Below are 1,153,433 nucleotides of genomic sequence, written 5' to 3'. Positions count from 1 at the left end.
CCGAAAATAGTCATCAATAAAGAAATGAAACCTGCTACTCAAGTTTACACTGTTCCACTATCATTTATTGTTTTCACCCAAATGTCCAGTCATCACAGCAGTTGGGTAAAGGAATCTAAATTCTAAGTATTGTCACAGACACGACTGAATCAAGAAGAGAGGCTCAAATACTTTATCCCATCTTGTAAGTGGTCGTGATGGGGGACGCTTATCGTGATAATTAGATGTACGCACAGTGGCGTCGTTTATACGATGAAATCAAATCATTACCCTTCAGAATAATCGTCATGGGATCCATTATCTATGAAATGAAACAGAAGTCACAATTAAATCAGCTTATTATGTGAAAGTAAATGGTTTGACAAAAGTTGGCACCAGTGCACAAGGCATCTGGAACGGGATTCAAATAAACGCATATCAGGATCAAAAGTCATACCATGATTGGCGAAGGGCTAGTGCCTGAAAACTGAAAGCGCGACAGAATGATTAGCGTTTGCGTTCCAGAGTTGAAAGCATATTGGACCCATGGCTACAGAATTCAAAAGCTAAAGTACTGAAAATGAAGCTCTAAAATACTGAATCGTAGTAAAAATAACCCGATTTTCCCAATTGCTCGTCCCTCTGTTGTGGCCATATCTCTCCGTATTAATCTGCTGCCGCGCGGTGTAGCCGTGCGGTCCAAGCTGTCTTGATTAAGTTAGATTAAGTAGTTCGTAGGCCTAGGGACCAATGACCTCGTTTTCGTATCAACAACTTGCGGCTGCGCATAAGTCCAAATCAGCTGGGAAAATGCCTAAGTCGGCTGCTTATCAAGTCTGCAGAGATACTTAGCTATAGAGAGGCTCTTCTGGAGAGACACTCGACTAAAGAGGCCTGGCTGACGAGTAATTTTGTGCCGTCTGCTTCCAACACGGAAGACTCCTGTCTCTGAGTTTTTTCGTTGTCATGTAACTTTGACTGGCTGAACGATAGATATTCCGAATGCCAACTAGTTGAAAGTTCTCTTAAAAGGCGCTGGTCTCATTCTCTTATTCTGATTTCATGCAGTTAATCAGCACAAGCAACCTAATCCTTGCTCCTGAAAAAACTGGCTCCTGCTCTCTTTGTGTCTTTGCCTGTAGCCAGTGATGATAGACGTCTGTAAGCACAGCCATGTTTCTCACCTCTAAATTATTTATGTTACCAGATCATAGCAGTTTTCACATAGCTTCAAACATTTAGTGTTGCAGAGCCTGACCTCGGCGGTGGAGTCCCATGACTTGAAAGCATCATAAACAGTGTTGTTGCACTCTGCACACTCAGATATTTCCTGCCGCGGTGCGTGTATTTCGAAGAAGTCCTTCTTTCTAACATTGGGTCCACAAAAGCGTTCTTCCGGGTCTCTGCCGAAAACGACACGTACTCCTCTACCACAAACAGCTCGTTAAAAACAGGCTCCACTGTCCAAGCACTGCGAGAGATACGACCTGCTTTGTGACTCTGAGGGTCTCGCGCTGAGGGTCGCCTTCCTCAATGTACGGGGCACTCCAAACGCCTGACGTTCTGCTTGTGCTGGTGTCCGAGTCACTTCCGCGAATTCTATTGGGGCCGTCCCCCTGCCGGCTATTAAGACATGGTGCGCGTCTGCTCGCTCACAGCCCAGTGCAAGATGCTTTCATAGTGACTTCATATTTAGGTAGACATGTAGTTCAATAAGAAAATGTAAATGTAATCTACGTTAGTTAAGTACGGAAAGTCACTTGCATTGATACACAAATGATTTATCTGTGGGGATAAATTTTTTTCCGATTTGCTTTATGCTTAATGTTAGTTTTATGTCAGTTGCGGGACGGTTTGCGAAAATCAGTTACATCAGTCTCCATGCAAATGGATATTTCTAATTTCTAGTTCCATAGTCACAGAGCAACTGCCTATTCGGTTCTGTTTTTACTAAACTTTTGTGCCAAACATCACATGTTTGTCCTCTGTTTTTTGAATAGTTTTATATTGAAGGCAATAGCAGCTGAAGTAATCCATGCTTCTGAGATAAACCCTTACAGCTGTATGTGAACTTCTACTGGAACACGGCGGGTCTCATGATGTCGGATCACATCTTCAGGTGTACTTCTGCAAGATAGTAAACGTACAACCGACATTATTATATAAAAAACAGAGACCTATCATAATAATCTATGCTCTAGGATAATTAATGTGAAGCAGTCATTTCCTTACCTGTTCTTAAATGTTTTACTGACGTTTGGATACTTCATATTGATTGCCCAAGAACTTATATTATTAGGTTAGCTACCCGTTTTTTATAAAAATGTCGGGGTAACGTTTCCTGTTTTGCAGATGTACACCTGAAGCTATGATCTAACCTCACGAAACTGGTCGTGTTCCTTTAAAATTTCATATATAGCTGGAAGCTGTTTATTTCTGAAACATAAATACTATCTTTCAACCTATCCTTCTGATCTCGCACCCGGTGACTTTTACCTTTTCCAGAATTTGATATCTGTGCTGAAAGAACACCGTTTCGGCATTATTAATGAAATCAAGGAGAATCCATCAAGAGCGTTTAAAGACATCGCAAGAAAATTTAATGTAGAGACGAACACCCACACATCACGTGTTATTTACAATTATTATTACTAGTTTCGCTCTGACCACGAGAGCATCTTCAGTGGTTAATCACCCAATGGACACATGTCAGCAGGTCAGAAGTACTCTCTGCAACATTGTGAAACTTTAAGTTGGACGCTGCAAACCCCGGTTGATTGCTGTCGCTCAGCTCGGGATGCAGGACAATGGGTTACGTAGCAGCAGGAATTCGGCCTTCGTGGAACGCGTAGGGCTCAAGGAAATGGAAAGTACATTCTTTATATAGCAAGATGCTCATTCAGTACTTGGAGGAGTGTTGCCGCAAGAGTGTTGTAAGTTGGATGTGGTACGTTTGCTGGTTCAAACTGTAGCTCTGAGCATTTGATGTGTTACCATGTGACACCTGAGTACGTGGAGATGCTTTCAGTGGTACACCCTAACTGGTGATAAACAAGCAAATAATATGGTATCCGTGAAGATGTGTCTGTGGATTAATACGTAAGGGCCACTGTGATCCCTTGGAGACGGAACCTGCATTTACTAAATTACAAAATAAGTTTACCAGGAACGCGTCGGTGAGCGGAAACACCGCTGGAACAAGCGTTTCTACAAGGAATTGGGACTACTACGTTTGTAGGAGATAAAGCTTCATTATCTGAAAAGAGAATTAAAATGGCATTAAAAAAAGTCAAAGTCTGTTGTTTTTAGTAGACCCCGTAATATCACCAGTATCCATCCTAGTCAGCCATTTTAGAGGAGAGAAAAATTTTCCTTAAAGGACACATTAACAGTTATGTCGACTGGTACACTCACTCAGGAGCGCTGACTTACACACTTTGTCGAAGGATAATGGCCAAAATTTGATGATAAAAATTATTCGCAATCAATTTGTTGTTATACGCTGTTGACACCTAGACTATTGTTCAAAAATATCGTGTACTACAGCAACGCTGACCCTTACACCACCGCCCCACTGGATTTTCAGACGCTGGAACACAATGAATGCGAACTTCCAACATGATGGCACAGCCGTAGTTCCTTAGCCTCTGTTAACCAGTACAAAGAAAAATCAGCCAAAGTTAATAAATTCACTTTTTTTTATTCACTCGATGACTACTTTCTGGCCTGGATCAATTTTCAAATCATCCTACAATGCAGAAAATCAAACTTACACTCATGTACAATAAAGGTATTACCACATTTTTATGCACATGCCAAAAATACAGAACATGTTATTTCAAAGCTCGCGTAAGACAATCAGAATGCAAGAATCATGTCAAACATGTGCAAATAAAAACAGTTGTAGCGCATACAAGTAATTAGCAGTCCATTCCTTCCGCTGCCGCAAGGAAACCTGGGGAAGGAGGATTGTTATCAGTATGCGGGAAACCTTATGTATTTATCATAATGTTTTTCAACCATCAAAATTGCAACAATTAATACGATAATCGCACAAATCAACAATAAAACTAATACTTTTCAAATCTTTACCAAAAGTAGTCAAATACTTAAAAATCACTGAACGGTAAAACATAGCAGCACCACATACGACGCGAGTTACGTACAAACCATTAAGTGTAAACGGCAACACTAGCATTTAAAGAAGCCAAAATAATAGGAGTTTACAAAATCTTCATTATTTTCAATCCTTTAAAACAATAAAAACTTTGTGATACCAAACTTTACAAAACATGTGAAGATAAAAGAACTTTTTGTAACATGTCCACAGGTAAAAACAGACATCAAACCACAACACTGTCGTTCACAAAGCACCAAAAATGTATTTTCCATCCTCAGGGAAGGTATAGCAAAAACACACTCAAGGGTGTAGCGTCCGAATTTGGTTATAGGGGAGGAAGGAGAGGTGGTAGGGAGTGAGGAAGGACGGAGGGCTGGGAAATGGGGGTGGGGGTGGGGGGGGGGGGGGGGGGGTGGGGGGGGGATGGCGCGTGAAGATGAAGCAGCACAAAAAGAGGGGAGGGCAGTCAAATGGGCAACATGACAACAATGTAAGTAATATATTATCAGCAGTAATAAAAGAAAATTACTGAAATTGAACCGTGAACTACTGTTCGTCATTTTTATAATAAAATAAGTAATAAGTACCATATCCAACAGAGAAATCGTAAAAGTAAGTGAATAAAAGAAGGAAATTAGCAATCTAGGCTGGTTTTTCATTGTACTGACAATGAGTACGGCACATACCACACTCTTACTCCTCCCCTCCAACCCCCCCCTCTCCATCTAAGAACTATCACTTTAGAACGCTGCAACATACTTCGAGGGAGAACTGCGTATGCCTCCAACCAAAAATTCTTCTTCGACGAGCTACGCAAATTCTGAACCATCAGCGAGTGCATCCATTAAGGAGAAAGCTCAAGCGGGAAAGTGACGTACTAAGATTTATTTACAAACACTCTTCTTTAAGTAACTTCCCACGTACGATAACGGAATGTGTCAGCATTTCATGTTCAGTTCTCATGATTAGGTATAAAATTGAGTCTGATGATCTCTAAGGAACGTAATCATCTGTCTAAAATCTTCCAGTGATTAACTATAAGCTTGGAGTTCGTTAGAGGCTACGACGCTTGTTTTACGCCCTGAAATATTACGTCTTTATATCAAATCTCACATTTAATAACAAAAGTAATCTGAATAAGATGACTGAAGTTTCGGAGCCACAGGGGCTTTCGCAAAGCGCAAAGGAATTAAAAAAAAGGATGGTAACCAGAGCTAACAAAGACAATACTCAAATTATTAGTGTAACTTTGTGTTCATGCATCTACTAACTGTAAACGCAAATAAACTGTATCTTATAGACTCCATTTTTGAAGGGGGAAAATGATTTTGCCATTTGTGGCCTACACTACCGAATAACCTGAGAAGTCCTGAACTGGTGTGGTAGCAAAAATTGTCAAAATGATTTCGTCTCCAGGCTCGATGACTCAGTCTTCACTATTAGCAGCTCGTGGCCTTGTGATTAGCACTGCTGGCTCTCGATCATGGGTCCACGACCTCGATATCCCACTGGCTCGTTGATTTTCTTCCCCCGGGTTGGATGCATGTGTTGTCTTCATCGTAATTTTACCACCATTGATCCGTGAGTCGCCGATTTAGCGTCACATAAAGAGAAAAAGAAAGAAAGAAATTTGCACCAGGCTGCCAAAATAATCCATAAGCGATCTCCAGGCCACAAAGTACCTAACGCACATTTAATATTAGTCTCCAGTAGGACAGATATTTACGTGAGTGACTGAAATTCGTACTTAGTATACACTGACGAAAAAAAAGTCGCAACACTCAAAAGTAATTAATGTAGAGTAATTAATTTTCGGGAATATATGTGTCTAATTAACATATTTGAGTGATTCACACTGCAAGGTCACTGGTTAATGTGAGCGCGAAGCAATCCATTGCATATGTGAAATACTGGTACATTAATAACCGGTGTAACCTCCAGAATGTTCAATGCAACCACACAAACATATATGCATTTATTGGTGAAGGTACCGGATGTCAGTTTGTGGGACTGAGTTCCATACTTGATCCACTGGGACGGTTAGTGCCGTTTGTGCGAAACGTCGGAGTTGTCGCTCGACGATATCCCAATATGTGGTCGGCTGGAGACAGATCTCGTGACCGAGCAGACCAAGACAACATGCCGACATCTGTAGGGCATGTTGGGTTTCAACAGCGGTTTATGGCTGATCGTTATCCTGTTGGAAAACACCTCTTGGAATGCTGTTCATTAATGACAGCATAGCAAGTTTAGTCAGCAGATTTGTTATAGGCGTAAGTGGGTAACGACTAGAGTGCTTCTGCTGTTATACGAAGTCGCACCCCAGAGCGTAACTCCAGGTGTAAATCCAGTGTGTCAAGCACACAGTGAGGTTCAGTGGATGTCCTCAACTGCTAATGCTTCTAACGAAAATTTGGCCATCACTGGCACCATGACAGACCCAGCTTTCATCATAAAACACAAGAGACCTCCACCCTGCTCTCCATTGAGCTCCCGCTTGACGTCACTGAAGTCGCAAAAGCCGTTAGTTCGGGGTCAGTGCAATGCACGCTACACAGCTTCTGGCTCGGAGCCACTTTTGAAGTAATCAATTTGTAACAGTTCGTTGCGTCACTGTGGTGCCAACTGCAGCTCAAATTGCAGCTTCAGGTGCAATATGAATCGTCAGAGTAGTACCACACTTCAAAGGCTTCGATACTCTTCTGTTTTGGTTTTCCCGCAATCCATGTCTCACTGCCATACAGTGCTGTGCTCCGACCGTACATCCTCAGAAATTTCTTCCTCAAAACCTGTGATTGCCACTAATAGACCGTCTTGACCTGGAATGCCATTTTTCCAGTTGCTAGTCTGCTTTTATGTCCTCCTTGCTTAGTCCATCATGGGTATTTTGTTGCCTAGGTGGCCGAATCCCCTACCTTGATCTATATCGGGATCAACTATTATGACGTTAATTACCCCACCTTTTCCTTTCAGCTTATTCTCATTACATTCGTCTTTCTTAGATTTGCTGTCAGTCAATATTCTGTACTCATTAGATTCTTCATTCCAATCAACATATCCTGTACGTCATCCTCACCTTCACTGATGTTAGCCATTTTTATACTGGTTACTTTTTAGCTTCTACTTTAATCCTAATCTTGAAACTATTACTTCCGTCGTTACATCTTCCACGCGTTGATTGCTATATCCCTGTATTATACCCTTTTTAATCTGTGCACTACATTCTTGGTCTTGCGCACTTACTATTCCCTCTTGGTTGTTACACATATTATACACTAAAAAGCCAAAGAAACTGGTGCACCAGCCTAATGTCGTATACGGTGCCCCCTTCCCCCCCCCCCCCCCCCCCCCCCGACATGGCACGGACGCTACTAATGTCTGAAGTAGTACTTCAGTAAATTGACAACATGAATCCTGCATTGCTGTCCATAAATCCGTAGGAGTACGTGGGGTGGTCAGCACATTGCAAGTAATTCCGGTAATGTTCAATAATGTTAATGCCTTGGGAGTTTAATGGCCAGTGGAAGTGTATAAACTCAGAAGGTTCCTAAGCCACTCTGTAGTAATTCTGGACGTATGGGGTGTCGCCTTATGCTGTTGGAATTGCCCAAGCCCGTCGGAATACACAATGGACAAGAATGGATTCAGGTGATAAGAAAGCGTGCTAACGTACGTGTCACATATCAGGGGCAGACGTATAAGGGGCTCCATATCACTCCAAATGACCACGAACCACATAATTACAGAGACTCAACTGCTGACATGCAGGGTCCATTGATTCATGACGTTGTCTCTATACCCGTGCACGTCCATCGGCTAGATACAATTTGAAACGAGACTCGTCCGATCAGGCAACACGTTTCCAGTCATCAAAATTCCAATAACCGTCCAGGCGAGGCGTAAAGCTTTGTGTCGTACAATCATCAATAGTACACCAGTGGGCCTTCAGCCCCGAAAGTCCATATCGATGATGTTTAATTGAGCGGTACGCACGCTGACGCTGTTGATGGCCCCGTATTAATATCTGCAGCAATTTGCGGAGGGGTTGCACTTCTGTCAGACGTCGTTGGTCCCGTTCTTGCACGATCTTTTTTCCGGCAGTAGCGATGTCGGAAATTTGGTATTTTACTGAATGAGATTTTCACTCTGTAACGGAGTGTGCACTGAGGACGGGGCGTATCTCAGATGGTGGAGCACGTGCCCACGAAAGGCAAAGATACCGAGTTCGAGTCTCGGTCCGGCACACAATTTTAATATGCCAGGAAGTTTGATATTTTACTGATTTCCTGATACTTACTGTCCACTCTAAAATGATCGCACTGGAAATGCCAAATTCGTCGCTACCTCGGCGATGCTGTGTCCCATCGCTCGTGCGGTTACTATAACACCACGTTCAAACCCACTTGATGACCTGCTACTGTAGCAGGAGCAACCACTCTAACAGGCGTTTGCCGACCGCAGCGCCGTATTGTGCCTGTTTGCATATCTCTGTATTTGAATGCACCTGCCTATATCGGTGTCGTTGGCGCTTCCACGTATATTACCAGTGTTTTTCTATAGCCTACTCAGATTTTTCTCGGGATTTCGACCATCTTGCACCATTTGACACTGTCAAACGCTTTTTACAAGTCGACAAATCCTATGAATGTGTCTTTATTTTTCTTCAGTCTCCATTTCACTATCAAACTCAGCGTTTGAACTGCCTCTCTGGTGTCTTTACCCTTCCTAATGTCACATGAATTACAAATCTTAGATCCTGACAAGTGTTCCTCGTAGCACGCAAAATATGCGTCATGCAAAGCGTTCTTGCCCAACGAATGGCGTTTGTGCTGGGCACAATCCAAGGCAGATCTACAGAGGAAGGGGTAGCTCAACAATACTATTGCATTCTTAGCCGCATCGACTGCGCTCTTGCAGACCTCCGGTTGGAAAACTGACACGGAAAGAGTGTTTCCCTCCATGCGACTCCACCTGCAGTTCGTAAGCAGAGGCGCGTGGGCGGGTGGTCGAGGCTAAGCGAGATACACTGCCCCGGCTCCGGTTGCCCGCGGGCTAATGGGGTTCGCCTGTACCAGAGTCGACTGCTCTCAGAAGCTCCTGGCAGACCCAGGGCTAAATCCTGTCTGCTGGAACATAATCTGGACCTTTGCTTGAACCAAGGAAAAAACAGGTCGTTGTTAATTACAGTGTCGACATTCTTACATAATGTTGATAACTCTGCATTCTATAGTCTTGATAATGTAAGTCTAATATATCGGCGTGTCACAATACTGCACGGTACAGGTATGTTACAAAAAGCTGCAATCGAAAATTTTTCGAGTGCTATTGATCTCGGAGGTAAGGGATCAACTGTTTTTGATAGTCCTTGGCAAATCGATGATTTGCGTACCAATCGCAAGAAGGGTATACTGTAGCTACCCTGCAGACAGTATCAAAATTCAAATATTACACACTTCCTTTGGTCCAGAAAAATTAAGGAATTCAGTTGGTTCTTTTGCATTAGATTAGGATGGGATCATGTGCGGTTTATGAAACCACCATTGCTTCATAGGCGGTTCCCGAAAAGCAATGAGTTTTCGGTACGAAAAGTACATATGATGCGGATGGTCGTTCCGGCTATTTCTGTTCATGGCAGATGGTCGAAGTATTTCCATATGTTGTGAAGATGATACTATCGGCGAACCTTTAAACAATTCTCTATATCAGTATCCATTACCGAGATCTACAAGTTCAAAGTTGCCACACTTACGCACGTAATATCTGGTACGAGACGCAAATGGAGTTTTAATGACGTAGTGAGCACATGGTAAAGATTATAGGTGCATCAAAAAGTTTCTGAGGTCCCCAGACTATGTTACGGGCCGGAATATTTTCACCAGTAAAACTTAGCGACATTCTGTCCGTGTAAAATTGGCACGTCATGCACTTCCCCCGTATGTAATTTTTCGACACCACAAATTACTAAATAATTACAGTTGTTTATTGGATTATACAACTAATATCGTAATTTATGAAGGGATCCGCTGAAATAGCACGCCGTTAACTAAGTCGCAAGGTATGGGTGGTAGTCATCAGTGGACATTACTGTGTCAAGAAGTATTAGAGAAACTCAAGGAGATATTAATATCAGATCCTGAGTTAATATGCCCTCACTTTGAATGGAAACTACTGTTGAGTTATGCCTCCCACAGTGCTTTTGGATGTATTCTGTCAGAATCTTGACGATAAAGAACATCCGGTGGAATATGCCTCCAGACAACAGAATAAGTCTGTAACTGATTATTCGGCAATTGAAAAAGAATAGTTATTTATGGAACTCCATATTTTCGTTGCTATTTGTATTGTCAGTAATTAAAAATGATTACTGACCACACGTGTTTAAAATGTTTTTTAGGGCTGAAAAAATCATTACGTCGATTAATGAGATGGTTATTAAAATTAAGTGAGTTCGACTATGAATTTCGTAGAGCAGTACTCAATCATACAGCTGCTGATCCCCTAAGCAGCAAGACAGTAGTTTTACACGTAGTAGTGTAAGCCAGGAAGATGTGAAAAGGCGTGATCAGCTGGCAGTGAATGTCAGTTGTTTCGAATGCAACCTCAGTTTGAAATGATCGAAGGCTTACTATGCAGACCTACAAAGTGCAGGCCTCGCGTTGTAGTTTCTGCGGTGGTGGGAGAAGGAGTATTATATCAAGTTCATGATCATGTATTATCAGCTCAGAGAGGGACAAGAATAACTATTAGATGTATAGCTAAAGGATTATGGCAGAAATGGCGACGCAGTGATTTAGAGCAGTATGCAAGAAACTGCATCCCCTGTGCACAAAGAGCAGATTGGAAGCACCTGAAAACTCAGTTATAAAGACCACCCGAAACCGACAAAACCATTTTAAATGCTAGGATTGATTCCAGAATGAGATTTTCACTCTGCAGCGGAGTGTGCGCTGATATGAAACTTCCAGGCAGATTAAAACTGTGTGCCCGACCGAGACTCGAACTCGGGACCTTTGCCTTTCGCGGGCAAGTGCTCTATCATCTGAGCTACCGAAGCACTTCGGTAGCTCAGATGATAGAGCACTTGCCCGCGAAAGGCAAAGGTCCCGAGTTCGAGTCTCGGTCGGGCACACAGTTTTAATCTGCCTGGAAGTTTCTAGGATTGATTGTCTTGGAACCTTTTAATAGAAAACAAGTAGGAAAAAAATATGTTCTTGTGATGTTAGATCATTTTCTGCAGTATTTAGTTATGGTGACCGTCCCTATTCAGGAGGCGAGTACAGTAGCACAGGCAATGGCAACTGGTTACCATTACTAGAGACCAGCAAACTAACTTTGATCGAAAATATTGAAACATTTTTGTAATTTATTAATTTCCAGCTAATGACGTATTAACCCATTCTATCCTCAAACAAATGGACAGACAGAACGAGTTCACCGTACTTTATGCAAAATTATAAGACATTATGTAAATGCACAACACTCAGATTAGGATGGATATTACGTTTTGTCATCAGTGCGCAAAATTAAACAGTTCATACTGGAAATGGCCTTTAGCCATACAAGGTGATATGTGGGCGAAAAATGACACCTTCTCATGTAGTTCAAACTAAACTTGGTCCACAGGGTGAACGGGTGAAAAATTTTCCTAACAAATTGAGAGAAAATTGGTGTAGGGTAAAGTGGGTCAGCAGAAAACGTTTGGAGAAGCATAAATGTACTGGAAAACAGATGAGAAAGCTGCCACAACATAGAATAGTGCAGTGAATATTAATAGGTAATTCCTATACTCCAAAGAACTAAATGAAAAGGTGATTAACGATACGTTATGGACCTTACCAAGTTATAGAAATGATCTCACCAGTCAGTGTGAAATTATGGTAGCCAACTAGAGCAAATATTGTTTTTGTACGCAGAGTTAAGCCGTTTCGAGGTGAGACTGATATGCTGCCACAGATTCCTTCAACCACTGTGGAAAAAGACCCACCAAGGAGAAGGAGCATCAGAGAAATGTACCTTATGCACTTAGGTCTAGCGAATAGCGTAAATTTCATGTGAAATGTGCATGTGGTACTTGTTAGTTACTTTGGTTAGTGTTAATTTTCTTTGCTTATATCGTTCTGTGCTTACTTTCTAGTATAAAGGAGGGAGGGGAATAACAGTACTACCCTTTGTTTCAAGTGGAATACCAAGATGTGATATGGAAAACTTTTTCTCAACATAGTGGTAATATGGCAGAGGAGATGTCATACGGAATCATCCTCTGTATAATGCAATTTTATTTTCTAGGCAATTGGACGTCCTACTAACGAGTAAGAGATGGACAGTTGCATTTATATGCAATATTTGTGAAATATTGAATGACGGAGGAAGGCTCTCGATAGGTTAGCATGTTACAAAGGGAAGCATCGAAGAAAGGACAACCGGAAGAGATGCGGAATCAGTATTAGTAATTAAGGCTCTCATATGGGAAACTGAGAACTCAGTTGCATCAGTTAACAGAAACAGTTCCACAAATACTAATACTTAAAAATGTAAGGTTGGTTTGATGCAGAAAGGAAAATGTTGATAACTGTATTAGGAAAAGCGGGTAATGAGGATGTCAGAGCTTTAAAGAGCACAATTCGAAATGTATAAAACTTAGCAGAAGATACAAAGGGAAAAGTAGGTTGACAAACAACATGCATAGGAAAAGTGGAATACTCAGTGTTAGTAAAAGAGTACGGGAGTTAACAACAGAAATAGAACAATACGTTCGAAATGCCAGGAATGTCTTAAATAGTGATCTACAAAAAACAGAAACCTCGTTAAGCAAACTAGATGAGAAAGTATTAAAAGCTACATTGTTACGAACCTTATCAGATAATAATACTTTGTGAATTTGGATCTCTATTTATTTCCCATATGTATTCCATTTAATTGGGTGTGAATGTGCAGTGTAACAATGGTATTGTGTGTTTATTCTTCCTACTGGAAATTATGTTTTAATGTGCAATCCAGCAGGGGTTGAGGTGGTCGAAATTCCACCACGCTACTCATAGGCAACTGATTGCAACGTTATTAAATTCTCCTGGCATTATAAAATCACGAAGATGCTTTCTAGAGGGGATACAACATGTCGTGCCAATAATCAGCAAGAATACTGCTTTACGTTTATCCCGTATATGATGTAAGAGCGGGTACTGATCGAACTACGAGGGTTGAATGGAAAGTAATGCCTCTACATTCGTAACTCTTCAATAGTTGGCAGCATCGATATGCGGCAGGTACTGGCTTGTTCCGTAGCCTCTTCGCTACAGCTTCCGTTGGCGGGAAGCCTCAGCATTGAACGGTTGTGTTGTTACAATGTAAAGTATGGAACCCTGCGCAGACAGAGGGTCAATGCGATTTAAGCAACGTGCAGTCATTGAATTCATGACAGCAGAAGGTGTCACCCATAAGGAGATTTATCAGAGAAGGAAGCAGTTTACAGTGATTGTGTTCATGTGAGTACTGTGCGTCATTGGGTGAGTATGTTTAAAGATGTTGAGGAGGGGACATCTGACCTGCGTGACAAACAAAGAGTTTGACGTCCTGTGACAGCAACCACCGAGTCTCACAAGTAAAATATTGATAGACTGATTGAGGACGTTCGACATATCAGTCAGAGAGAAATTGCTAACACTCTCGGCATTTCACCAAAACGTGTGGGTCACATTATTGCTTTGCTTGGCTATCGGAAGATCTGTGTACGATGGGTACCCCGGATGCTGACTCTTGAAATGAAAGCGTACACACTTGAAATTTGCCAGAAACTCCTCTCACGTTACTTCCATCTGTTCCCGATAATGAGAGACGAACTGCGGGACATCAATATGCTTCTGATGAAGGCGTTGAGAGAACTGTGAGACTGTGGTTGTGGAAACAGAGTGTCGACTTCTTCCGTGACCGCTTCAGAAAACTTGTTCTTCGTTAGCATAAATGTATCCTGCTGTCTGATGATTATGTGGAAAAGTGAATATTGGTAATTGAAGATCACATTCTAAGGATTATTTCTGCGTTTCATTTATTAAAATATTCCAGTTCAAACCCAGTTAACGAAAGGGGAGGCATTACTTTTCATTCAACCCTCGTAGATTGTCCCGACCAGAAACAGGTACATGGCGGATTGGTCGTCAAGCGCCATCGTAGTATTCGAAGTGGGGCCGCGAACAATCCAACAGCCAGAGCGAGATCACGTCGTGCTGGGCAACGGCCGCCACGCTCTCAGGAAACCCGCCGTAGCTTCATTGTTGCTGACATCGTCTCCTGGGCGTGCAATTACTGAAATGACTTGACGGATGTCAGCTAGAATACAATTTGCAATTGAATGAGAGACTTGTAAGAATTGTGGATAATTGGTTGACCTCTAATAATTTTTTACTACCGTCGAAGGCACTTGACTGGTTGCCAACAGCTACCCTTACTTCACAGAGAGGTGTCTCTGCTCAGCCCCTACGGACTATCATGGAACTTTAATTGAACTTTGTGTGTTCTAGAACTTGCTTCATGGAGAACTATTACATGTTTTCTCGAACTTCTCCCGCAGTTTGTAAATCGATGACGAATGCCGGCTCAGAGTGAACAGTGAGGGGACAACTACGGTTTATTACTGCAAATCCAACTTCTACGAGGGGCTTGATCGCTATCAGGGTAATTGAAGGGTATTGTAAAATATATTTCACACTGTAAGGTGTGTATGTCTGTCATTCTATGCAGGCAGTTGTCATCCCACTAAAGGCTTAAGTCACTGAGCTGCAAAGGAGGAGTTTGCCTGTATATATATATATATATATATATATATATATATATATATATATATATATATATATATATATATATATATATGTGTGTGTGTGTGTGTGTGTGTGTGTGTGTGTGTGTGTGTCGGCGGGCCGGCCGCGGTGGCCGTGCGGTTCTAGACGGTGCAGTCCGGAACCGCGGAACAGCTACGGTCGCAGGTTCGAGACCTGCCTCGGGCAAGGATGTGTGTGATGTCCTTAGGCTAGTTAGGTTTAAGTAGTTCTAATTTCTAGGGGACTGGTGACCTCAGATGTTAAGTCCCAAAGTGCTCAGAGCCACTTGAACCATTTGTGTGTTTGAGTGTGTGTTTTGATTAAGCACCATATGCGAATTTTAAACTAGCAGGCCCACAGTTCCACAAGGAGCGTGCTTGCTGTGCCACTGTTACTCATATGCCCATTTAACTCAGATGAAGCAATATGCGACAGACAGCATTTAAATTGATAGAGTCCTGCCATGAAGTTGGTAAGCTATTTGCACCCGCCTCCATGCATTTTTTTGTTAACAACCTAGCGTCGCCCATCAGCAACCTCCAATATAAACCTTACCTGAAGATCGTTGCTTGGATGTCAGCCAAAATATCGTGGCCGACTTAGCCCAGATGCGATTTGAAAAAATCTTCTTGAATTATGAAGCTGAAAGGATTTTTTTTTTTTTTTTTTTTTTTTTTTTTTACTGAACGTGAGTATTCATATCAGATTATGGATTTGGTTTCTGCCCTGTAATAAACCACAGTGCACCCATCATGAGCCATTAGCAACGCTGTCCGGCTACATATATGATGTTCTGTAGACGTAAAAACTTTCAAGAAGTGCAGCGAAAAAGGGAGCGGTTACTTGAATATATAGCTGATATGTGAATCAGAACATTGACTACAAACATCAGACTATACTACCTTTAAGTGTAATAAATTGTCTTATCGGTTCAGTTTGTGCAGGACGAATGTGCTGCTCATTTGCCGTGCAAACTGTGTAATAACCGGAAAACTGAGGGTTTGGTTGGTGGGAAAAATACGTTTAGGTGACAGAGTCTCTGTCGCCAAGTGTCTCGAAGTGCTGCATTGATGTCGCCCTATTGAAGTGCTGAAAAGCTCTTACGGAAGATAACTTCAAATGCTGCTGATGTACGTATCGTAGCCACTGAGAAAACTGTAATTCAAGTGAATGGAGCACGTTGTATTGAGCAGCCGACCAGGGTGGCCGAGCGGTTCTTGGCGCCAAAGTCTGGACCGCGCGACCGCTACGGCCGCAGGTTCGAATCCTGCCTCGGGCATGGATGTGTATGATGTCCTTAGATTAGTTAGGTAACTGTATCAGTTTGAGGTAAGGCTTCATCGTCTCGAAACGACGATGTCGAAAGTTGTAAGCGAAAATCTTTCTGATATCTCTGGCAATGGAGTAGCTAAAATTTTAGGTTAGGAACAGATTATTTCTGGCCGTGGTCACGTGATCCGCTACCTGTTAGTGGCTCTCTTACACTTGGGAGGCCGTGAGCAATTTCCACACAGAATTACCCGACCGTCAAGCAAATATAGTTGCTTTTAATTGATTAGTAACATCCTAGGTTGGTTCTGTAAAACTTTGAAACCTGTCGGTCAGTTAATAAATTCTCATTGCAAGTGAAGCGGATTCTTACTTTACAAATATGTTAATGAATTGCGAATGTCCACAAGATCAACACCTATGTAAACAAAAAAGATAACCTAGTAAACATGGGCTCCAAAATTCGTATCTTAAGGGCTATGAGCACTTGTTCACGTTCGCTACTGTGAAACACATCTTTTCTCCTGAACGAGTGCCTATCAAGGAACCACCCTGCACGTTCAAAAATAAAGTAACACTCTTCTGAAACGTCCTCTTCCGAGTGAGAGATACTGTAAGTCGCTTGAGTCTACGCATGGTTAAGAAAGAAACGGAGACCGATTATGAGGCGTTCTGATGGCATCAACAGCGAGAACAGTGGCGTTATGTTTTCCACAGAAAATTACAATCCAAAACGTTACTCGAAAAGGAATACGTTTCTGCGTACTCTCAACACACTCATGACTTACAACCACATGAATACAAACCGAAAGCTGACCACTCTCCGCAGTCTCAGCAAAGTGCTGAAAGTTATTGGTCAGATGCACCCATATAACATGCACCCGACAAGTGTTTACATCACGTCTGGTCTATGCGCTGGCAGAGAAGAGAGTGCTTTGTACTGACACAGCGCAAGGCAGCGAACTGAAATAATTACTGATAAATATATGAATTTTTAAATCCTACTAAAGATTATAAAATATTTTCTCCCATCCCATACAGATTTATAAGCCTAAATATATACGCCTGAAAACTTGTGATAGTGAATTTTTGATAGCTATGAAAATATATGTAAGAAATAAGACGAAAGACACGTATAGCATGAAACAGGTAATAGGAAAGAGGCGCGCTATTCGTGCAGAAGTTAGTAAGTTAAGTAATAATAAGCTGTTGTTCGTGCATCCGTTATGTATTGCATGTGCCCCACGTTGTTTTGTTTTACTTCTTACGAGTACATTTACAACTATAAAAATTCACAACGGCAAATTTCAAGATTATCCACGTGGGGTTACAAGTCTGTATCGGCTAGAAGACTTTTTTAGCTTAATTTAAGAATGCAGTTCATTAAAAACACATCTTTATTTAAATTTGAGTGTTGAGTGTGTGAAATTTTCAAGTCGACTTCAAATATTTTGATACGTTTACAACAGAGACACGTGGAAAAATTTCAGTTTTATTTCAGTTTCTCTTCAGCTAACTCGACCAACATTTTGCTTCTTCTCATGTATATTGCGCGAAAAGACCTTGAAGGTAAAAATTACAGAGCTTCTGGCTTACACGGAAGATTACAGCAATCGTTCTTCGTGCGAACCATTCACGACTGGAACAAGAATGGAAATGATAGAGGACATAAAGTATCCCCCACCAAAAATCAGACAAAAGAGCAAGACAAGATTGCATTGTTGCCAAGTTCCGAACTACGTTAGAAATTTCAACACTCTAGCTTATTGGGAAGTGACAGTGGTGAAGAAAGTAACCTCCACTACACACTAGAAAAGAAATCTAGTTTTCCAAGTGTCTAGATGCTCAGAGAGTTAGTTTACAATCAACTGCAAAGTTTGTACCAAGTGGATAGAACGGTAAGAGGGCAGCATCTCTCTCCTCTTTCCCCACACACTGCTTTGTTTGCATACCACATGCAACACATTGAGGTACTATCTGCACAACGCTCTGGTCCTGCAAGACAGACGATGTATAAGGCGTTGCCAAACTCCTCCATTCCTATCCCAAACCACTTTGACCATACTAGCTAGAAAATGATTTAACGTGGCATCGGTGTCCGTTTCTAAGCTATATTGAAAGTTACAAGTCTCCAGTTAAGAAGGAGTTAGTTTAAAGCCAATTCCAAAATTTGTACTGAACAAACAAACAGAGAAGAAAGCGACTTCAGAAAAACGTGGTGAAAAACGCTCCAAGGTATCTAATTGGCCAGCACCAATCAAAGCTTTCGCGTCTCTCTAAGAATTTCCTGCTCATTCATCTACATCTACATCCATAATCCGAAAGGCACCTGCTGGTGTATGGCGGAAGGTACTTTGAGTACCTCTATCGGTTCTCCCTTCTATTCCAGTCTCGTATTGTTCGTGGAAAGAAAGACTGTCGGTATGCCTCTGTGTGGGCTCTAATCTCTCTGATTTTATCCTCATGGTCTCTTCGCGAGATATACCTAGGAGGGAGCAATATACTGCTTGACTCCTCGGTGAAGGTATGTTCTCGAAAGTTTAACAAAACCCCGTACCGAGCAACTGAGCGTCTCTCCTGTAGAGTCTTCCACTGTAGCTTATCTATTTTCTCTATAACGCTTTCGCGATTACTAAATGATACTGTAGCTAAGCGCGCTGCTCTCCGTTGGATCTTCTCTACCTCTTCTATCAACCGGATCTGGTACGGATCCCACACTGCTGAGCAGTATTCAAGCAGTGGGCGAACTAGTATACTGTAACCTTCTTCCTTCGTTTTTGGATTGCATTTCCTTAGGACTCTTCCAATGAATCTGAGTCTGGCATCTGCTTTACCGACGATCAACTTTATATGATGATTCCATTTTAACGGACTCCTGGTGTTAACTGCTTCCAGTTGCTGACCTGTTATAAAGATGTATATCTTCAGCAGACCAACTCGGTTAGTGATAGATCGATTGTCAGTTGTGAAGTGGGAGGCGTGACGTTTTAGTGCGCAAGTATGAAAGACACTCTCACTACAGTGGCCATCATTAAAAAATTTGGGTCCATTTACTGTCAGCACCCACCTGTTGGCATTTATTCCCTTACGTGATATTCAATCTTTATTACTCCCTTCTAAGACCAACTATAAGATATGAAGGACAGGCCTTCAGCCTTTGGTTACAAGAAATGGTGTAGTTATGCTCTCTGGAAGAGTCCGAGCAGAGCCGGATGACACCGTTGCGTCGGCAGCGCGCCTCTAGCGGCAGCCGGTCATCAGGCGGCCACAATTACACTGATGGCTGCTGGCGGCGCCGACGCTGCTATTAATTACGGCGACGCTGGACGTGGACGCCGGAGACGATTACGCGCGCACTCGCGCATGCGCGCCTGGCGGAACGCAGCTGGGCGCGGCGGACGCGGCGTCACGTTTCACGGTAGAGAGCGCCGCTCTCGCTTTGCGGCGTCGCCTGCGCCACCGCACGCAGGGGACAAACGACGCATCGCACAGGCGACGCCACGGCTGCCATTGCCGAGCGCTGCCTTTGAGGGTGCGCAGCAGGTGCAGCTGCTCGCACGGCACTCGCTGCTGTGGCCCCAAATACGCAGTTAGCAGTAATGGTGGGAGGTAGTCTGTAACAACGGGCGTTCCGTACCTTCTCGTGGAAGACATGTACAATCACATTTTATTATAGCTGTAGAGCTACTGTAAGCTACTGACTACCGTAAAAAATCGTTGACTGCTACAATTTTTGTAGCTGCTTTGGTCAGTGAATGTCGTACTTACAATACCTGGATGTTGGGTGTGTTGCATATCTACTGGGCGTTATCTCATAACGATTGCTTTCTTTACATATGCATTCCGTGTCCCCCTTATTCCACTAGAAACCGGAAATTGTGATACGTCTTGAAACTTAGTTGGTATGTACAGAGGGACACATTTTTGTTGTACTTAATTGTCCTCCTCTCTGTTACTTACGAATAAACGGTATTTATATCAAAACTGGCACTGTCGATGCTTAATTTGGGGTTTATTTGTTGTTGATTTGCAATGTGAAACACAGTCATTTTGTAGTAAACATAAAGAAAACAATAAAGGTTTATCACATATTTCCAGAAAAAGGAATATCCTGAACAAAAAGGTAAAATAAAAACCATTACACAAAACGTATGAAACATCGCTTCTTTACTTTGTCGGACTTACATAAAACAGGTTTATGTTATTCATAAAGAACTTATGCATTTATCAGTAATATACTCTTGCCTTTGATCATTATGAAGAACGTTCTACTGAGTATAAAATAACATAAAAAACTTCGTATCTTTTTGTGCCTGTAAACTGTACTTGTATCAAAAGCACAACTAATCGCCCTTTTTACATGAAACCGCCGAAGTAGCTCAATTGACTAATTCTTATTACTCATCAAATGCCATTTATATTCTGTAAGGATACAAAATACACCATAGACTAACCATGGATTAACACTACATGACGTTTGGGTTGTAAATACCTGCAAAACAAACAACCAAACAAACAAAACAATGAAGAGAAGTCGTCGACAGCCACTTTCTCTCTTAGATCTTCATTTGTGACTCTTTCCCTACCAATTTTACCAATACCTCGGGTAACCATAGCATCGACTGCATTATTTATGTAGTGGACCAGAATTACTGAACTGTAGTACTGATTGAGTGGAACGCTATGTTTTGTCCTTCTTTTTCTTCTTCTTCTCATACTTCATGTTTTAGTTTGCAAAGCTCCTTGCGAGTAAAATGTTACCCTGCCCAAAAAAAAATAATTTTAGCCACATACACCTTCAAAATCTAATCTATAATCAGTGCACACAAATTTATCTACATCTACGTTTATACTGCGCAAGCCACCCAAACGTGTGTGGCGGAGGGCACTTTACGTGCCACTGTCATTACCTCCCTTTCCTGTTCCAGTCGCGTATGGTTCGCGGGAAGAACGATTGCCGGAAAGCCTCAGTGCGCGCTCGAATCTCTCTAATTTTACATTCGTTATCTCCTCGAGAGGTGTAAGTAGGGGGAGGCAATATATTCGATACCTCATCCAGAAACGCACCTTCTCGAAACCTGAAGAAAGCTACTTCGCGATGCAGAACGCCTGTCTTACAGAGTCTTCCACTTGGGTTTGCTAAACATCTCAGTAACGCCATCACGCTTACCAAATAACCCTGTGACGAAACGCGCCGCCCTTCTTTGGATCTTCTCTATCTCCTCTGTCAACCCGACCTAGTACGTATCGCACACTGATGAGCAGTACTCAAGTATAGGTCGAACGAGTGTTTTGCTAGCCACCCCTTTGTTGATGGACTACATTTTCTAGGGACTCTCCCACTGAATCTCAACCTGGCACCCGCCTTACTAACAACTAATTTTATATCATCATTCCACTTCAAATCGTTCCGTAAGCATACTCCCAGGTATTTTACAGAAGAACTGCTACCAGTATTTGTTCCTCTATCATATAATCATACAATACAGGATCCTTCTTTCTACATTTGTCTACGTAAAGTGTCAGTTGCCACTCCCTGCACCAAGTGCCTATCCACTGCAAATCTTCCTGCATTTCACTGCAATTTTCTAATGCTGCAACTTCTCTGTATACTCCAGCATAATCCGCGAAAAGCCGCATGGAACTTCCGACACTATTTACAGGTCATTTGTATATATATTGTGAAAGGAATTCAGAGAATAAAGAATTCAGAGAATAAAGAATCCGATTTATGTTCCTAGGTATGGATCCTACAATGGAGGGTTTTAAAGAATTTTTTTTTAAATTTGAATAAAGGTATTAACAAAAAATATTTTCAATAATACAGTAATTTTTTCAATTAAAACATAATTAATCAGGTCAGATCATGAAATAACGTGAAATGTTTTACGAACTCTTTATGTGAACCCTAAGTAGTGGATTTAGTGGTTTCCAGCGTTACTTAAACCTACAAGAAACATGCCACACTAGTTGTAAAAATAATAGATGCAATGGGAGATGAAGGTATTTGAAAGGAACTGAAAATTTGGTATATGAAAGGAATACACCAAAAATCTTTAAACAAAACGGGAAATGAGTTCCTGGTAGACCGAGAAAGTCATGTGAATTGTGACAGACCATATTCAGCATAGTATGGAAATTGTAGAAGATGAGTAAGATCTTTTATTTGTTTATTTAGGTTATATGTTTACTAACATCTATTGTAGACCTTTCCAGTCTTCTTAGAACATTCATTTTTGTAGCCTGTATTCTACTTGCTTGCTGTGTTGCTGTCACCATACTTGACTTCCACAAACAGGTGTTGTTGCTGGTTGGCTTTGTAAAACTTCTGCTAGGTATCTTTTCTCTCTTTATTTTGCAGATCTTTTATCATATTTGCACGTATGTAAGAAAATGTATTTAATTTTTAGTCTATTTCATGGTTATACTCATCCATGATGTCAGATCCTACGGTTTTAAATTGTTCAACTTGCTCCAAGGTTTTGTTATTCAAGACTACTTTTGTTCCTTTTGGTTGTATGTCCTGAAATACAGTAACGTCCTTTTTAATTTAAGGACAATTCTATTGTAAGCCTATCTCCTGCAACATATAGGCTCCTATCAGAAGATCAGCTTCATTCGTTGCCGTGCATTGAGTATTGGATTTAGTATAGCACCACGATGTAAAAATACTCTTATTTAATTTAACATGTTCCACTTAGTGATCGCTGCATCTATATATATGTTGAAGAGAGGCGGGGAAATATATAATCCTTCCATTACCTCATTGTTTGTGTTCCTGACTACGAATATATTTCGCATATTAATAACAATTTCTGTGATTTGAATAACAGCTTACTACTATTTATGAGATGAGATGAATTACTTCGTTCAGACATTATATTTCATACCATTTTCCTGTTCACATTATCAAATACCTTTTCAGAACCTAGAAAAGTAAAATGGGTTTCTCTACTGTGTTCTCATCACTTTTGTATAAGTTTATGTAATGTGAAAACATCGTTAATAATTGATCGTCCCTTCCGAAAACCTGATTCTTCTCCATATATCAGTTTCCCAACTATCATTTTGTCTGGCATTCCTAAGTTTTGCGTATTATTATAGGCCGAATCAAGGAAGCTCATGCCCCTATAGCTATTACATTTATATGCATCACTGTTTTTTAAAGAGAGGTACTACTTCGGCTTTTAGCCAGTCTTTTGATACCTGTCCAACGTTTATTAAATATGTGAAGAAGCTTTAGACAGGTCCGGATATAGAGACGGAGGGGGAAAACTGACGTATCTACCCCGGGCGACAATTTCAGAGGACGCCAAATTCATATTCTCAAAGAGCAGAGCCTTGTTTCACAAAGCGCCTAGCTTCTAGCGCACTTTGGTCTATCTGTTATTCATATGATTATGAAACGCAACCCTGTTGATTGTGAAGATTTTTGAATGGATTCTAGTTGATTTCAGAACGATCATAAGTTTATTTTAGAATGCGTACGTGGTGAAGGTCTATGTGGCGTCTCTTCGAGTGGAATCCCCGTCACATCTACAAACAAAAGCCTTTCACAATGAGAAAAGGGGACGGGGCAACACAAGCCGAGTCGAATAGACCCAAAATCGTGAATGCCAATCACTGTTTGTTTATGTCTTCGGCTGAGTGTGCGAATGATTAGCGTTGGTGTAATTATTTGTGAAATCAATTTATTCAGACTACCACAATGGAAATAAACGACTAAAAGGAACAACAGGTAAGAAAGAAGACATATTGTTTTCTCAGTGTATCCAAGAAGTTGAAATTTTGGAAGAAATTTTTTGCCAGATCGCTACACTGCTAAGGGGTAGATTACAGTCCCATGTTAGCAGCCTCCTAAGTCATGTTCTCGGAATAGCGCGGTAGACATAATAACGCCTAACCGGGGAATAAAAGCGGGATAACTAAATTGGTGATTCTGGCGGGGTTATTGAAGTTAACCTGAGAATAAGTTTTGACAGTGGCAGAAACATTTGCAGAATTAATGATAAGACTGTTTGTTAGAACGAGGAAGAAAAAGAAACGGGCGAATCACCCAAATAATATGGAAGGATATGACAATTCCAAACTTGTATAAAAAACTTCGTACTTTTACTTTTTGATCTCATGGTAGAGAAACTGGAGCGTAAAATGAAACGTGAAACTATTTCCTAACAGAAAACGTTTTGCTTGTGGTAGGCCTAATAAGCATCTGATATTGGGACTTGGTGAACTATATTTTGTGGTGTAATTTTTGTAAATGAGATAGATGAAAACGACTATTTGTGCCAAAAAAACCTCTCTTATTTGGCGTGTGTAACAATTACTGCAATATTAGAAAGACCTGTATCGTTCTATTTAGCAGAGAGTGACAAAATGGAGGTAATGAAAACGAGAAACCACACCAGTCTTGACTACTATTCGTATTAACAGATTTTTCAGTATTATTCCTCGACATCTCGATTTTCCATGCGGCAAAATATTTGACGAACTTTGATGACGTAATAGATTCTTTCGATTAGAGAGAGAAAATGCTGGGAACTATGGATTGAAAAAATGTGTACTGTCTTGCTTGTCTCCTGTCTTTACTAGATTTAAGTTTCCTGTATTCAATTTTATATCACTCAAAAGAGTAAGTTATTAGCTAATTGGCAATAAAGAGTGCAAATCTTATGCAGATTTGTTATTCTCTCGCTCATGAGTAATCCCACCCTTAATTGTTTTTTTTTTTTTTTTTAAGGAGGGTAGGATGTCGGGGCTGCCACTATCAAGTTTTGGCCACGGATCGGAAATATTGTGGATGGGGGGGCTGACTTCTGTCATTTTAATGACAATCAATGTCTCCATAACAAGCCCGGACGATATCGTCCTTATCAAACAAAATCCTTAAGTAAGTAAATTGTCCAATTCATGATACGTTGTATAGTAAAGCGAGAGCCATAATTCCGACTCTGACTCTGAAATTAATTCATCTCACGTATTTCTGGTTTGTTGTCTGAACCAAGGACCTCCTTAGTGGCTGACGAAGCAGAACCCCATCTCGCTGTACCTTGTGTCATGCAGGCGACTGTGTGACCTTTCATGATTGAATGTGCTGCCTGCCACGCATTCGTGACTAAATAAATCAGTTGATGATACCTGTTGATGGAGCTTTATTCTTCTGAAACTAATCGTGCAACAAGAAGAGACACGGTGACAATCATTGATATATGAAAAAAGGAATCGTAGGCTAGTTTCAAACTACAGAGTGCACACACTTAATTCCATACGTGAACGTCACTACAGATATTCGGATTTAGGTATGACTAGTTTGATATGCCTGCCATCATTGGCGATGATGTGGCACAGACGAATAGAGAAATTTGGCATGACCTCCGCATGTGTCGGAACATCTACGCTGTCGATGACTTCCTCAGTGGCTGTTTTCAGTTCAGAAATGGTTTGTGGGCTATTGCTGTACACCTTCTCTTTAATACAGCCCCACGAAAAAGAGTAGCATGTGTTATATGTGGAGAATATGGTGGCCGATCGAGGCCCATGGCAGTGGCCTCTAGCTACCCTAAAGGTGAAGATTCAAAAGCCCGATTAAAGAAGTCCATGAAGATACTAAGAAATCAAAGAGGAATTAAGAGTAATGTTTACATACAGTGCAATTTGAATGCAAAGAAGTACTATTGGAATGTAGAGAAGTAAAGTCTAAGCGCTCAGACAATGGCAGTAACAAGAAATGTCATCCATCCGTGTTTTTAGTTTTTTTCTGCAAACATCATAAATGTGATAGACGATACTGAAGTGAGATTGGATAAATAAGTAACTGTGTTTTTTTGTGAGATGTTAGTTCCACAGTAATATTCGTGTACTAGTGCGGGAAATGAACTGAACTACAGTACGCAAGGAATGATTTCGTTCAGAGCTGTTCAACATGAATAATAAATTTTTTGTAGCCACACAAGGTAATAAGAACATATGCTTTTGTCCACTTCTTCTAGCAATGCCGAATTAATCTGTTAACTTGTCTGTAAGGTATTATTTTAATACAAAGAGGCATATTACGCTATATTCTTCTAAACAGACGTCCCTACTTTGAGTAAATGGAAAATACCTGGTTATTTCTCATCATACTTAACATTCATTAAAAACTGAATAAAATACGCCAGGAAATATAAGATTACGAATATAACTACGTGAAGGAAACATTACGCTATATGATGAAAATATTCAACATTACATGTTACCGTCTCTCCATAGTGATATCGAAAACGATCTCTAGAACGCACCATAACACCTCCCTCTCAATCCAAAACGTGAATGCATTATTATGAACTAGAACTGATAAAGAGACCTACGTCACTATATGCATAGGACTAATAAACTCTCAGCAATGTTTCGAAAATGTGATGCGCTTCTATTGTTAAGGAAGTACTTATTAATTTCTACACACAGTTATGATTTAATTTCTCTTTCGATTTGCATAGTGTAATAATAATGAGAGCTAAAGATGTTCACCACACCTACAGTGTGAACATCGAATTCCATACCTCATTTTGTCTATTGCACCCTATATCAATGACACTTGCTTTATTTCTGAAGACTCATTCAGCTTACGCAATACATATGTCTCTATGGCACATCACTCACGAATTAAGTCTGGAACCTTCATGCATCACATGCGACACATCAAGCGAGGGTCAACCTTATCCACACATTTAACTAATATCACACAAGAAGCCATAGCGTATTTATGACTGGATGAAATGGCTCATTGATAAATTTTGAAGAGAAAATACAAGTCTATCACAACACAATGCCAATCATATTTATTATTTTGAAGAGACGATGACTCACATCCTCCAGAAATTTTTAGAGAATCGACGTTTTCACACAATCGTAGTGTGACTACACCAAACAACCAGTTTTTAACAGAAATATATCATCCTCAGTTACAACGCGACATTAGTTACACGGATACATGGAAAATCATGGTTCCATAAACCAATATGTTAAATCTAATTATAGTGTTATATGTGTACATCATCTATTAGTTAAACAAATATATATTATTGTATAAATATGAATACACACCACGATATAAATCTTGTTTGTTACAGAGTTTTGTGCTATCTTGATCTTACTAGATGCCAGGAACAAATTACATGCAGTTGCACGTTAACCGTCGATGTATGTTTAAGTTATGGTAGTTACATCATGATTTACGGCAACTGGGTGATATATCAGCTATTGCCAATGCACTGCTTTGAATCTTGCGAGAATGAATGTCTCCCTACACTTTCTGAGGAGGTAATGTCAAAGCTGTGGATTATATGAGTAATCGTAACCTGAAGCGCAAGAATTACATGTTTGAGAAAACTGTGCATGCTTATGTCAATCGTCATGAAGGCAGCCATTAGCTGACTTTTGCCCTCAGCAAAGTTCGGTTACACGCGAGAAGAAGTGTGCACATTGTGTGAATACATGCAGTTGTAAGCTGAGCAATGCCCTCAGCACTCCTCACCTCTTTTTCGACACCAGAAAATCTCACTTGAAGCTCCTGCTTGCACATGAATAGAGGACAGGAAACTCTTTGCAGTCGCCGATCTCACCAAAGCTCTGTGTGCAATGGTAGCACTCCAGAGACAGACAAGCGCAGACACCTGTCCATAAGGGAAAGGAAGGAAGGAAAACTAGGGTTTAACGCCCCTACGACATCGAGGTGATTAGAGCACAAGCTCGGATTCTTCAAGGCCGTGCACTTTCAAAGCAATATCCCGCTTCTTTTTGGAGCTGTTTAAGGAAATCACGGGAAACCTAAATATGATTGGCTGGGCGCCGATCTGAATCGTCGCCCTCCCGAATGCGAGTCCAGTGCGCTAACCACTGCACTACCGCGCTGGGTCCTTCAGATGAAGGACGGTGGTAAGTAGCTGACCTTTGTGCTCAAATGAGATACGCCCACGTTTATTGCTTGGTATGCTTCAAAACTTGGTAACAGTGAGAAAATTTAGACATGCTAACGTCCTCTATTTCGATTAACTTCAACTACAAAATTTAAGAAATGTATCTTCTACCAGTTGAGCAAAGAAGGAGAGCAACCAATACAGCGTCATTTCAATATTCTGATAACAGTACTTCTCAACAGACGAACAATGTAGATAAACGTGAACCTGCACTTCTATAAACAATTTATTTAACTCGTAATTTGGCAGTACAAGGGAAATATTTCAATTTTTAGATCTTTTGTGTTAGTATCTCCATTACATCTTTTCATGTACCAGTGATTCATTGGAGTTATCAACAATGTCAATAAAACTAATTCATGTCAAAGGTTATTTGACAACTAACATATACATCTACATGATCACTGTGCAGTTCACGCTTGCGTCCCAGGCCGTGAGTTCAGCGAACCCCTTATACATTGTATCTATACCATTACTCTCCCTAAGAATGCGCGATAAAAACCAGAACTGGTTTCTCTTATTTTATTACAATGATAATTTCTCCCTATTTAGGTGGACGTCAAATTAATACGTTGGTGATTGAAATTTCGTGACAAGATCTCGCCGCAGCGAAGACCGCCTTTGTTTTCATTATTGCAGCCCGTGACACGCTCTCCCCTATTTCGTGATAAAACTAAACGAATCGAATGCATCTTCTAAAATGTTCAGTCTTTGGTTTGATTCAACACAACATTATCTACGTCATCGTAACGATTTAAGCTGTTCCTAATTTTAGTTCCTAGGCATTTAGTTTAATTGACCGCCATTAGATTTGTCCTACTTTTGAGTAACCCAAGTTAAGCAGTTGTCTCTTCGAACTTATGTGGACGACCGCAAATATTTCCTTGACCAGAGACAATTGATACTTTTGCACCATACAGACATCGTGTCATAGGTGCATTCCAACTGTTGTTCCTCTTCTGATGAATAGACTGCACAGCATCATCTGCAAACCATCTAAGAGGGCTGCTTGGACTGTCTCGTGAACTGTTTATATAGATTAGGAGCTGCACACGGGGTAAAATACTTCTTTGGGGAGCAACAGATTTCAGTTATGGTTTATTTGATGTACACTCCTGGAAATCGAAATAAGAACACCGTGAATTCATTGTCCCAGGAAGGAGAAACTTTATTGACACATTCCTGGGGTCAGATACATCACATGATCACACTGACAGAACCACAGGCACATAGACACAAGCAACAGAGCATGCACAATGTCGGCACTAGTACAGTGTATATCCACCTTTCGCAGCACTGCAGGCTGCTAATCTACCATGGAAACGATCGTAGAGATGCTGGATGTAGTCCTGTGGAACGCCTTGCCATGCCATTTCCACCTGGCGCCTCAGTTGGACCAGCGTTCGTGCTGGACGTGCAGACCACATGAGACGACGCTTCATCCAGTCCCAAACATGCTCAATGGGGGACAGATCCGGAGATCGTGCTGGCCAGGGTAGTTGACTTACACCTTCTAGAGCACGTTGGGTGGCACGGGATACATGCGGACGTGCATTGTCCTGCTGGAACAGCAAGTTCCCTTGTCGGTCTAGGAATGGTAGAACGATGGGTTCGATGACGGTTTGGATGTACCGTGCACTATTCAGTGTCCCCTCGACGATCACCAGAGGTGTACGGCCAGTGTAGGAGATCGCTCCCCACACCATGATGCCGGGTGTTGGCCCTGTGTGCCTCGGTCGTATGCAGTCCTGATTGTGGCGCTCACCTGCACGGCGCCAAACACGCATACGACCATCATTGGCACCAAGGCAGAAGCGACTCTCATCGCTGAAGACGACACGTCTCCATTCGTCCCTCCATTCACGCCTGTCGCGACACCACTGGAGGTGGGCTGCACGATGTTGGGGCGTGAGCGGAAGACGGCCTAACGGTGTGCGGGACCGTAGCCCAGCTTCATGGAGACGGTTGCGAATGGTCCTCGCCGATACCCCAGGAGCAACAGTATCCCTAATTTGCTGGGAAGTGGCGGTGCGGTCCCCTACGGCACTGGGTAGGATCCTACGGTCTTGGCGTGCATCCGTGCGTCGCTGCGGTCGGGTCCCAGGCCGACGGGCACGTGCACCTTCCGCCGACCACTGGCGACAACATCGATGTACTGTGGAGACCTCACGCCCCACGTGTTGAGCAATTCGGCGGTACGTCCACCCGGCTTCCCGCATGCCCACTATACGCCCTTGCTCAAAGTCCGTCAACTCCACATACGGTTCACGTCCACGCTGTCGCGGCATGCTACCAGTGTTAAAGACTGCGATGGAGCTCCGTATGCCACGGCAAACTGGCTGACACCGACGGCGGCGGTGCACAAATGCTGCGCAGCTAGCGCCATTCGACGACCAACACCGCGGTTCCTGGTGTGTCCGCTGTGCCGTGCGTGTGATCATTGATTGTACAGCCCTCTCGCAGTGTCCGGAGCAAGAATAGTGGGTCTGACACACCGGTGTCATTGTGTTCCTTTTCCATTTCCAGGAGTGTATTTCCGACAGTTACTACAATCTATGGCCTTTCTGACAGGAAATCATGAATCTAATCGCACGACTGAGGGGCTACTGCCTAGGCATGCAATTTGATTAGAAGCCGCTTGTGAGTAACGGTATCAAAAACCTTTTGGAAATCTAGAAACGTGGAATCAGCTTGAGATCCCCTGTCCATATCACTCATTACTTCGTGAGAATAAAGAGCTGGCTGTGTTTCACAAGAACTACATTTTCTGAATCCGTGCTGAATGTGTGCCAACAAATGATTTTCCTCATGGCGATTCGTAACAGCCTAACACATTATATGTTCGAAATCCTACTGCAAATCGACATCAGTGTTGTGGGTCTGTATAATTCAACGAACTACCTCTTATTCCTTTCTTGAGTATTGGTGTGACCTGCAGAACTTTCCAGTCGTTAGGTATAGATCTTCCGTCGAGCGAGCGGTTGTACTCGATTGTTAAGTACGCAACTATTATACCAGCATAATCTGATGATCATATTCCTTTCAGACTATGAAGATATAATAGCTCTGTACGACTTATTGGTATACAATCTAGAAAGGAGGACTTGCCGTCATTCTTGATTTAAGTTGCTTTGCTATACCGAAGATATCGTCTTCCAAGTTATGTTGCCAACTCTTCTGGATTCGAATTCTGGAATATTTTCTTCGTCTTCTTTGGTTAAGGAATCACGAAAATCGTTCTTAGTAACTCTGCTTTAGTGCCACTCGCATGCCTAACACAGCCATCGCTATCTCCCAGCAAAGGTATTTATTATGTCTTGTCACTGGCGTACTTCACATTCGAACCTAATCTCTTTTAATTTCCTGCCAGCCTTAGCGAGATATTTTCTGTGTAGAAACTACTAAAAACATCTCGCACTGGATTTCGTACTATATTTCGAGGTTCTGTAAAAATGGGCCAGTCTTGAGGATTTTTCATTCATTTTAATTTGGCCAGCTTTTCTTTTTGCTTCTGTAACAGTATTCCGACCTGTTTTGTGTGCTACGGTGGGTCAGCTTTGTCTTTTATTTGTTTGGTATAATTGTCTCCACTGTTGTTGACACTAGTTCTTCGAATCTAAGCCTCTTGTCGTCTGCACTTTCATGGAAATGGAGGCCGTCCCTTAGGCAGCCGTCATGCAAATTTTGATATAATTTCTCTATATTAATGTACTTTGCTCTTATTTTTGACCGGTTTCGGATGTTATGGCAGCAGATCAGTTGGAGTGTTTATAAAGAAGACGACGCGCGGAACTCTTCCTGAATTAGCGCTGGCACCACTCACAGTAACATTGCCATGTACAACAACTAGTGTGTGAAGGTAACGTTCATTTGCTATAGGATAAAATAATTAACTGCCTCTCAGAGTCATGAATGTGGTTAGAGATTGCTATTTTTGCCTTTAAGGGAGCGTATCCTTCTTCGGTTACAGAGTACTGCAACATTTTACGAAGATGCACTGAATTCACTATCCACTTTAATTTTTTGTGAAGCTACGAACTTAAAAATCTAAATGTCGTGGGGTTTTGTTGGCGTGGATATTCTACAAAGTAAATTCAGTCATCTGTCGGGAAAGGTGTTCTTCCTCCGCCCAATAACGCCCCTCTCCTTACGGATATGTCATAGTTGTGACATATGCGTATTTGTAGAGCGTAGTTGAGTGTAATGGATGCGTGAGTAGCGCAGTGTTATTGTTTTATGTTGCCTGACGACGATGGTAGGAGATTGGAGGGGATGAAACTCAGCACCAGCACGTAGCTTACTCCTGTTGAGCCAAAGTGGCCGCCCATCAGGCTGACATATCAGCAGCAACAGCAAGTATCGCATGCCCTCACTTGGACACAGTGGAGAGGATTAGAATTTAATCCAGGATACTGGTCCAAAGACTGATGATTAGTAATATTACGTCACAACATCTCCTACCCTTACCGGCTAAACACTGACAGCGAAAATTTCGAGAACCACCTGGATTCGAATCGACTTACCGTCAAGTCGAGAGCCGTCGTATAAGCGTTCGTTAGCGATCTCGTCTATGCAGGTGGGTACAGTCAAAGTTAAATTTTAAAAGTAATTAGAATTTCAAACACCTCGTTTGTTGAATAAATGCAGACACTGTTATGTATTCCTTCCTGGTTCCATTAAAAGAGTACGTTGCGTGTAGTTCCGCAAAATAAGCTCAATGCGTAATTATTTTGCTCGTAGCAGAGTATTTGCCGTGATAACTGTACTGGAACATTAAATCTGATTTCTGGAACATCCGAAACTGCGGATCGTGTTGAATGATTTAAACATCCGCTACAGTTAGATATCATGTACAGGATGACAGTTATTGATCTGTATGGAATAAAATCGTCATAATTTCTGAACAGTTTGCGTTACGACGTTCAAACTGTACGGTAGGCTGTCAAGGCTTCGTAACTTGGACAATATTTAGTTATGATATACAGGACATAAAATCACGTCTGAGGGGATTTTATGTTAATAACTGGCAACCAATGGTGTACAATCGCAATAAAGTCATGAGATGTTCAATTGACTCTTTTATTAGTACATGTTACTCGTTTCGGGATTACACCCACCTTCAGACATGACAAACTTCAACTCCTTCCTAACCAACTAGGCGTACAGCCTTGACAACTCAAAGAAAGTGTCGAATAACATATGACTACAACTGCGACACAAGCAGTCTTGAAGCGCTCTGATTTAATGCTAATATAACCAGGTGTTGGTTAACGTCAGTTTCCTCCCAGAAATGTCTCTTTTGAAATTTATGTAGTACACATCATTCTTTTTGTAGACTAGCGGCATTCATTCTGGAGATACTGTCCCAGGTAATGCTGTTTATTAGCTATTTCTCTTCCTAAACGTGTTAACGACATCATCACAATGGCTTCTAAATATATCTAGTTTTAAATCTATATATTTATTACTCTCTTATACAGTTTAATAATTGAAGCAACTTTTTCAAGAACCGTGTTGTCTTTAATGTGTTTTTTTATATCGAATCATTGTTTCACTGTTAGTTCTAAGGATCCAAATATCAATTCAGTTGCTGAGATGTGTGTTGGAAGTGTTGTTCTTTTACTTACAACCTTGACACGTCCTCTGTGTAATGTAAAATATTGGCTTTCGTTGGTAATCGTATTTGAGTGTCGGCCACGATGTTCAGAGATGTTAATGTTGTTCATGTAATTATTAAAAGCAGGGTCATACTGGATGCCACTCTAGTTTACTTTAACTTGCAATACTTTCATTACATTATGTTAGTGTTACATTAAACATTTAGTCTGTGTCTGTGTGTAAAAGCAGTATTGTTCCCTTTTTCGTCTGTCGGAGAGTATCTGTAAACATTTTGTGGCATCAATTTGCCCTTAATAAGGCACGTATTTTCACTTACATCGCAGTACATTACGAGAGAAGTATTGTTCCCTTTTTCCTTCGTCTGAGAGAGACTGTAATTATTTTGTCACAATTATGTACATTTAATAAGTTGTAGTGCGGAGGTGAAGAGAAGCATTTTTCTCGTCACACGACAGGGCAGAGTTTATTGCCCCAGAGCATTCAGAATTGTGGCAGGAAATGCTCTGCGAACCAGCACACTCACGCTTGTTTGCGGAGGATATTTCGAAGCGCAACAAGCCAAAACGCTGCGCAAAGCGCTATTCCTCCGACACAAACAAGCGGCGCTGTTTATTTGCGCGGACTGCCCCTACCCTGCCTGTGACGTACGCCCGAACAACGGCCGACCTGATTTCTGCCCAGCTGGAGGCCGAAGTCGCGCACCCGTAACGTCGCAGGGATCGCATCACCGACCCGCTTCTTCGTTCTGAAGCTACGGCCCGGCTTTTAGTGTCACTATATCACCAACCGCCAGGGATTTATATCGACGTTGTTGTCACCTTATATTTGTCGTTGTGGTAGCCATGACGAGATGTTAAAGTTGCAACTCCATATTAAACATAATTTTTTTCTAACGCACGGAGATGAAAATTGAAGTCCGTGTACTCGCTTTGAACTCGCCAGCTGGTCCTGCTGACGTCTTCTCTAATCCTGCTATCACAGTACATTTAGAGACTAGATTCGCAGGTATCCTCCGCTGTCCATTTAACCTAAAATTCGTCATTCGGGTCATTTGTCGGGTGTACGTGGAGATTACCAATTCTGAGAGCAGAGCGAGTACATGGGTTAGCAAACATAGCCGATTACTAGCGAAACTGCCGCTACGTAAGCAACCGTTGGGCATGACGATTATTACGAAGGGTCCTTCCAGTTATATATATATATATATATATATATATATATATATATATATATATATATATATATATATATATATATATATATATATATATATAAGCTGCCCTGATCAGTCTTTCCACAAGGTTTGAAAGTGAACCTTTATTTATGAACACCCTGTACAACTATAGACCCATAGACATATGTATTTACACAAATATATATACAGACACAAGCAGTCATATATATAAAAGTGTGTATGTGTTTTTTTGTATTTGTGTATATGACTGCTTGTGTCTGTATATATATATGTGTAAATACATATGTCTATGGGTCTATAGTTGTACAGGGTGTTCATAAATAAAGGTTCACTTTCAAACCTTGTGGAAAGAGAACAACTGCTCAGAATGACGACAGATTTGATCAGCATATTATTGACACAAGGGGAAAAGTCATGGAATGGAAAAATTTTACCAAAGTCAAATCATTAGGTGGTATAAGCCTCTTAAAGTAAGTGGAGTCGGCTGCAATTGACAGGTAAGTCGTAATAGCACGGCTGTGGCTTGAGTACATTAGACCGCCAATATTGTTCAATATGTATGACTGAACTACTCATCAGTCAACAGTTCTCGCGCTGTTAGGTAGACAATTCCATCCACGATAGCAAGGGTGTACACGGATCTGCAGCATTCGTCTCCTCCAAATGATAAGGCCTTATGACAAATGTTGCCATCAACTTGCACCACACAGTCAGCTTTGCAAAATGAAGTGCTAGCGGTTGATGTGTGTGCGTGTTTTTCATTGCTCATATTCTTCTGTTCTGCGTATTGACAAACGCTTGTTATCAAAAGTATCCGGACACTCCCCAAAACATACGTTTATCATATTAGGTGCATTGTGCTGCAACCTACATCAACGTACTCAATATCAGCGACCTCAGTAGTCATCTACATCTACATCTACATCCATACTCCGCAAGCCACCTGACGGTGTGTGGCGGAGGGTACCCTGACATCGTGAGAGATCAGAATGGGGTGCTCCGTGGAACGGAACTCTACAATCCTTCTACAGCCTTTTACAGTGTTGACGGGCGAAGGTGAGGCGTAAAGCTTTGTGTCGTGCAGTCATCAAGGGTACAAGACTGAGCCTTCGGATCCGAATGCCCATATCGATGATGTTTCGTTGAGTGGTTTGCAAGCTGACACTTGTTGAGGGCTCAGCACTGAAATCTGCAGCAATTTGCGGAAGCATATCACTTCTGTCTCGTTCAACGATACTCTTCAGTTGTCGTTGACCCCGTTCTTGAAGGATCTTTTTCCGGCCGCAGGAATGTAAGAGATATGATGTTTTACCGGATTCCTGATATTCACGGTACACTCGTTAAATGGTCGTACGGGAAAATCCCCACTTCATCACTACCTCGGAGATGCTCTGTCCCAGCGATCTTGATGTAATACCCCGTTGAAACACACCTACATCTTGATAACCTGCCATTTTAGCAGCGTTAACCGATCTAACAGTTGCGCCAGACACTTGTTGTCTTATAAAGGTGATGTCAACTGCAACGCCGTATTATGCTTGTTTAATTATCTGTGTATTTGAATAAGCATGTCTATACCAGTTTCTTTGGCGATTAAGTGTAGATGGATGTTGCTTTGTAATGGGCGTACAGAGGGCCGCACTGCCCATGACACGGGATTGTGGTGTTTTGGTATGGAAACCTGTTATACTGTAGTGTTTGCACTGCTCAGAGTTCTTCCGAGTTGGTAGTAATATTGTAATGTAGGTTGATTCTTACGAAGAAGCAAACAGCAACCAGCCACTATTAATACCGCTATTTATTTAAGTGAATAGCGCCGTAACCGGTTTCGAACTGAAAAGTTCATCTTGAGACGGCTGTTCATAATATTTATAAGACGCACTTTACATAATTATCAGATTTTGATATTTATGCTTCCACTGCAGCGAAATATTCTTGGTGTGTTAGTGCCATCGAAAATTCCGCGAAAATTTTTTGCGAAGTTGCAGGATTGCATTTTTTGAAATATTGTATAATATATGCGGCACTTATTTGATTTGCAAATGACCATATTACGCAAAGCAACACACACACACACACACACACCAAAAAGCATATGCCACATGTGTTGACACAAAGATTGTGTAAACCACATGCGTGGCCGTCGGTTTCAGTCGGACGAGAAAGTGTAAGACTGGGTGAAGTTGTAGATCCAGCATCGGCTAACCAAGTCCCACGAAGCAGTAGGTGATTGCCTCGTCTCCCAGTTAGATAAATGTCTTAATGCGTGTGGTGATAATTCTCGAATGGAGCCATTCCATGATCCTGGAGCGATAGTTGTTCAATTTTTTTTTCTGCGCATAATATGTTGGTGCGCTGTGTATTTACAAATGACCTAATATGTTAAATATTTGATGTCGAACATGTAAGCGAGAAAGCAGTTTACGAAGGGCATGAAATTCTGTTTAAAGTTTTTGGAACTTGCAAAGTACTCTCGTCATCAAATACTGGATTAATATAGCCTGGGTGGTTTGGACTCCGTTACAAGCAATCGTATCTCAGGGTTTATCATATATCTCTTGAACTGGCGGTCATATAGTTATATAATTTTGCAGGTACATTCAGCGTTGTATGTTTATGATGGCTGGCCGCTGTGGCCGAGCGGTTCTAGGCGCTTCAGTCCGGAACCACGTTGCTCTTACGGTCACAGGTTCGAATCCTGCCTCGATTATGGGTGTGTGTGATGTCCTTAGATTAGTTAGGTTTAAGTAGTTCTAAGTCTAAAGGACTAAAGACCTCAAATGTTAAGTCCCACAGCCCATAGAGCCATTTGAATTTTTTGTTTATTGTGCCATATCTCCTCAATCGTGAGTCATGCAGTTATTTAGTTTTACAGGTACATTCAGAGCTGTATGCAAAATTTGTTGCGAATAGACTTAGTAGTATAGAAGTAATAAATTAAAAAGTACGTCTAATGCGATAGATTTACTGAGTGAACAGCGGAAATATAGCAAATTGTAAACTTTTTCCCTTTCATTGTTTTACGGATAGTATCTGCGAGGAAAGCTTCCGTAAAGTTTTGAAATTACGTATAAAGGTGTCCGGAAGTCGCTAAATCCTATGGCTGTCAAATGCTCCACGAAAATGGTCTGGGTATTTGCATGTGGTGAGTCATACTTCCTCAAGACCTATACACAGTTTCCTACTGCAGTACTTGTCTTATTGTGTTAGACCTTTAACATAAGTATATACCTCTTATACACTAGAATATTGAAAATGAAAGTTTAGTAGCCCATGGAAGCTGTTAGATAGACAACCTGCAACTGGACTATGAACAGTGAACCGGGATATCGGTTTAGTAATACAGGTTAGTTTTCATCTCACTTTTGCCTCTTGTCTGAAACTTAATTTTCCTAGTTTTCGCTGACATTCAGGTTGTCGATGTGTCTGCAGCTCTTGGTCTATTGGCTAGCGTTGCTGCCTCTGGATCACGGGGTCTGGGGTTCGTTTCCCGGCCAAATTTGTGGATTTTCTCTGCCCGGGGAATGGATGTTTCTATTGTCATCGTCATTTCATCATTATTCGCAGAAGTGGCCGGATTGAACTGTGTGAAGTTAGGGACTTTGTAAGGGCACTGATGACCGCGTAGTTGAGCGCCCCACAAACCAAACATCACGTTGTGGACTAGTAGTAGTTCTAGAGGAAAGTTGCTGAGTTAGAGTCAGAGAAAATGGCTGCAGTCAACAAGAGGCGTTCCACGACGATGCTGCAGTAAATTGTAGAGTAGGAGCATCGAATAAAGCTGTTCTCGAAGTGGAAATGGCCGGTGGCGAACATTCATTCCCGGAAAAGGATAAAAAAAAATAAGAGGAGCAAGATGTTGGCAAAGCCAGGGCTGCTGCTGAGAATGGAGCGGATTTTTTTTTGCCAACGTTAATTAAGTGCTACTCCCGGGAGACGTGACTCCTGACAAAGTTCCCGCTATCCCACGTGCGGCCAGTGTGCGCCAGGGCTCGGCCTGGCGCACTGCGGCGTGTATTTTGCGAACGAGCTGATTGGATCAGAGGCGCCGAGCGCCCTGTACGGCTGACGCAGCTTGTTAGGGGGCCGACAAACTGATTAGAGGCCGCGGTTCTGGTCCCGGAGCAGCCGCAGGGGCTGCGAAAACCGGGCGTCTCCACCAACACCCAAGCCACCTGCAGCCGCCGCCGCCATTCCGTCGAATCACTGAAGCTTCCATTGCCCCCGTCTTAACCGTCTGAGATGCCAACAAAGCCGTAAGAAATAAGTTATTTTCTCTGGTTCTGAGCTGTGTTCAACATTCGAAATGAAACATTTGCGTTACTAACTAAAAAATAAGTTCACTTCAAAACATTTATATATTCCTCAGCGCTCAACACAGGTACAAGTAATCTTTTCTGAAAGCAACACCGGAGTGAACCTGCTGCTGAAAATGTTCCAAATATTAAAACACAAATTGGTTTTTGACGTTAATACACCACCTTCAACGGAAAGAGAAACGAAATTTCCAATTTCAGAATGTACAACAATATTTAACTACTCTTTTTACCTAGGGTCTAGGATGTCCAGTATTCGTCAGTTAAAGAAGTAATGCATCCAGTTATCAGTTAATTTTCATGCCATATCATATAACACACTACTAGCCATAAGTAGCCATAACAAACATTCTACAGCAGTTCTATCTGTGACACTGTCTGTAAACTTGCTGATGAACTGACCGGCTTACATTTGTAATTGACACATTTAGATATGAACGTCGACCATGTGCAAACCCGCCAGGGTAGCCGAGAGCGCTAATGCGCTGCTTCCTGGACTCGGGTCGGCGAGCCGGCCACGGATCGAATTCGCCCAGCGGATTAACGACGAGGGCCGGTGTGCTGGCCAGCCTGGATGTGGTTTTTAGGCGGTTTTCCACATCGCTCTAGGTGAATACTGGGCTGATCCACACGTTCCGCCTCAGATCCACGCGTCGGAGGCATTTGAAACACGTTCGCACTATTTCACGATTTACACTAGATGCAGATAGCTGTGGTACACTGATTCCATCCCTGGGGGTACGGGGTGGCGGCAGAAAGGGCTTCTGGCCACCCTACAACTAATCTTGCCAAATCCTTTGTAACCACGCCGACTCTGCGATCGCTGTGGGACTATGGAGTAAGTGAAAGAAAGGATGAAAGTTGACCATGTGCAACAAAAACTGATCTCAATGTAAAAAAAAAAAAAACACATGCTAGCGAGATGTACAATAAATTTGGGTCATAGCAGAATCGATGCAAAAACTTTTCAGCTCGATGCGTAGATTAACAAACAGAGAGAAAAGTTTATGTGTAGTTCCAGCATAGGCTTTCCCACCTAACCCATGGGAGTCTGCATAGAAATCTGCACTAAATATAGGAAGAAATGTTAAGATTATTACAAGAACGTTACAAAATACAAGAAGACAGAACGGTAATAAACCCTTGTAGCTAATAGATACATTAAATATATAAAAATTCCTGATTCAGCATCAATTCTTTTCTTCAATATAGAAAGCAAGTTTTCCAACAGAACAGAATCGGATACACTACATGTACCAGAACAAAATCTTAAAGTCAACAGCCTACTCCTTGATGAACTTATCAATGAAACACCCAAATTATACAACTAATAACAAATTATTCCCAATTCAACAACGAATTTGGTTTGCAAGAGAATGGATTGGGTATGGGTTCCCCAGTTGCAGGTGCATTTGCAGATTCTTTTTGAAAACTTCAGTAAATACTGCTTTACAGATTAGTTCCACGAAAATATTTGCAAATACTACATATTGTGCTGGATTAGATACATGTATAACTTACAATTAGAATATAATCACATACATGTGTACACCAGAATACAATAATTATATAAATATACATAGAAGAGGGTGGTACACACCAGTAGATAAAGTTAATATATTGCAGCTGTTGTGTGGGATAGACCCTCTTGGACTATACATGTCAAGAGTTTTATTTATTTATTTATTATTTATGCATTTATTTTACCTGGCAAGATTAGGGCCTTCAGGCCCTCTCTTACACCTAACCAGGCATACTCAGATTGAACGAATTACAGTTTCTACAGAACATTAAGGACATATAACGTATTATGCAGTATTGATGTTAAAGAAAAAATAGAGATTATAACAGTAGTACAATGATAACTATAACAACAAAAATAATTATAACAATCAAGAATAATAATGATAATAATAATAATAATAATAATAATAATAGTAATGACTATGTACATGAAAGTAAACATACTCTTCTTTTGTGAATGTCAGTCCTATTGTTAGTTGGGAATTTTCTCGTTATGTTCTTGCAGCTTGTGAGTTATTCTCATCGAACAGAGACATAAGACGATAGAATGGGGTAACAGAGATATATAAGAGGTAGACAGCTTAGAGGAAGAGAAATAGAATGAAAAAATTCGAAGCTGTGATGGAGAGGAGAAAGAAAGAGATGTGAGGGACACAACAATGGTGGCTATACCGTCCCTAATATGTAAGTTTTGAGTTCCCTCTTGAATGATGAGTAGTTCTGGATAAGACGCAGATCACAGGGGAGCGCGTTCCATAGTCGTATGGCTGAGATGGAGAATGACATGGAGAAAGATTTTGTGTTATGTAAAGGTACAGCCAAGACGCTAGGCGTATCCGATCTGGTATTGCGATTGTGGAATGATGATAGGTGTTTAATGTGAGAGGATAAGTATTGGGGGAACCAGTCGCTAAGAAATCGATGAAGTAAGCACATCGTGTGGAGATCGCGTGCCTTATGTGGGAGTATCCAACCTAGCTGGGAGTATGAAGGACTGATATGATCATACAACCCAATATTGTACACGTATCTAACGCAAGCATTCCTCAATAGCTCGAGGCATCTAGAATTTTCACTATTTGTGCCGTGTTGAACTACATCACAGTAGTAAAGATTAGGCAACACTAGTGTTTGGACTAATTTTTGTTTAACATGGGTTGGAAATATTTTCTAAATTTTTGAATTGCATGTAGTGAGGACAGTGATTTCCGGCAAGCTGTGACTGTTTGTTCTTCCCAGTTCAGGTGTTCATTCAAGATTATTCCAAGGTCTTTTACTTTTTTTTGGTATGGTAGTTGGGTACCATTGAGGAGTATTTGAGGGACTGTTTCGCGAAAGTACCAGCTGATTAACTTAGGATGAGATATAAGTATGATCTGGGATTTCTTGGGGTTTAGTTTCAGACCTAGGTTCTGTGCCCATCGAGAAACAGAGCAAAGATCTGCGGTCATACTCGCTACTGCGTCAGCAATGTTTTTGGGGCTTGCACTTATGTACAGTTGGATGTCGTCGGCAAATAGATGGTAGTTGCAAGAGTGAATCACTAAAGAAATATCATTAATGTACAGTGAGAAGAGTAGTGGACCAAGGACAGAGCCTTGGGGTACTCCAGAGCGCACGTTTTTCCATGATGACTTTTCCGACCCACAAATGACTTGTTGACTTTTGTTTTTAAGGTAGCTGTCGAGCCAGTGTATTGCGCTGTTTGAGAAATTCAGCTGTTTCATTTTAATTAGTAATATACCGAAGTCAACTGTGTCAAAAGCCTTGCTAAAGTGAAGCAGTGTTAGGATAGTAGCTTCACATCGGTCCATAGCATGTTCAATGTCATCAGTTACTTTGATTAATGCAGTTGCTGCACTATGGTGCTTTCGAAAGCCTGACTGATGTTCGTCATGGATGTTATGAGTTCTGAGGTAATCTGTCAGCCGTTCGTGGACGATGTATTCTAGCCCTAGACCTTGCACTGGGGCCTTTTTTGACTGATGTTGTTACATTTTGTAGGAACCATTGGATGTGAAATGTTCCTAGATACATTTATACACAATTTACTTCTCACATGCATTATGAATAGCATAACTTCCTCAACAAACTGAAACTCCAATAAATTTAGAAAACATAACTATAATAAAAATTTGCTTAAATCTCGCAATCTATAGATCCTTGTTATCCATAGATGGAATATACTGCTGTGACGTGAACTACATTAAGCCTATGTCTGACAAAGATTGACATCTATGAAGACAGTTAATGAAATACGATATTGCTTAGAGCTTTCACCATGACTGAGCTCTGAGTACACACAACAACCAGTATGAGTGGTCCTGGTGCCAATCCTCTTATACATTACTACCTCAATGAACTTGCCTTAGGCCAGGAACACCAACGATTCGCTTAATCATAACCAAAGTCTTTGTGGAAATTAATCGAGGCCACCAAGCGCTTCTTTGGAATGGAACGAAATACACCTAGTTTTACAGCCACGAACAGATAAGCCTAATGCTTAGGACAGTAACCGGCGCTGTCTACGGTGCAGAGCCAGAGCGTGGAAACATTATTCACCGGAAGGGTGGGCTCCATCAGTGGTAGTTCCATGTCGATAGCCGGTTGAGGAAGAAAAGGGAATTTCTATCGTCACTCCATAGCAGGCAGCTTCGTTCAGGAAGCGCCACAGTCGGACTGCCCAGGCGGCACACTGCGTCTCTAAACACCACACATGGCAGAACTCAACGTGGGCGTTCTTATTCGAAAATGGTTCAAATGTCTCTAAGCACTATGGGACTTTACATTTGAGGTCATCACTCCCCTAGACTTGGAACTACTTAAACCTAACTAACTTAAGGACATCACACGCATCCATGCGCGAGGCAGGATTCTAACCAGCGACCGTAGCAGCAGCGCGGTTCCGGACTGAAGCGCCTAGAACCACTCGGCCACAGCGGCCGGTGGCGTTCTTATTCATTGGTACAATGAAGACTCTAAGTCGGCACAAATTTCAACGCTACAAACAACAACACAACAAATAAAATACGCTAAATTCTACCAGGTCGTTATTGAAGTGTTTCACACCAAATAGAGGACGATAAATTGTGCCATGCGAGTACATGGTGGTGCGATTCAGAATCGATACATCTCTGGTGGTGGTGGAGTGAGAGAGATTTGCCGCCGCCAGAGGGGAGCGCAGTGACGATGTCGATTTAAGCGTGACCGTGGAGACGGTTGCTCTCTCTCTCTCTCTCTCTCTCTCTCTCTCTCTCTCTCTCAGTGAAAGTTGGTGAAGCGGTTTGTGTAGCGAAGTCGGGTAGTAGCTTGGCTCGCTGTTGCGTTTAGCATGTTATTCAGAGCGGGATGTCGTGTGTCGGCTGGATCAGTGGAGACTGCCCGCCTTGGAAGCTATTTCGGTTTGTTGCTTGGGCACGTATTTGTAATTGGATTTGTATCATTCGGTAGAATCCTGTGTACACTGTAGCATCGGGTCGGTTTCCTGTCAGCTAGTTCTAAAGGACTGAATACCAGGGAGACTGGAGGATTTGCTCACTCGACTGCAGTCACTGATCGGACGGGTGTTGGTTTATGTTCGTATTTCTGGAAACTGGGGTGAGCATTCAATGATAATTCCATCCGTTATGGTTCCATCCTAGTTATCCATCGTCGTCTATAAAGCAGTGTTTGTGGAACTTCGATGTCATTTTAGTGTGAATTTGTGGCAAACTGGAGGCGTAGACGCTTCTTCCTGGATATGGCCGCGCAAACTGGCGTCACATAAATTATTCAATAAATAACATGATTTCTGCTTATAGCTCTCTTTTTCCAAATTTTATCCAGAGTCTTCTGGCGTTGTAATTTTCTCTGAAATTGTTAACTAGGAATTTATATGTTAGAGGATACGTGATACACATGTGTTTATATTGCAAGTGTCACTAAGAGAGTCTTGGATAAAAGAAATGGACAATCCTAAGTTGATTGCTCTTTCTGTTGACTGTACAAAAGTGGCTGGCCAACAAGACCGAGTGTTCTTCACAAACAAAAGAAAGAATTTTGACCCTACAAGGGCACTTTGTCAGAACGACCAACTGGTTGTGTTTTGTGTAAGCTTTTCATTAGCCTGTTTACTTGGATTTGTTTGGTTTTCCAAATTACATACTAAATGCTTTACTTGCCAGTGGATACCAGATGTTAACTGCCTGTTAATAGTTTCTGTATTTAATAAAGCTTAAATTAGGAGTATGCTGTTGAACGCCACAATATTGATCTCATTAAACATCTTGTTAAGGCTTGGATTGACTGTCAAGATTTCAGAAAATTTTTCTTAAGATTCTGTTCGTACAGTTATTCTTATACGTTAGCCTATTTTAGAGCTAGAGCTTTTGTAAATTCTGTCACCAGTTATCTTGGTTCAAGGGGAAAAAAAACAATAGAAAATAAAATTCTGAATTGTCGTTGCTGAGATTTTTCGCGTCTTTCTGAAGTAACAATTTAGTGGCTTATTTTCCATTAAATTTGTTAAAATTGTGGTCCAGCATCCTACCACTGAACACCGGCTTCCTGCTGCATTTCAAAAATGTTGTATAAAAGGTTGAAACCCAATGGTCTTGACACTAATACTTGCCGAATTTTCGTTCATGAGGGAGGAACGTCTTGTAACTTGTCACCAGACGGGATAAAACGCTGGCTTTGGTATGACGGACGAGAAACTATGGACTACGTAACAGGTTATTCACATAAAATTTTGCCGTTAATGGTTTATCAACCTATATTACGTAGTAAATGTTTCCAGTATGTCAGTACCAACACAGCAATGTCGAAGGAACAATATTCAGTTATACACAATTCTACTCGGTACAGACAGAGCGTTGACACATTTTAAGTTCGACATAAATTCGTAGAATGGAAAAGTCACTCCAAATGTAGGTTCAGTTACCGCACCAGCATTCTTTTAAAGTTCACGCCTGTTCCAGTTGTTCCAGTGTACTGTGATTATGGTGCGTTATTATTAGTGGCATGATGATATATTTTCATCCCTCCAACTGTGAGCATAAGGGATGCAGAAGAACACATGGAAATTTCTAACTTCATGGCTTTTCTGCCATACTTGGGAAGCCTATAGTCAAAGATACGACGGATCCTCGAAAAACACAAACTGAAAGTGATTTTTCGCCCTCCACCAAAGACAGCAGCACTCCTGGGTTCCTTTAAAGATGATCTGGTGCTTCAGAAGCCTGGGGTTTATAAGATCCTCTGTCAGTGAGGCTGTTTATACATCGTACAGACGACACATACAGTCCATGAGCGATGCACAGGGCACCGCAGCTTCACCCGGCTCTTATAGCCTAGAAAATCGGCAGTGGCATAGCAAGCTATTGACAGTGGACACTCTACAGTGTGCGATAACGTCAAAATTTTATCCTCGACTTCACCTTTGTGGGACTCTGTAGTGAAAGTAGTAACTGAGATTCGATTGGTGACGAATTTAATTAATAGAGGTAGCCGCTTCAGCTTGTACAATTCACGGAATCAAGCACTTTTGGCAATAAACTCACAAAGACGTCCTAACCGTGCAGCTCGCAGTGACACACTGACATCGCCGAGTGGATCGACGGGCACCCCCAGAACTAATTTCATGTTAATGTATATGTAGTACCTCTCTGCCCCCCTCCCTTCCCGTCATCCAAACAACGTGTCTAGCGCCGCGTGTATCTGTAGAAATATGCACAGTGGAGCGATCCACAGGTTTAAAGGACGGATCAAGTGACGCAGCGTCAGTCAACTTGCTTGACGGTAAACAGCCGAAATATTACAGGAAGAAGTGAAATTTATGAGGCTGCACCACCGAAATTTTGTTGAACAATTATTGCGCTGCGGTAATATGAAGATACACAACACTAAGAGAGCTCCATAAGCAGAGGATTACAGCGTGAGCTGGTACACCAAAACTCATCAATGATGCCAATGAGCACACGTGAAAACGTGGTGACAAAGCCATAAAATCTGGACCATGTAGCAACGGAAGAAAGGGTTTTGTTTGACGCTATTCCAAAGTTATAGCCGAGTTTAAGTCCAAAGAGAGAGAGAAAGATGGGGTTCGGGGAAATTTGAGCAGCCATTTCGTGGTATTCCGTGAGTCCATAGCCACTCTGCAAGTTCGCATTACTGCCAAGGATTATGCACCCATTTTGGCTGATCTGAATCATCTCATCGGGCAATGTTTGTTCCTCAGTACTTATGCTATGTCCCAAGAAAACTGAGACCTAGTTCACGCAGCTACCATCGACTATAACTGACTTTTGACTAGGGGGATGAATTACCCATGCTTCCTAGGCACCACGGTCACCAGATCTCAGTATTATAGAACCTTCATGGTCTACTTTGGAGAAAAGGATGGGTGATCGCTATCCACCTCCATCACCATTTGCTGCACCTGTTATTATTTATCAGGAAAAGTAATACAACACAGGACTCGTATTTCGAGAGTCCCTAAAGTTATTTTGAATCCGAATGGTTTCCCTAGGCCGATTTAGGCATGATAATGCTTTACGATTTTGGTTCCCATTTTTGGTTAATCCCCTGAATCTATCGTCAATACGAACAGGTGATCGGGTTTTGAATTCTGTAAATATTCTTCATCGTCCTTTCAGAAGGACTAAACTGGCACATGGTCCTTAACAACTGGTTACATGCTATTTCAAAGCAGTATATACCATGTGGCTAACTTGGCGTTCTGAAACAAAAACTAGAATGAAATACAGTTGTAGTGTTCAAAATGAATAATTCGGAGGCTTTAAATGAAATTGGGTGAAAGCTCGAAGATGACAGTGGTGCATAGGAAATAAAATGATTTGACTGCCTGCTGTAATTATTCAAGTAATTTTTTCACGTTCACAAAGTTCAACTAACATTATCGTGCAATTAATTTTCATTAGATTCTTACTGTAAGATCCACATAGAAACCAACTTTTTTTCGTAACAGACTTCCACAACAACTTTAACTACAAGCAGAGTGTTCCCATATTATTCGTTGCTAACAATAAAATCCAAGATATGAGCCTAAAATGTAAAAGTATCGACGACTTGATACGACTAATATCAGTTTAAGCAAAAAGAAACTTCATTACATGAATGACTCCTTTGTGCAACTACTCCAATGCGCAAAGTAAGATGAACTGCTAAAAGTGCGGCATTTTCGTGCTACTATGTTCACAGGGTAACAAAAGATATCAGCCAGGTTGCTACAGACATTACGCTCTGAAGTAGAAAGAAAATGACATAAATTTTGGTCTGTGCGTCGATGTATTGAGTCCAGTAGTAGCATATAACATTTTATGGTTCTCCAGAGCTCTCCCTGAGCGCTCCAGTAAATCGGATCTGCAGTTTGCCTCCCTTCTGCGTCTGTCGTTGTAGTAAATGTACATTTGCACATTCTACTGTCAAATCCACCCACACTCTAAATACAATGGAAGTTTCAAAAAGCAGCAGAATATGGGACGTAATAACGTGTTGGATGCTGTATATGGTGCATTAAAAGTTATATTCCGCTATGAGATTTTCGGAACGCATTTATAGTTTCATCTCATGCCACATTTTGTAAAGGAAGAGAGCATTGTATGTCCCACATTCTCAGCTTCCCGTTGAATTCCGTTTGCTTGAGACTGTTCTCCGCAGTTTCAAAATCCAATACACTTAGCATATTCCCCGTTTCTTGTAAATGGAGATCTGTGTCTAACAGCAAAAGCTCTAGTATCTTGCGCTCGAGATGTCTTGTAATCCCCTCCTATTTATAATTTCTATACGTATAGCTCCCCGCTTACAGTACAAGCCAAATAATCCAGATAACAGTGAATTAAATAGTTATCTTTGATTTCAAAGATTGCACTAATAATATGCGAAACGACTGCTTTAAAAATTACAGTTACTTATGCTAAGAGAAGAGGATCTTTTCTGTATATTTGAATGTTTTTATCTAGTGTCTTTCGTTTCAATTGACTGTAAGATTCGACATTATTAAAACGCTTCACCTGCAGTATAATGACAAAGAAAAAGCTGGTAGGAGAATAAGACAGTTTACTTTCAAAGTAGTACATTGCAGGAACTTGTTAGCTTTTTTTCGTGTAGTGGTCTAGTAAAAATTCAGTTGGTACTGGTTCCAAACCCCACTACTCTTCTTACCGATTTGAAACTACATTTGTCCTGCCCAAACAGAAAAATACATAAAACTTCATCTAGTCTACTTTTATGCCATCCCTTCGATGCCATACCGACACAATTAAGCTGCAGATTCCATTTCAGGAGTCTCACTGGTATAGAAGCCATCTTCATCGTTCCTTATGCTATCTGATGGCAACATTCATGCACCGGGTCCTAAGTAATGCCCCATAGATCACTAGGTATAGTAATGATTCAATATTGTATTTACTAAAAACTTTGGATCAAGGCCACTTCTCTTCCGACACGCACATTTATTTAAAATAACAATGACAACATTTTGTGAGTAATAGGCAGGTTAAATATCAAAGAATAAATGACCTCGAGGTTAGTTTTGCCACCTCCTAGAATTAAACTAGTAGTGCTGGGGAGTCTGGGGGAATACCGACGTATCTTTCAATGCCGATACCATCGTGTGTGGAAGGTAGTGCTGCAGTATATAAGCAGGGTGCAGAGGCTATGAGCTATTGAAAATGATAGTCTTACAGAGGTGCTACAAGGTAATATTTAGATTATTTTTGATTTAAATTTCAACTGTAGTAAGAGTTTGCGTACTTTTGTAACGGAAACAGCTAAAACGCAGGTAGATAGTACTTCTGTAGCGAATCTTTTGGCATGGGTTCCTCATCTTTTCAAGCGTTAGCAAAGTCTGGTCTTGGTCACGATGTCTGAGTGGGGTATTATCAACAGACGAATGTGAGGCAGGCATTATCGACAGCGTGTCGATATTTCCCCGTGTTCTAGACTTCAGAAAAAAGTCGTTTACACTTCAGTAAGGTCTTAGGTCTAACTTCACATGACGAGGACAAACAAAGATATGAAAGGACGCCTAAATGGACACAATTGAATCCAAACTAAACATTAAGTTTAATAAAGTCACGGAGAGCACTAGTAGCATACCAAAGAAGTTTAATATTCCAAGAATTACACCTGATGATCTTTTAAATGTAATTCAAACAAAAACTTCTCTTTAGAGAGAAGATATGTATTCACGCCTGACCAAGAACAAGAACTAGTCATCCATGAGGGGAAGGGAAGGGTTGGCGGTTGGCGCTTGGCGCTTGACACCGTCGTCTCGTCCCGCCCTGTCGCCTAGTGGCCGGCGCGCAACAGAGGCTGTCGCGCGGTCCCGGACTAAAACAATTATTATTTAACTGCATTTCCCTGGTTGAATTGCGGCAAAGTGTCTATGACCAGGCAGAACAACTAGGCCTTCAGTTTCAAAAAAATTACAAGAATGGGTCGAGAAGATTTGGTTTCTGGTTTTAAGATGAGAAGTACTAAAATAAGATTAAGAAAATCATCAGCAACAAATGTCAACAGATTATATCTTCCAATGAAACTGAAGATGGGTTGTTTTCCTTTCTAACTTAGACATAATTTAAGGAAAACATTCTGTGCATTCATTTTGATACATGCTAAGATAATAAAGCGTTTTACTTTCTTAGATCAGGAATTTTATTGTCAGTACTTAATGCTGTTGGTATTACATTTTGAGGGTGTACGTATTATTTATGTGCTTGGGACAATTCCGACAGGTTACAGACTTCTGAAAATGTTTATATAGCTCCCAAGGTATTCACCATTTTTCGATTTTTAGCTAACGCTCTTTGGTCACAAAGAGTGCAATCGATTTTTCCATCGTTGTGACAGATTCTAAATCAAATATGAAAAAAATATATCTTAAAGCGTTAGTATACTCCCAATTTCCCCTACATTTTCCTGGTGTGGCTAGAAACGTGAGGTGGCATCCTCGACACTGTCTCGATAGTTCTAGTTTCACGTATAGAGGAGCATTTTGTGGCGTGCGTTATTACTGATGTACTTACTCAACTCGCAGTAATACTTAAAACGTAATGCTAAAAAAAACACGTCATAATATTCGCGAATACTTCTTTTGAAATATGCAAATGTTTCGGCATACCAAACGAAATAATAGTCTTGAAGCTTATCACCTCCAAATAATCAAGTTACGACCATGAAGCTTGTCGATTGTGCTAGTCCTTTTCCACATATTTATCCTTCAAGGTGACATATTTCTCCCAACGAAAGATGACTTGGAGACCCTGCTTGTGGGAGTCTTTATTTTCGCTTTTCAGGAAAGTTCTTCTTCGAAAATCTCCTGGTCTTTATCATGTAAATGCCAGTCAAGCAATAGTCTCTTCGTCCAAAGAAAGAGGAAGAGACCACTAGGTGGCACGTTTAGGAGAGCAGAGGAGGAGAGACAAACCTTGATCGTTTTGTAGCACACCAACCATATTTGGTCATAAATCCATAACAGGAACGTAGCAGTACTAGCTGTAGGCATTTGCAGGTACTGTGCTTGACGTCCGGGTACGTTAAGCGCTGTTGACAATTCTCTGTTTGCTTTCCGGCAAAAGGTGGAGGTGTGGGAGGTGTGGTGGAGCCAAGTTCCTATTCACCAGACATTCCGCGAATTCCATGTATTAAATTCCAAAGCTTTCTGTGGTATCTCCCAGAATGAAGGTATGTGACACTATTAATGGTGACCTCTCCATTCGCTGGGGCGTTAACGTTGGCTCACTTTCTGCTCTCCAAAAGGAGTAGACTATGCGCCGAAACTAGGTTTCACCCTCTCCCTTCTCTCATAAGCATACAACTCAAAAATGACACCACACTACACACATAGGCTCGTTACAGTCATCTACACCACGTATCAGACACATCTAACTCACAAATTTCACACTTTGCCAAGGAAAGGTACCAGACAGCGCGAAGGATAAAAAAAACCCCTCATACGATTCCGATTCTGCCATTCTTGTGGTCTCCCAGAACATCATGCCGTATGACTCTGGTTTACCAGATTACCACGTGTAAACGCAGAACCCAAAGTCTTAGCGGGTGTCCATTGGCTGGGATACTTCATGTTTAAATATCGTTCGGGCAATTCTCTTACCACTGAGCTGTCCAGGACGAGTGATGACGCACTGTTCACAGATTTATTTCCACCACTACATCTCCATTACGGACTCGACATCAGTGCAGGTTTTTTACAAGTGGTGCAGACTTCGAATTTGCATTCAGGAGCCGAGGTCGACGTACAGAGAAAGACCTAACAGAGTTCCAAAGAGGGCAGATTACTTGGAGACCGATTAGCTGGAGCATCAGTAACCAAGACAGCAAACTTACTGAACTTTCAAGAGCAATTGCTTCAGCAGACATGACAGCATACACCAAACATGAAAAGAGATCATCATGTAAACGTAATAGTTGGTGCAAATTAAAACTAAATGACACAGATCGTCATACTCTAACACGAATTGTGTCGAAACAATACAAAACTACGGCTGCTTAACTAACTGCAGTGCTCAGCAGCCATTTTAGAGATCCCGTATCTATCGAAAATGCCCGCCGAGAACGTTATAAAGCGAATATTCATGGACGAGCTGCTATACCGAAACCATTAGTGACGACAACGAATGCAAATATGCGTAAAACATAATGTCAGGATCGTAAATCGTGGATGGCTGATGAGTGGAAATGAGTGGAAACACGTCAATGGCCCAACGAGACAGCGTTATCGTTATTTCCAACATCGGGCAGGGAATACGACTGGAGAACGGCAAAAAAAGCTTATAATCCAAATCGCTTGATTCCACCGGTTAAGTATGAAGGTGTAAGTGCGATGGTGTGGGCAGCCATATCATGGTATTCTGCTGGCCCCATCATTACTCCCAAAGGACGTGTTACAGGCAGTGATTATGTGAACATTTTAGGTGACTAAACAGTGAAAAATCCGAAATAGAATGTAACAGTATAATGAAAAGGAAAAATTGCCAGTCACCATATAGCGAAGATGCTAGGTCGCATAAGGGCACAACAAAAAAATGAAGGCCTTAGTGGCCAAAAGCTTTATTTGTGACAATTTGCTGTGCCTGTCTGTGAATCAGCACCTCCGCGTTTAGGTGATCAGGTGCACCTCATGATTCAAATGTTGTTTCCTAACAATGATGCCATATTTCAGGAGGATAATACACCCATTCACACAGCTAGAACAGTACAATCGTGGTATGAGGAACTCGCAACTGAACTGCAGTGTCTTCCCTGGCCAGCACAGTCCCCAAACTTGGACATTATCGAACCCTTGTGCGCAATATTGGATTGCAGATTCCGGAGGTGATTTCCGCTTCTCTTGTCCCTTCAGAAGTTAGAAAAGGTTCTGGTCGAAGAGCTGTATAACATTCCACTGTAGACTATATAATCATTATATGCCAGTATTCCAAGAAGAATTGCAGCTGTATTACGGGTCTAACCCTTATTAATGAACCATTCCCAAATAAGTACAGGTGTTCAGACTATTTTTCCTACTCCCTGCAGCATGGAGACAGCGATTTGTACACTAGAATGTTGTGGATTTTATTAAAACATTTATTAGGCGAGGATATTAGTGTAGAAAACAATGACGACTAGTTTCAACAGCTTAAACAGTATCTTAGATCAGGATATAAACACGTACCAGTAGTGTCTAAGTTAAGAGAGTAGATGAGACACTTTTTCATTATACAGATGACATCTATAAGGAAATGTCAACTTATAGTCCTATGTACAGTACACCTAATTTCTTGATTCCGACACTGCATGTTTCCACCATTGCCATTTAAACTCATGAGACTAGTAATAACCGTTTTCTACAATGCGATACTGGGCAAATAAAGACTTTAATAAAATCTATAGTATTCAAACAATTTGTAATGTTGCGAAGCTTAGCGACACTCTAATCCATAGTGGAAAATTCGTTCCGGCAGGTCCTAGTGTGTCGTTAAGCCATTATCCTCCGCATTCTCTCTGCCGCAGGTAACAATTACGTAAGGTATTCTCACCATCCTCATGGATTTTGAAAGTAGGTAAATGATATTAAAAGCTTCGAGACTTGGATCAACGTACGATTCCTTCCGTAAAGTACTTGGTAGGAAGGTTACGAGAGACAGACATGGTTACAGATTCAAGTACCTGTTATTGCCAAGTTTGATATGTTAGTAAGTCATGTAACAGGAAGGGGCGAACTGCGCTTTTTTAGAGAAATATTCAACATCCGAGTTGAGGGAGTTGTCGCAGTAAATGCACAAATTCTTCGTCTGACATATAAAGTGAGGAACTGTACCTTGGAATTTCTCGTCTGTATTACAAGTTTAATATATATTGGAATACAGGCTTTCACAACCTGTTATTGGTATTATTTGTTTTATGTGCTTTAGGCCGTTGCTCAATGCATCATTCTCTTCCTAGAGTTTCATCTTCCAGTGCTGGAAGCATCATCAAAGGTTTTAACGGCTCAGAAAGCAGCTACCACTATCATTCTCGAGTGTAATATTTTTACATTCCAGTAGAATATTTCTTCTCGGGTCTCTTACGATGTTGTGCCTTGACACTTTTTTTCACATTTGGAAACAGCTTACTATTTCGAAGTAATTTTTCGGGAAATGTCTGCTTTCTGAGTCGTTGAATCCGCTGATGATCTGTCTAGCATTTGAAAACGAAATGTTACTGAAGTATTACACCTTGGGGCACAGACCAATGCCCACAAAATAAATACCAGCAATATAACATATTTTCTTATTTCATTTTGTAACGGTAGCTTTCACTTTTTGCGTGCTGCAGTCTTGTCCTGAAATTACAGAAATTATTCCTAAATAGTAAAGTGTTTCCAAATGCGAAAAAAATGTTCCAAGGAGCATGTATCTAGGAAGAATTATGGTACTGAAACTTACAATCGTCTCAGTTGAGAAAATCTTGTAAATAATGTATTTATTAGTGCATCTGTTACATTATTACTGTACTGCACACCAGTGATCATTAAGTGAAACAAAATTAAGCATCAGTGTTAACAATAACCAGTTAGTAGTTAAATACATTTTGAAACTGAAGCTACATTAATTTCCATGTTCAATTTGGATGAATTTAGACGTTAGTGAAACTCTGTTAATTTGGAAGTATCACTTATTCCATTGTAAAAATTCTTCTACTCCAAGATAAAAGATGGTGCACGAGCAGTGAAGTATGGTTGAACTCCATACGAACTACTTTTCAAAATATACAGCTTTTCATTCACCATAAAATAAACAATACCCCCAAACTAGCTTTAATGTTTCATACAGTACTTAAATATGTAGAACTCGCACAAAACACAAACTCATTTCTCACAACTGCAAAAACTGTAGAAGATGCTGCAATATGCTTTAATGTGCATTGCTTTATGTGACTATAAAATAACTCACTAGATTTAAGCGTCGACAGTGAAACGTGTTCTTACGAACAGTATCCTCTAGGTACAATAATCTCCCACAGCACATAGCACTAGGATGAACGGCATTATCACGCGCCGTCCGCACCACTCAGAAGAGGAAACGAGACGCAAAGACACTCGGTCTGCGACGCGCTCGCACTGGCAGTATTCACATGCGTGACTGACAGCGGCTTTATCGCAGGAAGTCGACAAGAAGAGTTTGCAGGGCGGTAAACACGCCGCGGCCCTTTCCAAATACGGCTTGTAAATGACGTACACGTCCCTTCCATCTGCCCGTGGCACCCTCTCTGGCCGGGATAAAAGCTCTCTCTCGGGCGGCACTTTTCGATCCGTGAATGCGTCGGACCCGATCCTCTGTTGACCGGCAGCGGCGGCGGCGGCGGCGCTCTGCTGGAGGACTGCGTGCTCGTGACAAAGGGCCGGATCGAGTGTTTGTCGCGATGACCCAGGTCGAGCGGGCAGCTCCACGCCGGTCGATACTCGTTGAGTCGAGGGTGACAGGCGCCGCGCACGGCAGGCTAACCTGCCAGGGGCAGCCGCCGCGTCACCCGCCTCCCCTGACCCCCAGGCAACCCGCGACGCGATGCCCGCGGGGAATCCGCTCTACACAGAGGTCCAGTCCAGCGAAGACTGCTGAGAAGTAGAGTAGCCGCTCACTGGGACATTATGACGCTATGCTCTGGCTACTTCATCTCTATATACACTGCGTAACTTCGGACAAAGACAGAATCTTGTGCTCTGTTTAAAGATTCTGTAGCCTAATTAAAGTACTTGTTCCTTAAGAGCAGCCAGCTTTCAAGCTGCGATAGAGTATCAACCATATGAGAGAAAATTTGAGTTTTGTGCGTTTTCCTTAAGACATACTTCCACACCCACAGTACAGAAAGGAATCATGGGAGCCTTTTTTGAGGCAATGGATAATGATGCAAAAGAAAGATTAATAACGATGTCCATATTACAGCTATCATGAGTCGTTAATTGTACATATACTACCAGGTGATCAAAAAATCAATATAAATTTGAAAACTTAATAAACCACGGAATAATGTAGATAGAGAGATAAAAACTGACATACATGCTTCGAATGGAATGGGGTTTTATTAGAACAAAAAAAAAACACCCCATATTGTTGACGCCTGAAAGATCTCTTGTGCGCGTCGTTTGGTGATGATCGTGTGCTCAGCAGTCACTTTCGTCATACTTGGCCTCCCAGGTCCCCAGACCTCAGTCCGTGCGATTATTGGCTTTGGGGTTACCTTACGTCACAAGTGTATCGTGATCGACCGTCATCTCTAGGGATGCTGAAAGACAACACCTGACGCCAATGCCTCATCATAGCTGCGGACATGCTATTCAGAGTGTTCACAACATTATTCCTCGACTACAACTATTGTTGAGGAGTGATGGTGGACATATTGAGCATATCCTGTAAAGAACATCATCTTTGCTTTGTCTCACTTTGTTATGCTAATTACTGCTATTCTGATCAGATGAAGCGCCATCTGTCGGAAATTTTTTGAACTTTTGTATTTTTTTGGTTCTAATAAAACCCCATGTCATTCCAAGCATGTTTGTCAATTTGTTCCTCTCTATCTACATTATTCCGTGATATATTCAGTTTTCAAATTTATACTGCGTCTTTGATCACCCGGTACTTAGTTGGGAGCAAGGCTTGAATTGAAAACTTCCTGGTAGCTTAAAGTTATATGACGAACCAGAACTCGAAACTCGAACCTTTGGAGCTGAGGTACTGGTGGATGTAAAGCTGTCGGTCGTCCTGGAAAGCCAAGGCGATAGAGCGCTTACCAGTGAAAGGCGGAAGTATCATTTTTGGGTCGCGGTCCAGCAGACTGTTTCAAACTTCCAGGAAGTTTCAAATCATGAACTGGCTCTGAGCACTATGGGATTCAACTTCTAAGGTCATCAGTCCCCTAGAACTTAGAACTGCGTAAACGTAACTAACATAAGGATATCACACATATCAATGCCCGTGGCAGGATTCGAACCAGCGACCGTAGCAGCAGCGCGGTTCCGGACTAAAGCGCCTAGAACCACTCGGCCACAGCGGTCGGCATGAACTGATCAAGACCCAAGAATGATAACGTGAAGTCAAGAGCCGACTATCCACCGATAAGCATATTATCCTCAGTATCTAAATCTACTCCACTGTTCATGAACAGCTGTCTGATTACCTCAGACGTCAAACATCGGCACAGATATCAATCATACTTCCATGAACTCAAAGTACAACAAGTGAGTCAGTCATAGTGACTGACAACATCGACTATGCCATGCACAAGCGTGAAGTGACCATTTTAACAATGGTAGATTTTAGTGGGACTTTTGAGGTTACTTTTGGAAATGATACCTTCGAATTCTGCGAAATTATACCTTTGAATTGTATGCTCCGATCTTTGGCGTCTGAAAAACAGTCTGTATTATCTATTTCCTGTGTTAGGAACCGAAAACCCGAGAAGTGAACACCCTACATAAAATCATTATTTGGACTGATTACTAGTTTCAGCTAACAATCTATCCATCTTCAGATCATAAAACGTTCTTGATTAGTGTTGGTACCATTACAGCTTTACATATCGTCAAAATATTTCTTAAAATGACAACATCCATGCAGGACATAGTTAGAAACTGCTTTTCATAGTTCGAAACCCGTGTAACTGAACGATGGTCCTACAACAAAGTCATTACAGATTGTGTCAGTTGCTAAGTGGTTATGGCATAAAGCCTTTGTTTTATGACCGTCATTAACTTACACAGGCCACTAATGACGAAACGTTGTTTTTAATTATGACTTTTTTGGATGTTCTCTTTTTAAGAATTAAATTATTCTCTCTACGATTATCCACCATTAACCTCGATGCAACTCATCATACTGTTATAAATTTTATTCCACATATCAGAATTCAGGTCATTCCATTCCACACTGACCTCTCTCACAGCAGCGAACAGACTTTTACTGGCCAATACTACGAGACTCTACAACTCTCCCACCAGCCGCATACAACAATGTCGACCCACATTCTCCTATTGTTAGACAAAAGATCTGTCAGATGTAGCACAGCACTCAATTGAGATGCATACAATCTTATAATCAAAACTCACATAACTCGACATACTGAAACGGTACCGATGGAAGTACCCTCTGCCTTTACAGTACTTCCAGAAAATGGACGTAGGTGTTGATGCCGCTGTTCATAGCGTCAGCACTCTTTTGTGAACGATCTGTTTCTTATAATACACGACGCACCACGAAGGAATTGTCCAAATGGGACAAAAATTGGTAGATGTCATGTACGTGTACAGACAAACAAATGATTAAAGTTCAGAAGTATTGGATGATTTATTCAAGAGAACTACATTCGCAAATTGAGCAAGTGAACAAAGCGTCGGTCTACATGTGGCTTATTCGTCTTGGCACTGACTGATGGAATTGTTGGATGTCCTCCTGGTGATTATCGCACCAAATTTTGTCCAATTTGCAAGCTTGTTGGAGGATACCGTTCATACTGCAGCAAACGGTCTCTATAGGTCGATTCAGTGACCTTTCTCGCCAATGTATGGTTCAGCAAGCAGTATAAATTGGCGCCCTGTGCGGACGAGCATTATCTTACTGAAATGTAAGCATAGAATGGCTTGCCATGTTGGGCACCAAAAGGACTGTACTGTAAGAATGCTGTGGATGACAACGAAAGTGTTCTGCTATGAAATGAAATGGCAACACAGACAATGACTCCAGACTGTCGAGCACATGGCAGTTGACAATCCAGTTGTTACCCCACCACTTTCCAGGGCGTTTCCTGCCACGTTTTTGCTAGTCATCGGATCTCGAATCGAAGTGGAACTCACTGCTAGTGCAGACAAGAAGAGTTCCGGTCGAATGTGCCCGAAACCAGTACAAGCGGGCTTTTGGTTGTACAGACGTCAATGGTAGCCGGTACAAGGTGCGCTCCAATCTCAGTCCCCTCTCTGTGAGCAGTGTATTAATGGCCGTTGTGCTCACTGAAGCGAACGTTTCACGTCGGATCGATGATAATGGCCCGCCGGGGTTTCCGTGCGGTTCTAGGCGCTACGCTCTGGAAGCGTGTGACCTCTACGGTTGCAGGTTCGAAGCCTGCCTCGGGCATGGATGTGTGTGATGTCATTAGGTTAGTTAGCTTTAAGTAGTTTTAAGTTCTAGGGACTGATGACCTCAAAAGTTAAGTCCCATAGCGCTCAGAACCATTTGATGACAATGATAAATCTGGCTAGGAGTGCCTCTTTGACGATTGCCCAGTCCTCACGTTCTGTCGTCTCTCTCGGTCGACCACATCCTTCATGATGTGTTCAGTCATGGTTCATCCGTTCCCATCTAGATCGTCCAATAGTGGCATCGCCCTCATGCAAATGTCGAGCCAATTGGCGATTCCTCCATCCATTTTCTTTAAGCCCAACTACACTCCCTCTCTCAAATGCTGACATCTAGGTATACTATTCACACTCCGGTCGGTGACGCATATTTACTGTCCAACTGAGTACTTGAAATGAAACTTCGTAAGACTTATGTCCCGGTCTTGACATATATCCTCTTCACTATCCTTGCCAGTTGCAAATTACAATGGCGCCACTGCAACACACATTCTTCCATAGGCCGCCAAAGTTTACTGTTTTGCATGTTTCGTCGATACCCGTATGGTTCAAATGGCTCCGAGCACTATGCGACTTAACTTCTGAGATCAACAGTCGCCTAGAACTTAGAACTAATTAAACCTAACAATCCTAAGGTCATCACACACATCCATGCCCGAGGCAGGATTCGAACCTGCGACCGCAGCGGTCGCTCGGGTCCAGACTGTAGTGCCTAGAACCACACTGCCACTCCGGCCGGCGATACGTGTATGAGTATAAATTTGTGACTGATAACTCCTTCGTGGCGTGCCGCTATGTTTTTGTCTTAAAATGTATAATCCATTCACCTTGAGCCTTACCAATACAGCTGTGGAATGACATTGTTCTCCTGTCATACCTGCAGTTAGGTCCATTACCACTCGTAACGTGAAAAGCTTTCACTGTTACGCCTAGCCAACCACGGGAAATGTTCCCGCGGCGGTACTACATCTCTCACTACCTGACGGGCCCTTTGTGCCTGCTGAATCTGCTCTCCCATCTCCCGCGCCGGTCTGCAAATGATTTATTAACGCCCAGCTCGGCGCATTGACACAACATATCTGGCGGGTAACATCGCTCGCGCGTCGCCGGTCCATTAATTCCATAGACACGGAACCTGTTCTTCAATCGACTGACCAGACGCAGCAGACGCCCGCGCGATGCTGGAGCACCCAGCTGAAGCCCACGTAATGAGTTCGATGCGACTGCCTGTCACAGATGCGGCATTTAGCGCTCCAGGTGGGTAATTGTGCGTGCCGGAGCGGCGAGCGCTGCTCGGCGGGCGCGGACCGGGGTCCGCACAAAACCGCGGTTATCTGCGGGCAGCTGCGGGCGTCTGCCCAAGGCCCACGCAGAGCGGAGCGAAGCGGAGCTCAGCCGGGTTGTATGCGGGAGGTGGCTGCCGCGGCAGATATTACGGGCATTATCCGGCCTGCCTTTCTCCCGGCCCATTCTGTTTCAGCCTTCCTTTGTCGACAAAGCACAAAAACGGAGGGGATGGTGAAGAGGAGGGAGGGTTGGGGGATGTCCTGTCAGAGCTCCCAATGCAAGTAGCGCCATTTTATCAGTGGGCCGCCGAATTCATTACCTCTTCCGCTGTGGTGGCCTAATGCGAATTAATTCCATCAATTTATCTTGCCAAGTGGCCACGCTCTGAGCGACAGTCTTTGACGTAAATTGCTTTCTCACGTCTTTTTGTGTTTTTTTAATCTTTTCTCATCTCCCTTAATGCTCCCTTTGCATTATTCTCGGGAATTAATGACTCCTTGTTCCTAAACGTTGCCTTTTCCCATTCTTCCATTTATTTTTGTCATTAGCTTCTCGAAGAAGCAGAAACCTTAACATAACACAGTTCGACCTGAGTTCTAGCCGTAATGGGAAAGAAAGAAAGATGCGGTGTCTACTGAAGATAGTTATCGTTCGAAAGACTCTGAGCACTATGGGACTTAACATCTGAGGTCATCAGCCCCTAGAACTTAGAACAACTTAAACCTAACTAACCTAAGGACATCACACACATACATGCCCGGCGCAGGATTCGAACCTGCGACCGTAGTGGTCACGCGGTTTCAGACTGAAGCGCCTAGAACCACTCAGCCACACTAGCCGGCGAAGATAGTTATTATAGCAGAGAGATAAGGATAATATAATGATCAGAACACAAAAATAGCATCTCCATATAAATTTATGTCTAAATACACATTTGCGCATTGCAAGCATTCGTTAAAAAATGTTCAAATGTGTGTGAAATCTTGTGGGACTTAACTGCTAAGGTACTCAGTCCCAGAACTTACACACTACTTAACCTAAATTATCGTAAGGACAAACACACACACTCATGCCCGAGGGAGGACCCGAACCTCCGCCGGGATGCAAGCCTTCGTATAGAACTCTACATACAGAGGTCATACTCCACAACTAACCGTAGGCTGCATGACGGAGGATACCTTCTACAACTACTAGTCATTCGCTTTCGTGTTTCACTTGCAAATTCGGAGAGGGAAACACCTGTGTATACTAACTAATTTCTCTTGTCTTTACTGTCCTTATAAGGAATGTACGTCGATGTTAACAGAACCATTCTGTACTCAGCCACAAATACCAGTTCTCAAATTGTTTTCATTGTGTTTCGAGAAAAGAACGTCACCTCTCCGCCAGGGTTTCCCATTTTATGAAACGTCTCCGTTACACTAGAGTGCTGATCGAACCTACTGGTAGCAACTGTAACAGTCTATCTTTGAATTTCTTCAATGGATTCCTACACTCCTGGTAATGGATAAAAGAACACATTGACACCGTTGTGTCAGACCCACCATACTTGCTCCGGACACTGCGAAAGGGCTGTACAAGCAATGATCATACGCACGGCACAGCGGACACACCAGGAACCGCGGTGTTGGCCGTCGAATGGCGCTAGCTGCGCAGCATTTGTGCACCGCCGCCGTCAGTGTCAGCCAGTTTGCCGTGGCATACGGAGCTCCATCGCAGTCTTTAACACTGGTAGCATGCCGCGACAGCGTGGACGTGAACCGTATGTGCAGTTGACGGACTTTGAGCGAGGGCGTATAGTGGGCATGCGGGAGGCCGGGTGGACGTACCGCCGAATTGCTCAACACGTGGGGCGTGAGGTCTCCACAGCACATCGATGTTGTCGCCAGTGGTCGGCGGAAGGTGCACGTGCCCGTAGACCTGGGACCGGACCGCAGCAACGCACGGATGCACGCCAAGACCGTAGGATCCTACGCAGTGCCGTAGGGGACCGCACCGCCACTTCCCAGCAAATTAGGGACACTGTTGCTCCTGGGGTATCGACGAGGACCATTCGCAACCGTCTCCATGAAGCTGCGCTACGGTCCCGCACACCGTTAGGCCGTCTTCTGCTCACGCCCCAACATCGTGCAGCCCGCCTCCAGTGGTGTCGCGACAGGCGTGAATGGAGGGTCGAATGGAGACGTGTCGTCTTCAGCGATGAGAGTCGCTTCTGCCTTGGTGCCAATGATGGTCGTATGCGTGTTTGGCGCCGTGCAGGTGAGCGCCACAATCAGGACTGCATACGACCAAGGCACACAGGGCCAATACCCGGCGTCATGGTGGGGGGAGCGATCTCCTACACTGGCCGTACACCTCTGGTGACCGTCGAGGGGACACTGAATAGCGCACGGTACATCCAAACCGTCATCGAACCCATCGTTCTACCATTCCTAGACCGGCAAGGGAACTTGCTGTTCCAACAGGACAATGCACGTCCGCATGTATCCCGTGCCACCCAACGTGCTCTAGAAGGTGTAAGGCAGCTACCCTGCCCAGCAAGATCTCCGGATCTGTCCCCCATTGAGCATGTTTGGGCTGGATGAAGCGTCGTCTCACGCGGTCTGCACGTCCAGCACGAACGCTGGTCCAACTGAGGCGCCAGGTGGAAATGGCATGGCAAGCCGTTCCACAAGACTACATCCAGCATCTCTACGATCGTCTCCATGGGAGAATAGCAGCCTGCATTGCTGCGAAAGGTGGATGTACACTGTACTAGTGCCGCCATTGTGCATGCTCTGTTGCCTGTGTCTATGTGCCTGCGGTTCTGTTAGTGTGATCATTTGATGTATCTGACCCCAGGAATGTGTCAATAAAGTTTCCCCTTCCTGCGACAATGAATTCACGGTGTTCTTATTTCAATTTCCAGGAGTGTATAATCCGACCTGGTGGGGATCTAAATACTCGAGCAGTTGCCAAAAAATTGTCGCACTAGTGGTCTCCACGCAATCTCATATACAAATGAGCTACAATTCCCTAAAACTCTGCCGGCCGAGGTGGCCGAGCGGTTCTAGGCGCTACAGTTTGGAACTGCGCGACCGCTACGGTCGCAGGTTCGAATCCTGCCTCGGGCAAGGATGTGTGTGCTGTCCTTAGGTTGGTTAGGTTTAAGTAGTTCTAAGTTCTAGGGGACTGATGACCTCAGAAGTTAACTCCCATAGTGCTCACAGCCATTTGAACCTAAAATTCTCCCAATAACTCGAGGCCTACCATTCTCCTTCCCAATCACCCACCTTGCTCGGTCGTTCTGATTCATATTGCTTTGTAACGTTCCGCTGGACATTTAAGCGCCGGGATTGTGGTAAGCACCACATCACCAATATTGTATTCTAAAATATCAGAATTGGAAATGGAAATGCCTTGTGGCTAGGGCCTCCCGTCCGGTAGACCGATCGCCAGGTGCAAGTCTTTCGAGTTGAATCCACTTGGGCGACTTTGAGTGTCGATGTGGATGAATTGATGATGATTAGGACAAGACAACACCCCGTCCCTGAGCGGATATAATCTCCACGCAGCCGGGAGTCGAACCTGGGCCGTTATGTATGACATTCCGACGCGGTGACCACTCAGCTACCAGAGACCTACATTTCAGAATTGTTTAGCCTATTCGTCTGCAGTACTTACGTTCTTTCACGCAAACTGTCATTCATCACACCAAATAGTAAGTATGCCTAAGTCGTCCACTACCCTCACAGTCACACAACAAAGTCACTTCCATGAGCACCAGAGCGTCATTTGCATCAGTTGACTTTGCTGATTACTCAGCCGATCAGATCATTTATACTAAGTGACCAAAGTATCAGGACACCTGGCTAACAATGACCTACAAATTCGTGGAGCCCTCTATCGCAAATGCTGATATTCAGTATAGTGTTGGTCGTCCCTTAGCCTTGATGGCAGCTTCCACTCTCGCAGACAAACGCTCAGTCAGGTGCTGCAAGATTTCTTGGGGTGTGGCAGCCCATCTTCACGGAGTGCTGCACTGAGGGAGATATCGATGTCGGTCGGTGAGAACTGGTACGAAGCCGGAGATCCAAAACATCCTAAAGATGTTCTGTAGGATTCAGGTCAGGACTCTGTGCAGGCCAGTCCACTATAGGGATGTTACTGTCGTGTAACCGCTCTGCCACAGGCCGTGCGTTATGAACAGGTGCTCGGTCGCCATCCTCGAATTGCTCTTCAACAATGGGAAGCCAGAAAGCGCTTAAAACATTAATGTAGGCCTGTGCTGTGATAGTGCCACCCAAGACCACAACGGTTGCAAGCCACCTTCATCCAAAACACGACCACCACCCCCTCCGAATTTTACTGTTGGCACTATACAAGCTGGTAGATGACGTTCAGTGGGCTTTCCCCATACCCACACCGGATCGCCATATTGTGTATCGTGATTCGTCACTCCACCCGACGTTTTTATGTTTTTCCACTGTTCATTTTCCAATGTTTACTCTCCGTACACCAAGGGAGGCGTCCTTTGATGTGTGGCTTTTGAGCAGCCTCTCTACCACGAAATCTAAGTTTCCTCAACACCTGCCTAACTGTCATGGTGGATACTGATGCAGTTTGGAATTCGTGTGTGATGGTATGGATAGATGTTTGCCTATTACACATTACGACCCTCTTCAACTGCCGACGGTCTCAGTCAGTCAACCTACGTGGTCTGTCTGTACGCTTTTGTGCTGTACTTGTCCCTTCACGTTTCCAATTCACTATCACATTGGAAACAGTGGACCTAGGGATGTATAATAGTGAGGAAATCTCGCGTACAGACGTACGCGACATAACTGCCACCCAATCACCGGACCACGTTCGAAGGCGTAAGTTCCGTGGAGTGCCCATCCACTCTCTCATGATGTCTAATGAATACTGAGGTCGCTGATACGGATTACCAGGCAGTAGGGGGCAGAACAATGCACCTAATATGAGAAACGTATGTTTTTGTGGGTGTCCGGATACTTTTGATCACATAGTTATGTATATAGAGAACACGAGCGTTCCTGAATGAGATTGTCACTCTGCAGCGGAGTGTGCGCTGAAATGAAACTTCCTGGTAGTTTAAAACTGTGTGCCGGGCCGGGACTGGGACTCGGGACCTTTGCCTTTCGCGGGCAAGTGTTCTACCAACTGAGCTACCCAAGCATGACTCGTTCCCTGTCCTCACAGCAATACTTCTGCCAGTATCTCGTATCCTACCTTCCAAACTTTCCAGAAGCTCTCCTGCGAACCTTGCAGAACTAGCACTCCTGAAAGAAAGGATATTGCGGAGAAATGGCCTAGCCACAGCCCGGGGGATGTTTCCAGAATGAGATTTTCACTCTGCAGCGGAGTGTGCACTGATATGAAACTTCCTGGCAGATTAAAACTGTGTGCCGGATCGAGACTCGAGCTCGGGCCTATGCCTCTCGTGGGCAAGTGCTCTACCGCCTGAGCTCAGTTGGTAGAGCACTTGCCCGCGAGAAGCAAAGGTCTTTCTCCTTTCAATCTGCTACTTCTCGAGTCCACTGGTTTCCTTTCTCTTTTTTTCTCTTCCTGTTAAGCTTCGCCAGCCGGAGTGGACGAGCGGTTGTAGGCGCTGCAGTCTGGAACCGCGCGACCTCTACGGTTGCAGGTTCGAATCCTGCCTCGGGCATGGATGTGTGTGATGTCCTTAGGTTGGTTCGATTTAGGTAGTTCTAAGTTCTAGGGGAATGATGACCTCAGAAGTTATGTCCCATAGTGCTCAGAGACATTTGAACTGTTTCTTAAGCTTCAGATTATTTTGTATAACCGTTACTAAAATATCCATGGACACATTTATTTTATTACTAGTAGCTGCTAAATAGTAGTGCGTAGACGAGCATAGTGTAACATTTGATTCGCGGTATGACACAAGGTCTCATCTGCCAAGGGCATTTACTGTGGCGTAAAATTTAGCTCGTGAAATACTCAGCTTTATCATTCGAAATCTACTAGTGATCCATTAGTCTTCCTGTCTCTTGTTTATGTCCATAGAAAGTCTTTGGAATGCTTAGCGTCTGCATTTATCTTCACTTATGTCTCTTGATGGAGGAAGTGTTATCTAATAGTATACCATATGCCGTTTTAGCCTCAAGGCTGTTTCTTTGTCTATACTTTATTCAGTTTGTTTATTTATTACAATAGATTTTGGATGATTCACATAGGTTATGTTTGTCATTTTCACGGCAGCCCTCAACCGCATGTATCACTCTTCTTCACGTGAAGAAACCACGAAATTCACGTCACCATCGCAGACAAAGTAAAAGACACGTGTCTAGACAACTAACTGTAATGTGACAGTACCTAACTGACTGAGCAATTTCAGTGTACAATACTTTATGCTTTTCTGTCTTAAACTGTTACCACATACTTCGAGAGTATGCGAATCAATAGCACTTATGCGTAGAAATTGGTAATTTACTTCTTAGAATAATCAGATCTCGCATTTATACCTAATTTTTTTCCTCCATGTGTCTCTTGAATCAGGTCTGCAGGTAACACTATAACATCAAGTTGTTGCTAAGCAGCGTGATTGTGAAATCACAACCCCAGTAAGTTCGATATGTCTTTACTGACTGCATTACGGTGTTCCAGAAACTTCAACAGACATATTAACTCCTTTAGCATTCAAGTAATCTCCAGAACAATTTTTTTGCAAAAAAATATAGTCTGCAGATCTTAATAAAGGGAGTACGACACTGTTGAGGTCTAGTTAGGCTGTTAGTATTCACTTAGCACCAAACCGCAGTGAAAAATAAACCTACTAACGTATGTGCAGCATGTAAATTTTCCTGGTGTCTACCTTGCAGCCTGTGTCGATATAATAAGGCAGTCATTACTATTAACAAGGTGGGTCTCGAGAACACTCTTTGCTTTATTCCCTTACTGTCCGGACTCTCATATATGCGGGGCATGCAGTCCTTCTCTGTACTGTTGTCCCACGCCCCTTCAGCTGCTGGTGTAAACATCATGTGCTTAACGTCCACAGTCTCCTGGCGCCGTGAGTGGGCGTATTTGCAAACAACATTTATCTCCCATCATCATCATCATCATCATCAGTGTTCTGCCAAAAGGAAGGTTTTCACATGGTAGTTCTCCAGACTGTCCGGTCTTCTGCCATCGTCTTCAGGTCCGCATAATTTCCTTTTCCCCTTATGTCTTCCATCATCTTGTATCTCCTTCTTCCTCTCAGTATTCTCCTACAAACCAATCCTTCCAAAGCACCTTTTAGCAATGTGCAATATGCCAAATCAAACTGAACCCTGATTTTCTACTAAATAAAACAGTAAAACAAACACACTCAAGGCAGGAGAAATCCAAAGGTGTCTGCTATATACATACTAGGTCTTTAACATCTTAAACACAAAAGCTAGTTTTCATTTATTTGTGCAGCCCGCTCTAAACTACACAGTGATGCTCTAGCTCCTTGATTCCAACTAAACCATTATTCCAAAACTTATTTCGGGAATTTCTCATAACCCTTGGTTAGTAAACAATAGAAGGGATATTCTGGGCCACCTCAGAGCGAAGTATCATTGCACAGTGGTATTTTTTCCTTTTTTATGCGATTCCACCCAATTAACCACCAGCGAAATCGTCAGAATAGCTTAGAGTATCGTAAATGTTTCCCACTCACGTGATGACATAGTCAAACATATGTGCAGCCATAGCATTTTACCAAGTACAGTTCCTAAAAATCGCAAAGAAAACCAAGGAAGTTTGCATAAAAGCTAAAGTTGCTTTAAAACGCAACTCTAATGTTTTGTTGTGGATTTATTTCAATAATACGTATGAGAGTCGATCTGACATCCAAATAAAGAAAAATGGGTATGTATTTCACGAGTTCGTAATAATCGTTTGGAATGTGGTTTAATGCTTCATTATTCATCAGTAGTTGGAAGCAGATTGGTATCAATCGAATTTTCTGATTTCACAGCGCGAAAAAATTCAACAAACGAAATGTGATACAAAAAGGTTCCGTTTATTTAGACACACCCAGGCACACCGATCTTGTGATACATACATATGCGTGACAATATTCATCCTTCAAACTCACTTGAAAAGATGTATAGAACACACGCAATAACATGAACGAGAATTTTTACTTGCGTCGGCAGTAGCCGTTAACTACTGTCAGCTCAGCCAGAAAAACTTTACGGGCGTGACGGTCGTTTGATCACATATGCATAGAACGCGTCGACGCGACGGCAACTTTTACTTGGCCGTTCTGACTGAGCTTGCAGTCATTTCCCTTTCAAATGAATTACAGCCAAGCCTGAATTATAAGCGGGAGCCATGTTGGGAGGTGAAGCTACCTAGTGGGGTGCCTTCTGCCGTGCAAAGTGTTTGGCGCAAAAGTTAGGCAGCCCAGTGACAGACGTTTCGGCGATAAACCATACGCCACGCTAACGACTGAGATTGTGCCCAGTAATACGTAGACAAACTTTGCGTCTCCCACGTTTGTGTTTAGAACCTCTTTTGTTCGTACAATATCTGTTCAATTAATTTTTAACATCTTTTATGGTGCCATATTTGAAATGGTTTCTATTTTTATTTTTCACTCGTTTCATTAATATACGTACAGATTAATTCACTGAAATTATGACACAATGTTTTTTTATTCAATAGTGTGTTTCTAAAGACTAGAATATTTAGTAAATTATTATGGGAGAGAAAATTTTTTGAAATTAATTAAATAAATTGAGACTTACATAATTCTCCGGGTGACATAAAGATCACACAGGTGGGCGAAGTTTTGCAGCGTGAATGCAACAAAGCAATGAGACCAAATGAACTGGAACATGCCTATGGCATTACTGACCAGGAGAGCCCATCTGGGCATTCGACCGCCTGGTGTAAGTCTTTTTATTTGACGCCACTTCGGTGGCTTTCTCGTCGATAATTATGAAACAACGGTGAGGACAATAAACACACACACACACACAGACCCGAACGGAGAAAATTCTTAACCCGGTCGGGAACCGAATCCGAAACCTCATGTCGAGAGTCAGCAGAGCTAACCATAGGACCACGAGCTACTGACAGTCATCCCTGTGTTTGCCTCAAGTGGTTTAGGGAAACTACGAGGATCGTAAAGCAACACACCATCTAGATAACACCAACATTTGATTATAACAACTGTCCGGATACTCTGGTGAGCCAAAACATTATGACCACTTGCTTAATAATTTCTTTCTGTCTTTGGAACGAAATACATCACTCATTCTGGGTGTCTGGGTTCCGACAGTTTGTTGGTAGGTTTGTGGAGGTTTGTGGCATTAGAACAGGTAATTTGTGTAAATAACGCGCCGCTGACTTGCATAATGGGTGGTTTCACCCAATAGTAACCCAGATGTGTTCTATAGGATTTAAACCAGGGTAATCTGGTTTTAGTGACATCAACATGAGTGCACTATAATGATCCACGAACTACTGTAGCACGGTTCTGGCTCCGAGACACGGAAGACTTGGTCATTTATACTGCTCATAGGTGACATCGGTGTCGGGGAAGACATCACACATGAAGGGATGCAGGTGGTTCGCAGCTGTCAGCGTGTCTTCGATTACCACCACATGTCCCATGAAAGTGCAAGAGAATAATGCTGCTCCCCCCATCTTACGTCAGTGGCGGGCTACACGTTTTCAGCCACCGTTCATCTAGATGAAAGCGTTTATGGAGGTGACCATTGACCTTGCGTAACAGAGGTGCGATCCACCGGAAGAGCCGACGAGTTCCCGCTGATCGACGGTCAGCCTCGATGGTGCCGCGTCCACTGCAATGTAACTTACCATGTCGTGGGTGAACACGTGACTCCGGAGTTCGATGTTCAGCAATGTACTACGAACGGTGTGCCTCAACACACTTGTGCTTTTACCAGCATTGTGCTGTTTCGGCAGAGGTGCCACAGGTCATCATCTATCCTATTTTACAAAAGTAATGGTCCAAATGGCTCTAAACACTATGGGACTCAACATCTGAGGCCATCAGTCACCTACTTAAACCTAACTAGTCTAAAGACATCATACACATCCCGGTTGCGGACTGAAGGGCCTATAACAGCTCGGCCACAGCGGCCGAGAGTAGGCAAATCTCAGAACCCCATGTTATCTGATGAGTCGTGGATGCCCTACCATTTAGAGCCTCCGCTAATGTCGCTGCCCTTCTACCTCTTTCCGTAGATGCTCACGACAGTAGCACGTGACCATGTGGCAATGTGGAAAATCTATTGCACAGACTTAACGAACCGTGCTAGAATGTTGCGTAGAACACGATCGTCATATACGCCTGGAGCAACCTGATAAGTCAGTGGTAGTGGAACATTGCCCTGGCATGGGGTATCGCACGTTTTACGAAAAGACCGAAATTATATCCCCATCGGCATCTTTCTGAAACTGTGTTGTTAAGGAGGCCATACTTACCGGTACGGCGGGCAATCTCATCAACAGGGATGCAGTTATTCAATTACTCATCACCTGGAATCCAAGCCCTGGCTGTCATTAAATCAAACCAGTGATAAGAAGAATTTCCGATTCATGATTCGACGCAACGCACTGCTGAGATTTCATTCTGTTTCAAGGGCAGATGCGTCCGACAGCAGAGCTATGGTCCACAGCATACGAGCGGAGGACCCTTCTGCGACTCCCAGCAAGGGGCACTAGGAAGCGCCACTTTTCTCCAACTGCGGTCGTCTTCTACCGCGCGTTTATTGTATGCTCCTTTCCCGATAAGTTTCGACGCCGCAACGCGATTATCATGCGGCGCGTCTAGAAGCAGTGACAGCAGCAACTACCACTACCTGAAGATGTCGAGCAGTTGCATCGATGAAAAATTGTGGGATTGCACAATACAATCCGGAGGCAAACCCGAGAAGTGTCTTTGGAACAAATTAGTCCTGAAAGCCTGAAAGGTCACGTGAATAGATCTGTTTAACGGCAGTGACTGCAGATACAATATATAACGTTCCTTCCACAACATAACTTGTAAATATCATAATTGCTTATAGCTTTGGGGCAGAACGTGTATATTGGTTGCCGGCCGGAGTGTCCGTGCGGTTCTTGGCGCTACAGTCTGGAACCGAGCGACCGCTACGGTCGCAGGTTCGAATCCTGCCTCGGGAATGGAAGTGTGTGATGTCCTTAGGTTAGTTAAGTTTAATTAGTTCTAGGCGACTGATGATCTCAGAAGTTAAGTCGCATAGTGCTCAGAGCCATTTGTATAATGGTTACCAGTCTCAAAATTAATCTACACTCCTGGAAATGGAAAAAAGAACACATTGACACCGGTGTGTCAGACCCACCATACTTGCTCCGGACACTGCGAGAGGGCTGTACAAGCAATGATCACATGCACGGCACAGCGGACACACCAGGAACCGCGGTGTTGGCCGTCGAATGGCGCTAGCTGCGCAGCATTTGTGCACCGCCGCCGTCAGTGTCAGCCAGTTTGCCGTGGCATACGGAGCTCCATCGCAGTCTTTAACACTGGTAGCATGCCGCGACAGCGTGGACGTGAACCGTATGTGCAGTTGACGGACTTTGAGCGAGGGCGTATAGTGGGCATGCGGGAGGCCGGGTGGACGTACCGCCGAATTGCTCTCAACACGTGGGGCGTGAGGTCTCCACAGTACATCGATGTTGTCGCCAGTGGTCGGCGGAAGGTGCACGTGCCCGTCGACCTGGGACCGGACCGCAGAGACGCACGGATGCACGCCAAGACCCTAGGATCCTACGCAGTGCTGTAGGAGACCGCACCGCCACTTCCCAGCAAATTAGGGACGCTGTGGCTCCTAGGGTATCGGCGAGGACCATTCGCAACCGTCTCCATGAAGCTGAGCTACGGTCCCGCACACCGTTAGGCCGTCTTCCGCTCACGCCCCAACATCGTGCAGCCCGCCTCCAGTGGTGTCGCGACAGGCGTGAATGGAGGGACGAATGGAGACGTGTCGTCTTCAGCGATGAGAGTCGCTTCTGTCTTGGTGCCAATGATGGTCGTATGCGTGTTTGGCGCCGTGCAGGTGAGCGCCACAATCAGGACTGCATACGACCGAGGCACACAGGGCCAACACCCGGCATCATGGTGCCCGTGCCACTCAACGTGCTCTAGAAGGTGTAAGTCAACTACCCTGGCCAGCAAGATCTCCGGATCTATCCCCCATGGAGCATGTTTGGGACTGGATGAAGCGTCGTCTCACGCGGTCTGCACGTCCAGCACGAACGCTGGTCCAACTGAGGCGCCAGGTGGAAATGGCATGGCACGCCGTTCCAGAGGACTACATCCAGCATCTCTACGATCGTCTCCATGGGAGAATAGCAGCCTGCATTGCTGCGAAAGGTGGATATACACTGTACTAGTGCCGCCATTGTGCATGTTCTGTTGCCTGTGTCTATGTGCCTGTGGTTCTGTCAGTGTGATCATGTGATGTATCTGACCCCAGGAATGTGTCAATAAAGTTTCCCCTTCCTGGGACAATGAATTCACGGTGTTCTTATTTCAATTTCCAGGAGTGTAGTTATAAATTGTTTCAATGACAAATAAACCTATAAACATTCCTATTTCTCATTGTGATCAACTGAAGTAAAACTCACTGTAGGAGGAAATTATGTATTGCAGGATATTGCAAAAACAACTAATAAATTTGTTGCATTTTTGTGTACAAATGAGCAGCTCTTACACGTGAATGAATTGTCTATGAGAGGAAAATATTTGAAGACAGTGAAGCAAAGATGAACTGAAAAATGACGGACCAGACAACGTTTAATATTTAGATTTAATGTCACAGTTTCTGCATTACCGTCCATGCGCAAGAGGAAAAGGATACATAGCAGTCAGATAGGTAAGTATCAGTCATAAGAGTACACTGTGTTATTGTTACATGTTTGATAGGCTAATAACTTCATCTTCCGTTTATTTCTCGTGCTTGCTCATGATATTTTAGCTGTGAATCTAATAAGCTGATATAAGATGGACGGTATATCTGAACTAAAGGAAATCAAATTTTATATGAATAGAACTAAAATTTCGAGATGCAAGGACTGTTTTCACTAACTTAATGTGAAGAGCAGCCACAAACTACTTTAGTGATAAGCAATAGTAAACATTGATAATTTCAGGTAGTTGTTTCTCGGTGTCGAGCGGTCCTGGGAGTTCAATCCAGAACCATGCGGCTGCTACGGTCGCAGGTTCGAGTCCTGAGTCGGGAATGGATGTGTGTGATGTCCTTAGGCTAGTTAATCTTCGTACTACCATATTTAAACTGGATGATGGTGGGACACAGCTGGTACCATTTTTATTAAAAGTGAAACTCCTCAAGCTGTACTTAAGATTTTACATTTATTTGGCTACTAGTTTCGACGCTGAGTCAACGCCACCGTGAGGCCCGTACAGTTCTATGAAATCAGTTGTGTGTGGCTGAGTACTAGAAGCCCGCGGTGAGACCAATACGTGCTCCACATTGTTAGTTAGGTTTAAGTAGTTCTAAATCTAGCCGACTGATGATCCCAGATGTAAACTCCCATAGTGCTTACAGCCATTTGAGCCATTTGTTTTGCGTTCGATTTCAGTAACTGGAAGCTTTCCATTATGTAATTTTCGACACATGAACGTCACGTTGAAATATCTCTAAAATACTAGTGTGTACGTCTAATTATAAAGATATAAAGCCTGCAAACGCATTATATCAATAACCTATTACAGATATGTGTAGCAGCTGTTTCACTGTAAACCTATAAAGTACTTATCTATTGCCACACAGCGGCGTATTTTCAGTCTCATAATACTCAAATATTTAACACAGGCCATGTTTAACTACGTGGCAATTATGTACACAAATGTGGGAGAATTTATTTTACTTAATACACTAATTGCTATTCTATCAATTATTAATCATCAGACTCGTATGTAAGCGTGTTATCGTCCTTGAGTTATAAATTGAACGTATACTGAAATGATACGATTCGTTTTTACAGTTGCGTGATAGTAGTTTACAGACTGATAAAGTCGGACTATAGAGAGCTGTCGCGAGTACTGTAACGCGCGCTCTGATGTAGTTTACCGCCCTGTCCACGCAGTGAGTGTTTAGCAGGCAGCAAACAGTGATTCAAACTCGGGGCCGATACGAGCCGGCTGGCCGTTACACGAGCCGTTACCGTTTACCGAAACGTTCGTGGCTCATTTTCACGAGTCCCCCGTATAATCGTGACTTATTGAATAATTACTCGAGGACAGTGGCCTGTAATGACGGCCGCTTGTCGACAAGGGCTGGCCGGGACCAAGCGCACGCACCTCGGCTACGTGCTAGGGGCCTGTGAGTGTGTGTGTGTGTGTGTCAGGGACCGCCCACAGCTGTGTACATAGCGGCCGTGTGGCTCGCTGGTCCATACTTCCTATCTTAGAAGTGAACTAGTTCGTACGTGAACTCAGAAGGAAAAATATTACCGTAAAGGAGCATATTGGTCGCTTTAGAGGAATTTAGATGATATACATGGAACTGGCACTTGTGGGTCATGTGACCGTCCATCTACAACGTAACTCATGGCTATGAAATTATTTCTATGTGCCAGACCTATATATGTGATCAGAGTAGTACATTTATCTCATACGGAGCAGTAACGTGACAGAATTGCAGATAGGAATGCCACGTTTGGATGTCTCATAACATACAGTGAAGTTACCCAATTGTATAAGAACTACCGCGGACTGCCCAACGTGTTCACAAAGATCGGAGTACGATTGGCAGCCGCATAACAAGGTGTAAGAAATGTGGTTGTAAAAAGATCCTAACTGACAGCGGCCGGAGGCGAGTGTCAATTATTTCAAGTTTAAATTGGCTTCAAAACGACAGCAGGTGCTGCTGTCAGTAAATCTACATCTCAACCAGCTCTCGACTGAACATCACGAACGGGACTCTAAACAGTGGATACTAAGTGTCAGGTTCCTCGCACAATCCACTCCCCATAGCTGCACATGCAGCAATTGTCCTAACTGCACATTTTACCTAAGAACAAGAGAATTAAAATTGCATTCAAGACGGACAATACAGCGCAGTAGAAGGTGAAGCATAACATTACCAAATTGGAGATTTGGATGGGGAAGCCTGAAGTTTCCCCAATAAATTGCCAGTTTGAGAAATCAAGTACGTGAGAGAAAGGTGAGGAAATTTAAAATTATGGTTTAAAGTGCTTACTAATGAGGAGAAAGGGCCATCGGCATTGGCGATGCCCTCAAGAACGAGCAGCGTTCTTTAAGTAACAGAACAGGCAGCATGATCGTCATTACAGTTTGAGGATAAAGGGCAGTTACTGACAAATTTAGAGGAATTTTAGATTTATGCACATTGCAACATAGGTTGAAAGGTGGCTACACTGAGTCACAGCGCCAGAGATTGCACCAAAGAATATTATTCAGCCGCCTCCACTGGCAGTTTCAGCTGAGAAGTTGCTGAGGGCAGTACTAGTTGTGAGGTAGCGGTAGTTAGAGTACGAATTGTGACCATGTCGTGTGCAGTTGTTCTGTTGGGTAAGACAACAGATGTTGGATGTTGTGAAGATCAGAGTGTATTTTTCGTCAATATATATGAAGGTAAAGAAACTTTTTTATTTCAAATGTCTTACATAAAAATGCCTCTTGGTTACAGGTTCAGTCAACAAAGCATCTGGCTTGTGTTCATGTATTAGAGTGTAATTCTGGTTTCTATGTGCAATCATAGTATTTCTGTTTTTTTAACTACTTCATTGTAAATGGCGTTTAAAGCACCTTGTCGTATTGAGGAAGAACCGTGCCAGATGTGTACGTTGAATCACACTTCCACACACAGAACAGTTACATTTGTACTTTGTTGTTTCGTAGCTTTTATAGTTACTGGGGACTTAATCAATTGTGTTAACGAAAATTTCCTTTCATTCTTGTTGTAATTCTATGCAGTCAGATTGCGTACTAATATTATTCAGGGCCAACCGGTTACGAGAATGCGTAACCGGACAAACAGCGACTAAAACAAAAAATATTTGCATTATATTTAATCAAGCCCCCATGCAAGGTGTAGTACTGATTTTTTAAAGAATTTGCTAGGACCTGTCACATAACGTTCAAATAATTTACAGTAGACGGTACCACCGGAGGGGGCTGTAATATATGCATTATGGGTTAGTGTTATCATTGGTAGCTGAAGGAGGTGCCTTTGGCTTAGAACTGAGTCTTTCGAGAGTACGATGCGCCTGTTTGAGATGTTAAAGGAAGAACTTTTTGTTTGACAGTGCATGCTTCCTTCTGACTTTCTAATGTTTCAGCGGCTAATGGCGCAGAAACTTTTTAGGTATTTTATACTATATTTTATACTACAAGACACTATCTGTATTTACATTCTTGTCAGTATGTGTGGTAATCCGATATACTATTTTGTTTCCTTGTTTTATAGCAATTCATAATGGGATAATGTAGCCCAGAACACATTGCGGTAAATAATCACATGTTCGACAACTGCTGCCTAACAGTGTCAGTATTGATTCTTGATTCGTACTATGACTTTGCAACACAGAGACTGGACAGTAATGACTCGAGGCGTGCCATGTCGTTCAATGAGCCGTAGTTTTGCCTCTTCTCGAATGATGCAAGAATTCCAGTGCTCCGAATTGGCCCAGTGATAGAATTAACTCACGATATATGCACAGTGTAGTTCCAGCGAGGGATGGTTCTGTTGTCTTTGGCGTACCGTGACTTGAGGTCATTCGTTCAAATTCTCGTGAAAGTAGGTTCATTAGTTTTATTTCAACATTCTCGGCGACCAAGTGTAACCGTTTGATCAACATCGTCATAATGAATGTGTTGTGGATGCTCCAGACTTCCAGTGGGATAAGAACCATGTTTGTAAATCAGAACGCGTACGTTCCTGGTTTGATGCACTCTCAGAATTCTCATCACTCGTCTACTTAATCTTCAAACGTTAATCCCACTGAAAATTTCTGGGGCTGTTCGTAACAGACAGCCGAAGAAACGTTTCTATCAACATCCACGCAATTTGATAGCTCTAAAGTGTCTAATCATACGTTAATTGCTTCAGCTGATTGCGGTATACTTGAAGAAACTTACGGGCTCTCGTCCTCACCGGACTGGAGGTTCTCGTTGCCTCATGGAACTCCAGCGATGAAAACGTCTAATAATTGAAACGTCCTGGAAGTTTTTTAAACACGTAAAACGACAAAAACTGAAGACTATTTTTTTCTAACTAAACACCCTTTGAATCATCATATGCAAATAAACTACTTTACTGCCATTTAATTTATTCAAGTCTATTTACCCTAAACTTTCTAACTCATTTAACTCTTATTACAACAACGTCTTCAGCAACATAACTGTCTTAACTTTCCCTTTACTTGTCTTTTCAGCTACCTATCCCTTGGCGATGTAGTAGAAGTCCTACAAAAGTATCCCTTCTTCTGGCAGTGGGTTACTACAGACTTTTCAACTCATCTACTATCTTCAGGCCTTGTTTAGCATTTCGTGGTTTATGTATCTATTGAATTTTGTAACATTTTATTAATGCTTCACAGATAAAATTCTTACAATTTCTTACTCTCCGGATTTTCTATGACCCACGTGCCCCTTCTATGAAAGCTGTGCTCCAGAAATACACTTGCAGTGGGTTGCAGTTCAGTTTTGTATCAATATTTAATATCAGTGTGTCATTAATAAAGATATTTCTCCTTGCCCGAATCTTGTTTTTATGTCTTTCCCACATCGACAGTCTTCATCATAATCTTTCTCCTTGGATCGAAGTATCCCCCTACTTCTACAAGTACGTTATTCCCAATTATCATGTGAAATCAGTCGTTGTTTTCCCTTTCTACAACTCTGCATGACATCCTTTATCTAGTTTTGCGCTCTAATCATGCTGACTGTTACGTTGAGCAGATCTGAGCCTTCCTTGTACGGTGTCTTAGGAGTTAAATAGACTGTTTAATTCTATCTTTTCCTTTTCAACTTTTACACTAGTTCTTAAATTTCCGTTTTCTTCTTCTACTACTCGGAGTGGTCGAGTGAGATTTACACTCCAAACGTTCTACTCTGGAGTGCATTGTCTGTTAACTTTTCCAGAAGACGATAATAGACTCCCGAAGATAGCCCAGTGTGAGAAATTCTAGTGAACAATTGTCGAAACACGCAAATCATCAATTCTCCATGGCACTGAGGCTCCTTTCGTACTACTTTAAGTACATAAACAATGCGAACATTAAGAGTAATACCGATGCTCGCATATCGCTGATGCTTCAGACAGAAAATGCGCATATACGATGTTTTTTGTTAATTTGTCACATAGTACTTGATATATTAATAATACACACTGATGAGACCAAGTATCATGACCACTGCGCATTATGACACTGTTGGCGTTGTGCGGACGTGACGCGGTATGCAAAATGTATCGACTGCGTAGAGACGATTGGGGAATCATTCTAGCGACCACACTATCCACAAATGGAATAATCGAGTGACATAAATGACTTTGAAGGAGCACAGATTGTTATGGCTCGGCGAATGGGAGTGGGAATCTGGAAACGGCAATTTTGGTCGGCTTAACGTGTCCTCCTTCAGTGCGATTGAATGGAAAGTAATGGAAGGACAGGGAAACTTCAAGGAGGCGACAATGTGTTAGACCTCCATGGCTCATCAGAAAACTTTACGGTACAGGGGTAGCCCGCTTTATAAAGCAGGGCCGGTGGCCGTCTATTGGAGATCTGGCGACAAAGTATTGGTTGTCTCCAGAAGAACTCCCGCTTTGAAAAGCCCATTATCTTTATTTATTGTTGTTGGCAACATTGTTTTTGTCTTTTGAAGTCAGTGATATCTGAGGTGATGTTCTATTTTCCGGATCAGTGGTTACCGAGTAGCGGTATGGAAAGATACGGAACAGTGAGTGTTGACTGTGAAAACTCTCTACAGGAATGGTGGAAGTTTCATGGAAACTACTCTAAAACTCCGTACTATTCTTAGACTTAACAGTACTCCAAATTATTATTTTCTTCGTAGGCTGATCAAGAAGAAACGGTTCAATACTCGACGTCAAAAGTCCTGGACGCCCTCGAAGCGGACAGAGTGGGACAAATGTTGCTGTGCGTAATTCTGTAACCATCCGTCTAGGGATATTATGTCACAGTTGTGGCCAAGAAATGCGCATGTGACCAGCAACAATGCACACAATCTTAATAAGAGACTGGCACTTACATCCATACAGTGTTCAGTTAACACAGCAACTTTACCTAGCGGATTACGGAAAGCAATGGCATTTTGTGAATTGGATCCTGGAAAAGGAACGGAAGAGCGATGGTTTCATTTTCTAGGATGAAGCTCACCATTTTAAATGGCTTTTTCATAAAGCGTAATTCCCGGGTATGGGGATCAGAGCACCTAAGAGTAACTCACGAAGAGACATGTATCCTCAGAAAATTACTGTATGGTGTGGGGTTTGGAATAAGGGCTTAATCATTTCGTAATTTTTTAAAGGTCGACAAGGAAGGACTGTCACGGTGAACGGAGTTCGTTATCGTAGGAGGCTTACAGATTTTCCTTAGCACCGTTTCGATCAAACGAACATCAAAAATTTGTGGTTCCAACAATACGGCGCAACTTGTCGCACTTCAGCACACATCAGATGAATAATTCCTGGACAGATTAATCTCTTTACGAGAAGACTGTACCTATCCATCTCTGTTTTCTGACCTTAGAGCATGTTACTGTTTCCTATGGAGGTTCGCTAAGTCACAAATTTACCGAAACAAACCCCGCAATCTGTTGGAACTCAGACAAGAACTTCGACGTGTCTTCGACGAATTTGAAGGAGAAATGTCTGAGCGAGTGACAGGTAATTTCATAGATCGGGAAACCGCGTTTAGGTCTAGTAGGATTGGGGGTGTCAAATCCCCGATAACGTATTTCACGCTTAAACGTCAACCTCTCATGAAGAGAATGGTGTGTTTTGTTTCCTTCTTTCAGACAAACGAATTCGATTTATACGACCCTCAATACCGGCGTTCTTCTTGAGACACCCTTTACAATGCTGGATCAGGCAAAACGGTTTCGGAGTTCGCCTTTCGGCACATATTGTTGAACATTGGTCTCTGCAGCGAATGATACCTATGTGTTGGCAACGACGTTGTCAGTTTCATTATTGTGTACGAGACATGATCGAGAGAGAAACGGAGATCAGTAGAGATGTGTGGCCTGATCGGACAGATCAAGTTTCATTTTACACCAGGTCGGTGGTCGTGTGATGGTCTTGTCCGGATATGCTGACATCCAAGTGATGGCTGCTCGAAACAGGCACCGCACCACGAACACGGGATGGCAAATGCAGTGTTATGTTACGGAGGACGTTCGCTAGCTTTCAATGGAAACTGCGGTGGTAATAGCATCGTGATAGATGAGTATTCTTCTTATTTTGGTGCCTTACTCGACGGATGTTGGCAGTCCGCGTAGCCAGCTCTGGACATGACTTTGTAGCATGGAAGGTTTCTTCTGACGTGCGCTCACACCACCTCCGAATGCACTTCATCCACAAGTTCCTTCGTCTCGCAATAGATCTTTTCCCTTGCATTTTTCCTTCACCGACGATTTGTTTTAACTGGCGTCTTCCTCTTCTTATTATGTGTCCTAAATATTGTATTTTCCTTTGCTTAATAGTGAACAATAGTTCCTTTTGCTCTTACATCCTGTAAAGAATTCTTCATTTGAAACTTTCGGTACCCAGTACCTGCATAACAGACGGCGATACAGACACATTTCAAATGTGTGAATTCCTTTCTCCATATATTGGTCAGCTGTCATGTTTCGCATCCGTAGAAATAAATGGAGAACGCGTAGCAGCTAATTGTTCACCTTCACAGTTGCAGAACAACATTCGGCCTTATGAAAAGATAATGCATGCAAATAAATTGTCTCCTGGCCGCTTGTAATATAGACATGATTTCTTTCTTGCCGTCACATTTCTCACTCATCCCAGTGTCCCATTGTCTCATGAAGCGTACTCGTTCAACCGTATTTACTTCTATCGACAACGTTGCTTGGCTTCTTTACTCATACAGGGCCAAATTTTCACTGCGCTGGACTAAACTGTTTATCGTGCGTTGAAGGCAGGTAGATCATTTGTAAAGAGAACAGAGTCATCTGTGTATCTAATATTCTTAATTATCTTCAAATTGATAATGGACCCGTTACTTTATTCCGCTTACTTGTTGCGGACCGCCTGCATCATCTCATGCTTGATTTCTTCCACGAATGCTATGGAATCGTACAGCACGAAAACTGTCCATGTCACAAAGCCACGCTCTTGCTGCAATTAATTAAGCTGCGTGGCAGTGAACTCACGTCTTTGGCTTTGCCATCATGTTCGCCTCAGCTAAAACCGACAAAGTACTTGTGGGATGCTATGGTGCGACAACTCCGCTACCACAAAACACATGCTCCTAATTTAGGGACACACAGTGACCTGTACGTAGACTCATGGTTCCACCTACCTATGGAAACACGTCGGATGCATGCGACACAGAATCCTGGAAGGGCAGGTTGTTAAACAGGTGCTCGTAATGTTTTAGCTGGTACTGTATATCGATAAATGTACCGTATATTTTATTTTTACATTGCGAAAACAATGCAAATTTCAGAAGACACATCACACTCCTGCACAGAAACGTCTTCTTATTAGTTACTGCAACACTTCTCCACCGTAGCAGATAAGTAAAGGTGTGAACTCAATGCTGTGTGAAAATCACATGCAACTGCTCGTGTCTTATACATAAACGTGCACCAGAGATGGCTAAATAAACGATAAATACCACCTCAATAATATTGGGATCTCAAGTTCATCGCTTATTTTGCCATTTCTGTTGCACATATACTTTATAATAAGAACCAGTTGCTTCGCAAAAATAAATGTAAAAAGAGATAACAAGATAAACCGTAAAGTTTATATGTGAACATTGTTGGGCGTAAATCTAATTATTGGTCATACATCACGACAGGAAACTTGAAGAATGGGCGACAAACGAAATCGGCGAAAATCTAAGAGTAAATTGGAATAGACGAGTACTACGTCAGCTCGAGTGATTAGAAATCATGGTCAGCGAAAACTTGTTGCCCAACTGATCCTGCCAAATTCACTGAAGAGCAGAATGCAGCATCCGTAGGCCGAAATGTATAAGTGAAAAAGATGTTCAGAATTAAGAACAGAAATACACTTTGTGGAATGGTCATCATCGTCTTCCAACGTCTTTTCAAGACCGGCCGCGCGTGATTAGCCGAGCGGTCTAGGGCGCTGCAGTCATGGACTGTGCGGCTGATCCCGGCGGAGGTTCGAGTCCTCCCTCGGGCATGGGTGTGTGTGTTTGTCCTTAGAATAATTTAGGTTAAGTAGTGTGTAAACTTAGGGACTGATGACCTTAGCGGTTAAGTCCATAAGATTTCACACACACATTTTTAAATCCGCAATCAATACGTTGATCACTATTTCGCACCAAAAGTAGTGGGATTCTGTGGTTAATCGTAACCCTAGATAGAACTGTCAACGCTGATATCTAGGAGACGGGAAACGGTTGTTGCTACGCATCCAGTAGTGGCTGCAATATGAAAACAGCCTACCTCGAGGTGCTTTCCTCGTCCGCAATTATGTGTGTACCTTGCTTGAAATTTTATAAAGCATTCTGTAGTTGGACCAAAGCACGATCGGCATGAAAATTTAAAAATCATAAAAAACAGTCCTGATCGCGTTTTCACATTCTTATTTGTTAGCAACCGGTTTAGGCCCGTTCCTCAGGCCATCTTCACGCTTTTCCCCGCCATTATATCTGCTGGTGGCGACAGACGGAGCCAGATCCGTAGGATTTCACTGCTGCTTGTGACATTCTTACTTCTACGGATCTCTCTCGGTCTGCCGCTGCCAGCAGACATAATCGCGTGGAAAAGTCTAAAGGCCGTCTGAGGAAAGGGCCGAAATCGGTTGGTAACGAATAAAAATCTGAAAACGCGATCGAGACTGTTTTTCTTTAATTTTTTACTCTGCCTCTCTTGAACATAGAAAGTATAGATGTACCACATCGATCCTCCAATCGCTTCCAATACAGATCTTTGATGAAAATTTCCATTGGCGTTGTCTCCATTCCTAAAAGTGTATAGTTGCCAAGACATTACACGCGAATAAAGATATTTTCTTTCTATGTCTTCTTCTTTTAGGGATCTTGTTATCAGTATTTCGACTAACTACTCACAAGGAAGTAGTCTATTTAGCTAGTAATTTCGGATGAAGATCCAAACCAGTGGAGACTCTGGACTAAAATTCGCAACGAACTTTTATTAAAAGAGCTACTGATATTTTTCTCCGGATTTAGTCTCTCCTGCTTTCCACAAATCATTAGAAGGCCTCTGCTGATCCCTTCCTCAAAGCTTATCAAATGTGCTACAGACATCGCAGATGACGAGACATAAATCTTTAACATCGGTTTGTCTTAAACTCATGAGCAGTGAGCGTAATTAAAATGATGGGGAGCCGAATGTAGGACTTATCTTCTGTACGACAATCGTCCCGAAATTGTCGGAGAGTTTACAGAAGAAGCTCAATGGCTACAAGCAGGAGATACAACGCAGGTACATCAATTGCATCTGACAGAGTCCTGTCTCGTTAATTTGGAATGGAATGTGTAGGACTTCTCATTCATTGTGTCAGTAAATTAATTCTGCTACGTGTCACAGGGTCCTTGCTGGTTGGCGGGTACTCATTTCCTTTAGTTTGGTGTTCACAAGGAAGGGACGAGTGGGGCATGGCTATAATGTATTTCCCAACACCCTCCTCCACATCCCAATGTACGAATGCTGGCGGAACGAGAGTTCTTGCTGAGCGAGCAGCGAATCTCATTAAATATTAATGTCCTTGGTTCGCTTTTAGCGGCTGGGTGGCGTGCCGGGTCTCGGCTGGTACACAAACAACGCGCTCCCAACTTAACGGCAAAACTCCAAGCGCACAACTTCCAAGTTTCGGCTGCGCTGGCATGCGGGCCTCCAAACACGCCCATCCCACTAAGTCAGTGTTTCACGAGCCAACGCCCTCGCCCGTGATGCGAACAGCATCAGGCGCCAATAGTCGTCACACGAGTAACTAAACTGATGACGCTGCTGCTAAGCCATCTGTATTAAGTACCCATTGAAAATAATAAAGCTGAAACTCACAAACGTACGACGATAAAGATTCTTCATTTCGTTTAGTGAAAAAATTTTCAAGGACACAGAAGCTATGAAGGATACCAACGTATAAAAATCCAAACGATTTTCCAAGTATACATTTGTCTCAACACTACCAGATATGAGTATTGTCTAAATTTTTTAAATTTTTTTACACTCTGTCTACAGTGTTTCATGTGAATGATGAGATAATTCGGGCCTTAAAATTCACGGCCATCGACTAGTTTCCTGGATTATATATTCCTCACATTGCCAGGTTAGAGGAGATCTGTTGTATAACGAACTCTGTAAAAAAATGGAAATATTCAAGATCGAAAATGAAGTATCTATTTTGATGACCAATTTCCTAAGATTATCTACCCATCCTTGGATCTGCAAGGACCCAATTAGACTCATACGGTAATGATTCTACAGAAGATGTAACCGAATACAGTTGGCATTTCCGTACATATGGACAAGTTACATACCTCCAACTCAACATTTCATAAATCTCCGCCAACTGTGCTTTATATTGTATCACATCACAAATGTGTTTGTAAGGATCGTGGAACACACTGTATGTCGGCATGTCATAATTTGAATAAATGTATGTACAAAAGACAACGATACATCTGGACATGAGTAACACATCTTATATTTACTGCCCATAATGCGAATTCCACAAAATATTTTACCTGAATGATTTTAATAACTTATTAAAATTTTCACTTTGTCTATGATGTTAATCTCTACAATTAATCTCCTTATCAGTGTCTATCCACCGACTAAAATTAAACCTAAACATCAAATAACACAGTACAGTGTTCTTAGGCAACAGTTAGCACAAAATTATTAATCCATACAATTCTGTCATGAATGGAATTTAAGTAATTAACAGATTTCTCTCTGAATGTTCAGTTGTACACAAAACCTTGAAAATAAGATATATATTTCGACGTATGTTACTTAGTATGACAAATGATTAGCTTACTGCTCACTATATTGCGCCGCCTAACGGTTGTGTGTTCCAGCTACATGCCATTAATACTGTTTTAAGAGCGCCTTTCAATATTGCAATTGCTTTATAAAATTGTCCGGTGAATACCACTGAAGTCCCTGATTAGATGTGGCTTCTGAAAAGAATGACGACTACTCTGAGAGCCTTTTTAATTATTATTTTAACAACTTCTTGTTACTGTACAGGTTTCTTAATTAATACGGTAACAATTATTTGTATCGTATAATTATAACATGACTTATGTAAAACCAAATTGTATATTTTACTATTTTAGTCATATCTTGCGAGCTTAGGATGAGTGTCGTGTTTACTTGCATTGTAGTCTCTATTCAAATGTCGCAAGAACATGAACACCGGCAATCGGGACATTAATCTCATGTTTTGTATACACTGTTATTTTCATTAGAGCTTGCCGACTTCTAGTGTATTCAACGGCATTTACACTTACATTTGTGATATAACATGATACAAAGCGCAGATGTCGGAGACTATATGACCTGCAAAGCTGAAGGTCAGTAACTTTTCCCTGTATATGAACTATGAACCACCGAGCTTGCCGTTGGTGGGGAGGCTTGCGTGCCTCAGCGAAACAGATAGCCGTACCGTAGGTGAAACCACAACGGAGGGGTATCTGCTGAGAGGCCAGACAAACATGTGGTTCCTGAACAGGGGCAGCAGCCTCTTCAATAGTTACAAGGGCAACAGTTTGGATGATTGACTGATCTGGCCTTGTAACAATAACAAAAACGGACTTGCTGTGCTGGTACTACGAACGGCTGAAAGCAAGGAGAAACTACAGCCGTCATTCTTCTAATAATTTCCGGGTATGCAGCCGGATCCCGCCGACATTCTGCCACGATATTTCGGCCCAGAGACGTCCGGCCATCATCAGGTGAGTACACAACTACTGAAGAGCCCAGGTGCAGTCGCGGTATTTATACCGATTCTCGTGCACGTGTTGACATGCGCGGCATAGCCGAGTTGTACGTGCTGCCCTCGGTGGTGAAAGTAAAAGATCATCTAGTCGTTGAGTATCGAATGACGCTGTCTATTCCGCTGTGAATGTATAATTTTAATAACAGGATTCCAAGTTTTATCCAGTTGAAAGCCGTTGTCACGATTTATAAGATTATCGGCAAGACGTATTTCCACTGATTCCTTGATTACGGAATCCCAAAATCCGGAAACCGGAGCTAAAATTTTTGTTCCATTGTATTCCATTGAATGTCCCATTGAAATACAGTGCTCTGCTACTGCCGATTTTGACGGTTGCCGCAGACGGGTGTATCTTTCATGTTCTGTACATCGTTCATGGACAGTTCTTGTCGTCTGGCCAATATATGCAGAGCCACATTCACAGGGAATTTTGTAGACGCCTGCTTTCTTCAGTTGTAAATCGTCTTTAACGGATCCAACCAGGGCCCGGTTCTTTGCTGGTGGACGGAAGATAACCTTGATTTTATTCTTCTTCAGTAGTCGGCCTATTTTCGACGACACATTCCCGGCTGCATACCCGGAAATTATTAGAAGAATGACGGCTGTAGTTTCCCCTTGCTTTCAGCCGTTCGTAGTACCAGCACAGCAAGTCCGTTTTTGTTATTGTTACAAGGCCAGATCAGTCAATCATCCCAACTGTTGCCCTTGTAACTATTGAAGAGGCTGCTGCCCCTGTTCAGGAACCACATGTTTGTCTGGCCTCTCAGCAGATACCCCTCCGTTGTGGTTCACCCCCGGAAATTATTAGAAGAACAAATACGCCGGGAAAATTTCAGAAGTTACAGCCGTCATTTTTCCCGAGGGCATGCAGCTTTACTGTATGATTAAATGATTATGGCGTCCTCTTGGGTAAAATATTCCGGAGTTCAAACAGTCCCCCATTCCGATCTCCGGGCGGGAACTACTCAAGAGGACGTCGTTATCAGGAGAAAGAAAACTGGCGTTCTACGGACCGGAGCGTGGAATGTCAGATCGGTCAGGTAGGTTAGAAAATTTAAAAAAGGAAATGGATAGGTTAAAGTTAGATATAGTGGGAATTAGTGAAGTTCGGTGGAAGGAGGAACAATACTTCTGGTCAGGTGAGTACAGGGTTATAAACACAAAATCAAATAGGGGTAATGCAGGAGTAGGTTTAATAATGATTAGGAAAATAGGATTGCAGGTAAGCTCCTACAAACAGCATAGTGAACGCATTATTGTGGCCAACATAGATACGGAGCCCACGCCTATTACAGTAGTACAAGCTTATATGCCAACTAGCTCTGCAGATGACGCAGATATTGAATAAATGTATGATGAAATAAAATAAATTATTCAGATTATGAAAGAAGACGAAAATGTAGTAGTCATGGGTGACTGGAATCCGGCAGTAGGAAAAGGGAGAGAAGGAAACGTAGTAGGTGAATATGGATTGGGGGTAAGAAATGTAAGAGGAAGCCGCTTGGTAGAATTTTGCACAGAGCACAACTTAATCATAGCTAACACTTGGTTCAAGAATCACAAAAGAAGGCTGTGTACATGGAAGAATCCTGGAGATACTGACAGGTTTCAGATAGATTATATAATGGTAAGACAGAGATTTAGGAACCAGGTTTTAAATTCTATGACATTTCCAGGGGCAGATGCGGATTCTGACCACAATCTATTGGTTATGTCCTGTAGATTAAAACTGAAGGAAGTGCAAAAAGGTGAGAATTTAAGGAGATGGGACCTGAATAAACTGAAAGAACCAGAGGTTGTACAGAGTTTCAGGGAGAGCATAAGCGAACAATTGACAGGAATGGGGGAAAGAAAACTGGGTAGCTTTGAGGGATGAATTAGGGAAGGCAGCAGAGGATCAAGTAGGTAAAAAGACGAGGGCTACTAGAAATCCTTGGGTAACAGAAGAATTATTGAATTTAATTGATGAAAGGAGAAAATATAAAAATGCAGTAAATGAAGCAGGCAAAAAGGAATACAAACGTCTCAAAAATGAGATCGACAGGAAGTGCAAAATGGCTAACCAGGGATGGCTAGACGACAAATGTAAGGATGTAGAGGCTTATCTCACTAGGGATAAGATAGATACAGCTTACAGGAAAATTAAAGAGACCTTTGGAGAAAAGAGAACCACTTCACTTGTATGAACATTAAGAGCTTAGATGGAAACACAGTTCTAAGCAAAGAAGGGAAAGCAGAAAGGTGGAAGAAGTATATAGGGGGTCTATACCAGGGCGGTGTACTTAAGCACAATATTATGGAAACGGAAGAGGATGTAGGTGAAGATGAAGTGGGAGATACGATGCTGCGTGAAGAGTTTGACAGAGCACTGAAAGACCTGAGTCGAAACAAGGCCCCCGGAGTAGACAACATTCCATTGGAACTACTGACGGCCTTCGGAGAGCCAGTCCTGACAAAACTCTACCATCTGGTGAGCAAGATGTATGAATCAGGCGAAATACCCTCAGACCTAAAGAAGAATATAATAATTCCAATCCCAAAGAAAGCACGTGTTGACAGATGTGAAAAATACCGAACAATCAGTTTAATAGGCCACAGCTGCAAAATACTAACAAGAATTCTTTACACACAAATGGAAAAACTATTAGAAGCCGACCTCGGGGAAGATAAGTTTGGATTCCGAAAAAAATAATGGAATACGTGAGGCAATACTGACCTTACGACTTATCTTAGAAGAAAGATCAAGGGAAGGCAAACCTACGTTTCTAGCATTTGTAGGGTTAGAGAAAGCTTTTGACAATGTCGGCTGGAATACTCACTTCCAAATTCTAAAGGTGGCAGGGGTAAAATACAGGGAGCGAAAGGCTATTTACAATTTGTACAGAAACCAGATGCAGTTATAAGAGTCGAGGAACATGAAAGGGAAGCAGTGGTTGGGAAGGGAGTAAGACAGGGTTGCAGCCTCTCTACGATGTTATTCAATCTCTATATTGAGCAAGCAGTAAAGAAAACAAAAGAAAAATTCGTAGTAGGAATTAAAATCCATGGAGAAGAAATAAAAACTTTGAGGTTCGCCGATGACATTGTATTTCTGTCAGAGGCAGCAAAGGACTTGGAAGAGCAGTTGAATGGAATGGACAGTGTCTTGAAAGGAGGATATAAGATGAACATCAACCAAAGCAAAACGAGGATAATGGAATATATTCGAATTAAGGCGGGTGATGCTGGGGGTTTAGGAAATGAAACACTTAAAGTAGTTAAGGAGTTTTGCTATTTGGAGAGCAAAATAACTGATGATGGTCGAAGTAGAGAGGATATAAAATGTAGACTGGCAATGGCAAGGAAAGCGTTTCTAAAGAAGAGAAATTTCTTAACATTCAGTATAGATTTAAGTGTCAGGAAGTCATTTCTGAAAGTATTTGTATGGAGTGTAGCCATGAATGGAAGTGAAACATAGGCGATAAATAGTTTGGATAAGAAGAGAATAGAAGCTTTCGAAATGTGGTGCTACAGAAGAATGCTGAAAATTTGATGGGTAGATCACATAACTAATAAGGAAGTATTGAATAGGATTGGGTAGAAGAGAAGTTTGTGGCACAACTTCGCCAGAAGAGGAGATCGGTTGGTAGGACATGTTCTGAGGCATCACGGGATTACCAATTTAGTATTGGAGGGAAGCGTGGAGGGTAAAAAGCGTAGAGGGAGACCAAGAGATGAATACACTAAGCAGATTCAGAAGGATGTAGGTTGCAGTAGGTACTGGGAGATGCAGAAGCTTGCACAGGATAGAGTAGCATGGAGAGCTACATGAAACCAGTCTCAGGACTGAAGACCACAACAACAACAACAAGAAATGGATATACCAACTGTAATTAGTTACAACTTTTGTAAAATTATTATCCTGTCAGCCTGGTTACTCCCTTGCAAATCCGAAGGTGGTAAAGCACTCTTAACGTTTCCGGTTACCACGCCATTTCATTCACGCATTGTGACGCACCTATTAACTGGACCACAACAGAACTGTTTCTACAAGAAATCGAGAATGTGAACTTTCTTGCTGCGCAATGGGACTATAGTAACTTACTTTTTGAAGTCACCTCGTTGTGGCTCGCAAACCTTCTCCGTAGAAACCAAGAATGTTAGCCAGTGCCTCTTTTTCCATGCGACTGTAATTCAGATGCGGTGTTGTTTATGTCTTAGACGCGTGTGTTATTGGTTGTACCGTGTCCAGGCGGCAACATATTGCCCCATGCCGTGCAGTGTACGGATACCAAGATCGACGCCAAATGGATGGCTGAAAAGGCAGTAGGAAGGGAACCTTAATGCTACAAGTAACACGAACACAACTCAGTAACAATGGACAGTGCAACATGTATCTTACCCAACGACGGTGACTTCAAAATATTTTCGACTCAAAACCAGGTCCAGAAAAGCGATGCACTATCTGCGATCGACCCGCTCGGCTAACCTCCTTATGTCACGTGTGTGCCGTTAGCCATTAAGCCGATGATACCAAATGTGGAACAATGCACCGTGCAAATAATATCGTATAATCTGGCGTCATATCTTTAGACTGGCAAAATGTTAGAGAGAGGCAGGGAGAGAGAGAGAGAGAGAGAGAGAGAGAGAGAGAGAGAGAGAGAGAATGGAGACTTGGAACGGTAGTGGAGAGAGATATACCAAGGTGATAAAATCTGTTTCTACTTTATTTTAAGTTGAAATTTATATTTTAGTCGATAGTTCAATGAACACAATTACGTTGCTTTTATCTCACGAGTGCTTTTTGCTTGTTTATATTTTCAGAAATATGAACGAAAAGGGTGATTGGTCAGGTAACCGTTCATAATAAGCCTGAACTGAAGGGGTGAACTCTGGGTGCCCCTTAACGTATATCAGTGAATTACGAAGAAAATTTGAAAAAGGAAATGTCACACTCCATTGGAAAAATGATCAACACACAGTACTCGTATTTCAAGGGAGCTGCGTTCGATAACCAGTTTGGTCATGATGGAATAGTTTCTCCTTTTGTCTCTACAGAAGTTTACGTAATTCTTAGAATGTTCCTCAAAACCGCCACACACGGAATTTCTCCGGCCGCGCTGGTTTCGCGGTTCTAGGCGCGCAGTCCGGAACCGTGCGACTGCTACGGTCGCAGGTTCGAATCGTGCCTCGGGCATGGATGTGTGTGATGTCCTTAGGTTAGTTAGGTTTAAATAGTTCTAAGTTCAAGGGGACTGATGACCACAGCTGTTAAGTCCCATAGTGCTCAGAGCCATTATTTACACGGAATTTCGTCTCCCAGTTTCTCTTCAATTGAAATGGCCCTTTCTCTACAACTGTCTGCGATGTTGTCAGAATGTTGAAACATAATCTGAAAAAGAGGACATAGAGCATTGGCTGCTCTGGTAGTCATGTTTAGTGACTGATGAGGGGGCAGCGAAGTACAAGGATAGAAAGAAGTAAAACAGCGTTTGTTTCGATATGAGCGAAGATTGTATACTTTTCGCAAATTTCCGCTACACATTTTCGTTTTCAGTAAAATGTGATAATCGCAACATCCGAGTCCAGTAACGATTAGTTGTCCCACTATTTGCATAACTGATTGCTCAAATTTATTATTGTGGTATTTTAAATTTCAGTACTCCATTCAGCACAACCATTCCAATACTTTGTACTGTCGAAATTCAGTTGTGGTAATAGTATTTAATGCAGCCAATTTTTCTGTGCTGTTAATACTGCTGATCACAATATCTTCCACAATCATTTTCGTGTTACTTGAAATTATGTTGAAAGACGTAACCTTAATTACTAGCTAATTCCTTGCGGTCCTGGATCACTTCAGAGGCATCTCATATTTTATTCAAAAAGTGTTAAAATGTGTGTGAAATCTTATGGGACAGCTAAGGTCAACAGTCCCTAAGCTTACACACTACTTAAAGTAAATCATCCCAAGGACAAACAAACACACACACACACACACACACACACAACACACACACACACACACACACACACACACACATATGCCCGAGGGAGGACTCGAACCTCCACCGAGAACAGCCGCACAGTTCATGTCTGCAGCGCCTTACACCGCCTCATATTTTATTAAGATGCCACATCCATCTACTTAAGATTAGTTACTTACGTGTTATCAACCGGAGAAAGCGTTTTAGTTGTCAGCCTTAAAGGGTACGAGCTGAACGAAGAAAGAGCTCATGTACTGAAAGACGAGAATTTTCCCTTAAGAACGTTTAACATTCAAGAAGTTTGTAGGTGTTTAGCTTTTAACTGAACTCGAATACTTTCTTGTTACTTACAGCAGAGCTGTTAATTATCAGAAACGAAATAGATGGTGAAAATATTATTTTATGTCTTATCTATAGAGTTCTTTGAGTGTTTGAAAGGGAAATAAATAGACGAATGACCGTTCTCCTTTTCAAAAATTAAGGTTTCCTATTCAAATACTTTCCCTTCGTTTGTGGATAAGGTGGAAAAACAAGATACGGGACTGTTAAAAATAACTGTCATCCATTTGTTTCCGTCTCGCTGAATGACAGGAGGCCTGTGTACGATACGTGATTGATGATCGTTGTTAAACGTGTAGGTGAATTTATCCTGGTGCGGAATTTTTCATTGTGAATTACTGTCGTACTTGTGGCCAGCAACGCATCTTTCTGTGTGCGTTTCGGATGTTGGCATTGCGTTTTCGATTTGTCAGCCGCTTGTCGCGCTTTCGGGGACTGCAAGCGTTGCCTGCTGTAGTCAACACCGGCGCGATAAATCTCGGCAGGTTACGTCCGTGACGTATCTGGCGGCCTACGCTGTTTGTCTCCCGCTCGCTGTTTCGGTACGTAATAGTTTTCCCGCAGCCGGAGGGGAGTTCCCGAGTCTTGGCGATCGTGACTGTTATTCAGCTCCAAATATTAAGGTTTCCGACAGTAAACTGACCAGAATGCCGTAAGTGGTACTGAAAGTTAGGAACGAAAGTGCTCGTGGCCTCTAACGGTAACCGTTTAATACGTGTCCAAATTGTTTGACAAAAGCTACACTAAGTATATTTTTGGAATAATATTCGATATTTGTGTGCTATACTTGAAAGGAGAAAGACGCAGCACTATCTAATGGAGCAATAAATGATTATAGAGAAGACGCAGATCGAGCAAGATGTTTCCACATATTCTTGGTGAGGTGCTGTAACTCGGCAGGTACAGTAAAATCGATACAGCTGCTAAACCAATAATTTGTCAGAACTTTAAATATTATAAGTTCGAAAGGTGACACAAACCCCGTGTAACTGATACGAAGACCCAGTCTTTAGACTATAACACTATAATAGTTCTTTCGTAATTGCCGAATTATACAATATCATTTAAAAACTAAAGAAATAAAGGTTACAATAACAGTTAAACTACCACAATAGTCGATTTGCCTTGAGGCATAAACTGAAGGCTAAAATTCATGACACGAGCCCCTTATAGAGATGCTACTTAATGTTTTCTTCTTCTTCCCTTTAGTAACAACATCGTCCACTGAAAATAGCAGATATTTTTCTATGTCTACAGAGATCGTGGGATAACCGGAAGCAAAATAAGATGCGTAACAGTTTTTGAGATGAGTTCCATGAATGAATTTAGTTAAAATGGTTCAAATGGCTCTCAGCACTATGGGACTTAACATCTGAGGTCAGCAGTCCCCTAGACTTAGAACTACTTAAACCTAACTAACCTAAGGACATCACGCACATCCATGCCCGAGGCAGGATTCGAACCTGCGACAGTAAGAAGAATTTAGTTACCTTATGTTAGAGGTTTTCAATTTTTAAGTTTGAATAACAACTATCTGTTACTGCTCTACTGATTTTTGTTCTTTTCGTAGTAATTTTCGGAACCAACTGACTAGCGACTGGAAAGGACGCTGGTTCTTAGGTAACCAAATATTATAGGCGAAGATGCAATCACTTTCATAGAGGGTTCTGCATCAATCTTGTTTCTCAATATTGAAATTATGCTTTAGACAATGGACAATATTAAGCAAAATAAATATTTAAACTACACAGTATTACAGGTTAAATTGATTTCTTTGTTTACAATGTAAAACTGTTTGTTTCTCAATATAAGTTACTATTACTCATCTATAGCATCATAAACATAAATCCTGTATTAATATTAGGTTTTATGTTCTAATGATTGTGGTAATACTGTCCATTGGCCAGAGTTTAGTTTACAATGTAAAAACATTTTTGTTGAACAACATAAGTGAAAAGCACTCAGTTTAGAAGTATGATATAAAAAACAGGATCCATTTAACCTATAATATCGTGTAGTTTAATTATTTATTGAGCCTAACATTTCCCAGTGTGTAGAGAGTAATTTCAACATTAAGAAACAAGTTTGAGACACAACACTCTATGGAAGTGATTGTATCTCCACCTTTCATTATTGGTTACCTAAGAACCAGCGTCCCTTCCAGACGCCAGTCAGTTGTTTACTGAAGATAGCCTAACGAGCCGAAAACTAGTTCGAAGTAAAGAAAAATCAGTGTAACGAAAACAGTATTCTTGTTATTCAATCTAAAACATTCAATTGTTTTACCAAGAAATGAAGGAAGAATCCATAAATAAGAGTTTTTTATATTTATTTACAAATGTCCGTCTTCATCTGACACTGGAACACAATTAACAATAACCGATTTCGCTTACTGTCATCATCGGATCACCAGCAGCATTCTCAGACAAGTTTCATGTAATATAATTTGTACATTAAGATAGAGCACTCTTAATATCTGATGAAGACAGCAAGCCAAAACCAGTACTAGTGAATTGTGTTAAAATGTGCCACTGAGACGGATATTTATGAACAACTAGTGGACCTCAGCGAAACTTTCGCACTTCTATAGTTTTAATAATGACAGTATTTCGGAACTGAGCGACGCACAAACGATAAAAATGGCAAATTTAAAAGAATGGATAATCCCAGGTTTGTCGATATTTTACTGCAGATAGAAATTTAGCGCGGACTTCAATGAGAGATGCTTATAAGTAATTTCTATAACGAAACTTTGTCTCGAAACCTATCAGAAAATCAAATGAGATTCTGGTAGTATAAAAAGTACGCAAGCGGCAGCAACAGAAATTTTGCCAAAGGAGAGTTGCTAAACACAGCCTTCTTAAATTTCTGTACCAAAGAAGACTAAGTAAATATTCCAGCATTTGAGTCAAGAACAGCTGCCAACCTGGGTAACTTAGAAGTCGATATCCTTGGAGTTGTGAAGCAACTTAAATCACTTAATAAAAGCAAGTTTTCCGGTCCAGACTGTATACCAGTTAAGTTTCTTTCAGAGTACTCTGATACAATAGCTCCATACTTATCGATCATATACAATCGCTCGTTCGACAAAAACCGGCTGATGTAGCCGAGCGGTTCTAGGCGCTTCAGTCTGAAATCACGCGAGCGCTACGTTCACAGGTTCGAATTCTGCCTCGGGCATGGATGTGTGTGACGTCCTTAGGTTGGTTAAGTGTAAGTAGTTCTAAGTTCTATGGGACTGATGACCTCCGATGTTAAGTCCCGTAGTGCTCAGAGCCTTTTTGAGCCGTTCGACAAAATATCTGTACCCAAAGACTGGAAAGGTGAACAGGTCACACCAACATTCAAGAAAGGGAATAGGAGTAATCCACTAAATTACAGGCCCATATCATTAACGTCTATACGCTGCAGGATTTTGGAACATAAAATTCGCTCGAACATCGCGATTTACCTCGAAGAGAACAGTCTATTGACACACAGTAAATACGATTTAGAAAACATAGTTCTTGTGAAACACACCTAACCCTTTTCTTACACGAAGTACTGGGTGCCATCGAAAAGGGCTTTCAAATTGATTCCGTATTTATAGATTTCTAGAAGGCTTTTGACGCTCTATTTCACAATCGGCTTGTAGTGAAACTGCGTGCTTATGGAGTGTTGTCTCATGACAGAGAGTTCACAGTCCGTAGTAACTGACGGAAAGTCGTCGAGTAAAACGGAACTGTCTTCTGGCGTCCCCAAAGGTAGTGTTATGGGCCCTATGCTGTTCATTATCTATATAAACGATTTAGCAGACAAATTGAGGAGCCGTCTTAGGTTATTTGCAGGTGATGCTGTCGTTTACCATCTAGCAATGTCATCGGAAGAACAAAACAAACTGAAAAACGATTTAGAAGGTATCTGTTTGGTGCGAAAACTGGCAATCGATCTTAAATATCTAAAAGTGTAAGGTCATCCACAGGAATGCTAAAAGGAATCTTTTAAGCTGTGGTTACGCGATGAATGAATCAAATCTAAATGCTGTAAATTCAACTAAATTTCCAGGAATTACAATTACGAACAACTTAAATTGGAAAGAACTCACAGAAAATGTTGTGGGGAAAGCTACCCAAAGACTGCGATTTTGTGGTAGAACTCTTATAAGGCACAAAAAATCTACTAAAGAGTCTGCCTATACTACGCTTGCCCCTCCTGCGCGGTGTGGGATGCTTACCAGGTAGGATTAGCGGAGTACATCGAGGAGGTTCACAGAAGAGCAGCACGTTTTCTGTCATCACGAAACAGGGGAGAGAATGCCACGGACGTGATAAAGGATTTTGGATGGATATCCTTTAATCAAAGGTGTTTCTGGTTGCGGCAGGATCTTCTCACGAAATTTCAATCACCAACTTACTCCTATGTCTGCGAAAACATTTTGTTGACGCGGACTTACATGAGGATAAACGATCATCATATTAAAATAACCGAATCAGAGCTCGCGCCGAAAGTTGCAGGTGCTCGTTTCCTCCGTGCACTGCTCGGGAGACGAATAATAGAGAAGCATTGTGAAGGTGGTCCGATGAAACCTCTGCCTGGCACTGAAGTGTGATTTGCAGAGTATCCTTGTAGTTGCAGATACCCTCCTGGAAATGGAAAAAAGAACACATTGACACCGGTGTGTCAGACCCACCATACTTGCTCCGGACACTGCGAGAGGGCTGTACAAGCAATGATCACACGCACGGCACAGCGGACACACCAGGAACCGCGGTGTTGGCCGTCGAATGGCGCTAGCTGCGCAGCATTTGTGCACCGCCGCCGTCAGTGTCAGCCAGTTTGCCGTGGCATACGGAACTCCATCGCAGTCTTTAACACTGGTAGCATGCCGCGACAGCGTGGACGTGAACCATATGTGCAGTTGACGGACTTTGAGCGAGGGCGTATAGTGGGCATGCGGGAGGCCGGGTGGACGTACCGCCGAATTGCTCAACACGTGGGGCGTGAGGTCTCCACAGTACATCGATGTTGTCGCCAGTAGTCGGCGGAAGGTGCACGTGCCCGTCGACCTGGGACCGGACCGCAGCGACGCACGGATGCACGCCAAGACCGTAGGATCCTACGCAGTGCCGTAGGGGACCGCACCGCCACTTCCCAGCAAATTAGGGACACTGTTGCTCCTGGGGTATCGGCGAGGACCATTCGCAACCGTCTCCATGAAGCTGGGCTACGGTCCCGCACACCGTTAGGCCGTCTTCCGCTGACGCCCCAACATCGTGCAGCCCGCCTCCAATGGTGTCGCGACAGGCGTGAATGGAGGGACGAATGGAGACGTGTCGTCTTCAGCGATGAGAGTCGCTTCTGCCTTGGTGCCAATGATGGTCGTATCCGTGTTTGGAGCCGTGCAGGTGAGCGCCACAATCAGGAATGCATACGACCGAGGCACATAGGGCCAACACCCGGCATCATGGTGTGGGGAGCGATCTCCTACACTGGCCGTACACCTCTGGTGATCGTCGAGGGGACACTGAATAGTGCACGGTACATCCAAACCGTCATCGAACCCATCGTTCTACCATTCCTAGACCGGCAAGGGAACTTGCTGTTCCAACAGGACAATGCACGTCCGCATGTATCCCGTGCCACCCAACGTGCTCTAGAAGGTGTAAGTCAACTACCATGGCCAGCAAGATCTCCGGATCTGTCCCCCATTAAGCATGTTTGGGACTGGATGAAGCGTCGTCTCACGCGGTCTGCACGTCCATCACGAACGCTCGTCCAACTGAGGCGCCAGGTGGAAATGGCATGGCAAGCCGTTCCACAGGACTACATCCAGCATCTGTACGATCGTCTCCATGGGAGAATAGCAGCCTGCATTGCTGCGAAAGGTGGATATACACTGTACTAGTGCCGACATTGTGCATGCTCTGTTGCCTGTGTCTATGCGCCTGTGATTCTGTCAGTGTGATCATGTGATGTATCAGGAATGTGTCAATAAGGTTTCCCCTTCCTGGGACAATGAATTCACGGTGTTCTTATTTCAATTTCCAGGAGTGTATATATTTCTATGGACTTAAAAATGTATTTTGCATTCTGAATATTTCTCCGGACTTGTACTACGTGCATATAACGTCTAACTATGTCCGCAGCTCGTGGTCTTGTGGTAGCGTTCTCGCTTCCCGCGCACGGGGTCCCGCGTTCGTTTCCCGGTCATGGATTTTCTCTGCATCGTGATGACTGGGTGTTGTGTGATCTTCATCATCATTTCATCATCACTGACGCGCAAAGTCGCCGAAGTTGCGGCAACTAAAAAGAACTTGCAATACGGCGGCCGCACTTCCACGCATCGGGTCTCCAGGCCAACAATGCCATACGACCATCATCATTGTCACCTATAGCCATAACTCGACAAAGGGTTCCAGTTACAACAAGTACTTTACGGCATAATAGCAATTGCATAACAGCATCTCAAAGTCACTGTGATAAATATGTTTGTCATGCTGGTTGTGGTTCAAATGGTTCAAATGGTTCAAATGGCTCTGAGCACTATGGGACTTAACATCTGTGGTCATCAGTCCCCTAGAACTTAGAACTACGTAAACCTAACTAACCTAAGGACATCACACAACACCCAGTCATAACGAGGCAGAGAAAATCCCTGATTCCGGCGGGAATCGAACCCGGGAACCCGGACGCGGGAAGCGAGAACGCTACCGCACGACCACGAGCTGCGGACGGTGGTGGTGGTGTGTTGGGGCTTATGGGGGCTCAACATCGAGGTCATCAGCGCCCTGACACACATTTAAAGGAACGGATGTTGATATGTTTGTCGTTCCGGAACGTATATTTCTTTAGAAATGTCAGCTTGATCAATGGGCAGAGATAATAGACTGCTGCAGTTGTCACGGTTATTATCTATGATAAAGTTGTATGCAAATTATCAAGTTAATAAGTACTTTGAAGCTCGGAATCTATGATGCGGTTTTGCCTGTGTTGTTTAAAAGTATCTTTCACTTTAAAAATTTCCACGAATAGTAAGTTTTAGAGCAAAATCAGTATGTAATGTCTGAATCCGGTTGAAAGATTTTTCTAAGGATACCTCATTCTTCCATGTACGATTAGTGCGTGTAGACAAAAAAGGATGTTGACTTGAGAAATAATATATACTGAAGCGCCAAAGAAACTGGTATAACACGGAAGCGCCAAAGAAACTGATATGCGGATGCGTATCCAATACAGAGGTACGACAACAGACAGAATAGGCTCTGCGGTCGGAAACGCCTACATAACACAAAAAGTGTCTGGTGCAGTTGTTAGATCGGTTACTGCTACTACAATAGCAAGTTGTCAAAATTTAAGTGAGGTTGAACGTGGTGTTACAGTCAGCGCACGAGCCAAGGGACACAGCATCTCCGAGGTAGCGATGCAGTGAGTTTTCCGGTACTACCATTTCACGAGTGTGCCGTGAATATCAGGAATCCGGTAAAACATCAAATCTCCGACATAGCTGCGACCAGAAAAAGATCCTGCAAGAGTGGGAACAACGACGACTGAAGGGAATAGTTCAGCGTGACAGAAGAGTAGCCCTTCCGCAAATTGCTGCAGATGAATGCTGGGCCATCGACAGGTGTCAGCGTGAGAATCGTTCAAACATCCAGCATCGATACGGACTTTCGGAGACGAAGGTCTACTCGTGTACCCTTGACGACTGCACGACTCAAAGCTTTACGCCTCGCCTAGACCCGTCAACACCGACATTGGACTGTTGATGACTGAATGCATGTTGCCTGGTCGGACGTGTCTCGTTCCAAATTGTGTCGAGCGGATGAATCCATGACCATCATATCAGTAGGGGACTGTTCAATCTGGTAGAGGGTATGTTACAGTGTGGGGCATGTGCAGTTAGACTGATATGGGACCCCTGATACGTCTACATACGACTCTGACAGGTGACATGTACGTAAGCATCCTGTCAGTTCACCTCCATCCGTTCATGTCCATTGTGCATTCCGATGGACTTGGCCAATTGCTGCAGGACATTCAGAATTACTACAGAGTGACTCCTGGAACACTATTCTGAGTTTAAACATTTCCGCTGGCCACCAAACTCCCCAGAAATGAACATTATTGAGCATATCTGGGAAGCCTGTCACCATGCTGTTCAGAAGAGATCTCCAGTCCCTCGTACTCTTACGGATTTATGGACAGCCCTGCAGGATTCATGGTGTCAGTTCCCTCCAACATTACTTCAGACATTAGTCGAGCTCATGCCATGTCGAGTTGCAGCGCTTCTGCATGAACGTGGGGGTCCTGCACGATATTAGGCAGGTCTACTAGTTTCTATGGCTCTTCAGTGTAAACGATGTGCCAAACATGATCGTTTATTAATTTAATTTGTACACAATATTTCTCCAATTCATTGCTTTTTAATCTGTCCCAGCAATGCAACTCTTCGATCAGGAGCAGAGATGAGTTAGTGTTTAAACGTTTTGCCGTTAAAACCTTTTGTTCTTCGAAGTGGACCTAGATTTCGGACGATTTTCTATAAGAGGTGATGTTCTTGTAGGCTAAGTGGCTATTCACAATTATCGACACAACTTTAGAGTTTTAAATCTGGCCTTACCGCTCTCCTCCTTTGCATATTCTACAGTAGTTATCCTGAAAGAACTGCAGAGAAAAGGGTCAGGTGAAAAATGACAAGGCCTGAACCAATTGTTTGTTAATACAGTAGAGTATGCTGCAAGATCCTAAAATCACAGAAATGAAGAGTAGATCGAAACCCGAATCTGGAGACCTGTCTTTGATGCTCAATGTTCTTATCAACAGAGCCATTATAGCGTGTCTCACTGCCGTTTGCAGCATAAAACGCCTGTGAAATTTGGTAATTATGTGGGAAGTACTCATGGTTAGAAACTTTTATCATGGGTGTGTCTCTATTTTGGAAACCTAAATTGCTACCGGAATTACTGAGGTTCGAGTACCAGTTTAATATGAGAGAACAGATTGCGGGTACCACGATGTATATCTACCTGGCACTTGTATTTTAACGAGAACTAGGGTTGGATACTCGTACAAGTGCTCTTTAATACAATCGCTCACTGATATTCGCATATCAATGTGTTAATTACACTGCCAGACAAACACTTTATTCGAGTCATTACAACATTCAGTAAAATTTACAAAAAAGTCGGTGGTGTTATCCTATTTATCAGCGTAACGTTGCACCCACTCTTTCCTGGATGAATGCGCTGAATCGCCTGTGAAAGTTGCCACGAAGCCTTCGTATCCTCTCCTGAGGCAATCTGCCCCACAACAGGTCTTTTACATGCTGGATACTGGGGATGGGACGAAATTGACTCCCGATCTGACCCCACATATCGTCTGTCGAGGATAGATGTGAGAGTCTTTCCGGCCACAGAAGTAACCTCAGTATCATGCACACAGTTCGTATAGACGCGTGCCATGTGTAGACGAGCATTATCCTGTTGAAAAATAGCAGCAGAGTACTTTCGCATGAGAGATAACTCAGAAGGACGCCGGACGTCCGTAGCGTACCGTTGTGCCCGGTGCACTATCTGGCGATCCTTGCTTGTAGTGTCCATAGCCCACTAGCAGGCTCTGCCAGCCTGGACACTCCTTACCTGAGCCTCTTATTATGTGAAGATCTGGCGGTCACAGTAGGGCACTGACTTGTCACCAGTTGCTACCAAGTGGAGAGGCTATAGTGTTGAACACGAAGCACCTTTCGATTAAGCGGTTTTTGAGTTCTGCTTCAACACAACTGGTAATAAATATTCACGTACAAGCGCAGTAATAGGTGTTACATCACGTCCCCCATTGTGCCTACAAGAACTTGTTGCTTTTTCTAGTTCTGGCACTATATATATTTTGAACTGTTTCCTTACACCATAAGTTTGCAAGTACGACGAGGGCACCTGCCACAAAATTCGACACTGGATTTAGCAAATTGTCCAAGTGCACTGACGGATAACACATGTTGCTTCCTGTGCCGCGACGAAAGTACGTCAAATCCATTAATGCAGATTTAAACAAATTAGTTGATATCAGATGTCTGAAGGCTGAGCAAGTTATTCGTTCAGCACTTTCATTAACACGTATCCACCGTCACAGACCTGCGATGTAAGCTTAATAGTATTAAGCCGCGTATATGTAAAATGATACAAAACTAATCAGTTTCAAATTTTAAATGTTTTAAAATTTATTTATTCCAATTACTATTAAAAAGTGATTTATTTATCGAAAACTAAAATTTAACTTATCTAAGCGGGCAATATTAGATTATATTATCACTGATAGGGGCGTAAGATAATAACTATTATACACACAAAGATTTATGTTGCTTTTCGCACGAAGCAGCTAGTATGTTGACAACATGGACAGGCAACTGTGCTTTCTCAAGATTTTTCACTTCGTTGTGAGTTGGTAGTAGTTTTGTAACCGACTTTTTCCACACTAAAACTGCTATTCTGTCCACGTCTGTGTCGCTACATGAAGGTACCGAAATAAACTAGTTTTCAAAGTTCTGTTCATACTGAAGGTCTTTTTCAGACGTTTTACATTCTTCTGATGTTACTGACTGCAGTCTCTATGATACTCGTTATTTTCATACTACGCAAGTCGCTCAGACAGCACCCTCATACTACATTCCTAGTTCTTTAGATATTTTAGTCTCCATGAATCAGTTTATTGTTGCCTTAGTTCTGCTTGAAACCCAGCTTCCACGACTTCATTTAATGGAACATTTTTAACACCTACACCCCAACAGAACAAATAGCCGTGTCACGGGAAAAGCCACGTATAACACTACTGCTCACCTTATTATACCGGCGTGCAGTTTAACCTAGTGACGACTGGGTTTATTTGTGCCACAACACAGCCACGTATAACACTACTGCGGTAGTAAATTTGCCAAATATGACCTAAACTTGCAGTAAATGTTACCCTCTGAGAGGAGTTAAGAAAACTGACCGAGTTTGCCTAACGGAAAATTGGTATCGGACTTTAATTCCGTAAGAATAGCTGTAGGTTGTTAACAGAAAGAAAATAATTTTGCAAAAAGTAACAGATACAGATTACTATTAAACGAAATGGTTATAAGGTCGCCATCTTAATTAGGCATAATAATGAAGGAGCATTATTTATAAAGAATCTATTTTTAATAATTCAAAACGAACTTTCATTAAATACTGTCCTGTCAAGTGCAATGAACACATCCAAATGGAGAAATTACACAATGGTTAGCACCAGTTGTCACTTTAGCAGTTAGGTAGTCACAAGATTTGCAAATGAGCCCTTTTTTGTTTACTTTAAACATTACTTTTGCCTTTAACTAATATGACTTAAACTTGCCCTTCACTACCCACAGACGAGAAGTTAATAGTCTAGTAAAATCAATGCACACGTTTTCTATACAAAAACAGTAAGGAGAAATAGTATACAAATTTTCTACTTTTTCTTGTCAATAATCTCTTCAAGGATCATTAACCAGAAACCTACTAATCTGATTTATCCGTTTTATTATGATGGGAAAAATATATCGTCCCAAAACTATCCCTTTCATTGTAACAACCAAAACTATACAGGATTGTGTGGCATTAATGTAGAATTGGGTTACTCTTTCATTTGAGTCCACTACTTTAGTACTATTTTAACACTCTTTACCCTGACAAAACCTCTTCAAAATCGGAGATAATCTCCAGTAAACTTTTACTTCACATTATCTCAAGATAAACTGTTTTATGATACCATATGTGAAGCTAGTAGTTTTTGGAAACAACTTTAAAGCAACAAAGATTTGAACACTTTTGTTTTCCAAGTAATTTTCTTTCCTTAACTAATATTCAGTTTCATTTTATAGTTAAGATTCGAAATACTCAAACATAAATAGTCTCTTTTGTATGTATTAACAAACCTTAAGAGTACACCTTAAGAGTACAGACATCACTTTGCAACACATCAATAAAATGTTGTAAACTGTTAATGCTTTTTATGCAAAGGACACTCTCGGATTTCAACATTTAAAGGAGAGGATCCTACTTGGATAAGATTTTGAACATTAGCATTATATTTTCACAGATCCAAACACAACATTAGTGCTACATACGGTAATATACACTCCTGGAAATTGAAATAAGAACACCGTGAATTCATTGTCCCAGGAAGGGGAAACTTTATTGACACATTCCTGGGGTCAGATACATCACATGATGACACTGACAGAACCACAGGCACATAGACACAGGCAACAGAGCATGCACAATGTCGGCACTAGTACAGTGTATATCCACCTTTCGCAGCAATGCAGGCTGCTATTCTCCCATGGAGACGATCGTACAGATGCTGGATGTAGTCCTGTGGAACGGCTTGCCATGCCATTTCCACCTGGCGCCTCAGTTGGACCAGAGTTCGTGTTGGACGTGCAGACCGCGTGAGACGACGCTTCATCCAGTCCCTAACATGCTCAATGGGGGACAGATCCGGAGATCTTGCTGGCCAGGGTAGTTGACTTACACCTTCTAGAGCACGTTGGGTGGCACGGGATACATGCGGACGTGCATTGTCCTGTTGGAACAGCAAGTTCCCTTGTCGGTCTAGGAATGGTAGAACGATGGGTTCGATGACGGTTTGGATGTACCGTGCACTATTCAGTGTCCCCTCGACGATCACCAGAGGTGTACGACCAGTGTAGGAGATCGCTCCCCACACCATGATGCCGGGTGTTGGCCCTGTGTGCCTCGGTCGTATGCAGTCCTGATTGTGGCGCTCACCTGCACTGCGCCAATCACGCATACGACCATCATTGCCACCAAGGCAGAAGCGACTCTCATCGCTGAAGACGACACGTCTCCATTCGTCCCTCCATTCACTCCTGTCGCGACATCACTGGAGGTGGGCTGCACGATGTTGGGGCGTGAGCGGAAGACGGCCTAACGGTGTGCGGGACCGTAGCCCAGCTTCATGGAGACGGTTGCGAATGGTCCTCGCCGATACCCCAGGAGCAACAGTGTCCCTAATTTGCTGGGAAGTTACGGTGCGGTCCCCTACGGCACTGCGTAGGATCCTACGATCTTGGCGTGCATCCGTGCGTCGCTGCGGTCCGGTCCCAGGTCGACGGGCACGTGCACCTTCCGCCGACCACTGGCGACAACATCGATGTACTGTGGAGACCTCACGCCCCACGTGTTGAGCAATTCGGCGGTATGTTCACCCGGCCTCCCGCATGCCCACTATACGCCCTCGCTCAAAGTCCGTCAACTACACATACGGTTAACGTCCACGCTGTCGCGGCATACTACCAGTGTTAAAGACTGCGATAGAGCTCCGTATGCCACGGCAAACTGGCTGACACTGACGGCGGCGGTGCACAAATGCTGCGCAGCTAGCGCCATTCGACGGCCAACACCGCGGTTCCTGGTGTGTCCGCTGTGCCGTGCGTGTGATCATTGCTTGTACAGCCCTCTCGCAGTGTCCGGAGCAAGTATGGTGGATCTGACACACCGGTGTCAATGTGTTCTTTTTTCCATTTCCAGGAATGTATTTCTGACCTTTCGTATGTGTGAAGAAGTGGTTGCGCAATCGTGGTGGCGAGCATGTTGCGGTTACATGATCTTTCCATTGGCAGTACTTAGGTCTGTTTACCTTATGTTGGCGTTGTTAATATCATTTTTAGAGCTTTTCCCAAATCGAGAGGGCCATTTACAGCCGCTTATAAAATCCGAGGGCATTCCATTCGAACTGCAATAACGTAAGTCTCACTAGGCACCTGCGCTGTTTACTCGTCAGTTACTGGTTACCGACTGCCTACTGACTCTGTCACTTGCCACCCAGACTGAGCGTCACATCCACCTTTTCCTAGAGCGCCAACTCACTTCCGTTGCAGAGGGGAAATACTTTGGGTTTCTGTTTATATAATACAAAGTCCATATGTATGAACGAGTTATTACATAGTTTCCAGCAACATGTTTCAAAAATTCTCATTATTTAAACATATTAAGAAGTTAACACAAATATACATAATTAAATACCATTTCCTCCAAATAATACAAAGATCTTAACTTTCCACTAATTTACAGTTGGTCAAAGACATTTCATAATAAAGAATATACACTTGATATTATGCAGGATTAATCAGTACAAGTTATAAACAATATTAGTTGTAGTGTTTCAATTTGTGCGGGCTTATTGTGTAGGGCTTGTACTTCCCATACGTTTACGACGCACCGGACTATTGGGAGATGAAATTCCAATACCAGTAGCAGATAAACATGTCGAGAGTAAATTGCTTACAGGCAGGTGAGTAGTAATCACGACAGCACGTCGCTAGTTAATCTAGTCTGACCATGGGATGATAATCTGTGCGCGATACATATATCATATTGGGTATGATATTACGTCAGTATTAGGGTTTCCGAGGTACACAGTGTCTAGGGTGGGTACTGAATATCGCGCTGAAGCGGCGTATCCTCCATAAACTACGACCACAATTATGTGTTGAACAGACGTCACGTCACATATACAGAACCATACGATTAGCAAGATCGCCACTGAAACATGAGTATATGGCATTTTAATCTATAACGACCAGCACTGAAGGAAGACAAACGAATGGCATGGGCCTCAGAAGCCGACTACCGACTCTTGTCACAGTGGGTTCACACGAATTTTGGCCAGTAATTCTACTCTGTTGTCATTTCTTCCGATGCGTACATTATTTGCTAACTGTGGAATATGAATTTAACAAGTACTAGCATGCGATAATTATAACTGCTACGTACCTATTTCATTTGATTTAGAATATTTTATCTTTGATCGCTTCAGGATCTATGACTTTGTAGCGATGATTCACCACTTCTTATTGTGACATGAGCTATCTCCAGAATCTGTCTGCAGTTCCTCATAAAGTTAACACGCTTAACGCTTCTGATGACAGTGGTACACTGGTCTCTCCCTTTCGTTCATAAACAGTTCTGGGGCGTGCATTCACAAAAATTGCTCTGAGCACTATGGGACTTAACATCTGAGGTCGTCAGTCCCCTACAACTTAGAACTACTTAAACCTAACTAACCAAAGGACATCACACACATCTATGCCCGAGGCAGGATTCGAACCTGCGACCTTAGCGGTCCAGACTGAAGCGCCTAGAACCGTTCGGTCACGCTGGCCGGCCGTGCATTCACAGTTCACTTCAATCTGTCATCTCTCTGGTCGTAAGCAACGCGTCAGTGCAGTACTCGAGACAGTGCACTCGCAGTCTGTACCAGGAAACAAGCAATGGGCGTCGTTGTTTAGTTGGTAAACTGAGCGATGGACCTTAACGGCATGGGTAGGCTAGCGCACCTCAGCGACACAGACAGCCGTACAGTAGAGGCAACAACTGTCTGTGGAGAGGCCAGAGAAACACATGATTTTTTCACTAGTTGTAGTGGCAACTGTTTGCGAGAGTGGCTATTCTGGTCCTATTTGTAAAATTGAAACTTTTACGGGTGAAAATGTCAGTTAATTTTCGGGGCCTTATTCCATTGTCGAATGGATTTCACATCTAAAGCCAACATTTCCTATCCACCTGTGGAGGACATCTGTAAAGAGTATCGTAACTTCTCTGAGTGTCAGATTCACACCGTGGCTCAATACTGACTGCTGGAAACTTCCGTGTACGCATACTTTCGCGCAGTGGGGAGCTGTCCCACGTTTTGAATACCAGAGCGCCATTGGCCGTTGTCGACTGCCGTCGTCCGCTGCTCCATGGTAGAAGACTGGAGCACACCTCCTTCAGAACCTCAGTCCGGACGTCATTCACTTTCACGCCCTCCTCCTTCCTATTGAAATTCCTGCGGTGTTTTACAATCTCTATAGCCTCCCTGTATAATCTTAATTGGTTTCCGTTCGTGGCTGCCATTACTAGAGTCCTATCAAAATACACTCCTGGAAATGGAAAAAAGAACACATTGAGACCAGGGTGTCAGACCCACCATACTTGCTCCGGACACTGCGAGAGGGCTGTACAAGCAATGATCACACGCACGGCACAGCGGACACACCACGAACCGCGGTGTTGGCCGTCGATTGCCGCTAGCTGCGCAGCATTTGTGCACCGCCGCCGTCAGTGTCAGCCAGTTTGCCGTGGCATACGGAGCTCCATCGCAGTCTTTAACACTGGTAGCATGCCGCGGCAGCGTGGACGTGAACCGTATGTGCAGCTGACGGACTTTGAGCGAGGACGTATAGTGGGCATGCGGGAGGCCGGGTGGACGTACCGCCGAATTGCTCAACACGTGGGGCGTGAGGTCTCCACAGTACATCGATGTTGTCGCCAGTGGTCGGCGGAAGGTGCACGTGCCCGTCGACCTGGGACCGGACCGCAGCGACGCACGGATGCACGCCAAGACCGTAGGATCCTACGCAGTGCCGTAGGGGACCACACCGCCACTTCCCAGCAAATTAGGGACACTGTTGCTCCTGGGGTATCGGCGAGGACCATTCGCAACCGTCTCCATGAAGCTGGGCTACGGTCCCGCACACCGTTAGGCCGTCTTCCGCTCACGCCCCAACATCGTGCAGCCCGCCTCCAGTGGAGTCGCGACAGGCGTGAATGGAGGGACGAATGGAGACGTGTCGTCTTCAGCGATGAGAGTCGCTTCTGCCTTGGTGCCAATGATGGTCGTATGGGTGTTTGGCGCTGTGCAGGTGAGCGCCACAATCAGGACTGCATACGACCAAGGCTCACAGGGCCAACACCTGGCATCATGGTGTGGGGAGCGATCTCCTACACTGGCCGTACACCTCTGGTGATCGTCGAGGGGACACTGAATAGTGCACGGTACATCCAAACCGTCATCGAACACATCGCTCTACCATTCCTAGACCGGCAAGGGAACTTGCTGTTCCAACAGGACAATGCACGTCCGCATGTATCCCGTGCCACCCAACGTGCTCTAGAAGGTGTAAGTCAACTACCCTGGCCAGCAAGATCTCCGGATCTGTCCCCCATTGAGCATGTTTGGGACTGGATGAAGCATCGTCTCACGCGGTCTGCACGTCCAGCACGAACGCTGGTCCAACTGAGGCGCCAGGTGGAAATGGCATGGCAAGCCGTTCCACAGGACTACATCCAGCATCTGTACGATCGTCTCCATGGGAGAATAGCAGCCTGCATTGCTGTGAAAGGTGGATATACACTGTACTAGTGCCGACATTGTGCATGCTCTGTTGCCTGTGTCTATGTGCCTGTGGTTCTGTCAGTGTGATCGTGTGATGTATCTGACCCCAGGAATGCGTCAATGAAGTTTCCCCTTCCTGGGACAATGAATTCACGGTGTTCTCTTATTTCAATTTCCAGGAGTGTATGTGGTCGTCTCCTGGCTACAAGCAAGTTCCCATTACAGCTCATCTGTCAATCTCCTCCCTTCTTCATTTGCCTTGTACCTATATAGTCGCTTTTTGGCAGTTAGTTTTTGTAGCACCGTCGCACACTTCTCCGCAGCTACAAGGAATCCTACAAATTATTGCTTTTACCAGCAGCTGTCGAGCATTCTTGGCCAAATGGAGGTGATCTTGCATCCTCCGCAGGGGTTTGTAGATTACAGCGATGTTTCATTGTTTTGAAGATTTTTCCTATGCGATCGGTAACGTCCTTGTTGAAAGGCACCAAAACTATCAATTCCACACTCACTTGCTCACCTCTATGACTCCTGCGCTGTGGTCTTAACGCTCTTTTTGCCTCATCACTCTTGAGCACTTCACTGATGAGATGTTTTAATTCTGCGTCCATCAGCCCTGGTTCGCAGAAATTCCTTGCTCAGTCCGCCAACGATTTTATGGTTCAAATGGCTCTGAGCACTATGCAACTTAACTTCTGAGGACGTCAGTCCCTAGAACTTAAAAGTAATTAAACCTAAGTAACCTAAGGACATCACACATATCCATTCCCGATGCAGGAATGGAAACTGCGACCGTAGCGGTCGCTCGGATCCGGACTGTAGCGCATAGACCCGCACGGCCACTCCGGCCGGCAACGATTTTTATGGTGCCGCGCTTTTGCTGTACGTTATGATTCCCAACCCGATGCCGGTCGCTGCGATCGAGCGGTTCTAGGCGCTTCACTCCGGAACCGCGTTGCTGCTACGGTCGCAGGTTAGAATCCTGTCTCGGGCATGGATGTTTGTGATGTCCTTAGGTTAGTTAGGTTTAAGTAGTTCTAAGTGTAGGGGACTGATGACCTCAGATGTTAAGGCCCATAGTGCTTAGGGCCATTTGAACATTTTTGAGCCTATCCCCGTGTAGGTAACTCTCTGTATGGATACGTGTGCATGCGTGTGTGTGTGTGTTTGTGTGTGTGTGTGTGTGTGTGTGTGTGTGTGTGTGTGTGTGTGTGTGTGTGTGAGGAAGATACGTTTCTTTTGCCGAGGCATGGAAAAGAGTAGCTAGGTCGTTTCCGCAAACTTCTCAACGGGGTTAATTCAAAGATTAAGTTTACCATGCTGGAAGAGGCCAGCGGAAGGTTACATTTTTGTCGATAACGTGCTAGTTTTCGAAGAAGATGATTATAGCTTAGGCCACACGGTTTACGGAAAACTCCTGCACACATACCGTTGCCTGCACAGGAATTCGAATCGTCACCTGTACCAAAAGCGAGGCAGCATAACAATATTGGCGTACAGTGCAAGGAATATTTGCAAACCAGATCTGATTGACGCAGAATTAAAATATCTTACCAATGCATTGGTCAGAAATGGTTATTCATCCTGTGAAGTTAAAAGACCGTTATGATCACCGTGCAGAAACCAGGGAGATGCACAAGAGCCTGTCAAATTAAAGGTTTTCCTGCCTTTCGTTAAGGACGTTACTGACCGCATAGGAAAAAACGGTACACCGCGGTAATCTACAAACCCCTCGCGGAGGGTCCAAGATCACCTAAAATTGGTTAAAAATGCTCGCCAAACGCTCCATAAAGCAGGAATTTATGGGATTCCGTGTATTTGTGTGGGGTGTACATGGGTACTAGGAAAGTAACTCTCAAAAAACAGCTAGAAGAGTACGAGGGCAATTTCAGGACGGGGAATGCGGACTTGTATGCAACCAGAGGACCATCTCATTTATTTTAGTAGGACTGATGTCCTGGCACTCACAAATGGATACCATGCAAAGATAGGCAGAGGGGCCATAGACACTGCAAAACTCCATGAATTTCAGTAGGAAGGAGAATGGCGTGACATCCGCTGACATCTGGATACTGCTGCTGAAGGACATGTTTACCTGTAGTCTACCATGCGGTGATAGCAACAGGTGCCGACAACGGCCAGTTGCGCACGGTTATTCAAAACATGTGAAATCACTCCGTTACACATAATCAAGGAGTCTTGCTGCAGTCAGTAGCGAGCTAGGGTGTGAATCGGACACTCAAAAGAGGCTACGATCCCGCTTGGAAGTTACCTCCGCAGATGGGGAAATCCATTAGACCACAGCATAGCAGTCCGGAACATTTTATTAATTGTGAGCTGGTCCTGTAACATTAGACGACAAGGCCGTGCCTGCTTTTCCTGTGAACGGCTGAGGACAAGGGGTAACTACGGGCCGGGCAATATTTTTTTCTGATGCCGTATGGTTTAATGATGAAGGTATCCTCTTGTATAAAACACTCCGGAGGTAAATTAATTCTCCAATGATGTATTCATTAAGAAAAGGAAATCTGGCATCCAGTAAGATGGATCATGTAGTTTTAGATTCCTTAATCGCGTAGGTAAGCTAGAGAATTTTAAAAGAGAATGCTCAGTTTGAAGTTAGGTGTAGTGGAATTTAGTGAGGCGCGCTGGCACGAAGAACAAGATTTCTGGTCAGAACAGTAAAGGGGTATCAACACAATGTCAAATATGAGTAACGCAAAATAGGGCCTCAATGGATACGAAAATAGGACTGTGGATAAGCTTTTGCGAACAGGGCTTTCATGGGAAAGAAAAAAGGAAATGTATAAAATCCCATGAGTGTTTTTAAACGGACTTCAGACAAGGTGAAAGAGATGGAGAAGAATCTCGTTCTTGTTGTTGCTGTTGCTGTGGTCTTCAGTTCGAAGGCTGCTTTGATGCAGCTCTCCACGCTACTCTGTGTAAAACTTCAAAGACATCCATTAGTTTTTCATTTTCTATTAATTGTTCTCACTTTGATTACAGATGTGTGCAAGAATATGAAAGAGTAACAGAAATTACTGTACTGAGAGGTAGAAAGATTCCCTATATCTCGTCCGTTTCTGGGTAATTAGGTGCATCTCTTTCCCAAGCAAAGTTTCAGCAATTTGAAAGGCTTGCCATATAGCATTGATAGAAACTAGTTTTCATCTTTGGTCTGTTATTTCGAGTCTGTCTGCCCAGAGGTTGTCTTGCTAGAGGTCTCCTGTGATGCACGTAGGATGGCAACAGACCAGATGCCCGCATGGCCATTGCAAGCTTAGGCACTTTGTTTGTGCAAAGGTGCCCTGAGGACAGTAACAGATTCGTCACTTTGGAATATGGATGTTAGGTTGGTAGAGTCCACACTTAGGCAGGTAAAGTGTTGCATTGCTCCGACTGTTAATGTGAACCGTAGATGCGATTTTGTAGTTTCCGTCAGATGGGTTGATGTTTAGAGTTTTACGATGGCGTTTCAATTGATTAACTGCGTACTGTTGATTTTACCTCAAGTGCTCAGTTTGTCTGTGTGTACTCATTTCCACTTGATTCGGTGGAGTTGTAGAACTATTTTTACTGTGAATGATAATTAACTGAATCCTTCAGCTGCTGACAGGTGTTGTTGATATACCTCGATAGGAACAGTCGAAATTGTGTGCCCCGACAGGGACTCGAACCCGGGATCTCCGTTCTCCTGCTTACATGGCAGACGCTGTACCCATCTGAGCCACCGAGGACACAGATGAATTTGCGACTGCAGGGACTTATCCCTTGCACGCTTCCCGTGAGACCCACATTCCTAAATGTCCACAATTTACATACGTAATGTTCCTAATAGATATTTGCCCATCCACTCATTACTCGCGCACACTAAGTTGACGATTCCCGTAAGAACAGTTGGGAATGTGGGTCTCATGGGAAGCGTGGAAGCGATACGTCCCTGCAGTCGCAGTATTCACTATGTCCTGGATGGCTCAAATGGATAGAGCGTCTGCCATGTAAGCGGGAGATCGCCGGTTCGAGTCCCAGTGGAGGCACACATTTCTAGCTGTTCCCGTCGAGGTATATCAACAGACGGTTTCAGTTAATTATCACTTTTCTAGAGAAGGTGCACGGTCGTCAGTGGTATCAGTTCTTTCAAGAACAGTTACTATCGTCATACTTTTTTTTTTTTTTTTTTTTTTTTTTTTTTTTTTTTTTTTTTTTTACTATGGGGTTGATGGATGATGGAATTCTTCATGCTCAGGGATTTTCGTCGGAGTAGTGTTTGTACCCCAGTGTACACTAATTAGAGTGTTATATTTTTGTCCAGTACTGCATTTTTCTTTGCTATGACAGTGCGCCTGAGTGAGATTGGGGTTGTTCAAAGTTTAATGTTAGTTCAATCGTTTTAATTCAGCTTTCCATACAGTCAAAATTATTCTTTTGGAGAGTGATATCTACCTCTTATATATCTGTTTCACCCCATTCTATCGTCTTATGTCTCTGCTCGATGAGAATAACTCACAAGCTGCAAGAATATAACGAGAAAATTCACAACTAACAATGGAACTGACATTCACAAGAGAAAAGTATGTTTACTTTCATATTCATAGTCACTATTATTATTATCATTATTATTCTTGATTGCTATAATTATTTTTTTATTGTTATAATTATCATTGTAGTACTTTAATAATCTCTATTTTTTTCTTTAACATCAATACTGCATAATACGTTATATGTCCTTAATGTTATGTAGAAACTGTAACTCGTTCAATCTGAGTATGCCTGGTTAGGTGTAAGAGAGGGCCTGACGGCCCTAATCTTGCCAGGTAAAATAAGTGCATAAATAAATAAATATCAACTCCAGTAATTTTTGTTCGAGTAATTTCGAAATTAATCACGGTTTCTTTGTTGGCCACGGGCACATAGTGGCGAACAGTGGTTCACAGTTACTCATGTCTCTCATCAAGTATCGTCACCACTTTTTGCTTTTAAGATCAAATTTCCTTGCATTGACTAACTTCTTGGCATTCTATTCGTGTTCTATTTCATGAATTTCCTTAGGTCTTTATGCATCGGGATACGTGGAGCATTATTGTAGAAAAATATTTTCAAAGACCCTACTGTGGCTATGGAGATTACTCGCGCGAATTTGAAGCGCTTTAATGTACAGTGTGTTTTTGTTATTTTGTTACGGTGGAACTGCGTAACGTTCGTTGGAGGGAGTGATTGCTCATTACAGAGCCAATAGCATGCTATTGACCCCGTTTTTGATGCCTGTACTGCGTTCAAAGCATGGTCGATGCAATTATTTCTGCGCTATAGTGCAAGTAGATTCGAGGGTGCCGACTTTAGGCAACTATTTCCCTCTTTCTTTCTTATCACTCGGGACCCACTCACAACTGTTCCAAAATTTGTTTCACGCAACTTTAATAACCTTTTATCTGTAGTTATGCTATTTGAATGTAAGGTTCCTGTATGTATAATTTCTATGTGTTCTATGTGTGCTAGAACTGTGACAAACAAAATGGGTAATTAATCAGAACTTTTCTATCATTAAAACTGTAGTTGGATATTCCTTCTAGGAGAACCTCTTTCGTTTTAATCTGTTGCACAAACTTAAATTTTAAGTGATGTATTCGAATGTGCGGGGAGTGTTCTGGTGGCTGAGAAGTCTAGTGCGCATGAGACATTAAAGACGTCAAGTTTCGTCAACTCATGCGCGGTCTCTTGCAAAACTCTTCATCTCCGCTTAGTCATCTCAGTCTACGTTCATATTTATCTGTTTACTGTAGTGCAACCGTGGCATCCCTCAATAACTGTTGCCTCCACCCCCACCCAGACTTCCCCATTTACCAACACGATGGCTTCTTGACGCCTCAGGATATATCTTATCAGTAGACCATTTCTTTTAGATAAGTTGTCGTATAAATTTTGTTTCTCTCCATAACGATTCAGTATGCCTTCATTAGCTAATGCCATAAAACCATCTGTTTTAGGCATTTTTCTGAGTGGCCAGAATTCTCGTCTGAACTGTGTAACGTCTCCATCAGAAACGTTTCATGTAGTTTTTCTCGGATTAAATGTTATTTTTAAATAATAGCGGCACCTCTAATTAACGATGCGTTTTGTAGCCCAACACGTGAGAATGCTTATCTCATGATAAATTAACTGGACGATGCAGACAAAGTGAGTTCTGCATCTCTGTAACGTATTCATTTACGCAAATTTATATTCCATCTAAACTCTCGATACTGTATACGTTATTCGAATTTTGTACCTCCACATTTCCGTTCTTTTGTGACTGTTTTTGTGAAAGGGTGTGTGACTGTGCATGGCTATTTAGTATTTCAGTAGTAGTTGGTGGCGTTGCACTTCACTGTCTGCTGTAGACACAGGGTGGAGGCAAAGAGGTTAATGCTCTCTAATTTGTCTTTAGACTGCCCTTAGATTTTTAGCTGTTCCACCTACCGGGAGGTTCGTTCGGGGAGCATCATCAAACATAAGGCTGGTAGTGGTTGATGAGCCTGTAGCATATTAAGAGCGAGACTAGGGACTCCGTCTTAGAGTGTGAGATAGTGGTAGTTTCAGAAATATATTTCATGGTTTATTCAGGCATAAGCAAGTTTTCCTGACTTACGTTGTCTTACGAGAGCTTGTGGTGTAGAAACGTGTTTTCCACCGCGATATGCCAAGCTTTTCATACACTGGTTTCCATTACTCGTGTGAAAATGTAGTTTTCATTTCTTATCGTAAATTCATTTCCGTTTCAGTTTTATGAGTAATTTCATTTTGCATGGCACCACTTGTAGTCTTAAATTCTTTGTGTGTGCTATCAGTACTATCCGGTTCTATGTGAGCTAGTGTGATAGTAAATATTCAGTGTCATCAAATGTTTTCGTGTAGTTTTATTGAGTTTCATTTTCCAGTACTTGCTTCACTCATATAGGCCACGTGCACAGGCGAGTCCGTTGCGCACTCTGTTCATCATAATTAGAGTTTGCTACTTTCCTTAGCAATGCATTTGGAGCATTTATCAATTAATTCATCTTATGAACACTAAGAAAGTTAGCACGCGTTTCATTTTATTAAATCTCGCACTCGCGTGATTGTATTGCGAGCAGACATGCTTGGTTTGTGTGTAATAGGTCCCATTTTATGTTACTGCAACGTTAATGTATTGGAAGGCACGAACTTCGTGGTCTTTAGTGTGAGCTTAGGGTGCGTGTGAGTCTATCCTATCCTTACCGCATTTTGCATGAATTATATTCATATCCAACATACTGTTCGTTAGAATGATACCAATAGGAAAGTACATGTAACAGTAACTTTCAGCTAATTCAGCTTCTTATATAGTGTCTGAAATTGTTTCTTACTGTGACTGGAGTAGAAACCTTTTCATGTTTCTCAGTGATAATTTAGGAGAGTGTGTCGAGGTTTTTCTTCTTATTACCTTTCACTTGATAAAAATATAACTTCATGAAGGAACTAATTTTCATTGATTAGCTGATGAAATCAATTAGGGATATATAATTAAAGTGGATCAAATGAGTGATTAATACTTTTTTAATAATTAAATTTTCCGAACTTATTTGGGAGTGGCCGGGGGGGGGGGGGGGTTGTGAGCCTGAATAATTAATGAAATGCTGAACGCTGAACGAGCTCAGCAGATCTCAGTGTTTCCCAATATATATTTACTTTCCCTTTGTACTCCGGTGTCACACGTGCTATTTAACTATCGCTGTCGTTTCAGTTTCTCACGAGGGATATACTCTCAGAAAAACTTTTTTCTTGCTTCTGTGCGTGCGCATTTCTTAATCTCCTTACTAAGGCCATTGTTATTTTACTGCACAAATAGGTAAGCAAACCCACCTCTGAGGAAGCGTATGACATTACATTATCATGTCGTCAGGCAGATACATGGACATATTAGAGTGGAAGATAAGCGGAAACCAATCAAAAATAGAGAGCCTGAGGAAATGAGTAGAGCACAGGACAGAACAACCATTTACTTGGTGTGAACATGTAATACTACCAGAAGAAGAAACTGTAAAAGAAGAGTTGACACGTATAGAAAAAATGCAAGACAAACATGGCTGTAGATAACATCAGAGAAGACTCTGCTAAGTTAGTAATAGAAAGAGAAGAAGAAGAAGAAGAAGAAGAAGTAGAAGAAAAAGAAGAAACTACACTACACTCAGACGAATGTATTGAGGAGGCTCACTGATGAGTTTACGAACTGAGGTTTGAGTGAAGACAGTAAGTGGTTTCCTTAAATCTCGTCAAGCAAATGGTTGGATGGTCATTTTGAATCAGCTGTTCCAGATTTCCACGCCATTCTTCTTCAGTACATGTAATGTTAGATCTCTGTCGACGAGAGATAAACTTCTTCCTTTCTTCACTCTCAGTCGCCAACAATACGAACCTAATACCACAGTCAGTACGTGTCGGTATGTTAATCTATGATACACAGTTTGACTTGAAACACAATCCTCTTACTTTATGCTGTAATAACGATCACAAATGAAGAACGAAAACCTTACTAACTAGTCGCAAGTTTCACCTCACCCTTCCCTCTCGTCCCACCATCAGAAATGACATAATATTTTAATTGATTTCCAACAAATTTTATATTTTCCTATACGGAGCAATGCGTTCATATATACACCGTACTGCGTATTAGCAGCTAGCTCACAGCTAGTTGAGATCTACTGATCGTAGCCTATTACAGCGGTTTTTCCAAAAGTATTACCACCACTGAAAATTAGTCTCGAAGCACATAAAAAGGATAGAAGTGCATCCCGTTTGTTGTTTGTTCCGTGCCAGGAGCGTGCGATAAAGCTGCATATAGCGGTATATTTATTTTGAATCAATAAAAAATTTAAGCGTCTATGACAAATTCTATTACCTATACCGACCGCTTGCCCACAGCGGTCTCTCTGTTATTAGCAACTTGTAGAAAATTACACATTTGCGTATTTTCACAGGGATTGGACGTTGATACAAAAAGCAGCACGAGCGTAATAATAAACCCGAAGTGAAATAAAGCCGCCACTGTTTATACAGCGCATTATTGTTTCTATTCCTTTTTCTCTGACAGTCTTTTGAAACAAAAACTCTGCAATATTAGCCTTTGGCACACGTGTGTGACCCCGTGGAATGTACATTTTGAGTGTGAGTTGGCACTTTCGTTCTACTGAGTTGCTGATAGGTTGGGAAATGCCTAGGTTTTCTTAGGCTCTCGTGCAGTTTCAAAAGCTGCTGTAGAGGGACAATGCGTGCGATAAAGTTCCAGCAGCAAATAGAAAATTAGTTGTTAATCCAGGCACATTAATTACAAGAGCAAAGGCCGGCCGCGATGGCCGTGCGGTTCTAGGCGCTTCAGTCCGGAACCGCGGGACTGCTACGGTCTCGGGTTCGAATCCTGCCTCTGGCATGGTTGTGTGTGATGTCCTTAGTGTAGTCAGGTTTAAGTAGTTCTAAGATCTAGGGGACTGATGACCTCAGACGTTAAGTCCCATAGTGCTCAGAGCCATTTGAACAATTTGAACAAGAGTAAAATAAATACAAAACGCCTACGCGTAACTTACGACAGAGGAAAAGGGATGATTCCCTGGTAATGTTACAGACTTTCACTGATGACGGAGAAGAACAAATGTAGTAATTGGAAGTAACGCACCATACTCCGGTAACTACCGAGCGAAAATCGACTAATGTTCCCCCTTACCCTCGCGCAGCCCTCCAACACAGGTCCCCATCTTCCGAACCCTCATCTTAACGTGCAGAGTTCCCTCTGAATACATTCCAGTATCCTCAGATAATTTCACCTGATCATGGACTGGTAACGACGCTCATAAGTTAATGTCAGAGACACCGAAAATCCTAAGTCAGCGATACAGTAATAACGAATTCCATTTACCCCGCACAAGTTTCACAAGTTGCTACATTTACAACAGTTGCTGAAAATACCACCCTCAGAGACCAGTCACGCCATCGTCGCACAAGGGTTTATTGTACCCGTTCTAACACCCCCTTGCTCACCTGAGCAGTGTAGTAGACCGCGAAAATTCTTGACAAGAGATCCTCTTCAGTCGCGATAGGTATCTCCTTCAGAGGACTTTTCACATGGGTTCACAAGAAGACATCAGCTGAGTTGCAGTTGCAAGGTGTTCACGAATCATCAGTGCAACGTTGATGGGACTCCATCGTGTTGGAAGCACATCCGTTGTCGAATAACAAGTGGCGTATGGTCCAGGAATCCATATAGTATGCCTCTGATAAACGCTGAATACTGGTGCACTTAAGAGGGGAAACTGACACAGCACGTAATCACTGATTATGTCTGTCCACACGTTGACAGATAACCTGTGTTAATGGCTCTTCACAACTGTAGCTTGATGATTCTCCTCGGCCCACAACGTAACTACTGCGACTATTTAGCATTCCTTATCTGGTGAAACAGGCTTCATGTGTGAAAAATACATACACAGGAAAGTGAGGATCAGCATAAGGAACAATGCCTGAACTTCACCAGAGGTCCGAATTCAGGAGCCGTCAACGCTTGAACTTTATTTGGATGGTGGGGTCGTAGCTGCTTTGCCGTAATACTCACCACACGGTTCTCGAATACTGACTGCAGGTGCCTCGTCTACTCCAGAAAGCACTGTATCTTCTATATCAAGAGTCCGTGTAGTTCCTCTCCTCCTAATTAATACTGTGTTATCAATTGCCGTGTTTCATTTAATCATTGGAACAGTCTCGGAAACATGGTAAAAACCGGATGTTTTCTACTCAGATATTTGGTCCTGTACTGCCATTTATTTTCCCTGCTGCTTCCATTTGCTTGCACATACAGGAAAATCATATCTTCAAGTTCTGCTAGAGGGTACAGGTCCCTTTTCTGAGGGCTGATCGTCGCTAGTAAGTCAGCCTGTAAACACAGCCTGCAGTCTACAAGAAAACTGACATTTTAAGCCTCCATTGCTCACGTCAGTACACATTACGCCATCTGCATTGACTTAGTTCAGCTTTTATCCCAACCGTTACACGTAAGTGCTCGATGTGACAGCCTACCATTACACAGTCTTAGCAACAATAAAACCGATACATATATTCCACTGTCAGAGGTATCCGAACGAGTTTTTATTATAGCTTTCGACTCCGTCGTTTCCAGACTAAGCTCCCGTACATGAAACTGATGCATTCATCCTACTCCATCATTCCTGAAAGTTGCTAACCTCATCACCTTGTGTGCACTGTGTCTCGAAAATAATCTGACATAACAGAAATTCTCTACGAATGGAGATAGAAACTGCAGGTAAATTTTAAACTACACAGCGACACTAAAACCTTACTTTGGCACCAGTTGTAAGAAACCTGTTTATGCAGTGACCGCCAAGGTCTCCCAGATGCGACTACTACACAATTCCGACAAAATGACGAAAATTTCACTCATCAGCAGGGCTGTGCACCACAGGAGTAGCTCCTGCATGTAAGAACATTTCTCAGTAAGAAGTAAGCCCCCATGCTCTACCCTTTAAAGACTTGAGGTACCAAGTGCAATACAGCTTCAGACGATTACCACACAAGTGAGTTAATGTGTTAAAATATTTTATGTTAAGCGTTTAAGCGAAAATATGTTTATAAAAGTAGTGAAATTACATTTAAAGTTAGTTGGAAGCTGGATGAGTGTAGCCTGCGTAATATTGGCTACGTTTTAAGCAAAAGCTAGTTTCTCAAACATTTCCATGTTTATGGCGTCATATCTCCTGAACGTTGTGTCGCACAGTAATGTAATTTTGCAGGTATACTGTGTGGTATATGGGGATGCTGTCTGAAAAATGTGTTGCCAGTAGACGTAGCCCAAAGAAATAATAAATTAAAAAGTTTTAGTGGCGTGAAAGGGGGGGGGGGGGGCGGCGGAAGGTTTCAGCACGAATATTCTAGTTACAGCATTGAAATAATGTGTCACTTTGAACGGCTACCTTCTCCGTTGCTATCTTTTTTCTCACTGCCGCCGTTGGATAAGCAGCTGCAGCAGCAAGTCGTATAACCATAGCTTACTTGTTTGTTAGATAGTTTAATTAATTTCTTTGCGTGTTTTTGGGTACTTGCATTGTTTAAATCATATATTTCGGGCGTATTATAGTGTTTGACAGTTGTAGCATCGCACTATAGTGTTTACTTCGTAGATTCTTATTTAAATTGCGTGTGAGTTTCGTATAGGAGGTGCAATTTCGAGTTTTAGTTACTGTAATCGTAAATTCAGCAGATTGTAGCGCAGTCGTTAGGCATTTGTACAGGTTAGTTGATACATTCTTTGCGTGTTCCGCTTGCGTTATCTAGGCACGGACTCGTGTTTCGGTAACTGTTGTTAAACATCGATTAGAATGGACAGGGACTGCGATTGCTGTGTTCGGATGAGGGCTGACTTGGCATCCCTTCGCTCACAGCTGCAATCGGCGCTGACTTCGGTCGCGCAGCTTGAGGCTGTTGCCAATGGGCACCAATGTGGGGAGCCGGACTCGGGTATCACGGGGATGTCAACCTCGTCCCGTCTGTCCCCAGATCGGTCTGCCGCTGTGGTTGCCCCGGTTGCTGCCCGCAGTGGGGCTGAGCCCTCGCCTGTGGTTGATTGGGAGGTCGTTCCAAGGCGTGGCATGCAGCGAAAGGCGTCCCCGGAGGCTGATCAGAAAGCCTCCCCGGTGCGTCTGACAAACAGGTTTCAGGCACTGTCTCTGGCTGAGCCAGATGTAGCTGCCTGCCCTGTTTCAGAGGATCATTCTCAGCCTTCAAGGTCCGGGCAATCGCAGAGGGTGGGCTTACAGGTAGTTGGGAGCTCCAATGTTAGGCGCGTAATGGGCCCCTTAGGGATACGGCGGCTAAGGAGGGGAAGAAATCCAGTGTGCACTCCGTGTGCATTCCGGGAGGAGTCATTCCTGATGTGGAAAGGGTCCTTCCGGATGCCATGAAGAGCACAGGGTGCAGCCAGCTGCAGGTGGTGGCACATGTCGGCACTAATGACGTGTGTCGCTTTGCATCTGAGGAAATTCTCTCTGGATTCCAGCGGCTATCTGATTTGGTGAAGGCTGCCGGTCTTGCTTACGAGATGAAGGCAGAACTCACCATCTGCAGCATCGTTGACAGAACCGACTGCGGACCTTTGGTGCAGAGCCGGGTGGAGGGTCTGAATCAGAGGCTCAGACGGTTTTGCGACCGTATTGGCTGCAGATTCCTTGACTTGCGCCATAGGGTGGTGGGGTTTCGGGTTCCGCTGAATAGGTCAGGAGTTCACTACACTCAGCTGGCGGCTACACGGCTAGCGGAGGCTGTGTGGCGTGGACTGGGCGGTTTTTTAGGTTAGAAGGCCTCGGGAAAGTGCGAGATGGGCTGCAATGTCAAAGGGTGCTTGGCAATTACAGGACGTGCTTGGATCAAGGAACAGTCGGAATTATAGTTGTAAACTGTTGTAGTTGCGCTGGAAAAGTCCCTGAGCTTCAAGCGCTAATAGAAAGCACAGAAGCTGATATCGTTATAGGTACAGAAAGCTGGCTAAAGCCTGAAATAAGTTCTGCAGAAATTTTTACGAAGTCTCAGACGGTGTTCAGGAAAGATAGATTAGGCAGAATTGGTGGTGGAGTGTTTGTGTCTGTCAGTAGTGGTTTATCTTGTAGTGAAGTCGAAGTAGATACTCCGTGCGAATTGGTGTGGGTGGAGGTTATACTTAACAGCCGAATTAAGTTAATAATTGGCTCCTTCTACCGACCCCCAGACTCCAATGATACAGTTGCGGAACAGTTCAGAGAAAGTTTGAGTCTCGTAACAAATAAATACCCCACTCATACGGTTATAGTTGGTGGGGACTTCAACCTACCCTCGGTATATTGGCAAAAATACATGTTCAAAACCGGTGGTAGGCAGAAAACGTCTTCCGAGATTGTCCTAAATGCATTCTCCGAAAGTTATTTAGAGCAGTTAGTCCACGAACCCACGCGAATTGTAAATGGTTGCGAAAACACACTTGACCTCTTGGCCACAAACAATCCAGAGCTGATAGAGAGCATCATGACTGATACAGGGATTAGTGATCACAAGGTCATTGTAGCTAGGCTCAATACCATTTCTTCCAAACCCATCAGAAACAAACGCAAAATAATTTTATTTAAAAAAGCGGATAAAGTGCCACTAGAAGCCTTCCTAAAAGACAATTTCCATTCCTTCCGAACTGACTACGCGAATGTAGACGAGATGTGGCTCAAATTCAAAGATATAGTAGCAACAGCAATTGAGAGATTCATACCTCATAAATTGGTAAGAGATGGAACGGATCCCCCGTGGTACACAAAAAAGGTCCGAACGCTGTTGCAGAGGCTACGGAAAAAGCATGCGAAGTTCAGAAGAACGCGAAATCCCGAAGATGGGCTAAAATTTACAGACGCGCGAAATTTGGCACGTACTTCGATGCGAGATGCCTTTAATAGGTTCCACAACGAAACATTGTCTCGAAATTTGGTAGAAAATCCGAAGAAATTCTGGTCGTATGTAAAGTACACAAGCGGCAAGACGCAGTCAATACCTTCGCTGCGCAGTGCCGATGGTACTGTTATCGACGACTGTGCCGCTAAAGCGGAGTTATTGAACGCAGTTTTCCAAAATTCCTTCACCAGGGAAGACGAATGGAATATTCCAGAATTTGAAACACGAACATCTGCTAGCATGAGTTTCTTAGAAGTAGATACCTTAGTGGTTGCTAAGCAACTCAAATCGCTTGATACGGGCAAGTCTTCAGGTCCAGATTGTATACCGATTAGGTTCCTTTCAGATTACGCTGATACTATAGCTCCCTACTTAGCACTCATATACAACCGCTCGCTTACCGACAGATCTGTACCTACAGATTGGAAAATTGCGCAGGTCGCACCAGTGTTCAAGAAGGGTAGTAGGAGTAATCCATTTAACTACAGACCTATATCATTGACGTCGGTTTGCAGTAGGGTTTTGGAGCATATACTGTATTCAAACATTATGAACCACCTCGAAGGGAACGATCTATTGACACGTAATCAGCATGGCTTCAGAAAACATCGCTCATGTGCAACGCAGCTAGCTCTTTATTCGCACGAAGTAATGGCCGCTATCGACAGGGGATCTCAAGTTGATTCCGTATTTCTAGATTTCCGGAAAGCTTTTGACAGCGTTCCTCACAAGCGACTTCTAATCAAGCTGCGGAGCTATGGGGTATCGTCTCAGTTGTGCGACTGGATTCGTGATTTCCTGTCAGGAAGGTCGCAGTTCGTAGTAATAGACGGCAAATCATCGAGTAAAACTGAAGTGATATCAGGTGTTCCCCAGGGAAGCGTCCTGGGACCTCTACTGTTCCTGATCTATATAAATGACCTGGGTGACAATCTGAGCATTTCTCTTAGACTGTTCGCAGATGATGCTGTAATTTACCGTCTAGTAAGGTCATCCGAAGACCAGTATCAGCTGCAAAGCGATTTAGAAAAGATTGCTGTATGGTGTGTCAGGTGGCAGTTGACGCTAAATAACGAAAAGTGTGAGATGATCCACATGAGTTCCAAAAGAAATCGATTACTCGATAAATAGTACAATTCTCAAGGCTGTCAATTCAACTAAGTACCTGGGTGTTAAAATTACGAACAACTTTAGTTGCAGGGACCACATAGATAATATTGTCGGGAAGGCGAGCCAAAGGTTGCGTTTCATTGGCAGGACACTTAGCAGATGCAACAAGTCCACTAAAGAGACAGCTTACACTACACTCGTTCGTCCTCTGTTAGAATATTGCTGCGCGGTGTGGGATCCTTACCAGGTGGGATGGACGGAGGACATCGAAAGGGTGCAAAAAAGGGCAGCTCGTTATGTATTATCGCGTTATAGGGGAGAGAGTATGGCAGATATGATACACGAGTTGGGATGGAAGTCATTACAGCATAGACGTTTTTCGTCGCGGCGAGACCTTCTTACGAAATTTCAGTCACCAACTTTCTCTTCCGAATGCGAAAATATTTTGTTGAGCCCAACCTATATAGGTAGGAATGATCATCAAAATAAAATAAGAGAAATCAGAGCTCGAACAGAAAGGTTTAGGTGTTCGTTTTTCCCCCTCGCTGTTCGGGAGTGGAATAGTAGAGAGAAAGTATGATTGTGGTTCGATGAACCCTCTGCCAAGCACTTAAATGTGAACTGCAGAATAGTCATGTAGATGTAGATGTAGATGTAGAGGGCGCCATTTGCGTGTGTGCTAAGGTATCTCAAATACACGCTGCTTACCTGCTTGGTCCAATGCTCGGAAGGATTCATTGAAAGGGGACCACCACGCTCTAACATGATCTATATTCTCTGTTTTTGTTAATTCTCATTCCCGCCAGATTATCATGACTTCAGTACTAACATTGTTCTCTACACGGTATGGGGGAGTTATAATCAGTCGCTGAAACCATGACATTTTTTTTATTATTTACCCACAAACTTTTCAAATATTATAACCATCTCTTTTACTCGCAACTTAATCGATCTTACAATTGCAATTAACAGAGCAAAGACGAATAAATTCGATCTTAATGAGCACTGAAGGTGACAGTATTATCATAAATCTATTCAACACTCCTTCGCACTGAGGGTGCTTATACTATCAGAAATCTGGTCTAGCTTTTTTAATATTGTGCACAGGGAGAGGAGAGGGATTTACTTTGCTGCATTTGTAGTTCGTCTGCTTGGACAGCGATTGAAATTCGCACCCCATGTTGTTACTTGGACCGAATTGTTATGAATTAATGAACCGCGCTTCGATTCCTCAATGGTCACTCTCTTCATTACTTCTGAGCACCGTTCCCTTAGTCACAATTCTAGCGAAGATTTTTGGCGAGAAAACGGGTGAACAAAGCAGACACAAACCTCTCCCGTATACACAAAAAAAATTCCTAAAAATAAAACGTCCTATAAAATTTGGAACACGCAAATTCACTGTTTACAGCACGCGCAAGCATCCTCGCGTTAACTATTTTCAAGAACGAACTAGTAGCTCGCTGGTCGTGCAGTTCTACTCTACTTGACCGATCGACACCAACGGTTAATTTTTTGTACTCACCCCACTGTTCGTTCTTGTTTTCAGTCTATAGTCGTACAATTATTCGCAAGCACAACCTATTATTAACCAATTAGTTAGGACGTGGAGCATGGTCTAGGGCGCTGCTTGCAAAGGTGGTTACTCATGAATCTAGAGATCCGTGCCCGAAATGTATCAATTTGCTTAAAAAAATTACGTACACGCTTAGGACCTTAAACAATTCACATAAAACACACGCATATCACAGCATGTTTCACACGGAATCTTCGTCTAAATTTCTCATCGCAGTTACGACCACGTGTTAAGCTAACTAGGCGTGGTGAGGTCCCATATTACTACAGCAAAACCAGTGAGAAATTTAAGATTGGAAAACGCTACTGGTAAAAGTGGAACTATATGATTTTTGATACTATTGCTGCTCTCTTGTGCTGAACGCACTAACTGATTGCATTACAACAGATGGATAACATGAGTCCCCCCATGCTCTCCTCTGGAAAAGAAACCCTATCTGAAAATTGTAATGTGTACAGGCAAAATTTCTCCAAAAAAAAAAATAATGGTCATTACGACATGTTAACTACTTCCATCCCGAAAAGGAGCGGTTTAATGTAATAAATTGTACCTCATCTGACAAGAAATTGGTGGCAAAGACTAAGGTCGCTCTCGATTCCATCCTCTGAGTTCAACAGCTTCCTCTAGAGTGCCCCATTCATGGAGACCCTCTCCCGCCGTTCTCTTTCGCCCTAGAGGAGAGGGGAACCTGTTACCTACCCCGAACTACCCTTTACAAACAGGTGCATCATCGCTGCCTTTACCCTAAATTTATTTTGGCACTAACCAACGTACAGTGTGACCACATCTCTGCCTTGACACTACCAAGAGACGAACTCTTAATACAAACTCAGAGTTAACTAACCCAAGGCAACGTAGAGAGATTAAGAAAATGAAGTGCTTTTGTGTAATTATGAATTAAATAAACAGGTAGTCTATTTAGTCACTCGAGTTATAACATTTCTTAAATTTGGAAGAATGATGAATATATCTCATACATCTAAAGCATTCAATATAATGCGACAAGATAAATATAATGGGATGGAAAAAGCTGTTCCCTCTCAACGTTTGTTGGAAGTCGAAAATATTTCTCAAATACTGGATGAATACAGTCCGGGTAATTTGCGCACCCTGAGTTACGCTGCCTCAATATATATATATATATATATATATATATATATATATATATATATATATATATATATATATATATATATATACCGGTAATGAGAAGAAAATTTTTTCTGGAGAAGGGAAATGTGTTGACATGAAATACAGATGTAACAATTATTAAGTCTTTTCTGGTGGTACTTGTCCCGAGCGTAGCTATGTATGGAAACGGACATGGACGTTACGCAGTTTACACAAGAAGAGAATAGAGGCTTTCAAAATTTAGTGCTAAAGAAAAATGCTGAAGTTTGGATGGATAGATCACGTAACTAATGAGGAGGTACTGAGTAGATTTGGCGAGACAAGACATTTGTGTCACAATTTGACTAAAAGAAGGGCTCCATTGTTGGGACACATTGTGAGACATTAAGGGATCACAAATGTTGTATTGGAGGGAAGAGTGAGGGATAAAAGTCGTAGACGGAGGCCAAGAGGTGAGTATATTGAGCAGATTAAGAAGAATATAGGTTGCAGCAGTTATTCGGAGACCAAGAGGCTTGCACAGGACAGAGTTGCATGGAAAGCTGCACCAAACCAATCTTCTGACTGAAGACGACAACAAAAGCGTCACAGTTACTAATTCTAATACTGCAATATGACAGGATATTAAAATTTTAAATTAGGACGGTAGTTATATGAAATATTGAAAACCAGATTAATGTTACACAGGCAAAGTTCGTCTGAGATCGGACGTAATGAGCAGCTTTAGCCGTCTAATAAGCGGCCTCAATAATAAATCAGCTGTAAGGTGCGTTCATTAGGCTTCCAGGTCGCCAAATCTCTCAGTATGTGACTTTACTTTATAAGTGTGTCTCATAGACAGAGTCTATGAGCATCGTATTCCTATAGAGTTTTGGTGAACGGCGAAACCTCAGTAATAACAGCAGTGGATTATATTAGTAAGTGCAGCAGTAGTCTTGGACAAGTTTGGCTATTACACTGAGGTTTGTTGAGCGTCTGCAGAAGGTCACGTTTAACATTTGTCATAGGTGAACAAAAACACTGATTGTAAACGATTACTATGAAAAGTGCCACAAGGTTGCATGTACAAGCATTTAAATGATTAGTAAAAACGGATACTTTTTAAACGAAAACTTTGTAGCTTTATGCACGAGTACAAATTTTTACCAAGTGTCATATTCACTCGTGTAGAAAATATATTAATTGTGAAAATGGATGAAAATTTTCGAGTCATCACGTCAATCTGTACGCCCGTGCTTCGCGACGGATGTTTAAGACGACCTGTGCACACCGCAGCTACATTCCATGGGAACTGGCTGCTGGAGTAGTATTTGGTTGGTGTATAGTGAATAAATTATTGCAGTTATCATCGCAATTTATCGTGGGATATTACTAACTATTCATTCGAGCTGTTTGTCACAATATCGATAATTCGTTCAGGCGCGATTTCTGTCATTTCCTGAATGTGATACATCGAGAAGCACGTGCACTGGAATCGTAGCGAAAAATTTACATAAGACTTTCTTGCAAAATTGGCTCTTTAGCAGTATTGTCATCTGTACAGCCATTTTTATTTTATTTATTCATTTATATTTTCTTAATAGTCATAAGTCGCCACTTTTAACGTCAGTCCTCAGCTTTCTGTTGGACGTATACCAACCTCTGTCTTTCCCTACGGCTTTTAACCTCTGTATCACCCTGTAGTACCATGAAGATAACTCCCTAATGTGTGAACACATATCGTATAGTCTTGTCCCTTCTTCTCGTCATTGTATTCCGTTTCTTCCTTTCTACGTCAATATTGTGGAGAATCTCTCCACTTTCCTCACCTTAAGAGTGTGCTACATTTTCAGCATTCCTTGGCAGGACTACGTCTCAAACTTTCGATTCTCTCCTGATCCGTCCGCAGCTCGTGGTCGTGCGGTAGCGTTCTCGCTTCCCACTCCCGGGTACCCGGGTTCGATTCCCGGCGGCGTCAGGGATTTTCTCTGCCTCGTGAAGACTGGGTGTTGTGTGCTGTCCTTAAGTTAGTTAGGTTATATAGTTCTAAGTTCTAGGGGACTGATGACCATAGATGTTAAGTCCCATAGTGCTCAGAGCCATTTGAACCATTTTTCTCCTGGTCCGGTTTTTCCACTGTCCATGCATGTCTACCGAACAATGCTGTGCTCACAAACTGACATTCTTATAAATTTCTTCCTCAGATTGAGACTTATGTTCGATATTAGTAGACTTCTCTTGAGCAGGAATGCCCCGACTGTCTGTCCGCTTTTTATGTTGTCCTTGCTTCGTTCGTCATCGGTTATTTTGCTTCCAAGATAGCATAATTCTGTAACTCTCTCCACTTCATGCCCGGCAATTCTGATATTAGGTTTCTCACTACTCTCATTTCTGTTGTTGCTCACTGCTTTTATCTTTTTCCGGTTTGCTCTCTGTCCACATTCTGTACTCCTTAGATTGTTAGATTGTTCATTCCTTTTCAAAGATCCTGTAATTATTTTTCAGTTTTACTGAGGATAGCAACTTCATCACCGAATCTTATCACTGATATCTTTCCACCCTGAATTTTAATCCCAGGCTTGAACCTATGTTTTATTTTCTGTCATTGCTTCTGTGATTAAAATACTGAAAAGTTATGGGCGTAAGATTGCATCCATGCCTTACGCCCTTTTTAATCCGGGAACTTTGTTCTTGCTCTCCGAACCGTTTTTTTTTTTTTTTAATTTCATGATGCTTCAATTCACCTATAAACTCTCGATCTTCGTTATTGTGGGGAAGTGTGTCACAGAGTTCAGAATATTTTTGTTTTATCATGTTTAGGCCTGTTTCTAGCCTTGTTAATCATATCTGTAATCATTTCTTTCCGAAACATATGAACTGTAACCTGATGAATAAATCTACTCTTCCGGTAGGTCGGTGACCTGACTGTTGGTGGTTTCGTTTTTAAGATTTTCCTTTCCCTAGCCTGGCTGCTTCCACCTCAGCTTAAGAGCCCAATCTGCCTCATCAGCGTTTGTTTTGGAATGCTGGCATCTCCTAGCCTTCGGTGATCCAACACCCTTTTCTACAAGTCATAGCTTTCAAGGTCAGAGTTCAGGACGGATAATGGAAGACTCTTTAGGGCCTCGAAACCTAATACCGATGAGGTCGTAAAGATAACAGTTGGCCAGAAGGAGCTTGACAGCAGTAAGCGGTATTAGTGCTAAACTCGTCTCAGAGCCCCATGGTCGTAATCCCGCTTACTCCTAAGAACAGAGCTCTCTAAAGGGAAATGTTTGGATTTGTCCTATTCTTTCGCTTTTCAGCAGTATTGACATTACCACACAATGTTTAGTCAAGTAAATTTGTTTTAGCTATTAATGATCTCGATCATTGGTAGCTCCTTAGTTTTGGTAACATATTCCGCCTCTTTATATCAAAGATCATACCTCATAACATCAACTGTCAGTACTGACCAGTGGTGTTGTGACGATTCTCCGTGTAACCCGACGACTCCATCATTTAACAGTATGTTGCCATTCGTAACGCCATATTCCGTTGAGTACCAGTGTGAAACAACACTGTGGAGACCAAGCCGAAGCACAACTCGAGCCAGGTCACAACTTTCAACGACAGCCTTCGAGTACATCTCAGGCGTAATGTTTCACGCCGAGGGTGCCACCTGTCGCTCGGAAACTGTATTACTTTCGTAGGAGACCAGTGAATGGGCATCTCGTTACCTCTCCCTAGACAAATACTGTTCTCTGTCGTCAGTTTATAGAATTACTTCTATAGCAGCAGTAGCGACAGTAGGTATGTCACGTTTCTCTAGAGAAGGAACTGAATGATTCTGGATTGGGAAGAGAAATTTCTGAGAGTGAACAGACTGAAGAAATTGATAAATTACTCCTGTAGAAAGGCTCAACAGTAGCCCAAGTTGTTGTGTGCTAGAATGCAAGAGAGAGCTAACGCACACAGAATGGGGATTGAGATGTTTTCAGCTTTACGTTTGTCTTTATTTTATCAAATTTAGCATATCAACAGTCACTTTCTTGGTTCATAAACAATTATTTATAGTCCGAAAAATATCAGAAAATTAAAATCGTGTTCTTATACTCATTATTTATCCGAGAAACGTGAGCTCCAAAACGTCAACTCTAAAAAATTAAATTTAAAATTGAAGAGGTTGAAAAAAAAATCAGCCAACCAGTTGCAAACCAAAGGGTTATTTAGCCTATGACATAGCTTTCGATATCTATAAATATATCTTCTTCAGAAGGCCTTGTTACAACACGTGGTGGTAAATTACATTAGCTGAAGTTGAGCGGCACTTGTCATACATGAAATCGATATCAAAACCAGGAACCACAGCAGCCAGATTACGCTCAGCGTACTTCAAAATTCTGGTTTTTATACTAATTCAATTATATATGATAAGTGCCGCACGCTTTCAGCTAATGTAATTTACCACCATGTGATGTGAAAAGGTTCACTCCTTCTGAAGAAGATATTTTTATAAATATCGTGGGCTAATTAACACTTTGCCTTTGCAAGTGGCTGATTTTTTCAACCTCTTCAAATTCATACAGTTGTTCAATCGTAGCCATATTTAAGATGTTTTAATTTTTTTTAAATAGGGTGCTTTACAACAGCCAGGTTTTCATCAATTACTTGTTTTAAAATGCAGTTTGGTCAGTTTACTTCAACATGAATTTCTTGAAGCATATATGGATTGTTTACGTGAGCGCTGCTATTTAGAAAAGAAAATACCCGTATTCTTGCGCCAACTGTAATTATTAATATGGGCCTCAGGGGCTACTGGTTATTTATGTACCAAATTACATAACGATTAACTTAGATATTGCGGAATGTAATGATTTTGAGTATTTCTTATTCATTATTTGCAAGGCAAACCTGGAGAGAATCTTGTCTGACGTTAGGCGGTCAAAATTCTCTTCTTAACTTTGAAATTAATGAAAGATAAAAATGGAGAAGTCTCTCGCATTTACATTTAATATTATGTCATGATATTGTAATTAAATAATACAGTCAGCGTAATGTCCGACTATATCCTGCTAGGGGGGATGAACTCCCTGCACTAAGAAATTCTGTAAAAATTTTGTTAATTATAATTAATGGTTGCAATCATGAGAGGTGACAACTAAGTCAATAATACACACTTTCTAATAACAATTTCTATTATATTTTTCAAAATACAGATAAAACGTTAATTATCAGACAGCACTACAATGGCGGCCTTCCGCTAGACGAAACAATACAGGAGAGGTAGTTCAACCAAAGCATTGTCTCTGATCTTCATGGCCTATGTTACACAGAGATTACACCAAAAAACTGTGTTTAGTTAATTACATCGATATTTGTGTTTTGATAATAATAACTTACGTTCTTTACTATTTGTTATACACTCCTGGAAATGGAAAAAAGAACACATTGACACCGGTGTGTCAGACCCACCATACTTACTCCGGACACTGCGAGAGGGCTGTACAAGCAATGATCACACGCACGGCACAGCGGACACACCAGGAACCGCGGTGTTGGCCGTCGAATGGCGCTAGCTGCGCAGCATTTGTGCACCGCCGCCGTCAGTGTCAGCCAGTTTGCCGTGGCATACGGAGCTCCATCGTAGTCTTTAACATTGGTAGCATGCCGCGACAGTGTGGACGTGAACCGTATGTGCAGTTGACGGACTATGAGCGAGGGCGTATAGTGGGCATGCGGGAGGCCGGGTGGACGTGAGGTCTCCACAGTACATCGATGTTGTCGCCAGTGGTCGGCGGAAGGTGCACGTGCCCGTCGACCTGGGACCGGACCGCAGCGACGCACGGATGCACGCCAAGACCGTAGGATCCTACGCAGTGCCGTAGGGGACCGCACCGCCACTTCCCAGCAAATTAGGGACACTGTTGCTCCTGGGGTATCGGCGAGGATCCGCTCACGCCCCAACATCGTGCAGCCCGCCTCCAGTGGTGTCGCGATAGGCGTGAATGGAGGGACGAATGGAGACGTGTCGTCTTCAGCGATGAGAGTCGCTTCTGCCTTGGTGCCTTTGATGGTCGTATGCGTGTTTGGCGCCGTGCAGGTGAGCGCCACAATCAGGACTGCATACGACCGAGGCACACAGGGTCAACACCCGGCATCATGGTGTGGGGAGCGATCTCCTACACTGGCCGTACACCTCTGGTGATCGTCGAGGGGACACTGAATAGTGCACGGTACATCCAAACCGTCATCGAACCCATTGTTCTACCATTCCTAGACCGGCAAGGGAACTTGCTGTTCCAACAGGACAATGCACGTCCGCATGTATCCCGTGCCACCCAACGTGCTCTAGAAGGAGTAAGTCAACTACCCTGGCCAGCAAAATCTGCGGATCTGTCCCCCATTGAGCATGTTTGGGACTGGATAAAGCGTCGTCTCACGCGGTCTGCACGTCCAGCACGAACGCTGGTCCAACTGAGGCGCCAGGTGGAAATGGCATGGCAAGCCGTTCCACAGGACTACATCCAGCATCTCTACGATCGTCTCCATGGGAGAATAGCAGCCTGCATTGCTGCGAAAGTTGGATATACACTGTACTAGTGCCGACATTGTGCATGCTCTGTTGCCTGTGTCTATGTGCCTGTGGTTGTGTCAGTGTGATCATGTGATTTATCTGACCCCAGGAATGTGTCAATAAAGTTTCCCCTTCCTGGGACAATGAATTCACGGTGTTCTTATTTCAATTTCCAGGAGTGTACATCGAACACACCTACGCAGTCTTGAAATAATTTATAATTCACACGCCTCATAACAAAAACCTTCTTTCCCTTTCTCCAAATGTCTATTTATGTGACGTACCGTCACATTACGTAGACGTAAAGTGGTTGTGTTAAGCAGCAAGAATCTTTCAGCCATTAGGATACAAGCACTTCGCTTTTTGTAAGTGCAGATAATCTGTGAGGGAACTGAAATCTGTTTCTATTCTGTGTTTCCGAGGCCTTCTAGTCCTTTTGTTCAAAACCTCAGCCTTGCAAACGCTACCTATTTCATCGCTGGAACAGCTTCGTTACTTTTTCACTCGCCTAGTGTAGTCCCAGTTTTCTTTGTAATTTTGCCTTTCTTTTCTTCAAGGCATCTCTGTTTCTTGACTATTTTCTAGGTTTGTGACAGGCACGGAATCAGAGTCACCGTCAGCCATGATGTCAACACTGAAACATGAGACCGCAAGTGCATGTTGTATGGCTACCACCAGCTGACGTAACGTCACCGCTTAGCTTACCCCCTTCTCAGAATGCCGAACTGCGATTCAGCGATATTCTGAACCTCGTTTTGTACAGTGGAGGAGTAAACGATAGTAATTATACACATATTGTTGAATTTTAAATAAATAGTAGTAATATCTAACTATATCAATATCTCACTCTTAACAATTTGTAGGTTAGTTCCCTCTCGCACTGAAGCAAACAATTGTTCCTAGTGAAACAGTCAGCAGTGGGTTTGAAAGACGTTTTCTGAAAAAATTACAACAGCTGAAGTGAAGCAGCATCCGATAGGAGTTTGCAACTTTCCTTCGGAGAAAACGAATCAGTCTGCTGGCAAAGCAATTGGGAAAGGAACAAGCTGGCTACAACATATACACTTCTGTGCAAGCCAGAATGTTCACAGTTTTCACAGACATGCCAGTCGCTGGCGGAAATGCTTAATAACCCTAGTCGCAGTCTGTTTTTAACTATAATTACACCTTCTGTTATCATTAATGTAAAATCTGTAATACAGGGTGAGCACAATATCATATCCTGATTATAACAATTTATTACAGAATCACCGTTTGTCATAATAATTTACATTTGATGCCGTTATATAGGTTAGTGCTACTAGTTTTTTTTTTTTTTTTTTTTTTTTTTTTTTTTTTTTTTTTTTTTTTTTTTAGATCACTTACGTTTGTAAACCTCAGCATCTGCTCCCTTGGTATCTCGGAGTATGTCGAGGCGGTATTCCAGTCCCCGACAGGTGTTTCGTAACATGTGTTCTGTCACAGTACCCACAGCAGCTTGGATCCTAGCCTTCAGTTCGTTGACGTCAGCAACTGGTGTGACGAAGAATCTGTCCTTCATATAGCCCCAGAAATAAAAAGTCAAGGGGCGTAATGTCTGGGCATCGGGGTGCTCAGGGTGTTGGAACGTTGCTTCCAATCCGGAAATGTTTCATCCAGGAAATCATGCACTATCAAAGCCTAGTGGTTGGGTGCTCCAACTTTCAGGAAAAGTACCCATGGTTGATATTCTTCTAACTGTGGGGCTATGAACTGTTGCAAGACTTCGAAGTAAATGCAAACGGTAATGGATTTTTCCGCGAAGAAAAACTGTCCAAAAACCTTCTTATGCATGGAGCAGCACCAAACATCCATTTTTTCGCTGTCTCGCTCTAACTGTACCCTAGCATGTGGAGACTCTGAACTCCTTATACGGACATTATGCCTATTTACCATTCCACTGACATGAAAGGTGGATTCATCGGTAAAGCATAAGCGATTTAAGTAATCGTTAGCGCAATAAATCCTGTTGAAAATCTCAATCGCAAATTCAGCACGTGTCAGCAAATCATTCGGTTGCAAGGCCTGCACGATTTGCGCTATGTAAGCATGCAACCTAAGCCTTTAATGAAGAATCTACACCACACTTGCTTGCGGTATTTCAAGTTCACGTGATGCTTGACGAGTTGATTTAGACGGACTCCGCTGAAAAGATTGCTGAACACGATCAACAGTAGCATCGCTGACACGAGGCTTGCTACTTGGAGGACGATATTCAACGTTGCCTGTTTCATTAAACTTTGCGTACCATTGCTTTACTGATTTAACGTCAGGAAGACTGCGTCCATAAGCAGCTCAAAATTTTCACTGAACAGTGATGGGTGCTTTCGTTTCGTTAAACCAAAGCAACATTGTGCTTCCTCCTGCTTCGACGCCATTTCGCCAGCAACTAACGTGACCTAACAGACAGCGTCGGTTTGGGGAGCACTAGCGCCATCTATTGGCCATAACAACTAGTAACACTAACCTATGTAACGGCATCAAATGTAACTTATTATGTCAAACGGTTATTCTGTTATAAATTTTTATAATCAGGTGAAGACTTTGTGCCCACCCTGTACATCACAGAGTGGGCACCAGTGAGTATTCTGCTGAAACAAAACCTCAGAATGAAGTGCAAAGTGCAAGTAACATTTTAAATAGCAACATAAACAGCTGGTTTTCTTGATCCGAAACTGCAAAATCTGGACCTTAAAATGTCAAGCTATGTACCCTTTTTTTTTTTTCTCCCTCGACTTCGAAAAGGCCTACGACCGTGTCTGGCATCCCGGTCTCCTATTTAAACTCCAGAAATACGCCCTTCCTATCAACTACGTCAGACTGATTGCCTCCTTCCCCTCCTCCCGCCCCTCCTATCTTAACATCCATAACGCCGATTCCCGCACCTTCTACCCTTACGCGGCTGTGCACCAGGTATCTGTCGTATCCCCTCTCCTCTACCTCCTGTACATGGCAGATATGCCACGTTCCCCACCCCCCCTCCCCCACACCTCCAGTACACCTCTAGCTGTATGCTGATGACACCGCATTCTTTGCCCTGGCTTCTACCCTCCAACGCACCCAATACCTTCTCCAGAATCAGCTTGACCTTTTTGTTGCATGGTGTAATCAGTGTCTCCTGAAAATTAATCCTTCCAAGACCCAGGCAATCATTGTAGGTCGTAACACTCACTCCTTCTGCAGCCTTGATTTCTCCCTTACCATGTGCGCCCATTCTGTCCTCCTCTGCCTCATCCTCACCTACCTTGGGCTCACCACTGACTGTCACGTCACCTGGATCCCTCTTTTCCGCTCTATGAAATCCAAAGCTCACAGCCACCTCTGACTCCTCAAACTCCTCTCTGGCTGGACATGGAGCTTGAACCCCTCTACCATCCTCAACACCTACAAATTCTTAATCCGTCCCATCCTCTGTTACACCAGTCTCACCTGGATATCCGCCCCCTTCCCACCAATTCTGTAAGTCCATCCAGATCCTCAAGCGCCATGCACTCCGCCTCGCCTTCCATATACGCCTCCCATCCCCAACACGGATCCTCTACGACTTGGTTCCTTACCCAATCTGCCCCTATTCCTCGAACATATCCACATACTCTACACCTCCCCGTGCCTTGTTCCCCCTCATCTCCTGGTTGCTCCTCTCCTCTCCAACTCCTGCCCTCTGCAGCACCTTCACTGTTGTGTCCCCCCTACTCTCCATCTTTACACCCTTCATCTCCTTTCCCAAGGTGGCTCCCGTCAACTCCCCCACCCAGATGATTCCCTCTCTACCTCCATTTATTCCTCCTATCAGCTCTGATTTTCACCTCAACCTCCTTTCATCGGTCCTTTCCCTGGGCTCCCCCTCCCCCCTTCCATCCTGTTTTTTCCGATCTACTTTGTCTCTGCCTCCCTTCTCTCCCCTGAATCATTTTTTCTCTCCCCTCCACTGCCTTTCCAACTCCTTCTCACATCCACCCTGCCCCCTCTTTTCTGTGTCCTCTCCATTCATCGGCTCCTCCTTTTCCCTCATAAGTCCGGGTCCTAACCCCTGCCAAACACACACACACACACACACACACACAACCACATCTGCCGCTTTGTCACTTGTAAATTTATGTTTTATGTGAGTGTTCAGTGTTGTGCGTCCCCTGTCACCGTTGTGAACAGACACCATTGTGTCGCTAGTTGTGTTTTTCATCTCATGCAAACAGAAACCAGACTGACGATAGCTTTTTTAAATGTGCCTGCCTACTTATTGAGTGTCTTCATCTGCATCCTCTCCACAGTGTTTTTATATTTTAAATTCTATAACTTTACACCATTCTACAGTTTTTTATACTGTCACCTTTTTTCTTCTTTCTTTATATTCTCATTATGTTTTTTGACTTTTCTGTAGGATGAAGAGCAGCATATTACACTTCTGCCACCCCGCCCCCCTTTTGGGTGGGGGGAAATCGAAACGAAATAAAGGAAAAAAACTACGTGCCCTGTGGGGAGTGGTAAAGGAAGGTGCCACATAGAAACAGGTTTGGGTCGATAGCTTCTGTGTTATAGAGTGAGGATTATGGTCTGGACGCTATCACGTTGGCCTTGTCCTGCGGCAACTGACGAATGATTTACTGCACTCCGTTACAAACTGCTACAGTTCACGTGGCCCCTCTGTCATCAACACATAGCTGCCCACGATAATTGTCTCTGGCGGGAATGCCTTTCCCCAAACGGAGATAGACCATAGATACGGTATGCCACTCGCAAAGCCTAGGCTCTACATCATCTCTGAAATGTAATGAACCATGCTTGATGCAACTGTGATCAACCTGCCATCAGACGCGCAGATACCGTTGACATAGGCGCCGCCGGGCACACCCCAGTACAAATTACAATATCCCACCAACACAGAACGTTCTAACTCAGTTGTCCACAAATACCGGCACTGATATAATTTTTTATATATATAGAATAATGACATTGTAGCTGTACCAGATGTTGTTGTTTCTTTTGCTGTTGTTATTGTTGTTTTCAGCCATAAACTGGTTTTGTAGACTTCTGCAACTCAGTCTACCTTGTGAAAACATTTTTATCTTTGCAAAACTGCTGTATCCAGCTTCCACTTGGACACAATTGTTGTAGTCAAGAGTAGTAGATCTCCTTCTGAAATTTCTACCCTCCCACACTTCCCCTCCAGTAACAATCTGAAGATTCCTTGATGCCAGAGGATATGTCTTCTCAAACCATCACTTCTTTCACCATATACTTCTTGACACACTAATTCGATTCGACATCACTTCATTTGTTATAATCAGCACACATCTATAGCAACACGTCTGAAAAGCTTCCAGTCTCTTTCTGTGTGCCTTGAGTATCGTCAACGTTTCCTTTGCATCAAAGGCTAAGCGCCACATAAAGCTTCACAAAAGACTTCCTGATACATCAACCGCTGTCCTATGTTAAATAATTTCTCTTTGAAAACGCATTTCTTGGTATAACCGGTATTCGTTTTGTATCCTCTCTCCTTCACCCATCGTAAGCTGTTTGGTTACTCAAATAGCAAAGCTTATATGATATTTTAGTGACCCATTTAGTAATTTAATTACCCGTATTTTCTTCTGCTGATATTCATCTTATATTTTATCTGTACACTGGTCTTCCCTAAAATAAAACATTTTCCATGGTGAACTGAGTAAATTTCAGTTTATATGCTATAGACTAATTTCGACTACGGACTCGACAGACATTGTCAAGCAACACACGGACTATCTTCATGCGACGTGCCGCAACAGATGTGACGTATACACTAGTCCATCAATCCACACGTGAAACCTCTCGTAAGTGTTAACATGATGTACGTCGAACATAAAAATAAAGTATACACTAGTAATGCAAAGTGTAGGAGTCAGATGAAATTCCCTCAGACTTCAAGAAGAGTATAATAATTCAAATCTCAAAGAATGTAGGTGTTAACAAGTGTGAAAATTACGGAACTATCAGTTTAATAAATCACGGCCCTCTAATGCTCCCTATAGTACCATGGAAGTTATTACCTCATGTCTTAGCAGATGTCCTATCATCCTGTCCTTTCTCCTTATCAGTGTTTTCCACATATTCCTTTCCTCTCCGATTCTGCGTAGAACCTCCTCATTCCTTACCTTATCAGTCCACGTAATTTTCAACATTCGTCTATAGCACCACATCTCAAATGCTTCGATTCTCTTCTGTTCCGGTATTCTCACAGTCCATGTTTCACTACCATACAATGCTGCACTCCAGACGTACATCCTCAGAAATTTGTTCCTCAAATTAAGGCCGATATTTGATATTAGTAGACTTCTCTTGGCCAGAAATGCCTCTTTTGCCATAGCGAGTCTGCTTTTGATGTCCTCCTTGCTCCGTCCTTCATTGGTTATTTTACTGCCTAGGTAGCAGAATTCCTTAACTTCACTGACTTCGTTAACATCAATCCTGATATTAAGTTTCTCGCTGTTCTCATTTCTACTACTTCTCATTACCTTCGTCTTTCTCCGATTTATTCTCAAACCATACTGTGTACTCATTAGACTGTTCATTACGTTCAGCAGATCATTTAATTCTTCTTCACTTTCACTCAGGATAGCAATGTCATCAGCGAATCGTATCATTGATATCCTTTCACTTTGTATTTTAATTCCACTCCTGAACCTTTCTGAGTAGGGGCGAAAGGCTACAGCCTTGTCTTACTCCCTTGTTAATAGGAGCACATCGTTCTTGATCGTCCACTCTTATCATTCCCTCTTGGTTGTTTTACATATTGTATGTGACCCGTCTCTCCCTATCCCTTACCCCTATTTTTTTCGGAATCTTGAACAGCTTGCACCATTTTATATTGTCGAACGCTTTTTCCAGGTCGACAGATCCTGTGAACGTGTCTTGATTTTTCTTTAGCCTTCCTTCCATTATTAGCCGTAAAGTCAGAATTGCCTCTCTCATGCCTTTACTTTTCCTGAAGCCAAACTGATCGTCACCCAGCGCATTCTCAATTTTCTTTTCCATTCTTCTGTATATTATTCTTGTAAGCAGCTTCGATGCACAAGCTGTTAAGCTGATTGTGCGATAATTCTCGCACTTGTCAGCTCTTGCCGTCTTCGGAATTGTGTGGATGATGCTTTTTCCGAAAGTCAGATGGTATGTCGCCAGACTCATATATTCTACACACCAACGTGAATAGTCGTTTTGTTGCCACTTCCCCTAATGATTTTAGAAATTCTGATGGAATATTATATATCCCTTCTGCCTTATTTGACTGTAAGTCCTCCAAATCTCTTTTAAATTCCGATTCTAATACTGGATCCCCTATCTCTTCTAAATCTACTCTTGTTTCTTCTTCTATCACATCAGACAAATCTTCACCCTCATAGAGGCTTTCAATGTATTCTTTCCACCTATCTGCTCTTCCTCTGCATTTAACAGAGGAATTCCCGTTGCACTCTTAATGTTATCACCGTTGCTTTTAATGTCAACAAAGGTTGTTTTGACTTTCCTGTATGCTAAGTCTGTCCTTCCGACAATCATATCTTTTTCGATGTCTTCACATTTTTCCTGCAGTTATTTCGTCTTTCCTTCCCTGCACTTCCTATTTATTTCATTTCTCAGCTACTTGTATTTCTGTATTCCTCATTTTCCCGGAACATGATTGTACTTTCTCCTTTCATCAATCAACTGAAGTATTTCTTCTGTTACCCATGGTTTCTTCGCAGCTACCTTCTGTGTACCTATGTTTTCCTTCCAAACTTCTGTGATGGCCCTTTTTAGAGACGTCCATTCCTCTTCAACTGTACTGCCTACTGCACTATTTCTTATTGCTGTATCTATAGCGTTAGATAACTTCAAACGTATCTCGTCATTCCTTAGAACTTCCGTATCCCACTTCTTAGCGTATTGATTCTTCCTGACTAATGTCTTTAACTTCAGCCTACTCTTCATCACTACTATATTGTGATCTGAGTCTATATCTGCTCCTGGGTACGCCTTACAATCCAGTATCTGATTTCGGAATCTCCGCCTGACCAAGATGTAATCTAATTGAAATCTTCCTCTATCGCCCCGCCTTTTCCAAGTATACCTCCTCCTCTTGTGATTCTTGAACAGGGTATTCGCTATTACTAGCTGAAACTTGTTACAGAACTCAATTAGTCTTTCTCCTCTTTCATTCCTTCTCACAAGCCCATATTCTCCTGTAACCTTTTCTTCTACTCCTTCCTCTACAACTGCATTCCAGTCGCCCATGACTACTAGATTTTCGTCCCCCTTTAGATACTGCATTACTCTTTCAATATCCTCATACACTTTCTCTATCTGTTCATCTTCAGCTTGCGACGTCGGCATGTATACCTGAACTATCGTTGTCGGTGTTGGTCTGCTGTCTATTCTGATTAGAACAACCCGGTCACTGAACTGTTCACAGTAACACACCCTCTGCCCTACCTTCCTATTCATAACGAATCCTACACCTGTTACACCATTTTCTGCTGCTGTTCATATTACCCGATACTCATCTGACCAGAAATCCTTGTATTCCTTCCACTTCACTTCACTGACCCCTGCTGTATCTAGATTGAGCCTTTGCATTTCCCTTTTCAGATTTTCTAGTTTCCCTACCACGTTCAAGCTTCTGACATTCCACGCCCCGACTCGTAGAACATTATCCTTTAGTTGATTATTCAATCTTTTTCTCATGGTAACCTCCCCCTTGGCAGTCCCCTCCCGGAGATCCGAATGGAGCAAGCTGTAAAGGAAACAAAAGAAAAATTGGGAGTAGGAATGAAAAATACATGGAGAAGAAATAAAAACTTTGAGGTTTTCCGATGACATTGTAGTTCTGTCAAAGACAGGAAAGGACCTGGAAAAGTAGCTGAACCGAATTGACAGTTTCTTGAAAGGCGGATATAAAGTGAACGTCAACAAAAGCAAAACGAGGCTAATGGAATGTAGTCAAACTAAATCAGGTTATGCTCAGGGAACTATATTTGGAAATGACACACTTAAAGTAGTAAATGAGTTTTGCTATTTAGGAAGCAAAATAACTGGTGATAGGTGAAATAGGTAGGATATAAATTGTAGACTATCCATGGCAAGGTAAGCGTTTCTGAAGAAGAGAAATTTGTTAACATGGAGTATAGATCTAGCTACCAACAAGTCTTTTCTGAAAGTACTTGTATAGAGTGTAGCCACGTATGGAAGTGAAACATGCACGATAAATACTTTAGATAAGAAGAGAATAGAAGCTTTCAAAAAGAGGTGCTACAGAAGAATCCTGAAGATTAGATGGACAAATCACCTAACTAATGAGGAGGTACTGAACAGCATTGGGGAGAAGAGGAATTTGTGGCACAATTTGACTAGAAGAAGGTATCGGCTGGTAGGATATGTTTTAAGGCATCGAGGGATCACCAATTTCGTATAGGAGGGCTACGTGGGAGGTAAAAACCGTAGAGGGAGACCAAGAGATAAATACAATAAACAGATTCAAGAGGACATAGGCGGCATTAGTTACTTGGAGATGAAGAAGCTTGCACAGGATAGAGTAGCATATAGAGCTGCATCAAACCCGTCTCTGGACTGAACACCGCAGTAATATTGTAATGCCTCCGGATTTTTATGTGAAAACTCTAATATCTTCGTTTTATTTAAAGATTTTAGTAACATTTTACAGCTCCATAATCCACGTTTTCTGAAACTGGTCACGCTGGCGACGAACGCATTTCTGCCAACGAGAGACCAGATAGTTGATACCGTCACTGTAGGATGTTTGAATTTGTTGACAGAGTCGCAACCTGCTAGCACCGCTTCATCACTGTCAAAGCGAAGTCCTCGAAGGTGTTCTTCAACTTTTCGAAACTCAATCACAGCACGCTGTTTCTCAACCACCGACATACTTAGGGTTTCACTCCGCCATGTTACACGCTGTAGTTTGGAGTCATCTAGCGGCAGAGGGTTGCAAAAGTGTGGGCATGAAGAGTAAAGATGTAGAATATTAATTAAGTTTGTTTCATTTGAGAAGCTTTAAGAGTTTTTACATAAAAATGCGGAAACATTACATTGCAGCACGCCATCAGAGGACACGTCGAGGGACCACGTAGTTATAGCTTAAGCATGTATGGAGTGATGTGGATTTCAGTGGTGCGATGTCAAATACGTACATAAGGTGAAATTGTCCGATGTTCGCTCTAGGAAATTCTAAACTTTCTGTCCATATTCGATGCAAATCATGTTAATATTTATGTGAGGATTCACGTGTGGACTGATAACATTTATTATGGCATGTTGGATACAGATAACCTGAACGTTACTTAATAATTTCTTACGAGAAATAAACGGACACTGTTCTCTTTTGAAAAATTCATTTTATAACCTCGTTTGCAGACATTGCCCATTCGGTCAGCTAATTTTCCGTGTACTTTGCTGTTTCTGATTGAATTACAATAACGTCGGCAAACCTCGACGTTTTATTTCTTCTCCCAGAATATTCCATTCTCAAATTTTTCCTTGGTTTCCTTTAATACATGCTTGATACAAAGATTCAGTAACATTGACGATAAGCCACAGTCGCGTCTCACTAATTTCTCAGGCAATGCATCCCCTTCATGTCCTTCGACTCTTGTAACAGCAGTCTTGACTCTGTGCAAGCTGTAAATAACCTTTCGCTCGCCAGCATTTTATCAGTGTCACCTCCAGAATTTGAAAGGGCACAATGCAGTCAAAATTACCAAACGTTTCCTCTAGATCTACAAGTTATATAAACGTAGATTTGCCTTCCTTTAATATATCTTCTAAGAAACCCCGTAGGGTCAGTATTGTCTCGTGTATGTTTCTACATTTCTCTGGAACCCAAACCAATCATCGTCAATGACGACTGAGTAGAATTTACACCCGTCATTACCTCCTCTATTTTTTAATTTGGATTCTTGCATTCATCTTGAATTTTGAAACTATTACACTTGCCCAATATATTTTGCTTGCTGGGTGAAATAGTTTTGCATTGATTTACTCTTCCGTTAGTTCTTGGTAGAATATTTGATATATTATGAATGAAACACAACACTATGGAAATATTCTACAATATTTATTATTTGTTGCCCGAACGGGTTTTCGGCTGTTGTGCCATCAACAGGTACAAAGATAAGTGTGTGGTGCTCTGAAATTTTGTTGGTTCAAAGATTTTAAACTAGTATCCCTTTCCAGGGATGAAAAATATTAATGTTAGAAGTAAGAATAAAAAAACAGGGTCTCAACATAGGATTATGTAGCCAACCGGCTGCAGACTACTGTTGGCTACATTGAAATAGGTTTCGACACCTACTAACGGTGTATTCATGAGAATTAAATTTTGATAAATCGTAAAACTACATTGCGAAAAAGCAATGGTCCGATTTTAGAGCACTTATGCTCAAGTCATAAATAAAATAAGATGTTTATTTTTACTTGAGCATAGCTGCTCTAAAATCATATCACTGCTTTTTTGCAATGTAATTTTAAATTTATCAAAATTTCATTCTAATGATCTCCTCCTTATTAGCAGACGATCCCAGGTCAATGTACGAAACAGCAATTTCCCACCCGTTAACTGTATAAACCCATGTTGAAACTAGTATACAGTTGCTGAGTAACAGCCATGTTTAAACTATAAGGCAAGAGGGATTATTTCAGTGCAAATGAGGTGTGAGATTATTTAAATAAGACAAAATATATAACACATTTACTAATGAACTTCAGACAAATTATAGCATTTGGACACATAAGAAAATAATTGAACAAGAAACTTTGATGATGTATTCTAAAACTATGGCTTTAATAGATTCCAAATTACAACCAGTACAGGTGTAACAGTGGTACGATGATGAAAGAAGCAGCTGTGATTATACATAATAAAAATTTTTAACACAGCGATGGAAATTATAATAATTGAAATAAAGGAATACGGAATTGGGTAAGAGGGGTAATTTACAAGATGGCCTAATTGGGATTACGAGTAGTACCTGCGACTAAAAGTGGTGAGTAAGGGAACTGTGTCTTGTCTTCAGCACTAAGCTTGGGTTGAAGGACATGTGTTTATTAATTAACAATTTCTCTCTCTGGATGTGATGTAATACTTAGAGTTTAAAGTTGTAACTATGCCTTTCTTTAATCAGATGGCCTGCAAAGGTAGAGTCTCCTTTTCTAAGTTTTCAATGTATGTGGTGTTCCTTGAAGCACATACATATTAGGCTGTCAGACTGTTCTATATAGAATTAGTCGCGGTTTCATGTGATTTTATGTATTCCACTCTCTTCCAAAGCTGCAGTGCTGTCTTTACCGTTAGGCAAAAAGTGTCCAACACTACTGTGCACAGAAAATTATTTTTTTAGCATTTTTGGATTTAAGTTTTCTGGCAACTTCCATTGAGACTTTTTCTAAGTATGGAATTGTGCACCATTTATTGCGTTGATGAGGTGGCGACTCAAGGACAGGGTAAAGATGAGAGTATACCTGTTGTTCCTGTTTTTTGTGAACTATTGAGTCCACCAAGGTAGGAGAACATCCGTTGTTTGATGCTATTTCTTTGATTGCATTTAATTCCATTAGGAAGTTCTCTTCACTCATGGGGATGGATATTAGGCGAAGCACCATAGAATGAAAGGAAGCATGTTTATGAATCACTGGGTGTTGTGAATTTGTCGTTATTATTATATCTGTGGTGTTAGTTTTCCGATAAATCTTGAAAGCATGAATAGTTCTTTTCGTTATTTGTTATCCCGTGGTTGATACCCTGTACCGCATTTTCCGCAAGTAAAACAGGGCTTTAAAGGATAACTCCAAGGTGCAGAAGAATTCCTGCGCATCAAAGCATGTGCTAACTGTACTATAACCACCATCGGAAATTATCCTTTCTTCAAAAATTTTGAAGCCAAGCCAAACTCTTGCATTACATCGGCCCTGTAAGAAGGATTCGGTTTCTATGTGTATTTGTTATTCAATTACCTATAAATATGAAACACTGTTATGAACTTAATTATAACTATCAACATAAAAATAATACTGACTAATAACCGTATTCATTATTTTTACTATGCATTTACAGTGCATTTACCGTTTCCGGTATTCTAAGATTCGATATTTCTTCTTCTAATTAAACATGTTGCCTTCCTGGTGGTTCCCATTCCATAATCCTTCGTGGAAAACTAATTCTCTGACATTCTTTTCGTATGTCCCTGCTGTAAGAATTGCTGTTCTTCCACAAAATCAATTATCGAACTAATCGAACTTGTGACATTCACATTCTTCCTGATGACACCATTTCTGACCGTTTCCGTCTGGATATTCCTGCAGAAATTCAGCAGAATACCATGGCTTTTGCCATCAGTCTCTTCATTAAGTGACAAGTAACTGTCCTCACTTCTGATGTATATGTCATTATGATTATAATAATTGTTTTGAATAGTTTTCCTTTGGTTTCTTTTCTAATCTGACCGCATAACACACATTTCAACTTTCAATAGTGAACTTGGAAGTATATATTATTGAATTAGTTTTCTTATCCTCTTTACTCTGTTCTCCGATTTTTATTTGTAGATGTTTGTACCCTTCTGTCGAACCTTGATTTGTTCCTCCTGTTGACATGTTCTTGTTTATAGTAGTAATAGCACACATTAAAATAACTGTAGTATTAATTTATTTACCATATTTTAAACCGCGTTTAACACCACCAGAAGCAGGAGAGATAATGGCTGAGTGGAAGACTGACGTAACACTCACAGTAAGTGGTAAGTGTTAAGGAAGAGCAAATTGGCTCCGTAGTAGAGGGCACAGTAAGTAAGCGTAAAGCGTGCGGGAAAGGTACCGAACTGAGAGGAGAGGGGTGGGGTGGGGGTAGTGACAGGAGTGGAATGAAGGGCAATTATAGCTACTGTGATAAACGTAGGCCCATTAGCATTCTTTTGAAGCTGGAAGAAGTTAATTCGGCTTCTTAACGCAGAAAATTTTAATAAGTTTAGTGTTTAGGTGGTATCGAGAGGATTTTTCTGTGATGAGATCATTTCTGCTACATTTTTCAGACCGTAGAGTTGAAGGTAGGTAAGAGAAAGTGCGCTGACTATGTAGAGAGTAAAGCACACAGTGGCTGTTGTCGTCACGTCGCTGATCTGCACGTAGCCTTGACACAACCATTTATAGTCAGCTTTAATAATCTATGGCTGGAAGAGACGACCTTCACAACTGTATCGCATTCACGTTGTGGATGCTATTAGTTTTTCTCATTGAACATTGATTAATTACTAAAGCGGGGTTTTAGAGCTGAAAAGATCATTTATAGGAAGCAACAGATTAATTCCACAGACTTTAAATATATTGTTCCAAAATCAATAAATAAAATAAGAATTAAAAGTAGGAGAATATACAATACAAAAATGTTTACTCCACCCGTCATTAGGTCAAATCTGGCATGAAAATGTCTCTGTGAAGTCGTTAGGTTAGTTAGGTTTAAGTAGTTCTAAGTTATAGGGGAATAATGACCTCAGATGTTAAGTCCCATTTGAACCTTTCTGCTCAGAGGTTGGGGATACTGGAGTGGCGGTTTGTATGAGAAGGACCGGGACGATCTGAGTGCTCCTTCGCCAGGAAGCAGCCGTGGCATGGATTTCATTCTAACAGATCAGTCAGCCTTTCTGGATTCTGTAAAAATTAATATTCCAACAGGCCTTATTTTCATAGTTTTTCATTTACGCTACCAGTTTCGACTTCTCAATAGAATCAACTTCAGGCCCTGTATCATGAACGACAGATGCATCTAGACGTAAATTTTACAATAGAGAACCAATATTTCCGCCTGGTTTCCGTTGAACACTTCACGAGCGATTTTGTTACCTGTCATTCAAGCTACAGGGCCAGAAGATGACTATACTGACGAGTGGAAACTCCTAGGCTAAATAAAAATTTATAAAAATGACGGTTGTTGGAATAGTATTTCTACAATTCATCGAACAGCCGCAGTCCCACAGTCCATAAATGGAAGATGTATATTTTTGTGGATTTTTCACCAACTTGCAAAATATCAGGAATAATTAATCTGGGGTTCAGAAAATTACCCTGCTTCTACAAGACTCCCGTCCCGTCGGATAGGCAAGCCAACGGGGGCCTCTAACTGCCGGGGAAAATTGGTTTAATATCATTTATCATCATAATCATCGATTAAGACTGATTATGCCTTTCAGCGTCAGTCTGAGCATATTTATAAAATTCTTCCATGATCCCCTATTCAGTGCTAACATTGGTGCCTCCACTGCTGTTAAGCCTATTACTTCAAAATCATTCTTAACCGAATCCAGGTACCTTCTCCTTGGTCTACCCCGACTCCTCCCACCCTCTATTGCTGAACCCATGAGTCTCATGGGTAACCTTGCTTCTCCCATGCGTGTAACATGACCCCACCATCTGAGCCTGTTCGCCCTGACTGCTACATTTATAGAGTTCAGTCCCAGCTTTTCTTTGATTTCCTCATCGTGGATACCCTCCTGCCATTGTTCCCATCTACTAGTACCTGCAATCATCCTAGCTACTTTCATATTCGTAACCTCAACCTTATTGATAAGGTAACCTGAATCCACCTAGCTTACGCTCCCATACAACAAAGTTGGTCGAAAGATTGAACGATGCACAGATAAGTTAGTATTGGTACTGACTTCCTTCTTGCAGAAGAGAGCAAATATAATTTTTTTGATAATTAATTCAATTGAAATAGTAATCACATCGTCCCATGACCTACTTCAACGAATCCTTAATCTTAAAACAAATCGAATCTGCGATCGTAATAGAAAGTCGTTTCTTCTGCACGGTGCGACTGCTACGGTCGCAGATTCGAATCCTGCCTCGGGCATGGATATGCTTGATGTCCTTAGTTAGGTTTAAGCAGTTCTAAGTTCTAGGGGACTGATGACCATAGCTGTTAAGTCCCATAGTGCTCAGAGCCATTTGAACCAATCTTTTGCACGCCTTGTGGCAAATTTTAGAAATGTCTGTGCTCTACAACGTGTACATCATATATGACAGTTCTTGAAGAATGGCATCACTACAATAAAGAACTACGAGATTTTTTATAAGCTCAAGAGTGTGTGTGTGTGTGTGTGTGTGTGTGTGTGTGTGTGTGTGTGTGTGTACCGAGTGGTTATAATTAAACTTTCCCTATTTAACACATTATGACACAGAAACTAACCGTAGTACCAAACTTGGTAGCTTATATTTCAAGGGCATTGGAAACAGAAATAACGCAGAATCAATTTAGCTGAAATACTTTTAAATGTGCTGCTACGGCTCATCATGCCATTATATACCGGTACCAATACTGTTACAAAACGGGCTCAATATGACGCCCATCAGTGTTCAAAGAGTCTGAAAGCACAGGATTACATTCTGCACAGTAGAACGGAGGATGTTCGTAGGTATGCTGACTACTCATATGCTCAGCTTAGGATGAGCACATGTTCCCCTGGCAAACCCTGTCCAGATCCGCAAACAGAAATCACAGGGAGTGAGATCAGATGATCGGCCAAGCATTTGGAAACGATAGGCTGATAATTCAATCGTTTCCAAATGTGTTTTGGAGAAGGAGGTGAGCTTTGCGAGCGATGTTCTGTGCATGAAAACTGTTGTATTCAATGCCTCTCTCTCCTGTATGGGGGTATGACATGCTGGCGAAGAATATCGCAGTACCGCTGACCAGTCACACTCCGCGTCTTTGGTCCTTGAGATCCGAACTGTTCAAAAAGAATGAAGAATGATGATCGTAGCCATTAAACCACACCATACGGTGATACGTTCACCATATAGAGGAACTTCGTGCACAGTGACTTGAGGAGAAGGTCCCCACACTCGGCAATTCTGCGTGATCAGCTCAGGCGTCAGAGAAAAAGATGTGTCCATAGTATTGTCCAGGGCCAGCCCTCGCCAACTTAAGCATTGCGAGAAAGTGAAGAGGGAAGTCAACACGTCGTTTTGTGTCCTGTGGTGCAAGCTGCGTGTGCGATATGGATCTTGTACGGATACCATTTGAGAATGGTTCGGAGCACCTTCCTTACAGTGAACCACGGCGTGTTCAACTGTCGTGACACACCACGGGCACTGCCTGAGGATCTGGAATTGCGCGCAGCGTTGTCTGCACTAGCAACAGCGATTTCGTCAACCACTTGTGGTGCAACCGGTCGTCGGCCTCTTCACTGAGTGACGCCCAGCACTGCAGTCGATTCGAACTTCTTAGTCAAGCTCCGCACAGCAGTTGGAGAAAGAGGACCCTTCTGTAATCCTTTCAGACAGCGATAGTCTAGATTAGGAGCATTACTGTTGTTTTGATAACAGAGCTTCACCAACAATGACCTGCCCCTTTTGTCCAAGCTCATGATCACGCGTCAACAAATGCAGTGCAGCTGGTCAGGTGTGTGAGATTATGAATCACAATTAGTGATCATGGCACATAGAGACCATGGTAGGAACTGGACGGTGGCGCTGTGACACATGGAAATCATACACCCCATACTCCGGACATTAATGCTACCACGTTTGGTATTCGTACGGTAATTACTTTCCATGTTATGATGTGTTGAATAGAAAAAAATTTAAGCCTGACAGAACAAACCAAACAGGTCATCCTCATTCACACACATACACACATACACGTGGTCTTCAGTCCTGAGACTGGTTTTATGCAGTTCTCCATGCTACTCTACCCTGTACAAGCTTCATCATCCCCCATCTGTCTGAATCTGCTTAGTGTATTCATCTCTTGTTCTCCCTCTACGATATTTACCCTCCACGCTGCCCTCCAATACTAAATTGGTGATCCCTCGATATCTCAGAACATGTCCTACCAACCGATCCGTTCTTCTAGTCAACTTGTGCCACATGCTCCTATTCTTCACAATTCTATTCATTACCTCCTCATTAGTTATGTGATCCACCCATCTAATATTCAGCATTCTTCTGTAGCACCACATTTCGAAAGCTTCTATTCTCTTCTTGTCCAAACTATTTATCGTCCACGTTTCACTTCCATACATGGCTACACTCCATACAAATACTTTCAGAAACGACTTCCTGACACTTAAACCTATACTCGATGTTAACAAACATCTCTACTTCAGAAATGCTTTCCTAGCCATTGACAGTCTACATTTTATATCCTCTCTACTTCGACTATCATCAGTTGTTTTGCTCCCGAAACAGCAAAACTCCTTTACTACTTTAAGTGTCTCATTTCCTAATCTAATTCCCTCAGCATCACCCGATTTAATTCGACTACATTCCATTATCCTCGTTTTGCTTTTGTTGTTGTTCATCTTATACCCTCCTTTAAAGACACTGTCCATTCCGTTCAATTGCTCTACCAGGTCCTTTGCTATCTCTGACAGAATTACAATGTTATTGGCGAGCCCTTGTTTTTAATTCTTCTTCCTGGATTTTATTACCTACTCCAAGTTTTTCTTTGGTTTCCTTTACTGCTTGCTAAATATACAGATTGAATAACATCGGGGACAGGCTATATCTGTGTGTGTAGTACATGTAGGAGGGTGACATCTATTTGGTTTGTTATGTCAGGTAAATAAACACGAGGCAGACTCAGAGTCACATTTATATTCAGGAGCGAGTAATATGGTATATTGCTACACTTTTAACAAGATATCGTAAAAAATGAAATCGCACACAGAACTTTAAAAAGGAAACTGACTCCTTAACATTTACATTACCCTACTTCACTTGCACTAGCAACGTATAAGGAGCGTCTGCAAGGATACTGAGTGGAATTTACTCCGCTGTGTGCAAACGCTAATACGCTGACGTGCCAAATGTGTGCAGAGCTTCCACTGAGAGCCGGAGTCCTTTGCAGGGCTGCGTAATAATTTCCCGGTGGCGCGTTAGACGTCCCAGGTGATGGCAGCGCGTCCTGTGTCTCGGAGCGTCAGCTCGCTCGAGATGCGTCGGCTGCAGGGCATCTGGCAAGCGTTTGGGATTAGCACCGCCTGCACCCGATAGCCTGCAAACCGCCGCGGGGCCTGTTATCGACTCGGCCCCGTGCTCGCACACGCACGCACACACACGCACACACAGAGGCAGGCCGTGTCTCGCTCTGCCATGCTCTTCGCCCTTCCCTCGCCTCATTACACCGATCGCTGGCAGCGGCGGAGCAGGTAGCCTTCCGGGACCCTCGTCTGCATTCGCTGCTGCCCCCCCCCCTTTCTCCCCCACTCCACCCCTCCCCAGGCCCTCAAGCGCACAGCATACTTGCAGATAAGCTCTGGAGCGGCGCCGATTCCCCCGAGTCGGACGAGCTTCTCGCTGCCAAATGCTGAAATCACGTTGCTCCTCGTCTAGCGAGAGCTACACTAGTCTCTGGGGAATGCAGGTTGAGAAGTGAAACATCTCCCCCCCCCTCTCCCCGAAGACCCCCACCCCAAGCTGCCCCCTCCCCACCCCTGCAGTCCGCGCATAACGAAATCCCCGCCGTTGTTGCTTTTGCGAACTCGGCAGTCCGCCAATAAATTATTACGAAGCACTCTACGCAGCTACAGCCGATATCTCGCCTGCCGTAATACATGAATTTTAAATTTCGTGTTAATGACTTACTCATTTCCATCGTGTTGATTATTCATCTGCAGATAACCTATCTGGCCCAGTAACTCCTTTTCTTCATCAGTTCATCAGTCTGTCAAATGTATTGATGCTGTTCTGCATCTTATGCCAACTTGCACTGTCTCCTCCCCTCTGCCTAATCTATTACTCGGTAAATCAGTATGGTAACGCGAATATGGTGGCACCGCCTTCGATTTTGCAGCTGAGGGAGCTATTAGACTGTTGGTATAATATCGATATATCACTATTCTTTCCAAAAAAAAAAAACATCGGTATTTACTGGCGATATCTTTTTCACGTATACATTGGTGTCGGAATGGCACATTGTGTTATATTTTTTCGCAATTTTTTATAATTATTTGAAGCTGTTATTTTGAAATATGTAGTAGAACGTAATTTTACTATCACTAATTGAAGTAGTCTTACTATTATTTGAATATTAATGACGGTCAGTCTTTTCTCTTTGACTGTGTGAAGCAAGTATAAATGGCACAAACAAGAAGTTCGTTTGCAATTGCAGGGGGTGGGGAGTTGCTGTGGGACTGAAATAACAACATCTCCGATGTGAAGAAATAGCACACGAGTTGCGTAAAAAAAAAAAAAAAGTAAAATTACGCTACTAGTGTGCTATTTCTTCACAGCAGCGTTCTTCAAAAACAGATGAACAAACATGTAAATGAAAAGACTGATCTTTGCGGTGGGCGGAGATTTGTGAGGAGAAATGCTGACGTAATCGGCGCTTGGCGCTGCCACCAGAAACTGCAACGTTGAACATCACCTCAATATTTTGAGCGTACACTTCCTAGGTCGTTGACGTCTGCAGAAATGTAAAATCAGGGAAGTCGACATGAAGTTGTTTCAGACAAATCCCATATGTGACGAAACCGAATGATGTGCCTTTTCATTGTCCCACTTACCTGCTGTTAAAATTATTACCAAAGTGGTTAACATCAAGCGTGAACGTGAATTGTTTTCCTTTCAATTCTTGCTGTAAGGGGGATAAGCAGGCTGCTAGCTTAGTGATGTACAAAATATCTAATAGTAAATCAATACTTAAATATAAAGCTATAAAGATAGTTGTATATTTACAATGTGCAGCCAACTTTTTTTTTGCTGTTTCGTCTATTTTTTCTGTCTTTATATCGATATATAGTAATAAAGAAGATAATGATATCTTTTTAAGCATCGATACCTCGGATTCACAATATTTGTGAAAACACCAACAGTCCTATTGGTTGTAGTGTACACTGCAGCACTCTTAGAAGAGGAGCACTGTTACACGTTACACGCCTTTAAGAGCCACCGAATGAGTTGCCCATTTAGAATAAGAACATAAATAGAACGTACGAAGTAACTCGCAGTAGGCGCTCAGGATATTTCGCTGACAGTACCCGAAACACTACTTTCCCCCGAGATGGCGCTATTTTCCACAGCTGTGTTGGTAAATTCATGATCTGCTGTTTCAGTCACAGATAGTAATGCTGACTGTTTGTTCCAGTCATTGACGACTAATTTTCTTTTTCGTCCGCGACTGTATCTCTTTTACAGCAGTCATATCACAGTTTTTTTAGCTTGATACACGGTCCTTAAAGTCTTCTAGTGTCACAAGAGGAAATGTTTATATGACAGCTGCAAAAGCAAAGTGGCCGCTTGGCTGAAGTTCACGCGTTCAATTCCCAGCTATCGCTTCAGATTCATTTCTCGCTGGTGGATCTGGAAGGAGGTCCACTCTGCCTTGTGAGGTCAACTGAGAAGCTAATTCAATATAAAAGCAACGAAGCTGACGCCCATGCCGCCGAAGTAGCGTAACGTCAAAAAGGTTGTACGGGACACACGGTGTTTCGTTATTAGCACCAAAAGCATCAGCCGCTACTTTTGCTGCTTAGAGATAGATACGCTTGATGCCTTACGACACTGATCTTATTCCTTGCAAAATTCCAGACCGGGACTATGGGTTTTAGGTCTCGATGTTCAGGCGGCAGTGTTCCCTAAAGCCTGTGACCGAGTGCCAAATAGGACCGTTCATCGCTTGATATTGCGTCGGGTCCAGAAGTGCAGCTTCCTTTGTTCTCCACATATTTTTAACTGGTTTCTGTCCATTTCTACATGGCAGTCCGAATCTTCACCACTATTGTCATAGAGGAGAAATAACCACGGAACGAAACTCGGAATTTACAGCAATGAATCGTTGCCTGAAAATGTTGTTTGACAATACTGGTCAGACACTGTCAGTTTTCAACATTTATTGACAGTGTGTATGAAAAATAAATAATGACTCTAACCAGGCACCATTTAAGGTAAAATCCTGTAATTCGAGCAGTTTTTCCTGAGAGTTTCTTTACTAGCCAAGAAGTCCAGTTTTGTGCAACGAAAGCTGAGTAGTGTTTTCAGGATGGTTATGTTTGTATTGTGCATAATACCGCAGAAATTGTGGTTTAACGTCTGATTACAATTACTTGCTCGTTGACACTTTCAAGTATTGGATCTGGTTTCCTCCAGTTACAGTGCTTAACATCACCCTTGAACTGTTGGCCATTGCCAAACTGCCACAACAGATGGTCAGTTCGTTTCCATTTCCGTGTCCTGCTTCTTCTCTGATGTAATTGGATAAGCAAATCCTGGGTTTCGCTAGTTTATTTCATATTTGATCAGACACGATAACCACAGAAGAAACAACACACACACACACACACACACACACACACACACACACACACATTGATAGTAAAGAAAAGTGCACGTTTCATACACAGCATTAGCCGAACATTATTGGATCCGTACGCACAAGACGGGAAGCGGCGTCACATATTTCAGAGATTGGCACACAATAGGTAGAATTCATAGGACATTGCACGAGGCAGAACTTTCTGAGCGCAACAAATCATATCGCATCTGTTTCTGTACAATAAATAGAATAATGTCGTTATGACAAGTGGTGGTGTTGCGTCATTAGAAAGTTAGAAAGTTTCATCATATGATACAAAATGTTTTATTCTTTTCTCTTTATCGAAATACCTTTAACGTAATTTCTTCCATCATAATCGATGTATTTGGAAATCCTACAACTGTGTCATTCATGATTTAAATAATGAAAAACTGCAGCAGTTGCTAACTTTCATGCTTGGCACAACGTGTTCCAAGACTCATTCTCAATCCCAAGTGCACTTGTTTGCATAAGCATTTCTTATGATTTTTGCATGTATAATTTTCTGTCTCCTTTGCGCTGTAGTTCTTTTTTTCTCACGTTACAGTGCAAAAGCGACAGCTACATTTTATGACAGGCTGAAAAATCACACATTGAGACTTAGCAAAAATATGTTTGTGTAGACAAATGTATATCGAAATGATAATAAACTCCCAAAACATGTGCTAAGCACGAAAAAATTAATAACCGGTGTACTTTTTCATTACTTAAATAATGATCTTGATTATCATATTTTATGTATTTATTGTTAATCCTTTGTCGTATCATTTTCATATTGCTATTGACCTTTCATTTGCTCTGTTTTTCGTTCCTCCCTCTTTTATCGTTGGGAACTTGCCTTTGTTGCCTAAAGCCTGTGACCGAGTTCCAAATAGGGCTGTTGATCGCTTGATATCGCGTCAGATTCGGTATCCAGTGCGAAGCAAGTTTGAGGTAACCAATGAAAGGTCCGTACCTAAAGACTGGAAAATTGCTCAGTCACATCAATATTCAAATAGGGAAGTAAGAGTAACCTGCTGAACTACAGGCCCATATCACTAACGTCGATTTGCAGTAGGTTTTTGGAACATATACTGTGTTCGAACATTATGAAGTACTATTTATTGACAAATAGTCAGCACGGATTCAGGAAACATGATTGTTTTGAAACACAACTAGCTCCTTATACTCATGAAGTAATGAGTGCTATCGACAGGGAATGTAAAATTGATTCCATATTTTTAGATTTCCAGAAAGCTTTCGACATCGTTCCTCACAAGCGTTTTCTAATCAAACTGCGTGCCTATGGAATATCGTCTCAGTTGTGCGGCTGGATTCGTGATTTCCTGTCAGAAAGGTCACAGTTCATAGTAATACACTCCTGGAAATTGAAATAAGAACACCGTGAATTCATTGTCACAGGAAGGGGAAACTTTATTGACACATTCCTGGGGTCAGATACATCACATGATCACACTGACAGAACCACAGGCACATAGCCACAGGCAACAGAGCATGCAAAATGGCGGCACTAGTACAGTGTATATCCACCTTTCGCAGCAATGCAGGCTGCTGTTCTCCCATGGAGACGATCGTAGAGATGCTGGATGTAGTCCTGTGGAACGGCTTGCCACGCCATTTCCACCTGGCGCCTCAGTTGGACCAGCGTTCGTGCTGCACGTGCAGACCGCGTGAGACGACGATTAATCCAGTCGCAAACACGCTCAATTTGGGACAGATCCGGAGATTTTACTGGCCAGGGTAGTTGACTTACACCTTCTAGAGCACGTTGGGTGGCATGGGATACATGCGGACGTGCATTGTCCTGTTGGAACAGCAAGTTCCCTTGCCGGTCTAGGAATGGTAGAACGATGGGTTCGATGACAGTTTGGATGTACCATGCACTATTCAGTGTCCCCTCGACGATCACCAGAAGCGTACGGCCAGTGTAGGAGATCACTCCCGACACCATGATGCCGGGTGTTGGCCCTGTGTGCCTCGGTCGTATGCAGTCCTGATTGTGGCGCTCACCTGCACGGCGCCAAACACGCATACGACCATCATTGGCACCAAGGCAGAAGCGACTCTCATCGCTGAAGACGACACGTCTCCATTCGTCCCTCCATTCACGCCTGTCGCGACACCACTGGAGGCGGGCTGCACGATGTTGGGGCGTGAGCGGAAGACGGCCTAACGGTGTGCGGGACCGTAGCCCAGCTTCATGGAGACGGTTGCGAATGGTCCTCGCCGATACCCCAGGAGCAACAGTGTCCCTAATTTGCTGGGAAGTGGCGGTGCGGTCCCCTACGGCACTGCGTAGGATCCTACGGTCTTGGCGTGCATCCGTGCATCGCTGCGGTCCGGTCCCAGGTCGACGGGCACGTGCACCTTCCGCCGACCACTGGCGACAACATCGATGTACTGTGGAGACCTCACGCCCCACGTGTTGAACAACTCGGCGGTACGTCCACCCGGCCTCCCGCATGCCCACTATACGCCCTCGCTCAAAGTCCGTCAACTGCACATACAGTTCACGTCCACGCTGTCGCGGCATGCTACCAGTGTTAAAGACTGCGATGGAGCTCCGTATGCCACGGCAAACTAGCTGACACTGACGGCGGCGGTGCACAAATGCTGCGCAGCTAGCGCCATTCGACGGCCAACACGGCGTTTCCTGGTGTGTCCGCTGTGCCGTACGTGTGATCATTGCTTGTACAGCCCTCTCGCAGTGTCCGGAGCAAGTATGGTGGGTCTGACACACCGGTGTCAATGTGTTCTTTTTCCATTTCCAGGAGTGTAATTCGAAAGTCATTGAATACAACAGAAGTAATATCTGACATTTCCCAATGAAGTGCTAAAGGCCCCCTATTGCTCCTGATATATATTAACGACGTAGGAGACAATCTGAGTAGCCGTCTCAGATTGTTTGCAGATGATGCTGTAATTTACCGTCTTCTAAAGTCATCAGATGACCTAAACGAATTGCCAAATGATTTAGATATCTATTTGGTGCGAAAAGTGGTGGTGGTGGTGGTGGTGGTCGGAGGAGGGGGGGGGGGGGGTTAATTGAACTTGACTAAAGAAAAGTTTGAAGTTATTCACATGAGTACTAAAAGAAATCCGTTAAATTTCGATTAGCGATAAGTTACACAAAACTGAAGGCTGTAAAATCAGCTAAATATTTAGGAATTATAATTACAAATAACCTAAATAGACTGAGATTCATTGGTATAACAGCTGGAAGGTGCAACAGGTCTACTAAAGAGACTGCTTACACCATTCTTGTCTGCCCTATTTTGGAATATTGCAGTGCATTAAGGAATCCGCATCAGGTGGGACTGACGGGTGACATCGAAAAAGTTCAAAGAAGGGCAGCTTGTTTTGTATTATCGTGATATAGGGGAGATAGTACCACGGACATGATACGTGAATTGAAGTGGCAATCATTAAAACAAAGAGGTTTTTCGTTGTAACGGGATATTATCATCAATTTTCAATCACCAGTTTTCTCCTCCGATTGAGAACAAATTCTGTTGGCACCATCTTACACAGGGAGAAATGATCATCACGATAACATAAGAGAAATGAGGGTTCGCACAGAATAATTAAAGTGCTCGTTTTTCCCGAACAAAATTCGAGAGTAAAACGGTTTAGAGGCAGCTTGAAGGTGGTTCATTGAACTCTGTGCCATGCACGCTATTGTGAATAGCAGAGTAATCACGTAGACGTAGACGAAAACGAGAAATTAATTCGCTTTAACCACTGAAACTGTAACTTTTCTGCCCTGTGTTTGCTGATAGAGGTCAGTTGTAATCACAATGCACAAAGCGGGCGTGATTACTAGCTCTGCTCCAGGTTGTTGACTGTCCTTTTGTCAGATGCATTCCGCATCACGAGGTTGTGATTAGGTTTCGACATGAGATTATATTCAGGGCTACAAAACCCGTCGTCTGCCACATTTCAATCACTCATCACTTGAAATCGACTGTCGTCAGGGAATCTCGCGTTCCCATTATAGCTAACGGTAGCCGCTTCCAACACTGCTATACATTACACGTAACAGCACTTCAGCACTTACGAATTGCCCGTCACCCTTAACCGAGCTGCAACCGATGTGGCAACACTGTAGCGGCAAGAGGGAGACGTCAACTGGAAATTTAATTTTAACCCTCTGTTACTCGCGGGATAATTCCTGACATGGTTACTCGCTAGAATGACACGTGTCATCCACAAAATAAACGGTATATTTGGACTCTTTGAACGGTGTATATGAATGATTGTGGAACTGTTTTATTCAAATCTAAATATAATACATTTAATACACAAATACGTTAAGGTAAACACCAGGTGATAGATATTTTTGGCAACTGTTCAAAAATAGCTCCATTACCTCTAGATAGCAGCCAACTTGTCATTCTCAACGCAAACACCTTTATCAGGGATACTATCAAACCTGAGACATCTCAAGTACAGCCTGAATCAGTATTTACCCATGGACAAGTAGTACAATACAAATCCGTTGTCATTTTGTTTCTCCAATAACTTTGATAAACTCTTTGTAGAACGTCTCAGAGTTCCTCACAGATATTAAAAACCAGTAAAACTCTGATCTCTAAAACATCAGTTTCTTTAGCATCCCTTTCCATAGAAAAGTAACAAGGAACTTCATTAATGTAAATATTAGTTCATGTTGCAATAATGGGTATTGCATTTTCATTCAAGAATAACGTTGTTATATGCATTTCTGTCTTTGTTATACAAGCTTCCTTCCTTCGGTCCAGGTATATGCGTAACAACATTACAAGCTTTTATAGTAACAGCGGTACAATATTCAGTATTTTTCCTCCATTTAGCTATTGCATTTTTCCAATCATTCTCGTAAACTACTACTAAAATCTGTCATTTTCTGACGCTTGTTGTTCTGTTCCTGAGTCGTGACATCTTTTGTATAAGCAATCCTTGTTGTCATTGCAGCCATACATAAGGATCTCTCTTAAACTCGGTACTTGGTTTTTTACCTTTGACATAAGTTCCACAAACTAAAAGTATAGACAATATTTACTTTTCGTAGGTAAGAGTTATAGGTAAAAAGAGAATTGCTTTTCATTAGTTTAGTCAAGACTGAAATTACGTACACAGAAGCTGTACTGAATCCAGGAAAGTAGTAAAGTAACAAAACACTATTTTGTTTATGATCGTAACAGCAGTACTCTCCCAATAACGAGTGTCTTCCACGCTACAATAATTTTTCACAAACAACACTCGCTGAAAGCCAACGATGGCTGAAACAAACGGATGGGGTGTTAACGGAATAGTTATGAAAATGACACGAACTCAACTCATCACACAGAGATAAAATACAGGGGGAAGTCACGTTCATGATGAGTGTCAACCGCGCGAGCGACGAAGGGATACTGGGCTGTAGCGATACGATTACCTGTACCATTAGTGAAATTTTTTTGCGTGCGTTATTCTTGTTCTCCTTCTGGAGAGATACTTGATTCCTGCTCCACTCGACATCATGTCCCTCCTTCCGCAATGTGCACACCATAGATTTAACTTTCTGTTGTCAGCATTTGCTTATATTTTTCACCTTCTCTGTAAGTACCATCATGCCTTTCATGTTCTATTTGTCAGTAAAATTGATGACGTTCACAGCTAGTTGTCGTGACTTCCCGCGAAGTTATTTTTGGGATCGCTTTTCGTGATCACCGTTGCACTGTAGGGTAACAATGCACACTACTGAATACTGGAACGTGTCTGTACTTAAGCAAGTGACAAAGATATTTCTTGGAGCGGTGACGTTACTCTTCGCCTTGTTGAGTAAAGCTGCCAGAATCCTATGTAATCTTTGTCCGTCCCTACCATTTTTCAACTCCATTGTTCCTGTCATTGCCAAATAACTTCTATTTCATACCATATAGTTCGTTATTCTGATATGGGTCTCAATATTCTTTCCTTATTTATTCCTGTCACTTCTTATTTTCTTAATTAATCTTTCAGCCTAATTTTTAACATTCTTCGATAGCACCTAATCTGAAATGCTACCACTTTGTTCTTGTTTAGGTTTATGACTTCATGTTCCACTTTTACACGTTTCTGTTATCCAGGTCTTCAAACTAATGAATCTCTTGATCATTTCCATCCCTCTATCTAATGTGAGAGGAGCTCTTTTACTGAGGGTTGTTTTCATCTCCTTTTTGTGGTACTTCTTATATCTCCATTCCTTCCGCCATCGTGTGTTATTTGACTTTCTTTTCTTCATTCCTTGCGCAATTTTAGGTTTATAATAACATGAAAATTTAATGACCAAATTAAATAATTTGCACACTAGGGCAGTATATAATTACTTCATTATATATGAAATGTGATATTCCTCTATGCCCATCACGACTCTGGAGGCACAATCTTGTTCTTTCAATGATTATTTTCTAATTTTTCACTATACTTGCACTTCTAGTTCTGAAATTACTTGCTGAATCTTGGCCTTGAGCTATGGATGTTGCAACACACCCTTCTGCTTATAATGTTTCTGAATGGGATATTGAGAGCTCATGGGCTGATTAAGAAGAGGAGAAAGGCTATACATTTCGCTTTCTGATTTTTACTAGCACCTTTCGTCAAAAATTTTCAAATTCATGTGCTCCTAAGGAACTATTTAAGAGTAAAGGATTTTTATTGCGAATATACAGGGTGTTTCAAAAAGGTACGGCCAAACTTTTAGGGAACATTCCTCACACACAAAGAAAGAAAATATGTTAAGCGGACATGTGTCAGGGAACGTTTACTTTCCATGTTAGAGTTCATTTTATTACTTCTCTTCAAATCACATTAATTATGGAATGGAAACACACAGCAACAGAACGTACCAGCGTGAGTTCAAACACTTTGTTACAGGAAATGTTCAAAATGTCCTCCGTTAGCGAGGATACATGCATCCGTCGCATGGAATCCCTGATGCGCTGATGGAGCCTTGGAGAATGGCGTATTGGATCACAGCCGTCCACAATAAGAGCACGAGGAGTCTCTACATTTGGTACCGGGGTCGCATAGACAACAGCTTTCAAATGCCCCCATAAATGAAAGTCAAGAGGGTTGAGGTCAGGAGAGCGTAGAGGCCATAGAATTGGTCCGCCTCTACCAATCCATCGGTCACAGAGTCTGTTGTTGAGAAGCGTACGAACACTTCGATTGAAATGTGCAGGAGCTCCATCGTGCATGAACCACATGTTGTGTTGCACTTGTAAAGGCACATGTTCTAGCAGTACAGGTAGAGTATCCCGTATGAAATCATGATAACGTGCTCCACTGAGCGTAGGTGGAAGAACATGGGGCCCAGTCAAGACATCACCAACAATGCCTACGCAAACGTTCACAGAAAATCTGTGTTGATGACGTGATTGCACAATTGCGTTCGGATTGTCGTCAGCCCATACATGCTGATTGTGAAAATTTAGAATATGATCACGTTGAAATGAAGCCTCGTCCGTAAAGAGAACATTTGGACTGAAATGAGGATTGACACATTGTTGGATGAACCATTCGCAGAAGTGTACCCGTGGTTGCCAATAAGCTGCTGATAGTGCCTGCACACGCTGTACATGGTACGGAAACAACTGGTTCTACCGTAGCACTCTCCATACAGTGACGTGGTCAACGCTACCTTGTACAGCAGCAACTTCTCTGACGTTGACATTAGGGTTATCGTCAACTGCACGAAGAATTGCGTCGACGATTGCAGGTATTCTCGTCGTTCTAGGTCTTCCCCAGTCGCGAGTTATAGGCTGGAATGTTCCGTGCTCCCTAAGACGCCAATCAAATGCTTCGAACGTCTTCCTGTCGGGACACGTTCATTCTGGAAATCGATACAAACGTACCGAGCCACGGCTATTGCCCCGTGCTAATCCATACATCAAATGGGCATCTGGCAACTCCGCATTTGTAAACATTGCACTGACGGCAGAACCACGTTCGTGATGAACACTAACCTGTTGATGCTACGTACTGATGTGCTTGATGCTAGTACTGTAGAGCAATGAGTCGCATGTCAACACAAGCACCGAAGTCAACGTTTTACCTTCCTTCAATTGGGCCAACTGGCAGTATGTAGAGCAAGTACAGTACCTACTGACGAAACTAAAATTAGCTCTAACATGGAAATTAAGCGTTTCCGGACACATGTCCACATAACATCTTTTCTTTATTTGTGTGTGAGGAATGTTTCCTAAAAGTTTGGCCGTACCTTTTTGTAACACCCTGTAGTAGTACGTATGCTACAGAGAGAAATTCAAGCATCAAACCGAGAGCACGTTAGGCTGACGGAGAAGCCGAATAACACTCAAAGAGGAAGTCGGAACAGAAGTACAGAACTTCTGCTGGCGCGACATGTTAGTTGCCACGTAAATGTAATCGTTTTGCCAACGCAAGCAGTTACACTGCTAATACAAAGAAATGTGTTCTTTTGTGCTAGGTTACGATTATGGCTTCGCTGGGGTGCACACGAAATTTTAAAACCTCCCAACCCGCTTCCCCTGGACACACGCACACACACACACACACACACACACACACACACACACACACACACACACACACAAGGAAATCACATTCTATAAGACCACAAGATCTGGGAGGTCAGTTCACTTCACTGGGGGAAAAAAATCGCCCTTCCAGGTTGATTATTGCCTCCGATGTGTGCCAGGTTGAGCAATCTTCCCTTCAACATTTGCGCCATCCAGTTCAAACCACAAAACGATTTTAAATTCACTGTGGCGGCGATAGACGCCCTCGGGTAATGCTTTTCCGGTGCCATTTTAGAAGAGGTACAACCCAGTTTTGCTTACAGCCCAAATGACGTACCAAACAGTCACTCGTGGATATAATGGCTTCCCCACTATTGCTCGAGGATCATGCTACAGTTTTTTTCGTCCACGAAGCCATGCGACAGGAAGTGCGCCTCGACAGTGAAATTCTTTTCCTTCATGAAATTGTTTTCCGCTGTGGGTTTTCCTAGCACCTAATGGGCAACTGCTTGGCGCTCTTGTGTCAGTCAGATTTCTCAGGCACAAAGGTGCTAATCTCCTTTCAGAATTAGTCACGTGTTGCTTCTGGAAATATTCAGTGTTGTTGTGAACGTCGGAGAGTTGACTGCAACGAACTTACAGTAACGTTATTCGCCACGAGGGTTCTCCGCAAAACTACAAAGGAACAGTCATTTTTTTTCCAGTTTAGCAATCAGTCTCACCATAGTCGGCGTATTTTGCGCATTGCTTTGACAAAACATTCCACAGAGTTTGTGAACAATCTCTGGGCACCATTAATCACATTTGCAATAAATTTTTGCTAAGACTACAAGCTATTTGCCGTGAAGCGCACCATTACTACTAATCGCAAAAGATGAAAATCGTGTAACTTACATTACTATTAATATAACAGAAGAGAAACGCTGGCATTTGAATCTTTGTTTCCTTTATGGGACAGCCTTTACTACACTTCAACACCTTAGACTTTATTTTGTTTATCATTACGCTATCTTCTGCGCCGAGTAAGCTGTCCATTACTCATTATTTTGAACAGGACTTGCACTCTTTCCTCACGTTCCGAGAGACTGAGTGGTTACTTACCCAATTTTAAGGAAGAGTTTTAACAGGTGCCTCATACACATACCGCCTACACCATTCGAAGTTGTGTGCAACTGTTCTCCATCACGCAAGAGACTGGACAACCAAAACAAAAGATCGAGAGGGATCACTCTATCCTCACTTTCCGATAATATTAGTGACTAATAACGAAGTTCAGAACTATAAAAAATTAATGTAGACAAATATAGATTTTTGTGGTAATACTGTATGAGATCGACGTTTTTGTAGTTTTCCGACATAAATATGAAATTAGTCTATCACGTAGCGACACAACAATCAATGAACATTAAATTTAGAATCATTAGAAGCATAGTATACTCAGCCACGGACTTAATTTGAAAACAAGAGAGTTCGTGGGCGTTCACGTGAACTTTTCGGGGACCTCTCTGCTGTATATATGATATACATTTACGAAATCGTCACCTGTGAATTATTTAAAAATGACTGTGGAGACTGACGATGCGTATTATGGGTTACGGTTTATGTACATCCGTATGTATGTGTGTAGGTACGTGTCTATGTACTTATAATTCGGGTTTTGGAGATCCACCAATGGGTTCTGCGGTATTTGTTTATCTGTCTGACCAGATTAGGGCTTTAAGACACTCCTTTATATCGGACCATGAGTAACACATAATACAGATATTACGAACTATTCTCTAATTCTATGCATACTTGTTCAGTTTCGCACATCTGATAAATTTGCTATGAGAATAGTCATAATTACCTACAAAAATATATTATAATAATAGTATAAAATAATAATAACAACAATAATAATAATAAACAGTGTTAAAATAAATATAATATTGATTAGTTTAACACATTCGAAACTGTATTTAGTACCATCACAATCACGAAATCTTAATATGTAACTTACCTGCTTCTTCAGAAAAAATGTTTGAAGATATTTTTTAAAATTCTATCCATATTTTGCAGCTGTGAGCGCGGCTATATTCAATACAGACGTATTTTTTCGTGTTTTATTAAATTACACGATGAAGGTAATATGAAAATATGACCCGAAATATGTTAGAACAATTTAAAATATACCCGAACAAAGTTAAGAAAGCCTGAATCTATGTTACATGAACAGACAGATTTCGCTACCCATAGTTGTTTTAGGAATTTTAGAGACTTATAATTTGGAAATTTTTGGTAAGTCCTATGAGTCAAAACTGCTAATGTCATCGGTCCTTAAGCCTACACACCACTTAATCTAACTTAAACTAACTTACGTTGTGGACAACACACACACCCATGCCTGAGGGAGGACTTGAAATCCGACGGGGGGAGCCGCACGGACCGTCACAAGACGCCCTTAGACGGTGCGGCTACCCCGCGCTGCTTAAAGACTTATTTTAAATTTGTATCTTGCATATGTCAGCCTCTTAAAGCTCTGATCTCTCACAGTATGTGATAAAATTCATCTTTGATCACATCTGTGGAGTATTTTTAAAATATGCAAACAAATGTGCGCCTTGAGTGACGTGATGTGCGACGACTGATTCATTAAATCAATGTAAGCTGACCTCAGACTTCCTCATATGTTCTGCATGTTTTACACTGTATTGTCACTGTTTCTTGTATATTTCTCGCACTTGATGCACGAAGTACAAAACCTAACATTTATCTTTCTCATAACAGATAAACACGTTTCATCTCACTCAAGAGCGAAAAAGACGGTCGTGTGAAACCCAGCTCGCGCTATTCGTCCACGAACTCAGAGGGCCATAGACACGGGTTCACAGGTAGATGCCGTGCTTCTTGACTTCCGCAAGGCGTTTCACACAGTTCCCCATAGTCGTTTAATGAACACAGTAAGAGCATACGGACTATCAGAACAATTGTGTGATTGGATTGAGGAGTTCCTAGATAACAGAACGCACCATGTCATTCTCAATGGAGAGAAGTCTTCCGAAGTAAGAGTGATTTCAGGTGTGGCGCAGGGGAGTGTCATAGGACCGTTGCTATCCACAATATACATAAATGACCTGGTGGATGACATCGGAAGTTCACTGAGGATTTTTGGAGATGAAGCTGTGGTGTATCGAGAGGTTGCAACAATGGAAAATTGTACTGAAATGCACGAGGATCTGTAGCGAATTGACGCATGGTGCAGGGAATGGCAATTGAATCTCAATGTAGACAAGTGTAATGTGGTGCGAATACACAGAAAGATAGATCCCTTATCATTTAGCTACAAAATAGCAGGTCAGCAACTGGAAGCAGTTAATTCCATAAATTATCTTGGAGTACGCATTAGGAGTGATTTAAAATGGTATGATCATATAAAGTTGATCGTCGGTAAAGCAGATGCCAGACAGATTCATTGGAAGAATCCTAAGGAAATGCAATCCGAAAACAAAAGTAGTAGGTTACAGTACGCTTGTTCGCCCACTGCTTGAATACTGCTCAGCAGTGTGGGATTCGCACCAGATAGAGTTGATAGAAGAGATAGAGAAGAACCAACGGAGAGCATCGCGCTTCGTTGCAGGGTCATTTAGTAATCGCGAAAGCGTTACGGAGATGATAGATAAACTCCAGTGGAAGACTCTGCAGGAGAGACGCTCAGTAGCTCGGTACGGGCTTTTGTTAAACTTTCGAGAACATACCTTCACCGAGTTGTCAAGCAGTATATTGCTCCCTCCTACGTATATCTCGCGAAGAGACCATGAGGATAAAATCAGAGAGATTAGAGCCCACACAGAAGCATACCGACAATCCGTCTTTCCACGAACAATACGAGACTGGAATATAAGGGAGAACAGATAGAGGTACTCAGGGTACCCTGCGCCACACACCGTCAGGTGTCTTGCGGAGTATGGATGTAGATTTAGATGTAGAACGTAAATTATGTGTTAGACGATTAACACCTGAGCATGGACCCACGAGATACGAAATCCATCGTGTAATTTAATAAAACATGAATTAATTTGTGACTGTAGTCGTTTCTATTTCAACTTCCTGAGCTTGATGGCTGGTTTATATCCGCAAGCAGCCGGCCAGGGTGGCCGAGGGGTTCTAGGCGCTACAGTCTGGAACCGCGAGACACCTACGGTCGCAGGTTCGAATCCTGTCTCGGGCATGGATGAATGTGATGTCCTTAGGTTAGTTAGGTTTAAGTAGTTCTAAGTTCTAGGGGACTGATGACCTCTGACGTTAAGTCCCATAGTGCTCAGACCCATTTGAGCCATCCGCAAGCAGGTCACAGAGGCCTACGACTTTTGATATCTTTTGCAACATCGTACTTATGTGAGGTAGGCTTTTCAGCATCGTCAGTCATCATCACGAGATAAAGAAAGGGATTTAATGTGTAGAATGTGTCGCAATTTCCAAACTTGTGTGACATTGAAGAACAGACGTTGAAGAAACAAATTCATCTGTTCCACAGATTTCGTTGCAAGAATAAGGGATAATGTAATTAAAAGTTGACTAAATTGTGTTATACCAACAGCTAATAGAGAAATAAATTCAGCCTATGTAGGAGGGAATTATGATGACTGTGACTGTGGATAAGTACAAATGAAACAATTTTCTGTGTAAGTCAATTGTTTAGTTTGCCACTGCACATTTCAGTGATTCACACCATCATCTTCAGGTAAAGAATTGTCAATTTACATACTTGGCGTTGGTGAAGAGTGCAGATGTCTTTTCACAATAGCAGACCAACCTAGATAGGTTACGTTGCGTCTTTTGTTAATGATTAAATTGTTTTACAGAAAGGGCCGTTTTGAGGTTAAATACAGAATTTCTGAGTGAATTGTATTTACTGCGACGGCAGAGCTGTAAAAGTTCTGCATGCTGCTGTCTTTGAGTGTCCTCACCACTGCACATTATGTTTACACTGTCGCTCCTTAGACGTAGTGCATGTTTTATGTAGAAACAATTTAATCTTTTTCTTTATGTCCATTGTAAGCAAGCATACCTGTAACATGTACCGCGTCTTACAAGTGACAGTGTTAGCAAAATGTACAGTGTAGAGCAGACAAAATAAGCAGCAGTATATAGACTTTTTACTCTACCATCTCTGTATGTAAAATTTTCTGTCAGAAGTTCATGTTTTTAACTTCAAAAGTCTCGTATCTAAATATCAAATTTTAATCATTAGCAAGAGACACTATGTAACGTACGCTGCCATTCTTCTGCTAGTGTGAAAAGACGTCTGTACTGTTCACTGACACCAACTATGTAAATCAATAATTCTCAACCTCAAGATGATGGTGAGAACCGTCGATACTCGTAGTGGTAGAATAAATAACTCAGTGACGCAGATAACGGTTTTATTTGTGCTATAGTTTGAATGAGTGGAATGGCTTGGATGAGGTGGGTGTGACATCCACTTAAGACAACATCCATTTATTACAATATTAAAAACAACAAACGTTTCTTAAAATAACTTTAAAAGTCTCCACTAACAATATGTATGTCAGAGTTTTCAGCATTTCTACCAAGTTTATTGTGATTATCCCTCACACAGTTATTATGATAATTATTAATTTGAAAATATTACAGGTAATTTCTCTTACAGTAATAACACAGAGTTCCATAATGCTTAATTACAATAATTTCTCACACAATTGTAATCAGACAGAATTTCAAATACTCAGTTCCCGCTAAAAGAACACCTGACATAAATTTACGATTTAGTTTGGAAGCTAGCACACCTAAATGACTTTGGGAACGCAACCCTTTTACAAAGGAAAAATTTTAACTGAGTAGCAGGTACGGTATACTAAATTTATGAAGAACATGCCTGGATAAACATTCTGGAAGGTACTCAGGTAACACTGCCTGTCTAATTTACCAATTGAGAAAAAAACACAACTCAACACCGTTCACAGTTATCAAAATGAGTTATTCGAAAAAATGGCTCTGTGCACTATGGGACTTAACATCTGAGGTCATCAGTAACCTAGACGGAGAACTATTTAAACCTAACTAACCTAAGGACATCACACACATCCATGCCCGAGGCAAGATTCGAAACTGATACCGCAGCAGCAGCCCGGTTGTGAAGCGATTAGAATCGCTTGGCCACAGTGACGGGCAAAATGAGTTATTCTACAGTAACTTCTAGCATGGACAACCCAGGCAACATTACTTGCCTCGTGATTAACATCGGCCTATCCTTTCATGCCATAAACAGTACGGCGGCTGCACAGACACAAAGGCTATGTCGTTTAGTGGCGTCTAAAAAATTAAAACCTCAGCAACAAGTTTCTTTGTTACCACGGGCGCCAACTAGCACACCAATGACAGGGTGATGGTGACCGCCACTGTCACCAATACAGACCAAGTGGACAAGCTGCGTCGATGTAGCGAACGAAGTACTGCAGGGAGAGCGAAGCGAAGTTGGCCCTTCCAGGTTCCAGACTCCATCCGGACAGCAGCTCCTGCGATCTGTCCGGTAAGCCGCAGCTACAACTATGCAGCGCCACACTCGGCGATGCAGCGAGTTCTAGGGAGAAGAAGCGCGGAGATTAAAGTCGCCTCAATCTGTCACTGCTACAGCCGGCACACTTTGTGATAAATAAATAATGAAACCCATTTTTTTTTTCAAAACTTAAGTTGATTTACTCCACATTTCGAGTAGGAAGTACTTGATAGGATCCGCAGGATTTTGTATTCTTGTCAAAAAAGCCGTGGACCCAGAAAGTTTGGTAACCACTCTGACCGTCACCATCCTCTCATAAAACCAAATCGATTTATTTATTACGAAGTAAGTTTAAATTTGGGCTGCTGGCCACATTTTGGCACGCTGAGATAGTAATATATTGCAGAGAGAGGTAGCAACGGTAGAATCTGAATGAACAGTTTTCATGGTACTCATGTTTTATCGTTCAAAGTTGTAGGCTCGTAAACGATTACGAAATACTACTTCTTATACTGGTCTAGAGGATGGTCAGCTTCATTTTGTTACATAATATGAATAGTGGTGTATTTTTTGTTGTTTAATATACATATTTGTAGTCACTTCACTTCACAATACAAGTTAACATCAACCACCATGCTGGTGGTGGTGGGTAGTGTTTAACGTCCCGTCGACAACGAGGTCATTAGAGACGGAGCGCAAGCTCGGGTTAGGGAAGGATTGGGAAGGAAATCGGCCGTGCCCTATTTAAAGGAACAATCCCAGCATTTGCCTGAAACGATTTAGCGAAATCACGGAAAACCTAAATCAGGATGGCTGGAAACGGGATTGAACCGTCGTCCTCCCGAATGCGAGTCCAGTGTGTTAACCACTGCGCCACCTCGCTCGGTACCACCATGCTAACACAACAAACACATAACTTGTACTCCTACTCGCACTCGAAACTTGTACTGAGCAAGAATAAAGATTCACCTATAACAGTATGTAGCAAAGAAAATACTATCACATGTATATATATTCGTGAAAAAAACCTCTTTGATACATACGTGAAGTAGATATGATTGTTTATCATTCCTTGTATTTTTTATGACGCCCATAATCATCATCGCAACTGCACGAAGCGCCAAAGAAACTGGCATAGGCATGCGTATCAAAATACAGAGATGTGTAAACTGGTAGAATACTTCGACCATAGATACTAGTAGACTGGCCTTGCTTTGCAGAAGATATAGGGCTGGTGTGGCTCCAACATAAACCAAGTGACTGTTGGCAAAACGTGGCGGGATTTCCAATCTGCGGTCTGTCATCCTATGTTTGTATCGTACTTTAGCCACATTTCTCAATTGGCTGCCGAACGCTTCCAACAAAAATTACGTTTTTATTTGCGAAAAATTATGTCAGAACTACATTTGACCTGGATTTGTTCGCAGTACAATTTATAAAATCTAACAAATACATCAAACGCCCCTCTGGTGGGGAGTGGGACTAAATTACTATAAAATATCAATTTCAGTAAAATGGCTTTAAAAATCTTTTATAAAGTAAGAGTGGGCTCGTGTCAAAACTGATTCGCCACGTTTTGAGCTCTAGTCACTTATAAAAGAAAATGGGATATGGGAATTAGGTCAAATATAGGAGCCAAAATTGTCGGCTTTGAGCAGGTCCATTTTAGAATATCAATTTTAGGTGCACTTCAAAGGTTCAGTTCATACTATTTTTACAAAAGTTTAAACTATTAGTTTAAGAAAAAGTGATATTTTAGATGAAAGGTGAGACTTTGAAGTTTCAGAAGATAATTTTGGAGCCTACATTTACACTCCTGGAAATTGAAATAAGAACACCGTGAATTCATTGTCACAGGAAGGGGAAACTTTATTGACACATTCCTGGGATCAGATACATCACATGATCACACTGATAGAACCACAGGCACATAGACACAGGCAACAGAGCATGCACAATGTCGGCACTAGTACAGTGTATATCCACCTTTCGCACCAATGCAGGCTGCTATTCTCCCATGGAGACGATCGTAGAGATGCTGGATATAGTCCTGTGGAACGGCTTGCCATGCCATTTCCACCTGGCGCCTCAGTTGGACCAGCGTTCGTGCTGGACGTGCAGACCGCTAGAGACGACGCTCCATCCAGTCCCAAACATGCTCAATTGCGGACAGATCCGGAGATCTTGATGGCCAGGGTAGTTGACTTACACCTTCTAGAGCACGTTGGGTCGCACGGAATACATGCGGACGTGCATTGTCCTGTTGGAACAGCAAGTTCCCTTGCCGGTCTAGGAATGGTAGAACGATGGGTTCGATGACGGTTTGGATGTACCGTGCACTATTCAGTGTCCGCTCGACGATCACCAGAGGTGTACGGCCAGTGTAGGAGATCGCTCCCCACACCATGATGCCAGGTGTTGGCCCTGTGTGCCTCGGTCGTATGCAGTCCTGATTGTGGCGCTAACCTGCACGGCGCCAAACACGCATACGACCATCATTGGCACCAAGGCAGAAGCGACTCTCATCGCTGAAGACGACACGTCTCCATTCGTCCCTCCATTCACGCCTGTCGCGACACCACTGGAGGCGGGCTGCACGATGTTGGGGCGTGAGCGGAAGACGGCCTAACGGTGTGCGGGACCGTAGCCCAGCTTCATGGAGACGGTTGCGAATGGTTCTCGCCGATACGCCAGGAGCGACAGTGTCCTTAATTTGTTGGGAAGTGGCGGTGCGGTCCCGTACGGCACTGCGTAGGATCCTACGGTCTTGGCGTGCATCCGTGCGTCGCTGCGGTCCGGTCCCAGGTCGACGGGGACGTGCACCTTCCGCCGACCACTGGCGACAACATCGATGTACTGTGGAGACCTCACGCCCCACGTGTTGAGCAATTAGGCGGTAAGTCCACCCGGCTTCTGCATGCCCACTATACGCCCTCGCTCAAAGTCCGTCAACTGCACATACGGTTCACGTCCACGCTGTCGCGGCATGCTACCAGTGTTAAAGACTGCGATGGAGCTCCGTATGCCACGGCAAACTGGCTGACACTGACGGCGGCGGTGCACAAATGCTGCGCAGCTAGCGCCATTCGACGGCCAACACCGCGGTTCCTGGTGTGTCCGCTGTGCCGTGCGTCTGATCATTGCTTGTACAGCCCTCTCGCAGTGTGCGGAGCAAGTATGGTGGGTCTGACACACCGGTGTCAATGTGTTCTTTTTTCCATTTCCAGGAGTGTATTTAATAGTATTAGAAGGTAAAAAAAATTACCTTCATGTGTGCACTATAGGTGCTCTTACCTTATTGTAATTTCACTTGTATATATAAAAAGGCGCGTATGTGCAGGTGGCTTAAGGTTTTTCCGTTTCAGGGCCTGTATCCAAAGCTGCCTTCAGTTTTCATTCTTAGGAAACCTATGAGTAGGAACGAGAAACAGTTATACTTACTTCTGTAACCGAGTTGTCATAGATACTTTCCAAAATGTAATATGAGTCTGACTTTACAGGCATCACTTTCAACTCTTTAATTTACTTGATACTCTATTTCAACTGTAAAAAACATATAAAAGTCACTTCAGCAGATCTCAATTAACGCATCTGTACTATCATAGAAACACTTACACGTGAAATGTAATGCCATTTCCCCCGACAAAACGCTGAGTACAGCCATAAGCCCAATACGAAACAACCATGTTTTGCCCACATTCACGTGACTTTAGCCCAGAGCCACGAAAATGACGTCAGTATTAATGGTCGAAGGTAGAATACGACGCTGCGGTTGGCAACGCCTACATAAGTGTTTGGCGCAGTTGTTAGATCGGTTACTGCTGCGACAATGGCAGATTATCAAGGTATAAGTGAGTCTGAACGTGGTGATATTGCCATCGCACGAGCAATGGGGCACAGTATCTTAGAGGTGGATTTTCCCGTACGACCTTATGGCGAGTGTACAGTGAATATCGAGAATTCGGTAAAACATCAAAATATCGACAGCGCTTCGTCCGGAAGGAGGACAAGGACGAGTGAAAAGCATCACTTCTGCAGATTGCGGTAGATTTCAATGCTGGACCTTCAACAAGTGTCTACGTGCAAACCATTCAACAAAACATCATCGATATGAGTTTTGGGAGACGTAGGCCCACTCGTTTACCCTTGGTGACTGCACGAGACGAAGCTTTTACGCCTTGCCTCTGCCCGTCAATACCGATGTGGGACTGTTAATGGCTGGAAACATGTTATCTGGCCAGACGACTCTCGTTTCAAATTGTATCGAGCGGAAGGATGTTTACGGATATGGAGAGAACCTCATGAATCCAAGTGAACAGGGGACTGTTCAAGCTGGTGGAGGTTCTGTAATAGTATTGTGAGTGTGCTGTTGTAGTGATACGTCTAGATGCGACTCTGACAGGTGACACTTAATCAAGCATCGCCGGTCGCGGTAGCTGAGCGGTACTAGGCGCTTTGGTCCGGAACTGCGCGACTGCTACGGTCGCAGGTTTCAATCCTGCCATGGGCATGGACGTGTGTGACGTCCTTAGGTTAGTTTGGTTTAAGTAGTTCTAAGTTATTAGGGACTGATGACCTCATATGTTAAGTTCCATAGTGCTCAGAGCTATTCGAATCATTTGAACTTAACCATCCAGTCTGATCACATGTCCATTCTGCATTCCGTCGGACTTGAGCAATTCCGCCGGATGGTGTGGCCGAGCGGCTCTAGGCGCTCCAGTCTGGAACAGCGCGACCGAAACGGTCGCAGTTTCGAATCCTGCCTCGGGCATGGATGTGTGTGATGTCCTTAGTAGTTCTACGTTCTAGGGGACTGATGACCACAGCAATTAAGTCCCATAGTGCTCAGAGCCATTTCTTTTTGTACGGGACTGATGATCTCAGATGTTAAGTCCCATAGTGATCAGAGCCATTTGAACCATTTGAACAATTCCAGCAGGACAATGCGGCATCCCATATGCCCAGAATTACTAGAAAGTGGCTCCAAGACCACTCTTCCGAGTTTAAACACTTCCGCTGGCCACCAAACTCCCCAGACATGAACATTTTGAGCATATTTGGGATGCCTTGCAACGTGCTGTTTACAAGAGATCTCCACCCCTTCGTACTCTTGCGGATTTATGGATAGCCCTGCAGGATTCATGTTGTTGATCCCCTCCAGCACTACTCCAGACATTAGTCGAGTCCATGTCGTTTCCTGTTTTGGAACTTCTGGTGTTCACCGTGGCCATACACGGTGTTAGGCAGGTGTACCAGTTCCTTTGGTTCTCCAATGAATGTTGACGTTTATTGATTTTCGTAAATCTATATATAGTAGTGCTTTTTGGGTTTTGAGTCTTCATCGTGGGCATCGGTCATGTCAAATGATCCAAGATCGGTTAGTACATTTATCTCATCCTAACCAATTTCATTACACCAAGGCTATAAAGTTTTGTCAGGTTATAAACCTTGTTGAGTTCCTTTGCTGATATCCAAGCTACAGGAAGGTGATGAGTTGCTTATCTACGATCACTGCTGCTCGGGTAGCCAGACTCTTGAGGGAGCTCCCACATCGGCACGGGCGTTCCGCTGCGGTGTAAGAGGAAGCATGATCCAGAGCATATCTGCTGGGCGTCGGAAGCCGTGGGCAAGAAACTGCTTCGCTCTCGCTCCCCCGGCATGCATTGCTGCGCAGCACAGAGCCAGGTCGAGTGCGGCTTGCGCGCTACCGACCCGTCCCCTAGCGTCGCTTTAATATCGGCTCGCGGCGCGCGCGATCCTGGCGGGGCTGCACGGCCGCAGACGCGCCGGAATGGCGACAACCCGGCGCGCAGGCGGGGTCCGCAGCAGCCAGCCCACCCACCCACCTGTCACTCGCACGCTCGCCTCGCCGCGAGAACTTCACTGGTCGCCTCTGTCTCTGCTGCTGGCACTTCGCGTCTTCCGCAGTTTATTAAACTGGATATTTCGGTACGGAATTCTACTGTATAAAAGTGTCACATACCTCTAGGTCGAGAGACAGAAGGAAAAGTACAGGAGCAGTACAATGTCCACTCGTGGTGTGCGAACTGTAAGACCTTCGGTACACACACCATCAGATTATTTGACTTGTCGCTCTAACGAAGTAGGCGAGTGTCAGCAATATGTCTCGTGTTCTTATCGTGGCGTGTTTATCTTCTGCCGTTTGGTCAGACGATAGAAATGCCACTTGCACGCTTAGAGTAGCAGATTGACGGTGACCAACTTTAAACAGAATTTGATTAATTTTCACACACATTTATTAAAATAATAACAAGCGTAGAAATTACTTAACTTGGTTCTGTATGCTGTTTACAATTGACAAACTGAAGTTCCTTTGGTCTTAGTATGTTAAGCTTATTCTCACATATCTCTGATACTTGACAAAGTGTCGATACATTTCTCTTCATAGCTATGTACAGGAATACGATAATCTTACTAGGCCCAGACTGAAACTTGGCTATACACTGGTGCAGACTAATGCAGATTAATGAACACTAATGCAGACTAATCGGAGGTCTATACACTCGTTATAACACCTCGCTCGTTCACGTATCACTGCGCGAGTGTAATCCGCGAGAATAAAAGGTTCTACGTTAGCAGCAATTTCATTGCGGTGCTACATATTAATACGCGGATCGGCGGAAGCAGAATTTGATCCGTCTCTATGGCAGCGCCATCTCGTAGTGCGGAGACGGACGAGCGCTGCGCCTGCGCTGTTGTGCTTAGCGGGGCGTGCTCATTGGGAAATTTGTGTACGCGCTGACTACGCGGAACTATGTACACAACACCACTAGAGATTAGTAACGGAGTGATTACGAATATAATGTCGGGGGTCCCGTATATATGAAATAAAGGCGTCGCTTGCGACGTGGCGGTAAATAAAGTGCGGTTGCAGAGTTTACACGAATGTGCATATACAAATGTTAGTTAAAAAATGTTAGTGCAAATTTTGGCTCTCACGTACGTCTCAGTGGATGATTTTCACACTTGGTGCATTACTACACTGTTCCACACCCGCATATTAGTTATAGTTTTTGAATTAATTATTCACTCAGACATGAGTACAGTTTATGCTGGGGAACAAAAATTAGGTGATTATTATAGGAAAATCAGTTTTTTACGACACTTGGTGCATTACTACACTGTTCCACACCCGCATATTAGTTATAGTTTTTGAATTAATTATTCACTCAGACATGAGTACAGTTTATGCTGGGGAACAAAAATTAGGTGATTATTATAGGAAAATCAGTTTTTTACGACACAGTCCAATCACTATTTATTGGCGTTTTCCTTTTCTTTAACACAATGAAATTGGCACTAGTGAGCCAGTTTACAGTTTTACTTTAATAATAATTTGATTCCGAGCCCCCAGTAGCAGTAATATAGACTGCTAAAAACGAAAATTACTCACTCAACTGCCGGCCGGTGTGGCAGAGTGGTTCTAGGCGCTTCGATCTGGAACCGTGCGACAACTACGATAGCAGGTTCGGCTCCTCCACTGCCGAACAAATCACCAACGACTGACCCCTGGCCAAGATGGCTGCTCGCTTATATAGGCTCGGATGTCAACCCACCTGATTATTTAAGTACCAATCTCAATAACTGAGGTCTCAAATTTGTATACATACATCCCTCGACAGTAATAAGTACACCATCGGAACCGCACTAAAAAGTACATCGCATTTACTATGTTACATTAATTTCTAGGATTATCCTATAGCCAGTAAATCAACTTTTTGCAAAATTTCAAAAAAATGGCTCTGAGCACTATGGGACTCAACTGCTGTGGTCATCAGTCCCCTAGAACTTAGAACTACTTAAACCTAACTAACCTAAGGACATCACACACATCCATGCCCGAGGCAGGATTCGAACCTGCGACCGTAGCAGTCCCACGGTTCCGGACTGCGCGCCTAGAACCGCGAGACCACCGCGGCCGGCTGCAAAATTTCGCCACTTAGCGCAAATTTGTGTGGTGACATCTGTGCTGCAAAGCCGGCCGTAGTGGCCGAGAGGTTCTAGGAGCTTCAGTGCGGAACCGCGCGACTGCTACGGTCGCAGTTCGAATCCTGCCTCGGGCATGGATGTTTGTGTTGTCCTAATCTTAGACAGAATTAAGTAGTTCTAAGTTCTAGGTGGCTGATAACCTCAGATGTTAAGTCCCATCGTGCTCAGAGCCATTTGAGCCATTTATGCTGCAAAGTCTTAACATAGAACTGCATATAGCACCGTTCTTAGACGTAATCTATAGCGATCTACACATTGCGCTGCTCAAAATCTTTATATCAATAATAATAAGTTAATGCTGGGTGATAAATGTTAATAATAATTTACAAACAAAGAAAACTGTTGCAAGTTAAGTGTATAGTATAACATAACTGGTTTAAAATATGTGTGATACCACCGAAAATATTACATACTGCCGTTCTTTACGTAATGAATTTTCTATTGAATTTTATAAACATTTTTCCATCAAACTTTGTTTATTGCACTTTACGGGCTTAATTATTTTTGAATGTGAACATATGACTACGGCATTAGATCCACTATGACGAAACGTTTTTAAAGATTTCTCGCTCATCCCTTTAAGTTGTTATTTACTATTTTCATTAATCTTTCAGTATTCGTGATATTAACCGATTTTGAGGTTACTATACTTTTTGCGTCTCGTGCCTTGAAATAAAGATTGATCTTTCAGAAGGTGCATATTCTGACCACAATCCACTGCCGCATCGCTCTTCACCGTTAGTTACATAGTTCTCGCGCGAGTGCGCCACGCGCTTCCACGAATGGCGGACAATATCACGCGCTCGCTCTCCACAAAGCAATCCTTGCATACTGGACCTATTCATCTAGTAACGAGGGTTTGTATCGTCATACGCTGTTACGTGGCTGTTATAACGGATCGCTGTAGTTCCGGAAGTAGACGAATCTGAGACAGTGGCGCTGCTGTCGCTTCCTGCTCTTCAGCACGTTCTCTCTTACTGACGCGTACAGGAGTGCTTATCCTGACTCACTATGACCAGTTACCGGAGTCAGGTGACTTCTTAAGTTTTTTGTGAGACTGCGAATGATGTAAGATGAAAATTGAGTGATGCGGTGTTTAAAAATACGGTCATTCCGATGCGGTGTTGCAGGAAACAGGAAGCCAGAGCACAACGCCAGAAAATAATGCACCCCATTTTTTTTCTCAGCCGAAAACAATACTACGAATGCGAAAGGTTACGCATATATTATCTAAAGTTTCCTGAGTGAACGAGCCAAGTTTCTGTCACTTCCGACAGATAGCATAGCTGCATGACATTCTCAAATTGTGTCTGTAGGTGATGTGCGTTACAAGTAATGTGTCGTCACTGAATTTCTCACTGCAGAGAAAGAAACTCCGGGGAATATTAACAAACGCCTGTGAAAAGTCTATGGAGCATCTGCTGTCGACAGAAGTACAGATAGTCGCTGAGCACCGAGGGTGAAGTCATCAGAAGGTGGTTCGGCGAAGCTCCACGATTTGCAGCGGTCGGGGAGACCAACCACGGCTGTCACATCTGACATGTTGCAGCGAGCTGATGTCATTCGCCATTAAAGGATGCCATTCGTGTAAGGCATTTCGAGGACTATGAGGAGGTGATTCACACTGTGAAGCACTGGTTCCTACACCAGGGCAAGGATTGGTACCTACAGGGCAAACACGATCTTGTTTCGCGCTGGAGGAAGGTCATTGAACGGGATGAAGATTACGTTGAAAACAAAGGTGTGTAAAGAAAACACCATTCTTTCATGCGTGTAATTCTCGTCATGTTCAAAAAAATATTGTTGATGAAACAAATGCAATGCATTACTTTCTGGGCAACCCTTGTACAAATGTGACTAAGGCCTAACCCTTGAGTAATTTTTACTTGTACATGTGCAGGGTTTTGAGACAACTACCTACCTCGGAAACGACGCATCGCACTAAAAAAAGGTCTTTGCGAAAAGTTAATATTAGTAAAGGGAATATCTGTCTGCGCTACAACTGGCAATTTCCTAACCACCCCTCATGCTCGGACGGGGTCAACTTTGTATTTTGAAACGTTTTCCACCTATTTTTAATCCTTATTTGAATTGTATTCAAAAAACTGTTTGCCCACATCACAGTTTTTCACTCCTGGTAGATGGTGCTGTAACCAACAAATATCAAGTGGGCCTGTTTTTGTGGTTAAGAACCGATGCATTTGATTCTACATTTCATTTAAAATGTAAACGTAAACCTTGGTATTCTAACAATTGATAATTAGGGTCGATATTTACTTTAGTGTTGAAAATTTGATGGGGCGGTACAAAATTATCTGCCGTGTCAGTGTCTGCTTAGAGCCCACTATTAGTGTGATCCAGGAACAACAATGTAGTCGTAGTAGTTTTCTGTTATCTTGATATCGGTGGGTCCTCTTGTGCCTAACCATTGGGGTATTTAATTTCGCTGAGTCCCCTTGCCTCTCACTATTGGTTTCGGTGAGTATCCATTGCAGCTGAGCCTGTCACCATCACTTCATCGACATTTTCCCTGATTACAAAGGCCGCAGTTTGAATTGTACGAAATTTGGCTTGATGGGCTGTGGCGGCAGACAACTAAGGCGAGTGCCTTTGCTAACAGCACGACATCGCCTGCAGCGCCCGTACTGGGCTCGTGATCGTATCAGTTGGATCTTAGACGATCGTAACACCGTGCCTGGTAGGGCGAGTCCCAGTTTCAGTTGATAAGAACTGTTGGTAGCGTTCAAGTGTGGCGCAGCCCCCCCCCCCCCCCCCACAAAGCCATGGACTCAAGTTGTCAACAAACAACCGTGCAAGATGGTAGTAGTTCTAAAATGGTATGGGGTGTGTTTACATGTAATGGACTGGGATCGTTTATCCAGCTGAACCACTGATTGAATACTTAGACCATTACAGCTATTTATGAAAACAAAACATTCAAATGGCTCTAAGCACTATGGGACTTAACATCTGAGGTCATCAACCCGCTAGACTTAGAACTACTTAAACCTAACTAACCCAAGGACATCACACACATCCATGCCCGTGGCAGGTTTCGAACCTGCGACCGTAGCAACGGCGCGGTTCCGGACAGAAGTGCCTAGAACCGCTCGGCCACCGCGGCCGGCTATTCATGGACTTCATGTGCCCTAACAACGACGGAATTTTTATGGGTGAAAATGGGCCATGATGCTCGGACACAATTTTTCGTAGAACATACTCGAGAATTCGAGCGACTGTTTGAGCAGCATGGATTGCTCGACATGAATCCAATAAAATGTATATGGGACATAATAGGGAAGCCAGTCAGTGCATAAAATGCTGCACTGGCAAAACTTTTGCAGTTATCGACGGGTGTAGAGGCAGCATGGTTAAATATTTCTGCGGAGGCTTCCAACGACTTGTTGAGTCCTTGCCACCTCGAGTTCCTGCACTACTCCGGGCAAAAGGAGATCAGACACGATATTAAGGGATATCTTTTGTCACCTCAGGGGACATGTGAACAGCAAGGATGCCTTAATATTTCCCTGGGGCTTCACAGAAGTAGCCTCACAACTCTCGATGACTCTACTTCTGTGGTTTCATTTAATCAGTTGAAGAGAGATCTCGTTCGAGTTCCTTCTACAGGTTCATAGGTGAATTAATAATTGTGTAATCAAATTATACTGATACAAGGGAAAAGTTTTACATTATATAGCCGTAGTCAGTAATCAAACTGTCTGAATATGTTCCTTGAGTAACGGTGTTTCATTATTAAACTTCTGTTCCATTTGAAACCGGTATCCAATGTCAGAATGGGTGGCCCTCACAGAAGTTGATACACTCTTGCATTCGTTGTTGCATAGAATCCAATCCTTGCTCTTTGAGTGACATATCATGGAACTTGTCTTACCAGTCAAGGTCTGTATTTCCTGGAAGACGTTTTTGATTTGAACTGCAGTTTGAGATGTTCAATTATCCTACTGAAATATGCCATTTGGTACCCTGGCCATAGAGACAGTACCAAGGGGATTTAGCATTCATGCTAGAACCTGGCGGGTATTCAGCCTCCCTGCCACAATTACCAAACAGTCATGTTGTCAAATTCATTTCCTCCTGCACCATGGTTCTGTGAGAGGTACAGGTTGTAAAAAGAGCTGCTTCCTGTAATTTTTTTCCTATGGGCACGGTGGTGTACACCAAGACACGACTAAAGCAAATGCCTTCAATAAATCTCTATTTACACCATATAAGACTGAGAGGTCTGTAGCATGGTGTGGGTGGTAAACCAATAGCCTACTCCTGGACGTTCTTAGAGACTTCACTAGTTCTCATCCGTCTATTCACCCCAGCCAATTCAGCTGTCTATGATATTTTCATGGTGTTGTCCTTTTGGAACGATCCATATCTATTGTTCTTGCCGCACTGTTGTTGGGAGTCTTTCTCACCATTCGTTCTGGAGTCATTTCACTACGCGATTGTCTGTTCGATCTGTTGTTATGTTCATTCTGTCCTTCCTCATGCCAGTGATTCAGTCCATCTCGAAGTCTGAAAGATGGTGATAAGCTGCACATTCGTGTTCAGGGCGTGTTGTGTTTTGACAGTCTGGAACTGCCAGTTCGAGTGCAGGAGTGGCTGCCTGCCAGCCCCACCCATTGTGGATGATCTGTGGTAGGCTCCTGGAAAGCAGATACTGGGCTAATGTCTGATTGGTGGCGATTGGCAACTGGCAAATACCTAGTGTCTCAGTGGACAGGAGGGCTTTAGCTTGACCCTCAGCCCACCAAATTTGTAGCCCTAGCAGGAGATGCTGTCAGGGTGATAGTGGAACAGAAGTGATCTCGGCTGGAAGGTGGGTGGCAATGCACGGCAGATGACATGCGATAATGCTGCACCAGCATAATGTGGAAAGCGTTCTTTTCATGGAATTATGCCTTTCCAGGGATTCGTCAGCCACTGAATGAGATGAACTGTCTGTAACTGGAATGTGGCTAGTCTCATCTGTATGCAAGATGGAAATACAGGTTCATCGGCCAGTGCAGACTCTCAGACACAGTCAGGCAGCAGACGAATAAGACGAAACGCTCTTTGCTGGAGTGCGTTGAGGACCAGCCGATCTATGTATGAAGTCACCGAGGTGCGACCGCTAGGCAACGTCAATACTGCCGACCCTGCCGACCCTGCTTGCCGCTGTATTTGCAGAGCGGCGTATGGATGGGTTGTGCACAGTGTCACGGTACAAACCCCGTTACTAGATGGATGTTTCTAGTATGCAAGGATCGCTTTGTGGAGAGCGAGCGAGCTACACGGCGCGCGATTCGCTGAAGTCCGTGCCGCGCCCGCACGAGGTTTGTAACGGTCGCTCTCCACGGCCGGGCGACCACGTGGCCTGCAGCTTGGGCCATTCTTTGGTTTTTCGCGCATTACGCGAAAACTATGTAACTTACGGTGAAGAGCAATACGTCAGCGGATTGTGGCTAGCAGTATGCACCTTCTGAAAGATCGATCTTTATTTCAAGTCACGAGACGCAAAAATTATAGTAACCTCAAAATTGGTTATCACGAATACTGAGAGATTAATAAAAATAGTAAATACTGACTTACAGGGATGAGCGAGCACTCATTAAAAACGTTTCGTCACAGCGGATCGAGTGCAGCAGTCATATGTTAAGATTCCCAAATAATTAAGTCTGTAAAGAGCAATAAAAAAAGTTTGAGGAAAAATTGTTTACAGAATTCAACAGAAAATGAATGACGTAAAGAACGGCAATATATAATATTTTGGGTGGAATCACACGCATTTTAAACTAGTTATGTTGTACTATACACTTAATTTGCTATAGTTTTCATTGTTTGCAAATTACTATTAACGTTTATCGCCCATAATTAATTAATTATTATACATATGAAAACTTTGAGCAGCGCAATATGTAGATCGCTATAGGTTACGTCTAAAAACAGTGCAATATGCAGTTCTATTAAAACTTTACAGCACAGATGTCAACAAACAAATCTGCACTAAGTGGCGAAAGTTTGCAAAAACTAAAACTTGATTTACAGGCGATAGAATAATCTTAGAAATTAATGTAACATAGTGAATAAGATGTACTTCTTACTTCGATTCCGATGGTGTACTTACATATGTCGAGGGATGTATGTATCAAAATTTGCGACCGGCCGCGGTGGTCTCGCGGTTAAGGCGCTCAGTCCGGAACCGCGCGACTGCTGCGGTCGCAGGTTCGAATCCTGCCTCGGGCATGGATGTGTGTGATGTCCTTAGGTTAGTTCTAGGGGACTGATGACGACAGATGTGAAGTTCTATAGTGCTCAGAGCCATTTGAACCATTTTTCCATTTTTTTGTATCAAAATTTGTAACCTTAACCGGTGAGATTGGTACTTGCGTTATCAGAGGAGTTGACGTCCGTGCCTATATAAGCGAGTGGCCAAGGGTCAGTCGTTGGTCAGTCGTTTTGGAGGGGGGGGGGGGGGGGTGGCGAGCAAGCCCACTTGAGTGTGGCCCGTGTGGTCGTTTGAGAACTGTTTTTTGCGCCGATTTATTTCCACCAAGACAACTGTTTAATAGTGGTGCAAGTGTGAAAGCATATTTTTGGTGACCTGGAAGTGCTACGATTATTTGTGTAAGTACGATTTACGAGCTATATATCGTCGTAAGTGAACATGTGGCAATCTGTGATTTCGCGCCAAAACGGTTAGAACAAAGAGGACAGTGGACTTGTGGATCTGTTCGAATTGACTCAATAATTTTAGATTATATCAACCTAAATTATTGCTATTGGGGGCTCGGAGTCAAATTATTATAAAAGTAAAACTGTAAACCGTCTCACAAGTGCTAATTTTATTGTGTGGAAGAATGGGACAACGCCAATAAATAGTGATTGCAATGTGTCGTGAAAAACTGATTTTGCTACAATAATCGCCCACTTGGGTTCCCTAGCATAAACTGTATTGTTGTCTGAGCGAATAATTAATTGATAAAGTATAACAAATGCGTGGGTGTGGAAGTGTACTAATGTACCAAGTGTGGAAATCATCCCCCGAGACTCAGATGAGAGTCAAAATTTTCAATAACGTTTTAACCAACATTTCTATATGCACATTCGTGTGTACTCTGCAACCGCACTTCTTCTTTATTATTTATCACCCCGTCGCAACAGGTACGCAACAAATCCAGGCTGTGGGCTGTGTATAGAGTGAGATGCTGGATACACTTTGCAGAGTTATACAGTCAGCGAGTGTAGACACTCTGCTTGCCATCTCCTCTCTGCCCTGTTAGAAGTGCAGCATTTGATGCTTGTTTCGTTTGGATGGATGTAGAAATGATGGGAACACATTAGCATGGTTTTGCGGCTGTGGCTGCGAGAGGACAAATGGCCAACATGCAATCGATCAGCTAAGTGAAATGATGTGTTCCTTATGGTTCACAGACCGTCTCCTTCCATCTTTACTGCACTGTGAGAGTAAAGCAATATGCTATATTTCTAGAGTGTGGGCTAAGTGTGTTTAAATCCCGTTGCGTGCCAGCCATAGTGTCGCTCTGTTTTGAGTCTCACTGTTTGAGAAACATTGTGCTTTGACGACGTACGAGCAGCATCGTTTCAAGTTGTCTGTGTACTTCGGCATTGTCATTGCCGTAGCATCATTTAGGTCATTTCGTGTCAGGTGCTGCGTCACGTTAGTGTTCTCCTCTACCGTGAATTCGAATCTTGTTAAACTAATATGTGAGTGTACTTGTGGTGCTTACTTAGATGACAAGAATTTTCCTCGTGTCTCCGCTATTAACTTAATGCCTGGATTCCCTTTTCTGCAAATGTATTCCTTCAAGTAACGTAACCAAATATGATGGCCGTGTTTTCCCTAAATCGCTCCAGTAAAATGCCGCGATGGTTCCATTGAAAGGGAATGGCTGACTTCCTTCCCCGTTCGTTCGTAATCTGATGAGACCGATTGCCTTCGGTGACATTAAAAGCAAGGGTGATAACTATAAGAGTGCAACGGTCGTTGCACTGCTTAATGCAGAGGAGAGAGCAGATAGGTGGAAAGAATACATTGAAAGCCTCTACGAGAGTGAAGATTTGTCTGATGTGATAGAAGAAGAAACAGGAGTCGAATTAAAAGAGATAGGGTATCCAGTATTAGAATCGGTCAAATAAGGCAGAAGGGATAGATAACATTCCATCAGAATTTCTAAAACCATTAGGGGAAGTGGCAACAAAACGACTGTTCACGTTGGTGTGTAGAATATATGAGTCTGGCGACATACCATCTGACTTTCGGAAAAGCACCATCCACACAGTTCTGAAGACGGCAAGAGCTGACAAGTGCTAGAATTATCCCACAATCAGCTTAAAAACTCATGGAGCCAAGTTGATTCCAGGAATAATATACAGAAGGATGGTAAAGAAAGTTGAGGATGCGCTAGATGAAGATCAGTTAGGCTTTATTGTTGGTAAAGGCACGAGAGAGACAATTCTGACGTTGCGGTGAATAATGGAAGCAAGACTAAAGAAAAATCAAGAGACGTTCATATGTGGGGCGGCGGGTGGAATAATAGAATATATGTATTGTATTTATGCTGTTTGCTGTTCTGAACACTGGCTCTCTAACTACAATATTGGCAACCACAGTGTGATTAGCAAAACGCGAAGCGCCGGCCGCGGTGGTCTAGCGATTCTAGGCGCTCAGTCCGGAACCGCATGACTGCTATGGTCGCAGGTTCTAATCCTGCCTCGGGCATGCATGTGGCCGATGAAGCTCTCAATTTAAATGTGCAATCAGCACTCAGGTAAGTAATCATAATAAAAGTCTGATGTGGCTAAGTCAAACACTTTGGGCGAGATAATTTAATTACACTACACGCAGTAGACGAGCTCTAAACTTGTCCTTTGGAGATACTCAATCGCTATAGTTTTATAGTTATTCAGTTAAAACTTCTCACTTATGATTATAGCGGATCTCCTTTCTACTTAAATTTAAACATCCTCGCTTTATTTATTTGTCTACTTAATCTATCATGCTTCCTTAATTTTTAAGATAAAAACCAGAAAATCATGAATTTCAACTAAAGTATTAATTTGTGATCCAGAATACTGTTTCCACTAAATTATTATGCAAAATAAATCTAAATATAAATTTTTAAGTTTATAGCTCTTTTCTGTTGGCACAATGATTTTTACAGAAAAACATCCCAATTTCGAAAATGGTTAAAGTTATTGAACTGATATTCAACACATATTTATTTAGTATTACTCCTGACATGCTAGAAACGTTTCAGGTTATTTACTTGATTTTCAAAGTATGGCACAACATTTATGACGTCAGAGCTAGTTACAGCAGACTGGCTGGCACACAATGGAAAGACTGATATGAATTTTATAAGGCGTGAGTAGGCTGCTTACCTACACATAGGATTTGTCGACCTTGGAAAAAGCGTTCGACAATGTAAAATGGAACAAGATGTTCGAAATTCTGAAAATAATAGGCGTAATCAATTGGGAGAGATGAGTCATACACAACATGTACAACAGCCAAAAGGGAATAATGAGAGTGGATGACCAAGAATGAAGTGTTCGTATTGGAAAGGTTGTAAGGTAAGGCTGTAATCTTACGCCCCTACTGTTCATTCTGTACATCGAGGATGCAATGATGGAAGTAAACGAAAGTTTCAGGAGTGGAATTAAAATTCAAGGTGAAAGTATATCAATGATTTGATTCATTGATGACATGCTGTCCTGTGTGAAAGTGAGGAAGAATTATATGATCTGCTCAATGGAATGAACAGTCTAATGAATACAGGGTATGGACTGAGAGTAAATTAAAGTAAGACGAAGGTAGTGAGAAGTACTAGAAATGAGAATAGCGAGAAATTAACAACAACATTGATGGTCATGAAGTAGATGAAGTTAAGGAATTCTTCTACCTTGGCAGAAAAATAACCGAGCAAGGAGGACATTAAAAGCAGACTAGCACTGGCAAAATGGACATTCCTGGCCAAGAGAAATCTACTAATATCAAATATCGACCTTAATTTGAATAAGAAATTTTTGAGAATGTATGTCTGGAGTACAGCATTGTATGGCAGTGAAACATTGAAGTAAACCGGAACAAGAGAATCGAAGTATTTGCGATGTGGTGCTACAGACGAATGTTGAAAATTAAGTGGACTGATAAGGTACGGAACGAGGAGGTTCTGCGCAGAACTGGAGAGGAAAGAAATATGTGGAAAACACTGATAAGAAGAGGGGAGAGGCTGATTGGCCATCTGTTAAGACATGAGGGAATGACTTCCATGGTACCAGACGGAGCTGTGGAGGACAAAAACCGTAGGGGAAAACAGGGACTGGAATACATCCAGCAAATAACTGAGGACGTAGGGTGCACGTGCTACTCTGAGATGAAGAGGTTAATGCAAGTGAGGAATTCGTGGCATGCCGCATCAAACCAGTCAGAAGAGTGATGGCAATAAAATAATAATAATAATAATAATAATAATAATAATAATAATAATAATAATGAACAGCAGGAAATAATTTAAACATAAATAATGGAGTATCTAATTTCACTGACAACCTTAATGAATTATACAACGAACACTCGCCTCTAAAAACAGTAAGTGTAGGGAGGAAAACTGCACCATTACTTACTGCGACATCAAAGACTTCTTGAGTGTCAGAGGCGGGGCACACTGGTCTTATGAACGGTACCCGGCTTCTGATAACTATCTTTCATACAAGGAATTACGCAGCCGACCTGGTTAGTCTGTGAGAAATACGAAACTGGTTTATGTTCATTAGCTAACTGATGACATAAGCAGATCCGAAGTCTAGGATTAGAAAAAACAAAATCGTAATTCTACTGAGGATCTAGCTATTTCCTCATGCCGATATCCCTGTTTGACGAACGCAAAAGGATGGAAACCATAGACTCTTTTAAGCTACAAGTAATTGGTACAAACGAGAATTTTTTTCTGCAGACGGTAAATCCGTTGCCCATATAGTGCCCTGCAGCCGGCGAACGTATACGCACAATGGGCTTCCTGACCGTATTAGGCCTTACCGTCTGCTCAAAAATATTTTTCGTTTGTACCAACCACTGATACCTTCGGAATCCTTTGCACCCTTATGCATTGTTCTACTACTGAATAACGGACATTTTCAACCAATCTCTGATATGCAGTCTCTTTCCAACATCCGGGGAGCACGGAGCATTAAACATTCAACCAAGCAGGAATCTGTCAGACAAGCTTCTGACTACAGGTTCGTTTGCATTCTACGACATTTATCCAAAGACTTAGAATGTATACTGCACGATTCAACATCTAGTAAACTTTTACATGAAAACCTGTTGGGTTTCCAGAAAAATCGCAGCATGATCATTAGTCTTATAAAAGTGACTGACGAACTGAAATAAGTTATTTACAAACAGCAGATGACAAATGTGTGTTTTTGGATTTCAGCAAAGCTTTCAACACTGTTGACTTGATATTCTACCTGATAAACTCACAGGTCCTAATTTTTCTTCAAGTAATGTATAATGGTTCCACTCATATCTCACATTCCACCAACAATGTCTAATTATTGGAACTAAAATTTCTTAACAGGAGTCCCACAAGGATCAGTATTGGGTCCATTTCTTTTCTAATACGTGAATGATGTATCAAGTTTTGTCTCTCACTGGAAATATCACCTATACCCTCAGGACTTTCAATTATATCTAAGTGCAATTTTATCAAACATGTGTGTAGCCATCTAGCGTTCTGAGTGGGCACAGGACGTAGGTTGCAAACTTAACTCATTTCAAACGCAAGTAATTACCCTGTTTCTCTTCAGCAACGAACTTGGGCTTATTTCTGGACCATCACTTAGACAGGACTGTACACAGAACTGCAGTCTATAAGAGAGTGTTAGCGTGCCTTTGTGCACTATAGATGTAGGAAAAAAGTATTTTCGAGCTTAAAATGAAGTTCCTAGGGTCACTAATACTTCCCATACGTGACTATTGTGATGTCATATGCAAACAAAGCTCGTGCGAGAATTTATGCAGGCTAGTAATGGCTATGAATATTTGTGTGCGATGTAGTTAAAACATACGCTATTTCGATCATATCACTTGTGCTTACAAACAATCATTTTGGCTGCATACCGATTTGCGTAGACAGTACCATACACTACGTTTTCTCTGTCATTTTCTCATTGCCATTTCTTTTATTTATCTTCAACTCTTGCACTTTTGTAGAAACAGCACAGCAGAAATACTCGTTCTCAACAAAATAAAATTCTCTTTCGTATCTTTTTTCTATAAAAAACCTGACTTTGGAACAATCTTCCCCAACCTGTCAGAGAAATTAAATTACTTTAAAGCTTCAAAAGACAGTTAATCGCCCACCTTGTATCACAAAAGAAGTCTCACGCATATATAAGTCTGCAGCTCCCCCTCGGCAATCCCCTATCCACCAAAACGTTTACCTCCCCCATGTTGGCCAAGCTCTTTATTTAAATTCTGTTCTTTAGTAACAGTCACTGTTAGTACCATTTCAATCTCGTCCTCTTTTTTGACCCCTTCCGCTGCTGTAATACCAAACATGTACTCAAATATGCTATACTAATCTATAAACTATACTGCAATCATCATTATTATTACTATTGTTCTTATCAGTCTCAATCATTATTTTTCATTATTATTATTACGAGACATGACAGGTCAGTGCAGGAGGCGATCTTTGATTTTTAATTATAGACCTCTTTTGAAAATCAAGTTATTTGCCAAGATCGCTATGTTAACACAGTTACTTTATTGCTAGTTTCGGCAATATGAATTGCGATCCTCAGACCTATAAAAAGGAAGTATGCCGAGAGTATAGACTTAGTGTATAGAAATATAGTAGGGCGTACACATTAGCCCATTGATAAAAATTGCATGCCCATTAAAGTGGACTGTGGTAGCTACATGATACAATAGTTACACGACTCTGTCGCATAAGGACTGCACATGTGCTGTAAAATAACAATTATCATAAAATTCTGCTCATATGATCTGATACACTATGTGATCAAAAGTATACGGACACCTGGCTGACAAAGACCTACAAGTTTGTGGCGTCCTCCATCGGTAATGCTGGAATTCAGTATGATGTTGGCCCACCCTGAGCCTTGATGACAGCTTCAACTCTCGCAGGCATACGTTCAGTCAGGTGCTGGAATTTTTCTTGGGGAATGGCAGTGCGTTCTTCACGTCACACTAGCCTCAGGGTCCTCGAAACGCATCTTCTGTGATTTGTGGCTGAACCCAATAGCACCCCACACCATAAGGCCATCAGACGGCGTTGTATGTTTTGTGAGAATACAGTCACTGTGATGCCACTCACCTTCTCTGCGGCGATCCTAAATGCGGTCATCTTTTTCAAACAAACAGAACTTCGATTCGTCCGAAAGCACTATATGATGAAATTCCTGTCCCCCGTGACGTCGTTTCATACACTAGTGTCATCTAGTACGTTTCTGCAGCGGAGAAGTGAACGACGCGTACGTAACCCATGACGTAATAAATGGCAAAGGAATGTCACCTCTGTAAGTGTACGATGTGTTACGCTGTTCAACTGTTGCGCCACAACCACGGAAGAATGCAAATCTGTCCTGCAATACCATTAGGAACAGGCGTCGATGTGGGCGGTGCGACCCGATCCGTCTCGTCGTGTTTTACTGCTTTCCGTGAACCATTATGTACACACCCGTAGCACTGCCAAAACATTTCGTTCCACACGAGCAGCAATTTACTAGATGGGAAATTGACGGTATGATTCGCGCATACGTCTACGAGGCATCGTGCGTGTCTGCTCAAGTCACACTGATCCATTACCTTCGGTTTATAGCGACAACCAGAACGCAGCCACATTTTATCGGTAGGTAGAGCTGCACCTGGATATCTATGTTGACCTTGAACCAGTGGGATGACATGGTTCAATTGCTATTTATTTCTGCAGAACATACCAATCATGTACGCCTTATCTCTAGTCGTCCAAGTTCTTCGTGTTTTTTTTTTTTTTTTTTTTTTTTTTTTTTTTTTTTTTTTTTTTGGAACATGGTGATACACCAGCTAAACTCGCTGGGCAGAACAGATAATAGGATTGCGGAAAGGGCCAAATAGGTTGAGGTCAGTTTTACCTTCTAGCTGTAATTTAATAACTTTTACACCGAAAGCGGCACATACCCGGACCTTCACCGAATGCAACTCTTTAGGGCTGAAGGCCTCCAAACAAGAAATCTTCACAAATAAACAAGATAAAAATCCAATTAAGATTGCAATAAAATAATTAAAAAACCATCACAGCAAAATAGATAGAACAAACATTGCAAAGTGCAATACAAATGGCTGAAGGCCACAAACAAATTTCAAAATTTCAGAATGTATTACCATAGACTTTTAAAGGCAGAAGGCCAAAATGTTTAGAAACAAGAGATCTTAAAAATCAACAAGATAAAAATGCAATTAAAGAGACACATAAAATAAATTAGAAACATATCACGGCTAAGTGGAAAGCCTCACGGCAAAGCAGACAGAACAGTCGTATACAAGGTGCAATACCAACGGCTGAAGGCCACAATTAGGTTTCAAAATTTAAAAATATGTTACCATAATCTTTAAAGGCAAAAGGCCGCAATGTTTAAGCTTGAAAGATAAACTTTAGAATTAATTTTGTAAAATTTTTAAGAAAAAAGAAAAAATAATCATAAGCCTTAAATTTTAAGTAGCTGAAAGCATATAATTAAACCGGTGGCACTCAGCAGCCTCCAGGGTGGTTGATCTGACTTCGTTTGCTTAGGCGAGACAGGTGATTAGCGCAACTACACTTGATTCATCGAAACCCAACCAGGGGACAGCCGCGGACCGACCGACACAACGACTTGCTTCCCATCAATCAGTACACGAGAACTCAAACAGAAAAGGTTACAAACTTGATAATCCACAATGGAGTATGTATGTTGGACAGCGACGACAGGTGAGGAATGGACTCTGCCTGAAATTACGTTGGTGGCCAGGGCAGCAAACTGGAACATTAACGGCCACTAGGCAGAAAATTCCGCTGGTAAACTTGAATTTGAAACATGGTAATATAGTTAACTTCACTCAAAAGAACTCTGCCTGAATTTACGTCAGCGCCCAGGGCAGGTAACCAGAACACTAATAGCCACAAGGCAGGAAATTCCGCTGGTGCACTCTAATTGTAGTCAACCAAAATAGTCAATTGCACCGCTTTGTGACTAAATTTCAGCAGTAGAAACACTGGGTGTTGCTCATAGGAAAACCTCCGTAACAGCAAACCACCGAAACGAACCACCCCAACATGAATGGACGTGGCTTGGGTAGTTGAAATCACTATTCAAGTTTGACGTCCTGGGTCTGTGAACCACGAAGCTGGTAGCGACCGGACAGCTCCACACACGTTCCGACACTGTGCAGGGGCTGCCAGCGGCCACAGCCGACTGCACCGCTCGGCGATAACTTCCCTCGTCGGCAACAACCGACCGACTGCCTGCTGGTCCGTCTGCGACTGCACTGCTGGTGTGTCACCCACTCACTTCCACGACCGCAGAAATACTGGCACGGACCCAGCCATGCAGAGGAAACACGCCCATTGCCTAAGCGACATCCCTGCACCAGGAAAGCGCCGCCCGATGGTAATTGAAGGGGCCCAGAAGCGCTCAGAGTACCAGTTACACGTCACCCATTGAGACGGCCAACCTCTCAGAGCCAGTCTGTCGACAACATTTAAAATAACGTGTCAAAGAAAATCACGTCAACTATACACATAACCTGACAAACACTTGCACGAAGACTGAACGATACCCAACAGTAACTAAGCATACACGAAGACAAATCTGGAGTCGATGCGCACACACACACACAGCCGACTCATTAACGATCGGCGAGCCAAAACGCTTCGTCCGGTAGGACGACCGACCGATGATCCACCAAGACCGTGGCCTGGCTCAAGTGATATGTGGCGACAATTGTCGGGCGGGCCATGTCGTCGCAAACCTCACTGCTACAGCTGAGACTGCCGCATTGCAACTACTCGACTGGCAGGTCCGGACTGAGCTCCACATGCGTTTGAACAGACTGGTCGACCCGAACTCGCTTACGACACACAACTACCGGGAAGTAAGAGCACTCGAGGAAAGATACTACGAGAGGCGATACATCGATACGCGCTGCTAGCGCCGATCACGGTCAGGCAAAGCATCAACTCAGTGACAGTAGTAATTTAAATTAATGTAGTGCTGTGGATGTACGTTAAAACATGGTGTAAAATACATGATGGCCGGAACACGAGCCACTCATGGCTCACATGGGTGTACATTTTCATGACAATCCAATCTAACTATGTGGGTTCATAACACTATGATGATTTTTTCTGTTTCTCTCGTAGGACAAACCGAAGATGCCTAAATAAAGGTGAAATTCGTCATTGTCAAAAAATAAAATATCCTAACACTGTAACCATTATTGTTTTTATCTTCATATGTCTTATCACTATTATTATAACTATTAGTGTCTATTATCATTATTATCATTAGTCCTCTGAATGCTTTTTTGTAATATCGTTTGCATGTGTTGTTCCTCTGTATGTTTTGTAATGTCTTTGGCATGTTTTGTCCCAGTCAGGACAAATGACTATAAATTAACAGTTACACAGATAAGGAAATAATGGAGTATCAGTTCGACTGTGTTCGCTCAAAGTTCACGGTCTTCTAACATACTCATCACCAACTGTTCCTTAAATTGTAATTGTCGCACTCACTTGCGAGTACGTACCTATGTGTGGTGTCCATTCACGTGGTCGTTCTCTTGCAGGTGATGGCGGACATCACCCGTCCGAAGGCACCAAGGGCGTGAACGGGTGCGCCGGAGGCGGCGTGGGGGCGGCGCCGGCCGCCGTGGCGGCTGCAGGGGCGGTGGCGGGCGCCGCGGCGCCTCCGGCTGGCCGTCGCGCCTCCGACGGCGAGCAGCGCCGCATGGTGGACATCACGCGCGACAAGCCCATCAAGGTGACGGTACGCGTCGTCGTACCGGTTCGGGACCACCCAAAGGTCTGTGACGCACTCCGCCTGACATTACACTACGCCCACTGCACGGCAGCTTGCGACACCTGCGCGCGCAAACCACGAACTAACCTGTCTCTGCTCACCTCGGTCTGATGTCGCCATTTCATTCTCATAGAGCAACAGCTCTCCTACTGCCGCATATATGTCTTTCTGGGTAGTACATCCTAATAAAATAACGAAGATTACGAGTGACACGAGTGATATTTCTTGAGAAAATGATCTAAGTGAACGTTTGGAAAGCTGAAGTGTGCATCTCTTCCGAGTAAATGAAGCACAAGCGATTTCCTACGTACTGCCACAGTCAGTGATGATACAGCTAAAGCTCTAAGCCAGTGACTAGACTGCGTTTAAAATACAACTACACACATCAAAAAAGTTTTGCGTCACCTTGGTTCCGAGAGTTCCGGAAACTGTATAGAAAACTGGAATAGAGAGATCAACATATACATAATTTTATTGCCCATGAAAAAACCACACATTAATGGTCTACCACCACACAGCGAGACATTGAGAGGTGGTGGTAAAAATTACTGTATACATCGGTACTTCTAATACCCAGTAGCACGTCCTCTTGCGCTGATGCATGCCTGTATTCGTCGTAGCATACTGTCGATAAATTCATAAAGCACTGTTGGTCCAGATTGTCCCACTCCTCAACGGCGTAGATCCCTCAGAGTGGTTGGTCGGTCACTTCGTCCATCAACAGCCCTTTTCAATCTATCCCAGGCATGTTCCATAGATTTCATGTCTGGAGAACACGCTGGCCACTCTACTCGAGCGATGACAAAAATTCAAATGGCTATAAGCACTATGGGATTTAACATCTGTGGTCATCAGTCCCCTAGAACTTAGAACTACTTAAACCTAACTAACCTAAGGACATGACACACATCCATGCCCGAGGCACGATTCGAACCTGCGACCGTAGCAGCAGGGCGGTTCCGGAATAAAGCTCCTAGAACCGCTCGGCCACAGCGGCCGAACGAGCTATGTCGTTCCCCGGAAGATTCACAAGATGTGCTCGGCGGAGGCGCGAATTGTCGTGCATGAAGACGAATACCTCGTCAATTTGCTGCCATTGTGGTTGCACTATCGGTCGCATGATGATATTCACATGTCGTACAGCGGTTACAGCGCACTCCATTGACCACCAGCGGCGTACTTCGGCCCCACATAATGCCATCCCAAAACAGCAGGGAACCTACACCTTACTGTACTCGCTGGACTGTGTGTCTAAAGTGTTCAGTCTGACCGGGTTGCCTCTATACGCGTCTCTGACGATTGTCTGGTTGAAGGCATATGCTACACTCATCGGTGAAGAGAAAGTGATGCCAATCCTGAAGAGTCCATTCGGCAAGTTGTTGGACCCATCTGTACCGGGCTGCATGCTACCGTGGTTGCAAATGTGGACCTCACCGTGGACCCCGGGAGTGAAGTTGTGCATCATTCAGCCTATCACGTACAGTTTGAGTCCTGTGGCTGTTCGAAAAGCATTACCAGTTCCACATGGTGGCATTTCTGTCAGGGTTCCTCCGAGCCATAATCCGTAGGTAGCGGTCATCCACTGCAGTAGTAGCCCTTGGGCGGTCTGGGTGTAGCATGTCATCGACAGTTTCTGTCTCTCCGAGTCTCCTCCATGTCCGAACAGCATCGCTTTCGTTCTCTCGGAGACGCCTAGACCTTCCCTTGTTGAGAGCCCTTCCTGGTACAAAGTAACAATGCGGACGCTATCCAACCGCGGCATTGACCGTCTAGGTGTGTTTGAACTACATATAACACGAGCCATGTACCTGTTTCTTGATGGATTGATTCGAACTGATCGGCTGTCTGATCCCCTCCTAATAGCCGCTGCTCATGCATGGTTGTTTACATCTTTCGGCGGGTTTAGTGACATCTCTGAACAGTCAAAGGGACTGTGTCTGTGATACTATATCCGCAGTCAACGTCTATATTGAGGAGTTCTGGGAACCATGGCGATGCAAGACTTTTTTTAATGTCTGTAGTATAAATGAAACGCGGGGCATAAAGAAATTACTGGTATTTTTAATGTAGGCTCAGATAATTTTTTAAGTAGAGCGATTGCCTAACGTGTACTTATAGAGATACTTAATGCATGTGTTAATCATGGTTGTACATTTTAGGACCCTATGTCACACTTTCATCTCAGAGTTGTAATTGAAACATAGTCTTCAGTTGTTTACTGGATGTATTCCAATCATTAATGTTGTAGGTATGCAAAATACTAACGTACCGGTAACTGATAAGAATAGTTCTGCCGGTTAAATGTACCCATGCGTTGAACCGTTATTAGCAACATTTAATTCAGTAATCCCTGTTATTGACAAGCAGGAATGATGGTACGTATTTTTATCATTCCTTTTAACATCCCCTGAATCCTCTGTTTCCCCATCGGAACGTCTTCCAACGTACACTCAGACGAATGATTTTACGTAATCAGTGAATAAAACTAGACATTTTATTGAAACTGTGTTTCTCCAGTAATTATTCTATTGTTTTCATCTATACATTTCCTAAGAAATGGCGATTTCTTTCGTCATTTGAATTTTGAGAATGGACATATTTCAGAGTTTGAGTTCCCAGATTCATGGTCTTCTAAGCCTGAGACGTTTACACAAAAAAACTTTTAACTACCTTGATAGCTGCTGTTGTACTTATGTGCGGCTCAGATTGTTCGATCACGGACTGTTACTGACAGCTCCATTAGTATAAATGGCAGCAAAACGATCGTCACGCCACAGATACCTCGCCCCACGTGGCGCCATGTTCTCTGCCTGTGATATAAACAAAAGACTATGTGGAGCTAATTAGTCACGTGCTCTGGTGCATAGTGAAAGAGCCGCTCTCTGCGGAGGGCACCCCTCCGCTGTGTGTGTGTGTGTGTGTGCGCAAGCGCGTGCGCGCGCAGACGTCGAGGGGGGCTATCCGGCAACGGAGCTCCGAGCCGTCAACGTGACAGGAACAGGTGAAAGGCGACGCTGTAGGACGCAACGGTGTGAAGTATCAACACACCACAATGTTCAAGACAGATCCATACCTATTGAACACAGCAGATACTTCATTATGAAGATAAAGTTTCTTCGATTCTTATATGAATAAATCACAGTTTCCCCATGAATTACTTCTGGAGACGTTGTAACGTACCTGCCACAAATAAAGTCTATGTTGGTCTGTGAAAATGGACTCGATAGGCAACCTGAGATATAAGTAATCGGAATCTAACCTCCATAACACAGTGTGTGGTATCGATAGCTACGATGCCACATCGTAGGTGCCCGTTCTAAGGTTGGCACTACTAGAGCGGAAGATCTTCGCCTACAACAGCGCCTTGTAGCCGGCGCTGTTCAGCTCTACGAGCTCCGCTCCAGATTCAGCCCATTTGGTTTACGAGCAGACGACAAACTAAGATTGCTTGACTTTCATAGTGGGAAGCCACTACAGATTTTGCCTGTATTAGCTTTGATACACCCGGCTTCGCACCTACGTACTCCTCAGTAGAAAGTTTTGTATTTACGTATATTAGTGTGTTGAGATATAGTAAAACCACTTAGACTTTACTGACAGTACCGAGATTTTTACCTCACCTACTACTACTCGCTTCCTACTTCGGCGTACCCTTCAGTTTACAGGAGCAGACCCTCGCGCCGCCTTCCAGGTGGAATACAAAAAACAGTGTGCGTGTTGTATGAGTGTCAGTTGCACTGTCATTTAAGCGCTCAACAGATCGTTGCATGAAAAACTTAGAGCTAACATTTAGATAAGCTATCTGACTGTGTATCTGAATAATTTATAAGTGATACAGAATCTGGCTTACTAATAATGAATTTAATAAAAAGGAGTTTGACTTGATCCTGTTACCTGGCGGGTTCAAATGGCTCTGAGCACTATGGGACTTAACTTCTGAGGTCATCAGTCCCCTACAACTTAGAAGTACTGAAACCTAACTAAGGACATCACACACATCCATGCCCGAGGCAGGATTCGAACCTGCAAGCGTAGCAGTCACGCGGTTCCGGACTGTAGCGCTTAGAACCGCTCGGCCACTAGGGCTGACGGTCCTGTTAACTACTAAATAACTTGTAAGAAAAGATTTCATAATTTAAGTCTATTTAAAAACTTAAGAAATCATCATGACAAGTATGAATAATGGTGAAATGCCTGACAATGAGCTTATAAGTATCAATAATGGCTGAGTGCTAGATTAACAAATTATTTCAATTTAGAAGTTACATTAACGTTTAATAACCACAGCATATTTATGAAATACATATAGAGAATAATTATTATTATTTTGAGGACAAGGAGGTTCCTTTAACTGACTAGCAAAACATGGGATTATTGCAAACTCGGACTAACAATCACAAGCCTAACCGTGCAATTGCGCTTTACGATATGCTAGCGAATTTTATCTTGAATTCCATCTTCAATCGTAGTTAAGCCAACTAGATCGCTCCTGGCCATATAAATCTCTCTTGGCCATATAAATAAATCAGGCCTTGAGTGTGGTAAGGTCTGCCATCACCGACCTGAGGGCAGGGTGACACGTCTTCTGTCTCCGAGCTCTCGACCGACACTACTGAAAATTTACTCTCGCAAACAGACCTCGTCTCACAATAATGCTTAGAATCGCGGTCCCATCTTTCGCACTCAGATTGTTACTATCGATAACTGAGTGCTTATTTATTTCCATAGAGAATCACAGAATCCTGCAGGATGAAAAGAGTACCTTAAGTTGGCTGTATTGTTAATCCATATAATGGAGAGTTCTGACACACATCTTACAACGAGAGTACCATATGAATGACAAATTGTGAACCAACCCCCTTAACTCATTACTGATTTATGCAGTTACGTATAAATATAACCAATAGACTGAATGAATAAAGAGAACGAACCACAGCAGGCCAATCGCCAAAGAAATTTATTTCAAACGACTAATTTCAGTGCAGAACTTACGCATCTTTCAAGTCCACTACAAACCAGAACTGTGCTTTCACTGTTTGGCCCATCTATCTTAGAATGCATGTAATGCCAGTTGTGGTGGACCGCATGTATTAGGAGTGTATACTCGTCGTAGAGTGGGGAGAACCTGTATACACGCCCGATATATACAATCCACAACTAGTATTTCACTCATTCTACGACACATGGACCAAGGAACGAAAGTACTCTTGTGCTTTATACTGGGCCTGAAGAAGGCGTAAGTGTTGCACCGAAACTAGTCTTTCAAAATAAATTTCATTGACAACAGGGATGTGTTGGTTCGTTTTCTTTATTTTTTATCATTAGCCGCTGTTCCACGTGTGCTTGAACGATTGCCCTGCACAAACAGACTGAATTGTAGACACTCAGGTCTGTTTTCAAGTGTAAGTAGAGACAGTGCAATTATAATCAGTGTACTGGCTAGCATAAAATTTTATGATAAATACCGTACCTCTGATCTGGAGCCATACAAGACACTGCTATACACAAACAAGAAATAATAATCAGTAGCTGTGGTGAAGTTACATCATGGAGAGATGTTGTAATTGTAAAGCTCATCGTTTCATTATGGTCCTAATGTCGTATGGAAAACATTCGAAAGTGATGGAATATAAATTACAATGTAGAGCATCAGAAGAAAGTATAAAGACGTGGTGGATTTAATAAAACTGCCACGGAGAAGTTTTGTAATACTGGCATTGAACTCACCCCTCTTAACGAACAGGAAAGCTGCCAGTCACAAAGAAATTGTGAGAACTGTGGTTCCGATGGACCAGTCGGCTTCTTTCACATGCATGCTAATGTGCATCTCCCGTATGTTCTGTCGTGAGTACGTTGCTGGGTCATTACGTCTGAGTGAGTCCAGTTGAATGCAACGTAAGACAGCACTCACTATAAAGCAGTGCATATTCAGTGTCGAGTTCTGCGAATTCGTGTAAAACCTGTGCGAAGCAGTTTGCGTAAGAGTGTAAGACTGGGAGGGTTTTGCCAAAACCTGCAACAAAGCCTGCAATGCAAACTACGTTAACTGTTTCGACGCCAACGGTGGCCATTGGCCATACCTGGCATCGAGAGTCAATCTAGAGTCAGTCATACTGCAAATATTTTCCAGGCCACCATTATCTTGCCTACCCTGTGAGAATGATGGAGAAATACATTCTAAGCCAAACAAAACAACGCACCACAATGGAATTATCCGAATGGGCGGATATGTACAGACAAACAAATGATGACAATTTCAGAAAAAAATATTGGATGACTTATTTAACAGAAAGAGCTTCACGAATTGAGCAAGTCGTTAACAAATGTATCCACCTATGGTCATTATTCAAGCAGTTATACGGCTTGGCATCGATTGATAGTGTTGTTGAAATCTACTGAGGGATATCGTGCCAAATTCTGTTCAAATGGCGCGTCCGCTGATCAAAATCCAGAGCTGGTTGGAGGGCTCGAAATGATCACACTTGGCAGATATCCGGCTACCTTGCTGGGAAAGGGGGTGACTGCAAAGGACTAAGGTAAGGAATAAAAACTCTCACCGTGCAGTGGTGGACATTATCTTGCCGAAATGTAAGCCGAAGATGGCTCGCAATGAGCGCAACGAAACGAGGCGTAGAATATTGTTGGCGTACCGCTTTGCTGTAAGAGGAAGCTGATGAGAACTACAGTGGCTTTGCTTTGAAATGAAATGGCTCGCCAGACCACCATACGTGGTTGTCGAGCCATATGGCGAGTGACAGTAAGTTTGGTATCCCATCACTGTCCGGGACGTCACTAGACACGTCTTCGTTTCAAAATGGTTCAAATAGCTCTAAGCACTATGGAACTTAACATATAAGGTCATCAGTCCCCTAGAAATTACACCTACTTAAACGTAACTAACCCAAGGACATCACACACATCCATTCCCGAGGCAGGATTCGAACCTGCGAGCGTAGCAGTCGCGCGGTTCCGGACTGAAACGTCTAGAACCGCTCGGCCACCATGGCCGGCCACGTCTTCGGACTGGAATGCCATTGACAGGAGCAGAACTGTCAGCAATGAGTGCTGCCTCGAACTTAGCCGCGATGACCAGCGAAGATATGTCGGCAGACAGCCCGGACAGCGTCAGTTAATGCTAAACCGAATAATTACGTTCATAACGGCCAGAGGTGAACCAACGATTTCCTGTCTTTTTCAACTTGTAAACCTCTTTCCCTTGAATAAGTCATCTAACTTTGTGAAATTGTGATTGTTTGTTTGTCTTCACATCTACACCACACTTACCGATTTCGGTATATTCGGATGATCCCTTCCTGATGTCTTCTCTTTAGTGTACTAGAATATTTTATGCTGATAAAATCTCTGGATTTTTTTACGTAAATGAGTCAAAATGGCTTATACGTTTATCATCCATTTTCAGTCGAATTATGGTATGGGTTTTGCACCGCGAAGCTTCATTTTCAGTCAGTATGAAAGCCTGTTTACAACTGTGCATTTAGGTCTGCCGTGTGACAAAGTAGATGCTTAGAAATATTCCTTCGACAGTTTCATACTTGCGGATTTTTATATCGCTCAAGTTTAATTTAGGTTAATTTTGCCGCATTCAAAAAATGGTCGTGGGATGCTAAGTTTTTTTATGCTGTATTATGACACGTGTTGTAAAGAAATTATTTTGTAGCACTAACGGAGCTACTTCCGATGATGAATATCGTCACGTTTTGGTAAAATATCACCTACGATCCTGAGTTTAACTTTGTAGTGATTATGATAACCAAGAAGCTCTAACACAACTTCAGCAGAGCTAAATAATTTTGTAGGTTACCTCCAAGAGACAAGTATTATAATATTATGCCAATGTATACATTTCGCTCCACAGAGTGTTTGAGAAGTTGTGTAATAGGTAGTTGACAGTGGATATTCTTACTGGCTCAGTAATTCCACAGCTCCTGACAAGACGGGTTCCAAAGCACCTTTTAAACCTGTACAACCTAGATGAGAGAAATATCTATACCTTGCTAGTTTTAGCAATTATTTCTTTTGTTAGTATAGCACGATTCCGTATAGTGCATTGCTATTTGACCGATATACGTTACGGCGACAGACATACGAGATAGCGACATTCGTACACAAGTTAACAAAGGGGTAGTGAATTGGCCGAGCTGTCATTTGTACTTAGGTGATCCATGCGCAAATGTTTCAAATAGCTCTGAACACTAGGGGACTCAACTTCTGAGGTCATCAGTCCCCTAGACCTTAGAACTAGTTAAACGTAACTAACCTAAGGACATCACACACATCCATGCCCGAGGCAGAATTCGAACCTCTGGCGGGAGGGGCCGGGCAGTGAGTAAAACGGCGCATCTAACCGCGCGGCCACTCCAGTCGGCTACAGCGGGAATCTGGACCTAGCGGCAGGGGACATTCCATTTCGGAAATGGTTAAGGAATTAGGTATTCTGAGAATCACAGAGTGAGGAGTGTACAGAGAATACCAAATATCAGGCATTACCTCTCATTACGTATATCTCAGTGGCTGACGGCCTTCACTTAACGACCGAGAGCAGTTGCGAGTGCGTAGAGTTGTCAGTCCAAACAGACAAGCAGTACTGTGTCACATAACTGCAGAAATAAATCTGCAACGTACGGTACCCAGAACGTGTCCGTCCGGCGGTACGTTCACCCGGCCTCCCGCATGCCCTTTATACGCCCTCGCTCAAAGTCCGTCCACTGCACATACGGTTCACGTCCACGCTGTCGCGGCATGCTACCAGTGTTAAAGACTGCGATGGAGCTCCGTATGCCACGGCAAACTGGCTGACACTGACGGCGGCGGTGCACAAATGCTGCGCAGCTAGCGCCATTCGACGGCCAACACCGCGGTTCCTGGTGTGTTCGCTGTGCCGTGCGTGTGATCATTGCTTGTACAGCCCTCTCGAAGTGTCCGGAGCAAGTATGGTGGGTCTGACACACCGGTGTCAATGTGTTCTTTTTTTCATTTCCAGGAGTGTATTTACTACACTACAATGGGTAATGATGCGAATTATTTGACCACCCAGATCACATGACCTGAATCCCATCAAATATTTATGATACATTATAGAGAGGTCAGTTCCGGTACAAAATGCTGTACCGACAACAATTTGTCAATTATGGGTGGCTATGGAGGCAGCATTGCTCAGTATTTCAGAAGAGAGCTTGCAACGACTTCTTGTGTCCATGCTACGTCGAGTTGCTGTATTACGCCGGGAGAACGGAGGTCCGACGCGATATTAGGAGTTATCAAAAGACTTTTGTCACCTGTGTATTTAGTCTCGATTACATATTTCAGATCGTCGTCGGCTGATACTCGTATCCGAGTTTTCACTTCTCTTCTGAGATTGCCTTTGTCGCTGTTCAGGCGTGGAAGTGTCGTTGATGGCTTAGCAGTCCAATCCTAGCGTGGAACAGGCGGCCACAGACATTACAGCTGATGGAAGGTGGAGGGCGTGGCTGAGCCTGGAGGAGTGGTACTAGTGAACCTTTTTGAATGGAGTCTGGACTGGTTGAATAATCCCTGTACTATAGTTCTATTCCTACATTGTTTAAGGACGTCTCGTATAGCATAGCTGCCAGATACAGTGCAAATAATGTTGGTGCCAGAACGCATCCTTGTTTAAGCCCACTTGTTATTGGGAATTCACCAGTCGTTTCATTCTGGCAGAGGACATGTCCAGTCGTATCATCGTGGAGAGCTTCAATCAAGTCAACAAAATGTTCAGGGCAGCCGAAGCGTTTTAAGACCATCCACATGGCTTCTCTGGGAACTGTATGTAAGACCTTTTCTAGATCGTAGAAAACAAGTAGTAAAAGCTTTTGCTGTTCTCTGCACTTCTCCTGCAGTTGTCGTGCGCAGAAAATCATGTCAATTGTCCCTCTCAAAGGTCGTAACCCGCATTGAGACTCAGGCAGTATAGTCCCTGAAAGTGTCTCGAGGCGATTTAAAAGGATTCTGGGTCACTTCCTCGCTAGCTGTAGTCCACCTTAAACAAATTAACGCAAATGGCAATTTCTCCTGTCCAGAATCCAAGAATATTTCAGATAAGCATATAGTAATTGGGGGGGAGGGGGGAAGCACCTTAGCAATTCCTTCGCTTATAAAAATGCGTGAACGAGGGTGATTGAATGTGTAGAAACGTCGGTATGTAAGGCTAGTGGTGGTACAATATAATGTCTCTTTCCGCCGCCGCAGTCTTTCGTTGAGTACTGAAAATGGTACTGCGTTGAACGGCTTCCGTTTAAAGCGAAGCGTAAGCGGAAAATTGAGCACTTTTATATCCTGCACAATTTGTTCACCCTAAAGGTATCGCTCACTCCTCTCCCTCCTTCCCTCCCCCCCCCCCCCCCTCTCTCTCTCTGTCTCTCTCTCTCTTCTCTCTCTCTCTCTCTCTCTCTCTCTCGACCACACACACACACACACACACACACACACACACACACACAGAAACACAATGGAGCGGCCTCACGTCGAATTTGGCAACCAAATCTCGAGAGTGACGCCTCCATTATTTCTATGTCGGAGCGAAATTAGATTTCCGTTGTAGTGGGGACTCAGGCCAAACCAGGTTTACGTTCGAGTAGCCGACCAACGGGTCGCCGTGGAAATGAGCTTTGGCCGCGAAATTGAACGAGCTGACGCCGGAGAATCGAAGAATACCTAAACTGGCTGAGGGGATCGGAAGGTCGTTGAAAACGAGCCCCAGCGCAGCGCCACGGTAGCTAATGCGCTATCTTATTAGGTTGTTTGATCCCTTCAGACGATTTTAACGCCTCACATACAGCACAGCAATAAGTCCTACTGTGATAATAAATACAATCAGTAACTAGACATTAGTTCCAGTAATAACACAATTTAGGTAGGCATCCGACGTGGAACAGCAAGATTGGCATCTACTGTTAAAGACGTTCGTTACTGGTTTCAAATTACCCGAGATTTTTCGTGGAGTCTAAACCTCCAGGTTGTCCATACAAAAAATAATGTAACTGGTTGTTGTGTGCGTTTCTGTGACTATACCAAAGTTCATCTTATAGTATAGCGAAACAGGATCCTCTCTAATGCTACTTTTAATACAAATGACCGTGTTCACGTGAAAGTTTACTCACAGAAAAATGATCCTTCAAATTAAGGCAGAATGGGACAAAAAAATGAGTGGCAATCTGATGCATGAGTACAGGAATGAGCATAAGCGCGCTGGTACGCAATCTTGGAATAAATAATATTTATAATTATAAGAAATAAAGAAATTACTTCCGCCAAAATCCACAAATTATACGCTTTCCAACAATAACCATTAATAGCATGCGCTAAATGTCAGGAAGTCCCCAAATTGGTTTTGGAATAATAGAGTACGACGAGGTCGAATATATGGACGGACTATACAGCCAAACCTATGTGTCAAAATTAACTACTCTCGCAGTTCTTCACCAGTGAATACACTCCTACTATTTCCTGGTTGGTCAAAGACAGTTAACTTAACGGTGAAATCCGTCAAGCGTCTCTCACAGATAAATAGCACAAAATACCACAGACGTCCACTTGAAACAGAGAAGAATGTAAGCACACACTTAAATACGTAGTAAAGGGCAAAGAAGACGTTAAGTAGGAAATTATGTATCACTTCAGAAATTTTCAGGGTATGTCACACAAGTGAACGCCGCAAATATAAAAGCTACGACGAATGAAAGCGCTCGCCGTACATTAGCAGTAGAATTACGTTCGGCGTGAGTAAATAAAGACAGTGATTTAAAAGACTTGGCTGTATTCGCCATTCGACACGTGTAAGAAAAATGATAGGTGATCGGCGGACATGTAAGTTCAGTTAAAGTAGTCATTATTTGTTATATGAGTCTACGACGGTTGACTGAAAAGTAGTGCCTCCACTTTCGAACTCTTCAACGATGGCAGCATTGGTATGCAGCAGGTATACTGCCTTGTTCCGTAGCGTCTTCTCTACAGCTCCAGTTGGCAGCAAGCCTTAGCACTGAACGGTTGGGTTTTTACAGTGTAAAGTATGGAACCCTGCGCTGACGGTCGGTCAATGCGATTTAAGCACCGTGCAATCATTGAATTCTTGACAGCAAAATGTGTCACCACAAAGAAGACAAGGGTACACCATTACGACACGGAGGCGAAACGTCAGTCTATGGAATATCGACACAAAGACTCGCCCCAGAAAAAGAAATTCAAGAAGCAGTCCTCAGCTGGAAAAATCAATGCCACAGTGCTCTGGGACGCAGAGGGTGTTATCCATGTTGATTTCCTTGATAGTGGAACAACAATAAATTCAGAGCGTTACATCTCAACGCTGCGAACTCTGAAACGGCGGCTGACAAGTGTATGAAAGGAAAAGGAAATGTTTTCCTGCAGCACGACAATGCCAAACCACAACAGAAGTGCCAACGCAGCAGAACTTCAGAGACTGAATCTCACCACCGTACGGCATCCTCCATACAGTCCAGATTTAGCACCGTCTGACTTCCACCTGTCCTCGATAATGAAAGACGATCTGCGGATACATGATTATGCTTCTGATGAAGGCATTGAGAGAACTGTGAGACTGTGGTTGCAGAAACAGAGTGTCGATTTCTTCAGTGACGGCTTCAGAAAACTTGTTCATCGTTGACAGAATTTTGCCTGCCGGCCGCGTTGGTCTCGCGGTTCTAGGCGCGTAGTCCGGAAACGCGCGACTGCTACGGACGCAGGTTCGGATCCTGCCTCGGGCATGGATGTGTGTGATGTCAAAAATGGCTCTGAGCACTATGGGACTCAACTGCTGTGGTCATTAGTCCCCTAGAACTTAGAACTACTTAAACCTAACTAACCTAAGGACATCACACACATCCATGCCCGAGGCAGGATTCGAACCTGCGACCGTAGCAGTCGCACGGTTTCGGACTGCGCGCCTAGAACCGCGAGACCACCGCGGCCGGCTGTGTGTGATGTCCTTAGGTTAATTAGGTTTAACTAGTTCTAAGTTCTAGGGGACTGATGACCTAAGATGTTAAGTCCCATAGTGCTCAGAGCCATTTTTGAATTTTAGCCGAGCGGTCTGGGGCGCTGTAGTCATGGACTGTGTGGCTGATCCCGGCAGAGGTTCGAGTCCTCCCTCGGGCGTGGGTGGGTGTGTGTTTGTCCATAAAAAAATTTAGGTTGAGTTGTGCGTAAGCTTAGGGACTGATGATCTTAGCAGTTAAGTCGCATAAAATTTAACACAGTTTTTTTTTACAGAATTTTATCCCGTGGCTGGTGATTATAGAGAAAAGTGAATATTGGTTATAAAAAATCACAATATAAGGATTATTTCTGCGTTTCATTTATTGAAATATTCCCATACAAACCCAATTAATGAAGTTGGTGGCATTACTTTTCATTCAACACTCGTATTTTTCAAACAGATTACGAGAGAAGAGCTCACTGACAGAATATCCGATGGAAAAACATATAGCTGTCTGGAAAGAAACATGTCGCCATCGCTCCTTCCCAATCCAATCCATTCTGCGACAGCTTGGTTTCTATTAGAAACTGCAACAGTAATGATTTTCTTGGTATGACCACCTGTATGACGCTGTAGTAGAATATGCGTTATTTACCATCTTCTTGTTAGCTAAAGTACCTGAAGTCCAGGACATAAAACAAGCGTACTTCGCACAGAGAATGTACTTCACTAGAATTAGAAAACCTATCTCTTCAGTTCTCATACGTCTTCATTTTCATGCTATTTTCCGAGATATGTCCACGATAAGACGCATATTTTGTCTTCTAGCACACAGCACATGCTTTGCGTGAAAGAGAGTATACATAGTAAACCTTTCTCTTTGCCACTCAAACGTCGTTGTAGTTATACTATACTCTAAACATCCCCTTAGAAAAATTTATGAATTACTATGCTGGGAAACCTCTTACGTTATTTGATTTTCGAACAGCTGAGCAAAACTGAACGTACTCAGACATTTCTCTCCCTACTTACTCTGATCAACACTAAACTGACACACAATATTTTTAGCGCAACGCAGTCTGACTTTCAATAATCCCTACACAGGAATGGCTGTGACTAACAATAACCTATGCCTTTCGTGAATCACTTACCTCACAAAAATCTTCGTTGCTCGAACCACTGCAATACAGCGAGCGCCAATACTGCCAGCTAAATAAAAGATTCAAGCTACTGAAGGCACTAACTACTGATAGGCATAGTTAGCAAATGAAAGATTTTGATAGGGAAAAAACGATGTATTTACCTTAATAATGTTCAAAAGTCATCATTTCATAACATCCCGTCTTAAAAATTCCCTTTTTCTGACGGGCACACGTCCAGATCATCCTCTCTGAAAAGTCTGCCCTCTCTCTCTCCCCAAATCCACCATTGCTGGCGGCTCACCTCCAACTGCGCAACGCTATGCGCTGTTCACATCCAACTGTCCAACACTACAATAGCAAATATTCCAACAATGAAAATCAGCCACAGACTGCACACAGCACAGTCAGTGATTCTCATACAGAGCGCTACGTGGCGTTACCAACATAAAAACCTAAACAGCGTACTTACACACTGTCCACATACATTAATGTGAGCACATGCCAGAAGCATTAATAATACCCCTTTGCAGCACGGACCGTTGCGAGAATGACTGCAGGAAGATAGTCTGTGAGGTCCTGAAAGGAACGGACACGAACATGGAACCACGCCGTCTCCAGGACGGTCAGTTAGCCTACAGCTGCACGTCTATTGACCCGTATACATCTCCTTAGCCTTCGATCACCCCAACGACCAATGGTGACCATAGTTGCCTCCGCGCTGGATTTTGCCAAGCGCTGTATACTTTAACTATGGAGGCACGGGGACAATTTACAAATTAAGCACTTGGGAACTGCTTCCACCAGTGACTCGAAAGACAAGGATAATGTCATTTTCGACGAAAGATGAATCACTCCGTTTCTGGAATTGCGACAACGACGCCACAACTTTCCGCGTTTCCCAACCCACCTCCCCCACCCGCGACACGCTATATACAGGGTGGTCCATTGATAGTGACCGGGCCAAATATCTCTCGAAATAAGCGTCAAACGAAAAGCTACAGAGAACGAAACTCGTCTAGCTAGAAGGGGGAAACCAGACGGCGCTACGTTTGGACCGCTAGATGGCGCTGCCATAGGTCAAACGGATATCAGCAGCGGTTTTTTTTTTAAGTGGGAACCCCCTTTTAATTACATATTCGTGTAATACGTAAAGAAATATGAATGTTTTGGTTGGACCACATTTTTCGCTTTGTGATTGATGGCGCTGTAATAGTCACAAACGTATAAGTACGTGGTATCACGTAACATTTCGCCAGTGCGGACGGTATTAGCTTCGTGATACATTACCCGTGTTAAAATAAACCGTTTACCAATTGCGGAAAAGGTCGACATCCTGTTGATGTATGGCTATTGTGATCAAAATTCCCAACGGGCGTGTGCTATGTATGCTGCTCGGTATCCTGGGCGACATAATCCAAATGTCCGGACCATTCGCCGGATAGTTGTATTATTTAAGGAAACAGGAAGCGTTCAGTCACATGTGAAACGTCAACAACGACATGCAACAAATGATGATAACCAAGTAGGTGTTTTATCTGCTGTCGCGGCTAATCTGCACATCAGTAGCTGACATATTGCGCGACAATTGGGAATCTCAAAAAACGTCTGTGTTGAGAATGCTACATCAACATCGATTGCACCCGTACCATATTTCTATGCACCAGAAATTGCATGGCGACGACTCTGAACGTCGTTTACAGTTCTGCCACTGTGCACAAGAGGAATTACGGGACGATGACGGATTTTATGCTCGCGTTCTATTTAGCGACGAAGCGTCAGTCACCAAAAGCGGTAACGTAAACCGACATAAAATGCACTATTGGGCAACGGAAAGTAAACGAAGGCTGCGACAAGTGAAACATCAGCGACCTTGGTGGGTTAACGTATGGTACGGCATTGTGGGAGGAAGGATAATTGGCCCCCATTTTATCGATGGCAATCTAAATGGTGCAATGTATGCTGATTTCCTACGTAATGTTCTACCGATGTTACTACAATATGTCCCCGGATATCTTTCTGTGGGGATAGATGAAGGACATTAGCTATCGTGATCCACTGAAATCGCCTGACAACATGCGCCAACGCATTGTCAATGCATGTGCAAACATTATCGAAGGCGAACTCCTCGCTGTTGAGAGGAATGTCGTTACACGTATTGCCAAATCCATTGAGGTTATCATTTTGAGCATTTATTGCATTAATGTTGCATTTACAGGTAATCACGCTGTAGTAGCACGCGTTCTCAGAAATTGTAAGTTCACAAAGGTACATGTGTCACATTGGAACAACCGTAATAAAATGTTCAAACGTACCTACGTTCTGTATTTCAATTTAAAAAAAAAACGTACCTGGTACCAACTGTTCGTCTAAAATTGTGAGCCATATTTTTGTGACTTACACGCTATCTGTCACAAATCGAAAAAAGTTGTCCAACTGAAACAGTCATATTTCTTTACGTACTACGCGAATATGCAATGGAAAATGGGGGTTCCTATTTTAAAAAAGCAGTTGGTATCCCTTTGGCCTATGGCAGCGCAATCTAGCGGGCCAACCATAGCGCCATCTAGTTTGCCCCTTCAAGCTAGACAATTTTCGTTCTTTGTAGTTTTTTCGTTTGACGCTTATTTCGTGAGATATTTGGCCCGGTCACGATCAATGGACCACCCTGTGTAGACTACAGGTCACTGCTAGTGCTGCCAACTGCCGTTCGTGAGTGCGTTATTAGACATTGACTTCGAAAATAGGCGTTCGTCACGTTAATGTGTCTGGGTTATGTGATGTCTGAGATATTAACCCATGACGATAAGCCCTTAAATACATTTATTCTTCAAGTTCACAGCCCTTGTTATTCGTCGAAACCAGCTCATATAGTTGCTGCTACATGCAACCCGTTCCATCACTTAGTAGCCGGAAAAAATGCCTGACGATTTCAACTCATATTATTATCGATTCTGCTGCTATTTCTCAATACAGTACTAAGACCTCTGAATTCTGAAATAAGTACAAAATACTTAAGTTTTCTATACTGATAAGAAATTTGTATCACACAAAAAAAAAAAAACCACAGGCACGTACATATGTACAATACTTTTTGGGGCAGTTGGCAACATTGTCGCGGAAGTAAAGTGAAACAGTTCTGCTACCCCAACTTCGAGGAAATATTTCGAAAAGTTTCCTTGGTTGTCAGGCGAATGCCGCAAATGGAAAGACCGACCCAGGTGTTTCCAGCTGGTATTCCCTTTGGCCCAATCCACCATACTGCAATATTTGATTGAAAAGAAAGAAGTTTTACAACGGGTGACCCTGCTCTCAAGAAAAGGAAATGGAACAGAAAACAACGAGTCCATAGATGACACGGACGTTATGTAGCAGCAACAGTATGTGACGTTAAATGGTTCAAATGGCTCTGAGCACTATGGGACTTAACATCTGTGGTCATCAGTCCCATAGAACTTAGAACGACTTAAACCTAACTAACCTAAGGACAACACACACATCTATGCTTGAGGCAGGATTCGAACCTGCGACCGTAGCGGTCACGCGGTTCCAGACTGAAGCGCCTAGAACCGCACGGCCACACCGGCCGGCATTTGCGTTAACTGTCCTGCTGAAAGGATACATGACTTTCCAGTCGAAGATGTGACAGTAGTACTTTAATATAACCTGTGCAATGTTCTGGGTACTGGGTGTTTTGCCTTGCAGGAACACCAAATGTGACCGGGAGTTGTAACTGATACCTCCCTCTCCCCCCATTCCATTAAGCCTTTGATGTCATCTGTGTGCCTTTGGCGAATGTACTCTGCAATAGACAAGTCCCCAGGTCCACGCCATACACTTGTACTTTCATCATTGGCTTACAGACAGAAACAACCCTCGTAAGACCATAGCATGCTATTCGACTGCCCAGTTAACTCTCACGATACCAGAGGCTTGGCGGGATCTTGGTATCAGTGTTAGCGTGGCCAGAAACACATCTGGTCTTAATATTGTTGTAAGCAGACGGTCCCCAATGGTACCTGATGACACAGCAGGTGCTACATGCGCCCAGATTTCGGCCCCAGATGATGATCGCTCGGCCACTGCAGCTCGCATAACGGGTCTATCTTGACGTGCGGTTGTACTTCATGTGGCCCTCAGGTGTAGAATGTGCCACGTACGTTGAAAGCACCGACACTCCTCCGATACATAGTGCACATTACGTGCAGCTATCCGTCGATACGTTCATCCCGAATCCTGCAAACCGCCAATGCGATGGAATGGCTGAAGCTGTTCAGTAGGCGTACGTGCTCGGTGGTGGCGCATGGTTTTCCCCTAAAATGAATGTTGCAAATAATGTTCACTTCTAAACTCAGCACAGTTATTGCATGCAAAGTCAAAATGCAGGGTGCACAGACAGGTCTCCTGAGTGCCATCTGATCTCTTAACACTACAGCCCCTCAGAATGCTTGTATTATAGACTGGTGTTGCGACGTAACGCTCTCTTTCGCACATCAACGGCGGTTCTGGAACATAAATTCCCCACCTACCTTGATACTACTGCAGAATCTGCACTCGTAACTCCTGCCTGCAGCTGCTTAAGAGATCTCAGTAAAGCAGTGTTGAAGAAACTGAGATTTCATAACTACACGTCGTAGGCCACTATAAGTACAAAAAGCTGAAAATAGTCTCGTGAACGCTAGAGAATAAATCGTAAATGGGTTGTTGTTCAAATTTCTAAGTTCAAAGGTCCTTTTAAACTTACATTAGGATTTTTTTTATTGCTATTAATCAAGATCATCAGCCCACATGTGTTCATATCGTTTAAGTTCCTGTCCACAGTCTTCCTCACACACAAACAGCCAGAACCTTTCCTATCCAATTCATAAATCATTTAAGAGAGTAGCACAGTCAATAAATTGCTATTTACTTTTGCATTCGGCATTCAGTGGTTGTCTTTAAATAAAGTTTTTGCTCGCCATAAATACTCAGTAAAAATAGTTTACTTAGTACTGCCACGCTTTTAGTTCAAAGTTTACACACGCCACTTTCTCCAGAAGAAAATATCTGTCGACACTTAAAATTTCACAAATAGTTAATGGCAAAACGAAACGTGGAAGTCACAGTGTCACTTCATTTTACACATAATGCGTTTGGAGACTTTCAGCATGAACGGCTCCTTCGAAAGCTAGTCCTCCACATCCTTCTTCTCTCTGTGCTCTACAAGCCCCTCTCTCTCATGCGTTAGGCGGCAAACCGTCTCAATTCTTATTGACTGTACAGAATTACGGCCAATCAGAACTAAGTTTCAGGGTGCGGATCGCGCAAAATCGAGCAAGAAACAACCACTGCTGTCAGATCACTGACGTCATTAAAATAAGCAACTCAAAACTGTCTTGTTAAACAAATAAAATGAAATAAACTTAAAGCTGTACTTCACGTTTGGAATTTAACTGTACAGTGGCGAGCGTTCTGTCTCCATCTTACATAGTCAAACATGCTTGGACATCCGTCATCCACTAGTAGGGAAACCACTGGTGGATTCGTTCCCTTGCAAATTCCTATAGAGAATTACAAACTGAAAATTTAATATTGGTGAAAGTCCCACATACACTCACACAAGCACTTTCTTTCACACTCACCCAAACGCAAAACATAAATATCTACTTGAAATTATTGAAGTTATTACTACAGCAAAATTACGAAAGGTTTTATGAAATGAGAACTTTCCAAATTTGGATATAAACACTTAAGGTGTTATCATATCTTTTCAAATAGTCACAGTTGGTGAACTATATATATATATATATATATATATATATATATATATATATATATATATATATATATATATATATATATATATAAGTGTTGGATAATTAAATTTTTAATGACTTGTCTTTTGTTTGTAACTTCCAAATTATGACAGTTTGTTGACTTCAGATTTAGGCAGATTGTTCCTTTACACAACAGAAGATTATGTACCTAATTGAAGTTACTCAGGCTATATCTAGATCAGTTATTAATTTTATATAGTTCCAGCGAATGTAACTACTCTGTATGCGCCTCTCCGCTACTTTCACACGCTGCAGTCACGCCATTTGGTCATGACGCACATCTGCAGACACAGCTCGCCTATTCTAGATCGTATAAGATTCTGATTGCTTACACTGGAGCCCACATAAATTCTTACAAGAAAGCTTTAATAGACAACCTGGCGACCGCGCCCTAGCTGCGACGCCTCATTGTCAGCGAACACGGTTCACGAAGGTGATGCATTTTTTGTGGCAGTGTGTTTATTGGTTTATAGTGGTGTATAGAATTGCTATGAGTATTTCTTCTGCTTGCAAATAACCAGGCGTATTTTATAACGACATTTTCACTCGCTTTATTAAAAGGATACGTTAGGCATCAAAATTTACGTGTGCTCAGGGATAAGTGCATCTGCTCTTGATGTAAAGGAAAGAGGATTGCAGTGGCACCACATCAAGGAATTTCTGAGTGTTAGCTGCTTATGACGCAGCAACGCCTTGGTCATCACCGTCTGTACGAAAATTAGAAGGAACGGAAGTGGATAAACTGTCCAAATTGACTTAAACAAGTGAGACTAAGTCTGACTCAATTACACTAACTCACTCTCAACCAAGTGAACGTTACCAGCACAATCACACATCTCACATACGTAAAGAAGTGTAAGATTGGTCAGGTATTCTGAAACCTGCAAGTAGAAAAAAAGTAATACAACATCCAAATTTAAAAAATGACCTAGAGAAATTTGACTGGCTGCTTACAAAAGCATGCATGCACCAGCTACCCGATAACAAATTAAAAACTTCTCCCTTTTATTCTGGGGAAGAAGTCGGATATTTCACAAAACCATAAAAGTGTAAACACGAACGTTGCACTGTCATCCAAAATACAGATCAAATATGTCAGTAAATAAACTACTGCCATTTACCTGAATACATAACACTGCGTACAAAATGTGGCACGCTGTGAAGGTGTGCTAAAGTAGCGCACATTAAAGATTCCTCTCGCCAGAGCAAGAAGTATCATAGGGCTATGTTGTGTGCGAAAACGAGTGAGAAGACACAATCCTGCCAGCGTGGCCTAAAGGGGATAGACCATGGCCGAGTTTTTGACTTTACCAGAAGCAGCTAATTGTCTCCCAAAAAATGGTTCAAATGGCTCTGAGCTCTATGGGACTTAACATCTGTGGTCATCAGTACCATAGAACTTAGAACTACTTAAACCTAACTAACCTTAGGACATCACACACATCCATGCCCGAGGCAGGATTCGAACCTGCGACCGTAGCAGTCGCGCGGTTCTTGACTGAGCGTCTAGAACCGCTAGACCACCGCGGCCGGCATTGTCTCCCAGATCCATCTATCTCCCCATCGACATATGCCTCATAGGTGAGGTGATCACGTGTCTACCACGACATGTCTAGCTAAGACTCCTACTGTCATTACTGATTGATTAATGCTCAAGTAAATCAGCAGAAATCGATGAGATAGCTTCCATATTAAAATAAATAGATGGAGAAGTTGATGCTACAAGGGTATACGACCTGGTTCCCCCAGTTTGTGGAATAATATCTTCACACCTTGGTTCCCTCCATAGGTACGGCCGCTAACGCACAAATGTGCGTTAGCCTTCGACTCTGGAGGTACACTGCTCCGAATCCTGGTGGTATATGAAATAGTCACTGCCAGTATTTGGCCGACAAGGGGAGGAGACGTGATGGCGTAAATTTTCTGATCTTCAGTCGTTGCGCGAACGTCGTGGACTAAGTTCCAAACCTCTCCTCAGTGTCCCACGAAGTGAGAGGATGTGACATTGTCTTGGTAATTTTAGACAGTAGGCTATCTTCCTACGTTGGGATACACCCTCTCCCTGCCCTTCATCTGTAACAACACAAACCCATCACTACACTATACAAACATTCAACACAGTCATCCACACGACACTGATACGTCCTTGACAGTTTATAACAGGTAGGAGCAAGGAAATGGCAAACTGTCTCTATTAGGACTTTGCCGTGAGCGGCGGTGCAGGATTCCTGCGTCGGCTTCCCCTACCCTCCTTCCATGTGTATGTCACTATGTGTCATTACTATTATTGTCTTCGGTTCAGTACTATAAATTCACTGTGGATGATATTAAGTATTAAATATGAGATATACTGCACCATCAGTGAGATACTTTACATGTAAATATTGATAGTTAATGGAAGAACATAAAAAAGAAAATGGCTCTATAAAATCTGAGGCAGCACACAAACATTCTGAGATTACGGTTAGAGTGAGACTGCAAGAGAGGATCGACCAAAGCCTGAACAAAAATAGGTTTTTCACTAAAGGAATTTTAGAAGCAATAAATGTTACTGTCATTCCTCTTTTCTGTTTAGAACATCGCAAACAACGGTTGTCTTCATTCCTCTTTTCCGCTTAGAACATCGCAAACAACGGTTGTCATTTCCCTAATTGCTTTTATCAGACCACGCTGAGTGACTGCGCGGTTTAAGGCGCCACGTAACGGATATCGGGGCCCTTCTCGCCGGAAATTCCAGTCCTCCTTCGGTCATGGGGGTGTGTGTTGCTCTTAGCATAAGTTAGTTTAAGCGGTGTGTAAGTGTAGGGACCGATGGCCCATTCCATGTGTGTGTCACTATGTGTCATTATTATTATCTTCGGTTCAGTACTATAAATTCACTGTGGATCATATTAAGTATTAAATATGAGATATACTGCACCATCAGTGAGATACTTTACATGTAAATATTGATAATTAATGGAAGAACATAAAAAAGAAAATGGCTCTATAAAATCTGAGGCAGCAGACAAACATACTGAAATTACGGTTAGAGGGAGACTGCAAGAGAGGATCGACCGAAGCCAGAACAAAAATAGATTTTTCTCTAAAGGAATTTTAGAAGCAATAAATGTTACTGTCATTCCTCTTTTCCGCTTAGAACATCGCAAACAACGGTTGTCTTCATTCCTCTTTTCCGCTTTGAACATCGCAAACAACGGTTGTCATTTCCCGAATTGCTTTCATCAGACCACGCTGAGTGACGGCGCGGTTTAAGGCGCCACGTCACGGATATCGGGGCCCCTCCAGTGGGAAATTCCAGTCCTCCTTCGGTCATAGGGGTGTGTGTTGCTCTTAGCATAAGTTAGTTTAAGCGGTGTGTAAGTGTAGGGGCCGATGGTCTCAGTAGTTTGGTCCCTTGGAAATCGACACTCATTTTCTCTTTTATCTGATATTTCATACTGCTAGCTAATAATCTGAACAGAATGGGTGTTGTTTTTACGCACGACATTTAAAGACAGAAATTTTCCTCTTTCTATTCTTTCTATATATTCTACCATTTAACCAAGTAACATACCGGAGACATTTTATTGAAAATTACGAGACTAACCATTCGGCTTGCTTCAAATCGTATTCCTGTTCTTTCTTTCGCCTTCGTTCTTCGCCCTGAGAAAAACTTATCAGTTCATCTTGGTTAATGGAACAATTTGGGAGAATAATTTGCAACTCTGCGAGGTAAAAACTTTTGCGGCGAGCATTAGAGTCTTTGCGGACGGAGATAAAACGTCGAACGTCCCGGCGGTCTCCGCCTCAAGTTCTAATTGAATGCGCCTCATTACGCTAATTAGAGCAGTCGGTGATCGCCGAGAGAAGGCGAGGCGGCGTGGGACAGGCCGTTGAACGGACGGCAGCGGCACTGACAACTGTCTTACAGCAGCGGCTGCCGGCTGATAAGCCACAGCCGAGGCCTCAAGCACCAGGCGGTGGGGGCTCACGAAGTATTCTCCCTCTGTTCCCCAGCTGCAGCTAGCATCCAACTGCGGTAGTCTGATTATACTTGCGTTGTAAGAAGAGTCCTGAAATAATCCTAGTCACTTTTATATATTCTTGGTGACTGGGTTTGGACAAACACTCTTTTGACCAAACGTCTACTAGATATCAGAAATATATATAGTACGAGTCGAATGTTGCGGATTAAATACTATAAAAATCAAGACACACCTGTTACGTCAGAGCTATATCACCTTCCTTCCTTCTCGCTGTAGTTGCGCAGTGTGACGAGTCTGAGGACATTGACATTATCTTTCTTATGTAAAGTAGCACTGATAATGCGAAATCACCAGTTTTCGTGGTCATGTGACCTTTAACGAAGCTGTGTTCTTTGAGATTGGGGGCAATGAAACAGGTATCTGAAGTGACGCAGTGCATTCAATTTCAGATGTGTTCCATTTCTGTAAGAAAAAGTAATGTCCACAATAAAATCTGTGCTCTAGTCTACGGTTCAGGCGAAAAACGTACGAATTTCGCCCAGTGCAAACATAGTGGTTGTACTCTTGTTTATTCCGCCCCACAGTGATAAAGAAGAAATGTGCTCCGTCAAACGAAAACTAGGCACAGAGCAATGTCACTGTCGTGTCCTCGGAGTCTTTCACAGTGGCATGCGTCAACAAAATCTTCTCAAATTGCAAGCCGAATCGTTTCGAATAAAACACTCGAGGTTTCTACAGCTGGCCCCGCAACCGTCATCAGGAGTTCCAGTCACTGGCTGCCCGTGCTGGCACAGTGATTTGCTTCTGTAGGCACTATACCATTGTTACAAATACAGAGCACCTGTCGAATATGGAACTGAAAATTCACTGTCATAACTATATATTACGGCTTAAATTATTTTTTCAGGAGACTTCATTAGTTCAACACCCACAGCGCTGGAAAACGTCCTCTACCTGTACAGAGTGGACTGATGTAATTCATGAAAAATCATTGTAAGTATAGCATAAAACAAGGAGGTGGGATTTAACAGCAGTAAGGTATTTTTAAAGAACTTTACAAACTTTTTCAATCACATTATAATTTTGTTTGGAAGGGTGCTAAATGGTGCAAAGTTTGTAGCTACCAAAATTGTCTTCGGTGAATTGACAGAATACATAAAATCGTGAGAAATAAAAACACCTACAGCCGTCCTTATGATTTTATTTTATTTCGTCGCTACCAGTTTCAACGCTTCTGTGTGTCATCTTCAGGCTGTTTTTGATGCGGTACAGGTTGATATGATCCTCATGCATAATACATCAGTTGCCAGTATTACTGGATACGCAGAAAATGTGTCAGCACTGCAGTAACTGGGGCAGTTGATGGTTAGAGTGCTGACACTCAGTGTGGGTTGTAGCCAGCAGCACTTGCCCAACTTGCCTCCGTACAAGTGCCACTACAGCCCTCTCTAGACGTTTCCAGTCACCGCCATTACATCTACAGAAGCAAATCACTGTGCCTGCCCGGGCAGCTAGTGACTGGAAATCCTGATGACGATGGCGGGGCCAGCTGTCGAAACCTCGAGTGTTTTATTCGAAATGATTCGGCTTGCAAGCTGAGAAGATTTTGTTGACGCATGCCACTGTGAAAGACTCCGAGGACACGACAGTGATGTTGCTCTGTGCCTGGAAACGTCTAGAGAGGGCTGTAGTGGCACTTGTACGGAAGACAAGTTGGGCAAGTGCTGCTGGCTACAACCCACACTGAGTGTCAGCACTCTAACCATCAACTGCCCCAGTTACTGCAGTGCTGACACATTATCTGCGTATCCAGTAATACTGGCAACTGATGTGTTATGCATGGGGATCATATCAACCTGTCACGCATCAAAAACAACCTGAAGATGAGGCACAGAAGCGTTGAAACTGGTAGCGACGAAATAAAATAAAATCATAAGGACGGCTGTAGGTGTTTTTATTTCTCACTATTTTATATATTCTGTCAATTCACCGAAGACAATTTTGGTAGCTACAAACTTTGCACCATTTAGCAGCCTTCCAAACAAAATTATAATGTGTTTGAAAAAGTTTGTAAAGTTCTTTAAAAATACCTTACTGCTGTTAAATCCCACCTCCTTGTTTTATGCTATACTTACAATGATTTTTCATGAATTACATCAGTCCACTCTGTACAGGTAGAGAACGTTTTCCAGAGCTGTGGGTGTTGAACTAATGAAGTCTCCTGAAAAAGTAATTTAAGCCGTAATATATAGTTATGACAGTGAATTTTCAGTTCCATATTCGACAGGTGCTCTGTATGTGTAACAATGGTATAGTGCCTAACTGTTGTGTTGTAACTAATTTCTTAAAAGTTTTGAACTTTTCTGAACCTAAGTCTTAAAGCGTGTGTAATTTGAACCAATTGTGATTCCAGTTTTTTGTAATAGTTTTGAAGATGGTCATCTGGCCTGTAACTGGTCATGTGGAAGTCATGGAAAGCGACCTGCAGTCTGCATTTGGACAGTTTTGTAATCGTTTAAACATTTATTCTGCGTCTTATTGTATTTAAACTGTCTTTTCGTCTTATTTTATGAGGTTTAATTAGAAGACCAGTCCAGCAGTTGTGTAAAAGAGCGTGGGAAACCGCCTAAGAGCGCACCGTGATATCTAGAGGGGATATCACATATTATGCTTAGTAACATGTGACTGTGCAAACAGCACTTTCTTCTTCATTGAAGAGTGGCGTCAGAATATCGTGGGATAAGATATTAGTTAATGAAATAAAACTGTGAGTGAAATTGTTGACGTTTCATCATCAAAATCTGCTGTCACCATAATCCAAAAGTTGCAAAGCTTAAACGTTTAAAAACAATCATCGATTTGAACAGGGAAAAACTTACAGCATTTTTATCAATTACTATTTTTTCCTGTGTGTTGTTTATAGCGGTGTAGCCACATCTTGGACATTATGGAACTGCGTGCCCTCGCTTATTAATCCGCCACGCAAAATCGGTTTGTGTCTCTCCCAGCACCCTGTCTCGAAAGCTAGCCCGCAGTGCGGGTCACGTGCCCAACATTACACTGTCAGTTGAAGCTGACCGAGTTATTGGTGTCCAAAGTGCCTACAAGGAATGGTATACTATTCGCAGTCACGTGAACTCCGCGTCATAACGATGAATGTCGAACGATCCCAATCGACAGTCCCGCCTAGGCAATAACAATCGGTGCCAATCCCGGTAGCAGTTGCTGCTGTTACTAACTACAGATTCATATCAACCAGGTTCCGAGCAAACAATGCGAACGGAACAGCGTCAAATGGACATTTCGAATCTAGTATCTCGCCAGTAGCCGTTGCCTACGGCAGCACCTAAAGCCGCACGTCTTCAATGAACCAAGCCATACCGAAAGTGGACAATAATTAAATCGAGGCACCTAGCGTGAGCCTACGAGTCGCCATTTCGCCTCTTTTCAAATTGTAAGCGGCGTCGAGTGCATTGACTGCCAACTTAGGCATTTGACCTGCATTCAGTAGCAGGTATAATTAACACTCTCAGTATCGGGCGAATACTTGACCGTTCCATAGAACCAAGGCAATTCTAGGTGTGTTCAAAGTTTTATATCTTGGAAAATATCGTGCAAATATAGATTAACACTATTTTAAGCCCATTTTGTCTTCATTAATATGCTACCGAACAAAATTCTGTCTGCTCTAACATGGGCAAATTACATTATCTCACAAAGTCATACACTCGTATAGGTAAAGTATATATGTTCGTAAATGTATAACAAGCACTGCTGAATATCGAATTTAATTACAATAACACTTTCCAAATGGATTTATACTCGATTTTCGTATGAAATATTTTAAAACGGGGTTTCATACACAACGTCACACAACACAATTTGCACTGATAACTTGTCCCGTAGCGAGATGCTTTTCCACTTTCTTCCTTCGATTTCGAAGAACAAACCATCCATACACGGGACGCATATCTTTTTCTTAAGGGTGATAAATGTTGCAGGAACTGTCTCTGTGTCAGTCAGTCTAAAGGTACATTCTGTTTATTTGGAGCTGTTGGCAGGATCGATTATGAAACCATTTATTGTCATTTTCTTGGTCTGAAGTGAACTGTGTAACCAAAATATATTCGATACTCCTGTAAGTAGGCTGTTTTGGTTTTTTTATTGGTAACGCCGCCGCCACGTTGCGCTCTGTATGAAAATCACTGGCTGTGCCGTGTGCAGTCTGTGGCTGGTTTGCATTGTTGTCTGCCATTGTAGTGTTGGTCAGCGGCAGCTGGATGCTAACAGCGCGTAGCGTTGTGTAGTTGGAGGTGAGCCATCAGCAGCGGTGGACGTGGGGAGAGAGATGGCGGAGTTTTGAAATTTGTAAGAATTGGTGCCATGAACTGATATATATATTATGACTATAAAGGTAAATACATTGTATGTTCTCTATTAAAATCTTTCATTTGCTAACTGCGCCTATCAGTAGTTAGTGACTTCTGTAGTTTGAATCTTTTAGTTAGCTGGCAGTAGTGGCGCTCGCTGTATTGCAGTAGTTCGGGTAACGAAGATTTTTGTGAGGTAAGTGATTTGTGAAACATATAGGTTAATGTTAGTCAGGGCCATTCTCTTGTAGGGATTATTGAAATTCAGATTGCGATGCGCTAAAAACTATTGTGTGTCAGTTTAAGCACAGTCGTGTATAATTTTTCTAAGGGGACGTTTCACTCCTTGTAAGAGAAAATGAAGAAACAGTTTCCGCCACTATTTTACACATCTGTACTCCAACATATTTTACTGTAGGCGCCTTCAAAGACACCTGTGTCGTCCATATAATCGTCACTATCTAGAGCACTGACAATGTCTGCGGAATTCAGCAACTCGTCAATCCCTTCATCAGATAATCCACGGCGCACGATTTCTCATATACAAAATATCATTAATGAGCCCTATCCTCCGGCGAAAACAATGACTCATAACGAACGAAATACCACGAAAACAAGACGCTCATTCACGCTATCGATGCGTGCATCTAATAAATAACAGTATAAGCATCGTACATCGATAGTCAGACGTGCGGAAACAACGATCAGCGCTTTTGAATCAGCAAAATACGCCGACCCGTAGAACCTACAGACTCGGAAATAAGCCCAACCTGTAGAATCTGCGGGTTCGGCGCTGAGAGAGTTAAGGCTATGCTGGTACTTTCCGTACCATGACATGCCCCACTCATTAAGATTACCGTGAACTAGAACGAGGTAGTTTAGTTCAATATTTTCCGTAACCAAGTATCTCAGTTTCTTCTATATCTTCAAGATAAGGATGCTGTGTACACTTCCGTCTACCAAGGTGACAACTCTCTTGTTAACAGATCTGCACGCATATGTTCCAGGTCTGACTCATGCACCACTTCGCGCTCCGAATGGTCCGATAATTCACGCGATCTTAGATATATGAAAATCAAATGGAAGTACATGGTATCTTTTCAAGTCTTAAACATCTATGATGCAGACTGAAGTGACGAATGAAAATCTGCACCAACGCGAGGAGTCGAACCCAGGACTCGTGTTCACTAGGTAGCCGCATAGCCACTACGCCATCCTGGCACAGTGACTTGACAGAGGTGACTCCCTCGTCAATTAGAATTAATTCCATGCTGAGATGCTGTTCCAATATGGTTGGAGAGCTCTGCAATGGTGTTCGATTTTAGTGGGCACACCAAGTGGGTTGAGGCATGAATACGAATTTAGACTGAGGGGGAAGGTTTGCTCTGAGAAGCTGTACGAAGCCACTGTGCCAGGGTGGTGAAGTGGTTAGTGTAATTTCTTAGACAGCAAGTGATCTGGTTTCAAATCCCGTCCTTCAAGAAAATTTTTATTCGTCGCTTCAGTCTCCTTGTATACGTCGTAGACGTTAGAGACTGGATAACGTCTCTGGAAACACATAGTTCCATTTGACTGAAGTACTTACGTTTGAGTTTCAGGCAGGATCCCCCTTTCGTTAGATACTGAGGTGCTATTTCAGTACAGCTGGACAGCGTCTGCAATGGTGTTCAAGTGTAGGGGAAATACTAAGTGGGCTGAGATGTAAACGGGAATTTTGACTGAGGAGGGAGCCGTGCTGGGGTAGTCCATGCAGTTGTGCAAGTGCAAGACCACTGTGCCAGAGTGGCGTAGTGATTAGCCCAAGTGCCGAGTAAGCAAGAGTCCTGGGTTCCAAGCCCTGCTTTGGTTCGTATTTTAATTCTTCATTTCAGTCTGTATATATACATCCTGTACAAAATGTTGCAAATAGTCTAAAACTGCGAGTGAAATGAAGAAATCTACTTAGCTGCAGTTCAATAGGTCTATGAGTTCTGATCACTATCAGTGAGTCACCTCAGAAGGATAATCCGTGCCCATCTCCAGCGAGTGCAAGCCCTCAATTTTTTGTTCATAGGCATGGTATAGAGGAGCCTCAGCGGTTTGTTTATGCTCTTGATTAGTTGACAACACTGACAATATTGGTGACATTACGTTACACTGGATAGGAGTCGACATCAGGTTGTTTATTTCACAAAACTGAATGATACCAAGTAAATAGGCACAACATTATGAAATTCAGCCAAAACAGTAGCATGATAATCAGTGTCCATCTCCAGCGAGTGCAAGCCCTCGAGTTTTTGTTCATAGACAAGGTATAGAGGAGCCTCAGCGGTTTGTTTATGCTCTTGATTAGTTGACAACACTGAGAATATTGGTGACATTACGTTACACTGGATAGCAGTCGCCATCAGGTTATTTATTTCACAAAACTGAATGATACCAAGTTAATAGGCACAACATTATCAAATTCTGCCAAAACAGTTGCATTACTATGGACGTAGAATATCGTTTAACCAATCTTTAGAAAGCACAAATAAAGAAACTTGGGCGGACTCATGACTAGAGAGAATTCCTGGTAGACAGAATTTCTGACAATGTGTACAACAACCATGTACCCTGAATCCCACGTTTATAAGCAGTATCCTGTTCACGGATGAGGCTGGATTTACCCGTAACGGTATTTGTCACTGTTATAACTCTCACATTTGGGCTGATATCAATAATAATGTAACACACGTATCACGACATCAGCAGCGTTATTTTTTTAACGTCTGAGCAGGACGGCTCGGAGACCGCACTTCCTATCACAGAGACTAACTGCACAGCAGTACATACGGCTTCTGCGGACAGTACTTCCAGCTGTTCATGATGATGTCCCACTGAACCAACGCTTTAACATATTGTTCACACATTACGATGCTCCATCACATTTTAATTTACTAGTAGGTCGGATTGTAACGCGGAAGTATGGTCAACATTGGATAGGCGGAGGAGGGCCTGTGCCATGGCGTCACATGACTAAGTCTAAGCTACCGAGGTCAGGTCAAGCTGATTGAAGGAGCCTTCCTGCACTTACAGAATCCCCCGGGACTGCCTGACAGGATTCGCAACTCATTTCAGAGACGGTTACAATGTTGCACTCGGATGCACACCTGCTTTAACGTTAGAGATGCCATGTGATTCTAGACAATGATGAACCGCAACACAAAATGTGTTGCATCTCGACAACGATTGATTTGTGGATTCATGTTTATTGGAGCTTTTTACCTATTTTTGGCGTATACTTTCCATGTGTGAATTATTGACGATCAATTCTGAAACACCATCTCACTGAGTTTGAACGAGGTCGTCTTATGGGACTGCGAGAAGCTGGATGTTCATTCTGAGATATTGCGGAATGTAACCACTAAACCTGATCACTGGCAAGGGTAGTCACGGAAATATACGGTTACAAGAAGGCCCTATGTGACGCGTTGAAAGTTTCCATTCATCACATAATGGTCAATTTATGACATCTCTTGAACTTAAGGCCAAGTTTGATAGTTTTCTCACAGAACATATTGAACGAAATGGATGTTTCATATATATATAGGGTGGTCGATTGATATTGACCGTCATAGTTACTTGGCCAAATATCTCACAAATAAGCATCAAACGAAAAAACTACAAAGAACGAAACTCGTCTAGCTTGAAGGGGGAAACAAGATGGCGCTATGGTTGGACCGCTAGATGGCGCTGCCATAGATCAAACGTATATCAAATGCGTTTCTTTTTTAAGTTGGAATCCCCATCTTTTATTACATATTCGTGTAGTACGTAAAGAAATATGAATGTTTTGGTTGGACCACATGTTTCGGATTGTGGTAGATGGCACTGTAATAGTCACAAACGTGTAAGTACGAGGTGTCACGTAACATTCCGCCAGTGCGGACGGTATTTGCTTCCTGAAACATTACCTGTGTTAAAACTGACCGTTTACCAATAGCGGAAAAGGTCGATATCCTGTCGATGTATGGCTATTGTCATCAAAATGTCCAACGGGCGTGTGCTATGCTCGGTATCCTGAACGACATCACCCAAGTGTCCGGACCTTTCGCCGGATAGTTACGTTATTAAGGAAACAGGGAGTGTTGAGCCACATGTGAAACGTCAACCACCTGAAACAAATGATGATGCCCAAGTTGGTGTCTTAGCCGCTGTCTCGGCTAATCTGCACATCAATATCAGAAAAATTGCGCAACAATCAGGAAACTCGGAAACGTCGGTGTTGAGAATGCTACATCAACATCGATTGCACCCGTACCATATTTCTGTGGACCAGGAATAGCATGGCGACGACTTTGAACGTCGTATACAGTTCTACCACTGGGCACAGGAGAAATTACGGGACGATGATAGATTTTTAGCACGCCTTCTACTTGGCGACGAAGCGCCATTCACCAACAGCGGTAACGTAAACCGGCATAATATGCACTACTGGGCAACGGAAAATCCACGATGGCTGCAACAAGTGAAACATCAGCGACCTTGGCGGGTTAATGTATGGTACGGCATTGTAGGAGGAAGGATAATTGGCCCCCATTTTATCGATGGCAATCTAAATGGTGCAATGTATGCTGATTTCGTACGTACCGATGTTACTACAATATGTCCCCCGATATCTTTCTGTGGGGAAAGTTAAAGGATATTTGCTATCATGATCCACCGACAACGGCTGAGAACATGCGTCAGGGCATTGTCAATGCATGTGCGAACATTACAGAAGCCGAACTACTCACTGTTGACAGAAATGTCGTTACACGTATTGCCAAATGCATTGAGATTATCATTTTGAGCATTTATTGCATTAATGTGGTATTTACAGGTAATCACGCTAACAGCATGCGTTCTCAGAAATGATCAGTTCACAAAGATACATGTATCACATTGGAATAACCCAAATAAAATGTTCAAACCCACCTATGTTCTGTATTTTAATTTAAAAGAAACTACCTGTTACCCCTCCCCCCATGAACCATGGACCTTGCCGTTGGTGGGGAAGCTTGCGTGCCTCAGAGATACAGATAGCCGTACCGTAGGTGCAACCACAACGGAGGGGTATCTGTTGAGAGGCCAGACAAACGTGTGGTTCCTGAAGAGGGGCAGCAGCCTTTTCAGTAGTTGCAGGGGCAACAGTCTGGATGATTGACTGATGTGGTCTTGTAAAATAACCAAAACGGACTTGCTGTGCTGGTACAGCGAACGGCTGAAAGCAAGGGGAAACTACAGCCGTAATTTTTCCCGAGGGCATGCAGCTTTACTGTATGATTAAATGATGATGGCATCCTCTTGGGTAAAGTATTCCGGAGGTAAAATAGTCCCCCATTCGGATCTCCGGGCGGGGACTACTCAAGAGGATGTCGTTATCAGGAGAAAGAAAACTGGCGTTCTACGGATCGGAGCGTGGAATGTCAGATCACTTAATCGGGCAGGTGGGTTAGAAAATTTAAAAAGGGAAATGGATAGGTTAAAGTTAGATATCGTGGGAATCAGTGAAGTTCGGTGGCAGGAGGAACAAGACTTCTGGTCAGGTGACTACAGGTTTATAAACACAAAATCAAATAGGGGTAACGCAGGTGTAGGTTTAATAATGCATAGAAAAATAGGAATGCGGGTAAGCTACTACAAACAGCATAGTGAACGCATTATTGTGGCAAAGATAGATAAGAAGAACACACCTACTACAGTAGTACAAGTTTATATGCCAACTAGCTCTGCAGATGACGAAGAAATTGAAGAAATGTATGATTAAATAAAAGAAATTATTCAGATAGTGAAGGGTGATGATAATTTAATAGTCATGGGTAACTGGAATTCGGTAGTAGGAAAAGGCAGAGAAGGAAACATAGTAGGAGAATATGGATTGGGGAAAAGAAATGAAAGAGGAAGCCGCCTGGTAGAATTTTGCACAGAGCACAACTTAATCATAGCTAACACTTGTTTCAAAAATCATAAAAGAAGGCATGGAAGAAGCCTGGAGATACTGACAGGTTTCAGATAGATTATATAATGGTAAGACAGAGATTAAGGAACCAGGTTTTAAATCGTAAGACATTTCCAGGGGCAGATGTGGACTCTGACCACAATCTATTGGTTATGACCTGTAGATTAAAACTGAAGAAACTGCAAGAAGGTGGGAATTTAAGGAGATGGGACCTGGATAAACTGAAAGAACCAGAGGTTGTACAGAGTTTCAGGGAGAGCATAAGGGAACAATTGACAGGAATGGGGGAGAGAAATACAGTAGAAGAAGAGTGGGTAGCTTTGAGGGATGAAGTAGTGAAGGCAGCAGAGGATCAAGTAGGTAAAAAGACTAGGGCTAGTAGAAATCCTTGGTTAACAGAAGAAATATTGGATTTAATTGATGAAAGGAGAAAATATAAATATGCAGTAAATGAAGCAGACAAAAAGGAATAAAAACGTCTCAAAAATGAGATTGACAGGAAGTGCAAAATGGCTAAGCAGGGATGGCTAGAGGACAAATGTAAGGATGTAGAGGCTTATCTCACTAGGGGTAAGATAGATACTACCTACAGGAAAATTAAAGAGACCTTTGGAGATAAGAGAACCACGTGTATGAATATCAAGAGCTCAGATGGCAGCCCAGTTCTAAGCAAAGAAGGGAAAGCAGAAAGGTGGAAAGAGTGTATAGAGGGTCTATACAAGGGCGATGTACTTGAGGACAATATTATGGAAATGGAAGAGGATGTAAGTCAAAATGAAATGGGAGATCCGATACTGCGTGAAGAGTTTGATAGAGCACTGAAAGACCTGAGTCGAACCAAGGTCCCGGGAGTAGACAGCATTCCATTGGAACTACTGAAAGTCTTGGGAGAGCCAGTCCTGACAAAACTCTACCATCTGGTGAGCAAGATGTATGAGACAGGCGAAATTCCCTTAGACTTCAAGAAGAATATAATAATTCCAATCCCAAAGAAAACAGGTGGTGACAGATGTGAAAATTACCGATCTATCAGTTTAATAAGCCACAGCTGCAAAATACTAACGCAAATTCTTTACAGACGAATGGAAAAACTAGTAGAAGCCGACCTCGGGGAAGAATAGTTGGATTCCGCAGAAATATTGGAACACGTGAGGCAATAATGACCCTACGACTTCTCTTAGAAGCTAGATTAAGGAAGGGCAAACCTACGTTTCTAGCATTTGTAGACTTAGAGAAAGCTGTTGACCATGTTGACTGGAATACTCTCTTTCAAATTCTAAAGATGTCAGGGGTAAAATACAGAGAGTGAAAGGCTATCTACAATTTGTACAGAAACCAGATGGCAGTTATAAGAGTCGAGGGACATGAAAGGGAAGCAGTGGTTGGGAATGGACTGAGACAGGGTTGTAGTCTCTCCCCGATGTTATTCAATCTGTATATTGAGCAAGCAGTAAGGGAAACAAAAGAAAAATTCGGAGTAGGTATTAAAATCCATGGAGAAGAAATAAAAACTTTGAGGTTTGCCGATGACATCGTAAGTCTGTCAGAGACAGCAAAGGACTTGGAAGAGCAGTGGAACGGAATACACAGTGTCTTGAAAGGAGGGTATAAGATGAACATCAACAAAAGCAAAACGAGGATAATGGAATGTAGTCGAATTAAGTCGGGTGATGCTGAGGGAATTAGATTAGGAAATGAGACACTTAAAGTGGTAATGGAGTTTTGATATTTGGGGAGCAAAATAACTGATGATGGTCGAAGTAGAGAGGATATAAAAGGTAGACTGGCAATGGCAAGGAAAGCGTTTCTGAAGAAGAGAAATTTGTTAACATCGAACATAGAGTTAAGTGTCACGAAGTCGTTTCTGAAAGTATTTGTATGGAGTTTTGCCATGTATGGAAGTGAATCATGGACGATAAATAGTTTGGACAAGAAGAGAGTAGAAGCTTTCGAAATGTGGTGCTACAGAAGAATGCTGAAGATTAGATGGGTGGATTACATAACTAATGAGGAAGTATTGAATAGGATTGGGGAGAAGAGAAGTTTGTGGATCAACTTGACCAGAAGAAGGGATCGGTTAGTGGGACATGTTTTGAGCCATCAAGGGATCACTAATTTTGCATTGGAGGGCAGTGTGGAGAGTAAAATTTGTAGAGGGAGGCCAAGAGATGAATACACTAAGCAGATTCAAAAGGATGTAGGTTGCAGTAGGTACTGGGAGATGAAGAAGCTTGCACAGGATAGAGTTGCATGGAGAGCTGCATAAAACCAGTCTCAGGACTGAAGACCACAACAACAACAACACCTGTTAGCAACTGTTCGTCTAAACTTGTGAGCCTTATGTTGGTGACTATTACAGCGCCATGGATCACAAAGCGAAAAAGGTTGCCCAACTAAAACATCCATATTTCTTTACATACTACACGAATATGTAATAAAAATGGGGATTCCTATTTAAAAAAAACACACAGTTTATATGCGTTTGACCTAAGGCAGCGCCCTCTATCGGGCCAACCATTGCGCCGTCTTGTTTCCGCCTTCAAGCTAGACAAGTTTCGTTCTTTGTAGTTTTTTCGTTTGACGCTTATTTCGTGAGATATTGGGCCCGGTCACGATCAATAGACCACCCTGTATAAATGCAAGTAACTGACTATAGAAGTAACACACGCATATTCCTTCGTTCTTGATCTCACTATAAGTGACGATGTTTGCTCGTTTTGACAAAAATGTCATGTGAGAAGATCTGACATTTTTCTACTGTCGAATATCTGGTAACAATTGTGTAAAAAAGGTGGGTGAGTCAAGCTCCCTCCGGTGCAGCGAATATAGTACTGATAAACACTGGGCTAGAATGAAATCGAAATTATGTAGAGCTGGACAGCTTAAATACCTTACTCTACGGTTGGGATTTCTGGAGGGTCACCTTAACGGGATTTCATAGATTATGAAGCATAATGCAGCATAAGAATCCACATATATTATAAAGATGTACGAATGTGGGTGTATGTATTTGTGTTCCGCACCTCATAAACCAAATTTGGTACACATATAAAAACCACTGTGGGGGTAAGAATCATCTACGATAAAAGGGACAGTGCTGGGGGTGAGAAAGAAGTGTAGCCCACAACGTGCGAATACCCACATTTTATCCTTCCAGTATCTGAGAATGACTGCACGTAATGACTTGCAACATACTTTACATATAATTTCAAACCTTAAAGAAATGTTTTGCCGCTGGCGACTCCCACAAAATGTGAAAAGGGGAAAGAGTTTATCGCTTATATCATTTTTGCTGTTGACGCATGAAAACTACCCTATGAAGAATGACTTCGTCACTACTAACTCTATTCGTGACATAATTTGTAGACAGTATTCACATATATCACTAAATGCCCATGCAAAACTATGTCATAGTAAGACATACGGTTCGCCGGCCGGAATGGCCATGCGGTTCTAGACGCTACAGTCTGGAACCGCGAGACCACTGCGGTCGCAGGTTCGAATCCTGCCTCGGGCATGGATGTGTATGGTGTCCTTAGGTTAGTTAGGTTTAAGTAGTTCTAAGTTCTAGGGGACTGATGACCTCAGAAGTTAAGACCCATAGTGCTCAGAGAAATTTGAACCATGACATACGGTTCAAGAGATGTGACGTCACGGACACTGAGACGTACGAAAAACTGCCACATACTCCATGACGTTTAACTTGTCTACTTACTGTATTCACAGCACATTTCGTAGGGAGCACCACATATGCCGCTTATTGTACCTACAAAAATACACTCCTGGAAATGGAAAAAAGAACACATTCACACCAGTGTGTCAAACCACCATACTTGCTCCGGACACTGCGAGAGGGCTGTACAAGCAATGATCACACGCACGGCACAGCAGACACACCAGGAACCGCGGTGTTGGCCGTCGAATGACGCTAGCTGCGCAGCATTTGTACACCGCCGCCGTCAGTGTCAGCCAGTTTGCCGTGGCATACAGAGCTCCATCGCAGTCTTTAACACTGGTAGCATGCCGCGACAGCGTGGACGTGAACCGTATGTGCAGTTGACGGACTGTGAGCGAGGGCGTATAGTGGGCATGCGGGAGGCCAGGTGAACGTACCGCCGAATTGCTCAACACGTGGGGCGTGAGGTCTCCACAGTACATCGATGTTGTCGCCAGTGGTCGGCGGAAGGTGCACGTGCCCGTCGACCTGGGACCGGACCGCAGCGACGCACGGATGCACGCCAAGACCGTAAGATCCTACGCAGTGCCGTAGGGGACCGCACCGCCACTTCCCAGCAAATTAGGGACACTGTTGCTCCTGGGGTATCGGCGAGGACCATTCCCAACCGTCTCCATGAAGCTGGGCTACGGTCCCACACACCGTTAGGCCGTCTTCCGCTCACGCCCCAACATCGTGCAGCCCGCCTCCAGTGGTGTCGCGACAGGCGTGAATGGAGGGACGAATGGAGACGTGTCGTCTTCAGCGATGAGAGTCGCTTCTGCCTTGGTGCCAATGATGGTCGTATGCGTGTTTGGCGCCGTGCAGGTGAGCGCCACAATCAGGACTGCATACGACCGAGGCACACAGGGCCAACACCCGGCATCATGGTGTCGGGAGTGATCTCCTACACTGGCCGTACACCTCTGGTGATCGTCGAGGGGACACTGAATAGGGCACGGTACATCCAAACCGTCATCGAACCCATCGTTCTACCATTCCTAGACCGGCAAGGGAACTTTCTGTTCCAACAGGACAATGAACATCGGCATGTATCCCGTGCCACCCAACGTGCTCTAGAAGGTGTAAGTCAACTACCCTGGCCAGCAAGATCTCCGGATCTGTCCCCCATTGAGCATGTTTGGGACTGGATGAAGCGTCGTCTCACGCGGTCTGCACGTCCAGCACGAACGCTGGTCCAACTGAGGCGCCAGGTGGAAATGGCATGGCAAGCCGTTCCACAGGACTACATCCAGAATCTCTACGATCGTCTCCATGGGAGAATAGCAGCCTGCAATGCTGCGAAAGGTAGATATACACTGTACTAGTGTCGACATTGTGCATGCTCTGTTGCCTGTGTCTATGTGCCTGTGGTTCTGTCAGTGTGATCATGTGATGTATCTGACCCCAGGAATGTGTCAATAAAGTTTCCCCTTCCTGGGACAATGAATTCACGGTGTTCTTATTTCAATTTCCAGGAGTGTACATCATTGTACGGCACATAGCTCAAGAGATATGACGCCATAAAAATTGATACCTAGAGACACAGGTGAAATACGTGTGCTAATACGTGTGAAATGTGTTCCATATAAGTTGTGTGTACGTATGAGGGCAAAGCTACAGGCGAGAATCTCCTAAACTTCTTGACTGATTTCAACCAAATTTGGTACACATTTTACTTAATGTCTGGAAATAATTAAGGTGTGGGTAAGAGACAGCAACCTGCTTTTAGGTTGGAGATGATAACGTAGGGACTGAAGAGGGAGAGAAGGAGATGAACAGACTGAAAAGGGAAAGTAGGATATGGAAAGAGGTAGAGGGAGAGGAGGAGGTGGACAGAGAGAAGATGAGGGAGAAATGGACAGAGAAAAGGAAGAGGAGGACATGGACAGAGAGGAGTGAGAGGAGGAGGAGGAGGAGGAGGAGGAGGAGAGGGAGAGAGAGAGAGAGAAAGAGAGAGAGAGAGAGAGAGAGAGAGAGAGAGAGAGAGGAAGGAAAGGAGGAAACGGACAGACAGAGGGGGAAGGAGGAGACTGGAATAAACATATACCCGGTCAACGACGAGTACTGCGCTAGAATGAAATCGAAAGGGAAAAGGTTCCAGAAGAGAAGCGTTCTGAATATTTTCATCAGCCTGACATGTGTGTGGCAGATGAACTTCAGGTGTTACGCAATAATCGGAAAATATGGAATACCGTGAAACCTCATTCGTCGAGTGCTGCTCCAAATAGGTATTTCACAAGCTACCCCAGAGTGTTCCCGTGACGTTCCGTGTAGCGAGTACAGTTCGTCTTCCGACATGGTGTGAGTTACGGATCAGAAAAGATCTTTCCGTAGTGTTACAAAATATTTGGGCCTAAGTTCTCAAAAACATGCAACAATTATTGAAAATTTACACTAACTAGTAAAACTACGCAATTTATTAAGCAAAAGACTAATTGATCGTTACATATTGCTCGATATTTGGCTGGGATGCAGTTGGTTGTGTTGTTATGTTGTAAACCCAAGGATTGCAAGCTGGGCGATAGGGTACTGGTATTCCGCAAAATCCACTTTGACTGCGTATGTGCTGAGAACGCCTTTTAAGTTTGTGTCTAATGCAAATAGAGGAGGGTATAACGAATCAGCTCTGTTACAAAACAAATAATAGTTGCAGGAATTTGTTTTGAGCTTAATAAACATAACAGTTTTATTACTGAATCAAGTTATTTTCCCTGTTTCTGACAGTTAATTCTTTTGAGAGTTTAAGAGAAATCTCAGAATTTTATTTTGTATATATAACATATTTTTCTTCCCAAATTTACTTGGTGATTTGCTTTTTTACAACCCTACTCCATATTTACTGGCTGCCCCATATTATCCTCCAAGTGCACTTCCTGTTAAAATCTTTTTTAGGTGGTATGTTTGTCTTTTTAATTTCATTAAGAGAAATAGAAATACTCATTGCTAAATAGTGGCAGTTTGTGATGAATTGTGTCTGAGACCGAAGAATGAGTTCAAGTTGGTGATACAATTACAAAAGTAGATTGTATTCCATGATGCTAGAATTTCATACCTCTAAGCTGGGGGAACAAAGTTTGAAACGATAAAAATTAGAATTTTTGTGGTGAGTGGAAGTTTAGATTTTCGAGATAATATATTTGTTGCACTAAAGAAAGAAGCGCATGATGGTGGCATAATAGTTGTAAGAACGTTGGCTCCAGAGGGAGACTAGGCCAGAGATTTACACGGGCTGTTCACGTTGTAAGAGCGGCTTTGATCTTGTATTGGAAAGAAAGCTGCGCTGCGCCGGACAACCCACTAAAACATGCAGTAATGACGGAACACGCAGAGGCAAAGACAGGCTCTTTGCCTGGCCTCGAGGGACTAGCGGGTGTATAACAAGCGGCAGAGCGACACTGCCGTGTCTATGCAGAGAGGCTTTCAGTAACGAGCCGACTTGTGCGCCGCCGGTTTGGGTTCCCCAGAGCTCTGCGGCCGTAATCAGACCATTGAGACCCCGCGACACGTGTTCCCCGAAGCGGGGGCGGACAGGAAGTCCTGGCTGACTCTGCTCCCGCGCCTCTTCAGGCACTGTTGAACAAGCGCCATGCTATTGGTACGGTGGATCCAGGGGTCGGGGGGAGGGGGTGGTCGGCCTTATTATTTCCGACTCACGGATAAAATATGGAGCTCCATTAGTTTCTAATGGGCCCCCGTACTACATCACGTACAATTTAAACAGCTCTGCATGGCTAGTGCATTATTTTGCAATTACTTCAGTTTCTTGCAACGTGTTTGAAATTGTCCATTTCTGTTCTCTACGATTCACTATGACGTGCATTTCTTCCCTTTTTACATCTCCACCTACACATACACTCCTGGAAATGGAAAAAAGAACACATTGACACCGGTGTGTCAGACCCACCATACTTGCTCCGGACACTGCGAGAGGGCTGTACAAGCAATGATCACACGCACGGCACAGCGGACACACCAGGAACCGAGGTGTTGGCCGTCGAATGGCGCTAGCTGCGCAGCATTTGTGCACCGCCGCCGTCAGTGTCAGCCAGTTTGCCGTGGCATACGGAGCTCCATCGCAGTCTTTAACGCTGGTAGCATGCCGCGACAGCGTCGACGTGAACCGTATGTGCAGTTGACGGACTTAGAGCGAGGGCGTATAGTGGACATGCGGGAGGCCGGGTGAACGTACCGCCGGATTGCTCAACACGTGGGGCGTGAGGTCTCCACAGTACATCGATGTTGTCGCCAGTGGTCGGCGGAAGGTGCACGTGCCCGTCGACCTGGGACCGGACCGCAGCGACGCACGGATGCACGCCAAGATCGTAGGATCCTACGCAGTGCCGTAGCGGACCGCACCGCCACTTCCCAGCAAATTAGGGACACTGTTGCTCCTGGGGAATCTGCGAGGACCATTCGCAACCGTCTCCATGAAGCTGGGCTACGGTCCCGCACACCGTTAGGCCGTCTTCCGCTCACGCCCCAACATCGTGCAGCCCGCCTCCAGTGGTGTCGCGACAGGCGTGAATGGAGGGACGAATGGAGACGTGTCGTCTTCAGCGATGAGAGTCGCTTCTGCCTTGGTGCCAATGATGGTCGTATGCGTGATTGGCGCCGTGCAGGTGAGCGCCACAATCAGGTCTGCATACGACCGAGGCACACAGGGCCAACACCCGGTATCATGGTGTGGGGAGCGATCTCCTACACTGGCCGTACACCTCTGGTGATCGTCGAGGGGACACTGAATAGTGCACGGTACATCCAAACCGTCATCGAACCCATCGTTCTACCATTCCTAGACCGACAAGGGAACTTCTGTTCCAACAGGACAATGCACGTCCGCATGTATCCCGTGCCACCCAACGTGCTCTAGAAGGTGTAAGTCAACTACCCTGGCCATCAAGATCTCCGGATCTGTCCGCCATTGAGCATGTTTGGGACTGGATGAAGCGTCGTCTCTAGCGGTCTGCACGTCCAGCACGAACGCTGGTCCAACTGAGGCGCCAGGTGGAAATGGCATGGCAAGCCGTTCCACAGGACTACATCCAGCATCTCTACGAACGTCTCCTTGGGAGAATAGCAGCCTGCATTGCTGCGAAAGGTGGATATACACTGTACTAGTGCCGACATTTTGCATGCTCTGTTGCCTGTGTCTATGTGCCTGTGGTTCTGTCAGTGTGATCATGTGATGTATCTGACCCCAGGAATGTGTCAATAAAGTTTCCCCTTCCTGGGACAATGAATTCACGGTGTTCTTATTTCAATTTCCAGGAGTGTATATTCCCCAGTACGCTGCATAGTGAATGGCGAAGGGTATTTCGTTCCACTACAAATTATTTTTGTTCTAATTTTGTCGCTCATCGAGTGTGTGAAATATTACTGTTTACAGTCCGCAGCTTGTGGTCGTGCGGTAGCGTTCTCGCTTCCCACGCCCGGGTTCCCGGGTGCGATTCCCGGCGGGGTCAGGGATTTTCTCTGCCTCGTGATGACTGGGTTTTGTGTGATGTCCTTAGGTTAGTTAAGTTTAAGTAGTTCTAAGGTCTAGGGGACTGATGACCATATATGTTAAGTCCCATAGTGTTCAGAGCCACTTGAACCGTTACTGTTTACATGCCTCTATGCTCTAATATCTCTTATCATGATGTGAAACTCCAAATGAGAGATGGTGGTGGAAGTCCTGGCGGCAGTTTTTCTTTCGTGCTACAGATTTGTCGTATTGAAATGATATATATTGCCTGTCGCTGGTTCCTTGTCGGCAGATGGAAACAATCTCACCTGATAATCTCCTATTTACTGAACAGTGAGTAAACCGTCTACAGCGGAGGATTCTATGGCCTTGATAAACCACTCAATTAGTGATGTCAGTAGAAGGAAAACAACAGAACATTAACAGACAATGAACACAAATTAAATCAAATAAATCCACGATAAAGACGCATAAATCAGAGGAACTCATGCCATTAAAAATGGAATTCAGCAACCCAAAATTCTGAGCTATGTGGCAAGCTGCAGAGTTGGTGTAGGGCAAGATAAATACGCATGAATCTAATGAATAACGAACAACAACATTCCCCATAGAGAGTGATATTCGGTGAGGTTCTGGAAATCAGAATTACGATGCAAAGTAGTTAGTCATGAGGAGTCATTTGATACGAACGAACAACCGAAGATGCCTCACATTTATTGTCTTCAACTTCAGCTAGCAGCGTCATTTGAATACGTTTTGGACGGGAGTGAGGTCAACACAACGCTCTACCAGTCGTTGGCTTTGAAGACCTTGTGTTGCTACTTCTCATTCAAATAGCTCCTCAGGTAGGCAACACGAGGCTGCGTGGACCCCAGTCCAGTTCTCTCATCAAGGAAAACTCCCTGGGAGTATCGTGGATCGAACACGGGTCGTATGCTTGGCACTCAGCGACACTGTCCTCTCAGCTTGCAAGTGGCCATATTTATGCAAGGGAGGATGATTATACGATTTCAGTGACCCAACCTCCTCACGTTCAACATTGCTAATGGTAGGCTTCAGCTAATAGTATCGGTTACTGCGACCATTGGGATGATAAGAAAACTGAGCACCTACTAGACCGTGGTGGTAGTTAGTGTTTAACGTCCCGTCGACAACGAGGTCATTAGAGACGGAGAGCAAGTTCTGGTTAGGGAAGGATTGGGAAGGAAATCGGCCGTGCCATTTCAAAGGAACCATCCCGGCATTTGCCTGAAGCGATTTACGGAAATCACGAAAAACCTAAATCAGAATGGCTGGAGACGGGATTGAACCGTCGTCCTTCCGAATGCTAGTTCAGTGTGCTAACCACTGCGCCACCTCGCTCGGTACCTACTAGACGATCTGCAGCAATTTTTACTCCATCTCTGCCTTGTTTTCCGCGACTTACACCATCGTCTGTTTAGAACTGACTGTCGTAACCGCAAAAACCTTCAACGGACGGGTGATAAGTGTTTAACATCCTGTTGATGACGGAGAGCTATAGATTTGGGTACTTCCCCAGTTAGTACCACTTCTTCACGACCTACTTACTAGCCTGCTTAGACCGACGGTTGATGTTTGTGTTTGTTGCATGTTCATGTGACACATGCACCAGCTGATTGAAAGTAAACGGACACATGTTAGTGCACAGTAGTGTAGGGTGGGCCCACGCTTCAACTTCACGACAGCTTGAAATCCGTTTGGGACACTTTCACCTGAGATTTCGGAATGTCTGTGAAGAGTGGTGTCAGACTCTTCCCCATGAGCCGAAATAGAGAGGGCATTGATGTTGGGTGCTGCGGTCTGGAGCGAAGTCGCCGTTCAGTTTCACCCCAAATGTATTTCGTTGAGTTGAGACCCGGGTTCCGCTCAGGCCATTCCATTTCACGGATGTTATTGTCCCCAAACCAGTGCTTTATATTTGCTGCTTTTTGACCTTTTGCATTTTCATGGTGACACAAACAAGCGTCACCGTCTGTTTGTGTATTGTACTAAGTACACAAGAGCGTAAGATATCCTTCAGCAATTAGCGGTTTCTTAGCTGCAAAAAGGGGAGAACGTCCCAACCACTATAATCACACCTACACCCTTATTCCACCTCCTTCCTACTTCATTGCTGGCGGTCCACATGATGGTAGGTAATGATCTCCAGGAATTTGCCAAACTTAAACCGTTCCTACCAAATGGCACGGTGATTCATTACTCTAAATCAGTTTCCACTCATCCACTGTTCAGTGGCGTCACCCTTTACAAACCTTGTTTAGCATTCATACACTACTGGCCATTAAAATTGCTACACCAATAACAAATGCAGATGATAAACGGATATTCACAGGAAAAATATATTATACTAGAAATGACATGTGCTTATATTTTCACGCAATTTGGGTGCATAGATGCTGAGAAATCAGTATCCACAACATCCACACTTCCACCTCTGGCCGTAATAACGGCCTTGATGCACCTGGGCATTGCGACAGACAGAGCTTTGATGCTGTGTACAGGTACAGCTGCCCCAGACGTTTCCAATTGGTGAGAGATCAGGAGAATGTGCTGGCCTGGACAGCAGTCGAACATATTCTATATCCAAAAAGACCCGTACGGGACCTGCAACATGCGGTCGTTCATATATCCTGCTGAAATGTAGGGTTTCTCAGTGATCGAATGAAGGGAAGAGCCACGGGTCGTAGCACATGTGAAATGCAACGTCTACTGTTGAAAGGGCCGTCAATGCGAACAAGAGGTGACCGAGACGTGTAACCAATGGCGCCCCATACCATCACGCCGGATGATACGCCAGTATGGCGATGACGAATACACGCTTCCAAAGTGCGTTCACCGCGATGTCGCCAAACACGGATGCGACCATCATGACAACCTGGATTCATCCGAAAAAATGACGTTTTGCCATTCGTGTGCCTAGGTTCGTCGTTGAGTACACCATCGCAGGCGCTCCTGTCTGTGATGCAACGTCAAGAGTAACCGCAGCCATAGTCGCCGAGCTGATAGTCCATGCTGCTGTGGACGTCGTGCAGATGGTTGTTGTCTTGGAAACGTCCCCATCTGTTGACTCAGGGATCGAGACGTAGATGCACGATCCGTTACAGTCATGCGAATAAGATGCCTGTCATCTCGACAGCTAGTGATACGGGGCCGTTGGGATCCAGCACGACGTTCCGTATTACCCTCGTGAACCCACCGATTCCATATTCTGCTAACAGTCATTGAATCTCGACCAACGCGAGCAGAAATGTCGCGATACGATAAACCGCAATCGCGATAGGCTACAATCCGATCTTTATCAAGGTCGGAAACGTGATGGTAAACATTTCTCCTCCTGACACGAGGCATCACAACAACGTTTCACCCGGTAACGCCGATCAACTGCTGTTTGTGTATGAGAAATCGGTTGGAAACTTTCCTCATGTCAGCACGTTGTAGGTGTCGCCACCTGTCCAACCTTGTGTGAATGCTCTGAAAAGCTAATCATTTGCATATCACAGCATCGTCTTCCCGTCGGATAAATCTCACGTCTGTAGCTCGTCATTTCATGGTGTATCCATTTTAATGGCCAGTAGTGCAAGTAACTTGTGGTCTATGAGAAGCTGCACGCCGATTGTACCACATTCTTTTTTACTGCTAGATCAGCATCATTCTGCTAGCTGGTAATATAATCTACACGTGAGTCCTTCTACTGATCTCATCGACACTTTACAACCCCCTCTGCAATGGTCGTTGGTACGTGTCCCTCAGTACATGATGTCTACCTGGTCTTGATTTAGCTGTGGTTATTCCTTCTCGTTCCCATTCTACAATCACATCCGACATCCAACAGTCGACTTTGCTTTAGAAGAGTTTAAATGTCCGTGATGAATACGTTACTTGAGTGACATCCAGCGACGTTTGAGGTCACTGAGTTCTCTTGTCGCACCAACTCTACATTTACTGCTTCTCTGAGAGCAATGCAGTAATTCCTGCCTCCTCTTACACTAGTTATTCCACGTATCGCGACATCTGTTCGTCATATGAGCATTACATTGGGCTCTACCGACCGTTTTAATGAGATAAAGTATCTAACTGTTCAGTTTATTTGAGTTTGCGCCGTCAGACACATCGGAATACAAACGGTTACATTCGTCTTCCAATAAATTCTATTCCCTGGTATCTTCCACGAGTCAGTTTTCACTGATGGACAGTGAGTGCTCATGGATTCCGTATCTCCTCCTTTTCTTCCGTTTACCTAGTAGTCTTCTTCCACGGACAGTAAAATTCTTGAATTTGGAAGGCCATCGATGTTTACCCATCCGAGCAAACATGACCTGGCCGTACAATAATTTGGCTTTCATCAGATTTTCTGTATTTGGTCTGATGTAGATTCCATCCAACAACGGCCTAGTCACAATGGTGATACAGGTTCCCTTCAGACAACCGAAGTTAAATGCTGTCGGAGTTGGATGGATGACCTTCCGGGTCTTTCGCTGTTGACAAGCGGGATGCTCTCAGCCTTTTTGAGGCCAGTTCAGGAGTTATTTGATGGGGTATTAGCGGCTTCGGTCACAAAATCTGGCAACGGAGGCGAGAGCAGTGTACTGGCCATATTCCCTGCCATATCCTCATCTGGTGACGTCTATCATTTGAAAATGATACAGTGGTCGGTGGGTACAGCTGGGCATTCTGAGACCTGTTCAGATAGAATTTAGTTTAGATTCCATCCAGCTCACAATTATTTCGGATCCTCCATTCTACGGTAAACTCCTGTACTTGGCTTTAGAACTTCTTTAAAACTCTCTTCTCACTCTCTTCTCAGAAACCCGAAAAATATCAGTCTTCTTACGAAAACTCCAACATTCGTAGCCGTACAGGACTAACGGTTGTATTAGTGTTTCAATTCCTTGGCGGACTGCGCTGTTTAAAAACCTGATTGACACTGAAGTACCACTGATTTGCTATCTGGATCCTTGATTTGATTTCTGCATCCCTTGTAAAGATCACCTAGAGACAATTAAAATTATGAACACTTTCGTAGGATCGGTTTCCGACTGTCAGCGGTTTGGTTGGGTCCCTTGAATAGGCCTGAGTTCCGCTCATCACCAGATATTCGGACTTCGATTAATTCACAGGGAATTTAATCTCGCTCTCTGCCGCCTCCATGTCGTTGCTCATCCACATCAGTTCTTCCTTTGATCCGGACAACATGGCCACGTCGTTGGCAAATGAGAGTCAGCGGAAAACTGTGTGTTACAGTAGTTAGGATTTTGTATTAGCGACAAAGAATTTGTCTGAGATGGGCTCAAAACTTTTATACAAAGAGTTTTAGGACTGAATGTGTTGCGTATGTTGACATTCGCAAGTTGTCAGTATTAAAACAGTTTACTGCGCTGTATTTCATAGCACCATCCTGCATGTTATTTTTAACAGATTGGACCACTCGCAACGGTAGCCAAAATCTTGATCAGTGCCGCCACATGACGATGTTATCACATGGCACAAGATTTTTATTGGCAACTAGAATGTAATTTTAGACCCAATATCCTACAGAAAGGTTAATTACAAATGCTGAGATTTTTAACCAGAAGCAGCTAGTTCACTGATTAGTACATGCTAACCATGTATACTTTCGTAGATGTTAACCTATTAGTTCGCAGGTATTAAACATAGATCTCTGAGCACTACATACCTAGAAATCTATTGCTGATAACTGCGAGACCACATACTAAATTAAATTCCCTTTTATTTCTCGAAATATATCACTGTTAAATAATTCAATCTCAAATTCATGAATTTAGTTGGTGAAACGAAACTGGGTTTTACGAATCTATTTTCTGCAAAATACAGAGTATTATTTCTTTCGTTGGCATCTATGGGCTATTTTCCACGGCTATTTATTTATTTCTGAAAATCCAGGTAGACACTACAGATGCCCTCTATGACTTTCTGAAAAGTTTGTAACTCTTGTTCAAGCAATAACTTATTCATCTGTTATGTGCGTAAAAGTCTTAGAGCAATATCTTTCCAAGACCGTTAAACGTCACGCTCTAAACCAGTATTTCTGTAACACGCGTTTCTGTGAGCAACACTAACAGAAATACATCCATCTGTCTAAAGATAATAAACTCCTGAAAATAATGAGGGTCGTCCAAACATATACTGTGGAACACAAGATACAAGTTAGTTTCAAAAAGGGAACAAGATGTGGCGAAATCTTCGTCTCTGGAAGAGGACAGTACAGAAAATGAAGACTAATCATGGCTCTCAGCAAACATGCTCGCACCCAGCAAGCGTTGTATACTTTACATGGAAAAAAAGATGCTGAAAAAGGTTTTTTGTTTGTGACACGAAACATTTTTTTCTTTATTACACGTATCGTAACACTATATCAACCCTCTGACGAATATATTACACGTAGTTTACTGTGGAATCTCGTTTTAAAAGCAGGACAAGGAACGGAGAAGTTTATCCTCAGACAAACGGGCGTAATTTGCACGTCCTAATGTGAGTGCGGTGAGAGCAAGGTATAACAACAGGTGTTAGTAGTTACAAATTTTCTAGTAGTCTAGGAAACGACAAGTGTTGTGATAGTATGGTATAGGTAGGAGTAAAAACCGTTGACAGTAGATGCATTTCAGCCACGACCGGTTTTTTTCCGAGTAGTCCTGGAAAAAAGGTCAGTGCGACATGTTAGACGGACTATACTCTACATAAGGCTACCATTTTCATATATCTCGTGTCTTGCGATGATATCGTATGGTCTTGTACTGCTTTTACGCATTTGTAACCATGACAGATATTCTGTAGCAGCAGGGAGGAAGTTTCTTGTAGAGGTAGCCACTTTTGAAAGTGTGAAAAAGATGTGATTTCTGTGATTTTTTTAGGTAAAATAAAAAGTAATCTTAAATCTAATGATATAATTTTCTTCCCTCCAATTTTACCTTTAATAAATCATTGTTGTGTCCACATCGGATTCTCCCTGTAACCGCTGCACAAGGTGGAAGGACCTCTGGCAGCTGGAACATTGGTCATCGGCGAGAATTCCTGAAATACTCTAATTGCGCCTGTAACAAAGTAATTTTGTGTAAGTGATTTACAAAATATTTCCGATCAGCATAGATAAGGTAACTGAAAAATAGTACGTTCTAACAAAATGGTAACATGTTGAAACAAATGTCATTTTCTTCGCCCAGAAAATCGACACAAAAGCGTGCACCGAAAGCAGACGGAATACCGGCATCAAATACCGATCAAAATGTTTACACCGATCTTATGTTTCCCGCAAATCTGAAAAATACGTTTAATGTCTTGGGTTACTTTTTTTTGTTTGTTAAACATACGAAACCAGCGATTCCTGGACCAGACAGCATTCGAAAAAGATGTCCTCTTCATTTTCCCTTTTTGGTCCCACTTGGCAGCTCTTTGACAGCTTCTGTTATCCGCTGCTCAGCCCTCTCGATACGCTTATCCTCCGCTTTTTTGGTGAATCTGTAACAGACTTGTGCGATCTAGAATTCGAGCATGTTAAAATTTCCATAGGGCTTGTTGCGTCAAAGTTGCGCAAGCATTTTTTCACAAATGGCCTTATAACTTGAGTTCCTGGCGAGTTTGGGATTTCGCGCCAATGAAAAAAATCTATTACTAAGAATTTTATTTAAAGAGGAAGAGCAGTGGCGAGCAGTGACAGAAATAAACTTATTTGTTAAACCTTAATTTACACAGTGAGCATCTAGTTGTGGATCTCGTACTCTTTTACTCTTTGTGAACGAAGTATGAATATCGACGGTAGCTACAAATTCCAGATACTAACCCTAGATCCTTATGAGGCCTTGGACTGCAGCTGTGTGGGTTGTCTCAGTGAAATGTATCACTTCCCTCAGTGGACTCCTCCTCCTCCTCTCACCCCGCTTCCCTCCCCTCCAACCCTTCCGCCAATTCCCATTATCCTGAACGTTTTTTAAACAGTTCCTGGTATGGGCATTGCCCTGTTTCCGCATCTGCCGAAAGAAGTAGAATTGAAAGTAAATGACAGAACAGAGGACTAGTACTCAGTCTCTTACTCCATACGAGAAACAAGAGGCTACCGTAACAGAAACGCCTTTAGTTCATGATTAGATAATGTTTTCAAGAATCGTGTAGGGTTCGGTTTCAGTACCTTTGTTCCGCGGAACGTTGGTGTTCGGTGGGAAGTGAGTAACTTCTCCGCGAAACACAATTAATATCGTCTACACCACATCTACATGATTTCTCTGCAAGTCTACTTTAGTACCTAGCAGAGGGTCCTTAGAAAGAAGCGGGAGAAACGAGAACTTAAATGTTTCAGTGTGAGCTCCGATTTCTCTTATTTTATCAGGATGATAATTTCTCTCTATGTAGGTAGGTGCCAATAGAATATTTTTGTAATCGGAGGAGAAAGTTGGTGATTGAAATTTCGCGCAGTTCGCGGTAGTTTTTCGATATTCTGATGATAAATATTTTTTAAAGTTCCGTGTTGACGGCTGGGTTATTAGTTACGATTTTAAACTGAAGTATCTGTTGGATGAAAAAGTTTGTCTCATTTTTAAAAGTATTATTAACCGTGAAAATAATCAAGGTTTTCCATCTCTGATAGTTAGAAATGTTTTGCGAATCGACTAGGATTGTCTAGCTTCTAGGGACAGACCTGTGAGGTGGTGAGGCAGTCGGGAAAGGAGCCGCCGAGTGGCAGCTGCAGAAGGCGTACTTCCCGCGCTATGGCGAGTAACGGCGGACTGTGGGGAAAATGTTCACTTCGCTTAGTCAAATGTGACGTTGTACTGCTGTAAGCCATTCAGCGTCGCAGCATGGACTGATGTTGCAGAACCGAAATTGTATGTAATAAAATGGTATGCGGATTTTAGGCAGCTAATACAAAGGTGAATTGTCACTAGTACAAATAATTTTGGTTGCAGCCGGCGTTTGATGGGAGTTGTGTTGATTGACATCTTGTTGTTACTAGATTTTTAGAACACTGTCCGGTGTGGTAGTGTCGGACAGTTTCACGGTTTCAGAAGCTCTGCTAAGAACGTGGCAAGTGAGGTGCAATAGTGAGTGCTGTGCTGAGCTACCGTTGTAGCTTTGATCTACCCTGTATGAATAGGGAGCGGGAAGGATGAAGATTTCAGTATAAAGTGTGAATGACTATTGGTTCTTGATCAGTTGGATGTACGGCATCTCTCAGAGTCACGATTATGGAATGATACCGGATGCACAGTCTAATCAGTTAAAAAAACGTTTACTAAACTACGGCAGTGGAACGAAAAACCAGTCCAAACTGCTAAATTTTGCTTTTTACTGATTCTCCGACGTGTTTCGGGCCGAGGCCCATTTTCAAATCGTTATAACAAAGTCTAGAATGATATTCCCGAACACGTCAATGAATATTTACAGTGCATGCAGGAGTTATCTGTAAGCACTGTAAATGTTCATTTCCTCGGTGAACATCCTTGTGGCGCACAGCTTCAGTGGGATGTATCATGGACTGCGATAAACCCGAAGTACAGGAAATGAAACTTGGTGTCACAGAAAATTGCAGAGAATTGGTATATAAGTAGAAAAGGCGAAGAAAGAGTATGTGCATAATCCAAAGCGATGGTGGCAGGTTGTTAGGAGATTTACCAACTAAATAGATATATGACACTAGAGAGACCCGTAGAGGGCAAAAACTGTAAAGGTAACCAAGACTAGAATATATCGAACAAATAACCAAAGTCGCAGGATGTTAAGTGCTGCTCTGAGATTAAATGATTGGCGCTGGACAGAGTGGCGTGTTCAGCTGCATCAGACCAGTAGAAAGACTTAAGAAAACCCTCCCCTGCCCCCCTCCAAGAACACACACAGATATACCCCTATAGCAGTTTATATTTTAAAGCGTGAATACTGAAATTTTGGACTAATGTGCTTTGTGAGAAACAGACATCGAAGGCTCAGATTAAAGGGGTTCACACGTTGAAGCGTCCACAGAAGAATTATTAGCAAACTGAATGATCCTTGAAGAATGGAGAACTGTGCTAGCTGGTGAAACACCGCAGATGAAACCGAGAAGGCCTTGAGCAATTTTTCAAACAAACGAGTCGGTTTACTTACGAAGTCAAGATAGAGTTGACATCAGTATCACACAGGACATCTTGGTTAGAAACCTGGTTGACAAGTGCATTATGTGTTGCCCAAAAAATCAGACATCAAGCAGACCGTATTTGCGTCATTTCAAGAATTAGTTATTCTTTAATAGTGCCTGTATTAGCGTCTGGTTTGAGTACAGCAGAAGAAAAATAAATTTAGGAGCGTGCTGTCAGAAAGGTACAGTCGATTCGAGAGGGTAAATTAATTCCAAGTCAGAGCAGAGAAATTTATTATTTGAAAAAGTCAGCCAAAAAGTTGCAGGTACAAAGATTAATTTAGGACCCTTGATAATGATTTCAAAATTGTGAAATTGTATTCTTCAGTTGTACATGGACAAGTAAAATGACATATTAGAGACAAAAAACATATTAGCAAAGAAACTCATGCCACGTATCATGTTACCTGAATCAGTGTATTTGCTCTGAAATTTTTTGTCGCCTGTTTGCGATTTTACGTGTAGACGTACTTCTGAAGGAGACATTTTTACAGTTGTTGTAACCAGAGTCAAAGATTGTTAATGAGTACTTACACTTGAACTGCTTGGCAGAGTTTCTCAGTTCATTCATTTACACCTGCCGTTTCGAAGCAGCAGCTGTTTTCGGTTTTTTTAATTAAAAAAAAGCTTTAGCAGGAGACGACTATCTATTCTATAAACTTTGTTGAAAACTGTAAACGGACCGGCTACTGCAATCTCACCGATTCAGGAATTAGTGAACACAGAGTTGTCTTAGCGAGATTGAACAGAGAACCGACTGTTGGCGATAACATACTAGACCTTCTGGTGACAAACAGACCCGAACTATTTGAAACAGTTAATGCAGAACAGGAAATCAGCGATCATAAAGCGGTTACTGCATCGATGATTTCAGCCGTAAATAGATATATTAAAAAAGGCAGGAAGAATTTTCTGTTTAGCAAATATGACAAAAAGCGGATTCCAGAGAACCTGACGGCTCAACACAAAAGTTTTGTCTCAAGTACAGATAGTGTTGAGGATCAGTGGACAAAGTTCAAAACCATCGTACAATATGAGTTAGATGAGTATGTGCCAAGCAAGATCGTAAGAGATGGAAAAGAGCCACCGTGGTACAACATCCGAGTTAGAAAACTGCTGCTGAAGCAAAGGGAACTTCACATCAAACATGAACGTAGCCAAAGCCTTGCAGACAAACAAAAATTACGCGAAGCGAAATGTAGTGAGGAGGGCTATGCGAGAGGCGTTCAATGAATCCGAAAGTAAAGTTCTGTGCACTGACTTGGCAGAAAATCGTAATAAATTTTTGTCTTATGTCAATACGGTTGGTGGATCAAAACAAAATGTCCAGACACTCTGTGACCAAAATGGTACTGAAACAGAGGATGACAGACTAAAAGCCGAAATACTAAATGTCTTCTTCCAAAGATGTTTCACAGAGGAAGACTGCAGTGTAGTTCCTTCTCTAGATTGTCGCACAGATGACAAAATGGTAGATATCGAAATAGACGACAGTGGGATAGAGAAACAATTAAAATCGCTCAAAAGAGGAAAGGCCGCTGGAACTGATGGGATACTAGATGGATTTTACACAGAGTACGCGAAGGAACTTGCCCCCCTTCTTGCAGCGGTGTAGCGTAGGTCTCTAGGAGAGCGAAGCGTTCCAAAGGATTGGAAAAGGGCACAGTTCATCCTCGTTTTCAAGAAGGGACGTCGAACAGATGTGCAAAACTATAGACCTATATCTCTAACGTCGACCAGTTGTACAATTTTGGAACACGTATTATGATCGAGTACAATTAGTTTTCTGGAGACTAGAAATCTACTCTGTAGGAATCAGCATGGGTTTAGAAAAAGAAGGTCGTGTGAAACCCACCTCGCGCTATTCGTCCACGAGACTCGGAGGGCCATAGACACGGGTTCACATGCAGATGCCGTGATTCCTGACTTCCACAAGGCGTTCGATACAGTTCCCCACAGTCGTTTAGTGAAGAAAGTAAGACCATATGGACTATCAGACCAATTGTGTGATTGGATTGAGGACTTCCTAGATAACAGAACGCACCATGTCATTCTCAATGGAGAGAAGTCTTCCGAAGTAAGAGTGATTTCAGGTGTGGCGCAGGGGAGTGTCATAGGACCGTTGCTATTCACAATATACATAAATGACCTGGTGGATGACATCGGTAGTTCACTGAGGCTTTTTGCAGATGATGCTGTGGTGTATCGAGAGGTTGTAACAATTGAAAATTGTACTGAAATGCAGGAGGATCTGCAGCGAATTGACGCATGGTGCAGGGAATGACAATTGCATCTCAATGTAGACAAGTGTAATGTGCTGCGAATACATAGAAAGATAGATCACTTATCATTTAGCTACAAAATAGCAGGTCAGCAACTGGAAGCAGTTAATTCCATAAATTATCTGGGAGTACGCCTTAGGAGTGATTTAAAATGGAATGATCATATAAAGTTGATCATCGGTAAAACAGGTGCCAGACTGAGATTCATTGGAAGAATCCTAAGGAAATGCAATCCGAAAACAAAGGAAGTAGGTTACAGTACGCTTGTTCGCCCACTGCTCGAATACTGCTCAGCAGTGTGGGATCCGTACCAGATAGAATTGGTAGAAGAGATAGAGAAGATCCAACGGAGAGCAGCGCGCTTCGTTACAGGATCATTTAGTAATCGCGAAAGCGTTACGGAAATGATAGATCAACTCCAGTGGAAGACTCTGCAGGAGACATGCTCAGTAGGTCGGTACGGGCTTTTGTTAAATTTTCGAGAACATACCGTGACCGAAGAGTCAAGCAGTATATTGCTCCCTCTCACGTATATCTCGCGAAGAGACCATGAGGATAAAATCAGAGAGTTTAGAGCCCACACAGAAGCATACCGACAGTCCTTTCCGCGAGCAATACCAGACTGGAATAGAGGGGAGAACCGATGGAGGTACTCTGGGTACCCTCCGCCACAGACCGTCAGGTGGCTTGCGGAGTATGGATGTAGATGTAGATGTAGAATCCTCGAAAAATAAGTGAAAAATATACCTACTCAAGAAAGCGGATAAAAATTCACTTGACGCCTTGCTGTTCATTTTTGGAACACAGCCTACGACAAGCTTGGAGAAAGAAGTGGTGACACTGTGTGCAGGACCTGACCATCATTTTTCAGGACAATGCTCAAGCACGCACAGTGCAAGGTGTTACTGATTTGTTTGAGTGATGGGGCTGCTAAGTGCTATACCACCTAGTGCACTCTCCTGACTTAAGCCCTCGTGAGTTCAACTCGATTTCTAAACTGAAGGAAACACTTCACGGCATTCCCTTCTGAACTGCTACAAATTTGTCGGGTAATAGACCGCGCCGCTCAAACTTACAACACAGCTAAGTGTATCCTACGACTTCCACATCGCTGGCAGCGGGTTATACACAACCCTGGTTATTAGTTTGAAGGTCATTAAAATTTTGAAACACGTATCTATTTTGTACGAACTGTAAATAAATAGTTGCCACTATTAAAGTTCCAACCCTCGAATAAATCTGAAGGTGTCACAACAAACCCCCTGCCAAGCACTTAAATGTGTACTGCACACTAGTCACTTAGATGTAAGCTGTAGAGTGGTCCTTCACCCCCTCTCCTCTTCCTTCACAAACGTGTAGGCCTGAACAAAGAGTATCAATCTTTGTCGTTCGTGCACGCCGCTTTCCCCTTGTACTGCACCAAACTACCCTGCTGTCATACTGATGCAAGCAAATTTAAAAAAAAAATGGATCACGTCTTCTTTTTCTTTGATTTACTACAGTATTGACGATATTGTCTGAATAGTGAATTTTGACTAGGAGCGATGGGTATGCCTATATGATCTTTTAAGATTTTTGCTACTGATGATACGGCTTTAAGCATCGAAGCCGGTCGTGTGTTTACCATATGTAAACGGAGTTCTTCCTAACATCATTCCTTTCTATAGCTGCTGTTGCCCGGAAGATACAATATATAGTTAGTCTTAAAATATTATTGTCTCCATAACCATTTTTGGATGTTACTGAGCAAGAAAAATACATTCTGAAGAAGCTGTTAACGTTCGTCGTTGTTTCCGGCTCTGTTGTATGTGACATGATTGACGATTTGACTGCTCTACAGCAATAACAAGAAGCTGCCATAATAAACGTCTCTAATCCATGTTTAGACAGCCTAAGACGGAAATGCTTAGCGGCAGTGTCTCTGAGGCCATGTGTTCGATTTCCATTATTACTTTCACTCTGAACAAAATCATTAACATTGGTGGCCGAAGATTCCCTATACAAGGAACCACCCTTATTCTGCCAACAGCCTTGTCGAAAAGGGAGGGACGGTCGCGGTGGTCTCGCGGTTCTAGGCGCGCAGTTCGGAATCGTGCGACTGCTACGGTAGCAGTTTCGAATCCTGCCTCGGGCATGGATGTGTGTGATGTCCTTAGGTTAGTTAGGTTTAAGTAGTTCTAAGTTCTAGGGGACTAATGACCACAGCAGTTGAGTCCCATAGTGCTCAGAGCCATTTGAACCATTTTTTTGAAAAAGGAGGAAGGGCGACTGGACGTTCAGGAAAGCTTCTTGCACATTGGGTGGAAAACTGCCCTTAAAGGCGGAGGCCTTAGGGAGGAATTTTATGTATTTAAGCTGTAACATTTCCGGAGGCACAGAAAACATCGAGATAAATATTTTACTCAAGGGGTTGTGTGTAAACTGTTCTAAATTCTTGTACATTTTCAGTGCTCGCAGGAATTTTTTATGTGCTGAGGTACGGAAGGAATTGCATTTTTGAAGGAGGCTACGCACTTCTTTCACAGACATTCGAGAGGCTTTGGAAAGGCGAGAATCCTTTTATGCTTGTTACGGTTCGCAGTCAAACATTTCGCAAATGGTTGCGGAGAATGGGACGAATAAAATGGCTGAAACTCCCGCGACAGATCAGGTTACTCATCGTTGCTTGCAGTTTGCGTGCTCTGTGCCGGCAACATTCGCTTTCACGTTTAACACAGTTCACGCTTCTTTCCACAAAAACTCTTACAGTAGACCATACCAAGTCTCTCATCCCTATGTTCTTCATTTCGACGACTCTCCAATGCTGTTTTGTTTTCAGATTGCTACAGTATATGAGTAGGACGCAAGCTACGAACGCGAAAATGCAGACAGAAGCATGTTTGTATACCGTTCCTTGACAGAAACCTAACTCTCATACCTTAGCACTTGCAGCCTCCGTTCTCAGTTACCTAACGGATTTATTCCAATCTCTGTTTGGTTCTACAGTTTTTACGCTGGAAGTACTTCCTTTCCTCTACACAGTAACACGTCAAATCACCTTGACCGATTATTTTGTTTCCAATGTAGCACAATTCCTTTAACTTCGGCAACTTCCTGGTCTCCGGTTTTGATGTTCAGTTTAACGTTAATCTCGTATCTGGTACTCCTCATTTCTTTTGTCTTCCTTCTTCTTAACTCTCAATCCAAATTCTTTATTCATTACGCCATTCTGTTTTCTTCATTTTCACTGAGGATACTTGTGTCACTAGATAAACGTATCATTGATAATCTCTTCCCAGAATTTTAATTCCAATCTTGAACCTCTCTTTCATTGCCGTCAGCATCTTCACAATATATAGATTGAACAGTGGGGTGGGTGGGGGTGGGGGGGGGGGGGGTTGGAAGACGGAATCCACGTCATACACCCAATTTCAATCGGAGAAATTCCTTCTTGTTCTTCCAGTCTTACTGTTCTCCTACTCTTCCGAATTTTCAGGCATTAATGATGAAATTTCTTTCTTTGGTTTTGATGTCAGTATGAATATGTGCTACTGTTGAGCACCTAGTAACAGTCGTGTAGTCCATCATATCCATCCTCCAGTAACAGTGCCTATAAACTCTTTTTTAAAAAGTTCCTTCCAGCCTTATCAGCATCGCTGTCTTTGATATCGGTAGCATTCCACTACCACATTGGCTATTTATGGGTACTTACTAGTGCGCTGACGCCTAAACTCCATCCTGAGAAGATAAGAAGAATCACAGACGTGACTCTAAAAGAGTGACCTGACATTTTATTACATGCCATTACAGCCCGGCCGGTGTTGTGCGACTTCGTCGAAGAAGACTATGCAGCTCTCTAGATTTTGACAGACCCGGAGTGTGGAAATCCAGAGAACTAAAGTCAGTCAGGCAGCTAATAACGGAGACGCCGGCCTGAGGTCGCAGTTGTGCAGACGAATAACATATTCGAGTGTGTAATAACTGTGTATAATAATTATGTGTTATTTATGATTGTTCAAAAATACGTAAAGACTGATTATACACTACTAGCCATTAAAATTGCTACAGCAAGAAGAAATGCAGATGATAAATGGGTATTCATTAGACAAATATATAATACTAGAACTGACATGTGATTACATTTTCACACAATCTGGGTGCATAGATCCTGATAAATCAGTACTCAGAACAACCACCTCTGGCCGTAATAACGGCCCTGATACGCCTGAGCATTGAGTCAGACAGAGCTTGGATGGCGTGTATAGGTACAGCTGCCCATGCAGCTTCAACACGATACCACAATTCATCAAGAGTAGTGACTGGCGTATTGTGACGAGCCAGTTGCTCGGCCACCATTGACCAGACGTCTTCTGTTGGAGAAAGATCTGGAGAATGTGGTGGCCAGGGCAGCAGTCGAACATTTTCTGTATCCAGAAAGACCTGCACAGACCCTGCAACATTCGGTCGTGCATTATCCTGCTGAAATGTAGGGTCGTAACACATCTGAAATGTAACGTCCACTGTTCGAAGTACCGTCAATGCGAACTAGAGGTGACCGAGACGTGTATCCAATGGCACCCCATACAATCACGCCGGGTGATACGCCAATGTGGCGATGACGAATACACGCTTCCAATGTGCGTTCACCGCGATGTCGCCAAACATGGAACCGACCATCATGATGCTGAAACAGAACCTGAATTCGTCCGGAAAAATAACGTTGTGCCATTCGTGCACCGAGGTTCATCGTCGAGTACACCATTGCAGGCGCTTCTGTCTGTGATGCAGCGTCAAAGATAACTGCAGCCATGGTCTCCTAGCTGATAGTCCATGCTGCTGCAAACGTCGTCGAACTGTTCATGCAGATGGTTGTTGTCTTGGAAACGTCCCCATCTGCTGACTCAGGGATCGAGACGTGGCTGCACGATCCGTTACAGTCATGCCTGTCATCTCGACTGCTAGTGATACGAGGCAGTTGGGATCCAGCAGGGCGTTCCGTTTTACCCTCCTGAGCCCACCGATTCCATATTCTGCTAACAGTCATTGGATCTCGACCAACGCGAGCAGCAATGTCGCGACATGATAAACCGCAATCGCGATGGGCTAAAATCCGACCTTTATCAAAGTCGGAAACGTTGTGGTACGCATTTCTCCGCCTTATACGAGGCATCACAACAACGTTTCACCAGGCAACGCTGGTCAGCTGCTGTTTGTATAGAGAAATTAGTTGGAAACGTTCCTCATGTCAGCACGTTGTAGGTGTTGCCACCGTCGCCAGCCTTGTGTGAATGCTCTGAAAAGCTAATCATTTGCATATCACAGTATCTTCTTCCTGTCGGTTAAATTTCGCGTCTGTAGCACGTCATCTTCGTGGTGTAGCAATATTAATGGCAAGTAGTGTAGATTAAGTCAATATTTTACAGACGTTGACACGTTAAACCACTACATTCGTAAGCGTCAGCAGATGAACAAGGAAGGCCGGCACGTGTGTGACATTGGTGACGTTTCTCCCCAACGTGAGAAGCATAGATCAACGTTCGAGGAGTCAGTCGCCGCCCTAGATACTTCGCGACAATGGCAAAACACCGAATAAATACCTCCGACAAACGGGCGTGAGGTGGACCTTTGAAGAGGTCTTTCGAGGGGTGAAAGAAGACATGAAGAAACGTCCCGTGGATGTACGGACCGATGTTTAGACAGCGGACGTCATACACGGCTACAACGACATAACCGCTACGCCGCTCTATAGAAGATGTCGATACCGCGCTAATAGGTCAACGCCCAAGACGCCATTCCGGATGTTACCAGAAAGAATTTCGTTTGGTATTTAGCAAGGTGGCTGGTGAGGACGAAGGAACTGCGACCTCACCAAATGGGCCACATGTGAACTTAGAGACTGATGAACTCCGCCAGAAAATGCCGAAACTGAGGCTCGCTGGTTCGATTCCCGTAGCAGCTTGTTAATAATGCAACGAGCGAATTCACAAGGAGAAGGCGGCGCCGGTGCCGCAGAGGCTCACGGGTGCGGTACGGAATGGATGAATACGCCATCGGCGTGCAGCTGCAATACGAGCCATCCCTGCATCAGCTGTCACCGGAATCTGCAATCTATGACTCAGCCGCTCCACAGCCGCGCGGAATTGAGCGAGTTAAAACTCCATGTATAAGTCTGTTTGTTTGAAGGGGCTTATGTCGCAATAAATGACTGTTAGTGGAACAACCATTGTTTCACTCACACCTCACCCACTGAGTCAACGAAAGAGCCCACTCCACCGTCCACAAAGTGCCACTTTGTTCCCGCCACCCCTAACAAAATAATGATCTTTGTTCCCCTGTGCCACTGACGCTCAATATCTAGACTCACTAAGCCCTGATCCGCTACAATACATAAGGACAGCTATATCCTTGCAAGAAGGAAACATCGGAATCAGAAATAAATATACTGTTTTATACGCACGCGAATGTACAGATCTTCGTAACACTTTCTAAAACGTTGGTACAGTAACACATGAATGCTGAAATCAAAACCATCGGAGAGAGTTTTCATTTGATCTTAGCAACAGTGCTATGCACACCCGCAACACATACCTTCTGCAGAGACGTTTATTGTAAAGAAAAATGGCTCGTAATGTAAACAACACTATACCAATAAGTGACAGTATGTAGTAGGCTTCGCACAGTTGTCAAATTAAGTACTGAGAGCTCTCGGTTTTCATTGTTGTTAGTACGTTTCAGCCGTAGGTAAATTTCTGTCCTAAACACCTGCAAAAGTTCTTAAAACGCCCTCAATACTTTAAAACTAATTACAACAGCGAAATCAGCAGACAAAAACAGCTTAGTGTAATGTGCCACACTTATTGATTGTGTTGTTACTGAACAGTTCTCTCTCATAAATACTGTATATAACACTTTCATAAATTAATAATTAAAAATTTTGGACGGTATAGCTGACAGCTGGCTTACAGCTGTGTTAATCGAGAGTTGGTCATGTCAGTGCAAAAATTAAGTAAACCCCACAGGAGTGTGTACTGTTGCTGCTTGCCCTGCCTCCATGTCACCTTTCTTGCTAGATTCTAAGTTGCTAGCCAGGCTGTTTCCTGCTCCTCCTGCATTAAGTGTCTTATCCTCACTATCCGAATTTCTAGACAAGGCCCTAATTTTCTTTGTCAGCTGACTCAATTTGATGCTTTGTTTTATGGTGCTTGTGACCTGGTATTCTGTAGTTAGCTTTTCCTGTAGCAATTGGCCTACACATCTCCCATAACTGCTCCCTGGTAGCAAGACCTCTTTTTATGCAACTTTTCTACAACCTAGCCTTAAAGTCATTTATACAAGTCTGCTGCACCCTGTCGAACTCACGGCTCAAAGGCTACAGTCCAAAAAAATTACCTACTGCAAAGACTTGCTAATATTTTAAATTAAATTCAATGTTTTATACTCTTTACTTTGGCCTTAGTCAGTTATTTTGCCGCCCTCATAAGAAAATTTATTTACTGCTTTTAGTGGCTCATTTCTATTTTAATTCTGTAATTATTAGCTGATTTAATTCGAATACATTCAATTACGCTTGTTTTAATTCAGTTAATGTTCATCTTGTAACCTCTTTTCAGACACTATGCATTCCATTCAACTGCTCTTCCAAGCCCTTTACCATGTCTGACAGAGTTACAATGCCATCAACAAACTGCAAAGGTTTTATTTCTTGTCCCTTCTTTCCAAGGTTCTCCTTGACCTGCTTTAATGCTTTCCCAGTGTACAGACTGAATAAAATGAAGGACAGGCTACAGCTCTGCCATACTCTCTTCTCAACTGTCTCACTGTCATATCTTTTGACTCTTCAAACTATAGTCTGGTTTTTGTGCTACTTGTAGATAACCTATCACTCCTTGTATTTTATCCCTACTACTATCTTCAGATTTTGTAAGAGTATATTGCACTAAACAATGTCAAAAGGTTTCTATATATGTGCAAATGCTACAAATGTAGGTTTAGCTTTCTCCAGTTTGTCATCTAAGATAAATCTTAGGGTCAATATTGACTTGTGTGTTCCTACAGGTTTCCAGAACTTTAACTTATCTTCCATGAGGTCACTTTGTATAAGCTTTGTCATTCTTCTGTAAATCAGCTGATGGTCAAGCATTCACACCTGTAAGCACCAGCTTTCTTTGGAACTGGAATTATTACTTTTTTTGTGAATAGTAAGGATATTTCCTGTCTCACATATCTTACATACCAGGTGGATTAGTTTAGTCAAGAGTGGCTCTTCCAAGAAAATCAATTATTCTAAGAGAATGTTGTCTACTTTAGGGACCTTATTTAGACTTGCATCTTTCATGCTCATCGCATTCTTCTCACAATATTGTATCTCGCATCTTATCTCCATCCATTTCCTCTTCTGTGTCCACTATAATTTGGGAGGATGATGGTTGAAATTCCCAACCAACCATCCAGATCCAGAATTAGATTTTCCATGATTTGCCTAAATTGCTTAAGGCAAATGCCATGATGGTTCCACTGAAAGAGCACAGCCAGTTTCCATCCCCATCCTGCCATAATCTGAGGTTGTGCTTCATCTCTGATCCAATGACCTCACTAATGATGGAATGTTAAACACTAATCTTCCTTTGCTTTCTGCAATATTGTCTTCAGATGTTTTTTTCTTGTACCGTTCCATGTATTAATCCCAATTATCAGCCTTCCTTATTTTGTCTCATACTGGCTTGTCATCGCAGCTCTTGATACGCGCACAGTTGCTTCTCTTTTCTCTGAAGTTTTCTTTATTTTCACTATAGGTGGCATCTCTCTTTCCTATAGTCAAGCATTCTTGTACAGCTTTGCATTTCCCTTCTACCCATACCTGTCCTATTTTGCACTTCTGTCATCCAGTTTTTAGATGTTTGTTATCTTCAATTCCTGTGTTCTTATATTATACCCCAGTAATATTAAATGAACCATGGACCTTGCCGTTGGTGGGGAGGCTTGCGTGCCTCAGTGATACAGATGGAAGTACCGTAGGTGCAACCACAACGGAGGGGTATATGTTGAGAGGCCACATAAACGTGTGGTTCCTGAAGAGGGGCAGCAGCCTTTTCAGTAGTTGCAGGAGCAACAGTCTGGATGATTGACTGATCTGGCCTTGCAACATTAACCAAAACGGCCTTGCTATGCTGGTACTGCGAACGGCTGAAAGCAAGGGGAAATTACAGCCGTAATTTTTCCTGAAGACATGCAGCTTTACTGTATGATTAAATGATGATGGCGTCCTCTTGGGTAAAATATTCCGAAGGTAAAATAGTCCCCCATTCGGATCTCCGGACGGAGACTACTCAGGAGGACGTCGTTATCAGGAGAAAGAAAATTGGCTTTCTACGGATCGGAGCATGGAATGTCAGATACCTTAATCGGGCAGGTAGGTTAGAAAATTTAAAAAGGGAAATGGATAGGTTAATGTTAGATATAGTGGGAACTAGTGAAGTTCGGTGGCAGGAGGAATAAGACTTTTGGTCAGGTGAATACAGGGTTATAAATACAAAATCAAATAGGGGTAATGCAGGAGTAGGATCAATAATGAATAAAAAATAGGAGTACGGGCAAGGTACTACAAACAGCATAGTGAACGCATTATTGTGGCCAAGATAGACACGAAGCCCAGGCCTACTACAGTAGTACAAGTTTATATGACAACTAGCTCTGCAGATGATGAAGAAATTGATAAAATGTATGATGAGATAAAAGAAATTATTCAGGTAGTGAAGGGAGACGAAAATTTAATAGTCATGGGTGACTGGAATTCGTTAGTAGGAAAAGAGAGAGAAGGAAATATAGTAGGTGATTATGGATTGGGGCTAAGAAATGAAAGAGGAAGCCGTCTGGTAGAATTTTGCACAGAGCAAAACATAATCATAGCTAACACTTGGTTCAAGAATCATAAAAGAAGGTTGTATACATGGAAGAATCCTGGAGATACTAAAAGGTATCAGATATATTATGTAATAGTAATACAGAGATTTAGAAATCAGGTTTTAAATTGTAGGACATTTCCACGGGCAGATGTGGACTCTGACCACAATCTATTGGTTATGACCTGTAGGTTAAAACTGAAGAAACTGCAAAAACATGGGAATTTAAGGAGATGGGACCTGGATAAACTGAAAGAACAGAGTTTCAAGGAGAGCATAAGGGAACAATTGACAGCAATGGGGGAAAGAAACACAGTAGAAGAAGAATTGGTAGCACTGAGGGATGAAGTAGTGAAGGCAGCAGAGGATCAAGTAGGTAAAAAGACGAGGGCTGCTAGAAACCCTTGGGTAACAGAAGAAATATTGAATTTAATTAATGACAGGTGAAAATATAAAAATGCAATAAATGAAGCAGACAAAAAGGAATACAAACGTCTCAAAAATGAGATCGACAGAAAGTGCAAAATGGCTAAGCAGGGATGGCTAGAGGACAAATGTAAGGATGTAGAAGCTTATCTCACCAGGGGTAAAATAGATACTGCCTACAGGAAATTAAAGAGACCTTTGGAGAGAAGAGAAGCACGTGTATGAACATCAAGAGCTCAGATGGAAACCCAGTTCTAAGCAAAGAAGGGAAAGCAGAAAGGTGGAAAGAGTGTATAGAGGGTCTATACAAGGGCGATGTACTTGAGGACAATATTATGGAAATGGAAGAGGTTGTAAGTCAAGATGAAATGGGAGATATGATACTGCGTGAAGAGTTTGACAGAGCACTGAAAGACCTGAGTCGAACCAAGGCCCCGGGAGTAGACAACATTCCATTGGAACTACTGACAGTCTTGGGAGACCCAGTCCTGACAAAACTCTACCAGCTGGTGAGCAAGATGTATGAGACAGGCGAATTTTCCTCAGACTTCAAGAAGAGTATAATAATTCAAATCCCAAAGAAAGCAGGTACTGACAGATGTGAAAATTACTGAAATATCAGTTTAATAAGTCACAGCTGCAAAATACTAACGCGAATTCTTTACAGACGAATGGAAAAACTGGTAGATGCGGACCTCGGGGAGGATCAGTTTGCATTCCGTAGAAATGTTGGAACACGTGAGGCAATACTGACCCTACGACTTATCTTAGAAGAAAGAATAAGGAGAGGCAAACCTACGTTTCTAGCATTTGTAGAGTTAGAGAAAGCTTTTGACAATGTTGACTGGAATACTCTCTTCCAAATTCTAAAGTTGGCAGGTGTAAAATACAGGGAGCGTAAGGCTATTTACAATTTGTACAGAAACCAGATGGCAGTCATAAGAGTCGAGGCGAGTGAAAGGGAAGCAGTGGCTGGGAAAGGAGAGAGACAGGGTTGTAGCCTCTCCCCGATGTTATTCAATCTGTATATTGAGCAAGACGTAAAGGAAACAAAAGAAAAAATTGGAGTAGGTATTAAAATTCATGGAGAAGAAGTAAAATCTTTGAGGTTCGCCGATGACATTGTAATTATGTCAGAGACGCAAAGGACTTGGAAGAGCAGTTGAACGGAATGGACAGTGTCTTGAAAGGAGGATATAAGATGAACATCAACAAAAGCAAAACGAGGATAATGGAATGTAGTCAAATTAAATCGGGTGATGCTGAGGGAATTAGATTAGGAAAAATGGTTCAAATGGCTCTGAGCACTATGGGACTCAACTGCTGTGGTCATTAGTCCCATAGAACTTAGAACTACTTAAACCTAACTAACCTACGGACATCACACACATCCATGCCCGAGGCAGGATTCGAACCTGCGACCGTACCAGTCGCACGGTTCCGGACTGCGCGCCTAGAACCGCGAGACCACCGCTGGCGGCAAGATTAGGAAATGAGACACTTAAAGTAGTAAAGGAGTTTTGCTATTTAGGAAGTAAAATAACTGATGATGATCGAAGTAGAGAGGATATAAAATGTAGACTGGCAATGGCAAGGAAAGCGTTTCTGAAGAAGAGAAATTTGTTAACATCGAATATAGATTTATTTATCAGGAAGTCGTTTCTGAAAGTATTTGTTTGGAGTGTAGCCACATATGGAAGTGAAACATGGACGATAACTAGTTTGGACAAGATGAGAATAGAAGCTTTCGAAATGTGGCGCTACAGCAGAATGCTGAAGATAAGGTGGATAGATCACGTAACTAATGAGGAGGTATTGAATATGATTGGGGAGAAGAGAAGTTTGTGGCACAACTTGACTAGAAGAAGGGATCGGTTGCTTGGACATGTTTTTGAGGCATCAAGGACTGACAAATTTTGCATTGGAGGGCTGCGTGGAGGGTAAAAATCGTAGAGGGAGACCAAGAGATGAATACACTAAGCAGATTCAGAAGGATGTATTTTGCAGTAAGTACTGGGAGATGAAGAAGCCTGCACAGGATAGAGTAGCATGGAGAGCTGCATCAAACCAGTCTCAGGACTGAAGACGACAACAACAACAGCTGACATACAATGTTCAAACTTCCTGGCAGATTAAAACGGTGTGCCGGGCCGATGCTCGAACTCGGGACCTTTGCCTTTCGCGGCCAAGTGCTCTACCGACTGAGCTACCCAAGCATGACTCTCGCCCAGTCTTCACAGCATTGTGAGTCGTGCTTGGGTAGCTGAGTCTGTAGAGCACACTCCGCTGCAGAGTGAAAATCTCATTCTGGATACCATATTCAGTAGTGTGTGTCCAATGGAACTATTACCTTCGTTCTAGATTAACTGTGTGTAGTAATGGGTGATATAATACTTGCAGTGAGATGGGTCCATTAGTGGGTGAAGTGATGGGGAAATAGTCAAACAGCCTATGAGGAAGCAATATAGCGAGATGGTTGATGGTTGGAGGTGCGGATCGAGTGAAACTGCTTTGTTTGATACTGTTAGGATAGGAGATGCTACCGCCCGCTGGCGTTTAATTTATGAAAAAAAAACACTTTAAAACTTTAACAGTGTTTTGATAATGAACAATTCATAAACCGGTTCTAGGCGCTGCAGTCTGGAACCGCGAGACGGCTCCGGTCACAGGTTCGAGTCCTGCCTCGGGCATGGATGTGTGTGATGTCCTTAGGTTAGTTAGGTTTAATTAGTTCTAAGTTCTAGGAGACTAATAACCTCAGAAGTTTAGTCCCATAGAGCTTAGAGCCATTTGAACCATTTCATAAACATTTTGTGATAGAACTAAGAGGAATTGTAGTTCTTCGTGGCGTACTCGAAATATTGCGTTCATATTGATATATGCCAATCCATTTAAGGCTACAAACTAAGATAAATGAGTTAAAATATATAAGGCGTTTTCGGTGAAAGTAATATACAGAATATCAGTTGCTCGAAAGAACTTTATTAATTTTAGCCAGTGAAATTTTCGAATACTAACACTTCTAATTCAGCGACGAAATGTTCTCGTGGGTGTGGTCTACCCTATAACAGAACAGCCCAATCTTCGTCATTGCTAAGAACACCTTGCACTGACGCCCGTTGCACAAAACTGTGTATTAATAAGTGGCAATAGCGTCGCAACTCGTCAGTTGGTCGACGTCGCATATACTCGTGGAAGGTCTTGATATACAACATTAAATTTCATGTTTAACTGACGAATGTAATGAGTCAGTCCATGAGTCATTCTGTGGTCCAGCGAGTCATTACGGCCGCGCGGGATAGCCGTCACGGTCCGCCGTCGGCGCGGATCCCCCCGTCCGGGGTTCGAGTCCTCCCTCGGGCATGGGTGTATTCGTCGTCCTTAGCGTAACTTAGTTTAAGTTAGATTAAATAGTGTATAAGCTTAGGGACCGATGACGTTAGAAGTTTGGTCCCATAAGACCTTACCACAAATTTAAATTTTATCACATTACGTAATATGTCCGACACAATCTTAATAATGCTAATTGCATCAATGAATGTATTGCCATCTTCTGGTGGAGTATGCAGCTACGACTGTTCAGTGTTCAATAAAACAATACTTTCGCCGTTATTTAGGTTTATTTTTAGGCAACCAGTTTCGGCGTCACACTACGTCACCTTCAGGCCAAAACTGCTCCAATCCAGTAACCTTCCTGTAAGAAATTTAGTTGCTGCCCGTAGTAGCTATTACGAGACATGTTAAAGGCACTGCTATATCTGTAATACGAAGGTTACTGGATTGGATCACTTTTGGCCTGTAGATGACGTTGTGTATCGTCGAAACTGGTTGCCTAGAAATGAACCTATATAACCGTGATTCCTATTGTTTTTAATGAATTACTTCCATATTCGTACTGAAAAATTACATTATAGTGTGATCCATTCCGGTGTTTGAAATTTTCGAAAGTGCTCCATTGTACCATTTCTATGAAATTGAGATTGTTGTTGAAACGCCGGACATCAGTGACGTAGACGTCAGACAAAAATATACAAATACCAAAGACACAGCACAGTAGGAAACCAATTGGTACTCAAAGCAGCTTTTGAAGGTAATGTGCTGATTGTCGTTGCCAGGGAACATGTGACACATTGTTCTCGTACTCGAAAAATTAGTCTGTGAATGGAGGCAATATCGTCTTGGAATGCAGCCATTGGAGAATAAATGTTGCACTATGGGATGAATCTGACCGCCCGCGAACCCCCCCCCCTATATTTCACTCCTCGGACGTAAGCTGTGTCAGAAGTTCAAAACAGTGTGAAACATAACTCATTCTATCAAATTAATTTCTTCCGTGTTCTACAGTCCAGGAATTGTGGCTTTAGTACCACGTTTCCCTATCAGGGAAAATTTGCATCATTGATTCCAGAACGACATTTTCACTCTGCAGAGGAGTGTTCGCTGATATGAAACTTCCTGGCAGATTACAACTGTGTGCCTGACCGAGACTCGAACTCGGGACCTTTGCCTTTCGCGGGCAAGTGTTCTGCAATTTCCAGCGTATGAAGCTTAGTCGGTGTTGTTTAGTTGCTGACAGGGTTCGCGAATGCGACATTCAGCTCTGGAGTGACCTTTGCAGCTGTCACCCCCGTATTTTTCGTCATAATCTTCTTCACTGACCGTCTGTCACCTTCAATCAACACACTCTTCCGTCTGCGTCGTGACCCACAGGATGATGGTTTTCCGTTTTCCCTGTATGCGACATCAATCTTCGGAACCACGCCTCTTGTAACACCAAACACTCTTACCAAAACTTTTCCTACTTTTGAGTTCACTTCGCTCAGCTATAATACGAGTACACACCCAGTACACTGGGTGAGGTGAACATCCGCGACTAAGGAACATATTTGTCGAATGAAACTCCGTTTCAGTTCATAGCAATTTTTTCAGTTTATTCCACGACCGGTTTCGAAGCTTAAAGCTTCATCTTCAGGTGCTACGAACACAAAAGTAGGAAGGGCCAGTAACGTGCAAGTACTACAAAGTTAAAAGTCTAAAATGAAAGCTACAGTCATGGACAGAGGCCTACTTACATAACTATGGAAACATAAAATAACTGACTGCTATTTACTTCGGTTCCCCAACTCACTGGGTTCTACGTGATCCACTTTTGCTGGCATCTGGGCCGTCGGGGCTAGTCACTTCTGTGTCGTGCTGTCTTAGCAGGTGTTGCGGTTGCTGATCGTACGCGTCAGTTGAGTTACTTATTTATTTACATTACCGTCCGGAACCCTCCCCAAAGTTAGAAGAAAGTGTAATTAGATGAATGACGAACAGTAACTTCAGTTAACGAAAGTTTATTCAGCACTTGCACATATAAGAGCCCGGAGCGAACTGCCTCCAGCCAGGACACCTACGGTATATATACAGTTACAGAACATTCGAGTACAATGATTCTTGACATTTGTGGATACTTCTAGATCTAAATCGTGGCACAACACCGATTACTGGTAAAATGTGCCTGCGGCTCTTTTTGTCGCTATAAACAGAAATTAATGGATCAGTGTGACTTGAAGAGACATGCAGGATGCGTCGCAGACGTAGGCGCGACCCATACCGTCATCACAATGTGATGCAACGATCTGGGAAACTGCTGCTAGTGTTGGAAGAAGTGTTTCGGCAGTTTAACGGTGTTTGTCGAATGGTTCACGGAAGGCCATAGAACACGACGAGATGGGTCAGGTCGAACCATCCAAACCATGCCCCGAGAAGTTGGACACCTGGTCCGAATAGCATTCCAGAACAGATCTGCATTGTCCTCAGCTCTGGTCCTCCTCTGCTGTGGTGCAACGCTGGAACAGTGTAACACATCGTACACTATCATGGGTGCGAGTCTGTCGACGTTTATTACAACATAGGTTACGTGCGCGTCATCCACTTCTCCGCCTACCTTTGACGAACGTGCAGAAACATGCTCGACGGCAAGGGAGTGTCACTAAAGGAATGACATCAGATAATGTTTTATGACGAACCCAGGTTCTGTTTGTATGAAAAAAGATGGTGACATTTTGGTTAGTCGCAGACAGGGGAAGCGGCACCACAGTGACTGCATTCGCACAAGACATACAACTCCAACTCAAGGGCTTGTGGTGTGGAGTGGTACTGTGTACAGCCACAGATCACAGATGGTGCGTGTCCTGGGCACTATAATCAGTGTGACCTACGTGAATGACAGCTTGCGAACTGTAGCCATACATTTTCTGCACATCACCCAAGAAGCCATTTTTCAGCAAAACAACGCACGACCACATGTTGTTCCACGAACATGTGGCTTCTTTGCTGTCACAGGATGTGAGCCTTTTGTCCTTGCTCACCAGATCACCAGACTTGTCCCCAAACGAGAATGTGCGGAACATGGTGAAACGACGGGTGCACTGCTGTGACCCAATGCCGACCACAACAGACGATTTTTGGAAACAGGTGAATTCAGCATGAATAGCTATGCCGCAGGACGCCTTTCTCGCCTTATACCCGTCAATGCCATCACTCACGGAACAAGTTATCAGGGGTCAATGGGGGCCCCTGCATCAGGACACATACTGCACCGAGGTGGCTGAAATGCTAATCATTTCTGCAGAACATACTAATGTACATATCCCGTGGATATGAACGTCCTATCTGTAGTCGTTCGAGTTGGTGTATTTTTTATGAATATGAGTGTACATGTTCTGTGATTATGAACTTCCTGTCTCTAGTCTTTCAAGGTTTTTTTCTGAACATGAGAGTACTTGTAAGTTGTTAGCTGTGGCACCTGAAGATGAAGACTTAAATTTAGAAACCGGTCGTGGAATAAACCACGGAAGTTACTAGCAACTGAAGCCGACGTTTGTTCCATATATACACACAATGCTGTAACAATGTACTGTCGACATGGCAGAGGTACCGTTTACTGTCAACTACAACAGCGCAAACCGCAAGCTGTCTTTCATCTGCATTTATGTTAAAGCATACATTTCTGCTTTGTTTCCGTAGCTTTTTCCAACCCCTTTGTGTAGATACAAGTTCCGCTCGGCCACCTACAATCGCAACGCCCGCCGCGTAGCCACGTAGGAGAGCGAGACAAAGTCGCCGGAGACAGAGAGTACACGGAGCGAGAATTTATGGCGCCAAAGTTCTGCACAAAGCGGACGCAGCTGCAGCTGGAGCGCAGCGTGGGGGTGGTTGCCGTCCGCCCCTGGTCACGTTTCAGTGACAATGGAGCGTCCAGAGCGCTATTAGGCGGCGCCTCGGGCGTCGCGGCGCGCTCAGTGGCCGTACCAGGCGTTGCCAAGAGACGGCGTCTCCCACTCGGCGCCGCTTTGCAGGCCAGCACAAGTGTCTCTCCTGGCCAGTGCCGGCGACAACCCGAGAGGCGGCGCGGCACTCGGGGGTTTGCTGTGTCTACGTTTCATAAACACATTATGCCCAGAAATACCAAGTAGATAGCGTCGGAAGCTCCATGCGGCTTTTCGCGGATGATGCTGTAGTACACAGAGAAGTTGCAGCATTAGAAAATTGTAGCGAAATGTAGGAAGATCTGCAGCGGATAGGCACTTGGTGCAGGGAGTGGCAACTGGCCCTTAACATAGACAAATGTAATGTATTGCGAATATATAGAATGGAGGATCCTTTATTGTATGATTATGAAAGCGGAACAAACACTGGTAGCAGTTACTTCTGTAAAATATCTGGGAGTATGCGTTCGGAACGATTTGAAGTGGAATGATCATATAAAATTACTTGTTGGTAAGGCGGGTACCAGGTTGAGATTCATTGGGAGAGTCCTTAGAAAATGCAGTCCATCAACAAAGGAGGTGGCTTACAAAACACTCGTTCGACCTATACTTGAGTATTGCTCATCAGTGTGGGATCTGTACCAGGTCGGGTTGACGGAAGAGATCGAGAAGGTCCAAAGAAGACCGACGCGTTTCGTCACTGGATTATTTGGTAACCGTGATAGCGTTACGGAGATGTTTAGCAAACCCAAGTGGCAGACTCTGCAAGAGAGGCGCACTGCATCGCGGTGTAGCTTACTTGCCAGGTTTCGAGAGGGTGCGTTTCTGGATGAGGTATCGAATATATTGCTTCCCCAAACTTATATCTCCCGAGGAGTTCACGAATGTAAAATTAGAGAGATTCGAGCGCGCACGGAGGCTTTCAGACAGTCGTTCGTCCCGCGAACCATACGCGACTGGAACAGAAAAGGGAGGTAATGACAGTGACACGTAAAGTGCCCTCCGCCACACACCGTTGGGTGGCTTGCGGAGTATAAATGTAGATGTAGATGTACAGCTAATATAAGCGAAAATCATTGCATCCAAGGAAAATACCACAACTGATGGCAAGGCCGTCGTTTCGACGCTCGGCGATTGTGACCGAACGGTTCTGGGCGCTTCAGTCTAGAACCGCGCGCTGCTACGGTCGTAGGTTCGAATCCTGCCTCGGGGATGGATGTGTGTGATGTCCTTAGGTTAGGTTTAAGTAGTTCTAAGTTCTAGGGGACTGATGATCTCAGATGTTAAGTCCCATAATGCTCAGAGCCATTTGAACGTTTCGAGGCTTCCCTCCCGCCTGTGGTACAGGTCAAGGGAAACAGTACGGTGCTCACAAACATACAACATAACAGCACACATAAAATATGTAGAACTACGACTAGATATAACACACACGTAGTGCAATATATGTGTCCAATATAAGAACTTAAAATGTAACAAGTAATACTGATTCGTAGACGGTAGAGAAATACACACAGAATCACATCTAAATCTACATCTACATCTGCATCGATACTAGGCAAGCCAGCGTACGTTGCGTGGTGGAGGGTACCCTGTAACATTACCTGTCATCTCCTTTCCTGTTACAATGGCCAACAGAGTGAGGGAAAACCGACTGTCTATATGCCTTCGAATGAGCCCTAATTTCTCGTACCTTATCTTCGTGGTCCTTACGCGCAATTTGTGTTGGCGGCATTAGAGTGGCACGGCAGTCAGCTTCAAATCTGTGTTCTCTAAGTTATCTGAGTGCTGTTTCTCTAAAAGGACGTCACCTTCTCTCCAGGGATTCCCATTCAAGTTCCCGAAGAATCTCCGTGACACTTGGGTTTTAAAACCAGAGCTGTGAGGACGGGGCGTGAGTCATGCGTGGGTAGCTCAGTTGGTAGAGCACTTGCCTGCGAAAGACAAAGGTCCCGAGTTCGAACCTCGGTCCGGCACACAGTTTTACTCTGCCAAGAAGTTTCATATCAGCGCATACTCCGCTGTAGAGTGAAACTCTCACTCTGGACACTTGGGTGTTGTTCCAATCTACTGGCAACAAATGTAGCAGTTCGCCTCTGAATTGCTTCGATGACTACCTTCAATCCGACATGGTACGTACCCAAACACTCAAACAGCACTCAAGAATACGGCTCCTCCACTTTTCGTACAATTCTCCCAATAGACCGAAGTCGACCATTCGTTTTACCTACCCCACTTCTCACATTCTCTTTTGTTTCATATCGCTTTGCAACGTTTTGCTTAGATATTTAAACGAGTTGACACTGTCAAGCAGGACACTAATGACACCTTATCCTAACTTTACAGCTTTGATCGTAATACTCATCCGCGTTAACTTACTTTTTTGCACATCTAGAGCTGGCTGACATTCACAACACCAACTGGAAACTTCCTGGTCTAAGTCGTCTTGTGTCTCCATACAGTCACTCAACTTCGACACCTTAGCTTATACCACAGTATCATCAACAGACAACCGCAAACTGCTTCCCACCCTGTCCGCCAAATAATTTATGTATATAGACAACAAAAGCGGGCCTATCACACTTCCCTGGGGCATTCCTGACGAAACCCATGTCTCTGATGAACACGAGAACAACGTATTGGGTTCAATTCCTGAAGAAGTATTCCAGCCTTTCACATATCTGTGAACTTATTCTATATTTTCGTACCTTCGTTAACAGCCTGCAATGGGGCGCCGCGTCAAATGCTTCCGGGGATCTATATATATGGATCCTGCCTGTTGCCATTCATCTATAGTTCGAAGTACATCACGTGAGAAAAGAGCACGAGTGATGCTTTCTAAAACTACGCTGATTCGTGCACATAAGCTTCTCACTCTCAAGAAATTCAGTTCAATTAGAACTGAGAATAAGATCAAGTGTTCTGCAGCAAACCGAAATTATGGATATTAATCTGTGATTTTATGGATCCGTTTTTTTAAAATTTTTGGTAAGATCTTTTGGGCACAAACTGCTGAAGTCATCGGTCCCTAAGCTTACGCACTACTTAATCTAATTTAAATTAAGTTACTCTAATGTCAACACACACACCAATGCCCGAGGGAGGACTCGAACCTACGACGGGAGGAGCCAGGCGAACCGTAACAGGACGCCGTGGACCGCGAGCATCCGTTCTTTTAACCTTCTTATATACTGCAGTTGCCTGCTGTTTTCTCCAGTCGTTTAGGAATTTGTAAAATACAATCATGCTGTATTCCATTTAATAATATAAGAAGACATAATTTTGTAGGCTACTTCAGGTGGGACAGGCACAGTATTTCTGACGTGACACTTCCACTTGAACAGTAACAACAAGAACCATAATTTATAATTTATATTTGGTTTTAATATTACAATAAATTTGCAGATCGTCACTTCCCTATCATTCTATTATTTCCTTCTATACTAACACTTACTATTTCCAAACTCCGTTTCCGACAACTAATTTAATTTTCTTTGTAAATTATTGTATTACACTTGTGTTATTGTTCAAAACAAATTTTGTTATCAATGGGGAACGATGTACACTCCTGGAAATTGAAATAAGAACACCGTGAATTCATTGTCCCATGAAGGGGAAACTTTATTGACACATTCCTGGGGTCAGATACATCACATGATCACACTGACAGAACCACAGGCACATAGACACAGGCAACAGAGCATGCACAATGTCGGCACTAGTACAGTGTATATCCACCTTTCGCAGCAATGCAGGCTGCTATTCTCCCATGGAGACGATCGTAGGGATGCTGGATGTAGTCCTGTGGAACGGCTTGCCATGCCATTTCCACCTGGCGCCTAGGTTGGACCAGCGTTCGTGCTGGACGTGCAGACCGCATGAGACGACGCTTCATCCAGTCCCAAACATGCTCAATGGGGGACAGATCCGGAGATCTTGCTGGCCAGGGTAGTTGACTTACAACTTCAAGAGCACGTTGGGTGGCACGGGATACATGAGGACGTGCATTGTCCTGTTGGAACAGCAAGTTCCCTTGTCGGTCTAGGAATGGTAGAACGATGGGTTCTATGACGGTTTGGATGTACTGTGCACTATTCAGTGCCCCCTGACGATCACCAGAGGTGTACGGCCAGTGTAGGAGATCGCTCCCCACACCGTGATGCCGGGTGTTGGCCCTGTGTGCCTCGGTCGTATGCAGTCCTGATTGTGGCGCTCACCTGCACGGCGCCAAACACGCATACGACCATCATTGGCACCAAGGCAGAAGCGACTCTCATCGCTGAAGGCGACACGTCTCCATTCGTCCCTCCATTCACGCCTGTCGCGACACCACTGGAGGCGGGCTGCACGATGTTGGGGCGTGAGCGGAAGACGGCCTAACGGTGTGCGGGACCGTAGCCCAGCTTCATGGAGACGGTTGCGAATGGTCCTCGCCGATACCCCAGGAGCAACAGTGTCCCTAATTTGCTGGGAAGTGTCGGTGCGGTCCCCTACGGCACTGCGTAGGATCCTACGGTCTTGGCGTGCATCCGTGCGTCGCTGCGGTCCGGTCCCAGGTCGACGGGCACGTGCGCCTTCCGCCGACCACTGGCGACAACATCGATGTACTGTGGAGACCTCACGCCCCACGTGTTGAGCAATTCGGCGGTACGTCCACCCGGCCTACCGCATGCCCACTATACGCCCTCGCTCAAAGTCCGTCAACTGCACATACGGTTCACGTCCACGCTGTCGCGGCATGCTACCAGTGTTAAAGACTGCGATGGAGCTCCGTATGCCACGGCAAACTGGCTGACACTGACGGTGGCGGTGCACAAATGCTGCGCAGCTAGCGCCATTCGACGGCCAACACCGCGGTTCCTGGTGTGTCCGCTGTGCCGTGCATGTGATCATTGCTTGTACAGCCCTCTCGCAGTGTCAGGAGCAAGTATGGTGGGTCTGACACACCGGTGTCAATGTGTTCTTTTTTCCATTTCCAAGAGTGTATAAGTAAAATTTTATAGCGTACAACCAGCTTTTCAAACTGTGAGGCGGCAGGTCTTCAAATAGGCTACAGATGGAACGAAATGGAATTTTGTTGTGGTCGGTGCGTAGACTGGTTTCTTGCAGTTCTTCGCACTACTGTAACTTAGCAGACCTCTTAATCTCCGAATAACTACTGTAACTTATATCCATTTGAACTTTTCTTAATGTCTTCCTCAGCTCTAGAATTTCTAATTACCACGTTGCTTAACATCACCAAACTTACGATTCTTCCATATCTCAGTATGTGTTCTATCAATCGATTGCTTCCTTTAGATAATTTTTGCCGTAAATTTCTTTTTTCCCCAATTCGAGTCAGTATCTTCTCATTATTTACCTTGTTAGTCGTTATCTTTCAGCTGTAGCACCATATTTAAAAATATTTCATTCTCTTCTTGCCTGAACTTCATACAGTTTCATTTCACTTCCATACAAGGATACACTCCAGACCTTTAGAAAACACTTCCTAACACTTAAATTGATATTCGATGTTAACAAATTCTATTTTCAGGAATGGATTTCGTGCCATAGGTTGTCTGCATTTTATATCCTCTCTACTTCGGACATCGTTAGTTTTTTTTATGCCCAAAGAAAATAACTCATCTGTTGTTTTTAGTGTCTTTTATTCTAATCTAATTACTTCGTCATCGTGTGACTTAGTTCAACGACATTAATTACACTTGTTTTACTTTTGCTAATGTTTAACTTACAGTCTGTTATCAAGGCAGTAACGGTTTAGATCAACTGCTCGTCCAAGCCCTTTTTCCTACTCTGATATAATTCAGTGTCATGGGTAACCCTAGGAGTTTTATTCCTTCTTCCAGAACTTTAATTCCCTTTCCATATTTCTTCTTAGTTTCTTTTACTGCTTGCTCAATATGCAAATTAAATTACATTGGTGATGGTCTACAACACTATCTCACTCGCTCCTAAATCAGTGCTTTCCTTTCAGATCAGTTTACTTTTATCTCTGGAGACTATTTTATGTACAACTTGTAAATAACTTTTTCTGTCTTGAACTGTATCCCTCCTTATATCATAATTTCAGTGAGTATTTTCCAGTCAACATTCTAAAAGATTTTCCTAAATCTATAAATACAAGAAATATAAGTTTGCCTATCGTAAACTTATGTTTGAAGATAAGTCGTAGGGTTAATAATGTCTCATGTGTGCTTGTGTTTCTCTGGAAGACAAACTGATCACTCTGAGGTCGTTCCACCATTTTTCCATTCTTCTGTGTATAATTCGCAACAGTACTTCGCATGTATTAATTATTAAACTAATTGTTCTTTTATATTTCACCTTTGAACTCTCGTCTTCTTAAGAATTTGGATTATTATTATGCTTTAAAAGGACTTTAGTTCATGTCTTTTACTAATTCTTGAATAAAGATTTAAAAAAGGATGGCATTTTATTGAAGGAGAAATACGAAATAACTTAGATCAGGTCTTACTTACTTCTTATGATTGATTATAGCCGCATTAGTCTACTTTCAGTATTTACACTGTAACCAAGAGAAATATAAAGTTAGTTGTTCCCCATCATTTGAAGTATATGAAAGGTAGAAGTACGTAAATGTACCAGGTTACGTAAAATAGGGGAATGTTGGTATTATCGGCTTCAGCTAGTGATCAACGTTAAAAATGAGAAGACAGGAGAAGCCCCAACATTGCAAGTCACAGACAGTGTGTCAGATACTTTGCATTACTGTTATGATAGAATGGTGCGGCAGAATCATTTTCAACTTTGGTTTTAGTTTGTGCACCTGTTTTTTCCTTAATGCACTCCTTAGCCCTTTGACTACATAATTATGATTATTAACTGAATCTTCCATGGGTTCTTGGTACAACAAAATTATAATAAATGAAATTTATTTAATGGCGACAGCTCTATAAACTTCCTAGATCTCACCACAGATACATTGTTTCAAAATTTAAATAAAAACTGCAACTACAGATATATTAATACGTTCTTGCTCACAACACCCCACTGCTCACAAACATGTAGCTTTCCACTCAATGGTACACCGTCTCTCCACAGACGATTTTAAAACAAAGTTAGATACAATAACATTTATTGCCTCTGACAATGGCTAAAATTTAGTCCTGACTGATCAAATCTTGCTTAGGAAACAAAAACTGAGGATTGTACCCCTCTTCTATATCCCATCTGCTGCCATTTCCGCTAGCAGTACACTACCCGAAATTATAGGATTTTTTACTATGTTAAAACGCCGCAGACCATTGTATTTCCAATTGACAAGATTAGACCCAGTTATTAGCCAACAGTCGGGTATTCAAAAATACCTGTTTTGATTCTGATAAGTTCATACGTCAGTGAGGTAGAGATATAGCAACAAGGCTGGCTAAACATGAACAGAGCTGGAGGTTGTTCAATTCTGACTCCACAGTTGCTGAGCATGTACTGAGTGAGGGCCATAACTACCAGTCAAAATCATTTTTCCTTCGTTTAGCAAACAAAGTCCCAAAACTCAATCTTGCTGTAAGCCCTGGAAATTAACAAACGCTTTGTTCACAGTCCAGATTTAAACTTAAATGACCAGACACACCTTAATATTTCCCTCTTCTAATCTTCACATAATCCTCTCATTTCTTCATTACTTCCCACAGTATCTGTTCCTTCATGGCTCCCCATTACCCTGTATTCATTGAGTTCTTTTATTATATTGAAATTGTATATGTAATCCATATGGTCTGTAGTTACAGTTGTTAAGTCTTTCTTCTAACTGATATTTGTATTACATTCCATATTTAATGCCTCTTGAAGTGGTCTCATCAACTACTGTTTTTATTTTACTTAGTTCATTTATTTAATGCATACTATTACATAAGACAGTTTTTGAGTATAGTGTTAATGTTTTATCTGTTTGTTCCATTTCTATTATACATCGTTTTTCTTTATACTTTTAAAAATACAGTACCGCTACACTATCAGACATGTCATTTTCTGTACATTCGCTCACATTCTTCCAGTTTTCTGCATATGCTCTTTTCTGTTTATCTTATTAATATTGCTCAAGTTATTCATATATTCTGTAATTACATTTCGTATTTCTTTGTTTGTGTATCGCTCTCCGTGTTTTATAACTCTTGAAGTAAGCTTATCAAGTACTAATTTTACTTTATTGGTTTACTTTATTAATGTAAGCTGTTATGCAGGCATGCTTTTTCAGTTTTGTGTTGAAGTTCCTTCCTGTTTACCCCCTTTATATTTTTTATTTTTCAACTTTTTATTTTTTACGTTGCATTACCACCACACTGTCAAAGATGTAATTTACTGTGTGTGTGTGTGTGCTTCAATATTTTCCATTGTCGTTTACGCACATGGTATCTTCTTTGGCGACAATAGTCAGTAAATGTCTAATAATGATCTTGTTGGCCGAAGACCTGTTAACACAATAAATAAATATTGTCAAACAAAAACAAACTAGATCTTTTCATTTATGACCTATGAGTATTTTTATTCAGTCTCTGGGGCCAATGATAAGGTTCTTGTGATGTTTTTCTCACACTCTCTTGGGCACTGGTGAGGTAAAAGTTTAATAATGGCCGTTTTTCATTGGAAAAGAGCTCTCTGCCGTGGCACTCGACTTTCTCTACATTTCGCGCTTGCTATACATATTCGTTTCTTTCAATCATGAATGTATATGTTCTTACGTATATCGTGCGTAGGTGTCAGAATAACACCAGAAGCACCTCACCTACGGAAATCCAGGTACTCCCCGCCCTTTAAAGTTAGTTCAGGCTTTTTTTTCTTACGAATAACGATATTAGATGGCTGAGATGTGCTATCCTAGACGCTGAGATCTCTGTCAGTATTACTGGAATTTTTTCCATATGAAGATCGAAAAACATCAGCAGTGAACTAATGTAACGATGTCGCTCTTAGGGAAGGCGATTGCCCATCTTCAGTTTCTTGAGAGAATTCTAGGAAAATGTATTTCGTTTGTATTTGAAAACGTGTACTGAACATTTGTGCGACACATTCTCGAGTACTGATAGAGTGCTTGGGACCCCCAGCAAGTCTGATGAAACGAGGACGGTGAAGCAGTTCAGTGATGTGCTGCTAGATTTTTTACCTGTGGTTTCGATCAACAATCGAGTATACGGAAGCGTTCCACATGCTGGAATGGAAATCTGTGGATAGAAGAAGGATTTATGACGGAATCCAATACGATCCTACTGTCACCAACGTACATCCAGGTAAGGATCAGGAAGACAAGACAAGAGAAATCAAGGCTCTTAAAGAACAATAGAGTCATTTTTCCCTCGTACCATTTGCGAGAGCGACAGGAAGGGAAACGACTTGTCACGCTACAGGGTGCTCTCCATGCATCGTATAGTGGCCTGCGGAGTACGTATGTAGTTGTAGGCAACTACACGATGCATGTTGTTGTCGAACGGATGGCATCTGTGCATTATTATCAGGGGTAGTTATTTTGTATTGAAACTCTTCCATTCGTCCGTGACCAACGAACGTGAGCACATGACAAAGTACGTAACAACCTGCTGAACACCAGAACTGTAGCCAAAGCACTACGGCAATCCCAACAGTACGACGCTGAGGTACATCAGTTCACTTTCCCATGTTTGTTTATTGACAGGTACTAACAAAGTTGCTGTATGCCTAATAAACGACAGCAGACACACAGAAAAAATGGCGGAAATAAGGGAAACAAACATAAAAAAACAATCTGTGACTTAAAGTAAACCGGCCGCGGTGGCCGAGCGGTTCTAGGAGATTCAGTCTGGAACCGCGCTGCCGCTACGGTCGCAGGTTCGAATCCCTCCGCGGGCATGGATGTGTGTGATGTCTTAGGTTAGCGAGGTTTAAGTAGTTCTAACTCTAGGGGACTGATGACCTCGGATGTTAAGTCCCAAAGTGCTTACAGCCATTTGAACTTAAAGTAAACAAGGTGGTAAGGAACTATTCGCAGACCACAATGTCTGCAACCAAACAGTACACGTGTAAAGACGTTTCATTACTCTTATACACTGAAGAGACAAAACAAGTTGTACACATCCCTAACATCGTTTAGGGTCCCCGCGAGCATGCGGAAGTGCCGCAATGCGACGTGGTATAGATTCAACTAATGTCTGAAATAGCGCTGGAGGGAATTGACACCATGAATCCTGTAGGGTTGTCCATAAATCTGTGAGAAAACGAGGAGATGGAGATCTCTTCTGAACAGCACTTATCAAGGCATCCCAGATATGCTCAATAACGTTTATGTGAGGGGAGTGTGGTGGTCAACGGAGATGTTTAAACTCAGAAGAGTGTTCCTTGAGCCACTGTGTAGCAATTCGGACATTGTCCTGCAGGAATTGCCTAAGTCTGTCGGAATTCACATTGGGCAGGAATGGATGCAGATGATCAGATAGGATGCTTACGTATGTGTCACCTGCCTGAGTCGTATCTAGACGTATCAGGGGTCCCATATCACTTCAACTGCACACACTCCACACCATTACAGAGCCTCCACCAGGTTGAACAGCCCCCCCCCCCCCCCTTGATGACGTGCAGAGTCCATGGGTTATGAGGTGGTATCCATACCCATACATGTCCATCCCCTAGATACAATATGAAATGAGACTCGTCCGACCAGACAACATTTCCAGTCATCGACAGTCCTATGTCGGTGTTGACGGGCCCAGGCGAGGCGGAAGCTATGTGTCGTGCAGTCATCAGGGAGATACGGGTGGGCCATGGGCTCCGAAAGCCCATATCAATGATGTTGGTTGAAATGGTTCGCACGCTGACACTTGTTGATGACCCAGCACTGACATCTTTACCAATCTGTGGAAAGGTTGCATTTTAGTCCCGTTGGACGATTCTCTTGCCGTCGTTGGTCCCTTCCTTGCACGATCTTTTTCCGGCTACAGCTATGTCGGATATTTTATATTTTACCGGATCTTCATATTCAAAATACAGTTGTGATATCCCCACTTCATCGCTACCTTGCAGATGCCGTGTCACATAGTTCGTGCGCGGACTATAACACCGTTTTCAAACTTATTTAAATCTTGATAACCTTCCACTGTAGCAGCAGTATCCGATCTAACAACTGCCAGACACTTCTTGTCTTATATAGATGTTGCCGATCGCAGAGTAGTACACTGCCTCTCTACATACCACTGTAATTGAACGCACATGCCTATACCAGTTTCTTTGACGCTTCATTGTAACTGTGCACTAATTTGCCTGTTTCGGTATTAAAGAACCTACTCGTGGTGGCGATATTGTCGCAAAAACTAGTTTTGGAATAAAGGTGGCCCCACAATCCAATATTATTATCTGGGATGTTGGGCTGAATCTTTGAGCAGTAGTCTCGTTTCGAATACGATTTCCTTCTTCGACAGTGATACTTTAATAAGGATAATTGAACGTATGGAACTCCTAAAGTAAAATACTGGTAGAACTTCATTTTGGCTTTATTTCTTTCGCTCCGTCGCTGTGTGTGCAAACGTCTGTGGGAAATAAAGGATTTCCGCGCCGATCTGTCGGGACCTCAGGCTACGGAACCAATACGTCAGGGGTGGCCGACTCCGGCAGCGTCATATCTGCAGCTGACGCCAGCAGACATCAGACAGACGGCGCCTGCGCAGTCAGGGTGCGCGGTGACAAATGCCGCCCCTAATGTCGGTTTGCCGCAGGTAGAGGCGCGTGCGACGCGCAGCTGCGTAGCCCGTTCTTTCGGCTCCGCGAAAAGAGTTCGTCACATCCTCTGCGTCTCATCATTCAATAGCCGTTTCTGTTCCGTGGTGGTACGTATGAAACGAAGGAAATTTTCAATATCTCCACAGAACCACGCCCCATATGTGCATTCCCATCCAGATACACTTCTAAGCGGATCCTTAGGTGTGATGAATGGATGTCTTTGTTTCGATCAGTTTCCTCTCTGATGAGATTAGGCTGCCACAATTTCCTCCCCTGTGATGACCTCTTCTTACCAGAGTGACACTTGCAGCAAACACAATCGATTATTTGATGGATGTATCGCAAACGTTGCCCTACACTCGTCTCTTACCACTTTTACTGTCGTTCTGTAACTTCAGGTTTGTGCTACCTACTCAGTGCTTTCGCTGACAGTCCATCAGACAACCTCCTAAAACGTTAATTTCTCACTCCACTAAACAATGACCTTTTTCGCTTTGGCACTGTCAGTTGCACAGTCTTTTAGTTCACACTATCAGATGATTTTTGTAATGTACCATTTTTAAGTCTCTCGAAGTTTGCAGTTTTACTGTATCACCTTTTGGGGGTGTATGCAATGAACGTCTTTCATATACACTGCTGGAGCCGCTTTCAGAGAGGTGGCTGAATGTCTGTGGAAGACATCCGAAACCAGGGAAGGTACTCATTTTGGACTCTCGATTGTGGATCGGTGTTCAAACGTATCCCAGACGTGTTCCATAAGGTTCAGTTCGGCAGTTGAGGCAGGTCAGGCCATTTAAGTTGTGTTACTGTCCACACAAAACTGTCTCACACAAGCTGCCGTATAGAAGTGTGGATTTCCGTGCCCATACCAACATTCATGGACTCCAAACTGTTACTCTGACGTACATAGCACATAATGTCCTAGAAGTATTCACATCCTCCCACATTCAGCGTCTGCCTAAGTGGGGTAGGACGTCAGACGGACCGACTTTGAGAAGGAGGGGCACCACACGACATTTAAATTTCCACTGTCTATACTTTTACAAATAAATTCATAAAACTTCGTCAGCATGACCACGAAGGATTCAGGATTCACACTTATAGTAGTGGAAGTTCAAAAACATAAAAAGATAATTTTTTACATGTGAAACTTCGTAATTTTTTCACTTACTATAGGCTGCATTTGTTGCTATAAGTACATTTTTCTTCATAAGGAAGAGAGATTCTTCGATGAATTTTGCACAGCACACAAACCATACTTACAGATGTATGAAACTCTAGAATTTATGTAACTTATGACAAACTGAATGATCTGCTACATTTTAAACTTCTTATGTAGAAAAAAAAACTCAAATTTTGTAGTCAATTATCTCAATTTTTACGACAGTTTTTAAGTGATTTAGACAATTCTAGAGTTTCATACACTTGTAAGTATGCTTTGTATGCTGTAAAAAATTCATCAAAGAATCTCTCTTACTTAGAAATAAAAGTGTGCCTGTAACAAGAAATGCAGGAAGTAGCAAGTGAAAAAGTTATGAAATTTCACAAGTAAAAAAATTTATTTTGTTATTGTTTTGAACTGGCACTGCTATGAGTGTGAATCCTTCCTGGTCATTCTGACAAGTTTTATGAATTTATTTGTAAAAGTATAGACAGTGGAAATTAATATGTCCTGTAGCGCCTCCCTTGCTCCAAGTCGGGCCGTTCGACGACCTACCCCTCTTAAGCGCAGTAAGGAGACCATCCCTAAGCACGAAAAGCATCGACATACTTTAACACCACCTCCTATGCAGTTCACTGCTGGCACTCACTACTCATAGTGACAGGTAACTTTCACTTGGCATTCGGCAGACCCCCAAACCATTCCATCCGATTGGCACAGGATAAACACGATTCATTCCTCCAGATCTCTCGTTTCTAGTCATCCACTGTCCAGTGCCGTCGATGTTTACATAACCTCAAGCTTCGCTTAGCACTGACTACAGAAAGACGCGGCATATGTAGAGATGCTCGTCCATTATACCACATTCTCTTTATCTCTCTAGCTGGATTACTGGTAGGACCTTAGCGCTCAAGAGTGATTCAAGCCACTGATCGTTTGTGATTTTTTATAACCGCCCTCCGCATTGCTCGACGGCCTTTTCTGTCAGTGCATGATGTCTGCCTACTCTTCGTTTGGCTGTTGTCTTTCCTTTACATTTCCACTGCATAATCACATCACCAAAAGTTGACTTGGGCGGCTTCAAATGGTTTGAAGTGTCCCTGACGAAACTGTTACTCAGGTGACATGCAATGACTGATTCACGATCCCTCCTCTTTGTGTGCTGGTGTGTCTGTCTCTCATGACAACTAGTGGTCAATTCCGCATTGCATAGAGGTGTCCGGATTGATTCGATCGGAGAGTGTCAAATCCACACAATGTCACTGTGTAAAATTATGAGGAGCAACCATTTAACAGCGTCACATCAACGAAATCAGCTGATCGTGTGAAATAAGTGTCTGTGATGACAATGCATGAGAGGTGGAAAACAGAACAGTTTTTTGGTAGATTTGTAGCTGTGGCAACCTATAAGAAAATACCGGATTTTCCTCGTGCACTTTTCTGGCTTTCTCAGTCCACGGTTCACTTTTATAATTCCTGTACCGGTACACCAAATCTATATTCTTAGAAATTTCTTTCTCGTATGAAGGCCTGAGTTTGCCGGTAGTAGATTCTTTTGCCGGTCAGTGCCTGAGTTTGCTTCCTATATCCATCTTGCTTCGTCCGTCATGCGTCAGGTTGCTTCCAAGGTAGCAGAATTCTTTCTCCTCGTCTATTCGTGGTCTAAAATTTTTAAACTTTTATCGCCAATCTCATTTTTGCTACTTGTCATTACTTTCGCCGTACCTTTGATTTACTCTCAGTGTATTTTCTGTGCTCTTTAGACTATTGATTCCGTTTAGTAAGTTCGATAATTCTTCTTCGTCGTCAGTGACGGTAGCAATGTCATTGGCGAACTTTGTGATGATTAGTCTTCCACCCCTAATTTTAATCCTATTCTAGAACATTTCTTTTATATATGACTGTACTTCTAATATGTACGGGTTGATCAGTACAGGAGACTTCATCACTTAGTCCCAATTTAATCTCTCTTGGTCTTGCATTCTTTTTTGCATTTGTTTAGTTCCATTACATACTGAATTCCGTTTACTATTTTTTTTTTCAAATATCTTTCATCATTTTACATTTTGTTATGTTTTCAGTAGTTCATCAAATCTTACGTAACTCAGCGTCGTAGTAAATTATATTGCATAGTCCATCGTACAGAGTGACAAATATTGAACTACACGAAGAAAACGTAGATTAGTTACAAACTACGGCGTGCACACACTTTATTCAGCATGTAAACGTCACTATACATATTCAGATTTAGGTTATGACATGTTCAATATTCCTGCCATCATTGGCTGTCATATGGCGCAGACGAATAGTAAAACTCTCCATGACCTACTGAAGTGTTGGAGTTATTGTTGTACTACTTCTCTTCACTATAGACCCATAAAAATTAGTCGCATGTGTTCAGATCCGGAGAATATAGCGGCCGATCGAGGACACTGCCAGTAATCCCACGGTACTCCAGAGCCAGAATGCTGTCCCCAAAATGCTCTTCAAGAATATCAAACGCTCTCCGGCTTCGATGGAGTCGAGCTTCGTCTTGCATGAACCACATCTTGTCGAAATCAAGGTGCTTTGGATAATGGGAACGAAATCATCTTCCAAAACCTTCACGTACGCTTCGGTAGTCACCATGCCGTCAAGGAATATCGCACCGAATATACCGTGACTGGACGATGCATACAACACAGTCACCGATTGAGAAGAGACGTCCTGACCACGAAATTCGGATTCTCAGTCCCCCAAATACACGAATTTTGCTTTTTGACGAACCTATCCGAATGAAAGTAGGCTTAGTGGCTAAACTAAACAAAAATGCACACACTAATTCCCATCATACCCCGCTGCCAAACGTGTAGTTTGAACGTCCAAACGCTAGCCGTTCAGAAATTATGACGATTTTTTTCACATAGTTCAATAATTGTCACCTTGTGTGTTCCGAAAATAGAGTAGTTATTTTGCTGACTGAGAATAGTCGTCAACCTTTTTGTCTTATCATCCACCCAAAGGTCTTTAGCGATTCACTGTACTCTTCATCCATTCAGGTTACCACATGTCTTTTAACGCTTCTTCGTAAATCTGATACCCGTTACTTACGATCAAAATGCCACACGATTTCTCAAGTTGTCTTTTGCGAAATTCACCTCGTGAAAATCAGTTTTTCTGACCGTGAAACTTTACCATACCATATTTGATTTTCTTGCATGCTCCCTTTTTATGTTATATATTCAACAAGCGTATCCATTGATTCTCAGGTGTCTCTTTTATTACCATCAATTTTTCCAGAAAAGAGGAGAGCTTCTGTCTACCTGTACATACAATTTGCTTTATATCGTGCGGTAGTGTATGTTATTACAACAAATAATCCGATTTACTGATAATACCGGTGGTTTTAAATTTTCCGCCTTCCATTACAATGCACAAGTTCAGCCTATAAACACAAGTTTATTGTAAAGAAAATGTTTGACTGCACATCATTTACTATGTATAAAATATGTGCATTGTTCGAGTAATATAATTCTATTCGAAGTAGATTTGTGTCCTCACTGGCGTAGAATACATAGGGCTCCATCTCTTGTGAGCGTTTGCGTATGTGGAAATGTACGAAAATATAAGTGACACTTATCTCTGTACGATACTACGATAAGTTTCAATCTACAGCTGCCACATTTTAGTTACGTTAAAGAGGAGGAAGAAATTAATGAGGTGAAGACAGAGTTTAAGAGTCAATAACACATAAAGAATTTAGGGCGGAACACTATCTGAGTAGAATAAGACAGGGAAGTAGAATTGGCTATGACTTCAAAGAAGGAACTCTCCGAGCATTCGGCAGAAATTTAATTAAAGAATTGAGTATAAAATTAATTGCTGAGCGACGGAAACTTCAAATGGATCCTCACAAATGGAAGTTTATTATTCAGCAGGGAAGTTAATTATTTATAATATTATTTTTTTGTAATCTATCGTATTAATTATTCTCTTCTCAACTTGCGATCGATTAAGGTCCACCTTCGCGGGCTTTAGCTTTGATGTTGTATATTTCTGAAAATATGCCGGTTTATCGATATCCGACTTCCTCCGGTGTACTTATCGGCTATTCCTCATAATATATTGACTATTCTAAGAATATGAAGACAATTTAATACAAGGAGCCTGGAAAAAAGTAACACAGTCGATATTTAATTGACCACGTGCATTAAAACAATATCTTAAATAGTGAATTCTTTTTCGTACGTAGAAACATGCAAGAACCACCACATTACGAGGAACAAGAGGGTTTCCGTAATTAATGTTCCAATTTCTAAAAGTTGTAGAAAGAGAATGACTGCTCAGAATGACAAATTTGAACATAGGGGGAAACGTCTCGGGGAGAAAACACGAACATTTAACCTACAGATTGTGCTGTAAGCGTCTGAGCTTAAACGGGGTCGGCTACAAGTGACAGATGAATCGCAGTACGACGGCTATGTTTTGTGTTGCTTGTTATACCAACCGTTACGGTCAATGTGCATGACCGCACAAGTTCGGCAGTCAACAGTTGCGGCACTGTTAGCTACGCAAGCCCATCCAACAAGGCACGGTCGTACACATTGGATGGGAGAACTGATTTTTAACTGAGGCCAAAATCCGCGTGAAAGACAAAATGACATGGTTTGTAACTGTCGCATGACTCGCGCAAGTCAAATGCAGTATGCTATCTACCGTTTTCTGCCACACGTTGAAATCGAGAAACAGCATGCTCCACAACAGATGTGAGTGTCTCGGGGGTCCCATTCAGAATGCGTTGTGCAACACCGAAAACAGCGTTTTTCAAATAACCATCAGACAGAAGTCGCATGGATTAAGATCAGGTGATGTGGTCGTCCAGGAAGTAGGGAAATGACGGCTGATAATTCTAACACTTCCGAAATGCCTCAGCAGCAGTCGCATCAATGCAGTGTGCAGAGGAGCTCCACCTTGGGTAAAAATGACGCTACTGACACATCCATACTGTTGAAGGGGTGGAATGACGTTGGTACGCGAAGACCCTCATACCGTTTGAGAGTGACAGTCCAGGTAACAGGACCCGCAGGAATGGTGTCATTGAAAGAATGTGGTCCCACGATAAACGATGCCATCAACCTGCAACTTGTAGTAACCGTTGCGGAATGAATTGTTACCAATAGATGTGCTCCCCCATTTCCCGTTGCCCATTTTCTGTAACCCTGGGACATGCAATAGGTTTCGTGTGTCAACGGAATGTTCCATCATCATTCATTCTCCGCTTCCATACGAGCAAGAAATTCCGGAGCGAACGTTTGTCTCGTTGCCAGGTCACCAGAAAGCAGCTCCTGATCATGGATGATTTTGTAGGTGCAGCGGTGCAGGACGTTTCGTGGATTTTATGGAACGTGCTCCCAGGCATGTCCAACAAAAGGGGGCTCTGAGCACTATGGGTCTTAACAGCGGAGGTCATCAGTCCCCCAGACTTAGAACTACTTAAACCTAACTGACCTAAGGACATCACATCTGGAACCGCGCCAACGCTGCGATGGCAGGTTCGAATCCTGCCTCGGACATGGATGTGTGTGATGTCCTTAGGTTAGTTAGGTTTAAGTAGTTCTAAGTTCTAGGGGACTGACGACCTCAGAATATAAGTCCCATAGTGCTCAGAGCCATCTGAACCATTTGACATCACACACATCCATGCCCGAGGCAGGATTCAAACCTGCGACTGTAGCGATTGCGCGGTCCCAGACTGAAGCGCCTGGAACCCTTCGGCCACTCCAGCAGTCCAGCAATTCCACGTGCATTGCATGTTTGCTCACCACCGCTCTACCCCTCCTGGAATGCTGTCACCACATCTTTGATGGACGTCGGATCAAATTCTTTCCTGCCTCTGTCACAATGCGTTTCTAAGCAACTCGTTTTTTTTTTGTCGAATGTTGTAATGATTTTCTCCACAGCCTTAGTTAATGTCGGACAAATGCCTTTCTTCATACCCTTGAGGGTCTAGAACTTCTGCGGTGCTACTGGCCCTTAGTCACCGTTCTGTTAAACTGCTTAACAAGCAGCGTGCGATCCTTGGTGGAAACAGTAATGTTGGGCGCATCAGATTCACAATGAGGGACTGGCGTGTGACGTGCGTTCGTCATGGTGTATATTCATACTGTCCGCGTCACCTATCAGTCAAATTTTCGTTAAATATTTGTTTTTGTTCAATGACGTTTCCCCTGCATAAATACTATGTTGATTCTTATTTGACGTCATACTGAGCAGTGGTTCTCTTTCTATACCTTTTAAAACAGAAACTTTAACAATGGACACGTCATATAACATGATGAAATTTGTCCGCAGTACAGTGGTGGACAGCTTCATCGTTGAATCTGCCTACGAATTTTAAAACTGTGACGAAGAAGAACTCCAGCATTGATCTAGATACCTTTTTAAGACCTGGTTCTGGCGTTTTCAACACAAAAAGGAAACGTTTGATTATGAGATACGATGTGGTACCGGAGGAAATGTACATTACAAAGGTAACAGTGAACGTCATCATTTTCTTGAAATCGGACGAACTGTTCCTCATCTGTACGCAGAAACTTGAAGGGAAGTAAAGTTTATCACAGATGATAACCGTTGGAGATTCCTTGATTCGTTTGTGACCGAGATCTATTGTAAAGACCCTGTACGTAGGCTGTTTAGGTTTTTATATTGGTAACGCCACATAGCGCTCTGTATGAATATCACTGGCTGTGCTGTGCGCAGTCTGTGGCTGGGTGGCATTGTTGTAAGATTCGCTATTGTAGTGTTGGGCAGCTGGATGTTAACACCGCGTAGCGTTGCGCAGTTGGAGGTGAGCCGCCAGCAGTGGTGGATGTGGGGAGAGAGATGGCGGAGTTTTGAAATTTGTAAGAGTGGATGTCATGAACTGCTATATGTATTATGACTATTAAGGTAAATACATTGTTTGTTCTCTATTAAAATCTCTCATTTACTAACAATACCTATCAGTAGTTAGTGCCTTCCGTAGTTTGAATCTTTTTTTTTAGCTGGCAGTAGTGCTGCTCGCTGTGTTGCAGTAGTTCGAGTAACCAAGATTTTTGTGGGGTAAGTGATATGTGAAACGTATAGATCAATGTTAGTCAGGGCCATTCTTTTGTAGGGATTTTTTAAAGTCAGATTGCGTTGCGCTAAAAAATATTGTGTGTCAGTTTAAGCACAGTCATGTATAATTTTTCTAAGGCGACGTTTCATAACTCTTATTACAAGGTAGGAACGATGGTGCTTCGAACTGTCTGGAGGCTGGGAAAGAACTGGAATGCTCGCAGTATTGCAAGTGTCGATGGAAGACTAAGTTTGTTTCCAAACATCGATCGATTTCAGAAGACGCTGCAACAGACGTTATTCATTGGAACAGGGATATAAAAAGAGTATTGTAGTCACCATTTAATTGAAGACTAATACGTTAAATCAGACTCGTAAATGGGTTTCGATGACGGCTAGTTCACGCCAATCCAATTACTTCTAGTCGTTAAATCGTGAGTGTCGTAGAACCACTACTGATCCGAAGAACAGCGGGTCAGCAAGGGTGCGTTCAGAAACGGTTTAGTTTGTGGTTGACGGCCGACTACTGTGGAGTGTGTTCTGCTAGTTTATTCTTAATGCGAGTCATGCAAATAATTAAAGCTGGAACAACGTTTTACCTATTAAAATTAGGAAGAAGAGAACAAGTTTAAAAGAAGAGAATAAAACTGAACAGCATAGAAACTAGGAGATAAAGTTATTTTTAAAAGAAATTTCCATGTAGACACATTCTTCTTTGAACTCTGGTAGCTGTATAGTCGCAATAGTACTTTTTCACTCTAACAACGTTCTAAAGTTGCCTAAGTCTTGTATTTGAAAAAAGCGTGATATGTAGTCCAAAGTACTGTTGCTCATTTACAGGAAATTATTCTTAAGCAAAAGGGAAGGGCGTTTTACAGTTTTGGAACTGGAGGTGTTTTATTGTTACTGATACCTGTCTTTTGACTGTGTGATGGACATTTCACATTCAACAAGCACTCATGTCCCACGTACATGGTAAAATATTTGTCCGTGTTCATTACTCCATTCAAAGACATCAAAATCCACGTTATCCGTAGACCAAACATTACGTACAGCGAAAGAAACCATCAATAATAGGCTCTAACAGGTATGTATGTAGTCACGCGTCACTGTTCAATGAGTTGAGGTCAGGAAAGCTTCTTTACCATGTTATTTACTAGACTGAGATGACGAAAACAATTTAATAAGGCATTCAAGTAATAAATTTTGTCTGACACATTGTCAAAAATGATATTAATGGGAGGAAAATCTCACTCCTTCGATATAAAGGAAGGTGTACCCAAAGTTTGTGGCATGTCTGCAACTCTTTTTAGTCGTGTTCTGGAAGAAACAGTAAGAATTTGGAATGAAAAAGTGAATGAATATAAGACTTTACCAATAAGGAAACAAAAGACTGGAATAAACTGTCATGTATTTGCAAATGACTTTCTCACACTTTCTGAAAATATGTGATCTGCTGTAATATTAATTAATCTCTTAGAGAATATAAGAAGGTGAACTCGCTTAAGAATTTCTGCAGGAAAAAAAAACAACAATTTTAAAAAGTTAAATATGTTGGGAATGTAATCCAAAAAAATTGTTTGGAAAAGGCCGCTGTAGAGAAAAATGTACACAAAATGGCGTCTGTACATAGAACCATCTCCTCGTCCAGACCCTGAAGGCGCAAGAGACGTCAGGCGGCAGCCTTGTCATCCATTGACATTCCCCGTCATGTGCATCCGGTTTGCAGGAGCATTTAGTCAGCACACCGCACTTCCGACTGTTTTTCCTACTTATCAGACCTTGGAGCCGTTACTCCTCATTCAGGTAGATCCTCAGTTGTCATCACTAGATTGAATGCATCCCGTACCAGTCTTCCCACCAATATCTTGGTAGTACCAAGAATCGAGCTCGGATACTCGGATACGTCGCATGATAGCCATCTACTGTAACTATTAAGATTTCAAGGCTGCAAAATGGCATATGGAATAACTAAAGATTTTTGCAACAGAAAATGCCTGTCTAAAATTGCACAAATGGGACATTATAAATACTAGACATGGGAAATTTTAGGAAAATATTAGGCATACGAAATGCTATGGAAGGCTGGAAATTAGGATGTAATGAAGAAATTGATCGAAACATAGGAAATATATGAAAAGTAATGAGGATAGGAAGGCTGGCTTTTTTGTGTATGTAAATCGAATGGAAGACAGTATAGGCACCTAAAAGAGCTTTAAATGTCAGTGGAATAAGAAGTGAACAACTAGTTGGATTTCTGAACTTAAAAAAGTTTTAGACGTAAGTAGTAAAACAGTTGAAGGAATAACGGACAGAGAATTGTTTACAGAAAAGGTATTGAATTTGGAAGGCTTGCAAAGTAGATCAATGAAAAATTCTTATCAGAGTTGGTCATAAGATATGACGAAAAGATGTAGTGAACAGATGAAGGAGGGCTGGAAGAAAATAAGAGAACAGTGTATAATGAAACGAAACTGGAACGTGACTCTTAGATTGTTCATCTGAGACGAAAAGAAATGTCTGAGTACCTACTGTTTTACTGGTCAAATCTGAAGAGGTTCTAATGATCTCATGTTTAAATTGTTTACTGTACACTAAAGTCTTTCTCTCATCGCGTACTCCAGCCTGACGTCGATACCACCTGCAAAGATGGAGGCGTCACATGTTTACCGTGGCGTTGCAGCGCGTTCCCTGCGACATAAAATCTGAGACGCGCTTCATGGAGGCCATCAGAGACAGGCGCTTCGGCGCGGTCGTAAACCTGCGTGACGTCTCCAGACGCCCCTCGTAACGCCGGAAAGAGTGAAGAGTGCTTGCTGTCTCTGGGTGCGGCGCTGGCACAGCCAAACACAGCGATCAGTGCCTTCCAACACTCACGTAGATCAACTGTTCAACACTACATTTTATTTTATGGTAGGAACTTAAAACAGAAAGACGGATTCGATAACAGCTTCCTCAGCTTGGACCATTTCATTCACGAGATCAATCGTTTAGCTATCGTCATCATCATCATCATCATCGTCGTCGTCGTCGTCGTGATATCTTCGTCATCAAGCATTTGAGATGCGTTGCTGAGTAAATGACTTCTCTAAAATTTTACATGAGCGTTGGCGCTCAGCTGTACTATATCATGTTGCTATGGTATGTTTACTAATGCCATCTGCCCGCTATGCAATAGATTGCGATCTCTGTCTTTTGTTATCTTTTGGAATCCAGTAAAGAACAACCTTAACAATCAATGTACAGAACAAAATACATACACTGATTAATATCCATGCCCCAACAAATGACAAAAACACGAGAGATAAGAATGGAACGGAAATATTTTTGGAAGAACTGGACCAAATGATGTCAGACATACCTGACACCCATATTAAAATCTTGCTTGGAGACGTCAGTGGAAAAATTCGGAAAGAAAGAAAATATCACACTGTTCTTGGCTCATAAACCGACAGACAGAATGGTCAAAGACTAATTGAACTTTGCATAGCTCATGGACTTGTTCTCGAAAATGCAAGATTTAAGAGAAGACCGCACAAGCTAATTGCGTGGAAATGCCGTAATGTTAAAATGGGGAAATGTCAAATAGGCCATGTCGCAATGGATAAAAAGTACCACAAGGAAATCTCTAACGTCAAAGTTCCTCATGGGGTGAACATCGATTCAGATCATTACATTTCAAAGATAAGAATTGAGTTAACCACAAGAAATAAAAACAAACCATCGAAATGCGCCATGGGGATAAAATATGACCCTACCTATTTAATAAATAATGTGTTGCATTCAGAGAGATCCAACACATTTCCAAGCGACGAACTGGGATCGATTATTGATTTACTGAAGAACATTGCTGAAGGGATTGCCCCTCTAGGATCAAGAAAGAAACTTGCCTGCTGGAATAAAGAATGTGATAAAGCAATACAGAAAAGGCACAAAGAATAGCTCAATGACCAGTAAAAGAAAACTGAAAGCCTCGAGAAGAGCTAACCATTGCCAGGAGACAAAGGCCAAGGTATCAGAGGAATCAAAACAGACCATCAAAAAGAAAACCTAAACTTCATAGAGGAATCATTCAAACAACATAAAGCAAGGGACTATTATAGGACATTCCGAAAATATCTAAGTACACTCCACCCACACTCAAATCAAGACAATGACAACATTCTAGCCGATTACTTCAAAGAATTACTAAATGCCGAGGAACCAAAAGATTACCTAGATATCTAACCACATCCAGAAAACAAAACACATCCAGGGAAGATCACACCATCCGATCTCAGTGAAGTGGCTCAAGAACCACAAAGCAGCAGGGGAGAATCAACCTGTCGCGGTTCTGTGGAAGAACACAAATAAACAAACACTTCGAAACCTGCGTAAGCACATAGCAGGCATCTGTAATTCTGAGAAAAAAAGCCAGAAGAGTGGAACACAGCTATAACCCACCCAATACAAAAAAGGGTGATAGATCGGTTGCAAATAACTATCGGTGGATGTCTGTACTCGATGTCACATATAAGATCTTGTCTAGAATTATCTGTACAATAATTCAGGAACAACTCGACCAAGAACTTCGAGAATACCAAGGAGTATTCCGTCCTGGGAGAAGCTCCCCAGATCAAATTATCAGCCTTAAGTGGATCATGAAACATCGAAGGGTGAGAAACAAGAAGTTGGTCACCGCTTTTGTTGACTTCAAGAAAGCATACGACAGAATCCATCGTAAATCATTATTTAAAATCCTACCGGAATTTGGGTTGCACCTGAAACTCATTAATCTTATTTGACTCACTCTTAAGAATACGAAATCAAAAGTTAAATCAGAGAGGAACTATCTGAATCATTTGAAATCCGGGCTTCTCTCACTACTACTATTTAATTGCGGACTGGAGAAAGTAATGCGAGAGTGGAATAAGAAATGCCAGCCAGTCATCAAGATTGACAGAAATATCAAACTCAATTGCCTGGTATTTGCTGATGATCTAGCGCTGCTCACAAATAGCGTGGAAGAGGCTAAACACCAAATGGAAGAACACTAAACAATAGCAGCAAACGTCGGACTACAGATCTCGTTTGAAAAGACAGAAATGAGGCCATCCTTCAAGGTTGAAACACCAGCCATTATAATGAACGATAACAAACAAATTAAAATTGTAAATACATTCAAATATCTGGGGGAGGTTATAAGTTAGAATTCAAACGGGAAAATGTCAGTAGAAAGCAGAACAACTAAACTCAAACAAGCGCAACGCATCACCTGGCCAATGTACAAGAAGAAATGTCTCTCGATAAATGCAAAACTCAGACATTACCACTCTGCTATTAAACCTGAAGTAAACTATTGCAGTGAAATACTGTTCTAGATGAATATCAAATCAACCACATACAAGTACAGATGAGAGACATAAGAATCCTTAAAACAAGAATAAACAAAAAATGCTAAGTAGAGGGAAAGAGGCGATTATTACCTAACAAGGTTGCATATCAGTAAACTGAGCAATAACTGACACAATGCGGAAAAATAGGGTTGCATTTTTTCCTACCATGCAGTTATAATGTCACATTAGCTGAAGGCAGAACCTTCTTGTTGTAAAATAAAATATGGGGTGTTCTGAAATAATTCAGCCGATTTGATTTTTTCTAGCATACGAACGAAGTTAGACACTTGGGTCGAGATTTTACTTACGCATCGAACCTAAAACTTTACTTTGGCATCAATTGTGAGTTGCCGATTCATGTGGTTGCCGATCGGCATCTCCCAGGTGGAGCTACCCCACTCGTTTGTGCATGAGGCTGTGTGTCGAGAAGCTGCTAACACAGCCACAGTAGGTATTTTGCATTCTCTGTTTCCTCAGCAGCTAAATACTTATCAATGTGTGTAGTGACTAAAGCCGAGAACATGGCACTGCACCTTTCATTCAATAGGGAAGGTACCATTATCGTAGTGCACTGTTGGTCCACAAGATCACCTAACCTCACGGTATGTGATTCTATTTTGTGATAGTTAATAAATGACTCAATCTACATGTCTCTCCTTCCAGTATCCTGCGGGTAACTAGAACACTACAAAGCAATGGCAGCAAATTCAGTTGTGGTGTCACCGCAAGGCACCACGCTGGCTAGGTTGTAGGCTTCAAATCGACAGCGGTCCATCAGTACATATCAGACCCTCGTGTCGCCACTGTCGACGCTAGCAGACCGGGCCCCGCCACTCGGCTTGCCTCTCAGATAAGCTAGCGCACTGCCCAGTTCTACAGCCGACTTGAATAGGATTGGTTCACTCATTATAACTTCAGAGATCTCACTTGCAGAGACTCTACTTAGCCTTTGGCTAAGTCAGTAGCTACGACCTAGAAAGGCGCCACACACAATTTATGCATTCCCAACTGAGTCACCTAACATTACCACTGGAAATATTTCGTATACCACATCAAATACTGACGAATCGATTCCACAGACCGAACGTGAGGAGAGGGGCTAGTGTAATTGGTTAATACAAACCTTAAAAAAATGCATGGAAGTATGTCTTTTTTTTAACACAGACCTACGTTTTTGAAATGTAACCCCGTTACTTTTGTTAGCACATCTGAACATATAAACAAATACGTAATCAGTGCCGTTTGTTGCATTGTAAAATGTTAATTACATCCGGAGATACTGTAACCTAATGTTTATGCTTGAGTACCACTCCTCCACAGTTCGATCGTGTGTGTCGGAGAGCACCGAATTACGTAGGGATCCAAGGGGAACGGTGATGGACCTTAGGTACAGAAGAGACTGGAACAGCACATTACGTCCACATGCTAACACCTTTTTAATGGTCTTTTTCACTGACTCTTATGTCCATTACAATTGCACACAATTGCAATCTCTGGCGTAATGAACGTCGTACACGCCGCAGTACATCTGGTGTAATGTCGCCGCAGGCTGCCACAATACGTTGTTTCATATCCTCTGGGTTTGTAGGCACATCACGGTACACATTCTCCTTTAACGTATCCCACAGAAAGAAGTCCAGAGGTGTAAGATCAGAGAACGGGCTGACCAATTTATGTGTCCTCCACAACCTAGGCGACTTTGTTCACAAAACTCCCACTAGTATTAGCCGAACGCCCACTAATGATACCACACAGTATGAAGAAAAATAAATGGATAAAATGCGTATGGCTACAAGCCTGCTATCGTTTAATTAACTTCAACTTGGGAGGTTAAAAGAGACCATGACTCATGTTTAATGCAATGAAATGTTGCCCCTTTATAGGAAGTTCAGCCCACATGCGAGTAAACGCTGTTTATTAAAGCTGTGGAGTTGCCTGGAATTTCGCAAAGGGCAAACGTATGGAAAGAAGGGTTAACCAGAATTAACCAAGACAAAAGTGTAATTAGAGTACCTGCCGTAGAACTCACATATTTACTAACGAAAGACGAAAATAATTTTTTTCAGAAAGACGCAATTTATGCAATGAAAATATTTTTGACATCTGTGCGCAGCGATACTAATAATCCGCAAAACAATGAACTTGTGCGGTACCACAAATTATCTCTATGACATCGTCTCCCCTGATACGTTTTTCTAAGTTCTACAGCTACATAGGCTTCTATTCATAACTGAAAGTCTTTCTTAGTGTATTTGGGTTTACTGATAAAGCAAGCTACTTTAAATGAAGTGGGTACGTTTTATGAATGTTGTCCTTGAGTGAACACATGTGGATGCAAGAAACACGTGAAAAAGTTCATTAAACGGAGACCCGGCAGGAAGATAATGCATTCGTAAGGGCACAACTGTACGCAAATCTAATTATCAACATCCAGGTATCGGATAACGTACTTCAAGGGACCATGTACAACAGACAACAGAAAGTCGTAGCGTATTGTTATTAATTCCAGGAAAGTTGTCTTCCGAATGGAAGAGCTTTGAGATAAATTACTTCAAACCTCGGATGACTAAATTAGAAACTGACGTTGATCACCTATAACCATAACTCCATCCACAAAGACCGCCGTATTATCCTCAGACGACAGGAGTCAGTGGATGCGGAGATGGAGGTGCATACGGTCAACACACAGCTCTCCCGGCCGTTATCAGTTTACGTGACCAGTGCCGCTGCTTGTCATTTAAGGAGCACCTCAGTGGCCTCATAAGGGCTGAGTGCACCCTCTTTGCAACAGCGCTCGATAGACCCGGACGGTCACCTATCTGAGGGTAGCCAAGCCCAACAGCGCTTAACTTCGGTACTCTATGCGGAAACAATGCTACTACTGTGGCAGAGCCGTAAGCATACTGGTCCCTATGTCTCCTAAAAAAGTAGAAAGCACAAACAAGTACGTAACATTCCCCAAGCCAAATACGACTGTAAAATATATTGTGAACAAAAACTTAATTTTGCGTGATCAGAAAAGTCAAGTAATTTAGAATCATTCAAGTCCAGCACAAATGTGCAAACAAGTAGTAATCTAACAATAATGCTGCACGAAGTAGCCTCAGTGGGCCTGTTCCACTGTAAAGAGTCAAAGAGTGTATACCACAAGGAAAAGACCCACATACCGTTCATCATCATGGCGGCTGAGAGTAAATCAGTGGGCGTTTGTGTGCTGGCCATGAGGCCTCTCAGAATGAACACAGCCCATTAGCCTTCCTACAGTCCAGCTCCAGTCAAAATTTGCACGACCCGTCAGGACATACCTTGCCGAGATGTACTGCTCTAGCAGTCCGGTGCCAACAAATCTTTGAGGTTGACAAGTGGCTCCTAGAACACAAGATGTTTCCCGCAAACTCAGGCTCATTTCAAGGCGTAAATATTGCGAATTCCCTTTATTTCAACGTTTTTGGTGACCGTGATGGACGTCGCGGAAGCCTGTGTGTTCTCGCTTCAGCTTTGCTCTTCTACTTGCTGTCAGGGACGTGGCGAGAGGTTGTGAGGGGAGAGCGAACGCAATGGCCGGCAGAGCTCTGGTGCGTCCGGAGGGCCGCCTCTCAACGAGGATTACCACCCCCACATTTGCATGCGACGCACGCTCGTGAAATGTTGGAGTGGCACGCCCAGCTTTCAGCGAGCAGAAGGAACAGCCTGGTCAGCTCACTTCTTCCTGCCGGAAGAAAAAGGTCCGAGGGCCGGTGGGAGAGGGGCAGGGGGTGAGGGAGCGAGGTAGTAACAGGGGGGGGGGGAGGAGGGTGAATGTTATTCCGGAAAGCTACAGCACAGGAAGCAGACAAGAAGGCCAGAATGCCCGGCAATATTTGCGACCGGCCTCCGGCCGTCACGTTTGCCAACAACACAAGCAGCTGGCGGGGGCCGAAATTGCGATCGCCGTCGCTTCGTAGGCCACTCAGCGCCAGGGGTCTCACAATAAGTTCCGCCCGCCCGCGAGAGTGCGTCAGGGTCCACTTTTTCAGTACAGCTCGTAGGTCGCGATGACGGGGGTATGAAAACCAATGGTGGCAGAGTGCTTACGCGTCTTCTCAACGATGAACGCCATACGCGCTCCACGTTTGTGCTACACTGCATGTTTTCCCCAATACCATGTTGAAGCAAAGGCCTAGTAGGATGTTCTGACTTCGGTGAAACACGCACTGAGTTGTGATGGTCGTTTTTTCAGAAAGGGTAACTGATCTACATTGTGAAGACGATGTGACACTAGAAGAAATCATAATTGTAAAACTGGTAACAGGAGTTGTCTTTGCCACTGATTTTGAAACAAAACTGACTGTATACTATGAAGACCAGAGGCGGCCAAACATTCGCCATGCGAGGCGTGGTCTGGTATCGTATCTCTCTTGCCTGGCTGCACATTTCCCCCACCGCCAAAGCACGCTGTATGAGCATGAGGTGGGGGTGGGGGGAGGAGAGGGAGAAACTGAGATCGGACCACATTTAAATCGCAACTCGGTCGCACTGCATACGATTTTTTTTATACCTCGTAAATCTCAACAATATAGATCACAAAGAGAAAAACAAAATTTCGGTGTTATTCAGTTATCTTTTCGCACACCAAAGACGTAACAACATTTTTACCTGATGTAAACTGTCCGCATACAGACGGCTCCACGCAATTTCACATATTTTAGCACTCATGTTGCCTTGTAGCCCTGACTTACTTAAAACCATAATCGGAAAAACCCTTTCGTACATTATATATAGATATAAATAACGCAACACATTCGTTTACTCTACCAGTTTTCGTTCTAAAAATGCAGAATTTGTTACGGGACATTGTGGAGTATCCCTTCCTCAACTCCTATAGTTCCATGAAGTGCCAAAAGGTGGCGCTAAGATAAGTAGCCTTCAAAGTGGGGTCTGTAACGGTAGTGCGTTCTAGGGAAAGAGCTGCCAATCAGTTCCTTTTGGCGAAATACAAGAGCGTCGCCGATATTTATAGGCACTTGCTATATGTCTGTGGACGCCTAACTGAATAATAGCACAGTGAGTCGTGGGGTGAGGCACCATTAATCATTGCAACAAGGTCGTGGAGAGGCATCTGATCTCCTATGTGCCGCCTGACCGCACACAGATGTGATTCCTGCAGTGATGGAAAATGCAGACGCCGTCGTTACATATGATTGACGGATCACAATCAAACACCTCGCTGCTCATCTGAACGCCTATGTTGATAGTACTGGCCCACTCGCACACCAGTTGGGGTATCAAAGGTGTGTGTGTGTTGGGTTCTCACGAACTAACAGAAAACTATTACTAGCAATGGACGACCATCCCCCCACGCGGATCCTTTATGACTTGATCCCTTTCCCACACCTCCTCCTTTTTCTCAAATGGATACGGATCCTCTACAACTCCCACAAGCTTGATCCTGCCCACCCACTTGTTTTCCCCATCGTCTCTCAACCCATCCCACTGCCACGCTATACCCTTGTGTCCTACCTGCTGTCCATCTTCACACTCTCCACATCCTTGTGCAAGGTGGCTCCTGCCAACTCCCCCTTCCTGAAGATGTCCTTGTTCTATTCATATACCCCTCCTATCAGCTCTAATCTTCCCCTTCCTTTCCTACCTTCCCCCCTTTTCTGCCAGGGCTCCCTCTCTCCTTCCCACCATCCTTTCTCCCAAACCCCCCTCGACTCTCTCCCAGTACTCCCACTTCCTGCCGCCCCTCCCCGGGCTTCTACACCCGACCCTGCCCTCTCCCTTCACCTAACCCTTCCTTTCTTCCATTGGCTTCTCACCCCGTTCCTTCCCCATGCCTGTCTCCTTCACCCAGCGGCAGCCCCCCCCCCCCCCCCTCTCCTCAGGGTGCCGAAGACCATCACCAATGTTCTACAGTGTTCTCTTCGTCAGTTCGTCAGTGTTCTTCTTCACTGTGCTCTGTCGTTCATGTGTGAAATTGTTTGTCTACGTTTTTGTGCACTGATGAACTTATTTGTATAGCCAGTGCCTTCCGCGAACGCCTTCATGTCATTTCTTATGTATGTCTCCTGTTTTTAGCATTCCTATATGTCTGTTTTTCTGTCTCCTTGTTACTGCCTGCTTTTCTATGGCCGAAGACCGGAGATAAGCCGCTGCCGGCTTAACTTTTTTTTAAGGTATTAAAATAACAATAAAGAAAAAAAGAGAACCATCTGTGAGCAATTGTGTATGTGGTATGAGGCTGATCGTGAAAGTTTCATTGTCGAACATCGTCGCAGGTGGTGAAACATGGGTTCATCACTTCGAACTGGAAACAAAAAGAATGTATTGTAATCCTGAATAAAAAAATCTAGTTTCAGAAAAATATGCGTTGCATTAGTTAATGAACGCCCCGCAAATTTTAGCACTTTTTCAATTTCATCAGTGAGACTTGTAAACTTTCCTCAAGAAAACTACATAGACGTATTGGAGAGCTTTAACGTGAAAGAATTTAATAAATGGGAATTACACTGCAGATCATCCGTTCCAACTAGACATGCACAGCGGCGCTTTCAACTGAAATGGCAAGTGGTCTTGAAAGCATTTTGAAAATAGATGTAAGAGTGGTAGCGTCTGCAAAACGTTTAGAAAACTATCCATGTAATTCCTTAAACCCGATAATGGTTTCTTCAAAACTAGCATTTTCTGTAACGCCCGAGAGCTAAGGGAAATGGACGGTGTTTTATGTCCGAATTTATCTCTTCCACAATGTGACTTTCTTTTTAAACGTATTCACATTGAACCAAAAATAAGTTGTAACTCTTCAGGCTTTCCCGGCGAGATCTTGACATGTGGAATAATCGCGTCTACTGCCGGATGTTTGTGTCGCTCTGGCACAATATTTGGCCCACGTGACTCGTTGTATTCTTCAGGTGCTATCTACAGCAACACAAACAACTGGTAGCAGACCCGATTATTCCACATGTCAAAAATAAGTTGTTCCTCAGCCCGCTCTGTCTTACTGTGGGCAGCGTGCCGTAAAGTCCACGTAAAATGTGAGACTTGCAACCCATTTCTGAAATTCTAATTTTCGCTCCTGCTTACCATTTCCCTTCGTCGGATTAGATAAAAAAAATTTTACCAAGCATGACGCCTTTACTTAACCAATGTACTTTGCATATATATAAAGTCTCTGTACTCTTCGTTCAGTCCATCGAAAACTGTTCCAGCTGACAATGTGGTAATGCGTGTGACTTCAGAAAATTAATTATTCATGCCACCAGTTTCATCAAGACGGAATGTCAAATCAAACAATTTTCAGCCATATAATTTCCAAAGCGTTATTTTATTTGGCAACCAGCTTTGACGATATGTTATCTTACCTTCAGGGTCCGTGACTGACGTGTAAGAAGATTCCAACCTCAATACCGGTCAAAACAGGAGCCAGCATTTTGATACAGCGATCACTTCAAACGTCAGCTGCCGACCGGAACCGAGGTTGGAATCTTTCTACTCGTCGGTCAGTGGGTCTGAAGATGGCGTAATGTATTGCCGATGCTCGTAGCCCATTAAAATAACACTTTGGAAATTAGACAGCTGAAACATGTTTGATTTGACATTCTGTTCCCAGTAGCCCAGGTCCCGCAACCGTGGACGTACAGGATTTCACCAATTGTTGTATTCACGCAAATTTAGTAGAAACGTGCTTCTTCAGAACGATGACGCCCGTCGGTCTATAGTTGTAATTTTTTACCCTTTTGTCCTGACTTAATCCTTGAGTTATTTGTGCTTAGAGTTACAATGTTGTTCCATAACAAATCTTCCGTATCCATGGATTATGCGACTGCATAATAGATATTGAGAATTATTATCATCATCTCGTGTCATTCCCATTCATTTTTGACGAATTGTGCCGATACATTGCTAGAGTGCCTCTTTTTGCGCAGACTCTGGTCCTGTGAAGCACGAAAAATTATGGTAGGGTAATCAGCGGTGACACCCCGATTCTGTCGAACTGAGGAACCTCATGACGACCGACAGTGTTATACAGCAATGCTAAATGAAATGTCGCGCCGTGCCGAGCAGTTTCCAGGCGGATCGAGCATCGACCAGCATGCGCTCCACACATCATGCTCGGCTACAGTTTGGCACTCCATGGCCGACCCCGAGACAGAGGTTGTACGTATGTGGAGACGTACTATGGTTTCTAAATTCCGGTAACAAACAGAGATACAGACACGACAAAAATGGTAGGACTCTCGTCGCCAGTTGTTGAGAAACTACCTGCTGGATTCAAGTTCTTCGGCCGACAATTGTTTGATAATCTTTATGATGTTTCGCAAGCACGAGTAGCAATGGAGGGCAAAGCTATGACAATTCTAGCACCTCGCGCTGGCAAACATTACGGAAGGCGAACTACTTCCTGTCGAGGAGAATGTCGTTACACGTATTGCCAAATGCATTGAGGTTGACGGACATCGTTTTGAGCATTTATCGCATTAATCTGGTATGTACAGGTCATCACGCTGTAACAACATGTGTTCTCAGACTTGATGACTTCACAAAGGTAAATGTATCCGATTGGAACAACCGAAATAAAATGTTGAAACGTAGCTACGTTCTGTATTTTAATGTAAAAAACTTACCTGTTACCAAGGGTTCGTCTAAGATTGTGAGCCATATGTTTGTGACTATTGCAGCGCCAACTTTCACAAAGCGAAGAAAGTGGTCCAACTAAAACATTCAAATTCCTTTACGTACTACACGAATATGCAATAAGAAACGGCTGTTTCTATTTAAAAAAAAAACGCAGCTGATATCCGTTTGACATATGGCACCGCCATCTAGCGGGGCAACCATAGCGTTATCTGGTTTCCCCCTTGAAGCTAGACGAGTTTCGTTCTTTGTAGTTTTTTCGTTGGACGCTTATTTCGTCAGATATTTGGGCCGGTCACGATCAAAGGACCACCCTGTATAGGGTTTGAAGCGTAGATATTCCACGATGTTACACAACAAATACCGCAATTTTTAACCGAAACAGGCAGAAAGACAAAATGTATTGCATTCCTTATTTAACGTCCTAAGTACTATTCGCGGTAGTTTCAGTCACGCAATTCATAGTGTTTCTGAAATTTCACCTTACGTAGATGAAAAGCGGCTGGTGACTTCGATGTTATATGACGCTCGGAATAAGCAGAATCGGGTAATGTACTTGTGCAGCCAGTAGCCCCGTGCAGGTTGACGGTACCCAGGACGCTTCAGCACGACTCCGGGTGCGGATTCGTTGGCCGCCTCCACCTGCGCCGGCGGCCGCACGCAGAGAGCAATTCCTGTGCAAATTGTGGCCGCGTGCAGAATACAGATTCTGTTTTCGGGCAGTCTCGGGGATTATCCGCCTCCCGCCATCAGCATGCGCGCCCGCGGTGCGCCCCAGGACGACCTCAACGCTGGCCTAGCTACAGTAGCTGGCTGGCTAACTCTCCCGCTTCTGGAACAGCTGTAGCGGATTCCGAGCAGCCGCCGGCCCGCTAGGGAGTTCCGCACCCGAGACTGCTTTCTACTGCGCGTGCTGTGCCGGCGCTACAGCTGGCGGATTTCCGCTGCGTTTAGACTTGCTCTCTTCCTAATTTTACGAGTAATAACCCTAACAAAAAAAGGAAGAAGAGCGAAACTAAACTGTCATAATTAAACTGAGAAAATTCCATAACTGTATAAGGGACTACTGTAGCAACTACTGCTTCAATACACTTGAAAGCGGTCCCTACATTCAAACTGTGGCATGTGAGTGCATAAGACATTGTGACTCCGGTTTTTAATACCCCACAATATCAACCTTTGTATGAAATCTGGCCGGCCCGGTTGGCGCTACAGTCTCGAACCAAGCGACCGCTACGGTCGCAGGTTCGAATCCTGCCTCGGGCATGGATGTGTGTTATGTCCATAGGTTAGTTAGGTTTAGGTAGTTCTAAGTTCTAGGGGACTGATGACCTCAGAAGTTAAGTCCCATAGATCTAACAGCCGTTTGAACCATTTTTTGTATGAAATCTGACTCATAAATGAACAGTATCGCTATGCTGCCTACAGGAAAATTAAAGAGACCTTAGGAGAAAAGAGAAACACTTGCATGAATATCAAAAGCTAAGATGGAAACCCAGTTCTAAGCAAAGAAGGGAAGGCAGAAAGGTGGAAGGAGTATATAGAAGGTTTATACAAGGGCGATGTACTTGAGGACAATATTATGGAGATAGAAGAGGATGTAGATGAAGACGAAATGGGAGATACGATACTGCGTGAAGAGTTTGACAGAGCACTGAAAGACCTGCGTCGAAACAAGGCCCCGGGAGTAGACAATATTAAATTACAATAACTGACAGCTCTGGGAGAGTCAGTCCTGGCAAAACTCTACCATCTGGTGCGCAAAATGTATAAGACAAGTGAAATTCCCTCAGACTTCATGAAGAATATAATAATTCAATTCCGAAAGAAAGCAGGTGTTGACAGATGTGAAAATTACCGAACAATCAGTTGAATATGTCACAGCTGCAAAATACTAACGCGAATTCCTTACAGACGAATGGAAAAACTAGTAGAAGCCAACCTCGGGGAAGATCAGTTTGCATTCCGAAGAAATGTTGGAACACGTGAGGTAATACTGACCCTACGACTTACCTTAGAAGAAAGATTAAGGAACGGCAAACCTACGTTTCTAGTATTTGTAGACTTAGAGAAAGCTTTTGACAATGTTGACTGGAATACTCTCTTTCAAATTTTGTGGGTGGCAGGGGTTAAATACAGGGAGCGAAAGGCTATTTACAATTAGTACAGAAACCACATGGCAGTTATAAGAGTCGAGGGACATGAAAGGGAAGCAGTGGTTAGGAAGGGAGTAAGACAGGGTTGTAGCTTCTCCCCGATATTATTCAATCTGTATATTGAGCAAGCAGTAAAGGAAACAAAAGAAAAATTTCGAGTAAGTATTAAAATCTAGGGAGAAGAAATAAAAACTTTGAGGTTCGCCGATGACATTATAATTCTGCCAGAGACAGCAAAGGACTTGGAAGAGCAGTTGAATGGAATGGACAGTGTCTTGAAAGGAGGATATAAGATGAACATCAACAAAAGGAAAACGAGGATAATGGAATGTAGTCGAATTAAGTCTGGTGATGCTGAGGGAATTAGATTAGGAAATGAGACACTTAAAGTAGTAAAGGAGTTTTGCTATTTGGGGAGCAAAATAACTGATGATGGTCGAAGTAGAGAGGATACAAAATGTAGACTGCCAATGGCAAGGAAAGCGTTTCTCAGGAAGAGAAATTTGTTAACGTCGAGTATTGATTTAAGTGTCAGGAAGTTGTTTCTGAAAGTATTTGTATGGAGTGTAGCCATGTATGGAAGTGTAACATGGACGATAAATAGTTTAGACAAGAAGAGAATAGAAGCTTTCGAAATGTGGTGCTACAGAAGAATGCTGAAGGTTAGATGGGTAGATCACATAACTAATGATGAGGTATTGAATAGAATTGGGGAGAAGAGGAGTTTGTGGCACAACTTGACTAGAAGAAGGGGTCGGTTGGTAGGACATGTTCTGAGGCATCAAGGGATCACCAGTTTAGTTCTGGAGGGCAGCGTGGAGGGTAAAAATCGTAGAGGGAGACCAACAGACGGATACACTAAGCAGATTCAGAAGTATGTAGGCTGCAGTAGGTACTGGGAGATGAAGAAGCTTGCACAGGATAGAGTAGCATGGAGAGCGGCACCAAACTTGTCTCAGGACTGAAGACCACAACAACAACATCGCTATCTTCCTACTTTAAGTGCATACGCTGCAGTGAGGCAACTTTCTCATAGCGGAACGGAAGAAGTGAAGGAGCATCCAACACAGGGCCGGCCAAGGCATGCCAAATTTCAGGCATGCAGGATCTGCCTGCCAAGTCTCAGCTTTGTTCGGTCCTTTACGGAAGTTCCCTAAAATGCGAGTCATTTAATATTTCGGTCGGCACAACTCTCTTCAGTTCGGCAGACTCGTCATGTCAGCGCTGATTACTATTGGCTGTTTGTTCATGGTATGAAGGACGTTCACAAGTCCAGCTGCTCTTTGCACAAAAAGAGGAATTATAACGATCAGTCCTTTAAAAATGAATAGGAATGACCGAGAAGAGGGATGGAATTCTCAATATATATTACGCAGCCGAGCGTTTCTGGGCGCTTCTGTCTGGAACTGCGCGACCACCACGATCGCAGGTTCGAATCCCGCCACGGGCATGGATGTGTGTGATGTTCTTAGGTTAGTTAGGTTAAAGTAATTCTACGTTCTCAGGGACTGATGACCTCAGATGTTAAGTCACATAGTGCTCACAGCTATTTGAACCACATTACGCAATCACATAAGTGATAGTTACAGTAAATAACTATGAAACGGCATCAAAGTTCCGTGCAGAAAGAATGGTTCTATCAGTTTCAAGAACTGATGTGGCTGTATTTCCAGGCTTTCTCGATACATTCACTCGAAATCAATAGCTGGAGCCACTGTTCTCACAGGCTGCTATCACGTTGTAACTGCATCACCGTTTAGTTCCTTTAATTACATATGACGCATAGTGCATCGATACTTTGCATTTGGGCAATATTAGTGCTTCATGCTGTTCATTTGACTTACTTCACAGTTTTATCCTAACACTCACATCCTTCCTCACCATAGATTCCACACCATGGCCAAAGTAAACTTAAAGTATAATTACGTTACATGTGTGTTACATTGTGGTTAACCTTACATACGATTAACCACTGTGTTTCGCTAGCAATACAACGAGCTTATTTCACACGTATAGCTCCACAATTCCATACTGCTATACACATCCTCACTGAATTCCGTATAAGTCCAAATGGATTTCATTAATTCCGAAATAGTATGACCACTATTTCAGCATTACGATTCTCTAGGCAGCAGTTTCTCGTCAACAAACGATCATAGCTTTGTATTCTCAACCACAATATACTAAAATGTTAGTTGGATATCCTCACGCACCTACTTCAAGCTAAGCCATTAAGCATTTCCGTTATTATACCTTTAGATTTTTTATACAAAATAAAGAAAAAACTGTAATATTTCATTTAAAATTGTTGCCTCTCATCTAGGCTTACCGAAATGGTTATATTGTATGTCATTATTTGTTTCTCCCAGTAGTGTAATGAATATAGTTGGTCACAGTAATGTAACATTTCTTTTTATGTTGGTTGTAAACTGGTCACAGCTGCAGAGGTATATGATCTAACACTAAGTTAAAAGTTGACACTGATCTTGGCTCATCTAAATGATTGTTTTATGTCATTTATTTCATGTTTATCTATAGTAGCAAGGCTACATTTGGTAATATTTATACAAAATTTTATTAGTGATTGTTGTAAACTTATTGCTTCTCAACTTGTATTTTATTTGTTATCTGCATCGGTAGCATGTTTATACTGTACCACACCAGTTATTGGTTGCAAATGTGTTCTGTCCTGATTGTTGAATAAAGACTATATCTGTAATATTGTTCACATTGTTAGCTAACGACGTACATTCCATTCTCGTATTATATGTGTTTCTCTTCCATAAAAGCATCAAAAATGTATTTTTGTCAATTTGTTCACGAGGTTCTGACATGTACTTAAACACAATGCATAGAAGTATGTGAAGCTACTCCTTGACTGGCTTTCTGTAGTTAAAGCTAGCGCCAAATACAAGTCTTCGTTTACTTCCTTAATAGCTTAATCGTCGCACTCAGTTTGGCACCGGTTCTATTCCAATAGACAACAGGACGCTCAAATATGCCTCTGTGTTGTATCCAGTTGAGAATGAAACAGCGAAGAATTACTACATTAACTCCTCTCCTAGCGATAATCTCGTCACATATGGGTTTTCCGATTCTGACCCAGAATCACAACGCATCACCACAGTCGGGAAACTTTCTCCTCCCAGGGACTGGGTTTTATGCAGTACTCATCATCATCGTATCATCGTCATCGACTGCAGCATGCCGAAGTGGCGTCAAATTGAAAGATCGGCACGCGGTGAACGGTCTGCCCGACGGGGGATCTGCCCGACGGGGTCCCTAGCCATCCGATTAAGTAAATGACCACAGAGAAATAAGAAAGGTCAAGAGTAGCTTAACTACTGACACACAGGTAAAACCTCTATTCCCAGCACATTACTCTGTTCAGTAACACAATACACGAAAACAAAACACAATGCCAGAAAAAAAATCTCAGCACAAAGAAATAAATAATATGAAGTCATCAAATTTCGGAAATAAATTTATGTGGATAACATGCCGGGTACCTATGACTAAACTTTCCCTGTTTAATACGTTATAACACGGAAACTAACTATCGTACGAGTTCTTTGACTTGGTAGCATTAAGTCCAGGGTACGGGATACACGATTTCCGTGCGTCACAGCGCCACCGTCCAATTTCAACTAGGGCCACCAGGTGTCTTGATCAGTCTCGTGGTTCATAGGCTCACACACCTAATCTGCCGCATTGCTGTTGTTGATGTGTTAACATGAGCTTAGACAAAAGGAGATGGGCATTATCGGTGAAGCTCTGTTATCAAAACAACAGTAATGCTGCAGGTGCACTTAGAGAATATCGCCTGCTAAAAGGATTACGGAAGGGTCTTCTTTCTCCACCTGCTATACCGAGCATAATGGAGAAGTTCGAATCAACTGGAGAAATTGTTGTCGCACTGACAAGGGGCCAGTGATCGGTTGCACCACAGGTGGTTCATGAAATCGCTGTTGCTATGGCAGACAACGATGCCCGCAGTTCCCGATCACACAGGCAGAGCGCTTGGTGTGTCACGACACTTGAACATCCCGTGATCCACTGTACGGAATGTGTTTCGAATCATTCCCAAATGGTACCCGTGCAAGATTCATTTCGTACAGTAGCTTGCACCATAGGACGCTCAACAACGTGTCGACTTCGCTCTCCACTTTCTCGAAATGATTGAATTTGTCGAGAGCTGGCCCTTTACCATCCTATAGAGAGTCGAAGGTCATTTTTCTCTGACCGATGAGTAGGCACACAGAACTGCCAAGTCTGGGGGTCCTCACCTCCATTCACTATGCATAAAGTTCCTCTGTACGATGAACGTGTCACCGTATGTGGCTTAATGGCAACGTTCATCACCGGCTCATTCTTTTTTGAATAAGTTCGCTCTCAAGGAGCAAAGACGTGCACTGTGACTGGCCAGCAATCATGCCATACTCGTCCTACAGGAGAAGAACAGTTATCGCCGGCCGGAGTGGCCGAGCTGTTCTAGGCGCTACAGTCTGGAGCCACGTGACCGCTACGGTCGCAGGTTCGAATCCAGCCTCGGGCAAGAATGTGTGTGATGTCCTTAGGTTAGTGAGGTTTAAGTAGTTCTAAGTTCTAGGGGACTAATGACCTCAGAAGTTAAAACTGAGCGAGGTGGCGCAGTGGTTAGCACACTGCACTCGCATTCGGGAGGACGACAGTTCAATCCCGTCTCCAGCTATCCTGATTTAGGTTTACCGTGATTTCCCTAAATCGTTTGAGGCAAATGCCGGGATGGTTCCTTTGAAAGGGCACGGCCGACTTCCTTCCCAATCCTTCCCTTACCCGAGCTTGCGCTCTTTCTCTAATGACGTCGTTGTCGACGGGACGTTAAACACTAACCACCACCACTAACTAATCAGAAGTTAAGTCCCAGAGTGCTCAGAGCCATTTCAACCATTTCAACAGTTATCATGCAACTTGTGCCCCCACCGCACATTGCTCGTGAAGTTCACCTACCTCTCCGAAACACATTTGGAAACGATGGAATTATCGTCCGATCGTTTCCAAATGCATAGTCCGAACAATCGCCTGATCTCACTCCCTGTGAATCCTGGTTGTCTGGCTACCTTAAGCAGAGGGTTTACCAGGGGAACATTCACACTTGTACTGATGTGAAGCGCATTATATCAAGAGAGGTAGCCAGCATACCTGCTGACATGCCTCGTTCTGCTGTGCTAAATGCAATCCTGCGCTTTCAGACTCTTCTGGCACTGATGGCCACCATACTGAGCTCCGTTCGTAGCAGTAATGGTACCGGTGTGTTACAACGTGTCAAATAGGGAAAGTTTACTTATCACCATCCGGTATTTAAATGATTGACGTTTCAAGTTCACAGGTTAATGTAAGCACGAGATTAGCCGTTGAATATATGGAATCCTGGTACAATAATGACCTATGTAACTGGCAGAATGTTTAATGAAAGGGCGAAAACGTGGATGCATGGTGTCGTACAATTGACGGGTGTCAGTTTGTGGGATAGAATTCCATGCCTGCAGCATTTGATCGGTCAGTTCGGGGATGGCTACTGCCTGTTGTAGAGGACGCTGGAGTTGCCGTTCGACGATGTCCCACACGTTCTCAATTGGGGACAGATCGGGTGATACGGTAGGCCAGGGGAATAGTCGGCACTCTGTAGAGTATGTTGGGCTAGAATACTGTTATGTAGCAGAGCGTTAGCCTGCTGGAAAATACCACGTGGAATGATCTATCTAATTGGCAACACAGCAGGTCGAATGACGAGATTCGCGTACAAATTGACAGTGTGGATGCATTGGGTAGCCGCAGCAGTGCTCCTGCTGTCATACGAAATCACATCCCCGACCATAACTTGAGGTGTAGATCCAGTGTGTCTAGTAAGAGAAGGGTTGGTTGCAAGCCATCAAGTGGCCTCCTCCTAACCAACACATGGCCATCACTGTCACCGAGGCAGCACCAGCTTTCATTGGAAAACACAACACACCTCCACTCCGCCCTCCAGTGAGCTTTCAGTTGACACTACTGAGGTCGCAAAAGGCGCTGGTTTGGGGTCACGGGGGTACACGCTACAGCGCCGCTGGCTCGGAGCTGTCCTTGAAGTGACTCATTTGTAACAATTCGTTGTGTAACTGTGGGGCTAACTGTTGCTCGAACTGCTGGTGCCCTCCTGTGACCTGTCTTCTTGCGACCGTACCTTCCTGTGACTACCACTGCCAGCAGTTATCTACGGTGGCTACATTCCTGCCAAGTCTTTCTGCAGTATCGCAGAAAGAACATCAGTTTCTCGTAACGCTACTACGCAACCTCGCTCAAACTCAGTGTGTTGTTGATAAAAAGAATTCTTGGTTTACACCAGCTCACTACAAAAATGGTTTAAAATGGCTCTACGCAATACGGGACTTAACATCTGAGGTCATCAATCCCCTAGACATAAAACTACTTAAACCTAACTAACGTAAGGACATCCCACACATCCATGGCCGAGGCAGGATTCGAACCTGCGACCGTAGCAGCAGCGCGGTTCCGGAATGAAGAGCCTAGAACAGCTTGGTCACAGCGGCCGGCAGCGCACTACATCCAGTCTCAGCGGTAACTAACTCTCACATCCGTTACAGCTGGTAGCCGTCCGGAGTGGCCGTGCAGTTCTAGGCACTACAGTCTAGAGCCGAGCGACCGCTACGGTCACTGGTTCGAATCCTGTCTCGGGCATGGATGTATGTGATGTCCTTAGGTTAGTTAGGTTTAATTAGTTCTAAGTTCTAGGCGACTGATGACCTCAGAAGTTAAGTCGCATAGTGCTCAGAGCCATTTGAACCATTTTGAACAGCTGGTCTTTAAAGCAAACCTGGTTTAATCATCGCGCCTGCGTTGCTAGCTCTAGTCTTATGCGACCGACGCTAAAGCTGAATAGACGTTATCTTTTAGAAAGGTTTCATTTGTCTCGCACAACACTTTGGCGTTGGTTTTGTTTTTCGTCAGTGTATTGGTAGGTCCTCCTTCGCATTCATTTCCAGTTGGTGTTCCCCATCTATTCCGAATCATGATCAGAGAAGTCACCGCTGATTTCGGCATATCAAGTAGCCAGTCCTACGACATTTTTTCGGATGTCCTGGGTAAGAAACTTGTAACAGTAAAATTTATTCCTCAATTATTGCATTCACTGCTCTTTTCATTTGAAATTCAAGTTGCTCAGGAGTAGACAGACGAAGACACTAAAGACGTAGAACTGCTGAAACGTGTTGTAACAAGTGGCAAACATGTGTTATAAATATGACGTTGAAATGAAAAATCAATCGTTTCAGTGGAAGCAATCTGGTTCGCCAACACTGAAGAAAGCTCGTGAAGTTTGGTCAAAGACTATTGTACTCACGGTATGATTCGATTCTAATAGTCCAGTACACCATTAGTTACAGCCACAATGTAGAGCGATCAGTGACGGTTGCTGCTTACAACAAGCTCAACGCCGTTTGACAGGTGAAATCCGAAAATGCGTCCACATTTTTGGCGAAGCAAAATGGTTGAAATGGCTCTGAGCACTATGGGACATAACATTTGAGGTAATCAGTCCCCCAGAACTTAGAACTACTCAAACCTAACTAACCTAAGGACATCACATACATCCATGCCCGAGACAGTATTCGAACCTGCGACCGTAGCGGTCGCATGGGTTTAGGAGAAGCACTTCGTGGCCTTTCATCACAATTATACATGTACTCACGTTACGTTCATTGTTTATACATCTGTAGAAAAGGCAATGCTGCAGTGATGTGCCTGCTTCCATGTTTTCCATACAAGATTCCGTATGAGTTTCCTCTGTTCCCAAAAACAATGGAAACTTAGAAGGCGGTCGCTTTACAAGGGTAGATGAGATTGAAAACTATCTATTAGAGAGTTAAATCGTGTCTGAAAGAGTGATATCCATAAAGAGAGCTAAGATAAATGTATATGTAGTGGTTTTATTTTAAAGGGGATAAATTTAATGTAGGCTAATCAATAAAATTATTTGAAAAATAAAAGTTTCCCTTAATATTCTGATTACATCTCGTTCATTTTTTCTCTTTAATCAGGCGTTGAATTTCTATGCAAAGTGAAGCTTAGAGAATACCTGGTATTAAGTCATTACAATGTCACAGCACATTTCAACATAACGAATAGTGCATCTTCATGAATCACAAAAGATCTTAATAACAAGCACACAGAATACGTATGCGAAATGTCTTCATCATGATTCTTACACTATTTATTTGGAGGCTGCATGTCTTGTTGCTACCGTAAAAATTGAGGACCAACGAAAGTTATGTAAGCTTAACCGCTTAATTCGCATTTAAACAAACGCCACATCTATGACAGTTTTACTGCTAGAAATTATGCGTGTAGTTATAGAAAACTAGAAAATAGAGTTCATCGGGTTAGCCGGTCGCAATTTAAATCTAAACTTCTGCTTTAAATATTTGTAACAGCATAAACCTCACTATGTACATACTTAGCGATCATGATTGTGTAACTGAAGAGTGTGTCTTGCAAGAAGGGTTTTACAAGAAGGACCGTAGTAGGTTACAAGCGGCGGGTTGAATTCAGGAGTAGAGTGTAGCTGTCTCTTGGAAGGAAAGCATTCTAGGTCCGGCTTTGCACGCTCGGTAAAAGTGTCGTCGTGTGTGCCACATCAAGGCGTACCTTATGAATATGTAAGCGGCCGACTTAATTCGGCGTTTCTGGCGCGTTACTTGAATAATAGAGAGAATTATTTATACGTGCTGCTCCTGCTACCCTACACTCCACTTACGTGTGTGTTTATGCACGTATACTTGAGCGCACAAGAGCGACTCTTTATACGTGTGTGTGTGTGTGCGTGTGTGTGTGTGTGTGTGTGTGTGTGTGTGTGTGTGTGTGTGAGTGTGTGCGCGTGAGAAAGAGAGAGATAGATAGAGAGAGAGAGAGAGAGAGAGAGAGAGAGAGGGAGAGAGACGCATTTAAAGCTCACGTATGGCTTGAGCTCTCCCTGAGTTCGTTCCTTGACAACAGAAAATATGTAGTGAGTGTCGTTTTCGCTTAGGTTTAACATACTGAATTGAGACTGAGCTCCGTTTGTTTATGCATGAAATGCGAATGGAAGAAGCGGCTAAGCTGAAGAGCAACACGATGAGAGAAACACGGAATGAAAAGAAGACAGCGAATTTTTCGTACCCGTGTTTCTACGTTAAAAAAATTTTCGAGGAACTTTCTTAAGAAACTAGTTTCCGTACAGATGCTTAATTGGTAACGTCTATAATTCTTCAGATTTTACTGAGGAAATGTGAGTTAGAAAGTAAAAGAAGGGTAAAACGAAGAGTGGACGATTCTTCACTGACGAGAGTGCCGTTACGGACTAAACATTAGATACGTCCGGACTTGGTGATGAAGAAATTGAGTCACTCATATTGAAACTGTGCTGACACCGATCGCTCCATTTACGTTAAAAGCGAAAAGATGGCGTCAAAACATAATTTTTTATTAAAAACAATTTCCGCCCAATAGCTGAGTGGTCAGCGTGACGGATTGCTGTCTACGGACCCGGGTTCGATTCCCGGCTGGGTCGAGGATTTTCTCCACTCAGGGACTGGGTGTTGTGTTGTCGTCATCATCATTTCATCCCCATTCGGCGCGCAGGTTGCCCAATGTGGCGTCGAAATTAATAAGACCTGCGCCACGACGGCCGGACCTGCCCCACAAGGAGCCTTCCGGACAATGGCGCCAAACGTTCATTTCATTTCAAATTAAAAACCATAAAAAAATCTGGACGGGCAACCAGCAAAACGAACATAGTTCTTTTCCATGTGTAGTGGAGATTCAAGTTGGATTATATATAGGGAATAATAAGAAAGAATTTCCGAAAAGAAACAGTCATCTACAAGTGACAATACGTCTCATCAAACTGCATTATTGTATGTAAAATAGTTTAAATAACTAGTGGCACGGTAAATTAGCAGCATGTTTCTACGTCAGTGTATGTCTCACATAAAACACAGTAGTATGCACCAGAACATACAGTGAATGTCAAGTCAGAAGGTACAAAAAAACGTGAAGGAGCTATACTCGAATAAAGAGCTCGAACGGAAAGGTTTAGGGGTTCGTTTTTCCCGCGCGCTGTTCGGGAGTGGAATGGTAGAGAGATAGTATGATTGCGGTTCGATGAACCCTCTGCCAAGCACTTAAATGTGAATTGCAGAGTAATCATGTAGATGTAGATGTAGATGTAGAAAGACGCAGCCAATTATATTCGCTGAGTCTTGATACGAGTTGTTAATGCCAAAGACTGGCAATCGTGATGAGCAAACCAATTTTAATATTTGACATGTAGTTCCCAATGAACCCCTGTTTTGACCTTAAGTGCGACGGAAGGGTAGCTCAGCGTGTTCGGTCAGAGAGCCGGCTGGCCCTGTAATAAAAAAAAAAAAGCTTAGTGAAAAGATCAACCACGAACTTCAACGGATGTTATGTGATGTCCGCTAGAACGGAATACAACGAACCATAACGAACAAAATAAAATAAAAATAGTGCAGAGTGTCCAAGGAGACGAAAGTAAATTAGTAATGAAGACAATATGTGCTTACTGCAACCAGCCACAAAGTTTGTAGATTGTCGATTTTCTAACATAAATTGATCGGCTGTGCATTTAGAGCCACTGCTGCTCATCTTTAGGCATAAAGTAAAACGTAAGACGTGAAAGAAGGCTACAGTTGTGAAAATTGGACTGCCATAGCCAGCGGTATCTTTAGACCACAATTTAGTGAAACTACGCCTTATAATAAAGAATGTCATGATCGAATAACCAACTTTGTAACGCAGTTCGACTTCAGGAATATACAAGGGAATAGTCCAGTAGCATTCACTTACAAAAAATCGTACAACTATTAAGTGGCGGGTATAGTTTGAATACTTTAATATCAAATACCGTGAAAAGCAGTCTTAAGAAACAGTCAAAACCGCAGAGTAAATAATTGATGAACTTATAGCTGTACGCAGTGAGACAGGATCGTGACCATCATTGTAATCAAAATTATTTAAGGTGAAAATGGTTAACTGCTGATAACCTCGCTCCAGATCATTTGAAAACTGACATGATTTAAAAGATTACATTTGTACAAGCTATTATGAAATCCTGGAAGGACCAGCATCACGCTCTGTACAGATTATTTCGTAGAGACATGACCATACAAAACAGTAAAAAAAATTGAGCCATCGCAATTCTACTTTGAGGAAACAGCGGAAGAACTTACCTTTACACCTGAAATTTCTACATGCAAAAACGGGAAAGAAATATAAGCGTGTGTGCAAGATGGAATCCATCATAGATTTGTATAAATATGCAGCAAATCATCGAGACGAAGCAGAAATGAGTAACAGTAAAATGAAGCATATGTAGTGCCTTCAGATCAAACAGCAGCAATCCACGTCCAGTTTACACTGGAGAGCCATAGAAACTGGTACACCTGCCTAGTATCGTATGGAACACCGCGAGCATGCAGAAGTGCCGCAGCACGGGGTGGCATGGACTCAACTAATGCCTGAAGTAGTGACGGAGGGAAATGAGATCATCTGTCCATAAATCTGTAAGCGTACGAGGGGATGGAGATCTCTTCTCAACAGCGCGTTGCACGGCATCACAGATATGCACAATAACGTTCATGTACGGGGAGTTTGATGGACAGCGGAAGTGTTTAAACCCAGAATAGTGTTACTGGAGCCACTCTTTATCAATTCTGGAACTGTGTGGTGTCGCATTATTCTGCTGAAATCGCCCAAGTCCGTTGGAATGCGCAATGGACATGAATGGATGCAGGTGATCGGACAGAATGCTAACGTACAATTCACCTGTCAGAGTCGTACCTAGGCGTATCAGAGATCCCAAATCACTCCAGTTGCACACGACCCACGATATTACAGAGCGTCCACCCGCTTGAACAGTCCCCTGCTGACATGCAGGTTCCAAGGTTTTATGAGGTTGTCTCCAAGCCCGTACACGTCCATCCGCTCGATACAATTTGTAACGAGACTCATCGACCAGGCAACATGTTTCCAGTCATCAACAGTCCAATGTCAGTGCTGACGAGCCCAGGCGAGGTGTAAAGTGTTCTGTCGTGCAGTCATCAAAGGTACACAGGAGACCCATATCAATGTGTTTCGTTGAATAATTCGCACACCGACACTTGTTGATGGTACAGCATTGAAATTTTCAGCAATTTGCGGAACGGCTGCATTGCCGTCACGCTGAACGATTCTCTTCAGTCGTCGTTGGTCCCGTCCTTACGGGATCTTCTTCCGGACGCAGCGACGTCGGAGATTTGATGTTTTACCGGATTCCAGATATACACGGACAGTCGTGAAATGGTCGTACGGAAAAATCCCTACTTCATCGCTATCTCAAAGATACTGTGTCTCATCCCTCGTGCGCCAACTATAACAACACGTTCAAACTCACCTAAATCTTGGTAACCTACCATTGTAGCGATAACCGATCTAACAACTGCGCCAGACACTTGCCGATCGCAGCAGCGTGTTCTGCCTGTTTAGGTATCTCTGCATTTAATACGCAGGCCAATAGGAGTTACCCTTTCGCTTCAGAGTGTAATAAACGTGAGACAAAGTCGAAACTCTACCAAACACAAATATTCAAACTTCCTGGCAGATTAAAACTGTGTGCTGGACCGAGACTCGAACTCGGGACCTTTGCCTTTCGCGGGCCAGTGCTCTACCAACTTAGCTACTCAAGCACGACTCACGCCCCCTCCTCACAGCTTTACTTCCGCTAGTACCTCGCCTCCTACCCTCCGAACTTTACAGAAGCTCTCCTGCGAAACCTGCAGAACTAGCACTCCTGAAAGAAAGGATATTGCGTAGACATGGCTTAGCCATAGCCTGGGAGATCTGTAAAGTTTGGAAGGTAGGAGGCGAGATACTGCCGGAAGTAAAGCTGTGAGGACGGGGCGTGAGTCGTGCTTGGGTAGCTCAGTTGGTAGAGGACTTGCCCACGAAAGGCAAAGGTTCCGAGTTCGAGTGTCGGTCCGGCACACAGTTTTAATCTGCCAGGAAGTTTCATATCAGCGCACACTCCGCTGCAGAGTGAAAATCTCATTCTGACAAATATTCAAGTTTTGTCTACAGAACTAGGTGGCGCCGTGGTTAACACAAGGATCCTCATTTCATGAGATGACGGTTCAAACACGCATTCGACAATTCGTATTTAGGTTTTCCCATGTTATCCCTAAATTACTTCAGGCAAATGCCCGGATGGTTTGTTTGAAAGGGTTTGACCACTTTCCTTTGCCAACCTTCCCTAATCCAGGCTTGTGCTCTTCTGCTCTGTCTCTAGTGATGTCCAGATATGCCAGATTCCAGCCATTCATCCAGAGAACCGCCCTATACTTGGTTGCAGGAAAATATTCCACCACTGGGTAAAGAGAGGACTTGGGGTCAATAACGTGCGGGTGCACTGGTAGAAAATATGCGACTATTTGTCGCCCCAACAATCAGATATCCGCAACGGCTACACAGCTGAATCGGTGATGATCGTCGACACTATGACATGCGCTGCAGATCGGAGAGTCCATCAGTGCTGTGGCATGGAGCCGCTGTTTAGTTGGATACTTCCCACAGGTCTCATGATATCAAGCCGATCTCAAATGCGTCCGAGAGAAGCTGTGATGAATTTGACTCCAAATTACAGTCTGTTGTAACAACGGGCATTTGCGTTCTACGTCGTTGCAGGCGACACCACCCTTGAAAAGGATGTAGAAATCCTTCACCCACGGCAGGCGCGTTCGTGGGAATTCGGCTCGAGCATAACTGAATTCTACAATGAAGGCCGTGGTGTGTGCAAACGCCGGCCCGATGCTACCGACCAGGACCGCAGGGAAAGGATACAGGCGCTAGGACGACAAGTAAGTGGTGCGTAATGGAGGCCTCGACACTGGGCCATTGTTTGTGCATTGTTGTCACGTAAAGTGCTGCCGCACGGTAGCGGACGTATGTAAGATCAAGCCCTCCTGCACGCGGGGGCCGAGTGAGTGTGTCACAGCGTACGTACTTTGAAGATGGGCCAAGCAGTCGGAAAATATCTGAATGGCACTTGAATACAACGCCCTACCGTAAACAGCAGTGGTAGAATTTGCGCAGTATGGATCAGTCTGGACGCTTATAGGCATTGAGGCAGGCAACACGTTGCAAAGCATCGAGGAGACGTAGGTGAACTGTGATTGATCACCATAAGGGTAATTCTGAAAACTAGACGAAAGCTGACCGCCGCTGTACGGCGCGTTGACGACGTAAAGGTGATCCCAAGATAGCGGAGATGTTGGACACAGGGCAGGTGTGCCAGAACTTCCGCGGGTAGACCGCGACCAGTGGATTGGAGCATATTCATCACACTTCCAGCCAATCTCCCATGAGCCGTGATGTTGTGGAGGATCGATGCGACCTCCTCCCGAGAACCTGCGACCATAGCAGTCGTGCGGATCCGGACTGAAACGCCTAGAACCGCTCGGCCATCCCAGCCGGCCATCCTGGCCGGCCATCCTATCAAACCCGCTGCCAAAATCTACGGCAACAATCGCCTCTGCCAGCACATCAAGACACTACAGTCTCCAGTTCCTGTCTGGGCGTTAATTGTGCCACCTGGTGCAGTTTGCGCGGTGAAGAGTACACTTGGTGTCTGCAGCGCGCAGCCAATAAACGCGCTAAAATCTTGTAATCATTCTTTAATAAAGAGATAGGGCGTTGGTGGCCCCTAGTAATTTCAGGCGTCCGTTTATGAACTGGAACAATAATGTCGTTGACAATGTCTGGCTGAATCGCAGTTGCTCAATTGATCAGTTCATTGTACATCTCCGTTCACCGTACAGACATGAGACCACAAAACGTACGACAGAGTTCAGTAGACAGATCGTCGATGCCTGATGACTTGCACAGCACACCCCTGAAGATAGCGGTAGTGACCTCCTTGGAAGCGAAGGGTTCCATTAGCGTAACCCTTCCTCAAGCGTGAGGGTGCGCGAAACGTCCACGGCGATAGGTTCGTAGCCCAGGACGACCGCATCATCGGCACGGTAGACTCGGCAATAATGTTCGACAAAGCAATCGACTTTGTTCACTTGGGAGGTGGCCAGCTGCGCACGGTGACCTACGAGTACGGTGACCAAGTTTTTGCTGCTTTGTCTGCGATCGTGCACAATATGATGCGAGGTAGGATTCTCCCGCCACACCACACCAAGTCTGCGGCAGTACACCACAGCCCGTGTAGTTTCCTGCGAGTAATCGGTAGTAGCTTCGCCTTAATCATGCAGCGTCCAGTTTGTACTTACGGGGAAAGTGGCTGGCCCTAAAAGTCACGGAGGACGCTGAAGTAGAAGTCGACAGTGCGCCTGTGCCAAGCGGCCATCACCGTACTCTAAGTGATGAATGTGCGCCGGAGCATCTGTTTGGCATAATTCAGCCTCCCCTCCGCGACGAATGCGTAAGATATGAGACGCTGTTCACATCTTTTCCACGTCTCAGTGATAGGTTGATGACAATCAGGAACCTGCAGGTGCCGAGCCTTAAGTTTGCACGGTATTCGACTTCTCCATTAGAGAACACAGCTGTACAGACTACTGTAGTCCATTGCCATTCCTAACACGAACTTCAATTCACACCTATAGCCTACTTTCTGCTTCTCCCTATGCCCATTATGTACAAAGCTGGGGTGCTATTCCAATACCCGAGAGCCTCGCCGATACTGACGATTCAGGAAGGGGAAAGTAGGCCGAAGGAGTGAAATGAACGTAGTGTTAGGAAGGGCGTTGCACTACCATAGCTCATGCAGTTATATTTTTGAAACTGCTACAGTGGTGTAATGGCTAACACACCTGCCTACCAAGCAGGAGACCTGGGTCATGGCACAAATTTTAATTCATTTCTTTAGCTTCTTTTATTATGGTAGATATAGTTGAGACTCGTATGCCTCAAGGAAAATTTAATAATGTTAGTTCCATGGTAGCACTTGGCAACGGCCTTGCCGCAATCGATATACCGGTTCCCGTGTGATCACCGAAGTTAAGCGCTGTCGGACGTGGTCGGCACTTGGATGGGTGACCATCCAGGCCGCCATGCACTGTTGCCATTTTTCGGGGTGTACTCAGCCAATTAAGCAGCTACTCGACCGAACAGTAGGGGCTCCGGTCAAACAAAACCATCACAACGACCGGGAGAGCGGTGTTCTGACCACACGCCCCTCCAATCCGCAACTGAGGATGACACGGCAGTCGGATGGTCCCGATGGGCCACTTGTGATCAGACGACGAGGTGCATGCTAGCACTTACTTTCTAAATTGCTTACGAAAGAGCAATTGCTTTCCTCTCTTTGAAATTTTACTGTTTAAATATCAAAATCTATACATTAATTCTAAATTTCCAGGGCTGCCAATAACTCAGCATTATCTCTCTCCACATTCTACTGCCATCACATGGGATACGACGGTGATTCTTTTTTGGTCATCAGTCTAGTGACTGGTTTGATGCGGCCCGCCACGAATTCCTTTCCTGTGCTAACCTCTTCATCTCAGAGTAGCACTTGCAGCCGACGTCCTCAATTATTTGCTTGACGTATTCCAATCTCTATTTTCCTCTACAGTTTTTGCCTTCTACAGTTCCCTCTAGTACCATGGAAGTCATTCCCTCATGTTTTAGCAGATGTCCTATCATCCTGTCCCTTCTCCTTATCAGTGTTTTCCACATATTCCTTTCCTCTCCGATTCTGCGTAGAACCTCCTCATTCCTTACCTCATCAGTCCACCAAATTTTCAACATTCGTCTATAGCATCACATCTCAAATGCTTCGATTCTCTTCTGTTCCGGTTTTCCCACAGTCCATGTTTCACTACCATACAATGCTGTACTCCAGACGTACATCCTCAGAAATTTCTTCCTCAAATTAAGGACGGTATTTGATATTAATAGACTTCTCTTGGCCAGAAATTCCTTTTTTGCCATAGCGAGTCTGCTTTTGATGTCTTCCTTGCTACGTCCGTCATTGGTTATTTTACTGCCTAGGTAGCAGAATTCCTTAACTTCATTGACGTCGTGACCATCAATCCTGATGTTAAGTTTCTCGCTGTTCTCTTTTCTACTACTTCTCATTACCTTCGTCTTTCTCCGATTTACTCTCAAACCATACTGTGTACTCATTAGACTGTTCATTCCTTTCAGCAGATCATTTAATTCTTCTTCACTTTCACTTAGGATAGCAATGTCATCAGCGAATCGTATCATTGATATCCTTTCACCTTGTACTTTACTTCCACTCCTGAATCTTTCTTTTATTTCCATCATTGCTTCCTCGATGTACAGATTGAAGAGAAGGGGTGAAAGGCTACAGCCTTGTCTTACACCCTTCTTAATAGGAGCACATCGTTCTTGATCGTCCACTCTTATTATTCCATCTTCGTTGTTGTACATATTGTATATGACCCGTCTCTCCCTATAGCTTACCCCTACTTTTTTCATTATCTCGAACATCTTGCACCATTTTATATTGTCGAACGCTTTTTCCAGGTCGACAAATCCTATGAACGTGTCTTGATTTTTCTTTAGCCTTACTTCCATTATTAGCCGTAACGTCAGAATTGCCTCTCTCGTGCCTTTACTTTTCCTAAAGCCAAACTGATCGTCACCTTGCGCATTCTCAACTTTCTTTTCCATTCTTCTGTATATTATTATTGTAAGCAGCTTCGATGCATGAGCTGTTAAGCTGATTGTGCGATAATTCTCGCACTTGTCAGCTCTTGCCGTCTTCGGAATTGCGTGGATGATGCTTTTCCGAAAGTCAGATGGTATGTCGCCAGACTCATATATTCTACACACCAACGTGAATAGTCGTTTTGTTGCCACTTCCCCTAATGATTTTAGAAATTCTGATGGAATGCTATCTATCCCTTCTGCCTTATTTGACCGTAAGTCCTCCAACGTTCTTTTAAATTTCGATTCTAATACTGGATCCCCTTTCTCTTCTAAATCGACTCCTGTTTCTTCTTCTATCACACCAGACAAATCTTCACGCTCATAGAGGTTTCCAATGTATTCTTTCCACCTATCTGCTATCTCCTCTGCATTTAACAGTGGAATTCCCGTTGCACTCTTAATGATACCACCGTTGCTTTTAATATCACCAAAGGTTGTTTTGACTTTCGTGTATGCTTCCGACAATCATATCTTTTTCGATGTCTTCACATTTTTCCTGCAGCCATTTCGTCTTAGCTTCCCTGCACTTCCTATTCATTTCATTCCTCAGCGACTTGTATTTCTGTATTCCTGATTTTCCCGGAACATGTTTGTACTTCCTCCTTTCATCAATCAACTGAAGTATTTCTTCTGTTTCCCATGGTTTCTTCGCAGCTACCTTCTTTGTACCTATGTTTTCCTTCCCAACTTCTGTGATGTTCCTTTTTAGAGACGTCCATTCCTCTTCAACTGTACTGCCTACTGCGCTATTCCTTATTGCTGTATCTATAGAGTTAGAGAACTTCAAACGTATCTCGTTATTCCTTAGAACTTCCGTATCCCACTTCTTTGCGTATTGATTCTTCCTGACTAATGTCTTGAACTTCAGCCTACTCTTCATCACTACTATATTGTGATCTGAGTCTATATCTGCTCCCGGGTACGCCTTACGATCCAATATCTGGTTTCGGAATCTCTGTCTGACCATGATGTAATCTAATTGAAATCTTCCCGTATCTCCTGGCCTTTTCCAAGTATACCTCCTCCTCTTGTGATTCTTGAACAGGGTTTTTGCTATTACTAGCTCGAACTTGTTACAGAACTCAATTAGTCTTTCTCCTCTTTCATTCCTTCTCACAAGCCCATATTCTCCTGTAACCTTTTCTTCTACTCCTTCCCCTACAACTGCATTCCAGTCGCCCATGACTATTAGATTTTCTTCCCCTTTTACATACTGCATTACCCTTTCAATATTATCATACACTTTCTCTATCTGTTCATCTTCATCTTGCGACGTCGACATGTATACCTGAACTATCGTTGTCGGTGTTGGTCTGCTGTCGATTCTGATAAAAACAACCCGGTCACTGAACTTTTCCCAGTAACACACCCTCTGCCCTACCTTCCTATTCATAACGAATCCTACACCTGTTATACCATTTTCTGCTGCTGTTGATATTACCTGGTACTCATCTGACCAGAAATCCTTGTCGTACTTCCACTTCACTTCACTGACCCCTACTATATCTAGATTGAGCCTTTGCATTTCTCTTTTCAGATTTTCTAGTTTCCCTATCATGTTCAAGCTTCTGACATTCCACGCGTTATCCTTTCGTTGATTATTCAATCCTTTTCTCATGGTAACCTCCCCCTTGGCAGTCCCCTCCCGGAGATCCGAATGGGGGACTATTCCGGCATCTTTTGCCAATGGAGAGATCATCATGACACTTCTTCAACTACAGGCCACATGTCCTGTGGATACACGTTACTTGTATTTAATGCAGTGGTTTCTATTGCCTTCTGCATCCTCATGTCGTTAATCATTGCTGATTCTTCCGCCTTTAGGGGCAATTTCCCACCCCTAGGACAAGAGAGTGCCCTGAACCTCTATCCCCTCCTCCGCCCTCTTTGACAAGGCCGTTGGCAGAATGAGGCTGACTTCTTATGCCGGAAGTTTTCGGCCGCCAATGCTGATTATTTATCAAAATTTAGGCAGTGGCGGGGATCGAACCTGGGACCGAAGACATTTTGATTATGAATCACAGACGCTACCCCTTTTTTATTTTTTTAGATGCTACCCCCTTTTGTTTTTCATTTTTAATTTTTTTTAAATTTTTCTATTATTTTTTTTTTTTTTTTTTCTTTAACAGTAAGGAACAGAAAACTAGTAAGTGCACTCGTTGCGTCGAGTTGGGGACGCACGTAACTAAAACCATGCTAATAGTTGTGGAAAAAGGCATAAAGAAAGAGAGCAAAGTGCGGGGCGAAGGAAACCATGAAACAAAACTAAAGGGTGGAATCCATACCACCATTAACCAGTGCTACATCTTGCACCGGATAGGAAAACTAAAACTGCGAAGACCTTTTCGCACCGGGGACAAAAAGAGGAAAAGGGACAAATACTGCTACCGAATGTGAGGGTTCACAACCAAACTCTCCATCTGCTGTATCATCCAGGTATGACTTCTCGTAATGATGAAAGTAGATCCCACGTTATACCGTGTAGTGTTCTATTATCGTATTGTAATTTTAGCTTCTCTTACCATTGATGTTCCAGCTACGTGGAGGGTCGTTGAACGCACTCCACAAAAAATTGGAAAAATATTGTTGATACTTTGGGTTACGGAGGATCTTGCAATGTCGTTGCTGCAAATAGTTCCAAAAGTCTAAAGTGTCCACAGTGCCGTCTTGAAACAAATAATGCACTGCATGTCCACGAAGCCACGTCAGTGCATTAGTTTTAGTGCGTGGGTAATACGTTTCATCCGGGTATAAGATAGTCTTGGGGTCGATATGATTCGGCGTTACCCGAAGGAATTATGCTGACATTTGCCTCACTAAGTGCCACACTGCTGTAGACTCGCCACAGCTAAGACGGTGTTCATCGTTGTCTTGAACGCCACAGCTCGTGCACGTGGGTGAGTCTACCATGTGGATCGCATGTAGCCTTGATCTGGTCACCTGCTTACCGTTGACAGTGATATAACACATCGCCGTGACGTCAGTGTCCAGTGTTACATGGTGAATTGGCCTCCACACTACTCGCCAGTTGACGTTCGGGTGCCCACTACGTTATCGGGTCGTCCACGTTGTAGGACCCTATAAACCGTCTTTGCCGTCGCCAGTTGAGTCGCTGGTAAGGCAAGTCGAACGTAACTGAGTTCGAGGTAAAAGACACCGATGAGAAGAGCGAAGAGGGGACGTGGTGTATCGGCACAGGCGGCAACAGGGAGTACAGTGCTAGTTCTTCTATTAACAAACTGGTCAGACTGTCCTGACGGCGGTGCCATAGTTTGACTAATGTGCTCACAAATAGGGCGACCGCTCTGTCATAAACGTGATAAAGGCCAAGCCCTCCCCGATTCGGGGGAAGGGTGAGAGTCTCATATTTGATCTGGAAAAGCATTCCAGAACTCACGAAGGACCCAAAAGCCGCAAGTATACGGCGAGCTAACATCACCGGTATAGGTAATATCTGGGAGATGTGCGGAATGCGTGACGCTAAATGTGTGTTGACATACTGGATCCGTTGGACGATATCCAGGGCTCGTAGGCGGTTGTTGGCAATTCCAGTCCGAACATTTCGTAAAAGCCGTCGAAAGTTGTGAGCAGCGGTCCGTCGTATATCGTCTGTAAAAACAATGCCGAGACATTTCAAACTATCACTGAGCTGTAAGGGGGTGACACTGTTCTCAGACAATCCGACCCCGATGTTCATCGCCAACGATTTTGCGACGTTGATACGACTACCAGTGGCCATGCTATATTTCGCTATCCAAGTTATTGCGCTAGCGGTGTCGTCACCGTTGCGACCAGGTCGTCAGCGTACGCTTTACATCGGAAAGTGTGGCCTCGTAACGTCATACCCGTTAATCGTTGGTGCAGGCCGCAGAGGAGAGGTTCCATGGCCACAGCGTTAAGTAAAGTGGACAGAGGGCAGCCTTGGCGTATCGATCGAGAAATGGTGAGGGGCTGCGAAGGTCGGCCGTTGACGATCACCTTGGACGTCGCGCCACGGAGTAGTCGCATGACGACAGTGACGAATGGCTGTGGGTACCGCATATGTTGGAGGACCGCTTCCAAATAGTTGTGGTCCACTCGGTCGAAAGCTTGACTAAAATCGATGGCCGCCAGTGCACTCTTCAGACGACATGCCCTCGCCAGTGAGATCAAGTCACGATATTCGCTGAGTGCCGTTTGAATATTATTGTCGCCTCCTAATGACGTCTGATCGGGTGAGATAACATTGCGTAGGGTCTGGCGTATCAGCGCCGCCAACAGTCGAGAAAAGATCTTAAAGTCGCAGTTCAATAGCGTCAACGGGCGGTAGTCCTGCAGTCGTGAGCCACCGGACGGTTTGTGAATAGGAATAATCATCCCTTCCACAAGGGCCGCAGGGAGCGGCACGTCCGGGGATATTAGTTCGCGACTGATGTCCGTCCATCGGGAGGCTAATAAATATTGAAAAGTCCGCTAAAATTCCAAGGGGAGGCCATTAGGACCCGGAGACTTGTTGACAGCTTTTTTTCTAATGGAGTTGATCACTTCTTCTTCTGTAATTTCTTCCATCAAGGCCGCTTCTGTTACCGGGTGACGGGGCCGTAAATCGTCTGAGAGACGTCCTCCAGTGCTGTCGGATCAGGGGTCTGAGCGGAATAGAGCTGGGAATAATGATTGTAGAACGCTGTGTTTATGTCTTGTTGCGTGGTGAGGCGATGACCGTCCTCCGTGTCGATGAAGCGTATCAGCGCTCGTTGGCGTCGTTTACGTTCACGAAGGACGTGGAACATTGACGGGCGTTCGCTAGGTATCAGATCCTGCGTCCTCGAGCGGATGACTACCCCCTCTAGGTGGCGTCGCATATGAGCGAGGATCTGAGCCTTAGCACGGTGGACCGCCGTTTGTCGTTCCGGAGACGGCGCCATAGCATCGCAGTCGCGCAGGACCCGGAAGTAATAGTCGAGTGTATGTCTTCGCCAAGTAGCGTGGTCGCGACCGTAGGTTATCAACGTTCGCCTCAGTGCCGGTTTGGCGCAGTCCAACCACCAGCGGATCGTTATGGGATATGCACGGAGGCGGTTTCACACGAATGCCACGTATCCTCAACGGCTTGGCGGCAATCCGGGTACGACAGGTGAGCGATGTTTAATTTCCACGGGCAGCGGCTTCTCCACACTTGTTGCCGCCGCAGGGTGACGGCACAAATGTAAGCTGAGTGGTCCGAGAATGCTGCAGGCCACAGTTCCGCATCCTGTGTTCCAGCGGCGAGAGAGCGTGAGACATAAATCCTGTCGATACGACTGGAAGAGTGACTCGTGAAGTGCGTGAATCCCGGTCGGTGGCCGTGAAGATGTTCCCAAGTGTCCACCATCTGCAGGTCTCGAATTAGCGTCTCGAGTTCCGGGCACGGATTATGTCGTGGGAGTTGGTCTCTGGGCGCCAGTACGCAATTGTAGTCACCTCCAAACAACAGATGGTCGTGGGGGCCTTGGAAGAGCGGGGCGACGTCTTCCGCAAAGAATCGTGAACGTTCGCGACGTTTGTCCATCCCGGGAGGTGCGTAGATTAGATTAGATTAGACTAATACTTGTTCCATAGATCATGAATACGACACTTCGTAATGATGTGGAACGTGTCAGGTTAATAAAAGATGTCTGTACAAGAAATTACATTACACAAAATATTGCATGACACTAATGATTAAGTTTTTTTTTTACTTAGTTTATATCTAAAAATTCAGCCAATGAGTAGAAGGAGTTGTCATCTAGAAATTCTTTTAATTTATTTTTAAATGTTAGTTGGCTATCTGTCAGGCTTTTGATACTGTTTGGTAGGTGCCCAAAGACTTTTGTGGCAGCATAATTTACCCCTTTCTGTGCCAAAGTCAGATTTAACCCTGCATAGTGAAGATCATCCTTTCTCCTGGTGTTATAGGTATGCACACTGCTATTACTTTTGAATTGGGTTGGATTATTATCAACAAATTTCATAAGGGAATATATATACTGTGAGGTTACTGTGAGGATCCCTAGATCCTTAAATAGATGTCTGCAGGATGACCGTGGGTGGGCTCCAGCAATTATTCTGATTACACGTTTTTGTGCAATGAATACTTTTCTACTCAACGATGAATTACCCCAGAATATGATGCCATACGAAAGCAGTGAATGAAAGTAGGCATAGTAAGCTAATTTACTGAGATTCTTATCACCAAAATTTGCAATAACCCTAATAGCACACGTAGCTGAACTGAGACGTTTCAGCAGACCATCAATGTGTTGCATCCAGTTTAACCTCTCATCAATGGACACACCTAAAAATTTTGAAAATTCTACCTTAGCTACAGACTTCTGTTCAAATTCTATATTTATTACTGGAGTTGTGCCATTTACTGTACGGAACTGTATATACTGTGTTTTATCAAAATTTAAAGAGAGTCCGTTTGCTGTGAACCACTTAATAATTTTGTGAAAAACATCATTTACAATTACATCACTTAGTTCTTGGTTTTTGGATGTTATTACTATACTTGTATCATCAGCAAAAAGAACTAACTTTGCATCTTCATCAATGTGGAATGGTAAGTCATTAATGTATATCAAGAACAGTAAAGGACCTAAGATCGGACCCTGTGGGACCCCGTGCTTGATAGCACCCCAGTTTGAGGAATCAGCTGTTGTTTTAACATTACACGAACCACTTATTTCAACTTTCTGCATTCTTCCAGTTAAGTATGAATTAAACCATTTGTGCACTGCCCCACTCAAACCATAATGATTTAGCTTATCTAAAAGAATTCCATGATTTACACAATCAAAGGCCTTTGAGAGATCACAAAAAATACCAATGGGTGATGTCCGCTTATTCAGAGCATTTAATATTTGATCAGTGAAAGCATATATAGCATTTTCTGTTGAAAAGCCTTTCTGAAAACCAAACTGACATTTTGTTAGTACTTTATTTTTACAAATATGGGAGGCTACTCTTGAATACATTACTTTCTCAAAAATTTTTGATAGAGCTGTCAGAAGAGAGATTGGGCGGTAGTTGATATTGATAAGGCGGACACCCAGTACTATGAGTGCCAGTCCCCTTGCAGAAAGAGGATATCGTCCGCCACTATCCCTTCCCGAAGAAGTACAGCGACACCGCTGCCTGTTGGAGAAGCTGAAGAGACGCAAGCATCGTAACCGTACATGCCTGGGAAGTCGTCGACGTACACTTCCTGGAGGAGGGCTATGTCGATGGAAGCAGAGTTCAACATATCCTGAAGCAAGGATAACTTAGCGCGCGTCCGTATAGTGTAGATGTTTATAGTTGCAATGCGATAAGTTTGAGGTCTATCCACAGCATCCGTTTTGGCCATCAGTACCCCTGTAAGGCTGTCTCGTCACTCTAACTAATGGCGGGAAAGGGTCAGCACTGGTGGGATAAATTTCCCCCCGTGTCGTCCGACACGATGGGCAAGGAGTGTGCCTCACAGTCGTCTGCCCAGTCGCCATGAAATACCATCGGCTGTTGGTGGCTGCTGCGGCACTCGGCGCTGACTCCATCGGCTCTTCTGGCTGGGAATAGGCAGCGGCTGTCTGCTTGTGATCCTGCTGTTCTGTGGGGTCGGAGGGGCTGAAGCCGTCACCATGGCGATCTGTTGAGTTTGAAGTTACAGCGGCCTCTGTACCGCCGGTACCGTCGTCGGAATTTCCACAGTCCATGTCAGACGATCGGTGCAAACACTCGTCCGATGGAGCACGCCGCCGTCTCTTGTGTTTTCGCGGGGAACGCTGTTCACGGACGTGTGCTTCAGTATCTGAATGTGGGTGGATTTCTTCAGCTGCTCCGGTGTCTGGAAGAAAAGCCGCTGTCGGCACAACCCGTGGGTCAATGTCCATCCTGGCATCCACGCCTTCTTGCAAGGTCGGTCGGTGATTATCTTCAGGTGGGGCTGCCGTTGTAGAGGCTGGATCCTGTACTGCAGAAGCCATTATATTCTCGCCATCGGGGGCGGCTATCGGACTAATGTCGTCAGCATCGGTAAAGGTTGCTGCCCGTGTAACTTCGGCGTAATTGAGAGGAAGGGTCGTCACCGTAGAAGGAGTCATAGATTCACCTGTCGGGATTTGAGTAAGCCGTCGTCGGAGACAATCCGAACGGACGTGCCCTACTTGGCCACAACCAGAGCAACTGCGTGGCTGACCGTCATACATAATGATCGCCCTACATCCGCCGATGACAAGATATGACGGAACATGTTTGGTCAATTCAATTTTAATCTGTCGTACCCCGTTAAGAACGGGGTACGTTGTAAAGGTGGTCCATTTTTCTGCCATATGGCTGATCACTCTGCCGTAGGGCTGGAAAGCCGCGGTGACTACGTCCGGTGGTACTTCAAAAGGGAGTTCGAAGACGCGTATCGTACGTAGGCCAAGCCCCGCGTGATCGATAGAGACCGCCCCAATATGGCCATCAGAAAGTTTGAATTTAAGACCGTTCGAATGTGCGCTCACGATTCTGTTGCACACCTCGTCACTTACTAGCTTGACGTAGACAACACTGCTCGTGATAGAGAGATGGATACCAATTATGTCTCGCGGGTCAATTTTAACGTCGTCACGTAGGAAATGCTCCACTTCAAAAGCTCGCGGTCCTGCATGATCGGGTAAAAAACTGATCATGATGGTGGTTTGTCTGTATGAATGTGCCATGTTGCGTAGGTAGGGATGGACTCTAAACTAGCGGCAACGCAGTAGTAAACAACTACGGGCATTCGCGACCGCGCAGACGGGACGTAAACAAGACCTCCTCGCCGCAGCGCTGCGGAAAGCAGACTGACCCTAAACCACGCGTACGACGGTGATAGCTCATTAAATTGGGCAAGCAGTCACGTTGCGAATAAGGGCAGGAAAGCTTCTTCGGAAATCTGCGGCCCGCCAGAAGGACTCCAATTTCGCTCGTACGCTGGAATGAATGAATTTTAGTCCCGCTCTTGAACCTTTAATTTGATTTCAGTCGTTGTATCGTCGATGTACAGATGAATAATGGAAATGAAAAGCTGCATCCACCACTTACACCCTTTTTAATTTGTGAATTTTGTTCTTGGTCTTCCCTCTTGGTTTTCACACATATTGCATATTACCCGTCATTAACCTATAACCTATTCTTATTTGTCTCAGAATTCCGAACATCTTCAACCATTTCACACCGCCGATTTTTCTCCAGTCTTACTCCCATTGTTATCCAACGCAACATGGAAATGACCTCTCCGGTGTTTCCGCCTTTCCTACAGCCAAACTGACCGTCATCTAACTGATCTGAAATTTTCTTTTCCGTTTTTTTATATAATATTCATATCAGCAGCTTGAATGCATGAGATAGTTTTCGCTGTCTTTGAAATTATGTGGATTACGTTTTTCTGATTGTGCGATAATTCTCGCAATTGTCGGCTCTTGCGATCTTGGAATTGTGTGGATGATGTCTTTCTGAAAGTCTGCTGGGACGCTGCCCATCTCATAGATTCTACAGGCCAATCTGGAAAGTCGTTTGCTTGTCATTTTCCCCAATGATTTTAGAATTTCTGCTTTACTTGATCACAAGTCATCCAGAGCTATTTTAAATACTGACTCCCTACACTGAATGTCTTTCTTATTGAGTCCAGTTTCTTCTATCACCAGGCAAGTTCTTCCCCTGATAGAGGCCTCCAATATACTCTTTCCACCCATTAGCTCTTTCATGTGTGACTAACAGTGGAATTCACACTGCACTCTTAATGTTTTCACCACTTCTTTCAGTTTCACTGAAGGCTGTCATTTATTTCACATCTCTGATTAAGTCTTTCTGAAGATGATTTCTTTTAAGATTTGTTCACGTATTTCCTGCAGCCATTTCGGCTTGGCTTCCTTTGAAGCGTGAAACACCAAATCTTATTACTGAAAAATCTCACCAAAAAAAAAAAAAAAAAAAAAAGAAAAGAAAAATCAGAGTCCTGGCAAGGCTCACTCTAAATCCGAACGTTTGGCTTGGGTTCTGACTAAGCGAACGCAACACACATTCTTACCATTCTCGGGTAAGAGACCCATAAGAAAAGATGGAAAATATTACTTCTACATAATCATCTGTCCCATCGTGCATGTTTATCAAGACGGTTAAATTACGGATGTTCTGTCGGATTCTAATGAAATCCTTCTATCGCTGTACCTTATTTAAATGTAACATTAATGGACACTGATGATGTTGGTGAACTATGTACGTGCTAGCACACGAATGTTGGTTGCTTTGTAATAGTAATGGAGTTACGAATGCGATAAGCATGTCACATAGGCTAATTATTATCAATGAAAATAGAGGCATCCACTAAAAACCTCAAAAGAAGTCACTTATAATTTCATCAAAATAATTGGACGAAATACGTAAGGTAATCACTATTATAGACTGGACACTGCGTCGTGAGATATTCAGAGTCGGTGGACCACAAAATTCCGTTTCCCGCAGACCGCCGACGCATCGCTGCGCTCTTTAAACTGCGCTCTGTTGACAGAGTCCAGCCGAGCGTTTTAAATGGCTGTGGGTGGTGGGAGGGGTGGTGAGGGGAGGAGGCGGGGTTGAGGTTCGGTAGGCCGCGGAATTCGCTGCCATGGCGCTGGCACGAGTGTGGGTGTGGACGCAGCGCCGGGCAGCGAAAGGTGCGACGCTTCGGCGCCTCATCAGCTGCGCAAATACTGTCGAACGCTGCGAGTGTCGGGGCGCGCGTGTAGCCGACTCTGAAACGTACCGTTTGCTTTGGGAATGACTCTGACAGCCAGCTGGCTGGGTAAGAGTATCCTTCCGCTGTTGAAGGACCGAGAAACTGCCTGACCTGATCTTGGGTATTTACCCTCAGACAAACACACATACACACACACAGTCGATAAATTAACGGAGTTAAATAGCAGGACATTAACTTAAATCCAAGCAGATTTGGGGTATACGCTGGTGGTTTGTATGAGCATTTGCAAATATGCAAGCAGTGAAAAAATATATCTATAGCAACTGACAAAGAATTCCGAGCTACAACTAGTGCTGGAGAGAGTTGTGCATTACTACTCCATCTTTACTGGTACATTAATGAGAAGGAATTGAGGAGCTGAGAACAGCAGTGGAGGAAAAGTGGTGTGTAGATGTATTATTTGAACTTCTCTAATCTTGTATCCTATAAGTGATAATAAGTAGAATTTTTGTGAAGATTCAGGACCCTGATCGAAGACTGTGTCTCATTATTTGCTACACATGTTTCACTAATCCTCTTTCTTTCTCCACCTCCCATTACCTTGCCCTATCTCCCTAATCATGTCTCAGACTCCTTAATACTATCTCTTTACTCTCTCTCCCTCTCCTATTTCACTTTATACACTCCTGGAAATGGAAAAAAGAACACATTGACACCGGTGTGTCAGACCCACCATACTTGCTCCGGACACTGCGAGAGGGCTGTACAAGTAATGATCACACGCACGGCACAGCAGACACACCAGGAACCGCGGTGTTGGCTGTCGAATGGCGCTAGCTGCGCAGCATTTGTGCACCGCCGCCGTCAGTGTCAGCCAGTTTGCCGTGGCATACGGAGCTCCATCGCAGTCTTTAACACTGGTAGCATGCCGCGACAGCGTGGACGTGAACCGTATGTGCAGTTGACGGACTTTGAGCGAGGGCGTATAGTGGGCATGCGGGAGGCCGGGTGGACGTACCGCCGAATTGCTCAACACGTGGGGCGTGAGGTCTCCACAGTACATCGATGTTGTCGCCAGTGGTCGGCGGAAGGTGTACGTGCCCGTCGACCTGGGACCGGACCGCAGCGACGCACGGATGCACGCCAAGACCGTAGGATCCTACGCAGTGCCGTAGGGGACCGCACCGCCACTTCCCAGCAAATGAGGGACACTGCTGCTCCTGGGGTATCGGCGAGGACCATTCGCAACCGTCTCCATGAAGCTGGGCTACGGTCCCACACACCGTTAGGCCGTCTTCCGCTCACGCCCCAACATCGTGCAGCCCGCCTCCAGTGGTGTAGCGACAGGCGTGAATGGAGGGACGAATGGAGACGTGTCGTCTTCAGCGATGAGAGTCGCTTCTGCCTTGGTGCCAATGATGGTCGTATGCGTGTTTGGCGCCGTGCAGGTGAGCGCCACAATCAGGACTGCATACGACCGAGGCACACAGGGCCAACACCCGGCATCATGGTGTGGGGAGCGATCTCCTACACTGGCCGTACACCTCTGGTGATCGTCGAGGGGACACTGAATAGTGCACGGTACATCCAAACCGTCATCGAACCCATCGTTCTACCATTCCTAGACCGGCAAGGGAACTTGCTGTTCCAACAGGACAATGCACGTCCGCATGTATCCCGTGCCACCCAACGTGCTCTAGAAGGTGTAAGTCAACTACCCTGGCCATCAAGATCTCCGGATCTGTTCCCCATTGAGCATGTTTGGGACTGTATGAAGCGTCGTCTCACGCGGTCTTCACGTCCAGCACGAACGCTGGCCCAACTGAGGCGCCAGGTGGAAATGGCATGGCAAGTCGTTCCACAGGACTACATCCAGCATCTCTACGATCGTCTCCATGGGAGAATAGCAGCCTGCATTGCTGCGAAAGGTGGATATACACTGTACTAGTGCCGACATTGTGCATGCTCTGTTGCCTGTGTCTATGTGCCTGTGGTTCTGTCAGTGTGATCATGTGATGTATCTGACCCCAGGAATGTATCAATAAAGTTTCCCCTTCCTGGGACAATGAATTCACGGTGTTCTTATTTCAATTTCCAGGAGTGTATCTCCCTGTCTCTTCCTCTCGCTATATTTCCCTATCTCGCACTCCATATTTCCCTATCCCCTATACATATCTCCCATATCTCCCTTGTCCTATCTCCCTTTCTCCCTGCCTCCTCCTTTCTATTTATCTCTCTCTCCCTCTATCTATCTATCACTATCTCCCTATCCCTACCTCTCTCTCGCTGTCTCCCTCCCCCTAGACCCCCTCTTTTTCCTTCCTTCTCCCTCTCTGTGTCATCCTCTCCCTGTCTCTCTATCTCCATCTGTCTTGTCCATCTATATCTCTGCCTCTATCTCCCTCTCCTTTTCCCTCTCTATCTCCCTCTTACTCTCCTTCTCTCTGTCTCCCTCCTACTCTCATTCTCACTCTCACTCTCTATCTCACTCTCACCCTCCATCCTCTCCTCTCTCTTCCATCCTCTGACTCTCCCCTACTACCTCTACTCTCACTCTCACTCTACTTTTCCTCTGCCACATCCTCTCGATCACCCTGATTCTCTCCACACTTCACATACTGTAACGATTACTTCATATTCCTCTGGATAATTATCTACATATATTATTTCTATTATCAAGTATGATGTAATCTGGGGATGCCATGAATTGTATTACCAAATGCTAGTTTTGTAGGAACTTATGTGACATCAATTACTTGCTAATGCATGCTCCCAAGGTAACTAAATTTGTTATTTAGTATGATAAAACCATTCTCTCTAAAAGATAATTTGTCATACGTTAGACTAGTATTAGATCACAACACCATTCATTCAAAGTAAATATTGACTGTAGCTTTTAAGCAAAAGTGGATCAAGGTCAAATAGGCTTTGGAAATCAGATTCTCGATATAATCAGAGGAAAGGGAAAGCAGGAATGTATAACTTATGGAGGAGTATATCAATTGCTTGCGACGTTAGCATGTATACCTGAACTGTCGTAGTTAGTGTTGGTTTGCTATCAATTTTGATAAGTAGAACACTATCACTGAAATGTACACATTGACACACTATCTGCCCTACCTATTCATAACGAATCCTGTTACCATTACACTATTTTATGCTGCTTTTGATATCCCTCCATACTCACCTGAGCAGATATCCTTGTCTGATTGCTCTTTTATCTAGCTGCAGCCTACGCATTTCTCTTTTCAGATTTTCTAGGTTCCCAACACTGCTCAAAGTCCTGACATTCCATGACCTGACTTGTGGAACGTTTTACCTTCGTTGGTTATTCAATCTTTTTCTCATGGTGACCTCCCCCTTGGAAGTCCTCTTCGAGAGATCCGAATGGGGGACTGTTCCGGAATCTTTTGCCAATGGAGACATCATCATGGCACTTTTACAGTTACAGGCCACATGTCCTGTGGATACACGTTACGTGTTTTTAATGCAGTGGTTTCCATTGCCTTCTGCATTCTCAAGCCGTTGGTGATTCTTCCATCTTTAGCAGCAAGGTCAAGAGAGAGTCCCGAAACTTTGTCTCCTCTTCAATCCTCTTTGACAATGCCGTTGGCAGAATGAGGTGGTGTTTTTATGCCTAAAGTCTTCAGCCGCCAATGCTTGGTTATTAATCAAATTTTAGAGGTGGTGGGTTTCGAGCCTGGGACCGATGACGTTTTGATTACTAATCAAAGACGCTACCGCAACACCACGTAAAGAGAGATGAAAATCACGTTCTCACAGGGGACTGAAATATAGTTGTAGGGGAGAGGGGAGGGTTACATGACGATATGAGCTTGAGACAAGGAATGAGGGAGGAGTAAGACTAATTGAGTTCTGCAATAAATTTCAGTTAGTAACAGCGAATGCTCTGTTCAAGAATCCCAAAAGGAGGAGGCTTACTTGGAAAAAGCCAGGTGATAAGGGAAGATCTCAGTTAGATAACACCATGGTCAGACAGATTCCGAAATCAGATACTCAATTGTAACACTTACCCAGGAGCCATTATAGACTCAGATCAAAATGTAGCAGTGATGAAGAGTACGCTGAAGTTCAAGAAATTAGTCAGGAATAATCAACACGCAAAGAAGTTGAACACTGAAGTACTAAGGAATGACGAGATACGCTTGAAGTCCTCTAAGGCTATAGATACAGCAATAAGGAAAAGATCATTACACAGTACAGTTGAAGAGGAATGGACATCTCTAAAAACGGCATTCATAGAAGATGGAAAGAAAAACATTGGTACAAAGAAGGTAACTGCGAAAAAACCATGGGTAACAGAAGATATACTTTAGCTGATCGAAGAAAGAAGGAAGTAGAGAACGATCAGCGAAATTCAGGAATACAGAAATAAATTGAGAAATGAAATAAATATTAACTCCAGGGAAGCTGCGATGGAATGGCTGCATGAAAAATGTGGAGAATTAGAAAAAGAAATGACAGTCGGAAGGACTGACTCAACATATAGGTAAGTGAGAACAACCCTCGGTAAATTATAAGTAAAGGTAATAACATTGAGAGTGCAACGGGAATTCCGCTGTTAAATGAGGAGGACAGAGCGGATACTTGTATAGAGTACATTGACATTGAAGCCCACTGGCGGGGGGCGGGAATTTGTCTGATGTGATAGAGGAAGAAATAGGAGCGGATTTAGAAGAGATGGGTAATCCAGTATTTGAATCAGAATTTAAGAGAGCTTTGGAGTACTTAATATTAATTACTGCAGAAGGAATAGATAACATTCCATCTGAAACCATTGGAAAAGTGGCAACAAAACGACTATTCACGGTGGCATGTACTTTCGGGAAAATATCAACCACACAATTCAGAAGACTGCAAGAGCTGACAAGTGCGAGAGTTATCACACAATGAGCTTAACAGCTCTTGCATCCAAGTTGGATGACGATTAGTTTCGTTTTAGAAATGGCAAATCCGCCAGAGAGATAATTGCGGTTGATAACAGAAGCGACACCAACGAAAAATAAAGAGAATTTCGTAAGACTTTTCGACCAGGAAAAGCGTTCGACAATGTAAAATGGTGCAAGATGTTCGACATTCTAACTAAATAGGGGTAAGCTGCGGGGAAAGGCGGGCATTATACAATGAACAAGAGCCAAGAGGATGTAATTAGAATGGACGGCCAAGAACGAACTTCTCGGGTTACATAGGGTGTCAGACAGGGATGTACTGTTTCTCCTCTACTCTCCAATGTCTACATAGAAGAAGGAATGATGAATATAAATGAAAAATTCAGGAGTGGAATTAAAAATCAGTGTGAATGGATATCAGTTTTACGATTCGCTGATGACATTGCTATCCTGAGCCCACGTGAAGAAGAATTGCATGATCTACTGAATGGAACGAACAATCTGATGAGTACAGAGTACGGATTGAGAGTAAATCGAAGAAAGACGAACGTAATGATAAGTAACAGAAATAAGAACAGCAAGGAACTTAACATCAGGATTGATGGTCACGTTGTAGATGAAGTTAAGGAATTCTACTATCTAGGCAGCAAAATAAACAATGACAGAGAGAGCAAGGAGGACATCAAAAGCAGACTAGCACTGCCAGAAAGAGCATTCCTAGCCAAGTCTACTGGTATCAAACATAGGCCTTAATTTTATAAAGATGTTTGTAAAAATGATTGTCTGGAGCACAGCGTTGTATGGTTGTGGGAAAACCGGAACAGAAAAGAATCGAAGCATTTGAATTTGGTGCTAGAGGCGGGTGTTGAAAATTAGCTGGACTGATAAGGTAAGAAATGAGGAGATTCAGCACAGAAATGGAGAGGAAAGAAATGTGTGGAAAACCAAGACAAGGAGAAGGGACATGATAATAGGACATCTGTTAAGAGATCAGGTAGTGACTTTCGTGGTACTAGAGAGAGCTGCAGAGGACAAAAACTGTAGACGAAGACAGAGAGTGGAATACATACGGCAAATAATTGAGGATGTAGGTTGCAAGTGCTGTTCTGAAATGAAGAGGTTGGCACAGGAGAGGAATTCGTTTCAAGCCGCATCAAACAAGTCAGAAGACTAATGAGTCGAAAAAAGTAGATCAAATTCACGAATGTGAGCAGAGTATCTTTTAATACTAACCCTCTTACCTTTCAATTCGAAGGACTCATGGAATAACTTGGAGAGCAGAATTAGAACCTCACTGCTGATGAGTAAATGCACACAGTCTTAACCATTGGACACCATGTTATTTTTAACAAAAGATAAAAGAAGAAATTTTATTCTACTACGCGTCTAACTGACCGATCTAACACTTGCTCTGTCCTCATTCAAGTTACATACGTGTGAGGCCGCGAACATTAGGTTTCATTTTTCTGAGGGTTTCATCTTTGTGAGGGTTACATCTTTCTGAGTTCTGCATTAATATGTTTCTCGCGGCTACTTTGTCGATTTATTATTGGATGCATGGTTGATTCTACATTTTTTCAGCCACCTAATAGTGCCAGTAATGTAGATGTGTCGAAAAGAGCGGCCGGTCGCGGTGGCCAAGCGGCTCTAGGCGCTTCAATCCGAAGCCGCGCGGCTGCTACGGTCGCAGGTTCGAATCCTGCCTCAGGCATGGGTGTGTGTGATGTCCTTAGGTTAAAGTAGTTCTAAATTCTAGGGGCTGATGCCCTCAGATGTTAAGTTCCATAGTGTTCAGAACCATTTGAACCTGCGCGGTGCATATTGCACGTTATACTGTATGGTACCTCACTCATGTCTATGTGGAGCCCATATTTAATATCACTCTTTACGGGAAAGCTCTGTTTCGTTCAAAACTAATCTCCGGAAATTTTTCTGCTTCATTTCTCACGTGAATGTAGACTTCTTTCACTATGAGTCGCACGTTCCTCCCGTCTGTTGTGACAATCTTCCTTTATTTCATACGTATGGGACAATCACTTCACCCATACCTTCGTCCCAGGTGTCACTACCGATTTCTCTCAAGCACAGGTAGTTCTCATAGCTCTGAAACTGGCTAATCCGTGTGGAAAGTTAGTCGTCTACTGTTTTCGATAACCGTTATCTGCGGGGCTTTGCAGGTTTAGTTCACGTTACAAATGCCGACATTCCCACCTAATACTTCATAGCAGAAGCATTGGCAGTTAATGCGATTACATCCCCGGTCAACCTTGTGACACAAAAAGAGTCTCGAGTGTGTGTGTGTGTGTGTGTGTGTGTGTGTGTGTGTGTGTTTGTGAGTGAGCAGCGTTGGCGGCCTGCTATCGACAGGATATTACCCGCACCTCGCGGGGTAAAAGCTAAAAATAAACGCCATCGCCCCCCCTGCAGGCGACATCGTGTAAACGCAAAATGTCATCCGCCCATCAGCTAGCGACACGTGTTCCCAGCTACGACCCAAAACCGCAAATATTTATCCCTGCCGCCGGGTCTGCAGCGACATTTATGCGAAACCACAGAAGTGGTAGTGAGTGCAACATTGCGCCGAACCGCAAACGGGGGGAAAAGAGTGCAAATGAAAATGGAAAAGAAGGAATTTGAAATCGTCCTAACGGCGAGGTCCTACCATTTTCAGTGTTTCAGGTTTGAACTGTTTATGGGGATGAGCTGGTGCTCTCGGTCAGATTGCGTCGACGCGTTTGTAATAGAATTTCTGGCGGCCGAATACGAAAATTTGCGAGCGTATGAATCATGTACACAGAGTCGATGCTCCGGGTGCAGCTGGGATTCACAAGATAGCGTTCGTTTTGGTGCTGATAGAATGATTAGCTGACAATACGAGCGCGGAGTGGGGCAGCAGTGAGCCGCGCTGGGGCAACCCTTATCAGTTGATGCAGCTTCACAAGCAAACCTTCTCAACAAAGCTTGTTGCCTACTCTGCAGGAAACGTAAAAGAATTAAGTCACATAGTGAGAAAGCACCAAGGAATTTCGCTACTATGTAAATAATATTTTCCATATTTATCCAAACATATTATTAAAAATGGTTACGTATAAACACACACTCACACGCAAATAAATACCACTTCGCGCTCTAAACCAGTGGACCGATTTTAACCATACTTGGTACGCGCTTTGCTTTGTGTCATGCAACAATACCTGTTGGGGAAAGAACCACCTATGTATCATAGTTCAGGAGCTATGACATCATAAACAGTAAGGCGTACAGAGTTGACAACTCAAAGAAAGTGTCCAACAACATATGACTATAACTGCGACACAAGCAGTCTTGAAGCAGAGCGTATACTCCTGTACGCCTGGTTGGTTAGGAAGGAGTTGAAGTTTGTGATGTCTGAAGTTGGGTGTAATCCCGAAACGCGTAACATGTTCTAATAAAAGAGTCAGTTGAACATCTCATGACTTTATTGCAATTGTACAGCACTGTTTGCCAATTGTTAACATAAGAATGATCGCCCGCCTCAGACGGGATTTTATGTCCTGTATATCGTACAGTAACTACACTCAAGTCACCACGATTCATGACCGTCTCCTGGATATCACAAAATGGTTCTTAAGGGGGGTAGGACGTCAAACGGGCCGACTTGGAGCAGGAGAGGCACCACAGGACATTTTAATTTCCAGTGTCTATACTTACAAATAAATTCACAAAACTTTGTCAGCATCACCAGGAAGAATTCAGGATTCACACTCATTGCAGTGGAAGTTCAAAAACATAACACAATATTTCTTTTACGTGCAACCTTAGGGGTTGCGAAGCAACTCAAATCGCTTGATACGGGCAAGTCTTCAGGTCGAGATTGTATACCGATTAGGTTCCTTTCAGATTACGCTGATACTATAGCTCCCTACTTAGCACTCATATACAACCGCTCGCTCACCGATAGATCTGTACCTACAGATTGGAAAATTGCGCAGGTCGCACCAGTGTTCAAGAAGGGTAGTAGGAGTAATCCATTTAACTACAGACCTATATCATTGACGTCGGTTTGCAGTAGGGTTTTGGAGCTTATACTGTATTCAAACATTATGAATCACCTCGAAGGGAACGATCTATTGACACGTAATCAGCATGGCTTCAGAAAACATCGCTCTTGTGCAACGCAGCTACCTCTTTATTCGCACGAAGTAATGGCCGCTATCGACAGGGGATCTCAAGTTGATTCCGTATTTCTAGATTTCCGGAAAGCTTTTGACACCGTTCCTCACAAGCGACTTCTAATCAAGCTGCGGAGCTATGGGGTATCGTCTCAGTTGTGCGACTGGATTCGTGATTTCCTGTCAGGAAGGTCGCAGTTCGTAGTAATAGACGGCAAATCATCGAGTAAAACTGAAGTGATATCAGGTGTTCCCCAGGCAAGCGTCCTGGGACCTCTACTGTTCCTGATCTATATAAATGACCTGGGTGACAATCTGAGCAGTTCTCTTAGACTGTTCGCAGATGATGCTGTAATTTACCGTCTAGTAAGGTCATCCGAAGACCAGTATCAGCTGCAAAGCGATTTAGAAAAGATTGCTGCATGGTGTGTCAGGTGGCAGTTGACGCTAAATAACGAAAAGTGTGAGATGATCCACATGAGTTCCAAAAGAAATCCGTTGGAATTCGATTACTCGATAAATAGTACAATTCTCAAGGCTGTCAATTCAACTAGGTACTTGGGTGTTAAAATTACGAACAACTTCAGTTGGAAGGACCACATAGATAATATTGTCGGGAAGGCGAGCCAAAGGTTGCGTTTCATTGGCAGGACACTTAGAAGATGCAACAAGTCCACTAAAGAGACAGCTTACACTACACTCGTTCGTCCTCTGTTAGAATATTGCTGCGCGGTGTGGGATCCTTACCAGGTGGGATTGACGGAGGACATCGAAAGGGTGCAAAAAAGGGCAGCTCGTTTTGTATTATCGCGTTATAGGGGAGAGAGTGTGGCAGATATGATACACGAGTTGGGATGGAAGTCATTACAGCATAGACGTTTTTCGTCGCGGCGAGACCTTTTTACGAAATTTCAGTCACCAACTTTCTCTTCCGAATGCGAAAATATTTTGTTGAGCCCAACCTACATAGGTAGGAATGATCATCAAAATAAAATAAGAGAAATCAGAGCTCGAACAGAAAGGTTTAGGTGTTCGTTTTTCCCGCTCGCTGTGCGGGAGTGGAATAGTAGAGAAATAGTATGATTGTGGTTCGATGAACCCTCTGCCAAGCACTTAAATGTGAATTGCAGAGTAGTCATGTAGATGTAGATGTAGATGTAGAAATTTCAAAAAGTTATTCACTTATTAATGCCTGCATTTGTTGCTATAGGCACACTTTTCTCCTTAAGTTAGAGTGTACTTACAGGTGTACAAAAATCTAGAATTTATTGAATTTATGAAAAAACGAATGATCTGTTGTATTTTAAACTTCATGTTTAGAAAAAACACAAATTTTGTAGATAATTACCTCAATTTTTACCACAGTTTTTAATAGGTTCGGAAAATTCTAGAGTGTCATACACCTTTACGTATGGTTTGTATGCTGTGCAAAATTCATAGAACCATCTGTCTTACTTATGAAGAAAACTGTCACTCTAATGTACACAGCACATAATGTCTTAGAAGTATTCATATCCTCCCACATTTACCGTCTACTTAAAGGGGGTAGGACGTCAAACGGGCCGACATGGAGCAGGAGAGGCACCACACGACATTTTAATTTCCACTGGCTATACTTTTACAAATAAATTCATAAACCTTTGTCAGCATGACCAGGAAGGATTCAGATGGAAGTTCAAAAACATAAAAAGATAATTTTTGTTACATGTGAAATTTCATAAATTTTTTGCGTACTATTGGCTACATTTGTAGCTATAGCTACATTTTACTTCAAAAGTAAGAGATTCTTCGAAGAATTTTGCACAGCAAACAAACCATACTTACAGGTGTATAAAACACTAGAATATATTTAATTTATGAAAAACTGAATGTGCTGCACATTTTGAACCTCGTGTTTAAAACACAACTCAAGTTTTGTAGTTAATTATCTCAATTTTTACCACAGATTTTTATTGTTTTAGAAAATCTAGAGTTTCATACACCTGTAAGTATAGTTTGTATGCTGTGGAAAATTCATCAGAGAATCTATCTTACTTATATAAAAATGTGTATCTGTAGTAAGAAATGCAGCCATTAGTAAGTGGAAAAAATGATGAAATTTCACATGTAAAAAAATTATTTCGTTTTGTTTCCGAACTTCCACTGCTATGAGTGTGAATTCTGAAAGCTTCCTGGTCATGCTGACAAAGTTTTATGAATTTATTTGTAAAAGTGTAGACAGTGGAAATTAAAATGTCGTGTGTTGCCTCTCCTGCTACATGTCGGCCCGCTTGGTGTTCTACCCCCCTTGACAGAATTCGTAATCACCCTGTGGTGCATGCTCTGCAACGTGCTGCCATGCTGGCCACAGGACTGGTAAGAAGTTCTTGTGGAACGGCGTTCCATTCCTCCAGCAACGCCGTTGATAACTACTCGGCTGCCATTGGTAGATGTGAACGTGCTGCCGTACGTCTCTCCAAAGCATTCCGGGCGTGCTGGATGCTATTTGAGTTGAGTTAACGGGTAGGCCAGTCCATTCCTCTCCTTTAGATTCACTGCTCGTATTCCGCTCCCTCTCCCAAGAAGGGCAGGTGACTCCATTCGTTGTTGGTCCAATCCATGTGCTCTCGAATGCGTCCAGACAGTGGCACGGATGTGCGACAATCAGTGGCACACAAAGCAACAGTCGTCTGTCGAGGAGAAATCCCCCCTGCAGTCGCCGTGTCACTGTGAAACTTGAGATTGCCTGCCTTGCAGTCCTGTTAATGTGATGGCAATTGAACCAGCAGTTTAACATGCGTCCCTTCTCGCCCGTTGCACACCGTAGTCTTAATCTGATGCTGTAGCTGAGCGTGGTTCCCACTTCGATTCCTTCGAGCAGTAGGGCCCGTGGTTCAAAACGCTTTGCATGCTCAGCGGCCTCGCGTCATAGGGCTAGCTAGCCTCATCTGGCGCTGCTGTCACGCTGACTTCGCGCTAGCTTTCTGTGTGGGACTGTGAGACATTCGACACCATACTGCCACCGTTTCATTCCTTTTGACCAAGTTGTTGTAATATGTTACACTGCTTAACTATATACACTCCAGGAATGGAAAAAAGAACACATTGACACCGGTGTGTCAGACCCACCATACTTGCTCCGGACACTGCGAGAGGGCTGTACAAGCAATGATCACACGCACGGTACAGCGGACACACACCAGGAACCGCGGTGTTGGCCGTCGAATGGCGCTAGCTGAGCAGCATTTGTGCACCGCCGCCGTCAGTGTCAGCCAGTTTGCCGTGGCATACGGAGCTCCATCGCAGTCTTTAACACTGGTAGCATGCCGCGACAGCGTGGACGTGCACCGTATGTGCAGTTGACGGACTTTGAGCGAGGGCGTATAGTGGGCATGCGGGAGGCCGGGTGGACGTACCGCCGAATTGCTCAACACGTGGGGCGTGAGGTATCCACAGTACATCGATGTTGTCGCCAGTGGTCGGCGGAAGGTGCACGTGCCCGTCGACCTGGGACCGGACCGCAGCGACGCACGGATGCACGCCAAGACCGTAGGATCCTACGCAGTGCCGTAGCGGACCGCACCGCCACTTCCCAGCAAATTAGGGACACTGTTGCTGCTGGGGTATCGGCGAGGACCATTCGCAACCGTCTCCATGAAGCTGGGCTACGGTCCCGCACACCGTTAGGCCGTCTTCCGCTCACGCCCCAACATCGTGCAGCCCGCCTCCAGTGGTGTCGCGACAGGCGTGAATGGAGGGACGAATGGAGACGTGTCGTCTTCAGCGATGAGAGACGCTTCTGCCTTGGTGCCAATGATGGTCGTATGCGTGTTTGGCGCTGTGCAGGTGAGCGCCACAATCAGGACTGCATACTACCGAGGCACACAGGGCCAACACCTGGCATCATGGTGTGGGGAGCGATCTCCTACACTGGCCGTACACCTCTGGTGATCGTCGAGGGGACACTGAATAGTGCACGGTACATCCAAACTGTCATCGAACCCATCGTTCTACCATTCCTAGACCGGCAAGGGAACTTGCTGTTCCAACAGGACAATGCACGTCCGCATGTATTCCATGCCACCCAACGTGCTCTAGAAGGTGTAAGTCAACTACCCTGGCGAGCAAGATCTCCGGATCTGTCCCCCATTGAGCATGTTTGGGACTGGATGAAGCGTCGTCTCACGCGGTCTGCACGTCCAGCACGAACGCTGGTCCAACTGAGGCGCCAGGTGGAAATGGCATGGCAAGCCGTCCCACAGGACTACATCAAGCATCTCTACGATCGTCTCCATGGGAGAATGGCAGCCTGCATTGCTGCGAAAGGTAGATATACACTGTACTAGTGCCGACATTGTGCATGCTCTGTTGCCTGTGTCTATGTGCCTGTGGTTCTGTCAGTGTGATCATGTGATGTATCTGACCCCAGGAATGTGTTAATAAAGTTTCCCCTTCCTGGGACAATGAATTCACGGTGTTTTTATTTCAATTTCCAGGAGTGTAGTCCTTAATTTTTGTTGAGCAGTGTAATGTGTCTCTTGTGATGGCTGTGGAAGAGAGCGGGTGCAAAGACATGTGTGCTCTCGTTTTTATATGAGCATCGTCGTCATCACCACCACCTCATGGAGGTTGCTCAGCCTAATCCGGAAACCATATGTTCTTCGGACTTCCTATACTCTGATGTCCACTTTGCTTTTAGTTCGTGGCGGTTCTAGACAGAATATCTTGCAGCATTTTTAGGAAATTGTTACCCCAATTGACAGCATATTCTTTTTACTTCTTTTTCCAATTGGAAAAAAGAGTAGTTCTTGTTTTATTTCTGTGTTCCGTACGTCGTCCATCAGTTTGCACCTTTACGCTGCACTGAGACATTTCATTTTACCTGAAGTAATTTTCATGCTTTCTTTCTGCGAAACTAACTCAAGTCTCACTTCCATGTAAATATGGTTCAAATGGCTCTGAGCACTATGGGACTCAACTTCTGAGGTCATCAGTCCCCTAGAACTTAGAACTACTTAAACCTAACTAACCTAACGACATCACACACATCCATGCCCGAGGTAGGATTCGAACCTGCGACCGTAGCGGACGCGTGGTTCCAGACGGAAGCGCCTAGAACCGCTCGGCCACCACGGCCGGTTCACTTCCATGTAATACTATAAGTACAGCCATTGTTTTGTAAAGCTTCAGTTTAGTCTTTTTCCTGGTTTTATGTTTCAGAGTTCTATGAGTTGTTCCGCATAGTTATTTGTTTAAAACTTAAAGGATTCGTTTCGATGTCGCGACTTGTAACTCTGGATATTTTGCATGCAACACAGTTAAAGGTGGATGCCTGCTTGGATATTTTGCCATCTACCTCAGTTCTGGATTTCTGGATCTTAAGTCTTTTACAGAAATGGTTTATGTGGAGATATTATCAGTCCATGTTCTTCTGTATTTATTAGAATGCATTTGTGTGAAAACAAAATAGTATTTAACCCATAAGGCTGCAAGCACACTGTATCACACTTGAAAATATAGTTTATATCTTTTTGTAAGCTTTTATACACAGATAGTAAAATGTTGAGGGAAACAACAACCTGGTCTAACTCCTTCACTTGTTTCTACTGCTGTTGGTACTTTCTTCCTCGTGTTAGTAAACACCGTAGCGTTTTGACACAGACTCATAAAGGCTTTTACCAAATTTTGCGACAAGCCAAGCCTGATCAAAGTTTCGCAGAGCACGCCTACATTAAGGCTGTCGAATGTGTTTTGAAAATCGATGAAAACGATGTGAGTTTCCAAACGGAATAACATTCTTTTATTAATCATTTGTTTCACTACGAATACAGCACCTATTGTAGAGCGGCCAACTCTAAGCCCCATATGTTAATCGCTGATGACAGTGTCTATGATCTTAAACCCACTATTGATAATTCCGGAGTATATTTTACAGGCACTGTCGAGCGAACTGATGACTCAGCAGACGATTGAGTCGTGCATGTAAGAAGCTTCCTCCACATTTCCTACACTCCGTATCAGTTCCGTCCATTCCTGCTACATTTTCCGTTTTTATGCCTTTGGCCGTGTCGATAACTACCTCGAGAGATATCCAATCCACGACGTTTATCGCTACGTATCTCTCTCATAGAGGTCTTATCCTCATAGCAAAGATTTCCATACTGCGATCGCTAGAATTCCTCGTTTACGGAATTTTCAATGCTCTCATCTCCTATGTCGGTGTTTTTCCTCTTTTCTGGAGTTCGTTTAGTAGTTGTTGACCAAATAGTTAAATGCTCTCTTGTTGCATCAAATATATTTTATCATTTCTTTCCTGTTGATCTTGATTAAATCACTTTCGTCCAACTAGCATAAATAGTCCTACCTAGCTCATATCATAAACTCTTATACTTGTTGGCCTGTTTTATTATTTCTAATAACGTAATCAGTAAGTGACGTAAAACCTCTTGAAAACCATGTGCATTTGTGTATATCCTCTTTCTTAAAGAAAGTGCTCTGTAGCTTCACTTCGTTAAAACTTACAAAATCTCTTATCATCTGTCCATTATTGCCGGCCGCGGTGGCCGAGCGGTTCTAGGCGCTCAGTCCGCACCGCGTGACTGATACGGTCGCAGTTTCGAATCCTGCCTAGGGCATGAATGTATGAGATGTCCTTAGGTTAGTTAGATTTACGTAGTTCTAAGCTCTAGGGGACTGATGACTACAGATGTTAAGTCCCATAGTGCTCAGAGCCATTTGCACCATTTTTTGTCCATTAATGTAACTGACCCATTCTCTACAAAAGAAATACTTAACTAAACGGCGAGTCTCACGTGTTTTCATGTGAGCCTTGTAACTGTTCAGTTACAAAATATTTATGTTAATAGAAGGGCGCAGCAAGAGACTTATTCACAGAAACAACGAAAAATTTCTACTACCTGTAGAATGAAGTTCACATGAGATGTTGTTTTGCAAGATATTTCACTTTGAGTTTCGTTAATTAGAATCTATACCATTGGAGGAACTATCTCACCGCGTATACGTCCTTTAAACAGCTTTGAAGGTTGTTTTTTTATCTGTTTGAGCCGCGCGGGATTAGCCGAGCGGTGTGAAGCGCAGCAGTCGTGGACTGTGCGGCTGGTCCCGGTCGAGTCTTCCCTCGGGCATAGGTGTGTGTGTTTGTCCTTAGGATAATTAAGGTTAGGTAGTGTGTAAGCTTAGGGAGTGATAACCTTAGCAGTTAAGTCCCATAAGATTTCACACACCTTTACACACCATTATCTGTTTGACTCAACCTTTAACCACTTCCATTGACACACCGTCTCGAGGCTTCTTCCTTTTCCACATATAACTTGCCTCCTTGCTACCTGTGGTACATTTTGATGTTCGCTTAACTTCTATATAACTGTCCCCTTGGTCGGATCGGTTTGATCTTCCATCCTTAAGATGTTGAAATTGCAATCTGGTACACATCTTCATGCTTAAATATATTTTCATTCTACAATTTTGAACTTTTTACCTTGTAAGACACTTTTTTTCAGCTTTTTATTTACGGCAGGTGTGCTATGTATTTTATTTAGGAATTGTTAAGTGGTTTAGGGCCGTACATCCAGCACCGTTACTTTCTGGAAAGAAAAACCTTAATTATACATATATAACATTATACATGACAAAAGTGTAAATAGTTGAGGTCATTCATACGTGACGAGTACTACAAGGATCACAGAAATTTCTGTGCTAAGGCTGAGTGGAGCGGGCTTCGCAAGAGGGAGATGGTATAACTTTTTGACAACGTTACTCTTTCCCTGTGACGCTTTAGTTAATAGGGAGTTGGTATGTGGTTTCCTGTGCGCCTGAACACGCCGTACGTCACAGTGTGTTGAGCGCTAAGTTTTCACTGTTAGAGGCTGTAATCGGGGCATCACAGCTACTCAGACAGGCATTCCAGAAACTCATTTTCTTGGCACTGACAATCGATTTACGAAACTTGGGACTGTTTTGTGATCAAATAGTCTGTACGAGGTCAAGTGCAGTTTAAGGATGTTTGGAGGAGAGAGGTAGTAATTAAACTTTAAGATTGTTCTGTGCAGTAAACAAGCATTACCGCATTGTAAATGAGGCTGTTAGGACTTAGATAATGCGTTTAAAGTTTCATTATCAACGAGTATTCAAAGCAACGTAGACATTCTCCTGTAACACTTAACTTATTTTTTCAGTGATGACACGGACGCGTTAATGTAATCATTAATGAGAATTTGAAACATGAACTACACTAAGCAGCCTCCTCTTAGAACATGAACGGGATAAAACACGCATGACAGCATCCGAGGGTTGGAACTTAAATAGTGGCAACTATTTATTCACAACCAATACAAAAGAGTTACATGTTTGCACCCGTTACTGTCCTTCAAAGCAGTCACCAGGGTTGTTTAGAACCCGTTGCCAGCGATATGGAAGGCGTCGTATACCGTTAACAGAGCCTATTCTGTTGACGGTGCGAATGGAGCGGTCTTATGTTATGGTGATTGTCGTGTACGACTGTGATGGTGTTATCCTAACGCATTACGTTCCTCCACGGCAGACCGTCAGGGCAAAGTATTACTGTTCGTTTTAGGAGCATCACCTACCACCAGCTTTGCGAAAGAAGCGGCGACAGTTTCTGAGCAACCCACCCATCATTTTGTACGACAATGCGCTGGCGCATGCAGCGCAAGCTGTGGCTGTTCTGTTCGGTCGATGGGACTGGGAAGTACTGTGCCATCCACCATAATCCCCGGACTTAAGTCCTTGTGACTTTGTTTTGACTCCCAAGATGAATGAACGACTTCGTGGCATTCGCTTCAGAACTGTTCCAGAGATTCGACAGGCAGTAGACCGCTCCATTCGCACCCATTCCACGTTGCTGGCAACGGGTTCCACGCTGGTGACTACTTTGAAGGACAGTAACAGGTGCAAACATGTAACTCTTTTGTATCGGTTGTGAATAAATAGTTGCCACTTTTCAAGTTCCAACCCTCGTATTTATCGTTTTGGTTCAACAATTTAAAACCCCGACATGCAAAGTCGGGTGTGTGTTGCTTAATACCTTACTCAGACCTAGTTTCTCCGATGTTAAGTAACATGTTGGGCGAAAAGTTTCCTACAGGGAAGTCGTTCAGAATTCAGGTTCTCAGCTTCCCCGCATTTCGTAACCATGCATTGAAGATCCTTAGGAATCAAACGTATTAACCTCCTGAAATTTTATGCACATTTCCACTCAATAATATCGCACGGAATTATTTTATGGTGGTGATTCATCAGTTAGAAAGTAAGTACTAACTGCATAAAAGCGCTCAGTAAGGATAATATGTGATGTTTACCCACGGGCGTCATGTAAGCACTTATAGAAGGAACTAGGCATTTTAACTGCGCCGTCACAATACATATATTCGCTAATGAAATTCATCATAAATAATCCATCACTATTTGAGAAGAACACTTTGTACATACCTACGACACTAGAGGGCAAAATGACCTTTGTTAATCGTTGTTAAAGTTGTCAGTGGCTCCGAGAGAAGTTCAGATAACACGAATAAAAATTTTTCGTCATTTGCCAATAACACAAAATTTCTGACAGATAGCGGGGCAAAATTTAAATCTAATTTAAAATCATTTCTCCTGGAAAACTTCGTCTATTCAAATGATGAATTTCTTCTTAAAAACTAGTAGCCGGACGTTGAAGAACTTGTTTTTAAATGTAGTTCTTTCGTTGTAGTTCGGTGAGTAGGAATAAAACGATAATGAGTTCATTAATGATAACTGTTAACACTGTTAAGGTGACTGTTGGAGTGAGTTAGTTGGACTGTTGTGGGGAGAGCGTGGTTTTGTGAGGTGGACTGTTGATGGGAGTACGGAAGGAAGTCTGTCGTCTTATATAGAGAGTATTACAAATAGTATGTAATATGAAGATGGAAATTATTGTGAAAAAGTTAAATTAATAAAAATGAAGAATCAATAGTAAAACAAAAAGCGAGTACCAGTTTTCATTAGCACACAAAGACCCGAACCTAATATTAACATTGTTAGATGGATGGAACGCACCATGGCGAGAATCAAGACAACGAGACTAAATTCACCATCTAAAGGTAATGTATTTTAATTAGTTTTAGTATTCTGTGATGTATCATTCTTTTGTCTAAATATTAAGCTTAACATCGTCTGTTGTAGATACAGACCACCCAAGCTGGCGGGGTGTCGTCAATTGATCATCATAATCTCAGGGTTTGAAACAGGATTTAAATGAATTGAAAGTTTGTCGCTTGATATTTGATTTTCACCCCGGACGAAAGAGGGTACTGCAGAAGAATGCTGAAGATTAGATGGGTAGATCACATAACTAATGAGGAAGTATTGAATAGGATTGGGGAGAAGAGAAGTTTGTGGCACAACTTGACCAGAAGAAGGGATCGGTTGGTAGGACATGTTCTGAGGCATCAAGGGATCACCAATTTAGTATTGGAGGGCAGTGTGGAGGGTAAAAATCGTAGAGGGAGACCAAGAGATGAATACACTAAGCAGATTCAGAAGGATGTAGGTTGCAGTAGGTACTGGGAGATGAAGAAACTTGCACAGGATAGAGTAGCATGGAGAGCTGCATCTAACCAGTCTCAGGACTGAAGACCACAACAACAACAACTCTTATCATTATACATGTCTTTAAAACTAAGTCGTTCCACATCGTTTCGGTAAAATTAGAGTGCAGGTGATCTACGGAACCTGTAAGTAACTATCTAACTAGCCAGATGTTAGGTTGTCTTTCTGTACTTCTGTATCTATCCGCTGTTTTACGCAACCATACTGATTTAAGAATTTTTCCACATGCCCAAAGTTTCAGGTTTCTTTCAGCAACGACTTTTTGCACGCTGCGTACGACACGTCTTCTCAACACATCGTCATTTGAAAGGTGGTCGCGGTAACTTATCTTTAAAACTCGCCTGAAGCATTATTGGCCAAAAACATTGAGCTTTCCCATGTCTCACGTTAGGTAGTTACGACAAACACACTTTTAAAAAGTACATGTTATTCCTTACAAATGGGTACACGCTTAAAAAAGAATTGTTGAGTCATAACAGTGCCGCAGATGTGCCATGTATAAATAAGTAAAATTCCCCACCTCCCCCTCTTTAATAAATCTCCAGAAATGTATCAGTGTAGTCAGTGCGTCCGTAGAAGATTTTATAAGATGCGTCAATATGACTGACTTGGTTTCTCCATCTGGGAATTACGGAGTTTGAGACAACACGTCCTGGGATTATTTTAGTGAGTCGTTGTGCAAGATTTCCTTCTACCTGTTCTGCCGCAAGACTCTCGTAATTGACGTCCCTCGCAGAAGTACTGCCAGGGCCATCGGTCACTCTGGAACGTGCTATTTTATATTCTTTAACTTCTAATTGATGAAAGTACGAAGCTATATTGGTTTAAATAATGTATTTGGATATTCTCACGAAGCTTTTATTTACGAAAAACATGGTTTTCTGACAATAATGAAACAATCCATCACTTTTAACTCAAAACTAGCTATTTCGTGAGAGCTTGGTATTACGACAAAACTACATCTAAAGGATACGGTGATCATGGTGCGTAGTCTAGATCTCGTACTTACAATCGTGGAGTGTAGTAGCTATTCGTACAATTTAGTTCTATCAAACATAATTCGTCTGTTTATTGAAACGACTGCATTCCCGCGTCTTACCATTGTTGAAAGAATGAGTTTATAACCATTACCCTCCTCCTAATGTCTTTAGTAGAAAAAGTGGCTGATATTAGAAAAAAATTACTATATGAATGAGTGGTGTTTGTTCTTTCACAGCTGTGAAACATTATATGTGAGTTGAAGGGGATCACTGCTGTCAGCTGCAGCGGGAAATTTCACGGAATTAGCGGTGACGAGCGAAAATGTGCATCGGACCAGGATTCGAACACGGTATCTCCTGCTATCAAGGCAAATGCGTTAATCATTCCACCATTCGGGACACACGGCGTTATCACAGCTTCACAGAATATCTCGTACGCCACACGGCCGACCCACGTTCACACCGAATGCCACGTATCCGCAGTCCGTGTGCATTATACTCATAGTTCGCTAATCAGAGATTCCCACACGAGATCGGACGTATTTGTGCCTCGCATTGAAGAAGGTGGATCCATTGTTCAGCAAGACCTATAAATTATATGAATTCATGTCCGAAAGAACAGACACCACGCATTCATATGACTGATACACCTAGCTGGGCAATGGAACCACCTTCCTGAGTGCTGATGCACAAGTACGTCCGACCTGTGAGAATCTCTGATTAGCGAACTATGAGTAAAATGGACACAGACTGCGAATACATGGGGCCCGGTGGGAATGTGGCTCGGCCTTCAGACATACCTAGATAAAATGGGCAGATGCGATAACGTTGTGTCCCGGATGGTGCAATGGTTACCGCACCTTCATAGTAACCAGGAGATTCCTGGGTTCGAAACCCGGTCCGGTACCAGTTTCCACTCGTAGCTCCTGGTCCACATGAAGTCCTGCTGGCAGCAGTGATCCCCTTCAATTTAAATATTTACTAAACAAAATTACTTGCCTTGCGCCAGAATGACTGTGGTTTACCCGCGTATATTGCGCTGGAGTAACTGTCTCTCTCAGTTAGCAACAACACATCAGTCCACCGTCTACTGGAAACTCTGGATGTTTTAGTGGCTACTTTAGCCAGCGTGGGAACGGAACGCTTACTCGCTGCTGTGCGTTCAGCGATGCTGCCTGAGCTTATTGCTTCAAATGGTTCAAACGGCTCTGAGCACTATCGGACTTACCATCTGAAGTCATCAGTCACCTAGAATTTAGAACTAATTAAACCTAACTAACCTAACAACACCACACACATCCATGCCCGAGGCAGGATTCGAACCTGCTACCGTACCAGTCGCGCGGTTCCGGACTGAAGCGCCTAGAACCGCTCGGCCACAGTCGAACTTATTGGAATCTACTAATATCTGCAAACGCGATATGAAGTGTTAATCTGGGAAATAAACAAATAAATGTGATCTGAAAATAAGAGGTACCTAGCAGATTCCATGGTCTACTTGACATTTGTCGACAAAAATGCAGATTCTGAGGAAAAGAAGCCTTGCTTCAAAGAAAAACTACAGACATCGCCTGAAGTAGTAACGCTATAGTTACGTCGTACTCGATACGATGATTCTAGCATTCGATTCGTGCCGATGAACATCATGTAATCACAGGGCTAGAGGATCAAAATATCAGAGTTTATAGACTAAAAATCATTTCCTTGCAGAGCTAACAAGGTAAAAAGAGGAGCTGCAACAAATGTATAGATTGATAATAAAGTCAAAGATATTGAAGAAGTAGGTTTTGTGTAGATCAGATACAAGAAAAATGTGCCTGTGATCTGTTACTGCAGAAAACTTAATTGTAATTTTGCCTCCAGATCCGCTGTAGGAAACGTCCAACTATTTATGAAAAATTAATTAATTATGAGCTACATGCTAGACAACAAAAGAGTACCTTGTAGAGATTGCAGGGTAGATTTCTTAAAAGGTTATGATAGAAAAAATTAACTTGAATCATTATTTAGCTGTTTCAATCAGCTTTCGGTGGTGAATCCTTCCATCTTGCTCGCGAAATAATGTAACATGACCCTGATTGATAACACTTTTGTAAAAAGAGCTCAGCCTGAAACTATTATGAAATATCTGATGATGATGTGCATTTAATGGAAATAAACAATGTAGCCCACTCCGGCTGTGAGGCATATTCATACACAGCGGTAAAGCTTATTAATGACACAAAGACACAATGTTTTAAGAACAGGTTAGAGGATTAAAGTAACATGTAAAAGGAAAAGCGAAATTCACGTAAAGGCAAGAAGAAATAAAAATCCAATATTAATTGCAAAATACTGTATTTTCTATTAAGAAAAGAATTTAAAATTCTAGAAATATGCACATCATAGCAGAAATTAATAAGCAGATAAAAAGATTAAATCTACATCAGGTGCAGTTAAACAGCCGAAAGAACAGCCAGTCAATGCACAAACACTACCACAATTAAACTAATAGACAATGTTGTTGCTCATATTTCACAAATTACTAGTATTTTGAACAACCAATTTCTAAATGTAGCAGTAAAAATAGGGTTAAATGGTTTTGTTGAATAATCAGGGGAGTGTATTACAAATTTCATTCTACAAAACAACCAGCAACTACAAGTGGCACCAATATTTTTCACTGAAATTAACATAATTTTAAAAGTTCGTAAAAGAACAGATCCTGTGGTGTCGATTGAATTTCAAAATGAATTCTTAACAGTTTTTCTATCTTCATAACTACTGTTATACTGCAAAGTCGACATAGGGAAATGTTCTAGACACATTAATATACGCCATTGTTGAAGCCCTTTTATCTCGACGTTAAAGTGCCTGTGTTATTCCAAAGCATGAGGAAATGTTCATTTGGACATTCACGCATGTTCAAAAAAACAGGGAGTGCAGAAACTACAGCGCCAAATGGTAGGGTGACCGCTCGAAGTAAGCGAGAAATCTGAGTTCGAGTCCCGGCCCGGCACCGATTTTCATTGTCGTCATTCCGTTCTGCAACTGATGGTTGCCCGCATTCGCCTATTAGGAATACATTTCACGTATTTCATAAACGCTGTAGTCCCCGCAGTGCCTGTTCCTTTGCATCGTAATTCAGAATATCGTATAATTCTGTGATAAAGGCCACGTCCGCTACTTTTTCCTCACCTTTCTCCAATTTAATTTTCTGCTCTGTCTTTAATGACTTCTTCGCTGACTGTACGAAAGGGAAATTTTGCCGAAAATGACAATTTAAAGAAAAAAATCTGTACAGTCAAAGTTAGTGAGGAATGGATCTGAACTTTTGCACGTGCACATGAAAAGAGTTAAACTGCAACATCAAAATAACAGTATTGTTAAGGATCCAGGATTAGAATTTTGACATAAATGCTAATGTTTACCGTTCTTTATCTCCTTTCTAAACGTGAAAATTTTGTTCTTGGTTACGAAGAGGGTTGTGAACTACAGTCATTAATCTATGTTCAAAATTTCATTATTTACGAAGTTTTAAATTTTGCAAAATGAAATTTAAGTATTTTTTCACTGACATGCAATCCCATAAGCGAGATTTACTTGAATAATATTACGCTCTTTAGTTGTAATGACAAAGCAGCATGTTTCTAACAGCTCTTAAAAAATTCCATGACACTAACTTGTCCTTTTTGGGAATAGAATTTTATAGTGCAAGAAATGTAAAACCCAGAAAGTGGAGTTTAAAGATTTAATTAGAACATTTGGATCTCAGTTATGAATATTTATGAGGGATTTCTAGTTCCCGGCATTTGCTTGACGACCAGAGAAACTACTCCCGAAAATCTTAATTGGGACCGACGGATGACCTATTTTCAAATCATTTGTGAAACAATTTTGTCGATCGTTTCAGACGAACATGTGTGTGACAGGGATAAGAGTGACGTTTCTTCTTTGGCGCCATCGTAGTCTACCGCTGCAGTGGAAACTGCTATATCATTGCATCTGTGTGATTCCGTTACTTCATCAATGGTCAGTTTCTTTTCTGTAGAGGACAATGACAGGTATCAGCGAAAACTCAGACCTGCATGATGAATTAACGGTGCAAATGAATCGGGAACAGTCAGTAGTATACGACCACATTTCGGTCAGACTCATCATTCTCACTAATTGCGCGGTTATCGCTCCAGACTCCAGCACCAATTTCGGTGGTGGGAGGACTGAGCTACTGGAGCAGCACAAAGTGCCGGAGCTGCGAGAGGTTCCCGCACGGCGTTTGGCGCAACTGTGGATGCAGGGTTGGCCCTGACGCTCGGAGCCGACACCTGTTGCACCGGATATTTATGTCTTAACGGCTGAAGTGTTTTGTTCCGGAGCACCGCTACGCGTCGCTCTGAATAACTGCAAGACTGCAGATTCGCAGCACAGATGTATGCGGCGTTTCCGGGACGTAATCTGACGCTCCGAGACACTTTTATTATCTGCGCAAAACTGTAGCTTCTGTGGGTAATACATCAACACGCGAGCGAGAGGGACAATATCACCTGCGTGACTCTGGGAGCAAGTACACGGATATCATAACTAACATCACCGAAACGAAAAGCTTTTATGTTTTGAATACGTATTTCATTTTTCTTCTCGTCTGAAGGAATTTTTTTGCTGCGAACACTGCTACTACTACTACAACTTTCTTTTCTCTCTACTTGGAGTTTATCCATGGCGTGACATACACTAGCTGCTCTTAATACCTGGTCACCTCTCTTTTTTTTTGTTTTTGAATCCTAAGCCGGCCGCGGTGGTCTCTCGGTTAAAGCGCTCAGTCCAGAACCGCGTGGCTGCTACGGTCGCAGGTTAGAATCCTGCCTAGGGCATGGATGTGTGTGATGTCCTTAGGTTAGTTAGGTCTAAGGAGTTCTAAGTTATAGGGGACTGATGACCTCAGATGTTAAGTACCATATTGCTCAGCGCCATTTGAACCATTTTTTTTTCTTTTTGAATCATCAGACATCTGACTCTTCATCTCAGAGTAGCACTTGCAGTCTACGTCCAGAAGTATTTGCTGGTTGTATCCCAATCTCTGTCTGCCTCTACTATTTTTCCCTCTACAGCTCCTTCTACTTCTATGAAAGTCATTACCTCATGTCTTAGAATATCTCCTTTTCGTTGTCAGTATTTTCCACATATTCCTTTCCTCTTGTATTCTGCGCAGAACCTTCTCATTCATTACCTCATCAGTCCACCTGATTTTCAACACTCATCTACAGCATCACATCTCAAATACTTCGATTTTTTTTCTGGTCCAGTTTTACTACTGTCCGTGTTACAATGCCGTACAGCTCTGGGCTCCAAACGTACATTATAGAAAGTTTCTTCCTCAAATTAAGGCCTGTCATTGATACTAACCGAGAAAGCCCTTTTTGCCAGTGATAATCTGCTTCTGACGTCCTCCTTGCTCCTTCAGTCATGGGTTATTTTGCTGCCTAGATAGGAGAATTCCTTGACATACTTCGTGACCATCATTCCTGACGTTAAGGTTCTACCTATTTTCATTTCTGCTACTTCTCGTTCCTTCATCTTTCTCCGATTCACTCTCAATCCATATTATTTGCTCATTCAACTGTTTATTTCCGTCAGTAGATCGCGTAGTTCTTCTTCACTTTCACTCAGGATAGCAATTTCATCAGCGAATTGTATCAGTGATATGCTTTAACTTTGAATTTAAATTCCACTCCTGAAAGTTTTTTATTTTCGTCATTGCTTCTTCGATGTACCTATTGAACAGCAGGGGCGAAGTACTACGCCCTTGTCGTACACCCTTTTTCAATCCGAGCACTTCGTTCTTCGTCTTCCATTCATATTACTACATCTAGGCGTTTGTACATATTGTGGATTACCCGTCTTTCCCTATAGTTTACCGCTTTTTTCTAAGAATTCCGAACACCCTGCACCATTTTACATTATCAAACGCTTTATACTGGTCGGCAGACGCTATGAATGTGTCTTGATTTTTCTTTCAGTCTTGCTTCCAGTATTAACCTCAACGTCAGAATTGTGTCTCTGGTGCGCTTACCTTCCATAAAGCCAAACTGGTTGTTATCTAACATGTCCTCAGTTTTCTTTTCCATTCTTCTGCACAATGTTCTTGTCGAAAACTTGGGTGCATGAGCTGTTAATCTGTATTTGCGATAATTCTCGCACTTGTTAACTCTTGCTGTCTTCGTAATTGATTGAATGATATTTTCCCCACAGTCAGATGGTATGTCGCCAGGCTCAGACATTCTACACATCAATGTGAATAGTGGTTTTGTTGTCACTTTCCTCAATGATTTTACATATTCTGGTGGAATGTTATCAATCGCTTCTGTCTTATTTCATCTTAAGTCCTCCAAATATTTTTAAATCCTGATTCTGGTATGAAACCAGGCAAGTCTTCGCCCTCATAGAGGCCTTCAATGTACTCTTTGCACATATCCGATCTCTCCTCTGCATTTAACAGTGGAATTCCCGTCTCACTCTTAATGTTAGCACCCTTGTTTTTAATTTCACCAACGGATGTTTTAGCTTTCTTATATGCTGAGTCAGTCCTTCCGAAAGCCACTTCTTTTATGATTTCTTCACATTTTTAATGCAACCATTTTCTCTTAGCAACACTGCGCTTCCTATTTATTTCATTCCTCACTGACTTGTATTCCTTTATTTCGCTGAACATTTTTGTACCTCCTTCTTCCATCGATCAACTGAATAATTTCTTGTGTTACTCGTCGTTTGTTCGCAGTCGCCTCCCTTATATCTGTGTTTTCCTTTCCTACTTCTGTGATTAACCTTTTTACAGATGTCCATTCCTCTTCAACTTTACTGTCTACTGAGCTACTCCTTATTGCTTTGGAGAACTTCAAGCGTATCTCGTCATTCCCTAGTACTTCCGTATCCCACTTCTTTGCGTATTGTTTCTTCCTGACTAATCTCTTAAACTACTACACTGTGATCTGAGTCTGTATCTGCTCCTGTGTACGCTTTACAATCAAGTATCTGATTTCGGAATCTCTGTCTGACCATGATATAATCTATCTAAAATGTTCCTGTATCACCGGGCCTTTTCCAAGTATACTTCCATCTCCTCTGATTCTTGAACAGTGTATTCGCTATTATTAGCTGAAATTTATTGCACAACTCAGTTAGTCTTCCTTCTCTCTCATTCCTTGTCCCAGGCCCATGTTCTCCTGTAACCATTATTTCTACTTCTTCCCATAAAACTGAATTCCCGTTCCCCATAAGTAGACTTTCATCTTCCTTTACCTATTGTATTACCCTTTCAATATCCTCTTATACTTTCTCAGTGTCTTCATCTTCAGGTTGTGACGTTGGCGTGTATACCTAAACTATAGATGCCTGTGGTGGTTTGCTGTCGATTCTTCCTCAAAAGCCTAAACCATTCAAGGTCATGATGTTGGCCGCTGGTGCCTGGAGTGGAGAAGAAGGCGATCCATTGGGGTCACGTCGAGACTCTAGACAGGTCGGTCCTTTTCAAGACTGTTATCCACAGACCGTCACCTCGCATATGCTGCTTTATGACACAGTGTACTGTCGTGCTGATACATTCATCGTCTCTAACCACACCATAACAACTAAAAAACACTCCTGCCATCCACTTCTGTACTCCACTGTTGACACTATACATCATGGTTCTCCAGGAATTCGCCTAACCCAAACCACTCCATTAAACTGTTATAGGTTATAGCCGATTCATCACTTCAAAATATTTGTTTCTGGCCATACATTATCCAGTGACGTCGCTCTACACAACACCTCAACCGTAGCTTAGCATTGACGTCAGAAATGTCTGGGTTGAAACTTCCTGGCAGATTAACGCTGCTACGGTATCTCAGATGGTAGAGCACTTGCCTGCGAAACTCGAAGGTCCCGAGTTCGAGTCTCGGTCTCCCACATAGCTTTAATCTGCCAGGAAGTTTCAGATCAGCACACACTCCGCTGCAGAGTGAAAATTTCCTCAAGAATGTGTGGGGTGGGTTATTAAGAACTGCTAAACAAGTAAAACCCATACTTTTAACACCCCAATGAAGCGCATTCCTTTGAATTCCCTATGCACAGTCGTTTGCCCAACTGGAATGGTAGTAGCACTTTTGGCACTCACGTGGGATTCCTTCTTCCTTTGATATTATGTTATTATTCTTTCAAAACTACCCACCGTAATCGCGTTTTGACGTCACCATCAGTGATGCTTCTGAAGAGTATACATGTCGCAGATGGATTTCTTCCTCAGGTCACAACGGATCACTGGACAACGATCGAGGTCGCTCAGCTCCCCTCACCAGCGAATTCTGCGTTACTTCTTGTCCGCTGAATACACGTGAGTCCCTGCCTCTTCACACACTGGCGGATCCGTTTGTCTTGACATCTTCTGGTTTATATAACATCCCGTGGGGGTGTCTCGATAGGTCTGACCAGATAGTCTATCTATCCTGACCACGTCACAGGGCTGTCGTCTTTGCTTATGAATTGGCTTGATTGGATTTTTCGAAATCCGGCTTACGTGGATTTCACCCTGCCAGGAGATGACTGGTCAATCTTTCCATAATCCGTCGAAGAGCTTTGTGGTTGGGAATTATTATGCTGACTTAAGTATAGTATTTTACGGCCCCTGTCAGAAGCAAACTTACAAAGAAACACAAGAAGCTTGTTTTTGCAGAAAGATGTTATTATAGGAATAGAAAACGGTCAATGACAGCGTCTGCATTCTGATGACAGGCAGAAAGGTCTAAATAGATACTCGATGTCTGTAACTTTTTGGAGCTGGTGGATGGAAAGTAGTCAGCTAGTACCGCTCACAGTGGTAGGAGGACTGTCCTTGTCGCTGTAGGCGGTGTTTTCAGAGTTTGCGTACCTCAAATGACTGACGCTTGCTGTTCAACATAGGTTCCCTTCCGATACTAAAAAGTCAAAAAATTCAGAAGTGCATGCGGACATGGAATTCTGTTAAACTAGTGTTTTCGAGACGAGCACTAGCATTTAATGACCGTACATAGGTATGAAATGGCCTACGTCATAGAGTGCATCCGTTATCTAGCTGGATTAAGTCACTTTTATTAAACTGAGGAACTGATGAAGACTGAGTAAAGCTAATTAATTGGATTTGTTCCTGTGGAAGCTCGAAGTGTAGCGTTTATGCGTGACTTTTTCTTGACTATTTCTTCTCTGCGGAGATTATTAGCTAAAGGTGTTTGACGCCAAAGCGTTGTAGGGACTGCCGCCATTGTACGTTTTACTGTCCACTTGTCGAGTCTGTGACTCTTTCTGAAGACTGAGAAACAGGGCATCAATCATTCATTTCCCAGCGAGGACAAGTTTAACCGTACGTAATGAAAACCTGACAGCCGTTGTATTGACGTTATTTTATTACATTGCAACCAGTTTCGATGACGTAGTAAACCATCTTCAGGCCTTAGGTGACGCTCAGGAGGTGAAGTCCGATCGCATACACGATCCCACAAGTGGTCAACATTTATGAACTGGCTTCCATAGAGTACTACCAGGTTGATGCTTGTAGACACAACATTGATATCAGAGTATCTTACGGAAACCATGTCATAGGCGTTGCCCACTTACGCGGTCGTGTCTGCGATAGGATTTCACCTCCTCAGAGTAAGTAGACGCCTGAAGATGCTGTAATGAGTCACCGAAACTGGTTGCAATATAATAAAAAACACCAAAACTACTGCTGAACGTGTTTCGTTATATCACGTAAGTAAACTGCTGAAGTCCCACGCACCATAGAATCCAAGGATCGACGCGAAAGAAAATTAACTCTATCTCGCACATCAAACCAAGACTGCGTTTGACAGCATATCAGTGCTGAGAATTTCACCAGGTGCTCCAGTAAACACTTCCTAGTAACTCTTTCGAGCATGAGGCAAAACGTTATGATCGGTTTTACAAAATCTTACATAATTTGTGAAGAAAAGGTGTGATGTTGGTTTGAGCACAGTGGGATAAGTATAAAAAATTCACCCAACAGCTACGATGTAGAAGTATTAAATGAAGTATATTTGTAAGACTGTACATTGTGCAAAACTTCTTGAAGGTCGTCGCTATACTCGTGCTTGGCAAACCATAAATTGGCCAGCAAGGTCCCTGTATCTCTCCACAATCATGAATGTTTGGAGCACAATGGACAAGACCCATAGTATTCAAAAAGATTTAGCGCTTGCAGCCGGTCGACGTTAGCTTCCATTTACGATATTTCGACTGGACAACTGCGAGCCATCCTCAGGTGAGCCACCGAAGACTGACGTAGACGCCCACCGTTACGTAATACATAGTGTGTAGTGAGCATTCCGCGCATGCGCCAAAATCATATGGACAGACGAACCACACCCCGCAGTTCCACCAGCGCCCACGCTGGTGGAACTGCGAACTCAGCTGTCTTCGGCGTCGTCAATTACCGCGGCCATCGGAGTACTCTGACGTCTCCGTCTGGAGCAAATCTTAGAGATGACGGGGTTCCACGTATTATCTAGCCGGTAGCCATTGACACGGTTGGTAAGATTGTCTGTCATGCGAATTTCCACTGATTCTTTTATGACGGAGTCCCAAAAGGATGTTGCTGTGGCCAAAATTGTTGTCTTGTCATACTCCATTGAGTGTCCAGTGGAAATTCAACGCTCAGCAATTGCAGACTTACTAGGTTTGCAAAAGGCGAGTACAGCGTTGATGTTCAGTTCAACGTTCTTCTACTGTTCGCAATGTTAGTCCTATACAGGGTGTTACAAATGGTACGGCCAAACTTTCAGGAAATATTCCTCACACACAAAGGAATAAAATGCGTTATGCGGACATGTGTCCGGAAACGCTTACTTTCCATGTTAGAGCTCATTTTATTACTTCTCTTCAAATCACATTAATCATGGAATGGAAACACACAGCAACAGAACGTACCAGCGTGACTTCAAACACTTTTGTTACAGGAAATGTTCAAAATGTCCTCCGTTAGCGAGGATACATGCATCCATCCTCCATCGCATGGAATCCCTGATGCGCTGATGCAGCCCTGGAGAATGGCGTATTGTATCACAGCCGTCCACAATACGAGCACGAAGAGTCTCTACATTTGGTACCAGGGTTGCGTAGACAAGAGCTTTCAAGAGCTTTCAAATGCCCTCATAAATGAAAGTCAAGAGGGTTGAGGTCAGGAGAGCGTGGAGGCCATGGAATTGGTCCGCCACTACCAATCTATCGGTCACCGAATCTGTTGTTGAGAAGCGTACGAACACTTCGACTGAAACGTGGAGGAGCTCCATCGTGCATGAACCACATGTTGTGTCGTACTTGTAAAGGCACATATTCTAGCAGAACAGGTAGACTATCCCGTATGAAATCATGATAACGTTCTGCATTGAGCTTAGGTGGAAGAATATGGGGCCCAATCAAGACATCACCAACAATGCCTGCCCAAACGTTCACAGAAGATCTGTGTTGATGACGTGATTGCACAATTGCGTGCGGATTCTCGTCAGCCCACACATGTTGATTGTGAAAATTTACAATTTGATCACGTTGGAATGAAGCCTCATCCGTAAAAAGAACATTTGCACTGAAATGAGGATTGACACATTGTTGGATGAACCATTCGCAGAAGTGTACTCGTGGAGGCCAATCAGCTGCTGATAGTGCCTGCACACGCTGTACACGGTACGGAAACAACTGGTTCTCCTGTAGCACTCTCCATACAGTGACGTGGTCAACGTTACCTTGTACAGCAGCAACTTCTCTGACGCTGACTTTAGGATTATCGTCAACTGCACGAAGAATTGCCTCGTCCATTGCAGGTGTCCTAGTCGTTCTGGGTCTTCCCCAGTCGCGACTCATAGGCTGGAATATTCCGTGCTCCCTAAGACGCCGGTCAATTGCTTCGAACGTCTTCCTGTCGGGACACCTTCGTTCTGGAAATCTGTCTCGATACAAACGTATCGCCCCGTATTAATCCATACATCAAATAGGCATCTGCTAACTCCGCATTTGTAAACATTGCACTGACTGCAAAACCACGTTCGTGATGAACAGTAACCCGTTGATGCTACGTACTGACGTGCTTAATGCTAGCACTGTAGAGCAATGAGTCGCATGTCAACACAAGCGCCGAAGTTAACATTACCTTCGTTCGATTGGGTCAACTGGCGGTGAATCAAAGAAGTACAGTAGATACTGACGAAACTAAAATGAGCTTTAACATGGAAATTAAGCGTTTCCGGACACATGTACACATAACATCGTTTCTTTATTTGTGCATGAGAAATGTTTCCTGAAAGTTTGGCCGTACCTTTTTGTAAAACCCTGTAAATGACATGCCACACTGACAAGGTGTTTTATAAATTCCCGCCTTCCACGATACCAGATCGTCTTTCACTGATCCCAGCAGACCGTATATCTTCGATGGTGAACGGAAAATTACTTTCACTTCGAAAACGTGGAGGATTGTTACAATTTTGAAGGAAATGTAGGCAACAAAGGGAACAAAAGCTAAAGATTTAGTGAGCGTGCTCTCTTTTTTCTCCACTCTTTGTCTTAATTGCAAGTGCCTTGCTAATTTGCCGGGTAGAATATCCATTCTCTTTGAAAACCCTTGTGCATGTCAGGATGTGGCTGAGGTGGAAGTAGGGTCTAAAAAAGAACAAGTGTTAATTTTTAAATCCGATCGGCAAACTGCCACCCGTTTATTGAGAAAACATTTACTGATGACCTAGCCGGGGTACATTATGTGAGTTTAGCGGCCCTAAGGCGAAAATAGATTGCGCCAGGGCTCGAAAAGTGCACAAAGGCCATCGGCCAATACGTCTGATCTCTTCGGGGGTCTGCCTAGGCAAGCGGCGCTTCCCTAAGCGTCACCCCGTCAGCAGAAAGGTTGTTTGTTCGTCGAGCACGTGAACAAGCCGTAGGATAGCGGCATATACTGGAAAAATCTGATGTGTCGCCCACCCAGGACCCGTGCACGGCTTTGTGAAGATCCATAGCTCACACATTTTTAAAAAAATCCCTTTTCTCTTATTGAAAATAAAGGACTCCCGTACTCAGTCTGTCAGCACCTGTACATCCTCTTCACATGGGCAAGCTCTTGAGGCAAACTGTCTGCATCTGACACTACAAGAGCTCTGTGTACAAGTGTTTTAATTGCGTTCATTGTTTGCGATGGGTGATGGCAGCTGGACGAATTTAAATACAAATCAGTATGTGTGGGCTTTCGATAAATCGAATGCCCCAGAGAGCCATCACTCTTCCGTGTAAGTAGCACATCCAAGAAAGGGAGGCAACCATTTTTCTCTAATTCCATGGTAAACGGAATGCTCTCATGAGTTGAGTTTAGGTGATCTAAAAACTCCCTTAATTTCACTTCTCCCTGAGGCCACACTACGAATGTGTCATCCACGTACCTCCAAAAACCAGTTGATTTGAGGGCTGCTGTTCACGTTCTCTCTCCTCAAAATCCTTCATAAAAAGGTTGGCCACCACATCACAGTGGTTACCGTGAGATTGATCAATGGAACAACTGACTAACTAACTAACTGCGAACCATTCAACGAAATAGAATCGATATGAGCATTCGTAGCTGAAGGGCCACTCGTGTATCCTCGATAACTGCATGACACAAAGCTTTCCGCCTCACTTGGGCCTGTCAACACCGACACTGGAAACATGTTGCCTCGTCGGACGCGTCGTTTCAAATTGCATCGAGCGGATAGACGTGTACGAGTAATGGAGGCAACCTCACGAATCCATGGACCCTGCACCTCGGTAAACCACATAACATAGCGATCGCCCAGGGCCTCGCGTGTATACTCTTTTTGAAATTAGTTGGCCTCAGAAATTTCAGGTCCGCAGTTGTGACATTACCGCAACATGAACTGTCTTTAGACAGTCGCCACATTGCTCCCTCTCCACAGCGACAGAGTAATATGGCCTCTTGTATTACAAAATTAATAAAAAATGTGAAATTTACGCATGGTACATGCCTCGGTGGTTTCCTTAAAATTTCTAAAATCTGATCTCAGTTTTAATTAGGGTCAATGCACATATCTTGAAAACTGCTGAACTCACTGAAATAGTTTTTTCTCCTCCACTATCAAAATATATAAGTCGATGTATATTTCCAAGATTGCGCATCGGATAGTGTTTAATATGTTCATGCAGTGTTGTTAATGTTTACCTCGCAACAGTTATGAAGTCGCAAATCTCCAACAAAAATCAAGTAGAAGTATAGAAACTGACTTATAGTATCGAACTCTACAGTTCCTTTAAGCAAATCAGAATTACTTTTTAATATTAATTACTGCCATAGTTTCGTTTATCTTGAAGTATATGGCATTTTAGAGTCCGTAGATGTTTCCTACTTCAGAACTGTTGGGCACAGTGGTTTTAGCTGCTGAAGTGGCAACACAGTGGCACCTGCTAATGCCAGTACAGCTCCCCTGGCTTGTTTCTGATGGAACCTGTCAATCCCGCTAGCTGTCAAACGCCAACTACATCATATCTAACTAAACTACCACGAAATACTGGTCGTTAATATCTGATAATTTCACGTAGAATTTTTGTTTCGCAATAAATAAACAGTCTCCCATTTATTCAGTGCACGCAAATTAACAGTTTTACTGTAAAAACTGCAAAACTGCAATAAGCTCCAAATTAAGCAGCGTAGTTGTTACTTCATAGCGAGTCTCATTAACTGTGATCTGGGTGCTAGAAATACATTGTTCTACAGATTTCGTGTAGTTTTCTTTCGTGATTTTAAGGGAGATTCTCATTCTAAATCCTTTCGGCGCAATTATTACCTAAAATTGAGATTTTATGAATCTTGCAAGAGATTCGAGAATTATAGCGGTTAAACTTGTCTAACACGGAAACAATATTTTTCTACTGTAGTACAATGGAAATTTGCTGATTATTTAAACCGAATTATTATAGCAATGCCTGTCCGGTTATTGGCGTTTTATTGTTTGGAGAACTCCCACGTGGCGTTGTTGTTTCATGTAGCACATACTTTGTTGAGAATCACTATCACAGTTACATTTTGTTAGGTGGAAAATTTCTGGTAGAGAACAAGGTGTCGTTGGAAGGTCGCAGACATGTCTATATTCTTGAGGAGTCTGCAGCGATTCTCATAATTGGTAGCATAGTCGTAAATGACACCTGTCGCTATATTCGCCAGCCGCACGGTAGGAAAACTCTGGACACAAACCAGCATGATGATGTTTTGGCGCGTAAGCGATGATTGCCTACAGTTTACATTTAACTATTGGCATTAATTGAGAGAGTTGTCGTATGTCCTCCTGCAGCATATCATGCCACATTCTGTCCAATTGACACTCTAGATTCTCAAAATACCAAAGTGATTGGAGAGCCTTACCGATAATGCTCCAAACATTCTCAATTGGGGAGCGATCCGGTGACTTTTCTGGCCATTCTGAATGGAGAGAAGTCTTTTGAAGGAAGAGTGACTTCAGGTGTGCCGCACGGGAGTGTCGTAGGACCGTTGCTGTTCACAATATACATAAATGACCTTGTGGATGACATCAGAACTTCACTGACGCCTTTTGCGGTTGTTGCTGTAGTATATCGAGAGGTTGTAACAATGGAAAATTGTACTGAAGTGCAGGAGGATCTGTAACGAACTGATGCATGATGCAGGGAATGACAATTGAATCTCAATGTAGACAAGTGTAATGTGCTACGAATACGTAGAAAGAAAGATCATTTATCATTTAGCTACAATATAGCAGGTCGGCAACTGGAAGCAGTTAATTCCATCAATTATCTGTGAGTAGCCATTAGGAGTGCTTTAAAATGGAATGATCATATAAAGGTGATCGTCGCTAAAGCAGATGCAAGGCTGAGATTCATTGCAAGAATCCTAAGGAAATGCAGTCCGAAAGAAAAGGAAGTAGGTTACAGTACACTTGTTCGCCCACTGCTTGAATACTGCTCACCGGTGTGGGATCCGTGCCAGATAGGGTTGATAGATAGAGAAGTTCCAACGGAGAGCAACGCTCTTCGTTACAGGATCATTTAGTAATCTCGAAGCGTTACGGGAATGACAGATAAACTCCAGTGGAAGACTCAGCAAGAGAGACGCTCAGTAACTCGGTACGGGCTTTTGTTAAAGTTTCGAGAACATACCTTCACCGAGGAGTCAAGCTCCCTCCTACGCATACCTCGCATGACCATGAGGGTAAAATCAGCGAGATTAGAGCCCACACAGAGGCATACCGAAAATCTTTCTTTCCCTGAACAATACGAGACTGGAATAGAAAGGAGAACCGATAGAGGTACTAAAGGTACCCTCCACCAAAAACTGACAGGTGGCTTGCGGAGTATGGATGTAGCTGAGTAGAGATGATGTGGCCGAGAACGATTGAAAATTCTGTTCCTATGTAGAATCGCTAATCCTTTCTAAGGCTTTCACCCAGTGTGATGTAGCAGTTGAAGATATCAAAACGAAAGTCGACGCCTTAAATTCCGCCTTTAAGAAATCGTTTGACCATAACACAGAATCTTGTGTGGATTTCGTAGTAACAAGCATCCCTACTGTAGAGAAACAGCTAACGATTTGAAAATAAGCAAGTGGCCAGGCATGGATGGACCACAGTTCAGTTCTACAAAGGGTTCTCGATGGCATAGTAAGCTCATTTATCTTGCATTTATCGCGAATGTCTCACCCAAAGCAAAGTTCCAAGTGAATGAAAAAAAGCGCAAGTGACTGGAAAGAAACCGCAGGTGACTACTGTATATCAGAAGAGGGAAATGATGAGTCAGCTAAATTACAGGCCAATATCCTTAATATATGTTTGCTGCAAAATTCTAGAACATATTCTGAATTCGAACATAAGAGATTTCCTAGAGACCGAAAAGATTCTGTCCACTAATCAGCATAGCTGTAGAAAACCTCGTCCTTGTGAGACTCGGCTTGTCGTTTCTAAATTCATATCCTTCAAACTATGAATGAAGGGCAGCAGGCATATTCCTTATTCATAGATTTCCGAGCAGCATTTGACGCGGTACCCCTGCAGAACCTTAACGAAGGTACGAGTATACGGAAAAGGTTCCCAGATGTCTCACCTTAAAGAAGCAAGAATGTTGTCCTCGAAGGCGATTGTTCATCAGAGACACGCGAATCGTCATAAATGGCCCATGGAAGTGTGATAGGGCCGCTATTATTCTCTATGTACATAAATGACCTGACGGACAGTGTGTGCAGCAATATGCGGTTGTTTGCTGATGATGCTGTAGTGTCCGGGAAGGTTTCGAATTCCGTAGCATGACACAAGATGACTTGGACAAAATTTCTAGATAGTGTGACGAATGACAGCTGGCTCAAAATGTAGAAAATGTAAGTCAATGCGGATGAGTAGTAAATCAAACCCGTAACGTTGGGATACCAGTATTAGTAGCGTTCCGCTTGGCACATTCAAGTGCATTAAAAAACTCAGCGTTAAAAAGGGACGTGAAATGGAACGAGCATGTGAGGATTCTGGTGCGGAAGACGAATAGTGAAGTTCGGTTTAGTGGGATAACATTAGCAAAGTGTGGTTCAAGAGGCCGGCAGCAAAATTTGTTACTGGGAATTTAGCATTATACGCAAGTGTTACGAGGATGCTTCTGGAACTCAAATGGAAGTCGCTGGAGGGAAGGCGACATTCTTTTCGAGGAGCACTGTTGAGAAAATTTATAGAACCGGCATTTGAAACTGACTGTGCAACGGTCCAACTCTCACCAACATACATTTCGCGCCAAGCCAATGAAGGAAAGATACGAGGAATGACGGCTCATACGGTGTCATACAGATAGTCGTTTTTCCGTCGCTGTGTTTGCGAGTGGAGCAGGAAAAGGAATGACTAATAATTGTACGGGGTACCGTCCCCCACGCGCCGTACTTTGGGTTACGGAATACGTGTGTAGACGTAAATGCAGGCGTCAATCTCTAAAGTAGCACCCCGCCAAACAGTGACTTTTTCGTTTTGCAATGGGATCTCCGCGACAGTTCTAGGATTTTTTGTAGCCAACATTCTACAGTTATGGGTGTTGACAGACAGTCGGAGTGTGAAATGGGCTTAGTCGGTCCACAAAAAGTTAGAAAAACAATCATCTTCCACTTGTTTTGAAGTCCCCACACCGAAATGCTCCTCCCTTCACAGAATCGGTGACTGACAGTTCATGATCACCCTGGATTTTGTACGGATAGCATTGGAGGGTATTTCTTAGTGCACTCCAAACAGTGTTCCGCGGAAAGTCGGTGCGGTTTCACTAGTGCTGACTTCACCATGAGGAAGTGAAGGCGCTGCAGTCTACATTTCTTTCTGAAATGTCCGAGCAACAGTAGCACTTGAGTCTGATCGCCGACTACGCGGCAGATCATCTAATCGAACTTTGAAATCATTTTATTCACAACGATACTTGTCACAGTACTTTTACCCGATCGAATACCTTTCTTATGAAAGTAGGGGCGTAAAAGATACAGAAGCTTCACTAACAGTGCCTTTTCTGGTTCAAGTCACCATGCTGCAATTTCTGGCGCGTCTGTCTCCCTTTTACTTCAGTATTGTTATTTCAGTTCCCCACAAAGTGGACGCTATCGCAGCGGTTACAAACAGCTCCTGAGCCAAATGTTATGTAAGCAGTATTTAAATATGATGAAAACATGTAAAAATATGGCAATAACAAATTATTTAGGAAAAATACATTAGGGGGCGATGTTTATAACCTCTACATATGACAATGACAATAACTGAAGTTTTTGTAAAATAGACGAAGATTGGAACTATTGATGGTTTTTATAACTTGTTTGAGTTAGTTAAACTACAGTCACTAATAAATTTGAACGATGCCATGGTGTGATCGTAGTGGTAGGCGACACATCTAAATAATTCTCACGATGAGAGTACGTCGATAAGTATGATTATGGATACCTGTAGGCCAGCAGGTAGCAAGTAGAGGTCAGGAAGAGGATGAACGGGGATTGAAAAAGTCGAAGGATCGTGTGAGGTGTAGAGGTGTGACTAGGTTTGTAAAGTGGTATATCGCTACAGATTTCATTGTTTGGGAGTTGGTTAAAATTTCGGCGGGATATGACGGACAAAGCATGAACGTGCAGGGAAGGTGGAACATGGGTAGTGGCGCAGCAGGGTAGCTGTATTGTTTATTAGTGGGTGCGAAATAGCGTGCTAGGACTGGGTTTTTGATTAATGTATCGAATTCGAAGGTACTCTAGCAAGAGAAGGAGGCATGGGAAGAGGACGAATTGATAAAAGATGCCAGTTGGTGGAGAAGGTAGGCGGATGGGGAAGGTGAGGAACGTTGGCGAAGGTTAGGATGGGGCGGATGAGGGATTTATAGGTGAGGATAATGGTAGAAGGATATCCCAGATGCGGCCCTAAAGTAGCTTTAGTAGTTTTTTCTGTTGGATGGTAAAAAAAACACGTGTATTCCACCCTAGGTTTCCAGCGACAGTTAATCCAAAATACTTTTCTGTGTTAATGAGACAGTGGTTTCGTTGTATATGGAGAGATGTTAACATGGATGATGGAAACGCCGATTGGTGCAATCGATGATGGTGGTACGGCTTTTCTGTGGATTTTCTTAAAGTTTCCACGTATTATAGCACTCGACTAGAAGGATAAGATGGAGCTGGAGTTAGGCATGGAAGGTTTGAAGTGTGTGGTGAGTGCCTAGGTGGATGGTTTCGTCAACAAATGTGTAGGATGTAAAGAAGGGGTGAAAGCACGAAGGCTGAGGCACACTTATTGCGGGATGAAAGGTGCGGGAGCAGGCGTGGTTGATTATGACGTGTGTAGTAGGGATGGCAGTTAAAGCTCAAACAATCTGTTGATTCTTACAAAGAAGCAGACAGCAAATAGCTATTTATTTAAGTAAATAGCGCTCTAACCGGTTTCTAACTGACAAGTTCATCATCAGACGGCGGGTCACTAGATCGAGGTACACCTCACATAATCGTCAGTTTTCGATTTTTGTTCTTCCACTGTGACGAAATATTCTTGGTGTGTTGGTGCCATCGAAAATTCCACGCGATTTTGGTGCGAAGTTGTAGGATTGTAGTTTTCAAATATTCCCAAATATAATCCTGCAACTTCGCAGCAAAATCGCGCGGAATTTTCGATGGCACCAACACTCCAAGAATATTTCACCACAGTGGAAGAGTAACACTAGAAAACTGACGATTATATAAGGTGTATCTTGAACTTGTGAACAGCCGTCTGATGATGAAATTGTCAGTTCGAAAACGGTTACTGTGCTATTTACTTAAATAAATAGCGGTATTAATAGTGGCTGGTTGCTGTCTTCTTCTTTGTAAGAATCAACCTATATTAATTGTACATAGCCTCCATCTCACCATGTCAGCTTTAGACAAAATAGCATCAAACAACCGGTTTTCAGTTATAACAGTATTTGGCCTTCAGTTTCAGCTAACTGTAAACCGCTCAGGATAGCCGGTTTCTCAAATAACCAATTTCCGATTTCTTATTGTTATTATTTCCAGCAGTAAATGCAGTAATTGCAGAAGATTTGAATAATTCTAAGTCTCCCTCCCAGATATGCGTTACACGTTTCAAGATAAATAGAATTAAATTAAAATAAAATAGGTAAGTAAAAGAAAATCTAGGCTGTTCACCATTATCTGCTTTTTTCGAGAGGTAATAAATGCTCGAATACTACTGATTCTAATTTTTTAAATATTGGTTCAAAAATAACTTTGTAATCGAGGATCATATGACGATTTGAGCACTTCGAATATTCAGTACCAAAGTGTGAAAACTGACATTGTGGAACTCTGTTTTTTTGTTGTTGTTGTGTGGTCTTCAGTCCTGAGCCTGGTTTGATGCAGCTCTCCATGCTACTCTAACCTGTGCAAGCTTTTTCATCTCCAAGTACCTACTGCAACCTACATCCTTCTGAATCTGCTTAGTGTATTCATCTCTTGGTCTCCCTCTAGGATTTTTACCCTCCACGCTGCCCTCCAATACTAAATTGGTGATCCCATGATGCCTCAGAACATGTCCTACCAACCGATACCTTCTTCTCGTCAAGTTGGGCCACAAACTTCTCTTCTCCCCAATCCTATTAAATACCTCCTCATTAGTTATGTGATCTACTCAACTAATCTTCAGCATTCTTCTGTAGCACCACATTTCGAAAGCTTCTATTCTCTTCTTGTCTAAACTATTTATCGTCAATGTTTCACTTCCATATATGGCTACACTCCAAACAAATACTTTCAGAAAGGACTTCCTGACACTTAAATCTATACTCGATGTTAACAAATTTCTCTTCTTCAGAGATGCTTTCCTTGCCATTGCCAGTCTAAGTTATATATCATCTCTACTTCGACCATCATCAGTTATTTTGCTCCCCAAATAGCTAAACTCCTTTACTACTTTAAGTGTCTCATTTAATAATCTAATTCCCTCAGCATCACCAGACTTAATTCGAATACATTCCATTATCCTCGTTTTGCTTTTGTTGATGTTCATCTTATATCCTCTATTCCGTTCAACTGCTCTTCCAAGTCATTTGCTGTCTCTGACAGAATTACAATGTCAGCAGCGAACCTCAAAGTTTTATTTCTTCTCCCTGGATTTTGATACCTACTCCAAATTTTTCTTTTGTTTCCTTTACTGCTTGCTCAATATACAGATTGAATAACATCGGGGAGAGGCTACAACCCTGTCTTACTCCCTTCCCAACCACTTCTTCCCTTTCATATCCCAACTCTTATAACTGCCATCTGGTTTCTGTACAAATTGTAAATAGCCTTTAGCTCCCTGTATTTTACCCCTGCCACCTTTAGAATTTAATCTTTCTTCTAAGATAAGTCGTAAGGTCAGTATTGCCTCACATGTTCCAGTATTTCTACGGAATCCAAACTGATCTTCCCCGAGGTCGGCTTCGACTAGTTTTTCCATTCGTCTGTAAAGAATTCTTGTTAGTATTTTGGAGGTGTGGCTTATTAAACTGATAGTTCGGTAATTTCCACATCTGTCAACACCCGCTTTCTTTGGGATTGGTATTATTATGTTCTTCTTGAAGTCTGAGGGAATTTTGCCTGTCTCATTTTGTCAGGACTGGCTCTCCCAAGGCTGTCAGTAGCTCCAATGGAATGTTGTCTACTCCGGGGCCTTGTTTTGACTCAGGTATTTCAGCGGTCTGTCAAACTCTTCACGCAGTATCGTATCTCCTATTTCATCTTCATCTACATCCATTTCTATAATATTGTCCTCAAGTACATCGCCCTTGTATAAACCCTCTATATACTCCTTCCACCTTTCTGCTTTCCCTTCCTTGCTTATAACTGGGTTTCCATCTGAGCTCTTGATGTTTATACAAGTGGTTCTCTTATCTCCAAAGGTCTCTTTAATTTTCCTGTAGGCTGTATCTAACTTACCAGTAGTGAGATAAGCCTCTACAACCTTACATTTGTCCTCTAGCCATCCCTATAATAATTGCACACAAGTAACAATAACTCGTGTGAAATTTGTAGATTTTTTTTATTTAGAACGGAAAATCAATATCTAGTTTAGTATGTATCTTTACTTGTTAGTGGGAAGTCGAACACAACTGATTTTTTGCTGACAATACTAAAAATACTCTTTCAGATAATCGAATGAACAATTTAGATAGTAATCAAAATATAACACCAGGAAGAATTAGGTGACAACAGTTCAAACTTCAATAATGAATTAATCGACTGGGCATTACTTATTGTTCAGTCTGTTCATAAATAAACATTCTGTAGTGTGTTGATTTCTAGTTTGTCTCTATCAGAAGCAATAGGCCTACTATTTAAAGAGGTTACCAACATTGGAGAGGCCACAGGACATACTATCGAACACCATTCCTTTCGAAAAACAAGTTTTTTTTAAAAAAAACGGTCCATAACATCTCTGTTGTGGACAATTATTATTTCGGCTTCGTGCCCCGTTACCAGTGAAAAATAGAAGAACCTGTTATAACAGAGACTAAAGAAATACCGGTTATTGAGAACTAAAAACCGGCATCAGTTTTAACTGATCTATTTTTCCCCATCCCTAATATGTAGGACTGTGTTGATGGAAGGATACTGTAAGGCATAGGTAGTTAACTAGGAGTGTGTAGATTGGTAGTGGACTCCCTCTTACACTGCAGCTCATTTTAGACATGATTCTCAAACGGCGTCAGTGACGTGCCACTGTCCAGTGCCGTCTGTTGGCCGGATTTCGCATTCGACTCCGCTTCCAATAAAACCCCAAGTCATTTCCATGAATTACTGCATTTTCAAATGTTAAAGGTCACCCTGTGCTCCTCGCGCCGTGCCATCGTCGCCCACAGTAGGAGCGGCCGCCCGGCTTCTCGGCAAGGTTGCCACTTTTTCGCGCGGCCCATATAATTCGTAAGGGCCGAACGGCCGCGCCATATATAAATGTTGCCATCGCGGGCGGGTCATTAGTTACAACGGAAAATTGCCGCACTTGGGGAAACCAGAGGCAGAGATAACGGGGCTGTAAATCAGAGGTCGTCGCGAAGCAATAGCCACTAGCTGGGGGGAGCTGCTTGGGGTCTGGTTTATGGGGGTGGGTGGGTGAAGTTCCGCAAGATGCCGATCTAGTCAGCTGCTGTCAATGTAGGCGTTACAGCGCAGCTTTGACTGCATCTGTAACGTATAACTGTTTCAGAGGAAATGTCATATTGCTGATGGAGATTTAGTGATGAAATACTTATTTTCTTTCATTTTTTGCAACAGCAATCACGAGGTATTAAATGCTCCGCAAAACCGAATTAAAGTGAAAAAGATTGACAGAATTTGCTGAATGAAATTAACAGTCTCTCGAGTACAGAATACAGAAAGACTAAAGTAATGAGAAGTACCAAAAATGACATCAGCGAGAAAATTAACGTCAGGCTTTGTGATCAGAAAGTAGAGGAATTTAAAGAATTCTTGTACCTAGGCAGAAAAATAACGCGTGACAGGCGGATCAAGGAGAACATAAACAGTAGATTAACACTGGCAAAAAGGGCATCCCCCGTCAAGAGAAGTATACTACTGTCAAACATGGGTCTTAAATTGAGGAAGAAATTTCTGAGAATACAGCACTGTGTGGTAGTGAAACACGGACTGTGGAGCAACCGCAACAGAGGAGAATCCAAGCCTTTGTGATGTGGTGCTACAGAAGAACGTTGAAAATTACGTGCCTGTGTTAGTCCGAATTGAGATGCAATGTTCCTATGGACATGTATGCACATACAAAGGTACAGGCACAGCGGCGACTATAGCCGTCATGAAATACATTCGAAAGTGCGAGTATGGACAAACATCAGGAGTAGAAAGGAAAAAAGACAATGAAAACCTTTGCCGGACAGGGTCTATAACCTGGATATCCCGTTTATTTCGAGCTGTGACCTCACCATTAGGCTAACCAAGCACGACTCACCGCCAGACACGAACATTCATATGCCTTCAGTCATTTGTCAACAACTTGTACACGTACATCTATACTGTATACTCCTGTATAGGTTAGACATTCTACTTGAAATTCCATTCCCTGACGTCAGCGGATAAATACGATATTGCAGTGCCTGTTTTATTTCTAATTACGATATCAAAAGGAACACAACTTCGTAATTCGGAATAAAACAGGCATTGTAATAGCGTCCTTATCCGCTGCCATCGGGAAAGAGAATTTCAAGTAAAATGTCTCACCTCTACGGGGACATACATAATGGATAAACGAGTACAGCCTGTCGACCCACTGTTGACGACATGAGTAAGTTGTGGTCGGTTACCTTAATGGTAAACCAAACGCTGGCGGTAAGTGGGAAGTCCGGGAGCGAGTCCGAGTCTGGCACAAATTTTCACTGTCGTCTTTCCATGCTACAGTTGATGGTTGTCCATATTCACAGTTGCCAATACGTTTCGTGTTGAAAATTAGGTGGACTGATAAAGTAAGTAATGACGAGATTGCCTGGAGAATCAGCGAGGGAAGGGGTAGTATATGGGAAACACTGACAAGAAGGGGAGTCAGAATGATAGGAAGTGTATTATGACACCACAGAATAACTTCCATTGTACTGGAAGGAGTTATAGTGGGTAAAAAATGGTAAAAGCTGCAGTGCAAACCAGAGATTGGAATAAATCCAGCAAATAAAGAAAGTACTGCTCTGAGATGAACAGGTGGGCAGAAGAGAGGAATTCTTGGTGGACCACATGAAACCAGTCAGAGGACTCTGATGACTGAAACCAAAAAGAAATCACCCACTGGAGTTTTCTGCGCTCTCTCAAATGCTTTGGATAGTGTAAATCACAGAATTCTTCTTGATAAGTTTAAGCATTGTGGTATGAGTGAGGCAGTGCACAAATGGTTAATTTATATTTAAATGAAGAGCGCAAAAAGTTTAAATAAACAGTTCATATAATGAAAAAATTCAGCAGATTCCTCAGACTAAGGAGATATCAAGAATGAGGCTCCGCAAGGTTCAGTCTTCGGTCCCTTATTGTTCTTTATATATATATATATATATATATATATATATATTAATGACTGGCAGCCTTTATTCACTAAGATTCAACTTTCGTTCTTTTTGCTGACAATACAAGTATAGTAATCACAGACAACAAACAAGCATTACCTGACGTTATTATACATAATATCTTTTGAAAAATTAAGTGTTTCTCTGCGAAGTGACACTGTTTAATTTCTATTAAAGCACAGTATACAGAATTCTGTACAGTAACATAATAAATAAATATAGATTTTTACACTAGTTTGTAACTATGGAAGAGCTTTCCAAATTTTTTGGTGTTTCATTGACGAGAGTTTGAATAGAAAAAACATAGTGATGATCATTTGAAACGCCTGAGTTCAGCTACTTCTTCTATTAGGGTTATTGTAAATTTTGGTGATAAACATATAAGTAAATTATCTTACTAAGCCTGATTTAATTCACTGATTCTGTATGGCATCATTTTTTGAGGTAAAACATATTTAAGGAGAAAAGTATTCATTGCACACAAGCGTGTAATGAGGATAATAGGCGGAAGCCACCCATCTTGTAGACATTTATTTAAGGAACTTCACAGTGGAATATATATATATTTTCACTTACCTCATTTGTTATTAATAACTCCACTTCTAAAACCATAGCAATCTGCGTAGGTACAAATCCACGAGAAAGGCTGATCTTCACTATTCTCGGTTAAATCTAACTTTGACACAGAAAGAGGTAAATTGTGCTGCCACAAAAGACTTTCGTCACTTACTAAAGAGCATCAAAAGTGTAACAAGTAACCAACCAGCATTTACAAACAAATTAAAGAGTTACTAAATGACAACTCCTGCTCAATAGTAGAAATTTTAGATATAAATTAGTAACCACACAATTACTAAGACAAGTTTAATTACTGCGTGTAAGGAAACCTTCATTAAACTGACATGTTCCTCGCCATTGTGAAGTGTCGTATTCATGATCTGTGGAACAATATTAATCTAATCTAATCTTTCAGATTGGACTTACGGCACTATAGAAGAAGACAATAAGAATTGTAAGAGAATTGATAAAAACCGGAAGGTAACCGTGTAATGGCAAAACGAGAATAAAAATTCACAATAAATATACTTTTTGCCAACAGTGACTCAAGGTCTTCGATCTGATCAGAAGTACCCGGCCTCCTTCTAGTGGACGTTCATATTTTATCTGTCTACCCTTCGCCTCTACTACGACTTCAGGTCAGTTGGAGACACTTCAAGCGAGCTGTCTCAGTGCCTTTGTAGCAACAGCAGCCCACGCTTCTTCAAGAACAGAAACCAGAGAGTGCGGTGACATAGAGCTCTGAGGTCTGGAGTGATGCCAACGCTCTGTCTCGTCCCAAAGTAGTGAATGTTATTGTCCATAGAAGATTGCCTCACAATTGTTGCTATATGACAGAGTGAATTGTCATGCTGATATAAACATCATCGTCCTGGAACTGTTGCTCTACTGTACGCAGTACACAGTGCTGTAACATGTATTCACCGCGCGGAGTGGCCGCGTGGTTTCAGGCGCCATGTCACGGATTGCGCGCTCCCTCCCGTCAGAGGTTCGAGTTCTCCCTCGGGCATGGGTGCGTGTGTTGTTGTCAGCGTACGTTAGTTTAAGTTACTTTAGTAATGTGTAAATATAGGGACCGATGACCTCAGCAGTTTGGTCCCTTAGGAATTCACACACATTATAACATTTTTTGAATATGTTTTCACATCGTTCCGGTTTTCCACTGCCCTGTCGCAACGCTCTTTACAGCACCTCAAGCGTGACATAAACTGTTTTTTTTTTTTTTTTTTTTTTTTTTTTTTGCTACCTGCTCAATCATTGTACTCCTTTCTTTTCAATACACCACACATAGTCATTGGGCTAGATTTTCTGCTGATAGCACTTTACAGTTCATGACTGACCGCTAATCTCATGCTATTTCTTCCAGGCACCTTCCACTTTGCTCCACGGTCCCTGTCCATCAGTATGTGACGCCTGCATGATCTTAGTTTAGCTGAGGTCGCTCCTTCGCGTTTGCACTACACAACCACATCACCAAAAGTCGATTTGGGTAGCTTTACCATTCCGCGATTTCATGATTTAAATAATGATAAACTCTATCACAACGCGGTTTGAGAATGCTACTGTTACTGCTTCTATAAGGTACAATTCTACCCGCTTCCACTTCTCGCAACATCCAGTGGTGAATTCAGCATTATATAGAGGCATTCGGACACTTTTCATCAGATAGTATATCTCTAAAGCACTACACGTGAATTTAGCATGATTCCTGCAACACCGTCACAGCCGATTCTCTTTCTCCAGCCTTGTCCACTCAAAAACTATGTTCTCCTTGCCAACGAGGCGTGTGGGTATCACGTTTCCGTAAAGGTTTTCCTCGTCAGTTTACAAAATCTGGTAAAGAGTCTATTACTTTCACGCTTACATGAAGAAAGAAAGAGAGGATTTCAGTGCTCCTGTACAACCCTGATCTCAGCCTCCCGTAGCTGTGATTCAATGCAAGCTTCATGTGCGGTAAGATATTTTTATTGATATTTTGTCTTGACATTGACAGTTAACTGCAAATTTTATAGGCACTGTAAGGATCGCTATCTCCTCTCTTCTTATATTATAGACAGTCTGATGATGTCTATTTGGGACCAGGACCAGATGAGATACCTATCAAGTTCTACAACGATTATGCGAAAAAATTTGCTCCCCTTCTAACAGTAATTTGTCGTAGATCGCTTGCGCAGCGAAGGAATCTAGCGCCTGGAAGAAAGCGGAGGTCATTCCCGTTTTTAGGTAGAGCCGTAGGGCAGATGCACATAATTATAGACCTATATCGCTGACTTCAATCTGTTGCAGTATTATGGAACATGTTTTATGCTCAAGAATTATGATGTTTTGCGAGAATGAAAATCTCCTCTATAAAAGTCAACATGGATTCCTGCGAAACTCAGCTCGCTCTGTTCCTCCACGAAATCAATAGCCGGCCGTTGTGGCTGAGCGGTTCTAGGCGCTTCAGTCTCGAGCCGCACGACCGCTACGGTCGAAGGTTCGAATCCTGCCTCGGGCATGGATGTGTGTGATGTCCTTAGGTTAGTTAGATTTAACTAGTATTAAGTTCTAGGAGACTGATGACGTCAGATGTTAACCATTTGAAATCAATAGCGGCTTAGACAACGGCGCTCAGGTTGTTGCCGTTTTCCTTGACTTCAGGAAAGCATTTCACTCTGTCCCGCACTCACGTTTAATGAAAAAAATACGAGCTTATCCAGTATCGGAGCAGGTTTGCATCTAAATTCAAGACATCCTTGTAGACAGAACTCAACATGTTGCTCTTAACGGAATAAAATCGACAGATGTATAGATAACTTCCGGAATACCCCAAGGAAGTGTGATAGGAATGTGACTGTTCATAACATATACTAATGTTGTAGGAAGCGTCGGATGCTCTTTAAAGTTGTTCATTGATGATGTGGTTGTGTATAACAAAGTAGCAACGCTACAAGATTGTAACAGTTTGCAGAATAACCTCCAGAGAATTGGTAAGTGGTATAGGCTCTGGTAGCTGACACTGCACCTAAATAAATGTAACATGTTCTCCATTCATATATAAAGAAATCCATCACTGCACAGATAAACTATTGAGGACAAATTGCTGAAACAGTAAATATTTAGAGCGCCCGTATGTGGAATGACATCAAAAAACAAACAGTGGGAAAAGCAGATGCCACGCTCACATTCATAAAAAGAATGTTAAGGAAATAAAATTCATCTGCGAAGGAAGTGACTTATAGGGAGCTGTTCGACTGATTATTGATAGAAGCGGAAGAGAAGATTCAACGTCACGGAATGCTTTAGCCGGCACGAGAGCGTTACGGAGATACACAACACACTGCACTGGCAGACTTCACAAGACAGTCCTTGAGCATCACGGGAGATTTACTACTGAAATTTCGAGAGAGCACTTTCCGGGAAGACCTGGACAACATATTACTTCCCCCACATACGTCTCGCGTAACGACCATGAGGAATAAATTCGAGATATTAGAGCCAATACAGACTCCAGAGGATAGAAGAAGGGCTCAGTTAATGGTAACAAAAGCACCCTCGGCCGCACACTGAAAGTGGTTCGTAATTATTTTGTGAGACATACGAAAATGTATGACATTGCTTCTCTGACAGGCATAGAATTATGGTTGAGAACAAAAGAAAGAGGAACAGAAAATTAATTACTCTTTGCGCAAATTATAAAGATATTATTTCTTAACCATCTGACTGCGAGTTTTAAAATATGCTCGAACGTCTAACAACTCTTATCCAGTATTCCTGTAGGCAACTTACCACGTTTTGCTACTGCTTCATCAGAAACTTCCTAAAATATTTCAAAAAGCAGTACTACGTTCCTTGCAGAGTGCAATGCATGGACTAGTTGCAACATTTACTGCCATACTTTTAAACATAGAAATTGAATGATCAGGTCCACTAACCATAAACGATGTAAATAAAAATGAAAGAACCGAATAAAAACTTTTTAATGTACTATATTTAGAAAATTGATAATTTAAATGCCGACAGACTTTACACAGACTTTTAATAACTCCACAATGTCTGTACTCAGTACTCATGTTTCTGGCCAAAACAAAGATACGAATATGACCCTGAGTGTAACCATACAAAAAAATTAGACAAAATCCCTCCGGTATCCAAGCATCCAACAACTACGTGCAGGGAAAAGGAAAATTACCAAAAAATACTCGATTACTACCAAAGTGTGCTCCGGTGCTACTACCACGATCATGGCAGGCTGTGAGCTTTCATGTTGCGCGGCTTCTTTCCAACGCACCCTACGTCCGACCGCTTCCGACTCCCCTCGACAACTGTTCGTTCGTTGCTACCCGCTGTAATAATGTTTCAGACTAAGAGTTTTTGTAAGCACGCAATAGAATCATAGACGACCAACTTTCAACAGCATTAGGTGGCTTGCGGAGTATGACGTAGCTGATTGTGTGTAAGGGTTGGCTGGAGCTCCACGGACCCGCCCCAATTTTGACTTTGACTGTCCTCAAACTGAAGAGGACCTGACGCTGAGTGCTTCAAACTTTGGACATGCCGTGCTCTCCTGCAGAGCCGACTGGTCAGACCTCATTGCGTCCACTGTTTTCCTTCCGGAAAGTGCGATATTTGAAAGTGACCCTACCTTCAAACTTATGATTTACTCAACAAACGTTTGTCTTCTAAGTCCCTGCTTCAGCCGCTACTACCCTGTACTAGGAACTGTAAAACAGACTCTATAATGCAAGAAACTTACTGTCTTACCATAATGTTCAATTCTGATTCATTCACACACGTTTCAGTACATTTAACAATGATAATAAAACTTCGGAACGTAACACACACACAATGCATACCAAACTGTAATCAGGCAAAATCTTAATACCAACAAAACCGATTTAAATTACTGTACTTTACTGTAAATGCCAGTATTACACTGGAGCGCCAAAGAAACTGCTATAGGCATGCATAATGAACACAGGGATATCTAAACATGCAGTAAACGGCGTTGAGGTCGGCAACGCCTATTCAAGTGTCTGGCGAAGTTGTTCGGTCGGCTACTGCCACTACAGTGGCAGATTATCAAGATTTAAGCGAGTTTGAAAGAGGTACTATAGTCGGCGCACGAACGATGGGGCAGCATCTCCGAGGTAGCGACAAAATGGGCATTTTCTCGTACGACCACTTCACGAGTGTACCGTGGATATCAGGATCCGGCAAAACATCAAATCTCCGACTTCGCTGCGGCCAGAAAAAGATTCTGGGAGGACATGACAGACAACGATTGGAGAGAATCGTTCTACACGACAGAAGTACAACCCTTCCGCAAATTGCTGCGCGTGTCAACGCTGGGCCATCGACAATTGTCAGCGGGCGAACCATTCAACGAAACATCAGCGATATGGGCTTTTGTGTACCCTTGATGACTGCACGATACAGAGCTTCGCGTCCCGCCAGGGACGGACAATACCGATATTGGACTGTCGATGACTGGAAACATGTCGCTTGGTCGAACGAGTATAATTTCAAATGGTATCGAGCGGATGGACGTGTACGGGTATGAAGAAAACTTCTTGAATCCATTGACCCTACGTGTCAACAGTGGACTGTTCAAGTTGGTGGCGGGTCTGTAATGTTGTGGGGCGTGAGCAGTTGGAGTCATATGCGATCCCTGATACGTCTGTATACGACTCTGAGGGGTGACCCGTACGTAAGCATCCTGTCTGATCACCTGCATCCATTCATGTCCATTGTGTATTCCGACGAACTTCGGCTATTCGAGCAGGACAGTGCGACACCCTACACGCCCCAAATTGCTACAGAGTGGCTCCAAGAACAGTTTTCTGAGTTTAAACACTGCCGCTGACCACCAGACTCTCCAGACATGAATATTATTGGGTATATCTGGGATGCGTTGCAAAGTGCTGTACAGAAGAGACCTCCACCCCCTCGTACTCTTACGGATTTATGCACAGCCCTGCAGGATTCGTGGTGTCAACTCCCTCCAGGACTACTTCAAACAATATTCGAGTTCATGCCACGTCTGTTGCGGCACTTCTGCGTACTGGAGGGGGCCCTACACTTGATACTAAGCAGGTATACCAATTTCTTTAGGTCTTCAGTGTAGCCGGCTGATGTGGCGGAGCGGTTCTAGGCGCTTGAGTTTGGAACTTCACGATCCCTACGGTCGCAGGTTTGAATCCTGCCTCGGGCATGGATGTATGTGATGTCCTTAGGTTAGTTAGGTCTAAGTTCTAGAGGACTGATGACCTTAGATATTAACTCCCATAGTGCGCAGAGCCATTCTTCAGTGTATATCCTAATAAACGTTAAGCAATGTCAACTCGCTGTTACTATTAAAAAGTATAGGTCAGATGCTTTATTTTGATATTTAGGTGCCAACTACTTTTTTTGAAAAGTGTCTGACTGCATATTTGCAATTATTTAGGAATTCGCCTTTATAACAATACGATTCGTAGACGAGACGTAGACATGGAAAAATGTTTACAGACCCAGGTAGGGAAACATGTTTACAGTACATGGCCGTGTATCTGCGGTGTATGTATGTGATCAGATCAGAAATTATTCTTTCAGCCGTTCCAAAATTTCTGCTAGAACACTTTGCAAGCCGTGTGCGATGACGGTGTTCAGTCTTACGATCGCCAACGCAGCGGATGCAGAGACCCTAAAATAGCCGTGTCTAGTTAGCAACCCTGGCGGTCTCGTTTTACGTAGATTTTTTATTGTATTAGCAATACCAAGGAGAAACAAAAATGATACACATATATGGAGGAATGTAAAAGAAACTTTTAATCCTACGTGCTAGTTACGTAATGTTGAGTATTAGTCACAGTGTCTCCGTCTGCCGGCGTGTCCGAGCGCTTCTAGGCGCTACAGACTGGAACCGCGCCACCGCTATGGTCGCAAGTTCGAATCCTGCCTCGGGCAGGGAAGTGTGTGATGTCCTTAAGTTAGTTTATGTAGTTTTAGGGGACCGACGACCTCAGAAGTTAAGTCCCATAGTGCTCAGAGCCATTTGAACCATTTGCAGTTTCTCCTGCGTCTCGTGGAAGAACACAGTTTATCTGTAATGCGACTAATTGATTTGTTTATGCAAAGAAGTTGTCTTTCTCATCCAAGGGAAGTGATTATACTAAAAAAAAAGGACTCGACATTTATTATCCAACGGACACGATAACGTGAAATTTTATCACCTATACTGAGCAGTGCATGGCTCCTCTTCATGCCATTTATTGTTGGTGTAGCGGCACCACAGTTTAAGATAGGTAAGTTAGATTTGGTGCAACATTTCGGAGCGCACGAGTTACAGCCACGTGCGGGCTGGATTGCAATAAGTTACGCTGACCAGCGGTTGCGAATTGGAATGGAGGTGACAGGGGCCATTGAACCGTTTAAAAGAGTAAACACAGCGGTACGTATGGCGCAAGCTATAGGCAGAAGGGGTCTACTGGCGCAACCGTGTTGAGGAGCGTACGTGACTCGGAGAGATGCGTTAGCGAAACAGAAGAGCGCAGCTGAGTACAAATAGGTGTTGTTTTCTAACGAGATTCAATTGAAGTGTGGCAGCTCTGCTGGACGGCGGAATGTGTCACACTGCCGGGCTACACGCAACAACAGACTGGGCGACAGCATTCCAGTCCACGGCGGGTCGTTGGTTCGACCCTCTGAGCCCGACACAGAGTACACAGCCAGCCAGGGTGGGCCAATCTTTGACTCGGTACCGAAGGCAGTCTTCTCGTCTCCCGACACACACCGTAGACTTACAAGGCGAGGGCCGCAGTTTCGGACGCCGAACCGGGGGCGGTCTTTGCCGCCGCTTTCCCAGCTACGCCAGCCGAGGAAGAAGCAGAAGTGGGGCAGGCCTACAGCTACAGGCGGAGCAGCGCTGAGTCGGCTGCTGGCACAGCCATCCTCACGTAATCGGAAATCTACAGCTGGTGACCAAGGCTGGCACGATGCAGCATTACATTGCAGAGGTCGCTGGGGCAGCAGCCTGAGCAATTTGGGCCCTGATACGTGGATCGAGATGAACGAAGCTCTGTAGAAGAAATGAATATATCATTTGAAACGCTCGGACAAACTTTAATACGGCACCTCCTGGCACTCATCCACTACATTTGGTGTCAATACCACAAAATCGGTCATCTTCTATTACGGTACAGCCACCTCGTTTTCTTATTCCATTTACTGGTATCACAAACTTCCTGCCTTACTTGTCCATGAGCGGCACCAGTAACATAAAAAAAGGTTCAAATGGCTCTGTGCACTATGGGACTTAACATTCATGGTCATCAGTCCCCTAGAACTTCGAACTACCTAAACCTAACTAACGTAAGGACAGCACACAACACCCAGTCATCACGAGGAAGAGAAAATCCCTGACCCTGCCGGAAATCGAACCCGGAATCCGGGTGCGGGAAGCGAGAACACTACCACACGACCACGAGCTGCGGACACGAAACAAGCAGCGCATATCGATAAGTGCACTGTCGCATCATCTCTGGAGCAACGTATAGTATTTCTGGGTCGTCATGTGTCTAGCATTCAGTTGGAGATGGACCAGCATTGCAGTCGGAAAGCAGAAACATTGAAGTCAGGGACGGAGCGCCCGTGAGGCGCCGACAGCCAGTGTTCGCCGACCGCTGGCGACACACACGAACTGTCCGACGGAGGTATATCGGAGCGGGACGGCTGTTGGTTGGTCGTTCAGTTGGTCGTCTCTTCGACCGACGTATATTTGGTCCTCTCACCGTTTCCGGGCCAACGCAGTTGGCCGGTTGGCGTGGAGCAGCGAGGAATTCTCCGTGGCGCGTGTCTGGCCAGGGACCTCTGGCGGCGTCCACGATCGGTCAGAGTGTGAGCGGCTGTTCCCAGTGCTATGAGGTCCATGGGTCACCGATCCTGGACAAGAAAAACTGGTTCAAATAGCTCTGAGCACTATGGGACTTAAAATTTGAGGTCATCAGTCCCCTAGAACTTAGAACTACTTAAACCTAACTAATCTAAAACATCACACACATCCATGTCCGAGGCAGGATTCGAACCTGCAACCGTAGCGGTCGAGCGTTTCCAGACCGTAGCGCCTAGAGCCACTCTGCAACACCGGCCGGCGATCCCGGGCACGAAAGTTGAGTCTTTAATTCATCTACCAGCCAGCCCCAACTGTTCAGATTCCGTCGTTTGAATTTCGTTGTGGGCCGCTGTGATATTCCCACGAGCAAACAACGTGTGTTTTCAAGTTGGCGAAATTCTAACCGCCCTGCTGTGGAGTTTAACTCAACTTGATTATTTTTTAATCGAAGTGCACCGGCGGAATTTGTGGCCGTAGACGTAAATTCAGGCGGTGTATTTTCCTCGTCGTGTTGTGGCTGTCCAGCACGGCGTGTAGTTTGACAGGTGAGTGTGTAATTCGTTGTGGGCGCTGATACCTTCTGCGTTGTTCCATTGAACTCCCTGTTGTGTGCTGGTCGGGTGGCGAAGTTACCCTGTCGCTTGGTCCGTTGACTGTCTGTCCGTTGGGTTGCCATCGGATATAGAATTGTTGTGCCGACTGCCTGTCTCACCTAAGCGAGCGTTAGTGTTTGAATTCCAGGCCGACCCTTGGAAACTTCTGGGCGCCGTTTTATGTACTGCCTTCTCTTATTTGTCCATGTTGTTTGGTTATGTATGGCTTCTATTCGATTTTAAATTAAGGCTGTTTAGCCCTTAAGGCGTGTGATTGTTTGGCCTTCAGCCTAATTTAGAGAAATGTTTTGAGCTATGGCCTTTTGCCTTTTAAATCCAAATATCTATTTTGAGTCGTAACTTACAGGCCTTCAGCCAATTTTAAAGTAAAGTTGTTTTGCCCTTAAGGCGTGAGATTGTTTGGGACTTCAGCCTGATTTTAGAGCCATGTTTTAAGATCAGGCCTTCTGCCTTTTAAAATTCTGATTCTTGTTTTTGACTCTTAAGTGACTGGCCTTCAGCCGGTTTTAGATTAACTAATTTAGAGAAACGTTTTAAGATAAGGCCTCCTCCCTTTCATAATTCAAATTCTTGTTTTTGAGTCTTAAGTGAATGGCGTTCAGCCGGTTTTAAATTAATTTCCCCATAAGGCGTGAGATTGAATGGCGCATTTAGCCGGGAATTAAGTTCTAAAATTAATGTTTGGCTTGCTCTGTTTTTAATGTTTTCTTTACTTTTGGAATATTTGTCAAATGAATGAAGTAGTATGTTCGAGGGCAACTGACAGCCATTCATTTCAGCTCCTTTCCACAAATGAAAGTATCTGTGCTGTCCTGCCGGTACAGCAGGGGATCTCATGTACGTCAGGTAATCTGTTTCATTAACTTAAATGTGACTTTTTATTCAAGCTAATTGTCGTTTACTCAAAGTTTCGCGCTCTTACTACTAAGAGCGTGCTGTCGCTGAATGTTGTTCATGACTTTCTCGTGGCAGAAAGGACTCTACATCTAGATATTAGAACAGTGTTTTGGAATGTGTTAGAAACACTATACATGTAAATATCGAAATTAACCTCTTTGCGGTGACAGAATCCCAGTTCGATGAAAATTTCGATAATGTTCACCAATGAATTACGTACCTGACATTTAATTAAAACAAATATTGCTACAGAGATACTCTGAAAAAATACAGTTAATTATTTCATGTCATTGTTCCCTAGAGATAAATTATGATCATAATGGAAATAGATTAGTCGTAAAAATAAACTCACTAATAAATGAGTTGTGGCATGAAAGAGGGCATGGGTGGGGGAGCGTTATTTACGTATCAGCGTAAGCCACGTTAAATCAGAGCGGTGAAACTTTAACGGGAAATAATCGGTATCTAATCGTCGATGAGCTACTTCACTGGACAACGTACGGCCCATAGTATAAAGGAAGACCACCTTTCCCCCACAGGTGCTACAAAAGCTATAAATATTTGCTCTTCCATATTACAGTATCAGTCAGAGTTCATATTAATTTGAGCTGCCTCCATAATGCTTGAAATGAAATGGATAGGGGGTTAAATTGTTTTGGAAGGTACTGCGTTGCGACTTTAGACTGTCATGTGGCTGCAATGACGCAAGAGATAGTTACATTCATCTCAGTAAGCTTCACACATTCTGCTGCCTTATCTAGAGCTACAGAAAAAGTTACCCAGCCGGAAATAGCTTTGAAAAACTATGAATGATTGCCTGTTTTCCCCAGGCTGTGTCATCTTCACTTTCAAGTAGCTGAAAGTTAGTTATACTTTTTCGGGTTAGATTCTCGAATACTTGAACTACGTGCCATAAATACAAAACGACATATATTCTCAGAATGTAAACAGATCAAAAACCGCTTCCAAATCTTACGAATAGTAGCTATTAGCCTCGGTGCACTGTTCAGAAATTTATATTTAAAGTTCTGCTGCAGTTTCACATGCGATGATCTCACTGTCAGCTCTTGCATTGTTACAAAATTCTGCTACAGTCATTTCAGTCTACATTTCACTCGAATTTCAATTTGCGATTATGCACGCCTAAAACGCTACTTTGTCCTTTACGTATCTGCTAAGCGACTTCTGTGCAAAGTGACACGTGAGCTTACGACATGTAATACGTAAGACAAATCTAACTTAATGGAAATAGCTTATTAGAACTATAATTAAAATCGGTTGTCACAAATATGTCCACTTCCGAACATTCACGACCTCTTTGTTTTTATCAGAACACATTTTCATAACATTTTAAGAAAATCATTTGTAGCCACAGCATACAGACTTCTGCGTTGGTGATTCGATTGCGACTCAAGACAGTAGTCCGTGCTGTAAATTTCCTAACTCAACATCACAGGAACACGCACTTCTCTCATTTATTAATTCTAGTGACGTCCAATGAGAGCTGTATTTATTCTCACGTAACTAAGAAAAGCCCCTAACAGACCAGGCATATCTCTGACATGTAATTTGCGTTAACTGTCAAAATACTATTTCCAAACCTCCAAATACATTCATAATAACCACACCTTTACTTATCTTATGGATTGGTCCGGCTTAAAGGTATTGCTTCGCCTATATAACTACCCGCGGTTTTCACGTATTTCCTTTCACTCATCGCATGTGACTCATTCCACTCTTGCATTATTTTATTTCATACACACCCTTCCTTTCTAATTACTAACAAATTCAACATTCTGCCTATCACACATTCTAATGGAATGCAAACTGTAATTTGTTTTGAACTACTGAAAATTTTACAAAATGAAGAACAACCGCCTTAGGTTACAATCTTGATTTCATGTCTATGCACTATCGTTTTGAGAGCTGGGAGCTCACCTTTAGGTGCTTTGACACTCTATATCGATTTATTTCAGATTTAGGTTCATTGTGGTCCTGGTAAGATTACAATGATGTATTACGAAAAGACATAATGTGAATATAAATTACTAAACTAAGACAAATTGTAAAATTAGTTACTTTTTCCAGTAGTGGATACATGACTTTGAATCTCAGTGCGAGTAATATGTTTATGTACATACATACACGTTTCATTCTACAGCACATTTGTAAACACCAGTCAAATAATTTCAACTGCAAACACACTGCATTTCTCCAAATATACAGGTGTCAATGAAAATACAAAGCTACCACAATATTAGTTATACATGATGCGATTTACAAAACAAATATTTGTGAATATGTCAGATGTGGATGTATGTTATCAAATGATTGCAATATCAAATATTCGTTTCTTGAAGCAAAAATAAACTTTAAAAATTACGGAAAAACTATGGCTGCTCAAATCTATTTAAAGAGAGCTTCTCATATGAGGTTTTTTTATTGCACTTACCACATATATGGGCAATGGGTAACTAGTTTCGACAGGGCTAAGCCACCGTCTTTAGTTCCAAAGAGTACAGGTTATGAAATAATGCTAAGCGATAAACCGCAGTTTTGTATTCGAGCCATCGTAATGGACTCGTAACGAAAAGAGGCAGAACATTAAAAAATGCAGCTGCGTCTTATTTATTTATTTATGCATTTATTTTACCTGGCAAGATTAGGGCCTTCAGGCCCTCTCTTACACCTAACCAGGCATACTCATATTGAACGAGTTACAGTTTCTACTTAACATTAAGGACATATAGCCTATTATGCAGTATTGATGTTAAAGAAAAAAATAGATATTATAACAGTAGTACAATGATAATTATAACAATAAAAAATAATTATAACAATCAATAATAATAATAATAATAATAGTAATAATAATAGTAATAATAATAATAATAATAATGACTATGTATATGAAAGTAAACATACTTTTCTTTTATGAATGTCAGTCCCATTGTTAGTTGGGAATTTTCTCGTTATGTTCTTGCAGCTTGTGAGTTATTCTCATCGAGCAGAGACATAAGACGATAGAATGGGGTGAAAGAGATATATAAGAGGTAGATAGGTTAGAGGAAGAGAAATAGAACGGTAAAATTCGAAGCTGTGATGGAGAGGAGAAAGAAAGAGATGGGAGGGGCACAAGAATGGTGGCTATACCGTCCCTAATATGTAAGTTTTGAGTTCCCTCTTGAATGTTGAGTAGTTCTGGATAAGACGCAGATCACAGGGGAGCGCGTTCCATAGTCGTATGGCTGAGATGGAGAATGACATGGAGAAAGATTTTGTGTTATGTAAAGGTACAGCCAAGATGATAGACGTATCCGATCTGGTGTTGCGATTATGGAATGATGATAGGTGTTTAATGTGAGAAGATAAGTATTGGGGGCACCAGTGGCTAAGAAATCGATGAAGTAAGCACATCGTGTGGAGATCGCGTGCCGTATGTGGGCGTATCCAACCTAGCTGGGAGTATGAAGGACTGATATGATCATACAACCGAATATTGCACACGTATCTAACGCAAGCATTCATCACTAGCTCGAGGCATCTAGAATTTTCACTATTTGTGCCGTGTTGAACTACATCGCAGTAGAAAAGATTAGGCAAGACTAGTGTTTGGACTAATTTTTGTTTAACATGGGTTGGAAATATTTTTCTAAATTTTTGAATTGTATGTAGGGAGGAGAGCGATTTCCGGCAAGCTGTGACTGTTTGTTCTTCCAAGTTTAGGTGTTCATCCAAGATTATTCCAAGGTCTTTTACTGTTTTTTGGTATGGTAGTTAGGTACCATTGAGGAGTATTTTAGGGACTGTTTCGCGAAAGTACCGGCTGATTAACTTTGGATGAGATATAAGTATGACCTGGGATTTCTTGGGGTTTAGTTTCAGACCTAGGTTCTGTGCCCATCGAGAAACAGAGCAAAGATCTGCGTTCATACTCGCTACTGCGCCAGCAATGTTTTGGGGCTTGCACTTATGTACAGTTGGATGTCGTCGGCATAAAGATGGTAGTTGCAGGAGTGAATCACTGAAGAAAGCCTGACTGATATTCATCATGGATGTTATGAGTTTTGAGGTAATCCGTCAGTTGTTCATGGACGATGTGCTCTAGGGCTTTAGAAATTGCAGGTAGTATGCTGATCGGCCTGTAGTCATCTGGCGACTTAGGGTTGTCAGTCTTGGGTATAGGCTTAATTAAACTTTGCTTCCACTCAGTAGGATATGTACTACTGACAAGAGACAGGTTGATGATGTCTGTGGTAACTGGAATAATAGTGTCTACGACGTTCTTAATCATGCCAATGATCACTCCATCATTTCCTACTGCCTCGGAAGAGATTCTCATAATTGCCTTGTATACTGTGCCGGTAGTGACATGTTTTAGGAAAAACTTGTCTCTCGAGAGATTGATATCTTGGGGCTGGTAATTTGTCGCTGCGTGGCAATTTGCAGCTGTTGAGAAGAAATCGTTTAATTCTTCTGCAGACGCTTGATAAACAGCGTCAGATCTTCGCTTCCCTATACCGAAACTGCTCAGCTTTTTCCACAGTGCAGCAGGTTTTGATATGCTGCATACGACAGAGCGGGCATGTCTGATTTTGGCATTCCTCACGCTTTGCTTGGTTCTGTTTCGGAGTTTCCTATAAGCTTCGTACGCCTCGGGAGTTGGGTTACGCTTGAAGGCCCTATGTGCAGCATCACGTTTATTCATTAACTGACGTAATGCAGTGGTGAGCCACGGAGCGGGAGCTCTCTTTACCTTAACAGTGCGTTGAGGAGCATGTTTATCATACAGTGCAATAATTTTGCGACATAATTGCCGAATTTTTTCGTCTAAAGTCGGTTCATGCCAAGGGATGTCTGAGCAATCCTTTTGAAGAGCGTCATGGTTAACATTTTTTAAGTTTCTGTAGGTTACCAGGTGAGATTTTTCTTTGGTAGTATGCATTCAGTAATTTAAAAATATCACGTCATGAGCAGAGAGTCCCGGAGCGGATGTCTGATTGGCGCGGATTATTTTATCTGGTCGCTTTGTTGCTATTATATCTGATTGTGTGGCTGTGTGGAGTGTGATGAGTTGGGTCCAGCGGTGTTAAACTCATATCATTGGAGTGGAACAGACGCCTTAGTTTTTCGGCAGAGGGAGATTTTAACTGTAAGTCGATGTTTGTGTCGCCCATAATGATTATGTGTTCATACTGTGTCACGAGTGAGGACAGGGCAGACTTAAAGGAGGACATGGCACCGACGTTTGGAGGTTTATAGATTACTCCAATTAGCAGTTTCTGATTTGATGTATTTATTTCGAAAAACAAGAACTCTGCTTCTCCTTCGCCCTTTGCATCCGATGTGCATAGCACAGTAGCTGTCAGATCAGAGCGAACATAGGCACCCACACCACCCCCGCGTCGTGTTTCACGATCTGCCCTTAGGAGAGAGTAACCAGCGATTCGGATAGCGTCGGAAGAAATGTTTGGTTTCAACCAAGTTTCAGAGACGAGGATAATGTGGAACAGCGATTGGCAGAACAGGTCACAGTACTCGTCGAAGTGAGCCGTTAGCGACTGCGCGTTCGCGTGGGCCACAAAGAGCCCGCCGCCGGAACCGGTCCGTCCCATTGTGGCCGCCTGTAGGACCGAGCGCGCTCCGTTTACCTGCTGGCTGGAAGAGGGACAAAAGCTAGATTTCGCGGGGCAAGACATATTTACAGGTGTCTCCAAGGTCGTGACTGACTCAAGCGCCTGTGGACTAAAGGTGAAAAACACGCTGGAAGTATCGAAGAAGGGAGTGAAAATAAAGATGGAAAGTGGCAGTAGTAGTTACGAAAAAGATAGTAGTAGTAGTAGTAGTAGTAGTGGTAGTGGCGAAGATGAAAATAACAGATATAGAAAGGCGGTTGTAAGGAGATTCCTGTTAATGGAGAATGTTAATTCCCATTTGACTGACAATATGAATACACATGAGCACTTATAATAGACAAATAAAGAAACAATATTTTTGTGAAACAATTGACTGATTTTAAATAGAGTACTTATGGTACTTATAGAAATAACGGAGCAGTATTTAAGCTAAAAAATGAAAAGAAAGAATAAAAAATTAACTTATATTAGACAGATTACAATATGAGACTTTGTGTCTCGCGAGATTTCGCTCAGTCTTTCAGTTCGAACATGTTTGTCACCGTTTTCCTCCCTCCTTCCGTCTTGATTACGATCCTGCCATCCTGGGTCCATACATTTTGAAGGCCAAACTGTGTGATCGCAGCGTTCAAAACTTTTAGTCTTTCGCGCCTCAGATCTTCCCTCAGGGTAACCCCACTCTTGGCGAGTTTTCTTTTCTGAGCAAACACTTCAGCTCTTTTCCGGTAAGACACAAATTTAATTATTATGGGCCTGGGTTTCATGGCACATGGTATCCTGCGCCCAACACGGTGGCTTCTGTCAATATCGCCCACTTTGATCTGCACGCCAAGTTTCTCACGCACGAGGCTAATGGCCAGGTCGTCGGTGTTTTCGCGATCGTTTTCAGCTTCCCCGAACAAGCGTCTTCTTGGCAAGACAGGGTAATATAAGAACGTGGTACTCAAATGTACATCTAAGAGTGATTTTTCTATTAAAAAAAGGTGTGTGACCACAACAATGGAACGGAAAATTTACTAACTAACGAATAAGTCAGAGAATTAACTGGTAAGATATTTATACTTTCAACAGTAGAATGCATAACCTGTTGGTCACACATAAAACGTTGAGTTACCTGATGTTTGATTAAAGAATGGATAAACAGAAGGTTTGCCTGCATTAAAACGTTAAAAATGTCGTTCTTTGACTTTTCTGTAATTTTTACACTGTTTTGAATCATATTTTCCGCAATTCACTTAGGGTGGATCACATAATTAATGGGGTTATATTGAATAGAATTGGGGATATGAGGAGTTTGTGGCACAAGTTGACAAGAAGTAGCGACCGGTTGGTAGTACATGTTCTGAGGCATCAAGGGATCACAAATTTAGCATTGGAGGGCAGCGTGGAAGATAAAAAGGTAGAGGGAGACCAAGAGATGAAAAGACTAAACAGATTCAGAAGTATGTAGGTTGCAATAAGTACTGGAAGATGAAGAAGCTTGCACAGGATAGGGTAGCATGGAGAGCTACCAGCAGTGACCGACCTAACTACTGCGCGAGACACGTGTTGTCTTATAAAGGCGTTGGTGACCGCAGAGCCGTGTTCTGCCTATTTACATGTGTCTGTATTTGAATACACATGCCTATACCAGTTTCTTTGGCGCTCATTAACCAAATGGACAAAATTATTAAAGGAAACGTGGATAAAAAATATAAAATATAGGGTGTCTAGAAATTAAGTATCTATTTTGTAGAAATAATGATGGTACTTGCAATGTTTGTTGTTATCGATTTATTAGTGATTACTTTCATCATGTTCACCATCAATGTCACGACACACTTCCCATTTCCCAGCAGTGGTGCGAAACACATTCTGAAGCATTACTGGTGTTATGGCAGCTGCAGGTGGTGTAATGCGTTTGCTGAGGCCCTGCACCGTGATAATGTGTCGGGTGAACACACATACTTTGATAAATCCCTACACAAGAAAGCCCAACGACTTTAATGAAATGTGCTGCCTATGGCAAGGGGCCTGCGTGTGAAGCCCATCTCCCAGGGAACTGTTGTGTCAGGAACATGTGAACATCTAAAGCATAACGACGTGGTACCCCATCTTCCTGGATGTAAACAGTATCCAGACGACCATCCTGGATCAACTGTGGCAACAGAAAATATGTAAGAGTGTCTAGGTACATTGCTCCATTTATGGATTTTTCAGCAATAAGAAACAGTCTGTAAACATTGCAGACGTGATGCCCAGACAGATTTGGGAGAGTCTCGCATGATTTCAATATGTTCCAATCGTTGTGTGTTGGCCCAGGTAATACAGTTATGCCTGTTAACCTCTCCACAAATGTGGAAGGTCGCTTCATCGCTGAATAAGATGTGATTCAGAATTCTGCTCTCATAATGTGCCACGAGCACGTCACTGCACATGGCTACATCCTCTGCAAAATCTTATTCATGCAGATGGTGGAGAACCTACAGGTGGTGCGCCCTTGTGTACCGACGAACGCGGAATGTTCAGCTCCATTTGCGAATGACGCACCCATTTTGTACTCCTTCGAATGGCTACAATCTTTTCATTGAAGGTTGACGGTCTTCAATTATTCTGGCTCCCTTGCCAGCGATCCAGTGCGCCTGTACCTGTTTATCAAAGTGTGAACTGTTTTATCAGTGGGGCCACTGTGATGGAATTTGAGGTGAAATCTCTTCCGAATGTAAATGTGTGATGGCCTCTGAAGCCACCAGATCACAGTAGCCACATTCTCTTCTACGGTAAACATCACGCACGGTCACCCTATAAATAATGAACCACATGTTTAATTGTTAGCATGAGATCAACACATGATATCAGGTAATGAAGTACACGCAAAATATATTAAATGAACCAGTAATGATCTACCATATAGAACCTACTCATAAAGTACATATTCCTACAAAATATATAAAAAATGGTTGAAATGTCTCTGAGCATCTGAGGTCATCAGTCCTCTAGAACTCAGATCTACTTAAAAGTTACTAACCTCCCTGCCGCCGTTGGATACGCAGCTACCAGCAGCAAGTCGTATACTCCCAGCTCACTTATTTGTTACATAGTTTAATTCTTAATTTCTTTCCGTGTTTTTAGTACTTGCATATTTTAATTCATAAATTTCGGGCGTATTATAGTATTTGAGAGTTGTAGCAAATCTGTTTTAGTATCTGAATAGAGTAAAATCGCGTAGTCTCCTTCCGTCGCCGAGCAGTGTGTCAGCAGTGCGCAAGTAGCAGCATTACTGCATTTACTAGGCAAACTTGTATTTTAATAACCGTTAAAATTTTGTGTGGGATTGTTTGTGCTACCTGTAGATCAGTTCTGACGTTCTTTGCATCACAATTTTTAGCATGGACAGGGACTGCTACTGCTATATTCCGATGCAGGCTGAGTTAGCATCCCTTCGCTCCCAGCTTCAGGCAGTGTTGGCTTCGCTCACACAGCTTGAGGCTGTTGCCAATGGGCATCACTGTGGGGGTCCAGATGGGGGTTTGTCAGGGACGGCCAGCTCGTCCCACGCATTCCCCGATCGGACTACGACTGTGGCTGCCCGGGATACTGCCCTCATTGAGGCTGATCCCTCACCTGTGGTAGAGTGGGAGGTCATCTCGAGGAGTGGCAGGGGGCGACAGACATTCCGGAGGGCTGAACGGAAGGCCTCTCCAGTTTGCCTGACGAACCGGTTTCAGGCTCTGTCTCAAGCTGATACTGATCTTCGGCCGGACATGGCTGCTTGTCCCGTTCCAGAGGTTGCCCCTCAGTCTGCAAGATCCGGGCGGTCGCAGAGGGTGTGCTTACTGGTAGTTGGGAACTCCAACGTCAGGCGCGTAATGGGGCCCCTTAGGGATGTGGCAGCAAGAGATGGAATGAAAACCAATATGCACTCCGTGTGCATACCGGGGGGAGTCATTTCAGATGTGGAAAGTGTCCTTCCGGATGCCATGAAAGATGGGAAAAACCGTGGTGCAATAACAAAGTTAGGAAACTACTGCGAAAGCAAAGAGATCTTCACTCCAAGTTTAAACGCAGCCAAAACCTCTCGGACAAACAGAAGCTAAGCGATGTCAAAGTTAGCGTAAGGAGGGCTATGCGTGGAGCGTTTAGTGAATTCGAAAGTAAAATTGTGTGTACCGACTTGACAGAATATCCTAGGAAGTTCTGGTCTTACGTTAAATCAGTAAGTGGCTCGAAGCAGCATATCCAAACACTCCGGGACGATGATGGCATTGAAAAAGAGGATGACACGCGTAAAGCTGAAATACTAAACACCTTTTTCCAAAGCTGTTTCACAGAGGAAGACTGCACAGCAGTTCCTTCTCTAAATCCTCGCACAAATGAAAAATGGCTGACATCGAAATAAGTGTCCAAGGAATAGAAAAGCAACTGGAATCACTCAACAGAGGGAAGTCCACTGGACCTGACGGGATACCAATTCGATTCTGCACAGAGGACGCGAAAGAACTTGCCCCTCTTCTAACAGCCGTGTACCGCAAGTCTCTAGAGGAACAGATGGTTCCAAATGACTGGAAAAGAGCACAGGCAGTCCCAGTCTTCAAGAAGGGTCGTCGAGCACATGCGCAAAACTATATACACATATCTCTGACGTCCATCTGTTGTAGAATTTTAGAACATGTTTTTTACTCGAGTATCATGTCGTTTTTGGATACCCAGAAGATTCTGTAGGAATCAACATGGATTCCGGAAACAGCGATCGTGTGACATCCACCTCGCTTTATTTGTTCATGAGACCCAGAAAATATTAGATACAGGCTCCCAGGTGGATCCTATTTTCCTTTACTTCCGGAAGGCGTTCGACACAGTTCCGCACTGTTGCCTGATAAACAAAGTAAGAGCCTACGGAATATCAGACCAGCTGTGTGGCTGGATTGAAGAGTTTTTAGCAAACAGAACACAGCATGTTGTTATCAATGGAGAGACGTCTACAGATGTTAAAGTAACCTCTGGCGTGCCACAGGGAAGTCTTATGGGACCATTGCTTTTCACAATATATATAAATGACCTAATAGATAGTGTCGGAAGTTCCATTCGACTTTTTGCGGATTATGCTGTAGAATACAGAGAAGTTGCACCATTAGAAAATTGTAGCGAAATGCAGGAAGATCTGCAGCGGATAGGCACTTGGTGCAGGGAGTAGCAACTGACCCTTAACTTAGGCAAATGAAATGTATTGCGAATACATAGAAAGAAAGATCCTTTATTGTGTGACTATATGATAGTGGAACAAACACTGGTAGCAGTCACTTCTGTGAAATATCTGGGAGTATGCGTATGGAACGATCTGAAGTGGAATGATTATATAAAATTGATTGTTGGTATGGCGGGTACAAGGTTGAGATTCATTGGAAGAGTCCTTAGAAAATGTAGTCCATCCACAAAGGAGGTGACTTACAAAACGCTCGTTTGACCTATACTTGCGTATTGTTCATCAGTGTGGGATCCGTACCAGATCGGGTTGACGGAGGAGATAGAGAAGATCCAAAGAAGAGCGGCGCATTTCATCTCAGGGTTATTTGGTAACCGTGATAGCGTTACGGAGATGTTTAGCAAACTCAAGTGGCAGATTCTGCAAGAGAGGCGCTCTGCATCGCGGTGTAGCTTGCTCGCCAGGTTTCGAGAGGGTGCGTTTCTGGATGAGGTATCGAATATATTGCTTCCCCCTACTTATACCTCCCGTGAAGATCACGAGTGTAAAATTAAAGAGATTCGAGCGCGCACGGAGGCTTTCAGACAGTCGTTCTTCCTGCGAAGCATACGCAACTGGAACAGAAAAGGGAGGTAATGACAGTGGCCCGTAAAGTGCCCTCCGCCACACACCGTTGAGTGGCTTGCGGAGTATAAATGTAGATGTAGAAGGACGTCACACACATCCATGCTCAGGCAGGATTCGAACCTGCGACCGTAGCGGTCGTGCGGTTCCAGACTGAAGCACCTAGAACCGCTCGGTCATAACAGCCGGCTACAAAATATATACTTAATTTCTGGACACTCTGTAGAATGTATTTAAGTTACTTTTCCTTTATGAAACATTACGTTAACATTAATATTCTATTTCTAATCTGAGATACAAGTGATCTGCCCACTTTCAGTATCAAGGAAGAATGGGGGGAACAAGGTGACCTAGTTTGGCATGCCGTGGTGTGTGCGTTGAAGTTTGGCTTTGAGGAAATTAGAGGGCCCAGTCTCTGGTCATGAAAGACGCTCCTCTGCGCCAGTGGAGACCGGCACTTGCTTATCTGGATTACCCCGTTGCCGGGTCGCTGTGCCACCGCACTACCTATTTACCTTGCTAAGTGGTCTGGACCCCTTATTCGGTGCATACCAGAGCGTGTCAGATTTAGTTCCAACCTTCTTAGTATTCTATGCTGGAAGTACGTCCGCCGGCCGCGGTGGTCTAGCGGTTCTAGGCGCTCAGTCCGGAACCGCGCGACTGCTACAGTCACAGGTTCGAATCCTGTCTCGGCATGGATGTGTGTGATGTCCTTAGGTTAGTTAGGTTTAATTAGTTCTAAGTTATAGGGGACTCATGACCACAGATGTTAAGTCCCATAGTGCTCAGAGCCATTTGAACGATTTGAAGTACGTCCCTTCGTAAGGCACTCTCTAAATTTGAGGAAACAGAATACTTATAAAAGTGATTTCTAAATATCCCCTGAATACAAAATGCCCTCTCGTGAACAGTGTTTATTCCCATGAATTAACTAGTAAGGTGATCTGATAGCCAAAATGATGGAAAATGACAAAGACAAGGAAGCCTTACGTTGCGAAATAATTTGCAATGGGTACAGCAAAAGTAACTGCATTTATGAGAACCTAAATAGTCTTAACAGACTACTGATTTTGTGTGAAAGCAAGTAAAATACAGGGCTTACAGCAATAGGCTTGTGGAACCAAACTGTTGTAACAGAGCCGCGTGGGATTACCCGAGCGGTCTAAGGCTCTCCAGTTATGGACCGTGCGGGTCGTCCCGGCGGAGATTCGAGTCCTCCCTCGGGCATGGATGTGTGTATTTGTCCTTAGGATAATTTAGATTAATTTGTGTGTAAGATTAGGAACTGATGACCTTTGCAGTTAAGTCCCATAAGATTTCACACACACATTTTGTTGTAATAGCACACAAGCACAAGACATCAAACATCCACACTTTTATGGAAATAAGAAACTACGACCCTGCCACATTCCTCCAACTCCGTGACCTGTTTTCTGTGCTGAGAAATCACGCAGAAAAAGTGAAGTAAAATGTTCACAGTTCGTAATAATTCTAGAAAGCTACTACCACTGTTGTCAAGCTGTGTTGAGTGAAACGGTACTAACTACTGTGAGTAATTCTGTGCTAATTCTTGTAAGTAGGGAACTGATGGTGAGGAAAGACGATTGATTTGAAAGATATTTCAATATAAATCCATACACAAGGGACCTTCACTAAGTAATGCAATACATATTCTTTCTCGGCCAGTTTCGTTCGAAGAATAGCGGAATACGTTGTGGTCCATCGTGGAGTATTCCTGCTTCAGCTCCTGTAGTTTTATAAGATGTTAAGTCCCATAGTGCTCAGAGCCATTTGAACCTGTAGTTTTATAAATTTACACACGTCGTGGCTCTATACGTATCCGTCAACGAGGGTTTTGTAAAACAGCTGCGTTCCAAGCAGAGGGCTGTTAGTGAGTTTCTTTTGGCGGAAAATCAGAACATCGCAGATATTCATACGCGCTTGCAGAGAGTCTACGGAGACCTGGCTGGGAAGAGACCTGGCAGGGAACGAAAGCACTTTCGGTCATTGGACGAGATGTCTGTCATTTTCGCAACAAGGTAGCGCAAAGCTGTCCGATCTCCCTCGTGGCTGCCGGCCGCACACGGCTGTGACTCCTGCATTGTTGGAACGTGCGGACACTCTCATTCGTGGTGACATACGGATCACGATCTAAAACCTCGCTGCACAACATGATGTCTCTCTGGTAGTGCTAACACACTCGTCCACCAGCTGAGGTTCTCAAAAGTGTTTGCCCACTGGGTTCTCGCCCACTAACAGACCATAAAGAGCAGCGAAGGACCACCTGTGCGTAGTTTATTATGTGTTACGTGGCTGACGGTGTCTTTCATTTTCATTTTTATTCTTTTAACATCGTCACAGGCGAAGAAACATGGGGTCATCACATCGAACAAGAAACAAAACGACAATCTATAGAGTGGCGCCATAACAACTGTCCTCCGAAGAAAGAGTTCAATGCCACAATGCCGCACCCAAAGTCGGCTAAGGTCTTCTTGGACTCTGAAAGAATATTCTGTTTAATGTCGCCCCTCAAGCGCAATGATGTAGCTGAGAAGGTCACTGATCTACCCTCAAGAAATTGAAGAGACTACTTCACCAAGCACGTCGCTACAAGACTGCAAACGAACTTTTCTTTCTCTATGACAACGCAAGGCGTCACACAACCTTGTGCACCCAAGAGGAGGTCAGATATCTTCACTGGACTGATATTTCTCATCTGCCCTACAGCCCGATCTAGTACCCTCCGACTTCCGTCTGTTTCAACCAATGAGGAATTAACTCCGTAGGGAGCTGTTCGTTGATGATGGGGAGCTTGTTTATGCAGCTAGACGTTATCTCCGACAGCACCCAGCAGAGTGGGGCAAACAGGCCTTCCCACTAAGCAGGTGTAAGGCCGTAACATCTAATGGAGACTACGTTGAAAAATTGGTTGCTTCAAATGGCTCCGAGCACTCTGGGACTTAACTTCTGAGGTCATCAGTCCCCTATAACTGAGAACTACTTAAACCTAACTAACCTAAGGACATCACACACATCCATGCCCGAGGCAGGATTCGAACCTGCGACCGTATCGGTCGCGCGGTTCCAGACTGTAGTGCCTAGAACCGTTCGGCCACTCTGGGTGGCTAAAAAATTGGGTTTTGTAGTCAAAATACTGGGGAATAATATGGAGTATTGCAATCCTGAGTGGAACGAACTTGCTTTCACAAAAAAATGTTGCATTTCTTATTAACGCCCATCGTAATTGTGATAAATGATACACTCCTGGAAATGGAAAAAAGAACACATTGACACCGGTGTGTCAGACCCACCATACTTGCTCCGGACACTGCGAGAGGGCTGTACAAGCAATGATCACACGCACGGCACAGCGGACACACCAGGAACCGCGGTGTTGGCCGTCGAATGGCGCTATCTGCGCAGCATTTGTGCACCGCTGCCGTCAGTGTCAGCCAGTTTGCCGTGGCACACGGAGCTCCATCGCAGTCTTTAACACTGGTAGCATGCCGCGACAGCGTGGACGTGAACCGTATGTGCAGCTGACGGACTTTGAGCGAGGGCGTATAGTGGGCATGCGGGAGGCCGGGTGGACGTACCGCCGAATTGCTCAACACGTGGGGCTTGAGGTGCCCACAGTACATCGACGTTGTCGTCAGTGGTCGGCGGAAGGTGCACGTGCCCGTCGACCTGGGACCGGACCGCAGCGACGCACGGATGCACGCCAAGACCGTAGGATCCTACGCAGTGCCGTAGGGGACCGCACCGCCACTTCCCAGCAAATTAGGGACACTGTTGCTCCTGGGGTATCGGCGAGGACCATTCGCAACCGTCTCCATGAAGCTGGGCTACGGTCCCGCACACCGTTAGGCCGTCTTCCGCTCACGCCCCAACATCGTGCAGCCCGCCTCCAGTGGTGACGCGACAGGCGTGAATGGAGGGACGAATGGAGACGTGTCGTCTTCAGCGATGAGAGTCGCTTCTGCCTTGGTGCCAGTGATGGTCGTATGCATGATTGGCGCCGTGCAGGTGAGCGCCACAATCAGGACTGCATACGACCGAGGCACACAGGGCCAACGCCCGGCATCATGGTGTGGGGAGCGATCTCCTACACTGGCCGTACATCTCTGGTGATCGTCGAGGGGACACTGAATAGTGCACGGTACATCCAAACCGTCATCTAACCCATCGTTCTACCGTTCCTAGACCGGCAAGGGAACTTGCTGTTCCAACAGGAAATGCACGTCGGCATGTATCCCGTGCCACCCAACGTGCTCTAGAAGGTGTAAGTCAACTACCCTGGCCAGCAAGATCTCCGGATCTGTCCCCCATTGAGCATGTTTGGGACTGGATGAAGCGTCGTCTCACGCGGTCTGCACGTCCAGCACGAACGGTGGTCGAACTGAGGCGCCAGGTGGAAATGGCATGGCAAGCCGTTCCACAGGACTACATCCAGCATCTCTACCATCGTCTCCATGGGAGAATAGCAGCCTGCATTGCTGCGAAAGGTGGATATACACTGTACTAGTGCCGACATTGTGCATGCTCTGTTGCCTGTGTCTATGTGCCTGTGGTTCTGTCAGTGTGATCATGTGATGTATCTGACCCCAGAAATGTGTCAATAAAGTTTCCCCTTCCTGGGACAATGAATTCACGGTGTTCTTATTTCAGTTTCCAGGAGTGTAGTTAAGCTACGGTGTCAAGTGCGACATTAGTGTTGAGAAAACACAATGAACAAAGTTTTCGAACAGTGACCAAATGGAAGAAGGCAAAAGCCATACGCAGAGGAAAACGATGCAAGTACTTCATTCGTGGAGAAATGAAATATTCTACCTTTCGGTTGGATTATTAGCAAACAAACTCTGTAATCTGGTATCGGAACCCAGTCGGCTCGTCTCGACGTGGAAGAAATACTTCAAAGCCACTAAAATGTCAGTGATATTCTCCACCTTGAACGTCGTGACCCGAACCGAGAAATTATGTGCCCGTGAACCACACGATCTGTGTAAAAGTTTGATAAACTCGTGTGCAAATGTGCTTTTCTTGTACAGAGCCAAATTGTTCCTCACCACATCATCATCCAGCAAACAGCCAACGGCTATATCGGATTGCCAGAACAAGGTCTCGTGCCTGACTCGTCAGAGTAACTGTGTTTTGAAAAACTTGGGTGAAATAACTCGATAGCGACTTCCACTTTTTACACACAGACAGTTTCCGTCTTGTGTTGTTTGCAGAGGGAACCTCTACAAAAGTTTTGTAACCAAGTCTCTGAGCTCACGCCGAACTTTGTGGTCTCGGATGCTCTGTAGCAGTGTTTCGCACGAGAAAAATGTTCGTGGCTTGGAACGTCTGCAGTGTATGTAATAATCGACGTAGATGTGCTTCTGCCCTCTATTCTGACCAGTATGATCATAGCTGCTGATCTCTCTTCGTGCAGAAGTGCTAATTAGTGAAGTTACGCAACGGATTTTGCACAACGCGATATTGACTAAAGGGCTCTAAGCACTGTAAACCGAGTGATGTGTCTCTAAAGCCTCTCCATTCTTTTACTATCTCAAAAGTTTTAATAAGTTCAGGAGTAAAGTTTTGAATTACGGTATTCAGAATTTACTTCATAAACACTATTGCAGTTTACAAATGGGAAACATTTACGAATCTCAATCTAATCTTAGTTCACATATGATAGTTCACACCAGTGATCATCATTATTAGCTAGTAAATTTTGGAGACAAATAACTGTTTCAATCAGGATATGAAGCGATCTTCTCATACTTACATACGCTCGAAGTTGTATGGTAGGTAAGCAGTGACTGCACTGCTAGGAACTGACACTGAATGAAGAGAACTCTCTTACTGGAACCGAAAGACCATTTGGGAATCTGCCGCTTGTTTTTGAGAGAACTAGCAGTTGGGCTTATCCATCCCTGATATTCTGCTGCAGTAATACGTCCTTGCCGTGAGCAGCGTCCGTCCCGATAGCTTAATGGTCAGCGTGACGGACTGCCGTCCTAAGAATCCCTTGTTCGATTCCCGGCTGGGTCGGAGATTTTCTTAGCTCAGCGACTGGGTGTTGTATTGTGTTCATCAGCATTTCATCCCCATCCGGCGCGCACGTCGCCCAATGTGGCGTCGAATGTAATAAGACCTGCACAAAGGCGGCCGGACCTGCCCCGTAAGGGGCCTCCTGGCCAATGACTCCAAACGTTGATTTCCGTTTACCATGAGCAGCGCCGGCTAGTGTCGAACTGCACAACTTGAGTAGGTCTTACGTCACAGACTGTCTTGTTTGCCCCAGTGATGCCCTTCCGCCACCGTTGGGACGCTGCACGCCTGCTCTCTTCCGCGTACCGTGTCCGAATGTTAAAAGTCCCTTCTTCTCCGTATCCCCAGTCCGAATGTTAACGCTCTCCATTATACGACAACCATATACGAACCACTATCGCTGTCTTCTGATCTGTTACCATTAGCCTGCTACTACTGTTTCCCTGTGCAGTACTGTTTGTAGCTGCTGGTGAGTCTTCCGGGTTGAAGGATTGACTTTGGCACCAGAAAATTTTCTTGTAATTTTCGACACAATTTCTTTATTCTCTGTGATTCCAGATAACGAAGTTACGATCTACATGGGATGCATAAATATTAGTAGCAACACTGTTTTAATTCATACCAGACTTTACTGACAGACATTCGCCTATTACATGCCCTCAATATAATCGCCCCGCGCCTCGATCACCTTCTCTCACACACATGAAAGGCGTCGTACACCGTCAGTGCATCCATTTCTATCGACGCCTAGCAAGGACCGCCCTATCGCAGCGATTATATCTTCTTAGGTGTTGCACAGAACACGGAGAGGCTCCTTAATTCTGGCGAAGGGATCGTAATCACATTGACTCATATCGGATGAATACGGTGGATGTTTGAGTATCTCTCTCTCTCTCTCTCTCTCATACGCAGGAGATCCTGCACGGCGTTCGCGTGTGGCGCCGTGGACTGTCATGAAGGATGATGTAATGCAGTCCATTGGCGATCCACATGCAGTAGCGAAACAAGGAGGTCATTTGTCATGTTGTCCGTGGGGGGGTCGACAAGGACGGCGCCGCTCTTGAATGACGTCGCTGTCAGCCGTAAACACTTTCACCCGTTCCGCCACTGTACGATATAGCAATGCAGCATCACCACACATCTCTCGCAGTCCTTCAAAACAATATTGTGCACATCGACCATGTTCCACTTCAGTCTTAAACCAAGCACGTCATTCGTGTTTCCTAAACATGCAGTTAGGGCGCTTGAACTGGCCTCTCGCTCTTTCAGATAGCACGCACTGCAACTGATTCAAACTCAATCGTCGCCGCTCACTGGACTCCTAAAACTGACCTCCTCTTATCGGTTACAGATAATGTGCATGCTATTTGACAGACATCCTTCAAGTTACAGCTTTGTTGCCACTTCTTTTTATGCAACCCGAGTACATACCAGATGAATTTCCAGGGGCTTTGGTTGCTCTCTGTACACACTAGTGGCCTTACTTACAGTCGTTTACAGTGGGCCGATGAATTTTGGTTTGGTTCCATGGTGAAAAAGCTATATAATAATTCTTTTGTCATCTAAAAAGATATATACAAAAATCAAGTTTGCCATGGTTCAAATGGCTCTGAGCACTATGGGACTTAACATCTGTGGTCATCAGTCCCCTAGAACTTAGAACTACTTAAACCTAACTAACCTAAGGACAGCACACAACACCCAGCCATTACGAGGCAGAGAAAATCCCTAACCCCACCGGGAATCGAACCCGGGAACACGGGCGTGGGAAGCGAGAACGCTACCGCACGACCACGACATGCGGGCAAGTTTGCCATCGAAATAGTAGATGACACCGGAGTATCTTTCTCTGATGTTATAGTCATGAGGTTAATATAAGCCAAACGACAACTATAAAACACAGAGGTTTAACAACACAGTTTCTTTTCCCTTTCTTAAAAAAGATAAATTATCTTAAAAAAGATAATTTTACAGAAACGACATCAGACATGTTTGTAGACTTGTTAAGGAAATATGTCAAGCATTCCAATCAGTAAAAAGTAATCGCTCTCCTCTGTCAGCAACTGGGGTATATAAAATCTTGTGGAAATATGGTAAGCTCTACAACGGAAGTACCAAGAGAAGTGTGAACAACAACTGAAGGAATATACAATTCATTTCTGACTATGGAAAACAGAGAAATTAACTGTACAGCCGAGCATGTTTCTCAGTCAGGAATTTAAGTTTTCTGTAACCAAAATTCTATCTACAATGACGAACTATTATCCACGGTTTTATAGAGAAGCTGTCGAAATATATACATCACTGATAATTGTAACTGAAAAGAATGAAATCAACTAAATGGAGTGACACAAGGACAGAATTTTAAATTTGGCAGGATGCGAACAGTAGTTGAGTTTTATCTGTGACAAGAATTATCTCGTCCGATAACGTGTAAACTTGACCACGCTCCCGTTTGCATAGCATTTTTGTTGTTCTCCGATAACGCGGAACCATATGCACCGTCGAAGATCTCCAGGGAAACTCTGAACGGAAAGTTAGGGACGGTAAATCTTCGTGGACCACGGCCGTACAGTGCTAAATACTCTTTAGCAGATAATAAATACAGCTGGTTATGGAAGGCTTTGCGGGGGAAATTGGGGCTGTGGCTAATTAGCAGTGTTGAAGAGAAATCTGGTTTAAAACTATCTGATGTATTATTAACTATATGAAATTCATATAACAACACTAATTAAAATTGACAAAGGACAGCAATGACACCAAACTCTTACTCTCACTAATGTCAAATAAGTGATAAACAAGATACCTCATTCAAAAATGATTCTATACTATGCGCCACTGCAGTGCCACTAAATGAAAATATTACCTTAATTCTTCTTGATACTCTTTTCCAATCTCATTGCATCTCATTTCAATCTAAACCACTAATAAAATCTTTCTATTCTGCGTCACAGCATTAAAACACAAACCAATTTACTTAAAGGGAAATGCACTTAAATTGTTGCCGTGAGTTCTCTGCGCGGCGTCTATCACACTACTCCTTCTACGATAGAACTCCAGGTGCACCTCGCTGCCAAGTATCGATGGCTAAAACAAGCACATCTTCCAGCGACACAGCTACTCTGACCAAAGACTGCGCCCGAATGGTAATCGATTCAGAATTCTCTCTTAGCGTTTGAGACATATCCAAAGTATGCACAAAGTCCAGAAATGCAGATAACAAATGCCCAACAGACGTTTTTCTATGTTTCCTAGACATATGTATTCACGAAATTTCATTACTAAAAATTATTTACTTTTGGCATTGCGATTTTATTGCCGTCAGTGTAATTTTCGTGTTCTATTGAACGTTACTGGTACTTAAACTCGTACAGACGCTTACTAAATGGACCAGCAACGAACAACGTATTATGAATCAATAATAAAACTTTCAGCTCGCGGTCCTACACCTTCATTGTATGATCCGTATTGTCTGCGCCCTCATTTGTCTCCTGTGCTTGTTTCCACTAATGTTCTTGTAGCTGAAATCAGCTTCTGATTCGCATATCGTGTTGCCTATTCTTAGACCTCCTTTCCCGACACCTGCAAGGAGTGAGTACTGCAACCCGAACCCAGGACTCCAGTCGACGCCCCTGGTGACACAGGGCTCGTTATTGTCGATAAGGGTGGTCAGCCAAGTGGTCGCCACGCTACCGCGGAGTCCCTGGAAACTGGATGCGGGGCAACCTCCGCCTCCGCCGTCGTTACGGCGAGGGAGGCAGCGCGAAGGCGAAACCAGGCGTCTGGGGGCGGCGTGCGGCCCGCCTCATAGCTAACGACACGTCGCCACGGCCAAGTTTCCCCATTAGGGCCCAGCTGGTTCGCCGCACATCTGCCAGCGGCAAAGCACCGGCGTGTGTGTATTCGCGTGTGTGTCAGGAGCGGATGGGGAGCGCAGAACTGAAACCAGCACCTCGTGTCCTTGTTTCCTCAAGAGAGGACGAGTGCATCGATCTAACAAATCTCCGTCACACTGGATTAGTGGTCTGCTTTAGGGGCTACATCCCGTCGAATGTGGAACAGAACATCCTAAGGTGTATAACCAAAAATAGTTCGATCATGGATTATCGATCACTCTGAAGTATTTTTTAAAATGACTTAATTCACTGTGTAACCTCTAAGCGAAGAATCTAGGTTAAAGTTGAGCGTTTCGTTTATTAATATTAGTAAAACAATACACTGGCATAACCAGTCACATATCTTTCGGAGGATTCTTGGTACGAGGGTACTCCCAAAAGTAAGGTCTCCTATTTTTTTACATACATAGTACATACAAGTACATAGACCTGTTTATTTCTACAGTGGTTTACATCAGTTTACAGCTTGAACATTTAGCCAGTTTTCCACATAATCACCATTTCTGTCGATGCATTTTTGTAGACGCTCTGGCAGTTTTTGTATGCCCATGTCATACCAGCTCACCGCCATGCTATTCAGAAAGTTATGAACCTCTTCTTTCACCTCGTCGTCGGAGGTGAATGGCTTTCCGGCCAAATGTTCTTTTAACCTAGGGAACAGGTGATAGTCACTGGGCCCCAAGTCATGACTATAGCGTGGGTGGGTGATTATGTTCCACTGAAACTGTTGTAGGAGAGCAACGGTTTGCCGAGCGATGAGTGAGCGAGCGTTGTCACGGAGAATGTGTACGCCTTTGCTCAACATTCCTCTTCTCCGGTTCTGAATTGCCAGTTTGAGTTGTTTCATAGTCTCACAGTACCTGTCAGCGTTAATTGTGGTCCCAGCGATTCAGCTCCGACTATGAGGTGAAAGAAGAGGTTCACAACTTTCTGAACGGCATGGCGGCGAGCTGGTAGGACATGGACATACAAAAACTGCCACAGCGTCTACAAAAATGCATAGACAGCAATGGTGATTATATCGAAAAATAGCTAAATGTTCAAGCTGTAAACCGACTTAAACCATTTCAGAAATAAACCGGTCTATGTACTTATAAAACCTTACTTTTGGGATTACCCTCGTACATCATCAGGTGGACTTGTCAGTTAATAAGGCAAATATGTATTCGTCTATGCAGAGTTCTACGTGACCAAATAGGTATTGGTTGGATTTCCCTTATAGAAATGTGTCTCCGGTTTCATTTATATGAACATTTGATTCTGCATATGAAAATGCGCTATTCTGAAACTTTCCTGGCGCATTAAAGTTAGGTTCCGAACTTGACGTTCTAACAATTCCGGCAGAGTCCATGAATAGCTCACTCAACCAATAGCTTCTCTCTTGCCACATGAGAAGGTAAATATAGTTTTTACTGTTCGCTATGGGTTTCGTACTTTGGCGTAATATATAAATTTAACGCTAGTGGAAAGGAATCAAGGAAAAGCTGTGGAACTTTGGAAGCATTCAGTTTCACGGTAGAAAAGTTGATACGGTACAGGAGTGGAGAGACGCAGCTTTCATAGGAAACTGATTAACTCCACTTTGCATTCTGTCACAAGACAAAAATTCTTTTAGTTATCTCGAACCGTTTTGAGATTTGAGGGCTGTTACGAATATTTTACTTCCAGTCTATCGTTTTCACATAAAATCGGAAGTGAGTTCACTACGTACAATCATTTTTCTTGAAGCTGATGATAGATATAGATTTCGTGTCAAGTTAAAGGAAAACGCAATATCTTAGCTCCATTTCGTACATTGCAATACATACTCTAACATGTACCAAATGGAAACTCGTAGCAACCTTTATTTTTAATAGCAGTTGAACTTCACGCAGTACCTTATTCAATACAGCAATTATCTCAATAAGTATAACTGTGAGCATAATGACAAGCAGCTCATCACAAAGTTGACGAATGAGGATGTGAGATGTCAGAGAATAGTTTTTTTTTACCCAAATAGTTTCTTTAAAAGCATTTGAAAATGCTGCAGTGGAGCCGGTGTACATACGTCCGCATAGCGAAAGTAAAGAGAGGACATGCCATTCATAGCAGACGAAGCACACAGCAAACTGTGGCGTACTCCCTCCCTTCCCCCCTCCTACACCCCTTCATAACAGAGTGGAAGACTTTCCCAGCGCTTAGAACGACATTGAATCCTTATCTTGGGTAACGTCTACTAACCTTCCAGCGCCTACAGACATTCATCAAACCTAGGAGAGATCGTTGGAACTCGATCCCATTCGCAACGACGTTTAGGCTACATTCAAACGAGAAATGGCTGCTTCTCATTAGCTACCATCTTGTGGACTTTATTTAATTAACTGACGAATATTGCTATGAATGCGAAATTCTGGGTACTATAACCCTTGTGCTAGGGGAAGTTAGTTCTGTTTGCTCCCAAGAAATTTAACACGAAAAAGTCGGCCATAAAATTTCAAGTAATCTAACAGTTTAGATTCAATAAAACCATGTTAAAATTTCATTATATGAATAACTAGAAAGATTATTAACTAAATGAAACCATTATTTTATTGAAAGCTCTCAATATTTAACGTGCTGTAATAATTAACGGAGGATGTCACAAATTAACTTATCGTAAGTATAATTAATGAGATACCAGAAACTGATTGCCGTTAGACAAAGTCGGGAAATGAAGATGGGACGCATATCGATGTAGATGCGTGTACAGTAGTACGTTTAAGAAGAGTAATCAGAGCACGATAATGATCCTCTAAAGAGTAATGAAGAGCGTTTCTCTTACACTGGTGTTAGTATTCAACTATGAGACTGTGAAGCAAAGTAAAAAGAATCTCATTTGAAATTCTTTCATGCTAGAGCTCCTGCCTAGTGATATGTCTATGTTATCTCTAAGGTTACATATGAACAATGCACTTATGACAGTCCACTTCGCTGAAAATCAAACAAGCGAAATATAATGCTAGAGAACTGCCAAGAAGGAAACATAGAGGCCGAAGAGTGAAAACGTAGTAGACTATTCCAGTCGATTTCAGAAACAGATCCAGATGCATGATGTTACGTAATAGCCGATGTTAATTGACCAGTGTGACTGAACGCTTTGATACGAAATGAAAATGGGAAGAGCTTTCTCACACAGGACTTCGGTAGACGTCGTTTCAAAGACAAATCGTATCTTAACATCATAATTTGGACGAAGCGATCGCTACACTGTTACTAATTTACTAATTTTCTGTCTGGATCTCAAAGTATTTTTGTTAACATGCAACCTGTTTCAATGCCTTTTGGACGTCAGTGTGACCTTCAGTATCATACGGGTCAGTCATTTTGGAGCAGGAGTAGGGGCATCAATTTTGTGATCGGTTTGATGCGGTCCGTCACAAATTCCTGTCCTGTTCCAAATTCTTCATCTCAGTGTAGCACTTACCCACAACGTCGTTAATTATGGAATATACTCCAATCTCTGATCTTTCGTACGACTTTTACCGTCGTTAGTTCACTCATGTGTCATGAAATTTATGGCCCGATATTTTAACACATGTCCTTTACTGTCCTCTCTTCATTTTTGACAATGTTTCATACACATTTCTTTTCGCGCCGATTCTGCTGACAACCCTGCAACTTTTTAAGTTGCCATGTCACTTAATTTTCTATGTCTTCCTCTGACACCACATTACAAATGCTTAGTTTCTCTTCTTTTCCGATTCTGCACTTCATTTTTCACTTTCATAAATCCTGTGCTGAAAACGTAAATTCAACGAAATATCTTCCTAAAATAAGGTCAGTATTTGATACCCTTCGACATCTTCCGTCCAAAAATCCACTCTTTCATACAATAGTCTGCTTTCTATTTCCTGCTTCCCTCGTTCCTGCCACGTTATTTTGCTTGCTACGTAACAGTACACCTTGATTTCGTCTACTTCGTGGTACCAAATTTTGATTATAATTTTTTAATTTCTTCTATTTCTCATTACTTTCGTCTTTATTCGGTTTACTTTATCTCCATAATATGTGTCAATTCCATTCAATATGTCCTGTATTTCTCCCCACTTTCGTTGGGTATACCAATTGCGGGCCGGCCAGAGAGGCCGAGCGGTTCTAGGCGCTACAGTCTGGAACCGCGCGACCGCTGCAGTCGCAGGTTCGAATACTGCCCCGGGCATGGATCTGTATGATGTCCTTAGGTCAGTTAGGTTTAATTAGTTTTAAGTTTTAGGGGACTGATGACCTCAGAAGTTAAATCCCATAGTGCTCAGAGACATTTGAACCATTTTTATACCAATTGCATCAGAGATATTGTTTCGCCATGAATTTTTATCTGTTCGTTTCATTTCCGTCATTCTTACAGTATGTCTCCAATCGCGTAGATTCCACACATATACTTTAACGGTCCGTTGGTTGCCACTTCACCGAACGGTTTTATAAACTCGGAAGGAATATTATCTACGCCTCCTGCCATACTTAATCGTGTCTTTCAAAGCCCTGTCAAATTGTAATACTGGCTGTCCGCGGTCTTCCAAACCTGCTTCCGTATCCTCTGTCAGCAGACAATTCTCCGCTCTCCCCTCATTATTTAAAAGTAGAATTCCGCGTGTAATCTTTAAGTTGTAACTTTCGCCTGTGCTTTTAGTCTTACCGAAGGCTGTTTTGTCATTACTATACGCTGAATCAGTCAATCGGACGACCAAAGTTTTTTAAGTTTTTCACAGACATCTGCTTTCACTTTCCCTAAGCTTCCACGCACTTCCTATTCATTTGATTCCTAAGCGACTTGCGTTGCTTTATTCCTATCTTTCTCTGAAATTTTCGTGTTTCCTTCTTTAGTCAGTATATTGAAACATTTCTCCTGCTACCCTTCTTCTGGCAACCCTTTTTATTAGGATGCCAACTCATCTTCAGCTGACCTCTCGACTGTGGCTGGTATTCATTAACGCACTACCTAAAGTCTCAAAGAATTTCAACCGCCCAGCCGCGCGGGATTAGCCGAGCGGTCTACGGCGCTGCAGTCATGGACTGTGTGGCTGGTCATGGCGGAGGTTCAAGTCCTACCTCGGGCCTGGTTGTGTGTGTTTGTTATTAGGATAATTTAGGTTAAGTAGTGTGTAAGGTTAGGGACTGATGACTTTAGCAGTTAAGTCCCATATGATTTCACACACATTTGAACATTTTTCCAGCCACATATTCTTATTTCTTAGTACCCAAATATGTCACTTCTTTCCAGCTGTTTAATCCTGATGACTCTCATAAACTTCTCAAACTTACTAATTAGTAGCCTGAGCCTATATCAGCTCAAGGTTGCGCCTTATAACCCAGAATGTAGTTTCGTAATCTCTTTGTCATCATAATGTGGTCCAACTGGTATCTTCCTGTGTGTGCAGGCCTTTTCCAAGTGCAAATGAAATGTTGCAAGCCATGCTAAATTCATCTGCCCTTTGTCACGACTGGCGATTGGCAGGATACTTTAGTGTCATCATACTAAATGTGTCATGACGGCATTCATTACTGGGGAATGTATTTTATAAAACTGCAGTGTTTGTAGGTCGAGGCCTCTAGCAATACGAGAACTGGTCAATTCGCACAAAGCTGTGATAGTGACAGGGGAAACCACACGGCATTCAGAGGCTTTGTTCCTGCTTATGAGTGTCAAGGATCCACCTGAGACGGCTCACCAAACTCCCCTGTCAGTCAACCTAAGACGGCGTTTGTGGTATTCGGCATTATTCGGCTCCGTAGAAGGCTGAGGGCGTTAGTTCAAAATTGGCTCTGAGCACTATGGGACTTAACATCTGTGGTCATCAGTCCCCTAGAACTTAGAACTACTTAAACCTAACTAACCTAAGGACATCACAAACATCCATTCCCGAGGCAGGATTAGAACCTGCGACCGTAGCAAGGCGTTAGTCGTAAGTGCTGATTGCCACCTAATAATTTGGGGTAAGAAATTACAAGTTGTGGAGTATCTGGACCTACACGGTTGGAGGAGGACACTCGCGAAGTTTCCGTCACGTTGGTTAGGCTTCTGGAAATTCAGAAGCGTATAAACAGCGCTCTGATTCGTCCATCGTTTTCTGCTGTCAGACGGAAATTTACAGAGCAAACTGGCGAAGAAGATATGCTCTGACTAGACAGCGTATAGGGTCAGTCTGTAATGGGAATTTACTAAACGTGCCAGTTTTCATGCTGTTGGCGGAAACAGTAACATATTTCCTGGTTAGAGTTTGCAGCCGGAAATGAGGAACCAGCAGAGTAGGTAGCAGGGACATATGAAGATGCATGCTCTTAGTTTGGATGTGGAAGGTGAAAGATCGAGAACTCCGATTTCACAACTTCATGGTGTCCGATTCATGACGAGCGAGTTGCATGTTCTTCACCCGCTACCACGCACGGCCGACTTATCGCCACAGTACCCTAGTGAGACTATGTATCAGCAAAGACGGTAGGTGGGAGCTGATGTTTGCAAAAGGACGTACCGTTGTCGCTATGCCGGTAATCCAGGTTCCTGTGATAGTATCGTTTTCATTTATTATTCAGTCAACTACTGGAGAATCTAAAATATTCTGTCGGTTGCTTTCGTATTGGTGATTGAATGTGCAGCTAGGATACGGTAGCACGCACTCCAATTGCTTCATACCGATACTGCAAGCGCTTTTTCTAATAATCATGTCACTCATTCCTACGCTATGTCATTGCTTTTAATACAATAAAATACCTATTTAATTTCATTTCCATTTCGTTTGAAGTAACTCAAAGTTTCCTTCAATTAATAATTATTATTAATCTTCGGTTAAGTAAAAAAGGATAGTAATTCCCCATCTTGTGAATCCATGTTAGGTTCATTCTCGAGATAGCGATTCCGTTGCGCAATTAAGATTTAACATAGGCTCTGAAGGGGTGTGTGACGGAGTCAGGGCAGTTCCATCGTTCCGGCATCATTTCACAACCACACAGCGAGGAACATTGCACACCTTGAGATTTTTAAACAGTGTATTCCCTCTTACTAGCTCAGACTTATTGCAGAACTCAAGTAATTTTCCTCTTCTCTCACTCCGTTACTGTGCCAGTATCCTCTCGTATCGCAGTCACATCTTATTCTCCTACTACTGCCCTCCGTTCCCCTACTATTATTAGATTATCATCTCCTCTATGTAGTGGATTAGACGTACAGTGCCCTCATACACTATCTCTATCTCGTTATTTTCCGGTTTTTACCTCGGCATGTGTTGCTGAACAACAACTGTTGTGGTTGGTTTGCTGTCGATTCTGATAATATTAACCCCATAACTGAACTATTTAATGTACTTCACTCTTTGACCTATTTTGCTGTTAATAATAAATTCGCTTACTGTTTTTCTGTTGATGCTATCGTATTTTCATCTAACCAGAAATCGATGCTTTCTTTTATTTAACTTCAGTGTCATCCACTATATCTAGATTGAGCTTTTGTATTTCCCTTTTCAGGTTTTCTAGCTTCACTATCAGATTCAGAATTCTGACGTTCTACTCTCCGACTAATATGTTATTCTTGATCATTCAATCTTTTTCTCATGGTCACCTTCCCCTTGGCAGTCCCTTTCTGGATTAATCCAAAATCTTTTACAAATGGAGACACCATCATGACACAATAATTGTCTATAATGCAGTGGATTCCAATACCTTCTGTAACCTCATGCTTTCGACCACCGGTAACTGTTCCACCTTTTAGGTACATATTTCCACTTCAAGGCACAGAGGGTGCCCTGAATCTCTGTCCGCTTCTCCATCCTCTTGATATGATTCTGTGCCTAGACCACGGTCTGGCATCCGACTGAGAGCTCAACAATAATTTATATTGAAACTTCCTGGCAGATTAAAACTGTGCGCCCGACCGAGACTCGAACTCGGGACATTTGCCTTTCGCGGGTACTTGCCCGCGAAAGGCAAAGGTCCCGAGTTCGAGTCTCGGTCGGGCACACAGTTTTAATCTGCCAGGAAGTTTCATATCAGCGCACACTCCGGTGCAGAGTGAAAATCTCATTCTGGAATAATTTACATTACTTTTAATTTACAATAGTCACTTTCCGAAACAAAGTTATTGTTGACACAAGCAAAGTAAAGAGACTAAAATTGCTGGAAGAGTCCTTTAACGTCTTTAAGCTCATCTTTCAAGTTGACTTAGTAAATCATTTGTTTCATTCATTTATTTATATTTTGTAATAACTTGAAATTTCTTTGCATTCTCAGTTGTTGGATAAACGTGACTAACTCTACAATTTTACCTTCTTTGTTTTACTCACATATTGTAGAATCTGATTCAGATTTTGTTAAGGAAGGCATTCTTTTAATATTAGTCCGTCTTTTTGAATATATTCATAATTCCTAAACTCTGCTACTTCCTGAAGAGGACAAAGTCATTAGTGTTTAATCTGTTTTAGTGCATTGCTATATCCCAACCTTCTGTACGTATGTTATGTTTCTGCCGAAATGCATTCTTGTCGAGGACAGAAATGGGGAAGGCTTGTGACTTGCCTTCCGCAGAAATTTTCTTGGGTCTCTGCCAAGAGTTGTCTTTCCCTTTGCTTATTATCCACTATACAGTGTGAAACTATTAACAAAGCCAAAGAAGACTTGCAATATTCTTTTAAGTCGAGTAGTAACCAAGTGTCTAACACGAATCGCAGCCATAGCCCGCCGCCCCTTTCGCCTTGCACAGGGAATCGGTGTCGGGGAAATTTAATTTGTTCTTTATCTCCCTTCCCAGTGTAGCTGAGACTGCGAATGTCTTTGCCATGCAAATCGTGGTTCCGCATAAATTTCTAATGAACACCGCTTCACGGCAGCACCCGCGTCTTTAATGCAGTGATAAGAACCAACTTTCACTTGCCATTCCCCGTACTCTGATGGAGCAATTGAGAAGCTGAGGAAATTTCGGTGCAGTTAATTTGGTTACAGGAGTTATTAACTATTTTAAAGACTAAACAGCAAACTTAAACTATTCTGTGGATTTTCAAAACACGAATAACTTAATTAGCAGAAGCAAAGTTTAAGGTTGCGTCCCTGAAAAGGAGAAATATCAATTCCCGTATAGAAAATAAGTTGGTCACTACATCCGTCAGCAGTACTTCGTTCCTCTACGAAATAGGATACAATAATGTGTAAAAATTTTGCTGATAAATTAAGTCCCTAAAAGTAGTCCATAATAATATTTAATTTAAACATCCTCTGGAATGTAATGAAGTTCATTAAGCATTCTTTAACTTGTAAGAAGTGCTCCAAAGTGTAAAATAAATTGTTGGAGAAATACTGATTTTACTATTGTCTCGTCATAAATATACATAAAATCCTGATATCTGGCTTTTACAACACTGTTGTTGAACACTTACACTACAAATACCTATAATGCCTAGTGGCATCTTTTAGATTTTCATAACCAAAATCCGTACATTCACAGTACTACTATTTCATTATAGGACTTATTTTCTGAAGAACTCTGTAACGATTTTGTGTTTGTTTGCTAGGTGATCACGATGGACATCAAACGGAATGCCCAAAAAAAGTGGTGAAATACGCACACTCGCTGACGGGTACCAATCGATGCCTGAGTAAATATGAACAATAGAGAGACGGCAAGTCTTTCTTGATTTTTCGTTTCTCGTGAACATCCACACGCCATTTGAATTTATGACACCGTTTGCAAATATTGTGATCAAACAGAACGTAAAAAGAAACAGTTTTTTTATCATGCAGATACCGCGTTTATCTGCGCTGGTTCTGCCGAATGATACGATCTGGTGTGAAATTCGGCTGACTTTCTACTCTGTCACACGATATATTTGCAGATAGTAACAGTATATCCGTGCTGATTCATGAACACTGCAGTAAATATAAAACCCGACTGTCCTGTGCTGTCGCAAATTTTAGACAGCAGAGGTGCTGCAAGTAGGGGTAAACAATCTGAACCATTAGGAAGAAATTTAGAACAAAATAGAAAATTATCATACCAACAGCAAAGCCACCGCAATGTATACCCTGCAAGCTGCGCAATATAAGCATATATGGTGATATGACGTGCATGTGAATTTTACGAGGGTGTGAAATGATAAAATCACGCGTATGATAGTCGTCTATACTCACATCAACTTGAAAGTCTTTCACTACTTTAGATTTTAACCTGTGAGTTCACAGTACAGTACGATCCTGGTTTTAAAGCTCTGAAGCATTCCCTGTTAATGAAATATGATGCGAAAGTGAAGAAAAATGCGACCCGACTAACTCTATTTTATATGCTGTAGTTAATAGGATCTTCCTCATTGCGCCGCGGAATGATTAATGTGGAATTAACATAAGGTAGAACAAGATAATTTAAACAATAAACTAATACATGTGGCCTTTCACACAGTATCCTGCTACACATAATAAACTGAAATGACCTTATCTAAAAGCAAATTAACGGCGTCTTCCACGCTGCTACCACGTGCCTTGGCGATACAACGAAACAAGCAAATGCCTTGCCAGCTGAAATTTTCATTTGCGATAAGAAAGAACCATCAGTGTTCAAGGCATTTTACTCTCTTTCACCTTTAAATGTATCGAGACAAAATATAGTTCGTTTGTGAACGAAATTTTAAGTCAACACGTTAGAGAATGCGAATAAAGGTAAGATGAGTGAAACATAACTCCGTAGAATCCCCAATAAACGGATACTAAATATGTATACTGAGGAGCCAGACGTCACCGGAACCCCATAATTTCGTTTCGGACCTCCTTTTGCCTGGCGTAGGGCAGAAACACGATGTCGCAAGGACTCAGTAAACCGTTGTAAGTACCCTGCAGAAATAGTGAACCATTTCCATAATTCCGAAAGTGTTGCCGGTGTAGGATTTTGTGCTCGAACAGATCTCTCAATTTCGTTCCATAAATGTTCGCTGGGATTCATTTCGAGTGATCTGAGTGGCCAAATCATTTGCTCGAATTGTCCAAAATTTTCTTCTACCCAAACCCAAACAATTTGTGGACTGGTAACAAGGTGCATTATCATGGGAACATGAAGTTCATTAATGGCTTCAAATAGTCTCCAGATAGCCGAACATAAACATTTTCAGACAATGATAGGTTCAGTTTGCACAAAAGACCCAATCCATTCCACGTGAATGTCCGTTCTGATTCATGAACACTTCAGTAAATATGAAGTGCAACTGTACTGTGTTGTCGCAAATTTTAGGCAGCACAGATGCTGTAAGTAGGGGCAAACAGTCTGAACCATTAGGAAGAAATTTCGAACAACTATTGTATCAACAGCTAAGCCACCGCAACCAACCATTATGGAACCACCACCAGCTGCCACAGTGCGTTGTTGACAACTTGGGTCCAGGGCTTCGTGGAGTCTGTGCCACACTCGAACCAGTACCACAGCCTAAAATTTGGTATTCTCATCGCAATCGAGGCATTGTAGATTTCGGATACTGAATTCGCTAACGATATCCGAAATAAAATATCCGCAGCGTCTGGTTCCAACTACCATTCCGCATTCAAAGTCTGCAAGTTTCCGTCGTGTGGCCATCATCATATCGGAAACCATTTAACATGAATTATCGCTGAAGCAATGCATTTTATATCTTTTGAACACGCTACTACCGCCGACTGCATACGTACATATCCCTATATCTTGTCTTTCGTCACGTTAGTCTATCGATATATCGATTAGAAAATGAATAGCAGATCTCCTGTCTCACATACATGTACCCTTCAGCGGAACCACTGTTTTTTCCTAACAGTATGTAGAAACTCGTTTGAAATTTCTCTACGCGTTCCTGAGTTAAACATCCATGGCTAAGTAGCATTCTAAGGCTATTGTTTGTATTTTTTAACAAATAATTATGAATTCTGTGAGCAGGAGCCAAACTTAGCGGGGAAACTTTTTCAGATGCTGACGCTGCAGCTGCCAACACAGAATGCTGATGCTGTCCTTACAGTATCCGTTATTTGCGTTTATCACAGTTTTGTTACGTGTAGACATCTCTTGAGAGGGCTTCTTTTAGTCATAAATTTTTTATGCTATATTTACCTCTTTAGGAAGACAGATATGTTTCCTTTTCTTTGCTTTTCCGGTATTTTACGTAAATGCTACTGCAAACACTGTTGTATATTTAACTGTCCCAGTGTGTGGTTTTTTGTGTGCGGTACTTTTTTACGGTTTTTTCTCCATTTTACAGTCGCCGCTTTTTGTCTGTTGTCTTCCATAATGTTTCCCCCTTTTTATATCTATGTACATCATGTTTTCTCCTTTATGTTATTTTTAAATACCTTCTATTGTATGTTTTATGTCTTTCGGCTGAAGAGCAGTGCATATGCTGCTGCCAGCCTGCCCCTATCGGAAATTGAAATACAATAAAGAAAAAAAAATATTGTATGTTACCATAATGATGTCTTCGATAATGCGGTTTGTCTTTACTATGAAGATCTGATGATGATAAACATAGGCTGAAACCGGTTGTATAATATATAAAAAAAAACTTAACTTCAAAGAGTGTTTCGAAGAATACATATAAAATTTCGTGAATCTATGAATACATGACAACCTCTAACCTATAGTTCTCGTAGGGAATGTGAAGAAAGTATGAGACTCCTTACATCATACAGAGAGACCTTTAAGCAATATTAAATTCCAGCATTATTGATGGAGAACGCTACGAACTTGTAAGTCATTTTCAACCAGGTCTCTGGATATTCTTGATCACATAGTGTATGTCACTAAGATCGATCTATGGTCCCTTGAAGATGCAAAAAAACTGCAGCTTCGAAAACAATGCAGTCAAAATGTACTACCATTTACGTCACATATTTTGATACTCGCAAACTCACTCATAAAGACCTATACGATATTTCTTGATGACCTATTATCGTGACAGCTGTTAAAGAGTAGGTTTTGCAGTACAGCTAAAGACTAAAATACTGAAATTTTTAATTTGTAGTTGTATCAAAAGAAAAAAAATATTGTTTTACCATTTGTCATCCCACTTCACACTTAAAATACACTCCTGGAAATGGAAAAAAGAACACATTGACACCGGTGTGTCAGACCCACCATACTTGCTCCGGACACTGCGAGAGGGCTGTACAAGCAATAATCACACTCACGGCACAGCGGACACACCAGGAACCGCGGTGTTTGCCGTCGAATGGCGCTAGCTGCGCAGCATTTCTGCACCGCCGCCGTCAGTGTCAGCCAGTTTGCCGTGGCATACGGAGCTCCATCGCAGTCTTTAACACTGGTAGCATGCCGCGACAGCGTGGACGTGAACCGTATGTGCAGTTGACGGACTTTGAGCGAGGGCGTATAGTGAGCATGCGGGAGGCCGGGTGGAAGTACCGCCGAATTGCTCAACACGTGGGGCGTGAGGTCTCCACAGTACATCGATGTTGTCGCCAGTGGTCGGCGGAAGGTGCACGTGCCCGTCGACCTGGGACCGGACCGCAGTGACGCACGGATGCACGCCAAGACCGTAGGATCCTACGCAGTGCCGTAGGGGACCGCGCCGCCACTTCCCAGCAAATTAGGGACACTGTTGCTCCTGGGGTATCGGCGAGGACCATTCGCAACCGTCTCCATGAAGCTGGGCTACGGTCCCGCACACAGTTAGGCCGTCTTCCGCTCACGCCCCAACATCGTGCAGCCCGCCTCCAGTGGTGTCGCGACAGGCGTGAATGGAGGGACGAATGGAGACGTGTCGTATTCAGTGATGAGAGTCGCTTCTGCCTTGGTGCCAATGATGGTCGTATGCGTGTTTGGCGCCGTGCAGGTGAGCGCCACATTCAAGACTGCATACGACCGAGTCACACAGGGTCAACACCCGGCATCATGGTGTGGGGAGCGATCTCCTACACTGGCCGTACACCTCTGGTGATCGTCGAGGGGCCACTGAATAGTGCACGGTACATCCCAACCGTCATCGAACCCATCGTTCTACCATTCCTAGACCGTCAAGGGAACTTGCTGTTCCAACAGGACAATGCACGTCCGCATGTATCCCGTGCCACCCAACGTGCTCTAGAAGGTGTAAGCCAACTACCCTGGCCAGCAAGATCTCCGGATCTGTCCCCCATTGAGCATGTTTGGGACTGGATGAAGCGTCGTCTCACGCGGTCTGCACGTCCAGCACGAACGCTGGTCCAACTGAGGTGGAAATGGCATGGCAAACCGTTCCACAGGACTACATCCAGCATCTCTACGATCGTCTCCATGGGAGAATAGCAGCCTGCATTGCTGCGAAAGGTGGATATACACTGTACTAGTGCCGACATTGTGCATGCTCTGTTGCCTGTGTCTATGTGCCTGTGGCTCTGTCAGTGTGATCATTTGATGTATCTGACCCCAGGAATGTGTGAATAAAGTTTCCCCTTCCTGGGACAATGAATTCACGGTGTTCTTATTTCAATTTCCAGGAGTGTAGAAACATACTGGTAGTCATTTTACTACTGATGTTGCTGCCATTATTACCGAGATAGTAGTAATAATAACAATAATAGTTATATTGGTGATCATAACATTAAGGATAGTGGCCGATACAAGGAGAATTTATAGGTGGACAAGATAGATGTTTCCCGCTGTAGCGAGTTCTAGGGAAAGGAAAATTAAAGAGCCCGTATCGGCTAAGAATACTGGGAAGGAGGGATATACAAGGTTAACGACAGCGCACAGCGGCAGTGGCAATGATTATTGTTGATTTAGATATATCATTAACTGTCTTATGAAGCTGGAGACGTTATTCATTTCTCTAATACAATGCGGGTGATTGTCCTTGCTACTAAGGACGACATTGAAGAAGTGCCTGGATGACGGTGGGGGACAAAAAGAATTTGTCTTCAGTTTCAACAGCAGTTGTATTTAAATTCCTTAAAGCGTTTGTCAATGGTTCTGTCAACAACTGCAGTATTTATTAGGCGACTAGTTTAGAACTCTCACACGTTCGTTCATTTTCAAGCCTAGCCTATTGATGCTGCCTTGACAGTGATTCATCTTAATTATAAACATTGAGTAGCAAGACATGCTCCATAAATGTTATCAAGATGAATGCCATAGCCCACATGCGCCTTGCCAAGTCAAAATCACAGGCATATGTGGATTGTGGCGTACATCCAGCTAACCTTTCAGATGATTTGTTGCCACTCAATGTTTATTATTAACATCAGGCTGCTTCACTGCAGTATCAGAAGGCCAAGCTTGAAAATCAATGTGTAAGGGTTTGAAACAAGTCGCCTAATAAAAACTGCAACTGTTGACAGAACTGATAATAAGCGCTTTAAGCAAGAACTGATTTTTCTCTGACGGGAATGTGTGTTTCTGCCGTGCTGTTCAAACAAGAGAGTTAAGGTCGTGGAGAGGTATGAGGGACAGTGTTCGTTCATAAAACGGTAGAGAAGGCAGGGAAATATCTACGCTTCCCTGCACGCAGCCAGGATAGCTGTACATACTATGTTACCTTGAAAAATAAGGTTTAAATGGCTCTGAGTACTATGGGACTTAACATCTATAGTCATCAGTCCCCTAGAACTTAGAACTACTTAAACCTAACTAACCTAAGGACAACACACAACACCCAGCCATCACGAGGCTGAGAAAATCCCTGACCCCACAGGAATCGGAGCAGGGAATCCGGGCGCGGAAAGCGAGAACGCTACCGCACGACCACGAGATGCGGGCAAGAAGGTTTATTTTCTGGCGTAGCAGTTTCGTGTACCGTTGCAACAGACGTGTTGAAAAAAACATACGTTTTTCACTACTGCACAGGTAGGCTAATGTTTTAATTTTGTTTTACTACAAAACGAATAAAGTTTCTGCAGCGAGTTCGTTTGTAAGCTAGTAGCAGGAACTTTTATTTGTTTAAGCGAATCTCTCTCTGTAATACTGTTTCTGGTCTCTCACAAGTTTCGATCGTAGAGCGTACGGTGAATTCTTGAACAATACTTGGCAATATTTCTCGCCTACAATAAAGCAGTTGAATTCCAGGATAGGAAAATCTACTGCCAATTTATTGAAATGTTTTAAATCAATCGTCACTTCTCCTAGCTGTCAGATTCACAAGAGAAAATTTGGTTGCTTCGTTTACCTGCTCATTTATACTATTACGGACAAAACAGTTTTATTACTCGAGGACCTGACGTAACTCGTTATTCCCCATTAGCAAACTAAGAAGCTTACGACATTCTGGACAGCATGTGGCCGCCACTGCTGGTTAATAGCAGAATAGGTAATGAGTGCTTCAGATACAACACAGTGGCAATCTGGCGACCATAACGCGATGGCCGTCGTAAAAGCCCTGTCGGGGACATTAAAATTTAGAAGCAGAGTTTCCACGAGAGGCAGGTGTCATTAGCTCCATATAGCCTCGATATGACGCACATGTAACGTAAACTGAAAAAAAATGCGTGGGCGGCTGAAGGGAAGGGTAATGGTCGACGCTAAACATGGCGGAAAAGTAATAAAGCAACTAACGGACGCGAGCGAACGACGTCGCCAGTACGAAATATGCCGGCGACCAGTCTGAGGTCGACTCGTAAAGCAGAAAGCTGGCGCGTAGTTTAGGATGCGGAGACTGCTAGCGAACAACCGAATATTTCCTTCCAGCATTTTCATCGCGCAACAGCGCGGAAGTTAAATTTCTAATGAAACAAGATTAGCGGAATAACGAGAAAGTCCACTGAAAATAACTTCTATCTGAAAAACAAAAAATGGTTCAAATGACTCTGAGCACTATGGGACTTAACATCCTAGGTCAGCAATTCCCTAGACTTAGACCTACTTAAATCTAACTAACCTAAGGACATCACACATATCCATGCCCGAGGCAGCATTCGAACCTGCCACCATAGCATCAACGCGGTTCCAGACTGAAGCGACTAGAACCGCTCGGCCACAATGGCCGGCTCCGAAAAACACCTGCACCTTACTTCACAAGGGGGAGATTGAGTCATTAATCAAATCGCTGAAAACTAAGGACTCTCGTGGGTATGATTGGGTAACTAGGAAAATACCAAAGCACTGAGCTGTTTAAGTTAGTTCTGTACTTATCCGTATTTGTGATATGGCGTTTAGGAACGATTAAAATACACAGTACTGACGAAACTGAGGAAATGATAATATAGGTCCATTTTAGAAATTAAATTTCACGTCACATATTCATTATAAGGAACATCAGCTCTATTTGATCAGCCAATGGCATTGTTGTGGTCTTGAGCTCGAAGACTGGTTTGACGCAGCTGTCCCTGGCACTCTATCCTGTGCACGGCTCTTCATCTCTCAATATGTACTGTAAATTATATCTATTTGATAATGGTAATCTATATTCAAGCCTTAGTCTCCTTTACAATTTTCTTCCAAATACTTCCTTCCAGTACTAAGTTGGTGATCCCCTGATGTCTCAAAATTTGTCCCATATACCGATTCCTTCAGATAGTCAAGTTGTGCCTCAAATTTACTTCCCCCCCCCCCCCCCCTCAATTCTCTTCAGTCCCTCCTCATTACTTACATGATCTACCCATACAATCTTCACCATTTTTCTTTAACGTCACATTTCCAAAGTTCTATTGATTTTGCTGTCGGAAAGGTTTAATACCCCAATTTGACTTACTAGGCAGTAATCGAAATTTGACTTACTTACTTACTTGGCAATAATCAATATTAATGCATTCAGAGTGAACTTCTTAACATTTAAATTATATTCGACGTTAACAAATTTCTCTTTTTCAATAACACTTTTCTTTTTATTGCAAGACTGTATTTTGTGCCATCTGTACTTCGACAACCATCAGTTATTTGGTTTCCCAAATAGCAAAAATCACCTACTACCATTTGTGTGTGATCCACTTCCCTCAGCATTACCTGATTTCATCCGACTTCGAGTACATTCCATTATCCTAGTTTTATTTTTGTTGATATTCACCTTACAACTTCATAATAGATACTACCCATTGTATGTCATACTGTCCGTTGGCTTTCGTCTCAGAATCTTTGGACGAGGTTTCTTTAATAATTTTTATGACCTTTCGACAGCACAAGTGACTGGCACTGTCAGAAATATATCCGAAACAGGAAATTGCTCCATATCTCTACCGGCTAAAAGTCTGAGGGCCTTCGCCTGGTCATTACCGTGTGTTTCTCCCCTTACTATATGAAATGATCATTCACCTCTGTGCAGTAATCATGTATCCTTTTACCACAGGGCTTTCTTATTTCATGGCAAAACTGTTATCATTGTGAATTTCTATTACTTCCATGAACTAACAGTCATAATAGATCATCGCCACAGTGGGAAGCTCTGTGACAGCGAATTTTATTGTGTGATACGTCTCACATCACGCGCACTTCGCTGCAGCCGGTTTCCCTACTTTTCACATGTTACGAGCACATTAATGATGCTTTGTTTCTGGTCTGGGTGATGATTTGAAAGTTTCGTCCAGGTACTGGCCCATGTTCACCGGTTTTCGTTAGGCCTTATGACCCACGTTCTCACCATTTGTTGTAATTACCACATCTAGTAAGGATAGCTTATCATTTCAACCTTCATAGCAAATACAATGTAGGCTATTCAGTTGTTTCAGGAAGTCACAGCACTGTTTATCACCATTGCTCCACATTACAAAGATGTCATTGAAGTATCTGTATCATACCACCAGTTTACAATTACGTTGCCTGTTATTTGAAATATTTTGTGAATAAATTGTCAACCAACAGGTTGATAGGACTACCAATGTTGTTGCCTTCTAGCTGTTCACAGAAATCATCATTTCACGTAAAGTAGCTGGTAATGAAGACATACATGAATCATATTGGTAGTGTCCTGAGGTAAACTGGAACTGATATGATGCACTTCGGTAAAACAGAAACAAGCTCAAAGCTTCCTAGGTTGTCACTAGATCCAAGTTTTAATTTCTCCAATTTTTCAGTGAAATATTCAGTTTTTTATGTATATGTTTGTCTTTCTCATATGTGGTTCAGCCATGAGCAGTTATGATTGGTCATAGTGGTTCACTATCCTTGTGCATTTTCGGCATTACACGGAGTCCTCGGTACATCCAGAAATAGAGAAAATGGTTTGGTTAATCGACAGACATTCCATATGATCCACTGTGTAGATGCATGCCTAGCTTTCAGATGTCATCAGCTCTACTCGCCGATGCACCTGCTACTCATACCGTTGGCTCCTCATTACAATCGTCTGATTTCCCTCATCATCAGGATGGATCAACATTCTGTTGTCGGTGATAAGGGTGTTTAGAGCTTATAAGTCCGTTTCTTATACTGAAAGCTGATGGTTTTGCTCAGTGCAATATTCCAGCAGATTCAGTATATATTTCCTCTTCCCCTCCCCCCCACCTCCACCCCCCCCCCCATCCCCCTCACACAGAAGGGCCCACACGGCCCCCTCAGCAGCAGAAATCAGTGACATCCTCTGTAGATAAATTTTAGGTAATATAGCAATATTTCTTCCTTTATGAAGGACAGACAGCTCCTTAGAAGTGGGTGGTCATTCGTCACTGTGGATGACATATTGGGAATTGACTTGATCGACCTCCTCCCCGCATCCTTAAAACCTTTTCTTCTGTCCTTTCGTGACTCAGTCGAGTCTTTTGTATGCTCCTGAAAGTGCTGACATCGGGCTCGTCCCGGTCATCTCAATGCATACTGAAACTCAACAGACAGAAAATGTGCAAAAGTTGCTCATCCGTTTTTGCCAAAAAAAAAAAAATGGTTCAAATGGCTCTGAGCACAATGGGACTTAACTTCTGAGGTCATCAGTCCCCTAGAACTTAGAACTACTTAAACCTAACCAACCTACGGACATAACACACATCCAAGCCTGAGGCAGGATTCGAACCTGCGACCGTAGCGGTCGCGCGGTTCCAGACTGTAGCGCCTAGACCCGCCAGGCCACCCGGGCCGGCGTTTTGCCAAGTCTCTCACTACTGCTTAAAAAAACAAAAGCTCGTTGCATCCTGTCGTAGACAGAAAGCGCCTGGACGATGAAGAACAGGCGCAAACATTTCAGTAAATCTGGTTTGTAACCTTCATCCCAGAGCAGATATATAAAAGCAAAACCGGACAGTAAACACATTTTCTTCTTTTCAGTAGGTCAAAGTGCTTTACAAAATTGAAATCTCCTCTCTGTGAAGACGGAATGCTTTGTACATGTCCTGGTGCAATTACAGAACGTAAGGAATGCTTTGTTCACGGTTAAGTAGAATTATAATTGCAGGCCTTTCATTGAAAATGTGTAAGTCCAGTGGCGGCATACAAGCCATTATTTGCATCTTGAAAAGGGAGAAAATTATTTCGACTAGCATTTACCGCCATTGCCTTTGGTACTCCTGCTAGAGATATTGGCTAGGCAATCTTTATCTAGCGGAGAGAAACGAAACGACGATTCGTCCATTCGAGGTCGACGCTGGAGCTACAGTGTCCGTTCCGGAGACATCCACTGGGACCTCGACAAGCAGCGTAGTAATGTACGCCAATTGGTCATTTTGTGACAGCATAACTGGAGAGAATTCATGTACATATAACAATTGTTCTAGTATGATGAAACGTTTCATCATGTATTTTAACTATAGTTTAGCTTTTTGTCGTATATTTCGTGCTCTTTAGTATTGTATATTGTTACACTTGGCAACTGTGAAAAAAACGTTAATTTAGTCGTGGCTCCAAATTGAAATAATTAATGTGACCGTAAAATTTGTTCTCATATTTGTGCCTTGCTTACAGCACGCACAGTTAATCAGAGTCTTGTGTTTTATTTGTATTGCCACTCTGTTTCACATTTTAATTAACTCACTGTTGAAAATGACATTTAACGCGCATCATTTCCCTCGTGTGTGAGTGCAGTACCAAAGTAATGAATCGCAGCATTCCACAGAAGATCCACGGGGAAGTCAGCGATCGTTATATCATTTGAAACTAGTGCTCATATTCTTAATTTTAAATTAAAATACATAAAGTATACATCATTAAGTATGCATTGTTTCTCAGTACAACTTTAGAGTGAACAGCGGAGATTAAATCAATAGTTTCCTATGCTATTCATTTCGTGTACTGAACGAAGGTATAAATGACTGATTTCTCTTAACTTATTTCTCTTAACTTACTGTATGATGCAGTGTATCGGCTTAACGACAACTGTGAGACCAACGAGACTATCTTTACCAAATCACTTACTTTGCGGAACGGATCAAAAATTATCCTAAAACATAACACTTGCGAAGACAATAAGGAGTGAAAATAATGAGAGCAATAAACATAGTCAAAAACCTCCTTGCAAACAATAGCACGAATGGTAGATACAAACACAGCATGCTGCGATTGCTTCAAGAGGCGGTATTTTTGAGTCACGGAATCGGACGTTCAGCTTAATATTACTTAATGTTCAAAATGAATCAGACGACAGTGACGCTTATGACGACATTGAGTGAAATAAAGCAAATAAGGCGACGGAATGTATGCTCGATTTACCTGTAATAACAGCCTTGAAAATTCATATAGTAGTTCTGGTTAGTGTGCTCCAAGAAACAGACAGATACGAGTATTTTACATAAAATTTTCAACCACGATATCATGTTTTTGTGGTCCGACTTGGATGAAATATTGCTTGTACGGAGTCCTAAGATAAGCGAAAACGTGATTAAAATTCGTCAAGTAGTCTTGAAGAAATGTATTCGTACAGAGAGACAAGACAGCTTAGCAGACTTATTGTTAGCGTAGATTGTGATGGCAATAGTAGCAACATGCATAGACTTAACAAGTCCGGAGTCGTTCCTTGACACGTAACAGACGAAGTTTACAGAGTGGATTACGTATATTAAACAAAATAATTTTTAAAAGTAAAAACTTTTATTGCCAAGCCCGCAATTTTCCTATCACAATTGAAGTTCAATAACCAATTTCGGTTTCTATCTGCTACAACCTTCAGATCTGTAACACATGTTGGAGTCGTAGCCTAACGAAGTTATGTAAAATAAAGTAGAAAAAAAAAACTGTTCAGTACCTGAGCAAAAGTAATTGGGACCCCATTCTAGAAGTAGAAGTGAACATTTCACAAAACCATTTGACAGTATAGTATAAACTATATTAATGTTTATTGGGTAACATACCATACAAAATACAAAAAGGTGGTGAATAATCAGCGGAAAGCACGTCCTCAGCTCCTTGTCTAGTGGCTAGCGTTGTTGCCTCTGTATCACTGAGTCCCGGGTTCGATTCTCAGCCAGGCTGAGGATTTTCTCTGCCCAGGGGCTGGGTGTTTGTGTTATCCTTATGATTTCGTCATCATCATCATCATTCGTGAATAGTTAGATAGGATTATATGTGGACTGTGTAAGAATTGGGACTTTGTACGGGCGCTGATGACCGAACAGGTGAGCGCCCCTCAAACCAAACTTCATCATCATTGGAAAGCATCGTCAGCTGTATTCATGCAACATCATGCATTCGTAAGTATTGAAACAACAACAGTGCGTAGTTGAAAACGTCATCGTGAGCAATCCAGGTTGCAGACCGGTCGAAAGTAATGTAGACCAGAAATCTCAGAAAGCTTACTCTACATCTGAATCGTCCCCTTTGAAAAGATTATGAATGATTGTGGTAGTATAATAGACAACTGAGTAAAACTGAACGTATTCAGACAGGTTGCAGACCGGTCGAAAGTAATGTAGACCAGAAATCTCAAAAAGGTTACTCTACATCTGAAACGTCCCCCTTTGACAAGATTATGAATGACTGTGCTAGTAAAAAAGACAGCTGAGTAAAACTGAACGTACTCATCAGACAGTCCTCTCTTTACTTATTGTGATCATTACGAAACTGACGCACAATATTTTTTAGCGCAACACAGTCTGACTTTCAAAAATCGCTACAAAAGAATGGCCCTGACTAACAATAACCTATACCTTTAATGAATCACTTGCCTCAGAAAAATCTTCGTTACTCGAACTACTGCAGTACAGCGAGCGCCAGTACCGCCAGCTAAATAAAAGATTCTAACTACTGAGAGCACTAACTACTGATAGACATAGTTGGACAATGAAAGATTTTGATAGAGAACAAAAAATGTATTTACCTTAATAATATTCAAAGGTCATCGTAACTATGGCTCACCTCCAACTGCGCAAGGCTACACGCTGTTCACAGCCAACTGCCCAACACTACAATAGCGAACATTCCAACAATGCCAAGCAGCGACAGACTGCACACAGCACAGTCAGTGATTTTCATAGAGAGCGCTACGTGGCGTTACCAACATAAAAGCCTAAACAGCCTACTTACACATCCAAATGGATTTTATAATAAAGAGATAATAATGGCATAAAGGAAATAATTAATAAAGGCAATTCTTTCGACAGGTCTACAACCCGGCTTGTTCACGATGACGTTTTCAACTACATACTGTTATTGTTTTGATACTTGCACGTTGTGGCATGACTAAGATAACAATATTTTCCAGTGCTTCTTCAACCGCTTTTTATGTTTTAGACGGGATGTTACCCGATTAGCATTAATATAGTTTATAGCCTACTACACTGGAAAACGGCTTTGTCAAATCTTAACTTTTACCTCTATATTGGGCTCTTCATTATTTTTCCACGTGTGTTGTACAATTTTTTGCTACTTGATTGAACATAATTTTTTTCAGCTATGTTTCCTACATGTGTTACGCATCTGAATATGGTTCCTGACAGCAACCGAAACTAGTTATCGAATTTTAATTGTGATAGGAAATTTTCGGTGTTGGCACTAAAAATTATTACTTCAAAAAATTTTGCTTCATAAACCACATTAAGAGCGCCGTCTCCACCCCCCCCCCCTGCCTCCCCTCTCCCCTCTCCCCACCGTCCCCGACCACGTCAGGCTTCACTGGATTAGATGCATCCTGCAGCACCCTCAAGGACAGAGTTCAGTGGCCTCAGTGTATAACGTGTGCGTACAGAGGGACTACAGTGGTAGCAGTTCGTTTGGCATAGGAGGCGGTGATCAGCTGATGCACTGGAAACCTGTTTGTGCGCCCTTTATTTTAATTCTGCGGGCAGTAATTGTGCTGAGTTTATAAGAGGAAAGTGTGTGTAGCATTCATTATAGGGTACAAACGTGCCCAATAATGAGTACGTGATCTTGCAGAAAAACTTTAGCGATTTGGACAGGGTTTCATTAGGTGTCTGCGGGAAGCTGGTTGGACGTATCGACTGGTTGCTGCACATTTTGGGCACAGTATATCGGTGGTGTGTGGAAGCATTCAGCAGTGGTATGTGGAACATTACCACACCCGTAGACTAGGTTCTGGACGTCCATGTAATACAGACGTACACCAAGAACGTAGCATTGTGAGAGCAGTAGTGGCGGACAGAAAATTATCCACGGATCAGATATGGACACATGTGGCACCTGATGCGTCACCGAGGAATATTATGAACCGTCTGCTTCAGCAAGAGAAAGATAACTTGTGCCTCTGACCATGGTAACACAGACAGTACGACACTGCCAAACACGGCTAACCTGGTCTTGTAAAAGATCGCAAAATGGAATAGCAGTCAGTTATCTTCACTGATGAGAGCAGTTTCTGTCTGTATGCGAGTGATGGGCGTAAATGTGTAAGGCGTGGACCCGTTGAGCGGACTCTTCATGATTGTATTCGCCCACGAAACACACTTCCCACCCTAGACTGTGGTGTGGGGAGGCATCAGTTACAACTCACGCTCACTTTTGCTGTTTCTGTAAGGTTACGTAACTAGGGCCCGATGCATTCTACTGGCTGTTATCCACGTATTACTGCCATTTCGACAGGATGAAGATGTGCTTCTTCAGCAGGACAATGCACGTCCGCATATGGCTGTTGCGACGCAACGCGCACGTCATAATCTTCAACAGTTGACCTGGCTAGGAAGATCCCTCGCCAACTGGACACGTATGAGACATCGTGACTCGAGAACTTACTAATTCTTCCTTCACCTGCTAGAACCTTTGCCGAACTACTACTACAGATGTGAGGTGCTTGGAACACCTTATCATAGCGTGCCATGTGGCACCTTTGCGATCGTTTGCATTCGAGAATATAAGCTTGCATTACCAAGTCGAGGCTACAATGTGTGCTGATACGACTGTTTTGACGCCATTTACTGTGACGAGTATACCGAGCGAGGTGGCGCAGTGGTTAGCACACTGGACTCGCATTCGGGAGGACGACGGTTCAATCCCGTATCGAGTCATCCTAATTTAGGTTTTCCGTGATTTCTCTAAATCGTTTCAGGCAAATGCCGGGATGGTTCCTTTGAAAGCGCACGGCCGATTTCCTTCCAATCCTTCCCTAACACGAGCTTGCGCTCCAACTCTAATGACCTCGTTGTCGACGGGGCGTTAAACACTAACCACCACCCCCATGTGACGTGTATGTTTCATTCAGTTTGAATTTGTAGTCTTATACTGCTGCAATCATCATGTACCTGTCACAGCACTTGTCAATAAATTTGCCTTGTCCTTGAGGGCCTACATTTCTTTTTCGTCACTGTAGTATTGTTACTTGGGTAAAGGATGCACAGTACAGGGTTGAGAAAACCTGACGTCTTTTTGACGGACAAGATGCGTAGAACGTGCATGGAACATAAATAAAATAGGTATGCATAGATGAGATTTGTTTCTCCTTTTGTTTTGCTGTGGGTTAAAATCCATTTCATTTCACTTCAGTTTCTTTTATTGCACCTACTATGCTACGATATCTGCAGTATACTAACAATTAACTATTTGTGTTTAAAGACCTGTGAAAGAGATCCAAGAAGGCGGCTTTTCAACGACCAGCAGTAATCAAATAGAAATGGATTGAAACCAGCAGCATCAGTCTTATTAACATAAACTTAGCGAAGAATGCCGAGTGATTTTTTTGGGTTCCACTGTACTGCTGACTGCTCTTGAGTTGCCTTGTTACTGGTAACGTAATCTTGCAATGCGGAATTGCTGCGTCACATAAAGGAGGGAAAGCTTAAACTTAACCTATGGCCCCCAATAACTTAGTGTTTTGCGATCTGCGATGCTTACAAATTATAACTGCACCTGATAAAAGGGTCTCAAGGTGTGATAATTCTCGAAGAAAACCGAAATCCTTCATAGTGAATACGAACAAGCTATATTTTCAAGGTGGTGTGAAAACGTACATGTAAGTATGTTACTGAGGCAATCAACCATCCTTGCCTGTATCAACGTCAACATCATTGCTCATTGCTCAATACCGATTCATCAAGTACCAATACTCCACACACACACACACACACACACACACACACACACACACACACGCACACACAAGCAAGCAAGCAGGCACAAACAGAAACCAGCACGGTTTTAGGAAATAGCGGTCGTGCGAGACACAGCTGGCCCTCTTTGTGCATGATATACAACAGGCTCTAGATACCGGCTCCCAGGTTGCTGCCATATTTCTCGACTTTCGAAAGGCGTTTCACTCAGTTCCGCACTGTCGCGTACTATAAAAATGTGCACTTACGGTTTATCCGATGACATATGCGGTTGGATAGAAAGTTTTGTAACAGACAGGGAGCAGTATGTCGTCCTGAACGGGGTAACTTCAACAGAAACAAGCGTAACTTCTGGTGTGCACGAGGGCAGCGTAATAGGTCTTCTGCTTTTTACAATTTACATAAACGATCTGGATGATGGTATTGAAAGCAGCCTGAAACTGTTTGCCAATGATGCTGTATTCTACAGGAAAGTGGTATCACACGAAAGTTGTGAACAAATCAATGAGAATTTTCAGAAAATAAATGCATGGTGTAATGACTGGCAGCTATCTCTCAATATCAGTAAGTGTAACCTACTGCGTATAACAAGGCGGAAATCCCCATTAATGTAAGAGCACAAAATTCATGTCCAGTCTTTGGAAGCGATAACGTCCGTCAAGTATCTGGGTGTGACTATTCGAAATGATCTCAAGTGAAATGATCAGAGTACACAAGTAAGGCGTAAGGCGAACTCTAGATTGCGGTTTATTGGTAGAATCCTGAAGCGATGCAGTCCTTCAACAAAGGAAATAGCTTACAATATGTTAGTTTGTGCAGTCTTGGAGTACTGTTCGTCTGTAAGGCTGTCAATTCAACTAAATACCTGGTTGTTAAAATTACACATAGATAATATTGTGGGGAAGATGAGCTAAAGGTTGCGTTTAATTGGCAGGACACTTAGAAGAGCCAACAAGTCCACTAAAGAGACAGCTTACACTACACTCGTTCGTCCTCTGTTAGAATACTGCTGCACGGTGTGGGATCCTTACCAGGTGGGATTGACGGAGGACATCGAAAGGGTGCAAAAAAGGGCAGCTCGTTTTGTATTATCACGTAATAAGGGAGACAGTGTGGTAGATATGATACGCGAGTTGGGATGGAAGTAATTAAGGAAAAGACGTTTTTCGTCGCGGCGAGATCTACTTACGAAATTTCAGTCACCAACTTTCTCTTCCGAATGTGAAAAGATTTTGTTGAGCCCGACCTCCATAAGTAGGAATCATCATCAAAATAAAATAGCAGAAATTAGAGCTCCAACAGAAAGGTTTAGGTGTTTGGTTTTCCCGCGTGCTGTTCGGGAGTGGAATGGTAGAGAGATAGTATGATTGGGGTTCCATGAACCCTTTACCAAGCACTTAAATGTGAATTGCAGTGTAATCATGTAGATGTAGATGTAGAATTGACCCTTACCAGTTGGGTCTGATTGAAGAGATTGAGAAGGTCCAAAGAATAGTGGCAAGATTCGTGACTGGCACATTTAGCCATTGCAAGAGCGTTTCAAATCTCATAGAAAGTTCGAATTGGGACACTCTTGCAGATAGATGGCGCGCTGAACATAAAGGGCTGCTCACTAAATTACGAAATCAAATCTTCACCGAGGATGTAGAACATATATTATTACCACCAACTTTCAAATCACGCAATGATCACCATTCAAAAATAAGGGAAATGAGAGCTCATACCGAGGCCTTCAGTCAGTCGTCTTTCCCTCGCGTGGTCCCCGAGTGGAACAGAGAGAGGGATAAGACATTGGCGCGAATTGTGCCCTCCGCCACACACCGCTTGGTGGTTAGCAGAGTATATATGTAGATGTATCGAGAAACGTGTTATTTACATGACAGCCGAAGCAACTAAAAATGTAGGAAGCGCTTTCTCCGTTTTCCCAGTAATACAGAGAGGCTGTTCTCCAAGCCGCTAAGGTCCAACATTTTACTGAAATCCAACTAGGACATCATGGCCGATAACTAAATTTCTCTGTCCAGTACCAGTCTCCAGAGTAGAAAGTTCTGTCGCTCCCCTCTGCATCTACTGCTCTCTTGGTGCTGCTGAAATATTCACAGCCGTGGTCGTGGCTAGCTGGCGGCGGTTCCCGAAATAATCGATGCAACCCCCTTTCAGAGTCTGTGCTGCCCGCTCTATGGAGACGAGTGGATGGGGTGATGCGGCCCACCGCTGGCGGAGGGGGAGGGGGGGGGGGGCAGGGAGGAGGGTGTGCGCCTTCGCCGGCGACCACAAAGGGCCGCGGTTCCGCTCGGTTTATGCGGCACGGATCCGAGTAATTGATTCAGCTCGCTCGTTGAATCACTTCTGCAGGCGTCAAGGCAGACCGCGGGTCGGTGCCTGTCGGGAATTGCAAATGCAGCCCCGGACGTCCCACGGACGTCGGAAGGCAGCTAGCTCGGTGGCCAGCCACCCCAGTGGGAACGGTCTGCTTTGTAGTCATAAACATCAAAACAATGCCTTAAATGTGATGAAGATGACTGTCGACATCCTACGTAAGATACTGTGCTATTAGTCACTAAGGTCAAAATTCTGTGCTAAGGTTGGCTTCACGCAGAGAGAGAGGCAGGGGGAAGAAGGCCGTTAGCTCCTTCTAATCCTAGGAACTGATGGAAACAAACTATTTTGATGCCTAGTATTGTTTAATTATTCGAAATTAATTTTTCGTCATTCAGTTGTGTACTGCAGGCGTCCGTCGGCCTTCGTAAATAATTTATTATTTATTGGTAATCTTTATAGTTGCCGACTCACCTGGTGGGCTTTAATGAAACTGGTATTTCATTTAATTTTCATTTAGAATTAAATGCTTTTGTCAAGTTCTCCGTTTTTAACAATTTAATCTTCAGTATAAATTATTTTTTACGTTAATGAACGTTAGACTCACTGAATCTTAAAGCATAGACATATAAGTTGAACAATGGAATAAAGTTTTCATATTAATTTCCTCGGCTAGTCAGTTCACTTTAAAGCAAAAAATCTTTAGTTATTAAATACCATGGCGGTCCACACACTAGCGAGAGTATTTTTGCTTGCCTCCCTTAACCATTGCATTGCAGTCGGAGTCCTGGCTCTGGCTCTCGGCTATTGTACTGAAAATAAGATTCTTAATTCAACGTATTTTCTGCAGCGTCGGGCGGCTGTGGAGAAAAATGTATATTATGTTAATAGAGGGCGAGATTTTCGCTTCCGCTAAATTTTATAAGTTAATATCGCGACGTAATGGCGTCGTTGGCTGCATAGGCCGCGGAGATTGTCGCACTGTAAATTACTCGAATGCTGGTTAATTAAAGGAAGGCGGATATGAAATCGGGATCACCTCTTCCAAATTAAAAGTGAACAATAATATTAAATCAATATATTATCTCTTCATTAGTACAAATATGCTTAAATTTGCCAGCACTCGCATGATGTCCGTCTACACGCAATCAAGACAAGAGAAGAAGTGAAGACGACTAAAAAAGTAACAAAAGAGAGTATGTTGTCGTCTCTTTAGACCATTTAGTTATATTTCTTTGCCCTCGAAACTTCCACAGAGAAATTATTACGATACGGATATATGAGAAAAAATATACATTCAATTTTTAAATGTCTCTTCTTTATAAGTGCTGTTTTTTTAAGTCTGTTCTTATTATTTCGCTGGGGCCGTTATAGTACTATCAACGTAATTCGGAGTCCCCCTCCAGCGTTGCTGATTGCCATGTAACAGGCTCGGATTTGATCCCTGGCCAGGTTCTCATTATCATGTCATCATCATCATCATCAACAACATGCAAGTTATCGAAGTGGCGTCAAATAAAAAGACATGCACCAGGCAGCTGAACATGCCCAGATCGGACCTCCTGGCCAATGACGACGTGCGAGCATTTCAACGTAATTCGAAGCACGGTCATCGCGAATTGCATAAAAAATCGGAAATTCTTCACCCTTCACATTCATGAATATATATCCGCAGATTTTCACAGGAAGTCCTATGTCATTGTTGGCTTTGAGATCCTGAAGGGTAGGTTGATCACCTAATCTCCGATACTGGAAGAGCATCCCAGCTTACTATGTAATGATTTAAGAAGGGGAAAATGGGCTGAAGGTGTGAATTGAGGTTTGCGTTATGGAGTGCGTTGGACTAAAGTAGTCCAAGCAGCGAAGACATAGTGCCACAGTGGTGTAGTGGTTCTCACATATGCATAGTAGGTAGGAGGCCTCAGTGAATGTCATGGTCTTCTCACAAATTTTAATTCATCACTTTAGCTTCCATCCTTACAATTTGTATGTTTAGTGTATAAGACAATAATGGGTGAGTATATATGTTTCTATGTATCTGGTGTATGAGCATGAAATAAAGAAAAGAGTGAAAACTGGTGTCGACACGTCATCCATTCATCTCCAATAGCTCCAAGGGGGCACTAAGCTTTTGATGATGACATCGCTGTCTGTGGAGAGACTGAAATGTAGGTTCAGAGGAGACTGAATTACTGGAATACAAAATTTAAAGAACTTAAGAATTCAATAAAGATGAATAGGTCACCCACAATCTGAAAAATCATACTGGAAGGAGAGAAGGTTGATATTGTAAAAAGTTCGATCGCCCTCGACAGTGTCATATCAGGTGACACAATTGTCAAACTAGAAGTTTCAAACACAGTAGCGAAAGGATACAGCTTTCTCCACCAAATACATAATCTAATCTGAGATTAAACAGTTCCTTTAAGAGCCAAACCTGCCAGTCATGTGGTCTGGAGACCTGTTTCATAAATGAAAGAGAAGAGAGTCAGATGCAGGCATATGAAATAAATTCCCTTAAGAAAGTTCTACAAAAAAAAAAAAAAAAAAGATAGAGAGAGTTAGGAACCAATATGTAAGGAGGGTCATGCGGGTGACTGACCATGGAGGAAGGAAAGAATAACCACTGCAAAATTGATCTGGTTAGGTGATGTGAAACGAATGCTTGCGAATCGAGCTCCAAGTCAGTCTTTGTAGATAGAGGTACCAGGAAAATGACCGATTGGGTGACCTAGGAAGTGATGGAAAGACCAGGTTAATGAAGATCTCAGAAGGGAAGGGGAAACTCTGGATGCAGTGGAGACAGGAAAGCTCAACCAAGACAGCAGATAATGGGGGCATGTCGTTCACAAAGCTTCTGCCTGGCTCTAATTCTTCTGCCTGATTTGACATATCACTTGTGTCCAACGTCTTCGATTATTTCTTCGTTTTATTCTAATTTCTATCTTCCCTGCAGTTACTAACGTGTATAGTTTCCTCCAGTGCCATGAAAGCTGTTCTCTGATGTCTTAACAGCTGTCTTCTCATCGTGTAGCTTTCTTTTCGGTGGTCTCCACACGCTCTCCTCCCACCGATTTTTCTTTATCGATAGAACACCTAATTTTCAATATTCTTCTACGGCATTACATCTAGGACGCTTCAATCCTCTTCTTTTCCGGTGTTGCCACCATCCATAATTTACTTCTACACGATCCTGTGCTCGAGCTGTACATTCTTAGAAATGTTATCAATGAATCTTATTTTTCATTCACCCAAAATTGTAATCAATCTCTTTCAACTTTCTTTCATTTGTATCAGTGTTTCTTCGATGTGCAGATTGAGCAGTATGTTGAAAGACCATTTCCCTGTTTTACGCCCTTCATAATAAGTTCTTGGTCTTACGTTCCTATTTTTATCTATTGGTTCTTTTACATATTTTGTACTACCCGTCTTCGTCTACAGCTTACTCCTATTTTTCTCAGAATTTTGTACACCTTGATCCATTTTATATTGTGGACTAATCCTATAAACGTGTACTGATGTTTTTTAAGACTTGTTTTCATTATCAAGCTCTGCGTCAACACTACATTTCCGGTTATTTTATAAAACTGCACTTCGATTTTCTTTTCCTTTTTTCTGCATGGCTGGACGAATGTTCAGCTGGTTTTGTGATCGTTCTCACACATTTGCTGTCTTCAGGTTTGTGCGGATAAGATATTTCCGGATGTCTGTCGATACTGATATACTCTACACACAAACTTGAATAGTCATTCGATGGCCACTTCTCCAAATAATACTAGAAATTCCAAAGTAATGTTATTGTGGCCTGTCGATTGCAAATCTTTTAAAGCTCTGTTAAAGTTTGACAGTAATCTTGGGTTCCCTATCCTTCCATATCGACTGCAATTTCTTCTTCTATCAGGTCATCAGAAAAGTACATCCCATCGTAGAGGGCTTCACTGCGCTCTTTCCACCCATCTACTCTTTCCTCTGCGTTTAACAGTGGAACTCCCATTACACTCTTTACGATACTGCTCCTTGTATCCCGGAAAGTTGTTTTATCGTTCCTGTATACGGAAACACTCCTTCCGACGACCATTCCTTTGACGATTTCAACTTCCCTGCAGCAGTTTCTTCTTAACTGATTGTTTATATTTGTGGTTTCTTGCCTTTTCCTTAACATTATTGTACTTCCTTTTTCCGTCGATCGGTTGATGTATTTCTTCTGTTCCACTGTTTTTTTTTCAGTGTCTGTCCAGGTGCTCCGAGTGCCATATTTAAAGATGTCTACTCTTCTTTTTCCCACGGCCTTACTGCAGTGGTAACACAGGTTCCCTTCAGATCACAGAAGTGAAGCCCTGTCGGGTTGGGCTACCACCTTGATGGGTGACCATCCGGTCTGCCGAGCGCTATTGGCAAGTGGGGTGCACTCAGCCCTTGTGCGGGAAACTGAGGAGCTACTGTATTGAGAAGTGGCGGCTCTGATCTCGTAAATTGACATACGACCTGGAGAATGGTGTGCTGACCACATGCCCCACCATATTCGCATTCATGACCCCTGTGCGGCCGGTCGGTATCGTTGGGCCTTTCTGGCCTGTTCGGTGGAAGCTTAGGGTTTAGTTTTATTCTTCTTCACTTGACCAGTTTCCTGTGGTACTCATTATCGCAGTGTATACAGCCTTACAGGACTTCAAACACATTACATTATTCCTCAGTATCGCTGTTCATTGCAAATTGATTATTCCGGAAGATTCCCTTAAACTACTCTTCATCATCATTAAATTGTTGTCTCATTGTACATAAGCTCCTGGGCACGCCTGGGAGTCCAATATCAGATTTCAGCATCTCTATCCGATCATGATATAATGCAGATGGTATTTACCCGCGTCTGCGAGCCTGTTCGAAGTACATCTCCTCCATTGGTGATCTTTGGACAGCGTATACGCTACTTGTAACTCAAATACTAGACTGAGTATTGAAATTTAATCCAAATTACTGGCGGAAAGTCATTTGATTGGAAACTGTACTTCCCTTCCCGGCCAAATGCTGCTAGTGACTATTTCTTCCACCAGCTCGATTCGAAGGACCTAACTCAGAGTGGAGAGCTAATTGTTACGCGTGCGTCAATGACTTCGGCAATAAAGGCGAGTACTGATTTTTATACCCTTAATACATACATGCCGAAATCAACTGGTAATGAGTTACGAAATAAAGGAAGCTTCGCTGTAATAATGTGACCTGCAGAAGGTGGTAAAATTGAAAATAGCTTCCAAATTTCAACTGCAGTTATAGAACAACATACAAGAAAATTAACAATCTATGGAGTGTTTCATTCGCGTAGAACTTTGTCACAACTCGTTGGATGGAAGTTTCTGGTATTGTTTCCCGGACACATCGTGTCCCATGCACAGACTTAAACATAGAACACGTTGGGGAGTGTTATGAGACACGTGCACTCATGCTCATTCTCAAGATGTTAGAGCGCATATCGACGAGTTTGGAGAAGAAACTGGATCTGATGATGTTATAAACGTACCTTCCAGTGGTCAGTAAACCGTCAGCGAATATCAGACGTATGAATGCATGGCCTTGCCGCGGTATGGCAGAATAAAATTTCTCGCATATCTAGCCGCGTCACGTGGTTGTACATTCACGAGCTTTCGGCCGAGCTCTACTTGGTCATTGCCAAACAGTAACTGACTGCCGTGTGGATGTTGGCTTCGTATTCATATACCCGTGCGACCGTCCTTGATGTCACCGAAGTTCACTGCATCGCCACATACGGCCATGTTATCGCCATACAAAGGCAGCGCTCGCTTTAAGGTCACGACGGCAAAGTCAACGCTGTATTCACTTGTGGACCACCGACTTTCTTCTGGATGTTATTAAGCTAACCCCGTAGATGCTATGTATACATCAATACTCCGCAAGCCATCCGACTGTGTGTGTAGAGCAGCGTACTTCTGGTACCATTAACTGATCCTCCCTTCCCTGTTCCACTCGCGAATGTCACGTGGGAAGAATTATTGTGGGTAAGTATCTTTATAAGCTCTAATTTCTCGAATTTTTTAGTTATAATGTCTTTAGGAGAAACTAATAGGTTGCCCGACTCTTCCCAGAAAGTGCTCTCTCGAAATTGCGATAGTAAACCTCCACGTCATGCACAATGCCTCTCTTGCAGCTTCTGCCACAGAAGTTTGTACAGCATCTCTCTAACGGTCTAGTGCCAGCTAATTGATCCAGTAACGAAACGCGGTGCTCTTTGTTGGATCTTCTCTATCTTTTCTATCAGCCCTGCCTGGTAAGAATCTCAAACTGATGAACAATACTCAAGAATCCATGTAACAAGACCCCTGTAACCGACATCTTTCGTGGATGAGTTCCATTTCCTTAAGGTTCTTCCTACAAATCTCAGTCTAGCATCTAGCTATCCTACAATATCCTTTGTGTGGTAATTCCACTTAAGATCGCTCTGGAGAGTAGCTCCTCGATATTTTACGCCACATACTATTCCCAGCAATTGGTCACCAATAGCGTTGTTTTAGAGCAGTGGATTTTTTTTCCTTTGTATGCACGCTATGTTACATGTATCTCAGGGTCAACTGAGAGAGACTGGTCCATTCATCAATCTTCTGTAGGTCATATTGCAAATCGGTACTGTCTTCTGGCTTTGCTACTTTCTTGTAGACAACCGCATCATCCGCGGTCAGTCTTAAAGAGCTTCCGATGCTTTCTACTCGATCATTTATATAAATTGTGGACAATAACGTTACTACGGCTCTTCTTTGGCGTACTCTGGAAGTTACTTTTACATCTGTCGATTTTGTTCCTTTAAAAGGGACATGTTGAGCTCTATCTGCTAGAAATTCCTGAATACAGTCGCATATCCTGTCCTATACTCGTAAGTTCGTAATCGTTTAACTATACGGCGGCACGGGACGGAGTGAAACGCTATCCTGAAGTTATGGAACACAGTGAACTTGAGCGCGGTTGTTTACACCGATATGGATCTCAAGGAGGAACACAGCAAGGTGAGCTTCCCAAGACCACTCTTTGCGGAATAATTGTTTTTTATTGGGAGGATTTTCATTCTTCAAAAACTTTACAATACTTTAGCACAAAACATGTTTCACAATTCCAAAACAGTTTAACTACAGTGATATAGGCCTATAAATATGTGAATCTGCCCTTCTTTAATACGGGAATGACCAGCGCTTTTTTCCAGTCTCTAGGTAATCTTAGTTGCTCCAGCGCACTACGATAAAGCGATGCTAGAAAGGGAGCAAGATCTATCGCATAATCTTTCTAGAATGTTCAGGTATCTCATCTGGTCCTCATGCCTTTCCACTACTAATCCACTGTATCTTCTTTCCGCGACCTGTTCTATCAGTATCTGCCATTTCGTTGTTCTTGCAATGAAACACGGAGAAACAATTTCAGTAAACCTTAGTCAGTATTTCGGCTTTGGCTCTCTTATCTTCTGTTTCGGTGCCTGTTAGCATTTGTGACAATTGAGATGATAATGGCTCATGAACAATATATCAAATACTTAAAGAAAACAGATTGTTGATGTAGAAAAGACCTCATTTCTCATTGTAATATACACTGAAGAGCCAAAAGAACCGGTTCACCTTCTTAATATCGTGTAGGGCCCAGCGAGCAAGCAGAAGTGCCGCAACTCGACGTGGCATGGACTCAACTAACGTCTGAAGTAGTGCTGGAGGGAACTGACACCATGAAACCTGCGGGGCTGTCCATAAATCCGTAAGAGTACGAGGGGTAAAGACCACTTCTGAACAGCACGTTGCAAGGCATCCCAGAATACTCAATAATGTACATGTGTGGGGAATTTGGTGGCCAGCGGAAGTGTTTAAACTGAAATGAGTGCTCCGGGAGCCACTTTGTAGCAATTCTGGACTTGTAGGATCTCGCATTGTCCTGCTGGAATTGCCCAAGTCCGACGGAATGCACAATGAACATGATTGGATGCAGTCTTTGTTGATCAAATGGACATAGGACACGGGACTCCTGCAACAATTTGCGTAAGGGTTGCACTTCTGTGACGTGGAACGATTCTCTTCAATCGTCGTTGGTCCCGTTCTTGCATGATCTTTTTCCGGCTGCAGCGATATCGGAGATTTGATGTTTTATCGGATTTTTGTCATTCACAGTACACTCGTGAACTGGTCGTACGGGAAAATCCACACTTTATCGCCACCCCCGAGATGCTGTGTTCCATTCCTCGTGCGTCGGCAGCAGCACCACGTTTAAACTCACTTAAATCTTGATAACCTACCATTGTAGGAGCAGTAAACAATCTATCAACCACGTCAGACGCTTTTTGTCTTATAGAGGTGTTGCCGACCGCAGCACCGTATTCTCCCAGTTTACATAATACACTCCTGTAAATTGAAATAAGAAAACCGTGAATATATTGTCCCAGGAAGGGGAAACTTTATTGACACATTCCTGGGGTCAGATACATCACATGATCACACTGACAGAACCACAGGCACATAGACACAGGCAACAGAGGATGCACAATGTCGACACTAGTACAGTGTATATCCACCTTTCGCAGCAATGCAGGCTGCTATTCTCCCATGAAGACGATCGTAGAGATGCTGGATGTAGTCCTGTGGAACGGGTTGCCATGCCATTTCCACCTGGCGCCTCAGTTGGACCAGCGTTCGTGCTGGACGTGCAGACCGCGTGAGACGACGCTTCATCCAGTCCCAAATATGCTCAATGGGGGACAGATCCGGAGATCTTGCTGGCCAGGGTAGTTGACTTACACCTTCTAGAGCACGTTGGGTGGCACGGGATACATGCGGACTCAATTTGAGGTGAAAACTCAGCATATATTCCCGTACCTTTTGAAATAATTTTTAAGAGAAATATTAAAATGAGCTGTCATGTTGGAACAGCAAGTTCCCTTGCCGGTCTAGGAATGGTAGAACGATAGGTTCTATGACAGTTTGGATGTACCGTGCACTATTCAGTGTCCCCTCGACGATCACCAGAGGTGTACGGCCAGTGTAGGAGATCGCTCCCCACACCATGATGCCGGGTGTTGGCCCTGTGTGCCTCGGTCGTATGCAGTCCTGATTGTGGCGCTCACCTGCACGGCGCCAAACACGCATACGACCATCATTGGCACCAAGGCAGAAGCGACTCTCATCGCTGAAGACGACACGTCTCCATTCGTCCCTCCATTCACGCCTGTCACGACACCACTGGAGGCGGGCTGCACGATGTTGGGGCGTGAGCGGAAGACGGCCTAACGGTGTGCGGGACCGTAGCCCAGCTTCATGGAGACGGTTGCGAATGGTTCTCGCCGATACCCCAGGAGCAAAAGTGTCCCTAATTTGCTGGGAAGTGGTGGTGCGGTCCCCTACGGCACTGCGTAGGATCCTACGGTCTTGGCGTGCATCCGTGCGTCGCTGCGGTCCGGTCCCAGGTCGACGGGCACGTGCACCTTCCGCCGACCACTGGCGACAAAATCGATTTACTGTGGAGACCTCACGCCCCACGTGTTGAGCAATTCGGCGGTACGTCCACCCGGCCTCCCGCATGCCCACTATACGCCCTCGCTCAAAGTCCGTCAACTGCACATACGGATCACGTCCACGCTGTCACGGCATGCTACCAGTGTTAAAGACTGCGATGGAGCTCCGTATGCCACGGCAAACTGGCTGACACTGACGGCGGCGGTGCACAGATGCTGCGCAACTAGCGCCATTTGATGGCCAACACCGCGGTTCCTGGTGTGCCCGCTGTGCCGTGCGTGTGATCATTGCTTGTACAGCCCTCTCGCAGTGTCCGGAGCAAGTATGGTGGGTCTGGCACACCGGTGTCAATGTGTTCTTTTTTCCATTTCCGGGAGTGTATGTATGTATTTGAAAACGCGTACCTATACCAGTTTCTTTGGTGCTTCAGTGTAGAACTCGTAAGACAGACGTGGGTCGTCTGAAAATCTGCCCACCAGAAGCGGTAGGACGAGGCTAACGGGGTGAAAGGGTACAGGAAATCAGAGCTCATGCCGGAGACCTTCTTCAACAATTAAAAATGACCCGTTCAATGTCTTAACAACAAAAACACGCGAATAATGTAATACTTCAGAATAACAGTACTACTGCATTGTTTAGTTCAGTATATGGTTCTTTGTACAATTATAGTTCTGGAGACATTTTGTAGTTTAGATGTAGAAGAGTGTTGCTCCAGATAACAGCTAAATCCAAATTGCCTAGGAAGCGGAATTGTAGACGTCTCTCATATCAGTCGTATTCAGTCATGAGTACGGACTGCCCGGCATAATTCTGTCCACAACACTCCAGAAGACTGTGCTTGAAGAAAACGACAAGCACCCAGATATGTAGTGAGATAGCAGTTAGTACATGTAGTCACCAACGGTGGGTATCTGAAATATTATATCTGCGATTCTCTGTGGCAAGTAGAATAGTGCCCAAAGCGCATTATTTTTGTCATGTTTAGTGTTATCATATTTAGTGTTCCCGTGTTTAGTGACGTCGTGTTCAGTGTTGTTTACTGGTGATGTTGAGTGATCACTGTCGACAGCACCTAGGCGTCACATACTCGTGTGAAACAGCGTTGCCAGCACTTGAGAGAGATGTAAAGGGGCCTCACTGTGTGTCTCCAATTGTCTGACTGCTCGACGAATATCGATATTTTTGGGGTAGATGGATGTGCAATTGCTAGATGGTGGATTGCATGGGAAAGTGAGAGCAGTAATAATTGTTATGAAGGTTCAGATAAATTACGTATGGCCGTCTTAGATGTCAGGACTACTTACAACAGTTTTTGGGCAACTTAACTCACGAGAATATACATCACCTTTATAACACTCTCCTCAAACAAATCACTGCATGTATCCAGACCAGAGAGAGCTCGACGTCATACTGATACGAGGGTCACTCCAAAAGAAATGCACACTATTTTTGTAAAAATACAGTGCCCATTCTGCACGTGTGACAGTTTTACAGTGTATAGATACATCCTTCCCGCTTGTTTTCAAACTTAGTTCAACCTGTTCCCGTGATTGGCGCCGTCACAGCATGTCTTCATGATGGCTGCTACACTTGACGTTGGTCAGAAGCAACGTGCTGTCATAGAATTCCTGTGCTGTGAAAACGAGGCAGTGGGAAACATTCACAAGAGGTTGAGAAAGGCGTATGGAGATGCTGCTGTGGATAGCGGTATAGGTAGACGGTGGGCAAGCAGGTTACATGATGAAACCAGGCACGGCAATATGAGGATTGTCCTCACAGCGGCATGCCTCGTAGTACACACACTCCAGACAATGTGCATAGAGTTAACGAATTGGTGAATGCTGACAGACGCATCACAGTGAACGAATTGTCACGCTCTGATGGGATAGGGAAGGAAGTGTTTGCAGAATACTGAAAGTGTTGGCGTTAAAAAAGGTTTGTGCCAGGTGGGTTCCCCGGATGTTGACAGTGGCACACAAAGAAACAAGAAAAACGGTATGCAACGAACGTTTGGAACAGTACGAGAATGGTGGAGATGAAATTCTTGGAGGAATTGTGACAGGTGATGAAACATGGCTTCATTATTTTTCACCAGAGACGAAAAAGCAATCAATGGAGTGGCATCATGCAAATCCACCCAAGAAAAAAAATTGAGAACCACACCTTCTGCTGGAAAAGTTATGGCTATGGTGTATTTCGATTCCGAAGTACTCTTGCTTGTGGACATCATAATAAGTGGAACCTCCATAAATTCTGATGCATGGGAGACGACACTGAAGAAATTTCAATCTCGACTGAGTCGTGTTCGTCCACATCGGCAAAAGCAGGATGTTTTGCTGTTGCACGACAGTGCACGGCCACATTTCAGTCAAAAAATGGAAGCGATCACAAAACTCGGATGGACAACACTGAAACACCCGCCTTGCAGTCCTATCCTGGCCCCGTGTGACTATCATCTCTTTGGGAAACTGAAAGACTCTCTTCGTGGAACAAGGTTTGAAGATGATGACTCCCTTGTGCACGCTGCCAAACAGTGGCTACAACAGGTTGGTCCAGAATTTTACCATGTGAGTATACAGGCGCTGCTTCCAAGACGGCGTAAGGCAGTTGAGAGGGATGGAAATTATGTGGAGAAATGAAAATATTGTTCTTAAAGGATTGGTCTACACACTGTAAAACTTTCAGACATGTAGAATAGAAGATGGATTTAAAAAAAAAATAGTGTGCGTTTCTTTTGGAGTGACCCTCGTAAATGGACTCATAGTGTCAACTTCTTCTTAAATTTAACTCGATTTTGTAATCACTGAAATTGCGTGACATAGCTTCTCAATCAATGAAGTTCTGTTCTGCTTCTCAACTGCTTTTGGGTGCTCCACTTTTTTTGCGACGCAGTGTATATTGTAGACCTTAGAAACCTAATATATACAAATAGTATTTACTATAAAATAGAGTACCCTAATTATTACAGAAAGTATGAGAAACCCAGATTCCCGCTCGATAGAATATTTGGAATCTCACTCCACACTGACCAATAGTTACAAATACAAGGTAATTATGGGGCTTTTTTGGTTCACGAAACTTCCGCGTCCGGCTATACTATAGTAGTAAAATTATGTTTTAATAGAACAGTTCGTGCGGATTGAATGAATGATGATGATTTTGATAATGACAACGACGATGACGATGACTGTGCCGGCAGACAATCTTTTCGCGTTACTCTGCCTTAGAGAAGCGCCAGAAATCGGTGACCACGCCTGGACAGCGTGCTGTTTGACACAGCATGCTTCCCATTTCGCGTCACCACCCTCCGGTCTTGTTTATTCAGTCTCATTTTTTCTGGTACGCGTGTTGCGGACATATGAGATGCGCAGATATCGGAAATTTTTATCCACGAGTCGATATGACTACTGCGACCTACATAATGTTGCTCTATTGTGATTGAATTCATAGAAACGCTTGTATAACGCTTAACTGGCAGAGGGAAATGAAAAATTTTCTGCTGTTTCAATTAGACTGACCTAATTGCCTGACAGTACCACAAATGTCACAACTGAAGCTTACCTATAAAGCTTTAGCAGAACCGAAATGAACAAGGGTAATTTTGCGGGGCAGGAATTGGAACATCAATGTTACATGAGTGCTATCCTCTCCACACTAGCTATGAGAACTTACAGTTAAACCTACAGCAAAGAAAATATTGTATTTCACTTTTGGAAGTAGCAAATTACTCAATTTGAGGCGAAAACTCAGCATATATTCCCGTACCTTTTGAAATAATTTTTAAGAGAAATATTAAAATGAGCTGTCCCCATTAATAATTCCAACTGTAAATTACTTAGTCTGACACAAATTGCAAACTAAATACAGTCATGGATTTTGCTTTCAGTGTAACCTATATTTGTTATTGGTAAAGATCGTACGAATTCTGCATTATTATGTTAACATAAAACCACTGAGAAGTCATTATTATAAGTACACCTGAACTTGCAAAGTTATTAGAAGATATTCCAGTGCAGTAATAGCCATCCGAAATAATTACGTCATTATAATAAATTTACTGGGATGTTTTTAGACGAAGCTAAACGATTTATTGAAGACTTATCGATAATGTTCCTTCTCGACATTGCTAGCTTTACCTTTTCTCAAGTAAGCCCGATATCAGTTAACGAAGTTTGTTTCATAGAAGGCGTTCTAAAATTTGTAACACCAGAAATCTCAGTCTAGAATTCGGTCGAGTAACCACGGCCCTCCTGTCGTTGTAATGATTTTAACGCAGTCATTCATAAGTTACTCACAATAACAAAACCCGTGACGCAGTCGTAACAACTTAGACCACGTTCTAGAACCGTTCGCTTCGGAATGACTTACCTTTCACTGAATAAAAATTGTATAGTCAATATCCACGAACCTTATATCGAAACGAAAACATTGTTTTCCTTTGTCAGTGTTGGGTTTGTTGGAGTGGTCTTCACTCCATAGACGGGTCTCGAAAAGCTTTCCAGGACATCCTGCCCTGTGTAAGCCGGTTAATCTCTGTAGGTTGCAACTACATTCTGGACCTGTTTACCTGTTTGCTGGAGTTGCGACTTGGTGACTCAATAAAAATTTTATCAACGCCCCCTCCTCCACTGCCCACCATTGCCAAATTTACCTCTTCAGGATTCCTCAAAATGTGCTATATACCGATCCCTTCTTTTAGTCAACTGTGAAATATGTTTCTGTTTTACCCGGTGTGATTCAGTACCTATATATTTGTTATCCGATCTACCCTGGAAACTGGACTCGAATTCTTGAGGATGACGGTTCAAACCCGCGCCCGCCCATCCTTATTTAGGCTTTCCGTGATTTCCCTAAATCGCTTCAGGCATATGCCGGAATGGTTTCTTTGAAAGGGCACGGCCTACTTCCTTCCCCATTCTTCCTCAATCCGATGGGACGATGACCTCGCTGTTTGGTCTCCTCAGCCAAGTCAACAAGCCAACCAACGTAAAAGGGTAATCTCAGTTGATCCATTACGACCAAGGGACATCGGCTGGTACGTACCATTCAATAAACTTTCCCAGCATCCTTATAGTTTAAGGTATTTCATATTTTTCTGAAAACAAACAGTTTCGGAAATTCATTTTTCCATCTTCATGGCCCATACACAGATGCGCTGTGGAGGTGCTTCATACGAAGACGTGCCCGCAACTATCACCTCTTCGTATGGAGCATCTGCACAACGATTGGGATAAAGGATATCCAGTTTTTTGGGAGATATACGATAAGTTCGTTGATTTGAATGAAGCATATGAGACCTGAAGATGCAAAATGAATAGCCGAAACTGGTTGCTTTCAGAATAAAATGAAATATCTTAATCTGTGCAGCTGTTGGTAAAGTTTATTGATGTTGAAAACTAACTGGGAAATTGTCAACAATCTTCTCTAGTATTATATTTAAAAGATCCGTTTCTATACTGCTTATTGCCCACTTTACACTTCAGTATTAGGTTTCATTCAAGAAAAATATTAACTAATGTCAAACGCTATTCGGAATGCTAGGAAGAGAGTATCTGCCTCTTTCTAACTAGTTATCAGCACCTGCAATTTTCGGAATAAAGTCTGTGTGCTAAAAGAATGTTTTCCCAGTGGTAGGTTTTTCATAAGCCCAATATGGATCAAAATTACAAAGGAATTATTGATATATATTTCTAGAGCAGAGGTCCCCAACCTAGGGGTAATTATCCGTGGCAGGTAAGATGAAATTTTCTGAGGTTTCCAAACAGAAGGGTTTCATTATGTTGCAATCTTGAATCTAAATTGCCGCAGTGGCCTTGCGATTCTGGTGCTGCAGTCCGGAACCGCGGGACTGCTACGGTCGCTGGTTCGAATACTGCCTCGGGCATGGATGTGTGTGATGTCCTTAGGGTAGTTAGGTTTAAGTAGTTCTAAGTTCTAGGGGACTTATGACATAAGATGTTGAGTCCCATAGCGCTCAGAGCCATTTGAACAATTTTTTAAAATCTAAATTGTGTTTTACAACACTAATGTTTTGTAAGATTGTAATACTGATGATGTAAATTACCGATAGTTCGATTTTTATTTCACACACGAGTATTAACCTGTGCGACAATGTGGTGGAGGTTACAGCTTGTATAACGAACTTATAAACGTTCTCCTCAAGCAGACCACACACTGCATATGTATTTTGCACCACATAGCTTCTTAGTTCACTTCACATCAATAAACGAATCTAAGTGACAGCACAATAGTGACAATGCAGTGGCTACTACACGGCTGTCGGGTCTAAAAAGTATTATTATTGCTATTATTACGAGAGGTGATGGTAAGACACAAAGCGTTGGCACTCATAACTCTTCCGATTTCTGACATTTCAGAAGCCAAGAGTCCAGCAATAAAGTGGTTTACAACCATTCATTACATTGCATACGTTTTAACTTGGTCGATCTTAAATGGAGTGCAAAGTCTGGGTGAAGCACGTATCACTAGGGACAGGAGTACTCTCTTTCTATAAATGAAAGCTGTTAGTAATAAGAAGTACCAACTGTCTCACTAACTCTTAAGTTCATGGTTTCATAAAAGACTTACAAAAATTTTTCTTTCATTTTAAGAATTGAAGTGTTCAAAGAAAATTCTTTTTCATTCCGAAGCTTTGTTAGACGCTAATATTGATGATAGAGCTGGAGGATGGGTTGGAGAGGAGGGTAATAGTAAATATCTGTTTTCACTCTGGGGTAATGATCTGAGAAAGGTGTCCTAGATTATCTGAATCTGTAAATAGCACATGGCTTCATAGATAGGTTAGTTGACATTTAATTTTCTTTATCAGTTTTGCTTTACACTTCTACGTAGGTACAGATTAGCTATGTTTTCTATAACCATCTCCAAATGGAATAGTTGAACCGGAGTTTGACTTTTCTACTTTCTACTTTCAATTATTTTAACTTGTTCGTTTTTATCTGGAGAGCTCATTGTGATGTGTTGGAAATGTGTAGGACCTTTAATGTTGTAACTGTACAAGGTGCTCGCAAATTCCCTTTACAAACTTATTAGACATGTAGATGGGGTGGGGAGGGGGGAGGGAGTACATAATATTTTTAATAGCGGCTTCAATTAAGATGCGTAACGCGTCCTCATCTGCTGGTCGTTTTCACTTTAGCTATAAGTGCGGTGTCTGTTCTTTCGGACGGCCACTGACCTTTTCAGAGCAGCTGCACAAAAGGCTCTAACTGTTAAGGGAATCAGCAGAAAGCCACAAGTTATAAGGATAATCTAATAGGCCAGGGGCACTACTTTAGTAGTATAAGTTGAACTTGACTTTGACGTGAGGTGTGTTAGGGCTGGGCTGTGCAAAAGTGGAAATTTGTCGAAAGTTCCTATGGGACCGAAGTGTTGAGGTGATCGGTCTCTAAGCCTCCACACTACTTAATAACCTAACTTAAACTAAATAACGGTAAGGACACACACCCATGCCCGAGGGAGGGCTCAAAGTTCCGACCGGGGGGGGGGGGGGGGGGTAGCCGCGTGAACCGTGCAAGGACCCCAAGACCGCGCGTTTACACCGCCCAGCTAGCCCCTGCAGTTCCGCTGCCCACTGTGTTCGTATTGCGCATCTGTCTAGTAAGGAGAAGACCCCAGTTCGAAATCTGGTTAGGTGCAAATATTCAGCTATCCTCATTGATTTAAATCAGTCCCCACCGGCTATAAATGTCATTAATATCTTTGTCTGTAACTGGTCATTGAATATATCTGATGTGTGACAGTCTCATAATTCGAAATATAAAAATTCCCGAAAAAATCTTAACACAGCATTCTCTTCTTCTTTCGAATGTGGAGTCAGAAACCTAAACATCTCCCACTATATCCGGTATCCCCGTGTTGCCACAATTCTCTCCTGTACCTGATAGTGTCACACACACACACACACACACACACACACACACACATACATATATTTACATGTCAATGCACTGGACTTAATAGATATGGATACTGAACTTACTGTTTTTGACAGTTTGATCACATTTCCATTTCTTTTCCCAGTGCCTCTCAGAGGGTTGATTGAACCATCTTCAAGCTAATTTTCTACCGTTCCACCCTCTAACATTTTGTGGGAAAAAGGAGCACCTAAATCTTTCGTGTGAACGCTGACATCTTTCATTTTAGTACAATAATATTTTCTCCCTATATAGGAGGATAGGAGGATGTTACCAAAATACTCTTTCATTTCAGGAGAAAGGCGGTGATGGAACTTTCGCAAAAAGTTATCATCGCAAAGATCATTCCCACCCTAGCTGCCGTATCACATTCGTAACACCTTCCTTCCCGTTTCACTATAGTGCAAAGCGAGCTTCCTCTTTTGAACTGTTTCAATTACCTCCGTCAATCCTATCTGATGCAGATCCCACGCCGTGCAGCGATACTCGAGAAGAAGAAGAAGAAGAAGAAGAAGAAGCTTATTGTAGGCAATATCTTTAATAGACCTATTGCATCTCCTAAGTATTCTGCCGATGAAATGCAGACTTTGTTTGCTTTCGCCAAAACATTATCTTTGTGTCTTTTCTAACTTAAGTTGTAATCCGTAAGCGTTTATTTGAACTGACAGCCTTTAGGTTAGAGTGATTTACGGTACAGCCCAAATCTAGCGGGTTTCTTCTATTACTCATTGGGATGCCTTCACACTTTACATTATTTGGAGTCAGTAGCCACTTTTCGCAACATAGAGAAATCTTGCCTAAATATTGTTGCAGTTGGTTTTCTTCTTCTGATGACTTTAGGAGAAAATGATTGCGTATCTCCAAAGCATCTGAAACAGCTGTTCAGCACTTTTGTTTTACTCGATGTCTTTTCGCCAGTTACTAACAACTGTGACTTCCATGATAGGAAATCAGTGATCCCGTCGCACAACTGAGATGGCACTACATAGGCACGCCGACTGGTTAGAAGCCGCTTGTGAGGAACGGTTCAAAAGCCTTCTGGAAATCTGGAAATACTGAATTTATTAGAGAGGTCCTGTCAACAGCACTCACCACTTTGTGTGAGAAAAAGCTAGTTCTATTCCAAAAGGAAGATGTTCCAAAATCCTACTGCAAATCAACGTCAATGCTGCGGTTATGTAATTTAGCGTATAATTGCTATTTCCTTCCTTTAGTGTTGATGTGATGTGTCCCTCTTTCGTCGAGGGAACGGATTCATTTGATTTTTAAGTACGTAGCTATTATATCAGCAAACTCTGAAAGTAATGCAATTGGAACACAATGTGGACCAGCTTATGTGCATTATCAAGTGATGTAAGCTGCATCGCAACACAGAGGACATCTGATTTACTTCTGTTGCTGGCTATTCTTGATTTGAATTATGGAACATTTACTTTGTCTCCCTCGACGAAAGAATTCGGGAAACGGTTTCGAGTAATTCCGCGTAAGTGGGACTGTTATTGTTAACGTTATCATTGCTATCGCGTAGTGGAGGTATTGATTCTCTAAAAGTTTTCGGTTCACATGATCTTCGCGGAAAACAACTCCTGATACTGCTGCCAACCAAGCTTTAGTATACTTTATTTCCAGGCAGACCACAATGATCTACGCCCATGTCGTCGCTGAGAAGTTTCGCGTGCCTCGTGGAAGGCTTAAAGTATTAAGCACCCTCTCGTGGCAGGACGAGCGAAAACAAATGGTCAGCGGAGGAGCAGGGTAACAAAAACAAATGTGTTGGTGGACGGCGCAAGCTGCTCAGACGAAAGGACGGGGAATTAAATTTTTTGCTGGTGGCAATGAATGGGACGAGCAGCAGCCTCGGGTAATTTGTCTTAGTTTTTTCTTCACTGCTGCCATCTCGTACGGCGTTTCTGCCGATTTCACCTTTCATCGAACATTACAGCAGATTTTTTGCATCCCTGCTTGTGGGCCGACAATAAATATCACGTATGGCTATTCAACATTTCGTTCCTAAACTAACCTATACTCTACAGTTTGTCCATCCATTTTACGAATGTTTTCCAATCCCTTGTTTCTCCCCGGATTTTGCCGAGGACTTTTACGGGTACTGAGGCGCGATTCAGTCAATTTGCAGACTGCGGAGATGCTGCAACTCATCAGAAAGATAACTTAGTTGACAGTTAAAAAGAAAGATGTGAGACAGTAGTTATGGATAAAGGCTTGAAATTACGTTAAAGCTTCATTTCATCTTAAAAAAAATGAGATGCACAAAAATAATAGTTTCTTTTTTCTGATCTAATCTCATAGCGTTGTGGTAAGTGTAAGGCTGTAAGACAGCTAGCCGCACTAGATGGGTTAAAGAAATGGACGCAGCTTATCGTCACCGTTCTTTTATTCACTTGAAAAAAAGAAAGAAGTCAGAATCTAGATTAAAATATAACGGGGGAGGTGCCATTGTTATGTTTCTTTCTTACTGCAACTTTCGTAGACGAAAGTAAGCACGTAGGGGAGCGGTTTCATGAAATTGTTAGTTCCCTTGGCGTATCATGCGGATTCAAGGAAAACAAAACTAAGATGAAGGAACAATAGAAATGAGAATATTGATATGAGAAACAGTATAGGAATTATATTAAGTGAAGGAACAGCGGGAGAAAATGTTGTGCGTAGAGGAAACATATGGTGTTTTTAATTGGTACTTCAGTCCAGTGATTGATTTTAGAATCGCATGAAGTAAAACTCACAAGAGACCGCCATAAGCAGTTTCTGGCATTTTCTACGGTGTTGGTTGCTGCAAACATGATGTTGTGTTTGGCGCAGCATTTATAAATATTCCGAGCTTTACACAGTTAAGTTGTTGTTGTTGTTGTTGTCTTCAGTCCTGAGACTGGTTTGATGCAGCTCTCCATGCTACTCTATCCTGTGCAAGCTTCTTCATCTCCCAGTACCTACTGCAACCTACATCCTTCTGAATCTGCTTAGTGTATTCATCTCTTGGTCTCCCTCTACGATTTTTAGCCTCCACGCTGCCCTCCAATACTAAATTGGTGATCCCTTGATGCCTCAAAACATGTCCTAGCAACCGATCCCTTCTTCTGGTCAAGTTGTGCCACAAACGTCTCTTCTCCCCAATCCTATTCAATACTTCCTCATTAGTTATGTGATCTACCCATCTAATACATTTAAGTGCTGTATGATATATTAAAGCTATATGTAATATATTGTTAATTCTTCAGTTACGGAAGTTTATGGCAAGTAAAATTCTAATTTTTTTTAAAGTAATGACATAACATGTGGACGATAAACCCATGCTTCGTCCGTTGTGCACCACCTTGTACTTAGAAGTAGAAGACCATTTACCGTGGAACAAGTTAACTGAGTTTCGTTAATGTTTTATCAACTCAGCCTGTCTTGAAAATGGAAATTTATGTTAGTTTACAATAACTGCCTTTTCGAAATGTGTTTAAATTTTTAACTGGTTTCTGACAAAACATCTACTTAATTTCATTTTAATAAGTGATTACTGGTGTGTTGTGGAGTAATAGACGCCTATATGCGGTATTGACAAAAGCCTCTCGATTGCATCGATTTTTAATTTCATTTCAATATATATCTTTTTTAGTTTGTTCTTGGATGCATGATTGTGTTGTAAGTTCAAACACGTCTTTTCATTTGGAAAAACCTTCATGTTCCGAAGTAAATTCTGCAGTTTCAGAAAAAAGGTTGAAGCACATAAAAAGTGAGTGCCATAATTTTAAAAATTTAATTGTGCACCATAGACCTAGCTAGAGGCGAAAGTTTAGTAATTGTACCAAATGTACAACACTCTGCCACGGTAATTAATTAAATAAGTAATTAAAAATAAAAAAAACAAGAAGAAAGTAACATCTGGGACTAATTGCAACAGAACAACAAAGCTTTCTCATCAAAATTCTGATACCAAAAGACCTGAAGCACTACGTTTTATGGAAATCAATCAGGCAGAACTTAAATTTCTAAAGACAAAAACTGAAAGTTAGCATAATCTTCGAAATGAAGGGGTAGTCGAATGAATAACACAGGGAATGCTTATCAGAAGGAGAAATAATTAACAGCATACCTGTTTTTGATTCAAACACGGTACATGAAAATACAGTAGAGATGAGTAGTTTGGAGAGCTCAACAAACGCTAGAATATGTAAAACGCTTTTAGGTTACTTAACATCGGTGGTTGTCTATTACAGAAATGGAATACTGTATCAAACTACCTGTACCGAATCCAATACCTCAGCCTCCCTGACGCTGGCAAGAATTGGATTTCTCTATAGTTGGAACATTTATTTTGTTTACTGGTATTCCAGATTATTCCAGTCAATGAAGGACAAGTAAGTCAAACAATTCGTTAGTCAAAAATTTTGTACAGTTTGGGGGAGGGAGGGCGTGGAAGGGCAGGGGTTGTAGGGACTGCAACGAACTACAGACAAATAAGTTCTACCTGTGGGGTAAAAGAATGGATGGAAAAGGAGTAGAGGTGAGATTTAAAGAACATTTTTCTATGTTTACTTTTTAATACCTCGAAAGCCGGGGCTTCTAGTGAAAATGTTCCCGAGTAAAAAATGAAACTGCATGAAATTTCCTGTTCGTTTTTCCACTAGAACTGATAGCATCGAGTTGCCGGGTATGGAAAAATCACTGACTGTCAAAAGTGGTGTTTTAATGGTATAAAATTATTGTTTACTGTTGCGGGAAACAGGTCAAGGACAGATATTAAATTTATCACGTTCAAACGGTGTAGAACAGTATTAAGGAATAAACTGTGTTCCGAGAGGTGTTTTCGTGGAGGGTAAAAGCGGGAGAGAAATTTCGTCGCCGGATACTGATCATGCAGTTTCCTCCGTCATAGGTCTTCAAAATGAAGAAGGTTGATTTCCCACTCTCTATGCTCGACTACGTCACAAGAAACAACTACAGGATGTTTCACAGAATAGCACCGACCCTTCGTGCAGAGATACCTGGAGGCGTTTCCTTTTCACAAATTGCGTTAACTCTACGTGGAATACAATGTAAATTACGAACAGCAGTACCGTAAGAACCACATCTAGACAGAACGTAGGTAAAATCTCTGCACACTGTTCTGCGCTGCTAGAGGGGAAATAGATGCTTCGTCATCCTTTACACAGATGTAGTGTTCTTCCGGGAAAGGCAGCTTCGTCGCCGCGAGCGCTGCACGCTTTTTAGTTTAACGTGCCAGCTATCTCTTCCCACCTTCTCCTCTCCAGTTCTGTTTTGTATATAGACAAAGTAACTTCACAGAATTACTGTTTTTACATAATGGCCCAGAAGGAATATTCAATACTTCACGGATGTAACAGGGACAATCGTTGAAAGCAAAAAAGCTTATTAAACGTGGGTGGAGATTTGCTGCCCTTATGCTTCGTTTGGGTTAGTAATACAACTTCATTAAGCATCTAATATTTGAATTCAAAGTAATTTTAACACAATTCGTGTACAATACTCCACACCTCCCTCCCCCCCCCGCCCCCCTTCCCCCCTCCCCCGCTCCGTGCGGCCGGTGATTCATAAAGAGACCTGGGGAAGGATAGGTATAACTTTATGAAGTATCCTGCAGCGGATTTTTGTGACGTTGTGGAGTTTCGTCTTCCCTCACGAGGTATTCTCCATGGCCAGTCTCTTTAGCTTGTCACACCCCCAGAACACAATTTATCCCTTAACATGACTCTACTAGACTTGCATGTAGTACACACAATTAACACCCACTTCGTTCAACGGCAAACCTCAGTTATATACCCTTACGACACTATGTTTAATAACACTGTTCGACATGGGTTCTATTTCTGATATTGAAGTATTTGCTTCTAGACCATTTTACCGTGGGAAATTCCAATATGTGAACAAAATATCGTTGTCAGGGATCCTTTTTATGTAATATGTATATATATATATATATATATATATATATATATATATATATATATATATATATATATTCACAATTCATGGCAAACACAGAAACGTTATAGAGAAATACGGGTACGTTGCCTCATCCAGTACTGATAGAACGTGATAATTTCTTGTGCAACAGCAGATGAGAAGAATCAGACATCGTTAGGTTATCCCCCGTCACACCTATGTCATTAAGACCACCTGAAACATCTCATTAACTTGATCAGCGACAACCGGTCGCTGCCTCGGCAGTAAAGCTTCACGCCTCCTAGGGGCAGGTGTACCGAGTTTACAACAGTGGTGTTACGAGCAATTTGTTTCAGTCTTAACGAGTGGGTGTTTTGGCTGACAAGTAACTGTCTGTCATATTTCCGAGCACCGTTGAATTGTTTAGTTCCTGCGTGTAAACTGATTGAGCGTGGTGCCGAAGGTAAAACGACTGCTTGTTTTTACACATCAGCGTCCCTCTAGTTCCCTACTATTAATTTAATACAGGTGTATTGCCAAAGTTGTATTTTGAAATTTGCAGATATGCCACGTCGTCGTGGATGTCGATATTAACCTTACAACTTCTGCTACACTGTGGGAAGTTCACTTTTGCCAGAAATAGGAAGAAAATTTCTTCAGTCATAAAGAAAGCATGCAAACATTACTTTGGAGTAGAGATAGGAGACCAAGATAATGAATGGACACGACGTTTCTGGTGTGCTACATGTTACTGCAAACTAATTCAGTGGTGGAAAGGTAAAGAGAATGTGGCATTGTTTGCTGTTACCATGGTGTGGAGGGAGCCTAAGGACCATGTTACTGATTGTTATTTCTGTCTAACCAAAATTCAGGGTTTTACAAACAAAAAGTCGAAGAGGCACATTGATTACCCAGCTCTGCCTTCAGAGAGAATGCCAGTGCAGCATTCCGACAACCTTCCATTACCTTTAAGAGCTCGAGGTCAAATTTCGAGTGACAGTGAAATAAGTAGTACTGAAGAAATCACAGATGATGATTCTTTATATCACTGCACAAGTAAGTCATCGCCACATTTGTTAACACAGGCAGATTTAAATGATTTAGTACGTGATCTAGGACTAAGTAAACAAAAGGCGCGGCTGCTTGGTTCAAGATTACAAGAGTATAATCTACTGCACCAAAGTACTAAAATCAGTGTGTTCAGGCACAGGGAACATGCCTTTATTTCTTATTTTTCAATTGACGAAGCACTGACATTTTGCAATGACGTTGCTGGCCTGATGAATGTGCTGAACTTCACTTATATTTCCCAGGAGTGGAGACTTTTCATACATGCATCAAAAACAAGTCTGAAGGGTGTTTTGCTCCATAACGGAAATAAAATGCCCTCTGTTCCAGTAGCTTACTCTAGTTTGACAAAAGAGAATTACGATTTCGTACAAAGGATGCTAAATTCATTAAAATACAATGAACACAAATGGAAAATATGTGCAGATATCAAGGTAATTGCTATGGTAATGGGAATGCAACAAGGCTAGACAAAGTATGCCTGTTTTCTTTGCGAGTGTGTTAGTCGAGACCGAAATTCTCACTACGTGAAAAGAAATGGCCTAGGCGAAGATGGAAAGTTAGCGAAAAGAATGTACAACGTGAAAGTCTGGTAGCTCCTGAATCTATACTACTTGCAGCGCTTCACATCAAACTTGGTCTGCTGAAACAATTCGTGAAAGCCATGGATCCAACAGGCTGTGGGTTTGCATATCTAGCTACCAAATTCCCCCGTCTTTCAGCTGCAAAAAGGTGTATTTGTGGGCCCAGATATCAGAGAGCTGAAGAAAGATGCAAATTTTGAAGCATGTTTAACTGATAAAGAAAAAACCGCATGAGACTTTTTCAAGATGATGTCGGAAAACTTCCTCGGAAGAAGAAGAGCTACTAACTAGAAAGCAATGGTGAAGGATGTGATCAAAGCTTATCAGGATTTGGGGTGCAATATGCCTTTGAAGGCACATATGATGGACTCTCATCTAGACAACTTCACAGAAATTGTAGTGACGTATCGGATGAACATGGGGAAAAATTCCATAAAGACATTTATACCATAGAAAGGCGCTATGAAGGGAAGTGGGTACCTTCTATGTTAGCAGATTATCGCTGGAGTATCATTCGAGAGAAGAAAGATTCAGAGTACAAGAGAAGAATGTGATGTGCATTACAAGGCAGTGGCTCATTGTTAGTCAATTTTCTGTAATTTCTCTCGTCAAACAAATGCTTCAAAGTGTATACACAAAGGTTACTGTGTTATATGTTAGATGCCACCCTCCATTAATGTGATGAATGTATAACATCATAAAGATGTGCCTTTGTTTGTCGAATTTCACCTCACGTTTGCTGCACTGTATCAGAAACTGAAAAGAGAAATAAAATTGCGAGTACTTGTAAACTATCCCTGACAGAAAATAACCAAAAATAGTTTTCAATTCAGCACTCAAAATACAACTAGGATCACAATATCTTTTATCAGAAACAGAAAAAAAGGTTTTTTTGTTGAATAGTGTATTGTGCAGTATTTCCATCCCCTGCAATGCGGAAACTGTTAGTCCTAGAAGAGAAATGAATAGGACTTTATCTGGAAGGAGTTTAATTCAGTTTACATATTCCCTAGAAGCTACGGTACTCGACATTTAAACCCCCACCCCCCACCCCACCCCACCACAATCCCCACACTCCCAGCCAACCGCTCAAGAATTTTTAGCACGTTGTTCATGTCATTACCCCCTTACTACAACACAAACTATAGCGATTGCACGAATTATTTCACCCAGGGCCTTCGCTGATTGGGCTAAAAGATACAAATCGTTATTTCCGTACGGCTATTCCTCTCACAAAATGCATTCAGTGTAATTCAGAGAATTAGAGACATATTTCGTTGGCACGTTTTACTGCTGGTAACTGATTTCTCCAGTGAGAGCCTTCTGCAGGGAACATACAAAATAACGGCGTTATGAAAATCCATATCCATCTATGAGCTTGAAAAAATCCGATACATATTTCGGTACCCTCTCGTTTATAAATGTCATAAGGCGTCTGATATCTTGCAATGGTAAACTAAGCGAATGTTTATTGAGTTTATTGCGTATTTCTTTGCGTTTATTGCTTCACGAAGAAAGTACAAAATTCCAATAAAAACACAGATGGGAGCGACTAGCGTGTTGCGACTGTAAACGCCACTTTATCAAGTAAAGTAACACAATAGCGAAGGCTAACGCACCAAGCACGGAACAGGGCCTCACCTGACCTCGGAGTACCCCTCATGTTATTGAGTTTTATTCCTCTGCTTGGATATCCGCAGTCTACCGCCTGTATAATTTTGGCCCTATGGTTTTGGGAAACCTGGCACTTACGGACGCACACACCACGTACCTACAGCTGCAGATGTTATGGTGTAAGTTTATAGACACCATTGATGCTTGCGTAGTTCCTAATGCCTGTGCAAAAGGTGACATTTATCATTCTAAAAGATTACCGTAGCTGCAACGGAAATTCCACTGCAGTCTCCGTCTGACTTCCTACGGACAACTGCACCGTCAGTGGTATTGCCTAATAAACTCTATCAAAAACAGCCCACTTACGTTAATCTTCTAAGTTCTTTGGCTTGGTTTAGTAAAGTCTCCGCGTAGATGAAATAGCAGCTGTAAGCTTGTGAACACAGTAAATTACGCCAAAATATAATTTATTATCCAGATACTTGGAGAGGCCATAGTACCGAAAGCATTGTCTTAACTTAAAATGACGAAACGGTGTCCGGATAATCAATGGTACTGTGCTTAGGACATAGTTAATGGCCCTGACGATAACATATACGTCATTTCAGAATATTTCACACAATTTCTCAATACACAACGGATCTATATATACATGATTGGCGATGTCTTGTAAAAAAAATTGTCTTAGGAACGGTATGTACTACGTGTCAATAGCTTTAGTAAATGAAATTCGGTTACATTTTGGTAATAGATGAGCACATCTACATACACTCCTGGAAATTGAAATAAGAACACCGTGAATTCATTGTCCCAGGAAGGGGAAACTTTATTGACACATTCCTGGGGTCAGATACATCACATGATCACACTGACAGAACCACGTGCACATAGACACAGGCAACAGAGCATGCACAATGTCGGCACTACTACAGTGTATATCCACCTTTCGCAGCAATGCAGGCTGCTATTCTCCCATGGAGACGATCGTAGAGACGCTGGATGTAGTCCTGTGGAACGGGTTGCCATGCCATTTCCACCTGGCGCCTCACTTGGACCAGCGTTCGTGCTGGACGTGCAGACCGCGTGAGACGACGCTTCATCCAGTCCCAAACATGCTCAATGGGGGACAGATCCGGAGATCTTGCTGGCCACGGTAGTTGACTTACACCTTCTAGAGCACGTTGGGTGGCACGGGATACATGCGGACGTGCATTGTCCTGTTGGAAGTTCCCTTGCCGGTCTAGGAATGGTAGAACGATGGGTTCGATGACGGTTTGGATGTACCGTGCACTATTCAGTGTCCCCTCGACGATCACCAGAGGTGTACGGCCAGTGTAGGAGATCGCTCCCCACACCATGATGCCGGGTGTTGGCCCTGTTTGCCTCGGTCGTATGCAGTCCTGATTGTGGCGCTCACCTGCACGGCGCCAAACACGCATACGACCATCATTGGCACCAAGGCAGAAGCGACTCTCATCGCTGAAGACGACACGTCTCCATTCGTCCCTCCATTCACGCCTGTCGCGACACCACTGGAGGCGGGCTGCACGATGTTGGGACGTGAGCGGAAGACGGCCTAACGGTGTGCGGGACCGTAGCCCAGCTTCATGGAGACGGTTGCGAATGGTACTCGCCGATACCCCAGGAGCAACAGTGTCCCTAATTTGCTGGGAAGTGGCGGTGCGGTCCCCTACGGCACTGCGTACGATTCTACGGTCTTGGCGTGCATCCGTGCGTCGCTGCGGTCTGGTCCCAGGTCGACGGGCACGTGCACCTTCCGCCGACCACTGGCGACAACATCGATGTACTGTGGAGACCTCACGCCCCACGTGTTGAGCAATTCGGCGTTACGTCCACCCAGGCATCCCGCATGCTCACTATACGCCCTCGCTCAAAGTCCGTCAACTGCACATACGGTCACGTCTAGGCTGTCGCGACATGCTACCAGTGTTAAAGACTGCGATGGAGCTCCGTATGCCACGGCAAACTGGCTGACACTGACGGCGGCGGTGCACAAATGCTGCGCAGCTAGCACCATTCGACGGCCAACACCGCGGTTCCTGATGTGTCCGCTGTGCCGTGCGTGTGATCATAGCTTGTACAGCCCTCTCGCAGTGTCCGGAGCAAGTATGGTGGGTCTGACACACCGGTGTCAATGTGTTCTTTTTTCCATTTCCAGAAGTGTATATTTCCGAAACTGTAGTAATGGATTCAGTTTACTAGTAGCCATATAAGTGAACAATATGAGTGTAAGCCCGGCACTTTTTACATAAATATTTTTATTCAAGAGAAATAAGAACAAGCAGTGTAGTAATGTTATATCTTTATCAAGACTCAGCTTTCACTATTACGTTTGAATTCTACTACTTGGAAATGTTCACTGTTTTATTACCAAAAGGTTGACTTAGTAACAAGCTTTTTATAACCGAGACGGGCTGACACTCATTTCACTTAAGAAAAGTTATTATTTCCATGGAAATATCTGGGAGTAGTAGTTAAAGAATTTTTAAATTTCGCATTCTCCCGAAACTTTTCCTACATGTGTAGACCACATTGTACAACACACTACGTTTCTTCTTCCCTATCAAATATAATTAGTTGCTGAGAATTATGGCATTTTAGTCGCACATTGACTTGCTGGAATCTGGGAACAATGTCAAAACAACATTGGCTATGCATTCCAAACACTTTTAATGTTTCCTGCTTTCGTAATAATGCGATGGATATTACTAAAGCACACGCAGTATTAATTTTATGTTTGCAGTTACGCTTTGAAGTTACACATAAAACCACAGCATTTCTAAAATGATGAAGATTCACTAAGAGAATTTTGGAATAAGGTAGGGGTGCAATTATTACAGCTATGTAAAGACCTATTGTAGGTGTTCTTGTGTTATTAAATTCTGCGTACCTGTAAGAGTATCTACAGAAAACTGCCCTCATTAAATTGCGTCTTACAGTCCGTAAAATTGTTTTTCAAACTTTACAAGGCTATTTTAAGATGAAGTTAACAAGAGGAAAACCAACTTTGTGCAACGATTATTGTATGGGCTTTTCAACGTACAAATCAACTGACTACGAAATGCGTAAATTCCCCAATAATGGTCTAAATATTTTTCACACAAAGTTTACAATTATTTGATGTTAGAAGAAACGCTGAATAGATCCTAAGATACTTCCGACTGATCTGCAGATCTCGACGCCACTCTCCTTCACAAACTAAAAGTTTCATTGAAACACTCTGATCATAATCTCGTTGCTGAATAAATGTGTGGTGACCATACAAGTACTTCGTAAGGAGTAAACAAGTTTGATAAAGGCGCATGATCATGAAAAATCTCTACTGCAGTTCAATCTGCAAGCTGCGTCATTACATGGCATACTAAATACACACATACAAAAAAGTCTTGCATCACCTCGGTTCCGAGAGTTCCGGAACCTGTACAGAAAATTGAAATACAGATCATCATCATTTCCTCCCTTTTTATTGCTCATGAAAGCCACACATTGCATACCACCATACAGCGAGACCTTAGAGGTGGTGGTCGAGATTTTTCTCACCAGCGGCACCTCTAATACCCACTGCATTGATGCATGCCTGTATTCATCGTGGCATACTATCCACAACTTCATCATGGCACTGTTGGTCTAGATTGTACCACTCCTCCACAGCGATTCTGTGAAGATCCATTAGAGTGGCTGGCGGGTCACGTCGCCCATAAACTGCCCTTTTCAACCCATCCCAGGCATGTTCGATAATGTTCACGCCTACAGAACATGCTGGCCACTCTAGTCGAGCGATGTCGTTATTATGAAGTCATTGACAAGACGTGCACGAAAGCGGCGCGAATTGTCGTCCATGAAGACGAATTCCTCGCCAATATGCTGCAGATACGGTTGTACTATCGGTCGGAGGATGGCATTCACGTATCGTACAGCCGTTGCGGCACCTTCCATGACCACCAGCGGCATACGTCGGCCCCACATAATGCCACCCCAAGCATCAGGGAACCTCCACCTTGCTGAATTCTCTGGACGGTGTGTCTAAGTTGATGACCCTGACCGAGTTGCCTCCAAACATGTCTCCGACGATTGTCTTGTTGAAGGCATATGCGACACTCATGAAGAGAACGTGATGCCAGTCCTGAGCGGTCGATTCGGCATGAAGTTGGGCCCATCTGTACCGCGCTGCATGGTGTCGTGGTTGCAAAGATGGACCTCGCCATGGACGTCGGGGGTGAAGCTGCGCATCTTGGTGGCGTTTATATACAAAGTATTAAAGTAACCTACAAATATATCAAAAATCTTTCTATGAATGAAGAAGTGACTTACACAGTTCGCCTTTGATTATGGTGTGCTGTAGAGAAGCAGATTTCTTTCTCGCGAAATAGAGACAATACTTTACACTGTAATGCAGGTTGAACCCTATTGCTCAAAACGCCCAGTACAGACGTGGAATCCTTGCACTGAAGTAATACGCTGGGCTGCACTAGACAGTGCGTTACCTTGTTACATCTCCTACCTCGTAACAAGAATAAGCAGGAAGCGAATCTCATTCCAAGTTTGTACATCAGTCTTCACCACCGGGAATGAGCCAACATAAAGCTTGCACGTACAGACCAAGGCAGCAACTGCCAGATAGCCTCTTCTCCCGACTTCCACGCTGTGACTCCCTATCATTAGCGACCAGCCTAGTAAAAGAATACGTTTTTCTCATTCTAATGTCGACAACCACACACTGGCCGACACTTCTTTGATCTACAGTTGGTCGAGACACTGTTCGGCAAAGTATGTCGTCCAAAGAACCCATCTCGACTGATGAAAGACTGTTTTCAATTACGACATAAACTACTGGGCAAAGAGTATGTTAGCAAAAGTGACCGCAAATTAGCATTCACAGAAAATGACAAAAGCTGAAAGCCAACACGTGTGACAACAAACTTTCACTACGTTCATAATGGTACCATATCACATTGCAGAGAAATATGGAATCTTAGTTGCATACTGACACGCTGAAATTTGGAAAAATATGTTACCAAAACATTGGCTATGAGTATCATATACATTGAATCTTTACTGCTTTCTTAAGTGTACGATGGATATTACTAAAGTACACACAATATTAATCTTAGCTTAGCAGTTACGCTTCGATGTTACATATGTCGTGTGGATAGGGCCTCCCGTCGGGTAGACCGTTCGGCACGTGCAAGTCTTTCGATTTGACGCCAGTTCGGCGACTTGCGCGTCGATGGGGATGAAAAATGATGACGATTAGTACAAAACAACACTCAGTCCGTGAGCGGAGAAAATTTCCAACTCAGCCGGGAATCGATGCCGAGCCTTTAGGAATGACATTCTGTCGCGCTGACCACTCAGCTACCGGGGACGGACGATGTTACATATAAAGTCACAGCATTCCCAAAAGGATGACGATTCACTATGTGACATGTTAAATATCACTTAGAGAAATCTGGAATAAGGTGATGGTTTCAATAATCTTCAAGTTCAACAGCCTTGGACAGAATGCCTTCCACGCTCATTTAATGTGAAAAATGTCAAACAGTAGTTCCATTGTAACGGGCAACATCTGTCACGCGTAAAAATACAGTATGTACCACAATTAATTAAGTAAATGCTGTAAGTAGGCTGTTTAGGTTTTTTTTATTGGCAACGCCACATAGCGCTCTGTATAATAGGTTTTTTTAGTGGTAACGACACATAGCTCTCTGTATGAAAAATCACTGGCTGTTCCGTGTGCAGTCAGTGGCTGGTTGGCATTTTTGTAATACTCGCCATTGTAGTGTTGGGCAGCTGGATGTGAACAGCGGGTAGCGTTGCGCAGTTGGAGGTGAGCCGCCAGCAGTGGTGGATGTGGGGAGAGAGATGGCGGAGTTTTGACATTTGTAAGAATGGATGTCATGAACTGCTATATATATTATGGCTATGAAGGTAAATACATTGTTTGTTCTCTATTAAAATCTATCATATGCTAACTATACCTATCAGTAGTTAGTGCCTTCCGTAGTTTGAATCTTTCATTTAGCTGGCAGTATGGCGCTCGCTGTATTGCAGTAGTTCGAGTAAAGAAGATTTTTGTGAGGTAAGTGATTTGTGAAACGTATAGGTTAATGTTACTCGGGGCCATTCTTTTGTAGGGATTTTTGAAAGCCAGATTGAGTTTCGCTAAAAATATTGTGTGTCAGTTTAAGCACAGTTTTGTATAATTTTTATAAGGGGACGTTTGAATGCATACGGTTGAAAGTAGACGATGCTATCAGCAGAAAAGTCTCAGTGAAGATAGGTCTGAAAACGATGTAATTGCACCTTTCTGGTTCCCAGCCGCTAATGTCGTGGTTTTGAATAAATACTGCATTCTGGTCCGTCTTTCTTTACATTTTAGAGGCGTGTAATTGTAAACAGAATGGATACGACAGTACAGCACACAGTCAGATTGCCACTAATGTCACTTGTTTACAGAGCGCAATTAGTGATGTTAGATTGTTGGTGGAGACATGGAACATTACAGTAAGGTGTACGCAGATGCGCATTTCATGTGTGGCTCGCTTGTACCAGTAAAGATATTCTGCCCAAAGGCACCTCACAAGTAGAGCTTTTGCGGGAATATGTATAAAGTGAGGTGACCAAAGATCCATTCTTTCATTGTGGATGTACACCAAGCCTAATCTCTAGCGGGGGTCCTAAATAGCGAGAGAGGGGTTCATGGATGGGTGACGCTATGGTAGTAGTATTAACAGGACGGGTATTTAGATGGAATGGGAAGCGTGCTGGGATGGCACAGGCGATAAGGTGACGCCTCTTGTTAAGCTAGAGATCCAGGTTCGAGTCCTAGACAGTGCAAATTTTCACCATCGGCGCAAACACAGGTGATGTCTTTGAAAACCTCTGAATACAGAATGAGATTTTCACTCTGCAGCGGAGTGTGCGCTGATATGAAACTTCCTGGCAGATTAAAACTGTGTGCCGGACCGAGACCCGAACTCGGGCCTTTGCCTTTCGCGGGCAACTAGCTCTACCATCTGAGCTACCCAAGCACGAATCACGACCCGTCCTCACAGGACGTAGGAAAGTAGGAGACAAGGTACTGGCAAAATTGGAGCTATGAGGACGGGTCGTGAGTCGTACTTGGGTAGCTCAGATGGTAGAGCAAGTTACCTGTGAAATGCAAAGGTTCCGATTTCGAGTCTCGGTCCGGCACACAATTTTAATCTGCCAGGAAGTTTCAACTTCTGAATAGTTTACAATGGTGTATCAACGCCTCCGAAATAATGAGAGCTTTATACATGGTGTAGAAGCGGGTATGCGTCCACGAATTACAGCTGTATTGACGATGTGGTTCTGGAAACAGTCTAACACATTCCAGGAATCTCGACAAGGATACTTACCGCACAAATCCTAGACTGAATCACAGTAGTTATTACAGAATAAAGGGTCGCAATGCAGTGTAGCCGTACCACATCCTACTATTAAGAACATTTTACTATATAAAAAGGAGAAAGCAATAACGGAGAAATCAACATAAAGCGTAAATAGTGAAGAATAAATTAATGCTGATTTTAAGTCAAATGATTAATATGCGTTCAAAGAGTATTTTGAAACTGTGTGTTAATGTAGCACATGTAATTAAAGATGAATAAGACAGGATTCGTATTACAGCTATAGCCAGATCCTGATGCATAGCATTCATTTTCAAAAATGTGGTGCATCAGAAGTAAACATCAATGAATCATGATTGATATTCAAACAAAAAGGAACGTTTTTTAACTCTCTCTGCTAGTTTATCACGAAATCTGCTGATTAAACGGTTAATAACATATTGTTTCCATAATAAGGTAGGACCAGAATCAAATTTCCAGAATCCTATGGATTATGGAGAAGTCACAAGAATTCTATGTGTATTTGTATCTCTGCTCTATTGATTATGATAAAGACTTTGACTTTTTCGACCATAACAAGTTAGGGAAAGTGCTCAAAAATGGCAGTTCCAAGCGCTTTAGTCAGGAACCACGCTGCTGCTACGGTCGCAGGTTCGAATCCTGCCTCAGCCATGGATGTGTGTAATGTTCATTAGTTAGTTAGGTTTAAGTAGTTCTAAGTCTATGGGACTGATGACCTCAGATGTTAAGTCCCATAGTTCTTAGAGCCATTTGAACCATGAAAAACATGACAGTACCAGATCATATCATTTGCCTCATGCGAATTTATACTCTGGCCAAGAAGCCACGATGAGAACCATACATGGACCAACAAAAGGGTCAAGATTCAAAACGAAGTATAGCAAGGCTGCATACTGTAACATTATTTATTGAGTATACACGCAGAATACATTTTAGAAGGTCGGATTACGACAAGAAGAAACCGGAAATAAAATAGCTGAAATAAATATAAACAATGGTAGATGCGCAAATGATATCATACTAATATTAGAAATGAAGAATTGGTAAAGAACCGCATACCAAAGGTGAAAGGAGAAAGTTTAAAGGCTCTTCTAATGCTCAGTGTCAATAAAATCAAAATTATGGCAGCTATACCTGTCAACAAACATCATACAGCTGGATAAACAATTGAGGTTGTTTCTACATTCAGTTACCTTGGCTTCCGCGTTTCTGCTGATGGTGACTGCCGCCACAAAATTAAGAGACGGTTTCTTGGCAGAAAGACAATATCCAACCTTGGTAGTGTTTAAAGCAGTAAAAACTTGACTATAACAGCAAAGGTTGTGAGCGTGTGGGTGCTATTATGTCATTGTAGCCAACGGATTAATCTGAGATGTACCCTTTACCCTGTGGCTCTTGCAAGATTCAATTTCCACCCTCACACTACTACAGAAGTCAGACAGACGCTCCTATCGTTCTAAAGAGAAATGCCTGAAAAACTCTCAGCAATAAATTTCCTCCGCTCTAAGGAAATGACACAAAAATTCACAAAATTTCTTATGTAACTAGTGGGATCCTTAGGTACTGCAGTAATGCTAGTTAGCGTAAGAAAAACATGAAACTTAACGAAAATTATTATTTATTTTGAAAAAAAATTCTGAGAAATCACAATGGAACTTTTAGTTATGAACTAAACAAGATATTTCCTGGTTCTTTTCGGAATGTGAAGTTACCTCTCAAGGATAGGAGTCGCTAATGAAATTTCTATACAAAGTTTAAGATTGTTATTGACTTGACAGAATGGCTGAGAGCAGCGCCTACTCAAGTTGAAAAATTATCCGTTAGAATGTTGCTAGGTATGGTTGAGGCTGTCGCATGTAAAATGCAGTGAAGTTTATTGTTGTTGAGGAAATATGCGGCTCGCAAGAGCTGTAGCGCACAATACCGTGAGCTGTGATGACTACTGTCTGCACCGCTCGCTGCTGACAAATAAGATTCATTCTATCTGGATTGACCTTTCCTAATCAAACTCTCCCTACACCTTGATGAAGTCAAGGACTCCTATTCTCCCCTAGTCTAACTATTGGCTTAGTGCACCGGTCAGATAACCAGTCCACTGTGATGCCACTCAAAATTTCACTCTCAGGCATTTCACTATAACTCTGTCTGTTCACACCGCACAATAGGTGTGGCGGCCAGCACAGTGAACAATGCTTAATCGCAAGGACTCAATATAGAGTAGCACTCCAATTCACTCTCAACATAGGTGCTCTCCCAGTGAAGTACTGAGGAGAGACTTGTTCCTTGTTCTTTGAGTACATGTACGAGCGCACACGTTCTCGTTACGTGTTCTCGCTCCAAGAGCCAGACATGAAGGGGTGTATATTTCGGTCTCTTCCATTACTCCTTCAGGTCAAAGCGTCAGGAACATCGTCTGCGATTCAGCAATGCTCTTCTAAAATGGGAGAATGACGTTTTTGTTTAAGGCGACTAATCCGGAAATCTGTAGCATCGGCGTTTGGCGTTTGCTGTCTCCCTGTGAAAACCTTTTAAACTGCTTGCTATGTTTGTAAAGAATGTGTAAGCTAGGTGCTCCCATACAGTCTAGCGGAAATTGCTTTTAAGCCGAACACAAGGTCGTTCTCCACTTTCATTCTGGAAAATGCTGTCCGTTCAGCACGGACGGTCCCCGTCCGACGTAGATAGGCTGAATCGTCCTCTGAAGGGACCGGTCTCTCTACATGCGGTCCGCCTCTCCCAAACTAAAAGCTCTTGTGACCGTCACGTCTTGAATGTGTGTGTGGTACGCCAGCCTCGAGTATCTCAACCCCGATGCGCACCTGTTATTTGAGTATCGTTTACATGAATTCATACAACATTGACTTTGTCTTATCGAGTGTTGTCTCGAATGAAGCGTGTTGATGTGCGGAACATGACCTAGGATGCCGTTTGTCGCGATCTCCACGACGTCCCGCCATGATCGGACCAAGTACCGTGGAGCCAGCTGCCGTGAGGTCGGGGCGTCAGTCCCCAGTGGCGCCTGTGACCAAGACCTTGCTGCGGCTGGTCTTGCTGGAAGTTCTCACTGTAGTTAGTTAGCCATAGTGGCGACCGAAGTTTGGCCGACCTCCAGAGCTGAAGTTGACATCTGGCGGCGAACGGATGACTCCTGCGAGCTGGAGCAGACTTCCGGAATCGTCACCTACGAAGATGGAACATTCGGCCACGGACCACGTCCGTCTTCAGATCCGAACTGCTTCCTAATGGCTTCTGTCTGTTGCTGCCTGCGCTCCACTATTTATATCCGGCAGGAGGACGTTTTATATCCTCGGTGGTAGCTTTTTGTTCTTACCCCCGCAGTATATTGCAGCGCAACTTAGCGTATTGGCCTCACTTCTCCTTACTCAGCACTCTCCAGGCTTCTCTAAGCGCTCGGTCTGCGTGCGTCCTTGCGTCAGCCAGTTGGTAGACTGCTGGTGTCAGCAAGACTATCTGTGCGTGATCTACTTCGCAATGGCTCGGTCGCTGGCGTGCCTCTGTTTCGCTATTCTCCACTACGTGAAGCAATGCTTACTACATGTGGCCTACTGGCGAATGGCGTCACATTTTGTTTAGCGATGGAGTTCCTGCAACGCTCCGGGCGATCATCGTCGTCGAGCATGGCGGCGACTTGGGGAGAAATTGTATTCTTCCTGTGGTTTTTATAGGTATAGTGTGGAGAGCAAACGAGTATGACTTCATGTCACCACTGGTGGGGACTGGGGGAACTATGACTATACACAACGGTATGTCACAGATATGTTGCATTGTCATGTGTTACTTGTCAATGAAAACTATCTTGTTGCCAGTTTTCATCAGGACAATTCGCTAATTCTCAGCATGATGAAATACTCACGTTGCCAGCAAGACATCCAGTTCGGTCTCCGATACTATCTATGTGGTAGTAGGTTGAACGTCAACTTTGCCGCATTGCCAATATTTGTGATAACAAGGAAGTGTGATACCAGTTTGGCCATTTTGCCTCAGGAAGGGATACAATGACTTTACGACCTTCTTTTTAACAAATCAGTACATGTATCCATACTGAAAATGGGCTCATACTGCCCAATTATTCACAAATTTGACTGTGTTTTGTAATCATTGAACTAATTCTAGGTACCCTCTCATCGCATGGAATTGTATTTCGTTTCTTTCTCCCTTCTGTGCGCTTCATTCTTGTGTCAGACCTAAAGGTGTCTGGTCGTACTAGAAGGAATGACAGTATTTTAGCCTGACCATGTTACAAGGTTGTTTTTACTACATTTTTAAATTATAGTCATCTAGAACAGTGATTCCCAACCTGGGGGTAAAATGAAATTTCCTAAGGGGTAAAAAAGGTTCTAGTCTTTTTCAGTCATGAAACTAACTCATTTTCAAAGGATCATTAGTATTATCGCAATTATGTGAGACAAATATTGATTATATCAGTCACCAACAATTAAATTTTCTCAATAAGCAGCATTAATGTGATGGAGGTTACAGGTTCCTCACATAGTCCACCCACTACTCACATGTCTTATGCTTAGTCCCATACATCGGGCAGATAAAAGTGAGACATATACGCAATAAATGCTGCACAACTCAAGAAAATGTCTTGTCCAAGTTATAGACAGTACCTGCAGTAGTGGAGAAATTGATTAACTACTTGTTTCGAGAACGATAAATGAAATAATTGACAGCACGACACAGCAGAAACTACATAAGGGCTATTACAGTGCTGTAGACATTTTATTGTTATTTTTATTATTAGTAATAGTAGTAGTACTATTAGTGTTAGTGGCTGTGGTCAAACACAAAGAATTAACAGCCGGCAGTCTTCCATTTTCTGACACTGTTATTTACGAACAGTAGTACACAAATCTGAACTTCTTTGATTTGAAGTGAGTTTTGCAGTATGCAGGCAAGTTAGTGCTGCAGTGGAGAGGAGTAATGCAGGGGAAGCATGTTTTGCAACAAGTGTGCATCCTCGCTGTAGACGGTTAGTTTTCTTTTCTGCGAAGTAGTCGTGGATAACATTTGGGATGTACCTTGAATTCCTTCGTCATTCATTCTAAGCTCCCCCCCCCTCCCACTCTACCCTACCCTCCACACACTCTGCCTCCCCCCCCCCCCCCACACACACACGAACTAAATATTATTTTTTTCATTTTTTTAGAAATAAAAGTGTTCCAACAAAAGCCTTTCATTCTATAGTTTAGTTACCTGCTAAAGTTGGTGATAATGTGAGGAGGATAGTACCTAATGTCTCATTACACTCAGGGATAATTATCTAAGGAAGTTTGGGCACCACTGATCTAGAAGGTAGTCCAGATAATACAAAATTTTCAGTACAATTTCAGCCTTTTCTCGAGGGGTGCACCTATTTAACTTCTCTTACAGACTGAATCAGAGAATTTCTAGAGTTTCCGGCGGGAGCAGGGAAATAAAACGACATCGAGATGAAACAACGTTCAGCGAGCGACTGGTTTGACACAATATGGGTTTTAAGAGAAGCCACTACCGACCGCTGCAAGCGCCAGATACGAACTACAATGGCTGACACAGAAATGTCAGGACCTTCGGATAAATTTGAAGATGTCAAATTACTCGCGCGTCCTATTAACCAAATTGTAGAAAGTACTACGCATCTTGATGAGTATCATAATCTTAAGAATTTTTGCACGATATACTGAAACAAATTGACAGAAGAGACTGATAGAACCAAGCGGGTAGATGAATGTCGTACGTCTGAGAGTCATGTGATCTAATCAACTGTGTGCACTTTCTTTTCGATTTCGATGTGGAACTGAATATACGCCCGCAACGAATGAAAATTTTTGCTGTGCGTAACCGTCATATAGGGCTGATTAATTGTGGAACTTATAGCTCCGTGGGGAATTTTCTCTTTTCCGTACAAGGTGTTAGAGTTTTTCATTCAGAACCTGTCGTCATATTGCATGCAAGTTTAGTGCTTTAATTTCTACTATAGCTGTCCCCATACTCATTTTACTGTACAGTGTCGAAAATACTTATGTCTGCCAACAGGTTGATACTTTCGTAATGAGAGTCATAAAAATTAAAACGATGGAATGAAGGACGTGAGCCACAGAAAATTTGCTTTGTAATACATTGCTCGAACTAGCATTTCATTGTAGGAACTTGTTTGCTGACCTACATGTAGCATATGTCTTCTATTTTCTGCTTTGATATAACACTCCAGCAAAACCGTTTCGAGCAAGGAGTAAATTTGTGACACTCGTGTTGTCGGATGTCAAAGACTCCAAACAAGAGCGTCGTTCAGCCATGTGCTGTATTAATGAGAGCGGTCTCAAATCTACTATGCGCATGCAGAGCTGCTGTATTCAGCGTCACAAGTCAGTGTTCATGGAATAACGTCATTTACTAATAACAGCAACAGATAATAAACAAAATGCACTTTAAAATTGAGAGTTACCAAAATTAATGTCACAGGTGACATACGAAAAGAATATCACGGCTGCAAAGTAAATTCAGAAATTCTCCACTCATTACTCAAAATGTAACGTTACAAAGCCAGGTCCAGAGGTACGGTCTGGTTCTCGCACCATCCAAAGATAACTGATACTGGTGTCAATGTCAAACGAGACTGTGAAAACCCTTGCTTAAGGTAGTCCTGACTTCCACAAAGTATTTGTTTCGGTATCAAACTAAAGCTTACTAACAAGAGTTCGATCACATGGAGTATCGTATAGAAATATGTGACCGGGTTGGGTATCTGATAGGGTGGTGAGACGAGAGGGGTGGGTTAGGTTAGGTTAGGGTTAGGTTAGTGTTGTTTAACGTCCCGTCGACAACGAGGTCATTAGAGACGGAGCGCAAGCTCGGGTTAGGGAAGGATGGGGAAGAAAATCGGCCGTGCCCTTTCAAAGGAACCATCCCGGCATTTGCCTGAAACGATTTAGGGAAATCACGGAAAACCTAAATCAGGATACTTGGAGACGGGATTGAACCGTCGTCCTCCCGAATGCGAGTCCAGTGTGCTAACCACTGCGCCACCTCGCTCGGTAGAGGGGTGGGGGGGCGCACCAAGTGAATCTGGATGAAAAGTCGTAGACAGAAGTAGAAGTAGTAGAAGGAAGATGTAAATAATGTACAATCTGAGAAAAGGTGAACAAAAATAACTAGCTAGATGTTGTTAAGATTTAAAAGTGGTGAAACTGGTGGCAACTTGCTATAAACGTCCAGAAATGTGAGACTGCACGTTTCACAAAACGTAGAAAGACAATATCTAATAAATATCAGTGATTCACAATTGGAAACAGTCAACTAATACGAACACTTCGGTGCAACGACAACTAGGGGCATAACTTTTGTTGTTTGGGACCCGCAGTGCAAAATATGTCTGCTAATGACGTGATTATTACGGATTTTAGGCTACTACATTGCTCTTTAAATAGTTTATATTTTATAAATTATTCACAATGAGCCCACTTCGTCATATTGCCATCATGAGGTGCTCTTACATATAATATCGTTGCTGCCATGTCCTGTCTTTTCTAGATATACATCTCCAGTGGACATTTAAGGGGAAACTTATAACTCTAAAAAAGACAGGACATGGCAGCGACGATATTAGGTGTAAGAGCACTTCATGATGGCAATATGACGAAATGGGATCATTGTGAATAGTTCATGAAATATAAAAACTATTTAAAGAGCAGTGTAGCCGCCTGAAATTCGTAATAAACTGCGACAGGTTTCAATACTGGTTTACCCTAAACTTTTTCCTGTAAGTCATGGTGCACCGTTTGACTCATTATTACAGTTCCATGTATACATTACGTTACTTTAAGCGTAGATGGCAGGCCGATTACTAGAAGTGTAATTCCTGCACAATTGAGCGATTTTCCCCAACTACTGTCATTATGTGAACTGATATCATGGAGAGTGGCCGTAAAGGACAGTACCGGACGAAGTGGTTTGTGTGGGCGGAAGGTATAAACACTGCGGATGTTCACAGGCGATTGGTAGCAGTGTGTGGAGAGTGGGCGCCGTCGCGATGGTGCTCTTGCGACGCGACAACGCTCGTCCCCACACGAGTCGGGAAACTACAATCGCCATCTCTAAAATGGGTTCTCGATACTACCTCACCCTTACTTGGCCCCATTAACTTCTGTAGCCCCATCTCGAACCACGTTCCTTGAGCCCGTCGCACCCATCGTAGGACAGGTTCTCGCAGTTTCTGGGAGTCTGCAAAATGTTATTCGTGCAGAGGATCCTGCGCACCTCAGGCCGAATAGGTGGTAATCAGAAGGGGCCAGCTCAGAAAAATACTGGGGGTATAAAAGTACCTAGGTCCTCATTTCAGTGATGGTTGTCGCGGTTTTCCGACTCGTACGTGGACGAGCGCTCTCGTGTTGGAAAGGTACTTTTCGTGACAGGGAGCATTGTAGACATACTGTCCCCAACCGCCTGCGAATATCTGCATCGTCTACACTCAGCTTTCATAGAAACCAGGTCGTCGAGCGGTATCCTTGGTGATCACACTCCATGTTGTGAGCTCACATACTGACAGCAACTGGGAAAATGGGCTGTACTGTGCAGGGATTACACTTCTTGTTATGGTCCTGCCACAAATGGTTAGGCCAAATTACTGCTTTCAACTGCAATGATGAGTCATATGGTGTACCACGGATCATGGAAAAATAAAATAAGTTAAAATCAATAGGGAACATTCTTCGTCGTGTGAATATGAAATGGCAGGCTCAGTTGTAGGAGCGTGGCAGAATGCAGTTCATTGGCAGTACACTGGAAAAATGCAATAATTCTGCAAAGGAAACTGCCGACAAAAATATTGTGCTTCCCCTCTGAGAATATTGCTTAAGGCCATAGGCTAATACTAAATAGGATTAACATTAGATACTGTGGGCATACAAAGAAGGAGAGCACGAATGGTCACGCTTTATTTTTTCCATTCGAGTCTTCATTACAGTTGCAAGACTATTGTACCTTGTCTAAGCTTAGGTGGCAGGATCATCTCTAGAAGTGTAATCTATGGACAGTACAGCCCATTTACCCACAGAAATTCTGCCTATAAAGTTTCTAGAACCTGTGTTAGTAAGGAATCTACGAAATACTACGTGTCGTTGTCGACAGACAGAAGACCAAACAGGGCGCACAGAGGAACTTGAACTTTCTCCCGGCACTGCGTTTGTGAATTCAGAAATAAAACCTTGCATGTGGAACAATGATAACTATCGCCTGCCGTGCAGTTCGAAGTTGTTTCCATGGTATGTATATGTGGATATAGCTGGAGATAAGAGAGACTTTGCAGTGAAAGCGTCTGACGAAAGTAACAAACGTCCACATAGTGATTAAACTAGTGACTTTCGAAGTTAGGTAAATTAGTAGTATTAGTAGATGACTGAACGAACAGTTTTCATTCTTTCATCGTACTCTCTACGATGAGACGATGTAAACAAACATACTGAGTGAAACAGGAATTTTCACCTCGACGTATTCACGAAGAGAATAGAGTAGAAAATCTCAGCTATCAGTATGAAATACCCACCGCCATCCACTGCAGAGAGACGCATATATGTAGATGTAAAAACAGAAGGTCCGTTGTCACCAGCACACGCCGGTCGCCACACACACAGAAGCCGCCACTGCCACAACACGCCACTGTTTACTGGCGGTGTGGCAACATGGAGCACTTTATCAACACAGGGGTTGGCGCTGACTGGGAAACTGACTGGCCATTGACCTCGTCAGAGCAGCGGCGTGATATTGCCCGTTGCGAGAGAAATTCCCGAAACTATTTTAATCGGACAGTAGAGAAGACAATGTCCACTAAACAATGCGGCGGTAAATGAATAAACAAATGATTTCGATACACCGTTACACCAATCGTTGATGCAGTCCTTGAAAACTGGATGATCTGCAGACAAGAGATCAGGTCAGCGCAAGGACACCAAAACGTTGGATAGAAAATGTTTGTAGTGTGTTTCATGGACCCACTTGCTCAAGTCCGACATTACTTAATGTACGGAGACTCCCAGGGGAAACGAAAACAAGATTTGTCATCTTCCAACTGTGAAATTTTTCACGAATGGAAATGGTTTAGGCAAACATATTTTGACTTTGTGAAGTACTTTAGTTTTCTTGGTGTTCTGGCGTATGAAACACATCGTAGCAAAATTTCAGTTTAAAGTATCTCATCTTCCTGCTTTCTAGGCAGTATAGAAATTATTCATCGTTCGCATGTGTACACAAGTGTACAGTTACCCACTCTAGTTGACAATGCCTGTTAGAGGTCCTAGTTTTGAAACTCTCTCCAGAATGAAGACAATTGAAAAGTTGAATCGATACGAAAAATTATCTCCATTCAGGAACTGTCGATGAAGAAACGGATTCTCTATGTCTGACGTAGACTGCCACAGAACTTCCCTCACGAGGAATTATGGATGACATCAAGCGAGTAGCAGCATACATGGCCAGATAGTTTAGGACGCTACGCAGGCTCTGAGCTTGAGATGTCGCTCCAGATTAAGGTGTTTTTATTAACTAAAAGTCCTTTAACTTACAACTTAATTACCAGTATTATTGCATTACATTCTGAAACATGTACAAAAAGCACATTTTCGTTATTTTTTTGTTAAAGTACCTGCCGGCCGGTGTGACCGAGCAGTTCTAAGTGCTGTAGTCTGGAACCGCGCTACCGCTATGGTCGCAGGTTCGAATCCTGCCTCGGGAATAGATGTGTGTGATATGCTTAGGTTAGTTAGGTTTAAGTAGTTCTAAGTTCTAGGGGACTGATGACCTCAGCTGTTGTCCCATAGTGCTCAGAGCCATTTGTTAAAGTACCTAATGCACAAGTTGATCATAAACTTCCGATCGACTACCAAAAATAACGGATTCATTTGTAAAATAAATTATTGTAATTCAGTTCAGTGATAACGTGGACCTTTTTTTTAAGGATAATCTATAAGGATGCAGGCGATATAAGAACGTGTGGTTATTGCAAGTGTGTGGTTGTGTGATTTCCCTTAGACAGAGGTGCAACAGACGTTGTCTCAAATTCCAAAACGCAATACCAAGAAGAGTAAATATTCTGTTACTTGTCAGTAAGTTCCAAAGAACTGGAAACATTGCTCATGATCGAGGAGCGAGTAAGTCAGAAAAGTAATCGAAAGAAGTCTAACTGCATCAACTTGTTTTTAAGACAAACGAATATGAAAGTTTTTACAATTTGCACTAAAGAAAAAAGTGTACCACCATCAGGCGCACTGTTAGACCACAAATATTACACAACTCAGTAAATTGCATGTTACTATTTGATAGAAGCTGTATACAACGATCTCTTTATCCAGCACATTTTGTTCGCTGATGAATCCACATTCGAGATCTGCACAAAAGGTAAGGGACATAACTTCAAATGGGATAACGAGCCACCTCACGCTATCACTGAATGTCAAAGAGCAGTTTCTGGAATCTCAGTCTCAGTAAGAAGGCATTTCTGACACAATTGAAGTCCATAGTGATATACGACCTACTCATTTCTTAATATATAGAATAATATCGCTGAAAGTACGATTAAACGTTGAGAGGTTTATAAAGTCACGTTATTCTTTGATTATAAATGCGCTGAAGGCCCGAATTCCTTGCTGTTTAATGCTCTTTTCAAAACAAATGGCAACAAGGGATTCTGCGTGAGCTGAAGGCTCTTAATGCAGTTACAAAATTGATTAAGAATGCACTACTTAGCCGGCGTTGTGCTGAAGACACAATATGCACTCTGGTGGCTGCAAGTTGTCTGGTTAGCAAAAAAACAGCATTTAGCTTACTTGTACGACCAGTTTTCACTGCCGCAGTTACGACCACTATATACTCGTTGCACTACTATCACACTCTATTTACTCTTGAGATAAACTGAAAAGCCACTGTGCCAATTCTAAATAGTGTACGTTGTGCCACAATACCTATAGTCTTCAGTTTGTTGCATTAATCTCCGCCCAATGGCAATCTCGAGTGCAAAGCTAAATACGAAACTCAAAATCCCTGTACATGTCTTCCTCGACGTATGTTGCTACTTGCTACAGCATCCAGTGACATAGGAGCCACTGAAAACTGGGCGTGGTTTTGCACGTCATAAGACATGGACACTGTATTGAATTACTTCATCTAAATGAAAACACACGGTGATAGATCACCCGTTAGAACTATATTGTTATTCAGTAATACATACAACACGAAAACTGAAGAGCACTTGGGAGCAAAATATTAAGAAATATTACCACAAGTAATACTGCACGTAATGGTGACCTATTAGCGTCCGTTACTGGCACAATCACACATGAGAAGAATAAAAATGATTCAAATGGTTCTGAGCACTATGGGACTTAACTTCTGTGGTCATGAGTCCCATAGAACTTAGAACTACTTAACCCTAACTAACCCTAAGACATCACACACATCCATGCCCGAGGCAGGATTCGAACCTGCGATCGTAGAGGTAACGCGGTTCCAGACTGAAGCGCCTAGAACCGCACGGCCACACCGGCCGGCATGAAAAGAATACTTGAATCTGTTGTTGTTATACTGAGCTTTGCTGTGCACCTTGCTGCCGATTGCTACACTTTTCCCAAGCTGTGGTATTGTTTGGGTATGCGTACATTACTGGCTATAATAGCAAGCAGTCGATCCTCCTGCAAGAGCAAAGCTTACAATGTAGCCATGCGTGTCCAACTTGTAACACTGGTTGAATATGATACAATAACAGTTGTCGTCGAGACACAGCTTTCCTGGGTTGTAGTCCATTATCAGTAGCAATGATAAACACGTTGTCAGAGGCACAGAAGTTTTAGCGTACAGAAGTTCACTTGTTAACAACGCGAACTCGCAGCGCCTTGCTCCTACTGCTTCTCTGATAAAGTCGCATTACCGTCTCATACTTCCCGCCAGAATACTGCACCCCAACGCTTTCAGCTCTGTGACTGACGGAGTTGCCCGTATAACACACAAACTATCACAAGGGATTTCAAATTGAGTCCTTATTTCTAAATTTCGGGATGGCTTTTGACACTGTGCGACACAAGCGGCTTGTAGTGAAATCGCTTGCTTATGGAATATCGTCTCAGTTGTATGACTGAATTCGTGATTTCCTGTCAGTGAAGTCCCAGTTCGTGGTAACTGACGGAAAGTCATCGAGTAAAAGAGAAGTGTTTTCATATGTTTCCCAAGGTAGCGTTATAGGGCCTCCGCTCTTCCTTGTCCATGTAAACGATTTAGAAGACAATGTGAGCGGCCGTCTTATGTTGTTTGCAGATGATGCTGTCGTTTATCGTCTAGTAAAGTCATCAGAAGATGAAAACAAATTCCAAAGGATTTAGAAAACATAACTGTATGGTGCGAAAATTGGCAGTTGATCCCAAATAATGAAAAGTGTGATATCACTCACATGAATTCAAATACGAATCCTTTAAACGTCGTTTACAAAATGACTCAGTCAAATAAATTCAACTAAATACCTAGGAATTACAATAGAAACTTAAATTGGAAGAACCCCTTACAAAGTTTTAGTCCAGAAGGCAAACCAACGTCTACGCTTTAGTGGCAGAACACTTCTAGTAAAGAGACTGCCTACACTACGCTTGTTGGTCCTCTTTTGGAGTACCGCTGCGCGGTCTAGGATTCTTAACGGATGGGATTAATGGAGTGCATCAAGAAAGTTCAAAGAGGAGCAGCACGTTTCGTACAATCATGAAATAAGGTAGAGAGTATCACAGACATAATGCAGGACATCATAGCTGTGGACATCTTTAAACCAAAGGCTATAATCGTTGCGGCGGAATCTTCTCACTTAGTTTCATTCAGCATGTTTCTACTACGAATGCAAAAATATCTCGTTAACGGCGATCAATATAGGGAGAAACGATCATCAAAATAAAATAAGGCAAATCAATGCTCGCACAGTTTGAGAGTATCCATGTAGATGTAGATATACACTATGTGATCAAAAGTATCTGTAGCCCCCCAAAACATATATTTTTCATAGTAAGTGCTGCCACCTACTGCGAGGCACTCTACATCAGCCACCTCGGTAGTCATTAGACATCGTGAGTGAGCAGAAAGGGGCGCTCAACGGAACTCATGGACCTCGAACGTCGTCAGATGATTGGGTGTCAGTTGCGTCATACGTCTGTACGCGAGATTTCCACACTCCTAGACATCCCTAGGTGCATTGTTTCCAATGTCATAGTGAAGTGGAAACGTGAAGAGACACGTACAGCACAAAAACGTACAGGTCGACTTCGTCTGTAGACTGACAGATATCGCCGCCAGTTGAAGAGAGTCGCAATGCGTAATAGACAGATATTTATCCAAACCATCACAGAGGAATTCCATACTGCTTCCGGATCCACTGCAATTACCATAACAGTTAGGCGGGAGGTGAGAAAACTTGCATTTCATGATCTAGTGGCTGCTCGTAAGCCACATATCATGCCGGTAAATGCCAAACGGCGCCTCGCTTGATGTAAGGATTGAGCAGTGGAAAAACGTTGTGTTGCGTGACGAATCACGGCACACAATGTGGTGATCCTTATGGTGTGGTTATGGGGAATGCCCGGTGAACTTCATCTGCAGTGTGTAGTGCCAACAGTAAAATTCGGAGGCGGTGGTGTTATGGTGTAGTCGAGTTTTTCATAGAGCAGTCTTGCCCCCCCCCCCCCCCCCCCCCCCGTAGTTTTGTGTGACACTATCACAGCACAGGGCTACATTGATCTTTTAAGCACCTTCGTGCTTCCCACTGATGAAGAGCAATTCCGAGTTGGAGGTTGCGTCTTTCAATACGATCGGGTTCCTGTTCATAATGTACCGCCTGTGACGAAGTGCTTACGTGACATTAATATACCTGTAATGGACTGGCTTGCACAGAGTCCTCACCTGAATTCAATAGAACACCTTTGGGATGTTTTAGAACGCCGACTTCATTCCAGCCTCACCGACCGACATCGATACCTCTCCTCTGCCATTCCCCAAGAAACCTTCGAGCACCTGATCGAACGTATTCCTGATGCCTGTAAGAGTGGAAGCTGTAATCAAGGCTAAGGGTGGGCCAACACCTTATTGAATTCCAGATTTATCGATGAAGGGTGCCACGAATTTGTAAGTCATTTTCAGCCAGGTGTTCGGATACTTTTTATCACTTAGTGTAGATCACTGCTTTAAGCCAAGTTCTCCGAATATATTTAATGATACAGTTAATTAATGATATTGTTTCCACATTTTCTAATATAATTACAAGTATCTATTTTTACACAACCTACGAATAAAACTATTAGTTCCAATATTCAGCCACTAGTTGACATTACTCGGTAGGCGCTTTGCTGATCTATGTTTTCGTACGCCCAGCTGCCGGAAGACGGAGATAGCTTACTCTAGAGCGATTCATTTTTCACGCAGGTAGATGTCAGGAGCATACACGTCACTCCTCTTTGCGTCCGCAGTTCGGAAGAGTTGCCACTACCCAAAGTTTTACGTCCCCCTTCTTGTGACATTTACTATAATATGACATTGTCGAGTTACAAAACGACTCAGCAAAGAAATTCAATTACGTCATTAGAAAAACTATAATATCTAGTATACCCACCATATCCACAACGTAATATATGAACCTGATAGCGGCACATGTAAGGAAATATTCAGAGACAAGAGCCAAAAGTAACTCCACAGCGGTTGTCTGTGTGATTTTTGAATGATGAACACTTCAATTGAAAATTTACCAAGCACTGAACATCCAGCTCTAAAATTCTTTACCAGTGTGTCTGAAATTTTCCCAGTAGGATTCGTTGCACTACCATCACCGGTAGTAAAAGACGAAAATAAGTCCGCCGAGCATGGAAAGAAACATTTTCTTTACTACGGAATTGATATTCCCGTGGTTCACGGCCATCTGTGTCTTGCCGAAATGTAGTAATTTTTACTCTGAAACGGTATTACAAGACTTTGGGCTGCATAGGTACAGCTGCGCAAGACGTGGCGTCAACGATGCCTAAATCATCTGAACTGGCACTTTGCGCGAAGTTTGCCTTGCCGCGTGTAAAATTGTACAGTCGGCGTTGCGCCTGAGAGTCGGCTACCCGGCAAACGAGGGCGTGCGTCAAGGTAACGGATCACCAGGCTGAACACCTGTTGGAACAGCGCAGGCGTAGCCAGTAATTGGGCGCCGTGATAAGTAATATTTATTTCCGCTTAGTGCGCGCTCGCGCACTGCCAGAAGCGCAAGAAAATTAAGCCGGCCCCGTATTTCGCTGCTAACGAGATGCTTCGGCCCCAGTTTATGCGTGGGCCCGCCGCCCTATTGCTGGCCTGAGGGGAAACTCCGAGGGCCACAGCGCTGCACAAATATTGCTCAGTTGGCATCGCCAGTAGTTTATGGCTTCCAGACGAAGGAGTCCGCTGGTAATACGAAAACAACATCAACAACCGTTCGTCTGCATCTACAGCTACATGTAAGGTGTCAATCCTACGAGTCGTCGAGTGCTTTTTCTCTGCATTTCGACAGCATTCTACTTACCTTTTTTGTTATGTATACCTGGAGTCGTTCCAAATAGGTAGGGCTCATCACGTCTCCCATGCGACTCCCAGTGTGGACGGAAATCGTCGGTTTGTTTTCCCATTAAAACAAAAAGATTTTTGAAGAGGAACGTCGATATTGCGTTTACTTTTCTGTAAGATTTGTGGTCTTTCCCGTCGATACCGGGAAATTTGAAGCAAGTTCCAAATTTTCAGTTTCTTCAATTTGAAGAACTTATTAAGCAGAAACTGCATTTGCTGTCGATTATGCCTCGAAGAACGCTACAGGGTCGGACTGACAGACAAAGAAGTAAAGAGACACAGTTTCTGCGTAGACGAAATGACAGGTATATTGATGGTACTGATAATTATAATATTATTGTTGTTTTGAAATACACATTAAAATATGCACCGGACATGACACCAAATAATTTTGAGAGCTGTAATTGAGAGTATATGATTTTAGAATGAATATTTTATAATGAATAACATTTCGTACCAGAGAATGCTTTACATGATACAACGGCATTCACGATGTGTTCTCAAAAGGGAAAATTTATTTTTCCGTCATTAAAGTAAAAATTTCTTTTCCAGCACACTACATCAAGGACCTGCTCCAAGTGATCGACAATTAACGATAAATCATAGAATTACTTCAGTAAATTCATAGGGTCGAATTTTGACTACAGGTGACAGTAGTCGTAATTAACAGCGAAAATAGTTATGGCTGAAGTGTACGATAACAGAAGCTAAGACGTTTTAGAAAATATGGGTCTGCCAAAGACCCATTTGAGTGACGTAAGGGCAGTGATATCTAAACGAGGCAAATGGAAAAAGGGAAGTAAACTGTATATTGTTTCAAACACAATCGCCGTAATTGTTATCAGTACATTTATCGCACTGTGAGACAAGATGGTCAGTGCCTTCATGAGAAAATGTTTGTGGCTGCCAACCAAGTCATGACGGTTCCCAGGTATGCACCCCTCCTCACACGAAGCAAATCGACGTCCACAACTCTTTCTTCAGGGTTAATAACATATGAAAATGGCATGCGGAGAGATCGATGCATATGTAAGAGCTTCGCAGCGAAACTACTGCACCATAGTCGAAGCGACACATACGCCAGATCCGGAAAAGTTATGATGAACTCTTTCCTTGGCTGTAACGGCCAGCTGTCCATTGACTCTCTGGAACACGGCACCGCAATTAGTGCACAGCACTCTACAGCGTGCGACGCTTGAATCCGGACAAATTTCAATTTGAATTCCCCGTCATATGGTGGCTCCGCCGGAGGTCGCGATTGGCGTTATTGGAAGCTATAAGCATCTAGTAAACAATCTGAACCTCATAATAGCAAAGATGTTCCGAAACAAGTGCGGAGTACAACCGAAGAGCGGCGATTATCGGAAGTCTTCGCGTGGGTATTCACCCACTGAAATAATTCGATTCTTCGGGTACCCGAGATCAAATGTTCTCGATATTGTGACTAAGCATAATGATTCCTATAAGTCTGGGGTTCACGTCCTAGGTATTGTGTCCAGTGCGGTTGACATCATATCGCCACATTTCTTTGAAGAGGACGAACTGTCACAAAAGAAGTTTTGACAAATGTCGTGAAGTCGTGGATGGTAACTGCGTTCTCGGGGAGACCATACGTCTTTAACAGGACGGTGCACCGGCTCATACGAGCCATTTAGTCCAAAACTGGCTCTAGGATAGCGGTCACATGTTGAGGTCAATGGAGTTCTGGCACTAGAAGAGACCGCATTTGAACCGCTTCGACTACCATGTTTGGAGAGAAGTCGAGAGAGTTACCAATAGGACAAGGCACCCTAATGTCGGATCTCTTTGCACTCCCATCGAAGCACCATTCGCGAGTATGGGCAGTGCTGTTTGAAGAGTGCGTGCCATAGCTTGAGGACGAGATTAGAAGCGGTCATTGCGGCTGAGGGGAGAAGTTACACCGAGTAATGTTGCTCTTGAAAGATACCACTACATATATGTCAAATGATTTTCGTTTGTATTTTGTTTCAATAAATTCGATTTTAACAAAAGTTACATTTGTCCCGATCTAAGCGCCGCAACTTGCACAGAAAATTCGCACAAATCGAAGCGCAGTTTCAGTGAAAACGCTCGGAAATGGAGATGTACGGCATCGCTCTATTGCAAAATAAATGGTCGACACTTGTTACCAAGATCGTTTTCGCTACATTGCAGACGTTTCGCTGGGAAGTCCTTACCCATCCTCCATTCAATTTTGATGTCTCCACGTGCGCTTTCCATATTTCGTGAGCCCTGAAGAAAAGACATTTGTGGTCACCGATTTGCTTCGGACGAAGAGGTGCACGTCTGAGTACAAACATGATTTGTAGGCAATCGCAAACTTTTTCCTCGAAGGCATTGGCCGTCTTGTCTCAAAGTAGGATAAATATATCAACTCTTATGGTGACTGCTTTTGAAATAATAAATAGCTTACTTACCTTTCTTTCCATCTGTCTAGTTTTCATCTGACTACCTCTTCTATTTGGGAATACACTACTAGTCATTAAAATTACTACACCACAAAAATGACGTGCTACATACGCGAAATGTAACCGATAGGAAGAAGATGCTCTGATATGCAAATGATTAGCTTTTCAGAACATTCACACAAGGTTGGTGCCGGGGGCTACACCTGCAACGAGCTGACATGAGGATAGTTTCCAACCGATTACTCAAACAGAAACAGCAGCTGACTGGCGTTGCCTGGTGAAACGTTGTTGTAATGCCACGTGTAAGAAGGAGAAATGCGTACCATCACGTTTCCGACTTTGATAAAGGTCTGTTTGTAGCCTATCGCGATTGTCGTTTATCGTATCGCGACACTGCTGCTCGCTTTGGTCGAGATCCAATGTCTGTTAGCAGGATATGGAATCGGAGGGGTTCAGGAGGGTAATACGGAACGCCGTGCTGGATCCCAACGGCCTCGTATCACTAGCATTCGAGATGACAGGCATCTTATCCGTATGGCTGTAACGGATCGTGCAGCCACGTCTCGATACCTGAGTCAACAGATGGGGACGTTTGCAAGACAACAACCATCTGCCGAACAGTTCGACTACGTTTGCAGCAGCATGGACTATCAGCTCGGAGACCATAGCTGCGGTTACCCTTGACGCTGCATAACAGACAGGAGCGCCTGCGATGGTGTACTCAACGACGAACCTCGTGCACGAATGGGAAAACGTCATTTTTTCGGATGAATCCAAGTTCTGTTTACAGCATCATGATGGTCGCATCCGTGTTTGGCGACATCGCGGCAAACGTACATTGGAAGCGTGTATTCGTCATCGCCATACTGGCGTATCACCCGGCGTGATGGTAGGGGGTGCCACTGGTTACACCTCTCGGTCACCTCTTGTTCTGATTGACGGCACTTTGATCAGTGGAAGTAACATTTCAGATGTGTTACGACTCGTAGCTCTACCCTTCATTCGATCCCCGCGAAACTCTTCATTTCAGCAGGATAATGCATGACCGCATGTTGCAGGTCCTGTACGGGCCTTTCTGGATACAGAAAATGTTTGACTGCTGCCCTGGCCAGCACACTGTCCAGATCGCTCACCAATTGAAAACGTCAGGTCAATGGTGGCCGAGCAACTGGCTCGTCACAATACGCCAGTCACTAATCTTGATGAACTGTGGTATCGTGTTGAAGCTGCATGGGCAGCTGTACCTTTACACGCCATCCAAGCTCTGTTTGACTCAATGCCCAGGCGTATCAAGGCCGTTATTACGGCCAGAGGTGGTTGTTCTGGGTACTGATTTCTCATGATCTATGCACACAAATTGCGTGAAAACGTAATCACATGTCAGTTGTAGTATAATATATTTGTCCAATGAATACCCATCTATCATCTGCATTTCTTTCTGGTGAAGCAATTTTAATGGCCACTCGTGTATGTGATAACGTAATCTGCTTTTCCGGATGCAGATTTGAATCGAACTGGAGATGGCTAGTATGTAAAGTCCCTTTGTAAGAACTACTGTCTTCCGAGAAACGAGCAGAATCCGTGTGGCGCTCCGGATGCGTGCCTTCCCCTCTTCAAGTCGTGCGGTTGGCAGGCCGGCACGCAGGGCCTTCGCCTGGCGTTCGTTTGCTGCCGCCGGGACACGGCCTCGCCGCACATCATCGTAAACGCCACGGCAGGCCGGATCCGCGGAATGAATGCCTCAGCGCCAGGCAGGCGCCACCAGATGCGCCATGAATAAACCCACCAGGAGCACCGCGCGCGCGCGCGCGCTTACCGACGCCAGACACGTCCCGCGGATAGCGGCTGGCGATGGCTGCCCGGTTTTACGACGCCATGCAGATCCAATTACATTCCCATCCCACAGAGGCGGCTGACAATGTCGAAGGCGAGGAAGCGGTCGTAAATTCCGACAAGCTCAGTCAATCTATACGTGGTGCAGGGGCTGCGCCTGTTCGTACAGCAGAGTGTGAAGAAAACAAGATTTGTTGTATCTTAATGCTCCTCAAGTGACATCAGAGCACTGAAAACGGAGGAGCCTGTTCCACGCTGCGAACCACGCCCATAAATAAAGAGTAAGGGAGAGTACTGTACGAGGACTGTTTTTTAAGTAGGTACCGTTTTGAAATTAAAAAAAGAAGTGCTAAGATATCGCAATAATTTCATAATTACATGAATGCCTGTACCTTAATCTACTTTTCTACATAATTTCCCTCAATATTGAAGCACTTGGCATAACGTTATACCAGTCTTTGAATACCCTCCTCATAGAAGTCTGCCGTCTGACTCGTTAACCACTGCATCACCGCTGTTTTGGCTTCGTCATCGTCTTGAAGACGCTGAACGGCCAGGTGTTTCTTCAAGTGCAGGAATACATGGTAATCACTGGACGCAAGATCGAGGCTGTACGGAGGATGATCTAGAGTTTCCCATCGAAAAGATGTGATGAGATCTTTCGTCTGATTCGCCACATGCGGACGGGCATTGTCTTGCAGCAAAACGATGCCCTTGCTCAAATTGCCACATCTTTTGTTCTGAATTGAACGGCGCAGATTGTGCAATGTCTTACAGTAAGCTGCTGCATTGATTGTCTCATTACGAGGCAGAAATTCCAAAAGCAATACTCCTTTTCTGTCCCAAAACACTGTGCACATGACTTTCTGGGCAGAAATTGTTTGCTTAAACTTCACTTTTCTGGGTGAATCTGAATGCCGCCATTCCATGGACTGTTGCTTTAATTCTGGTGTGACGTAGGCCACCCATGTTTCATCGCCAGTAACACTTTGGCTTATGAAACCATCACTGTCGTTGTGATAGCGCTCAGGGAAAGTCAATGCACTGTCTAAACGTTTGGTTTTGTGCACATCCGTCAACATTTTCGGTACCCAACGTGCGCACAATTTTCGGTAATCCAAGTGCTCGGTCACAATGCCATACAAAACACTACGAGAAACATTAGGAAAGTCATCCCGCAAGGAGGAAATCGTAGAGCGTCTGTTTTCTCTCACCTTATTGTCCATTTCCTGAACCAAATTCATTAACGACCGAAGGACGCCCACTCTGTTGTTCATCATGCACATTTGTGCGGCCATCTTTAAATGCTCTCACCCACTTTCTCACCATTCCATCACTCATAATCTTTTCTCCGTGAGCTGCATAGATCTCACGATGAATATCGATCGCTTTTAGGCCATAAGCACTAAGAAATCTTATAACAGCCCGTACTTAACAGGCGGCGGGACTTAACGATTATCGGAGGCATCTTGAACACTCAGTACAGGACGTAAACAAGGAGGAATCAGACTGTAATGGCGACAGTGCGTAGACAACAGATGTAGGTACCCAGTGCGTATGCGCAGAACGCCGACCGCAGCGCTGCGGCGGTAGTGTGGTAAAACGGTACTTACTTAAAAAACACGCCTCGTATCTCGGTACACTTTTTAAGACATCCACCTTTTGCCAGCCCTGTAATAGAAATTTAATTTATTCCCATGTTGTTGTTATGTTCTTCAGTCCGAAGACTTTTTTGATGCAGCTCCTCGCGCTACCCAGTACTGTGCAAGTATCTTCATCTTCGAATAACTACTGCCACTCGCATCCTTCTGAATCTGCTTATTGATTCATCTTTTGTTCTCCCTCTAAATTTTTGACTCCCAACACTACCCTCCACAACTAAATGGAAGATCTCTTGATGTTTCAGAACGTCTCCTATCAACCGATCCCCTCAGTTCTGTTCATTACCTCTTCATTAGTTATGTGCTCTACTAAATAAATCTCCAGAATTTTTCTGTAACACTTGGTTTCAAAATCTTTTATTCCTTCCTTTTCTGCAGTGTTAATTGTCTACGTTTCTCTTCCAAACATAGCTATACTCCATATAACTACTTTCAGGAAAGCCTTCCTAACGCTTAAATCTATATTCGCTGAAAACAAATTCCTTTTCTTCTGAAACACTTATCTTACCGTTGGGAGTCTATAAACATATCCACTCTGCTTCGGCTGTCGTCAGTTATTTTGCTGTCCTAATAATAAAACTCATCTCCTACCTCAAATGTCTCGTTTCCTTCTGTAATTTCTTCAGAAGAACCTGATTTGATTCAACAACATTCCGTTTTCTTTGTTTTTCCTTTTTTCATGTTCACTTTATGTCCTTCTTTCAAGATACTTTTCACTCCATTCCGCAGCAACTCTAAGTCTTTTGTTGCCTGTGATTCAATTACAAAGTCATCTGCAAAGCTTAGAAGTTTTTATTTCCCCTCCTTAAACTTTAATTCCTACATCGAATTTTTATTTTACTTCCTTTACTATTTGCTCAATTGTTTTGTACATGTTTTCCATCCTCTGGCTTCCTTTACAGTTTTTACCTTCTACAACTCCCTCGTGGAAATTATTCCCTGATATCTTAACAGATGTCCTATTATCCTGTCACTGCTTCTTGGTAGTGCTTTCCATATGTTCCTTTCTGAGTAGAGACTCCTCATTTCTTACCTTAGGTGATTTTGAACGTTCTTCTGTAGCACCACAATTCAAGAGAATCGATTCTCTTCTGTTCCGTTTCTGCCACAGTCCATGTGTCACTGCCATACAATACTGTGCTCGAAAAAGTACATTCTCAGTATTTTTTTCCCTTAAATTAACTTTGATAGTAGCAGAATTCTCTTGGCCAGAAATTGCCTTTCTACCAATTCTAGCCTGAGTCTTATATCCCCCTTGCTACGTCCGCTAAGGATTATTTCGCTGCCGAGATAGATGAATCCCTTAACTTCGTATGCCTTGAGATCCTTAAGATTCTCGCTGTTATCATTTCTGCTACTTCTCATTACATTCGTCTTTCTTCTATTTACTCTCAGTCCACATTCTGTACTCATTACACTGTTTCCTTTTATTTGCGTCGTTGGGTCTTCGATGTATAGACAGAATAGCAGTTGCGAAAGGCCTCGTCAGTGTCTTACGCCCTTTAAATCTGAGCTCTTTCTTCTTGGTTTGCAACGGAGGTGTCATACATTTTCTCCTTCAGTTTTTAAATGATGTCATTCATTTTTAAGTGCTGCAGTCTTTTTCTACAATTACAAAAACTATTCCAGAAATTCAGGCCTTTCTTAACCGGTCGCAGATTCGAATCCTGCCTCGGGCATGGATGTGTGTAATGTCCTTATGTTAGTTAGGCTTACGTAGTTCTAATTCTAGGGGACTAATGACCTCAGATGTTAAGTCCCTTAGTGCTTAGAGCCTTTCCTAATGTGTAAAGGTATTGCCAGGCCCATCTTGGTCACATACGAGCGAACAAATATTCTACTGAAGTTAAAAAGTTTTGTATATTTTATGTTATCATCTACCTGTTACGTTGTTACTCTACGACACGGCAAAAACCAATGAGTTAAATCAAATTAATTAGCTGTAGTATCAAAAAGCAGTTACAAGTTAAATGCATTCTGCAATAGGAGCTACTGAAATGAAAGAAAATTTCGGTTTTCGAGACGGGGAATGTGATGAATACATTAAAGGAACTCATGTCATTTGCATGTGTTATATGTTGCAGAGTATATGAACTTCCGTTTCATGGTAAAAGACTGTGCACGCCTGACGATATGTATCTTAAAAGTCCACATATTTTATAAATAGCTCTAAAAGTATATAACATTTTACATGCTCAAATATCTTTTGAATAGTTGTGGGGTACTCAGCCACGTACCGTCGTCTAAAAGGCGTCATGTTTCGGCATGCTGACTTCTAGCCATCTTCAGGGTTTCCTAATGACTTGGTGATATCTAGTGGGCAGGTCTAATCCCAAACAACAATGCTGCACTTCTATCGATTTATTATTACGATGATTGTATTGTGAGAAGCTGTAAAACATTGCTTATTACTTTGCTTAATGTATATTCATTACTTAGTTAACAGATACAACAAACGAAAGTTTGCAGCTACGATTGTCCTAAGATATTCACATATCTACTCCTCTAACTGCGCCAATGCACCAAGCAGATGTCTTCCATTCGACGGGAACAACTGAATATCTGCCGAAATATCACCCCTTTTAGACGACGCCACATTGCTGAAAACCCGAGAACTATTGAAGGTTTTCCTACACTAAGGATAAACTTAAAATCACATATCAAATACGTTTTTCATATCATATTACACTTAAAATGAGTGGGGCGTGAAATATTTACAAATGCTGCACAAAATACAATCTGATGATTAAAACAACAAAAACTGTTCATTAAGGCGGAAACTGCTAATGGCTGCCTCTGTAGCACAGTCCTTCATGTGGCTCTAAAATTGGTCACTAGACCAGCTACCGATCAAACATCACCATGTGCTCTTCCTTACTCACGTGTCTACATCGCAAAGGCAATGTGTTTACGTAAAGCTTACATATTTACAGGTGTATATCAAACTGAATTTTCCTTGATGGTTGTAACATTGTCGAAGCTCATTTTCTTTCCTCGCACACTGCCCCACAACTTTCTAGCGTAGTAAAGAATTATGGCCCTCTTAACAAGGCAACTGTTGATGCTGGAGTATAACATAAACCAATTAACTCTTGAATAAAAGGATGGGTACTACACTTCATAGCTAGAAAAGAATGAATGAAAATTTGGTTGCATTTCAGGTCCAAGACGGAACAGTAAAGATAAATCAATTTGTTATTATAATGATTGTATCGTGAGTCACTGTAAGATATTGCTTATTACTTTATGAAACGAGTGTGCAATACTCTGGGGGAAGATACTACCAACGAAAGTTCCTAGATGCTATTGTCCTTAGATATTCCCATTTGTGGACGCTATTAATGTAACTACGTATATTTGCAAAGACATGTAAATGATTTATATGCTAAGACATGTATACACATATAGCTAAGCGTCGTTAATTCATGCCGTCGCCCTTCCATAGAACCTAATATTCAGTCTGACTGGGGACGCTCTTGGAACACGCCCATTACCTCTCAAGATGCAGTTAACGATCAGTTCCTGTCGAACGGTTTGTGTAGCAGCCACGTTGCCTCCAAATGTTCTAGTTCGGACTGGGCCAACGGACGTTCGCCAAATTCCCCACCAGAAGCGACGTCTCTTTCAAGACGTACATATCCTTTAACCCTTTGATCCCTAGTGGTTTCCACTCAAACCTTAATTTCATTCATTTTGCTCTGCAGCACCCCCGCCTTCTCCATGAACCACTGATGTTACAAAAGCACTGATTCACAAATTTCGTAGAACTGGCGGTTCATGGTACTTCAAAACAAAATGAATGAAATTGTTGTTTGAGGCGGAAAGCACCGGTGCTCAATACCTGAATGCTTTTTTTCTCTCTTCTTTTTTTTCTTGTGTTGCACCAGATCGCTCACTGTGCTAATTGCTTCTAATTTATGGACTCGCGATTTTGTACAGTGGTCTGGTCCTATGGTTGCGCTGTTCGAAAAATTTCGTTTCTGCCGAGGGACTGGGTGAAGGGGAAAACTGCCGAGGGATCCAGCAACGCCTGTCGCTGTTTCTAGAAACGCAGCTCTGGAATGGGCCATCCTGACGCCTGCCGGGAACTGTTCGCGCCAAACCGGCGCCACCACTGCTAGCCCTGTACTCTCAAAGCACACACAATGATCGCGTTATCTCTCAGTCGTACTCATTTTCCGTACACTTTGTGAGCCATGAGATGAACTTTCTCATAGGTCCGTCACAAAGCCTACCGCCGCCTCTTTGCCCCTCCGTTTGAAGGCATTCTGGACCTCATTCGCAGTATAAAATACGTTTACAGCTATAAATCAGAAAGTGCCATATCAAGTCTGTTAGCAGAGTCTTTGATGATGTCCCATTTGTACGAATCCAAGTGTAGCTTTGTAGCGTTGGCCATGTGGGGACGTGCATTGTCGTCCAACAAGCAGACTCCCTTGGTTAACATTCCCCTTCGTTTGTTCTGTATAGGCCACCATAGTTTCACAGCACCGCGCATTATTAATTGCTCCCCCAGGAGCAAAAATGCAATGAGGAAAAGGTGACCACGATTTTTCCGATCAAAACAACGGTTTTGAATTTTTTCGCTGATGCCGAGGACGTGTGTAGCCTGTCCATCGACTGTCCGTTAGTTTCAGGGATATACTATTCAACTACCATCTTGTAGTAGCAATAGAGTCAAAGAATCGTTCAACTACCAGCTCGAAGCGCTCAATGAATTCCAGTGAAGATGCGATTCTGTTTTTTTTTTGGACTATTTGGGTATCATCTCACACACAGTTTACGAAAAGCAAGTGTTTCACTAACAGTTTCGTGCAGACGTAGCCTGGAGATTATTGAAAACATTGCATGTATCTCTCTCACACTTAATTCGGGGTAGCCATTAATCATCGCTTGGATATTGTTGACCAACTCAGAAGTCACGAATAAGCAACGCTCACTGCTATCTTCATCATGAGCGTTCGTTCTACCACCTTTAAAATCAAGACACCACCTGTACATATTAGTATGATTCATAACATCATTCCCATAAACAGTTTCGATTCCATTATAGCTCCGTTGGCAAGAAGAAACGATATTACGCTCCTTACCCAACAGCTGGATGGATTGCGAGAAGAGACTTTCATTTCAACACGGTACCGCAGCAACAATTTTCAGTCCACTGAGGAGAAAAAGGAACGGCTTCTATCGTCTACATCTTGTCGTTAAGCGCAGTGCTGAGAACGTTGTCGAAAAATATCCCTTTCATTGTCAGAGGCTTATTATCCCTATTTCCTGGACGTGCTTCGCAGTAATAACGCTGCCCCACTCTGTCGCATAACTGATTCCCACATGAAAAGCGCACATTATACCGACAACGTCACATGTACTGATTCTTAATGAAGCCTGGCACTCAAGAGCTATTAATTTTTCTGCAACTCCACGCTTCTGGTTTGGCTTTGATATCACCTCCGTTTAGTAAAACTATGTTGTTAGCCATCTTGTAATTTTAATCCACTTACTTCGAACCAGATTAAAATTATATAGTACAAAGTGATATACTGGTAATCCTGAAGTATATTAATTAAGAGATCTTATCCTAAACCCTCGCTTTCAAACATGCCGTTGCAAGCGAATAAAGCAATTCCAACTTCACTGTCAGTTCTGAAACGCATTCGGAAAGTCTTTGTTGTCATCTTTAAACCTCTGCTACTCCATTTGAATCTCCGTTATCTAACCTTCACAGTTTCAACTTGATTTTCATCATGACGAAGAAGAAGACGATTGCCGAGTAACTGTCATCTGGCTCTTAGTTAAAAATTCCTGGGTAACGTAAACTACATGCGGTCGTTTACCACCATGGAGTCTCCAGGTCCTCCACACACCATTTCGTGGATGGCCCCGCCTTACAACATGTTGATAAATCACTTTACTGAACGTCTATCAAGGAGAGACAGACTAGTTATGAACAGTCTCGTCAACATAAGTAAAAGGTCAACAAGGACTTGCCAAAGTCTTTTTGGCCGAAATGTAGAACGCTCTTCCATTTCGAAGACTTCTGCTTAGTCTCAGAGTATCAGTGATGAAATCAAATAGGTCGTCACAAACGAAAACCTTAGGAATAAAATTTGCAACCTCTTGAATCAGTCCTTTCCTGCGGACTTTCACTCGACGTTGCTTCTGATATGTGGAAATGGTCCTGACAAAATATCCGCTACAATTCGTTTCATGTTCAACTCAGATTACAGTCAAATGTACGATAACCTATTTTTAAGGTGTTTAAGGGCTCGTGGACGTACTGTACACGATGTTGCAGAATGGGATCGGGTATGTTATAAACATTTTATGATGTGATGTTAGTTAACGGCCGATCGGATAGTTTGTCATCAGCAATCGATATTCGACCTTATTTGAACTCCTTAAAGCAGTCGTAGGGCTGCGTCTGACCTAAAGCGATGTGTGCATTAGCTTGCTTCAATATTGGTGATTTTTCTAAGGTGATTTTCCCAAGTTTAAAACAAAACTTTTTTACAGACACGCCACGTTTTCAGATCCGCTGTCGCTAAACCGCAAACTCACGCAAACATGACAGAGGGAATATGCTCACAAAATACTGGTCTCGGAAAATATATCAGTTGTCAGCTTGAGTATCAGGTCTGCCTAACGCCAGATCAGTGACCATGGTGTATTTCTTTACTTTGCACATTTATTTAAAACAAACAAGCCGAAGATTATGGGAGATGAGTGTTGAATGTTAATTAGCAGCACTGCGTAATTAAGGAAGAGCTGTTGTATTACAGTGAGAGGAAAACAGTCAAAAGTCATGCAGAAGCTGATTCATGAATCAGAACATGGAGTACAAGACAGCACACTGGATGAGAAACAAACACAGCAGGAATTGTTCGTGGATGTTTCTTACTACACATTGTTACTGCTAAAATTCACAGTATAGATTTTCTCAGAAGTAGCTGTTGTCTTGTAGGTGAAGAGAAGACGATGCTCCTTTACACGTTACTCGAGTTACTTTTACTTTGTACAATATATTAACAGCACACGGAATCAAAACTTAGTTACCCACGGTACTATTGCGGTATTATCGTGTAACTCTACACTAGATAATGGTCTCAATTCGTTGAGTCCACTAGCTTCTTCGGTTAAGTCATGTCCAATCGAAACCAGTAAGTGAGAATTTTATGCTCTAGAGCAATAACTCTGCTTTCATTTTGAATGGTACCTGCCAACCATTATTCCAGACTATCCCAAACATTTTCTGCGGTATTTAGATCAAGTGAATTAGCGGACCAGTCGAGATGTGATAGGGTACATATGTGTACATCAAACCAGACTGTATGCAAGCAGGTGAATGAAATCCTGGCCAGGGTCGCGCTATAAATGGCTTCTGTGAATTCTGGATTTGCTATTTGATAAAATGGAGAACTCGGAGGTCTGCTCAGACGTTCCATACTTCATTACTTATTCAGTCTCGCCACCCAACTCTGTTGGGAAAATTTAATTATAACAGAGGAATTAATTCATTCACATCAACTGCAAAGATCCTATTGTTTTCATCAAATTATGAGCTGAAATCGAATTAAACATGTAACAATAGGTAAGGCCTTGACATAATCTCCCACTGAAAGACATGAAAATATGAGGCCTGCGAGAAGTTCTGTGCTTCCGAAATGCCACCACAATTATTCTGAAGAGGGGAGGGGGGGGGGGGGGCGACGCCGTTGGGAAAGAGTTATTACACTCTACGTGTCACTATTTTCATAAAAAATAATTTAAACACGGCATACGAAATACGACAAAAGTATGCCGTTGGCAGTATTTAATCAGTGACATCGTTTCAACAAACGACATGCTGGATACTAAGGGATATCGACAGGATAAGTCACATAAAATTAAAGGAACGACAATATAAATGCAGACACGCACACCAGGTAACACTAAAAGAACACAGATCAAATGAAGTTAGTCGTTCAACACGTAGGCGCTAACTAATGACAAAGTGACACGTGTCTGCCGGTGTAGTAATCTTCCAGAAAGTAAAATAGCTCAGAGTATCCTGAAACAAAGGAAAGCAGTGAGAAAATGAACAACGTGCATCAAAAGCGCAATAAAGTGGGACACTCGCAAACTATCCAAATATTTATGAACCAATTAATTAAACAGATATGCGTCACGATTAGTAAATAAAATGAACGGCAGTGGAAACGAGCAATCGATGAATAGGAAGTGCTGAGGGCCGAACTGATTCATCTGAGCACGTGGTCCACACGAACAAAGCAAGCATTCGAAGACAGAATTGATCACCACAAAAACAAACGAAAACACGCACAATCATGCTGAATATTTAATATCACGCGGCATCAGTACAGAAATTAAGGCCAGATAGCTCTGAAGCTCAGGAGGCAAAATCACAAAATTGCCAAGAAAATTGAAAAAAAAATCATTTAGAACAAGAGAAAAAATTCATTAACACAAGACTACAATCACATAAGCATTCACACTTGGGGGAAACGATTCTATTGAAACCTCGCCATTTCGTGGTGGAATGTCTTTCCATACCACAGTTCCACGCAGAACAAAAAACTTAATAAAATCTGTAAACAACACTATTGCATATTCTGCATATATTATGAAACATAAATCTGAAAGTTATGCTGTAAAAGGAAATCAGTTAAAATACGTCAGACAGCCTGACAACTTACAAAACTTCATCTTGGGTTGTCGGGTGATCTGCCAGATGTCAGCGTCGTACTTGCACGATATTTCGGTCACGTAGCTCGTAACCTTCATCAGGTGCGACCTGAGACTGCTCCTCGAGTGGACCTGCAGCCGTTGGTGGAGGGGGAAGGCCACAGGCATAAATACTGGACCAGGTCCACTCGAGAAGCAGTCTCAGGTCGCACCTGATGAAGGTTACGAGCTACGTGACCGAAATATCGTGCAAGTACGACGCTGATATCCGGCAGAACACCTGACAACCCAAGATGTCATTAGATCGAGAGAAAATCCTGAAGAGTTACAACTTACATAAAGTTGTTCTAAGCTGAAGTCCCAAATGCCAGGCTACAGTCCACACTCACCAATCGCCTAGAGCCTAGTGCTCAACTCCGTCCTCAGAACGACGAAAGCCGCGCGGGGTAGCCACGCGATATTGGGCGTCTTGTCAAGGTCCGCGCGGCTTCCTCCGTCGGAGCTTCGAGTTCTTCCTCGTGTATGGGTGTGTGGGTTGTCCATAGCGTACGTTAGTTGAAGTTAGATTAATTAGTGTATAAGCTTAGGGACCGATGATCTAAGCCGTCTGGTCCCATAAGATATGACCACAAATTTGCATATTTATTTAGAACGACCAAACTCTCGAGGTAATAGTAGTTGACCAGAGGGTCCCTTATGCCACAAACCTAATTGCGGTCGGATTACTTCTTAGAAGGCACAAACTTCTTTGCCTTGCCTGATCACATTAACCTGGCCACACTGTGACTATAGCGGTGAGCGTGGTGCTGCCCCACTAACAACGAAATAAAAAAGTAAAAAAAAAAAAAAATTCACTCACTCTTTCCCACAGAGGATAATGAAATAAAGGAAGGGAACAAGCACAAAATATATCAAATGTGACCTGAATTATGGTGGAACATAAATATGCATATGTAAATCCATTTAGAGGTATGCATCGTTCAGTTAATTTAGCATGAAATAAACTTGTCCAATTGCTCACTTTTATCGCCGCTTGTTGCAAAAAACGCACCGAGAATTCGAGGTGCGAAATTTAATGGAAATATTATGTAACAGAAGAGGGGCTGCGTGAAACACTTCTGAGACAAACGTTTCAAGACTTGAGAGCAATGCTGTTGCCATCTTGAAAGACTAGATGTCGACAGAATCTTCATCGTTAACACGCAGAAGAATGAACAGCACTTGGTTGCTGAGATTTTTGTAATAAATATGTTTAGGGTAACCAGGAAGTATGGGATAAAGGCACGGTTTATAAACATGGCAGAATCAAGTAACAGTTCTACACCCAATACAGCGACCAGAAGCGACCAATCTGCTCTTTAGAGGGTGACAAATACTCTGTCAGGTTAGCTTATGACTTCTCGCGAACAGGGATAACGAAAAGTGAGCAGCGGAAAAAAATCGCTGTTAGCATAGTCATATATCACAGGATAAGTCCCATAACTGGCACAAGAATTAAGGGCGTGTCATTGTTTTTACCACTGCTCTCCTTGCTACTGAGAAATAAAATCGTTGACGACAGCGGAGAAATACCACCGCGCGACTCTTTTTTTTTTCCCGACGCTTCGTATTTGTCGAACCGGTACAGGCGTTGCCTCCCCTGGAGGAGGGCGTCCATGGGAAAGACGAATGCTGCGTGTGGACAGACGCGCCCCGCTGACAAATGAAGGGATTACGCGAGTCGGGCGGGCGATTACCGGCGACATATTGGTGCGCGCCTCTGGCAGTTGGCAGACCTGCGACGGGGGGATTAGGCTCTTTGTGTGTGGGCTGCGGAGGCGACAGCGCTGACACAGCGCGGACAATTGCCACGCGGGCGGGCAGGCGTGCCAACATCACAGGCGCTGGCCCTTCGATTGCGTCGCTCCATCGCCGGCTGGAGCCCTTTGTCCATTAGACGCAACACGCTACAAACGGTGTTTCAGGCAGTTAGTGTGTATATGAACGTAACTGACATGCACGAAAGTAATCGTGCAGTTACATCTCACTGAAGGCTTGATTGCTCATTGTGACCCCATCAGACACTTCGTGTGGAAACGTTCCAAAAGCTATATAATGGCGATTTCCGCTTTGTACGTATCGTAAGCGGCTTATCTGGAGCTGTAAACGACTGTGACATTAAATGCTAATATCTCTGAGCAATGAACTGTATAGGAAGTAATACATGTGAGAGGCAATATGACGCCAGGTTCACCTCTGACAGCCATAGTGGATTTACTGTTGAATAACCTTAGTGAAAAGCGGTATGGTATTAACTACGATTTGGGATTTATTTTAATGAATTTTTTGCTAGTCGCCATCGTCAGCAGTTCCATTTGTTAGAGGGAAGATCCGTTTTCCACTGCACAATTGTGTTCGCCAGAGGAGGCAGTGAGCACTGGTTTTCAGCATATTTCACCTGATCGGAGATGAATACCAAAAATACCAAAGAAGAAAAAGTTAAGGTATTCTGCTCCTCACTCATTGCAGGGTATGGACCCTGTAGCTCATGAAGCTCATAGCAGAAATTCTAACCGTAGGGACGAAACAGACGGTACACGTAAATGTTGTTATTTGTTTTGTTCATGACGTAAACTAAAATCTTAGCTTTCTACAGGGATCTAGGGCTAAAGTAAAAATAGTGATTTCGTTAAAATCTCTTAGATCCAATAATGAGATTTATTTAAAAAAATACACTACGAATTTCATTCCACATAATTGTCCTCTTAGAACGTCTAATGACCTCGTCTTTAAGTTGACGTTAAACAACAATTTCCAATGCCTTTTGGCCAAACAGTTGGTTTGACTCAAGGACTGGTTGTTACACTTTTTTATTGAGCGATTGTACTTCTCTGCATTGTTTAGACCTGCATTATACATGCTGTTCATTATAATTGACGGCACTGAAATACCTCTAAAAGTACACATCGGGCCAAAAAAACGTTACAATTACAATTTATTTGTTTCGGAGGGGGACATCCAGTGATACCACACTCTATCCCCCACCCTATCCCGTGTGTGGGTGACGGGAGCAACTTCGAAATCTTTAGCGGCAATCCACGAATTTTATTGCGGATTACGAATCTGTGGAAAAATCTAGATACGTTTTGTCTGAAGAATTTTCTTCGTTTCACCAAAGGTGGCGCTGTATTCGGAAGAATAGCATTTTATACACAATTGTAATTTACGACATGCTGCTCAGTGGCCCTTGAATATGCAGTGGCGTGTGGGGTCCCACCTCCGTGCTCCGAGGGCCAGTATTTCATAACCTATAATTAGAAACCCGATTCGCTTCGCTGTTTTCCTCTGACATAACGAACAGGGGACTACTCGACGTGCAACTGTGGCATTGGCTCGAGGTGATCGCTACTCTACTTTTCGTTAGACTGAATGTTCAAACATAGTACCACCAACTTCATTACATTTAGTGACCCGCTTTTCAAGTGACTGTACACAGGACAGAAGCATACCTGCGGGAATGTCGGCACAGGCGTTTCTGATGCCGTCGACCATGTCTTCACGGGCTGTTGGCACTTGCTGGTACACCTTATCTTGTATAGATTCCCACAGAAGGAATTCCGACATCTTCTAATCCGAAACCTAGCAGGCCAATTAATGGGACCACCTCTGTTGATTCACCGACCAATCTAAACATAGTCTAACACCTCCCGCGCTTTAGTTGCGTAATGCGTTGGACAACCATAATGCAGAAACCATATATGTTGTAGACCATCCAAGTCAACATACTGCAGTAGTACCAGTAGTTTCTGTTCCAAAAAACGTTCGATAGTTGTGTCCATTCAAAGCACCGGCGAAAAATACAGACCAATGAGTTTGTCCGTAGGATGCCTCATCATACATTAACCGACGAAGAACATTGATGAACAGCTTTCCCTAACCAGTGGGGATTATCTACACTGCAGTAATGCATGTTATCCCAGCTAACTCTACTATGATTTGTGAATGTAGATTCATCGGAAAATAGTACCTCGGCAAAGAACGTGGGGGTCTTTTGCATTTGTTGACTTGCCCATTCACAAAGCACTACCCGGTTATGGAAATCGGCGTCATGAAGCCCTTTACGCAGTAACACGTCGTACGGATGATACTTACGACGATGCAGTATTGTGACAATACTACCGGTGGACATGCCGGAATCATGTGTTCCCGGCCCCTGTGGCCGAGTGGTTCTAGGCGCTGCTGCAACGGTAGCAGGTTCGAATCCTGCCTCAAGCACGGATGTATGTGCCGTCCTTAGGCTAGTTAGGTTTAAGTAGTTCTCAGTCTAGGGGACTGATGACCTCAGATGTAAAGCCCCACAGTGCTTAGAGCCATTTGAACCAATGCTGTGTAACTGCCGGGTGCTTACCCGCGGGTTATGGTGCACTGCCTTCTAGTACAACTATACCATTAACTTTTCTTGTAAGACATTTGCTTCGCTTCCTTTTGCCGATTCGAGCGCTGCCATCAGACATAAATGCGTTCACAACTTCGTAAAAGAATGAACGAGAGTGGGCTTTCTCTGGAGAACGCTCGACATTCAAGGCAACGGTAGTTTCAATATTTATCCTACATTTTCCGTAAATCGGGATCATTTCAGCATTTTCTTCTGTGGATGCAAAATTCATCGTCCACATTCACGACGTTTTTCGAAATGGCAGGTAGGTGTGCAAGCAATAAACAATGTGCAATATGGTAATGTTTACAGCTGTTATATGTTCTACTTCCGCACGGTATGCGAGATCTGGTCACAGAGTACTGCCTGTTATGATATGTTGTTGTTATTTACATTGCCACGGTGGGGCGTCTAGTACCCCCATGTCGATATGTCGGAGAAATACAACGTTGCGAACGGGCTTTCCAGTTGGAAGTTACGAAATACTGGCCTGTCATACCCTCGCGGCACGGAGGTGGGGTCTCACTTAGTTATTCAAGGGCCATTGAACAGCATGTCTGTCACAAAATAAAGAAAATGTTTCAGAGAAAGCCTATGTAGATTTTGCAGCAGGAATCGTAATCTGCAGTAGACAACGGGGCTTCCCATTGAAGATTACAAATTTGCCACCCTACTTTAACAGGGTGACACGTTTAAATAGGTGCAGAAATAATTATTACGAAAGTCGTACGGAGAATATGTGGGAGAAATCCCTCTGCGCTGTACTGTAAATGAAGCCAAATTTGAAAATCACCATTTTTCCTCCATGTTTTATATCAGATATAAAATTAAAAGAAACATGTGCAAAAATTGTCTCGGATTTCCAGTCTCATCAAGTGGTTTATAACCCACGAGCTTGCCGAGTAGGCCTCGGCCATGGTGAAGTTATGACTGTTGCTCTCTCCAGTACCATACACTATGAGATCTAAAATATCCGGACACGTGGCTGAAAAGTTTGGGGCACCCTCCACCGATAATGAAGGAATTCATATGGTGCTGGCCCAGCCTTAGCCTTGATGACAGCTTCCACTGTCGCAGGCATATGTTCAGTCAGGTGCTGGAAGCTTTCTTGAGGAGTGGCAGCCCATTCTTCACGGAGTGCTCCTCTGCGGAGAGCTATCGATGTCGGTCGGTGAGCCCTGCACGAAATCGGCTTCCCAAGACATCCCAAAGGTGTTCTATAGGATTCATGTCAGACCTCTGTGCAGGCCAGTTTATTACAGGGATGTTATTGTCATGTAACCATTCCGCCACAGGCCGTACGGTATGAACAGGTGCTCGATCATGTTGAGAGATGCAGTCGCCATCCCGGAATTGCTCTTTAACGATGGGAAGCAAGAAGATGCTTCAAACATCAAAGTAGGCTTGTACTGTGATAATACCACGCAAAACATCAAGCGGTGCAAGCCCTGTCCGTGTAAATCAGACCACACTATAACACCACCACCTCCGAATTTTACTGTTTGCAGTGTAAATGCTGGCAGATGACGTTTGCCGGGCATTCGCCATACCCACACCCTGCCATCGGATCTCCACATTGTGTAGCGTGTTTCGTCACTCCACACAACGATTTTCCACTGTTTAATCTTCCAGTGTCTACGCTCTTTACGCCAAGCGAGACGTCGTTTGGCATTTAGCGGCGTGATTTGTGGCTTATGGGCAGCCGCTCGACCATCTTATCCAAGTTTGCTCACCTCCCGTCTAACTACGATAGTACCTGCAGTGGATCCTAATGCAGTTTGGAATTACTGTGTGATTGTCTGGATAGATGTCTGACTATTACACATTACGACCCTTTTCAACTGTCGGCGGTCTCTGTCAGTCAACAGACGAGGTCGGCCTCTACACACTTGTGCTGTACGATTCCCTTTACGTTTTCATTTCACTATCACATCAGAAACAGTGGACCTAGGGATATTTAGGAATTTGGAAATCTCGCGTAAAGACGTATGACACAAATCACATCTAATCACCTGACCATGTTCGAATTCCTTCAGTTCCGCGAAGCGCCCCATTGTGCTCTCTCACGATATCTAATGACTACTCAGGTCACTGATATCGAGTACCTGGCAGTAGGTGGCAACAAAATCCACCTACTATGAGAAACATGTTTTTCGGGGTGTCCGGGGAACTTTTGATCATTTAGTGTATATGGTACTGTTTTCGTTCCGGGCTTGCCGCGCCCGCTTCAACCTCAAGATGGCCGGATTGCAAGCTGTGCCTAGCTGCAGTCCGCCGACTGAACTGAGGATGCTGCCCATGACCTCCACTTATAGCCAACCTGTTCATGAAGTACTCTGAGACGTCGTTCTGGACAAAGCTTCTGGAAAGCCTAGTCGGTTTTATCGCTACGTCGATGACATACTCGTTGTCAGGGCTCATGGACGTGAAAAGCTGGGAGAAAACTTGATCCACATCAGCAGTATCCGTGACAACAAGCTCACGATGGAGGTAGAGGTGGATGGTGCTTTGCCGTTTTTTGACGTCTTCCTAAGTCGTAGGATGTCTCAGCCCACAGTGTTTACCGGAAACCCACCAACACGAACCAATATCTGCGTGCTACCAGTTACTACCGCCCTTCGCAGAAACATTCCGTTCTGCGGACGATGGTACATCTAGCGGAAGCCGTTACAGACGCTGAGCCACTTACCATAAGTATTCAACGAAAACGGCTGCAACAACCGCCAGTTTTCGCAAGAAAAGTTGCCGCAGAAACGTAAACAGGAGGCCTCCGAGGAATACACGAAAAAGCTTGCGTCTTTGCCGTTCCGTATCCAGATAACAGGAAATATTAGTCAGCCGCTGTGGAGGCATGAAAAACTTACAATCTTCAGGTCTCCAGCAAAAATTCGATGTCTGTGAAAGACGGTGTAATCCTCAGAACGCCAGGAGTATATAAAATACCGTGTGAGTGTAGATAGTTTTAGACTGGACAGAATGGGCGTGCTGCTGAAAAGCGCCGAGTAGAACACGAGAGGTTGCAGTTGTTTCAAAGAAAATGTCTTTTTTCATGCTGCACATCGAATTTTTTTTAATTTTTTTATGCACCCAGACGCGTTTCACCTTTTTTACAAGGCATCTTCAGTGGGTGTCCTGAAATATTAGATGATTTGCCCATTTCTACACATAGGTTGTGGTTTCATATCTAGGTTATAGATTTAAAATCAGTTCCTTAACGTTTTTTATGAAATGGAAAGGTACTTACAGATGAATTCAAATTCATCGCATCCAACCAAACTCCTTTTTCTTATCTGGAAACCAGGTGGACATCTTACAGTTCACTTTCAGTTCAGTTCACTGTAACTGCCATCTTTTTAACACAGAGTTTCATATGTTTTTCTAAGTGTCACTAACAATCTCAGTTTTCTGCATTCAACTGTTTCGTGAATATATATATATATATATATATATATATATATATATATATATATATATATATATATATGTGTGTGTGTGTGTGTGTGTGTGTGTGTGTGTGTGTGTGTGTGTGTGTGTGTTTTAGAGAGGGAGAGAGATTCCATTTTTAAATTATAATAATATTTATTATTATATTTCCTGTATATACTTATGACAGGAATCTGATATGTAATCATCTGTTGGGATTTATGTCTATTATATCATCAATCAGTGTAAACAGTGAGTTATTAGTCATATTTACATTTAAAAAGAGAAAAAAGAAGTCTCTCTCCCTCTCTAATACACACACACATACACACTCACTCTCTCTCTCTCTCTCTCTCTCTCTCTCACACACACACACACACACACACACACACATATTCACAAAACATTTGAATGCAGAAAACTGAGAATGTTAATAACAGTCACAAAAACAAATGAAACTCTGCATCAAAAGGATGGCAGTGTGAACTGTCAGATGTTAACCTGATTGGCCCATGAGATAAAGCAGTTTGCTTGTGTGCGATGAATCAGAAGTTACCTATAAGTACCTTCCCATTTCGTAAAAAACGTCAAGGAACTGAATTTAAATCTGTAAAAAATGGTCCAAATGGCTCTGAGCACTATGGGACTCAACTGCTGTGGTCATCAGTCCCCTAGAACCTAGAACTACTTAAACCTAACTAACCTAAGGACAACACACACATCCATGCCCGAGGCAGGATTCGAACCTGCGACCGTAGCAGTCGCGCGGTTCCGGACTGCGCGCCTAGAACCGCGAGACCACCGCGGCCGGCTTAAATCTATAACCTAGATATGAAACCATAACCTATGTATAAAAATAGACAAGTCATCTAATATTTCAGAACATCCACTGACGATGCCTTGTAAAAAAGGCGAAACGCGTTTGGATGCATAACTAAAAGTAAAAATGTCGATGTGGTGCAAGCAAAAAAGTCATTTTCTTTGAAGCAACTGAAATTTATGTACAGCTGTTGCGAAAGTGGCCACTATAAGAAACGTGTTAACACGAGAGATGTTTTCGCCTACGGTTTCGCGAGACATCAGCTCTAGCGGAATATGCTCTACAAGACGGACTCAGTATCACATTCGTCGATACATCTATTATTACACACCCTAATCTTATTTTCAATAGCGTCATAAAAGAATCGATCGACATAAACATTTTTGACAACACCCCCAATAGACGGTGGTCTGCAGCTAGACATGACTTGAGACCTGGCCATCGGATGGTTGGAGCAGGTACGGCATGCCTGCAACGAAAATATTACTATATACGGTGCTGGGACGAACAACGATGACGTCACTGAAGGCAGTGCAGCTGTACAAGGAGGGCAGTAGGAACCATTCGGCAGTCACCACTTGACAACGGACGAGGAGCTCTCAGACGAAAGCTCGCGGGTTTCAAACCTCATGAAGCGGCTGGAAGCCCGACAGCATTTTCTCAATAAATTTGGCCGCCAAAATATTCATTCGTATAAAACTGTGAAGCTATTTACAAGTACCCGTAACTGTCAAGATATATGAGTTACTTACTATCCATGTAATATCGTCTTCGCAAAGGAATTAGTCAGCCGATGTCTTCTTCCTTTCCCGGCTGGAAGTCGGTTGCCTCCGCTGCTTGGCGCCCCGACAGGATAAACGCAAGGCACGCCCTCCAGCCATTACTCCGGGCGACAGCTCCAATTTCCAGCATAACGCCCTCTGTTACGACTGGGTCGTCGCCTAAGCGGACTGTAAAACGGTTAATAGCGCCCCTGCCTGCACCCACTCATCAGGATGCCGCTCGGAGCGGTCGCCGTAAGGAGGCCGCCGAAGGTGCCATCTACTTGCGACTTGCGGAATCACGGACAGTGGTTCACTGGAGACTTTTCATTCCTTCAGCACGACAGATTGTTTGAGGTTACTTTGTTGCTCACATTTAGACCTTTCTAGTGTACTATACTTCATTATAATATTCGGTAGTATATCTGAATTTCATATCTGGGTTGGATAATGTGGCTGATATACTTAATTATTTTATTGATGCAGTGCCAATTTTAGGTTCCATGCGTTCCTTGTGTGTAGCTATAAATCAGTATAAAAAGCATTTCTACTACCGAAAAGATTCGTGTCTTTTCGGTAGTAGAAATGCTTTTTATACTTATTTACAGCAACACACAAGGAACGCATGGAGCCTAAAACTAGCACTGCATCAAAACAAAAAAATAAGTATATCATCCACATTATCCACCCCAGATATCAAACACAGATAAATGTCAGTACTATCGTAAAATACACTGAGCACACCCGGGGAAAATGTGTATATGGTTCAAATGGCTCTGAGCACCATGGGACTGAACTTCTGAGGTCATCAGTCCCCTAGAGCTTAGAACTACTTGAACCTAACTAACGTAAGGACATCACACTAATCCATGCCCGAGGCAGGATTCGAACCTGCGACAGTAGCGGTTGCGTGGTTCCAGACTGAAGCGCCTAGAAACGCTCGGTCACATCGGTTGGCTGTGGTGTACATGTTCTGAACGAATACTCACTAAGTACAGCAACAAGAACTCGATACTTAGCGGCAGCGTGCATAAAACACACGTACCTGATTTTCCTGCTGTTGTTGCTCTTCTCTCCTAGCGCTAACTGTTTCGAAGTTTCCTGTAATAATCATTATCTAACAGGGCGCGTGGATACGCACACAAACAATGCCAGCATAGTCTGGCGGAATTCAACATATTCTATTAAACATAGATACATAGTGTTGGGCTGCCCTGTTCACAATCAACATTGTTGCACAATCGACGTGGTCGGTATTTGCATAACAACTTCGTACTCCGCTGTGACGTACTAAATGTATTGTTGAAGCGATATTATTCAAGTGCTTGCAACACAGAACACATACAAACATCACTGTATAAAGTGTGCCTTATAAGTAGGTGAAAACCACAGTTCCAGTCAGTACTGAACAGTTTCTTCATTCATCTCACGAGAATGCGCGTGAGCGAATCGTTACGCGTATGTTTCAAAAGGTCGTGTTTCATATCCGAAACGGGAAAGTACCTCCGCTCATGATATTCAAACAATCCATACGTGTTACTTTCACTTGGAACTTGTAATTAGAGACAAACCAGTTCACACTTACCTTCATGTAACCGTTCCAATGCGCCTCATTACTTACCTCCCGACACGACACACGAGAGCGAAAATCGTCACCTCTTAGAGAAACATTAATACTGGACCGTTAACGCTAGTATGACATGTACAACTAGCGTGACAAACATTTTAAATTACATCACAATAACATCAGATGTGTGTTGCACTGCACCAACATTGCACGAGGCCCCACATCCCACGGACCGAGCGAGGCGGCGCAGTGGATAGCACACTGAACTCGTATTCGATTGGCCGACGGTTCAAACCCATGTAAGGCCATCCTGATTTAGGTTTTCCTTGATTTCTCTAAACAGTTTCCGGAAAATGCCGGGATGGTTCCTTCGAAAGGGCACGGCCGACCTCCTCCCCATCTTTCCCTAATCCGATGGGACCGATGACCTCGCTGTTTAGTCCCCTCCCCCGAATCAACCAACAACATCCCACGGTAACCACGCAACAACTACTCTTGCGCTCTGCAGTCCCCAGAGAGGTGAGTATCGATAGCGATACAACAGTACCCTTACCAGTTCCTCCATCATTGTAGGAGCAAAAGTAACATGCAAAGGAATGGAACACAAAATTGAAAATCTGTTAGATCACTTTGGCCTTAGAAATGGTAAAGGAACCAGAGAGACATTTTTGATGTTAAACTTACAAGCAAGCCTTAAGAATAATCAAGAAACTTTCATATTAAGAATAACCACGAAACTTTCATAGCAATTTGTCAGCTTAGAAACATAGGGTTCTGCAGCGTAAAATGGCGCATAATGTGTGTAATCTATATGAAAAGACTTGTAATGTACAATATACACAAGAAGCAGGAGGGGATAATAAGTATAAGTTCGTGAGAAGGACCCGAACTAAGTCAGTGGCACACAACTGACCTACCGTTCAACATGCACATCAAAGAGTGAAAAAGGAAATGAAAGAAAGGAATGAGATTAAAGTTCATTGCGAAACGGTATGATAACGAGATACACTGGTAAGACATATCCTCAGTGATAGTGGGGATACACGGGACATACTGTTGGTTGAGAATATACTAAATAGAGGCTATTGATGAGAAAATGGGGCGTAGCACCACTTAACATAAACAATAAATCGCCTGTTGACTTCTGTCTAGGCTCCTTCCGTCAACGTTTGTTTGGTAATTTTTCTGACGTTTCACCGGTACGAGGGGGTGGCACTGTCAATGCTTCACACTCTATTCAGAATGAGATTTCCTACCTGCAACGGAGTGTGCCGTGATGTGAGACTTCCTGGCAGATTAAAACTGTGTACCGGAATCAGACAGGAGAGCTTCTGTGAAATTTGAAAGGTAAGAGACGACGTACTAGCAGAAGTAAAAGTGTGAGGACAGGTCGTGAGTCTGTAAGGTGTCAGGCAAATCCAACACCTTCAATGAAAACCCTGCCATGATAAGCAAATCCAGTAGTATGTCACATAGCTCCGAATAAATCGTGACATTAAATTAACCGAAGTAATACGAGTAACGAGAAAGCAAATGGAATACCACAGACTAACAGAAGAATGCCTAAATGCATGTCATACATTCCCACCGCGATGCAGATGCAGTTCCGAGGGGAGAAACGAGAACAGAAGCCGAGAACAGAAACGTGTTAAGTTAGAAGCCCCTACGATAAGGGATGAACACCCACGTCTCCAGCTAACCGTTATGGCCACCCCCCAGCCCATGTTAAAAGCTAAAACCCTCCAGAAGAACAGTATAGATCTTACGATAACACAAAAAGGGCCACTACCACCCGCAAGTTTTAGCGTGAGACTTTTTCGCGTCCCTGTTACGTTAGGACCACCCCCAGCCCATGTTAAAAGATAGAGCCCTCCAGAAGAACAGTATAGATCTTACGATAACGCTAAAAGGACCACACCAGCTGCACGTTTTAGCGTGAGACTTTTTCGCGTCTCTGTTACGTTGCAAACTTTAAAAAAATTGCCCCACCAGGAAAGGTATAACGTTTCCCATTGGATAGACAGAATTTTTGTGGGTGGAGCTTAAGGTTAACATTGAGACCTTGATTGGTCAAATGAAAACACAGCCAGATAGTTTTTTTTAAACCAACCTCGGTAAAATGTAGTAAGGAGAAGTTAGGAGACTTGCTTCCGAGACAGCGAGGTGAGTGGAGCTGTGCTGCTCGTCGCCCCCTGACGAACACCGACAACGTAATGGACGCACGCGATGTCGCATAACAGCGCATAAAGCTTCACTCAGAACTGCAGGAGACTCATCTGTTGCACTCCCTTTTTGCGAAATACTAGTGTCGATCGTCAATTAAAGCTCATGGTGTTCACATTTGCCACTTGAAGTAAAAATCTTAAACGCGATTATTTTTCTGTTATATAGTTATTGAGAAGCCACATAAGCCACTGTAATTTACGACAAGTTAGGCATGTAATTAAAGATAGTTGAGGGTCACTGTAGACCATTTTGATAGTTCTCTCTCTTGTGAAACTTAATTTAAACCTAGATTATAGATGTGATATGGCATAGGTCATCCTTCGATCCATTGTAGAACTTGGAAACCCACTCAGGGAATATTCGTTCACATTTTTGTTGAACGCAGTTGGTTTTTACCATCCTGTATTAAAACATTTCCTTTTATCAATAGTGCAATTTATAAACAATGTTTTGTGAGAAGAATAAAATTTCCAATAGTAAACTTAACTGCTTTCGCGACGTTATTTTACCAGCTAACTAAAAATAGGAAAGCCTTGTACCCCTTCCACTAAATTTAGTTAGTATTGAGATTCTTTTACAGGGAGTGCAGTGGAGCTGACGCTAAAATCATTAAGTATTTGGTTATATCATCGATAGTCTCACTGACGTCTTCTGAATTCTACATGTCATGTTTGGTGTGGCGTTTCCTTACCAGCAACAGGTCCCAGGTTCAAACTAATCAATTCCCTAAAAAAAAAAACACGCTCAGAGCGTCGTTGCGCGAAAGTGGTAGGGAGAGACGATATAGAACAAACAGACACTACGGAGAATGTTAGAAGTCGTGCTTGGGTATATCAGATGGTAGAACACTTCCCCGCGAAAGGCAAAGGTCCCGAGTTCGAGTCTCGTTCTGGCACACATCTTAAATCTGCCAGGGAGCTTCAGCCTCTATTGCTTGTGGTGGACGGGAGTAGAGCTCGCTGCCGCAGATTATACATGCCTTGCCCACCAGCGTCCAAGGGCTTTCCCGTGATCATTACCACTGCTGTTCTCTTCTTGCTACCTGCAACAATCGTTTGATGCAACACGGGAATACAGGATCTGCTTACCTTGAGCCTTTCTTTTTCCTTGTTGAAGTTATTGTCATGTTCGTATATTTTTATAATTTCTGTGGACAAGTGGCTATGATAGCTCTTCTCTACAGCAAGAGCTTCCGTGTTGGTATATTTTAGTCTACTATTTGATCGGTCTCACACAACGCGTGCTACGTCACAGCCGATTTTTCCACCTACTGCTACCTGCTATTCCGCTTATGTTCGGTAATTCTGGTGTTGACTGATCATACAATCACTCCCGCAGAGTTTTCTACGTCTACATGGTATGCTGTACATTCCAGACACTGCAAGGAAAATTGAGTTTAACGTCCCGTCGACATCGAGGTCATTAGACTCTATCCTTTTCCAATCGGAGACACTCTTTGATCGTCGTTGTTGGTTTAAAAATTGCATCCGCGCTTTGTTTAGATCGTATACGACCAAATCTGTTGGTCACTCTGGGAATGTGTGGCACAAAGGCCGTACTCGATGTTTCTTTCTGCGATGCGTCGCTGCACTGAGTGTTTTACTCTGTGACACTTCTTATGTAACTCATGGAGTACCCATTGCTTCTCAGAACGCTTTCTGGTTGTTGCATCTCGTGTCTGAGGTGCTGCGGCTCACAAATTCGTCTTGATTTCCAGTAGGCGATTTGTCAACAAGTGGCCACGGGAGCCTTAACAATTTTGCAAATAAGCAATAAACTTAACATGAAAACTGGGGCCATGTTGTAGCCGAAGTGAAAGATTTCTATTAACTTAGACGCAAAATAACTCCTGACTAATGAAGAAAGTAGGATGTAAGAAGCAGATTAGAAAAGGGAAAAAAGATATTCCTCACAAAAACCATCATCAAGTATTAAAAGTAGGCCTTGACTGAAGTAACAAATCACTATGTCAGGAGACACCCTCTAAGAACAAATGGTAACATAACAACAAAGAAGGAAATTGAATTCAGGCAGACTGAAAAAAATCGAAAACTCAGGCCTGTGCTGTAATCTAAGCCGGTACACATCCTGGTGATGGATGAAAAAATGTCACTGTCATTATTTTGACGGAAATAGGCGAAGAAGAGGTGGTGGTGTGAAGTTTGTGCTCTCTAGTGTATGCGCCAATGTCCTGGATTAAATTCCATTCCCCTCCCCAATGTCTCATGAAGTAAGAGCATACGAAAATTCACGGTGATCCGTACGTCGCAAGGGTACGTTTATTTCCGCGGCCCTCTAGTGCTACTCGAGAGTGGCAAACTATGAGCGGGCACCTGGCTTCTTCCTCTCCCTTCTCTCATCATTATCATCATCATCATCAGACGACATGGGTATAGCCAGCGCCTGTGGCCGAGCGGTTGTAGGCGCTTCAGTTCGGAATCGCGCTGCTGCTACGGTGGCAGGTTCGAATCCTGCCTTGGGCATGGATGTGTGTGATATCCTTAGGTTAGTTAGGCTTCAGTAGTTCTCTGTCTAGGGGACTTATGACCTAGGATGTTAAGTCCCATAGTGCTTAGAGCCATTTGAACCATATGACCGACATGGGTATAACACTACAGGAGACTAATACGTATACGACACAACTTCCACATATCCGCCGGGAAACGGGGTACGCGGAGGAAGAACGTCCTTTCGCTAGGTGCATGAACTCACTTCCCGCTAAAAATATCATACAATGTACACACTTTTTAAAGAACTATTATGCCACAGAGAGTTTGTTTCGCTCTAAACATATTGTTCTTCGTGGTTTTTACGATTCCGTATTCAATACGTAAAAACCTAGCCTTATACACTGAAGAGCCAAAGAAGCCGAGCATGCGGAAGTGCCGCAACACGACGTGGCTTCGACTCAACAAGTGTCTGAAATAATGCCAGAGGAACGGACACCTTGTACCGAGCAGGGCTATCCATAAATCCGTAAGAGTACGAAGGAGTGGCGCAGCACGTTGCAAGGCATCTCAGATATGCTCAATAACGTTCATGTCTGCGAAGTCTGGCCGCCAGCGGAAGCCTTTAATTACAGAAGAGTGTTTATGGAGCCACTCTGTAGCAATTCTGGACGTGTGGGGTGTTGCATTGACCTGCTGGAATTCACCAAGTCCGTCGGAGTGCACAACGGACGTGATCAGAGAGGAGGTTTCCGTACGTGTCACCTGTCACCTGTCAGAGTCGTATCTAGACGTATCAGGGCTACAATATCACTCCAACTGCACACGCCCCACACTATTACAGAGCCTCCACCAGCTTGAACAGTCCCCTGCTGATATGCAGGGTCCATGGATCAATGAGGTTGTCTCCATAACCGCACCTGATGATACAATTTGAAGCTAGACTCGTCCGACCAGGCATCATGTTCCCAGTTATTAATAGTCCAATGTCGGACTGCGACCAGGCGAGACATTAAGCTTTGTGTCGTGCAGTCAGAAAGGGTACATGAGTGGGCCTTCGGCTCCGAAAGCTCATCTTGATAATGTTTCGTTGAATGGTTTGCACGCCTACACTTCTTGACGGCCCGACATCAGCAGTTTGAAGAAGAGTTGCACTTTTGTCACGTTTAACGATTCTCTTCAATCGCCGTTGGTCCCATTCGTGCAGCATCTCTTTCCGGCCGCAGCTATGTCGGGTATCTGATGTTTCACTGGATTCACGATACAGGAATGGTTGAACGGGAAAATCCTCACTTTATCACTACCTCGGAGAATCTGTGTCCCATCGCTCGTTCGCCGACTGCAGCATCACGTTCACTCTCACCTAAATCTTGATATCCCTGCCTACATATCTCTATGTTTTGAAGACGCATGCCTATGTCAGTTTCTTTGGCGCTTCATTGTAGGATCACTTCATTGTCCTCCTCTCTGTCCGACTGCTAAAAACACCTTTCCTCAGGGATGGATAGACATATCAATTTCAAATGTATGTCATATATAAATGTCTACGTTGCCTTGACAGTGTAAAAAATTGAAGCTCCTAAGTCAATGCTATGAAAAGATACGGCCACTTATGTCACATACTTTTATACTCGCAAACTCACTTATCAAAAACTAAAAGGTACGTCCTGTGGACCAAGGATCGTGAAATTTGGTAAGTAGCAAGGTTTCGCACTATAACTAAAGGAAAAAATCCAAAAATAGTTAATTTGTAATTACATCCCACACACAATTTTTTTTGTTCAAATGTTATCTGTGTGTATGTTCGTCAGTCTGTTAAGACCATTTCCTCTCAGGAACAGGTAAACGTATCAAATTAAAATTTACGTCGCTCAAATGGTTCAAATGGCTCTGGGCACTAAGGGGCTTAACATCTGTGGTCATCAGTCCCCTAGAAGTTACAACTACCTAAACCTAACTACCCTAAGGACATCACACACATCCCTGCTCGAGGCAGGATTCGAACCTGCGATCGTAGCGGTCACGCGGTTCCAACCTGAAGCGCCTAGAAGCGCACGGCCACACCGGCCGGCTTACGTCGCTCACTAAGGTCTCCCTTGGTGGTGCAATAAATGTAAGCATCTAAGTCAATGCAATCAATCGATATGGCCATAGACGTCACAAATTCTGATACACGCAAACTCACTCATGGAAACCTATACGGTATTTCCCGTTGACCTAGAATTACGAAATGTTGTCGAGTTTAGGCATCACAGAACAGGTAAAGGAAAAATCCTATAATTGTTAATTTGTAATTATATCACGCTAAAAAGATACTTTTTGTCATTCGTTATCCGACTGTCATTCTGTTAAGACCACTTTTTCTCAGAGATGGATAAGCGTATATCTTACCTGTATCGATATCGGTAACAGACAAAATATTTTGGATTTCTGGGATGGATTAACTATTTGTATATGTAGTTAAGCTTGTACGGAAGCCTCGGTTACGAGTTCTACTCACACTAATCCAGATTTTTTAGTTATGTGTTCTAACATTTTAATCTGAATATTTTGCTGCGATTAACTCGAATCCATGCGCATAAGGTCTTCAAATTAAATATGAATGTTATTTTTTGTGAACTTGGCTGTTGACGATAAACGGTTATCGACAGTAACGTAATTTAGATATTAATCGTATCAGATAATATTAAGGTAAGTTACACAAGTTAGTACTGTAAACGTTATTCATTTTCTTCAGCCGTTTACTCCGTAATCTCCATTGCTATTATAAAATTATTAATTTTTTTTTTACTCCTGATTATGAGTTCGTTCATTTACGATCCTTGTATTGTGTCTTGCAGTTCAACTTCGTGGGGAAGCTACTGGGTCCTAAGGGCAACTCGCTGAAAAGGCTGCAGGAGGACACGATGACGAAAATGGCCATCCTAGGACGCGGTTCAATGCGGGATAAACATAAGGTAAGGCAAACTCTGCCCAACATATTCTTGCGGCTTCCTACTATGCAGCTCAGTAAACTACGTCTGTCTAAATGTGTAGATTATTTCAGACTAACTTTGGGAAATATCTTTTTCTATATACGTATTGGGAGCTATATCCCTTGAGTAGCTCTAAAGTGCTTGTTCCATCCATACATTGTTAGTTATTGTGTATTATTCTACCACCTACCGACATTACAAAAGTGTATTGGAATATTATCAAAATCGTTCAGAGTAACATTTAAAATAATAAGCTATTCTGTAATTACTAAATAGTATACCACACATATTATGATTTCATATCTAGACTTCCTGCAGAGACATCACTGTGTAGGAAGATTTTAAATCCTATAAGTTTTACAATTTGTCTGTCACTGACTGAATGGATTATGTACCCACCAGTGTAAGATATTTAGGACAGCTGTTTTAGTCCATTTAAAGTAATCTGATGTAAAAAAGTAAGTCTATTCTGAATTTCATGTATGAGGTAAGAAATGAAAGACGCATAAATGATTCACTCCAAAACTGACATTAGTGTTGACCACTGTATTTATTCATTGTATACTCCAAATCTGATGTTAGTCTTGACCACTGTAATTGAAGGATGTAGGGTATGCCAGGTATGCAAAACACCGTTTTTATCAAGTTCCCAAACATGTTTTAGCACCACTGTGCCATTATCAGTGGATTTCCGTTTTCACTTACTCTGTAATGTGCACATTTCTACTAAATGATTACGAAATTATGTGGATATTTAGTTCACACAATAATTTGTTTATTTTTGTTAATACTTTTACACGTGGTGTGCATTATTTTTCAGAACCACCTGTGCATTCTTTATTACAGGTAGCTTGCCATCTGCCACCAAATGATGTTAATGAGAAATTGTGTTGGGTGTTGGCCTGTCATCTAAACGTAACTTAGTTTGTTGCGATATTTCACGCCTATATTCGTTTTTACTTATGTTGTCGTGTGGCAAGCCCTTTAATTCACGGCATCATGGTGAGGTGTTGTGATGCACACATAAATGTAACACGTATTTTCACAAATAAGGTCGTAAAAGTACTTTGCACTTCACAAATTAGTGGCCTCCTTGCTAACATATTTGATTTTGATCTGTTGACGTCATATACCAGAGGTGGACATGAGAGCTGCCCTTATGGTTACTCGCGGGCAACATGAGCCGCAAGGGCAGCGCCAGGCAGCTGTGAGGGCACGTAGAGCGGGTAGCAGAGCTGTGCTATGAGGCTGGCCGCTTGTGTATGCACACTGCACGGGCGGCAACAGTGGCGCAGAGAGAGTGCTTCGCGCACACAGCTGAAGACGGAAAAGCTAACGTACTAAGTGCAGATGGAACACACAGACGTCTGAGGTCGTTTCACTCGTATGTGGTGTTCGTGAACACGGCACCGATACACGGTTATCGGGACGCCAGTCATATGTTGCACAACATGCGTGTGTGTAACGTAAGTGTAAAAAGAGCTTACCTGATGTTTGCGTATCCTACGCCATGCAACGGTTGGCGACGTACGAATGAAACACAATGTCGAACCATTGTAACACGTTCTACTTTCATGGCCACAAATAGGATGCAGACGCAAAGGATTTAGAAACGAACACAATTGTACTGTAAATTTTCGATTATATTTACACAGATGTGTTTAGTTCAGACGAGGGGTACTACGAACGAATGTGACACAAGCATTAATTTACATCATCCTGTGTATTTTTACAATGATGTTGAACTAGTATCTCGACATTTAGTGTGAAATTACTGGTTATTAGGTGCACTGCACCAGTCAGACTAACGTCACTAAGACTACTCTAAGTTTCGATTTTGTCAGTTTGATTATACAGAAAGCACTTTCGCACAGGTTTGTTTTTCCTAAAACACTACACACAAGAGCAGCTATTTTAAATAACAATGGAAACTGTTCTCGTGGGAAATATTTGTAGAAGCTTTCCAAGGTGTCTGTAGAGCGAAACTCCTCCTTCAGCACACGATTGCATTGAAAGTCAATGAGTTCCAACTGAATTTCAGAAGGCACATTTTCAACGTCAACTGCAAAAGGAGTCGCAAAATAATTGAAATCACATTGCAGTCGATTTAAATCCTCAAATCGACTATCAAAAATGCCTTCGACAGACTGTAACACAGTTGCAAATCCATCAAAATTTTCTCTGAGCCTCTCCCCTTCTAAATTGTTTTCACTAACAACTAATGCAACGCTCGGGAAGTGTACATATGACTTTTCTGACATTTGCTTTGCCCACCAATCAGTTTTTTTTTAATACAAAACTAGCTTCAAACACTTTGCTAATTGCCTTATTTCTACCTTGTAAAGCTACATTCAAGCTATTCAGATGCTTGGTTACCTCACTTAAAAACGCAAGGTGTAAAATCCACTGTGGGTCGTCCAGTTCTTTCACCAGTTTTCCTGTCGCATCCATGAATAACGCTATATATTTCCGTGAGTTAAAAAATAGTTCTAAAACAACACTTCGCTCAACCAGCGTACTTCAGAAAAATATGGAACATCGGCGTATTCTCAGGCGAGATCCGCCCGGAATGTTTTGAATTGTCTGCGTCCTAAACCGTGCGACCTGGGGATGTTAACTGCTTTCATAACCAGGTCCATAACGCCAACTAATTGGGAACATTTTGTTAGCAAATTAAGAAGGTGAAGAACGCAATGTATTGCTGATAGTTCCTGTTGGACGCCAACATCGTACGTATCAAAGCAACCACACCAGACTTACGACCAATCACTGCTGGAGACCCATCTGTTGCAGTCGACGAAAGTTTTATCTGACATAGCTCGTATTTCTCTAATATTATGTTCTACGCATGGCTATATATCGTCGACTCTTGTTGTGTAATGCATTGGCACTAAATTGAGGAGTTCCCCAATAACATTAAACTGAGCATCAACTCCTCCTTGAGCAACATCACATAATCAGTGCTTTCGTCCGATGTTAAAGAAAAGGAAACCAAATCTTTTAACCGATCTCTGAAGTGAGCTTGCACATCGTGTGGCATTTCTTCAGTGCACCTGCAAACCGTTCTCCGTTAAAGAAGAACGGTTTCAAAAGGAGGAAGACTTGCTGGGCACATTCTTTCACAAATTCTCCATCGCCGGAGGGCGGTGATGTTTTAGCTCTTTGAAGAGCTACGTGATAGCTTACTGTCATCGCTGCACTCGTTGTGGATGAATGAGGTTTTCGTCCTGTAACTACGTACAGGAGAACGTAAAAATGACGGAAAATTCGCGTAACATATTTTTAATGACAGTAATAATGTGAATCAATGTCATAATTATCTGCACGTGCACATACGTCTGTCTCCTTTGTCTATTTCAGTTCGATAACTTTTTCTCTTCTTTCTTCATTATTCCAACCGACTATATCCTTCTCGTGAAGCAATTGACAATGTCGCTTCACGCTGTACTTCTTCCGTGAAGAAATGGTTCAAATGGCTCTGAGCATTATGGGACTTAACTGGTGAGGTCATCAGTCCCCTGGAACGTAGAACCTCTTAAACCTAATTAACCCTAGGACATCACACACATCCATGCCTGAGGCAAGATTCGAACCTGCGACCGTGGCGGTAGCGCGGTTCCAGACTGTAGCGCTTAGAACCGCTCCGCCACTCCGACCGGCTTCCGTGACGACAGTGATGCATTGCAAATTCAAACACTGAAGTCCGCTTTGCGTTCCAACAAAAACGTACTCCTCTTCCAAGTGTGCATTAATGAGTATGGGTTCAAAGGACTTTCGTTTCAAGGATTTTAACTCCTCCTCAACTATTTTCCTCCCACTAGTTCTGTTTTATCTCAAATACCGAACACGATGTCTGCAAAGACACTAGAAACGGCCGGAAGTAAACGGACAGAGTAGCTCCGCGCGATGCCCTGACTTGCATGGCTAGACGAGTAGATGGTGGGGGTACTGTCGGTTGGCGGAGTGGGGGAGAGTCGCGAGCAGGGCTTGGGGGCATCTGTGAGCGCAGGGTCTCACGAAACGGGTATTTGCCCAGCCCTGTCATATACCATCTTCGGGTGAGTAGATGTCCTGATAATGGTTTCAATATCGTATGTGTAGCGTGTGGAGTAGGTAACAATAGGGAATGCTCGCAGCCAGAAAGTTCCGAGTGGTGAAAAGGTGTAAAGCAAGCAGGCAACCAGGGCACGGAGATACGTTCGTGTTTCGTACAGCCAACTGAGCGAGTTTGAAATGGGTCACAATGTGGCCTTCTGAACGGTGGTATAGTCGTTTCGGAGAACTATCAAACAAGTTGGACGTGCTGCGTCAGTGGTGCAGCGGCACTTGTATCTGTGGTCACGTGAACATTCTCACATTCGTAGACGAGGTTTTCGATTTCCAAATAGCACAGACGCCCGCCAGGATCGTCGTATTATACACTACTGGCCATAAAAATTGCTACACCACGAAGATGACGTGCTGCAGATGCGAAATTTAAGCGACAGGAAGAAGATGCTATGATATGCAAATGATTGGGTTTTCAGAGCATTCACACAAGGTTGGCGCCGGTGGTGACACCTAAAACATGCTGACATGAGGAACGTCTCCAACCGATTTCTCATACACAAACAGCAGTTGACCGGCGTTGACTGATGAAACGTTGTTGTGATGCGTCGTGTAAGGAGGAGAAATGCGTACCATAGCATTTCCGACTTTGATAAAGGTCGGATTGTAGCCTATAGCGATTGCGGTTTATCGTATCGCGACACTGCTGCTCGCTTTGGTCGAAATCCAATGGCTGTTAGCAGAATATGGAATCTGTGGGTTCAGAAGGGTAATAAGGAACGCCGTGCTGGATCCCAACGGCCTCGTATCACTAGCACTCGAGATCACTGGCATCTTATCCGCATGGCTGCAACGGATTGTGCAGCCACGCCTCGATCCCTGAGTCAACAGATGGGGACGTTTGCAAGACAACAACCATCTGCACGAACAGTTCGACGACGTTTGCAGTAGCGTGGACTATTAGCTCGGAGACCATGACTGCGGTTACCCTCGACGCTGCATCACAGACAGGAGCGCCTGCGATGGTGCAGTCAACCACGAACCTGTGTGCACGAATGGCAAAAGTCATTTTTTCGGAAGAATCCAGGTTCTGTTTACAGCGTCATGATGCTCACATCCGTGTTTGCCGACAGCGCGGTGAACGCACATTGGAAGCATGTATTCGTCATCGCCATACTGGCTTATCACTTGGCGTGATGTTACGGGGTGCCATTGGTTACACGTCTCGGTCACCTCTTGTTGGCACTGACGGCACTTTGAACAGTGGACGTTACATTTCAGATGTGTTACGACCAGTGGCTCTACCCTTCATTCGATCCTTGAGAAACCCTACATTTCAGCAGGAGAATGTACGACCGCATGTTACAGGTCCTGTACCGGCCTTCCTGGATACAGAAAACGTTCGACTGCTGCCCTGGCCAGCACATTCTGCAGTTCTCTCACCAACTGAAAACGTCTGGTCAATGGTGACAGAGCAACCGTCTCGTTACAATACGCCGGTCACCACTGTTGATGAACAGTGGTATCGTGTTGAAGCTGCATGGGCAGCTGTACCTGTACACGACATCCAAGCTCTGTTTGACTCAATGCCCAGGCGTATCAAGACCGTTATTACGGCCAGAGGTGGTTGTTCTGGTTACTGATTTCTCAGGATCTATGCACCCACGCTGCATGAAAATGTAATCACATGCCAGTTCTAGCATAGTATATTTGACCAATGAATACCTGTTTATCATCTGCATTTCTTCTTGGTGTAGGAATTTTAATGACCAGTAGTGTAACAGCAGCAGTGGTAGATCGTAACACTACAGCTACTACATCAAAAGTAAGAGCCCAGACGAGTCAACACGAACTGTCGCGAGCAGGCTGTTAGCAGTGGGACTTCGGGCACGCGCGCTCCTCTAGCCTATCTTCCACTCACGTCACAGCATTGATGTACGCTGCTCGACTGATGCCGTCAGAGGATCATATGGAAGGACGAAAGGCGGGCCGTGGTCTTCAGTGATGAAAGCAGTTTCTGCCTGCACGCAAGTGATTGTCGTTTCGGGGTGCGACGTAGGTGTGGTGAACGCTGTCCCGTAGACTGCATTCGTCCGATACGCACTGGTCCAAGCCCCAGGCTTTACGTTCTGGGATGCGATAAGCTACAACTCTCGTTCACTGCTGGTGTTTCTGAAGGAGACGCTGACCATTGCCCTTGAAATTCTACTTGCTCTACAAGACGTGCAACGACTTCCCTGGCCACCATGATATCCAGACTTGTCTTCAGTCCAGCACAAGTGGGATTGGACGGGACGAGGAGTGACTCGTGTGACTTTTCAATCGTCAACCAACAACTCTTACAGAACTACGTGTACATGATTAGTAGACGTTGCATAATGTATCCCATGACAGTATTTACCATCTGTACGATCGACTGGATGCCAGAGTCAGAGCCTACATTGCCACCTGTGCAGGCCACACCACGTACTAACTTGGGTATGCATGCGTCGATACCTGGCACCTCTAAACCGCTTGTGCTGTTGATCTGTAAATATAATAAAAATGGTTCAAATGGCTCTGAGCACTATGGGACTTAACATCTGTGGTCATCAGCCCCCTACAACTTAGAACTACTACTTAAACCTAACTAACCTAAGTACATCACACACTTCCACGCCCGAGGCAGGATTCGAACCTGCGACCGTAGCGGTCACGAGGTTCCAGACTGAAGCGCCTACAACCGCACGGCCACACCGACCGGCTGTAAATGTAATCATTTCATGTTCTCCATATGCACTGTTGCAGCAATAAATCTTGAGTGAATTGGAAACATTCACTTGGAGCAAATATTACGTTTATATGGTGGTATTTTTACAGTGGCACTGATCTCGTTGATCGGCAAATTACACTACTTTATTTTAATGACAAAACACATACTACATCTATATTTACATCCACTTCTGCATGGTTACTCTGCAATTCACACTTAAGTGCCTGGAAGAGGGTTCATTGAACCATTTTCATACTACTTCTCTACTATTCCACTCTCGAATGGCGTGTGGGGAAAAGGAACACTTAAATCGTTCGGTTCGAGATCTTATTTCTCTTATTTTATTATGATGATCATTTCTTCCTACGGATGTGGGTGGCAACAAAGTATTTTCGTATTCGGAAGAGAAAGTTGGTGATTGAAGTTTCGTAAACAGATCTCGCCGCAAAGAAAACCACTCTTGTTTCAGTGACTGCCACCCCAGCTCGCGAGCAAATCACGAATCCAGTCACACAACTGAGACGATACTCCATATGCCCCCAATTTGATTAATAGTTTCTTGTTAGGAATGGTATCAAAAGCCTTCCTGAAATGTAGGAATATGGAATCGATCTGAGATCCCTTATCAACAGTACTCATCACTTCATGGGAATAAAGAGCTAGCTGTGTTGCACAAGAACGATATTTTCTGAATCCGTGTTGCTTATGTATCACTAAGTCATTTTCTTCAAGGTGATTCATAATGATTGAGTACAGCTCCCAGATCTTACCGCAAATTGTGATCAGCGATATGGGTCTGAAATTCAATGGGTTATTCCTATTTCCTTTCTTGAATATTGGTGTGACCTTTGCTACTTTCCTGTCATTAGGAAAAGACCTTTTGTCAATTGAGCTGTTATATATGATTGCTAAGAAAGGCGCTATACTCTGAAAGGAACCTGATTGGTGTACCATCAGGACAAATCAGGAAGACTTGCCTTTCTTAAGTGATTTGTTTCCCAACACCAAAGATATCTACTTTTATGTTACTCTTGCTAACAGCTGTTCTGGTTTCGTAGGGGACTGATGACCTCCGAAGTTAAGTCCCATAGTGCTCATAGCCATTTGAAACACTCCATAAACATGATGTTTGTAACGAGTTAAAAGGTTCCCCGTCGTGATGCCATCATACAAAAAAGTGATGTCAGAGTGTGCTTTAATAAATCAAGAACCGTGTCGTCGAACTCGTGGCAGAGCAGAATATAGAATCTTTTATGAGAAGGCGCTTGAATAATGACACCACATCAAAGCGTTAGCTCATTGTCCAAGACTCAGGCATTTAATTCGACTGATTAATGACCAACTTTCGGAGTAAGGCGCCCGGCCAGATGTTCCTCGATTCTGTAAGTCGGCGACTGAACGGTGCTCACGAAGGGTCGTAAAGGTGTGTTCTCTTGGAATGTAATAAAATTAAGGTGTTCGAGGTCCTCGGGGGGGGGGGGGGAGAGAATTTTAATGAATTTTAATGACCTTCTCTGTCAGTGAGAATCTTCGTCTTCCTCATTATTCTGGATGTTGGACCCCTTGGTAATTTTTCATATGTACCCTCCTCCAGCATCAAATGAATCTTCGGCTCGTTTTGTAATGAAGACTGCATTGCCCTTGTCAGTTGATAGGAGACGAGAAGAGAACCGAATAGAGTTCGTTAAGATCATTACGCTCAGCTCTTGTCATGTTCCAAGATAGCGAGTTAGGTTTTGAAAGAATGCGGTTCGTCTCTCGGCAGTTTCACTCGGCATATTGGGAACTGCTGTTCCACACCAGTTATTATGTCAGCGGAAGGGATTTTCGGCGGCGATGGTCCAAAATTAAGTTCGTTCTAAAGAACCGAAATGGTACCCGCGACTGTGTTCCTTGTCGTCATGTAGATAACGGCGCAATCTGTTATTTTCCGTTTTGCACCATGCTTTTGCTGTAAAAGCCAGGTGAACTGCCCTTTTTGCCTTTCCGTGGCTGTGTTCTGTGATGACATTTATTGCGCTACTACGTCTGCTTCGACCCATTCCCAATTCAAAGCTGACAGCGACTCGGTCAGCCGCAGATGGATGGCCATTAAGTCGCGTTCGTTTGTATCCAACTGCTTTCTCGTGTGATGTACCCTCTCTCGCGGTAGGGCGAGGCTGCCAGGACTAAATACTCTCTTTGTCGCAGCAGTTTTGACACGGTAGCTCACGAAAGCAAAACATGGAATTGTCTTCTGTTCAGTGCAGAGGTGTAGTAAGGCTAGAGCGTTTGATAAGGTAGCCTCCTTAACACGCAGCATCCACATAGAGGTCCCCTAAGTAGTAACGTCATACCTGATCCTCTGATGATATTTCCGAGGAGAAAACTTTACAAAAATAGGCTGATGATGCTAACAACAGTAAGTGCTTGAGCGTTTGAGTTCTTTTAGGAAACGCTAAGCGATGATCCAATTGGTTAGGCCACTGTCTAGATATTCAAGAGATTGTATTCAACAAAGTGTAGGCACAGCGATCTAAATCAGATTTCACTTCATTTCCTGCCGCAGGTATCCAGTGTGATTGTTGTATTATAGATGGTGAGTCAGACAAGCTGTTCACCTCAAACACATACGAAATTATGGTTTAGACATGGTATTCACTCCGATATTGCCGGAAACAACGTAGCTTTATTCTGTTTTCGTCATCATTAGTTGCTATAAAGTATAAGTACTAACTATGTAACATGTACCCTCATTACATTGCTATATTAATTATAGATAGATCAGCACTGAATCTGCTTTTTCAAATGGAACTAGATATATCAGCACTGAATCTGCTTTTTCAAATGGAACTAGCACAAGGTGTGCTGTTAACTATCGCAGTTTGATGAATTCAGCGACCTCCCACTCTTATTGCTTACCAGTTTCAGAGTAAGTATAATACATAGAACTTCGAAGCTGTGTGTTTTGAACAGGTAGCCGATTGCTGCTGTGTGCGTTTCAGTTCGCGATTTCACATCAAAATAACAAATTACTTCACGTCGAGTAAGTTCTGTTGCACTGCTGCGATAGCGGCATGAAAGGGGAGCAGCGGAAATCTAGTTTTTGTTTTGTTTGACCCGTTCACGTGCCTTGAGCCATGGTTACTTAGATGAAATAAATGTCTTTCACAAACCATGAAAAACAATGAATTCTAATTACTTACGGAGAATGCAGAAGTTCAAAGGTATACAATTCAGCTGTATGCATAAATACCTCCCAACATATGGTGTCCGGCATGGATGACAAATCAGAGAAGGTGCTGAATATTGTTATTAGAAAGGCACTGGCATACTATGTAAGGGGTAAGGAACAAACCTTAATGAGTAGAGTGAACAAATTAGAGGTTCTGGCAACTGTTGTTCATAATTAACATGTTACCACCAAAGAAATAGCGTGCGCCCAACGATGTTTGCATTCTGTACTTAACAGCTTCCATCTGTATCATGTGTTAGTCGACCAGCACATTAACCACCGAGAGTGCACAAAGCGCATGAAACTCGACGCTCGGTTCTCACTCAAGATCAGAACGATGAGATATTACTTCAAAGAATTCTCCGTACTGATGCAGTTATATTTACAAATGACGAAGAGCTCAATGTAAGAAATACATGGTCCACTCACATTAATGATGTGACCATCTGGCATAAGGCTGAACAACTGCATATGAAGAAAAAGAGTCAATAATGCTCTAGGTTCTAGAATGTACCGAGAAGGACGTAGAACCATGGTACCTCCAGTGCCGTGGATAGTAGCGTAGGTTCCTCACTTGAGGTTCCAGGGCACAAAAATCCCTATCGGGATGGTTCTGCAGATTATCGGTGGGTTTAGTTCCGGGGAGTTTGGCAGCCAGAAGAATACGAATTTGTTCTGGTGCTCTTAGAAGCACGCACGTTGACTCCCAGGTATGTGACACGTTGAAATACCTGCTAGTGGATGGCATCCTTCTGAGAAAAAAGAACTGCATGTACTGGTGGACGTGTTCCTCAAGGGTAGATATGTACTTCTCGTGATCCAATGTACCTTCTAGAATGACGAAATCGCCCAGAAAATGCCACAGAAACATTTCCCAGACCGTAGCAATCCCACCCGCACGCACGTATACTTCCAGGTATGTGACACGTTGCAATTCCTGTTAGTGGATGGCACTGTGCTGAGAAAAAAAAGCCGGCCGGAGTGGCCATGCGGCTCTAGGCGCTGCAGCCTGGAACCGAGCTACCGGTACAGTCGCACGTTCGAAAACTGCCTCGGCCATGGCTGTGTGTGATGTCCTTAGGTTAGTTAGGTTTAATTAGTTCTAAGTTATAGGCGACTGATGACCTCAGAAGTTATGTCGCATAGTGTTCAGAGCCATTTCAACCATTTTTTATATTTTTTGGGAAAAAACTGCATTTATTGGTGGTCTTGGTCCCCAAGGAGAGGTATGTACTTCTCTTGATGCAATGTACCTTCTAGAATAACAAGATCGCCCAGGAAATGCCACAAAAAGATTTATCAGCCCATAGCACTCCCAACACCAGACGGGACTTTTCCGACGAGTGTTGCAGTGGCGTACACGGCCAACGGCCATCTGTCTGATAGAGCATAAAACGTGATTCATCTGTAAAGGACTCACGTGCCTATTACTCCTTGTACGCCCAGTTGCTGTACCGAGATGCAAATTTCAGCCTTCGTCGCCAAATAGCAGAAGCCAGCATCAGTGCACGAACCAGGGTCTGGTTGCAGTCACAGCAACATTTTCTAAACAGAAGTTAAAGAGACGCTTTTGATAGCCCCTTTGGTTTGTCTGAGTGATCAGTTGCTCAACACTTCCACGTCTCTTCACCCATATATATCTCAGTAGCCGTCGTTCACTCACGTAATATGTGGCCCGTGGTCCACCAGAGTTGCCTCGGCGCTGGTTTTGATGGCACCATTTTGCGATGCACAGTACGCGAACAGTTTACATACTTGGAATGAAATTTGTTTCAAATTCTAAAAATGGCTGGGGTAAAATACAGGTAGAGAAAGGTTATTTAAAATTTCTACATAAACCGGATGAGAGTTATAAGAGTAGAGGGGCATCAAATGGAAGCAGTGGTTGGGAAGGAAGTGAGACAAGGTTGCAGCCTCTCCCCGATGTTATTCAATCTGTATATTGAGCAAGCAGTAAAGAAAACTAAAGAAAAATTCGGAGTAGGAATTAAAATCCATGGAGAAGAAATAAAAACTTTGAGGTTCGCCGATGACGTTGTAATTCTGTCAGAGACAGCAAAGGACTTGGAAGAGCAGGTGAACGGAATGGACAGTGTCTTGAAAGGAGGATATAAGATGAACGTCAACAAAAGCAAGACGAGGATAATGGAATGTAGTCAAATTAAGTCGTGTGATGCGTAGTGCACTGCTAGGACTGCCGCCTGCCATCTGTGAGTGGTTACTGCACGTTGACGTCCAACATAGGTGGTGGCCACATTAATGCGATTGGATCGTGAATGTGTTACTGCGCTGCTTAGAATTCGCACTGGCTGAGGAGGGTGAACGTCAGAGGCAGTGGAGTGCGAAGTTTTGGTGCAGGTTTGTGGCAGACAACGTGAATGGTTCTTCGTTCATTCAAGAAAGCTTAACGAGTAAAACATATTCAACATTTCCCAAGGAAATGCTACTGGTTTTCCTGGAGAAAGTACCACTTGAAATACCACCATGTTGGTTGCCCAGCTCACTACGAACCTGGGCTATAGTACGATGTCTGTTGAGCGATGTAGAACACGCCTGAAATGCTATGGAGTACATCTCCAGTGGCCTTCAGTGGTAGATAAGGCCCGACAAAACCACTCAAATTAAAAGAAAACAAGGTCGCACAATGGCTAGCGGCTCAATCTAATTAAATTACCAGGTGTCACCAAATTAAGCATAAAAATACGTGTACTGCATTTCACGTGGATATATTGGTAATGAAATCCATGAAACGACACAAATAAACAATGGGCCACTAGAAGAATTTCATTTACTGCTAAAAGACCTCAAGAACGTTTCATCCACTCCATCAAGCGTACAGTAAATTATCAAAAGAACATGACTGAAAGAACATATTAAAGCCTTGGCACAAGTTAGTTTATACACTACGAGAAAGATAGAATATTTTGTTCACAAGTATAACCAATGATTACGAAATACGTTAATGAGTTTAGGAAAAGTTCTGCGAAAGTGTGAACAAATACCAATACTTTCGCGTTAGTGTATAGTGGGTGCTGCTAGCTGGCTGTGAAAAACAGACGAGAAAAACGAAACCCTGATGTGTAAAAGTGTCTCCTATGATCCCCTTACACTTCTCTACAAAACTGGGCTGATTATGCTAACAATGGAACCTCACCAGGCGATTACAAGAGACTTGCGAGTTCCGACCAATGATTATTACACACATTAACAGTTCCCTACTATTTCTTAATCTGCTGTGGTTAACCAATGAAGTAAATTTCCGCAATGGAGCTGAGTAGAAAGCAGAAAATCTCCCATACTATGCAATAAATGACTAGTTATAGCCAGTGAGAAGGAATCCACGAATATGCTAACGGAAATCTCGCCTACTACCAAAATAACTGCTATGATCTCTCCTTACTAAATTGTGAAGAAATATTCCATCTGGCCACCTTCGGCCCTAGCGTGTGGTCTTACACGAGCATTGTATTTTCTCCTGTGTTTCAGGTTTTCTTCTTTGCTAAAAGAAATTCTTCTTGCTTCGCGAACAGTGAAGCTTTATGACGGGCTGTTCCCTCTTGCTAGTTACTGCTACTGTGTTCGGTTGCACACCGCTCTTCCCTGTGGTTACTCGCCGAAGACTTTGGCTTTCATCATAAATATCTCAACGGCTTATTCTGGTCCGCTAATGACTCACACATTTCACCAACTGGCTAAAAGCCTCAAATTACAGTACAGTACAAGACTCCTTCACCATACCCAACTAAAAAGAGCTGGAGCTAATTACATTTGCAGTCATGGATATTTATTATCATTGCATGTATTTTTCACGCAGCGTTAGTCGGCAATCCATAGTGGAATGTAAAACAGATCACGGAACATATTTGGAAAAACTGGTGCATAACACTAGGAAGGTGATCTCCTGGCAGGCTAGTAGGGCTTGAATGCGTTATACGTTGTCCAGCATGTCTGCTCAAATTGATGTTAGTGCTAAAATTGCAAACAAAGTGGATTTTTGGCATCACATTTCTGCAATATGTGCAATGATACTGAAGGAACTTTTTCAGGCTATCCAGAAGTCCTTACACCAGCGACTGCAAACATGTATTGCACTAGATGGTGGGCATTTCGAATAAATATCTTAAGAACATGTGTATAACTATATTCTTTTGTGATTTCCTTTTTTTTGTTGTCGTTAGTGCAATATTACAGTGCAAGACTACCTTGAAGTTAAACTCATTACTTGCATGGCCGGTGTCATTTTGAATGAAATAATTTTGAGTATTAGGTCGCGTCATTGTAAGCTATTAAAATAACTAAATTGCATCCTTTTCCAATGACTTGCTATGGCCCGTTACAGGACGGTTCACTCCTGTACACTTGAAGTTATTAGTTTTCTCTCCCTGTTTTACAAATCCAGTCTATTTTTTATCGTTCTTTCAAGGCTGTTGCAGAAAAAAAGAGCTGAACTGTTACCATAGCTAACTGGTGAATTATTCTTACATGACATGTTCTTTTCCTTCAAGTTGGTGTGTCTGTCCTACCACTCGAAGCCAAGTGTGATTAGTATTAGTTTTAAGTTGAATATACCTCCACTGTTCCAGTTTTGTAAGTAGAGTCCCTTCGCTGCATTAAAGTGGAACATCCCATCAGCCTAACGGGAAACTAGCAGACAACGAAATGTCACCTCTATCTAAAAATATGAAATTAATTCCGATATTGCGTATGAGCGTGGATACTGATTACACGTCATTTAGTGATGACATTTAGGTGAAAACCGAATCTGCATCTACATCTATACTTCGCAAGCTATCTTACTGTGTATGACGGAAGGTAATTTATGTAACACTGCCAACTACCCTTTCATGTTCCATTTGTGAATGGTTCGCAGGAAGAGCGATTGCTGATAATTCTGCTTATGGGCTTGAATCTCTCTGACTATATCTTCATGATCTTTCTGCGAGATGTGTGTAGGAATAATCAATATGTCGGTTGACTCTGCTACGAAAGTATGCTCCCGGAACTTAAACAGTATAAAGTGCATTGTGTTTCAGAAAGTCTCTCCTGCAACGTCTGCCATTGGAGTTCAGAGTATCTCCGTAACGCTTTTGCGGTTACTAAATGAACCTGTACCGAAACATGCTGGTATTATTTCGATCTCCTATATTTCCACTATCAGTCCTATCTGCTACAGACTTTTTAAACGATTAAGGAAACATCTTATCTGAACATGTTATCTGAAGCAGCCCGTGTACAAAGGTATGTTTGCCGCTTCTCCTGAAGACATAATGTTATAGGTGGGCATAGTTCACTATCTTTTCGTGGAAGATTTTATCATCTGCTGGTGGTCTGGTGTTCCATTAAGCCACACGTCTTCAAAAGCTCATAAGAAACTTTTTATTATGGATGTCCATCTTACTGCATGGACAAGGGACTTCAGCTGAAGATATACCGGGTGATCAAAAAAATCAGTATAAATGTGAAAACTTAATAAACCACGGAATAATGTAGATAGAGAGTTAAAAATTGACACACAAGTTTGGAATGAGATGGGGTTTTATTAGAAAAAAAAACAACCCGTATTGCTAGACGCGTGAAAGATCTCTTGCGCGCGTCGTTTGGTGATGATCGTGTGCTCAGCTGCCACTTTCGCCATGCTTGGCCTCCCAAGTCCCCAGACCTCAGTCCGTGCGATTATTGGCTTTGGGGTTACCTGAAGTCGCAAGTGTATCGTGATCGACCGACATCTCAAGGGATACTGAAAGACAGCATCCGACACCAATGCCTCAACATAATTCCGAACATGCTTTACAGTGCTGTTCACAACATTATTCCTCGACTACAGCTATCGTTGAGGCATGATGGTGGACATATTGAGCATTTCCTGTAATGAACATCATCTTCGCTTTGTCTTACTTTGTAATGCTAATTATTGCTATTCTGATCAGATGAAGCGCCACCTGTCGGACATTTTTGAAAGTTTGTAGTTTTTTGGTTCTAAAAAAACCCCATGTCATTCCAAGCATGTGTATCAATTTGTACCTCTCTATCTACATTATTCCATAATTTATTCAGTTTTCAAATTTATTCTGACTTTTTGATCACCCGGTATATGAGGAAAAGTACCACCACAGTCGTATCTCGAGAATGTCTTTGTTCTATCACACGACTAGTTTCCGCGGCACATTACCGTCTTTTTCAAGCCCTGTGCACCAAATAACAATAAAAAATACCAATGTTTGGAAACTGAACAATTGTAAGACAACAAATACCATAACGTTGTGTGTTTGTTGTTCATATTTGTTTAGTTTTCAAGATTTGGCATTGTGTTATTGTTATTTGCTAAACGAGGCCTGAGGATGGCGGTAATATGCCGAAGAAACTAGACGTGTGGTAGGATAAAGACATTATCGAGATACGGCTAAGGTGGTACTTTTTCTCATACAAACTTCGATAGATTCGTTCTGTAAGCCATCAAACCGCATACTGCAGGCTGTAATGCCACCAAGCCCAATAGCTCGCAATGAAAGTTGAGTGGCGTTCCATTTACACAGCGCACAGTGCCAGAAGAGAAGGCAAAGCACGTTTCACCTTTATGCTGGCTTCCTACATCCCAGGTTCAGCATTTCGAAACGCCCAGTAGGGTATTCCTTATTTTCTGTTTCACGTCTGCAGACATTTCCAGATTCGCCCCGTGCACATCAACAAGTAGACGTTTGCAAATGCCCGACGGTATGCCGCGACGCGGACAAATCCTATCTGTCCGCTGCTGGCAGTGGCTGTCCGCTCGTCGCGCTGAGTAATGGCGGTCTGGCAGCTCGCCACCAAAACACATGCTATTAGTCGCGCCGCACGCCTGTCCGCAGGTAAACCGCGCCCTCTGGGAGAGCGACATCGGCGGCCGGCGTGAGTGACGCTAAGTCCCCGGCGCGCCCAGTAAGCTTCCCAGCTGCTGCTCTGCGCCCCAGTCGGATTGTAGCTGTGAGGGCCCTCTCTGGTTGCTTTCATGTTTATGCAAACGAGAATTACTACCTGCTTCCGAGGTAGAAGCGCCCAGAGAATTCTGTATACATCTTCTCCGCCTCTCTGCAAATGTTTGCTGTGTATTTTTGCAGTGTGGAAGGCAATCGGTTGCTTCTCGACAGAAAAAACCGGATTCATACAGTTACACTCCTCCTGACATCTTACGTTGTTTAGCAGAGAACAAGGCACTTGCCAAAAATGTTTTCCCCCTTACATGTTTCATTCGCTACTTATGCGTGCCAAGAACAACCGTCCTGATACTTCTTTCTGCTAGTTACTAAGGAGCTGATGGTGACACGAAACACGACTGCTAGAATGCGAAACTATTGAAAATGAGTGGGAAATTTTTAAGAAATCGAGAGATTAAGATTCCTTAGCCTGGTCAGCGTATTCCGTATTTCAGAAATATCACTCTATTGGCAAAGGCCGCTAACGTGTGGAATATACACAGTCCACCGCCTATGTTCAACGTCAGTATGCAGTAATCACTCACAGACCGCACGTGGCAACACTAGCAGTGGAGAATATAGAAAAGTTGTTGCAGAAGACGGTGGCCGGAGGGGGGGGGGGAGGAGAGAGGGACAGCGGACTGATTTATTTGGATCGAAGAGGGTATCATTATTTGCTTTTGTTCCAAGGCTGGAAGCATTTACGAAACGGCTAAGTTTGTAAAAATGTGTGTGAAATCTTATGGGACTTAACAACTAAGGTCATCAGTCCCTAAGCTTACACACTGCTTAACCTAAATTATCGTAAGGACAAGCACACACACCCATGCCCGAGGGACGACTCGAACCTCCGCAGAAACCAGCCGCACAGTCCATGACTACAGCGCCTTAAACCGCTCGGCTAATCCCGCGTGGCTAAGTTAGTTAACTGTTAGCCTGGCACCGTGGTTAAAGTACACCTTTCAGGAAAAAACTGGTGCTGATCAACTGTGCTGCACCATAGCCTGTAGTTGACATTCCGGAGCTGTGAACGGGCGAACAGATGTGTAATTGTTGGGTAACCGCCCGCCCACGCGAGGCAAGGGTCTAGCAACAATGTCTCCTCAACGATCTTTCAGCGATCTTTGCTGTATAAGAAGGCATGCTGTATAAGTATGAGGAGAATCAAAGCATTTAAGATGTAGTGCTGCAGACCAATGTTTACATTAGGTGAACTTATAAGGCATAGAATGAGAAAGTTCTCTGCAGTATGGGAGAGAAAAGGAATATGTGGAAAACACTGAGAAGGTTAAGGGACAGGATGATAAGGCATCAGGGAATGACTTGCATGGTACTAGAAGGGCTCTAGAGGGTAAAAACTGTGGACGAAACAGAGACTGGAAAACATGCAGCAAATAATTGAGGACGTAGGTTACAAGTGGTACTCTGAGAAGAAGAGGAGAGGAATTCGTGGCGGGCCTCATCAAACGAGCCAGACGATTGATGTCTTAACAGCTGAGGTCATCAGTCTCCTAGAACTTAGAACTACTTGAAGCTACCTAACCTAAAGACATCACACAGATTACATGCCCGAGGCAGGATTCGAACCTGTGACCTTAGTGGTCGCGATGTTCCAGACTAAAGCGCCTAGAATCGCTCGGCCACCACGGCCGGCGAAAAAGGAGGTTCTCTGCAGCAGTCGCCTGGTTTATGAACCGATGATGACTACTTTTTATCGGCGACGGCGCTTCAGTACCGCTACCAGGCGTCCATTGAGTAGCGACAGGTACACGTTTCGGGTGAATAACTTTTAATGCTCCATTGGTTATATGGACACTGTCTTGTACAAAGTGGAAAGTCTGAAAGCAAACACTCTGCCAAAATCGTCGGAAGGGTCAAAAAAAGGGGCCATTCCCACGGTGATTCCGTAATTCTGGAAGGCACAACACAGGTATGCGTCTATCCATGAGGACCATGTCCTCGAAACATGCAGTTTGTCCTTCCTCGTTGCTGTCGCATCTCTCAGGGTGGACAGCGCGACTTGTAACGCAGCTAGTAGTATATTTGCGTGGTTCGAAGAGCGCCGGGCTGATTTTACCGTACTCCGCGGGCCACCAAACTCCGTGGATTTGAACCCAGTCTAGAATCTGTGAATCCACTTTGAGGGTACTTTTCAAGACGTGGATCCAACTGAGAAACCTAGTGCGTATGGCCACGGCTCTGGAGTGGACATAGCTCCACATCACCGTCGGTACCTTCCATAACGTCACTAAAACTCTTCAGGCATATCTCGCAGCGTTCCGCGCTGAGAAATGTGAACGATCAGGTATTATTAATGTGACTGGACAGTGTGTTTTAGTCCAGCGCAGAAAGAACTTGAACCAAAATTGGAGAATTCAGACTAGTTCAAATGGTTCAAATGGCTCTAAGTACTATGGACCGTAACATCTGAGGACATCAGTCCCCTAGACTTAGAACTACTTAAACCTAACTAACCTAAGGACAGCACACACATCCATGCCCGAGGCAGGATTCGAACCTGCGACCGTAGCAGCAGCGCGGTTCCGGTTGAGACCAGTACATTGACGCGTCTGGTTGCCCCATCTTCACAAAACTGTATATGGTGGTAATGGCGGAAGTTCACTAAAACATGAATTAGTTCTTAGGTGTGTTTTTATATTGAGTTGGTCATACAGCGAACAAAACGAAGTAGGAAGAAAATTCTCTATCTTCCTCCACATCGCCCGTCTCTTTTGCGTAAGAAAACACTCTCAGGTATGGATTCCCTACGTTCTGTCCAGTGTTACTCCATTTCCATTCACTAAACGGTAATAAATGCGGCATTGCTATGGAAGGATGTGGTTACTACTTCTTCTCCCAGTGAACAAACGCTTGTTTATTACAATGAGGAATATGTTTCTGATTAAAAACGGTTATTCATTTTGTTATATACCAACCAATTTAACCTAATGACTTGTCGGAACTGGTGGTATAACTAGGAAGCACGTCTCTGGGAACTATATGTCGGCTGGAAGCGAATCAAGATTGGATTACGTTTTTTTCAGTCTGCCTAAGCTCTCTACGATGTCAAGGTTAGACAGGAACAGTATGTGGGTCATACTGAAAGTTAAAATATAGTTCCCCTTGCTCCTGTAGGATTACGTGGTTAGCTAAGGGACTTGAAGGTCACGGAAGGGGAATTCAGTTCGAAGACAAGCACCAGGCCGTAGAGCCACACGAAGTAAATTTATCTTAAGGATATCCTTTATTGCAAGCATTTTTAACGAAAGCAGAACCGAAGTCTCAGAGCAGTCACAAACACTGAAAATTAGTACCTCATGAAGTTATCGCGGAACACATCGTGGAAGCAAGAAGGTAATATGCATTAATTAAAGTGGTCTTGCTTGTAGCAGAAGATTTGTGTGGAGTGGGTTTAGGCTTACCTTGTTAAATAGCCAACGCTGCATCCCATATTCTATCTCTTAGTCCTCGGAGATTCCTTATCTTTGTTTTGTACGCCCTTGACTTATTGCAACCCCACGAAATCCAAGGGTACAACATCAGATGGCCACCTTAAACCCAGTCTTACTGAAGCAGTATCTTTCCATCTGTTCGCTAATCTTCTATCTAGGTGCCAGTACTCCCTACCAATGTGAGTAAAATGACAGAGTGCTCTTTCCTGTTTCAACAAAAGTGTGGCAGCAATGCCTTCTTCATGAAGTGTGCTTCCAGTAACAGCTCCAACATACTAAGGTAAATGTTCATGGTGATTGACTGTTCAGAGAAAACGAAAGGTTTATAAATTACAGTATTTGTGAAACTAAGCCACACATGCACTTTTTGTGTGTCTCTTTGCTGTTTGGTAGTAGCGTGAGATGTCTCGTTACGTCATATGCGACAGCTACGACTGTTAACTTTTCCGAAAATGTAAAATGTAGCCTCGTCAGTAAACGGAATTTGATCCATGAAGTGTTTATCGTGCACAGCTTCTATCTGTTGTGCATATACTTCCGCGTAGTCAGCGCGTACACAACTTTCCCACTAGAGCGCGTCCCGCTAACCACAACAACGCAGGCGCAGTGCTCGTCTGTCTCCGCACTACGAGATGGCGCTGCCATAGAGACGGACCAAATTCTGCTTCCGCCGATCCGCGTATTAATATCTAACGCAGCCAATGAGATTGCTGCTAACATAGAACCTTTTCTCCTTGCGGGTCACTCACGCAGTGATACATGAATGCGCGAGGTATTATAATGAGTGTACAGACCTCTGATTAGTCAGTCTGCATTTGTCTGCAACAGTCTGTACGAGTTCTACATTTGACTGTACCAGACTATAGTCAAGTTTCAGTCTCCACCCAGTAAGATTACCATATTCCTGTACATAGCCCTGAAGATAAATGTATAGACACTCTGTCAAGTATCAGAGATATATGTAAGAATAAGATTAACGTACCTGTACCAAAGGAACTTCAGATTGGCCATTGTAAATAGCATCCAGAAGCCGGTTAAGTAATTTTTATGGTTGTTATTATTTTAATAACTGTGTGTGACAATTACTCAAGTTTGTTTAAATTTGGTCACCGTCAATCTGCTACTCTAAGCGTGCATGTGGCATTTCTATCGTCTGACCTAACGGCAGAAGATAAACAGGCCATGATAAGACCACGAGACATATTGCTGACACTCGCCTACTTCGTTAGAGCGACAAGTCAAATAATCTGATGGTGTGTGTACTGAAGGTCTTACAGTATGCACACCACACTATCATATCATAGCACGATGTGTGACAAGTTGCTTCATCTTCGAAGTGTAATTTGTGAAGCATATGAATGTGGTACACTGAAGTATAAAACTTTCAAAATCGTTGATTTTGTCACCTCAAATCGACTGGTTAATGCATTTTAACTTTTTTAGATTGCTTCCCTCATTCACTGAACAATCTCTTGTTGTAGTGGAGGTTTCCTGGGCTTTGATTCACCGGCAACTTTTCCAGTTTTCGTGGAATATTTTCATAAGTAACTTGGTGCTACCTCTTGTTGTTGGTAGCTTGTGTAATTTCGAAGTCAATTCCCGTTAAAACTGCACATAAGACAAACCACGCACCCGTACGATAATGACAACCACGTCCTTCTTGACTATCGTGAAAAAATTGCCTGCAGAAATTGATCATAATTATGAGTTATGTAAATGCATCCATTATTTCTTAGAAATTGATCGAGACTTTTTTTGTGGGTGAATAAGATTAACTCGGCTTAACGTACTGCCAGTTTCAGGTAATCCTTCCTGTGTTGGACATCATATTAAAAATTCACGACTTAGAAAATTTCTCAAATTAGTCCCAAAAGAGAAATACAGATATTTAAGCCTGAATTAAAACTGCTGTTCTCTCACTTCCGTTTTCCATAGGACTATACTGCCACAAGTACATATTCCATCGAATGCAGTGGATGGTGTAATTAACCGTCTGTGTGTTGTTTTTGTATAAAATAATTTCATTTTCTATTTGTCATACTAGACCGTCGCTGCAGAAAGTTTAGCACTCCACCTGCTAATCACGGAAGACAATGCTAGACATCAGAGAGACGAAGTACATAAACATTCCAGTTCTCATTGATAACCATTGAGCTTTGGTCACTGGAAACTCAAGGAGAATATCTATTAGCGGCCACTTTGCTTGCTGATTAATGCACAAAAGTAATATTTCTGCTCCCGGAATCGTAGTGTTCGAGCTTCAGGTGTCCTCTCGGTTACCGTAATTGTCCCAGCGTATTGCCTCGCTGTGGACGCTGCACATTCCGCGTGTGGTTTATCGCCTTACTTCATCTTGATAATTATCCACCTGGGAGTGCTCCATCGTCGATATAGGCGACGGAGAAGTTATGGCCGGTCAGAGTTCCCGTTGTTGGGAGTGCAATACATCAGTAGATGGCCTGTCGCATATAGCACCAGAATACTCCGCAATATGTTCCTTCGGTCATTGCCCTGCTACGCCGTTCACAGTAAAGCCCACTACTTTGGCCGATACCTGTGCACTTTCGAATTGACCAGCTCAAAGGAGCTTTAATGTCACGTCAGTTAAACCGATGTACATAAATTTAAGAGAAAGGCACTATGTTAGTTTACCTAATGAAGAATAAAATGTGACTTTTACTGAAGAATAAAGCAAGAAACAAACAGCATGTGGAAGCATTTAAGTTTTGGTGCCGGTGGAGAAAGCTGCCCATAAAATGGACCGAAAGAAGAACAAATGCGACGATTATTAACTCAAATATCTCCAGACGCCTTTCATCTCGTTTCTACCAGGAACCTCTTCTTTGGCCTTATTCTACGAAGAGACGAAGAAAATCTAGATAAATTAATCACGGAATGGAAGATCGAGAATGAAGGATCTACGATAAGAGCAGCGAGCAGGTGGATGGATCCAATCAAGATGATCTCCGATCCACATCTTCAGTATGCTCCAAGAGAAGCTGGTAACTGTCCGGAATCGAGACGAATTTATGAGGTCGCCAGTTAGAAATTACCACAACGACTTCTGACGATGACTACAATGTAGGGCAGTAAGGCCAGTTACCCCAGATCTGAAAGGGTAACTATTTCCAGGCATGTTGGTCCCTCACCTTCACCAAGCATTTTTTTAACTTCTTCAGTTTCCAATTTATAGTATACATCTCTTGTAATGGAATTGTATGCTTTTGCTATGACTCTGGAACGAGAGTACGCAGAGGATTTCAACTGTGCAACATTCGTCGGACATCATCAAGTAGTAAATAGATAACAGAACCACAACCGAAATGCTACCAACCACGTTTCTCGTGTGCAGATCATGTGTTTATTATTATGACTGTCACATCATGTGCTATAAACTTTAACCTTGAGCAATGATACATGATATAAAGTTAGTCAGAAATGACAAACTGTACATCGAACTACGTCTGAACTCCTCGCACTGCCGTGTTACACTGCTTACGACGTCGATGTCTTTTGCTTGTAGACCTCTAGCTTTAACCGTTTACGATCTGACGGGACTTCTGAGTCAGACTTTAAAATAAAGACTATAACATATTCTTTTTCGTTAGTAGCCTGTCAGGGCTGTTGCACCCCATTTGTTCTTAATTTTGTACATTGCCAACATATCGCAGAACTATTACGTATATATTATCTATGACTGTAGGGCAGTTTGAATCTCAACACTTGGAGAGCTCAAGCTATTCGGTAGCGTGAAGTTGAGTGTGGGCCGTTGTTGCTCGGTTTCGAATGCTTATTGTGTCAAACTGGTCCTCATATTTTTCCCCAAACCCATTCTTAATCTAATTATCATAATATCTGTTTATAAGCACAAAAATTTAAAGTTTTCGAATACAGTGTCCTGTACTTGTAAGTCCACTCAGGTCTATAGCTTGATTTTTTTTGCATGATAGTCCAAGGCAAGAAAATTAGAACATAAGGAGATAATGGAATTCAACAATAATATCTGAAACTGCAGATGACTTATCTACGCTGAGAAAAAACGGCTACAGAAATGCACAGAAAATATGTAGCAATCAGCGACAAAAATTCTTAAAATCATGCCATAACATACAATAAATAAAATTGGATGAAAGTATCCATAGAACACTATGCTAACCGTATTTAAAAAAAATGAACATTAAAAATGTAACAATGTGTTACTGTATTTATATCACTATGCTGTTTTCTGCATGTTTTAAATTTAGAGAACCCTGTGATGATGGTGATATTTGTCGTCGAAGCTGGTCTGAGGAATAAATAAGTAAACAAATAACAAGGCGTTTTGCATGAAGTCGGACTCACAATTACGAAACTGTTGTTTCTCTATGCAAACAAGGACCAAATGGAAGTGTTCCAAGATAAAGTTATTCGTAATGGACCTACTGTAAAAGCTTTCTACATATGATTCTGATACACCAACTCAGAAAACTGGCAGTTCTGAAACAAAACGTGTTTTGGAATAATTCGAACTCACCAGTTTACAGCCCAAATAAACAAAAAGGACGCCATGCCACATTCTATCGTCAACATAATATTTCTACTTATTCTCCAAAAGCTGAAGAAATTCGATTTGAAGATGGCAGTGATAAAATTAAATATCTCCTAATTGTTTTAAGAACAAAAGAAGAGAGAAGAGGCTTTCACTTTTAAATGAAATTTGAACCCAAAATCTTGGAGCGCATGGCCATATATTATTGCTATCTGCGAAAAATAGGAAAATATCCTATTTACAATAAAAATGAGGAACTCATTCAAAGTGTTCCCAATGTAAGGTGTTTTTATGTGTCAATGAGACAGAAAATTGTTTTTATCAAAACTAGTTCTCATGAAGTAATGTTTGTCGATGACTTGACCATTTGAAAAAAAAAATGAAATAAATAACTACACATATACACTCCTGGAAATTGTAATAAGAACACCGTGAATTCATTGTCCCAGGAAGGGGAAACTTTATTGACACATTCCTGGGGTCAGATACATCACATGATCACACTGACAGAACCACAGGCACATAGACACAGGCAACAGAGCATCCACAATGTCGGCACTAGTACAGTGTATATCCACCTTTCGCAGCAATGCAGGCTGCTATTCTCCCATGGAGACGATCGTAGAGATGCTGGATGTAGTCCTGTGGAACGGCTTGCCATGCCATTTCCACCTGGCGCCTCAGTTGGACCGGCGTTCGTGCTGGACGTGCAGACCGCGTGAGACGACGCTTCATCCAGTCCCAAACATGCTCAATGGGGGACAGATCCGGAGATCTTGCTGACCAGGGTAGTTGACTTACACCTTCTAGAGCACGTTGGGTGGCACGGGATACATGCGGACGTGCATTGTACTGTTGGAAGAGCAAGTTCCCTTGCCGGTCTAGGAATAGTAGAACGATGGGTTCGATGACGGTTTGGATGTACCGTGCAATATTCAGTGTCCCCTCGACGATCACCAGAGGTGTACGGCCAGTGTAGGAGATCGCTCCCCACACCATGATGCCGGGTGTTGGCCCTGTGTGCCTCGGTCGTATGCAGTTCTGATTGTGGCGCTCACCTGCACGGCGCCAAACACGCATACGAACATCATTGGCACCAAGGCAGAAGCGACTCTCATCGCTGAAGACGACACGTCTCCATTCGTCCCTCCATTCACGCCTGTCGCGACACCACTGGAGGCGGGCTGCACGATGTTGGGGCGTGAGCGGAAGACGGCCTAACGGTGTGCGGGACCGTAGCCCAGCTTCATAGAGACGGTTGCGAATGGTCCTCGCCGATACCCCAAAGCGACAGTGTCCCTAATTTGCTGGGAAGTGGTGGTGCGGTCCCCTACGGCACTGCGTAGGATCCTACGGTCTTGGCGTGCATCCGTGCGTCCCTGCGGTCCGGTCCCAGGTCGACCGGCACGTGCACCTTCCGCCGACCACTGGCGACAACATCGATGCACTGTGGAGACCTCACGCCCCACGTGTTGAGCAATTCGGCGGTACGTCCACCCGGCCTCCCACATGCCCACTATACGCCCTCGCTCAAAGTCCATCAACTGCACATACGGTTCACGTCCACGCTGTCGCGGCATGCTACCAGTGTTAAAGACTGCGATGGAGCTCCGTATGCCACGGCAAACTGGCTGACACTGACGGCGGCGGTGCAGAAATGCTGCGCAGCTAGCGCCATTCGACGGCCAACACCGCGGTTCCTGGTGTGTCCGCTGTGCCGTGCGTGTGATCATTGCTTGTACAGCCCTCTCGCAGTGTCCGGAGCAAGTATGGTGGGTCTGACACACCGGTGTCAATGTGTTCTTATTTCCATTTCCAGGAGTGTATATTTATACAATTTTATTTTCAATAGAAAGGTTTCCATCCTGCGACAATCAATTAAAAAGCTAAGAATAGAGAACAAATATTTAGGTAACAAGGGTCTAAATTTGCCCACACAGAAAAGTCCTGAGGTGTATAGTCTGGTAAGCGTGGAGGCCAGATGGTGTTTCCGGAACGATTGATCCAAATGTTCTGTTAATAACGTGTAACTATTTGGTAGCAACATTCGTCATGTTAGTAACACGTCGATTGTCTAATTTCCAGGGGAATACCTCCCAATAAAAACTTGTGTTAGTAGCTGTGCATACTTTTGGTTATTGAGAGTTCAGTCAACATGATGTGGACAAATTATGCTTTTCTTTAGAAACAATAAACAGGTGTCAGACAGAGGTCGTTGTATCCACACACGTCTCTGTTTGTGTAGACTCACAGCTGATTAGTAGTGTATAGTGAGATGATTGATTTGACCATAGTTTTTAATTTATGCTTCATCTGCACACACAATCTTCTAAACAAACATCTCTTAACGTCGCAGTTTTCTAAAACATCAATCGGAGACCTTCATCAGATTCTGAAAGTTATTACCATGAACTTGTTAATGGAGAGAAATGTAGAAGACACATTGGGATTGGAATTATTGTGGTTCAAATGATTCTAAGCACTATGGGACTTAACCTCTAAAGTCATCAGTCCCCTAGACTTAACTAACCTAAGGAAATCACACACATCCATGCTCGAGGCAGGATGCGAACCTGCGACCGTAGCGGCCGGGCGGTTCCGGACTGAAGCGCCTAGAAACGCTCGGCCACACCGGCCAGCTTATGCATTGTTACGTGGCGCTGCACTTCTGTTACTTGGTCAGTCGTTGCTGCTTTCTAACACCAAATATTGTGCCATCAGTGTGAAGATTGAAGGATTGCTGATATCACATGATTACTGGTGTGAGTTGCACTGTGCAGACAGTATTTCATAATCGGAAGAATGTTACTATTATTCTTTTTTTCATCATAAAATTACAAAGGCGCAGATGAGACGGAAAAATAAATCACTGAAATCATCTTTTAGTCTCACAAATGTTTTCTTAGATTTCACTCGTTTTCGTCTTTTCTTACAACTTTTTTAATATTAAAGCATCATTACTACTTTTTTTACAATGTTTCCTTTCCTGTACTGGTACACAACATTCATCGTTTGTTTCCTCAGATGTTTCACCACTATTTAATGTCTTATTTTTTTGTGCCTTCTTCCTGTGATGCCGAAAAGGCCAATTGATGTCTCATTGGCTTTCAAGTGTTGTTAGCTACACTGATGTCTTGTTCCACAAGATTTGTGTTGTGGAACCCCATAAAGGAACCATAGCTGTTCGTGGCTCTCCATTTTTGATTTTTTTTAGGCAGTTGAACCCGTTCCTAATTTGCTTTTTTTTCTTGAATCTCTTGTAACCGTCTCATAAAACCTTCCATTTCTTCTTCATCACCTGTAAATGTCAATTACATTAGTTACATGTTTTCGTTTCTATCAGAATCTTGACTACAGGCGAAGGCAATCAGTCTTTGTGCTGAGCATATCGTTTATCACCATCTAAAAAGCACAGAAGATTTTAAGAAAAATACTGCTGCCAATATTTATGCCACCTTCCACTGAATAATATTTCGGATATATTGAACAAGAATTTCGTCATAAATGGAATAGATCTAATTGCGTCGGTGACATAGATGGAAAACATGTTCGCATACAAGCACCAGAGATAATTAGATCGCTGTTTTTAATGAAAAATATTAACTTTCATTTGTTTTGTTGGCTGTTTTGGATGCAACCTGTAAATTCATTGCCGATTCTTAAGCAAAAGAATCTGAAAATGGGATATTTCAAGCATCGGCTATAGGGAAGAAAATAGCAGCAAAAGGGTTTAATATCCGTCCCCCAAAGTGTTTTCCGGGTACAACAATGAAGTTACCACATTTCCCGATTAGAGTCGAAGCGTTTGCTCTTAGCGATTGAGTGATGAAGTCTTATTCGTAACCTGCCAAAGCAACTTGCTTAGCTTTTCTCTTTTAGGAGGATTCCTAAAAAGCAGAAGGCGAATTTATGGACTTCTTCATTGCTGAATATAGTTCTGTGGCTCGCAAAAGGGAAGCCTTTAACACTGGATTGTAAATAACGACATGTATAAGACAAAAATATGTATTCTTTCTCCATACAATAATTGTTGTATACAATGCGGATAAGGATGTGTTCGTTAATAAATATAACCTTTAATATACTTGTTATATTTAACTACTGTGTTACCGCTTTCCAGACGTTATCTTTCACTAAAATATTTCTCTATTCTTCAAGCACTGCGTCACTGATTACAGAAAATTTTAACATACTTTTGATTAACGTATCTTCATCAGAAAGTGAAGAACTCATTTTTACTGAATTTGGTATATTTGTCCCGTAAAAGCAGTATCCTGCAGCTATGCAGTACGGCGGCAGCTGCACTACTGGTTACTGAGCGGAAGTGCGGTCTGTCGCTGAAGCACGTAAACTCTGTGCCCACGTCCCGTATGCTTCGCATTGCAAAGAATGGGAACCAGTGATGACGCGTTCGGTCTGTCAGTGAAGCCTGCCGTCTGCGGGTGTGTACGAAATCGCACCTTTAGAACACTTCAGACACATCGTATCAGTTCTTACTACTTCAGGATTCCTCTTCATTCCACATTGATTCTGCCTGATGATTCTCTTAAGCTTGAGCCTGCACTTCGTCTGTAATAAATTGTGGTCTGAGTAGGCCTTCCATTCTAATAAACGGCCACGCCGGATTAGCCGAGCGGTCTATGGCGCTGCAGTCATGGACTGTGCGGCTGCTCCCGGAGGAGGTTCGAGTCTCCCCTTGGGCATGGGTCTGGTGTTCGTCCTTAGGATAATTTAGGTTAAGTACTGTGTAAGCTTAGGAACTGATAACATTAGCAGTTAAGTCCCATAATATTTCACAAACTAGTAAACGATTTCTTAATCTCTGTCTGTCCGCAATGCAATCGATACGGAATATTTCCGCCTCTCCAGGCACTCTACAAGTACACCTCTTCCTCTCGTGATTTTTGAACAGTGTATTCGCCATTATTAGCTTAAATTTATTGCACGACCCAGTAAACTATTTTCTCGTGCCATGTTGATCTTTCCTCTGGCAAAATATTCCGTAATCGGTAGACCATTCCCTCATTACGGTCCCCTGGAGGAGACTGTCTGAGCGAGAGGTAACCATAAGAAACGTTATGAGGGTACAGTTTCCGTATTAACAGGCGAGGCAACGACGTCGTGATCACGTATTTAATTCCGACTTCGTACACTTTGAATAGTCCATTAAGGCAACATAAAGTGCAAATAGTAAGGTATAATATGTGAGCGATTTTGAGAAAATCGCCAGAGGTGTTTCACGTGTCAGTGATGAACCCATGCTGTACGACCCTGAGCATCAGATGTTGGCAGTCATAACGTTGGTTCCGCCTCCAGCGCCGAGCGGGGAGGTTGTTAGTTTATCACCTTACCGTAGCGTCGCACTTACCTGTGCAGCTTTTCTTCAATCTTGTTTGTCTGTTCATGTGTGTCGCATCGTTGTTTGGTTCGTAGCGTTAGTTGTTTTATGTGTCTATCAGCAGCGACGTAGTCTGCTCGTAATAACAGACAAGGGTTCCAAGTGTGTTCCAAAAAAATGTACTATCCCTTCAGTTTCTTCAAATCCACGAGTTCCTTGAATCCTTAATGTTTAGAAATTCATGACTGACTCGTTGACATAATTCATGTAACATCTGATCAGGTCTGCACTACCAGTTTCAATTCTGATAACTGTGTCTTTTTCGTAAAATCATTGCAGCCACTACGAGTTGATAGGATGATATTGCGTCATGATTCTCAAATTCCCTTTAAGGATCGTGATGTTTCCATACGTATGATGCTTCTTGATAACGCTGAACTGGTTTGTATCAGTGTCCGAGGATTCAATCTCTCGTAGGAAATTGACGACAGATGTTGCTCCCTTATGGTGATGTGAGGGGTATATGACGCGAACGCTGGTCCACTCAACACTGGTTGCAATGTCATAGCAGAATCCGTTCAGTGGAGATGGTAGTCAAACACAACATTCCTTCCCATCTACAGGTATGTGGGTACGGCATTAATATAATGTATAGAGGTCTAGTGGGTGCATGCGTTCTCTGCAATGAAAATGGCCACCTCAGATCTGATTGCCGGCGGCGGGTATTTCTACTTAAGTTCTCATTCGAACAACATCTAAAATGGACCTCAGCTGATCTTGTTTATACTGCTCGCGACATTGGTGCCACACCTTCCCCTGGTGGAATGGAACAACAGAAGGATGAGCCACTTACTGTTCCCGACTTTCCACCTGTACCCTCATAGCACGGCCCTTAATTTGCCAAGACGGCAGCGTCCGCAGTGCAAAGCAAGAGAAATCGTACTCAAGATACTGAGGAGCCGGAGACATCTACTTGTCACCCTCTCCTCCCTGAAATAACTTTTCCGGTTGATGAATCTTGTAATGCTGGATACTGCACCTCTAATGGGGTCGATAATGCGGAAACTAGTGCTGGGGTCTCTAGTGCCTCTCTAGTATTCCTCCCGCGGCTGCGATAACTCCTCCGGAGTGGGAAAGTAGTTCCAGTGATTCAGCAGCAGCAAACTGAGACGCTCCTAAAATTACCTGTTCCCTTGATGTTACCTGTTCAGTTGTCGCCGGAACGACCAACTTATGTTACTCCGGTGGAGGCGATTAGTGGCCGTGAAAACTTACCAGATGACCCAGATGTTGTGATACGTGACTCTTCTCTTGGGTGTCGATCTGAATTGCAAGAATCCCTTCCTACGGAATAGTCCCCTACTGCTCCTTGTTTGTCACCTACTTTGGTTAATGATCAAGAATCACCTAGGTCCCCGACTGCCGATGCTGTATTGCCTCGTAGCCGTTGTAAACAGTGTCCAGTCTGGGCAGACGGTGGCTAATGAAAAGAAGGAACATAAATATTCCAGAGGCGGGGTGGGAGCGCCACACTCTCAGACTTGGCACTGGACTCAGATATGAAGGGGGAAAAATGGAACGATCGTCTGCCGTTGCTCGTCTGGAGGCCCCATCCGGGGAAGTTCGACTGCCAGGTTGCAAGTCTTATTCAGCTGACGCCACATTGGGCGACTTGCATTTGTTCGGGGCGGATGTCTTATGACACCCGTTCAAGCGCATCGTTGATCCATCCACCCAGTTTTTTTATCATTATTATTACGAAGATTCCCTAACTCTCCGACCGAACGCGCTGCGGTGCTTAGATAAGCAGGCGCAGTCTGAAATGGACATTGCTACACATTCAGCAATTCAGTTCATCGGCAGCTCAAATTTCGTCTCTTGCTGTACAAGTACGCGGGATTATACGTTTCTTCCCTTTAAGGTTAATATCGCGGACTGTGGCTAGCTAAGTAGCGTCAGATAATCTGTGATTCTTTTTCGGATGTCGTATTCCTACAAGAAGTTCAATTTACTCGCTCTTCTCTGCCTGCATTTGGCACTGTGTTTAACGTGGCTCCCGAATGTTCCACGGGGACTACGTTGTTTTTTAGGAAGGGTATTGGAGTTCTTCGTGATAGAAGGGGAATGAGATGTATTTTTCATCGCCTGACCTTCATTCTCCATTTCACCAACCGATTTTATAAGGAAGAGGTGGTTTATTTGTTACGAAAAAGTCCGCACAATATTTCGATAGGTGTGTTGCGTCCTGTAGATCTGGGGTTAGCGTTCAAGCTCCGTAATCGTTGGATAGCTGCAACGAATCCCGCTCATGATTTTCTTTTTTTAATTTATGTTTCATTCATTTCGTATTTATGTTTCATTTCATTTCGTATTTATTACATTTGAAAATTAATATGACCAAAAGAATTTCCAATGTTATTACACTGGTTACTAATTTTTACGTGACCTTTTATTTCTATAGGCAAATTAAAAACTTTATGTAGCACCTTCAAACTTGTTCGTGGTTCTTTGATAACGAACAAAACATTGCTCTCTTCAAGATGCTATTAAAATACATTCAATCGTACATCACCGATTGTCAGCACCCATATTTACAAAAATCTTATGTTTCGCATGGTTTGCCAGAGTTCCTCTTTTCACTAGATAGTGTAGTTACACTTTGGCATTTTATTCCCGGTTTCAGGTTACTTATTCTTTTTATTTTCCTAACGGCGACAGGGCGATATTTTCTTATAATTTTTATCTTCGTGCCATACGCCAGCATTAAAGGACGGATGTTGACTCATCACATTACTTCTGACGTAAGTGCACATTTTTTGTTAGTTGTAGAGACGGCTACACATCCAGGAACATGCTACCCGCATCCCTCGGTTTTAGTGTACCTATGCGTCACAGTGTCATTTTACACGCCGAGGTTAACCTGAAGTGCGAAACACGTCATTGGCAATAAATAGATAAAACAATTTGCAATCAACATATATTATTTCAAGAAATTCATAACTGGTTCCTGTACAAGGCGCCCAGAATGGAACGTAACCATTTTTACTTGTGATAAATGTGTCTGTTTACCTTTCTTTTGGGTCATCAGTCTTTTGACTGGTTTGATGCTTACCGTCACGAATTCCTCTCCTGTGCCAACCTCTTCATCTCAGATTAGCACTTGCAACCTACGTCGTCAATTAATTGTTGGATGTATTCCAATCTCTGCCTTCCTCTACAGTTTTTGCCCCCTACGGCTCACTCTAGAACCGTGGAAGTCATTCTCTCATGTCTTATCATCCTTCTCCTTTTCAGTGTTTTTCACATATTCAAAATAGTTCAAATGGCTCTGAGCACTATGGGACTTAACGTCGGAGGTCATCAGTCCCCTACAGCTTAGAACTACTTAAACCTAACTAACCTAAGGACATCACACACATCCATGCCCGAAACAGGATTCGAACCTGCGACCGTAGCGGTCGCGTGGTTCCAGACTGTAGTGCCCAGAACCGCTCGGTCATCCCGGCCGGCTTTTTCACATATTCCTTCCCTCTCCGATTCTGCGCAGAACCTCCTCATTCCTTACCTCGTCCGTTTACCCAATTTTCAACATTCGTCCGTAGCACTACACGTCAAATGCTTCGATTCTCTTCTTTTCCGGTTTTCCCACAGATCACGTTTTACTACCATACAATGCTGTACTGAAGACGTACATTCTCAGAAATTTCTTCCTCAAATTAGGGCCTGTGTTTGATTCTAGTAGATTTCTCTTGGCCAGGAATGTCCTTTTCTCCTTTGCTAGTCTGCTTTTGATGTCCTCCTTGCCCCGTCCGTTATTGGTTATATTACAGCCTAGATAGCAGCATTCATTAACTTCACCTACTTCGTGAGTTTCAATCCAGATATTAAGTTCCTCATTTCTGCTACATCTTATTACTTTCGTCTTCTTTCAAGTTACTCTCAATTCATATTCTGTACGCATTACATTGTTCATTCCATTCAGCAGATCATACAATTCTTCCCCAATTTCACTCAGGATAGCAATGCCATCGGCGCATCCTTTCACCTTGAATTTTAATTCCACTCCCGAACCTTCCTTTCATTTTCATCATTGCTTCTTCGATGTACAGATTGAAAAGAAGGTACGAATGACTGCAACCATGTCTTACACCTTTTTTAATCCGAGCACTTCGTTCTTGGGTGTCCACTCTTGTACACGTTGTGTATTACCCACCTCTCCTTGTAACTTAGCCGGTTCTAGGCACTTCAGTCTGGAACCACGCGACCGCTACTGTTGCAAGTTCAAATCTTGCTTCGGGCATTGATGTGTGTAATGTCCTTAGGTTAGTTAGGTTTACGTAGCTCTAAGTTCTAGGGGACTCATGACCTCAGACGTTAAGTCCTATAGTGCTCAGAGCGATTTTTTTTTTTTTTCGCTAGGACGAGCGACAGGGGCGGCGCTGGTGGCTTAGCGGCAGGCCCTGTCCTGTATAGCATGGCGGTCTCGTAGCGGGAAGACAGCCGGCGATAAATTCAGGCCGCCGACCAATAACCGCGCCGGCGGGAGGGAGGGAGGGATGGAGGGTGCTCAGCGCGCCCCGGCGGAGGACGTGGCCATCGCGACGCGCCTGACGGAATGGCGATGGCCCGGAAACCTGTTACCGCCGCTATCCGCGCCCAGCCTTTCATTTCGGCCGCCCAAAAGAAGGGCAGGAATTCCGGCCGACAATGAGGACCGCCCCCCCCTCTCCCCCCCACACACACACCAAGAGATTGGTCGCTCCTTGTCCCACGTCCGCTATAGTGACCGGCCGACTGATCCAACGAGTGGCGTACGCTGTTGTCACTCCGTAATTGATTATTTCCAGACATACGTATTGTTGGTATATCTTACACTACTGGTCATTGAAACTGCTACACCAAGAAGAAATGCAGATGTTTAACAGGCATTCACTGGACAAATATATTATACTAGAACCGACATGTGATTACATATTCACGCAATTTGGGTGCATATCGTGAGAAATCAGTACCCAGAACAACCACCTCTGGCCGTAATAACGGCCTTGATACGCCAGGGCATTGAGTCAAACAGACCTTGGGTGGCGTGTACAGGTACAGCTACCCATGCAGCTTCAACATGTTACCACACTTCATCAAGAGTAGTGACTGGCGTATTGTGACGACCCAGTTGCTCGGCCACCATTGACCAGACGTTTTCAATTGGTGAGAGATCTGGATAATGTGCTGGCCAGGGGAGCAGTCGAACATTTTCAGTATCCAAAAAGGCCCGTACAGGACCTGCAACAAGCGGTCGTACATTCTCCTGCTGAAATGTAGGGTTTCGCAGGAATAGAGTGAAGGGTAGAGCCGTTGGTCGTAACACCTCTGAAATGTAACGTCCACTGTTCAAAGTGCCGTCAATGCGAGCAAGAGGTGACCGAGACGTGTAACCAATGGCACCCCATACCATCACGCCGGGTGATACATCAGTATGGCGATGACAAATAAACACTTCCAATGTGCGTTCACCGCGATGTCACCAAACATGGATGCGACTATCATTATGCTGTAAACGGAACCTAGATTCATCCGAAAAAATGACGTTTTGCCATTCGTGCACACAGGTTCGTCGTTGAGTACACCATCGCAGGCGCTCCTGTCTGTGATGCAGCGTCATGGGTAACCACAGCCATGGTATCCGAGGTGATAGTCCATGCTGCTGCAAACGTTGTCGAACTGTTCGTGCAGAAGGTTGTTGTCTTGCAAACGTCCCCATCTGTTGACTCAGGGATCGAGACGTGGCTGCACGATCCGTTACAGCCATGCGTATAAGATGACTGTCATCTCAACTGCTAGTGGTACGTGGCCGTTGGGATCGAGCACGGCGTTCCGTATTACCCTCCTGAACCCACCGATTCCATATTCTGCTAAAAGTCATTGGATCTCGACCAACGCGAGCAGCAATGTCGCGATACGATAAACCGCAATCGCGATAGGCTACAGTCCGACCTTTATCAAAATCGGAAACGTGATGGTACGCATTTCTTCTCCTTACACGAGGCATCACAAAAACTTTTCACCAGGCAACGCCGGTCAACTGCTATTTGTGTATGAGAAATCGATTGGAAACTTTCCTCATGTCAGCACGTTGTAGGTGTCGCTACCGGCGCCACCCTTGCGTGAATGGTCTGAAAAGCGAACCAGCAAAAGCGTATAATAATGGGCAATGTTGATTAGAGCCGACACGGCTCAACTAACAAATGTGTGAAGCATCTAGTCTCCATGGTCTGGTCGGCGAGCATGTAAATTATCAGAGGTGCTTCTGTGATAGGCATAATGATCAACAGAGTGCGTTAGAGTTCTTCGTGTTTAGTTTTGTGACAAGGCCTGGTAGGTTATGTAAGAGCCATGAACTTCATCATTTGCTAAGAGATCACTGTGAAGGACACGGAAATGTCACGTGACTATGTGAAACAACATTATCAGCACCTGATCCAATTTGGAACAGACCTCATTGTTTGTCTCCTCTCGACCGACAAGTCGAATTATCCAGTACCCAGATTTGTTGGGGCATTCTATCGTGACAGTAACCCAGTGTTGGACTGCGAGGTCAGTTGCACTCGTCAAGATTCTGATCGACGAAATCTGACCAACACGAGGGAGGCTCCGTGTACGGCGCACCAATCACGTCGCAGTCTCTTCTCGTTTGTGGCTGTCGCCTGACAGCAAACTGAACTCCCTGAATCATCTGTGTCATCCCGCACCAGTGATTGCAGCACTAGATATCTGCCATCACATGCATTAGCTGCAGTTAACTACACAGGACAAGCGACTGTGTTTGGAGTGTTGCAATGAATGGGAAGCATGGCCTGCTAATGAATGGTATTGCAGTGTGTTCGGCGACGAAACCCGGTTCCGCACTACGCCAGATGAACATTATTCAGCGAGCTTGACAGCACTTGGGGTCACGCTCTGGGGAAAACCGTCACATATGACTTCACGTCATGACTGGTAGTGGAGTGGTACATCACAAATAATGTCCTCATCCTTTGTAGCTAATGTGACAGTTTCATCCTTTATCACTATTGTGACAATGCTCGTACACCCACATGTCAAGCGTTTCTATGAACTGTCTCCATGATATTGTGGTACAACCATTCCTGCAAGATCCCCAGTTCTGTTCCTGACAGAAAATGTTTGGGAGCAGCTTGAATGTCATTTCTGTCCCAGTGCCAGTAATATGGATTTCAAGACCCAGTTACAAGAGCTGTTGGCCATGGTGCCCCAGGAGAGAATATAAAGTCTTTGTGATATCCTTCCCAAGTGAAAAAGTTGAGGCTACCATACCAGCTCCCCCCATGAACCATGGACCTTGCCGTTGGTGGGGAGGCTTGCGTGCCTCAGCGATACAGATGGCCGTACCGTAGGTGCAACCACAACGGAGGGGTATCTGTTGAGAGGCCAGACAAACGTGTGGTTCCTGAAGAGGGGCAGCAGCCTTTTCAGTAGTTGCAGGGGCAACAGTCTGGATGATTGACTGATCTGGCCTTGCAACATTAACCAAAACGGCGTTGCTGTGCTGGTACTGCGAACGGCTGAAAGCAAGGGGAAACTACAGCCGTAATTTTTCCCGAGGACATGCAGCTTTACTGTATGATTAAATGATGATGGCATCCTCTTGGGTAAAATATTCCGGAGGTAAAATAGTCCCCCATTCGGATCTCCGGGCGGGGACTACTCAGGAGAATGTCGTTATCAGGAGAAAGAAAACTGGCGTTCTACGGATCGGAGCGTGGAATGTCAGATCCCTTAATCGGGCAGGTAGGTTAGAAAATTTAAAAAGGGAAATGGATAGGTTAAAGTTAGATATAGTGGGAATTAGTGAAGTTCGGTGGCAGGAGGAACAAGACTTCTGGTCAGGTGATTACAGGGTTATAAACACAATATCAAATAGGGGTAATGCAGGAGTAGGTTTAATAATGAATAGGAAAATAGGAATGCGGGTAAGCTACTACAAACAGCATAGTGAACGCATTATTGTGGCCAAGATAGATACGAAGCCCACACCTACTACAGTAGTACAAGTTTATATGCCAACTAGCTCTGCAGATGACGAAGAAATTGAAGAAATGTACGATGAAATAAAAGAAATTATTCAGATAGTGAAGGGAGACGAAAATTTAATAGTAATGGGTGACTGGAATTGGAGTGTAGGAAAAGGGAGAGAAGGAAACATAGTAGGTGAATATGGATTGGGGCTAAGAAATGAAAGAGGAAGCCGCCTAGTAGAATTTTGTACAGAGCACAACTTAGTCATAGGTAACACTTGGTTTAAGAATCATGAAAGAAGGTTGTATACGTGGAAGAACCCTGGAGATACTAAAAGGTATCAGATAGATTATATAATGGTAAGACAGAGATTTAGGAACCAGGTTTTAAGTTGTAAGACATTTCCAGGGGCAGATGTGGACTCTGACCACAATCTATTGGTTATGACCTGTAGATTAAAACTGAAGAAACTGCAAAAATGTGGGAAATTAAGGATATGGGACCTGGATAAACTGAAAGAACCAGAGGTTGTACAGAGATTCAGGGAGAGCATAAGGGAACAATTGACAGGAATAGGGGAAAGAAATACAGTAGAAGAAGAATGGGTAGTTCTGAGGGATGAAGTAGTGAAGGCAGCAGAGGATAAAGTAGGTAAAAAGACGAGGGCTGCTAGAAATCCTTGGGTAACAGAAGAAATATTGAATTTAATTGATGAAAGGAGAAAATATAAAAATGCAGTAAATGAAGCAGGCAAAAAGGAATACAAACGTCTCAAAAATGAGATCGACAGGAAGTGCAAAATGGCTAAACAGGGATGGCTAGAGGACAAATGTAAGGATGAAGAGGCTTATCTCACTAGGGGTAAGATAGATACTGCCTACAGGAAAATTAAAGAGACCTTTGGAGAGAAGAGAACCACGTGTATGAATATCAAGAGCTCAGATGGCAACCCAGTTCTAAGCAAAGAAGGGAAGGCAGAAAGGTGGAAGGAGTATATAGAAGGTTTATACAAGGGTGATGTACTTGAGGACAATATTATGGAAATGGAAGAGGATGTAGATGAAGACGAAATGGGTGATACGATACTGCGTGAAGAGTTTGACAGAGCACTGAAAGACCTGAGTCGAAACAAGGCCCCCGGAGTAGACAACATTCCATTAGAACTACTGACGGCCTTGGGAGAGCCAGTCATGACAAAACTCTACGAGCTGGTGAGCAAGATGTATGAGACAGGCGAAATACCCTCAGACTTCAAGAAGAATATAATAATTCCAATCCCAAAGAAAGCAGGTGCTGACAGATGTGAAAATTACCGAACTATCAGTTTAATAAGTCACAGCTGCAAAATACTAACGCGAATTCTTTGCAGACGAATGGAAAAACTGGTAGATGCGGACCTCGGGGAGGATCAGTTTGGATTCCGTCGAAATGTTGGAACACGTGAGGCAATACTGACCTTACGACTTATCTTAGAAGAAAGATTAAGAAAAGGGAAACCTACGTTTCTAGCATTTGTAGACTTAGAGAAAGCTTTTGACAATGTTGACTGGAATACTCTTTTTCAAATTCTAAAGGTGGCAGGGGTAAAATACAGGGAGCGAAAGGCTATTTACAATTTGTACAGAAACCAGATGGCAGTCATAAGAGTCGAGGGGCATGAAAGGGAAGCAGTGGTTGGGAAAGGAGTGAGACAGGGTTGTAACCTCTCCCCGATGTTATTCAATCTGTATATTGAGCAAGCAGTAAAGGAAACAAAAGAAAAATTTGGAGTAGGTATTAAAATTCATGGAGACGAAGTAAAAACTTTGAGGTTCGCCGATGACATTGTAATTCTGTCAGAGACGGCAAAGGACTTGGAAGAGCAGTTGAACGGAATGGACAGTGTCTTGAAAGGAGGATATAAGATGAACATCAACAAAAGCAAAACGAGGATAATGGAATGTAGTCCAATTAAATCGGGTGATGCTGAGGGAATTAGATTAGGAAATGAGACACTTAAAGTAGTAAAGGAGTTTTGCTATTTAGGAAGTAAAATAACTGATGATGGTCGAAGTAGAGAGGATATAAAATGTAGACTGGCAATGGCAAGGAAAACGTTTCTGAAGAAGAGAAATTTGTTAACATCGAATATAGATTTAAGTGTCAGGAAGTCATTTCTGAAAATATTTGTTTGGAGTGTAGCCATGTATGGAAGTGAAACATGGACGATAACTAGTTTGGACAAGAAGAGAATAGAAGCTTTCGAAATGTGGTGCTACAGAAGAATACTGAAGATAAGGTGGATAGATCACGTAACTAATGAGGAGGTATTGAATAGGATTGGGGAGAAGAGAAGTTTGTGGCACAACTTGACTAGAAGAAGGGATCGGTTGGTAGGACATGTTTTGAGGCATCAAGGGATCACAAATTTAGCATTGGAGGGCAGTGTGGAGGGTAAAAATCGTAGAGGGAGACCGAGAGATGAGTACACTAAGCAGATTCAGAAGGATGTAGGTTGCAGTAGGTACTGGGAGATGAAGAAGCTTGCACAGGATAGAGTAGCATGGAGAGCTGCATCAAACCAGTCTCAGGACTGAAGACCACAACAACAACAACAACAACAACCATACCAGAGGGGTGCAGCTTCGTACTAACAAGTGGGTTTATAAAACCACGTTCTGTGTAAAGCTGACTCACTTTCATAATAAGGGAAATAACTTCACATACGCTCTCAACTGTAGCTGAGTTGCTAACTGAGTAACCAGCGTGGGGAATCCAGGTTCGATACCCGGTAATGCAATGTTTTTTTTTTTTTTTTTTTTGTGGAAGTATTGGACCGAGGTTCACTCAGCCTGAGGAGTAGCCACACGACATCTGCTAAGCCCAGCAACTACCGGGGAAGCGACGTGCCGACCGCAATCCTCTAAGCACCACTCCGGCATTACGCCACTGCCTCATGGATGACACGGTTGCCGGTCGGGCTAGACTGATACGTCGGTGGCCTGAGCGACGGTGCTTTGACTATTTTTCCTTTCTACGTTTCCTTACGACCGCCCGAAGAAGTGAAAAAAATCATTATTCCAGTCGCGTGTCTGTAAACCTAAACCGTATGCAACTGTCTTGGTTTTAGTCAAAGACGTGGTACAGAGCCGAGCACACTTCTGTAATAAATCTAGGCAGATGTTACCTGCTGATTGGTACCTATAGCTTGCGAGGTTGCCGGTGGTAGCAATTCAGTATCTTTCTCATTTTGTTGATGTTTTGTTTAGATAACAAATATTGCACACGTCAACAAGTTTTCTGTTTTTATAAGTACTTGTGTACTTTCATCATGGGAGACGAAAGAGACGCTACGATTACTTACGATGAATGCGCGGATATCTTGTCTGACGTTCCGGACGACTTGGCCGATTGGGAAGAAGACATGGGATATCAAAAAAATAAATAAAATAAAGAGAGAAAGTGAAGTAGAGTCGTCGGTGCTGTTGTTGTGGTCTTCAGTCCAGAGACTTGTCTGATGCAGCTCTCCGAGCTACTCTATCCTGTGCAAGATTCTTCATCTCCCAGGACCTACTGTAACCTACATCCTTCTGAATCTGTTTAGTATATTCATCTTTTGGTCTCCCTCAGGGATTTTTACCCTCCACGCTGCCCTCCAAAACTAAATTGGTGTTCCTTTGCCTCAGAATATGCCCTACCAACCGATCCGTTCTTCTAGTCAAGTTGTGTCACAAATTTCTCTTCTCTCCAATTTTTTTTAATACCTCCTCATTAGTTATGTGATCTACCCATCTAATCTTCAGCATTCTTCTTAGCACCACATTTCGAAATCTTCTATTCTCTTCTTGTCTAAACTATTTATCGTCCATGTTTCACTTTCATACATGGCTACACTCCACACAAATACTTTCAGAAACGACTTCCTGACACTTAAATCTATACTCGATGTTAACAAATTTCCCTTCTTCAGAATTGCTTTCCTCGCCATTTCAAGTCTAAATTTTATGTCCTCTCTACTGCAACCATCATCAGTTACGTTTCTCCCCAAATAGCAAAACTCATTTACTAATTTAAGCGTCTTATTTCCTTATCTAATTCCTGAAGCATCACCCGATTTAATTCTACAACGTTCCATTATTGTCGTTTTGCTTTTGTTGATGTTCATATTATATCCTCCTTTCAAGACCCTGTCCGTTCCGTTCAGCTGCTCTTCCAAGTATACTGCTGTCTCCGACAGAATTACAATGTCATCGGTGAACCTCAAAATTTTTAATTCTTACCCAAAAAAAAAAAAAACTCCCAACCTAACCTCAAGTGGGCTACTCTACAGATCAATTGGTCTTGTAGATCAATTTATTTATGAAAATACAAAGTACAATCACCAACAAATTTAACATACTCACATACACCTTTACCCTTAATCCAAATAAACACAGATTCATTTACAGACACTTTCCTCTTATTACGAGTATACAACACAAGTGCAGAGGGTGATATATATGCGGATTTACCAAAATCTTTATTAGCAAGTTCAGCCAAATGATAAGTACGATAGGCAATTATGTCTCTGTCCACAAAACTTTCTAGTCCTGGTACGGATGGAGTACTAGATTTTCTTTAGCACGCGTCCGGCATAACAGCTTCCGATGAAAATATTTCAAATCTCAAAACCGATGAAGCTATCTTATTCTATTTGACGCGCTGATTACGAATATTTATATATTATTATTATTAACAGCGGTGGTACTTAGTCTGTCAGCTAATCTTACTGTCAGAGACTAAGTTCCATACGGATTTCTGTAGTCGGACTTTAACTCACATACACCTTTACCCTTAATCCAAATAAACACAGATTCATTTACAGACACTTTCCTCTTATTACGAGTATACAACACAAGTGCAGAGGGCGATATATATGCGGATTTACCAAAATCTTTATTAGCAAGTTCAGCCATATGATAAGTACGATAGGCAATTATGTCTCTGTCCACAAAACTTTCTAGTCCTGGTTGGCTTACAGTAGCTATTGTACGAGGTGGGTCTGGTACTCCATCCGTACCAGGACTAGAAAGTTTTGTGGACAGAGACATAATTGCCTATCGTACTTATCATATGGCTGAACTTGCTAATAAAGATTTTGGTAAATCCGCATATACAGGTATATCGCCCTCTGCACGTGTGTTGTATACTCGTAATAAGAGGAAAGTGTCTGTAAATGAATCTGTGTTTATTTGGATTTTTCTTTTGTGTCCTTCGGAAGATAGTGAAATACGTTCAAGAAGAAATCGGCGAACGCTACGGTTGCCAACTGATTCGGATGAATCAGACGAAGAAGATAGACTATGATTTACTGAGGACGAATAATAATTTTGAAGGATCTCCCGGTCCACACGTATTTCCCAAAGATATACAGAGCGTCGTCGATATCGTAGACGTATTACAGTCATAATTGCAATAGGAGGAAACTGGATTTAAAAAATGCCAAATTTGTCGACGTTACGGGACCCGAACTTAGAAAGTGGTTTGGGCTTGCTATCCTTATGGGAAATGTAATAAAGCAAGGATCTAAGATTACTGGTCAACGAATCCGTTGACAGAGACACCGATATTTCGAAAAATGATGTCCCGCAACGGACAAATAATATAATTTTTACATTTTTCCGACAGTAACAATAAACCAGATAACGCCGACCGGCTTTTCAAAATGCAGTTCGTAATTGATTATTTTTCCAGAAAGTTTAAAGAAACGTTTAATCTAAGTCAAAACCTCTCAATTGATGAAGGAATGATAACCGTGGCGTGGACAGTTAAATTTTAAAGTTTACAATTAGTCGAAAATTACGAAATAAGACATACTCATTCGGAAGCTGTGTGATTCGAGTACAGGATACATTTCCTCATTCAAGATATATTCCGGCGTTGGAAAATCTTTAGGAAAAACGGTGATGGAACTATTTACACCTTCTTTTGGAAAGTGACATCACCTCTACACGGATAATTATTATAACAGTGTAGAACTTGTAGAGAAGTTACTAGAAAAGAAAATTCGAGTTTGTGGAACGATACGGCACAATAGACGATATCCGAAAAAATTAAAGTTCGCAAAAGTCAATGTGTTTGAAGCTCGTCATCAACGGAAAGGTGATAAGCGGCCGGTAACAATCCAACTAATCGGAATTAACGCTGCGGCGCAAAGCGAATAAATTTGTGCGAGATGTGCTGACGGCAAAGTGTTAAGATATTGCAACGTTGGCAACTGTGGTGTGTGACAGTATACACACACTGCTTCATTTTGTTCTTGTACAGGATCGAGGTGCAGTCTTCTCCAGCCGCGTGAGACTGTTAACGGTGGAGAAGCTTCTCAATAAATATCACCTACGGCATTAGCTTATTTTATAGTCTAAGAGGTCATGGTTCCATGTTCACTAGGAATAGTCTTAATCGTTGTCCAGTACGGAGGGTCACGAATACAGAACCTTTACATTTCGCGAATAAAAGTTTTATCGGATAAGCCGTCCAGTTACGATCTACGAGGCCCGGATCGGCCTGGATAGCTCTGTCAGTGCCCGCGGAAGGCAAAGGATCTGGGACAGAGACCTGATCCTGCACACAGTTTTACTTTGTCAGGAAGGCCCAGAATCCAAAAATCAGGAGGGGGTATTTCAGTCCTTCCCCTCATTGTCTTATTGTGGCACCATTGTCTCTATCACTCCGGGAATGCGGTGGCTAATGATGTTGGAACAAGTAATAAGATAACATTGGTCGAGCGCCTGAAAGACTGCGCTTCTCTCACTTTTAGCTCCCAGTGTCCATGAAAGTACTTAGCGATAGTTTTAATCTATGCAGTGAACTGACGGGCTGGCGACAGGGGGTAATGATTAAGTATAATGAGGCACAAAAATGTGAAAATGAATGGCGCTCTAGTAAATTACCTTAGTTTCGCCGGTGTTTTAAACAATTTCTTGCGACCGTGCGGCTGTCATGTTAAAAGATGAATCGTTCGGCTGCAGCGCAGGGCGCTCGGAGCCCTCCTACCTCCCCCCCCCCCCCTCACCTCTACCCCTTCCCACTGATGTATTGCACGCGGCAGGGACTGCCACGCACCCGTGCGAAGCGCGCATTTATCTTGCCGCCATCGAAAACTGTTTCACCGGCTCCGTAGTCGCCGGCCAAAGTTTCGCCCGGTAGTGAAAGGAATTCGCCCAATATACCTCGCTCCTTTCCATTTTCTTGTGCCTAATGGAGTGACAGGTAATTGACAGGTTAAATCACTGACCCGTCACTTTTTGAGGCATACGTCGGCGATCTGAAGTTCAGAATCTCGAAACTTCTCACGTAGTTACTTATATTTTCTCCAGATCACCTCCAACATAACGAAAGTTAAACCTCTCCTTTCACTTACAGTTTTCTTTATCAAATTTTAGCCTTTAGCGTTTTATGCAAGCTACCCCACATAAAGGGGACACTCCCAATACTTCTTGAATGGTTCAGACTGTAGTAACGCAATGTAGTGGTTACTTAGTTGTATAAGTAATACTCGAACTATGGCCGAGTTCAGGAGAAGCTAGCACGCAAATTGAATAGCGCAGCTAGAACGTCGCGCAAATGCTGATCCATATGTGGGGGAACGCATTACACATACATCTGCATTTACCTCCATATCTACATCTACATTCACATCTATATCTACCTGTAATTCTTTTCTCTCGAAGCGCTTGTGAAGCGCGTGCCAAAGGGTACATCTCATTTTACCATATAATACGGTTTCTTCTCATTCGATTCGGGAATGGAGCGAGGAAAGACTGATCACTTAAACAGGTGTGTGTGCACTGGAGTGATACGTAGTAATTTTTAGTATATCCCGAGATACCTTACATAATGTTTGATCATTCTTGAAACTTTTAAGTTGGTGTCTATCTTCAAAAATGTGGCAGTTCAGCATTTCCAGTAAATCCGTGAGGATCTCCCATTGGTCAAACAAAATCTATGACCAAACGTACTACCCTTCATTGCATGAGTTCAATGCCCTGTATTAATTTTATTTGTCATGTATCCCACACTTTGGAACAATATTCTAGGTTTGGTTGCACCAATATTTTGTAAACAGTCACCCTAGTAAATGGTTCAAATGGCCCTGAGCGTTATGGGACTTAACATCTGAGGTCATCAGTCCCCTAGAACTTAGAACTACTTAAACCTAACTAACCTAAGGACATCACACACATCCATGCCCGGGGCAGGATTCGAACCTGCGGCCGTAGCGATCGGACGGTTCCAGACTGAAGCGCCTAGAACTGCTCGGCCACACTTGCCGGCTAGTCACCCTAGTAGACTGCTTGCATTTTCCCAGTATCCTGCCTAAGAACCGAAGAGTTTCACGTTCTCTACCTACGACTGAACATACGTGGTCATTCTACTTCATATCCCTACAAATTGTCACACCCAAGAGTTGATACGAGGTGGTTCATTCTAATTGTAACACTTTGATTTCGTAGTCATTGACACCTCTTTTATTTACATGTTCAGTTCCATTATGGTCTGCCGTGCACTATTTCTGTCTTACTCACCGAAAGTGCTTTGCGTCAATTGTATAAATGTAGGAGAAAGAGGATCCATTACCACCAAAGTAGTTCCTATTACAAAGTCACTTGCTTTCACGCACCAACTATCCAGAGCCGTCACATATGGTTATAGTCCCCAATCGAGTGAATGATGTAAAACATGATATGATTAATTTCCAGTTTGACAGCGGCTGTTGATCAGCCCTGATACACTCGCTGAGACACTGTGCTGATGTCATCTAGAAGTACCCAGTGGTTATAATTAAGGTCCAGTGTGAGCTGTAATTACCGTATAGCAGCGATACTGGGTGCATATGCTAATGCATCAATGAGATTTACGTTGGAAAAAGATATTAGTTTTGATTTTGGCCACCATGTGAAATTCTGGTACGGTGCAGTATTTAGTCGACGTCTCATGTGCTCGTATTGAACAAGCTGTGGAGCAGGCGGTTAATAATAAAATAAACATTATGGCTTCTCACTTGTTTGACCTGTTCTGGCCACATTCCGTTCCTAAAGAATAACGTATGGAAACATTTCTTTCTTTCATTCACGGTGTTATATTTGCACCAGGTGGCCTAAACTGGAACTAATTTTTTTACACTGCAAATCGGTTCTGCATTAACGCATTAGTGTATCTACTACGATTCGCTGCCACACGATAATTACAGCACAGAATGGACTTCTATGAGTAGCTGCACTTTAGTTATAACCACCCAGATCTTTCTTAAGGTGCTAAGTAGCTCCTGTGTAGAGCATATCCTCTTTTTGAATGTGGATGTCCACTATGTATGTTGATACACCCACTCGGTAATCTACGTGAGTGGCTCAGTGAAATAGACGGACAGCAAGAACAAACCAAGTCTGACAGGCATTTGTCTGAATTGAGGACTAATCAGAAAGTAAGGTCCAATCAGGAACAAAATGGAAACCACAATGAAAATCCAATGAAGCTTTGCCCAGATGTATTAGCTGTGTCCCTAGTATATGTTTTGATCGCCTTACGTCATTCTTGTCAGTATAGAACGCACAGTGAGCACGTAAAGATGCCTAGAAGATAATGTCTCCCGCCAAGTGTGTTGGCCTGATGAGAGATTTCGACTGATGTCATGCAGCTCACATAACACAACTGTTAAGTGTTTCCTTCTTCATGACAATACTCGCAGTGTGTTTGAAGGGAAGTGTTTGATCACCCCGTAATTGAATCCCCCAGAGTTTCATCTCGGCTGGCATTAACCGCTGGCTGTGAAGGCAACATTTTGGCACAGAAAACGAGTTGTGGACCAGTTTAGAGAATTGGCGAAGGTAATAAGCGGCTGCGTTCTACAACGCTACGACAGATGTCTAAGTCCGAACGGCGACTATTGCAGAGAAGTAGCTGGAAGATGTGCTAAACTGTTACAAATAAAACATTTTTGTATTTCATACTGGTTTCCATTGAGCGACTGACTAGGCCTTATTTTACAAATATCTCTCATAGCTCAATTCGTGTTTTTTTTCCGTTTCTGTCATGTGTTCCATCATTAATACCGATTTTAGACGAAGTTTGCCTTCACAGTGTTTCTACACAATGTTTTAACGCCCTTATGTAACGTTTGGCATGCGTAACAACCAGCCCATTCATATACGCCAGTGTCCTTATTCTCTCCTTCCGAATGTCACAGTTTTCCCAGTATGGACAACGCAGACTAGGGTTTCCGATTTTGCACTCAGCGAAGTTTTACAAGATGGTATAGAGCTGTAGGGTTTGTCGTGGAATTATTCTTTACAGATGATTAAGACTTTTGTATTATTTTAATAGGAGGAATTTAGTTTCTCACGGCTGTAATAACTGATAGATTCGAGACAACGAAGACTCCTCTCACCACGGGTTATATAAATAACCAAACTACCACGTTTATGGCGTCATATGATCTTCATTACGTGTCGTAGAATGATATCTTACATATACATGCAGCTGTGTACGTGGATACTCTCTGTAAACACGGTGATAAAGAAGTGACGTCCACACCTCTATGATTAGTTTGCGGTTCACAGTTAAATGTCCGGGAGAGGGTTCATCGAACCACCTTATCGCTATTCCTCTACCGTTCACTCTCGAACAGCGCGTGCGAAACACGAAAACTTAAATATTTCTGTGCGAGCTTAGATTTTATTTTATTACGCTGATCATTTCTCCCTGACCAGACTGGCAAGAACTAAATATTTTCGCATTCGTAGGGGAAAATTGTTGAATCAGATTTCATGGAGAGATCCCGCACTAACAGAAAACGTTTTTAATTATTGTCACGCCAAATCGCGTCTTGTATCCCTGGCACGCTCTCCCCTATTTCATGATATGCCTGATAGTGAAAAATTAACAGCGAAACTGTAATAAGCAATCGTTGCAAGTTGCTTAGTGTTCTCGTTCTCAAATACTGGATCAATATACTGTGGCAATTTGTGGGTGGAGAGTTCCGCTACCTCAAGATATCTGTAGAGGTTGAATCTTTAATACTCGCTTATTGTGGTAAGAGTAGGTCAGCATTGTAATTTTTTAAATATTCAATATTTGGAAGGGACATCCCGTATTATTGTCAAAGATGTTCTTGCATCTATTCAATGTGCTTGTAATCAAATATTTTCCGGTCAATTATGCATGGGCTTCATAAAAATTTAAAGGTCTCATTAACCCCGTAACATTTTCATAAACTCCATCACAATTTATTCACATGTATTAGCACAGGCCGCTAATAGAATTTGCATGAATAATTCATATTAGTTGCGGCAGGCCGTCGCCCGGTGTTACATCGGCGTTCCTCATACCTGGAAACTTATAAAGGCATCACATTTCCCCCGTTTTGATGATTTGCATCAGAATACGTTACGTGACTTTAAGGGATCTCTTCTACCTACCATTTCAGTTAGTTTTTTTAGTTTTCTCGTAGTTGGGGCTTTTAACACTCTTCCAGTGTAACAAAGTAGATTGCAAACGCATTTTGGTTTTTATATAATATGTTTGTAAGTTTGATAACAGTGTGAAATTGCAGTTTATTTGATCATACATTTCTTCAATTTCTTCGACATCTGCAGAGCTAGTAGGCATATAAAGTTGGACTACTGTAGTAGGTGTGGACTTCGTATCTATCTTGGCCCCAATAATGCGTTCACTATGCTGTTTGTAGTAGCTTACCCGCATTCCTATTTTCCTATTCATTATTAAACCTACTCCTGCATTACTCCTATTTGATTTTGTGATTATAACCCTGTAGTCACCTGACCAGAAGTCTTGTTCCTCCTGCCACCGAACTTCACTAATTCCCACTATATCTAACTTTAACCTATCCATTTCCCTTTTTAAATTTTCTAACCTACCTGCCCGATTAAGGGATCTGACATTCCACGCTCCGATCCGTAGAACGCCAGTTTTCTTTCTCCTGATAACGACATCCTCTTGAGTTGTCCCCGCCCGGAGATCCGAATGGGGGACTATTTTACCTCAGGAATATTTTACCCAAGAGGACGCCATCATCCTTTAATCATACAGTAAAGCTGCATGCCCTCGGGAAAAAATTACGGTAGTAGTTTCCCCTTGCTTTCAGCCATTCGCAGTACCAGCACAGCAAGGCCGTTTTGGTTATTGTTACAAGGCCAGATCAGTCAATCATCCAGACTGTCGCCCCTGCAACTACTGGAAAGGCTGCTGCCCATCTTCAAGAACCACACGTTATGTGTGGCCTCTCAACAGATAGATACCCCTCCGTTGTGGTTGCACCTACGGTACGGCTATCTGTATCGCTGAGGCACGCAAGCCTCCGCACCAACGGCAAGGTCCATGGTTCATGGGGGGAGGACGATGTTAATTATTATTAAGAAATAAATGAAATCGTTCTTACATGTGGACAACACAAATTTGTTCTGAAAACGTAAATGAAAGTTAGAGACAACAATACGACTCATCGTTGAGTCGCGGTAGTAGCCTACGTTAGTAAATAAAGACGAGTTAAATAAACAAATGTTTCCTTAAATCGTCATGAAGCAGCCATAAAGCAACTGAAATAAAGTTACAAGAGCTTAAGAAGGCTATGTAGTATAAATGTAAAGTGCACAACTTTAAGATTAATATTAAGCAGTAATGTGAAAGATGAAAATTATTACACAGCACGGATATATAATATGTGTGTCACTGCACATGGCATATGATATTAAAGCTTAAACGAATGTTTACCTTTATCTCAAATGTAGACCATGAAATTGGAGGCTCCCATAACAGCACAAAAATAATAAATCATATCAGAAGCCACCGAAATGGTAAATAAATTCTAATTGAACAATCAAATGTTTTCTGAGCCAGAAAAGTAACAGAGAGCTTGATGATACATAAATGTTTAAATGCAAAGGGCATAATAATATAAGGGTATAAAACTAAAGGATCGCGATAAGAACGAAGTACTTATATGGGGACAAACACAAAATTCTTCCTGTCTAATTTCAGGCACATGTTCTGACAAACTATTCTCATTTTCATGACACATACAACTCAAAGTACTTCGAAAGCACAAGCAGCTTACCTACGGTTTAATTTAGGGTAAAACCCATGTCTACGTCTAATTAGGACTAGCGAACCGGGTAACGCTTCGCAACTCCTAAACACATATATGAATTGTATGTACGTCCTAATATAGGGTTTCCTGAGAGTTGTGTCAGGACGCAAATTTCGGCTTCTTTTCGTCCAGTTGGAAGATACAGAGCCCGAAATTATGATAAATTTCATGGGGGGGGGGGGGAGTTTGTCTAACTGCCTAAATGTCTTGATATCGTAGTTAATACCGACTCAAAAGGAAACAAAACAACCAACTTTGACAGCACATATATGGTGCCTTTACTAAGAGTTGTAAGTTGCATTTTCTCTGTGGATTCGATAGATATTTACAATTTCGTTTTTGCTATGTGTAGCTGCTGTCAACCCAAACGAATATTACTCATCACGTCTTTCATGCTACGCCCAGTATCGATGGAAAGCGTCGGTTTGTTTCCCGTTGAAAGAAAACCGATTTTTAAAGCGGAATTTCACATGCTCGTTCGATAGAGCACTCCCGAGTTAGTCTAGTTTGATATTACTCTTATCGATTGTATTAACAGGGGCAGAAAACTACTAAGAATAATCAGTACCCTAGCAGCGACAGAAGCGTTCTTCCTCACACCATTACCGCATTGCAACAGTCTTGCTCAATCGATGTTGCTGTACTCTCCCTGCTAATACGTATCGAACATTGTAGCAGTCCACGAAACTGGTGTTGCTCTATCGATAGACACGTAAAATCCCGACGCTTCCGTCGACGCTTTCCGTCGACCCTTGGACTTGAGTGAAAGAAGTGACTAGGTGTACTTGTTTGGCCTGATTCCAGTTAGACTTTGAAGAAACAAAATTGCAGCTATCTGCTGAAACACCAGAGAAAACGCTCCTGATCACACTAAGTAAGGACCACTAAATAAAGATTGGTTCAGAAGTGATGGTAAATAATTGACAAGTGGAAAGTATAGGCCAAAACTAACTAAAAAGCAGCAATAAACATGGGTCCGCAAATCAACCGTTGCAGAGGTATTGCATTAATTCGAGTTTGAAACCAACTGTAAACGCCCTGGATACCACGGTATTAACGTTGGTAGGTTTGCGATCGACTGCTTGCTACGCCAGCCGCGGTGGTCTCGCGGTTCTAGGCGCGCAGTCCGGAACCGTGCGACTGCTACGGTCGCAGGTTCGAATCCTGCCTCGGGCATGGATGTGTGTGATGTCCTTAGGTTAGTTAGGTTTAACAAGTTCTATGTTCTAGGGGACTAATGACCAGAGCAGTTGAGTCCCATAGTGCTCAGAGCAATTTGAACCATTTTTTTGACTGCTTGCTTATGCATGGGCAGTTACTTCCCTTCCCTCTCCGTGCACTCTGCCGCGCCGTCCTTACAGTTACGAACGCGAAGGCACCATGGGCAGAGGTTATACCAATGAGCAGTACGCTGAAATGCATCTTATGTACGGCAAAGCGAATGGCAGTTCCCTTGAGGCTGCACGATTGTATAAAGAAGCTTTTCCTCTCCTCAGGCACCCCGGCAGGCTACATTAGCCGATTACATCAGCGCCTTAGAGAAACCGGAAGTCTCACACACCATGTACGAGAAGGTCGACCAAGATCTACAATCCCCCAAGTTGAGGAAAGGGTGTTATGCATTGTGCACGAACGTCCAAGTACTTCAATAAGGAGAAGTGCTACCGAAGAGCGTGTTCTGGGACATAGCAGTGTGTGGCGAATTTTACATCGGCAAGCACTCTATCCGAGCACTCAACGATGCAACTTCCCTCCTCGGGAGAATTTCTGCCAATGGGTGCAACAACAGTGTTCCCTGAATCCGCTGCTTGCAAGCAGTCTACTGTTCACGGATAGAACTATATTTATTCGTGACAGTATTCTCAACTACCATAGCTGTCACATCTGGACCAATGTCAGTCCTAATGCAACACTCGTATCACGACATCAGCAGCGTTATTCGTTGAACGTTTGGACATTACTGATGGGAGACCGCATAATTGGACAACACTTCTTACCACAGAGACTAAGCGGGCAGCATGTACAGCAGTACATAGAGTTGCTGCGGACTGTAGCTCCAGATGCACCTAACAATGTCCCACTGAACAGACGCCTGAACATGTGGTTCATGGGTGACGGTGCTCAGCACATTTTCATTTACGTGTTATCCGGCTTCTAACTTGGACGTATGGTCATCATTAGATAGGTAGAGGAAGGCCTATGCCATGGCCTCCAACGTCTCCTTACTTAAATCGCATGGATTTATGTATGTGGAGACATGTCAAAAGCCTGGCCAATTCTGAGGTCAACTCTCTGGAGGAATTACGCTTGCGGATTGAAGCAGCCTTCCAGCATTTATAGAATTGCCCAGGACTGCCTGAGAGAATTCGCAGTTCATTTCGGAGAGTTAAACGTTGCGTTCAGACGCATGGACAACATTTCGAACACGTACTTTAACGTTTATAAATGTTATGTATTCCTAGACACAGGTGAACTGCAACAGAAAATGTGTTGTATCTCGATAACGGTTGATTTGCGAACTCATGTTTATTGGAGCTTTTTACCTCCTTTTGGCCTGTGTGAATTAATGGCCATCACTTCTGAAACACCCTGTATATACACGCTGGTCAGAAACAGTCTGAAAAGCTGATAAATTTGTTTCAGGGTAGGTTGTTATGAAAAACATTCGATAGGTTGCGTCATTTCCGAGTCAGTTAACACTGAAGTGGGATAATCAGGCCGTTGAGCGAGCAAATTCGAGCTCTGTTGCGGGGTTGGATGCCGTTTCCGGACAGGGTATCATAGGTACAACTTGATCTACTAAGTTCCCTCTAAAACGTCTAGAAGTGTGTAGAATGTTTTGTGAAACATCCTGAATAACAAACTTATTAAATGTGTTGGTCTGAATTTATGAACAGTAAAGGAAAATGAGAGGCTCTACACAAGTTCTGTGAAGGGCCTCAAATATATTTGAAAAAAAAGTAGAAATTATTTATGAACAGACTGAAAAAATATCTGCTATTGCGTATGAGGTAAGAAAAGATGTATTCAGCGAATTATTTTTCCGAAACATTTGATTCTAAATTATTTCACCGTAAATTTTTTATCTCATTACAAAATTTGTTGCACTGGAAGAATTTCGTTTTTAAATGCTTCAGTAATAAAGGCTAGCGCTAATACAGAAATATGGAACCACAAAGGTAAGTTTAAGTGAAGCTACTAAAGGACTGAATTCTATGCTTAAATTCGAAAATAACAATTTTGCCCGTAAAGTCAAGCAATTACTTAAAGGGGTGGAACAAAGAGCGAAGAAATAACACACATATTGTATATGTCATCTGTACCATATTAGTGTTGCTGTTAATATTTTCTGACTTACGCTGCTAGCACGAGAGCTATTATAGATATCGCTACCACAATATTTGTGCGGTAGTATTAACAGTTACTGTTTCATCTAGAATAGCAACTTTATTTACTTACAATATCACAAGCAACGCAGTTTGCATACATCCGTGTTATTTCAACATGACACAGTTTAAACACAAAATATGGCAAATGCAACTAAATGATGTGCATACGCAAATATTAGAATAAGTACTTTTAAAGCTGATATTACGATTGCGATTGGAGGGGTATCTTTAACAGTACATTAAATCCGATACGCATCGAGGCCATCACCTTTAGATATGGTATTAGCTATGTTAGCATTCTTAGTGCACAGTCGATTTTAAGTAAACTGGTGTAGAAAACTTAAGGACGAGCTTTCATCTGGCAGTGTTACTTGGCAGTGGCACATCATACGAAAGTTGCTTTCGTCATTACATTTTGCAAATCATTGTAGCTTTATGATGCAGGAGGTCCAAATGTGCCTCGCTTAAGCGAACTTATAATAGCGATAATGCGCTATGTTCGCAAAAATAACGAATAACCTGTTTTCTACAGAACATGGTGGAGTGTATATCATATGAACACTGCCGATTTTGTGCCCTATTACTCATGCGTGTTGAGGGACGGAAAAAATGACTGTCTTTGTGTGATACTCCTTTCACCAATGGAGTGGCTATGAGAACACAACCCAGGCAGATAATGTAGAACACGTTAATCAGTACATACACAAAAAACACCTCATTCTTGGAGTAAGCAACTTACAAATGAAAATTTGGTTCCTACTTTGAGACTCAACAAAGAAAGCAAACAATGATTAAGCGGTCGAAGGCCAAACGAGTGACAAAGTCGTACAGGTTCGCTCGGGATGTTCTCATGCTAATAAGGCAAATGGCATTTAACTGGCGCAAGGTGCAAGTCTGAAATCACTGTCATAATCTCGATAGAGATTACAATCTAAACTCTGCACGACGATGGTTCCTAGCGAGGACTCTGGTTCATGGTTGATCGTTAATGGGTTGCTGATACAACCAGCGCCTGGGCCAGAGAAACTGAAGGAATAACTAATTAAATTTTATTATTATTATTATTATTATTATCATTATTATTATTAATTTTATTTATTTATTTATTTATTTATTACATGACGTTAGCCGAAATTCCATCATAGAAGGCGATTCCGATTTCAAAGCGTAGCGTCGTGATCAGGTGCTGGGAACCACTTAATTAATACGTGACACCTTGTACCTGTACGATGGGAAAGCAACTGTCCAACCTACAGTGTGTGTGTGTATGTAACGGAGATCGCAGGACATCAGTCTTGCGGTGCAGCTTCGTCGTCAGTTTTGGATACCGCTCCATGGTCGTGTCCAGACAGAGTTTTGCATTTGACAGTGCGAGGGTACCGACTGGCCTCCATTATCCGCCTAAGGGCTTTATTTTGGTGGACCTGCACATAGCTAATTTGATTTGCGCTGGCTAACCCCCAGACTGAGCTGGCATATAGGGCCTTGTATCGTACCGTCGTTTTGTCAAGCCGAAGTTTCGCTGTGGTGCTCAATCCAGTACTTGTAAAAGTACAGGACAAGTTGTGTTACCAGGTCATACGTCTTGTTCCGAAATGCCTCACGGTGTCTATGAAGTAAGAACTGTTTATCCAAGATGACCGGCAGGCACTTTACCGGAGGATTCCAAGGGATTTTTTTCCCATGTAAACTCAAATTGGCAGGAAGTAAAGGCCGTTTCCTACTAAGCTAAATAGGAGCCGTCTTAGCCTGATTAAGTTGCACCTTATTAGTTGTACACGAAGCAGCCATAGAGTCCAATTGTTTCTGCAGGCGTCTAATACTAGCTTGTCCATGGCGTCCGCTGGTGACAAAAACTGTCTCATCAGAAAACTGCGATAATTGGGCCCTTTCAACTGTCAGTATGTCATTAACGTAGATAGAAGATGGTTCAAATGGTTCAAATGGCTCTGAGCACTATGCGACTTAACTTCTGAGGTCATCAGTCGCCTAGAACTTAGAACTAATTAAACCTAACTAACCTAAGGACATCACACACATCCATGCCCGAGGCAGGATTCGAACCTGCGACCGTAGCGGTCGCTCGGTCCCAGACTGTAGCGCCCAGAACCACACGGCCACTCCAAGACTCGAACTCGTGACATTATTCCTTTCCCGGGCAAGTGCTTACCATCTGAGTTACCCAAGCGCGACTCACGCCCCGTCCTTGCAGCCTTACTTCTGCCAGTACCTCGTCTCCTCGTCTCACTCCGCTGCAGAGTGAAAATTCTTCCTGGAAACATCCCCCAGGCTGTGACTAAGCCATGTCTCCTGAATGTCCTTTCTTTCAGGATTGCTAGTTCTGCAAGTTTTGCAGGAGAGCTTCTGTAAAGTTTGGAAAGTAGAAGACGAGGTACTGGCAGAAGTATGGCTGTGAGGACGGGGCGTGAGTCGCGCTTGGGTAACTCAGTTGGTAGAGCACTTGCACACGAAAGACAAAAGGTCCCGAGTTCGGGTCTCGGTCCTACACACACTTCTAATCTGCCAGCAAGTTTCATTAACGTAGATGTTACACAGGATGAGGGACAACACGGAACCCTGAGGCAGCCCCGCACTCGCAGTCCTGGAAGCAGGCGATTGGTCCTGTATAGTGACAATCACTTTCCTGTCAATAAGAAAACCAGCAACAGACTTCACGTAACTGTCAGAAATTGAAATATTCTCTTGTAGTTAGCGGATCAGTTGCTCCCTCCAATCTTTGTCGTAGGCATCAGCGATATCTAAAAAGGCTGCATCAGTTACTTCAGTCATATTCAAGTTCCGCGTCATGATCACCGCCAAGCGTAAAAGCTGTAACTGCTCAGAGAGCTTATTTTGAATCCCACACTGCTCCTCCTGAATCACACCTTTTGCAGTAAGGAACTCCATAAAGGCCTCTCAAACGTTTTTCCCAAGCCGCTAAGACGACTAATAGGTCGATAATTGGTAACAAGTGTCAAATCCTTCAGCGGCTTTGGGATCGAAACCATCATAACAATATTCCACGTCGACAAAAAAAATTTTTGTAAGAAGAAAACAACTATAGCACCACGTGAAGAACACCAGGGCTTTACGAGGCAAGTGCTTCAGGTGTAGGTAGTTAGCCTTGTCCACGACGGCTGTCTTATTCCCATTTAATTTTCTGATAATAGCCCGCACTTGGCTGGGAGTAGCTAAATGCGGTTGCAGGTGGCCGTCCGCCATGATGATCCTCTCGACGAGTTGGATCGTAGTAGCCGATCCGTGGCAGAGCACTGTTGCGGCGCATGGATTCTCCGCGAACTGTTGGTGGGTATGTGACGTGGCGCAGAAAAATTGTGCAGCACCGTGGTCGTGGAAGATCGCTCTGACCGCAGGGGACCTGGAACCTCTCGCGGGGGCCTCCAGAGATCCCGTAGATAAGAAATCTGCCGAAAATTTACCAATATTCGAGACTCGTGTGGACCGGAGTTTGGTTTGCAGGCGAATGTGCCTGTTTTGGCAGTCGATGTCTGATGCTTGGCGACCCGCGATACGTGGGTGTGTTACAGGTTTGCAGGTTGCTGTCTTGTAGGAGAGACACACGAAAATCTCTTACTGTACTAAGGGGAATGTAATGAAGCTTCAACGAAACTGGTATAAGCACGCTTATTCAAATACGGAGATATGTATACAGGCAGAATACGGCGCTGCGGTCGACAACGCCTATATAAGACAATAAGTGTGATGCGCAGTTGTTAGATCAGCTACTGCAATGACAGGTAATCAGGACTGAAGTGAGTTTGAACGTGGTGTTACAGACGGCGCACGAGCGATGGGACACTATAATCATTACTCGCGGCAGTCAACCTACCGAATCCCGTAGGACTTTGGGTAATGTGAGTGCATCTGCACTGAAAAAGATCATTGGCCGGTAAGCCGTATCTACATGAAGACGGTATCTATTCTTTCGGCCATTGGTCATCTTGCAGCTCTCGAAGAATGAAGTTACAACGAAATCCTGACCTTTAGCAGCTTACAGGCGGAGCTCAAAGCCACGAGTAATGTGTATAGTGGGCAGGGGCACTACAAATGTGGTGAGTGGACAGTAAGTTGGAAGTGTGTGTCTCACGGGGAGCGTGGCAGAGAAAAGTCCCTGCAGTCGCACTATCCTCTGGGTCCTCGGTGGCTCAGACGGAAGAGCGTCTGCCATGTAAGCAGGAGATCTCGGTTTCGAGTCCGGGTCAGCCACACATTTTCAACTGTCCCCGTGATATTTCTCAACGCCTGTCAGCAACCAAAGGCCTGAATTCCGTTGTAATTTCAGTCTGGAGAGTTTGGTGGCCAGTTGAACTTTTTAAACTCGGAAGACTGTCAGTGGAGTTACTCTGTAGCAATTCTGAACGTGTGAGTTGTCGCATTGTCCTGCTAGAGTTTTCCAAGTCCGTCGGAGTGCACAACGGACGTGAACGGATGCTGGTGATCATACTTTGATGTTTACGTCCATGTGACCTGTCAGATTACTCGCTAGACGTATCAGAGGTCCATATCACACCAACTACACACGCCCCACACCACTAAAGAGCCTCCAGCAGATTGAACAGTCCCCTGCTGACATGCAGGGTCCATGAATTCATGAGGCTGTTTCCATACACGCACACGTCAATCCGCTCGATACAATTTGAAACGAGACTCTTCCGACCAGGCAACATGTTTGCCGTCATCAACAGTCCAGTGTCGGTGTTAACGGGTACAGGCGAGGCGTTAAGGTTTGTGTCATGCAGTCATTAAGGCTCCGAAAGGCCCTATCGATGATGTTTCGTTGAATGGTTCGTATGCTGACACTTGTTGATGGCCCAGCATTCAAACCTGCAGCAATTTGACGAAAGGTTGCACTTCTGTGACGTTGAACGATTCTCTTCAGTCACTGTTGGTCGCGTCCATGCAGGATCTTTTTTCGACGCAGATTTGATGTTTTACTGGATTCAGGATATTCACGGTGCATTTTTGAAGTGATCGTACTGGAAAATCTTCTCTTCATGACTACCTCGGAGCTGCTGTGTTCCATCGCTTGTACGCTTACTACAACACCACGTTCCAACTAACTTAAATCTTGATAATGTGCCATTCTAGCCGCAGTAACCCATCTAACAACTGCGGCAGACACTTGTTGCCTTAGATAGGCCTTGCCGACCTCAGCGCCTTATTCTGCCTGTTTACATATTTCTGTATTTGAGTACGCATGCCTATACCAGTTCCTTCGGCAGAGTTTATTTTCGCCTCTCAGATGTATTTTTAGTTGCCTAAAAGATGAAATCGAACGGTGCAAGAACTGGATAGTATGGCATGCGCTCCAAACCTCTCATCGCAAACTTGTGTTGAATGCGCCATGTGAGTGTCGCACTGTCATGCACGAGAACAATTTCTTCGGTCATTTTCGGCACTTCTTATGCTTTATGACATGGCTCAGCGATGACAGTGTTCACCGTACGAATGAGCATTAACTGATGTACCATTTTCCATAAACTATTTTCCAAGGAGGCGCAGCAGTGTTAAATATGGCGGACCTAAGAATGTTTATATACATAAACAGTTATGAAAACTATTTAATTCTGTAGTAACTCAGGGAATAGAGCCACAATAATTTTAATGTACCATCCTACATAGAGTTTCATGGTGATCCCAAAAAAAGTTGAATACTGATGATATCTGTTATAGTTCAGGATTTAGTGTTAAAGTGAAATTCGCAAGTTTTGTAACAAAGACCACTATGCTAAATTATGAACGCTTTAGTCGATCTTAACGATCGACATTTCATGTAGTAGAGCATCATTACAATGACAAATGTTGTAAATATCAACTCTATAACTTTATTTGTTTAAAAGATGTAGTAAATTTAAATGATCAGTATTCTCAGTTAAGCATCAGATCATTATCTCCTACATACAAAACACATTGAACGATGACAGCATGGCACCTTTTTGAATCATTAGGTAATAGAATTTGTGTTGTAAAGTTTAGTCTACAATAGTTACTTTTGTTCTTTATTTATTTATCAGAAAGCACATTGGTGCAAGGCTACTGGCCGTGACATTCAAAGCTAACAAGGAAATTGTATTGGTTTTATGTAAAAGAATTAAATGTTTATTATGTAATGGATATTATTGTTACTTTATTTAGAATCTGAAGGTGGTCGAAGTTCGATTATTTAAATATGTTAAAATGTAAAATAATGTAGAATAAGCTGCAGCCAATCAGATGGACGGCTTCAGGAAAGGAAATTGCACTAGTCAGCTGAGCGAGGATATTTGGCGAGCGGGTAACCCGGTCGGGGAAAGGCAGACGCGAAATCGGTCACCTCGGCTGGAGACACCAAAGTGGACACTTCTGGTCTAGACACGAAAGGGTACAGTTCGTATTGAGTCGGTCTTTAGGTAGCTAGGAAGTGAAACGACTTGAAAATTTTCGCGTCGTGTGGTATCAGTGAACTTAGTCTCTCAGCGGTGAGCAGCCACGTCTCTGGTGTGAGTTCTAAGTTTTTGGGTAGATAACGAGATGGAGTATCGAACTTGAGTTTCTCGATGAGATTGTGAATGATCTAACCGTGTCAAATGGATGTGCGCTCGAGTGTAACAGTAATTCTAAATACGACCACTTTTGCTACTAGTTTGCTTTCTGAATAAACATTATTATAACCAAATCACTGCTGTGTGTCATACATCATTTATGGGTCGTTAAATTAGTTCCCGACATTATTATCACAGTTATTGTATGTTATATTAACTTAGTTTCATACAATTTCTCAAACTTGCCATCAGCCAGACAATTTAGCCAAAGGGTCACAAGTGTCTAGCTTAGGTCGTGTAATGCGACGCGTGTGGTTCAATCCCTAGACGAGTCATAGTCGTAAACCTAGTGAGGCGGAATCGCTAGTAATTGTGCGATGTCGTGACGTAACACAAACCATACAGTATTATCATGATGCCAGCCTACTGAAGGTCACTCGAACAATTTACATAAGCGGAACTCCGACATAAGCACCCTCGAAGTAAGAGCTCTATTCAAAACAGGTCTTGATGTTGTTTCCCTAAATCAGCTACTCCACCATACTTCTTCACGTTGTATTCCGCCACAAGACAAAACACGACACCGTGATTTTAATTGATGGGCAAACAAGAACACTGAGGTTCATTAGGAGAACATTTTAGAAAATGTAATTCTTGTACGTATGAGGCAGTTTAAAAACCATTCTTTAAGTCTATTCCTGAGTACTTTCCTTGCCGAATGGGCCAGTTTGAGTGGAAGGAGGTTATTGCTTAATTTGCTTACTATATGTGAGCATTTGTCCTTTCATATATTTCATGCAACTGTAAACATGAAAGTAAGATTACGCAGCAGAATAACCATCGCAATCATCTACGCTGTAGCTTATAGTTCTTCACGATAATTCAGATTACAACAAGGAGAACTAATTCTGATAGAATCACGTACAAAATAGAAACGTACCTAACGTGACGGTTATAAAAGTAACACTGACCCGATATGCAGACAACAATTAATAATAAAACAAATTTCTAGATAACATGATAGTAATGTCAGTTACGCAAATTACGTTTATATCGCTTATGGATGTTATAAAAATGCCTCTGAGCACTATGCGACTTAACTTCTGAGGTCATCAGTCACCTATAACTTAGAACTAATTAAACTTAACTAACCTAAGGACATCACACACATCCATGCCCGAGGCAGGATTCAAACCTGCGACCGTAGCGGTCGCTCGGTTCCAGACTGCAGTGCCTAGAACCGCACTGCCACTTCGGCCGACTATGGATGTTATAATTTTCAGTCCTGGCAACAGTTGGATTTAGCTGTACACTTCAGTGAACCTTGCGAAATTTTCTTAATTTCTGCCTAAGTACTGAATCTACATTCATCGTACCATTCAAAAACAATAACATGTTCTCTGTCGCTTCCTACTCCATTCCGTTATAACATCACTGCCAACACTGACATCAGCAATTCGACGTAGCACAAGGTAAATAGGTTTTCCATTAGATGGTGTAAGTGACTGTAGACTTATGAGAATAGGAAAAATGTTACACTGCAACACTTACTAACTAGTATATATAATACGTAACTTGCCGTATAATGGATAGCCTTGTGCCATAGACATAGTGTCACTAGCGCCACCTACCAGTAAATTGGTTTACGTTGTGCCATTTCGAACTCCTTGTGTTAGTTTGGTCAACGTTGGTGATACGGGATGGAGTAGAGGGAGACGCGGTACTCTGTACTGAGCTTGAGAGGTACCTTTCTCAGGTTCACTGCGTTGTTGCAATGTGTTGTAGCTCTCCATGCTACTCTATCCTGTGCGAGCCTCTTGATCTCTGAATAACTGCTGCTCCGTATATCTTCCTGAATCTCCTGTGTTCATCTCTTGCCCTCCTTCTACTAGTTTTACCCCTCACATTTCCCTCCTACACTAAATTGGTGATCTCTTGATGTCTCAGAGTGTGTCCTGTCTACTGATCCCTTCTATTGGTCAAGTTGTGCCACAAATGTTTGTCTCCCCAATTCTTTTTATTACACACTCATTAGTTACGTGATCGACCCATCTATTACTCAGCATTCTTCTGTAGCGTAACATTTCAAAAACTTCTCGTCCGAGTTTCACTTCCCTACATGACTACACTCCAGACCAATACCTTCAGAAAAGACTTCCTAACACTTAAATGTACTTTGGACGTTAAAAAATTTATCTTCTTCAAAAACGCTTTTGTTGCAATTGCCAGTCTACATTTTGTATCTTCTCTACTTTGACCATCATCAGTTATTTCGATGCCAAAATATCAGAATTCATCTACTATTGCAATTGTCTCGTTTCCTAACGTCATTCTCTCAGCATCAACTGATTTAATTCGACTATTTGTTTTGCTTTTGCAGATTTTAATCTTACATCCTCCTTTCAAGACGCTGTCCATTCCGTTCAATTGCTCTTCGAAGTTCTTTGATGTCTGTGACAGAATTACAATATCATCGGCAAACCTCAACATTTTTATTTCTTCTCCCGCAACTTTACTTCCTATTCCAAATTTTTCTTTGGTTTCCGCTACTCTTTGTTAAATTTACATATTAAATACCATCAGGGATAGGCCACAACCTTACTTCATTCCCTTTTTAGCCACTTCCTCCCTTTTATGCGATCGACTCTTTTAGCTGCCATCTGGTTTATATAAAGTTGTAAATAGTTCTTCGCTCCCTCTATTCTTCCCCTGCTTCCTACACAATTTCAGAGAGTATTCCAGTCAACATTGTCAAAAGCTTCTTCTAAGTCTAAAAATGCTCTGCTTAAGCTATCTTCTAAGATAACTCGTAGGGCCCGTATTGCCTTAAGTGTTCATACATTCCTCCGGAATCCAAAATGATCTTCAGCGAGGTCGGCTTCTACCAGTTGTTGCAATGTCTAGCTTTTAATATCCTGTCTTATACTGTATGTGTCATTCCATTGGTCTGATAATGGGCCTGTCGCGAAACAAGAAATGAAGTGACTTATAAAAATTACTATCCAGTGACGATAAATATGACCGCAGATCTGCTGAAAGACTACTTACCTAAGTGACAAAATTTCTCTTCCTTGGTGTATAAATGTAATATCAACTCACACTCTCTTTTAGTCAATTTGTACTCAAGGCTAGACAGAATGAAATATTTATAAGGCTATGCTATTTTCACACTTCTTAATGAACAGAACTGCCCTTCAGAGAAAACGCTGGAAACCGTGATATCAGTGCACCAATCGGTTGCTGCCGCATGCCTGCGCTTGCGCTTCTCCAGCATGTTCTGGCCCGAGTACTGCTCTAAGTCTTTACAATTAAGTGAGTGACAAGAGCAGATGTATTTAGCGATCGGTTGAATGGAATACAAAATGCTGCCTACGGTAAAACAGCTCATGTTCATCGTAGAGTGTTGCGCTAAGGACAAACTAATTAAAATGCGTATGGAACTGTTCGTACAAGAGTTTAAGACTGGCAGTGTTTCAACAAAACCTCCAGCCAAACATTGTGATAAAATGTCATGAAACGGCGCCCATTTCCTGCAACTACTGTTATGTTCACTAAGAAGGTTTATTGTTGTGCCGGCCGCGGTGGTCTAGCGGTTCTAGGCGCGCAGTCAGGAACCGCGCGACTGCTACGGTCGCAGGTTCGAATCCTGCCTCGGGCATGGATGTGTGTGGTGTCCTTAGGTTAGTTAGGTTTAATTAGTTCTAAGTTCTAGGCGACTGATGACCTCAGATGTTAAGTCGCATAGTGCTCAGAGCCATTTGAACCATTTTGTTTATTGTTGTTATAAATACCTTCCGGACCAGTTCTATTTTGCCACTCGCCCCTTCCCCCCTCTCACCCTCCCTTCCCGGCTCCTTCCCCCGTCGCACAAAGCTCTTTCCTCCCGAATTAGATTCAGTATCTCTTCATTAATGTGTGACCAATCCACCCTGTCTTCAGTATTCTGCACAGCACAGCCATCCCGTCATCCACCCTGTCTTCAGTATTCTGCACAGCACAGCCATCCCGTCTGCACCGTTTAAGTCCACGTATAGTTTCCAGATACTACAAAATTACAGAAAAATACATTCAGAAAATACTTTGTCGCACCTAAATTTTGGGGATCAACCGGTTTCCCTTTTTTAGATAATTTCCTTGCTATTGCCGGTTTGTATTTGATATCCTATTACAATCTGCCGTCGTCATTTATTTCACTGCTTAAATGGCGAAAATCGTCAACTACTTTCACAGGCTAATTTTCTATCGTTATCCATATTACCATTTTTACGTCCTTGTATGATGTTCCTGTTGTTATTTTTCAACACAGTATCAGTTTTGCTCAACTGATATTACGAGTCCTTTGCCAATTTTAACACAATTAATATAATATAATTAATTTTTCCGCTCTTACGTCTCATTACATATTCCAGCAGGTCCATTTACTGTGAGCAGCAGTTCTTCACGGGTGCAAGTCGTATTAACATCCTGTTTGCATGCGTAGATAGGCTTTGATGCTTCCTTCTGACCACTATCGTTGGGTTTCGAATAGACGTTTCATTCATCTTTGGGTCTCTCAGTGTTGTCTGTTGCGGTTCCTCTTTTCGTGATAATACTTTTCAATCGTCTTTTATAATTCATTGTTGTCAGTCTTGTAAATGCCAAATAGTTATGTATTTTATTTAATTTTAAAGCATTACCTTAGCTTTTCTCTCATCACTTGCCTCTACCTGCTTACCTATCTGTGTACTTGCCTCCTGCAGGTCTCATATGTAACTTGACTCTCCCCTATTTAAGTGGCACTCTTGTCACACCTCAGAAGCTGTCCCAAGACACATGGCGTGTGAGTTCAGGAGACATATTTCAGTTTCCTAGATCGTCACCGACTTCTTATAATATCTATGTTTTTTTTGGTGTTTTTATGGGCCGGCCGGAGTGGCCGTGCGGTTCTAGGCGATTCAGTTTGGAACCACATGACCGCTACGGTCGTAGGCTCGAATCCTGCGTCGGACATGGATGTGTGTGATGTCCTTAGGTTAGTTAGGTTTAAGTAGTTCTAAGTTCTAGGGGACAGATGACCTCCGATGTTAAGTCCCATACTATTCAGAGCCATTTTTTTGTTTTTATTGTGTTTATTGGTTTTCAATATTATTTAGTTTAAGTAACATGATGATGATGATGAGTCCCATACTCCGTTTACCGAGCGTAGGGGAGCGACGCGGGAGACCCGCGCCGCCATACTAGGCAAGGTCCTAGTGGAGGTGGTTTGCCATTGCCTTCCTCCGACCGTAATGGGGATGATTGATGATGATGATGAAGACGACACAAACACCCAGTCATCACGAGGCAGGTGAAAAATTCCTGACCCCGCCGGGAATCGAACCCGGGACCCCGTGCTCGGGAAGCGAGAACGCTACCGCGAGACCACGAGCTGCGGACTTAAGTAACATATGTCTATTTTAATAGCAGACGAGTTCACACCATATTGCCTTTTGTAATCTATTGCTCGTATGAAGTGCGTGGACAGGCTGTTTCTGATTATGCCTATTGCTACATTCCTCACCAGACGACTAATTCTATATCTACGTCTTTACTCTGCTATTCACTATAAAGTGCCTGGAAGAGGGTTCAATGAACTACCTTCAAGTGGTCTCTCTCCCGTTCCTCTCTCGAACGGCGTACGGGAAAAACGCGTACTTAAATCTTTCTGTGTGAGCCCTAATTTCTCTTGATGATCTCGTGATGATCATTTCTCCCTATGTAGGTGAGTGTCAATAAAATGTTTTCGCAGTCAGAGGAGCAAACTGCTGATTGAAATTTCATGAGAAGATACCGTAGCAACGATAAACGCATTTGTTTTAATGATTGCCACACATCATGTCTGTGGCACTATCTTCCCTACTTCGCGATAATACAAAACGAGCTGCTCTTCTTTGTACTTTTTTGATGTCATCCGTCAGTCCCACCTGATGCAGATCCCACGCCACACAGGAATACTCCAGAATAGGGCGGACAAGCGTGGTGTAAGCAGTCTCTTTAATAGACCTGTTGCCCCTTCTAAGTGTTCCGCCAAAGAATCGCACTCTTTGGTTGGCTCTACCCAGAACATTACCCATGTTATTGTTCCACATTAGGGTATTTGTAATTGTAATCACTAAGTATGTAGTTTAATTTACACCCTTCAGATTTGTGTGCTTTATCGCGTAATCGAAATTGAACGGATTTCCTTTAGGATTCATGTGAATAACTACACACTTTTCTTCATTCATGGTCAATTGCCACTTTTCGTACCATCCAGATATCTTATGTAAATCATTTTCCAATTCGTTTTGGTCGTGTGAAGACTTTAAATGTCGGTAAATGGCAGCATCGTCTGCAAATAATCTAAGACGGCTACCGAGATTGTCTCCTATGTCATTAATATAGATCAGGAACAATAGAGGGCCTAGAACACTTCCTGGGGAACGCCGGATATTATTTACGTTTTACTCGGTAACTTTTCGTCTATTACTACGAACTGTGACCTTTCAGACAGGAAATCACGAATCCAGTCGCACAAATGAGGCGATTTTCCATAGGAATGCAGTTTGGTTAGAAGACGCTTGTGAGGAACGATGCTTTCTGGAAATCTAAAAATACGGAATCAATTAGACATCCCCTGTCGATAGCACTCATTACTTCATGAGTCTAAAGAGCTAGTTGTGTTTCGAAAGAACGATATTTTCTGAATTCATGCTGACTACGTATCAATAAATCGTTCTCTTCGAGGTACTTCATAATGTTCTAATACAGTATACGTTCCAAAACCCTACTGCAAATAGACGTTAGTAGTAATTCAGAGGATTACTTCTACTCCCCTTTTGGTATTGGTATGACTTGAGTAATTTTCCAGTCTTTAGGTACGGATCTTTCTGTAAACAAGGGGTTCTATTAATTGCTAAATATGGAGTTATTGTATCAGTTACTCTGAGAGGAACAAGACTGGTATACAATCTGGACCGTAAGCCTTTCCTTTATTAAGTGATTTAAGCTGCTTTGCTACACCGAGGATATCTATTTCTATGTTTGTCATCTTGGCAGTTGTTCTTGATTAAGATTCATGAATATTTACTTGGTCTTCTTTGGTGAAGGAGTTTCGCAAAATCGTGTTCAATAACTCTGCTTTAGTGGCACTGATTACACCGTTGTTATCGCGCAGTGAAGGTAATGGTTGTGTCTTGCCACTGGTGTGCTTTTTGTATGACGAGAATCTCTTTGGGTTTTTTGCCAGTTTTCGAGTCTTGGTGATTTTGTGTTCTTTTAAATTTGGCATGCTTTTTTCGCTGCTTCTGCAACAGCGAACATCTACAGTTGTTCTCGGTGACAATCCCCAGAAGTTGGTGAAAGGAATATACTTTATCGCTTATTACATTTTTTCTTTTCATGCAGCTAAATTGCTGCATCAGGCAAGGGGTTTTTACTTCTTTACTATTCACTTGATTTGCTGAATATTTTGCTGAATGTATTTATACATAGCACTGAATTCTATCATTGTACGACACAAAGTTCAGGATATGCGACTACATAAACATTGCGTAAAACGAAACTACACGGCGACATTCTTTACGGGTATAGGAGAAAAATCTGTACAAATATGTGAGAAATATGTTAACTGTATGTGAAACTATGTGTGACATGTGCATACTTTGACAAAGGCGCAAGTAAATAAGCTCCTCCTAAGCCCCTGGATCGATTTTAGTGAAACTTTGCCCATATATAACTTACTAACTGGAGAGAAATACTGTGGGGGTAAGAACCACCAGCATACTGTTGGAATGGGTGTGATAAGTAGGTGAGAGAATGTGGAAAAGAGGAGGTGGCGACAGGGAGGGAAAGGTGAAGGGGAAAGAGATGGGTGAGGTGGAAATGGAAAAAGAGAGGGAAGAGGATTAGATGGTGTGAAACAGGGGGCGGGGGGGGTAGATGGATATAGAGAGTGGTGAGGAGGAGATTGCGTTAGACGAAGTGAGGAGATGAAAGAGGGGAGAGTGTGGACGGACTTAAGGTGGGAAGAGGAGTTGGACTTAGTGAGAAGGAAGGAGATACATACAGGCAGAGAGGGAGGAGCAGACGACAGAGAGACGGAGAAGGGGCAGATGGACAGAGGGAGGGGGGTAGGGCACATGTAAAGAGAGAAGCGAAGGAGGATGTGGGAAAAGTGTGGGGGGAAGATGAGATGGACGGAGGAGGGAGGAGGAGATCGAATGGACCGAGGAAGGAGGAGGAGATCGACTAACAGAAGACTAGAATAAACGAATATCTGGTCAGTGCCGGTTACCCAGCCATGTAAGAATACTATCTAATAGGGATAATTGTTAAGAGAAATGTGCGGTATCGTTCATAAAGAAACAGTCGACAGCAAGTACACGAAATATTTACTTGGTATATCCTGCAGTACGCTGAATGTGCCAGCAAGGAGCAATCGTCGCTGTTTTGCGGTATGTCTCTATCCATCGCAGACTCTGACAAATGGAAGAGATCGTCTCGCCCGCCAATTTGTGGCAGCACCGCCACAACCTTGCGGCCAGCGGCAGCCAGAACGGGCTGGGAACAAGACGGACAGCGGGCCGTGTTATGGTAGCCATCAGACGCTGTTCCTCAGCGGCGCAGGGGCGGCCCCCGGCGCCCAGATAATCCCCAGGAGCAGTAAATCACGGCGCTTGTTCTGCTATCAGCTCCCCCAAGGAGGCGAACAGACGCCGTAATCCGCCGCAGCGCGCCATGAATTATACTGCCCCCAGTCCGTGGCGGGTCCACATCGCCGGCCCAGAGCACAGTCGGCGCCGACTGGATTCCTACGATACGCTCAACAGTTGGCACAGTGGCCAGGGTCAGTAGTCTGGCGTTGCTTCGAAGACGCCTCAGAGTCTTTTGATGGAACTTTAACTTCCCTAAGCAGTGAAGCAGCAGTTGGAGCTTAGTGAAACTGTGTGACGTGCTCTTACAATATCTCCAGTGCCGTATTAACTTTCCACGTATTTATTTTTTTTTGCTTATTAAGTTGATTTTATACTACCTTATTTGTCTCTTTCAGAGCGTGACTGTTGGCACAGGCTTTATCAGTTCTTTCAAGTTACCTTCAAAGTTATGTTTCGATTATAAAAGTAGCTCATGCTTGTAAAGAATAAATGTTAACATAGGTCTGTGTCTTCTGTATTTTTCGTAGTAGACAAGGAAACTAATTCACTATGATAAACCAAGCTCTCCAGAACTGCATAAACATGTCTCTCTTTTACAATAGGCCAAGCATGTCACCATATTAGCACCGCCTGCATGAGAGTCTGCAGCTCGTGGTCTAGTGGATGACACGCGCTCTGCTGCAGGAGAACAAATTGCGTCGCTTGGATATGCTCCTCAGAACACGTTATATCAACACCTATCTTGTCTCCAAACTGAACTATTTTGCTCATGTCCTTCCCTTGACGGCTACAATGGCCAACAGATTTCAAGCAGCATATGGACATTTCGTAAGCACCGGCCTTGTTTTTAAAGTCCGATACACCACACTGATACTGGCGCAGCGGGCGGGCGGTATCGGTTTAATTCATGTACATAACCGTGCGCGATCGCTTTATCTCAACACTATGCGTATCAAGTGGACCTCTGCCCACGCCACTCTGACGAGCACCCTGATAGCGGAAGTGGTACCACACTCTCTGCATCCCCCTGTAGGACACATTTCACCGACACTCGCACACATCAGAGAGTTCTTGATTGACTTAAGCTTCTTACGGTCCGAACTTCCAACGACACGGATGCCCAGCACGAAAGACTATTATTTTGTCTATGAATAGTAGCAACCTATAAATACGGTCGCCCACAGACAGCCTGAAGAAGCCTGGAAAACGGTGTGGCCGGCCGGTGTGGCCGAACGGCTCTAGGCGCTTCAGTCTGGAACCGCGCGATCGCTACTGTCGCAGGTTCGAATCATGCCTCGCGCATGGACGTTTGTGATGTCCTTAGGTTAGTCAGGTTTAAGTAGTTCTAAGTTCTAGGGGACTGATGACCTCAGATGTTAAGTCCCATAGTGCACAGAGCCATTTTGAACACAGTGTGGCGTTCGTTGTGGTACGTGGTTGTGAATGGGAAGTTCGCTACTCGTCAGAGGCTACATTCCATACATCTGACGGACGACCCCTTGTGTCCGACATGCTCACTCGTTGACTCGGACGCACACCGTCTGACTTGTGCCGCGACCAGCGAGTGCTGGCTTCTGACCCTGAGCATGCCGGCTTTAATCTTGCGGCGATTTGCCGGAGTCTATCTGTCCTGATGATATATTGCGCCCCGAAGGCGTATACTTTCCATCAACCAGGACGAACGCCGTTAACTAGCTAAAAGGCATGGCCTTTTACTACATATTTTGCGATGCTCCCAAAGGCACACTCGATGTTTGGTCCCTATTGATGACGACACATGCAGCTTTCAGCCGCCACCCGAAGTACAGAACCCGTTTCGCAAATTATTTAGGTTCATTATTTCCGGATCCTCCTGCTCACTGGGGCGTTTCGGGTATGAGACGCTGAGAATGAAGAAGAATCCTCCAGCATATTGATCTTCTACGGACGGAATAGGGGGGAACTCCTCCCAACAGACGAGAAGACGACTCGGACACTCGACTACGGCGGTTGTAGGATCTTTCTTTGTCATGAAAAAAAATCCATAAATACAAATAAAAATTTAAATCATTATTAAAAATTAAAGACATGAATAAATAAAACAACATAGACCGACCCACTACATCCTCGTCGTGATCCTTCGATCCTCGAACACGCTGCGCCGGCCGCGGTGGTCTAGGCGGTTCTAGGCGGGCAGTCCGGAACCGTGCGACTGCTACGGTCGCAGGTTCGAATCCTGACTCGGGCATGGACGTGTGTGATGTCCTTAGGTTAGTTAGGTTTAAGTAGTTATAAGTTCTAGGGGACTAATGACCACAGCAGTTGAGTCCCATAGTGCTCAGAGCCATTTGAACCATTTTTTTTCGAACACGCTGCTTCGGCGTGGCGGCGGGATGGCCAGGCTTCGGGTGTCGACCCCTGCCCTACCCGTCATCTTGCTCCGGAAGGGGTTCCTTATATTTTTTTTTAAAAAAAAAGAAAGTGGGTAGCTTAGCGGCCTCTGGATCGAGGAGCTCCGGGTTCGATTCCCTAACGCGTCGCGGATTTTTCTCTCCCAGGGACGGCGTTTTTGTGTTGCCCTCATCAGTTCATTATCATTCGGAAAAGTGGCGAGACTATACAGTAAAAAGATTAGGGGTTTGTATGGGCGCTAATAACCAAGAAGTTTAGCGGCCCACAAACCACGTATCATCGGCTCCAGAAGACTCACTACCACGTCTTCCTGTGAAGTGCGAGGTTGAAGGACAGACAGACTAGAATTATAAGTAGCCTAAACATGTCCATAGCTAGTTATGAAGTATGACAGAGCTTACTGAATAACGTTATTGTAACTTTATGAAATTAAGAACTTTATATTTTTGTTTGTTGATTATAAAATTGTTCAGTGCAAATCCAGTTAAAGCATTAGTTCCTATTTTATGTCGCTTACATAGAATCGAATTATATACAGTTACTTTTTTTGTGAATGAAGTGAATGATAAGCTTTGACAACGTAACGTGCGTTAGGCTTGATTATAAGCTTAAATTTAGTTTCTCGGTATCCGATTTAAGTCCAGACCCTAACCTTATGCAGAGAAAAATCTTACGACTGCTTGGGAATGACAAGGAACTGCACTCCAGCTAATTATGCTGCAGGAGGTTCTACCGAATTTCACAAAAATTTTTCTGCAGTCTTGTCATATGATGACATGGTTGGAGACCGTGGCTGTTATTTGAAGACAAATGTTGATGGTGTTGAGACAGCAACCAGCCACAAATTTGCCTTCAGTTCCTTTATTCAAAGGGTACCATTACCGGTTTCCAATCGTTATGATTCATCTTCAGACGGTTTTCATGCTTTCATTGCAACATGTGGTGCGTTTTTTTAAAGATTAATTGTCCTAAAATATAAATAATACATAATTATAAGCACGCCACACAGATGATTGCGTTACAGATTTTCATTGGATGCGACTTACGTGAAATGTCGGATTGCAGTGTTTGTTGTCATAACATTTGTCCAACAGATATGAATACGTTCCCACTACATTCTTATCATTGCACATGTAAACTTTGCTCACTGAGCAGCTTAGATTTGTCACAGAAAAGAATTATAACAGGCACCAAATGTTTTGAAACATACAAAGTGCTTACAAACCTATGATGCTAACATACACACCTGGAAATTGAAATAAGAACACCGTGAATTCATTGTCCCAGGAAGGGGAAACTTTATTCACACATTCCTGGGGTCTGATACATAACATGATCGCACTGACTGAACCACAGGCACATAGACACAGGCAACAGAGCATGCACAATGTCGGCACTAGTAAAGTGTATATCCACCTTTCGCAGCAATGCAGGCTGCTATTCTCCCATGGAGACGATCGTAGAGATGCTGGATGTAGTCCTGTGGAACGGCTTGCCATGCCATTTCCACCTGGCGCCTCAGTTGGACCAGCGTTCGTGCTGGAAGTGCAGACCGCGTGAGACGACGCTTCATCCAGTCCCAAACATGCTCAATGGGGGACAGATCCGGAGATCTTGCTGGCCAGGGTAGTTGACTTACACCTTCTAGAGCACGTTGGGTGGCACAGGGTACATGCGGAAGTGCATTGTCCTGTTGGAACAGCAAGTTCCCTTGCCGGTCTAGGAATGGTAGAACGATGGGTTCGCTGACGGTTTGGATGTACCGTGCACTATTCAGTGTCCCCTCGACGATCTCCAGAGGTGTACGGCCAGTGTAGGAGATCGCTCCCCACACCATGATGCCGGATGTTGGCCCTGTGTGCTTCGGTCGTATGCAGTCCTGATTGTGGCGCTCACCTGCACGGCGCCAAACACGCATACGACCATCATTGGCACCAAGGCAGAAGCGACTCTCATCGCTGAAGACGACACGTCTCCATTCGTCCCTCCATTCACGCCTGTCGCGACACCACTGGAGGCGGGCTGCACGATGTTGGGGCGTGAGCTGAAGACGGCCTGTTAGGTGCGGGTGCGGGACCGTAGCCCAGCTTCATGGAGACGGTTGCGAATGGTCCTCGCCCATACCCCAGGAGCAACAGTGTCCCTAATTTGCTGGGAAGTGTGGGTGCGGTCCCCTACGGCACTGCGTAGGATCCTATGGTCTTGGCGTGCATCCGTGCGTCGCTGCGGTCCGGTCCCAGGTCGACGGGCACGTGCACCTTCCGTCGACCACTCGCGATAACATCGTTGTACTGTGGAGACCTCACGCCCCACGTGTTGAGCAATTCGGCGGTACGTCCACCAGGCCTCCCGCATGTCCACTATACGCCCTCGCTCAAAGTCCGTCAACTGCACATACGGTTCACGTCCACGCTGTCGCGGCATGCTACCATTGTTAAAGACTGCGATGGAGCTCCGTATGCCACGGCAAACTGGCTGACACTGACGGCGGCGGTGCACAAATGCTGCGCAGCTAGCGCCATTCGACGGCCAACACCGCGGTTCCTGGTGTGTCCGCTGTGCCGTGCGTGTGATCATTGCTTGTACAGCCCTCTGGCAGTGTCCGGAGCAAGTATGGTGTGTCTGACACACCGGTGTCAATGTGTTCTTTTTTCCATTTCCAGGAGTGTATATCTATATAATGCTTTGATATATCGTAACATTTGAAGATGTCCCATGTTTGGAAAGAGATCATAAATTCACTTACGCAACTGAAACGCCTTTTACACTAGTACAGAAAGATATCGATTTTGTGAGTTTTACACTGAATACTGTTACATTAAATGTAAAGTTGTTTAATTTTTTGTGTACTGTATAGGTAAGACAGTACATTATTTATTTACATTTAGCGTCATGAGAATTGTAGTAACATATAAATTTCCTACTTGATCTGCAGGTCGGCGTAGGACTGTTATTTGCTTTGGAGGGTGGAAAATAATTTATTGAAATTTTTCACGAAAGGGTGTTAGCTAACTCTGTTTGTTCATTAAGGATATAGTCTGTCTAAAGTGTTCAGTGAGAAAATTTACGTGTGCAACGATGAGAATGTAGTGGGAATGCATTCACATCTGTTGGACAAATGTTATGAAAAAGACACTCCAAACCGACATTTCACGTAAGTCACATCCAATGAAATATTTTAACGCAACCATCTCTGTGGTGTGCTTATAACTATGTATTATTTATATTTTAGGTCAATTAATCTGTAAAACAACGCAACACATGTTCTAATGAAAGCATGAAAACCGTGTGAAGATGAATCGTAGCGATTCTAAACCGGTAACGGAACCCTTTGAATAAGGAAACTGAAAGTAAATTTGTGGCTGGTTGTTGTCACAACACCATCAACATATATCTTCAAATATTTTTCTATTGTATGACCAATCGATTCTTACCTTGTGGTGCCCCAATTTACTATAGGAACTGATAACCATTATCCCTTAATATCTTCTGTGAGTGCGAATCATTGATTTAATTAAATCCGTTAAACCTTCATCTTTACATATTTTGAAAGTACTGCGGAGGTGTACACTCACCAGGGGATCGTACGAATCTATTCTCATCGATTTGATTAATATTGACAGTGTGTCTGGGACACGGTTATTGCTTCAACACATCTAAACAGGAAGAAGCAACTCTCAACCGTTTTCTAGAAAATCGAGTTTGGAAATTGTAGGCAGTTTTGTATACTTTGCAGCGTCACTCACCTTCAAATAGTCCACAGTGTCTCTGTATTGAAGGTCGCAGTCGATTCTTTTTTTGACTTTTTCATTCCTACATATTTTCAACAACAGATTTATTAAAATTGTGCAGATCATCAATATTTAATCATTCGTTATTGTTTTCACAGTTTTTATCCTGAAAAAAGGGAAAGAGATTTTTTCTTAGGAATATTGGAAATAAAAAAGCATACATCGTTATTGTCATTTATTTATGTTATTGTACCTACTTGTGCGACCTGTGTAGTATGTAACCTGCGAAGAACTAAACGAATCAGGATGATATTGATCGGAGAAACTTGGAAAAAATAGTTACTGCGATTTACAGCAATTGTAATGAACGAGAATTTTTTTCATTTGCGCGGTTATGTTAGTATGTCTGTTTCAAACTAAACTTTACATAAATCAAGTTTATATTGCTTTCATAAACTGTTCTCGGTTGTCACACAGTTTCCCGGCGTACCACGTGTATCGAAGCACCTCGTCGGATATCGGTGCAAATAGCACAAAGAATTTTCATGCTGGCAGCGAAATTCGAACCACAGATCTGGATATTAGCGAACCAAGCTCTTACTCGCGTGGTTGCGGACTCCATCTATATTAGCGACAAATACAGAGAATATAAACACCACATGTTTTGCGCACCACGGGTCTGGTGCTGAGTATCTCGGCAGCGGAATTTTCGGCGCCAGTTTGGAGGAACTCTGCTCACACTAATCAAGTTGACGTCGCCGCAAACGAAACTGTACATATTGCCACAGGATGCCTCAAACCAACTCCCACAGACATCATTTATCCCATCATAGGCATAGCACCACCCACTATCCGCAGACAAGTAGCCGCCGAGATCTAAAGATCAAAACAAATGAATGATCCTCGACACCCGATGCATGTGCACCGAAAACAACGTGTCCGGCTGAAATCCCGCAGGAGTTTCATTGAAACTTCTGAAGAGCTCGCCACCAAGCCCGTCGCAAGGCGGCTATCTCTTTGGGAAGAAATGGTGCCACACTCCACAATGGAACAACTTGAGGAGGGATCTGCTGGATTTCAACTACCTTTTACAACTTGGAGGTCATTAAACCTGCTGCGTACTGGAGTAAATGGGTGCAAATCAAACCTATTTAAATGGGGTTACAGTGATAGCGATAGGTGTGAATGAGGAGCAATACAGGACTTGGACCACCTACTGATTTGCCCAGATATGTCTATAACATGCACTAAAGATGATATTTTGAAAGTTAATGACAAAGCAAATTACGTTGCTAATTACTGGGAAGGGAAGATATAATTGATGCATCCGGATACGGAAGAAGAAGAAGAACACGCCTAAAATTTTCAAACTCCAATTCTCTAAAACGGATAAGAGTTGCGTCTGATTATTTAGATATCTTAAAGTCCCATACCCTATCAATATGAATTAAATCAGTGAGGAGAAGTTAGTACGGTTCCATTTTAGTATTCTTTACATCTTGATAATGAATCTGAAACTAAATTCGTAAGTTTCTTCGAACACCGCTTTGGACTTCTTCTCTTACTAAATTTCGTAAAAACCTTTGTTCTCGGAAGCTCTCCGCCACATGAGTAAACCATACATTAACGTTCAGTCTTTATACGACAGCCATGAGACGCCATACGCCTCGCTGCACGAAACAGGATTTTCGTGCACTTACTTCCACTTTCTTGGAATTCTTATTGATGATTCGCAACATCAGATATTCTTGTCAGCTGATGACAGCATCCACGAAATGAATGTAAAATTGTTGAATGGAAACTTAACCTAATTTTGTTTCTGTTTAGGTGAGGATGAAAGCCTGTCTCGATGGAGTCAGTTTTGATTGATGGACCCATACATAGTTGCAGCATTAAGTTTATTACGTTTTTTCATTGGTGAGCTTTATACCAAGAGCTTTTCCATAAAAGTTTTTTTTTTACACACAGGCGACATCTATCAGAGGGATGCATATCTTACTGACAACTCCATGAATAACTACACGATAACATCCGTAAATGTAGCAATAAGTGTATAATTGTAATTCTACCCTTTCTTGTAAATTTGTTCCTCCTTTAAGCATGAAAGTAAAATGTATGAATAGTTTTTTGTTTTGTTAATTGGTTTACAGTATCTTCTAATCGTTTCTTCTACACCCAGAATCCTCCCCTCACCACCATCTCATACTGTCTGAGCTGGTGGAGGGGGAAGGGGGAAAAACTGCGAGTGTGCCGCATTCAGATCGCAATGCAGTCGCACTGCGTGCAGCTTAGTTACGTATTTCATATTTCTCAACAACACAGACCACAGACGAAACAAATCATCATCATTATCATTTAAGACTGATTATGCCTTTCAGCGTTCAGTCTGGAGCATAGCCCCCTCATAAAATTCCTCCATGTTCCCCTGTTCAGTGCTAACATTGGTGCCTCTTCTGATGTTAAACCTATTACTTCAAAATCATTCTTAACCAAATCCAGGTACCTTCTCCTTGGTCTGCCCCGACTCCTCCTACCCTCTACTGCTGAACCCATGAGTCTCTTGGGTAACCTTGCTTATCCCATGCGTGTAACATGACCCCACCATCTAAGCCTGTTCGCCCTGACTGCTACATCTATAGAGTTCATTCCCAGTTTTTCTTTGATTTCCTCATTGTGGACACCCTCCTGTCACTGTTCCCATCTACTAGTACCTGCAATCATACTAGCTACTTTCCTATCCGTAACCTCAACCTTGTTGATAAGGTAACCCGAATCCACCCAGCTTTCGCTCCCACACAACAAAGTTGGTCGAAAGATTGAACGATACACAGATAACTTAGTCTTGGTAATGACTTCCTTCTTGCAGAAGAGAATAGATCGTAGCTGAGCGCTCACTGCATTAGCTTTGCTACACCTCGCTTCCAGTTCTTTCACTATGTTGCCATCCTGTGAGAATATGCATCCTAAGTACTTGAAACCGTCCACCTGTTCTAACTTTGTTCCTCCTATTTGGCACTCAAACCGTTTATATTTCTTTCCCACTGACAGAAATATAAACGGATTGAGTCCCAAATAGCAGGAACAAAGTTAGAACAGGTGGACGGTTTCAAGTACTTAGGATGCATATTCTCACAGGATGGCCTCATAGTGAAAGAACTGGAAGCGGTATTATTTAATTATCTTTGGACCAGCATCTGATACAAAATGTCGTCATACAGATAGACGCAGACAATTTCACAGATTTTCGCGTTCAGGTTGCCACGTAATCGTGACTTGTTTACTTGTACAAGCGGGAAATTGTCTTTCACACAAATATGTCGATCGAAATATTGCAGCACTTTTGTAACCTCGTCTTAGTGTCACGAAAACTCTACCTGAGGAAAACAATGTAGATGGCTTACACCCTTTGATCATTAAGAGGATGTTTCTTTAAAATGGAATCACACTGCAGAACCGTCAGTGACATTGGCACATGCATTCGGGTGCTCTGAACTGAAACGGCAAACGTCTCGAAAACAGCTAAATAATTCAAATGGCTCTGAGCACTATGGGGCTTAACATCTTAGGTCATCAGTCCCCTAGAACTTAGAACTACTTACACCTAACTAACCTAAGGACATCACACAACACCCAGCCATCACGAGGCAGAGAAAATCCCTGACCCCGCCGGGAAAACAGCTCTAAATAGAAACGTAGTGTCCTCAAACCTTTGGAAAACTTACTTCGTAATTCTTTCAAGGTCAGAACGCAGTCCCTCAGACATCGCGTTTTCTTTAAAGCCACTAAGCTCAGAGAAATAAACGTTGTTTTTGTCAGAATTTGTTAGTTCTATAACGTGAGTTTCTTCACAAATGTGTGCCCATCAGCGCGAAAATATGTTGTCTCTCAGCTGCAGTGTCTTACTGTGGGCAGTGTGCTGTCAAGTACACTTAAAACACGAGGTCTCCAATTCTCGCCGGATGTTCCAGCTGTCATTCTGCACCCTTTTTCAGTTAATAAGCTTACCAACAACGGTTTCTAAATCTAAAAATCGTTTCAGGCATGCCCTGTGACTTACCAAACTTACATTGCGGTCGTATGTAGTCTCCATATTCGTCATTCTGTTCTATCGAAAACTGTTGCTACTGCCAATGGAATAATGCGTGTGAATTCAGTAATTTTACTATTCGTACCACCAAGTTCTTCACGTATTCCATACCAACAAATTTAGCAAAGAGTGCTTCTTGGTGTACAGATCATTGAAGTCGTAGTAAATGTTTGCTCATGCTTTTTCAACTAAAACTTCAAATTCTTTCAAATGGTTCAAATGGCTCTGAGCGCTATGGGACTTAACTACTGAGGTCATCAGTCCCCTAGAACATAGAACTACTTAAACCTAACTAAACTACGGACATCACACACATCCATACCCGAGGCAGGATTCAAACCTGCGATCGTAGCGGTCGCGCGGTTTCAGACTGAAGCGCCTAGAACCGCTCGGTCACACTAGCCGGCTCAAATTCTATCTGCGTGGTACTGTGATGTTGTTTCAGCGGATATTTGTAGTACACATCAGCTATTGGTAAACTGCGCTGACACGATTCTGCTGAACTGCAGAAACTTGTGCCGACCGAAAAATGCCATACACTTAAACACCTTTTTTATTTTCTGACAAAACGTAGAAGGTGCTGCAGCATAATGAACTATCGCTTTGGCTTTCATTTGCTCCGTTTCTAGGTTTTCCTAAGCTTTTATTATTTTTAATTTGACGTATTGCCTGCCACTCTGTATTCTGTGAGCACATCATTAATCAATGACGCCAAGGAAACCTGAGATATGTTTTAACATATTTTACTCTACTAACACTAGAAATTTTCCCGTTATACGCAGAGTGATGTACGTATATTACCATTTGCTAAAATGCCATTTAGTAATCTCTATGTTCTATTCGATATTTTGGATTAAAAAAATTATTTATGATCTTCATGACGCCTGAATATAGCCTTCATCTCTTTTTCTGAGGCCCATGACTCATTCTTTATTTGATATGGTAGCAACTGTTCTATAAAATATCATCCAAACGTTCTTTGTTTCTCACATTCATATTTATTGTTTCCTACATTTACTCAAAGTTTGTCACTTTTGTTTCATACTAATATCACACACGTCACTCAGTACTGCAGCTTCTGAAATCACATTTAGCTAACCAGATATAGGCATTTTCTCCTGTAACTTTTTACAGAATCGAGTAAGAAGTTAACATGCATTTCTCCCATGTACGATAACATTTACAGCATTTGTTACTTTAATAATCGATCATAGAATAACCTATTCCAATACTTTTAATCTTGTCGCACAGGTGAGTCGTAAGTACAATGTACGTAAATACCCGTCCAGCAAGACTCAGTCAGGTTTTGCAACGTTTCGTCGCTTTAGCTCATGTGTGACTCTTGTTTTTATTTATTTGTTTATTTATGCAGCGACTACAATTGTTAGAACGTCTCCGTATCCGAATAGGTAGTGTCGCTGAAGGTATTGTGCACTGTTTCGTATTTCTGCAACAGACACCACACGCGGACTGTTCTTTTTGCATCTAAGCGAGGTGGAGCAGTGACGAAACACTGGACTCGAGCTCCGGGGGACGGCTATTCACATTCCCTTCCAGTCGCCTAAATTTTCGTTTCCCCTGAGGTCTCAAAATCTCAGCAGTACAGTCTGATTCAAAGAAAATTCGCCTCTTTTGGATATCTGCGATATTTTAAAACAGCGTGTTGGAGGTGTATTAGTGTACAATACTATCTCATCTGGTTTTAAGTCGCACCGGAACGCCGACTGAAAAACTGAGATCTCTATTGCTACTACCTGTTCTTCTGAACAGTCACAATTCATCGCAAACGATTACTGAAATAACAGACTTAAGCCTTTTGTCACCATTCGTCTGCATTTCACATTTGTACATTTCTCACTGTTTTTCTAGGATGACGGCCCTGAAACATATTCCTCAGTAACGTATAAACAGGTTTGTGAAAGGGTGGCAGAGTGGCCACAATTACTGTGCGAGAGGAGCTACGAATGAAATGCGAGGAGATTGTAAATTGCGTAGTAGAGTATCCCACATTCATTAAGATAGTTAGGTCCATACAAAGTTCCTTCATCAAGTATTCTTTACTGCCTTTTCTGTAAAAAATTAATTATGAGAGTAAAATTCAACTTTGAATTAAGTCCTATGAAAGCGATCTCTCTCTCTCTCTCCCTCTCTGTCTCTGTCTCTGTCTCTCTCTCTCTCTCTCTCTCTCTGTGTGTGTGTGTGTGTGTGTGTGTGTGTGTGTTTGCCTGTGAGCTGTGAGAGAGTTTGCTATACGGAATGAGAGAGAGAGAGAGAGAGAGAGAGAGAGAGAGAGAGAGAGAGAGAGAACAGAATTCTCTACTGCCATGAATGCCCTTATTCTTCGTTGATATTTGCTTTTTGGTCTCTGTTCATACATTTTTCCTAAAGTAGCTGAAAACGTTACTCATTGTGTGCTCTTGGTAGCATTAACTCACGTTTTCCTCCTTCTCCTTCTTCATCTTTAAAGCTCTACCTTTAGAGTACTCTAGCGCAACAAATTAACAGAACCGTATCCCTTTTACGTCTGTATTCCATTATATTTGACTAACAGTTCTATTCTTGTTCTACTTAACATGAAGATAAACATTTTATATAGGTCTTTCCTACGCTTGTAGTTAATTCATTCTTCCGTCGCTGCTTGATAAAAATACTAACAGGAATTCATTACAGAAGATTGGTAAAACTGGTAGAAGCCGATCTTAGAGAAGATTAGTTTGGATTCCGAAGAAATGTAGGAACATGCGAGGCAATACTGACAGTATGACATATCCGAGAACGTAGGTTAAAGAAAAGTAAACCGCCGTTTAGAGCATTTGTACACTTAGAGAAAGCTTTTTAGAATGCTGTCTGGAATATTCTCTTCGAAATTCTGAAGGTATCGGGGTAAAAAGAAAGAAACGGAGCGATGTTGTGTAGCCAGCAAAAGAGCCAAATGAAGATGTTGAGGACTTTTTAAGTTCGGAGGGAAGAAATAAAGACGTAGAGGTTTGACAATGGCTCTGTAACTCTGTCAGACACAGCAAAGGACGTGGAAAAGCAGCTGAACGGAATGGGTAGTGTCTGTAAAGGAGGAAATAAGATGAAATCAACAAAATAAAAACCAGGCTAATGGAAAGTCGTCGAATTTACTCAGGTGATGCTGAAGGAATTAGATAAACGAGGCACTTAAGGTGGTGGATGAGTTGTGCTGTTTGGGCAATTAAATTACGATGGCCAAACTAGGGACGGTATAAAATACAGACTGGCAGTGGTAGGAAAACCTTTTCCGAAGATAAGATAAATTTGTGTACATCGAATATAGACATAAATGTCAGGAAATATTTTCACAACATGTCTGTATCGAGTGTAGTCGTGCATGGAACAGGGAAGATAAAAGTTTAGGTAGGAAGAGAATAGAAGTTTTATAAATATGGGGCTACAGAAGCATGCTGAAGTTAGATGAGTATATTACTAACAAATGAGGAAGAACTGAACAGAACTGCCGTGGGGGGGGGGGGGGGGAGAATTTTGCAGCATAACCTGGCTAGAAGACGGGATCGGTTGATAGAACACATTCTGAGACATCAAGGGACGCCAATGTAGTACTGGTGGGAAGTGTGTGTATGTTTGTCTTTAGGGGGAGGGGGAGATAACAATTGTAGAGGGAGACCAAGAGATGAATACAGTAAGCAGATTCAGTAGGATGTAGGTTGCAGTAATTATTGGGAAATGAAGAGGCTTGCACAGGATAGAGTATCATGGAGAGTGGCATCAACCGAGTCTTCGAACAGAATACCACAACAACAGGAAAAAAACGGTTAACTAAATAAATCAATACTATAGAACATCCATATCTTCGACCAACGTCAAGTAACGTCACTTCCTACATCTTATATGTGGAGAGCACTAAACCCTTTCCGATTGCGATTGCTTTTGGACTCAGTAGTAAATACATTCCATCAGCCGACAATACGATTAGTTTCTCCCAAGTGATGAAAAGGTCGATTCCCTGTTTTACGGTGCCTCGAATGTCTACCATCCGGTAACAGAGGGGAGGGGGGAGGGGGGAGGGGGGGAATTGTGAGTTGCGTTTTAGTATTTCTGGTGGTGATCATAAATCAGGAGATAGCTACCGTGGAGGCAAAAAAATCTATACATCTGTCATATTCTGCCTCTTCTAGACGGAGAAATCAATCATACAGATTTGGTTATCAATTTGTGTATAATGGGAAGATTTTTGGTGTTAGCAGACTGGAATATGTTAAAAGATGTCTCAGGATTTCTCGACGTCATTGATTAACGGTGTGCTCATGGGTGTTCCGACAGATGGTTTTTTTCCATTTTACGCAAAATATTTTGGCGACCGAACCCATTGTCTTCTTCAGGTGTTCTGAGATATCTACATCTACATCTACATCTACATGACTACTCTGCAATTCACATTTAAGTGCTTGGCAGAGGGTTCATCGAACCACAATCATACTATCTCTCTACTATTCCACTCCCGAACAGCGAGCGGGAAAAACGAACACCTAAACCTTTCTGTTCGAGCTCTGATTTCTCTTATTTTATTTTGATGATCATTCCTACCTATGTAGGTTGGGCTCAACAAAATATTTTCGCATTCGGAAGAGAAAGTTGGTGACTGAAATTTCGTAAAAAGGTCTCGCCGCGACGAAAAACGTCTATGCTGTAATGACTTCCATCCCAACTCGTGTATCATATTTGCCACACTCTCTCCCCTATAACGCGATAATACAAAACGAGCTGCCCTTCTTTGCACCCTCTCGATGTCCTCCGTCAATCCCACCTGGTAAGGATCCTACACCGCGCAGCAATATTCTAACAGAGGACGAACGAGTGTAGTGTAAGCTGTCTCTTTAGTGGACTTGTTGCATCTTCTAAGTGTCCTGCCAATGAAACGCAACCTTTGGCTCGCCTTCCCGACAATATTATCTATGTGGTCCTTCCAACTGAAGTTGTTTGTAATTTTAACACCCAAGTACTTAGTTGAATTGACAGCCTTGAGAATTGTACTATTTATCGAGTAATCGAATTCCAACGGATTTCTTTTGGAACTCATGTGGATCATCTCACACTTTTCGTTATTTAGCGTCAACTGCCACCTGACACACCATACAGCAATCTTTTCTAAATCGCTTTGCAGCTGATACTGGTCTTCGGATGACCTTACTAGACGGTAAATTACAGCATCATCTGCGAACAGTCTAAGAGAACTGCTCAGATTGTCACCCAGGTCATTTATATAGATCAGGAACAGTAGAGGTCCCAGGACGCTTCCCTGGGGAACACCTGATATCACTTCAGTTTTACTCGATGATTTGCCGTCTATTACTACGAACTGCGACCTTCCTGACAGGAAATCACGAATCCAGTCGCACAACTGAGACGATACCCCATAGCTCCGCAGCTTGATTAGAAGTCGCTGCCTTGACTGTAATCAGACCGTGCACTGTTATTGGTCTCGCGACGCTATTTACAGCAAGAAGAGCACATATGAATCTGATTTTTGTGTGTGTATATGCGAACTGAAGCGACGAATGAAAATTTGTACCACGGCTGGGATTCTAAACTGGGTTCATTATGACAGTTGCACTAATCATTACGCCACCGAGGCACAGTGGGTTTGCATAAGTGACACACACACACACACACACACACACACACACACACACACACAGTACCCTAACACGCCTCTCTATCCTCAATCCAAATTCCCATTCACGCTTCCTCAACCCATTTGGTATTCTCCCTAAACTCCCTGGACTTGGGCAAAGGGTAGTGTTTAACGCATCTGCCTGTTGAGCAAGAGACCTGAGTTCGAATCCTGCCCTTGGTAGAAAATTTCATTCGTCACTTCAGTTTACATACTGACATCACAGATGTCTGAGACTTGAAAACGTCTCTGGAATCATATAGTTTCATCTCATTAAAGCGGCTATGCCTGGGTTTCAGGCAAGATCCCCTCTTTCGTTCGATGCTGAAGTGCTATTGCAATACAGTTGGAATGCTTCACCAACTCTGTTTGAGTTTAGCGGAGAATACCAAGTGGGCTGATGGATGAACAGGTATCTGGGTGAGGAGGGGGTATGTGCTAGGGTAGTCCATGCAGACGCTAAAAGCCACTGTGCCAGAGAGGCGTGGTGGTTAGCGCATCTGCTTAATGAGCAGGAACGCAGTTTCGAACCGCAGCCTTGGTACAAATTTTACTTCGTCGCTTCAGTATTCATAAATACATCACAAACGGTTGAGACTTGAGAAGGTCTTTGGAACTATATAATTTCATCCGATTTTTGTAATTTTTTAATATTTATGCTACGTGAAATTCACGACTCAGATATCAATCGGCCAGAGCAGTTCAGCTCTCAAAAATTGTCGAGAAAATCGAATGTGAAATTTCCCGAGCGTCTTTATTTCCCCATACCAAGTTAAATTTTGCGACAGGCACTGTGGTTAAGTAATAAAGTATTCACGTGTCATGTGGGCAACTAGAGTTAAATCCCTGGCCAATGGAAAGGTTTAAACAATGCTTCATATTTCACGATCGTTTCCTTGAAGCATAAAATACTACAGGAAGACAAAGCACTCGACACTGCTAATCGAGGTTTCGAGTCACGTTTCGGTCATTTTTTTCGTCGTATTTTCGCCATTCAGTTCGAATATCTGTGCCATTCATCAAATATATGTTAAGTAGCATGTATCTATCATCAGTATAAAACAAGCACGTCTTGTTATTTATTATAAAATAACACTTACAAAAAATAATTTTCTTGGAAATATAAATACACTCTTCGAAATTGAAATAAGAACACCGTGAATTCATTGTCCCAGGAAGGGGAAACTTTGACACATTCCTGGGGTCACATGATCACACTGACAGAACCACAGGCACATAGACACAGGCAACAGAGCATGCACAATGTCGGCACTAGTACAGTGTATATCCATCTTTCGCAGCAATGCAGGCTGCTATTCTCCCATGGAGACGATCGTAGAGATGCTGGATGTAGTCCTGTGGAACGGCTTGCCATGCCATTTCCACCTGGCGCCTCAGTTGGACCAGCGTTCGTGCTGGACGTGCAGACCGCGTGAGACGACGCTTCATCCAGTCCCAAACATGCTCAAAGGGGGACAGATCCGGAGATCTTGCTGGCCAGGGTAGTTGACTTACACCTTCTAGAGCACGTTGGGTGGCACGGGATACATGCGGACGTGCATTGTCCTGTTGGAACAGCAAGTTCCCTTGCCGGTCTAGGAATGGTAGAACGATGGGTTCGATGACGGTTTGGATGTACCGTGCACTATTCAGTGTCCCCTCGACGATCTCCAGAGGTGTACGGCCAGTGTAGGAGATCGCTCCCCACACCATGATGCCGGGTGTTGGCCCTGTGTGCTTCGGTCGTCTGCAGTCCTGATTGTGGCGCTCACCTGCACGGCACCAAACACGCATACGACCATCATTGGCACCAAGGCAGAAGTGACTCTCATCGCTGAAGACGACACGTCTCCATTCGTCCCTCCATTCACGCCTGTCGCGACACCACTGGAGGCGGGCTGCACGATGTTGGGGCGTGAGCGGAAGACGGCCTAACGGTGTGCTGGACCGTAGCCCAGCTTCATGGAGACGGTTGCGAATGGTCCTCGCCGATACCCCAGGAGCGACAGTGTCCCTAATTTGCTGGGAAGTGGTGGTGCGGTCCCCTACGGCACTGCGTAGGATCCTACGGTCTTGGCGTGCATCCGTGCGTCGCTGCGGTCCGGTTCGACCGGCACGTGCACCTTCCGCCGACCACTGGCGACAACATCGATGCACTGTGGAGACCTCACACCCCATGTGTTGAGCAATTCGGCGGTACGTCAACCCGGCCTCCCGCATGCTCACTATACGCCCTCGCTCAATGTCCGTCAACTGCACATACGTTTCACGTCCACGCTGTCGCTGCATGCTACCAGTGTTAAAGACTGCGATGGAGCTCCGTATGCCACGGCAAACTGGCTGACACTGACGGCGGCGGTGCACAAATGCTGCGCAGCTAGCGCCATTCGACGGCCAACACCGCGGTTCCTTGTGTGTCCGCTGTGCCGTGCGTGTGATCATTGCTTGTACAGCCCTCTCGCAGTGTCCGGAGCAAGTATGGTGGGTCTGTCACACCGGTGTCAATGTGTTCTTTTTTCCATTTCCTGGAGTGTAATTAATTACTGATATTCTATCCGCCTGTTTAGATGTGTGGTTACGTGCTTGCCTACCAAGCAGCGGGCCCGGGCTCGATTCCCGGCTGAGTTGAGGATTTTCTCCGCTCGTGGACTGGGTGTTGTGTTGTCCACACCGTCATTTCATCCTCATCACCGGTGCCAGTCTCCCACTTCTACGACGACTGAAATAAGACTCGCACTCGGCAGCCGAACTTCCCCGGAGGGGGCCTCCCGGCCTGCAATACCATACGCTCATTTCCTTGTTTAGTTAGTGATGTTTTATAAAACGTTGCTAATAAAGATAATTTCATTTTAAAAGTTTTTTGTCTTATATGTATTTTACTCTTCAATCTTGTAGAATCTGTTTAAGAGTTCACCACGCCCAGAACTAGAACTCAGACAGAGGGCGCTCTATCAGAATGCCAAGCCGACGGTAGGAAAATAATCTTTTCTGTAGTATCAAAAGCACTCGGACAACATCAGAGTAGATTTTCTGGAGAATTTTTGAAAGTTGCTTCGAACTGCTTGGTGGATTTATGTTCGAGCTCTGAATTTCATTTCCCATAAATACAAAAAAAATACAAAAATCTGATTGCATGTGTCTCGATACCCACTTCACTCTTTGATGCTCTTATATTCTCGAAAGTTCACACGGATATTTCGTGAAACGTAAGGTCTCTCAGCGATTCGCAGCTCTGGTGGGTGTTATGGTAGGTTGGGTTGTGTTGTTTGGGGGAAGAGAACAAACGGCGAGGTCATCGGTCTCATCGGATTGGGGCAGGACGGGGAAGGAAGTCGGCCGTGCCCTTTAAAAGGAACCAACCCGGCATTTGCCTGGAGCGATTTAGGGAAATCACGGAAAACCTAAATCAGGATGGGTGGACGCGGGATTGAACCGTCCTCCTCCCGAATGCGAGTCCAGTGTGCTAACCACTGCGCCACCTCACTCGGTGTAATAGTGGGTGAGAGCCTGATAAATTGAGTGACGGAACCAATGCCTCGTTTAAACTGAAAACTCCGTTCTTGTTTATTACGTTTTATGACATGTTTATTCAAAAACACTTTACTTTAATTTTGATGTGGCAAAAACATAGAGTGGGTGAGAGCCTGATAAATTGAGTGACGGAACCAATGCCTCGTTTAAACTGAAAACTCCGTTCTTGTTTATTACGTTTTATGACATGTTTATTCAAAAACACTTTACTTTAATTTTGATGTGGAAAAAACATAGAGTTTGTACCACGAAACTATATTTCATTTCTTGATTATAGGCGAGACAGTGGTTGATGACAGTCTAACTGCTTGCTGGTATTGTCGGGTGTGTAGCTGATGTTCTTCGTCCCCTTCATCGACTGTTCTGATCGTTCGACTTTTCATCTTAGTTGAAGAGAACGAAATACTCTGGACGCCATGTTTCCGTAAAATCTACTGATCTTTCCGGATACTGTATTATCGTAAGGTATATTATCGATCCTTGGCTTACCTTCTTCTGTCTCCATCTCAACGTATGAGAGAATAGGGTGTCTTCAGTTAGGGAACCGATTTTCATACATATGAAGCCCTGATCTCCCATTTCCTCTCGTCTCGCCATAACATATAATCATGTCACTAAACTCATCACATCCGTACTCCATGTTTCATTGAGTACTTCTTTTGAGTCCTCAGTCCTCTGACCGGTTTGATGCGGCCCGCCACGATTTCCCCTCCTGCGATAGTACGTTCTTCTCAGAGTAAGATTAGCACGCTGCGTCCTCAATTATTTGTCGGATATAAGCCAATCTCTGTCTTCATCTCCTATTTTTACCCCTCTAGTACAATGCATGCTATTCCCTGATATCTTAAGAGATGTCCTACCATCTTGTCCCTTCTTCTTATCATGTCCTCAACATATCCCTTTACTCACCGATTTCTTGAAGAGTGTCCTTATAAAATACCGTATCAATTCACCTAATTTTCAACATTCTTATATAGCATCACATCTCAAACGCTTCGACTCTCTTATGTTCCAGTTCTCCTTATGCCAATGATTCACTACCATACACACTCTGCTCCAAACGTAAATTCTCAAACAATTCTAATTTATTTACATGTCCTTCCATTGTGAATTATAATCCGACTTTTAAACCTTTAAGTTATTTCCGTCGTTGTTTCTTCCACTTGCAGGTTGAACAGTAGAGGCGAAAACCTACTTCCCCATCTTACACCTTTTTTAAACCCAGCTATTCGTTCTCGGTCATCCAACCTCATTGTTCCCTCTTGGTTCTTGTGGACACTGTAATTCACCGATCTTTTCATTTTACATTGTCGAAGGATTTCTCTAGGGTGACATACCATATGAGCATATATTGTTATTCTTCAGTCTTTCTCCCATTATCAAGCGCATCATCGATACTACCTCTCTGATACCTTTGGCTTTCCTAAAGCCAAACTAATAGTCATCCAAACAGGTACGAAATTTTTTCTTCCATTCTGCTGTATATTATTTTCTCAGCAGCTGTGATGCATGAGCTGTTAAACTAATTGTTCGATATTCTCGCCCTTGGCTGTCACCATCTTCGGACTTGTGTGGATGATATTTTTCCGAAAGTGTCATGGTACGTCACCAGTCTCATATATCCTACAATCTAGCTCGAATAGTCGTTTATATAGCATTTTCCCCAACTATTTTAGAAACTCCTTCTTCCTAATTTGACCTCAAGTCTTTCAGACTTCAGTTAAATTCTGACTCTAGTACTAGATCATCAATTTCTTCCATAACCACTACAGTTTCATCTTTTGTCGTGTCACGAGACAAGTCCTCCCGCTCATACAGACCTTAATTTTACTTTTTCCACGTATACACTCCCTTTTCTGGATTTAACTGTGGAACTCCCATTGCACGCTTATATTCACCACCCTCACTTTAAGTTTCACCGAAGGTAGTCTACCATCTCAGGTTATGTACACAACTGGTAAAGCTCTTCTTCTTGTGTTAACTTTGTACTTCGATTTTTGAAGATGGAATAGTTCCGAAACGTATCGGGCATACATTATGATTATTTAAGTCATTGTTCACTTGCTGAATGACTTTGTATGAGTCCTAGACATATTAACTACAGATCTACGCATATTTATAGAATGGGCACCGGCCTCCAACGTGACTTTATGTCACAGCTATATTTATCATCGAAAATTCTTTCCACATTTCTACATGCTTAGTCAGTCCTACCAACCCCCATTCGTTTTTCGATTTATTCCCATCTTTCCTGCGGCTATTTCGGCTTGGCTGTCCTGCACTTCCTATTTATTTCAATCCTAAGGGATTATACTGCTGTATCCTAGTCTTTCACTGAAAATTTCTGTACATCCTCCTTTCCTCGATAAACTGAAGTATTTCTTCTCTTACTCTTGACTTATTCAGATACCTTCCTTTTATCTGTGTTTTTCTCTCCCAGCTGAGTGGCTTTACAGAAATATATAAAAAGAGGAATTCAAACTTAAAAAAGGGGGAAAAGGGGGACATAACCATACCGAAAATGGAGATAATGGAACTTAATATACTCACTAACACGATGACATGCACTGGGGGACAGTTAAAAGGTCGACATAAAGTTAAAAGAAAATAGCTGGCAATTCGTGGGGCACTTAAAATACACTGGAATCAAACACAAGCTAAAATTGGGCCACAGTATAAAAAACACATAGAGCCTGACTCTGAAAAAACCACTGGATGCGACAGAGCACTCCCAAAGAATAAAAACTACTGGTAGTGACCTGCCAAGTGGAAAGTGCGGTGGGGGGGGGGGGAGGGTGGCTGGGAAGGGAGGAAGAGGAAAAATGGGGGCAGGGGGCGCACCAAGAGGCAGAAGACGGGATGGGCAGGAGATGAAGAGGAAAGACAAGGCAGAAGGGAGTGCAGACACAGAAGGGGGGCATGGGAAAGGGAGGGAGTGTAGGATGGAGAAAAACCGCTCAGTGTAAGGGAAGAGGAGGGGAGGGGAGGCGAGGGGAGGGGAGGGGAGGGATGGGGAGGGGAGGGGAGGGGAGGGGAGGGGAGGGGAGACGGAATCTTGAGGTGGATTGGGGAGGAAAGTGGGATGAGTTGATAGGAAGGGTAGATGTCGGGGCGAAGCTCATCATCCGGGAGGGGTAGATGCTGGAAGCTGCGGTAGGAAAAGAGGTGGAGGATGTGGAGATAAAGAGCCATTCATTTTTTTCTACCTGTTTTTCTTTTTCTCGTTTTTTGTCAGTGGTTCTGTGCGGGTGTCTCATAACGTCTTTCACATTCAGTCGACGTGAGTATCGCTATATTTTCTATTAAGACCGTGGCACAGTTGGACATTCAGTACTAATATCAGGCAAACCATAATTCAGCACTAAGAGGGTGTCTGTCACTGAAGGTGCACACTCGGAGTGACAGGACTGGTGAAACTCCACTGAATAACAGCCTCACTAGGAGCTGAGCAACAGGTAGCTACGTGGCAGTGCACATCAAAGCACTGCACAGAAATAAACGGGAGACCAAAATGTATATGTTCCTGAACAAATGTGAACGTCTTTGTGGCCGGCCGCGGTGGTCTCGCGGTTCTAGGCGCGCAGTCCGGAACCGTGCGACTGCTACGGTCGCAGGTTCGAATCCTGCCTCGGGCATGGATGTGTGTGATGTCCTTAGGTTAGTTAGGTTTAAGTAGTTCTAAGTTCTAGGGGACTAATGACCACAGCAGTTGAGTCCCATAGTGCTCAGAGCCATTTGAACGTCTTTGTGCGGTCTGTCATCCCCCAAAGTTTTTCGGTGAGGTCCTAAATCCCCCGTGTAAACTACAAATATTCCATGTTCCAAATCGTGTAACTGGTTCTCATTCTTTTCGTTTATTATGTACTACGAAATTCTGAAGTTTCCTCGTTGTCAGTTTACTGTTATCAAGTTTTCCATAATGGAGTGGCCACCAATCGCTAGCCCTCAAACTTGTTGCATTATTTATTTTCGGAATAATTTTCTTCTAGTTGCATTCTGCCTCTAATGATCTCGATGTCGACAGAACATTAAACTTATTCTCCCTTCTTTCCTTCTAGATGCGTTGGTTTCCCTACAGCTGTCGAAGTTATCTCGCAGTTCCTTAGAAATGTGAAAAGACGAAGGGTAAGGAGTTGTAAGATGGAGTATTGTGAGACGTCTGGCTCATCATCCAGGACCTGTCCGACTTGCGTAATCCTGCCAGTAATTACACTACCATTTGAATAGCTCTTAGTCTCGTACGACCATACAGGCATCTCCGCGTGCTGTAGAAGTTAGATGGTTATACTCGTATATAATAATCAACCTGGAACTTTTATAATTGAAGTCACTCTTTATGACAACAATTTCAACATAACAGTACTTCAATCTGTACTCACACTCGTCATTGGTTTTAAAAAACAATATTTACCGTGCTTGGTGTCACTCTGGAATACTTCCATTGAAAATTGATGAAGATAAATCAAACACCGTGTCGGAGAATTATCATTTGTCATCATGTGTGAACGATTATTAACGATGCTCATGTATTCGACGATTTTTCTACATAGATTGTTACTGAATCATTTTCTGTGAATTGCTTACCTTATATGACTTATGTCACAGTAATTAATGCGAATTTGTTTTGCTCAAGATTCTCTCCATGTCCCCTCGCAACACACTACCATTCTCCATTCTCAGATGTTACTGCCAGACAAATGACCCGTACTGTCATACCGAAAAACCAGCATTGTCGAAACCATAATCCCAACTAATGTCCGGCTACCGAAGGTATTGGCCGCCCGATGGATATGATACCCTCGGACGCTGTACCAATCCTTTGGTTGGGAAGCTCCAATGGCTGACCTTTATTAAGTCGAAAGTGCGGATTGCCACAGCCACGCAGACCGCGCTAATCAGCTTTTCGACGCTGCCCTTTATAACACAACGGAAATGATCGAGCTAAATTTCGACAGTGTAGCTGCCCACGTATTCAAGTGATGACCTAATCCCCTTATACTATACTGAATGAACGTAAGTGTATTAGTTGAGAGTAGTTAATTCCACATGTGGTATTCTGTGCTAAAGGAATAAAATTCGATTTGCTGTACAGCCTAAAAGCAATAAAGCTATACTGAGATACTTGCTCTGTATCTTTACTTAAATGTGCTAATACCAGGATCAAGATAATTAAATAAACGTTATTTTCTGCCATTGAGTACAGTTGCCACAAGTGTATTTTGTTCCCATAATTGAATAATAAGTATGCTGGCGCGAGGGAATACACTCAGTTACTTGAAATACACTGACGTGCTCAGTCCATGCGACTCGCGTAATGTTCTAAACAAACTAGACCCAAACGCATGTAGACTGGCTGTAGAACTCGAATACGTGGCCGCCATTCAGAACAAGGCACAATTGTGACATGTTGGCACACACCGTATAATGGCGGTTTCCAGATCTACTCACTTAAGAAAACTATTTGTCTACCACACGAGAATCGTGGTAAATACACTGAATGTATGGGGGGATGTGTGACCACTATTTTATGAATAACTGAATAATTGTTGGGAAGTATGTGGAGCAAACGCACTTACTTCGTACAATGACAATGTTTTCGTAGGTCGACAATCACAATGTTACGACTAGAAAAATATTTTATTTTGAAGAGAAAACATGTACTACATTACTTTAACGACTGAGAGCCAGATCCTTTCCAGGGGGGAACAGCGCACTAAGGGTTAAGACTCTTGACTGTATCGCACTTAACAGTATTTTTCAGAAATATTCGCTATTGCTGCACCTCACCTCGCCACAGTTTTCCGAGACAGTGTGCAGACGGTGAATCGCGTTGCTGACATTTGGCGATTTTGTGTTCAAAATAATCTCCCGAGACCGGTCGTACACCTTTTGCAGGTGGTTATGAGACTCCTATAATGTCGCAGCCGGGGTCATGAGCTTAATGTAGTTGGATTGAAATTCCAAGCTGTGCACAGTGTGAAATGCGAGGCACTGGTGTATTTAATGAGTATATTTCTCTCTATATTCAATGTCCTACTCCATGGCAAAGGCCAAACAATTTCGTTTCATTGAGTAATACGACACAGATCAAGCCCGAGTCACACAAAAGCAATGTCCTCGAAATGCTCGGATTTGATATCGTGTTGTTTCAACAATGACCCATCGATTTGCGTCCATTGCAGCCGTGAAAATTATCAGAGATCATCCACTGTCTTTCCACAGTTCAGACGGTGCGGTGCACACGTTAAAATTAATGTCTTTGCGCAAGAAAACCAATACACAAGCCACGCGTCACGTACTCTGTGAGAACTGAGTTTCTCTCTGTGTATACGGTGTTCAAGTAACTTACGGGAATGCAGCCGGGTGACGCCGTCGACAACCACGATATCTGACAGGAGATCATCCCGCCATTTGCAAGGTAAAACAGCAGAAACTAAGCGCTTTTCAAGGGCACTTATAACCTCGGTGTTCAGAGAAACGCTGGATAGATAACACTCACATACACTATGAACACTAGCGCCATCGCAAACCAAAGACGACCGACGTCAGAAGTTATCGATAGTGAAATTAATAATCAACAGATGAGGTAGCATCAACTCTGTCCCTCTGAATTTTTTGAAACGGTAGAGAGCAGGATTCCATGCATAATTTAAGCAAAAACCACCATATCGGTTTACAATTTGACTTGCTAATTTGATTTCGACAGCTTCTTTAATAACGTTATCCCACTAGCTGAAATGGCGTGCCAGAATCTCCGTGCTGTTATATTCTATAGGATGACCGGCGGCAAGACAGTCCAATGGTGGATTTGCTCGGCTACTGTAAGCCTTACAGCCACATATGCTAAGTACAGCGGTCCTCCACAGTTATGATAGTCTGGCCAATATATGAAATGCCACACCTGCAAGAACGGTAGACATTCACCTCATGGAAATCAGGAGCATCCTTCACGGAACCTAAAAGAAACCTGGTCTTAAATGATCGTCGAAAAACACACTTCACTTCGTATTTCAGGAAAATACGACCAATTTAGTTCGATATGCTCCCTGAGTAAGGCAAAAAGGGCTGTAAACTTTGGTGTCACGTCGGTTTATCGTCACTTGTTCGGTTCACAGTGGACCGATAGCGCAGCGCATGTCTGGTCTACCTTTCACTATAACCATTCTGACGGACGGTAACTTCGAGATAGACTAACACAGCTGACAAACGCTGACGACCCGAGATGACATGGGTCCTGTGAACCAAGGTACGAGGTACCACTGAACATTGAGTTGGATGGTGTAATCTATCAGCCTGTAGAACCAAATCAGTGGGAGTTTGCTTCCTATGGAGGGCATGTTCCAAGATATGATCCACCACCTTGGCCAGCACATTATGGGAGGAAAGAGAGCCATCCATCATGAAACAAATATTCGCGTAGATTGAATTCAGGTTTTCTAAAAAGTCGTTCAAATTCTCACTGCCATGAGGCTAAACAACAACACTATCGCCTATGTACCTAAAAAACACACAAGTTTCAAAGCCACTGACTCCAAGGCATGTTCTTCATAATCATCCGTAAATAAAGGGGCAATAATAGGTGACAACGGGCATCGCATTGCAACTCTATAGCTTCGCTCGTAGTCCTGGTTATTGAATTTGAAGTAAGTGGAAGTCAACACATGTGGCAGTAGGAGCGTTAGTTCTAGACCAAATCTAACCTCAGTCAACCATAACGTATAAGGCAGAGAAACACGAATGAGGAGAAAGACTACATAAAGACTTACCAGAATATCAGAGACATTCAAAAGCGTTCCCTCTTATTGACATAAGAAATCCGCGCAGTTCTTAGTGTGGTACTCAAACCGACCTACTATAGGATTCAACGGAGTAGCATGCAGTTTTGCTACAAAATATATCGGAGCACCAATGTTACAATCGGACGAAGAGGAAGCCCCACTTTGTGGACGTCAGAGTGCCGTATAACCTAGGGGAAACAGCATAATAAAGGTTAAGGCTCTTGATAGTCTCCTGCGATAAGGAACTTTTCATCCGGTGATTGTTAGTCTTTCTGTCAACACTTTTTGTGGGGTCTTTAACAATCTTGCGATGCGCTGAATCAGACAAGAAACACTGCATTTTTTTCCTCATAATCCCGTTGGTCCAAACTAACGGTAGCATTGCCCTGGTCCGCAGGTAGATTAACAATATCCGGATCAATCCTAAATCATCGTACAGCACCCGTCTCAGCTACTGTGATATTACTCTTGACCGACGTGCGCCAGTCAACACACCCAGACTTGGTACTTGCTATATGGAAAGAAGTGTTATGGAAGTATGAGTCAACAGCTTTCTATTGGAGTGCTAGTGCTGGACAGAGAAGGATTATGAGTTCCAAAAGAAATCCGTTGGAATTCGATTACTCGATAAATAGTACAATTCTCAAGGCTCTCAATTCAACTAAGTACCTGGGTGTTAAAATTACAAACAGCTTCAGTTGGAAGGACCACATAGATAATATTGTGGGGAAGGCGAGCCAAAGTTTGCGTTTCATTGGCAGGACACTTAGAAGATGCAACAAGTCCACTAAAGAGACAGCTTACACTACACTCGTTCGTCCTCTGTTAGAATATTGCTGCGTGGTGTGGGATCCTTACCAGGGGGGATTGACGGAGGACATCGAAAGGGTGCAAAAAAGGGCAACTCGTTTTGTATTATCACGTAACAGGGAAGAGAGTGTGGCAGATATGATACACTAGTTGGGATGGAAGTCATTACAGCAAAGACGTTTTTCGTCGCGGCAAGACCTTTTTACGAAATTTCAGTCACCAACTTTCTCTTCAGAATGCGAAAATATTTTGTTGAGCCCAACCTACATAGGTAGGAATGATCATCAAAATAAAATAAGAGAAATCGGAGCTCGAACAGAAAGGTTTAGGTGTTCGTTTTTCCCGCGCGCTGTTCGGGAGTGGAATAGTAGAGAGATAGTATGATTGTGGTTCGATGAACCCTCTGCCAAGCACTTAAATGTGAATTGCAGAGTAGTCATGTAGATGTAGATGAGGGAGGACGAGATGAGACAAATATAGGGGGAGGAACAGAGAGCAAAGGGGAGGAGGTCGTGAAGGACGTGGGGGGGGGGGGGGGGGAGGAGGTTTCCAGAGAGAGGGGCAGGAGGTGAAGCACAGAAAGAGGGAGTTGAAGCAGGTGGCCGTTGAAGGTGGGAAGAGAAGATGGATAAATAGGAGGATTAGGATGAGATGGAATGATGGAAGACTGGAATAAATCCATACCTGGGCTACCATAAGTACTCAGATAGTAATGAATGAAGGTAAATACACTCATGCTCATAAATTACGGATAATTGCAGAATGTGATGCCACACAACGTGTCACTACACAAAACTACCGTTAATAGCATAGGCACACACACGAAACAAATCCGTAAGCCCCCGATATTGATGATTAGTTGAGAAAACCGACCCGAAGCACATGTGCTACAAAACGCCACTGTTTCCTGCACATGTATCCCGACATCAATATGGGATATGATCACATTGCAAACGTACACTGGCTGCTCAACGGGTTGGCATACTCTGGATCAGGTGTAGAGCAGCTGCTGGGCTATAGCCTGCCATTCTTTTATCAGTCCCTGTCGGAGCTCCTGAAGTGTCCTAGGGGTTTGCAGCGATAAGTCGACCTAGAGCATCCCAGACGTGCTCGATGGGGTTTAGGTCTGGAAAAAAGGCAGGCCACTCAATCGCCCGATATCTTCTGTTTCAAGGTACTCCTCCGCGATGGCAGCTCCGTGGGGTCATGCGTTATCATACATCAGGAGGAAGGTGGGACCCACTGCGCCCCTGAAAAGGCGGACATACTGGTGCGAAATGACGTCCCGATACACCTGACCTGCTCAGTTCCTCTGTCAAAGGCATGCATGGGTATATGTGCACCAATCGTAACCCCACCTCACACCATCAAACCACGACCTCCATACATGTCCCTTTCAAGGACATTAAGAGGTTGGTATCTGGTTCCTGGTTCACGCCAGATGAAAACTTGGCGAGACTCATTGTCCATACTATACCTGGACTCGCCCGTGAACATAACCCGGGACCACTGTTCCAATGAACATGTACTGTGTTCTTGACACGAGGCTTTATGGGCTCTCCTGTGACAACGGGTCAGTGGAAAGCACCTTTTAGGTCTCCGGGCGAATAAACCATGTCTGTTCAGTCGTCTGTGGACTGTGTGTCTGGAGACAAGTGTTCCAGTGGCTGCGGTATGGTCCCCAGCAAGGCTACCTGCTGTACTCCGTGGCCGTCTGCGGGCACTGATGGTGGGATATCTGTCTTCTTATGGTGTTGTACACTGTGAGCGTCCCGTACTGTAGCGACTAGAAACGTTTCCTGTCTGCTGCAATCGTTGCCACAATCTTGAGATCACACATTTTGTGGCACACGGAGGGCCGCTGCTACGACATGCTTTGTTTGACCAGCCTCCAGTCGCCCTGATGTTCTACCCCTCATAACGTAATCAATATGTGTTCTTTGAGACATTTTCAACACTCAGTCACCATTAGCACGTCTGAAAATGTCTGCACACTTACTCGCTTCGCCGTACTCTGACATGCACTAACACACCTCTGCGTATGTGGACTGATGCCAGCGCCGCAGTGGGACGTCCGCAGGTCAAATTCACGGCACGGTCATACCCCGAGGTTATTTAAACCCTCAAACCGCCCACCAGAGCGTTGTTTCACTATGTATCAACATTATCCTTAATTTATGAGCATGAGTGTAGTAAAGGCAGGCACTTAATTTTGTATGAGGCCTAGATCTGTACCGTCTCACACGCTGTGTTGCAGGAGGAGGAACTGCGGTGTTCGGGCGACCCCAAGTTCTCCCACCTGAGCGACGACCTACACGTCGAGATCACGGCGTTCGCCCCGCCGGCAGAGGCGCACGCACGCATCGCGTACGCTCTCGCCGAGGTGCGACGTTTCCTAGTACCGGTGAGTACATAGTCTTCTTAATATGCACTGAACTTTCCTTCGGTGCTTGGCAGAGCTTCATAATTATATTAAAAAGGACAAGATACCCTAATGTTATGCAAAATTATATTTATTTGTTTCTGAAGAGGCTTTCGGCTTCTTAGGCCATCTTCAGGTGATAACTGAATGATTCAAACATAGATAAAAATGATGTAGACTTACACGGATGTTATTTGTACAGGAAATATAAAAGTGATGTAGAGTGTTTACATTGCAAAACGTTTCATTTATTCTCACGTATAAATAATTTGATTAACTAAAACGAAGAAATGGCGAGGTAACAAAGTTTTTACGTGCAAACTAAAAGAACCCCCACTCGTACTAAAGCACCATTAATGTCTCAGTTTAGCCGGTGAGTCCGTAGACGTTAGTACAATGGGCAATACAGTACAAATGGCCATGCCTTCCTGGCCGAGTTTTAAGATAATTAAGCCAGTCAGTCCTTGAACTGACTTAGTGAGGCGCCGCGTTGGAATTCTTCCTATCTGATATGTGGGGATGTTCTCGTAATTTTATTTCCTGTTGCAGAGCAGTAGCAGCGCCCCCGGATTCTGCAAATACAATCCTAATGTCTGTGTTTTACATAACGAAGCGGGAAGAAATTTTTTTAACAAATAATTTTTTTACAAGGGATGCCATTATGGTGCGGTTATTTAAGAAAACCTTTAACAATGAACTTTTTCACACTGATTGTAAGCCAACTGCTAATGGTAAGAGAGCATGGTGTACCACATCACTAGATCGAAATGCATCCTGTCGACAACTGAAGACTATAGTGCACAGTCTGTAGCTAGAGCGTATGGTACAGTGCGTATAAGACAGTACATTTGCGCTTATGCCAACATTATTCATTTATTTCTTTATATCAACATTTCCTGGCCTTTTAGAATTGTTGTTGTTGTTGTTGTCTTCAGTCCTGAGACTGGTTTGATGCAGCTCTCCATGCTACTCTATCCTCTGCAAGGCTTCTTCATCTCCCAGTACTTACTGCAACCTACATCCTTCTGAATCTACTTAGTGTATTCATCTCTTTTGTCTCCCTCTACGATTTTTACCCTCCACGTAGCCCTCCAATGCTAAATTTGTGATCCCTTGATGCCTCAGAACATGTCCTGCTAACCGGTCCCTTCTCCTTGTCAAGTTGTGCCACAAACTCCTCTTCTCCCCAATTCTATTCAATACCTCCTCATTAGTTATGTGATCTACCCATCTAATCTTCAGCATTCTTCTGTAGCAGAAGAAAATTGCGGAAAGGTAATATTTATGACCCCGTGGACTTCTTCTAATCTCTTGGCGACAAAACGCAACTTGAGTTAGAAAATATTTATTAGTAACAATTACTTTATCCGCGCCAGACTAAATATACCTTCAGTACGTATCTCTCTGCTGACGTCCCAAGCGATTTATGCCTCTACAACTCATCCTACTGGCTCTGAAGGCGCCAAATGGTCAACCGCCTCTACTAGCCAGAGTGGGAACCTACCGTTCGCTCCTTACACCGTACTTATTCCAGCGCTGATACTTTCACTTCACGAATGTGAAATAGCAAAACAGCCAATAAAGTAGAATACGCTTTTATCGGCTAACAAGGAGCACCTTACAATATAGATTTAACTACTTATGGAAAAGAAGATGAATTTGCAACCTTATTCTGGTATTTGTGTATAAAACTTCATTTGACGAAGTAGAAAAAGGAAATTGAGGCTGATCAATAAATACTAACCTGGCATAATGTGCCATACTTTCGTTCACTTCCAGCATTCCCCGTAGGGTATGTTTTAATGTGTCATACTTTCGTTCACTTCCAGCATAAAGCTTCACATCCAACATCATATGAACGGCTTTTTGTTAAAAGATGATCAGAAAAAGTAGAACAGTTCGTCCTTAATTCCTGGCTTCATTCATAATCAGAAACCCTCATTGTCACAGCTCTGCCTCACTGACCAATATATACTTTTTCACACTGCTTGTATGTGATGTCATACAAAGAATTATGTGGCAAGGGTTGCAGTTTATCTTTACTACTGAATAAAATTTTGATATGGTATTGCTGTTACAAATGCAGGTCTACAGTTGCAAGACTTGAAATTTTTGGGAGGCCATCTTAAATGTTGCCAATAAATGGGATTTTGCACTAGGATTTGTAAGAACTGACTGATTGCTGCTAACCAGTTCACAGTACATAGTATCTTTTTTCTGCTTTTCTGTTTGAAAGGCTGATTCAGATTATGAAGCAAATAAGTTGTGTGGCCATTAGGTTCCGTTTCAATTATTTCTTGATCACGTATTTTTTATGTAAATTAAGCTATTCTTGTATTTTTTCGACTGCTGAAAAGACATTTTCTCCGGTTACTTTCCATGCTTGCGTGTAGCGCAGTGGTTAGCACATTGGACTCGCATTCGGGATGACGACGGTTCAGACCCGAGTCCTGCCTACTGACATTTAGATCTTCCGTGATTTCTCTAAATCGCTTAAGGAAACTGTCGGGATAGTTCCATTGAAAGGGGGACAGCCGTTTTCCTTCCCCATCCTTCCCCAATCCGAGCTTGTGCTCCGTCTCTAAAGATCTCGTTTGCAACGGGACGTTGAACACTAACTTCTTCCTCCTCCTCCTGCGGTTGCATTACTTCGAACTAAGACGTGGCTCCACATAGTCATGATACCAAGTTATTCACCGCTACGGCAGGCTTTACGGTTTGTTTTGACGAGTTATACGACGAGAATTTTGTGTTTATGGGAAAGGCTGCGCTAGCAGAGGGGTATTGTCGTATTCCTGTGGAGTTAGCGCCTGTCGAATAACTCATTCATGAGTATTATTTATGGAGTGGCAATCAGAATCACATTATGGATATATGGGCAGTGCTAAGCATCCTTTAAGCTGAAGAAATGCTAATAATACGAATAACTCTCAAACAGGAACAGGGAAATTAATGGCTCTGAGCACTATGGGACTTAACATCTGAGATCATCAGTCCCCTACAACTTAGAGCTACTTAAACCTAAGTAACCTAAGGACATCACACACATCCATGCCCGAGGCAGGATTTCAACCTGCGACCGTAGCAGTCGTGCGGTTCCGGACTGAAGCGCCTAGAACCGCTCGGCCACGGCGGCCGGCGGAAATTAATGCTAAACCTCCTGAATAACATGGCTATTTTATTTTAAAGGCGTAACATCTCAAAACAATTATTAAATATGATGAAAAGGTAGTCAGTTGGCTTCAGAGACAAAAATAGTACGTAGTTGGCCGAAAAAAACTCATAAAACTAAAAGTAAAAAAGAGAAACTTCTAATTCATAGGACACAGAATGTAACAAATGAAAATAATGGAATGTAATTGCACCATTACACGAGGTAATAAAGCTTCCTTAGACCTAATAAATGTAGACGACTCTTGGATCTTATTTTAGGATGGCAGGCAAACATGAACTTAGGAAGAACTAGAGGATGAAGGTCCATATATTAGAATTTGAGATGCATCCCTGCAGAAGTGTAGTGCTAAGGTAAGTGGAATAATAGAATGTAAGGCGGTAGAAATTGAACAGAATTGATATTCTCAATCTCTCCGACCAATCTCTATCAGCTCCCAGTTCAGTGCTGTCGCATAAGTATGTTTTTTCTTCTTAGCGTCAGTGATTTCTTACGCATTTAGTCATCGACAATGCAACTCCATGCTATGTGTTCCGTCGAAGTTATTAATTATTGTTATTCTTACAGGACCGTGATGGGGATAATGTTCAACTGATTTATGATTAAAATGGCTCTGAGCACTATGGGACGTAACATCTGAGGTCATCAGTACCCTAAAACTTAGAACTACTTAAACCTAACTAACCTAAGGACATCACACACATCCATGCCCGAGGCAGGATTCGAATCTGCGACAGTAGAAAGTGATTTATGTCCACGTGCGGATTCAGTTCACCATTTCATAACAGGTGTTGAAAATGGAGGAATACGCCTCCTTCAGATGAATTTTAATCGACAACGAAGTATTTCCCGTAGAAAAAAATTTCGGAAGAAACACACTCATAACTATAAAGCTGCATAAATCCTGGAATTCTGCAAATAGTCTTTACTGTAGACTTCTGTTATTTCGCGACATGATTCATCGTTACAAGAGGAAGAAATCTTACAACATCTCTGTTAAAATTTGTAAACAATGTGTGTGTAAAGCTCAAATGCATGCTTTTGAGAGGATTACAGCACGAAGATTCAGAGGACTGCAGGGGTTTCGACATCATAGGTTTTGTGGCTAGTTGCTGGCAACCTAATGATGAAGCAAAGCCTCTGACGGGGCAGCGGTGTGAACCCTGACAAGGCGCCTGACATCGCATGGTTACCCCGCGCGGCTCATGATTTCAGTAGGCGTGGAAGCTGAGTAGGTTAGGTGATGGCGCTACAAGAGCAGGATATCGGGGTTATGGAGCTGGTGAGAGTGTGTTTCATGTGCCCGATAGCGTTGTCTGGAAGCATCTTTTTGTTCGATTCCGGCGTGTTGAAAGGCGAACTGAGTCACGCACTTGGTAGTTGGACGAGAGTCTGCAGGCACATGCCTACAGCAGTTCACCAATGGTGATTGTGGCATCCCCCAGGACGGATGCGTCCTCAAATGTGTACGAACGTTATACCACAATTGGTGTTGTGAGGATAGAAGCCTCGGACTATAATTTGCAACACTATGTACAGCCAGAAGGCGATACCACATAGAGCCAGGGATGCTGTACTCAGGTACCTCGTCCAACATATTAAAGACAGCAGCTGTCATTCACTTGGTACGCCGCTTCTTTTGGAAGGCTTAGCTCCCCTGTAACTGCTCTGAGCCACGGATGTGAGCAAACAGCTGTGGCAGCTTGGAGTGGCTCGTCCCATCACAGCTAGTTGGCTTCTGGCTCGAAGGCGGTGCCTTCACATAGGCTGCATGGAAGTTGTTGTGGTTGGTAGGAGAGCCAACACCGTGTTACTAGAGGAGGCCAAAAGGCACGCGATTTAGCTCACGCAGGCTGGCGTGAGGTCTGGAACAGGACAAGGGAATTAGACTTCATAAAAACGGACGTAGCTGGTGGAATACCTAACTTTAATCCATTAATGACAAACGTCGGTATGGACGGTACGTGATTCTCAATATCAATAGCGACTGATGATGGCGCTTTGCTAGGTCGTACCAAATAACGTAACTGAAGGCTATGCTAACTATCGTCTCGGCAAATGAGAGCATAGAAGTCAGTGAACCATTGCTAGCAAAGTCGGCAGCACAACCGGGGCGAGTGCTAGGAAGTCTCTCTAGACCTGCCGAGTGGTGGCGCTCGGTCTGCAATCACTGATAGTGGTGACACGCTTGTCCGACGTATACTAACGGACCGCGGCCGATTGAAAGGCTACCACGTAACAAGTGTGGTGTCTGGCGGTGACATCACAAAAGGCATCACACTTCACCTAATACGTTACCCAGTAACAAGCGAGACTTTCATGTCGTCGGAATCATAGATGAGAACGGGATGAAGGGCACTGAAAATGATGTTTCTGGAATGGGGATAGTTAAGCCGGACATAACACCATCGCAGCAGGCCACTTTCCCTCTTTAACTGGAGATGTCAACTGTCTGTTAGTTTTCCCCACCTTGCATTTTCCACCTGCAGTAGGATGCTGTGGAGTGGCTGTTCTCGTGTGTTACAAGTTTGGAACTGTATTGCATGGCTCACAAATGGACGTATTGTGTGTTGTCACACCGTACTATTTGCACTCCTTGCTTTCGCTCGGCTCGGTGTGGCAATGTGTTGCGTGTAGCGCCCAACCTTCTCCAACACTGGCACTCATTGCGTGCCTCAAATTCCAACTGCGACACACCAGATGACTCGGACTTCGTTCTCTGCCGGATGCACTAAATAAGAATTTTGAAATCTTATACTTGCAGCCGGGATTTGGATCTGTAGTCCAACGCTTTGTATTTTCACACATGGCATTGGCGTGTTAAAGAAGGATAACTGTTGTTCCACAAGGCCAGAATCGTGCTACAACGGTTTGAGAAGCCTGGTAGTGAACTCAGTCTTGGCTACCAGACTCGTGTAATCTGAACCCGATGCAACATCCGAGGCGCTACAGGCGCCAGCTGTGTGTCCACAAACAACTCACCCATAACTTCTGGGAATAGCGTGACCTTTGGGGAGATGTCTGGTGCCACATACTTCTGGAACTCCACCAAGCGTTTGTCTAATCCATGACCCACAGAATCTGCTGGATTGCATTGCGAAGGCGGACCAATATTCTATTAAGCTGGTACGGTAGATGCCGTTGAGGAGTGCCGAGCTAACATTAATATAGGCATCCGTATAAACGAATTTATTAACAACCAGCTCTCAGTCGAAATCTATTAACAATACTTTGTTCTAGTCGTTTTATTTTTTTTTTTTTTTGTCCTTTTAAGGGGTAGCCGTTACAAGGCTTACTCTTAATTGATAATCTTTACATTGATCCAATATCATGGGTAAAATTACGATGATACAGTAGCGTCAAATTTGAGCCCAAAGCGATTGTAACATAAATTAAAAGTTTCAACTTAGGTTCGATAAATATCTGTGATACAAAATTTAAAATCCAAATGCTACTTTAAAGATGCTTGTAGTGACCCTTAAAAAATTTATAATAACAAACTTAGAGCAATTCGAAGCTGAAAACTGTATTCAGATAAATCCGATTTAGCAGAAGCACTTGAAATACACAACAACAAATTACAGCGGAGCCCCTCGTGACAGGTCTTGTACACATCAGTTTTTCTCGTGACACAATTTAAATTTTGCTCATCTATTGTACAAGAGTACCGAACAATTAAAAAATAAGTTTACGTGCAAAACTCCTTCAGATGGACGCCAAATTAACAGATATGAATTGTTCAATTGGAAAAAGTGATTACTTAACTCAAGAACAAACCTGTAGCGATAGAAGTTGTCCACTGCTACCTCAGTGCGTTTACAGAGCCGTAATCTTGCAATCATCTTTTATTTCACATGTCAGACTTGCGCACACTTCCTGGCAATACACATCTTTAAATTGGCATCATTAGACATGAAACTTAAAACTTAACCACTGGTCACCCCTTCCCTTCATGCATACAGAATAATGGCCCCCACTAAGGGAAAACTCAGTGACTACCTTGTAACATGACTGTTAAAACAATCATATCACCAGTCACGAAATAGTGGAACTAAGGCGGCCCACAAGGGCAGACTCAGCTGCAGTATTGCAAGACGAACAACTAAAACACAGAATTGGGCAAGTACTCAATAATTAAGTTACTCAATGTCATTTGAGTCGTCCAGTACTCCTGTGTTAACGGAACCAGGGTGCAGCGACAGCATAGTAACGGCTGTACTGACCTCCAAGCATTGCTTTAAAAGCCGATCTCCTACGGGCAGCACCAGTATTCAGCAACCGCAAAACTCTTGCATGCAAAAAGGGAGCTCCTTTCGAAATTACAGCTTTCCAAACAGTGGCTCTCAACCACAATTAAGTCGCGCTATCAATCCAGGTGCGGCCAACTCGATTTCCGGCCCATAACCGGGCTGCTCCCAGCACGGGACCCCACTCGCCATCTTCCTCGTGCCGCTGCTAACTCAGGACTCCCGTCGCTGCCCGTCACACGCTGCCTCGCGGACCACAGCCGCACCTCCCTGGCAAAGAGATTCTACACAACCAGCGATTCTACCAGAGAGGCATGAAGTCAAAAAATACCAAAACTTTGCGGATGGTTTCGACGTTCGGCCACAATGGTTTGTCTCGCCACTGTATTTCGGCAGGCGAGGTACCAAATAGTTCTTTTCAGTTTTTAGAGTTTAGGTATTACGACTAGTCACTGCAGATACATTTATGCACACATACACGATCAGCACGTTGCGGTTCTGGACTTAATACGCGGGTTGAGGAGACGTGGCCGAGTCTAACCTGAGCCACTGCACTGTCAACAATGGTCATTCGTCTCAAGGACTATATGCAATATATCGTGGTAGTGCTCGACTGCTGTTCAGCCAATAATTTTATGCAGCGACAAGTTTAAATAAAAATCGATATACAGTAGTAAAAAAAATTTCGGTTTACTGCACATCCGGAAATAGTTATCACAAAAGAGAAATTGGAGCGATTTTGCAGGTTATGTGCTTACTAATGTTAATGAATTAGTGGTGCGTAGCCTTCGAAGTAAGGCCACTTAGTGCCCACAAACGTGTGCATTGGTTGTTCCCACTTTGCGCTTCGTTTCGACTGAGTCTGCGCAGGAGCCCCGTAGCATCAGCACTATACTTGTTCGCCAGATCTGCCAAAGGTAGCCCGCTTCCGACCTATGCGTTCTGTGATGGGGCGTGAACGCCGCGTCGCCTACCTGTGGTTTCACCGTCCTTCAACCACTTCTCCTACACGCTCACGACAGTAGCACTCGAGCAGTCGAACAGATTCGGTGTTCCCGAGATGTTCGGTCTCAAGCTCCTGGCCTTATCAGCCCTTTGTTAAAGTTGCTTATGTCTGATTGTTTTCCACCTTTCAGCCCTTAAAGTCGCTGGAATGATTCCCGTGTCAGTATTTCCTTACCACGCCACGGGCCAGTAACGCTACTTAGTGTAATTCATGTGCAAGATCGTAAAAGTTTTATGTTATATTTCGCAATAGGAGAGCAAAGAATTCTTGAAACGTTATTATATATTTACATTTTGCCGTTCAATCATTAAATATTTTCAGTATCAATAAGATCTACAACGTACGAGAGAATGGTGTATCAGTATATAAACTGTTCTAGTCCGAAGAAAGTGTTCACTGTGTTTTAGTTTTTCAGTTGCTTGCCCTTCTCTTATATTCCTAACCGAACTGCCCTTACAGTAACGTAATAACAACATTCACATCGGTATCAGAATTTGATTTGGAATAGTTTCCTTCTGAACTGCTCGAGTTATCACTGCTCCCTTTCAGAAGTGTGATTAAATTTTCCGCTCAGTCTTCCAGAATGCCTTCATTGTTAACTGTCTCTGTGAGGAAATCTGTAGAGGTGTTCAATACTTGTTTGCAGGTCTCCGTAGTCACTTCATTTACGGCTTCACTAAGGAGCTCATCAGCTTCAGAGATGGTGAACTTATTGTTGTTCGCAGCAATGTAAGTTTTTATTAGCACCCACGCAACTTCATTAGTACTGAAATGACAATGATGCGGAGGAAGCTGAGAGATTTCATGTCTTTGTCTTTTATGAAACAGTAGTTTCTTTCCTAGCATAATTTCCAGCAATTCAGCCTTTAAATCTTCTTTGATTCCCGTCTCGTCTTTCCAGCTATAGAACAATTTCCTGTGTTCTTGATGCAAAAATGAACCATACGTGACCTTAACCATAGCACTGGCTAATCGCCAAACGAGATTTGCTATGAGTCATGTTTGAAAGTGCTTCGGAAACACTACAGCACCCCTCGATTCACGGTAATCACATATCTTCTCGAACCAAACATTAACAAACACTTCGGCCAAAATACGTCCGATCTACCCACATGTATTATAATTCGCTCCCTTTGACAACAGATTCTGCTAACTTGTAGGTTATAAATGAGTGTCTTATTTCAAGTTTCATCTAGCCACACAATGTTTGGGAATGTCACATCCATCATCCTCTGCAGAAAGCTGCACTGCAGTGCAGCATCATCAGCTGTTTCCATTGAGATTTTTCGTCAGCTCATAACTGAATAGCTGAGGACTCTGTTCTTCAGTTAGGCATGTAATGGAAATTTGCTACCTCTAAAATGATAGACGTCTGAGGAGATAAGAACAGTTCAGTCCGTGTGGATTGTTCCCTTCTCTTTTAATGGTTACAAATATGACGGCGAATAACGTCTTACTGACAAATGTTTTTGATGTTGCTAAGCAACAGTCATACAATAATTTTTAATTGCACACATCACCATTTGACTGATTGTTGTTTACTTAATTACGATCCAGGTTTTAGTCTTTCATGCCATTTTCAAGTTCAAAATGTTTCAAATGGCCCTGAGCATTATGGGACTTAACTTCTGAGGTCATCGGTCCCCTAGAACTTAGAACTACTTAAACCTAACTAACCTAAGGACATCACACACATCCAAGCCCGAAGCAGGATTCTAACCTGCGACCGTAGCGGTCGCGCGGTTCCAGACTGTAGCACCTATAACCTTTCGGCCACAACGGCCGGCCCATTTTCAAGTGACTGAGTTTAGGTAATTAACATATTTTGCAGGACATCAAGCTAAAAATGGCCATAAATTAAAGTGCTTTTGCTCACTTTCAAATTTGTCGCAGTCTTCTTTGCAACCTGAGTAAGAGGAAATAAAAGCTCACCTTTTCTCTTGTCTTTCTCGAAATAGTCTCTCACTGAACACACAGATCCGCGGGCTTGGGTGCGTAACGTGCTTTTCTTCCTCCACATCACTTCACGGGTTGGGATAGCGTCATTAGTCGCAATGCATATCGTTAGAGATGAAACAGAGCTGTGTAAACACTGAAAACAACAACACAGAAAACAGAAGCTATATTTCCAGTGAAGCAAATGGAAACGACAGAATAAGATATGTGTAAGAAACTCACTGTTACCTTTCATACGCGCTCGCGTTAGTTTTGGAGCGCGGGAACGTGGCTCGTGCTGTCTGCTCAAGCGCCGTCTACATCTACATCTACATGACTACTCTGCAATTCACATTTAAGTGCTTGGCAGAGGGTTCATCGAACCACAATCATACTATCTCTCTACTATTCCACTCCCGAACAGCGAGCGGGAAAAACGAACACCTAAACCTTTCTGTTCGAGCTCTGATTTCTCTTATTTTATTTTGATGATCATTCCTACCTATGTAGGTTGGGCTCAACAAAATATTTTCGCATTCGGAAGAGAAAGTTGGTGACTGAAATTTCGTAAAAAGGTCTCGCCGCGACGAAAAACGTCTATGCTGTAATGACTTCCATCCCAACTCGTGTATCATATCTGTCACACTCTCTCCCCTATAACGCGATAATACAAAACGAGCTGCCCTTCTTTGCACCCTCTCGATGTCCTCCGTCAATCCCACCTGGTAAGGATCCCACACCGCGCAGCAATATTCTAACAGAGGACGAACGAGTGTAGTGTAAGCTGTCTCTTTAGTGGACTTGTTGCATCTTCTAAGTGTCCTGCCAATGAAACGCAACCTTTGGCTCGCCTTCCCGACCATATTATCTATGTGGTCCTTCCAACTGAAGTTGTTTGTAATTTTAACACCCAGGTACTTAGTTGAATTGACAGCCTTGAGAATTGTACTATTTATCGAGTAATCGAATTCCAACGGATTTCTTTTGGAACTCATGTGGATCATCTCACACTTTTCGTTATTTAGCGTCAACTGCCACCTGACACACCATGCAGCAATCTTTTCTAAATCGCTTTGCAGCTGATACTGGTCTTCGGATGACCTTACTAGACGGTAAATTACAGCATCATCTGCGAACAACCTAAGAGAACTGCTCAGATTGTCACCCAGGTCATTTATATAGATCAGGAACAGTAGAGGTCCCAGGACGCTTCCCTGGGGAACACCTGATATCACTTCAGTTTTACTCGATGATTTGCCGTCTATTACTACGAACTGCGACCTTCCTGACAGGAAATCACGAATCCAGTCGCACAACTGAGACGATACCCCATAGCTCCGCAGCTTGATTAGAAGTCGCTTGTGAGGAACGGTGTCAAAAGCTTTCCGGAAATCTAGAAATACGGAATCAACTTGAGATCCCCTGTCGATAGCGGCCATTACTTCGTGCGAATAAAGAGCTAGCTGCGTTGCACAAGAGCGATGTTTTCTGAAGCCATGCTGATTACGTGTCAATAGATCGTTCCCTTCGAGGTGATTCATAATGTTTGAATACAGTATATGCTCCAAAACCCTACTGCAAACCGACGTCAATGATATAGGTCTGTAGTTAAATGGATTACTCCTACTACCCTTCTTGAACACTGGTGCGACCTGCGCAATTTTCCAATCTGTAGGTACAGATCTATCGGTGAGCGAGCGGTTGTATATGAGTGCTAAGTAGGGAGCTATAGTATCAGCGTAATCTGAAAGGAACCTAATCGGTATACAATCTGGACCTGAAGACTTGCCCGTATCAAGCGATTTGAGTTGCTTCGCAACCCCTAAGGTATCTACTTCTAAGAAACTCATGCTAGCAGATGTTCGTGTTTCAAATTCTGGAATATTCCATTCGTCTTCCCTGGTGAAGGAATTTCGGAAAACTGCGTTCAATAACTCCGCTTTAGCGGCGCAGTCGTCGATAACAGTACCATCGGCACTGCGCAGCGAAGGTATTGACTGCGTCTTGCCGCTTGTGTACTTTACATACGACCAGAATTTCTTCGGATTTTCTACCAAATTTCGAGACAATGTTTCGTTGTGGAACCTATTAAAGGCATCTCGTATCGAAGTACGTGCCAAATTTCGCGCGTCTGTAAATTTTAGCCCATCTTCAGGATTTCGCGTTCTTCTGAACTTCGCATGCTTTTTCCGTTGCCTCTGCAACAGCGTTCGGACCTTTTTTGTGTACCACGGGGGATCCGTTCCATCTCTTACCAATTTATGAGGTATGAATATCTCAATTGCTGTTGCTACTATATCTTTGAATTTGAGCCACATCTCGTCTACATTCGCATAGTCAGTTCGGAAGGAATGGAAATTGTCTTTTAGGAAGGCTTCTAGTGGTACTTTATCCGCTTTTTTAAATAAAATTATTTTGCGTTTGTTTCTGATGGATTTGGAAGAAATGGTATTGAGCCTAGCTACAATGACCTTGTGATCACTAATCCCTGTATCAGTCATGATGCTCTCTATCAGCTCTGGATTGTTTGTGGCCAAGAGGTCAAGTGTGTTTTCGCAACCATTTGCAATTCGCGTGGGTTCGTGGACTAACTGCTCTAAATAATTTTCGGAGAATGCATTTAGGACAATCTCGGAAGACGTTTTGTGCCTACCACCGGTTTTGAACAAGTATTTTTGCCAACATACCGAGGGTAGGTTGAAGTCCCCACCAACTATAACCGTATGAGTGGGGTATTTATTTGTTACGAGACTCAAACTTTCTCTGAACTGTTCCGCAACTGTATCATCGGAGTCTGGGGGTCGGTAGAAGGAGCCAATTATTAACTTAATTCGGCTGTTAAGTATAACCTCCACCCACACCAATTCGCACAGAGTATCTACTTCGACTTCACTACAAGATAAACCACTACTGACAGACACCAACACTCCACCACCAATTCTGCCTAATCTATCTTTCCTGAACACCGTCTGAGACTTCGTAAAAATTTCTGCAGAACTTATTTCAGGCTTTAGCCAGCTTTCTGTACCTATAACGATATCCGCTTCTGTGCTTTCTATTAGCGCTTGAAGCTCAGGGACTTTTCCAGCGCAACTACAACAGTTTACAACTATAATTCCGACTGTTCCTTGATCCAAGCACGTCCTGTAATTGCCAAGCACCCTTTGACATTGCAGCCCATCCCGCACTTTCCCGAGGCCTTCTAACCTAAAAAACCGCCCAGTCCACGCCACACAGCCTCCGCTACCAGTGTAGCCGCCAGCTGAGTGTAGTGAACTCCTGACCTATTCAGCGGAACCCGAAACCCCACCACCCTATGGCGCAAGTCAAGGAATCTGCAGCCAATACGGTCGCAAAACCGTCTGAGCCTCTGATTCAGACCCTCCACCCGGCTCTGCACCAAAGGTCCGCAGTCGGTTCTGTCAACGATGCTGCAGATGGTGAGCTCTGCCTTCATCTCATAAGCAAGACCGGCAGCCTTCACCAAATCAGATAGGCGCTGGAATCCAGAGAGAATTTCCTCAGATCCAAAGCGACACACGTCATTAGTGCCGACATGTGCCACCACCTGCAGCTGGCTGCACCCTGTGCTCTTCATGGCATCCGGAAGGACCCTTTCCACATCAGGAATGACTCCTCCCGGAATGCACACGGAGTGCACACTGGATTTCTTCCCCTCCTTAGCCGCCATATCCCTAAGGGGCCCCATTACGCGCCTAACATTGGAGCTCCCAACTACCAGTAAGCCCAACCTCTGCGATTGCCCGGACCTTGAAGGCTGAGAATGATCCTCTGAAACAGGGCAGGCAGCTGCATCTGGCTCAGCCAGAGACAGTGCCTGAAACCGGTTTGTCAGACGCACCGGGGAGGCTTTCTGGTCAGCTTCCGGGGACGCCTTTCGCTGCCTGCCACGCCTTGGAACGACCTCCCAATCAACCACAGGCGAGGGCTCAGCTCCACTGCGGGCAGCAACCGGGGCAACCACAGCGGCAGACCGATCTGGGGACAGACGGGACGAGGTTGACATCCCCGTGATACCCGAGTCCGGCTCCCCACAGTGGTGCCCATTGGCAACAGCCTCAAGCTGCGCGACCGAAGTCAGCGCCGATTGCAGCTGTGAGCGAAGGGATGCCAAGTCAGCCCTCATCCGAACACAGCAATCGCAGTCCCTGTCCATTCTAATCGATGTTTAACAACAGTTACTGAAACACGAGTCGGTGCCTAGATAACGCAAGCGGAACACGCAAAGAATGTATCAACTAACCTGTAAAAAAATGCTTAACGACTGCGCTACAATCTGCTGAATTTACGATTACAGTAACTAAAACTCGAAACTGCACCTCCTATACGAAACTCACACGCAATTTAAATAAGAATCTACGAAGTAAACACTAAAGCGCGATGCTACAACTGTCAAATACTATAATACGCCCGAAATATACGAATTAAACAAAGCAAGTACCCAAAAACACGCAAAGAAATTAAACTATGTAACAAATAAGAAGCTAGGGTTATACGACTTGCTGCTGCAGCTGCTTATCCAACGGCGGCAGGGAGCACACTGACTGGCCAACCGACTCTGGCCGTTCACAACAAAAACAGAAGACAGACGACTACGCGAATTTGCACTATTCAGGTACTAAGGCGCGATGCTACAACCCTCAAATACTATAATACGCCCGAAATATACGAATTAAACAATGCAAGTACCCAAAAACACGCAAAGAAATTAATTAAACTATGTAACAAATAAGTAAGCTAGGGTTATACGACTTGCTGCTGCAGCTGCTTATCCAACGGCGGCAGGGAGCACACTCCATTGGCCGGTTACCGAAGGTTGCTAGGCAACGAAACGACGCTGCTCGGCTGTCAGTACCAGAGACCGTAGTTTATTAATGTGAACAGGCTCTTTTCCTGCATCCCACCTCTCTTACCTGTTAAACAGGTAAGTGAACATTGTTCTTACATTAGACCTTCCTCCATTTGTCTTACTAACCTACATCATTAACTTATCTTCGCCCAGGAAGAAGTCTTGATACTTCGATTCTAGTCTTGTCCTTGTGTAACATCATTATACTCAGCCACATTTATAGTCTCGATTCTTCTTTATATTTAACCAACTGAGTTGTACCTAGAATTTTGGTCTGGACGAAGAGCTACGTGGTGTAAGGAATACACTCCCAGACAGGAACGTGAAGCACGGAGAAGGCGAAGAGGAAAGGAACTGAAACATCAAAATCGTTCAAATGGCTCTGAGCACTATGGGACTTAACTTCTGAGGTAATCAGTCCCCTAGAACTTAGAACTACTTAAACCTAACTAACCTAAGAACATCACACACATCCATGCCCGAGGCAGGATTCGAACCTGCGAGCGTAGTGGTCACGCGGTTCCAGACTGTAGCGCCTGGAACCGCTCGGTCAATGCGGCCGGCTGAAACATCAAGGCTTGAGACAACACATTATGTTCTTTCAGTGGTTACATAATCGAGTCAGACTTACAAAGAACTTAGCAAATATGATGCAGCACCCCATCTAGCCTGGATGCATTCACAGATTCAGTTGAGGTGGTTTCCACGAAGCCCTTGCATCATGTTTTGAGACAAGCTGGCCTACTACTATTGTACCTGCTCCTTCACATCCTGGTTACATGCACTGGAGTGTAATTGACCTTTAAGCTAGTACCAAACATGCTCTATTGGAGGCCGATTAGGGTATCTTGTTGGCCTCCGGAGTACCCCAGCATCACGCAGTTTATAGAGACACATACCGTGGGTGTAAGAGCATTGCTCTTTTCAAAAATTCCTCAAGATACGTCGTATGAAAGTGACACACGAGAAGGTAGGATGATTGTGACGTGCCGTTGTGCCGTCAGAATTCCCTCAGTCACTACCAGCCATAACACAAAGTCACACCCGACGCCTAACCACTCCGTGATGCCAGGAGTAAAACCACTTTAGCTCCTCAGAACACTGTAAGATGCCACAATCACTGACGATCCGGCATAGTGAAGAACATAAATTCATCGCTGACGTCAGTTCCATCACCAGTCCATACTTCCTTCTCACGGCACCGCTCCAAATGCAGCCGTTTGTGTTGTGGTGTAAACGACTATGTACTCCTGGGACGGTAACTGCCCCGTGCGGCTTCTACTATTCTGCCACTAACGTTGCCTGATGACACATAATAGTGCGGGATATTAGTTACTTGTTGTTGGTTGGCAGGCGCACATGTGAAAAGGTTAAGGTGTGCCTGGTGCACAATAAAGCGATCCTACCTTGTAGAAGTCGCACGTGGTCGATCTTAACCTCGACGATGAGTATGCCAGCCCTCATGTGTCCATGCAGTCAACACCGGGCCACTGTTACAGCCGCATGCCCCACAAATATATAAGTACGATGTGACCAAATAGAGAACCACAATGAGGCCGCTATACAATTCTGTCAGGTGTTGATAACAGTGCCTCAAAAGGGAGCATGCGACATCTCCATCTTCTTCACAGTGATCACTCCACATGTAACCCTCTTCATGCCCATTATATGTTCTACCAAGTCTGATAACAATATTAAACACGAACAATGTGGCCATTCGATTAGCCTCAGAGAAGGAAATCGGCGGTGCCCTTTCAAAGGAACCATCCCGGTAATTGCCTGGAGTGATTTAAGGAAATCAAGGAAAATGTAATTCAGGATGGCCGGGCGCAGGTTTGAACCGTCGTCCTCCCCAGTGCTAGTACAGTGTGCTAACCACAGAGCCTCCTCGGTCGGTAAAAGAATTCAGAGAGACTGTAAAGAACGTCTTGACGGAGAAATTGAGGAAAGGAACCCTTCTCCGGAAACGTCATCCAGCTACACTACAGTCATGGGCTGTGCGGCTGGTCCCGGCGGAGGTTCGAATCCTCCCTCGGGCATGGTGTACGTATTTGTTCTTAGGATAATTTAGGTTAAGTAGTGTGCAAGCTTAGGAACTCATGACCTTAGCAGTTAAGTCCCATACGATTTCACACATTTGAACAGCTACACTACAGACCGTCGTCGTTGTTGGCGATAATGAGAATCGTCAAGCAGCAAACATCAGTCGAAACTCTGACGCCCCTACCATCACTGCGCTTAGCATCCTTCCCAGTCTTGCTGTGGCAAGCGTAGACTCCATCATAAATCCGAAATACTGACAGGTCCATTGCCACGTTTTGGGCCGGCGGTCTTTCAGCGTTGCTTTTCACTTGACAACCAAAAGGGTGGCCTAGTGGTACGCTTTTTCTCGGTCTGTTCAGTTCTCTTAAGCATTGTAGCATGACGTTTCCACTTAAGGTTTAATATCCTCCACTTGCTACTCAAGAGACACTCACAAACCTAATGAAACTTGTCAGTATAGCTCTGTTACACCCCATATACCAAAAAATCACAGTAACCGACCTGTAAGTTACAGACTGGGTGTTACTGGTCTCTACTGAATCTGTTTTGGCTTCCTTTTCCCGGATGTGGAATTCCATTAGACCTTTATCCATAATTTGCTGTAGTAAAACCCTAATTTTATACTGATCATACATTTATTAACCGCTGGCTGCTGTAGCCGATCAGTTCTAGGCACTTCAGTCTGGAAACGGTACGGTCGCAGGTTCGAATCCTGCGTCGGGCATGCATGTGTGTGATGTCCTTAGGTTAGTTAGATTTAAGTAGTTCTAAGTTCTAGGGGCCTGATGACCTCAGATGTTAAGTCCTATAGTGCTCAGAGCCATTTGAACCATTTGAACACAATTCAGGAAATAACAGAATGCTCACGAAGGAACGAATATATTTATTTGCTTAGAATTGAAGCTCACACAGGCACATTTATAACGAAACTGTAGACCTTCTGGTCAAGGAAGTTGCCATATCCGGAATCCCCCTAAATGTCAAGTTACATTACAACGACTTATTACATCAAATTAAAACTGATGTTGGATTAAAGTGAGAAGAGGAATGGAAAACAATTTAAACATGTAACACGTCAGCCTCAGTTGCAAATAGACGTGTTATATGTTTAATTATCACAGTTGCTGACGGGGCTGCACCATGTTAAAAAATCTGAAAACATTAATTGTAAATAAAGGAAAACATTATAGGTGGATACAATCCCACACACCCAGCTTACCGTGGTTTCACAACATGTCTGTACACCGCAGAGCTATCTCTGAAATCACAAGAATGACATTTAATTACGGCGGTTTTGTTAAAATTTATTTCTCCTGCAACTAAGAAATTCAAACACCTGCGATCGCAACAGCTCAGATGTGGGGGACACTTATCATTCAGTCTTCACCTACGCGAACTACGGTCAACGTAGGGAAAAATTCCACGCAGTACGTAACAGTCTTACATTTCCACTTCCAATTAGTATTATCAGTTTTCTAATAAGAAACGACAGAGTAGTCCTGTGATTTCCAGTGCTTAGAAATTAAATTCCTCTTTGTTTACAGAATGGTGAAGATACAATGTCTGTCGCTTTAATGAATCATGCTAAGAGAAATTTGAGTTTTACTGTCAGTGGCTAAATAGTGTACACACGCTGAAGAACACACAAACAATAAATAAATAAATAAATAAAGAATTATCTGATAATATTTACCCAAATTTTCGAAATGGGCTCTGCATAGTTTTCATGCTATTTTTATAAAAAAAGTCTAATGTCTTACACCATCATATAAAATATCAGCCATCCGATTAAGAGAGCACTCCGGTCGTACTGGAGTGCCTTTATTCACAGTGGCACATAACGCTTCACGTCTTCGGTGGGCCAAAGAGTACAGATATTGGAAATCAGCCGACTGAAGGCGTATAGTGCGGGGCAACGGATGGTGGTTTTTCCGTGTTTAGAATTACGCAAAGTCTCTTGTTTACAATTATGCAAGGTCCCTATTTGAAATTACCTCCCAGCGAGGCAATGAAGCCGCGGGGTGTGACCGCTATAACCCTGGGCAGAGTTTGTTCTGTTTTGCTTTAGGTAGTTGTTTCTGCACTATGACTAGGGACCACTCACTCAGGTTACCATGAATACGCACTGGGATGTTTATTTAAACATTCTCAGTGTCCATGGGCTGTCCTGTCTCCTACATCTTCATGTTGGGTATGCTATGACCATATTCCCGAATTACATGGTGACAAGATTATATATTCGTGTTTCCAGGAACACACAAACTCTCCTTCGCACCTCGAATGGCCTGTCAGATCACCAGTTCTTAACCCACAGAAAATGTTTTGGACCATCTGAAACAGCAGGTGAAATATATCATTCAACATTATTTATTACCCAAGTAACTAGTATATATATATCAAAGCTAAGGGTGGGGTTAAGCTGTATTGGCGTAACGTCTGCAAAGGGTCATCAATTACTTGTTCCGTTCCGTTCATCGGCTATGTGAATGTCAATACTTATTCTGTTTAAAATTTTAGTGGCACTAGCAAGTGTATTGTGTTGTGAATTCCCTAAATAAAATACGTCTGTTTTTGAAGAAGATTTTTTCTCACAAGGCGACCAGGCGTAACACTGATTTCGTCCAAATTTACGGCATATACAGGGCTTGGCTGAAAATCAAATTTACAACTACCTAAAGCAAAACAGAACAAACTCTGCCCAGGGTTATAGCGGTCACACCCCGCGGCTTCATTGCCTCGCTGGGAGGTAATTTCAAATAGGGACCTTGCATAATTGTAAACAAGAGACTTTGCGTAATTCTAAACACGGAAAAACCACCATCCGTTGCCCCGCACTATACGCCTTCAGTCGGCTGATTTCCAATATCTGTACTCTTTGGCCCACCGAAGACGTGAAGCGTTATGTGCCACTGTGAATAAAGGCACTCCAGTACGACCGGAGTGCTCTCTTAATCGGATGGCTGATATTTTATATGATGGTGTAAGACATTAGACTTTTTTTTATAAAAATAGCATGAAAACTATGCAGAGCCCATTTCGAAAATTTGGGTAAATATTATCAGATAATTCTTTATTTATTTATTTATTTATTGTTTGTGTGTTCTTCAGCGTGTGTACACTATTTAGCCACTGACAGTAAAACTCAAATTTCTCTTAGCATGATTCATTAAAGCGACAGACATTGTATCTTCACCATTCTGTAAACAAAGAGGAATTTAATTTCTAAGCACTGGAAATCACAGGACTACTCTGTCGTTTCTTATTAGAAAACTGATAATACTAATTGGAAGTGGAAATGTAAGACTGTTACGTACTGCGTGGAATTTTTCCCTACGTTGACCGTAGTTCGCGTAGGTGAAGACTGAATGATAAGTGTCCCCCACATCTGAGCTGTTGCGATCGCAGGTGTTTGAATTTCTTAGTTGCAGGAGAAATAAATTTTAACAAAACCGCCGTAATTAAATGTCATTCTTGTGATTTCAGAGATAGCTCTGCGGTGTACAGACATGTTGTGAAACCACGGTAAGCTGGGTGTGTGGGATTGTATCCACCTATAATGTTTTCCTTTATTTACAATTAATGTTTTCAGATTTTTTAACATGGTGCAGCCCCGTCAGCAACTGTGATAATTAAACATATAACACGTCTATTTGCAACTGAGGCTGACGTGTTACATGTTTAAATTGTTTTCCATTCCTCTTCTCACTTTAATCCAACATCAGTTTTAATTTGATGTAATAAGTCGTTGTAATGTAACTTGACATTTAGGGGGATTCCGGATATGGCAACTTCCTTGACCAGAAGGTCTACAGTTTCGTTATAAATGTGCCTGTGTGAGCTTCAATTCTAAGCAAATAAATATATTTGTTCCTTCGTGAGCATTCTGTTATTTCCTGAATTGTGTTCAAATGGTTCAAATGGCTCTGAGCACTATAGGACTTAACATCTGAGGTCATCAGGCCCCTAGAACTTAGAACTACTTAAATCTAACTAACCTAAGGACATCACACACATGCATGCCCGACGCAGGATTCGAACCTGCGACCGTACCGTTTCCAGACTGAAGTGCCTAGAACTGATCGGCTACAGCAGCCAGCGGTTAATAAATGTATGATCAGTATAAAATTAGGGTTTTACTACAGCAAATTATGGATAAAGGTCTAATGGAATTCCACATCCGGGAAAAGGAAGCCAAAACAGATTCAGTAGAGACCAGTAACACCCAGTCTGTAACTTACAGGTCGGTTACTGTGATTTTTTGGTATATGGGGTGTAACAGAGCTATACTGACAAGTTTCATTAGGTTTGTGAGTGTCTCTTGAGTAGCAAGTGGAGGATATTAAACCTTAAGTGGAAACGTCATGCTACGATGCTTAAGAGAACTGAACAGACCGAGAAAAAGCGTACCACTAGGCCACCCTTTTGGTTGTCAAGTGAAAAGCAACGCTGAAAGACCGCCGGCCCAAAACGTGGCAATGGACCTGTCAGTATTTCGGATTTATGATGGAGTCTACGCTTGCCACAGCAAGACTGGGAAGGATGCTAAGCGCAGTGATGGTAGGGGCGTCAGAGTTTCGACTGATGTTTGCTGCTTGACGATTCTCATTATCGCCAACAACGACGACGGTCTGTAGTGTAGCTGTTCAAATGTGTGAAATCGTATGGGACTTAACTGCTAAGGTCATGAGTTCCTAGGCTTGCACACTACTTAACCTAAATTATCCTAAGAACAAATACGTACACCATGCCAGAGGGAGGATTCGAACCTCCGCCGGGACCAGCCGCACAGCCCATGACTGTAGTGTAGCTGGATGACGTTTCCGGAGAAGGGTTCCTTTCCTCAATTTCTCCGTCAAGACGTTCTGTACAGTCACTCTGAATTCTTTTACCGACCGAGGAGGCTCTGTGGTTAGCACACTGTACTAGCACTGGGGAGGACGACGGTTCAAACCTGCGCCCGGCCATCCTGAATTACATTTTCCTTGATTTCCTTAAATCACTCCAGGCAATTACCGGGATGGTTCCTTTGAAAGGGCACCGCCGATTTCCTTCTCTGAGGCTAATCGAATGGCCACATTGTTCGTGTTTAATATTGTTATCAGACTTGGTAGAACATATAATGGGCATGAAGAGGGTTACATGTGGAGTGATCACTGTGAAGAAGATGGAGATGTCGCATGCTCCCTTTTGAGGCACTGTTATCAACACCTGACAGAATTGTATAGCGGCCTCATTGTGGTTCTCTATTTGGTCACATCGTACTTATATATTTGTGGGGCATGCGGCTGTAACAGTGGCCCGGTGTTGACTGCATGGACACATGAGGGCTGGCATACTCATCGTCGAGGTTAAGATCGACCACGTGCGACTTCTACAAGGTAGGATCGCTTTATTGTGCACCAGGCACACCTTAACCTTTTCACATGTGCGCCTGCCAACCAACAACAAGTAACTAATATCCCGCACTATTATGTGTCATCAGGCAACGTTAGTGGCAGAATAGTAGAAGCCGCACGGGGCAGTTACCGTCCCAGGAGTACATAGTCGTTTACACCACAACACAAACGGCTGCATTTGGAGCGGTGCCGTGAGAAGGAAGTATGGACTGGTGATGGAACTGACGTCAGCGATGAATTTATGTTCTTCACTATGCCGGATCGTCAGTGATTGTGGCATCTTACAGTGTTCTGAGGAGCTAAAGTGGTTTTACTCCTGGCATCACGGAGTGGTTAGGCGTCGGGTGTGACTTTGTGTTATGGCTAGTAGTGACTGAGGGAATTCTGATGGCACAACGGCACGTCACAATCATCCTACCTTCTCGTGTGTCACTTTCATACGACGTATCGTGAGGAATTTTTGAAAAGAGCAATGCTCTTACACCCACGGTAAGTGTCTCTATAAACTGCGTGATGCTGGGGTACTCCGGAGGCCAACAAGATACCCTAATCGGCCTCCAATAGAGCATGTTTGGTACTAGCTTAAAGGTCAATTACACTCCAGTGCCTGTAACCAGGATGTGAAGGAGCAGGTACAATAGTAGTAGGCCAGCTTGTCTCAAAACATGATGCAAGGGCTTCGTGAAAACCACCTCAAGATGGCCAAGCGTTTAGAAATAAAATATTTTTGGCGCGAGTAGGGCTATGCATGAGACATTTATGTTTGCGTAATTCCCATGCAGCTGTTAGCGCAGCGAAAAGAGTACAGAACGGTAATGTGATGGTCGTGTGGTGGAGACCCTATGCGATAATCTTCTGTTAATTTCAACTTTTATTTTACTTATACAGCACATGAACCGAAAGAATGCTCAATGTAGTGTATGTATTAATGTTTTAATAAAAGACCTGACAAGGAAAGGCAGTGAAATATGTGGAAAGGAAATAAATTTCGAGGAAAGGATTTAACTTACAGCATCCGCAAGGACTATGTAAATAATTTTACAAGAAAGGAAGTGTACATGACTTCTTATTCCGTTAGTCTCATTTCGACCTTCGAGTAACCCACTGGTATTTTTTTTCTAAACGTTTGGTCATCTGGACCTCCAATCTCAGTCACTTTAATTTTTGGTCATGTCCTACATATACCATAAATCCGCATGAAACTAGTTATTGCGATTAGGCATGGTCTCCTTGTCTGTTTCATATTTGACGTGATGTCTCAGGAACCGTGATCTTAGTTGCTATAACAAGTAGCTGGCACTTCTACATCATTTACCTTGTGTACCATTGGCTTTTAGAACGGTTAAGTCAAAATAATTTAGGACGTTATTGTTCTCTATTTCTTAAGTAAATTGTATTTCTGCTGCGACCTTCCCTGTTGTCTTCCTAATTCCCCTGAAATGTGATTAATGTACCATCGAAGTAAGGCATTCAGTTTTTAACGAATGGATTTTTTTCCGAAAAAGTTAATTTCCTAGTCATTCAGAAAACTATCGGCAGTAATGTCAGCCAGTGTGTTACTCATAGCCAGAACCATAAGACGCTGGTGTATCGTGTCATTAAACATGATAAAGAATAAAGGAAAATGCCGACCCACAAACTCTGATCGTTGTGTAGGAGCTTTTTTTGTATTTTAATAAGTTATTTTTGATTACTAGACTCTTTTTTTAATTCATGGTGTAGCAAAGCCTTTGGTTTGGTTAACAAATCCCTAGCTGTTACTGACAAGGGAGAGGGGCTGAGGCTAAAAATTAAATTGAAGCTATCAGGCATAAATTTATTTTCCAGCAATATTGCAAAATATTTCATCCGTAATTGTTTAACACAAAATTACAAAAACTTTTAATCAAAATTTCAATATATAAAGTTTTAAAAATTACTTAAGATAACTGAAAAGTAATAACAGAAAACGCTATAGGTTTTTCAGCACACAGTTCAATACACGATAAAAGAATACGTAGAGGGCGTTCAGAACAAAAGGCAACGGCCTCGCCGCAGTGGATACACCGCTTCCCGTGCGATCACCGAATTTAAGCACTGTTTGGCGTGGAAGGCACTAGGACGGGTGACCATCCAACCGCCCTGAGCTGTTGCCATTTTTCGCGGTGCACTCAGCCTCGTGATGCCACTTAAAGAGCTACTCGATCGAGTAGTAGCGGCTTCGGTCAAGAATACTCTCATAGGGGTGCTGATCCCACGCCCTTCCTATCCACATCCTCGGCTGAGGATGACACGGCGGTCGGATGGTCCCGGTATGCCACTCGTGGCCTGACGACGGAGTGCGATCAGAAGAACCAGCTCAATCTGTGTAATAATCACTATTTCCGCAGATGGCGAATTACTGCATTCAGAGAATAAGACGCCTACAACATTTTTAGTCAAGATAGTTCTTAACAACAAAACAATTAAACAACACGCAAACCAGTTAAAACGAAACCCAGGTACTGTTTATATGAAGGCAGTAAGTTGAATTACAACGTTACAACGATCTATACTTTAAATAAATATACATACAAGGCAATTTGCTGAACTGTTGGATTGCCCAAATTACATAAAAGCCAACTTACAGCATTAATATATTATGTTATGAACGTAACTAATAGAAAATATAACTAGTCACTAGTTCTTACGGCCTTTTTTTTCTTTCTTGACATAGTAGTAATACATAAACAGGCGAAACGCCAAATTTCGCAGAGAGCTGAATGTTAAATACGTTAAATAACAGGGAAAAATAGCAAAATTAATTTTATATTCAAGTATAAGGACGTGGAAAAATCAGTCACCATACACTGAATCCGCTTATTGCCGATGATTCAGAATTTACAGTGAACTGCATGACTCCTTTACCAGCTCTAGTAACATGAGATAACCTGGAGTTGAATGAGAGGCCAGCAAAGTTCTCAAAACGACCGTAAGTACAGGACACAAAAATGTGACTAGTATAATAACAGATAAAACACAAAATTAAACGAAAGTTTAAAATGCTCACTGTAAAACTGTACAGAATTAAGACGGAAAATCCGGGGAAGCACATGCATCCAGTAATTACATAGAAGTCTTATTCACTCGATCCAGAAGAAAAATAGTGCTGTCGGGATACCCGAGCTGGAGCCATTCGAGAACCGCTTTGAAACGTCTTCCTCGTCGGAGAAACTGCAACTGCTGCGAATGAGTTCCTTGATTTGCATGGACCTTGTCGCGTGTGGCCGATGTCGAAGGCCTTCCCTCCCCATCAGCACTACCCACGTCCATGGGGGAAATGTTAGCACCATTTCATTACGGCAGCACACGACAAACATTTGGTCCATATACTGCCAGAAGTTCACGGTCAATCCGTCTACTGTCCCATGTACTTAAACTCTTAAAGTACGTTTCCAGTTGCCACATCATTTCAAATCGCACGCTGTGATACGTCTGTTGTCCACATCGCAGCAGAGCTGTGTCTGTGGGACATCCAGAACACGTGTTCTCTCATGACAATACATCACTGTTACTATGCACTGATCTTAAAGTGGAGCGATATTCATAACTTACTCTTGGAAGCTCCTCTTCCTGTGGTACATCCTGCAACTTCTTTATGGAATTGCAAAAAAAGAAAAAAAATCTGTTTTCTACACCTACATTTATACTACGCAAGCCACCCAACGGTGTGTGGCGGAGGGCACTTTACGTGCCCCCCCTTCCTGTTCCAGTCGCGCATGGTTCGCGGGAAGAACGACTGCCGGAAAGCCTCAATGAGCTCTCGAATCTCTCTAATTTTACATTCTTGATCTCTTCAGGAGGTATAAGTAGGGGGAAGCAATATATTCGATACCTCATCCAGAAACGCACCCTCTCGAAACCTTGACAGCAAGCTACACCGCGATGCAGAGCGTCTCTCTTGCAGAGTCTGCCACTTGAGTTTGCTAAACATCTTGGTAACGCTATCACGCTTACCAAATAACCCTGTGACGAAACGCGCCGCTCTTCTTTGGATCTTCTCTATCTCCTCTGTTAAACCGACCTGGTACGGATCCCACAATGATGAGCAATACTCAAGTATAGGTCGAACGAGTGTTTTGTAAGCCACCTCCTTTGTTGATGGACTACGTTTTCTAAGAACTCTCCCAATAAATCTCAACCTGGCACCCGCCTTACCAAAAAATAATTTTATATGATCATTCTACTTAAAATCGTTCCGTAGGCATACTCCCAGATATTTTACAGAAGTAACTGCTACCAGTGTTTGTTCCGCTGTCATATAATCATACAATAAATGATCCTTCTTTCTATGTATTCGGAATACATAACATTTGTCTATGTTAAGGGTCCTCTGCAGACCTTCCTCCATTTCGCTACAATTTTATACTGGTGCAATTTCTCCGTATACCACAGCATCATCAGCGAAAAGCCGCATGGAACTTCCGACACTATCTGTGAAATGAAGTTATTAGTTCGCATTCAGACATGAAACCATTACGCCTAGTCAACCAACATTTGAAACGACTTTTCTCCATTGTAGTCTTAATATAAGGTCGATGCATAACGTGGAACGTGCCTCTTGTTAGTGGTGGCCCAAGTTCTGGTGTGTGGAGCGTTCACTTATCTGAAATGCGTCACCTTTGACTTCACATTCCTCCTCTTCTCCTTCCTTTTGTTCTTCTTCGTGTATTCTTCCTTGCGATTGTGGAAATATAGGTGGTGCGAATGTAGACCCAGCGATACATCGAAAAAACTGTGTCGACTCGTTTTTGTGAGGGTATCACTTATTCGATATCGTAGAACATATTAGCCCTTTACAGCATTATATGGACAGATTCTGTGAGAAAATTACAAAACAAGTAGAAATTGCCTTTATTTCGCTAAGCCATGCTAACACTGCGATATGCCGGCCGTTGTGGCCGAGCGGTTCTAGGCGCTTCAGTCTGGAACCGCGCGACCGCTGCGGTCGCAAGTTCGAATCCTGCCTCGGGCATGGATGTTTGTGATGTCCTTAGGTTGGTTAGGTTTAAGTAGTTCTAAGTTCTAGGGCACTGGTGACCTCAGATGTTAAGTCACAGCCGTTTGAACCAACTAACACTGTGATAAAGAGCTTTCTTCAGTCAAATGTTGTAACGTACTGATAACTTGCAGAAGCGAAAACTGGATACGAGCAGCATGCACGTAGTTTAAAGAAGACACTACAAAACGGGATTGCACGTTTTATTAATTGTCTGAGGTAGTAAAAAATGAAAGACGGATGTAGCATACTTACGATTTGCTTGTTGAGGAGAACGTAAATAAGGAGTGTAATACCAACAATTGATGTGCAACATGAACAGGAGTCATTAAATAGTGTAGGCTGCGCCGAATTTTTGGCTGTACATAGTGATGAAAACTTTAACTGCAAGAAGCATATTACTGAGCTTCTAAATCGGTGCAGATGCTTTTTCTCTTTGCATAATTTCTACTCTTTGAAACAAACGAATCAACCTCCTCACGTATTTTGCACATTTCCGCTCAATAATTCGTATGAAATAATTTTCTGACTTAAATCGTCACTTAGAAAGTATTGATTGTGCAAGCAGGAACTAAAAAAACACTGAGATGACAAAAGTCATGGGCTAAATTCCCAGCAGTAACTTGATGTGGCAGGGCCTCAACAAGTCGTTGCAGGTCCTCTGCAGAAATATTGAACAATGCTGCCTCTTTCGACGCCGATGAATGCGAAACTGTTGCCGTCGCAGGATTTTTTCACGAACTGACTTCTCGGTTATGTCCCATAAATATTCGATGGGCTTCATGTCATTAAATCTGGCTGGCCAAATCATTCGGTCGAATGGTCCACAACGTTCTTGAAACCAACCGTGAATAAACGTGGCCCGGCGAAATGACTTCGTTGTTTGGATAAATAAAGTCCATGAATGACAGCAAATGGTCTTCACGTAGCCGAACATACCAATGTCCTGTCAGTGATCGGTTCAGTTATAGCAGAGGACACATCCATTCCATGTAAACATAGCCCACACCAGTATGGAGCTGCCACCAGCTTGCACAGTGCCTTTGTTGACAACTTGGGTCCATGGCTTGTCAGCGTCTGCACCATACTGGAACCCTACCATCAGCTCTTACCAACTGATATCGGGACTCAGCTGACTTGGCGGCTGTTCTTCAGTCGTATATAATCCAACCGTTATTGTTACGAGCCCAGGATAGGCGCTGCAGACGATTTCGTGCTGTTAGCAATGGCATTCGCGGGAGTCGCCTGCTACCATAGCTAATTAACGCCGAATTTCTACGCACCGACCTAACGGACAGGTTCCTCGTACGTCCCACATTTATTTGTGTTGTTATTTCACAGAGTTTTGCTTGTCTGTTAGCACTTCCCACGCCGCACCCCACTTTATCTGTCATTGTTTCCCACCATGTCACTTACTCCCATCTTTTTCACCTTCCCCTTGTTTTCCCTTACAAGTGATGTACTTGTTATTTTATATCTGACCTATTTCGTTTGTGTGAGAAAAGACCATTGGGTTCGGCGTATGCCTAAGGTGCTTCGTAATACATCTGCAGCGCCAATTTGAGCAGCAGTTGTCACCACAGTGAGTCAAAGAACTGTTACAGATTGGTTACTTCCAGGACAGACGCCATGTAGTGCGCTTTCCACTGTCCAAGAACCACCACGATTTGCGACTCCAGTGATGTCAAACGAGAGCCGTCCGGGGTGGCCGAGAAGTTCTAGGCGCTTCAGTCAGGGAGCGCGCGGCCGCTACGGTCGCAGGTTCGTATCCTGCCTCGGGCAAAGATGTGTGTGATGTCGTTAGGTTGGTTAGGTTTAAGCAGTTCTAAGTTGTAGGTGACTGATAACCTCAGATGTTAAGTCCCAAAGTGCTCAGAGGTTTTGATGTCAAGCGAGAGCTCGTTGGATGTCAGGGTGGAGGTTTGTGGTGTTTTCCGATGAAAGCTGTCAGTGAAGGACTTGTTTTGGTTAGAAAGAGGCCAGTTAAGGGCCTGCAACCAACCTGTCTGCATGCTAGACGAACTGGACCTACACCTGGAGTTATGGTCTGGGGTGCGATTTCACATGACTGCGGGAGCACTCTCGTGGTCATCCCACTCACCCTCAGTGCAGAATTGTACGTTAGTCTAGTGATTCGACCTGTTGTGCTTCCATTCATGAACAGCATTCTACAGGATGTTTTTCAACATGATAACACTCGCCCACATACTGATATTGTAACCCAATATGCTCTGTAATGTTGACATGTTGCCTTGGCCTGCTCGATAACCAGATCTGTCTCCAATGGCGAACATATGAGACATCATCGAACGACCACTCAAGCATCATCCACAAACAGTATTAACCGTCCCTCTGCTGCCCTATCAAGTGCAACAGGCATGAAACTGCCTCTACAACACAAAGCATGCACATTGGCATGAATGCGTTCAACCTTCTGGCACTTACACTAGTTATGTATGTACCAGTACTTCACATGTGCCATGTCTTATCTCGCGCTTGGATTAACCAGTGATCTTGCAATGCTAATCACTTAAATATGTTACCTAGGGAAATGTGTTCCCAAACTTCCACTTCTGTAAATTAATTGTTTTCTGGCGTTGCAATATTTTCCATCAGTTTATATCATGTCAGACGGTTGAGGTGTTAATCATTAATCCTTCTGAAGAAAGCGTGTTTAAAAACGTCGAAACCTAGGTCAAATGGTTTTCAATAAACCCTGTACACTGCCACTGATTTGGCTGTTTCTCACCTTTTTCTCCACGAAGAGGACGTTACAGTTGCTGCGTCCAGCAGTGTCCAATGTTTTAACATATTATGTTCATTAATGTTAACACTAAACTTGTATATTGGCCCTGTAAAGTAACTCCTACCACATAGTTTCGATAAAGTATCGTTCAAATGAGCTACGTAAATGTAAGTAATTGAACTGGATTGCACTGAAAAAACACCGTGTGGATCAGTATTTAGTCGGAAAGCAGAGTAGGCCGTCTCTTCGCAGCGGTGGCGACTGAAAATGAGCGGCATGCGTGGCTCTCATTTGGCAGGCGCTGCGACGTATTGAGCTATTCGCGGGCAGAGCGCTTGGGGTGGAGGGGGTGGTGGGGTTGGGGGTGTGGACCAGCAACAGGTGGAGCTAGCTGTCCCTGAGGGGCGGTGCCCCGGCCGCTCGCATTACCGGCTGCTGGCGCCATCAGCGCATCGAGGGCCATCGGGAGCGGCCCCCTGGGCAGTCCACCGGCTTCTCTGCTCAGGCTTCGAGGGGCAGCAACAGGCTGCAATGGCGCCAGGCGCGCCTTCGAGGACCGACCTGGGGTCGCTACCGGGCAAGTCGCCGGTCCACCCTGGCCATCGACGACGATATCAGCTACAAGACCTTACACTCATCAACTCTAGTGTCACCGAGCGAGGTGGTGCAGTGGTTACCACACTGGACTCGCATTCGGGAGGACGACGGCTCAAACCCGCGTCCGGCTTTCCTGATTTAGGTTTTTCTTGTTTTCCTTAAATCCCTTCAGGCAAGTGCCGTAATGGTTCGGATGGCTCTGAGCACTATGGGACTTAACATCTGAGGTCATCAGTCCCCTAGGACCTAGAACTACTTAACGGGGGTAGGACGTCAAACAGACCGACTTGGAGCAGTAGAGGCACCACAGGACATTTTATTTTCCACCGTCTATACTTTTACAAATAAATTCATAAAACTTTGTGAGCATGACCATGGAGGATTCAGAATTCATACTCACAGCAGTGGAAGTTTGAAAACATAACAAAGCAATTTTTTGTACATGTGAAATTTCATCATTTTTTTCACTTACTAATGGCAGTATTTGTTGCTATAGGTACACTTTTCTTCATACGTAAGAGACATTCTTCGATGACTTTTGCATAGCATAGAAACCACACATAAAGGTGTACGAAACTCTAGAATTTTCCAATTCTATTAAAAACTGTGGTAAAAGTTGAGGTAATGAACTATATAATTTGTGTTTTTTCTAAACATGAAGTTTAAAACATAACAGCTCATTCGTTTTTTCATAATTTAAATAAATTCTAGAGTTACATGCACCTGTAAGTATGGTATGTATGCTGGTCAAAATTGATCGATGAATCTCTTTACTTATGAAGGAAAGTGTACCTATAGCAACAAATGCAGCGATAAGTAAGTGAAAAAATGATGAAATTTCACACGTAAAAATATTTATTTTTATTATGTTTTCGAACTTCCACTGCAATGGGTGTGAATTCTGAATCCTTCCTGGTGATGCTGACAAAGTCTTATGAATTTATTTGTAAAAGTATAGACACTGGAAACTAAAATGTCCTGTGATGCCTCTCCTGCTCCAAGTCGACCCGTTTGACTTCCTACTCCACTTAAACCTAAGCTACGGACACCACACACATCCATGCCCGAGGAAGGATTCGAACCCTCGACCGCAGCGGTCGCGCAGTTCCAGACTGAAGCGCCTAGAACCTCTCGGCCAATGCTGAAATGCTTCCTTTGAAAGGCCACGGCCGACTTATCTCTCCATATTTCCCTAATCTGATGGTACTGATGACTTCGCTGTCTGGACCCGTCCCTCAAATCTACCAACCAACCCCAGTATCAACTACACTGACTGTAGTTGCTGCTATATCTGACTCAACCTCCCTCTCTCTCTCTCTCTCTCTCTCTCTCTCTCTCTCTTATTCTCGTTCCCAGTGATGGAAAGCACACAGTACAGGGCGGTCGAGGTCTTGAGGGAAATACCTGTACTATACTCCATGCAAACCGAGACAGAAATATCTATGAGCCGAACGGGAAATTAAAGTTAAGAGGTACTACAGTGTAGCGGAAGATCAAAGGGGCTACAGGCGAGGCAAATGCATAGTAAAATGTAAGCGCTTTTACTCATATTCTACAGGCATAGCCATGTGAAACGTAAAGTTCATTTATAAACAGTGGCTTCACTGTTATGAAGAAATCCACAACCAATCTGTGTAACATCAGACCAATTACATATTAAAGGTACTACAGTTCATCGTTTCATATAATTCTATGGCTCCTTCTCTGTCACTGTTTTCACACACAAAGAACATTTATAAAATGCTCCACTTGACATTTCAATAGCCGTGTCTGTTTCACTTCTACTGCAGTGTCAGTTGACTCTCTTTCATCTTCACTTACGGACTAAGTACTCCTGCCCTCAGTGTTCCAGTCTGTGCAACTTCCCACATTTATGAACATCTCCAGCCCTTAATCCTGTAAATCTTCACTTGAAATATACAGCTCTTCAATTTTATTTACGAGCACACACAGATTCATACACTCCTCTTTTTTTATAGCTGCAATTACTTCGTCTATAAGTCTCTATAATTTGGCTAGTTTCAATGTCACATCTCGTTCTGACAAGCCAGTGTTGACTCTTCCCCATATCAGCCCTACAGGATTCTATTCTGGATGGTATGGAGGACATCATAGCACACTACGTCCACGTTCAGTTAAAATACACCGAGGTGATAAAACCCATGGGTTACGTAAAACTATCATGTCGGACATCCTTTTGCCGCACATAGTTCAGGGCATGGCATGAACTCAACAAGTCTATGGAAGTGCCCTGCAGAAATATTAAGCCATGCCGCCTCTATATTCATCTATAATTGCGAAAGAGTTTTCGGTGCAGGATTTTGTGCACGAAGTGAACTCTCATAAATGTCCCGTGAATGTTCGATGGACTCATATCAGGCTATGCGGATGGCCCAACCATTCCCTGGAATTGCCCGCAATGCTTTTCAAACCAATAGCGAACAGTTTAGGCGCGGTGACATGACACAACGTTATTCACAAAAATTCCATCATTGTTTCGAAGCTAGAAGTCCATGAATGGCTGCAAATGGTCTCCAAGTAGCCGAACACAACCATTTTTAGTCAATGATCTGTTCACTAGGACCAGAAGACCCACTACATTCTATGTAAACACAGCACTCATCATTATAGAGCCACCACCAACCTGCACAGTGCCTTGTTGACAAGTTGGGTCCATGGCTACGTAGCAATGCCGTGCTGTTAGAAAAAGGCACCTGCATCGGTCCTTTGCTGCTGTAGCCCATCAACGTCAAATTTCGGCTCAATGTCCTAACGAACACATTTGTCGTCCGTCCCACAATTAATTTTGCAGTTATTTTACGCAGTATTGCTTGTCTGTTCGCACTCACAACTCTTCACAAACGACGCTACTCTTGGTCGTTAAGTGTAGGCCATCGGCCACTGCCTTGTCCGTGCTGAGAGGTTATGCCTGAAATTTGGTATTCGCAGCTCATTCTGAAACGTGTTCGTATTTATTGAAAGTTGTTTTTCTAAGAATCAGGTTGGTATCGGTAAAGAGTGAAAATGTTATTTTGTTATCGAAATACGTAGATCTCAGTCCAGGCCAACAGAACCATGCAAAAATTTAATTTTGAACGGAAATATGTGGAGCTCTTGCTACACGATGCGAAATACAGACTATTCGGTACATCAAACAACGCGTCTGCGAAAGAGCAATACGCTTTCAATTAAATTTACATGTCCTATCTGACTCAAAACAATTGACCCAGATTATACTGTTGGGCCTGAATATTTTCAACCTCTACAAACAATCACTGTATCGGAACTGTAATTGTAATTACACAGCAAACTAATATAAAGTTTAACGCGTATAACTGTCTGATAGAACTGTTTGAAAATTCATATGATAGCACTTTACTGAAATCCTTTACTGTGATGAAGCCTCGGAACTCATACTGATATTTTCACTAAAACACTCTGACAGTCACTGTGCCTGACAGAGGACATGAACTTTGATGGCAACACTCGTCTACTCTGCAGACTGTCACTGTTAGGAATATCGATATTACTATCCAAAACCAAATTTAATTTTCCGTCTGCAATGTGCAATGCTTCTCACTAATTAAATCGTCATGTAAACACGGTCATTATAGTAAAGGAAAATAGGCAAGTATTCTCAACGACTGATAAAAGAGAACAAAGTCTCCACGTTAAGCTATGATTCATTAAGCCGTGATAATACATATTTTCATAAAGTCCTCTCACCTAAACAATTTCTTAGTAAATTTCTTGACACTTATATCAACTATCAGTCAAGTCCACGTGCTTCAATATAACATTTCTACAGCAAAATTTCACCACTCACAATGTTCTAACAATACGAAACTACACAGTTACAAATAAAAAGAGACTGAATTATCCTTAGAATGGCCTATAGTCATTCTTGTACTCATACCATTTCCTCTAAATTTTTCTTCAAAAAACCACTACGCAGCAGGCCGGATTCTATCCATTTCAAACAACGTACATAGCCAGAGAGCCAGACTGTCCAACACATACTACTGGCACTCTATTCAAAAGAAATAACTTCTCTGACCGACGACTCTGGTCTCAAGAACAGACTTACAAACAATATGCTTATATAGATAGTACAGAGCTTGAGTACATTTACTAGATTCGCAACTTTCTTTATGTGTATGGTCAAAACTGCTATAATATCCTCATGGCAAACAAGACAGCCTCCTTTCGTTACTCCTTACCTATTAAACAAGAAATATACAGAGCTGATTCTACTGAAGCAATAGCAGGAAGCACTCAAAAAATTCTCCAAAACGAAGAAACATAAAAGCACAACACAAAAGCTGTGGTTACAAATAGATGGTATAAGTGGCTATGTATATAAAATATTAGTGAACAGGTACAAAGTGATAAAAATATGGTACTCAAGTTTAAATACGAGTAGCAATACGTATACACAAACAAGTGTACAAGGTAATATTATCAATATAAATTAGTATTCCCGTCAGTTCAAATAAAGTGTGAAAAAACATCATCTTAGCAGTATTGCACAAAATTTTACAAAGTGGTTACAATCATCTATTCAGATGTTTAAGAAAATCTTATGAAGTCAAATGAATAATTCTTTCATTTCAAGTAATGCTAGAAAGGTGTGCACATTTACAGTATAGTACAAAAATGCTTACAATTTCTGTTCAAAATTATTGAGAAAACTTATGGGAACAAAGTCATGCAGTAGGAGGAAAAAGATATCGCAGTAATGTATCACATGCATGACTGTTTTGTCAAGCACACTCTTATCAAAACTGCACCAACATCGTAGCATGAACAAATTTCTGTGGCAGACTCAGGGAGATTAGTACTTTGCTTTCAGTTTCTCCGCTGACAACCCACAAAGCTCAAAAGAAGCATGACATTCGGCCAGACACAGGAAGGATGAAGTGTCCTGCCACATCCTCCACTGAAAACTCAGAAGCGGAAGACCTACAGTCACTGCTGTAGAATTACCGTAAAGAATGGCAGCTGACTCTAAATATAGATAAATGTAAATTAATACAGATGAATAGGAAAAAGAATCCCGTAATGTTTGAATACTCCATTAGTATTGTAGCGCTTGACACAATCACGTCGATTAAATATTTGGGCGTAACATTTCAGAGCGATATAAAGTGGGACAAGCATGTAATGTCAGTTGTGGGGAAGGCGGATAGCCGTCTTCGGTCCATTGGTAGAATTTTGGGAAGATGTGGTTCATCTGTAAAGGAGACCGCTTATGAAACACTAATACGACCTATTCCTGAGCACTGCTCGAGCGTTTGGGATCCCTGTCAGGTCAGATTGAGGGAGGGCATAGGAGCAATTCGGAGTCGGGCTGCTAGATTTGTTACTGGTAGGTTTGATTATCACGCGAGTGTTACGGAAATGCTTCAAGAACTCGGGTGGGAGTCTCTAGAGGAAAGGAGGCGTTCTTTTCGTGAATCGCTTCTGAGGAAATTTAGAGAATCAGCATTTGAGGCTGACTGCAGTTCTATTTTACTGCCGCCAACTTACATTTCGCGGAAAGACCACAAAGATAAGATAAGAGAGATTAGGGCTCGTACAGAGGCATATAAGCAGTCATTTTTCCCTCGTTCTGTTTGGGAGAGGAACGGGGAGAGAAGATGCTAGTTGTGGTACGAGGTACCCTCCGCCACGCACCGTATGGTGGATTGCGGAATATGTATATAGATATAGATATAAACAGTGTTTCCATTGATCCATCTTTCATAAGCTAAGGAATGATATGACGCTACACTTGGCTCCATAGCAAATGGCATGAAGCCATCCAGCATGATTTATCCATTAAACTTTGTGTGCACGTGTTTCCCAAGATCATCTCCCAGGTGCGTCCAGAATACATGAAACATGTTTACAAAGAAATCAGATAACTAGTTACATCCATCTTAATACCATAATGAATTGCCTTGAAAAAACACGTTTTTACATGCACATGTTCCTTATTCAATACCCATATCGAATATATACAACAGAAATTATTGTCTTATAACCTGGCTATCATATCAATCGCATGTATGACCTGTCAGTATAATTCTGATGTCATTTTAACAACGTTGCTTAAACAAGTACTCAGTTCCTCATCAGTCTGGCATTAAGTGTCAATCTTAAATATGTATCTCCTTTTTTTAAAGTATCTCACATAAATGAAAGGCATACAGTTTCTTAAATTACATACATTTATCTATCTATCTCATCAGAAAGGTGACTACCACATGTCTCATGTAAGGAGTAAGTATGGTTATTGCCAAAACAACTAATTGTTCCAAACACGCTCATAAAATAGAAAACTTCATTAGAATACAATTGCTGTCAGTCATTTGTCAGTTAATATCTTATACTAGCGAAACAAGAATCTTAGTTGTAACCTCATCTTAGCATCTGACAAATTCACGAGAAAAGAATAACATGTTAAACATATTTCAATTAACAAACTGCAAGTTCCTGGAAAATCAACGATCAGATGTCACCCAGAAATTACCTCAATAATCTGCTGAGTAAATTTCTCATAAAGACATACGTAGAGAGCACAGTTCTGAACAAAAAAAAGTGTTCATGTTAAATGTATTTTGGGTCCTCCTTCCATTGCTATGCAGTGTACCTGTAAAGTTCGTATTAAACCATGTACAACATCAATACTGAGACAGATAACTTCCTTTACCACTATTTATGTACCTGAAATAATAATACATAAAAACATGCACATACGTCATCACTAATAAATTAACATCATTTTCTACTCCTCATAGTCTTCCTGAAATATTAGTTTCAGAGAATATCACTTAAATGTGTATCATAATTCAGGACACATTACTCCTTCATTACCACTCAGCGTAAGTACGATTTACATTATTTCATAACATCAGTATCTCAAATCGTCACCCAAATACTGCTACCATTATAAGCACATCATTTCTTCCCTTTTGATCTCAGTATTTTTTACATTAGTGTCATTCGTTACACTGTGTCTAGTTTCTCACAGTATACACATCCAGCTTAAAATTAGCTTTCCTCATTCTTGCATTCAAGTCATCTCATTTTCTCAAATATATTTCTCAGAACATGTTACTGCAAACTCCCTTTTAAATAAAGTTGCCTCCGCTAGGCGGCAAGTCAGCTTCTATCCGTTTCAAACCAAGTACTCAGCCATACTATCCACCACACTCTGCTGCCACTCTATTCAAATGCAGTTACATCTGAGACAAATATTTGTTGTCTCAAGAACAAAATTACAAAGTAAATGATTATATCTATTACAGAGGTTGAGTTATCAAATTCACAGCTTCCTTTGCAGGTATGGCAAAACCCTCATGGCAAACAGGACAGCCACCTTTCACCTCCTACCATTGTGGATCTCGGAATACTGAGTTCCCTAACGATTTCTGAAAGGGAGTATCCCATACATCCTCTATTAGGGTTCCGTGCTCAAAACCTGCTGATTCTCGTCATACGGCCCGGGTGATTTTCAGGCATCTGTCAGTTGCTTATTGCGAAAAGGGGCGTTATATATAACGAGGATAGTATGTCGTAGTAGGTTAGGAATTGACATCTTCCTGATTCACTTTTTGTAACTGGACAGATTTAAATCTTGCGTAGGTATTTCGTACACACCGCCCCTCCTGCCATCATGGATGACAGATAATTCTGTTTCCATCCGAAACAGTTTACGACACACCTTGTAGTGAATTGTCACTCCATACGCACAATGCTGTGTTACAAGTGTGAACATATTAATTGTTGCGTAAGTTCGTAGCGTTTTTGTTTTGATTATTGGCATTCGAGTTGCTATGGATTTAATTATCGATTGTCGTTTTTCATTCGTAGTTCACTGTTGCTATCTGAATTTACATAAACTCATTATGTCATTTGGAGACAGTAAGTGGAGCTACGGACGCTAGGACAAGGAGTGCGAAATGGAGAAATGAGAACATTTCCGACGTATTCTTCTGTCTGGATTCAATAGAGAGGTGACAGCAGCGGAAGCAGCCAGAAACATTTGCGCCGTGTGTGGGGATAATGCCATTGGAAAGAGCACAGCAAGAAAAGCGTTTTCTCTTTTTATGGAAAATCGTTTCGACGTTGTTGACTCTTTACGTTCAGGAAGACCTTTGGCCTGAGATAAGGATCGTTTAAACGCATTAATCCACAATGATCCACGTCAGTGTATGCGAGAACTGACGAATGTGATGAACTGTGAGCAATCCACCATCGTGTGACATTTGCACGCAATGGGGAAGGTTCCAAATTGGTGTATGATTACTACATGCTCTAAAAAAAAGTGACAAATAAACAGCGGGTGGCCATATGGGCACATCTGCTTGTCTGTCAGCAATTGGCTCGCGTGAAGATAAATGGTGTCTATGTTAACACAGGCAGAGGAAGGATTGGTCTAGCCCGAACGAAGCAGCAACTCCCGGTTCAATGATCTGCGTGCTTTCACAGAAGATAATGACAAGAATCTGGTGGTACAGCGACAATGTGGTACACTATTAACTGCTTCATCGAGAAGTAACCATCACTGTACATTTATTGTCAACAACTAAGATATCATACAGACGCAGTTTAGGAACACCGACAAGGAAGACTGCGTGAAGTGATGCTATTCCGCGGCATTGCGTGCCCACAATCTACTAGACTGACAAAACGCTATAAAGTAGTTGGGTTGGTAAGTCATGCCGCACCCACACTATTCACCTGATCCTGAACCCTCATATTTTCACCATTATATATATATAATCGTCATAATTATCATCATCATTTAAGACTGATTATGCCTTTCAGCGTTCAGTCTCGAGCATAGCCCCCTTATAAAATTCCTCCATGATCCCCTATTCAGTGCTAACATTGGTGCCTCTTCTGATGTTAAACCTATTACTTCAAAATCATTCTTAACAGAATCCAGGTACCTTCTCCTTGGTCTGCCCCGACTCCTCCTACCCTCTACTGCTGAACCCATGAGTCTCTTGGGTAACCTTGCTTATCCCATGCGTGTAACATGACCCCACCATCTAAGCCTGTTCATCCTGATTGCTACATCTATAGAGTTCATTCCCAGTTTCTCTTTGATTTCCTCATTGTGGACACCCTCCTGCCATTGTTCCTATCTGCTAGTACCTGCAATCATCCTAGCTACTTTCATATCCGTAACCTCAACCTAGTTGATAAGGTAACCCGCATCCACCCAGCTATTATATATATATAAGCCAGGCGCGTAAGTTGTCAAACGTATAACGCCTGTTATTTACTTTTCAAACACACCCTAATAATAATAATAATAATAATAATAATAATAACCATGATAATAAGTGCCAAGGAAACAACATGTCAAATTGTATGGCTTTGTTTCATCTGTAGCTTCGAGTGCTAGGAAGTTTAGGCTACGACATCTCGTCAACGCTGTCGCTGCTAGAGATGGACCATAGGCTTAGACAGATGAAGGGTCCACAGACTATTGGCCACATCCTTTATCAAAGGAACCATTACGGTATTAGCCTTAGGTGAAATAGTAAACCCATGGAAAATCTAAATCTAAGTGGCTGGATGGGGGTTTGGACATCGGCTCCCCCAAATAATAATCCTCAGTCTCACCATTTTTCCACTTAGTTTAGTTTTGGAGACCAAATGGTATCTCATGCTATGACAGCTTTATGCTGCTTTTAGGAGAAGGTAACATACTCGTACAATAAAATTTTAATAGTAGTCATTTTCTGTAATTTGAAACACAGTGGTTTCTCTCTTCACTTACAGCATGTGCTACAGGCTATTAGAGCTCGATTGCAGAAGTGTGATACTCCAAAAGAGCACTCACTAAGGCTTTATCGATTCACAATGCCACCAACTGTAATCCTCGTTTCGTGTTTCGTTCTTCCTTTCCAAAAAGGGAGCACAGATATCCCACATTAATTCGGAGATCGTATGTCTTTGTAATGGATATATGTGATATCTGGCAAAACTGTGGCTAATTTCAAACGTTAAACAACAATAATGAATGAAGAGTGGGATCTTATTGTCGTTACTGATTATATAAAAGATTCTAGCCACAGGACTTTCAGCGCAAATGAACTACCTGAACAATCCCCAATGTCGTCATGAACAGTGTCATTGAAACTATGAAGCGCTCTGTCCTGCGGTGGTTTCCTTCTCTCCACTATCCCCTGAACTACAGTTTTCATCAACGACTCATCTGTTACCAAGCTACTCTACCTGTTTGATTCACCATTATATTTATCAGACACTTTCTCTTGTTGAATCGTTGCAGCTAAGTTTTATTCCTTACTCGTTAAATCCCTCTGAGCTTTAATAATTTTACGTTACACTCATTTAAAATGCACGAATTTATTTAATTTCTTTTCTTCTCTACTGTATTTGCTAGAAACTGCAGATTTGCAAATGTTCCTTTTAACTAGCGATCTGTTTCGAATTCGCATGGATGGCACTGACAAGAGAACGTTCACAAGTGTCAGTAAACGATCGTGATGAAACTTCGTGGATGCATAGAGAGGGCAAAATAAAGCAAAACAAATTTTTTTATTTGTGAGCAATTTCGCTTTTAAGGTGTAAAATTCACCCTCAAAGCCCGCATATCGTGGTCGTGCTGTAGCGTTCGCGCTTCACGCGCTCGGGTGCCCGGGTTCGATTCCCGTCGTGGTCAGGGATTTTCTCTGCCTCGTGATGGCTGGGTGTTGTGTGTTGTCCTTAGGTTAGTTAGGTTTAAGTAGTTCTAGGGGACTGATGACCATAGATGTTATGTCCCATAGTGCTCAGAGCCATTTGAACCATTTCACCCTGGAAGGTAATTTGGCGTATTAGGTTTGGAGCTATCATGTTCGAAACGATCAAATATAAAAGATTTTTCTCATATAAAAGTTATTACGTAACCAACGTCCTTGAAAAGTTTACAATGGAATTTTAAAATCATTTGTAATTTTGTGAAACATCCCACGCCCCTTAATTAGTTTTGAAAGATAATATTTTGGTACAACATAAATTAAAGAAGCTTTCAAGTTACGAGTATCCATGTGCATTACAGCTGGTTTCAGAAACACCACTTCTGAAAAATAAGCTGAACATAATGTGCTGTTAGAGTATTTTCAACATACCTAATTAAAATATTTGAACATTCATAATTAGTCTCGTTATTTATCTTACTTATATTTGAAATTATTATTTTACGTTTCATATATTTTTATTTAACCATTTCATTACGTGTATTTCGTTAACTGAAAATAACAAAGTAACTCATTATTATCATACTAAATTATTGTAGTTACAATAAACTCTTAACTAATGCTTACACCTGTAAGAGACCCCTGATCCTACGAACATAGACATTAGTATCCGACAACCAGGTCGATAGCAGACACGAGTCGTTGGTCAAGCGCTCCAGGAGACAGTGAGGTTAGTGTCTATTGGAAGCAGTATTGGTAAAAGTGGCAAAAATAAAGAATGGCGGTCGAGTTGAGTATGGTGTCAGTGGCGGATATATCGAGTGAGGAGTAAATTGTTAATTCACCGGAGCGTGACAAATGAGCGCATCCCCTTATCGTCCTGGTGTTGATCCCCGTCAATACCGATTCGCAAGTGATATAAAACCAAAAGTAAGAAGTGCCGAGTTACGTGTTTCGCGTCAACCACGTCGGCCACCAATAACCATGGATTGCAGTGAGGATTGTTGTGAATGTTAACCATCATCATTGCGTGTGACGAAGTATTTAAAATTAGCAACCAATAAAAGATATAAATGTAATTAAAGTCTAAGGATAAGGTAGCAACTGCCTCAGAATTTGTGTGTTAATAGAAAATACATATTAGTTTGTATATCGCAAACTTCTTGGTCTTTAATAATACAAAAACTTTCATTCATTAACTATTCCGTCCCAGAACAGCCACACTCGGTTACAATACCCCCGGAACCACAGCAGAAAAACCGGCGGCTTTTCATCCATTAAGCACATGGTGGTATATTCATAATAATTAACTGTTTGGCGGCTTCGGTAAATCACACAAAACCACATAAAGGACATAACAGGGGTCTTTCAAACCATAACATAAAACGAACGAAATGTCTAAATATAATATACAGACGGAGAACACATACGATAGAAAATTCAGCAGGATGTCAAACTGTCACGGATGGTCTTCTAAATATCATTATTTATTTGAGGTATATTTCCGTACACTGGTAAGCTTTGTTGTAGATAATGGTTATGTACTACTGACAACAGCTTCATTATACATCTACATCTACATCTACATCCATACTCCGCAAGCCACCTGACGGTGTGTGTTGGAGGGTACCCTGAGTACCTCTATCGGTTCTCCCTTCTATTCCAGTTCGTATTGTAGGTGGAAAGAAGGATTGTCGGTATGCTTCTGTGTGGGCTCTAATCTCTCTGATTTTATCCTCATGGTCTCTTCGCGAGATATACGAAGGAGGGAGCAATATACTGCTTGACTCTTCGGTGAAGGTATGTTCTCGAAACTTTAATAAAAGCCCGTACCGAGCTACTGAGCGTCTCTCCTGCAGAGTCTTCCGTTGGAGTTTATCTAACATCTCCGTAACGCTTTCGCGATTACTAAATGATCCTGTAACGAAGCGCGCTGCTCTCCGTTGCATCTTCTCTATCTCTTCTATCAACCCTATCTGGTGCGGATCCCACACTGCTGAGCAGTATTCAAGCAGTGGGCGACCAACCGTACTGTAACCTACTTCCTTTGTTGTCGGACTGCATTTCCTTAGGATTCTTCCAATGAATCTCAGTGTGGCATCTGCTTTACCGACGATCAACTTTATATGATCATTCCATTTTAAATCACTCCTAATGAGTACTCCCAGATAATTTATGGAATTAACTGCTTCCAGTTGCTGACCTGCTATTTTGTAGCTAAATGATAAGGGACCTATCTTTCTATGTATTCGCATCACATTACACTTGTCTACATTGAGATTCAATTGCCAATTCGTGCACCATGTGTCAATTCGCTGCAGATCCTCCTGCATTTCATTACAATTTACCATTGTTGCAACCTCTCGGTACACCACAGCATCATCTGCAAAAAGCCTCAGTGAACTTCCGATGTCATCCACCAGGTCATTTATGTATATTGTGAATAGCAACGGTCCTATGACATTCCCCTGCGGCACACCTGAAATAACTCTAACTTCGGAAGACTTCACTCCATTGAGAATGACATGCTGCGTTCTGCTATCTAGGAACTCCTCAATCCAATCACACAATTGATCTAATAGTCCGTATGCTCTTACTTTGTTCATTAAACGACTGTGGGGAACTGTGTCAAACGCCTTGCGGAAGTCAAGAAACACGGCATCTACCTGTGAACCCGTGTCTAAGGCCCTCTGAGTCTCCTGGACGAATAGCGCGAGCTGGGTTTCACACGACCGTCTTTTTCGAAACCCATGCTGATTCCTGCAGAGTAGATTTCTAGTCTCCAGAACAGACATTATCCTCGAACATAATACGTGTTCCAAAATTCTACAACTGATCGACGTTAGAGATATAGGTCTATAGTTCTGCACATCTGTTCGACGTCCCTTCTTGAAAACAGGGATGACCTGTGCCCTTTTCCAATCCTTTGGAACGCTTCGCTCTTCTAGAGACCTACGGTACACCGCTGCAAGAAGGGGGGCAAGTTCCTTCGCGTACTCTGTGTAAAATCGAACTGGTATCCTATCAGGACCAGCGGCCTTTCCTCTTTTGAGCGATTTTAATTGTTTCTCTATCCCTCAGTCGTCTATTTCGATATCTATCATTTTGTCAACTGTGCGACAATCTAAAGAAGGAAGCACAGTGCAGTCTTCCACTGTGAAACAGCTTTGGAAGAAGACATTTAGTATTTCGGCCTTTAGCCTGTCATCCTCTGTTTCAGTAGCATTTTGGTCACAGAGTGTCTGGAAATTTTGTTTTGATCCACCTACCGCTTTGACATAGGACCTAAATTTCTTAGGATTTTCTACCGAGTCAGTACATAGAACTTTACTTTCGAATTCATTGAAAGCCTGTCGTATAGCCCTCCTCACACTACATTTCGCTTCGCGTAATTTTTGTTTGTCTGCAAGGCTTTGGCTATGTTTATGTTTGCTGTGAAGTTCCCTTTGCTTCCGCAGTAGTTTTCTAACTCGGTTGTTGTACCAGGGTGACTCTTTCCCATCTCTTACGATCTTGCTTGGCACATACTCATCTAACGCATATTGTAAGATGGTTTTCAACTTTGTCCACTGATCCTCAACACTATCTGTACTTGAGTCAAAACTTTTGTGTTGAGCCGTCAGGTACTCTGTAATCTGCTTTTTGTCACTTTTGCAAAAAGAAAAATCTTCCTACCTTTTTTAATATTTCTATTTACGGCTGAAATCATCGATGCAGTAACCGCTTTATGATCGCTGATTCCCTGTTCTGCATTAACTGATTCAAATAGTTCGCGTCTGTTTGTCACCAGAAGGTCTAATGTGTTATTGCCACGAGTCGGTTCTCTGTTTAACTGCACAAGGTAGTTTTCAGATAAAGCACTTAAAAATATTTCACTGGATTCTTTGTCCCTGCCACCCGTTATGAATGTTTGAGTCTCCCAGTCTATATCCGGCAAATTAAAATCTCCACCCAGAACTATAAATTGGTGGGGAAATCTACTCGAAAAATTTTCCATATTATTCTTCAGGTGCTGAGCCACAACAGCTGCTGAACCCGGGGGCCTATAGAGATATCCAATTACCATGTCTGAGCCTGCTTTAACCCTGACCTTCACCCAAATCATTTCACAATTCGAATCTCCGTCAATTTCCTACGATACTATTGCACTTCTTATCGCTATAAACACACCTCCCCCTTCACTGTCCAGCCTGTATCTGCGGTATACATTCCAATCTGAGTTTAGGATTTCATTACTGTTTACATGTGGTTTCAGCCAACTTTCTGTCCCTAGTACTATATGGGCGTTGTGACCGTTTATTAATGAGAGCAGTTCTGGGACCTTTCTATAGACGCTCCTGCAGTTTACTATTAGCACATTAATATTATTATTCCTTGTTGCATTTTGCCTACTCCTGCCTTGCCGCGTCTCAGGAGGCGTCTTGTCGGGCCTAGGGAGGGAATTCTCTAACCTAAAAAAACCCCATGTGCACTCCACACGTACTCCGCTACCCTCGTAGCCGCTTCCGGCGTGTAGTGCACGCCTGACCTATTCATGGGGACCCTATATTTCTCCACCCGATAGCGGAGGTCGAGAAATTTGCACCCCAGTTCTCCGCAGAATCGTCTGAGCCTCTGCTTTAAGCCTTCCACTCGGCTCCAAACCAGAGGACCGCGATCGGTTCTGGGAACGATGCTACAAATAGTTTGCACTGATTCCACCCCGCGAGCGAGGCTTCCCGCCTTCACCAACTCCGCCAACCTCGTGTACGAACTGAGGATGACCTCTGAACCCAGACGGCAGGAGTCATTGGTGCCGACATGAGCAACAATTTGCAGTCGGGTGCACCCAGTGCTCTCCATCGCCGCCGGTAGGGCCTCCTCCACATCTCGGATGAGACCCTCCGGCAAGCAGACAGAGTGAACACTGGCCTTCTTCCCCGACCTTTCCGCTATTTCCCTAAGGGGCTCCATCACCCGCCTAACGTTGGAGCTCCCAATAACTAATAAACCTCTCCGCCCCTGTGCCTGCTCGGACCTTGCTGAAGGAGCAGCCACATGTCCACTCACAGGCAGAGCGGGCGATGCCACACGGCCAGCCTCCACATTGACCCTGTGCCTCGTGCGCCGCGAACGCCGCTGAACCCGGCACTCCCCTCGGGGAGAGGGTAGCCCAACCACGCCCGGTACCCGCGAAGATGTCTCGACAGTAGGGACAGTGGGTGAAGCATGTAACACCTGGGGTGTACCTTGCGACGCACCAGACTCCCCACTGCCGCTACACTCCGAGGCAGCAGCCTGAAGACGGCTGACCGGGGCCATCAACACGCTCAGCTGTTCGCTAAGTGTGGCCAACTCCTCCTGCGTCCGTACACAGCAGTCACACATCCTATCCATCCTAAGGAATCAATTTACTGAAGAGACTTAATCAACTTTTAAGTAGACTGCTAATTCACTAAAGGAGACTGATTATTGACTAAACTGTGATTGCTAACCACTTCTTGTAGGAAACAATGAAAATAGCACTACCTCTCTCTGGACTGTATTCAAAACAAACACTAGCACTACTGGCACTATAGCTGACTAAAGGGACTCTCTCTGACTGTATTCAAAACAAACACGAAATCTATGGAACACTTATACTAGCGCTCGACAATCAAAGCTTCCTAAAGCAAAAACACGCCGAAGAAGAAGTGACAAGTAAGAAAAATACAGTTAATACTTAAATTAAGGTAGCTCGCTGCACAGCAGACGTGAAGCAGACAGCGGTTAGGGCGACACTGACACTACTGGCACTATGGCTGACCTGTATTGTTGCTCAAGTGAAGACTGACATCACTAGAATTCAGTAGGATTAAACCAGAAATTGTTATTATAAAGTTCTTCCAATATTGAATGGCATAAAAATCTCACCACTGTACCTAAGCCACCGAGCCCTTGGAGATCATTAGCCGAACAAGTTCCTTGCCTACGGGTACGATCATCAAAACGGTTTTTCACGCTGCCCGCTCACTTTTTCACAGTTTGGTAAGGAACTTACTGTGAGCTTTGACCGAGGATTCGAGAAGCTCCTTTGAACCCCCAAATATCCTAGTGGGAGCATCAAAGTCTGATGAACAAACGTCTGAACAGGTCAAAAGCTATTTAAAAGATTTGAGGGAACAAAATCTGTGTTATTGTTAGATCATCGGCCTGTCATTGTGAAAGAGCCATAAAGAGCGTTGTACGTGAGGACAAGGAGCTTGTTCAGCTGGTTAGCTCAAATGATCAACAGCGCTGGTACATTCGTGTGATGTGTATAGCTTTGGGTGCTGGAAGAAAGTTGCGAGAAGGTTTCATGTCTACTCTGCTGGATGATCACTATGCCACTTTGCACTTGAGAAACAATATAATCAGCTGCTGGCACTATTGTGTATTCAGTTTTCTTCTCCAAGGCTTAACAATGTCCTGAAATATGCCCGATACAAATCAAGGTATTTCGAGGGTCACCCGTGACGATCTGAAATCCTACTCTTTTTTTTGTATTGCATTCACCATAGTGTATATGACGAGAAGGAATTTTCTTGGTTCAGAATGGTTCAAATCGCTCTGAGCACTGTGGGACTGAACAGCTATGGTCATCAGTCCCCTAGAACTTAGAACTACTTAAACCTAACTAATGTAAGCACATCACACAACACCCAGCCATCACAAGGCAGAGAAAATCCCTGACCCCGCCGGGAATCGAACCCGTGAACCCGGGCGTGGGAAGCGAGAACGCTACCGCACGACCACGAGATGCGGGCAGGAATTTTCTTCATTTTATGTTAATGGTGTAAGAATACATTACGTTTTAAGCATTTATTTACAGATTATCATTATCGTAATGCTTTTGTATCATAATAATGAGTTACCTATTATTTTCATTTAACAGAATACACGTGAGATGGTAAACTAAAAATATCAAATGTAAAATAACAATTTGAAAGTTACAAAAGAAATATAATAAAGTGAACCACTAGATTAATAATGAATATTTAGATGTTTTAATTGGATACGTAGAAAATACTCTGACAACAGACTGTGTACAGCTTGTTTTCCAAAAAACCTATCTGTATTACACAATGATGTATGTAGCTTGAAAGCTTCTTTACGTCATGTTGCAATAGAAGTTCTCATTTTTCAAAATTAGTTCTTGGTGATAAGGTATTTTGCAAAATTTCAAATTATTATAATATTAGATTATGCAGTTTTCACTCACGTTAATTGCATATCAACTCTTATACGAGAAACGTTTTTTATATATCTTAATGTAGAAGATTTGCCCTCCAAACCCAATATGCTGAATTATCTTTCGGGGTGTGTTTTACCCCTTTATAGAGGAACTGGGCATAAACAAAAGATACGTATAGCATTACCTTTCTCCCTCTACACACTCGTCACGTTTCATCAAGATCGTTTATTGACACTTAGGTATTTTCCCTTGCTAGTAAACATGCCCCGACAGCTTCTTGGGCATAGCGGTATATTTGTTTACGAATCATTGTATAGATTTATGTTTAAAATTGTGAGATTAACGTTCAGTAGCAAAATATTTACAAGAAACTGCTGACTAAATTCAACGATTTGACCAGCACATGCCAGGAAAGTTCTCTGGATGGAGGGACGTGAGTCTTTACATACAGACAGAAAAGATGTCAGCCACTTTAATTCATCATAATTCAGTTAATTGCATGAAATACATGTAAATTATATACACAGCACTCTCTCGAGAATTCGTCCATCTATTAGTGAAAACAGTATCAAAATGTGTTCCTTGCCTACTTTGTGCACCTTCATGTGCTGGTAGAAAAGCAAGGCAATGAATTTTATAATATGTAATGATAATAAATCTGTTTATGATCTCCAGGTCAGTTTTTTTTTTGCTTCCTAATTCATCTATCGTATCTCCAACCACAAGTATGAAACGGTGACCGTAACTGCAGCATTCCTTTAATGTGTCCACTAGTCGCAGTAGAACTAAAACATTGGGATGGTTCTGTAAGGTGACCTCACACACCACAAATACTTACATGCTGTGATAGATGAGTTGAATATGAGACACACTTCTGATTATTTTTAACAGTTCGCTGATTGTTCAAATTCAAGTCTTAAGGTTCAACTTTTAATTGTAACAGTTTTCCATCAGTACCTGTGCTATACATCTGTTACAAAAAAAAAAAAAAAAAAAAAAAAACTGACCAGTGGACTGTTTGTGATATTTTTAAATTATCAAGACTGCAGTCCAGTGGACCAATGAATGTACTTTTCGATGCGAAATGGATAACTGTGTTTATAGAAGCTATAAATTTACAGGAACCTATGTGCATTTAATTTCATCAAGACTTCCTTACTTTCAGTTTCGAAAAAGAAGTTTCAATTTCTATTGAAAGAGAGAGGAAACGAACGACAGTGTTAAAGCATGTGGCCAAAGGTCTCCCAGTCGTGAACAGAAAGCTGGACATCACATGAGTTGTGGGTAGCGTGACTATATGGCCAAATGGGACTGACCCCGCGGATGATGCTGTACTATACAGAGAAGTTGCAGCCTTAGAAAATTGTAGCGAAATGCAGGAAGCTCTGCAGCGGATAGGCACTTGGTGCAATGAGTGGCAACTGACCCTTAACATAGACCAAAGTAATCTATTGCGAATACATAGAACGAAGGATCCTTTATGGTATGATTATATGATAGCAGAACAAACACTGGTAGCAGTTACTAATGTAAAATATCTGGGAGTATGCGTACGGAACGATTTGAGTGCAATGATCGTATAAAAATAATTGTTGGTAAGGCGGGTGCCAGGTTGAGGTTCATTGGGAGAGTCGTTAGAAAACTTAGTCCATCAACAAAGGAGGTAGCTTACAAAAGACTCGTTCGACCTATACTTGAGTATTACTCATCAGTGTGGCATCCGTACCAGGTCGGGTTGACAGAGGAGATAGAGAAGACCCAAAGAGGAGCGGAGCGTTTCGTCACAGGATTATTTGGTAAGCGTGATAGCGTTACGGAGATGTTTAGCAAACTCATGTGGCAGACTCTGCAAGAGAGGCACTCTGCATCGCGGTGTAGCTTGATGTCCAGGTTTCGAGAGGATGCGGTTCTGGATGAGGTATCAAATATATTGCTTCCCCCTACTTATACCTCCCGAGGAGATCACTAATGTAAAATTGGACAGATTCGAGCGCCCACGGAGGTTTTCCGGCAGTCGTTCTCCCCTCGAACCATGCGCGGCTGGAACAGGAAATGGAGTTAATGACAGTGGCACGTAAAGTACCCTCCACCACACACCGTTGGGTGGCTTGCGGAGTATAAATGTAGATGTAGATGTAGATGAGTCAGTAGCAGGAATGGGGAAAAATGTGAGACAACAACAAACGGTTATGGCGAGCTGTAGTTGTGTTCTTCGTTACAGCATGGCACTGAGACATTTCTATGACCTCACGTTGGGAAAAATAAACAGGAAAGTGGAAGAAGAACGAAGTGTGAAGGGAGCATCCCAGAAATTTGGTATTATTCACATTATTGTTTCATGTGCATGGGAACATTCTGAACTGCATGCTTTGTTGTCCAAAGATGCCGAGGTGGCCCACCTTGGTAAACTACAGTTGCAGGTGAGTATTACATTGTGCAACAGGCAGGAAGGGACTTACATCACACAATGGATGCAACTGCAACTTCATTTAATAGAACTGTAAGGCACGCAGTCTCATGATCCACAGGGCAAGGCGACTGTATGGCCGTGCTCTCTTTGCCTAACGACCAGTAAGTTGTGTTCCGTTTTTATTAGGGGGCAGATTTTCCAAAACTGCTCTGTAAACGTATTAACAAAGCATTATTCAGATAAGGATACCCAATCCATTCAAATTATTAACACTGCATGAAAGTATGCACACTGTCAAATCGAATTCCAATTACTGCAATTATGAGAACCCCTGTTTCCCATAATTCTGTACGATGACACGTAATTGTATTTTTTTTCTGCAGCTTGGGAAGGCTAGGTGGTTATGAGATGCAACAGTAGCTCTGAGGGGAGAACGGTACACAGAGCGTAAAATGTTTCTACTGGAAGCCGAGACTCAGTCAGTTATGCACTGGGAAATAAGCATTGCTATTCAACAGATGCGAGACCACTCGACTGTCATTACGGGGTGGCAGCCTTAGAGTGCCCAGAATTTTGTAAACTTCTGTTGTGGAAGAAGCTGAGAGAATGCCTTTTAGAAAAGGTAAGATCTGCGGAGGGAAGAGCAAAGCAACATGCAGTCAGTGTAGAACATACGCGTTGGGGGGCAATGGAGGTGTAGATGCTTAAATTTTGTAAGGAGGCCCTTAGATTGCTAGTGACATTGAATTTCATAGCAGTGGTGGAGACTCAAAAGTCAGGAGATGTGGCCACTACTACTGGGCAGAATTTCTATCTATTCCTGTAGTACAAGAGAGTACTAACAAGAGGAAGTCTTGAGTCATGACTATCCAATTCAGCTATTATTTGTGTAAAGTGAAATGAAAGATTCTAAGATGTTTAAGCTCAACAACCACCTGAGAATACTACCCATAAAGTTTATATGCATGCAATCGACTCGGAATTGACGGGGTCGATAAGTAATTGAAAACTGAGCATTTCTCGTTATTACATATGGGATCCCCAAACACATGCTCTCCTAGAAATCGAGTGGAGAAACTTTTTCGGCTGCCACTTAGTAACCATATGCACTCTCAAACGAAAGTACCGCTCGCGCAGGTAGTATGCCTTGGAAGCAGGGAACCTGTTCCATTCTGCAGTTCTCCTTTTTATTTGATTTCGCATCGAAACTGGTAGGAATATGATGGTTAATAAGATAAGTTAATCAATACGGAATAATAACAGAGCAGATAAATAAATTTTCAGATGACTCAGTTTAATAGATAATTAAAATCGTAAGCCTCGTTCAACGGAAATAATTCCTAGTACGATTGCTGCAAAGACGAGCATTCGACGCACATTTCTGCCTTAGTAAGAGTACTAACCCTATTGACAGTTAGTAGCGTACATAAAATAACGCATTCGTACATAGCGCAGTATTCCTCATCGCATATCGAAATTGCTGCATAAAGTTTTCCGGTTCTTATAAGAAAGTGTTAATTAATTTGATGCTTCGTGCATAGAAGAGGTCGAAGGTTTAACCGATTCTTTTAAAAAAATATTCACTTCAGTTAGTCGAAGTTTGGCAAATACAAAAATTCCATTTACAAATGCTTACTTCTTTTACTCGAAATCTGGGAAATAAAAGAATTTAATTTACAAAACAGATCCTGAGAGCATTTTAAAACCATACGTTGCTGATAGGATGTTTTGTCTGATGCTTTATTTCTGGGGTGGGCAAACTAACCCCTTCAACGCCGGCAGGATGGCCGAGCGGTTCTAGGCGCTTCAGTCCGGAATCGTGTTACTGCTACGGTCGCAGCTCCGAATCCTGCCTCGGGCATGGACGTGTGTCAAGTCCTTAGGTAGTTCTAAGTTCTAGAAGACTGATGACCTCAGCTATTAAGTCCCATAGTGCTCAGAGCCATTTGAACCAGTTTTTAACTCCTTCATCTGTCACGCCGTGTAGTTGATGATGGTAAACTAACTTATACCGTGAAAATAGCACCATCGAACTGCACACCTGTGTGCCAATCATTTGAAATTTAATTTTATCAACAAGTTAAAAACTTTATTTCCAGCTTCAAAGTTGCAGTCCGCTTCGGCAACCCAATGTCAATTGACAAAATTTTCTCGGGTTTCCAGCCACGTCCAGTGGTTTAAAATCCACGATCTTCCGTCAGAATTCTCGTCGGTTTTTGTCAAGCAGTGACTGTCGAATAATAGCTGCCGTCCTTACATAGCAGCGCTGTCTTCGGTGACGCCACTGGTGCTTGCTTCAGCACTATAAATGGTACTTTTTCCATTGCGCGTTTGCCGCGCCCGCTTCAACTAAGCTCCTCTTAGCTCTAGGCCTCAGACTCGATCACTTCCTCTACAACACTGTACCTAAAACTAGTAGTAATAACAGATGTCTCCACAAATTCAATACAGCGTTCGTTTCCTAAAGCTAGTTTCGCCACCGCTCATTTCTCAGAATATCGAAGGCGAAAATATCTCTCGTGTTCCAGAAGGCACAGTTCAAAAGTACGTACTGTCTGTCCGCAATAGAACTGTCCACATCCACAAGATATTTTATACACTCCTGGCATTGTGAGTGAAACATCGTCCTTCACAGGCCCTATTAGGTGGAGAGTTTCGTCCGGTAAACTAAAAACCGTATGCTTCTTTAGAAGCCAGCTAGTTTTCCTGTTGCTGAGCCACAGAACATCAAGAATTCAAGCTTCTTCAGTGCCCTTTTCGGAGGTCTTCTGCTTATGTTTCTTCGGCACGATGGCTTGCGAAATCTGGCGGTTGTTGTAGCCGTTTTGTTTGAAGACTTTCCGTGAGTGGCTCAGTTCCTTCGGAAGACTTTCAGCATCTGAAAAAGCTTCCACTCGATGCACCAATGTCCTCAGAACAGAACTTTTCTGCGAAGGATGGTAATAGCTGGTAGCAGGCGGATATCGATCTGTGTGGGTGGGTTTCCGATAAACACTGTGGCGGAGACACTAATCTCTTTCCGTCTAACGAGGACGTCTAGAAAAGACAACGCACCATCTGGCTCTACTTCCATCATGAATCTGATGTCATCATGGGTGCTGTTAATGTGGTTGAAAAATTCTCCCAGCTTTCCACGCCCATGAGGCCAGACAACGAATGTATCGTCGACTTAACGATAAGGAAACTATGCTTTGCAAGAGCCATGTCCAGGGCGATGTTCTCAAAGTACTCCATGAAGAGGTTGGCTATAACTGAAGCTAATGGGCTTCCAGTCGCGATGCCACCCGTCTGGTTAAAATAGCCTCCATCATACCGAAACTAAGATGATGTCCGAGTGTGCGTAAATAAATCCACAACAATGTCGTCAAATAACTGGGAGAGCAAATCAAAAGAGTCTTTGGTGGGAACCCGCGTGAATGATGACACTACATCAAAGCTAACCATCATATCTCCTTCTCCGAGACGCAAGCATTTACTTCGACAGATGAAGTCGGTCATATGCCTGAAGTGGTGCTGACAATGAAGAACGTGTGGCTTAAGGAGGCTAGCCAGATGTTAAGCTAGTATCCACGTTGGTGTCAAATGGTGCTTAAGGTGGGGTGTAGAGGAGTGTGCTACTTATGAAACTTGGTAAGGCCATACAAAGTAGGTGGACAAGGTGCCTGAGGGATGAGATTTTTAACGACATTCTCTTCCAGTGAAGACCGCCTTAGAAGCTCCGACGTCTTCCTTATTATTCTGGATGTCGGATCCCTTGAAAGTTTTAATATGTCTCCTAACCCAGCATCAAACGGATATTTGCGTCATAGTCACATCGTTCCAGAATGACGGCTGCATTGCCCTCGTCCGCTGGTAAAACTGCGATGAGAGGATCGTTGCGGAGCTCGTGAAGACCATTACACTCAGCTCTTGTCAAGTTCGAGGTTGGCGGCCTGGAACCGAACAATCGACCGGGTGCAATAACAATTCACAGCAAAATATATGGTGAACCTGAAGTAACGATTTTCCAGACAGTGTTATCGTATGAGTGGTATGCATCAAAATTAATTCCTCAAAAAGAATATTTGTAAAGGTAAACCAAGTTTGTTTTTCCTCCGTATGAACTGCATAGTTTCAGGAAGAATGCACCTTTTAGTTGTAATTCATTTAGCAATAAATCGGTTTGCTATAGAGACTTTTAGTTATAGTTATCTTTAGTCCCATTTAGTACCTTCATGGGAAGCTTTATAAATAATTCAATGTGAGTTGTGGTATCTATATTCTATGTTCAGTAGAGACATTTAATTATTTACACGTTGCGTGATTTTGCCTTTCTTTTCATATGTTCTTACAGCGACTGATCGGATCAGTATATGGGTTACCGGGTTGCGATCTCGTAGGACCTTAGTGTTGTGCTCACACTTTGACACCCGCACATTTGCGGCACTGTTTGCAAAGATGCTAAAGCTGGATAAACATGGAGTAGGGTCGCACGCTCTTCTCGAATGAAAGGCGATGTAGTCCGAGCAGTGATGCTGGATTCACCCTTATATTGCCCTGGACAGCAACACATAATGCACCCAAAACACTGTCCAACTCAATCGTTTCGGTGGACCAGGGGTTATGGTGCGGGGTGCATAATGTTGGATAGGCGTGCTGACATGAAAATTTTTTGAACAAGGTATACTCACCGATCAACGTTACTGTTCCACTGTACTTCTTCTCCACGTGCGTCGTTTCAGGAGTACATACGGCTCTAGTTTCATTTTTATGGATGACAATGCCCTACTGCATTGAACAGGGTAGGTGGAGCAACTCTTGGAAAGAGAGGAAATTCAACGAATGGACTGGCCTTGTATTGTCCCCCTGACTTAAGTCGCAGCCGACCGCGGTGGTCTAGCGGTTCTAGGCGCGCAGTCCGGAACCGCGCGACTGCTACGGTCGCAGGTTCGAATCCTGCCTCGGGCATGGATGTGTGTGAAGTCCTTAGGTTACTTAGGTTTAAGTAATTCTAAGTTCTAGGGGACTCATGACCACAGATGTTAAGTCCCATAGTGCTCAGAGCCATTTCAACTTAAGTCGCATTGAGCGCGTGTGGTATGCACAGCACTAACGACATTACAGCCGCTTCCAATCGCGCTGTTGCAGTTATGGAACGCCTTATCACTCCTTGCACATCTCGTAAAAAGCTTGGGAGAGCGTTGCAGGAGATCCACTGTTATCGGTGGTGATCTATTAAGAATCACCTCCCGCCTTATTTACTGTCCAGGGGACCATCAAAACTCTCCGGAACTTCAAAGTAATTATCGTCTGTGAATAAAACTGTCATTTCCGTTCGTTTTATTACGTATTTCCTTCAGTTACCTCCTACACTACACTGTAGCAGTCCTATTTATGTATGGCCCATGGTTCATCGCGTTATGTTAATCGACTGTGAGACAATTTACGAAAAATAATTTCGTACTCAAGTTTTCCATCTGTGTCTACATTTTCAAAGCACCTTAAAACGTGTGACGGGGGCATTTTGAAACTTAGTCTGCTACAACGGATTCTTTGCAGCCTAATTTCGACATCAATTTTATATTCACGAATATACTGCGTTTAAAGCAATTATAATCAACATCACAAATGAAAGTTGGAAATGTAGATGCCACTTTCCAGAAAAAACTTTTCCACTTACCTCGTACAAAATTTTAAAGTTACTAGATATGTTTTATACCTGCACAGTGCCTGATTATTTACTCACCCTCGTACATTTTCACGGTTAATTGAAACTGAATTTTGAGTTTATTAGCTACAGCAACATGCCACATTCACGATGTTTGCACGGACCGTTGATGGAAAGCAAATAACGTTGTATTATTAATTTGCAGACACAGTGATTCAGGAACTGATAGAAAGCGTTACGTATGTTGAGAGTTTCATTACGTATATTGTCCATTTTGAGGTGATAATGAATTCATTACAGCCATTTGGATATGTGCAAGAGTATAAATGAGCAGTGCACCAGTAAATGTTGGCTGTTACAAAGAATCTTGCCTGTTTCACAGATACAACGAGAGGTCACGAAGTCTTACTTCCCATTTCTGGAAAAAATGTTTGCTGTCATGAAAACGTATGATGGTGTTCGTCCTTCTCTACGTCATTACTTTTCATGCGAGACACTTTTGCTTACGATGGATGACTTTATAAAGACACTGGTGGCAAAAGCTTGCGTTTTGGCTGTAGAGAAAAAGTTACACCTCAAAATCACCTTGTCGTCCCTCTGGAAACGACTGCTATGTAATTGTTCTTCATTGGAGAAAAGAGGAAGAACACAATGTCATGCCGGGAGAATACGGGTGTGGGACAAAATCTGACAGCTCAAAGCAGCAGCGTGATCTCTGTCACAGTCGTGAAGCACAGACACTACCCGCGTCAACTTCGTCTCAACAGCCTCCTGTACACCCGTCTGAAAATTTGCGGAGTATGCTTTTGTAATGGTCTGCCGCTTACGAGCCTAGTTGGGTACACCACATGATAACAGTTTCGGGAATAATACGTGACCTTCCCCAATGATGGCTGGGGCCCCGACTTCTTCGGTGCTATTCAGCACAGATGTTTTCTCTGCATGCTTGGCTCGTTTGTCTTTGAGTCATGATGAAACATACTTATAAAGCACACAAGGTGATCAGGTGGCTTCTGATATCATCTGGATCGGTTCAGGGATCTTATTGAATGGTGGTGAGCAATCGCGGAACACAGCGACAGTGACATTTATTATGTTCAGACCGCCGTACAAGAAATTCAAAACTGATCAATGATTGATTTTCGTACTTACCACTGTCGCTACGATTGTCATACGCCGATAATCGAGCACCATGGGATTTACTACTCTTGTAATTCCCAGTCCTTCGCAGGGAGGTGGTCTGCCACTTCAGTCTTCGTCATCCAGATATATCTACATCTACATCCATTCTTCGCAAGCCACCTGACGGTGTGTCGCGGAGGGTACTTTGAGTACCTCTATCGGTTCTCCCTTCTGTTCCAGTATCGTATTGTTCGTGGAAAGAAAGATTGTCGGTATGCCTTTGTGTGGGCTCTAATCTCTCTGATTTTATCCTCATGGTCTCTTCGCGAGATATACTTAGGATGGAGCAATATACTGCTTCACTCCTCGGTGAAGGAATGTTCTCGAAACTTCAACAGAAACCCGTACCGAGCTACTGAGCGTCTCTCCTGCAGAGACTTCCACTGGAGCTTATCTATCATCTCCGTAAAGCTTTCGCGATTACTAAATGATCCCGTAACGAAGCGCGCTGCTCTCCGTTGGATCTTCTCTATCTCTTCTATCAACCCTATCTGGTATGGATCCCACACTGGTTAGCAATATTCAGGCAGTAGGCAAACGTGTGTACTGTAACTTACTTCCTTTGTTTTCGGATTTAATTTCCTTAGGATTCTTCCAATGAATCTCAGTCTGGCATCTGCTTTACCGACGATCAAATTTATATGATCATTTTAATTCACTCCTAATGCCTAGTCCCAGACGATGTATGAAATTAACTGCTTCCAGTTTCTGACCAGCTATATTGTAGCTTAATGATATGGGATCTTCCTTTCTATGCATTCTCAGCACATTACACTTGTCTACACTGAGATTCAATTGCCATCCCTGCACCATGCGTCAATTTGTTGCAGATCCTCCTGCATTTCAGTACATTTTTGCACTCCTACAACCTCTCCATATATCACAGCATCATCCGCAAAAAGCCTCAGTGAACTTCCGATGTCATCCACAAGGTAATTTATGTATATTGTGAATAGCAACGGTCCTATGACACTCCCCTGCGGCACAACTGAAAGAACTCTTACTTCGGAAGCCTTGTCTCCATTGAGAATGACATGCAGCGTTCTGTTATCTAGGAACTCTTCAATACAATCGCACAATTGGTCTGATAGTCCATATACTCTTACTTTGTTCATTAAACGACTGTGGTGAACTGTATCGAACGCCTTGCGGAAGTCAAAAAACACGGCATCTAACTGGAACCCGTGTCTATGGCCCTCTGAGTCTCGTGGACGAATAGCACGAGCTGGGTCTCACACGATCGTCTTTTTGGAAACCCATGCTGATTCCTGCAGAGCAGATTTCTAGACTCTAGAAAAGTCATTATACTCGAACATAATACGTGTTCCAAACTTCTGCAACTGTTCGACGTTAGAGATATAGGTATATAGTTCTGCACGTCTGTTAGACATACCTTCTTGAAAACAGGGATGACCTGTGCCCTTTTCCAATCCTTTGGAACGCTAGGTGTGAAAACAATGACAGCTCCTGTGCCATTAAGTCACTGTTTCATATGAGAGTGTATTATAGCAGGAATTGCTGCAGTGTTCTTGTCCGGCAAATGGCAGAACTAAATTTCCGCAATAGGTGCAGATACAATACCAGGGGAAATACTAAGCTGATTGAACCCGAAATAAGTAAGAAATAATGAGGTTGTGAAAGAAAAATGTGGAAGAGCGAATGGCTAGGGAACTTTCTGACAACAGTAATGATACCAGTACCAAAGAAATAAGGAACCAAGAATCGCAGTGAAGTTAAACAATTAACCTCATTTTAAATGCAGTCAAATTTGTGTTGAGTATCATTAATAAAAGACTAGAAATATGGTTGAAGAGCAGTTTCGTTGTAGGTGGGAAAAAAGGCACAATAGGTTCAACAGGACCATTACGTATTCTGGGAGAGGGGTTTACTGAAAACGGGAGAGTCTTATGTATGTGTTGTACAGACTTGGGGAAGACCTTTGATAATGTGAATTGGGATAAGCTTGCAACTATAATGAAGAAACAGAGAGTAGATAAGAAAACCAGACGACTTATTAAATCATTATACACTGGTGTCCTAAATTACACAAGAAACGGAAATTTTTTAAAGGTTGCGTTAATTTTGCCACAAACCGTATAAACAGGTAAGAGTAAAGTACAAACAATTTAAGGAACACAGAACGTTGAAAACTGCAACATGCATAACGGAAAGCAAAAATGTTCTTCTTTCTTTCCAACTTAACAGACATGCACAAGCATTCCGACAGCTGGTTAATATGCTCGGCGTTGGTTTTGGCCATCCTCGGTAGCAATATAGGCCTGACAAAGATGGGGCATAGCGTCACAAGTCTCCTGTTGAGGCAATAACACCCAATCTCCCCACAGAGCCGCTCGCATGTCTTGGAAAGAGAGAGATTGGTGGATGGTGACGTGGTGCAACCCGTCTCCCAAGTGCACCCCAGAAATTCTTCATGGGATTGAGACTGGGAGAGCGAGCAGCTCCACACATGCGTGCCACTATCTTTCGTTTTCATGGAAACTTAAGAATACGTGCTCTCTGAGATCGAGAATTATCATCCGTTACTACGAAGCCTTGGCCGTAACCGCACATGAGGTCCCAAGATTTCGTCACGATACCTGACAGCAATTAAAACTTGCCGATTCACACGTACAATGTCATGACGATTTCTTCGAGCGCTCGACATAAGCAATGCTCACACCATTAGCGATCTTCATCGATATCAGTCTCTTTGCACAATGTTTGGGTCCATCGTGTTCCTAGTTCCCTCCAGATGCGAATCCGTCGAGAATCACTCCCCAGATCAAATCGGAAGGGAACGTTGACCCAGTGTTCGACAGTCCAGGTTACAAGCGAACAATTCAGCTCTAGACGTTCACCTCTATGAAGACGCTTTAGACTACCCACACAGCAGGTCTCCAACAATAAAGGCCACACGGCCACACCTCCAGTGGATGCTAGGAATGCAGTTGCTATTTGCTGTACAGCACTAAGGCGGTACCTTCGACACTTACAGCCAAATAACGGTCCTCTCTTTCTGATGTCACACGTGGCGGACTTTCCCTAGCCTTCGGATTACAGTTTTGGTCTCTGTGAACTGTCTCCACATCCGACAAACAGTGGGATGTTAGACATTAAGCCATCAGGCCACTTTAATTTGAAACTGTCCTGTTTTCATTCTTTCTGTGGCAACCCACCACAGAGAGCCTAGTGGGGTCTTCTCTGTGCCATAGAGCAACGTCTGTAACTGTGTACACAACGTCTGTGAATGTGGCCCTACATGGCAAACACTACCCCTTTGATAGGCTGCCTGACTTCATCGTTGGTGTGATTTTCCGTTGACCAGAATGCTCCCATCAGTGCAGGAAACGATTGCATGGACATCTACTGACAGTGTCTGTGGTTGTATCACGCCAGAGGACGGGAAAATAGCGTTTTGTGGCTTTAATTTTGGACACCAGTGTGTATAAGTCAAAAATCGTCAATGAAAGTGACAGGAGAATGTATCAACCGGTTAAAACTATGACAAGGAGGAAGACAAGGCTCTGTGTCGCCTATCCTCTTCAGCCAGTAGCCAGTAAATATGATTGACTACTGACCACTAGATGACATGGGGTAAAAACTGGAGGAAGAGGAATGTAGCGTTTGAAGTTTGCGGACGATATGGTCCTCGTAGCAACAGGTCAAAATTAATTGCAGTTTATATGTTTGTAAGCACTTTTTATGCATCAAAACATGTGATGCGTGGCAGAAATCTTTTCAGTGACAAATCTAAAGTGTTCAGTGAGAAAAATATACATGTGCAACGATAAGAATGCAGTAGGAATGAATTCACATCTGTTGGACGAATGTTATGAAAACAAACACTTCAAACCGACATTTTACTTAAGTCACATCCAATGAAAATCTGTAACTGAACCATCTGTATGTGGCGTGCTTATAACTATCTGTTATTTCTGTTTTATGACAATTAATCGGTAAAAAAACGCATCACATGTTGAAAGGAAAGTATGTAAACGGTCTGAAGATGAATCATAGCGATACGAAACTGGTAATGGTACCCTCTGAATAAAGGAACTGAAAGTAAATTTGTGGCTGGTTGCTGTCCTAACACCATCAACATTTGTCTTCAAATAACACCTACGGTCTCCAACCATATCGTCATATGACAAAATTGCATATTCAGTATAATCCAAGCTAAAGGGAAGATTTAGGGAATGAAAACAAACTCAAAGAAAACAAAAATAATGACACTGGGAGAAAAGTATAAGGTAACGATAATGCTAAATGAAGAAGCATTAGAAAGTGTGCTAAGCTTTAAATATCTCAAAAGCAATATACACTCCTGGAAATTGAAATAAGAACACCGTGAATTCATTGTCCCAGGAAGGGGAAACTTTATTGACATATTCCTGGGGTCAGATACATCACATGATCACACTGACAGGATCACAGGCACATAGACACAGGCAACAGAGCATGCACAATGTCGGCACTAGTACAGTGTATATCCACCTTTCGCAGCAATGCAGGCTGCTATTCTCCCATGGAGACGATCGTAGAGATGCTGGATGTAGTCCTGTGGAACGGCTTGCCATGCCATTTCCACCTGGCGCCTCAGTTGGACCAGCGTTCGTGCTGGACGTGCAGACCGCGTGAGACGACGCTTCATCCAGTCCCAAACATGCTCAATGGGGGACAGATCCGGAGATCTTGCTGGCCAGGGTAGTTGACTTACACCTTCTAGAGCACGTTGGGTGACACGGGATACATGCGGACGTGCATTGTCCTGTTGGAACAGCAAGTTCCCTTGCCGGTCTAGGAATGGTAGAACGATGGCTTCGATGACGGTTTGGATGTACCGTGCACTATTCAGTTTCCCCTCGACGATCACCAGAGGTGTAAGGCCAGTGTAGGAGATCGCTCACCACACTATGATGCCGGGTGTTGGCCCTGTGTGCCTCGGTCGTATGCAGTTCTGATTGTGGCGCTCACCTGCACGGCGCCAACCACGCATACGACCATCATTGGCACCAAGGCAGAGGCGACTCTCATCGCTGAAGACGACACGTCTCCATTCGTCCCCCCATTCACGCCTGTCGCGACACCACTGGAGACGGGTTGCACGATGTTGGGGCGTGAGCGGAAGACGCCCTAACGGTGTGCGGGACCGTAGCCCAGCTTCATGGTCCTCGCCGATACCCCAGGAGCAACAGTGTCCCTAATTTGCTGGGAAGTGGCGGTGTGGTCCCCTACGGCACTGCGTAGGATCCTACGGTCTTGGCGTGCATCCGTGCGTCGCTGCGGTCTGGTCCCAGGTCGACGGGCACGTGCACCTTCCGCCGACCACTGGCGACAACATCGATGTACTGTGGAGACCTCACGCCCCACGTGTTGAGCAATTCGGCGGTACATCCACCCGGACTCCCGCATGCCCACTATACGCCCTCGCTCAAAGTCCGTCAACTGCACATACGGTTCACGTCCACGCTGTCGCGGCATGCTACCAGTGTTAAAGACTGCGATGGAGCTCCGTATGCCACGGCAAACTGGCTGACACTGACGGCGGCGGTGCACAAATGCTGCGAAGCTAGCGCCATTCGCCGGCCAACACCGCGGTTCCTGGTGTGTCCGCTGTGCCGTGCATGTGATCATTGCTTGTACAGCCCTCTCGCAGTGTCCGGAGCAAGTATGGTGGGTCTGACACACCGGTGTCAATGTGTTCTTTTTTCCATTTCCAGGAGTGTAGGAACTAACTGGAAGAACAGTACAGAAATAAAAACCAGAATAGCATAGGCAAAAGAGGCATTTTATAAGAAAAGGAGAATTTTCTCTAGGAATAAGGACAAAGTTTTGAGGAAAAGTCTATAAAATATTTTGTATGAGGCATCGTCCTGTATAGTGCTGAAATGTGTACATTGAGGAAGAAAGGTAGAGGTTTTTGAAATGTGGGCATGGTGGATTGTGGAAAGAATAAACTGGATGGTTAGAATGAAAAATAAAGAGGTATTGAGAAGAGTGGAAGAGCAAAGACAATTACAGGATGTAATAAGAAGGAGAGAAGGAAAGTCAATTGGACATGTGTTAAGAGAGAAGGAGGGACTCATAAAAACCATCTTAGATGGGTTTCTGGAAGGAAAGAGAATGCTAGGCAGGAAGAGATTTCTGGTCGTGGATGATGTGATGGAGACACCACACGCACTGTCACTAAGAAGGTATCATTGGATCACATAAAATGGAGACATGAACGACCTGCTAATGTAGCAGAAAACTGGTGACGATGGCTCTACCTTATCAGAGGAATACACAGTTTTGTTTTGAGCTCTCTATCATTGTGTTATGAAACTATGAAGCTGGAATTCAGCGTGTACACATCATCATCATCATCATAATTTAAGACTGATTATGCCTTTCAGCGTTCAGTCTGGAGCATAGCCCCCTTATAAAATTTCTCCATGATCCCCTATTCAGTGCTAACATTGGTGCCTCTTCTCATGTTAAACCTATTACCATCTATTATCTATGTGGATAGATTTGACTTTGTCTAGCACGAAAATTAGGATTGTGTCAGTATATTCGCATTGTGAAGGGACAGATCAAGATAAGATGGATAGTTTTTATGAGGCACTCAGTGAAGTAGTTGTTAGAGTAAAGGACAAGGACAGTGTTCTGCACATGGGTGATTTTAATGGCAGGATTGGAAATCGAACAGAAGGGTATGAAAAGGTTATGGGTAAATTTGGAGAGGATATGGAGGCCAACAGGAACGGGAAACAACTCTTGGATCTCTGTGCCAGTATGGGCTTAGTAATCACAAACTCCTTTTTTAAACGTAAAAACATTTACTGGTATACTTGGGAAGGCTGGGGAACCAGATCTGTCATTGACTATATAATAACAGATCAGGAATTCAGGAAGGCTGTGAGGGACACACGTGTATTCAGGGGATCTTTGATGACACTGATAATTATTTAATCTGCAGTGAAATTGGGATTGTGAGGCCGAAAGTGGAGGAGGTCTGGTCCATATGTAAGAGGATAAGAGTGGAGAAACTTCAGGTTAAAGAAATCAGGCACAAGTACATAACAGCGATCTCAGTGTGTACTAACAGTGCAAAATGTGTCCTCAAATAATCAAACAATTTATTACATAAATTTACTTGCTTGAGGTGAAAATTGTAAATTTGACTAACCCTAGCCTTTCCTTTGCTGCACTGGCTGACTGTGTACGTAGGTGAGTAAGGGTGGGTGAGTGTGCGGGTGCTTACACGCAGCAGGAAGTGACCCAGCAACCGATAAGCTAGAGAGGGGGGAGAGAGACCGGTCGTGGTTATGCTGGTAGCGGCGTGGCTGGCGCAGTCCGGAAATTAGGGTCGGCTCGCAGGTGAGGGAAAGCATAGCCACCAATTACGGCCAGGAGATTGAAGGGTTAGGCTGCGAGGCTTTCATGACACGGCGTGACCAGCTTGGTCAGAACACTTCAGTGTCTTCTGTAGTGGTGATCCACGTAAGGAATAGTGTTCTTGACAGCAAGCGGGGATTTTCTCCTCACGTCTCAGATCTACCTCAACACCCATATTGTGCAAACCACAGCACGTACTGCCCGTTGTGTGACATTGCCAAGTTCCTTCGTACTCCAATCGCTTTCGGAGAACGGGAGGAATAAGTACTTAAATGGCTGTTGATGAGCTCCTTGCAGGTGAGGCAGCAAGTTAGGTCTTTAGAAGTTTTGTATTGACAGTTCCGACAGGAAAAATATTACCTGGTAATGGTTCACCATGTGCATCAGTGGAACGACAGAAAATGGGTGTCCGGAAGGTGCAGAGATCAACCTCCTATGGGGTGTATGTATTACGTTTCACAAAATGGACATCGTCGACATTCAAGAAGTGTTCAAAACGAACCGTTTACCTGCACCATGAACATCGAATGAACAGTGATCACAAACATTCGCACCATCAACCTCGAAGACGAACTCCTTGGGAGTTACAAATCGTGCAGGACTTTCATGTGGGTATCCACTCTTAAAGAACGCGTATACAATCGTATATGTGTAAAGGGTTGATGAAAACATGGACTGTGACGGCAAGCAACCGAATGCGGAAGAGTCTTTCGTGGAAAAAGGTTCAAATGGCTTTGAGCACTATGGGACTTAACTTCTGAGGTCATCAGTCCCCTAGAACTTAGAACTACTTAAACCTAACTAACCTAAGGACATCACACACTTCCATGCCGAGGCAGGATTCGAACCTGCGACCGTAGCGGCCGCGCGGTTCCAGACTGTAGCGCCTAGAACCGCTCTGCCACCCCGGCCGGCTCTTTCGTGGACCTTATCGCGGGACTGGCTATTCCTTAAGGCGCAGCTGCAGATACCGTGTTAATAATGTTTTATAGGCACGAAAAAACGGACATCGAGAGTCTTAATTTGTCCAGCGACTCCATGTAATATGACTTCAAATGTCACACAACTTTCCGCGGGCGTAGTATCATCTAAAGGAGAATGATTATTATACGCAGGCCGGTAATCGAACAAAAGCAAGCTACTTTGTCCACCTACTGCCCAAAGGCAGTGCTCATAAATACACTCCTGGAAATTGAAATAAGAACACCGTGAATTCATTGTCCCAGGAAGGGGAAACTTTATTGACACATTCCTGGGGTTAGATACATCACATGATCACACTGACAGAACCACAGGCACATAGACACAGGCAACAGAGCATGCACAATGTCGGCACTAGTACCGTGTATATCCACCTTTCGCAGCAATGCAGGCTACTATTCTCCCATGGAGACGATCGTAGAGATGCTGGATGTAGTCCTGTGGAACGGCTTGCCATGCCATTTCCACCTGGCGCCTCAGTTGGACCAGCGTTCGTGCTGGACGTGCAGACTGCGTGAGACGACGCTTCATCCAGTCCCAAACATGCTCAATGGGGGACAGATCCGGAGATCTTGCTGGCCAGGATAGTTGACTTACACCTTCTAGAGCACGTTGGGTGACACGGGATACATGCGGACGTGCATTGTCCTGTTGGAACAGCAAGTTCCCTTGCCGGTCTAGGAATGGTAGAACGATGGCTTCGATGACGGTTTGGATGTACCGTGCACTATTCAGTGTCCCCTCGACGATCACCAGAGGTGTACGGCCAGTGTAGTAGATCGCTCCCCACACCATGATGCCGGGTGTTGGCCCTGTGTGCCTCGGTCGTATGCAGTCCTGATTGTGGCGCTCACCTGCACGGCGCCAAACACGCATACGACCATCATTGGCACCAAGGCTGAAGCGACTCTCATCTCTGAAGACGACACGTCTCCATTCGTCCCTCCATTCACGCATGTCGCGACACCACTGGAGGCGGGCTGCACGATGTTGGGGCGTGAGCGGAAGACGGCCTAACGGTGTGCGGGACCGTAGCCCAGCTTCATGGAGACGGTTGCGAATGGTCCTCGCCGATACCCCAGGAGCAACAGTGTCCCTAATTTGCTGGGAAGTGGCGGTGCGGTCCCCTACGGTACTGCGTAGGATCCTACGGTCTTGGAGTGCTTCCGTGCGTCGCTGCGGTCCGGTCCCAGGTCGACGGGCACGTGCACTTTCCGCCGACCACTGGCGACAACATCGATGTACTGTGGAGACCTCACGCCCCACGTGTTGAGCAATTCGGCGGTATGTCCACCCGGCCTCCCGCATGCCCACTATACGCCCTCGCTCAAAGTCCGTCAACTGCACATACGGTTCACGTCCACGCTGTCGCGGCATGCTACCAGTGTTAAAGACTGCGATGGAGCTCCGTATGCCACGGCAAACTGGCTGACACTGACGGCAGCGGTGCACAAATGTTGCGCAGCTAGCGCCATTCGACGGCCAACACCGCGGTTCCTGGTGTGTCCGCTGTGCCGTGCATGTGATCATTGCTTGTACAGCCCTCTCGCAGTGTCCGGAGCAAGTATGGTGGGTCTGACACACCGGTGTCAATGTGTTCTTTTTTCCATTTCCAGGAGTGTAGTTGTTCTCTTACGCCAATGTTTCCTGTGACGTAAATGTATCCTAATGTTCTTGCAGGATAAATCATAAGAGAAAGAATTGTAGGTGGCAGAGCACCTCCAACTTCTCGCAGCGCAACAAATAACATTGCAGCAAATTTACTATCCATATTACTAGTCAGCATAATTTTATACGAATGTGCTAGGGCATTGACGACACTTGATCTTGGTGCGACTACTACGTACCTCTTATGTCATGGGTTACTTTCATCTACATCTACATCTACATATACACTCCACTAGCCACCAAGTGGTGTGTGGCGGAGGGCACACTTCGCGCTTAACTCATATTTCCCTCCCTCTGTTCCACTTGCGGATCACGTGAGGGAAAAACGACTGTCTGAATGCCTCAGTACGAGCTCTAATTTCCCTTATCTTTGAATGTTGATCATTGCGCTGTTTGAAAGTTGATGATAATAATATATGCTCTATATTCTCTGTAAAGATCGGATTTCGGAATTTAGTGAGCAGCCCCTTCCGTGTAGCGCGCCGTCTATCTGCAAGTGTGTCGCACTTCAAACTTTCTATGAGATTTGTATCGCTCTGGCGATGGCTAAATGTACCAGTCACGAATCTTGCCGCTCTTTTTTCGACCTTCTCAGTCTCTTGAATCAGACCCAACTTGTAAGGGTCCCATACAGACGAACATTACTCTAAGACTGGACGAACTAGCGTATTATAAGCTACTTCCTTTGTTGAAGGACTTCATCGCTTCAGGATTCTACCAACACACCGCAATCTAGAGTTTGCCTTACTTGTGTAATCTCATCATTCCATTTGATTTCATTACAATTATTCACAAACAGATACTTGACGAATGTTACCGCTTCCAAAGATGGCAGTTATTTTGTACTCGTACATTAATGGGCATTTTGGCCTTGTTTTACGCGTTAGGTTACACTTACTAATATTGAGAGATAACTGCCGGTCATTACACAACGCATTTCTTTTCTGAAACTCCTCATTGATTCACAACTTTCGAGTGAATCTACTTTCCTGTAGACTACAGCATCATCGGCAAACAATCTAATGCCGCTGTCAATACCATCAACCAGATCGTTAAATGTAAATCGTAAAAGACAGCGGACCTATTATGCTGCCCTGGGGCACACCTGAAGTTACGCATGTTTCTGTTGAAGTCACCCAGTTCAGGACGACATACTGCTCCCTGTCTGTTAGAAAACTTTCTATCCAACCGCATATGTCATCGGATAGACCGTAAACGCACACTTTTTGGAGCAAGCGACAGTGCGTAACTGAGTCGAACGCCTTTCGAAAGTCGAGAAATATGGCATCAACCTGGGAACCGGTATCTAGAACCTCTTGTATATCATGCACAAAGAGGGCCAGCTGTGTCTCGCATGACCGCTGTTTCCTAAAACCATGCTGGTTTCTGCAGATGAGCTTCTCACAGTCTAGAAAGGCCATTCTGTCCGAACACAAAATATGTTCCATGATTCTTCAACAACACGTATTTTCTCTTCAAATCCCGATTGGTCGGATCTGAAAACAAATTCCTTACTGAAGTTTGTTTGTTCGTATTTTCTCTAATTTTCATGGTCGATTTCTCAGTTTGCTGTGCATTCCAAATTGAACTTTTGTTTGATATTTCGTGTCTTACGTCTTTTCATTCTATAGAACATTTTGAAGTCATGCAACCATACATTGCTTCTGTTGAAATCCTGGTAATCTATGTCAAGCGCAATATGACGTGCATAACTTAGCATCATGCACATCTTGTAATTTATATCCAGAATTCTTGAAACGGTCAAACATCGGTTTTTGTACCAAGTGAAACTTTTCGTCCCTTGAATGTACATATTTTTCCTTATGCAATCCATGGTTGTATTGCTGCGGACGTATTTGAAACCAGTTCATATTTTTATGTAGTATGCTGCGAATGATCTTCCAGTCCCGAAATTACTTTCAGTACCCGCTTCTTGGGCAACGATTGTCCTTTACTACGTTTCCCTTGAGACGGGACTTGTGACCCCCTGCCCGAGAAGCATGATGAACTACATCGCTCGATACCTGCTTCAGTATCACTTCCACTTATTAAGCACGTATCGTTATCACTTGTTGTTGTTGTGGTCTTCAGTCCTGAGACTGGTTTGATGCAGCTCTCCATGCTACTCCATCCCGTGCAAGCTTCTTCTCCCAGTACCTACTGCAGCCTACGTCCTTCTGAATCTGCTTAGTGTATTCATCTCTCGGTATCCCTCTACAGCTTTTACCCTCCACGCTGCCCTCCAGTACTAAATTGGTCATCCCTTGATGCCTCAGAGCATGCCCTACCAACCGATCCCTTCTTCTAGTCAAGTTGTACCACAAACCCCTTTTCTCCCCAATTCCATTCAATACCTCCTCATTAGTTATGTGATCTACCCATATAATCTTCAGCATTCTTCTGTAGCACCACATTTCGAAAGCTTCTATTCTCTTCTTGTCTAAACTATTTATCGTCCATGTTTCACTTCCATACATCATTGTACTTAGCATATACATTCCAATGGATCATCTTGCAGAATCGTTAATATTTCATGTCCCAATTCCTTCTCACTCTGGTGTTCCTTTCTGACGAAATGTCAATTTCGGCAACTCTTGCTGTAAATGGAACCCAATGTTTGATTTGTTTGTCGTTGCCATTTCTCCGTTCTGTACCAACACCACTAGCTCGGCAGCAATGTTGAAAATTATTCTTAGACTATGCACTTCAAACTACCCTCCGTAGCCTCATGCTGTTCGCACCATTGGATACTTCCAGTCCCGCCCCCTGTTGTCGATAGCAGCCAATATTGTGACTGCATGGTAAGCAGTATGTGGGGCGTCGTATGCTGTAGACATCATTGGTCTTTTGCGACCTTCGATTCAAGAGGTTCATTGTGAGCGTGCACTATGTAACTAGTCTAACCTTATCTTCGCGGGAGCGATTCGTGGTGGGCTGCTGTACATTCGTATTTCACTGACTTGATACTGCTTGAATGTAAGTGGATTTCGGAGAATAACTGATGTTCTTCAAGCATGAAAAATGGTTCAAATGGTTCTGAGCACTATGGCACTTAGCTTCTTAGGTCATCAGTCCCCTAGAACTTAGAACTACTTAAACCTAACTAACCTAAGGACATTACACACATCCATGCCCGAGGCAGGATGCGAACCTACGACCGTATCAGTCGCGCCGTTCCGGACTGAAGCGCCTAGAACCGCTCGGCCACCGCGGCCGGCTCTTCAAGCATCTGCCAGATTTTTTCGGTATTCTCTTAGCGGTCTCCGGTAGGTCAGACACATCTGTGACCATCCGTGCTGTCCTTTATATACGTTCAGTATCGTCTGTTAACACGTTCTGGTAAGAGTCCTGGTGTCTTGGGTAATACTCTACGCTGGATAGTGCAAGTGTTGCGTTAGCATTCTCCTCTGCCGCCGAATTGTTGCATTTTATCAATATGATACCAATGAACCACTCTGGCATCAGATTTACTTCCGTTTCATAGCCCCACAAATTATTACATCAAAGAGTGAGCTAAAATGTTTATCTGAGGCCAAGTGATATCGTCCACGCAACAAATTAAGTTTTTACCTTCATTGATGCGCAATCATTTACATTTCTGGACATTTAAACGAAGAAACCCATCTTTGCACCACTTAGAAACTTTACCAAGCCATGACTGCATATCTGCGAAGCTTCTTTCCAGATATATACTTTCTCTACACAAAATCTGAGGTTCCGATTAATAGTGCCTGGTAGATCGGTAGCATATGACGTGGACCGCATATAACGGTTGCTATTTTGTTACATGTTACGTACTAAAACAACTGAAGTGAAAAATTGGTCTGTTGAATATGTAGCTCGTTGAAGTTTATCTCGTTCAAATAGATACATACATACAATAACAGTTCCTTGCTAAAATTCTTCACTTTCCACACTTTAGCGCTATCGGTGATACGTCCAAAAGTGAGGTAACAATATAAGGAATCAATTCATTCCTTGTTGCTTCTTAGGAATCATATTGCTGAAATTGAACGTGTTTACTATTCTCTTACATCTCATCACGTAAAAGAAGTCCTAAGACTCCAACTACAGGCGAAAACATAAATTGCTCAGTTTACTATTGGAAGATCGGTGACGAAAGGTGCGTGACACGCTGAAGCACTAGAGAACTATATGTTAAATGGTGAATTATCAAATAAATAGCTGTGAGGAACATGGCTGCCTCATTTCTTAGCAGCTGATAAGAAACAGATGAAAGTAGTTTGTGCAAGCTGGTTGGATGTCAAAGAAAATTTCGATACAGTGTGGAACACAATAATTGATGACTACTTCGCGAGTTTTGCAGATCAAATGGAGGATATGTTCGAAAGAATGGACATTGATTGAAGGAATAGATCTAAATCCATCTTGTAAACAGGAGACTTAACGAAAGCAACAGAAGCATAGATCTGAGGGACAAACCGAAGCAATATCCACTATATAATCACCTGACTTCCATCTGCTCCGATGTCTACATACCGTTTTTAATCCTTTAAGGACGTTGTAGTAATCTTGACAGTAATTCCGAAACTCTTCTTGAAACTTACACTAAGAACAGAATTTACTGACTGGACAGTGTACATTAATTTAACAGTGGTCACCTGAATCATAAGCCATTTATTTGACTATAGTACACAGCTTTCCCTCAAGGCAGCCACCCACGCTGCGAAATTATGAGAATATTATCATCACGTTTAAATTCTCTTTTACGTAACATATCAAGAAATAATGTATAGGCTTTATCTTACATTATGCTACGTTTTTTCTAAGACATGGAATTATACTTTTCCATGAAGCTCGATGCAAAAAGTTCTCTTTGCTGCTCACCTCTTTGAACACTTCGCTTGCTATTGTATGCGTCTCAGTGTCCCCAAACTGCTTTGTACTCTATGGTAAAACTATTAAGAGAAGCAACAACGAAGAAATGCAAACCAAATTTAAACAACCTGGAGATCGAGGAAAATATGGGGACCACCACAGGCAGTAAATAGCCAAAAATAGAAAGTGAAGCGGACGATGTCTTAGGCTTACCAGGACGAAATGCACCACATTACCACATTCCTGTCTAGCTGAGCACGGTAGAACATGCCTGACGAAAGTACTTGCCGATAACCGAGTAATTGCTCATCTTATTGTGGAATTAAATAATTTAGATAGTGTAACACTAAATTTTCTCCATTTTTGGAGCTATGTATAGCTTTCTTTTCATCCCACAACATTGACGTCATCACAGAATGAAGACAGGGGCTAAATAACCACATTTTCATTGAAACCACGCTCTCAGACGCAGTGCTTATAATTTCTTTTTACTAAGAGCGGAATCTAGACCTCACAACGTTATTAAGGGCGTCATAGTATCTGCCACACAAATAGTCTATACACAGCCAATACAAGTTTACTTTTTGTGTGTATTTCTGCTACGGTTTCGGAAACACGTTTTTAAAAATACATTAAATAAATACATGGTTATTTACGAGGCTCGTGTAAATTTGAAAAATAAAGCATTGGATCATAGTAGTAAATTATTGTGTAATACTTAGATGCTAGAAAATTTAACGTGTCAAAAACCTAAAGCCATTTTTAAGTCAAATTCTCTGTGAAAAGATGACATTGTTCATGATGGTGCTATGTTTAGATAGAATGCAAAATAAAATTGGCCAGGTACATGTAGAACTCGCGCACTGAGGGTCCTGTACAAACGTAATTATGTAAATATGTATTTCATCCATCCCGTGAGTCAAGAATCTCAACGATGTTTCCCTTTTATCGTCTATTAAGCTATTGACAGATGATGAATGTCATGTGTGTTAAAATAACAAAAGATTTTTTATGTAATATAATTACAGTTTATCAAGTTTCACATATTTTTGCTTTACTTGTACTGTAAATCCTTGCATCTTATCGAATTTCATAATTCTGGTTCAACGGGAAGTACCTTGTTGATTTTTATGAGTGAGTTTTCGAGTACCACCATATGTGGCATAAATGGGCGTATCGTTTTATTGCATTGACTTAGGAACTAAAAACTTTTACAGCGCCAATGGATCATAGTTCGTAGTATACGGCATGAACTTCAACTTGATACACGAAACTGTTCCACAAAGGAAGGGTCTTAAGAGATCGACAGAAAAACAGACGGATAAAAAATGACAGTTAATTTTATAGTAGCAAATTAACAATTTCCGAATTTTTTCCTGTACTTTAACTGTAAAACCTTGCTTCTTTCGAAATTTCATGATTCTAGGTCAATAGAAAGCCCCCAATAGATTTTGATTAGTACGTTTTCGAGTATAAAAGTATGTACCTTAAATGGCCGTATCTTTTGATTGAAGTGACCTAGAAACTTACAGTTTTTCACCTCCAAACGGGCCACAGGTATTAATATGTGTCGTAAGCTAGATTAAGAAAAGGCAAACCTACATTTCTAGCATTTGTAGACTTAGAGAAAGTTTTTGACAATGTTGACTGGAATACTCTCTTTCAAATTCTGAAGGTGCCAGGGTTAATATACAGGGAGAGGAAGGCTAACTACAATTTGTACAGAAACCAGATGGCAGTTATACGACTCGAGGGACATGAAAGGGAAGCAGTGGTTGGGAAGGGAGTGAAACAGGGTTGTAGCCTCTCCCCAATGTTGTTCAATCTGTATATTGAAGAGGCAGCAAAGGAAACAAAAGAAAAATTTGAAGTAGGTTTTAAAATCCATGGAGAAGAAATAAAAACTTTGAGGTTCGCCGATGACATTGTAATTCTGTCAGAGACAGCATGGGACTTGCAAGAGCAGTTGAACGGAATGGATAGTGTCTTGAAAGGCGGATATAAGATGAACATCAACAAAAGCAAAACGAGGATAATGGAATGTAGTCGAATTATGTCGGGTGATGCTGAGGGAAGTAGATTAGGAAATGAGACACTTAAAGTAGTAAAGAAGTTTTGCCATTTGGGGAGCAAAATAACTGATGATGGTCGAAGTAGAGAGGATATAAAATGTAGATTGGCAATGGCAAGGAAAGCGTTTCTGAAGAAGAGAAATTTGTTAACATCGAGTATTGATTTAAGTGCAAGGAAGTCGTTTCTGAAAGTATTTGTGTGGAGTACAGCCATGTATGGAAGTGAAACATGGACGATGAATAGTTTAGACAAGAAGAGAATAGAAGCTTTCGAAATGTGGTGCTACAGAAGAATGCTGAAGAATAGATGGGTAGATCACATGACTAATGAGGAGGTACTGAATAGGGTGGGGGATAAGAGGAGTTTTTGGCACAACTTGACTAGAAGAAGGGATCGGTTGGTAGGACATGTTCTGAGGCATCAAGGGCTCACCAACTTAGTATTGGAGGGCAGCGTGGAAGGTAGAAATCGTAAAGGGAGACAGAGAGGTGAATACACTAAGCAGATTCAGAAGGATGTAGGCTGCAGTACGTACTGGGAGATGAAGAAGCTTGCACAGGATAGAGTAGCATGGAGAGCCGCAACAAACTAGTCTCAGGACTGAAGACCACAACAACAATTCTGAAGTTGATACGTTTTCCCATTTTTGAGAAAAAGGGCTACTAACAGTCGTGAGAACAAACAGACAGACAGGCAGACGGGCAGACTACAAAATGGTCATATAAGTGTTCCGTTTTTACAAATTAGCTCACGGAACCAAAAAAAATGGATTTCCCTTCTTACAGATTACCACTAAAAAGTAATGGTCATGAAAACGTGATCACTTTGCTACTGTGACAGGTGGCGTTGACAGTTCCGTCCGTTCTTGGTAGAATATTTTATACGTTATATATTATATTTATACATTCTACAATACAGCAGAGTATTACACCAGCTTTCTGTGTATTTCAATTCGTAAAACAGAGCTACTTTCAATGTTTAAAACCTGTTAGTACCTAAGATATGCCCATTTCAGCACACTTCTGTAGGGGACATTCTGAATAGAGAAAGTATATGGTGGATTCGTGGCACTTGGATCTGCTAGAGAAACAACAAAACCACTTGCGAAGATCGCAGACCGAACATACAGAAAGTCCATTAGCAGCGCGTTAACGCGCTCCATCCATTTCTCACACAGAACGTGAATGAAAGGAACATCCTCTGCCTTACAAGAAGGGCGAATGTAAGCAAGTGAGCACGGGAGACAGTTTATCGGGGTATCTGCGAGTTGCTCGCCCGGCTTATGGCGGAAATCCTGGTTGCAACGGAGAATGTTTTATGTATGACCGAGCCGATACCGGCGACGCCTTGTCCACGGAGTGTGGGGGGGGGGGGGGGGGGGGGATGGGGAGGGGGAAGGGAGGAGGGGTTGGTATTGGGAAGCGAGCGAGCGCCCGTGTCTCGGTGGTGCTTTCGTCGGCGATAGGAGCTGACTCTTGCTACAGGGAACTCAGTGGATCTATTCGTGCAGAGAGGAAATTTTTTTGATTTGTCTGAATACTTTTTCTAGTGAATCAGGTTAAATCAATGTGACAGTATTGCGTATGTTATTACATGTGCTACACAAGTAGTATTTTAACACTTCGAGATGTGACTATGCGCTTGCGGCGTTATTTATGTGTCATTAGTTGATTTCACCTACGATCTGACGTCTCTTCAAGATGTGATCAAGTGTTTGTTTCCTACGGTCAATACGGTTAGAGGTTTCCTTAGCCACTTTCTACTTGTCTGTAATACGGTAACGTCTTGCTCAGAATGCGCAGATTACTTTTCGCTCTAACCAACTGCTGTTAATAGGAATGACGCTTGCAACCTGCCTGATGTGGGGAGTCAGTCCAGCCAGCGACTCGGACTCCTGCAGAACTCACCTGTCTGACTTCACACCACAAGTTCTGACGTTGCACTGCTGCTGACGGCACACTCATACTCCCCTGAATGATATAACATACCAGGGAGGAGATTAGTTGACCAGCAAATAAGTGACGGAATGTGTCTGTCAAAAACAGATTATATTGTTGAGGCTATGTGTTCTCCAGTTCAGCTTGTTTACTTAATCTTTGCATTCCATATCAAAGAGATATGTGCTTCATATCAGAACTGAAGGAAGCCTCAGAGAAACCATTACTTAAGAGTAGTCATCTACCCTCAATCAGTATGGGTGACATCAACGGGAGAGACGGTAAAGAAACTAACACAGCTCACACATTCAGCGACGCCTGTGACAAAATGACTGCTGCCAAGCGCGACTTTTTACATGAAACGTCTGGATACTTACGACATTGATTAACTACATTTACTGAAAGACTCTGCACACTATTACTTTTCTCCACTCAATCGTCACAATACGACCACAGAAATGCCGCTAATACGAACATCAAGATAGTGAGCTTATCCCTTCTTACCAGTGCAGCTGAGGCTCATACCACAGAAGAACGAGAGATGCAGTTTTGATCTTAGCTAACTCCTAAGTGTGTAGTTAGTGTCACTATTCAAAATGAAACATTTGTGCAGTTATGAGAGCCATTTCGTACACAACTGTACACGGTTTCACTTTACAACTTGCGTGTCCTTGAGGTTGGTCCGCCTCCAGTGACAATGTCTTCTCTCAGCTAACCCGTCACGATCTGCCTCAAATAAAAGAGCACTATCCCTAACTACCCTATTTACAAACTTCCTCTGCCTATAACGTCAGACACATTACATTTCAGAATCCCTTTCACTTAACTGCTTGCATTACCTCCTTGCTTGTATTAATTCCAGCTCACACACGCACTCGGAGCGACTCTTGCGAGAATTTTGGATGTATCTTCCGGTTCCAAACCATATTTTTACTGGCGGACTGATTCGTTTCTCCTGTCCTTCAAGGTCACGGACGAGGCAGTTCCACCATTGCACGGGGTTGTCTCTTCCTTCAAACTCTGTCATACTTTTCAGTTTCGGCAGAAGTATTTTCACGTCAACCTTCTACTACATTCAAGACTATTGGTTTGTCCGTGTTCTGAAGAAGTTTCTTGCTACTTTAAGGGGCCTAGCATCTTTTTCAATCCTTTTGCGTGTGACCTTGTGTGACAATGGTCAAATATAGCTCCTTCACAACCCCCTGAATTCTGTTGCTCAGACCAGTTTAACACATTTAACAATTAAACCAGCTCTTGGATTTAGATGTGGATTTCATCAGTAAACTGCAAAATTTCTGCTGTATAATGTAGTGTCTGTTATTCAATAATTTATGATCTTTCTCAACCTAAGAGAGTACGTAACATTATCTTGGAAAATGACTATGGATAAGGAAACGATATGTCACTTCAACTTCTCAAGCTCAGCGGAAGCTGAGGATGAAAAAGAAAGAAAATGAAAAATAACAACAAATATGCTCCACAAAATCCCATTGATCCCTTACTGTGGAAGACTTTAAATAACGGCGTCTCAGTTCCGTATCATCTGCCATTTTCTCCGCAAATTTCTCGCATACGAGAGTCTAAATGTGCAAAAACTCGCATCTGAGTGACACTAAAGGCTCTAAGAAATGTCTCGGACAAAGTCCTCGGATGTGTTTGGTGCCTGGAGCGGACACTTTTTACAGAAGAGAGAAAACGAGATTTATAAAATCTTCTCGGGCTGACAGCCGAATCAGTGCCTCGTTCTCCGGCAACGATTCAACAAAATTTCTTACTTGCCATCTTCGCCTGAAGATGGCAAGTAAGAAATTTACTGAAATGTAGCATTGGAACGGCGCATTCACTCGGCTGTCAACCCGAGAAGATTTTACCATCGAGATTCGCCAAGAAAGCCTGCATTCTCAGGAAAAAAGATTGTATACTTATCTTTACAAAGGTTGTGAGACGTCGTGTACCTAGCGGACGTTGAGGGAGATATGTGTGGTGGATGAGCACTGAACTGACCGCATATGTGCACAAAACATTCATTCTAATACAGTGGAAGATATTACTCAAACTGCTACGCCCGTATTTATGCGTTTATTTTTGTACAATGGTCATTAGAGTTTCGAGTATTTAGGCCGATTTTACGATGGCCAACAAAAGGTAACTGATTGTAGGTAAGTGCTTCATGAACTGTTGTATCAACTTGTACACTTCTGATTCGCCAATCTTATTTCACAGCTGTTCTTGCATGTAACACTTCACTTCTACAACCTTAGAATACATTCACAAACTTTACCTTAGCAATCTTGCTAACATTACACGGCACCGTGTTCGCAGTTTTCTGTTCGACGACTTAAATTCATGTTCGGTCGCTTCGAATTCTTGCCCGTGTGACTAAGCGGCATGTACCTTGGAGCTTCTCCATCATAGCTTTTACTGCTGAGTGAGGTGTTGCAAGGAGCAAAACTCAATGGAATTACATTCGACACGCCTTTCGAGACTGCAAAAGATCTCCTGCCCAGAATCTCGCTGCCTGCGAGACTGCCCAAACTACATGAGGGATGTCCGAACTAATACAACAGAACTTTTGGCGACACCATTTTGAACAACTGTCGCAAGTTTAGCACCTTGTGTGACCTGTGCAGATAAATGGAATTCATTATTCCTGTACTGGATAGGATTTTCCGTCTCCCTCTGACATCGAATTACATCTACATCTACATCCATACTCCGCAGGCCACCTGACGGTGTGTGGTGGAGTGTTCCTTGAGTACATCTGTCGGTTCTCCCTTCTATGCTAGTCTCGTAATGTTCGTGGATAGAAGGATTGTCGAAATGCCTCTGTGTGGGCTCTAATCTCTCTGATTTTATCCTCATGGTCTCTTCGCGAGATATATGTTGGAGGGAGAAATATACTGCTTGACTCCTCGGTGAAGGTATGTTCTCGAAACTTCAACAAAACCCCGTACCGAGCTAATGAGCGTCTCTCCTGCAGAGCCTTCCATTGGAGTTTATCTATCATCTCCGTAACGCTTTCGCGATTACTAAATGATCCTGTAACGAAACGCGCTGTTCTCCGTTGGATCTTCTCTATCTCTTCTATCAACTCTACCTGGTACGGATCTCACACTGCTGAGCAGTGTTCAAGCAGTGGGCGAACAAGCGTACTGTAACCTACTTCCTTTGTTTTCGAATTGCATTTCCTTAGGATTCTTCCAATGAATCTCAGTCTGGCATCTGCTTTACCCACGATCGACTTTATATGATCATTCCATTTTAAATCACTCCTAATGCGTACTCCCAGATAATTTATGGAATTAATTGCTTCCAGTTGCTGACCTGCTATATTGTAGCTAAATGATATGGGATCTTTCTTTCTGTGTATTCGCAGCACATTACACTTGTCTACATTGAGATTCAATTGCCATTCCCTGCACCATGCGTCAATTTGTTGCAGATCCTCCTGCATTTCAGTACAATTTTCCATTGTTAAAACCTCTCGATATACCACAGCATCATCCGCAAGAAGTCTCAGTGAACTTGCTATGTCATTCACAAGGTCAGTTATGTATATTGTGAATAGCAACGGTCCTACGATACTCCCTGCAGAACACCTGAAATCACTCTTACTTCTTAAGACTTCTCTTCATTGAGTATGACCCAGCTGCGTTCTGTTAGCTAGGAGCTCTTCAATCCAATCACAACACGCACTGTTACTCTCCCGTCAGTAGGGGAAATTTTCTGAGGCCATTTAGGAGACTGGGGGGGGGGGGGGGGGGGGGAATTCTGTACGTTTGATCGAGGTTCGTTAGTTGGGTCTTTTAGTCTGAGCACTCCGTGGGGTTAATGTGGAACGTGGGTAGAGTTTTCGCTTAAACTGTTCGACTAGATCCTTTCCGGACTAGGGTACCTTACCTCATATTGATACATTAACCTTTCTCCATTACCCCTGAAAGTTTATGACATCATAACAGAACCATCCGGTATATCCCGGTTTAGATATGTAAAGCGCCTTCTTACATGGAGAAAGGAGAATGCCAGAATGTGTTACATTACTCATTTTTTTCGTAAAGCACATGGAATGTGGCCTTCTTTCAAGTACTATCCTAGCTTGTTCATAGCCTGTGTAATGGAGTAGGCGTAAACACGGGGATAAACATTAATCCTCCTTTCGTCCCATATATATTTCAGTTGTGAACAATAGTGAGTCCTTTTCCGCATCTAATGCTCGGGATGGATGACATATATGCAAAACTGATATTTCATATTCCATGCTCCCATGAAACTGTTCCTCTAAAAGGACTTTGCTTATAAAGTTAATGTGCATTACTACGACCAGTTTATTAACTTTAATGAGAAAGGATAAATACTGATAGTTTATGTCCAGCACTATTAGGCCTTATTTCATTAGAATTTTGAAACAGAAGTATATGAATAGCAACTGAGAATAATCGTAAATGAAAATAAATTTGCGCAACAGATTAGAGTTACTGATTTTTCAAATTTTCTGTTGCTTTAGGGTCATCTGATGTAACTGAATTCTTAAATTAGATTCCAATACGCATATACAGAACAAAAAATTATAAGAGTAACTACTCTTGAGAAATAGTGGACATAGATAAAAAAATTTCTCATTACTCTGTTTATTCCGTATTATGTGAACAGCGTCGATGCCTTTGTATCGCCATTCAGTGTGAGCAGTATTGCTGTATAAACGATACTCATTAGTATTCCATCAATACAAGAACTGACACATTCATTTCCTGCACGTGCGCCTTAATTACTGTGCAAATTGTCCCATTCGCGCGGCGGAGTATTTCCACAGTTCACGTTACGCAATAATGTTCACAGACATACCGCAGTTTTGTAGATGGCACTCTAGTATATTGCCAATGGCAGGTAATGGATCTCAAATGATATGAAAATACACAGTCAACAGAACTCTTAATACCATGGGAAACAACTGCTTCCTGCGTCCGTACAGCCTATCTAATTCTGCGGCATCGAAATGTGAAATTTTGTTGACAGTGTATCCCCATGTCTTAGGAGTTGTTACAACTAGATAATTTACGCGGCATGCACGAGTTTTGTGAGGAGCTCCAACGTTGTCCAAGTGAGTTTTATGTAACTGACTCTTACATTACGAGAAAATAATTTAAGCATCATTCATTGGTCTCTTGCGGACTGCCAGATATGTCCAAATGAATTTTGTCTCCGTGACTCATTTACGTTAGGACGTAATTAGAAATACATATCTCATCTACATCCGAACAACAAGCGTTGATCCTGATATGTGCCTTCATGGAAAGAAAGCCGTATAGTGTAGCCAAGCGGTCTAAGGCGCCTTGTCACGGTCCACGCGTCTCCCTCCGTCGGAGGTTCGAGTCCTTCGTCGGGCATGGGTGTGTGTGTTGTCCTTAGCGTAAGTTAGTTTAAGTAGCGTGTAAGGTTAGAGACCGATGACCTCGCAGTTCGGTCGCCTACGACCTTACCACAAATTTCTATTTCAATGGAAAGGAATTGCTACGCTACGGAAGATATGCGTCTATTCATATTCGCAACTACTTGCAAGTATCTGCGTCAGTACTCCTCAAGCCACCGGACAGTGTGTGGCGGAGGGTACTTTTGGTACCACTAACTTGAACATCGCTCCTCTCGAAATTTCTGTAGTAAACTCTCCGTGATGCGCACCCCGCTGGAATTTGTTAAGCATCTCTGGAACACTATCGCTCCAGCTAAACGATCCCATGACGAAACACGCCACTCTTCCTTGGACCTTCTACACGTCCAACTTGCTTAAATAGGCCAGATCAATGAACCGTATCCACAGTTACAAAAACTTGAAGCGATTCAAAACGGAGTTGTTCACTTTCGTAGGAGTTAATTTAAGTTGAGTGACACCATTACACACGTTCTCAGCAAACTCCATTAGAACCAGTTTCGAGGTAGTAAGTTAAGTTTCAAAACTCCGAGAACCTACTGTAAATATCCTTCACCTTTTTCCATCCCCAGTGAGTCGAGAGCTCGCAAAAATATCTTCGGGGAATGTGACGATGGAGGGGAATGCCAAGGGAGTAGTGCGCCGATGGACAAGGGAGCAGGAGGTGAGAATGTTGTCACAAAGCACGTGTATGGTTTATGTTTCGCTTATGCAAGTATTGCAGCAATAACAGCTCATTTTTAATGATAACAAATATAAAAATGACTTTAAATACCAGTAGTTTTTATTTCTGAGAGTGTCCCCTCTTCGACCACTTCATAACCAACGACGCTGAACGGTGTTTCTGATGTGACGCAAAAACCTACAAGTAAGTGCCTTTGGACACAAGTTGGAATGTTGCGAGAGATTTACATGCCTTACCTGTAGGTATCACTCCACTTATTTTAACTCCTACGCAATTGGACACCTGCTGCAGTAAAGAGTAGCTAAATGTACGATTTTAGTCGCCACTGCCAAAGGAGGCAATTAATTCATGCTTTAGTCGCCCTGCGTCCCCTTACATTACGTTCCACTGTAAATTAAGAAGAAAAAAAACTATCTAGCATATGTATCCCACATGGATCGTTAAAGTTTACACTGCCACAAGTTGACTGTCTCCCATTCATTACAAAATTACAGTTTGGATTATGCCTTAAGCTTTCATCTACATCTACGTCTACATGGATACTCTGCGAATCACGTTTAAGTACCTGGCAAAGGATTCGACGAACCACCTTCACAATTCTCTAGAAATGGTTCAAATGGCTCTGAGCACTATGGGACTTAACTTCTGAGGTCATCAGTCCCCTAGAACTTAGATTTACTTAAACTTAACTAACTTAAGGACATCATAGACATCCATGTCCGAGGCAGGATTCGAACCGGCGACCGTAGTGGTCGCGCGGTTCCAGACTGTAGCGCCTAGAACCGCTTGGCCGCCCCGGCCGGCCACAATTCTCTATTATTCCAATCTCCTATAGCGCGCGGAAAGAATGAACACATATCTTTCCATATGAGCTCTGATTTCCCTTATTTTATCGTAGTGAGCGTTCCGCCCTATGTAGGTCGGTGTCAATAAAACATTTTCGCATTCGGAGGACAAAAGTTGGTGATTGGAATTTCGTGAGGAGATTCCGTCGCAACGAAAAGCGCTTTTCTTTTAATGATTTCCAGCCCAAATCCCGTATCACTTCTGTGACACTCTCTCCCATATTTCGCGATAATATGAAACTTTCTGCCTTTCTTTGAACGTTTTCGACGTACTCCCTCATTCTTACCTGGTATGGATCCCACACCGCACAGCAACATTCTAAAATAGGACGGACAAGCGTAGTGTAGGCAGTCTCCTTAGTAGGTCTGTTAGATTTTCTACGTGTCCTGCCAATAAAACGTAGCCTTTGGTTAGCCTTCCGCATAACATTTTCTGTGTGTTCTTTCCAATTTAAATTGTTCGCAATTATAGTACCTAGGTATTTAGTTGAATTTACGGCTTTTAGATTAGAATCATTTATCGTGTAAGCGAAGTTTCACGGGTTCCTTTTAGTACTCATGTGGATGACCTTCACTTTTCCTCATTTAGGGTCAACGGCCACTTTTCGCACCATTCAGATATATTTTCTAAATCGTTTTGCAGTTTGTTTTGGTCTTCTGATGACTTTATTAGTCGGTAAACGACAGCGTCATCAGCAAACAACCGAAGACGGCTGTTCAGATTGTCTCCCAAATCGTTTATATAGATAAGGAACAGCGTAGGGCCTACAACACTACATTGGGGAACGCCTGAAATCACTTCTGCTTTACTCGATGACTTTTCGTCAATTACTACGAACTGTGACATCTCTGACAGGAAATCGCAAATCCAGTCATATAACTGAGACGACATTCCACAAGCACGCAATTTGACTACAGTGCCAAAAGCCTTTCGGAAATCCAGGAATACGGAATCGATCCGAAATCCCTTCTCAATAGCACTTTCAGTCCACAGCGTAAGATTTAACGCACTAGACGCCGGAACAACGATTTTTCTTTGACATCCACAAATAAAGTCACAGTGGTCCACAACTATAGGGTGGAGGCTACCGCTGCGATATACGTCAAGTAATCAACAATGGCGGGTGTTCTCTTCGTCAGGCTAGGCTGGTTGTGCCGAGACGACTTACTGGTGTAAGAATCATCAGCGACTGGAAACATTGTCCCTGGCTCCGCAAGTTCCCAGACGTCGGATAATCGTTCGTTTTGGCATTGTGCTGGCTGTTGCTATAGCTAGTCTCCACGTATGCGGCCTAGTAGGTCAGAACGACTCTCGAAAGCACAGAGCATTCAGGTGTGGTGAGGGTCTTGTGCCGTTGACTTCACGTTTAGTTCTGGTACTGAGTATCACCAGCGACCTGCGAGGTGAACAGCATCTGGCGTCGATGCTTCACAAAGTCATTGGTATCCGCACCAAGTTAGCGGCCAAATATTCCGGCTCGGGTTCTTCGGGCAGCATTCAAGTGAATTCCAAGGATGTTGGTCGCTGCTGCCTCCATCAATGCCCATCAGTGATAATGACTACCTACATGTGTCTATAAAGGCTCTGGGTGTTTTGCTGTGGAAGCTATTTAAGTTTTTCCACAGCTGTATTTTCTCTCTAACAGTATGATCAGCCAAACAGCAACTTAGAGGAACCATTGCTCGCTGAAATACACCATTGTGTCTCATTTAGACAAAAAAGAAAAGGAAAAATATCGAATTTTTCAGGTTTTGATTGAAATCATTGCAGGTCACTGCTCTATCTATAATTTTTATATCAGTGCTTTGGCCATCAGTAATAACGTTGTGCCATCGTTCGTGTGACTTAACGAAACTTTGGTATTGCGACCTCGATTATAGCCCACGTGCATCCCGAAATGTGTCCCGTGCTATACTTACACTGATGAGTCAAAACAGTGACCACCTGCTTAATAGCTTGTGTATCCGTCTTTGGAATGGAATCCATCACTGATTCTGCATATCAGAAATCCGACAGTTTGTTGGTAGGTTTGTGGAGGTATGTGTGATTAGATGTGTAGCACAGGTCACGTAATTCGCGTAAATAAGGGCCCGCTGATCTGCGTACGTGGTGTTGGCACCCGACAGCGACTCAGATGGCTTAAGTGGGCGTTATATCTGGCGAAGTTATCAACCCGAGTTCACTGTAATACTACTCAAACCACCGTAGCGCGATTCTGCCTCCGAGACATTGACAGATACTCTGCTGAAAGATGACATCGCCATTGGGATAGGCACAAGCCTGAAGGGACGAATGGTTTTCGCAGCTGTCAGCGTATCTTCGATCTCTAACACAGGGCCATCGAAGCACTGGAGACTGTCTCCCATAGCATAATACTGGTCCCACCTGCCTGCGTCCGTGGCGCGCTGCACGTTTCGAGCCACCGTCCACGTCGATGACGACGCGTTTGTCTAGACGACGATCGAAATACTGTAGCAAACAAGTGAACTGCCTGAAGAGTCGCGACGTCTCCACTAAACTACGGCGGAATCCCAATGGTCACGTGTTCACTGCAATCGTAATTAACGATGTCGTTGGGTCAACGTGTGATCACGTAGGGGATGTCTGCTGCCCAGCTCCCTGTTCAATACTGTACGATAAATGGTGTGCTTCGAAACAATTGTGTGTGCACCAACATTGTGCTTCTTTGGCAGCGATGGCACAGACTATCATCTATCCTACTTTAAAGAGCAGAAAAGCCTTCGAACCCCACATTCTGCGAAGAGTTGTGGACGTTCAGTCATTTTGTCCCAGTGCTGGGTACACTGTCCTTCTACCTATTCCCACGAGTGTAGCACGTGAACATAATTATCATCCCTTTCTCAGAGTTGTTTATGTCGATAGACATTCTTTTTTTACCATGTCACGTGCCCGAAACTCTACCAGGCGGTATTCAACGTCGCGGTGAGCAGTGGTCGTAATGTCTTGGCTGATCAGTGGATATGCTCTGGCCAGCTGCTGGTAGGGAGTATACCGGTGTCTACTATCGTGAGAAGAGTCTCGGACGGCTTACGGCCTGAATTTGAGACTAGGTTTGGCAGATAAGAACTGTGTTCCTGGTAAATACGTAAGTCTCCTTAAACGACTGGTAGTACGGACAACAACCTAGCGTAAATTTTTGCAGAATCCATAATGTGGCTATCTGGAGACGGGGTGGCATTTTTTCCCCATTCTCGTTCCACATTTAATATACGACTTCTCGATAAAAACTTTTGAAGAAATCGGTGACTGGCAGCCAGAAGATGCTCTGGCCATCGTCTGCAACTGTATCATAGTACAGAGTGGACTGAGCGCCTCCGTACCCGAGATCACTATCGTACACCTGGGCAATGGTGATTGAGTAGGCGGTAGCCGGTTCGATTCCAGTTGGTGCGAGAAATATCCAGTATCAGAGTTTACCAGCAACGAGAAAATAGGCTCGGACGTAAAATTTATAATCACTAGACTTAACACTAGTTTCATGTATTAAATTTTATATCTCTCTGCACCGTTGTAGTCGTCGTGACACTTTTTACTGACGATCCGTGGGGACAATTCCGAGAGATGTAGTGTAAGTGCCTGGGTTCCTCATTCTATCAGTATCATTGATCACAAGAGTAAGATCAGAAAATATACATTGCTGCCACATCTACCTACACTCAACAACTGGACGCAAAGCACAACCCTCACACACCTCATGGAAAGGGTTGTGACGCAAACGCGTGCCGGTAAAGCGCTCAGTCTACATTTCGGGATCTCCCAGGCCACAGTGCCTTAGCACGCTCTACTTTCCGAGCGTAAATGGGAGTTGGTTGGTTGGTTGGTTTGTGGACGGAGACCAGACAGCGTGGTCATCGGTCGTAAATGGGACTCGCTGTTATATTTAATTACGTGCGTAGAACAAAAGCAATATTTTCCGTTTATGAAATCCGGAGAACCAACCAAACTGATATGTCAGCCGTTTCATACTGTAGTTTATAAGCAAAATTAATTAGAAACAGTGCCTGTTACTGCAGACTTTCCTCGGAACGCATTTGGCTCGGGAGACATAAATCAGTATTCAGCTTATGGTTAGATGGAATTTAGCACCATACTTAAACAAACGGATTTTCTTAGCTCCATAGTCATTGCTAACGCCTCTGTGTTAATTGGCGAATAATTCGTTTTGACCATCTTTAATATTTTAGGGGTTCGGGATATGGCTCAGTCACATCGCACTTCTTCCGTGGTACATCTGTGCTAAAACTGTTTCGAAAAGTCTATGTAGATCAAACAATTCTCTGGTGTATATAGCCCGTTAGTCCTAAAAGTTTTGTGATTGAATTAATAAAAAAAATTGATTAAATATTGTAGTTTGGATGCTTCAGGTGTTGTTCATAATCTCCCTCCTCTTGAGTAATAAGCACAAACGTTCGTATACCCATTATACACTGAAAAATCCTTCTTTCGGATGTTGTTTAACTTACACCTCACTTTAGCTTCAATGTCGATTACGTCATCAAATGGCTGACCCTTCATGTGAATTTCTGCACTTTGTCGTCCTTTACTAGGTTCGTCCTGATAAAACCAAGTTTCCCGGTAAAGAATTGTCTGTGGTTTGCATTTCAGACAAGATGCTGCTCGTGTCCATGAGTCATTGTTTTTTTTTTTTTTTTTTCGGGAGTCAAAGTGTGCAGAACAAATTTTGTGCACACTTTTCCCTGCTTTAAAGCGTTCAGGAGAAAGTCTTAAACACTTGATTTACAGATGTCGTTGTTTTGTGATCTGGGACACAATAACTTTGACACAGTACGGCCGCACGTCCACTACTTACTAACTGCTGCTCACTAGTCTGACGCACATCAATTGTTTACAGTTGTTAGTTGAAGCTACCACCGTAGTTACTGCGCAGACGACGCTTATATGGCGCGAATAAAATGAATGTCGTAAATTTTGGACACCGATATATATTTTCATGAATGCTGCTTATCGTAAATCAACATTATGGACTGAAGAGATGTGTCGCGTTAATGCGAGTGACACTTCTTTCTTCCACAGCCGGTTAACTGGTAGAAAACTTCTGCTGTGTTAGTTCAAAGATGAAAAAAATTTCCTACAGTAGTTGGCTTTAATTTAAAAAAAAATTATACTTTCCAAAGTTTTCTCGCAGCAAGTAATTTTTCAGAACTCGCATATCTTTGTGCGCCTTAAACCTTCGCTACGTAACACACGTCATCAATATGTTTCGTTTGACTTTTCAGTTACTTTGCAACATACGAGAAAGTTTTTCTAGGTCCTGTACACGCCGTTCTCTTGACGTCCCTGTTAGGTAGTGTCTTCAAAGTAGTTAACCTACTGGGGATAAAGTTAGTCTACTGTTCCACGTAATTCTGAAAAGTAACTGGGGCATTGGCAACTCACAGAGATTTGCTACCGGTAATCCTGTTTCGGCAGGTGCTGCCTCCGTAACCTACTTTTACAGTAGCTACGTAGATGAAAGTTTCCGGCAGGTTTTAGGATTCCTATTAGCCGTGCAGCACACTGGCCAGTTGTAATTGGTATAATTATGTTTTATTCCTGTATTCTCTCAATCCCAGCAGAGAATGAAGGTAAAACTATGGCCTTGGAAACACTAGAAGAATGTAGTTTCTTCAGTGTTATATGTACTTGGAAGTTTAAGGCAGAATAATCATTGCACAAAGCTTCTAGTGCAGTATAAAAAAACAGTGTCTGACAGTAGTTTTCCCTGTATCATTAACTTGAAAACCAAATGCATTTAGTTACAGAAATTTGCTCCCTTGCGGAAGATGATACTAAGTGTAACTTCACTGTTTGATTCAGAAGAGTAATATGTCCAAAGTTTAGTAATTGCCATTTCAGATATTTTTCGCACACTCACTACATAATTCTCATCTGGAATGAAAATACTTATATTGTAAAAGAAAAGTTATAACGTACTGACGTTTATGTCATCAGGAAAAAAAAATTTAAGCAAGCATAATACCAAACTTTATGAGCAGTTTCGCATCTTATAAGAAACGTCTTCCTCAAGGCCACTTTTTACCATGTATCTGAAATGAAATGTGAAGCATGGTGTGTTAGAGAAACGCATAATCTGCTCAAAGAGGATCAAATGTCATTGCAGTGCGATTGCCGTTTCGTGGAGTGGGTGGAAAAAATTGTAAATTTGTGGTAAGGCCTTATGGGACCAAACTGTTTACGTCATCGGTCCTTAGCTTACACATTACTTAATGTTACTTAAAGTAACTTATGCTATAGGCAACACACACACACACACACACACACACTCATGCCCGAGGGAGGACTCGAACCTCAGACGGAGGGAGTCGCGCGGACCGTTACAAGACGCCTGAGACCGCACGGCTACCCGAGCGGCAGAGCAGTTGGTATTTAAGACTCTCTTCATGTGTACCAAGAATTTCGCAGCGCTGCCTCTGTGACGTCCCATATTGAAATACGTAATAAGGCACGGGATAGCTTTTTTTTTTTAGGTGCTTGTTGATCTTCAGCTGGCCAGAAAATCAGTGTTTTACTTTGTTTTGTTTCCATGCACATGAACGGTTAGAGTATAATTATAATGACTATAGTGTATGAAGCAGTGCTAGGATCAGCAACTTGAAGTCACTACCGGCCGGGGGGGGGGGGGAGGGGGGGGGGGGTGAACGGTTCTAGGCGTTTCAGTCTGGAACCGCGGGGCCGCTACGGTCGCAGGTTCGTATCCTGTCTCGGGCATGGATGTGTGTGATATCCTTAGGTTAGTTAGTTTTAAGTAGTTCTAAGTCCTAGGGGACTGATGACCTCAGATGTTAAGTATCATAGCGCTCAGAGCTATTTGAACCATTTTTTTGAAATCGCTGATTACACAATAACGTCTGGCCTAGTAAATGTTTGCATCGTCATGAACTACACATGGCAATTTTTATGTGTTTCTTATAGTTAATTTTATCCAATTGTGTAGTCTATCAGCAATATAAGAAATTACTCGTAATGAACGATTACACTATTTCGATTTATAATCCATGAATGATCCGTGCCAGTATTATTCTTTGTCACTGTTTCTATTGTTCAGTATTTCCTATCTCGACTTCTGCGTCAACTCACCATCATCTAATTTAGTGATTATTACACCCACTTCGGTGCAACACATTCTTTATTACACAGAAAATATGAATACATTCTTATCAGGTAATAGTTCATTACTCCAATCTGTGCCAGGTCGTCGATAATTCTACTACGCATTGAGATAATCATCTAGATAGTCCAGGATCCAGCAAATCCATCAATAAGACGTAGAACAGCAATCCAAATGTATTCCAAATGAAATTCAGTAAACAGGTAGATCACGAAAGCCAGGTGTAAGGGTGGGGGAGGGGGTCAGGAATTTAATCACGGCACGTTTCGAAGTGTGTTGCAGCCGCCCGCTAACCAGGCTCTATCTGTGGCTTGTAAGCGGCTGTGGCCATGTGACAGTCCGTTGTCGCCTCTTACCGACCGCTGGAGGAGTCGTTGATAGTGGACACTACAGGCTATCGATCTCGCTGATAGATGACACAGATATAGCAGAGATGAAACAGTTTCTTGTGTACAGGCCTCCCCTAATATCTGCCATGTGAGTTTGTTACATTGTAGCTGATCAAAAGTTACGAATATCCAGGAAATTCTGGTGACATGCTGTCAGTAAGTAGCACCAATAGCACCCATTCGAAACAAGAGTATTATCCGCTGCAAATACCGGTAGAGAATGAGCTGAAGCAATTTGTAACGTAGGCATTGAATTCGAGCTCCAGTTATTGAAGAGGTTTCGTTTTTAGCGCGAAGATCAAAAGCGCGATCTGCAGTCTAGCGGCAGTAAGTTACCTAGGACAGTTAACGAGCTGACAGGTGAGCGCAACTACAATGCAATAAGCGCGACACGATGCGCCGCTACGTAAATATGAAAGTTGGCACTGTACGGTCTGTTGTCATAGCAACTCTAAACCGGCATTAGTTTATTGCAGCGGCGGCGCTGAAAGTATCCAACGGTTAATTCGGCGTGACATCACGTTTTGCACTGGCCAGTTCTGCGTGCCGCGCCGACCGCGGGCGTAAATTTTTCACGGCTGGGCGAAGCGTAAACAGAACAATAGCAGCAGCAGTAACACGAGAGGAGGGGAAAAAAGGACGACTAACGCAACGGCTAATAACACGGCGCAGAATGCGAGCACGTATAACGAGCAGCACGCACCAAGTGGCACCTTACAGGTGCTGAAAATGATGTAGGAGCGCTCTCACCATGCCCGTGAGATGGCGGCGTTAATGGCGGGAAGGGTGGATAGCCACCATTACGTACCGTGTTGTCCGTAAGCCACAGTGCGGGCCAAAAGTATGTGTTGCGTTAATGAGTGGATTTGGGATATCATTGCAAAATTATTTTGCGGCCTCTCAGCGGAACACGACTTACCACCGAATTACTGCGTTGCTTCCTCGTAAATGTATTTCCAAAAGTAATGACAGAAATATAATCCACATGTTTTATCAAAAGCTGAGTTTCTTAAATTTTTAATTATTTTTATTTTATTTTAGTTTTCTTTTTTTCTTGCTTGACTGATTTAATTCGGATAGACAGTGTCTTCTCCCTAAAGTAGTACGTACACTCAACTTCCAATCTCTTTCTTTTCTGGAATTTTTGCCTCCCTTTACTAACACGAATTTTTTCTTCTTAACAAACAAGGTGACACTTATTGAACCATCGTTAATTATGAGAAACACCAAACGTCACCACAGATACTCAGGTTTAGGTTATGACATGTTCGATATCCCTGCCATAGTTGGCGAAGACGTGGCGCAGACGAGCTATGAAATTCTGCATGACCTGCTGAAGTGTCGGAATATCGATGCTGTCAATGACCTTGTGAATGGCTGTTTTCAGCTCAGCAACGGTTTGGAGGTTATTGCTGTACACCTTGCCTTTAATGTACCTCCACAAAAAGAAGTCGTATATGTTCAGATCCGGAGAACATGGCGGTCAATCGAGGCCTATGCCAGTGACCTCTGGGTACCCCACGATGAAAATGGGTTTTAGTCTCATTTTCCTAAATTTTCTTTTATTTCCATTACTGCTTCTGCTGTGAAACAGTAGAAGAAATAAACAGACTATGCCTTACGTAATTTTTAATCTGGGCTCTTCCCTTTTGCTCCCCTGTTCTTGTAGCTCGGCCTAGTCTCTTATGGATATTGCATACACGTTTTCCTACATCTAATACCTATGCTCAATTTCCAGCACTGTACTGTTATCAAATCTGAATATGTATTAAATTAACTTAGCCTTGCTTACATTACCTCCGGTCCCTAGATAAAAACTGATCGTAATCCAGCACATAGTGAATTTTCTATTCCATTCTTCTTTATATTGTTCTCATCAGCGGTTTCTATACATGAGTTTCCAAGGAGATGGTGCGATAGTTCACACATTCACCTTCTCTTACTGTCCACGGGATAATTGTCTGACTACCACTTTCAGCCTAAATTTTTTGTAATTTCAAAGTTACATCATCTACCCCCTCTTTCTCTCTAAGTCGTAAGTTATTCACAGCTGTGCCAACCTCTGACTCTAGTAGATGTTCCATACGTCCTTCAAATTAACGCTAGTTTCTTCCATAGGTAAGTTATCATTAAATTCTCACGCGTCGTAGGGGCTACAAATGCTCACTGTCCACTTCTTTCTTCAAACCTCAGCGTTAAATAGTTCAATTTCTTTCTCTGTCGTAATTTTGACCTCTTTTCTTTTAAATAATTTGAAGGTTACCTAGCCTTCTCTATACGCTAAATCTTTGCTTCCTTCGATTACTTCTTTCTCAATTTCTTATCACTTTTCCTGTAACTATTAGCCTCAGTTTCTGTATGGTATTTGCAGATTTAACTACTCTATGACTTAATAGCTACGTCCCTCTCTTTCACAGCAGCCTACCTTTGTCGGCATTAAATTATGATCTAAGATTATGGGTACGTCTTATAATATAATATCTGATATCCAAATCCCAGTCACACATTGATGAAATCCCAGTGAACTTTTCCTGTGTTTTCATGTCTTTCCCGATTTCCTTTCACCCTGTTGCGATTTTTCAACACATTGTTTGTTGTATCCGTCTGGTTTGGCGGATAAGAAAGATTCACACAGATTTGGTTGAACAAAGTTTATATTGACAAAAGAGAATTCGTCTTCTTCGACGAGTCACTTGACGAAGACAGTTACTTCTTGAATAAGGAATAACCAATATTGAAAAGAGTCTCTTCTCAAGTTGTGAAACAAAAGTAACATTATTAAGGAGGCGAAAGATCTGAACGAAAACAGTGACTTCTTGGAACAACGAAGGAACATCAGTATAGTCCGAAGACTTGGGATTTTAGGAAGAAAATATCACTAACTAGTGAATACACAGTGAGCTACACTAATCAAAGCTCAAAGCCTAACGGGAAAGTCCAAAGTTAAAGTTTTACACACAGAGACAGAGCCAGCTGAAGCCAAGACGGACCTTTGAGTTTCAAAGTTCCAGTGCGGGATAGAAAAGAGACAAGATAGCTTACAAGTTCACTAGCTGATCACTGACGTGACACCCGATGTCGTCGTAGCGATGGGGCCAAAGTGAGTTCCTCTTTGAACAAAGGCGACTGCATTCGGCACCTGGCCTGTGAAACCCAGTCAGAGTGAACTGCTTGTCGTGGCTCGAATGTCGTCTTCAATACAGCCTGGCCCCAGGTGAGCGTAGGCACTTCTTTAACTCACGTTGCCCGTGGACGAGAATAGGTCCCTGCGGCCTGCAACCTCTACAGTCTCTAGTCTCCTCGGATGCTCTCTGGTGGCCGGATGACCCTGGCCGGCCGCTGTAGCCGAGCGGTTCTAGGGGCTTCAGTCCGGAACCGCGCTGCTGCTACGGTCACAGGTTCGAATCCTGCCTCGGGCACGGACGTGTGTGATGTCCTTAGGTTCGTTAGGTTTAAGTAGTTCTAAGTATGGGGGACTGATGACCTCAGATGTTTAGTCCCATAGTACTTAGAGCCATTGACGATCGTGGCCGTGTAACACACACCTGCAGGAAGACTGGCCCCTATAAGCTATGTAACCGATTCCCTCAGATGAAATGTTGATTGCCGGCTAGGTAGGCGCAAGGCCTAAGAAAAGCAATATTCGGTATTAATCATTTCGCTGCGGTGAGGGTAAATACATATCCTGCTACGCCAATCCCCAGGTGTTGTGGACGCGGTTGTGTGCCCCGTTTGGAATTTTCTACAGTGCTATGGACGTCTGAATGCCTAATTAACTGCCGACCTCTTACTACTGCGGACATGTTACTTCCACATCCAGGTAAATGAAAACCTTTTGACATATACACGTCAAAAAAGGTTGCATCACCCCAGTTCCCAGAACTCCTGAAGATAAACGTTGACTGTGGATACTGTATCACAGACACAGTCCATTTGACTGTTCAGAGATGTCACTAAACCAACCCAAAGATGTAAACAACCATGCATGAACAGTGCCTATTAGAAGGAGGGGGTCTGACAGCTGATCAGTTCCAGTCCTTCCACCAGGACGGAGGTACACGGCTCGTGTTGTCTGTAGTTCAACCATGCCTAGACGTTTAATACAGCGGTTAGACCACATCCACATTGTTACTTGGTGCCAGGAAGGGCTTTCAAAAAGGGAAGTGTCCAGGCGACTTGTTGTTCGGACATGGAGGAGATACAGAGAGACAGGAATTGTCGATTACATGCCTCGCTCAGGCCACCCATGGACTAGTACTGCAGTGGATGATAGCTACCTACGGATTATGGCTCGGAGGAACCCTGACAGCAACGCCCCCGTGTTGAATAATGATTTTCGTGCAGCCACAGGATGTCAAGTTACGACTCAAACTGTGTACAATAGGCTGCATGATGCGTAACTTCACTCCCGACGTCCATGGCAAGGTCCATTTTTGCAACCACGACACCATGCAGTGCGGTACAGATGGGCCCAATAACATCCTGAATGGCATGACGCCGCGCGCGGTAGCCGACGGTCTAGGGCATCTTGGCACGGCCCGCGCGGCTCCCCCCGTCGGAGGTCCGAGTCCTCCCTCGAGCATGGATGTGTGTGTTGTCCTCAGCGTAAGTTAGTTTAAGTTAGATTAAGTAGTGCGTAAGCTTAGTGACCGATGACCTCCGTAGTTTGGAGCCATAAGACCTTACGACAAATTTCCAAATTGGCATCACGTTCTCTTCACCGACGAGTGTCGCATGTGACTTCAACCAGACAGTCGTCGGAGACGTACTTGGAGACAACCCTGTCAGGCTGAACGCCTTAGACACAGTGCCCAGCGATGGTGGAGGTTCCCTGTTGTTTTCTGGTGGCAACATGTGGGCCCGGCGTATGCCTCTGGTGGTCATGAACGCTGCCGTAACGGCGGTACGATACGTGAATGCCATCCTCCGAACGATAGTGTACCCATAACGGCAGCAGACTGGCGAGCCATTCGTCTTCATGGACGACAATTCACGCCCTCATCGTGCACATCATGTGAGTGACTTCCTTCAGGATAATGACATCGCTCGACTAGAGTGGCCAGCATGTTCTCCTGACATGAGCCCTATCGGACATACCTGGGATTGAGAAGGACTGTTTATGGACGACGTGACCCACCAACCACTCTGAGGGATAAACACCGAATCGCCATTGAGGAGTGGGAAGGGTTGTTTGGGGGAGGAGATCAAACAGCGGAGTCATCGGACTCATCGCCTTAGGGAATGATGTGGAAGGAAGTCGGTCGTGCCCTTTCGAAGGAACCATCCCGGTATTTGCCTCGAGCGATTTAGGGAAATCACGGAAAGCCTAAATCCCGATGGAAGCACGCGTGATTGAAGGGCCGTTCTCCGGAATGCGAGTCCAGTGTGCTACCCTCAGCTCCACCTCGCCCGGTGAGGAGTGGGACAATCTGGACCAACAGTGCGCTGATAAACTTGTTGATAGTATGCCACGACGAATACAGGCATGCATCAATGCAAGAGGACGTGCTGCTGGGTATTAGAGGTATCGTTGTGTACAGCAATAGGGACCACCATCTCTGAAGATCTCCCTGTATGGTGGTAGAACATGCAATTTGTGGTTTTCATGAGCAATAAAAAGGGCGAAAATAATGTTTATGTTGATCTCTATTCCAATTTTCTGTATGGGTTGCGGAATTCTCGGAACCGAGTTGATGAAGGACTTTTTTTGATGTGTGAATATCATGCAATTTACGTTGTGCCTGATTACGTGCTATCATTTGCAGACTATCTCGTTTGTACATCTTGTATCGTTCATGAGATATGGCGGTTGTTATGACCACATGATTCACTATCCGCAAGGGAGTGAATGAATGCGTCCACACGACTGTCCTTCGCATATAAAACCGAATAAATCTAGAATGAAATGAGATATTCTTCTGCTCTCAATTTTAAATAAATAAATATATTTTAAATAAAAGTTCTATATCTTATCTATAGTTCATTCACACAAATACACTCCTGCAAATTGAAATAAGAACACCGTGAATTCATTGTCCCAGGAAGGGGAAACATTATTGACACATTCCTGGGGTCAGATACATCACTTGATCACACTGACAGAACCACAGGCACATAGACACAGGCAACAGAGCATGCACAATGTCGGCACTAGTACAGTGTATATCCACCTTTCGCAGCAATGCAGGCTGCTATTCTCCCATGGAGACGATCGTAGAGATGCTCGATGTAGTCCTGTGGAACGGCTTGCCATGCCATTTCCACCTGGCGCCTCAGTTGGACCATCGTTCGTGCTGGACGCGCAGACCGCGTGAGACGACGCTTCATCCAGTCCCAAACATGCTAAATGGGGGACAGATCCGGAGATCTTGCTGGCCAGGGTAGTTGATTTACACCTTCTAGAGCACGTTGGGTGGCACGGTATACATGCGGACGTGCATTGTCCTGTTGGAACAGCAAGTTCCCTTGCCGGTCTAGGAATGGTAGAACGATGGGTTCGATGACGGTTTGGATGTACTGTGCACTATTCAGTGTCCCCTCGACGATCACCAGAGGTGTACGGCCAGTAAAGGAGATCGCTCCCCCACCATGATGCCGGGTGTTGGCCCTATGTGCCTCGGTCGTATGCAGTCCTGATTGTGGCGCTCACCTGCACGGCGCCAAACACGCATACGACCATCATTGGCACCAAGGCAGAAGCGACTCTCATCGCTGAATACGACACGTCTCCATTCGTCCCTCCATTCACGCCTGTCGCGACACCACTGGAGGCGGGCTGCACGATGTTGGAGCGGGAGCGGAAGACGGCCTAACGGTGTGCGGGACCGTAGCCCAGCTTCATGGAGACGGTTGCGAATGGTCCTCGCCGATACCCCAGGAGCAACAGTGTCCCTAATTTGCTGGGAAGTGGCGGTGCGGTCCCCTACGGCACTGCGAGGATCCTACGGTCTTGGCGTGCATCCGTGCGTCGCTGCAGTCCGGTCCCAGGTCGACGGGCACGTGCACCTTCCGCCGACCACTGGCGACATCGATGTACTGTGGAGACCTCACGCCCCACGTGTTGAGCAATTCGGCGGTACGTCCACCCGGCCTCCCGCATGCCCACTATACGCCCTCGCTCAAAGTCCGTCAACTGCACATACTGTTCACGTCCACGCTGTCGCAGCATGCTACCAGTGTTAAAGACTGCGATGGAGCTCCGTATGCCACGGCAAACTGGCTGACACTGAAGGCGGCGGTGCTCAGATGCTGCGCAGCTATCGCCATTCGACGGCCAACACCGCGGTTCCTGGTGTGTCTGCTGTGCCGTGCGAGTTATCATTGCTTGTACAGCCCTCTCGCAGTGTCTGGAGCAAGTATGGTGGGTCTGACACACCGGTGTCAATGTGTTCTTTTTTCCATTTCCAGGAGTGTATATGAGCTAAAATCAACCATATGTAGAGTTTACGCAACTCGCTTTTACCTCTGGAAAATCTTTAAAATTTCTCGAGGTGTTCTACTTAATTTGATGCAGCACAGTATTTATAACTTATAACGAAATGAAATTCATTTATTTGTTAAGCGAAGATATCAGACAGTAAGGCGTAAAAAAATTCTCACCCTATAGTTTCCGAAAAATCGGATATTAAGTACTTCATATCGACCAGAACGCTGTCTTTTAGCACACGTGATGTTTCACTTAATTGATGCAACGCAGTAAGTATGAAGAATAAGGAAAAGTAATTCTGTTATTTATCAAGTGGAGATATCACAGTTTAACGTGTACAAAAAAATTTTTTTTCACTTCATAATTTTAGAAAAAATGGATGATCAGTGTTTCATATGGGCCCAAACGCTAGCACATCCAAACCTCCAGATGTCAGACACTCATATCGGTACCAAACGTTGTACGTCGATAGAGTACACTCAAAACACCGATTTATTTCGCGTTGTGTTCTGTCGTACAGCAGAACGTGCGTAAACGGTAATTAAAAGTATCACCAGAGCTACGGACCAGAGGAAAAGTGTATCTATGAGTGACTGTACTGTTGATCTCGCGTTTGTGAGATGGTAGAGTCTTCAGTCGTCGAACGAAGAAGTGAGAATCCAACTGATGACAATAATTTTTTAACTGCTTACGAGTGAAACTGCAACATGCGAGAACATTTTCCTGACATGTAAAAGGATTTTGCTGAGTTACTAGCAATATTGTTTTGGTAGTCTACTTTCCATTCATTAGTTGGACGTTATGTCCTTGTTATTGAGCCTCTTATGTTATTATTATTTATTGATATTACTATCAATTCCGCGCGTGTGATGCAATAGTTTGTTTTCTGATTTGCTTATATGTTGTGTGAAACTACAAACGTACGCTATAGGTTTACTACTTTCAAAGGAACGGAGCGAAAGCAGACTGCCAAGAGACCTTTGCTATAAACTCCAGACATCCCCTTCACATGTCATAAACACGTCGTACCATACAACACTTTCACACATAATAAAGCAAAAAAATATTTTCTTTATTGAAGTTATTGGTAACAGAATTTCACACTCTACCAACCAAGTTCCCCACGGAAGCAATATGAATCAGTTAATCATATCTATGCTTTTGATGAGCTCCGTAGCTCTAGTGTTACTTTAATTAGCTTTTACGCTCGTTCTGCTCGATGACAACGCATGGTACGAACCAAATCGGAGTTGTGCTTGATACCCTATCGACAATCAACGTTTGATACCAGTCTGGTGTCTGATATCTGGAGATTAGGTCGTCAGCACAGGTGCCAGCATTTGGCGAGAAGTATAGCCTTAATGAAGGCAACCTCAGCCCGTAGCGGTGAAAATGTTAAAAGCTGAAATTCATTGTAGAAATTGTGGTGTCACCGCCAGACACCACACTTGCTAGGTGGTAGTCTTTAAATTAGCCGCGGTCCGGCAGTATACGTCGGACCCACGTGTCGCCACTATCAATGATTGCAGACTGATCGCCGCCACACGGCAGGTCTAGAGAGTCTTCCTAGCACTCGCCCCAGTTGTACAGCCGACTAAGCAAGCGATGGTTCACTGCCTACTTACGTTCTCGTTTGCCGAGACGATAGTTTAGCATAGCCTTCAGCTACGTCATTTGCTACGACCTAGGAGGGCGCCATTATCAGTTACTATTGATATTGTGAATCATGTACCGTCAAGACCGACGTTCATCATTAATGGATTAAAGTTAAGTATTCCACCAGCTACGTCCGTTGTTTCTAAATTCTAATTTCCTTGACCTGTTCCAGACCTCACGCCAGCCTACGTGAGTTAAATCGCGTGCCTTTCGGCCTCCTCTAGTAACACTGTGTTGGCTCTCCTGCCAACCACAAAAGAAGTAAACTTGTCTTTTCCTCTCCATTGTTCATATCTCCTCAATTACTACACACTCAATTCACTTATACTGATTTGTCCATTCAATGCCCTCATACACTGATCTACTTCTTCATCTTTCGCTAGCAATACGGAAAATAACATCTGTTCCCCTGTGGCGTCTCCTTGTCATCAGTAGTGTTGTAAAGCGAAATACATGTGGGAATGTCGGTGCCGTGTTGCAGGACTACAACGACGAGATCAGGCAGGAGCAGATGTGGGAGATGCAGATCCTGAACACGGCGATGCAGCGGCGGCCGCTACTGGCGGCGGCGAGCCCGGCGTCTTCCGAGTCGCCCCCCGGCAGCCTGTCGCCGGGCAGCCCGCCCCCCGCGGCGGCGGCGCAGCCCGGGGGCCGCCACGTCGCCTCCCCGCCGCCCCCGCAACAGCAGCCGGCGCCGCAGCAGCAGCCGCCGCCCCCGCAGCAGCCGCCACCGCAGCAGGTGTCTGCGCAGGCGCCGCTGCTGCACCCCGCGCTGCGCGGCCTCGAGCCTGCAGCCGCCGGCGTCGCGACGGGGGCGGCGGGCGTCGTAGCGGTGGCCGGTGGCGCGCAGGCGGCCGCATCGGCCGCGGCGGCGGCGGCGGCGGCGGTGGTCGCCCAGCAACAGCAGCAGCAGCAGGCCGCCGCCGCCACAGCAGGTAGGCATCCAAAACCTCCCTCACGAGTTGTTATTAAACCGGCAGACTCAAGGACTGCTCCACCACTGTGCAGTGGTGTTCCTACTTAACACCCTTAATTGTTACTCAGGCTTGGAATGTGTGTTCTTAAAGGACAATTATCCAAGGATTTCCACCCAATAATATCCAATGAGACACTTAAAGTAGTAAAGGAGTTTTGCTATTTCGGGAGCTAAATAACTGATGATGCTCGAAGTAGAGAGGATATAAAATGTAGACTGGCAATGGCAAAGAAAGTGTTTCTGAAGAAGAGAAATTTGTTAACTCCGAATATAGATTTAAGTGTCAGAAAGTCGTTTCTGAAAGTATTTGTATGGAGTGTAGCCATGTACGGAAGTGAAACATGGACAATAAATAGTTTGGACAAGAAGAGAATAGAAGCTTTCGAAATGTGGTGCTACATAAGAATGTTGAAGATTAGGTGGGTAGATCACGTAACTAATGAGGAGATATTGAGTAGGATTTAGGAAAAGAGAAGTTTGTGGCATAACTTGACCAGAAGGAGGGATCGGTTGGTAGGACATGTCCTGAGGCACCAAGGGGTCACAAATTTAGCATTGGAGGGCAGCGTGGAGGGTAAAAATAATTAGAGGGAGACCAAGAGATGAATACACTAAGCACATTCAGATGGATGTAGGTTGCAGTAGGTACTGCGAAATGAAGGAGCTTGCACTGGATAGATTAGCATGCAGAGCTGCATCTAACCAGTCTCAGGACTGAAGACCACAATAACAACAACAACAACAACAACAACACAATATCCAAACAGCAGACTCTGTACACAATTTATGAAATTGCCAATACTAAACTCTTTTAAGTAACAACAAATTCATATAACTTACAGAAAACTAACAAATGGTAAAGAGAATGAGCTTTGAAATCAATAACGGTTGCTTACCACCGTAAAATCAAAGAACCTTTTACAATAGTGCTTTCAGAGTTTACCCAAGAGACAAAATCCAATAATAAGTTAACTTGGCAATGCGACTCAAGATCATTTACCAAAACCTTTAAGAATGATAATGACACTTGGCACCATAAATCGGAAAACATTAAGAGCAGTAATAAACTAAAATAATAATAATAATAATAATAGCAAAAAATGGTTCAAATGGTTCTGAGCACTATGGGACTTAACATCTGAGGTCATCAGTCCCCTGGAACTTAGAACTACTTAAACCTAACTAACCTAAGGACATCACACACATCCATGCCCGAGGCAGGATTCGGGCCTGCGACTGTAGGGGTCGCGCGGTTCCCGACTGAGGCGCGTAGAACCACTTGGCCAACCCGGCCGGCAATAATAGCAACTTGGCACCATAAAATAAGAGAAATTTCTCCTGTAAAAACAAATTACAACGGTTCTTCAAAAGATTTTACTCCACAAACCTAGATCCAACAATAAGTTAACTTGGCATTACAATTGAAAATCATTTATATAAAAAACTTTGAGAAAGATAATGGCACTTGGCACCATAAAATCAAAGAATCGCAACACACAACCAATAAATATAATAACAAAATAATAATTTGATACAAGCAAAGAGCAAGGGCAACTGCCAATGCAATCACAGACGAGCGAGCTCTCAACACTTCGGAGCCACCCCACTAGAAACGGTCCCCGAAATAAACTGCTGAGAGCTCCCCGACGTGCCTCCCACAAGTGCCCATCACTTACTCACCTTGGTTATATTCTATAACACACGACAGATAATATCAACACAAGATAAAATTCTAAAATCAAATAACAATTTAACATCCCGACAGCACATGATAACCACGGTGCCGTTAACGTTGGCGCTGCCGGAAGCCAATACACAAAAATCTAAATAAACATTTCTCGCTTCTTAAAAGAAAGCAGTAAAAGCAAAGCGCACATGAATAGTCAAACCACAATCTTAGAAGTGCTTTAAAGGCCCCAAACGCGACTATTCCACCAAGTTAAAAATAACACAGTGGGGTAACATACAGAACATACCACTAAATACTGTTACACAAACCAAATTGACGAGATCGTGTTGTTCAGGTCCCAGAAGACCACATATACAAAGCAGCAGTAGTTCACCATGCATATACTGTCCAAAACCGCCTTTCTTAGGCAGACTTTACCTAACACATACCGAGCAAGGTGGCGCAGTGGTTAGACAATGGACTTGCATTCGGGAGGACGACGGTTCAATCCCGCGTCCGGCCATCCTGGTTTAGGTTTCCCTAAATCGATCCAGGCAAATGCCGGGATGGTTCCTTTGAAAGGGCACGACCGACTTCCTTCCCCATCCTTCCATAATTCAATGAGAACTATGACCGCACTGTCTGGTCTCCTTCCCCAAACAACCCAACCACAAGCTAACACATCAAATGCCAAATATACCATACATAAACGCAACTCCGGGTGGGTAACATGAACCACCTACGTGAATTCCTTAAAATAGGAACAAACAGGCACCACCAAAGGTAACGCTCAGCAGACCGGCTGGGCAACGACCCACTCAACGGGATAACCAAAAGATACTCCAGCTGAGCAGATAAATTAGTACCAACATATATCGTAACGTGCCAGACACACACAACAAAAGCTTCCAACAACGCCATCCCACATCAGAATGAAGTTCAGATACCGCTGCTGGAGCTTCCAGCGGAAAATCTGACGAGCCAACCGAGCCCAAACCCTAACCTGGCAGACGACTCCAAAATTCAGCAACTAGTTGTCTCTGGGCCAGAGTATCACAGGACCCCACCGGACCTCCACATCAGACAGGTAGGCAGAACGCCGACTCCAATTAATCACCACCGCATGGAGAGCACAGCGGCGAGTCGCCTCCGCCTCAGACCACTCTGCTCATATTGCGAGGCACAACAACCATAGCGCTAGTCACCAGCAGGTCAGGCAGAGCGAACTTCACGTTCCGTGCAATACCCGGAAACCGACTACCCTCTCGCTTTCCGCAGGCCACCGCAAACACACACCAGCGACGTAATAGAAAACCACCACCGGAGCGCCACCCGCACCAGAACAGCGAACTGTAATTGATTATAGCACGCGCTCTAAACAAGATCACAGGATAGCGGCTCGCGCCGTATCAAGGATGTCAGTAAACAACGGTTACCACAACTTGACGCTCTTCCTGGACCTTGAGGTAGAGTAAACTGTTCTTAAATATTTCATTCATAGTGTCTCTATTTCTAATACACTGATCGGCGCGGATAATAGCGGCAGTGCGTCGTGGCATGCAAGCAGTGAGGCGTCGGTAGGTCCCTGGAGTTAGATGGCACCACATCTGCACACAGAAGTCACCTAATTTTCGTAAATTCCGGGAAGGGCGATGAGTTCTGATGTCACATACATGATGTGTTCAGTCGGATTCAGATCTGGCAAGTTGGGAAGAGGGAGGGGCAGCACATCAATTGGAGCTCGCCACTGTGCTACTCGAACCTCTCCATCACACTCCTAGCCTTGTGACATGGCGCAGTCTCTTGGTGAGAAAGCCACAGCCTTCGGAAAACATGACAGTGATGAAGAGGGCGTACGTGCTCTGCAACCGTGTACGATATATCTTGGTCGTCATGGTGCCTTGCATGAGCTCCACTGGACTCATGGATGCTCTAGTTAGTGTTCTCCAGAGCTTAAGGGAATCACGGCCAGCTGGTATCCTCCCATGGTGGTCAAGGAGCTCTTCCCTTGGAAGATGAGAGACTCGAGCCCTCCCATAGGTAAGGTGAAGAAGGTATAGGGATTAATCAGACCATGTAACGATGGTCGTAATTGCAGATATCTTGGTGTTAACACTGGCACCCCTCATCCCCCCCCCCCCCTTAACCATGAAGGACCGTTGGTGTGGAGGCTTGCGTGCCTCACCGATACAGATAGCCGTACTGTAGTTGCAACCACAACGGAGGGGTATCTGTTAAAGAGGCCAGACAAACGTGTGGTTCCTGAAGAGGGGCAGCAGCCTTTTCAGTACTTGCAGGGGCAACACTCAGGATGACAGACTGATCTAGCCTTGCAACACTAACCAAAACGTCCTTGCTGTGCTGGTACTGTGAACGGCTGAAAGCAAGGGGGAACTACAGCCATAATTTTTCCTGAGGGCCTGCAGCTTTACTGTATGGTTAAATGATGATGGCGTCCTCTTGGATAAAAATAGTTTTTCCCGAGGGCATGTAGCTTTACTGTATGGTTAAATGATGATGGCGTCCTCTTGGGTAAAATTCGCCAGAGGTAAAATAGTCCCCGATTCGGATCTCCGGGTGGCGACTACTCAAGAGGATGTCGTTATCAGGCATCAAGCGATCACAAATCTAGTATTGGAGGGCAGCGTGTAGGGTAAAAATCGTAGAGGGAGACCAAGAGATGAATACACTAAGCAGATTAAGATGGATGTAGGTTGCAGTAGGTACTGGGTGATGAAGAAGCTTGCACAGTATAGGATAGCATGGAGAGCTGCATCAAACCAGTCTCTGGAATGAAGACCACAACAACAACAATACTGGCACATGCCTGGGTCGTCGGCCTCGGAGGTCCATAGTAAGGAGTGTTCGGTGCACTGTCTGTTCAGAAACATTCGTATTCTGCGAAGCATTAAAGTCTAATTTACTTTCGCTACGGTTCACCGCCTATCCTGTTTTACCAGTATCTCCAGCCTACGACGTCTGACATTTGGAATGAGAGGAGACCGTCGAACCCCACAACGTATCGACGTGGTTTCACCTCAGTTTCGTCTAGTGCTGAAGACTCTCAACACATTACTCCACGAACACTCGATATGCAGTGCAGTTTCTAAAATGCTCGTGCCCAGCCTCTGGGCCATCACATTCTGTCCTTGATGAAACTAAGATAGTCGGGTCGGGTTTATGCAGATATTAGGCCGATAGTCACAATTTCCTGGCTGAATAGAGTGTGTTTGATTCGAGGGACGATCCAAAAGTAAGTTCTGTCGTTTTCGAAAGAGAATGTGGTACACTAGCAGATGCAAACACCCATAGTTGTCTCATTACCTAAAGAAGAAAGGAAGGAGGGAAGGAAGGAAGACTTACTTCAGCGTCCCATTAATACTGAGGTCTTTACTGACGAGGGACAAGCTCAGATGGTGTCAAGGATTGCGAAGGTAATCGGCCGTGGCTTTTCAAAGGAACCATCTTGGTATTGGCCTGGAGTGATTTACGGAAATGACGGGAAACGTAAATCTGGTTGACCCGGCGCAGGTTATACTGTCGTCACCCGCATGCGAATCCAGCGTGCAAACCACTGCGTCACCTCGCTCGGTGACAGAAAGAAGGAACGGGCTGATAAAAAACGAGTTAAGGTATCAGGAAATCGTTTGTTTGGTAATGGAAAGGAGTGTGAGTGTGTGGAGTAACAATTCGAGATAAAGGTTCAAACTCTGTGAGCAGGTAGAAATGGACGTCTGCTGCAGTATTTATGAAGAACCGAAAACGCCTGCCGTGAGTAGTCAAGTATGGAGAGCTGCATTAAACCGCTGACTATACCAACACCATCACGACCACCGCACATTTATTGCACACCTCAGTCAGCTTAAGCCTCGCTCAGCTAGATCATTTAAGACTTTCAGTTTAATTACTAGGTAAAGAGTGCAGACGTATCTTCGTTTTAAGGCCACTGCATTTACGGTTTGTGTTAATGAACATGTCACTCGAATACAACCTACCACAAATACTCTCTTTTTTATTAGAAATAGGTTCTTGAAGACCCTTATCAAAAATTTTCTTTTTAATTTGCATAGTGTTTGAATTCTTTCAGAATTTTTCTCTAATGGTTCTGCCTCACAAATCAACGCATTGTTGTTTTGATCTACAAAAACTAATTAGGATAAAAGTTAACTAAGGTGGTTGAACTGAAATAAAAGCACATTAAGGAAATATCACTTATTATCAGGTCACGTGAGAGATATCACGATCCACAAGCCAAATTTTATATATGTTAGAATGAAGAAGGTATAAAGTTTCGGAAGAAAACTGAAATACAAATGCAGAACTGTGGCTTCATAGGAGGCACGCAATAGACGCTCAAAGTCTTAAGGACAATACTAATCACACAAAATGCATTTTCTTATGGTTGTGGCAAATGAATCTCATCATGAAACAAAAACATTCTCAAGTAAGAAATAGTTTTAGCCGTTCACTTTGCATGAGGAATAATCACTGCAGAACGGTAAGATACGCAACGAATTGTACTTTCACAAAGGGAATCACAATTGAAAAATAATTGCAATCTAATCGTGAATAAGCTATTGTTAACTCAGATTATCTCGAACAACATGCAAGATTGTAGACACATTGTCTTGATCCAAGTGTTGCAAGGCGATTCTCTTCGGGAATCATTAACTTCTGTTCGAAATAAACCTTTCAGATTATTTTTCAAGAATGGTATATTGGGCCTGTGTTTCCACAGCTCTTCTTTCGCTGAAAATCATTAACAAGAATGTTATAATACGATCGCAGGGTAAATAAATGAGGTCTTTTTACAATAACTTCTTCGTGTTTGGCTGTAAATAATGGCTCAGACCAGTCTCCCTCTTCTACTTGCCGTAGCGCGTCTGATTATTGATGAATCCATCCATTTCAGGAAATTGAGGAAAAAACTTGCGATATTAGGTAGTACATGAATTTATCACGTCTAAATATATCTTTGCGAAATTGCCGTTTGGTACAATGACCTACAAGTCATAGGTCCATACAGCACATAGGTCCTCTGCTACGTATACGTGTGTGTGTGTGTGTGTGTCTGTGTGTGTGTGTGTGTGTGTGTGAGGTGTGCAGGAGCTTGTGCGCGTCCACACTTCAGAGGCAAGTATCTAACGTTGTTTTACGTAAATGATTATGTTTGAAATGGCACCATCTATACAAATGGTTTTAATATTAAGCTGATTAAATACAGTGTTATTTATATGAACACTGTTTTAAATAGATATCTTTGAATTTCAGTGATGCATGTCACTGTTGGCATCTATTCATGGAGCGTTTACTTAATTTTTTACTGCATATCTTCAAACTTGGCACCATTTTCACATAATATACTTCGTATTTTTTTTCTCTGCTTTGATTGTCTGGGAAACGGGAGAGAGTTAGCAAGGGGGACAGTAAGTACAAGCGGGCTGGATACGCCATCTTGGGTTTTTTATTTATGTATAAATTTATTTACTGATACCAGACAATTTCTGTAGCTTCGCAGATACATTCTGACTGGGTATCTCACTTTACTACTATGCTCTGACTGGAAGAGAAAGAATGGTAGAGGGGGCGGAAGGGGTGTAAAAGGGGCACAGGCTGATGATGTCATTGATCATGATGATAACATCACTGATAAGGTCAATCACGATAAGGAGGGCCACGTTTAAGACGTTATGGGGGGGGGGGGGGGCTTGGGGGCAGGAGAGATCCCGCAGACATTCTAAAGTCAACGTGTTCTTGAATTCCCATAGATATACTACTACTCTTGTTTTAAAATCAAAAGATCTCGGAGATGACTAAGTTGGGTTGTTTGGGGGAAGAGACCAAACAGCGAGGTTATCGGTCTCATCGGATTAGGAAAGGATGGGGTAGGAAGTCGGCCGTGCCCTTTCAAAGGAACCATCGCAGCATTTGTCTGGAGTGATTTAGGGAAATCACGGAAAACCTAAATCAGGATGGCCGGACGCGGGATTGAACCGCCATCCTCCCGAATGCGAGTCCAGTGTGCTACCACTGCGAGATGACTAAGATTATAGTGCCATCGCATCTATAATCCTACTGGAGACCATGTCTAAATATGTTACTCCTATATGAGAACTGGCTCACATAGTCTGTTAAACGGTCAACTGTTAGAAGCATTCTAAAACTAGCAGATGATCATCGACTAGCGACGACGGCTGGCTGACACCACAGGCAGAGGGATAGATACAAGCACTGATGTCTGATATGTAATATTAATTCATACACTGATGTCCTGCCTCCATAACGTTAGCGATACTTGCAGGGCAACTTCCTACGCAGAGACCAACAGTTATAGAGTATCCATTTGCATTTAGCTAGGGTTCATTAAAAGAAGTGTTCGGTTACCAAGTATAGTAGACGAACGAAATTTCTGAAACTGTAAAGGGAAAATGAAATCAAAATATTTTGAAAACCATCACAAATACATCCTATAAGTGCTGAATCAATTACGCTGACTGTTGTTGATAGGTCGCCAACAATCATAATATCCATTATAGACTGATAACAACCGGATAATTAAGCGCTCTGAGGCAAAAAATTATTCGCCCTTCCGACTGGGAACGCCATCACTGCATGACTGACGCGCTGCCCATTTTTCTCCCAGCGACATGCCTTTGTTATCGCAGCCTGACCCGACGATTTCAATTAGGCGTTAAAGGAAATGGGTCGACGATTTCTCTCTCGCTCCATCACCGCGTTACATATGAATGAGGGGCCGCTCCCCCTAGCACCATATGCAGTGCCCGGAATATTTTTAAATGCGCAGTTATTACGGGAAATATTCAGAGCATTTCTTTTGTCGCCTGTCCGTTCCACTTCCAAATTACTTTCAGTATATCGAACTTGATTTTAGATTATTCCAGTTTTTTTCGTTGTATGTTTAATTTAATCTCCAATTTTGAGATCTTTATCTGTGGAACAATTTCCATTATTTCTTCTTTTAACTTCCATCTGATCTGCAAAATGTCGCAACTAATTAAATACATTATAATGTACACATACATCAATACTACGTAAACCACTGTCGAGTGCATCTCAAAGGGCACGTCCCATTGCTATACAATTTAGTATACATGTACTTCAGTACCCTGCAAGCCACCAAGCCGTCGTGGCATAGGGTGCTGCCAATTGACCACTTTGAAACCTTAATAACATTTGAATTAATATTTGTGCACCTTTTCTTCAGACATAGCTTCGTTATAGATAGCTACACCGCCTGTGACAATTCTGAGGTTATCATTAATATTGGTTCCAAGATCATTAATAAACAACGTGAGCAACTCGGCTCCCTACACATCTGAAGTTACGTCTGCATCTTTCGATGACTCTCCACGCAATATAAAATGCTGTATCCTACATACCTAGAAATCCTGAGTCCACTCACAAAATCCCAATTCGTACCCCAAGCGATCTTCCATTCTATAGTAAACGTAGTTGTGGCAATGAGTCAACTTGTTTTCAGAAGTTAACAATTACCGCAGCTACCTGACAATCTTAATGCATGGCGTCCTGGATGTCATGTGAGAGAAGCCAGAGTTGAGCTTCATATGACCGATGACGCACCTTGAAATTTATGTTAGTTATCAGCAAAACTAGCGTAGACGTGATGCGGTGAGTATATTATCAGTGTACGAAAATATCTGGGACAGTAGGTACAAAAGTTATCTTCTTAACCTATTGTAGCATATTCACGCTCACCACTTACTCGGCGTCTTACAACACCGATGATCCAAAGTTTGTTTACATACTGAACAAAGTCATATGAACTACCAGAACAAAAACTGAAATAAATGATGAGGAATTGTAGTGCTGATTGACTACTTACAACAAAACGCCGAATGTGATTCTACCCACAACATAGAGAACTTTCAGTTAGGAGTGATATATTATAATATTATAAAGCCGCTGATAAACAAGCCCTTCAAAACCCTTGAGAATCCAAACTGTACACATGTAAGAGGATCCTAACCTTAATACTTTGCAATCAGGAACCAACAGTCGCAAAAGACTGTCTGAGGTTGTACGAAGTTCCACATCCGCATTACGGGTGAGGTGTTTTGCCTTGTCCTTTGACGTAGATCACCGTTGGACAGTTAATACACTGGTGTCCAAACGTAAAGCATCAAACCGCTATTTCCCCCTGCTGTGTCTAATTCACGACATAATCATACAAACTGTCAACCAGATGTTCCTACGATCGTGTCTGCCCGAAAGGTGGCATTCTGATCAATGAACAACCATGCCAACAATGATGTCAGGGCTCCTGCCACACGAGAATGTGTTGGCGGGGTAGCCCCACATCCACAGTTGCTGTTACACAGTCAGAGACGGTGCAGTGTGGCACAGAGAAGATGCCTCCCAGACTCTCTGCGGTGGAGGACGAGAGAAAGAAAGTAAGTAGGACAATCGGAAGTTGATGTGGCCCTATGGCTTAGTGTGAATCGTTATGTTATATCTCGGATGTGACGACAGTGTATAGAAACCGAAAGGGAAGACCAGGACAGGGCCTACTACGTGTGAGTTCAGAACAGAGGACCTTTATTTGGCAATAAGCTCACCACAGTACCGCCTTAGTACTGCACGGCAACTGCTATCTGACCTAGTAGTATCCATTAGTCGTGTTGTATCGAGGCAAACGGTGTGCAGAAGCCTTTGTTTGAGTAGCGTTATGTGCCCGAGACCTGCTATATGTTTACCTCTGACAGAGAAGGGAACCTGTGCGGTCGAACAGTGGAGCAATGTTGTTTTCACAGATGAATCCCCATTTAGTCTGATGAGAGATTCTCGATGGATTCATATCTGGAGGGAACGTGGAACATGAATTTCAGGATTGAAAAATTGTGCAAAGAGACGAAAATCGATGACTATCCCGAATGGTGTGGGCAGGGGTTGTGTTGATCACTCGAACCCCTCTTCACGCAACTGTACATCTACATCTACATCCATACTCCACAAGCCACCTGACGGTGTGTGGTGGAGGGTACCTTGAGTACCTCTATCCGTTCTCTCTTCTATTCCAGTCACGTATTCTTCGTGAAAAGAAGGATTGTCGGTATTCCTCTGTGTGGGCTCTAATCTCTCTGATTTTATCCTCATGGTCTCTTCGCGAGATATACATAGGAGGGAGCAATACACTGTTAGACTCTTCGATGAAGGTACGTTCTCGAAACTTCAATAAAAGCCCGTACCGACCTACTGAGCGTCTCTCCTGCAGAGTCTTTCACTGGAGTTTCTCTATCATCTCCGTAACTCTTTAGCGATTACTAAATGATCCTGTAACGAAACGCGGTGCTCTCCGTGGGATCTTCTCTATGTCTTCTATCAACTCTACCTGGTACGGATCCCACACTGCTGAGCAGTATTCAAGCAGTGGGTGAACAAGTGTACTGTAACCTCCTCTCTTTGTTTTCGGATTGCATTTCCTTAGGATTCTTCCAATGAATCTCAGTCTGGCATCTGCTTTGCCGACGATCAACTTTATATGATCATTCCATTTTAAATCACTCCTAATGCGTACACCCAGATAAGTTATGGAATTAACTGCTTCCAGTTGCTGACTTGCTATATTGTAGCTATATGATAAGGGATCATTCTTTCTGTGTATTCGCAGCTCATTACACTTGTCTACATTGAGATTCAATTGCCATTTCCTGCTCCATGCGTCAATTCGCTGCAGATCCCCCTGCATTTCAGTACAATTTTCCATTGCTACAACCTCTCGATATACCACAGAATCATCCGCAAAAAGCCTCAGTGAACATATGATATTATCCACAAGGTCATTTATGTATATTGTGAATAACAACGGTCCTACGACACTCCTCTGACGCACATCTAAAATCACTCTTACTTCGGAAGACTTTTCTCCATTGAGAATGACATGCTGCGTTCTGTTATCTAGGAACTCTTCAATCCAATCACACAATTGGTCGAATAGTCTATATGCTCTTACTTCGTTCATTAAACGACTGTGGGGATCTGTATCGAATACCTTGCGGAAGTCAATAAACACGGAATCTACCTGGGAACCCGGGTCTATGGCCCTCTGAGTCTCGTGGACGAATAGAGCGAGCTGGGTTTCACACGATCTCCTTTTTCTAAACCCATGCTGATTCCTACAGAGTAGATTTCTAGTCTCCAGAAAAGTCATTATACTCGAATACGTGTTCCAAAATTCTACAACTGATAGACGTTAGAGATAGTTCTGCAGATCTGTTCGACGTCCCTTCTTGAAAAGGGGGGATAACCTGTGCCCTTTTCCAACCCTTTGGAACGCTACGCTCTTCTAGAGACCTACGGTACACCGCTGCAAGAAGGGGCGCAAGTTCCTTCGCGTGCTCTGTGTAAAATCGAAATGGTATCTCATCAAGTCCACTGTACGGGTGAATTGGTCAGGTTTAACTGCTGTCAGGTATCGTGACGAGAATCCTGGGACCTCATTTGTGGTTGTTTCGATGTGCTATGGGCCCAGACTACGTATTGATGGAAGGTAATGGTTGACCTCACAGAGCACGGTGAATGATGTTTTGTTGGAAACGGAAGATTTTACACGCATGGCGTTGCCTGCTCTCTCTGCCGATTCGGAACCCACAGAGCGTGTCTAGGATCTTCTAGGGAAACGGGTTGCATCACGTCAGCATCTACCAACCACACTCCAACGCTGCCAGCAGCTCTGAAGTAAGAATGGGAGTTATTGCCTTAACATAAGACTGATGACATCATTCACAGCATGCCCCGTTGTGGTCAGGCGTATACAGCTGCCAGAGGTGGTCACCAGAGATGGTCAGACCCCATGCTGAGCACATTAAAAGTTATCTGAATCGGTTTGAAAAACAGCTAAGTTGAAAAAAAATAAGAACACTTTTATCTACCATTATGCATGTTGCAGCTGGTTACGTTCTGTATTCTTTACACTATTTTTACTTTGTTAACCCTTGTTTATATTGTTTTGTGGAAAAACAAAGGGAGCCTTCCTAATTTCCATTTGTTGCTTCAGTTTTGGAGACCAGTGTATTATGGCCGCAGCTTTATTGGTTCTTCGTGTGACACTATGCCTTACTCCTCACATATCGTGCATGCGAGGGACGACTGTTTGAAAGCCAACGTATGTGTACGAATTTCTCTAATTTTCCTGTCTTGATCAATTCGGAAAACTATGTGGTATATGGTAACATACTTCTAGTCTCCTTTTGAAACATGCGTTCCTAGGATTTTAACAGTGAACCTCTCCGTCAGCAACAACTTGTTCTGCGTGGCTTTGGATTGTCATTACAATTTCTGTGCCACTCTCATGCATCTTAAGCAAACTTGTTAAGAATAGTGCTGACCCTCTTGCAAAGTTCTCTATACTTTTTCTTCCAGGCAGGAGTCCGAAGCTGATGAACAATTATCTCAATAACCATAGAATCTGCCATTCCCGTAACGTGTTTCACACCGGTGCACCCCCAACACGTCTCTTGGGAAGCATGCTTCTAGATGGGAATGCAGACTTTCTCTACGAATATCATAGATGACATTTTCTCTGGTTATCAGACGACTTGTAGCGACGTGTATTCGTAACCTTTCGACGAGTTTAATACTCATTACCTTACGTGAGATGTCGGTTTTCTTGTCCGCTGGGCCGTAGGCTCCTCTGTCGAGGAACTAACATGTCAGCAGATTACGTGCCTTCGGAAGAGATGTTGCGACCTGTGGTGGAGGGTGCCTCCTGGCGGTGAGGAAGGGGGTCCGCGCGTCGAGACCTGGTACCTCGTTTCCTCCGCCTGCTACCTCCCCCACATCAACATCAGAGCGTTTCTGGCGTACTTTTGCTGACGTCACATTGGATTCGGAGCTTGATCGGAAACTGCTGTACCAGTTGACAACACTGTCACTCACTCTTATTTCGACTGCCTCTCGGATGCTCTCCAACAGAGAAAGAAGAAGTAGTGAAGAAACCAATCCAGAAGATGAAATCAAGTGACAGCAGGTTCGTCTACAGCCAGGATTCTCAGGACAGTGGAGAAGCACAACGATAAAACCGTTTTCCACCAGGGGCTTAAATTCAAGAATATGCTCGGCTCAGTCAGAGACTAATTTAGGGCTAAGGGGACCTGACGTCTCCAGCATATGTTATGAGTGTGGTATGCAGTACATCGGCCAGACACACTGAACGATCTCACAGCACTGCCCAGAAGAGTGAGTGGCTTTCGCCTCGGTCAAACCGACAAGTCTGCAGTGACAGACAATAGCACCAGCAAAGGACACGTGCTTGTTTGTTAACAGACATATGGGCTATTGCGCACCAACAGATTCTGCGAATCGGGCAGACCGTTCACCGGGTGCTGGTCTTTCAACGTGACGCCACTTCGGCGACCTACAGTCGATGAGTGTGAAAGGATAATGATGAAGACAGCACAACACCCAGTCCCTGGGCGGAGAAAATTCCGCTAACCAGCCGGGAATCGCACCCAGGCCCAGAGGATTGACAATCCGTCACTCTGACCATTCAGCTACCGGGGGCGGACGGCAGTGAAAGTAATAGCATGTGATGACCTTGCCAATCGGAACAGTTGACAGCTGAGCTCCACGTATTGCGCTAGAAAAATTACATCAGGAACGCTCCGATGGGAAAGCGTCGAAGGCAGTGGGCGGAATATACCGGAAGCACTTGTACTTGATAACCAGACTTCGTTCGAGCCCACCGGCTATTACCACAAGCACTCGATTAGTTCATCCACTGGGCCGGTGGCAGAGGGACCTGTGAACCAACGCCTATGAAGGAACGAAGTGGACATGAACGTGACGCTTCCTTTCAAGATAACAACTAGAAGAGTCTTCGAAACATTGCAAAAAAAAGAGCACCTTGTCTCTGCTGACGACCGGAGAATACGCTTAGATATTTACTGATGGTTGTAGTTGTTTCCAGTTACTGAGTGCAGTCGTGTAATAGAACAACAATGAGCCATTCCGACTATTTACGCACTGCACGTCTCGTTCATTTATTTAAACACTAAGTGAAAGTCCCTGCAGACAGCTTCAATCCTTTGTAGGTCTTACTGCAATTCCCTACAAATTTATTGTTCTGATCATGGGCGAACATGCAGCTGTTGTTCACCAAATACTGTATGTTACTTGGTTTCGGACATAGATATAAGTTTTTCGGTAATTCACGGTACACACAACGCAATTATTCTCCTGCATACAGGGTGTGTCAAAAATGACTTTGAAATTTTGGAATGATATAGAAATTTATTGAGATAACTTACAGAAGCGGTAGATGTGTCATTTTGTAGAAAACTACCTCAAGTATTTTTCAGAAAGGGCATCAGTACCCCATTCCGCCACCAGGAACGCCAGCGTTGTGCTACTTTCACTGGCTACTTTCACTGGTGCGAAGCGTGCTCCCTTTACTAGTAGTAGTGGTAGTAATAGCTTTATTCATCCGTAGATCTCTTTTTATAAGGATATAGGACATGTCAAAGTATTTACAATTTTAGGCCAATTTAAAACAAGCTAATTCGTATACACGTACATTTACAGACTTCTAGTTATGGACAACCCTGGTATACAATACTTCTTTTACAAATATATTTTTAAATAATGTAATGCCACACCGTTCACTCACATCCCGCTATCAGTAACTGCACACACTATACACACATTGTTTCGTAACACTTCACTCACTACACACACACTGGTGACCTCTGGGCAATTTTCTATACCACGACCACCCATTTGCTATCCTGTGTGTTTTGGATTCATGAAACGATCTCTGCAACAACCGGTCGGCGCACATTTCGTATCCAGTACGTTAAAGGACCTCCTAGCACGTCTACAATATAGCCTTGGCTCAAGAACTTTGTTGAAACTGGTTGTTTACTGCCACAAGATAAATAACCAGATCGCTCGCGTGTCGATGATTATGTCGCACAGGTTACTGAGAGCTTTCCCGAAGTCAACGAAAAGCAACGCGACATGCGTCTCGCGAGACTGGTATTGCACAACCGGTGGTTTGGCGTGTACTGCGTACACGTTTGCACTTGAAAACAATGGCACAGCATATTAGTGATGCAGGCAAGGTCTCCATGGGGAGCTGTGTGCGGAAATGTTGGACACCCCTGAATACACTAAACTTCAGCGATGAGTCAACATTTCATATCAGTGGCATGGTGAAGACCCACAACTCCAGAATATGGAGCAGCGAAAATCCACTTGCGACACTGGAAGATGTTCTTTAGACTTACACCGTTTGTGTGTTTCGTGCCCATAGAGTGCACTGCCTTTTCTTATTCAAGGACAAGACGATCACCGGTACTGTACATCTGGAAAGGCATGAAAACCTTAAATTCTACCCACGGATGAAGAAGACTGAGATGGGAAAGTTAATTGCCAGCAAAACGGTGCAGCACCTGATTTTCTCACAGTAGATCGAGGACTCCTCGAAAATCGCTTCCAAGGTCGATGGATTGGCCGTGAAGGGCCAATCGCAGGGCCACCCCTCTTTGAAGACATGACACCACTGGATTTCTTTCTCTCGAGTTTCATTAAAGACCGTGTGTATGTTCCTCCCCTACTAAACTGTTTAGCTGACCTCAAAAATTGAATCTCCGCTGCCACCGCACAAGTTAGGCCCGATTCACAGAAAAGAGTGTTGGAAGAAATTGATTGCCGCATCACAAATGGTAATCACAGCGAACCAAGTGTCGCCTGAAATTTTTATGTCAAATTTGAAGCTGTTTCAAAATGACACTGTATCGATTGTGTAAGTTATCTCAATAAATTTCTGTAACACCACAAAGGTGCAAAGTCCTTTTGGACTCACCCAGTATTATAACTTGTAACTGGTACGTTGGAGATGGTATGAATTTTTCGAAGTCTCATGTTAACACATAGAGGTAAACTACGTTAGCGAAATACTCTGAAGCGCCAAAGAACTGGTCCAGGCAAGCGTATTCAAATACAGAAGTATGTAAACAGGCAGAAAACGGCGTTGCGGTCGGCAACGCCTACATAAGACAACAAGTGTCTTGCGCAGCTGTAATATCGGTTACTTCTGCTACAATGGCAGGTTATCAAGATGTAATTGAGTTTGAAAATGGTATTATAGCCGGCGCACAAGCGATAGAGCATAGCATCTCCAACGTAGGAGGGGATTTCTCCCGAGCGTACCATGAATACCAGGAATTCGGTAAAACACCAAATCTCCCATATAGGTATGACCGCAAAAAGATCCTGCAAGAACAGGACCAACGAGACTGAAGAAAGCCGTTCAACGTGACAGAAGGGTAACTCTTCCGCAAATTGCTGCAAATTTCAGTGCTGGGCCATCAAGAAGTCTCAGCGTCCGACCCATTCAATGAAACATAATCGTTTTGGGGTTTCGGAGACGAAGGCCTACTAGTGTAACCTTGATGACTGCACGACACAAAGCTTTACACGTCGTCTGGACCCGTCGGTACCGACAGTGGACTGTTGATGACTGGTAACATGTTGCCTGGTCGGACGGGTGTCGTTTCAAATTGTATCGAGAAGATAGAATTGTACGTGTATGGAGACATGCATAGACCCTGCATGTCAGCAGGAGACTGTTATAGGTGGTAGAGGCTGTGTAATTGTCTGGCCTGTGTGCAGTTGAAGTGATATGGTATGGGACCCGTGATACGTACAGATACGACTCACATGTGACACGTACTTAAGCATCCAGTCTGATCACTTGCATCCGTTCATGTCCATTGTGTATTCCGACGATCTGGGCAATTTCAGCAGGACAATGCGGGACCCCAGACATCCATAACATCTACAGAGTGGCTCCAGGAACACTCTTCTGAGTTTAAACGCGTCTGCTGCCCAGTACACCCCCAGACGTGAACACTATTAACCACATCTTGGTTGTCTTTCAACGTGCTGTTCAGAAGAGATCTCCACCCCCTCTTACTGTTACGGATTTATGGACAGCTCTCAGGATTCATTGTGTCAGATCCTTGAAGCACTACTTCAGACATTAGTCGAGTCCTTTCACATCATGCTGCGGCACTTCTGCCCTACACGATATTAGGCAGGTGTACCAGTTGCTTTTACTCTTCCGTGTGAGACATCTGTTAATGTTAGCTGTGAAACTGGTAACAAGAAAGATTTTTAATTTCACAACATTTGGGATGTCGATTGTCCGTAATGCTGTAGAAGCTAGTATGCTAGTCAGCGAACATTAAACAGCCCCCATTAGGTGCGTGTTTGCTAAACGCTACACTGCAGAGGTATGCATTAGCATTAATACCACCCGTTATTAGGTCTAATAATCTAGTCTAATGGTTGAATAACACACACAAACACACACACACACACACACACACACACACACTGATTAAACCATTAATAGACAGAAACAATAGTCTAGTGCATGACAGTATAGGAAGAATAAATGTATAGCACATTCATTCATGCGCACATATCAGCACACATATTCAACAGTGACCCAGCTGCCTATTACAGAGCAATGTAAGAAGCTCTCGTGTCACATTCAACAACCATACTGCATATGAATCAACCAGTGTCTTGGCGATAAGGGCATTCAAATAAAAACGAGACAGACGGAAAAGAATTAAGTAAACTGCTTGTTTTATGAAATGTAATCACAGTTACTGTTAACACATTTATCCACTGTGAGTCAAGGTGGCCAATGCCTTCATGTAAAAATTTTCGAGGTTGCCCACGAAACTATCATTGTTGCCAGGTGTGCACCTCTTAGTCCGAAGCAATCGCCGGGTACGAATATCTTTCTTCAGGGCCCCAAAAACAGCGAAATAGCGTTGTAGGAGATCGGGATTATACAGAGGATGTCTAGTGGTTTCATAGCGAAATTTCTACACTACATCATAATCAAAACAACATGTGGGCCCTCCCAGGTGCATTCATGATTCCATACAGAGACGCAATTAACATAATTAAAGAAAATAACAAAAAAAGAAACACTTGCTCTCTCTCTCTCTTAGTCTAGGGGCGGATCTCTTCTCCTTAAGATTCGCTTCCTTAAAATTTGACAAAAAACAGAAGCTACTGACGACTAGCCAGAACTTCAATATACGGTAAGTCCAAGATACGTGTTCCTACAAAATAACGCACCAAGGTTCTGATTATTAAGTTGTAATAAAATGGTTCATTGTTCCATTAAACTCTCATTTAACTGTTGACTGGTAATCAACACAAATTATTAAGCTAAACTGACAAAAGGCTCGAGCCCCAAATAGTGGACAGCAACTTACCATGTGAATCAAATAAATTAAAAAAATTAGCAGGGAAACGCCAGACCACGTTCACAGCAATAAAATGATTCACACCAATGAACGGATTAATCACTAGAGTAATTCATGATAGGTTAAGAAGTTGGAAGCAGGTCCCCACAACTCTGTTTAAGACTAAGTCCAACTCGGTACAGACTAGAGTCCATAAGTGCTAGAATATTTCTAACTCCCACGGAATGCAGAATCTTTCAAACACCTACCCACACATATGCTAGCTTCATCCACTTGTTCCAAACTGTGTCTGCCGCCATCCTGTACTGAGTGACCATGGGGAACCTGGCCGCTGTTATAAAGACTCCGTCACCGTCTCCATAATATAGTCGTGCCTGTCCAACTCTCGGCAGACCCGCCCGTAAAGAGTGCGCACACTGAGTTCACGTAAGGTCTTCACGTGATCACCAGTCCTTTCACACAACTGTCGATTCATAGTTTGATTGAAATTCTGTTTACTCCATTAGCTATAAGCTAAAGTTCCAGTCTATAAACATTTATAAAATCTGTTTTAAGGGCTACAATTTGCCTTGAATTACTTGTAAAAATATTAATTAATTTTAATCAACAATTTTTGGAAATTTAACCAATAAGAGGGTAAAACAGTGGGTGCAAGCTTATTAGAAAATAAATAATTACTAAAGATTTACGGCAAGATTTTTAAGGCTACATCTATGATAATTTGTATCTGAAATCTCTGTGAGAAGAAAATTACGCGTTTCAGTGTTCCTGGAAATTCAATCCCTAATGGGGTGCAATAGAAAATGAAACTATTTAACACTTTTTCGTTAAATTAACAAAGAAATTTAAATCTAAATTTAAGAAAAGTGGTATTTCACTTCTCGGTTAGGTATGAGGAAATATTTGTTAGGGGATGAAAGTTGCTTTGGAAATATTTCCATAGAAACGCACTAGGGATATTAACAAAAAATTTAGTCTTCAGCTACTAATGTTGATTTTTGGTCAGAAGTACGTTCGGACAAGGTGTTCCTTATATGGCTTCAACTAGCTCGAAAAGCTTAGAACATGTTGCAGTTTGTAAACACCATAAAAATTCGATTATATAAAAACAATAAATCTCTGCAGGCCATACATTTTACACGAGTGAAGCAGCAAACACATAGCTACTATTTCTATGAAGCAATGGTGAACCATAGTACATCGTTTCGAAGCTTTCATCAGACGCTCTCAATTTTAAAAAAGAACCAGACACCTCAGGAATAGTACTCAGTAACTGAAGATTAATAAAACTCCGTTAACTTATTACGATATAATAAATTTCTACAGTACAAGCGATAAGATGTGTGAAGGACATGAGATCAGAACTATAACAGCAACTGGATTAAATAGTATTATAGCAATGTTATTGGCCAAAATTATTTCATATCCTTGCAAGTAAATCGAACTTCGATCTGAAAACAAGAGATTCACAAAGCTGCGGGCCCACAATAAATTTAAACAAAATTTGAATATTTACAATTTGTGGTTGGAATTGTGAGAATCATATATTCTCGTCGTTCCTTTACTATTCTACATCTACATCTACATGGTGACTGCAAGACACATTTAAGTGTCTTCCAGAGGGTTCGTCGAACCATTTTCATACTACATTTCTACCATTCCACTCTCGAATGGCGCATGGGAAAAAGGAACACCTAAATCTTTTCGTTCGAGCCCTGATTTCTCTTATTTTATTTCGATGATTATTTCTCCCTACGTAGATGTGTGTCAACAAAATAATTTCGCATTTGGAAGAGAAAGTTGGTGATTGAAACTTCGTAAACCGATCTCGCCGCAAAGAAGACTGCCTTTGTTTCAGTGACTGCCCCCCAACTCACGTATCCTATCAGTGACGCTCTCGCCCCTACTGCGTGATTATAGGAAACGAGCTGCCCTTGTTTGCACTTTTTCGATGTCCTCCGTCAATCCCACCTGGTACGGACCCCCTACCGCGCAGCAGTATTCCAGCACAGGACGGACAAGTGTAATATAGGCTGTCTCTTCAGTGGGTTTGTCACATCTTCCAAGTCTTCTGCCATCAAAGCATAGACTTTGTTTGCCCTTCCCCACAGTATTATCTATGTGGTCTTTCCAATTTAAGTTGCTCGTAATTCTAATTGCTAGATATTTAGTCGAATTGACGGTCCTTAGATTTGTGCGATTTATCATATACCCAAAATTTATCGGATTTATTTTAGTACCCATACGGATGACCTCTCACTTTTCTTTGTTTAGTGCCAATTGCCACTTTTCGCACCATACAGAAATTCTCTCTAGATCATTTTGTAATTGGAATTTTATGGTACAATTATGAATGGTACGTCATTTTAATGTAGTTTTATCTCCTCTTTCCATTGCTGATAATAGAATTCGTTTATCTTCAATGAAATTTAAACTATAGGTAAACTTTGAAAATTTAACGTAAAACTATGAAATGGACAGCAAAAATAGAAAATCTTAACATCTAAATGTTGTGTACAGTGAATAGTAATCGCTGCCAACACATACTACCATGCTGTGACCGTGTCTGTCTTCATTTAAAAGATAGGACGGTTTAAATTAATTTTTCAATTAAAATGTCTCTCACAGATTCATTATTCAAGTTACTGAACATGTAAGTAGTTCTGTCGATGCGTCTTGTCAAGAATAAAAATCTGAGTGCTCGATCTCTTTGGTGGTAGGAATACTTTAAACGTTATAAATTAATTAATGAAGTACGTGTGTTCATACTTGTTGGTCTCTGTATCTCCTGCCATATAACACTTCCACAACATATTTGTATGTCACTGGATTCGTAATGAAGTTCTATTTGTTTTGACACCTGGTACTCCCCTGCCGTCGGCACTGTTCTTGCTGCATTTGGGATGATAAGTACAATACAGTGTGAAAGACTCGACATCTATCGGACGCTGACGTCAAGCCATGCTCGTCTAGCGAAAAATTGAAGTGGAACCAGGCTACCCCTCCATCCGAAACGAACCGCTGAACTGCGGCACCCGACCCCGGCACAGCCGCCGGGCGGCCAGTGAGACGAACTGACACACTCACTGCACGCGCATGACTTCAACGCTGCACTCAACCAAACAAAACACCAGTCCGCAGATATGACTTGGTGTGCTGCATTGGCTACCGCAAACATCTACTCGTGGAAGCATTGACCCCCGTATGTGACAGTGATATAGTTGTATTAACAGTTACGGCGGTTACTTTTAAATAATAAAGAGTTTACTTGTTTTTTTTTTCATGTGTCTCCTTTTCGTCTGGCTGCACCTTCCATAGATTCAGCGACTCAATGACCATAATATCCGCAACAGGTTGTTACAGACATGTTCGTTGTCAGCGCCTTAAGTGTACACAGCCGTGCACATTTTAACACCGTAGACGTATTGCCTTGTACGTCAGCAACAGGCAAAACAGATTTTTTTTTTGTTCACAGGAGTATCGCTACACGTTTTAGGTTCTTATAGATATTCGCATACGACTTTAGGATATGTAAAGGTCTCAATTTCTTTTTTTTTTTTACACGTCTACCTTCAGAAACCTAATACATTTTTTCATTCTAGTCCAGTCCTTGTGCCGGCCGCTGTGGCCGAGCGGTTCTAGGCGCTACAGTCCGGAACCACGCGACCGCTACGTTCGCAGGTTCGAATCCGGCCTCGGGCATGGATGTATGTGTTGTCCTTAGGTTAGTTAGGTTTGAGTAGTTTTAAGTTCTAGGAGACTGAGGACCTCAGATGTTAAGTCCCATAGTGCTCAGAGCCATTTGAACCATTTTGAAGCAGTCCTTGCTTCGACAATTTCTGTAAATTTCAAAACCCGTCCATCAGATGTCTCGGGGTGATAAATCATGTCATGGGAAACAACTCTGGGTACTGACAAAATGTTCACTGACACTTCCCGGCTACGCAGGGCATCTTTCAAAATCCGCCATGCCCTTGTGCAACGGAAGGAACTCCGCAGTTATCATATGCGATGTGTGTTGCCTATAATCGACGCTGTGTTCCACGTGAAATGCGGTAGGCCGAACTTCTAAAATGTGTTTGTACGCTCACAGTCGCTTAAAGTAAAAATTAACAGTCATCCGTGAGTGCAACATACAAAGGTGTAGCCAAGTGCACAAAGTGCTTTGAATTGTAAATGCCTTACTTCTGACAAACCTTTGTAATATGTTCTGTGTTTTACCCACCATAATGACGAATGGGTATGACATCCTTACTCACAATGAACGCGTATTGCAATAAATGTGTTTTGAAGAACAGAATATGACAGTTATATTTCTCAAAAGCGATTTGAAAAAGTGTAGCAAATTTAAGTGATCTTGGCTACAATTTTTTTTATGAAGTAAAACAATCATCCCTTCTAATTTCAGAACATGAGGAAATTCAGAGTATTGCATGACTGTAAACCTCATTTTAACAGCTCTCGAGACTGTAAATAGATCCATTTAATCACAGCAAACTTGCCCTTCAGTATCTACATTTATATATTCCATCCTAAATTATGCTGAATACAGATAATTTTTGGGATTAGCCTCAATTATCGGTTACATTCCTTAACTGTTCGAATTCTAGATGAACAGTGTCGCCTTTCTTTCAATGATCGTCATGTAAATTTCTGTCAGCTACGCCCATTCATTGTAGTCCTACAGGCATCTCTCTAAATCCTTAGTGCATCGTTCATCAGACCGATGTGACAGAGAAACTAAAATCGCTAAAACAATGGAATAAGCAACACTTAAACCTAGAATGGATCTATCTTAAGAGAAACTCCCATCATTGCCGATTTCAACAAATCGAAGTTAATTTCACTTGTTCAGAATAGATTTCACTAATCAGTTACGGCAGTATTAGAAGTAAAAAAGAAGCGACAGGTTCTAAATACCTATAACCGATGTTATAATAGGATATTATCGTTGTATACCTCTCAGTACTTTCAATACGTAATTTAATAACACAAAATTTTTCTCCATACTCATCCAAAGACCAGACGATTTCTCATAAATTGGCATTGCATATTCACTATATAAGCTCTCCCATTGCACATCTTTTGCCGTCACCTTATGTTCCTTGTTTTAAATGGCAGTCGTTCTGGAAGTAGTGCCACACTTCCGAAGTCTTTGCGGAAATAGTACATTAAAATTTTAGACGTATTGGTAAAGCATAAAAAATTCCCTTGCATAATATCACTGGAAGGTAACTATGTTTCAGTACCTTGATGTTTTCTTAAACATTATTAGTGCACATACTACAAACGTACCTCCTGCAGAAGAAATACAGCTAATAGGTGCTATAAATAATTTTGTATTAACTTGCAGATGTGTGGAATGGCGGAGATTGTAAAACGAACTCTGTGTCCAACTACAAGGAGAAAAAGCAGTCGTCGCCGCAAGCTACTCACTTGCTCAAGTAAACATATCGAATACAGATTAATTTTTAGAAGTTCTGTTGTCCAGGAGATTAATTTTACGTCTGTTGTTCTCCCGCGGAACGCCTACTCCTAGCTTAGTAACAAAGCAAATCTATAAACAGCAGTTCTCGAGCAACTGGGTCGATCACATGGTGTCCAAATATGAGAAACTTTAATCCATTCTATAAATTAAAAATGCACCCTGCATTCTGACATCAAGTACGTATGAAAGGCTAAAGAAAGTTTAAAATTCTCTTTTGTCCATGGGTTTCCCGAAACTAAGTTCCAATGGTCAACTGGCGACCTGAGGTGGCGAAGACTGAAAAGGCAGATAGTATGCAGTTGCTCTTGGACAGGCATACTTTGAAGGTGTTACAGGGAACGTAGTAATACTAGGAGTAGGAGTCTAAGTAACAACGTTTCTGTGATGGAAAAACACCAGCACATCAGTAGCTGAGAGTAAACCGTAGTTTGATGGGAAAACATGAATGGATGTCTCACTTGTAACGTATCTGATGATATCATACCATCAAGAATTATGCATAGCTCTGTTTCAATCGAAAGAGCTGTTTATGCAGTATTAATTACCTAGACAAGCCAGTTGTATTCCTACGTTGAGCAGCGTTAGGTTTCGCGGAGTAGATCAACATAATGAAATCTTAACTGAGAGATTATTGAGGGATTACATTGCAATATATAGGTCCACTAGGAAATTTATTCCTTTCTTCGTTACTAACTATTGAGATACAGGAGCTAGCTCGCCCGGATAGCAGAGAGTGTTAACGCACTGCTTTTGAGATTCGGGTTGGCGGACCAGCCTCGGAAATTTACGAAGAGGTCTGGAGAGCCGTCCAGCGTGGATGTGGTTTTTAAGCTGTTTCACACATCTCTAGATAGGTGAATACCGGGATGGTACCCACTTCCCGCTTCAGATGTACGCTACGCTATCATTTCTCAAACTTTCTCACAGCAGAATGTGAGATTCCTCTAGACGCATACGAAGGAGTTTCACAGATTCCCTACCAGTGGGAGTGGTGGCTTTAGGAAGGGCATCTGACCACCAGCTGTCACTAGCTGTGCCAAAACCCATATAAAATGCCGACTCTTCTGTTCATAGGACCGTGTACTGTATTAAAATACTTGTTATATATTAATCCCCTGTTCATGAAACCGAACCAAGAACAATGAACACTGTCCTGCTAAGATTCAATTTTTTTCATTAGTCTTCCAATATGTTTGACGCAGCTCATCACGACCAATTACAGAATGTGTCTCACATGTCTCTAATGCAGTGATTTCCAATGCAGCCACACTATGTTGGTCTTGGCAGATCGTTCTGTACTTAGGAAGAGTTTCCCGGCCTGTGCGGAGAGGATGCACTGATGTCCTGTCCCCTCCTCCGCCATAACTGATAACGTCGTTGGATGGATGAGCGGGCGTCCCTCCTTGTACTACAAGTTGTCACTCCCCAGTGTTGGTTTTTTATATTCAGAGTTCCAGCAGTGGGTGTGATCCAATCCGGGACAACAGACACGTAAGATGCTGCAAACAGTCGTATTCGTCTACAGTTTCCTTTCGAAGCTTTGCTGCAGTAGCAATTTCCTCCCACTTTCCACGCCACCAAGATAAAGTAAATCATAATGAAATTAATACAGTACAATGCGTGATTATTCCGTTTATCACAATGAAATGACAAGGTTTGCTCACTGTAATTATGTTTGTATTGTATGTTAACCGGGGAAATGCAATCCGAAAACAAAGGAAGTGGGTTACAGTACGCTTGTTCGCCCACTGCTTGAATACTGCTCGGCAGTGTGGGATCCGTACCAGATAGGGTTGATAGAAGAGATAGAGAGGATCCAACGGAGAGCAGCGCACTTCGTTACAGGATCATTTAGTAATCGCGAAAGCGTTACGGAGATGATAGATAAACTACAGTGGAAGACTCTGCAGGAGAGACGCTCAGTAGCTCGGTACAGGCTTTTGTTAAAGTTTCGAGAACATACCTTCACCGAAGAGTCAAGCAGTATATTGCTCCCTCCTACGTATATCTCGCGAAGAGACCATGGGGATAAAATCAGAGAGATTAGAGCCCACGAGACTGGAATAGAAGGAAGAACCAATAGAGGTACTCAGGGTACCCTCCGCCACAAACCGTCAGGTGGCTTGCGGAGTATGGATGTAGGTGTAGATGTAGATGTAGACCTAGAAACGACGAAGAGGCTCCGTCCCCGCCGTAGCCGCAGTGGTCCACAACCATACGATAACTACCGCAGTCCACTTCACCCCTCCACCGTCCCACACCGAACCCAGGGTTATTGTGCGGTCCGGCCCCCGGTGGAACCCCCAGGTTACGTCTCACACCAGAGGAGTATAACCCCCTGTGTTTGCGTGGTAGAGTAATGGTGGTATACGCGAACGTGGAGAAACTGTTTGCGCAGCAATCGCCGACTTAGTGTAACTGAGGTGGAATAAGGGGACCCAGCCTGCATTCACCGATGCACATGGAAAATCGCCTAAAAACCATCCACAAACTGGCCGGTTCATCGGACCTCGACACAAATCCGCAGGTTGGATTCGAGCAGGGGACCAGGCGCTCCTTTCCGCCTGGAAAGCCGTGCGTTAGACTGCACGGCCAACCGGGCGGGCGTAAGTATGTTTAATCACGAACGTCTTCATACAATGCCAAAAGTTTAACCATAAATTGGCGTGTCCGGAAATGAGCGGAAGCATTTTTACTGTACATCTTGTATTCTCTTCCTAGTAACCTTTCACATAAAATATGCAATTTATCGTATTACAAAAGTTCATGTAATTGAACTACATCACAGTTTAATAAAATTATAGTCGCGGTCACCCCCCCGGGTAAGGATTTGTAGTGGATGCGGAAGTTGAGCAGGTGAGGTGGTGATATTAGTATTTTAGGAGGCCGTGCTCAGGAGCTGCCGTGGATGCCTGTCATATCCTCTGGCCTCTTTGAAACGCATTAGATGGAATCACATATATTACGAGTGATTTTACAATATAGGTTCCTCAGGTGCAGCGGTAAGTGTGCTGATTCGCACACTCGAGTGTCACAAGGAATGAGGACACAGCAACCTCGTCGGCAGCGCCCGTTGTGCACGTCAAGACTGAGCAGCGATGTCGTGCAGGTGGCCGCCGCAGGAGTCCGTAGGCGCAAGCCTACCAAGGCTCGCTGCACCTAGTGACAGCTTATCACTGACTGCGGTTGTCGTGAATGCGGGACCCCAAGACCCGAATCAGCAACACAACGTACTGCCATGAAGGCGGTGCTACGTAGACCCAGGGAGGCGCTACTCAGGTGTTTCGCCCAACAGGCTGTAGGGTATGCGGTAATTTGCAGTCGCTCGGTATCGCCCTTCAACAACACAGGCTCGCTAGTTTCAATCAGGGCGGCGCCACAACAGCTTGCAGAGGCTAACTCCCATTACAGTCGGCTGGTTGTGATCTCTGAAGCAAAGTCTTCTCTCGGTAGCAAGTAGCATATCGTGATTTGTCAGTCCAGTTATCCTGCAACTAGAGAGACTGTTATTCCGCCGGGGCCGGCCGGACTGGCCGTGCGATTCTAGGCGCTACAATTTGGAGGCGAGCGACCGCTACGGTCGCAGGTTCGAATCCTGCCTCAGGCATGGGTGTGTGTGATGTCCTTAGGTTAGTTAGGTTTAATTAGTTCTAAGTTCTAGGATACTGATGACCTCAGAAGTTAAGCCGCATAGTGCTCAGAGCCATTTTGTTATTCCGTCGGATTCAGACTTGCGGACGGGATGACCAGACACAGAGACATGCTTCAGAAAGGGTCGTACTTAAGTTAGATTTAACATCATCGCTGACAGTCATTACCCTCATTATCAGGAGGTATCAATGGACTTGTCCCTACCGTGGTGTCTCGATTTTTGTCAACTTCCCTAGCCTTTGCACTTTCCGTCAGTCCTAGGGCGCGATGGAGCCATTGAACTTGGAGGTAGCTCGCTGTGGCCCCACAGTGCAAGATTCTCACAATGACGCAATAGGTGCTGTTATAATGCTCCGTTTTCGCTTCTTTATTACAGCTCGGCTCGATGTGGCAATGTATCAAGAAATGCCTTGCCTTCTGCTGTATAGCACTGTTCAAGTGCCACATATACATGGTACGAGCCGGACCTCACGCTCTGTCGTCTCTGCCAAGTAATACCCTCATAAATTTCTAAGTGTGCCAGGAAATTGAATTTCTTGTGCCACAATCCTCCCTTCTTCAATAAATCGTCCCAAATTTCCTTTGGTGTACCTATATATGATCTGCAGTTTACGCAGATTACATTGACACTAGTTTATAGCGTGCAGTCCCGTCTCAGAAGAATGAGCTACATTAATTGTTTCCACTTAAATTGAGATCGAAAGTAAAAGGCGTTAGTCTCTAGTGTTTATTAACTGACACAAAAAGAGAAAAGGACCACATCCAAGTAAAATGGGACGGAAATGAAATGCATGACGGCGTCTTCACTTTTTTGGATCCCCTTTCACCTTACGCTAACGTCATTAAAGTAAAGGATGGCATTCCTATAACATTTCTAAAGAGCTTTATAGGGTGTCTGGAAGTACTCAAATCCTGACTTAGAAAATGTATTGGAAGCCTTACTCTACTAGTGGCAAACAAATACATAAAATTACATTCTTTTTTATTTCATCCGCTCTGGACCCAGAATACAGCGCCCATAGAAAGATATCGTGCATTACCCGATGTGCAGTGACAGAGATAAGTGTGATGTCAACCTCTACTTCCTCAGTAAATTTTGCAGTATACAAATTCACAACAGCCGAACTCTCTCCTCTATCAATAGGACAATGGATTTAGACATGGTTTTAAAAGCTATCCTTCGTACGAAACCTTCCCGGAAAGCAATTGACGCGAAGCCCATTGCAGGGTATTAACGAGGTATGAGCATATGGAATTAGTTCACAGGTATATAAGTGGCTCGAAGCCTTGTTAGGTAATAGAGCCCAGTATGTTTCCCTAGACAGCAAGTGTTCATTTGAGACAAGGACATCGTCAGGAATGCCCCAAAATTTCAGCTGCCTGTGATGTGATTCGAAACACACCATGGACATTTGTCAAGATGGGTCAGAATCTCGTTCGTCGATGTCATACTCGCATTGAGGTAGATAGCCGTCAGCTTCAGCACATTTTGTAAGATACATCGCAAATGCTACATTCATTGTGTCAATAATGGTATTTTAAGCTAACTGATGTAAGCAAGAAAGTACACAGTAATGTGAATTTATTCCTATTACCTCTTTAAGCTGGCTCTCCGAACATAGGTTCCTTGCCTCAAACTGTCCAGTGGAGCATCCTCCATGTGTTTTTAAACCTTTGTACGCTTTCACGGAATATTAGAAAAATTTACAGTTTATTTTCTATATAAATGCTTGTCAGAGTGTCGTGAAAAATTTGAAGGAAACTGTTGAAGAACTTGTCAATAGCAATATTCTCACTTGTATATATTTGTTCTTATCGAAAATATATGTCGTTGTTGTTGTGGCCTTCAGTCCTGAGACTGGTTTGATGCAGCTCTCCATGCTACTCCATCCTGTGCAAGCTTCTTCATCTCACAGTACCTACTGCAACCTCCATCCTTCTGAATCTGTTTCATGTATTCATCTCTTGATCTCTCTCTACGATTTTTCCCTCCATCCATCCTTCTAAATCTGTTTCGTGTATTCATCTCTTGATCTCTCTCTACGATTTTTCCCTCCATCCTGCCCTCGAATACTAAATTTGTGATCCCTTGATGCCTCATAACATGACCTACCAACCCAGCCCTTCTTCTAGTCAAGTTGAGCCACAAAATGCTCTTCTCCCCAATCATATTCAATGCCTCCTCATTAGTTATGTGATCTACCCATATAATCTTCAGCATTCTTCTGTGGCACCACATTTCGAAAGCTTCTATTCTCGTCTTGTCCAAACTAGTTATCGTCCATGTTTCACTTCCATACATGGCTACGCTCCATACAAATACTTTGAGAAACAACTTTGTGACACTTAAATCTATACTCGATGTTAACAAACTTCTCTTCTTCAGAAACGCTTTCCTTGCCATTGCCAGTCTACATTTTGTATCCTCTCTACTTCGACCATCATCAGTTATTTTGCTCCCAAAATAGCAAAATTCCCTTAATACTTTAAGCGTCTCATTTCCTAATCTAATTACCTCAGCATCACCCGATTTAATTTGACTACATTCCATTATCCTCGTTTTGCTTTTGTTAATGTTCATCGTATATCCTCCTTTCAAGACACTGTCCATTCCGTTCAACTGCTCTTCCAAGTCCTTTGCCGTCTCTGACAGAATTACAATGTCATCGGCGAACCTCAAAGTTTTTACTTCGTCTCCATGAATTTTAATACCTACTCCGAATTTTTCTTTTGTTTCCTTCACTGCTTGCTCAATATACAGATTGAATAACACCGGGGAGAGGCTACAGCCCTGTCTCACTCCCTTCCCAACCACTGCTTCCCTTTCATGTCCCTCGACTCTTATAACTGCCATCTGGTTTCTGTACAAATTGTAAATAGCCTTTCGCTCCCTGTATTTTACCCTTGCCACCTTCAGAATTTGAAAGAGAGTATTCCAGTCAACATTGTCAAAATCTTTCTCTAAGTCTATAAATTCTAGAAACGTAGGTTTGCCTATCCTTAATCTATTTTCTAAGATAAGTCGTAGGGTCAGTATTGCCTCACGTGTTCCCGTATTGCTACGGAATCCAAACTGATCTTTCCCGAGTTCGGCTTCTACCAGTTTTTCTATTCGTTTGTTAAGAACTCGCGTTATTATTTTGCATGAATGACTTATTAAACTGATTGTTCGGTAATATTCACATCTTTCAGCCTGTTGCCTGTTATTAGAATGTCCTGTAAAAATTTGAGGTAATCTGGTCAAGATCTTTCATGATTTTTTCGTTACAACGCTCCCCTTGTATACATGTAGACCACCTCCAAACAAGTGTTTATTAGAGCATCGTGTAAATATTTGATGTAAATTGAGTTTCGAGCTATATATATACCCATCCGAATGTTATTACATCGTTTGTAAAAATGTGAAGTACATATGTCAAGAGACTTTTGAGACATTGATAACATCGTTAAAGAGCACCTTGTTTTTACTTAGTGGTACGGATTACATAACAAGCTCCTGTTGAAGGTCGAGACTACGTTTTGGTTCTTGTTTACATATTTATGAATAAGAATTACTGATATGTTGACTCAGCCTTAGGTAAAGTACTCCTGGCTACTTGTCTTCTAGATTGGGACATGGGTGGCATTTCACTTTCAGGTGGCGGCGTGGCAGGGGCGCCTCTGGTGGGACGCAAGCGGCCTCTGCTGCCTGGGGGCGGCCGGCCAGCCATGTCGCCCACCAAGCGCACTGTGCTCTCCATCCTGGCAAGGGCCCGCGCCGCGCAGGGCAAGGACCTGCCAGACTACCTGCACCCCGCCAACGGGTGAGTGATACCTAACCCTCTCTGCCTGCAGTGCTCGGGCCGTGGCACCACGGCTCGTGCATGTCGCTTCACTGGACGTTGCTTCACTAACTGTTGCATCACGTAGTGCCTTCCTGTTCTTTTAATTCCTTTCATTGAAGCCCGACTAAGTAGTTAGAGGCTTTACAGTAATATCTGATAACTACTACACAACAAAATGTATTTATTTATTTATTTAGGTTTATATCACAACGATTGATAGACTAACTGCGAGCACACTTGTTTTTCTACAAAAAAAAATAATAATAATAAAAGAATGGTACGTTACGCACGCGAAAATATTATTGTGAGCATGAGATGCTCACACTCGGCACCCACTTGAGTGGAAAGACATATGTTAAAATCGACTTCCCTACTTCCCAAATGTAGAAAACAGATCATGAGAAGGAACTAGACTGGGGTGAATGACTTACCAAAGATAAGTAGCTGGCACATCCATAATTTCAAATATACCGTACCAACATATCAGTTAAATACCTGGTGTTTTCGTCATTATGATTTAGAATTTACCTCTTGATCATTAACGAGGACAATAATTATATTTACCTAGATAATTTGTACCGTTTGTAACAATCACAAACTGGTACCACTCTGCTTGTACATAGGTACTCCATCGTTTCATGAAGTTCCCACTCCACACACCACATGAAGCACTCGTAATTGTTGTTCCTACCACGCATTGTTGAGTCCAAGTTCATATAATAAATGAATTTATGTAAGCGTACAAAAAAATCAATATTTCACACGTTACAATGTCAGAGTTAACTCACAACTTGAGCTTCATTTGTATTAAATATTTTCGGGTTTCCAGCCACGTCAAGTGATTAAATTTACGCACCCTTTCCGCCAAGCAATCCTTGGCTATTGCCAAGCGATATGGTAACCATTGGGCTGCTGGTACGCCCATTATATTCACTAGCTGAAGGCTGTGACGTCACTGGTGCTCGGGGCATCGTCACATCTAAGCATACGTTCACTCAGCGTTCGAAATGCCTGTTTCAACTGCGCGATCGCTGGATCCCATGCCGCACTGAGCTGCAGGCCACCGTCTCTAGTTAGGTTGTTATCAGTGATTTTTATTTTAATGGCTTCTTTAATTAACCGGTCCCAGAATCCGTTTGTGCGAGCCGCAACACAGGTTTCATCAAATTTCATCCTGTGACCGTTTCGTGCACCATACTCAGTCAAATCACCTTTTATGGGGTAACGTAGACAATAAAAACCTCTCATGCTCCATACTAAGTTGTTTCACAGTGCATACTGTTTACCAGACGTAAGACTCGTAAGATATCCTGTAGAACCCATGTGTTCTTACTGCAAGCTCCCACGAGACCCATCAATGAGAATAAGAAGAAAAGCGTCTGACCTTCTCAAGCACTATTCAGTGAAAGACAGTGTGATCATCAATCTTCTTCCACAGGTACCTACATCACCTGTTGCTTAGCTTTACTGAAGGTCCACTACTATAGGACGCCATTGCGCCCCTTGGTATCCACCAACGGCTCACCCATATACAAGGTGACGCACACATGTTGGACATTGCGTACGTAATATTTAAAACTCGGCAGGTTTTATCATTATTAAGGTCAGTTTTGATATGGTGGCGATGTTCGTGAATGCGCCTCTCAAAGACTCTTTGGATCTAGTATCAAAGCTCTTTGTAAGTGACGTTTAGAGATATTCGGAAACTCTTTTACGCCTTATTTTCTGTACAGCGGCCAGTATTAAGATCTAACGGACGGCGTTCCAATGGATAACCCGTTGGCGCCAGCTATTGCAAACCACTTCAGAGACAATTTTGAGAATATTGCGTTAGAGACGGCAGTACAGAAGCCTAGTAGCTTCTGTCCATACTTCGTCATTTTGCCCCATGGACCTGAGAGGCCTGGCGAGTTCTCGAAGCACCTCAACGACATCAACAGTAACGTCCAGTTCACCATGGGGATAGAATTGCCCTTCCTCGATGGCCTTGTCCGCTGCAAACGAAATAGACGAAGTAGCAACAGTATAGATAGAAAACCTGTCCACTTCGATATGTAAATGCACGGCGGCATCCATCATTACCCGTCAAAGAAACGTAGTCTGTTGCAAACATTGGCGCATCGTGGAAGAATGGTATCATACGCTGATTACCTGCATCATGAACTGAGCCAAATCAAGTTCCCTCAGGAACAACGGGTATAAGGTTCATCAAACAGATGAAGTGGTTTCCACGATATTTGATTCCCAAAACCATCTTCCACGTGTCCTCCGGATGCAAATCCGTCGAGATTCACTCTCCAGACCAAATTGGGTGTTATCTGTAAAACGAACATCGGCCCACCGTTCTTCCATCAAGGTGACATGTTTACGGCTCCACTCTACACCTTCCCTTCTGTGAAGACTCATCAGAGGTAAACAGACAGCAGGCCTCCGACAACGAAGGCCACGCTTCTGAAGCCTTCTGTACACCATTAGCCTCGATACAACACGGCCAGTAGAGGCTGCGAGGACAGATGCAGGTTCCAGCGCAGTAGTAAGGCGGTACCGTCGTGCCCTTACAGCCAAATAACGGTCCACTCTTCCTGATGTCACACGTGGTCGGTCCTACCCCGCTCTCCTGGATACAGTTTTGGTCTCTGTAGACTGTCGTCTCATTCGAGAAACAACACTACGATTCACAATAAGCCATCAGGCCACATCCGTTTTCGGCTCATCTGCTTCCATTCTTGTCCCTCCACAGCAGAGGGCCTGTCCCCTGTGCCATACTTGGCTGTCAGTGACTGTGTACACAGCGATTGTGGATGTGGCATAACCCTGCAAGTACTACGGAGCTCGATAGCTGCCCTTAAGTCCTAATGTCATTGCTGGCATGGTTGTCCGTTGATCAGAATGCCATCGTCAGAGCAGTACACGGTCGTAACGACATCTGTTGACAATTTTATGATTGTATTGTGAATTAGACACAGGAAAGGGAAATGGCAGTTTCTTGCTTTACTTTAGGACACCGGTGCATATATTTAGAAAACAACCAATAACAGTCGGCTACGAGAGCATCCATAGCCATTTGCGGGCATATGATGAAAGCTCGTACATCGTAAGCCCGCAAAGATACAGCTTAAGTGACGCCAATGGTTTCCATGGAGACGGTGCGGTGTATCAATGTGCACCATGCAGAGGAAAATGATTTCAGAGCTGCTACAACGAATGGATGTTGAAAACGTACTATCATACTGATAGGCATATAGAAAAGTATGTCAGATGTTTTAAACCGCTAATAGATCGTAGTACCACCGAAAACAATGCTTGAGTGACGCCGTTGTTTACCATGGAGGCGACATTTCAAAGCTTTATCCTCTGTACCTATTTTGATCACCTATTGAGGAAATGATATCTGCAGCAGTCGTTAATGTAATGTAATGTATCTATCTTTTAATTTGTGCAACAATTTTGTGTATAACTCATTGTAATGACAGTTACACTTCCTGGGTAACTGATTGGCTATTGCTGATGTAATGTAGTAATGCATCGGCCTTGCCGCGGTGGTTACACCGGTTCCCGTGAGATCACGGAAGTTAAGTGCAATCGGGCGTGGTCGGCACTTAGATGGGTGACCATCATGGCCTCCATGCGCGGTTGCCATTTTTCGGGGTGCACTCAGCCTCGTGATGCTAATTGAGGAGCGACTCGATCGAATAGTAGCGACTTCGTTCAAGAATACCATCGTGACGACTGGGAGAGCGGTGTGCTGACTCCACGCCCCTCCTATCCTCATCCTCCTCTGAGGATGACACGGAAGTCGGAGGATCCCGATGGGCTCCTTGTGGGTTGTAGATGGAGTGTTTTTTTATGTAATGTAGTATGCGATAGGCGAAGTGTCGTGTATTTAGCCAACAACTCCATTGCTACCTCAGCAGTTGACGTTCGTGCAGCAACGACGCTGCCACAATCTATCATCATCTTTCTAATTTATTTATTCAATTCTGGTTACATAATGCTTAATATGTTACTGCTATCATCGTATTTCCCTTTAAATACATTCCGTATTTATATTTCAGTGTAAATAGGCTGAAGATGGTGACATTTTAGCCGAAACTGTGTACCTCTTGCATTTAAATATTTTATGACGGTCGACACAGTTTTTAACATATTTTTAAGGTATTTTAGCTAGATCAGTCACTTTCTTCACGAGAAATGTTCTCAAACATAACTTATATAAAATTGTTGCTCTTTCGTTAAGGCATGAAATACGACTCCTCTGCGCGCAGCTACAAGCCAGATTGCCTCCAGACCAGCGTGCACCTTCAGCGTAGGCAGACCCGCGGCACTCGCCCGTCGCGCCATGTCAAACGCAACGTAGCTTTGTGTCACGCTCCTTTCCCTCTGAGCTTCCAGCAGAATCGACGCCGCGAGGCGACTACCGGCGCAACTTCACAGACGCTTTAATAAGCAGCGTAGATAAATCAGGATATCATGAAGCGCGACTAGGTGTGGCGGCGCAGGTGTAAATCAAGTGGTGCAAGAGGGGAGGCAGCCCGTGGTGCGTGCGCCCACACACCCCGCGCCCTCATTAAAACGCCGACTCCGCCCCCGCCGCGCAAACACGCCCTCGCGCTCCGCTGAGCTCGGTCTGGCGGCGCACCTGCCGTGGAGGAAGTTGCTCGGTTTAAAAGCAATCTGCCGCCCGCCTCGGTCCGTGATTTTTAATTATTACTGCCGCCACTGAACACCACTGAACGCAGCCCTCGGCGCGTTCACCCGGCGGGGTCGCCACGCTGCACCGTGCCACGAAATCGCAGTAAAGGGGAAACTTCATTGAAGAATTGATAAAGTTATAAGGCAGCGTCGTAAATATTCCAGTTTCTCTCATTTGGGTACCATATTTCTCAGCGACTGTTTATTAAAGTGTTTTCCTTGTGTTTGGACCACAGAGGTAAAGTATCTGTATCTACTTTACTTTACGAGCCGTCTTAATGTCTTATGATGTAACTCTCGTTTTAATCAAAAAATTTACTTTATTTCTTTCTTGTGTGTTTCGGTTTTTCGCCATTATCAAGGAACAGAATACTGCTGATACGAAGTATCGTGTCCACCTTACTATTACTAAGCATAAGCCTGACTTTTGTTTACTAAGAGTAAGTAAGTCGGACACGATAATTTGTATCAACAGTGTCCTGTTCCTTTGACAACAGCGAAATGCCGAAATGTGTTACGAAGGAAAAATTAGTATTTCGTGGTCTACATTTACATCACTGTCCTGCAATTCAAACTTAAGTAACTAGCATTGGACTCTTCGAACCACCTACAGACTCTGTCTCTACCTTTCGACTCTCTAAAAACGCGTGGGAAATATCAATAGAAATCTTTATGTGCCAGCTCTGATTCCATTTATTTTATTACAATGATAATTTCTCACTATGTAGATTGGCAACAGGGAAATATTTTCACATTTAGACTGATGATTGAAATTTTGTAAAAAGATCTCGCCCCAACGAAAAGCGCCACTGTTTTAATGATTGCCATTCAAAATCGCCTATAATTTCCGTGACACTCTGTCCCCTATTTTGCAACTGATCGTTGACTTCTTAGAAACCCTACGTCAGTCCGGTCTGATATGCAACCCACATTGCAAAGCAATACTTTAGCAGAGGACGAACAAGTGTAGTGTAGGCAACCTCTTCAATAGGCCTGTAGCTTCTTCTAAGTGTTCTGCCAATAAAAGGCAGTCTTTCTTTTGCTCTTCCCCTATCGTCATCTATGCCATCGTTCGAATTTAAGTGGTTCATAATTGTAACTTATAAGTATTTAGTTGAATTGAGAACCTTTAGATATGTGTGATTTACCGGGTAACGGCAATATAAGGGAATTATTTTCGTGCTCATGCCGATGACGTCAGACTTTTCCATAATCAGAGATATTTTCCACGTTTTGCATCATACAGATATCGTGTAGGAGTCATTCTTTAATTAGCTTCAACTTTAAGATGAATTTAATAGACGATAAATGAAGGTATTTATGCAAAAAACGTAAGAGGGCTGTTCAAAGTGCCTAGTAAATTGTTTATATAGACTGGGAGCAGCAGAGGACCTGAAACACTGCCTTGGGGAACGCCAGATATCACTAGAGTTTCACTGTAGGTGCAGAACGTTATTGCCATGTCTCGTAAGTCTTTCATGTAATATGCATTCACTTGATGGTGTGTTTCAACAGCGCTATATATAGAAGCATCAACTGTGAATGCCTAGCCGGCCACGGTGGTCTAGCGGTTCTTGGTGCTCAGTCGAGAACCGCGCGACTGCTACGGTCGCAGGTTCGCATCCTGCCTCGCACATGGATGTGTGTGATGTCTTAGGTTAGTTAGGTTTAAGTAGTTCTAAGTTCTAAGGGACTGATGACAGGAGATGTTAAGTCCCATAGTGCTCAGAGCCATTTGAACCATTTTGTGAATGCCTATATGGAGCTTCTGAATTTTAACAGCTAGGTAATTTAAGTGATTTATGAAAATGAAACATCCTACTACACTTTCATGGGATGCTCCCTATGTTACATTAACGTCCAAAGACTTCTCTCCTTTCAGAAGGGAATACTATGTTTCGTTTGATAAGACCTCTTCAATTCAACCACAAAGTTGGCCTCGTTTTCCATTGGCTCCTATTTATTTCATTGAAGGACAATGTGAAAAGATATTGGTTGGTTTTCGTACGACAATGATCGGGTTTCAGGCCTTCGTTGTTTCCTGACTCCACATGCAATCCTTCATCGGAGATAAGACGTGCAAGTGCTTAGGGGATGGAGATGATAAAATGGAAATTATTTATTGTTTCGGTTGGGAATAAGTCAGACACGATTCAGTCATTACCTGTGCATCCTCGGTAGCCATCCGCAAAGATGTCTCGGTGATGGTACACGAATTTACAAGGACAAATAATCATCGGCTCTCGGCACAGTTCGATCATTGACCATGGTCCTACGCCGATTCGACAACCTAGTGAAGCAACTCCCATACACTAGCTGATCAAAAGTATGTGGACAGCTGTTGGTGTGGCCGAGTGGACCTAGGCGCTTCAGTCTAGAATCGCGCGACCGCTACGGTCGCAGGTTGGAATCCTGCATCAGGCATGGATGTGTGTGATATCGGTAGGTTAGTAAGGTTGGTTCAAATGGCTCTGCGCACTATGCGACTTAACTTCTGAGCTCATCAGTCGCCTAGAACTTAGAACTAATTAATCCTAACTAACCTAAGGACATCACACACATACATACCCGAGGCAGGATTCGAGCCTGCGACCGTAGCGGTCGCTCGGTTCCAGACTGTAGCGCCTAGAACTGCACGGCCACTCCGGCCGGCCGGTTCTACATCTATATCTACATCCATACTCCGCACGCCACCTGACGGTGTGTGGCGGAGGGTACCCTGAGTACCTCTATCGGTTCTCCCTTCTATTCCAGTCTCGTATTGTTTGTGGAAAGAAGGATTGTCGGTATGATTCTATGTGGGCTCTAATCTCTCTGATTTTATCCTCATGGTCTCTTCGTGAGATATACGTAGGAAGGAGCAATATACTGCTTGACTCTTCGCTGAAGGCATGTTCTCGAAACTTTAACAAAAGCCCGTACCGAGCTACTGAGCGTCTCTCCTGCAGAGTCTTCCACTGGAGTTTATTTATCGTCTCCGTATCGCTTTCGCGATTACTAAATGATCCTGTAACGAAGCGCGCTGCTCTCCGTTGGATCTTCTCTATCTCTTCTAACAACCCTGTCTGGTACGGATCCCACACTGCTGAGCAGTATTCAAGCAAGCGAACAAGCGTACTGTAACCTACTTCCTTTGTTTTCGGATTGCATTTTCTTAGGATTCGTCCAATGAATCTCAGTCTGGCATCTGCTTTACCGACGATCAACTTTATATGATCATTCCAAATGGTTCAAATGGCTCTGAGCACTATGGGACTCAACTGCTGTGGTCATTAGTCTCCTAGAACTTAGAACTACTTAAACCTAACTAACCTAAGGACATCACACACATCCATGACCGAGGCAGGATTCGAACCTGCGACCGTAGCAGTCGCGCGGTTCTCGACTGAGCGCCTAGAACCGCTAGACCACCGCGGCCGGCTAGGAATTCACAGTTGATGTTTCTATATATAGCGCTGTTGAAATACACCATCAAGTGAATACATATTACATGAAAGACTTACGAGACATGGCAATAACGTTCAGCACCTAAAGTGAAACTCTAGTGATATCTGGCGTTCCCCAAGGCAGTGTTTTAGGACCTCTGCTGCTCCCAGTCTATATAAACAATTTACTAGGCACTTTGAACAGCCCTCTTACGTTTTTTGCATAAATAGCTTCATTTATCGTCTATTAAATTCATCACAAAGTTGAAGCTAATTAAAAAATTACTCCTACACGATATCTGTATGATGGACTGCGCGCCTAGAACCGTGAGACCACCGCGGCCGGCCGATCATTCCATTTGAACCACTCCTAATGCCAACTCCCAGAAAATTTATGGAATTAACTGCTTCCAGTTGCTGACCAGTTATTTTGTAGCTGAATGATAAGGGGTCTATCTTTCTATGTATTCGCAGCACATTACACTTGTCTACATTGAGATTCAATTGCCATTCCCTGCTCCATGCGTCAAGTCGCTGCAGATCCTCCTGCATTTCAGTACAATTTTCCGTTGTTACAACCTCTCGATTTACCACACCGTCATCCGTAAAAAGCCTCAGTGAACTTCCGATGTCATCCACAAGGTCATGTATGTATATTGTGAATAGCAACTATCCTACGACACTCCCCTGCGGAACACCGGAAATCACTTTTATTTCGGAAGACTTCTCTCCATTGAAAATGACATGCTGCGTTGTGTTATCTATGAACTCCTCAATCCAATCACACAATTGGTCTGATAGTCCATATGCTCTTACTTTGTTCATTAAACGACTGTGAGGAACTGTATCGAACGCCATGCGGAAGTCGAGAAACACGGAATCTACCTGTGAACCCTTGTCTATGGCCCTCTGAGTCTCGTGGACGAATAGCGCGAGCTGGGTTTCACACGACCGTCTTTTTCGAAACCCATGCTGATTCCTACAGACTAGATTTCTCGTCTCCAAAAAAGTCATTATACTCGAACATAATACGTGTTCCAAAATTCTACAACTGATCGACGTTGTAGATATAGGTCTATAGTTCTGCACATCTGTTCGGCGTCCCTTCTTCTTGAAAACAGGGATGACCTGTGCCCTTTTCCAATCTTTTGGAACGCTACGCTCTTCTAGAAACCTACATTACACCGCTGCAAGAAGGGGGGCAAGTTCCTTCGCGTACTCTGTGTAAAATCGAACTGGTATCCCATTAGGTCCAGCGGCCTTTCCAATTTTGAGCGATTTTAATTGTTTCTCTATCCCTCTGTCGTCTATTTCGAGATCTACCATTTGGTTACGTTTAAGTAGTTCTAAGTTCTAGGGTACTGATAACCTCAGATGTTAAGTCCCATAGTGCTCAGAGCCATTTGAATTTTGAACTGTTAGTGGACACTAATATGAGGAGTGTTCACCTTCTCCTTTATGACAGCTTGAACCTAGCAGAGGACTCTTTCGATGAGGTTTCTGTGGATGACTGACAGCCCACTGTTCATTAAGGACCGAAGCCAAAAAATTGGTTCAAATGGCTCTGAGCACTATGGAACTCAACATCTGTGGTCATCAGTCCCCTAGAACGTAGAACTACTTAAACCTAACTAACTAAGGACATCACACACATCCATGACCGGACCGTAGCCAAAGAAGGTAGTAATTCAGTATGCGACACTGGGGTCAGAAGCGAACCTATGTTCACATTCCAAAGGTGTTTCATTGGTTCAGATGAGGAGCCTGGGCAGGCCTCTCCATTTCCGGAATATTACTCTCACAAACCATTGCCTCACAGTTGCTGCTACAGGACAAGGTGCATTGTCATGATGATAAAAACAATTCCTATCTCCGAACTGTTTCTCTACTGTGCTCAGTTTCCAGTGCTGTAAAAATGTGTTCATATCCTTCTGCTTTTAGCGTTTTGGGTTGTTTGAGGAAGGAGACCAGACAGCGAAGGTCATCGGTCTCATCAGATTAGGGAAGGACAGGGAACGAAGTCGGCCGTGCCCTTTCAAAGGAACCATCCCGGCATTTGCCTGGAGCGATTTAGGGAAATCACGGATATACTAAATCTGGATGGCCGAACGCGGGATTGAACAGTCGTCCTCCCGGATGCGAGTCCAGTGTGCTAGCCACTGCGACACCTCGCTCGGTTTTTAGCGTTTTCTTAAGTACAATAAAGAGACAACACAGGTAAAAGAGTTCGAAAATCGTAAGTGGAAAAATTCAGTGACGAAGAGAGTTTTTTAGGCTTGTAAATGTGTTCAGATGGACTAATGGTCGAGGTGACTGCTAGCGATCACAAATTCCAAGTTCCAAGACCGGTATGGCACACATTTATAATATTACGCCATTTTCATTAATTACTGTATTCAACAAAAGAATTTCAGCGGTGTCAGATATTGATATGTAGTTTAAGAAGAAAATGCATTGCATGGAACTGAAACATGGACCATGAGTAATTAACAGAATAGTAAAAAGGCCAAATTTGAAAAGTGAAGCAGGATAAAAATTAATGGAGAAATGACGCAACAGAATAGATGAGAAACAAGTCTATGTATACAATTACCAGAAGAAAGAAGAGGTTACTGGCTCAACAGCTTCGTCACGCGAGAATCGTTAACGGTGCTTTTGAGCGAGTCGTTGACGAAAGAAGTTGTAGGTATGGATAAAGGTTACAAGATACTAGATAAATAATGCAGGAAATTATGTGAATTATTTACGTAGAAATGAAGAACTTGCACAAGGTAAGGAAATATGGAGGCCAACATCAAATCTTAAAAAAGGCTGATGAGTTAAAAATAAGTATGGATACAGGTCTCAATCAGCTTTCTGAAAGCAATTGAGAGAAGATATTAATGGCCAGGAGAGTGGTTCACTGACAACATGCCTCTCCAGTACTGCCATCAAATGGCACGCAGAAGATTAATAGTCGGTCAGCCACCAGACTAAAGTGCTACCATAAGGAAGACTTCAAGTAGTTTGATGTATTTTTTCTGTAATAGCACTAATAAAAGTCTTCGCATAGACATCTTGGAGCCTCCCTGGAATTTCTAGTCTACAGATTCAGTTACAGAGTATGCAGACAGAATTATCTAATTTCACATACACAGATATCAAAATGAAACACAAGTAATTAGAATTTGTCACTATTTGAGCGATCTGTTACGCCGTAATTACTGTTGTGGCGTCAGAAGGCAAGTAATAGCGGACATATTTTAAAAGATATACGTTGAAATCCCTTTTCATTATTTGTCTTTGCTTTCTTAATACTTTAAATTTGCTTGAAATTATTGTAGACAGCGTTTCTTATCATTAATACTTCAGAGGGGAGGAAGCGTGCAGGTTAATTTCCATCGGCAGGTCAGGTCATTAGAGAATAACGATTCGTCGTCTAATTTTCGAAGAAAAATTCCTACCAATTTCCTCAATCAATTTACGAAAATCAGTGAGATTAAAATCTGGTTTGCCATACAGAGAATTGAGCTACGCTCCTCCGAAATGGGAGTCAAGTTCCTACCATCACTTAACTGTAATTACCATGTTTCTACCCTTTTAGCTGATATTATGACTTCCTTGCACGCTGTGTGGTTCTTTAGTGGATAGAGGAGCGACGAACAGATGCTGTTCTTGAACATAGGATTCAGATGTTTGTTATTGCACATCTAATAAAAGCACTCCGTCTTGAGGCTTCAAGTGACCCATCTGGACCATCTGTCCACCGTGCATCTTCAGCTGGGAATGGGGATAGGAGGGCCGTGTGGTCAGCACACCGCTCTCCCGGTCGTTAAGATGGTTTTCTTTGACCGGAGCCGCTACTATTCGGTAGAGTAGCTCCTCAATTGGAATCACAAGGCTGAGAGAACACTGAAAAATGGCAACAGCGCATGTCTGTGCTGACGGTCACCCATTCAAGTGCCGGCCACGCCCGACAGCTCTTAAATTCGGTGATCTGACGGGAAACGGTATATCCACTGCGGCACGGCCGTAGCCCCATCTAATGTAAAATAGTAAAACTAATACGTAACTGTAGTTGCAGCGTCAGTTACTGACAGCAGATTTGCATGTTGAAACACATACACATACCAAAGTTTTACAAATCAGTCAGTCTTCGGTACAAAAGCTATTCAGTAAATCACGAGCCCCAGGCACTATGAAATTCAGTAAATATTATTCTACTGGAAAATACTCGAAATTGGACTAGTGCATGAATATTTGAAATTAAATACCCTGCCGCTGGTGGTCAGGGCAGGGGAAACTTGCATCTCATTGGCTGCCGCGTAATCTACATTTACATTTATACTCCGCAAGCCACCTAACGATGTGTGGTGAAGGGCACTTTACGTGCCACAGTCGTAATGACAGACTGTTCCAGTCGCGTATGGTTCGCGGGAAGAACGACTGCCGGAAAGACTCCGTGCGAGCTCGAATCTCTCTCATTTTAAATTCGTGATCTCCTCGGGAGGTATAAGTAGGGGGAAGCAATATATTCGATACCTCATCCAGAAACGCACCCTCTCGAAACCTGGACAGCAAGCTACACCGCGATGCAGAGCGCCTCTCTTGCAGAGTCTGCCACTTGAGTTTGCTACACGTCTCCGTAATGCTGTCACGCTTACGAAATAACCCTGTGACGAAACGCGCCGCTCTTCTTTGGATCTTCTCTATCTCTCTGTCAATCCCGATCTGGTACGGATTCCAGACTGATGAGCAATACTCAAGTACAGGTCGAAAGCGTGTTTTGTAAGCCACCTCCTTTGTTGATAGACTACATTTTCTAAGGACTCTGCCAATGAATCTCAACCTGGCACCCGCCTTATCAACAATTAATTTTATATGATCATTCCACTTCAAATCGTTCCGTATGCATACTCCCAAATATTTTACAGAAGTAACTGCTGCCAGTGTTTGTTCCGCTATCATATAATCATACAATAAAGGATCCTTCTTTCTATGTTGTCGCTATAGATTACACTTGTCTATGTTAAGGGTCAGTTGCCACTCCCTGCACCAAGTGCCTATCCGCTGCAGAACTTCCTGCATTTCGCTGCAATTTTCTAATGCCTTAACTTCTCTGTATACTACAGCATCATCCGCGAAAAGCTAGGCCATATATATATATATATATATATATATATATATATATATATTGTGTTAAGCAATGAGCCGGCCGGTGTGGCCGTGCGGTTCTAGGCGCTTCAGTCTGGAATCGCGTGACCGCTACGGTCACAGGTGGTTCGGATACTGCCTCGGCCTAGGATGTGTCTGATGTCCTTAGGTTAGTTGGGTTTAAGTAGTTCTAAGTTCTAGGGGACTGAGGACCACAGGTGTTAAGTCCCATAGTACTCAGAGCCATTTGAACCATTTATTTGAAAAGGAATGGTCCCATAACTCTCCCCTGTGGCATGCCAGATGTTACTTTAGTGGCTGTAGACGTCTCTCCATTGAGAACAACATGCTACGTTCTGTTTGCTAAAAACTCTTCAATCCAGCCACACAGCTGGTCTGACATTCCGTAGGCTCTTACTTTGTTTATTAGGCGATAGTGTGGAAGTCAAGGTAAATGATATCCACCTGGGAGCCTGTATCTAATATTTTCTGGGCCTCATGAACAAATAAAGCGAGTTGGGTCTCACACAATCGCTGTTTCCGGAATCCATGTTGATTCCTACAGAGTAGATTCTGGGTTTCCAGAAATGATATGATACGCGAGCAAAAAACATGTTCTATCGTTCTACAACAGATCGATGTCAGAGATATAGGCCTATAGTATTGCGCATCTGCTCGACGACCCTTCTTGAAAACTGGAACTACCTTGCTCTTTTCCAATCATTTGGAACCTTCCGTTCCTCTAGAGCCTTGCGGTACACGGCTGTTAGAAGGGGGGCTAGTTCTTTCGCGTACTCTGTGTAGGATCGATTTGGTATCCCGTCAGGTCCAGTGCACTTTCCTCTGTTGAGTGATTCTAGTTGCTTTTCTATTCCTTGGACACTTATTACGATGTCAGCCATTTTTTCGTTTGTGGAGGATTAGGAGAAGGAACTGCAGTGCGGTCTTCCTCTGTGAAACAGCTATGGAAAAAGGTGTTTATTATTTAAGTTTTACATGTGTCATCCTCTGTTTCAATTCCATCATCATCACAGAGGGTTTGGATATGCTGTTTAGATCCACTTACTGATTTAACATAAGACCAGAACTTCCTAGGATTTTCTGTCAAGTCGGTATATAGAATTTTACTTTCGAATTCACTGAACGCTTCACGCATAGCCCTCCTTCCGCTAACTTTGACATCGTTTAGCTTCTGTTTGTCTGAGAGGTTTTCGCTGCGTTTAAACTTGCACTCGTTCGTGCAGCGGTCTCGTACCGCGGTGGCTGCTTTTGGAAACGCGGTGGCGTAGCTGTCGTAGCACGTAGTTGAAAGTGTGGCCGAGCACATAGGTACCGATACGTCACCTCTCCCAGCCCAAGTTGAAAGGTAAGGAAGATGTCTGTGCCGTAGATGGGTGAGACTGGTAGCGTGGTTGGGGGTAGAGGAGACCACAAGACGTCCCAAAATTGCGTCTAGCGAGCGCCACGTAAACTGCCCCAGAAAAGAAGGCGCAGGAGGCGTCCTACGGCTCAGGTAAGAGCATGAAGGCTGCTGCTGAGGGTACTGGCTATTAGCCGACCGTGACGGCGTCGATGTCAGTGGGAGAGGCAAACTGCAGCGTTGGCGGCTGGCCGATTCTGCCATCGGTGAGACGGCCGCGAGTGGAGGCACCCGCTGCGTTGCATCGGACGGATGTGGCTGTGACACAACCACCGGATGTTATGCTGTCAAGAAATCTGAAACAGTTTGATCTACGGCAGAATCACTAAAGTCACGAAGCCTTAGTTGATTTTGATGGCTCTGATGAGTGCCTGCGCTGTCGCGAATAGTGTACTGCACTCTGCTGGCTGATCTGAGAACAACGTCGGTTTGCCATAAATGTGGTTTGTTGTGCACGCAATACTGAACTATGACGATCGGGTGACACTTCATGGGGAAGTCTGAAGCTGGAGGAGAGCTTTAAGCAGTATGTAAATGAAGCAAGGTCCGTTGGCGTCTCTCAATGTAAACCGGCTGAGCTGGTGCGCTGCTGGCGCCAGTCTCCATCGATTGTAATCCCGGTCGTTGTGAGTCGATTTTCGATGCCTTCTTGTCTTCATCGCATCACTGGCGGATGGCTATTTAACTGCGCAGCGCCCGCTCTGCTCGGCATGGAGTTCGGGTGTCAACTGTGTGAGCGACAGTGACCTGTGGCGCTCGCGAGTGGCTGAGTCGGTACGGCGGAGGAGCGTGGGAGGTTGCTGCGGCGTGTGTAGCCGTTGGAACGCAGATCCGCTGCCGACGGTGATTTCCTTGAGATTTGAAGGACAGATTTCCTTCGCGTCTGTTACATTCTACTCAAAGTGAATGAACTGGAGTCGTCGAATTGTTCCTTAGTGGGTTCTGTTCATGTTAATTGGATAAGCGAGAGCACTGAAAACTATCTTGATTCGTTCAGTTACTTGTCACTGTATTTGGTCTGGCCGCCTGATATGTTGACGGCATTTAAGAGAGTGCTAGTTACGCACAACAAATAAACATGAAGCCGTGCTTAATGCGTAGCTAGAGCTCGTACCAAGTAGTGCGTAGGTCTGTGCCTGGCGTTCGAGAGCCGGCCGAAATAATTTTCCTTATGTCCTTTTTCTGTGTTATTGCTTTGTTTGTTTGTTCTAGAGTATTGGCTAATCACATTTTATAAGCCGTTACTGGGCAAAAGGTCACGTAAGTAAGTTCTGCTTGGGTTCATTTTCTACCGTGTGTAATTAAAGGTTTATTTATAACCAGTTGGGCAGATATGTTTTGTGTATCTGTTGCGCCAGATATGCCGCTGATGTGTTTATGTCTCAGATAATTGGCAGTGGACGACGCGAGCAAACTACGATCCCAGTGTCACAGCAGAAGGGGGAAATGTAAGGACCTGTATCGGTGTCTGTGGTTACGTTGTTAGTGCCCTGCAATTCCACCTTCCGGTGGAGAGTTGTGGTTTTCCGGAAGCTTCATTGTAGCTCAAAGTTGAGTATAGTTCTACTTCACCTTCTGGTTGGTGAACCTCCTGTATCTGTCACATCCCTCCGGTCTGCTCGCGACCATCACTAATTGTCAACGTAAAATTGAAACGGCCCCATTTTAAGACTATTTAGTATGCTATTATTATATTCTGGGAATGAAATGTATGTGAACCTCGTACCTGTAAGTAACACTAAAGAGAAGCCTAGTTGAGTGTATTAACCTGATAATACTTCTAATTTGTTATTATTCCTTAAGATCAGTCCATAGAATATGCCTTAGTTGTTGGAAGCAGTTTTAGAATTTGATATGAGTTATGTGAAAGCCTGTTTCTATGTGAGTCATGCAGCATGTTTAAAAGGTTGGTGTGATACAGTTATCTCAAATTTGATTAATCGTGGTTTTATGAACATTGTTTTAATTAGTGAAAAGTGGCTGAGTAAATTTTGAAAGATCTGTATCCATCAGACGTAAATCAATTAATCGTGGTTCTGTAGGGCAGGTGCCTTTTAGTATAATCGTTGTTACTGTTAATTTCATTAAGAGCATGTGTTTGTAACAAAGAAGTGTATGGCAACTACAAACTGGTTGTGTTTAATTTATATGTGTCCAAAGGAATAACACATCACTTGCGAAACGTCAGGCGCAGACAAAGTACGATATGGGTTCAGAAATATCAGTAAGGCATCTTCACGTAAATCTGAAGCTGTAAGTTTTGACATTTGCATTTTGAACGTTTGATCGAACACTCTTCCTGGCCCTTAGACTGTGGCGAGAATGGCAATGTCCTAACATACTGTAGTAATTGTGTTCGAAAAACTGTGCAAATTCCTTGGAAGAAAAAGGAGGTCCACTACACAAACAGTGGTAAGCCTTCGAGAGAGGGCCTCTGTTGTGCCATTCTTGAGTACTGATCGAGTAGTTGAGATAACCACCAAACCGGATTAAAGGAATTAATCGAAGCACTTAAGAGACGTGCTGCTAAATTGCTCATAGGTAGGTTCCTTCAGTAAGCGGGTGTAGATTAGATTAGATTAGATTAATACTTGTTCCATAGATCATGAATACCACACTTCGTAATGATGTGGAACGTGTCAGGTTAATGAAAGATGTCTGTACAAGATATTACATTACACAAAATGTTGCAGACACTAATGCTTAAGTTAGTTTTTTTCCCTCCCTTAATTTATACCTAAAAGTTCAGCCAATGAGTAGAAGGCGTTGTCATCTAGAAATTCTTTTAATTTATTTTTAAATATTGGTTGACTATCTGTCAGGCTTCTGATGCTGTTTGGTAGGTGACCAAAGACTTTTGTGGCAGCATAATTTACCCCCTTCTGTGCCAAAGTCAGATTTAACACTGCATAGTGAAGATCATCCTTTCTCCTGGTGTTATAGCTATGCACACTGCTATTACTTTTGAACTGGGCGGGATTATTAACAACAAATTTCATAAGTGAATATATATATACTGTGAGGTTACTGTGAGGATCCCTAGATCCTTCAATAGATGTCTGCAAGATGACCGTGTTATGGAAATGCTCCGTGAACTGAGACAGGAATCTCTGGAGGAAAGAAGACGTTCTTTTCATTAAGCACTATTGAGAAATTTCAGAGAACTGCCACTTGCGACAACCTGCAGAACGATCCTACTGCCATCAACATACACCTCGCGTAAGAACCGAGAAGACGGGAGAATTTAGGCCTCGTACGAAGCATGTAGATATTCGTTTATCTTCCGTTACATTTGCGAGTGGAATAGATACCGGTAAGTGAATGCTTAGCAGTGATACAAGAAACCCTACTCCGTTCACCATATGGTGACTGGCAGAGTGTGTATGTAGAGCCGGCCGGGGTGGCCGAGCGGTTCTAGGCGCTACAGTCTGGAGCCGCACGACCGCTACGGTCGCAGGTTCGAATCCTGCCTCGGGCATGGATGTGTGTGATGTCCTTACCTTAGTTAGGTTTAAATAGTTCTATGTTCTAGGGGACTGACCTCAGAAGTTAAGTCCCATAGTGCTCAGAACCATTTGAACCATTTGTGTTTGTAGATATAGATGCAGATGTAGGTTTGGTTCTGAGTTGGCGAAATCAACGAATCTGAAAGCAAAATAACCTGGTTGTAGTAAAAGCCCGCTGTGAAACGTACAGGGTTATCACTAGTACTCCAGTACGGATAACAGTGCTTTGAGATTCCGCTGTGAACGATCTGATGTTCCCGACTGTATTCACAAGATCCCGTGCGATTTCAGCTGGTTATACGTGAGGGATCCGACACGAACAGTTAATGAGAAATGCTTTGAGATGCCCTCAGTCCCAGTAGAAATACGCTGCGTCGATACTGACAATTGTTTTGTCTGTGGAAGTGTCAAGATTATAACATTATCCTTCTTGCAATCACTTGTGCAAGAAACTGTCGAAATGCGGCAGTTAAGGGATTTAATAAGTAGGAGCCCTGGTAGTAGTCTCACCCAGGACAACTGAAGCAGTTCGGAAAGACATTGCAACAAAGCCAGTCCCATCTACGTACCCACATCTCGTAACATAAACTCGTTTTCCTAACGTCCACATTACCGTAGATTGAGAGCCACGTATGCAACAAGCGTGTTTACTAAGTAAATTATGCAGAGCATAAAGGAGCTTTGTTGTTAACCTCGCTGCTAAGATGTCTTATAATATGAAATATGCTGTCTAACGGATTACTTCTCAAATCGACTCCCGAACCCTTTGTTGGCACATACCTCAACTCGACACATTGGGACACACAGTTTATTTAAACATCAGGCTAGTGTCACTAAAAATAGCACTGGCTGAATTTTATCCATGATAATTTAGGTAAATGGGGACAAATCGTAAGGAAAGATACCTGAGACTATAAGGGAAAAAATGTCATGCGGGATATAACCGGAAAGGAATTGTGTTTGTATTACCGGCTCATTTCTTATCATACCTGTACAGTACTATGCAGTGTACGACGTGCTGTGATGAGACTAGTGTTAGACAAGGTGTTAGAAGCGTTCCTCATAGGATCCTAGCAATACCACATCACGATACAGCAGCGACTGACACACACATCCACGTGTACAGACCTGCAACCGAATTGTGTCATAGGCAGCATGAGCATCTTATCGACTATTCACGTTCCCGTTGAGCTTCACGTACGCTTCATTTTGGGATAAATATGACGGGTTGAGGTGCTGCCAGCAGGTGGACCATGCTACTGGACCACCATGATCTAACCATCGGTCGATGTAGATGATACTGAGACGTCTTAGAGCGGAGCTGTGGAAGTGAGCTGGAGCACCATCGTGTAGTAGCCACTTTATCGTTTTCGATCAACCGAATGTGCATCTTTCAGCAGAAATGGCAGGATCGTCCTCAGGAACCGGAGATATGCGTCGCCTGTGAGGTGTTGTGGAAGGATGACTGGTACCAACCAAGAGGCTGCCACCAGTAATCTCCCCCCTCCCCCCCCCCCCCACACACACACAAACACAAACACTGACTTTCCACAGGTGCTGATGGCTCCCAGCCACCATAACGCGGCGATTCTCCGTACTCCGCGGAGCAGATGAGTGTTATTAAGACTGACGATACTGTGATTACGAAGGCTTTCCCAGCGTAATAATTGATAACGTTCTTCTCTAGTGTGCAGCCGGATCATAACGTCATCTTGACACAATATTTCAGCGGTCCCACTGGCCCGCCATCTTCAGGTGAGAGTACACGATCCCGCCGGAACTGAATTCTCAGAGCAAGCGGCGGCGCCTATATAGGGCGCAGAAGGCCCACAACCCGTGCGCGAGAAGGTGCCGTAACTGCCCTGTAGCGGTAGTAAATATACCGTGCAGCCAGTGCTGAAAACAGGCGAAATCGAGATATCGCAATGAAAACTTAAAAATTATTTCGATGATCGAAACACAGAACGTAGTTTTTTAATGTCCGATATCACCGGGTCTTACTTACAAGGTAACCCTTGTCTCTATTAATAAGATTATCAGATAAACGAATCTCTATAGATTCTTTTAAAACACAGTCCCAATGGAGAGATGCAGAGGCAACCATTTGTGTCTCATCATACAGCATCCTTCACAGATCCAAGAAGCGCTCTAATCTTGACTCTGTTAAGGATCCAAGAAGCGCTCTAATCTTGGCTCTGTTAAGGATGACTTGAGTTTGAGGAAGCCCCGTGTGTACAAGATTCCTTGCCACTGTGGGAAGGCATACATTGGTCAGACAATCCGGACCATTCAGGACCGATGTGTTGAGCACCAGCGGCACACACGGTTGCCTCAGCCAGAGGAATCTGCAGTGGTGGAGCACTGACTCACCGAGGGACATAGAATGCTGTATGATGAGACACCAATTGTTGTCCCTGCATCTCGCTATTGGGACTGTGATTTTAAAGAATCCATAGGGTTTCCTTTATCTGATAATCTTATCAATAGAGACAAGGGTTACCTTTTAACTTTTAAGTAAGACTTGGAACCCGGTGTTGTCAGACATTAAAAAACAGCGGTCTGTGTTTTGATCGCCGAAATAATTTCAAATTTTTGATAGCGGTATCTCTATTTCCCCAGTTTCCACCACTGGCGGCGCGGTATGTTTACTTGCGCTAGAGGGCAGTTACGGCACCTTCTCGCGCACGCGTTGTGGGTCTTCTGCGGCCTATATAGGGGACGCCGCTTGCGCTGAAAAGTCAGTTCCGGCCGGATCGTGTATCAGCACTCTCACCAGAAGATGGCGGCCACTTGGACCGCTGAAATATTGTGTCAAGATGGCTTATGATCCGGCTGCACACCCGAGAAGAATATTATCATTGACGATACTGCTTCTGGTAAAGTTAGCCTCATCTGTTAATGGAAAAGATGACTGAAATCTTAGCATCGTGGTGGCCTGTACGACGAACCAGTGACGAAACTGTCGACGTGGAGGCAAGTACTGCATGCGTTGTAAGTGATACAGATTGTGTCAGTTGAAGTGAACAATGTTCCACTCGGCCGTTTCACTTGCCAATGTAGCAGGCCACCTACTTGGTGCTGATATGAGTGTCATATTCCACAGTGTTCAACGCTACCCATTCCTGTAAATGATGTTGGCACACAGAAAGGGAAAAATGTAGTTGTAAACAGTTTCTGATACGGTTGCTGTCGGCGGGTATTCTTTTCCCGCTGCTCGCTCATTGCCATTTGCCTGTCCACATGTAAGGACCATATCACCCTATTTCTGATCGATATACCTGTCCTCCGTCTTTCTGCTCAGCACTTACGACACACGTCCACATTAATCAGATTCTGCAGAGCATAAAGGAGCTTTGTAGCTAGTCCCGCCGGTAAAAGGACAGCAGCAGTGTAGCGTAATGCTTCCTACTAGCGCTCCCTATTAGATTTGTGAGCGCGCTGTTGTCATAAGTAACGTTATTGGGCTCATGAGTGTGTAGCTAAAGCACTAGCACAGAAAGTTTTCCCGCTAGCCTGGTGTGTGCTCTCATGTGTACATCCGATCACTGAAACCCATACTCTCAAATCTCCACCTTTATTTGACTGTACCTCCCTTGGAAAAGATTTCCGTCGGTTTGACCTTTTTTGCTTCTTATCCTGCATGGGATCGTTTCCTTCCCAATTTGGGAAAATCATACTGTCTGTCATCTTGATTACGTGAAGAGAGAGAACGCTTTTTCATTCTCTGAAATGCATCAGTACATCCATACTGCTTTTAGACCCGTACACGCAACATAAAATTACATCAACAAGCTTCTCAATTGTACATATGTAACAGTACAAATTTCTACTATCTAATCAGAGCAGAGGAATTATTTTTAAGAAATTATAAGCCAAATAATGAAGCTCATTATATAGTTTGTGATGCTCATAATCTGTATTGTTTTCAATGTACTCAGTTTCATTAAGTAGCCAGGCACTGGATAACAAGAGTGGTTGATATGGACTGTTCACGATGTCAGATGTTCTGCCGCATTGACCCGAAATCAATTATTACTAGCAGGAACTAACTTGTTCCAGGAGTATACTGAAGTATGCCCGCCCGGCTAGCCACACCGTCTAGTGCGCGGCTTCCCGAGCGGGAAAGCGTCCTGGTTCCCAGCACGAATCCACCAGGCGCATTAGTGTCGAGGTCTGGTGTACCGGCCAGCCGGTGGATGGTTTTTAAGGTGGTTTTCCACCTACCTCGGAGAATGCTGGCTGGTTCCCCTCATTCCGCCTCAGTTACACTATGTCGGCGATTGCTGCGCAAACAGTATCCATATACGCGTACTCTGTAAATACTCTACCACGCAAACATTTTAGGTTACACTCGTCTGATATGAGACGTTCCAGGGGGGGGGGGGGGGGGGGGGGGACGGAGGGGCGGGGGACCCACTGGGGGTCGAATCACAAAATAACCCTGGGTTCGGTGTGGGGCGGCAGTGGTGTTGGAGGACTACTGCGGCCTGTTGTGGAGTTGTCAACCAATGACGGCTATGGCGGGGCGAAGCCTCTCCGCCATTTCTAGGTCCCCGTTTTAATACACAATACTCAAGTACTATTCGTCCACGAGACTCAGACAAGGGTTCCCAAGTAGATGCCATTTTTCTTGACTTTTGCAAGGCGTTCGATACAGTTCCCCACAGTCGTTTAATGAACAAAGTAAGAGCATATGGACTATTATACCAATTGTGTGATTGCATTGAAGACTTCCCAGATAACAGAACACAGCATGTCTTTCTCAATGGAGAAAAGTTTTCCGAAGTAAGAGTGATTTCAGGCGTGCCGCAGGGGAGTGTCGTAGGACCATTAGGTGTTCACAAATTACATAAATTACCTTGTGGATAACACCGGAAGTTCACTGAGGCTTTTTGCGGATGATGCTGTGGTATATTGAAGGGTTGTTACAATGGAAAATTGTACTGAAATGCAGGAGGATCTGCAACGAATTGACGCATGGTGCAGGGAATGGCAATTGAATCTCAATGTAGACAAATATAATGTGCTGCGAATACATAGAAAGAAAGATTCTTTATCATTTAGCTACTATGTAGCAGGTTAGCAGCTGGATGTAGTTAATTCCCTAAATTATCTGGGAGTAGGCATTAGCAGTGATTTAAAATGGAATGATCATATGAAATTGATCGTCGGTAAAGCAGATGCCAGACTGAGATTCATTGGAGGAATCCTAAGGAAACGCAATCCGAAAACGAAGTAGGTTGCAGGACACTTGTTCGCCCACTACTTGAATATTGCTCACCGGTGTGGGATCCGTACAAAATAGGTTTGATAGAAGAAATAGTGAAGATCGAACGGAGAGCAGCGCACTTCGTTACAGGATCATTTAGTAATTGCGAAAGCGTCACGGAGGTGGTAAATAAACTCCAGTGGAAGACTCTGCAAGTGAGGCGCTCATTAGCTCGGTACGGGCTTTTGTTGAAGTTCGGAGAACGTACTGTCACCGATGAGTCAAACAGTAAATTGCTCCCTCCTACGTATATCTCACGAAGAGACTATGAGGATAAAATCAGAGGCATACCGACAATCTTTCCTTCCACGAACAATACGAGCCTGGAATAGAAGGGAGAACCGATAAAGGTACCCAAAGTACCCTCCACCCCCCCCCCCCCCCTCCCAGGTGGCTTGCGCAGTATTGATGTAGATGCAGATGTAGATAAAGTGTAGTCCTACGGTTCGAATGCCTGGGTGACCTCGAAGGGAAGGATCTGCCTACGAGTTGGAAATTTTTCTCTATCCTTGCGTCTACCGGCGCCTTTCCTTCCACAAGTGCGAAAGCAACGTAAGAAAGTATATCTGTTAGACGTAAGTAACTATAGTGGGTATTAGTGTAGTGTCATGTTCATGTAGGAGATGATGACAGAAAGGAGCAGATGAAACCCCCGTTCGCGACACGCTCGGTGTCATCTGGGCAGTTTTGCACGGCCATCTGCGTACCTCTAGCCCGCAATTGCCAGGCATCGTGTTATTTCAGAGGCGGCCGGGCTCCTTATGTCTCCTGGTTCCTTTGCGTTGTGTCTCTCCGTGTGCACAATGACTTATCTTTTTTTCATTTTGCACCCATGAAATACTTTGTCTTCCGCTTATCGCCCATAGAGGCCACCAGATGTTCTAAAACGAGCTGGAAAGTGGGAATTGGAGCCATAATGAAAGAATCTCTTCTTAGTTTGGGCTAATGGTCACAGTTTCTGTTCTTCGGTGAGACAGTAGAGATGTACAATGAACTTCTTCGCGGCGTGTATGTAAATGATTTAGAGCTGCAATTCTCTGACATGTAGAACGGCCACCAGAGTACATTAATGTTGTTCGTGTGTAGTGTGGTGATGTTATCAGACCTGGTTGGACATATAAGAGGCGTGAATAGCAACAGGTGTTGAGTGATCACTGTGAAGGATACTCGTGTGATACAGCATCATGAGAACCTGGTGTGAGAAGGGTCTCATTATGAATCTTATTTTGGCCGGATGGTGGAAAGGTGTAATATCCAGATTTGTGGGATATTAGTATTTTTCGACCTGGAAAAAGCGTTCGACAATGCTAAATGGTGCAAGATGCTCGAAATTCTCAGAAAAATAGGGGACAGTTATTGGGAGACGCGGGTAATATACAATATGTACAAGAGCCATGAAGAAATAATAAGAGTGGACGACCAAACACGAAGTGCTCGGATTAGAAATGGTGTAAGATGGGGATATAGTCTTTCGTCCGTACTGTTCGATGTGTACCTCGAAGACACAATGATGGAAATAAAAGACACATTCTCTGATGACGTTGCTATACTGTGTGAAAGTGAAGAAGAATTACATGATATGCTGAATGGAATGACCAGTTTAATGAGTGCAGAATATGAATTACAGTAAATCGAAGAAAGACGGAAGTAATGAGAAGTAGCAGAAAAGAGAGCACCGAGACACTCAACAGTAGGATTGGGTAGCAAAGTAACCAATGATTGACGGAGCAAGGAGGACATCATAAACAGACTAGCCATGGAAAAAATGGCGTTTCTGGGGAATAGAAGTCTACAAGTATCAGCACATGCCTTAATTTGAAGAAGAAATTTCTGAGAATGTTAGGATCACATCATTGTATGGGAGCCAAACATGGGCTGTGGGAAAACCAGAACAGAAGAAAATCGAAGTATTTTATTTGGCGAAAGGTGAAAATTAGGTGGACTGATAAGGTAAAGGATGAGGAGGTTCTGCGCAGAATCGTAGAGGGAAGAAATATGAAGGATTTATTTCAATAATGGTACAAGTCCATATTTGTTCACATTGAGATACAGAGTACTAAAGTTAAATGAGCGCTGAAAAATCTGCAGTTGAGATACCATAAATATTCAAGCACATGGCCCCTTGCTAGAGACGAACCTTTCTTTCTGTTTGTTTGGCTCATTAATTTCAGAAGCATTATAGACAGAAAAGTGGAGGTAATGGACTTGTACCATTATTCAAATAAGCCCTTCTTTTATGGAAAACGCTAACAATGAGAAGGGACAGGATGATAGGCCATCTGTTACGACGTCAATGAATGACGTCCCTGGTACTAGAGGAAGCTGAAGAGGGAAAAAACTGTAATTGAGGAAGTAAATTGCTACTCGGAAATGAAAAGGTTGGCACAGGAGAGAAATTCGGGGCGGGACGCATCAAACCAGTCAGAATACTGAAGGCAAGAAAGAAAAAAAAAAGGATGCGATAATGGTATGATGTCAGACAGCATGGGAGAATGTGGGCTAGGTGCACCTATCGTCAAGTTTGCAATAGACCATATCGGTGCTCGAAGCACGTTTTAACCCATTTACATCTGCGCCTGCCATCAGAAAATAACTAATGGACTCCCTGCAGCATTCTGCGCCATCCAGCAACATTGATTGGAGACTACCAACAGTCGGACAAGGGAGCTACGTTTCGAGCTGTGCCGTCACCGGGAAACATGGACTGCTGATGAATAACGGCGCACTGTACTCGGCGGTGGAGGAGAGAAGATTATTGTTTAACGTCCCGTCGACAATGAGGTCATTAGAGATGGAAAACAAGCTCGGATTAGGGAAGGATGGGGAAGGAAATCAGCCATGCCCATTCAAAGAAAGCATCCCGGCATTTGCCTGAATTGCTTTAGGGAAATCACGGAAATCTTAAATTAGGATTTCCGGACGCAGGTTTCAGCCATCGTCCTCCCGAATGCCAGTCCAGTGTGCTAACGACTGCGCCACCTGTCTCGATGTGTTCAGTGGTGAGGCGCGGTTCCACGCTCTCCTGGAAGACCGTCACAGGCTGGTATCACGGCAATCTCGGGACAGTTCTCAGTATTCCAGTGCTTTGGAGAAGCTAAATGTGTTACTCCTGGTGGCGTTATGCTGTGGGGAGCCATTGGGAATTATTTCAAGTCACAGCTCGTAGTGATTTCCTTTGTAAACTTCGATACGGCTTTATGAGACCTTTAACAAATGGATCAGAGACCAGAGTGGGCGCAGCGTGACACTGTTAAGTGGGCTCATACTGCCGATACATTTGTAGATTTGAGTGAATTCTGTAATCGTTGAAATACCTCTCCATAATCTCCCAACCTGTGAAGTTTCATTTCATTTCCTAATGCCATTTTTGGTGCTTGAGTTGTGTTGTGAGGCAGTCTAAGTCTGGGAAATGGACAGTGGTGGCTAGGACTGCTCATACTTATAAAAATATCGATATTTGAAAATATACATTGTTTTCCGTCGAAATAGAGTAAAAACTTAACCATGTATCGAAGGAAAAAGATATCGATATACAGGCCAATAATAATATCGGTTGCACATATATAATTACATATAATACATAATTACTAAATTTTTGTACATCAACATGCTAGCAGACTGCTTATCCCCCTTAGGGCAAGAATTGAAAGGAAAACGATGCACATTCACGCTTGGCGATGACCGCTTTGCTAACAGTGGTAACTGCATGTAAGTGGCACAATAAACGTTGCCCTGTGGGTCCGTCGTAGGTTTCGTCACACATCGAATTTGTCCAGATCACTTCATGCTGACTTCCATGTTTTTTTTCTCTTTTGTTTCATTTCTACCAACACCAGCGACTTAGCAGTTGTAGTGTCCAAATTACGTGGTGAAATTTAACGTTGCAGTTTCTGTTGATAGCACCGAATCCCGATAACGCCAGTGTGTCCAAATTACGTGGTGAAATTTAACGTTGCAGTTTCTGTTGATAGCACCGAATCCCGATAACGCCAGCATTTCCCCTCACACGTTTCCGTCTATCGCGAGACCATTCTTGTCATTTAGTTTTTGTTCATCATCTTAAGCAATTCTTTTTGAAGAATGTCAATGTGAAGAAATAGCGGCTAGTTGCGTTAAAAATTGTCTTTTTAACGCAACTGGTGTGCTGTTCCTTCAGATCGGAAATCCTGTTATTCCATTCATAACGCCGCCCGTCCCCCTCACCGTCCACCCCTCGGTGCAATCGAACTTCTTCCTCGTGCCACCTATCCTTGCTCCACACAGTCAAAAAGAAAGACTGGACCAGATGAAAGCTCAAAAAGTAGTACGAATCCTTCATATAGTGAAGGTAATGTTTCTACAATGAAATATTGTCTCAATATATGGTAGAAACATAATGTTACTTAAAAACCGTCTTGATTACAAATACACTCCTGGAAATGAAAAAAAGAACACATTGACACCGGTGTGTCAGACCCACCATACTTACTCCGGACACTGCGAGAGGGCTGTACAAGCAATGATCACACACACGGCACAGCGGACACACCAGGAACCGCGGTGTTGGCCGTCGAATGGCGCTAGCTGCGCAGCATTTGTGCACCGCCGCCGTCAGTGTCAGCCAGTTTGCCGTGGCATGCGGAGCTCCATCGCAGTCTTTAACACTGGTAGCATGCCGCGACAGCGTGGACGTGAACCGTTTGTGCAGTTGACGGACTTTGAGCGAGGGCGTGTAGTGGGCATGCGGGAGGCCGGGTGGACGTACCGCCGAATTGATCAACACGTGGGGCGTGAGGTCTCCACAGTACATCGATGATGTCGCCAGTGGTCGGCGGAAGGTGCACGTGCCCGTCGACCTGGGACCGGACCACAGCGACGCACGGATGCACGCCAAGACCGTAGGATCCTATGCAGTGCCGTAGGGGACCGCACCGCCACTTCCCAGAAAATTAGAGACACTGTTGCTCCTGGGGTATCGGCGAGGACCATTCGCAACCGTCTCCATGAAGCTGGGCTACGGTCCCGCACACCGTTAGGCCGTCTTCCGCTCACGCCCCAACATCGTGCAGCCCGCCTCCAGTGGTGTCGCGACAGGCGTGAATGGAGGGACGAATGGAGACGTGTCGTCTTCAGCGATGAGAGTCGCTTCTGCCTTGGTGCCAATGGTGGTCGTATGCGTGTTTGGCGCCGTGCAGGTGAGCGCCACAATCAGGACTGCATACGACCGAGGCACACAGGGCCAACACCCGGCACCATGGTGTGGGGAGCGATCTCCTACACTGGCCGTACACCTCTGGTGATCGTCGAGGGGACACTGAATAGTGCACGGTACATCCAAACCGTCATCGAACCCATCGTTCTACCATTCCTAGACCGGCAAGGGAACTTGCTGTTCCTACAGGACAATGCACGTCCGCATGTATCCCGTGCCACCCAACGTGCTCTAGAAGGTGTAAGTCAACTACCCTGGCCAGCAAGATCTCCGGATCTGTCCCCCATTGAGCATGTTTGGGACTGGATGAAGCGTCGCCTCACGCGGTCTGCACGTCCAGCACGAACGCTGGTCCAACTGAGGCGCCAGGTGGAAATGGCATGGCAAGCCGTTCCACAGGACTACATCCAGCATCTCTACGATCGTCTCCATGGAAGAATAGCAGCCTGCATTGCTGCGAAAGGTGGATATACACTGTACTAGTGCCGACATTGTGCATGCTCTGTTGCTTGTGTGTATGTGCCTGTGGTTCTGTCAGTGTGATCATGTGATGTATCTGACCCCAGGAATGTGTCAATAAAGTTTCCCCTTCCTGGGACAATGAATTCACGGTGTTCTAATTTCAATTTCCAGGAGTGTATTTTTATTCATATGACCGGTTTCGGTTCATTCAGAACCATCTTCAGATCTGATATTTCAGTTACAGGAGTAACCCGTCCAAATCCAGCAGTTTTCACATGCTACGTATCATGTGAAAACTGCTGGATTTGGACGGGTTACTCCTGTTACTGAAATATCAGATCTGAAGATGGTTCTGAATGAACCGAAACCGGTCATATGAATAAAAATATTTGCAATCAAGACGGTTTTTAAGTAACATTATAAAATTCACTGATTGCTGTTGCCCCATAAGACATTATGTCTGTTTTTGCAAAATATGGTAGAAAACCCAAAGAGATTCTGGTCGTATGTGAAGTACACCTGTGGCAAGAACAGTCAATACCGTCATTGCGCGATAGCGATGGAAATGTTACCGCTGATGGTGCCACTAAAGCGGAGTTACTAAATATAGTTTTCCGTAATTCCTTCACGAAAAATGACGACGTAAATATACCAGAGTTCGAAACCTGAACAGCGGTTAGCATGAGTGAAATAAAAGTAAATATCTTAGGTGTTGCGAAACAACTCAAATCCCTTAAAAAAGGCAAGTCTTCCGGTCCAGATAGTATACCAATTAGGTTCCTCTCAGAGTATGCAGACACAATAGCGCCTTTCTTGGCAATCATATACAACCTCTCACTTGACGACAGGTCTGTTCGTAAAGACTGGAAAGTAGCACAGGTCACACCAGTATTCAAGAACGGAAATAGGAGTAACACATTGAATTACAGGCCCACATCACTGACCTCAATTTGCAGTAGGATTTAGGAGCATATACTGTACTCGAACATTATCAATCACCTTGAAGAAAATGACTTGTTGATACATAACCTACACGGATTCAGAAAATATCGTTCTTGTGCAACACAGCTAGCTCTTTATTCCCATGAAGTAATGAGTGCTGTCGACAAGGGATCTCAAATCGATTTCACATTCCTAGATTTCCAGAAGGCATTTGAGACCGTTCCTCACAAGCGACTGGTAATCAAATTGCGTGAATATGGAGTATCGTTTCAGTTGTGTGAAAGAATTCGCAATTTACTCTCAGAGAGGTCACAGTTCGTAGTGCTAGACGGTAAATCATCGAGTAGAACAGAAGTGATATTTGGCGTTCCGCACGGTAATGTCATAGGTCCTCTGCTGTTCCTGATTTACATAAATGATCTAGGTGCTAATCTGAGCAGCCCCTTAGATTGTTTGCAGATGGCGCTGTAATTTACCGTGTAGTAAAATCATCAGACGATCAGTTCCTATTACAAAATGATCTAGAGAGAATTTCAGTATGGTTAGAAAAGTGGCAACTGGCACTAAACAAATATAAGTGCGACGTCATCCACATGGGTACTAAAGGAAATCCGATAAATTTAGGGTATACGATAAATCGCACAAATCTAAGGGCTGTCAACTCGACTAAATACCTGGGAATTACAATTACGAGTAACTTAAATTGGAAAGATCCTGTAGATAATATTGTGTGGAATGCGAAACAAATACTGCACTTTGTTGGCAGAACACTTAGAAGACGTGACAAACACTCTAAAGAGACAGCCTACATTACTTTTGTCCGTCGCCTGCTGGAATATTTCTGCGCGGTATAGGATTCTTACGAGGTAGGATTGGCGGAGGACATCGAAAAAGTGCAAAGAAGTTCAGCTCCTTTCGTGTTATCGCGCAATAGGGGTGAGAGTGTCACTCATATGATACGCGAGTTGAGTTGGCAGTCACTGAAACAAAGGCGGTATTCTTTGCGGTGAGATCTATTTACGAAAATTCAATCACCAACTTTCTCTTCCGAATGCGTAGATACATCGTTGACACCCACCTACATAGGGCGAAATTATTATTATAATAAAATAAGAGAAATCAGAGCTCTAACGGAAGGATTTAGATGATCCTTTTTCCCACGCGCCATTCGATAGTTGAATGGTAGAGAAATAGTATGAAAATGGTTCGATGAAAACTCTGCCAGGCACTTAAGTGTGAATTGCAGAGTAAACATGTAGATTAGATGTAAAATTATGTTCTACTACAATTTCGGAAGAACATTTCCAAATATTTACCCAAAATTGCGAAAAAAATATAATATAAGAAATAATGGCACACGGTATAGCCTTTTCGATATCGATTCATCGGTATACCGATGAAAAGTATGTTCAGACATATAGTGAACAATGTTGCAGCATTATCGATGCATCGATATTTTATCAACAGGCAGCTTGGTGGCCGCATGCTCTTTGGCGCTGAACCTTAAACGGAAGGACTCACTTTCACACCTATTGCGCGATAACACGAAACGAGCTGCCCTTCTTTGCACTTTTTCGATGTCCTCCGTGAATCCTGCATCTTAAGAATCCAATACCGTGCAGCAATATTCCAGCAGAGTACGGACACATGTAATGTAGGTTTTGTCTCATCTTCTAAGTGTTTCGCCTTCCCCACAATATTATCTATGTGGTATTTCCAATTTGAGTCGCTCGTAATTGTAATTCATAGGCATTTAGTTGAATTGACAGCCATTAAATTTGTGCTATTTATCGTATACCCAAAATTTATAGTTTTTCTTTTAGTACCCTTGTGGATCACCTCCAACTTTTCACTGTTTAGTACTAATTGACTCACTCGGAATGTGGATGCAAATTTTATGGCCAATATACTAATGGAATAAATTGTGTTTCTACAACTACATAGCATATACCTTATGTGTAAATGTCTGCGCCGGGAAAAGATGACGAAACAAAAAAAATATGTGTATTCTAGTCTGGAAACATGAAGTCTGAAGTAAATAAGCACAACTACGCATCTGCTTGATCATCTCTATCGTGATCTTTGAAATAGGCTGTTATATGATTGAATACTGTTACATTTTACCTCTTTAATTGAAAACATACAAACAGGTACATTGGTATCAATTCAGTGCCAATGTAGTAACTCAGTTTGCTTCTAACGAGATTGCAGGACGTAAAACATGTATATCTCCCCTGACGATTTCGGACGTTCGAACCGCTGACCGCTAATGACCCTGTCGGGGCCACTGCAAATCCATAGGCATTAAACGCCGTTCCACAATGTTTTTACTGGGGGGAATTTGCGGTCATTTGCCTACGCTGTCAAAACCAACGACTGATTGGTCCATTAACGATTGTGATTTATCTCAACGCTGCGTTCTGTTGTTTCGACCAACACCTGTCGTTTTTAATAACCGCATTTCATTGGGAAAATTGTCCATTAGAAAGACTGTCAAAGTATCTGAATTATTTATTTGCCTCTCGGGTAGTGGAGCAGCGGCATTGGCCACAAAACAGACGAGGAATTCTCTGCTAAGCAGCCTCGCGGATCCCCGACTGTAATGACGCAGGTCTCGTAAAACTTAGCTCGTACCCCTCTTTCCGATTTCAGTGTACATAACGTATTGCTCAACGTGTAGTAGATATGGCAGGGGCAATACTGGACGGTTTGTTTTAAGTGAATCACATTCAATCACATATAACTACAACGAGGCACGAAATATTAAAATTAATTGATGGTACTACACGCTTGCTCAACTACGTGCATGGTCCATCAATCTAACATTGAAATTTGTCACTAACTCCAGCCAGACTAGAATCAAAGAAGAGTTGTATTTTAGCAAAGATACTGAGCTACTTTTGGACAAATATCCAGTCGATTTATCCTTCACAGATGTACTATATACAGCTTCAACTATGTTGTACTGCTAAGGCGGCAGGAAACAAGGCGACGGCGTAGGGTCACGTTGATGACATTAGACACTAAAACAGAAATTTACATTTCCTTAGAAAGTCTCCAAGTGGCTAGCAACGTCTAGATGTTCTGTTTGGTCTGGGGGAGTAGAATTTAAATTTCCTGAAGAAAGTCGTAAATGAAAGATTAAAAAATTACAAACCCTTTCGAAACTACTACCTGCAATTTTAGGGTAAACCTGCTTTTGCTGATTTGTCGAAACCATGGCTGTGTGAAAATACAGGTCCATCATCATTTTCTTGGGCCTTTGTCCCACTTCAACGTGGGGTCGGCCCTGTTACTATGGATATGGCAATATTAGTGACAGAGGGTGGCCACATGTCCTTACAGTCACCACCCAGTACCCCCTGAGACAGTAGTAGTGTACCCCGCACCTGTCTGCATCTAGTGCAAGCCATGAAATAGTGCGAACGTTCTTCAAATGTCTGCGATTCGTAACATTGAGACCAGCCTGGTATTCACCTAGTGGGATGTGGGAAACCGCCTAAAAACCACATCCAGGCTGGCCAGCACACCGGCGGGCATCGTTAATTCGCTGGGCAGATTCGATCCTGGGCCTGCACTCCTACCTGAGTACAGGAAGCAGCGCGTTAGCGCTCTTTGCTCACCTGGCGGTGTGTAAAATTACAGGTTAATACTTACAATTTACTTGTTGTAAAACGTAGCCTACACACCTCTTTCTCTTTCTCAAATAATTGTTTTCTAATAGTACAGTCGATATGTCAAAGATATATGTCTACGAAATCAAGGAGACATACTGCCTAAAATGGAAATAATGTATGGATTTTTGTCGTGTGATCGATTTTTATCTATTTTTGGTAATTAACGGGGAAGTACGTAGCCTACTAGAGGATCAGATCACACCTTTATGCTCGGATCACCTGTAAAATGAGTATGCATACATCGACTGACATGTTCTTCATCAGATAATAAACTAATGGAAATTGGAGTGAACATTATCATTAAATATGCCGAGGAAATGAAGTAGTATTTCTCATTTTACCGAGGACTGTTTGAGGTTGTGCTACTTCGAAAATGAAAAAGTATTTTAATGTGTCTGTAGTTTACAGAATATGAACTAATTTCAGCTTTACTGAGTGTGCTCAGTTCATTGTAAATCATAACCCGTGTAAACTGCAGTGTTGTTTTTACATCCTTGTTGCTGCAGTTTTGTACAACAGCAATCATGGTGGAACTGTATAGATTTCTCACATGTAAAAGTATCCCATGAACAGGTCATAATAAACAGTACACCTTCGTTCGAGACAGTGTAGGGCACTGAAATTTCGGCGTAGAAACCCACACTCTCGAACGGATCGGCACCTCGTTCTTTCCATTTCTGGCGATGAAGAACACGAACCATGATCAGGACAGAGTACCTCCGGTTTGTAGACGCAATGTTTGAAGGAGATAGCAATAGCTCGATAAATGAGGGTACTGACAGATTGCAGGGTGCCTTGAACTGAGTGAATGGCAGCTTTTCAGAATCGTAATATCTCAGAGGATTGGAGGAATAGGCATAGGAGAGAGCGGGGGTATAATTTATTTTTCCCCAGGAAGAAGCTGAATTGACATTCAGCGACTTTCGATATCAGCTACTTTCATAATGTAGAGGCTGCTTGGAATTACACATGGAGGTAAAGTCTGTGCTCACCTAAGGTGGGTTACCGGGTTTGAACGTTTTCAGTTCTGGATTCCAGAAACACTACACTAGTCCAGACGGCCGGAGAACTGGAGGTATTTAGATTTAAGTGCAGTTATCTAGGGAACTAGATCTTAATTTGTAATTGGTGAGTAGTTACTAAGTTAATAAAATCGGTTCGTAAGTAGCATTGCCTTAGAATTTAATTAACTGGAACCTGATGTCTCTTCGAAAATACACTGCCGGGAAAAAGATTAGTACACATGGAAAGACGACGTCGATTTTGATACGATGACAGCTTATGCCACCTGGGCGATAGTGGCTGTACTATTAATGGTTTCAACGTCGTCCACCAACACATAGCTTAGTGGTGTAGCTACAAGAGCACTGTCTGTGTCGACCATTTAACAAGAATGCTCACAGATAGGGACAGCTCAGTGTGATGCAAAGGTGTGAAGCAAGCAGGTGCAGTCTTACCCTCCCACACATCACCAGTAAATTTTCAGTCATTTCAGTAGTTTCAAAAGCTTCGAGACGCGTAAGATATACAAAATCTTTTATTTACTTATTTTCATTTTCTCGTTGTTGGGTGCAGTACTTCTAGGGGTAGATTCTTGAGGCTGCAGTTTTGACTTTGTGGCTTCCAGTTGACATAATAACTGATGAAGTACTTTCTGTTTCTATTACTTTTTTTATTTTAACCCATTCTTCTATATCAATCTGACTTCACAATCTCCATTTTCATAAAACCAAAAAAATTACTTTATTATTGCCAAAATTAGAAACACGTCCGTTTCCATTAGATGCATGCCGACTATTACTCACTCATTTTGTCATACTAACACATCCCAAAGAGTTTACAAAACGAAAGAGTTTACAAGCTTTCTTGACAAAAGAAGAATCATCACCAAGTTATATCATTATTTTTAAAGGAATCAAGAAATACGTGTAATAATTAGCGTTAGACTGTGAAATTGACAATACAAATTTTAAGTATGCCAGATATTTCGTAATTTCAAATATTTCTAACAGAAGAACAATATTAGCTTCAGAAACAGAACTAGTAGATATCGATTGTAACAAAGTAATGTCTTTTTATATATTTTAGCCTGAAATACAACACATCGTGTACAAAACCATATGAAATTCTTTCAGTGAAACAGCCGAGCTAATGTTCACCTATACGAGATTCGAAAATATTCCTGGTATCGGCTATTTCTATAAAGAAAGGTGATATCAGAGGAGGGTGTCCCATTACACAGGCTACCATGCCACATAGACGTACTCGTTCTTCCCACTGTCATCTGAGAGAATTTGAAAGGGATCAAGTTGTGAATTTCCCAGTAGCGGAGAATTTCCACGCAGGTTGGACGTGCTGCGTCATTTGTGCAACGATGCTTGTGCCAGTGGTCACGTAAACATTCTCACATTCTGGACGTCTACGCAGCAGAGAGGCCAGCAGGGATCGTCGTACAGTAATGGCAGTAAGAGCAGATCGTGCAGCTACCACACCACAGATAATACGGCTTGTGAATCCAGGCGAGTCGACACGAACTGTTGCGAACCGGTTATGAGCGGTGGGACTACGGGCACACACTCCTCTATCCCGTCTTCCATTCAGGCCGCAACATCGAAGTGTACGCCTGGACTGGTACTGTCAGACAATCACTTGGAAGAGGAAATGGCGCACACTGGTCTTCAGCGATGGGAGCAGATTCTGCCTGCGTGAAGTAATGTTCGTTTGCGTGAACGATGTAGACCAGGTGAGCACTGCCTCCTAGAGTGCATTCTTTCAAGCAACACTGGAAACACCACAGCCTTATTTTCTGCGTTGCGGTAAGGCATAACTCCCGTCTACCTTTGTTGTTTCTGGAGGGGGCGCTAACCAACCCACGCAAAGTGAAAAATTTTGTTAGATCCGGTCTTCTGCCGTTTTGCCTTTCTTGCAGCAGGAACGTGATGTGTTGTTGCAACAGGATAATGCCCACCCAGACACTGCCCGTTAAACTCAATGTTCTGTTCAAGACGTGTGGCAGCTTCCCTTGGCAGCATGATATCCGGACTTGTCTCCAGTCGAGCACAGGTGATACGTGATGGAACGTGAAGTGACTCACTCGATTCGTCGACAAACAGCTCTAACAGAACTATACGTGAACAGGTCGAGCAGGCGCGGCATAACGTATTCCAGTACAGTAGTCACCGTGTGCACAATCGACTCGACTGGATGCTAGAGTCACCGTCTGTGTTACCGCCTGTGGAGGCTATACCACGTACTAATATGGGTGTTTCAGCGTGGGTCGATATCAGGTACCTGAGAACCGCTTGCGCTACTGATCTCTAAGTGTTATCATTTCAGGTACGCCATATGCAATGTTACAACAATAAATCTTGAGTGGAATGGAAACCTCTGCAAGGGTGTACTGCCTTTTTCAGTAGTGTTGTTAGCAAATTAATATACGGAGTAATAGTGATCATACACAATAAAAAGTTGAAGTGTACTTAGGTTCCATTGTAGACGTGTAATCTATATTATCTATAAATAAAAATAATAACGTTTGTTTGTGTGGCCATCTTCCGCAGCACCTGTTAACATCCGTTATTATAGGTTACCTGTCTTGAGCTGACTGCAATGTAATTGAAAAGAATCACACCAGACGCGTTTAGCTTTAATTTACAGAAGATTATTCTGTAAATTGGGTACATGCGCGTGTTTTTGGATTCTCTTAGGTAAAAAACATCATTTTCTTTATAAAGTTGCCCAGCAAGCTAGTTATGGAGTTTCTTTGCATAGTCTGCAGGCTTCATTTCACATCTGCAGTTTTTGGCATTTTGCCACTATTTATAACTGACTTTCATAACTGTTTTTCATTTATCACTGCCACAGTGTTTATGCCTATTCATTTGATTTCGTTCACGTTGTGAGTGTTGCCAACCTATGAAACGATTTTGTATGTGTGTGTGTGTGTGTGTGTGTGTGTGTGTGTGTGTGAGAGAGAGAGAGAGAGAGAGAGAGAGTTAAATTGTCTTGTATGTAGGTAGAGAAGTGAGACGGACGGTGGATTCTTTTTTCAACCAAGAGGTGGCAGTTTGCACGGGGGCCGCTGGAGGGGGGGGGGCTGGTAGCGGGGGGGGGGGGGGGGGGGGGGGGACGGGAGAAACGAAATCGATGGCCTGGACAGTGATTATGGGACAAATCTGGGAGGCAAAGCACACACTCTTTAAACTGATTGACGACTTAATATAGCATTAAAAGTACAAATCTAATCACAGGCTCCATTTACCACTACCATTTCCTCACCGACCCCCCCCCCCCCTTGAAAAAAAGATAAATCCACCACTTCTCTCACTTCTCTACCCACATGCAAGACAATTACACTAACTCTCTCTCTCTCTCTCTCTCTCTCTCTCTCTCTCTCTCTCTCTGTCCCACAAACACACACACACAAAATCGTTTCATAGGTTGGCAAAACTGACAACGCGAACGAAAACAAACGCATAGGCATGAACACTATGGCAGTGATGAATGAAAAACAGTTAATAAAGTCATTTATAAATAGTGCAGCGCAGGAAATAACGCAAAATGCCAAAAACTCCAGATGTGAAATGAAGCCTGTCGACATCAACCACTGCTAGCTAGAGGGGAAGGTACAGACTATGTAAAGAAACATCGTAAGTAGATTGCAGACCAACTTCAAAAGAATGCTGTTTTTTACCTAAAAGAATCAAAAAATAAATGTACAAATGTTTGTATCAAATTTACAGAATACCACAGAAAATGCTTTGTAAATAAAAGCGAAACGCTTCTGGTGCATTTCTGTTTAATTACACTGTAGTCAGCTCAAGACCTATAATAACAAAAATAATAACCTTCCCTACGTTAATTGTTCAATACAACGAAAAATAGAGCGCATTACTTTTTTCCTGAAATGTTACATTCTCATACAACTTAAGCACGTCGCAGCCATTGCATGCTGAACATCCACCACTTAAACAGTGTAGCTTAGGACACGGTTTCCAGATGCATGCAATGGTACTGATGTATCTGACCAAACTATTATTCTTCATTCGTATACTCATTGGGAACTGACGTCGACATAGCTGCACGCTGTGAAGTAATTTGATCAAATAGGAAGATCAGTTCTCTTGTAATTCTGGGTGTAGAGATATGGGAAAGTAGGCATCTACATCTGCATCCATACTCCGCAAGCCACCTGACGGTGTGTGGCGGAGGGTACCGTGAGTACCTCTATCGGTTCTCTCCCTTCTATTCCAGTCTCGTATTGTTCGTGGAAGGAGAGACTGTCGGTATGCCTCTGTGTGGGCTCTAATCTCTCTGATTTTATCCTCTTGGTCTCTTCGCGAGATATACGTAGAAGGGAGCAATATACTGCTTGAGTCCTCGTTGAAGGTATGTTCTCGTAAAATCATCAAAGGCCTGTACCGAGCTACTGAGCGTCTCTCCTGCAGAGTCTTCCATTGGAGTTTATTTACGATCTTCGTAACGCTTTCGCGATTACTAAATGATCCTGTAACGAAGCGCGATGCTCTCCGTTGATCTTCTCTATCTCTTCTATCAACCCTATCTGGTACAGATCCCACACTGGTGAACAGTATTCAGGTAGTGGGTGAACAAGTGTACTGCAATCTATTTTCTTTATTTTCGGAGTGCATTTCCTTAGGATTTTTCCAATGAATCTCAGTTTGGCATCTGCTTTACCGACGATAAATTTTAAATGATCATTCCATTTTAAGTCACTCCTAATGCCTACTCTCAGATAATTTATGTAATTAACTGCATCCAGTTGCTAACGTGCTATATTGTAGCTAAATGATAAAGGATCTTTCTTTCTATGTATTCACAGCACGTTACACTTGTCTACATTGAGATTCAATTGCCATTCCCTGCACCATGCGTCAATTCGTTGCAGATCCTCCTGCATTCCAGTACAATTTTCCATCGTTACAACGTCTCGATATACTACAGCATCGTCCACAAAAAGCCTCAGTGAACATCCAATGTTATCCACAAGGTCATTTATATATATTATGAACAGCAAGAAATTGAAAATCCCTAGCAGATCAAAAGAAAATAAAAAACACACCTCAGTATTGTTTTATTAGCAACATGGCCAGTTGCTAGTCACACCAGTTAAGAAGAAAGGATGTTGGGCTAATCTGATGTTTCACAGACCCAAATCACTGATGTACAGTTGTCGTAGGACTTTGGAACACTTATTGTGTTGAAAAATTGTGAATTGCCAATTGGGAAAATGATTAGTTGGCACACAGTCAGCACGGATTGAGAAAATATCAAGATTGTGAAACAGAATTAGCTCTTTATTCTCACGGGTAATGAGCGCTATCGAGACGGGATCTCAAATTGATTTCTTATTTCTAGATTTTCTGAAGGGTTTTAATAACCAAACTGCGTGCCAGTGGAGTATCGTTTCAGTTCTGCAAATGGATTCGTGATTTTCATTCAGAAAGGTCACAGTCCGTAGTAACTGACGTTAAGTCATCGTGAAAAGCATAAGTGATATCTGACTTTCCGCAAGGAAGTATTATAGGCCCTCTGCTGTTTCTAATCTATATAAAAGGTTTAGCAGACGATGGGGGCAGCCATCTTAGACTTGTTGAAGATTATGTTGTCATTATAGTCTAGGAACGTCATCAGAAGATCAAAATCAGTTTCAAAATGATTTACACAAAATATGTATATGGTGCGTAAAGTGGCTATTGACGCTAAGATATCCTTTAAATTCCGGTTACACCATAAGTCATACAAATATAAAGGCTTCCGATTCAGCCAAAAAAACTAGGAATTACCTCCGACAACTTAAGTTAGAACGATCACGTAGATAATTTGGTGGAGAACGCGAACCATAACTGCTTTCAGTTGGCGAAACACGTACAAGACGCAAAAAGTCTACTACAGATCCTTAAAACATAGGACTGATATGGAACATGGAAAAGCTTCAGTTAGTTGCAGCTCGTTTTGTATTATCGCGAAATAGGACAAAGGGTGTAATGGAGATGATACGCAATCTGGCAGTCATTAAAACAAAGGCGTTTTTCGTTGCGCGCGATATCTTTTCATGAAATTTCAATCTCTAACTTCCTCCTACAAATGCGAAAATATTTTTTTTGACACCCAACTACACAGGTAGAAGAGATAATACTAAGAAAATAAGAGGAATCAGAGTTCGCACGGAAATATTTAATTGTTCGTTTACATACTAGTCATGTAGGTGTAGATGTTGTAAATCTGTAGGGCAAGTAATAACATGCTACAAATAGGATATAGGATTCTTAGATAAATAAAGGTTTTTGTTTGATATTTGTCATTGCAATTGCCCGCATCTCGTGGTCGTGCGGTAGCGTTCTCGCTTCCCACGCCCGTGTTCCCGGGTACGATTCCCGGCGGGGTCAGGGATTTTCTCTCCCTCGTGATGGCTGGGTGTTGTGTGATGTCCTTAGGTTAGTTAGGTTTAAGTAGTTCTAAGTTCTAGGGGTCTGATGACCATAGCTGTTAAGTCCCATAGTGGTCAGAGCCATTAATTTCTATGATTTTCTAGTCTGTACATCCTGAATCGTTCCACATTCCCCAAGTTTCTCCTATATTATGTGGCTTCTAAAACACGATACATGAATGTTTGAATCAATTACAGACAGAACACATGCTTGGATATCGAAATTACACGGAAGGAAATGTGACGTTTTAAGGGACGTCATTCTTACAAACGATTTAGAAACAGCACACAAAGCCTAAATCAGGATGATTGAACTATAATGATTCGTAATATACTTTCAACTGACATAAAAGATATTGGGTACGCATTTCCTCAGAAATTTTTTTTCACAGTATCGAAATTTGTACACAGAACTCTATCTGACTAGTTCATCGTCTGGGTTACTGTAGAAATTCCAATCCGTTGCAACACCTTTCGTCATTCATTTTCTTCATATTTTTCATGCGTCAGTGTAAACCAAACTTACCGGCAGTAGGCTATTGTATTATCGCGCTATTTCAGCGGGAAAAGGGACCTAAGTTTACGATATTTGCTGATATAGTTTTTGATCTAGCAGAATTAGATGCAGAAACAACGGAGGACAGATTCCCGGTATGCTAACCGCCCATTACTGGTTTATATTCAGTGTTAGGAGTCAGTCACAGCTAGTTTACTGCCAGAAATGTCATATTACCTCTTACAGCATACTTGCGAGTGGTCATTACAAGGAGTAAAACGAAATTCAGTTGAAAAATATGCGGTTATAGTTGTCTGTTGTTTTGTAGAGGAAAATAGTAAACATACGATGTACAAGAAACAAATATTGAACACTTTACTGGTAAAAATAGTTCTAAGGCTGTTAGAGAGTATCTCGTACGTATTTATTTCGTGTCGATAGAAATATAATAACAAACATCAGTTTTTTTAAGTAATCCAGTAAACTAAGTTCATCCCAGGAAGGACACATTCCGAAGTTTGATGACCACATGGACGTTTCTGTATTAATGATTACCTATAAAAATCTTTTATTGTTCACACTCATTTGTACAAATGCGAGTGTTTTTAATAAATCGCGAAACGCTGATTTTAAAACTGAGGGACGTAGGAAGACTTTTACGAGGAGACTTCAAAATGCAAGCTACACATTATTAAGAGAGGCCATGTAACTTATACTTCAAAGCCCCACAGACACATGACACTGTTTTGAACATATTACCAAGTCCCTTCAAACATCGATCTGAACGTCATGCTAACCATCGACGATATAAATCCACCCCACTGTCATAGAGCCATTCGAAAGCCACTCTGTGAATGTTCTGATCGTTGAAAAAATCTTTCCCTCATATGCTTTTGCAATTTGCCGAAAAAAATAGAAATCTGTACTTCTTGGTCAGCGCCATCCACGTCTATGCAGCATCGATCAATCTGTTGGGAACATTTCACTCCGACTGGACGCAGCATGGCACTTGGTTCATATACCGCCAGAATTTCACGATGATTCTGTGATCAATTTAGACGCTGTACCGAAGAATCGTGCTTTCGTGCTTGCTTCAACTTTGGAGCACGTTTCCATTTGCCACGCCATTGTAATGCATCTATTATCCGTACTGCAGGAGAACTGTTTCCACAGGATACCCAGAACACGTACTCTCTCCTGACAACGAGCCACTGTTGTTGTGAATTGGTCTTAGTGTAGGACGACATATCTTTCAAAAATCCCTTTGTAATATTTAGAAATCTGCTGTGGTGTTATTTTCCAATGTATCAGGTGGTTAAGGGATAGAGGACCTCACACGCGGTCGTGTTTCGCGGGTAGCGGCGTGTAAGGCTTCCACTGAATGGAGCCGACTGGTCGCAGAGTGTTGGCTGTCTCCTTTGATTGATTATCCCTCCATCCACGTCAGCCTGCCCCTTGTCTGTGGCTACCGTATTCACATCACGCCCGTCCCGCTGATACTACCATGCAGCAGGGCGTTAAATGTCGTGAAACTTCTAACTCAGACTGTAGGCAAGAGTAAAACATTGCTAATTCACGAACTTAACGAGATGGCATGCTTGTATACGTTTTTTCGTCGGATTTGTTGCCGTTCTCCATATCTTCCTAACTTCTAGCAGTCAATTTCTATTTAACTACTACGTACGCCCAACGTTTTCTATACTCTACTTCGGGAATTCGTCTATTTCTGCCGCCTTCGCTCTCCACTGCTGCTTCCAGAGCCTACGTATATACTCATAAATACCTCATTCACACTCCGCTAACTTATTCGATCTTCCATAAAGCATTTTCTATACACTTACTATATAATATCTGCAGAAGTTCTTAATTTCATATTTTACCACTCGACTTCATTTGTAACACCCATCAACAAAACAAATACTTGATTTCATTTATTCCTATTTGAATTCCTGATTATCCGTATTTCAAAATCATACAATAATTTGTCAAGACAAAGGCATTACGAACCATTCTTATTTTCCAATTCAATAACAATATTTTGATCTTATTATAATTACATAAAAGGCCATCTCCATTTTTACAAATCAGCTACTGAAACGGTCCTTACTTTTTTCGTATTCTGTAATGTTACTTCTTATATTGGGGAACTTCTGCTCCTGCTGTATGTCTTCAACTTTTGAAGTTAAGTAATCCTCTGGTCTCATTTCCCTTTTTCACCATCACCCTGACTTAACTTTTTTTATCGTTAACGCAGTTGATGAGCATAGTCCGCTGTCAAGTCGATTGACTAGCTCTTCTATGCCACCCTTAGATTCCGTCAGGAGGGTTACGACACCAGTGAACCCTTGCGTTTATATGTGTTTCGATTTCACTTTTATTCTCCTCTCGAATTTATCTTATTCTTCTGGCATCGTTTCTTCAAGTACAAGCTAAACTATTAAGTTTATTAACCACAACAACGTGTTACACGTTGTCTAATATATTTTTCACCTTACACTTGTGTTCACTCATTTGCTTTTTACAGATGTTGTCGATTACTGTTGCAATACAACGCCACACGTGTCAGAACTGTGACGTCTTATACCATATTAGACAGTGAAATACTTTTTCTTGATTCACGTATACAAGGAAGACACCGTAATTTGTCTTTTCTTTAATATGAGCAACGTCATAGTTGGTTATCAGCTACAGTTTCCTTTTCTGGAATCCAATCTTCCTTCAGTATCTGTTAAATTTCCCTTTACATTTTTCTGTATTTACATCTGGTTAGCAATTAACAAGCTTAATATCTCGTACTATTCGTCCAATAGTCTTCACGCTTATCCGACAGCGTTTCCTTTAGTAATATGACGTTAGAGCATTTTTAGAAACTTAAAAAAATGGTTCAAATGGCTCTGAGCACTATGGGACTCAACTGCTGTGGTCATTAGTCCCCTAGAACTTAGAACTACTTAAACCTAACTAACCTAAGGACATCACACACATCCATGCCCTAGGCAGGATTCGAACCTGCGACCGCAGAGAAACTTAAATGTAAATCATTCTTTTCATAGGTCTCATGGCTTTGGCGTTTAGATGTTAGTTCATAAGGGTACTAAACCAGACCGAACCTCAAGATTTTTTCATTTGTTTTTCATCTCAGTGTAACACTTGCAACCTACATCGTCAATTATTTGCTAGATGTCTTCCAGTCTCCGTCTTTCTCTACAGTTTGTAACCTCCACACCTCTCTCTGGTACCATGGAGGTTTTGTCGTGATATCTTAATAGGTGTCCTATCATCGTGTCCCGTTTTCTTGTTAGTGTTTTCCATACACTCCTTTCCTCGACGAGTCTGCCGAGAACCTCCTCATATCTTACCTTATCATTCCACCAAATTTTCAGAATTCTTCCATTCCGTTCCGATGTGCCTACTGTCCATGTCTCACTCCCGTACAATGCTGTGCTCTAAATGTACGCAGAAAGAAATACCTTCCTATGTTTGATACTAGCATGCTTTTCTTGGCCAGGAATGCCCTTTTTATCAGTGCTAGTCTGCTTTTTATATTGTCCTTGCTCAGTCCGCATGGGATATTTTACTGCCTAGGTAGCAGATTTCCTTAACTTAATATACTTCGTAATCAACAATTACGATGTTAAGTTTCTCGCTGTTCTCATTTCTGCTACCTCTCATTACTTTCGTTTCTCTGTGATTTACCCTCAGTCCACATACTCTACTCATTACTCTGTTCATTCTAATCAACAGGTTCTGTAATCCTTCTTTTGTCTCACTGAGGATAACAATATCATCAGCGGAACATAACATTGATATCCTTTCATTTTGAATTTTAATCCCACTCTTGGACCTTTCTTTTATTTCCGTTATTGCTCCTTCGACGGATACATTGAACAACAGGGGTGAAAGAGCACATCCCCTTTTAATCAGTGTACTTTGTTCATAGTCTTCCACTCTTGTTGTTCCCTGTAGGAGCTTGTACATATTGTCTATTACCCGTCTTTCGCTACAGATTACCTCTACTTTTCTCAGGATTTCGAACATCTTGCACCATTTTACAACGTCGATCCCCTCTGCAAGTCGAAAAATCCTACGAAGGTGTCTTGATTTTTCTTCAGTCTTGCTTCAATTGTTAACCGCAACGTCAGAACTGCCACCCTGCTGTCTTTCCTTCCCTACAGCCAAACTGATCGCCATCTAACACGTCCTCGATTTTCTTTTCCATTCTTCTGTATGTTATTCTGGTCGGCGACTTGGACATCAGAGTTGTTAAGCCGATTCCGCTCATAACTCTCGCTTTTGTCGGCTCTTGCAATCTTGAAAATTGTGTGGATGACGCTTTCACCGGAAGTCTGCTGGTACCTCGCCAGCTTCATACGTTCTACACACCAACGTGAATAATCATTTTCTTGCCATTTCGCTACATAATTTTAGATATTTCGATGGAATATTATCTATCCCTTCTGCCTTATTTCATCTTAAATTTTCCAAAGCTCTTCTAAATTCTGATTAGTATACTTGATCCTCCATATTTTCCTTATCGGCTCCGGTTTCTTCTTCTGTCATGTGATCAGATAAGTCCTGACCTTCACAAAGGCCCTCAGTGTACTCTTCCCACTTATCCATTCTCTCCTCTGCGTTTAACGGTGTAATTCCCATTGCACTCTTAATGTCATCGCCCTTTGCAACTGGAATAAAATTACACCGCCGAGGAGAACTTCAGAATGTACGTTATCACCACATTTAAGCCAATGGCTTTATCACAATGGAGTGGAGGAGCGGATCGTGGTTCAGTGGTGGGAAAGTAAGCATAAAGATAAAACTATTGCCAGTGATAATCGAAATAAAGATACCGAGTCACAGCTTGATAAACATCAGAATTGTTTTGAACATCTAGAGAAAGGAAGGCTATTTCTCAGTTGTTCGGCACTGTAAGTGTTGGATCATTAATAGTCCGCTTGAAACAGGTCACTAACATAAACAAGTATCTTTCCACAAACCGCCTTCTCATACGCTGCACTAACAGCATCTCTTTATGTAGGTAAGGAGCGGCTCGGCTTTGTATTTACGTCACTACGTGGTACTTCGCAGTACTGACGTTGTTTAGTAACAGTGCTCGCATTTGTAGACTGCTAGTACACTTTTAAACCTGTACGTGTACTGTTTACAGACTGCACACATACGAGAAATCTGTTTCGCTTGATCTGAAATATGATTGTGAATCTTTCTGATATCTCTAATAATACCCAAGATTAATGATATAACCGGGAGAAGCCGTTTTCGACGGTGATTCTAAAATGCTACTACCAGTATTGTTTATGTGACAAGTATAGCGTCACGCGAATACAGAAACAGACTGTGAACTTGAGACAACCTCGTAGAGCAGATGAAACAACCTAGAAATGAATTCTCAAATCACGACGTCACATGTCGACCAGGAATCCACCAATTAAGAAATACTGGTCAAGAACGCTTGTGTTATAAAAAAATACAGCCATGCAAAGGTACGTTATACGAAAATGAAATTTTTTGACCCTCCAGCTCAGCTTTCTTCTGCACTATGTGCTCTGTGTACACTGACATAGAGAAACAGTGAAGCACCTAGAAGGTTGGTTGCTTGACTTTTGGGGGGGGGGGGCGGCGGGGAGGGGGGCGAAACCAACAGTGAGGTCATCGGATTAGGGAAAGGTGGGGAGGAAAATCGGCCGTACCCTTTTACAGGAACCATCCCGGCATTTACCTGGAGGAATTCAGGGAAATCACGGAAAACCTAAATCAGGATGGCCGGACACGGGTTTGAACCGACGTCCTATCGGATGTGAGTAGTGTGTCCTAGCCACTGCGCTGCTTCGGTCGGTGCCCCTAGAAGGGAAGGAGCGGCATGTGATGTTATTTCAGTGATTACAAAGTGAAATTTACAAAGAACTCGTTCACATGAACCCACTTATCAGTAGACGTTACACCCCTCTCTCCTGGATGCGTTTATTGCTCCGTTTGGGAAGAGTGTCATAAGGCCTTTGTATCCTCTCCCAAGGCAAGCAGGCAGACTACTATTGTAAATGGTACATTATACACTTTGTGATCCAAAGTATCCGGACACCTGGCTCAAAATGACTTGCCAGTTCATGGCGCCCTCCGTCGGCCGTGCTGGAATTCTTTATGGTGTTGGCCCACCCTTAGCCTTGATGACAGCTTCCACTCTTGCAGGCATACGTTGAATCAGGTGCTTGAAGATTTCTTGGGGCGTGGCAGTCCATTCTTCGGACAGAGTGCTCCACTCAGGAGAGGTATCGATGTCGGTTGGTGAGATCTGGCACGAAGTCGGCGTTCCAAAACATCCCAAACGTACTCTATAGGATTCAGGTCAGGACTCTGTCCAGACCAGTCCATTACAGGGATGTTATTGTTGTGTAACCACTCCGCCACAGGCCGTGCATTATGAACAGGTGGTCCATCGTCTTGAAAGATGCAGTCACCGTCCTCGAATTGCTCTTCAACATTGGGAAGCAAGAAGGTCCTTAAAACATCAGTGTAGGTCTGTGCTGTGATAGAGCCAAGCAAAACAACAAGGAAGGCAAGCCTCCTACATGAAAAACACGACCACACCGTAACACCACCGCCGCCGAAATTTACTGTTGGCACTACACACGCTGGCAGATGACGTTCACCGGGCATTAGCCATACCCACACCCTGCCACTGGATCGGCACATTATGTACCGTGATTCGTCACTCGACAGAACGTGTCTCCACCGTCCACTCGTCCAATGTTTACCCTCCTGACACCAAGCGAGCAGTCGTTTGGCACTTACCGGACTGATGTGTGGCTTATGAGCAGCCGCTCGACAATGAAATCTAAGTTTTCTCACTTCCCGCCTAACTGTCGTAGTACTTGCAGTGAATGCTGATGCAGTTTAGAAATTCTGTGTGATGGTCTGGATAGATGTCTGCCCATTAAACATTGCGACCCTCTTCAACTGTCGGCGGTCTCTGTGAGTCAACAGACGAGGTCGGCCTGTACGCTTTTCTGCTGTACGTATCTCTTCACGTCTTCAATTCACTATCACACGGGAAACAGTGGACCTAGGGATGTTTAGGAGTGTGAAATCTCGCGTACAGACGTATGCCACAAGTGACACCAATTCACCTGACCACGTTCGAAGTCCATGAGTTCCACAGAGCGCCCCATTCTGCTCTCTCACGTTGTCTAACGACTACAGAGGTCACTGATATGGAGTACCTGGCAACAGGTGGCAGCACAATGCACTTAATATGAAAAACTTATGTTTTGGGGGGTGTCCGGATACTTTTGATCACATAGTATACATTCGATACTGGCACTGGAACGGAGTGACGTCCGAACAGATCCTACACATGGTGGGTTGGGGACATGTCTGAGGATCTCGCTGGCAGTAGGATTACCTCAGCACCAAACAAGTTCATTTGTTGATATACACTGCCCTGTTGGAAAATGGCACGATGCCTTCTCAAGAGAGGCAGAAGTTGAGGATGTAGGATGTACGCGATCAACCAGTGTGCCGTTGGGTCCACTCACGCCCTACCAGCAGTGACCCGACGTCACACCAGATGAATTAAAAACCTCACTTAGTAACAGCAGTGACCTGGCGTCATACCACATGATTCCCAATTATGTCGCCAGTGTAACACCGCTACGCCTCACCAAAATTATGTAGATATGGGACCTCTCCCCTAGTCGCCGCAATAATCGCCGATGACTGTCAGTCTGGGTAGTTCAGAACCGCTATTCAACGCACACTGTCTGTCGTAATTTACCTGCAGTCCATTCTTGCCTGCTACGGGACCACTGTAACGGGGTCATTTGTGCTGTGGTGTGAGGAATCCTAATGATGGGAATATCATATTTTGGCTTCTGTTAACCTCCGATCAATGATGCAGGGAGTGCATTACTTGTTTTCGGATGGCAGGCGAAACTGTGAAGGTGTTACAATGTGCTTGGTGCACAGGACTTCGATCCTCCATTGTGGTAGTAAGATCTTGTCAACTGAAACCTTGACGCCGTATGTGGCTGCCCTCACGTTCCCATGCCATCAGTCATCGAGCCACTATGAAACCAGAAAGCCCCACAAGTTTATATGTTGCACGATTCGACCAGCCCGCTGAATGGAGTTACACATTGACGCCCCTTTCAAACTCTGTCAGCTCCTGAAATTGCTGCCTCGCATTAGTACGTGGCGTTTCTTCCTCGTGTTCCTCATATACCCTGTCAGGCCCGTAACGACATTAAATATGAATGAAAGTAACGCACTTTGGTGGCCATTCTACATATCACAGAGAAATGGACCTTTGATCATTGCAGGTCAGCCGATGGTGTTACGGCTCCGAAGCTACGTTGATATCTTACCATGTTTTCTGGGTGCTTAACGTTATGTCCCTGGAGAAGTAACTGTAAAATCATAAAAAGGGAAACTTAATGATCTTGCAACTAACTGCTAAAATCATTCATTCGAGTCTAAGGTTGACGACCCGGGCAAAAGATCGGCTCCCGAGAGATAGTGTCCATCATGCAGTACACTCATGACAATTCCCATGCCTTGGAGGGAACCAGCAAACTGTCATTTATGTCTGACAAAAGTAGGTGGAATCACCTTTAGCAGAAGCAAAAGTGTGCAGTTTGTTATGCACCATCCGCTATAAGCCTTGCAAGTCATAGTGAGTAAGCCGCATTTTATGCCTTAAGGAATCCCACCGACTCTGTTCGTGACTTAACTTTGTCAAACCAGCAGACTGAGGATTTAGCTTCGCAACAAGAAAAATGGAATATTCTTCGCGATAGAAAAAAGTGCTAATTCTGACTCCCGTGCTTTTTTCTGAGTAATTGTTTAGGGAATGTGACATAGTATATTATAAAGATATCGAATCCGTTAAAGCAACTCTTGGCCTTGATTTCAACGAAAATGAGTGGATCCTGTTTGTAGACTCCAGCAAAGGTACTTTGAAGACAGTACTTGGCGCAAAAGGGAACAAATTTCTATGTATTCCGATTACACTTGCAGTTAATCTGAAGGAATAAGTAAAAATTATTAAAATTCTTCTATACGATATATTCATAACCCTAATGATAGAAGGCTACTATAAGCAGAGAGATTAAACAGAGGAAATCTTTTAACAATGACTTGAACAGTTTGCGAGAGAGGAGACCTACATTATTTTTTTAAATAAAATTTTTAAATTGCATAAAAAAGTTACAATCCGAGTAACTTAGAGAGTAAATGTGTTAATTATATGCAAAGAATAGTAGAACATTTCATTGCTGTACCTTAAAAATTGTGGCTTTCGTGCATGTTTTAATGAATTCACTATTGTTGAGAGAAACTGGAGGATAATTAATCAGGAAGAGTCCACTGCTGGTGATACATGGTCTTTCTCAACTCGAAGACGAGCTAATGTGGCACGCACAGACATGGGATGTTCATCTGCTGACACCATATGGAAATATGTAGCACATACTGCACTTCTCGTCACACGTTACAGATTCTGTCTGACAGCCTTACCACAATTCACTTCCAGAGCATCTGTTGTGCCCAGAAATGGCCTTTCCTTCTTCCAATATTTTGCCCTTAATATCACTGAAGAGTTTCCTCATCTAGCGCTCATTCTCTTCTCGACGCAAGTTTGACTGAAAGTAATCCATCGTTGCTCACCGAGCGATAGTTGAAGTGTTTTTTCAAAAAGTGGATGTGGCAAAAGGTCGTGTCACACATTTAATAATTTTTCAGGTACTTCGGGTGCGATTTCGTCAATGGCAATTTGGGAACTTATTGTCCATATGTTCTAATAAATAAAAAACAAATTCGAAATTTGATATTTTTGGTCAGTTTAATGAACGTCCCCACTTACATTTAATAAAGTTAGGATTTGATTTGTGTCATTTCGTGTATTACGATTTTGTGAGTGACGAACCACGTGCAAACAAAAGTAATGACGCAGAAAGGTATTCCACAGGATAGAACAACATATTTTATGCAGAACGAGCGCTTAATTGGACAACATTTATCGATTAATTTAACAGTTATGTAATTTATCACATACAGTGGAACGGATCTGATGTTCACTTCGTTACCTAGGTCACCTGTGTAGTTTTATTGGAATGTAAGGTTGCTATAATTTCGCACCTTACAAGAACTCATCCACATAGTTTGCCGTGATCTACAAACACAATTAGGTATCGTGCATTGGGCTGTACATCGTATATATGAATATATAAAGGAGAATGACGTTGTTACGTACTTCTTATAATTGCTAACGCATATTGCATGAAGGGTGACGGAATGGCTTTATTATAATACGAAGTAATGAATAATAGCCTATACTAGTAGTGGTTGGTAAGCCAGTGGAGATGAAACGGCAGGCAGAATCAAGCTCCTGGTGGAAGGTCTGCCCAGGTGTTGGTCCTGCTTAAACAAAGGAAGTAGCTCGACAGACGTCGTGGCACCTGAACTCTGAAGCACAATAGGGTGACGGCCGGCCGCTATTGTAGTAGGGGCCGGGAGGATAACCGGATCATAATTCCGAACGCTGAAAATCTTGGACGCAGGTGAGAGGAACGAAGAAGCTGCACATGGGAAACAACGCAGGCTGGGTGTTTTCCAAGGATTTTTATTCAGAAGCGTACCATTGTAAGAGTATAGGTTTTTCCTCGCAATCTTTCCGCGCTGGACGACAAAAGACTAAAATCTGGTCGGTCGGCGTGGAAGAATCTGTAGAGAGGGAGAATATTCCGTGGTTTCGGAAATATCATTCGTTTTCGGAATTACGATGTTGGGGAGCCTAGACTTGCTGGGAAGCCAGCGCTGGAGAGACGGAGTCTTCCATTGTGAGCGCCCATGTGTGACGGTCGCTTGATATCAGCTTTGTTGTTACAGACGGACTTGCTGTCTTTGCTCTCAGGAGATGGTGGTGGTTTTTGGTGTTTAACGTCCCGTCGACAACGAGGTCATTAGAGACGGAGCGCAAGCTGGGGGTAGGGAAGGATTGGGAAGGAAATCGGCCGTGCCCTTTCAAAGGAACCATCCCGGCATGAAGGGCTCTCTGGAGAGTTTATAGTTAGAACAGTTAGGAACTGTACTGCTGAGAATGTATACGATTCTGCACTTCACATACCGGTTGGAAGTTGGACTTGAGTACGCAGGGTTCAGTAATTAAGTGCACTTCCTCTGCCTATACTTAGCTGCAGAATGTGCGGGTGGTCCCGGAGGTGGTTGGAGTCCTCCATCAGGCATAGGATAATTCAGATTAAGTAGTGTGTAAACTTATGGACTGATGACCTTATCAGTTACGTCCCATAAAATTTCACACACATTTGAATACATCTGCTTATACTTAAGTTGACACGTTATCTGAACTTCGTTCTTGTGGCTGGGAGTTCGCGCTTCTCGTCTATAGAGCAGAGAGAGGACAAGGAAGTATTACAATATATTAGTCATAGGAACGCCTTCTGCCATCCTAGTGTTTGAATGAGTTTTTTGTGGCTGGAGTTCTTCGATTTTCGCAGACGAGTACGAGAACCATCACTTCGACGCACCGGTCGCTGTACATGCTGTTACATCGCAATTTGCTTCGGGGTTATGAGGGCTATAAAAGCTAAAGAGCTGTGATCACGTCAGTTTATTTCCACTGAGGTTCCACACCACCGTAGATCATCTTTGATAGTAGTGTCTTCTAGCCGGCCAGAGTGGCCATGCGGTACTAGGCGCTACAGTCTGGAGCCGTGCGACCGCTACGGTCGCTGGTTCGAGTCCTGCCTCGGACATGGATGTGTGGGATGTCCTTAGGTTAGTTTGGTTTAATTAGTTCTAAGTCCTAGGCGACTGATGATTTAAGAAATTAAGTCGCATAGTGCTCAGAGCCATTTGACCCATTTTGAAGTGTCTTCTAGTGTTTGGTACGTGGATGATGTCAGTCATTTCGCGTTACTGATATAAGGTCGCACAGTCATAATAAGGGGCAGAGCTGGGCAATTCATTAATAATTTTACTAAGAAAATGTAAACGTCGTAATATAAATGTTTTTTTAATCTACAATAAGTACATAAGCAGGAACAACGTTTATCATTTAGTAGCATTAGTTGCCTTAATCATTCATTTATGTTTAGGTTACAATTTATACGTTAGAGTCCATTAAGAGATCCTATGAACTGCTTCAGGGGTTAGTCAGATAGGGCCAAATCTTCATTTTAGCGCTTATTATTTTCCGTTGTGCACATTTATTTTTATGAATGTATGGTATGAGTTCTTTCGGATAAAACCGAGTCCACATCCTTCAGTTCTGATGCACATTTACGCTCGACCTCCCGCAGAAACCTATAATAAGCAAGCACAGTGACACGAACGGGGACTTTGAATAGGTGGTGCAAGGTGGGATCGTGCCCAGACAATCCGAGCATTTGCGATAAACACTGTGTAATGTTGATGCATTAATTTGTTCTGAAAGCGGTGCTGATATTCAAGACAATAAAAGTGGGTTAAAAGCTGTGAGCTATATGGGGAAGTTAACCGTGCACTACTGACCAACTGTTTCATCAGGTATCCAGTCTAGCTTACCAAAGTCCCAATCAGACTAACATTAATTATAATCTTTTAATAGTCATCTTACGATAACCGGTGATATGTATATAAAAGACAATTTGAATAAAAAGAAATAAATCAGTTTATATTTGGACATTTATTTTAACATTGATCAGTGTTCCATTAAAATATCAGCATATTACACTTGATTCATAACCAAACTGGTGCCTTATTTAGGATTGTGAAAATGTGAGTTTGTAATCTTACGGAACACATCAAATATGGAGACAAGATTGGGAGACTGCATACGACACTGCATTCATAAAATAACACACGAAGAACGTTGAAACATATGCAAGAGGAAATTAACCACAACCAACTGATTCAATTTTCACGCAAAGAAGTTACGTTCGTAGCGCAATCCTGTCCGTCATGAAATTACCATACACTGGTATACTAAATTCATACTAACTCTCTGTGAAATCTTCCCTAGAAGAATAGTTGAGGGATACTTTGATGATTACACTACATGCTTCACGTGGTCAATTTGGTTTACACAAAAGTGTAACTCCACAATAATTTTGATAATTAAAATAAATTACATCGAAACACAAATTACAAAAGAGAAACCTTGAACATAAAGAAAAGTTGCTATATTGAAAAATATTGTCAAGACGAGACGTTATAATCTCACGCACATTCGCATTTAATATTGATGATCTTAGAGTTACGGATCATCCACACGTGGTTCCACTTTACTCACAAAGTAGTGACAAACCAACTACTGGAAGATATTCTGAACTTCACACTCGAATTAAACTGCGTTGGAATTTAAGATAACATTAGATATTTTAGAACTAAACCTGAAATAAAGATGATTAAATTTTCAGTTAGGGTGAATGTAAGAAATCCAGTGCCCTACGGATTTAGCAAAGACGCGCTTAGATGGATAACCTACCACTTCACACGCTCGCCACGGACCGACTGCCATGGGCCCCTACCGCGGGTGCTTGCAGATACAAAACGGAAGTGACCAGGGAAGCAGCTTCCTATACCAACATGACAAGGGACGGACAGGACCATACTAAGAATAGAAACCTCTTTGCTTTTACAAAGCGTAGCTACCTGTTCTGACGTTGGTGCTACTGTTCTCTAGCAGACAGGCTTGTCTGCTACCATCAAGCATACAACTGGAAACACATTTGCTCATTCATCCTTTCACACAGAAGGGAAAGGGGAAGACAGTATCTGATTATATGCAGTACATAAAAGAAAGCGGATGTAGGTTCCATATGAGGTTGTGTGACGTGAATTACATTTAACTGTGTTTTAAAGTGTAGTAGTGTGACAGATCGTTCTTGTTTATGTGTAAAAGTAACACGTTCCACTGCTCAGTCTCCTCCCAGATAGTCAGAAACACCACAGTAAATTTAGAAGAGCAATTTATGCCGCAAATGACAACAGATTTAAGAAATTAACATGAAAGGAATCCAACAGAGACCTTTCAATTGTATCCGGATGGCGCAGTATCTGACGCAACTGCTTATTAAGTATGATATTACTGGTTCGAGCCGGCCGAAGTGGTAGAGCGGTTCTACGCGCTGCAGTCTGGAACCGCGCGACCACAACGGTCGCAGGTTGAAATCCTGCCTCGGGAATAGACGTATGTGATGTCCTTAGGTTAGTTAGGTTTACGTTGTTCTAAGTTCAAGGGGACTGATCACCTCAGATCTTAAGTTCCTTAGTGCTCAGAGCCATTTGAGCCTGGTTCGAGTCTCGGTGCAGCACACAGTTTCAATCGCCACAATTCAGTGCTGATGCAGGTGATTTTCCAGGAGTACCGGTTTGAAATGAGCGTTAAGAAACAAATGTGTCGATAGGGAACATTTGTTGTGAACCAGCGTTAATTTTGTTTTTTGTTTGGCTTGTTTGACACCTGTCAAAGGTATCTGGCATACATCAAGTCATGGAACAAACAACATCATATGTATTCATCGTGTTAACAATGTCGAATTTTGTACCAGAAAGTGATGATTTGCGGAAAGCATTAATTTTTTGTTTTCATTTGAAAAAAAAGTGCTGCAGAGTCGCATCGAATGTTTGTCGAGGCATATGGAGATCATGCTCCATCAGAAGCAACATGCGAAAGATGGTGTCAGCGGTTCCGAAATAATGATTTCGATATAAGAAGTGAAGAACGTGGAAGACCAACAAAAAAGTTCCAAGACGCCGAATTGCAAGCAATATTGGATGAAGATGATACTTTGAGTCAGAGACAAATGGCAGCAATGCTAAATGTTGCACAACAAACTATGTCTGACCGTTTGAAAGCTATGGGAAAGATCCAAAAGGGTGGAAAATGGTTACCACATGAATTGAATGAATGACAGATGGATAACCGAAAAACCATTTGTAAATTTTTGCTTCAAAGGCATGAAAGAGAATCAATTTTGCATGGAATTGTTACTGCGATGAAAAATGGATTTATTTTAAGAATCCTGACAGGGAAAAATCATGTGTTAATCCGGGACATCCATCAACATCGAATGCAAAACCAGATCGTTTCCGCAGGAAGACCATACTCGGTGTTTGGTGGGATCAGAAAGGTGTGGTGTAACATGAGCTTCTAAAACCCGGTGAAACTGTGAATACTAATCGCTACAGACAACAAATGATCAATTTGAAATATGCATTGATAGAAAAAAGATCAGAATGGGCCAGATGACATGACAAAGTAATTTTTTACACGACAATGAACCTGCACACAAAGCAAAACTGGTTCAGGATACAATCAAAACACTTGGCGGGGAGCTGCTAATCCACCCGCCTTATTCACCGGACTTGGCGCCTTCCAACTACCATTTGTTTTCATCAATGGGACACGAACAGGCTGAGGAACACTTCGATTGCTACGAAGAAGTCGAAAATTGGGTGTCTGATTGGTTTGCTTCAAAAAACGAACATTTCCATTGACGTGGTGACCACAAATTGTCAGAAAGGTGGTGACAATGTATAGAAAACAATGGTCATTACTTTGAATAAAATATTTTTACTTTTTAATTCAATATTAGTGTTTCATTTTCACATCTTTTCACATCTTTTACACCTTGTTGTAAGAACCTGTTTTTCCTTTCTCCCTCCTCCGTCTTACATAATATGCATCACAGGTGCTATTCATCATGGTGTCTGTAATTTTAAACATTCCCGAAAGAGCAGGCACCACATAGTAACGTAACGTGATGTATTGGTGATTTTCAAAATCATACTACTGGACTGTACAGAGAGATAGCGTCTGGGGCACAGTGACCATGCTGACGCGGGTATTTATGTGCCACTGCCTTGCGTAAGGGGAGACGTGCATCACAGGTAAGGATTGTGGATTCATCATGGTATCTGTTCTCTTAGGCATGCCCGAAAGAACAGACACCATGCAGTAACATAACGTGCTGTATTATTGATTTTCGAAATAATGGGACTGGACTGTTCAGAGAGATAGGGTTGGGGGAAGGTGACCATGCCTGCCCCGGTATGTATGTGCAAGTGCCTTGTGTAAGGGGATACAAGCATCACAGGTGCGGATTGTGGATTCATCATGGTGTCTGTTCTCTTAGGCATGCCCGAAAGAACAGACACCACAGTGTAACATAATGTGCTGTATTGTTGATTTCCAAACCGAGCGAGGTGGCGCAGTGGTTAGACACTGGACTCGCATTCGGGAGGACGACGGTTCAATCCCGCGTCCGGCCATCCTGATTTAGGTTTTCTGTGATTTCCCAAAATCGCTCCAAGCAAATGCCTGGATGGTTCCTTTCAAAGCGTGCGGGAGACTTCCTTCCCCGTCCTTCCTTAATCCGATGAGACCGATGACCTCGCTGTCTGTTCTCCTTCCCCATACCAACCAACAACCAATTCATTTCCAAATTAATGGGACTGGACTGTACAGAAAGATAGCGGCAGTGGCATGGTGACCGTGTTCGCGCGTGTATTTATTTGAAAGAACCTTCGTAAGGGGCGACATGCATCACAGGTGCGTATTGTGGATTTATCATGGTGTCTGTTCTTTTAGGCAGGTCCGAAAGAACAGGCACCATGCAGTAACATAACGGGCTGCATTGTTGATTTACAAAATAATGGGACTGGACTGTACAGAGAGATAGCGTCTGGGGCACAGCGACCATGCCTGCGCCGGTATTTATGTGCCAGTGCCTTGCGTAAGGGGAGATGTGCATCACAGGTGCAGATTGCGGGTTCATTATGGTGTCTGTTCTTTTAGGCATGCCCGAAAGAACAGACACCACGCACTAATATAACGTGCTGTATTGGAGATTTTCAAAGGAATAGGACTGCAATATAAAGAGAGATAGCGGCTGGGGCGCGGTGACCGAGCTTGCGCGGGTATTTATGTGCCAGTGCCTCGAGTAAGGGGAGACGTGGCCGGCGAGCGCTTCGACAGCTCAAAGCCAGCGCCAACAGTCAGCCGATTATCCTGCGGTCGGCCGTAATCACCGCAAACAGCGGCCAATCTCTATGATAATTACCGCCATTGTGCGCGCCCGCAAAACACCTGCGTGGCCGACCTCGCGGCCGCCGCGGCGACACCGACCGTTCCTCGCCGCGCCGCAGCGCAGCCGAGCGGTGGCCGGCGCGTAATGGATTCCCGGCCGACCGGTCGCGTAATTTATGCGTGCGCGCGCGTGGCTGACCGGCGCCCACAATGGACTCGCTAATGAGCAGCCCTGGGCGTGGCTTTGTGCGGGCTTTGCCCCGGGCCGGCGCCGCCCTCCGGCGGGCTTTGTCGTCCCGCTCGCCACAACACGCTTAGCCCCGCTCCGGTCCCCTCGGCGGCGCCCATCGCAGGCCGCCATGTCCCGGCGCGGATCATCCGCCCCGGCGTCGAGCTGACCGCCGGCTTAAGGCCGCTGCGTCGCGGCGACCTGATCGCCGGGGATAATGCGCCGATGTACTGTCGGCATCTTGCGCCTGGCGGCGGTCGCCATCGAGATGTACGCCGGAACCGACAGGCAACGCTCTACGGGCGTCCCACGTCTACATCTATATCTACATCTGACCCTACATCTATTATCTGTGCCTCCGACAAGGGAACATCCCCATCGCACCCCCCTCAGATTTAGTTATAAGTTGGCACAGTGGATAGGCCTTGAAAAACTGAAGACAGGTCAATCGAGAAAGCAGGAAGAAGTTGTGTGGAACTACGAAAAAAATAGCAAAAATATTCAAACTGAGTAGTCCATGCGCAAGATACGCAACATCAAGGATATTGTGAGTTCAGGAGGGCCGTTGTCCCGTGGTTAGCGTGAGCAGCTGAGGAACGACAGGTCCTTGGTTCAAGTCTTCTCTCGAGTGAAAAGTTTAATTTTTTATTTTCAGGCAATTATTACCTGTCCGTCCGTCCGTCTCCAAAATTCCAGAACATGTTCAGATCTGCTTGGACTTACGCAAGATTTGACGGTCTACACACGGAAAATTATGGAAACGTTAAAAACGTTTGTTTTGACAGAGCACAGGGAAAACCGTGCGACTGTGAAACTGTTGCATTAAATACACTCCTGGAAATTGAAATAAGAACACCGTGAAATCATTGTCCCAGAAAGGGGAAACTTTATTGAGACATTCCTGGGGTCAGATACATCACATGATCACACTGACAGAACCACAGGCACATAGACACAGGCAACACAGCATGCACAATGTCGGCACTAGTACAGTGTATATCCACCTTTCGCAGCAATGCAGGCTGCTATTCTCCCATGGAGACGATCGTAGAGATGCTGGATGTAGTCCTGTGGAACGGCTTGCCATGCCATTTCCACCTGGCGCCTCAGTAGGACCAGAGTTCGTGCTGGACGTGCAGACCGCGTGAGACGACGCTTCATCCAGTCCCAAACATGCTCAATGGGGGACAGATCCGGAGATCTTGCTGGCCAGGGTAGTTGACTTACACCTTCTAGAGCACGTTGGGTGGCACGGGATACATGCGGACGTGCATTGTCCTGTTGGAACAGCAAGTTCCCTTGCCGGTCTAGCTTCATGGAGACGGTTGCGAATGGTCCTCGCCGATACCCCAGGAGCAACAGTGTCCCTAATTTGCTGGGAAGTGGCGGTGCGGTCCCCTACGGCACTGCGTAGGATCCTACGGTCTTGGCGTGTATCCGTGCGTCACTGCGGTCCGGTCCCAGGTCGAGGGGCACGTGCACCTTCCGCCGACCACTGGCGACAACATCGATGTACTGTGGAGACCTCACGCCCCACGTGTTGAGCAATACGGCCTCCCGCATGCCCACTATACGCCCTCGCTCAAAGTCCGTCAACTGCACATACGGTTCACGTCCACGCTGTCGCGGCATGCTACCAATGTTAAAGACTGCGATGGAGCTCCGTATGCCACGGCAAACTGGCTGACACTGACGGCGGCGGTGCACAAATGCTGCGCAGCTAGCGCCATTCGACGGCCAACACCGCGGTTCCTGGTGTGTCCGCTGTGCCGTGCGTGTGATCATTGCTTGTACAGCCCTCTCGCAGTGTCCGGAGCAAGTATGGTGGGTCTGACACACCGGTGTCAATGTGTTCTTTTTTCCCTTTCCAGGAGTGTAATTGCAGTTTATGTGACAAACTGTTATGTCTTCATCATTTTTTTGGGAGTGATTATCACATCCACAAGAAAACCTAAATCGGGTAAGGTAGGAGAATCTTTTTTACCCATTCGCCAAGTGTTCAAGTTGGATGGGTCGAAAACGTATTTCTGTCATGTGACACACATGCCGTCACCAGTGTCATATAGAATATATCAGATGTGTTTTCCTGTGGAGGAATCGGTTGACCTATGACCTTGCGATCAAATGTTTTCGGTTCCCATTGGAGAGGCACGTCCTTTTGTCTACTAATATCACGGTTTTGCGGTGCTGTCGCAAATCAGACCCTAAACTTATTACAGTAAAGAGAGACGTCAATGAACGAGCGGACAGATCATAACTTTGCGAAAATAAAGAAAGTAAACTTTTCACTCGAGGGAAGACTTGAACCAAGGACCTCTCATCCCGCAGCTGCTCACGCTACCCGCGGGACCACGGCGCTCCTGAGCACAAACTATACTTGATGTAGCCTACCTTGCGCATGGACTACTCAGTTTGTATATTTTGCTTATTTTTTTCATAGTTCCACACAACTTGTTTTCTCAATTGATATGTGTTCAGTTTTTCAAGGCCTATCCATTGTGCCTACTTATAACTGAATATAAGGGGGGTGCGATGGGGAGGTTCCCTTGTGAGTGTACTGTAATTAACCTCATCATGTTCCCTGTAGGTACAGAGGAATTTCTCTCATCGTGCGTCATTAAAAGGTCATTCATACATTCCCCGGATATTCAGAAGAAGACTGCAAAAAATCTACGAGATGCCATTTGTAGAAAACCGACGTATCAGAAGATAGGGCATCTTTGGATTTGATTGGATTGTTTGCGGGAAGAGACCAAACTGTGAGGTCATCGGTCTAATTGGATTAGGGAAGGACGGGGAAGGAAGTCGACCGTGCCCTTTCAAAGGAACCATTCCGGAATTTGCCTGGAGCGATTTAGGGAAATCTCGGAAAACCGAAATCAGGATGGCCGAACGCGGGATTGAACCGTCGTCCTCCCGAATGCGAGTCCAGTGTGCTAACCACTGTGCCACCTCATTCGGTAGGGCATCTTTTCAAGTTTTTAATTTACGAACAAGTGCTGATTGTGGGCACCATTTTTGATGCGTTCAGGAACTAACGAGTAGTTCCAAAAGTCAGTATAGTAAAAACGTCAAAATAAATATATGTCCGGAAACGTTGATGTTATCAGATATCAGCCATACTTGGCTTTAGAGCGTCTACAGATGTCAAGACAAGATTGCTGTAATGTTGTTCCACCGTAATAGTTTCTTCATTCTGTATTAAAGAGAATAAATGTAGATGATGCTGGAAATACTAGGATTATTCGATAAGTATATTTCAATCGGCCGCGAACTGGGAACAAGTGTGAAAATCAACAATGTTTTATTTGCCACAGTTACCTACACTTCTCTGACTTATACACTTGTTGCAGCGCTGTGTCAACTGTACGCTAGCAACAGAAGGCAGCCGCCTATGCTTTCAGCGAGTACTCTACGCTGGTCTACAGCTGCTGACTCTGTCAAAATCTTGTCTTCAAAGCCGGCGGTTCACGTGGGTAGAGAGGAAAAGGGTGTACTAGCTATTTTTCCGGCAGCGTATAAAATCAAAGTTCATACAAGTAGCTCATTCTCAGTTCCATGATGGTCAGGTTAGTAGATCAAATACTTTTTTCGATTTTTAGTTGGTCCCACTATACCGCTGGTCTTCAAAATTTCAACGCCATTACGGTGATTACCATTTAAGTACAACTGCACAAAGTAGCTAGGATTACTGCCACCAGTATTCTGTATAGAACAGAAGATTATGGAGGGGATTTCTCTTTCAGATATGGTATTATAATGTTAGCTATTTTTGAGGGGATCATGTATTGGCGTAAGTAGAAGAAACGACTACAAGCCCCTTTCTGCATCCGATAGCTGCAGGATCTTGGCACATTCACATTACTGTCTGACGATGATGGCGACTGGAACAGCTGTACCGACCCAAATCGCAAAACCGCAGCCGGATGTTGCATTATCTGAAGACGGCCTACTACTAGGACCCAGAAACGTTCATATTATTTAATAAATGTGCAATTGAGACTCTTTTGTACTAATTTTGCTGTCTATCGATATGCGGTCTTATTGCCCGTGTTGTTCGGCAACCAGTGACTGTCATGCGAAAATGGGATCAATGGGCTACGAAGGGTGACACTCAGCACCATTTAAGATCTCAAGGGCATCATGTGAATGTCGCTCGAGAGGACGGACATATTGCTCGCTCGACAGAACGGTATAGAATAGGAGCGTCACGTAATTTAAGTGGTCTAATGAGCTTGTTCGCAACAAGACAATTATCCACATAGTGCAACGACCTGAGGGTCGTGGAGCATCGTGACAGACAGGTACCCGTTATTAACACATGTTCGACTACTTCTAGGTCGTTCCGAGCCTTTTAAGCGTACCGTGCGTGGCAAAATGGCGTTTCCAAACCTGGCAACGAGATAACTGTGGCGACAAGGGTGAATGACACAGCTGAGATGCGTGCGAGCGAATAAGCGTGCAACTGTTGAGCATCTGATCGCCCAGATACACCAAGGGGCCACCAGCAGTGCCTCATCTGCGGCCATTTGGCGAATGTTGCTGCTTATGGGCGTCTGCAGAGCCGGTCTGGTTCATGCAACCGTGCTGAATGCTGTTCATTGTCGATGAAGGCTGGAATTTGCACGCCAGCACCGCAAACAGACGTCCTCCGAGTGTGGACGGAGTGACAGATGAACGTTGGAGTGTACGGCCCTGCAACAGTCGAGGGAAGGGCAGAGACCGGTGTAGGTACCTTCACGGTATGGGGGATGTTTCCGTGGCATTCCCTGGGAGATAACGTCACTCTCGAACGCACAAAGAATTAGCACAAGAATTCATCTATCCTTGGCGCCATGTCCACCTCTACATACTGTTTGTTTCTCCTCGGCACGATGGCGTCTACAGGTAGGACTACGCTACGTTTCACAGGGCTCGCAGTGTACTGAGTGGTTCGAAGAACACCAGGATGAGTTCACCCTACACACCAGGCCACCCACTCTCCAGATTTAAACACTAAACACTATCGAGAATGTGTGGGACCACATTGATTTAGCTTGCGAGGTGCCGGGGCCAGCAGTGTATTTAACACTAAATTCTTCTGGAATCTTCATATGGAAATTATGCTCTAAGCCCCCCCCCCCCTTTTCTAACTCCGAATTTTTGCTGTTGCCCATGGATTAAGAAGAAACGCGAACTGACTGTAATCGACCCTGCAAGTGGAGTAGAGAAGAGTTTGGCACACGCAATAATTTAATTGGATAGTAATTAATTAGATAAAGGAAAGTTTCATTAACGTATTGAGAAATGAAAGGGTTGCTCTACCGATTAACAGAATGAAATTTCTGTCCAAAATAACAGTTTGATTTATTATGACTATACTCAAAATAAGAAACAAGACACATGAAACGTTTACAATACATCAAATCGACCACTCAAATGATGTGAAGGTGAATTTGTCCATAAACTAGATTGTGACATTTATGACCAAGTGGTATGTGGAGCCAATTCCCTGCAACTCAAATATTAAGAGAAACACCCAGCCAACCCAACATTAAATGCTGCTACAGTAGTGATAACTCACACAGTGAACACTAAAGACAGAACAAAGTTAGAAAAGACGAACAGGCGCGCTCTGCTGATCTCTGATTATGACCTAGCAAAATACCCTGCTTTGTCGGTGCTGCGGACGTACATTACCAAGCTGTCTTAACTGCCGGTGCTGCGGACGTACATTGCCAAGCTGTCTTAACTGCAAGGACACGATCTGGCATACCGGAGGCGATGACTGGTTTCTTAGACGTCCCGTCGTGGTGATGATAATGTCGCGAGTATAGCCCGAATCAAATCCTCCTGGTCTGGTTGTTCCACAATAAAGGCTTCCTCGCAACACAAATACGCCTCTGAGGGAGACGAAGCTGGCTCGCTTCACTATCACTGACAGTACAGTGAGTGATTTTAACAATAGAAGTCACACATTAACTCCGGTACAGTCAACTTGAGCCAAAACTGCTCAAGACGGACAACATAGGCCGCTTGTTCGCAGAACGCTCAATTGCCAACTGTACTCGGAAAGTTACGTTGAAGTCTTAACTTCAGCAACTTTGTCAAACAGTTACAATTAAATGAAAGTATATTAGACAGCCAACGGAAGGCAGGCTGTCCAGAGCAGTGAGAGTTCAGTGTTGTAATCTACTCCGACCGACAGGCGAGAGCCGAATCCCTCAAGAGCACCCGTACAAGCCGAACACAGAATATTCCAAGCCCCACGACAGTGGCTGTGGTTAAAACGTGCCAATCAGCAACTCGAAAACCGGCGGAAAATTCCACTCTATTGCTGACGCACTACTATTCCACCAATGGAGATAATTGGCGCCAATTTCTGTGCCAATTTTGCTCCGTCACGGAGCTGTCCCCTGAGCACAGTTATGATTTAGCAGAAATCGCGGGAATTTGCCCGCCAAGACTGCCTGGGAACAGAAGTTATTCCCACGCCTCATTGGTAGCCCGCTAGAAAGTGTTTTCACTAAGTTTCTGCGTAGTAACGGACTCTCTAGCCCAGCCACTCCGTCGGGCCCCAGGTTGTGTGTTGGCTCCGCTCTTGTGACAATGTCGCCATCTGGAAAGCATCCACTCGACTCCTTCACACTCATCGGCTTAACGCTTTCAAGATCAGCAGAACCCGCCTATCACCGGACCACCTGAGTGACCAGAAGTCCATGTGTGAAGGAATAGCAACTTTTCACCACATGCAATTAGAGATCAAAATCGAATTACTCAGAGTAAGATAGAAATATGAGAGGGGGCTCATGCCACCTCTCAAGCTATTCGCTACATGGATTCCCAGTTGGCCGGCCGCGGTGGTCTCGCGGTTCTAGGCGCGCAGTCCGGAACCGCGCGACTGCTACGGTCGCAGGTTCGAATCCTGCCTCGGGCATGGATGTGTGTGATGTCCTTACGTTAGTTAGGTGTAACTAGTTCTAAGCTCTAGGGGACTGATCACCTAAGATGTTAAGTCCCATAGTGCTCAGATCAATTTGATTCCCAGTTGGGAAACGTAGTGGAGCTGGCCATGCCACTGGAGTCAGCACGGCTCCACATCCCTGTTGCTGCCTTCAAGGAACTCACTGACTCTCGTCTTGCACGTCTGTGCTCCAAAATTTGGTTATTCGGACATTTCACAGGTGCTCATATTAGTCTCACTGGATGGTGTATAAATGTGCTGAAGATACGAATGTCATTTTGAATTTTTTTTTAATAATCAGATGATTGCGAAATGGACAAGGAACATGACAGTCATTCAGTGGCCTCTGAAGGACTGTGTAAGACATGCATGGGTTCTATTGTACAATTAGAAGTTATGTGCCCAATATCCAATGTATGTCTCACTGTAATTGGCGATAAGATTCGCAATTGGCCCAATGAGTAGTAACGGGTGGCTAGGTCCCAATATCCGCAGCGCTGAGGCGAATATTTTGTGACGGAACCGCTTGGGTACCCGGCGTCGCCTACCGCAGAGGCAGAATTGTTGATAACAGGTACGGGTGGGAGGTGGCGTTAACGCGGCCACGATGCGGTTTCTGGCTAGCCACAAATAGCCGGGCAGCACGCGCGATGCCGTGGCGAGGAAGGGGAAGTGGGGGGTCACAAAGGCGACGGCCGCTGTTATCCGGCAGCGAAGGCCAGACAGACTTTTGAGGCTGCCCTCCACAACTCTTTCATAAAAGTGCAGATCTGTAACGAGTTGTATCCGTAAAATATGCGTACGGAGTGATTTAAAGTGCAATGACCTCAAAAAACCAATTCCTAGAAATTGATGTGCGATACTGACAAGGAACCTCTGGAGTGCGACGGTGCAAGTTCAGTCTTTAGTAAGGCTCACTTGAAAGTGTCGTATTAACAATTATGACAGAAAAAATATTAACTGTTAGCCCTTTGCCTGCTGTTGATGAGTTTACTCGTCGTGCTGCCTGCCGCTCCCTGGCTGCTGATGACGAGTGTAGTCGCGGACGCCGGCTTTCCCCTGACCGCTCTTGACGAGTAAGGTCGCACCCATTTGCCGGCCACTCAGCGCAGATGACGAGTATAGACGCGTCGCTGCCTGAGTGCTGATGACGACAGAACTCATGCAGCGGACTTCCTCCGCCATGCTTCAGTAGCCTTTGGCAGTCCTGATTGTTTGTCTGTTGTGAGCCTAGGCTTCTGACTACGTTTCACTGTTCATTGGAATTAACTTCAGTGGTCTTCAATTCCTGTATCTTTTACAAAGTAGATGGCAAGACATCGTGGATGCGCTGAGGAAGAAATCACGGAGGTTCTTACGAGGAGCGACAGTGGGGATGAACCAGTTGATTTTGACGAGAGTGATAGATCTTCCACAGAATCGGGAATCTGTAGTCACAAATCGTTCAAGTCAGCTGGGGTGTCAATGCAGTCTCGTTTATCAACAAGATATGTTAGTTGTTCTGGATCGGAAGACTCAGAAAGTAATAGTGAAGTGCCTACGAAGAAATTACATATTAGGCATAAATTTTACAAGAAAGAACAGGATTTTCGGCTAGTTAATCACGCATTTGATGATACTCTATTGGAACAAGTGTGTCAAATTGGAAATGAACCAAGTATTCTGTCAGTTTTCATGTTATTCTTTACAGAAGAAGTGATGACAGCAGAGTTTCAGCTGTCGCTGGTAAGGGACATTACGGAAAGTATGCATCAGAGCACAGAAAAGCTGGCAGAGGAAGATGTTCTAACGATAATCCTCTAAGATTTGTGGGAAGACATTTTCCAAATATTACACTCCTGGAAATGGAAAAAAGAACACATTGACACCGGTGTGTCAGACCCACCATACTTGCTCCGGACACTGCGAGAGGGCTGTACAAGCAATGATAACACGCACGGCACAGCGGACACACCAGGAACCGCGGTGTTGGCCGTCGAATGGCGCAAGCTGCGCAGCATTTGTGCACCGCCGCCGTCAGTGTCAGCCAGTTTGCCGTGGCATACGGAGCTCCATCGCAGTCTTTAACACTGGTAGCATGCCGCGACAGCGTGGACGTGAACCGTATGTGCAGTTGACGGACTTTGAGCGAGGGCGTATAGTGGGCATGCGGGAGGCCGGGTGGACGTACCGCCGAATTGCTGGGGCGTGAGGTCTCCACAGTACATCGATGTTGTCGCCAGTGGTCGGCGGAAGGTGCACGTGCCCGTCGACCTGGGACCGGACCGCAGCGACGCACGGATGCACGCCAAGACCGTAGGATCCTACGCAGTGCCGCAGGGGACCGCACCGCCACTTCCCAGCAAATTAGGGACACTGTTGCTCCTGAGGTATCGGCGAGGACCATTCGCAACCGTCTCCATGAAGCTGGGCTACGGTCCCGCACACCGTTAGGCCGTCTTCTGCTCACGCCCCAACATCGTGCAGCCCGCCTCCAGTGGTGTCGCGGCAGGCGTGAATGGAGGGACGAATGGAGACGTGTCGTCTTCAGCGATGAGAGTCGCTTCTGCCTTGGTGCCAATGATGGTCGTATGCGTGATTGGCGCCGTGCAGGTGAGCGCCACAATCAGGACTGCATACGACCGAGGCACACAGGGCCAACACCCGGCATCATGGTGTGGGGAGCGATCTCCTACACTGGCCATACGCCTCTGGTGATCGTCGAGGGGACACTGAATAGTGAACGGTACATCCAAACCGTCATCGAACCCATCGTTCTACCATCGCTAGACCGGCAAAGGAACTTGCTGTTCCAACAGGACAATGCACATCCGCATGTATCCAGTGCCACCCAACTTGCTCTAGAAGGTGTAAGTCAACTACCCTGGCCAGCAAGATCTCCGGATCTGTCCCCCATTGAGCATATTAGGGACAGGATGAACCGTCGTCTCACGCGGTCTGCACGTCCAGCACGAACGCTGGTCCACCTGAGGCGCCAGGTGGAAATGGCATGGCAATCAGTTCCACAGGACTACATCCAGCATCTCTACGATCGTCTCCATGGGAGAATAGCAGCCTGCATTGCTGCAAAAGGTGGATATACACTATACTAGTGCCGACATTGTGCATGCTCTGTTGCCTGTGTCTATGTGCCTGTGGTTCTGTCAGTGTGATAATGTGATGTATCTGACCCCAGGAATGTGTCAATAAAGTTTCCCCTTTCTGGGACAATGAATCCACGGTGTTCTTATTTCAGTTTCCAGGTGTGTATTTCCCAAGTTAAGAAAATTTGAAAAATGCAATTGACCAGGGATGTACCTATGTCAGTGGCTGACACATTGGGTATTAATAGCCAATCTTTACAAATAAAAAAAACATCACTTTCAACAATAAGTCACTTTTATTTTAAATGACAGATACATGTTTTTTTTCTTTTATTCAATAAACACAGTTGTAGAAACATATGAGTTGTTACTTTTTATTTTGATGACCAGTTTCTGTCTACTAGGGAAATCATCATTAGATCTACATTCCTTAGTGACAATACGAATTGTGCTGGCTTGGTGAACACTAACAAAAGCAGTGTTCTCCAAGCTAGCACGGACGGGCCTGTTCCACGCCAAAGATTCGTAGTGTCACCAACGAATGTAGATCTCATGATTATCTCTCTAACAAATAGAAACTGGTCATCAAAATAGAAAGTACAAACTCATATGCGACCACAACTGTGTAATATTACTAGATCGCCGTTTCCTGTAACAATCCCTGCTACCATTACGAAATGTATCAATGGGAAGTCTTTCCCGCTCTTTTCTTAAAATGTATCCATGCGCGGTCTCTCTCGCCCTTTTTAAAATTATATAAATTTACGGTCTCTCTTGCCGACAATACTTTGGTGCAGACATTCCCTGCTACCACAATTATTTCCAACATGACAAATATTAATTATTCCTACATAATCCTATTAATAAAATATAAACATCTTTCCTAAATTATGGTTTGACAGTAGACAATAGAAATATACACGTCTTACACCCGTCCGGGATAGTGAGCTTTTAAAATAAATACCATCTAAGGGACGTCTCCTCAGTCATCATGCAGTTACTGAATCTTCCATGTTTCACACAGACTTACCACCTTGTCGATGGCAGCCCCGCTTGGAAGGTGTTGTCTTCATTGCTTGCATATAATCTTGATGAAAAGTTGTACGTAGATAGGGTTCCCGTACGCTGTGGTTTATCCTGTACTCGGCCAATGTGTGTTTAGTGTTAGCTGGGCCGCAGGCTGTGCGGCTAGAAGCACGTAGTTGGTGGTGACCACACGGCCGTGGGAGACGAGATCCGACAAGTTGAGGGACGTCGGACGCAGGCGAGTCGCTCCCCGAAAGGAGAGTGGGTTCGGCTGCCGGGTGTTTGCGTCGGGGCGTTGTTTGCAGGAGGCTGCAAACCACGGAGCCCTCCGACCGCTTCATTAAGGCGGGGTCTCCACGGGCGGCGATTACCCGGCAGGAGAGGGGACGGTTCGACGGAACCTGTGTTTGTCCGGCACCGCGAGGTAGTTTACTACAACCACACACACACACAACGATTGGGCAAACATATGGAAACATTACGAGAAATGCATGACTACACATACATGCAGATGCTAGCCAAGCCTGTGCAGACAGCCGTGTGTGTTGGATCACGAACGGCACCTGTGCGGTGTCCTCAGTATGTTGAAAGTGACCATTATGGAGTAAGGGGAGTAGCTTACAATTGGTTCGCCTCTTACTTTAAGAACAGAGAGCAGAAGGTAATTCTCCGCAATATTGAGAGTGGTAGTGATGTTCAGTCCCAATGGGACACTGTTAAGTGGGGCGGTCCCCAAGGGTCGGTGCTGGGGCCACTGCTGTTTCTTATTTATATAAATCTACATCTACATCTACATCCATACTCCGCAAGCCACCTGACGGTGTGTGGCGGAGGGTACCTTGAGTACCTCTATCGGTTCTCCCTTCTATTCCAGTCTCGTATTGTTCGTGTAGAGAAGGATTGTCGGTATGCTTCTGAGTGGCCTCTAATCTACCTGATTTTATCCTCATGGTCTCTTCGCGAGATATACGTATGAGGGAGCAATATACTGCTTGACTCTTCGGTGAAGGTATGTTCTCGAAACTTTAACAAAAGCCCGTACCGAGCTACTGAGCGTCTCTCTTGCAGAGTCTTCCATTGGAGTTTATCTATCATCTCCGCAACGCTTTCACGATTATTAAATGATCCAGTAACGAAGCGCGCTGCTCTCCGTTGGATCTTCTCTATCTCCTCTATCAACCGTATCTGGTACGGATCCCCCACTGCTGAGCAGTATTCGAGCAGTGGGCGAACAACTGTACTGCAACCTACTTTCTTTGTTTTCGGACTGCATTTCCATCGTATTCTTGCACTGAATATCAGTCTGGCATCTGCTTTACCGACGATTAAATTTATATGGTCATTCCATTTTAGATCACTCCTAATGCGTACTCCCAGATAATTTATGGAATTAACTGCTACCAGTTGCTGACCTGCTGTTTTGTAGCTAAATGATAATGGATCTATCTTACTATGTATTCGCAGCACATTACACTTGTCTACATTGAGATTCAATTGCAATTCCCTGCAACATGCGTCAATTCGCTGCAGATCCTCCTGCATTTTAGTACAATTTTCCATTGTTACAACCTCTCGATACACCAAAGCATCATCTGCAAAAAGCCTCAGTGAACTTCCAATGTCATCCACAAGGTCATTCACTATATTGTGAATAACAACGGTCATACGACACTCTCCTGCGGCACACCTGAAATCACTCTTACTTCGGAATACTTCTCTCCATTGAGCAATGACATGCTGTGTTCTGTTATCTAGGAACTCTTCAATCCAATCACACAATTGGTCTGATAGTCCATGTGCTCATACTTTGTTCATTAAACGACTGTGGGGAACTGTATCGAATGCCTTGAGGAAGTCAAGAAACACGGCATCTAGCTGTGAACCCTTGTCTATGGCCCTCTGAGTCTCGTGGGCGAATAGCGTGAGCTGGGTTTCACGCGACCGTCTTTTTCTAAACCCATGCTGATTCCTACAGAGTAGATTTCTAGTCTTCAGGAAAGTCATTATACTCGAACATAAATGATTTGCTTTCTAGTATTACAGGTGATTCAAAAATATATCTGTTTGCACATGACACCAGCTTGGTAGTGAAGGATCTTGTTTGTAATATTGAAACACTATGAAATAATGTAGTTCATGAGAAAAGATCGTGGCCTGTGGAAAATAATTTGATGCTGAATCACAGTAAGGCTCAGTTTTTACAGTTTCTAACTCACAATTCAACAAGAACCGATATTTTGATCAGACAGAATGGGCATATTATAAGCGAGACGGAACAGTTCAAGTTCCTAGGTGTTCGGACAGATAGTAAGCTGTTGTGGAAAGCCCACATTGAAGATCTTGTTTAGAAACTAGATGCTGATTTATTTACCATTAGAACAGTATCTGAATTAAGTGATAGTTCAACATGAAAAGTAGTCTACTTCGCATATTTTCATACGCTTATGTCATATGGTATTATTTTTTTGGGTAATTCTTCTGATTCAAAAAGGGTATTTTTAGCTCAAAAACGGGCTCTTCGAGCTATGTGTGGTGTAAGTTCGAGAACCTCTTGTCGACCCCTATTCAATAGTCTGGGAATTCTGACATTGCCCTCACAATATATATTTTATTTAATGTCGTTCGTTGTTAGCAATATTAGCTTATTCCCCAGAGTTGGCAACTTTCACTCAGTTAATACTAGGCAGAAATCAAATCTGCATGTGGGATGTACTTCTGTGACTCTTATGCAGAAAGGAGTGCAGTATTCTGCTGCATCCATTTCTAATAAGCTACCACAAGAACTAAAAAATTTTAGCAGTAGCCCAAACACTTTTAAGTCTAAACCAGAGTTTCCTCTTGGCTCGCTCCTTCTATTCTGTCGAGCAACTCCTCTAAGAGCTAAAAAATTGAGCAAATTCCAGTGTTTCATTGTTGATTTTCTTTATTTAAACTTATAAATTGTAGCGTGAATATGTTACTTGCATTTAATTTTATCTGTTTCTATTATAGTGTTATAATTTCATGTATTGCCTCGTTCCACGACCATGGAGACTTCTCCTTAATTTGGTCCCACGGAGCAATAAATAAATAAATAAAAAATTGTGGTCAGAACAGTCTTCTGTATAGTCATAGTACATTAATTCGAAGCTACTTGAATTCAACCGTGGACAAATGCTTTCGTAACCAAGATAGCTGAAGTGTTTCGTATATCACGAGGCACAGTATCGATGAGTTATACCGTATATAGGAGAAGCAGAAAAACATCATCCGCTAAGATACAATACCGATGGAGGTTAGTGTTAAGTGGTCGGGAACGACGGACATTGATGAGGATTGTGACGAACAATACGTGGACGATAGCTGCCAAAATCACTGCAGAAGTGAAAATCGTACCACCCGCAGATCCTGTCAGCACTAAAATAACTAAGCAAGGGATGGAGGCAAAAGTGGAATACCAAAACCAGTCATCAGTGTTGCACATGTCCGTAACCGGTAAACGTAGTGCCGGAGCCATGAAACCAAGTCAGTAGACCCGTGGACGTATGTCATAAGGTCGGATGAGTCTTTCTTTCACACCGTTTCCAACTTCAGGGAGAGTTTAATCCTAAGAGTGATTTGGGTAGTAATATCGTGGTATTTCATGGGCCTCACGTTACTCAGGTAAGTCGTATTATTGCCAAAACTAATGTGACTACTTTGGCTGCTCAGGTCCATTCCATGGTACAATGTTTGTACCCCAATGGTGATGTTGTGATCCAACACGACATCACTCGTGCTCACACAGTTCGCATCACCAAGGACTGATTTGGGAGCACGAAAATTATTTGTCCCACCTCCCCTGGTCAGCACAGTCACCATATATCAATATTATTGAGCCTTTATGACCGGTTTTGCAGAGAATGGTGCGTTGATTGCTATCCATCGCGATCATGGTTACCTGAACATGGCACTATTTTGCAAGAAGAATTGTATAAGACTGCTGTGAAAACAACACAGGACCTGAGTGTAGTCATTTTGAGACGCCTGAAAGTTGTGTTGAATGCCAACGGGTACACCGTATTTGGCACGATAAAGTTTTCTGTTTTTGGTGTTTTCATATTCCCCCCCCCCCCCTCTACGCCACCCCCCCCCCCTTCCCCCTGTAAGTATACACGTTGTAAATGTATTTTCGATGTATTGTTCATGGTGGAATAGTATTTAACTTTGTGTATGGAATGCCCCCCCCCCCACATGAACCATGGACCTTGCCGTTGGTGGGAAGGCTTGCGTGCCTCAGCGATACAGATCGCCGTACCGTAGGTGCAACCACAACGGAGGGGTATCTGTTGAGAGGTCAGACAAACATGTGGTTCCTGAAGATGGGTTGCAGCCTTTTCAGTAGTTGCAGGGGTAACAGTCTGGATGATTGACTGATCTGGCCTTGTAATACTAACCAAAATGGCCTTGCTCTGCTGGTACTGCGAACGGCTGAAAGCAAGGGGAAACTACATCCGTAATTTTTCCCGAGGGCATGCTGCTTTACTGTATGGTTAAACGATGATGGCGTCCTCTTGCGTAAAATATTCCAGAGGTAAAACAATCCCCCATTCGGATCTCCGGTCAGGGACTACTCAAGAGGAAGTCTTTATCAGGAGAAAGAAAACTGGCGTTCTACGGATCGGAGCATGGAATGTCAGATCCCTTAATCGGGCAGGTAGGTTAGAAAATTTAAAAAGGGAAATGGTTAGGTTAAAGTTAGATATAGTGGGAATTAGTGAAGTTCGGTGGCAGGAGGAACAAGACTTTTCGTCAGGTGAATACAGGGTCATAAATACAAAAACAAATAGGGGTAATGCAGGAGTAGGTTTAATAATGATTAAAAACATAGTAGTGTTGATAAGCTACTACAAACAGCATAGTGAACGCATTATTGTGGACAACATAGGCACGAAGCCCATACCTACTACAGTAATACACGTTTAATTGCCAATTAGCTCTGTAGATGATGTAGAAATTGATGAAATGTATGATGAGATAAAAGAGATTATTCAGATAGTGAATGGAAACGAAAATTTAATAGTTATGGGTGACTGGAATTCGAAAGTAGGAAAAGGGAGAGAAGGAAACATTGTAGGTGAATATGGATTGGGGGTAAGAAATGTAAGGGGAAACCGTCTAGTAGAATTTTTGCACAAAGCATAACTTAATCATAGCTAACACATGGTTCAAGAATCATAAAAGAAGGTTGGATGAATCCTGGAGTTACTAGGAGGTATCAGATAGAATATATAATGGTAAGACAGAGATTTAGGAACCAGGTTTTAAATTGTAAGACAGTTCCAGGGGCTGATGTGGACTCTGACCACAATGTATTGGTTAGGAACTGTAGATTAAAACTAAAGAAAATACAAAAAATGTGGGAATTTAAAGAGACGGAACCTGGATGAACTAATTAAACCAAAGGTTGTACAAAGTTTCAGGGAGAACATAAGGGAACAATTGACAGCAGTGGGGGAAAGAAATACAGTAGAAGAAGAATGGGTAGCTCTGAGGGATGAAGTAGTGAAGGCAGCCGAGGATCAAGTAGGTAAAAAGACGGGGGCTAGTAGAAATCCTTGGGTAACAGAAGAAGTATTGAATTTAATTGATGAAAGGAGAAAATATAAAAAATGCAGTAAATGAAGCAGGCAAAAAGGAATACAAACGTCTCAGAAATGAGATCGACAGGAAGTGCAAAATGGCAAAGCAGGGATGGCTACAGAACAAATGTTAGGATGTAGAGGCTTATCTCACTAGGGGTAAGATAGATACTGCCTACAGAAAAATTAAAGATACCTTTGGAGGAAAGAGAGCCACTTGTATGAATATCAAGAGCTCAGATGGAAACCCACTTCTAAGCAAAGAAGGGAAAACAGAAAGGTGGAAGGAGTATATAGAGGGTCTATACAATGGCGATTTACTTGAGGACAATATTATTGAAATGGAAGAGGATGTAGATGAAGATAGAATGGGAGATAAGATATTGCGTGAAGAGTTTGAATGAGCACTGAAAGACCTGAGTAGAAACAAGGCCCCAGGAGTAGACAACATTCCATGGGAATTCTTTACAGATGAATGGAAAAACTGATAGAAGCCGACTTCAGGGAAGATCAGTTTGGATTCCGTAGACATGTTGGAACACGTGAGACAATACTGACCTTACGACTTATCGTCTAAGAAATAATAAGGAAAGGCAAACCTACGTTTCTAGCATTTGTAGACCTAGAGAAAGCTTTTGACAGTATTGACTGGAATACTCTCTTTCAAATACTAAAGGTGGCAGGGTTAAAATACAGGTTGAGAAAGGCTACTTTCAATTTGTACAGAAACCATATGGCATTTATAAGAGTCGAGGGGCATGAAAGGGAAGCAGTGTTTGGGAAAGGAGTGAGACAGGGTTGTAGCCTCTCCCCGATGTTATTCTATCTGCGTATTGAGCAAGCAGTAAAGGAAACAAAATAAAATTTCAGAGTAGGTATTAAAACCCATGGAGAAGAAATAAAAGCTTTGAGGTTCGCCGATGACATTGTAATTCTGTCAGAGACAGCAAAGGACTTAGAAGAGCAATTGAACGGAATGGACAGTGTCATGAAAGGAGGATGTAAGATAAACATCAACAAAAGCAAATCGAGGATAATGGAATGTACGAATTAAGTCGGGTGACGAGGAGGGAATTAGATTAGGAAATGAGATACTTAAAGTAGTAAATAAGGTTTGCTATTTGGGGAGCAAAATGAGTGATGATGGTCGAAGTAGAGAGGATATAAAATGTAGACTGGCAATGGCAAGGAAAGCGTTTCTGAATAAGAGAAATTTGTTAACAGCGAGTATTGATTTATGTGTCAGGAAGTCGTTTCTGAATGTATTTGTATAGAGTGTAGCCATTTATGGAAGTGAAACGTGGACGATAAATAGTTTGAACAAGAAGAGAATAGAAGCTTTCGAAATGTGGTGCTGCAGAAGAAGATTAGATGGGTAGACCACATAACTAATGAGGAGGTACGGAATAGAATTGGGGAGAAGAAGAGTTGGTGGCACAACTTGACAAGAAAAAGGGACCGGTTGGTAGGACATGTTCTGAGACATCAAGGGATCACCAATTTAGTATTTGAGGGCAGCATGGAGGGTAAAAATTGTAGAGGGAGACCAAGAGATGAATACACTAAGCAGATTCTGAAGGATGTAGGTTGCAGTAAGTACTGGGAGATGAAGAAGCTTGCGCAGGATAGAGTAGCACGGAGAGCTGAATCAAACCAGTCGCAGGACTGATACCACAACAACAACACTGGAATGTTATTTGCAAGAAGAAAGTATAACAGTGTGTTTCAAATACATTCCGCAGATATCACAAGATTATACCCTTTACATGAATGAAGATAGAAACTTAGGGTAGGTCCAAAGTTTTATTATCACAAGTACCATTTGTCATTCTGGCAGCAAATGTGCTTTCTTTTATTTACGTCGTTGTAAAATTCAGTCGATACATAAAAAATCCTGTGACTCATGCAGCATTGTTGTTCAGATGTATATCATCGAAGCCAGATAAGCCTGTTTAAGATGTATAACGTATACAAAGAAGGAATGCACGTTAGTTTGTAGAGCATCACGAAAATGCTGAAAGACCTGAACTTGCAAGGACATGGAGGTAGACGTGAATCACACTGTGGAAGGCCACTGAAAAATTTCACCAAATTGTATTAATGTGGAATCGTGGCATACACAGTCGCTTCCTATATACCGCTGCAGCAGGGAGTTGATATCTAAGATTCCATTCTCCTCAGTCAGCCTGTACAATAAATGATTTATCGAGTTTTTGGGAAAAAGTAATGAAAAAAATCGACCTAAGTCTTTTTGCGTGTTATTTACAAATTCTTGGACAACTTTTTCTGATTTTGTAAAAGGTATTCAGTCATCATTAAGCTTCTCATCCAAGCAGTTACAGTTGTTCTGTCCAAAATGTGGTGTGTCCATGACGGATGTCCTGCACAATGCAGTGTTATCCGAAATCACAAAACAAAACTATAGGATATTGAGCACAGAGTAACACCACAGTTTTTTTGATATCTGGAATATAATAAAATGTCTAACGTTAGAAACCAGGATGTAGTTTTGTCTTGTGTACTTGGTCGCGTTTATTACAATAACTAATCAATAAATTAAAATAAAAAGTGGCCTATTATTCCTTCCGGACATATTCGAAGATAATTTTCTCAAAATTTCAGACAATTTTGTTTATTAGCGTGCCCGCAATCACTTCCGCCACCATGATGCACATTTAATAGCAAGCTGACGGAGAGGATTGCGAGCACACTATTGAAGATCTGAAATTTCGTTGAATTACTCTTCGGGTACGTCTGCAAGCAGTATCACGCTAATTTTTATTTGTATTTATTCATTAGTTACTGCGAAAAGCGTGACCAAATACGCATGACAAAAGTACATCTTGGTACTTAACGTCTGCCTTTTAATTATATTTCAAATTAAAACAAAGGACTGTGCTGACACTCCGTCACAATATCCCACAGATGAAGAATATTTTACGTATACAGACTGAAGCGGATAGTGAAAATCGGCACCAAGGCCAGGAATCTAACCCAGGTTTCTGATTACTAAGCCAGGTGCGTTAACCGCTAACCCACCTCGGCACAGCGGTTCACAGAAACAGCATGGATTACCTTGGCATGCCTCCCCCCTCGATCCATATCCTGTTCGTTTGTAAGGGGGACTTCAATGTAGACTGGGGTAGGAGGGAGAACTGCGATCGAGGAGAGATGTGTGCCAGGGAAATCCTTACAGTTACAGGAATAGCTTTGGCAAGTTAACTTAGTGGTTAACGCACCTGCTTGTAAGCAGCAGACTCGGGTTCGATTCCCAGCCTTGATACAAATTTTCACTCTCCGCTACAGTCTATATTCATCGTATCTATGTTGTTTTATGTGTCCTTTGGTAAAATACACTGGCCCATCTTCGATAACATGCAACCTTCTCCATACCGACTTTACTGGACATACAAAGGGTGTTTCAGGACCTAACCTCCTAACCTTGCCGGCCGGGTGGCCGAGCGGTTCTAGGCGCTACACTCTGGAACCGCGTGACCGCTACGATCTCAGGTTCGCATCCTGCCTCGGGCATGGGCGTGTGTGATGTCCTTAGGTTAGTTAGGTTTAAGTAGCTCTACGTTCTAGGGGACTGATGCCCTGAGAAGTTAAGTTCCATAGTGGTCAGAGCCACTTGAACCATCTCCTAACGTTGAGGAATGGTACAATGAGCTCAGAGCATCGTTTTCGGTCAGTAAAGTATTCTTTGTAATCCGTCGATTATGAGACACACGATTGTAACGCTCTGAGAAACAAGTAGCAAACGATAGTTCACGAATGTCTTAAAAACAATTGCAGCAGACCTTCTACCACTCTGACCTGAGACATTACATTCTTGATATTTTCACTGTAATGCTTAGCGTTGTCGAGCATGACAGAATTATTTTTAATGTCGTGAAACGTGTCACTGTATCACTCCTGGTAGCAGATCAAGACATATACACCATACTCTTGATATGCCTAACAGGCCACGCTCGTCATATCCAATATTCACAAAAGTCAATCGTTTCTTCTGCTCACGCTTCAGCACTGTGATATGTTGGAGCTTTATCACCATAGGTGACTGACCTGAATAAGTGGTACAATATCCAGCATTTCCATAGTCGTGGTTCACATACACTGATGGTCAATTTTCCATGCTGTGGGTGTGAGTTACAACTTACATAGATAGATATTGTTCTTCTTCCATTTCTTCGTCTCTTATAATTTAGGTGATTCCATTACGTGCCGAACATTTGGGCTATGATTGTAAGTAGAATCCAGAGCGCTGCACACAAAGACCTTCACGTTGATGCCGTGTGCCTTGAATACCGGAAGGAATTAAATACTTTCCGCGTTGTCGTTTAGTGAATGTTTCGAGTCAGATTTTTGGGTGCCTTTAGTGCTTTCTACCCGACAAAACTCAATCCAATATTCCCAATGGGACGAAATCGACTGATGTAAAATTAGTCTCGGGAGCAGGGCCGTACCAAGAGAGTTTGGTAGGGCAGTAACTATTTACAATACACATGGTGGTAAAAAATCGGACCTATGAGATTTTAACGGTGTTGCAGGTTCCGTTGTGCTGAGAAATAACTGTTAAGAAAAATTTCAGTACGTTGCGCCTTTTCCGACTTAATTTGCATTGAAGTTAACAAATCAGGTCGTTGTGTGCGCAGATTGAAGCCACGTGTGTTACCAACCGTGTTCTTTGTTTGGTTACCTGAAAGTGAAAAACCATTGAACGGTAACGAGTTAGATACTTGCTCGAATCCGATGTCCAATATTCGTATGGCTTTCATTTTTGGTTTGAGGAAACCTATTACGGAGCACTTTTGGCAACACTGTCTGTTGCAGGCTGATTGATCTGGCGCTCACAACGACCTGATTATCTAACTTCAATACTAATTAAACCGGGAATGGCACTATGTACCAAATTTTCTTAACAATTATTTCTCGGCAGAACCTACCATGCAAGACCATTAACAGATTCCCAGACTGATGTACATCTACATCTACGTCTACGTGGATACTCTGCAAATCACACTTGAGTGCCAGGAAGAGGACTCATCGAACCATCTTCACAAAAATTCTCTATTATTCCACTCTTGAAAATGACGCAGAAAAAAGAAAACCTAAATCTATCCGTGAGAGGCCTGATTTCCCTTATTTTGTTATGATGATCGTTTCTCCCTATATAGGTCGGCGTCAAAAAAATATTTTCGTATCAGAAGGTGACTGAAATTTGGTGACAAGATTCCACCGCAACGACAACCGCGTTTGTGTTAATCATGTCCATCCCAAATCATATATCATGTCCATGGCACTCAATCCATTATTTCGCGATAATACAAAACGCGCTGCTCTCCTTTGAACTTTCTCGATGTGCTCTCTCAATTAATTTTGGGAAGGATCCCAGACCGCGGAGCTGTACTCCAAAAGAGGACGGACAAGCGTAGTGTAGTCAGTATCTTTAGTAGATCTGTTACATTTTCTAAGTGTTCTGCCAATAAAACGCAGTCTTTTTTGCCTTCCCCACAATATTTTCTGTGTATTCTTTCCGATTCAAATTGTTCGTAATTGTATCTACTAGGTATTTAGTTGAATGTACGGCGTTTAGATTCAACGTGTAACCGAAGTTTACGGATTCCTTTTAGCACTAATGTGGATGACCTCACACTTTCCATTATTTATTGTCCATTGTCAACTCTCGCAACTATTCAGATTTGTTTTCTAAATCGTGTTTCAATTCGTTTTGAACTTCTGGTAAGTTTACTAGACGATAAAAGACAGCATAACCTTCAAACAATCTAAGATGGCTGCTGAGATTGTCTCCTAAATGGAACAGGACATGGCCTATATCACTATGTTGGGGAACGTAGGAAATCACTTCCGAACACCCTGCAGAAACTGTATCAGTGGTCAAGCAGATAGTGTCGGAAGGTTCATGAGGCTCTTCGAAGTTTGCTGGCTATAGGAATTGTACAAGACTATACTGAAATAAAGACCTGCAGTGGATCTATGATGACCGCAGGGCCCGAAAGTTATATAGCCGTGACCTAAAGCTCACAAACTGGTGAAGGAATTGATTACTGATCTACTTCACTAGTAGCAACTGTGACCTACCGTTGGGCAAGACACAGGTGGAATTACCACATAAATATCACTGTAGAGAAAGCAGATATAAGGGGGAGATTCACTGCAAGAATCTTAAGGAGTTTTGATACGTCCATGAAAGATCCGGATTAAACAACACTTGTCCGACCGTTTCCTGAGTGCTACACTATGGGACCATGTAGGATTACTATAAGAGAGAAGATGAGACGAAGAGCAATGCCTTTTCTCACTCGATTGTTTAGTTATCGTGGCAGCGTTACGGAAATGCTAGCAAACTCCTGTAGCAGACAGTACAAGGTAGGCGTTGTACGTCACAGAGAAATTTACTGATGAAATTTTGGGAGGGTTGTCGGAAAATGTGTTGCTTCCTACGACATACGTCTCATGACATCACTACGACGAGAAATGACGGTGATACCAGACCTACCCTGTGTCATACACCATTATTCGGATTCGGTAGTAGAATTCTAGCTCTTGATAATAGATGGAGATTGGACTAATCACCTCCTGTTGCTGCTTTAATGTGGAATGGGAATTCCCACCGACAATTCAACTATTTGACAGAGCAGTAATCTCAAGAAGACTTTCTTAAAACTTGCTCTTTAACACAACTCATCGGAGATCATTCATAATGTAATACTCAATAATTTCCGTTACTCGTTGCACCGGCTTTCAACATCATTGTTAAGTAACAGGCTTTCCATCGACCGAGCGTATAAATTCGGTAGGTTTTCTACGCGACAAATTAGATGTCAGTTATTTCTGGTGTGTGCATGCCAAGAATCAGTAATGAAAAAAAAACTTTTTTCAAATATTAAAGTTCTGGTCTTCGAAATACCAAAGTTGATTCGCTAGGCTTGTTGATTATCTTAAGAAACGACACACCTTAGCACCAAATTATGAAACCTAATACATGAAAAACTTTCTTCGCGTGTGCAGCACAGATAGAATTCCCTGATTCGATTTAGAGAGCTTATAACAAATTCGGTTCGGCCATTCCTTTTCTGTTGTCTTCTTCCGTCATCAGTTTCCTGCATTTACATTCGTAAAACAATTACGCGTTTCCCAATTGAGGGCCGCCTGTAAAACAGTGAAAATTAACGTTTCAACAAATCGGATTCCAAAGGGAACTAATGCAGGCAAGAGTGAAAGACCACGGTTCGCTAGATGCACACTGCAGTGTTCCCAGTGGTATGAATAACGACCAGCCACTTGCATCTTTCTCCAGTAACCCAGTTAAACGTTCCGGGTAAATTTCGGAAAGCCATCCTCCACCGACAGGCTTAACTTGTCACAGAATACATTTTTCATTGCATTCATTAGTTTCTCAAGATATAACGTAATAAACAATTTGACTAAAATTTCTGCTAGATGTCACCCCATACTCTTTCTGCATTATGTTCTTAAGGCCATGGAAAAAATGGTTCAAATGGCTCTGAGCACCAACGGACTTAACAGCTGAGGTCATCAGTCCCCTAGAACTTAGAAGTACTTAAACCTAACTAACCCAAGGAGATCAACACATCCACGCCCGAGGCAGAATTCGAACCTGCGACCGTAGCAGAGGCCAAGGAAATCCTTAACAACATTATATCAGTAGTGTAGATAGCTAAAGAAAGATATTGTTCTACTTTGTATCAACGGTGTTTCAAGGTTTGTAAATATCTGAAGGAAGTCGCGTTTAAGAACCACCAAGAGACGCTAATGACGTAAACGCTTATTTATTACACCAGTATCGAGCAATCAATCAACATGAGGCAATTATAGCGTATCAAAATTACTGCGGTGTAAAGAAATATAATACACTACTGGCCATTAAAATCGCTACACCACGAAGATGACGAGCTACAGACGCGAAATTTAACCGACAGGAAGAAGATGCTGTGATATGCAAATAATTAGCTTTTCAGAGCATTCACACAAAGTTGGCGCCGGTGGTGACACCTACAACGTGCTAACATGAGGAAAGCTTTCAACCGATTTCTCATACACAAACAGCAGTTGACCGGCGTTGACTGGTGAAACGTTGTTGTGATGCCTCTTGTAAGGAGGAAAAATGAGTACTTTCACGTTTCGGACTTTGATAAAGGTCGGATTGTAGCCTATCGCGATTGCGGTTTATCGTATCATGACATTGCTGCTCGCGTTGGTCGAGATCCAATGACTGTTAGCAGAATATGGAATCGTGGGTTCAGGAGAGTAATATGGAACGCCGTGCTGGATCACAACGGCCTCGTATCACTAGCAGTCGAGATGACAGGCTTCTTGTCCGCATTGATGTGACGGATGGTGCAGCCATGTCTCGATACCTGAGTCAACAGATGGGGACGTTTGCAAGACAACAACCATGTGCACGAACAGTTCGACGACGTTTGCAGCAGCATGGACTATCAGCTCGCAGACCATGGCTGCGGTTACCCTTGACGCTGCATCACAGACAGGAGCACCGGCGATGGTGTACTCAACGACGAACCTGGGTGCACGAATGGCAAAACGTCATTTTTTCGGATGAATCTTGGTTCTGTTTACAGCATCATGATGGTCGCATCAGTGTTGGGCGACATCGCGGTGAACGCACATTGGAACCGTGTTTTCGTCATCGCCATACTGGCGTATCACCCGGCGTGATGATATTGGGTGCCATTGGTTACACGTCTCGGTCACCTCTTGTTCGCATTGACGGCACTTTACATTTTAGATGAGTTACGACCCGTGGCTCTACCCTTCATTCGATCCCTGCCAAACCCTACATTTCAGCAGGATAATGCACGAGCGCAGGGTTCAGGTCCTGTATGGGCCATTCTGGACACAGAGAATGTTCGACTGCTACTCTGGCCAGCACATTTTCCAGATCTGTCACCAATTGAAAACGTCTGGTCAATGGTTTCCGAGCAATTGGTTCGTGACAATACGCCAGTCACTACTCTTGATCGTGTTGAAGCTGCATGGGCAGCTGTACATGTACACGCAATCCAAGCTCTGTTTGACTCAAGGCCGTTATTACGTCTAGAGGTGGTTGTTCTGGGTAGTGATTTCTCAGGATCTATGCACCAAAATTGCGTGAAAACTATACTAGTTATATTTGTCCAATGAATACCCGTTGATCATCTGCATTTCTTCTTGGTGTAGCAATTTTAATGGCCAGTTTTGTACAAAAGTATCCTGCGTCACCGAAACTGCCTTCAGTAAAAATACATTAAGTCATCCATCCCTAATATGAGTAATACAAGGTGTTACGGGTATAAATGCAGATATTTTTAATGATGACTCGCAACAGTAGGCTACACAATATCACATCAGTATTTACTTCATTTGCCTTCATTTGCAGAGCAATAATTACAGCTATTATGTTCAATATGTTTTTATGTTGGTTCGAACCATTCACGTTAGTTGTCCTCTGTGCAGCAGGTCAGGTATCGAAGTGGACGCGTGGACTGAAGACGGTGAGTCTATAGTGACAGGCTTAGTCCACTTCGTCGTCTAGTTATGATCGTGCACAAAACATCAGATAATAAATCACGTGATGCCTTTCCGGGAAGACTATTAGACGAAGAGAACTAATAACCAACACATTGAAGCAGACACTTGTTAATGTACTAATTATCACAACATCTGTATCTATGCCCCTAATACCCCGTATAGTCGATTTAATCTTCGTGCACTGTTTATATTCTGATTCCATCCTCCTGTCAGGAGTGTAGTCTTCATACTATTCAGTTCATACGATTTGCATGCGAAGTGCACTCCTCACCAGAGAACAGAACCCGAATGTAGGCGGTGTACTGTGATTATTTAACTACGTGTAGTGCATATTGCTCTTGACTGTAATTTGTTTGCTATTGACGGCAGTGTCAGAGACATAGGACACTTTTCATTACATGGTTTTTGGCGGCACAGTAAGAATGATTCCTTATAGGCTGATAGTTTTTGTAGTACTGGATGATGATCCGCTCTACACCCCATCTGGATGATCATAAATGTATACAGGGCCTTCCTGGAATGTTGCGACAAATTTCGAGGGGCTATAGTGGGTGTCTTGAGGAACAAATTGAGGACAGGAACCCGACATCCAACGACACTACCGAGCATCGTAGTTACAGGCCTTGGCGCCTACCACTATGCCACCCACTCGACAGCAAACGTGACTTTGCACGCTGACGGAACGTGCGCGGAACGTGTCGCAATGTTTTCTGTTGCTCGGTGATCGCGTCTGATTGCCACGATCGCCAGGGGGCAGATGGAACTAGCTGACGCGTAAAACGGCTGCGTTGCCTCAATGGAAGACTGTTTCGGACACGAGTTTCGATCCGCAGGTTATGTGTCTCCTGGTACCTTCTAAAATCTTCAATGTATTTCGGTATACAAGAGAATGAACTGCGGAAGGAAATCCATGTCCGAAACTGTCGTTCACCAAGGCCACAGAGAGTTGTACGAGCATTAACAGGAGAGAGGGTCTGTCTACGCGGTAGCTAGCTCCAGCTTCTCCACTGTCGAACACACTAATTAGACGCGATTACTGAATAACAAACAATACTGCGAGATTATCCGCCTACGACCTGTCAGCATACGAAGTCACGCTTAATATAAATTTCGTTTGTCTAGATTGCGAGCTTATAAAATATAATCTGTTTCGATTGCGCAAGCAGTCGTCTTCAATCACACAAAGTCGTTACAGATTGTAACAGGTCACATGTTATGAAACTTCCTGGCAGCTTAAAACTGTGTGCCGGACCGAGACTCGAATTCGGGACCTTTGCCCTTCGCGGGCAAATGCTCTACCAATTGAGCTACCCAAGCACGATTCGCGCCCCGTCCTCACAGCTTTACTTCTGCCAGTACCTCGTCTCCTACCTTCCAAACTTAACAGAAGCTCTCCTGCGAACCTTGCAGAACTAGCACTCCTGAAAGAAAGGATATTGCGGAGACATGGCTTAGACACAGCCTAGGGGATGTATCCAGAATGAGATCTTCACTCTGCAGCGGAGTGTGCGCTGATATGGTACTGGCAGAAGTAAAGCTGTGAGGACGGGGCGTGAGTCGTGCTTGGGTAGTTCAGCTGGTAGAGCACTTGCCCGCGAAAGGCAAAGGTCCCGACTTCGAGTCTCGATCGGGCACACATTTTCAATCTGCCAGGAAGTTTCATATCAGCGTATACTCCGCTGCAGAGTGAAAATCTCATTCAGGTCACATGTTGTGTTTTAAGGTGTTCAGTCAAGTTTTATGACTCAGTACCTTAATGAACTACAAGTGACGTGTTACACTCCGTACCGACATTTCATGATGTGAAGAAGATCGCTAGTACAACACAAATGGTTCAAATGGCTGTCAGCACTATAGTACTTAAATCTGAGGTCGTCAGTCCCGTAGAACGTAGATCTACTTAAACCTAACTAACCTAAGGACATCAAAAACATTGATGCCCGAGACAGGATTCGAACCTGCGACCGTAGCGGTCGCGCGGTTCGAGACTGAAGCGCCTAGAACGGCTCGGCCACAACAGCCGGCAGTACAACCCAAGACGGTAATATTTCGTAAACTATTGATCTAGACAATGAAAGTTAGATTAAAAATAAAGATCGCTGTTACACATTCTTGACTATCTCAAGCCTAAGTAAAGTCACCTTTGCCGCCGAATGGGTAGCCTATTGCCAGGGGCCAGCGCCTAACTCTTCTAAGCGCTATAGCATCGTTAGATGACTTTTCCAGACGCGGATTCCTATCCTCGATCTCAACACAACCTTTACAATCTTTGGAAGTCTGAACATCCGTGGCAAACCCTGTATAGAGAACAATAGCGGTCCTATCACACTTCCCAGAGCACTCACGACGACACTCTTCATTCTGGTGAATATTCGCCATCCCTGACAGCCTATTGTTAGGTCTTGCAGCTCGTCTCGTATACGGTGCCCTAGGGATGTTGCGTTCTCGGAATTCTATACAACAATTCAACCAAATAACGTTAGTAGTTTTATTTGTATAAAGCATAGTGCCAATACTTGACTTTAATGTACAAAGGTGTCACAAGCGATGGTGACATGCAACATAAATTCTAGTCCTTGCTATACACAATGTTCAATCATGCTGTAGATATGGATCACTACAATGTGATATCGTAGCACTCTCCGCTAGACCGTGCTAATACTCTGCGAATCTGTCCACTAATGTCCTGGCAGGAGCGGTGCTTATATTCACTGCGCCGGCCGGGGTTCGAATCCTGCCTCGGGCATGGATGTGTGTGACGTCCTTGGGTTAGTTAGGTTTAAGTAGTTCTAAGTTCTAGGGGACTGATGACCTCAGAAGTTAAGTCCCATAGTGATCAGAGCCATTTTAACCATTTTTTACATTCACTTCGCTTGAATGCGCGCCTTTCGTGGTGCGGTCCTATTTGGCGAACCATTGGCCGACGTAGTTTAACTGCCTTCTTCGGTCTTGCGTTCTCTCTCTTCGTTCCGGCCCTTTTGATTACATGAGAAGACCTAGATCTTACGCTGGTCTACAGTTTCGTCTGTCACAACCAGGTTCTTTGTTTTCACACTCAATGGCTTCGCTGACTCACAACCAAGCAGTCACACTCACTCCTAACCTTTATCTGGAATGAAGGTGGAAATACCATCCTGAAACTTGTAAAGCCAAATGTAATTATTACACGAAAGTGATTTGTCAGAGTGGACTGAACCTGTCGGGATATTAGGTTGATTCGTGTCGCAGATAAAGCTCGCTGTGCTACACTGAAAGACAGGAAATAAATTCTTGGAGTGCCTATACGCTACCTGCGAAAGCCGTTCATTTCAGCGAGAGCCTCAAGTTCAATAGAAATATCTCTCTGTAGAAGTGCACCTCTCTGCGAATTGTCTCAAGTCGACAAATCAGAGGTGCAAACACAAATTTGCAGCATCAATTTGGGGAAATAGGTTTCTCAGAGGTATCAGTAACATGTCGTATTTGATAACAGCTTCATGGTCTTGCGAGTGGGGTTGCCTGAATGGAAACTGTGGTAACCACAACAAACAGCGGGAACGCCTTGGGCTGCAGATCGAAACCGCCGGCGGTGAAGCACACACCACCGGGTAAACACAAGACGAGTCGGACGATAGACCAACGACAACTATCGATCACGACCGATTGTGAGCGACACAACAAGGAAGAGATAAACAACGGAGGTTTGTCGAAACCACAACACCAAACACCAAACGTAAATCCACTCGGAACCAGAACCAGGCAAATGTCAACAACGTGCAACGACCAGAACGCAGAACCGCCGAGATAGAAACGAAATCCTGAGGGAGTACCAGACTGGCTGGACTGGGTTTTGTTTTCTTTATTGTAATTTTAAAACCTGTACAACAGGCAGGCTGTCAGCAGCGTTCTATGCTGCTCTTCAGCCAGAGGATACAAAATGAGAAAAACAGAAAGATTACACATAGGTTACAAAACGGTTGGCAAGAAAACAGTTGACACAGAAAGGCAAACATGGAGCCGTTCACACTCGACGATAGTCCACACTTGAAACTGTAGACACGACGCACAAACACGGAAGACGGTGATGGCATTGGTGAACGATGGAGTGCGACGGTGAACACTGAACACTAAACACGACGGCACACACGAGACACTGATGGCGAAGATCTCCGGCGCACGAAAGTCCACGTAGCATGTCCGGGAACCTGCGAAGAGGGGAAGAAGGGCGGGGAGTGGGGTGGAGAGGGGAGAACAAAGACGCCAATGGCTGAGGAGATTGGAGGAGGAGTAGAGGGACAGGGGAGGGGAAGCCCGGGGGAGGAGTGGGGCGAAAGGGATGAGGGAGGGAGGGTGCCCAACGGAACAGAGACAGGTAGGGGGAAGGAGGATCAAAGTTGGTAGTAGGGGTATATGGAGGGAAGGAGGACATCATCAGGGAGGGGGATCTGGCGGAAGCCACCTTGGGAGAGGGTAAGGAGGGTAGAGAGATGGATACTGGGTGGGACGTGGGAATACAGGCACGGCAGCGGGCCGGGGCGGGAGATGATGGGCGAGACAAGCGGGTGAGGAGGGTCGAGTTTGCGGGACGTGTACTGGATCCGTATCCTCTCAAGGAAAAGGAGGAGGTGGGGGAATGGAATGAGATCGTACAGGATCCGCGTGGGGGAGGGGAGACGGATGCGATAGGCGAGGTGGAGAGCACGGCGTTGAAGGATTTGGAGGGATTGGTAAAAGGTAGCGGGGGCGGAGATCCAGGCCGGATGGGCGTAACAAAGGATAGGGCGGATGAGGGACTTATAGGTGTGGAGTATAGTGGAGGGGTCCAGACCCCACGTACGACCGGAAAGGAGCTTGAGGAGCTGGGGACGGGAGCGTACCTTGGCTTGGATTGTCCGGAGATGTGGGGTCCCGGAGAGTCGACGCCAAGGTACTTGAGGGTGGGGGTGAGGGCGATAGGACGGCCATAGACGGTGAGATAGAAATCAAGGAGGCGGAAGGAAGGGGTGGTTTTGCCTACAATGATCGCCTGGGTTTTGGAGGGAAACTGGACTGGGGCAGAGCGGGTCCCTATATACGAAACCCGAGGGAGCGGCTATTGGCCGCTGTCGGCACGTGGCTTAGGGGTGGCGCCCTCGCTGCGCGAGAGCCGCTGCGCAAAGTAGCCGCCGCGGAGGTGGAGCCCTCTATGGGCTGACCATGTCCATTTGTTCTGCCGTGTGTTAGACTTCCGCGGTGGAATGTACTAGAGAAACAGAATGAAACTTCCAACCGTACAGCTCACAGATTCATTTTAGAGGGGCTGGTAAACGGTTTAAGACGGATGGTGGAACTGGAAATGAGTCGTAAATGGGAATAGTTCATTTCGGTCAGCACCTAACGTCTGCCACAATCTTCTGGAATCTGGGAATGTCCTACAAGACTCTAATTCACAGTCCTTTTGTCACTGTAGCTGTTAACCGAGCTCCGCACTTTATCTGGCTGCTGCCGTGCACCACTCCGACCGCCTCCTCGAATGGTGCATTGGCGGACCAAGTGGCCGCTCCTGGTATTCTTTACGGCACCTCTGGGCGTCGCCTTCCGTGCGCCAAGACTGACAGTAATGGCTCTACTTTAAAGGGGGGACAGCAGGCTCTTCGGGTGGGCGGCGGTGGCCGTAAAACGCCCTAATTTGCGGCGGAGAAACTGTTCCGCGCTTTTTATTGTTTGGCTGTTAGCGAAGAGAGCCACCACACTTGCTGCAGACCCACATTCGAGTATATATATATATATATATATATATATATATATATATATATATATATATATACACGGCGCACGCGGCGTGGAGATAGAGTTGGGCAGTAAAACGGAGCCCCTGTTAATGGAATAATAAGACGCGCCGACCATTCCGAGATCTGGTGCAAGCAGAAGAAGCACGCCCTCCTTACGTCACAGCAAAGTGGCTGGCGTATCTCTGCGAGGCCGTAACTTCAGTAGGGAAGGACCGGCGAGGGTGCCTCGCGCAGTTTTACTCTGCGCCGACGTACGTCACATGACCAGCGACCCCTCTTCCGTTACTCGACACAGCAAGAGGCGCAGTTCTTCTACGGAGGGGAGGGGGGGGAGGTACAGTTTGTAAGGGACTCCACTCGCACTAATTATTGCACAATACTGAGTACTGCTCAATAATGTTGACCATCTGAAAGCGGTATTGAAGGTTTTGCGCAATGTACTGAAAGAGACGACAGAGTTTTAAAAATATTCACGCTTGCTCCGTTTAGAGTGTTCTGCAATATACAGGGTGAGCACAAAGTCTTGCCCTGATTATAAAAATTTATAACAGAATAACCGTTTGACATAATAACTTACGTTTGATGCCGTTACATAGGTTAGTGTTACTAGTTGTTGTGACGAATGGATGGCGCTAGTGCTCCACAACACCTACCCGGTCTGTTGAGCCGTTGGCACACGGATCGTGCATCCGAGCGTTGAGCGTGCCGAGTTTCTGACGTCACAGCGCGGAATAGCACGTTCGGGAGTCTTTCCGATCGTGCAGAGCAACATATGGCATGTCAGATATTAAGAGCGTGCGTCTGAGCGTTGACCAATGAGATGGCACAACGCCACCTACGTCACAGCTTGTATATGCCGTTTCTGAGCACCAGCAAATTTAGAATCACTGGAAACCCCCCTTGTTAGTTGTGTGATTCGTTCGAATAAAATAATGAGAAACATCATATTCGTGGCAAAAGAATTACTGTTACTTGCGTATTACGAAAGTAGGAAATTTGAAGGCAGCGGCACCCTGGAGATCCACTCAAAACGCACTGTTCTTGGTACAATTTGTTATAATTAAATTTCAATTAGTAACATAATTATCTACGATTAACGTTTTCAGCAAGGGGTAACATAGTATGATTTAGTACTTCTAAATTTTTTTCCTGACATTCGCGTTTTTATTAGGTTCTAATACTTTCTTTTTAGTTTAATATAATTATATGCTATAATATTTGATGTTATGTAGATATAAGTTGACCATTTTTTGAAGGGTGACTTTGTTCGATTGACTTAATCTACAGCACAGCCTGCGCTACCTGTATAAAGATATTATGCAACTTTTTCTTTACGCTTCGTAATTAACATGTGGTAAAGATTCTGCTACTGGGTAGGAACAGTGATCAAGTAAGACTGACCTTGAGGTTTTACTAAAATGTGGAAATGATGAAATAAAATTTATCTTATGCGAAGAAGTATTCCAAATTTGTAGCGCACTGTTTGTAATGGAACTTTTATAAGCCTGTGTCCTTACTGATTGGACATGTTACTTTCTTTTTCGTGGACGATGGAGGAAACGTGCGTTTTAATAGAGCTAACGTGGGAATTTTACGCGCTCCCGTTGAGTAAACAGTGTGATTTACGAACTAGGAACATCCCTCAACTGCCGATGGAGTGCGTTGCGATCGCGTATCGCAGGTTGGGGCCCACGTACCGTATGCACAAGTCGCATCGTTCCTGAGAGTTCAGCAGCACGTTGAACTTGGCACGCTCAACGTTAACGTTCGACAGCACGGTCCGTGTGCCGACGGCTTTACGTATCGTTAGTTGCTGGCGAAATGGCGTCGAAGCAGGAGAAAGTGCAATGTGTACTCTGATGTCACGAAACGAAATCGCCCATCAGTGTTCAGCGTAAATGTCGTACTTCTTATGGACGCAGCCCTCCACACGTTACATCAATAAAGCGACGATATGCAAAGTTTAACGAAACAGGCAGCGTTGAAGATCGTCCTCGAAGTGGCAGGCCTCGTGTGCGTGGTGCAGATGTTGATCGTGTTCGACAACCGTTTCAACGGAGTCCACCTACATCAATTAGTCAAGCATCACGCGAACTTCAAATACCGCAGGCAAATATGGTGAAGATTCTTCATGAAAGGCTTAAGTTGTATGCTTACAATGTGCAAATCGTACAGGCCTTGCCTTCATTTGAAGGAACGTGCTGAATTTGCAGCTGTGATTCTCAACAAAATTGATGGCGCTAACGAATAATTAAATCGCATATGCTCTACTGATGAATCCACCTTTCATTTCAGTGGAATGGTAAATAGGCATAATGTCCGTATATGGGGTTCAGAGTCTCCACATGCTATTGTACAGTTACAGCGAGAGCGCTTAAAAGTGAATGTTTGGTGCGGTCTCAAGCAAGGTTTTTTAAAACTCCGCTTCCTTGATAAAACAATATGCCTTAAAAAGTAGTATCTTCGATGTCGCAGATATCAGATTTTACGTTTTAACACTGACTATAAATAATGTTTCATTCCCATTCTTAATTGCATGGCAGATCAAGATTTCAACTGACAGTGGAGCTATCTTCAGACCGTTAAAAGTTGTCATGTAGACTGAGAGTAATTGTAACGACACACATTCCATTCTAACTCAGGCAAGTACTAGCTTTAGTAGGACTAAAGCGTATATCAGTGTGTCTGATAATTCACCGCCTAAGGGACTGCAGTAGAGGATGAAAATTTTTCCTTATGTTAAAAAAATTTTAAAGCTAAATTTATGAAAATTGATATTCCACTTCTCGCTTAGACATGAAGAAACATTTGTTAGAGGATGAACGTTGCTGTGGAAATATCTCTACAAGAACGCAAAAGGCACATTAACAAAGAAAACTTTGGGCACCAGCTAACAGAAATGCATTTTCATTTTGTTCAAAAGTACATTCGGAGAAAAGCATGCTTCTATGGCCCTCATTAGCACCAGGGGATCAGGTCTACCCGCAGGGAGGCCCTCGCCAAAAGACATATATTGTCACTAGCGGGAAATGCTTAGAAGGTGTTGCTATTTGTGGACAGCAAAAAACTGGATAAATACAAACAGAAAATACGTGTCAAGATCATTCAGTCTACACTAGTGGGGCAGAGGGCAGTAAGCTACTAACCTGTAATGCTTGGAAAAAATTAATCTGCGAGCTGGTGTGGAGGAGAGAGTGAATTCCAGTGACACTGTTCCTGAACGTGCATGTCCTGTACAAACTGCAACACATGACTTCATCAGGAACGCTGTGAAAATCCTAAGACAGGCAATACTAAAAACGCAGCGTAATTGTTGTGTCCTATGAAGATCTGATTTTCATTATGGAATCCTACAAATTCTAGCAAAGGCTAGTATGTACAGCAGTGAATTTATGAACGCCAAATGTATTATAAAAGTGGCTCGGCTGAATGAGTTACTGATCATGCGCGATCGTAATACATCAAATCCAGCAGGTTCAGCATCAGAACTTTACATAGGTATGCAAGATAATTTCAAAACAATCTTACTAAGCTCAATATCGTGATTTTTGAGTGAGAGGGACACGTTACAAATCACTTGTACCTTCTGATACACCTGATACTTGCTTCAGGTGCTCTGGTGAAACCCCATACACCACAAAAATGTAAATATCCCCTCAGCAACACGAGCGAAAAAGCGAGACGAGAAGTTAGTTATATTTTGCAAAGCTTTGAATCATACACTCATCAAAAAAAGTTTTGCATCACCCATGTTCCCAGAACTCCTGAAGACAGACGTTGACTGTGGATATCGTTTCACAGACTGTTTAGAGATGTCACTAAACCCGCCCAATAATTTAAACAAACGTGCGTGAGCAGCGCCTATTAGACGGAGGGGGTCCGACAGCCGATCACTTCCAGTAATTCCACCAGGAAGGAAATACACCGTCCATGTTGTCTGCAGTTCAACCAGTCAATACCGCGGTTCCTTCGTGTCCGCATTGTTAGTTTGTGCCAGGAAGGGCTCTCCCCAAGGGAAGTGCCCAGGCGTCTCGGAGTGAACCAAAACGATGTTGTTCGGATTTGGAGGAGATACAGCGAGACAGGATCTCTCGATGAGATGCCTCGCTCATGCTATGAAAAGTTATTAAAGTTGAGAGAGAAGAAATATAAACTTTAAGGCTAGCTGGCGACATATAACTTCCGTCAGAAACGCCATGACTACCGTAAGCAACATTAAAAAGATGGATGGATACTCTTGCAAATCACACTTAAGGGCCTGGCAGGTTTCATCGAACCACTTCCACAATAATTCCGGTCTCGAACTGCGCGAGAAAAAAACGAGCACCTACGAGGGTCACTCCAAAAGAAATGGACACTATTTTTTTTAAATCCATCTTTTATTCTACGTGTTTGAAAGATTTACAGTGTGTAGATACATCCTTTAGGAACAATATTTTCATTTCTCCACATAATTTCCATCCCTCTCACCTGCCTTACGCCATCTTGTAACCAGCGCCTGTATACCCGCACGGTAAAATTCTTGACCAACCTGTTGGAGGCACTGTTTGGCAGCGTGCACAAGGGAGTCATCATCTTCAAACATTCTTCCACGAAGAGAGTCTTTCAGTTTCCCAAAGGGATGATAATCACATGGAGCCGGAACAGGACTGTAAGACGGGTGTTTCAGTGTTGTCCATCCGAGTTTTGTGATCGCTTCCATGGTTTTTTGACTGTCATATGGCCGTGCATTGTCGTGCAACAGCAAAACATCCTACTTTAGCCGATGTGGTCGAACACGACTCAGTCGAGCTTCAAGTTTCTTCAGTATCGTCACATATGCATCAAAGTTTATGATGGTTCCACTTGGCATGATGTCCACAAGCAAGAGTCCTTCGGAATCGAAAAACACCGTAGCCATAGTTTTTCTAGCAGAAGGTGTAGTTTTGAATTTTTTTTCTTGAGTGAATTTGCATGATGCCACCCCATTGATTGCCATTTCGTCTCTGGTGAAAAATGATGGAGCCATGTTTCATCAACTGTCACAATTCTTCAAGAAATTCATCTCCACCAGTATTGTACCGTTCCAAAAGTTCGCCCCATCCCGTTATTCTCGTTTCTTCGTGAGCTACTGTCAACATCCTGGGAACCCACCTGGCACAAACCTTTTTGAACGCCAACACTTTCAGTATTCTGCAAACACTTCCTTCCCCTATCCCAACGTAGCGTGACTATTCGCTCACTGTGATGCGTCTGTCAGCATTCATCAATTCGTTAACCCTATGCACATTGTCTGGAGTGTGTGCAGCAAGAGGCCTGCCGCTGTGAGGACAATCCTCAATATTGCCGTGTCCACTTTAAGCACGTAACCCCTTTGCCCACCGACTAACTGTACTGCGATCGACATCAGCATCTCCATACACCTTTTGCAACCTCTTGAGGATGTTTCTCACTGTCTCGTTTTCACAGCACAGGAATTCCACGACAACACGTTGCTTCTGACAGACGTCAAGTGTAGCAGCCATCTTGAAGACACGCTGTTACGGCGCCACTCTCAGGAACAGGTTGAACTAAGTTTGAAGACAAGCGGGAAGGATGTATCTACACACTGTAAAACGTTCACACATGCAGAAGTAAAAGCGTATTTTTATAAAAATAGTGTGCATTTCTTGTAGAGTGACCCTAGTATGTCTGTCCGTGAAAGCCCTGATTTCCCTTATTTGATTATGATGATCATTTCTCCCAAACTAGGTCGGTATCAACACGATATTTTTGCATTCGGCGGAGAAAATGAGAAGATTCCGCCGTAACAAAGAAAGCCTTTTTTTTTTAACGATGGCCAGCCCAAATCGTGTACCATGTCAGTCACACTGTCTCGCCTGTTTCGCGATAATACAAAACGTGCTGCTCTTCTCTGAACTTTCTCGATGTACTCAGTTCAACCGATCTGGTAAGGATCGCAGACTGCGCAGCAGTACTCCAAAAAGGATGGACGTGCGTAGTGTAGGCACTCCCTTCTGTATATCTGTTACATTTTCTCTGTCAATAAAACGCAGACTTTGGTTCGCCTTCCCCACAACATTTTCTATGTATTCTTTCCAATTTAAGTTGTTCGTTATTGTAGTTCCTAGGAATTTTGTTGAATTTACTGCCTTATGTTTGATTGATTTATAGTGTAGCCGAAGTTTAACGGACACCTTTTAGCACTCATGTGGATAATCCCATACTTTTCATTACTTAGGGTCAGTTTTCAACTCTCGCACTAATCAGATGTCTTTTCCAAATCGTTTTGAAATTGGGGTTTCAATTTTCTGATGAGTTTACTAGACTATAAACGATAGGATAATCTGCAAACAAACTAAGACGGTTCTGTTTTACTCGAAGACTTTCCGTCAGTTATTATGAAATGTGACCTCTCTGAGAGCAAATCACGAATCCAGTCACATAACTGAAACGATATTCCTTAAGCAGGCAATTTGTCTAAAAGCCACTTGTGTGGTACAGATGCTAAGGCCTTCTGGAAATCTAGAAATACGGAATCGATTTGAAATTCCTTGTCAGTAGCACCCAACAATCATGTGAGTGCAGAGCTATTTGTGTCTGGACCGGAAGACTTGCTCTTACTCATCGAATAGGTTACTTCACTACTCCTAAGTTACCTATTTCTAAGTAACTCATGTTGGCAGCTGTTCTTGATTCGAATTCTGGAATATTTATTTCGTCTTCTTTGGTGAAGGAATTTCGGAAGGCTATGTTCAGTAACTCTGCTTTAGCAGCACTGTCGTCGATAGTATTTCCATTTCTATCGCGCAGAGAAGGCTTTGATTGTGTCTTCCCGCTAGCAATCTTTACATAGAACTAGAATCTCTTTCGATTGTCTCCCGCTTTATGCTGTGGCTAAAAGACTTTGAAATATTCCCGTTACCAGTTTCGGCAAATAATTGTATTCTTTAGAGATGCTTATTCACGAAAAATTTTCTTACAGATGTACAAACTGATATAATTAGGCACTTTGAACATTATGAAGATTTATAATATTTCAGTGAATGTAAGAGGGCTTTTTGTTTTTCAAGGTCCGATCGATCACGAAACGAAAACTACAGGTAATTCCTTTTCCTTCGTGATGCGTTGCTCTTTGTGTGTGTGTGTGTGTGTGTGTGTGTGTGTGTGTGTGTGTGTGTAAGCAATCGTGACATAATAAGTTGTTATAAATGTCACATAATCCGAACAGGTAACAACGTCAACTTTTAAAAAAATCCTTTCGTATATCTTCAAAGCTTCCGTAGTGAGGCACGTTGCAACGTGTACGAAGCAAGAAATGTCCCAGATTTATTAGGAAATGTTCATTAGCGGACCCGAATTCGTTCTCTCCACTGCTATTCATGTAAAAATAAGAGGCGCCAGCTCTACGTTGATCTTCGAGGCAGTGTTACATTCTCAGAACTCGAAAGACAGTAATTAATATACCCGTGGCTATCTAACTACTTTGTGGAAACATAAAAAATTCGATCACTGCACTGGAACAGGTTCACTGGCTACAGCTCAGTGAACGTCTACAACTGGTTACTAGCAACCCATCTCGATAATCATCAAAACAACAAAACAAGAACATAGGTCATAGTCAGCTGGGGAACGGTCATTCACAAGGGAACATCCCCATCGCACCCCCCTCAGATTTAGTTATACGTTGGCACAGTGGATAGTCCTTGCAAAACTGAACACAGATCAATCGAGAAAACAAGAAGACGTTGTGTGGAACTATGAAAAAATAAACAAAAAATGCAAACTGAGTAGCCCATGCGGAAATAGGCAATATTAAGGACAGTACGAGGTCAGTAGTGCCGTGGTGAGCAGTTGACAAACGAGAGGTCTGCGGTTCGAATCTTTCCCCGACTTAAAATTTTACTGTCTTTATTTACGCAAAGTTATGTTCTGTCCGTTCGTTCATTGACGTCTCTGTTCACTGTAATAAGTTTAGTGTCTGTGTTTTGCGACCGCACCGCAAAACCGTGCGATTAGTTGACGAAAGGACGTGCCTCTCCAATGGGAACCGAAAACATTTGATCGCAAGGTCATAGGTCAACCGATTCCTCCACAGGAAAACACGTCAGATATGTTCTATACGACACTGGTGACAGCACGTGTGTCACATGACAGGAATATGTTGTCGACCCACCCACTTGGTGAATGGGTAAAAAGATTCTTCTACCTTGCCCGATTTAGGTTTTCTTGTGGATGTGATAATCACTCCTAAAAAATTGATGAAAACATAAGAGTTTGTCACATAAACTAGAAATAAAAAGTTAAATTTCTCACTCGAGGGAAGATTAGAACCAAGAACCTCTCGTTCCGCATCTGATCACGCTAGCCACGAGACCACGGCGCTCGTGAGCTCACAGTGTCCTCGATATTGCTTATCTTGCACATGGACTACTCAGTTTGAATATTTTGCTTTTTTTTCATAGTTCCACACAACTTCTTCCTGTTTTCTCGATCGATATGTGTTCAGTTTTTCAAGGCCTATCCACTGTGCCAACTTACAACTAAATCTGAAGGGGGTGCGATGGGGAGGTTCCCTTGTCAGAAACAACGCGCTCCAATTTCCACAGAAACAAAGAAATTAATTAGCATCAATTAACTGTAGCCAACTCTGGCACTTTCATCCAACAACACCTCGAGCTATCTCGTATCTCAACGCTCTGCTCTGAGGTCTTCTTTTACCGAACCAGTCCACACTCATTAATCCACAACACTCACGGAGAACAATTGGGGAGTGCCTCAGCAGCAGAATTCATCGCCCGCGCACGGGAATGCATTTTTGTATTGGTTCAAATGGCTGTGAGCACTATGGAACTTAACATCTCAGGTCATCAGTCCCCTAGAACTTAGAACTACTTAAACCTAACTAACCTAACGACATCACACACATCCATACCCGAGGCAGGATTCGAACCTGCGACCGTAGTGGTCGCTCTGTTCCAGACTGAAGCGCCTAGAACCGCTCGGTCACTACGGCTGGCCATTTTTGAATTCTTTGTAGGCTTTCCGTTTCGGAAAAGTACCTAAAATTCATCATAAACGATCACTAATTTCGAAATGATAAGCATTTAAGAAACACAATTTCCGCCCAGAGGATTCATAGTTTCACGTCTTGCCCTCTCAACCCCACCAGGGCTTCATACCCACCCCTCGATTCCGCGAGCTCGAGAGTGTTCCACGAAATTATTAAACGTCCAGCCAATCAGACAGTGCTAATCAGGAGGATAATGTGGGGATTCTCATTGGCTATTATTTGGTGCTGTGTAGAGCTACTCAACAAGGTGCTGTCTCGTGGCAGAACATTGAGAACTGTTTCTTCAACGAATAGAAACATCGGCCGGCAAGAGCACATTACTCACCCTGTAAGCCAATCATGGATGTTCCTGCCATAGCCCATTTTGGAGGATTTGGGAAAGACCGGTTCATCAGCTGCAAGATAAAGGAAAAAACCCTGAATGAGTACAGGCCATGGGTGGGTAGGAAATACATCGCAAGAAAAAAATTGGAGCACCCTCAAGGGCAATGTCATTTTATTGACACGTAAAGTGACAGGTAACACATCACTGCAGAGTATATATAACAAATTAAGATCAAATGAAGTACACATGACACAGTAAATTAAGACCGTCGCATCAATACAGAGCGTACACAACTGAGTCCCCAACCCATGCGTGCATTCTCGCTAGGAGATGAACAAGAAGGTGCCGAACACCAGCCTGCAATAGAGTATTCCACGCGTTTTGCGCCTTTTGTTGCAGTTGAACAAAGATTCGTGCAGTCCCTGCAGAAGGATTAACTTTCCACTTCATCATGTACCATACGTGCTCAACTGGCGAGAGATTTGGTGATCTTGTTGGCGAGTGCAGTTGTTGTACACCACGAAGATCGCAATGCATTACAGCAGCCGTATGTGGAAGTTCATTGTCCTGCTGAAAATGCACATCACCTTCTCATCGAGGGAATGGCAGTAACATGTTGATAGCCTGTGCAACATAGCAGTCACCCTGCAAAAACAGCACAAATGTGGAAACGGGTTGTAACTGATGGCCCTCCACACCATGGAACCTGGGATGGAACCTGTGTGTCGTGGGCGAATGCACTCTAGAATAGGCAGCTCACCATCAAATCTAATCTAATCTAATTCAGTTCTATGCCCTGCACAGTTACGTCCTTCACTCGCACACAAACAGAACCTACCCTCATCGCTGCTGACAACGGAGCACCATTCCGCACTCGAGTGAATTCTTTCAATACACTAGCTTAGCCACACTTGGTGTCGTGGTGTTGGTGGTAACCTGGTCAAAGGCACACGAGATCTTAATCCTGCAGCACACAGACAGTTGTCAAAGGTCAAAGGTCATACTGAAGACTACATTAAGAATATAAATAATATGGAAGTGTCCGATAGGAGCATCTACATAGGTAGAGATACGCTCGGTTCGTTTATTTCCCTCTGGTACTCAGCGAGTACCGAGGTAGAGACAGGAAACTCGACCAACCCAGCCGCTTAAGAGCACCGACCGTGCGACTGTGGCAGCCACTGCTGGACGCTTGGACACTGCGGTAATTACCTGTCGCAGCGCCTGAGTAATAGGCACGCCGCACCACGTCACATCTGAGCCACCTGTCGCCCGGCTCTGTGGCATATCACGTCTACGTCGACGTGGGTGTGGCCGACGTGCGTCCTCTGCCGGCGGAGCGCAGTACACCACACCGCGACGCGGTCCGTTCGCAGCCGTCCCGGTGACTGGCAGGTCGGCCGTGCGAGGTAAACCCACGCCGCACCGCCAGGGAGGGAATAGATGGCGCGAAATTAGGAACCAGCTTAAATGTGGATTAATGCTCTTTCAGAAAATCTAGCATATTCTGTCTGCTTTGATCTTTGTCTCTGACTGATCATCTCGCTGTATACCTCAACTTCACAGCACGCTAATTCGCGTTGTAGCGAGAGATTTGGTACTCGATTCGTCGCACGGGATCAGTTAGTCACACACCCGCATCAGACGTTGTACAAGGCTCTCCAGACATCTCCGCTGCCATTCTGCTTCCTTGCCGGTGGTTGTTGTTGTGGTCTTCAGTCCTCAGACTGGTTTGATGCAGCTCTCCATGCTACTCTATCCTGTGCAAGCTTCTTTACCTCCCAGTACCTACTGCAGCCTACATCCTTCTGAATCTGCCCTCCAGTACTAAATTGGTGATCACTTGATGCCTCAGAACATGTCCTACCAAACGAGCCCCTCTTCTAGTAAAGTTGTGCTACAAACTCCTCTTCTCCCCAATTTTATTCAATATCTCCTCATTACTTTTGTGATCTACCCATCTAATCTCCAGCATTCTTCTGTAGCACCAAAATCCGAAAGCTTCAATTCTCTTCTTGTCTAAACCATTTATCGTCCATGTTTCAAATGGTTCAAATGGCTCTGAGCACTATGCGACTTACCCTCTGAGGTCATCGGTCGCCTAGAACCTAGTACTAATTAAACCTAACTAACCTAACGACATCACACACATCCATGCCCAAGGCAGGATTCGAATATGCGACCGTAGCGCTCGCTCGGCTCCAGCCTGTAGCGCCTAGAACCGCTTGGCCACTCCGACCGGCAGTCCATGTTTCACTTCCATACATGGCTACACTCCATTCAACTACTTTCAGAAACGACTTCCTGACACTTAAATCCATACTCGATGCTAACAAATTTCTCTTCTTGAGAAACGATTTCCTTGCCGTTGCCACTCTACATTTTATATCCTCTCTACTTCGACCATCATCAGTTATTTTGCTCCCCAAATAGCTAAACTCATTTACTACTTTAAGTGTCTCATTTCCTAATCTAATTCCCTCAGCATCACCCAACTTAATTCGACTACATTCCATTATCCTCGTTTTGTTTTTGTTGATATTCATCTTATACCCTCCTTTCAAGACACTGTCCGTTCTGTTCAACTGCTCCTCCTAGTTTTTTGCTGTCTCTGACAGGACTACAGTGTCATTGGCAAACCTCAAAGTTTTTATTTCTTCTCCACGGATTTTAATACCTACTCCGAATTTTTCTTTTGTTTTCTTTACTGCTTGCTCAATATACAGTTTTAATAACATCGGGGAGAGGCTACAACCCTGTCTCACTCCCTTCCCAACCACTGCTTCCCTTTCATGTCCCTTGACTCTTGTAACTGCCATCTGCCTTCTGTACACATTGTAAATAGCCTTTCGCTCTCTGTATTTTACCCCTGCCACCTTCAGAATTTGAATGAGAGTATTCCAGTCAACATTGTCGAAAGCTTTCTGTAAATCTACAAATGCTAGAAACGTTGGTTTGGCTTTCCTTAATGTTTCTTCTAAGATAAATCATAAGGTCAGAATTGCCTCACGTGTTCCAACATTTCTACGGAATCCAAACTGATCTTCCCCGAGGTCGGCTTCTACCAGTTTTTCCATTCGTCTGTAAAGAATTCGCGTTAGTATTTTGCAGCTGTGACTTATTAAACTGACAGTTCGGTAATTTTCACATCTGTCAACACCTGCGTTCTTTGGGATTGGAATTATTATATTCTTGTAGAAGTCTGAGGGAATTTCGCCTGTCTCATTCATCTCGCTCACCAGACGGTAGAGTATTGACGGGACTGGCTCCCCCAAGGCTATCAGTAGTTCTAATGGAATGTTGTCTACTCCCGGGGCCTTGTTTCGACTTATCGTTTCGTTTTTCAGGCGTAGCAGGCTACATCTGGATCATTTTTCTTATATCGTGAGATTCAAAAAGGGAGGGCGTTCGGAAAATGTTCCAAGACACCAGTTACGAGGGGCGTTCAATAACTAATATAACACTTTTTTTTTCTCGGCCAACCTTCGTTATTGCGGAATTTTTTGTGGGACATCGTGAAATGTTGCTGCTTCAGTTCCTATAGTGTCATGAACTTCTGAAAGTGTGGTGACGCTATACGTAGTCTTCAAAACTGCTTCTGTAACGGAGGTGCTTTCGAAGCAGAGAGTTGTCACTGAGCTTCTTTTGGTGGAAAATGAGAGCATCGCAGGTTTTCATAGGCACTTCAGAATGTCTACGGAGACCTGGCGGTGCACAAAAACATGGTGAGTCGTAGGGCGATGCTTTCTGTTACCGTCGCAAGAAGATCGCCCAAACCTGTCCATCTACCACGTGCCGGCCAGCCACACGCAATTGTGATTCCTGCAGTGTTGGGAAGTCCAAGAGACGCGAGGCAGACAACTTATAATCATAAAATGCGTATCACATATGTAAAATCCTTGGAGTGTTTAGGTAATTAAGCACCCGAATTTCTGGTCAAAAATTACAATTATTTTGAAGAGTAGCCTCTACGCTGGGAAGAATTAATTCCATGTAAAAAGGTCCTGAGACTTACAACCACATCTCGGCTTACCTTAGTACTTTCAGCTAATGGGTGTTTGGAACAATGGGATCGTATTTAGTATTACTTCCTTAAGCACATACCTCTAGAAAAGAATTCTACTATTCTTCGGTTAAAATCCTATAATGCATTGGTGATTTCTGGCAACGCTGGTCACGAGAATGTACAGTCGCAAAGAGACAGGACCCCAGACAACCACGTGCCACACCGGAAGGAAATACCATCGTCGTCGGCGTATAGCTCTGTGCCTGCAGTGGCAATTTCAGCGGCAGTTGGCTCCACAGTGACACATCAACTGTCACGAAGCGGTTACTTTAACGACTGATCCGAGCCAAACGTCCTATAGCCACTGATACCAAACCACCGCCGTCGGCGGCTACAGTCGTGTCAGGCTAGAGTTTATCGGAAGGTATGGTGGAAGTCTGTTCTGTTTCCAGATGAAATCTGGTTCTGCCTTAGCACCAGGGATGGCCGTGTGTTGATTATGAGGAGACCAGATGAAGGCCTGGAGCCCACCTGTCTGTGTGCTGCCGGCCGTGTGGCGGAGCGGTTCTAGGCGCTACAGTCTGGCACCGCGCGACCTCTACGGTCGCAGGTTCGAATCCTGCCTCGGTCATGGATGTTTGTGATGTCCTTAGGTTAGTTATGTTTAAGTAGTTTTAAGTTCTAGGGGACTGGTGAACTCAATAGTTGAGTCCCATAGTGCTCAGAGCCATTTGAACCATTTGTCTGTGTGCTAGAGACACTGAATCTACACCTGGAGTCACGGTCTAAGGTGCGATTCCGTATAACAACAGGAGCACTCTCATGATTATCCCACCGCATGCTGAAATGCAGCGTTGTACGTCAGTGTGGTGATTCGACCTGTTGTGCTGACATTCATGCACAGCATTCCAGGGTATGATTTCCAACATGATAATGCTCACCGATATGCTCTAGCCTGCACGTTTTAGTGCTGTACATGTCCTCTCACGTTTCCACTTCACTATCACATCGGAAACAGTCGACCTAGGGATGTTTAGGAGTGTAGAAATCTCGCGTACAGACTTATGACACAAGTGACACCCAACCACCTGACCACGTTCGAAGTCCGTGAGTTCCGCAGAGTGCCGCCTTCTGCTCTCTGACGATGTCTAATAACTACTGAGGTCGCTGATATAGAATATCTGGCAGTAGGCGGCAGTACAATGCTCCTAATGTGAAGAACGTATATTTCTGGGGGTATCCGTATACTTTTGATCACATAGTGTAAGAACACTGAAGGGGGAAAAATCGTAACACAAGAAATAATTACTGTATGGCAGCGTAATTTTGAGAACACGTTTGTCTAGATGACATATGAAGGGCTTATTTCAATAGTGGTACAAGTCCATTTTTGTTCATTGTGATATACAGAATCCTAAAGTCAAATGAGCGCTGAAAAATCGGCAGTTGAAATACCAGAAATATTCAAGCAGATGGCTTCTTGCTTTCTGTTTGTTTGCATTATTAATTTCAGAAGCATTATAGGCAGAAAAGTGGAGGTAATGGACTTGTACCACTATTGAAATAAGCTTTTCATATTTAAGTGATGAACACTGCAAGATCACTGGTTAGCGTAAGCGTGAGACAAGATACTGCAAAGGAGAAATGCTTGTACATTAATAAACGGTGCAACCGCCACAATGCTGAATGCAAATATGCAAACGTGTCAATCTGTGGAATGGAGTTCTACGCCTGTTGCGCTTTGTCAGCCAATCCAATGATTCTTCTGGACAACTGTGACGTTGTCCTCAGCGGATGTCCCAAATATGCTTGACTGGAGACAGATCTGGTGATCGAACAGGCGAGAGTAACATCTCTACATTTTATAAAGCATGTTGGGTTAAGTAGCAGAATGAGACCGAGCGTTATCATGTAGGAAATTACACCCTGGAATGCTGTTCATGACAGAGACCGCCGACCATTGAAGAGGGTCGTAATTTGTAATAGGCAGACATCTATCCAGACCTTCACGCAGGAATTGCGCACTGCATCAGGATCCACTGCAAGTACTATGATAGTTAGGCGGGAGGTGAGAAAACTTGGATTTAATGGTCGAGAGGCTCCTCATAAAGCCACTCATCTCGCCGGTAAATGCTAAACGACGCTTCGCTTGGTGTAAGGAGCGTAAACACTGGACGATTGGACAGTGGAAAAACGTTGTGTGAAGTTAAGAATCACGATACACAATGTGGCGATCCGATGGTAGGCTGTGGGTATGGCGAATGACCGGTGAACGTCATCTACCAGCGTCTGTAGTGCCAAGAGCGAAATTCGGAGGCGGTGGTGTTACGGTGTGGTGGTGTTTTTGATGGAGGGCGCTTGCACCCCCATCTTGTTTTGCGTGGCACTATCACAGCACAGGCCTACATTGATGTTTTAAGCACCTTCTTGCTTCCCACTGTTGAAGAGCTATTCAGGGATGACGATTGCATCTTTCAGCACGATCGAGCACCTGTTCATAATGCACGGCCTGTGCCCGAATGGTCACAATAACACCCCTGTAATTGACTGGACTGCATAGAGTCCTTACCTTACTCCTATAGAACACCTTTGGGATGTTTTGGAAGACCGACTTCGTGCCATACCTCACCGATTGACATCGATACCTCTCCTGAGTGCAGCACTCCCTGAAGAATGGGCTGTCATTCCCCAAGAAACATTCCAGCACCTGATTGAACGCATGCCTGCGAGAGTGGAAGCTGTCGTCAAGGCTAAGGGATGACCAACACCATATACAATTCTAGCAATGCCAGTGGAGGGCGCCACGATCTTATAAGACATTTTCCGGCAGGTGTCCGGATACTTTTCATCACATAGTGTACCTTCAATTGGAGTCAGTGTCTTCATCTGTTTCTCTCTGTCACATACACACACACACACACACACACACACACACACACACACACACACACACACAAGCGCGCGCGCGTATGCACGCACATTCTCTTCTCGCCTCCCTTTACAAATTAATGATTCGTTCTGTAGGTTTTTACGGTATTTGTTATGTTAATCCTACATATATGACTGGAGAGGATCGATCTATAAAAGTAATGCTGCATGGCAGCGTGCCTGCGATTTCCCATTGGATAGGTTAGGCTGCCTGTTGGAAACGGTGTTCTTCCTTTGCGCACAATGGCCCCTGTGCTTGCACGTAAGAGGGTGATGTATCATGTGTCTTTTTGTATGCTGCAGGTGGGTGTAATGGATACGTGCATAGTGTAGTTATATGTTTGTGTTGTATTAAAATTGTGAGAGAACGCCGAGGGAGAAATCCGGTGCCGGCACATACCCTGCTCCTCTCGGATAATGGGAAGGTAGCTCAATTTCCCCATCGGACGGACGCCTAACCTTCAACACCGACGCACGCCCTGACTTGATGATGTATAGCGGAGAGGTTTGGATTTTAATCGAGGATATTGGAGTGGAGAGTGGTCGGCAGAAATTTAAGACACTGACTCTTCTTTCTTTGCAAGCGAAATTACATCAGTGAAAATTTCATCGGACACCAGGATTCGAGCCGGATTATCTCCTAGTCGAGCGTCACCTCAGAGGTGCGCGTTAGTGACCTTGGGTACGGAGGCTGTGAAGCATTCCCAACTCTCTTGTGGTTCCCTTTTTAAGTACTCCAAGTCGACATCTGCTCGTAGATACGTATTGTCGGTAGGTTTTCCGGCGTTACTTCCCGACGTGACAGGGACGACTCTTCGATTGGGGTGGTCCTTGTGTTTTGCTATTACTGCGAGTCTTTTAAATATCGCTTTTGTTTGGTAATTTTCCCGGCTAAAATTCTCCCCTTTTATGTTTAAGACAGCCGGTGCCATCTTTCGGAGGGAGTGGGGACGTCAAAGAGTCATAAAAGTTCATATTAAGCTGTCCGTAAAACACGTAAACGTTCACTTCAGTTAGAGTGTTAGTTGATGCCTACACTTTCCACTAGATTGTGCTGACTTACTGCTGAATAGCTTTGGCTCCGTAAAACCTTCACTGATTAGTACTAGGTAAAGGAAACAAGTACAACACTCTTGTATTTCACTTTCACATTATATTCAAGGATTAAGATGGTGATGGATGATGGTCTAATGGATGATGGTCTATTTAAAAGGTTCCTAGCCGGGAGGAATCTAAATAGTCCGCAAGTGCTGATATGCACGCGCTCTACGTACAGATTCGCAACTAACGGCACACAGCACTTTCAAAAGTCCACCTTAATATCTCAATACCGGTACCTCTGAATTAACTCGTATCTGCAGATAATTTGAGTTTCTGTCATCTATATGTCCGTAAAGTTCCAATCTAGCACTAAAGTCCTAAAATCCCTTAAATACTCCGTTGCTACCAATAGTCAGAGATCATACACTACATCACTTTCAATCTCCCTAATATTCTAACAGTTTATCGTGAATCTTAACACGATAAAGTCCAATCTAATTATTGTCTCGCTGACTAACACGGGTTCCCCGCCCTTTAACGAAACAATCAAGGAAAAAAGGTGACAATAATGACGATCAGGCCTTTTATAGGTTTTTCATCACAAGAGTTTAACGTCACTGCCTTCTCCATGACGGAGCTTCCGTGGCTTTGCTGTACTTAGACGTTAAACTACTTGCTGATATACTAGAAGTTTGACCTGCTATTACCGAACTCTGATTCTACACTATTTTCCCATCTAAAAATTGTATTCTTAATTTTAAATTATTCTTTGTACAGCTTTTATCACTGTAAACTGAACCGAGGTGTTACAGCTGGTCGAGAATGGATGAGTCGTGCAGAAGGTGGTAGAGATAGGTGAAAATATCTATTGCTGTTCGATTAAGCTGTTGGCAGTAAACAGCCGGAAGCAGAAAAAAACGTAAGATACTTAGCAAAAGAAGTCAGAAGCGACCTAGAGCGGAACTGCAATTTCGTAATAAACTAACGCCAGCCCGAGATGGATTCGAAGAAGTGACTTACGAAGCATTCGTTCTATTCTGTATTCGACAGATTCGTGGTGTAATCGCCGTTAGGCTGCGCTGTTTGCTCGTGGAGTGAAGGGCGTTCACAGGTCCAGGGGCTGTTTGAAGAAAAAGAGTCATTCTAGTGACCTATAGTCACAGACTTTTAAAATGAATGGAAATGACAGATGAGAGGGATAAGATTTTTCAATTTACGTGAGGGATGGATATTGAGTAATGCTATGAAACGACATTACAATATCACGCAGAAAGAATTTGAAGATTTAGTTGACAATAGTACAAATAATTCAAAAGCCAAGATCGCTTAAATACTGTTTACTGGACAACCGGTTTCAACACACTAAAGGTGCCATCATCGGATCTAAATGTAGACTAACATTTGTAAACCATCGTTACATTCAAATGGTTTACAAATGTTAATCCACATTCAGATCCGATGATGGAACCTTTAGTGTATGAAACTGTTTATCCAGTAAACAGTATTTAAGCGATCTTGGCTTTTGAATTACTTCCACAACAGTGTGTTCCTCCCACTACGCACCATGTTCATTGCAGAATTAGTGACAATGAAAGAGCAAAAAATTACAACGGTCGACGAACGAGATTTATTGTTTTGCACAATAAGAAATACTTTATGCTAAATTTGCAGACGTGCAGCACGTAAAGAAATCGGTGGTAGGAATAGTGAAACTTCTGAAGTCGTATGCATTATTCCTTTGTCATTAGCAACGGTTTCAAATGGAACTGAACGAAGAATATAGAGACTTCATACTGCAATATATGAAGTCAAGAGCCATGCCTAGAACGATTTTTCGATTTAAAATTCGCTATTGTTGAATTTATGAAGGAAAAAGGAGAGCAATAAAAAATTAGAGCATCTGGAATGGCTTGCAGACTTCCCATTTTGAGTGGACTTGCCTCAACAGTGCCCACAGTAAGAGATTGGAGGGAACTTCTTTCTGATTTGAAGGGGATGCGCTTAAAAAGAAAAGTCTGGCAGAGGAAGTTCAGTTCCGTAAGTTCACTGGCGTTAAAGAAACACTCGACGTCTGAAGGGGTAGTTTTATAAAGGTTTTGAGGACTCTGTCAACTGCCATCATTTTTCAAACTGTTTTTTATGTTTGCTGGCAAATTATTCAAGATGCCAGCAAACATAAAAAATTTAGTTACAAATAAAGATCAGTTTAAAAGGATCCAGAAAGACTTACTAGTGGCCAACTCCTTCTATCCATTGATAAATTTTTGAAATAGAAACAAATGTTTTATTGTATATACTCATTCTATTAGTATTGTTATATCAGCTTAAAAAAATTAACTTGTTCCACATCCACGAGGTTCTCCTCAGCACGGAACTATGGAACGAAAAACTAATCTAATCTAATCTAATCCAACAGTTTTAACGTAAAAAGATCTGGCATTAAAACTGGAATTACCATGTAGGTCAATCAGTTACATTTACTAGTGCACAGCAGCGCTTTTAACTGAAACGGCAAACACCCTCGATAACTGTTTGAAAAATGATGCCAGATTTACAGAGTCCACAAAATGTATCCAAAAACGTTACTTTTTAATGGTTAATAATTGCCCCAGCGCATTATTTTAACAATCCCCTCCCTCCTGCAATACCTGCAATCTGCCCCATCCCACATACTCCCAAAAGTGTAAAGCCCGATCCCCTCCGACAACTCCTGAACTCATTGTACCTGACCGTCCTCTGGACGCTCCCACCCCTCCTGGCAATTCCCTTCTTCCCCCTCCCCCCCCCCCCCCGCTGAGGACATCATCAGGTTCCTCACCATTGTCTCACAAAATGTCCACTCTTTCCAGCGCCCTCACACCCTTCAACAGGTCTCCCTCGCCGCCCGTTCCATTTTCCACTTGAAAATGTATGCCACCTACTCCAACAACCAGGCCCATTTCACCTTCTCCCGTCTTGACACCCTTGTCTAAATCCCTGTCATGGCGCGACAGCACCGTATCCTTTTCAACAACATCCGCTCCCTTCCTGCCAACAAGAACCTCTTCCTGCACACCCTTGCCACCCACCGCATGGATGCCTTCCTCCTCAATGAAACTTTCCTCCAACCCCACCACACCGTCCACACGTCGCCCTACCTCCTTCACCGCTCCGATAATCGCCTCCCGATTGCGCGTTGCGGAGTTGCCATTGGTCACCACCGTCAGATCCCAGTACGGCTCCAACCTCTTCTTCCCGACCCCACCGAACACCTGATCCTTAGTCTCTTCTTCCCTGGCCTTACCGTCACCTGCGCCACCATCTATGTCCGCCCTAACGTCCCTATTCCCTTCGACTTCCTCTCCCACATTGACCGTACCTTCTCCTCCTATGTGATCGCCGCCGACCTCAACATTCATAGTCGTTCCGCCGCCCAGGTACGGCGGTGGCATCGGTTCCTCTCCTCCCTTCAAGGGGACCTCATCCCCATCCCCCAGCACACCCATCCCGAATCCAACTCCACTCCTGATGTTATCCTTTCCTCGCCTAACCTCCTTGGCCGCATAACGGTGGATGTCCTGGAGCCTATTGGTAGCGACCATCTCCCTGTCCTCCTCACCATTTCCGACGGTCGTCGCCCCTGCCCCAACCCTCCTAATGACCCTCCCCCAAAGTATAACCATCACTATTCCTGTGCCAACTGGAATGCCTACCGGGATACTCTCTCCACCCATATCGATAGCCACCCCTTCACCTACCGCCACCATGACGATGTAACCCATGCAGCCTCCTATCTCAAGCAGGCCTTGTCTGAGGCTGTAGAGGCCCACGTCCCTACTGTTGCCATCCACCCCCACCGTCCTACCTTACCCCCACAGGCCATCCTCCTCCTCCGTGAATCCCATCGTCTCTACCATGCCTTCCTCCACACGCGTGACCCGGACACACTCCGACGCCACTGGCAACTCCAGCGACACATTCGTAATTTGCTCGCGGCCAAGAAACGCCGGGACTGGCGACAGACATGCACCCGTTTGAATGCTACCCTACCTATCAACTCGTCCAAGTCCTGGTCAGCCTTCCGTCGCCTTACTGGAACTAAACCCTCCCCCTACTATCCTCTCCTCCATAATGATCACCCATTCCCTGACACCCTTAGTAAGGCCAGTCACTTTGCCTCCTACGTCTCCAATGTATTTTCCATCCCCGACGATCTCCAGTTCGATTACTCCCTCTTCCCGGATGTCCGCGATCGAACTGACACCTCTGTCCCTCCCCTAGCGCCTGGTTTCCACTACTTGGACAACATTGCACACACAGAACTCAATGTCTTTATCAATACACAGGATCTCATTGCTACACTCCGCACAAAACGCAACACCGCTCCTGGTCACGATCGTGTCAACTACTGTCACCTTTGTGAAGCTCCTGTCTCTTTCCTCTCCACCATGGCCAAGCTCTACAATGTGGTCCTGTCCACCGGTTACTACCCCAACCTGTGGAAAACCTCATGTATCCTGATGTTCCGTAAACCTGGTAAACCAACATCCACCGTCTCCTGCTACCGTCCCATCAGCCTTACCTCGGACTTCAGCAAGGTCCTGGAATCTATCCTCACCTGCCGTATCCACCAGCATCTCCGCCAACACCGCCTCCTTCCCATCACCCAGTGTGGCTTTCGGCCATCCTTCTCTTCCGACGACCTTCTCCTTCACCACACTCATCTCCTTTCTGAACAGCTTAACTCCCGTCGCTCTGCAATCTTCCTCTCCCTGGACCTCGAACGTGCTTATGACCACGTATGGCATTCCGGTCTCCTCTTCAAGATCCAAACCTTCGCCCTTCCCATTAATTACGTCCGTCTAATCGGCTCCTTCCTCTCCCGCCGTCCTTCCTACGTCACCATCCATAACACCGATTCCTACACCTTTTTTCCCTCCGCCGGTGTGCCCCAAGGTTCCGTCCTGTCCCCCTTCCTGTACCTTTTGTATACGGCGGACATGCCGCCGCCGTCACCCCTCGTCCACCTTCTCCAGTTTGCCGATGACACCACCTTCCTTGCCCTTGCCCCCTGCAGCGCTCCCAACACCTTCTCCTATCCCATCTTGACCGGTTCACCGCTTGGTGCAACCAGTGGTTCCTCAAGGTTAATCCCTCCAAAACCCAGGCGATCATTGTAGGCAAAACCACCCCTTCCTTCCGCCTCCTTGATTTCTATCTCACCATCTGTGGCCGTCCTATCGCCCTCACCCCCACCCTCAAGTACCTTGGCGTCACCCTCGACCGTCGACTCTCCTGGACCCCGCATCTCCGGACAATCCAAGCCAAGGCACGCTCCCGTCTCCATCTCCTCAAGCTCCTTTCCGGTCGTACGTGGGGTCTGGACCCCTCCACCATACTCCACACCTGTAAGTTGCTCATCCGCCCTATCCTTTATTACGTCCATCCGGCCTGCATCTCTGCCCCTGCTACCTTTTACAAATCCCTCCAAGTCCTTGAACGCCATGCTCTCCGCCTCGCCTATCGCATCCGTCTCCCCTCCCCTACGCGGATCCTGTACAGTCTCATTCCGTTCCCCCACCTCCTCCTTTCCTTGAGAGGATACGGATCCAGTACACCTCGATCCTCCTCACCCACTTGTCTCGCCCATCCTCTCCCGCCCCCGCCCGCTGCCGCACCTGTATTCGCACGCCCCACCCAGTCTCCATCTCGCTACCCTCCTTACCCTCTCCCAAGGTGGCTTTCGCTAGCTCCCCCTCCCTGATGATGTCCTCCTTCCCTCCATATACCCTTCCTACCAACTTTGATCCTCCTTCCCTCTTCCTGTCTCTGTTCCTTTGGGCATCCCCCTTCCTCATCCCTTTCTCCCCACTCCTCCCCCGGGCTTCCCCTCCCCTGTCCCTCTACTCCTCCTCCCATCTCCTCAGCCATTGGCGTCTTTGTTCTCCCCTCTCCACCCCCCCCCTCCCCGCTCTTCCTCCCCTCTTGGCAGGTCCCCGGACTCGCACACGCTACGTGGACTTTCGCGCGCCGGAGATCATCGCCATCAGTGTCTCGTGTGTGCCATCGTGTTTAGTGTTCAGTGTTCACCGTCGCACTCCATCGTTCACCTCTGCCATCGCCGTCTTCCATGTTTGTGCGTCGTGTCAACAGTTTCAAGTGTGGACTATCGTCGAGTGTGAACGGCTCCTTATTTGCCTTTCTTTGTCAACTGTTTTCTTGCCCACCGTTCTGTAACCTTTGTGTAATCTTTCTGTTCTATCTCATTTTGTATCCTATGGCTGAAGAGTGGCATAGAACCTTGCTGACAGCCTGCCTGTTGTACAGGTTTTAAAATTACAAGAAAGGAAAGAAAAACTCGCTAGGCGGCTAGTCGGGGCAGTTGGTCAGCCGGGTCAGTGTCGGGCACTGGGACACCAGATGATTTGCCCGCCTTGAGCGTCGGCGCATGAGAGGTCGCCACGTGAGTCCAGTGGGCCGCGCCGTATAGCGAGGGGTAGTGGCTTCGCGGCCGACACGTGAGTAACAGGAGCCAACCCACGACATCGGTCTGGCCGGCGGGAGCTGTCCAGGAAGTCTACACAGCTTTGCACAAGGTCGTAAATTAGCTGCTGCATTACAATTGACATACATATCTGAAAAACTTTTCTTCGATTATGAAACTAAATAACTTACGATTATGCGGCAACTTGAGTGACAAATTCTGTGAAATTTTCTATATCTGTCCGTACGCCGACAGTTCGTACCAAATAAAAGTTATGTTTTCAGCGGGTCAAAAATAGTTAAATAATACAGAAAATTTGTTTTGTTTGTGATCTCTGTTGTTAAGAACTGTGAAATATAAAACAAAATCTTGTGCAGTGTGACTCAACTGTCATTTCAGCGTGGCGAGTCTGCAGATTTCCACTTTTCTCCCTCCTTACGCTCAGAGTGCCATGGCGGTGGAGGAAACATGCCACCCAAGCTAAGCGCCTTATCAGTCGCACCCGGGCATGGTCCTGCGAGCCGAAATCTTGGCCGGCCCTGGATTAGAGCATTATAGAGAAGTACGCTATTTTACGAAATATCATTCCCCTTGAATTTGGCTGTGGCAAAAATAATTGCTGCAGTTTGCTGAACGCAGGTTAGATGGCTTTTCAGCCCAGCTTCGCCATTCGCAACGAAATGATTGTCAGAATTAGTAGGTTCCAACCTTCCTTATAGCTCCGTTTTTATGACAGAAAATCCCAGACGCTTTTTGTGCTTCAGAACGTTATAATATTTCTACAATGGTTTGGAAATAAAGTTTAATTGCTGTAGTAAAATTATGCCGACGATAAAACCGTAACTCATGCTTTAAAAATGCTTTAATTATGACGTTCGAAGCGACCTAGGATAGGAACATGATAAAGAAATTGGGCTCTACAAGTGTCATCTGGTCTGTTAACTTCGTCTGGCAAAGGCTTTATGATTCTAATTTGGATTTTTCATGGCCAGTATCACGAAAGAGATGATCGGTAAAAAGGACTTTAATGCATAAAAAAGGTTCTCACAGTTGTAAAAAAGGCAATAGCCTCTTTACTTCCGTACGAAATTTTGCTCTAACAATTAACCATTTCTCGTAAATCCCAGGCTACCGCTGTTGACCGTAGAGACAGATTTTGCGATAATCCTTGAGTCACGGCTTCAGTTTGGAAGGCTTTGGAGGTTACTACCTGCCCATTACGTTCATGTCATCTTCATGTTAAATATTAAACGCCTTTCATAACTCACTCGGAGTAGCTGCTCAAACTTTTAATGAAGATCCTCGTAAATTTTCAAGGCGGCTGTCACGGCAGCTCGTTGCCTTCCAGACGGAGTGAAATCTTATGGGACTTAACGGCTAAGTTCATCAGTCCCTAAGCATACACACTATTTAACCTAAATTATCCTAAGGACAGTCACACACACACCAATGCCCGTGGGAGGAGTCGAACCACCCTGAGACCCTCTTACCTTAAATAAAAAAGAATAAAAAAAAAAGATCTCTTCCAGCAGATGAATTAAACTTCCATATTTGTGTTTACCACCGGCCGGAGTAGGAATCCTGTCTCGGGCATGGAGGTGTGTGATGCCCTTAGGTTAGTTAGGTTTAAGTAGTTCTCCAAGTTCTACGGGACGCATGACCTCCGATGTTAAGTCCTATAGTGCTCAGAATCATTTGAACCATAACTGTTTACCAATTCCACTAGACATGTTGACAACGACAGCGCTTCCCAATGTCTATTCCAGGAGCCAGCGAAAGCTTCAGAAAACAATCCATACACTTGATAGCTTAACTTTCGCGTACATTAAAGGGAGGTTGGTCCGGCCTAAGGCGTGCTCACTTCTATTCATGGTGCGACAGATGACAGACAAAGACACTTGTAGAAGCATCCCCCTTATCGCACGTAAGATCCGCGTTCTGGGCCACACGGGCCCATCTGGATCGACCGACCACCGTGTCAACCTCTGCCAATGGCGTCTTTCGGACATGGTACGGAGAGGCAATGCGTCAGCATGCCGTTCTCGCAGAATCTGTCAGTTTTCCTGACCTTGAAAGCACTAATTCTCACTCAGGTAGATTCGCAGTTGGCATCACGAGGCTGAGTACACGCCATTCTAGCCCTCCTGCCGAGGAGAAAGTCTTTGGAATGACAGAGAATCGAAGCCAGCTCTTTCACACAAGAGTGACACATGCTGGCCTCTGCGTTGTGGAGGCGGACTGGTTGGGTTAACTATAATAACAATAAAAATTCCTCATCCGTCTGTGGCTTAATGCTAGTTGAAAATTAGCCACCTCGTAGTAATAAAGTTAACATGGTGTAATTACTTGATTTTAGTGCCTACAGAAATTAAATCCGACGTACGCAAGATGACACAATTAACATGAACAGTGACACAATTAACAGACCTGGAACACGTCGAAATAAGGCACTATAGTGTGCGCACCAATTACTTTCACACTCGTTATCACCGCTGTAACTCTTACATCTTTAAAAATAGTACTTGGTCACTGCACGCAATGGTAACTCGCCACAATGAAGCAAACATCCATAAATTCAGGTGTCCACATTTATTACGTGAGGGCCGTCAATCCATGGGGAAGTCGTAGGACACAATACATTGTTGTTATTATTGTTGCTATGGGCTTCAGTCCAATGATTGGTTTGATGCAGCTCGCCACGCTACTATATCCTGTGCAGAGCCTCTCCATCCACGAATGACTTTTGCAACCCACTCCTCCTGAATCTGCTTACTATGCTCATATCTCTTTCTAAGATTTTCACCCCACACGCTTCCCTCCGATACTGTACTGGTGATCCCCTGAAGTCTCAGAAAGTGTCGTATCATCTGGCCCTTCTTATTGTCAGGATGTGCCACAATTTTCTTGCCTTCCCAATTCTGTTGAGTACCTCCTCATTAGCTACATGATCTACCCATGTAGTCTTCAGCATTCTTCTATAGAACCACATTTCAATACCCTCTTTTTTCTTCTTGTCTAGACAGTTTATCGTCCATGTCTCACTTCCGCACATGGCTACTCCACATACAAATATTTTGAGAAAAGACATCCGAACACTTAAATTTTTATGCGATGTGGACCAATTTCTCTTCTTCATAAACGCTTTTCTTGCCCTTACCACTCTACGTTTTACATCCTCTCTATTTCGGTCACCAACAGCTATTTTGCCTGCTCAAAAAGCAAAATTCATCTATTACCTTAAAATGTCTAGATTCCTCATCTAATTCCTTCCGCATCTCCTGATTTAATCCGAATACATACCATTATCTTTGTTTTCCTTTTTTGGATGTTCACCTTATATGCCCCTTCGAGACACTGTGCATTCTGTTCAACTGCTCTTCCAAGTACTATGTTACCTCTGAAAGAATTACAGTATCATCGGCGATACTCAAAGTTTTTGTTTCTTCTCCCTGGCCTTCAGTTCTTACTCCATGTTTTCCTTTGGTTTCATTCATTTATTGCTTGCTCCATTTACAGATTGAATAACGTCACCGAGCGAGGTGGCGCAGTAGCTAGCTCACTGGACTCACATCCGGGATCGTAACGGTTCAATCCCGCGTCCGGCCATCCTGATTTAGGTGTTCCGTGATTTCCCCAAATCGCTCCAGGCAAATGCCGGGATAGTTCCTTTGAAAGGGCACGGCCTACTTCCTTCCCAGTCCTTCCCTAATCCGATGAAGCGGATGACCTCGCTGTCTAGTCACTTCCCCAAAACAACCCAACCCAATAACATCGGGTACAGGCTATAACCCTGTCTCAATCCCTTCCCATCACTGCTTCCCTTTCATACCCCTCGACTCTTACAATTGCCTTCTGGTTTCTGTACAAGGATAAGACGTAAGTGATCTCACATGTACTCGGATTTAGAAAACAATACTTTTCATTCATCTTATCAAGTGAACAGCTGACAATGAATACTACAGAACATAATTCTGAAAATTGTTGCCAACTACAATAAAATTACTTTAAACTCTGTAGAGCCTACGTTCAATTGGAAGACTGCAGGAAGGAAAATGAATAACACTTCCACATCTAAGCAGCTCACAACAGCTAGTTAAATGACATAACTCATCAATATAGATAACTGAGTATTCAAGCTTTACAGTGAAATAAGTCAAACGCAATCCGCTCAGAAGGTGGATCATGCTACTGCCTGAGCGAAACCTATTAATCAAGTACTGTGCGAGGGCGTCCGCAGCCCCAGACCAGAGCCGGGAAACGAATCTACAGTATCTTCAAATCTAAGTTCTCTCCAGAACCACAACTTCCCAGACCCACTTGGAGGGGAGACTGAATGCTGCTGACGATCCGATGAACGAATATGTTCACCTTTATACACAAAAAGGGGAAAGCAACAGAAACTTCCCAGTCAAACCTGGCAAAAAGCATCATTACGACGCCATAGCTCGTGGGAGGGGCGTTACTTCCTTTTGGAGAGTTCACGGCGTCGGAGGACAGCAGTGTTTTTGCTCACGCGGGAAGTGCTGGCAGCCTACTTTGTGACGTGCGGACAGAAAGCCAAATTTCACCCTCGAGCACCCCCGTGTAGCACAGTGCCTCTGCCCACGAACTGTCCACGATAAGCATTTCGGGAAACAGGACCATTTCTGCGAAAACTGACTGCGATCCAGGAAGTGATCTTTCGCTGTTACTGAGTCACCGTGAAAAGCAATCTGCTGCAATGGCAGGACTCCCAAGTACTCTTGATGCACTCTCTTCTGTCACGAGGTTGAAAACTAGCCACTCCCAGCAAAATGTGCCAAGTTTACACAGTTAATGGTCATGTGATCGCGACAGATCTCAAACAAAAATTGCGAAGTGATATGGGATATTCACGTCACAGAATCTTTTAGTTAGTGCGTTCCTAATCTGCTCCATTTAACCATCTCAGGAATGTTGACCTATATTTTAATGTGGAATCGAACAGCATGACATTTTGGCGACTCATCATATCACTGAGATAAGAAGGCTTTGTTAAAAATGGACAGAAATTCTGTGATTCGACCGAGATTCCATCTCTCCACCTCTCTGTTTCCAGGGTCACTTTCCTACTACACCAGCATGCCCGACATTGTGTAGACACATTTACATTTGTCTATTTGACTTTGATTGATTAAACCATGCGCCAACAATTTGGTACATATGCTAGATATACATATAGGCAAATCACTGTATAAATAGTTGGAACAATGATCTAAAGCCGGCCAGGGTGGCCAAGCGGTTCTCGGCGCTACAGTCTGGAACCGCGCGACCGCAACGGTCGCAGGTTCGAATCCTGCCTCGGGCATGGATGTGTGTGGTATCCTTAGGTTAGTTAGGTTTGAGCAGTTCTAAGTTCTAGGGGACTGATGACCTCAGAAGTTATGTCCCATAGTGCTCAAAGCCATTTGAACCACTTTTGAATGATCTAATATATTACAATGATGAAATAGGTATATACAAGTAGCGAGTAGCTAAGGAAACTTTATTTATTAGTTAGTAACATTTAAATGGAAATGAAGTCCCATGCTTCGTGACAGAGCGTAGGGGACCGAGGAGGGAGTCCCGAACTGCCGTACTAGGCAAGGTCCTATTGCAGGAGGTTTGCCATTGTCTTCCTCCGACCTTAATGGGGATGAAGATGCTGATGAAGAAGACACAACAACACCAGTCATCTAGGGACCGGTGAAAATCCCTGACCCCGCCTGGAATCGAACTCGCGACCCCGTGCTCTAGGGACAGTTAGTAACATAATAGAAAATAGAAAATAAAGGCAAGTCAACTGAGATTGAAAACCACACGCCTGGAGATTAGAGTGTCGATGCAACCACAGATAGAACAGAAAACTTGAGTATGCTCGCTACAGTCTGTAGAAAACAAAAAAAAGTTTCTATCTTTGATGGTCGAGCAGGAACACAGTGAGTACCATCCCCTTCGTTCTCCTGACTATAGCATAAAGGATTTTGTTTGATGCCTACGCGACAGAAGTGGGAAGGAATAGAACCACAGCTGGGACGCATTCGTACCAAAGTCGTTATCAACTTCCTGCTCATCCGAAATTTTCGAAACCAAGGGGTGCTTCTAATTATCGGTCGGATCACAGCTTGGTGTTGATGTTTATGGCGGACTAAAAGGCACAGATACTATGCCTATTCATTCTGGAAACGATTAGTACACGAAAATGGTTCAGATGTCCCTGAGCCCTATGGGACTTAACATCTGAGGTCATCAGTCCCCTAGACCTTAGAACTGCTTAAACTTAACTAACCTAAGGACATCATACGCATCCATGCCCGAGGCAGGATTCGAACCTGCGACCGTAGTGGTCGCGCGGTTCGAGACTGTAGCGCCTAGAACCACTCAGCCAGATTAGCATACGGCCGAGCGGAGTGGCCACGCTGTTTGAGACGTCATGCCACGGACTGCGGGGCTCCTCCCACCGGAGTTTCGAGTCTTCCCTCGGCACGGGTGTGTGTGTGTTGTTCTCAGCATAGGTTAGTTTAAGTTGGTTTAAGTAGTGTGTATGTCTAGGGACCGATGACCTAAGCAATTTGGTCCCATTGGAGGTTAGGTTAGGTTAGTGTTGTTTAACGTCCCGTCGACAACGAGGTCATTAGAGACGGAGCGCAAGCTCGGGTTAGCAAAGGAAATCGGCCGTGCCCTTTCAAAGGAACCATCCCGGCATTTGCCTGAAACGATTTAGGGTAATCACGGAAAACCTAAATCAGGATGGCTGGAGACGGGATTGAAACGTCGTCCTCCCGAAAGCGAGTCCAGTGTGGTCCCATAGGAATTCACACACATTGGAACATCTGATCACTACACAGCCGGAAGCGCTGGCCTTCTTCTCCTGCTCGTCGTTGTCATTGTAGGCAATCCTACATGAATTGGGACACATAGGAAGGAGGTCATTGCACCTTTATTCACTTTATTTAGTAATGATTCTCTTATGATTTCCAATATTTTAGTATAACATATTGCACGTCAGATTTTCAGTACAATGCAGTGCGCTTTCAGAATCTGACATTACTAGCAGGTTCTGGAGCCCTGCAGAGCGACCGAATCCGAGACCCTTTCGAATCGTCGCCGCTTCTGCGGTAAAAACTAAATAGAGGGTCAGACGAAATTGCTTGGAATAGTTCCCATTGGCGAAAAGAAATTCACATCCTACTGTTTCAGTCTTTGGTATCGAGGGCCATCAGTATAAGCATGAACGAACTGTGGCCAATAAAAAATAATGTAAGCACTGGAACGTGGAACTGCTTGTGCCAGAGCATTATCCATAGAACTGTTTAGTGCAGGCGGGCGCGGGCGCAAGGCAGTGTAGTTCAGGGACGCGTCCGCGACTGTGTGTCGCTAGTGTCGCCATAGGAGCAAAAGAGAGAGAGAGAGAGAGAGAGAGTGAGAGAGAGAGAGAGAGAGAGAGAGAGAGAGAGAGAGAGAGACAGCTCCGGAGCGAGTGAGACCGCACAGCATTGCTCTGCGCTGTACTGTCCCGCGGTCTGATCCAACGTAAACAACACATTATATTTTAGAAACACTTTTATGTAAGGGATATAGTGTCTCATTCTTACTGTTATTAGTTACAAGTAAATATATTCTTTTATAGTTCATGCTACAGCTTTTTGTATCCCTTTTCAGAGTTTAGAAATTGGATCCTTAGTTTACGTAATAATTTTAACTGACCAAGTTTGAAAACTCATTAAAAATAGAATTAAGGTTATAAAGCTCTTTAATTCTTACAGTCAACATTGTTAAACAAGACAATTAAGATGTTACACGATTTCTTTTTCGAGGAAACGATTTTGTCTAGGTTTGGAACAATGTTCCGTGAGACTGATAACCTCAAAGAATTAGTAAAATTTTTATCGCCAAGTAATGAACGGTTCTTAGTTTGAGCAAGCTTTAAAAGCGCTCAAAAATATACGTAGAACCAAACACTGAGAGAAATTTGGCAGCGTTTCTCTCGTGGAAGACATCTGCAAAAGTCATCCAAAGTTTTACACATAAGAAAGTGGTTCTTCAGGCGGATATCGCACTGCAGGTCAATCAGCTCTAGTTGAAGCACTTGTGAGACGTCCTCTGGCCGAAGGGAAAACGGGCGAACAAATATATATATGGCCGGTCGAAGCTCACTTATCTCCAAAAACATTTTTTCAGACTGTTCTTGTAATTCGCAAATAATGTGAACATAATTTCAAAAATCCACGTCGTCTTTAACACTGTCTAGTACAGGAAAGTGTCACAATTCTTCTCGCGCAACTGTTTTCCCCACAAAATACGTTTTTTTTTCCTTTTAAATGCTTGCATCGTCTGCACTGAATCAGCAACAGAGTGATTTTCGCGTTGGAGGTAAATGTTCAAAGTATTTAAATGACCAGTAAGGTCACTCAAAAAAGACAAATTCGCCACCCACTTTGGATCACAAAGTAATTCTTCTGGACATCCTTTCGTTTCAAAAAGGTATTTATTTCACCCCTCAAGGAGAAACCATGCGATCGAAGATAATTAACCGTTCGAAGAACTGTGTCTATAACATTATTTATGTTCACAATCTTCGCACAAAGTGTCTCCTGGTATATCAGACAATGGACTGCCGCGAATAAGGAACAGCCGACTTCAGCCAATTTTGACCTGACGTAACCCAGGAATCCAGTGCGTATCCCTCGTAGCGCAGGGTCTCCATCCGTTGTTACATTGGTCAGGCGTTCCATTTCAAACCCATTGACTCTAACACGTTTTCCACGGCTGGAAAAATATCGAAACCCGTGGTTGTGTCTTATAATGGTATAAGGTCGAGAGGCGCGGCGGGTGGTCAGTCTGCCCGCACGGCCTGCTAAGCGACACGGCTCGCCCACTGAGACACACGAATTCACCCGGGGCGCAGGCCGCGGGCGATGCGGGCGCCAGCGCCCCAGGGGCACAGTTTAGACGAGCCTGGTTTAGTGCATATCGAGGTTATCTAGGTTGTATCTGAATGGACTTCCAAATGGATTGTGTAGCTAACGTTGTGCATCCGGCAGTTGATGTTACGAACTGAGTATGTTTCTCACACTAGCAGGGGGCAAACGTTACTCGTTCGCCAAGTGGACCCTTACGATCGGAAGATTGTCTCTCCATTCTCGTAGAACCACAATTAATCTACTATTTCCATGCTGACTGCTACTGCAAATAAATTTTCTTCCCAACGGTTGATCTTGCAACGGCTGATCATCAGCTTCTACTTCTAAGGGGTTAGCCGGAGTCGATTCCATTGTTCCAAGCCATAGTCGCAACCATCGAAATTTCTCCACGTCTAGTTTATGAAGTAGACGTATGGCAGCGTTTTCATACAAAAAGCAGCCAAATTCGATGTCCGGCCGAAAGAGGCGCTTGTGTACGTCTAAGAGAAAGTAAGGGTCTGTACCCACCAACTTCCTGTTGCAGATCTCACTGCATTAATGTTTTTTTTCTTTTTTCTTGATTGTATTACATATGCGATCAGCCCTTGTTAAGTATGTGTGAGATACCTTAGCTAAAACTATCCCTTTAGCCAAAAGCGGGAAGGAGAGACCCTTTATAAAAATACTTGAGCTAATTGATCGTAATCTTCTGCAGCCTAAATGAACTGCAGAATGTTCCTCCGTTGACGTCGGCCGCGATGGTCGAGCAGTTCAAGGCGTTTCAGTCCGGAACCACGCGGCTGCTATAGTCGCAGGTTCAAATCCTGCCTCGGGCATGGATGTGTGAGATGTCCTTAGGTTATTTAGGTCTAAGTAGTTCTAAGTCTAGCGGACTGATGACCTAATATGTTAAGTCCCATAGCGCTTAGAGCCATTTGAACCATCCTCCGTTGACAACGCTAGTCCGTTCACATCTAGCCAACGGATTAATGCGTAAATGGCTCTTTCTGAATCTAGGTAAAGACATATAATGACGTGATATACACACAAAGTCATAAATCATCTGCATACCGGAGAGTGTGAAAGCCGGGTGAAATGATGTTTTCCGCATCACGTGTGCACGTTAAAAATAGAAGAAAGCTGATAATTTACCCTTTACAATACGAAGACTGTAAAGCTCATAGTACTCGTTGAAGAAAATTTATATAGGGAAATTACTGTTGGTCTACTACGGTGGTTTCAAACCTTTACCACATTGTACAGGTTGTAAGAAAATGGTACGCTCATACTTTCAGGAAACATTCCACATAAGTAGAAGAAACTCTTTATTTCCCTGGTAAAGGTCAGATTGTGCAACTTTACGACACATTAATCATTGGACAAACTTGTCTAAAACTAAAAATGTTATTGAACACGGCGTAACTGCGCTAAGAAATGTCTTCGAGATACGTGGAGGAAAAACCTTCAGTTTTTGTGGAACCTCCAAGTGAACTGTGTTGTTGGAGGAATAGAAGTTTTAATACATAAAAGAAATTTCCTCGTAAATTTCGTTCATATAACTCGAAGAGCCTATCTGCCTATACACGCTTCAGTCCGTTATCATACCCGGTGAAGAAATAAAACATGTAGGTGCTCGACCCGGCTGCGTCAGATACAGCAGTAAACGTGGGAAACGGCGTTTCCCGTGGCTTATCTGTTACTGCCGGCAGCACATAAAGTCCCTCTAAGGTCACGGAATACGAACACTTATCTGGAAAGAATTCGCGCCGTTCGCAACCGGGCTATCGTGCACCATTTCACAGAGCAGTGAAGCCGCTCCTTTCAGGTTCGTGATGCCATCTATCGGCCCTCGAAGGAAGCTGGTGTTATATGCACTCGCAGGCGATGACGGCCGTTCCCAGAGCCCACTGGCGCGCCGGCGGGGTCGGCGCGTTACGGCTCTGCCAACTGCACCAGCCGAACAACCCTCTGAATGGTCGACCGGCAACTACGGTGCCGTGTGTTGTCGCGTTCTGGGCGGTTGAAGGCCGGCCGCGCCATCACCTGCGCGCTGCTGCCACCTGGTGACTGGAGCCGGTGTGTGGCGGCGGGTGCTTGATACGGCGGTAACGACGGCGGCTGGACCCATAACGCGGCCCGCGTCCCCCTCCAGCGGCTGCTTTGCATGTTATTGCGTGGCGGGCAAACAAGGAAGGCAGAGGCGCCGGACCGGTGCGCCATTCTCTGCCGCATTCTCTCAACACCAGGCCCGTGTGAGGTCGCCTCACTTAGCATCCCACTTGCCTCCTGCAGTACTGCAATCGGGTAACGAGATAAATGCTTCAGGAAATAAATTTTCCACAGCTACATCTACATGCATACTCCACAAGCCACCGCAAGGTGCCCGGCGGAGGGTACCTTTTCTCACTGCTAGTAACGCCATTCCTATTGCACTTGCGTAAGGAGCGAGCGAAAAACGACTGGCTATGACTCCGTAAGTGCCCTAAACTGTCTTTGTTAAGTTCCTTGTTATTGTTGTGGTCTACAGTCCTGAGACTGGTTTGATGCAGCTCTCCATGCTGCTCTATCCTGTGCAAGCTTCTTCATCTCCCAATACCTACTGCAACCTACATCCTTCTGAATCTGCTTAGTGTATGCATCTCTTGGTCTCCCTCTACAATTTTTACCTTCCACGCTGCCCTCCAATACTAAATTGGTGATCCCTTGATGCCTCAGAACGTGTCCTACCAACGGATCCCTTGTGCTAGTCAAGTTGTGCCACAAACTCCTCTTCTCCCCAACCTTGTTCAATACCTCCTCATTAGGTATGTGATCTACCCATATAATCTTCAGCATTCTTCTGTAGCACCACAGCCGGCTTAGGTGGCCGAGCGGTTCTAGGCGCTGCAGTCTGGAACCGCGCGACCGCTACGGTCGCAGGCTCGAATCCTGCCTCGGGCATGGATGTGCGTGGTGTCCTTAGGTTAGTTAGGTTAGGTAATTCTAAGTTCTATGGGACTGATGACCTCAGAAGTTAAGTCCCATAGTGCTCAAAGCCATTTTAACCATTTGTAACACCACATTTCGAAAGCTTCTATTCTCTTCTTGTCTAAACTATTTATCGTCCATGTTTAACTTCCATACATGGCTACACTCCATACAAATACTTTCAGAAACGACTTCCTGACAGTTAAATCCATACTCGATGTTAACACATTTCTCATCCTCAGAATCGCTTTCCTTGCCATTGCCAGTCTACACTTTATATCCTCTTTACTTCGACCATCATCACTTATTTTGCTCCCCAAATAGCAAAACTCCTTTACTACTTTAAGTGTCTCATTTCCTAACCTAATTCCGTCAGCATCACCCGATTTAATTCGACTACATTCCATTATTCTCATTTTTGCATCTTATATCCTCCTTTCAACACACTATCCATTCCGGTCAACTGCTCTTCCAAGTCCTTTGCTGTCGCTGACAGAATTACAATGTCATCGGCGAACCTCAAAGTTTTTATCTCTTCTCCATGTATATTAATACATACTCCGAATTTTTCTTTTCTTCCCTTTGCTGCTTGCTCAATATACACATTGTATAACATCGCTGAGAGGCTACAACCCTGTCTCACTCACTTCCCAACCACTGCTTCCCTTTCATGCCCCTCTACTCTTATAACTGCCATCTGGTTTCTGTACAAATTGTAAATAGTCTTTCGGTCCCTGTATTTTACCTTTGCCACCTTTACAATTTCCCTACACAAAATAAATTTTGGCGGCAGTAGACTCGTTTTACAATCAACTGCCAATGGAGTTTTCTCGCTAGTGTTCCGCGAAAATAATATCGTCTCCCGTCGAGGGATTCCCATCTGAGTTCACGAAGTATCACTATAATATGCGCGTGTTGATTGACCCGACCGGTAACAAATATAGCAACATGCCTCCGAATTGCTTCGATGTCTTCATTGGCATTTGAAGCTGACTGCCAAACGATTCTACTGCCGCCTATATCCATTGCGTACCAAGAGCACGAAGATAAGATATGAGAAATTTTGGCTCATACGGATGCATATAGACACTCGTTTTCCCTCGCTTGATTTTAGAGTACAATAGAAAAGGAAGTGCCTAGTGTACAAGGTTAGCTTCTCCACGCACCGTATGGTGGCTTGCGAATTATCTACGTAGATCCAGATGCAATCCGTCCTGATATAGATGGCCAACATTCGAGCAGTACTAGTGTTCGACACACTGTCTCCTTTCTAGATGAGATACACTTTCCTAAATATCTAATTGAGAGAAGACGACCGTGTTCCTCACATTCTACCGATCACACTGTCTCGTTCCATTTCATATCGCTTTGCAACTTAACGTGTGGACATTTTCAAACGACTTGACTATGTCAAGCAGATCACCACAAATACCGCATTCGAACACTACAGAATTGTGTGTCCATTTCATCGGCATTAATTTACGTTTTTCTACATTTAGAACAACCTGTCATTCATCATACCAAATAGAAATTCTTTATAGCCTAAATCATCCTTTGTTCTTCTACAGTCACTCAGCGATAACACTTCTCAGGACATTAGAAAGTCGATAGAAAACAGTCATAGATTATTGCTCACCCTGTCTGTGAGATCGCATCTGTAAATAAGAACAATAGCTGTCCTATCGCACTCGTCTGGGGCACTCCTAACGATACCTCTGTCTCTGATGAGCATTCGCATACCTCGATAACGCACTGGGTTCCATTAGTTAAGAAATCATCCAGCCACTTGCATATCAGGGTCTCTTCCTTAAACTTCTCCAATGGGGAATTGAGTCGACACAGTTGTCATCTTCATTTATCACATTTGTCACAACTGCAAGGTTACAGGAGAATATGGGCTTGGGACAACGAATGAGAAAGAAGAAAGACTAATTGAGTTCAGTAATAAATTTCAGCAAGTAATTTCGAATATTGTGTTCAAGAATCACAAGAGGACGACGTATACTTAGAAAAGGCGGGATGATGCCGGGAGATTTAAGTTAGATTACATCATGGTGAGACAGAGATTCCGAAATCAGGTACTGGATTGTAAAGCGTACCTAGGAGCAGATTCATACTCAGATGCCAATGTAGTAGAGATGAAGTGTAGGCTGAAGTTTAAGATAATTGTCAGGAAGAATCAATATGCAAAGAAGTGCGATACGGAAGTACTAAGGAATGACGCGATGTGCTTGAAGTTCTCTAAGGCTAAAGATACACCAATAAGGAATAGCTCAGTAGGCAGTACAGTTGAAGAGGAATGGACATCTCTATAACGGGCCATAACGGAAGTTGGAAAGAAAAACATAGGTGCAAAGAAGGTAACTGCGAAGAAACCATGGGTAACAGAAGAAATACTTCAGTTGATAGACGAATAGAGGAGATACAAAAATGTTCCGCAAAATCAAGAAAACAAAAATACAAGTTGCTGAGGAATGAAATAAACAGAAAGTGCAGGGAAGCTAAGAGGAAATGGCTGCATGAAAAACGTAAAGAAATCGAAAAAGACCTTATTGTTGGAAGGACAAACTCAGCATACAGGAAAGTCAAACCAACCTTCGGTAACATTAAAACCAAGGGTGGTAACCTAAATTGTGCATTGGGATTTCCACTGTTAAATGCAGAGGAGAGAGCGGATAGGTGGAAAGATTAAATTGAAAGCCTCTAGGAGGGGGAAGATTTGTGTGATGTGATAGAAGAAGAAACAGGAGTCGATTTAGAAGAGATAGTGTATCCAGTACGTGAATCAGAATATAAAAGAGCTTTGGAGGACTTAAGACCAAATAAGGCAGAAGGGATAGAAAACTTTCCACCAGAATTTCTAAAGTCACTGGGGGAAGTGGCAACAAAACGACTACTGACGTTGCTGTGTAGAATGTATGACTCTTACGACATAACATCAAACTTTCGGAAACAATATCATCCACACAGTTCCGAAGAATGCGAGAGCTGACAAGAGCGAGAATATCGCACAATCAGCTTAACAGCTCACGCATCCAAGTTGCTGACAAGAATAATATGCAGAAGAATGGAAATGAAAGTTGAGAATGTGTTAGATTACGATCAGTTTGGTTTAAAGAAAAGTAAAGGAAACAGAGAGGCAATTCTGAGGTTGCGGTTGATAATGGGAGCAAGACTAAAGCAAAATCAAGACATGTTCATAGGATTTGTCGATCTGGAAAAAGCGTTCGACAATGTAAAATGGTGCAAAATGTTTAAATTCTGGGAAAAATAGAGATAAGCAATAAGGAGAGACGGGTAATATACATTATGTACAAGCGCCAAGAGTGAATTATCAGAGTTTACGACCAAGGACGAAGTGCTCGATTGCAAAAGGGTGTAAGACAAGGATGTAGCCTTTCACCCCTACTGTTCAATCTGTGCATCGAGGAAGCAATGATGAAAATAAGAGAAAGGTTTAGGACAGGAATTAAAATTCTCGGTGGAAGGATATCAATGATACGATTCGCTGATGACATTGGAATCCTAAGTGACAGTGAAGAAGAATTACATGATGTGCTGAATAGAATGAACAATCTTAATAGTACAGAACATGGATTGAGAGTAAATTGAAGAAAGACGAAAGTAATGAGAATTAGTAGAAATGATAACAGCGACAAACTTAACATCAGGATTGATGGTCACGAAGTAGAGGAAGTTAAGGAAATGTGCTACGTAAGTAACCAATAATGGACTTAACGAGGACGCCAAAAGCAGGCTAACAATGTCAAAAGGGGCATTCCTGATCAAGAGAAGTCTAGTAGTATCAAACATAGGCCTTATTTTCAGGAAGAAATTTCTGAGAATGTACGGTTGGAGTAAAGCATTGTATGGTAGTAACACATGGACTGTGGGAAAACCTGAACAGAAAAGAATCGAAGTATTTGAGATATGGTGCTGCAGACGAATGTTGAAAATTAGGTGGACTGATAGGCTAAGGAATGAGAAGATCCTGCGCAGAATCGGAGAGGAAAGGGATATGTGGAAAAGACAGGCAATGAGAAGGGGCAGGATGATAGGACATCTGTTAAGACATGAGGGAATGACTTCCATGGCAATAGAAGGAGCAATAGAGGTCAAAAGCTGTAGAGGAAGACAGAGATTGGAATATATCCAGGAAATAACTGAGGACGTACGTTGCACGTGCTACTCTGGGGTGAAGAGGTTGGTAAAAGAGAGGAATTCGAGGCGGCCCGCATGAAACCATTCACATGACTGATGACACATAAAAAAAATCCGACACGTCTGGTCGTCCAAGACAAACCTTAAATTGTCATCGTATTATATCGTTCGATACTGGCCTCAGTCACCTTACATGTGGTAGCTCGACTGCTGACTAAGAATTTTTTTGTAGATCATTACTTTGCTTCGAATGCAATAAATGTATATGATGTTCCATTTGGAATGAAGGAACAACGTTTATCTGATCTTAAAAATTCGATTAAGACGTATTTAAACTACCAGGCATACTGATTCTTTTACTGAATCATGTTTTTATTCCGAAGGAAAACTAGTACATGCCGTTCTTACACATAATCGGCCTCCAACTCTACATGAATACTCCGCAAATCACACTTACGTGCCTGGCAGAAGGTTCATCGAACCATCTTCATCTTCACAATAATTCTGTTATTCCAGTCTTGAACAACACGCTGAAAAAACTAACACCTATCTCTCTCCGTGTGAGCTCTGATTTCCAAATGGTTCAAACGGCTCTAAGCACTATGGGGCTTAACAACTGAGGTCATGAGTCCCCTATACTTACAACTACTTAAACCTAACTTAAACTAAGGACATCACACGCATCCATGCCTGAGGCAGGATTCGAACCTCCGACCGCAGCAGCATTGCGGCCTCTGATTTCCCTTCTTTTATTATGACCGTAGTTTCTCCTTATGTAGATTGCTCTCAGCAATGTATTTTCACATTCGGAGGAGAAAGATGCGGATTGAACTTTCCTGAGAAGATTCGACCGCAACGAAACACTCGTTTTTTTTTTTTTTTTTAATTATGTCCACCCCAACTCCTGTACCTTGTCACTGATTCCCTCTCCCCCCTTTCGCGACGATACAATACGTGCTGCTCTTCTTTGAACTTTCTCTATGTACTCCGTTAAACATATCTGGTAAGGATCCCACACCGCACAGCGGTACTCCAAAATAGGAAGGACAAGCGTAATGTAGGCAGTCTCCTTAGTAGACCTATTATATTTTTTAGGTGTTCATCTAATAAAACGCAGTCTTTATTTTGCTTTCCCCCACAACGTTTTCTTTATGAGCTATCCAATTTACGCCGTTGGTAATTGTAATCCATAGGAAATTAATTGAATTTATGGCCTTTAGAGTTGACTGATACATCGTGTAACCAAAGTTTGACGGCCTCCTTATAGCACACTTGTGGATGACCTCACACTTTTCGTTATTTAAGGTCAACTGCCACTTTTCGTACTACTCAGATATTTTTTCTAAATCGTTTTGCAATTTGTTTTGATCTCCCGATGACTTTACAAGACGATAAACGACAACATCAACTTCAAACAACCTAAAACTGTTACTCAGATGGTCTTCTAAAACGTTTATAAGGATAAGCAACAGGAGAAGGCCTATGACACTACTTCTGGGAACGCCAGAAATTACTTTTGTTTTACTCGATGACTTTCGGTCAACTGCTGCGAACTGTGACCTCTCTTACTGAAAATCACGAATCCCGTCGCATAACTGAGACGATATTCCATAAGCAGGCAATTTTACTACAAGCCGCTTGTGTGGTTCAGTGACAAAAGCCCTTTGGAAATTTAGCAATACGGAATCAATTTGAAATCCCTTGTCAATAGCACTCAACACTTCGTGTGATTAAAGAATTTGTTGTGTTTCACGAGAACGGTGTTTCCTAAATCAGTGTTGAATGTGAATCAATAGACAATTCATGATGTTCCAACACAATATATGTTCCGGAATCCTGGTGCATATCGACGTTATTGATGGAAACCTTTAATTTAGTACATGACCCTTACTACGGTTCTCAAATATTGGTGTGACCTGTGCTACTTTCCATCTCTTGGTTACAGATGTTTCGTCGAGCGAGGGGTTGTATATGATTGCTAAATATGGAGATACTGCTTCAGCATAGTCTGAAAGTAACCTAATTGGTATACAGTCTAGACCGGAAGACTTGCTTCAATTAAGTAATTTAAGTTGCTTCACTACTCCGAGGATATCTACTTCTAAGACACTCATGTTCGTAGCTGTTCTTGATATGAATTCAGGAATATTTGCGTTGTCTTGAAGGTGCCCGAGGATGAAGTGTTTTAAACATTCAGGCATACAAAGAGCTGCTTAACAATTTACACGCCACCAGTATGTTTCTTTTCGGCATTTTTTCTCTTCTGCCTCTTACTGACATCGGAGTACGCTCGGAAATCTCGTAATGGGTGCGGTTCCTTAAGTTACTTTTTTCTATCAGCTTTGTTTTACGAAAGTTCATTTAAGCAATACAGTATTTCAAAAGATTCCTACATTATTTTAACACGTTTTTATTAGGTCGCTTTCTTAGCTGTTCGGCACTAATTTTAAAATTGATTTTAAAGTAACTACCCGACGAGCTAAAGACCTCAACCTGTAAACATAGCGCAACACTGGATGCTAATGCGAAAGTGAGGAGGTAAGGACTAGGTCCCTGATATAGAGAAGACGATGAGAGTGAGAACGTCGGAACAAAGAAGAGTAATGTAGAGCCCCGCCTGTCCAGTTACAGTTGCTGCACGATGCCTGTGCTTAGTTGGTAGAATACGTCACAGCCCCTAGAGGTGCGTGAACTAGCTGCTACAGAACGAGTCTGCGACAAATCATTCGATTTGTAAGAGCACCGCTTTAATGCCTGGAGCAACTTCTAGCAAACAGAGCACACGTTATAACTTACAACCTGGAATACAGTTACTGGGACAGTAAGACCGCCACACCATCCCCCAGAGTCCTTATAGTTGAGTGTGGACATGAGAAAAGGTGATATAAAGACATAGCTCAGGGACGCCTGGAGTAATTTCTACCAAATGTGATGTACACGTGACTTAAAATCAAGCTCTTGTCTGTCAGTCAGTTAGGTACAAATTTTGCAGTTGATTTTTAATTAACTGCCCTATGAGCTCAATACTTGGGACTTTCACCATAGCACAGAACTGCGTAACAACGCAGCATTAGCTATCTTTCTTGACTGATGTGTGGCGGAGAGTACTTCGTGTATGATTGCCAAATCCTCTTCCTCCTCTGGTAGTCATGATTGGTTTGTGGGAAGAACAGCTGTTAGTAAGCCTCTGTTTGAGTTCGAATCTCTTAAATTTTTACTTTCAACGACTTTTTGAGGAATGTACGTAACAGGAAGCAATATATTGGTTGACTAGGATAAGAGAAGCTGAAATAAATCTGAAATTTACCACGTATCTGTTATAATTTCATCAAGATGTTTGAAACCGATAGAAAAATTTAAAGGAAAGAGTAAAAAGTAGAAAATAAGTAATTATTTAAATCAAAATAAATTCCTAACACAAAACGTTTTATATCAAACTAAAAGGTATAAATAATGATACTTCCTGGTCGATTAAAACTGTGTGCCGGACCCAGCCTGGAACTCAGGACATGAAACGCAAAGGTCCCGAGTTCGAATCTTGGCCGGCACACAGCTTTAATCTTCCAGGAAGTTTCACATCAGCGCACACTCCGCTGCAGTGCGAAAAACGTATTCTGAATAATATAAATAATTTGTCCTAGCTCCATACAGATACACTGTTGTTGTTGTGGTCTTCAGTCCTGAGACTGGTTTGATGCAGCTCTCCATGCTACTCTACCCTGTGCAAGCTTCTTCGTCTCCCAGTACCTGCTGCAACCTACATCCTTCTGAATCTGCTTAGTGTATTCATCTGTTGGTCTCCCTCTACGATTTTTACCCTCCACGCTTCCCTTCAATACTAAATTGGTGATCCCTTGATGCCTTAGAACATATCCTACCAACCGATCCCTTCTTCTAGTCTACATTATGTGATCAAAAACATCCGGACACCCCCAAAAAAGTTCGTTTCTCTTATTAGGTACATTGTGCTGCCATCTATTGCCAGGTACTCCATATCAACGACCTCAGTAGTCATTAGACATCGTGAGAGAGAAGAGAACAGAACGAGGCTCTCCACGGAACTCACGGACTTCGAACGTGGTCCGGTGATTGGGTGTCACTTGTGTCATACGTCTGTACGCGAGATTTCCACGCTCCTAAACATCCCTAGGTCCACTTTTCCTGATGTCATAGTGATGTGGAAACGAGAAGAAACACGTACACCACAAAAGCGTACACGCCGACCTCGACAGTTGACTTACAGAGACCGCCGACAGTTGGAAAGGGTCGTAATGTTTAATGGGCAGACATCTATCCAGACTATCACAAAGGATTTACAAACTGCACCAGGATCCACTGCAAGTACTATAATGGTTGTGCGGGGGGGGTGAGAAAACTTGGATTACAAAGTCGAGCTGCTGCTCAAAAGCCACACATCTCGCCGGTAAATGCAAAATGACGCCTCTGTTGGTGTAAGGAGGGTGAACAATCGACGATCGGAGAGTGGAGAAACGTTGTGTGGAGTGACGAATCACGGTACACAATGTGGGGATCCAATGGCATCATGTGGGTATGGAGAGTGCCCGGTGAACGTTATCTGCCAGCTTGTGCAGTGCCAACAGTAAATTTCGGAGGCGGTAGTGTTACGGTGTGGTCGCGTTTTTCATGGACAGGGCTTGCACCACTTGCTGTTTTGCGTGGCACTATCACAGCACAGGCCTCCATAGACGTTTAAAGCACCTTCTTGCTTCCCACTGTTGGAGAGCGATTCGGAGATGATGTTTGCATCTTTCAGCACGATCGACCACCTGTTCATAATGCACGGCCTATGGCGTAGTGGTTACACGACAGTAACATCCCTGTATTCTCCCTTCAATGAGTTTGTGGTGGAAATAAGACACCTTATGCACCATACTAACGAACAAACTTTTGAGCTTGACAAAACTGATTCGTTTAGGTATGTCGAAACTTCCCTGTAATGGACTGGCCTGCACAGTATCCTGACCTGAATCCTATAGCACACCTTTGGGATGTTTTGGAACGGCGACTTCGTGACTGAACATATGCCTGCGAGTGTGGAAGGTGCCCTCATGGCTAAGGTTGGGCCAACACTATATTGAATTCCAGCATTACCGTTGGAGGGCGCCACGAACCTGTAAGTCATTTTCAGCCAGGTGTCCTGATACTTTTGATCACCTCGTGTATGTTGTCCATACAGACATCTGAAAATTAGTGATTGTAAATTTTTAATAGCTATGAAAATACTTGGAAGATTTATAACAGAAAGCGTAGGGTGTATGTAACAGATAACTGATGCATGTCTAGTTTCACGTCTAACTATGAGTATATTACACCACTCTTCTTGCAGTTGCATTAAAAGTTAAGTGGCGTGGAAATTCACTATTTTCCTCAGCAGCTGCGGATAAAAATCCTGTTTTCAGCGATGATATACCAACACATGTCATATAAGAGTTTTTTGAATGTGTTGTCGACTGGGACAAGTTTATCACACAAAGTAAGAGAAACTAAAATATTAGTTGCCGACAGATATCTTTTCCTTGTTCATCTCAGCTTCATTGCGATGATTTGACAAACCTATGGTTCTTGGATGTTATGATTCCTTTCTTTCCTTTTATGAAGTAGGACCGTGGATTTGTAAGCAGACATTCTCAGATACTTTGAATGAATCTCTATGCAATCATTGGTCCAGTGCGCTAATACCTCTGAAATCCTGTGGTACAACCATTAGGCTTGTTCCCGTCCAAGTCAGACGTTGTCGACTGGGACAAGTTTATCACACAAAGTAAGAGAAACTAAAATATTAGTTGCCGACAGATATCTTTTCCTTGTTCATCTCAGCTTCATTGCGATGATTTGACAAACCTATGGTTCTTGGATGTTATGATTTCTTTCTTTCCTTTTATGAAGTAGGATCGTGGATTTGTAAGCAGACATTCTCAGGTACTTTGAATGAATCTCTACGCAATCATTGGTCCAGTGCGCTAATACCTCTGAAATCCTGTGGTACAACCATTAGGCTTGTCCCCGTCCAAGTCAGACGTTGTACTTGAAAGTCGCTTTCATGGTGTCGGCAAAGAAATACGATATTGCAGTGCCTGTGTTATTTTGATTAGGATGGAGAGTTCCTTTGGACAAGCGTGCATAACACAGGCACTACAGTGTAGTATATATTGTGTATATAAAATGCTGTTGGTCACAACAGAGGATTTCGTGGTTCGACAGTGGAACAAAAAATAACGAGACTCGGAAACAATTTAACCAGCAAATGCAGGACGTGAGATACAATGCTATTCCAGCTCTAATTCACTTTCTACAAAAACCTTGATTACAAGATTGTTCAGGTGACCGATTCATTTGTCATTCATCACATTTCTTTCCCTTCCCGTTTCTCTTATTTTCCTATATTTTCACATATGCTTGATTAGTTCCTAATTTCCAGGATTCTTTTCTTCTCACTGTACCTAAAGTTTTGCTAGTAACATTTCTGTCTATCGTTACTTTTTAGTAGAATTTATAATTTAGTGCTAGACGTTCATTTCTTTACGAGCATTCTAGTTTCACGAGCATGCTAAAATGTTTTGTTGTTGCTTTGCTTGGTGCGCATTGTTTATTATAAATATTTCCTATTGTCTCACGTGTCCTTTCTATTTAGTGCGTCCTTTCATTTATGGCAGGTTTTGCGAACTTACTATCTGTTGACCAAAGTCTACCTGTGATTACTGAGGTAAATTTTTTATGATAGTCATAAATTTGCCTTTTCTGCAGAAATTTCTAACCCTGCTCTATCGACTGTCTGTTCCAGCAGGTTGAATTGTATATCCACTTCTGACTAATTTTCATGTATTACAGCAAACTCACCTTCACCTACAGATATACTTTTCAAACCACTTTTTAGTGCATAGGAGATGGTTTCCCCATTGTGCCATTTCTTAGGGCTTTCTCCCGTTCCATTCACTTACTGAGTGCGGGAAGAGTGATTGCCTGAATACCTGTGTGCATGTTGTAATTAGTGTAATCTTGTCTCTGTGATCCCTATGCGAGTGATATGTAGCACACTATCATATACTCCTAGATACATATCTTAATAGTGGTTCTAGAAACTTTGCATCTTGGCTTTCACGGGATAATTTGCATCTACCTTCAGGTGTATGCCAATTCAATTCTTACGACGTCTTCGGGACACTCAACTATGGGTCAAAGAAACCTGTGACCATCTTTTGTGTCTTTATTTGTATTCGTTTAGTATCCGCTGCTACTCCCATTTGGTACATTTCCCACACACTTGAGAAATATTCTCGATTGGGTCGAACGGTCGAACGAGTATTTAATATACAATCTTCTTTGCAGACTGATTGCATTTCCCTAGTATTCTGCTATGTACCGAGTTCTGCTACATGCTTTACCTACGAAAGTGAATCTCTGCCTTAGTTTGCACGCAGCCAACATAGCTGTATACATATCGATAAGACATAACTACGGAGACAAACACCACAGATATAACGAGCACAGGCACTCATAAACTGTTCCAGTTGCGCTGAGCTTCTCTGAGAAAGGCTTTGTCGGCTAATATCGCTCCAATTAATAAATGGAACTATAAGTGCTTGTACGAGTTTCTTTTTCAGATCAAATTAGAGGACCTTTTTGGCATGGAGGAAGGAATGCTGATGACTTTTTGCACATTACAGTTAAGTACTCTGTCCAATTTAGATTTTCATCTGATATTGCTCTGAGACCCTTTGGTGACGGAAAGAAGTTGATATTTGCCCCAGTTAGGATTAAAAATGGCAGGGATATTACTTCATTTGACAGAGATACAGGATCAACTTCGATTTTAGCATGTGGATGGAAGTGCTAATTTATAGGGGGGACTGAAGTGGATTACGAAAGGTGTTTCTAATCCCTGAATTTTATCTCCTCATTCTGCTTTTTATTGGCAGCACACTTAGGAAATGTAACAGACCTACTAAGGAGACTGCCTACACTACGCTTGTACGTCCTCTTTTAGAATACTGCAGCGCGGTGTGGGATCCTTACCAGATAGGACCGACGGAGTACATCGAAAAAGTTCAAAGAAAGGCAGCACATTTTGTATTTTCGCGAAATATGGGAGAGAGTGTCACAGAAATGATACAGGATTTGAGGTGTACATCATTTAAAAGAAAGTCGTTTTCCGTTGCGACGGAATCTTCTCACGAAATTCCAAACACCAACTGTTGCCTCCGAATGCGAAAATATTTTGTTGGCGCCGATCTACGTAGGGAGGAACAATCACCACGATAAAATAAGGGAAATCAGAGCTGTTACAGAAAGATATGGGTGTTCATTCCTACCGCGCGCTATACGAGATTGGAATAATAGAGAATTGTAAAGGTGGTTTGATGAACCCACTACCAGGCACTTAAATGTGATTTGCAGAGTATCGATGTAGATGTAGATGCTTGTAACCGCGCCGCTTGGAATAAGATCTCTATTTCGCTATGTCTACAGCGAGGTGCCGGGTTTCGGCTGCCAAGTCCCTTAACTAAATCAGACTTATCTTCTATTAGCCTTCGAGATAACGACTTATTATGGCATATCACAGTTTATGTACCAATTTCGTATCATAGACCATAAACTGATAATAAAAGTGATAACTGTGTACATGAAATCCCGTATTAAGCTTCAGGCAACCGCTGCTTTTTTAGAGACCTTACTGTTAGAAATTCATGCAGAAAATAATTCGTAAGACTTCTAATTTCTTCATATTACTGTATCACATGGAATACTAGTGACCCGTCAAGGGTTTTCAGGGGTTGTACTTCGCGTCGACGGCCGGAAGACTCGCCTGGCGCAGTAGCAATAAGTTATGTGCACAAAGGAACTACCTTAGGTGTCACTAAGGTAGTTCCTGGCACTTGCCCTCACACACGGACACAAAAACACGGCCGGCGACTTCAGTTTAAAATATTTACAGATTAAAAAGTCAACTAAAAAATGTAACATATCTAAATATATATTACCTTACCTTAGAATTAGAGATTGCAGGCGACTTTTCTGATGTACGTGTTTACCTCACAATATTTTTCATTTCCTTTCCTTCCATAGTATTTTTTTTTATTTTTCCTTCTCTCCCTTCCCATTTACTTCATCATGAACAACTATTGTTTTCTTTTCAGACATTTATGTATAAAATCTTATTACAATATTCCATATTTTTCTTGACTTGTGCTCGCTGCATGTTCATTATTTTATACAGAACAGCTCGATTTTGCCTGTGCATCACAGTGCAAGATGAGATAATTGAATTATGTAGAAAAATTTTGGGAAACAGTTTGTCATTTGAAAGCACGTGTCTTGTTTATACTTTTTTACATTATCTAATGAATTGTGGAGTCTTTTTTTTTTAAGCAAGCTCAGCAAGAGGACAATATTTTCAGAGCACAGAAGCATGTTATAAAAGCTGTATTTGATGTTAATTCTAGAAAACCCTGTAGGAACCAGTTTTTAAATATTGTAGTTTGACACTTTAAAAGATATACTCATTGATATCCTTCACCATTTCCAATATTTCTCTTTCCTCAAAAAGTAGTTAAAAGCATGAGTATTTTACTAGGACCAAAAATAACGTCTAAGAGAGTGTCAGGGTTAATATCAGTACATAAATGAATGATATAAATGGGTAAATTTCTATTCAACAACATGCCAAAGAACATTAGATGTTACTAAGTTTGCTGGAGATGGAGTTATTTAAAAAATTTTCTGTGGTGCTGCTCCTTCTACTTCATTAAAGGGCGTCTTTACAAATTCTTAAATATATTATTTTTAGTCATTTTCAACTTCGAATATACACTGTAATACAGAGTATTTCGTAACATTAAGTCATTTCATGAGACAACTTTTAATTCATATTAAACATTCATCTTTCACATCTTTCCACATCCCAGAGACCAATGTGCATGAAATAAAACTAATGTAACGTAATGTTCCATTGAATGGCAGCTTATAACGATATGTTTACGTAATGAATATACATAAACATACAGTTATAAATGTCCCCGTTCGTAGTCGCTGATTATAACAATATGTTTACTTTTGTGCTGCAACATATGGCTATAATCAGCGGTGGAAATATTTTTGCGAACGCCGACCGTGTGCGGCTGTTTCTTGTTGGATTGTCTGATCAGTCGTAAGTTGCATTGCAGAGGAGAGTAAATCCCTATTCAAAATATAATTATTTTTGGACAGCTCAACATGAATTTTCTAAGCGACCGCAGTTTATCACGCATTTACCAGTAGAATATGCCGCGGAGAAAATATTTCGCCGCATGCAACTTCCGTCCGATTTCGACGAAATAATTCGTGACTGTGAACTCTCTATTTGGCAGAAACATAAAGAAAATTAAATAACTTCATGAAGGAGTGAGACTTAGATTCTACACTAAATAAATAGTCCATACACCAGTTCCATTTAACTCTGAATTTATGGCAATTAATAGATGAACTTACACTGCAATGAAGGATTTAACATGGATGCCGTTTTGACTGGCACTTCTCTTCTTGTAATGAAAATAATTCCTTTGACGTTTTCACATACACGTCACATAATAAATTTACTGCTATGCAGTACTGCACTTTTAGTATTGCATTTTTACTTTACACTAAAATAATATTATTTTTAACGATAATAATACGGCGGCAAGACATGCGCGTCCGACACAAGCTACAAGAGACAAGAGAAGAATGAGTAACTGTTCATCGAGAATATCTCGTACATAAAAAAAAAACAACAAAAAAATGTGTAAAAGTGTTCATCTGTCCGTTTTTCGCGCCGCGGTTTTCAGAGTCAATAACTCACTGCATCTCTGACGGCGCTTCGACAATAAACCAGTTACGTCACAGATCGTTCACCTTTTACATTCTCGAAACATTATTTGTTAACTGTAGCTGTTGCCGAGCGACTGCACAATTAGTGAATGATTTAAAACGATAAGGCAATCTCATAATGTTACAAGCTTTAGTTGCACAAAAAAGTTCTCAAGTTTTCGGAAGTCACTAAAAGAGACGGACAAATGTCTTAAAATAAGTTACTAGCCATCATAAATGGTATACATATGAACAGTGTTGCTCAAAAAATCGTTATAAGTAGAATATATAACTACTCGTAAGTACAATATACACTGACAACTTGACAATATGTACGTAATGCACAGAACACACTGATGGAATCGAAGGAGCTGTTACGTTCGTAAGTATGGAATGGAGTAAAACGGCCAGTGGCTTTTAAAATCAGTGGATAGTATCGTAAATTTGATAAACAAATGGTTCAAATGGCTCTAAGCGCTATGGGACTTAACATCTGAAGTCAACAGTCCTCTAGACTTAGAACTACTTCAACTTAACCAACCTAAGGACTTCACGCACATCCATGCCCGAGGCAGGATTCGAACCTGCGACCGTAGCAGCGGTGCTTTTCCGGACTGATGCGCCTAGAACCACTCGGACACAGAGGCATTGTTTGAAAATAACATACACATGGAAGCACTAGCCTATAATTGTATGTTGCACATAATGACTTTACGTACATTTTCCATCAACTAGCATAGTACGCCAGTAAAAAGGTAATGTACAAAAGGCACGTTTGACCACCACCTGCTTTTATTTTAAACCTATGTATCGACCGGTTTCCGTCATGGGTCACCTTCATGGATAAGGATTGAAATGGTATAGGCCACAACATTACATTTCTCATTACTTAAATAAAGCATATCATGAATATGAATACATGACACAGGACTTTTAGAAGTAAACATACTAATACCAAATATACACAGAGCAGTAGGCAGAAACACAACACTATACACAGACAGCCACACAAATAGTAACAGATGCTAATGAAGGATGATCGATCATTTACATTGAAACCCATTAAAGACGTGAAACCCCCTGGCAAATTAAAACTGTGTGCTGGGCCGGGATTCGAATCTGGGACTTTTTCCTTCCACGGGCAAGTGCAATACCGTCGCAGCTATCCAAGCACGAAAGACGACTCGTCCTCACAGCCTAACCTCCACTAGGACCTCATAGCACATGTTTCCAACTCCACAGTAGCTGTCTTGCATACCTTGTTCTTGAAGAAAGGGTATTGCGAATACATGGTTTAGCCAAAGCCTGGAGTGTTGTATCAAGAATGAAATTTCAGTTTGTAGAAAAATGCGTGCTGATTTCAAACTTCCTGGAGGATCTAAACTGTGTGTCGGACAGGAACTCTAACCTCTGCAACTTGTCTCCTTCCAGGAGTGCTCGTCCCACAAGACATGCAGGGCAACTCCTGTGGAGATGGAAGGTAGGAGATGAGGTATTGGCGGAAGTAAGACTGTCAGAACGAGTCGTGGTTTGGTACCTCAGTTTCCAGTCGGCCACAGCGTGATGGTCTCGGGGCATGTCCGATTAAACATACTGAGAGTAACGCCACAACACTATGCACACAGACGCCAAGAAATCCACAATTTATTAGGATTCTCATGTGGGAAAGAGCGTCTCCTTATCGATACTGTTGACATCTCGTTATTCGGGACAGAACGTCGTTCCGAACACGAAGTATACGGCTTGCAGTACGCGATTAATACACTTATCAGGTATAACATCATGACCATAGTCGGTATGTCCCACTTTGGTACGGATAACAGCGGCAACGCGTCGTGGCACGGAAGCAAAGAGCCTTGCTACGTCACTGCAGAGAGTTGTCACCACATCTGCACACACAAGTCACCTGGTTCCCGTAAATACCAGAGATGGAGGCGATGACCACTGACCTTACGTTCAGTCACATCCCAAATGTGTCCGATCGTGTTCAGATCCGACGAGTTGGAGGGTCAGCACATAAACTAGAACTCGCCATTGTGTTCCTCGAACCACTCCATCACACTTCTAGTCTTGTGGCATGGCGCATTATCTTGTTGAAAAGTGCGATTACATTGGGAAACATGATTTTCAAGAAGGGATGTACATGATCTGCAAGCAGTGTACGTTGTACCTTGGCCGTCATGGGAGCTTGCAAGAGCTCCACTGGACACACGAACGCCCACATGAATGTTCCTCAGAGCGAAATGTATCCACCTTCAGCTTGTCTCCATCCCGGTGTCAACGAGCCGTTCCCCTGAAAGACGACGGATTCGTGCTGTCCTATCGGTATTCATCAGACCATGCAACGCTCTGTCACTGGACCAACGTCCAGTGCCGATGGTCACGTACCCATTTCAATCGTAGTTGCCGACCTCGTTGTATTAACATTGGCACATGAATGGGTCGTCAGCAGCAGAGGCCCATGTTTAGGAGTGTTTGGAGCACTGTGTTTTGAGTCACACTTGTACTCCGCCCAGCATTAAAGTGTGATGTTAGTTCCGCCACAGTTCGCCGCCTTTCCTGTTTTACCAGAGTTCCCAGCCTTCGACGTCCGGCATCTGCAATGATGGGTAAGCGCCCAACTTCACGACGCGACGGTAGGATGTGGTTTCACCTTGTTTCCGCTACGTGTCAAAGACACTCACCACAGCACTCCTGCAAAACACGGCAAGTCGTGCAGTTTTTCCAATGTTCGTGCCTAGCCTCTGGACCAACACAATCTACCCTCAGCCAGTCTCAGATACATTGCATAGCTTCCCCATTCTACACTGGGAGAGCACGCTCAGTGATACGGCGTGCAACGTGAGTGTGTCTAACTAGCAGTCAATTCTCGCCAAGTGACGTTTTATCGCCTGGACGGGTCTATACCGATAGTAGATCGGCGGTCATAATGTTCTGGCTGACCAGTGTATGAAAGCAATTAACGACGATTAATGTGCACCAGTCGTTAGGCCGTTTCGATGGTACCATTGATTTTCCTACTTCCACGGGAGAGATAAACAAAGTAACCGCGACTTATGCCAGTACAGGTGTGCGCCCAGTTCAGGGCTACCACTGCAGGTAGACTAGCACTCAGCTCTCGCAAGAACCTATGAAATCAAACTCCGCAAATAGAAACTTACATAGGTCGCTTGATCAGCGGCTGTCCTGTATCATCGGAGGCTGTTGGCTAACCGCAGCTGAACACGACGTCATCACTCAAACACACCGCCAATTGTCGCCCTTACCCACCCGTCTGTTGCCACAACAGCCGATTCACCCTCCACCAGCTCGACGGCCATCGGCACTTCTCCATATCCACAAACCCTGCAAGAGAAGGTAGAGATACAAAATCTGCATACATCCGAAAAACTGGCCCCTTCGCAGCTTAACTCTGAGGCGCACGATTCAGCGACGACAGAGGCCAAATCAGTCGCCCTTACCAACGTGGCCCTTTGCACCACAAAGGGCTCATGCTCAATCTTTCGAGCTTCCGAACAAGCAGCTGATCCTGCAAAATATCCGAGTAAAATCTGACCAGACGCAAGCAGCAAGACGTGGACGAGCGGCTCTAGACGCTTCGGTCCGGAACCATGAGACTGCTACGGTCGCAGGTTCGAATCCTGCCTCTGGCATGGATGTGTGTGATGTCCTTAGGTTAGTTAGGTTTAAGCAGTTCTAAGTTGTAGGGGACTGATGACCTCAGATGTTAAGTCCCATAGTGCTCAGAGCCATTTTGAACCACAGATGGTCAACGCGAAATATGTGCACGCAGAACAAGAAGAAATTCTATCAAAAGGGATGCAGATAACGAGGAATGCGTCACAGTGCCAGTCTCCTCCCCCTCTACGGCACGGCGTTGCAACCGACACACGATAACGTGCGTTAGTAGCAGAGCGGAGAACCCATGGAGGTCTGACCTCCTCGAACCTTAGACCATAACCTTCAGCGATCTTAAAATACTAAGAACTGCACCTCCAGAAGCAAACCTACTAATTTTCCCCCCTTAAATCTCAGCCGAATGGCTTCTCATACCAACACTTTAACTTTCCATTAAAATTTGTATTTTGCTTGTACAGATATCATCTTTGTTCATCGAGCGAGTTGGCGCAGTGGTTAGCACACTGGACTCGATTTCGGGATGATGACGGTTCAATCCCCCGTCCTGCCATCTTGATTTAGGTTTTCCCAGATTTCCCTAAATCGCTTCAGGCAAATGCCGGGATGGTTTCCTTGACAGGGCACGGCCGACTTCCTTCTCCAGCCTTCCCTAATCTGATGAGAACGATGACCTCACTGTTTGATCTCCTCCTCCAAATCAACCCAACTCATCTTTGTTGAGAAAGGCACCAATCTAGCAGCAGCGACAAGATCTGACGAAACGATCAAGTTAGAGCAAGGAAAGCCATGTGCCCCACCGACCCTCCTCCCTCTGGGAGAGGGATAGCCGCTTGGGTGCACAACCTGCAATTGATAAGCCTCCTGATGACTGGGTATTGTGTGATGTCCTTAGGTTAGTTAGGTGTAAGTAGTTCTAGGTTCTAGGGGACTGATGACCACAGATGTTAAGTCCCATAGTACTCAGAGCCATTTCTTTTGCAATTGGTAAACATCAATGATCTCTCGGGAACGAATCGCAGAGCGGAAGCGCATTACTTCTACTACGTCTATATAACGCAGCTCTTCACATCTTTGTGTGCTCCGGAGGTTTCAACTGCGTCACATCTGATGACAATCAAATCCCCTGCTACAGCTGTTAGATGCAGTTTCATATATTAGAAGCAGAAATGGCATTCAGAGGAGATTCGTGGCGACTGAAACCGAATACCGCCGTTTGCACATACGATACAGCGACTTCAGCCAGGCGTCTTGTGAGATTCCTCGCATAAAGAGACCTTCTGCCAAACATCTTTTACTAGTAGACGTGACTCATAAGTTTTTCAGATTGTACTGCTCTCCACATATCGGGACGACACGTGCCTGAGGAATAGAAAAGGGGCCTAGTCACTGGCACCTCAACTGTAGCATTCTGCCACACACAGGCCCGATAACCGAGTGGAGCAAAGTTAGCGATCGGCCTTCACTGGACGATATAAATTTCAGTGACGTTTGCTTCAGTGCATCAGATCTGTTATAGCGAAATTGAGAAACTGCTGAAAAACGCAAGTAGTTAATCGAACCTAAAGGAATAAGACTGCCAGAGAGTTTTATTTTACGATCCTTCGGTAAGAACATTTTTCTCTCGCACGTTTAGTCCAAATTACAGCCGCATGTCAAACTTCTGCCCGTTTCGTAGCTCGTCTCCGTGGCTATCCTGACCGAATATCTACCCCTCATCCATTCCTCAAATGATTTAAGAGCTGCGGTCGTCTCGCTCTCACTCACTCACCACTCTACGCGACGCCATGGGCACCTAGGGCAGTAGACAGATACAAAAGATTTCACTACGGATTACTATATCGCTTTGTGATTTCTAAAGCAGTCACAAACCTTAATCACATCAAGCCGTGGCCAGCAGCACTTCCTCAATTAGAAAAAATCACCGACGAACAAAACAGAAACTTACTGTAAGATTTACCGCAGAGAAATTTCACTCGACTTTAAAAACCGCACCGCAGCGCTAACCTCTCGGAACGGACAGTTTACCGATATAGTTTTATATGCATTACGGGGACCACAACAGTCGATTTCACTCAGGGAATGACAGTACTCTCTCCCAAAATGATCCGTGACCATAAAAGCTCTGCGGTCCATTACGACTTTAGATTGCTGATGCGCGCTCTTTCTCGCTATCCTACGGATCGCACCAACACAGCACCACTGGGGGAATATCAATGGTAGACCCTCATGTACGTGGTGTGGCAAGCGAGCACATCAACCGCCATCGCGTTTTTAGATCTAGAAATAGCGAATGACCGAATATATTATATGTAATAATAGTGTACCTGTCAGCCGTTATTTTGATATTGTTTTATTAGGCTACCGGTTCCGATGTTACACTCATGTGATCTTCAGGCCCGTCACACGAATGATACTAAGTATGACTCATTCACGTGACACTCTTGAACATGACGTGACTGGACGACGAAACTTGTTGCCTAATACAACAATATAAAAATAACGGCTGTTGGGTACATTATTGTTACATTTCATTGACCAGCCACTGTTCCTGAGACCAAGATGGAGTCCCATTTACCGAACAGACTATTTCTACCTATTGCACACAGTATCTGCTCTCGGTTTTCAATCCACCTTCACTGACGTCATTGCCTCGTGTACAAAATACAAAACCGCGAGATTAAAAATAAATGAGACATTCAGGAAGCAAATCTCTTTTCGAAGAGGGCTTCGATAGAGTTGCTCCTTATCCGCTAGATAGTTCGTGGTCACAACGGAATCCATTCGATCACATCTCCGCCACATTGCATCTGGCATCAGTGTATTATATGGCCTCAGTTGTCCGAAGGTGCCACCTTAAAATTCCGATATGACAGAGACAAACAGCTTGCCAACCAGGTTCTAGATAACTGAAAACAGTACAATGATGCACTCTTGAACGTACACAAATCTTCAATCTTACCAACAGGAACGCTCGCTGTGGCCGAGTGGTTCTAGGAACTTCGGTCCGGAATCGCGCGGCTTCTACGGTCGCAGGTTCGAATCCTGCCTCGAGCATTGATGTGTGTGATGTCCTTAGGTTAGTTGGGTTTAAGTAGTTCTACGTTCTAGAGGACTGATGACCTCAGATATAAAGTCCCACAGTGCTCAGAGCCATTTGAACCATTCACCAACAGATCGGCATTCGCAAGAATCACTACAATCTTGGTGGCCACGAATTCATGTCCGGAAACAACTGGGTTTGTTCTTTACGGCCTGCCCAAACGATATGATAAGGTTCAACTGGCACACCAAGGTACAAAATGTAAATACCATCTTAAATAAGCAAAAAATGAAGTACCTCGTTCGCATCCAAAAAGGCTTCTACATCGGGTAGTACAGTCTTATGTGACTGCAGCCTTCAACATATAGGTACATTTAGCAATACATTGTATTCAGAATACCTTTCAAAACTACTGCCACACCCAGCAAGTTGGGGAGACTTGGACTTAGATGTCCAGGATTCTCCTCAAAATAGTGTACAAAATCATCAATGATACTGACCACACCAAACCTAAGTACCTCTAAGCATGCCTTAAGCAGCAAATCGATCAATTTCCGGCTCTATGGGTCACTGCTAATGTTGACCCAGAATACGTTACCTGGCAGTAACAAGCCCTCAATCAACAGGGCGAGGGAGTGGTTCGCAGCTCATCGGCGTTCATATACAGCACTCTACTTAGCTCTCTTCCACCGCACGCCATAACAATCAGGTGCCCACAGCTTAATTTGCCGAGGCTGCGGAGCAGCGTTTTCCATCGTACAGTGCGTACACGTGAGAAGTTGAACCGAGCTGACGTTGCAGCGAGCTCGATTTGCAATCATTGTAAAATTCCTGACACTACCGGACGTAGATTCTTGTGTCGGGGCCCAACGTCATTTTGAATTAGATGCGAAATACGCTGTCTATTAGCACCAGGGCGGCGTCTCACACGATCATGGCACCATATATTTTGCAACTGGATTGGGAATTTTTCTCGCCTGGCTGGGATCCTCAGACTGAACATGCTAGTCGTCAGCACTTCAGGGCCCGTTTGAAAATCATCATTGGTATTTAATGAAACAACTGAGAACAAGATACAAACCAACTTTCCGTAACTTCATCCGCAGGACCAAAGCCCTCCCATCACCATCCTCTACCCTGTACCCAATTTCCTCACCCTCTTTATTCAACCTACAGAAGAAGAAAAACAACTTTAACATTCTGTATTGTAGTTCGTTTCGTTGCAATACGCCTTTAGTCTCTGCGAGAGGATAGTGTATCAAACAGTTATGGAAGTGATACACATACGCCAGAAATCGACCTTTTACGATGTGTATTTGTTACATCGTTTCATTGTAAGAGAAGAATCCTTTGATTTCAACAACCTCATATCAAGACCAACAACGACACCGCTCAACGTTGCTTGAAACCCGTTCATGCGGTTGGCAGATGTACTACAATCTATGTGGAAAAAAAAAATAAGCCTACAATGGCAGAGGAAGCGGACGCCGATGAAGGCGATTTTGGTGACCGAAGGATGGGATTCCTCGGGATTGATAGAGGCACAGTTCGACAAATTAAAAAAAATACAGTCGATAGAGCACTTCCCCATGAAAGACAAAAGTCCCAGGTTTCAACCTCGGTCCGGCATAGCTTTAATCTTTCAGGAAATTAGTGAAAATTCCTGCAAGACATTAAAATATTCTAGAAAGCCTTACGAATGTTAATGTTTTATAAATGTCTCTGTTTACTGAAAAAATTTTTGGTGGATATAATCATACATTTGAATTTCTTCTGTAGTGTCCATAAGAGCATAATTTTAACATTCAGTGCGAAACAATGAGATTATTATTTCTGCATGTGACACACTCACTTTCCTTTATTAGGTGACGTGCAAAAGTAGATTTGTCAGACGTATTTCTAAGACGTACCTTTCCTTCCAATTTTGGTATGTTATTTGTAACAGATTTTAATTTTTCTACCGTTTTGCATGACTCAACATGCAGCACATTCAGTGCACTGAATATGTCCTTTGTTTCCAAAACATTTCTGATTAGTTTTAATGCTATGAAAGAGTATTTCAACAAGCGTTTATTGGTTTTAAAGGTGAATTTGACTTTCAGATTGTGAAAGAAGGCTCTAAATTCGTACGAAATGTTTTTCGTACAAGCACATATCAATACGTATGCTTCCGCGGCCGAAGTCAACCTCATTAAAATTCTTCCTGGTCTACTGCCGCGTCCTCTTACAAAATACACAAAAAGATAAAATACTAAAACAACCCATTTTTCGAAAGCGGTGCGATGGCTTTCCTCAGGCCAAAGGCTAATTAACTGTGGAGTGGGTGCCTCAAAACACCGCATTTCTAACGGCGTCACAAAACAACTGACGAGGCTTACACATCTTCACGGTAACTGGTAACTCGTACAAGTGGTCTGGCCCATATTTCCACCCCCTGCCTTAACCCCGCGAGTGGTATCTTAGAGCCAATGAAATGTAGGAAATGTGACGTCGTTGTTCTTCTATTGAAGCACCCACCCCCCAGCAAGTTACTCCCTGATCTGAAGAAGCCTGCTTTAATACTCCCGGAAAGTCTGTTCTTTCAAGTATCTCATGGTGTGACTCAGCTGTACACTCAAGATTTTACTGAGCACACGTTTTTAATTTTGCTTAGAGTTATCATGAAACTTGTCGTAAGGACTGAGACTATATTATTTCGATGTACAGTAGCATGATGTAACCCGTTTCTTGTGTGTGTGTGTGTTTCAGAAGGAGCGCGGGCATACCGGTGCTACGCGAGGACATTATTCCCGGAGGAGGACTCGTGTAAGGACATACGGTTTCAAGAGGCGACGGGCAGGCAGCTACACACATGGTGCCAACAGGAGAAATGCCTCATACAGCTGCTAGCTCGGCGAGCCACGACCCCGCAGCGCATGGTCGGTTTACACACTATCCTAATGATGACGAGGGCTACAACGAAGCCTTGTCGACTGGAGGGACGAGACAGAGAGAACGATCTTTCGCTTTCATAACGACATATCTAGAGATGATTCAATCGAAGCCTTTCGCTAAGAGTCTACTCAAAGGCGAACTGTCTGTCACCGTTTTCCTTGTAAGTTTCCTGAAGTAACGAAGTAGGCCTACTGTTCCTGCAGGCAGTTTGAATTGACAGACATTACTGTACTATAAAAGAGCCTCTAACCAAAATACCTGAAGATTGTTTCCCTTATTTTATCAATAGCTCTTCACTACACTTCTGTTTACTTACGAGGCGAAAGAATTAAAAACAATGTCTTTCGCCCATGATGAAATGAAAATAAGTAGACATTTTTAACGCCACATCTCTACCAAATGTAAGTCGCAACAGTTCAAATATTCATGCTGAATGGCGGTGTTTATCATTCTAAACAGTCAAACTTTGCAAATAAATTACCCACGTATCCTTAACACAGTCATAGTAATCGAATAAACGAGTTTCATGTACCCCCTCTGTAATCATCCTACACGTGAACCAGATAGCAAAATTCCTTGATCAAGTGTTGAGTCGTCTCCTGCGATGTCTTTGACGTATTTGTTTAATATAAAACGTGACTGGGCTTCTTACAAAAATTTCTATATTTTCTCACGTGTAACCAAGAAACATATTTAATGGCTGCACCAATAAGCCAATGAGTGAGATTGAGATAAGTACTGTAAGAGATATAGCTGGACAATTTAAGAGTAAGTATGTCAGATGTTTATACTTCCATTTTATTTTCATAGACTCAATTTATAAATATGAGGAACAGAAGAGGGAACAATTAGGGTACCACATGTGAAGTAATAGAGTCCTAGCTTTATCTATTAAGACATTCTCAAAGAGGAACTGATCGCCTATCTGAATTCCCATACCCAGTCACTGGTTCCCACAGAAAACCTTTGATCAGCATCTTCGTAATTCACATCACTGATCAAGCTGAATCTCTCAAAAAATAGCCCATTTTTGTTGCAAAATTAAATATTTCTGTTTCATATTACATTTCATGGAATGATTTGATTCAACATTTGGGAATACTGGACCAAATTTGATAACAATCTTATTAAATAGCATAGGAATTTGAGAGACCTAATTCAGATATTTTTCAAAACTAAAATGCAAATACTGTCTGTTTTACATAGCTTAACAAACATATATTTCAAAACATGTTGCATCAGTACAGTTGCATTAAAATGTAGAAAGGGCCTAGCTGAAAATATAAATTTGGTATCTGGATCAAGTTAGCTGTGAACTGCAGATACTATCAGTTTATTACAGGAGGAAAAGAATTATTTCATAGTTCTGAATAATTACAGTGACTGCATTAGTGGTGCTTGTAAAATGAAAACTATGTACAATGTAATGACTAATATCCACTTGCATATTTGTGCAAATCAATGCATTGTTAAATACTTGGATGTTAGTGAAGAATTTTGTAGTAACCATTTGATGTTACAGAACTAGAAAACTTGTCATGTGTGCTCGAATGCAGGAATCAATGTATATTTTATTGTAATTTATAAACCTTCAGCACTGCATTAAATAATTTAATATGTGAGATATATTTATCTATATTTGCAAACTTTTATACTTATGCTTACATGATATGTATATTGAATGATCTTGTCCTGCACTGAATGCAGATTATTTTCCATTTTTCTGTACACAGGGTCAAGAATAAGAGTTTGCTATAATTTTTGACGTCTTAAACCTTTTGCTAAGAGAATGTTTAATTTTATAATTCAGCTGGTCTTGTACCATTTGTGTCCCTTAATACAGTGCCAAAATATTTGATGTCGTGGTTAATTTACAATTATTCAACGAACTAGTTTATGTGTGAAACATGTCAGACCACCATCTAATTTCTCATGATAAGGGTCTTCATTGAATAAATGTGTCAATTATGTGATGTTGAATAGAAAGATATTAATCATTCATAGCATGATTAAATATGGATGTTTCTAATGACATTTCGCTTTTTATGTATTGTAAATGTATGCTATATGTTATTATTGGATGTTGGATGTCTTTGAAAACTTTCATCTGTTACTTAGCAGTTATACTCATCTGTGTAATCCTACAGATAAATATAAATGTACTTGTTAATAACACCATTGTAGATCTACCCAGTTTACAGTTGTATGTTACATAGTATGACAGTAATTGATGTGTATGTGCATATAGGCTGTTTAACACCCAACAATATCCCTAAAGCAATAGACCCCCTCGTGGTTTATTCATTTATATACTTAGTGATGTATAACAGCAACAATAATAAAATATCTTAATTCGCCAGTAGCGGCAGACACATTTCAGACGAGATATTTGTGTTAAACTCTAGTTGTAACACTTATAAGAATAGTGGCACTATGGCTTAAAATGTTTAACAGGAAAATTAATTAATGCTTATAGTTTAGCTTCACTGTCCCTAAACTGTTTAACAATCGTTTAATAAAATTATATTGTCGATGTCAGTACATATCTAACATAAGAACTTAAATATAATGATATTTTAAAGAAAGATATATATTAAATGATCCTTAATTATTCATCAACAGCTATGTGTTTCAACAATTTTCAGAAATTTGTATTATGTGCTTTTCTTAAAAAGTATTAGTTTACTGCAGTTAGAGTATAAAATGAAATGTAATTGTTCTAAAATATTAATAGAAGAAATAAAAATTTGAAAACAATTAATTAAATTTCAATGATTTTTTTCAAAACAGTAATTAAACACATTTTACAAATAAATCATAAACCATTTTCTAATCACAACCATCAACAAAAACAAATTACTCTACTGTTAGGACCAGATGAAAGAGTATTATTTTGCAGGTCAACATGGCAATAACTTCCTCTGCAAATGAATCGACAGAGGATGTCCAGTGGTAAGGTGCAGGCAAAAGTATTTTTGGAATAATATGATTTTCAGCATTTATTATAAATATGAAAACAAAACACCAATGTAAAGCAGACTGTTACTGGTATTTGAAAACTCTAGCTTTAATTGTCAAAACAATTTCAACTGTGAAGTATGTTCGCTGTGTTTCATTGCAACGATTTATGATCTTCATAGATGACTTATATACATAACTTGTTAAAATAAGATTTTATTATTGGATGTTCCCATAACTGTTGCATTTTATGTCACTGTATATTAAATGTCTCAGTATTATGGCCACCAAAGTGAACAGAAATATATACATTTAAATTTTCAAAAGCCTGACAGAAGTTCAATTGAGGAGATATTATCCCAATGAAACATTTATCTGTTTGTGAGTAGGAAGCATAATAAAAATATTAGATGCTATTACTCTACATCATCATACAAAGTATAAATTACATCTTATACATTTCTTATTGCACTGAATTTAACACAGTTCACACAGATTTCTAAAGTGTTCCAAAATTAAATGGTTCACATTATTCACTCACATTACATTTCACCAAAGAGAAGAGTGATAGGTTGAAGAATATGATTAAAAAACTGCTGTAAGAGACCAATATACAAAAAATTCTTATTAGTATTACAGCAAATCAAGGACGAACAAAGAAGTTAACCAGTATGAACTTACACAAAAGTCTCTCTATAGTCTAACTCCCCCTGTTTCAATTAGTTTGGAGTGCATTAGACGACATAACGTTCTAAACACATGTAAATATAATTCGATAATAAACGATAATGATGCTTAAAATCTGAAACACCTAGATAGTACAGAACCTTATCCTAATAAAGAATTTAATACATAAATACGTCAGTAACCTACTGAGTATGCTTTTGAAGTTAAACAAAAATAGACCAGTTTGCTTTAAAAGTTTGTTAGCTTACTTTTAACATGTTGTTGCAGTAGTATCAATGATAAACGTTCTTGTTACCAGGATATTGATCTGCAGACTTGAGGAACTGACTATATACATCAAGTGATTAACAATTATCATTGTAAATATGAAATCTTCTGTAAGATATTTAAAGTTAATGTGTCAAGAAATCAGGTTACAATGCATTTAGTATTTACACATACTACGACAGGTACAGCAAACTACACTATCAGCAACAAACACTGCATTAAGTTTTAAAAACTTTAATCTTTGTCTATCTCCACAAAACTTTGTGTTAATATTCTACACTATAGTTTCAGTTATTTTCAGGAGACTTGTATAAAATCGTTCTAGCCGTTTCAATCACATTTCATCTACGCTTTCTAGTTCCTCTTCACTTCATGCTTAACACGCCCACATAAATTCCAAAATTACTCAGTAGAAAAATAATTCTTTATCAAGTATTTACAATATTCACTTTTCCCATCTTTAAATTCTGTGCTCCATATCTAGAGCCGAAACAGCGCTCCAACTGCTTCTGTATAAATGTTCGCCACTATAATAGTCTTTTTCAGATATCCATATTGCTACCTTGCCAGAACTGTAAATTCTGTCCTCCATGTGTAAAATAGAGATGGCATCTTGCTCAGCTGCATGTAAATGTAGGCTGCCGGAAGTGCTTTATACTCTTTTTTTCCCCTTTTACATCTCATCACTTCCTTGATTTAACCATCTTGTGCTAGCATTCCGCCTAGGTTGAAGAATATTCTTTAGCTTGCTCTACTCAAATTTCCTTAATTTTGATGTTCATGTACGTATTATGCACTTGCTATTCCTGTTCATCTCTTTCGCTTTCCTTTATCACAGCTTTGGCCTGAATTTGGGGAAACGTATTTTGTCGATTCTAAAGAACTATGCTTCCATATCTCCCTCAGCTTCTACTAGGAAGACTGCTATGTCTCGGAACCCCTGTGCTGGCGCCTACTGGCTTCAACTCGCAGATCCGTTCGGACTTCTGTTTCTTCCGTTCATTCATCAAAAGAAATATTAAAAAACTGTGGCTATAAAAATAAACATTAAGTATGTCTTAAGCGATTCTTGACATAGACTTCTCCTTGAGTACTTACATTTTATTACTTGTCTTACGTCATGTGAAGTGAATAATACTGTATGGAACCATAAATATCTCATCTGATCTTATCATATTACTTGATTATACTCATCTGATAAACTAACTTTCATTGTAACCCAACCAATCAAATTTTCCTGCTGACATCTGTCTCTTAGCTAAGTTTTCTGTGCCTCTATAAAATTTCACTTACGCTATATACGCGTAGCATGCATACCTAGTAACACAGTCAGGTAAATTAAAGGGAAGGTCAGCATTGGCCGTAATATTGATGTTTTAGTGATAGCAGAATCGATTTTCGATCATGTGGTGGTAATCTTCAGTGTTGTACAAATATTTATTGCGATCCCTTCTCAGTCTTTGTTATTGATAACTTGATACTAATGTCTGAGTTTAATTTGTACAGCACCGAAGATGATCACCATGTGATCGAAAATCGATTATGCTATCAATAAAACATCAATATTACGGCCAACGCTGACCTTCCTTTTAAATTAACACTCGAGTCGCCAATCAACAGTCAGGTAGTTTGCGCAATTATGTAAGCCCTTAATGAGTAACGTTGTCCGATCATTAACCGCCTGAGGGAAACTTGTTTTTTTTTAATAAGTGCTAGTGATTGTATGCACTGTCTTAATATCTTATTATTACTGTTGCACCCCTTTGCTTTACTTTATCGGATCTTCAGCATAAATTGAGAGAATTGTTACTAATGTGACACTTCCCTTTCGATGCTGATTAATGATAAGTTGTCTGAGTCTCTGTCTGTAGTCCAGTGGTTAGCATCCATAGCTATCATGCAGAGGACCTGGATTCGATTCCCAGTAGTGCTAAGAATTTTTGCTTTGGAGGACTGGTACAGGGTGCTCTCAGCCTTTTCAGGGCTGCTTGAGGAATTACTGGATTGACAATTTGAGGCTACAATGCCTGAGAGGTCGACAAAACGGCCGGAAGAGAATCGTGCTAAACATCTACTTCTCCATACCGCATCCTCATGGAGCCAAATGACAGAGGATGACCAGGCAGCCAGTCGACATCCTGTGAGTCTTCAGGCCCTGGCCGAGCCGACCTTTTAGTAGTCTTTGTAGTTGAAGCTGAGGAACATTAGGAAGCACAGTTCGTCAAGCGCATAATACATACTTTAACATCAAAATTCCGGAAAATTGAGTAGAGAAAGTTGAAAAAGATAAACTGAAGGTCATTGATGAAATATTTTCGCAAGTGACGAACCGGAAGTGGTACGGGCGCCAGCGCACAGAAACTCTGTATTCTCGAGACCCCATTAAACACAGAACTCATCACATCGGTCAGCTGGTTGTCAGAACCTTTTATGTACTTCACGACAGACCTGAAAGCTGAAATACGAACAGCACAGTGTCCTAATCCGCCAGTTTTATCAGACCCAGTCGGTACCAAGACAGACACCTAATAGTCAGTTTATAATAAGAATAAATGTCTGTACATTATAAAATTGCCAATGCTTCCAACTCGTATACAAAGTATTTAACGTCCGCCACCGGCAGAGACGTCGAAGCATACATGACCAGCCGATGATCTCAATCAGATTCTTGTAACAGCGAGGCAGCGACTCTCGACATGAAGGCATACGTCTGAAGGTTAAACTGACGCTAAATATCCAGAACCTGTAGCATGGAGACGTTACTAAGAGCAGTGTGTCAAAGGTTGAGTGCGGGATATCCAACTACAAATGCTCCCTCTCTTTCGGAGAAGTTGTAAGTGGTTGGCTAGTTAGGTGAAGTTGGAAATGAACTTCCTGAAAAAATAACCATTTTGATAAAACGTGCAACTCACTTCTCATTCCAAGTGGACAGAAGGTTATAAGTGGCCTTCGTGCATACGCTATCAGTTTTAATTCTATTACCTGAAACTAGAGGACTCAAAACAGAAATCTCGAGGTGGGCTAAATTAACCTTATCAGATTTGACTGTTAATCCCACCTCCCTAAAATGGCAGAACACCTGCTTGAAAACAATGACATCGCGGAGGGAATTGTATACATAACTTCAGTTGACTAAAAATGAAATGATGCATCAGTAAACAACATGAATGGAACACTGTCATAAGCTTAGATTCTTCTGCTGGACATATCTGATAGTAGGCTCGATTCAGATCAAAACCATGAGATAACGCATTCCAGAAAATCAAGTAAAGTATGTATGAAGATCAGGCAAGAGCACTGACACTAAAGCTACATTACGATTAAGTACTCGGAAGTCTATAACCTTCACCATTGCCTTTGGGAACCGAAACACTGGCGAGAAATACGTAAAGGTAAAACGGCTATTCACTCCCTTCATGAGCAATTTATCGATAATATTCCTCAATTCATGCAATTTTGGCGGCGATAACCGGTAAGGAGAGTGACGCATATGAACCTGTTCGGTGAATTGGACCTCATACTTAATTTTGTTAGTTAACAAATGTTCACTCAGACAGAGGGAAGTTGACAACTCCTACATAACTGATAGCCCTTAAATGGTTGTAATTTAAAGCGAACTTATTTCTGGTGTAGTCTGAGACACAACTCATATTTCGGTGACTCGCATCCCAATAGGAAGTCAGTAGGCAGATGTTTAGCATAGAAGATTTTAAAACGGCACGAGAATTACCGAATTTTCGAATTAACCAGTATCTCCCTCAACAATGATAATGACTGACCACTCACAGTCCCAACCTGTACCGCCTTATCGAATAACCTGATCAATTATACTAGCTAATCATCTGTTAGCTAATGAGTAAATAATCTGAATAACCTCGAGATTGGAAAGTTCAATGGCAGTACTCTCCTATGGAAACTTATCTGCCAGACACAAAAATTCTACAATCTGGTCACTAGTCTCCACTGACAATTTAGTAATCCCTTATATAACAACCCTGACAGGTTAAGTAAACGATTAAAACGCTTCCATATCTTCATATCACCATCATTTCATAAAATACACTTAGATTCACGATTATCCTCTAACCTTTTACGCTCATCAGAAGTTTCTCTCCAATGCACTACATTAGTATTATGTTGTAATTCCGTGATCTTTTCTGGCAACTCTTAGATTTCTACACCCTGCTTTACATCAGTATTAATTTTATGTAAATTCGGTACCAGATTACCTTAGTGAGCCACTTGAGCTTCCAATTAAACATTACAGAGACCACAAGTGACAACTGTTCTGAAGCGGGTCATTATTGTGCAGTATACTGGCGAGAAACTCCGGACAAACACCAATGGCATGAACTGCCCCAAGGAGGAGAGTAGGGCTCAGATGCAATGGGCAGTCCTACACACCATGGAGGCACTGCTCCAGTTGATTAACAGTGTCTTCGACTGGCTTGTTCCAGACCTGTAGTTCGTCATCAGTCAGTGTTTCTGCGGATGCCTAGTCTCCCTTACAACCCTGACTGAGAGCAGAAGTACCTGGGAACAGAAACATTGGAACAGCCCACAGTACACAAAACATTTTTCAAGTAAGTTTTACTTGTTACGCTTTTGCTGGTATGACAGCTCAATCAACCATGCAAAACCACTGTTCTACCATTGAAATACAGCATCAAGCACGAAGCTTGAAGCGGCAAGGTGCCAGGGCACAGAAACTTAACACATCACTTCAGAAACGACTTCATTAAAAAAAAAAACCTTTGAACACTTAAAATTGAAATATTCCAAATGAATTTAAAGAAACAAGGAATAATTTAATATTTGTAAATTGAGAAACTTCCAGTCGATGTTTGATAAATTAAAATGTGAGAGTGCATAGAGACTCTATCAAAATTACCTCAATAAAGCACAGTATGAAACTGTTGCATTACCAGATAAAAAAGGAAAAGTATTCAGGTATTACTAGTAAGGCTAAAATGCCACATTTCGTTTAACTCTTATAGCTAAGAAACCGCATCACTAAACGTTTAATCAGTTCCGTACAGCCAATGAGCAATTATAAAATAAAATGAAAAATCAGACTTGCCTATATCGTAGAAATATTACTTAGGATGTCTAAGCAGAACGTAAATCACTAAGCCTAGTCCTGTAAGAGAATGTATTCATAAATTTAGCAACAGAAAGACAGAAATCTTTAATAATGTCCTCCGCTGGACTTTAAATTAAGATTCTCAGGCTGGTTCCATAAAAGAATATATAGATAAAATTTTAACTAGAAAAAAATGGTTCAAATGGCTCTGAGCACTATGGGACTTAACATCTTAGGTCATCAGTCCCCTAGAACTTAGAACTACTTAAACCTAACTAACCTAAGGACATCACACACATCCATGCCCGCGGCAGGATTCGAACCTGCGACCGTAGCAGTCCCGCGGTTCCGGACTGTAGCGCCTAGAACCGCAAGACCACCGCGGCCGGCTTTAACTAGAACACCGATATGGCTTCAACTAAAATAGCGGACAGTGAACTTACATCTTCAGTACACAAAGGTTTGCAGAACCAGCTCCAAATAACATTCACAAATTATCAACAGAGATCAAGGCCCATAGAGAAAAATACCGGTAAGATAAAGAATTTTACCTTGTAAGCTACTCCAACTATCCTGGAATAACATCAGGATTTACTAAAGTCTAAAAGCACAGGGCCTGCAATTGTGGCCGTGCTGTTCTAGGCGCTTCAGTCTGGAACCGCGTGACCGCTACGGTCGCAGGTTCGAAACCTGCCTCGGGGATTGATGTGTGTGATGTCCTTAGGTTAGTTAGGTTTAATTAGTTCTAAGTTCTAGGCGACTGATGACCTCAGAAGTTAAGTCGCATAGTATTCAGAGCCACGAAACTCTTACGGCACTTCAGGTAACTCCGAATAGCGCCCTGCACAGTTTACACATCAAGGTGATTACCAAACAGTCGCACCAAACGTTCGGCAGTCCTATTTTGCCCCTGAATTCCGTAGATAATATATACTAGACGAAGTAAGCAGTCCTGCACCCAATACGAGCGACGTGCTTCTCGTGCATGTAAGCTGACAGAACTGCAACACGCACTCTGGCTCAAATTTTGATTTAAAGGTGCTAGTAGCGCCCATGTCCCACATGACTGGCTGCTTCTATCCCCGGATGGCCATCCTCCAGTTATCGGTTGTCGACGACTAAGAGCGAGCTGATGCGGATCAGGGTTAAGTATGCGTGGCAGTGAGAGCGCCTTTCCCCTCAAGGTGTTTCCTTATCTAAGGATAAAGTGATTACATCACGTTTTGGAATTCATGATGACACAGCTGATGGGTCAGTTCAAGAAGAGGAAATATCATATTTGCGCCATTCGTCGATGATGTTGTTATCTTGTAGGTACGTGTGTTTGGATACAGTTGAAACACTTTATAGACAAGAAAAAAAGAGGCACTGGAGTAGCTTAGGAGGACAGAGTTTTGTACACCTATAATCGTGCCTCGATCTTAAAACTAGCTCCAACGTGTTTTCCTTTGTTTTAACTCTTCTGCACTACCCTGAAGTCCTTGAAGATTATGCGCAGGACACTGGATGCATTCATGGAGTTTTTCAAATCTCCACTCATTGCGTCTCTTCCTTTATTGCTTAAAATTTCAATAGGCTCTTGATCCCTACCATTTTCATTAAGTTTTTTGGCCACTCCTTGGGAAATCTGGCATTCCTCTAGCTGACTGTAAATGTTGTTCTACTATTCCAGTCCAACCTTCTGTCTCTCTACAAGTTTTCCATGTGTACCTTCCCTTTTCATTATGGAAAATAATTTTCATTTTAAAACACTTGATGTCTCCACAGATCTGTAGGGCTATCGCTCTTGTCTTGGTTCTTAATATCATATTATGTAGTAACTCTGCTTTCAAAATTCTCTGCTACGTTTTAGTTACACATGGGTAACAAATTTTCCTCATCCTTCTCAAAGTTTTTCGATTCCTAAGTTTCTTCGTACACTTTTGTTGAAGTTCATCATCATTTGCTTGTGACATTAGCATTGAATTCTATACGACGATACTTCACGCTGCTCTTGTTAGACTTAACAAAGGAACTAATTAGACATTGTGTCACTCATCGAGTAATTGGTTTTGGTCTATAATGAGGTAAAATTAATGAAGATAATATAATCAGGTTCAGTATTATCAGTGACACTGTATATCTTTCAATGAAAGTAAGAGAAGGGTGATGGAGTGTGACGAATTGAGCTAGGTAGTGCCTGTAGAATTATGGTACGAAATGAGACATTGAAAGCATTAGCCGAATGTTATTATTTCGACACTAAATAACTGACAACGACAAATGTAAGGAGAGTATAGAATGCAGTTTGACAGTAGTCAGTAAGGCTTTTCAGAAATAGAGAAGTGTGTTATAATCGAATGTAAGTTTGAATATAATGGAGTCTTTATTACAACAAAAAACATTACGAAATATTGTGTTAAAGAAGAATGCTGAAGAATGGATATGTGTGAATAGATACGGAATCGAATCAGGAATATTCAAAATCTATGGCACAACCTGACTATAGGAAGTGGTAGGTTGTGGCGTCAGGTAACAGCTAATTTGGTGTAGGAGTGAACTACAGGGGAAAGCCAAAAATGTTGATGGAGATACTGTTGAATTCATTGAGCAGGGTCAAATGGGAGCCGATCGCAGTAGTTATGGAGAGATAAAGATTCTTGCACAAGACCGAACAGCATATTTAGGTTTTTTAGTTGAGTAGTCAGACTGAAGTCAACGTTACCAACAATGACCAATATAACCAGCAGTATTTTTTCTTCTCCCGTGTTACTTCACTACCACAATGTTAAGTTTAATTAAAATCTAATCGCCTTGCTGTACAAATTTGTCATTTACCCCAAGGGGTCCAAATTTCTAACGTTCCAGGACTTATTTCCTAAGGCATTAGCTGTTTTCGTCGTCCTCCAGATAATCTCATGCTGGCTAAAATCTGAGAGCCAAATTACGTTCTCTCGGATACTAATGTTAATGTAGAACATTATTCACAACTAATTCTTATGGTTATACTTCTAGTGATTCTAGTGGAGTGATTTCGATCGTCGTCTGAATCTCTTCTACGTTACAAATTGGCAGGAAGTGGGACAACGTGATGGAGCCGGGAACATTGTAGAGCATGCTCACTGTGGTGTTCCAGGAGATGTAGTGCCAAAGACATAATGTTGCTGAGACATAATGACCTCCAAATCACAGGCTGAACTTACTCTGAAACTGTACTCCTTCCCAATGTGCTTCTTTTCAGTGGTCAATTTGAACATGAAGCAATTTTTCCAGATTACAGTGCATGAGCACATCAAACAGCGCAGGTCGGGGAGTTCTGGCAGTGAGGGGTATACGGAGAATGGACTGCCTAGTCTGCCCGTTTCCTCGACTTTAAATGCCATCGAGAAGAAGAACTGCAGCACGTGCACATGCACCAGCAACCATCCAACAACTGTCAACCACAACAACTCACCACTTCAAAGTAGAAAGCGTTCGTAGCGTTGAATGTGGTAAGGCAGGGTAGCGCTGAACCGTCGATCCTGTCGCAGTGACTCAGCATCGATGTCTGTAGCAGGGGAAAGAATGGCTCTCTACAAACCATCAGGCTTCACAACAGCCTAACCGTGTACCCAATGTCGACGGTCCGCCGCAGATCAAGTTATAGGTTGTTTTCCCAGTTACTTGAAAAATCCATAAAGGAAAACATTAAGCTGTTGCAGATTCAACCTAGAAGATAAGGACAGACGCAGCAAAATTCACCAGTCCCCGTGTACAAAAGCTTTATCGTTAAAAAAAATTTTTACAGTTCAACAAAGTCACAGAGTTTCTATATGTTCGTTGTGCGGTCTGAGACTCCTTGATATCTTTGCCAGACTAAATTGAAATTCTCCAAATTTTTCCTTAAATAATTAATTAATATCACTAAAGAATCAATCTTGTTCTCATTTAACGAAATATTCCACTTTAAAACCGATCTTCTTGACCACAATCGCCGATAAAGTTTTAAAACAGAATTTAATACAGCTCACAGTATCGATTATTCCCAAAATGTCAATATGTGTCGACTTCTCGCTAATAAGACTTTAAACTAGTTAATTATTTCAGATCGTCCACACTCCTGATAAAATTCTGCCAGAATCTCTTCAAGAAATCCGAATTTTAATAAAATATCCAAATTTCACACATAAGTAATATTTATGATGTATGTCGTAACAACAGAGTAAACTGAGTGTTTTAACTTCCAACTCGAAGTTTATTTGACAGTTGATAACCAATTGACACCTTATTACCAACTTTATCATTCCACCTTCAACATTGAACTCCTTTTCATTTTATAAAAAAAAACATAAAAAATATTTTAATAATAGTCAGCATGATGTTTCAATGGTTCTTCCAGCCGCCGACCGTCGACTACGATGCAATAGTGGTTAGCTATCGTCGTCCGCCGCGTCTGGAGTCCCCACTGGATCATCTTGCTGCCACGCTCAACTTGAAAGAAAAGAAACAAAATCTTTTTAAATAACAAGTCTCCACATTTACAAATATATATTAACATTTCTTACCTGGCGTCACTCAAGCGATAAAGAAAGGCGATGTTTCCTGATTGGCCTTTTGTAACACCACAGGGTGCCTGTCGAAAAAAAAATTCGAGATATTTTTATTACTGTTTTCGAAGGTATATACATTGACGAACTATTCCCCAAAATACTACGCACCACCTTCAAGAAGTAACGATTCTGTGAGCGTTTGAAGCCGAGTGTGCACCTCACGCCTCAACGCTAGAGAACCGATTCCGCACTCACTTTTCCTCTGATTTGCCGGAGCACTGTTTGGGCTGTTCTACTCAAAATGAAAACGAAAGTAAAGCAATAAATCTGTTATCAACCCGAAGGTTGGTTTCAACACCAAAGTGCTTTACTAAGAGTGGTCCTATTGGAGATCGAATACCGTTGTCTTCTTCTACGCAGCTTTTGGGGTCCTGCAGTTTAACGTAGACCGAACCACGGCGGAAAATCGTCGTTTTCCACAGTAACTAACGTTTCCAGAAATCAATGAAGTAACAAGTGACAGAGAAATATTTTGACAGCAATTGGGGAACGAACATGAATCCTTAGCAACTGTAGTGTGACACTTTATCACTTTCTTCCAACTTTATCTCCCTGCTTCTCCGTCAGTTTTCCTTAGTAGTACTGTGCAGATGTCGCATGACACCTCTCTCATTCTGCCCATGAGAATATCCCTCAGTTTTTTCTTATTAGAGTGTGACCAATCCCCTGTCCGAAGACACTGAACTACCGTCTCAGCTGACTTACGTGTGTGTAAACTGTCATTTCGTCAACTATATCGATAAACTTCGTTACGGTTCCGACATAATTTATTTGAAATTAGAATTAGATATTAATACCTTCAGCTGCTGACGGGTGTTGATATATATCAACGGGAACAGATGAAAGTGTGTGCCTGGACCGGGACTCGAATCCGGGATCTCCTGCTTACATGGCAGACGCCCCATCCATCTGAGCCATCAACAGCACAGAGGATAGTGCTACTGGCCGGACTATCTCGCGCACGCCTCCAGCGAGACCGACATCCTCACCTTATATGTCCACACACCACTTTCGTAGCGTCACTACCCAACACACTCAGTACTCGTGGAAGACATTCTCACCAAGTCCCGTAAGAGTTCGGCTAATATCTGTGAATCTACACAGAAGAGGAAAATTATGGCCCGTATTGCCAGAACTATATCCTTATATGAATATGGTGTCTGTTCTTTCGGGCATGTCCCCAAGAACAGACACCATAACCATATAAGTATATAATTTATTTGGGTTAGCATTCAGATTATCGTCTTGACTGCTGGAGCAATTTGTACTGACTCTCTTCGTCACTGCTTCCAAATGCAATCTGCATCATATGATTCTCTTTTCTTTTCAATTTTTAAATAATTAATTTTTTTTAATTTTTCTCCATTAAAGCATGACGATATCAGCTTTCCTTTTTTGCTTGTTTAACACATGGGAACGCATTCAGCCAGTCGTTTGCAATTGTCTCTTTTATTAAAATTTGCGTTAGTCGTTCGAACTTTTCAAAGGAATAAACATTAAAATTTATTGATGAAATAACTTGTTTAAGTATAGTGCCAATCACGTCAGTTTCATTTCAGTAACAATAACAGAATGGGAACTATCTTTTGTTTCAAAATTCTGACCAAACTGTTAGGTACATCTCCAGCCTGGTCGTGTCGTTATTAGCTTAGATATCGCTTTTGTAAATCTTGATAATTTATTTTTCTTTGTGGAATTTTTTTCCTCTGAAGTGTTTCATATGGTCCATTGTCAAGTAAAACAGTACATCTACTTGGAAGATTTGGACTAAGCTGTTCCTACAATCACTTTCTGTGTTGTGTAGTTTATGGTGGTTATCTGTTGCGGATCTACTCTGGAGAACAAATGGTGTTAGAGTCCTCTCGATCTTAAGAACTTCTAAACTGTTAGTAGGCTGAAGATGACAGTAAGTAAAACAAATGCGTGGTGGGTTCACTTGGCGTTGCGTGTGAGCTACTTGAGCGCGTTCGATTCTGCTGCGCCGCGCGCCCTCCGCGGTGAAAACTCTTCGCATCGATATTAATTCGATTGTCTTCCTGCGGTTCCATCACAGACCTATGCCGATTACGGAGGACACGAAGTTTTTCGACAACAGGATTCCATGTCGAATTTAACTGGTAATCGCCGTCACGATTAATAAAAGACTCATTGTCAGACAGCCGTATTTCCACGGATTCATTAATAGTAGAACTCCAAAAGTTAGACGTATGGGCCAAAATTTTGGTCTCATTGTAATTTATGGCATGACCAGTGTAAATGCAGTGTTAGGCGATGGCTGGCTTACAAGGCTGAAGACGGCGAGTATGCCGCTGATGTTCTACAATGCGATCCTACACAGTATCCGTCGTTTGCCCTATATAAGATTTGCCTCATTCACACGGAATCTGGCGCAGCTCTAGGTCGTCTTTGACAGATCCCAACACAGACGAAATTTTTGCAGGAGGGAGAAAGATTGCTTTCACTTTACACTTTCTTAGTATTCTGCCTATCTGCGCTGAAATATTACCTGTATATGGTAAATTGGCAGTCGTTTTCAAAGCCTCTTCCTCTTCTTTGTTTCGTCGTTTACAGGTAGGCAGCGCTCTCTCCAATTGCTGGGACGAGTACCCATTCTTCAGAAATACAGTCTGCAGGTGCTCCTGTTCCGGTGTCAGAACTAACGTGGGCTCGTTGAATCAATGTCTTCACAACACCCATAGTTTGTGCCGGAGGGTGGCAACTAGCAGCTTGCAGGTAAAGGTCAGTGTGAGTGGGCTTTCTATACACCGAATGACTAAGTGTGCCATCGTTCTTACGTCCCACCAATACGTCTAAATACGGCAGGCAACCCTCCTTCTCTAACCCCATAGTAAATTTTATATTTCCGTGTATCGAGTTCAGATGTTGTAGGAACTCTCGCAGACGATCCAAACCATGAGGCCAAACTATAAAAGTATCAGCAACATAGCACCAAAATAATGTTGGTATAAAAGTGGCTGATGCGAGTGTTCGCTCCTCAAAATCTTCCATAAAATTATTGGTCACCAGGGGAGATAAAGGACCTCCCATGGCGACATCGTCTTATTGCTCATAAAACTAGTTGTTAAATAAAAGATATGTAGAGGAGAGAAGGTGTTCAAACAGCGCTGTAATGTCAGCTCCAAACGTATTGCCAATGAGATGCAGTGAGTCCACAAGAGGTACATTTGTAAAAAGAGAAACTACGTCAAAACTGACCAACAAGTCACGACTTTGCTGCTGCAATAACTTAAGTCTGCTGATAAAATCACAGGAATTCTATACGTGATGTGGACACTTGGTCCGATTTAAGTACCACTGTATCCGGGTCTGCTCGCAAGTTCTGCATGGCTGCCCTCTCCATAGGCGAGATGTTGCTCTTCGGCGGTGTAGATCTTGTCAACACACGACACTTTCTCAGCTTCCTTCCTCTGTAACAAGACGACGCACAGATTCTTCGATGGAACTCACGAAGTCCAGTAGTGGTGGTGAAACAGGTGTAGGAGAAAAACTGAGACCTCTTGCTAACACAGATGTCGTCGCGTCATCTATAGGTTTCCCCGCCAAGTTAATAACGGATCGTCGAGGAGGAATTTCCTCCAGCATCTGTGTCGAAAGTCGGTCAAACTTCGCTATTTGCCTCATCGTGGCTTTGTCATGGCTCCACCATCCACCCAGTCCCAAGACAAAGTAACAGTCTTGCTGCCAATTCTAAATCATGATAATACATGTCCTTCGATACGGAATCCAGCTCACGCCGACTGAAACGAATCCTTTCTCTCACTAATGCCACACTTGCTTTACGTTTGATGTTATTTGCAGTGGTGCTATTAATAAAATGCACAAATTTTGCTAATTTTGGAATAATACACTTGTCTCTGCAACTTAGTAGAAATATCAGAGAGCTCAGTAGCCTTGCTCTTTTTTCCGTAACTTATCGAACCTTCGAATACACTACACAAGTTCCTCCCTCTAGAAATGCTTGACGTGAGATTTAGAACTTTCCCGGCGTATATATTGTACCACAAAATTTCGGGCGAACTGCGGATATTTGCAACTTCCTTCCACAATATTTCGGCGCAGAGTCTTCTGGCCATCTTCAGGTGATACGCGCGATAACTCCCTGAGCTCTGATATTTAAGGCCCCTCTGGCACATGCGTAGTGGATATATATATTTATTACCTTTATTTTATTTCATTTTATTTGGGTGTCCGTGAGAATATAGTACTACGGAATTGCATAATTTAATAAATCTACACCATCAAACTTTTCGCCCATATCATCTATAGTAATCTGTTTTTCAGCTAAAAGACTTATTTGTCCACCAGTTCCTTCATATGTCTTTTGACCTTCTGTTAATATATCTCCACTGAATTCAGCTGGTAGCTTACCAACATATTTTAACATTCCAACACGTTTCAGACCACAAACTATATCTTCAGTATGATTATTATACTTTAACATTTTTCACTAACATGTATGTTTTTAGTTTCATCCTAATGTCTGGCGTACTGCTCTCCTTTGTTAATTAAACAACAGCTTTAAACTGTCTCCTCAGCATAATTCATCAAAACGTTTTGAATTTTTGATTCACTTAATGCATAGTCTTATCTACAAGGAATATCACCACACCAATCTTTTAATGGTTTAATTGGTGATAAATCTCCATAAACTTCTTTGTGATGACGATATGGAATCATCTGTTTTTCAACTTCTCTATTTTCTTTAATTACTTTCAAAATATTATCACCTAAACCTTCAATTCCTTGTTTTACTTGTTTGATAACATCAATAATTGGCTGACGTTCTTTTCTATATTTTTCATACTGTGTTCTTCATTTTTTTTTCCAAAGCTTGAATTGTGTTTTCAATTCTTTACCTTCCTTTCTATTTCGCCTAGCTTTATTAACAACGTCCAGATCGTATTTTTGTCATTTATTAAATAAGAGAAAATATTATTTGAACATTTCTACCATTTGTGTTGAATGTTTTATGTTTGTTATGAACATTTATGTTCAATGTTTGTGATTATTTTAACGTTTATGTTTCTGAACTTACCTTCATGTGGTTTTCTAGTAATGTCTGTCATAAAAATTTTAACTAATCATTGCAACATTTACTACACATCTCTTTAAGATCATCAAACTTTAAATCGCCTCCAACAAATTCATGATAAATATTATTTAAATTTGTATCATCCTGTCCAAAAATACTTAAATAATTGAGCTTAACTCTAATTGTTTCAAAATTTTGAGTAAGTTTGAGCTAAATAAAAACAGTCTATTCCTTTACGTCTTCCTCTAGTAAAATATTCTCTAACTGTATTTTGATTTTCTAGAATAAAGTCATCAAATACCGCTACAGAATTTTCTTGGAATTCATCTAATGGAATAATTTCATCATTATTTTCAATAAAAGTCGCTATTTTCTCTTTATGCCTACCTTGAAATTTTTCAAACTTCTTTATATATTCCTGATATCATGGTTGATCTACGCTTTCAAATAGACATACAAATGATTAACTTTAATCTGACTGAACCATCCTGGAGTTAGGATATAACTGTAAATCATTAATGTAGTTTTTCTACAACAACTTTGTCTGATGGTTGCACATCGAGTAGAATTTGGTAAAGATTTATGATGTTTAATTTTTATTTCTTTTGGGGAATTCTTATTTTAGGTTCCCAATCAGTATTCATTAAATTAATTTATTTTTTAAACATGAAATGATCAGTTTATTTCAACTGAGTGACAAGACATCTTTTCTCAAAAAAGTTTGACAGTACCTTGATGACGTAGCTCTAGTAGTGTTGCACTGGTTGGTTTTTAATTAACTTTTTTAACTCCAAATATTAGATTGAAACTTAATAAATTACTTCATGACAGAGAAACAATAGAAATTACAACTGGCCAAGGCAGTTTGATAATCTTGGAAAAGGTTTTTCATTCGAAAAGTCAATATTCACATTGAAGCAGATGAAATTTTAAAGAGTTATTATCGAGTGTGATGTAAAACTGTATATGGATATAAAAGATAGTACTGGAAGTGTGCTTGGTTTTGGTAACCAGATTGTTGAGGCTAATGCAAAGACTGTTGCTAACAATGATCCTAATATTATACCATTTGGATTAATAAACATAAATTTTAATTTGGCTGATGGGATGTTTGTAAAGCATACTGACCATATTCCACAAGAACTAATGTTATGGCTTCATTCAATCCTAATGCAGAATTCGGTGGACCAATAATTCATGAACCATATTATCCTGTAAAAAATCCTGTTTTTGATCCAATTCAAAATTTAGAAATAACAATAACTGATGAAAATAATAATCTGATTGACTTCAATGGAGCTACTGTAACAGTTGTTTTAGGAATGTCTTAATAAACTTTTTCCTTAATAACTCAGTGATAGCTAAATTAGTTTTTGTCTGCATCATGAACAAAAAACTAGGTTTATCAGATTTATTCATTCCCTGTCAATGAGAAGACTAAAAATAATTTAAATGTGCACCACAAGGATACTGAAAGTAACATAAATATTGGTGATGGATGGCTTGGTCCTAATCAATCAGTATTATTGGAAGTGATGGCGAAGATTATGCAACTTATGATGGAAAATCCAATTAAAAAGTAATCAATAATTATGTGGCAAACCTTTTTGACTGTATAGCCACAAAGAAGGAAAATAATGTTATGTCTAGATTAGAGCACCTTTTTATTTTCACATCAGGTTAACTGCATTTGACTTCATCTCTTGCTGATAAAAGAGGTATGAAGGGGCATCTTCTTAATAATAGAAAAATATGGAAATTGTGTCAGCAGGAGAATTAACAGTAAGTTTAACATGGTCATCAAGTGCCAGAGATTCTATTCTTCACTTGTCTGATTATAATGAGGCTGGAATTGAAATAAAAGACACAATACACGGAAATTGGTGTAGCAATTGGGAAATATGAGCCAGATGATGAGTTAGAACAAAGGGGAAATACATACTCAAAATTTGAAAACTTCTGATATCTTTCTATGAAGTTGCAGGACTGCAAGGTAAGAATAATTTTGAACTAGATATCACGAATTACTCAATATAAATTTGATATGTCTTATTTCATATTTGTTGCATTTCAGACAAATCGTAAAAATAATAAGTTATTCGACTCTTCACTATTCGATCACGTTAACATACAGAATATATACTTGTAAAATCGAAGAAATGAAATTTTCCCATACGAGATGTTGAATATTAATCTTCCAAATCATTTTTCAAAGCATATGATGCATTTCTCGATTTTAAACGAACTACACAACTGAAAGGAGATCTGCGTATTAGTCCACATAATTTCATAACGTATTAACCGGTCTACGTCATTAATATGACTCAAAAAAAGAATACTGTAATATTACTGAAAACGCCTACGAAATTGTGTGCAACTTTTGATGATAAAATTCCTGCAGAAACTTTAGCATGTGTGGAAAGAAGAATCTTACATACAATGCTTAATACAGAATACTTACTGAAAATTTTTTATTATTGATTTTTACTTATACATGAATGAGTGAAAAATTTAAAAATTTATAAAAGAGTTAACTTCATGCTTATATGCGTTTTTGGAACATTTTATAAAAGATGGGGAAAGTAAAAAGAAAAAACTGAAAAGCTCAGCCAAAGTAGTCTTTGACAGCATGATGTTAACACTTTGAATTTTTAAATCAGTTACTATTTGGCTGAGAAATTAGCAAAAAATCGATCTATTTGAATACTGAAGGTCACTAGGCGCAGCTGGTGCTGTAGTGGGTCGTGCCACGAGCATAGCTCTTAACTCGACTGATGGCTGGAAGAAATGTAAGCATGATAAAACCAGCTAAGGTGCAGCCTAGTGACACCTTACTGTTTACTCCGCCTCTTATCTCTGTCACTGTCGCTTCGAGCTACACTTGTCTTGCAGCAGTTGAGGAAACCGTCAATAGATGGCCCTCACACAGAAAATTAATGTTACAATAATTTCGCTATTTCTCAATCGAATTTATTGATTTAAAGTCTAAACATTCATGGTGGTGTCTGTTTGTTCTATATCGTGTCTCCCTACCACTTTCGCGCAACGACGCTCTGATCGTGTTTTTTAGGGAATTAAGTAGTTTGAACCTGGGACCTGTTGCTGGTAAGGAGACGCCAGACCACACATGACATGTAGAATTCAGAAGAGTTCAGTGAGACTAGCGATGATATAACCAAATACTAAATTATCTCACCGTCAGCTCCACTGCACTCCCTGTAAAAGAATCTTAATACTAACTAAATATAGTGGAAAGGGTTCAAGGCTTTCCTATTTTTAGTTAGCTGGTAAAATAACGAAGAAAAAACAGTTAAGTTTACCATTGATAATTTTATTCTACTCACAAAACATCGTTTATAAATTGCAATATAGATGAAAGGAAATGTTTCAATACAGGATGGTAAAAACCAACTGAGTTCAACAAAAATGTGAACGAATATTCCCTGAGTGGTTTTCCAAGTTCTACAATGGATTGAAGGATGACCTATGCCATATCACATCTATAATCTCGGTTTAATTTAAGTTTCACAAAAGAGAAAACTAACAAAAGGGTTTACAACTATAAAAATGGTCTACAGTGACCCTCAATTATCTTTAATTACTTATTTAACTTGTCGTAAATTACAGTGGCTGATGTGGCTTCCCAATAACTAAAAATAGAAAAATTAATGCGTTTCAGATTTTTACTTCAAGTGGCAAATGTCAACACCATGAGTTTTAATTAACGATCGACACTAGTATTACGCAAAAAGGGGTGTAACAGATGAGACTTCTGCAGTTCTGAGTGAAGCCTTATGCGCTCAAAAATGCGGCATCGCGTGCGTTCATTACCTTGTCGGTGTTTAGGCAGCGTCAGGGCGACAGTGGCCGGCGCACCAGCCATCCAGCTCGCCGTCTCGGAACCAACTCTTTCTAACTTCTCCTTACTACAATTTACCGAAGTTGGTTTAAAAAAAACTATCTGGCTATGATTTCATCTGACCAATCAGGGTCTCAATGTTAACCTTAAGCTCTGCCTACCAAAATTCTGTCTATCCAATGAGAAACGTTATACTTTTCGTGGTGGGGCAATGTTTTTTAAAGTTTGCAACGTAACAGAGACGCTAAAAAGTCTCACGCTAAAACCTGCAGCTGGTGTGGTCCTTTTAGCGTTATCGTGAGATCTATACTGTTCTTCTGGAAGGCTCTATCTTTTAACATGGGCTGGAGGATTGTCCTAATGTAACAGACACGCGAAAAAGTCTCACGCTAAAACTTGCGGGTGGTAGTGGCCCTTTTTGCGTTATCGTAAGATCTATACTGCTTTTCTGGAGGGCTCTAGCTTTTAACATGGGCTGGAGGTTGTCCTTGACGTACCTGAGACTCGAAACAGTCTCACGCTAAAACGTGCGGGTGGTGAGCCCTAGTGGTTAGCTGGAGACGTGGGTGTCCGTCTCTTATCGTAGGGCCTTGTAGCTTAACATGGTTCTGCTCTCGGCTTCTGTCCTCGTTTCTCTCTTCGGAACTGCTTCTGCCTCACGGTGGGAAGGTACGACATGCATTTAGGCATTCTTGTCTTAGTCTGTGGCATTCCATTTGCTCACTCGTTACTTGTATTACTTTGGTTAATTTAATGACACGATTTATTCATAGCTATATGACATACTACTGGATTTCCTTATCATGTCAGGATTTTCATGGAAGGTGTTGGATTTGCCTGACACCTTACAAAAGTATGAAATGAAACTAATTGAAAAGTTTCCTATCGCTTCTATGTGATTAAAATCGATTTTAATAATCTCTATATAGTTCTAAATTTTCGAAAGTGTTTACGATTTTTTAGCTGATTTTATTTAAACTTCGAAGGTAAGCTAATTATAATCTCTAACAGCAATTCTGAGGAATACTAATTAACATTAGACTATAAGTCTGTGAAGAAACGGATAATTTGTTTCCTTTTGTACCAGCTATATCATCAGATACCAACTAATTTTACGAATTAGAAGCTTCTTTAATTTGTCAAAACTCACTGCAGATACTTCAACTGAAGAATATGGCCAAAATCTCACGAATCCACAAGTGCATTATGCATGGTCAGTGCTAGCCATTTGACGAAACATCATCTACTCTTGCTTCTGTACGATTTATCGCCATCGAGGAAGGTTTGAGACCTGTTTGTACATGGAATGGCATGTTTCAACTCGAATAATGTTGTGGCTCTGTTAATTCCGAGATGAGACTCTGGGCCGAGTTGACATACAGAAGGCAGACGCCTAAGGCTCAGTGAACACTTAGTGGAAGGTGTACAGTAGGGAATGTTTTGCACTTAACAAAAGTACAATCAGAAATATTACATTCTTAAATTGACAGCGAGAAAGAATGTAGTAAATGCATGGATAAAAAGGATATTGCAGAATTTCACAAAGAATATATCGAAAAGGTTGACATAGTTTAAAAAATCCTAAAGATAAATGGTCATTCTCCGTGGAATACAAGATCACGTGTGGCGACTGTCCGTAATTTTATATTGGCCACACAGGAAGAGCATTATTAACAAGTTACAAGGAGCATATTCCAACTAAAACTGGGGATTGCACACGGGGTTGGACGTTTGCTGGACATTTAGTGCAATTGGCTCATGCACCCAACCCCCCGCACAATATTCAGCTCTTGCATTGTGAAGGAAAAGGTGGAAGGTTAGACATTTTAGAGGAAATGCAAGTATTTAAACATTTACTACATGACAAAGACAACCTTCTTAATGACCAACACAACTGCGAAATAAAAGCTTCTTTGAAGGTTTACAACCATTATTCATCCACCGTAATGTTAAAGTGTGATATGCTTTACCTGTGCCAGCATGTGTCTGTACTCCTGTACTCCCGTAGGTTGAATAGCTAGGTGTATTTGTTTGACTCTGTAAAAGTTTGGACCCATCTATGAAGATGTCTATTAGTTACAAAGAAAAATTCAGTTACCTAATTAATTTTCATTACTATGTAAGGAGCAGCGCAAATGGTTAATTTGGCGTATCGAGCACGTTGAACTTGCACACAGATGGTCAACCGATATTCGGTATGCACGTTCTCGATTTAAGAACGGTGTCAACACTTGAGTTAAGTAGTGGATAATAACTTAATCGACCAACAGAATGTACGTGTAGTAACCGGAATGACGATCACCAAGTCACTACTCTAGTATAGAATATGGGTGCTACCACTTAGTGTTTCAATATGACCGGAAATTACTAACTTAATTAATTGCAATCGTATCCATATAAGTATCTAGGGAGGATAACGTCACCCCACCACAATCTACTGGATACGTAAGTTTGGTTAGACTAGCTAGTTCAGATGGAATTGATCTTACTCAATGACGTTTAAAGACATCCTTTGGAGCGATGCTTGCCTAATCACATTACAATTTAACCATTTTCTCGTCATCCTCCCATAGTTTAAACTAGTTCTTTAAGTACATATTGATCTTTGTCCGTCAATTATTTTAAGTGTGTTGACTGGAGCGCTGTTCGCCAAGTCACACTTTAGCTTCGAGCATAATTGACCTTTGTCGGTCAATAGTGTAAGTGTGTTGACTGCAGCGATGTTCGCAAAGTCACACGTTAGCTTTAAATAATTCCCGCTGTCATGCCCTAAATTCAATGGCAGTGGTCACCAGGCCTGAATTATGATGGCAGTAATCCACACGCAGGCTTTTATAGTACGTGTGTGGATTACCTTCATGAAAATAGTGCCTCATTGCCGCCATATTTTTCCCCTTCTTTAGACTCTTCTGTAACTTATAACCATAACTTCACGAAGCTCAATCTGGCACGTACATAAGTTTGTTTTGGCTTGTTTCTGGCCCATCAGGGCAAGTATACTAATCTTTAATATTGACTATTTTACATGGCCAGTATTTCCGGCTGTTACATATTAGATGTAGGCAGTTCATAAGTTCATTCATGACCATTTGTGTGCTAATTCAATAGGATGTTCATGCATTGTAACTATAGCTAAGCAAATGCTTAACATTTACGTCTTAAAAATTATGCACCTAGGCATAATAATGACGATGTTGGCATTCTAATGTCCTTCCCACACCCATGTTCTTATTAGGTGATTAAACTTCGCGCTTAAGCACAATATTGTCCTAGACAGGTCACACATTGTAAACACGTGATGTACTTTTCATATCAAGATCAAAGAATAATCAATAAATGTTAAGACAGTAGTTCCAAATACGTTCTGCACATGTTAATATATACGCCCTTTTCCTCACTTGCACCTTTATTGTATTTCATTTTTTGGTAAATTCTAATTTAAGGGTTAGGTTGCGTCTTGCCCCAAAAAGTACACATCACACAGTTTATGCGCAGGCGCGAAGTAATGCGTCCGCTTAGACGGGCCTCATGATGGTACTGTCAGTTCCAGTACAACACTCGTGGCTGCCGCATGGCGGTCGGGAAGTGGGGCTGAGGCAGCTTCAGTAAAGTTTTTAAAATATGACGACACTTGGTGTATTTGTATTTTTAATTTGACAATGTCCATTATGGACAAACATTTGTAAGTGTAATTCTGAAGAAGGTTGGGTTATCCCAATTGAAACGTAGGTAAATTTAGGTAACTCCGCAACTGAGGCTGTTAATTTTGAATTTAATCCAACAGAGAATCAGTGGGACCACATTGATCGGGCTGTTCCCTCCATGAAACGTCAGTCGATAATACTAGTACAACTCGTCGAGACACTGTAGTCAGCATTGCTCCATATCCCTGTTGGTAGCTCCATGTCCTCACTGATTATCTCTGCTGCTGAAAGTAATGGTAATGGTTCCGGTTTTGTTCTTGCACTGATAAAGATAAGACAATTTATAATTGTGAATATTACATATTACAATTAGATAGTAATAGTAAAAGTTGTATTCAGAGGAGAAACAAACGACTTTTAATCTGTAATAGGTAATTAGGCGAAACTCTAAGTTAAATATTGCTCTTTCTGGTCATTGTAATTACTATAGAAAGTTTCAGCTACACTACGTCGACGTCGAGTTGGAGAAATGCTGCAGTGATTAGTGAACGAACCTGCAAATAAACACGGCAACTCTGAATGGACTGAGGAGCACGCAGCAAGAAATCTGATATAGCTGTTTACCAACATATTACCACTCGAGGAAACGCACAAAAGGCGAGTTTATTTTCAATGCACATCTCAGTACATCGTTTGAAAACTGAGTATGAATACTACATTTGTCTATAAAACCCTAAAATACAATAAAAGTAACATTACTGTAGCCTTATTTTAGTAATTAATTCGCTTATAAATGCGAAGATAGAAGTTTTATTGCTTGTAGGTAAAAGATGAAAACTGGCTATCATCGAGAACTTCTTGACAGTTCCCCCCCCCTTTCCCCCCACCCTGCCGGCTGAAGTTCTGAATATTCTTTGGACAAAGAGAGATCACGAACATGCCTAGACTGCAAGGTGTCAGGCAAATCCAACATCTTCCATGAAAACCCTGACATGATAGCAAATCCAGCAGTATGTCACATAGCTCCGAATAAATCCTGACATTAAATTAACCAAAGTAATACGATCCCCGAGTCAGCAAATGGAATTCCACAGACTAACACAAGAACGCCTAAATGCATGTCATACCTCCACTGCATGAAACAGACGCAGTTCCGAGGGGAGAAACGAGAACAGAAGCGGAGAGCAGAGCCGTGTAAGCTAGAAGGCCTTACGGTAAGAGATGGACACCCACATCGCTGGCCAATCGCCAAGAGCAGCCCCCAGCCCTTGTTAAAAGATAGAGCTCTCCAGAAGAACAGTAGAAGAACAGTATAGATCTTACGATAACACAAAAAGGGCCACTACCACCCGCAAGTTTTAGCGTGAGCCTTTTCACGTGTCTGTCACATTAGGACCACTCCCCAGCCCATGTTAAAAGATAGAGCCCTCCAGAAGAACAGTATAGATCTTACGATAACACTAAAAGGGCCACACCAGCTGTAAGTTTTAGCGTGAGACTATACACGTCTCTTTTAGGTTGCAAACACTAAAAACATTGCACCACCACGAAAAGTATATCGTTTCTCATTGGATAGACAAAATTTTTGTACGCGGAGCTTAAGGTTAACATTGAGAACCTGATTGGTCAGTTGAAAACACAGCTAGATACCTTTTTCTTAAACACACTTCAGTGAATTGTAGTAAAGAGAAGTTCGAGAGTTGTTGCCGAGACAGCGAGGTGTGTGGAGCTGCACCACCTGCCGACTCTGACGATGCCTAACCACCGACAGGTTAATGAACGCACACGATGCGGCATAATAGCGCATAAGGCTTCACTCAGAACTGCAGAGGTCTTATCTGTTACATCCCCTTTTTACGTAATACTAGTGTCGATCGTCAATTAAACTTTGTAGTATTCACATTTGCTACTTGAAGTTAAAATCTGAAACACGATGATTTTTCTGTTATATAATTATTTGAGAAGCCACATCAGCCACTGTAATTTACGACAAGTTATAATAAATAACTGAAGATAATTGAGGGTCACTGTAGACCATTTTCATAGTTTTTTTTTCTTTTATGAAACTTAATTTAAGCCTAGATATGGCATAGGTCATTCTTCGATCCATTGTAGAACTTGGAAAACCTTTCAGGGAATATTCGTTTACATTTTTGTTGAACGTAGTTGGTTTTTAACGTCCTGTATTAAAATATTTCATTTCATCAATAGTGCATTTGTAAACAATATTTTGTGAGTAGAATAAAAACTCCAATGTTAAACTTAACCGCCTTTTCGACGTTATTTTACCAACTAACTAAAAGTAGGAAAACCTTGAACCCCTTCCAGAAAATTTTGTTAGTATTAAGATTCTTTTACAGGGAGAGCAGTGTATCTGACGCTGAAATCAGTAGGTATTTGATTATATCATCGCTAGTCTCACTGAACTCTTCTGAACTTTACATGTCACGTGTGGTCTGGCGTCTGCTTACCAGCAACAGGTCCCAGGTTCAAACTAGTCAATTCCCTAAAAAACACGCTCAGAGCGTCGTTGCGCGAAAGTGGTAGGGAGACACGACTTAGAACAAACAGACACCACGCAGAACGTTAGACGATTTCTTTGAGATCTTAGCGAAGTTAACGACACTGGTAGGGGTTCTTTGTTAGAGTTGCACTTTGTAAGCCACTGGACGCACTTGGTGGCCTACATAAATGCGGCAGTTATCGTTCCTCGGTCGCGCCCAGTCCTCTAAGGCTTTACCGTCTGAAGAACTCGTGAGGAGCAGCTTTCGTTTGCCGCAGAGAAGCGGGACCTCGTTATTCCTGTGTGCATCATCCAGCTGGCTGTTATATTTGCGGCTCCCTCACTCGCGTCCGGCGCATCAAGGCCGCCCTTTGAGCACCGTAACTTCTTTTAACTGAAATGGGGAACAGTCGAGAACGAACACATTTCCTTCACCTTATCCATTTTAAGAAGTATACAGCCCGTGACGAAGTGGTCGCGAACTGGCAACGAAATTCACACTTGAGGAAATACGTTTTTAAAAATTGTTCTACTTTAAATTTATATGTAGTAAATTTTACTTTACGTTTATCATAATTATGTTGGAGTCGACTTGTAGCCGTTCTGTCAACTGTTCAAAATGTGTGTGAAATCTTAAGGGGCTTAACTGCTAAGGTCACCAGCCCCTAAGCTTACAGACTGCTTAACCTAAATTATCCTAAAGACAAACACACACACACCCATACCCGAGGCAGGACTCGAACATCCGCCTGGATCAGCCGAGCAGTCCGTGACTGCAGCGACTTAAACTGCACGGCTGAAGCCGTTCTGTGCTTTAGTTGTAATCAAATACAAAACAGCTTGAGATATACGAATGGTCAGTTAGTGTGAAGTGGACTACAGTATGCTGAATGAATCAGAATACTTGTTACACGTTTATAGAGGACTCAAGATAGCAATACCTAGCAATAAACCTATGCCCGGAAATGCACCATTTGGAAGAGAAACGACTTTGAATTAAAGTCAAAAGACAGGCAGCAGCTGCATCAGCTCCTAAGCTTACAGACTGCTTAACCTAAATTATCCTAAAGACAAACAAACACACACCCATACCCTTGGAAGGACTCTAACCTCCGCCAGGATCAGCCGCGCAGTCCATGACTGCAGCGCCTTAGACAGCTCGGCTAAAACCGTTCCGTGCTTTCGTTGTAACCAAATACAAAACAGCTTAAGATAAACGAATGGTCAGTTAGTGTGAAGTGGAGTACAGGATGCGGAATGATTCAGAATACCTGTTACACGTTTATAGAGGACTCAAGATAGCAATATCTACCAATAAACCTATGCCCGGAAAATGCGCCATTTGGAAGAGAAACGACTTTGAATGAAAGTCAAAAAACAGGCTGCAGCTGCATATGCCCCTACGCTTACAGACTGCTTAACCTAAATTATCCTAAAGACAAAAATACAAACCCATACCCGTTGCAGGACTCGATCCTCCGCCAGGATCAGCCGGCAGTCCATGATTGCTGCGCCTTCAACCGCTCGCCTGAAGCCGTTCTGTGCTTTCGTTGTAACCAAATACAAAGCAGATTAAGATAAACTAATTTTCAGTTAGTGTGAAGTGGAGTACAGTATGCGGAATGATTCAGGATACCTGATCCACGTTTATAGGGGACTCAAGATAGCAATATCTAGCATTAAAGCTATGCCCAGAAATGTACGATTTGGAAGAGAAACGACTTTGAATGAAAGTCAAAAGACAGGCTGTAGCTGCCTCAGCCCCTAAGCTTACTCACAGCTTAACCTAAATTATCCTAAAGACAAACACACACACACCTATACCCGAGGCAGGACTCGAACTTTCGTCGGGATCAGCCACGCAGACCATGACTGCAGCGCCTTAGACGGCTCTGCTAAAGGAGTTCCGTCCTTTCGTAGTAACCAAATACAAAACAGCTTAAGATATACGAATGGTCAGTTAGTGTGAAGTGGACTGCAGTATGCGGAATGATTCAGAATACCTGATACACGTTTATAGGGGACTCAAGATAGCAATATCTAGCAATAAACCTAAGCCCGGAAATGCACCATTTGGAAGAGAAACGACTTTGAATGAAAGTCAAAAGAAAGGCTGCAGCTGAATCAACCCCTAAGCTTACAGACTGCTTAACCTAAATTATCTTAAAAACAAACACACACACACACACACACACACACACACACACACACACCTGAGGCAGGACTCGAAACTCTGCCTGGATGAGCTGCACAGTCCATGACTGCAGCGCCCTAAACCGCTCGGCTAAAGACGTTATGTGCTTTCGTTGTAATCAAATACAAAACAGCTTAAGATAAACGGATCATCAGTTAGTGTGAAGTGGAGTACAGTATGCGGAATGATTCAGAATACCTGTTACACGTTTATAGTGGACTCATGATAGCAATATCTAGCAATAAACCTAAGCCCGGAAATGCACCATTTGGAAGAGAAACGACTTTTAATGATAGTGAAAAGAAAGGCTGCAGCTGCATCAGCCCCTAAGCTTACAGACTGCTTAACCTAAACTGTACTAAAGAAAAACACACACACACCCTTACCCGAGGCAGGACTCGAACCTCCGCCAGGATCAACCGCGTATTCCATGACTGCAGCGCCCTAAACCACTCGGCTAAAAACGTTATGTGCTTTCGTTGAAATCAGATACAAAACAGCTTAAGATAAACGAATGGTCAGTTAGTGTGAAGTGGAGTACAGTATGCGGAATGATTCAGAATACCTGTTACACGTTTATAGGGGACTCAAGATAGCAATACCTAGCAATAAACCTATGCCCGGAAATGCACCATTTGGAAGAGAAACGACTTTGAATGAAAGTCAAAAGACAGGCTGCAGCTGCATCATCCCCTAAGCATACAGACTGCTTAACCTATATTATCCTAAAGAAAAACACACACACACACCCATACCCGAGGCAGGAGTCGAACCTATGCCAGGATCAGCTGCGCAGTCCATGACTGCAGCGCCCTAGCCCGCTCTGCTAAAGCCGTTCTGTTCTTTCGTTGTAATCAAATACTAAACAGGTTAAGATAAACAAATGATCAATTAATGTGGAGTACAGTATGCGGAATGATTCAGAATGCCTGTTATACGTTTATAGGGGACTCAAGATAGCAATATCTAGCAATAAACCTATGCCCGGAAATGCACCATTCGGAAGAGAAACGACTTTGAATGAAAGTCAAAAGACAGGCTGCAGCTGCATCAGCCCCTAAGCTTACAGACTGCTTAATCTAAATTGTCCTAAAGACAAACAGACACACACCCACACCCATGGCAGGATTTGAACCTCTGCCGGGATCAGCCGCGCAGTTCATGACTGCAGCGACCTAGACCGTTCGCTAAAGCGTTCTGTGCTTTCGTTGTAACCAAATACAAAACAGCTTAAGATAAACGAATGGTCAGTTAGTGTGAAGTGGAGTACAGTGCGCGGAATGATTCAGAATACCTGTTACACGTTTATAGGGACTCAAGATAGTAATATCTAGCAATAAACGTATGCCCGGAATTGCACCAGTTGGAAGAGAAACGACTTTGAATGAAAGTTAAAAGACAGGCTGCAGCTGTATCAGCCACTCGTACCACCATGAATTACAGTACATGAGGAGTACGAGACTCTTTGCACGATGTGTGCCTACGAGCAATGTTCACATACAAACAGTCCTAACATCCAGGAGTGTCGCGAATGATCTCCTTTTCAAGCAATACACTGACAAGGAGATCGTCCTGGACTCCACAGATGTCACGTAAGCAATAGTCTTCATGTAGCCCAACAGGAAAAAATCTGGAGGTGCTAAATCGGGTGGTAATGGTGACCAACGAATTGGTCCACCGCAACTTATCCACTTGTCCCAAGCTAATTGGTGAAGGTGCTGACAGACCTCATATGAAAAGTTGGCTGGTGCGCCATTTTGCTGGAACCATATAATCCACGGATATGCAATGGCACACCCACCAAACGAAGCGCCAGTAAGTCTTGCAAGAAGGTCAAGTAACTATAGTCCGTAATATGGGGCAATAAAATAAAAATGGCAATCAGACGACAATGGATGACACCCGTCCACACATTAATACCGAAAAGACGTTGAAATACGTGAGGGATTTCTTTATACCAAATGTGGCTGTCACGACGGTTCATCAGATCTTTGTTTGTCAAACGTGCTTCATTGAAAATTATTATCTGGAATGTCGATATGCGCATTAGTCTTCACGTGGTATGAGCGAAGGTTGCGATTACTCGTCTTCGGTTTCTGTTCGACCAGTTGGAGTGGCTGCTTAGGACGGATATAGGGTCCCATATTGGTTTGATTCCTATGGATGCTATTGATAGGTGGGACTACACTAGCCATGGCCTTCACCTCAATAGGAAAGGGAAAGGAATACTGTCTGGCTTGACTGCAGGAAACTTAAGGGGGGACACTGTCACAAGTGGTAAAATACCAGTGGTCACAGGTGTCAGAGGGGTGCCTTTTTTAGGATGGGGAAGGGGGATAGAAAACGCGTTTTAAGAGAGATTAGCAGACACATACAGTTTGATAAAACAGATGAACAGGAGTCAGATTTTAGCATACAGCCTCCATTTAAACAATGTTTAACAGAAAGTAATCAGAATCTGCCAGTTGATCTTCACCAAAGCAGTTATAATCCCATTACTATGCAGTATCAGTTATCTTTATTACACCAGAACATTCCGGGACTCAGAAATAATGTTGATGAACTACTCATTTGTATCGATGAAATGAATTCATCTAACCAAATTGACATAATCTGCCTCTCTGAAAATCAAGTGACCACTGGTATAGATATGTTAGACATTTCAGGATTTAAGCTAGCTTCCTACTTTTGCAGAGTAAATATGAATGGAGGAGGAGTTGCCACATTTATTAAAAACTGCCATAAATTCAAGAACATTGACATTAATAAATTCTGTTTAGAGCAGCATCTAGAAGCATGTGCAACGGAAGTAGAGTTCCACAACAGATCCTATATAATAGTAATTATTTACTGAACACCTGAAGGAAATTGTAATCTATTCATAAATCATCTAGAAGCTCTTTTGGGTTATTTAACAGTGAGAAACAAAGAAATTTTGATTGCTGTTGACTTTAATACAGAGTTTCTAATTCAATCTTCCAGTAAACATTTACTGCAGTTAGTAATGTTGTCTAACTCACACTGTAAACTTTCCAACTAGGATCACTAAATCCTCAAGGACAGGCATTGATAACATTTTTATACACAAATCATATCATAAAACCTGTAATAAATGGACTGCCAGTTCATGACATGCAGCTCCTTGTTTTAGATGTAAATTCTAAGCAGATTATAAGACTACTGAATCTGAGTACAGAAGAGTATTCAATCAACCAAAAACTGAGTGTTTTAGAAAACTGCTCAAAGATATGAACTGGAAAGATGTTTATAGTGTTTATGACATGAATGAAAAATATAACACATTCATGAACAATATCAGTACCATGTCTGAAAACAGTTTTCCTCTAAAAGTTACTCAAATTAAACAGAAGTCTATAATAAAACCATGGATCACACAAGGAATAAAGATTTCCTGTAAGACAAAAAGGAAAATGTATCTATAATGAGATTCTCACTCTGCAGCGGACTGTGCGGTGATATGAAACTTCCTGGCTGATTAAAACTGCTAGCTCAGTTGGTAGAGCACTTTCCCGCGAAAGGCAAAGGTCCCGAGCTCGAGTCTCGGTCGGGCACACAGTTTTAATCTGCCAGGAAGTTTCATATCAGCGAAAATGTATCTGTTGACCAAGAACAGCTCCAATGCTGATGATTTAGCTAAATACAAGGAATACTGTAAAATATTTAAAAAAGTTATTCAGACATCTAAACAAATACACTATGAGAAGAAGATAGCAATGTCAGGGAACAAAATAAAAACAATATGGGGTATAGTGAAAGAGGAGACTGGTAGAACCAGAAAGGAACAGGAGCTAATAGCACTAAGGGTAGATGACACATTAGTAACCGATGGGCATAGTGTGGCAAATCTATTTAACAAGTACTTTATATCCGTTACTGATAGAATGGGATTGTCAGGATCAGTAAATAAGGCCCTTGAATATCTGAAACTAGCCTTTACAAATTGCTTTAGGTACATGAATATGGCACTCACTTCACCAAAAGAAATAATTTCTATAATAAAATATTTAAAAACAAAGCATTCTAGTGGTTACGATGAAATCTCGACAAAGTTAATTAAGGCATGTTCTTGTGAGTTTAGTACAATTCTATGTTACTTGTGTAACCAGTCAATTATAACTTGGACATTTCCTAACTGGCTCAAATATGCAGATGTTAAGCCTCTATTCAAGAAAGGGGCTAAAGAGATGCCATCAAACTACGGATCGATTTTACTTTTGCCAGCATTCTCAAAAGTTTTAGAAAAAGTAATGTACAGGCAGCTTCTCAACCATCTGACCACAAATAACATATTATCACATCTACATCTACATCTACATGACAACTCTGCAATTCACATTTAAGTGCTTGGCAGAGGGTTCATTGAACCACAATTATACTATCTCTCTACTATTCCACTCCCGAACAGGGAGCGGGAAAAACGAACACCTAAACCTTTCTGTTCGAGCTCTGATTTCTCTTATTTTATTTTGATGATGATTCCTACCTATGTAGGTTGGGCTCAACAAAATATTTTCGCATTCGGAAGAGAAAGTTGGTGACTGAAATTTCGTAAAAAAGGTCTCGCTGCGACGAAAAACGTCTATGCTGTAATGACTTCCATCCCAACTCGTTTATCGTATCTGCCACACTCTCTCCAATATAACGTGATAATACAAAACGAGCTGCCCTTTTTTGCACCCTTTCGATGTCCTCCGTCAATCCCGCCTGGTAAGGATCCCACACCGCGCAGCAATATTCTAACAGAGGACGAACGAGTGTAGTGTAAGCTGTCTCTCTAGTGGACTTGTTGCATCTTCTAAGTGTCCTGCCAATGAAACGCAACCTTTGGCTCGCCTTCCCGACAATATTATCTATGTGGTCCTTTCAACTAAAGTTGTTCGTAATTTTAACACCCAGGTACTTAGTTGAATTGACAGCCTTGAGAATTGTACTATTTATCGAGTAATCGAATTCCAACGGATTTTTTTTGGAACTTATGTGGATCATCTCACACTTTTCGTTATTTAGCGTCAACTGCCACCTGACACACCATACAGCAATCTTTTCTAAATCGCTTTGCAACTGATACTGGTCTTTGGATGACCTTACTAGACGGTAAATTACAGCATCATCTGCGAACAATCTAAGAGAACTGCTCAGATTGTCACCCAGGTCATTTATATAGATCAGGAACAGCAGAGGTCCCAGGACGCTTCCCTGGGGAACACCTGATAAAACTTCAGTTTTACTCGATGATTTGCCGTCTATTACTACGAACTGCGACCTTCCTGACAGGAAATCACGAATCGAGTCGCACAACTGAGACGATACCCCATAGCTCCGCAACTTGATTAGAAGTCGCTTGTGAGGAACGGTGTCAAAAGCTTTCCGGAAATCTAGAAATACGGGATCAACTTGAGATCCCCTGTCGATAGTGGCCATTACTTCGTGCGAATAAAGATCTAGCTACGTTGCACAAGAGCGATGTTTTCTGAAGCCATGCTGATTACGTGTCAATAGATCGTTCCCTTCGAGGTGATTCATAATGTTTGAATACAGTATATGCTCCAAAACCCTACTGCAAACCGACGTCAATGATATAGGTCTGTAGTTAAATGGATTACTCCTACTACCCTTCTTAAACACTGGTGCGACCTGCGCAATTTTCCAATCTGTAGGTACAGATCTACAAGTGAGCGAGCGGTTGTATATGAGTGCTAAGTAGGGAGCTATAGTATCAGCGTAATCTGAAAGGAACCTAATCGGTATACAATCTGGACCTGAAGACTTGCCCGTATCAAGCGATTTGAGTTGTTTCGCAACCCCTAAGGTATCTACTTCTAAGAAACTCATGCTAGCATATGTTCGTGTTCCAAATTATGGAATATTCCATTCGTCTTCCCTGGTGAAGGAATTTCGAAAAACTGCGTTCAATAACTCCGCTTTAGCGGCACAGTCGTCGATAACAGTACCATCGGCACTGCGGAGCGAAGGTATTGACTGCGTCTTGCCGCTTGTGTACTTTACATACGACCAGAATTTCTTCGGATTTTCTGCCAAATTTCGAGACAGTGTTTCGTTGTGGAACCTATTAAAGGCATTTCGCATCGAAGTACGTGCCAAATTTCGCGAGTCTGTAAATTTTAGCCCATCTTCGGGATTTCGCGTTCTTCTGAACTTCGCATGCTTTTTCCGTTGCCTCTGCAACAGCGTTCGGACCTGTTTGGTGTACCACGAGGGATCCGTTCCATCTCTTACCAATTTATGAGGTATGAATATCTCAATTGCTGTTGCTACTATATCTTTGAATTTGAGCCACATCTCATCTACATTCGCATAGTCAGTTAGGAAGGAATGGAAATTGTCTTTTAGGAAGGCTTCTAGTGACACTTTATCCGCTTTTTTAAATAAAATTATTTTGCGTTTGTTTCTGATGGATTTGGAAGAAATGGTATTGAGCCTAGCTACAACGACCTTGTAATCACTAATCCCTGTATCAGTCATGATGCTCTCTATCGGCTCTGGATTGTTTGTGGCTAAGACGTCAAGTGTGTTTTCGCAACCATTTACAATTCGCGTGGGTTCGTGGACTAACTGCTCGAAATAATTTTCGGAGAAAGCATTTAGGACAATCTCGGAAGACGTTTTCTGCCTACCACCGGTTTTGAACAAGTATTTTTGCCAACATGCCGAGGGTAGGTTGAAGTCCCCACCAACTATAACCGTATGAGTGGGGTATTTATTTGTTACGAGACTCAAACTTTCTCTGAACTTTTCCGCCACTGTATCATCGGAGACTGGGGGTCGGTAGAAGGAGCCAATTATTAACTTAATTCGGCTGTTAAGTATAACCTTCACCCACACCAATTCGCACGGAGTATCTACTTCGACTTCACTAAAAGATAAACCACTACTGACAGAGACAAACACTCCACCACCAATTCTGCCTAATCTATCTTTCCTGAACACCGTCTGAGACTTCGTAAAAATTTCTGCAGAACTTATTTCAGGCTTTAGCCAGCTTTCTGTACCTATAACGATATCAGCTTCTGTGCTTTCTATTAGCGCTTGAAGCTCAGGGACTTATCCAACGTAACTACAACAATTTACAGCTATAATTCCGACTGTTCCTTGATCCAAGCATGTCCTCTAATTGCCAAGCACCCTTTGACATTGCAGCCCATCCCGCACTTTCCTGAGGCCTTCTAACCTAAAAAACCGCCCAGTCCACGCCACACAGCCTCTGCTACCCATGTAGCCGCCAGCTGAGTGTAGTGAACTCCTGACCTATTCAAGAACACAGTTTGGATTTCTGAAGGGTTCTGACATAGAAAAGGCTATTTACACCTACAGTGAAAATGTACATAATTCATTAAATAACAAGTTATAAGCAGCAGGTATTTTCTGTGATTTGTCAAAGGGATTCGATTGTATAAACCACAACATCCTTTTAAATAAATTAGAATTCTATGGTGTCACGGGCAGTGCTGCAAAATGGTTCAAGTCATACCTCGCTAACAGGAAACAAAGGGTGTCAGTGCAAGGGACTAGTGAATTAAGTCATCAGTCATCATCAGAATGGGAAGAAATTACGAGTGGTGTCCCACAAGGGTCCATCTTAGGGCCATTGCTTTTTCTTGTGTACATTAATGATCTCTCATCAGTTACACTGCCAGAAGAAGAGTTCGGTTTGTTTGCAGATGACACAAGTATTGCAATAAATAGTATGTCGAGTGTAGTTCTAGAAAGATCTGATCATGATATTTTCATGGATATGAATAAATGGTTTAAAGTCAACTCATTGACATTAAACTTTGAAAAGACTCACTGCATGCAATTCAGAACCTGTAAGAGGGCTCCACCCAGCATATGCATAAAGTATGAAGAAGAGCAGATAGAAGAGGTTGACAGTCTTAAATTCCTGGGATTACAACTTGATAATAAATTCAGTTGGGAGGAGCACACCACAGAACTGCAGAAACGCCTTAACAAATCTATATTTGCAATTCGAGTGTTAGCAGACATAGGCGACATAAAAGTGAAAAAGCTTGCCTACTTTCAATCCATAATGTCATATGGTATAATATTTTGGGGTAACTCTTCAAGTCAAATAAAAGTTTTCAGAGTCCAAACGCGTGTAATACGTATTATTTGTGGAGTAAACTCACGGACGTCTTGTAGAAACCTCTTCAAAGAACTGGGTATACTAACTACTGCCTCTCAGTATATTTACTCCTTAATGAAATTTGTCCTAAATAATATATCTCTTTTTCCAACAAACAGTTCAGTTCACACATACAATACCAGGAACAAAAATGATCTGCACAAGGACTTAAAAGCACTTACTTTAGTTCAAAAAGGGGTCCACTACTCAGTAACACTCATCTTCACTTATTTGCCAGCAAACATAAAAAAAATTTAGTTACAAATAAAGATCAGAGTAAAAGGAGCCTGAAAGACTTACTAGTGGCCAACTCCTACTCAACTGACGAATTTTTTAATAGAAACAAATGATGTTTGTATATATTTATACTATTAGTATTGTTATTTCAGCTTAAAAAAATAAGGTGACATGTTCCACATCCACGAGGATCTCCTGAACACGGATCTATGGAACGAAAAGTAATCCAATATAATCTAGCACGACTGGCAAAACGTCATTATTTCGGATGAATCCAGGTTCTGTTTACAGCATCATCGCTGTGAACGCACAATGGAAACTTGTATTCGTCATCGCCATACTGGCATATCACCCGGCATGATGGTATGGCGTGCCATTGGTTACACGTCTCGGTCACCTCTTGTTCACATTGACTGAACTTTGATCAGTGGACGTTACATTTCAGATGTGTTACGACCCGTGGCTCTACCCTTCATTCGATCTCTGCGAAACCCTACATTTCGGCAGGATAATGCACGACCGCATGTTGCATGTCCTGTAGGGGCCTTTCTGGATACAGAAAATGTTTCATTGCTGCTCTGGCCAGCACATTCTCCAGATCTCTTTTACTAATTAATAATTTTGGTCAATGGTGGCCGAGCAACTGGCTCGTCACAATACACCAGCCACTACTCTTGATGAACTGTGGTATAGTGTTGAAGCTGCATGATCAGCTGTACCTGTACACGCCATCCAAGCTCTGTTTGACTCAACGCCCAGGCGTATCAAGGCAGTTATTACGGTCAGAGGTGGTTGTTCTAGGTACCGTTGTCTCAGGATCTATGTATCCACATTGTGTGGTAATGTAATCACATGTCAGTTCTAGCATAATATATTTGTTCAATGAATACCAGTTTATTATGTGCATCTCTTCTTGGTGTAGCAATTTTAATGGCCAATAGTGTATTTTAAGGCCAAATGCCAGGCAGTACCGCTGAGTTACCCTCGCTATCTTCCGTTAATCCAATTTGTGCGCTTTCTCAAATGACCTCAATGTCGATTAGATTTTGAACTCTGAACCTACTTCCATCCTACCTTTTGGATGAAATTTCAGTTAGAGTTTTATTCTTTAACATAGAACACTTTTTAATAACAGTTTTATTTCACATGGATTTGAAACATTTTTCAGTACCAAAACACAGAAAGCTGTGTCATAATCTTGAAATGTCCTTACGCGGTACTGCATCTGCTTCTATAGTCCGAAAGCAATTATGATGGGTGGCCGAGGGTACTTATAGTACGACTACATTTGTCTCCATCCCTGTTCCATTCGCGAATGATACCTAGGAAGAATGATTGTCGGTAAAGCTCTGTATCATCTCTACTTTATCTGATTTTCGACTTGTGCTCATTTTGTGAGACTGAAACTAGGCAGTGGTATTGGTGTCCACTGTCCAAGCTCATGTTATTTATCGTCCAGGATTGAGTAAATTAAAATAATTACAGAAATCATGAGGAAGTAAAAGGATATATGTAGTTGCCTAGAGAATTTTACGACACATTTACGTTTAAACTAAGCTGATCGATCGTAATTCACGTGATCGCGAAGCGAGTGCTCACCGCTAGTGTCGCGCCATGGGCCTGTGTTCACCAAGAAAAACAAGTCATTTGGCGCGGACGCAGCCACTGCTTGTGGAAAGTTTGAAGTCTGGCTCCTGGATACGAAATGTGTCCTAAACCGAAAATACTGTGCAGTTATCAGCAGAAGACACCTGTTCTTTCCTAAAGGTTGGACGACTCCACAGTAACTTGAAAAGTAGGTAATGAAAATATTAAGAACTGCATTGGTTAAGAGAGACGTAAAATTCTGTCAGATATCATTCTCCAAGCGTCTCACTTGGAAGTAACAATGTAAAGTACGCTAATATAAAAAATATTCACAGTTTTTAAATATGGTAGCGTCACCTCATTTTCATGCTGGTGGGACAGAACACAGGAGGAGGCGATGCTGTTCGAGAAGAATCCAAGTGGGGTCTGAATCGAGTGGACGTATCATGAAGTGGCTCTGCAGTTATGGCGTAGTACGCATTCTCTGTACGCATCTGGCATGAATAATGTTGTCAGCAGTCAACACGCGTAGGAACTGCACTTATTAAGATTTGTGTTGGCTTTTCTTTGTGACATACCCACATGCTCAGACGATGCCATACCATACGCAATGCTATGGAAACTCGGGTCGTCACTGCTACCACGCAAGTAAGTAAGTCGGTTGTCTCCAGTGTTCCATTGTGTGCCGTCTCAGTGCTGTGTAATTACTGTCGCTGATGGCCATTTGTTTGCGAAATGGAAAGATTTTCAACAGTTTGTGTTCATTGCGAAAGTGCCAGAATTTGCCAAAACCACCCCGGCGGTGTGTTGTATCGAGACCCGCATTGCAGGTACAGTTTCAGACAGAATAGAATAGTGGGGGAATATTATTGTGCTTTCTCATGCAAGTAACTGATATTGCCTGTCGGTAGTTTCCAGAAGCGAAGCAAAGATTACGTTCGGCAGTGCACCGTGAGTTCTAATCGAGGTAGATGGTATTTTATACCAGTGAAGTAAAGAGTGTACACATACGAAACCGGAGGACACTGTGTAAGGTGTCAGGCAAATCCAACACCTTCCATAAAAACTCTGACATGATAAGCAAATCCAGTAGTATGTCACATAGCTCCGATAAATCGTGACAATAAATTAATTAACCAAAGTAATACGAGTAACGAGTGAGCAAATGGAATACCACAGAGTAACACAAGAATTCCTAAATGCATGTCGTACCTTCCCACCGTGAGACCGACGCAGTTCCGAGGGGAGAAACGAGAACAGAAGCTGGGAGCAGAACCGTGTTAAGCTAGAAGGCCCTGCGATAAGGGACGGACTGGACACCCACGTCGGCAGCCTACCTCGAAGACTACCACCCACACATTTTAGCGTGAGACACTTTTGCGTCTCTGTTACGTCAAGGACCACCCCCCAGCCCATGTTAAAAGCTAGAGCCCTCCAGAAAAACAGTATTGATCTTACGATAACACAAAAAGGGCTACTACCACCTGCAAGTTTTAGGGTGAGCCTTTTCGCATGTCTGTTACATTAGGACCATCCCCCAGTCCATGTTAAAAGATAGAGGCCTCCAGAAGAACACTATAGATCTTACGATAACGCTAAAAGGACCACACCAGCTGCAGGTTTTAGCGTGAGACTTTTTCGCGTCTCTGTTACATTCCAAACTTTAAAAACATTGCCCCACCACGAAGAGTATAACGTTTCTCATTGGATAGACAGAATTTTTGTAGGCGGAGCTTAAGGTTAACATTGAGACCCTGATTGGTCAGATGAAAACATAGCCAGATAGTTTTTTTAAACCAACTTCGGTAAATTGTAGTAACGAGAAGTTAGAGTAGGGTTGGTTCCGGGACGGCGAGCTGGAAGGCTGCTGCGCCGGCCGCTGCCGCCCTGACGCTGCCTAAACACCGACAAGGTAATGGACGCACGCGATGCCGCATTTTTGAGCGCATAAGGCTTCACTCAGAACTGCAGAAGTCTCATCTGTTACACCCGGTTTTTGCGTAATACTAGGTCGATCGTTAATTAAAACTCATGGTGTTCACATTTGCCACTTGAAGAACAGATTTGAAACGCGATGATTTTTCTGTTATATAGTTATTCAGAAGCCACATCAGCCACTGTAATTTAAGACAAGTTAAATAAGTAATTAAATATAATTGAGGGTCACTGTAGACCATTTTGATAGTTTTCTCTTTTGTGAAACTTAAATTAAACCTAGATTATAGATGTGATATGGCATAGGTCATCCTTCGATCTATTGTAGAACTTGGAAACCCATTCAGGGAATATTAGTTAACATTTTTGTTGAATGCAGTTGGTTTTTACCATCCTGTATTAAAACATTTCCCTTTATCAATAGTGAAATTTATAAACGATATTTTGTGAGTAGAATAAAACTTCCAATGGTAAATTTAACTGCTTTTTCGACGTCATTTTACCAGCTAACTAAAAATAGGAAAGCCTTGAACCCTTTCCACTAAATTTAGTTAGTATTAAGATCCTTTTACTGGGAGTGCAGTGGAGCTGACGCTGAGATCATTTAGTATTTGGTTATATCATCGCTAGTCTCACTGAACTCTTCTGAATTCTTCATGTCATGTGTGGTCTGATGTCTCCTTACCAGCAACAGGTCCCAGGTTCAAACTAGTTAATTCCCTAAAAAACACGCTCAGAGCGTCATTGCGCGGAGACACGATATAGAACAAACAGACACCACCATGAATGTTTAGAACTGGGCGTCGACAGTATATCAAGATTTTACCAGCTTCGTCTGTGGTTTATTTACAATGGTATCCACTTCACTAGGAAAGTCGTGTCGGGGTACTTCCGTACGCAGAATTCACAGGCTGGGACGTAACGTGCAGTTAACACTCCTGTGAGCAAGTCAGCCAAGTTCTATAGGTGTGGATGATACCGTTGAACTGCAAATCTGAAGAAACACAAAGGTAGGTCTGCTAAGCACTTGATCCACGCGTCTCTGTGAGACCACGGCGCCCTGATACAGACATTTGACCTGTTATACGTTGCCAGTTAGAGTTTTTACCGTCGGTATTTTTTCCGTCACATACCAATGTGTTTTTTATTTGGTATAGACGGGAAAGACAACAAATAACGTGAAAAACGAAGAGGAGGACCAAATACGTTACAGGACGTATGCCAGAAGAAGTAATACGTTGTCTCACTCTTGTGAAACGAATTGTTTCGAAACATCTCTGTAATGCCCAACGACTCTCCAGTAACGTTAACCATTTGAGGTCGTTGTATGTACCCGTCATGCATTAGCTCCAATTAAACGATACCGTGACGAAACACGTCATTTTTCACTAGACATTCCATGTCTATTCTAATAAGCCAACCTAACAGGGGTCCAAGATTGTATCGGCAGAACAAAGATTATGTAAGCCACTTTCTTGGATGCAGTATATTCCTTTAAGATACATCCAATAGATCTTAGCGCGGCCTCTACATCTCCTCCAGCTCGTATCGTGTGTTCGTTTCACTAAACGTCGTTCCGGATGGTAACTACTATATGTTTTACGTTAGTGTTTACTGTGATTTGTCGTCAATCGTACAGTAACGGATTTATGCACAGGGTACTGAAAGGCGTCAATTAATCTGCCTCTCATATAATTTTAGTGGTTTCGCTTCAAGACCGGCAGAGTACCTTTCTCTGCATGCATTTGCTCGTATTTTCCATATCCATGTTTTCCATGCCACGGAGGAAGATCATGGTGGGGACCCGAATTGTGTCTCTCCATACTTTTGTCAGTCATAGTGAATGAGGAGGGAGCGGGTGAAACGAAAACAAACTGAAGCAACTAATGATATCAGCTTCATCAACACTTCGTGCGGAATCGGCGGCGACGAGTGAAAATACGTACTTCCGTTAAGCCGACCACTGCGGCTGAGCGGTTCTAGGTGCTTCAATCTGGAACCACGCGACCGCTACAGCCACAGGTTCGAATCCTGCCTTGGGCATGGATATGTGTGATGTCCTTAGGTTAGTTAGGTTTAAGTAGTTCTAAGTTCTAGGGGACTGATGACCTCAGATGTTAAGTCCCATAGTGCTCAGAGGACCGCCGGCACGGTAGCTCAGCGTGTTCGGTCAGAGAGCCGGTTGGCCTCTGTAATAAAAAACTGAGTGGAAGGATCAACCACCGAACTTGAACAGGATGTCTTGCGACGTCCTCAACGACCAAATACAACGATCAGTAACGAACAAACAACAAAAAAATCCATCCCACTTAACGTCACCTCTCTGCAGTCCCAGTTCATGTCATCCACGCTCACTAATTGTCAGATTCCCGCTAGACGTCGAACAGAGTGGCAGGCACACTCAAGACATTGGATTTATTGCCCCTTGAGATCAATACGAATGCGTTGTATATGTTCTTTCGGACGCGTCCGAAAGAGCAGACACCACCCATTCATCTAATCAGTTACAGACGGAGCAACATACAACACCTGTTCCCAACATAAATGGTTGCTAACTTTGAACGAATGTGGGTGTAACAACAAATGCATGCAACTAGGCAAATTCAGATGGTTGATTATTTAACTTCGTAGGAGCAGCCTGCAAAGCAGTTGAATCTTAATAATGTGTGGAGTGGGTCCGCCTTTTTCCAGGTATAAGAATTATTGTTTTGTTTTAATACCCGAAAATGTTTCACAACAATTTGGGCATTCTTGGAGGATGTCACACTGACGGTGAAACATGTATGGATATGAAAACAAAACAATAATTTGTGTACTTGTAAAAAGGCGGAACCGTCCTTAAATCATTATTATTTTCCTACAAGCATGAGAACCGAGCTCGAAACACCAGTATGACAGCAGAATGTTATCTACGACGTTAGCTCCGGTGGCGACGGGTGGTCACGACACTCTGTGGCCACACGCGGCAGCACGTCTCCAGCCGAGAGCAGCGACAGTCCCTCTCCTGCCTTCTGATGCTTGCTCTTTGCGGAAAATTCAGCTAGGTGACAGGACAATACGCTACCAACAAGTTTGCACTCTCTCCGTATGCAGAGGCGAAGCAGTAAAAGATTTGGAGAACCTACTGGTGTGCGGACGAGAATAGCTGTAGCAAGTAGTCGTTACTCCGTCATGAAGTTAGTAGAGATTTTTGGAAGGAACTAGGTTCGATTTTGAGTCAGGCCTCTCTACAAAGAGAAAACTCAATCGTTAGGAGAAGTGAATGATGCGTATGGACGATGATTTCACTATAGTTTTATGTTAATTAAGATGTATTCGAATATAGTGTTTAATAGGCCACAAACAACTTCATATACACTAGCTTTATTTTGCCTACATCTGCTGCCAGGTACGCCATATTAGCAACGTCAGTAGTCATTTGACATCTTGAGAGAGCAGAATGGGGCGCTCCGTGGAACCCACGGACTTCGAATGTGGTCAGGTGGTTGGGGATCACTTGAGACATACGTCTGTAGGCGAGATATCCACACTCCTAAACATAGCTAGGTCCACTGTTTCCGATGTGATAGTGAAGTGTAAACGCGAAGGGACACGTACAGCTCAAAAGCGTACCGGCCGACTTCGTCTGTTGACTGACAGAGATCGCCGACAGTTGAAGAGCATCGTAATGTGTAATGGCCAGACATCTATCCAGAGCATCACATAGGAATTCCAGACTGTTTCAGGATCCATTGCAAGGACTATGACAGCTGGAAGGTGAGAAAACTTGGATTCCATGGTCGAGCGGCTGCTCATAAGCCACACATCACGCCGGTAAATGCCAAACGACGCCTTGCTCGGTGTAAGGAGCGTTAACGTTGGACAACTGAACTGTAGAAAAACGTGTTGTGGAGTGATGAATCGTGGTACACAATGTGACAATCCGATGGCAGGGGGTATTGCGAATGCCCGGTGAACGTCATCTGCCAGCGTGTGTAGTGCCAACAGCAGAATTAGGAGGTGGTGGTGTTATGGGGTGGTTGTGTTTTTCACGGAGGGGGCTTGCACGCCTTGCTGTTTTGCGTGGCGCTACGACAGCACAAGCCTACTTTGATGTTTTAAGCACCTTCTTGTTTCCTACTGTTGAAGAACAATTCGGGGATTGTGATTGCATCTTTTAGCAGCATCGAGCACCTGTTCATAATGCACTACCTGTGGTGGAGTGGTCAGACGACAATAACATCCCTATAATTGACTAGCCAGCACAGAGTCCTGACCTGAATCCTATAGAACATTTTTGAGATGTTTTGGAATGCCGACTTCGTGCCAGGCCTGATCGACCGACATCGATACCTCTTGTCAGTGCAGCACTCCATCAAGAATAGACTGTCATTCCTCAAGAAACCTTCCAGCACCTGATTTAACGTTTGCCTGCGAAAGTGGAAGCTGTCTTCAAAGGCTAATGGTGGGTCAACATCATATTGAATTCCAGCACTACCGATGGAGGGCGCCAGGAACTAGTAAGTAATTTTCAGTCATGTGTCCGGATGGTTTTGATTACATAGTGTATCGTACGCCCAGTTCCATTTCATGATTCTTTTCGCTGTGAATCACGAGGTGGCGTTGATGGTACATTTAGTAATGGAAACGGGTGCACTTTGCTTTCGAATCTTCGTATGTAATTTGTGCATCCAGGTTGCGTTTTCTTAGTCCAAAAGTCCTTACTGACTACTAATGATCGATACGTTAGCATCGTTTGCTGGTATCTGTTTAATAAATGTTAATAATGCAGATACTTAGTTCGTTAAACTTCGCCCCAATGGGGATAACAGCACGCATTCCCTCTTCCTGTAATCTCTGTGCACACGTGCCCTTTTATAGAAACTTGCTTAAAATACACTGACGGAAAAAAATCACAACACCAGAATTCTAATGTCGAGTGATGAAATTTCGGGAATACATTTGTCTAGATATGTATTTAAATGATAATCATTGCAAGGTCACTGGTTAATGTAAGTGTGAAATAGGCCATTACAAATATGAGATGCTGGTACATTCATAACCGGTGTATATGCAAGTGTGGAAACGTGCATGCTTTGTGTCATAAGGTGCCGGATGTCAATTTGTGGGATGGGGTTCCATGCCTGTTCCATTTACTCAGCGAATACAGGGACGGTTAATGCTGTTTGTGGATAACGCTGAAGATGTCGTACGATGGTGTCCCATATATGCTCTATTGGAGATAGATCTGGCCATTTAGGCGGCCAAGGCAACATGCCAACATTCTGTAGAGTATGATATATTACAACAGCGGCATGTGGGGGAGCATTATCTCGTTGGAAAACACCCCTGGTCAAATGGTCAAATGTGTGTGAAATCTTATGGGACTTAACTGCTAAGGGACTACTTAAGCTAAATTATCCTAAGGACAAACACACACACATGCCCGAGGGAGGACTCGAACTTCCGCCGGGAAAAATGCCCCTGGAATGCTGTTTATGAACGGTAACACAACACGTCGAATCATCAGATTGACGTAGAAAATTGCAGACAGCTCCTGCTGTCATACGAAATTACACCTTAGAATGTAACTCCAGGTGTACGTCTACTATGTCTAGCTCGCAGGCAGGTTAATTGTCGGCCCTTACCTAGCCATCTTCAAATCAACACACTACCATCACTGCCACCGAGACAGAACCACCTTTCCTCGGAAAACACAACAGGCATCCACCCTGCCCTCAGATGAGCTCTTTTCTTGACAGCACTGAAATCCCAAATGGCACTGGTTTGGGGTCAGTGCAATCAACGCTACAGGGCGTCTGTCCTTAAAGTGACTGATTTCTAACATTTGTTGCGTCATTGCGGTGCCAATCCCTTCTTACATTGCTGCTGCACATGCAGTACGACGTGCCAGAGCCATACGCCAAACACCATGATAGCACCGGTAGTGTCACTACATCGCCCGGAGCCTGGTCGCCTTGCAACCGTACATTTTCATGATCACCGCTGCCAGTAGTCATGTACAGTGACTACATTCCTGCGAAGTCTTTCTGCAGTATAGCAGAAGGAACGTCCAGCATCTCGTCGCCCTATTGCACAACCTCACAACCTCGTTCAGACTCAGTGAGGTTTCGATAATCGCCACCTTTTCGCCTTAAAGGCATTCTTGACTACAATCAACGTGTACTCTCAAAGGTAACTAACGCTCACGACGATTACAACGTATATTTGAGCAAACCTGATTCGTATCGTCATTGTGGCGCTACGAGCACCACTCTTACGCAACTGGCGCGAAATCTGAAGACACATCGTCTTTCAGATCTAGAAACATGACTACCTACTTCTGTGTTCGTCGCACAACTCCTTCGTCGTGTTGCGACTGTTTTACGTCAGTGTATTCAGTAATTAAAAGTCTATTGCACAGTTTTCTCTTTACGACAGGACTAACTATCAATTAACAATCAGAGAACTTGAGATTGTCTGGCACTGAGGGCCTAGGCGAGAATGATAATTTGTGCAACAGTTAGCTCTCAGTCACCCAAAGACTTATAAAGCGAAGTGAACTTTTAATATTTCTATATGGTACATCGTTGAATTAGGATTGGCATGAGTCAGTCTCATTTTCGTTATTGTTTCGTCCTCATGATCGTGTGAGGTTGCAATCGAGTCTTGGGGAAGAAAGTAGGCTGAAAACCTATTCGGATTAGGCGCGGGTTTTCGAAAGAGCTATTAAAGAACTCAAGTACCTGCTCCAAAGTATTAGGTGAACACATGTATCACCGTCCAGAATGTTAAATCTATTTTGATACAGGCGGTACCTGTGGTCTAGTTGCATGGCTTGATATCTTAGATTTCAATGTAGCCAACAATTAAAATCAGTCGCCACCTATTGTCTGCGTTATGCATTACAGTGACACTTGACCACTAAGAAGGAAGTGAGTATTTGTGTCCCAGTGTTTTCTATCGAGGTACACAGGGGGCAATTGTCATTTCTGGACGTTGTATTCAACTAAGCACATGCAGTGTGACAATGCAGTGCAAGTTGCAAGGGTGGTTTGTTTCACCCAGTCGTGATAAATGGTAACTGGACATATCTACAGCCGAGCGGTCTGAGGCATGGGTGGTGTTTTTCCTTAGGATAATTTAGGTTAAATAGTGTGTAAGCTTAGAGACTGATGACCTTAGCAGTTAAGTCATATACAATTTTACACTTATCTGAACATTTTTTGAACATTTCTACACTGCGGCGTCGTGCGGATACGGCCAGAGAATTGTCACACAGTCTCAGAAGGGCTATTGGAGCCGGTGTGTCTTATAGGACTGTAATGAACGTCTTACGAGGAAGGACCATATGACCCACACATCCTGCTCGAGCATTCCGCACGGCATGTCCAAAATTTTGCCGCTAGCCTTCTGTTCTCACGTTCCCATTGCTACTGGCCGCAACGCTACAGCTGACACATACTATTCCCAGAAGAATCCAGATAAACTCTGGTGGAAGGTGATGTCGGTGTTCGTGTGCAGAGACCCGTGGTGACCAGTACCCGCCAAATGTTGTTCAGGAAATCGACAGATTTCCAAGGTTCTGTGATGTTTTGTAGAGGCTTCAGTGTTTTGAGTCAAAATGATCTTATAGTCGTCCACGGTTGCCTTACCGTCGGGCGGTACATCGAGCAGATCCTGTTGGACTGTGTATTGGCTACTGCATACGGTTGTGGCACTGAATTCCTTCTAGTGCCACGGACCATGTCGCGGGCATTAGCAGCTATGTTCTGCGAAGCCTGGACACAAAGGTAATGGAATGGCCAGCAGTGAGTCCCATTATCGGCCACATGTAGGACATGCTCATATAAATAACGACGATATGAGGATGGAGTATGTAATACATGTATTGTGTACTACAATCATGAATTACCTTATTAAGAGCGATCTATTGACAAACAGTCAACACAGATTTAGAAAACATCGGCCTTATGAAACACTCCCGAGGCGTTGAGTGATATAGACAAGAGATTTCAAATTAATTCCGTGTTTCTAGATCTCCAAAAGGTGCTTTTTACACTGTACTACAGAGGCGGCTTGTTATCAAATAGCTTGCTTATGGAATATAGTCCTAGTCATGTGACTGGGTCCGCGATTTCCCGACAGATAGGTCACAGTTCGTGGTAACTTATGGAAAGTAATCGACTAAAACCGAACTGGTTTCTGGCGTTCCCCAAGGTAATGATATAGGCCCTCTACTGTTTCTTATGTATATAAACGATTTAGGAGACAATCTGAGCAAACGTCTTAGATTGTTTGTATATCATATTGTCGTTTATCGTCTAGTAAACTCATCAGAAGGTCAAAACAAATTGCGCCGGCCAGGGTGGCCGAGCAGTTCTAGGCGCTACAGTCTGGAACACCGCGACTGCTACAGTCGCAGGTTCGAATCCTGCCTCGGGCATGGATATGTGTGATGTCCTTAGGTTAGTTAGGTTTAACTAGTTCTAAGTTCTAGGGGACTGATGACCTTAGAAGTTAAGTCCCATAGTGCTCAGAGTGTTCAGAGCCAGCCAGACCAAATTGCACAACGATTTAGAAAAGATATCTGAACGATGTGTAAATTGGTAAGGACCCTCAGTAACTAAAAATCTGAGGTCATCCACATCTGCGTAAAAGGAATCACTTAAACTTCGGTTACACGGTAAATCATTCAAATCTAAAGACCGAAAATTCAACTAAATACTCATGAGTAACAATTACGAACAATTTAAATTGGAAAGAATACGTAGAAAATGTTGTGGGGAAGGTAACCAAAGAGTGCGCTTTATTGGCAGAACATTTAGAAAATGTAACAGATCTACTGCCTACAGCACACTTCTCCGTTCTCTTTAGGAGTACTGCTGCGAGTTCTGGGAGTAATGGAGTACATCGATAAAGTTCAAGGAAGAAGAAAAATGTTTCAAATGGCCCTGAGCACTGTGGAACTTAACATTTGAGGTCATCAGTCCACTAGAACTTAGAACTACTTAAAGCTAAATAACCTAAGAACGTCACACATGGTTCGAACCTGCGACCACGGTGGTCGCGCGGTTCCAGACTGAAGCACCTATAACCACTCTGCTACGGCGGCAGCCCAGTTGAAGGAAAAGCAGAAGGTTCTATATTATCAATCAATTGGGGAAAGAGTGTCACGGAAATGATACAGGATTTGGGATGGACAACATTAAAACAAGGCCGTTTTTGAAACTTCCTGTTAGATTAAACTGTATGCCGGACCTAGACTCGAACTCGGGTCCTTTGCCATTCGTGGGCAAGTGCTGTACTAACTGAGTTCTGCAAGGTTCGCAGGAGAGTTTCTGTAAAGTTTGGTAGGTAGGAGACGAGGTACTGGCAGAAGTGAAGCTGTGAGGACGAGGCGCGAATCGTGCTTGGGTAGCTCAATTGGCAGAGCACTTGCCCGCGAAAGGCAAAGGTCCCGAGTTCGAGTCTCGGTCCGGCACACACTTTTAATCTGCCAGGAAGTTTCATATCAGCGCACACTCCGCTGCAGAGTGAAAATCTCATTCAAGGCCGTTTTTCTCTGCAGCGGAACCTTCTCACGAAGTTTCAGTCACCTGCGCAAATATTTTGTTCAAGCCGAGGTATACAGGGAGAAACGATCATCATAATAAAATAAGGGAAATCAGAGCTCACACCGAAAGATACAGGTGTTTGTTTTTCTGGGCGCTATTCGAGATTGCATTAACAGAGAATCGTTGTGAAGGTGGTTCGATGAATCCCCTGCCAGGCACTTAAGTGTGATTTGCTGAATATCCATGTAGATGTAGATAATAATGATAATAATGAGCGTATGGAATTTCGTTTTTTTTTGTAAGGTAACAGACTTTTATTTGCAAATGAACAAATACATTGCTTGATCAAAGGCACGTTTAGGTTTTACACATACAGTAATCGTATCTTCTCTTTTCCTATTGTCTTTCTTGTATTTTCTGTATGATTTAGTTCTCTCTATTAAGTAAATTTTGTTTCAAAATATGTACTTCTTATTTTATTATTTTTAATTTTTTTTATTTTTATATTTGTCTGTTTTCTAGTCCTTTTTTTCAGCTCTGTTCTGTGTGCACTTGCTAGTGCTCATTTTTTATGAATATTTAATGGCATTTGATGAGATTAATTTGGTTGGCGCCAAAGATGGCGTCCTTTAAATTTGGTTGAACCTATTGGCTATGACATATTTCTATGTTACACTCAAGAAAACAATGTATATGCATATATACGGATAGTAAATTTAGGGAGAGTTATTTGATTGTCGTTGGTTGAGAGAGAGATTGAGAGGGTGGGAGAGAGAGAGAGATAGTGAGTGAGAGAGAGAGAGAGAGAGAGAGAGAGAGAGAGAGAGAGAGAGACAGAGAGAGAGTGAGAGTGAGAGTGAGAGAGAGAGAGAGAGAGAAAGTGAGAGGAAAACAATGGTTATATGATAATAATCATTGTACATCGTCATTTTGCATTTAGTCATAACTGTTTATGGTTTCCACGATTATAAAAATGAATGTTAGTTGAATTTGAGGAGTGCTTACATATTCACCTTTTGGACACGCAGGAGATCGTTGGTGGCCGGGAGACCCCTCGCGAGGCGGTTCGGCCGTCGCTCCACAAGTTCTTTAACGCCACTACGGTGACTTGCGAGTGAATGAGGATGAAATGATAACTAAAGACAAACAACACCCAGTCATCCCGAGGAAGAGAAAAATCCCTGACCTTTTCGGGAATCAAACCCGGGCCCCCACGCGTAGTACGCAATAACGAGCTACCGCAAAACCACGAGCTGCGGACATAGATGGGGATGGACGTTTTCGTTACCGTCCTATTCCACCACATACTTTCCTACAACTTTCATGGGCTCTCATTGAAGAATGGTCTAAACATTCATGGTGGTGTCTTATTGTTCTATATCGTGTCTCCCTACCACTTTCGCGCAACGACGCTCTGAGCGTGTTTTTTAGGGAATTAACTAGTTTGAACCTGGGACCTGTTGCTGGTAAAGAGACGCCAGACCACACATGACATGTAGAATTCAGAAGAGTTCAGTGAGACTAGCGATGATATAACCAAATACTTCATGATCTCAGCGTCAGTTCCACTGCACTCCCTGTAAAAGAATCTTAGTACTAACTAAATTTAGTGGAAAGGGTTCAAGGCTTTCCTATTTTTAGTTAGCTGGTAAAGTGACGTCGAAAAAGCAGTTAAGTTTACCATTGGAAATTTTATTCTACTCACAAAACATCGTTTATAAATTGCACTATTGATAAAAGGAAATGTTTTAATACAGGCTGGTAAAAACCAACTACCTTCAACAAAAATGTGAACGAATATCCCCTGAATGGGTTTCCAAGTTCTACAATCAATCGAGGGATGACCTATGCCATATCACATCTATAATCTCGGTTTAATTTAAGTTTCACAAAAGAGAAAACTATCAAATTGGTCTACAGTGACCCTCAATTATCTTTAATTACTAATTTAACCTGTCGTAAATTACAGTGGCTGATGTGGCTTCTCAATAACTATAAAATAGAAAAATCATCGAGTTTCAGATCTTTACTTCAAGTGGCAAATGTGAACACCATGAGTTTTAATTAACGATCGACACTAGTATTACGCAAAAAGGGGGTGTAACAGATGAGTCTCCTTCAGTTCTGTGTGAAGCCTTATGCGCTCAAAAATGCGGCATCGCGTGCGTTCATTACCTTGTCGGTGTTTAGGCAGCGTCAGGGCGACAGCGGCCGGCGCACCAGCCATCCAGCTCGACGTCTCGGAACTAACTCTCTCTTAACTTCTGCTTACTACAATTTACCGAAGTTAGTTTAAAAAAACTATCTGGCTATATTTTCATCTGACCAATCAGGGTCTCAATGTTAACCTTAAGCTCCACCTACAAAAATTCTGTCTATCCAATGAGAAACGTTATACTTTTCGTGGTGGGGCAATGTTTTTTAAAGTTTGCAACGTAAAAGAGACGCTAAAAAGTCTCACGCTAAAATCTGCAGCTGGTGTGTTCCTTTTAGCGTTATCGTAAGATCTATACTGTTCTTCTGGAGGGCTCTATCTTTTAACATGGGCTGGAGGATTGTCCTAATGTAACAGACACGCGAAAAAGTCTCACGCTAAAACTTGCGGGTGGTAGTGGCCCTTTTTGTGTTATTGTAAGATCTATACTGCTTTTCAGGAGGGCTCTAGCTTTTAACATGGGCTGCGGGTGGTCCTTGACGTACCTGAGACGCGAAAAAGTCTCACGCTAAAATGTGCGGGTGGTAGTTGTACAGGTAGACTGGCCCGTCCTTCCCCTATCGTAGGGCCTTCTAGCTCAACACGGTTCTGCTCTCGGCTTCTGTCCTCGTTTCTCCCCTCGGAACTGCGTCTGCCTCACGGTAGGAAGGTACGACATGCATTTAGGCATTCTTGTGTTAGTCTGTGGTATTCCATTTGCTCACTCGTTACTCGTATTACTGTGGTTGATTTAATGTCACGATTTATTCGGAGCTATGAGACATACTAGTAGATTTGCTTATTATGTCAGGGTTTTCATTAAGGTGTTGGATTTGCCTGACACCTTACAATGGGAATGGATACCACAGGATGACCTCCGCAGACTTACACGGAGCATGCTACGTAGGTGTCAGGCAGCGAAAAACTATCGCTGAGGGAATACACGTTATTGAAAAGCACCCAAGACGCCGGTACAAATGATTGTTTGCAGTTTGTTTCCGCCCGGCCAGACATTCTTGGTAGGATGGCCACAGTGTACGTGTAGGGACTGCGCAGAGCGGCAGTGCGGGCCTCCAGCGTCGGGAGAGTGTTGGCTGCCGGCCGGTGCGCCCCTGGTAGAGGCGGCAGTAACTCGCGCGGGACGGCTGGCTCAGGTGCTACTCGGGACGGGCGCCCGGAATTAATTCCGCCGCGAAACAAACGCCGCTCGCCCGACCGGCCCACCTCGCGCACACTTGGCGAAATAACACAGGCCGGATCGATTCCTCCCGCAGGGCTCACGTGCTTTCCACTCCCTTAGCGTCCGTTTGCGCTCAGGCCAGGCCGACGTCGACAAGCATATAGCGGCCCATTTGTCTGCTAGTTGGACGCTACAGCACTCCACCCGTGTTGCCACTCTACTTAACACTCTGCGTAACAAGAGCGCATCGGGCGAACTGCAGAATCACGTCGATGTGAGAAGGCAAAGGGGTTTGCAGGAAACGGGCGAATGGTTTAAGGTCAGTGTTCGAATTTATTTATGAATATCACCCAGTAAAATACGCTCAACAACCAAAAGGAGCGACACACCACGAATGAATGATCTGAATGAGACGGAAAATCGGTAGATGCGATGTACATGTATAGATACAAATGATTAGAATTTCACGATAATTGTTGGATTTATTCAAGAGAGGGAGAGAAATTCAAACACTGAACAAGTCAATAATCCGTTGATCCACATCTAACCCTTTAAGTAGGCCGTTTAGGTTTTTATGTTGGTAACACTACGTAGCGCTGTGTATGAAAATCACTGGCAGTGCTGTGTGCAGTCTGTGGCTGGTTGGCGTTGTTGAAATATTCGCTATTGTAATGGTGGACAGTTGAGCGCGAACAGCGCACAGCATTGCGCAGATGGAGGGGAGCCGCCAGCAGTGGTGGTTGTGGGAAGTGAGATGGCGGAGTTTTCAGAGCGGATGATCTGGACGTGTGTCCACCAGAGAGAGTAAATTTATAAGACTGGATGTCATGAACTGGTATATATATTATGACTTTTGAACTCTATTAAGGTAAATACATTGTCTGTTCTTTTTCATTTACTAACTGTGCCCAGCAGTAGTTAGTGCCTTCAGTAGTTAGAATCTTTTATTTAGCTGGCAGTATTGGCGCTCGCTGTATTGCAGTAGTCCGAGTAACGAAGATTTTTCTGAGGTAAGTGATTCATGAAAAGTATAGGTATTTGTCAGTCAGGCCCATCCTTTTGTTGGGATTATTGAAAGTCAGATTGCGTTGCGCTAAAAATATTGTGTTTCAGTTTAGTGTTGATCAGAATAAGTAAAGAGAGAAATGTCTGAGTACGTTCAGTTCTGCTCAGTTGTTTGAAAATCAAATAACGTAAGACGTTTATCAGCTCATTAATTCATTAATTTTTCTAAGGGGACCTTTCAACCATTATGAAAGCAGTTGATCGGCTTGGCATTAATTCATAGATCTATTAGATGTCCCCCTGAAGGATACCGTGCCGAATTCTGCCCAATTCGAGGCTTAGATCGTCAAAATCTCGAGCTGGTTGGAGGGCCCTGCCCATGATGCTCCAAACGTTCTCGATTGGGGAGAGACCAAGTGACACAGACGGACAAGGTAGAGTTTGGTAAGCACGATGAAAAACAGTAGAAATTCTCACTGTGTGCGGGCCGGCTTTATCCAGCTGAAATGTAAGCCCAGGGCAGGTTGCCATTATGGGCAACAAGATGGGCAGTAGAATATTGTCGACATGCCGTGGATGACTACCTAATGGATTCTGCTATAAACGAAATGGCACCTCAGAGCGTCTTCCCGGGCATCTCCAGACACGTCTTCGGCCTCGAATCTCATTGAGTGGAGTTGAATTGCCTTCAGTGATAAATCCCGCTCAGTAGAGAGCCCCAATGATCAGCGGTTATGAGTCTGGAGACGCTCTGGGCAGAGGTGGGTTACCAAATTGGGCTTACATTTAAGCCAGATAACGGCCACGCATACACGGCGAGAGTTTCTACTACTGGCTTGTCGCCGTTTTAGCCACCCCCAACGTTGATTACGTCCGTGTGGGAGTTGGAACCCCACCACTGTCTGAGGTGTCTCCAGACTCGTCTTCGCTGGACATTAGGCTCAGTTGGAAAGGGACTCATCACTGAAGAATATTCTACTCCAGTCAATGAGAATTAAGGACTAATCTGCACGATACAACTGAAAACTGGTTCGTTGGTGTGCCAGTGTCAATGGTAGTCGCCGCAAGCGACGCCACAAGCTCAGTCCCTTTCCGTGGTCACGAAAATACCAGTTGCACGTTGGATCGGTGATGTGGATGAATCTGTGGCTCTGAGTGCCTCTCTGACGATTGCTCGGTTCTCACGCTATGTAGTACCTCCAGGTCGACATTTTCGTTCTTGACTTCATGTTCGGCCATGGTGCAACCATTCCCGCCAACATTTCCGACGAGTGACGTCGCTCCTATTCAGATGTCACGTCATTCTCCGATTGATCCAACCGGCTTCTTTGAGCCCATATGCGCACCCTCTCTCAAATGCTGTAATCTGCGTATACTGTTTACGTGAATGTCTGCTGAGTATACCGAATGAAATTCGCAAACATTTCATGTCGTGGTAACGACATTTCTCCTGTTTACTATCACTTCAACTTGCGCAGCGAAATTGCACCGTAGCGTCACATCACATCCACCCATTGTCCAACCAATGGTTACAATTTTGCGTTTTCCGTCGATACGAGTATGAATATGGATTTCTAATCAGCTTGCGGAATTCCTTCGTGGAGAGTAATTTCGTTTTCTTAGAGTATATACTGCTCGAATCCTAGCTTGTTTCTACAGTACTGGCTATTACTTTTTGTCGAATATGTAACTGATACTAATTCAACCGAAAAATAGCGTATTATTACAAGATTTTGTTTCTAAAGAAGCACTCGTTACTATCTGTTTTTAGCAGAAAAGAACTCTTTATAATTCAATTTTTAAAACAAAACCAGACAGTTAGAATACAATGAAAAATATTAGGACTGTGCTGCGCTTGCAAGAACCAACGTCAGTGTAAAATCGATTCTCCAATCACATATATAATGTAGTGGGTATATAATACTGATATATGTTTGTCAAATCCGTAATGTTCATAATAAACTGTGTATGATATGGAATTGTTGCTCCTCTACTTACGCTTCTTCATTTAACACAGTTACTTCATACATTTTTATGCATTTCGTTTTGGTCTATAATCTGCTCATGCACCGTGCCCTATCCAAATATTGCGATTTTTCAATACCACGCGATACAGTAATGTTTCTTCGATAGACGTGGTATCTGTGTATTTTTTTACGTAGAATTATTTTCAGTTACATAGAATTTTTACATAAGTAAATCAGTATGTCTTCCGCCAACGTAAGTTTTCGTCAGGTATCTCTGTCTTCTTAGTCGGAAATTTTTATGGAATGAAACGATAAATAAATTTTTAAAATGGTGCAAGGGTAACTGGGTAGTTATTTTTACTAAGTCTTTTCATAATAAAACGGTTTCTCCTGTCAATTTTGCCTGTGAGCCTCCTTTAGTTTATGGAACGACTGAGTATACGGGAACAAATGGCTTTAGTTAAACGTCCTAAAAATATGCCGATTTTTGTACAAAATTTTGCCCCAAGAAATTTTTAATTCTATTTTACCAGTCTTGTAAACGCACTCAAGAATACGGAGGAAAGAAATGGGGCACTAACGAATATTTGAACAAGTTCAGGATCACGATTACATCTCGAAGGTGCACGAAAGATTTTGTGAGTGTATATGTTATCTTTCTTATGTGCTATGAAGGTGTGAAATTCACACTGAAAACCTTTTGTCCACAGAATAACATGAGACTTGAGAGCAGTGACATGTGGTGATCATTCAGATAGCTGAAACACTGAATATTCTGATCATATTATTCTACTTTTCATTACATTATTGTTACACAGTATACAGTATTATATATAATTCACAGTTTTACTGTTAATATTATTATCACTGTAAATAAACATTATTTATCTTCCTGATAATGCTAACATCTGGTAATACTTTGAATTGAAGAAATAAATATTAAAGTAATAATGAATTGAAAGAATAGATGCTGAATTAATTAGAGATAATATCAATTTATATGACTGTAAAAAATCTTTACAGAAAATAATTAGATTCTAGTCATAAATTTACCCTTGACACTTCGATAGATCACTTCAGCAAGATAAGTGGAACCGTAATTGCATTCTTCGGTACTGATAAGCAAATTTGATAACTACCTTCTCAAAGAAATGTTCCTTCTCCTTGAGCTCTCCTACTAAATTTATACCAGAGATGAATATAGAATATGCATTTTGTGCCCTTTAAGGGACTGGAGTAAATAATAGAATCATTAATCTTTGAATTTGGTTTCATATGTGCATTTTTTGTGCATGTGACACGCTCCACATCATAACGGCTACTGTACCGTGCGATTGATCAATGGAACACGCCACCAACTAACTAACTAACTAACTTAGCGAGTTCCAATCGAAATGATTCTATGATGAGAACTTCTAGAGTATCTTTCGATTCTCATCTGCACTTACACGATCTTTCTGCCCAAGACATACTAAAGAGTTGTAAGAGTAATGATACTAAAATATTAATCTTCTGACAACTCTTTTTGGCACTCAGTTTGTGCCTAGTAGTTTTGCAAGTTCACTTACGGTTTTATTTTTAATTCTACATTACTATATACTACAGTCAGCTCATTTTTCAATCTAATGGAATCAATCAATTTTGCGTATGCATCTAAGGGTCTCTGAAGGCTGCTTTCTGGAAACTAGCTAGAGTATTGTCTACTGTTGTCAATTGACGATAAATTTAAAAATTTCAATATAGAATAATCTTGTAATCTTAAATCCAAGTGCTTGTCAATGTTATCAAACACTTCCATTAGTTGAGTTTATAACTTATATTTTTGTCATATAAGATTGTCCTATTTGAGACACTTTACTTCGAGAACTAATTCACAGTTGCCACGTACCGCGACTAAGTGTCTTGCATTTTCTATTCACAGCACAAAATATCACTTGTTCGGTTCTGAAGGACGTTGTGCACCACATAATGACAGTTAATGTTCTGTCGAATGTATTTGTAAGATAACTACTCCCTTACTCGTATCTATCACGGCCAAGGTTCTCCCTAAAATCAGCTGCCATGGTGTAACTATGGCGATCCGACTAATGTTTATGCTGCATTGCTTAGAGAGGGTATCTTACGCCCAATGAACTTGTACCTGAAGACTGAAAATAGGACCGTCCGCCTACCGGTATATGCCTTATCAAAATCGCACCACTTGGGACGAAAAACCTTCACAGTCATTTAGTTCTAATAGATGTGGAAAGGATTCTAAAGGAAACACTGGCTTCGTACCACTGGAAGTTTTGTCTTCAGTACAACGTATGGTACTCATTCCTAACGTTTATAGGCACATGTACTGACTTTCACTTTTATTTCTGTTTGTTATTACTCTTCTGACGTAATCATTGCTTCTGCCGATCTTTGCTGACGGCGCTTCTAATACGGATGAGTCCTCAGTCCCGGGCACGAACACAGCAGCATTTAACGAATTTGTCTACCTTCTCACGGCACCCACCCATGTATCTCCAACCACGTCCAACATTCAGCAACTACTCTGCACTACCCATTACCTTTCGTGACACCCGTAAAGGTTGGCGCGAAACCGAACTTCTCGATCACTGGGGGTTCCCTGGGAGCAGTGATGCTGCGCAAGGCCCCTGAGGTACATATAACAATACCAAAGGAATAACTATTTCTGTAACCTTACATATTCTCGAGAAGAAAATGAGATCTTTTGAAACCGCCAATAACCCATTAATTGCTGCTACAATATCTGGATCAATTTCTTTAACATGTTCTAGCATAACAGTAAGCACATCGTAATGTCCTGTTCCTGCACGCACTGCTTACCGATCTCGATGAGTAACCCATCACTTTTCACAGACGCGTGGAAGATGACGCTGCCAGAATTTATCGAGAAGTTTTAAACTTTTAAAGGATCTTGCAAAAAAGGAAGAGAACTTCACGTCCTTTCAGCGAACTAAAAAATAGTTGTTTTTTCAAACAAAGTTATCAAAACATATTTTGTATTCGGCTGTTTTTTGGTACAAATCGAGGTTTAACACTTAGGCATAAATCTGTAAACATATGGCTTCAGCATACGTGACTGCGATTAAGCTTGAAAGTCATTCAGATTTCCGATCATAGTAGCAACACTGTGTGGCGTGGCAGTTGGAGATAGCAACACGAAAGCCGAAGTTTTGCATTTCAAGTTCAAGAAATCGTTCACGCAGAAGAATCGTACGAACCTAACGTCTCGAATGAAATTTTCACTCTACAGCGGAGTGTGCGCTGATATGAAACTTCCTGGCAGATTAAAACTGTGTGCCGGACCGCACACTCCGCTGTAGAGTGAAAATTTCATTCTAGAAACATCCCCCAGGCTGTGGCTAAGCCATGTCTCCGCAATATCCTTTCTTCCAGGAGTGCTAGTTCTGTTAGGTTCGCAGGAGAGCTTCTGTGAAGTTTAGAAGGTAGGGGACGAGGTACTGGCGGAATTAAAGCTGTGAGAAGGGGGCGTGAGTCGTGCTTTGGTAGCTCAGTTGGTAGAGCACTTGCCCGCGGAAGTCAAAGGTCCGGAGTTTGGGTCTCGGTCCGGCACACAGTTTAAATCTGCCAGGACGTTTCAAACATAACGTCGTTTGAGCATCGAGCAGACACCCATATGGGTGAGATACTGACAAGCATCTCTGGCGTAGAGGAATAACTGAAGGAGTTGAAAACAAGAGCCTGCTAGCATGCCAAAGTTCTTCAAAGTATACTCTACGGCACTGGCGCCTTAATTAGCTTACATTCATCACGAATCTCTCTCCCACTGCAAAGTCCCAAGAGACTGGAATAAAGCACAGGTGACTGCTGCGTATAAGAACTGCAAAAGAACAGACCCTCAGATTACAGCCCGATGTCCCTAACATCGTTTTGCTGTAGCATTCTTGAACATATTCTCAGTTCGAATAGAATAAACTTGATGGAGACTGAGAAGCTTATGTCCAGGAATCGGCATGGCTTTGGAAACCATCGCTCGGCCGAAACAGCTTGCCCTTTTCTCACATGATATACTGCGAATTATGGATGAAGGACAACAGGCAGATTCCATATTTCCAGATTTTCGGAAGGCTTTCGACATGGTACCTCACTGCAGACTGATAAACAAGGTACGAGCATATGGAATAGGTTCACAAACATTTGAGTGGCTCGAAGAGTTCGTAAGTTATGGAGCCCAGAATGTTGTCCTCGACGGCATGTGTTCATCGAAGACATGGCTATAATCGGGAGTGCCCCAGGGAATTGTGACAGAACCGCTGTTGTTCTCTATACACATAAACGATTTTGTTGGCAGTATGGGTAGCAATCTGCAGTTGTTTAATAATGATGAAGCTGTGATGTACGGTAAGATGACGAAGTTCAGTGACTGTAGCGGATTACAAGATGACAGAAAAAATTTATAGCTGGTGTGATGACTGGCAGCTAGCTCTAAAGATATAAAAGTGCAAGTTATGTGGATGAGTAGTATTTTGCTTGAAAGAGTCAGGTCGTTTACATATCTGGGCGTAACGTAGCAAAGCGGTATGAAATGGATAGAGCACGTGAGGACTGTGGCAAGAAAGGCGAATGGTCCACTTTGGTTTATTGGGAGAATTCTAGGAAAGTGTCGTTCATCTGTAGAAGAGATCGCATATAGGACGCTAGTGCGATCTAGTCTTGACTGCTGCTGGAGTGTTCGGGATCCGTATCAGGTCGGATTCAAGGAAGACGTCGAATCAGTTCCGAGGCGCGCTGCCAGATTTGTTTTCGGTATGTTCGGTAGGTTACAAACATGCTTCGGGAACTGAAATGCAAATCCCTGGAGCAAAGAAGGCGTTCTTTTTGAGGAACACTGTTCAGAAAATTTAGAGTGTGGTGTCACTGCCAGACACCACACTTGCTAGGTGGTAGCCTTTAAATCGGCCGCGGTCCGGTAGTATACGTGGGACCCGCGTGTCCCCACTATCAGTGATGGCAGACCGAGCGCCGCCACGCGGCAGGTCTAGTCTAGAGACTCCCTAGCACTCGCCCCAGTTGGACAGCCGACTTTGCCAGCGATGGTTCACTGCCTACATACGCTCTCATTTGCAGAGACGACAGTTTAGCATAGCCTTCAGCTACGTCATTTGCTACGACCTAGCAAGGCGCCTTATTCAGTTACTATAATTACTATCATCAAGAAAATATTCTGAACAGATAGTATTGTGAATCATGTACCGTCAAGAGCGACGTTCATCATTAATGGATTAAAGTTAAGTATCAAACTAATTACGTCCGTAGACGAGGTACTGGCGGAATTAGAGCTTTGAGGGGGGGACGTGAGTCGTGCTTGGGTAGCTCAGTTGGTAGAGCACTTGCCCGCGAAAGGCAATGTCCCGAGTTCGAGTCTCGGTCCGGCAGACAGTTTTAATTTGCCAGGAAGTTTAATTACGTCCGTTTTCTGTATTCTCATTCCTTGTCATGTTCCGGACCTCACGTCAGTATAGTTCTTCCCTCCTCAAGCCAGCCTGCGTGAGCTAAAACGCGTGCATTTCGGCCTCCACTCGTAACACGTTGTTGGCTCTTCTGGTAACACAAAATAGAGAATCGCCACTTGAATCTGACTGTAGAACGATCTTGTCGCCTCCAACATACATAAGGACCACGAAGATAAAATATGAGAAATTAGCGCTCATACAGAGGCGTACGGACACTCGTTTTTTCCTCTTTTTTTCGTGAACAGCTACAAAAGGAATATCCATAGCACCCCATTTTATAGCTGATAAAACGATCGAACCTATCGTCTGTGTGAGGTAATCTTAAATTCAGTTACAAATTCCTTTAAACACAGTGAAAGATGCTACGTGCACAGCAAAAAAAAGTATATTCTGCAGTGTAATTAAGCAGTTTAACAGAATTTCCCTCATTAGTAGAAAGTGGTGTTTCGTCATGTCCTCGAAAGGCGGACTCTTGTTTTCCCAGAGAACACACAGCATTAATAAGCCTTTTAAGTATGTCCCTGTTTTTCCTTACCTTATGATTGTGTACTCGTAGATACATTTCTTTTTTAAGATTGCCATCAACTGCAGTTTCTATTCTACTTCTCCCAAACACAGATATAGGTAGTATCATCGTTAATGGTTAACAGGCAGTTCGTGCATGATTAACGACTTCGCCAAATATCCCAAATCCATGCACCCTTTTTTGGTCCACTAGTATCTCCATCCGTCTAAACAACAGACAATACCAGCAAAACATCACATTTGGGTCGCCGCTATCTGCAAACCAGCTACATTTCGTAGATAGTGAATTTAGTGCTTTTTTTAACCAAGTTTGGTAGTTCTTGTGTTGGTCGTCCAATTTTAATGATCTTCTTTCTGCACAGAAAACTGCATGAATAAAGGTCTTTATAATATACGTATGTAGGCATAGTTCTATGGTACATTACTAGATACCACATTTCACCTTCACACACTTGCGTACACGCTTGGCAAATCCGTAACCTGAGCAAAACAATACCGTACTGTTATTGATGCACTCCGCTACTCTTATCACATGCACGTTCGATGCTAACATCGCTTGTGGCCTAAAAACCCGCACACGGGCCGTGACCAACAGAGGAGCACACCCAAGTCTCGCGTGATTCAGCTAAGATTATGGACACTGCTTCGGCTCAGCTCACAATCTTCTGTCAATAATTTAAGGCAGTAATCGTATTAATTCTGCTTGTTTGGAGAAAATGTAACAGCTATATCTAGCTATTGTTGAATAACGGTTTAATTATAATTACGTCCTATGTTATTACAGTTCTTGATACCGAAGCAGTACTTCCGTTGCTTCACCTGAATGCACGCCACTGATCACGTCGAACAAAATATGGAAACAATCCCCTGTCTCGACAGCACAACATTCCTTGAGAGCTTATTGGCATGCAGAATAGGTCATAATACTTGTGATGATGACTGTTTGGCTTTGCTCTGACTAATAAACCTTCCGATTGCAGAATTCACAGCACATTTCGTGTTCCTGTCAAGTACAGGCAAAGCTACAATTGGGCTGCACATGTGGTTTTATGTAAAAGCACATGTGCAGCCCAATTGTAGCAACGCCTTCATAAATAATTGGCCGCTTACACACTATGTGACCGTTCTCTAACGCATACTATGAGGTGTTGTCTCAGAGACGTCTACGTTTAAATCGAGATTTAGGGAACGACTTACCTGAAGTTTTTAAAATAATCTAGCATTTATAGTTTTACAACTACGTAAGTGTCGTCCCCCCCCCCTTCCCCATGAAACCATGCCATGGACCTTGTCGTTTGTGAGGAGGCTTGCGTGCCTCAGTGATGCAGACAGCGTACCGTAGGTGCAACCACAACGGAGGGGTATCTATTGAGAGGCCAGACAAACGTGTGGTTCCTGAAGAGGGGCGGCAGTTGTTTCAGTAGTTACAGGGGTACCAGTCTCGACAATTGACTGATCAGGCCATGTAACATTAACCAAACCGGCCTTGCTGTGCTGGTACTGCAAACGCCTGCAAGTCTAGCGAAACTACAACCGTAATTTCCCCGAGGACATGCAGCTTTACTGTATAGTTAAATGATGATGGCGTCCTCCTGAGTAAAATATTCCGGAGGTAAAATCGGGTCTCTGGGCAGGGTCTACTCAGGAGGACGTCGTTATGAGGAGAAACAAAATTGACGTTCTACAGATCGGAGCGTGGAAATGGCATGGCAAGCTGTTCCACAGGACTACATCGAGCATCTCTACGATCGTCTCCACGGGAGAATAGCAGCCTGCATTGCTGCGAAAGGTGGATATACACTGTACTGACATTGTGCATGCTCTGTTGCCTGTGTCTATGTGCTGTGGTTCTGTCAGTGTGATCATGTGATGTATCTGACCCTAGGAATGTGTCAATAAAGTTTCCCCTTCCTGGGACAATGAATTCACGGTGTTCTTATTTCAATTTCCAGGAGTGTATAACGGTAATATAGAGATTTACGAAACAGGTTTTAAATTGTAAGACATCTCCAGGTGCAGATGTGGGGATCTGACCACAATCTATTGGTTATCAACTGTCGATTAAAACTGAAGAAACTGCAAAGAGGTGGGAATTTAAGGAAATGGAACCTGGAGAAACTGAAAGAACCAGAGGTTGCAGAGAGTTTCCGACAGAGCATTAGGGAACGACTGACAAATACAGGGGAAAGAAATACATTAGAAAAAAAATAGGTAACTTTGAGAGATGAAGTAGTGAAGGCAGCAGCGGATCAAGTGGCTAAAAAGCCAAGGGCTGGTAGAAATTCTTGGCTGACGGAAGAGATATTGAAACTGATTGATGAACGGGGAAAATATAAAAATGCAATAATTAAAGCAGGCAAAAAGGAATACAAACATCTCAAAAATGAGCTCGACAGGAAATGCAAAAAGGCTAAGCAGGGATGGATAGAGGACAAGTGTAAGGATGTAGAGGCTTATCTCACTAGGGGTTAGATAGATACTGCCGACAGGAAAATTAAAGAGACCTTTGGAGATAAGAGAACCACTTGCAAGAACATCAAGAGCTAAGATGGAAACCCAGTTCTGATCAAAGAAGGGAAACCCAAAAGGTGGAAGGAGAATATAGAGGGTTATACAAGAGCGATGTACTTGAGGACAGTAAAATGGAAATGCAAGAGGATGTAGATGAAGATGAAATGGGAGATACGTTATTGCGTGAAGAGTTTGACAGAGCCCTGAAATATCTAAGTCGAAACAAGGCCCCAGGAGTAGACAGCATACCATTAGAACTACTGATAGCGTTGGGAGAGTCAGCCCTGATAAAACTCTACCATCTGGTGAGCAAGATGTATGAGACAGGCGAAATACCCTCAGACTTCAAGGAGAATATAATGACTTCAATCCCAAAGAAAGTACTTGTTGACAGATGTGAAAATTACCGAACTATCATTATAATAAGTCACGGCTGCAAGATAGTAACACGAATTCTTTACAGATAAATGGAAAAGCTGGTAGAAACCGTCCTCGAAGAAGATCAGTTTGGATTCCGTAGAAATGTTGGTACACGTGAGGCAATACTGACCCTACGTTTCTATCATTTGTAGACTTAGAGAAAGCTTTTGACAATGTGACTGGGATACTCTCTTTCAAATTCTGATGGTGGCAGGGGTAAAATAAATTGAGCGGAAGGCTATTTACAATTTGTACAGAAACCAGATGGAAGTTATAAGAGTCGAGGGGTATGAAAGGGAAACAGTTATTGGGAAGGAATTGAGACAGGGTTGTAGCCTATCCCCGATGTTATTCAATCTGTATATTGAGTAAGCAGTAACGGAAACAGAAGAAAATTTTGCAGTAGGAATTAAAACCCATGGTGAAGAAATTAAAAGTCTGAGGTTATCCGGATACATTGAAATTCTGTCAGAGACAGCAAAGGACGTGGAAAAGCAGTTGAATGGAATGGACAGTGTCTTGAAAGGAGTATATAAGATGAACATCAACAAAAGTAAAGCGAGGATAATGGAATGTAGTGTAATTAAATCAGGCGATGCTGGGGGAATTAGATTAGGAAATGAGACAATTAAGGTAGTAAATGAGATTTGCTATATGGGGAGCAAAATACTGATGATTGTTGAATTAGAGAGGATATCAAATATAGACTGGGAATGGCAGGGAAAGAGTTTCGGAAGAAGAGAAATTTGTTAACGTCTACTATAGATTTGTCAGGAAGTCTTTTGTAAAAATATTTGTATGGGCTGTAGCCATGTATGTATGTGAAACATGGTCGATAAATAATCAGCCATGCGTGGTTCGTGTTCGTGCCATTTATTGCTTGACATCTTGTCATTGCGATAAGAGCGCTGTCGTACTATCTTTGGAGCGACGCTAGTATTTTCAGGTCGTCTTGTGTCGGGAGTTCAGTGGGGATAGAGCAGCAATGAGGTCCAGACAGCCTTGATTTGCCCCACCATTGCCGACACACATGACGTGAGTGAAGACGACCTTGGTTGATCGTTCCGTCGGTCGTCTCATCAGACAAAGTGTATTATTTTACCAACCGCTTCTGGGTTCTCTGTGTGTTAGACTTGTGATTCGTTCTTGTTGTTCCACCGTGACCAGTTAGTATTGTTCAAGTTGTTTGTGGAAGTGTTTTCGCCCAACCCTGTGTAGCTTATGTGGTTTTGCTTGAGCCGTTATTTTAATGCTGTCTGCATGCTGGATTGAGTTGGTTGGTTGAGACAGGGAGGCGAGGAAGTCTCTGTGTCTCGAGGTCAGGCCGGGACCGCTGGTGGCATGCACACACGGTTGGATTGTGAGGCACTAGCTGAGAGTGCTACAAACTTTGTTGCCCACCGAACCTGGACACTGAAGTTGAGTGATCAGTTGACCTGGTATGAAACCTCAACTGCTGTGACATCTCTTCGTTCATTCCGGTTTTCGCTTCCTGGACCATTCCGGCTAGTAGCAATGTATGGTGTGTTGGAGTCGGCGAAATGTTGTAGTTGTCTTCCTGTATAGTCTTTAACTATTAAATTTTTTGTTACTTATCACTGAAGGGCACCAGCTGTATTTTCTGCCTTGTGGCCGTTAACGCCTCAGTTAACTGCCCTGATCGTTACCGTAGTAATCCATCATTGTGTTTTTCGTCGCCGTGTTGATCCTGTCCGACACGGCGTGTAGTTCGACAGCCTTTTAGTTATTTGTTCATGTTTTTTTCTTATAGTGGTTATTGTGCCTTGGCTGTTTTTAGACGCCAGTTTAAAGACGTAGTCCCCATGGTATCTTCATCCTCGGCTGATACTTTCCATTGTCGTCCCATTCGTCAGGCGAAAGATTATAGATCGGTCCTTCAGCTGTCCCTGGGTCGGGTTGCCATCCGATTCTGTAACCTTACTCTTGGGTGCCGGTCTCACCACAACCTACCCTAGTGCTACCTCCTCAGGCCGACGATTGGAACACTTCTGAGCACCACTGTTCTGTTGGTTTTAGATTGTGATTTTAATTTTAGTCTAAAGTACTGTGCTGTCTATTAATTTAGTTTGATTTAATTTTGAGATAAGGCCTTCAGATGAATTAAATAAAAATTTGAAGATTGATTTCTTTAAAAACTATATTTTGTAAATTTGTTCTGTATGAAATTCTTGTCATCCAAGCCTTAAGCCCTGAGTTGTTCAATGTCCAGTGTGTGGCCTTCAGCCGAGTATTTCTGTGAAATGTCTATTAAGTAAGGCCTTTAGGTGTGTGTATTCTTTAAAGCAATTTTTGCTTAACTTGTGTTGAAGCCTTCAGCCATTCTTGTTTTTGGTGTGGTTTTGGGCCTTCAGCTCAGGAGGTATCTCAAGTTTTCTTTACTAGGCCTTCAGCCATATTGTGTTATTTTGATGCTTTTAAGGCAATGTGTAATGGTTCTTAGGAAAATAAAAGTGGTTTTTTTTGCAACTAACAGTAACTGCTTACGGGCCCCTCCACAACCATAACCTGATTCGCTCTACCCTGGAAACCAGATTTCAAATAGTTGAGACTAGAAGAGAATAGAAGCTTTCGAAATGTGGTGCTACAGAAGAATGCTGAAGTTTAGATGGGCCGATCATGTAACTGATGAGGAGGTGCTGAACAGAATTGGGGAGAATAGTAATTTGTGGCACAACTTGACTGGAAGAAGGGATCGGTCGGTAGGCCACGTTCTGAGGCATCAAAGGATCAGCAATTTAGTGCTGGAGCGGAGCGAGGAGGGTAAAAATCGTAGAGGGAGACCAAGAGATGAATACACTAAGAATATTCAGAAGGATATAGGGTGCATTGATTAATTGGAGATGCAGAAGCTTGCACAGGATAGAGTAGCATGGAGAGCTGCATCAAACCAATCTCTGTACTTGAGGCTGCAACAACAACACGTGTTGTTTTACTCTTTTTTGATTCTGTTGCATTCAATGAAGCCTGCAGTATTTTACTCCTATCACACAAAATCTCATACTGGCGTGCCGTTTTTTAGACAGTACAAGCAAGCATACTGTTATAAAGCTGAATTTTACGTTTCGAAAAATTATAGTGTTTCTGTAGCAAGTAAATTTCCACGTAAAACTGATTCCCGGTGTTAAACCTTGAACAAAAAAGCTGCGCTAATTAGGTGCAAAAGAGAAAGTCAGCAAATCTGACATTCAGTGCTGGGGTGTATCTTTTTCTTTACCTCCATTGAGAAGACTTTTTATCCTAAGTAACACTTTTAAGTATGTTACTGAGAAACAGAGAACACACCAAGAACATTTTCGTGAATTTCTTTCTCCGCGTGATCCTGCTGTTGTTCTCTATATGATTTATGATCACTGGCTATTTCCAAATAGTTTCTTGGCCTATACCCCTGATATCTACTATCATCTACCGACTGGCTGTTTCATAAAACGGAACCGATAAAACTGACACACTCTTCCGAACAAACTTTGTACTGTATTTAAGACAAGTGCTACGTATTTAAATCACGAGAGACAGGCTAGGAAACCCGAACACTTGTCAACAACAATCAAAGAAGGCATCAATGGAACCTTCAGCAAAACGTTATAGGTTTGGCGGCTTAAGGAGGTTAGAGGGCGGTATACGATCTGAGAGGTGACACCTCGCGAGTTCAGGTTTAGAGAAGAAAAATAAATCGTAAGCTTTTTAGTTAGATGGCTGATTATTAATATTCGACTCACAAGCACTAACCATTAATAACATTACAGCCACCCTATAATGGACCATGTGGTATGGAAGGTAACGATATATGAAAATCAAAGCCAAAAAAAACTCTATACACGCCAAAGTACTTGAAGTAATAGTAAATCGGTGGAAGTGTGACGATGCAAATACGCTAACCTAATAGAAGGATAAGCATCGAACACAGTCTGTCTGAACAACGGACGTTAAGCCTGAACGCACGTGTAGGTACATCTACAGACCTGAGAACATGACAGATAAAATATTATGCCATTCTCCATGTGAATGCAGCAACCTATAGAACCACCTGCATCCCGTCATGCGTAATGTCTCGCTGCTCGTAGCATGGGAAAAATCATCAGAGAGTAACCTCGGTTAAAATACACAGCGTCCATTAGCAACACTCTACACTAGACGTCGATAAGACATTAGGAACAGAACAGACTAACCCAGAACACGGCATGGGAAAGAGTACTGCATAGTTTACTGTTTAATTCCGCGCAGGCCTCTGATTGCACTGTAAGCTATGCCTCCAAAGTGTTGTGTAGCAGACGTATACTGGTAAGATGAAACATTATGATCACCGCCCACCGCTTTGTTGGATGCCGCCTCGTGGCGTTGTGTGCACGTGTCGCAGTAAGAAATATATGTAAGCGGAGCAGACACGGACGGGGAATCACCCAGCGAAGATATGGGCTGCAGACGGAGAAATCCATTGAGATAACCGACTTTGACAAAGGAGAGATTATTGCTACGCAGAGCCTGTGAACGAGTACCTCGAAAGTGGTGAAGCTGGTCGCATGTTGACGTGCTACTGTCGTGAACGTGTAAGTAAGGAGGTAGAAGGACAGGCTCTAAATGGTTGGACTCTTGACAGCTCGTGGGATTCGGAAGCTAGGCACAAGTGTTTCGGAGCACACCGTTTATCGTACGTTGTTGAACAAGAAGCTCGGCAGCAGACCATCCCTACGTGATCACATGCTGACCCAACGACATCGTCAATAACGATTGCAGTGAGTGCGAGACTAACGGGAATCGACCGTCGATCAATGAAAACGTATCGACTCTTCGGGTCTCTTCCGGTCTGTTGTTCGTGAGTGTGCTTACGTCGTTCGCACAAGCCTTACGCCTCAGTAGTGTGTTCACATTTTGCGGAGTGCGGTTTCAGCTGTAGTGTTTATAAAAGTAAGTATTGACAAGGTTATTTGTGCATTGTTATACAGTTATTAAATTTAATAGTTTTCATCGGTGTTTCCTGCTGTTCTGTGGCGAAATAATGATTTAATAAACTTTTGGAAACGTTCGCTTGCTGTGTCTTTTTAGAGTTTTCTCTGCGTTGAAGTCGTTTATTAAATTTCGTGCGTTAGTTTTCAGTTGACGTTTCTTATTGTTTCTAGTGAAATATTTCAGTAAAATTTTCAATCAGTGTTTTAACTTCTTTGAGTGTTCCACCGGCCGCTTGAATTTTTGATTTTACCTAACAATTCTGTGAAGTTTGGTTACAATTGCTATTAGTTGTGGTTCAGTAGTCTTAATACAAGTAATTGCTCTCTTAATAGAGAAAGAATTTCGAGACCGCTAATGTTCTATAAATAGTTCTACCTGCGTAATTGAACTTAGGTAACGTAGACGTATGGTTTTTTTCATTAAATGTAAAATTTTACCGTGAGTGAGAAGTGTGGGCTCTGTCGTAGGTTTGTGAGTAGTAGGTTATGATGTAGGATTTGTTGAAAGTATTTTCTTTTTTTGGAGGGGGGAGGAGGTGAATGCAGTGGGGAATCCAGTGGGCATTATATCGAGATCCTCTTATGGGAATGCAGAATCTGTAGCAGAAATAAGTTGATAGAGGAGCAGGAGCGTAAGATCTGTGCCCTTCAGGTGCAGTTACAACACACATTGGAGGAAGTTGACAGGTTGAGAAGGGTGAAGGTTGCTGGGGATTGGGAACTGGCAGTTGGCAAGAAGGCAGCTGGGAGGAGAAGGTATTTAGACAGTTATACTTTTCATATATACAATAGATTTGACCAACTGTGAGAGCTGTGAGGGGAGGAGCCTCTTGTAGCTGTAAGTGTAGGAAACACGCAGCAGTCCTCAGCAGTTAGGAGGGCTTGATCAGTTACAAAGTCAAACAGAAAGAAGAAGTTTCTGCTGCTAGGTAGTTCGCACGATAGAGGTGTGAACCAGCAGTTCCTGGAAGTGTTGAAGAGTGAGTACTAGGTCATCAGCATTGTGAAGCCTAGTGCAATTTTGGCTCAGGTGACTGACAGCATAGTGAAGTTATGTAGGAATTTTAGGAAAGGGGATGAGGTAGTGATAGTGGGTGGAGCACGGAATAGTCTTGATAGGGTCGGGGAATGTGATGTAGGTAGTGATCTGGTAAAGATAGTAAAGATAGCATTTCGTGCAGCTGTTCCGGTGTCATGGTCGGATTCATCTTGATGCTGCCGTTAGGTGCGTTAACATGGGGCTGAAAAAGGCTCTGTTGTTAGAGGGCATGGGTCACATTTCAGTGGCGCCAGTTGAGTCTATGAGTAGATTGGGTTTCACTAAGCATGGCCTGCACCTCAATAGGTATGGGAAGAGGAGGCTGGCAAAGCGTGTAGGTGACAGTGTAGTGAGTGGTGGTGGTATCACTCATGGAAAAAATTCCTATAGCAGTTTATGTTACAGCTGCACCTTTTTTAGACTGAAGTCAGCTGATAGGTATACCTGCTTAAAGGAAGTCTCTCTAACTAAGGGCTCAACTTCAGAGGACTTCATGTTTCCAAGTAGAGAAGGGATTAACATATTTCATCAAAATTTAAGATGTGTTAGAGATAAAGTTAGTGAACTGCTTATGGATGTTGACTTTGAAATTATTGGTATATTGGAGCATCACTTAAATAATTTGACAATTAAGAGTTTCCTTTTCCAGGATATATATTAGCTGGCTGTTTCTCAAGGAGCTCCTTGTGAGGTTTAGGAGTTTCCATGTATGTAAAAAACAGTATTCCATTTTAGTCCATAGTCTTATCAAATGGTGACTTCAGTACAAATTTCGTATATGATGGTGCAAGAAAAAGAACGTTGGTAGACCTCCTAAATTCATATCATCTGATGCAGACTCTCTGTTTTTTTCAAGTATGGTGCAGACATCGGCAATATTTTTATTCATTCTTCATTACTAGATGGGCATTTTGTTAGTAAAAGAGTGAATGACTTTTCCTACCATAATGCACAAAATTTTGACACTAAAAGACTTTTGTATTCAAACAAATGTCACATATAACTACAAACAATGTATGAAAGTTTATCCAGCAATAGAGTTTTTTTAACCTTGTCCAGGAACGTTAGTGACAGATAACGTAGAAGACGAATATAATGCTTTCCTTCACACATTTCTCATGCTCGTAGAGAGTTGCTTTCCATTAGAACGTTCTAAACGGGGTACTAGCAGTAAAAAGCAGCCCGGTTGGCTGACTAGTAGGATAAGGATATCATGCAGAACAAAGCGGTAGTGGTATAAAAATGTTAGAAATACTCACAATCAAGCTACCGTAGCCCATTACAGACACTACTGTAAGGTGCTTAAAAATATTATTAGGAAGGCAAAGAGCATGTGGTATGCAAATAGAATAGCTCATTCACAGGTTAAAATTAAAACCATATGGTCAGCTGTGACGGAAGTGTCTAGTCAGCAGCGCAAGGTCGACAGTATAAAGTCAGTTCGTAGTAAAAGTATTTCTGTTGCTGATAAATCAGATATATGTACGGTATTTAACAATCGTTTTCTGAGCATTGCAGGTTTCTACAGGGAATCACATAACTCTCCTGGCAAATGCCTTTCTGAGATTGATTTCTGATATACCCCTCTGTGATACAGACAAGGGGAAGATTGAGTCGATAATTAAATCACTGAAGATTAAGGACTCTCGTGGATATGATGTAGTGCCTAGCAGAATGATAAAAACTCTGCTGCATACGTTAACCTTGAATTTAGTCATTTAGCAGCTACAGGGCGCAGCTGAGAAGCGACTCGTGGCGATAACATATTAGACCTTCTGGTGACAAAAAGACCCGAGCTATTTGAAACGGTTAACGCAGAACAGGGAATCCGCGATCATAAAACGGTTACACCATCGATGGTTTCAGCCGTAAATAGAAATATTAAAAAAGGTAGGAAGACTTTTCTGTTTAGCTAAAGTGACAAAAATAAGATTTCAGAGTACTTGACGGCTCAACACAAAAATTTTATCTCAAGTACAGATTCTATTGAGGATCAGTGGACAAAGGTCAAAACCATTGTACAATATGCATTAAATGAGCACGTGCGAAGCAAGATCGTAAGATATGGAAAACAGCCACCGTGGTACAACAACCGAGTTAGAAAACTGCTACGGAAGCAAAGCGAACTTCACAGCAAACATAAACATAGCCAAAGCCATGCAGACAAACAAAAATTACGCGAAGCGAAATGTAGTGTGAAGAGACCTATGCGAGAGGCGTTCAGTGAATTCGAAAGTAAAGTTCTATGTACTGACTTGGCAGAAATTCCTAAGAAATTTTGGTCTTATGTCAAAGCGGTAAGTGGATCAAAGCAAAATGTCCAGACACCCTGTGACTAAAATGGTACTGAAACAGAGGATGACAGACTAAAGGCCGAAATACTAAATGTCTTTTTCCAAAGCTGTTTTACAGAGGAAGACTGCACTATACTTTCCTCTCTAGATTTTCGTACAGATGACTAAATGGTAGATATCGAAGCAGATGACAGAGGGATAGAAAAACAATTAAAATCGCTCAAAAGAGGAAAGGCCGCTGGACCTGATGGGATACCAGTTCGATTTTACACTGAGTACGCGAAGGAATTTGCCCCCTTCTTGCAGTGGTGTACCGTAGGTCTCTAGAAGAGCGTAGCGTTCCAAAAGATTGGAAAAGGGCAAAGGTAATCCCCGTTTTCAAGAAGGGACGTCGAACAGATGTGCAGAACTATAGACCTATATCTCTAACGTCGATCAGTTGTAGAATTTTGGAACACGCATTATGTTCGAGTATAATGACTTTTCAGAAGACGAGAAATCTACTCTGTAGGAATCAGCATGGGTTTCGAAAAAGACGATCCTGTGAAACCCAGCTTGCTCTTTTCATCCAGGAGACTTAAGAGGGCCGTAGACCACGGGTTCCCAGGTAGATGCCGTGGTCTTGACTTCCGCAAGGCGTTTGACACAGTTCCCCTTAGTCGTTTAATCAACAAAGTAAGAGCATATGGACTATCAGACCAATTGTGTGATTGGATTAAAGAGTTCCTAGATAACAGAACGCAGCATGTCATTCTCAAATGAGAGAAGTCTTCCGAAGTAAGAGTGATTTCAGGTGTGCCGCATGGGAGTGTCGTAGGACCGTTGCTATTCACACTAAATATCAATGACGTTGTGGATAACATCGGAAGTTCACTGAGGCTTTTTGCAGATGATGCTGTAGTATATAGAGACGTTGTAACAATGGAAAATTGTACTGAAATGCAGGGGAATCTGCAAAGAATTGAAGCATGGTGCAGGAAATGGCAATTGAATCTTAATGTAGACAAGTGTGATGTGTTGCGAATACATAGAAAGAAAGATCCCTTGTCATTTAGCTACAATATAGCAGGTCGGCAACTGGAAGCAGTTAATTCCATAAATTACCTGTGAGTAGGCATTAGGAGTGATCTAAAATGGAATGACCATATAAAATTAATCGTCGGTAAAGCAGATGCCAGACTGATATTCAGTGCAAGAATACGATGGAAATGCAGTCCGAAAACAAAGAAAGTAGGTTACAGTAGAGTTGTTCGCCCACTGCTTGAGTACTGCTCACCGATGTGGGATCCGTACCAGATGGGGCTGATAGAAGAGATAGAGAAGATCCAAATGAGAGTAGCGCGCTTCGTTACAGGATCATTTAGTAATCGCGAAAGCGTTACGGAGATGACAGATAAACTCCAGTGGAAGACTGAAGGAGAGGCGCTCAGTAGCTCGGTACGGGCTTTTCTTGCAGTTTCGAGAACATACCTTCACCGAGGAGTCAAGCAGTATATTGCTCCCTCCTAGGTATATCTCGCGAAGAGACCATGAGGGTAAAATCCTTATTTTACAATGCATGTCCTACCAACATTGAGTCTCCACAAAGACATCATGTCCAAACCCATCTCTGTTCGCTCGCTAGCCGCCTGTCCGTTGAACCGTAGAATCTCTTGCCAAGGGTGCAGAGCGCTTTCAGCGATATTGATACAGTCTATAGCACTGTCAACATACAAACAAGCTACTTACAATATTTGTAACTTTTCCTTTAGGAATGGCCAGTTTCCTGGACGACTAAAGTACTCAGTAGTAAAGCAGCTTTATAAAAATGGAGAAACGGATAATGTATCCAGTTTTAGACCTATTTCTGTGCCATCAATGTTTGCTAAAGTTATTGAAAACGCTGTGTAGGTAAGAGTAATTGATCATTTTACATCACACGATTTGCTATCAAATGTACAGTTTGGCTTTAGAAGTCGTTTAACAACAGAAAATGCTATACTCTCTTTTTTTCTGTGAGGTACTGAATAGGTTAAACTAAAGGATTCGAACGATAGGCATATTGTGTTATTTAACTACGGCGTTTGATTGTGTTGATCACAAAATATTTCTCCAGAAGTTGTAACATTACGGAATATGGGAAGTAGCTCACAATTGGTTCACCTCTGACTTTGGAAACAGACAGCAAAAGGCCATATGTTGATGGTTTTGAGGCACCAACCAGCCGCAAATTTATTTTAAGTTCCTTTGTTCAAAAGGTATAGCTCCGGTATCCAATCATTACGATTCATCGCCAGACGGGTTTCGTGCATTCATTACATGTGCTGCGTTTTGTACTGGCTGGTTATCCTAAATTATAAATAACACATAATTATAAGTATGCCACAAAGATGACTGAGTTACAGATTTGCATTGGGATGTCACTCACGTGAAATCTGTAACTCATCCATATTTGTGACATCCTTATAATTATGTATTATTTATAATTTAGGATAAGTAATCAGTAGAAAACGCAGCAGATGCTGTAATGAAAGCATGAAAGCCGTCTGACAATGAATCGTAATGATTCGAATCCGGTAACGGTACCTTCTGAATAAAGGAACTTAAAACAAATTTTTGGCTGGTTGCTGTCTCAACACCATCAACATTTCTCTTCAAATAACAGCCACGGTCTCCAGTCGTGTCATCATATGACAAAATCGCAAGAGGGCATTATTCACAGAGTTGAGAATTGCTGTGAGGTGGCCTAAGGTCAAGTGGGGGATGTCCCAGTGTTGAGGCCACTCCTGTTCATTATTAACGTATGTAAATGATATGCCGTCTAGTGTTACAGATAACTCTAAAATATTTCTGTCTGCTGATGACGCTAGCTTGGTAGTAAAGGATGTTGTGTGCAACACTGGCTCAGTTTCCAGTACTGCAGTTCATAACTTAAGTTCATGGCCTGTAGAAAATAAACTAAAGCTAAATCACAGTAAGACTCAGATTTTACAATTTCTAACACAGAATTCAACTAAGCTTGATGTTTTAATTCACAGAATGGGCATATAATTAGAGAAAATATTCAGGTGTTCAAATAGATAGTAAACCGTCGTGGAAAGCCTACGTTCAGGACCTTGTTGAAACAATTAATGCTGCCATTTTTACTATTCGAACGGTATCTGAAGCGAGTGATTGCTCTATACGAAACTTAGCCTACTTTGCTTATTTTCGTTCGCTTATATCGTATGGTATTATATTTTGGGGTAACTCTTCCCATTCTAAAATTATATTTGTGGCTCAGAAACGTGCGGTTCGGGCAATAAAATAAGTGGTGTAAGTTCACGTACTTCCTGTCGACCCCTATTTACGAGACTGGGTATTTTGACGTAGGTCTCCCAATATATATATTTCTTGTTAACAGTATTAGCTTATTCCCAAGAATAAACAGTTTTCAGTTTTCACTCAGTTAATACCCGACAGAAATCAAACCTGCATTTGGATAAGACTTCCATAACTCTTGTGCAGAAGGGTGTGCAGTGTAATGCTGCATACATTTTCAATAAGCTACCACTGGAATTCAAAACTCTTAACAGTAATCCACGGACTTTCACATCGAAACTGAATTGTTTCCTCATGGATCACTCCTTCTATTCAGTCGAGGAGCTGAGTCTTGTATTGTTGATTGCATTTACTTAAACTTATGGCTTGACTTTTTTCAGTTTCATAAATATTTTATTTTACTTCTATGTTCTAATTTCATGTACTGACACATTACATGACCTTGGAGATTTGTTCCTCAGTTTGGTCCTAAGGAAGCTGATATGTAAATAAATAATTTATATTTCTGATACACTAGGTAGGCGACATAACCGCCTACATCGAGGTGAACAGCGGCTCGAAACGTGCAGCGCGCCACGGCCGCCGGGCGGTGATACTAGTACTGCGCTACGGAAGACAGTCTCGCGCCCTTGCATGGGGCCTGTGGTAGTAATCGAAGACACGCTAACAGCTACGAACCGCCTGCATCCCTTCATGCTTGATGTCTTCTACGACGGCGATGTCATGTTTCACCAGTATAATTGTCCGTGTCTCGTAGCCAGAATCGTGCTACAGTGGTTCGAGGTGTTTCAAAGCAAACTCACTTTGTTGTCTAGGTGGCCAAATTCGCCTTACGAAAATCCTAAGGAACCTATCTGGGTCGCTATCGGACGCCGTCACCACGTACGCGATTCAGAGGGTCATTGTTTACGCTAATTAAATGACCTGTGCGTAGACATCCTAATGCCACATAACTCCGCCAACGTACCAACAAACTGTCGGATCCCTAATACGCAGGATAAGTTATGTATTTCGTTCCAAAGACGGGTATTTAACAGGTGCTCATAATGTTTTGGCTCATCGTTGTACATTCGCTTTGATTTTATCCAAATGGATGTAGGTTACAGTAGTTATTCGGAGATAAAGAGTTTGTACAGGACTTAGTAGCATGGAGAACTGTATCAAACCATTCTGCGGACTGAAGACCACAACAACAAAAACGCCAAGAGAAGAAAACTCGAATACTTTGGCTATACCTATAACGCACAATATCAAGAAAGCTCCTATTGCAAGTAATACTCCAAGGACAGATTGATAACATATGCGGTTCATGATCTAGAAGATTAACGTCGCAAAAGAAGGTAAGACAGTGGTTTGGATTTAGCACAGAATTGCTGTTCGGAAAAGCCGTGGATAAACAGCAGATCATGACAATCATTGCCAGTGTTCTTGTAGGACGAGGTACTTAAAAATGTTGTGGTTGTTATGTAACTAGTCTCACTACACGCTGTTTTCAAACTTACAAACTGGTACAACAATGGAGTCACAACCACAATATCTGGCGCTTTCCAGCAGGGAAAGACATTGTTTAGCGGTAAGCACGAGCTCCATCAGCCTACTTTCCTTAGAGCGTTCAGCATTTTGTGGCAAGGAAGGTGACAAATTCTTCATTTACGTGTGTATCTGTAAGCATTTATTTAACGATTAATGGTCATTATCAATGTAAAAACGCAAAACACAAATCAAGTATTGAGCCTGTCCCCACTGTTGTCTGCAAGACAGTTCAAGGAAAGAGCTGTGATCATGCTTACTGCATGATTACTATGTCACTCATCCCTCTGGCCGCTGATGTTAGTAGATGCTTCTCGAGAGTGATATAGCTCCTTTATTCCAGCAGCTCCTAATTTGCTGACTGAATCCGTCGCAGACCATCTCCTACTCTCAGAAAAAATTGAGGAGATGCCAGCAAACAAGTACTCAAAAGACTCCAAACACTATGGGGCTAAACATCTGAGGTCATCAGTCCACTAAAGACATACACACATTCATGCCCGAGATAGGATTCGAACCTGCGACCGTAGCAGCAGCGCGGTTCCGGACTGAAGGGCCCCGCTTTGTCACAGCTGCCGTCATGCCAGCAATCGACCCCGGGTCTTTTCACATCGAAATCTTCGTCGCTCGGCTACGGAGGTGGTCCATTCACAATGTAAGAAAACCTTGCAATGGTTTCTCTTGCTCACTAACATGTTTTTGTCTACATAAGCGTTGCTGCTAAGATTCAGTGTCGCCAGTTAGAGAGGGAAGAAAATTAATGCTAGAACTGATAGCGCGGTATCTGGTAGAAAAACAAAAATACAGGGTGACGAGTGTTTTCAAGGTAATTGCACCGAAAAATACTTTTTAGCGTGATCAAATTCAAAGTGTTTTAGATCTTACAAAGGGACAGAATTTAAGGTGGCACTACCACTGAATATTACAGTTACCTCAGGTTCAAAGTGTTTTTGATCTTCCACAGGGATAGAATTTAAGGTGGCACTACGGAAGTATCAGGATTGCCGGAGGAACTGAACACACTGAAATTCTCGTTCTTGAAGTTGAATCCGCATAGCAAGTGACGCCCGAAAAAAATGTTGAAGGACGATAAGGTGTTAACATCCCGTCTACAGCAAGGTAGTCAGAAACGGAGCACAAGCTCAGATTATGGAAGGATGGGGAAGGTAGCATCCCAGCATTTGCCTTATGCGATTTGAGGATATCTCTGGAAACCTAAAGGTGAGTGGAGATGCTAATTACGGCGCCACCTCCCTCAAAACATCGTGTTAAACATCGAAAATTGCTACCGGAATGCGTTTTGAAATATTTCCCCGTGCGGCATTAAAATGTGATAGCCTCTTTTGATTAACTTGTGTCTGTGAACAAAAGTTCTCGGTCAAGAATAAAAAGTTTCATACCACCATGTTGGTCCTAAAATAAGCCACATTTTTTATCTAGTTTCACCCTCAAAAGGATAGTGTGCTGTTAATATCTGCTACGGTGTCGTTTAACACACTCTTGTCGTAAAATTTATGCTTATTTGCAATAATATAATTTCCGTCTGTAAACGAAACTGGGGGCAATGCATTTTTACGCAACAATGCCAACTTTCGCCCATACTTTATCGGCGTTGACATTGATTAAGGTTACAAAAATTGTTTCGTTGGTTTTACAGACACATTTCTGTATAAAGTCAGGATAGCTGTTGGGAATCTGTGAAGCGTCAACGACGCTAATAATACCTTATTAGTCTTAAATCATTTTTCTCTGTGTCTGAAGTCATCGTTCTTCAGCACAAGCTTCGGCTTTCACTCATTCAGTTGCGTGTTGCATTCTACCTGACGACTGTTCAGTCAGTTCCGTGTTTGTGCGCCAAGGCGACCGCGGTGGGTAAGCCGGCGAGTAGGTACGCCCGTTGTCCACCGCAAAGTGGTCTCGTCTGCCACTCCGAATTCTACGACCCTTGATAATACATCCGTGATGTACCTGGTGTCGGTAGTCGTTTGGTCGGTTGATCTGCTCCCTACCCATATACATTTCAGCATCCGGAGGCCGCGGTGTGTTGAACAGAAACGTGGACCTCAAGAGACCCTGTTTCGGGCTTCCGCATTGAAGCTCAGTAATGGCATCACCCTGCAATGTGGTGTTGTCGAAGGACAGTCAGATTCTCCATCAGTATATTGCAGGCGGAAAGCAGCATGAAAATCATCGGGTGAAAGTCATCGTATCAAGTATATCTTCGGCTAATTCACAGACTATGTAGGAGCGTCTAGGATATAGATACACTACAGTATCTTAATCATGGTATCGAATTCTGTTACTGTGATCGCAGCGATCAACTCATGACGAGAGCTGGAGAGCTAGGGTATTTAATGGGAGATGGCGTGAGGCTATGGCGCCACGTTCGATTTATAGTCACTACACGTGTCCTCCTTATTCTGTTAACTGATTTTTAACTGTTATGTCTATTCCTTGCTATGTTGTTGTTGTCTTCAGTCCTGAGACTGGTTTGATGCAGCTCTCCATGATACTCTATCCTGTGCAAGCTTCTTCATCTCCCAGTACCTACTGCAACCTACATCCTTCTGAATCTGCTTAGTGTATTCATCTCTTGGTCTCCCTCTACGATTTTCACCCTCCACGCTGCCCTCCAATACCAAACTGGTGATCCCTTGATGCCTCAGAACATGTCCTACCAACCGATTCCTTCTTCTAGTCAAGTTGTGGCACAAACTTCTCTTCTCCCCCATCATATTCAATACTTCCTCATTAGTAATGTGATCTACCCATCTAATCTTCAGCATTCTTCTGTAACATCACATTTCGAAAGCTTCTATTCTCTTCTTGTCCAAACTATTTAGCGTCCATGTTTCACTTCCATACATGGCTACACTCCATAGAAATAATTTCAGAAACGACTTTCTGACACTGAAATCTATATTCGATGTTAACAAATTTCTCTTCTTCAGAAACGCTTTCCTTGCTATTGCCAGTCTACATTTTACATCCTCCCTACATCGACCATCATCAGTTATTTTGCTCCCCAAATAGCAAAACTCCTTTACTACTTTAAGTGTCTCATTTCCTAATCTAATTCCCTCAGCATCACCAGACTTAATTCGACTACATTCCATTATCCTTGTTCTGCTTTTGTTCAAAAATGGTTCAAATGGCTCTGAGCACTGTGGAACTCAACTGCTGTGGTCATAGTCCCCTAGAACTTAGAACTACTTAAACCTAACTAACCTAAGGACATCACACACATCCATGCCCGAGGCAGGATTCGAACCTGCGACCGTAGCAGTCGCACGGTTCCGGACTGCGCGCATTGAAACGCGAGACCACCGCGGCCGGCTTGCTTTTGTTGATGATCACCTTATATCCTCCATTCAGGACACTATCCATTCCGTTCAACTGCTCTTCCAAGTCCTTTGCTGTCTCTGACAGAATTACAATGTCATCGGCGAACCTCAAAGTTTTTATTTCTTCTCCATGGATTTTAATACCTACTCCAAATTTTTCTTTTGTTTCCTTTACTGCTTGCTCAAAATACAGATTGAACAACATCGGGGAGAGGCTACAACCCTGTCTCACTCCCCACTCCCTTCCCAACCACTGCTTCCCTTTCATAACCCTCGACTCTTATGATGCCATCTGGTTTCTGTACAAATTGTAAATAGCTTTTCGCTCCCTGTATTTTACTATGTACTCTTGTAAAAGAGCTACTTTCTTCCTTTCTGCTTAACCAGTAGTCTCACCCGAGAGACAGTGTCGTAACGTGTCGACGACCTGCTCCACTAGCGTCCTGCTGGCTTATTTTCTGGTTCAGTCTCTGGCTTCAATTGAGTAAGCTTTAACAATTTTCTTCTATGAAACTTCCTGGCAGATTAAAACTGTGTGCCCGACCGAGACTCGAACTCGGGACCGTTTCCTTTCGCGGGCAAGTGCTCGCAGTTGGTAGAACACTCGCCCGCGAAAGGCAACGGTCCCAAGTTCGAGTCTCGGTCGGGCACACAGTTTTAATCTGCCAGGAAGTTTCATATCAGCGCACACTCCGCTGCAGAGTGAAAATCTCATTCTGGAATTTTTTTCTAGTTTCTACCCCTCATTAACCTGTGCAGTGACAGCTCATAATTCAGTTACGCCGATATGATCGACGATTTAGAGTGAAAAAGAATCATCACATCAAGGAATTCAGGGTAGTTACGATGTAACCCAAAACCACAACCGCTAAAGAGGCCAGAAGAATATATGAGCTGGACAAATCTAAAGTGCGGCGTAGGGTCGTTTCAGAATAAAAATGGAAGGAGGCTTTCCAACGAGAAAAGGCTTTGACAAATGTAAGTGTCTTAAATGTGTCTCGAGGAGAATTTTGTGTGGGTATTGGCTGTTGCCTTCGGTTTATGCAGAGAAATGGCCTTGCTCTCTATACTAGCACAGAGAAAGTCAGCATATTTGGAGGAGAAACTCGTTAACTTCCAGTGTTACGTCATCCTGTTGCGAATGTGTCACTCCTAAGTGACAATCCTAACGAAACGCCGAATTTTCTGACATGCTGAGCCATGCCACAGTAGAAATGAAAGAGGCACGAATTATCCGATTGATAGGAACTGTGAGTGAAAAAACGAGAATAATTTTGATATTAGCTGTTACAGCAGCTGATGGGACGAAGTTACCGCCTTATGTCATTCCGAAGAGAAAAGCTATACCCAAATAAAACTTTCTTAAGAAACCCAGTACTGGCTGCCAAGAGAAGGGCTCAATGACGGCTAGCTGTCAAACCGTTACGAATCGCGGACTGGGGTACTACTTGCGAAGAGAGCCATACTAGATTTGGGGCCTTTTAAGGGACATCTACTTGCTGAAACAAAAGATAAACAGGTTGAGAGAAAAATAAAGAATGGCTTCGAAACCCAAGGTTCTAGATGTGGCCATAAAAATGCAGCTCAAGGACAACTTCCAAAAAATGTATTCAGATTGGCTCCTGGGATAAGACCTTGCCTTTGTCTGGTATGACTGAAAAGCTGCCAGTCATCCTTCTGTGCAAGTGCATTCTTCCTTCATGTTCCTCCATATCATCAAAGTCCACCATCAAGAGGTTCAAGAAATGCTGTATATCGAATGCGTTGGAGAGCAACAATGATGACGTACTGTGGGAAGAAAATGGAGAAGAGAGTGGAGTGTATGTGGTGAAGTGAACACCAGTACCGATAGTGATGGGGATAAGTAAAACCAATTATGGTACTGGTTTGTTAGATGCAAATGTGTCGTATCATACGTTAGAAAATATTTTCACAGTATGTACTTCCATCTTGCATGACAGTGTGGCAATTATTGAACTATATGAAAGAAACGTAAATTAGTTACGAACTATGGTGTGCACACAACTTTATTCGACATGTAAATGTCACCACGGATATTTTGATTTAGGTTATGACATGTTCGATATGCCGGCCGCCGTGGCCGAGCTGTTCTAGGCGCTGCAGTCGGGAACGGCGCGACCGCTACACTCGCTGGTTCGAATCCTGCCTTGGGCATGGATGTGTGTGATGTCCTTAGGTTAGTTAATATTAAGTAGTTCTAAGTTCTAGGAGACTGATGACCTCAGAAGTTAAATCCCATAGTGCCCAGGGCCATTTGAACAATTTTAACCATATTTGATATGCCTGCAATCAGATCGATGATGTGGAACAGACGAACAGCGATATTCTACATGACTTGCACGTTGCATCCTGCCTACTCGTCGAATATGGGTTGTCTAGGAAACCTGCTTTCTCAGATCGCTAGACAACAATTCAAGCAAATCGTATTAATAAGTCTTATTACGAAAAGTAAATGACAGTATTTAACTTTCAGAATTACATAGATATGTCGCAAGCAAAGAAGTGTCTTCGGTACGACAATTCCAAGATTGAGCTGCATAGAATGTACAATCAAGTAACGAGCTTTGACACTTCTGTTCAGGTGGCTAGTCTTGATGCATCTCTTCGACTGGGCCGAGACCATTCGGGCACGGCGCTTATGTCCTCTTCGCATAGAGGCCACTGCTGTTGCGTTGTCGTCCTGGAGAGGGGTCGGTCAGTGTGCAATTGGCTGACATTTTGTCACAGCCATACCTGCTCTATCATTCCTGACAGGCGTGCCAGCGCTTTGCTTTACGCTGTTAACGCCGGTAAAGTGTCGGAACATCGACGTAGTTGATGACCTCTTTAATGACTGTTTTCAGCTCAGCAATGGTTTTGGGGTTACTGTTGTACACCTTGCCTAATATCGATGCCCATGACAAAGGCTTCTGGGTACCTTAGAGCGAGAGTGCGGTCCCCAAAGTGCTCTTCCAGGAAATCAAACAGCCTTCCAAAATCTTCACGTACAGTTTGGTAGTCACCATGCCATCAAGGAATATCACATTAATTATTCTGTAACTGGACATTACACACCAAACTGTCACCTGTTGACGGTGAAGAGACATGTCGATCGTCAAATACTGATTCTCTATTCCCCAGATGCCTACTGATGAACCCATCAAAATGGAAGTCGGCTTGTGCATGCATGTGCGCAAACTAATTCCCATCATTCCCCGCTGCAATCCGTCTACGTTCAACGTCCTAATTCTAACCGTTCAGAAGTTGCGACGATTTTATTTCATGCAGTTCAATAATTGTCACCCTGTAAGTAAAACAAAGTTTCCGGTAATTTTCCTTTCTCTCAGCGTGTGACTTCCTGCCGGGCAATTAATTTTTTATTTCTTTCTCGAAATTTAGGTATGCGTCTGAATGTATACTCAGTAGCGGGTTACTATCGGGCCTATATATATATATATATATATATATATATATATATATATATATATTTTGAATCGTCCCCTTAGCAAAATTATACATGACTGTGCTTAAACTGACACACAATATTTTTAGTGCAACGCAATCTGATTTTCAATAATCCCTACAAGAGAATGGCCCTGATTAACATTAACCTATACCTTTCACAAATCACTTACCTCACAAAAATCTTTGTTACTCAAACTACTGCAATACCGCGAGTGCCACTACTGTCAGCTAAATAAAAGATTCAAACTACGGAAGGCACTAACTACTGACAGGCATAGTTAGCAAATGAAAGATTTTAATAGAGGTTAAAGAATGTATTTACCTTAATAGTCATATATGTATATATATAGCAGTTCATGACATCCAGTCTTACAAATTTCAAAACTCCGCCATTTCTCTCCCCACATCCACCACTGCTGGCGGCTCACCTCCACCTGCGCAATGCTACGCGCTATTAACATCCAGCTGCCCAACACTACAGTGGCAGACAACAATGCAAACTAGCCACAGACTGCAAACAGCACAGCCAGTGATTTTCACACAAGGCGCTACGTGGCGTTACCATTAATAAAACCTAAACAGCCTACTTACATAGCCCCCATGCTCCCAAAAAAAAAAATTTACAAATTGTTTTGGGCACTGGCCAATACAGATTTGAAATAATTTTTCATAATTATAATTACAATAACAAAGAAATCAAATGCACACACTTATCGATACAATGTTGGTCAAAAGCTAAAATTTTCTCACAATCCATAAAGACAGTCCTGATCGTTCATCACAGTAAAATAGCAGTGTTTGTCTCGATTTATGAGCACTAAAAGTAAATGCACACGGAAGTAGTGGAATTGCATGCAGTCTTGAAGAAGTAGTGTTGTCCTTCCAATGGCAAGACAGTGCTGACTCTTGACATGCAGACAGGCAATGGGCCACAACAGAGCAAACCCACAGTAGAGTCAGTCGAAGTTTTGAAGAATACTGGTAGGTAAGTCATCACAGAGCAGACCCACTGTAGTCCTGGTAGAGATTACGGTATTGGTGGGCCACCAGAGGAGCAGACCCACTGCACTCCTTGTAGAAATAATGGTATTGATGGGCCATCAAAGATGCAGACCCACTGTAGTCCATGTAGAGACGGCCAGCAGCCATCTGTTGCGACTGTGCAGGTGCACAATCACCATCGAAGAGTCTTGCGGAGAATATAGCAAGTCCATAAACCGCCACTTGTGCGCTCACCAAGTTTTTGGAATTGTCCTTAGAACCAGCAATGCTGTTAACCACTCCCTTGCTGAATTATCAACACAGATGCAAGCACTAACAATCCCAACTTCTCACATACTGTGCACATATTACGACCAACAGAAACGTGTGCAATGAAATGATACTTAATTTGAAGAACTGGTGTCTATACAATTATAAATTTACAACATAAGAATACAGTTAAAAAGGTACTAAATACATCATTAAAGAACATAACAGTACAGATAACATTTCTATTAACACAGGCTTTACAAAAGAATATAAATAAACATATACATCAGTGTTAGAGGAATTACGACATAAGTAAATATATAAAATAATGAGAATAGTTTTCGAAACATTAATTTCACACATGAGTATTGAAACAGAACAGAATAAATAATGTCTAAACATCTTTACAAAATAAATAACATAATATCAGAAAAATTCTACAATGTAAATCTCATTGGCTAAACACATAACGACAGGAAAAAGACAAATACACTAAGGTACAGAAACACATACCGGAATAACTCAAAAGGAAAGGACAGGGTTCGTTTTCAGTGTAACATTTGGTACTGCAGTCCAACCCAAAACTTCATTCCATAGATCTTTTCTCTTATTCCAACATTGGTTTCCACCAAAAAAATCCTATCCAAGCGTGCTTTCTGTATTTATATGTTCACATATTTCTTACCTCATTATTTATTTTCCATTATCTTACCTCATCATTTATTTCCAAGATAATCCTACCTAAACCTGTTGACCCTAAACCCAACTTTTTTGTTTATATCCTCTTTCAAAATACCTTTGCCCAAACCATTTTCTGATAGCTTCTCAATGCATTTCTGCCAATTCATCACAACTCATTCTCTTATATGGTCTACCCCCTCTTAAGCTAACTTGAATCTACTGAGCTCAGATGCTAAACTAAGGGATGAGGCAATGCAGCAACACATAACATATTAACACAAACAGCAATGACAAAAAATGCAAATTGGCAAAGCAAGCAGCAGTAAATCAAAAGAATTGCAATATTACAACTAATATAAGGTACAGTGCAGCAAACAAGAAAAATAGATCAGTAGTAAAACTGGCTTAGCAGAGTAATAAAAATTAAAATTCAGTAGCACTATGCCTGGCAAACGGAACCAGAAAATGCAGTAACTTATATCTAATCATAACAAAGCTCAAGCAGAAAAATATTACAGTAAAAATGGCCATGTTTAATACCGATGTCACATCTTAACACTAGAGTGATGCATTACAATACCTTACTCTAGCAGACAAGTTACCAAATCGTAAAAAAAATTATTTATGCAGTTCCTGTGAAGGGAAACGTCTATTTGTGCTCTCTTTTCTAAGAAAGTACATCATATTCTGTACTGTGTCTGTAGACAGTAAATAGTGATATTAGTACATCTATTAAATTTTATTTTAACCAATGCTGCAGTGCAGCTACAAACTTGATATTAAACGAAATGAGTATATATATATATATATATATATATATATATATATATATATATATATATATATATGAAACGTCATTTACTAGGCAAATGGTGTCTCCAAACGCAAAAAATTCTTTCAACTAGAAAGACAATAGATGTAAAATGTTTCTCATCATTTCATTAAGCATTTTGGTAAATGTCATAAATTAAAAGCTCCACAGTATAAGCATATGTTTTCAAGTTTGAGCGTGTCGCATTTGCGATGCTTTCTATAGAGGAATGTCAATAGAGAGGATAATGGCCTCTTTTTTTTTCACCTGTGCCTCTGAAAGGCACACACTAATGGCTTTTTTCCAGGCGACTGTCACGCAGCTGGGTGCCCATGACGCATTAAGTGAAGGTGGTCTCTTAACATTCTTACCGAAATATTTACGACACCAGTTTGCACTACAGTGACAGTCTCATATAAAAATTTCACAGGTCGATAATATGCGTTTCAAATCTGTAGAAACATAATCATGTAAATATAACAGAATCCAAAAAATTTTTGCCAGCGTAGTGATACATTCACACATATACACACATTTCATAACTCTTTAAGTACGGTTCTTGGTTTCCATCATCCTTTTTCACAAGTCAGAGTCCCTAACGACTACTCCTTATTCCTTAGCTTATTACACATATATATATTCATCAACATGTCTTCAAATTTCATCATGATAAATACATAGCATAATCAGATTCCTCATATAGCACCATCTCATTGATCATTAACATAGCTCAACAGCATAATACACATTGTCATCGTAATAATATCATAAAAACGCAGTCAAATCTCAAAAACGTTGTAGCTGTCTGCAATAATTTCAAAACCTAAAAAAGATTTCTGCTCATTTCAATACTGTTATCTACCTCAAACGTACTTTAGAATCATGATCCCATATCATTCACAGCTCTCATAGCATCACAATGATTCCAAAAAAATATGAACAGTTCACAAAGTACAGACAAAATACAATTTCGTAAGTGTGAAGTTATCCAACAGTGTAGTTACGTAAACATCTGTCACTGATGTAGTAAAATAAATGTTTGTCTCTCTCAGTTAAATGATCAGATAGCTGTGTAATTTATGTGTTAGAGAAATATGGTACCGATGTGTAAAGTTGTATAAGCAAATACCATATTAGCTAGGGCTCCTTGTGCTTGCCAAACACATGGTACACAAAGTAAGCGTGTACCACCCTGAGGATTAATGTAATTATACCCTAAGGGTTGCAGATTACAGCAATGGAATGAAATGTATCAGGGAAAACCTTTGTATCATTGTAATTCGAAAATCTTTAAAAATAAATGTTTTAAGTACAAAATTAATCACTCAAATACGTCTCCTTTAGCGCTAAATGTGCGTCTTGCTCTAAGATAATTCTGTCGAAAGGTCGTAGTTATTGTCCTCTGAAATCGAAGTTCTGCAGAAGTCAATGTACTTACCTCATCATAAACAAAAGTGAAATGCTATGCGTATAGATATCGTAGTTATTACGTACATTACCGTGATCAAGAAAGTACTACACTGTAATGTTTTGTTGAGCTACAAAAAAAGCTATCTCATTGTAGCTATACCACAAATGTTACTACTAAAACATGTTTCACTTTCCAGAAGAATTCATAAAAACTGAGCAGATATAAAGCAGATACAGCGCAAAAGCAACAATGTAAAATGTCACACATTAGTAGCAGCGTGATATAATCGGGTAGCTGTCAAAGAAACCAAATACTAAGTCATCTTTAATGTCACAAAAACTACTTCAGATAAGGAATGTCTTTTCAAGTAAACCAAAATATTGCATTAAAATCTTATTAGCAGTACCAGTGTATGTTCTAAGTATGTGAGCCTTATTGTCGTTACGTAATCGTGCAACTAACAAGTAAGAACGCACAAATAACACTGTGTCGTCTGTTCACTATAACAATGCATTTGTAAATACTGTCTAAATATGTTCCATAGGTTCTAGACTGGATAGTTAACTGTAAAACATTGTTGCATGATAACAGTTTCTAAGTGTGACGTGAACAGCTTTATGGCAAAGACAAAGTCAAAAAGCAGATTATCTCTCAAGAAACGGTTTTACATGTGAAATGTGGTGCAATCATTTACCCTTTCTAGTTCGCAGAGTTTCAACTTCCAAGTAATTATCATATTGTATACGACGGTAAGGAATGCTAAAATTTTTCTCAAGGTTAGCGTCTATGTTATTTTTCGGTGAGCCAGCCGGCGCACGTGGCTGCCTGCGGTGCGAGTCATTGTCTGTCTCTTTGTTGGCGCGCGTCGTTATTGGGATTAGGGGACCTAACTTCTACAAATTCACCTTGTCGAGAGGCCCTGCCCTGTAGGAATCCCGCCAGTTATGATGCAATTCAGGTCTGTCGTTACGATTATATCGTCTGTCGTCATGTCGGTAGTTCTTGTAGTTTCTTTCTTGTCGGTTCAGTGGTGGAGAATCTATCCCTGAATCGTAACTGCGCGCTGAACTGTTGCGTCTGAAGTTCTTCTGTCTCCCTTAATAATTATAGTTCTGGTTGCCATATTGTCTGTTTCTATCATTGTTTCTGTCATATTCATTGCCACGGAAATGCGATCTTTCTCTGCAACTATTACTCTGCCAGTGGTTGTCATACGGGTGGTGTCTGTTTTGGTCACGATTCGTGTTGTGGGAATAGCCTTGTCGTGTCCAGTTATTATTTCTTTCATCGCGGAATCGTGACGGATGTGACCTGTAATTGCTGTGTTCTTGTTTTCGCGTTCGGCGATTGTCTGTGTCAATTTCCAATTCTTGTAAAAGTCCCTGAAAAGCTTCAATGTCGTCTTTGCAACGTCCTGCTAAAATAATATGTCGTAAATGTTCAGGCAATTTGTTTAAGCAAATGCGGATGCGTTCTGAGGGGCTGTATGGGTTTGACAGGTACTGATTCTTGTGCAACATGTCTCCAAAATCTTTCAGAAGACTGGAGAATTCAGATTGTTCAAAACGTTTCTTCATTATGATGCCATGTTTTACTCGGTCTTGTGTGGCTTGAGACGAATATGCTGAGAGGAAGGCATGGTAAAATTCTTCTTCACTGTGGCAATCGTGAATGACCGATCGCATTCTTACAGCTGGTTCATTCTCTCAGTAGCCACACATAAAATCGAATCTGTCTTCTAATGACCGCTTGGGAGGAAAACAATGACAGAATTGATGAAGCCACGCTTGTGGATGAATGTCGTTGCCAGAATTCTTAAATGTTTTGAATTGACGTGTAGTAATGACAGCTTATAGTCAAAACCATCAAGTTGGCGAGTCGCATGTCGGTCATTGTTACGTCGTTTCGGCGGTTCCATCTCAAAATTTGGTGCACCTTGCCAATATCTTTCATAATTTCTGAAATGCCCTGTGTTATTATTTTGTGACTCCCGTATTTCTGTGTCCCTCTTCCCGTATTGGAGCACGAGTGTTCTCTGAAATACGTAATTCTTGTATTACCTGTGTCAGCTGATCTTGCACTTCCCGGATTTCTCTTTGGTGTTGCGTATTAATTTGATTCTGATTTTGTTTGAATTTCCTAATTTGTTCGCACTCCTCTGTTTCATTAAAGACCACCGGTTTTGTGTCATTCAGATTATCATCTACCTTCGTAGATAAATTATTTAGCTGATCCGAAAGTTCAACTACTTTCTCTAATAATGAACTAATTTCCTCCATGTGTCTTTCTGAACCAATTTTCATAGTATCTACTGTGTCCTGTAAGTTTTCCTGAGTTTTTGCAAGTTGCGTAACCGAATCGGTAGATGCAACTGAGTCAATTTTAGCTTGTAAGGTCTCATGATTTTCATAAGCCATAGTTTGCAATTCTTTTATGGCTGCTCCGTGATTCTGTACTGCATTTTCATGCCGCGAAAAAATACATTGAAAATGCTCACAAATATGTGTTTTTACGTCATTGCAGACTTTTTGACATTTCGATTCGATTTTATGTAATTCAGTAGTTAAATCTTCACGTGTTTGTCTCTGATTTTGTTCCATTTGTTGCATTAATTGCAACAATAATGTATTAGTATCAGGAATCTGTTGCTCTATGCTTTATGGCAGTGAATTGTCATCGGCAACATTCACATTCTGACAAGCAGAAAATGTGTCTTGACTCATTTGAGATAACGGAGAGGACCCAAAACCTGAGTCTACAGTATTTGCAATATTGTGTTCTGTCATTTCTGATTTCTGAGGCGAGCTGTTGCTGACCGACCGATCGATAATGCTTCCCTGTTCACTACTTGTTTCACTGTCTACACCATTATTTGCCGCTTGCTCCATTTCCCTATGCACTATTACCAAATAACGACTTTGAATGTCTGTTAATTCATTACACAGTGTCGCTGATAAGCTACGCTCGTTGTAACTATTATTTCTCAGTTTACTTTGGAGCCTAGTTACGTTTTTCACCCGCCATTATTGTCACAATATTTCACACGATAACACAGAAAAGCACAATTTGAAAAGGACAATAAGAGAATGCATTAACATAGCACTGAAAATAATATCTGGTTAATTGCAAGCGCAGCTGCGAAATACTTGGTGCAAATCTACATGCATGCCACAACTGTTTTACTGTAAAACAATGAAAGACTGCAACTACAAAGGAGATTTTCTCTACAATTAAGTACTAGCAATAAACTAAAGCTACACTAATTACACAAACTACAAGAAAAAAATCAGAAGATTCCAGTGAGGTATCCTCGGCTAAGGGTCGACATATGAAACAACCCCTTACAAAATTATTGAATTACTGTGCTGGTAAAGCACCTACGTTATTTGATTTTCAAACAGCTGAGCAGAACTGAACATACTCAGACATTTCACTCTTTACTTATTCTAATCAACAATAAACTGACACACAATATTTTTTGCGCAACTCAATCTGGCTTTCAATAATCCCTACAAGAGAATGGCCCTGAGTAACATTAACTTATACCTTTCACGAATCACTTACCTCACAAAAAACTTCGTTATTCGAACTACTGCAATACAGCGAGCGCCACTACTGCCAGCTAAATAAAAGATTCGAACTACGGAAGGCACTAACTACTGATAGGCGTAGATAGCAAATTAAAGATTTTAGTAGAGAACAAACAATGTATTTACCTTAATAGTCATCAAAAGTCGTAATATATATAGCAGTTCATGACATCCAGTCTTACAAATTTCAAAACTCCATTTCTCTCCCCACATCTACCACTGCTGGCGGCTCACCTCCAACTGCGCAACGCTACGCGCTGTTAACATCCAGCTGCCCAACACTACAACGGCAGACAACAATGCAAACTAGCCACAGACTGCACACAGCACAGCCAGTGATTTTCATACAGAGCGCTACGTGGCGTTACCAATAAGAAAACCTAAACAGCCTACTTACAATAAAAAAATAGATAGTTGTGTTATTTCAAGTAAACAGCATGGAAAATTTGTAAAACCAATCATAAACATATTTTGTTAGTCATTTTCTTAGTTATATTGAGACTCATTGTAGCTATAGTATGTATTTCCCTCAGCAGATTCAGACAAGGTTTTTCCTCTACGAACGAGGCGTGTTTTTTAAGTAAGTACCGTTTTGAAATTAAAAACGACGTACGAAGATAGCCCAATAACTTTATTTTTACATGAAAGCCTGTACCTTAATCTACATTTCTACAGAATTTCCGTCAATGTTGAGGCACTTGTCATAACGGTGTACCCGTTTTTGAATACCCTCCTCATATATGTGTGCCGCCTGACTTGTTAACCACTGCATCACCACTGTTTTCACTTCGTCATCGTCTTTAAGACGCTGACCGCCCAGGTGTTTCTTCAAGTGCAGGAACAGATGGTAGTCACTGGGCGCAAGATCGGGGCTGTACGAAGGAATATCTAGAGTTTCCCATTGAGAAGATGTGATGAGAGCTTTGGTCTGATTCACCACTTGCGGACGGACATTGCCTTGTAGCAAAACGATGCCCTTGCTCAGCTCCCATGAACCGTGGTCTTGATTCTGGTGTGACGTAGGCTTTGATTCTGGTGTGACGTAGACCACCCATGTTTCATCGACCGTAACTATTTGGCTTAAGAAATAATCGCCGTCGTTGTGGTACTGCTCAAGGAAAGTCAATGCCCTGTCTAAACGTTTGGTTTTGTGCACATCCGTCAATATTTTCGGTACACAATTTCGTGCGCACAATTTTGCGGTAATTCAAGTGCTCGGACACAATGCCATACAAAACACTACGATAAACATTAGGAAAGTCATCCTGCAAGGAGGATATCGTAAAGCGTCTGTTTCCTCTCACCTTATTGTCCAGTTCTGCACCATACTTTCATTGACGACCAAAGGACGACCACTCCGTTGTTCATCATGCACATTCGTACGGCCATCTTTAAATGCTGTCACGCACTTTCTTACCATTCCATCAAAAAATTGGTTCAAATGGCTCTGAGCACTATGGGACTTAACATCTATGGTCATCAGTCCCCTAGAACTTAGAACTACTTAAACCTAACTAACCTAAGGACATCACACAACACCCAGCCATCACGAGGCAGAGAAAATCCCTGACCCCGCCGGGAATCGAACCCGGGAACCCGGGCGTGGGAAGCGAGATAGCTACCGCACGACCACTATGTGCGGGCACCATTCCATTACTCATAATGTTTTCTCCGTAAACTGCACATATCTCACGATAAATATCGATCGCTTTCAGACGTTTAGCACTAAGAAATCTTATAACAGCTCGTACTTCACAGTCGGCGGGACTCACGATCATCGGAGGCATCTTAAGCACTCAGTGCAGAACGTAAACAAGGAAAAATTAGACTGTAATGGCGTCAGCGCGTAGATTAAGGTACAGGCTTTCATGTAAAAATAAAATTATTGATATATCTTATCATGTCTTTTTTAATTTCAAAACGGTACTTACTTAAAAAAAAACACGCCTCGTATTTAATCCACAGAATGTCACTGTAGAGAAGCAGCCATTGCCAGTCTGCAGAATCGGGCGTGGAGCACCGTACGTTGCGGCGTTGCGGTCTACAGTTTCAGGAGCTCCATATGCTGTTGCAGAGATAAAGGTAATAAGCAAAATATTCGTACCATAAAAGCCGCTACAGGGGCACGGATTTTGCGTTCTTCGGTCTGCGGCTTAGAGTCCCGTGATAATACCAGACCCTACAGAGGAAGTTGCTCTTAATTAAAAACTGGAATAACGAGGGGAAAACTGAGGCGGCCGATTTTAACAAGCGCGGCTTTGAAATTAATAAAATTACGCAGCAGGACTTGAGCTCAGCTGTTCTTCAGTAGCCGAGGATGATAAATGGAGTGCCTCGCGGAGAAAATGTATGGTGCTTGAGGGCGATTTAACGGAAATTCTGAACTGTCAACAGCTTTGAGTCAAATCTGTTCGTGACATGGAACCAGACGTTAAGATTTACCGTTTGTGGGTTCTGAAAGTGTTAAAAAGTGTTACCGCTCCGCCCTGCAATATAATGGAGCTGGAACTCAGTTACTGCCTTGTTATTAATGATTAATTTGATTTATACAGATTTGACGGAGTTTGGAATCTGCTGTATAGAACTTTGGGAAACATGAATCACGCGAGCTGAAAGACATACAGTTGGTTCGCAACGTCCTAAAAGAATTCTCAAGGGGATGCAGGATGTAGAGGAAGAAAACCTCACTCACAGAATCCTACAGTAGGGAGTCATGAACGATGGCGGTCAAGTTTCGGCTCGTTCTGCGTGTCTATATCACGCATTCGTAGACAGCCAATGAGCGTTTAATATTATTCTGAGTGCTCTGCTGCAAATGTCGTAGCCAGAGCGAGCATTAAATGTGTCGTAGCGAGTTGATTAGTGAATTTTTAATCAATTTGTTGCGAGTTATCATTGATGATAATGGCAGTAAGCACCAACACGCACTGACTGCTTTCGGTCATGAATAGGACTGTAGGCCATTTCTAGCCGAAGGATAAGTTTTAGGAAGGTATTACACTATCATATTTCTTTGTCAAACGTAATACGTCAAATATTTGTTAAAGAAACCTGACAGCGTAATATGGAAATATATCAAATGTCACCTTTCGTCAAGGAAACGTGATCAAATCTAGAGCCTCGCTGCAGATTTGATCATAAGTCGTTCGTCTTCTGTTCACAGCAATGTGAAATGCCACCGCTTGGAGCCAGCATCGCTCCACTTATTTCACGTCTCAATTGTGTGTTTATAAAGATGGCTTCAAAGTTTAGTATCTGTGTTCCTTCGACTGTTTTTAATAATCTTGCTTCGACTGGGTTGGCGGCTGAGCAAGGGGAACAATACATCCTATTAATCGTGTGCTGATAGGTAGGTGGAACACGTTGCAAGTGACTTCATATCCACAATCACAGCTACAGCCATCCACCTCTCCATCTGAAAACTTCCAGGCAGCTTTTCAGTAAGACAGAATGGAGGAGGTGGTCACAGTCCACTATAAATTTTTTTTCTTAGCTTTCCATTCTACTTTGTCTGTTTTTGAATTCTGGGTGCCGCAAGTTAAAAAGTGCTACATCTGTTTCGCACTTTTTATTAATTTTGTAGTTGTTGGAACACTAATTATTTTAATTAAATTATTCAAAAATAAAAATCCCTTTATACTTTTCTTGAATTATTTGGGTAAAGTGCATTGTGTTATTCCAGGCTGTATTGTAAACTGGAGCAGCTCTCTCCTGAATTAACAAATAGCAGTGTTTCAGTGAACCTGTCTTCTGCTCACATAACATTTCTCAACTGAGTGTTCTGTTTTGCAATATGAGAAGCCACTTCGCTGAGCAAATACTGAAATGCACTCTCATCCGCCCAGAAGAAATTTATATACGACTCGATGTCCTCCACTTGCAGCTCTCGTAAGAAATATCGCTGAACGCTTTTACTGTCTCGACGTTATACCCATGGCTTCATCCAAGTATGTTTCCACTTTTTCCACCTCTTCTCTTTCAAATGCAAACACAATGAAATTGTGGTACAAGCAATAAGAAGCTGTTGATTTTGTCTGTCATCTTCAACTTTGACGAAAAAACTGATGGCAGTTCAATACCCTTTTTAATCCCACTTCAAAGATCTTTATCAAAGAAATTTGAGAATATATGATTATATTTCTTAGTCAAAGCCGTGTTTTTGTCAAGTATTGCTGGAACTTTATGTTTGCTTAGTGGTTTCTCATGGTTCGACAATCACTTATAAACGGCTACGATTTATATGGGTTTTGTATTGTTAAATCTCCCACGTTCGCAGTGGCCAGCCAAGAAACATTCGATGGCCGAAGACGGTCGATTTCTACCGATCCACAACTATACTCGAGTGACGTAAGGAGTTCCCTAACTGATAGCAGCGCTGTTGCCAGCTTTCAACGGCTACAGGTGGAAGACAGCAGCTGTACGTGGAGTGGCCACCACACTGTGGCGTTGCATTACGTTATTAGTTGAGGTAGACGCATGAACCTGTCGCGTCCAGCCCACTGCAATTGTCTGGGATGTTATTATGCAGACTCGACTATGTCAGGCACTGGTTAAGGACGCTGGCACCCTGCTATCAGTCTGCTGACCGTGTCATGTAAAAACATCTACTGAGGGCAGTATAAAGTTTCGAAAGCTCACCATAATCCATTTCACCAAAAAAATATACGTTCATTGTGGATCGTAAAACACTCTAAATTACACTGAGGTGCACTTTAGTTCATTATATGACACAATAAACGAGTCTGCCCACATCTCTGAAGAACTGTTTGCCAAAGTGTATTAGTGCGTGGCTGCTTTTCGACTTAACACGTTTGTAGCATTATGAGCAGGGCCCTCCAACCATCTCGCGATTTTAACAACCTGACGCGCCAGTTGGACAGGATTTTTTCGCGATATCCCTCAGGAGGACATACTACAACCCTATCAATAAATTCCAAGCCGAATAATTGCTTTCACATGGGCCAGGAATGGACCAACACGTTAATGACTTTCTCAATCTGCGAAGCCGTTCCTCTTGAATAAGTCGCCCAATTTTTCTGGCCTGGCAATCATTTGTTTTTTATGTAAATGTACATCATCACACCGATTTCTATACCGTTCGTATAATTCATTCGTTGTGTGTTTCTCTTTTTTTTCTTAGTGGAATTCTACTCTCGGTGGTTGACTATACTTACTCTCTGATCTATAGTACAGGAAATGATAGAGTTAGAGTAAAAAGGATCAGAATTTAACTGTGCGCCACCACATTTTAAACACTGTGTATATGAACAGATGTAGTCTGTGGGCGTTCCCACATCGCCACCATAACTACGACATCTTAGCATGGGAGGAGAAATAGCCGGATAGGTATACCAGACCGCACGGCACCACGTAGTAGCGAGTAGAACTGTAGAACACATCGTACCGAGAGAGACTCATAAATGTCTTGCACTATGCGGAACCTAATTGCATGTGTTCCGTTCCTGGTTCCAACATTCTTCCTAGTTTGTGGTTATAAGTCACGGGGAAGCGCTCACCGACTTCACTCGTAGTCATAAATCTGTTGGTTTTTGCAGTTAATTAATAAATATTGGGAAAAAAAGATCCAGCGTTGTGAGCTTCTTCATACACTGCGTCACATGTTAACGATGTCCGCCCCCGGTAGCTGAGTGGTCAGCGCGACAGACTGTCAATCCAAAGGGCCCGGGTTCGATTCCCGGCTGGGTCGGAGATTTTCTCCGCTCAGGGACTGGGTGTTGTGTTGTCCTACTCATCATCATTTCATCCCCATCGACGCGCAAGTCGCCGAAGTGGCGTCAAATCGAAAGACTTGCACCAGGCGAACGGTCTACCCGACGGGAGGCCCCCGTCACACGACATTATTAACGATTTCCACAACTACGTTGTATTTTTAAAGCGTGTAACGGATTTCATTCAAACATTCATTCCAGGTGAAGTATTTGCTTTCTTTTACTAATTAAATAATCATCTCCGCGCTGTAAAATAAATATTTTGCTCTCAATTCAATATGTCTCGTTTACTCAGACAGCAGACTGACTGCACCTGATGAGCCCACAAGTTTCGAAATGCTTGTTGTAAACATAGAGAGTAAATAGTTATTTTCTGCCAAGAGACGGCACGGACTATTGTTCACGTACTATACAACGTCCTTTCATTCGGGGTGTGCATATCGGAATACGAATTAAATGTCCAACTGAGGCAGTTTTATTTCGTCTACGTTTATTGTAGCTATGTGGTTGTCAAACCTCACGTTTCACTAACACATGTCTACAGAACAGCACTATTTTTTCAATGTTCTGTGGCCACTGATACTGATTTTAAGAATAACTTACCTAATATTATCAGGTATACGAAGGGTAGTAACGTGAAGATTTAAATAACCAATGAAAAAATACACTTACGTACGTTCTTTTTCATTTTTTGAGAACTTTTCTAGTGAAGAAACAACGATCTGCAAAAGAACTTTATGAAGGAAAATGGATTGAAACATTTATCTCGGTGGTAGCCGACACCGGTCAGTGTTTGACCGTCGTCAGACGCACATAACATGATGGTAGGCGGTGACGGTGAATGGAGCGAATGCTGCAGATCCACGATTATTAATACCCCGGCTACCAACATGGTATGTGGGTCTGGGGATGGTAAAAAAACTTACCGATACCGATTACCACCGAAATAAATGTTTTTGCAGTCGATACTATTTTAATCGATTTTAAAGTTCCTTTGTTTGTTTATATACAGGCAAGTGTTTGCAGTTAAGGTTCAAATTGAATTTCTCTCCCTATATTACCGTGTCTCGCCGCTAGACGTGAGCAAAACAAAATGCTGTTGCCCATTGATAATGTGTAACAAGCTGCGCCACCACGTTTTGTGCTCCGCTAGTGGCGTGCAACGGTATTGGGTCGCGTGGATTTGATTGTACCAGGACTGCAGACATGTAGCTGAATGCAAACAAAAATTATTTTCCCAACTTTATTCTTTCGAGGTAATAACTTAAATTTTCTGACTACCTTTTGTAACAAGAAACAGGAATATTTCTCAGAGATCTTAGTTTGTGTCAACACCTTTTTATTAATTTCGACCTGTAGTTGCTGTAGTTGTCGACTGCAGTTGAGGTGGTGTTACAATTTAATTTAACAGTCTGTTAACAGATTATTTATTATATGGAATATAGCTTACTGACTGTCAAATTACTCAGATTCATACACCCCCTATAACAATAATCGTGGTTTTAACTTCACTTCGGAAGTATCTACAGAAAATCTGCTTTTAGAAATAATTAGCAGTCTTCTTGTGAAATAATAAACAGCCAGTCAGTCGTAAAGTGGAAGGTTTATTAAAACACATTTACCATGGTTTCAACGTTTATGAGAATTTCTTCTTCATAAGGAAATGTTGACAACCAGGTTACATATTGTGGCAGAGATACGTTAATCGTTCACTAGCTGTACACTGGCGAGGAAACGCCAGATGACAACAATCATCTTGTGCATTTTTTAATTGTTATGGAGGTAAAATTTTATATTTTGCTTGCCTTTCGGCTTCATTTTTACGTGTTTCAGCCACAACAAACAACGCAGTTGCCAAAATTTTCTTATGAAGAAGATATATTATAAACGTTGAAACCTTGGTTAAGTGGTTTTAATAAACCTTCCATTTTTCAACTAAATGGATGTTTATTATTCCTACCGGAAAATTTCATCCTATAGTATAAAAAGCTTAAATCAGGAAGGCTGCACCAGGAAAAGAACCTGATTATTCTTCGTTAAGAGTCCATTGTCTAATGCACTCCACAGTTGTCTAATGCACACCACATTTGTCTAATGCACACCATGGTTGTCAAACGCTGCCATAAAGTCTGATGAGTCTTCTAACCTCAATCTGAGTTATCTACACTCATGCTCATAAATTAAGGATAATTGCAGAATGTGGTGCCACACAAAGTGGAACTACACAAAATTGGCGCTAATAGCACTGGCACATAAGGAACTCGCACAACACAGATCTTAAGTCCACGGTATTGGTGATGAGTTGAGAAGCCGTCCCGAAACACATGTGCTACAAAACGCCTGTGTTTCCGGCTCATGTACCCCGACATCAGGATGGGATACACTCACCATGCTCACATACACAGGCCGCACAACGGGTTGTCATACTCTGCATCAGGTGGTCGAGCAGCTTCTGGGGTATAGCCTCCCATTCTTGCACCAGTGGCTGCCAAAGTTCCTGAAGTGTCGTAGGGGATTGAAGACGTGCAGCGATACGTCGACCGCGAGCATCCCAGACGTGCTCGGTGGGGTTTAGGTCTGGATAACAGGTAGGCCACTCCATTCGCCTGATATTTCTGTTTCAAGGTAGTCCTCCGCGATGGCAGCTCAGTGGGGCCGTGCGTTATCATCGATCAGGAAGAAGGAGGGACCCACTGAACCCCTGAAAAGGCGACCAGACTGGTGCAAAATTACGTCCCTAGGGATGTACGTGCACCAACCATAATCCCACCCAACACCATCAAACCACGACCTCCATATAGATCCCTTTCAAGTACATTATGGGGTTGCTATCTGGTTTCTGGTTCACGCCAGATGAAAACACGGCGAGAATCACTGTTCAGACTATACCTGGACTCGTCCGTGAATATAAACTGGGACTACTGTTCCAATGACCACCTACTGTGTTCTTGACACCACGCTTTACGGGCTCTCCTGTTATCAGGGGTCAGTGGAAGGCACATTGCAGGTATTCGGACGAATAAACCATGTCTGCTCAGTCGTCTGTAGACTGTGTGTCTGGAGACCACTGTTCCAGTGGCTGCGGTAACGTGACAAGCAAGACTACCTGCAGTACTCCGTGGGCGTCTGCGGACACTGATAGTGAGATATCGGTCTTCGTGTTGTGTTGTACACTGTGGACATCCCAGTGCTGTAGCGCCTGGACACGTTTCCTGTCTGCTGGAATCGTTGCCATAATCTTGACATCACACTTTGTGGCACACGGAGGGCCCGTGCTACTACCTGCTGAGTTTGACCAGCCTCCAGTCGCCCTAGTATTCTACCCCTCACAACGTCATCAGTATGTGTTCTTTAAGCTTTCTTCAACACAGTCACCATTAGCACGTCTGAAAATGTTTACACAGTTGCTCCACCGTACTCTGACATGCACCAACACACCTCTGCGTATGTGGACTGCTGCCAGCGCCGCAGTGCGACGACCGCAGGTCAAATGCACCCCATGGTCATACCCCGAGGTGATTTAACCCGGGAACCGCTCACCAGAGCATTGTTTCACCATGTATCAACATTATCCTTCATTAATGAGCATGAGTGTGTATTTGCAAATCTATTATTGTCTAAAACAAGATTAATGTAATCCACTTGCGTCACCGCGATTTAGGGGATAGTAGAAACAACGGAAGGCGATTTGTTGTACCGGTAACATGTGTAACATGTACAAAGGTGTTACTGGAATGATATCAGTTCAGCGGCAAGGAAAATTATTTAGCCCTGAGTATTGCACCCAACTATAAATCATTGAATATCATGCGTAGTATGGTTCTGACACGGTTTTCAAAGAAATGCACACAATACGAGCAAAGGCTACTGACGTATATAAAAACGTTTACACTTTTATGCTCTGGTATATGAATGAAATAATTAGTGGAAGATGGGTTGTTATTACGGGATGGCGAGTAGTATGGGTGTGCCACGTGATGTTTCTCGGGTTTGCCGCAAAACAGCGGACGTATGTAGTGCTTGTAATTAAGCGCAGACATCACACTGCCGTTTGCTAGAACATGTGTCCTGGAGCTGCTCAGTTTGTATCACATGGCAACTTTGTTTTTAAGTGTTCTAGCTGGTGAACGGTACAATTCTCACCATCGTTTTATGCAGTGGTGTGCAAAACTTAAGGACGAGTGTAACTTTAACATGACATGTTATTGCCAAGTAACATACAGTATCTCGATGAAACTAGGGCCATACAGTACAGTTGTAGAATAGTAGGGAAGATAAATGAACGGAATTACACTTTTATTCAAAGACGATAAATACACTGACTTATCCGCGATTTATAATGGTCCCCAGGATATTACAATTAGGGCTGTTGATACTTTTAAAAGTATCTGTAATCGGATATATCGATATTTAAAAACTATAGTTTTCGCCCCTCGATATATCGAAAACAACTGTCGCTATAACTACAGAAAAAATATCGGCGTTCCGGCCAAAAAATGTCAGATGCACATTGTAAATATACCTCCAGTTCTGGAGCTGTATACTTAAGAATTCATTTATTATTAAATATTCTGTACATCAGCAAGCTACCAGCCTGATTATCACCCTTAGAGCAAGAATCGAAATGAAAACAGTGAACGTTCACGCTTGGCCATGATCATATTGCTGACAATGGTAACTGCAGGTAAGAGGCACAATAAAAGGTGTTCTATAGGTCCCGTCATTCGGTTTCATCACATATCAGACTTGTCTGGAATACTTCACGTCGCCTTATCTGCTTTTTTATCATCATCATCATCATCATTTAAGACTGGTAATGCCTTTCAGCGTTCAGTCTGGAGCATAGCACCCTTATAAAATTCCTCCATGATCGCCTATTCACTGCTAACATTCGTGCCTCTTCTGATGTTGAACCTATTACTTCAAAATCATTCTTAACCGAATCCAGGTACCTTCTCCTTGGTCTGCCCCGACTCCTCCTACCCTCTACTGCTGAACCGATGAGTCTCTTGAGTAACCTTGCTTCTCCCATGTGTATATAACATGACCCCCCATCTAAGCCTGTTCACCCTGACTGCTACGTGTATAGAGTTCTTTCCCAGTTTTTTTATCATTTTTTACAAATACCAGCGACCTAGCACCTGTGGTGTCCGTACCGCATGGTGAAGTTAAACGTTGCAGTACATGTTAATAGCACTGAGCGCCTATTACGTCAGCATTCACCCCTCCCCCTCCCTCCTCACGTTCCGCCCACCGCAAAGACCAATCTTCTCATTTATATTTTTGTTCATCAGTTCCAGCAACTGTTTTTGAAGAATGTCGAAGTGAACCAATAACGGACTAGTTGCGTTAAAATAGTTTTAATCGTAAATGATCTACTTTGTCTTCACTTCGAATATCTTGTTATTCTATTAACACAGCCCCATTGGAAACGTTCATCTTTGTGCCATCTGTTCTTGCTTCACACAGTCAAAGAGAAAGACTGGACGTAACGAACGCCCAGAAAGTAGCAAGACTCCTTCACACACAGAATATATAAGGTGACAGTCGTTAATCTGTATGAAATGAAATCGTCATATCTTCTGAACGGTTCGGCGTTAGGACGCTGAAACTGAACGGCTGGTCGCAGTGGCATTATGGGAATGAGTATGCGGATACACACAAGCCTTGTTGTTGTCGGTCGCTTTCATTTGGATGGATTCGTCAATAACCAAAATTGGCGCATTTGGGGGAATGAGAATCCGTGTCTCGCGAGCTATAAGTCTCTTCACCCTCAACGAGTGACTGTGTTGGTGTGCAATGTCCAGTCACGGAATAATCTGTGCGATATTCCTTGATGGCACGGTGACTACCGAACGGTACGTGAAGATTTTGGAAGATCATCCCCATTATCCAAAGGTACCCTAATTTCGACAAGATGTGGTTAATACAAGACAGAGCTCGACCCCATCGAAGCAGGATAGTGTTTGAAGTCCTAGAGAAGCACTTTGGGGGCTGCATTCTGGCTCTGGAGTACCCAGAGGCCACTGACACGCTCCTTGATTGGCCCCATGTTCTCCGGATCTGAACACATGCGACTCCTTTTTGAGGGCTATATTATCCCTCGCAATACCGAGCCATTTTCAGTAACGTGTATTACCAAAGGGGTGGGGGGGGGGGGGGGAAGGGAGATAATTTGTGCCCACCATAAAAAAATTATCGTCAGAAAAATTAGTAGTAAAAGTTGTTATAACACTATTTTAGTACACTTTACTATAATTAAAAAATATTGCAAAATCTTGAGGTAGTATACAAATAGCTTGGGTACATAACATAGTTTTGTGAGAAGAATATTCACCACGTTATTCGGAATCTAGTTCACACTTGGAGCATACAACAGTTTTTTTGGCTGTGTTTACCATATGTGTATCTCTTACCATTGTTGCATATTATTGTTGCATTGTTCACTTTGTTGTATTATTCTGCTCTTGAACGGCTTTCACTAATACTTAATTAACATCTACCTTTACCGCCATGAGCTTCCTTTGCACCGAAGGTCTGCTTGATTTTCCGTCTGGCAATACTCCCCGTACTTGAAATTACAGCCTTTCGCAGGACTGCAATATTTGTAGCCGTTTCGTCAATCCCAGTTCCTTAAGAAAAAGTCGTCGCTCATTAGGTTCTTTCTTATTCCAGTCCACGAAGTTCAACAAAAGTATTCTATAACTGTTTACCGTTGCTATGTATAGAGTATATAAATCAGACAGAAGCCACCTTCTTGTAGACCTCTTTGTTGAACTCACCATTTGATCTATCGTGTCAACACCACCTTTGGTCTCTTTATAAGTTGTAACTGATTTCTTCTTAGTGTCAGTAAGTGAACCAATTGCAGCGTCATAATGTTGATATAATAGAAACAGCAAATTTCCTTTGTGTTTTTCACGGGAGATATAACTAACAATTGTGACTGGAATATTTCCAGTACTAGTATCACTGACAGCAAATTTACTAGAATATTATTCTTGTCTTGAGATATCTTTCACTCCTTGGGGTACATGTTTCCTATTAGCTTGTAGTGTTCCCACGACAGGTAGCTTGTGATTCCTCCACAGATCTTCGGCCAAATCAATTGAAGTGTAATATCTGTCTGTAGTGACGTTTCGCCCTCAGTTGCATGTAGGAACCAGCACGCGTTTCACCACAGCAGCAGCGTAGCTTGATTGGTGTACCATCATTTCTTTTCCCAGTATAAAGCTCTATGCTGATAACATATCTGATTTTATCGTCTGTGAGCATGCGTATAAACATACCGTATTTAACGGGTTTTTCCTTCATGAAGATCTTGTAGGGACACTTGCCACTCAACATTTCATCAACATGTGTGCATCAGAACAGAATAACATTATGGCAGTAATTCATTCATTTTATCAAAAACATCTCGTATTGCAGCAAACCTATTACGTTTCCTGCGATCGCTTCACGACTCTGTCATAAAATCTCACTATTTTAAAAAACTGCTGGAATGTGGTAGCAGTGTAAACAAACCTGCCTGAGGTGTAGGACCGTAAATCTGTAACAGGTGACTAACTGTCGTTTTCCTTTAGCATAATGATAAATAGCCCTGTATATGCCATGAATTCAAGTCTGTCTAAGGTATTTTCTGTCTCAATGTCTCTTCATTGGTATGTTTTATTATGATGTTCCAATTTCTGGAGACAAAAAACTTCTCAAATGGTTCTCTTATTGTTCCTACTTTACCCTCGTCTTTTATGCCTTTCTGTCACTATGTTTTGTGCTACTCGTCTTTTAATGTGAGGAGGTTTGGAGCTAAAAAATTTTCTAGTGCTTTGCAATATACTTGTTACTAACCTCACAAGCTGCGTCATCAGTTTCAGGTGCCCAGAGTTCATCTTCAGCATCTGTAGGTACTCTATCATTGTCCACATTCTCGCACACAACACATTCCTCTTCAGGTTCACTCACTACATCCCGTCAGTTTCATCAAATTCAATCTCAGATTCTTCAAAAATCTATGATATTGCTCTGCCGGTAAGTAACTGTGGATAAATTTTCAATCACAGTAGTATCTAACACTGGACCACGTGCCACTGAACAGGAAACAATGAACAATCAATGGCTAATGAATCATTGTTGAGGCCATTGTTGTTGTCAACCGAGAGAAATAGAATGTCCATGTGTTCTTAAGGTCATGTAATGTTATGATATGTGGAGCAAGCCGCAAGACGACTGTTGTGGGAAGTCGCATCTACTACCAACTACGGGGTGGGGGGGGGGGGGGCACTTAGTGACCACCTCACTTTTGAACTTAAATTTTCTAATTAAGTTTAAACGAAAAATGTAAAACAATCATAGAACCTGGAAGAAGACTTCATTAATGACAATAGTTTTTTTTATTTTAAAAAATAAAGTGGCTGCATATACTTCAATATTTTCAAAAGGTGGACATAAAGTACCCCCTCCCCCACATGAGTATTGCGAGGGTTAAAGAAAGGACGTACAGCAATTACCCCAAAACCATTGCTGAGCCGAAAACAGCCATTCAGAAGGCATCGACTGCACCGATGTTCTGACATTTCAGCCGGTCATCCAGAATTTCGCGATTCGTCTGCGCCACATCATGGCCAATGATGGCAGACATATCGAACATTCCATAAAATAATCCGAATATCAGTAGTAACGTTTAAATGTTGCATAAATTCTGTGCACATCGTAGTTTGTAACTAATTTAGGTTTTTTTTATATACTTCGACAATTGTCACCCTGCTAAATTATGTTCTACTACAATTTCAAAAGAACAAATATTCATCGAATACTGCGAAAGAGGTATTATATAAAATAGAAATATCGACACACCATATTGACATTTCGGTATCGATATCAAGGTGAAAAATATCGTGAATGTGTATATCGATATTTTCTTAACACAATGTATTGCTATGTCAATGTTTCGATATTTCGCCATCAGCCTAATTACAATAGGTGGGCCATTGTTATATCGTAAAATTGTCCGTTATCGTAGTAATTGTATTCCGCTCGCTGTAGCCGATTCCAGTTTCAGTTACGTTTTAGCTTGCATTGTTAGTTACCGGAAGGGCTGCTGCCGATCGTTTTAATGTTCCTAGAACTACAGTACAAATGAGATAAAAATCGTCGTAGGGAATGAGCAGGCATCTGTGACACCTCCGACAGGATTTTTCAAGATAATGATGATGACGATGATGACAATGATGTTTCGTTTGTGGGGCGCTGAACTGCGGGGTCATCAGGGCGCGGGATTTTTCAAAACCAGCATTTGAAGAAAAATACGAAGAAATAATTGTACGCCACATGAGATATTTATATTCCAAGTTCATGGCACTAGCTAAGATCAAGTTTCAAAAGCTGACTTACGGTTTGGCAGATAATTTAAAACTTCCTCACAGATCTTATGAAGAAGCAAACAGAACAGCCTTACAGTAAACCTCAGTGCTCAGGTTTAATGCATTTTCTCAGGTCCAAATGACCACAAGCTGATAGGTTTTCCAAACAACCTTCTTTTGGTATTCTTTAGTTTTGATAAATAAACAGCGTAATGTGTTTGCGAATCGCAAGAACCCCTTTTTTTGATTTAAGGAGCTGGTATTTCGTTGAATGTCCCATAAAAATTGACACTTTTCTAAACATCTAGAATTGTAAGTTTTAGAAACATTTTTCTCGCTTTGTGCAAGTTTGGACAGAAATATTTCTTTACCATTTACACCAAAACAAATGTTGAAGTAAAGGTGTTATCCAGTTATAATCATCTCAAACAACCCAAGTTCTATACCAGTTTTTGCTCAAGTGGTCCATACTAGCTGCCGTTACCATGATTATGACTTGAATCAATATTGGTTTGAAATGCAGCCATCAAATATGCAAGACTGTTTCATTTCTTCCGTCATTGATTCCACAATTTGGAGAACGGTAACGACAGGGATTGCTTTTAACAGTTTATGCCACAGAGACTGGTAGTATGGTACCCTATGTACGCTAAATATTCTTTTCTCTGACGTGGTGAAGAACTCAACCGTTCTGAAGGTTTTTGGTGTTGTGAGAAGATACTGCACAATGGATCTGAGAGTGGGAAGACAGGAAACGTTGCCGACAGCAGCACTTTGCGGGGAAACCAGAGGATCCAGCGAATTCGTGGATCTTCTGCTGCCTTGGCGCTCCAGGAGTCCCCTAGGCACTGCCAATGGTTTACAACCTCTCGCTACGTATGGGACGCCGGGGAAGGAGCTGCTTCGAGGAGGAGAACGGGGCTGTTCCCGCACGTTTTCACAAAGCATATCTGGAGAATCTGGAGATACCCATCGGTCACTTTCGAAAACTCGAGGCTCACGAAATAACGATCTAGGCTCGTGCTGTATTTTCCTAATTTCGGAAGCCCTCAGATACGAGGCTGGTGCTACTGTCGCGAAGGCTTGCGTTTGGAGTGCTTGAATGTGACGTCACGAGCACAGAGTGAGAGCTCAATTTTTGTTTGTTGTTGTTGTAGTAGTAGCAGTAGTAGTAGGAGAGCGCTAGTAGGGGAGCGCTGTATGACTTGATTGGCATCTGGAGACGATATATATTGTTTTGTAGTGAGAGTCTCTTTTAGAGCGAAACCACGCTATTCAAAAATGGGTCTGAACACTATGGGACTTAACTTCTGAGGTCATTAGTCCCCTAGGACTTAGAACTACTTAAACCTGACTAGCCTAAGGACATCACACACATCCATGCCCGAGGCAGGATTCGAACCTGCGACCGTAGCGGTCGCGCGGTTCCGAATTGTAGCGCCTAGGACCGCTCACCACGCTATTGAGCCGCAGTACTTTTGTAGTTTCCTGCTGGCAAAAAAGCACTGGTCAACGGGATGTAGGACGCTGGCAGAATAAACAGAGATTTGAACCACTGAGAAGCTAAGTGATCTAAGTAAAGATAAATTGTTTTTGAGTTATAGCACTCAGTTTACTCACAATGCCCGGAAATTTGCTGTATAGAAGTGGTGTAACGATAACTCTCACCGGAGCCACTTAAGAGCGCTTTGCATTCTTCATTTCACGCCAGAGTGAAGCGCGTTCGCGAAAATAGTGGTGTAAGTAAGTGGCAAGGCGATGTGGTCGTTGAATTGTTGTTTTGCATGTTTTGTATACGCTCTAAAATCAACACAGCATCCCCAAAAGTAAGGTCTCCTTTTTTTTACGAGCACATAGACCTGTTTAATTCTACAATGGTTTACATTAGTTTACAGCTTTAACATTAAGCTGTTTTTAGACATAATCAGAATTTCTGTCAATCTACATCTACATCTACATCCGTACTCCGCAAGCCACCTGACGGTGTGTGGCGGAGGGTACCCTGAGTACCTCTATCGGTTCTCCCTTCTATTCCAGTCTCGTATTGTACGTGGAAAGAAGGACTGTCGGTATGCTTCTGTGTGGGCTCTAATCTCTCTGATTTTATCCTCATGGTCTCTTCGCGAGATATACGTAGGAGGGAGCAATATACTGCTTGACTCTTCGGTGAAGGTATGTTCTCGAAACTTCAACAAAAGCCCGTAACGAGCTACTGAGCGTCTCTCCTGCAGAGTCTTCCACTGGAGTTTATCTATCATCTCCGTAACGCTTTCGCAATTACTAAATGATCCTGTAACGAAGCGCGCTGCTCTCCGTTGGATCTTCTCTATCTCTTCTATCAACCCTACCTGGTGCGGATCCCACACTGCTGAGCAGTATTCAAGCATTGGGCGAACAAGCGTACTGTAACCTACTTCCTTTGTTGTCGGATTGCATTTCCTTAGGATTCTTCCAATGAATCTCAGTCTGGCATCTGCTTTACCGACGATCAACTTTATATGATCATTCCATTTTAAATCACTCCTAATGCGTACTCCCAGATAATTTATGGAATTAACTGCTTCCAGTTGCTGACCTGCTATTTTGTAGCTAAATGATAAGGGACCTATCTTTCTATGTATTCGCATCACATTACACTTCGCTACATTGAGATTCAATTGCCATTCCGTGCACCATGCGTCAATTCGCTGCAGATCCTCCTGCATTTCAGTACAATTTTCCATTGTTGCAACCTCTCGATACACCACAGCATCATCTGCAAAAAGCCTCAGTGAACTTCCGATGTCATCCACCAGGTCATTTATGTATATTGTGAATAGCAACGGTCCTATGACACTCCCCTGCGGCACACCTGAAATCACTCTTACTTCGGAAGACTTCTCTCCATTGAGAATGACGTGCTGCGTTCTGTTATCTAGGAACTCCTCAATCCAATCACACAATTGATCTGATAGTCCGTATGCTCTTACTTTGTTCATTAAACGACTATGGGGAACTGTGTCAAACGCCTTGCGGAAGTCAAGAAACACGGCATCTACCTGTGAACCCGTGTCTAAGGCCCTCTGAGTCTCGTGGACGAATAGCGCGAGCTGGGTTTCACACGATCGTCTTTTTCGAAACCCATGCTGATTCCTACAGAGTAGATTTCTAGTCTCCAGAAAAGACATTATACTCGAACATAATACGTGTTCCAAAATTCTACAACTGATCGACGTTAGAAATATAGGTCTATAGTTCTGCACATCTGTTCGACGTCCCTTCTTGAGAACGGGGATGACCTGTGCCCTTTTCCAATCCTTTGGAACGCTTCGCTCTTCTAGAGACCTACGGTACACCGCTGCAAGAAGGGGGGCAAGTTCCTTCGCGTACTCTGTGTAAAATCGAACTGGTATCCCATCAGGACCAGCGGCCTTTCCTCTTTTGAGCGATTTTAATTGTTTCTCTATCCCTCTGTCGTCTACTTCGATATCTACCATTTTGTCAACTGTGCGACAATCTAGAGAAGGAAGCACAGTGCAGTCTTCCTCTGTGAAACAGCTTTGTAAGAAGACATTTAGTAATTCGGCCTTTAGTCTGTCATCCTCTGTTTCAGTACCATTTTGGTCACAGAGTGTCTGGACATTTTGTTTTGATCCACCTACCGCTTTGACATAGGACCAAAATTTCTTAGGATTCTCTGCCAAGTCAGTACATAGAACGTTACTTTCGAATTCATTGAAAGCCTCTCGCATAGCCCTCCTCACACTACATTTCGCTTCGCGTAATTTTTGTTTGTCTGCAAGGCTTTGGCTATGTTTATGTTTGCTGTGAAGTTCCCTTTGCTTCCGCAGCAGTTTTCTAACTCGGTTGTTGTACCACGGTGGCTCTTTTCCATCTCTTACGATCTTGCTTGGCACATACTCATCTAACGCATATTGTACCATGGTTTTGAACTTTGTCCACTGATCCTCAACACTATCTGCACTTGAGACAAAACTTTTGTGTTGAGCCGTCAGGTACTCTGTAATCTGCTTTTTGTCACTTTTGCTAAACAGAAAAATCTTCCTACCTTTTTTAATGCATTTTTGCAGACGCTGTCGCAGTTTTGGTTTGCCCATGTCATACCAGCTCGCCACCATGCTGTTGAGAAAGTTATGAACCTCTTCTTTCACCTCGTCGTCGCAGCTGAATCTTTTTCCGGTCAAACGTCCTTTTAACCTAGGGAACAGGCGATAGTCACTGGGCGCCAACTCAGGACTATAGGGTGGGTGGGTGATTATGTTCCACTGAAACTGGTGCAGAAGAGCAACGGTTTGCCGAGCGATGTATGGGCGAGCGTTGTCATGGACAATGTGTATGCCCTTGCTCAACATTCCTCTTCTCCGGTTCTGAATTGCCCGTTTGAGTTTTTTCAGTCTCACAGTACCTGTCAGCGTTAATTGCGGTCCCAGTGATTCAGCACTGACGACGAAGTTAAAGAAGAGGTTCATAACTTTCTGAACAGCATGGCGGCGAGCTGGTATGACATGGACATTCAAAAACTGCCACAGCGTCTACAAAAATGAGTCGACAGAGATGGTGATTATGTCGAAAAATAGCTATATCTTCAAGTTGTAAACTGATGTAAACCATTGTAGAAATAAATAGGTCTATGTACTTATAAAAAAAAGAAAAGACCTTACTTTTGGGATTACCCTCGTAGGATCATTACAAAGAAGACTGCACTGAAAACCAAGTTGCAGAAAGAAATGTAGTGCAACAAAGCTTCTACAGACGTCTTTTCAACGAGAGATTCAACTTATCCTTCCACGTCCCAGTGAAAGATACCTGTGCAACATGTGACTCCTTACAGTTGAGAATTTTGACTGCATAAGAACATTGAAGAACAGCAGAAATAGCACCACACTGTTTGGGTGAGGACACCAGACTCAGTCAAGAGAATGTGAATATCGCTACCATAACTTCTGTCCTTCAGAAAGCACTATCTTCCACCAAGATTTCAATATCGAAAGTTTATTATTTGGGGAACTTGTATGTGTACAACTGCAGTATTCAGGATCTCGAAACTGACGATGGCTTAGTTGCAATTGGGATAAGACATTGACATCAAAGGCTCCCAAGATGTATGTTTCTGCCTTCTAAAGTATGTAGTACTTCATGACCATGATGCTTATCATCTAATAGCGTACACCGACGCAACAGCTGGCCAAAATCGAAATTCTAAATTTGCGCCAATTTGGATAGAGACCCGTATGGTTGACGATAATTTTATGTTATCGAAACACTCCTTTTCGCCAAACGATCGGGATTTCGAAGCGGTAGAGACAACATGAAGAGCCGCTGAAATTTTCACGTCGGGTGATTGGTGTAATGTTATTCAAAAGACGAAGAGAAAAAAAAGAAAAAAAAAACATTCACCGTCTGTAGAATGGCCCTTAACGATTATGTCTCAACAAAGGATCTATAGAAAAGTGTGACAGTTAGAATGAGCAACTTGCCAACTGGAGAGTTCAATTGCCTCCATGTTCGATGGCTTTGCCTCCAGAAGGACTGCCTACATCTCGTTTCTTATAAAAAATCTTTTCATGCAGGAACCCCTTTCCGAACTTTGGATATTACAACTTCACATCGTGCTCGTCGCCGTCCACGCCTGTTCAGTGTTCAACAATGCCGTGCGATTTGTCACCGAGACAAAAGGAAGAGACATGACGACACTCCTCCCGTGCATTCCTACGGCGCACCACCCTTTCTTTAACCACCTGACATGTTGACCCTTCAACAGAAAAAGATGACGTGGGCGATGAAATCGAGTAAACAGACATGCAGCATTATAAAGCATCTTAATATATCAGCTTGACAAGAATTAAACTTTAAGAAATTTAGACATTTTGAAACTACAGTTTATTTGTAAGCCGTAGATGAACGCTCTGCTGATCTGCTATAGAGACTCCGTAGGTAGCTTTTTAAACAACAATGCAATTATTTTAACTCAATTTGTGAGAGAAAAGTGTATAATGGGAGCAGTAAGTGGAGATTCACATTTACTGTATCACATTACTCTTATGTTTTACGAAAAAATTGCAGTTATGGATATAAAAAGACAGCGTATTCCTTCACTGGTGTTCAACTTCACCAAAACATTTATAAGGAGAGTGGTATAACTCTTGATTTATACCACTTTACCTTTCATTGTGAGTAAACTCCTGAGAGGAAAAGTTGTACTCGAACCGTTTGGGACTATAAAAAGGATTGTGGGGAACAAATAACTAAATTGCCTGCAGTAAAAGTAATTGTAGTATTTCATTTATACATTTGATCAAATGAATCATGAATTATCGTAAAGCATGAATTTCCATTCTCTGCAGAGCCACATCCACGTCAGCGCCGCTCATCATGGCCTGCGATAATTCACTCTGATCACTGCAGCTGGCACCGGGAAGAAGGGTCAATTTGTCCCTCACTTGAGGGATTCGATACGACTAACAGTCGCAGGATCAGAGTACATGTGTTGGGTGCATGATATTCGTTAGCTATAATCAAACTTCCACTGTTTCTGTCAGGAATTACTGGGGTGAACGCAGGCCCAGAACAAGTTCAGTGGGCCCATGTGGAAGGCAGGAGAGTAACACTGTTATAAAAAATGACTAGTAATCATTAATTTCACACAGACAGAGTGATTTATTTTGGCACGATGTCTTGTAATAAGGGTTATAATCTTTGTTTTATTAGCATAAACTTCTGTGTTTATACGAAAGACTGTTTCTGTTATAAAGTTTCCTATCATATTATTTATCATTCAAATCGCCCACTTTAGGATCCATTCATGGGGCCTTATAAAATGGGTGTTATCCTCTGAAATTCGTCCACAGGTAAATCAATGGGGTAGTACTTAAAGAAGCGGGCTCCCCACATTAGTTTTCTGTACAGGGTATACAAAATTCGAAGAGGAAATTTCGCTGGTTGTGGCAGTGGAAGTGACTTCGTACCCCGTCTGCAGTGACCTAGTGGTCGATAGTCAGGTAATCGCTGACCTACCTTCCTGCCTTCCTTCATAGAAAAAAGCCGAAAGCAGCGACTGCGAACGTGAAAGCGACCTGCTAATCGGTCTGTTTATATTGGCAAACAATGCAGCGCTCAGAGCGCCAGGCAGCGGGAAAACAAAGAGAGCTGCCGCCGACGCGGACCTCTCGGGCGCCGTTGCCTAATGACCCATTGGAGTCCAGTGGCTGGGGGCCATTAGCGAAGGCTGGAACGATGCCGAATCGTCGATTCCACGCTCACGGATGCAATCTGGGAGAAGGAGGCGGGATTAAAATTAATCTCACAGTTAAGTGCTATAAATAAGGACTGTGAAGCGGGGTCGAATCGCCGACGGATATCAGAACAAGCGTTCCGGAATCTTGGCAGCTATCTGTCGGCAGAGTATAATTAGGAGCAAGATTACCCAATTCCACTGTTATTATGAGTTCAGGCTAATGCGAACATTTAGCGGACGTAAATTACTGTTTCGGAAATCTCGGGCATTTCTCCAGTATCTGTTTCATAATTCCATTTCTTTTCTACAAATGACAATGGATTCTCTAAATTGCCGGAAAAGTCAACATGTAGATGTCAAGTTTCCTCAGTTGGAATTGTTGCACGGAAGTCTAGCGGACAAACCATCATGTAATTATACTGCGATTTCAGTTGTGTGCTGTTCGATAACATGGCCTATTTGCCTGCAGAAACGAAGGTCGAAATCCCCTTTTCCGTTCGTACAATATAATTTCATAAACTAAATGAAAAAAGATAATCCGATCTACGGTAAATTAAATAATAACAGATTGCAACTCAGGAGCGTTGTAGTCTGTTACACACTAAGTAACGCAGCGCAGTAAGCTCACATTTTTGTCATAATGAGGTTGATTAGTTCTGCATTACTCTAATCGGTTATCAACTGTATTGTATGGCTGATACTTCTGAGTTCTTCTGCCGTGTAGTGTTGTTTGTGTCTTCTTTTGTGAACGTAGACATAATTGAATGGATAGTGTAGGAAGTGGAACTGCAACAATCTTTATGCTTCATACAGATAGTTGGGGGCAGGGGTGGAGAGGGGCTGAAAGCATAACGACCTTATTCATAGTATGGATAAAGTTCATTAGCGCCACATGCTCACACCCCACGAGAAACTTGGGAGTCTTGGGATTTGACAAAGGACATTAGCACAACTCTCTTCAACATGCAATGCAAATCTCTCTTCCTACCGGGCGAGGTGGCGCAGTGGTTAGCACACTCGACTCGCCTTCGGGAGGACGATGCTTCAAGCCCGCATGCGGCCAGGTTTTCTGCGATTTCCTTAAATCGCTTCAAGGAAATGCCGGAGTGGTTCCTTTGACAGGACACGGCCGACTTCCTTCCCCATCTATCCCTTATCCAACGGAGCCGGTGACCTCTCTGTTTGGTCACCTTGTAATGCATACGTGCATTCCCTACACGTGTTTAAGCCAAGTATTACGCACATTTATGCGATCGGGAATGCTCAGTAGCAGCAAGGCTACATGTACATTTGACAATTAAGCGTCAGCAAGGAGTATTAGTGATGAAACCATAGGAGGCAATGTTGTGCAACCTTAGTAGGGACAAGATCCGACTATTTGGGAGTAGGATCTTCCAATTCGACACAGTGTTACGAGACAAACGTCCGTCACAATGTCCGCAAACGTGACGTCAGATCCGCCTGGCAACAGTGATCTGAATGTCCATAAGGAAACGAGTGAAGTGTACGTATTGGCTGAGGGAGAAAGGTGGGGTCTCTCTTGTCCGTCGGATAGACAGGGTGAGTTAGTCGCGAGGAGCCACTCAAAACGCACGGTCGGGTAACTGGGCAGGCTCTAAAAGAACGGTCGCGAGTACATATTTCAGCTGTTAAACAAGATAGAAAGTGAAGTTATTAGTTATCAGGACGCCACGTGTGGTGGGCAGTGTCTATCATAATGTAAAGTCAGAAAACTGTGTTAATGTGGTAAAGGGTAGAATATAACGGCGTAGCCCAGAGCCGCCATATTGCAAATTCTGATTCTGTGGCGTGTGTGGCAAAGCAATTTCAGTATTAAAACAAGTATAGTACAAACGTTGTTGACAATTAACAGCTGGCATCCCTAAACACTCCACTTCAGCAGGTTCGCCACCTACATGGAACCTGGCGACTGAGCGCTACTACTGGTGGACGAGGGACTTACCGAAGCAGCAAGACACCAGGTTAGTGATACCGCTCGGTAGTCCTTCCTTCTCGCTACAATGCCACTGAGGGCATTGTAGTCTCCCCGCAAATCAACCACCCATACGATCTCCCCTCCTGTCACGTGCTACCCGATGACAGTTTGGTCCACTCGAACGATTCATTAATTAACACTACTCTCACTGTTTGCTACAGAAGAATACTGAAGATAAGGTGGATAGATCACGTAACTAATGAGGAGTTATTGAATAGGATTGGGGAGAAGAGAAGTTTGTGGCACAACTTGACTAGAAGAAGGGATCGGTTGGTAGGACATGTTTTGAGGCATCAAGGGATCACAAATTTAGCGTTGGAGGGCAGCGTGGAGGGTAAAAATCGTAGAGGGAGACCGAGAGATGAGTACACTAAGCAGATTCAGAAGGATGTAGGTTGCAGTAGGTATTGGGAGATGAAGCAGCTTGCACAGGATAGAGTAGCATGGAGAGCTGCATCAAACCAGTCTCAGGACTGAAGACAACAGCTCTCACTGTTACGAAGTAAGATGTTGTGTTCTGATTTGTGTAATCTAAATGTATCTATTTAATGCTAATGTAATGCTTTCTAAGATACTGACTGAAAGACCAACGTCAAATGCTCGGTAACCAGCCCCTGAATTGCTTACATTCACACTACAATATCCGGCAAAATCACACAAAAAACGCACTAATCAGCCAGAGCAGCAGGATGAAAACATCTCATTTGTAACAATGTGCATCATAGTACTTTGTTGAAGGAACATAACGTAGTTACAAAACATTCACTCGATGATCTGTTTGAAAGAAATTCCTGAAAATATTAAAGAGTACACAGTGACAGTCTGGAAACCTCTGCTCTACAGTACAAATCAAATTATCCTTGGCAGCGGATAATGATTAAGATGTCTAAAATCATGCCAACAATAACAATACAACGAACCTTTCAATTGCCTTTAGACACATGTCTGCGTTACTTGTGTAAAGTATTTACTGAAAGCGCAAATTCACTGACTTGTCCTAGGCAGCCCCATCTATATCGCTGTGGTCGGTCTATAGAAGAATTTTGGAACACTTTCCATATTTGCGTATTATGACCCGGAAATCGGCTCCGCAGGAATCAACATATTTTCCGAAAACGACAATCACGCGAATACCTGCTCGCTCTGTTTATTCAAGAGGCTCAAAAGGCAGTATCACCGACGCACAGGTCGATTCCATGTTCCTCGTCTTCCGGAAGACCTTAAATATACACGGTTAAGTCATATAAATGTGATCACCTAACAGTACGACCGTAGGGTAGGTGGATCATTACGACAATACTGTTGCCGCCCTCAAATCCATTGATTAAAAGACAGAGGAATCGGATAACGACGAACATGATGAAGAGCAGTTATTGTTAGAAAATCAGGAACGGAACTATTTTTTTGATTACAGCACAACTCAAAGCAAACGCGGCGCGAATAATCATATTACACCCGATTGGCAGGGCAAAGTGCTACAATATCATCGGTGAAGATACTGAAAGCCGCGGAACCCACCAGGTTTGACGAACAGTGTATACGAGACAATATCACACTGAAATATGTCAGGATCAAAACAAAAAACAAATCTAGTTCGGCACAACGTATAAGAAAACAGTGCCAACGCATTTGAGTGACCAGTGAAATCCGTGATAAATTTAAACGTAAAAATAACTGAAATGTTAAAGGATATGTAGCTCATTTAGATCTTATTAGTGTCGTATTATTCTTACAAACAAATCACATTTGATCAGCAATTGATAAATTTGTAAGTTATTGTGGTTCAAAAATTCGACTAAGACATAAAAAGAAAGTATACTTTCTCATACAAGAGAAAGGTCTAAATCCACTCAATGAAAACAATGCAGAGTAACTTCAAATTCTTCAAGAAAATCTGACCAACATTAGATTCACCCCATAGAAATGAACGTACTAAAGAAATGCTTCAAGTTTAACATATAACGCTGGCCGGTGTGGCAGTGCGGTTCTAGGCGCTTCAGTCTGGAACCGCGTGACCGCTACGGTCGCAGGTTCGAATCCTGCCTAGGGCATGGATGTGTGCGATCTCCTTAGGTTAGTTAGGTTTAAGCAGCTCTAAGTTCTAGTGGACATGACCACCGATGGTAAGTCCCATAGTGCTCAGAGCCATTTGAACCATTTTTTTAACATATAACCACACGTAGGAAGCAGTATAATTAAAAATATTATTGCAAACACTAAAGTAGCCCTTGTTATGGCCCAGATGCTATCTCATGAGCAAACCAACATTACGTGTAAGAGAGCAGGACCAATGTAAGAGCGAGGGACAGTAGTAATATACGTCAGATAAACATAAAACTTCAAGAACATAATGCAATTTGTGTGAAATGACATAAGGGAAATACATTGACATTATATCAGAAGAAGATTACAACACGAAAGTACTATCAATAAATAATATCAGAATCATCGACCGGAATCCAACCAACAAATTTAATGCACAACTAAAGAAAGCACTGAAAAGATGTAACTTCATATTCACATAATCGATGGAAAAGACTCCATCATAAGGAATCCAACAACACCATCATTGCGTGCGCAGCCCAAAACACATAAAGAACAAATACCGATTCGTCAAATTGTTGACATGATTAATAGCCCGGCACAATCTGTCAGTAAAAACCCTCAACATACTCCTTAAGCAACATTACACATACGAGAAAGAATATGTCAATAAAATTAAAAATATAAAAATACCAGAAAATGGAATACTCTTATCACTCGATATATCTAACACTTATAAAATCATTGCAGTAACACAAACTATCGAAATCATCAAAAACAACTTTCCCAAATATAAGAAAATCACTCAAGAAGAAATTTGTGAAAAAATAGAACTTCTACAATTAATCACTTCCTACAGCTATTTCTTATTTCAAAACAAAATTTATCTCCATAAAGATGGGGTAGCAATGGGCTTATGCCTAGCCGCTACATTAGCTTATCATTTAGAAAAAAAATCTTTTAACATGTTCACTCAAACAGCCAAAAACATCTTTTATTACTCCAGATATGTCGAGAATGTTTGAATCCTAATCGATGGCACACTAGATGAGAGTAACGTCATCCATTCACAATTCAACAGTTTGCATCCAAAAATTAATTTCTCTATGCAAAGAGAAAAAAATAAGAGCATAAACGTTCTGGATTTAAAAATTTCAAACGAAAACTTTGGATCAATATTTCATATTTTTCGTAAACCAACGATAACATACGTAATTATCCACAACCAGTCATGACACCCGAGAGCACACAAGCTCGTGTATTTTCATTCTGTGTTGTATAGACAAACAACTTACCACTGAAAAAAGAAAAAAAAAGAGAAAGAACTAGATCTACTCCGAAAGGTAGCTGTAAGTAATGGTTATCCTAAAAACTTAGTAGACACATTATTCAAAAAGAAAAACAAACAAACTCAAGCGAGTCCCATAGATGAAATAACTTTAACCAAAGATAAAACTGAAGCAGAGGAAAATAAAGTTCTTCTTTCGACATATCTAGGTATTACTTCCGACAAAATTACTCGATGTTTCAAGAATACAAAGTTATACACCAGTTACAGAACCACTAACAATCTACAAAGATTACCGAGACACATAACATGTAAATCAGAAACATTTTCCCAATCAAGAATCTACAAAATTAACTGTGAAGAATGCCCAAAATTATATATCAATCAGGAAGAAAAGTGAATAAACAATTTAAAGAAAACACGATAGTAAGCGACAATAACCCATTCACATAAGCTGCACATTTAAAAGAGACAACCCATAAAATACCTAACGCAGATGGAAAGGAAAGGAAAAATCATGGATGTAACGGAAGAAATTGAAATTTACATCCATCTAAAAGATCAGTCTGACGGAGCTTTAAATGAACAAAAGACCTGAATGGGAAATTCCTAGACGACTTTTTACCATTCTACGACGAAGCGTTAGAAAACCATAGAATGTAAAGTTACCTCTACACTCGTTAATGAATATGACTATAATGTGAAACTTTACGCAACCGTAAATCAGTTTTTCCTCGACTCTCATAGTTTTCAATACTGTTTCATTGGAGTAATGTGATAGATTTCATATATAAGATCTTTGTACCAACTATTGAAAAATGACGTGCTCCTACGATAAAAGAACAAATATTTACAAGTTATTTTAAAGAAGTTACAAACAGTCCTATTTACAGCAGCGATGAACGATAATTTAATGTAACTGAGAACAAAAGCGTATGCAGGTTAATTAACAAATTTCTGTAGAATAATTATAATCTTCCTAGGGTTAAGGAAGTTAAAACATGGGCTTATATATAAGAGGTTTGCGACAACTGCTCGGAAATAACGTACTCCTAAAATAGCGTAAGATTGTTGGGGAATTTGTGGTAAGGTTCTATGGGACCAAACTTCTAAGGTCATCGGTCCCTAGGTTTACACACTAATGGATCTAACTTAAACTAACTTACGCTAAGGACAACACACACCCATGCCCGAGGAAGGACTTGAACCTCCGACGTGGCCATCCGCGCGAACCGTGACAAGGCGCTTCAGACCTCACAGCTACCCCGCAATGCATAACGTCATACATCTCGGATTTATTGTATAAGCATGAGGTGAAGTCATAGGACCAGAGACATACATGGCACAATTTACTACTAAAAATCATCCATAAAGCAAGCTATAACGTGCCTATTATATCTACAGATATTTCTTGTTCCTACATTAAAATCACAAGTGTCGCTAATGTATCCAATGTATAATGATTCCATTTTAGATACCTGAAAATGGCCTAAGGCCGAAATTGTACAATCGCACTTGAATTAAAGAGAATAGCAGCTGAAAGCCTCATGAAATGTTTCAAGAAATTCATTGCAGCTGTATATCCTATCGCAATGAAAATTACTCATAGATGTTACTGATAATAGCAAAAATCTTCATATTTGACGATATAGGATGCTAACAACCTGTCAGAAGCCTAACTAACCAACTTCTGCAGCGCGTACCTTTGCGAAACGCGCGGGAAGACGGTCATTGACGTTCGGGAAGGTACCGTCAGGATTGTGCAGCCATTCAGACTCTAGTGCTATGGCCAGCTGCACTAGGTTTCGCGGTTGTGATCCTTGGTGCAAACAAGATTCTCGACTGGACTTAAATCGGGGAATCTGGTGGCCAGAAAAGTACAGTAAACTCAGCCGTTCTTCGAACAACGCACGTACACTGAGAGGAGTGGGACATGTTGCAATGCCCTGCTGGTAGATGCCGTCGTGCCGAGAAAAACACAAACTGCATGTAGAGGTGGACAAGCATATTTGTGTTAATCTGTCGTGCCTGTCGGAATGAGAACACCCAGGGAATGCCACGAAAACATTTCCCAGATCTTAAAGCTCCTTCCTCTGGCCTTAGCCTTGCATCAGATTTTGCAGGGCCATGTACACCAACATCCGTCCCTCTGATAGAGCATGAAACGTGATTCATCTGGAAAGGGCACCTGTCCCCGTTCAGTGCCCGGAGAGCTGCGGTACTGACATGCAAATTTCAGAGTCCGTGCCCAGTGAACAGCAGTCAGCGTGGGCGCATAATAACCAGGGCCCTGCTACAGAGGCCCACAAGCAGCAACTTTCACTGAACTGTACTTGAGGAGACGCTGTTGGTGGCTCCTCGATTCATCTGGGCGGTCAGTCGATCAACAGTTGCACGTCTGTTCGACTGTACAGCGTACACATCTTCTCTATCGTCGTTCATTCCTGTCATCTATAGACCGCGGTACACCACAATTTCCTCGGCGCTGGTTTTGGATAGTGCAGTTTTGCCAAACACGCCAACGGTTTGCAAACTTAGTCATGTGGGAAATGGTTCCACCCCTGGACCGAAAGCCTTTTCGATGTCAGAAAAATCGCTCTGTTCCAGCAATGTGACGACGACTGCAATGTCTACCGGTTCTCATGCCGTCTCACCCCCCCCCCCCCCCCGCCAGATTCATCCTTCCACTCCCAACACACGTCGCATTCCCATCACAGCTGTGAGTGGATATTGCACATGTACGTTGAACTTAGGTGGTGATCACATGAACGTAACGGGACCTTGTAGTTCCGCACTCTCGTGTATTGAACGAAGTACATAGTTGTGGAATATCAAATCAGCTGTGTGACTGAAATGAATAAGTTCTTGCCAACAGAAGCATCATGCCATTCTTACTGGTGAGAAAATGCTGGCATAAAATTAACACTGGGCAGTGGATGACGCAGTACAATCCATGAGGCTGTTTGCGATTATGCTATTGTGTGAGTATATGGAGGAGTTGCAACGCTACAATATTATTGCTAAATGCGCGAGGACCTGCGAAGTATCAACAGTTGGTTCAGGGATTCGTTGTTCACCCTCAAAATAAACAAATGTGACGTATCACACATAAACAGACTAGTCACTGTACTGCTGAACAGTAAACTGGTAGCAGTCACATATATTACACATATATGAATACGGAACCATTTAAAATAAACGATACTAGTCGCATTAAAGGCAGAGAAATGCTCTTTCCATTCATCATTCTCGAGTGAAACTGGAAAGGGGTGAAGTTGCAGTGGTAACCTCCGCCACATACTACAGGTTGGCGGAGTATAATGGGTGTAGGGAAAGGTCGAACCTGTTGTTGCAAGTTCTGTGCAGTCCCCACTTCACGGATTGGTGAATACTCTGTCAGTCAGGTCTCTGCAGCTACCGCTTGGTGGCTGCATGTGCTTGCCTGCATGCATTCAAGCATATGAAAGGCATTTCTTTGTGGAATAGGATGGTCATTTAAAAATAAAAACTTCACAGTCCTATGCATGATTTAAAATACATCCTATGCCTCTACTTTCGTACATGTAGAAGGTATAGCCCCAAGAAATGGGATGATTCTTCTTCAGATAGGGTGTGTTATGATTAAGACAGGGTATCTCATCTGCAAATTCAGCACGTTCCTGATTATCATTATGATTTATAACAGTGCGTAGGGGACTAAATCAGACTTGCGTCCACACAAATATCAAAGCTTAATGATCTTCGTTCATCTGTTGCGCTGCTCAGCAACCCAGGCTGCTGCATTGGAGTAATCACGTTTCAGTAGCACGAAGTCATAATTTTAGCAGTGGTTGAATGCGAACGCGTCAGGAAAAGTTATCACCGATCAGACAGCCAAAGGCATTATTCAAATGTTCATTGTAGTCTGAGAAGTTTGTGGGTTGTTCAAAGTGACAGCCTACGGAAGGCAATATATTTTTCTAGACCCGTTGTTTTAGACCATTTCCACACGAAAAATCACTCCCATTATTGCTTAGAAGCAACACAAGCTTATGCAGTTATGCAGGGCAAGACACCATGCAATCCACTATGCCTCGTGCAATGAAAGTAACCAATCAAAACATTTTATGAGCGATGAATGTGTTGAAGGTCGAATACCAAGGCCTTACCGTTCACTTGAATTAAAGCCTTAGAATATATCAGCCTATGGGGACATTCGAACTCACCGGTGTGCAACACTCACATTGTCGTGTATCATGCCAGTGAGACGCAATAAGAGATCTGCCTTAGGTGTTCGCATTGAGAATATATGTACAATGATAGTATGTAAAAGTGAGTGATATTCACATGAAGGAGACCTACTGTGTGAAAAAACATACGGCAGCATTAGTACAGAGTCAGCTCTATCTCGACATACTTTTTTTCTGATACGTACGTTTGCATGAATTGTGTCTACGTTTAAGGAATAACATCTTCAAAATAACAAGAGACACCTTTTTTTAAACATCCTGTATTAAGATACGGGTCATTAGTTGGAGCTAGGGATGTGCTGATGCCACAAAGTGTCGATACCTTCTCATATGGATAGCAAACCATTCACATTGAGATACTATTCATATAAGTAATCTAAAATTATATATATTTTTTTGTATCGACACTTTCTCAATGTATTTATGGAAATGAGGAAATTCTGAGTGTGTATTATTTTTACTTGATTGCTTATTTTACGCAGTCTAATAAAAGTACTTGTATTGTCTGGAAACAATAATCCTTACACAAAAAGTCACCTTTTGGAAGGTTTCCCAGAAAGAACAATTGCTGCATATATTTAGGAGGAAATTTATTTTCAGTCTGAGTCATTGTTGCACAAGTGTTTGAAAACAAACACTCACTTTGTACGGATGTTGCAACGACAGTAGATAATGTCTAGCATATTTGTATAAACATGGAGAAATGACTTTTATGTCTTCCCATTCTGCAAATAGATTGCTTCTTAAAGATATGACAGAGTTTGACATATAAAGATGTATTTTATTAATATGTTTTTCCATTTGAGGTGGGGCTCTAGCTGTTCATGGGGTTTCCAGAAGTGGTATTCCTGTGTTACAATGAGTGAAGCAACATCTTCCGCCGATTTACTTGGGGTACTTTCTTGCTCCTAAACCATAGTTTTGAGTCTTTTTATGGCTCGCCCACATGCTGCTGGTTTTTGGTAATGGATGTTTATAAATCTGGGCTCCAACAGAGTAGCAATAGCTGCACGGTCATTTAGTTTAATTAATCTATACTTTTCCATCTCTCTCATTAAAAAACTCTTGATTTCTTTGACGATTGGTGCCAATGGTGCCACAGTACTAACTTCTGTTAACAAATAATCTTTGATATAATTCTGGATATTGTAACATCCTTAAAATCGACTTGATAGAAGTGCATTTCTTTTGATACCGAATAAGTATCGATAGATAGTGTGAATCTAAAGGTCATGGTATCGAAACAAAAGTACTGAATACTTGTTTGTATTTATTTGTGTTGGAACATCTCTCGTCGCAGCAGTTATGAATGACTATAGAACAACACCAACAAAAATATATTCGTTGTATGAAAGATGCTGTGTGAAAGTAGTACCCTTGGCGTAAGGAATGTGAATTGATGGCGCAATACAACTTTTAACACACTCACACAAAGTTCAGAGAGACTCTGAGAAGTACCTACGGCGCAGTGGTGGATAACTGCGGGAGCCAAAAGAAACATGAGCGACTGCCGCCAGAAATTTAATCAACCGTTAAATGGGAGTGCTCCGGGCTGCTGTGAACCGGCGATGCCGGCCAGATTCCTCATGTTATGACTTTGATCCGAGTTCGGCTCTCTCCCGAATTCCTCGCGCCCGCCATGTCGGCGCATGCAGTTCAATTTTCCTGGAGCCGGCCCGGACAAAGGGGCGGCGGTGATGGCACGCCGTATCGACAATATGGCGGCTGGAAAGGCGGTCTCGAGGACCCCGAGGGAGGCCTTCGGAATCGCTGGACGTCGGTCGTCTCTTCCCGGGATAAATGTACAAAAATTTCAGAAAGTTGATACATTTAACGTTGTTTATCTGTCAGTCCTAATTTCCTCTAATGAGTTGGGATTATGTCTGTATTATATTAAGAGTGATATTTCTCTCTCACCGTAAATATTTCACCTGTATACGTGCACTATGTGATGAAAACTATCCGGACACCTTGCTGAAAATGACTTAAAAGTTCGTGGCACCCTCCATCGGTAATGATGGAATTCCACATGGATTTGGCCCACCCTTACCCAGCTTCCACTCTCGCAGAGATACGTTCAATCAGGTTTCTTGAGGAATGGCAGCCCATCCTTGACGGAGTGCTGCACTGAGGAGAGATATCTATGTCGGACGGTGAGGCCTGGATCGAAGTCGGCGTTCCAAAATGTCGCAAAGATTTTCTATAGGATTCAGGTAAGCCCTCATGTAACCTCCCCACAATAGAATAATATGAATTGTATACACATTTAGTGTAACCTCCCAAGAGAAAAGTTCCGAAACCTCCCAAAAGTAAAAAACATAACTATAACATTGACATTTAGCGTAACCTCCCAATAAATAAATTGCGTAACCTATCAATAATTAATGTGACTAATCTCTCAATAAATAATTGTGGCTCACTTATAATCTTTCAATAATTGACTGTGAATTGAAACTGGTAAATTTTGGACGTCAGCAGCGCTGCGTCATGGGCCTGAAAGACCATTCTGAATAAGAAAAATGAATATTCTTATCTCAGTGAAGTCGCCGGATAACGCATATATATCTGCTCTTATAATAAATTTTTCTGGCACAGCCTAGTGCAATGCTGGCCGATAGAGTTGTGATGTATAAAAGAACAACTGATTTTTCTTTGCAATAATCGGGATGACCATGGATTGGAGAAATTAGTAAATTCTTTAAATTGAGATGAATGATTGTGAAAAGTTAATTTTTATAAAAAAGATTATTATTAAGAGATTTTTTTAAACACTTACATGGGACTTGATATAACATTACTACATATGCGCGAGGCAGCTTTACCTTATACTATATCGCTCAGGCTCCGCCATCGCTCCCCACAACCGGCTCTGCCAAGTTCTTATACACGACTGATAGATACTACTTATTCCTACTGCTATACAGTTTCTACTGCTGACAACACTGCTCTCTGGTCTGAGATTCTCTTATAGCTTACATATCGGAGGCAGCGTGTGAGCAATCCATCGAAATTTCATCTGCATGAGTGCGCTAGCAACAAATTCCTTAATCATGGACCTCTTACACTCTGTGCAGGCCAGTCCATTACAGATATTTTATCTTCGAGTAACCACTCCGCCACAGGCCGTGCATTATGAACAGGTGATCGATCGTGGTGAAAGATGCAATAGCCATCCCCGAATTGCTCTTTAACAGTGGGAAGCCAGAATATGCAGAATATGTTTAAAAACATCAATGTAGGCCTCTGCTGTGATAGTGCCCCACAAAACAACAAGAGGTGCAAGCCCCTTGCAAGAAAAACACGAGCACACCATATCACCACCGCTTCCGAGTTTTACTGTTGGCACTACACAAGTTGGTAGATGACATTCACCGGACATTTGCCATACCCACAAACTGCCATCGGATCGCCAAATTGTGTACCGTGATTTGTCACTGCACATAACGTTTTTCCACTGTTCAGTCGTCCAATGTTTACGCTCCTTACATCTAGCGAGGCATCGTTTGGCATTTAGCGGCGTGATGTGTGGTTTATGAGCAGCCGCCCCACCGTAAAATACAAGTTTTCTCAGCTGCCGGCTAAAAGTCACAGTACTTGCAGTGGATCCTAATGCAGTCTGCAATTCCTGCCTGATGGTCTGGATAAATGTCTGCCTTATTACGACCATCTTCAGCTGTAGGCGGTGTCTGTCAGTCAGCAGACGAGGTCGGACTGTATGCTTTTGTGCTTTACGTGTCCCTTCACGTTTTCACTTCACTGTCACCTCGGAAACAGTGGACGGGATGTTTAGGAGTGTGAAAATCTCGCGAACAGACGTATGACACAAGTGACACCCAATCACCTGACCGCGTTCGAAGTCCGTGAGTTTGCGGAGTCCCCCTTTCTGCTGTCTCACGATGTCTAATGACTACTGAGGTCGCTGATATGGAGTACCTGGCAGTAGGTGGCAGTACAATACACCTTGTAAGTAGGCTGTTTAGGTTTTCTTATTGGTAACGCCACATAGCGCTCGGTATGAAAAAATCACTGGCTGTGCCGTGTGCAGTCTGTGTTTAGTCTGCATTGTTGTCTGCCATTGTAGTGCTGGGCAGCGGCAGCTGGATGCTAACAGCGCGTAGCGTTGCGCAGTTGGAGGTGAGCCGCCAGCAGTGGTGGACGTGGGGAGAGACATGGCGGAGTTTTGAAATTTGTAAGAATTGGTGTCATGAACTGCTATATATATTATGACTAGTGAGGTAAATACATTGTTTGTTCTCTATTAAAATCTTTCATTTGCTAACTATGCCTATCAGTAGTTAGTGCCTTCCGTAGTTTGAATCTTTTATTTAGCTGGCAGTAGTGGCGCTCGCTGTATTGCAGTAGCTTCAGTAACGAAGATTTTTGTGAGGTAAGTGATTTGTGAAACGTATAGGTTAATGTTAGTCAGGGCCATTCTTTTGTAGGGATTTTTGGAAGTCAGATTGCGTTGCGCCAAAAATATTGTGTGTCAGCTTAAGCACAGTCGTGTATAATTCTTCTAAGGGGACGTTTCATATGTCGACCCTTAGCCGAGGATACCTCACTGGAATCTTCTGATTTTTTCCTTGTAGTTTGTTTAATTAGTGTAGCTTTTGTTTATTGCTAGCGCGTAATCTTAGAGTGAATTTCCTTTGTAGTTGTAGTCTTTCATTGTTGTACAGTACAACAGTTGTGGCATGCATGTAGAGTTGCACCAAGTATTTCGCAGCTGCGCTTGCAATTAACTAGATAATATTTTCAGTGCTATGTGTTTCTGTGTTATCGTGAAATATTGTGACAATAATGGCGTGTGAAAAACGTAATACTAGGCTACAAAGTAAACTGAGAAATGACAGTGAAGACGGAAGCAATGTGTTAGCGCCACCATGTAATGAATTCACAAATGTTCAAAGTAATAATCTGGTAATAGTGCATAGGGAAATGGAGCGGGCTGCAAATAATGGTGTAGGAAGTGAAACAGTTAGTGAACAGGGAAGCATTATCGATCGATTGGTCGGCAACAGCTCGCGTCAGGAATCCGATATGACAGGACACAATCTTGCAAATACTGTACATTCAGGTTTTGCGTCCTCACCGTTTTTTCAAATAAGCCGAGACACATTTTCTGCTTGTGAAACTGTGAATGTTGCCGGTGCAAATGCACTGCCGAAAAGCATAGATGATCAGATTCCAGACACTAATACATTATTATTGCAATTAATGCAACAAATGAAACAAAACCAGAGACAAACACAGCAACAGTTAGACACAATGGAACAAAATCTTCAAAAGTTAGACACAATGGAACAAAATCCTCAAAAGTTAGACACAACGCTTGAACAAAGTCAGAAACAAATGGGACAGAATCTTCAAAAGTTAGACACAATGGAACAAAATCAGAGACAAACACAGTAAAAGCTTCAAAAGTTAGACACCACACTTGAACAAACACGTGAAGATTTAACTAATGAGTTACAGAACATCGAATCGAAATGTCAAAAAGTCTGTAATGACGTAAAAACACAAATTTGTGAGCATTTCCAACCTATTTTTTCGCGGCATGAAAATGCATTACAGAATCACGAAGCAGCCATAAAAGAACTGCAAACTATTGTTCATGAAAATCATGAGACCTTGCAAGCTAAAATTGACTCAGTTGCATCTACCGATTCGGTTACGCAACTTGCAAAAACTCAAGCGAACTTAAAGGACACAGTAGATACTCTGAAAATTGGTTCAGAAAGACACACAGAAGAAATAATTTCACTGTCGGATAAAGTAGCCGAACTTTCAGATCAGTTCACTAACTTATCTACGAAGGTAGATGATGATCTGAATGACACAAAACCTGTAGCCTTCACTGACACTGAAGAGTATGAACAAATTAGGAAATTCAAACAGAATCAAAATCAAATCAACACACAGTACAAAAGAGAAATGCGGGAAGTACAAGAACAGTTGGCTCAAGTAATACAAGAATTACATATTTCAGAGGACACTCGCGCCCCAGTATGGGAAGAGGGACATAAAAATACGGAACTGCCACAAAATAACAACACAGGGCACTTTGGAGATTATGAAAGAAATTGGCAAAGTACACCGAATTTTGAGAGCGAACCGCCGAAACGACGTAACAATGACCGATATGCGACCCGCCGACACGATGATTTTGACTATAAGCTGTTCATTACTGCACGTAAATTCAAAACATTTAAGAATTCTGGCAACGACATTCTTCCACAAGCGTGGCTCCATCAATTCTCCCATTGGTTTCCTCCCAACTGGTCACTAGAGCACAGATTAGAATTTATGTGTGGCTACTTAGAGAATGAACCAGCTGTAAGAATGCGATCGGTCATTCACGATTGCCACAGTGAAGGAGAATTTTACCATGCCTTCCTCTCAGCATATTGGTCCCAAGCCACACAAGACCGAGTAAAACATGGCATCATGATGATGAAAAATTTCGAACAATCTGAATTTTCAAGTCATGTTACATAAGAATCAGTATCTTTCAAACCCACACAGCCCCTCAGAACTCATCCGCATTTGCTTAATCAAATTACCTGAACATTTACAACAGATTATTTTAGCAGGACGATGCAAAGACGACACTGAAGCTTTTCAGGGACTGTTACAAGAACTGGAAATTGACACTGACAATCGCGGAACGCGAAAACAGGAGCACAACAATTACAGGTCACACCTGTCACAATTCCGCGATGACAGAAATAATACACCAGAAGGCTATTCGTACAACGTAAATCGTGACCAAAACAGACACCACCCGTATGACAACCGTTGGCAGAGTAGTAATTATTACAGGGAAAGATCACCTCTCCTCGGTAATGATTATAACAGAGACAATCGTAGAAACAGACAATATGGGAGCCAAAACAATTACTATCAAGGGAGACAGAAAACCTTCAGACGCTTCGGTCCAGCGCGCAGTTACGATTCAGGGAGAAATTCTCCACCACGTGGCCGACAAGAAATTAATTACAGAAATTACCGACATGACGACAGACGATATGATCGTAACGACAGACCTGAATTGCATCAGAACTGGCGGGATTCAAACAGAGCAGGGCCCTCTTGGCAAGGTGAATTTGTAGAAGTTAGGTCTCCTAATCCCAATAACGACGCGCGCCAACAAAGAGACAGACAATGACTCGCACCGCAGGCAGCCGCGTGCTCCGGCTGGCTCAGAGAAAATTAACAGACGCTAACCTTGAGAAAAATTCCAGTATTCTTTACCGACGTATACGGTATGATAATTGCGTTCAAGCTGAAACTCTGAGTACTATGAAGAGTAGAAGGTTGTACTACATTTCACATGTAAAACTGGTTATTGAAAGATAATCTGCTTTTTAACTTTGTACACTCCTGGAAATTGAAATAAGAACATCGTAAATTCATTGTCCCAGGAAGGGGAAACTTTATTGACACATTCCTGGGGTCAGATACATCACATGATCACACTGACAGAACCACAGGCACATAGACACAGGCAACAGAGCATGCACAATGTCGGCACTAGTACCGTGTATATCCACCTTTCGCAGCAATGCAGGCTGCTATTCTCCCATCGAGACGACCCTAGAGATGCTGGATGTAGTCCTGTGGAACGGCTTGCCATGCCATTTCTCCCTGGCGCCTCTGTTGGACCAGCGTTCGTGCTGGACGTGCAGACCGCGTGAGACGACGCTTCATCCAGTCCCAAACATGCTCAATGGGGGACAGATCCGGAGATCTTGCTGGCCAGGGTAGTTGACTTACACCTTCTAGAGCACGTTGGGTGGCACGGGATACATGCGGACGTGCATTGTCCTGTTGGAACAGCAAGTTCTCTTGCCGGTCTAGGAATGGTAGAACGATGTGTTCGATGACGGTTTGGATGTACCTTGCAGACCAGAGGTGTACGGCCAGTGTAAGAGATCGCTCCCCACACCATGATGCCGGGTGTTGGCCTTGTGTGGCTCGGTCGTATGCATTCCTGATTGTGGCGCTCACCTGCACGGCGCCAAACACGCATACGACCATCATTGGCACCAAGGCAGAAGCAACTCTCATCGCTCAAGACGACACGTCTCCATTCGTCCCTCCATTCACGCCTGTCGCGACACCACTGGAGGCGGGCTGCACGATGTTGGGGCGTGAGCGGAAGACGTCCTAACGGTGTGCGGGACCGTAGCCCAGCTTCATGGAGACGGTTGCGAATGGTCCTCGCCGATACCCCAGGAGCAACAGTGTCCCTAATTTGCTGGGAAGTGGCGGTGCGGTCCCCTACGGCACTGTGTAGGATCTTACGGTCTTGGCGTGAACCCGTGCGTCGCTGCGGTCCGGTCCCAGGTCGACGGGCACATGCACCTTCCGCCGACCACTGGCGACAACATCGATGTACTGTGGAGACCTCACGCCCCACGTGTTGAGCAATTCGGCGGTACGTCCACCCGGCCTCCCGCATACCCACTATACGCCCTCGCTCAAAGTCCGTCAACTGCACATACGGTTCACGCCCACGCTGTCGCGGCATGCTACCAGTATTAAGGACTGCGATGGAGCTCCGTATGCCACGGCAAACTGGCTGACACTGACGGCGGCGGTGCACAAATGCTGCGCAGCTAGCGCCATTCGACGGCCAACACCGCGGTTCCTGGTGTGTCCGCTGTGCCGTGCGTGTGATCATTGCTTGTTCAGCCCTCTCGCAGTGTCCGGAGCAAGTATGGTGGGTCTGACTACTCTGCCAACGGTTGTCATACGGGTGGTGTCTGTTTTGGTCACGATTTACGTTGTACGAATAGCCTTCTGGTGTATTATTTCTGTGATCGCGGAATTGTGACAGGTGTGACCTGTAATTGTTGTGCTCCTGTTTTCGCGTTCCGCGATTGTCAGTGTCAATTTCCAGTTCTTGTAACAGTCCCTGAAAAGCTTCAGTGTCGTCTTTGCATCGTCCTGCTAAAATAATCAGTTGTAAATGTTCAGGTAATTTGATTAAGCAAATGCGGATGAGTTCTGAGGGGCTGTGTGGGTTTGAAAGATACTGCCATATAACTTTTCACTTCACATTACTAGTATGCTTTGTCAGACTTATAATCTCTTAACATGCAGCAATATTTAAGTTAAATATCCAATCAAGAACCAAGAGAACTTATCTAAACAGAAATTACGAATGCATTGTTACAGTGAACAGATGACACAGTGTCATTGTGTTTGTGTACATTCTTGCTTGTTAGTGGCACGATTATGTAACGACCATAAGGCTGACATACTTAGAACATTTACCAGTACTACTAATGAGATTTTAATGCAACATTTTGGTTTACTTGCAAATACATTCTGGATTTAAGGTACTTTCTGTGAGATACGAGATGACACAGTGGTTAGTATATGAGACAGCTACACGATTATATCATGACGCTACTAATATGTGACGCGATTTACATTGTTGCTTTTGCGGTGTATCTGTTTTATATCTGCACAGTTTTTCTGTATTATTCCGGAAAGTAAAACATGTTTTAGTAGTGACTTTTGTGGTATAGCTACAGCCTTTATCGTAGCACAACAATACGTTACATTATAGTACTTTCTTGATCACGGTAAGGTACGCAATAACTACGATATCTATACGGAAAGCATTTCACCTTCGTTTATGATGAGGTAAGTACATTGACTTCTGCAGAACTTAGCTTTCGGAGGACAATAACTACGACACTTCCACAGAGATTGTCTTACAGCAAGACGCACATTTAGCGCTACAGGACACACATTAAACTATTTATTTTTCAACATATTTGAATTACAAAGAAAGTTTTCCGTGATACATTTCATTCCATTGCTGTAATCTGTAACACCTGAGGATATAATTACATTAATCCGCAGGGGGGTACACGCTTACTTTGTGTACCATGTGTTTGGCAAGCACAAGGAGCCCTAGCTAATATGGTATTTGCTTATACAACTTTACACATCGGTACCATATTTCTCTAACACATAAATTACACAGCTATCTGATCATTTAACTGAGAGAAACAAACATTTATTTTACTTCATCAGTGACAGATGTTTACGTAATTACACCGTTGGATAACTTTACACTTACGAAATTGTATTTTGTCTGTACTTTGTGAACTGTTCACATTTTTTCGGAACAATTGTGATACTATGAGAGCTTTGAATGACATATTTGGTATAGGATCATGATTTTTAAAGTACTTTTGAGGTAGATGACACTTTTGACATGAGCAGAGAATTTTTTTAGGTTTTGAAATTATTGGAGGCAGCTACGACGATTTTGAGATTTGACTGAGGTGTAATGATATTATTACGATAACTATGTGTATTATGCTGTTGTGGTATGTTTATGGTCAATAAGCTGATGCTATATGAATTATTTGACTATGCTATGTATCTGTTATGATGAAATATTGAGGAAGTGTCGACGAATAAGGTAAGGAATAAAGAGTAGTGTTTAGGGACTCTGATTTGTGAAAAAAGGATGTTGGAAACCGAGAATCGTACTTTAAGAGTTATGAAATGAGTGTATATGTGTGAATGTATCACTATGCTGGCGAAAATTTTTTGGACACAATTATATTTAAATGATTTTATTTCTACAGATTTGTAACGCAAATTCTTGACCTGTGAATTTTTTTTATATGAGACTGCCACTGTAGCGGAACTCGTGTCGTAAATATTTCGATAAGAGAGTTAAGTGACCACCTGCATGTAATGCGTCGTGGGCACCCAGCTGCGCGACAACCACCTGACAGAAGAAAGCCATTAGTGTGTGCCTGTCAGAGGCAGAGGTGAAGAAAAAAAAAGAGGCCATTATCCTCGCTATTGAGATTCCTTTGTAGAAAGCATCGCAAATACTACACGCCCAAACTTGAAAACATATGATTACACTGTGGAGCTCTTAATTTATGATATTTACTAAAATGCCTAATGAAACGACGAGAAACATTTCGTGGCTATAGTCCTGCTATTTGAGAGAAATGCCATGTGGCTTGCTTTATGCATTTATTTACTCATTTTGTTTAATATCTAGTTTCTAACTGCACTGAAGCATTGGTTAAAATAAATTTTATGGATGTACTAATATAAATATTTTATGCCTACAGATCCAGTATATAATAATAATGTGATATACTTCCAAAAAAAACGAAGTAGCACAAAAAGACGTTTCCCTTCACAGAAATTGCATACAGAATTGTCTTTTCAAGTACATGGTAATATTTGTTTACAATAAATTTTTGTGGTGCACCACTTTAATTGCATAGACATTAAGATGTGAATAGACATTGTCCTTATCTCCATTGTTGTCTTTATTGTAACATTTTTTTCTGATTGAGCTTTGTCATGTTTAGGTATAAGTTATAGCATTTGCTGCGGCTGTTTGCCATTCATAGTGCTACTGAATGTCACTTTGTATTACTAGGTTAAGCCAATTTTATTACTGGTTTATTTTTCTTGTTTGCTGCGCATTGCCTTATATCAGTTGTAATATTGCTGCCTTTTTTTTGCCAATTTCCATTTTTTAACATTGGTGTTTGTGTAAATTGTTTTGTGCTGCTGCATTGCCTCGTCCCTTAGTTTAGCATCTGAGCTCAGTAGATTTAAGTTAGCTTAAGAGGGGGTGACCTATATAAGAGAAGGAGTTGCAATGAATTTGAAGAAATGCACTGAGAGGTTATATGAGAAAAGTACAGAAAGCAGGTATAGATAGGTCTTTTTGGAAATAATGAAGAACGAAGGGAGATCTCCGAGAAGTAAAGAAAGTTATGTTTGCAAAATACTGCAGTAAAACAAACGCTGCCCTTTCCTTGTGTTATCCCATTATGTGTTTGTGTATCCTTGTGTATTTATTTTCTTCCTGTCTCTGTGTACTGTTTCATAGAATTTTTTCTGTTCTAATAATAAGCTACATTTACTATGATGAGGAATACTGTTATCCTCAAATATAATTTACATTAATAACATGTTATTTACTTTGTAAAGATGTTTACACATTATTTATTCTGTTTTGTTCTAATGCTCATGTGTGAAGTTAATGTTTCAAAAGTTATTCTGATCTTTTATGTATGTACTTATGTCATAATTTTTGTAACACAGATGTAATTGTTATTTCGATTCTTTTGTAAAGCCTGTATTACTGCAAATGTTATCTGTACTATTATGTTCTTTAATGATATATTTTGTACCTTTGTTATTGTATCCTCATGTTATAAAATTGTAATTGACACCATTCATCAAATTAAGTAGCTTGTAAATTACATTTCACTGCACACGTTTCTGTTGGTGTTAGTATATGGACAACATGTGAGAAGTAGGGACTGCACGTTTGTTAATAATTCAGCAAGGGACTGGATAACAGCACTGCTGGTTCTAAGGACATTTCAAAAACAATTTTTGTGAGTGCACAAGTGGTGGTTATGGACTTGCTATATTATCCGCAAGACTCTTCAATGGTGATTGTGCACCTGCACAGTCAAACAGATGGCTGCTGGCCATCTCTAAAGGACTACAGTGGGTCTACACCTTTGACGACCCACCAATACCATTATTTCTACAAGGACTGCAGTGGGTCTGCACCTCTGGTGGCCCACCAATACCGTAATCTCTACCAGGACTACAATGGGTCTACTCTGTGACGACCTACCTACCAATATCCTTCAAAACTTCGACTGACTCTGCTGTGGGTTTGCTCTGTTGTGGCCCATTACCTGTCTGCATGTCAAGAGTCGGTACTGTCTTTCCATTGGAAGGACAACACTACTTCTTCAAGACTGCTTAGAAATCCACTACTTCCAAGTGCAATATCTTTTACTACTCAGACTTTGAGAAAAACACTGCAATTTTACTCTGATGAATGATCAGGACTGTCTTTATGGACTGTGAGAAAATTTTAGCTTTTGACCAACATTGTATCAATAAGTGTGTGTATTTGATATCTTTGTTATAGTAATTATGAAAAATTTTATCAAATCATTATTGGCCACTGCCCAAAACAATTTGTAAAAATTTTTTGTGGGGAGCATGGGAGCTATGTAAGTAGGCTGTTTAGGTTTTCTTATTGGTAACGCCACATAGCGCTCGGTATGAAAAAATCACTGGCTGTGCCGTGTGCAGTCTGTGTTTAGTCTGCATTGTTGTCTGCCATTGTAGTGTTGGGCAGCGGCAGCTGGATGCTAACAGCGCGTAGCGTTGCGCAGTTGGAGGTGAGCCGCCAGCAGTGGTGGACGTGGGGAGAGACATGGCGGAGTTTTGAAATTTGTAAGAATTGGTGTCATGAACTGCTATATATATTATGACTAGTGAGGTAAATACATTGTTTGTTCTCTACTAAAATCTTTCATTTGCTAACTATGCCTATTAGTAGTTAGTGCCTTCCGTACTTTGAATCTTTTATTTAGCTGGCAGTAGTGGCGCTCGCTGTATTGCAGTAGCTTCAGTAACGAAGATTTTTGTGAGGTAAGTGATTTGTGAAACGTATAGGTTAATGTTAGTCAGGGCCATTCTTTTGTAGGGATTTTTGGAAGTCAGATTGCGTTGCGCCAAAAATATTGTGTGTCAGCTTAAGCACAGTCGTTCACAATTGTTCAAAGGGGACGTTTCAAGCTAATATGAAAAACGTATGATTTTGCGGGTGTCCGGAATCTTTTGATCACATAGTGTACATGCACTTTCTGAGGTTACGTCATTAGCGTTGTTTATGTGTCAATCCTCAGTTCCTAGTTCTATTATGCTAATCATTAAGATATTACACCTGTGTGAAATTAAGATTGGGTTAAGAGTAAGCATTGAGAAACAGAAACATATATTGCGTTAGGAAATGTCAGAAATAGAAGTATTTATTATAAGTAATCAAAAAGGAAATGGAGTATTGTTGTTACTGAACTGTATATAACTGTGCTTCTCAATCTTTTCTCTGCTAGGATTCTCTTCACGAGGAAAAATATTATCAGCCCTCCCCCTCAATCTGCTTAATTATTAAAAATAGCCATTTCTTATATTTTCTTTGCTTTATACTCTCTTTGACAAAATTCACTTACAAGGATTTTACACAAAGCAAGCCAGAACTACATGAATTTTTTTTAACGAAAATACGGCATGAAGTGTTTTTCTTTGTCACTTTTTCATTTATTCAGAAACTGTGAAATAATCACCACATACAATTCAGCAACCAAGGATTACAAGATCATTAAAAGTTTATGTTATGAAGCGCAGTTAATGGATGAGCTTGCTTTTGAGAAGCTAACCGTACTTATTTGCTTACATTTTCCTTTGAATGGCAGCTCAACATAGTATCTCCCAAAGCTGAAAAGCTAGTCTCGCTCAAGTATGTTGTTGAAAAAAGAATCAGGATCTTCGCTTACGTTTGGCGCGGCGTTGGGAATTCCTTGGTAATATGTATCCAAAACTCCAGCAAAGACGCTTCATCAAATTTACTCTTCAGTGAAGTATCGCCAGCGAGATGAATAAGTTATTCTCCCTCCTTTCATATTTAGACATGATGGCTCAGGAGCATTTTTTACTGGATTTTTAATCCAATTAAATATATGAAAATAATCAGTGAAATACTTTTCGAATTGAAATTAAAGTGTTGCAAGGTGATGAAGAAACTAGTTTTCCTTATCTCCATTGGAAGTATCAATTGTGTCTTCTAACAATAACACGGGAGTAGAGAACGTGTCGACAATGCCACTTTCCATTCGGTTTTGACACAGCTCTAATTTCTTTATGGATGCCTTCACTTTTTCATTCCAAGATAGTGCAGATGTCTGATTACCTGAAAAAATCAGTGTGGTACGCCATTTTTAAATAGAAAACTTCTCTCGCTAACAGTGCCATAGAGTGACTTTTCTCCTTTTAGATACAGAATAGCTCGTGCACCAGTTCAGACACTTTTTACTACTTTAGCCCCAGAAGCCATCTAGAATTACTAAAAAAAAAAAAAATCAGTTCAGCACAAATCTACTCAGACAGCATTTTAGAAATCCTTGAAATATTGATTGTGCTTTAATAATATCAACTATTTCCATAACCGTTTGCAGCACTTTATGAAAGGGTGGGATAAGCTTTTTGGCGGCCATAGACAATCCGATGTACAGCATGAGGCACAAAGGATGGACGTTTTTAGAACACATAGTATTCAGGCACAGGAAGTGGGAGAGGGGGGACTGATGTGGTCATATGTTTGGTAACTCCTGCCATTTTGTTTACTTTATGTCATGGAGCTGTGGACTGTGCGACATCGTGTGTTTGCTTACGATAGTTTTGTGTGTAAAAATGAGTCTATCATTACAGTTCACCGTGCGTTTCGTCGCCATTTCAATCTTGCGAGATATTATAGTATTCCAGCTCGTAACACCATTTTGCGTTGGGCTGACTCACTTCGTCTATGAGGAACAGTGATGAACAGGAAACTGCCAGAGGCTCCTCGCTCAGTAGGCATTACAGAAAATGTGAAACAGTTCGGTTAGCCGTACGCCGTAGTCCTGGTCAATCTGCTAGGATATATTCTGCTGAAATACGCATCAGTAATCGTTCAGTAGGGCGTATTTTGCATATTGATCTAGGATTTAATCCCTACAAAATGGCTAAGGTGCAACAAATACCGAGGCTAATCTTTGCTTGAGAAATGGGGGCCATACGTGAGCAAAATGACAACATTATTTTGTTTATGAGTGACAGCACATGTTAATTTGAATGGCATGGTAAATCACCAGAACTGTCATTATTGAGCCAGCGAAAATCCAGAACTAATGCGTGAGGGACCATTACACAGGACCAAGGTGACGGTTTGCTCTGCTGTAACCGATACAGAAGGTATTGGTCCATACTTTTTCCAAGACGATAACAGGAACACTGCAGACTCCACCCTCGGAACGTCATAGACAGGTGATCACTGAGTTCTTTCTACCTGAACGAAGAAGAAAACGTATTCCTACTCGTCGACTTTGGTTCAAGAGGAACGTTTCAAATGGTGCAAATGGATCTAAGAACTAAGGGACTTAACATCTGATGTCATCAGATCCCTAGACTTAGAACTACTTAAGGACATCACACACATCCATGCCCGAGGCAGGATTAGAACCTGCGACCGGAGCAGCAGCGCGGTTCCTGACTGAAGCGCCTACAATCGCTCGGTCACAGCGGCCGGCTAGCGGAACGGGATCACAGCTCACACAGCAAGACTGTCAATGGGAGCTGTTCAAACTGTTTCTCTTGGTCGCGTAATTTCCCAGTTTGGTGACATTGAAACAGCCCCTCAGAAAATTTTATACATCACTGTGAGGGCAAACTTCTTTACGTTATGTGATTTTCAAAGAGCTGAACAAAACTGAACGTACTCAGACGCTTCTCTCCTAACTTATTCTGATCAACACTAAACGGACACAAAATATTTTTAGCGCAACGCAATCTGAATTTCAATACTCCCTGCAAAAGAATGGCCCTGACTAACAATAATCTATACCTTTCATGAGTTATTTACTTCACAAAAATCTACATTACTCGAACTACTGCAATACAGCGAGCGCCAGTACTGTCAGCTAAATAAAAGATTCTATCTACTGAAGGCACTAACTACTGATAGGCATAGTTAGCAAATGAATGATTTTGATGGAGAACAAACAATGTATTTCACTTAATAGTGTTCAAAGGTCATTATATATCAGTTCATGAGATTCAGTCTTACAAATTTCCTTTTTCTGACGGACACACTTCAAGATTGTCCGCTCTCAAAATTCTGCCATCTTTCTCCCCACATCCACCACTGCTGGCGGCTCACCTCCAACTGCGCAACACTACGTGCTGTTCACATCCAACTTTCCAACACTACAGTAACGAATATTCCAACAATACCAGCCACAGACTGCCCACAACACAGTCAGTGATTTTCATGCAGAGCGCTACGTGGCGTTACCAACATAAAAACCTAAACAGATTACTTGAAGGTCTGTCGGGCATGCAGCCGTGTTGACTGGTAGCTGTTGAACGAATTTTCGACGGCGTAACGTGCCATCATCATCACGTTACTCCTGTTGACTGACGTCCTAGGCCGGTGGCTGGTGTGGTATATATACCTGTCACCTCTCCCCTCCACTGACTCCATGTATGGACCGAGGGATGTGCAGGCCCCGGTGGTGGGCGTAGCTTGCGCTGACGAGATGACTGATGGGCGTCAGTACGCCAGCCGCCTTCGGCGAGTGTGGTGCCCCGTTTCCGCTGCTCCTGCGGAATTTTTATTGCTAGATTCCACGCTTGGCTGAGTTGGAATCCGTTGTTCTTGTTAATAAGGTTCTCGTGCAGCCGGATTTCAATAGCTTCCTTGTATACACAGTCCCAAAAGCGGAGAGTGTTGTTCAGGACTTCTGTGTTCTCAAAATCCATACGGTGATTTGTCTCGAGGCAATGTTCTGCGATGGCAGATTTTGTAGGCTGTTGGAGATCGGTGTGCCGTTTGTGTTCAGTACACCTTTCCTCGATGGTGCGAATGGTTTGCCCCACATATGCTTTCCCACACTCGCACGGTATGAAATAAACTCCAGATTTCCGGAATCCTAAATCGTCGTTCACTGTCCCTACAAGGGACTTGATCTTTGGCGGCGGGCGGTAGACGCATTTGATGTTATGGCGTCCTAGAATCCTGCCTATATTCCCAGATACGTTGCCCCCATATGGTATGTAGGCTGTCCCTTTCTGTGTATCATCATCACGTGTCGGCTGTGGTGTGGTCTTCTGCTTGAAGTCGCGTCGAATTTGGCGGTCACTATAGCCGTTCTTCTGGAACACATCCTTGAGGTGATCTAGTTCCAGTTTGAAGTTTTCTTCGTCAGGGATCACACGGGCTCTGTGAACCAATGTATTCAGTACTCCTGCTCTTTGTGACGGGCTTGATGACAGCTGGAGGCGTGAAGGTATAGATCCGTGTGGGCTGTCTTCCGGTAGACGCTGTGTCCTAGTGTTCCATCAGGCTTTTTTCCGTACCAGAACATCCAAGAATGGTAGCTGGCCGTTTTTCTCCACCTCCATGGTGAACTGAATTTTGGGGAGGATAGAGTTCAGATGCTGTAAGAACAGTTGGAGCATCTCTTCATCTCTTCCCCTTGAGGCCAAATGACGGAAGTGTCGTCAACATATCTGTAGAAGACTGTTGGTTTTAGTGGTGCTGATTCTAACGCTTTCTCCTCAAATTCTTCCATGTACATGTTGGCCACCACAGGTGACAGAGGGCTACTCATAGGTACGCCGTCTGTCTGTTCGTATAATGTCCGTCAAAAAGAAAATATGTTGACATGAGCACAAAGTTAAATACTTTCGTGAATGTGGGCCCAAAGTTCTTCTCAATAAGATCCAGCGAATCCTTGAGTGGAACCCTCGTGAAAAGTGGTACAACATCGAAACTGACCATAAGATCTGAGCTGGCCAACTTCAGTTTCCCCAAACGTTCCACGAACTGAGCCGGGTTCTTGATGTGGTGCTCACATTTGCCAACCAATGGACTCAATACTGCGGCCAAGTGTTTGGCAAGCTGGTATGTTGGCGCTCCTATAGTTCTCACTATCGGTCTCAGAGGAGTGCTCATCTTGTATACCTTTGGAAGTCCATAGAGTCTTGGTGGTGCAGCAGCACGCGGCCGAAGTTTCTTCGCTGTCTCTTCTGTAAAGGTACTTCGAAGAAACTCAATCGTCTTGCGCTGTATCCGACTGGTTGGACCCGTCGTCATCTTCCTGTAAGCAGGTTCGTCCAGGATCTTGTACATTTTCTTTTTCTGCCGCCGTCAGTAGGACGGTTATGTTCCCCTTATCCACTGTGAGAACGACAACGTCTGGATCGTCACGCAGAGAACGCAGCGCGGCCCTTTCCCGGCTGGAGATGTTGTGTTTCGGCGGCGCGGCCCTGGCGAGTGTGCGGCACGTTTCCCGTCGTAATTCCTCCGCCGCGTCGGGTGGCAGCTTGGAGGTGACTTGTTCCACTCCGCTGATGATTTCTGCCTACTTACTTGGTCCCCATTGTAACATTGCAGGACATATTGGGGCATATTGAAGTATTCGGTACTGTAGACTTTTAGGGGATGTCGATACAGATATGCAAAATGTAAAGGGAAACTTTGGTGATGTATAAATATTGTACTGTGTCAATATTAGGACATTTTGCACAGAAAGAACAAAAATAGAATTAATGTAAATATATATTAGTGTTAGTAACCTATTTTCATTCAATTTTGTAATTACATTTCATTTTGTAAAAGAAAGACTCACTGTTTGCTGTAGCTCTGATTAATTGTATAAATTATCAGTTTTGAGCTAAATTATTTCGTATAATATGGACAAGATACTTTTAAAAACTCACCAGCTAAAGAAAAGGTCTGTGAGTGTGCGTTTGGTGCACACTTCTGGAACTTTCTCTGTAGAAGTTCTGTATTGTGATCGCAAAAGTGCGAAGACTTGTGAAAGCTGTTTCATGGCCTAGTTTCGAAGGACGATTTGTATCGGGAAGTATTGCTAAAAAGATTTGTTTGCGTTTTGAAACACGATTTAAATCATTTTACTTATAGATAGTTGTTCTAAATCACTCAAGAAATATCCAGAATCAAATGTCAAGATATTTCTGGAAACATCGGTACAAATCTGGTGAAGGTTATCCAGAAGCTGGTAGAAAAATGTTATAAAATCTATTTGGAAATTATGCTTGTAAGAATTTATGTGTACTGATCCTTTTACTTACTTTAATCTGTACTAAAATTCTGTAATGTCTAATTTAGTTTCAGGTCGTGAATTGCTATCGTATTGTAAACAAAACATTGTCAAAGACTCTCATTGTTTGGAAAGATATTAATACACCTAGGAGTTGTCAGTTGCCAGTTCGGATATGCAGTGCGGTTAGCTCTGAGAGTCAGTTGTTGAGTCTGTGAAGTCTGTCAGTTCTGTTTGTAAATAAACGTCTATAATGAAGAATTACTTGTTGTCATCAATATGAACTCAAGACCTTTTGCACGAAGCAGACACCTCCTAATGCAACGTTTTAATTTGGTGTTGAGGAGCTGAAATGTTATAATTTGGTGCAGAAAGTCCTGGGACGTTATAATTTGGTTGAGGAAGCTGGGATGTTATACCATGCTCCCTACAAAAATTTTATAAACTAGTTTTGGGCATTTGCCAATACATATTTGTTAAAAAAATTATATTAACGCCAACAAATATATCAAATGAACATAATTATTGATACACTGTTGGTCAAAAGCAAAAATTGTCCACTGTCCATAAAGACAGTCCTGATCATTCATCACAGTAGTAATTACATTGCACAAAGTCTGATCAGTAACAGAAAATGCTCATGGAAGAAGTGAATTTCCATGCAATTTTGAAGAAATAGTGTTGTCCTTCCAACGGAAAGACTGTGCTGACTCTTGACATCCAGACAGGTAATGGGCCACAACAGAGCAAACCCACAGGAGAGTCAGTCGAAGTTTGGAAGAATATTGGGAGGTAGGTCATCACAGAGCAGAAGCATTGTAGTTCTGGTAGAAATTATGGTATTGGTGGGCCATCAAAGGTCTGTGCAGGTGCCCAGTCACCAACGAAGAGTCTTTCGGACAGTATAGCAAGTCCATAACCACCACTTGTGCACTCACAAACTTTTTGGTATGTCCTTAGAGTCAGCAATGTTGTTAACCAGTTGAAACGTCCCCTTAGAAATTTCGCAAAATACGGACACCAACGACCGCCGACGGACACTAAGATAAGTACCTGCTTCCTAAAATAATGGAAAAAGATGCAGATTTCAGTATTGACAGCGGTATAGCGAGTACACCTATTAGGGAAAGTGCTTCTGACAGTGTAGGAATGTTGGAAATGTTAAAACAAATGTTTTCAGAGTTAAACTCGAAGATGGACGATTCTCGTGCCGAATTACGTCAACAAATTGAACAGACACAACAACAGATGGACAGGTCGATTTCGGAGGCTGTGTGTGATTTAAAATCAGAAATAAATTCAAATACAGAACAGGTTGCTCACAGTAATCAGGTTCTCGAAGAATGGCGAATTACTTTTGAGTCAAACCAAAAAGAACTTAGTTGTCGTGTGGACACGGTTGACAGCAAAATTTCTGTCCTTGAAACTGATTTAAGTAACGAAATTTCAAATAACCAGTCAAAACTTAAAAAAGTTGTTGATTTTGTAAATGAGGAAAATTCTCAATTGAGAAATGAATTTGACCAGACAAAACGATTTTTTGAAAGCGAAATTGAATCTTTCAAATCTGATTCTGACAAAAAGGTCACAGAAATTTGTAGTAGAGTAGGTAATGTCGAAAAAACTGTAGACAGAAAATTTGTAGAAATAGAAGAAACTATGTTGCAAAAAGGTTTTAGTAATAGTTGTAATGGGGTATGGGGAAATTTTCCCATTAAAACTTATCCCGGTGACAAGAATATACACCCAAAAGACTTCATGCAATTCTGCAAGGAGCAGTTCACGTCCATAATGACAGATAGTGTTAAGATAAAATTTGTAAAGAAATTACTTGATGGTGAGGCGCTTTCGTGGGCCAATCAGAATTGTTCCGCGGAAATGTCCTTTGAAGATTTCGAAAAATGTTTTCTAACCAAATTTTGGTCTGAAACTGAGCAAGCTCGAATCAAAAGTGAAATCTTGAATGGTCCTAGTTACAGAGAATCTGATGGGTCAATGAAAGCCTATTGTGAGAAACAGTTGCAAAAATTAGTGCATCTGGATAAGCCATTTGATGAGCTAACTCATACTGATGCACTAAAACGGGGACTTCCGAAAAGAGTACAATGGGGTTTAGTATATGGTCCAGATGAGTCCATAGAACAATTCTTGAAATATGTGGACAAACTTGATAGAGACTTTGAACAAAACAACAGATTTAACGACTCTGTAGGTTCATCACACAGAGGGTGGGAACCGAACCGTGGAAATAATAACAATAATAGTGAACGAAGAAACTATAAGAACAACAGGGATAATTATAGTAGCAATGACAGAAGAAATTTTGGTAGGAATGATCAGCACTTTAATTCAAACAGAGAATGGGAAAATCGAAACAGGTCCTGGGGTAATGACATGAGAGAAGGTAACCCGAGGCAGGGAAACGACAGACATAGGCCTTTAAACGACGAAATGCTCCACTGAGAGTCTGTCAGTTTGGGGCAAGGAATTTTCAAAATCAGGCTAATTTCACCAGGAACAGACAGCACTATAATCAGAGACCTAACCAGTATAGACAGTATGCTTATGATCGATCTGTAGATAGAGGTAATGAAAAAATTAAATTTGACAGGAAATTTTGGAATGTCATCAGAGAAAATACTAGAAACAACTGTAATAGGAACCAAGCTACCTTTGATGAAGTAGGCTTAGAAGATGATATAATTGCAAATTTATATAATCAAGAAGAAGCACCTAATGCTGAAATGAAAGGTAAGGATAACTTTGATAATTTTGGATTGTACAAACTTATGTGTGGTGATGTTTTAGATGTAAGTTGTCATAGTGATGTTCGTACTGAAGTTTCTGGGAAGTCTGATATTCATGTGGATGTGATTGGTGAAGATGGTGTTGTGAGTAATGTTGGTGATACTAGTAGTGTTTGTAATGTAAGCTCAGGCAATGACGATGATAATGTTGATGTTAAGGCTAATGGTGATTATGTACTAGAAGATTTTGATGGTGAATTGGATGGAATAGTTTATGTTGAAGTTAAGGAGGATGTTATAAGCAATAGTGTTGAGAATAGTTGTGCCAGGAACTCTAACTACATTCCACATGAGAATCAGATTGTGACAGTTCAGCTTAGTAATACATCAGGAGACAGGGGGGTTGATTGTGCTGATGCATCTGAGATTATTTTGAAATCTGTTTGGGACAAATTTAAAGATTACAGTCATGACAATGATGTTAAGATCAAATTAAGGGAAATTTGTGAACCAGTTTCTGCTTTTAAGCCTAATGAAATCATCAAACGGGATACTAGTCAGGATGTGTGTGAGGTAAATAGTAATCCAGACATTCCAGTAAACTCCAGTAGACCTAGAAGTTTGAAGAAAGTATTGCCTAATAAAGAAAACCTAAATATGGAACAGAGGTATGATGAGATAGCAGAAGATTTGACACAGGGAGTCCAATTAGTGCCATTTCAAGCAAATTAAGAGATATAATTAAGCATGTTCCTGACTTTGTTGAATTAGCAGTTGTTGGAATAAAAATTAGAGGCATTACCGGCAAACTGAGCAAAATTGTTAATAGACAGGTGTTGTTGTCCTTCAGTATAAATGATGTACAGTTTCCTCAAGGATGTCTTGTAATAAGTGACCTAAATGAGAATGTACTGTTGGGTATGGACTGGATATTAAAAGCTAATGCAGCATTTGATTGGGAAAAGAGTTTGTTTACCTTTATTGAACCTAAGACGAGAGTATGTTCCAGTACTGACATGTCGGTTCAAAACTGTGCTGATAAGGGAATTGAAATTAGGGATGTTACATTTTCTAAAGACAGTGGTTATTGTGTAGAGGAAATTACTGAGGATTATGATGATGGAGAATATGGGGATATAGTTCAAGAAAAATTATGGGAATCAGATAATTTGAACCAAGAACAGAAGGTAGAGTTAGAAAGATTATTGTGGAATTACTGTGATGTTTTTGATGATAAACCTGGCAGAGTAAAGAATTATCAATGTAAACTCAGATTAAAACCACATGAGCCATTCTTTATTAAACCTTATAGTGTACCCATTGCAAAGAGAAAAGATGTAGAAAAGGAACTTCAAAAGATGGAAGAGTGGGGCATCATTGAGAGAAGTAAGAGCCAATACAATAACCCTTTGGTAGTGGTTACAAAACGTGATGGCAGTGTCAGGCTTGTACTAGATTCAAGACACCTAAATAAGTATCTGGAAAGAGAGACTGATCATCCTGAGAATATAGACGAATTACTTCATAAATTTGAAAGAATGAAATACATGACCAGTTTAGATCTCACATCAGGATTTCACCAAGTAGAATTAGAAAATGATTCCAGAAAGTATACTGCCTTTTTGTATGGGGGAAGATGTTACCAGTATTGTGTGGTACCATTTGGGCTGAATGTCTCAGTAGCCGAATTCATTAGAGCACTTGACTTTGTTTTGGGAAAAGATCTTTTATCAAAATTAACTTTGTATGTAGATGACATTTTGATCACTGGAGAAACTTGGGAAGAACATGTTAATACTTTGAGGGAGGTTTGCAATAGATTAAGGAAAGTGGGAATGTCACTTAAATTATCTAAATGTAAGTTTGGTATGAAAAAATTGAAGTTTCTGGGGCACAGTATTTCTGAGGAAGGTATTTTGCCAGATCCTGAAAAACTCGAGGCAATTGCAAAATTCCCAATTCCAAAAACCAAGAAACCACTAAAGTCATTTTTCGGGCTGTGCGGTTACTACAGAAAGTTCATTAGTACCCAAGCTCTAAATGCTTCAAGTCTTAACAGATTGCTGAAGAAAAACGCAATGTGGGTTTGGGATTAGGAATGTGAAGCTGCTTTTGAAGAAATAAAAACACAGTTATGTAACAGTCAAATTTTGTACCGTCCTGATTTTTTGCATTATGGCAGATAGTAGTGCTTATGGCCTAGGTGCTCACCTTTTCCAAGAAGTAAATATAAATGGGAAAATAGAACACAGTTCTATTGCATTTGCTAGTCGAACCTTGAAAAAACATGAGAGGCAATACACTGTTACCAAGAAAGAGCTTTTGGCCATTTACTGGGCATTTTCTAAATTCAGAAATTATTTATTGGGAAACCAGGTAGTTGTCTACACAGACCATAAGGTATTAATTTATATTCAAGAATGTAGGTTTCATCATGGGAGGATTACCAGGTGGGCACTCTTGTTACAGCAATTTAATTACTCAATAAAATATCTTAGAGGACCCGATAATGTAGTTGCTGATGCTTTACCTACACTACCTGTGGGGGGTGACTTTGAAGATGACAGTGGTGAATTAAAAAAGTTTTTTGACATATACATTGGACCTTTCAAGATTCAGGACAATCCTCATCCCAATGCTTACCGTCTAGTCTACCCAAATTCTGGCAGACTGTTTGGCCTACGAAACGTAACCGAACTGAAATTGTATAAAAAATGTAAAAAAGTATTTTAGATAATAGATGTTTATAGACTTTTATATGTAATCTTACCAGGATATTTTTGTATACTTTGTTATGTTGTATTTATCTGATTCCTCAGGGGAGCATACATTCTTTGTGTGCTAATTGTTTGGCGAGCACTAGGTCCCCTAGCTATGCAATCTTCAAATTTCATTTTCGTATTCTGGCATTGCATCTTACACTTTTTCTGTGATCCTGTATAATCAATTTTCTCCATCTGTCAGTCTATCCTCTCTTAGCTTTAAGAAATTATTTAGAGTAAATTTTCTTGAGTAATTAGACTTTACAGAATTCAAATTTCTGTGTCCTTAAAAACTGGTCCACCGACTATTAAATGCTTTTGCTAATGTTTAACTGGGTTTGACCACTTTATGCTGTATATTCACAGCGGACTGTGCTATTGCAGCCTGTGATAGCCTGCAGTGTATATGGAAACCATACAGACTGTGAAGATGAGACTGAAATACAGTGTGGGGCATTGAGGTATACTGACCTTTAAGGAAGAAGATCACCGACCTTCAAGAAAGAAGATCACCGGTCTTCAAGAAAGAAGACACCAAAGATATGTGTAAAGCTTTTCTGTTTTGTAATGTAAGGACATCAACCCTTCCGTGTTTCCCGTGGAAGTGCTGATGGGGGGGGGGGGGGGGGGTTGTGTAACATTGCAGGACATATTGGGGCATATTGAAGTATTCGATACTGTAGACTTTTAGGGGATGTCGATACAGATATGCAAAATGTAAAGGGAAACTTTGGTGATGTATAAATATTGTACTGTGTCAATATTAGGACATTTTGCACAGAAAGAACAAAAATAGAATTAATGTAAATATATATTAGTGTTAGTAACCTATTTTCATTCAATTTTGTAATTACATTTCATTTTGTAAAAGAAAGACTCACTGTTTGCTGTAGCTCTGATTAATTGTATAAATTATCAGTTTTGAGCTAAATTATTTCGTATAATATGGACAAGATACTTTTAAAAACTCACCAGCTAAAGAAAAGGTCTGTGAGTGTGCGTTTGGTGCACACTTCTGGAACTTTCTCTGTAGAAGTTCTGTATTGTGATCGCAAAAGTGCGAAGACTTGTGAAAGCTGTTTCATGGCCTAGTTTCGAAGGACGATTTGTATCGGGAAGTATTGCTAAAAAGATTTGTTTGCGTTTTGAAACACGATTTAAATCATTTTACTTATAGATAGTTGTTCTAAATCACTCAAGAAATATCCAGAATCAAATGTCAAGATATTTCTGGAAACATCGGTACAAATCTGGTGAAGGTTATCCAGAAGCTGGTAGAAAAATGTTATAAAATCTATTTGGAAATTATGCTTGTAAGAATTTATATGTACTGATCCTTTTACTTACTTTAATCTGTACTAAAATTCTGTAATGTCTAATTTAGTTTCAGGTCGTGAATTGCTATCGTATTGTAAACAAAACATTGTCAAAGACTCTCATTGTTTGGAAAGATATTAATACACCTAGGAGTTGTCAGTTGCCAGTTCGGATATGCAGTGCGGTTAGCTCTGAGAGTCAGTTGTTGAGTCTGTGAAGTCTGTCAGTTCTGTTTGTAAATAAACGTCTATAATGAAGAATTACTTGTTGTCGTCAATATGAACTCAAGACCTTTTGCACGAAGCAGACACCTCCTAATGCAACGTTTTAATTTGGTGTTGAGGAGCTGAAATGTTATAATTTGGTGCAGAAAGTCCTGGGACGTTATAATTTGGTTGAGGAAGCTGGGATGTTATACCATGCTCCCTATAAAAATTTTATAAAGTAGTTTTGGGCATTTGCCAATACATATTTGTTAAAAAAATTATATTAACGCCAACAAATATATCAAATGAACACAATTATTGATATACTGTTGGTCAAAAGCAAAAATTGTCCACTGTCCATAAAGACAGTCCTGATCATTCATCACAGTAGTAATTACATTGCACAAAGTCTGATCAGTAACAGAAAATGCTCATGGAAGAAGTGAATTTCCATGCAATTTTGAAGAAGTAGTGTTGTCCTTCCAACGGAGAGACTGTGCTGTCTCTTGACATCCAGACAGGTAATGGGCCACAACAGAGCAAACCCACAGGAGAGTCAGTCGAAGTTTGGAAGAATATTGGGAGGTAGGTCATCACAGAGCAGAAGCATTGTAGTTCTGGTAGAAATTATGGTATTGGTGGGCCATCAAAGGTCTGTGCAGGTGCCCAATCACCAACGAAGAGTCTTTCGGACAGTATAGCAAGTCCATAACCACCACTTGTGCACTCACAAACTTTTTGGTATGTCCTTAGAGTCAGCAATATTGTTCACCAGTTGAAACGTCCCCTTAGAAAAATTATACAAGACTGTGCTTAAACTGACACACAATATTTTTTAGCGCAACGCAATCTGACTTTCAAAAATCCCTACAAAAGAATGGCTCTGACTAACATTAACCTATACGTTTCACAAATCACTTACCTCACAAAAATCTTCGTTACTCAAGCTACTGCAATACCGCGAGCGCCACTACTGCCAGCTAAATAAAAGATTCAAACTACGGAAGGCACTAACTACTGATAGGTATAGCTAGCAAATGAAAAATTTTAATAGAGAACAAACAATGTATTTACCTTAGTAGTCATAATATATATATCACTTCATGACACCAATTCTTACAAACTTCAAAACTCCGAAATCTCTCTACCCACGTCCACCACTGCTGGCGGCTCACCTCCAACTGCGCAACGCTACGCGCTGTTAGCATCCAGCTGCCGTTGCCCAACACTACAATGGCAGACAACAATGCAAACCAGCCACAGACTGCACACAGCACTGCCAGTGATTTTCATACAGAGCGCTACGTGGCGGCGGCGTTACCAATAAAAAAACCTAAACAGCCTACTTACATAGCCCCCATGCTCCCCACCAAAAATTTACAAATTGTTTTGTGCAGTGGCCAATACAGATTTGAAAATTTTTTTCGTAATTACAATGACAAAGAAATGATATGCACACACTTATCGGTACAATGTTGGTCAAAAGCTAAAATTTTCTCACAGTCCATAAAGACAGTCCTGATCATTCATCAAAGTAAAATTGCATTGTTTTTCTCTAAATCTGATTAGTAAAAGAAAATGCACATGGAAGTAGTGGATTTCCATGCAGTCTTGAAGAAGTAGTGTTGTCCTTCCAACGGAAAGGCAGTGCTGACTCTTGACATGCAGACAGGTAATGGGCCACAACAGAGCAAACCCACAGCAGAGTCAGTCGAAGTTTTGAAGAATATTGGTAGGTAGGTCATCACAGAGTAGATCCCTTGTAGTCCTGGTAGAGATTACAGTATTGGTGGGCCACCAGAGATGCAGACCCACTGTAGATCTTGTAGAAATAATGGTATTGGTGGGTCATCAAAGGTGCTGACCCACTGCAGTCCTTGTAGAAATAATGGTATTGGTGGGTCATCAAAGGTGCAGACCCACTGTAGTCCTTGTAGAGACGGCCATCAGCCATCTGTTGCAACTGTGCAGGTGCACTATCACCATTGAAGAGGCTTGCAGAGAATACAGCAAGTCCATAAACCACCACTTGTCCACTCACAAAAATTGTTTTTGAAATGTCCTTAGAATCAGCAATGCTGTTATCCAGTCCCTTACTGAATTACGTGCAAACACTATCAGTCCCTACTTCTCACATATTGTCCATATACTATGACCAACAGAAATGTGTGCAGTGAAATGTAACTTACAAGTTACTTAATTTGATGAAAAGGTGTCAATTACAATTTTATAACATGAGAATACAATAACAAAGGTACAAAATATATCACTAAAGAACATAATAGTACAGATAACATTTGCAGTAGTACAGGCTTTACAAAAGAATCGAAATAACATACACATCAGTGGTACAGGAATTATGACAGGAGCACATACATAAAAAATCAGAATAAATTTCGAAACATCAACTTCACACATGAGCATTAAAACAAAATAGAATAAATAATGTCTAAACATCTTTACAAAGTAAATAACATATTATTGATGCAAATTATATTTGAGGATAACAGTATTCCTCATCATAGTGAATGTAGCTTAGTATTAGAACAGAAAAAATTCTATGAAACAGTACACAGAGACAGGAAGAAAATAAATACACAAGGGTACACAAACACATAGTGGGATAACACAAAAGGAAAGGACAGGGTTTGTTTTCAGGGTAACATTTGGTACTGCAGTTCAACCCAAAACTTTATTCTGTAGATCTTTCGTCGTATCTCAACATTTGTTTCCTCCAAAAAAATCCTATCCAAGCATGCTTTCTGTATTCTGTTCACATCCTCTTTCAAAAATAGTTTTTCTCCACTGTTCACTACTTTTTTGGCCAAACCATTTTCTTATAGCTTCTCAATGCTTTTCTTCCAATTCATCATAGTTAGATTCTTATATAGTCTACCCCCTCTTAAGCTAACTTAAATCTACTTAGCTCAGATGCTAAACTAAGGGACGAGGCAAAGCAGCAGCACAAAACAAATTAATACAAACAGCAATGTCCCAAAAAAATGGAAATTGGTAAAGCAATTGCAATATTACAACTAATATAAGGCGCTGTGCAGCAAACAAGAAAAACAAATCCCTAGTAAAACTGGCTTAACATAGTAATACAAAGTCAAATTCAGTAACATTACGCCTGGCACACAGCAGCAGCAAATGCAATAGCTTATAACTAAACATGACAAAGCTAAAGCAGAAAAAATATAACAGTAAAGACAACAATGCAGAAAAGGGAAATGTCTATTCACATATTAATATCTATGTCATTAAAGTGGTGCACCACAAGAAGTTACCCCACCATAAAAATTACCAAGTACTTGAAAAGAAAATGATGTATGCAATTCCTGTGAAGGGAAGTCTTTTTGTGCTCCTTCGTTTTTTTAAGTACATCGTGAAGTTATTATTTACTGTATCTGTAGGCATTAAAATAACTATATTAGTACATCTATTAAATTGTATTTTAACCAATGCTGCAGTGCAGATAGAAACTAGATATTAAACAAAATGCGTAAGTAAATATATAAAGCAATCCATATGGCATTTCTCTCAACTAGCAAGACAATAGCCGTGTAATGTTTCTCATCGTTTCATTAGGCATTTTAGTAAATATCACAAATTAAGAGCTCCACAGTATAATCATATGTTTTCAAGTTTGAGCGTGTCGTATTTGCGATGCTTTCTACAAAGGAATGAATGTCAATAGCGAGGATAATGGCCTCTTTTTTTTTACCTGTGTCTCTGAAAGGCACACACTAATGGCTTTCTTTTTGTCCGGTGGTTGTCGCGCAGCTGGGTGCCCACGACGCATTACGTGCAGGTGATCACTTAACTGTCTTATCGAAATATTTACGACACCAGTTTCCGCTACAGTGGCAGTCTCATAAAAAAAAAATTCACAGTTCAAGAATTTGCGTTACACATCAGTAGAAACAAAATCTTATTAATATAACAGTGTCCAAAAATTTTCGTCGGCATTGTAATACATTCACGCATTTACATACATTTCATAACTCTTAAAGTACGATTCTTGGTTTCCAACAACCTTTTTCACAAACCAGAGTCCCTAAACTCTACTCATTATTTCTTACCTTATTCGTCAACACTTCTTCAATATTCCATCATAACAGATAAGTAGCATAATCAAATAACTCATATAGCATCAGCTTATTGATCATAAACATACCGCAACAGCGTAATACACATCGTCATCATAACATCATAAAACCTCAGCCAAATCTCAAAATCGTCGTAGCTTTTTCCAATAATTTCAAAACCTAAAAAAAATTCTCTACTCATGTCAAAAGTGTCGTATACCTCAACCGTACTTTAAAAATCATGATCTCATACCCAATTATTTTATTCAAAGCTCTCATAGTATCACAATGGTTCCGAAAATGTATGAACAGTTCACAAAGTACAGACAAAATACAATTTCGTAAGTGTGAACTTATCCAACAGTGTAATTACGTAAACACCTATCACTGATGTAATATAATAAATGTTTGTTTCTCTCAGTTAAATGATCAGATAGCTGTGTAATTTATGTGTTAGAGAAATATGGTACCGATGTGTAAAGTTGTATAAGCAAATACCATATTAGCTAGGGCTCCTTGTGCTTGCCATACACATGGTACACAAAGAAAGCGTGTACCCCTCTGAGGATTAATGTAATTATACCTTCAGTTGTTACAGATTACAGCAATGGAATGAAATGTATCACGGAAAACCTTTGTATCATTGTACTTCAACCATCTTTAAAAATAAATGTTTTGAGTACAAAATTAATCACTCAAATACGTGTACTGTAGCTATAGACTGTGCGTCTTGTTGTAAGATAATTATGTGGAAGTGTCGTAGTTATCGTCCTCTGTAAGCAAAGTTCTGCTGAAGTCAATGTACTTACCTCGTAATAAACGAAGTGAATTGCTTTGCGTATAAATATCTTACTTATTACGCTTATTGCCGTGATGAAGAAAGTACTGTGCTGTAACGTATTGCTGTGCTACAGAAAAGGCTTTTCTAATTGTAGCTATACCACAAAAGTTACCACCAAAACATGTTTTACTTTCCACAATAATTCAGAAAAACTGTGCAGATATAAAACAGATACACCACAAAAGCACAATGTAAATTGTGTCACACATTAGTAGTGTCGTGATACAATCGTGTAGCTATCAAAGAAATCAAACGCTAAGTCATCTTTAATCTCACAGAAAGCACTTCAAATAAATGTCTTTTCAACTGAACCAAAATGTTGCATTAAAATCTCATTAACAGTATATGTTCTAAGTATGTAAGCCTTATAGTCGTTACGTAATCGTGCAACTAACAAGCAAGAATGTACAAATAACAACACTGTGTCGTCTGTTCACTATAACAATGCATTCGTAATTTCTGTTTAAAAATGTTCCCTAGGTTCTAGACTGTATAGTTAACTTCAAAACATTGTTGCATGTTAACAGTTTCTCAGTGTGACAAAGCATACTAGAAATGTGAAGTAAAAAGTTTTATGGCAAAGACAAAGTTAAAAAGCAGATTATATTTGAATAAACGGTTTTACATGTGAATTGTGGTGTAAACCTTTACTCTTCCTCAGTATGCAGCAAATCAACTTGAAGTCAATCATCATGTGGTATACGGCAGTAAAGAACACTGAAATTTTGCTCAAGGTTAGCTTATTTTATTTTTCTCTGAGCCAGCGGGCGCACACGGCTGCCTGCGGTGCGAGTCATTGTCTGTTTCTTTGTTGGCGCGCGTCGTTATTGGGATTAGGAGACCTAACTTCTACAAATTCACCTTGCCGAGAGGGCCCTGCTCTGTTTGAATCCCGCCAGTTCTGATGCAATTCAGGTCTGTCGTTACGATCATATCGTCTGTCGTCATGTCGGTAATTTCTGTAATTAATTTCTTGTCGGTCACGTGGTGGAGAATTTCTCCCTGAATCGTAACTGCGCGCTGGACCGTTGCGTCTGAAGTTATTCCGTCTCCCGTGATGATAGTAGTTCTGGTTGCCATATTGTCTGTTTCTATGATTGTCTCTGTCATATTCATTACTACGGAAATGCTATCTTTCTCTGTAATTATTACTAACCTGCCAACGGTTGTCATACGGGTGGTGTCTGGTTTGGTCACGATTTGCGTTGTAAGAATAGCCTTGTCGTGTCCAGTTATTATTTCTTTCATCGCGGAATTGCGACAGATGTGACCTGTAATTGTTGTGTTCCTGTTTTCGCGTTCCGCGATTGTCAGTGTCAATTTCTAATTCTTGTAAGAGTCCCTGAAAAGCTTCAATGTCGTCTTTGCAACTCCCTGCCAAAATAATATGCCGTAAATGTTCAGGCAATTTGATTAAGCAAATGCGGATGAGTTCTGAAGGGCTGTATGGGTTTGAAAGATACTGATTCTTATGTAACATATCTTCAAAATATTTCACAAGACTTGAAAATTCAGATTGTTCGAAATTTTTCATCATTATGATGCCATGTTTTACTCGGTCTTGTGTGGCTTGAGACCAATATGCTGAGAGGAAGGCATGGTAAAATTCTCCTTCACTGTGGCAATCGTGAATTACCGATCGCATTCTTACAGCTGGTTCATTCTCTAAATAGCCACACATAAATTCTAATCTGTGCTCCAATGACCAGTTGGGGGGGAAACAATGAGAGAATTGATGAAGCCACGCTTGTGGATGGATGTCGTTGCCAGAATTCTTAAATGTTTGGAATTTACGTGTAGTAAGGAACAGCTTATAGTCAAAATCATCGTGTTGGTGGGTCACATGTCATTGTTACGTCGTTTCGGCGGTTCCATCTCAAAGTTCGGTGTACTTTGCCAATCTATTTCATAATCTCCAAAGTGCCCTGTGTTATTATTTTGTGTCATTTCCGTATTTTTATGTCCCTCTTCCTGTATTGGTGAGCGAGAGCCCTCTGAAATACGTAATTCTTGTATTACCTGTGTCAGCTGATCTTGTACTTCCCGGATTTCGCTTTGGTGTTGCGTATTAATTTGATTTTGATTTTGTTTGAATTTCCTAATTTGTTCGAACTCTTCTGTGTCATTAAAGACTACCGGTTTTGTGTCATTCAGATTATCATCTACCTTCGTAGATAAATTATTTAGCTGATCCGAAAGTTCAACTACTTTCTCTGATAATGAACTAATGTCCTCCATGTGTCTTTCTGAACCAATTTTCAGAGTATCTACTGTGTCCTTTAGGTTTTCTTGAGTTTTTGCAAGTTGCGTAACCGAATCGGTAGATGCAACTGAGTCAATTTTAGCTTGCAAGGTCTCATGATTTTCATGAACAATTGTTTGCAGTTCTTTTATGGCTGCTTCGTGATTCTGTAATGCATTTTCATGCCGCGAAAAAATAGGTTGGAAATGCTCACAAATTTGGGTTTTTACGTCATTACAGACTTTTTGACATTTCAATTCGATTTTATGCAATTCAGTAGTTAAATCTTCACGTGTTTGTTCAAGCGTATGTTCCACTGAGTCTAACTTTTGAAGCTTTTGCTCCACTGCGTCTAACTTTTGCTGGGTTTGTCTCAGATTTTGTTCCATTGTGTCTAACTTTGGAAGCTTTTGCTGTGTTTGTCTCTGATTTTGTTCCATTGTGTCTAACTTTTGAAGCTTTTACTGTGTTTGTCTCTGATTTTGTTCCATTGTGTCTAACTTTTGAAGCTTTTGCTGTGTTTGTCTCTGATCTTGTTCCATTTGTTGCATTAATTGTAATAATAGAGTATTAGTGTCTGGAATCTGTTTTTCTATGCTTTTTGGCAGTGCATTTTCACCGGCAACATTTACATTTTGACAGGCAGAAAATGTGTCTTGACTCATTTGAGAAAACGGTGAGGACCCATAACCTAAGTGTACAGTATTTGCAATATTGTGTTCTGTCATTTCGGATTCCTGAGGCGAGCTGTTGCCGACTGATCGATCGATAATTGTTCCCTCTTCACTACTTGTTTCATTGTCTACACCATTATTTGCCGCCCGCTCCATTTCCCTATGCACAATTACCAAATTACTACTTCGAATGTCTGTTAATTCACTACACAGTGGTGCTGATAAGCGACGCTCGTCGTCACTATTATTTCTCAGTTTACTTTGGAGCCTAGTGTTACGTTTTTCACACGCCATTATTGTCACAATATTTCACACAATAACACATAAAAGCACAATTTGAGGAGCAAAAATAAGAGAACACGTTAACATAGCACTGAAAATAATATTTAGATAATTGCAAGCGAAGCTGCGAAATACTTGTTGCAAATCTACATGCATGCCACAACTGTTTTACTGTACAACAATGAAAGACTGCAACTACAAAGGAAATTCTCTCTATGATTACGCGCTAGCAATAAACAAAGGCTACACTAACTACACAAACTACAAGAAAAAATCAGAAGATTCCAGTGAGGTATCCTTGGCTAAGTGTCGACATGTGAAACGTCCCCTTAGAAAAATTATACAAGACTGTGCTTAAACTGACACACAATATTTTTTAGCGCAACACAATCTGACTTTCAAAAATCCCTACGAAAGAATGGCCCTGACTAACATTAACCTATACGTTTCACAAATCACTTACCTCACAAAAATCTTCATTACTCAAGCTACTGCAATACCGCGAGCGCCACTACTGCCAGCTAAATAAAAGATTCAAACTACGGAAGGCACTAACTACTGATAGGTATAGTTAGCAAATGAAAGATTTTAATAGAGAACAAACAATGTATTACCTTAGTAGTCATAATATATATATCACTTCATGACACCAATTCTTACAAATTTCAAAACTCCGCCATCTCTCTCCCCACGTCCACCACCGCTGGCGGGTCACCTTCAACTGTGCAACACTACGCGCTGTTAGCATCCAGCTGCCGCTGCCCAACACTACAATGGCAGACAACAATGCAAACCAGCCACAGACTGCACACGGCACGGCACAGCCAGTGATTTTCATACAGAGCGCTACGTGGCGGCGGCGTTACCAATAAAAAAACCTAAACAACATACTTACACGTGCAAGCACTAACAGTACCCAAAGTAAAATTTAGTTGCACTATGCCTAGCAAACAGCAGCAGCAAATGCAGTAACTTACACCTAAACATGATGAAGCTCAAGCAGAACGCATATTACAGTAAAGATAGGAAATGTCTAATACGTATGTCAGATCTTAACACTAGAGTGATGCATCATGATCAGTTACTCTACCAAACAAACTACCAATTGGTTGAAAAGATTATGTATGCAATTCCTGTGAAGGGAAATGTCTTATTTGTGCTCCCTTTGCTATGTAAGTAGTTCATAAAATTATTCTCCACTGGGTCTGCAGACAGAAAACTTTTCTATTAGTAAAGCTATTAAATGTTATTTTAACCAATGCTGCAGTGCAGCTAGAAACAAGTTATTAAATAAATGATCAAATATATGCATAAAGCAAGGCGTGAAATGTCATTCACTAGCCATATGGCATTTCATAAGTCAGTAAAAAATCCCTCAACTAGCAAGACAACAGACATAAAATGTTTCTCATCTTTTCCTTAGCCATTTCAGTAAATATCAGAAATTACCAGCTCGAAAGTGTAATCATATGGTTTCAAGTATGAGCGTGTCATATTTGCGATGCTTTCTGCAAAGAAATGTCAATAGCGAGGTTAATGGGATCTCCTTTTTTTGTTGTGCCTCTAAAAGGCACAGCTTTTATCCAGGCGACTGTCACATAGCAACGAATTAGCAAGAATGAACACCCGATATCACTGCGTCGTCTGTTCACTACAAAAATGCATTCGTAGTTAGTGTCTAAATAATTTCCCTAGGATCTTGACGTGATAGTTAACTTTAAAACATAGTTGCATGTTAACAGTTTCTACGTGTGACAAAACGTACTAGTAATGTGAAGTGGAAGATCTTATGGCAAAGAGTAAGTTAAAAAGCAGATTACCTCTCAATAAACGGTTTTACATGTGAAATGTGGTGCAATCCTTTCTCATTCCTCAGTACGCCGAGATTCAACTTCAACGCAATTATCATGTGATTGTTGTTGTTGTTGTTGTTGTTGTTGTCTTCAGTCCTGAGACGGGTTTGATGCAGCTCTCCACGCTACTCTATCTTGTGCAAGCCGCTTCATCTCCCAGTACCTACTACAACCTACATCCTTCTGAACCTGCTTAGTGTATTCATCTCTTGGTCTCCCTCTACGATTTTTACCCTCCATGTTGCCCTCCAATGCTAAATTTGTGATCCCTTGATGCCTCAAAACATGTCCTACCAACCGATCCCTTCTTCTAGTCAAGGTGTGCCACAAACTTCTTTTCTCCACAATCCTATTCAATCCCTCCTCATTAGTTACGTGATCTACCCATCTAATCTTCAGCATTATTCTGTAGCACCACATTTCGAAAGCTTCTATTCTCTTCTTGTCCAAGCTAGTTATCGTCCATGTTTCCCTTCCATACATGGCTAGACTCCAAACAAATACTTTCAGAAACGACTTCCTGATACATAAATCTATATTCGATGTTAACAAATTTCTCTTCTTCAGAAACGCTTTCCTTGCCATTGCTAGTCTACATTTTATATCCTCTCTACTTCGACCATCATCAGTTATTTTACTTCCTAAATAGCAAAACTCCTTTACTACCTTAAGCATCTCATTTCCTAATCTAATACCCTCAGCATCACCAAATTTAATTTGACTAAATTCCATTATCCTCGTTTTGCTTTTGTTGATATTCTTCTTATATCCTCTTTTCAAGACACTGTCCATTCCGTTCAATTGCTCTTCCACGTCCTTTGCCGTCTCTGACAGAATTACAATGTCATCGTCGAACCTCAAAGTTTTTACTTCTTCTCCATGAATTTTAATACCTACTCCAAATTTTTCTTTTGTTTCCTTTACTGCTTGCTCAATATACAGATTGAATAACATCGGGGAGAGGCTACAACCCTGTCTCACTCCTTTCCCAACCACTGCTTCCCTTTCATGCCCCTCGATTCTAATAACTGCCATCTGGTTTCTGTACAAATTGTAAATAGCCTTTCGCTCCCTGTATTTTACCCCAGCCACCTTCAGAATTTGAAAGAGAGTATTCCAGTCCACATTGTCAAAAGCTTTCTCTAAGTCTAAAAATGCTAGAAACGTAGGTTTGCCTTTTCTTAATCTTTCTTCTAAGATAAGTCATAAGGTCAGTATTGCGTCACGTGTTCCAACATTTCGACGGAATCCAAACTGATCCTCCACGAGGTCCGCATCTACCAGTTTTTCCATTCGTCTGTAAAGAATTCGCGTTAGTATTTTGCAGCTGTGACTTATTAAACTGATAGTTCGGTAATTTTCACATCTGTCAGTACCTGCTTACTTTTGGATTGGAATTATTACATTCTTCTTGAAGTGTGAGGGTATTTCTCCTGTCTCATACATCTTGCTCACCAGCTGGTAGAGTTTTGTCATGACTGGCTCTCCCAAGGCCGTCAGTAGTTCTAATGGAATGTTGTCTACTCCGGGGGCCTTGTTTCGACTCAGGTCCTTCAGTGCTCTGTCAAACTCTTCACGCAGTATCTTACCTCCCATTTCGTATTCATCTACATCCTCTTCCATTTCCATAATATTGTCCTCAAGTAAATCGCCCTTGTATAGATCCTCTATATACTCCTTCCACCTTACTGTTTCCCTTGTTTGCTTAGAACTGATTTTCCATCAAAGCTCTTGATATTCATACACGTGGTTCTCTTCTCTCCAAAGGTCTCTTTAATTTTCCTGTAGGCAGTATCTGTCTTACCCCTAGTGAGATAAGCTTCTACATCCTTACATTTGTCCTCTAGCCATCCCTGCTTAGCCATTTTGCACTTTCTGTCGATCTCATTTTTTAGACGTTTGTATTCCTTTTTGCCTGCTTCATTTACCGAATTTTTATATTTTCTCGTTTCATCAATAAAATTCAATATCTCTTCTGTTACCCAAGGACTTCTAGCAGCTCTCGTCTTTTTACCTACTTTATCCTGTGCTGCCTTCACTACCTCATCCCTCAGTGCTACCCATTCTTCTTCCACTGTGTTTCTTTCCCCCATTGCTGTCAATTGTTCCCTTATGCTGTCCTTGAAACTCTGTACAACCTCTGGTTCAGTCAGATTATCCAGATCCCACGTCCTTAAGTTCCCACCTTTTTGCAGTTTCTTCAGTTTTAACCTACAGGTCTTAACCAATAGATTGTGGTCAGAGTCCACATCTGCACCTGGAAATGTCCTACAATTTAAAACCTGATTCCTAAATCTCTATCTTACCATTATATAATCTATCTGATACCTTTTAGTATCTACAGGATTCTTCCATGTATACAACCTTCTTTTATGATTCATGTGGTATATATCGGTAAAGAATGCTCAACTTTTTCTCTAGGTTAGCATCTATGTTATTTTTCTCTGTGCCAGCCAGCGTACGTGGCTGCCTGCCGTGCAAGTCATTGTGTGTTATCTTTGTTATCACGCGTCGTTACTGGGTTTTGGGGAATTAGCTTCTACGAATTCACCTTGTCGAGAGGGCCCTGCCCTCTTTGAATCCCGCCAGTTCAGATTAAATTCTTGTCTGTTGTTAAGTTTATATCGTCTGTCGTCATGTCGGTAGTTTCTGTAAATTCTTTCTTATCCCTGAGTCATAACTGCGTGGTGGAACGTTGCGCATAAAGTTATTCTGTCTCCCTTGATAATAATTATGTTGGTTTTTTCTCTTATTGTCTCTGTCATTACCATGGAGAGGCGATCTTTCCCTGTGATTATTATTACTGTGCCAACGGTTGTTGTATGGGTGGTGTCTGTTTTGGACAGGATTTGCGTTCTAAGAATAGCCTTCTCGTGTCCAGTTATTATTTCTTTCATCACGGAATTGCGACGGATGTGACCTGTAATTGTTGTGTTCCTGTTTTCGCGTCCTGCGATTGTCAGTGTCAATTTCCAATTCTTATAACAGTCTCTGAAAAGCTTCGATGTCGTCTTTGCAACGTTCCGCCAAAATAATATGTCATAAACGTTCAGCCAATTTGATTAAGGAACTGCGAATACGTTCTGAGGAGCTGTGTATGGGTTTGACAGATACTGATTCTTGTTCAACATGTATTCAAAATATTTGACAAGACTGGAAAATTCATATTGTTGGAAATGTTTCATCATTATGATGCTATGTGTTGCGCGATCTTGAGTAGCTTGAGACCAATATGCTGAGAGGAAGGCATTATGAAATTATCCTTCACTGTGACAATCGTGAATGACCGATCGCGTTTTTGCAGCTGGTTCATTCTCCAAGCATCCACACATAAATTCCAATCTGTGCTTTAATGACCAGTTGGGAGGAAAACAATGAGAGAATTGACGAAGCCATACCTGTGGATGAGTGTCGTTGGCAGAATTTTTAAATGTTTTCAATTTACGTGTAGTAATAAACAGATTGCAGTCAAAGCCAGCATGGCGGCGAGTCGAATATCGCTGTAACGTCGTGTCTGCGGTTCCACCTCAAAATTCTGTGTACCTTGCCAATTTCTTTCAGAATTTCCGAAATGCCCTGTGTTATTATTTTGTGGCTGCTCCGTATTTCTATATCCCTCTTCCAGTATTGCAGCGCGAGTGTCCTCTGAAATACTTAATTCTTATATTACTTGTGCCAACTGATCTTGTACTTCCCGGATTTCCCTTTCGTGTTCCGTATTAATTTGATTAAAATTTTGTTTGAATTTTCTTATTTATCATACCCTTCTGTATCAGTAAAGGCTACTGGTGTTGTGTCATTCAGATCATCATCTACCTTTGTAGCTAAGTTAGTGAACTGATCCGAAAGTTTGTCTAGTTTCTCCGATAGTGAACTGATTTCCTCAGTGTGTTATTCTGAACCAAGTTTCAGAGTGTCCATTTGTGTTGAAATCGTATCAACTGTGTCCTTTAAAACTTCCTGGCTGATTAAAACTGTGTGCCGGACCGAGACTCGAACTCTGGACCTTTGCCTTTCGTGGGCAAGTGCTCTACCAACTGAGCTACCCAAGCACGACTGCCAGGAAGTTGCTGGACGGAGCCGCAAAGGACACGTCGGAATTTTTCTTACCATCACACACTTCTTCCACTTCTGTTCCCTCAGAGGATTCAGCGCCCACAAGCACACCATCGGTCGTGACTCAACCATCTCCAAATCCAGCAACGTTTCGTCTCAATTATACTCCAGCTGAATTATATCCTACTTTGCAGAACTAAATAGTTGTAAAAATGCTGTCCTAGCTTTATTAATTTATAACTATTACTCATATACTCATATTACTCATATACCCCCTATGAAAAATGGAACCTGCCGTTGGTGGGGAGGCTTCCGTGCCTCAACGATACAGATGTCCGTACTGTAGGTGCAACCACAATGGAGGGGTATCTGTTGAGAGGCCAGACAAATGTGTGGTTCCTGAAGACGGGCAGCAGCGTTTTAAGTAGTTTCAGGGGCAACAGTCTGGATGATTGACTGATCTGGCCTTGTAACACTAACCAAAATGGCCTTGCTGTACTGGTACTGCGAACGGCTGAAGGCAAGGGGAAACTACAGCTGTAATTTTTTCCGAGGGCATGCAGCTTTACTGTATGATTAAATGATGATGGCGTCCTCTTGGGTAAAATATTCTGGAGGTAAAATAGCCCCCCATTCGAATCTCCGGGCAGGGACTACTCAAGAGGACGTCTTTATCAGGTGAAAGAATACTGGCGTTCTTTGGATCGGAGCGTGGAATGTCAGATCCCTTAATCGGGCAGGTAGGTTAGAAAATTTAAAAAGGGAAATAGATATGTTAAAGTTAGATATAGTGGAAATTAGTGGAGTTCGGTGGCAGGAGGAACAAGATTTTTGGTCAGGTGAATACAGGGTTCTAAATACAAAATCAAATAGGGGTAATGCAGTAGTAGGTTTAATAATGACTAAAAAATAGGAGTGCGGGTAAGCTACTACAAACAGCATTGCGAACGCATTATTGTGGCCAAGATAGACACGAAGCCCACGCCTACTACAGTAGTACAAGTTTATATGCCAACTAGCTCTGCAGATGACGAAGAAATTGCTGAAACATATGATGACATAAAGGAAATTATTCAGGTAGTGAAGGGAGACGAAAATTTAATAGTCATTGGTGACTGGAATTCGGGAGTAGGAAAAGGGAGGGAAGGAATCATAGTAGGTGAATATGGATTGGGGCTAAGAAATGAAATAGGAAGCCTCCTGGTAGAATTTTGCGCAGAGCATAACTTAATCGTAGCTAACACTTGGTTCAAGAATCATGAAAGAAGGTTTTAAACATGGAAGAACCCTGGAAATACTAAAAGGTATCAGATAGATTATATAATGGTAAGACAGATTTAGGAACCAGGTTTTAAATTGTAAGACATTTCCAGGAGCAGATGTGGACTCTGAACACAATCTATTGGTTATGAACTGTAAATTAAAGCTGAAAAAACTGCAAAAAGGTGGCAATTTAAGGAGATGGGACATGGATAAACTGAAAGAACCAGAGGTTGTACAGAGTTTCAGGGAGAGCATAAGCGAAATTGACAATAATGGGGGAAAGAAATACAGTAGAAGAAGTATGGGTAGCTCTGAGGAATGAAGTACTGAAGGCAGCAGTAGATCAAGTTGGTAAAAAGACAAGGGCTAGTAGAAATCCTTGGCTAACAGAAGAAATATTGAATTTAATTAATGAAAGGAGAAAATATAAAAATGCAGTAAGTGAAGCAGGCAAAAAGGAATACAAATGTCTCAAAAATGAGATCGACAGGAAGTGTAAAATGGCTAAGCAGAGATGGCTATAGGACAAAGGTAAGGGTGTAGAGGCTTATCTCACTAGAGGTAAGATAGATACTGTGTACAGGAAAATCAGAGAGACCTTTGGAGAAAGGAGAACCACTTGCATGAAAATCAAGAGCTTTGATGGAAAATCAGTTCTAAGCAAACAAGGGAAACCAGTAAGGGGGAAGGAGTATATAGAGGGTATATACAAGGGCGATTTACCTGAGGACAATATTATGGAAATGGAAGAGGATGTAGATGAAGATGAAATGAGAGATACGATACTGCGTGAAGAGTTTGACAGAGCACTGAAAGACCTGAGTCGAAACAAGGCCCCCGGAGTAGACAACATTCCATTAGAACTACTGACGGCCTTGGGAGAGCCAGTCCTGACAAAACTCTACCAACTGATGAGCAAGATGTGTGAGACAGGCGAAATACCCTCAGACTTCAAGAAGAATATAATAATCCCAATCCCAAAGAAAGCAGATGTTGACAGATGCGAAGATTACCGAACTATCAGTTTAATAAGTCACAGCTGCAAAATACTAACACGAATTCTTTACAGACGAATAGAAAAAAGTAGTAGAATCCGACCTCGGGGAAGATCAGTTTGAATTCCGTAGAAATATTGGAACACGTGAGGCAATACTGACCCTACGACTTATCTTAGAAGCTAGAATAAGGAACGGCAAACCTACGTTTCTAGCATTTTTAGACTTACAGAAAGCTTTTGACAATGTTGATTGGAATACTCTCTTCAAATTCTGAATGTGGCAGAAGTAAAATACAGGGAGCGAAAGACTATTTACAATTTGTACAGAAAGCAGATGGCAGTTATAAGAGTCGAGGGGTACGAATGGGAAGCAGTGGTTGGGAATGGATTGAGACAGGGTTGTAGCCTATCCCCCATGTAATTCAATCTGTATATTGAGCAAACAATAAAGGAAACGAAAGAAAAGTTCGGAGTAGGTATTAAAATCCATGGAGAAGAAATAAAAACTTTGAGGTTCGCGGATGACATTGTAATTCGGTCAGAGACAGCAAAGTGCTGTCTGTAAACGTGAATTAATATTTGACGGTTTCCAATCTTGCGCTAGGATGGCTGTGTCATCCGCGTAGATGACTACTGTCGTGTTTTGAGTAGCTGGGAAGTCACTGATGTACGGGTTAAACAAGAGGGGCTCACGGATGCTGCCCTGGAGTACTCCCGCTTGTACCGTGTCTTGTTGACTGTTTGCCCTGACAGTGTGAAAATATCTGTTAGTGAGATATGCGTGTATGACACGTTTGAGTCCGTCTGGGAAACCAGCATCTCTGAGTTTGCGATTGAAATATTTGTACCATAGACGATCGAAGGCCTTTTATATATCCAGGAGCAAAACATCTGTTGCTCTGTTGGTGTTGTATGTGATATGTTCCAGTACGCGGAAGAGCTGTTGTGAAGTCACAGCTAAACAATGTTCGATATTTTTAGCATTGCACAGCTGCGCCCAGTGCATCCTTGTCTTTTTCATTTTTTTTAGCTTTAAATAATGACAGTCCTCTCAGAAGATCTCATGACTGCAACTGAAACTGAAGCAGAAACGTGATACGTACTGTCTTGCTACCTGTCCTACGGTGGGTAACGTAGCGTATATAATCGCATATCGTATCATTCCAGTGGGAATGCAGAGTGTCGTATCACATACTGTACCGTCAGTGTACACCACACCTTCCATGTTGCGTTTAACATAGACTGAGATGCAAGGAACCTGTGGAATGTAATGAGTTTTATCACTTTGTACTTTGGTGCCAGTTACACTACTCTGCGTATCCTCTGTCACGTTATTTCCATCTTGCTCACTGTTTACGTTAACTCTGTATTTGAAAATTCATTCTTCGCTAGAATTGAACAACTCTAAGCCCGAACTTCCGTTGTAATATAGGAAGATTCTGAATTGTTAAAAAACCTAAGAGTGCAAGTAGGCTGTTTAGGTTTTTTTATTGGTAACGCCGCCGCCACGTAGCGCTCTGTATAAAAATCACTGGCTGTGCCGTGTGCAGTCTGTGGCTGGTTTGCATTGTTGTCTGCCATTGTAGTGTTGGGGAGCGGCAGCTGGATGCTAACAGCGCGTAGCGTTGCGCAGTTGGAGGTGAGCCACCAGCGGTGGTGGACGTGGGGAGAGAGATGGCGGAGTTTTGAAATTTGTAAGAATTGGTGTCATGAACTGCTATATATATTATGACTATTAAGGTAAATACATTGTTTGTTCTCTATTAAAATCTTTCATTTGCTAACTGTGCCTATCAGTAGTTAGTGACTTCCGTAGTTTGAATCTTTTAGTTAGCTGGCAGTAGTGGCGCTCGCTGTATTTCAGTAGTTCGATTAACGAAGATTTTTGTGAGGTAAGTGATTTGTGAAACATATATATTAATGTTAGTCAGGGCCATTCTCTTGTAGGGATTTTTGAAAGTCAGATTGCGTTGCGCTAAAAATATTGTAAGTCAGTTTAAGCACAGTCGTGTATAATTCAAAGGGGACGTTTCATAAGAGGTACAAGACCAATTGTAATACAGCTGCATGGACAAACCCTGATAAAATTTAGAAATCACAAAATAATTAATTGGTAACCATGAGATTAGGCGAAATGGGCAGAAAGTGGTGGCTAAGCGATTTTCCTAGTCTGATAAATTCCTATTCCGGGAAATCGGTATGTAATGTCAAAACCGTGACAGGTCATATGTACTTTGCAACACACGACTTTTGCAAACTCAATTTTTAATTGTGAATTTTTTGAACGGAGAACTGTTGTTGGTATATGCCAACCTGCGATAACTGCAGTGCGTCACTTTTTGTTAGTTTTAAATTTTTTTGTAAAACAAATATCATAAACCGTACCCCATACCACAAACTTTCTCTCTTTAAACTGTTGTCTCGAGACTTGTTTATAAACATAATTTTGTTAAGACTCAAGGGTAAAACTGTACTGTCAATCACCACGACACTTAATCTTTTAATTAATGCTTAACGATTTCTTATACGAGTGTCCAGCTGATGTCTCGAACAATTAACGTTTTAGGTTTATAGAAATAGTCAAGAAAATCTCGTATAGCACCTTCTTATGGCATCAGTAATTTTCGAGTACGTAATAAACTCCAAGGAAATTTGCAAGTTACAAGTCAATCATCCAATCCGTGATATTCTTTGTTTTCCGTACACAGCACCTCCATGCGCTTCATTTATTATTAATCATTTGTTTTATGCACAGTAGAACGTTAATGGTGTGTCGCATTGTACGTAAATAATTTTCATTTGTTTCCGGCTAATGTAAAGAAATGCATTTCAAAAATGAAGAAATTTTGGTAAATTTGCCGTAAGTAAAATAGAAAAGCAGCATTCTACTATGTATAAATATTTTTAAGTCTTTCATGAAGTTGGAGAACGCTGTGAAACAGTTGACGGTGAAAACCGTGGCGTCTGCGCTAGAGCAGAAAGTGGACGAACCGATGCGTCATTGCGATACTCATTCAGTGTGCTATTAAAATCCCAACGAGAGAATACTGATGTGACCGAAGTAATACATGAACATTAAATTTTACGGGTTCGGAATGTTTGTGTACGAAATTCACATGTCTGCAGCTCGTGGTCGTGCGGCAGCGTTCTCGCTTCCCGCGACCGGATTCGATTCCCGTCGGGGTCAGGGATTTTCTCTGCCTCGTGATGACTAGTTGTTGTGTGATGTCCTTAGGTTAGTTAGGTTTAAGTAGTTCTAAGTTCTAGGGGACTGATGACCATAGATGTTAAGTCCCATATTGCTCAGAGCCATTTTGAAATTCACGTATGATGTTTTGTTTGGAACACTCGCAGAAATGAAATACATCGAAGTTAACTGGCAAGTAATTTCATTAGGTATAGAAGTGCAACGGGATGACTTCCTGTTTGTTAACCATCTGATTTCATTATGGAAATGGCGCTAGTCTACATTGCTTCCAGTGGAATATTCCGGAGTAGAGTACCTTGATACTTAGCTTTACACTACATTTCGAATTCATTGGTGCAAAACTCAATACTGCTGGAAATATTTAAATTTCAGAGTTCCTCGCGTGTTTGGACCTACAGCATTGCTAAAAGCAATATCAAATTAGTGAATGACTGCAAAGTTTGCGAAATTTTCACAGTTTCATGAAAAAGACTGTAGGCTACTTGCCTACAACAAATAATTGCACAGACGTCAGGTATAATGAGTTAACGAAAAAATATTAGTTCGTGAAAACTCACAATGAGAAGAAACTAAAAAACAGAGAAGTATAAAAAACTAGGAGATCTTATGGCAAAGATAAAAAACAACACATGACCAAAAAAACTCTAGCGCCCTTCTGATCTCACTTTGCACCAGACATGAAAAATATCACTGCCACGCAGCCACCCTCCCCCCCTAAAGTGCGGAGCCCCAGGGAAATCTTGATACTTGAATTTTATTCGACGTCCAGCTCTGGTGTGCGTCGGGTGTCTCGGGGGCGGTGACGTTGTTGTTTGTGGTGGTGATTCACCTGTCTCGGACGATGTACTGAGCGGTGTTTCGGTATGTTCTGCGTCCGTCATGTGTTGATGCACAGGCGTGGTGTCAGATGTCGGAGAGGATAAAACCCATGCTGGCTTGACACGTTCAATCGATACCTTTGTCGGAACACCATTGAACATTATGTCCACGGTATGCTTATTTCTACTCAGCACCTGAAATGGGCCCGTATATGGTGGCTGTAAAGGCGATTTGACTGAGTCTGTCATCGCAGCATTACGTGAGAGCAATTGTACAAGTCTTTGTGTACAAACACCTTACGGTTACCATGGCGAGAAGGTGGCGGGCAACGTATATTTGTGCAGTGACGTTTTAGCTGCTGCACCCAGTGTGTGAGGCCCTCTGATCTAGGTAGTAAGGTTGGTACTAAATAATCTGCAGGAATCCGTAGCGGCTCGCATTAAACCATATCGGCAACTGATGCACCAATATCGGGTTTGCGAGCTGTCTGCAGGTCTTACAACACTAATGGTAATGCTTCCGTCCATCTCTCTTGATGACGCATCAGTGCTGCTTTGAGTGTTCTGTGCCACCGTTCGACCATACCATTACTGGCAGGGTGATAGGCAGTCGTGTGGTGGCGTTGGAAACCGCATATTTTGGATAGCTCGAGGAACAATGTAGATTCGAACTGACGTCCTTGGTCAGTTTTGACATGAAGAGGGAATCCAAAACGGGCAACCCACGTACACATAAACGTCTTAGCAGTAGTTTCGGATGAAATGTCGACTATTGGAGTTGCTTCTGCCCATCTTGTGCACCTATCTATGGCCGAAAACAAATATCTGTAACCCTCTGACTGTGGGAGATGTCCAACCAGGTCCACGTGAACGTGTGCGAATCTAGCAGAGGTACCTTGAAAATCTCCAATATCAACACGCACATGTCGTCCTACTTTACCCTGTTGACAAGGAATAGAAGGCCACACATAGCGGTCTGTCAGCAGCTTTATTGTAGGATTGGCTCCTGGGTGCGATAATGTGTGGACACTGTCGAATGCCGTCTTGCGCAATATTTCTGAAATGAATGGTCTTGATCTGCCTTGAGAAAAGTCGCACCACAGCTTCCGCTCTGAGTTAGGCACCAGAATTTGCTCGAACTTCAGACCTGTAGACGGGTCGTTTAACAGCTGTCGTAGCTCTGCATCCTTGGTCTGTTCCTCTGCAAGTTTATCATAGTCTATAATTTCTGAAATCCCGCAAATACGTGAAAAATAGTCAGCCTCTTAAATGGCGTATATCTGTCGTGAACTGACTTATGAACTCAATATGATGGAACAGTATTGGTGAGCACTTATCACTGGTGTTTTTTAAAAGCCGATGTTATGGCTTTGTGGTCTGTAAACACAGTCACTGGTCTAGCCTCTATTTGTGGGCGGAAGTATCGAATTGCTTCGTAGATCGTGAACAATTCTCTGTCATACGCGCTCCGCTTCTGTTGTGCAGTCTGTAACGTTTTAGAGAAGAACCGTAGTGGTTGCCATTGCCCTTCTACACGCTGGTGCAGCGCCGTCCCTATTGCTAACTGGCTCGCGTCTACAACAGCTAGCTGTGCGTAGTGAACTGGGTGAGCGAGCAACACTACTTTGCCGAGGCTTGCTTGAAGATCATTAAATACTTTGTCCATTTCTTGTGTCCACTTAACTATTCGTCGACCTTTGGCGTCGTGTCCCTTGAGTGCATCAGCGAGTGATGCTTGCACTGCAGCCGTTGCTGGTAGGTGACGTCTATAAAAATTTATTAATCCCATGTATCGTCGTAGCTCTTGGTAGTTTGTCGGTTTCGGAAGGGCCTGTATCGCCGCTATCTTCTTTGGCAGAGGCAATATACCTTCTGATGACGCAGTATGGCCAAGGAAAGTGACTAGGTTCTTGTGCATGACGCATTTATTTTCGTTAAAAACGACTGCGTAGTCAGATAGACGCTTGCGAAGTTGACACAGGTGCTGTTCATGTGTTTGACTATCCGGAGAGAAAACCAAAATGTCATCAAGATAAGCAAAGCAAAATGTTAATCCCTTTATCACCTCGTCGATAAATCGCTGCCAAGTCTGTGCTGCGTTCTTAACGCCAAAAGGTATAAATAAAAACTCGAATAATCCAAATGGTATAATCACTGCTGTCTTCTGAACATCTCTTGCAGCCACCGGTATCTGGTTGTATGCTTTCTTGCAATCGAGGACGCTAAAAATTTTCGCGCTGGCCAAAGCACATGTGAAGTCCTGTACATTAGGTACTGGGTATCAATCTGGAATAGTTGTTGAGTTTAATGCTTGTTAATCCCCACACGGTCTCCATGATCCGTCTTTCTTACCTACTAAGTGTAGGGGTGAAGACCACGGACTGTCTAACCGGCGAATTATTCCCGACTGTAACATTTCCTCGAATATCGCCTTTGTTTCTGTCAATCTCTCTGGTTCGATTCTACGTGCTCGTTGTGAAACTGGTTGTCCTGGCGTGGTACGAATATAGTGAACCGTACTATGTTTAACTTATTTTGTCTGTCCGTCAGAACATCTTCGAATCTTCTCTTCGTCATGTAACTCTTCGGCTACAGAGTTGCCAATCGCCTGTAGATTCTCACAAGTTGTATGTCCTTTAGTACTTGATATTGCACTGTTCTCCGTCAGATTTAACAAACGTTTTCCTTGAAAGTCGACCGCCAACTCGAAATGTGCCAGAAAATCAGCGCCCAAAATAGGTTCTGATATACCAGGTATCACAAAAGACCAGGTAAACAGTTTGGAAAAACCCACATCAATCTTGCACACTTTACATCCGTACGTGTTAATCACCGAGTTATTCACTGCCTTCAAACGTGGCTGTATGTCTTTTTTGTTGTGTGGCGCATGGCTGACAGGAAGCGTACTAATGTCTGACCCGGTATCCACCAAAAACCGTGTACCCGTAAGTACGTCTGATACATACAATCTTTTCGAAGCAGGAGGCATATGTATTGACGACTGTTGTCGCTGACATGAAAACACTGCACTGTTTCTGTACGTACCTTGGTTGACTGAGTAGGCGCATGGTGATGTACATCTTGTAGCATCTCTCCCAAAACGTTTATGGTACCACCACACCTTACGCTCGTCCTCTTGTTCACTTCGTGTTTCACACCCAGCCCGGTCTCCCTTGCGCTTAAAGATAACTTGTAGTCGTTGTAACGTGAGTAGTTGCGCTCGCAAATCCTCTATTGCAGTTTTTAAATCTCTAATTTCGTTTGGAATTTTTGTTGTCTGTCGCGTTGCGACCGCGGCACAGTTTTCTGTTATATCGTCAGTTTGGTCTTCTTGGTAATGGTAGTTACCGTACGTGGCATCTGTCGACGTCACTGCGACTGTTGAAGTAGGCTCGTGCGTCTCGTAGATTCTGTCTGCAGCGAGCAGCAGTTTGTCATCTGATCTTTCGTCGTATATAGCTAGTGTAGTTCTTACTTGCATTGGTAGCTGTTGTTGCCATACGTGGAGTAACAGTCTATCAGAGACTGTCGATCTATCTACCAGGCTGCGTAAATGACGCCAGTGTTCTGACGGGGTCCTACCTCCCCGTTTCTCTTGGTACAGTAACCTGATGTCGACTGACTTCACACACCGAGAAATTAATTCTTCTTTCAGTCTACAGTATGCTCCTTCAGTAGGCGGGTTCACTATAATGTCAGATTTCTAAACCGAGGTCTGATGGTCCAAATTACTTATCACCAAGGTGAACTTCTCGTGATCACTGACTATTCTTTGTTGTAGAAATGTATTTCCCATTACCGTGAACCATGTGTGTGGCTGAGAAGGCATGAATGGGGGCACCCGTAATTGCAACCGTTGAGTTGGTGAAGCGTTGAAACCAGCGGGTACTTCAGTTGCTGTTACTTGCTGTGGTTGTGCTGTCATGGCTGTTGAACCAACGTCATTCCTTTGGTCCGGCATATGCTTTAAGTTCATATCTCTCGAAATATGCAACTGTAAAGTTTCTATCTCATTCTGAAGCCTATGAATTTCTTCCGTTATCGAACCGTATCGTTTGCCGTCGTCGTTCATTGCTTTTGCAGTTAATGTTCGACGTAGCTAACGAAAGATTTAAAGTTCCTTAATCGGAGGTCACCAATTATGTAGGCGACTTGCCCACAACAAATAATTGCATAGCCGTCCGGAATAATGAGTTAACGAAAAAATATTTATTCGTGAAAACTCACAATGAGAAGAAACTAAAAAACAACAGACAAGTAACAAAAACTAGGAGATCCTATAGTCTTACGGCAAAGATAAAAAACACATAACCAAAAAAAACTCTCGCGCGTTTTTGATCTCACTTTGCACCAGACATGAAAAATATCACTGCCACAAGACCAATAAAGTTAATAGTTCTGCTGCCCAGTTCTCTCTGTAGCTGAGTAAGGGAGACTTTCAATCTTTAGAGGATAGAATATCTCCGGCGTGAACATACAGATACAAAGAAGAGGAGATTTGTCCGCATCTCATTACATCGTTGGTACAACATTTGATATCCCGAACAAACTTTGTTTCAACCTTTGAAAAATGTAAGGCGCCTGTCTTGCTTACGACAGGTCTTGTCATCTGCAGAACCTAAATCCAGTATTTTGTAAGTTTTGAGCTGGTGATACGAAACTAGTCAAAGGAATGTTAGTCATTTACTTAAGATTACAATCCGAGTGAAAAATTCCTAGGTCATACAAGGGTACGCAGTATGGTGTTCTCGTCCGCTTTCAGTTCGTGCTATTTTGGTTTTCATTTAATATGTGACCTACAGTCTCTTTCTCTGTCTTTCTCTCTCTCTCTCTCTCTCTCTCTCTCTCTCTCTCTCTCTCTCTCTCTCTCTCTCTCTTCCCTCTCTCCCCCTCTCACTCCTCTCTCTTTCTCTTTCTCTCTCTCCCGCACGCCCGCACGCTTTTATTATCAAGGACGGTTCATCGTTTACCTTCACGCCTCCGAACTTCTTGCTGTCAACAGAAATATCTCCCTATTAAATGCATTTTATAAAAATTGTACCTGTTCATTAATTCTAGTTCTCATATCATTTTTTCTATGAAGTTCCTTGAGCACACTTTGAAATACTATTACTGGCGAAAATCTTCCGTTTTTATTTGCTGGCAATATGTTTTTAGTACTAGCTCATTCTTAGGGAAACTAAAATGTTTAATGGGCTTTATCAGTCTTCAGACCTTAGATACTAGTAGTGGGCTTTCCATTGCGGCCATTGTAAAACAGACAGTGGTTTTCCTATCTGCGTAAAACAAAGAAAACTACTGAGATTTATCTGCAGACGAACCCTACCCGAAATGTGTATAATATGTTCAACGAATTACGTGACAGCGTACTCCCGCGCTGTTGGATTTATGTGCCTCTCGTCTCGTAAATACGCGATCACACAGTTAATAGCATCGCGTTATTACTCATTACTCTCATTATTTAAAACTTACAGTTGAGCGATGCTGTAAATGGTTCATTCATTTTCAGAGTTGTGTATTTTCCAGATATGAGTGACGAATAAATTATAACCGTAAACACACAGAGTTTGCACTACGCCCACTAGTTGGAGTTAAGAGAGCAGTGCCTCAACAAAATGGCGACAAAGCAAGGATGGAGTTTTTGTGTGTCGAAATACGCGAGATATTTATCTGTTATAACAGTGTAGCGTGCCTCAGAAGAAATATATATATATATATATATATATATATATATATATATATATATATATATATATATATATATATATGGCGGCCATAATTCCTTACTGTGCTTTGGTGCATTGTTGTGAACAATTTAGGAACAATGGCTCTCTTCATAAACTAAAAAGTATCGATCGATTAAGTGTACCGGACGCAACCGTGGAGAGGGTGAGAGAACGCTTCGAGTGCATTCCAAAAAAATCAACGATCCGCACAAGTCACGATCTACGAATACTGCAGAAAAACATGTAGAACATTTAAGACGGCTATTCATTTCAGACCGTACCGTCTGCACGTGTGTAATAATTAAAAACAGAAAATTATGGCCGGTACTTTCAGCTTTACATCACAAAGCAGGAAGTACTCGATGCTGCGTGTTTCACCTCGAAGCTGATACTCATAGACGGAGCACGCTTCCACCTATCTGGAAACGTTAATCTCCACAATGTCAAAGAGTGGAACACTGAAAATCCTCATGTAATTGCGGCGCATGACTAGATTCGCCGAAGATTAATATGTTCTGTGCAATATGATAAACTAAGCGGTGCGGGCCGTTCATCTTCTCTAAAGACTGTGATGGGAATCTCTTGGCTTGTTTATACAACTGTCTGCTGATACCGAGAATTTCATCCTCCAACAGAATGGGTCACTCCCTTTTTTCTGTATCGATTTTCACACCCGGTGCCTAAACGACAAACATCCGCTCCTCTGAGTTGGCATCACGGTGAAGACGATATGGCTTTGTTACCTTGAACCCCTCCTCGCCAACATCCCAGGTCACCTGACCTAACACTTCGTGTCTTTTTTCTTTTCAGGTACATTAAGGACCGTGTTCACGTAACCCTACTGTCAAGAACAGCGGAACAGCGCCAAAAATGCTTCAAAGCTGCCGTGGTCACCACTGAAACGATGTTGCTATATAATGAATAGTGTGTCATGTGATCAGAGGAACGCTAATAGAACGGTAGAACATTTGTAGAGCACAGAATGGAAACTTGGTGGGTTTACGGTTCCATCCATGCAACAGCCATATTTGTAGATACAATACTTCGGAAAATATGTAGCTCTGAGAACGAATCAATTATTCGCAGTAGCTCTATTCCTCTCATAGTACACAAATCAAAAAAATTTTGCATCACCCCAGTTCGCAGAAATCCTGAAGATAGACGTTGACTGTGGATGTTGTAGACACTGTCCCTCTGACTATTCAGAGATGTCACTTAACCCGCCAAAGAGGTAAACAACCATGCATGAGCAGCGTCTATTAGACGGAGGGGGTCAGACAGCAGATCAGTTTCAGTCATTCTACCAGGAAAGAGGTACACTACTAGTGCTGTCTGTAGTTTAGCCATGCCTAGACGGTCAATACCGTGGATCGATCGCGTCCGCATTGTTACTTCGTGCCAGGAAGGGCTCACAACAAGGGAAGTGTGCAGGCGTCTCGCAGTGAAACAAGTGATGTTGTTCGGACATGGAGGAGATACAGAGAGACAGGAACTGTCGATGACATGCCTCGCTCAGGCTGGCCAAGGGCTACTATTGCAGTGGATGACCACTATCTTCCGATTATGGCTTGGAGCAACCCTGACAGCGATGCCACTGTGTTGAATAATGCTTTTTCGTGCAGCCACAGGACGTCGTGTTACGACTCAAACTGTGGGCAACAGGCTGCATGATGCGTAACGTCACTTCTAACGTCCATGAGGAGGTCCATCTTTGGAACCACGACGCCATGCCCCGCGGTATGATGGGCCTAACAACATGCCGAATGGACTGCTTACTACAGGCATCACTTTCCCTTCACCGATGAGTGTCGCATATGCTTTCAACCAGAAAATCGTCGGAGACGTGTTTGGAGGCAGCCTGGTCAGGCTGAACGCCTTAGACACACTGTCCAGCGAGTGCAACAAGGTGGAGGTTCCCTGCTGTTTTGGCTTGGCATTATGTGGGGCCGACGTGCGGCCCTGGTGGTCATGGATGGCGCGTTAACGGGTGTACGATACGTGAATGACATCCTTCGAGCGATAGTGCAACCATATCGGCAGGATATTGGCGAGGCATTCGTCTTCATGATGACAATTAGTGCCCCCATCGTACACATCTTGTGAATGACTTCTTTCAGGACCACGACATCGCTCGACTAGTGTGGCCAGCATGTTCTCCAGACATGGACCGTATCCAATGTGCCTGGGATAGATTGAAAAGGACTGTTTATAGGCAGCGTGACAAACCAACTACTCTGAGGCGTCCACGCTGATACGCCGTTGAGGAGTGGGACAATCTGTACCAAAAGTGCCTTGATGAACTGGTGGATAGTATGCCACGACGACTACAGGCATGCCTCAGTGGAAGAGGACGTACTATTAGGTATTGGAGGTACCAGTGTGTACAGCAATCTGGACCACCACCTCTGAAGGTGTCGCTGTATGGTGGTACAACATGCAATTTGTAGTTTTCATGAGCAATAAAAAAGGGCTGAAATGATGTTTATGTTGATCTCTATTCCAATGTTCTCTATAGGTCCCGGAACTCTCGGAACCGAGGTGATGCAAAACTTTATTTGTTGTGTATATGATAACTACAGAAAACTGGCACCCATCCTATAGCCAAATAACTGAATATAGTTTTAAAGGCACTAATGTCATTACTTACGTACATATTGTCAGATATTCTGGAAATTTGCTCTTCCAGTTTCACTAGTATCGCTTCATGAGAGGCTATGCGACTGCGCAAGTGGACGTTCGGAGAAAACTTCTTTGTCTTACATGACGTCTATGTAATAATCCACCATTATTTGATATTTACGTTTCCACACCCCAACGTTCTGTCTGATGCTCCCATTTGTTTTGTTGAGACCTGTGACGAACCTGTATTCTCAAACACTGCCGTCGTTTACTTTTTTCGCACTCTTATGGCGTATTTCTTCGTACAGATTAATATCGAGCCATGGACTGTAGATAGTCGTACATATTCAACTGATAAAACTGTACCCAGCAGTAAAGTTTTTTGTCTACCATAAGAAAGTTTGTTCTGCGCGCGTGTTGGGCGTAAGACATGAATCATCCAGTCTGACGAAGTTGTTGAGCAGCGTTAATGACGTTTAGGTTTCAGAATGACAGAAATAATATTCAAATTTTTAAAGAGACTTTCCTCAGTTACATCAGTGGCACCGCTGCGTTTACATTATACAAGAAGAGTCAGTGTGGGGCAATTCTTTGTGTGTTGGTGCAAATGAGATTTTCCCGATTAAGAATGTAGCTTGGATGTCTCTATAATAAACAATATATATTGTAATATATAAATACCTGTAATCAATTACAGCCTTAATTGTCTGTACCATAATACGATTCTTGAGAAACTCATAAACCTCTCATTAGACTAAGATTCTGACTATGACTGATAAGTCGGGGATGAATAGCACAGACATGGTGACGGAAACAATATTAAGAGACACCAGTGTTGAACAGTAGTATTAAGTGATACGTTGGCTATCCTTGGCTCATTTGTCCCAAATTCTAAGAATTCGTACCATCTTCAGTCCTAAATGGAACAAATACAAAGTTTAGGAATTATAATACCTGATAATCTAACCTGCACGTAGCTACAATTTCCAAGAAAGCGCTACTGTCATCCCATGTCGTAAAAATGTCGTAAAAATGCTCTTTTATTTTAAACAGAAAGAGAAAATTGTACAAAACTCTGTTCTATCAGGTGTTAAAAAATAAGTCATGAGGCACCACAACCTGGTGCAAGTCTTTCAATTGGACGCCACTTCGGCTACTTGCGTGTCCTTGAAACCAATGACATTCGCTTTTCCACGAATGGTCAACCATCGAAGTACTGGCCAAGGTCAACATTGCTTGATTTCCGTGATCCCCGGGAATCGCTGTTACCAACGCAGCAAGGCCATTGGTTAGGTCGCTTGGAGTTTGTGAATATACAATAAACAACGATGTGACAAAAGTCATGGGATACCTCCTAACATCATGTGGGACGCCCGTTTGCGCGACGTAGAACAAGAACTCGATGTGGCATGCACTTAGCAAATTGTTGGAAGTCTCATGGAGAAACACGGAGCTATAGGGTTCCATAATTGCAGAAGTGTTGCCGGTGCGTGATGCTGTGCACAAACCGATCTCTCGATTAATTCATGTTGTTGTTGCTGTTGTCTTCAGTCATGAGACTGGTTTGATGCAGCTCTCCATGCTACTCTATCCTGTGCAAGCTTCTTCACCTCCCAGTACCTACTGCAGCCTACATCCTTCTGAATCTGCTTAGTGTATTCATCCCTTGGTCTCCCTCTACGATTTTTACCCTCCACGCTGCCCTCCAATACTAAGTTGGTGATCCTTTGATGTCCCAGAACATGTCCTACCAACCGATCCCTTCTTCTGTTCAAGTTGTGCCACAAACTTCTCCCCAATCCTATTCAGTACCTCCTCATTAGTTATGTGATCTACCCACCTAACCTTCAACATTCTTCTGTAGCACCACATTTCGAAAGCTTCTATTCTCTCCTTCTCCAAACTATTTATCGTCCATGTTTCACATCCATACATGGCTACACTCCATACAAATACGACTTCCTGACACTTAAATCATCGGCAAACCTCAAAGTTTTTATTTCTCCATGGATTTTAATACCTACTTCGAATTTTTCTTTTGTTATCTTCACTGCTTGCTCACTATAAAGATTGACTAACATCGGGGAAATGCTACAACCCTGTCTTACTCCCTTCCCAACCACAGCTTCACATTCATGTCCCTCGACTCTTATAACTGCTATCTGGTTTCTGTACAAATTGTAAATAGCCTTTCGCTCCCTGTAGTTTACCTCTGCCACCTTCAGAATTTGAAAGAGAGTATTCCAGTCAACATTGTCAAAAGCTTTCTCTAGGTCTACAAATGCTAGAAACGTAGGTTTGCCTTTCCTTAATCTTTCTTCTAAGATAAGTCGTAAGGTCAGTATTGCCTCACGTGTTCCAGTATTTCTACGGAATCCTAACTGATCTTCCCCGAGGTCGGATTCTACTAGTTTTTCCATTCGTCTGTAAAGAATTCGAGTTAGTATTTTGCAGCTGTGGCTTATTAAACTGATAGTTCGGTAATTTTCACATCTGTCACCAGCTGCTTTCTTTGGGATTGGAATTATTATATTCTTCTTGAAGTCTGAGGGTATTTCACCTGTCTCATACATCTTCCTCACCAAATGGTAGAGTTTTGTCAGGACTGGCTCTCCCAAGGCTGTCAGTAGTTCTAATGGAATTTTGTCTACTCCAGGGGCCTTGTTTTGACTCAGGTCTTTCAGTGCTCTGTCAAACTCTTCACGCAGTATCATATCTCCCTTTTCATCTTCATCTACATTCTCTCCTATTTCCATGATATTATCCGCAAGTACATAGCCCTTGTATAGACCCTCTACATACTCCTTCCACTTTTCTGCTTTTCCATCTGAGCTCTTGATATTCATACAAGTGGTTCTCTTTTCTCCAAAGGTCTCTTTAATTTTCCTGTAGGCTGTATCTATCTTACTACTAGTGAGATAAGCCTCACATCGTGCGATTAAAGTGGCCAAATCATTTACTCTACTTGTCCAGCATGTTCTTCAAACCAATGGCGAACAACTGTGACCCAGTGACATGGCACATTGTCACAAATACAAAGTCCACCGTTGTTTGAGCTCGTAGAATCTATGAATGACTGCAGATGGTCTCCAAGTAGCCGAACATAACCATTCCCAATCAATGATTGGTTCACTTGAACCAGAGGATCCAGTCCATTCCATGTAAACACAGTCCACACCATTATCGAACCACCCTGAGCTTACACAATGCCTTGTTGGCAACTTGGGTCCATGATTTCGTTGGGTTTGTGCCACACTCGAATCCTATCATCAGCTCTTACCAATTAAATCGGTACTCGTCAGATCAGCCCACGATTTTCCAATCTTTTAGGGTCCATCCGCTATGGTCACGAGTCCAGAAGAGGTACTGCATGCGATGTCATTCTGTTGGTAGACACTCGTGTCGGTTATCTGCTGCCGTAGCCCATTAAATCCAAAGTTCGCCTCACTGTCCTAATGGATACTTTTGTCATATGTCCTACGTTGATTTCTGCGATTATTTCAAGCAGTGATTTTTGTCCGTTAGCACCGACAACTCTACGCAGACGCCGTTGCTCTCGGTCGTTAATGGTGTTGTCCATAGTGAGAGGTAATGCATGAAATATCTTATGCTCGGCTCACCCTTGACACTGTGGGTCTCGGAATATTGAATTCCGTAAGATTTCCGGAAGAGAATGTCGCATGCTCCTAGCTCCAACTGCCATTCCACGTTCAGTGTCTGTTAATTCCCATCCTGCGGCCATAATCACGTCGGAAAGCTTTCCTGAGTACAAATGACCTCTCTGCCAGTGACCTGCGCTGTTATACCTTGTGTGCATGATACTCGTACTACCGCCATCTGTGTATGTGCATATCGCTATTCCATAACTTTTGTCACCTTACTGTATACACTGAATAAGCCACTTACGGTATATATCCGACGTTCGATTTTTCATCATGTTACTTACTGCTTAATGGTCGGCGCTACAGTCGTTGTACAACCTTGAGATCCTCTGTCACCACACCGTTGCTCTATGTCAGTTGGTTTCACTCCCCACTTCCTGACTCCCATTGCTTCCAGGTCTCCTTGCCTATCTTGAAGCCACATTTTCCTCTCTTCCCCTTCCTTCTCCTCTTCTCCCCTAGAGATTTCATGTAAACACTGTCATAACACTGAAAGTTTCTGGCAATCTATATAAATGCCCAGCCAATCTTGCTCTTTGTTGCATGATTTTCACTGTAATATCATCCGTTCAGAAAGTTTTAGCAGTTCTGCTCATTCCCTTACTCTCAAGCTTTCTTCGTCCTTCAATTTCCCAAATGTCACAAAATTTTCAAATGTGTGTGAATTCCTAAGGAACCAAACTGCTTAGGTCATCGGTCCGTAGACTTACACATGACTTGAACTAACTTACACCAGCTTATGCTAAGAACGACACATACACCGGTCCCGAGGGAGGACTCGAACCTGCGGCGAGAGGGGCTGCGCAGTCCGTGACAGGATCTCTAACATCTTTATCAAAATCTTTCTCTCGAATCCCAATATGCTCCCTTCTTGCTTTATGTTCATTACCCAGCCTTCCGATCTATTCATTATTCTGCAGGTCTTAATACAAGATGTAAGAAAACGGCGTTTTAAAAATTTGGGAGACGACAGATGAGGAAATTTTTGAACATTTTGATGTAGGAAACCTACACCCGAAATGTGAAATAAAGTTTCTACAGGTACCGCGGGGCTGTTGAAATTGTATGCGCTACCTGTACGGAAAGTTAACGGTTGAGATCCTAAGAGAACACATGGGCTGCAATTCTTGGAGATCGTTTAAAGCTTACATGGTATTAGGACCTTCTGGATAATGGCTTGCCTGAACTTCTGGAGGAGATTCTCTTGCTACTGCGCAATAGTTTGTGGTTCCAGTTTACTTTGATCATCGTACCAGCGCATATCTCACACAGAGTTTCAGGCAGAGAGTAACTGAAAGTGGATCCCAGTCCCTTGAGTACCCAACACCTGGAGAAACAGTATCACAGCATATCGAGCAATCATGTACAGCGTGTGATGGTATTAGAAGCGATCGTACGATCCTATAGGGAATCATAAGGAACGTGGTCGTCGTTGGACATTATCTAACGAAGTTAATGGTCGTCACATAGTTCATTCGCTTGTACTCTACTGTCAATATGCGGTTTGAAAACTACAGTATTCTGGTGTCCCGTTTAGGTTACCGAATACGTAGAAATTGCATAGCGCTCTAGAGCTTTTATTTAACATTTCGTCTTTAGATTCAAAACGTTCAAGATTTCTTCCTCTAAAACGTCCAAAATTTGTAAAATGATCACTAGTGCAAACGAAGTTTAATTTGTTTCATATCGAATAACAAACGGCAAGCACGCTTACATGCTGTCCTACACACGCATTTTACCATACTACATTATTGACAACAATGAGAGGGCGCTGGCCATCGATGATCGGTTGCATAGCACTGTCGCCTCAGCCGTCAGTCATGCGCAGGCAAGCAAATTGCGCAAATATACATTTCACTCCATGTGTCCTTGGCACATAATCTCTCGATATTGTAGTACACCGACTTACGTAGGTCGAATCATTTATATTATTTTAGATTTTTAACTTGCCGTGTTTTTATTTGTAACATTGCTGCTGATCGGTACATTGGCGTTGTTAGCACCTAGAGACAAAAAGTCCCCATCTCATACCCCACTGCCTGTGGGGCACTGCAGCTTATTGATGACAGGCTTGTCAGTCAGAGAAAGCAATCCGATTCGACCCTAATTTCTTGGTTATTCGAAGTCATTGTCTACGATCGGCAGTTTAAGTGTATTGTGTACCAGGCTTAGGGTTACACAATAAATACAAGTGGCCCCCACTACAATGGGCACAACGGCGCACCTGACACTTCTTGGTTGTGTGCAGCACCCTTCGGATGGCGCTCACAAATTCGGACCACTTCCAGCTTCAGTGCTGTATCGTTCTACTACCTACTCTAATGTAAATGTAGTGTGACTAAGGCCTCCCGTGGGGTAGACCTTTCGCCGGGTAGAAGTCTTTCGATTTGACGCTACTTCGGCAACTTGCTCGTCAATGGGGTTGTAATGATGTTGATGATTAGGACAACACAACACGCAGTCCCTGAAAATCTCCGACGCAACCGGGAATCGATCTCGGGCCCTTAGAATTGACATTTTGTCACGCTGACCACTCAGCTACCAAGAGCGTACACGTACTCTCAACGATACACTGATAGTGTTCCTCGACGGCAAAGGGAGCGCTGTCAGATGTGGACTACATTGCTTCCTCCTTGTACTGGTGGAGATAGAAATCCTTCCATCGACAGGCACAAAACACGACACGCTGCGGACACTGACACAGTTTCCATCTTGCAGTCAGACAGTACTGTTCAATATTTATTTATTTTTATTTATTTATTTAACCTGGCAAGATTAGGGCCATCAGGCCCTCTCTTACATCTAACCAGGCATTCTACTTATTTTACAGTCATATGTTTCAGTAGGCATGTTAAACTACATCTAATACAAAAAGTGAGATAAACAATTAGAAAGGTACACCTCGAAAAATGCATTATTGAAGAGAAAGATTTAAGATAGGAGTGCTGGCAGCAGGGAGTATGAGGGAGACTCATGGTGAAGGGAGGAGAAGAATAGAGAGACATGATGAAACATAATTAAGGAAAATATAAAGGAAAAGGAGACTGCGTGGCTAATAGAGATAGATGAAGAGGAAGGCATCTCAGCAGCAAGATACGAGACGCTAGCTTTGCTATTTGACAGATGAGAGGATTGGCCTTGCACATTAATTTTGTGGAGAATTTTATGCGGATGATAGTAGGAAATGCTTCAACTTCTTCTTAAAAGCCACAGGAGATTGAATTTTCCTCAAGGTAAGGGGCAGTTTGTTCCAGAGGCGGACAGCGGCAACTGAGAAGGAGTTTGCAAAAGTTTTTGTTTTGTGAGTGGCACAATTAGGATACCAGATAAGAGTGACCTCGTGTTTCGATTATGATGGCATGACAGGTTTTTAATCTCTGAAGCTAGGTACTGGGGTGCTTGCGCGATGAGGAGTCGGTGAAGTAGACATAGAGTGTGGTAGTCACGCAGTTTGTCTGGCCGCAGCCACCCTAGCTCGGAGTATAAAGCACTAACATGATCATATCGGCGAATGTTGCAGGTGTAACGCACACAGGCATTCATGGTTAGCTCTAGCCGTCTTTTGTTTTCACTACTCATGCCTTGTTGAATCACATCACAATAGTGGAGCTTCGGTGGAACGAGTGCTTGCAGGAGCTGGCGTTTCAAGTCCTGTGGGAATATGTTCCGAAACTTTTTGAGAGCATAGAGACAAGCAGACGTCTTTCGGCACACTGCGACTGTATTCTCCGCCCAGTTGAGATGCTCGTCCTAAGTTACACCCAAGTTCTTCACTGTTTTCTGATATGGTATTGGAGTACCTTCGAGCAGAATAGGAGGTAGCCGTTGGCGGAAATCTGAACTTATTAATTTCTGATGGGCTATTAAGATTACTTGCGTCTTTTTTGCATTTAATTTAAGCCCCAGATTTTTCGCCCATGTCACTACTGAAGACAGATCATCATTCATCAGAGCGATTGCAGTGTTTACGTCTTCAGGTCTGACGCTTAGGTAGAGCTGGAGGTCGTCGGCATAGAAATGATGTTTACAGGAGGACAAAACCGACGAAATATCGTTGACATATAAAGAAAACAAAAGTGGTCCTAAGACTGATCCTTGTGGCACTCCCGAAGAAACATGTTTCCAGGAAGATTTTTCATTTGCGCAGACAACACATTGCTGTCTGTCTTTTAAGTAGCTTTCAAACCATCTCATTGCACTATCAGAGAAATTAAGCTGTTGCATTTTTCTGAGTAATATGTCAAAGTTAACAGTGTCAAAAGCTTTGCTGAAGTCCAGTAGCGTCAATATTGTTGCCTTTCGATTGTCGATGGCATATTTCAGGTCATCAGTTACTTTAATTAGAGCAGTGTTTGTGCTGTGATGTTTACGGAAACCGGATTGAAATTTGTCATATAGACTGAATTCATGCAAGTGTTCAGTGATTTGGTCATGAACAATATATTCCAGTGCTTTGGAAACAGCAGGCAGTATGCTAATTGGTCGGTAATCACTAGGCAGTTGCGGGTTTTCGACCTTAGGGATGGGTCGAATTATGCTTCTTTTCCATGCAGTGGGGTATATTCCGTTCACGAGGGAAAAATTAAATATGTCAGTTAAGACAGGTACTAAGACATCGGCAACATTCTTAATCATGGTTATACCGATACTGTCGTTGCCTATTGCATCAGAAGAGATTCTCATTATTGCTTTTCTTGCCGTATTTGTTGTTACATGTTTTAGATGGAAGGTATCGTTGTTAGTTATCCTGTTTGGAGATTCTTGTGGACGGTAATTATCAGCCGTGCTGGTATTCAGAGGTGCAGAGAAGAATTCATTTAATTCGTTAGCTGACACACGAAAAGTAGTTTCCGATTTTGCCTTTCCGACCCCCAAGCTACGGAGATTCTTCCATAGAGTCGTGGGTGTCAGATCGCTGCATACAAGGGAGCGAGCGTGCCTGATTTTGGCATTGCGAATGCATTGTTTCACTCTGTTCCGTAGCTTTCTATATTCTTCAAAACGTTCGGGTTTCGGATCTGCCTTGAAACGCCTGTGGGCAGCATCCCTATTAGTCATCATTTGACGTAATTCAGCTGTCAGCCATGGAGCAGGAGATTTTCTTACACGGACTGTGCGCACAGGTGCATGTTTGTCATAGAGGGCAGTGAGTTTATCACCAAGTTCATTAATTTTGCCGTCGATTGTAGGTTCTCTGATTATTTGATGCCATGAGATTTCTGAGCAATCGGCTGTTAGAGCGTCAAGGTCAATACGTTTCATGTTCCTACAAGTTATGTAACGCGATTTGATCCTTGGGGGCTGCACAGAGTAGGCCAGGAATATTACATCATGTGCTGAGAGGCCAGGGGCCGATGATTGACCAACATCTCTTACTTTGTCAGTCTGTTTCGTTGCTATCACGTCTATAAGAGTATGACTGTGCGCCGTATGGTGTGTAGGTTGCAATGGAAGAATGTTCATGCTATTGCAACTAAACAATCTTCTTAGGTTTATTGCGGAGGGAGTGTCTCTTAGCAGGTCTATGTTCAAGTCACCCATTACGATGACATGTTCGTATTGACACTGAAGTGAATGTAATTCCGACTGGAAGGAACTCATTGAGCTTATTTTTGGCGGCTTGTACACGACGCCAGTCAAGAATTTCCGACTTTGTATATTTATTTCAATGAACATGAATTCAGCCTCTTTTTCTTCAGCAGGATTTGACGTACATAAGACTTTCGCTTTGAGATCTGTTCGTATATATGCGCCGACCCCGCCACCTCGCTTTTTTGATCTGTCTGCCCTAAGAAATGTGTACCCTGGGAGATGAATAGATGCAGAGGATATGTGTGGTTTCAACCACGTTTCGGATAAGAGGATTACGTGGTAGTTTAGTTGGTGGAAGAGGAGGCTAAGTTCTTCGTAATGCGCAGGTAAAGACTGAATGTTGCAGTGAGCTGCTAAAAGCTCGGACGCGTTCCGCTGAGCAGCCTGGAGTAGGGTGGCAGACTGGTTTGTCCCTTTGTTAGGCACTACCTGCCGCGAGGGGCACTGACCGGTGTTTCCGCCAAGTGACATATTACAGGGGTGTCCGAGATTTTGCGCGCCCTGTTTGTGACTCCGCAAGAGCCGAAAGAAAAGCGACTGCAAGAGATTTCCTGAGGTTGCGGGAGTATAGAAAATGGATTAGTGGTATTCGGTGCAGGGAGAATATGACCAAAATGGTGACAGATGTGTGTCACTGAGTATCCTATGTCGTAAGAGGAAAAATGTAATTAGGGTGTTAGAAAAAGGTACGGCCAAACTCACAGGTAACATTCCTCGCACACAAAGAAAGAAAAGATGTTATGTGGACATGTGTCTGGAAACGCTTAATTTCGATGTTAGAGCTCATTTTATTTTCATCAGTATGTACTGTACTGCCTCGATTCACCGCCAGTTGGCCCAATTGAAGGAAGGTAATGTTGACTTCGGTGCTTGTGTTAACATGCAACTCATTTCTCTACAGTACGTTTGGGCAGGCATTGTTGCTGATGTCTTGATTGGGCTCCATGTTCCTCCACCTACGCTCAATGGAGCACGTTATCATGATTTCATACGAGATACTCTACCTGTGCTGCTAGAACATGTGCTTTTACAAGTGGGACACAACATGTGGTTTATGCACAATGGAGCTCCTGCACATTTCAGTCGAAGTGTTCGTACGCTTCTCAACAACAGATTCGATGACCGATGGACTGGTAGAGGTGGACCAATTCCATGGCCTCCACGCTCTCCTGACCTCAACCCTCTTGACTTTAATTTTTTGGGGGCATTTGAAAGCTCTTGTCTACTCAACCCCGGTACCAAATGTAGAGATTCTTCGCGCTCGTATTGTGGACGGCTGCGATACAATACGCCATTCTCCAGGCCTGCATCATCACTTCAGGGATTCCATGCGAAGGAGGGTGGATGCATGTATCCTCGCTAACGGAGGACATATTGAACATTTCCTGTAACAAAGTGTTTGAAGTCATGCTGGTACGTTGTGTTGCTGTGTGTTTCCATTCCATGATCAATGTGATTTGAAGAGAAGTAATAAAATGAGCTCTGACAGGGAAAGTAAGCGTTTCCGGACACATGTCCACATAAAATATTTTCTTTCTTTGTGTGTGAGGAATGTTTCCTGCAAGTTTGGCCGTACCTTTTTGTAAGACCCTGTAAAACCTTAGCAGTATATTTGTTTCTGTATGGAATTTAACTTAACTTTACCTCCCACTTTATAAAAGACTACGTATTACAACTATGTACCAGCAAACTGTTACGCAACATAAACTCACATGCTAACTTTTGACTAAACAGAACCTAATTTGAACTGAACTGTAACTGATATCAATGCAACTTGTTTTTATATTAAATGCGTAACGGAAGTAAAACCATTATCTGACCGTAATCAAAGTTCCCTCTTGCCTTGCCTCTTGACAACACTTGCTGATTTCCCGAAAGCACAACAGCAAACTGCAAGCAGGCAGCGGCTATGCTAGATTTCTGGTTCTAAATAAAATTTACAAACTATACTCAAACTGTTTGATACCACATGATACAATGAGGTTATGCATAGTGATGAACAGTCGGGTGAGGAGAGTATCTATTCCTATATAATGATATTCCAAAATAACAATTTTAGTATGAAGTATGTGTTCAAAAGATAGAGTGAAACTTCGCGCGATAAGCAGTTACGTAATCACTGGGGTCAACGATCACACAGAGTGCATCCCAGAGTTCCCCAGGGAGGTACAACACTAAGAAGAATCGCTTCTCGGCTTTTGGTAAGATCAATGTGTAGTTTTTATTGGTAAGTTTTAGTCAGAGGGAAAACTTTGTTTAATTTCTGTAATTATGTGTGAGATCACCCATCACTTTAACTTTTTTACAGTTGTCAACACCTTTGACCCATACTGACACAGATTGAGAATCATGTCTGCGTAGGTCTGAACAATACTATGCTTAACAAAGTGAACAATAATTTAAAGGGGGTACAAGGTTAACAGAGAATTTCCATAAAAATCAAACGGCTTAATCAGTTAATATATTAGTGCATGACTCAGGGAAGTGGGATGGTCTTTCTTTCATCTCTGAGCAAGTTAACTAGCTGTGTACAATCATTCCGCCAAACCAGTTGTGCAATACTACTGTCTTGCAGTATTTCTTTCACCTTTCAGTGTATACATCGTATTCATCTGTGCTGTCCTTCACAGTCAGTCTTCTTTCATCCAACAGATACAATGACAAATCAACACCGCACTATTGAATGTGTCCGTCACCTACCACACTTCAACTATTAATGTATAAGACCGCGCAAAAGCAAAGAATGTGCCACGACAAGACCAAAATTTTAACAGTAACGTAACGTGCAGTCTCTCTGAAGCGCACATCAATGACACACAAAAATCAAAATGACATTTCTACATTACACAGTACCTGCAGCCATCACAGTAAAGATCCTGTGATCACTCTACGAAGCACAGTTCTAAAAGTTCTCTCGAGAAGACAATATCCCGACTTAGCACTCGTTATTCAGAGAGTAATAGCATAATTATAAATGCATAATTACTTTTTCTTGGTGAAAATATCATAGCACGCCAAAAGAGATAAAAGATGTTTGGATTTAATTGTATTAGGTGTAGGACATCAAGCGCCAAGCATCATGTAAGGGGTTCATTACTATTTGCCAGCGCACTTGAGCCGATGTAATTTCGATGGATTGCTCACGCGCTGCCTGCGATATGGAATATCTATGCTACAATAGAATCGCAGGTCAGAGCAATGTTGGCAGTAAGTCGAGTTTAGTAGCTCGCAGAGAGCTGTCGTGTTTTGTAGCTCGCACAGAGCACTTGAGTTGTGGAGTTTGGTCAGGGCACTCCGGTGGTTGACTTGTCTTGGGCCGGGCGTGCAACACGATGGCAGTGCCTGAGCGATGTAGTGTAAGGTAAAAAAAAATATTGTTCTTTGTTGCCGCGCGCATATGTTAATTGCCACAACTGATTTAACCACAATTGTAATGTTAAGGTCCCATGTAATTCGTTGCAGAAATGTTTCAATAATAACATTTGTTCTGAAGAAAACTTGCCAGTCATTTATCTGAGTTTAAAGATTTTACGAATTTTTCCTGTGCATACTCATGTTGATTAAGCAAAAGAAAATCAGTTGTTTTTCTACAAATGAAAATCTAGTGGCCAGCATTGAACTGGGCTGTGCCAAAAATTTCTTATAGGAGAAAATATATCGATAGCGGTTTCCGGTGAGATCATTGTGAGGTAATAACGTTTCAGTTTACTCTGAATGATTTCACAGGGCCATGAAGCAGCGCTGCTGACGTCAAAACTTATTAATTTCGATATGCAGTCCGTCTTTAATGGACGGTCACATTAAAACTTTAAATTTTATTATTGGAAAGAAATTTCTCTATTGAGAACCTAAACGAGGGTGGTTACACTAAATGTGAATAATATTATAATTATATTTTACTGTTCGGAGGTTGCAGTCAAACTGTACCTAAGTTAAGCACCATATTGTATCATAACTCATGATAGATGTTACACGTCATTTCTTATTGTAATGCCACGTATATGCTCTAGTACCACCCTGTCAAGCAAACATTTCACTAATTATAACATGCAGTCTGCCTCGTTTAAAGAACTACAGCAGCAATCCACTTTTCTGCTACTATGGATGTTTGGGCTGAATTAATAGAAGCATTCAGAAAAGTGATGGCAGGGCTACGTATAACAGTCATGGAAACTATTTGATAGTAATAGCGTCATGATCAAGTGAGCTAACTACTCAAGTACCGCCCTCTAGGCATAACAGTGAGAGTTCCAAATGCCTTGATGGTGTTATTTAACACATGGAAGGTTGCCTACAAGAATCGAAAACATGGCTGTTTAAATTCACCAATGATCCGATCGAAAACAATAATTTAACAATTGCATTTTTGTTCTGAATTTGTGGATTAAAACGTTTGTTTTTAGTCTTTTCACTTAAAAATGCGCTCTCAGAAGAGGTTCATCTCCGGAGGTGAGGTCTACTACATTTAAGGGATTGCCACTCCGTTCCCCTATTTTAGATTCACAATGACAGCAGAAATTACAGCTTTTATTTGGCCACGCCTTTCATTAAGGGCTTGCTTTGCCATGTTCCAAAATGCTGCAAATAATAGACGTATTTAAACATGTAGCGCTTGTTTGATGTATTTTCATTTTGTTGCTTTTGTCTAGCCAGTTATTAATTTGTCCATCACGCCAGGCATTTTCTGCTTCAATATACTGACTTAAATTATGGGAGTAACACAGCAAAAGTAGATCTGTTTTCAGACTTGCTTTAGTCTAACTGTGATAATAATTGCAGCTAATCGACCTTTTGACCATAGTGTTTCTAGGGATAGGAGTCTGACGCTTGTATGGCTTACTATTTATAGTTTTAGTTTAGTCTCTTGAGTCAGTTTACCCTGGAATAGGTCTCTTTCAGTAATAATTGGTGCATTCTACTGATTATCTTGGGACTGAGTGGACCAGTCTGTTGTTGGTGAATCACCGTCTTTTGCTGGTGGCTCATTTCGAATTGAATATCACCAGAATTAACAGTCGATTTATTTTCACTGCTCTTATCGTGTCCTCTATTAAACTCAAACTGTCAGAATCTTCTCACGCTTAGTTTTTGCACCTGTACTGACTTCCACATTCCACTTTCAGACCGTCAGACATCGCTTCAGTTTAATTTTCGTTACTAATTTTAGTACATATCTGTTCGGAGCTAGTAGCCGTTCCCTGTAAGATGGTAACTGACTTCATTGTCTTTTTAACTTCTTCGCCTTGGGAGTCTTAATTTTCTCTTTTGGACACCACTTCAACATGATCTAATTACCGACGTTGTGGCTTTAACTCAATGCAACCATTTCAGAGCAGCCCGTATATGAAAATCCAACAATACTTTTTACATTAATGCAAGCACCACTTACATGAAGACAGATAACTGATGTCCCACTTTCTATTTGCAGTTTACTTGCTCTGTTAAGGCCCGATTAACACAGACAGGGTGTGGCGCTGATCCCGGACGGTAGCTAGTTAGGGACGAGAGGAAGTCACACTGAACTGGCTCTGTGAGGATCGGAATATGTAGTCTTCATCGGACGAAGATTTTGACGTACTGCATCTTTGGTAACGGACAAATGTTTGGCAGGCAAAAAGATATTGTGTACATCCGTTACAGTTTAAAAAAATTAAAGAAAGAACTGAAAATGTATCCGGAAGTTTCCACCATTTTTACAGAATGTTTCAAAAATTTTTCTATATTGCGGTAGACAAAGTGATGCACAGAATTCGGAGAAAAAAATAAGAAATCAGAATTGATAATAATTCCTTTTTTCATATGATTTTCGTTTGAACGTAAGCCTAAACGTTGCTGATTTTGTGACAAATGTTCAAAATATTACAGCGCTTTTCCAAAATCTGATCAGCAGTAAATATTTCACTGCTGTAGACCAGAAATTACTCGTTACAGAGCATAGTTTCTTATCATGTGACAGAGATTTTGCTCTTATACAGAGGAACAAAATATCCTTTCACCCAGAAAATTGGGTTTCAGTAACTGCCAACGCCAGTGATATTGGATTCCTTCTGTGCAAGATGGAACCAGATTATTTCAGCGACCTTAGCGCATTGGACCACGGGTTGCTCAGAGGCGCATTCAAAATAAACGAGTATGTCTCGCCACAGAATTCATCTGACAACCCCACTTCTTTAAAGGGAAGATGTAATCATAACATGTAGCAGCCGTAGATTTGTCGAAGCATCGGAAAGAAGCAGTGAGCTGTGCTGCGAGAAGAAATCTGCCGCTAAGATAACATTACAGTTTTCCGTGTGTTTTGTGATAAGAGTCTGTCACTAAAACATGCCAAGAAGAAAGCCTTACTTGACATCTGACATAATATCTCATTTGAAAAACGGAAATTCTAAGAGCAATTACCACGTGAATAGTGGATTTGTCCGTTTCTCTGGCAAAAATCATTCTCTCACGACCGGTAGTTGTGATGCTGACTGTACCTGTATAGTGTAAGTGCGACAGGAATAGTGTTAAATTTTTCCCTATCTTCTGCTACTGCATGTGCATGTTTGTTTCGCGGGTAACATTGTGTTTTGACCAGTGTTCTTGTACTTTCTCAAAATAATGTTTATATTTGCGCAATAAGTAAAACGGAAAAACCAGAGTGTTTCAGCAGCATAATGTTGATATTGCAGAAATTCAGCGTCGTTCGTACAGGGTAATAATAAACAAGACAGTGCTGTTTTGCAAAGATAACATAAGTTATTGTTCTATAACTGGTTACAAAAATATCAAAAATGGCGTTTTTCCTCATATACATCAGCTGCATGTAGAAAGCATAAATATGTAAGCATAAAGTTTGTAAGCAAACAGGTAAGCATATGACAACCAGAACACGAGAATACGTCAGTCATATGAACAGCAATATCTCATTTCTTGTTTTTTGCTCGCTGGAACACGGGGTACTTGTTCGACAATATGTGAACGAAAATAGTGAATGTTTCGCTGGTGTCGACAAAAAAATTACTTATGCAGTACGTAGCTACTTATGACGTCGGATCAATGATTATCTGCCTCCAGTTTAAAAAGGAAAATAACTCTTAACACAAAATTAACAGAAAATGTGATTTTAACTGACTGCATAAATCTCACACGAAAGAGAAACGTGAGTCGCAAATCCCAAATCCGCTTAACGTGCGGTATAACGTCGAGTGTTGTGCGTCGTAGCTCATCGCTGCCGACCATCAAAATACATCACTTGTTTACTCGGGACTGGAGAGAAGACTTGTTCTCCATCCACCGTTAAAAACAATTTCGATATGTTAGCTATATTTCGTACACAGCAATCTATGTCTTAAAATGCACCAAATGTAAACTGCCGAATGATTACATTCTTCGCCGCAAACTTTTCAAAATATATGCCTATTGGTTTACTTATATGGGAAAGTATCACAATAATCGTGGGCAATAACAAAAGAGTGTAAGATGTGGTAAAGTCTTTTTTTTTTGTTTTTTTGCCAGTTACTTTCCTCGAAAACTAATGAGAAATACTGCACAGCAGATAGCACGCACGAAACCCAAAACAGCGGTTTTAAATTTTTTGTGCCAGCAGTATAAATTTTTCTGAGAAACTGTCTACAGAAACGGACGTCGCTTTGCTTCATGTACATAAAACTAATTTTGAGGCACGTAGGATGACTTCAAATTACTAAAAAGAACAACACGCCACTTGGACGTTTCTGCCACCCGTCCCTTCGGTACGCCATTCGTGGCGTCAAACGTGCATCGTCTCTGTGTTAATTGTTCCATATTTTATTAATATGGAGGTGGCGTGAAACAGACGTCCACGACACGCTATTTCTGTGCTTAACATTGAGTCCCTCACAAACATAGAAAAACCTTTTTGGTTCTTTAATAGGAGAGCTTATTGTTGTCAACACTATACCGTGGAGAAGGTAGCGCAGTCCACAGCGTTAGCTAGCGTGTCGGTCACTGCCGGTGTAGAAAATAAGCGCTGTTGGAATCTCTACGCTGTGCACAGTCCGCGCCAACACATGTTGTAGCATTCATGTAAACATTAAACAAGAAAGAGACGTAATGCTTCCTGACAAATTTCCGTTTGCTTCTTCTTAATGTGTTTCGATCGCTAAACTGAATATAAGTAACAAAACATCTTTAAATAAATCGGTCAAATCTATCTCGCCCCCTACCACATCCTCCACAGAATGAAAAAAAAAGAAAAAACTGAGCCCCTTTGGTTCACTCCTCCCCAGGTGTCGTTATTTAAACAACTTGATAATGAAATTTTTTAACCGCATTGTTGCAAGTTGTTGTTGTTTTTGTGGTCTACAGACCATAGACTGTGTTGATGCAGCTCTCCATGCTACTCTACCCTGTGCAAGCTTCTTCATCTCCCAGCATCTACTGCAACCTACATTCTTTTGGATCTGCTTAGTGTATTCATCTCTTGGTCTTCCTCTACGAAGTTTACCCTTCACGCTGCCCTCCAATACTAAATTGGTGATCCCTTGACGCCTTAGAACATGTCCTACCAACCGATCCCTTCTTCTAGTCAAGTTATGCCACAAATTTCTCCTGTCTTCAATTTTATTCAGTACCTCCTTATTAGTTATATGATCTACCCATCAAATCTTCAGCATTGTTTCAGACAGCAGCTAACTGAACATAGCGTCTCGGAGAAATCACAAATTTAAAAAACACGAAATGCCAGTGCATTTCGCTACGTGACAGTTTCACTGTCACTGAAATGGAACCTTTGTTATTACGGTGTTTCAGAAAAGCTGCAAGTGAGGGTTCAAAAATAAAAATGACGCTGTAGAGAGTAAACACCGATGAGGTACGGTATCGGATGGCATAGATAATTTAGTTGGTGTCGTGGACTTTCCGGCCGTTGAATTTTCTACCCCTTATGGCGAAGTGGTGTTTTCGGCCACACGTAGTTTAGCAGTGGCTTTTCCGAGCATCAAAGGAAGTCCAAACAGTGAGGAGACATTCTTCGAAAATAGTTGCTTTTGTATGTTGCATTTCCGATCATTTTGTGATAAGAACAAAAAATGGTTCAATTGGCTCTGAGCACTATGGGACTAAACTGCTGTGGTCATCAGTCCCCTAGAACTTAGAACTACTTAAACCTAACTAACCTAAGGACATCACACACATCCGTGCCCGAGGCAGGATGTTTTTTTAAAAATTTAGATTGTGATTAAAAAACTAAAGATTAAATTGCTGTGAGTGTAATGTATTTATATTCTTGGCTATTCATTCCCGACTATGTCACGGATTGCGACGCTATGGTTAGGCACGAATTAAGAGCACTTATAAAATTGATGCGTGTGAAACGAGCAGCCGGCCGCGGTGGCCGTGAGGTTCTGGCGCTGCAGTCCGGAACCGCGGGACTGCTACGATCGCAGGTTCGAATCGTGCCTCGGGCATGGGTGTGTGTGATGTCCTTAGGTTAGTTAGGTTTAATTAGTTCTAAGTTCTAGCGGACTTATGACCTAAGATGTTGAGTCCCATAGTGCTGGACGTAGTGTTCTGCGTTGTGTATACAGTACGTACCACAAGATAAAAACATGTATTCACGCATCAGTAAAGATACTTTGGCATAAAACTTAAGAAATAAGCTCACTAGAAGGCAAAGTCCTTAATGCAAACAAGAAGTTGTCTTATAGTAAGTGGCGAAGTTCGTCAGTGTACCTGTAAGGAGTATCTCTCACAGTATCAGGGTACAAAGGGCAATTGTGACTTTTGGCAACAGAAACACGAGTATAGCTCCTGGAATTAACCTAATTGTGGTTGTACAGGTAGTTCAGGCTACAATACTGTTACAGCAAACAACATGAAATTGTTTATTTGTCTTGATAAGTCTCTATTTTATGATTCTGACTGAATGACCAACTAGTTTCAATATTATTTTTCTATTTACTATGTTTCATAAGGTGACAAGGAAGTATTGGTCATCATTTCAAATGGAGAGTGATGTACAGAAAAGTACAGACTTCTAAAGTTGTGCCATTCGCCTGCTTTATTTCTCCGTTGATCGTCCTCGGTGTCGACATACTCCGTTGTTATGCTGGCCGAAAAATGGTGGGTAGAACTTCAACACTGACTACTGTAAATGATGCAGCCGACAATTGCACAGTTGCTTTTCAGAGTTCTGTACTTTCACCGTTCACAACCCCGCAATATTACACAGTTATACGGCCAGCTCAGTGTTGGTTAACTGTTGATAAGCCTCATTAATAATTTGCAGGCAAACGTCAGCATACTGCTACAATAGTTTGCTGTTGAACATCTATGAGCAGTGAAAACCTAACCACACAGTTCTTGCAGAATAATACGGTATGCATGACACTATAGAACGCTTTATTTATTTTAACATTCGGCCATTTGTGTTACACATATTTCACCGTTAAGTTGATGCATTGTTGTCGATCTAACCAATACAGGTTTCTTGTCGGAGAACTGGCCATGGACTGACTGCCTGACCAAAAATCGGGTTTTATATATATATCCTCACAATAATAGGTACTCACTTTATATTGTTTGAAGTTTAATTTACATAAATATACAATTAAAACATAACTCATTCCATTAACTGAATATATCGAAAAATTCCTCCTCCTTGACAGTCCCTTCTACTACAAGGGTTAGGCAGAATTATTTGTCTAAATGATGAAATTAACAGATATAGTTATACAAACAATACTTTTGACAAACTTCTTAATTGTTTTGGAATTAATTAAGGGCTAGTTTGGCTAATATGTATTCATATAGAGCCAAACAAATGTCTTCTTCCAAATGTTTATAATTAGTACAGAAGTAATATTTGTTTATAATTCAACAATAGAATTTAAGTCACGAAACTATTTTTGAATTCACCTTATAACAAAGCGAATTAACTGGGAATAGTCAAAATAAATTATGAAATTGATGACATACATAAAACTAAGCACAAATTTAGATCTGGTGCTATATTTCTAAATACGGATGGCTAACCTTCCTCTTTATGGAAATGCATACTATACTCAAGTATGTTAAAGGTAATTAGGCAAAAATGAAAATAAAATTAAAGGAGGCAGATGGTAAAACAACAGAGGAAGTAAAGAAATCCCATCTTGGTTTATCAGAAAGTCTGCGACTATTTTAATCTATGGATTGTGGTTTACAGTTTCTCCTTGGGATGTTCTTTTTAGAGCCACTCTTGCGAAACCCTACATGCGAAATGATTTTTAAACACTTACCGTCTTCGGCGCACTGCCGATTCAGGAGAAGTAAGTTGTACCCCCGCGATATACTACGACGTGTTTCCTCTGTTGCACTCGTAATTATGTTCATACATTTGTGCCCCACATGAGCCTGCAGATAAATATCGATCAGTTAATACCACAGGTTGGAATGACATTGTTAAAGTGAGGTAGAGTCATGGGATTTATAAATAAATTTCATATGATGGAAGACCAACAGTGATTATCGTTACGGTTTAATGACGCTATTCACCCTAACAATCGCGTTTAATTTGTGCAGCTATCAACAGTTTCCATTCAATCGTCATCTTCCGATTCCACAGCACACTCACATACGTCAACTGACGGAGAAGTCCACAGGCTGACTCAGCTAAAGTACGAAAGGCAATTACATTTCAGACATGTATTTATTAGAGACGTTATCACATTGAATAACGTTTCTGTAGAATCAATGGATGCTTAAAAATTGTGTATCATGGCAATAACGTAAGATAGGCTACTATGGATGTCCAGCTGTCATATCCACAGAAAGTGATAAATCAGTCTCTTTGAGCCTGCTTCGAGGATGGATTTTCTGTAAGCTGCAGCTCGTTGTCTAGCAGCTAGTCTCTAGAGTCTAGATCGTGAAGACCCAGGTTCAGTTCCTTGCTGGGTCTAAGATTTTGTTCGTCTGAGGAGTACGTGTTTGTGTTGTTCCAAAGATTCCGCCCCTTTTTCATCATAAAGACAAGTATGTCGCCAAAGTGGCGTCAACAGAAAGATTTGCAACAGGCAGCCGAACAGCCCGAGACTGGGTCTCTCGGCCGACAAAGTCACACGGTCATTTAATTCCACTGTGTATAATTTAAGTTTAATTACAGCTAACGATGTATGTTTTCCATATTTAACTGGCGAAAATTACCTCCATGTTTTCATTTAAATGAAATTTATGTTTTCCGTTCTAATAAATATGCTCAATTGCTAGCAAGTATTCTGTTCATTTAATTAAAATGTATTGTTTACATCATAATGGGTGATCAACGATAGTAATGGTAGTTAACTGTGATACAGGGAACTATTGGCAGTGGCACAGGGAATTCTTATTTGGACGACGAAAGTGGTCATAGAAAACTCGAAAATTAATATTCTTGTTCCTTAAAACACTAGGAATATCGTATCAAATCTGGAAGATTAAAACCTTTTCATTAGAAATATTTTCATAAATAACAACCCGACTGGTTTTCTATAACTACCACACTATTACCTTCTGTAATTAATTCACGTGAAACACGCGAAACACTGCATTGAATACAGTTGCAGGATCGTTCAAGAAACGGAGAACAGCTTGTACGGGCATCCGTTACATTTTAACCAAATCTGCCAAAAAACGAGGCAGGTAGTTCCTAATAGTTAATTTACAAAGTTAAATTCTTCATATTTATTGGGGAATTGAGTAGTACCTACGCATGAGAATGTTTTGATAACGAAATTTTGATACTTTGCTGACATAACAGCTTGCTCGTACTACTAATTTATTTATTGGGGAATCGAGTAGTAGTTATGCATGAGAAAGTTTTGAATACGAAGCTTGGATACCTTTCATGTCATAATGGCCCGCCCGGTGAGTCGTTCGGTCTAACGCACAGCTTTCCGGATCGTGAAGGAGCGCCTGGTTCCCGGCACGAATCCGCCCGACGGCATTCTGTCGAGTTCCGGTGAGACGGCCAGTCTGTGGATGGTTTGTAGGCGGTTTTCCATCTTCCTTGGCGAATGAGGGTTGTTTCCCTTTATTCCGCCTTAGCTAAACTATGTCGGCGATTGCTGCGCAAACGAGTTCTCCACGTACGTGTACACCACCATTACTCTACCACTCAAATATAGAAGTTACATTAGTCTGGTGTGAGACGTTCCTGGGGGGGGGGGGGGGAGGGGGGGCGGGTGGGGGGGGAATCCACCGGGGGCCGAAACGCACAATAATCCTGAAAGAGTAATCTGGTGAGGGCCGGCGGAGGGGTGAAGTGAACGGCGGTAGTCGTCGTGAGGTTGTGGAACACTGCGGCTGTGTCGTTTCTAGGCCCCCGGTTAACATACAATACATACAATGTCATAATAATTGCTTGTTCATCCTTCGACGTTTTTGTGCCAGTCCTTCACATCTTACAAAGACAGTTTCGACTATGGTGCAGAGTTTTCGCTAGGAAACCCTTACACATCCTTCATACTCTCCCGATCTCTCTCCATGCGATTTCTCTATTTTGGGAGTCATATTGTTCGTGGCCATTGATTTGCTTCGGACGAAGAGGTGCACGCCGAGGTGTAGTAATGGTTCTGTACACAACCGCAAACATTTTTCCATGAAGGCATTGTCGTTCTGTCCCTCAACAAGATAAATCTATGGACGGTAATGCGATTGCTTTCGAAATAATAAATATTTTACTTACTTTCTTTCCATCTGCCTCGTTTTGATTTGACTGCCATTTATATTTTGCATTTTTCCAGTGGTAAAGGTTACTGTAAAATGTGTTTATGTCTAGGCACTATTTCTCTATTGTTTTCTTTTACGAATTATACAAAGACAAGTTTTTAGGGCTGGTGGCCAATAGCATAATTATTTAACTGAACGCAAATTACAATTTAAAAACTGCGATGTACGGCAGTCGAGTTTCACAGCGATAAAATCCAAGATGACACGGCCTCAGTTTCTGTTTGTTTGCTCGCGGAAAAGAAATCTATAACCGACCAGCACACCAACAACATACATTACTCTATCACCATACTCAATATTTACTCTAGATATCATATTCATATTGGTTCCCCTTGTAGACACAGTGTCGTTTTGCCTTGACATTAAAATATTCATATAGCCTGGTTATTCAGTTCAGCAGGTTCCGATTTGAGGAGCTGTTCATTCCGACTGACTTAAAAATGCACTGCTGTTATTGTCTTATGGAAACATACCGCGGGCGCTCTGTTCTCTTTCTGTTTGATTTAGGGTTTCGCCATCTCACTCTCTCCCAGCATCTTATTACATAGGTGGTACGTCCAATGACAAAATAGCGTGGCATTGCCACGAGGAAAGCAGTCCTTCATAAGCCCAAAACGGTTTATTACACACTCTCCCCCTGGATCCATTTCTTGCACTGATAGTGGAAGACAGTCGCTGACTATCTGGGATGTTGTTGCTTTACAAGGGAAGCAATGATGTGGTTGTTTTATCCTTTTGGTTGCACCACTAAGTTGGCTTCAAAGTCAAAGAATTATCGCTTGTGAGCTTTCATTATAATACAAAATGTCATATGTGGTTTACTAGTCTTGGGACAGCGCTGATTTAACTACTCTTTCATGTAGTCATAAGATTCTGCTCTAAAAATTACGACCGACGGATCCAATGGCTAGTGTTTGCGAATGACCTGACCTTACCGGCAAACGACACGCAAGAAGCTCCTATGCAACTTCAAGCAGTGCATTTAATTACAGAGAAGACACGACTGTTTATCACCATCTTAAAGCCCGATTTCATTACTAATATTAAAGAAGTCACTAGAACGATGAGCCAGCGATACCAAGCTATAAAGAGATCGAAAACCGTAAAACAGCTTGGAGAATGGGTCTGAGACGATTTCAGTGAAACGATAGCTCTCGAACAAAGGAAAATCAGACTAGGTAGGGCATACAGCGCTTGCAGCAAAATGCACACCTCGTAGCTTTGTGATCCCCCACCCAGTTTCATCCTAATGTAGATAATTGTCTTGCTCCTAAAAGTGATAGTGATTGGCTATCGAATTAGTTCACAAATGTGGATGGACAATCGCGTGTAGTACTGTACTCAGTATACAACCAATTGCTCTACCAAAATCAGAGCAGGTACATTACCACACGGTAATAATCGTTCCAAACGAACCGAATGATTGCTGTAGTAAAGTTAATACCATAAAGATGTTTGCACAACTACTTGCAACCAAATTTGAGATGACGACATTTACCAGTTCGATGACTGGGTAAAAGATATAAAACTACCGAGCAGAGCTATCAGCTCTGACGTAAGCATCAAAATATATACAGGGTGTTACAAAAAGGTACGGCCAAACTTTCAAGAAACATTCCTCACACACAAAGAAAGAAATATATTATGTGGACATGTGTCCGGAACGCTTACTTTCCATGTTAGAGCTCATTTTATTACTTCTCTTCAAATCACATTAATCATGGAATGGAAACACACAGCAACAGAACGTACTAGCGTGACTTCAAACACATTGTTACAGGAAATGGTCAAAATGTCCTCAGTTAGTGAGGATACATGCATCCACCCTCCGTCGCATGGAAGCCCTGATGCGCTGATGCAGGCCTGGAGAATGGCGTATTGTATCACAGCCGTCCACAATACGAGCACGAAGAGTCTTTATATTTGGTACCGGGGTTGCGTAGACAAGAGCTTTCAAATGCCCCCATAAGTGAAAGTCAGGAGGCCAGGAGAGCGTGGAGGCCATGGAATTGGTCCGCCTCTACCAATCCATCGTTCACCGTATCTATTGTTGAGAAGCGTACGAACACTTCGACTCAAATGTGCAGCAGCTCCATTGAGCATAAGCCACATGTTGTGTCCCACTTGTAAAGGCACATGTTCTAGCAGCAGAGGTAGAGTATCCCGTATGAAATCATGATAACGTGCTCCATTGAGCGTAGGTGGAAGAACATGGGGCCCAATCAAGACAACAACAACAATGCCTGCCCAAACGTTCACAGAAGATCTGTGTTCATGACGTGATTGCACAATTGCGTGCGGATTCTCGTCAGCCCACACATGTTGATTGTGAAAATTTACAATTTGATCACGTTGGAATGAAGCCTTATCCGTAAAGAGAACATATGCACTAAAATGAGGATTGACGCATTGTTGGATGAACCATTCGCAGAAGTGTACCCGTGGAGGCCAATCAGCTGCTGATAGTGCCTGCACACACTGTACATGGTACGGAAACAACTGGTTCTCCCGTAGCACTCTCCATAGAGTGACGTGGTCAACGTTACCTTGTACAGCAGCAACTTCTCTGACGCTGACATTAGTGTTATCGTCAACTGCACGAAGAATTGCCTCGTCCATTGCAGGTGTCCTCGTCGTTCTAGGTCTTCCCCAGTCGCGAGTCATAGGCTGGAACGTTCCGTGCTCCCGAAGACGCCGATCAATTGTTTCGAACGTCTTCCTGTCGGGACACCTTCTTTCTGGAAATCTGTCTCGATACAAACGTACCGCGCCACGGCTATTGCCCAGTGCTAATCCATACATCAAATGGGAATCTGCCAACTCCTCATTTGTAAACATTGCACTGACTGCAAAACCACGTTCGTGATGAACACTAACCTGTTTATGCTACGTACTGATGAGCAATCATGCAAACATACACTGCGATATTACTGTAATGTAAAAACCTACTAAGCACTCAAAATGCTTAGCCACTGTTGTGGTAAATTTTGGGAAAGTGTACAAATGTTATATATAAACTATTTGACATAAATTGCTGATATTAGTTTGATTCCAGTTTTCACTAACTACTCAGACGTGATCTTTTATGCAAAAAATAACCTGTACTGAAACAATTACGCTTCTGGGAAATAGAATCACTCAGGCATGCACTTCATAGCTTTGAGAGAAAACGTCGTCACACGCAAAAACCTCTCGTAAAATTTTGTGTGCAGCTTCAATTCTTCAATTTTCACCGCAGTAGTTACTTTCGCTAACACAAAAATACTCCCAATACCTTTTGTTGTCTTCGTCTGCTAGATAGCGTCCTATTCATGCAGTATGTTTTGTGCGTTTAGCTTTTATTCGTTCATTCACCATAAAGAACTCAAATTCAGCCTGCTAATTTATCTGAAAACTATTCTGCTCTAATCATATATATAGGGGCATTCAAAGTTTTTAACGAAATAAGGAAATTGTTAAAACTGTTTGCTTTATATAAAAGTCAGAAAAGTTCATTAATAACCATGGCTTTCACAAGGTGGATTCCTTTCACACAGTGTATAACAAAAATGAAATTATACTTGTGTCTTTTATTTGGTGGTGAGCACTGTTTATCGACCCGAACAAGTAAAGCTACCGAAGAATAATTTTCAACAAGTATCAGTGGTCCCTTAATTGTAGTATTTATTGTTACTATGCTACGCCAGTATAACGCTTCTTGCAGTTCCGCAGTACGTACTGCAAGCCAGTACACACTGTTTCCAAATTGGTGAATGAATAAACCACTTCTTCTTACTTGGAACTCACCTGCTCAAAATGCACTGTAGTGATGACGGTAGCTGCTTTTAATTCGTTCATCCGAGTCGGTCGTCACTGTAGCTCACTTTACTACAGTTTAAAGTGTTCACTCTTATACAGCCGTACTCGAACTGAACGAACAGCAAAGACAATCCTCTTAGACCAAAGCTGCGGTAATACTCCTTGCCACTAATTCATATGCGGTAGGTCCCCTCTTCTTCGAAACTTAATAATAAAGCCATGAACACTAAAATGATTGTGTATGTAGTCGAAAAACATTTTAAAAAAGAAATACTCTTTTACAAAACATGCTACACGTTTATGTAGTCGCAATGCACTTACAAAAAGAAATACTCTTTTACAAATTATATTACACATTAAACTACTGATTATTTAAACAATATCGCTTCTAAATATTGGTCAGCTTTTGGATCCCACTTTTTCCTGTAGACGGCAGCACCATCAACCACTTCTAGTCATTGTTTAGTTCTACACTTCGGGCGTTAGATGGCAGATTACGCTAGACGCCCAACATCACCTCAGAGCCCGCAATATTTGAGCATCCTCTGATACCTGGCTAATGGTCGTGATAAATAAAGTTACGACGAAGATCTACTTGCATGGCCTGTTGCTTTGTAATGATACTTACATCGTTACAACATTTGTCGATCCCCCACATTAATCATGGACCTTCCCGTTGGTGGGGTGGCTTGCGTGCCTCAGCGATACACATAGCTATACCGTAGGTGCAACCACAATGGAGAAGTGCTCGTCGAGAGGCCAGACAAACGTGTGGTTCATGGAGAGGGGCAGCAGCCTTTCAGTAGTTGCAGGGGCAACAGTCTGGATGACTGACTGATCTGGCCTTGTAACATCAACCAAATCGATATTGATGTGCTGGTACTGCGAACTGCTGAAAGCAAGGGGAAACTACAGCCGTAATTTTTCCAGAGGGCGAGCAGTTTTACTGTATGGCTAAATGATGATGGGCTTTTCTTGGGTTAAACAGTCCCCCATTCGGATCTCCGGGAGGGGACTACCCAGGAGGACGTCGTTATGAGGAGAAACAAAACTGGCGTTCTACGGATCAGAGCGTGGAATGTCTGATTCCTTAATCGAGCAAGTAGCTTAGATAATTTAAAAAGGGAAATGGATAGGTTAAGGATAGATATAGTGGGGATTAGTGAAGTTCAGTGGCAAGAAGAACAAGACTTCTGGTCAAGTTAACTTTAGGCGTCTGTATCTCAGAATGAACAAAAATAGACTTGTACCACTATTGAAATAAGGCCTTCATATACAAAATCAAATTACGGCAATGGAGGAGGGGGTTTAATAATGAGAAAGAAAATAGGAACGTGCGTAACCTACTACGAACGGCATAGTGAACCCATTATTGTAGTCAAGATAGACACGAAGACCACGCTTACAACAATAGTACAATTCTTTATGCCAACTAGTTTCGCAGATGATAAAGAGACAAGAAACGTACGACGCGATAAAAGAAATCATTCAGATAGTTAAGAGAGACGAAAATTTAATAATTGGACAAAGAACCACAAGCACCAGTCAATAGGGATACTGAAAGAATACTAGGCTACTGGAAAAGCTTGAGGTAATAACAAATAAAACAGTTACAAAGCCTCACCAAGAACGCGAGAAGTGGCACACGACACCAGCAGAGCTAAAACACAAGCTCCGTGACCCACTGGCGACCGATAGTAGTTGCAGAAGGTCTCCACAGCGTTTTGAATAATAGTATTTAGCTACCAAATAACTAGAACTGCGGGAGCAATGAAGAGATAGATTTTGATAAATAGGGAATTTAAGGAATGTTTGAAAACGCAATATTACACTCTTCATTTTTATGTCTATGAGCAACTATAATACTCAAACTGATTTGATTACTATACTACGAAGGATAATTTTTAGTTATTTGTTTTATAAAACCACTTTCAGCACACCAGACAACCAGGTAACCCTGAAATGCAGCACACGTTGTAAGAGGTCCATAATAAAAGAATTTGTTGCTAGCGCACTCGAGCTGATGTAATTTCTATGTATTGCTCACGCGCTGCCTGCGATATGTAAGTTAGAAGAGAATCTGAGACCAAAGAGCAGTATTGACTGCAGTAGGAACTGTGTAGCAGTAGCAGTTAGTTGTTGCTACCGAGCTGTCGTGTCTGGTGTATCGTGTTAGCTGGGCCGGTCGTGTGCAGCGATGGCGGAGCCTGAGCGTTGTAGGATAAGGTGAAAGCAGCCTCGCGCATATATAGTATTGTTACATCAAGTCCCATGTAAATGATTAAAAAAAGTCTGTTAATAATAATCTTTCTCATAAAAAGTAACTTTTGACATTTATCTCAATTTAAAGAATTCACTAATTTCTCCAATCCTTGGCAATCCCGATTATTGAAAAGAAAAGTCAGTTCTTTCCTCTTTTGTCAGACAAATCTATCGGCCAGCATTGCACTTAGCTGCACCAGGAAAATTTCTTATAGGAGCAGATATATACGCGTTATCCGGCGATCTAATTAAGGTAAGATTTTTCAGTTTATTCAGAATGATGTATCAGGGCCATGACGCAGCATTGCTGACAAATGCAGACACACCATCTACATCTACATCCATACTCCGCAAGCCACCTGACGGTGTGTGGCATCATCACACAGTACAGAGAATAGAATCGGTAATTTTGGCTTGGATCAAGTTGTAGTATTACTGCTAAAATTGAATGAAAAACAGACAACAATTACAAACAACTTAATGAAAAACTAGACAACAATCTCAAACAGTCGAAGAAAGAACAAGCGAACAATTTCAAACGACTTAATGAATCGAACAAACAACTTAATGAAAAACTAGACAACAATTCCAAACAGTCGAATGAAAAACACGACAGGTCGATCAAAGAAATTACTGAGAACTTTAAACATATTAATGAACAGATTGCAGCCGTTGCCGTACAATGTTATCATAGTAAAGAACAATTACGTGAGGAAATTAAGGCTTGTGCTAGGAACAGTAGTGAAGAAATTAGATCTGTGGCACAAGAATTAAGTAATACACATGCAGCCACAACTAAATTACTTAGAGATAAAATTAGTGCAGTCGCTAAACAATGTTCTGAAAACGCAACACAGTTACGCGACGAGTTTAAATTAATGTCAGCAGAACTTTCACGCACACTGGATGCGAAAGTAGACAAGAAATTCGAACAACAGAACAGCCTAATTGACGAACGGTTTAATCACCACCTACAAAACAGTGAATCGCGTTACCGTAAATTCATGCAGGAACAGAACAAAGTAAAGAAACAAGTCATGGAAACAATTACAGCACAGAGACAGGAAGATAAGCGTAAATTATTTACGAAAGCAAAAACATACGTAGACAATAACATTGCTACAGTATCAGACGAAATCAATACTATTAAACAGTTGAACACCGAATTGCATGATGAAATCTCCGATCTTAAAACAAAAAAACACACACACAGTAGACTTTCAGACAATGACCAACAAGCTTGAACAATTAGAATTAATACAGGATCCCAAGCCATTAAAGCAGATGTTAAGAAATTGAACAAAACAACCCGTAAAATCCAAAACAAATTAATGCTTGTGACACTAAAAATGATGATCATGTTAAAGCATTGACTGAAAAATTTGATGAATTGGCCAGTCGTATTGACGTTATCAAAAATAACAATGACACGAAATCAGACGATGCGTCACCAGTTTCGTTTAATCAAACACCCGAATTCCAAAATTTACAGCAGACGATTAGTGAGATAGGTTCGTCCAATAATACATTACGTAGAAAATTGTCATCTTTACAGCACGAATTGACGGAGATGAAAAATATTGCAGCCTTTAACACATCACAGCATGCGCCACTTTCCGAACATTTCTCACACTCACACAGCCAGTACAATTTAGGTAATTTACAGAGAGTACGTGACTTAGATTCCGAACAGTCACAGATAAACGGATTATCATACAATCCTGAACCAGTTCACACACTCAGAGACGATAACGTTGACTATAAGCAATTTTTATCCGTGAAAAAATTTAAGGTATTTAAAAATGACGGAACACAAATACATCCTTTGGACTGGATACGACAACTTGCTTTTGTATTTTCATCAGCTTGGCCTGTAATGCAGAAACTAGAATTGGACTGGATACAACAATTTGCTTTTGAATTTTTACCGGCACTGCCTGTAACGCAGAAACTAAAATTTATTTGCAGTGCGTAAGAGACCTCAGGGGATTCATTACACTTCGATGAATATGTGCCGTAGCGTGCACAGGGCCCAGAGCCGTAGTAGTGCTGTTTCCTCTTTAGTTTTCTGCACTGCTGCCTTCTCTTTTACTATCCTTTATATCTATCGAAACAACCCTTCAACTATCGATCTATCTAGGATTAAGAATAAGTAAAGAAAACCTGATATGACAAGTTTTGCCGAAAGTGACAGTTTTCTTTAGACACTCCCGAAGCGACAAGAACTACCAGCGTAATTTTAATAAGAGACAAAATTTTAATCATCAGTATGTACGAAATTTTCAGCTATCGCAAACATATTTTGGCAACAATAGAGGGTTTTCACAGCAACAGCATCAAAAGCAGCCGGTTAGCATACCAAAGCAACAATGTAGTCTGCAAGGTCAATCAAGCTTTAATGTTTCGCCGCCTACACGTACAGCGTCGGCTCCACGAAATAGTAACGCACAGCAACAAGGAAATCACTACGTACAGAGAACACACCATTTCAACTCATATCGCAATGCGCCGTATAGCAACGATTATTATGACAGACTTAAAAGTAATGAGCACAGTTTTCAGCGTAACAGTCGGTCTTCCCAGCAGCAGAATCATCGGCAACAACAGATTATCATGAATGAACCAGACAGTAGATATCATCCCGAACGTTATACGTCTGGGAGATATAACAGAACAGTACAAATAGTGGAAATGCCACAGCATCCTCCCACAAATAACAGCACGTCAGTTAGAATTTGACTAGATACAGCACATATTGAACCTTCCAGCGATGTAAGCAATATTTTTGATACATAGACTCTTGTTCACGAAAATGTTATTACTTTTGACGACATCCAAGACACTCTTTTGCATGAAAAACCAGTTATTCAAAAAACCAATTCCCACCCTGTCATTGAAGTAAAGATTGGATCATCCACGTTTTCAGCAGTAATCGATTCTGGATCACCTATGTCAGTCATAAATGAAGAAACCTTCAATGAATGTAACAAAGAGAATACTTATCCTACGTTACCATTAGGCAGAACTAAAGTAAAAGGAGCAGTATCTGGTAAAGGAGTAGATGTAAAATTACAGACACATTTATCATTTTGTATTGCAGGTCATACGTTCCACTCAAAGTTTTGGATTGTTCCCTTATTGACAACAGACGTTATTTTAGGTACGAATTTTTTGGTACAACACGACGCAATTATTGACTTTCAAAATTCCTATTTAATGTTAAAGGATGAAAATGTACAACTGGCATTAGATTTTCAGCACTCTTTATCTGCAGAAGAACAAACAATTGGACAGAGGTCATTTCTGCATCACGTAACATAAACTGTCATTCCACATTGTTCACAGATACGTTCGTACACAACTATATACCAGACGAAGCCGACTATGACGTTATGCAAATGATTTCTGATAAAGTTAAACAGAGCAGCGCAAATACAGACGACGAACGTACGCAACTACGCAGAATTCTTTTACAGCAAGCTCCAGTTTTTGACAACATCCCTGGTACTATGTCCGGATTCATGTATGAATTTCAAGTTAAACAGCACGACACATTTAAAGCTAAACATTATCCCATTCCGTATATTCACCGAGAACAGGTTAGAAAGAATTGTAAGCTCTGCTTGACCAAGGTATTATTGAACCAGCAGGTAGTCCGTACACCAACCCGCTCCATATTGTTAAGAAAAAGGATGGCTTACTTCGCCTCGTACTTGATTCGCGTCACATCAATGACATTATTATTAATGAAACAGATCGCCCACAAACACTAGAAGAACTTCTACAGAAATTTCATGGTACTGCTATTTATTCCACATTAGATTTGAGATCGGGATTTTGGCAAATTCAGCTCCATCCGAACTGCAGAGAGTACACAGCATTTCTCTGTTTTGGTGACTGTTATCAATTTTGCAAATTACCGTTCGGTTTAAAAATTTCTTCAGCAGCATTTATTCGCGGTTTGAATGCTATACTTCCGACAGAACTTAGACAGAATCACAACGTATGTAGACGACATTCTTACTGCAGAAGTTAACTGGTCTGAACACAATTTGATTCTGGAACAATTGTTGCAAACTTTTCGTGCACATAGCAAATCGCACTACGGGAAAACTTCCATAAAATTTCTTGGACATATAATTTCAGCAGATGGCATTGCGCCTGACCCGGAAAAACTTCAAGCTTTACGTGACATTACTGTTCCAACGACAAAGAAACACTACGCAGCTTTCTGGGTTTAATCAACTTTTTCCGTAAATTTATTCATTACTCTGCTTTAGACACCCCTAGATTATGCCAACTGACGGGTAAAAACAGTATTTGGTCCTGGGATAGCCAAGCGCCGTCTGAATTTGTCAATCTGAAACAAGCTTTGTTGGATGCACCACTTTTATCACACCCAGATCACACTAGAAATTTTTCCATTGCCACCGACAGTTCTAACACAGCTTTAGGCGTACACACTTTTTAGGAAATTGAAGAAGACGGTAGTACAGTATTTAATAACATCGCTTTTGCAAGTCGCGTTCTGTCACCTGCTGAACGTAATTATTCTCTTACAGAACTTGAAACATTATATGTTGTATGGGCATTTACCCAATTTAGGCATTTTCTTTATGGAAGACATACTACCGTTTACACAGACCATAGAGATATCCAGTTTTTACTTTCCGCTAAATTTACACATGACAGATTAAGCAGATGGAAACTGTATTTACAGGAATTTAATTTTACAATTGTTCACATTCCCGGTACACAAAATATTGTAGCAGACGCATTGTCCCGTTCTCTCAGCAACAATCACCAAGACATCGCAACCAACTTCTGCCAAGCAAATTCTAGCCTCTTGTATATTCAACAAGTCGCATTTGAAAATTTCATTTCAGCGTCATTACGAGACATAGCACAAGAGCAGAGTAAAGACTACGTATGGAAAGAAATTAAACACCTTTGGCAAGATAAGAATAACGTTACCATTAGAAACCATTACACGGTACGCAATAACATTCTGTTTCGCCGCTCTCACCCTGACGGCAACAACGGGTTGTTATGCACTCCTGACGAACTTGTTAACAAATTAATTTGGTATACTCATTTAAGTTACGCACATTATGGAGCCAGAAAATGTTTTCTTATACTGAGACAGAACTGTTATTTTGCCAACTTGGAGAAACGTATTCGACGAGTTTTAGCGTCATGTAAAATCTGCCAGAAAGCTAAATCAGACACGACTTCACATATTCCTCCGTTACATCCCATTGTACCTGTTAAATTGAGACACATGGTCGCTGTAGACATTTTTGGACCGATTCCCAGAACTAATAGAGGTTTTTGCTACATCTTTGTCGCTGTTGAACTCACTTAGAAATTTGTTACCTTCACTCCATTGCGCAAAGCTACTGCTAAATCTATTTCGAATGCATTTGTAAAACATTTTTTTTTTTATTTCATGTAGGGCATGTATTGAAAGTAATTTCCGACAATGGACCACAATTTCGATCTGCGATATGGACACGTATGTTACGATCTAGAAACATTTCTCCGATCTATATATCCTAGTATCACGCTTCTTCGAACCCTTGTGAACGACTGATGAAAGAAATTGGTAAACTGTGTAGAATGTACTGGCATAAAAGACATATTGATTGGGATACACACATACTCTCATTCCAGGATGTAATTAACTCCATACCAAATGAATCTACTATGCTATCTCCGACTGTTATATTGAAAATGTTGAACCACCTAACAAAATTAAAGAATTAGTATCCTTTCCTACATCTCGTCGACTACGCCACCATGAAGTAATTGAGATTGCGCTCAACAACATCAAACGTGCCGCAGAGCGCCGGAGAAGACAGCAAAAACAGGTTTGTACACGCCGTGACTTTCACATTGGACAGAAGATATTAGTACGCACACACTATTTATCCAACAGAGGAAAGAGCAGATGCAGTAAATTTGAACTTCTATACGCAGGTCCATACAGAATTCGCAGCATTCCTCATCCCAATGTGGTACATGTTGAAACTTTGAGAACCAGAAAAAGCAAAGGCAATCACCATGTCTCCAATATTAAACCCTTTATTGAATGAACATACTTTATGATTTATCATATTTTAATGCCTTTTCCGATTATTGATATGAACACTTACTGATGATTATCATATTTTTTCCTGGCAAGTGCCCGGCAAGGTATGGTTAGCAGGTCGCTTTTCTTGTTATATATCAGACTGCGCACATTTTCGATTTTTTGTGTATGTATGATTGTTTTCCTATCGAAAGTAGAATTTTTGACTGTATGCACTATGAAATCTTTAAGATGTAACAAACAACAGTTGACTTTGAGATTTTTCCTTATGATATCTCAGCTTCTTGACGATTTTACAGTTTTTGCTACTACATTATGATACTGTGTGTACATTTTTTGCACTTGAAAACTGTCTATGTTTTTAACCTAATACGTTTTCTGTCATGATATTTTGCCTATTCTAGATTTTTTTTTGCACTACATTATGATACTGTGTATACATTTATTGCACTTGAAAATCATCTGTTTTTGACCTAATACGTTTTCTGTCATGCTATGCTGTATGCTTAATTATATTACTAGAAACAAGTTTCTATTTAATGGGTATATGAATTAAATGCAAGATATTAATCCGTATTCTTCATTTTTCAGAAAGCAATACTGTGTAAAAGAAATGAATTAAACAACCACAGTGGTTTACTATGAAATGGAAATTTTACCATCAGAATGAAGGAAAGAAAATACAATATCTTGTGACGAAGAGTAAATGGATCAGAATTAACAATCATTAACCAGAATATACTGTACACATCGTATGATAGCAGTATTGACTAATTATTTTTCTTTCAGAATACAAGGCGATTGATGCAGGCTGTCAGACAGAACTACAGATGTTAATTTTAGTGATGAAATATGCTAGAAGTAAGAAACTCTATACTATATGAAGTAATGAATGATAATGAATAGTTGTATGAAGTAAATGGTAATATGAATATGAATAATGAAGTGTCTATTTTTTGCAGATGATAATAAATGGTGATGAATATTTGTATGAAGAATATGCTAATATGAATAATGAAGTTTTTCTTTGCAGATGATGATATTGAAGAAGTTTATACATTTACTGTTAGTTAAGAAATGTTATGTAGTTATTTAAGTATTTGTTGCAGTTCCTTTTGACAGTATGTCTTATGTCGCATAGTATAATGACTGAATGTTTTGGAAATGACAGCTAGAGTACATACATATTAAGTACACGTTTCATTACCTGCTAATTCGAAGTTCACTGTTTTTCAGCATAATATGCATTTCTTCTTTCAGCTCAATAAGCCATTTTGTATTTTTTTCCAGGAGAAGCCTTTCGTGACATAACATGCTATAAGCAGTTAGTTATTAAACCTGTTCTAGTACTTGCATTTTTTAACCCAGTTGTGTCTATCATTTATGAATGTGATCACATATACTGTACTTGTTTCATAACCTTGCTACAGGTGGCTCATGACGAATGACGTTAATAATCCTTATTTCCAGCAGTAAGTCAAAAGCAAATATTTTCATGCCCCAGCAATTAATTTTCGATCCCAGTGCAATGCATTGTCAAAAAAAAATTATTACGAATCCCAACTATTACCAGAATAAAACTAAATAATGCTATCAGTTTAAGATATATTTTTAGTCCTAAAGATAATGCAAATTTTCTGTGTATTGATTCCATTATGTCTATGTATTATTGGACTACCGACCTTGAGTAATAGTTCCGATGTCTTACATTTTATATATGTTTTATGTCACTTACATGATATCGTATATAAACACCAGTAACTTGATGCTACACTCCATAACTCCTGTTTGAATGATGACTTGTGAATAACACTGAATAATGTTTTGTAACACTATATGAATACTTTGTAACTAGCCAATGAATGTCAGTAACTCAATAGCTCCTGTTTTAAATGATGACTTGTGAATAACACTGAATACTGTTTTGTAACACTATATAATGAATGTCAATAACTCAATAGCTCCTGTTTTAAATGATGACTTGTGTATGACACTGAATAATGTTTTGTAACACTATATGAATACTGTCCGCAGCTCGTGGTCTCGCGGTAGCGTTCTCGCTTCCCGAGCACGGGGTCCCGGGTTCGATTCCCGGCGGGGTCAGGGATTTTTCACCTGCCTCGTGATGATTGGGTGTTTGTGTCGTCTTCATCATCATCATCAATCATCCCCATTACGGTCGGAGGAAGGCAATGGCAAACCACCTCCACTAGGACCTTGCCTAGTATGGCGGCGCGGGTCTCCCGCGTCGCTCCCCTACGCTCGGTAAACGGAGTATGGGACTCATCATCATCATCATCATATGAATACTTTGTAACTGGCCATTGAATGCCACTGATTCAGTCAGATGAGTTATGAATAGTGTTTCGTAATACTCAATTGTTCATACCGGTTAATTACACTAGTGTAATTCTATGATGACTAGCATAAGAGTTAGTGTTTTTCACCTTCTGACCTAATTACTGCAATATCCGTTTATCCTGTACATCCTCATGATCATGGAGCACTATATTGGTTTTTGCATTAATTCTACGTTGCTGTAAGAGTATGGATTCTACAAGAATATGGTGTTTACATATCAAGCTGTCCACAACCTTGAACGATGGAGATGTTATTATGGTCCCACTGTTTGGTGTACCTAATGTACTACCTAAATGTTAACATTGAATTTCAATACAACATTTCAGTGTCTTGGCTACACTGATAAATACTTCAGGGAAGAGATCTTCAGATTGTCTCACTTGGTGTTGTGCTTCTGTAGAAAGATATGGACTTTCAGTGCAGCTACGTGCAACCTACTGTACTACAACCATGATGCAATCCTTCCCATTGCTTTACTAGTTCCTGTAAAATAGTAAAGGCTTATACAGTACATTTAAATTCTTGTAAAATGATATGTTCTGTACTCCTTGCGTGTGCACTCTATTTTGTTAAAATATTTTGTTCTCATTGCGTATATACTTTGTCATTTCTGAATATGTTTTATACTCAGTGCATGTGCACTCTATTTAATTTCTTAATATGTTCTGAACTTATCAATGATGTATATACTCTGTGATTGTAGCCTTAGTAAACTAAATACACTCCTGGAAATGGAAAAAAGAACACATTGATACCGGTGTGTCAGACCCACCATACTTGCTCCGGACACTGCGAGAGGGCTGTACAAGCAATGATCACACGCACGGCACAGCGGACACACCAGGAACCGCGGTGTTGGCCGTCGAATGGCGCTAGCTGCGCAGCATTTGTGCACCGCCGCCGTCAGTGTCTGCCAGTTTGCCGTGGCATACGGAGCTCCATCGCAGTCTTTAACACTGGTAGCATGCCGCGACAGCGTGGACGTGAACCGTATGTGCAGTTGACGGACTTGGAGCGAGGGCGTATAGTGGGCATGCGGGAGGCCGGGTGGACGTACCGCCGAATTGCTCAACACGTGGGGCGTGAGGTCTCCACAGTAAATCGATGTTGTCGCCAGTGGTCGGTGGAAGGTGCACGTGCCCGTCGACCTGGGACCGGACCGCAGCGACGCACGGATGCACGCAAAGACCGTAGGATCCTACGCACTGCCGTAGGGAACCGCACCACCACTTACCAGCAAATGAGGGACACTGGCGTGAATGGAGGGACGAATGGAGACGTGTCGTCTTCAGCGATGAGAGTCGCTTCTGCCTTGGTGCCAATGATGGTCGTATGCGTGTTTGGCTCCGTGCAGGTGAGCGCCACAATCAGAACTGCATACGACCGAGGCACACAGGGCATCATGGTGTGGGGAGCGATCTCCTACACTGGCCGTACACCTCTGGTGATCGTCGAGGGAACACTGAATAGTGCACGGTACATCCAAACCGTCATCGAACCCATCGTTCTACCATTCCTAGATCGGCAAGGGAACTTACTGTCCCAACAGGACAATGCACGTCCGCATGTATCCCGTGCCACCCAACGTGCTCTAGAAGGTGTAAGTCAACTATCCTGGCCAGCATGATCTCTGGATCTGTCCCCCATTGAGCATGTTTGGGACTGGATGAAGCGTCGTCTCACGCGTTCTGCACGTCCAGCACGAACGCTGGTCCAACTGAGGCGCCAGGTGGAAATGGCATGGCAAGCCGTTCCACAGGACTACATCCAGCATCTCTACGATCGTCTCCATGGTAGAACAGCAGCCTACATTGCTGCGAAAGGTGGATATACACTTTACTAGTGCCGACATTGTGCATGCTCTGTTGCCTGTGTCTATGTGCCTGTGGTTCTGTCAGTGTGATCATGTGATGTATCGGACCCCAGGAATGTGTCAATAAAGTTTCCCCTTCCTGGGACAATGAATTCACAGTGTTCTTATTTCAATTTCCAGGAGTGTAGATTATAGAAAAATTTGTTGCTCATGGCAAGTCCAATTGACTCACCATCGCTGCCAAATTTTTGCCCCCCAGTGGAGGGTTATGTAAGAGGTCCAAAATTAAAGAATTTGTTCCTAGCGCACTCGAGCTGATGTAGTTTTGATGTATTGCTCACGCGCTGCCTGCGATATGTAAGTTAGAAGAGAATCTGAGACCAAAGAGCAGTATTGACTGCAGTAGGAACTGTGTAGCAGTAGCAGTTAGTTGTTGCTACCGAGCTGTCGTGTCTGTTGTATCGTGTTGGCTGGGCCGGTCGTGTGCAGCGATGGCGGAGCCTGAGCGTTGTAGGATAAGGTAAAAGCAGCCTCGCGCATATATAGTATTGTTACAAGTCCCATGTAAATGTTTAAAAAAAGTCTGTTAATAATAATCTTTCTCATAAAAAGTAACTTTTAACATTTATCTCAATTTAAAGAATTCACTAATTTCTCCAATCCTTGGCAATCCCGATTATTGAAAAGAAAAGTCAGTTCTTTCCTCTTTTATCAGACAAATCTATCGGCCAGCATTGCACTTAAATGCGCCAGGAAAATTTCTTATAGGAGCAGATACATACGCGTTATCCGGCGATCTAATTGAGGTAAGATTTTTCAGTTTATTCAGAATGATGTATCAGGGCCATGACGCAGCATTGCTGACGTCCAAAATTTACCAGGGTAAATTGACTGTCAGTTATTGAAAGGTTATAGGTTTGTCACATTGTATTATATTTTCACTGTTGGGTGGTTACACTAAATGAGAATATTATTCATATTATTTTATATTTTGTGGGGAGGTTACAACGTATAACACAAGATAGCAGCGGTTACCAATTTCGATCAAAGGTAAACAAGGCTACACTATTACTAGTTTGTGAGATTACCGGCAAGTTGGAGTTGTATTTTATTTTGGCAGTATATATTTGTTCCAAGATTGTCAAATGTAACTCAATTTAAGTAAAACTTTTTGAAGTAACGGCAGTAGATGATCTTTCATCTTCTTTCCAACGTACGCTGCTTGTGCAGTTTGCGGATCACTAACATTTAAGACGTAAGTAGAAGTTTCAGGTGCACAGCGTTAGTATCACGAAGTTAATAGCCATTTAAGCACAATGTAGCTTGGTAAATGGACAATTCTGTAAAATTATCGTCATTATTCACAAATCACATTCATAGGAATAATTTACGTGAACAATTATTACGACAGTCTGAATTTCCAGGCATAAAAACCAAGAATATTTTCACTGAATAACTGTAAAGAATACTGAAGAATCCTATTAAGTACCATACGCTGGCACGAGATAAGGTGTCACATTTTTCTCTATTCTTGCGACTGAGATTAACAGGATAATTTACCGGTATGAACACAGCACGGTTCTAGGCGCTCAGTCCGAAACCGCGAGACTGCTACGGTCGCAGGTTCGAATCCTGCCTCGGGCATGGATGTGTGTGATGTCCTTAGGTTAGTTAGGTTTAAGTAGTTCTAAGTTCTAGGGGACTGATGACCACAGATGTTAAGTCCCATAGTGCTCAGAGCCATTTGAAGCATTTTTTAACACAGCATTTTACAAACACGGCAAGAGAGTAACTTTTCATACACTTGAGTTTACAGTAATTTGCTACTCTATGGATTCACAGAACATCCTATTTTCACAAAAATTTGTATCCTCAGAGTTTGAAACAAATAAAATGTATACAGTCAGCCTTCAGTTCACACGACAGAGCGTTTTCTATGACTTCATTAACAACCTCATTACCCTATACGGGAATGAAGTATGTGCCATCACATTATGTCCATTCTTGTCTCGCATGGTATTCCAGTGTATGTTATCAGCAGCAGCAACAGTAGCAGATTTAATGCCTCCTATGTTGACCTAAGTAAGTGACCTCTGAGTAAGTTCGTACTCGAAAAGGTTACGTTTTAAAGTACGACATATCATTTCCGTTTTATAGATTGTCATATTATTTCTCACCGTTGTGATTTAACATGTAGTAGAAATTCCAGACTTTTTTTTTAAAAAAAACAGCATTTTTAGTTCGACGCAAATTCTAATACAAACACCAACAACTGCTGCTATAAAAACGATAAACTCAAATTAAAACCCAGCTCTGTTTTTTCGCAGCCAGCCAATCACGGGGCTATGATAATTGTCACTAATGAAGAGTTAAAATCGCATTACCTTCGATAATTCATATAGCACAAACCAGTCATCTCCGTCACTGCTGTTCTGGAGTTGAAGAATTAAGAAAGACAACAGCATTTGTCGTCGTCACGGATTTAGTCCAAATTTATGGTATATGCAGGGCTTAGCCACAAATGGAAATGACAGAAGTGGGGAGCTCCAAACGTTCAAGCGATTGGAGAAAGTAGCGTGTTTGGCGCGACTCGGAAGACGACTAAGCCATTTATGTTACGGTAAGCTACCACGCACCGCTTAGCGCAGTGGAAAGAGTACAGAACGTAACCCGAGAATCGTGGGATCTAATGCCCATGCGGAAACATTTTCATATATTCCATTTTTAGATTACTTACACTCCAAATAAACCCAAATTGTCCTCATTATACTGCATTTATTAACATTTTCATGAAACGCCGGAAAAGGAAAGCGAAGGGATTATTTCGGATTACAAATAAATTTCGAGGGAGGAATTGGAAGACGTGCAGAAGAAATTCGTATATAGTTAGTTTTATTATTTTATAGTTAATGATTTACATCAGCTGGGGTGATACTCGTCGTGAAAACTGGGGAAACAGCAATTTTCTCGGCCTTTTACACACGTAGTAAGGTCGCATTTTTACAGCTCGATGGTTGTTTTAAAGTCTCTGTACGTAAACAGACTTGATTTGCATTCATAAAAGGTTCTCTGTCGTCACACAGTTTGGAAGTAAACCCCACGCAACATATAATTGGCGAGGATAACTTGTGACATAAAATGGAATACACTTGGTACGGTCTTCTCAGTCTGTGACTTCTTTTCCTCTCTGGACGGGATAAGACCAGTTTTGTAGCTTTCTGACCAAACTCTGTAGCTCACAATAAAGATGGACACCGCAGGGTTACACTACTGGTGCGTATTTTGGGAGAATCACTTTAATACAGCACTATGCCCTTGGTATCCTATAGTATTATCACTTTAATACAGCACTATGCCCTTGGTATCCTATAGTGTTATCACTTTAATACAGCACTATGCCCTTGGTATCCTATAGTGTTATCACTTTAATACAGCACTATGCCCTTGGTATCCTATAGTGTTATTACTTTAATACAGCACTATGCCCTTGGTATCCTATAGTGTTGAGTGGTACTTAAGTAAATAAATTAGTGGAATCAAAGTGAAGTAGAAATTAGAATATAAATGGAAAACTTAGTTTAGAAGAATTACACACTGGCAAACAGCGGGCAGAACAGCAGAGCAGAAGAGACAATGGCCATGAAGTTCCACATAAGCGGACGCTGTCGATTCAGCCGTCAGGGCATCGCCCGGCCGGCTCACGTGTTTCTCAGTTGTCACATGTGAGCAAAGGCCCTCGCCTACATTCCAAGAGCCAATGATCGTCGTTAGGAAGATTCTTCGAGAAGCTTTTCAACGTGACAGAAGAGGCAATGACAAGCTCACGTGTTTCTCAGTCGTCACATGTGATCAAAGGCCCTCGCCTACATTCCAAGAGCCAATGACCGACGGTAAGAAGATCCTTCTAGAAGCTTTTCAACGCGACAGAAGAGGCAATGACCGTGAAGTCGTTCACCTCCAGTAAACTGAAGTGAATAAATACGCCAGACGCAGTGGGCCCGAGAGACGAAGAAGACGAAGAAGTGAAGAAGAGTAGCAGTAGTTTTCAGTCAGTTTCGGTGCTGAAGACCGTCATGCAAGAAGAGACTACATCATGCACTGACGCACCCAGTCCGCCACTGTAATGGAATAGCAAGCAGCAGCCTCGGCCCCAAAAGACAGAAGTTAAAAGGGATTTGAAGTCTGATTTTTACGCACCCGGGTGACTCGTGAGGACGGGAAGGAGACGGCCTCACATGAGCAGTCACCTCTGAGCTGGGATGAAGATCTAACAGCAGAAGACTGGCAAGCGGGAGTCCGTTGTTCGAGTCCGGGACACTGGCCTTTTCCCGCAGCGCCGCTCCGCTGGCCGACGCACAACACACGCGGCCGCTTAGGGAAGAGAAACACTGGGACGCCACATCCAAGGTATCACCATCGGATGCACTAGTTCTCTCGCAATAATTAAACGGGCCACCTCGCTCTGCGTGTCTCCAGTCAGCTGGGCGAGACGGTGATACGAGATACACACTGCCACGCGGAATCAGACGCCGCCGCTGCCGCAGCAGAAGGCTTCGCAAACGACACAGCTGCCGCTCTCCGAGCCAGTACAATCCAGTAAGAAAACCGTTATACAAATCTTCAATAAAAGTTATTTTATGTAAAAATGCTGTTTCATTCTACCTCATACCCGTGCCAAGGAAGAACCCACCCTGCCCACATGTTGTTAAGAGAGAAAAATTAATTTATCTAGTATTTTCACCCTGACATAATGCTTTAGAATGCTCATCCTGACAATGGACTTGCATTAAAAGAGAAAACCCAGTTACATTTAGTAGCAGAAGTGCTACATTTAGTACTAGAACTGTTGCAATAGAGATCGCGATGGCACAACAACGTTGGCAATAGAAATAGATACTCAGATATTAGCGATGACGATGATGATGTCTGGTTTGTGGGGCGCTCAACTGCGCGGTCATCAGCGGCCGTTTGAAGTCACAATTTGTATACAGTCCATTTTTTTTTTACATAGTCCTATCTAGCCGCTGTCACGGATGGTGATGATGATGATGATGATGATGATAACAACCCAAATAACCAACCCGGACGGGAATCGATCCCAGGACCCCGTTATTTAGTTATTAGCAAGGGTTCGCTGTAATCTGCAACAATGTATGGAATGCGCTCCTGAAGACCACACCTCCCCTCTCTGCATAGAAGCGTCTTTACACTGAGGTCAATATAGTGCTGAGCTAGCGACACCTCTGCCGCAGTTTGGGACCTCTACTACAGCAGTCTGCAACATCGAGCAGGTCAGTAACCATTAAAGTTGCTGATAAAATGTGTGGTATCATGTATCGAAATCACTTCACAGCATATCAGGGTTGGTAGAGGAGTGGCAAGGTTCTGTCCAACACGGATAGTGGGCATGCGGGATCTGGTGGACCCAATGGTGCATGCCCGCTGGGCCACACCTCCAGCCTCTGCCTCTACAATATTGTGGGACAGCCGGCAGCACCGACTCAGCCCACTCACACTCGGAGCCACATTCCTACAGGAGGTTATGCAGATGCCTCCTGATCGCGACTCCACCTTCGTCGTTTGTGCTTTAGTACAGAGAGACTTTTCCTTCTGAACATTGTGATATCTGGAGTCTGTTTCTTACTTCATTATTTGTAACGAGTCTTCTCGATACGTAAAAGATAAACAGACCTTGGGCTTGTTTGTCGGATTAATTTGTATGCTAATCACTTTTACTGCTGTCCGGTTTTCCTATGATGACAGCCTTATGTCAGCTAACGCCACATTCGGCGACTTGCGTGTCAGTGACGATGAAAGGATAATGGGGACAGAATAAAAGCCAACCCACAAACAGAGAAAATCTCCAACCCAGCCAGGAACCTAACGCGGGCACACTGCTTGGTAGGCAAGCACGTTTCCACTCAACTTTAGTGGGCGGACGGAAAATATGTGAGGCCTAATGATAAAGCAATCAGACCTCACTTAATATAGGAGACGGGGAGGGGGGGGGGGATCTCACGCATAGCACAATAAAATGGATAAAAGTTAATCGTAACTGTGGTATCCTGACCACTCGTCTAATATAGGGCGCCTAGGAACCTGTTTTCTCCGATCACTAGACAACAAGTAAATCGTATTAATGGAGTATATTACAATAAGTTCAATTGACAATACTTAACTGTGTGTATTTCCAAAGGTGTGTCGCAAGCAAATGGCGACATGCAAATAAATAATGTCCTTCGGTACATACACTTTCAATGCAAGCAAAACTACACAGTTCGTCAGTCACTGCCGGCCGTGGTGGTGGAGCGGTTCTAGGCGCTGCTACGGTCGCAGGTTCGATTCATATCCCGGGCATGGATGTGTGTGATGTCCTTAGGGTCGTTAGGTTTAAGTAGTTCTAAGTCTAGGGGAGTGATGACCTCAGATGTTAAGTCCCAAAGTGCTCAGAGCCATGTGAACCATCATCAGTCACTGCCGTAGAGTTTGTATGACGGCTCGTCGTCAACTGCGGCCGCCGGACTAGATCGTCTGATGGGTATTGAACCCCAGTGTTCAAAGGATCGGATCTAATGTGATCCTTGCCTTTTGTCTGATGATAGTGGTATCGAACTGATGGGATTAAAGGGTCATGAATGTGTGTATAACTTGGATGTCTAAGCTATGGATTGGTCTAGGAATGGGATGAAGTCGGATGTCGGCGTCTTCTTGGCTTTCTGCGCCTCAACGTGCCGACGACGTTGTGGCTCGGCGAACTCACATGACCCCTCGAAGAGGCCAGTGTAGTCGTTCCCTGCGTCTTGTGGTAAAATTCGGATGGCTGTTGGCTGCTGTGTAGCAGCCTTCTGATTTTCATAGGAGACCGGGGCTGCCTTCGGCTTGGTTGCTGCCTCAACCCTTTGGGACCCGATTCCGTAGTGTCCCTTTTCTCTTTGGGCTCCCGCCCCGAGGGGGGGGGGGGGGGGGCGGGGAGCAGGTGGGGTGGGCCTCAAGGCTTTCGTGGCAGAAGCCGCTTCAGCCCGCAGCCGCTGGATTTCCCTGTGCGCCGCGGCCAGTTCGTCACGTAGGGCGGTCCTCTCTGCCGCAAATGCAGCTTTGAGGTCCGCTATTGCGTCTTCTGTGGACGCACGGAGCTTGTGCGGCACGGCGTCGCCGCTAGGTGGCGCAGCGCTTATATTCTCTTCGTATAGATGCCGCTGCTGTCGTGGTGTCGTCCTAGTCGCGTACTATTGGCTGACGTCATCTCTCAGCCCCTCTCCTGTTCCGTTCTTCATTGTCGCAGCTTTGAGGTCCGCTATTGCGTCTTCTGTGGACGCACGGAGCTTGTGCGGCACGGCGTCGCCGCTAGGTGGCGCAGCGCTTATATTCTCTTCGTATAGATGCCGCTGCTGTCGTGGTGTCGTCCTAGTCGCGTACTATTGGCTGACGTCATCTCTCAGCCCCTCTCCTGTTCCGTTCTTCATTGTCGCGCCGGCACTTGTCGTTACGCCGGAACAGTAACACAGTGGGATATCGGACTCGATCGCGAAACTATTAACCACATACCACACTACTTCCAAGTGTTGTAAATCGCAATTTATCGGTCCGATCTGTGCAGGGACTAAAGTCCGAGTCGTCTATTACGTGCTTGGTGTAATAACCCTTAAACGTTTAGTCTGTGTGGTGACTGCAATGACCCGCAACAATGTAGACTCAGAAGTTGAAAATTTAGGAGTATCTGTCTCAGCTTCAACTTATGTGGCTTGCTGAAAGCTGCTTCCCAAATAAGAAATTATAACAGGAAACGTAATGAGCAGTGTAAGAGTCAACACAGGCCCGCGTAAAATCAAGAGCACACCAACCTCTGAGAGTGCATGAGCATTTTATAATGGAGATAAATACATATGGCTGATTAACCGTTGTGAAACCATCGTGTAACGTCTCATGAATCGTTAGCGGTAATGTTACTCCACCAGTTGCCATATTTGTAATATTTTTACCACAGAATGTTTAGGGACTGCATTATAAAATGCTATAAAACAAGGAAACTAATCAATGAGTAGCAGTACTACACGTAGTGATAACAATATAAATATTTTTATGTAGTATAACATAACTTAAAAAGTTAAAAGATGCAGTAAAAAATAAGAGGCATTTAAACTAGGGGTGGATGTGTGTGACATGAAAAAAACCTTTTATGCAAGGCGGCAACCAGAACCATTCGATTAGCTCAAAAATATCGAGAGAAGACCTGTGGTATTAGCGCATATAGCATATAAAATAATCAAAAATAATTATCAAGCGGGACGATAGGCAGAGAAGCGAAAGTGTTGAAACAAGGAAATCGGAAGCTGAAAGATAATGTCGGGTTGGCGTTGAAAGGCGACATGGGGAATACTGACATCATTTTGAAACAATGTGATTACATAAATAAAATCGTTTCTTTTTTGAAAATGGTATCGTAGAAGCTGATATGACTTTACTTCTAAGTTTGGGGCACTTAATTAACTTTTAAAAGAAAATCGGTTCTGTTTACTAAAAAAGAATCAAAGGGTGTCTCAAAAAAGAAGGCCGGGTTTGAAGCTACTATAAATCGAATCTATTTTTTTGAAAGAAGCAAACAAAACACACAATTCTCTTCAGGAGATGTTGGTATATAAGCGTGGAATGCAATACCCAGCACATGAACCCCTACCTCCCAACCCCCTCCCCCTCCCCTACTAGATCTACACAAGGTCGCTCGATCCATGATTTTAGCCACCACCCACTCTCGCATTTCCCCATCGACTTCGCCGGGGGCTTCAAATGGTTCAAATGGCTCTAAGCACTATGGGACTTAACATTTGAGGTCACCAGACCCCCTAGACCGTAGTTACCTGTGACCGTAGCAGCAGCGTGGTTCCGGACTGAAGCGCCTAGAACCGCTCGGGCACAGCGGCCGGCCTGCTGGGGGCACATCGAATTTATTATTAGAGTTCCAACAAATCACCGGGTTTGTTCTGGTAAACCCGTGACTTAGCGTACCCCCATAGAAAAAAAGCCACAATATGTTATGTCAGAAGTGGGTAGGTTTTGCTCTCCTCGCAAAGAGATTAGTCTGTGAGGCAACTTTTCACACAACGGAGCGACTGTTGTTTCTGAAGTGTGGCTAGTTGCGCCGTCTTGCTGGAACGATAAATTCTCTATGTTCATTAGACCCAAATGGAGCAAAAGGAACGAAATGAGCATTTCACGATAGTGAACCTCATTGACCTTTTCCATATTCAAAAAAAGGACCGATTAAATCGCCGCTTCAAATCCCCCACCAAACCGGAACTCGCTGAAGATACAAGTCTGTTTCCTGCATTTCTCTTGAGTTCTCTGATCCCCGTATTTGGCAGTTACACTTGTTCATGAATGCGTTTGAATGGAAGTGAGCTTCATCTGAGAAAATAGTACACATTGCTAAACTATAGCTCTCTGATTCGTTATAAATGATCCATAGCACAAATTGCCGGCGTTTTTCACGATGCGCTGTTTTTGTTCCTGTGTCAACTAAGTATGTACGGGTGTAAGGGCAAACCTTTTGTTAAGATTCTGTGCATTGCTGCTTGACACATGCGCATATCTTGAGCACAATGGCGACACGATTTTCCCAGACTCACAGTAACGGAATCACACACAGAAGCAACTTTTGCCTCACTTCCAGGCCCTTTGAGGGCGTCCAGGGCTTTTGATGTGGACTGTTGAGCTTTTTCGTCCGATTTCTTGATGAACCTACAAACACTGCATTCACTTCATACACTGTTGCGTCAAGGAATAGTATGGGCTTTCCGAACTGTTTTCGCGAAACTTTCACAATTTATTAAGTGAGTTATCACATTCATCATTCGCTGTTCCGCCCTTTATCTTTCCACGTCGATACTCCACAAACATGGAACTGATAAAAAGTACATTATCAAATCATAATGTCTATAGTCACTGATGACAAAATATGCAAGAACAATGTTGTCAACAAGAATAAATAAAAATAACCGTCTTTTTAAACCCGGTGTTCTTTCCGAAATTTCCTATAGACACCCTTATAGTAAAGAACCATGAAGCACCATACTTGGATGGTAAGGTACAGACGCATGAAGTCGGGCAACCACCCGGTATGAATGAGAGAAGAAAGCTGGGGCAAAATTAATTAAATGGTGAGGTGAGATGCTGTGAGAGTGGTATAGCTAGAATTAAACCTTTTCGGTTAAAAATAGTAATATGGTGGCACAAATGATACAAGACTGCAAATGAAAATGTGAAGGTGCAAGCTTGGCTGCATTAGATGTAACTAAACTACAGTTGGTAACATCCGTCTCTTAAGTGTGTATAAAAGCTCTCACTGTATTGTTGACAGACGTGCATTGTTACTTCGATCTGATATTTCAGCTATGCTTTATTCGTCGGTTGAACTTGCTACTATGTGGAAGTCATTGTTTGATTTCCATGACAGTATTGTTTCACTCGCGCACAAAGGTCAGTCACTTCGTCTCACAAGCGGATATTAAGATAGAGGTAGGATTTTTACTCTGTCTCACAGACGGATATTACTCTAAGCGAGTAAGCTTTTTTCGGATATACTCCCTGCTTTTCGAATCTCATTACTTGCACATGGCAACTACTGCAAGGATACCTTGTGTGTCACAAAGAAGCAAAAGAATGATGCAGATGGCTTCAGGGGAAGTTTGAAGAAAGCGAAGATGATTATCATCCTTTCCTTTGGAAAGATAACGTAATTTAAGGCAGTTTTAGAGCTTTCTTCAATGCACCACACTGATGAAAGTAACAACAAACCAGAAACTATCGGTTTCTGTAAAGCCACAAAATCTGCCACAGACACTCCAGACATGAATTGCAGCAACTACTCAGCCTACCAGAGAACAAGGAGATGGCCACTGGCAGTATTTTACTTTCTAATATTTGCAAGCTACCCAAATTCCTATGTTACGTTTCTTCATAAAGGTAGGATGTCAAGATTTGAGTTCATGAAGAGCATAGGAATGAACTTAATCAGACGTCATACTCAGAGAAGGCTCCAAATTCCAAACTTACCCGATGACCTCAGGAAAATTATTTCAGGTATTTTGGGTGAAAAGCAAAGAGATGGGAATCCAACAAAAAGAAAAATAAGCCACAAGCTAGAAAATAGAAAAAAAAACTGTCGCTATTGTCCCTACACTTTAAACAGAATGACGGCATACAAATGTGCTAAATCTAATAGACTCAATTACTTACAGTGCTCTATGAAAATATGTAAAATGTGTGTAGAAAGTTTGCAACTTTTTTCCGTTTATTTGCATGTATATTAAGATATTTGAGAAAACACATATCAAGTTTAGAAACTACTTCACTTGAAACAGTAATATTAAATTTTGTGAATTTTGCAAAAGAATAATATACTTTATAAACTGTTTCATGTATACCTAGTACTTAATTTTAAAAATTTTTCGTATTGTGTTCAAAATGTGGTTTGAGGACAATAAAAATATTAATATTAGTTTTTCATCAAGCTCTTAAACTGTTACTTATTTTCGATATATTAGTCTACCTGGCGGATGTTATCGCAAACGCCAATTTTCACATGTTACCAACTAAGGGCTAATATGTATACATCTGTGTCACTTGAGGAAACGGTAGACTTTACAGCAAACAACTTATCCAGGTGTCGTAAATTATCTGAATCGAAAATAGATTAATTTATAGGATTCTGAAGATTGTCTTATCGATATTTTCAATTTAATGGTACAGGATAATGTACAGTAGAATGATTTAGCAGTGGTCTGTCCATTAGCATAGCAGATGACGGACATCTTCATGAACGTATAACAAAGAGCTTCTTTAAAGGAAAGAGTTATGTACTGAGATATTACATATTTACAGAAGATATGTAGACCACATGCTTAAACTGTGGGGAGAAATAATGAATTGGCAAGTGACTTTAACAAAATGCATACGTACGTAATATTTAAAGTAGAGCTGCGTGCTACAGGGAGTTTCAAATTGTTTCGGTTTGAGGATCGAGAATAATAATAGCAGGCTTGAATATGAATATTTAGGAAACCTACATTCGCAGGTACAGTAGATGATAAGACGTGCCATCCGCATAAACGTAGATTAACGATCTTCAAAAATGCTGTGCTTTGGATAGTTTCATTCGGCTACGTCCTGAGAACAAGGATGAATAAATGAAGACAATTTACTCAAATAGTAATAAAAAACGTTTTTCACGCAGATGTAATAGATTGCATGGCTGCAGCGGAAGGGCATCGAAATAAAAAAAAGAGGGGAATCAGAAGGAATAAAGGGTGTTGCCATATTGGGAACTTACGACATGTTAATTGGTAACATTAACTAACAAATTGCATTCAGACAACAAACTGGAGGCTGAAGCATAAGATAAATGTAGGGGAGAAACGGATGGTAAAAGTGGGAGTTTCTGAAATAAAATGAACTACATGGGGCAAATCGGAAAACATTGTAAAGTAAGGTTTAAAGAGCATATCACCGGCGATGGCGAGGAATCTCAGGAATGCGCAGCATTCATTGCGTAACACCACACCGAATACAGGATGATTGTAGTCAGATTTAGAGGAAGAAGAGGGAAAGACGGAAGTGTCCAAGAAGCATTTTTGAGCCCACCTTTGCGATCTCCTGCTTGAGATGCAGGCGCTAACTTAGAATTAGCGACGTTACATTTAATATTTCCTGTCGGTCATTCAATATGGATGCACGTTGCACTATGTTGTGTACATAGTTCCGCGTATTCAGCGCGTACACAACTTTCCCAATAGAGCGCGCCCCGCTAAGCACAACAGCACAGGCGCAGCGCTCGTCCGTCTCCGCACTACGAGATGGCGCTGTTTTAGAGATAGACCAAATTTTGCTTCCGTCGATCCGCTTATTAATATGTAACGCAGCCAATGAGATTGCTGCTAACGTAGAACCTTTTCTCCTCGCAGATCACACTCGCTCAGTGATACATGAACTCTCGATGTACTAAAACGAGTGTACAGACCTCCGATGAGTCAGTCTGCATCAGTCTACATTATAGTCAAGATTCAGTCTACGCCTAATAAGATTACAATATTCCTGTACATAGCCATGAAGATAAATGTATAGATACCTTGTCAAGTATCAGAGATGTGTGAGAATAAGATTAATGTACCAAGACCAAAGGGACTTCAGATTGTCAATTGTAAATAGCATCCAGAACCAAGTTAAGTTATTTTTATGCTTGTTATTATTTTAATAAATGTATGTGAAAATTAATCAAGTTCTGTTTAAAGTTGGTCACCATCAATCTGCTACTCCAAGCATGTAAGTGGCATTTCTATCGTCTGAGCTAACGGCAGAAGATAAACATGCCACGATAAGACCACGAGACGTATTGCTGACACTCGCTTACTTTGTTAGTGCGATAAGTCAAATAATCTGATGGTGTGTGTACCGAGGGTCTTACAGTACGCACACCACACACTATAAATGTACGGCTTTTTAAATTTTTACCATGACTTGATGTATAATTTTCTTAGGTTTAATGATGCACAGTAGCATCGTACGGGCTGTGACATACACGTGGCAAGTAAGTACTACCTCTGGTAGGTGAAAGTGGCTGCCTCTAGTTTACAACCGTGCCTGGCGAGCATAATACTCCTACGTGAGAGTTATAAGTTCGACAATGCATGAACACTGCTCGGTTTTTTCTTTTGACAGTGCCAGTGGCATAAAAACTTTAAGGTATATTACACTACATGACGATACAGATACGATTATATTGTTGGCAGTTGCGTGTAATATAGAGATTTATTGATGTACTCCATTGTTTCACAGCACTTCATAATGGGATAAGGCAATCCTTTAACATGTTGTGGTAGAATTACAACACATTTGACAACTGGTGTTGTAACGTTTATGACATAAGAATAACGTGTGAGGAAATTGATTCGCGAAATGCAAATGCCATAGATAAACAATTTAATTTACCAGTAAATTAGTTATATAACATTGGCAATGAATAAATATCGCATACGAATAACTAACTCTGCTTGTGCATAACAGCTCAGTCACAAATATAGAATTTCAGATCATTGAAAACTTGGTTGTTGAGGTGTGCACGTATGTCTAATTCTGAGACGGTTTCAGACCACCACGTGTTCAGAATAAAATAAAATGTGAGATCTGTACACAAGAACATTCGAAAATTGTACGAATTTACCTAACCTGACTTCACAGTTGTCAGTCATGTGAATATATTACCAATGCTTTTGGCTGTCCGAAACCTCACCACCCGTACCGATGTTTGCTGGTGTGATGCGTTCATATTCCCACTAACACAAGTATCCAAAACAGTGGTTCCTTACAACGTGCTGTTTCCGAGGACGAGCAAGGAAGTGGTTTCTTGGTTCGGCAAAACGTGGTGGAACGGAGCCGAATTCTACCGCCAAGCGTTCCCATAGGCCGAAGCTCTCCAATCACAGCGAGAGGGGCTCATACCACAGTCTGCATTTAGTAACGCTCGCGACACTCAACGCTGTGAAAACTGTTACTATATGACAGTGGCGAGATATTTAGCTACAGGATTAATGTTTGTTTTTAATTATTTTTGCGTTTAATTAATGAAACTTTTACTATATGTTTGCGTTCAAAACGTTAGTCATTATGAAGAGATATGAATTATTGGGGAAATAAATGTAAAAGCATCCTAATCCTGTTGATTCAGTGGCATAAGCTACAACTTATTCGTGAGGACAGTCTTTCGAATATGTGTATAACTGCACCTTACTGCGATGAAAGCGAGAGAATATAAATACACTTTTCGTGCCTGAGAAACATATATTTCTGTTGTTGCCCGTTCTTGGTACTATGGACCCATTCCTTGACACGTAACGATGTTGTATGGAGTATGATTCGCACGTTCTTACAGTTCACTCCACTTTCTAATACACTAATATTTTTGGAAAGGAATCTACTTTTGCTCCAGAAATGAATATGGTAAAGACTGTTGTCGTTGTGGCTCAGATGTGGGAACAATCATGGAACTGGTTTCTTCTTTGTGGGAAAACCGTTTCATCGCTTTTGGCGTTTTACTATCACATCTGTGGCTTTTCCCTTCAGCTTCTGTTGTAGTGGCTTATTTTGTACATTGAATAATGCAAGTACAGTATTGCACGCATACAAGTTTTCCGCCTTCCACTAATTTGAGTGGAAGTGTAGTAAAAGAAGCTTCACGATGTTGAATAGCTATAATGAAGTCTTTCCATACAAGACTGCGTCTTCTGCCGTTTTCTAGCTATTTTTTGGTTCACAAAATGAAACGACATTATTCAGCAAACATGTTTGTTACAAGAGAAGCGTAAAAAACCTGTCCTGTAGTGAACCGTCTCATATCTCCCACGATACTTAGGAAGCCAGATAAAGCTGAATGTGGTGCCCTTTTTTAAGTTAGTTTTGATTTTTATGCCACCATATACGCTCCTTACTGTAAAACTGTGTTACAAATAAGTATAAACAATATCATTCGTAGTCATCCGATGGCGTATTCTGAAGCGTAGCTTTCTGTCCGCTTGGAAAGCTGCTGTCGTAGTGAAAGACGTCTATTCAAAAAATTCAGGAACATTCGTAATTTCGCGTTAATGGGGAGTTGGAGCGAAATGCTGTTGGCATCCTTGTACATGCCCGTGTTTAATGTGTAACAGCCGGAAATTTCATTGTTATATGTCTGTTAGCTATTGTTCATTGCTGTACTGAGTAGAACGTTGTGTCGCACAGTTTGCGAATTTCGCGATTCTTCTTTGAACTTTGCTTGAAACTCGAGTAAACCTTTGGAAACACATACCAAATGATTCACGAAGCCTACGATTGATGAGAAGTACTACTCGGTGTTACGAATGGTTCACACGGTTTAAAAATGGCGGGACAGAAGTTAAAGATGTCCCTCGTTCAGGACGCCCTTCAACGACTACCGACTACGTCAACGAAATTGTGCGTGCCAATAGGAGACTGACTGTCAGAGAGGTTGCAGAAGATGGTAACATTTTAGTTGGATCGTGTCATGAAACCGTGACAGAGCATCTTGGAATCCATTGTGTTGCCAGCAAGTTCGTCCCGCGGTTCGTGAGTCTAAGGCCAGAAAAACAACCGCCTTGCAATCTGTGAAGAGCTTTTGGATCGCGCAAATGTGAGCAAAATTTTCCGTAAGAGAATAGTAACTGCTGATGAGATGTGAGTTTACGGCTATGTTGTTGGGGCCAAATGCTTCACAATGGATTGGGAAAGATTGTCCAAGACCAAAACAAGTTCCTCAGGTCAGCCATGGTGAGAGTTTTGTTTGACTTTGAGGATTAGTTCATCATAAATTCGAGTCAAGGGACAAACTGTTAATCGATGATACTACGTCCGCCCCGATAGCTGAATGGTCATCATGACGGACTGCCGTCCAATGGGGCCCGGTTCGATTTGCGGCTGTGTCGGGGATTTTCTCCGCTCAGGGACTGGGTGTTGTCTTGTCTTCATCATCATTTCACCCCTATCCGGCGAGCAGGTCACCCAATGTGGCGATGAACGTAATAAGACCTGTCTCAAGGCGGCCGAACCTGCCCCGTAAGGCCGGTATTACACTATCAGATTTTTTTTAAAGATTTGATCAAAGATGTGATCAAATATTACGTCAAATACATTTGACAAAAATTTTGGACGTAGCGCTAGAAGGGGTATTACACTGTCATCATTCTTTTCGTCAAAGTTCAAGATGGCTGACAACAACTTGTTATTAACCGCAGCAGTTACATGTACCACAATTGCACTGTGTGCACATGCGGAAGAGAAGCGTGGGGAAAAAAGGAAACGTACCTGGGTGAAGCCGAGGAATTTACGACGACTGTAGCCATGGAATTTACGACGACACGATAAAAGCATTCAACATAACTTGTTATGTGAGCTTATAGTGGAAGACGTCAAGACGTGCATCAGTTACTTAAGAATGGATGAGCATACATTTCTGTATGTGCTCAGTGAAGTGTATCCTCATATCACAAAGCACAATATTGACTTAAGAACAGCTACATCTGTAGAAGACAGGCTCACTATAACCCTCCAATTCCATGCAATAGGAGAGGGTGAGATTAGGTTAGGTCAGGTCAGATCCGGTCCCCAATCTTCTTAATCTATTTTTTTGATTCAGGATGCCTCACGTTCTAATGCGTCTCATCAGCTTCAAACATCTATATTAATTTTGTATTTTCCGGTAATGTTTATAAAAACACTACAGACGACAGAACGCTGCAGTGACGTTAGCGCTCCATGTGGTAACATGACACATTGCAGAGAACAGAAGACTAGCGACTTCTTTGATCAGATCTACAGCGAGGCCCTAGATTTGATCAAATATTGGACGACATTTGACAAACTTACCTATTACACCATCAAATATCTTTGACAAAGATTTTTGACAAAGATATTTGACAGAGAAATTTTATAGTGTAATACCGGCCTAAGGGGCCTCCCCTTCAATGAAGCCAATCGCTCATTTCGTTTCCCTGGTACTATCGGGACGCAATGCCACACTTGTCAGAAAATGTGAGAAGGAAAAGCCCTGAAATGTGCCTAGACAATTCATAGCTCTTGCGTCTAGATAACGCACCCCCACGTTCATCCCTGTTGGTGCGTGACTATTGCACAAGAACGGAAATAACTGTGCTACCTCATCCTCCGTACTCTTCCGACCTGGCCCCTGAGGACCTTTTTCTATTTCCATAGTGTAAAACCCCTTTGAAAGGCCGAAGATTTGCCATGATAGACGAGATAAAAGAAAATTTGCAGGCGGTGCTTCACGCGATCCAGCAAGAGGCGTAACAATACTGCTTCCGGAAGTGGAAAAGGCGTTGGGTGCAGTGTATCAGTTGTGGAGAAGAGTATTTCGGAGACCATGCGCAATAAGTAAATGGTGAACTCTTCTCCCTTTATCAGCCGAGTGGTGGCTTCGCCCTGTAGCAACGTTTCAATGAGTTTCGTAACCATGATGATCGGTACGACACGCATTGAAACGTTGCGACAAGGCGACGCCACCACTCGGCTGATAAAGGGAGAAGAGTTCATCAGTGGAATACGCCGAGAAAGACTGCAGTCACAAATAAGTAAAGGGTAAGCGTAGTAAAATTTTATTAACAAAGGTCCAGAATTTTTAGAACAGACCTTGTATTACAAAAATGGGCAAGAGTGTTGTGACTGTGTTAGACTATTTTATAATTTCTCGATGTAGCTCCCATTCTAGCACACACAAACTATTTAATACTTTCTCGATGTAGCTCTCGTTATAGCAGACAGAGGCGACGCGTGAATAAATGTCACTCATCAAACAAGTGTCTCGCACTGAGCGTGGAACAATTCTGCGATATATGGAGAGCGTTCGTACCAAAGATGAAGTTAAAATGGTCTACTTGACTCAGTATATGGCCAACTTGGGACAGTGAAATTTCGCTTTTACAAGAGTTCCGTGTCAGAAACTGTGTGCGTTGCATTTTGTTCCAGTAAAGCGTTAATCTTTTCTCTGAAAGCAGCGTGCTAATGTTACTAACATATTAGCCACACCAGTTATGTTGCGTTCTTTGTATGTCACTATAATACTTGTCACCTAAGAAGACAGAAACATCTGAATCATCACGTTAGGTGGCAGATCATTGACTTACGCCAGAAACGTAACGGGTGCAGAACGGAACACTGCGGTTTTTACTTTGGCTTCTGCCCTCATCAAATGAAAATTTACACCTTGTAAAATTATGTTCAGCGTCAGTATAAATAAAACCAAAGCTTAATCTGGGCGATGAGCTGACTCCCCAATTAGGCATGGGTGTTACTGACACTTCTCTTGAACACTGTTTTACAGGGTCTAAATCTTGATCTAGCGATAGCAATACCTGAAACAACTTTACAAATATAGATGTGTAAACGATCTAGATGTTTTTATTCGAAAAATATTCACAATGATCGCAGACCCACGAAGGATATTTATGGTATATCCTTTCTTCATTAATCTCTTTTTGTTCATTGTGCAGGACAACTTTCAGCTTCTTACTTTTTACGTATGGAGTGAAACATTGCTGAGCTTTTCCCTAATCCCTTAATGTTACAATTGATGTAGAAGCAAAATGTAGACACCTGAAGCATCCAGGCCCATGCCCAAAAGGGAAATTCTATTCATAGATGAACTATATGATTTTTTTTACTCCAAATGACATTCAGAATATTCACATGAGTTCGACGCTGCATGAGAATTATGTTTACTAATTGTCTTATAATATTATTGAGCCCTGTTAATTGATTTGGTAAAACAACTCCCTGAACAAAGCACATGGAATTCTGTTTATATTTATCTCCAACTCTGAGTAAAACCATATTGCCAATACTGCACTGATCAAATTTCAGAAACCAATTTGGTAATGCCGAACGTGCTCTATATTGATTACAGCGCGACCACTGAAAATTTGGCCGAGATACATGATTTAAATCCGGAACTTCTGATTATTCCAGTGCTTGTCCATATTAATTAGGCTACGAAGCATTTATACCGGTCCGACTTACATGTAAGAGCAACTTCTATTTCCATCCAGTTATCTCTGACTGTACACTCAAAAGTTCTTTTGTAAACTATAAATACTACATCACTGATAACAGCCGGCAGCAGATCTGGGCCTGATAACGCTATAGCAAATTGTAGTACTCAGGTGGAAGAAAGCAGTTCTTCAACGTTGAAGGAAACACAGGAAATGTGAGGCAGACGTAAGTAAAATTATATATTTGAATGGTCTCGCGCAGTAAAGGGGCTGTGAAGGGTTGCCTAACTAAATACATATTATGTGATGACATTGTAACCATACCTCAAATATTCAATTCTGTACATAGTCTTACCTAATGTTCTGAGAAATGCTGATGAGAACAAAAATTTCTGTTCTTTTATCTGGAATAGGACTGTCGCAAGAAGTCCGGCATGGTTATTCACCATTCCCTTCACGAGTAATATGGCTCTCCACCATTAAATTAAACTATTTAGCTCACTAACGACCTAGACAGGGCACACAATACCCTGAAACTATGTTACAACTGTTTTCGTTAAGTGGGGTAAATATG

At 42.7% G+C, this 1,153,433-nt stretch overlaps 1 protein-coding gene across 1 annotated transcript; it reads left to right on the top strand.

Annotated features, from left to right (window-relative positions):
- The first annotated feature begins 197,284 nt into the window (after window positions 1-197,284).
- LOC126278925 (KH domain-containing, RNA-binding, signal transduction-associated protein 1-like) lies at window positions 197,285-914,796 on the top strand. The gene is made up of 7 exons (XM_049979201.1): window positions 197,285-197,557; window positions 526,253-526,369; window positions 626,649-626,795; window positions 727,910-728,224; window positions 728,259-728,363; window positions 760,120-760,285; window positions 911,327-914,796. Exons 1-7 carry the CDS (start codon window positions 197,285-197,287, stop codon window positions 911,590-911,592), a joined length of 1,389 nt encoding a protein of 462 aa, XP_049835158.1. The 3' UTR covers window positions 911,593-914,796.
- The last annotated feature ends 238,637 nt before the right edge of the window (window positions 914,797-1,153,433 follow it).

The sequence above is a fragment of the Schistocerca gregaria genome, chromosome 6, assembly GCF_023897955.1.
Source record: "Schistocerca gregaria isolate iqSchGreg1 chromosome 6, iqSchGreg1.2, whole genome shotgun sequence".
Classification (NCBI taxonomy): domain Eukaryota; kingdom Metazoa; phylum Arthropoda; class Insecta; order Orthoptera; family Acrididae; genus Schistocerca; species Schistocerca gregaria.
Note: the sequence above shows the minus strand (reverse complement) of the source record. Positions and strands in the feature narration are given on the sequence as shown.

What these genes read in the sequence shown, in the direction of transcription:
- LOC126278925 (XM_049979201.1), top strand. Translation starts at nt 197,285, where the DNA reads ATGTGTGGTGTCCATTCACGTGGTCGTTCTCTTGCAGGTGATGGCGGA. An exon ending in CGGTTCGGGACCACCCAAAG is followed by an intron (nt 197,558 to 526,252) that starts GTCTGTGACGCA and finishes TGTGTCTTGCAG; the next exon opens with TTCAACTTCGTGGGGAAGCT. An exon ending in TACCTGCACCCCGCCAACGG is followed by an intron (nt 760,286 to 911,326) that starts GTGAGTGATACC and finishes TGTGTGTTTCAG; the next exon opens with AAGGAGCGCGGGCATACCGG.